The sequence below is a fragment of the Ambystoma mexicanum genome, chromosome 6p (assembly GCF_040938575.1).
Source record: "Ambystoma mexicanum isolate Mex_15411 chromosome 6p, UKY_AmexF1_1, whole genome shotgun sequence".
NCBI classification, from domain to species: domain Eukaryota; kingdom Metazoa; phylum Chordata; class Amphibia; order Caudata; family Ambystomatidae; genus Ambystoma; species Ambystoma mexicanum.
In genome coordinates, this window is record NC_090935.1 from 157,656,515 (window position 1) to 158,809,947 (window position 1,153,433).

The 1,153,433-nt window shown below is 47.1% G+C and overlaps 1 protein-coding gene across 1 annotated transcript; it reads left to right on the forward strand.

The window, feature by feature from the left end:
- Positions 1–19,339: 19,339 nt before the first annotated feature.
- Positions 19,340–934,879, forward strand: NOL6 (nucleolar protein 6). The gene is made up of 26 exons (XM_069626862.1): positions 19,340–19,487; positions 30,937–31,173; positions 76,367–76,483; positions 87,980–88,159; positions 124,566–124,734; positions 136,028–136,162; positions 136,725–136,888; positions 137,979–138,099; positions 143,508–143,566; positions 192,293–192,394; positions 268,119–268,234; positions 289,964–290,141; positions 291,404–291,526; positions 311,498–311,646; positions 332,554–332,629; positions 377,595–377,735; positions 397,673–397,790; positions 441,809–441,963; positions 494,109–494,272; positions 513,905–514,057; positions 614,292–614,389; positions 686,503–686,627; positions 727,173–727,262; positions 878,486–878,686; positions 889,194–889,295; positions 934,361–934,879. Exons 1-26 carry the CDS (start codon positions 19,449–19,451, stop codon positions 934,508–934,510), a joined length of 3,462 nt encoding a protein of 1,153 aa, XP_069482963.1. The 5' UTR covers positions 19,340–19,448; the 3' UTR covers positions 934,511–934,879.
- The last annotated feature ends 218,554 nt before the right edge of the window (positions 934,880–1,153,433 follow it).

The window sequence follows — 1,153,433 nt, forward strand, 5'->3', positions numbered from 1 at the left end:
CAACGCAAGTGTTACCAATGTGGAAATCATTTCTTACCCTGCCCGGCAATTCGTCACTCCTGTGATGGGTGTGGAGGTGAAAATCATTTCCAGTCAGTGAGGAAAAACATCAAATATATTCAACAGTAGGCAGACCACAGTAGCCCCAGTAGGAACGCTGATGGCCCTCAGTCCAGAAAGTGGAGATCACCTAACGCCAGGCAGAAAAACTCATCAAGCAGACATCAGGGGTCTGCGCGGCGAATCAGGAGACAGCCTTACAAAAGGGAAGAACATCATAGAGCGTCCACCCAGGACGAGCCAAGGAGGAGGTCAACGCACCAACAATTGAGATATGTAGCAGCTTTGCCCAGGTACCATGGCGACTCGGATTCATCCTCATCCAGTGGTGATCGAAAAAACAAGGATCGGTCTACGCAATTGGAAACAAGACGGCACTAAAGGTGGTGAATGAAGATGCATACCGAGGGCTCAAAAGCAATAGGACACTGTGCAACCAGCTGACATAGACATATAAAAGGATCAAGACCTATTTTTTTAACCTTGCCCTGTAACTGATTACCTGCTTCTCCCCTTCTGTACAATGATTCACGTAATCAGTATTGTTCTTGTTTTGTCTTGTGTGTGCCCTGAGACCTAAGGGTGAGTGGCAAGTTAGGAAAAATAAAATAAATAAATACAGATATGTGTCCAACACATCTTTAGAATACAAAGGCATGTTTAAAGCCACATGCTCGTACAAAGACAAATCAGCAAAACTAATCATATATGTTGTAAAAGGAGAGGTGCCAGGAGGGAGTATTCTCTGCTTTAAGTCTGCCATTGTCACGCACGGCGGTCGCTGGCAGCTGTGGAGACGCTGGCGGTGGAGCGGCCATTGACTGTAGCTGTCACGGCACCCGCGCTTTCCTCGGCAGCGGTCTAGTCCTCCAGCCTTCCGACCAGCGGCGTCCTTTTTACGAGCGCCAACCCGGAAGCCCGCGCGTTGCAACCTTTTCGCGTTAGGCTTCCGGGTTGGTACGCTTCAATCCTTTCCTCCGCGGCTGTCGCTGCTCCCTTTCCTTTTCTCCCGTTTGCTTTCTGGCTTTCATTTTTGCTCTCGGCACGCCTCGCTCTGTTGGAGCTTTTTCTCTGCTCCACTTTGGCTCTCTCTCTCTTTTCTTTATCCCCAGTTCTCCTGGTTCCTTCCCTCTCAGCTCATTCATTAGTTACCCCATCTTTGTACTGTTGTTTTCCCCTGGAACAGTCGCCATACACCACTTTCTGTGGATTTCCTTATCAGCTGGATCCTTCAAGTTACACAGTCCCGCCTTGTATCCTGCTGCCATCTTCAACAAGGAAGGGGTTTTTTGCGCCTATCGGCTTTTTCCCCTTAACCGGTCTGCCCCGGTACAGGGGCCCCTTGGCCCCGTGTTAGAGGGGCAGGGTGGCTTCCTCTCGAGGCAGACCTCATCCACACTCCAGAGAGGAGGCATTGAGGATAAAGAGATTCGGACTCACATCGGACGAGGAGAACACAGGTGAGCAGGAGGGTGTGAGGGGCACTCGGGGAAGTGGGGTGAAATTGACAGAATCCAGGAATGAGCCTGACAGCCATGCAAATGGGACTCGTTCACATAATGTAGCAAATAATGACGGAGTATACCACAGACATGATAGTCAAGATGGTCTCTTTGCTATTTACCGGTCTAGGAAACTCAAGGGAAAACAAATCAAACTGCTCATGAATTCTGACATTAAACCCATCGCACATTACTGAGGGATTCCCCTAAATATTCAAAGACAAGTGAAAGACGAACTACAAACATTATTGAGCCAAGACATAATTGAACATGCGACAGGGCCCTCAACATGCCTCTCCCCCATCGTCCCTGTGCCTAAGAAAATAAAATGGGTGCAAAATTCGAATCTGTGTAGACCTGAGGGTACCAAATCTGGCCATTGAAAGACAGAGGCATATATCCCCAAGATTAACAGACATGATGCATCTGCTGCATGGATCAGAAGTCTTCTCCAAATTAGACTTAAACAAAGGGTACCATCAATTAGAACTACTCCTTGAATCTTGATACATTACCACATTTACAACACATCTGGGGTTATTTCGATATAAAAGACTTAGCTTTGTAGTTTCATCTGCAACTGAGATTTTTACAAATGAGGCACATCAAGTAATCCGGATCCTACCGCAATGTCTCAGTTACAGTGACAACATCCTGATATTTGGAGCCACACAGGAGGCGCATGATGACACGCTGCGATGAGTGTACATAGCACTGGAGGACGCTAATCTGACACTTCAACGCAGCCAAATGCGAATTCAGCAAGTCGACACCGAAATTCTTCAGTAATATATTTTCGAGTGATGGCCTACAAATCAACCCAGACAAGGTGCAAGCTCTCAATACCTTACCAACGCCCACATCGACTTCTGCAGTTTGATCCTTCCTGGGCATGGCCAGTTACTGCACAGGATAAATTCAAGACTTCTTGTCCGTGAGCACACCAGTACGTCTTCTAACCGGGAAAGGCCAAGAATTAATGTGGTCAAAAGAGTGCAAGCAAGCTTTCAAGGAAATAAAATCACGCATTTCATCTGCTTCTTGCATGGCCTACTATGACCCTGACTTGGAGACAGAACTAACCGTAGATGCGAGCGCTGCTGGTTTAGGTACTATTCTGGCTCAAATCCACACCGCCAGATTGTAGCATACGTTAGTCGAAGTCTATCATCCACGGAGTGGGCATATTCTCAACCCGATAAGGAAAGCCTAAGAGTAGTCTGGGCATGTGAACATTTTCATCTGTTCTTGTTCTTATATGGAAGCAAGTTTACCATTATTACAGATCACCAAGCACTTACAAACATCTATGGCAAGTCAAACACCAGGATGCCTCTGCGAATTGCACGCTGGGGGCTTCGGCTGCAAGAATACTCTTTAAACATTATCCACTGACCCGGGAAAGACAACAACCCAGCAGATTACTTATCCAGATATCCTCTGCCTGTGAAGGAAGAAACAAAATCGTCCATGGCAGATCAATACATCAACTACATTGTAGACAATGCACTTCCATAGTCATTGACCGTGCCTGAAATAGTAAAGGAAATACAGCAAGATCAAGTACTAACGCGGATCAAGGATAGGGTGATATCAGTGAGATGGCTTGATTCGCACAGAGGCGACGACACTCTGTTAGAAGGTGAATGGAAACTGTTAAAAACATTTTATCTATTAAGGGATGTCCTGTCCGTCACTCTGTAGGGCTTACTGCTGAAAGAGAACAGAATTGTCATCCCTGAGTTACTGCAAGATCTAGTGATTAGTCTGGCGCACACAGGACATCAATGGATTGCCTCCACCAAACCGCAACTCAGAACACAAGTGTGGTTTCCCGAAATGGACATCTAAATACAGAAGACTCTTGAAACCTGTGTTGTGTGTAAGGCAGTAGCCCCACGCACCTTTCCAGAACATTTGAGGATGACACCTATGCCGCTAAAAGTGTGGGATGAAGTAGCGGTTGACATGTTTGGGCCACATGTACTAGTAGTTATGGATGAGATGTCTTGGTTCCCGAAAGTACACATGGTCCACTCAACGGCTGCACACGCTGTCATTCCAGTGCTTGACAAAATATTTGGGGACTATGGCATTCCGTCAACTGTGAAATTGGACAATAGCCCACCTTTCAGTGGGCATGAGTTTGCAATGTTTGCTGAATTCCGAGAGTTTCAGAATCAAAGGTTACCCCCCTCTGGCCTCAGGCCAATGGCACTGTTGAATGTTTTATAGCTAATCTAAAGTGCACGCTCCAGGTATGCTCCATCACACGGGGGTCATTCATGCAAGCCATCTGCACGCTACTACGAGACAATCGGAACACTCTGCACAGCTCAACGGGTGTCTGACCTTCAGAGCTGATGTTTGGCAGAATAATAAGAACCACACTACCAGAGATCACAGAGCCAGTATCTGACCCCAATTTAGAGCTAATGGCCGGAACAAAGGATGGAGTAAGCAAGACAAAGATGAAGAGGTATGCATACAAGCGGCGAAGGGTGAGAGAGTCAGAGCTACAAGTGGGGGATTCGGTATTGGTGCACCAACCTCAAGGGCATAAGGAAATATCTGCTTTTGACCCCAAGCCACTGACTGTGACTGCTATTAAAGGATCCATGGTGTCGGCCGAAGGTCCCAGTAGCAACATAACTAGAAACTCCTCTTTCTTCAATAATGTGGAGATGACAATTACAATGGTGAAATGTTTGCTAGTATAGTGAGTTGCGAGAAACCTGAAGGTGTCTCACCCGCTAGTCCCTGGGGATCTGTCATCCAGGTGGCCAGGACATGACCATTGCTATTGGAACCAGTTCCTGTTAGCGGATCACCTGGATGAAGGGTATTCGGGGAGCGGAAGTGGGACACCGAAGGGTAAGACGCTGTATCCCCTTCCCTAAAACACCCTTTTCCCCATCCTACCTGCTAGGATACCTAGAAGCTAAAGCCCCCGTCCTTTCCCAACATGAACACTTTTTCACAGTCAGTTAATTGTGAGCGACAATGGATTAACACCAGAGCCGTATACCTGACATGTCCCAACACCATGGTCAGGCAAGGTCATGCACACTCCTGACTCCCATCACACTTCCCCACACAGTTAAAAGGCAGAGCAAGAAAGAACACTCTGAGTGAGGAAAAGTACACAAGGAATCAGCAATTCCAAGATGATAGTTTAACACAAGAAGAAAGGCAGTGAGACCGCAGAGGGTTGCAAGGAGGGAAGTACCCTTGACCTCTAGAAACCGTTATTTCACGAGCCTTGGAAAGTGAGAAGCCTAAGACCGTAAACTGAAGCTGAACAATCCTACACTGTGCATCAAAGGTATCCAGGGCACTCCTGTGTCGATAACCCAGGCCGGGAGGAACAATTGCCGCCGTGTTACTGTCCTTGGCTCCTGCAAGAAAGCCGCACCAGTAAAAACAGCAGAGTCGGTGAGTCGGAGAAACTGGGCCTCATTATGAGGCGTTAAGGGGTTAACGGCACCGTAAACGGCGCCGACCCTTAACGCCTGATTACAAGGTCCCTTAGCGCCATGGTGATTTTAACGCCTGCTTTTTGCAGGCGTTAAAATCCATGGTGCTAAGGGACCATGGTGCTAATTACGCCACCGTAATTTACGGTGACGTAATTAGCGCCTTCCCCACTCCCATTATGCCCTATGGGGCAAAAATGGGAATGGGGAAGGGTAAAATGGGAAATGGGGATTTACCGCCCCACACACCTTGGAATGGGGCGGTAGATCCGCCATCCACCATGGTGTAAACATAGTTTACACCATGGTGGTAAGGGTACGACCCAGGCGGTAACTTACCGCCTGGGTCGTAATGAGGCCAACTGATGCGAAATCAGCTTGTGTTTGATCCAGGGTTGCAAGCGGCAACGTTGTATGAAGAAATCCACAAAGGACACTTCATGAAGTGCATGTAATGAGAGGCAGGAACAATTGGAAACTAAAGGAGTGAATGTACTTTGAAAAAGCCAAATCAGATACTGTGTACAGAGTGGTCCGGTGCCACGTGGATGCTCATTGGAAGGTCTCTGTTTGGTATCCAACTGAATGGTGACTGCATTGTTAAAAAGGAACTTTTTATCGAAGTGGTCCTGCAACGGGTCAAGATAAACCCTGTGCACATTTGAAAGTCTTCGATAAGTATAAAGTGAACTGCAATTGGTCCGAGCCCGGCTGAGGGAGACTAATTGAAAGTGGAAAAGGGATCTGAGCCCGGCTGAGGGTTATCCGCGGTGAACCATGAGTCACCGGAGAAGGAATATTTTTGGAACCTTAAAATAAAGGGATCCACCATAATAAGAAAATGGATCTGAGCCTGGTTAAGGGGGATCCAGTGTAAGGCACCCAAATTGCATAATTGTAAGAAGAAAATAACGTTCTTTTTGTTTTGTACATCAGGCCCTCTGAATCATGTGACTTTGATGAGAGTAGAGACTTGGGCACAGAAGGCCCTGTTGCTGGAATTGCAACTGTACTGTGAACCGCCTTGCCCCATGCTGAAAACGTGGGGAAGGGAGGCCAACGGCCCAAACATCCTGATTTATCACTCTGTGAACAGTTCTTTCTTTTGCATGAACATTCCCCCACACTATTTGTAAATTAGCGGTAAGGATTGGCAATAGCTTTTTTAGTATAGGCCCTATTATTTTTACAAGACTCCACTAGGCCTCCATTATTATAATTTGATGGTCGTAGCTTGCTCCCATCTGTAGATTTAGGTTTAGATAAGTGTTTTTTACTTCCTTGTGAAAGTTCAATAAACACCCCTGAACTGTGGTCACTTGTGTCTTTCTTACTGCGATACCATGCCTTCCTTACTGAATTCACAAGAAAGCTGTTCTGAATACATGGACAGTGATATAGACACTGAGACAGTTGCAGTGAAGGTGAAGGCAGTGTCATGGTGAGTCCATCAAAGAGAGTTGTCGGAAGACCCACAAGATGGATTAAGGAGATGGAGTACCGTTTTCACGTATTATCTTATGTGGGTGTTGGGGGGGGGGAGATGTAATGTCCTATGTTTATGTTTTAAGGGAGACGCACGTCTCATCCCGTTTTCATGTTGTTGGGATTTCAGAAGTACAGGACATGTCAATTATTGAGGGTGGGTTTAGTTACGATACATGGTTCGAGAGTGAGAATAAAGAAGACGCATACTCTCTGCCCTGTGTCTCTCCCTTTATTGAAGTGCTTTCTCCTGCGAGGCATAAATATATATATATATATATATATATATATATATATATATATATAACACCATATATTTTCCATAAGCACAGTATCAGCAGAGATTCAACATGAAGCGTTAAATGAGAGCAGAGGTGAAGAAACAAATAGGACAAAGCTTTGTGTATCAAACTGAGGTTAACAAACCCTTTTGCTTGAAATATTTGTAGTGGGCCTGGTCCAGGTCAGGACCAGAGCAGTAAATGAGGACACGGACACAGACGTGCTTCTGAACGGGTCCCCTGCTCCAACTGGTGCATGCGCCGCGGGGGGCCACCTTTATTGGGCAAACACCACGTGCCTGTGTGCGTCACACCGTCCCTTAAAGGGGCACACTACACCTCTCCCTTTTCATATTTCCAAACAAACAACAAATGGAACACATGCACTTATTACATAACACAACATGTAACAAGTAACCAAGTTCAACGATACCATCTGGATAGCTGCACCAACGGGTACCATCGGGTATCATGGGAGATCTACTTCAAAGTCATGCAGGTAGCTGGGATGCCCAGCGGCGCTCTCGTACAGGATAGCGCCTCTCCCCGCCAGGATCGTCCTCTGCAGAGTCCAAACCTCCTCCTTGATCAGTCGGGCTGTTTTCCCCGTTACTGGATACCGACCCTTCCTGGCTGGTTCCTTCTCTGTCGCTGTCCACACTCGGCCACGTCGGTAGAGGCTCAGGCTTTTGGTGTTGTTCAGGGGTCTTTCCCAGCGTCTGTCCCATCTTCTGGAAGAGACAGGAGTTCCTGGTCGCCATTGTGCTGTCATCCGATGCGGTCACTGTTGTTCTCCATAGTATCCATTGCTCTGAGTGTGGTCAGCTCATAGGGCAAGGACAACTCACATTTCTGATTCTCCCCAGCACCCGGTCACCTATTTCCAGGCGTTCACTCCTCTGTCCCCTGCGATTGTTCTCTCTCTTGTTGGCTCTTCTTCCCTTGGAGACTACGTCATCATCAATGACTCCAGGTATTCGTGGTGTGTGGTCTGGCAGAAGTCCTTGCGGGCAGTTGGAATAGCGCCTCAGCAGGGGCTACCCCTGTGTACGATATTCCGCCAAAAACTGATACAGGGTGCACTTCTGACACTCGTCCATGGGCTATCCTGAAGACTTTGTTCAGTGTCCACATCAGTCTTTCGGCCTCCCCGTTTGCCCTTGGCCACAGCTGCTTGATCTTGTGTGATGCCGCGGTCACGCAGGTTTTCTGCGTACCCTCGACCCTGAAATGGGGGCCCATTGTGGGAACATATTTCCATTTGAAATCCATGCATGGCAAATGCCTTCTCCAGTGCTGGTATTACATCCTCCAGGGACGTGGAGCCGGCAAACTCGACCTCAGGGTACCTCGACCACTGATCGATGAGAAATATGAAGTGATTGTCCTGGCAGGTCGACCCAAAGATCATGTGTATCGTGCCCCAGGGCACACAGCTCCTCTCCACCGACTCAATGCAGGGCTCTCATCAATGTGGTAGCTCCGCCTGACACCACACACAGCTGCGAACAAACTCTTCCATCTGCTCCTCTAGGCCCGGAAACCACACCTTCATGCGAAGATGCACCTTGGTCTTGGCCACTCCTTGGTGACCCTTGTGCGCCAGTTCCAATGACCTGTCCACAAGGCTGGGAGGAACCACCATCTTCGAGTCTCTAACACCAGGCCATCTTCCATGAATGTGAGCCCTCCCCGAGCTTTCCACATCTGCTGCAGTGCCTTCCTCACCTCTATGGTGCGTATGTCAACTTTTTCAAGGACTCTCCAACACTCACCCTTTGTACCAGAGGCCTAGAGCATCTTGAAACATTCGTCCTCGACCAAAGCCTTTCTAATCTCATCAATTGACATTGAGCCAGGGTTGCGGATTCCGCTAATCTATGCAGATATTCCTGTTTCCGCCTCTTCTGTACTTTCGTTCCCACAACTAGGGTGGTGTGACAGGTAGTCTGCTGCGTTGGTGTTCCCACATCGGAATGTCAGTTAGATGTTGTACTCTTGCAGAGCGGGTAGCCACTTTTCAATCGAGTAGCCAGCAGCTTGGAGGAAGAGCCGGTCGTGATCGGTATCAGGGACCTCTGGTCAGTGACGACCTTCACGGGTTTACCGTAGATGTACAGGTGGAAATGTCTGCATCCTCATAGCACTGTCAGGGCCTTCCTTTCAATTTGTGAATACCTCTGTTCGTTAGCCAAAAGCGCTCTGTTGGCGAATGCCACTGGTCGATCCGATTCACTCTCATCTGACTGCAAAAGCACAGCTCCCAAACCAAACGGGCTGGCATCAACTGTGATCTCATACCTCTTCTCTGGGTTGAAAAACACCATTGTGTGCTCTGCTGTTAGGGCCACTTTTATGTCTCCAAACACGCTCTGTTCAAGTGCTGTCCATCTCCACACACATTCCTTCTTCAGGAGGATCCTGAGCGGTTCCCCTAAGGGAGCCAGGTTTCGTATGAACCTGCCACAATACGTGGCCATCCCTAGAAATCTGCGCACCTCTGACACGTATATCCTTCACCTTTGCTGGGTATGGGGAGATGCCAACCTCCTGGAACATGAATCCAAAGAATTCCATCTTCCTCTACATGAGCGCACACTTGTCCCGGTGTAGGGTGAGACCTAGGTGTTGGATGCGCTTTAGGACATTCTGGAGTCTCTCCATGTGTTCTTGTCCTACTCTGCATAGACCATAATGTCATCGCTGATATTTATTGCCCTTTTCAGGCCAGCGAGCGCCCCTCTGATGGTATTCTGGAAAACCTCTGCGGCGGACAATATGCCAAAATGTAGGTGCTTATACTGGTACAGGCCTTTGCGTGTAGTGAATGTGGTGAGGTAGCGTGAACCGGGATCCAGCACCAGCTGATGGTATCCAGAACGGAGATCCAGCTTGGAAAAGTAGTGTGCACCTTGGAGGTCTGCCGGGATGTTGTCCAGGGTGGGCATGATGTGTCTCTCCCGTTGGATGGCTCTATTCGGGAGGCGCATGCCCATGCAGATGTATATGGCGTTGGGTTGTTTGGGTTTTCTTGCAATTAAAATGAGTGAAACCCATTGGGTTGGTCCATCTACCTTCTCGATGATGTCCGATCTGACCAGATTGTTCAGTTCCTATTCTACGCGTTACATCAGATGGAATGGCACCCTCCGATGTTTCAGCACGATGGGCTGGACCGTGCTGTCAATATGCAACCACACAGGGTCACCCACCAGCTTCCTGATACCGGTGAAGACACTCGCATACCTGGCAAGCAGGGTCTTGACGTCCTCCAGGTACACTCCAAACGCAAAAATCACTATGCGCAAGGTCAGCGGCGGCACACCCCATAAGGGTCACTTTGCTCACCTTGGCGACAAAGGACCAGGCTCTGATGGACGTGTCCTCATGACGGACACAGGCCACGAACACACCTTCCAGTGGGTGTGCTTCTCCGAACGCGAATATGCACATGTTTGTCTTGCTTAGGGGTGGGGCATTGATAAATTGCCAGTAGTGCTCCCCCGCCATCACGCTCATGTAGGCCCCAGTATCAATCTCTACAGGGACCAGCGAATCACAAATATGCAGACCAGGCACTTGGGTTGGCGTCGTCTTGACCGTTGCAGAACAGACCTGCTCGAGAAGGAAGAACACATCCTCCTTATCTTCTTCATGTTCCTCAGGTTCGTCCTCCTCTGCTTTCAGTTGCTCCACTTGGGCTACCTTGCGTTGCGATCTCTGTGTCACTGGCCTCGCCGTGTAGACACGTGAAAAATGTTTGGCTATGCCACAGCGTCCACACACATGGTGTTACGCTCACCTGACTCCGACAGGGGCCGTTGATCGGACCCGGACAGCTGCGGTCTCCTCCAACGTGAAGCGTAGTGCAGAGATGACAGATTGGACTGGCCCGCCTAATCTCGTCTGCTTGACCCGTAGAAGTATTCTCCTGCAAGTGGAGAAAGGGATTTAGCCACCTGTGGATTCTAGTAATGGCACCCCACTGTTCTCCCCACTAATCACCTCCGATATTCCCTTTCAGTAATCTCACCTTATGTTTTTGAAGGATGAGCTCTCCATCCTGCGTGGAATGCAGGGGCGCGTAGATACCAGTTACTTCACTGGTTCGAAGGTGTTGGAAGAGTTCCGGATGAATATTGACTCTGAGGTTCCTGGCGAGAACCCGTAAGTATAAAGTCCAAAGAGTTCAATATGTCCGATGTTCACTCTTGTCCCATTCCCTTCTTGTGTTGCAGCCGGGTCCAAGAGAAGGTTGTCTTGTGGCAGCTGATGGCGTTCAGGTAAGAATCTGTATTACCCAACACTGTCTGGTAAAAGATGCGTGTATTTAACTTGTTGTTTTCTCTCTCCTTACAAGTGCGGCGTAAGAAGTTGCGGGATGTTAAAGAATAATGCCTCCGGTGGTAAATCAGGTAAGTCTATGGTGGTAAAAAGAGATTGTATTTGTTGGCTCTCACAGCTCACCTTATATTTCTTTTGTCCCCTAGATGCTGGAGTTCGGCGAGGAAAATGATGGAGGCAGCGCCGAATCGAAAAATGCTGTGAGGACTGGTGAGTATGGCGCGGCGCTGCAGCTGGCGATGCGACACGTGCATAAATACTGTCCTTTCCAAGTTCGAAGACGTGATGGATCCGGAATCAGGTAAGGAATTAAAATAAAGTCTGTGTTCTATCCTTTCCTTCTTCTTTCCTCTTTTTCTAGGAGCTCTGGATTTGAGGCGGGCATGGCAGAAGACTGGATGCTGACTGCAGGCACGGTGAGCGTTACGCTGCTGGATGCAGAATAACACGAAGAATGTGCTGTTGTTCGGGCGTGGTTTAAATAGCCTTCAAAGTAGTCCCAGGTAAGAAGTTCCCGAGAACCACACCCGAGTAAAAAATAGTCCCTGATGTAAAGTACTCCCATTCAGGCCTCACGTTGGCTTGACTTCATTGCAGCATGGTGTGCATGAGGTAAGTAATGTACATGAGCCTGGCGCCTTTGGCGCCAGGACTGATTTCCTCTATGAGCCTAGTGCCAATGGCGCCAGGACTGTACCCAGACAGACCCTAGCCGGGGCTGCTGGGTTTTTTGTAAGCACCTGGATGCCTGCTCCCGGGGCTGATGGGCTTGGTCCGGATGCCCGGGGGTAGGCATCATGACACATGGCTCTTCGATGGACAGTCTTTGGGATGGGGCAGGTCGTAACCACAGTTGGGACATGGGGCCATCTCCACCACTTTTTCTTCTTTCCTGCTCCACTGCTGGCATTTGTCAGCTCTCTGAAACTGCCTCTGCCCTACTGCGCAGTAGTCCTCCACATTGACAAGCACATTTTCTTGGCCCGGACATCCGCCAGCTCATGGGACCTCCCCAGTTCCGGGATGCGCACTGGCGTGATTTCGGGCCTGCGCAGTATCTGCCGCCTCAATTTGACTGCGAAGCAGCCCTGTATAAGTTGCACCTCATGCTTCACGTCAGACCAACCACACGCCAACGACATGTGCCATAGTCTGCTGTGAAAAGCATTGAGAGATTCCACCTTCTTCTGTACAGCAGTCCTCATGAGTGACCTCTTGTAGTCCACATTCGCCATGGGCACGAAATATTCTTGTAGAGCTGCTTTGGTAGCGGTAAATGAATTGTCTGTTGGCCGGAGAGTCTAAAAAATTTTGTGGATAACCGGGACAGCCAAGTAAAGCATGATGGATGGCATTTTATGTTGTCGTCCTCACATGTGGCCTTGAAGAACATGTCCATTGTCTTGACCCACGCGATCCATCTCGGACCCAGCGACGACGGGGCCCCAGCAACATCAAACTCATGCAACGGGGCAAGGTGTGTCAATGATCGTGGTACTCTAGCAACTGCAGGTGCCTTGTCTTCCTCCCCCATCATGGACTGCAGCAGTGATGCCTGATAGGAGTAGTCCTAGGGGATGCCTGGGAGAAAGATACAATGGCAAAGTCAAAAGTGGGGCCAAGGCGCAAACACTTGAATCACTTGTGTATAGGCACGCAATAAATAAAATATATCATATCATACAAGCACTCACCTCTGGAGCTGCAACGCTATGAGACCCTGTCCACTGCCAACCCCCAGGGTAGTAGCAGCCTGTTTGGGTGCACAAGAACTGCCTTAAGGAGCTACATTCAAAGATGTAGTAGCAGCACGTGTGCTGGAGAAGGGTTTGTCCCTCAGAGGAAATGCTGGCAGAACATGGTGCTGTTGGAAGGGCTGTCCCTCAGATGAAGAGCTGGGTGTCATGTGATGCGCGTACCACAGAGAACGTAGGAGAAAGAACCTGAGGCTGTGAACACGTTCTGACGCGTGAACACTCCAATCAGGCGTTGCCGGAGTAACTTTTATGTTTTTTTCTTTTGTAATCCCCAATCCGGAGATGGGGATTACAAAAGTGAGATAGGCCCTGGAGATTACAACCGTAATCACCGGAAAATGGAAACCACAGATGCGTTATGCCCAGCCCCAGCCGGACCACATGCAATCAGAAGACTATCAGATTGGTGGAAAAAAGCAAACCTAGCCAAATACTCCAACACACCCCGCCGGACATAATGTTAAGCCAAGCCACCTCCTCAGGCGTTCTCGGATCATGAAAGAAGTCAGGGAGAACCAGATCCTGAGAGGTGTGAAAACCGAGATACAATTTAAAGGAGGAACTTCGGATCACACCTCAGCACCACCGAGTCTGGCAGCACCCTCAGGAAAGGAGGGTGACATAAGAGAGCCCCAATCTCCCCAAGCCTACGGGCAGAAGCGAGGGCAATAAGAAAAGCAGATTTCAGTGTAAGGTGTTTGATATCAATTCCAGAAAAGGGATCAAAAGGACGCCCTTGAAGGAACCGTAATACAAGAGGGAGATCCCTTTATCAGCACAAGGACGGGAAGAAGAAAAACCCTGGAGAAACTTCCCCACAAACACCTCCTTTTGGGGGACCATCAGAGTCCCCCAAAAGAAATTTCATGGAGGCCCACCGAGAGCGAAGACTGGAAAAAAACTGCCAGGCCCCTGTCAAAACCCCTCCAGGAGGAATAGAATGATAGCAGAGAGGCCAGAACGCAGGGGAGGGATCCCAGACTGCCCATACCAGTCTCGGAAATGGCCCCAATGCCTGCCGAACACCTTCAGAGTGGAGGGTCTAAGAGCCTCCATAATGGACTCAACTACAGGATCTGAGAACCTCTGAGATATCAACCTAGACTGAGCAATAGCCACACTGCCCATTGCATCCGGTGGACTTCCAACCGCAGATCCCCTTGAAGGGGACACGACCACCTCGGAACCAGCCAAGGTTCCTAGGACCGAAGCTCCAACAGAGAGGGGAGCCAACTCTGGCGTGACGAGAACGGAGCTAACAACAACACAGTCACCCTGGACACTCTGATGCACCAAACCACCCGGGGCAGAAGGGGAATAGGCGGAAAGGAATAAAGGAAAACCCCAAGGCCACTGTGCAGAGAGGGCGTCCATCCCCCAATCCCCTCGGCCTGAAACCGAGAGCAGAAGAGGGGAACTTCTGCTGAGGCTGGCGATGCAAACAGGTCTAGAACCGGGTATCCTAATCCGACACAAGCCACCGCAAAGACCTCGGCCAACAGGACCAGTTCCGCAGAGGAGTGAAACCGGCGTCTGAGAAGATCCGCTTGAACATTGTCCAACCCTGTGATACGTGAGGCCACCAGATACACCAGATGAGATTCCTCCCAGGTGCCTATCAACACTGCCAGAGCATTCAAGAAGCGGCCGGAACCCTTTTGCAGTTGACATATGCTAAGGCCGTCGTATTGTCCGATCGGACCAAAACCGCCGACCGTCCAGCAACTCCTCGAAGTACACCAGAGCTTGGATAATGGCACAACTCTTGCCAATTGGATGATCGCCGGCTCTCCCCAGATCTCACAACCCTTGAGCTGAGAGGACCCCCAATGTAGACCCCCCCAACCCATTCTGCTGGCATCGGTAGGAAGAGGCCACAGGAGGAAGGACCATGCACACCTCAGCCTGTAGACCTGGAACCCCTACCACCATAGCAGGGAGACTTGCAGCGCTGGGGACACTGAAAACAAAACTACGAAAGCCGAGACGTCGGGAGCCAGTGGGAGAGAGTATAAGACACCAGGGGACGTAACTGAAGACGGGCTCAAGGAACTGGAAAACACGCAAGACGCCACATGCCCCGTAACTTCAGCAACAGGTGAGCCGAGACATACTGCCTTCTGAGAACCCAGCCCAGAACAGCCAGCAAGCGCCCCGCCTGGACACCATCCAGAGTACGTTCCGCAAAGCCCCCACGTTGAAGCGTTCCGTCCGGACAAGCAGTGCAGGGCCTTGAGACCCATAAGTAGGTGACACATCCTAGAAGGCATAGGGACCAGGAACACCCGCAAGTAGAAAACTTGACCCTGAACAGGGAGAGGAACGGGCAAGACGGTAACCCACAACAACCATTCGGAGAGAACGGATCCCATGGCCAACTACTTGGACCGTGAGCTGGGTACTAAAGTCCTAACCATGCAAACCTGGACAGCAGGAGACAGGAACCGCAACTGATGCCCCCGATCCGGAAGGAGCCCATTACCCAGGAAGCCGAACCCCACTGGTCCCATACACTTCAGAGAAGATAGAGATGAGGAGCCAGGGAAAACCGCCAGTCACTGCACTTGCACCAGAGGAAAATCAAAGGACGTTGAAGCAGGCCTGCGCCACAATATAACAGCATGCTTGTCAGCCCACAAAAAGATCTGACCTATCAAAAGGAAGATACAGGACAGTGTTAAGATGGATTTCTGAACTCTGACCTGGAGGGGCAGAGGTTTAGAAGGCCAGCCTAGTTTCTTGGAACAGGGTAACCTCTGGACAAGCCAGACCAATCAGGGTAGCGATGGCGGCAGTCAAGACTAAGTCTCAAGATGGGTGAGGGTGACTGAAAGACCTCAATGAGCACACAAAGCATGGACACTTACAAATTACTCCAGACAGGTGTTATATTAATAATATAGACACATTTATTACAAGGCCTTTCTAACATCGACCATAGTAAAGAATCACAATAATACTAACGTAAACCAACACATCACCATCAATACAATATATATACAAGACCAAGGGGTCTAAGGAGTTAGAAGCACGAAATATGTAGACCACCTAGATTTGGAGGAAAACAGGCAGTGCAAGTAATCATTAGACCCAGTTCGACATCAGAAATACACCTAACTAGGAGGCAGTCCAAGCCCTACGAAGAGAGGAGCGTTGCGCTCAATAGTACGTGCACGTGCTTGTGCCAATGGAATAAATAGGGTCTCTTCAAGGGTCTCTGACAGTTAAGGAAGGTGGATGAAGCGATGAAGAACAAGTCTCCACTACTCAAGCAAGACCTCCACTTGCGGGCAGAAGCAGGGTGAGAGTGTGGTATGGATCCGCTATTTCGCAACAGCAGTAGAAAAGAAATGGGTTCCTGTGGTCGAGGGGGTCACAAAGGCAGCGAACGTGCACAGGCCGTTACCACAGCAGGGCAACACGGCAACCGCGTTTACTCTGGTCCGGGCGCACTTGTCTCACTTCAGACCTGGGAATGCCAAGTGTACGAAATTCGGTGTGAGAGTGCCGTGGACACAGAGCTAGCAGTAGGCCAAGTTCCGAGGGCTTCCCCGAAACGGCAGCAGTAACAGAGCAAATGTCCTGTGTAAGCTCGTCAGCCCACTGGTTGGCCCAGGGACACTTCCGAAGAGGCTTACTTGCAGGGTTCGATGAAGGTACCGAGAATAGTTGGTCCCACTATTCCAATGGGTCGAAGCGCCTTTGCAGCCCTTCTAGGATGATCAGATGCAGAGGGGTCTCGCAGGACGGCAGCGGGCTCAGGGTGCCAAACCTTCCAGCGGGTCACCAGCGGTTCCTCGACTCAGCTTCTTGTTGCAGGATACTTGGCTCCTTATCCCTTGTTCGGTGTGAACTCAGGAGATCGACATGGTAGTGGTGTTTTCGGCCTCCTCTTATCCAAAATTCCCTTTGCGCCAAAACGGAGAGGACCCAATGGGAGATCCGCTCACAAACACTCCATACGTGGACCAATCACGGACCACGGTGTTCCCAGGCATTCAGGACACTCCAGACTCTCTGGCACCCAGGATGTGTATTGGGAACAGACATCCCAGCCCACATCCTGGAGGCACACACACAAGGCATGCAGAAGCCCGCGAAAGCGTTGGGTTTCGTGGGAAAGTGCATGACCAAATAAGGACTGACCTGGGTCGGCTCGACCTGGGGAAAGGTGAAGGGGCAAGATGGCCAAAGGACAGGACAAAGAACCTTGTGGCATGGCCATTTTGGAGCCAGGCTACCTATTTGTGTCAAACGCGGTAAGCGCGGATAACATGGCAAAAAAGGGTTCAAAACATAGGATAAACGATAGCTGCCAACAGTCCTGTCTCTGACACACCTGCACAGTTCATGATAAGTCTAGTAAGAGTTTCTAGGGCCTTTGGAATGACTAGAGACCCAAGAGTGCGGTAAAGTAAGTTACATTGCACTCTTGTTACATGTTGCACAAAAGCTGCAACATGAGGAAAGGACTAAGGGAAACGAAGTCTCCCAGTACTGACTGTTTTAAGGGCATGTCAGTCTCCCCATAAGAATTAAGCGAAAGCCCAGAGTAGTGCGGCGGAGGGCTGCGCTTCTCTGGCAAAGTTTAGTTCAGGGTGTAAAGCAGCAGTAAAAAGTTTGGGGTTTGCCACATGGAGGGGAAATTACAGACAGCCCAGAAGTCCAGCAGACCATGGCCCGCTCAGCCGACAGAGGAGCCACCAGGCTGGCGTCAAAGGGCAGAGTACTGTCACAAAGCGGGGCAAAGCAATCCATCCCGGATAGCAGACATCAAAGGCAACCCCCTACCTGGGGTATGCCTATACTGGAAAAACCCACTGAAGTGACATCCCCCTCCACCGGCACCATGGGCTCTGAGAACACCTCTAAGCACAGACATGTGCCACCATGTGCCATTTCACTTCCCACAAGTCTGAGAGGAGGCGTGAAAGCAACACGTCAGCACCGGAGGACCTAGGCCCTAAAAGAAGAGACACTGGGAACCCCCTGCATGGCCGTTACTTCCATGATGCATTTTCTATAATTCCATGCCGGACAAGGGAAAAGAAAATCATCTCCTTTGACCTTCCCTCGTGCAGTTCAGAGGAAGAAGACAGGACAAGGTGTCTGCGTCCATAGCTAGCACAGACCCAAACACACCACTAACTCTCCACATGACTGAGAGGTGGCTTGAGACTTGTATCCAGTAGCTGGTAGCCCCATGCTCTAAATTGTTCCAATGCGTCAGTCTAGGAATGATGAAGGGCCGAGTCAGCACTGCTGAGACTCAAACCCGAAGTAGAGACTATGCCAGGCCGGTACCCTTCCGGCCGCTTGCAGACGTGTCCAAATCTGCGCCGTTTTCACAGGCTGCATGCAAAGAATGCAGCCAACATCCGGTGCATCCTGGGCTGTGTGTGTCTGAGGAGCGGGTGGTATGTGACATGCCTGCGACAGAACAGATCCTCCGCACTTTCAAAGACTCTCTGCCACTATCACCCCACGACAAGAAGCAGAGAGGCCTCACAACAAAAGGGAAGGCTAGCCTATACCGAATCAAGATGGCCAAAACAGGGGGAGAGGGGAAAAACATCAAGCCCAGTCCTCCCCTCTCCTTACCTTCCCCCGGGACACAATTCTCATGCTGCGGTCCGGAGCCCAGCAAAGAACCGAGCGAGGCAATCCGGCTCAACTGTGACCTCAAGCCCTGCAGGGGGCCCAGGAGCAGCGCCACACTTGAGGGAGCCGAGGGCCCCGCCACACAGCCCCCCCCCCCAGGGGGCCAGCAATCGGTGCTCCCCAGTGCCCCGCACCTGGAAGAAAAAGTCCAACCTGCCTGAGGCAGAAAAAATTCAACTGAGTGATGTGGATGTGGGGGAGGAGTTATGGGGATTTAAAGAAATAGAAGAAGGTCCTGTGTCGGAGGCAGGTGCCTCATGTGGTAAGTACTGGGACGAGGAAGAGTGGATGTGGAGGTAATGGCTTGTATAAACATATATATCTAAAATTGATATTTTTAGATGTATGTCCCTGTCACTATATCGTCAATATATAATTCGTTAAAAAATACATACGCATTTAAATGTAACGAGAAAATTACCTTCTGGTTGGTAAATAACAGCTCTTAAGTTTCTAGCACTTCGCTTGTGCTGTGTTTAAAGAAATATTCATTATTTCAAGATGGCAGCTGTCTTAACCTTTCCATGGCGAACCACCCTCTAGTTTGCCATGTTGTCGGTGTTTCCCTTTTTCTATTTCCATTACCGGTTAAAGCCAAAACGACCCAAGCAGATGAATGTCTTCCTCCGAAGTTGAAAACTACTGCGGGTCATACAAACTATGCAACCAAATGACACAAAATATCTAGAAGACCAATGAGAATCCAGAAATCTATCAGAGTTTACCAATCACTTTAATGCATCGCTAGCGAAGCACTGGTTGCAGTGGGCTGGGTTAGCAGGTTAGGTTGCTTCTCACGTGTGTTGCTTTGCAGCCTTGCAGGAGGGGAAAGTACTCAGCTGTTTTGAGTGGAGACCGCGCAATAGTGGTAACAACACCGCGATGAAGAGAAAGGCAGAGAAAACTCTCGATGTGGAGGAGGTACAGTTAGAGAGTGCTGCTTTTGTAACCGTAGTGTTACGGTGTTTTACAATACTGCTGTTGCGCTTTCGTAGCCGAGTACTTAATGATAAGAGGCTGTATAGCTAGAGTGCTGAGAACAGCTCTAATTTGAGTACTTTGCTATGATGGTGGCGCGGGGATAGTTTGACCTTTGTCGTACCTAATGGCTGAGGCTTAGTTGTTGAACTGGTTGATTCAATGCCCTATTAAATTCAAGGGAACTGTCGTTCATATTGCTTCTTTAATGCATTTCCCCCATCAACTTAGAGCTACTTCTATTCATCTCTTCTATAAAAATCTTTGTGAAGGGTGGCAATGACTGGTAAGCCTGAGCATTTCTTACATCAGAGCAGCCAAGTTTTTGGTCAACATATTGATGACATTTACATACTGGTAATGAACTTAGGGGCGGAGCCTGCCTCAACATTTAGCACAGGTATTTGGCCCATTAGCTGAATCCTTCATCTCAATTCATAGGGTACTTGGTCATCCCTGCAAGTTTCCAAGTACAATACGTGACACCTCTCGCCAGCCCTGTTTACGCTTACAATTGCATGCTGGAGCTTGTTGTTTTATTTGCATCAGAGTGCATTAGAATATGTGTTGAATTAGATGTGCACCAATTAGAATATCTATGGTAGATTGATGAGCAACTCCCCCTCTTGCCTTATGCTCCATGATCAAGATTACGATCAGCCGAGATCCCCCTCAATATTGGCAGAAAGAGGCCAGTCTCTGCACCTCAGCAAATGGGGGGCACAAGAAGGTCCACCTGGTAAGTGCTCAACCTCTGTTAGGAGACTGGCCCTAAGTGGTGTAGGGCCTACAGCTCGTTTAAATAGAAAAGCCTTCAATTGGGCATTCTCCCAGGCAGGTAATCATCAGCAAGGCTAATCAGTGCGGAATAACTGGAATCAGTTTACAGGTTTGGCAGAGCTGCTAGGTTTTCAGTTTGTGTATGTTTGACAGTTCCATGTGTGCAATGGGTTTTTAGTGTCATCTTCGTGTTTTTATTTTGAGATTGAGTGGCACATGAAGGGACTATGGCTGAAGAATGCTGATGCCCACAGCTGAACCCATTGTGACGGATAGCAGCGAGCAGCTGCTATTCTGTGTTTATGGTGTTGGGAAGATAGCAAGGAGACCACCAGATTGTATGGAGTGGCCTCCGTTTAGGAAAGATTACTGATGATCTGCATATATCTTCAGTGCATAGAAATGAGTGTCGCACTAGATGAGACACTTTGCAGGTCTGCTTACATGCTGGTCGCGTGCGTGAGAAAGCCAGGGCTAATGCGATTGGACTAAATGTTGAGGTGGACTGCCAGATGTGGCAGATTATAGACTGTAAGGAGTTTACAGTGGCCCAGTGGAGACCCAAGTTATCACTGCTCAGGTATGAATTGGACCGGATCTAGCCCTAGAGTAATGTTTTTAGGGGTTTCTGTTTGCATTGCTTTTGGAACAGAGGGTTCCCCCAACATACATTGTGGTAGAGCACTCCTGCCGACATTGGCTTGTAGTTTTGGTGGAGTGCTAGCTGAGAGAAATCCAGACGTCACACAATGTATTCCTCCGAATTCATATCCATCCCATTCCGCTCAGTGCTTTGGTAAAACTCAATGAGATTGTGTACCTGGATGACTTGACAAATGAGAAGAGTATTTGGGAAGTCAATTAATGAGGAGTTAGATTTCGTTAAACCATGGGTGGCTGAATTTGATGCGCAGTAAGTCTGTGAACCCTCGTCTGCCTTCAGAATGATCTGGGAAAAGCAGGGGTTAACGGTTAAAGTTACAAGCTACTAGCCAGCCATAAAAAGTCCCTCACCATCTCAAATCTACGTTTATTTATTTTTGCATTTATTACAGTGCACACAACGCTGGGGTATCTAGGCGCTAGTTACACAGCACTCTTCTGAAGGAGTACCAAAGAGTAAAGGCAGAGCTCCAGATTTTAAGTGGGAGTATTTATCTTCCTATTTTTGAAGTTGGGAGTGAAATGATTTCTTTTATGGGGTAGAAAAAGAATTCACATTAGTAATTTTTCATACAAATCTAACGTTGGGTGTGGATTGCCAGGAGGTTAGACTGACTTTTCCCTCACTGACAGATGAAATTGCGGTTGCATAGTAAAGAATCAAAAGCATAAATGGTTGCTACCTCTGCTATCTCGAACTGCTCAATGTGAATAAGGAAAATACAACTTTGCTCACTTGTTTCACCTCCATGGCTAAGGAGAAGACCAAGACTGGTATTTCAGAAATTCGAAAATTAAGTGTTTTGAGTTTTTTTTAGGATGTTTTATGCCTTTTAGTATTAGGGGTGTCTATTAGAGAGTTAAAAACGCAAAGCTTCTGATTGGATAAATGTATGTTTATTGGCCACTTAACATCTAAAGTCCAGTTTAAGGACTATGTCAAGGATTTAATTTCCCTCTTCTGAAAAAATATTTACTGGTGAGTAAGAGCAAGGCTGTTCGTGATCTACTTTGGCTAAGGCTCAAGTAGCTTCCTACATTTGAGGTTACTGGGTCTTGGACAGGGCAGCCTCATGATGAGAGGCTCTGCAGACACTGTGGTACAGCAATTGAATCAAGTTTGCCATATTACTACTACCTGTCCTAAACTATCTGATGTTTATATTAGGTGCTATGGATCATTGTAAGGGAGAATTCTCTGTTTAGGCAGAATTTCCTAACCTAGTGAGTCCCCCAGCAGCTTTGCTGGATTTCTGGAGTTTGTTTTTTTCTCCTGCCAAGAGTGAGACTCTTTTTTTTTTTTTTTTTTTTTTTTTTTTTTTTTTTTTTTTTTTCCCCCCACTCTTGGACATGATCTATGGTGTTCCTTTGACTGTTAATGTGTTTTATGGGCTATGGGGTCCTTTACTCCATAGGGTCTCATGTGTTTTTACTATGTGTGTTACACAGCACCCTCCGTGCAGTGACACAGGGGTGTCATAGTGACACCCCACCATAGACTCCATACCCTGGGACTGACTACTGTCTCCCAGGGCATGTAAAGTCACCATTGGCTTTACTAGTCCCAAATTATGAACAGAAACCAGTACAAACCATCATATTGTGGACGTACTGGTCGGGGCAATTCAATTGCCCCGGGGTCTGTTAGTCGAGGGGGCACGTCTCCGTCCCCCCTGATCGAGTTTTGGCTGTTGGCAGTGAATACTACTTTTTATATTCGACCGCGAATATATCCCTATGGGATTTTCTCATTGTTCGAGGCTACCGACTTTAATTATTTAATTCTCATAGCCTCGAACATACCGCCCGTTTATTTATTTAATATTAATTCGCCGGTTGGTATTTTTTGCCAGGACTTGATTCTAAAATGGCGTTTGCGTTCTCTTCTGTGACTCCAACCCAAGTCGAGCCCTTTGTTCCACTTTTGGCGGGCTTCTCCACAGAAGCCTCCAAAAGTGGTGCCACTCTGTCTGGGTACCACAGTGGGTGTGGGAGGGGGTTTAGGCACCCTGGTCTGAGTTACCTTGGTAACTCAAGTCGCACTCTTGTGTGATTGGTCCGGCTCACCACTTAGCATGTTTGATTGACAGCTAGGCTGAGTGAATGGGGGTGTGCTGCATAAAAGCAGGGCTTTGGGGACTGGAACTTCAGAAGTCGCCACAGGACTTGAGAATCCGACGAGGGAGAAGCTGACCCGACCTGCTATGACGACACTACTGGTGGAGCCCTGCGGAACCGACTCGCCACTTTCCGACGACAGAGAAGATCTCCCTGCTGGAGAGTCTTCTTCCCATGACTGGTGGGCACAACCAGTTTACCTTCTTTTCCTCGCATCCCAGGACGTCTTGTGGTCGAATTGCCCGTGCCAAGCACCCCAGCAACCGGATAGCCACTTACCACTGGACCGCAAACTAAAGGACCGCTCCTTTTTACTGAGAACTCTGCGGCTGGTTTCTTCCCTGGCAGTGCAACGGACTCCTGTCTTCCTCCCCGACGAGATCCTCTCTTCCCCCGGACAAAGCACTGACTTGCATCCGCTGCCAGGAACAACTGCCCCCACTGGAGTATTCTCACCACTTTAAGGTACCGTGTCCGCCAGGCCTCCCTTTCTAAAGATTGCTACAAGGTAATAATAATCCCTTAACCTTCTGGACTGGGCTGGCCGCCTTGACCATCTAACTGGTCCCTTTCTTTTGGTCCAACTCTTTCTGAACATTTTCGAGACTTTTGTGCACTTTTCAACCATGTGACCTTGGACACATTTCGTTCTGATCCTCTTAAAGTGGATCCGGCCTTCTGAACTGTAACTTCACGGTTTGACTCTGCCTTCCTCTCTTGCTGTGTTCTTGTGAAAGTGTTTGGATCTGTTTCAATTTATACTCTGCTTTTCTCTCCCTTTTAAAACGAATTATTAGAGTGCCATCTGCGTTAAGCGCCCACCGCTGTCTGAAAATAAGTGGGGCTTTACTTAAGACTTGTCTAATATTCTTCTAAGGGAGTGTATATCTTTTAGTGACCGTGTTTTTGAACTGCTTAATATTAGTGCCTGTGTGTTTTACTAGATGTGTTTTTAAATAAATAATTATATCTCTTTTACACCAAGCTCTGGTCAGTGTTTGCTTTTCTACTGTGTTCTTTTGACCTATTGTGAATACTCTGTATACTGCCTCTTCTTGAGGGAAGTCTGACTGCTCAGCCACAGCTACCAAGTGAATCTGTGTGGTACAGACTGCTACAAAGTGGGTTTACTGCCAAACACCTGTAGTCTTAAATCGTTTTCAGTGGTCCCAGAGGGAACTGCACAGGTTTCTGCCTAACAATCATTAGTGAGGTATAGTTCCAGCATTGCTACTGAACACCTTTGGAGCATGTTATTCTCGGGGGACATTATGGTAGTACTCGCAGCTGCTTTTTATATATGGAAATAGTTTTTAAAACTTGCTGGAGTAGAAATGAATGAAATAAAGGAATCTAGTTAAATGTATTTTGTATCTTTTATATTGCTATAATCTTAATGTTATTTGTATATTAATGACAAGTATGATTTGTATTTTTAACATGATTGAATTACTTGTGATATGTGTCCAACGTTTGTAATAAATTAAATCACAATTTTAAAAAAGTGGTGTACATGAGAGGGGTTTTCACAAGGTATATTCCTTTGCCATCAGGTAGAAAATGGTTAGGAGTATTATATGCCCTCGGGGGTAGTTCTTGGAAGCTCCTACATCAAAGTATGTCTCAGTGACGTCTTAAGTTGCGCTGCTCTAGACTTCTGTTTGAAATTGGGTCTCGAAACAGCGTTAATGTTTGTCTGCCATGTGCTTATTGTTACTTTGCTGCTGAAGTTTGGCACGCAGAGTGTTGACCAAGTGCCACCACTACCAGTGTCAGTTGTTGTTGTCAGCTAAGGTGACTGCAGTGTAGCATTCCTCCCTGCAGAGTGTAGATTCCCACTGGTGACACCAGCTAATAAGGGATGGTGTAGATTGAAAAAAGCTGTGCGAGAAAGTGATTGTAGTCTAGGATATTATATTCCCAAACTCCAGGACTCCCACCCTCTATTTCCCCTTAATTTAGCCATTGGAAGGGAAACGCCAATATATACAACTGATAGAACTAGGTTATCCATCCAAAGCATTTGTGTGTGTTATGTACATTTTCAAAAGTGTTGGCTCCTGCCTGTCCATATGATGCACTTTAGTCTAGACAACAACATTTAGTTAATGATGAGATTTAGATAATTAATGTTGTTTAATAACACACTTAATACCAGATTGATTTCTAATCAGACAGAGGTCCTTCTCATTGGAACGCCTGCTCCTTGTTTCCCCACACTCTCTGGCTTGACTCCCTGGGTTCTCTCCCCTCACCCACTTGTGAGGCAAAAAACCTTGGGATCATCTTTGACTCCTCTCTCTTTCCACTCTTTCTCTCCACACATTATGGATTGTTAGGCAAAGTTTGAATGCAGTACCCTCTGGTAACACTACAAGCAACTATGACTACAGGTATAGGCAACCCAACCTTTGGTATACGCTTGTACGACACAGTTTTGGTAACGTGTTGAGCAGCCAGGCTTATCTCAAGAGGGGAAATGTGAGCAGTAGTGGAGTTCCACAAAGATTCACAGTTTCAGGTATTCAAATAAACTCTTACACTCAAGGTTTCTTGCATAAACAATTACTCATTTATCAGTCAGTAATAAAGCCTTCTTCAGAAGGGAGCAATATAATAGTAACACACAAATACGTTTCTGAATCAGACAAGACCCTTTTGGGATGGCCCACAGACGCAACCTAAACCCAAAGGTGATTTTAGTAACAATGGTGCTGGGGACATTAGTATCTTACTGTTGGCATTCAGAACACTCTTAAAAAGTTTATAAAAGGCAAATGATATTAGAACACAAGAAATTACAAATATTCATAAGCAGGGCAAATACTTTCAGATACTACTTAGAAGAGTCATTAAATTCAAATGGGATAAGCCAAAGTCAATGGGCAAAAGTCTTTGTATAGGATGCAGCACTTCAGGTAAGCAAGTGGAAAAGTCTTTACACAAGTTCTTAGGAGTCTTTGATTAAAAGAAGAAACGCATTTAGTGCCACACGTTGAATAGACTTCAGTTGTAGAAATTACGAGGACGTCGGGACTCCTGCGCTACACCAGTAGTACTGTCAAAATTGGCAACCAGCAAACTTTACTTTCAGTGGCTGTTTTGCGTTTCAGCTCCTTGCGGTTCAGCAAATAGCAATAAGCGCGGTTCCTGGCTGTCAAGGTGGACTTTCATGAAATCTGAGGTCCTGCACTTGACTGAGGTGGGTCAAGCTTGGTCAGTCCTGCTTCGTGGGAGTCCGGAGGATCTTCCAAAAGCTTTAGGCCAGCTTACAAGCACAATCTGGTGTCCCTTTCCCTGGCCCCACGGTTTCCTGCATCAACTCTGAGGAAATTCAACCAGCTCCGAGATAGGTGTCCAGGTGGCTTACTTGGGAGTTGATTGGTCCTACCAACTTAAAGGTAGAAGTCGTCCTTGCAGGGCTTCTCTGTCTATGCAAACTTGGCAACTAGTCACTGCAGTAGGGCTTCAATGGGCAAACCTATGGTCCAGGAGGTGCAGCAGGCGACCTCTTCAAGCTCTTCTTCGGTTCCTCCGTCCAGTGGTTGACTCTGCTTTCCAAGCCAAAAGACTCGCCTTTTATTCAGTTCTCTGCCATTCATTCCAGCCTAGCTGTCGCTCATCCAGCAGGGTGGCTGTCCTTGCCGGACAGTCAGCCAGCCAATCGCCACAGAGTGCATTTGGGTCTCCCCCAGGAGACTAAGCACAGGGAGTTTTGGGCACCTCCCTCCCTCCCTTCCTCACTTCCTGCCTACCCCAGACACTCTGGAGCCAGAGGCTGGTTTCACTCCAGAAGGCCGGCAAAGGCAAAATGAACAAAGAGACCCAACCTGGTTTGGCGCGCAGAGAATAACTCGAAGGACTTTTCCACAAAGACATGGCAAAAAAAACAAGAGCGGGGACCATTGTAGCAAAGGAGGCTCAGCGGCAATTTTGAAAAACATGGCTCCCGCGATTTAACGTTACCGGAGCTGTAAACAGTTCACAGTTGGGGTAAATCATGGTAGTTCATTACAAAACCACTGCTGCCAGCCATTCTGAGAGGAAAGGGTAACCTACAAATGCTACACAAGTAACTAGACACAGGGGATACTAAGTAACCCCTCCAGCACTCTATTGTAAAATAGGGTGTGCTGGGTCTAGAATGTTAGAGGACTAAGTGAAGTCAATTTCACTCCACTGCTCTGGGAAACAGTAGTTGGTCCCAGAGAAGGTATTTAAACCTTGGGAAATCTGGAAGACTTCAATGTGGTACTGCACTGAAGGTGCTTTGTGACACACTTGTAAAGATGATGCTTATGGAGTTGGTTAGACTCCACAACCAAAAAGAAACGGTGTATAAAATCACATTAAAATACATGAGAGAGTGGGGGAAAAAAGGGGCACACTCTCTCCAGGTAAAAAAATCAAGTCCTCAAAATCCAGCAAAGTTGCTGGGGGTCTCTCAGGTGGAGGGAATTAACACATTTATGAGAATTCTCCGTAACATGGATTTTGCCAAGAAGTCGAATTTCAGTTGCATCTCCTTGGGGGCATTCTACCTTTCCTCACCTTCTCCCAGAAGTTCACCGTCTCCAGAGCCATGGTTCTCTCTAGGCTAGACTACTGCAACAGCCTCTTCCTCAACCTGCCTCTTTCCTCCCTTTGCCCCCTTCAGCTCATCCAGAATGGGACTGCAAGACTTATACTTGGCCTCAAGCCCAGGGACTGCATCTCTCGGGCCTTAAAATCTCTCCACTGGCTCACTGTGACCGCAAGGATCAAATTCAAGACCCTTTGCATTATCCACAAGGTTGTCTGGGGCCTGGGACCTCTCTATATCCAGATTTCCCTTCCGGCCAGAGTCCTTGGTTATTCTGTCTCCAACTCTCTGCAAGTCAAACGCTTCTCCAAGCAGAGAGTGGGAGGTATATCCCTTTTCTCAGAGGGCTCCTCCCTCTGAAACGGCCTCCCTATCACTCAGACTTGACCCGGATCTTCTTAAGCTCCGGAAACTTCTCAAGACGTTACTTTTCTCCTCTTCCTTTCCTCTCCGCCCACTTGCTAACTCTCCACCTGCTGCTGTGACTTGGGCCTGATGCTTTCTGAGTCCTACAGGGGGTGTGGGGGGGGGGGGTGAGGGAGTGGGATGGGGGGTGGGGGGAGATGGGGGTGGGGGGAGATGGGGGTGGGGGGGTAAGCTAAGGTGGGATTTCACTACCTAAAGATATTACAGACAGTATGAGTTAAAGAATTCAAAAGTCTGTCTATGTCCAAAACCTATGCTCACCCTCACGACTACAGCTAAACAATGTGCAGGGTTGTCAGCAATAAAACAAAGCGTTCCCAACAACGTTCCGAGCTTCTTATAGTTTGTGGCTTACTTTTCAGCTCCCCTCCAAGTTCAAAACAGTTCCACAAAACTCTCAGGATTCCCTTCCCCAAGTTCAAGACAGAAAGGACACGCTTGACAGCAGATTGGGGTCCTCCCCAACCCTCTTATCAAGGGCAATTTTCTCTGGTTCACCAATACGTCTTTTACAACACACATCTTTCCATTGACTTGCTCCTTCTGAATATTCACACTCTTGATTCCTCCTTTCACTTGCTTTTTATGCAGGATACTTGGTCGAGGCGCAGTTAACAGACCACATGGTCCACCCATCCCAGGTCACGCAACGGATACCCCTCTTCATCAGCTTTTGCTCCAATTGGCCACTTCTTTCCCTTGGCAGTGAAAAATACTTCTTGTATCGCAATTATCCTCTTCCAACACGTTAGCGTGGTTAGCTTGATCACCATTCACTTGGTTATGCTGTGGAACCTCTGAGGCCCTTGCCAATGCAGGTTTTCATTCAACCTCTAGCTCCTTGACCACTTGGCTTGTGTCGATACTTGTTCCTCTTCTCACACCCTTGTTGGTATTTTTATTTGCTTTGCCAACACTTTCATTTCAATGGTATTTGCACTTGCACCACATTGCTCTTGTTTCATTCAAAATCTTCTCATTATTTGCTTCATCTCTTTGGGACATTCAGAAATGATTAATCAATCATACTTTCATGTTGCTTTATTTCTGTATGGTATTCAATAATGCTTTCAGTATTCAAAAAGATATCTGTTTCACCCTTGCAACTATCTTCACTTCTTTTCAGGATTATAAGCACTTGCTTCAGTATTCAAGAGTACTTATGAAGGTGTTCACAATGTTCTGCATTCATGAACGGCTTATTGCCAGTTTTGGGAGCGCCCTTGTATGAATTTTTCCCATCTGCACTCACCGGCTAAATACTGCAGCTCCGTTCTAGTTTCCACAGTGCCTTTCCTGCTTCCACGGCCTCTTCCCTTCTCTCGCAGAGTTTAGGGAGAGTGCTGCTCACTCTCCCGCTGGTCCGCGATGACCGGAGTTCTTTGGAGCCCCACAGCTCCTGCTTGCGGCTGACGGAGAGGGTGCAAAGGACTTCCAGACCCCCTCTGAGCCTGTCTCGGCATCTCTGTTCCTCGCCTAACACGGCTTCCCACACTCGCGTCCCGCTCGTATCTCTTGGGCTCTCCAGCTTCCAGCTTCAGCCGGCTCCATGTTCCAGCCTGCTGTGCAACCTCTTCCAACTTGAAAAGCCCGTATTTTTATATTTGTTGGGCTTTCTAAGTGGCCACAGGTGGTGGTCCCTTAGTTCAATTGCCTGACCATAATTGGAGTGTCATGCCTGATCTTTGCAATACTCTGCAGGCCTCTTCCCGTCTCAGTACTAGAGTGGTGGAATGACTTACAAGTCGTCACTCTGAATTGCATCTTCCTTATCCCAGTACCATAGTGAGTTAAGTGATGGAAAATGTGGGGAAAGGTGTTACAATAGCCCATAAAGGCAGGGGGAGGGTTAGACTGGTCTTCAATAGAGAAAGGGGGATACCATGTCTCGCCTGTGGATATCGTCTTCCCAATACCCAAGGACCCCTCTACACAGGGGATCCTTCCTTGCTTCTCCACCCGCACGGTTAGATCCAAAAGCAATGGCCTTTCCCTGGCCACCTGCAAAGAGGATCCGAGGGGAGTAGGTGTGAGGATAGACTCAGAATTCTCACAACTATCATTAAAATTAAAATAAAAAACGCTGGCACATACTGGTCTCTGCAAAACGGGATAGAGGTTGCTTTATAAAAGTATCATCTGGATTACTTTTGGTTTACAATTATTTGAATAAGAAGTACTTTTTCCTGCTAACACTCCCACACAGGTCCTTGGGCTTTTAAGTTTGGAGGGGGTGTTTATTGCTGCACTCTCCATTAGCATCTTTGAACTTGCTGTGAGCAAAGGAAGGATGTTAAGGAGAACCCTGAGGTCAATAGAAGAATGCAGGGTCTCTGCGTTTTCTTTGAACAGGATAATTTGAAATAGCCAACTATGCTACAGAAGGTCTGAGTAATTAGCAAACCTAGAGAATTGCTTCACAAATTTGCGATGTGATGCTTCTTATTTTATGCTTGGGAAGAAGACCGCAAAAGAGGTAATTTCTTTTTCTGATTTTATAGTGGGCACGCTATGTGCTACTTTTGATGGTGCATTGACTCTTTTGCCTTCTAAACTGTTTTTTTTAAAAAAAGAAACAGGAACAACATTTGTTGGGCTGCAGATGGCTTTTCCTCTTGTTGCATGTGCTTCCCTTTTCGTGTTCCTTGTGCCTCTGTCAAATAGTATGTCAATCTCACATGCCATTCCTGGCTGATTTCCTGGCACTGGTGGCATATGGTCAGCTAGTTCCACCCAGCGTTCCTTAAAGTTTGCAAAGAGGTAGAAGTAGAAATGTAAATATTGTTTCATCTCGTATTGAACAAATTGTTAACATAATTGTAGATCTTGGAGGATGTTGATGATGAAGAGATGGATGACTTGGAAGAAGAGGACCAAGATGACCAAAAGGGCTCCAAGAAGAATGTGAAACATGCAGTAAAGGCCACTGCGGCAGCAGGAGCACTCCTGAAGCCGGTGAAGATGAGCAAGGCTGAGTTGTACAAGCCCCCAACCAACGAAGAACTCAATCAGCTGAAGGAAACCGAGAATCTCTTCCACTCCAACCTCCTCCGAATGCAGGTGAGTTTCAGTGAAGCAAGCTTGGGCCGTTAGTGAGCTCACCTTGCAGGTATGGATGTGAGCTCCTTCCAAATGAGTTTAATTTCAACTGCATTTTGTACGGCAGCTACTATTCTGTTGTCCATTCTCTACTGAAAGAAAATCTTGTGTGTTTATTCAAACCTAGTGGGTGATAATATGCCTATGCTTATTGCTGTTTACCCAAAAAATGTAACTCATGACTCAACACTTTTATGAAATCGCGTTATAGAGCAGCATGTTTAAGTGTATGTGTGCATGTGCTAAGTAAACCTCACTACATTTAAGTGCAAATGCTCCATCGGGAGAATAGTTTGATATTTGAGCACAGCGCCATAGGTGGCCTTAAGAACACACCAACTCTCAGACGCTTCAAGGGTTTTTATTAAGTATATTCCGAGTATGGGCCGTCACCCTCTCGTCTTTCCGTGGTCTCCCTCCACCATAGGCCAGACTTCCCTAAGTGCAAGGTGTTGACAAGAAATCGGCAACACCTACTGTCCAAAATAGCTGGGTGGCTAGTGGTGAAGGCCTACTCCACCTTCCAAGAACCCAGGCTTCACTCAATCTTTACCTCTAGTGCGGTCGTATTCCTCTTCTTTGTATTTTTATTATTTACTTCACCTTCCTCCCAGTCTCCTCCCTTATCTTTCTCCTCTTTCTCTCTATCCCATTCCTTTGTCCCACTGATTTACTGCCTTCTGCTGTTGCTCTCCTTCTTCTGCTACTCTCCCTTCCCTCTACTCTCCCTGCTACTCTTTCCTCCCGGTACACTGCGCTCCTCATATTACACTCCAACTACACCTTCTCCCAGTGACCCTCCTTTGACTCTCCCAGTTAACTTTTCCCAACTAATCTACCTCATGCACCTTGTCTCGCTCACTCACCTTACCCTCACACCCAATTACTTCTTTCCCTCACTAGCTAATTCGTCACCTTTCACACAATGGACAATGGAGGCTGAGCAAGGGAAACTAAGAAAGCAGGAGCTCTCATGTACTTCTTGCATACAAATGATTCCATGGAAATTTCATTTGTTCCTTGACATTTTGGGAGATTATCTTTTGTATATTACGTGATTCATTGTATGGCATTTCTCATGTATAGATGGTTCTTATACAGTGTGCCGTCGGCTATATGTAGGCTGTTATATGTGAACCTTTATGTGAACACCTACTAATACAGTATGTGCTACTGGAAGCAAAATCATGTTTTGTGTGTCCTGGGAGGGCTAGGGTTGAGCTGTATATAGCCATGCAGGTAGGCCAGCCTGTTGATCGTTATGTTTGTCACACCGATTTAGTAAGTTGGCATAACAGCTGGGTAACTATATTGTAACATTCCATCGCCCAGTGTCAGCTGATACAGGAGTCATCCACGAGAGCAGAAGAGTAGCTGCTGCTTGGATATGACATCGGGGCCCTTCTTTTCATTCAGGTCTGATGCAATTCCCTTGCAAAGAGGAAGGTGTTCTGTGTTTTGATTAAGAAGTACCATGGTGCATTGTTATTTCACATGTTTTAGAAAACCTGCCATAACTAGCCTGCGCTACCATTGCCTTAATGCCAGTAAGACTGAGATCCTCCTCGTTGGGACACCCGCTCCCTCCTTTCCTCTCTTTGGCCACCCACTCTGGGCCCTTTTTCTGCTCCTTCCTGTGAGGCTAAGAACCTTGGTGTCCTCTTTGACTCCACCCTCTCCTTCTCTCCTCGCATTTCTTACGTCTCTAAGAATTCAAACTATCAGCTGCACCTCCTCAGAACTTATCCAGAACAGGACTGTGTGACTTGTCCTTGGCCTCAAGCCCAGGGATTGTATCTCTCTAGCTTTGAAATCTCTTGACTGGCTCCCTGTGGATGCAAGGATCAACTTCATGACCCCCTGCATCTTCCACAAGGCTTTCTGGGGCCTGGGACTGCTCTACCTCCAACGTTCATTTCCAAAAAATCTTCCTTCTCGATCTCTACACTCCTCCAAATCCATGAGGGTCAGACGCTTCTCCAAGTAGAGAGTTGGGTGGCCGATCTATCTCCTCGGCTGGGGCCTCCCTCTGGAACAGCCTCCCTGCCTCTCTCAAACTTGAGCAGAATCACCTCCGATTCGGGAAGCTACTCAAGACCTTCCTTTTCACTTTGGCTTTCTCTATTCCTCTCCCCTGCTGATGCACCCGACCTCTCCGCGCACTGGTCACCTGGTCACCCTCTGAAATCGGGGCCATGCTCCTGCATGTCCAGTTGCTCTTGCACTGCAACCCTACAGCCCCTTCTCTCTGCACTTATGAGCCACCCGCTGGCTGCACTTGTGAGTTAACTGCACTTTCCCCTTCACCTCCCCCCGGCCACTTCGCCCCTTCCCTCTTGAACGCACTTGCAAGATCTGAATGACACTAGGCCTAGTAATATCGTTCTTTTGTCCTCCTTTGTCTTGTCGCTCCTAGAAACACTTGTGTACAGGTGCTACAGGTTATAAGTGCCATATTATATAAAACAAAAGGAGTGGCATCAAGGACTTTAGTGAGGCTAACGGTGCAGTTGTTCTGGTTGTCTTGCCTAGCCTTCTATTGTGGGTTTTCAGTGGTGTTCTTGTTTGGATTGTATTTCCTCTCCCTTCCAGATTCGTTAGGGAGTTTACATCAAGATTTGGTGTAGATTGGATTACCTTTACACCATTACAAATCTTGGCCTTTTGCACTCCTTTTTGCTCACTGGTCCTAGAAATGATGTGCTGGGCGGATCGCTCCTTCACAACACAGCCATCGTGACAACCAGGTTATGCCATGCAACATGGGTTTGATAACCTGATCAGGCCGACTTGGCCCTTTTATCCTCCGTGGTCGACAAATTGAGTACTACCAGTGGGTAGTAATGGTGACATTTATTATGACGGTGCTTAGACATTGGAAGAATCCGGTATGAAGGTTTTTAATATATATAAGAAAATATGTATCCCCCAATTGTTATAATTATACGGGGGGAATATGATGGACATGGCGCACTTGCCTATTGGCCCTTTTAACATAACAAAAAGTAATTCAAACCTATGCTATAATTGAGACGTTGACCAAGGCATTGAATTTAAATTTCTACTGAGTCTTTATCCGGTCTTCTCAGTTCTGGCTGTGAAGTTGGGGATTGTGTTGAGCCTGGAAAGTGTTGAAAGGCTTCCAGAAGTAGCAAATATCAATTTTATACACTGCATCTTAACCTTAAGTCTACATTCATGAGGGGCAAGGATATGCCAGATTGATAGGTGACCTGTGCTGGGGCATCTGTCTCGAACTTGTGTGTAATGTCCTAATTTTGCTGATGGGCAGGTTTAATTTTATCATGGGTATCTTGCACAAATGGGGATAGGAAATGGCGATGATTAGCCTTAAAGCTGCCCTTTAGCTTTGTGTTTCCAGAGGGATCCTGGCTGGCCTAGCTTGGTGTTGCTGTCATTTATAGGCTGTGTGATGACAAAGGGGAATTGTAGTATGTCGCAAAACCAGATGGGTTGTGGTTGATCAATGGGTAAAGAACTTATTTAAAGATGCGACAATTGGCCACCAGTGGCCTGCTGGTCTTGATCGTATTGTGTAGTTGGCATCATAGAAGGAGACGCAGACAACCGATTAAATGTATAAAAAGGCTTTTATTAAAGTAAATGTCATGATGGTGTAAGGTCTAACTTGCTCTATACTAAGGTTGGAATTCCCTACCTAAAGAAGCTAAGGGTAGTCTGTGTCATTAGCTTCAACTGAAAAGTCTGTCCGTGCCCAAAACCTATGCTTGCCTTCACAACTAAAGCTAAACAATGTGTAGGGATGTCTGCCATCAACTAAGCAATGTTCTAAAAGGGAAGTTCAGAGCCATTGCCAGCTCAGATTAATTCTTCAGCCTCTTTTCCCCAAATGCCAACCAGTTTATTAATGTTCCATTTACTCTCGAAGTAAAAAGTTCCACACTTTTGTTAATATCAGGATGCCCTTCCCCCAAGTTCAATATAGTTCCAGGGTAGCACGTCTCAGGGTTCCCTTCCCCAAGTTCATTGTCAAAAAAAGAAGTGTCTTGAAGCTTTGTTCTTTTCTTTCTTTTTTTTTAAAAAAAAAATGTCTATTTTATTGTAAGAAAAACAAGAAGGCCACACAGTCCAACTCCCCTCCCCTCCCCACCTTGAACTACTCCCACATAGGCACAATTGGACAACAACAAAGGTAACCCTTTTCGTTCAAGTCTGTTGATATCACACTTGGGTATTCAGAAACCATGATTACGACAAAACAAAGCATCCGCCAAAGTGATTCTAGATCGCAGAAAGTAAATCCTTAATTCAGGGTGGATTCCGGGGACTGAGGGTCCTGATAAGTTTCCAGCACATATTGCCTGAAGGGGGGGCCAATAGTCAAATGGGCGACTGGAGACCGGCAGTGTCTCTGCATATCTAGTTTCCCTCTATACGCATAGTTTCATGTTATCTAGCCATTTTAGCGACAGGTCTAGCCCACACCCTTGCCACCAGAGACCTGGCCACCGCCGATGCAATGACCAGTAGTTTTCTCTCAGTGCGGGTTCCTCCCTCAATTAGGGCTAGTAGCCATAGGTCAGGTGTGTAGGTCCTTGCAGATGACATTCCAACCGTTGCGCCTTCAATGGAACTCCAAAACATTCGGACGGCAGGGCATTGCCACACAACGTGATAAGTCTGCCGGCTCTGCACTGCATCTCTTACAGGCCGGCGATCTCTCCGGAAAGTATCCGCACAGGATGTACGGGGAGTTATAGACCTGGTCAAACTTATAATGAATCATTCTATATGGGCAATTAATGGATATATAGCGGGTTTGCATACAAATAAGTTTCCATTGGGCCTCGATTAACGTCTTCCCCAGCGTCGTTTCCCATCTGGTTTTGTACTTGTGATTCGCCGGCCCTAATCAGTTTATAGGTGGTGGATGCCAATTTCCCAGCTTTGACTGGGTTAGTCGCATAATTTTGTGCGGGATGTGTTGTGGGGGCTTGCGGAAAATGAGGCCATTTGTTTTTAAGGATACTGCACAGTCTATAGTAATGTAGCAATGTCACTGCATTGTTTGCACCTCTGGCCCGAAGCTCCTCCCATGATATGAATCGTCCATTTTGTACTAGATCCCCTAAGGTCTGAACTCCCAATGCTCGAAAAAGATCCCTAAATGACTTTGTGTGTAAGTGGGATCCCGATTATGTTGTACAGCTGAAAATTGGGCACATAACTGGAGGTGGCGCCCATCAATTGGCTCATCCTGTCCCAGGCTTTACATGTTATTATTACAGGTTGGATCTCATCCCGCGGGACAGCACCTCGATCACCCCAGCACATGCCTAATAGCGCATTAGGATTAGCAACAGCTTTAGCTAGTAGGGCATGTAGAGAATCACAAGCCAGAGAATTCCAATCAGCTATGTACTGCACCTGTGCTGCCAATATAAGTACATATCTGGGTATTCTAGTCCCCCAAGGTCATGGGGTCGGGTCAATACGTCATAGGCTATCCTAGGCTGCTTCCCGGCCCACACCAGCCTGGTCATCATACTCTGTATGCGGCTCCAGTAGCTAACAGGAGGCTACACTGATACATTGTTATAAATATATAGTTTGGGAAGTATCACCATTTTGGCAAGGGCTACACTGGCCGCCTGCGAGATAGGAAGCTGCATCCAAGTTTCCACGGTTTTGCTCTATTCCCTCTAACGGGTCGTATAGTTATCTCTGTATAGCCTCTCCCTTTCAATAGAGACCGTAATGCCCAAATACTGTATCCCTTGTGGACACCAGCAGAATTTGTCACCCATGTCAGTTAGCTGCACAACAGGAGTCATGTGGAGTATTTCAGATTAATCCCAATTAATCCTGAGTCCCGAATGTTCCCCCGAATCGAATCACTTCCTGTGTCAGTGTGATTGTTTTTGCGTGGATGCTTAATGTACAGAAGTATGTCATCAGCATACAAGGATATGGTGGAGAGATGTGTTCAAATATGAATCCTGCGCTGTGCGTGTAGCTCTCAGATATGGCAAGCTAGGGGCTCCATTGCGAGTGCAAATGGAACCGGAGAGAATGGGCAGCCCTGGCGGGTGCCACATGTAGGATACATATATGGTGAGATCAAGCTGCTTGTAGGGCTGTGTATAGTTTATTTATTTGTAAGGCACAGCCAAACCCGTAGGTAACTGGGCGCAAGCAGTACAAGACAATTTTAGGCTTAAAATACAATATAAGGCATATATAAACATGGTTGTGCATGATGAAATACAAAGTTTACATGGTGCAGGTACAATACCATGTGTATATACATAGAAATCAAATGTACAATAATTACAAAAGATGTGTCAGTTACACTTGGTCAGGAAAGTGAGCAGGCAATATGCTAAGTACAGAGATATGAATCAACTGGCCATTGTTATTCACAGATGGGTGTTGAGGCAGGCATAGGGTTGAGCGGTATTTTTGATAGTTTAGTCCCCGGGTGGTTGTCATTAGTTCTCAGGCATTTCTGTATGTTGTGCCTGAAGCTAGGGAGGTTTGAGTACAGAGTGTGAGAGGGAGTGAGTTCCATGTTTGAGCTGCTAAAACTGGGAAGCTTCTACCACCAGATTTAGTTATATTGAAGCGAGGTACATTTAGGCAGAAGGCATTAATGATCCTAGAAGGGCAATTGGAAGTTTTCGTAGCAATACGGTTGGTGAGATAGATTGGGGCGGCGTTATTCAGCCATTTAGATGTCAAAGATGTAATTTTGAGCAAGATTATGTCCTTAATATTTAACCAATGATTTTGTCTTTTGTAATCGGGTATATGATCTTAGTTTGGGATATTTAGGGCTGTTCTTAAAGCATTTTTCTGCAGTGTCTGGATCTTGTTTAAGATAGAGCGTGTTACAGTAGTCTAGTCTGGAGAGTAGGAGGTCATTGGCTAATGTGATGCAGCGAAGTGCAGATAGGAATGGCCTACATGCCCTAATTAGCTTGCATGTGTATGCAGTTGTGGATGCCAGTGAGCTGACTTGTTTAGTCAAGGTAAAAACCAAGAGTTTTGACCTCTTTCACCACCTTGATGGAGTTGCCGTCACTGTCAAACGAAGAATAATCACTGAGTTTTTTCAGGTTAGTAAGGGTTCCCATGATCAATAATTCAGCCTTATCATTCAAACATAGGCCATGGATGGCCATCCATGCCTGAATGAGGAGATTGATCTTGTTCACAAGAGCCGTGTCACTGAGGTAATTGCCCAAAAGGGGTAAGAGTATCTGGGTATCGTCTGCATAATTAGTGTAGGAGACGCCCAGATTATCCAATTTGTCAAAAAACGGCTTTGTGAAGATATTGTACATAGTGGGCGAGACACATGAACCTTGGGGTATGCCACATGTCGTGGGAATCGGTTCTGCCGAGTCAGATGGGGAGTAGACTCGCATTGTTCTGTTAAGGAACGATTGGACCCAGGCTATTGCGTCCTTGGAGAAGTGGGCCCCCATGGCAAAGTGGTTACATAAGACTTCATGATCCACCAAGTCAAAGGTGGCTGACAGGTCAAGGAGGAGTAGCATGGCTGTTTTCCCTTTGTCTTTTAGTTCCTCTATTTGGGTCTTTAGTAGTTTAACCCAGTTGATGCAGGTAAGTGCAAACCCTGAGCGGTGCAGCACTTCCAATAGGAAAGGCCACTTGACCAATTCGAAGGCTTTTTTGGCGTCTAGCGTGGCTACCACCATTGGAACTTCCTGATTTACATTATGCATAAGGGTAAAGAGCCGACGCAGGTTATTTTGTGTAGACCTACCTGGGATAAATCCTGCCTGATCAGGGAGAACCAATGCTGCCATATGAGGGAGGATGCGATTTGTAAGGATCTTTGCTGGTATTTTATTATCCGCATTACTCTGTGACAACGGTCTGTATGAGAACATCAGTCTGGGGTTTTTGCCAGGTTTTAAAAGGGCAATCGCTAATGCAGATCTGGTGGATTCAGGTAAGGCCCCAGCAGACAAGGCGCTTTCGTACATACCGAGCAGATGAGGAATCATCAGGTCAGCGTATGCTTGAAGCTTTGTTCTTTAGACTCTGTTTCAACCATCTTCTTTATGCAACCAGTAGATGGTCTCTGGTCTGGGCGCAGTTGTTGGATCTGTAAGGAAGGTCTGGTATTAAGTAGTAGAAACAGACACAGTAGATACAAGTTTTGAAAACCTTTATTTGAAATTTTGGTTGGCGTGTTAGAATTCCTAACTGGCACTAACTCTAGAATGGGAGAAGTCTCTACCAGTAAACAAATAATAAAATGAGCCCAAGTAAGTCTAGTCAAAATAAAAAGGCCTAAACTAAAAAAAAATATTAAAAATCTTGCCCTCCTGACAAATGTTGAGGGAATACAAAAGGAAAATAGTGTCCCAAAAGAAATGTCAGAATGGCCTAAGGAACAACTCGCTTCCCCATGTTTAGCACCATACAGTTTCGAGAGGATCTTAAAAAGGTGGGTGGCACAGTTCTATCAGTCTTGCACACTTTGACTTACTGGTACAATTCAACAGTTCAGGCTTGGACTTTATGCTTCTGGTAGTTCAATCACTTCCTTAGGCATCCTCCGCCTTGTCATAAATACAACAGTTCTACTTTTGTCTTTTTTACTTTCCACAGGCCACCCTCCGCCAGGCTCGAGCCTGCCTCACTTTTCACATTCCAATTCCGCACATGCTTCCCTCTGCCGGGCTTGAGCCTGTCTTTCCTTTTGTGGGGATTCCCTTCCCACGTTTTGTCGTGGGTGCCGTTTCACTGTCGTAGACTTTGGAAACTGCAAGGATTTTACTTTGACCTCTGCATGACCACTTGGACTTAATCCACAGTCTTTCTTATCTTGCACCACCAATGCCTATTGGAACTTCTTATTCTCTCTAGTTTTCCCTCTTGGACTTACTCAAAGTTCATATATTTTGCCCTCTTGGCATAACAGCTCATCACATACTTAGCTTTTCACATATTCAACTTTCTTTCAGGATCACTGTTACTTTGTATCCTTTCCTTTTTACAATTCAGCAATTGTCCTTTCCATTACACGTTTTACCGGCACTTGCGCTGCGCAGCCTTCAACTTTTAGGTTACAGTTACTTTTGCTTTTAACATAGACCAGGATTTTGCTGCCTTTTGATAACTCGCTGGTCGTGTTACTTGGTCACCTTTCATCAACTCATTCATGCCGCAGCCAAGGCTGTTTTCAACGCCTTCTCTGCTCCTCCCCAACTCTGACGTTCACCTGGGTGGATTGCGAGGTGCTTTCCAGCACCTTGAAGGTTTTTCTTCTGCTCACTCGGTTACAGTCTTGGTACGCTTACGGCTTCCCGAAAGAGTGGAATCCTCGCCTGGCTCTTTCTCGTTCTTGATATATGATATGATAGTTTATTTATTTAGCGCCTATACACAATGTGTTTCAAAGCAAGGGAGGGAACAAGGGAAAATGCAATGACATTCTTACAGGCCTTGAACAGTAAAGATGTGAAAATAACTATCGTACTCGGCCTGACGACATTTCAGATAGTGCAAGAGCTAAGACATAGATAATGAAGGGAGGAAGAGAGTGGGAAAGAAATGGAAACAGACAGGCGACTACCGTACTAGGCCTGATGACATTTCTGGTAGAGCCGGAGAAAAACAAAAGGTGAGGGAGAGGGGTGCAAAAAGGGAGGGGAGGAACAAAACAAGTGACTATGATACTAGGCCTGATGACATTTCAGATAGTGCTGGAGGGAGCCTGGGGAGGAAAGAACAGTAATGGGAGGGTGGAGGAAATGGGCGAGGTTGCTATCGTATTCGGTCCAAGGACAATTCTGATAGAGTAAGTGCATAGAAGAAAGTAAGGGGAGGAGATGGGGATAAGGGAGAAGGGGAAGGAGGAGAGAACAGAGAGTAAGCAGTCAAAAAGAGTGGAGAAGCAAGAGTGGGGAGCGAATACAATTGCAGAAGTCAGTAGTTACACATAATGTTTAAAGCCAGGATACAAGATGAAGATGGGAATAGCATGATTCAGGAAGGCTGATCAGTCTCTTGGCTTTCCAACTTCCATAGCCTGGTTTGCATCAACCCCGAAAGAGCTGTTACCCAGCCTAGCTCAGCGTGTGCCTGTGCGTGCCACCATTTATCCTGACGGGGAGTGTTAACAAGTGGCAGGTGTGTAGTTGGGAATATGTGCCTGACCCTGTCTGGCCTTATTACAGAGAGAGAGCCATTGCGAGTCAGTAGAGGTACTCTTTCTGGCCTCATTCCGCATCTTTCTCGGCTGAGTAGTGTTGTCAATGTAAAGTTGTTCGGGAGAATTCTCAAGAGTGTGCTAATTCCCTTCACCTTAGGGACCCACAGCAACTTTGCTGGATTTTGAGGGCTTGATTTGTTTTACCTGGAGAGAGAGTGACCCTTTTTCCCACTCTCATGTATTTGATTTGTGTTTTACTCTTGTGTTTTCTTTGGTTATGGTGTCTAAACGACTCCATAGGCATCATGTTTCATTTGTGTCACAGCACCCGCTGTGCTGTGGCACAGAGAAGCCTTTCAGGCTTTCCCAAGGTTTAACTACCTTCTCTGGGATAAACTACTGTTTCCCAGAGTAAGTAAAGTGAAATTGACTTTACTAGTCTTTTGAATTCTTAGACCCAGCACACCCTATCTTACAATAGAGTGCTGGAGGGGTTACTTAGTATCCACTGTGTCTAGATACTGAAGTAGCAGTCAAATGCTACCCTTTCCCCTCAGAATGGTTGGTGGGAGTGGTTTTACAACAAACTACCATGATTTTCAAGCTGGTGTCTGAGCCCCCTCTGTAAAAACAGGTCCCGGTCTTCTTTTTTCGCCATTTCATTGTGGAAAGGTCCTTTTAGAGTTTCTCTGCGCACCAATCCTAGTTTGGTCCCTTTGTTCCTTTGCCTTTGGCGGGCTTCAGGAGTGAAGACCGCCTATGGCGCCTGAGTGTCTAGGGTGGGCAGGAAATGAGGGAGGTGCCTGAAACTCCCTGTGCTTTGTCTCCTAGGAGCCCAAATGCACTCTGTGGCGATTGGCTGGCTGACTGTCCGGCAAGGACAGCCACCCTGCTGGTTGAGTGACCGCTAGGCTGAAATGAATGGGAGAGAACTGGATAAAAGGCGAGTCTCTTGGCTTGGAAGGCAGTGTTGTCCACTGGAACGAAAGAACCGAAGACGAGCTTGAAGAGGACGGCTTCTGCAACTCCTCGACCGTTGGTTTTCCCGGTGAAGCCCTGCTGCAGGTCCGAATCGCCAAGTTCATCTCGACAGAGAAGCCTTGCAAGGACAATTTCTCCCTTTTGAGTGGTGGGACCAATCGACTCAACAGTAAGCCACCTGGATACCGATCTCCCAGTTGGTTGCATCTTCCTCAGACTGCTGCAGGAAACCGTATAACCAGGGAGAGGGACACCAGTTTGTGTGCGTTACTTACAGCCACCCCACCGGAATTGAAGTTTGCCAGTTGCAAGCTTTTTGACCAGCCCCAGTGCAGGAGTCCCCCGACGTCCTCCCTCTTGTCCCCACGACTGAGGCTCAGGAACAGCGAGATCTGCAGGAACTGCCAGGAACAGAAGTCTTCAGCTGCATCTTTTTCTTCATTGAAAGGTACTGTGAAATGAGACTGAGAGTACTTGCCTCTCGCGGTGAAAGTGCTTCAAGCATTTGCAACTCACAGGCCTAATCAGCTTGTGACACAGACCTGCAGAGACCTTACTGTTTACTTACCAGAACCGCTTCATCCTATCCAAGACTTTAGCCCATTGTCTTTGGCCTATCCTATTGAATCGAATCGACTCTTCTAGTGAACTCTAAATATCTACACTGTCTAAGAATAATTGTAACCTTTCATGTTCTAATAATGTTTGCCTTTTACTCCTCTTGAAAAGTATTCTGAAATAGTATTGAAGTATATGTGGGTGTTATATAATTGCCTCCTTCTTATGAATGTTTTATAACTGACAGATAAATTAAGTATTTATCAAAGAAACCTTGAGTGTAAGAATTTATTTGAACACTTGTGATTGTAGACCTCTGTGTTGCATCATTACTGCTCACATTCCCCTCTTGAGATAAGCCTGGCTGCTCGGCTCTGCTACCAAAACTGTGTAGAACAGACTTATACCAAAAGTTGGTTTGCTTACACCTGTTGTCCTAGTTGTGTGTAGTGGTCCCAGAGGGTACTGCATACACACTCTGCCTAACAAAAATGGGGAGGAATTATGGGACTTGTAGTTTCCCATAAAATAATCAGGGATATGGGTTAGATGGGTTGTGGAAAAAGAGCGATACCATGTCTCACCGTCGGGTGCTTCTCCCCGAGGACCCCCCTACCCAGGAGATCTCCCTCACTTGTCCGCCCCCAAAGTTTGGATCCAAAAGTGATGGTCTTTCCCTGGCAAACTGAGTATGGGATCCCCAGGGACTTGGTTGTGAAGCACCCTCTGGTTTTTTACAGATTGTACGATTCCCCCATTACAGGCCAGCAACCAGGAACTTCAAAGTCTGAGTAGTTCAATATTCAGCTAAACCAGTGGTTTCTCAAATGCAGCTCCACAACAAGCACTTGCTCAGCCTTAACTTCAACTCTGTAGTTAGTCATTCATTCATTCAACTTGTTTCTTATCTTCTTTCAGTTCATAGCATTAAACTGAGCAGGTTTGATATTTGCATTCCGTTTGATGTTCAATCTAATAAATAGTCTTTGCCTTTCTCAATAAATGCAACTTAGCTTGTTTAATTCAATTTGGTATTCAATAAATGCATTTTTACTTTTTAATTCAATGTCGTGTCAATAGGTGCAATTTTGCCTGTTTCACTCAATTCGGTATTTAATAAAGGCAATTTTGCTTGCTTCAGTCAAGTAAATATTCAATAGATGCAGGTTTGCTTGTTTCATTCAAATCGGTATTTAATAATTGCAGTTTTGCTCACTTTCATGGACCGTAATTGTATTTATGGCGCTTTGGAGTGCCTGGGTGGTGCCAGTGACCCCGACACATAACGGAACCTAGCAGCTCCTCTGGGCGGCTTATCCCAAGCGGGAAAGTCTGTTCGCCGGCTGCTTCATTCAGCCCACTCCGGCTCTTGTGTATAACTCTGCATCTGCTGCCTGCCTTCCGTTTTGAGGGTTGTCTGTCCTGCAAGTTCCACCAGCAGGACTTCCGGGATCTTGGTCAGCGTTTTAGCATCTCAGGCTCTTGCGCTCACGCACGGCTCCTTCTGCTGTGTCTCTCATTTACAGCTGTTGCTCTCTTGTGCTTCTGGTTTAATGGGCTGCAGGTGTATTCCATTAATTAAGGCTGCCTGACTCTAATTATAAGGACATGCCTGACCTCCATGCATCTTCGTCACAGTATCAAAGTGCTGAGAGTAAGTGGTGTACATTCCTCTCATTTGTTTCTTCCTCGTCTCAGTATTGTTCGGTACCCCAAGGGTGGAACAAAGGGGAACTCTTATAATGATCCATAAATGTGGGGGGAGGGTTTAGTAGGATGTTACTAGAATAAGGTGGATTATGTGTTTTGTCCCAAGATACCGCATCCCCATTTCTTCTTCTCCTCTTTCTAACATGTCTGGGGGGTGATAAAATCTACTGCCCTTCTCAGAGACCAGGAGACATGATGAACCGTATCCCATAACCATTTCTGGTATAGGGGATCCCTTCTGAAAGGAAGCTGTGGAATACTGTGTCTTACCTAAGGCAGTGGCGTGACACAAAATGTGGGGGTCACCCTGCGAGCCCTGCGGAGGAGGCCACCCCACCCCCCAACTCGGCAACAAATCACATCTTGTGCTACACTCTGGGCCGGCTTAGATTATCACGCTTGCACAATACTAGTGAACGTGCTGAAGGGGTATGCCGCACACTGTGCTAGGATAAAGATATAAATATGTGTTTTAATGCAATATACAGCACAATTTCTGAGAAACAATGGCTAAAAAGCCAGAGTGTTTGCAATTGTTTTGTAGGGTAACACCAACCCAATACATGCAAGTCACATGCAGTACACAGGAACATTAATGCTTTGCTATTAAAAATGCCATGCCACATTGAAAACATGTCCCACTGGCGGCACAATGTAGACCATTGTAGACAAGTAATAATATTACAGTAAAGCATGCCAAGTCATATTTAGACATACCTAGACTGGACAAAAATTCCAGTCGAAGCAATAACGCTCATCAAGAAGAGAGCACACATTGAAGCCCGGGTCTCTGTGGCCTCGAACAACACGGCCAAACTCATTAAAATCTGCACAGAACTGGTCAATCCTGTTGCGGTCTCCACCTCTCCTGTTCCCTCCCAGGCCCTAAGTAGGGCTCTGGCCTCTCACTTCTCTGCTAAAACTCAGGACGTCCCGTCCACTACCTCCTCTTCCTCTACCTCTTCCACTCCCGGCCCCCCTTTGGCCATCTCTACCTCTCCTCCTCCTTCTCTCTGACAACACCTGACAAGGTTTCTAGACGTCTGATGCATGAAAGTGTCATCCAAACAGGTGCCCCCTTCTCCTCCAGAAACATCAAGGACCATATTGACACCCTTGCTGTAGCCTTGGCCGATTTCTGAAATCATCCTTCACCACTGGAACGTTCCCCTCTCCCCTTAAGCACTCTCTTGTGCACCCACTCTTCAAGAAGTGGTCTGTCGATCCTACCTGTCCGGCAAATTATTGTCCAATCTCCATCACCCCTTTCCTGGGCAAACCCTTGGAAAGTAGTTGGCCACCTCCCAGCTTTCTCTCCACATTGAATCTGTTGGTTGTCTCCATGACCATCAGTCTGGCTTCAGAGCTGCCAGAGGCAGGGAAACTGCTCTCTTGAACACCTGTGAAGATCTGCTGTCGAACCTTTATTCCAGCATTCCTTCTGTCCTAATCCTCCTTGATCTTTCCTCTACTTTTGACACAGTCAACCACGCCATCCTGATCAGTTGACTGCATGAGAACCCTGGAGTGGCTGACCTACTTCCTCTTGGACTACCCGTCCCAGGTCCAACTTGGTCCCTTTCTCTCTGCCTCCTCTCTCTCTACCTATGGCATTCCCCAGGGCTCTCTGCTCTCACCGTGGTTTTTCAACCTCTACTTGGCCCCTTTGGCCCTCCTGATCTCTACCTTCTCCTCCTAACTTAAATTGTTATGCAGATGGCAGTCGGCTTTCCTTCAGGCTCCTCATCTCTCGCTCATTCCTGACTGCCTATCTGTGATTCAGGATTGGTGCGCCTCCAATGATCTCTGCCTTAATTCCATTAAGATGGAGATCATTCTCATTGGGACCCCTGCCCCTGCTTTCTCTCTCTGACTCTGGCCACCCACCTTGGGCCCTCTTCCTTTGCCTTCCTGTGAGGCAAAAAACCTTTTGTGTCATCTTCGACTCCACTCATCTCAGACGTCACCAAGAAGTCCTATTACCTACCAGCTGCTCCTCCTCAAAGTGACTCTTCCCTTTCTCACTTTCCCGCAGAAGCGCACTGTCTTCAGAGCTCTGTTTCTCTCTAGGCTGGGCTACTGCAAACGCCTCTTTCTCAAGCTGCCTTCCTCTATTCTCTGCCCTCTGCAACTAATCCAGAACAGGACTGCAAGACTTGTCCTTGGCCACGAGCCCAGGGATCATATCTCTCCAGCCCTGAAATCTCTCCACTGGCTCCTGGTGGTTGCAAGAATCAAGTTCAAGACCCTTTGTATTTCCCACAAGGCTTTCTGGGGTCAGACCCACACTACAAAATACCTTCTTCCTCAAGCCCTTCCCTTCCCCCCCGCCACAGCTTCCTCCAACTCTCTCAGGGCTAGACGCTTCTGCAGGCAGAGAGTGGGGGGGTAAATCTCTCTCCTCTGCAGATGCCTCCCTCTGGAATGGCCTCCCTGCCTCTCTCAAACTTTAGTGGACCACTTGATGTTCCGGAACCAGCTCAAAACTTTCCTCTTCTCCTTTGCTTTCGCTCTCTCCCTCCCCTGCTGACCTACCTGTCTGCTGTACCGACTGGTTGCTGGGCTACCCTCAGAGTCTCACTGAGTCGGGATCTTTCTTGATCAGTCACTCTTGAGCTGCCTCTAGCCTACCACGAACTTAAGGGCTGTATCTGCAACCCTACAGTCCCTTGTTCTCCTTGCACTACCCAGAACCGCACTGCCCTGGCTGCGCTTACTCAGAGCATTACTGTTTTGTTTTCCCTTCCTTCTAAATTGCACCCCCCCCCTTCTCCTTGTCTTTCTCATTCTCGCACTTGCACGATCTGAATGACCCAAAGCCTAGTAAGATCATTTGTCTTGTCCTCCCTCTATCTTCTCTCCCTTGCTTGTCACGCCTAGAAGCACTTGTGTACAGGTGTATTATAATAGACTTCTATCATATAATTTTATCACAGATGCCCAAATAAATGTACAATGCCGCAGTAAGAAACGGCTAGACTGGCAGCACTCAACTGCCAGTCTAGCCAGGTGATTACACTTAGCACTACTGCTTGTCATACCAAACTGAGTAATAACTAGGCTAGCTGCACCAAAATGCCTCTCTAGCCACTAATGCCACATATCATGCTTGCTTAGCCTGGACATAGACAACCATTATGATTTATCGCACAATCCTACCCCCACACATCCCCTCTCCCTCTTATGCCCTACCCCAACCTGCAAAATCAGCTCTTTGGCCCAGAATTACCTTCTCGTCCCTCTTCCTTGTACCAGAGCTTACGTTTGAGGCTCCTTGCCTCACAGGTAAGTACTGGGATGAGGAAGAGTGGGATTAGGAGTAATGAAGATACAGGTAGCTAAGTCAGGCATTACATCCATGTACATCTACCTCCTCCCAGTATTTGTGTATGAAGCATAGTGCCTCATAGACAAGTACAGGGACAAGGAAGAATAGACCTAGGAGTAATGACGATTACCAATAAGTAATTAAGGTATTAAACAGATGTAGGGGCTTAACAATATTGAGTTGACTGGGCTGCAGCACCCACCGCCAGAAATGTTGTTCTATGTTGACTCAACCTGGCTGACCTTCAGAGCAGTTGCCGGACAGAACAGGACACAGATGTTGAACGGCACCTGGGCTTCGCTGTTAACAAGGGCCCAGCAATTACGTAAAGCATTTCACTGTTAGTACCTGCATTCAAATGGTAAGTTTTTTAGGCAATTTAAATTTTGATGTGGGTTTAGTACTTTCATGCCAGCGAAGTGATTGGAAGGGTAGAAAGGGAAAAGGAGACATTTATTCTCACAGCAGTTCATAAGTGGGTGCTTTCACACTTAAAGGAGAGAGTTAACTGCTTCTAACATTGAAGCTGCACTAGAATAGTCTCATTAAAATGCATAACGAAGTTGGATGCCCCCACACAAATAAGCTTTCCCCTCCCTCACCGCCTGTGTCGTTAGCACCTCTCCCAACATTTGAAGGATCAGCCCCCCGAAATGTAGGTTTTGTTGCACCCCTGAACACAAGCGAACAAACAACATTCACCATATACATGCACGCACACCCAGCCATTCATACATTTAAGTGTGCACCCTTTCACCATACACTCGTATAGGCAACCACCTATACATTTAAGTGTGCACCCTTTCATCATGCAGGCACACCCAGGCATCCACCCATACATTTAAGTGTGCACCCTTGCACTGTACAAGCGCACATGCACACCCAGACACCCATACATTTGTATGCACCCTTTCACCATACACTCACACAGGCAGCCACCTACACATTTAAGTGTACACCCTTTCACAATACACTCACACACGCACACGTCATGGGTTTGAGGGGAGCCCTATTACTTCAAAAAGAAATAGTTTCTTTTTGAAATCACTCTGATTTCATAAAGAAATGATTTCCGTTAAGGACCGACCCATAACGGAAATCATTTCTTTATGAAGGCAGAATGACATCAAAAATAAACAGTTTCTTTTTGAAGTCATGGGCTCCCCCACCCCATGACATGAAGGCCTCCTGTCTGGGGTCTTCCATGTGATGGGGGTGGGAGGAAGATTTTTACATTTTATTTTCATGTTTTTTCTAGTGGGGCCCCCTCCCAGGACATGTGCTAGTGGGGCTCCATGCACCGCGGGAGTCCCTGTTACGCCAGTGACCTAAGGCATCGGACCTCCTATCCCCAAGGACCCTACATCCAGGTGGTCCTCCCTCGCTTGTCCACCCCAAGGGGCAGATCCAAAAGCGATGGCTTTCCCTGGCCACCTGCATAGAGGATCCAAGGCGAGTAGATGAGAGATCGCCCTCTGGTTTCTCACAGTATCCAGAAGTCGGCAGTGGGTGACAGTGAGAGTAGGAGTTGATTCGCAAGGTGTGCCTTGCTGATAAAGAAGAGGGATTGGTATTCTTTGGCTCGTCCTGTGAAGGTGGCACAGGGGTTAGTAAAAAATTGCAAAACCTGTAAAAATAAAATTTGTTGGTATCCTGTCTTCGTGATGGTATCTTTATCATAGCACACAACATTCAGCATAATACCTTCAGTTTTTGAGATACCTCAGCCATCACCTTTCATTTTATGGAACGAAAAAAACACATGAAGAATCCTAACATTAAAGAGATTTTGTAAAACTGTCCCAGGCACTGCTCTTTAAAGGCTAGTTTGTGTCCTGGTTAGCCCTCCACCATTCTGCACATAGTCAAAAAGTCCCAAAACATTGACGAGATACTTTTTTTTTCTTGAATGAGTCGCACACAATTACATTTGTTTTTTTGTGTTCCGAGTTTTTAAAAATATATCTTAGCTGTATGTACCCTTTTAAAATCAATTAGTAAGGTTCCAGCATGTCTGTCTGGCCAATTTCTTTTTATTTTTTCTAAAATATTTTTTTTCAGTTGCCACCTGCTTTTCTTATTCTTTGTGACTGTTTCAACCTAGTGCAATTCATGTGGTATTAGTGGGTCATTATAAGATGGCAGATTTAATATCATGGTGACTGCAGTCAAAGAAAATATGCATTCACCAGTGGCGAATAAAAATTGTGTGCTTATGGGGAGCTGGCAGCCTGCATATTTGCTCCGTTTCTTTACACGGTCTGTGTGTGCCTGTCCCTCGTAACCAACTGCAGATGGCAAACTGCGGAGACTGGCATGGATACAGGCTGGATGCTTGTCTGTTAGTGGCTCTTGTCAGTTCCTGTACTTGTAGGATGGTGTGATGAATCCAGGGAATTGGTCTCCAGTCCACAAGGGGATGCCCCCCTTTGGAAGTAGGGAGGTGAGCCTGCTAAGCTTGACACCCCACAAGGAAACCGGGCAAGCAGGATCTCACTGGCGTGACCCCCTCCACTCCTCCACCCCCACATTTCCACCCTTTAGGGGACAGGTCATCCAAAGAAAGGAGTAATTGTTATCCCCCTTATCCCAAGAAGATAAGACCTTTGTGGGCTATATGAGAATTGAATTGTGTACTGACTAGCAACTTTATTTGAAAATAAAAAAACTGCAAACAAGAATGATAGACTGCTATTGTGACCCCTTTCAGACACTGTCCATGCCTGAAGGGAAAATGGAGAGAACAAAACAGAACCATTGCGGGCTGAAATAAAAAGGTGTGTGTGCAATGCTGAGGAGAGTCTTCTGAGGAGCGGCAGAGGCAGGGAGTTCTACTCCTGGGAGGCATTTCCAAAAGAGACAGACCAACGTGTGGTGTTAAAGGGAGCGGAGATGTCAGATGAACGCTGAGATGCGAACCGAGGAAGAAGCTATGGACACTCTGAAGGTCTCAACCAGAGAGACAGACGGTCAGCCGAAGACCCACCAAACGTCAAAGTTACCGAGGAAGAATGGTCCCGAAGCTGACTGCGTCCGACACAAGGGAAGCCGCCTAACCAACCATGCTGACCATGAAGCTCCCTGTCTGCCCAAGGATAACTGCCACTGAGAATAAGGTACAAGTTGGCTGCAGGAGATGTGGGAGAGGAAGGCCAAGCATTCCTCAATGCCAGGTACCTCATACCCCAAGGGGACGGGGGATTGGGTGAGAAGAGACATAATCCAAGATGAAGGGAAATATAAGCCAAAACTCAAGGTGGGCTACCAGAAAACAAGTCTGAAGGCAAATACCCTAAGGTGGGGCAAGAATGAGTATACCCCAAGAAGGGGCGAGATAAGCCATAGCCAAAGGTGGGCTGCTCGAAACATACCCTAAAGTGTGGTGCCAGACAACAGACCCCAAGGTGGGGTGAGAAAAGCCATAGCCCAAGACATAGTAACAGAAACCAGGTCATAAGAGTGGGTATTAGATACCCGACCCCAGGGTGGGACGATGACATCCACTCGCCCCCGGGTCGAGGAAACAGAAATCAATACCCATAGCAGAGCTCAAGCAACCAAACGGCAAGAAAGGCCGAGAGCAAGCCAATCAAAAGACAGGATTTTAGAATTATAAGTCCTTGATGGCCCGTGAAACCTGGCCACCCCAAAAATGGGCAATCCAATTTGGAGAGAGTTGAACAAGACTCCTGGCTGGAGATTCTAGGGAAAATATTTGCCACCAAGTAGTGTTTTGGACAACAACACAGGCGGATTTGTCAACCAGAGACTAACGGGAAAATGTTGATAAACTGTAACATGGAGGAGCCTAATCTGAGACTATGATGCGATGATAAAATCTGAAAAGGGCGAGAAGGAAACGAGAGACTAATATTAGTGATTGGAACTCTGAAAAAGATCAATTCTCCAATGCTACCTGTGACTACGCAAGATAACGAGGGGGTCAGAAGTCGGTCACCATTCCACTTTTTTGTTTTTAACCTAAACTTGTGTGGTAGGGACATGATCCACACTAAAATGGGTTTTCCGGGCGACTGACTTAGTTTGCTTTGTAGGACATCCTGGCGAGCACACTTTAGAGTTGTTCTTTCTAGGGTAGGGCTTCTCACATCACGGACAGAGGTGGATTTGGAACCATTAAACAATAAATAATCCACAAATATTACTGTCTGTCTCCTGATTCAGACTTCACACAGTGGCTAGAGGTGCTTAGCTAATGCATGGCACCGGAATGTGTGTGGGTTAGGGCTTTGTAGGTGGCAAATCAAAATAATTCTGAATGCACTAGTGATGGCAAGCCTCTTAGGAAAACTCAATTTGCTAAAAGGGTTGACCTGTAGGTATGTCTCTGGTGGATAATGGACACACGTGTGCTGCTAGTTTGAGGGAAAGGCTTAAGCTGTCGGGCTATTCTTGTGGAACAAAACCCTATCTCTGCCTTGGAATTGAGGCTCACATTTCTGGCCATTGAAATGCTAATTGACAAATGAGATTCCCCTTGGTCTGCTGTGCCCCTAGTCCCCCTAACAGTAAGACAGGAACTGTCCAGACCCCCTGTTTTGTGGCAACTGTTCAAAGCAGGATATCTGGAGGGCATGAGTAGTGCCCCAGGTCTACCGAATCAGGCAGTAGGCCACCAAAATTGACTGCTGTGTACCACCTAGATGTTTTATTCAATATCTGTTTTATGATGAGCCGAATGTCATTAATTGAAAAGTACACATGCACAAAGGCTAAAGGCACCTACAATTATAAAAAAACATTTTTTTCTCATGTGCCCTGGAGGATGTTGGTCTTGTCCTTATGTCAGCAAGAATGGTGCCCGAATAGGGACCCTCCCCCTTTTGCTCCATCGTATACGTTAAGTTGAAGAAGGCAAAAACGAATTGAGGACGAAGCTGTCGAGCCGGGATCGAAAGGTGTTCGGGGCGCCCCTGTAAAAGGGATGAGACTCCTTACTTGGGTTTGCTCTGGCATCTCATTTGCCCTGGAGAAAGTTGCTCTTGTCCTCTGGTTGGCAAGTCATGGTGCTGTTTGTTGTTGTGTTTCAGAAGCTCTCGATATTCGCTTTGCATCAGATGGAGCTTTTTCTGACCGATGTTGGTTTTTTGTGTGGCATGTTTCAGTCACTTAATGGCTTCAGCACATTTCAGAAAATGTCCAAGAAAGATTGATTGTGCTCTCTTCTCGTGAATAACTTAAGTAAACTATAACTTTGCCATTTCCCGTATTTGGAGTGGCGTGATAAAAAAAGTAATTCTTTTTTTTTTTCTTCTTTTTATTCCCTTTTACTGCTTTAATAAACAATTTCGAACTGTATACAGTAATGCATTTTAAAGGAATAACCAACATATTGAACATTTTGCTTCAGATACTTTTCCAAATTTTGCCTCCTTTTAGTACCTACTGTAGTGAATCCGGGTGAGCATCAGTAAATGAGGGTCTTTATGGAGTCCATTTTTTGCATCCAAACAGACTACGATCTTGCCCCAAACAAATGAGGAATCCATGCAAAATTTGGTAGCAGTGGGTTCAACGGTGTGGATTTGTATAGCTGGGCAAACATTCACACATACATACATCGAGCTTTGTATATATAAAAATATAAACGAACCAACACAAAGACCGGTTTCACCATTTCCTTACTATCTTGTAGGAATATAGCAGTGCAAACTGCACGTAAGCTGTTCACAATCCCTCCCCGTTTCCATCTCCTCCCCAAGCCGAACCGCTCATTGTATCCTTGTCCATCTCCAAAGTCTCGTCCATGCACTTCTAAACCAATCTCTTGAATGAATGCCCGCCCCTACGAACTTCTCCCCGAGCCTGAATCTCAACCAGTCTCCTCGCCGTCGGGAGAAAACATGGACTGTGTCAGTGCGTTCCAAGCTTCGACTCCTCTCTCCTTTCATGCATTCCTCGCCTCGGCGCTCTCTATCATAATGTGGTCTCTGCTAATGACCATCTTTTCAGGTCCTCCCACCAAACCTCAAGTTTGGGATCCTCCACCCTTTTCCATGCCATCGCTATTATGCGTTCTGCCAGTATACAGATCAAGTCCTTCATTTTGGAAAGGTGTGGTAAAGGCACCTACAATTTTCACCTTGGCCACTAGTTGTGCATTCAGTAGCATGACCCAGCAAATAAAACCCTCTCCAATCCCAAAGGCCCGCAGCACCGCACACATCTATACCCAATAGATTGATTCAACCGCTTTAATAGTGGCTAATGACACCACTGCATATGGCGCATCCTGGAGATTGGGTCGATCAATTATGTGCTGCAGACGGCAGAAATTCAAAGCAGTACTTTGCCCACGTTTGGTTCTCATGTATTAGGGCACCAGTTAACTTCCAAAGCCTCCCAGCCAGCAGTGCAGTTAGTATATTAATGTCTTGATGCAGCAGTGCCAGGGGTCTATACAACTCACAATGCTCCACAGGTTTCCCAGGCTTCGGAATGGGGACCACCAATTTTTCTTGCATAATAGGTGGCAGTAAGCTCTTTTCATAGGCTTTGTCAGACACTTTTAATCAAACTGGGGTAAGGGTATAGACAAACGACTTAAACAACTCTGCAGGAAGTCCATCGCCCCAGGAGTCTTCCCAGTTGCCAAGAACTCAATCACCCAACTTAACTTCTCCTCAGTCAAAGGCAGCTGAAGTGCAGCAGCTTGGTCAGTAGTGAGGCGTGGCAACCGAATCTGGGTTGAGCACAGAGCGCAATTCCTCTGGATCGACTGGTGTCCTATTTTTACAAACTGCTACAAAACGTGCTAAAATGTTGTTTATTGCCACCCGAGATCGCCAAGGGCAGCCACGCTCATGTAGCAGTGTGATCGAACATCTATGCTGTTCAGTCCTACACAGCCACGCCAATAGCCTCCCAGATTTGTCCCCTGCGTCATGTTTACTGAGTTAGTTTGCAGAGTCTCTCCCATACTTCTGTGCATTGCGTGTGTAGTAAAGAGTTCAGTCTCTACTGAAGAGTCCTAACTTTAGTTGGATTTTTATAGTGGGAATCACGTCTTCTACAGCCCCCAAGTCTTCCTGCAGTGATCACCTAACCCACCACCCCCCTCACACCAGCAATTACTTCCCCTCTGGTTATCACTTTCAGAATCTCCCACATGGTCTCCTAAATGTCAACATTACCCACATTAGTGGCCAGGAAGACCACAAGAAATTCCTCCAGTCTGCCTCTTTTAACATCATCCTGCAACAGTTCAGCCGACAAGTGCACATCGGAACCGGAGGCCTGGGTCCCCTATTGTCACAACACACTATCGGCGGGGAGTGATCTGAAATGGAGTGCCCCATGTGTTCTGCGCTTGAGAATTCAGCGAAGTGTTGAGTCCCCACAAATAAATAGTCGATTGGTGTACATCCCGTGAGGTGATGAGTAGTAGGATTATCCCCTTTTAGCCGCATTCATCTCCCTCCAGATATCCACCAGCTAGAGTTCCCGCAATACTGCATTAAAAGCCACCAATGCCAGCGAGGGTCTGCTCTGTGCAGGGACCAACCCAAAGGAGCAGAGCATTTCTCTTTTGGGTCAGCTGGGTACTCAATGGGTGAAGATGGGCCGGATTGCATGATTAGGGCAGTCAGAGTTTACTATGCATATTTCCTTGTGTTCCACATAGCCGTGCACCACCACACACCTGCCCCGCCTCCACATTCAAGAGTCGAAAGGGAACCACATAATCTATCCACACCAACACTCCTCTAGCATACCTCGAGTACGTAGATCGATATCTAGTGCCCCTCCGAGCCCCCCACCACCTGGCAGCAACTCGCTCCTGTTCCTCAGGAGGTAGGTGCCTCTCCTGTAAATAAGGTGATTGATTTCTTCTTCCTGCAGAAGTATGATCACACTAGATTACTGCGCAGATAGGAGCCGAGCCCCCTGATATTCCAGGGCAATATTCTAATCTATGCCATCTGAATAACCCAAGGAACCACGCCATCTGCAATCTCCAGTACTCCCGGCAAAGTGCCAGCCACTCCCGCGCCCCGCATTAGTTTCCACAGCAGTAAACATCCCAACTACCACCTTAGGGACCAACACCCACAGCCGCCAATTCTGATGCAACAGCCTCAACCAACCACAGTAACCAAACATATTGCACCAAGAACTCTCCCCCAACAGTGGGGCAGTAACCATGCTCAACAGCATCAAGGTGTTCGGGCGCGCATGTGCCCTCTGGACAGAACTTTGCCATCGGGGTATCGGGCCAAAGGTGCCAGCAGTATTTGGTCACCAGCTATGCAGATTGTACGGGCGTCAGAGATCCACGCCATTGCCAGCAGTATTTGCTCCATCTGCAGCATCTGCCGGGCAGCAGTGACCATGTGAATTTCAAATGCATTTTGTTGATGACTGCACTTAGCCCAATTCGATTGGTTCAGGGGCACTTCTCATGCCTGGTCCATTTTACTTATCCTTATCTGCCTCGATCTTACTCTACAAGGAGGATCGCAAGGCTGCGATAGCCGCCAAGGTTTTTATCCTCTTGGGACTCCTCTGTCATTAGCGCGTCCAGCTGCTCAGCTTCCTTCACCAAGGTAAGGTTGTGATGTTTCCTGTGGACCACAAAGGATTCAATGATTATGCCATGCGGACTCTGTTCTGTTTGGTGGCTGGCATAGTAAGAGCGCACATGGTGCACTCCTTGTGGCGCTCAGCGTGAGGTCTACCAGTGGGAGAAGGGCATCTTCGTATATGGAAAGGCACCCCCATTGATGGTCACAGACCAGTGATATCAGTTAGGGGACCTTGCATCCAGGCTTGACCCCCATTCTTCAGTCAGGCAGTGAGGGTGGCAAGGTGTGAGCCCACTATGTCCGAGGATGTGACACCAGGCTCCTCAGCAAATTATCACAGATAGAAAACCAGCCCGTGTGGGCAGCATTGCAAAAGCAAAGGGAGCCACACACCAACCATATTTTGCAGGGCGTCGTCCATGCAGGGGGGACCCAAACGCGCAGTTGCAGTGGGTTTCAGCTTCCTGGCAATCCGCTTGATTATAATCCTTTCTTTAGTATGTGCTGGCCTCCCCACCAGAGCACATGTAATGAAATATGCCACCAAACATGGGCCCCCAACCAATGCCAGAGATGTTTATTCCAGAATTAGCAGGCCAGATCCATGCCCTCAGATGCTTCTTAGCAGCAGACTCGGGACACCCATGTCTGGTGTAGCCCTTTGCCAGGCCGTCTGCAGGTCTCATCTGGTGCCGGGTGTTAGATATTATCTCTCCCAGCAAATGCTGGGTTGGCCTCCTTTGCAGCTGCAGAACCACAGGCAAGCCAGCAGGTACTGGGGTCGCTGGTCCCTCAGCGCGCCCCCCCCCTGCATCAGCCTCTGACCACCGCTGTAGCCTTTTGGCATCAAAGCGCGCAGCAGCCGCGCCAAGTCCTTTCTCCCTGGGCCGCCCGACACACGTCCCTGCAGCCTCTCCAGCCAAATACCCAGGTGGTCACAGCGTCGATTTGCCCCCCTCTTTTTTGCTCTGGCATGGGCCTGGTGTGTCAGACGGAGTCTGGGTCACCCTCTCCCCTGCTACTGCGCTCCCAGTGTTGGTACAGCCACCATTTTGAAATGAGCGGGCACTCCAGAGCTGCTAGTTATCTCGTTCCCTGGGGTGCCAGCACTCCTCAAAGGAAGCCCCAAGTCTCCACTGCGTTGTCGCAATCTCACTCGGTACAGTATCTTAGAACAGCACCCAATTATGCACTGTTGTAAGGATCTTAAGCAGGATCTATGCAGAAGCTCATACGAGGCACATCCTCACTGCCTGGACTGTGACCCCCAACCCCCGCAGCATGCCTCTAAATGATAACCTGTGGGGTTCGAGATGTTCTGGGGGGCAAAGGGAGAGGCAGAGGTATTTTGTTTGAGCACAGTAGCCAGGCAGGCATGTAAGAGGGTGCAGGACATAGCCCTGACATGCCCCTGAAGTGTGACGAAAAAGTGACAAGATTATAAGAGACATGGGTGACCCTAAGTGAGCTGCAGGGGGTGTCCTGGATGTTGAGAAACCTTTTTGAACGGTGGGGTGGAGAGGAGGGCCCTGTTTCCTTTCCACCCATGGGCAGAGTGGTATTCGGTAACCAGGGGGCAGTTCCTGAATTATGCCAGACTAACCAGCGCCCTGGCGGCCAAATGCGATGAAATATCGGAAGAGCCCAAAACCACCCTCGTTCTCACAGGTGATCCTAACTACTGGGAATGAAAGGCATGCCATGTCTAAACTGTATTCAGCATTGCAAGACAGCAGAAACCTCCCCCCATCTTAAGGTGAAGGTAAAGTGTGAAAGTGTGAGCGGGACATGGAAGTGATGTTTGAGGAGTCAGGATGTCAGGATGTATGTAGGAGACCCGGGTGGGTAAAGCCTGCAGGAATGCTAGGTTCAAGTTCATTCAATTCAACATCTGGCACCAGGTCTACATGACTCGCCAAAAATTGCACATGATGCACCTAGACCAATCGCTCGAGTGCCAGAGCTGTGGGCAACACATGCGGGCAGGCTTCTGGCACATGGTGTGGGCTTGTCCAGTGATTACAGAATATTGGCAAGAGGTAATGTTTTTTTTTTTTTTAAACCCCATTTGTTTTTTTGAATTCCAAAAACATAAAAGCATTGCAACACAGCAGCAAACAGTAAAAGCAAGGCACATTATGGTATATTATCGCGTCTACACACCGAAAAGAGAACAATGAGGAGTTCAATCTAGGGAAATTGCAAGAAAGTTTGAGCAGGCCTTCCATGACCCTTCATCCACCCTCCACCCACTTCCCCCAAATCCTCTCCCATTTCCCAGGGCAACCTCTTGCATTATGTATTCCTTTTTCCAAAACTATGCAGCAGACCATTTCTCCTGCCCATTTTTCCACTCCTTTTATTCCTCAAGCATAGAGGATGATCTGCCCATCCCCATTTATGTAAGGCAGTGTGTGAGTAATAGACCCTGTGCAGGACCTTGAGTTGGATCAGTCTTAGCCGGGTCGAGATGCCAATCTCCCTGGGGAAGAGGAGTGCCTCCACCCAAACCTCGGGTTGCTTCGGTCCCAGGTCCCTCTCCCACCACGACTTAAGCTTGACCAGTTCCTTTGTGGCAAAGGTGGAGAGGACCTGATAGAGGGTAGAAATAATTTAGCTTTGTATGGGTTCTGGGAAAAGGTTTTCCTCTATGGGTGAGCAGGGAGGGATCTCACTTAATTACGGGAACTAAGCTGCTGAGGCATGGGGCAGTTGCATACAGTGATACTCGCGCTCACGTTCACACAGTGTCCAGAGAGGAATCATCACCCCATCCTTTACCACATCCCCCACTCTCAGTACCCTGCACTTCTCCCAAGCCCCAAAACTGCCCACCTTCCCCACCTCCAGGAGCCGGGCGTTATTTTATAATGGGTGTACCATGGTGGGCTTGTTTTCCCCATCCCACATGGCGGTGAGTATTCCTCCATATCTGTCTAGTATGTTGCATCATGGGTGGGAGTGGGTTTGTCTTCTGATCACCATAGAGCATGTGGGAGGGGGGCAACCCCACCATCCACCCATGCTCATTCCTAACATGCGGGAGCACACCTCCCCATGGAGCCACTTGTTTACCACTGCCAATTGGGCAGCAGAGTAGTAAGTATGCAAGTTCGGGAGTACAACCACTCCTTCCCACACTGAGGGTTACAGCGTAACTAGGGCGATGCAAGACTGCCCTCCTCCCCCACAAAGTATCCGAAGCATCACCTACACCCTCTCAAATTCCCTCCTGGGGACCGGCAGTGGGGCATTCTGCAGGATATACATGTACTGAGATAGGGCCAGCATCTTAAACTGAGCCGCCTTCCACAGCAGCATCATTGGAAGAGATTTCCAGTGCGTTACAGCTCTCAGAAATCTGTTACAGGATATAGGTTCTGGCACACATACTCTGCCGGATCCGGGCTCATGCACACCCCCAGGTTTTTAAAGCCTACCACTGAGACCCTATACAGACATTCCTCAGGAAGGGCCTCCCCCGCTCCCTAAAGAGGGAAGAATATGGATCTGCCCCAATTTGATTTAAGCCCGCTAGCCCCTTGAAATTCCTCCAGTGTCTGAATAACCCTCGCACATGATTCCCACAGCCTACTGAGGTACACCAAGAAATCTGTGTATAGCGAGACTTTATCTCCCCCCCCCCCCCCACCCCATGTTGCCTACAGAAACCAGACCAAGTCCGGTCTGTCCTTAGGCAGATGGCCATTGGTTCCATTGCTACCGTAAGGAGAACGGGGGGCAGAGGACATCCCTGCATCATGCCCCTCTCCAAGGAGAAAGCTTGGGAAGACATCCCGTTCGCCCTCCCCTCCGCAACTGGCGATGCATACAAGAGTCGCACCCATCCCATAAATCCTTCCCCGAACCTAGTGCCCGAGAGGACTTCCCACAAGAATCTCCACTCCACCGACCAGGTCCACATATAGAAGTGCTAATGGGTCCCCCACAGTGCCTGCCTGGGATATGGCCATGAACAACAGCCTGCAGATTTTCATCCTTGTGTATTTCCCGGGCATAAAGCTGCATTGGTCTGGGTGGACCAGGGATTCGATAACCTTGGTTAGATGTTTAGCAAGGACCTTCGCCAGGATCTTTACCTCCGCATTAATGAGAGAGAGCGGCCTGTAGGATGCACATGAGTCTGTGGGCTTGTCTGCCTTGGGAGTGACCACAATGCGTGTCTTTCTGAGGTCCGGTGGGAGTTTACCAATAGAGTTTGCATAAGTGAATAGCTTGTGCAGTTGTGGTAGCATCGTCTCGCTTAGCTTTTTCCAGACCTCAACCGGGGATCCATTGGGCCCCGAGGCCTTCCCGGAATTCAAGTGTCATTGCCATTGCCCCTCCTCGTCTGCAACGTCTGCGTCTAGGGCTACTCTCTGAACGGGAGATAGTCTCGGGAGAGTAATGGCCTTTAAAAACAGAAAATCCCTTCTTCTGCTCTGCCTTACGCCTGGAGCTGTGGAGTTTCTCATAGAATTTGGCAAACTCCTCCGTGACCCCTTTGTCTTCTACCACCCGCTCCCCGGTTGAACCCGCTATCTCCCTTGCATACCTATGGCTTTCTTCCCTCCTTTCCAACCAGGCTAGCATCTTCCCGGCCTGAACCTCCTCACTCGTATATCTGACATTTCTTAAGCCACTGTGCCTGCTTGGCAGTATCCAACGTGTTGTTCTGCACTGTTTCCTGTTCTTTGTGGATTTCCACTGGTCTGTCTCGGGTACCCTGCTGCAAGTATGCCTCCTCAGCCAGCCGCTCCTGTTTTTCTGCATCCTGGAACTCTCGCCTATGGGCCTTCCTCCGGGCTGCCACCAGGGGTATCCTCTCGCCCTGCAGGACAGTTTTATAGCCCTCTGGATTACTTTCCGATTCCGCGTTTGTTCTCCAGTAAGTCAGGGAACCCCAAATAATAGTTATTCATTTGCCACGGGGGTCGTTCCACCTTGTTACTTAGGTTAAGTATTGTGAGCAAAGGAGTGGTCCGAGATGCCCCTTGCCAAAAAGGTCACCGCTCTCAACCTATGGACCCCCCTGGCCGGTACAAAAAGTAGTCTAACCTAGAGGGGGAACCATGTGCCCCAGATAGGAATGAGAAGCCATCGTTGAGCGGGTGCACCTCTCGCCAGGCATCCACCAGCCCCATTGCATGAACAAATGCGTTTAGTTTCAATGGTGTGTTGCCCGCTTTGGCATTGCTATCTTTCCGGTCTCGCATCTGAACCATGATGTCGTTGAAGTCCCTCTCTAGAACCCACACGTCTACCTGAGTGCGTAGCAAAGCAGTTTGTTCAACAAATCAGTTGTCAGGTGTGCGGGGGGCATACATTCAACCCACCTCCCAAATTTCTCCTCGCAGCTCTCCTGTGATCAGCACAAATCGCCCATGTGTGTCGTGCACAACTTCCTTAAGCTGAAAGGGGAACCTCATGTGGACCAATATAAGCACCCCCCCTCTCCCTGAGGCGAAATTGCATTGTGTCCCTGCTAGGTGAGTTTCGGTTAGGAAGGCCATGTCTGGGGATTATCGATTCGGGAATTGCAGCACTAGTCACCTCTCAATACTGGACCCCAGGCCATTCACATTGCATGTTAGTAAGGAAAGTTTCCTGGTTGTGATCTCCCCTGCCATATAATGAAAGTCTGCCCATCATATAAACCCTGAGAACCACACCCCCCTGCTGACCCATAATGAACTCCCCTCCCCAATCCTGCCCCCTTCCTGTGCTCCTAGCAGTTTGATTGCTCTCCCAAGGCATGTCTGTTGGGGGTGGTACCTGCAGGGGGCAGTGGGAATTGAAGGAAGAGAATTGGCAGCCTTTTTGTTACTGCTAGCAACGCACAGGTTGGCAATTTCGGTGCAGTGGACGCATAGAGATGGGTGGTAGCAGAAAAGTGGGATAGTGCAGGCATTTGGGAGGAAGGGGTGGGGGGGTGTGAGGACAAGGGGATGCCTTGTACCATTCTGCTACACGATCTGCAGACCTCCCTCGAAGATCTTCTTCCTTTCAGGTACCATAGTGCTTTATCATGAGTGTACTTTGGAACTGTGTGGGGAAATGGAACATTATGGAGGGCGGCAGACGTGATGTGCTGATGGGAATGTGGGGGGAGGACTCCATTACGGAGTATGCAGAGAGTAGGCTGGGACTTATGGAGGCAGGGATGGGGTCCTGTGTTGATCTTGTATGTTTTAAAACCTTAATAAACAGATTTAAAAATAAAAAAGGCTTTGAGGGATTAATTCAGTTTAGGAGTAGAATGCATAATCAAAATTACTCGTGGAGGGTTGCAACTGTCGTAGTCCTTTCTAGGTCGTATCCTGCCAATTATTGAGCTATTTCCCTGTTAGATGCTTCCTGTAAAATCTTTTCAACCTTCATCTTAAGGAAACTAACAACTGGGCAAAGCTATATTGCTTAGACCCTTATCAATCAGGGTTCAAGAACGGCACCAATATTTTGTTCAATTGTTTGGTGATTCACCTCTTAGTCAAGCAAGTTGAAGCTGCAAGTGGAGCACGAGTGGTTTGGCAGAGTCTATCTGCTGTTTTCGTTGAGCGGGGAAGATTGCACCACTGAACCTGCAGTTCAGTTACGCTCACCTGGACCCCACAGGGATGTCGATCGGATCCAGACAGCTGCGGTCTCCTTCAACGTGATGCGTAGTGCAGAGATGACTGTCTGGACTGCCCCGCCTAGTCTTGTCTGCTGGACCCGAAGAAGTATTTTCCTGCAGTGGAGACGGGGATTAACCCCCTGTGGGTTTTAGTGATGGCCTCCCAACTGTTCTCGCTCTCCCCCACTAATCACCTCCGATATCCCCTTAGTAACCTCACATTATGTTCGTAAAAGATGAGCTCTCCATCCTGCGTGTCTTGCAGGGGCGCGTAGATACCAGTTACTTCACTGGTTTGAAGCCGTTGGGAGAGTTCTGGTAATATTGACTTGAAGTCCCTGGCAGGATTGGTAAGTATCAAGTTCAAAGAGTTCAATGTGCCCGATGTCCCCTTCCTTCCTTAAGTTGCAACTGAGTTTGTGAGAAGGTCTTGTAGCTGCTGCTGGCGTTCAGGTAAGAGTCTGTGTTACCCAACACTGTCCGGTAACTATTGCATGCGTTAACGTGTTGTTTTTCTCCCTCTTTACAGATGCGGCATATGAAAATGTGGAGAGTTATGGAATAATACCGCTGGTTGTAAATCAGGTAAGTCTATGGTAGTAAGAGGTTGTATTTGTAGATTCCCTTGGCTCACCTTGTTTTTTCTTGTGTCCCCTAGGTGCCGGATTACGGCGAAGAAATGATGGAGACAGTGCCGGATCGAAAGATGCTGCGAAAACTGGTGAGTACGGCGCCGTGCAGGACTGATGTACTTTGCTGGAGCTGGCGAAGCCACGCGGGCAGGACTGATGTACTTTCCAGGTCCGGAGATGAAATGGTTCCAGAATTAGGTGAGGAATTTGAAATAAATTTGTTTTCTAACCTTGTCCTTTTCTTCTTTATTCTAGGAGCTCCGGATTCGAGGCGGGCGTGGCAGAAGACTGGATGCTGGCTGCAGGCACGCGGGCGTGGCAGAAGACTGGATGCTGGCTGCAGGCACAGTGAGCGTCACGCTGCTGGATGCAGAATAACGCGAAGCATGTGCTGCTGTTCGGGTGTGGTTTAAATAGCCTCCAAAGTAGTTCCAGGTAAGAAGTTCCCTAGAGCCACGCCCGAGTAAAAAATAGTCCCTGTAACAAAATAGTCCTATCCAGGCCTCATGTAGGCTTGGACTCTTTTGCAGCATGGTCTGCATCAGGTAGGTAAAGTCTATGAGACTGGCGCCTATGGCGCCAGGACTGATTTCTATGATGAGCCTGGCGCCTAAGGCGCCAGGACTGAACCCAGACAGCCCCTAGCCGGGGCTGCTGAGGTTTAAACAAATGTCTGGATGCCTGCTCACGGAGCTGAGGGCCTTGGTCCTGATGCCCGGGGGTAGGCATCATGACAAGTACCTACTACATCTACACCATTCAAGTGCGGAGTGGAGTACTACACATCGTTTGGCAGTGGTTTCGGTGGGTGTTCATGAGCAGCAGTGGCTGTCCCTTTGTAATAACATCACAGTATCAGAGCGGAAACTGTTAAAATCCGCAGTGTGATCCGCAAGGGTTAAAGTACCGATGTTGATGATGATGCTGCTGGTGCCTTTGTGTGATTGGGCACATGTTGATGTTAAAGCAAACCCAAACCACCAAAATGAACCGTTAAATCTAAGCTGAACTGTTAAACTGGTAATTTCCCAGTAAAACCCTAAACATTACATTGTGACATTACATTGCTTGAGAGGCTCTAACATCTCGACTTGGGCTCCTGACGCAGGTCTTGACAATCGTCCACCCAAACCGTTGACTGGTACATCACTTACGGGGGCTCAACAGCGAGAGGGGCCAAACAGCAGGGGGAAAGTTATGTTGCAGGAGCTCGAGGAGGCAAATACAGTGTTGGGGCGCACCCAAAGTAAAGCCAAGTCAAAGCAGAATCATTTGACATATTTGCTGGCATCATTCATGGTATTACAGGGCACACTGTGCTGTCCGAACACTAGGGTGACGGCACGGCAGGCCAACAAAAGCCTTGGAAATTCCTGGCATACCAAACAGACCCAACAACCCTCTTAGTAGGGGCGATCGGGGAGGACTTGTGTGTTGGGATAGTTGCTGACTGGGAAACCAGAGTCGAGCCCTCCATAGTAGGCATGTCCGAGAATGAATCGAGTCCCCAAGAGTCTTACAGCGAAAATTGAGCGATGGCCCAGATCACTCCTAAAGCATAGAGCTAGAGGGATGAGAGGAACCAGCGCGTACCAACAAGCGTCAACCGAAGTAGCGGATTAGATGTGGAAAGGACGAGTGGTGCAATAGCAGTCGGAAAAAGGAATTGACCAAGACAGGCTAATTTGCACTACCAGGGCAGAATGGCAGGGGATGGGCCCTACACGATAATGGCAGGAATTGCCATAATGGCTGCCGCACTAAGACCCAGGATGACCGAGCGGGGGGTGGCGAATCACAAATGAATTTCCCTCTGAGTGCAGCCCAAAACAATCAAACACGGACAGGGGAATCCCAGATGGCACAAGGAAGGAAGTGAGGATGGTCCTTGGTGGCTCCCCAGGAGGGTGTCAGGAGTGACCTACCCCCAGCAGCATTCTCAAGATGGGGCTCCCACAAAAAAGATTACCAAAATTGGGCAGAGAGCTTGCCCCAGAGGCATTTTTCTTCAACAGCCGGGGCCATGATAGAATACTGTTGTTGATGCATGGGGGTATTGGGGCAACCGGAGTGAGAATACATGGGGATTGATGCTGAATAAAGGTCCAATAAAGAGCAGGGAAAAGGACGTTTCAGACCTACAACTCTTAAATATATTGTCCAGCTTGGACCCATTAACGCCCCGAGGCCCAGCAAAGGTGAGGTAATATCCATCTTGTGGAATCGATTGGGGGTGTATTGCCAGATGGGCATAAAGGAGGGCATTGAAAGGCTGACTGAGGTAGGGATGGCAGATTTGTCAAGTGGACAAGTAAAAACTACTAACAAACATCCACGACCTGGAGTAGGGGTGACTAACCAACAAACCAAAGAAAAGGTGACTGAGAGGCCCGCAGAGTAGTGGGGAGGCCCAACCCTATAGTTCCGAGGCCCAAGGATAACCCAGGTTATGGCGGAATATTGGGTCCGGCTGTGCACCAACCAACAAGCTTGTCTACCCTCTTGGAAAAGTACAGTGTGCTCCGAGAGAAAAGCTCTCAAACAGATATGGAAGAGATGGAGTTGGATACGTCCGGACAGAAGGAGAATAATGACGGCATAAGCTCCAACACTGTGGCAGCATTGTCTGTAGTCTTGGGCCTCTTTTACCAGATTTATGGTCTCGCTTAAGGATCTGTACAAAGACCAGGTAACCCACTTGGCCATGATGCACATTGATCTATACATGGAGGGATTTGTAACAGCGGTCCAGGGAAACCCTGGTAAGAACCTTGACCAGCAGGTTAAAGCAAGCCAGTGCATCTGGGAAAATGTTCACAAGTTGCGAAAGGAAAGCATCTGCCTTGCTCATGGCGACTCCCGCACTGGAGAGAACTATAGTCAGTGTGGGCATTCGATGTTGAATCTACCGAGGCGGCTGGTGTAGTAGATTCCCACCATAAAGGAAAGGGAAACATATTTGAACTTGATTGGATTCTCCATAGACAAATGCTGGCGGTTAATAAGCTCTTTGACCACTTCAAATTTGATGTGAAACGCCACAATGCTTTGTAGACCTAGTTATTAAAATGCCCATCCAGGAAATGCATGGATGTGTTCAGAGTGAAGCTGAATCTGTTGCCCTCGAACGATGTATTGGGTGCAAGAGCAAAAATCCCCAAGCAGAACAGACTGCCGTTTCTGCAAAGATGCAACAAAATCATTAAAACATCTACTTGTGGATTATTCCAAGATGGCTGCCGCTCTTCGAGGTCGCATCCTCCCGTCCTCCTGCAAGACCTAATATCAGCAGGCCCTCAGGTCATTTATTAGCATCAATATCCACCCCAGCTGAAGTGCAAAGAGCCCCAGGGAAGTGTGACCGAAGACAGCACCTGGCCACATCAGGAGATTACGCTGCGTCGGAGGAGCTATGGAGGGATGCTGAAGAGGAACGGAGTCAGACCACGTCAACGGCAGTAGCCACCAGAGAAGCGCAGTATGCTTGTGGGGCTCCACCCGGGCATTGGAAGAGGTGACGCCTGGGTGCAGCTGAAGGAGGGAACCGGAGCCCTTCCCAGACGAAACCCGGACCAACAGACACTCCCCAGGCACCTAAGCACAGCACGCCGTCAGTGCTGGTGGTGCGCGACTCCACAGGGGGAAGAAAAGAAGCTGAGGCCAGAGCCAAGGGAGCACGAGGCAGGTGAATGTGGAGGTAACCCGGCCCCCGTGATGCCTGGCAACACTAGACGCTAAAGAGGAGGAGCTGCTCCTCGGCATTGTCGGGCTGCCCGGGGGCACGGGATAATGCAAGCACAAACCTGGGCCCCTAGTGGTGAAAAGTGAATTTGCTCCCAGCGAGGCAGCTTCCTCACAAGGCGACAGACAAGGGAGGGGGACAGATAATCAGCCTGAGGGGAGAGGGGCACAATACACCCCCTCCTACCCTCTTCAAGGCTATAAATGCGAAGGAGTGAGGACCCCCTCCTAGAACATAAATAAATCCAATACCAGGAGACCATTGGCAGTCTAATCAGCTCCTATACGAGCAGACATTGGGGAAAGGCCAAGGGAAACAGGCTGAAGAAGCCCAGACACAGGTGGCCCCTGACGGCAAGTACACTAGGGGAGTCAGCAAAGCAGATTACACCTTTCCATCATCAAGGGAGATCAACAAAGGATAGAAAAATGATCGTTGAGGTGGGGAGACATTAACAGGGGAGAGAATCCAGGTCACCTACAGAGAACACATGAAAGAGGAACAGCAGTGACCCCCGACACCTACTCTAATTATTTGAAGTACCCAAGTAACAGCGAGGAAGAGCCCAAACCAACAAAGCCCAAGGACCTTGCATCAAGGCAACAAAGCAGGACGTTGCGGGAGGGGGGCCGAATCCCTCCAAATGCCAGGGGCTTGTGGCAAGAATCCACCTACCAAAAACAAATTGACTGGTGGCCCTCAAGCATGCCAACACTAGGAAGAAGGGCCCTACAGAGACACAGAAGCCAACTCCACCTCCCCCCAGGGAGAAGAACAGGGGAGAAGACCCCACACTGTGGCCCTTAATAAAGAAGACCTAATGGAATGCTTGCAGGGCATGGAAGAAAAATTGGTAAACTCCCTTCAGGACCAGTTTACGAAGATGAAAGAGGACCTACGCAGTTCCCTGCAAGAAGTGCAACACAAGATCAACAACCTGGGCTACAGAGTGGAGGGATGGAATCAGTCCCTTCAAACATTTCAGAAGAGGTCAGGCAGAATAGTGAGCTTCTGGAACAGGTAACCAAAGCTACACACAACTTTGAAATACAGACGGACGACTTCGAAAACCGCTCATGAAAATCAAATAACCGTGTGAAGGACCTAATTGAAGCTATCCTAGAGGGTGATTTGAGGAGCATGATGCAGCAATGCTTTGGGAGCTTACTGACGGACACTCGGCCGGAGGATTACCTAATTGACCGCATACATACAGTGGACCCGAAGAGGACGGGACCAGGTCTGAGGCCACATGACGTCCTGGTTGCACTTGCATCTTATGCCATACAGGAAAATATATTGAGGGCGGCTAGAACCCACACAGATATTACGGTGAATGGATCCCCCATCCAACTCTTCCAGGATCTTGTGCTATCCACTTTATAAAAACTAAGAGATGCAACCAGTTACGACGGTGCTGAAAGCTAAACCGATCTCATATAAATTTAATTTTCTGTTCGGGCTCCTCTTTGTGGGAGGGCCGACAACAGAGGGTGGGCACGTGCAGAGAGGGTTTGATCGTTTTGAACATGGAAGAGTGGGAAGACCGAACGACACAAAACTCTACACCACCCCCATCAAACATAACACCACCTGGGAATGGTCTAGAAGGCAAAGGAAAACCAGTAGAGAAAGAAGACCACAGGGGCTCCAAGGCAAGAAAGGGACTTCAGGACTCCAAGACTGAGACCAAGTCACAGTCGCGGCCCCATATTTGAGACCGAGATAACACTTAGGCGAAACAAGATCGGGTGGGTGCGAATCACAGCTGAAGCGGACAGAGGTGTGGCTGGAAAGAGACACTGGGCTAAGACAGAAGATATATGGCTGATTGTTTGTGAATCACTAGAAGAGGGCAGTGCACCCTTTGAAGGGTAAACCAGGGGTTACACCAGGTCCGTTTCCCTAGATTAGAAGCTGGGGAGATTTTTTGTACCACAGGCCCTGACCAGGGTAGGGGGGCGAGAGGGGCGGGGCAAAGGGAGGGTGTTGGGGAAATGTTTGGAGGGATGAAGGGAGGAGAGTCAGAGGGGGAGGGTAGGGGGGAAGAGTGTAGGGGAACAAGGAGCTTCCACATGCCATAGAGACAAGAGCACATAAAACACTGATAAAGACGCAGAGACGACGACACGCACCAAAAACATAGAAGGAAAGATGGGTTTCACAGTATTTTCCTACAATGTTAGGTGACTAAACTCCCTGGTAAAATGTAAAATGAAAAAAGGTGGAAACGCATGAAGCCCAATATCCTAATGCTACAAGAAACCCATATGAAAAGAGCAGCCCACCTACATTCATGCCAGAGATATGTCAGTGCCAATAAGGCAGGTAGGCTCCTAGCAAGACCAGTGCGGAAGGTTGAGGCGTAGCATACTATAGCAGGTATTACGCAGGAGGACGAGACGATGGGTAAGGACGCAGAGACAGTAGTGGGATCTTTTGAAACCTTTTACAGGAAGCTATACTCCTCAGACTACCCTGACCAAACCGACGTGAAGGACTATTTTAGGAACCTCCACTTACGCAAAATGATTCCCTTACAAACGGTGCTCCTAGAGAAGGATATAATCTAGGAGGAAGTGGAGGCAGTAATAAAAGATCTCCCTCGAAACAAAGCCCGGGACCCGACTGGTTCCCGGCGAGTTTTTACCAGACATATAGCTAGAAATTAAGCCCAATACTAGCAAAACTCTTCAACTCTATAGGGTGGGTGGGGAGTAGTGACATGCTCAATGATGGTAGCGAAGTGATGGTATTCGGGAAACCCAAGAAGGATTGGATGGCATGTAGTTCATACTGTCCAAAAGCCCTCCTGAATCTGGAAGCCAAGATATACACGGGTTTACTAGCGGCTAGACTTGCGCCTTTCCTCCCGGATCTGATAGGTACAGACCAGTCGGGCTTTATAAAAAGACAACATACCTGGGACAACACTAGACAAGTGACACACCTGATAGAGAAGATGGGGGTGAGGTGAGAGTAGGCCCTTCTACTAGACCTTGATGCCGAAAAGGCCTTTGTTAGGGTGAATTCTCAGAAATGTGCTAATTAGTCTAACCTTAGTTGCTGGATTTTGAGGACTTGAATATTTAACCTAGAGAGAGCTCTCTCTCTCATGTATATTAATGTGATTTTTAACACTGTTTCTTTTGGTTGTGGAGTCTGACTAACTCCATCTGCATCATCTTTTACATTGTGTCACACAGCACCTTCGGTGCAGTGGCACAGGGAATTCTTTCAGATTTCCCAAAGGTTTAAATACATTCTCTGGGATAAACTGTTTCCCAGAGCAGTGAAGTGAAATTGACTTTACTTCCCTTTTGTAACTTTCTAGACCCAGCACACAATATCTTACAATAGGGTGCTGGAGGGGTTACTTCGTATCCCCTTTATCTAGCTTCTCATGTAACAATTTTATGTTACCCTTTCCTCGTTGAATGGCTGGTGGCAGTGGTTTACTTTTAACTACCGTGGTGTGCTTTTACCGCGGGCTGCGTTCGCAGCTGCCGTAAAGCACCCAAGAGTGCCATTTTTGTCAAAACGGCCTTGGTCTTCTTTTTCCGCCATTTCCTTGTGGCAAGGTCCTTCTTGAGATTTACTCTGCACGCCAAACCAGCTTTGGCCCCTTTGTTTGTTTTGTCTTTGGCAGGATTCACGAGTGAAGCCCGCCTCTGGCTCCAGGGTGTCTGGCGGGGGCAGGATGCGAGGGAGGTGCCCGAAACTCCCCGTGCTTAGTCTCCTAGGAGACAGGAATGCACTCTTAGGTGATTGACTGGCTGGCTGTCCGGCAAGGACAGCCACCCTGCCAGGTGACTGACAGCCTGGAATGGATGGGAGAAACCTGCATAAAAGGCGAGGCTTTTTGGCTTGAAAGGCAGAGTCGACCACTGGACGAATGAATCCGAAGACTAACTTGGAAGAGACGCCTGCTGCAACTCCTGGACCATTGGTTTTCCCGATGAAGTACTGCTTCTGTGCTGAAGCTCTGAATTTGTATCGACAGAGAAGTCCCAAGGAAGACTTGTCTCTCCGCCCTCTCTTGAGTTGGTGGGACCAATCAACTCCAAAGTAAGCCACTTGGACATCCTCTCGAAGCCGGTTGAATTTCCACTGCAGTCGCTGCTGGAACCGAATATCCAGGGAGAGGAACACCAGATATGTGCATTGCTTTTAAGCTGGCAAAGAGCTCGAGGAAGATCCGCTGGACTCCCAGGAAGCAGGACTGACCGAGCCTGAGCCACCTCAACAAAGTGCAGGACCACAGATGCAAGGAAAGCCCATCTCGACAGCCAGGAACCGCTGTGTTTGCGGTAGACGCGAGGAGCTGAAATACCAAAGTGCCACTTGTTTGAAGATTGCCGGTTGCGGTCGGTGACCATACCATTGCAGTGCAGGAGTTCCCAGAAGTCCTCCCTCCTGTCCTCACGACTGAGGCCTAGGAACACCAGGTTCTGCAGAGCTGCCCAGGAACAGAAGCCATCTGCAGCACATTTCTTCAACCTAAAGGTACTGTACAGTCTACGTGAACTTGCCTCTTGTTGTGTAACCTCACTTGTCCTCGTTTGAGACTGGTTACTCTGTAGAGTTGCTGTCAGTTTCTTTACTTCACAAGCCTACTCAGCTTGTGGCCCTACTTTGATTCCTTCTTATTCTACAAAGACTTCTAAAACATTGTGCAAGACTTTTACTTATCTGCAAGAAGTGCTTCAGTTCACCTTGACTTTTGCTAATTTAACATTGGCTGGCCTAGCTCCCTGAGTGACTCTGCTCTCCTCTGCTTATGAGTTGTCTTCCTTCCAGGAAAGGGTTAATTAACTTTGCATTGGGGGTTACCTAAAGTACTTACCTGCTTCAGAATATTTGTGTGATCTCATGTTTGTTCTAATAACCTTTTTCCTTTGACATACTCCTAAATCTGATTCTAAATGCAACAGTGATGTCACCAGTACCTTAACTATTGAAGTCAGCTGAGGGTGTAGGTAGTGTCTGTGGGCCATCCCAAATGGGTACTTGCTGATTTGGAAATATTAAGAGTATGTATTTATTGAAGTGTATTTGAGTGTTACTGTTATATTGCACCTTCTGAAGAAGGCTTATGCAACTGATTGTTAAATAAATTAATAATAGTTTAATCATGAAACCTTGTGTGTAAGAGTTTATTTGAATACTTGCCACTGTGAATCTCTGTGTAACATCCCTACAGCTCACATTGACCCCTCTTGAGATGAGCCTGGCTACTCGACCACACTACCAACCTGTGTAGTACAGACTTGCACCAAAGGTTGGGTTCCTATTGCTAGGAGGTCAGGGTTGTTGTAGGGCACCCAAAGGGTAGTGCATACAATCTTGCCTAACAGCCTTTGATCCGGTGGAGTGGCCATTTCTAATAGAAGCAATGCACAAGATGAGACTAGGCCCGTATTTTATACGGAAGGTGGAGGCGAATTATGCATACCCACCAATGAGGCTCTCGATCAACTCCCGACTATCTGATAACATGCCCATTACACGAGCTACGAGACAGGGCTTCCCACTTTTGCCCATGTTGTATGCTATATACATAGAGCTACTCTTGGCATCAATCAGAAGTAACCCATTGATCCACGGAATAAGGTTTGGGGGGAGGAACATAAAATAGTGACCTTCGCTGATGACATGTTGCTGACCCTGATGGACCAGGACATCTTAATCCTGGCCCTAGTTCGGGAGTTAGAACAGTTGGAAAAGGTCTTGGGGCTAAAGATCAACCAGACCAAATCGGTGCTCCTGTGGCTGGGGACCTCACTTACCCAAGCCCTGGAACAAGTACCGTCAGTGCCATTTAACGTGGCCAAGGGCTCCATTATCTACTTAGGTTTAAAATCGACTTGTCAATCTCTGAACTATATGAAGCAAACTACCCAGAGCTCTTAGTCAGAATCAAGGCGGTCCTCATGGTATGGGCCCCCTTATGAATCTCATGACTAGGGAGGATAGCAACAATCAAAATGATTGTGCTACCAAGATTATTGTACTACCAAGATTATTGTACCTCTTCCAAGCTCTTCCCATTGCTATACTATGACGCTCTTCAGATCACTCAATAGAATCATATCGTAATTGTATATGGCAAACCAAAAAACAAAATTAGCAATGGAAACAATGATGACTCCCAAACAATGAGGCGGACTGGGCCTCTTGAATTTGACAAATTCTACGAGGCAGCACAACTCTGGGTATTAAGGGAATGGCTTTCGAAAGATAGGACGAGGCAATGGGCAAGGATGGATTGTGCAGTGGCAACCACGCCACTTGCGCGGCTCTGGTGGCTGGAGAAACAGTACCGACCTCATAGTGTCAAGCAGAGTTAGATACTGTCAGTAACGTGCATTATTTTTTTTTTTTTTTTTTTTTTTATTATTTAAAGTGTAGTATTTTAGTTTACATTTAAACTTTTATCACACTTTCCGTTTCAATTCGATTCCTCTTTTATCCTTTCGTTTCATCATGACTATCTTTACGACTGTCACCTCCTAAGGTATGTGTTTCTTTGTTCACTTAATGTGTCCAGATGTTTGCACGTTTTCCTCTGCTAGTTCATCGTCTTTTTCTTTGAGGATTTTGTCCAAAAAGTTTATACCCGCACACGAGAATCGGGGATTATGTCCTTGAATAAAATAGTCCCATTGTTCCTCATCGTTACATTGTGTTGTATTTGACATATACCTTGATAACAAACGCTTTCTGTCCTTTGAAACGGCGGTGCAGTTCATCATAAGATGCATCGGAGTCTCTAGTTGACACTCTTTTTGACAAAACCTGCAGCGCCCCTCATTACTACCTCTTCCTCCCGTTCTATTTTTATATTCGTTAACGTGCATTATATGGGATCGACTATTAGAGGCACGCGTCCTTCTTCCTTCTCCCCGCTCTTTGATAACTCACAAATCTCTCTGGGGACGAGCCAGGGGACTTTCTGCGGTTGGAGGGTACAGGGCTGTGTTAAAGTAGGGGACATGGTGGGGAGAGGGCGGGAGGGTTATGACATTTGAGGAGAGTAATACTAACCTGGACCTGACAGAAAGGGATAGACTAGAAAACTACCAATTGCCACACTGGTTGAAACAGCTTTCTAGAAATTCATAACGAGACACTCTGGGGAGAAACCTCTAATCTCACTTATACTTTGTCCTGATGGGAGAAGGGCAGGACTCAGCATGGCCATATATGCATAGATGGGAGAAGACCTTGGGAGAAGAAATACCGGGGACACACTGGGACCACCTGTGGGGCAACATCACCAAACTAACAAGATCCATACAGACCAGGGAGGCCTGGTACATGGTCCTGTTCCAATGGCACTATATACCGGAAAGGCTTTAGTATATACCCACGCACAGCTCAAGAGTGTTGGAGAGAATGCTCGGAGAAGGGGGACTGGAGACACATTTTGTGGGAATGCCTGGTATTGGTTCCCTTCTGGGGGGAGGTGAGCAACCAGATATATCAGATGATCAAGGGCCCTCATCAGTTCACCTCTAAAGAATGACTGTGCGGGATAATGGATCCCGATCTTCAAATCCCCACCATCATGGTTCTGGTTATAGCGGCCTGGCTTGCAATCGCTAGGAAATGGAAACAGAATACCACCCCACCCCCATGCACATTGAATGGCTACACAAAGTTTGGAATATTGTGGCAGTGGAATGGGTAACTTGCAGTATTCACAGCGAAAGGGACAAATTCCAAAATCATTGGGGCAAGATATTGGACTTCATCAGAGGGGATTGTGTGCAACAATGGTGCCCCCAAAACTTGATTTTGAGCATTATGTAAGAAAGACACTATTCCAGATAAATATGCATTTTACAATGTACGGGGTGTGTGGTTGGTGGTGGGGGTTAGGGTCAGGGTCGGGGTAGGGTGCGGTGGGAGGGCTCAATTTGTACAAGTATTTGGAAAATCAAGAAAAGCAAGTTTTTCAAAAAATGGCTATGTACGATTAGACCTACTTGGTATCTATATGTTAATAATTGGTACCCCGTGTGGGATTGGATGTGGTACTCTTTTTTCGAAACCTGTGGATGCACTTTGTATAGCTGTAATGAGATTTGTAAACATGATTTGCAAGAAGGGTCTAATGTGAGATGAGGGTGATTATGCTGCACATGTTTTGGAGTCATTGACAGCTTTGCACATGTATTTTATGTACATGCTATCTTTATTAACGCTATGCTTCAATTTAATTTGCTGCTATGTGTTTCACTTTTAGAGTATGTTTTAGTGATCTCTGTTTTTAATTGTGGTAATGTGTAAAAAGATTTTGTCTTTTCTACTCTTTGAAATTATAACGCACACTAAATAACAAAATTACTCTAATTATCTCAGTACAAAGGGAAGTGATTGTGTGCTTCGCAGTTGTCTTAATTGCTATTTGAGCTTTGTACATGTGTGCAGGGTGTGAAAGATTTAATAAGCAAGAGCTAAAACCAGCTCCTCAGTGTCCAGCATCAACCTGTAGGTAGGAGCTTACACATGGGAACCAGGAGATTCTCCTTTAGCTTTTAGCCCATTACATATGATGCATGGTGTTTAAATGTGTTTAGATGTGTGCATATTCATATTTTTCTTTATTAACATTCTCAAATTCTCCAAGTTCATATCATATACACATATTTGAAAGGCACCAGTAGGTCTGAGAAGCAAAAGGTAGCTCCGGGTGGTTGTTGGTTTTAAGCTAACAAGGCTTTCCTAGGCTAGAAGCAGGATTTAAATAGCTCCCAGCAATTTCGAACCCTGTGTGTGGAAACATTGGACCCACACTGTAGTCGCTGTCTGACGCTTGATGTTCACTAACGCCACATTGTTGATTTTTATTTTTCCTTTAGATTGAGGAGCTCCTAAATGAAGTGAAACTGAAGGAGAAGAAAAGAAAAACTATTGATGCCTTCCTACATGAAATAAACACTTTGCTGAGCAATGTCCCCAAGACCCAGGAGACCGATGTAAGAGCTTTGTTTCGGAATGTGACAAAACAAACATAATTTTATTTTCAGATTTCATTCATACCATATACATGGTCTTTCTGACGCACCAGAGTGTGAGTTCTGAGAAGTCATGGCTAGAGCTGGCCGAATGTATGAAAGGGTTTCTGGGATTCACTGCTAAATCCACATATGCAGTCTTTGGCCTCAAAGGCTTCAATGTACTCCCCCATCCCTGATTGAGCAGCCGCCAATCGTTTGGCTGGTGCATTGTGCCCCAGAGGAATACTACATATGCATCCAGGTCCCAAGAAATGTGTAAGAATAAGGATTTCTTTACCATACACTTGGCAAGCAAATGTAGTTGTTCCATAGAAGTTTAATAAGACACCCGCACTGTCAAGAAATTGGTGGGTACATGTTGAAGGCATCATAGTAGGGCCTCCAGATCCGGACATTGCAGCATTTGTGAGCCGCAAACTCCATTTCCCAGGCTCCACATGGCTGTGCACGCTTCATCATCAGCCGTGCACAATTAATGAGTGGTTCATTAAGCCGCTGCCCACCCGCTCGTGCCAGGTGCGGATTATTGAGAACCGGCATGGGCGGATGCATAATTTCAGGCAGCAGCAAGTACCGAAAGACAGTGGCAGGAACCAGAGAGGAAAGTAAGGACCCGGCCCATGAAGCCGTGTTTGAGAGAGGCCCTGGTGTAGTACGGCAAACTAACATCTCGCCCGAGCAGCCTCACAGGGCTCCGGTGTAGTACGGCAAACTAACATCTCGCCCGAGCAGCCTCACAGGGCTCCCGGGCTAAAGCCAAGTACTCATGCCGTATTGAATGTTTGGAGTCTCGCACGTGAGGCAAACGGCTACACATGTCGTCTTTAAGTGCTAGCATCACTTTGCTGATGGATCATGAAAGGACATATTTCTTGGAAAGGCATGGTTAAGGACTGCAGAAAGTAACGTGTAGAGTTGAACATGTTGCTAAGTTAGGGCGTGTGAAGATTAACATGCAAACAAGAAGCGTAGGCAATGATAGTGTTTGCAGGCATTATGCTACATGTTTGTTTTGTCTTTTAATTCAATCCTTTGCCTATCAGGCCATGAGTCATGTGTTAAATGTGTGGGGAGAACCCCAGTTGTTTCATTACGCTTGCCGTGTCTTAAATGTTGATTCAGCTCACCCTCATGTTCCCATCTCGCTTGATGTTTAGTCTAGTTAAGGTCAACAGTTCATGTGGAATGGTAGTGCATCTTAAGTACTGAGTATAGGTGTGCCAGGTTAGGCAGCAGTAGGTTATGCTAGGTTGTAGGCAGGTATTGTATGGTATCATGGTGTTTTTCCCTTACCTCCCACTACCCATCCAATCTTGTTATCCTAACCCTTTGTCCTGTTTTTCTAACTCCCCTTTCCTATCCACAACCTCTCCCTAATCCCTCTTCCCCCATTGGCTGCCACATGGCCCGTGTGCTTTTAACATCAGGAACCCGTGCCAACCACGACTTCTGTAGTTCGGCAGAGGGTGTTGATACGCTCCCTTATGATCTTGATACACTTGACGAAAACAAAGGTCTTCTGAGGCATCCCTGCTCGACAGCAGACAGCAGACAGCAGAGCAGGGCTCTGCACAACTCGCACTTCTCCACATTCCGTACAGTCAAATTGTGGCTTTCATCTAAATCATATAAACACAATTATATAAACAAACTCAATATGTATGGTATACAAACCAAAGTCTAACTTTATTTAGAGGAGCATTAAGCAAGTCAAGATGAATCAAACCGAACGTTATATATTCAGAATGGCACTTGGGGGAATAAGACCAGGTTAGTTATACTTTTTAGAATACCAGAAGTAATTCAAGGGTAGCGGACCCTATTGGTCAGATCATATAGTGTTATTCGGTTATAAAATCACTTGATTAGACCAACACTGTTACAAGTATATCTTGCAACGTATGTAACCACCTTCTATTATGAATGGCTACAGTTACAACATCAATGTTACTTTTAAGAACATAGTTCATGGGGAGTAAAACTTGTATACTTTCTAGAGGGGCCTCGAGCTACTCATCAACAAGTAAGAACCCAGTGACACCATTTAGAAGTTCACTAAAGCAATTCAGGGAAAGCACAACCCAGCATTACAGTTTAAGAAGATCAGCAGCTATTCAAGGTCAGTATAATTTACTACACTTTTTCTATTCTCGGAATGAACTGTTTAACCTAGGATACGTTTCAGAAGTGTAGGATACAATTCTAGGGTAAGTAAGAACTTGCATACTTTTAAGGAAGGCAATAAGCAGTTTGGGGTAAGACTCTATATACTTTTTAGAGGGCTACAGGAAACTCAAATTAACTCCAAGACTTTTAGAAATGCACTGAAGCAGATAATGGAAAGCAAATCCCAATGGTACACTTTAAGAAGAACAGTTATTCAGGTAGTGTGAGAAACCTGAGGGTATTCTCACTTCTATTCCCCATGAGTCCTCTGCGCAGGTGGCCAGGGAAAGGCCATCACTTTTGGATCCTGACCCTGGGGGTGGACAAGCGAGGGAATATCACCTGGATGGAGGGTCTGAGGGGACTGGGAATTGGGTGCCCTTGTGAGGAGTCATGGTTTCCCCCTTTTCTACTAATGACCAACCCAACCTTTCCCCTGCCTTCATGGAGTATTAGGGGTTAACTCCCTCATATGTAACTACTAACAGTACAAGGACGAGGAAGATGCAACCAGGAGTAATGAAGACTAGGTGTTTTTATACCACTCTGGTACTGGGACGCGGAAGAGGCCTGCTCAGATTAGTAGAGGTCAGGCATGTCCCCTTAATTATGGTCAGGCAGGGCTAATTATAAATTCGCACCTGCAGCCTGTTAAAGGGCTGTATGTGTATAAAAGGCCCAACCTAAAAGGAGAGAGAAGCCGTGGCGTTGAGGGAAGAGCAGTAGTAGAGAGGCTGAAAGAGCCAGCAAGGAGCTGAAAGTGCGTGGTGGTTCGAAGGAGTGCAGCCCGGGATCTGGTACTCCGTGGAACTGAACGTACTCTGCAAGGGGAGCCATGTCTGGAGGCTTCCCCTTTTCGTGGAGTTCAGTGCTCGTTCTCCTGGGGTCAGAAGCCGACCCAGGAGTGCCTGAGGGGCAGAAGGTGGAGCCCGGCGGTGGAGAATAAAAGGCCAAGAGGTGGAGAATAAAAGGCCAAGAGATCCTGCGCTGCCAGAACACCGAAAGACACAACCGTTGAGTTTCTATGTGAACGGAAACCTGGTTTACGAGTGTTTGAACATTATGTGGAGGCTTACTTTGTATCAGAGTGGTTGCGTGCATGTTGCAACACGTTTTTGAAGGTCTCAGAGTGGAATCCTCATTAACTTTTGCAAAAGTGAGCACACTTTGTAGCGCAGTGGTCACGTGTAAGTGAAGACACGTTTTTGAAAGTCTGAGTGCTGGGCACGTTACAAAGGCAATGTACAAAGGCTAATAACAGAATAAAATCAATGAAACCCTTTACCATTGGTATGAACGTTTGAGTGCTGGGCACGTTATTTAAGATATTATACAACAATTTATAACAGAGATGAACTGAGCGAAAGATCTGGAAACACTTATTGAATTCTGAACCAAATTAAAAGCGTGGTAAACATAGCTTCATATATGCTGAAATGAGCGAAAACTGTTACCTAATGAAGATCATAATTGAAAGGAAGCTTATACATTCAGTGTATGTCGAGCTCAAAAGTGAATGCAACTTTAATTACAAGTCAAATTGATATATGTTGAATCCACAAGTAAAGCTTTGAAGCAAGGAAATCGATAATATTGAACCCTGAAGTGAACAGAACTTCAGCAATACAAGTGACCCAAATATATACAGGACTTTGGAGTGAATGGAGCTTTGGAGATTAAATTTAACAAGTGAATAAGTTTCAAAGATATTCTTGTACAAAGACATATCGTATGCAGAGTACGCAGGTGTGGCACAGAACATTACAAAAGCTGGAAAATATCCTTATCCATTGAAAGTGAATCTTGGGGGAAGGGAACCCTGTGGTTTAACCTGCTAATTGACTTGAGGATAAAATCTCAAGAATTTTGTGTTTGGAACAATGTTTTGATACTTGGGGAAGGGAATCCCTAGTTTTAGTTCACTGTATATCATTTTGAACTTCAGGCTCTCCCGAGAATTTTATTGGAACTGCTCTTTACTTGGGGAAGGGGGCTGACATCCCTAAACATTGTATAAGATTAGTTATGAAGGCAAGTGTAGGTTTTGGACATTCAGTTGGACTTTAACTTTCCTTAGTTTTAGTTTGGTAGGAAAATAGGATAGGACAAAATAGGTGGTTTTCCATCCTGATGTTAACGTTAATAAAGTTGGATTGTTAATTCAGAATCTGTTGTCTGTGTCTTACTCCAAGATGCCTTCACAGAATGTAAACCCTATTGGTAAACTTTTGGACTCGTGCAGTTAAGAATAATAAAACAGTACCAACATAAGTACTTTTAAGATGAGTGGAACACTGTTCAAAGTAAAGCAAGTTATATACTTTTTAAAGGAGCACCCAGCAACTTAAAGTTAAGTGTAGACTTAAGGATACTTTGTAATTTATTCTGTTTCAGAGTTAAAGTTCTCACACTAACTTCATTTACAAGTAAGTTCTTTCAACACTTGTTATATTTCAAGACAAAAACCTTATCTTTTAGAGTCCTTCCCTATTCTAGAGCATGAGTTTTCTCATAAACAGAAGTGGACCCTTAGTGGTCCAGGAACCAGCTGTAGGCAGGTCAGGATTGGGTTCAGATGCAGGAAAGTCAGAGTTCCAAGGGATATCTCTTCACACAAGTAAGTATTGGCTTGAGAGTTAGTTCAAAGTGTTCAGGGACTTCACAGAAGACTCCCTATAGGTGTCCAGCATTGGGACTGGGCGAACGGTATGGGCACTCCCAAACACACACATCGCCCACTCAGCCTCACAGGATCGGAGCAAGACAAAGGTAAGTATTACCGAAGCCAGCACAGCACCTTAGCAGAAAAGAGCTCCTGGGTGGATGGATTCACGCTGCAGCAGCACAGTACCTGGTCCCTGGAATCTTGGTCTGGTGACTGGATGGGAACTTGCAGCAGCAGTCGTCAGCAAAGGCTTCAAACAAAGGATTCATCAAGGCTTCTCGCGGCTATTTGGATTTGGCAAACTTTTACCGAAACCAGGTGAATAAGGAATATCGCTGGTCGGATTCTCTTCACTCTCTCGTTCCTGCACTCTGGTGAGGGGACGTAAGGGATTCAAATTGTGCCATGAAAGTTTCAGCAGGAATCTGACTTCAGAAGATGTTGCACTGCACTCAGGCTTGACGTTCCCTAGTATTGGCGGTTTGCAGTCATGGAAACTCGCAGCACATAAAGGGATGGCTCGTTTTGCAGGTCAAAATAACAATGGTGTCCTAAAAATGAGGACTACATCCTCTGCACAATTGTATGCTGAAAAAACAGCCAGTTACTTACAATCTAGTATCAATCTCATATTATGCAGTCACCATTTTGAAACAACAGTAATTCAAGATGCAGACTCAATGATGCTCATTGATGAATTCTTTATAAAGTGAGATACTCAAAGCGTTTCTGGGTGACTACCCCTTCATCAGGAGCACGGTAGTAACAGTAAACACAAATAAATTCCATTGTTGCATGGTATAGTGTAATATTAAATGACATTGTCCAATGTATTGTTACATAGCATAAAATATTTTAAGTTCAAGTGACTTATCAGATCAACTCTCCATACCGTGAAATGTAGAGGAAGAACCCAACCAAAATAAAGGGAGAAAAGATACTGTAAACCGTTCCATCAGCAAGACTGTGATTTAGGGAAATCCCTGTGACTGAATGCGAAAGAAAGTGTGCATACGGTCACACAGGGATCGCACTGTACCATGCTACAATGGAATTCTATTTGTATTTACAGTTACTACTGTGCTCATGATGAAGGGGTAGTCGCCCCAAAACGCGTTAAGTATCTCACTTTATAAAGAATTCATCGATGAGCATCATTGGGTCTGCATCTTGAATTATTGTTGTTTCAGAATGTTGACTCCGTAATGAGTGTTGACAGTATATTGTAAATAACGGACTGTCTTTTCAGCGTATAAGTGTGCATGGGACGGGAGTCCTCATTTTTAGGACACCATTGTTATTTTGTGTGTCTTCTTCCTCGTGCCAGGGTTGTCTATACTACCCCTGCACCTAGATTTCACTTTATCGGGGCTTGAATATGGCTTAACTTTTCAAGAGTAGGTGTGCATTTTTCACTCTTTTTTGTCGTTTTGCAGGTTCCCATTAGACTAGTGGGTCTCACCATCCTCTGGGCAGCACTTGTCGTTTTCAGGACCCCCAGGTCAGATTGAAGGTTACATCAGGCTCCAGTGACACTGCATACTCTCTGGTTGCTAGAAATCTTTACATCCATCAGTTCTTAATCTTCCTCTTCGGATTCGGTTCCAGTGGTAGACTTGTCAGAATATTCCAGGATCCGAGTCTTATTGGGAACTACAGCGTAACGTCTGCAAACTCTCCTTGCAGTTTACAGACGGGGACGGCTGGCTGTCAAATCAGGACAGCCAGCTGCCGAATAGGAACTGGTTCCTTTCAGGCAAGGTGAAGGACAAAGGGATGCAGAGTTTTGGACTCCTCCCTCGCTTCTTGCCTTTACAGACACTCTGGAGGCTAGCAGGGACTACAAAGGACACCCGATGAAGAGGAATCTTCAACCAAGATCCTTCCCACCTAGGACGGCATAAGAAAACCTAAGAAAGAACAAGGATACTTAAAAATGATGAAAAAGGAGCCCTATTCATGGCCGCGGCTGATTTGACCGCCTGCAAGTAATATGACGGTCATTAAGGTAAAACCATTGCCACCAGTCGTTCACGTGTGTGTAAAACACACGTGTATGAGCGCGATACAAATAAAATATCATATCATTCAAGTTAACTTGCAATTGTAACAAAAATGTTACCAGGTAAATGAGAAAGGGGCTTCAGTGTATCTTCCACAGCACCCCACATAAGGTGGGGTGTGCTGGCTCACTATATAAAATGTAAAGGGTATGGGAATCCCACTTTACTTCTTGGGAACAGAGATAATAAGAGAAACTAAAAAGGGAATACCAAAGGGACAACCCAGACTAAGCCCAAAAGTTATAGGGAACTATAAATCTATTCACACACTATGTAGAGACATAAAAAGAGTAAAATACTAGGTGAGGGGGGGGAAAAAAGATTCCCACTCACCTAGGCACTAGGAAAAATAATCACCAAGTCCAAGCGAAAGGTTCTGGGGTTGACACAGGACAGGAAGATTTATCACATTTATGAAAATCTTACCTAACAGCAGGCACAGCAGAAGACCTAGAACAGCAGAGTTTGGGGGTCCTACCCTATTTCCTGTCCTCACAGACCCACTGGCGTCTTGGGAGCTTCACAAAGGGATCCTGCCGAAGACAAAAGTCAAACCAGGACCCCCGACACCACACTCTGCACGGCAGGAGAAGGAACAAGAAAGGACAAGCCATCTTAAATTGGCGAAAAAAGAACAAAGTCACCATTTTGGGTCCATGGTGACCCTTCTGTGCATTACCACAGCTTTGAATACAGCTGTCAGGGGAGATTTCCCAAAATCCACTGTCAAGAAGACTTTACAAAGTATCCCAGTGGTTTGTAGATACCCCTCCACAATTCTTAGTATCAGTTTGTACTATTCAGGAACCTTGGTAGAGTGGCAGAGCAGTTGGCCTCATCATAAGAGGAAGATGTGAGCTGTAGGCGAGTACACTGAACCTATTTAGTAATATACATCAAAGAAACAATTACACATACATTTATATGAAAATATAGATTTATTATATTGACACAAGAATCACTTTTAAAAACTTAGCACAATAAACCAAAATGTATGGGAATACTTATAGATACTTTTCAAAGGCCACTGCTTAGTTGGTAGTTGCTGAACGGTTACAATTGTTAGTTTGACATGCCTACCGTATTATCGGTAATAATGCGCACCCACAAAGTAATACAGTAATGGAAGTAAGTTGGCAAAACCATACAAGATAGTGATTTATAGGAAGGAACACAGTTGGTTAGTGTAATACTAGCAGAGCTTAAGGTTCTAGAGGCAGTTTCTTCGCACAGCAAGGCTTTTAAAGTCCAATAATGCAACCATAGCTAAAAGGAAGTTCAGAGAGGTTTAATGTCTTGTAAAGCAGCAGAACAACAAACACTCCTGTGTCTTTTTTCTAGTATCAAAGATGCAAGAAGATAGAACCAACATTGGAGACCTTGTTAAAGGACTCATTAAAATGACACAAGCAGTGGCTTGGGTGAGAGGCTGTTGCCCTAGACACCACTGCGTGCACTCCAACGCTCTGGAGTGACTACCCTTTTCCCCACAGTACCTTTTTGTGCAAAGAAATGTTTGTGGGTGGATTCTACTCGATGTGGCAGTGCTGCACCCAACCTCCGCATTCCTTGGTCTGGTGACGAAAGGCCAGGACAATGGATGGAATCTATCAGCAGTAGTCCCGAGGGAGGACTTCTCTGCTCACTCTGCATTTTTGGTGCCTTTTCTGCAGCATCAACAAAGGACTTGATTCGCCTGATCAATCTTCTTCGGTTTCTGCAGTCCTGCCCTCTGTTGAGGGGACTTGGTCGAGGTGGATTGGGCCTCAGGAGGGCCCTTGAGAGATCTCCAAAGACATGGACGAATTTGACCTTTCCACGACGATGCACTTAAAATGGGTCGGAGGTCTCCTGGTATTGCGGTTCCCCAGCTATGGAAAGTCACAGGACCTCTGGCTATGGCTCAAATTAAAGTTTTGTCTCATGACTGGTTGGACCCACCAGTCAAAGGGAAGAAGTCATCCTCTTCAGAGTTTCTCTGTCATATAGAAAACGGGGTCAGGACAGCAGTGGTCTCTTCACAGCATTGCAAAGGGTCTGCAGGCATCTCTGGTCTTCTTCGTTTAAGGTTACTTCAGCTTCTAGTGGTCGCCTTGCCTTTCACCTCAGGAGCCACACCTTTTATTCAGTTTCAGCACACACTCCCCTACAATCTCTCTGAGCAGTTTACAGGAAGGGGCATCTGGCTGTCTAATCAGGCCAGCCAGACCCCCAGTGGGAGCTGGTTCTCTTCAGGCACTCGGCCAGACAAAGAGCAGAGGAGTGAAAAACTCCTCCCTCACTTCCTGCCTGTCCAGAAACACTGAAGCATTGGCGGGGACACCCAAGGGTTCCTGACAAAGTCAAAACACAGAGACCACCCCTTCCCAGAATGGTAGAAGGGCTAACAAAGAACAACCACGCTAGAAATGGTGAAAAAAGAAAGAAGCCGTCAAGTTAGTACTTGGGTGCCCCTATTGTGCACAACCAGGGTAACCTGCGGTAGAAAAATCGCACAATAGTTGGTAGAATACTTCCACTGCCACCAGCTATAACTAGAAGGTGGTCTATATGACAAAGTCACAGGAGCAGAGAGAAGATGGATACTAAATATCCCCTTGCCACTCAAATAAGGGGCTGTGCGTTAATCTCTGAGAATATCAAATTTTGGGAGATATACAAAGTATCTATCCTTAACAACTGTAGTTACTCTAGGATAAAGAAAATAATCACTAAGCAGAACCCATAGGGTTCCCAGCCACGCAGCCCATAAGGAGCTGTGTACAGTAATAGTAAAATACTGATGCCTTTAAGAGATATGGAGGAAAGTAGACTCCATGGGACAGGTAAAACACAGAACAGAGTTGCAAAAGACAAAGCCCATAAAATGAATGAGTGGAAAAAGACTTCACTCATTCAGTATTAAAGAAAAATGACCAGTGGTCCAGCAAAAAGTGAAGGGATGCAGCTGTAAATCTTGCTGTATTTGAACGGTGGCAGGTGACTCATGAAGAAGAGACTAAGAAACTGCTCCAGTGAGGCCTCTTTGGGATGGTGAGAAGCAGCAGGTGCCCTGTTCCTGGGCTAAAAGCTGGAGACCTGCACAGCAGATGCCCTGGACAGAACCAGTCAGCTTACAAGATGGTTCCGGACCACTTCTGCAGGCAGGATTGGTGTGCAGGGGTCTGAACTGGATGGGCCTACCAGGCCAAGGGTTGAAGCACCAGCAATGATCTTCATTGGGCGGTAGCAAATCACAATTGTGATTTGTGCCCAGTGCTCCAGATAAGATTTAGAAGTGGAACTTATTTACTCCCTATTTTTTAAAGTTGGGAGTAAAATGATTTTTTAGGGAGTAAAAACCTAAGTCCAGTTCCCAATGGGAGTATTTTATAAGGGAGTAAAAATGTTTTAACTGAAAAACAGCAATGTTTTTGTAATATGTATTCCTGTGCACCAAGTTACTCAGACACATTAAAATATAATCAAAATGTAGTCATAGGCGCCTCTCTGCGAAAACGAACACAGCCCATTGACCTGTTCTTTGGTAAGGTACTCACTCTAGAGTCCGCATTCACACTTATCATTTGCATATCGCTCTTTACCCCGCCCACATGGGCAGTCCAGCACCGAAATGCTATGGCAATTCCCTTCTGAACAAGAGTACTAACAGCAACCCCATACACATGTTTCAGCCTTGTTGGGCATCATCAGTGAGGTGATAGATGTGTATTTCTTCCGAACAGGCAGTAAGATTAGTAGTTTCTTCCTGTGGTTGTACGTGCACTTCTGGTCCAAACATATCCATGCATCTGTGTTGATGAAAGCAGGGGCTCATGGTTCACTGTGTCGATTTCCTATTTTTTGTTGGGGGTATTTTTACTCTTTATTTTTTTGGGAGTATTTGCCTATTTTAGGGAGTACAAGTGGCTTATACTCCCCTTATCCGTAGCCCTACTTGTACCGACTCCTCTTTACCATAACTGCAAGCTTTCTTTCTATATTTATCCTATTGGATAACATTGGCATTTGCCTGCGTTCTAAAGACCAGATCATATAAAACCTTCCTAACGTAACGTTGTCACTTTTGCAGTACCCACAGTACTTGTCCTACATAGCATTTTCTCTCCTGCACTGTCCTCTATAAATAATACATATTTACTGATTTACTATGTATACATTCCAATATTTTGTGTTTCATGTTAACCTGTACCTTTTTTCCACGTGCTCCCCTCTTGAGACCATCTTTATTGCTCTGCTACCTATACAGAAAATCCCTATAGTATAGGTGTTGATTGATCTTCCTGGACCCTAAACACAGGGTCCATGGAAGTCCTTCTAGCATGTTGTCCAAGCAGCGAACACATTGCAGTATTATACCGCTAATGACATGTTCCATTTCCTTTTCTTCTAGTTAATTTAAAGTTTATATAAAAAAAACAATTGACGTCAACCAAAGAGCATACTATTAAAGGTTTCAGTTTGACTTGCGTGATTGCTTTATCTGCAGCTGTGATTGGTATGCTTGATATGAGAATGATGTGTAGCTATGTTATGTTAATATTATTTTTCTTATATCAGATAGCTGACCAGTCCTGGCTCGCCAAGGATGTGAAGGTCCCATTCTTGCAGGTTCCCTATGGAGTTAAAGGAAAGTTTCACTTCCTACCTCCGGTTTCGGTGAAGGTGGTAGGCAGCTACCTACTTGGGACGTGTATCCTGCCCGGAATCAATGTGGATGTTGCTGTGACCATGCCGCAGGTGAGCCTAAGCTGAAGTGCCCTTTCCCACTATAGAAACGTGGTGTCATTCTTTCTCTCATTCGCTACCATCTTCTGCTCACACCTATGCCTGTTTGGTGTCATTTGCTAGTACTGTGTAGTTTGTAATCCTGCCAGATTATACACATATTATACATTAATTCACTGTTCTCTTAGCACAGCAATTTTCCTTAACCCATGCCAAACTGTGATCATCAATTATATACAGAAGAATTGTCCGCATGGCATAAATTAAACTATTTCAATATTATTTTAATTGTGACTATATCATATAAACACACACAGAATGCAGCAGTATCTTTTACAATTACACATACACTGAAGATGCTTTAAAATTACTATTGTCTGATATGAAGAGGAACTTTAAGATAACTTCATCTTTGAATTCTCCTGAATTTCCAGGTGCAAAGAAGTACGGATTGCAACAAGGGATTATTTGTAGAGCTGAAATGTTTTTACTCGGCTAAAAGCATCCCTATTGGGAAGGAAAATTACTTGTTTACTCCCTGAACAAATTAAGTTGCTCCCACTTCAAAATCCTATCTGGAGGCCTGGCCAGTATTAATGGCATATGTTCTTAGACAAAGCTTACTAAACTGGAATTAAATACTGAAGGGTGTGCATCAGTAGTGGTATGAGCAAGATCTTCAGCCCGGCAAGTACATAACCATCGTTTACATGGGCTAATTGAGAAACAATCTCAATTACATCATTTTAGTCATGAATATATCATATAAACAATATTGAAATGCAGCAATATCTTTTACAGTTAGATGCACCCAAACTAACAATGACCTACCATGGTATGTAATGCAAAAATGTCAGTAACAAAGTACAATAAATACATATAATACATGGTAGCTGAGACGAAACTAGGGAGATTGTCGCCTCTCCCAAAGGGGGATCCACCCCCTTTGGAAACAGGGAGGTGAGCCTGCTTTGTGGAGACTTCTAGTTGGGGGATAGAGACTCTGATAGGGGTGTAGGTCATCAGCCCCCTCTTGCTAACTCCTTTATAGGGTTTGTAGGGGCTAGGTGTTGTAATACCCATATTACCCCCTTTACTCATGGCTGACTTGGTTTCTGATTGTAGATATGCTCAATCTCCAACAAAGAATGAGGTAAGATGCGTGAACCAGCCCTTGGAAGAGTGTCTGTCAAGGAAGTGCCTCAGCAGCCCCTGTGAAGATTAACCTATGGGATACAGGCCAAAGGAGGTGAGGCCCGAACACCAGCATTGGCATGCCAAGCCGGGACACGCTGCAGGAGAGTGTAGTGGGGCACGGCAGGAAGTCTGACCTGGCACCCAGTGGGCGAGTCGCGTAAGCAGCTCAGTGTCAGTTGAAAAGGAGAGGAGACCCAAGGGCCCCCAAAGAGCACCACCACAGGACATCCGGTACACGATTGCTCAAATGCATGCAGCAGATGCTTGATGGGAGCAGCACAAAGTGAGAGAGAAGCCCAAGAGTGGTTGTCGCTCAGTGGAAGAGTCATGTAAGTAGCTCCTCCGCACAGGCTGATGTAGAGGATGAGGAGAAACTCGATGGATTCTGGTGGCAGTGTTCTAGAGGAGCACTGCCACTAGAAGCCAGGTAAGAAGTAAGATGTTGCTCAAAGATATCGAGCAAGAGACCTACCACAGAGCGGGGAAGGAGAAATATTAAAATCCCAGAGTGGGGAGCAATGATCAAAACCCTAGAGTAGGGGCAGAGAAGAGTCAGAACCCCCAAAGTGGCAAGTTTGACGAATACAGGGAGTTCGTCCCTTCTCCCACCGGGGGAGCCAGCCCATTTAGGCTATGCAAAACTATGCATAACTCCCTAGGACACAGGGCAAGCAAGATCTGGCTGGACTGGCACCTCCCCCCACTCCGTGTGAGGAGAAGGAATCTCTAAATAAAGGTTTCACTACATCTCCCTTTTCCCCATGATCCAAAGTATTCATTGGTAACATGGGGTAGTTTGCGCAAATCAATGATGTACATGCCCCTTTAAGACTGGATGGCTTGGTTTCTGACCCATTTGGTTCGCAGGGAAAATATACGGAAACGTGGACTGTGGTTAAAGAGAGACAGCCGGAGAGCGAGAAGCGCTGGAGCACATGCCCGCTGCTAGGCAAGATTGTATGCGTACCCTGTGGGAGACTGCACCAGCCGTGTCCTCTTGGCAATAATTAACCCAATTTTTGGTATAAGTCTGTACTACAGAAGTTGGTAGAGTGGCTGAGCAGCCAGGCTTATCTCAAGAGGGGTCAATGTGAGCTGTAGGGTTGGAACGTAGAGTTTCACAATGACAAGAATCCAAATAAAACTAATGCTCAATGTTTCTGGATTAAACAATATTTATTAATTTAACAGTCAGTTTGAATAAGATTTCTTTAGAAGGGTCAAATATGTAACACTTAAATATACTTCAAAATACGCACTCTGCTTCAATAAATCAGTAGATACCATTTGGGGATGGCACTTCCTACACCCTGAGGTGAATGACTACGACACTGTGGACATTGATATATCACTGGTACATTTAGAGCAATACTGAGTTTGGTGTCAAAAGGAAAAGATTAGGAAAGGAAACAATGTTTAGCAAGTTTCCGAAACAGGTAAGCACTTTTGAACCCCCCATGCAATGTAGATTAACCCTTTCCCAGCTATAACAGTAAAGAATGTGTGACTTTTTGGAGGGACAACTCAAAACACAAAGTCAGAGGTTAGAGTCTTCAGGGAGCCAGGCCAGCCAATGTCAATTGAGCAAAGTCTAGGGGAGCTGAGGCACTTTTTGAAGGTAAGTACAAAGTATTGGCAATGTTTTTGTAGAAAAAGAAATCACTGTTGGGCCACAAGCTGGGAGGCCTGTGATGGTCTTAGCTACAAGCAACTCTGCAAAAGGCATCAAATGCAAGTCTCAACTGAGAGCGAGCAAGCTACGCAACAAGAGGTAAGTACCCCTTACTTCACAGTCCCTTAGGTCTGAAGAATTTGGTTCCAGCTGGCTTCTGTTCCTGTTGTATTATGGCAGATCCTGTTGTTCCTGGGCCTCAGTCATGGGGACACGAGTGAGGACGTCTGGGGACTCCTGCACACTGATTCGAAGCTCGAAGGCAGCAATGGGTAAAGGTCACATCCGCGGCACTTCGTGGTTTCAGCTTCTCGCGAATAGCACCACTGCGGTTCTTGGAAACCTTGTGGACTTTCCTTGCTTCTGGGGTCCAGCACTCTGTTGAGTTGGCTCAGGTTTGGTCAGCCCCGCTTCGAGAGAGTCAGGATGATCTTTCTGGAGCTCTGGTCCGGCTTAAAAACAATGCACTAGATTCTGGTGCTTCTGTCCCCTGGCACTCGGTTCCTGCGCCAGCAATGGAAGTACAGCCAACAAAGAGAGGATTTCCAGTCGAATTCGTCTTGGGGTTGATTTGGTCCCACCAACCCAAGGGGATAAGTCGTCATTTGCAGGGCTTCTCTAGTCGAGGCGAATTCGGAGCTTCGGCATTGCAGCAGGGCTTCAACGGGCAAACCAACGGTCCAGGAGTTGCAGCAAGCTTCTCTTCCAAGTTATTCTTCGGATTCCTTCGTCCAGTGGTCGACTCTGCCTTCCCTGCAAAAGACCTCGCCTTTTATGCAAGTCTCTCCCATTCATTCGCAATTTAGCTCACTCGCAAAGCCGGTGAATCACATTTGGGTGCATTGCTGTAACCAAGGATACTAAGCACAGGGAGTTTCTGGCACCTCCCTCGCTTCCTGCCCTGCCAGACACACTGGAGCCAGAGGCGGGCTTCACCAGTGAATCCCGCCAAAGACAATACGAACAAAGGGACCAAACCTGGTTTGGCATGAAGAGTACTTCTCAGGAAGTACCTTTACAACAAGAAATGGGGGTGAAAAAAGAAGACCGTGGCAATATTGCCAAAATGGGCACCCATGGGTGCTATACAGCAAATGCAAAGGCAGCCCGCGGTTAAAACAAAATGGTAGAAAAAAGTAAACCACCGTCACCAGTCATTCATTTTAGAAAGGATAATATACAAATTTTACGTGAGAAAGTAGACAAAGAGGATACTCAGTAGCCCCTCCAGCAATCTATGGAAGATAGTGTGTGCTGGGTCTGCAAAGTTACAAAAGGTAAGTAAAGTCAATTTCACTTTTCTGCTCTTGGAAATAGTAGTTGCTACTGCACTGAAGGTGCCTATAGAGTTTGTCAGACTCCAAAACCAAAAGAAACCATGTTAAAATCAAAGAAAAATACATGAGTGGGGAAAAAGGTCTAGCTCTCTCCAGGATAAAAATTAAAAGACCTAAAGTTCAGCAAAAGAGCTGGCGGTCTCTAAGGTAGAATAGAATTACCCCATTTCTGAGAATTCTCCCTAACACCAGCATAGTAGAGGGCGTCCCTCCCTCACAGGAAGAGCCAGCAGGAGGAGACGCCCTAACAGCATAATGGGCATGCAGCCGAGCAAGCCCGCAGAACGCTCCTTCTAGCTGGGAGGCAAGGAATCTGGAAATGCCAGTCCCGCCGAAGCAGAGAAAGAGCCCAGCAATGAGCAGCAGGTTGGCAGCCTGCCAAAGCGACCACCAGCTACTGTGCCTCCAGACTGGAAGGAACCGCCGAGAAGAGCACAGCCGTGTACCCCGAAACCAGGTTGGCACTGTGAAACCGCATCAGCCCAAGGAAGCAAATCCCCAGAGGGGACCCGACGCTGGAGGAAAGTTATGCGAAAACATACTCATGAAGGTCTGAAGCTCCAAATAACCCACGTGGGGCCAAAGCATTTGATACCAGGACTGTAAGTCATAAACCTGAAAATCCAAACGCCTCAATCGTGGAGGTGCTGAGAATACAACTATTCCATCTAGGGTTGAAACACGACATACGAAGGGCAGTGAGAGCCATAAATACACAAGGGGCTGAGAATCCCGGAAGGGGCGAAAAAAAGACACGAGAAGGTTAGTGAGAGACACAAACCCACATGACGCTGTGACGCCATATACCCCACGTGGGAGTGCAGATCGGGAGTTCAGTTTAAAGCCACAGGCCCGGGCTGGAAATCCGAACACCCTACACAATATTTGTTTTTTATTTAATTCTATTGTTTAAAGGGCGGACACAGTTCAAGAGCTGCGTAGAGTGTGTCTAGCCGGCATTTGGGCTGGCATCTTTTAACAGTAGCCCAATACTATGAGGTGTGAGAAACCTGAAGGTGTCTCACCTGCTAGTCCCCCGGGGATTTGTCATCCAGTTGGCAGGACACGGCCATCCCTATTGGATCCAGTTCCTGGAAGTGGACCAGTGCGGGAGGATCACCTGGATGGGGGGCCCTCGGGGAGTGGGAGTGGAAGTGGGACATCGACAGGTGAGACGCAGTACAGCCTTCCTTATAACATTTTTTCCCCATCCTACCCCGTAGGATATTCAGAAGCTCTACCCACCCATTTTCCAACATGAACACTTGCTTACACCACGAAAGACAACGGACTAATACCAGAGCCATTAACCTGACATGTCCCAACACGAGGGTCTGGCAGAATCGGGCAATTAACAATGACTACGCACACCTGACGGCCCATTGCCTTCCCCACTAGGATAAAAGTCAGAGCACGGGAGCACACTTTGAGCGAGGACGAACGCACAAAGAAACGGCCATTCCGGACCAGCAGTTTAAACGGAGGAGAAAGGCGGTGAGACCTGGAAGGATGACTAGAAGGGAATTGCCCTTGTCAACTCAGACCCGCGAAGCCTCCGTAAGGGAAATCATAATCCTGGAAAATCCAGCTGGCTTGTGGTGCGAAAGGTGTCGAAGGCACACAGGGCCCTCCCGCGCTGGTAGCCAGAGCGGTGAGAAGCACTTGCCGCTGTGGTGTCGTCCTTGACTCACGAAAGAACAAACTCCAACAGTTCAGCACAGCCGGGGAGTCGGAGAAGACTGATGAGAAACCAAATTGTGCTGGGCCCAAGGTTGCAGGCGGCAACATTGTTGAACAAAGAACTTGTGTATGAACTTTAAAGAAACCCTAGTCCAAGGTCCAGGAGCAGAGTGGTCTGGTGCTGCAGGGGTGCCCATTCGAAGGACTTGGACTGGATCCCTTTTTTGGTTGTGGTTTTTCAAACTAAGAGGACCAAGAGGCCCCAGGTGAGCCGACGCAAGAGGACAAAGTGGACATACAAGGGTCGCTTAAAAACCCTGTACAATTGAAAGTCTTTGACCCGTAACCAAGAGGAAACCAAAGGGAAGTGAATACTGCATTGTATAAAGCGAAGTGAATGGTGTAACTGACAAGTGTGAACCCGGCTTAGGGATGCTTGCAGAAGGGGTGAAGTACTATGACCATGTGAACATGGTGTTGACAAGCGTGAACCTGGCTGCGGGATGGCCACAGTGAAAGATTTTTTTTAAAGACTTGGAGACTCATCCAACAAGTGGAATGTTCTAAGTAAAAGGCTGTATTGAACCCTACGGAGGGAGGCTAACGCTGACAGAGCAAACTGTATTGTTTGGCAAATGTGAACCCGACTGAGGGATACCTATGAATTGGAGTCAACACTAACGCACCTGTGAACATTGTGGTAACAAATAGGAACCCGGCCGAGGGATGTCCACAGTGAATGCTTGGCCATAGTGAACCTGACTGAGGGAGGCCCACGTTGCAAGAAAGATAGGAGCCCGGCGGAGGGGGAAATCGCCCAACGTGAAGACTGATTGAAGATATGTTTTGTTTGTTGTTTATGGTCCATCAGGCCTTCTAAGGCAAGAGATTTTGTAGAAAAGTGATTTGGCCCTAGAACATCCTGGTATCATTGCAAGGAACTATAACCTCGTGCTGGTGAGGCCCAGGAGTGTGCTGTGCTCATGAGTCCCGCCTTGTCCCGTGCTAAAAACGGGGGGAAGGGAGACCCCAATCATGCCATCCTGACTTATCATTTGGTGAACACTTCTTTCATTTCTTGTGAATATTATCCCACACTATTTTGTAACTTGGAGGTATGGACTGGCAATAGTTTCTTTTTAGTATTGGCCCTTTTGATTTGCTAAGACGCCACTAGGACCGCCTTATTATTATTTGATGCTCGTAGCTTGCTCCCATCTTAGATTTAGGTTTAGATTAGGTGTTGTTCTCACCCATTCATACAGTTTAATAAACACCATTGAACTGTGATCACTTGACTCGCTTTACTGTTGCCCCTAATAGTTCCTTACAGAGGTCTCTGCGTCAGTTTGTTTGTTCATTGGAATTAGTCCTTGGTCAGGTGTTATTGTTATGTTATTTGAGCGTGGACCTAGCTTCGAGAAGCAACAGAGAGATATATACAGAGGTATACAACCATATAGATTGGTGGCATTGTAGTGCGGTTGGTGAGGCGGTAGATCCTGGGGTTTCTTTGGGTTTTGGTTGGTTGCATCTTTCTGAACTGGAGGCTAGGTTGGGTTCTGGTTTTTGCATGCAAGGGGACTAGCTTGTTGTGGTCCATAGGCGAGTACCGGGCTGACGGGGAGTGTTAGGTGGAGTTCCTACTTGGAGGTAAGACCTTTAGTAAGCTATCCCAGTGGTTTGTAGATCCTCAACTCTAAGTTTCAGTTTGTACTACCCAGAGACCTTGGTAGAGTGGCAAAGCAGTCAGGCGTATCTTAAGAAGAAGTGAGCGGTAGGGTATGTACACTGAAACCAGCTAGTAATGCACATCAAAAACACTTGGACATACATTTATATAAAATATAGATTTCTTATATTTACACAAACCAGCGCACATGGGCATACTTTACAATGCTTTCAAAAGGCCAATACTTTGAAAGGGCTAGTTGGTAGTTGCTGAGCACGCACAATTGTTAGGGAGTTTGACAGGTCTACTGTACTATCGGTAGTGACGAGCACCAACAATAATACAGTAATTGTATTTATTCTGCATACACACACAAGAGTGACTTGTGGGAAGGAAACCAGTTGGTTAGTGTTATCCTAATAGATCTTCAGATTGTAGAGGTCATTTTCTCTGCACGGCATGTCTTTTAAAAGTCGAAAACGCAGCCCTAGCAAAAATGCAGTTCAGAGAGGCTTAAAATGTTGAAAAGCAACAGAAGTCAAAAGTTCCTGTGGATACTTTCTAGTCTCTAGGAAGGAAGATGCAAGAAGATTTAACCAAGGTCTGTGACCCTGTTAAAGAACTCGTTAAAGGGACACAAGCATCGGCTTGAGTCAGAGCTAAGAGGGTGTTGCCCTGGACTCCTCTATGTGCACTCTGTCTGGAGCGACTTTCTGGAATAAGGTAAGCACCACCTTTTTCCACACAGCACCTTAGGTTTGAAGAAAACTTTCATGGGGCATGCTATGCAATGTTGCAGCTCTAGACCCGACCTCTGCATTCCTTGGTCTGGTGACGAAAGGCAGGACAATGGCTTGGATCTCTCAGCAGCAGTCTCGAAGGAGGACCTCTGGCACAGCTTTCCTCACCTTCTTTCTTTGGTCACTCTGTGGTGTTGGTGCCTTTTGTGCAGCACCAACAAATGACGCGATTCGCTAGTCACTCTTCTTCAGTTCCTGCAGTCCCACGCTCTGATGAGGGAATCTGGATGAGTTGGATTGTGTCTCTGGAGTGTCCTTGAGGGCTCAGCAAAGACATGGACGGATTTTGCCTTTACCCGATGATGTACTCGAAATAGGCAGCAGGTCTCCTGGTATTGAGATTCCGCAGCTCTGGAAACTCATAGGACCTCGGGAGATGGCTCAAATCAAAGTTCGTCTTGGGACTGGTTGTTCCCACCAGTCCAAGGGAAGGAGTCGTCCTTTTCAGAGTTCCTCTGTCCCACAGGAAATGGGGTCAGGCCAGCAGTGGTTGCTTCAGTGTTGCAAAGGGTCTGCAGGCGTCTCTGGTCCTCTTCTGTGGTTAATTCATTTTTTTTTATAAGTGTTTTATTTTAAAAAAAAAATACTTTCAATATTGATACACATAAACACCAATAGAACCATATACATTAATCACAACAAAGATCATCAAACTAATCAAACTATATACATATAAACCAAACCCCCCACCCCCACGGAGTCACAACACATTCAATAAGCAGGCCTAATGCAATGAAAGAAATGTACCCCAGATCTTGTTAAATAAAGCATCTTTCTTCTCCCTCCGATACAACACTCTTTCCATTTCTGCCAGAATATGCATCTCTGCAATTCACATCTCAATTGTAACAGGAGCAGACGTTTTCCAATTTCTTAAAATCAGTTTCTTTCCTACCATTGCACCCCGAAAGGTTCTTTAAGGTGTACTCAAATCATCCAGCATATCATCACTACCTAGCACAATAGTCTTAAATCCATGTCAACCTTTTCTTCAAGTATCTTTTCACAGATCTGATCAAATTCAAACCACATACCCCTCATCCTTGAGCATTCCCACAACATATTATCAAAGGTGTCAACCTCGTGTAAACATGCCCAACATTCAGAGCTGTCACTCATTCCCATTTTCATCAGTCTCTCCGGTGTCAAATATGTCCTATTTAAAATCTTAATTTGATGCGATCTTTCAGAAAGACCTAAAGAACACAACTTCACATTCTCACAGATACGTGACCAATGATCTTCTGTAATATCTTCACCAATCCTCCGGTTCCACTCAAATCTCAAAGCATCTTCCGCCCTATAATTCAACACAATCAGCCTATAAACATAGCTAACTAGGCCACAACCACTCACCCCTGGCTTCCAACCAAGCATATCCACATTGATTCTTTTTTCCATATTCACCTCACCAACCGCCTTCCTGATCCTCTGATAATCTGCTGGACAAAAAGTAGGGATATCAAACTTTATCCGTATCTCTCTAGCCGTCATCCAAATCATACCATTGAAAAGGTCTCGAATCCACTGCACCCCAGCCAGGAACCAATCATGCCAGAACAAAACTTTCCCTTCATGTGTAACACTTGGATTCAGTCACACAGAAGCACTTGGTTCTCTCAATGCATTGAAACCCAAACATGAATTCCGTAAACTCCTAGTCGGTGGATCTTCCATCTTTGTTCTGTATGGCTTACTCGTTAGCAGAGCCCTAGGCGATAACGGGCCTACATGGCTAGACTCTGCACTTAACCAGTCCTCTTGCTCTGGTTTAAGAAAGGCAAATTACGTGCCATAAAAGCCACATGGCATGCTTTGAAATTTGGGACACCCAGCCCACATTTAGACAAAGGCAATTGTAATTTACTAATCTTTAGACGCGGTGGTTTATGGTCCCACAAGAAATCTTGCATGAGTCTATCCAGTTCACGCCAAAACATTTCTAAATATCTAATGGGGTCATACTCAATACATGGTTCACTCTAGGAGTCGACATATTTTCAGAGCATTCACCTTCCCCCAAAGGGAAAGGTGCAACAAGTACAATCTCTCCAAATCAGCTTTAAAAGTAGTGCACACCATATTCATATTTTCTCTCACAAATTCAATAACATTAGGCAAAATCCATACCCCCAAGTATAATAATTTTTCAGCGCACCACTGGAAGCCTAATCGTGTAATGAATCATTTGTCACACAACGGTACTAAGGGCAGAACTTCCTATTTTGCCCAATTGATCTTGTATCCAGAGTATCGATGAAAGACTTCCAAAATATTCGTACAGGCACAGACTCACCGAGGTTCTTGAGGACCAATAACAAGTCCTCAGCGTATAACCACATTCTTTGTTGCATTCCCCAACAATTAATGCCTTGCATGCCGTCGTCGGTTCTCAATGTTATAGCCAATGGTTCAGTACCAAGTACAAATAATGAAGAAGATAGTGGGCACCCTTGTCTCGTGCCACGTTCCAATTCAAAAGGTTTAGACCTGTGACCATTTAGTTTTAACATCAGCCGTGGGCTTGGTATACAGCAGTCTAATCCAAGAACAAAACTGAATCCCGAAACCTATCTTTTCCAGTACCTTGAACATAAATTGCCAGTTTACTCTATCGAATGCCTTTTCGGCAACCAATGAGAGGACTGCCAAGTCTTCTGACAGCTCTGATGCCTTTGTGATGGTGCAAAGTAGTTTCCTCATATTACTGGACGTCATTCTACCTTTAACAAAAACAGACAGGTTCTGATCTATCAGCTTAGGTAGATTTTCCAGCCTTAATACCAGAATCTTGGCCAGGATCTTATTGTCCACATTGATTAAACTAATCGGTCAGTAACTGGACACCAACGTTTCATCTTTGTTTTTCTTTAGAAAGACTGAAATCTTTGCATGTCTAGTCGTGTCTGGAAGTAATCCTTTAGCCTTAGAGGTCTTATACATATCTGTTAATAGTATCAATGCTGAGTCAGGCAACCACCTATACAACTCGACTGGCAGCCCATCCGACCCTGGAGACCTACCAACATTCAACTTTGATATTGCAATCTTGACTTCTTCAATCGTTCGTTTCCTCCTCTGAAATTTCTGGGACTTAAATTTTCTCCAGAAAGTCTCCATTTGCCGCATCAATATGGTTTTCATTTTTATATACATTTTCATAGAACTTCTTGAACACTTCATTTATCCCCACGGGTGTGAATGTAATCCGGCCTTCTGATGTAATCGAGCGCTCCGACTCTCTCGTCCTCAATCTATAAGATAGCCAGCGATCACACTTCTCCCCATGCTCAAAATAAGTGCACTTTTGCTGGAAATACCTTTTGTCTACTCGAATCGATATTAACATTTTCAACTCTCTTTTCAACCTGTTTATTTCAGGAAGCAATTCCACTTTTGCAGGATTCACCATCAGTTCACCTGACATACCTTTTAATTTTTGATTCTAGATCTTTTTGTGTATTGTCACATTTTTTTTTTCCAAACCATTCGCCAGACTTATTAACCTGCCTCGTACAGTGCATTTAAAGGCTTCCCAAACAATGTCAGATTCAACCTCTCATTACAATTCTCCTCCATAAAATAATCTATTTCTGATGAAAGTTTGTCCATCTCATCTACATTGTCCAATAAGATGGTGTTTAGTCTCCAAGTATTTTGTCTACTTACAGTGAAATTCCACTTCAAATCCATAGTCACATGAGCATGGTCAGTTAACACAATATTTCCTATACTACTTGTTTTATAATCTTGCAACATTTCTCCTGCCATCAACAGCATGTCGATTCTGGAATACGTAGCATGTGCTCCAGAATAAAAACTGTATTCTCTCACTAAAGGATTTTCAATTCTCCAACTGTCTTTCAGATTATGCTCCTCCATCAAATCCTTCAATGCCCGAGACTGCATAGCTATCCTTCTGCAATGCCTAGTATTATTCCTAGATTGTTACTTGACTTTAGATCTTGGAGCGTTTGAGCCACCTTTCTGAAAAAAGTACCATCATCCGATGTCTGTGCATAAATATTACAGAAAGTAACCTCTTTAGCCTGAATATTTGTTAAAATAGCGACCATTCTACCCTCCTTGTCGCATATTTCTCTGACAACCTTGATTGGGGCAATCTTCCCAATCAAAATAACCACACCTCTAGACCTTGATTCAAAGGATGATCCGTATGCTATTCCAACCCAACCTTTTATCAAACCACCCATGTCTGCTTTAAGTAGGTGAGCCTCCTGAAAAAATAAATGTCCCCTTTTAAGTCATTCAAATAAGACAATACTTTCCGTTTTTTCTGTGCATTTTTCAAACCATTCACATTCCACGAGATAATTCGAAGCTAGTTGATCACCCATTTTCCAATACAGATTGTCCACCCCCACCCAACCCAAATCCAAAAAAAGACCTATTCAACAGACCCTGATATGTGTTTGTGACCCCAACCGCAAACCCTGACCCACCCCTTCTGAAACCGATGCAAACCACCAAGAACAGCGTGCTAGAAAAAATTCTAAAACACATTCCAGGTAGTCCAACGCCCTGGACTCCTCTCATAAATAACTTGAACTCCCCAATAATTCTCCTATAACCAAAACGGGGGAATCCACAAAATAACGTTATGAAATACTTATCATCTAAATCCAAATCCCTATATCTACCACAGCTACACCTCAGTAAGTCCAGTATATTTTCTCTTGATCCACCGTCATATTCCAAGCCATACATACACGACAATCATCTCCCTCTGAAGACTAGATAATCTTACAGAAAGACTGAAATAATCCCAGAGTGGGAAGAGACGTCGAGGGACGATGGCCTGCAACCACGGGACAGCCTTTGAGCACACAAAGAACTTCCTTTTTAAAAAAAAAAAAAAACTCTGTGGGCAAAAGCATGTACTAAACGGGACAGGGTGGGATCAGACACCATCAGCCATCCCTGTCAGTCTTCCTTTCTTGCTTTTGTTATTTGGGTGTTTTCGTTTGGAGATGGGGAAAGTCAGCCGGTTATAATAGGATTCTGGACAGAGGACCTTATTTCGTTAGACGTCCTGACAGGCTTTACTCTTATAGAATATTGATTAAGCCTGTAGAGTTAGGGAAAGACTATTTAAATTTAACTAGGATAAAACCTGTCAGAATTGGGATGTATACAACCTGATATAGGCTTGACTCGTGTTGGTGCAAAGACCGGTCCAAAGCGCCACACCACAGTCTGTAGGGTTTGATCTCTTTAGCCTGCTAGAGGTAGAAATGCCAGCTCACGAAAGGAGATTCATCTCTACTGGTCTGGCAATCTCTACACAGGAAGGGACTTGTGCTCGCTTGGCAGCTAGTCGGGTTTAGTGTGGAAAAATTCCTTGGATGTCTCTACAGGGGTTATCGACCCAAATTATAGGGGGGGGGGCAGTGAAGGCAGGGTTCCGTAATGCTAGAGCCCAGAACTATAGAATAAAAACTGGAGTCCACACAGCTTGGGATCCTAGAGTAGGCCCCTCACCCTTGGAAAGTTAAGTCTGTCTACCAAGAGAGGGGTAACTTAGGCTGCGGATATGCCAATATAAACGTAACCATTCAAATGTAAGCTGAGAAAAAAACAGCTGGGGAAAATGTCCAAAGCCACCAGCCCATCTCGGACACATCATGCAAGTAACCACCAAGACATCAGAAAAAAGGTAAAGGATCACCTTATGGTAAGTATGGAGGGTCAGATGAAGGACACAGACACTCTGTGGACATGTTCCAAATGTTTTTATTAAAGAATAAAAATAAGTCCTAACTTTTCCTATCACTATGGGATATTCCCTACCTATATATCTAATTGGGGTGCTCGTCAGTTGTTTGTGAATTTCCAAATGAATAAGTCTGCTGTCCAAATCTAATCTAACTAGCTCTACCACTATTCTAAATAAAGTAAGGTTAGGAGAATGGCTCCCTTATCCTGAAGACATGTCTTGCGTCAGTCTTTGAATTTCTGCTTGATAGGTAATCTTTAGATGGTCTCTAGTTACTTGCTGTATCAGTTCATGCAATTCCTTTCATGAGATTGTTGTCTTGTCTCTCCTCCTGAATAATCTTTCCTTGACCTTTTATACTTTCTTTGATGCTTTTTAGAGCGCTTAGAACAACCTGTAAACTTACACTTTTGTCTGTAGTTCTGGTTTCTAGGCAATTGCGGTTCAGCTTACACTGACATTCTGTCTTGTATTTTGTTTACTTTGATGGTCTCGTTGAGCTTCAATTTAGAAGACTTTCTCTTAGGTTGCGCTCTTCCTGTCTTGAATAGCTTGTCTAATTTTCTTCTTCACAGGGTATTGATATCCAACTTCTCTTGTTCTCCCTCTCAGGGATTTCTGTGGGCTTTCTCCCATAAATATAATTCCTAAAGGTTTCTCTATACTTCCATTCATAATATTCTTTCTGTTATGCTCCCTTCATTCTGTGTTGAAGGTGGGGGTACTCTCCCCTTTTCCCAGGGTAGTGATATCCAAGATTGCTTTCTCTCCCTCTGAATGACTTCTTTCTTACATAAAAGCAGTTTAAGTTAATCAGTGTTGTATTTAATTTTTTGTTACTTGTACTGGGATGAGTTTCTTGAACTGTATAAAGATTCCCTTTTGGCCTCCCTGTCTTCCCGTCATCACGGTTATCTTCGGCAACATTGGGGTACATCTCTGGGCTCTGGGCCTGCATGGGAGTTTTTCTCTCGCTCCTTGTTGCTGTCGGCTCACTGTCACTGGCGTCCTCTTCCTGGGAGTCTGGCTCCTGCAGCATCTGTGACCCTTCAGGTAACCGGGCGGGTTGTTACTTCGTTCTCATGATGGTATCTGTTGGTTTGTGGGGTGCCTGCCCGACACATATCCTTCATGGTCACGCCACCACCTTGTTTTGGGCTCAAGAGCTTGTGCTGCTTGCATCTAGGACATGCTGTGTCTCTGGCATCTCCAGGGTTTTCCCCGTTTGGGTCAGCGCAAACTTCAATGTTGCAGGCTTTGCTGTTAGCTTCTGCTCCGCCTCCTTCAGGTGTTACGCAGGGTCGTAATGTCTATGGCTAGGAAAAGGACTCCCTTCTCCTAGCTTGTAGGTTAGACTTAGACTTGAAAGTCTCTTCTTATTACCCTCTCGCTCTCCCTCTCCCCCTCTTTCCCTCCCTCTCCATCTCCCTTTTAAGGGTGTCTTCCATTCTATTGAAAAGAGGAAAACTGAATCTTGGGGTGATCCTGTGTTGAGACCACAGTGCTTCGAGGGGAAACTTGATTCTGCCGAAGACAATTTACAAAAGGATGCAGGTCTCTGGTTATCAGCTTCAATCAGTTCCCTTTTCCTCACCTGTCACTTCAGTACAAACCGCTAAGTTAACGGAAAAGTTCTTATTCTAACACAGGAGAATGACCCCATTATCTTTGGTAAATGTCTCTCACAGTTAGTGTTTCACAAAGTTCTACAATTATCAAGGTACTAGGAGAATCACTCCCTTTTCCTAGTTTACAACCTGTTTTTAGCAGGCTTTTCTTGATTTGAACACTGTCTTTCAACTAGCTCCCACCTGGACGAGGGAGAGACTCCCTGAGCTCTCCTTGAATCTTCAATGGTTTCTTGAGTTACTTCAATGTTAAATTCATCAATTCTTTATATTCTCTCCACTGATTATTTTGTTCTCTTCTTGGATACTGTCCTTCAACTGGCCCCCACCGGGACGAGGGAGAGACTCCCCGAGTCCTTCTTGACTCTTCAATACCACAGTCTTATGGAACTGACCAGGGAGTTGCCTAGCAAAATAATCTACGTCTTTCTTGACTTCTGGTTTCGCCTTCTCAAATTTTCCCAGCCCCCTTGACTTTGTACCCTTTTCCTGCTGGTGGTATGGGTGCAAGTTTCAGACCAAACGATCCACCCATTGCAGGCCGTGCAACCACTGCAGTTCATCGTACTTCCCATGCAATCGCCTAAGCAGCTCTGCAGTAGGCTAGTGTTGGTGGTCTTGGCTTAGTTCTTGGACCACATTGTCCACCCACCAAAGGTCACGCCACCAAAACAGACTCAACTTCAGGGTTGTTGACTCTGTGAGAAACCCCAAGGGTATTCTCCCGAGTAGACCTCGAGAATCCCTTATTCAGGTGGCCAGGGAAGGGCTGGCACTCGCTGATCCCAGGGTGGACGAGCGAGGGAGGATCACCTGGATAGGGGAGCCTGGGGTTATGCTCGGGGGGGATGCCCCAGGTGAGATGCGGTTTTCCATCAGGGAAGAGGACAAAGAGGATTAAGTCCTTGAGGCTTTTATAGGCTGTTCCAACTCAACCTCCTTTCCACCCAAAGAATCTCCCTTACCAGATGCAAAGGGGTTGTTGGATTCTGGTAAGTCCATAGGAACTCATTCCCGCTGCACTAAGAAACTACATCTCACAGAATCCCTGTTTTCCCGTTGCGTACCCGAATACTCCTAGTCCTTCTTCTCCATGTCCCTCTGATTATTATTTCCCGAACTCCCAGTCTGTTTTGACAAAACACTACCTTCCCACAATCCCCTCTACTCATTTTACAACCCCTGCAAATCTCACCTTTCAGAGTTGACCAACCACTCTCCCTTTTCCTAAACAAACACTTTCACACTGTGACAGACAATGGATTAACAATAAAGCTGTTTACCTGACATTTCCCAACACAAGGGCCAGGAAATTGATAACTATGCACACCTGGGCTTGGCGGCCATGCGAGAGTGAGCAGACTCCGAGGAGCTCCCGCCAGATCCGACCAGAGATCCTGAGAAAGGCGTATATCAGTAAATAAAAAGACAAACAAACGCGAGGAAAAGGCGTCGGAAGACCCAAGGCACACACGGGAGAAGACCCGAGGAAAAACGGAGACCAGAAGAGTGAAAACGAGAAGGGAAAGAAGCGCGCGGCACCACCGACAAAATGGCGGACGCGCAGCGCTGAAAAAAGGACCCGCGTCCCAAAGCACGAAGAAGGCCGAAGAGCAGGAGCAGAACCGGGCGAGACAGCTGATCGACGTCCAGCGCAGGCAAGACCGAAACACCACCGGAGTGGCAGAAACCCGAGACGCCGACTGCAGGGATAGCCGCGTACCACCGACCCGGAGAAGGTGAAGACGGCACGGCTCGAGAACGGGGAGAGGCCCGCGGACCGGAACTGGAGAACAGCTTTTCCCAGCCGAAGCGGGACGAGCAGCGGCAGTAGGATCCCGGCGGTACAACGGAAGAACCTGAGCGGTGAGGCAGCGGAGGCGAGGGGCGACCCACAGACTGAGCCCCGGAAGAGCGAAGGTGAGAGTTAACGGCGGAGAACCAACAGAGCGACGTGGGACCCCGAGAGACGAGGCGGCGGAGACCGGGAGCCGACCCGAGGACCGGACCGAGAGAGCCCCCCCTTGACGCAGAAGCGGCGGAGGCCCAGCTGAACAATCGGAGAACCGGAAAACAAGGCAGAACGGATTGAAAGCGGCCCACAGACCGAACCGAGGCAGATTCCCTCACGTTGAAACGGAGGTGAGCAACAGCGGAGCAACGAGGGTCCCCACAACGAGAGGGAACGGAGAGCGAGGGCCGGACCATAGAAGAGCTTCCCCCGACCGACGCAGAAGAGAGCAACAACGACAAATTGGATTGCTGAAGAGGAGTCCTCACCTGCCAGTCCGGAGCGGAACCGAGGGAGACAGCAGATCAACACCCAGCTTAAGCAGGATCGGAACATCACCCGACCGGCAGCGGGAGGAGGCACCGACGGCAGCAACGGGGAAGAAAGCCCGAGACAGCACCACGGAAACGGCGCGACATCAAACGAGGAAGGGGGAAGGCTTCGAGACCCACGGTCAGGAAGCAGCCCACAAATCGGACCGAAGAAGAGCCCTTCCCTGCCGCAGAGGTGACTAGCAGATCCGGAGAGGAGAGGCAGCGACGAGACACAGGAACCGGGCCCAGGAACAAGAAACATACCGCAGGGCGGGTCAGGGAAGCCGAGACCCAGCTCTAAACACCTAAAGAGAGAGGGAAGAGAACACCGAAGAAAGACACGGCAAACGGACAGAAAGGGTAAAGCCTCAGAGAGATATCGCTTAATAACAAGGTAACACACACAGGAAGAGTGGAAGCGAGTGGGGGAACTGAAAAGGGACCCACTGCAGCGCAAACGGAGCCAAACTGAACAGGGCCCAACTACAGGCCAAGAGCAGTGGGCATTAATATGCCAGACAAGTCTAAAAGCGGCAGAGGGAGACAAACAGTCATGGAGACATTCACCCGGAAGAACGACGACCAGCAGCCAGGGGCCGAGGAGAAAGACATGCCGGAGTCATATGCCACGCAGGGAGAGATCAGGCAAGTGGAAAGCAGTATACTGGAAGCCATAGGGGCGTTAAAGACGTCGATAGAAGGAAAGCTAGATGCAGTGATGGTAGATGTGGGACTTCTTAGACAAGACACGAGAAATCTGGCGGAAAGGATGACAACAGTGGAACAACAAGCACAGAGTAACTCAGTGGAAGTGTCCGCCTCGCGAACACAAATGTCGGAAGCACTGGAAAGAATTAATATACTAGAACGCAGAGGGGAAGACGCAGAAGGTAGGGCCCGACGCAATAACGTACGAATAGTGGGGCTGCCAGAAGGAGAGGAAGGAAGGGACCCCACGGACTACATAGAGAACCTCCTGATCCAAGAAGTAGGGGCAGGGACCCTATCCCAGGGCTTCGTAGTAGAAAGGGCACACCGAGCGCTGACTAGAAGACCGCGCCCAGGAGCACCACCAAGACCAATGATAGCAAAAATTATGAACTTTAAGGATAGGGAGAAAATCCTGACTTTCTCGAGAGAAGGAGGGAACATCACAAGGAACGGGGCCAGGATAACAATATATCCAGACTATACGGTACTGGTGCAAAAGCAGAGGGCCCAGTTCTGGCAGACTAAAGAGCGCCTCCGAGCAGCAGGGGTGAAATTCATGCTGCTGTATCCAGCCAAACTAAAAATACTCCATGACGGAAAAACACAGATCTTCGAGACAACGACCGATGCCCAGGAGTGGATGGACCAGCGTGGGATTCCGCAGTCGGCAGAGAGGAACGAGCGAAACAGAAACCACCCCCAGCAAAACAGAGATTAGAACCGAGCACGACAAGCATACTCAACGCTACAGGAGCAAGAACAAGACGGTAGAAATGCCCTACCGGGAAGTAACAAAAAAGAGCAACCGACAACCATCAAGTTGAAAAGCCCATAGTAAAGAGACTTACAATGGGAGCACGAGACTTGGAGAAGGGGAACCGCCAAGACCCACAGAGAAGCCCCAGCAAAAACAATGTTTATAGTGTCAGTTTCAAGACACTACGCCGCGACAGGGAAGGCCGAGGAGGAGAAAGCGGCACCTGGAAAGCGACGGAGCCCGAGCAGAGGAGGGGAGGCTGGGCGTTTGTTGACGTTATTTAGGTTAACAGTTATAACAGTTGGGAAGTTAAGGCAAAGCCCACAAAGAGAGGAGGAGAGCAGAATAAGAAATAACAGTTGTCACACACAAAGAATCAGCAAGGAAAACAAATCCAGGGGACAGCACCCACAAACAAAAAGCTGGCGGGAGGCACGAGGCAAAAAACTCAACTGCCAGAAGAAGGGACACAGATCCCCAGCAGGAACGCATCGTGAGAATGAGACACCGAGCGAGCCCATGGGAATGAGCAGGCCGCAAGCGCTAGTCCCCACAAAGACCAAGATGTCCTAAGAATTGTCACGTGGAATGTCAGGGGGATGAACGCATACGTCAAGAGGCTAAGGATCTATACCTGGCTAAACAAAACAAGGACTCACATTGCACTGTTGCAGGAAACGCACCTGACGGCGGAAAAACAGGCCAAAATAAAGGAAAAATGGGGAGGCCAGATGTATAGTGCGACGTATTCCAACTACGCCAGAGGAGTCATAACCTGGGTCGCCCCGGGCGTCCCATTCCAGCTCATCAACCAGGAGAAAGACACGGAAGGGAGAATCCTGGTAGTCCATGGGATGCTAGAAAACCGGGAGATATGCCTCGTGAACACCTATGCCCCTAATCGCGACGCTACAGCCTTCTTCAGAATGCTCCCGCCCCGGCTGGCCCCGTACAGGAATGCAACGATGATTTGGGCAGGTGACCATAATTGCACTCTGGATCCCCGGCTGGACAGGTCGGACGATAAGCACAAGAGAGCGGCGCCGCCAGCGAGAGCACTACAACAGATACTAGACCAGCTCGGACTCGAAGACGTCTGGAGGAAGGTACATGGGGAAGAGAGAGGATACACGCATTACAGTGCCCCACATAGAACATTCACACGGATTGACTACCTGTTCACGGGCAGGGAAACACTGGGAGAATTCACTGAGGCATACATACACGCGCGAACCCTATCTGACCACGCCCCCCAGACGATCACATGGGCGCACACACACAGGAGAGCCCCTATACCAACATGGAGATTGAGGGCAGAGGCATTACTGGACACGGGCTTCCAGGAATACATCCAAAGCGTGATAGAAGACTATTTTGAACATAATGAGGGTAGTGTGGAGAGCACAGGAACGGTCTGGGAAGCCTTTAAAGTGGTAGTCAGAGGAGAGGCGATGGGGAAAATGGGAGGTCTCCGACGAGAAACCCTAGCACAACTAGATAAGATAGAAAGGAAAATCGAGAAGGCAGAGAGACAAGCGGGGGAAGAGGGGGCGGAACAAGGAAACCTCACCACCCTGCGACAACAGTGCGTGGAGACCTGGGAAAGATTGGGACGACTAGATTACGGGAAATACATACAGAAACTACATGCTGAAGGGGATAAGCCTAGCAGACTCCTAGCCTGGCTAACCAAGCAGGAGACTAAGCGGGAGCCAATTAACGAAATTCAGAACAGGGAAGGAGAGGTGATAAGGTCCCAAGAGGGAATAAACGAGGTGTTCTCGCAGTTCTACGAGGACTTATACTCCAGGGTCCAGGAGGCAGAGGAGGGGGACCTGAGGGAAGCCCTCGCGGAAATCAAACTCCCACAATTGACGGAGGAGCAGGCCCAAATATTAGATGCCCCCCTCACCGTAGAGGAACTAACGGAGGTTATTGCCCAGCTCCCGACAGGGAAATCTCCGGGGCCAGATGGGCTCCCGGGGGAATTTTACAAGCAATACAAAAATGATATAGCCCCGAGACTACTAGAAACATTAGAAGAAGCATACGAGAGGGGAAGACTCCCGAGCAGTATGTCGGAATCCATAATAGTCCCGATCCTTAAACCGGGCAAGCCCCCCCTCGAGTGCGGTTCCTATAGACCGATTTCCCTAATAAACCAGGACTCCAAGATCCTGACGGCGGCACTAGCCAACCGCCTGAAAAGAGTGCTACCCACCCTGATCCATACGGATCAGACAGGGTACGTGCCAGAAAGGAACACGTCCTGGAACCTGCGTAGACTCCACTACGTTATAGAAAAGACAAACCAAGAAGGTGGGGAGTGTGCTGTAGCCTCACTGGATGCAATTAAAGCATTCGATTCGGTGGGATGGGACTGGCTCCTGAGAACGCTCACCCACTATGGGATAGGCCAAGGGTTCACAAGATGGATAGAACTACTTTACAAAGACCCGAGAGCGAGAGTCAAGACGGGTAGACAAATCTCTAGGGAATGGGGCATAGAGCGAGGCACAAAGCAGGGATGCCCCCTGTCCCCAATGTTATATATCCTGGCCCTGGAGCCGTTCGCAGTATTCCTAAGAACGGATTATAAAGACACAGGCATAGAGATAGACGGGTAAACACACCAGATATCCATATACGCAGACGATATACTCCTTTACATACAGAACCCACGCACCCACCTGCAAGACCTACTGGAGGCGCTGCGCGCATTCGGTAGGTTATCTGGAATAGTGGTCAACAGGGAAAAATCCGTGCTGTTTCCCCTGGCAGACCTACGAGCAGTGCCGTCAGATCAATTACCACCTCTGGGCATCACGTGGGCCCCGAACACCTTCAAATACCTGGGAGTGGAGATCTATCACGACACCATGGAAACACACGCAGGTAACACACAAATAGCTTTAGACAAAATTGAAAAGGCTATGAAATTTTGGCAGACGCTGCCGTTGGGCATGATAGGCCGGGCGGCACTACTAAAAATGACAGTCCTACCCCGACTCTTATATTACTTCACGAACATCCCATACAACATACCAAAGCCCTTTTTCAAGCGCCTACACACCATAGCGAGAACCTTCCTATGGGGAGGGGGACGAAACAGGGTGGCACTAAGCACACTACAAAGAAGCTATGAGTGGGGAGGCATCAAACTCCCAGATTTTGAGCATTACTATTTGGCAGCACAACTCCAATTTGTGGTGCGATGGCTGGGCGAGGAGACCTCAATAGACGCAATAATTATGGGGCCAGCACTCCGGAAGTATCACCTGAGAGAATTACTATGGGTCAATGCCGCCCAAGCAAAAGAACTGCCCAAAATAGCCCAACTAGGCCGAATACTATGGAAAAGAGCCTGGAAGACACAGGGCATACGAGACCCCTGCTCAAGACACATCCCACTGGCGGGGCTGGTGGACACCCGAGTGGCCAGCCTGACCACGTACAGGGCACAATGGGAAGACAAGGGTGTGGCCCAAATTGGGGACCTGTGGCGTGACGGACAGTGGGTTGAATTCCAGACCCTGATGGATGAACAAGATGTACACAGGGGCCAATTCATCCTACACAATAGCCTAGTCCAGACAATAAAGAAGAGGTGGAGCACTATGCCAGAACCCGAGGACACCGAAGGAGAACTAGAGGCATGGTACGATATATCCGAAGGAGGCCATACGGTGTCCAGACTCTATGAGCGAATACTGGGACACACCAACAAAAAGACACTAACGGCACGGACGAAATGGGAAGAGGAACTGCAACAACCCTTCGAAGACGAGGAATGGAACAAAGTCCTCATGTACACAAAAAAGGTGTCCAGAAACGCCAGGTTCAGACAACTGCAGATATACATAGTACATAGAGCATATCTAACCCCCAAGAGAATGTCAAAGATAGGAGAAGGACAATCCCGGAGCTGTCCGCGGTGCGGAGACGAACAGGCCGACATGGTGCACATGTTCTGGTCGTGCCCGCAAATAGCAGTCTTCTGGAACACGGTGAGAGAAAAAGCGTCGACAGCAGACATACAGATGCCAGCAAGAACACCAGCAGCATACCTATTGGGCCTGTTCCCAAGAGGGCACCGGCAGATGACGCACGTGGCAAAAATGAAAGATTTAATGACGATACTAGCGAAACGCCGCATAGCGATGGCATGGAACAAGAGTGAAGGCCCTTCGAAGGAAGGATGGTGGGCCGACCTACAAAAATGGGCAATAGCGGAGACGGCAGTCTGGACGAGAGCCACACAAAGGGGAGAGAGCAACAGCGGAGCCAGATTACAAGCATGGAACTCCCTGGTGCAAGACCTGCTTGGCAGCACAAGCGATGACGATACGACTGACATTAGCGATCCAGGGGACACAGGAAACGACGAAATTGAACCGCCCACGTCAGGAGGCACTACATAACTCACAACGGAGAGAACTAAGGAGAAGGAAGAGAAGAGGTCGTGACCTGCGCAGACTCTGAACAGTGCAACTCCAACTGGGAAAGACCAAACCCTACACGTAAAGACAAGACCAGGGGAAATTTCCAAGGAAAGGAGAAAAGCCACTGGGAGACTGGCCCCTCCGCCACGAACTTGACAACGACCGGCACCGGCCCGAAGCGGCAAAGGACCATGAACATACTGCGGCTGCCTTTGGGGAGAGGGAGGGGGGGAGGGAGGGGGAAAAGACAATGGGAGGGGGACTTTTGTTTTTGGTTCTGTTTGTTCTCTCCCATCCCTTTTATGTTGTAAAACCAATAAAAAGAAGTTAAAAAAAAAAAAAACTATGCACACCTGACGGCCCTTTCCTTCACCACAGGTATAAAAGTAGGAGCACAAAAGCACACTTCGAGCGAGGTTGATCGCGCGAGCAATCGGCTATTCCGGACCGGCAGTTCAAACGGAGGAGAAAGGCTGCGAGACCTGACAGGACAACAAGGAGGGACTTGCCCTTACCCTTTTCAACTCCGACCTGCAAAGCCTCCGAAAGAGAAATCATAAGACCGGGGAGTCCAGCTGGCGAGTGGAGTATCAGATGTCAATGGTGCCCGCAGCCCTCCCACACTGATAACCAAGGCGGGAAGATGCGCTTGCTGCCGTGGTACCGTTCTTGACTCCAGAGACAAACGCCAATGGGTTCTGCACAGCCGGTGAGTTGAAGAGAGATCTGATAGAAAACCGGACTGTGTTGAGCTCAAGGTTGTGAACAGCAACATTGTCTAAACATTTGAACAAAGAATTTGTATGTGAAAGCTTGAAAGAAAGTCCAGTAAAGGACCAGCTTTAGAGTTGTCAGGCGCCACATTGGCGCTTAAATGACCATTGCTGGTCCTCTTTGTTGAATCTAGAAGTACCAAGAGGCCCTAGGAGAGGCCGGTGTGAGGAGTCGGAGGGGTCATTCAAGGGTTGAGTCACACTCCTTGTACAATCAAGTCTGACACATTGACAAGAAGGAAAGCTCAATAAAGTGTGTTAGAGAACTGTGTGTATTATCAAAACACTAAAGGAGGTATGAGGGTCAGTTACCTTACTCGTCAAGCAAAACCCTCTCGATAGGTTTCAAAACCTTAGAGCACTTTGTGTAGCCTGACTGGGGCTTTAAGGAAAGCCTGACTGGGGGCTGAGACCTGAACTTGGGTAAGAAGGGAACCCAACTGGTCTGAAGAGACTGTTCTGTGAACTGTGGTAAGTGTGAATCCGACAGTGGAATGCCAAGAGAAAGCTAGGGAAAGAAACCCTGCTTTATGATAAGATTGTGAACTAAGGTGGACCTGATGGAGGGATGCTGAAAGAAAGGTAGGGGAAGGGAACCCCTGCTTTCTGATGAGAATGAGCAAATTATGAACTGGGGTAGAATGGCTTTGTGAACCCGACGGAGGGATGCCAAGGGGAAAGCTAAGGAGAGTGTATCCCGCATATTGATAAAACAAAGTGAACTGTGTATTTGGCAAATGTGAACCCGGCTGAGCGTTGTCCACAGTGAATGGTTGTTCAAAAATACATTAAGACTCTTGTCTATTACAAGCTGTTGATAACTTGTATGAAAGGCCGTAGTGAACCCGACGGAGGAGGCACTTGTTGCACGAAGGATCGGAGCCTGGCAGAGGGGGATCCTAAGGCGAAGAGTAATTGCCTGGTGAAGATTTATTGAAGGAACATTTTTAGTTTTTGTTATTTGCGACACATCAGGTCCTCTGAGGCAAGAGACTTTGAAAGAGACTTGGCCCCAGGATGTCCTGATATTCTGGAAACTAACTATAACCCTGTGCTCAAGAGTCCCACCTTGTCCCTTGCTAAAAATATGGGAAGGGAGACCCCAGCCATACCCTCCTGACTTAACATTTGGTGAACACTATTTTCTTTTCCAGTGAACCTTATCCTACACTATTTTGGTAATGTAGCGGTAAGGATGGGCAATAGTTTTTTCTTTATTTTATAGCATATGCCCTTTCGATTTGACTACACTCCACTTGGACAGTGTTATTATTATTGGATGGTCGTAGCATGTTCTTATTCTTAGATTTAGGTTTAGATTAGGCGTTTATCTCACCTATTAAACAGTTTAATAAATACCCTTGAACTGTGATCCCTTGTGTCTGTCTTTACTGTTGCCACCATGAGTTCCTTACATCTCCCAGCTGTAAGGTAAGAGTTTCATAGAAGTGATAAATCTTCCTGACCTGTGTCAACCCCAGAACATTTTGCTTGGACTCTCACCTAGTCTTTTACTCTTTTTATGGATGGCCTTTTTAATGTATCTCCATAGTGTATGTATAGTTGAAGTTATAGTTTCCTATAATGTTTGGGCTTAGGCTGGTTTGCCCCTTTGGGCTTCCCTGTTACTTTCTCTTTCATGTACTTGGGTGAACTACTGTTCCCAAGTAGTAAAGAGGGATTTTCATCCCCTTTACATTTTGTATACGTGAGCCAGCACACCCCACCGTATGTGGAGTGCTGGGGGATACAATGTATTCCCTTTCTTACTTACCTGGTATCATTCTTGTTAAAATTGCGAGTTTACTTGAATGGCTGGTGGCAGTGGTTTCAACTTTTATGACTTTTAGTCTTTATTACTCGCTGGATTCAGCCACTGTAATGCACAGAAGGGCCACTGGTTTGCTAAAATTGTCGGCTCCTTTTTCTGCCATTTCCTGTGTACTTGCTCCTTCTGAGGTCTTCCCCCTGCCTTTCTAGGCGGGAACAACCTCAGTTTAAGTTTTGTCTTTGGCGGGAGTCCTTTGTATTCCCCACCCCGACTCCAGAGTGTCTGAGAAGGCAGGAAGCGAGGGAGGAGTCAAAACTCTGCATCCCTTTGTCTGTCACCTTGACCTGAAAGGAACCAACTGGACAGCCAGACCGCCCGTTTCTGTAAAATGCAGGGGGAGATTGCAGACGTTGTGCTGTAGTTCCTGATAAATGCTCCGAACCTGGAAGCTGCTGACCAGTCGACCACTGGAGCTGAAACCAAAGAGTAAGTTGAAGAAAAGACAGCTGTAGAGATTTCCAGCGACTAGAGGGCCTGCTGTGTAACCGCAGCCTGCTGTAACCCTTCCTTTCAATCGAGCTACGGGGTCCCGAACGCAGCGGCTCCTACCAGAAGCTGATGAGATCCACTAGTCTCAAGAAGTCCTGCATTTTGAGCCATCCCACTATGTGCTGTGACCTTGCTGGGCTGCAGTACACCATACCCTGGGACCTTGAGCCATTGTACAGTGCATGGTCTTCCGAATCCGTCCGAAAACTTTGGTGGCCTCCTCGTTGGCTCTCCAGAGACACGATTCAAATCCCTGAAGTCCCCTCACCAGAGTGCAGGACCGAGAGTGTGAAGAGAATCCGACCGGCGAGATTCGTTCATCTGGCTGCTGCAAAAGGCACCAAATCCATAGGGCCATGAGAATCTGTGAAGTATCCATTGCTGGAAGCCTCCGCTGATGACTGCTGCTGCAAGTTCCCATCCAGTGTCCAGTTCTTCGTCTTCAGACCAAGAATCGAGGCACCGGGTCCTGTATTGCCGCATCCTGAAGGCATCCAGTCCGAAGCTCTTATTTTCTCCAGAGGTACTCTGTGGGCTCAGGTGATACTTATGTTAAGTCTGGTCTGCATCCTGTGAGGCTAAGTTTGTGTGGTTGGGAGTTTACCCATACCACTTGCAAGGGCCTATTGCTGGAACACCTATAGGGAGCCTTCTTAGAAGTCCATGAACACTTACCTAACTCTGAAAGGAAGACTTGCTTGTTAAAGAAGATCTCTGGAACATTGACTTTCTGCAATTGAAACCTATGTCAACCTGCCTACAGCTGGCACTTAGACCACTAGGGTCCGTCTTCTGCCTCTGAGAAAACTCATGCAATAGACTAGGGAATGACTGGATAAGAAAAGGCGTCTCTCTTTAAAGCATAACCAGTTTAAAAGTACTTCCTTGCTGAAAGTGATTAGTGTTAACTATCTTTGTGAAAGAAGAAGATGCAAAGTATCCTTAAGTTTATGCTTGCCTTTGAGTTGCATTCTGCCCCTCTATAAGTGTATACGTTACTTTACTTACTATGAATGATGTTTCCCCCTCCTGAAAAGTAATGTGGTGGTACTGTTTTAGCATTGCTTAACTGAGTGTACAAGCTCACCAGTAGGGTTTACCTACCTTGCCTAACGTGTTCTTCTTACAATGTACCATAGTTTCTTGCTTTCCCTGATCCGATGAGGTAATACTTGCATCTGAGTTGCTTGAAGCCCCTCCTTAAAAGTAAATGGTTACTTATCTTGAAAAGCTGCTGCTCTTCTAAACTTATAACACTGTTTTGTGCCTCCCCTGAATCTGCTTGGAGCAGTTCCAAAATAGTCGAAGGGTCCATTACTTAGCTCAAAAGACCTTGGGTGTTTCATTGGGTTTTGCTTTCCTTGAATTGCTGAGTGCATTCACAAATAGTGATTGTGTGTTAATACTGGTTATTGAGTAGCTTAAGGCCTCTCCAGAAAGTATGAGTTGTTTACTAACTGTCTTGTAAAAAGTAATGTTGCAATAAGTAAACATGTAACGGGATTGATTTATTAAGTGATTTCTTAACTGGGTGTCACTGCATGACTTCCAGGATCTACTACCTTGAATTACTGACTGTATTCAAAAGTATGTTACCTGGTTTTACTCTCCACAAATAGATGATTGCATTCTGAATGTGTTATAGGTTTGACTCACCTTGAACTGCTGATTGCTATTCTTAAGAAGGTTGTACTTTGGGTTGTATCCCATAAGCATTGAGTTGTTTTTTATAATTGTGTTTATATGATATGTGATAGCAAGGCATACAATAAGCAGTGTTGCATAGCATGTTGCATGTAGTTTTGCTAATTAAATTGATACTTGTGTAGCAAAGTTAGCTATTTAGGTTACCCTGTTCAATGAAAGCACTGCTCACCCTGAATTCATTTCTGGCTCTCAAAGCTCTTGCCACCCTCTTCAATGTTCACTGCAAGTTCAAAGGGGCTAATGGAGAGAGAGTACAGTAGTAATCATCTCCTTCACTCTTAAGTGTCAAAGGTCTGTGTGGGAGTGCTAGGCAACATTTTTTTAAATTTTACATACAATTGAAAGCTAGAAGTCTGGTCGATACTTTTATTAAGCTAACTATATATTATTTGGCAAAGACCAGTCTGTGTAACTTAATTAAAAACCATCATGCAATTCCATTTCTAACAATTTAACTGGTTGCATAATGCAGAACTACACTATTCTGTAAAACACCACATTGTCTCCATTGTTTACAGTGAAGTTTAGGTTCATGTATCTAAATCTCAGTGTCAAAACTAGATGTTTTGATTATTGGGGAAGATGCTTCAGATTGATGAGTGAACACTTTTGAAAAGGTACATGATCACACAATGATCACACGATCAACTGCCTTTAATGGCAAATCTAGTCTGTGACCACCTGGTTGCATTTATCTGTGCAACTGGTGCTCAACACATGAGTGGTTTTATTCCCTTCCGAACATCAATGCGCAATGCCCCGACTGTACTCCAAATAAGCTTGCATTGTCTCCACCTATGTTTCTATGCATTGTCCTGCTTTGCCCACCTCGCCGCCGGCACTGTGTTCGACATTGCTTAATCCTAGCTGCCATTGCTCAATTTACCCGCTCAGCAGCTCCGTACTCATTACTGCTTGCATAGGCCAAATTGCACCTGTAAGCTCTTAGATATAAGTTCCCAGCAACACCCTGCCTGAATTAGATGGTGCAACACACCCTCTGTTAACTTGCTCAACACAACCACCTATATTTTTAGCCATATGCACATGAGCTGAGCTCCCATCCACTTAATGTATTTATTTGTATTTATTAGGTTTATATAGCGCTTTACACCAGAGCTCTTTACATGAAACAAGAATACATTAGAATAAAATGGAAGCATTATTGTACACCACGAGACAAACCTTCAAAAGCAATATATAGAACAGTTTTCAGAAGAATGTAAACTGAACTGGGGAAGAGTAAGAGGGAATCAAGGTTAAGAGGAAGGGGAATGCAGAAGATGAGCTTTCAAGGAAGAACGGCAGGAGGTCTAAGAGGAAATGGAGCGGATAATAATAATTACTATTATAGAGAGAGGTAGAGTGTTCCAGTGTAGAGGGGCAAGGAGCTGAAAGGAACGGAAACGAGAACGGGCACAAAGGGAAGGAGCAACAGTAAGTAGGAAGAGATCAGCAGATCTGAAGGTGCGAGTGGGAGCATAGAACTAGAGGAGAGAGGAAAGGTAGGGGGGGCAAGATCATGAAGGGATTTAAATTACTGCATGACATGTTGGTACAATTTGCCCTGTGTTAGCCAACCTGTCACATGCCTGTATTGCTTCACACTGCACTTGTATGCCTTATGTACTTGATTATACTGGTTTGGTTTTGATCTGATTTGGATTATACTTGTATACACACACGAACTAGCCTATTGTGATATCAGCACTCCCCATTGAACTGAACTAGCCTACTGTGATTTTTAGTTGTCCCTCTGAACTGAACTAGCCTACTGTGATTTTTAGTAGTCCCTCTGAACTGAACTAGCCTACTGTGATTTTACCAGCACCCTGTGATCTGAATTCTCGAATCTCTAGATGTTCGACTGCAGCCAACCTGCACTGTAACGTAAAAAGTGTTTGACACTCCCCTACCTGGTACACCGCACCACAATGCTCATGTAATTATTTTGCCTGTGGCCACCCTCCACTCACGCAATGCTGCTCAAAGCCGGCTATAAGATCCTTCACAAGATCTCTAGCCTCCTCCCCAACACTATCATTACCATATTCGCCCTTGCACTCAACTTATCCATTCTCTATCCCATCAAGACACACACCAACACCACCGGCATGACCCCACCACTGCACCACATCACATCACACCTGCTCTCCCCCTACTTGCTACCATGCCCACTCGCACTCCCACACTGACACCCATCCAGACACCCACTGCCACCCCATGCTCATTCAACCTCAGATGCTCCAGACTCGGAACCCGCACTCAACCACTTGACATCAGCTGCAACCCTACAACTACAGCACTCCGCAATCTATGCCTAGGATCACGCTCCACCTTCAATGGCACTCCATACACTGAACGCACACCGTCATCTAGCTGTACACCATCCCTACCGCCACTGCGTGGACCCACACCCCCCACTGCCACAGAAAAAGCTAGCCTCCTCACTAGCCCCAAGCCCAATACTACACCTACACCTCTCCTGAAATGCGCCCTCTTAAACGTCCGCTCACGCCCGGGGCATGCCCTAGAAATGTATGATCTCCTAGACAGCCTTAACCTTGACCTGTTAGCCATTATGGAACATGGCTTCATGAAGCATCGGGTCCCTCCATTGCTATGGCACTCCCACCAGGTTATTCTATCTTCAGGCAAGACAGACCAGCACGCCTAGTAGGCGGGGTAGCTCTTCTCTCCAAAGAAACACTCTCTCTCAGACCCATCACTCACCGCTGGGACAGCTACTCGGACATGTTATCAGCCAAGCTTGCTCTGTCCCCCAACAGCACCATCAACATTCACGTACCCTATCGTCCCCCTGGCCCTCCATCGGATTTCCAGGGCCACCTCATGCATCTACTAAGCAACATCATCAAAGGCTCCACTAACACCCTACTTCTCGGAGACCTAAACCTCAGTTCTAATGACCCTAAAGACAAAGCTGTCACTTCCCTCAATAAGGAACTTAACGAGCTAGGTTTTACACGAAAAGTCTCTGGCCACACACATACTAAAGGCCTCACCCTGAATTGGGTCGCTGACCATAACTTCCACACCTCCATCATCGCCAACTCAGCGCTACCCTGGACCGATCACCATTGCATTGAGTTCACCCTACTCACCTCCTCCAGCACCAAAATCCTTACCCCCGGCCCCCCAACATTAGTGAGAAGCTCTAAAAAACTCAGAGGACAGCCTTCGCTCACACCTTAACATCCCTGCACTAGCCCCCCCTTTCTCCAACGACCCAAACGCCTCCGCTGACATTTACAAAGATGCTCTATCCAGAGCCATTAATGCCATAGCTCCACTTGAACCCAAAAAAGGCATAAAAAACTCTACACAGTAACTCGTGGGTCACTGAAGAACTACAGTCCCTACGCTCCTCTAAAAGGGAGGCTAAAAAAACTGGCTTGTACACCCGAGCGAGGATACTAAAAACTGTTTTAACCAAATCTCCCGTCTATACAAAGATGCCATCACCAACGCTAAAGCGAATTCCTTTAATGTCCGTATCACCAATGCCAAATCGCAATCCAACGAAATCTTTGCCATTTTCAACAAACTCATATCTCCTCCTAATACACCAGAGGAGATTACTAAAGACGAAGTCTGGTGCTCTAGTATTTAAGCCGCCATGCTAAACAAAATAGAGCTCCTTCAAAACAAAATTAAGGGTCATCACAAAGCCCTAGCCCACACTCCTGGGCTCAAACAATCTGACCCCTCTCCCCCATCAACCAATTCCAAACCACTTTTCATCTTTAAAGATATCTCAGAACTGGAAGTCACCAACATCCTCAAAAACCTAAAACCCTCTGTGTATAGGAGACATCTGTCCTCCCAAACTTATCAAGGACTGTGCAGACCTCCTTGCTCCCCTTACAACAGCGTTCATTAATGCCTCCTTCAGAACCGGAATCATCCCTGCCAGCCTCAAAGAAGCATGGGGACGCCCCCTTCTAAAAGAAAAAACCCTCGACCCTACTCAGCCTAACAACTACCTACCCATAACCACTGTGCCATTCCTCCTCAAGATCCTGGATAAAGCTGCTCACTGCCAAATCCAGCACTTGCTTGAAACTCACTCAATTCTTGGTTCTAGACAATCGGGGTTCGGCGAACGTCATGGCATGGAAACCGCGTTGGTAGACCTAAAAAACCAGATCACCCAAATCATGGATAAAGGCAAGCCTGACCTCCTGCTACTCTTAGACCTCTCAGCTGCTTTCGATCTTGTAGATCACAAGACACTCACATCACACCTTACCTACTCAGCCAACTTCTCTAAAGAAGATGTGCATTGGATTACCTCCTTCCTAGAGGGCAGGGCAATGAAAGTTTTCTCAGACATAGCCCATGCTGCCCCCACCACCATCCACTGGGGAGTCCTGCAGGGCTCGTGCACTGCCCCCCACTCTATACAACTTGTTCATGAAGCCTCTCTTCGACAAGCTTGTATACCAACTACGCCGATGATACTCAAGTACTCTTACCACTCACTGGCTCCTACACTAGAGATGCCCAAGCACTTCTCTCAGTATACACCACCATCGAAGCTTGGATGGCAGCCAGTGGCCTGTGCATCAATGGAGAGAAGACCGGAATCCTCATTCTAGGCCTAAAAACGACATTGGCCAAGCTAGACAATTTCTACTCCAACTTCACCATTGATAACACCATCATCCCTGTTTTAACCTCGGTAAAGACCTTAGTTGTCTACTTAGATTCACGCTATCCTTTACCAGGCAGGTTAGCGCCATCGCCTCCGCCTTAGCACACACTACTGAACTCATAAATGCAGTAAAACCATACCTATCCAAGCCAAACTGCCTCTCAATTGCCAGAGCTACTATCGGTGCCAAACTGGACTACTGCAATGCCCTCCTTGCAGGTACCTCCAAACATAATCTAAATCGACTTCAAATCACGCAAATAATGCGCTCCGAGCAGCATTAAGCCTTCCTAAAAGGGAACACGGCACCCAGGCTAGACAGGCAGCCCACTGGCTCCCTGTTAAAGAACGTATCAGCTTCAAAATCCTCACCCACAAATGCCTCTCCTTCTCAGTTCTGTCATGTCTTGCTTAAACTTGATCCAAACCCACTCACTCCAGACCTACCAGAACACACTACACCAACCTTCTACACACTCCCCACACCAACAGATCCAAACCGGGAGGATTGGGTTTCCCATACATAGCCACCAAACTCTGGAACACCCTACCCACAGACATCAGAACAGAAATCTCTTTTCACCTTCTGCAAAAAACTCAAACCCGTCCTCTTCATCTGACCCCCTGTATGCCTTTCTACATGCTTGTATATATGATTGCAATTGTTCATCACTTCTGTAACTAAGTAATGTCTGCAACCAGCGCCACGATGCCTTTGGGCTGCTGCGCGCTTAGCAAATGCAAATAAATAAATACCAGTTATCCTGAAAGTGAGATGGCAGCAAACTACTATGTTCCACCTAGTTCGACAAGCTCCTTGCCTGCTATGCCATCTACTCTGCTTAGTCTCTTACTTTCTTTCCTGTTGCATAATGAATACACAAGGCTAACACAAAGGAATGATCAATAGTTCCATCCAGACTGTACATTGACACATCTACTGCAATACCAAACTCTGTAGTTGGCCTCCAGCGCTCACTTTGCTCTGATTATGATTGCATTATGTATTGGCACCTGCGAGATAGAGCTGGCCAAACTGTTTTCAGAGCCTTCATATTTGTTTTTGTGTCCATTCATGCAGCAAAACCTTTACATTTTTATAGACCAAGCCAGAGCTCGCAAAGACCACTTGCACACTCTTGTAGTCAAGTAGATTTTATGATGGGCGAGTACTATTTGCAGAGGATGTTTTGAAAATGTTATGTAACATTTACTTTTTTGCAGTAAATGTCAAATAAATTGCACTGTGCATAGCTGGCAGCAGTGTGCCAAACAGAGTGGGTTTGTGGTAACATGCACCATTTTATAGATGGCGCTTTTATATGTTTTGTCACCAGCTGCTATGGGTCGAGTGCATTTCTTTTAAGTCAAGTAGGTAAACTAAATTACTTAACCTGCAGGTCTAGTGGAATTTGAAAGAATTTGCAAGGCCTGATTCCTTTCACTATCTTAGTTCAGCGGTACCCAAAATGCTTTATTGATGCTCATTTTCTGTTTTGGATGCAAATACTTCTGGTGACATTAAAAATATTAGTACAACATTGCTAATCAAATGGGCATGTTTGCTAATCAAGAACATTTTAATTAGCAAACACTGCTAATCAATTTTTGAAAACGAATGTATTCCTTGTGATAGTACTTATTTTGTCCACGATTTATCTGGACCTGCTTGTATTAAAATAACCATTTTTTTTTTTTTTTACAATACTTTGTATTTCTTTGGACCATATGTATGCTACAAATTCTTCGTACCAAGCTACAGCCATCTCTCCCTCCTAAGATAAGCCTGGCTGCTCTGTCCATGCTACCACATTCTCGGTTGATAAAGCCTTATACTAAGAGTGGAACTTATGTACTGCCTCAGATGTACGCTTTTATGAAGCCCTTAGTTGGACACTCCTAACACCTGCTGGCAGACAAAACTCTTTCCTGGCATCCCTCGGTTCGTTCTTGTCACTCCACACTGCTTTTTCGATACAGCCTTCGATCGCCCTGCTTTCAACTCGCTGGCTTTTTGGCGACCGCCTAGATCGCAGACTTCTCCTTCCAGAGGTTGCTCACCATGTGCTTCTTTCTTCTTAGCTTAAGTAGCTGGGACTGCCCCAGCATAACGTCTGTTTGACAATAGCTGGTTGAAAGCACTCTTCATGCCTGACGGTAGTGTTCTTGGGTTCTTCTTCATCTCAGTATCCAGTAGCGCGACTGTCTGACAAATTACAATAACACATCGTCTCATACTTTACCATAGGTAAGAAAGGGTTGGGTGTTTGTTTTTACCCTGGTGGGGTTGGGAGATAAAGGGCCCTCCCTATGAGATCTCCTGCATGGTACTACCCTTCTGTATCAGATAGCCGTCTCACCTCCCTAACTTCATGGAATAGGGACTCTCCGCTGGGGAAAAGTGACGTCATCTGAAGAATCATCACTTGTGAAAGCCTGATTCTTAAACTGAAGTCATAAATCACTTGATTTGAGACTGGTTCTTTCAAGTACACAGGGGTTTTCCTTTTGCTCTGTTGTGTGTATTCTCTGAGCAGTGAACTGTGTGGTAGTTGCCACTATTAATTGGCATGCTATGTTTTTGAATTTCATCTCAATACATTTTCTTTCTCTTGTGAGTGAATCTTCAGTCATGTACTCGTATCACCTCCCATACCTTAAACATTTTCATGGTAAACTGAAGTGATCATTTTAAATATGAATGGGAGTCTTGTTTTGGTTAGTGAGCCTGTAACAACTTTGTTTTTCCATGAAACCTGCCCTACTCCGTTGGTGTTTCTCTATGTGCTTTATGCTTACAGGACAAACCCACCTCATCTGACTGTGGAAGCTAAAGGGTTGGGCATTAATCGAGGCATGCACCTTCTTTACCATGCTTTAACACTTTGTATTGCTTTGTTCAGGGATTTCTTGTGATTTGCTGTAGAATTTCGTTCAACATCACTATTTTGCCTAAATGATCTCCCTCTCTCCTCTGCGTAGGAAATTCTCCAAGCTAAAGATAACCTAAACCAGCGCTACCACAGAAAAAGGGCTCTGTACCTGGCTCACATTGCCCAGCACTTCTCGAAGCAGAAGCTCTTTGGAAGTGTTAAGTTCGCTTACATGAATGGAAACCACATGAAGCCGGTCCTCATCCTGCAACCACAAGGTGAGCGTAAGCGCAATGCCACAGGTTCTTTCTCATTTACGATTGGCTTTGCAACATGAAAATGAAAGACCAAGTAATAAAGTATTGGTTTTTGCAACACAATTGTTGTAATCGGGTCATGATGCTGTGGAGTTAGCAATGCCTCTGATTTCGTTTAGACTGGTTGTTGTATTGGCTCTTAGTGCTAGGCATTTAAGCGTTGGTTAGGGAGAGGAAGTGCTCTGCTCTCTGCAGCCCAACCTCACCAGCCCATGATTGATGTCCATTATCCATCCAGTCTGCTGTCCGTTGGGATAGGGGCAGACTTTGCTGCTGTAATGCTAAAATATCCTTTGCCAGATACCTCACTAAATGGATCATGCCTTTTGAGAAGGAATGTTGTCTTCAGTGGGGTTTCCCAGAACATCTGCTAATAGTCTGGGTCCTGACTGATTTTTATGGAGAGTGGAGTTATTTTGCCTCACTCACATGTTCCGCTCACTTTGCGATGCTATGAACAGTCTGTTTGGTTACCAGTGTGTGTAGCCCCTCTTACAATGTTTACTTTTCACCTGTGTTTTTACATTGCATCACAAGCCCCCTTAAGTGGAGTGCTGGAGGGACCAATTATGTCCCCTTGAAGTTTGTGATGTCTGTGGAAAATGCTTGTGGCATTGAACCAATCTTTATTCTTTTCCCGGTGCACTCCCATGCATTACGAATACCCTTTTGCACCTTTCCCTCCCTACTTTTTTTATGGAAGCCCATTCTATTTGTTCTGTTTTTGATCATGTCCTGACTTTTTGATGGGAATTAAAGCCTTCAGCTTCACTTCCCTTGCCTTTTGCTCACATGTTATGGAGAAACTGATCAGTCCATTAGACTATTAGTACTGGGAAGCATGATTTCCCTTTTGAATTCTTGTATTTTTAACATTGCACACAGCACCTTCCAGTGTAGTGTAAAGGCGATACATTTGAATCACTCTAGTTTTTTTTTACACAGATAATTTGTGGTTATTTTTATATGTACCTAAAGGCAAGCCAGTGGACGCGGTTACATTTTTACTGTTTTTGCATTATTTTTGGTGTGCACATTTGCATTTACCGCATATGGCTACTAAACGGGCTAGTGCCCTGAAATGGCTGTGCCACGAGATTTTCGCGTTCTCTTTGGCCATATTGGCCTTATTCCTGCCTTCCCAGAACAGGAAAGTCCTCATAAGGTTATGCTCTTGCCCAGGAAAGCTACTGCTTTCGCAGACGTGTGTGTGTGTCTGTCTGTCTGTCTGTCTGTCTGTCTGTCTGTCTGTCTGTCTGTCTGTCTGTCTGTCTCTTGCGCGTCTCGTGCGCCCAGGAAGGGAGCTGGGACTGTCTAGTCCCAGTCCACATCCATGCTGCCAGAAAGTCTGCATCATGGGTGGATGAGAAACCAGTAGTTGTCCATAATAGTAGAACTACTGGCTGTTTGCATGGTTGGTGAGCTTGGTTTTGCTTCTAGCTCAGATTTTGGGTAAGAGGAGAACTTCGGCAGCTATTCTTCAGATATGCGTTGGAACCAAGAATCCCTTGATGCAGAGCAGACCATTTATGACCCGAAAATGACTCCTTAAGTGGCCCAGCATCCCTTCAAGTGTCTTGCCCGGTAAAGTCCTGCTGCACTGCTTGATCTCTGAAGACCCCTAGTGGTGCTTCACCCTTTGGACTACTGGGACCAACTAGCCTCTGTGCTTTCTCGAAGATCCAGCCCTTCAGAGCCTTCGGAAGTGTCCCTGAACTGGCCAATGGCCTGACCAGCTCTCTCGTGGACCACCTCGCCAAAGCGACGCCATTCCGTGCTTGATTCTGGAACGCCCAGTATTCCAGCTTCCTATCTTCAATGGGACCGGTCCTGGAGCAGTTGTTTGGATCGCAACTGGAAGCACGCCTGTTGTTGCCTGCGAACAGAGATTGCAGCTGGAACTCGCCTTACTCCACCCTGTGGAGAGCCTGTAACTTTGGATTCTGCACTTCTTCACTGACAGGGATTGCATCTTGCAGTTGCGTCCGACTGGATAAATCTAGCCAGCAACTCCTGGGCACATCTCGCAGGAACAAAGGGCGGAAGATTGAGCCCCCAGCAACCCACAGACGATCCACAATGACATCTGGTAAATCAGTCAGTGGGTATGTAAACATGAGTGTGCATGTCTGCACCCCCCCCCGTAACTCTCCATAGGATAATATTGGGAACAAGTACCTTTGTTTCCTGTCTCTTCTCACCTTTGGTCGTCGAACCTGGGTCGGGTATCCTGCCCCTGGGTTAGCTTTAGGTTTGCAGGAAAGTAGAGAACGTAACTATCCCTGGGTAAAATGTTGTACAGCTTTTTAATAGTTTAAACTAATCACTGCCACAAGGCCATTGCATCCTTTTTACAGGGAGCTCAAACCTGTGAGAAATATGTTGGACCCTGTGACTGTTTTGGGCTCAAGGCCCCACTCGTATTAGGGTTTGGACTTCTAAAGATAGGATACTGCACAGGTTCCCATCGTATTGCTACATCTGCTTTACGTATTTGCATTGTTTGGTTGCGGTATTGATGAAGTACAATAAGTGAACATACTGGTGAGTTTAAATATTTATATTACAGATTATTGTGTATTTCTACTGCTAGTTTCATTTTTCAGTATGTTCTAAAGGCCTAAAATAAATAACTATTTTTATAATGTCTAAATTGAATTATTGTGTGCTATACTGGCTGGACTCATTGAGGTCTCCGAACTCCACTCCATCTCCTGAGACTAAACCTTGACTGCTCATCTATGTGCTTTGATTGAGACTTTCCTAACCCCTCACAGATCCTTGCTCATCATAACGGGGATGGCCTCCTAAAATCTTTCCACCAAACAATGTTGTAGAAATCTATCTTAACACTTGGTATTGGTTCAAATTGGTTCTTCACCTACTTTGCCACACTACAGGGGTGTTCTTCTGGTCTAAGTGTTTAAAATGTGCTATGTAGCCAGAGCACTGTTAGGTAAGAGTTTCCTAAATATGGTAAATCTTGCTGACGTGGGTCAACCCTAGAACTTTTTGCTTTACTGGTGGGATATTTTTCCTTAATACCTCCTGAGTGGGAACCTTTTTCCATACTCACAGAATCGTTTACTCTTTTTATGGGTGTTAACAACTTTTGGGCAATAAGTGCCTGTTGTTGTTGGGTTGCCCTAGCGGCTCCACTTTTTAAACGTTCTCTGGTTATCCTTGAGAGAACTACCGTTCACAAGGGAAGACGGGATCTTTGGATCCCTTATACATTTTATTTGTTAAAACCAGCACATCCCACTCTCTACACGTGTTTCACCCTCTTGGATTCAGGGGACTCGTCAGGAGAGTATCTTAGAGAACTTTAATTACTTGTGTGTGCTTCCAAGGTAGTTTTATTTTCTTCAAATAATTAAGTTTCCAAAGTTTTGAAGTCTTAAAGTTTAGAGTCCACAGCATGACAGTCACTGTAATTTAAGGTGTTCTGTGAAACACGTGTAGAGTTCACACTGAAGGCCTTGAAATAAAATAAAAATATGCATGTAAAAACAAAAAAATGCAATTGGACTACTTCGGCTCTCACCTTGAAATTGTATATTTTATCATCAGTATGGCTCAAACAGGATAATACCAACCATGAGAAACTACAATTCCCTATCAGTCAAGATAGAGGTATGAGTCCTGTGCAGACAACTGATCTTCAATTATAATCACAAACACTATATTTGGATTCGCCCAAAGTAAAAGTCCTCTTGATTGCCTCTATTATACAAACGTTTTATACTTGTGATTACACATACAGAACCTATTTACCCCTAGATTTATCTAGGCCTACCTGTATTTAAATAAATCATTTATTTTTACATACATAGTGTTTCTTTGGACCATTTGTATTACAATTTTATTCATAATGATTATACAGGACCCTCTCCCTCCATGATGAGCCTGGCTGCTAAGTCTACGCTACCATATACTCAGGTGGTACAGCCTTATACTAAGAGTGGAGTCTTGTACTGTCTGAGTTGAATGTCCTAAGAAGCACCCCAAATTGAATGTGCATATTTTTGTGATTTACTTAACTTTGATGTTTGATAGGATTTGTCCAAGGCCTAAATAAATACCTCTATTTTTGTACATTCAGCCTAATTTGTGTTAAGTGTGATTAACCAAACTCTTTCACACACCCTCCGTCTAAACCTTGCTTTTCAGTCTCAACACCCAGATTCCCTAGACAAAAGTGTTTCCCCGTCAACCAGAATATGGTGGCCTCTCAGAACCTGTCCACAGGGCTGATCTCACTCACTCACTCACTCACTCACTCACTCACTCACTCACTCACTCACTCACTCACTCACTCACTCACTCGTTCTTCGTAGTCTCTTGTGACTCCCCTTACCCACTCTATATTTTAAACTTCCTGTTACTTGTATGCAAGGTAGTCCATTATTAGAAATACCTTCTGTGACAAAGTAAAGCATTTCAGCATTTTGAGTGATGATAATGCCTCTTCAGGCTAACTCATTCCCCAACATTTGTTTCTATCTCTTTAGTGGTTGTTAAAGGAGGTTAACGTTTGGTCCGGACATGAGCAAGGCTCTTAGAAATCAAGCGAAAATTCTCACCAGTTCAGAGCATAAAGATGTACTTTAGGTTGACTCAGATTTCATATGTTTGGGCAAAATACTCATGATGGTGGATTGATACATTTCTTTGTATCACTCACCATGTTCTTCTGCATTGGCTCTTGCACAGATTGACTTTTGATGCATTTGTACTGGGTCAATATGCTCTGGGATAATTTGGATTCTGATGCTTGTTAATCTGCTTAGAATCACATGCTGTGCATATGGTCCGACATCCAGTTCTAACCGCTGAGTTTTGCATCTTGTCTTTCGGGGACCGAAAGGGGACGTCGGCATAGGCGTGTCTGTAACACTATCCCTATCGTGACGTGTGTAGTACCCAAAATCCCTCATGCGCCAAGGTCACTCAGATTGTTTTTTCCGGCCAGATAACTGGTCGCCCTATAGCGAAGCTCTTACTAGAGACATTGTTTATCTTTACCGAATTTTCGGTTTATGCCCTGTTAAGTCACTTCGCCTAATAAGAACATCTTCGATGAAGACTACGGAGGAATCGTCTACGGCTGTTGTCTCGGCGCCTAAGATCCGGCGGCCGGATTTCCACGTGGTCGGGCCTTCTGGCTGACCTATACAGTAGGCAGAGTGGGTTCGGGGTGGCCATATTGTTATTATGTCTTTCCTCCTTTTCACTTCTTTCCCTTTCGGTCTGGTCATCTTTCCCTTTTGCTATGGAAAGGACTCCTTTTTAGATTCTGCCCTAAGTGTAGGGTCAGATATCCTTGGAAGGACGTGTAACGCCTGTATCCCCCCTAGAGCACGACGAAAAGCGGTGTTCGGCGTGAAAGCTCCTTAAGCCTAAAACCCTTAAGGACCGCCGTGTATAGCGGTGGGCCGTGTACGGCATGTCACGCGTGGAGCCTCCCTCCCCTACCGCAACACCAGCCGAAAGTGACTGGGGTACTTCGAATGACCAAACGTCCAATGCGGATGTTATAGACCTTGAGGTGGACACTTCTAGGTCCGCCACGCCCGTCCCCGACCCTTCCAGGCTCGACTCTGGTCTTGCTACAGGGACTACACCCGGCGACAAGGGCGTACATAAACATTGCACTACACACAACCCCTACGCCATCTTCAACGCCTTTGTTGAAAAAAGCGAAAGCACCAACAGGTCCGTTGAAAATTTTGACGGTTCCCTCGGATAGTGTAGATCCAAAGCCTTCCCCGCATCCGCAACAGCGCATGACGACTGGGCAAACGAAAATTAATAAGGACGCTACTCCCCAATCTACACGCGCTGAAGTAGGCCCGAAAGTTACGACTAGACCTCTACCCGGCACTCCGACCGCTGGGCATTCTGGTGCCGCGGACGTCGTTTTGGCTACCGCTACATCATCGGAGGCTTTGTCTCATGACGATTCGGTTACTATCCGGAAGAGCATCGGTAGGATCGCAGCGGCGGTGGGCCTTATCCTGGTCCCGCATAAAGTTATGGGCCAGGCCGCGGAAACATTTTCGACAGACTATGCCCGCGATTCTGATGACTCTTACGTGGATAGTCAAGAGCCTCTCTGACACCCTGAGAAGTTCCTCTCGACGCCAAAGGGCGGAGAACGTTGTTTCTCCCCATCTAGGCCCTTTTGGATCCTTGAAATGGACTACTGAAAAGTTAGAGGGATGCATGGATCGGCTGGAGCAGATTATTAGTTCTGCTGACCAGCCTCTGCCGAAAAAAAAGGCTACTGTAGACCCTAACCTTCAAATACAAGATGTTCAGCCTCAGGTTTTCCAACAGGAAGACGTGGCCCACATGGACACATAGAGGGACATCTATACTGAAGAAGAGGAATCCTCTTTTCCCGAAAATTATGAGGAAGATCAACAGGAGACGATGGAGAACTGGGAGGAAACCCAGCTAAAAGGACAGGATCTTTGGTCACATCAAGATCAGGACTCTGATATTTTGTGCATCGATTCTCCTTCCACCCCGGCTCGCCAGGCCTCCCCTGTGGATGACCAAATGGCTTTCAACACCATGTTGAAAAAAGTAGCAGAATTCTTCAAAATTGCCACTCGAGAGGCTTTGCCTGAGCAGGATTTTGTGGAGGACATTATTAAGGATAAACCTCCGGCAAGTTAATCCATTCCACTCCTTAACTCTGTTAAGAGGCGGATAGCTCCATCTTTAGTCACACCTGCCCAGACAAGGGCCGTGAACCTGAGAGTCGAAAAATTATTTCGGCCTTCTCCTTCTGACCCTCTATATATCAAGGGGCATGCCATCCCGGACTCGCTGGTGGTGACCACTACTCGTAAGACGCAGGGGGGTACCCCTTGCCACTGGAGAAACACCTCCAGACAAGGAGTCTAAAAGATTGTATGCCCTAGGCAAACCTGTCATGTCAGCAGCTGCATATACCATTCGGGTTGCTAATAACACTACGCTATTAGCAAGCTATGCCGATGCCCAATGAAACCTGCTCCAAGAAGGCCTTCAAGAGGTCCCGGAACCGGCCAGGACCAAGCTTCTCGCCATTGTTGCGGAAGGAAAACTGGTTAACCAGAAAGTGGTTGAAAACATCCTGGATACTGCAGAAACATCTGGCAGATCCCTTGCACAAGGGACTCTTCTGAAGAGACACGCATGGCTGCATACATCGAGATTTAGACCTGAAACTCAGGCCTCCCACATTAATGGGGCCCATGGAAGAGTCAAACCTCTTTGGGAAAGCAGTTGATGAAGCGTTGGAGACAGCCAAAAGCAGCATGAGACCCTAAAATCTCTGCAACAAATTACACAAAAACCCTCTTCCCAGAGGGGTAATAACTCTCGGCGGTCCTTTCGAGGACAAGGTCGTGCCGGTCAAAACAAATACGGCACGGGCAGCTTCAACAATAACCAAACATCTGGAAGCCCCTCTTACTATCCCTCGAGGGGTCAGAAACGCGGCAAAGGTGGAGGCAGAGGCCCCAATCCCAGAGGAGCCACAGCCTTGGGTCGGAAATAACCACCAAGTCCAGGTCACCTCCCATGCCTCCCCGGTCGGGGGACGATTAACATCTTTCCTCAAGGCATGGGAGGGGTTAACTTCCGACCAGTGGGTCTTAAAGACGGTCGCCCACGGTTATTGTGTGGAATTCTCCCGACCTCCACAGTTCAGACCGCCGCGCTCACGGCGCCTTTCACCGGACCATCTAAACATTCTGATTCAAGAGGTGGAAGCACTGCTGGGAAAGGACGCCATAGAAGCCGTCCCTATTCTTCAGGTAAACAAGGGTATTTATTCAGTGTACTTCCTTGTACCCAAAAAGGATCTCAGCATGCGTCCTGTTCTAGATCTGCGCCCAGCGATCAAGTTAATAAAACCCCAGAAGTTTTGCATGGTAACACTACAAGAAGTGATCCCATTGCTGAAACGGGTGGACATCATGGCAACATTGGATATGAAAGATGCATACTTTCCTATTTCAATGTTGCCGGCGCACAGAAAATACCAAAGGTTCATGATCCAGGACAAACACTACCAGTTCAAAATACTCCCCTTTGGCATTGCCTCGGCGTCAAGGGTGTTTACCAAAGTCCTGGCAGTGGCAGCAGCACACCTGCGCAGACTATCAGTCCCAGTTTACTCTTACCTCGACGACTGGCTCATTACGGGGGACTCGTTCGACGCTTGTTTTTCGAACACCCAAAAAACAGTAGATCTCTTCTTCAGCCTGGGCTTTTCAATCAACGAAAAGAAGTCCAGCCTAGTCCACAGCCAAGTAAAACTATTTCTGGGGGCACTAATTCGGACGGAAGATGGTCTTGTCTTCCCCTCCAGCGAGAGGGTTCAGAACATGCTCTTTCAGATTCCTCAATATGTAGCCAGTCGAGAGGTGACGGTACGCAAAACCATGCGGTTGCTAGGGATGATGGCGTCATGTATATACTTGGTTCCCCACGCGCGGCTGCGCATGCGTCCCATGCAAGAGTGGCTAAACAGCCAGTGGTGTCAGGCCAGCGGACAATGGGAAGATCTGGTAGTTGTCTCACCAGCCCTCGTTCTCTCTCTGCAGTGGTGGTCGAGGGAAAACCTCCTGAAGGGGAAAACCTTCACCACCCCTGCAGTGGAAGCCACTCTCACGACAGACGCATCTCTCACGTTGTGGGGGAGGGGGGCTCACCTGCTTCAGCAGACAGACACCGAGTGTGGTCCCCTCAAGTAGCGTCCAATCATATAAACTTACTGGAGCTATTAGCAGTGTTCAAAGCATTGAAAGCCTTTCAGGTACAACTGCAAAGGAAGACGGTGTTGATCTTAACCGACAGCACTACAGCAATGTATTACCTGAACAAACACGGGGGCACTCACTCTCCAGGGCTATCCAAGCTGTCCCAAAACATTTGGATATGGGCTCTCAAACACAAGATGTTTTTGTTGTCCCAAAATGTTCCAGGGGAACTCAATCTTCTAGCAGATGTACTCAGCAGAGATTTTCCTCTGCCAGGAGGATACGAATGGCGAATGCACGAAGACATTGTATCCAGCGTCTTCACAAATGGGGGTTCCCAGAGATCGACCTGTTCGCTACTCAGGAGAACGCCCAATGCCAAGACTACGCCACCAGGTACCCCCAGAACCGGTCCAAGCGGAACGGTCTCTGGATAACTTGGTCGGGGAAATTTGTCTACGCTTTTCCCCTGACTCCCCTTCTCAACAAGATAGTGCACCGGATGCACCAGGAACCAGTTACCATGATACTAGTGGCACCAATGTGGGCCACCCAACCCTGGTTCGCTCACCTGATGGAAATGTCCCTCTCCCCACCAGTCGAGCTGTCCTGCCCGTACAACATGTTGGCTCAGGACAGGGGGGGAACCCTACACCCATGCCCCCAAACCCTGAACTTAGCAGCCTGGCTCCTGAGATCATAGAGTTTGGACACCTGCAACGCCCTTAGGTGTATGGGCATACTCGGGGTAGCGAGGAAACCTAATGCACGTTATTGCTATGCTAGCAAGTGGAAACCTTTTCGTCATCTGGTGCAATTCCAAGGGTGTCAATCCTATCAATTGCTCACCCTCACACATTGTGTTGTATCTAACCCACCTGTTGTACTCTGGGTTAGTCTTTAATTCCCTAAAGGTTTATCTGGCTGCTTTGTCAGCCTACACCACATCACAGCAAAAGGTATCGGGGTGGAAGATACCAGTGATTAAAGCCTTTATGGAAGGAGTTGAGAGAATGTATCCTCCCATCTCTCACCCAGCCCCTGGTTGGGATCTGAATGTGGTTTTAAACAGGCTCATGGGAGCTACCTGCGAGCCTATGCATAAAGCAAGACAGTAAGACCTGACTTCTAAAACAGCCTTCCTAGTGGCTATCACTTCTATCAGAAGGGTTAGCGAACTACAGGCTCTTTCTGTTTTAGACCCCTTTGTTACAGTCCACAAAGATAAGGTAGTTCTGCGCACACATCCCAGGTTTGCGCCTAAATTTATTTCGAAGTTCCATGTGAACCAGTCAATCGAACTACCCACTTTCTTCCAGAACCCTACTAACATGGCCGAAAGCAGCCTTCACACACTAGACGTGCGCATAGAAATCATGTTTTACCTGGAGAAACAATTATTCTTTTCATTGGCAGCTGGTAGAGAAGGGGATCCTGTCTCTAAATCAGCTGTCTCAAGGTGGATTGTCAAATACATCACACTATGTTACACTCTTGCGAAGGAGAACTGCCCTTCAAGCCTAGAGCACATTCTACTCGAGGCACTGGGGCATCCATAGCATTCATTGCAAATGTTCCTCTTGAGTCGATTTGCAAAGCGGCAACCTGGAGTTCTGTAAACACCTTTACAAAACACTATTGCCTAGACACTCATTCTAGGTCTGATTCTCAAGTGGGACAAGCAGTACTAAGATATCTTTTCTCTACTGTTCCTTCTCACAACCCACCTCCTACTCCGGGTACTGCTCGTTAGTGTATGCACAGCATGTGATTCTAAGCAGATTAACAAGCATCAGAAGACCTGCATTACTTAACGTAATAGCTTTTCTGATGATTGTATCTGCTTAGATTCACATGCGCCCTCCCTACCGCCCCGCTCGGGGTGGAAGGAACATAGATTTCTTACTACTTTCTCTCTTTATGTACTCACTCAATATAGCCTTGGGCTCCCTCATGGCAGAAAAAATACAATCGGATGGACCTCGGCGCGTGAGGGATTTTGGGTACTACACACGTCACGATAGGGATAGTGTTACAGACACGCCTATGCCGAAGTCCCCTTTCGGTCCCCGAAAGACCAGATGCAATACTCTACGGTTACCACTGGATGTCGGACCATATGCACAGCATGTGAATCTAAGCAGATACAATCATCAGAAATTCTATTCCGGTAAGTAATGCATGTCACATCATGCTAGATCCTGGGAGCTGCCAATGTTGGGGTATTACAGCTATAGATGGGAATATTTTTCTTTCCATGTGTGAAAGCACAATTTAACCTCTCTTAACACAAGGCTGCTTTCTCTCTTTTTTCCTTGGCTGTATATTTTGCAGCAATAACCATTGAAAAGTCATCAGATCATTGTTCAATAGTACCATTATACTACAGGTTTGTTTAGATTTTATTTAGACTTCTATAATTGGTTTGAGGTCTCCAGCATCTTCTAAATATTCTCTTTGTACAGTGAATCTTTCTTCTCTTGCGTGTTCAGGTAAAGATGAGAAGCTGGTGACTGTACGGCTACATGTTTGCCCACCTCCTGGATTCTTTAAAAGCAGTCGTCTCCATCCCACTAAAAACAACGTGAGGACAGCTTGGTTCCTTGAAAAAGGACCCCCCCAGCAAGGTATGTGCCTAGCGGAAGTGTGTACAGCCTTTTTGAATCTCAGTTACAAGGCAGGATTTGGCAAGTGTGGGCCATCCGCTCTTCTCAAAAAATCTGTTTGCTGCCATATTACAGCTCCTAAATGTGTTGATTGCCTACATGACAACTATTTTGAGGATTCAGAACTCTAATTAGTGCTTAGCAAGGTCAGTTTGAAAATAATCTTGCCTCATCTTTTACATTTATGGTCGTTTGAAATGGCCCTCTATCAAAGTCCAAAAAGCCACAGTGACAATGTGACTCCATGCAACAAGCTCTAGGAGGCTAAATGTAACAATTGTTGCTTCTTATCATTTTGTAATTATAAAGTGTTTTTTTATGATGATTGAGTTCTGATGGTGGTTGTTGCATCTGCTTTATATAGCATTGATATTTGTAAGCTATTGGATGCGGTTTGCAGATTTCACAAGCTGGTATATTTTGGGTTCCAGTCATTGGTCCTCCTATTTCCTATTGTCTTTGTGGTCACCATTGCGGTGGCATCCTCGTTACCTTGTTGTAAGCCGTGTTATTTTGTTCCCAGGAACCATTGAGCCTCCAACACCTCACTATAACAACGCAGTTCTCTCGGACACTGTCCTGGAGCAACATCTGCATTACCTGGCCAGTGCTAGCACCGACTTCCCTGGCATGAAGGATGGCATTTCCATTCTGAAAGTATGGCTGCACCAGAGGGAGCTTGACAAGGTAGGAAAGCTTGGAGCTCTTAGTGGCTTGGATGGTCTGCTTCCAGAAACATTGTTGGGTTGAAGCTAAAACCCTGTCGTAGAGCGCTCGACAAAGGGGCACATCCAGGGCTTTACTGGGATTGGTGTTGGGACAAAGAAAATTATGCTTAAAGAACTTGTAAATAGGATATCAAAATAAAGATTTTATTGTGACTTCTGACTTTGGAGAAGTTGGATGTTTTTCGAGTTTCCTGTGCAAAGGAAATTATTATTTCAGCAATCCTTTTTTTATTTTGTTGACTTTCATTCTTTCTATAAGCAAATCAATGTTTACTTCCATGCAAAGCCAGTTTTCAACTCGCAAAAATCCTAGTTATAATATTCTTTAGAAGTCTAGCTGAAAATCTCCTTTGTTGGCACAATGCGTTCACATAGAAGGACCCATAGGCTTATTATTTATTTTATTTATTTGCATTTGTATAGCGCACTTACAGCCCAAGGGCATCGGGCGCTTGTTACATGAAGTCTTACAAGAAAGTGTAATTAGGCAGGTTACATGTGCCGGAGTTGGTCTCTTAGGTACAAGTGCATAGAAATAAATGACGTAATACTTATTCATGAGATGGTAGCCACAGAATATTTGCATTCTTGTGTGATGGTTATTACGCTGTGCCAGTTATTGTTGGCAAGGCCACAAATAAAGATTACCTGCTAGATTTCTATGAAAGCAGTATTCTGATGAGTGTTTATAAAGGGGGTGGCATTGGCAATTTCCATTTAAGCAAAAGTTAGTAAAGCACCGCCTAGTTTTCAGTTGTCCTATTCTTAAGTTTTTTCCTCAGACCGCTCAAATGTGATCGTTTTAGTGCATGTTTTGCTTTCTTGTTAGACTGTAGCGGATCGAAACAAGTTAGTTAAAATGTTATACTGCGATCTCTTAATGAAAGGTTCTTGAACTCGCCCTCTAACTGCAGATCGTGCTATTGTTATTATTCATTTAGATTGCACATGAGCACTGAGTGAGCAACACACACTTGTCCTATTTGAAAGTTTATGCTCTGCTCTTGTTTAGCCAAGTTTCTCACTCAACTCTTCTTTTCCATTCACAGGGCTTTGGCAGTTTTAATGGCTTTGCAGCTTCGATGCTTGTGTTGTATCTTCTATCAAAGCACAAAATCAATAAGCTGATGAGTGGATATCAAGTTTTACGGAACGTTCTGCAGTTCTTGGGTATGCGAATGTCTTTGTGCATTATTGGTGGCTTACTGTCCTCTTGTTTTGTACATGCTTTTTTCTGTCTAGATTTAGGGTGAACTGTAAAATTGGGTGCTGGCGTCTCCCGTTCCTGTGCTCAGGCAGTGAGAGGCACTGAGTCAGTTAGATGGGGTTTCTTTGATTATTCCCCGGCTCACCTAGTAGTAGTTGAGCGGCCAAGGTCCCTGCTTAGGTGGTGTGCAGCGTGGTTTCAAGATGAGTGTAACACTATGATCATTAAATAAGGGAAAGTCCACACCTGGATGCTAACAACCTAATATGAAGCAGCACCTTTGCCAAACCGGACATCTGCACTCGACCCACTGATGGACAAGTGGATGCACAAGAGCCACCATTTCTGACCTCTTGGGTTGGCCAATGTCCCAAACACTGATTACCAGCTTTTGGAAATTACAGAAAATAACCAGCCACCAGTTTTCCTGTTTTGTGTATTTGGAAAGGCATCCAAATGAGAATAACACTAAGTCCTCTCTTGAATAGTGGGTCACAAATGTACTATTGGGCACTGCGTAGTGTCGGTACTAGTATCCAGCTGAGCAAATTGGTAGCCAGTTTGTCGCACATCAGAGCTTTCATTCGGGATTGAATTTTGGTTGCTCTTCTACAAGCACTAAGATCTTAACTGTTAAATGCTGACCTTTAGTGAGGGCCTAGTTGACCTTTGACTTTGCGATTAACATGATGATTGTTGGGGAGATTATTTATTTTTATTAAATAAGGTGCATATTAGTTTTAAAAAACTTTTTGCACACCTTATGCAATTACATTTCATCATATTAGTTCATTTAGATAGTTGGGGAAATGTATCAGTGTTATGCTTAATCCCATCTCCTAATGAGACCCGCAGCACTTTTTGCTGGACTTCAGGATCTTTATCTTGTTCTCCTGAATGAGGGGAGCCTTTTCCCCAAAATCATTCTTACTTGCTCCAACCCTAGGACTTTGTTCTTTATGTTTTACCTTGTGTTATGGTGTCTTGCTTTCCTCCATATCTCTTAAAGACATCTGTGTGACACTTTTGCAGCACACAGCAGCCCCTGGGCAGTGTTGCTGGTGACCCTTTGGGTTCTACTTTTTCTATTCTTGTTTTTTCCATAAGAACTACTGTTCTTGAGGAAACAAGGGATACTCTGTATCCTTCCTACAACTTTGACTTATGAGAGATTAGCACACATCACCTTAAGCGGAGTTCTAATGGGATCCCCTTTCCGTCTGCTCCTGTGACTTTCTAGTCTCAGTGACAACCCTACGTTTATGGCTGGTGGCAGAGGACGTGTTCTACCAACTAGTGTGCTATTTCTTTACCGCAAACTGTGTTCAGTCTCGGTTATGCACAATAGGATCACCTATGTTTTAACGTGCTGGCTCCTTTCTTTTTTTTGCCATTCCTCATGTGGTTGTCCTTTGCTAGCCCTTCTACCATTCTGGGAGGGGAGGTCTGTGTGTGTGTGTGTATGTGTTTTTTGCCTTTGGCAGGAACCCTAGCGTGTTCCTGCCTAGGCTCCAGTGTGTCTGCGAAGACACGCCTTGAAACACTTGTGTATAGGCGTGTTATAAATGCCATATCATATCAGGAAGTGTGGGAGGAGTTTAACACTGCCCTGCCCTTTCTCTGCCAGAGTGTCTGAATGGGGGGGGGGCTGGCTGTCCTGATTGGACAGCCACCCTGCCCTTTCTGTAAAATGCTGAGAGTTTGTAGAGTTTGTAGAGTGGTGAGTGGGAAAACTGAATATAAGGTGAGGTTCCTGAGGTAGAAGACAAGTCGACCACTGGAACAGAGGATCCAAAGCTGAAGGTGTCCAGAGACCCTTCTGGTAACCGTGAAAAGACCACTGCTGTCCTGTCCCTGTTTTCTTTTCGACAGAGGAGCTCCGAAGAGGACTCCTCCTTCTCTTTGGCTGGTGGGACCTACCAGCCCCAAGACAGACTACAGATCAAGCCTTCTCGCAAGTTGCTGTGACCTTCCAGGGCTGCAAACCGTGAATACTAGTGCAACATTTTGGCAAGGCCGAATCTGTCCATAATTTTGGTGAGCTCCAGTTAGACCTCCAGAGGCACGATCCCACTCATGTGCAGGACTGCAGAATTAAAGATGATCAATGCGGCGTTAACCATCCTTTGTTGGCGCCAAAACTGCAGACCGACGTCCATGCATGAGTCCTCTCTCGCGACTGCTGCTATGACATCTCATTCAGAGGCCTCCCTTTCATCACCAGACAGAGGAATCGGGAGACTAGGTCTGTCGCTACTGCACAGGAGAGAATCCAGCTACGGTGTGCGTGCATTCTAACTTTATGTACCGTGGGGCTAAAGGTAGAACTTACCATAAGCCAAAGAGTCGCTCCAGTGAGACTGGAGTGCGTTACGAGGTGTCTGGGTGTCCACCCTACCTCTGGCCCTTGCTTGACAGCTTGTATCCTAATTGGGAGTCCTTTGCAGGGTCCACCTACTTTGAGTTATATTACTAATCATTTTTATTTATGTGACTAAAGGAACTTTACCTGTTCTGCTTCTACATAAGACTTTGGTTCCACTCCTATACTGACTTTGTTGGTACAATTAGAGAATGGACTTTAAAAGCATTAGAAGCCTTGAAAAGGGTCACTACAACCTAAAGAATTGCTGAAGCATATATAACCAATTATTTTCCTTCTTACAGTCTTTATTTGATGTGGTTTTGCTAAATGAATACAGCTACCGTATATGTTGTAAATCAATATGAGCACGCGGTAGTACTTATCTTACGGTAGAATTGTCATTAGTGTCATCCTCTTTAACAAATGCAACTGCTGTTAAGTTGGATTTCTAAATTCTGACCTGGTGGGCAGAAGTTTAGGAGGCCAACCTAGTTTAGTGGAACAGGGGAATCTTCTGGACCAACCAGACCATTCGAGGGGATTGGGTCCTCCGACGTATTCCATATCTGATAGGTAATGTCCACAGCTGTGCTGCTTCGGAAAATGTTCTGCGTCCTGCGTCTGACGTCGATGCGCCGACCCTGAGGACCTCCTCCACGGCCGACGTCACCCGATGTGATAAGTAGGACGCACAACGCCCGTAGCCTCAGTTCCGTTTTTTCCGCGAATGTGTTCGCTTCGTGAATCTCGGTACACCTCGACTCTTTGGAGTTTGTTGTATTCTTCTCGGTTCCTTTGCACCTGTTCGGTTTTTGTGAAAACCTGTTTGTGAAACGATGTCTATAGGGATAGTGTTACAGACACGCCTTGTCGACATCCCCTATAGGGATAGTGTTACAGACACGCCTTGTCGACGTCCCCTTTTCGACTACGAAAAACAAAATGCAATACTCTGCAGTGACCACTGGATGTCGGACTATGCACAACATGTGAATCTAAGCAGATACAACCATCAGAAATGATTTTACGGTAAGTAATGCATTGTCGTATAAGTTTAACAACTGGGTCTCGCGTCCCCTGACCTACCGTATAACCTGTCAAGAATAAGTCTGCCTTGAGTTTTACGTGCAATTCTTAATAAGTGTATTGCAGGCTTTACTTATCTTGGTCTGCCTTGTGCCATCCTAAACTAAGTTGGACAGTTATTTATATTTTGTATTTGTTTTGCTTACCTGTTTTTGCATTTATATTTGCTTACCTTTTGTCTGTGTTCAACTGATCTGAAAAGAAACTGTAATTGTATATTGCACCAACAGGTCTTACTCACCTGGTATAACTGAGTGTTATCCTGAGTGTAGTTATAGGTGTGTACTGTTCCTTGAATCTGTGTTCCACTATTCAGGGTTGCTTTATTAAGTGATTCCTTAACTGAGTGTCACTCCATGACTGCCTGGGTCTAGTGCCCTTGACTTAATGTAAAGTAATCTAAAAGTAACTGATAGTTTTACTCCGCATGTATAGGGTTGTCCTATACTAAACGTTTGATACAGTCTGACTTCCCTCCCTCCCTAGAAATACTGTTAGTTTTCTGAGCAGAGTCTATGCTTTGGTCAGTGTAATTTAAAGCATTGTGTTGTGTTTTTATAACTGAGTTATTAATAATGTAATGGTACTTATTTTCCCAAGATTCGTCTTGGCCAAAAATAAACCCTTTATTTTTACAATACGTAGTGTTTCAGTGTTCCTTTGGTTCATATGTATGCTACAATTTCTTTGTATCAAACTACAGCCCTCTCTCCCTCTTAAGATAAGCCTGGCTGCTCTAAGCTACCATACAGTCGGGTGTTACAGCCTTATACTAAGAGTACAAGTTTTGTACTGATTCACTTGTGTGATTTTACTACACTCTTAGTTGGACTTTAACTGTGTTGAATTAACCCTCATTTTCCTTCCTACACCTTTTCCATCCTACAGAGTTTCTCTGTGTGACATCGTAAATGAATTAAACTGTCACAGACCGTGTAAATAGTAGTGGCACGCACCCACATTTATTAAACAGTGGAACTATTAGTGTAATTTCCGGTCACTATCATAAGTGCAAGCAACTACTATTGAAGCAGTCACCCTTAAAAAGTATTGTTGATATTTCCTATGTGTATTGGTTAGTCCACGATGGTATTTATTTACCTGCCTTGTGCATATATAATGTATATTTTATTATAACTTTCAGTGTACAAGAGCTTCTTTGGGCTACTATATTGATTGGGTTATTTGTACTTAAATACAGCTCACATCCTCTTCCTAAAATAATCCTGGCTGCTCTGCCATTCTACCAATCCTTTGGGTAGTGCAGATTTGTACTAGGAGTTGGGGACCTGTATACCAAGGGATAGTTGTATAGAGTCTTCCCTCCAGGTGGACTTTACAAAAACTCCCCTAACAATGATTATGGAAAAGACTTAAAAACAAAATCTTTACCAATAATTTGTTGCAATAACTTTACTTGGCTTTTAGGCAATATAAACTAATTTCTAGAATACCTGTGTGTGGAGATTGCTCTTTTCTTTTATTTATTTTAAGCATTTCATCCAGTTTTCTTGTGTACTCCATCCCTTCCTAAGAGTTGGCCTTAGTTACTCAACTACAGAAAACCCTTGATAAATCATGAAACGATTAAGGGTTGCCTGGTCTCGTAGGCCTAGGAAAGTAAACCTATCAAAGTTGTTTTTGGGTCCTCCTCTGGAATTTTATATCTATATAGTGTAAGTATGTTTAGGGCTTTCAGCAATGTGCTACCCAAAGGGTGAAACTACTGTAAAATACAGTGCATGGTCCTCCAGCTGGTCATGGCTACCATGATGACAACAGTGCTGCTTTTGTGACAATGTAATTTCGATTCAAATGAGATTTAAATTAACATTTAGCCTTGAAGAGCATGGACTTAAAATCAAAGAGAATTGTTTGCTTGTTTCCTACTCCTTAATCGTGCTGCTGTTCTTTTTCCAGCTACCGCAGATCTGACCGTCAACGGGATAAGCTTGTCCAAGTCTTCAGATGTTTCCCTGGTAAGTGTAGAGCTCAGGCACTTGCATGAGGGGACCACATCTTGTAGTTTGTGTAGTGGGTAGTTAGAAATTCAGGAGATGGACTTTGGAAATTGGCATGAGTTATCCCATTCTGAACATTTATAATATATTTTTTTGCTGTTGGCGAGGGATAGATACCAGAACACTTTTTGAAACCAGATCTAGTTTAAGCTTTCTTCCTATTTTGGCTCTTGCTGATGTCAGCCAGAGCTATTGAATTAGAAACAAAAGATAGAAAATTACACTGGCATAATAAAAAGCAGTCTTTTTTCCCCTTGTTAAATTATTTTTGCTCTGACCATAGAAACTCTGTTCAAGTATACAATGTTTATATCCAATCCGTTATAGTGAATGCACATATCTCGAATATTTTTGTAACGAAAACCTTTATAGTGAATGCATTTTGGGTTGAGGTAAAGGGTTAAATATTTTCGGGAAACGTTTGGGGTGGGTTTTTAGGTGTGGTAAATGGGAGTTGAAGATAAGCCGCCCCCTCCCAACCAAAAAAATGCATTCACTATAAAGGTTTTCGTTATAAAATATTCGAGATGTGTGCATTCACTAAAACGGATTTTGATATAAAGACATGTAACCCTCTGTTTATTGTGATTTTACTTAATTTATGAGTCCTGCTTTCATCCATACTTTTTAAAGGCATCATTCATTTACATTTGCAGCACATTTGCAGCACACAACACCCTTTGTGCAGTCTTGCATTCCTTTTTGTATAATTTTTTTTTTCTTAAATCGTGTTGTCAAGGTTGGAGGGATATCCTTCTTAGCTTTTTCCTTTTGAGTGATCAACACACACACCACCCTATGTTGAGTGCTGAGCGGTTACCTGGTTTTCTCCAGCATGGCGTCTGGCATGGATTCACATGCTCATTAATATTCCCCGTCGTCGGGCTGGCAATCCTTGGTAAAAGACAAAACAGTTTCACCTTCGTTTACAAACTTTCTTTCTCCTATAAACCAATTACTGAGTTCTGCGTCAAACTGCCCCAGCCAATGACTGTCCTCTCCCTAAAGCCCCCTCCTCTGGCAGCCATCTTCAGATTTCTACCGCACGTCCAAGTGTTGGAAGTCTTTGTGTTTCGCTCTTAGCGCTTTCTGTGGTTTTTCATGCTTTTTTGCTACGAAAATCCTATTTTAGATCGATCGAGCCTGTGTGCTCCATCGTTTCTTCCGACGAACGGGGAATCCGGTTTTCAGCATCTTTCATCGCCCCTCAAGGGCGGAATCATCAAGTGTTTCTTCTTCTTTGAAGTTTCCAGAAGGCCATCAGGCCTATACCGCACGTCGGACGATGTTGGAGGAGAAGGACAGGGGTTCCCTGTTCAAGCACTGTACCAGCTGCGGTTTGCAGAAAGTTTTCGTGGAGGACAAGCAGTCCCTGTGCGTTTATTGTAGTCACCCGACGCACAAGGAGGAAGATTGCAAGATCTGTCATGGCTTTACCAAGAGCACTATGAAGGATCGGCACAGCAGACTGGCGGCGTGGCTCAAGGCCAAGGCCCCTGCCCTGTGTGGTTCAGAGGCAGGCCTCCTACAGGTCCAGCCAGCCAGAGAAGGTTTCTAAGTCCTTTGTGAGCGCTCCATCCGAGGGGGCCCAAGACTAGGCCAAGCACAGAGAGTCCGGCTGGAGTCACTGTGCAAGCAGGTCCCGCGATGACCAGGGTGCATTTGTCTCCAATGGCCTCAGTCTCCAGCCATTGCTCCAGCTCTTTGTCGCAGAGAAAGTCTGCTACCCGGGGGAAGCTACGGGAGAAGCCGGAGAAGGCCAAGTCGCAGGAAAAGGTGGCGACCTGCCCATGAAGGCCTAGGTGATACAGGCTAAATCGTCCGCATCTATTGAGCTGGTGGCCACCGCCCTTTCGAAGCCGAAAGGGGCTGACCCGGTCCAGGCTGTGCCTGCGGCGACCAGGGTGTCTCTTCGTCCCAGGCGGGAGGGTTTGGCCAAACCAGCGCAAATGACTCCGGAGAAGAGGATGCCGTCCCTTAGGCAGAGGCCGACCCCTCAGGAAACAAAAACGGGGAGCGGAAACAACTCCAAGGCACGGATATGGAGGACAAGGGTTCCATCCACACCATCCCTGAAGACGGCGATGACGTAGGCGCTGGGCCCAGTGACCCTACTCTCCAGACACCTCCCAGAGATGTGTAGCATGAAATTCTATTGACCCTCCACATGCTGGTGTCAGAGATAGAGAAAAGAATGCTGACGGCACCACCGGCAACGACCCCGTTAACACCGTTGCCACCAACACTGAAGAAAAGGAAGAAGCACCCTACGCCTCCACTCCAGCTGCCGGTGCCCACCCCTCCCTAGGGATACAGGGACAGACACAGTGACGACAGACACTGATGACGACGGTGGCATCTCTCCACCTCCAAGTGCTTCTCCCCTGGACGAAGTGGGTTCCTTTCACTCCATGATCGCCCATGCATCGGAACTCTTTCTGCTCACTCCGGAGGAGACGAAGGAGGGTTGCTGTATCAATGCCTTGAGGCGACAAGGAACACCATTCTGGCAGTGCGCCACCTGGACGACGTCTGGGATGAGGGTCTGGCGCTGCTGAAGAACCCCCTCCTTAGCCCCGGTGAAAAGAGACCAGCTTAAAACGAAATACTGGGTTCCAGGGTCTGCACCCAAGTGTCTGCGGTCACAGCCATCTCCGGACTCGGTGGTCTCAGCGGCAGCACGGAAGAAGTCATCCAACCCGTCGTCCTAAGCCTCCGTTCCCCCGGACAGCAAGGGGAAGAAGTTGGATGCTGGGTGGAAAAGTCATCTGCTGTCATGATCTCTGCTTCCAAAAGATCAGGACTTGCCCGACTCCCTTGGAAGCAGACCCATAACCCCGGTTCCGAGTGCCAGCCAGTCCCAATTGGGACCTTTTGGACCCTGTCCTGGCGCCAGTGGCACCAGGCTCATAAAGATGCCCAGTCCCAGCGCTGGAAGCGCCGGGCTCATAATGCTTGGGTGGACTTACCTGCAGCAGACCATGCTGCTTACTTACCTGTCAGTTGAACCCCTGATCCTCTTCTGTTTGGGACTACTTTTCCTGTTGGGTGGGGCAGGAGCCACTCCCTAGGTTCAGAACACTGGAACTCTTCTGAAAAGCAGGAACTCTTTTCTTACCTAGGCGTGGCTGTGGAAGGAGACACCTAAGTACAACAGGAGGCTATTTAAACCACACCCGATGGATGAATCTTGCTTTGCGCTATTCTGCATTCTCTGCAGCAGAACGCTCATCGTGTCTTCTGCTTCTGATCCTGGGCCTAAGGGAACAAAGGCTTACCATCCTGGAATCCAGTCTTCAGCAGCACCTGTAAAGACAAAGAAAGAACAGGTTAGCACTACGGTCTTCAGTGGCAGCGCATCTCTTACCTGGTCCATCGGCTGTCACCAACGCCTCGCACTGCATTCCGGCATTTGAAAGACAAAAGCTTACCAGCTCTTCGCACGCTCCGGAGGCCTTCGGCGCTGCATCCCGCATCTGAAAGACAAAAGAAGGTGCATTTAAAGACATTGGGCAACTTTATTACTCACGTACCATTACTCCTTCCCACGCCGAATCCAGTGGGTATTCCAGCACCCTTCAGCTTCTCTAAAGCTCCGAACTTGTACCTGCAAGATAAAAGGGACAGTTAGTGCGCATCGTGAAGCAGGCTACAAGCGCTTACTTACGTGCTTCCAGGCGCTTCTATTCCTCACGCGGGTTCGATCCTCAACTCTCATCAGCCCGCCATCTGCCATCGCCGGAACCCTGCAAAACAAGAGATATCATTACAAAAGACTTTTAAGACATTTGAAGTGCCCAGAACTTACCGTTCGTGCAGTTAACGACGGACAGCAGTCCTCTGAGGTCAAGAGGCCTGCACCCTTATCCAGTGAAGAAACTGGTTACGGCACCCTGCCCCGAGGCAGATGGAGAGCTTGGCGTTCACTTACCTAAGGTGAGGGCGTTAACCTTTGGGGTTCTACAGGAGAAGAGAAAGGGAAGAGGAGAGAGGCACCCAATAACCCCAGTTCATTAATCCCATATTTTCTATCTGCAGACATCTTACTCTTCGAGTCAGACATACAGTGCACAGAGGTCCAGCCCAAAGAGCCAACCGTGTGTTACACATCACCTTTGAAGATACGGCATTCACCCAGTCAAGACCGGCGCCTCTGCGGGAATCAGGTGAGCGTTACATCTACTCAGCGGCGGCGAAGACGGTCAAGGCGGCAAATGCTTTAGCTATGCTGGCCAGGTACGACCGAGAGCTATGGTACATGATGGCTCCGATCCTGGATAGCCTCTCCGAGGACAAACGTGTTGAGGCAGTGGAGATCGTTCAGGAGCGCAAGGTGGTGTCGGACCACGCCATTGCCGTGGCCCTGGACATTGCAGACACAGGGTTCCGTCAGATGGGAAACCGGGTCTGCCTCCGTCGTCGTGGCTGGCTGAAGGCTACCAACTTTAGGCAAGAGGTTCAGACCAGGGTCCTGGACATGCCGTTCGATGGAGACAATCTCTTCGGAAAGTCCGTCTATGAATCTCTTCAGGCCATCAAGACCGACACAGAGACTGCCAGTGCCCTGGGCATTCTGCAACAGCACCGTCCGTCCTTTTGTTCCTCAGGAGGAAAGTCGGGCAGATCTTTGAAGGTTTTTGGTGGAGGATCATCCTCATACCACCAGCCCTCCCGTTCCACGACCCAGGAAACCTACAGGGGTGGCTCCAAGGCAGGACTGAACTGGCCAAGATGTCGAGCCCCCACCCTTGCACCCCGGTGTGAGGCCGGCTGGCGAACTTTGTCAGTGTGGGAAAACATCTCCACCGATCGATGGGTGCTGGGCGCTCTCGCCCACGGACACAGCTTGGAGTTTCAGCGAGTTTGTGCGGATACCACTGGTGACTCGGCAGGACCAACACAACCCTCAGCTGCTGCTAGAAGTTCGGCCATATTAAAAAAAGGGGTGATAGGGCTGTTTCCGAAGCGACTGCGGGGCTCCGGAGTATACTTAGGATACTTTTTAGTAAGAAAGAAGACTGTCCATTTCAGAATGGTCAAGTTGCAGCACGTGCTTGACCAGATGGAGGACGGAGACTTCTTGTTGTAGTTGGGTCTAGAGGATGCATTTCACCAGTCCCCATTCACGAAATACCTCACAAGTTCCTGCGTTTTGTTCTATAAGGGAAACACTACCACTTCAAGGCTCTCCCCTTTGGGTTGAAGTCGGCACCCAGAATCTTTACGAAGTGCCTAGCTCCGGTGCCGGCCCATCTGCGCCTACAGGGATACATGTGTACCCGTACCTTGACGACAGGCACATCCAAAGAAGACTGTCCGGCTGCTGACAGATCTGGGGTTCTCGGTTAACTATGCAAAGTCCTGCTTGACTCCATCGCAGGTCGCGCTGTTCCTGGGGGCCAGGCGCAACACAGTGTCTTGCCTGGCCGCCCTCTCGGAAGAGAGGATAGGAGCCATTTTGGGCAAGGTCCAACGGCTGTCAGCACTGAAGATCGCCACAGTGAGGACCATCTGATCGCTCCACTGCTCGGCATGATGTCGTTGTGCATCTACCTGATCAGGCTTTGCCGGTTGCGGATGCGACCGCTCCAGGAATTCCTGGACTCCTGTTGGATCCAGGTGTCTGGAAGCTTCAAAGACCGGATTGTTCTCGACTAGTTCTGTCGAGCGATAAGGTGGTGGGCTGTGCGCTCCAACATCACCGGGGGCACAGACTTCCAGAGCTCCCTGTACCAGTAGACGGTCACAATGGACGCTTCCCTGGAGGGCTGAGGAGCACGCCAGAGGACTGTGGCTGCTGGAGGAGAAGGAGCTCCACATCAACGTCCTGTCACTGTGGGCTGTGTTTTGCGCCCTCAAGTAATTTCTTCCGTCCCTCAAGGGCAAGGTGGTGAGGGTCTTCACAGACAATACCACCACAATGTTTTACATCATGAAGCAGGGTGGCACGAGGTCCTCGGCGCTCTCCAGAGAGGCGCAAGGGCTGTGGCACTGGGTCGTAGCCCAGGGGATGTTTGTCGTTCCTTTTCACTTTGCGGGTTTAGAAAACTAAACGACGACTATGGAGCTGCACTCTTGCTACAAGTGGGAGCTTCAGCAGGATCAAGTGGACAGCCTCTTCCTCTGGTGGGGCAGACTCCAGATCAGTCTATTTGCGACAGCGACGAAAACCAAGTGCCAGAGGTTCGCCAGCAGGTTCCCCCAGCCGGGGAGCATGGGGGACGCATTCTCCTTCCTGTGGGAAGGCCTGTTCCTGTACGCGTTCCCTCCATCGCCTCTACTACTACGACTCATCAGTCAACTCAGTGTCGGTGCAGGATGATCCTCATCGCACCAGCATGACTGAGGCAGATCTGGTACCCGGACCTTTTCAGCATGTCGGCGGCACCTCCAGTCAAGCTACCGGTGGTCGCGGTTCTGCTCGCCAGGGAAGGAAGCTCGATCCTGCACCACAACCAAGATCGCTGAACCTGAACGCCTGGCTCCTGCACCATTAGAGTTCGGTGGGTATGAGCTGCCGGCTCAGGAAGGTTCTTGCCAGGACCAGGGCGTTGTCGACTCTTAAGTGCTATGTGCACAAATGGAAGCGTTTCATGATTTGGTGCCAGTCGCAGAAGATTGACCCTCTGAGGGTCAACTAACCCTTGGTGTTGCATGTTTTTTCAGATGGCTGAAAGGCCTTTGCACTCGCTGGATGTGGCTCGAGCGCTGAAGTTTTATGTGGCCCGCGCAAAGTGTTTCCGGGAAGACTTCTCAGCTTTTTGTGAACTTTGGTCCTGTGAACCATGGGAAGGCTTTGTCCAAGGCTTCCATCTCCAGGTGACTCCGGCTGCATGACTCATTTTCACCAGTTGGCAAACTGACTGCTGCCTGGCTGGCTGTCCAGAGCAATTGCTGCTACGACAGCGTTCCTGTCTGGTGTGCCCCTACTGGACATCTGCAGGGCTGCTATGTGGAGGTCTACGCACACCTTCACTAAATTCTACTGTGTCGACGGGGATTCCAGAGAGGAGCCCAGAGTCGGCCAAGCAGCGCTACGCAACCTGTTCGCTTGAAGGTGAGCCTGGTGAAGAGGTAAGAGTAATTGCTTCTATTGAGCCCTGGCACCTCCTGTAGTTGTGTAATATTGTACTGCTATGTATTCTTGGAGCATGTGAAACCCATGCTGGAGAACAGTTACAGTTAAGTAACTAACTTGTTCCTTCTCTCTGCTCCTGTAACATTTCTGTTGCGGTGACAAGCATACAGGTATGGCAGGTGGCCGTGTTCTACAGACATTTGTGCAATTTTTGCACGCAGGCTGTTTCCACAGCTGTGGTTATGCACAGAAGGATCACCATTGAACCAAAATTGTGGCTTCTTTCTTTTTTCGCCATTTCTTGTACAGTTGTCCTTTCTTGGTCCTGGGTGAGTGAGGTCATCTTGAGTTTTTGTCTTCAACAGGAACCCTTTTTGTAGTCTGCAGAGGCTGCAGTGTGTCTGCTATCCTTTGTCTTCTAGTTTGCCTGAAAGGAACCAGTTCCCACTGGACGGCTGGCTGTCCTGATTGGACAGCCACCCACTACTTTCTGTAATCTGCAGGGAGATGTTGCAGATGAGTGTGAATTCCTGATATAAGGTGAGGATTCTGAGGCAGAAGACAAGTCGACCACTGGAACTGAAGATCTCAAGAAGATGATGACCAGAGATGGCTGCAGCCCATTCCAGCAACCGCGAAGAGAGCACTGCTGTCTTGACCCTGTTTTCTGATCGACAGAGGAGCTCTGAAGAGACTCCGCCTTTGCTTTGGCTGGTGCGACCAACTAGCCATAAGATGAGCCAAGACCGACGTGCTAGTCTTCCTGTGAATGAATCCTCACAAAACCTTGGTGAGGTCCAGTTGGCCCTGGAGAGGCAAGATCCCCCTCCTCAAAGCCCAGGACCAAAGAATCGAGGCAGATTGACCGGGTGGTAAACTTTCATCCTTGAAACTTGTGAAAAGGCGCCGGAACGGCAGACTGATGTGGAGCACAAAGAATCCTTTGCTAGGAGTTCTTTCTCTCAACTGCTGCTGCGACATCACTTCTGAGTGTCTCCTTCCATCACCATGACCAAGGAACAGGAGACTGGGTCCACGCTGCTGCACCGTGAAAGAATCCAGCTGCATCTTCTTAACTACTCCTCGGGTACTGTTGGACTCATGGTAGTGCATACTCCAAGTCGTTCTGTCGCTCCTATCCTGCTGGAGTGCTGATTCCGGTGATTGGGTGTTTGCCCAGATTGTTTGCCCAGGCCTAACGCTTGTACACCCCCTAAGGGGCCTTTCCCAAGGTCCCTGAAACCTTTTTGAGCCACAAACGCATCTTACTTGCAATTGAAAAATCCTCTAGAACATTGCCTTCTCTACTGCTGTGCCTTATCTGCTTAATCTCCAGTCTGACCTTGAAGAACTCATAGCTAGATGGGGATGCACTGCTAAAGCCTTAAGCCCTCTCAAAAGTATTACAACTCTTTTAAAGTAATTAACTGATGTTGTTGCTGTTGAATAACCCTTTTATTCCTACAACAGAGCATTTTCTCAGTTGCTGTAACGAGTGATTTTATTTACCATTGACCTGTGTTCCTGATCTGTATGATTCCCTACTACTGGTTTACCCACCTGAAGTATTGCTGATTTTTTTTTCTATTGTGTTGACTAGTTAAATTAGTACTTGCCTAAATAACTTTATCTTATTTATATAAAATAAAAATCTATTTTACTATAACTACAAGCGTGTAAGAGTTTCTTTGGTCCTATGTATTTATTGAGTTCTTTGTACGGTACGACGGCCTTTCGTAGCGGGATGTTTTTTCACTGGGTTTTTAACCACTAATGTTTTTTCGAAAAAAAACCATCACATTTTTTTAGAAAATGGGGGGGTGTTCAGGAGGGACCCCCCAAAAAAATTAGATGTTTTTTTCCGGAGCAAATAATCACGGTAAAAAAGCCAGCGAAAAAATATCCCGCGATGAAATGACATGGTACTTACCTACAGCTCACATCCTTGCCATTCTTCCAAACCTTTGAGTAGTACAGAGTTGAGTTGAGGCCTGTATACCAAGGGATAGTTTTATAAAGTCTCGCCACAGTTAGAGTTTAGGAAAACTCACCTAACAAAAGCAAAATGCGAACCCGTTTTTGTTGAGTGCTCAGTGTTAGATGGATTTCAAAAATCAACCCTGGGGGTGTGAGAGTGGTCCAGGGCTACACTGAGTCTACACAGAGCAACACAAGAATTCCAGTTAAACGGGCAAGTACAAAAAGATGCAGTGATTTATTAGGCCTTTAAAATAAACACTAAGCAATGAAATGGTGTTGGGGAGAATATTCAGTTTCTGTGCTAATTCCCTTTAACCTGAGAGACCCCATCACTTTTGCTGGACTCTGGGATTTTCTGATTAATGCTTTTGAGTGAGTGGAACTTTTTACAACTCATTCTTTTGTTCTGACTGGGAATCTTATTTTACTGCTTTCGTGGAGTTATGCTTTCCTCAATGCATTTAATACAGGCATCTGTCATTGTCTTTTGTGATGCACAGCACCCTCTGTGCAGTGTCACTAAGTGCCTTGGACTTCCCTCTTTATTTTATTCTCCTGTGTGAAGTACAGTTCTCATGATTAGTAAGGTAACTTGTATCTTACTTACCTTTTCTTTTGTGGGACCAGCACACATAACCTTATGTGGGGTTCTGGGGGGAAGAGGGTCACATTGTAATGCCTTTCCCAATACTCCTGTAACTTTTTGTTACAGTAACTAACAAAGCTAAATGGCTGGTGGCAGTGAATACATTTTCTACCTTTTGGTGCAGGTTACTAGCTGTCTTATTTCTCAGCTGCAGTACCAGCACCAATGGTTGACCATTTCCTTCTGCCCTCTCCTATCATTCCATGTGGGTGAGGGTCCTTTGTTGGTTTTGTCTTTGGCAGGCTTGTTGTGTGAAATCCGCTCAGGCTCCAGTGTGCTTGGAAAGGCAGGAAGTCCAGGAGGGTCCTGAAACTTCACTGTCCTTTCTCTTTGTGTGCCTGGCTGAAACCAGCCGAAACTGGGTGGCTGGCTGTCCGACAGGACAGCTAACCCCAAGTAATTGACAGCACCATAGGAGGGTATTAATGGGTTCCAGCATAAAATGGGAGGATTTTTGGACCACAGGCAGTCGACCACTGTAACTGGAAATTCGAGCAGAGACGCCAGCAGCATCTTTAATAACCACAGAAGTACCGGTGATGCACTGCAGCTGCCCTGACCTTGTTTTCAACTCGACAGGGAAGCTCTGCCACGGTCGACTTCCTTCTTTGGGCTGGTTGAAACAATTGTCTGAAGACCCTTCTATTTGACCATCCCCCGACATCTTGCGACTTGGGTACCTGGGCCCTTTTTGATTGCATCGTCCACATGCAATCACCACATCTTGCTGAAACTCTGCAAGCACCCTTGGGGATGTCCAGCAGCTCCAATTCTCCCCTCACCAAAGTTCAGGACTAGGAAACTGAAGAGAACCTGACCAGCGATATCAGTTGCCTCTTGACACTAAGAAAAAGGCGCCAAAACCACAAACCGTCGCGGAAGTGAGCTGAATCCGTCGCATGCGACCCTTTCTTTCGAGTGCTGCCGCAGAAGTACACTGAAGGTCCCCCGTTTTCTCACCATGACCAAGGAGCTGGAAACAAGTTCTTCATCGCTGCTTCAGAAAGGCAACCATTTTCAACTTCACTCTTCAAGTAATGTGGGCCTTAGGTTACGCTAGGGAGATTTATCATTTTGATGCTTCATCCCCTCTCCTAGTTAGACCCGCAGCATTTCTTGCTCGACATCTGGACCCTTTTCTTTCCTTCCTGAGTGTGTGGAGCCTTTTTCCACTTAGTCATTCTTGTTGGCTGACTTTTGGAACTCTATTGTATTCTACCTACACTATGGAGTCGGTCGCTTCATAGCTCTTAAAGGCATCTGTGTTTTACTACTGCAGCACACAGCTCCTTATGGGCAGTGTTGCTTGGGACCCTCCGGGGTCCCCCTTTAAGATTATTTTTCAATATCCTTCAATAACTACAGTTCTTAAGGATAGAGAGATACTTGGTATCTCTCCCAAAACTCTATAGTCTGAGAGATTGGCACACAGCACCTCCAGTGGAGTGCCAAAGGGATACCTAGTATCCCCCTTCTGCCCCTGTGACTTTTAGTTACATAGACAATCTCCTAGTTACGGCTGGTGGCAGTGGACGTGTTCTACCAACAATTGTGCATTTTCTTTATACCACAGGCTATGTCCATAGCCTCAGTAGTTCAAAATAGCAGCACCCAAGTACCAACTTGGCGCCTCCCTTCTTTTTTCGCCATTACTAGCGTGGTTGTTATTTATTGGCATTCTGGGAGGCAGAAGTTGGACAGCCAAACGCCCCTTTCTGTAAAATACTGAGAGAGATTGAAGAGGAGTGTGCGCTGGAATTTTATAAAAGGTGAGGCTTCTGGAGTGAAAAGGAAGTTGACCACTTAAAGCAGAAGTAACCGAGGAAGACGACGACCAGAGACACCTGCAAATCCTTTGCAACACTGTGAAGCGGCCACTGCTGTCCTGACCCTGTTTTCTGTGCGACAGAGGCGCTCTGAAGAGGACGACTCCTTCCCTTTGGCTGGTGGGAACAAACAGTCCCGAAACATACTTTGAATTGAGCCATCACCCGAGGTCCTAGGAGTAGGAGTTTCCAGAGCTGCGGAACCCCAATACCAAGAGACCTGCTGCCCATTTCGAGTGTATCATTGTGGAAAGTATGAATGCATCCATATTTTTGCTGAAACCGTAAGTACCTTCCAGAGATCCGATTCAACTCTCCCAGACCCCTCACCAGAGTGCGGGACTGCAGGCAGCGAGGAAGATTGACCGGATGGTCTGTCCTTTGTTGGTGCTTTAGAAAAGGCACCAAAACTGCAGAGTGAACCAAGAATTTGCTAAAAGGCGTGCCACAGGTCCTCCCTGTAGACTGCTGCAGAGAGGCCCTGTCCATTGTCTTGCCTTCAGTCACCAGACCAAGGAGTCTGGAGTTAGGGTCCAGAGCTGCAACTTTGTGGAGCATCCAGCACCACCATTTTCTTCAAACCTAAGGTACTGTGTGGAAAAAGCTATTGCTTACCTGATTCCAAAAAGTCCGTCCAGAGCGTTTAAGTGCACCTAGAGGTGTCCAGGGTGTTGGGGAGAATTCTTAGAAATGTGCTAATTCCCTCCACCTTAGGAACCCCCAGCAACTTTGCTGGATTTTGAGGACTTGATTTTTTAACCTGGTGGGTGTGTGACCCTTTTTGCCCACTCTCATGTATTTTAATGTAATTTTGAACACTGTGTTTCTTTGGTTGTGGAGTGTCGACAAACTTCGTAGGCATCATCTCTTGCTGTGTCACACAGCACCTTCAGTGAAGTGGCACAGGGAAGACTTTCAGATTTCCCAAAGGTTTAAATACATTCTCTGGGATAAACTACTTGTAAGGAGAGACCTGGCAGCAAGGATGGTTGAACACAAATACCTTTATTCAGGATACAAAAGGTTTCTGCTTCATCAAATAAAAAGTTCAAACAAGGATTCTTTCTTGCTTCTGTAGTAAGTGTGAGGCTTTCTGCACGTATAACTAGTCCTCGTAAGCCCACAGCGCCGCTGTTGCTTCTTCTCTCTCGGATACCTGCAAGGGAATGGAGAAGACACACCCAGTCCGTTATTTGTGTCCACCTTATATAGGGGCTGGAAAGTTGTGACCCAATCAGGGATGTTTTCTTTAGATTGTCTATAAAGGTTCCCATAAGCCCCGCCCCCTTCCTTTTGTGACGAAGGTTGCCTCCGTGCCTCGCTTGCCAAGCCCGGGTAGCGGAGAGGAACACCGGTCTCCACGTGGGTCGGCATTGCCGCAGCAACGAGCTATGGAAGGTGAGTATTGGCAGGATGCTCCGTAAACCGATATCCCCACGCTTATACCTGTCGTGTCTTTCCCCTGTCCTGGGAACGGAACTGCTCAAAGGTATTCTATCGGCTGCTGGGAATTATTAACGGCCCAATTGAAGTCACCTCGCTTACATGCCATTATATTCCTTGTGTAGAGGGGAGCGGGTATGGCCAGGATGCTTCCATTCAGGTCTTCTCTAATCCCGCCTTCCAATGACTCGCGGCCCTCGGTCGCCTGTGACCATGTTAGCGCCTGCCCGTTTCGTTCAACCTTCTTCTCTGGGCTTTTTGTTCCTCCCCTTCGGCTTGCTACTGCTGGTATTCCTATGTTCCGTTCACACTACTGTTTCCCAGAGCAGTAAAGTGAAATTGACTTACCATTGTAACATTCTAGACCCAGCACACACTATCTCACAATAGAGTGCTGGAGGGGTTACTAGTATCCCCTTTGTTTATCTTCTCATGTAACATTTTTTATGTTCCCCTTTTCGCACTGAATGGCTGATGGCAGTGGTTTTGTTTAAACTACCATGGTGTGCCTTTACCGTGAGCTGCGTTCATGCTATAGTAAAGCACCCACGGGCGCCGTCTTTGTCAAAATGACCCCCGGTCTTCTTTTTTCACCATTTCTTTGTGGAAAGGTCCTTCTTGAGATTTACTCTGCGCGCCAAACCAGGTTTGGTCTCTTTGTTCATTTTGCCTTTGGCGGGATTCACGAGTGAAGCCCACCTCTGGCTCCAGAGTGTCTGGGGTAGGCAAGAAGTGGGCGAGGTGTCCAAAACTCTTTGTGCTTAGTCTCCTAGGAGACCCAAATGCACTCTGTGGTGATTAGCCGACTAACTGTCCGGCAAGGACAGCCATCCTGCTGGGTGAGTGACGGCTAGGCTGGAATGAATGGGAGAGAACTGGATAAAAGGTGAGTCTTTTGGCTTGGAAGGCAGTCGACCACTGGACGAAGGAACTGAAGAAGAACTTGAAGAGCATGACTGCTGCAACTCCTGGACCGTTAGTTTGCCCGGTGAAGCCCTACTGCAGTTCCGAAATGCCAAGTTCGCATCAACAGAGAAACCCCTGTAAGGACGACTTCTCCCCTTGAGTTGGTGGGACCAATCAACTCCAAAGTAAGCAACCTGGACATCCATCTCGGAGCTGGTTGAAGTTCCACGGAGTTGCTGCTGGAAACCGTATAACCAGGGAGAGGACACCAGATTTTTTGCGTTACTTTTAAGCTGGCCTAGAGCTTCAGGAAGATGCTCCAGACTCCCAAGAAGCAGGACTGACGGAACCTGAGCCCTCTCAACAGAGTGCGGGACCCCAGAAGCAAGGAAAGTCCATCTCGACTGCCAGGAACCGCTGTATTGCAATTTGCGGTAGACGCGAGGAGCTGAAACACTGAATAGCCACTGCAAGTGAAGTTTGCCGGTCGCGAGTTTTGACGGTTCCAGTGCATTGCAGGAGTGCCTTGACGTCCTGCGTATTGTCCCCACGACTGAGGCCCAGGAACTGTGATATCTGCAGAGCTGCACAGGACCAGTAGTCATCAGCTGCATCTTTTCTTCATTTCTAAGATACTGTAAAAAGTCTGAGAGAACTTACCTCTTACTGTGGAGTGCTTGACACTTCTACAACTCACAAATCTAATCAGCTTGTGGCCCTACATTTGATTCTTCTTTTCATCAAAGACTCCTAAGAACTTATGCAAAGATTTTTCCATTTACGTATCAGAAGTGCTTCATCATATACAAGACTTTTGCCCATTGACTTTGGCTTAGCCTATTGAATTGTATGACTCTTCTTGGAGGATCCAAAAGTATTTGCCTGCTAAAGAATATTTGTGGTCTCTTGTTCTAAATAACCTTTGCCTTTTGCCAACTTCTAAGAGTATTCTAAATGCCAACAGTAAGATATTAATGTCCCCAGCACCCTAGTTATTGAAGTCTCCTGTGGGTGTAGGTTGTGTCTGTGGGCCATCCCAAAAGGGTCTTTACTGATTTAGAAACTAAGAGTGTACAGTATTGAAGTGTATTTGTGTGTTACTATTATATTGCTCCCTTCTGAAGAAGGCTTATTCTAACTGACTGATAAATTAATAATTGTTTATACAAGAAACCTTGAGTGTAAGAGTTTATTTGAATACATGTAACTGTGAAATCTCTGTTTGCAGAGTAAATGTATTACCGTATGAACTGTTAGGAGCCGCAGGTGTGTGTAGTAACCGATAATATGGTAACATTGTCTTTTGCCTTTCTAACGTTGGTACAAATGTAACCATGAACAAACACAAAAGTGAAAGTATCCTTTGAAGTGTGTTATGTATTCCAAAGTGTTCTAGTGTAAATGTCTAAAGTATTTGAAGTGATTCTGGTGTATATATAATTTTATATAAATTATAAGTGCAAGAGCTTCTTTGATGTGCTTGTCTAGCTAAGGTTCAGTGTACTTAACTAAAGCCCACATCTTCCTCTAAAAATAATCCTGACTGCGCTGCCACTCTACCAAGGTCCTGAGTTACTACAGACTGATAACTAAGAGTTGGAGATCTACAAACCACTGCGGATAGCTTCTTACTGCCAGTAGGACTTTAGGAAAACTCCCCTAACGGTTACACTTACCGTAGGCCATTTTCAGTGCTCCTTTGCTTTGGGAGTGCTGTTTTACAAGTTTGTGAGTTGACCTCAACTCCCTTGTGCAGGACTTGCAACCTGTATACCTACTGGTAGGCACTTCTCGAGCTCCTGTGCTTTCTACATAAACAATTGAGTGGTTACTTTTGAAGATTGTAATCAGAACTGGTGCTGTCCATTTGACTGTGGCTTTGCTAGTTTCTCAATTTTCTCTATCATATTGGCTTGGGCAATGCTTGGTTCTCCACAACTTGAACTGTGAACACTCTTTTAGTTAGGAAAGACTGCTTGAATTAATCTTGGAGAGTGTTATATTGTTACTTACCTGCCGCTAGCTGTTTTTTGTCTAACCTTTTACGTCCCCATACATCGAATTTTGCAATGGTGATACATATATAAGTGCTTTTGCTGACCTTAAATGAACTCACTTTGTGTGCTAGATATGAAAAGTTACTCAACTGCATTATTGTTCCTTTTCTGAATCTATTCGATGTTTAATTTAATGTTACTAGTAGGTGCTGCATTTTAGAATTGCTTGTGTGCCGTGTGTATATATAAATAATGATTTTTGATCTATTTTTAAGTGGGTGTTTCCTTGGATCTGTGTATGTACTGATTTCTTTGTACTGCTCTACAGCTCACATTACTCCCTCCTAAGATACGCCTAGCTGCTCAGCCACTCTACCGACTTGTGTAGTACAGGCTTATGTTAGAAGTTGGGGCCCTAAAACCAAGAGAAGTCTTATGAAATCCAACCCCAGTTCGACTTTAGAAAAACATACCTAACAAACCTCTAGGCACATTTTGCCACACTTACTATAAAATAAATATATACATTCAGCCTTAGGAGAAGATTGAAAATCGTATGATTCAAATCCATTGCAATACAGGTAACTATTTGGATGCATACAACAGAGTAGAAACACATTAGAGCAACGCTAGAACACTTCCCTAGCACTTAGTAAGTCCAGCCCTAAAATGCATTTGGCCTAGTGCTCGAAAGTCATCCTTCCAAAAGTTATACTTTTCAGGTAGGTTTACAATATGATTGGAGGATGACTGTGCTTGTGAATCAGAATTAAAAGAAAGTTAAGGAAATTTCAGGTAAGTAGCCTTCTCAATTCCACTACACTTGGGAAGGCCCCAAGGGGATCCTTGACCAGATCACCACCGATCTAGGTCAGGAAAGGGAGAGATAGGGACAGAACTTTACGCCCATGTAACTGCGTGGACAGGTGGTGCGGGGTAGGAACAGCTGTGTTCACTTACCCCCTCTTACTCTGATTTCTCCAGTGACCACTGCTGATGTTCCTTATTCTGTTGGGGACACGTCCTTCCGTGTTTGGTCTGGTCAAGGGAGGCCCAGGGGTCGCAAGCGCAGAGGTCAGTTTTGGATGCAGGATTTACCTTTAGTCACTCGCAGTGCTTGATTCTCAGTTCCATGTATCTTACAGCTAAACACTTGTGACAGAATGATGAAGAATTCCGAGGAGTTGGTGGCCTCAGGACACCTTCAGGGAGACAATATTGATTGCTTTGGGAGTCACCCCGCGCTGGCAGCGACAGGTGATCTTCAATGAACGAACAAAGGAGCAGACCCTGGAAGGGTTCTGTAGTGTTGATGCAAGAAGACTGCAAATGCAGGGCCAGTCCTCTTGTAGTACATGCTGAAGATCCTCCCAAGTTCCAAGTCTGCACTCAGAACAGTGATGGTTGCAGTGATGTAGCCCAACGGAGAGCTGGTCAGTCCACCGGTTCGTCCAGGAACACTTCAGAAAGCTCTGAAGGCACGGATCCTTGAGCAGAGGACAAGACTAGTTGTTTGCAGTCCACGGGTCAAAGCACAGAGTTTTCTTGAGATCCGGCAGAGGAAAAGGGGTTCACTAGGATGAGACGGGGGTTGATGCGGGTCATCCTCTGGTTGTCGGCAGCTGCACTTCTTTGGAGGTCTCTTGGCACCAACAATAATCTGTGGAATGACGGTAGGAGTCGTCCTTTTATCCAAGATTTGTACTAGAAGGTCGCCCAGGTCCACCAATGGTAAGGATCTGCACCATACAAACTGGTAGCGGCTGTCTAATCATGGGTAGCCGCATGCCACACAATCTGCCCAGCAAAATACATTCAGGCACCAGAATGTGGACTGGGACCAAGCAGTCTTAACCTAAGCATTCAGCCATTCATACAGGCCAACCCTTAGACTGTGAAAACAGCAACTGTCCCTAGGAAAGGATATTCCGTATATGGCATATTCCTGCTCTGAGGACAGGTAGAAGGCCAAAACACAGCCAAATCTCGTAGCACTGCCTTTGTAAAGTGCTAGCAACTCTTAGTAGCCATTTTTGGTAAATGTAAAAGAGTACGAGTCAAAAGTTTAAAATCTGCTGCCGCCAGCCAACCCTGGACATATTGCATTTGTAACCCAGAATTTACAAAAGAAAGTGTTATAAGTATTCTAAGCACTCTTCACTTTAGGGTGATACGTGCAGTTATGTGCAGTTATAAAAATACAAGAAATCCTTAAGGAGGGACATAGTATCTCAGCACTGATAGTCTTATGGACTGATCAGTTTACCTATAAAAATGAGCACAAAGCAAGGGAAGTAAAGCAGAAGGATTTACTTTCCTTCAAAACGTCAGGTCATCGGTCAAAACATTCAGGGTATCTTCCATGAAACAGTCCATGTGGGTATGATTTGAAGGCAGGAGTAGGAACCCTAACCTTTCCCTGCTCAATCACAGTCCACCTAGCCTTGCCTTCCTTGAGGGAGACAGTTTCTCAGCGATCATCCCCTCTAGCTCTATTCCCCAACCAAGGTGGAGGTGCAGTAGCTGGGATTAGGATTGGAAGGTCTGAAAATGCACCGTCTGATCTGTGGTATCACATTTTCCGCTGTGAGCCCAATTCATTATTTTAAGCTATATGCTTGTATACTGTACCAAATCCCCCTCGTAATAGGCCTAAACCTGTCCGTGGAGTGTCCATACGCTGCCAGGGGTCTCCAAGCCTTAGTCTGCTGGAGGCAATCCAATGAGTGAGCGGAAGAGAAGAGGTTGGGCAAGTGGGAAATAAATCCATCAAACACTGCATGGGAGGGATGCAGCAGGGGAAGAATCTTCTGTGATACATGGGTTTGTTTCAGTCCTGTGAGGTGGAACACAGAATTGGAATAATTAGGTTGTGATTCTGTTGAGATGGATTTCCAAAACTAGCCCTGAGGGAGGGTTCTGAGAGACCACCCTATTTTATTGAACAGGGAAAATCATTTTGGTCTAGCCAAACTCAATCAAGGTAGTGTAGCTGAGAAGTAAGGTTTAGACTTTAGGAGCTGTGGGGCGGTGTAGTGGTACAGTGAGCACTTGATTAAACCAAGTTAGAACTAGAAGTATAAAAATAAACAATTAGGCCTCAACACTCTAAGCAATGAAAATCACATTTTAGTACTACTAAATCAGTACAGTAAAAATATGCGTTCACGGATGGTGATCTCACTTGAGATCACCCACACTACTTTTAAAACAGTTGGAAGTCATTTAGATATGTAATATAAAACCCGCAAGTAGTAAAGCAAGGGAAAAATAGTGATAAATAGTTAAAGCAATTGTAAGTCGAGGAAACCAATGTAAAAGACATGGAAACAGTTGGCCCTGCCTCATAAAATATGGCATATGGTGCTTCCCTGCTAAGGTAAATAGGCCTAGTGCCAATAAGAGTCACACGTCCCTTGTAAGTACCTCTTGCCGAGAGTTAGAAGTCTGTATGTTATGTGTTAGGGAGAATTTGCTAATTCCTCTCTACCTTAGAGACTCCCAGCACTTTTGCTGGACTCTAGGACTTTTTAAATTTTAACCTAGAGAAAGTGAGACATTTTTCCCACTCTCTTGTGTATTATTCTGTAATTCAACACTGTTTCTTTTTGGTTTTGGGAGTCTGACAAACTCCATAGGCATCATCTTTGCATTGTGACACACAGCACCTTCAGTGCAGTGGCACAGGGAAGTCTCTTAGGTTTCCCAAAGATTTAAATACCTTCTCTTGGTGGCACTACTGTTTCCAAGACAAGTGAAGTGAAATTGACTTTACTTACAATTTGTAACTTTCTAGACCCAGCACACACTATCTTACCATAGGGTGATGGAGGGGTTACTTAGTATCCTCTTTGTTTAGGTTCTCATGTAACATTTGTATGTTACCCTTTCTACAATTAATGGCTGGAGGCAGTGGTTTACCTTTAACTACCATTGGGAGTTGTTACTGCGGGCTGCGTTCGCTACTGCAGTAAAGCACCCATGGGTGCCCATTTTGTCAAAATGGCCCCAATCTTCTTTTTTCACCATTTCTTGCTGTGAATGTCCTTCTTGAGATTTACTATGCGCGCCAAACCAGGTTTGGTCCTGTTCTGTTTGTCTTTGGTGGGATTCGTCAGTGAAGCCCTCCTCTGGCTCCAGTATGTCTGGCAGGGGCAGGAAGTGAGGGAGGTGCCTGAAACTCCCTGTGCTTAATCCTCCTGGTTACAGGAATGCACCCAAAGCTGATTGGCCGGATGGCTGTCCAACAAGGAAAGCCACCCTGCTTTGTGATTGCTAGGATGGAATGAATGGGAGAGGCTTAAAAGGCAAGGCTTTTTCGTTTGGAAGGCAGATTCAATCACTGGACGAAGGAATCCGAAGAAGAACTTGGAAGAGGCACCTGCTGCAACTCCTGGACCGTTGGTTTGCCCGGTGAAGCCCTGCTGCTGTACTGAAGCTCCGAATTTTCCTCATCTAGAGAAGCCCTGCAAGGACGACTACCCCCCAGCCCCCTTGAGTTGGTGGGACCAATCAACTCCAAAGTGAACTTGTTTGCACATCCTCTTGGAGCTGGCTGTACTGCTGCTGCTGCTGCTGCTGGAACCGAAGTGCCAGGGAGAGGAACCGAAGTGCCAGGGAGAGGAACACCAAATGGAGTGCATCACTTTTAAGACTGACCCGAGCTGCTGGAAGATCCCCCAGACTCCCAGTAAGCAGGACAGACCAAGTTTGAGCCACCTCAACAGAGTGCTGAACCCCAGATGTGAGCAAAGTCCAGAGTGGTATCCGTGAGACCGTGGTGGTGCTATTTGCTAAGACGCGAGGAGCTGAAATTGCAAAGTGCCGCTGAATAGAAGTTTGTCCTTTTCTGTCGCCGACCGTCCCGTTGTGTTGCAGGAGTCCCCAGGAGTCCTCCCTCTTGTCCCCATGACTGAGGCTCAGGAACAAAAGGATTGCAGAGCCACACAGGAACAGAAGCCAGTTGGAACTATTTCTTCTTACCAAAGTTACTGTACAGTCTAAGAGAAGAGAACTTACCACTTGTTGTAACATTACTTAATCTCAGTTGAGACTTGCCTTAGTTGCTTCTGTAGAGTTGCTTGCATCTTCTACCTCTCACAAGTCATTGTGCAAGACTTTTACTTACCTGCAAGAAGTGGTTTAGCTCACCTAGACTTTTGCCCAATTGACCTTGGCTGGCCTGGCTCCCTGAATGGGACTTTTCTCCTCTGCTTGTGTTTTACCTTCGCTCCAGGAAAGGGTTAATTTACTTTGCATTGGGGGGTTCAAAAGTACTTACCTACTTAAGAATATTTTTGTGATCTTTTGTGTTATTCTATAACCCCTTTTTCTTTGACATCCTTTTCAGTATTGCTCTGATTTAGAGAAAATAAGAGGCTGATTCATGGAATTAATGTGCGCTGAAATTTTCAGCGCAAGCGTGCGAAAGCGCGAATCGCAGTGCCAGTGCGAAAGTCGCAGCGAAACCCGCGCACAGCGATTCATGGAAGTCCGTGCGTGTGTAAATCCCAGGATGTGCGCCAAAATTCTGCGTGGCGCACACGTCTCCAAACAGCGTGCACTAAGCGCACGGCGAAATCGCACATAGCGCGGCGCACACAACAAAAGTAGGAGGAACAGGGGGGCGTGACACGCGGAATGGTGAACAACTCGTGAAAATGTGGGCGTCACGGGGAAGTACAGGAGGCAAGTGCGCAGAACGCCCACACGCATGTTCAAAACACATATTCATGGAATCGAACGGGGCTAAGGTGCCAAAAAAGACCCGCTAATCAGGAAAAACGTACGCCAGCAGGAAGCAGGCGTACGTGGACCCACGCAGCATAAAAGTGCGTGCAAACAACAAACAAGCACAGACGCCAGGATGAATATACCGTTCCTAGCAGCAGTGGTCGTGGGATACCGCAGGAGGAGGATAGTCTGGCCCAGAATTTGTACACCCAGAACCAGCCTTTTTGGGATGCCTGATGACCAGGCGTATGGGAGGGACAGGTTTCCACCTCACATAATACTCGACCTGGTCAGTGAGTGGGAGGATGACCTCACATCACCCACCCTGTGCTCCCAAGCACTCAGCCCCCTGCATAAGGTCCTCAATGTACTGCACTTCTTGGCCACTGGATCATTTCAGCGGACAACTGCTGTAGTGGGGGGGGTGTCACAGGCCACGCAGTCACGCTGCCTACACCAGGTCTTGGCCATCATGACTGCACGCCCATCAGTCCGCAGGCATATATACCTGCCCAGAACACCTGCAGAAAGGCAGGCTGTCGTCCATGATTTTTACAGGGTGGCACACTTCCCCAAAGTGCTAGGTGCCATTGACTGCACCCATGTGGCTCTACGTCCCCCCAGGGCATCCAAGCACATCTATTCCATCAACGTCCAGGTAGTATGTGATGCCAAGGGAATCATCACCTCAGTATATGCCAACTATCCATGGTCCACCCACAACAGTTTCATTTACAGAATGTCAACCCTAAACCGGGACCTAGAATCTGGGCGGCATGGCGATACATGCTGCTCGGTGAGTATAAATGCCACAGCACATGCATGCATGTCAGATACTGAGCAATGTCACAACCCCACTAATGATACCCATCACCACCTCCCCAGGGGACAGTGCCTACCCTCTGAGCACCCACATGATGACGCCAATTCGGAACCCCACCATGCCACCCGAGGTAAGATACAACACAGCCCACATTGCAACCTGGGGCCTAGTGGAGCGCACATTTGGAGTGCTCAAGTCACGCTTTCGCTCCCTTGACCGTTCTGGCGGGCATCTGTTATACGCTCCCCCAGTAGTGTGCAGGATCATAGTGGCAGCATGTGTCCTGCACAATGTTGCAACACGCCGGGGCCTGCCCGTGGACATGGTGGTGCCCCTGCATCCCCAACCACATGCACGCCCGCTGCGCATGGGGGGGGTAAAGGGCACGGGGTGTGGCAGCCCGTACGCAGCTGGTGGCTAATTACTTCACCTAAAATCACACCCCTGTGGAGTGCACACAGCCCTGGCACATACCATCTGACAATCAATGATTATGACATAAGGGACAGTCAACTGTCACAATCATACCAGCCTGAGATTGGTCATCTGGAAGTGTTACATTGTGTGCATCCCTACCTACACAAACACCACCAATGCTGTGTCATCAAAAGAGACACTTCTATGCTGCTAAAATCATTACCCCCTTGCAAAATACAACATGACAACAGTGCCATGTCACCCAACCCCTCCCCAGCACCGGCACCCAACACACCATGGCAAGTCATGCTATGTGAGAGCAAACAAAGCAATCCCCAAAACATGACATAAGTGTCAAAGTACAGTGTCCCTAATGGAAACTGCCCACACACAATATGCTCCCAGTAATGTAGAACTAACACACATGACCAAATACTTACCAACAATACAATGCAGCTACACAACCTCAAACATAGCTTAAACATGACAGTACTAAGTAAAGTAGTGGTAGTCTTACAACCTGATCATGCCAGCACATCGGCCACTTCCAACTGTACAGTGCTGCTGCCACGCAAATGTCTAAGTGCACTGCTTACAACATGAACTTCATCTCCAAAGTAGACGGCCTTGTGAAGACATGAGGAATGAACCTGCAAATTAGGCAAAAGACAGGGATGCACAAGCACGTAGCAATACACCATGCAGTGTACAATTCAACAACAATATCCACTAGGAATGTATACACAGTATTCACTACAAACTGCCCACACAGCTCATGGGAGTCCAACGTCACTGTGTAAGTCACTGTCACTTGGGCACACCCTTTGCAAGCCCATGGAAACGGGAAGCAGGAGGGGTGTGTGTCTCACGAACCCAAAAATCTAACCCAAACTCAGGACAAGCCTGCATGTGCCCAGCCAGAATACAGTGGATGCCCACGGGAGCCACACAAGGCAACACACTGTAAAAAAAAAAATCAAAAATGGCCATGTAGGGGCTGGGGGGGAGGCCACCCAGGAGGTCCGAGGACAGGGTGCGCACAAACACCCACCTGTGTGGATGTTGGGGGGGGGGGGGGAAACACCTCCATGGGCTCATGGCCTGCCGGCTATGCCAATGTGGGAGAACTGCTGCTGTCGCTCTCATCATCTCTGCTGCTGCCACAGGAGGTGGTGGTGCTATGGGAGGCAGCCCACGCAAAGCCCTGGTATGGTCCTCCAAGGCAGCAAGCATGCGGTGTGGAAGGTTTCGTTCTGGAGGATTATAATGCGGAGATCCCCATGCAGCACCTGACGTGTTGCCTGGATCTCCTCCCGAGTTGCCTGCATCTCAGCTGAGAGCGAACGTGTGAGCCGCTCCAGCTGCTGTTCTGTCCTCAAGTTAGTGGAAGCCTCAAGGTCAACAAGAGTCTCCCTGAGGTGATGGAGTTCTACCCTCAGGGCTTCCCTGTGGCCCTGGGACTCTATTGATATCGATTGGCGTAGAGTCTCCAGTGCCACCCGTCTATCCCTGTTGGACGCCAACATGTCCTCCCTGTGTGATCGGCAAAATGGAGTCTGTTGACTGCTGTAGTTGCTCCATCTGCCTTTCAGGGGGGACAATGGAAGTGGCCACCCTCTCCATTGCTTGGGCCATCATCTCAACTGATGCTGCCTGTTGGGTTGCCATTCCGTGCATGGATTGTTCCCATGCGGTATTGCCTGGTGGTGTACGGCCAACGCGTCGGCGGGCACCACACCTGTTTGGGGCAAGGCGATCTGCGCCTTGCTGTGCCGGCACTGCCTGAGGCTGCAGGACTGCATTCCCCCTCTGATCTGCTGGCCCAGGAACAGGATCAGATGTTGTGGAGTGTGACCCTGCATCCGTAACCGCCAAAGGCAGACTTACCAACATTGACATCCCCATAGAGGGTTTTACCCCTGGTACAGGTGGGTTGGACAGAACAGAATCCCTGCCAGAAACGCTTACCTGCGACGCCACATAGGTCTCATCATCCAAATCAGCACCTGAATGGAGGTCTGGGGAGGTGCACCCAGAGGCACCCCTCGACAGAATGGTCTGCAGCAAGATTGGGTTCTCACCCACCACCACACCACGTCCCCAACTGGTGCCCAGTCGTGCCTGAGTTTCCTCCTGGGTCTGCACCATCTCCTCAACCTCAACAGCATGTCATGATCTCTGCTTCCAAAAGATCAGGACTTGCCCGACGCCCTTGGAAGCAGACCCATAACCCCGGTTCCGAGTGCCAGCCAGTCCCAATTGGGACCTTTTGGACCCTGTCCTGGCGCCAGTGGCACCAGGCTCATAAAGATGCCCAGTCCCAGCGCTGGAAGCGCCGGGCTCATAATGCTTGGGTGGACTTACCTGCAGCAGACCATGCTGCTTACTTACCTGCCAGTTGAGCCCCTGATCCTCTTCTGTTTGGGACTACCTTTCCTGTTGGGTGGGGCAGGAGCCACTCCCTAGGTTCAGAACACTGGAACTCTTCTGGAAAGCAGGAACTCTTTTCTTACCTAGGCGAGGCTGTGGAAGGAGACACCTAAGCACTACAGGAGGCTATTTAAACCACACCCGATGGATGAATCTTGCTTTGCGTTATTCTGCATTCTCTGCAGCAGAACGCTCATCGTGTCTTCTGCTTCTGATCCTGGGCCTAAGGGAACAAAGGCTTACCATCCTGGAATCCAGTCTTCAGCAGCACCTGTAAAGACAAAGAAAGAACAGGTTAGCACTACGGTCTTTAGTGGCAGCGCATCTCTTACCTGGTCCATCGGCTGTCACCAACGCCTCGCGCTGCATTCCGGCATCTGAAAGACAAAGGCTTACCTACTCTTCGCATGCTCCGGAGGTCTTCGCACTGCATTCCGGCATCTGAAAGACAAAAGCTTACCAGCTCTTCGCACGCTCCGGAGGCCTTCGGCGCTGCATCCCGCATCTGAAAGACAAAAGAAGGTGCGTTTAAAGACATTGGGCAACTTTATTACTCACGTGCCATTACTCCTTCCCACGCCGAATCCAGTGGGTATTCCAGCACCCTTCAGCTTCTCTAAAGCTCCGAACTTGTACCTGCAAGATAAAAGGGACAGTTAGTGCGCATCGTGAAGCAGGCTACAAGCGCTTACTTACGTGCTTCCAGGCGCTTCTATTCCTCACGCGGGTTCGATCCTCAACTCTCATCAGCCCGCCATCCGCCATCGCCGGAACCCTGCAAAACAAGAGATATCATTACAAAAGACTTTTAAGACATTTGAAGTGCCCAGAATTTACCGTTCGTGCAGTTAACGACGGACAGCAGTCCTCTAAGGTCAAGAGGCCTGCACCCTTATCCAGTGAAGAAACTGGTTACGGCACCCTGCCCCGAGGCAGATGGAGAGCTCGGCGTTCACTTACCTAAGGTGAGGGCGTTAACCTTTGGGGTTCTACAGGAGAAGAGAAAGGGAAGAGGAGAGAGGCACCCAATAACCCCAGTTCATTAATCCCATATTTTCTATCTGCAGACATCTTACTCTTCGAGTCAGACATACAGTGCACAGAGGTCCAGCCCAAAGAGCCAACCGTGTGTTACACATCACCTTTGAAGATACGGCATTCACCCAGTCAAGACCGGCGCCTCTGCGGGAATCAGGTGAGCGTTACACAGCATCAAGTGCGTCATCCCCTGCAAAAACATGAAAGACAAAAAATGGAAACGAGAATTGGCACCATAGCACACAAATAGGCCTGACAAGCTACAGAACCAGTACATGATTTACACATGTCCCATATGACTATAACCCTCCAATGCAGGCACTGTCACTGAGTTGGAAGGGGAGGCAAAATGCGGACACTGATGGCACCAAGATGGAAGAGCAACACATTTGCTGCATGCTTGGTAGCACTGCCATCACGCATTGGCCTGTGAGTGGCATGTCCAATACACATACATGACACATGCCATCCATATGTCAGTGAATTAATACTGTCAGCCATCCATGTGAGATGGACATGATGAGATGAAAAATGCTACATAGTGTGACAAAATAGTCATGTGCCACACACTGCAACACATCCAGTGTACAAACATACTGTGATTGCAGGCCGATGTACACATCAATGGTTGTGCACTTCAACACGACAGGAAAGAACTATCATGTTCCACATTCAAACAGGCCCCAAAAATTCCTGTGATCAGGCCAATACTCAATTAGCCTGTATTGGTCAAATCATTCATCCAACAAGGTAACACATGTGGGCCAATGTGGGGTTCATCAATGACAGAAGCATGTCACAAATGTGACAATAGGGCTGAGGAATGCGTAGCAAAAGTGGGAGAATTGAAACAATCAGTCTGAACGAACACTGAAAAATACAAACAATGTTGTTGCAAGATGCCACTTCAAGGGCAACTGCCGTAATGTTGAGCCAAATTACTAATGTGGTTAAAAGGGATACTGTCACACCCAAATCCAAGGCCGCTGAATGTTTTGGATGAAGCACATGGGTGTCCCATACCACCCAGGCACACACACCCTCACCTGGCACTCAATCAGAACCCGTCACCCAAACAACATACACATGCATTACACACACATGCATGGTCACTCACCGGACAATGCATCATAATCGGGTAGTCCTCCCATACCTTGGATCTGTTCCTCTGTGACGAAGGCCCCAGCAACAGACTCCTGTTCAGTGAGTTTGTTGTCCTCTTGTGGAGACCCACCGCCAGTCACCAGAGTAGCGGCATGATTTGAGGCCAGCTTGTTTTTTGCTCTGCGTTTCAGGTCATTCCACCGCTTGTAGCAATCGGCTGTGCGCCTCACAAATCCAAGGGCACTTATGCGGTCGGCGATGGTCTGCCAGTGTGCCTTACGTTGACCAGGTGTGGTCTTGCACCCTGCAGTCACCAGCATTTCATGGCTATGTGCCGACCCAGAGCACCCTTCTTCCTCTTCTTTAAAGGTGGAGCAGAGTCAGAGTGGCTTACGCCGCTCTGGTCATTAGGGGCAGAATCACCGGTGGACTGGGTAGTAGGAGTGTGGGAATGCACAATGACCATTGGTCTTGATGTCCCTGATTGGTCTTCCACACATGGGGGTATAGGGGCACCCTGCAAATCCCGGCCACGTCCCCTACCGTGCCCACCACGGCCACCTTTTGAGGGTCGGCCACCTTTTGCCTCCCTTACCGCTTGGTCGCCTCCCAGCCATGGCACTGATGTTGTTGTGCGTATGGGAGTTGCAGTAAACTATTGTCCTGGGCAATTGGGGATCAAAGGGGTAGGATACTAGATGGAATTCGTACCCTAGTGCTCTAACAAGGCTGTGGGAAGATGATGGGTCGCGCAACGCACAGGCAGCACAAAATCAAAAATTAACCGGCACGCAACCCCTCGTAGACCACGTGCGTGAAAAAATGAACCCGCACTACGCTGTGGCACCCAGAAACACAAAAATAAGCGTACGCGTAATACACGCAGCCTACAATGACCTCTGAAGGGGAATGTGACACACGGGGCAAGCACAGTTGCTAAGTACGTGCGGAACTCACCGTCTGCCTGGAAAAAGAACGTGGAAAATATGCACGTGTGCACGTTGGCAACACCCCCGCCAAAAGAAGAATTGTACGCTGTCTGAGGAGACAGGACAAAAGGAGAAGTGAACTCTGTTTGAGGAAACAGGCCCAACAAAAAATCAGAAAAGAGCTGTCAGAGGTAACAGGGAGCACGAACTAGAAACACTGTGAAGTAATCGCGTTTGAACCGACAAAAAGTACAGATTTCACCCACTCGCTCTCCACATAAAGCACGTACAAGGAAATGGCTTCCTACACGTAGCTTTTAAACCGGCCCAAACGTAGACGTCAGATACGCGTGTATGCGGGCTCTTTCCTCCAATTACGCGCGATGACACTCGGATGTGCAGTTTTTCCACGTGCGCTCTGTCATCACGTGCTATGAGGGAAACGCCTGCGCACGTAATGTAACGTACGCGCTAAGGGCCTTTGGTCCAATGGAATCGCGTGCGTGTGCTGACGCACTTACGCGCTAAGGCCCTTTCCTCGAATTACACGCTGACGTGCAATATTTTTGCGTGTCAAATCACTCCGTATCAAGCTGGCCACGCAAAAACACACGGAAGACCACACTCCTGCCCAGAAGGCCGAATTACTGCCCCCCAGAGCCCCGAGCACGCTCCCACTTGCCATCTGATGCTGTCTGACTGCCTGCTGCCCACGTGCCCGGCCATTTGCTGCCTGCACGTCAGCCAGGGATGTAGTTGCTGTGACCACCCTTGCTGGAACCGAAGACTCCACAGCCCAGCCCCAGGACCCAGTTGCCCACCCACTCCTGCCTCTGGGGTTGCCATGTCCAGCACTACACCATCTGGCAGCACTGGCAACCTCCAGCCAGAGAGTGCAGAGGGCCACCAGCTTCAGTGCCACCGAAGTTGGTGTCCTGGTGGAGCAAGTCCTGGGGCAGTATGATGCCCTCTTTGGAAGTTCGCGCGCCGAAAAGGAAGGACGGACCAGGATCTGGATGGACATCGTGACTGCCATCAATGCGGAGGGGGTGGCAGTCCGCGACTTACATGTCAAGAAGCGCTGGGAGGACTTCAGGTCCAGGACCCTCAACACGGCCCGGCGCCTCGCTAAGGCAGCGGATGCCAAGGGACGCCGGGGCCAGCTGTCAGACCATCAAATGAGGGTCCTGGAACGCAAATGCCCAGCGCTCTACGTCCAGATCCTTGAGACGCAGACCCGTCTGGAGTCGAGCGGTAAGTGTACATGCATGTTGATGGGATGCTGTGCGTGTCGTGTTGTGCCAGTAGTGTGCAGGTTGCACATGTGTTTATGTAGGGCCATGTAGGGATGTGTATGAACATGGGCGTGTGGCTGCCACATGCGAGTTCTCTCAGGTGTGAGACACATTGATGGTGTATGTGTTGGTAAGCATGCTGGGCATATGCAGGTGTGGGAGCACACAGGTTCCAATCTCTCCGTATGTACATTGGCATGGTGGTTCATAATTCATGTATCTGCACTGTGTACATGTGCATGGATGTGTATTTCACAAGTGTGCAAATGTGATGCATCATGGATGCACGTGACACTGATGTGGACAAGGATGAATGGCAGATGTGACATGTATGGCGATCTCTTCACTGAAACAGTTGCAGGAGATGTAGACATGCATGTAAGTGTGGTGGCGTGTGTGCATGTCTGTGTTTCATGTGAAACTCATGTCCTCCTGCACCCCCACCCCCAGCAGTGCAGGGCACTGCCAGCAGGCCCCCACTCATGTCCCCCTGCACCCCCACCCCCGCAGCAGTGCAGGACACCTGCCAGCAGGCCCCCACTCATGTCCCCCTATACCCCCACCCGCCAGCAGTGAGGGGCACCTGCCAGCAGGCCCCCACTCATGTCCCCCTGCACCCTCCAGCAGTGAGGGGCACCTGCCAGCAGGCCCCCACTCATATTCCCCTGCACCCCCACCCCCCAGCAGTGAGGGGCACCTGCCAGCAGGCCCCTTCTCATGTCCCCCAGCACCCCCACCCCCACCCGTGAAATACTGATCTCATGACACAAACCAAAAGTCAAAACTATGTACATCAACACATGTCCGTCACACACGTACACTGGTTGGCATTGCTTGTGTAAACCCACATTTTCACATGCATCAAGCCAATGAGCGAATCCCACACATGGAACTAAAAAATGAAAATGTATTATGTACATGAAATCAAAAATGAAATGAAAGCATACCAAAATATGAAACATGAAATGAAAAGCATGTGAGAAACATGATTGAATGAAAATGATAACCAATCCATGTAAATTTGAAAGCAAAACAGTCCAAAGTCATCCTCCAACAACGCAAATCCAAAGGAAATGTAAAAAAAAAGAAAAATCCATTGCTTCATGTTCATAAAAAATAAAAGCAAAATCAATCCATTGTCCAAGGATGTAAAGGGTCCATGATCCCAACCAAACAAATGAAACCTACCTACCTAACTACCTAAAAATATAACTATATACAAATTTGGGTGGCATTGTCCATTGACCACAAATAAAAAGAAAACATAAAGGAAACCTAACTCTAAAAACTATTTACAAGGACAGCGGGCTAGTCCGACGGCTCACTTTTGGATGTCCCGGGCCAGGGCATCATCGAACTCCTGCTCAATGTCCTGGAGGCGGTCCTCTTCCATGGCCCCGAGGGTTCGCAGGGACGACAACATGTTCTCCTCCAACTCCCTGCCAATTTTCTTCGAGGCACTCGGCCTGCTTCAGGGCCCTCCGCATGGAGTTCTCCGCCCTGACCATCGTGAGCCGTGCCTCTTCTGCCCGCTGCTGCTCCGCATCTATAGCATGGCCTAACCGCTGCCACACGGAAGACACTTCCAGTCCTGGGTCCTCCTGCCCTTTGGCCGATGCCTGCCCCTCCGATGTCGAAGGCCCCGAGCCATCATTGCTCCCACCTAGAGCCTGCTCCTGCTGTCCATGTGCCGTGTCTGATGGTGCCTGCACATCCTCCATCAGCTGGTCTCCAGTTGTGGTGTCCACCCCTGCTGGGCCGCCGACTCCCGACTGTGGCAGGGATGTGAGCTCCACCAAGCTGGCTGTGTTGGTCGGGCCAGGTCCACAGGGGGCCCTGGTGGAATCTGGGCCAGAAGACGGTGTGGAGAACGACTGGCGCATAGTCTCCACAGAGGAGAAGAGGTCCACCAGAGTGCGCAACACATGTAGGGACCCAACAACCAGGACAGAGCCCATACATTCGTGGGACCCCTCGTCCGCAGGTAGTGTAGAGGCAGATGACATGGCACTCTCCCCTACCTGCGGACGGGCCTGGGATGGGGCCTCCCTGCTGGTGCATGGTGGTGCAGTCACAGGGTCAGGGACAGCGACATGCACAGGCCCCTCCGCGGTGACCTGTGCTGCCTCCTGACCCTGGCCCTGGACTGCACCACTTGCACCAGTGGTACTACCCCCACCAGGCCCCATGTGCGGTTCAGTAGCGGTCTCCTCCTCCTCTGTGGAGACCACCAACCTGGATGTCTCCACACGGACTTCTGCCATTGGAAGCCCCTGTGGGGGCTCACCCGGCCCTTCCGCCACAGCCGTTGTGGCAGACGCAGCACCAGCCCCCTCGGTCCCGGATGATGGTAATTCCTGGGAGGGTGGCTGGGCCTTGCGTCGCCGCCCAGTGGAGGCATCCCTGCCCCTTGGCTCCACAGGTCCGTCTCCACCCTCTTCTTCACTTGACGCTGCATAGAGGGAGACATAGAACACAAGCATCAGGGTACAGTACAAAATACCCTAGACAGGAAGCAATAACACATGAGTGGCACTGTCAAATGTCACTTCCATCCTGTCATTCCACAACCCATGGGTCAACAGAAACAGAAACAGTCCTGGCGCCTGCAATCAACATCCATGTAGAAGGGCCCCTGTAAACCAAGATGTTGCCTTCAAAGTCACATGCAGCCATGGCGTTTCAAAGTCACACACACACTTCTCTGGCACACACGCACACATGCACCAAACAAGTACATGACATCAGCACCCATTCTTCACCCCCCCCCCCCTTCATGTCCAGGAACAGAGACAGCCATGCTTTCATGTGTGCATTCCACATAGAGCTCCCCATGCTGCATTAAAACACATGCACCAACCATGTGGTTCACGCATAACTGGTCTCACATGCATGACCATGATGTCCCTGCACACACACATCCATACATAGCCTATGTCACACATACAGGCAAGCATCAGACTAGCAGCACACTGCAACATGCCCTGTCTCACACAGCAATGCTTGGCTACTTACCGCTCAACTCCGGACGGGTCTGCCTCCGAAGGATCTGGGCGTGGAGCGCTGGGCCGACGCGTTCCAGGACCCTCATCTGGATGTTACTCATGCGTGCCCGGCCCCCCTCCGCGAGGCGCCGGGCCTTGTGGAGGGTCCTGGACCTGAAGTCCTCCCAGCACTTCTTGACGTGCTTGATGTCGCGGGTTGCCACCCCCTCCGTGTTGATGGCAACCACTACGTCATCCCAGATCCTCTCCCATCCTTCCTTGTTGGCGTGTGATGTTCCGAAGAGGCATCATAATGCCCCAGGACATGCTCCACCAGGACACCAACTTCGGTGGCAGTGAAGCTGGTGGCCCTCTGCCTCTCTGGCTTGGGGTTGCAAGTGGTGCCAGATGGAGATGTGCCCGAAATGGCAACCCCAGAGGCAGGAGTGGGTGGGCAACTGGGTCCTGGGGCTGGGCTGTGGAGCGATGGTATCCCAGTCGGGAGTCTTCTGTTCCAGCAGGGGTGGACACAGCAACTGGACCCCTGGAGGTGGCTGATGTGCAGGCACCAAATAGCAGGGAACGTGGGCAGCAGACAGTCAGGCAGCAGCAGATGGCAGGTGGGAGCGTGCTCGGGGGTCTGGGGGGCAGGAAAATGGCCTTCAGGGCAGGAGCGTGGTCTTCCGTGTGTGTATGCGTGGCCAGCTTGATACAGAGTGATTTGGCACGTGAAAAATGTGCACGTCAGCGTGTAATTCGAGGAAAGGCCCTTAGCGCGTAAGCGGGTCAGCACACGTACGCGATTTCATTGGACCAAAGGCCCTTAGCGCGTAAGCGCGTCTGTGACGTGTCGTGCACGGGCGTTGCCCTTTCCCGTGTCAAACTTCACGCGAACTCTAGGAATACACGTACCCCACTCGCACAGGGCCCTTTCGCATGTAAAACTTCACGCGAACCCCAGGAATACACGTACCCCACTCGCACAGGGCCCTTTCACGTGTAAAACTTCACTCGAACCGCAGGAATACACGTACTCCACTCGCACAGGGCCCTTTCGCGTGTAAAACTTCACGCGCACCCCAGTAATACACGTTCCCCGCTTGGTTTTGCTGTTTGGCAGCCCTGTAAACTGGTCCAGGGTTAGCGCGGCCCTTTGCGCTGAATTGGGGATTTTGATGGCTTTTCCTTGCGCGAGGGCGTTCTTGGGGGCGTAACTGGTGCTGCTGCAGGGTCGCTACGCCACTCTGCGCCACGGCTGGTTTTGGAGGCTAAAATCCATGAATACGCTGGGCGCGGAAATCGATTTTAGCGCACGCAGCGGCACAGACATTCGCACGCGCACACTGTTCGCCCGCCGCGTGCGCCACTTTTGTGCGAAATTCTATGAATTACCCTGTGTGTATTGTGAAGTGTATTTGTGTGTGACTATTGCCCCTTCTGAAGAAGGCTTATTCAAACGGACTGTTAAATTAATAATTGTTTAATCAAGAAACCTTGAGTGTAAGTATTTATTTGTATACTTGTTACTGTGAATCTCGGTGCAACTCCCCTACTGGTCACATTGACCTCTCTTGAGATAAGCCTGGCTGCTGAGCCAAACTACCAACCTGAGTAGAACAGACTTATACCAAAGGTTGTGTTCCTATTGCCAGAAGGTCAAGGTTGTTGTAGTGCACCCAAAAGGTACTGCTACAAATCGTGCCTAGCAGGACAGTTTTTTTGAAGTCCAACTAAGGTCTTAGTAAAACCCTACAACTGAGACAGTACAAGACTCCCCTCTTAGTATAAGGCTGTACCACCCGATTATATGGTAGCGTAGACCGAGCAGCCAGGCTTATCTCAGGAGGGAGAGAGGGCTGTATATTAAGTACAGAGAAATTATAGTACACATATGGTCCAAAGAAACACTGAAACACTAGGTAATGTAAAAACAAAGGGTTCATTTAAATGCAAGTAGACCAAGGTAAATCTTGAGTAAATAAGTACTATCACAGATCATATAAACACATTATAAAAACACAACACTATGCTTTAAGGTAAATAGACCTTGTTCAGGACACTAACAGTATTTCTAGGTAAATCAGACCTTATCATACACATTTAGTAAAGGCCAAACCTATTCATGGGGAGTAAAAATCATAAGTTACTTTTATATCACTTGACGAATCAACTTACGGGCCAGTGGACCAGGGGTGAATATCGGTTTCTAAACCATCAATCAGACCCACACATCTACTGCACCAGAAGGGATCTGAACAGATTGGAAACACAAGTCAATTAATAACCTCTTGTCCGATTTGGTAACGTGGACGGAACGGCAGGCTTATCTCCGCAAGGTCGTGGATTGTTGGCTAGTTGCAACACAGCGAGCATACAATTATTACCCAGTGATAAAAGCGACTGTCCAGTCAAGGTTGTATGCAAATATTGACTTTATTATTATTACAACAGTTCTTGCACACCACAAAATACAACCCAGACTGTAAAGGAACACAGAAGACGGGACAGTTTCACGAAGGAAAGGGATGCACTTTGGATACTGACAGGAGGTTAGTCGGTAAAGCAATCAATCTTAACTGTTCAAGTTATTTGGTTTCAGCACCAAGGGAGCAAGGAGTTGTAAATGTCACACGGGGCCTTCAGAGAAGGACTAGGGGGACAGAACCACAATACAAATGTTCTTGTTGCTCGACAGGTCGAATCGGTTCCAGGATGCTTTGCAGCTCCTGCAACAGAGTTCAAGACTGGAGACAGCTGCAGGTATCAGGCAGTTCGGCGAGGCTGGACGGATGGCTGCAACCTGGCCTGCACAGTGGCTTGGGGTCAAGAATCAATGTCTCTGTGCTGGTTGGTCGATCTGGAACGCTGGTCGAGGCACTTCCGGATGGCTTTAGTGACTACAACATGACAACAGTCAGTGGTGCAGTCGGTTGCAGTTTGAGGGCTCGACTGCCTTGAAAATGTCCTTAAAAGATTGGACGCTGGTTGATGCCTGTTTGGCACTCCTAGCCGATTCGCAGGGCTCATCGCGTCCATTCAAGGCAGACGGCCCAAAACTTGCAGGCAATGGCCTTGTCCTTTGTTCACACTCTGGAACTCCGCACCTAGGAAGTTTGCTTGCAGAACCTAGCAGGGCACGCTCTGTGCTAGCTGGGTACTGGTTCTGGAGCTGCTGCACAGGTCCTCTGAGTCTGTTATCTCCCTCTGTTCCGTGGGAGATGTTTAGGGGAGGGGGATCTTGCTTCCCTCTTGGAAATCCTGGCCTTCCTTCATTGGAGGATGCTGTAAGGTAGACTGTACCTCCAGCTAGGGTCCAATTCTGAGTTCGTCTTTCCTGCTTCTGGTGAAGCCTTCAGATGGATCTGCTACGTGAGGCGCTCAGCCCCCTTTTAAAGCCAAATAGGCCCCAGTGATTGGTGCACGCTAAGCCTACCTTAAGGAACCTATTAGAAACCCCTTATTGGTATAATTAATTGAGATACCCTCCTTTTCGTCACAGTACTTGGCAAGAGTGGGAGCCAAGTTTGCCCCGCAAAGAGAGAAAAACAGGGTTGAGGACTCAATTCAAAAAAGTGAGGAATCGGAGGTTCAACATCCTCTTCCTCGTGGGAGTACTTGGCAGGAGAGTGAACCAAGTCTGCCAAACTAGAAGGACGGAGAAATACAAGTCTGGGACCTGCACCCAAACAAGGAGAAAGAAGATATATCCAAAGTCGTCTTCTTCATGGCAGTAGGCAGGAGAGTGAACCAGGTCTGCCAAAACTAAAACCTAAGAAAGGCCCGGGGACGGGAGTAATTGTCATGGCGGTTGAACTCCCGAACGATCAAACCAGTACTCAAAGGGAAAGGGAGTCATTCCTCCTGGGACAAAGAAATAGTGAACTTTCTGAAGCAGACAGTCGCAGGATCAACAATCCTTTTCTTTTGTGAAGCACTGAAATCAGGGGGAAGAGTCATTTCCCCCTAGTTAAGAAATTGCATCCAGAATTGTGCTACATCATCCATGGGATGGGGGGGTGCAGGGGCAGGGGGGTGATAAGGAGTCCTGGACCCAGAACTTTGGCACTATCTTTAGTTTAGTTTTATGTGTTCTGGACAGAAATAGGCTTTTGACACAGGATGGTGGACTATTTATTTACACTGACTATCTGGCTGAATCCTTAGTTATTATAGCCTAGTTATTTTTGTTGAGGCACGGGAACCCCTTTTAGCGATGGGGACAAATTAGGTTTACTCTTTATTTTCTGGAATAATATAAGTTTATAAAAAAATACAAACGGTGTGCCCCTCTCCTCCATCTGCACCCTTACAACTATCTCTATACCTTTCTCTTTACTTTCACAAAGGTTTTTCCAGTCTTTTATTATATATCTTTCTTTCTGATCACCACAGGTGTAAAGTCCCAATATTCTTTCTCACTTCCTTTTATTAACTGGTCTATATTGGGATGAGTATGAATGTTCCAGTAATTATTACTCGCGATAGTTTCAATGCTCCCCTATCACTGGGATGAGTATGAGCGTTCCAGTGGTGATTGTCTTTTTCTGTTCTTCTCCCTGGTCTCCTGTTTTCCTTGTCTTTTGTAGGAAAACATCACCAGGGTCCTTTGTGGACAGGCACATTCTTCTCTTTCTGTCAGCATGGGCTTTGGGCCTTTTCAGCAATGCATGAGATGGTTGCTTCATCGATCTTCCATTCGCTTGCTTCTCTGTCAACTTTTCAACTGTTTCAATGTTGTTTATGGACCCATTGGTCCACCACTTCTCACCTGCGGTCACTCCACAACTCTTCCTCCCTTCGGGGTCAGAATGTCTCACGGCATATACTCTCTCTACTTTTGCTTTCTCTATCTCTTCTTCTTGCCAGCGTGCTATGTTGGTGACTTGTCTTGGTACCTTCTCCCAGTCTGTACACAGACACTCCTGAATTCAGCTTTTAGAGCATTCTCCATATCCCAACGTCTCACTTTGAGGTTTTTGCCCCACCCTCTACCTTGCATCAGATGCTGTCAATTCAGGGCTTCCTCAGCTGGGCGGCACCAGCTGATTTGTAACTTGCAATCTCTTTCTACTTCCAGGCCAGTGAAGTGAAGCTGCAGGCCTCACTTCTCTGTAAAAAGTCATGACAAGGTGTAAATCAAAAGCAAAAAAATTAGGGGTCCTTAGAATATGGAGGAAAAGTTGCCTAAAAGAGAAATCTTTCCCAACAGCAGGTGACCCATGTGGTGAGGACAAAGACAATGCTCCAGCAAGACCCGTGCTCATGGTAGAGAACAGCAGCTGCAGGAGGATGTGGTCTTTGGTCACAGCACTCACCATGTGTTTTCATGTCTGTAACACCTCCCCTGGAAAAGGATAGAGAGTGGTTGGCCGGGGAACCAGCTGAATAAGAGAGCCAATGAAGGGAGAAGAGTTGGATAAAAAGGGCAACAGGAAACCTGAATGGAGGTTATTTTGGCGAAGTCAATGGAGGAAGAGGAGGAGGACTAAGAAACCAGACAGCTGAAAAGTGGTGTATAGGAATGTGGCGGAGAAGTGCTGAATCTATGGCAGTATATTCAAAGAGGATGCCATCTAGCCTAAGCTCTGTCAATACTAGGCAAAACGTCCATATGAAGGGTTAACCCGGGCTGTCAGACGGAAATGAGTAATTGACAAAGACATTACCCAATCCAAGACTCGTGTCTATTTCCAGCTGCTTGCTACTGACAACCAATCAATTGTTTTGTTTGTGTTATGGTTACTAGGAGACGGAGCCTGAGGAGGAGAAAACCGACGGTTACGAATGGGCGTATTGAACATTTTTTCAAGAAGAGAAAATAAACGTTGAAGTAAAGAAAGAAATCCTGTTGCGCCGTTGCGCTGTTTTCAAGTTGAATCCTTCCCGCTAAAGCGATCGTTTAAATCGCAAAATTTTTCCATGTGTTCAGAACCTTGGAGCTGACGGGTTCGTAACACCGATTGAAGGCAGAGTGAGGAAGGTTGACATCGCGTCCCGAAGATCCGTTAAAGATACACATAAAGAGAAGCCTGGGTGTGAGCTGAGCCGTTATATTAAGGCTTCCGAAAACGATTGATCAGCGTTTCATTCCAATTGCAGGTGAGAGGGAGAGCCGCGCAGAGGTCCTGGCTCATCGGCCGCGGCGCTGATAAAGGAGAGGCCGAGTTCGCAGCGGACCGTTGCGAAATAACGACTTCATAAAGGAGGGCGGAGACAAGCCCCTGTGTGCTTACATACGAACAGCTGATCAGGGAATTGCAAGGAGGAGACGGTTTACTATCGAATGCAGAATGTGAAATTAAGGTTGGGAAAGAAGCTGAAGGTACGTGGAAGTGTAAGAAAGTATTGAGGGAAGTGTTGAAATATCACAGAGGAGAAATAAAGAGTCGTGTTTGAAAAACAACTACTGTAAAGAGAGGGAGAGTACTTGAAGAGAATATTATAGAAAGACAGATTGAAAGTGTAAAAGAAAGAAGAAAGACTATTTAATGTAATGGCAAAGAGGATAAGTCTAAGAAAGACATAAGGAACCAGTCTGTATGTGTATATGTATATATATTTCTGAGGCTTGAGGAATCTGCTTAGATCACATGCTGTGCATAGGCCGACATCTAGTGGAAGCTGCGGAGTATTAGTTTGTTTTTCGAAAGTCGAAAATGGGCGTCGACACAGGGCGTGCCAGTAATACTATCCCTAGTGTGACGTCCACTGTACCCATGATCCCTCACGCGTCTAGGATCCCCAGATTGTTTTTTTCCGCCATTCTGGTCGGAAGCACTTCATCGGAGTTCCCTGGCTTTGCCATATTTTCACTCAAAACTAATTCTAATTTGCCCCGTTTTGCAACCTTTCGTCGATCAACATCTCGACGCCGAACCGGGGAAGAGATCGACGTCGAATACCCGACGGATTGGGCCTTGAGGCTTCCGCCTCGGCTCGGGCCTGGGCCGCTGGCCTCGGCCCTACAAGTAGGGAGAGTGGGGGGTGGTACACTTCCACACTCGGGTATATATATATATAGGTATATAATCATATAGACACCTTCTTACCTACACACACTTGCCCGCTGCCCACAGGCGCGTATGGAGGGTACGCCCTTTCAGTTTTGCCCCAAGTGTAATAAGAAATACCCTTGGGTAGATAAGCACGCTACGTGCAACCTTTGCCTGCCCAGAGACCACCCCGAGGCGGGTTGCAGGGCCTGTAGTAGGTTTAAGCCCAAAACTCTTAAGGACCGCTCCACCAAGCGTTGGGCCCACCACGCCAAGCTAGCAGCTATGGAGGCGGAGGGTACCTTCAGCGACGGCAGCGACGCCGGACTTTCGGACGGCGAGGGCACAAAGGCGTCGAAAGACAGCCGAACGCACGTCCCCGGCCTCGGAAGGTCGTCCGTCCCGGCGACTATGGGGAAGTCCCCCGGCGACAAAAGCGTTACACAAACACACGCTAAACACAAAAAATCCACCCGAGATTCGACGTCGTCGAAACCTCGGAAAGAGGCACAGAAGGAGCGGTCCGAAAGGACGTCCTCTGGGCGGTCCCGGTCGAGGTCGCCGCACGACGTCAGGCAAGCCTCCACACTTGCACATAGTGCCTCGACCATTAACATCACGGAAGATCAATCGTCCGGAGACGAACACGACCTCCGTCACCAGCCTGCACCCCAGGTAAAGGGTACATCACTTGGGAGTAAGGAGGGCCCAGTTTCGAAGGCTAGTTCGAAAGACAGGGATTCCACCTCCGATCCTCGACGCCAGGCATCGAAAGATAAGGGAAATGGTAAACACACTTCCACCCACGGGGAAGGGGGTAAGCAGCAAAGGAAACAACCCTTGCAATCCTCCACAACAAGAGAACTGACTTCCCCCTCCAAGTCTTCTCAGGGCCAGTCCATAGAAAGTTCCAGCAAGGTCACCCCAAGCTCCAAACTCTGGTCATGCGAGGACATTGACAGAGTAATGTCAAGGATGTCTTCCTTAGCAAATTTCTTCGAAAGACACCCTGACCAACTCCTAGCTTTAAACCCTCAGGAATCTTCTCCCTCAGGTTCAAGGGACCCTATCCCTTCAAATAAAAGGCCCCGGGTCGAGACGCCATTAAGGCCTTCAGACCCCTTTGAGGTCCAACCCTATTCTTGCCTTTTCCCTACAGACCAAGGGAACTCTTCCCTTATAGAGGGTCAGGAAATTGACACGCCAGAAGATCTCGCAGGGTCAGATTATTACGGGGAGGACGAAGACGAGGATGAGCCAGAAAATAGCCCAGATATTTTCCGAATGGACTCACCAGTCGAAAGGGAAGCCCCATGGTCTGATTCCCCAATAGATAATCAGCCCCTCCTGAATGAACTGCTCTTTCGGGCAGCTAACCACTTCCACATAGACACACAAGGTGTCCAGGAAGAGAGGGACTTTGCGGAGGAACTAATAGGGGAAAGGAAGCCAGTAGCCCAGACCATTCCCATCCTGAAATCTATTCAATGCAGAATAGCACCATCCCTTATCAACCCAAACCTGACAAGACCTGTAAACCCGAGGGTAGAGAAGCTGTTTAAAGCAGCCCAGTCGGACCCTCTATATATTAGAGGTCAACTTAAGCCAGACTCTCTAGTCGTAACCAACACCCGCAAGAGAGCTGGTACCCCATTATCTTCCTCTGAGGCTCCCCCCGACAAGGAAAGTAAGAAACTCTATGGTTTTGGCAGAAAAGTAGCTTCCACGGCAGCCTACCAAACAAGAATCGCGAATTCCACCACACTGTTGGCTAGCTACAACTGCCATCAGTGGGAAGAAGTGGCAGCACTAATAGATTCCGCTCCCGAACCCCTTAAGAGCCAGCTAGCTCGCATTGGTGCAGAGGGAAGAAACGTCTCAGGCTGCATTTTAAAAGCAACTCTGGACGCCGCAGACAATGCGGGTAGACTTATAGCAGAGGGGACTGTCATCAAAAGACATGCTTGGTTGAGGCAGTCGGGATTCAAAGCAGAAACACAAGCTGCACTCTTAGACAAACCAGTGGAAAGTGATCTCCTGCTTGGGAAGGCAGTCGAGGACGCTCTAAAAAACGCTAAGGAAGAATTCGACACCCTCAAATCCCTTGGCCAGTTAACTACCAAGCCACCTAACCAAAGAGGGAACGGCAATTTTCGTCGCCCCCGCGGCCAAAATTCCAATAGAGGAAATAGCTATTCCCACACCCAGGGTACCCAGTGGAACACCAACTCACAACAGTCTACCCAGGGGTATGGTAGGGCTGGTAGAAGAGGACGTGGTAGAGGCAGAGGCAGCCCCAGTAGAGGAGGCGGCACGCCTCCACCAAAGCAGTGACGCTCAGTTCAGGGTCCCTTCCCATGCAACCCCAGTAGGGGGACGAATATCCAGCTTCACCCAGGCATGGGAAGGGATAACATCCGACAGATGGGTGCTGTCAACGGTATCCAATGGGTACTGTATAGAACTACTGCAACGTCCCCTAAACCATCCTCCACGACAAAAAGTCCACTCCTTAGAACATCAGAAGATCCTCCTCGAGGAGATCTAAAATCTGCTCCTAAAGGACGCGATAGAAATCGTCCCAAGACACCAGGTAAACAAGGGTATTTATTCAACTTACTTCCTTGTTCCAAAGAAAGATTTAACAATGCGCCCAGTATTGGACTTACGGCCTGCCAACAAGTATGTCAAGCCCCAAAGGTTTCGTATGACTACACTACAAGAGGTAATCCCCCTCCTAAAAAAGGGGGATTACATGGCAACTTTGGATATGAAAGATGCCTATTTTCATATTTCCATGCTCCCAGCGCACAGAAAGTACCTACGCTTCAAGGTGGACAGTCAACACTATCAGTTCAAAGTGCTGCCCTTCGGGATAGCTTCGGCACCAAGGGTATTCACCAAGGTACTGGCGGTGGCGGCTGCACACCTACGCAGGAAAGCTATCCCAGTATACCCTTATCTGGACGACTGGCTCATAACGGGGGAAACCCCAGTAACTTGCAGGACAAACATTCAAAGGACTATCGACCTCCTTCACGAATTAGGCTTCTCAATCAACGAGAAGAAATCAAGCCTAGTGCCAAGCACCTCCAAACAGTTCCTAGGAGCTATCCTGGATACTCAAAGAGGGTTAACGTTTCCCTCAAAGGAAAGAATTCGGAATATACTACTGCAAATTCCGCAATATCAGGCCGGTCGCCAAATAACGGTACGCAAGGCAATGCGTTTGCTGGGCATGTTGGCTTCATGCATTTACCTGGTCCCCAACGCGCGCCTGCGCATGCGTCCCATGCAGGAATGGTTGGCGAAACAGTGGTCTCAGGCAAGCGGTCAGTGGGACGATCTAGTGGTCGTTTCGCCAACATTGGTACAAAGCCTTCACTGGTGGACAAGAGTAAATCTTGCTCAGGGGAAACCTTTTCACGATCCCGAGGTACAGGCAATAGTCACTACCGATGCATGCCTCACTGGGTGGGGAGCTCACCTTCTCCACCACACAGCCCAAGGTCTCTGGTCTCCCTCAGTAGCCAGGAACCACATCAACCTGCTAGAACTTCTGGCAGTATTCAAAGCACTTCTAGCATTCGAGCCCTACCTGCTCAACCTGTCAGTGCAAATCCGGACGGACAACACAACAGCCATGTTCTACCTGAACAAGCAAGGAGGGACTCGTTCACCAAATCTGTCCAAGCTTGCCCAGAAAATCTGGAGATGGGCACTCAGACGGAACATTTTCCTGTCATCACAACATGTTCCAGGGGAGCTCAATTCCCTAGCGGATGCTTTAAGCAGAGACTCCCTCCCAGAGGAACACGAATGGGTTCTACACAAAGAGGTCGTAGAAGACATCTTCTCTCAGTGGGGTTGCCCCACTATAGACTTATTCGCCACAAGCGAAAACAGACAATGCCCAGGATTTGCATCCAGGTTCCCCCAACCAGACTCCCAGGGGAACGCCCTGTGGATGAACTGGTCAGGGATGTTTGCGTACGCTTTTCCACCAACTCCTCATCAGGAAGGTGGTCAACAAAATGAACAGAGAGTCAATGACGCTCGTCTGATTGCTCCCATGTGGGCAAGACAACCTTGGTTCCCACACTTACGCAGGATGGCGGTGTGCGAACCCATCAGACTTCCAACCTGGTACAACCTTCTGTCCCAGCACCAGGGTCAAACAGTGCATCCTCAACCCAACTCAATGAACCTGGCAGCATGGCTCCTGAGGTCATAGAGTTTGGACATCTCAATCTACCACAAAGATGTATGGACATCCTAAAAGAAGCTAGGAAACCAAACACAAGGCACTGCTACTTTGACAAATGGAGAAGATTTGTTATTTGGTGCCAGAATAAACAAATCAACCCAATTGAATGCACTCCTTCCACTATTGTTACATACATGCTCCACCTGCTAGATGCAGGTCTAGTTTTTAACTCACTAAAGGTGCACCTGGCAGCTCTATCAGCCTACACCACCTCCCATAACAAGGTATCGTGGTGGAAAATACCAGTGGTTAAAGCTTTCATGGAAGGAGTAAAGAGACTTCATCCTCCAATTTCCAACCCACCACCAGGATGGGACCTGAACGTGGTGCTATCTAAACTCATGGGCCCGCCCTTCGAGCCCATGCATAAAAGTAGTCTCAAACATCTGACTTATAAAACTGCCTTCTTAGTAGCCATTACTTCTATAAGAAGGGTCAGTGAAATCCAAGCTCTGTCAGTGCAGGATCCCTTCTTTACCGTCCACAAGGACAAACTGGTTTTACGCACACACCCTAGGTTCTCACCTAAGTTTATCTCTAAATTCCACGTAAACCAGTCCATCGAGCTTCCGGCTTTCTTCCAAAACCCACAAAGCTCAGCTGAGGTGAAACTACACACACTAGATGTGCGTAGGGCGGTCCTCTACTATGTAAACAAGACCAGACCGTTACGAAAAACAGATCAGCTGTTTGTCTCCGTAGCTACAGGCAGAGAGGGGGGATCGCGTCTCTAAAGGTGCCATCTCTAAGTGGATTGTTAACTGTATCCAGCTGTGTTACTCACTCGCTGAAAAAACTCTGCCTTTCACGCCTAGGGCCCACTCTACAAGAGGTATTGGGGCCACTCTGGCTTTCATTGCAAATGTACCCCTTGACACCATTTGCAAAGCAGCTACTTGGAGCTCTATTCACACTTTTACTCAGCACTACTGCATTGACACTCATTCCAAGACAGATACACAAGTGGGTCAAGCGGTTCTAAGACATTTATTTGCTCATGACCCTTCTCACACCCCACCTCCTTCTTCAGGTACTGCTCGCTAATCTATGCACAGCATGTGATCTAAGCAGATTCCTCAAGCCTCAGAAGAGATACATTACTCACCGTAATCGTATTTCTGATGCTTGTATCTGCTTAGATTCACATGCGACCCACCCTTCCTCCCCTCTGAGAGAAGGTGCATGGTTGCTTGTAGTCTTACCTTTCTACCTATCTGCTTGGATTATCTGTACTCACGCTACTCCTCATGCTACCTCATGTCAGGAAAAACACAATCTGGGGATCCTAGATGCGTGAGGGATCATGGGTACAGTGGACGTCACACTAGGGATAGTATTACTGGCACGCCCTGTGTCGACGCCCATTTTCGACTTTCGAAAAACAAACTGTAATACTCTGCAGCTTCCACTAGATGTCGGCCTATGCACAGCATGTGAATCTAAGCAGATACAAGCATCAGAAATGCGATTACGGTGAGTAATGTATCTCATATATATATAATATATATATGAAAGAGACTAAGAGCTAATATTTGTAGTGTTCAAGGAAAAGACAAGAGAGAAATACAATAAAGAAAACAGCTGGGAGAAATGGTCACAGAGACTAGAGACTATTTAGAATTTTTAAAAGAAAAGAAACAAAAGAAAAGACTATCTTCAGAGACTTACCTGTCTATAACATAACTACGTGGCTGAAGTCTTCCGACATCTCAAGTGTTTCCAAGAGTCAAGACACGTATCCTTTACTTTTTCCTAAGAGAAGACAAAAGAATAGAAAGTTAATTTTGATAAGTTGTTTCGGAAACAAAATGACACCTGCTTACAGTTTCAGTGTACTTATTTGGGAAATTACAGAGGGAACTCCTTACACACCTCCCCTGGAAAAGGATAGAGAGTGGTTGGCCAGGGAACCAGCTGAAGAAGAGAGCCAATGAAGGGAGAAGGGTTGGATAAAAAGGGCAAAGGGAAACTGGAAGGTGGGAGGTTATTTTGGTGAGGTCAATGGAGGAAGAGGAGGAGGACTAAGAAACCAGACGGCTGAAAAGTGGTGTATAGGAATGTGGCGGAGAAGTGCTGAAGCAGTGTGCAAGGTGAGGTATTGGTTGGTGGGAGAAAGTGGTGCTTGGGTTGGTGTGTGTGCACAAGGTGAGTGAGACTAATGACAGAGTAGGGAATGAATGAGAAGGTGACTTGGAAAGTAAAAGGAGAAAGAATGTGCGAGACGGTGTGGGAATGGGAGTGTAATGGTAGGGTGGAGAGGGGAGGGTAGTAGTGGCATGAAGAGGAGTTTAGAAGTGGAAGTGTGGAGAGTGAAGTGTGTAGAGAAGTTGTGTGAATAGGGGGTAGTGTTGGGAAAGATTTATTTTTTTACTCTACGTTCCCTCCATAGTCTATGGACCCCAAACATTTACTTTTGTTTTTGACCTGTCCTGACTTTTTACAGAGAGGTTAATCTGAAAGGGTGTCCCTAATTACGCTCACACCAGAATAAATACACCCTTCTAGGGGAAAAAGGCCAAAAGCTGATCTTGTAAGGATATAAGTTTAATCTTTCAAAAATGGGGATGGGAGCAAAGGACTCTGCTGCCTGAACGGTCTTCTCCTGTCCCTCTTCTGTTCCTTCCCGCCAAAGTGGTGCCAGGCAGGGGTTTATATAGTCCTCTCTTGCTGTGACAACGCTTTCAATAGGTGTTGTGGCCCTGAAGAAAGTGGGTTAACCATCCACTGAAACCGGTAGGCCAGATGTGGCCCCTTCCTCTCTTCCAGAACTCTAGATAATAAGAGAAAGGTGGTAACATCTTTGTGAATCATCTCAGGCAAAGGTTTCTTTGCATGATAAAGCACCCATACTGGGTAGTAGTACAGCTACACTAGAAAATAGCTGTCAAACAACTAAGCAGAAAGGACTACACTCAGTACTTGTCCTGCCTTGCTTCTTTCTTTACCCACGGTGGGGTTCTTAACACAGAAAATAATTTTAAAATCTTATTACTTTTTATTTTAAGTGCACTCATACTAAGCTGAGAATGAGAATAAAGCTACACAATTCATCAGCAATGGTTTGGCAATGCACACATTTTATGTGAACCCTGTATGATTTCTTTGTGAATAGTGCAAGATAGGGCCAGCCTCTCTCCCTATCCCCTAACCCTAGATAAGCGGCTCACCAGCGCATTCTAGGGATAGCACAATCACAAGGGCTTAGGAAGAAATGTTGGGGGCAACTTTAGTTATAGGTTACATACTTGCAGAAGTGTATGAATAACTCTAAGAATTGATTACTGACCTGTGACTAGTGTGTGATAAATGTATTAGGAATTTCACAGGAATACTCACCGTTTTTTTTAGTCCATATAGTGTGTTTTGGTCACTAGATATGGACCATAGCTTCATTCCAAACTGTCTTTCCATACTAGGGATGATCTAAAGTCTTCTTTTCTTCATTGTCAACATTTTTGTGTCGGCCATCCTATTCTACATTTTCCTAGCTTTAGCAAGAATACACTGTAGCTCATGCTTTCCTTCATTTTGCTACCTATGAACATTTTTATTTGTACAGACATTTTCCAGTCATTCTACTCATGTTTTTATCTGGTCCTGTAATCTCCTCCACCCTCATTGGTATATTTCCCATTCTGCATTTTGTCGCACAGAACTACTGTTGAGTTGGTGTGCTGCCAGTGCTTGGCCATAGTGATGAAATTACTGCAAGAGCACCTGTTGTCATTTTTAGAATCTCACAGGCCGCATTGTTTCTGGGACGGATGGGGGAGTTTGACAGCACTAAGATTTTACAATGCCTAGGATCTGACATTAGAAATCTATCCAGCTAATAGTTGTCTTATATTTAAACAATAACTGCCTTTTTAAGTGCCTGCCCATGTCTGTGTATGTAATTATATTTGCTTGAGAGAGCCTTCCCAGTGCCCCTCCTCCCCCTAGTCCATTATACCGCCTAAACTTTAAAGCGCTTGTGGGTGCGGGAGGACCCTGTTTCCTTCCCAAAAAGCCTTCAGCTTCACTTCCATGTCCTTTTGCTCATTTTGTCATTGGGAAACGGATCAGTCTTTCAGACTGTCAGTCCAGGGAAACTTTCCCTTTTTGTCTTTCAACTTTTTACCTTGTTCTGGTAACTTTTGAACATTGCATACAATATGTGTCAATGCAGTGTAATGAGGATACCTTTGTATCACCCTAGCCTTTTTAACAGTGGGCTTTTTGGTTACAAATTTGCCTAAAGACAAGCTAGAGGCAGCAGATACATTACCATTTTACCCATAAAATTTCTGCAAAAAGTGCAAGACCTGTATACCAATTTGGACAGCTTCTGAGGGGGATTCGAGGCGTGGGCTGTTTCTGCACAGAGACTTCAGTCTTCTCTGCTGAGGCTTCTGAAGCAATGGATGTTTGCTGCGGATGCAAACTTGCATCTGGAAACAGATCTGAGCGTTTCCTGGGCTAGTCCTTTTCCTTGGGACAGGTAGTGCCCCAGCAAGACAAACGTTACAGGAGCTCTGCTCCGTCTATGGCCTTTTCCTACACTGCATGGATCGATGGCTTTCCTGCAATCTATAAAGGGGTACATGAATAGTGTTTTAGTTTTCCTGTTCGCCATATTATTGTATGCCTCCTGCTAATGAATGCTTTTTAGCCCCAATCGTTATATATCCTGAACCAGATAAAGGGAACAAATGCTGGGCTGGGTGTCTTCAAGCAGAGAGATTGAGCAGACATTGGTTTACAGATATGTTTTTATTCCTTGATTATTGTTTTTTTCTTCTTTTCCTTTCCCGCAGCCTGCACTTGCCGATTTCCATCAGGCGTTTGAAGTCGTTTTTGTTGACCCATCAGGGTTTGTGAACTTGTGTGCTGACATGACGGAGAGCAAGTACAAACAGGTACCTGGCGATCTTCCTAAATCCCTTTTCGTTTATCGACCATTCTCTTTACATAACCAGATTTCTCCCACAATAGGAAATTCATTAATAGTTATAAACTGCCAATATTGTTATAAACTGCCTCTTTACAGAGGCAGGTGAGTGGAGCAGCGATGCGCGGTGCCCATTTTGGGACAAAAACACTTTAAAAAGTGTCTGGATTCCCTACGAGCCTCAGCCACCATTTCCTGGTCTCTCCCCCTCCAACCCGCCTCCCATCCCGCCCACGGGCAGTGATCGGCTGCCACTCATCTCATAACCAGCCCTCCCAGGGCAGCCCTCTGCCCGGCAGCCCCTGCGGCTAAGGGCCCCAAGGCCAAGGGCGGCTCCCACTATGGCGGCTCCAGAGAGTGTCTGCAGGTGTCAGCAGGGGAAGCCAATGAAGCCACCAGACACCGACAAAACTGTAAGTGCTGGCATGGGTGGGGAGTAGAGCAATTACTCTACTCCAGAAAGCTCCTGCCACTCTAACTTACCTTTCAATGGCCTGCAGTATAATGTTAACCAGTACCATAACCCGAGAGAACCACAAAGATTAGCCTGCACCAAATCTAGACCAAATGTGACTGCTAGCATATGCCACACTTAGATGGACTTCTCAACCTTAGCCTGCGTCGCATCTAGATAGAAATTATGATTGTTAGCATATGCCACACTTAGATGGAATTTCAGAAATGTGATTGTTAGCATATGCCACACTTGGATGAATTCTCAAGCTTAGTCTGCGCCAAATCTAGACAGAAATGTGATTGTTAGCATATGCCACACTTAGATGGAATTTCAGAAATGTGATTGTTAGCATATGCCACACTTGGATGAATTCTCAAGCTTAGTCTGCGCCAAATCTAGACAGAAATGTGATTGTTAGCATATGCCACACTTAGATGGAATTCTCAAGCTTAGCCCGCGTTGCATCTAGATAGAAATATGATTGTTAGCAAATACCACACCTAGATGGAATTTCAGAAATGTGATTGTTAGCATATGTGATTCTTAGCATGCACCACAATTAGAATTATGAACCTAGCTTGCGCAGCATCTAGATAGAAATGTGACTGTTAGCATGTACCGGACCTAGATAGAATCCCACAATTGCAAGGACACCAATGCCAACTAACCAACCAACTAACAATTCCATCCCTCTGCATACACCTCTCAAACTATAACCAAACACAACCACAAGCCTTAAACGCAGCAATCCGCACAAACTTCACAACAATGCAACAACAAAACAAACCACACATAGACTTGCGCAACAGCACACGACGACTACGGACCATAAAACACCCCAAGCACAGCCGACGGACCCACCGTGCTGAGGCTGCCAACAGCACATCACTGATCTCTTGCACTTTTCCAGCTTATTCCCACTAACCCACCCCCTTCTCCTCCCCTTTTTCAGAGCCGCCAGGGGACCACTTCGGTGGTGATAGTGCACGGTACAAATGTCCTTTAACATTAACAATATCCACCCTCCATCCTGTGCGTAGGCTGCTGCAATCCTTTTTATTAGCACATGGAGAGAGTTATTGACCTCCTCTCAGCCAGTCATAGTGCAGTCAATAATTATTCGTATTGAATGTATTATGAACATTCTGGCTACAAAAGAAGATACGTAATCAACAATAAAATGTACAGTCAAGATTTCTTTTATCAAGACACTTCCTCTCTGGGAGGACTTCTTTTTTTTTTTCTTTTGCTGCAACATCCAATTTATCTCACAAAGAGAAAACATAACATAAGAAAAAGCTTTGACCTATAGAGAAACTGTTTAGTTTTATGTACACCTAATAAATGCTCATGTTAAACCGGCTTGCGTTGAACCAAGTTAACAATTAAAATGCGTGATGGTGTCGTTATTTAAATGCTAAAACATAAATCAAAATTTTCTGCTAACTCAGTTTGCCTATTACACACTTTTAAAGTTATTTTTACTTCACCACCAAAACTCAAAAACTTTTACTGCTGCCATCATAATGTGTTAATGGCCTTTTAGACCTCAGGAGGGTTTGTTAGCGCTTGGAATAATGACTGTTCCCACACTCAAGGCCCTTGGCTTCGCTTTGAGTCATAACTTGGTGGTAGATCATTATCGCACGATAATGACCCCCTGCTTCCGTCTATACGGCGATAACAATGGAGCGAAACCCTTTGGAATAACAAAATATAACAAATACATTTTGCTTGTCTAATTCTTTTTTAACCACTTTTTCTGTTCTGCCATGAAGAACCTGTGCATGCTGAGAGATGTTGCACTATAAATTAGCACAGACCTCTGCACGTTTTCCAAACCCCAACAGCTATTTCAAAATGTGCTCAGATGATGCAAGAGACAGGCAATTATAGCAGTAATTTTAAAGGACACAAACTATGGAGGTACTAGCCAGCCATTTAATTTTTTATTTTTTTTAAATTTTTTTTAAACTTTGGTTTTATTGGCATTTTCTTAATTTTACAAACCGGGCTGAATAACCCATAATGCACACAAAGCGGTTGTCTGTCCCGTTCAACCCCCCCCCCCGCAATCCTAATATAACTTCGGACGTGTGAGACAATGAGCGGCCTTTTCATATCTTGTACTCAGGAGACGATGTGGTAGGTGACCATTATTGCCGGTTGAGGTTGACGTTGCCGTTCCCCCGGTCGTGGGCACTCACAGCGAACCCGGCTGGACTCAGGTACCCCCCCCCCCCCAGTGCGGGCCAGTGTCTCAAGTCAGTGGACGTCCCATCCCCAAGATTGTTGCACCCCATACCAATTAGCCAGGAAAGACCTGAGTCATTGTTCACCATTGCTGTGAGTTTGTCCATCAAGAACATATTCTTTACTTTTGTCAGCCATTCCTCCTTGGAGGGGGGTTCCGGGCTCTTCCACTTCTGTGCCAGGGCCACCCTCCCCGCCCGCAGCATTGTTTCCATCATCCTTGGATATCTATATATTTCCGTGTCTTCCGGGGGTACGCCCAACAACATCGACAAAGGGTTCTGGGGGAGAGACTCATCTGACACCTCCGCAATCCAGGCCCGTACTCTTCCCCAGAAGTCCTGAACTTTCGGAAAAAGCCACCACATGTGCTTCCTGGATCCCCTCTGGCCACATCCTCTCGGGCACATCGGAGAAACACCTGGGAACATTTTAGACAGTTTCACTGGGTCCCTATGCCACCCCTGCAATATCTTGAAGTCATGCTCCATATCTGCGGTGAACAAGTTCCCATGGAAAGCGATTTTGAAAATCCTTGACCAGGTGTCTTCTGAAATGACCTCCCCCGTCAAATCATCCCAGAATGAGCAGAAACCCCTTCTCCCGGGGAGGTTGATAGTATTCAAAATTTTATACATGTTCGATACCGCGCCCTTTCTCGAGGTCGCTGAATCTAGTAACTTTTCAAAGGGAGTCAGCTGCCTCCTCAAATTTTGGCCCCATGATTGGTCGCACAGTATACCCTTGAGATGGAGGTATTCAAAAATGGTTAGGGACCCTTGGCCCAGTGCCTCCCTCAGGTCCTCGTATGAGAGGAATTCTCCCTCCCTGAACATCTGCCCTGCCCATTCCATCCCCAAGTCAGACCAGATCTGGGAATTTCGAAACCCCCTCCTGCCCAGGTCAAGGGGGAGTCCCCAAAGGGAGGACATCGGGGACGGCCATGAAGTAAGGTAAGCTGTCTGTGGGCCCTCCTTCCAAATTTCCCAAAGGACTCCCAGGGTTGGGTGACCTCTTAACTTTCCTGGGATGGATTTGCGTGGGGCAAATAGGAGGTCCCTGACCTTCAGGGGGTGGGCATCCATGTCCTCTAAGTAAGACCAGTATGTCCCCATCCCTTCTTTCATGTGTTCCAAGAGGACCCTCAACTGAGCAGCTCGAAAGTACAGGCGGAAATCAGGAAGCCCAAACCCCCACTCCTCCCTCGGCAATGTCAGGGTCGCTCTCCCTGTCTCTGGGTTTTCCCCTGCCATATGAATTCTTGGACTGCGTTTGTAGGACCCTAAAGGTCTGCTCTGGGATGATGGTGGGGAGCGCTGTGAACAGGTACAGAAGCCTCGGTAAGACATTCATCTTGACCGCTGTCATCCGGCCGTACCAGGACAGGATCATCTTGCCCCATCTCCTCAAATCTGACCTGATCCCTGCAATTATAGGGTCATAGGTGGTGGCGGCTAGTTTAGACAGATCCCTAGTTACCAGGACTCCCAGGTATCGGATGAAGGTCTTTCCCACCGCAATCCACTCGAACCTGTCCAGAGGGTCTAGCTCGGGGTCTCGTACTTTCATTGGGAGCAGGACTGATTTTGTTGTGTTGATTCTCAGTCCGGAGAAGCGGCCAAATGTGGACACCAGGGACAAAAGGGGGGAGGGGGAAGCGAGGCGGCCGGGTCCACCACATAGGCAAGGATGCCGTCCGCAAACAGGGATAGCTTAAATTCCACATCGCCTCTGCTAATCCCCCTAATGCCCGCATGCGCTCTGATCGCTATAGCTAACGGTTCTATCGTGAGGACGTATATCAAAGGGGAGAGGGGACAACCCTGCCTGGTCCCTCGTGAAAGTGCGAAGGACTTGGACAACCTCCCGTTCACCTGGACCCTCGCTGTGGGGGCTCTGTAGAGTGCCGATACCCAGCTCCTAATGTGTGACCCGAAGCCCATTTTCCGGAGAAGGAATTCCATGTATCTCCACTCCACCCTGTCGAAAGCTTTTTCGGAATCTAGGGAGAGGACACATGCGTCCAGGTCAGATTCCTGCGCGAAGTTGAACAGATCTATTGTTTTACTGATATTGTCCGACCCCTGTCTCCCACTTATGAAGCTCACCTGATCCCCATGTACCAACCTCGGCATTATCCCCTCCATCCGCCTCCCCACCACCTTGGCCAAGATCTTGACATCCGTGTTCAATAATGATATTGGACGGTAAGAGGAGCACTCTGCGGGATCTTTACCCTCCTTGGGCAGTACTGCTATAATGCGCCGATCATGGAGTCGGGGAGAATACCTCCTTCGAGGACAGAATTGAAGACCTTCGCCAGATGCGGGGCGAAGCTGGAGCGGAACCTCTTGTAAAAGTACACCGTAAAACCGTCCTCCCCCGGGGAGGTTCCCACCTTCATCCCGCTAATCACTTTGTCTATCTCATCCTCGGTGACCGGACCCTCTAACCCCTCCGACATCTCTTTTGTTAAGGCCGGGACTTGAATGGATTCCAGGATGCCCTCTATCTGGGCATCACCCTCGTCATATTCTGAGGTATATAGTTTCTCGTAGTAGTGACGGAAAGCCTCCCCTATGTGGGGAGAATCATAACCTATCGTCCCCTGGGCGTCCTTCACCGCTTTGACCATTCTGCTACGTTGGACTTCCCTCAGCTTCCAGGCTAGGATACTATCTGCCTTATCCCCTTTGTCGTAATATTTTTGTTTCACCATCTGGAGGCTTCTCTCTGTTTTGTGTAGGAGGAGATCTTTTAGTTGGAGTCTATAGTCCTCCAGGGCAGTGACCTGGTCATGCTCGAGCGGCCGTTCCGGAGGGCCACCAGGCTGGAACTGGGCTATCTTTTCCCTTAGGGTCCTTTCCCGGGCCTCCCTTTCCCTTTTCTTCTGGGCTCCTATTTTGATGAGCACGCCTCGTAGGGTCGCCTTGAAGGCGTCCCACAGTGTGTGTATGCCGACTTCCCCATTATCATTCAAATCAAAGAACTTCGTTATGGCATCTAGCACTTCCTGTGCGATGACCTCGTCTTTGAGAAGGGAGTCATTGCATTTCCAGCGGCCTCTGCGCTCCGCGTGCCAGCCCTCAGTTATAGTGATGCGGGCCATGTCATGGTCCATCCAAGGGATCGGGTCAACACTGTAGCCCGAGACGTGTGGGCGAAGCGTCTCGTCCACCAGAATATAATCGATTTTAGAGAATGAGGTGTGAATGGCCGAGTAGTACATGAATGAGGGGACGTCCGACCTGGGGGACGGAATTGTGTCTACCAGACCCAGCTCGGTGTTGACCCTCCGGAAACTGCGTGCCATGGCCTCGACCGCAGGTCTAACGTTTGGAAGACCAAGTCGCTTTCTATCTGAGGACGGATCCAGGACCATGTTAAAGTCTCCCCCTACCACTATCTTACCATGAACAAAGAGTTTAAGCCTGTCCCTTACTTCCTCCCAGAACTGGGCTTGGCCTTCATTTGGACCATATACAACTGCGAGAGTTAAGGGGGCACCCTGTAGTGAGCCCCTTACCAGTAGGTAGCGGCCATCGGGGTCCCTCAGGGTTGCTTCCTGCTCAAAGCCTACGCTCCTTGCTAGCAAAATAGCCACTCCCCTCTTCTTAGACCTGTGTGATGCGCATAAAATCTCGCCGATTCCTCCTCCCCTCATCTTGGGTTCCTTCCCCCGGGCCCAATGAGTCTCCTGCAAGAAGAGCAGGTCTAGTTTGGCTCTTCTAAACTCCTTGCAAACCAGGGATCTCTTTGTGGGGGTATTCAGACGTCGCACATTCAAGGTGCCCACCCCCAGGGCCGGCAAGCCATCAGCCATTATCTATGCGACTCTCCCGGCTGGCCACCCACATCATGTCAAAACTCCCGTCTCGCTTCATTTGTCTTGCTTCTGGATTGCTTGGATTCTCCCGTCCTCCCTCCCCAGGGGCCCTAAAACTGACTCCAAACATCTCCTCCTCCCCCCTCCCTGAAAGAACTACCCCTGCCAACTTGAAAGAACCCCCCACCCCCCTACCTGACGTCCAGCCAGTAAGTTCCGCCATTGCTGGCATGTGGCCGGACCACCAGCCTGACCTGGCCAGGCCTACAGTACAATGCTCATCTCCTTGAGACCCCTTTTTCCCCCCCGGCCTCGTCCCGTCAGTTGCCCACTGTATACTTGCTGTTCACGGGGACAGAGTCATCGCTAGGACCTCACAAACTTCCATACCTGTCCCGCAGCTTGTCGGGGCTCTCCCGCCGTCAGCCCTCCGAGTCCATTTGCTCTCCTTCCTGAGCGGGAGGCGGAGTATTCAATTTTTTTGTATTTTCGTGAGGCGGTCTTCCTTCTCCTAGATCCCGACTGACCTGGACCACCCCTGGCCAGTGCTTCCGGGCCGATCGGGCTTCTTCGGGGGGTTGCGTCCACCACGTAGTCGCGTATAGCTCCTCCAATATCCTCTTCTGTGACCAACATAGTGCGTTGGTCCATGTATTCGAAGGACAGGGAGAAAGGTTACCCCCACCTGTAACGCACCCCCTTCTCCTTGAGTAGCTGTGTTAGGGGACGGCACATTCTGCGCTTCGCCAAGGTGTAGGCGGAGAGGTCCTGAAAAATGGTGATCTGGGCATTGTTGTAAGTGATCACCCCTGCCTTCCTCGCTTCTTCCAAGACCTTGGTCTTTTCCGTATAGTAGTGGAATCTGGTTAGGACAGATCGGGGGTTCCCCGCCCTGCCCCCTGCTCTGTGCACCCTGTCGAAAGTGGGTTCCGTGGTCATCTCCGCGAAAAGAAGGGTAATAATGTCTTTCACAACTCGAGTTAGGTCTATCTCTGTCTCCCCCTCTGTTTCCGGAATCCCAAAAAATCTTAGGTTATTCCTCCTTTCCCTGTTTTCAAAGTCGTCTAACTGTCTGGCCTTCTCCTCGTCCCTTTTCTCCAACGTTGAGAGCCTCATGTCAAATTGGACTTCCTGTGCCGTTGACGAGGACTGGTTGGTTTCTACCCGTAGTAGCCTCTCCTCCACTTTATCCACCCTCTGGTCCATTTTTTCGAACTTCTGGGCGATGTCTGATCGCATTTCCCTAATTTCCTGAAGGATGGAGGCAAAGCCCCTCTCCATCGCCGTCGAGGATTCCGTCATGTTTCCCGGGTGGGACGGGTCACTGGCGCCCGTGTAGCTGTTGCTGCGATCCCCCATCTCCCTGTACCTAAACACTTGTAGAGACTAGCCAGTTCATGCGATCCTCCTCTGTGCCCCCCTCGGGGTCTGCCACAGGCCAAGAGCTTCCTCGTCTTGGTGCGGTCCCGTGGGGAGGGTGGGGGGGGCTGCCGGCGTTGTGTTCCAACCTCTGTTTGATGTCAGAGTTCTCTACCCGGGGGGGGGGGGGGGGTCAGGCGGGCACAGCACACGCCCCGGGGATGTTACCGGGGGCCACCACCTGATTTATTTATTTATTTATATTTATATAGCGCGCAAGCAGCCCAGGGGCATTGAGGCGCTGTTACTTGCAATAGCTTAGTTACATGGTAAACATGATAGTGATTGTTGACACATTATGAATACTACAGGAAATCATTCTGTTGTTACAAATATTGCATTTGGTCGTATATTACAACATATATGATAAGTATTCGTGCTGATGTGTCGGGCCTCCCCCCGACCGCACCGGCCCTGCTGATTGAGCAGGAGCGGGCTAAAGCTGTCCTATTTTCTGTGCCTCCGGGCTCACTGGGTTCCTCGTTGGATGAGTAGGTGCAATCCTTTCTCCCCAGTGTGTTTGCGCCGGGCTCGGCGGCAAGGCCGGGGCCCTAGTGGGCCTGTGTTGCTGGGGGTGGGGTGCGCCGTGGCCGCAACAGGGCGGCGAGTGCTGCGTGGTTAGCCACGGCGGCTGCTGTTCCCAGGTGTGCTCCCCTTTCCTGCGGCTGAATCCTGGGGGTGTTAGGGAGCGACGTCGCCGTTTCCAGGTCCCGGGTGCTGGGCCCGGGGCCGCTGGTAAGTTCCTCCCAGGCCGGTGCGGTCGGTGGGAGGCCCAGACCCCGGGGGCGGGGTATGTTGGGGGATGTTGCTCTGGGTGGGTCCGGCGGGGAGAACTGGTGGCGGCGGGAGGGGCTGTTCCCGCCCGTCTGGTGCTTCACCTTTGCGGGCCGCTTCCTTATTGCGACCGCTGGGGTCTGGCAGGGGAGGGCCCGACGAGCGAGCGGCCTCGCTGCCGCGGCCCCCCTATCTCCTCCGTAGAGCTTTGGCGGCCAACTCCATTCGCCGGCCCAGTCTGTGTCGGCGGGGCGCTGCAGTCCTGCAGGCAGCCGGGCTCACCAGCTGGACTCCGCCCGTCCGCAGGCCTCTCCCCGTCCTCGGCTCTGATGCGGCCCGATCTCCGGTTCCCCGGGGGCGGCGAGATCCGCTTTTTCGTGCTGGCGTCTCTCGGGGGGGGGGGGGTCACCGGTCGATGGCCACGCAGCTATTCCGCCTGGAGGGTCTGGGGGGGGTGCTCAATCCCTCTAAAAGGCCCAGTCCTGGCGGGAGCTTGGCACTAGGCAGCCATTGCCTCTGCTCCCCCTGGTGGTCCCCCCATTTAATTTCTTAATGAATCAGCATACAACCTGGGCAAGGATTTAGCTGCTTCTCCTCCTCTGTGTGGGTAGAAAAGCTGTGTGAAAATGGAAGAGGAAAGCAGTGATTCTCTTCTAGAAGAGTCAGAAACAATCAGTTACTTGTAATCCTAGTTCTCCATCATGTTCGTCTGTATTCAATTCATTAACACCGATTTGGATTAATTTAATTTGTTTTTTTTTTAACAATACATATGCTAAACTACCAACTGCTTATTTATGACCGCTTGCCAGCATCAGCAAACGCAGGGAAATAGAAGAAACATTCAAACAAATGGGCTTTGTGAGGGTTGGCATCATGGAAGGAGACACGGACAACAGATTCAAAGTTTAACAATAATGTTTTATTTAGAAAACGTCAGGATGGAGTAAGGCCTATCTTGCCCTACCTAAAGAAACTAAGGAAAGGGTTACCAGTCATTTGGTTGAAAAAAAAGGTTGACAGTACAAATGGTCGACACTATTTGGTTGAAAGACAAATGGTCGAATTTTTTTTTTATAGTATTTTCACTTTTTTTTGGGGGGGCCCTACCCCCTTTTTTCTAAAAAAAACCCTAAAAAATATATATATAAATAAAAAAAAAATTCGACCATCTGGCTTTCGACCAAATTCCGTCGACCATTTGTCTTTCGACTGTCTTTCGACCAAATGACTGGACAGCAAGGAAAGTGTGTGTCAACATATTCAACTAAAAGGTCTGTCTGTGTCCAAAACCTGTGCTTGCCTGCCCAACTAAAGCTAAACAATGTGTAGAGATGCCGACCATAAACTAAGCAGTGATTCAGATATAGTTCTGAGCTGTTTTCCAGCTCTGGGTTTCCCTCAGCCTCTTTTTCCCCAATGCAAATAGGTTCACCACAATGTTAAATGTACCTTTGTGTAGACTTGAAGAAATACAGTAGCACACTATTGCAAGGATCAGGATGTCCTTCCTAAGTTCAACACAGTTCCAGGGTACCAATATTTAGGGTTTCCTTACCCAAGTTCAGTTTTCAAATGCGACACAAGAAAAAGAAGTATCTTGAAGCATTATGTGTAGCACGAGACTTTACTACTCGTGACTCCCTTCACCAAGTCTGATGTTCACTATCGGTTGTTTTCCTTCTTTCACCACAGCAAATTTCCTTGTTAGCTTCTAGGGGTTCCCAGGTCTTGGCGCAGTTTTAGACTACACGATCCACCCACCACAGGTCACGCAATCGGGAACTTTTGGGGTTCAATAGTTTAATCAACAGGCAATTTCTTAAGCCACAGCTTCACCACTTTATCACTTATGTTGTTTCTTAATCTGGATTCTAAAGTTTCTTGCATTCCACAAGTGGTTCAGTTTGCCAAAGAGGTTGCTTTCATTGTTAAACGTGGCTTTCCCTTAACAAAGTATACCTTTGCTCGTTTCTTTCTCTTCGGTATTCATTAAGGGTCAGTGTTGCTTAATTAAGTGCCACCTTGCAGGTTTCATTCAGTTCGTATTCAGTCGGAGTACGTTTGGGTTTTTCTCACTTGTTTCATGCAGCAATAGGAGTCTGTTCATTTGATTCCACGCCCGCTACTGTATTCATGGGTTTTCGGAGCTCCCCGTTCAGTAAATTGTCCCTGATAATTGCCCGGCCATTGCCGCGCATTCACACGGCTTCTCCCCTTCTGGTATATGTCCCACTTGTTCCAGTTGGTTTGGGCTCCTGTGGGGGTTTCTTATAGGTGACTCCTAGGAGTTGCTGTATAGATCTATAGGTCTAGAGACCCCTCAGGAGTCCAAACTCACTGCAACACATGGGACATAATACACCAAACGAGCAGGGTGCTTACTAGATGTGTGTTGTATTTCAAGAATTATACATGAGGTAAATATAAATGCACTGAACATGTGTGCTATATGCTAAAATAGCTTCAAAACATGCAAAAAAGAAGAGGCTGTGAAATCGCCAGACCAACACTACATGTATGTCTCTATATGTATATAAAAGAAGTTAAAAAATACACAAGTTGTGAATGTATTTGATTGTCACTTTACCGACCGGGCAAGTTGGAGACATTGAATGTCAAATAGAAAATAGAACTAATAAATGCACACGATTGTGCTCTAAAACAAATCTCTTAGGATACACCTTTGTAATATACTGATGATGAAACCAGACGACAAATGTGCACTGAATATCTCCCCTAAGAGGGAGTATTTTTGCTGCGTTCTTGTGTGTCTTATAAGCTTTAACAGCATGGATTCTCAAAATTAAATTAAGCCACTAAGTAACGAATCCAGATTTAATGTCTAAGCTGAAATTACCAATATTGACCACTAGATGCCAGCAGAGAACCTCCTGAGGTTTCTCCTTTATGTTAAAGAACTCGCATTCACTTCTCAAGTAATGTACACATAGATAGTGTTATATTCTACGTTCTAACGGAATAATTACATTATTAACGCGGGTGTTCATACTGATTTCCATTTTTTTGGGATTACTTTTGCTTTCTGAGCCCCCTAAGCCTATCGCTGGCATTCTTGTTTTTTAAACTTACTTTTTTTTCTGTCTGAGGGACTTCGGGTTAAGACCTCCCTTTAGAAACCCTCCTTTTTTGATGTGTTCCTCTTGGTAGTCCATATGGCTCCCAGGGCAGGGGCGTGGTCCTTAGGTACCCCGTGTTTTCCTTGGGTGCGTTCCGTCACCCAGAAAGTTTGCTGAGAGCTAGGCAGCCGTTGGACAGATTTGGCTACAGACCTCTGTTGAGGGTGTGAAGAGCTGTGATGAAAGGGAGAAAAGAGGGTGTCCACCAAAATCTCCTAATTGGTAGCGCAGTAGAGGAGCCAGGAAGGGTATGGGCTGTCCGCTAGGCATAGTTGGTTCATTGCATTTTTTTTACGGAATGCTTGACATTGTCCCAGGAATACACGCTACACTTGGGTAGGTTCGTACACAACTTGAACCATTTCATTATCAAGTTTATTTGGATTTACATAAGAACAATCCATAAAATCATAAACATACATACAATTTAGAACACAATAAAACATACCATATCACGACACAGAGGGGATGGACAACAGAGGGAAGGGGGAGATAAAATTACAAATTAAATTCATCAATCAGTATGTAAAAAAACACATTCTCAGGGTAATGTGTTAACCAGTCGTTTCCTTTGACCGAGTGTTAGCAGCGAGCAGCCAACTTGTGTTGAGTTTGCCCATAGCAAATAAGTTAGGGCTAGCCTGTACTGCACAACACCCGATTCCCATAGAAGTGGCGGGATAAACCTTTTCACGCCTTCTTTCTCATATGCAGGGCAAAAAAGAATCGAGTGTGCCAAATCTTCATATGGAGCTTTGCAGGTTGGGCAAGATCTATCTGCGCCATACCCGATATTGGCCAACCCTGGGATCCTACCACTCGTGTCCTTGGCTATCAGGAAGGTAATCAGTTCCTGAGTATCGTTCTGCTATTGTCCCGCAATCTGAGGCAGTGTAAGACTGGCTGCAGTGAGACTGTATCACTAATTGGGGTACAGCCCAGCTCCATCCATAATCCAAAGTTGGCGGCAAAGGTTTGGAGCCCCAACAAGTTTTTCAGAAATTGATTCTCCAAGGTTTGCACTGCGCCAATGTTTGAGTACCCCCACAACTCCATTCCGAATTCAGCAACAGATGCTGCTTTTCCCTTGTGTAACTGGAGGAGGAGTGCTATTGGCTCAGCATTAAACATATGCATGGCCCTAGATACCAAACCCAGAGCCTGCTTGAACTGTAGTGCCTGTTTACGTGTGGCAACGCACCCATATTTTCAGAGTATCTGACGCCTAGATAATCAAAGTGATCAACCCTGGGGATGACAGCTTTCCTACTGTGCATAGCCCTAAGGTTCATCCTTCGATTACCCTTCCTGCAGGACATCACTGCTGACTTGGCAGCTTTTACCACTAGATCCTCCATAAAGGTGGCATGTTCCGTAATAAGTACCTGCAAGGCCCAGGGAGCACGGACCATCAATGTAGAATCATCTGCATATACCAGGAAACTGTAGTGGCCGATCGCCCATCTTTGGGACATCAGCGCAGGAATTTAGTAGGTGTTTGTAAAGGAATTGTACGATCGGACCGAAAAAAGGTCTGACCGTACAAAAAGTCTGAAAAATGCTACCGTCAAAGGTTCGAACACCAAAAGTTCGAACCTTTGGTGGTAGCATTGTAGGTAAGTATAAAAAAAAAGACTGCGGGGGTGTCCCCACAACGCCCCGCTCACTATACTTTAAAGTATAGTGAGCAGGGGATGCGGGGGAAACCCCTGCTGCTCCCAAAAAAAAAGGACCCTGCGGCGCTGGTTCCCAATCACGGAAGTGAAAGGGAACAGGCGTTGCAGGGACACAGCCTGAAGAAAAGGTAAGTAGGGTTTGTTTATTTTGGGAGTTTGGGTGTGGGTATGTAGAGGTTTTGAACGTGTGTTCCCATGGGAAATGTACAAACCTTTTGTGGTTCATACATTTCACATGCAAACTTTTCGGCCGCGGGGAAAATCAGCCGCGGTCGGATCACCTAGATCCGTTTTGTAAAGACCATTTATATGTAAAAAGAATAGAAGAGGGGCCAGGACACATCTCTGGCGCACCCCCAGTTCTACTTTGAACGAGCTTGTGCAGCACCCATTGGCCCCACTACTCACGCAGGCTTAGGTACTACCATGTAACCTCGCCATAAGGTTCACCAGTGCACCCGGTCAATTCATGCACCTGAGCATTTCCCACAGCTTAGCACGATTGACCTTGTCAAATGCTGTGGTCCGGTCCATGAGTAGCAAATACACTGGCTCCTCCTTCCGATAGAGTGAGCTAGCCAGTACCAAATGAAGATTTAGTGCCTGTAGCATTGAGTAGACTTTGGGACATAGTCATGAAGAAATTGTAAACTATGGAGAATCAATAATAAACTCAGTATAGCATAAATATTGGGCTATTCAATATGCTGGGACATACTATGACAACGGATTATCGTATTTACTGGCTTCTATCGGTGGAAGTGATTAATAGATATATTATAATGGATATAATTAAATGGATTTGAAAGATAATGTAATTTAAAGAGATGCTATGAAACATTTTTGGAAAATGTATCATATTTTAAACGATTCTATTGGTATTGCAGTAAAGCATTGCATATATAATATATGTTGCTAAAATGTCATTTTAACTGTAATGCACCAATCATGAATAAAAAATAAAATGTATTATTACACATAAGCAAAATGGAGTTTAAATATGTGCTAGGCAGTTTTAAAATAAGTAAACTTCCTTAGACAAAACCCTTCCCAACCCAAAAGCCAGTAACAGGATAATTACTGTGTGGAGAAGAAAGCCACCTGTCCTCCAGGCCAGGAAGACACCCGACCTTCAGGCACTTGAGCCAGGTGAGGTTTACAGATGGAGGGCACTGCAGAGGCCATGAGAGATTTCCCGCAAAGGACCAGCCATTCCATTCAGCTTAGACCGATGGTAGAAAGCTAGGAGAAGAAGGAGGAGTAGGGTGCAAGGACGAAGGATCCAGCGTCCTGCCAAAAAGGCATATTGGGAACATTTTTAATTTTGCCGATTTCCTCCCATAGATTTCTATTGGACACCCTTTCTTGTTGCTTTGTTTGGACTTCTGACCTGACTTTTTGGAGGTCAGTAAATCCCTCTGCTTTACTTCCCTTGTCTTTTTGCCCATTCTTATGGGGGTGGGGTGGGACTGATCAGTGCTGTCTCAGTGAATTTCATGGATTGTTACAATTGCACACATCACCTTAAAGTGAAGTGCTGTTAGTATGCTTTGCATCCTCATAACCTTTTCTGTAATGACATTTTGGTTATTTTTACAATGTGTCTGGGACAAACGGTGGCAGCAGATATTTTTATACAAGGTTTTACATTCTTTTTCTACGCACTTTTACCGCAATGGCTCCTAATGGCGGCTAGCACCCTAAAATGGCTGTGCCACAAGGTTTTTGCCCGTCCATTGGCCATATTGTACTTTGCCCTTCTTGCTGCCTTCTCAGGTCCGGAGTTGCCATATATGGTGAACTGGGGTGTCCAACCCAGCCCTTACAGATGAGGTAGCAATACTTGGAGATGTATGGAGATGCAGAATATACTCTAACATCAATAATCAGACTGACTCAGGAAGTTGGCAAAGTGCGTCTGTTTTAATATCAATTATGTGAAACGGGGAATGACCACGAACATCAACAAACTGGCTCGATCGTCACACTCGATGCACATCATAAAAAAAAAAACTGCTTTGATAGTAAAAACTTGTCATCATTGATGACAATCTACATGGCAAACTACAAAAACCTACTTGGGAAGGTGATCGGCTTACAGGGAACATCTAGGAATACGTTCCATGCTTGTCAGGGAAGGTGATTGGGTCCCTAACATCAGGTGGGGCAACTGAGCACTCCTCTAGTGAAGGTTTCTACGAACTTCATCAAATACATGACGTCCTATTGGTTATACAAACTATAGGGCTCTATTACATGGCCCTCTATAATTGGTTGGCACCCTCGTACCCCTCTGTAATATTCCACACACGTAAGCAGCACGCAGGCTGGCATCCAGGTGCTGGTGGGCTGATCATAACCATAGCTTCCCACCAATTAGCCTGTCATCTATCATCACTCTTGCCTGCTGGTCAATTAAGGCTTTGAACTTGGTCTTGGCAATGTTCTCTGTGCTGGAGAATATGATAGAGTATAGGCATACTCTGTCTTCTTGGTTTCAATACAGCTCAGCCTAGTGTCTATTTCCACCTGACCATGTGACTGCAGACCATGTTTTAGAGTCTTTCTGTATTTGAAATACTATTAAATGTTGAACCTCTGACGTCTTCAATGTTCTTGCTACTCACCTAAGACGGAGGTTTTGTTCTTTTCACACGTTCTGTAACCACTGCTCGAACATTCAGCCCTACGGTGGCCTTGACTTCTTGGTCATGGGCCAACCAAGCCTTTCTTTGATTCACCTTCATGGTTAAGTTTTAGATATCTAACCGTGACACAATGAAAAAGCCTTTCTGCACTGGGATCCAGCTCTGCTAAAGTACGTTGTGGGAACATCCATAGTCCTTACATTTCCTATGCATATACATTGGTGCATCACCGCAATCTAGTCACTACATAGACAATATTTAAGAATACTTTGTCTATTTGCGTTACTGCATATCTACAGTTGTAAAATGACTTGATATCTTATTCTTTATTTTTGTAGCATCTACATCTCTAGCACGAAATGTTGCTCATCTTCAACACCTCCTTTTTAGAGACTATAGAATGTTTGTTCTCTCGTCTCTGCATCTCTTCTGGGTGCGTCAGCTCTGCTTCTTCATGACGTCACCAATCTTCTCTTTTGCTCAGTTTTCACTCTGCCTCCGGGATTTCATTCAAATGGCCAGCATATTGTCGTGAATGCATGTATGGCTTCCTCCATGGGAACTTTTCTTCCAAGATTCTTTTTGGTATAGGTATTTTCACTGGCACTGCACGTATCTCTCACTCTGGCTCCCAACATATAGGCAGCATGGGGGAGAAGCTTTGGGTGGGGGTACTTGGCTCCACCTCTACACTCCCCCTCTCGGCGATTCATCGACCACTCTCATCAACCTTCAATACATCCTCGTCTGAAGAAATGCTTCTTAGGGACCCATATCTTTGACTCCTTTTAGGCATCCTGCTGATTTCACATGCTCAGCAGCACTCCAGGACAGAAACATGCATTGTCCACTTGGACCGCAGTAGATCCACTTCCTCACATACTACTTGTGGTTCTTTGGGTACAGGAACTTCGTTCCCTCAGGTGCATGAATGCTGGCCCTCACGTAGTCTCAGATTTCTTCATCTGTCAGCTCTTCAGTTTTCAATCCTGATTCAATATCAATCATGATCTTCATTCCTGCAGCTTTCTTTGCAGTCTTCTTGTATTGTGAGATTATTATCCTGATCACAAAAAATCCAAACAATATCACTATCGGGGCTCCAAGGAACTTGAATATATTTGCCATCCATTGTGGAACACATGAGAATATTGATCCAAACCAACTGTCATCAGCAATGTCTTTCACTTCGTCTATCATCTGGACGTGTAACTTCGTCAGAATCAATATATTCTCGTCATCTTGAGAAGGCATGAATGTGCAACATGATTCTCCCATTTTGGCACAAACACCTCCATCCATAGCTGTGATCATATCCAGGAAGTATCTGTTCTGAAGAGTCCACAGTCGTATGGCTCTCAGCTCTTCCTTGATAGCATTGAATCCCTTTAAAGTAGTTAATCGTCTGCAGCAATTCCCATCTGGTTATCAGTAACCATTTAGTATTTGCATCTGTCAGAATCCTGGCCATGAAGATTATTGTCAATATCGATGAAGTCTTACTAAACAATCTGTGATCATATGGGATGGAATCAAAGGCTTCTCTTGACTTAGCTGAGAACTAGTTCTCTCTCTCTTCAATCGAATCAGGAGTTCAGCAGATCTTTTCTTCCTAAGGTGAGCATCTGCTTCGGGAACTCACCAATATTCAGGTCACTTTTAGGAATCACTAATGCTGGAACATGAAGGTTCACTATAGAACATGGTCCTCCCCAATCTTTGGGCAGCTTCATATAAGCTCTGGATCCACAAGCCCAGAATTTCTCATTTTCCTGGCATGTCAAAGATTCAACCACAATTCTGATTCTCTCCAACTTTTCCTGTGCCATTATTTCTGAAACATAGCTTTGCACTGTCCAGAGGCACTATCTGCAAAGGCCCTCCTTTGTCTTTGACCCATGTCAGTTTATCAGGTCTCTGCCATAGAGGTTTGCATCCATTCTCTACAATGTTAATAGTCGGTTTGTAGCATCCAATTACTACCCACCCTCTGCAGATAACTACTCCTTCCCATGCATCTGGAGAATGTACTGATCCGCCATTTGGCCTCTGTTTTTCCATATTTTAATGTCTTCTGGAGATTTTCCTGCACTCTCAAGCATTCTGTTCACTTCCTATCTGATTCCAGCACCTTTCACTCCAGGCTGTTTGTATCTGATCACATGATTTCTGGTGTGGGCTATTGCACTGTTCTTTGTGTCTTGAACATAATCATCTTCGTCTGGCGCTGTCCATTCTGTTGCACATACTAAAGAGGCTGTTCTGCCCATTAACTGATCTCTTGCTCGGCAGAGTGCAATGTGAGATAGACAGTGTGCATTCTGAACATCTATTTCAATGGCTATGCATATCTTCGACTTCCCCATACTGTAAGGCAGGAGTGCACATACATAGCATTCCTCCTTAGAGGTTTGTTTGCCTACCTCCTTCATGGTCTGATACTACATATTGTTTCCCAAATTTGCTGTGCTGTCTAGATAATAATTCAATTCATTATCATCCTCCCTTGTACTTCTTTGCCTCATGATCTTCTATTATCATCTCATGAAGTATATCAGCATAATTCCTTCTCACTGGGGGAATCATGGGGACATGTCAGTGAAATCGGTGTCTTAACATGTGCTACTGGTGTAGGGCTCTTCCTATTGGCATAACCAGAAGGTATCCAAGAATAATGAAAAACGTGCAAAGCCGGCCCCCCCCACCCCCAAGGGGAAGCCCAGACCTATCTGTCACAGGACTAGGCACTTTCATGTGTACCACTGGAGTATGGGCGATCACATAAGGCCTTGGTTGCCTTATAATTGCCACATCTACTGCCTTGTTTGGATCATAATAGACAGTACGTGCTGTGAGAAAGAAGAATGACAATGAACATGATGCATGCATACATTCTGTATCTGTATGTCCATTTTATACAGCAATGGCTTCTTGCACGTCGTGGTGCTCTTTCGTTGTTTGCCACATTGTTGTTGCTATCAATGTTGCCCATAGTGCTTATGATTACTTTTAAGGAAGGAAAAAACTAATTTTATTCGGGCAATCTCATAAAATATTCTGGCAACTGTTTTATCTGCCCCGCAAGCTCCACAAGCAACTGGATGATTGCAGGACGATTGATAGGAATCCGAATGACCACAAAAGAGTTGTCTTTTCACCAAACCAAATGAGGATGTGCTTCCAGCAAATAGTAAAAGACCAAGGTCTGTAAATTGTGAATATCATCGCATGATAAACCCATCAATGCGTTCAACGAGATGTGTCGGACAATAAACAGATCTGCCTGCGATTTTCATGTATCAGCCAGTTTATCGCAGGTCGATTACTAGGATCCCTCTGGAATACACGAGTATTGATTTGTTGTCTAACAAGATAAGAAAGTTCTTCAAGAAAAAAAGACCATTCCAAGCAGTTTGTGTGCGTCCTCGTCGGACAGGACCATCTGTACTCGCTACACAGAACTCGGGTATCTGGAGGATTTGCTCAATTATGGCTGTGAGCACTCTCCTCACAACTGCACCATTTTTATAATCTTTCAAAAACACATTTTTGTCAACAGTTCTCCTAACCAATGAAGGATATGCACAAAGAATGAAGAGGAAAACAGCAGGAATGATCAGATTAACATTGCCATTAGACACCACCATGGGCGCCTCCAAAGAGAAACCCGTTGAGAAAGGCATCGGGTAACTGCTCCCTTTTCCAATCGTAAAAGATGAACTCTAGGTCTGGCATTTCTTTTCCCTTGAAGACTTCAATATGTCTCAGTCCAATGTTAAAGCTCCTGTGGCTCAAGAACAATATCTTTTTCACTCCTTGCTTAGCAGCTACAAAGAGTGTCTCGAACGAATCACAGTCCAATTAACTCTTTATCTGTCTACTGGACAGTCTCTGCGTCCTCCTTCTGCGTCATTGATCTAGTCTGCGCATGCTGAACTTCTTCTCCGTGGCCTGTTTCCGAATGCGCTTGGGGTGAAGCGGTCTCACCGGTGTAGATCTTCACATTGCTGAGAAATATCCAAGCGTGTCTCCCTAAGACCTTCACTGCCGGCGTGACGTCCTCTATGAGGAAAGGACCGTTAAATCTGGGTGGATGCCATTTACGGACAAAGTTCCTGATCAGAATTTGATCTCTGGGAAATAACTTTGGCAATAATAGTTCATTTGGTCCGGTTGCTGTATGGTTTTCTTGTGTTCTGAGACCGACACCCCGTCCACTTGAGTTGATCTGAATTGACAGATACTTGTAGTCATACATGTTAAATATGCACGTAACTCATCACCTAACAATTCTGCTGTTGCTTGGGAATCTGGGCATCACTTCTAGTCCTCGATGGAGAAGTGAGAGGCGCTCTCATTTGCATCCCCCGTTACTAGTTTGTGAGGTGATGGTCAGAACCTGGTTGATTCCTCAGTGCATATAATGCAGGAAGCAGGCAATATAGCCATCCTTTTTTTCAACGTTACCTTTAGCTTGGCTATCCTTTCCTTGAACAGACTGTTGAGTCTCTCACATTATCTGTTTGCTTGTAGGTGATAAGCTGACAACCTATCATTTATACTGAGCAATAAGCTAATTTGTTCAAACACTTCATTCCAAAATGTGGGCCATTATCTGATCTCAATACCCCACATATTTCCCATCTAGGAAACACTTCTTGGGCTAAGAACTTTGCAGCGCATGAGGCGTCTGGGTGTGTGCATGGGCCACCCTCGACCCACCTAGAAAAGGGGCACCAAACCACTATTGGATATCTATAACCATTACAACCTTGCAGCGTGGCAACATAATCAATATGTAAATGCTGAAAAGAACCTTTCGTCAAGGTATAACTCCTATAACTGTTCGCAGCGTGTGCCCAGCAGTAAACTTTTGACATACGATACAATTTACTACATAAAAAGCACCGTATTCTAACAAATTCGGTACAAACCAATCCTCTGCAATAGTTGCTGTGAGGATTTCCCTAGTGACATGCGCAGGGTAGTGTAGCTGTTCCAACACCACCCTTAATAAGGCTACATGCATCACCGGTTTACCAGTGCGTTCCTGTCGTCGGAAGGGGATAAAGAACATTCCCTCCGTGTCCACAAATCTTTCTCATCTTGTCGTGCTCCACCTTGAACTTCCATCAGTTGTGTCTTCGATAAGTTTATTAAAGCTTTCATTCACAAACATCATCACCACCATTCTTTGATTCACAACAGGCGTATCAAAGCTCATGTCGTCTGTTGAATATGCAACTCTTTTTGCTTCTTCGTCTGCGGCTTGGTTTCCACGTGAAATGAAGGCTGCTCTCATTCATTTATTTGAATGTATAAAGCGCGCAAAAGCCCTGAGGCATCTTGGCGCTTTTACAGAAGATTCAAGCAGGATTCACTTGGGTACAAACAGAGACAACCGTGTGGTACAGAATGACAGGGCTGAGACATTGTACATACATTTACAAGATAAGGAATGGTGCGTTCCAGGGGTTACAAGGGAACTTCCTAAAGGAGGTGCCTCGTTGAACAGCCTGGATTTCAGTGCTTTGCGGAAGGCAGTGAGGGAGGTGTCCTTCCTGATAGGGCGTGGCAGGGCGTTCCAGTTTTTAGGAGCTATCACAGGAAAGCTCGCTCCTCCAACTTTGGCTTTTAAGGGTAGGGACCAAGAGCTGGTGGGAGTATTGGGCCCGCTTCGGTCCAAGTGAGTTTTCCCGGTGAATCTTTTCTGACAGATACAAGGGTGCAGAATAGGAGAAGCATCTATGGGTGATAGTGAGGGTCTTGAAGAGAATACGCTCTTTAACTGAGAGCCAGTGGGCGTTGTCGTCTGGCCTGGGAGATGTGCTCGCTCCTAGGAATGCTTGGTGCTGCTCCGAGGGCATTGCTTTGTGTGATTTGCAGTTTATTCAGGTTTTTCGATGACGTGCCTACTAACAGTATGTTACAGTAGTCCAACTTTGCACAGATGGTGGCTCTTCCAATGGTGAGGACGTTTTTAAGAGAGGTATGGTTTGACTGCATTAATGATTTTGGTCGTAAGTGCAGCTGATGAGGAGATGGCGCTGACTTGACGTTTCATTGAGAGGGTGGAGTCAAGATATACACCCAGAGTCTTGACATCAGCAGAGGCCGCGATTATGGTATCCTCAATGCTGAAGGACCTGTATTGGCTGTCGAGTTTAAGAATTTCCTTAGAGCCTACCAGTAGGATTTCTGTTTTGTCTCCATTGAGACACAAACAGTTGGCCGCCATCCAGCCCTGGATGAGGGCATAGGTTTCACTGAGGATGGCTACATCTTGTTCATAGGAGCCGGTGAGGGGGAGAATGACTTGAGTATAGTCCGCATAGTTTGTAAATGCTGTGCCGTGCTCATCTAGATCATTGAAGTAGGCTAGGTACATGAGCCCTCTGGGACTCCGCAGTGGTTGGGGGATGGGACTGATCCGAGAAAACTCTCATTGCCCTACATTCCAGGAAGAAGGTGATCCAGCCTGTGGCTTCCTGGGAAAAATGGGCGACTTCTCTGAGCTGTCTGCAGAGGATCTTGTGGTCCACTAGATTGAACGCTGCAGACAGGTGAAGGAGAAGGAGCAGTGCAGGCTTGCCTTTTGTCCATTGTTTCGTGTAGTTGGTTCTTAAGGTCAAGCAATGCTGACTCGGTACCATGACATGGAGGAAATCCGGATTGCCTTATCCCCAAGATATTTTTGGTTTCTAGATAGTAAGTATGCAGCTTTATCTAGATGTTTTCACAAGAAAGGCACAGTTGTAATGGGCCTGTAATTATTGGGTGAGTCAGGGTTTTTTTTTTTTTTAAGCAGCGTTCTAACCCATGACTCCCTTAAGGGAGCGAGGAACGAAACCTGAGGCGAAGGAAGCATTGATAAATGCTGTGAAAAAAGGGGCTTGTGAGTCTGCTTACCTCTTTTGAGGTTGGCTGGACAGATATCGCCTTTACACAGAGATGGCTTAATATGTTTCATAATAGTCATTACTTCTGACCCGGTCACTTCTCTGAAGGCAAAGGGGTCTATATTCTTGTTATCCTGAGTGACGATTGGCGCCAAGGCCACCTTAGCTTTGGGCAAGCATGACAGTTTGAACATTATTGCACAATCTTTCACTGTTTTCTGTGTGTTAGTGTTACAACCACTAGGCTGGCTTCACCACAACCTGAACATTCACTGGCATGCTGCTCATATCCTACTAAAGAGCCATCACATAAGAAGGCTGTAAGCAGTACGGGGCCAAGAGAAACCGATGGGAAGCAAAGGAAGGGAGCATGGACACTGTCTTGGTGCCCTTGGCACCAAGCTCATGATAGGACTGGTGAGTGACCCACTTCCTGTTTCCCCCAACATGGTTGGCTAATAAGTTCCAGTTCCTGCACATGCACTCTTGTGTTTGGGTGTGGCTGCCTATATAAGCCACACTACACCCATATCCTTACTGTGTTTCATTCTGCAGTTGCAGCGTGATGCTCACCGTGACCTGTGGAAGAAGGAAAACACAGTTGGACCTGGAATCCTCAATATGTGATTTACCTGAACCGAGTCTTCAGCATCCTTAAACAGAACAGCTAAAAGAAGGTGAACCACAGTGAGTAACCAGAGTTGGACACCTGCATCGTGCGTCATGAGCAGCGCGAGCACTCATACCTGGGCAGTTTCAGTGCCGCATCAGTGCGAACAGGAACCTGCAGAAGGAAGAAGAGGACATTGGGCAATAGAAGTAAGCATTAACGGAGCCATACCACGCATTAAGAGCAGCGCAAGCATTCATATCTGGGCTATTTTAACGTATATCAGTGCGAATGGAAGCCTGCAGAGGGAAGAGGCAAGAGACAAGATACATTAAGGGAATCAAGCATTCAAAGCAGGAGACGTGAATAGAATCAAGCATTCATGCAGCGCGAACCCTTATCGTGGCACAAGTTAGATACTTACTGTTGCATCGCTGCAGCATCACGATCCCAATTAAGCATCTGAAAGGCACCGCATCATAAACGCAGCCGAACCTACAAGACAAGAAACAGAAAGTGAACCAAGACAAGAAAGAATACAGCGCAGATAAGGCGGCGCGGAAGTCGTGCCAACACCCACAACAAGAAATGCAATTAAACCATCAACATTCTGCCAGCACCGCAGCAGAGACTGGGTCTGGCCATCATCGAACCAGTGAAGTGACTGGGCTCGAATAAATGGACAAGCACCGACATCGCGCCCCTGCCTGAGGAGCAGGTCGGAGAGCTCACCTAATACCTCCAGGTGAGCAGCATTCACAAGGGGGGAGGGGAAGGAAAGGGGAGAGCTGCTGGAGAGAAGAGACTGAGAGAGGCCCTGCTGAGCTCTAATCCCTTTTTCCCCTTGCTGTAGGGTTTGTTCCATGGGAAGTGAACCTGGGAGGAGAAGGGACTGGTGCAGCGCACCTCCATGCACCACTGTACCCACTAGGTATCTCAATAAACTTGTACTGGTGTTAAAAATCAGTCGGCTCCTTGTCTATAGGTGTCTAAAAACAGAAATCGATAAAGAAGATATCTATATAGAAGATACTATGAGCTAGTCTCATGCTACCGATCTGCCTACCTAGTAACCCGTTACAGACATCATAAGTCGAGCATGACCTGACTGATGAGGTCCTTTATAGATTTTTCTGTTTTATAGGCACCTATAGACAAGTAGCCAACTGATTTTTAACACCAGTACAAAAAGTACAACCAGTACACCTGCCAACTGATTTTTAACACCAGTTTGATATACCTAGTAGCTGACAATGTACTGGCTAATAAAGGTGGATACATTACAGCAATCAGTGAGCTCTAGTATACTCTAGAATTAGACATTATCTAATGTAGAATGTCTAGTTTGTGACTAGCTACTTGGAACTGGTTTTTTAATTGTGTTTGTTTGAATAGGGAAAGTTTCTCCACTCTATCCCTCTTAGATAGGCGGTGTTACACCCGACCTCTAGGGGAAGTCTGTCAGAGATAGGGACAGGGTGTTCTTCTGGTAGGGACGGCCTGTTTGTGTGTATGACTCACTAGTAAATAATACGTATACTTTGTCCTTCAGAATGTTTTCTTCATAAACCGTGATAGTGTTACAAAATATAATGCACAGTACAGTAGATGGGTAGGCTTTCAGATACAGTGAAACAAACTTGTGGGGTACATAGTATCATGTGGGCAGGTTCATGGTGACAACAGGAAATGCAGATAGGCACAACTGGATGGGCTAGACAAGGTGCGATTATCGGCAGAAACACGATTGTACGTGGACTGCAGCACGAGGACAACAGTGAGGTGAGGTAATGCAGTTCAGCACAGCAATTTTATAGTAGGGTAAGAGTTAAGCAATTAGTGAGGTACAGGTAGAGTGGTTAGGGCAACAGTCATTATACATAGTATAGGTGGGTGCAGGGTGCAATTATTAACCAGGGCACAGTAAAGAAAGTGACCCTGTGCACAATAACAAGGTACAAGAAGGCAGTTGGGCGCACACAGATCACAGTGAGGTCGCAATAGTGCAATTTAGATACTGTGTTTGTGCGCTGCGCACTTAACGATTGCGATGGCTACTATGCGTTGTAGTGCTTTAGTCTGTCCAATAAGGCGGCGTGTTGCACTGGAGTGCCGTCCGCTCTGAGGTAGCCCATCCTTTTCAAATGTGCTAGCCCTCCGTGTACTGTCAACGTCACATAGGCAGAGTCACTGTACACGGTTACTTCCTGGTCTGCCTTGTTCACAAGCGCGACAATCGGCACCACTAATTCTGCAGCCTGTACTGAAAAGTGAGATGGTAGTCGTGCACTTGTCATTACTTCAAATTCTCCGTTACCTTTGTGCTTTATCACAGCGGCGCCTAAATATCTCTGCCCATCAGTTTGATAGATTTTTTTTATTTTTATTTTTGAAGACCCATCAATATAAAGAATCTCCCCAGCTGCCAAAGCATTTTCTTTCACTCTCAGGATCTTATCATAGAATTCCACATAGTTTGAGCAATCATGTGCATGCTCATCTTCTACCAGTCTGAAGACAAACAAACTGGACACTGAATGGGAACTTGCAGAAACATTCATCAGAGAAGGCTTCCAGCAACGGATACTTCATGGAGTCTCATGGCTTGTGGATTTGGTGCCTTTTTACAGCAGACGGATGCAGAACGAATATCGCTGGTCGGATTCTCTTAACTCTCTCGGTCCTGCACTCTGGTGAGGGGACTTCAGGGATTAGAAGCGTGTCTGTGGAAAGCCAGGAGGAGGCCACCAAAGTTTCTGGTGGATTCGGACTTTGGATGACCATGCACCTCACAATGGCTCAGGGTTCCGGGGTATTGGGTTATTGCAGCCGAGCAAGATCGCAGCACATTGTGGGATGGTGCAAAATGCATGTCTTCTGGAGACTAGTGGATCTCACCAGCCTCTGAGTAGGAGCAGTTGAGTTCGGGATCCCAAGTCGATTAGAAGGAAGTGTTACAGCAGGCTCTGGTTAGTCGTCTTTTCTTCATCTTCCTCTTTGGTTTCTGCTCTAGTGGTCAACTTGGCAGCATCTTCCAGGAGCGTAGTATTTATCAGGAACTAAAGCACAACTTCTGCAATCTCTCCCAGCAGTTTACCGAAAGGGGTGGTCTGGCTAATAGCCAGCCCCCCACTGGTAGCTGTTTGTTTTCAGGCAAGGTGAAAGACAAAGGGCTGCAGTGTTTTGGACTCCTCTCTCGCTTCCTGCCTTCTTAGACACTCTGGATCTTGGACAGGGAATACAAAGGATTTCCACCAAAGACAAAACTTCCAATGAGGTTGTTCCCACCTAGAATGGCAGGGGAAAACCTCAAACAACAAGCATACTTAAAAATGGTGTAAAAGAAGGAACCCACTATTCTAGCAGAATGGTGCCCCTTCTCTGCACTACCGAGGCTGAATTGACAGCCTGTGAGTAATAACACTAAACAGTTACTAAGGGAAAAACAGTGCCACTAGCCATTTAAGTAAACTTGCAATTGTAACAAAAATGTTACAGGTAAGTAAGCAAAGCGAAACATGGTATCCACCCAACATTCCACATAAGGTGCGACGTGCTGGCTCACTATTTAAAATGTAAAGGGGGTGAAAATCCCACTTTACCCCTTGGGAACAGTAGTTCACCCAAGTACATTAAAGAGAGAAATTAACAGGGAAGCCCAAAGGGGAAACCCAGACTAAGCCCAAAAGTTAACGGAAACTCTAACTCTAACCATACACTATGGAGAGACATAAAAATGACACCTATAAAAAGAGTAAAAGACTAGGGGGAAAAGATTCCCTTCACCTAGGGACAAGGGAAAAGAATCACCAAGTCCAAGCAACAAATTCTGGAGTTGACACAGGTCAGGAAGATTTATCACAAATATAAAAATCTTACCCAACAGGCCAAAAAACAAACAAAAACAATGTGGCATGGCCATCCTTGGGTGCTCGCCACATTTAGTAGCAGTAAATAGAAAAGTGCATGGGTAAAATGTCACAAAAAGGTAAATAAATCCCTGCTGCCGCCAACTTGTCTTGTAAAAGTAACCAAAAAGCCCTTATATGAAAAGATAGAGGGATAAAAGCGATCCTAACTGTATTTCACTGAAAGGTGTGAGGTGTGCAATTGTAGCAATACAAGAATTCACAAAGGAGATGTAGTCTCAATACTGAATACTGATCGTCTTAGGAACTAGTCAGTTTCCCCATAAGAATGACCAAACTAGCAAAGGAAGTAAAGCAAAATGCTTTACTGACCTCCAAAATGTCATGACCGGGTTCAAAACGAGCAAAAAGAAAGGGTGTCCCATAGAAATCTGTGGGAGGAAAACAGCAAAAAGAAAATCTTTCTGAACAGTTATCCTTCTGAAGGCAAAGATTTAACCTTCGATGACCTGATGGAACTATCTGTGATGATCTGTCATCCTGATGCAGAGCTGAATATCAAATAGCACTTGGGTAGTCAAAATCAACAAATTACTTTTAAATACTCTTGGACTACAATAGGAACATATGGGCTATGTTGGAATGGAGACCCTTCACAGTTGCGATGAGTAAACACCGATAGTGGTATGTTGTATCTATAAAGGAGTAGGAAGCAAAGTTTAGAGTTCAATGTAACAAGTGTATTTCCTTTCTGTAGCCGACACATGTTTTGACACTCTGGGATCATTTTCAAGGTGGGTTGGGTTACTAGGAACAGGATAATCCTTGGTTAGGTTCTGGGGAGGACCCATCTATTGGTTGGGTGGGTATTCCACCGATTGAGCCAAAGGAGGTATGTAGGGCTCTGATCGGAGGTTCCTGGCAGCTGTACTCTTCTCCTGTTTTCTTAATCTTGGATAGTGGGGTACTGTCCTCAGAGACACCAGCATAAGCAGCATGGTACGCTCAAGAAAACCAATTGTGCGCAGTAGTTCCACATTTCTAGTGCTCCCAACTCACACATGTAAGTAAACGCCTCAAGTACTGTTGGGGAGTTTTAGATGTTTAGAAATGTTTCTTCAAAAATCACCAGCACAAAGACAATTGAACTCTAAGTTATAGGGAAATGTTAGGTAGATGTTGCCAGCATTCCCTACGTGCTGCAGACCAGGCAACCTTCAGGCTGGTAAAGATGTAGGACCCCACCTTCTGAGTGTCTTACCCAGGTTCGATGACCAGATGCCTGGAAGAGAAAGGTTGCAGATATGACACAGAATACAGAAGCAGGCACTCTTAGTGTAGCTACCTTGGAAGATGTCCTGCACACAAAGCCCCAAAGGACTGAAGGGAGCAACAAGCAAACTGAGCTGTGACCGAATGACCCGAAGGATTTGGAGTAGTCCTGCACAGAAGGTATTGTACAAAATTACCGACTATAAAAGTTCGACCACACCAAAAGACCTAAAACACACACCACGAAAAGTTCTAACTACCAAAAGTTCTAACTTTTCGTGGTATGTGTTTAGGTGGGGTCAGACTTCTGGCTGGGGGGGGGGGGGTGGTCCCCTGAATCACAGCGGGGGTTGCTGGGGACACCCCTCCAGCCCCCCTCCAAATGAAGAAAAAAAAAACTTAGGCTGCGGGTGTGTGCCCCGCAACTGCCCGCTCACTATACTTTACAGTATAGTGAGCGGGTGCTGTGGGGGAAACCCCTGCAGCTGCCCGGGAAAATAAAAGAAGAAAAAAGAAAAGGACCCTGCAGCGCCGGTTCCTGATCATGGAAGTGAAAGGGAACTGGCGGTGCAGGGACTCGGCGCATCTTCAAAGGTAAGTAGAGTGGGGGTAAATTGGGTGTGTGTGTTGGGGGTGTCGGTGGGGGTGTGGTGTGGGTGGGGGTGTGTGTTTGTAGGGGTTTTTAATGTATGTTCGCATTGGGAAATGTACGAACCCTTTATGGTTTGTACATTTCTCATGCAAATTTTTTCCGTCGCAGACTTTTCCGCGACGTAAAATTCACGCAAATCCCTGCAGAGATGGCTCTTGGGTGAATTATGCAGTGGACAAAGGTGATGCTTGGATTTGCAGGTTGTAGTTCTGATACTTTATGCAGACACTCCACACTGAGCCCCTGGGCACATTAGGATGGTTCCAGTGGCAGAGATAGCATCAGGAGCCCCACAAGAGACTCTGAATGGTTGGTGAGAGGTCATCCAAAGCTGCAAGATACCCTAAAACTGCTCCTTCACATCCTGACCAGTGATGCTCCGATTGGGATGACGGACTGCTAGAAGCTGATTGTTCCCTTAAAGAGCGACTTCAGGAGTCCTTGAAGAGCAACTTCAGGGAGTCCCAGTCAAGTTGTTCCATGATGGATCACAAGTGTTTCAGTAGCAGTAACATACCACCTTGTTTCCGCATGTCATCAGGGCGTCCACGTCTGACCTAGTCACGGGCAAAGGAGGCAAAATCTCAATGGGATGCAATCGTGGCTGCACAAGAGGATCAGCTATTTCCGTGGGATCTTTACCTGGGTGTAGAGGGGCAGAACACAGGAAGATTTGGAGGATGTGCATGCACCCACAGTAAGGATCTCAGCATCTACCTTTTTGGCTTCTCTGAAGTGATTTCAGGTAGGGTCTGAGGAATGGCATGGGATACACAGACAGCGACTGGGTTACTCCAAAATAATTTGGTGGCCATCCAATCAGGAAAGGCCAGCCAAACTCCACTTAAACAGATGAAAAATGGGAGACCCTATGCCACTTAGAACTGAATGCCACTCACATAGGAACCTTTGTGGGCTCTGGAGAGTGATCCGAGGAAACAATGGCAGTTTCTCACAAACCACCCAAAGAACAACCACAACACAAAATGGCCTAGTGCCCATACCCTCGTAGGCATATAGGCTACTTAGGGAATCACATAGAATTAGAGTTGCAGCCTTCATTAGGACTTCTAAGGTTTCCCCATCAGCAAAATAAATGGATTCCAAAAAGCCAGTTAAAGGTTAAGAGCTCTTGGCAAAAGGAAGTCAAACATCACTTTATGACCGAATATCCTCCATGGTTGCAGCTGCTGTGGGCTCCACTGAAGCTCCTCTGCCTTGTGCATTTCCAAATCAGAAGTTGTAGATCTGTTTCTGCTGCTCTCAAATGCTGCTCTGTCTCAGGACTCAGCAGGCTGGACTTTTGTAATCGTCGTTCCTCTGTAGGAAACGTTTAGCACCGGCCTTGTGGCAAGTGTTGACCTGAACATGCCCCTACCTTTCCCATAGTGTCTCTATTGCTGATGCTGCCGTGTCTTCAGGGTTGTCTTGTATGGATCCTCCGACCTTGTCTACATCACTATTCCTGTCCTATCACCAGGGGCTCTACCTGCAGTCCTTGGTCCTTGTGCTTGGAACTGCAGAAGCAAACCGTAGACCTCTGACTTTAGATCTAACCACTGCACCTGCATACTCTGGACCCTTTCTGCTCACTCCGGTAATCTTGATGGCTTCTGCTTTCTAATCTCCTGTGAATCCTGTTATTCGGTGCCAGTAGTCTCCAGCTTGTCCACCTGGGCAAAACAGACTGCAGCATCCGCTGCTTCTAAATGTCTGTCTTAATCGCTGCAATATTCTCTTCTGCAATCCGCTGGATTTCTTCTTGTGGGATCCCTCATCAACATCAGCCTGCAGATTGCTTTCTCTGCAAATCCCCCTTAGGAACCTGATAAGTGTTAAACATTTTAACTGTAATCTGGAGCATGCTGTGTTTGTCCGATTAAACACTGTGTTAAAGGTTTTGAGAACTATTTCCAAGAGTATTTTTTACTTGCGAAGAATTGTTTAGAATTTGTTAGGTATGTTGCCTGCTGTCTTTTAAAGTTCATCTTACTGTTTGTGATACTCTAGTTGTATTTGCGAGTACCTAACCTCTGTTCTAGCTATTTACTTTATGCACACGGTCATAGTGTTATATAAAGTCATATACTGTGTTGGCATTATTTTAATTATTATAATTGGTAATTTATAATGCTCTTAATAGCGAAGATGTTTCTAAGCATGGACCCTGGATTCAAACCTGTGTTGCTCTGCGTTATCTTGCTTCCAAGACAAGCCCGTTCCCACTGAGCTATACTACCTGTATCTATACTACACATTCCTGTGTGCTTATGCAAATGTAAACTGTACTTCATTATCACCTGCCCCTTCCCCCATACCCTCCCCTGAGTGAAATCTGGACTGGTCTGCCAGCTTGCGACTGTGAGAGTGAAGATATCCTGCCTCCTGCCAACAGGGTGATCTTCCTGAGCCCTCACCAGAGGTCTTTTGCAAAATATCCTTAACACTCCTTGAATACTTGATCTGTTTTTGACCCATTTTCTTCATTGAAATAACACTGGAAAACATAATTTTTGACCTACAATAAAATACAGCCCTATACAATGTCATGTCGTTGTAGAATTTACATCGTCTCTGTTTCGAATAAAAGGCCCTGCTGATAACCCGCAGGAGGAGTAGATGGTTCCTTGCCCACATTTCCTGTGATTTATTGAGGAATGAACCATCTGACTGGTACTTAAAGGATACATGCCGTTTTCACCTTACAGCATCCAAACAGATGATGAAACGATGGAAATTTACAGTAGGTTAAAAGTAGCTATTAGGTCTTGGATGCAGAGTAGAAGGCTGCATGTTCAGAGATGTTGCCATAAACTTCTCTACTTTGATATACTGCGTTATAAGTAAGGAGGCTGCCGCACTGGGTGGGGCAGGTGAATCAAGAGCTTCTGTTTCCCATGCTGTGCTGAAACACATGGTTGAGTAATGATAATTTGGAGAGAACAAATTGTTTAATTACCCTAAGTATGTTGCATTATATTTTTCAATAAAGCTTCGGTTAACACAAGGATGTTGTGTAAGATATGGATTGCTTCAACAGCCATGTATTTTTCCATATTCTGTAGCTCACCATCACCTGCTTATCTTTTTTTTGACTAGGTCCATGCTTATAGATGTAAAACGTGTCTCATTAAACTTAACAGCATTGAGTGGCTAATTATATAATTGGAATTTGCTGCTATCCTGATTTTAGGCAACCATAGCGCTTCTATTTTTATACTGTTGTGAAGTGTTGCGTTCATGCTGATGAATTAAGGCATAGGTAAATGAATGACTTGTGTAGCGCACTCATACAGCATGAGTCCCCATTGGGTGTTTTCTTGTTCGAAAAGTGGAAAACTATTTCCTAGTCAAGTAATGGAGAATTGTAATAATAATAATAATAATACTGTTTCTGATGTTTGTTAATCTGCTTAGAATCACATGCTGTGCATAGGTCCGACATCCAGTGGTCACTGCGGAGTATTGCATTTTGTTTTTCGTAGTCGAAAAGGGGACGTCGACAAGGCGTGTCTGTAACACTATCCCTATAGTGACGTGCGTTGTACCCACAATCCCTCACGCGTCGAGGTCCCTCAGATTGTTTTTTTCCGCCCAGTTTCTGGTCGCCTTTCGCGGAGCTCCTAGAGAGACATTGCTATACTTACCACGGACCTCGGTCCTTTTGTCATAACTTAATATACTGGTAACGATCCCTCCCCCTCGACGTTAGCTGTGAAGCTGTTTCTCCGCCGAACTATTTTCGACGGAGAGGAAGAGCGGAGGAGATCCTTCGGCGCTGCCGAACACGTGGCCTGGCCTCGACGGCCAACTTACAGTAGGGAGAGTGGGGGTTAGAACTTTGTCTCTTCTCTTTGAGAATGTCTTTCTTTCTCCCTTTTCTTTCCCTTGGGGTTGTTATCGCCAGCTATTATTGCCTCAGCTATGGAGAGGACACCATTTAAGTTTTGCCCACGCTGCAGGGGCAAATATACTTGGAAAGATAAGCACAAGCTCTGTAATCGTTGCTTACCCCTCGATCACATAGAGAACAGCTGCGCAGCCTGCAAGCTCTTAAAACCCAGGACTCTTAAAGAACGTAGGGTTAAGAGGTGGGCGGACTACGCGATGTCGAAGTCAGTTTCCTCACCCGCTGCCGCTGTTACTGAAAGTGACGAGGAGTGCGATAACTCGACGTCCGTTACGGAAGTCATGAACCCCCAGAAGGAGCGCTCACGCTCCTCGTCGTCCGTCCCCGGCCCCGACGGGCTCGGCTCACGCCCTGCTTATGGGGATGAACACCCCGGCGACAAGGACGCACACAAACCCCATAAGGCTAAACACACTACCCATGGCTCTTCTTCGTCGAGAACGAAGGATCCATCAGCGCCGAAGGGGACGCAGGGCACTCCGGCGTCTACCGCAGACCGTAAAGGTCACAAGCCCCACCCGCAAACGCAGCCGCGACCAGCGATTGGGCTTCCATCTAACACGGGCGCTACCCCAAAAACATCCGACGCAACGCTCCATAGAGCGACCGTCGAGGTACAACGCGCAACGCACACAACGTCGACACCAAAGCCCTCGACGGACAAAATCGTGGCCGAGAGCCTAGCGAGAATTGTCGCCGAAGACGAACGTACGCGGACGACGAAACAAACGTCGAATACCGCGTCGAAAAAACACAAAAGTAGCCTGGAACTGCCCCTTTCTCCAAAGGACGCTTCCGAACTACCTGAAGGCTTTTCAGAAGGGGACGGGAACCTCTCGTCGACGTTGTGTGAGCGTTCGAAAAAATTCGAAGGCGAAAACACTAATTTCCCCCCTCTAGACTATTCAGGGGTACCCCATGAGACCCTTGAAAGACTCCATTCTTGCATGGAGAAAATGGAAAGGTTTCTAGGAAACCAAGACCCACCCACTCACAAAAGACAAAGAGAATGGCCACAGGATGACCCTAGAGTCAAGATTCCTAGGCTGGTTGACCTCACTGAGGAGGAGCAATACCTCCAAGAAGATGAGGAGTGTTTGGGTGGAGAAGAAGAGGTAGAACTTGAGGAAGAGGGGTTCGAAGAAGATCCTTACACCACTCCTACAGGTTTTGAAGAGGATACAGCTACCTCGCAGCCCTGGCATTCACAGTCAGTGCAGCCTTGGCAATCCCCATCAGTACATTCAGACCCTGATGTCTTTCTCCCTTCTCCTCTCAAGGATTCACATGGGAACTCCTCTCCCATAGATGACCAACCTTCCCTCAATGCACTATTGCGCAAGGCAGCAGCGCATTTTGAGATTGATACAGGGGAAACTCTTCCAGACATTGACTTTGTAGAAAAAGTCATCAAAGAAAAAGCCCCTGTTAGCCAATCTATTCCACTCCTGGCTTCTATTAAAAGAAGAATTTCTCCTTCCCTTACTAACCCAGCTTTAGTAAGAGGGGTCAACCCTAGAATAGAAAAGCTCTTCAGCCCTTCATCCTCTGACCCTTTATACATCAGAGGACACTCTATTCCGGACTCCCTTGTGGTTACCAACACAAGAAAAAGAGCAGGGGTGCCACTGTCCACTAGTGAAGCACCTCCAGACAAAGAAGGCAAAAAACTCTACGCACTGGGGAAGAGAATCACGACCTCCGCCGCCTTCTCTACTAGAATTGCTAATAATAACTCACTTTTAGCTAGCTACGCAGATGCACAGTGGAACAAGCTGCGCAGCGAAGCAGAGGAAGCACCTGAACCTCTGCGTTCACGCCTGCTAGCTATAATATCAGAGGGCACACTGGTAAACCAGGGCATCGTTAAAAACTCCCTAGATGCCGCTGAGACGGCTGGCCGCTCCCTAGTGCAGGGAATACTTCTCAAGCGCCACGTTTGGCTACGCAATTCAGGTTTTAAGCCCGAAACCCAAGCCTCCCTCATAAATAAACCCATTGAACAGACGCATCTGTTTGGGAAAGCAGTAGATGAGGCCCTAGAACATGCTAAAAAAGAGTTTGATACCATCAAGACTCTTGATCAAATTTCTAGGCCCCCTAACAGGCGAGGCTATGGTAATAAACGCTCCTTTCGTGGCCAAAGACAGCAGCAGAACCAACAACAACAATATTACTCTGCCTCCAACTGGCCTACCAACCAGGGTAACACCCAGTTCAGTCAAAGAGGCCAACGCCGTGGCAAAGGAAGAGGTCGTGGCTCCAGCCCCAGAGGTTCCACGCCCAATACCAGCAAATGACCCGAAAATTCGGGTCCCCTCCCATGCATCACCGGTCGGGGGCCGGCTAACATCGTTCCTTTCAGCATGGGAGGGAATCACGTCAGACCGTTGGGTATTATCCACCATAGCCCACGGATACTGCATCGAGTTCAACGGTTCCCCGAAGTACAAACCCCCACGGAACCGGCGCATGACACCGCAACACCTCTCCATTCTTCTTCAAGAGGTGGAAGAACTACTGAAGAAAGAAGCTATAGAGCCCGTCCCCCTATCACAGGTAACAGAAGGTATTTATTCAGTGTACTTCCTTGTACCCAAAAAGGACTTAACCATGCGCCCTGTATTAGATCTGCGCCCAGCGAACATATTTGTCAAACCCCAAAAGTTTCGTATGGTGACCTTACAGGAGGTAATCCCACTGTTATCACAAGGGGATTACATGACAACACTGGACATGAAAGATGCATACTTTCATATTTTAATGTTGACATCGCACAGAAAATACCTCAGGTTCAAAATAGAGGACAAACACTACCAGTTCAGAGTACTACCCTTCGGGATAGCATCTGCACCAAGGCTATTCACGAAAGTACTGGCAGTGGCAGCAGCCCACCTGCGCAGATTATCCATCCCGGTATACCCTTACCTCGACGACTGGCTCATAACAGGGGATTCTTACGAAACATGCTTCTCCAATACCCAAAAGACCGTAGACCTTTTGTCCCAACTGGGCTTCTCCATCAACGAAAAGAAGTCCAGCTTAGACCCCAGCCAAACCAAACAATTCCTAGGGGCTCTAATTCGAACAAAGGACGGCCTCGTATTCCCCTCCAACGAGAGGGTCCAAAACATGCTGTTTCAAATTCCCCATTAGGTAGCAGGCCGAGAGGTGATGGTACGCAAAGCAATGCGCTTGCTAGGGATGATGGCGTCATGTATATATTTGGTACCTCACGCGCGCCTGCGCATGCGCCCAATGCAAGAGTGGCTCTACAGCCAGTGGTGTCAGGCCAGCGGACAATGGGACGATCTAGTGGTGGTCTCGCAGGCCTTGGTTCTCTCGCTACGGTGGTGGACAAAAGAAAACCTGTTATTAGGGAAAACCTTTGCCACACCCGCAGTGGAAGCCACTCTAACCACAGACGCATCCCTTACAGGATGGGGGGCTCACCTATCCCATCAAACGGCACACGGAGTGTGGACTCCGAGTTTAGCATCCAAGCATATAAACCTGCTGGAACTACTAGCGGTGTTCAAAGCACTGAAAGCCTTTCAGGAACACTTACAAGGAAAGACAGTGATGGTCCTCACAGACAGCACCACAGCCATGTACTACCTCAACAAGCAAGGGGGCACTCACTCTCCAGGACTGTCCAAGCTGTCCCAGAATATATGGAAGTGGGCTCTCAAACACAACATGTTCCTACTAGCACAACATGTACCAGGGGAACTCAATCTGCTAGCAGACAAACTCAGCAGAGACTTCCCCCTGCCCGAAGAGTACGAATGGCATTTGCACGAAGACATCGTCTTAGACATCTTCACGCAATGGGGATTCCCGGAAATAGACCTGTTCGCAACCCTGGAGAACTCACAATGCCAAAGTTACGCCTCCAGGTACCCCCAGAACCAGTCCAAGGGGAACGGTCTGTCGATTCAATGGTCAGGGAAATTTGTTTACGCCTTTCCCCCGACTCCCCTTCTCAACAAAGTGGTGCACAAGATGCACCAGGAGCAGGTTACCATGATACTAGTGGCCCCAATGTGGGCACGGCAACCTTGGTTCGCTCACTTGATGGAGATGTCCCTATCTCCCCCAGTAAAACTTCCCTGCCCGTACAACATGCTGTCACAAGACAAGGGCAGGACACTGCATCCATGCCCTCAGACCATGAACTTAGCAGCCTGGCTCCTGAGATCATAGAATTTGGACATTTACAACTCCCACAGAGATGTATGGACATCCTCAGGGAAGCCAGAAAACCTAATACTCGACACTGCTATTCTAGCAAATGGAAAAGATTCGTTATCTGGTGTAGAGGTACTAGCATCAACCCAGTTGACTGCTCTCCTACTGACATTATTCTATACTTGACCCATTTACTGGATTCAGGTTTAGTGTTCAATTCCATTAAAGTCCACCTAGCGGCACTTTCTGCATACACCACTTCCCAACTTAGTGTCGTGGTGGAAGATACCAGTTATCAAAGCCTTCATGGAGGGGGTAAAGAGGATACACCCTCCGATAGCTAACCCAGCTCCCGGATGGGACTTAAATGTGGTACTTTCCAGACTCATGGGCCCTCCCTTCGAACCCATGCACAAGGCAACTCTTAAAGATATCACCCTTAAGACTGCTTTCCTAATAGCTATCACCTCCATTAGGAGAGTAAGTGAACTACAGGCTCTTTCGGTACTAGACCCCTTCGTAACAGTTCACAAAAATAAAGTGGTTCTACGCACACACCCAAGGTTTGCACCTAAATTCATCTCGAAATTTCATGTAAACCAAACTATAGAACTACCAACGTTCTTTCAAAACCCTTCCAGCTCGGGAGAAAAAAGTCTGCATACACTAGATGTACGCAGAGCTGTCATGTTCTACATGGAAAGAACCAGACCACTGAGAAAGACTAATCAGTTCTTTGTCTCGGTGGCAGCAGGAAGAGAAGGAGATGCGGTCTCAAAATCCACTATATCTAGATGGATTGTTCAATGCATCACTCTCTGTTACACTCTTGCTAAGAGAGAACTACCCTTCAAGCCAAGAGCACATTCCACTCGAGGCACTGGGGCTTCCATAGCATTCATTGCAAATGTTCCCCTTGAGTCCATCTGCAAAGCGGCTACCTGGAGTTCTGTGCACACCTTTACAAAACACTACTGTCTAGATGCACACTCTAGATCTGACTCCCAGGTGGGACAGGCAGTATTAAGACATCTTTTCTCTACTGTTCCTTCTCATAACCCACCGCCAACTCCGGGTACTGCTCGCTAGTCTATGCACAGCATGTGATTCTAAGCAGATTAACAAACATCAGAAGACAATGCATTACTTACCGTAAAAGCATTTCTGATGGTTGTATCTGCTTAGATTCACATGCGCCCACCCTTCCTCCCCGCTCGGATGGAAGGAACATAGACTTCCTTTATATCTCTCTTTTCTGTACTCACTCACGTCTATAAGGCTCCCTCAGGGCAGAAAAATACAAACAGAGGGACCTCGACGCTTGAGGGATTGTGGGTACAACGCACGTCACTATAGGGATAGTGTTACAGACACGCCTTGTCGACGTCCCCTTTTCGACTACGAAAAACAAAATGCAATACTCCGCAGTGACCACTGGATGTCGGACCTATGCACAGCATGTGAATCTAAGCAGATACAACCATCAGAAATGCTTTTACGGTAAGTAATGCATTGTCATACTGTACTATGTACTCTTTATCCTGTTGTCATCCTTGGGTTCCATTGGTATGCAGGGGAAGGGGGTAAGTGGCTGGTACTGGCATTCATTTAACTGTTATCTGCTGGTGTTAAAGAACAAAAGCCAATGACAATGCCACTAATGAGCCAAATATTTTCATTAATATTATTTGTATGCGTATTTGAATGAGGTCTGCATGTCATTACTATTTTTAATGTATGCCCATGTTAAGATGTATTTCTTGTATCTGGCTTGGTGGACAGATTTTAGGAGGCCCATCCTAGCTGACGGGGTCCACAGCTCCAAGGTGCTGGAGTGGCACAAACCAACCACACCCACTATGGTTTTGGAACCTGCAATTCTAAGCTTACAGAGGACTCCGCAACCCCAGTAGGGAAGCAGGGTTTGGGTCTCGATGGTTAGATGGGTATGGGGTTTCAAAGAAAACCAGGAAGAGGGAGGAAGAATGGACAGTTTGGGGGAGTTAGGGTAAACCTATCTAAAGCACACCTTCACATACATTCCTGCACACAAACATTTCTCGGTACCCGAGACACTCCCTCCCCCATTGAGCATAATGGTACATTCATTAGGCAAACACCATTACAGTATAAAGTAGCTTTAGATTCTGCAAGCCGTAGTGTCCATTGTTGCTCCTGTTAGCTCTGCAGATCGGCCGCCTTGTACTAGCAGAGTAATGCAGCAAGAAAGCACAACATTCCAGCGAGGGGCTGGAATGTCTTTCCGGCAGGGCGTGGCCCCTCGTGTATGGATCTAGGGCTTGAGCTGTTCTCTGCACATCTTGTCATGTCGTCGTCTAGAGCACAAACCCTGTGCCTTTTCGTTGCGTGCATATGCGTAGATGAGCAACACCCGACGTGGCCTTTGGTTTGTAGTTTCTGGCCCAGGTGCTGCTGGGAAATGCAGTCTTATAGGCCTTAGCCCTGCAGGGTAGGCAGAGAAGTCTATGAAGTGGTTTGATCGTTGCCGGGTAACACTTCTGTTTGACTCCACCACTGCTGGTGCCGGTCACAGTCTGCCCTGACCCCATTCCAGCCCTGACACTAGTTACACTGAACAAGGGGACTCTGAGAGGTTAGTCACACCGAATAAAGGTAAGCGTGGAGAGTGATCACAGCTGTCTCAGGAGAGGTGTGTGGGATCAGGGTTCCACAATGAGTCCACACAGTGAAGCACACAATAATTACATTTAATTTGGAAATTACAAAAATTATATATATACTCTAGGCCCGAAAACACATACTAGGAAATGAAACTAACAGGTAATAATCTCATACAACACTCAAACATATATACAGTCACCATTAGGTTATTAGAAATGCATTTAATTTCTTGGACAAGGAAAAGAAGTTAAGTATGGATGCAGTAGAATTAAACCAGTTCGCAAGCCGTATACCCTAACTTTATAAGTTCAGTCCCTATGATGTATGTGGCTTCATACCCGAAAGTCACAAGGCTCTTCTTAGGAGAGGGGACTGATATAGGAAGGCTTCTTGTAGTGGTGAAATATTCCAGAAGATATTTAAACAAAGTTACAGGTGGATAAAATGATATTCCTATCTTTCAGATGCAAGCTTTTAGATCTGATGAAGAAGCGATGGAATGGAATAATCAAGGTTTTTTCTAAGGTGAAAAGGGGAGGCCAATGCTGTGTAATACCTACCCCGTGACTCCAATGCAAGAGTAAATCCAATGGCACGAGAAAAGGAAGAGGTCTCTTTAATGCGTGACTCATATTTAACTGTGCCAAGGAAGGAGGAACCTGATGCGCAGGCGAAGCCCCCGACATAACGCCGGCAGGGGGCAGAGCTCAAGCTAGTCGTAAAGCCTGTGACTTGTAGATCAAAAGCGCGGCGCTGGAGAACCAGCGTGTGCAGATGCAGGAAGATTCTAGGGTCGACTGGGAGACAAGGAAGCAACCCGGTAGTGGCGTGACTGAGCTGGACGCCCCAGGAACAACACAGATATACCGCCTGTGAAGGAACCAAGGCTCACTTCGAAACAGCAGCACCAGTGCTGAGCAGGACTCCGACGCAGACAAGAGAAACTCAAGCTGACAGAGAGCTATAACAGCCGGAAGCGAGAGCCGAGCTCAACCATCAGCCCCTACCAAGTGAGAGCTATCTGGGTGAAGTGGAAGGCCCGCAGGAGATCGCTATCACTCTCAGAAAACTAGTTTATTTGCAGTAAACAGTTTCACTGTGTATTGCATGTATTATGAGCTTGAGGTAAGTAGAAGGACATTTGGTTGTTGCAAAGTGTCAATTTTATGTTTCACCAGTAGCTATGTAGCACACTATCTGAACCTTTTGTAAAGTAGGTCTGGTAAGCCAGAAACAGGAGACAGAAAAGTGGGCATTTTTCAGAGGATCTCAATTTTAAGTAAATGGAAATCTCTCACAAGCCCTATTTCTAAGGTGGAGGTTCCCTAATGTAGAAAATAAGAGTGCTTGTTAGGACGTGTTTCCTAAATCAATCAATCAGTCCAAACATGTGGTGTCCTGCTGGCTGTCCCTACCACTAACGAATGAAACAAAAACATAGTCTAAAGTTCTTACTCCACTTTCTTGACTTGTGCTGGTTGGTGCGTGATCCCCTCCAAAAACAAATGTCCCTCGAATTCGGTTCTCTTTGGTTTTCAGGCCTTCAGCCAGCTTGTACAGTTCAAAACAAAGTTCAAAATGTCTCTCGATTTCTCTCCTTATTATCCAGCCTATGCCTCTTTGTAGTCAACAAAGCTCCTTGATTATTTACACAAAAAGGGACCTCCTGACAACTACCAGCAAAGCCTTGTTCAAGACGAGATTATTCCTCAATACTACTCTTCAGGTTCATCCCCTCTGGGGTTTCCTTTTACTCTTTGGTTTCTGGTGAACCTTCTCGGGTTAGTGTATCCAGGTTCACCCCCTCGGACTGTTATTTTTGTGCTCTGGTATCTGGTAGACCCTAGTGGGTTATTGGGTTCAGGGTTACTCCCTCGGGGCATTTCACTTGCTTTCTATGGTAGCCCCTCGTTTGGTTATTGGTTCCGGACTCACTCCTTGGGGTGTTTCTCTTATATCTAGTAACCCCTTGTGGTTTGTTTCTAAACTCTGGCCTGGTGGACAGATGTTTGAGGGTTTATAGTGATTACTATATTTTACATGTAAAAGTGCAATTCCATCGAAACAAGTCCATCGACAATATACATGGACTGGTTTCAATGGAAATGCACTTTTACATGTAAAAAGCAGCATTTCCATGCTTTTTATGTAACTTTAAAACGTTACATAACGCTGTCCAGTGCTGAAATTTCAGCACTGGCCAGCTCCTTGTAATGGTTGTAAGTATTTCTGTATATTGGGGGGAATCCCCCCTGCAGCCCCCCGAACCCCTACACCCACCCCCCTCCCCCTATCCCTAGCCCTAACACTAACCCTAACCTTTACCCTAATGTAACCCTTAATCCAACCCTAACCCAAATGTAACCCTTGATCTAACCCTATCCCCAACCCTAACACAACCCTAATCTAACCCCTAATCATAACATTACATTTCGATGGATCCATCAAATTTTATTCAATGAAATGGCCATTCTATGGAATGGTATTTCAATGGAAAAAATGTGATGGTTTGGTGTTAGATGGATTGTCATTCAATGGAATGACTGGATACCGTCTAGGAGGCCACCCTTGTTGGATAAGCAGGATTTCTTCTGTGAGCTGAAGCCATACCAATCAAGGTAACGTGGAGAGTGGTCAATGCTTAGAGGTGAGTGGGGTCAGGGGTCCACACAGTGAAACACCAAGAATTATACTTAAAGTTAGTTATAAAAATACACTGTTTATTATAGGCCCATGATAACACATCAAAAATGAATAGATGCCAGCAAAATATTAGACAGCAGTATCTACTTTAAAACAGTTACACAGTCACATTAGTCGGTACACATAAATCAATGACTTCACCAATACCTGCAAAGGAAGAAGGTAGGTAATTTAGTTAACTCCAACACTCTTCAGAAATTACAATCCTCACGTTAAGTCCTGCCCAAAGATGAATGGGGCCTTGTGCCCAATGTTCAACGTGTGCGTAAAGGCCCACAGGAATGCACAAAGTTCCAATACATTTCAGAGAATGGAAAAAAGTAGTTTGTGCTCTGAAGAGGTGAGGGTTATTTATTACTTATTTATGAATTCAAAAGTCAGGTAAGTATCTATGATTGCCAACAAAAACTGTTCTCAGCTTTCGGATGGCTTTAGATAGTAAGTACTACCCAAGCCAAAGTATTACAAAACTTAGCCCCACAGTTGGAAACATGGGATAGACGGTTCGATAAGCTAATGATCCCCGCCTACACCCCCCAGTCGACCACGGAACAACAATGAGACCCTCCAACATGGTGGCTCCTTTCTTTTTCCACCATTTAATGTGTGGTTGTACTTTCTTGGTTCTAATTCTACCATCCTGGGAGGGTTGGGGGGGGTCCTGATTTGAGATTTGTCTTCTGGCAACCCTTTATGTAGCCCAACCAGGCTCCAGTGTGTCTGTGAGGACAGGAAGCATGGGAGGGTTCCGAAACTCAGCTATCCTTTGTCTCCTGATGTGCCTGAAAGGAACCAGTTCCCTCTGGAGGGCTGCTGTCCTGATTGGACAGCCACCCGCCCCTTTCTGTAAACTGCAGGGGGAGTTTGCAGAGAATGAATGTGAAATCTGGATAAAAGGTGAGTTTCCTGTTAGGTAAGATTTTCATATTTATGATCAATCTTCCTGACCTGTGTCAACCCCAGAACTTTTTGCTTGGACTTTATTTTACCTTGTCCCTAGGTGAGTGGGAATCTTTTTCCCCTCTCACCTAGTCTTTTACTCTTTTTACGGTTTACCTGTTTGTCTCTCCGTAGTGTATGGTTGATGTTATAGTTTCCTTCAACTTTTGGACTTAGGCTGGGTTGCCCTTTTGCTCTCCCCTGTTAATTTCTCTTTCCTATACTTGGGTGAACTCCAGTTTCCAAGTGGTAAAGAGGGATTTTCATCCCTTTTACATTTTGCATAAGTGAGCCAGCACACCCCCACCTTATGTGGAGTCCTGGGGATACAATATATCCCCTTTCTTACTTATCTGGTAAAGATTTGTTACAATTACAAGTTTTCATGAATGTCTGGTGGCGGTGGATTTACCTTTTATGAAGGCAAGTTTTTATTACTTGCAGGCTGTTAATTCAGCCTCGGTAATGCACAGAAGGGCCACCAATTTTCTAAAAGGGTTGACTCCTTCATTTTTCGCCATTTCTTCTGCGCTTGCTGTTTCTGAGGTCTAACCATGCCATTCTAGATGGGAACGACCTCAGTGGAAGTTTTGTCTTTGGTGGGAATCCTTTGGATTCCCCGCCCAGTCTCCAAAGTGTCTGAGAAGGCAGGAAGCGAGGGAGGAGTCCAAAACTAAGCAGCCCTTTGTCTTTCAGCTTGCCTGAAAAGGAACCATGGACCGCAAGACCGCTCCTTGCTGTAAAATGCAGGGAGAGAATGCAGAAGATGTGCTGTAGTTCCTGATAGAAACTTCTAACCTGGAAGCTGCTGACAAGTCGACCACTTGAGCCAAAACCGAAGAGGAAGATGAAGAAACGCTGGCCGTAAGGATTTGCAGTGAGCGGAGAGCTTGCTGTGTAACTGGAGCTTGCTGTTACCCTTCCTTCCAAGCGACCCCGGGACCCCGGAAAGAATGCCCCTAACACAGAGCCTACTGATACCCACTAAACTCAAGAGGACCTGCATTTTGAGCCATCACTTGGCGTGCTGTGACCTTGACGGGCTGCAGTAGCCCAAAACCCAGGACCTCGAGCCATTACGCGTTGCACAGTCTTCCGAATCTTGCTGAAACTTTGGTGCCATCCTTCTGGCCCTCCAGAGACTTTATTTGAATCCTTGAAGTCCCCTCAGCACAGTGCTGGACCAGATTAGTGATGAGAATTCGACCAGTGATATTCAGTCTTCTCCTGGCTCCTGAAAAGGGCTGCAAAACCACAGAACTGCATCCAGCCAATAAGAAACCCTTGCATGGAGTCTCCATGTTGATCCCTGCTGTAAATTCCCTTCCAGTGCCCTGTCTTCAGTCTTAATGACAAGGAATGAATCAAACAGGTTTTTGGCTGCGGATCCTGAAGACATCCTGCTGCAAATTATCTTCTGGGCTGAGGTACCGTGTGGGCTGGGGTATTACTTACCTTAAGCCTTTTGTGATTCCTGTGAAGCTTTGGGGGTGATTCATGTGATAGGGAGTCCTCTCATCCAGTTCACCCAGACCAAATGCTGGAATCCCTCTAGGGTGTCTTCTCTGAAATCCCTGCACCCTAACTAACTCTAAAGTGAACTACTTACTTGTTTTGAAGAGACTTAATCAGGAACACTGCCAATGAACCCTATCTCAACCTGCCTACAGCTGGCACCTAGACCACTAGGGTCCATCTTTTGCCTCTGAGAGACTACTCCTGAAATAGACTAGGGTAGGACTGCATAAGGAAAGGATTCCGTCTTCAAAACTATCACAAGTGTTAAAAAGTTACTTACTTGTCAAAGAGTTCTTACTTTGAATGTGTTTGACCTGCTTTTTTTTAAAAGCTTTATTTTATTTTCAATGTGAACTCCACCAGCCAATCTATTCATGCGTATGATGCAACTCGAATGGTGAGCCAGCTTTCAGGTTCACTTTCTCTCTCCCCCACAGCCGGCTACCCCCATCATCCCACCCCCATCCCTACCTCCTCCCTCCCCTCCCCTTCTCCAACTCCCAAACAAACTTTATCTTTGGTAACTTTTCATACATATAATAGTCTTTTTGCACTCTGGGGATCAGGCTTATTCCTTCGCCTGTCTCACTGTGGTTTCCCATTCTTGTGTCCAGTCCAGCCTAATTTCAACTCGCATCACCAAAATGTTCCTGAGTATGGTGGGTTTGTGAAACTGTTCGTCTTTCTCGCTGTAAATTCATGAAATGGGAGCCATGTATTTACAAAACTTTGGCATTTTCCCCTTGCCAGTGCACATACTTTTTCCATGGCCATGATGCCCCACATTCTGACACACCTCCTTTCTAGTATTGGTCCTTGTTCCGATTTCCAGTTATGTGCCACAGTAATACTTGCAGCAGTGAGCATATGGGTGATTAGTGTGGCCCTTGCGCCGTTTGCATCATACAGCCCCTCTGCTACCACTCCCAATAGGATCACTTTTGGCCACATAGGTAGTTGCACCCCCAATATCTCTCGAATGTGGCTCAGAATTTCCCTCCAAAATGTTTTCGCCTTTGGGTCTAACCACCACATGTGTCCCTTGTCCCTCAGCTGGTCACACCCCTTCCAACATTTGATTGAAATGTGTGGGTTCATTGTGTGCAGTCTACATGGGATCATGTACCATATATAACTTCTATGCTGACTCCTTTATCTTAGAGCATCGGGAGCCTTTCTGCACCTGCCCCATATCTGCCCCCATTCTTCCTCTGTGATTGTTACCCCCAGGTCCTGTTCCCATTTACACATGTATGATAATGTGTCCCCTGTCTCCGCCCCATCTAATAGGCGGTACAGCCTTGAAATGCCTTTCTCAGCAACTCCTTCTTTAATTGTTAGTTCCAAGCCCACCAGGGATCTATTGGCTGCTGCTCTACACTCTGGTTTTTGACTCAATGTGTGATATGCGTATAGTGGAACCTTTCTTGTTCGTGTAGACCGAATTTAGTTTTGCATTTTTGAATTGCCGGGGGGAACCGCTTTGAAAGAAATCTCTTAGGGTCAGGGTGGTCTGCCCTTCCAAGTTCACCCAAAAGCCTGGTGCTCTCCCTGGAGTGAAATCGGTGTGTCCCATTGATGTAAAGGGGCCCCACTCTGGCTTGAGTTCTTTTTTTCCTGAGTGCTTTGTCCCAGTAGAGGAGCGTGGTTTTTGTGGATTCTAGCAGAGGGCTCCCCTGTAACGCTCACCTGATTCCCACGGAGGCGCTGGTCTTGGCAGGAAGGTGTCTGCGACTCAAAGTGATGTGCAGGACTCGATTGGCTTCTGGGGTCGAACCTCTTCTCACTGTGTGTCGAACTCGAAGGGTGAGGTTTCTGCAGGTGAAAGAATATGGGGGTTAAGGGTCTGGGTTGTTGAATGTCCCTCTCTCTCTCCCTCTCTTCCTAGCTTCTCCGTAGAGCCCCCAGGTCACGTGCTCACCTTAGATAGGTGAATGCTGGACTCTCCATCTGCGTCTGGTGCAGGGTGCCGTTGCCAGTTCCTTCACTGGTGAAACATAGGCCTCTTGAACTCAGAGGATCGTTACCGTCGTTAACTGCACGAGCGGTGAGTTTCCGGACACCTTTTTAGTCTTTATAGTGTTTAGGTGCGTGGCACGTTAATATTGAACAGGACTCTGTATAATGCTTTTCCCTTTTTGTCTTGCAGGACTCTGGAGATGGAAGATGGAGTGAAGCGCCTGGAAATGAGTAAGTAAACGCAAGCGCTCTAACTGTCTTTTTCCCTTGCTGCTTAGTTCGTGCTGAAGAGACGCCGGAGTATTTGCAGGCGTTCTATTGTGACGAGCGCGATGGGCGTAAGCAAATACCTGTCTAATGTCTCTTCTTTTGTTTTCACAGGCGGCGATGCAGCGTGAAGAAATCTGGAATTCGCGGAATGTCGGTAAGTAATAACAATGCTTTTGTCTTCACAGGCGGAGGTGCAGCGTGAAGAAATCCGGAATTCGCGGAGTGCCGGTAAGTAATAATGCTTTTGTCTTCACAGGCGGAGGTGCAGCGTGAAGAAATGGCCGCAGCCGATGAATCAGGTGAGTAAGCACTGCGTGTAAAGATTGCCTTGCTAACCTGTTGTTTCTTGTCTTTGCAGGTACTGTTGTTGACTGGATACAGGAATGGTAAGTATAATTCTTGCAGGTTCAGGATCGAAAGAAGAAAGGCTGGAACAGACTCGGTGAGCGTTCTGCTGCAGATGCAGAATAACGCGAAGCACGTTTCATCTATCGGGTGTGGTTTATATAGCCTTGGAGTGATGAGGCGTTTTCCACCACGGCCCCGCCTAGGTAAGAAAAGAGTTCCAGTTCCAGAAGAGTTCCAGTGCTGTATCCAGGGAGTGGAGCTTGCCCCACCCAGGTAAGAAAGTAGTTCCTGTTCACAGAGGACTTCTAAGTGGCTGGTAAGTAAGCAGCATGGTCTGCTGCAGGTAAGTCCACCCAAGCATCTTCATACATAATATGAGCCCGGCGCTTCCAGTGCCGGGACCGATGACTTTGATGAGCCTGGTGCCACCGGCACCAGGACAAGGTCCAAAAGGTCCCAGTGGGGACCGGCTGGTGCCTAAGATAACGGTTAGGGGCCTGCTTCCAAGGATGTTGGGCTGTTCCTGACTCCTTGGAAGCAGTGATCATGACATCCCCCTGCTTCTCTTGATTTAGCTTTCAGGAACCCTATGCACCCCAATGGAATGTCAGTAGCCTGTTCTAGCTCCCTTCGTGCCCTGTGAGGTCTAGTGTAGCATTGGTGCCAATTGCGTTGCCGTGAGATATCAGGACATTTCTGGGACAGCCAACCCCTTCATTCCTATTCTCCTGGCCACTCTACGCTTCTTACCTCCCCAGATGAACTGGGATATCTTTTCTGTGAGCGTGCAACCATCTTGGGGGGGGGGGAATCCATATCGGGAGAGAGCTTGTGACATAGATATCTGGGCAGAAGTGTCATTTTGACAGCTGTGATTTGTGTGAACCAGGAGAACTCCTGCAGTTCCCACCTCTTTAGGTCTCCTTGGAAGATTTTCAGAAGGCTTGGGACGTTGGCGGCAAAGCTCCCTCTGTGCGTTGGAGTCAGTTTTACCCCCAGGTATTCTAGAGATTCCTGCTCTCAAACCAGTGTGTAGGACTCACGCCATATTGCTACATCCTCCTGGTCCTCTGTGATAGTAAGTGCCTTGGATTTTGCATAATAAATGCAGAAGCCTGAAGCCCCTGCAAAGTCCCCCAGGAGGGACAGCACTTTCGGGAGAGTACTCCCCTATTTACCAGGAACACCAGTACATCATCTTCACATAATGCTGTTTTGTGTTCTGTCCCTTTCACAACTACTCCCTTTATTGCTGGTTCTGCCCTGATTGATCGTGCAAGTGGCTCCATGGCCATAGCATAAATCAAGGGTGAGAGTTGACACCCTTGTCTGGTGCCCCTCCGAATGGGTATAGGTTCTGAACTTCTCCCATTCACTTGTAGTTTCATGAATGGGGTTTCAAAATTGCCCAGGATCATCCGTATAAAGGTCTCCCCACATCCTTATCCCTCTAGCGTTTTTTTAAGGTAGTTCCAGTCCATTCCATCGTTCGCTCTTGTAGCGTCTAATGCCAACATTGAGAATTTCTGTCCCGTCCTCCTGCCCCATTTATTGCCCTGTGGATAATTGTCCTTTGTATGTCTACCCATTATAAACCCTGCTTGGTCCGGGTGGATATTTTTGGGTAGAATAGTCATTAATGTAAGGGGGAGGATATTTGCATATAGTTTAGCATCCCCATTGAGTAGAGATGGAATGATAACTGGAACATGAGGTGGGATCTTTTCCCCGCTTTAGTAGGAGTACGGTCGGGGAAGGGCCTATATCCCCGGATACTTTCCCTGTATCCCTTTTATATGGTTTAATGGTCGATTCAGAGGGCCTGCCAAGAGGGTTATAAACGTTTTATAGTATTCATTCCTGAACCAGTCTGGTCCGGGGCCCTTTTTCCTAGTTAACAAATGTATTGCCCTGCTGCTTTCCTCCTCAGTGAAGGGAGTTTCCAGTACCGCTATGTCTGCCTCCTGTTATTTTTGGGATATGAAGACCTACCAGAAACGCTGTTGGTCCTCTTCCTTTTGTCCCTCCCCTGCTATGGCCCTAGAGTAGAAGTTGTAGATAATTTCCATCTTTTTGGCCTCCCTCCTCCCCCTCCAGATTCCCTTCCCCATTCCTCAGTTGTGTGATGTAGTTCTTTTCCTGATGTTTTCTTAGCTTTGCTGCCAGAAATGTATGCCTTGCCCCATTTTACATAGTATGTTTGTTTGTTTTGTTTGTAGCAATAATTGCACCAATCTGTCTGCCAGATGTACTTCCAATTTGGCCCTGGCCTTCATCATAGCCCTCCAAGCCCTCTTGTACTCTGTGTCCTTGTGCACGTCCTCTGCTTCTTTAACCCCCTTTTCGAGTGCTATCCTCACCATTGGACATTACTGTGCCCCCCTCTTCTTAAAAGTAAGGCTGTTGGCGTCACCTAACTATTTCTTTCAGAATATAAGTGTATGTGTTTACCAACTGGGTCTTGCTTCCGCTGACGACCTGCATATCCTGTCTAGAATAAGTCTGGCTGGGTTTTTACTTGACTTGAATAGCTGTGTGCAATTTTTAAAAAGTGTATTGTGGGTTTTACTAATCTTGGTCTGCCTTGTGCCATTCTAAAATAATTTAGGTTACCTCAATCTGTGTTCCACTGATCTGAAATGCAACTGCAACAGTTTATTACAACATTAGGTCTTACTTGCGTAATATAACTGAGGGTCATCCTAAAGGTAATTATAGGTTTATACTGTTCCATGAATTTGTTTTCCACTATTCATAAAAGTATCCTGGTAACAGGGTTTGTTTACGAAGTGATTTCTTATCCGAGTGTCACTGCATGACTGACAGGGTCTACTATCCTTAACGTACTGCAGAGTAATCTAAAAGCAATTTGTGTTTTTACTCCCCTGAATGTGTGTTCTGTTCTAAAAGTGTATGATTAGGACTGACTTGCCTAGAAATACTTTTGGTGATAGTGAACAAGGTCAATGCTTTGGACTGTGTACCTTTTTAGCGTTGTTTTTATATTGTGTTCATGATTCTATGACACAGTATTTACCCACCAAGATTTACCTTGGCATATTTGTATCTTTATTTCTTATCATACTTTCTTTTGAACAATTTGTATTCTACAGGTTCTTTGTATCAAGCTACAGCCCTCTCTCCCTCCTAAAATGAGCCTGGCTACTCAATCTATGCTACCACGTCTATGCTACCAAATATTCAGGTAGTACTGCCTCATACCAAGAGTGGAATTTTGTAATGTCTCAGTTGTATGGTTTTACTAAGCCCTTAGTTGGACTTCAGATCCTGAGGCAGAATGCAACTCAACTACTTGAACAGAAGATCTGAACGAGATGAACGGAGACGCCTGCAGCCCCTTTCTGTAGCGCAAAGAGAACACTGCTGTCCTGACCCTGTGTTTGAATCGACAGAGGATCTCCGAAGAGCACAACTCCTTCCCTTTGGCTGGTTGGCCCAACTAGCCATAAGACCTACACAATGAGCCATCCCTGATGTGCTGTGACCTTCCTGGCCTGCAAACTGCCAATACTAGGGGACCTCTGATGCAATTGCAGTGCATAGTCTTCCCGTGAATGAATCCTCCCAGAACTTTGGTGAGCTCCAATTGGACTTCCAGAGGCAAGGTGCCCCTCAAAGTCCCCTCAACAGGGCGCAGGACCGAAGAACCGAGGTGGATCGGGCGTTAAACGTTCATCCTTGGAGCTTGTAAAAAGGTGCCAAAACTGCAGACTGACGTGGGAGTACAAATAATTCCTTGCTGAGAGTCCTTTCTCTTGACTGCTGCTGCGACATCCCTTCCAGAGTCCCTCCTTTCGTCACCACGACCAAGGAACAGGAGACCGGGTCCACAGCTGTTGCACCGTGATAGAATCCAGTTGCATCTTCTTCATCACTCCTCTGGTATTGTGGTACTCTGGGTAGTACTTACCTCAAGCCATGTTGTCTCTCCTGTGTTACTGGAGTGCTGATTCCGGTGTTTGGGTGTTCACCCATACCGTACGCCCAGGCCTAACGCTTGTGCGCCTATAAGGAGCACTTTCCAAGGTTCCTGATAACTTTTTGACCACCAAGAGCATTCTACATACTTATAATCAAAGTGTACTTTGGAACTTTACCTTGCCTGCTGCTGTGTCTTACTTGCATTTCCTCCAAACTGCCTCTGAAGAGCTCACAACTAGTTAGAGATGGACTGCTTAACCCATGTTTCCCATTGCAACACATTACAAGCCTATGAATGCATTGAACTGCTATTACTGGTGCTGAACAACCCTTTTCAATTCCTAAAACCGAACATTTTCGGAGTGACTATAATAAGTGATTTTACTTGCCACTGAACTGTTTGTGAACTGTACATTTCATTACTATCGGTTTACTCACCTGAAGTATTGATGATGTTTTTCTATTGTGCTGATTAGTTTAAATAGTACTTTCCTTAATATAACTTTGCCTTGTGTATATAAAATAAATGTCTATTTTACTATAACTACAAGTTTGTGAGAGTTTCTTTGGGCTTATGTATTGACTGAGTTCATTGTACTTACCTACAGCTCACATCCTCCTCCTAAGGTAAGCCTGGCTGCTCTGCCTTTCTACCAATCCTTTGGGTAGTACAGACGTATACTAAGAGTTGGGGACTATATACCAAGGACTTTTTAAGAGCCTCACCTGTTTGTAGACTTTAGGAAAACTCCCCTAATAGCCCAAACTCGAGCTGCACAGCCCACTAAATGGCCCAGGGTCACTTCCGAAAAGGATCACCTGTAGTGTTACCAGGATACCTGAGGAATGGTTTGTCCCACCTGTGATTAATTCAGTGAGATCATCACTGAGACCAGGAAAAAAGGCAGCTGATACTTTATCCTGACCCTGGGGGGTGGTATTATGCGGGAGCATCACCTAGGAGGTGAGTCATGCCAGGGGGAATTGGAGACCTCTCTCGCATATGATTTCCCCAATGTTCCTACAGCCTTGATTGCTTACTGTAAACCAACAAATGTTACCGCTATTGAAACTGCTATGGACTTTGAGCCCATAATGCCTGGGGTAATTGGACGAGGAGGAGGAGCTTTGAGTTAATGATATGATGATATGATATGGCACTTATAACGTGCCTATACACAAGTGTTTAGAGGCGCGAGCAGGCAAGGGAGGGGGACAAAGGGAGGACGACCAACGATCCTACTAGGCCCGGTGTCATTCAGATTGCGCAAGTGCGTGGGAAGGGGGCAGGGACAGTGCAGTGCATGGGAAAGAGAACAATAAGTAAGTAAACAGCCAGCACGTGGCAAGTGCAAGGGTAAGTGCGAGCATCAGGTGTCAAGGGCTGGTAGGGGGACTGTGTAGGGATACAGAAACAGTTCCCAAGTGCGGGGGTTGCCCGGCAGGCAATGCAGGTGTGCAACGCTGGCAGGCGAAGTACCTGGGCCTGAGATCAAAGGGTGTCCAGGTAGCCAGTGCAGTTCCGGTTACAGCCAGGAGCTCAGCAGAGGAGAGGAGGAAAAAAAGCAGAAGCAAAGAGAAAGGTTTTGAGGTGCTTCCGGATCCGGAGATGGTTCTCCTCAAGTTTAAGGGAGGCAGGGAAGCTGTTCCAGAGGGAGGCACCAGCCGAAGAAAGAGATCTACCACCAACTCGTTGCTTGGAGAAGCGACTGGCCCTGAGGGAGTTGGAGGTGGATGAGCAAAGAGCTCGAAGGAAGATATTTAGGAAGAGAGAGTTGAAGGTATTGAGGCCCCAGGCCCCAGAAGGCCTTGTGAACGATGCATAGGGCTTTGAACTTAATCCTCGCAGCCACTGGGAGCCAGTGCAGAGATTTCAGTCCTGGAGAGATACGATCCCTGGGCTTGAGGCCAAGGACAAGTCTCACAGTCCTGTTCGGGATAAATTGCAGATGGTGGGGAGTAGAAGCAGGCAGATTTAGAAAAAGGCTGTTACAATAGTCCAGCCTAGAGAGGACCAGAGCTTTGGAGAAAGTGAGCTTCTGGGGGAAGGAGAAGAAAGGAAGGTTAAAAGTACTGTGAAACAAAATGAAAAGTCTAGTTGTTGTAACAAGAAGCACCTTAGCGGGACATTTAAAAACAGGTCTTAGTTTCAGGTGAAAAGAGTAAGCGGGAGAAGCAGAAGAAGCAGCATCTGAGGCCAACACAACAAAAGCAGTGTGGCCGTGCAGAGAAGGCGCAGCGAGAAGTGGTGCTGGGGTAAGCTGTGCCGTGTGGGGGAGGAGCTTCCAGCACACCATGAACTACTCCTGGCGAGAAGTACCGGAGACCGCACAGAGCTGTCAAGGTTTCCCCAAAGGACAGCCGTGGTCGCGGCAGTCATCCCGGAGCGCACAGCATTACAGGCAGACCCAAGGCGAACCTCTGCAGTACCCGGGAGTGAACCGGAGACGCAAAAGAAAACCGGCAAGTTGTTCTAAATTGCCAGGTGACCCTAGGGCGCTCAGAGTTAGACCTTTTTAAGGGACTCATGATTTTGAATACCGAACACTTGACATAAGACGAGGGCAGCCAGGGAGCAATACTCCTGATGATAAAGCATGCCAATTGGGAGATATTTGTAAAGCACTTTGCCAGCAATCCCAAGACTGCATAAAAGCAAGACCAAGGGCGTAGGAATATAACTACCCTTATTTGAAACCCCTATGGGGAGAAACCTATAACCAGCATTGCCAGTAGCCAGACGGCTATAGTAGAATAATCCAGAGACAACACAGTGCACCTTGCATTTTATGGGATACCAATCGTAGAAGATTTTCAACCCATTATGCCAAGTGTCCAGAGACTATAAAGTGAAGCAGTTATTGTTCAAACCTCTTCACGTAGGATTTTGTTGGGGAGTATTTTGGAACACACATTACCAATAAACACAATTGTAGTAGCAAGAATTTTTATCCTGACAGACAAGTATACCAGGAAAGGGACCAATAGTAGATAGTCCTGGCAGGAAAGAAGTCGTAGAGGAGGAGCCAAAAGCTTCTACCGGAAGTCCCACCCTTACATTTGCCTATATGTTGGGAACCTGAAATGGTGACCTAGGCGGCACCTGTAATGATGCCAATAACACGAGCAGCCTTTGAAGCAAAGTACCCATTGAGAAATCCGTTCTTTATGTATCCACAAAGAGCTGACAGCTTTTGGGGAAGATCCCTGAAGAGCGAGAGAAGATGGACTAAAGAACAGACTGGTGACGTCACATGACGTAAAATGACACACAGAGGAAATAATAGAAGAGAAAGTAAAGAGAACATATAGAATCTGGTGAAGAAGTAAAAATCGAGTAGACATACACATGTAAAATGAAGATTACACGTGTGAAGAGCACGGAAGAAAATGCAAACCATTTTATAATTGTACAGACGCTTTAACCCAAGTAGACAAAGTAATCATAAAGGCTGGCTATACGTAGTGAATAGATTGCGGTGATGTGCTAAGATCTATATATTTCTGAGGCTTGTGGAATCTGCTTAGATCACACTGTGCATAGGCCGACTCTAGTGGAAGCTGCAGAGTATTAGTTTGTTTTTCGAAATTCGAAAAGCGGCGTCGAACTAGGACGTGCCAGTAATACTAACCCTAGTGTGACATCCACTGTACCCATGATCCCTCACGCATGTAGAACCCACAGATTGTTTTTTTCCGCCATTCCAGACGGACGCATATTGCGGAGTTCCATTGGCATTAGCCAATTATACATATATTATTAAAAATTCCCTGTTCTTCCACCCTACGCCGAAGATAGACGCCGGTGAAGATAGAGGACAACAGCCGTTGAAACTCCACCACGGACTCTGGGCTTCGGAAGGCCTCTGGTCTTGGCCCGGGCCTTGGAAGTCCTCTGGCATTGGCCCTGTACAAGTAGGGAGAGTGGGGGGTGGTCATACAGGCTCCCACATTTATTTCCTACATATACTCGCCCACCGCCAAATTAATACATACGGAGAGTACTCCTTTCAAATTCTGTCCGGCCCGAAGTGTAACGGGAAGTTCCCTTGGGTAGATGAGCACAATACATGCAATGTGTCTCTCCCATGAGACCATCCCGAGGCTACCTATCGAGCTTGTAAGCTCTTCAAGCACAAAACACTTAAAGACCGCTCCACTAAATGCTGGGACCACTAAGCCAGGCAAGAGAGGCCATAGATGCCGAAGGGACCTTTAGCAATGGCAGCAACGCTGACTATCAGACGGCGAGGGCAGAAGACACCCACGCACAAGCACCCGACCTCAGAGGACTGGCCAGCGGCCCAGTTATGGCGACAACACCCGGCAGCAAAAGCCCAACCCACACCACTCCCACTAAGCACATCAGCCCCAGCCGTGACTCGACACGCGTGCCGGGTGATCGGCAAGGGAAGGCACCAAGAGAGCGGTCTAACGAATCTGTGTCCTCTGGGCGTTCCCGTTCGAGATCGCTACATGACGAGGACCAACCGTCCACAGTTGGAAGGAGTGCCGCACTACCAATACTTGTAGAGGCTCGGTCGTCAGAAGACGATCCCAACCTCTATGCTCCTTTTCTTGCAAATGTACTATTAGACAACATTTGCAGAGCAGCAACATGGAGCTCAGTTCATACCTTTACTCAGCACTACTGCATTGACACACATTCCAAAACAGATACACAGGTGGGACAAGCGGTTCTAAAACATCTATTTGCCGCTACTCCTTCACACAAGCCACCACCTTCTCATAACACTGCTCGCTAATCTATGCATAGCACGTGATCTAAGCAGATTACACAAGCATCAGAAGAAATACATTACTCACTGTAATCGTATTTCTGGTGCTTGTATCTGCTTAGATTCATATGCACCCACCCTTCCTCCCCCGAGAGATGGTGTATAGATGTTTACTTGAACTTGTATCTGTTTAGGAACTCTGTGCTCACACTAATCCTGATGCTATTTCATGTCAGAAAAAATACAATCTGAGGGACCCACAAGCGTGAGGGATCACGGGTACAGGGGACATCACAATAGGGATAGTATTACTGGCGCGCCCTATTTCGACGCCCATTTTCGAGTTTCGAGAAACAACTATAATACCCTGCAGCTTCCACTAGATGTCGGCCTATGCATAGCATGTGAATCTAAGCAGATACAAGCACCCGAAATACGGTTACGGTGAGTAATGTATTCCATATGCACTTATTGTACTATTTCTATTAAAGGGATAGATATTTTAACCAGGGATACTTTTCAGAAGTGTAATACAGTTCTAAGGTAAGTAGGAACTTTGCGACTATTTTAGAAGAGCTCCAAAGCAGTTCAGGGAAAGCATAACTCAATTATACGCTTTTAAGAAAGACACAATGTATTTCAAGATAGTTAGGAACCTCATATCAATCATCTTGAGGGGCTACAGGCCACTCAAAGACCAGTATTAATTCCAAGAAAGTTTTAGAAGAGCACACAGCTAATCAAGGTGGGTAAATCCTATGGGAAGTCTCTACTAACTCTATTACCTTTCAGAAGTGTGAACCACAATTCAAAGCTGGTATAATAACTTCTATACTTTTTAAAGGGGCAACAAGCAACTTAAAGTTAAGCATTAACTTTTAGACAATTTAACTCATATTGCAGAGATATAGTTACAGTGCCAGGTCATTTACAAGTAAGTACTTTTACACTTGTTATGATTTCCAAACATAAGTCTTATCATCAAAGTCCCTCGCTAGTCTTTAGCATGAGGCAGAAGAAGGACCCTAATGGTGTAGCAGCCAGCTGTAGGTTGGTCAGGATAGGGTTCAGATACAGGAAAGTCAGAGTTCCAGAGGATATCTTATTCATCAAGTAAGTCTTAGTTTCAGAGTTAGTCAAGAGTTCAGGGACTTCACAGAAGGCTCCCTATATGCGTTCCAGCATTCGGCCTGGGCGAATGGTATGGGCAGACTCCCACCCACTCGGCCTCACAGGATTCACACAAGACTTAAGGAAAGTATTACCCAGCCAACACAGTACCTCAGCAGAAAAGAAGAGCTTCTGAGTGGATGCCTTCAGGATGCAACAGCACATGATCCGGTCCTTGGGTTCTTGGTCTTGAGACTGAAGAAATTGACACTGAAGGCCAACTGGCAGTCGTCATTGACGCGGGAGGCTTCCAACAAAGGATTCTTTTGCAGCTTACTGCGATTCTGTGGATTTGGTTCCCTTTTACCGGAACCTGATAAACAAATATCGCTGGTTGGATTCTCTTCACTCGCTCGGTCCTGCTGGTGAGGGGACTTAAGAGATTCGAGTCGTGTCTCTGGAGGTCCAGCAGGAGTCCACCAAAGATTTGGACAAAATTGGACTTCAGAAGACCATGCACCGCACATGGTCACAAGGTATTGGCGTTTTGCAGCTCAGCAAGGTCGCAGCATGTCGAGGGATGGCTCGTTTTGCAGGTCTTCTCAAGGCTAGTGGATCTCAACAGCCTCTAGGTCGTATTCGTCGCATTCGGTACCCCCAGGTCGCTTGGAAAGAAGGGTTGCAACAGGCTCCGGTTACACAGCAGTATCTGGCCGCTGGAAATGGTTACGCCGTCATTTTTTTAAATCTTCCGCTTTGAATTTGGTTCCAGTGGTCAACTTGTCGGCAGCTTCCAGGATCAGACTATTTATCAGGAACTACAGCACAACGTCTGCAATCTCTACCTGCAGTTTACAGAAAGGAGAAGGAGCGTTCTGGCTATTTAAACAGGACAGCCAGCCCCTCAGTGGGAACTGGTTTCTTTCAGGCAAGGTTAAAGACAAAGCGCTGCAGAATTTTTGACTTCCTCGCTTCTTGCCTTCCCAGACTCTGTGGAGTCTCAGCTGGGAATACAAAGGATTCCCACTGAAGACAAAACTTCAACCAAGGTCGTTCCCGCCTAGAAAGGCAGTAGACCTCAAACAACAAACGAACGAGAAATGGTGAGAGAAGTAGGAGCCCACCATTCTAGCAGAATGGTGACCCTTCTGTGCATTAAGGCGACTGATTTCACAGCCTGCGACTAATAATGACTAAAAGTCATAAAAGTAGTTTCACTGCCACCATCCATTCCAGAAAACTTGCACTTGTAACAAAAATGTTACCCGGTAAATGGGAAAGAGGATACAAGGCATCTCCATAGCACTCATAAGGTGAGTTGTGCTGCATCACCATATAAAATGTAAAGGGGGTGGGAATCAGACTTTACTCCTTGAGGACAATGCACCCAAGTGCATTAAAGATAAATTACAAATGGAAGCCCAAAGGGGCAAACCAGCCTATTTACAAAGGTTATAGGGAACTAGAAAGAAATCCAAGCACACGCTATGGAGAGACATAAAATTGTCACTCATAAAAAGAATAAAAGACTAGGCGATAGGGGAAAAAGATTCTCACTCACCTAAGGACAATGTAAAATAATTATCAAGTCTAAGCAAAAAAGTTCTCGGGATAACGCAGGTCAGGAAGATTATTCACATTTATGAACATCTTGCCTATGAAGACCCTGTCAACGACATTGTCCACCAGACTGGCCGTGCTACCTTTCATCCCATTGAAGGCCTCATCAGCGCCTGTTAGTTTCCACAGTGACAACGACTGCTTCCAATGTGACCCTGCCTCCAAGGCATACGTCAGCCGCAGGTGGGGCTGTGCCGCCCACGCTGCATCACCTGGAGCATCAGTGATTGACTCCTTCCCTAGGGGTTCTGGTATAAGGAAACAGTTGCCTCCTACTCTCGATTTTCTCCCTAGGTGCACCCTGCCTGCGCCATCCCATGCCTTGTCTCCTGGGCAACCTTCCAGGGTGTCACACCCTGCCCCGTCACTTCAGACATCCACTCTGTCAGATGATGACTTCCTGGAGGGTGTTTTTTGGGAGGAATGTGGTCAGGGTGGCCCTGCTCCACAATCAACTCTGCTGGGTTACAGGGCCACCTCGTCCCAGGAGCCCTGTTCTGGGGGAGCCTGATTATACAGGCACAGATACCAGCTCTGAAACCAGCGTTCACACAGATGGTACTCTTGGGACAGATGAGTATGACTAGGTCCCTGCAAATTTCTGGAGTCTCTTCTCTGGCGAGATTTTATCCTTTTCAGCCATGATATCCCGGACTGTGAAGCTGTTTTACCTCATCCGTGAGGAGAAAAAGCATGTTTTTCTTTTTTGACGTTGAGTCCTCCACGAAGACGATGGCCTCTGTCCCCTCTGCCGTATGACATCTGGGAGGACGGCTTGGTGATGAGAAACCACTAGTCCGCTCCTCCCAGGAAGGAGCGTTTGGGAAAGAAATACAGGATCCCAGATACTGCACCCAAGTGCCTCAGGTCCCATCCCACACCGGACTCCAGGGTCTCCGCTGCAGCAAGGGAAAAGATCAGTGAACCTGCCATCTTTGTCTTGTACTGTCCCGCCATATCAAGAGGGAAAGAAATTAGATGCTGCAGGAAAACTCATCACTACCACTGCAGCGTTCTCTATCAAAGCCACCAACGCTGTAGCCATTCTCTCGCGTTACGACAAAGGTTTGGTGCAAGCCAGGCCCCATACTTTAATTCCTCCCGGATGACAAGAAGGCATAGGCTTTAGCCATCTTTCGCAAAGGCAATGTGGCCTCGAACCATGCTATCACTGTCGTCATTGACATTGCAGGCTCTGTGTTTCCGCCAATGGGGAACGGAGTGGCTTTACGTCAACAAGGCTGGCTCAAAGCCTCTAGTTTCCGCCCACTGGTGCAAGCTAAGGTGCTCGACATGCCATTTGACGGGGACCAACTCTTTGGGAAGGCAGTGGAAGAGAGTCTCCCTGCAACCAAAACAGAAACAGATATTGCCGTTCTTAGGGCACACTTCAGCTCAGAAAGCAGTCATTTCGCTTATCTAAAGGAAGTGTATACAGTACCTCTAAGGTTCCCAGTCCAGCCTACCGTTAACCCTCTCGATCCTCCACGCAGGAAGCATACAGAGGACGCTCTCAGGCCTACAGGGGAGGGTCCCAACTTCATTGCGACCAGGACACCTGCAGCTAAAGAAGCCTGGCCCGGCCTAGAGCTCGGGCCCCCACTTTTGCACTCTGGTGGGAGGCCTGCTGTCTCACTTTGTCTGCCAATGGGACAACATCTCCACGGGCAAATGGGCGCTTAATACCATCCAACATGGTCACACCTTGGTGTTTCAAAGCAAATGCCACGCATCTATCTCACCGCAAGTCAGGAGCAGCATAGGTGCCAGCTCCTCAAGTAAACCCAAGCCATGTTGTGGAAAGGGGCAATAGAACCAATCCCAAAGGTTCAGGGGGATCATGTTGCAGCATGTGCTCCAGCAGCTAGAAAGAGAGGATTTCCTGGTGTCCCTGGATTTGGAGGATGCATACTTTCACATCCCTATCCATCCAAAACACTGAATGTTCCTCCGGTTCGTTCAAGGAAGATACTACCAGTTCAAGGCACTGCCCTTCTGCCTGAAATCGTCCCCAGGGGTTTTCACCTAGTGCTTGGCTCCAGTGGCAGCTTTTTTTCACCGCAAAGGGTTCTACCTCTATCCGCACCTGGACGACTGGCTCATCCGATCCTGCTGTTTGGCGGTATGGCCTACAGAGGAAACTATCCAGACCCTAACCTCTATGGCATTCTCAATAAATTATCCCAAATCCTGCATGATGCTGCCTCGGAAAGAACTATTTTTTTTGGGTTCCTGCCTCAACAGTCACTTGTCTGGCAACCCCGCCAGAAGACGGGATAAAGACCTTCCCGGTGAAGGTTCAGCGGCTGTCGACAGCCAAGATTTCAACGGTCCGGTCCATCAAGTACCTCTCTTTGATGATGACCTCTTGCATTCATCTGGGTCCTCATTGGAGGCTGCAGATGGACCACTTCAGGAATTCCTGGACACCAGATGGAAACAGGTCACAGGCTCATGGACCGAACAGATCACTCTCAATCAGGCATTCCGTCAGGCCCTGCAGTGGGGGTCCATTTGCCCTCATTTCTTGCAGGGTGCTCCCTTTACGATCCCTGCGTATCAGAAGGCTGTCACGACCGACTCCTCTCCGGAAGGCTGGGCTTCCCACACAGGCCAATACTATGCCAGGGGCCTCTGGCTTCTGGAGAAGGAGTTGCACATCAACGTCCTGGAACTTCAGGCAGTCTTCTGGGCTTTCAAGTTTTTTCAGCCTCGGCTCCAGTGGAAGGTGGTATGGGTATTCACAGACAACACCATGTGAGAAACCTAAGGGTATTCTCCTGATCAGACCTCAAGAATCTCTTATTCAGGTGGCCAGGCAAGGGCTGGCGCTCTCATATTCAAACCCTGGTGATGGACAATTGAGGGAGGATCACCTGGATGGGGGAACCCAGGGTTATTCCCTGGGAAATGCCCCAGGTGAGGTGCGATATTACACCTGGGAGGAGGATGAAGTCCTTGAGGCCTTTATAGGCTATTATAAAGTAAACTCCTCCCCAGCAGTCATTCTCCCATATCCGATTCCAACGTCTCCTTGTCTGTGAAACCAAGTAGGAAACGGAACAACGTTATTGTGGGGGACTGCATCTCCCAAAGTCCCAACTTTCGGGTAACCTACCAGAGAACTCCCAATCATTCTTCTCCGCATCACTCTGAATTATCATTTTCCAAACTCCCAGTAGATTTTGACAAAACCCTATAGTTCTCTCAATCCCTCCTACTCCTTTCACAAACCCTACAAAACCTCCCCTTCCGAGTTCACCACAACCCCTAGGACGAGCGAGATAATTTCAAATGCCCCTTTTTCCCCCCTCTAACTCCCCCCTTTTCCAACAAAAACGCGTTCTCACACCATGACCGACAACGGGTTAACACCAAAACCGTTCACCTGACATGTCTCAACACACGGGTCAGGCAGAGTCAGGAAATTGACAATAACCACACACACGTGACGACCCTTTACCTTCCCGACAGGGCTAAAAGGCGGAGCACAAGAGAACACTACGAGCAAGGCCCAATGCACGAAGAAATGGCTACACCGGACCGGCAGTTCAAACGGAGGAGAAAGGCGGTGAGACCTGGAAGGACGACGAAGGGGGAACTGCCCTTGCCCTTTTTCAACTCGGACCTGCAAAGCCTCTGAAAGAGAAATCATAAGACCAGGAGTTACAGCTGGCGTGTGGAGGAACTGATGTCAACGGTGCACAGGGTTCTCCCGCATTGATGACACAGGCGGGGAGGCACGATGGCTACTGTGGTACCGTCCTTGACTCCAGACGCAAGAAAAGCCGAAGGTTGCAAGTGGCAACATTATATGAACGCAAGGAACTTGAGAAGAAGGAACTTGTGTGTGTCTTTGAACTTTTGGGAAAGCCAAGACAGGGGCCAGCTGCAGAGTGGTCAGATGCCGCAGAAGTGCTCATTTGAAGGACTCTTGCTGGCCCCTTTGGTTTTGAGTTGAACTGCAAGTACCAGAAGGCCCTAGGAATGGGCGGCGCGAGATGTCAGTGGTCCTACAGGGGTCACATCAAATCCCTTGTACAATCGAAAGTCTCAGAACCATCGCTGATAGAAAGCTAGGGGAAGGGAACCACACTTTCTGATTAGAATGAGGAAATCATGAACTGTTAGAAATTCATGAACTGTGTTAAAGCTGTGTTAAAGATGTCTATGTGGACCCAACGGAGGAATGGCAAGGTGAAAGCTACTGAGAGTGAATTCTGCATTGAGATAAAGCAGAGTGACCTGTATATTTGGCAAACGTGAACCCAGCTGAGTGATACCTGCGAGTTGGGGTGAAGAGTAATACAACCGGGAACAGTGTGTCGACAAGAGTGTACCCGGTTGAGGGTTGTCCACATGTTGGTTGTTTAAAAGGACGTTAATTGCTCCTAAATGTTGAAAGCTGTATTTGAAAGCCCATAGTGAACCCGATGGCGGGAGGCCCACTTTTGCAAGGAGGATATGAGCCCGGCAGAGGCAGATCACATGGACGAAGAGCAATCGCCCAAGGTGCAAGATCACAGAAGGGACTTTTGTTTGTTGGTTTGATTCAGCAGGCCTTCTAAGGCAAGAGACTTTGTAGAAAAGAGACTTGGCCTTTGAAGGTCTGGTTTCGTGGAATAGACTTGTGAACCTCTTGCTGGAAAGGCCCAAGAGTGTGCTGTGTTCAGGAGTCCTGCCTTGTCCCTTGCTAAAAGCCTGTGCAAGGGAGACCCCGCCAAACCATCCTGACTTATCATTTTGTGAACACTTCTTTCTTTTCTGGTGAACATTTTCCCATGCTCTTTTTTGTAACTTCGTGGTAAGGAATGGCAATAGGTTTTTTTAGTATAGGCCCTTTTTATTTGACAAGACGCTACTAGGGCTACCTTATTTGATGGTTGAAGCTTGCTCCCATCTTAGCTTTATGTTTAGGTTAGGTGTTTCTCTCACCCATGCATATAGTTTAATAAACACCTTTGAACTTTAATCACTGGTGTCTGTCTTTACTTTTGCCACCGTGAGTTCTTTACAACCACCACCATGTTTTACATCATGAATCACGGCGGAACACGTTCCCACGTTCTCTCTGGAGTGGCAGAATCAGTGGAATTGGGCCATTGCGCTAAGGAGGTTTCTCGTCCCATGTTACCTAGCAGGCATTCAAAACACCATTGCGGACTCTTTCATTAGGGAGTTGCTGTCCTGCAACAAGTGGGAGCTCCAGCAAGCGCAAGTGTGTCATCTCTTCAGTGAGTGGGGTCAACCTCAGATTGACCTCTTTACAACAGCAGCCACCATGTGCCAATGGTTTGCCATTAAGTATATTCTCAAGCCAAGAGTCTGGGAGATGTCTTCTCATTCCCTTGGGAGGGCCTCTTCCGGTATGCTTTTCCGACGATTGCTATGTTGCTATGAGTGATCAACACACTCAGATGATATCATTGTACTGGCGTGGCCTGGGCAGATATGGTACTCAGACCTTCTCCATCTGTCGGTGGTTCCAGCCATCAAACTGCCTCCACTTACAGATCTACTTTTCAGAGAGTGAGGGTCAATCTTGCACCATGACCCAGTGTCTTTCAGCCTGGCTGCCTGGCTCTTGCAGCCCTACAATTCGGATACTACTTGCTGCCTTCAGAATGCTAGGACATCCTAGCCAAGGCCAGGGCTCCAGCTACACTTGTCTGCTACAAACACAAGTGGAAGCGCTTTTTAGTGTGGTGCCAGTTACAGATTATTTCTCTGCTGTGCATAACGGTGTTGCAGCTTCTTCCTTACTTGCTCTCACTGACCAAGTCTGGCCTTGCCCATGCACTTATAAATGTACACCTGGCCCCCAAATCCCAGTACACCCTGTTAGGTGAGTTTTCCTAAAGTCCCACTTGTAGGTTAGACTTTAGTAAGCTATCCCAGAGTTTTGTAGGTCCCCCAACTCTTAGTGTCAGTCTGCACTACTCAGAGACCTTGGTAGAGTAGCATAGCAGTCAGGCTTATCTTAAGATGGGAGCTGTAGGTAAGTGCACTGGACGTAGCTAGTAATGCACATCAAAGAAACACTTACACATAAATGTATATTAAATTATAGATGTATTATATTTACACAAGAGTCACTGTTAAATACTTACCACAATAAACCAACAAACATAGGTATACTTTACAATACTTTCAAAAGGCCACTTCTTAGTTGGTAGTTGTTGAACGCGCACAATTTGTTTGACAGGTCTACCGTACTATCGATTATAACGCGCATCCACAAAGTAATACAGTATGTGCATTTAGTCAGTATATAGTGATTTCTGGGAAGGAAAACAGTTGGTGTTATCCTAATGAGAGCTTCAGGTTATTTAGGCAATTTTCTTTTAAAGTCCAAAACGCAATCCTAGCTAAAAGGCAGTTCGGAGAGGCTTAGTCTTGAAAAGTAGCTAAGTCAAACGTGCCTGTGGACACTTTCTAGTCATCAGGAAAGAAGATACAAAGAAGGCTTAACCAACTTTGGAGACTCTGTTAAAGGACTCGCTAAAGGGACACAAGCAGCGGCTTGAGTCGACTGTACGATGGGGTTGCCCTGGACACCTTTGTGGGCTCCAATGCTCTGGAGCCACTTTCTAGAATAAGGTACCTTTTCCCCCACAGTACCTTAGGTTAGAAGAAAAGATAATGGCTGGATTCTCCTCAGTGTTGCAGCACTGGACCCAACCTTCGGATTCCTTGGTCTGATGACGAAAGGCAAGACAATGGACAGGATCTCTTAGCAGCAGTCTTGAGGGAGGACCTTGGCATGGCTTTCATCAATTTCTCTGGTTTGCGTTCTTGGCCCCTTTCCTGCAGCAACACCAACGGACACGATTCGCCCGCTCAATCTTCTTGGGTTTCTGCAGTTACGCACTCCCCTGAAGGTGTCTGGATGAGTTGGTTTGTGTCTCTGGATTGTCTTTATGGGCGCAGCAAAGACTTTAAGGAATTCGGCTTTTCCGCAACGATGCCCTCGGCATGGGCAGCAGGTCTCCTGATATTGGGGTTCTGCAGCTCTGGAAATTCATAGGGCCTTGGAGGATGGCTCAAATCAAAGTTTGTATTGGGACTGGTTGATCCGACCAGTCAAAGAGGAGTCGTACTCTTCGGTGTTCCTATGTCACACAGAAAACTGGGTCTGGACAGAAGTGGTCGCTTCAGTGTTGCAAAGGGTCTGCAGGCATCTCTGGGTGGATTCTTAATCGGTTACCTCGGCTTCCAGTGGTTGACTTGCCCTTCACTCCAGGAGCCTCGCCTTTTATCCAGTTTCTGCACGCACTCCTCTGCAATCTTCCTCGGCAGTTTAAAGGAAGGAGAATTTAGCCGTCCAATGAGGACAGCCAGACCCCCAGTTGGAGCTGGTCCTCTTCAGTCACTCTGACAGACAAAGGACAGGGGGGTGGAAAACTCCTCCCCACTTCCTGCCTGCCCAGACACTCTGGAGCCCAGGCGGGGACACCCAAGTGTTGCTGCCAAAGGCAAAACACACACGTCTCCCCACACCCCCAGAATGTTACAAGGGCTCACCAACAACAACCATGCTAGTAATGGTGAAAAAGGAAGGGAGGCCCCAAGATAGTTTTTAGGTTAGGATAGTTTTTAAGAAGTTCAATTAAGGGCTTAGTAAAATCATTCAACTGAGGCAGTACACAACTCCACTCTTAGTATAAGGTTGTACTACCTGAGTTCATGGTAGCGTAGACTGAGCAGCCAGGCGTATTTTAGGAGGGGGAGAGAGCTGTAGAATCAGTACAAAGAAATTGTATTATACATATGGTCCACAGAAACACTGACACACTATGTATTATTAAAAAATGGGTGATTTTATATACAAGTAGACTAAGAGATTCTTGGGTACGTAAGTACTATCATAAAGCATATAAACACATTATGCACCTTGATGTCCTCTGACCTAGTGAGCTATATACATGCTCACATACATAAATAAAATAGAACCACAACACTATGCTTTAAATGCACAGATCAAAGCACAGACATTATTTAGAAGACCTTAGAGTATTTCTAAGGGGGGTTGGGAGGGTAAGACATAGATCCATTTCTGATTACTTTCAGTAATACAATGGTAGTAGACCCTGTCAGTTATGCAGTGACACTCAACAATGAAATCACATAGTTAACCAACTTGCAAATATACTTTTCTGAATAGTGGAACACAGATTCAAGGAACAGTATATAACTCTACTACTTTTGTGATAACATACAGTTATTCTAGGTAAGACCTTTTTGGTGTAATATACAATTACAGTTGCTTTTCAGCTCAGTAGAACACAGTGAACCCAACAGCATTAATGTTGGGGAAGAGGCACACCCAATTCACAGTTGAGTAACTTAACCTTACTTTTCAGAATAGCGCAACACACATTCAAGGTAGTTAAGAACTTTTGTAACTGTTCACTCTCCGAGTAAGTTACCAACCAACTTCTTTTACAATGAAGTAACTTTTGAACACTTGTTATTCTTTTCAAGGCAGAACCCTTTTCTTATCCAGACCTTCCTTTATTTTATTGCATGAGTTCAATCAGAGGCAGTAGAGGGGACCCTAGTGGTCTAGGTGCCAGCTGTAGGCTGTGAGAGATAAGTTTCAGTTACAGGCAAAGTCAGAGTTCCAGAGGAAGATTGTTCAAACAAGTATTTCACTTTAAAGTTAGTTGAGGGTCCACACCCTAGCAGGATCCCGCAGTGGGCCTGGGTGAACTGGATGAGTGGCCACCCAATCACAGAAAACACCTCAAGGCTATACAGAAATCACAAAGACTCAAGGTTGGTAAAATACCCCTGCCAACACAGTACCTCTGCACAGAAGAAGAGTTGCAGCAGGAAGACATTAGCATCTGCAGCCAAAAACCTGGTCGATGGATTCCTATGTCAAGAAGATGGAAGACAGGACTTTGGAAGCACCTTTGCAGTAGGGATAACAGAAGACGGCTCCAGGTAGAGTTTCCTCACGGCTGGATGCTTCTCTGTGGATTTGGCTCCTTTTCAGGAGCACGTAAGAAGACACAATATCGCTAGTCGGATTCTCGTCGTTTGCAAGGTACAGCACTCTGATAAGGGCGCTTTTTGGACTGGAATCATGTTTCTGGAGATATTTCAGCGAGATTCAGAATTCGGAAAACTGTGCACCGCTCAATGGCTCGAGATCCCAAGGTATTGGGGTATTGCAGCCCGCAATGTCACAGCATACTGTACGATGGCTCAACATGCAGGTCTTCCTGAGTCTTTTTGAGTCTAGTGGGCCCCACCATGCTCTGGGTTGGGGTCCTCGTCCCCAGGCTGATTGGAAGGAAGGACTACAGCAGGCTCTGGTTACAAAGCAGGCTCTCCGGTTGCTGGAAATCATCTTGGCTGCGGTTTCTTCATCTTCATCTTCCTCTTCGGTTGGTTGCAGTGGTCGGCTACCTCTTCAGCTTCCAAGTTCGGACTTTTATGTAGGAACCCAGCCAATCAAACAGCCATGCAACATTCAAACTTGGGGGGTGGGGAGGGGGTTGGCAGTCCTTTCAGGACAGCCAGCCTTCCAGTTTGAACTGGATTCTCGCAGTCCGGCTGGAAGACAAAAGGCTGTAACATTGGGCTCTATGCGACTGCATTGGTTGGCATTTGCTGATGACATTATCCTATTCGACATAGTGCCATTCGGACTTCAGAACAAATTAAACATATTCTATGAATATTGTCTGCAGAACAACATGACCGTCAACCCGGTGAAATCACATATTATGATTTTCACGGCAAAAAAAAAAATTGCCTAGATTTACCTTTACTATCAATCAGCAGCCTATTTCTAGGAGGGACTCGATTGTTTACCTGGGCTATCACCTGTCGAATAGGAACTCAATTGGTGGATGGCGGACTTTGCTGAACACGAAGCTCAGCCCGCTTATGGGTCAAATGCGAATAATTTTCGCTAAATACTGCAGTTTTTCTCTTTTGCCCCTTATCCAATTTTACATCATGAAAATAGAGCCCATTTTGCTCTATACACTTGATATGTTTGTTGCAGCTGGGGCCCTTGTTAAACCAGATCCAAGGACAACTTTGGAAGAAAATCTTAGGGATACCAGGCTATGTACCAAATTCCATCATACTACATGAGTTTGGGCTCTATCCTCTGGCTGATAAACATCTTTGGAGGAAGGTAAATGCTTTCTATAAAATTCTTTTGCCTCCCCCAAATTCACTTTATGAGGAGTTTCAGTTAATGTTGGATAAAAATTGCCCGGCTTCGGTTTTGGAAGCGAAGGTAGAAATAATGGAGACTCTAACTTCGCTTAATATGACTTTGATGGACTTGATTAATACCCCAATTAAAGTTAAAACTTGCTTCTTTCGCAACTCTTGGGCTCAAAATTCTGATAAGATCGGGGGTTACTCCTCCTTTTCGACCTATGCTATGTTTAGACATGCAATTACTCAAAGGTTGCCTTATATCCTATGTTTTCCTGACAAAAGGGCTAGACAGATTTATATGCGTTTCCGTCTGGATCTTATCCACACTGGAGCTCGTATTCGATTTTGGGCTGGGTATAGGGATTTGGCGAGGTGGGATGAATGTCGATTCTGCCAGAATAAGTGTGTAAATGAAACTCTTGAACATCTCTTTATGTACTGTGAATTTTTCGCTAAGCAAAGATTATGCTGTTTGGATTCTGTGTTTTTTTCTTATTCTAAGCTTGGAGCCAACTTAGTATGGTTAAGATGTATGCAGGGCTCTTCGAATGCCATTATTTTGGCAACTGTTAGACTTGTTTTACTGATTGAAGAACAGCTGCTACCAATGAATTGTACTTTTTTTAATAGGATGGGTTTGGCCTATCCCCATGGGCAATAAGGGGTATGGATGCACAAACTAGCTTTGTACCTCGCTTAATTGCTGTTTTCTCCTCTGTTTTTGTCTGTGTCTATGCTCGTCTTGTTGGATTGCCTGCTATGTCTTTTCTTTTTGCCTCTGGCGATCGTGCGTATGGGAGTGGCTAGGTGGTGGGTATTTTATTATGAAGTATTGTAGGTGAGTTTTTTTCTTTTTTTTGATGTACCTACTGTGTATTTGTATTTGTATATTTGAATGGATCTGTCTTAAGGTATTCTTTAGAGGAAATTAATCTAGGTGAGGTGACGCAATATTATTGTATTACTTTCATGTATATAATATGTTTTTAAATGTATTTTTATGATGATCAAATTTTGTAAAGGTGTAAAGTAAAATTTACTACCGAAACAATAATAAAAAAAAATTAAAAAAAAAAAAAAAAAAAAAGGCTGCAGAGTTTTAGACACCTCCCTTGCTTCCTGCCTTCATAGACACTCTGGACTCTGGGCGAGGAATCCTCAGGATTCCCGCCAAAGATGGAGTTAACACAAACTAATTCCCCACCCTGAATGTCAGGGGAAGCAACAAGAAAGGACAAGGAACGCTGAAATGCAAAAAAAGACAGGGGGCATTTTGGTAAAATGAGCACCCCTGGGTGCCTTTACCGGAGGCTGTGGAAACAGCCTGCCGTAAAGGTGCACCGAACTAATACATTTTTCACTGCCACCAGCCATTAAAGGTAAGTTTGTCCTTGTATCATAAATGTTACATTTGAAATGAGAAAGGGGATACTCTGTATCTCCCCAGAACTCCACATACAGTGGGGGGTTCTGGGCTCACCTAATAAAATGTAAAAGGGATCCAAAGATCCTTTCTACCCTTGGGAGCAGTAGTTCTCACAAGGTTAGCCAGGGAAAGTTACACGGGCAAGCCCGTAGGACAACTCAGCAACAATAGGCACTTATTGCCATAAAGTTGTCAAAGAGGATAACTTTTAAAAGACACTATGGAGAATCTTAAAAATGACAGCCATAAAAAGAGTAAAAGACTCTGTGAGTGTAGGAAAAGATTCTCACTCGCTGAGATATAGAGGAAAATAATCTACCTGTCCAGAAAAAGTTCTGGGGTGACACAGGTCAGGAAGATGTATTATTGATATGAAAATCGTACCAACAGTTAGTACTTGGGTGCCCCTATTGTGCACTGCTGAGGCTATGGACGTAGCCTGCAGTGGAAATATTAGACAATAGTTGCTACAACACGTCCACTGCCACCAGCCATAACTAGGAGTATGTCTATGTGACTAAAAAGTCACAGGGGCAGATAGAAGGGGGATACTATGTATCTCTTTGGCACTCCACATAAGGTGGTGTGTGCCTTTCTCTGACTATAACGTTTTAGGAGAGATACTTAGTATCTATCTAGCCTTACAAACTGTAGTTACTCTAGGAGAAATAATCTCAAAGGAGGACCCTACCGGTCCCCAGCAACACAGCGCATAAGGAGCTGTGTGCTGTAATAGTAGAATTCAGATGTCTTTCAGAGTTATGGTGGAAAATAGACTCCACAGGACAGATAAAATACAAAGAATAGAGTTACAACAGACAGAGCCCATAAGAATGAATGGGGGGGAAAAAGGCTCCACTCATTCAGGATTTCAGAAAAAGGTCCAGCAAATAGTGCTGGGGGTCTCACTAGGAGCGGAGATGAAGCATAACAATGATGACCCGTGCTCCGGGCAGACTATCACTGTAACCGCACAGGCTCATTAAGGAATTCCTCAAAGGCCTTGTCAGAGCGTTACCTCCGGTGAAGGCTCCTGCCCCTGCATGGCAACGGAATGTGTTGCTGTCAAAACTGATGGACCCCCTGTTTTGACCTATGCATCGGGCCTCCTTTAAGTTTCTGTTTTGGAAGACCGCCATCCTGGTGGCTATTACCTCTGCCAGGCCGGTTGGGGAAATAAGGCTCTCTCATGTATGGCTTCATATTTGTTCTTCCACTCAGTTAAGGTAGTTCTATGTACTCGTCCTTCCTTTATGCCAAAGGTCCCATCAAACCTTCACTTAAACAAACCTTTGGTTCTACCAGGCTTCTTTGCAAACCCTTCTTCACCTGGTGAAAGATCTTTGCATTCATGAAACGTTGCGTGTGCCTTTAAGTTCTATGTTGCATGCACAAAGGACATTTGAAAGGCTTCACTTTTTGGGCCAGTGGGGAATAGGCAGGCCCTGTCCAGGGCTTCCTTCTCCATTTGGCTCTCGGTTGTATCATGCATCATCAGCTGGGCACCAGAGCCATTGCATCAATGACCGCTTTCCTCATTGGTGTTCATCTGCTGGATATCAGGGATACCATGGAGGAGTCTGGTGTTGGTCAAGCGTTGCTTCGCAACTTGTTTGCATGAGGTGTCTGTTACAGGAGTATGTGTATTCTGTTGAGCCTTGCCACCTGCCATGGTTGTGTAAATGTACTGCTATGTAATCGTATTCACGAGCATGTAAATCCATGTAAGACCCCATGCTGGAGAAGGAACAAGATACTCTAGTTCCCCAGTATGGGTTTTGCATGAAACCTCCCTTCTAGGATCTTCTTGGTTCCCAATACCACTTTACTTTCGCAACCGCATCTGAAGATGGTCACCACGGGTGGTGCTAAGGAGGACGGATGTCTTTGGTTGGGGCAATATTGACCCAAAGGGACAGCAATAGGCTATGCAAGCGGCATGCAGCTTTTGTTTAAAGCTAAACCGCTTTTTTCTTTGTTATTGAGGATTCCCAGCCTGATGACGGGGAATATTCATGAGCATGTAAGACTCATGCTGGAGAACAGGAGTTAATGGTAAGTAACGTGTTCCTAATGTCGTGCAGCGCTCCACGTAAGGCTGCTCCCATGAGAAAAGTTCTTCCTGTGCCAGGAGCCTGAAATACTATTCAGTGCACCCAAAAAGTAATGTTGAGTGACATCTATAGCCTCAAAATCGGCTATAATGGATATTCTGCGGTTCACATTGAAGTCAATGGATGCAAATTGAAACCGAGAAATCCTTGTTGAAAACTGCCTTTTTTTCGCCTTGTGTTTTTGAAAGCTGCATTTTGTGAAGATTTTATTTGATGAACTGCAGTTTACATGGGATAATCATTATTATGGGTATTTTCACAAAGTCTACCAGCAGGTGAGACTCTATAAAACCAAAGCCAGGTGTATCTCATGAGCAGAATGTGAGCAGTAGTTGAGTACAATGAACTCAGTAAATACATAGGCCCAAAGAAACTCACACTTGTAGTTATAGTAAAATATACATCTATTTTATATGCACAAGGCAAAGTAATATTCAGGCATGTAAGTACTGTTCAATTAATCAACACAATAGGAAACTTTAGCAACACCTTTTCAGGTGAGTAAATCCATAGTAGTGGAATGTATCAGTCATGAACACAGTTCAATGGTAAATCAGTTAATTTATTAAAGTCACTCTGACAATGTTCTGTTGTAGGGAAAAGGGTTATTCAACATCAATAATAGCAATTCACTACTTTGTAATACTTGTCAATGATTCCAATACTTTACCAGTCCATTCCCTAACAAGTTCAGAGTTCTTCAGACTAGGAGGGGCGCAATGTGATGTGCAGCAGAAGAAAAGATAAGGTTCCATACGTCAACTGCTTTCACGTAGGGTGATTTGGTGGAGGTAAAAAAAAGTTATTAGGGACCTTGGAAAGGACTCCATATGAGTGCACAAGCATTTAGGCCTGGGCAAGTGGGTGAAAATCCAAACACCAGATACTGAACTCCAGTAACACAGGAGCAACAATTTGATTTGAGTTAAGTACTACCCTGAGCCCCACAGTTAGGAGTTGTGAAGAAGATGCAGCTGGATTCTGCCTATGCATCAGCGGTGGACCCAGTATCCTGTTCCTCATTCGTGGTGACAGAAGGAGGGACTTTGGAAGGGCTGTCGCAGCAGTCGAGGGAACAGACCCTCAGCAAGGAATTCTTCGTACTCAGTCTGCGGTTTTGGCGCCTTTTTACAAGCTCTAACAGTGAATGATCCGTGCCCAGTGAATCTGCTTCGATTCTCTGGTCCTGGACTCTGTTGAGGGGACTTTGAGGAGGGAATCCTGACTCTGGAGGGTCAAATGGAGCTCGCCAAAGTTCTGGGACGATTCGTCCACGGAAAGACAATGCACTGCATTTGGGTTGAAGGTCCCCTGGTGTTAGCGGTTTGCATCCCTGGTAGGTCACAGCATGTCAGGGATGGCTCGTTCTGCAGGTCGTCTAGTTGGTCCCACGAGCCAAGGGGAAGGAGACGTCCTCTTCGGAACTCCTGTCGTTCAGAAAATAGGGTCAGGACAGCTGTGGTCTCTTTGTGGTTATTGGAAGGGTCTGCCAGCGTCTCTGGCAATCTCCTGCTTCTGATCCTCTGTACCAGTGGTCGACTTGCCTTCTACCTCAGGAACCTTACCTTTTTATCAGGATTTCCCATTCATTCTCTGCAAACTCTCCCTGCAGTTTACTGTAAGGCGCAGGTGGCTGACCAATCAGGACAGCAAGCCCCCCAGTAGGAACTGTCTCTTTTTCAAGCACATCAGCAGACAAAGGATAGCTGAGTTTCGGGATCCTGCCATGCTTCCTGTCCTCGCAGACGCACTGGAGTCCCACCAAAGGCACATCTCACATCAAGACCTCCCCCTCCCAGGATGGCAGAAGAAGGGCCAAGAAAAATCTGTGCGAGTTCTGGTGAAAAAGAAAGGAGCCCCCATGTTGGAACATAGGTAACCCTCCTGTACATAGCCAGAGCTGTGAATACAGCTTGCGGTAGAAAATTGCACAGAAGTAGGTAGAACACGTCCACTGCCATAAGTATAGGGTTGTTACTGTAACTCAAAGGTTACAGGAGCAGCCTAGGCATCCTCTCAGTATTCCACATAAGGTGGGGTGTGCTGATCTCTCAAAAGAAAAAGTTAGGAAAGGATAACAAGTATGCCTTTATCCTTAAGACCAGTAGTTCATTAAGCTAAATACGACTATAAAATAGGGTGCTGTGTGCTGCAAAAGTGAAACACAGATGCCTTTAAAAGGTATGGAGGAAAGACTCCATAACATAAAGACAAACTGAGCAGGGTTCCCATGATTAGGACAGAAAAGAATGAATGGGGGGAGGGGGGAAAGCTCATTCAGGAGATCAAGTAAAAAGTCCAGCAAAAAGTGCTGAGGGTCTCACTAGGAGAGATGATTTAGCATAAAAGTGATCAATCTCCCCAAGAATCATGTCAATGGAATGTTACATTTTATTGTTTTCATCTAGGTGCCCGTTGTATTTCCTGTTGTTCAGGTTTTTAATCACCCTGGTACATCTGATGACAATGCTGAAACAAACCCTACAATTCTCTCCAGTATACTGGCCTTGACACTGTTTATGCAACTGACACCTATATAAGTCACAGGCCATAACTAGCATTGGTTTTGTTTTTCAGCTCCAATTTGAAGCTAAGCAGTCCATGGAGGTCCTTGATGATACCACTGCAGATGGATTTCACCTGCTTCTGATGGTTCCAAAGCCTCTGCTTGAAACGTTTGACCATGTCTTTCAGTAAGTTGTGCTTATGCTAAAGGAGTGACTCAATGTGTTGAGTGCAGATGGCATTTGGGATACAAAGCAAATGTCAGGTGTGTTTGAGATAAGTCATTTATAACGCGCCTGTCAAGTTTTTCTAGGCGCGACAAGTCAAGGAGGGGGGGGGGGGGGACAGAAGGAGGAGAAACCATGATCTTACTAGGCCTTGTGTCATTCAGATGGCGCAGGTGCGGGGAAGGGGGGAAGTGCCAAGGGGATTAGGGGAAGTGCAGGTGATTCAAAAAGTGCTGCCTGGGGGTGGCTTTAAGTCCAAAGACAAGAAGACGGTAGGGTTACAGATACAGACCTTTAAGTGCTGAGGGAGCACGGAGGCAGTGCAAGGGCAACTGGACATCAAGGAGCCTGGTCCCGAGTTCAGGGAGGGGGGCAGGTGACCAGTGTACGGAGCTATTAGGGACATTATCAGGGGAGAGGAGGAGAGAAAGCCAAAGTGAAAAGGAAGGTCTTGAGTCGCTTCCGGAACCGGAGGTGGTTCTGCTCCGGTTTGAGCGAGGCAGGGCGTTCCGGAGGGAGGCCCCAGCCAAGGAAAGAGATCTGCCACCAATCCTTTGCTTGGAAAAGCCTCCAACCCTCAGACAATGGGAAGTGAATGAGCGGAGAGCTCGAGAAAGAAGATGTTTGGGAAAAAAAGGTGGAGGTAGTGTGGTGCCAGACTCCAGAAAGCTTTCTGGACTATGCAAAGGGTCTTTAATTTGATCCTTGCAACCACAGGCAGCCAGTACAGAGATTTCCGAGCTGAAGGGATACGATCCCTGGGCTTAAGGCCAAGGACAAGTCTTGCAGTCCTTTTCTGGATGAGTTGTAAAGGTCAAAGAGTGGAGGCAGGCAGATTTAGAAAGAGGCTGTTGCAATAGTCCCACCTCAAGAGGGCCAGGGCTCTAGAGACGGTAAGCCTCTGGGGTAAAGTGAGAAAAGGCAGAATACCTCTGAGGAGATGCAGCTGAAATTGTGACTAAATAGAGACGTTGGCGATTTGAGGAGTGAAGGAGAGGGTTGGGTCGAAGATGACACCAAGTTTCTAAGCCACACAGGAGGGAGCAGGAAGAGGGCCCAGAGTGGGCGGCCAGAGAGGAAAGGAGGGAGCAGGTGTCCCAATGAGGAGGATCTCTGTCTTGCTGACATTAAGGCAGAGATGATTGGCAGCACACCATTCTGAATTGTGGCTAGACAGTCTGGTATGAGAGAAGATTATAATGAGATGCAGATTATAATCCTCCATTGCACCACAATTTTTATATTTCGTGCTGTTAGCCCAGTTTTTCATTTCTGAGGATTCTAGGGCCTCCTTTTGGGGGCCCTCAACTTTTTGCTTTTTCGCTCTGGTCTTTTTTTTGGTTCCTTAATCTTTTTGATGGCATTATTTCACTTTATACCTTATATATGGCATTGAGTCGGCCCTAAAATGCAGTGTCCCAGGGGTGCCTCACAGGCGCCCCATTCTGCCTTATAGCGATTGGGTCGCTGTAATTTGGTTTTAGGAATCGGTTGGTGGCTGTGCTTTCATTTTGGCTTCACCAAGTGGGCAAGCCATTTTACCACATTAGTAGCCCAATTCACCCTTTTGGTAGCTTCTGGGGTACCAAAAGCCTGGCAATTAAACTCTCCGAGATGAACAGACCCGCGCCTCTACAAACCACATAGCTAGTCCAAAGCAAACACGGGACTGTACAGGATGAACCGTAAATAAAACTACACAACACCCAGATATCACCAGAAGCCAACTAACCACTCCCCTTCTGTTTTGCACATACCCACAGCTCTCATGCTTTGCACATTTCCAGTGGCCTGGTGAAAATAACTCCACACACACAGACACACACAGACACACACCGACACACACCGACACACACCGACACACACCGACACACACCGACACACACAGACACACACAGACACACACAGACACACACAGACACACACAGACACACACAGACACACACAGACACACACACACCTAATTGTGCTACAAACCCAATATTTGAGTACCACAAACAACTCGGACACTGTGCACCACCCTTTTTGACACAACAGGCCCAGTATATATTACAAAGCACACCTGGAAAGCTCACATGCACAGATGCCAATTTCTCCTGGTTCTGCATGCATCAACAGATGAGCACAACCTCTATCCTCTCCCACTTTCCCTCACTAACCAACCCTACCCACTTTTCTTAAAGAGCCACTTGAGCACCTGGAGACCATGCAAATGGCAGTGGTGCGTGATATAAATCAACATAACTCTTTTTTTTTTTAAATCCTGCTCCTCACCATTTTATTTTCCCTGACGTCCTTTTGACTAGGTGACCATAGTCTATCTTCAAAATGCCTGCTCTGACCATGTGGGCTCTTTGTGAGCCCATCATGGCAGCCTCCCATATTGTTCCTAACTGGTTTAGGCTAGTTTATGATTCTGGATTAGCTCACTCACTTCCTGTGATGGTGGCCTTGGCTGAGTGACAATCCCAGTGACCAAACAGTATGGTTTGTCATTTGACCCTCTGTCCCACCCCCTTTTTGTGATGGTCTGCCTTTTGGCCAAGCCCCTTTCACAGTGATATTTAGGTTCTGCCCTCCCTCTAACTCACTCTTTGGCAGCTTTGTCCATGGAACTTGGAGGTGGCAGGTCTTGCGACCTGCTGAAGGTATCCTACCGATTCCTGATGTTTTGGCAATTTTTAAAGCACTTGATTAGCAAGTATTGTTAAGTGCAGCCGCTTGGCGGTATCCCTGTTTGGGTCTTTCCTGCTACAACTCCAGTCTGGAGTTCTTGAAAACTCTAGGTGACTCCACACATCATCTTGGCCCAGCCCTCCACGTTAGGACTGTTTCTGGACCGTTTTACCACAGTTTACCTCTGGGATCTTCAGTTTGGCTATGGGTTGCTGCAGCATTCGGGGAGTAGCTACAATGTAATTTCTGCACTGAATCCTCAGTCTTGGCCATCTGAATGTGGCCCAAGATGTTGCCCTTGTCCTGTGTCTTTTTGCTGCCGTGCTGTTGCCTTTTGTTGTGTTCGGGTTCCCTGTTCACCTGGAAAACTCCCTCGCCGGATCTTTCACTCCTGGCTTGAAGGATTGGACCCTAGGAAGAGCTTCTGTTTTCTACATTCCTGAGGCTTTAATTGGCTGAGGGTTAAAGTCCTAGAACAGTGAATCCTACAAACCGCACTTATGGAGAAGATCGGACTACTTACCAGGTTATTTCGGGTCCCCGTAGCTCTACCTGCCGAAACAGCCAACGTGAGTGCTTACTTTAGGGTCTTACGGAGGATGAATATTCAAGATATTCACTCCTGGTTGTTCCCCTGGTCCGTGGTAGTGATTCCTGGCAGGCGAGACCTAACTGCGATTCCTTATAGACTTTCATTGTAACTTCTTCATCTGGGGTTCCTCTTCTGATTTGTTGAACACTTCCTTTGGGTCTCTTGTGGTCCTCCCTGTGTTTGATCATTGAAGCATTAGAACCTGTGGGGTAGACCTGTACTTGCCTCCTTCAATGTGGATGGGCTTTTAACTTTTACTGTGCTCTCCTATGGAACTTTGAACTGGAACTCTTAGTGTCACTGGAGTACTTACCTGCCCCTGGGCATTTGTACTGGGTTCCCTAGTGGTTCAGTAAGATTTGGACTCAGTTTTGCTATTTCAATACTTGTGATATTTATATTCATTTTAAAGTCATCCCTTTGATTTCTCCAATGGTAAATGTACCTGAAACACTAAAACTGCAATTGTGTATATTTTCCCAGGAAATCCTTTCTGAGGTCCTATTGTTTTTTTCTGGGCAACTGGACATTAATACTGTAATAAGGCCCTAAGAGATCTAAATCATTAAGTTGTTGTCTAGACCTAGGGATGTTAAATCTATTTTTCATTTGGGCAAATTTGTGTTTCCCTTCATAAACACAACCCTGACATGTATTAGGTGCTCACCACTTGGCTTAGGGCATTTCACATGTACCAGGGTTGGCATGACTCTTTAGGACACTACACTTAGTTCTGCACTCTATACTAGGTTGTTATATATTTTTTAGGTTGTGTGGCATCCTGGTTCTCCAGCATGGGTTCTGGCATGGATTCACATGCTCATAAATATTCCCCGTCGTCAGGCTGGGATTCCTTAGTAAAAGAAAAAACTGTTTCACTTTCAAACTGTATTTATCCTCTAAACCAACCACTGTCCTCTGGGTCATACTGCCCCCATCCATTGACAGTACTCTCCCTACGTTTCACCCCTGGTCGCCATCTTCAGTTTTTTACCTCACGTTTCAGTGTTAGGAGTCCTCAGATCGTACACTGAGGTATTTTTGTGTTTTTTCCTAACCTTTTTGCTTTATAGTCTTCGTCGAAGGATAGAGACCAGCAGCGGGGCTCCGCTATCGGCGAAGATCTTCATTCACCGTCAAATCATCGAAGTTTTGAGAAGGCCTGTCTTGGGGCCTAATTCACGTCCTTTCAGCATGGCTGAGGAGAAGAAGGAAGGCTGGAGCCTCTTTAAAATCTGCATGAAGTGTGGGCTAAGAAACATCTTCATAGAAGATAGACACCATAAATACACGTACTGCCTGCATCTAGACCATGATGAGGAGAGAGGCGAGGTGTCATGTTTTTTTAAAAAAAAACAAGGGCAGATACAGCAGACTGTCGGCGTGGCTCAAGTCGAGCAAGGCCTCTGATGCAACCACAGGGCCGATGCCAGGAGCGTCTTTGAATAGAAAGCTGCTGATCCTGTCCGAACTCCAGGCATCCGCGGACAGTACGACAAGGCAAAAGTCCGGGGAGGACTTGTCAAAGCCAGCTAAGGCTTCAACCAAGACCATCGACGAAGGCAGCCACAAGCACTTTGTCATCTAAATCGACGACATCCAATGCAGCTCTGAAAGAGAGCTGGTCCAGGAAAGGTGGCGGCTGCCCAGCAGGTATCCTTGCCCCCGAGGCAAGCTACAGCTGCGGAAGCAGCAGCGAAGGAACCAGCGCCAGGTATAGCCCAGGCAGTTGCTCCAGCCCAACGACCTAAGAGGGAGAGGGAAGTGGTCCCACCTGTGGAGCCTCCCAGGTATGCGGACCGACAGGCTCCGGAGGATAGATCGGAGCAGATCTACACCAGTACTGACGAGGATGATGATCCTCATGAGGTATGTTACTTGGACAACAGAGGGGAAGAACCTGAGGAAGGGCCTCAGTCCCCAGTGAGAAAGAGGAGACGCATTACTCCGGATCCGACTTCAATGGCTCGGTTTACCCCTAGATCTAGAGATGTGTCTCGGGACATTTTATCCACCCTGCACACACTGGTCACTGAAATGCAACTGAGGATTCCGCTGCCGGGGGCGGCACAGCCAGAGCCTCCGAAGGTAAACTTTCCTCCGCGGAAGAGTAAGCCCAAGGGGGGGATGCAGGTCCTCTGCATAATCCAACCCTGCCTCCACCACTACCTTGTCAGGACAAGACTTCTACCGGAGTTCTGGACCCACACACGGACACAGCTACCACGGCTACTGGTACCGATGAGGACAACTATTTTGTTGCAGCGGAAGGGGAGACTCTGTACACGACGAGCCCCATAGAGCCTCCCCTCCCGACAAAGTTGGTTCCATTCATTCGGTCATCTCAACGGCCTCATTGCTGTTACAGTTCCTCCCTGAGGAGGTGAAGAAGGAAGCCTTCATGTGCCAACAACGCGAGCCAAGGAGGAAGACAATGTCCGTCCCCTTCCTGGATGACATCTGGTAAGAGGAGGGCTGGCCCTTATGAAGATCCCAAGTACAGCCCTGACGAAACAGGATAGATTGGAGAAGAAATACAGGGTGCCTGACTCGGCGCCCAGGTTCCCAAGATCTCAGCCCTCGTCGGATTTGGGGGTCTCGGCCGCAGCTAGGAACCACTTGGCGAACCAGTCATCGGCAGCGATGGTACCTCGGGACCAGGAAGGGAAGAAGCTGGATGCGATGGGCAAGAGGATAATTTACACGGCAGCCTGTGCCATCAAGGCAGCAAACAGACTAGCAATTTTGGCCCATTATGACTGGTAACTCTGGTACAAGCTGGGTGCTATCCTTGACTTTCTCCCTAGGATAAAAAGGTCGAGGCACTGGAACTTTTTCAGGAAGGAGAGGTGGCCTCGGATCATGCCATCACGGTGGCGGTAGACATCGCAGACACAGGGTTTCGCCAGATGGGAAACTGGGTGTGTTTGCGCCGTCAAGGTTGGTTGAAGGTGTGACAACCTGACAGACGCGCCAGACACGGAAAACCCAAAGGAGGATTGGTGGGGACAAGAGACAGAAAATAAAACAGTGCTGGGTCATGAAAACGAAACATACACAGGCCCTGATATTCACGGCTGCGGCCGTACAAGTACAGACTTCATAAAAGCACCGGCTCAGGCAGCCGCGGGAAAAGACATGACTCATGTAAATAGTTTACACATCAAAGGCAACACGTTCTCTCTGAAGTCGACGCCGGCTCAGGCAGCCGAGGGAAAAACTTGTTTCCAGTTTAAGGTTGGCAAGTTCCTTTCAAAGTCAAACCGCAGTTATAATGACCGGAACAGAAAACCATACGAGCGTGTGAATAAACAAAAGAGCGCGCCACAGAAAACTGTAGAAAACAGCATTACTGTATCACAGAACTTACCGTGTACTTTTACAATGAAAACCAGCGTTCTCCACGAGGCACCAGTGCGGGCTCCATTATAGCGACTAAGATCCTCCAGGGAAGGGGGTGGGGCTTGGAGGGGCTTTTCAAACTTTCGGGCAGGGAAGCATCCTGATTGGGTGGAATTGTCCAAGCCCCTATATAAGGGAGGAGAAAAGGAAAAACGGACGGATTAGTTTCCTTTCTGTTGCAGAGGCCAGCAGCGTGAGGAAGCATCCGAGAGATTCCAGTGGGCATACGAAGACTGAACTAAGGTTTTTCCCTTGCGCTCTTACCAAGCCTGCTGATAACAAACATTGGACTCTAAACAGGGATTCTTACCCAACTTAATTTCTTTTGTTACGATTTTTTGAAGTCAATAAAACAAATTTTCGTTAACTTAACTCCTGCTATAGTGATCCATTACAGAAGGCTATGAACTTCAGACCAGACGTTCAGATGAAGGTGCTGGATATGCTGTTCGATAGGGAAAACCTCTTCGGAAAGGCAGTCGACAAATCTGTGCAGGCGATAAAGACCGACAGAGACAGCACGTTCTCTAGGAACTTTGCAGCAGCAGCATTCCTCGTCCTTTTGCTCCTCCAGAGGAAAGCCAGGAAGATCGTCAAAGGGGAGGCCAGCGGAGGCGCTGTCTGCAAGGCAGAACACTGCCCCCCAAGCAGGCCTGAACCGGCTGTGGCTCTGGGCCCCCACTTTCCCACTCCAGTGGGAGGCTGGCTGGCGAAGTTTGTCAGCAAATGGGGAGAAGATCACCTTTTCCTGCACAAGTGTCCTTGTGTCCCTCCGAATCTGCGGCAAGAACTACACGGGTCACAGCTTTTGCAGGAGATGCTGCCCATGTTAAGGATAGGGGCAGTAGAGCACGTCCCTCAGCAACTCTGGGGCTCCGGAGTATATTCCAGATACTTTCTAGTCCGCAAGAAGACATGATTTTGGAGGCTGATTCTGGATCTATGTCGTCTCAACAAGTACTTAGTCTGAAAAGTTCAAGATGGTCACGTTGCAGAACGTGCTCGGCCCACTGGAGCAGGGAGATTTTCTGACGTCGTTGGACCTGGAGGATGCCAACTTTGACATCCCCATTCTCAAAAAGCACCGCAAGTTCCTGCCTTTCGTAGTTCGGGGTCCGCACTACCCGTTCAAAGCTCTGCCTTTTGGCCTGAAGTTGGCACTGAGGGGGTTTACGCAGTGCCTGGCCCCGGTGGTGGCACAGCTTTGTCTACAGGGCATTCACGTATACCCCTACCTGGTCGACTGACTGGTTGGTTATTTCTTGTGCGCACCAAGCAGACTAAACTGCATTCGGGTACAGATGTTAACTATAATTCAACCTTTAACTGTGAAATGCTGTTCTCGGCCATACCTCTTTGGTTCACTTAAATAGAAAGGTTTTAAGTTCCTTTCTAAAACCTTCTAATGATGAGCATGACCGTATGGCAGTTGGTAACTTGTTCCATAACTTTGGGCCAAACACGGAGAACCTCCTGCCCCCCTTCGAAATCAGTTTAGCTCGAGGAATATCCATCAGAAGTTTGTTTCCAGACAGGAGATCCCTGGTTGACTGCTAATGGTGGATTCTGGCACTCAGATATTTTGATGCAAGTTCATAGAGCATTTATATATAAGGCACGCCTCCTTGAACTTAACTCGATCTTCCACCATAAGCCAATGGAGAGCTATCCGTGATGCTGAGATATGGTCCTTTTTCCCAAGATGGGCAATTAACCTCACTGCCGCATTCTGGGCCCTCTGAAGTCTCATCTGTTTCACTGGGATCCCTGTCATCAAGATGGGAATTTGTCAATGCCCCTACGACCTCGGTTGCTACTAAGGGGAGTACGTTCCTGAGCATACGCAGGGAGTAGTACACTGCTTTTACTTTGGCCCCTACCTGGGCTTCACTGGCCAGTTTTTCCTGCCATATGAACCCAAGGTTTCTCACTTTCTTTGAGAACGGAATTTCTTCATCCAGAATCCGCAGTGTTCTATTTTGTTCTTCACCACTCCTTTTTTTTCTCTGGTCTGAATAATATTACTTCTGTTTTGGCTGCATTGAGCTGCAGCTGGTTGCATGGCATCCATTTTTTTTTAATGTCCCTGTCAAGCGAGCACACATCGAGGACCGTACGTCTGCTGACGGAGCTGGGGTTCTCCATAAATAAACCAAAGTCTTGCTTGAAGCCATCTCAAGACGCTCTATTCCTGGGTGCATGACTCAACACAGTGATCTGCTTGGCGTCTCCATCAGAGGAGAGGGTGAAGACCATGCAAGACCATGCAAGGCGAGGTGCAGCGCTTGCCGGGCCATGCAGCCACGGTGCAATCCATGAAGTCGCTTTTGGGCAGGTTGTCCTCCTGCATAAACCTTGTTCGCCTCTGCAGACTGCGCATAAGTCTTCTCCAGGAGTTCCTGGATGCAAGATAGATGCAAGTGTTGGAACTTTACGGACAAGATATCTCTCAACGAAGAGTTCCACCGGGCAATACGGTAGTGGGGCATTCGGCAGCATCTCATACAGGGAGCTCCGTTTCTGGTTCCTCTTTACCAGGAGATGGTCACCATGGATGCCTCTCTACAGGGATGGGGGCGCCCACACCGGACAGTTGTACGCCAGAGGCCTCTGGCAACCGGAGGAGAAGGACCTACACATAAACGTCCTGTAACTGCAGGCTGTATTCTGGGACCTCAAGCCTTTCCTACCGTCATTGAAGGACAAGATGGTGAAGATCTTCAGACCACACCACAACCATGTTCTACATCCAGGAACAGGGGGCGACTCGGTCTCTGGTGCTCTCTAAGGAGGCCCAGGACTTGTGGCAGTGGGCCATTTGTCAAGGCATCTTCCTCGCTCAGTTTCACCTTTCTGGAGTCAAGTACACCATTGCGGACTTGCTTAGCAGGGAACTGATCGAATGAGGATGTCCCCAGATTGATCTCTTTGCGATGGCAGTGAACACCAAGTGCCACAGGTAGCCAGCAGGTTCTCTCAACCGAGGAGCTTGGTGGATATGTTCCCGTGGGAGGGACAGTTCCTATATGCCTTCCCCCTGTTTCCACTCCTCCTACATGTTATGAACACACTCAGACAGTGGCACTGCAGGATGGACTCGTCACCCCGTCATGGCTGAGGCAGATCTGGTATCCGTACTTATGTCTGTCGGTGGTCCAGTTGATCAGGCTAACACTGTCTCTGTACCTTCTCGCCAGAGAAGCGGGAGCAATTCTGCATCACAACCCAGGATTCCTGAACCTGAGGGCATGCTCCTGCAGCCCTAGAGTTTGGAGGTTAAGCTTTGACCGCAGAATGTAAGGACATTTGGCCAGAGCCCGAGCCACGTCTAGTTGAAGTGCTACGGACATAAATGGAAACGCTTATCCGTGTGGTGCCGGACTTACCCCTCTGTGTGTCACTGCTCTGCAACTTCTGCCAGACTTGTCTTCCTTGGCCAAAGTGGGACCGGCTCACGCCTCTATCAAGGCGCATCTAGCCGGCATATCCAGGTACACCAGGTCCCCGTGCAGACCTTCGCTATGGTCTCACAGACTCGTCCAGGAGTTCCTTAAGGAGCTCTTCAGGACTTTGCCACCGGTGAGCTCAATGTTGTGTTGACTAAACACACGGGATCACCCTTCGAACCTATGCATCGTGCTCCGCTCCAGTTGCTCTCGTGGAAGACTGCTTTCCTTGTTGCTATCAGCTCGGCCAGGCGGGTTGGGGAGATTCAGGCCCTGTTTTGCAAGCACCCTTACTTGTTTTCCACACTTCACAGCTGCGATGGGGCACAGAATGGTCACCATTGACCCAAAATGGTGATAGTGTTCTATTTTTGCCAATTCAAGATGGCCTATCCCTTCTTGTTCCTTCTTTTGCCATGCAGGGTGGGGGAGGTCCTGGTTTGACTTTTAAAGCTCACCAAGGCGCCAGGGTGTCTGTTAGGGCAGGAAATGGGTGAGGACTCAAAATCTGCTGTTCTGTCATCTGCTGTGCCTGCTTGGAGCCAGTTCCAACTGGGAGGCTGGCTGTCCTGACAGGAATGTCACAAACCCACAGTGTTGAATGATACATGGGTGCTGACTTGGCTGGGTTCTGGCGTAAGAGGCATGGATCCTGAGGCTGAAGACAATCTGACCACTGGAACTGAAGAAATGATGAGGAAGAAGAGGAGACGTCCGCAGCCCCTTCCAGACGACTGGCTGTTTGATCCCTTCTTTCAATTGTCAGGAGAACTCTGAAGATGGTCTCTCTCCTTTAGACTGGTGGGACCAAACCGTCTCAAGACGACCTGCATTTCCAGCCATCCCACAACGAGCTGTGACCTTCATGGGCTGCAAAACGCCAATACCCTGGGAACTGTGGACATAGTGCATCGTCTTCCGAAGAGCAAATCCTCTTGAAACTTTGGTGGATTCCTTCTGGACCTTCAGAAGCAAGATCCCACTCCTTGAAGTCCCCTCACCAGAGTGCTTGACCGAGAAAGCAAGACAAATCGACCAGGTGGTAATCTTCACTGCTGATTCCCAAAGGGTGCCAACATCACAGAACCATGAAGAATCTTTTGCCTGGAGACTCTTCACCCGACTGATGCGGCGAGATCCATTCCAGTGTCCCTTCTTTCATCTGCCTGAGCAAGAATTTGGTAACCGGGTTTGTTGCTGTTGAATCGTGGGGGCATGGTGCTGCATCTTCTTGATCATGTCTAAAGTACTGTGAGATTCTTAGTAAAACTTAGCTAGACTTGCTTTGCCGCTCCTGTTGCTGTAGTGCTGATTTGTGTGGTTGGGAGTTTGCCCATACACCTTTGCCCAGGCCTTATGCCTGTGTGCATACAGGGGGCCTTCTCTGAAGTCCCTGGCCATTTTCCCCACCCAACAGTGATACTTACTGTTAGGTAAGAATAAGAGCAGTCCAACTGGTATAAGACTACACAAGACTTTTCTCTTGGTATTTGTTAACCCACTTTTTAATATATGCCTGTAGTAAAAAGGTTGGTAGTGTGACTGAGCAGCCAGGCTTATCTTAAGAGGGGTAATGTGAGCGGTAGAGCTGTACAATGAAATTAGTAAATACAAGTATCCACTTAAACTCTTAGTTACATAATGTGTTGATTTATACACAAATATATTTAAAGCATTCTTTGAAAAGCAGTAATTAGCTGTAACATTAATCCTCGGGTACAAATGATGTGTTCGTGCTGGCGATTTGCACTCAACCTAAAGGTTAGTTATGGTTCACTTCTATCAAGAAGATAATTAAAGTCCATATATTGCAGTTGCAATTTATTATATCTGAAATTAAGAGCCGACAACTGTTTCGACAGTCTGTCGTCTTCATGGCACCTATATCATGGTATAGGTACCTCCTACTAGTTGCAAAACCTTGTGGTCAAAAAGATTGCCATTTGATCCCAGCGTGTGATGGGCATTAACAGATTCTTATTTGTAATTTAGTTTTCTTGAGAGTGCTGCAGCCGTTTCCTTGGTCACGCACCAGTATGTATATTATGGTCTGAATTCAGCCTCTCAATCCTCTTTTAAACTCCTCAGTTCGTCGGGCTAAGTTCCAGGCGCTGTCGAAGTTTGCTCGTGCATTAGGTAGGATTCAATTCAAACAGTTAACAGTAAAGCATGCAAGTAATTCATTCATATGTTACACATGTTCCAGCACCCGGGGGTGACATCATTTGAGGTCAGTATAGCATTTATATAGTATCACTTTTGCAATATTGAGTTTTCAAGGAAGGAAAGGTTAGGATTGGGTCAGAACAGATAGATAGGTTGTAAGAACAGTTAGATTCTCCCAAAAGGATGCGGGCAGTCTATCCCAGCATTAAAGTGTTCAACGTTAAAACCTGTAAGTGAATGGGCGCTGCCAACGCCAATAGGTTCAGAAGGAGGCCTTTAGGGAGCCAGGACAGTCAGTCAATGGGCAAAGTCAAGCTTCTGATGCTCTTATTACAAAAATGTTCTTAAATAGTCTGTGTTCAACAGAGAAGTCACAGCAACTCAAGAGGAGTCACCTTTAGAAAGCACATGCTGTAAGGCTAATGCAGGTAAGTTGAGGTCAACTTATTGTAGGCTTAAATCGCACTCCCAAAGACCAGAAGTACCCCAAGCCCTACAGTATCTTTGAAATGAAGTTATTTGAATTGGATCCCTTCACAATGCAATGCAGTAGACCCTTGTTCCTGTTCCATGGTCGTGGTGACGAAAGGGCGGACGTCTGGCAGGCTCCTGCGGCACACTCGAGAGAGGTACTCTACAGCAATGGATTTCCATTGATTCAGTGGCTCTTTGTGGGTTTGGCGCCTTTTTCTCAGTGCTAAAGAACGAAAAGTTCTGGTTAGGATTTACTTGATTCCTCGGTCCTGGACTCCGGTGAGGGGACTCTGGACGCAGATTTCTTGCTTCTGCAGGGTCCTTTGGATGCCCATGAAGATCTGTTTGGATTCGGACTTCAGAAGAGAATGTACTCCCAGGGGTCGAGCTACCTCGGGTATAGGGCTTCAGCAGCCTTGGTAAGTCGCGGCAAGTCGGGGGTTGAAACACAATAGTTTGTCTTGAGGCTAGTTGGTCCTACCAGCCTGAGAGTGAGGAAGTCGTCCTTTACGGTTCTTTCTTCCCTGTCTATTCGAAAATGGGGTAGCACAGCTGCAGGGCTTCACCAGGTACTTTGCGGCCCGGAGGGTGCTGCTGGCATCTTCTCTTGTATTCTGCTTCGGATGTTGTCCTCCAGTGGTCGGCTCTCCTCTTAGTCCCAAAAACCTCGCTTTTTATGCAAGTTCCCATTCATTAACAGCCCTAGGCTGTCAATCACTGAGCAGGGGGGCAGTCCTCCAGAACAGTCAGCCGGCCAATTGGAACTGGTTTCACTCAGGCACACCTAGAGACAAAGGACAGCGAAGTTTCGGGACCCTCCCTCACTTCCTGCCTTTCCAGACACACTGGAACCTGGGCGGGCTTCAGGACTGAAGCTACCCATAGGCAAAACACGAAGGACTCAAACCTGATGCAAACAAAAAGCACAGAAGAAACTAACTTAACAGGAAATGGCGAAAAAAGATAACTGGGGACATTTTGAGAAAATAGTCACCCTTTGGTGCAGCACTGCAGCTGAGGTATCAGCCTGCAGATACTTATCACTAGGTAGTAAAAAAGAAACCACTACCACCAGCCAATCATGTGCGTTAGTGTAACGAAATGTTACATGAGGAATGGGTTAAAGGAATGACTATGTAAACCCCTCTCTGCACTCCACATAGGGCGGTGTGTGCTGGACCCATAAAGTAAAGTAAGACAGTGGTCATCTTACTATTCTTGTGAACAGTAGTTCACCCAAGAAAAGAGAAGTCCAAGCGAGTTCTCAGTGGCACTGCATAAAAGGTGCTGTGTCACCATGCAAAAGCGGATGCCCAGACTCCATAAAACTGTAAGGAACATACAAAATCATAGTCAGAATAACACATGAGTGAGTGAAAAAAAGGTCCCACTCACTCCGGAGTAAACATTAAAAAGCCCGGAGTCCAGCAAACTAGCTTGGTGTCTCTAAGGGTAAAGTAAATTGTCACTTATATGAAAATTCTCCCCAGCACTTACTTGCTAATGAAGACTTCCTCTGGAACATGTTGACTTTCTACAGCTTGTGCTTTTCTTGTTTGACCCTTCAATCTGACCCTTAGTCTCCCATAACTACATAGGGATGGACTACTAAAGCATAAGGCCTCCTTGATATTATTTCAAATATATACCTGATTTACGTTGGTTTGGGTTTCACTCATTAATTGAAACTGATATTCTGAAAGTTATTACAAAAGGTTCACTTAACTTTGAATTACATACTGCCATTCTACAAGTATTACCAAAGTGATTTACTTACTGGAAAGATTGCATTAGTTGTTCCAAGTTACTGATTGTGTCAAAATACTTACATTTCTGAAGGATCACCTTTACCTTAGTGTATGTTTAAAAGAAACCATTATTTTTATATAACTTTTAGTGTGTCAGTGTTTCTTTGGCCTATGTGACTCTAAGCTCTGTGTACCTCCCTACAGCCCTTCCTCCCTCCCAAGATAAGCCTGGCTGTCCAGCCATTGCTACCAACAAAACGTGTGTGGATCTGGCTTATGCTAAGAGTTGGAGCCTTGTGTCCCAGATATGAATCTTCTAAAATCCTACCTAAGATGGACTTTTGTAAACCTCACCAACAATGTGTGGATTTATTATACCACTGTTCCAACCTACTACCCATACCTGAAAGTTGAGTCTTGTCACGCTAACCACGTTACCCACGTTTAAGAGGTTTGGGTTTACTTTCTTGACCGTTGTTTTAGCCTTTCCACTAGGGCTAGTTGTTTTTGTTTCCTCAACAGAGTGTGGTACAAAAACTGCCTTTGCACGTATATCATTTTTTAATTATTCACTTAGCGTAGAGTATTATGGTTTACAGGAAACCTTGTAGTGCTCACTAGCTACCGATCATGCAATCAATGACAACACCAATATATTTACAACATTTTGTAACGGCAAGCATCAAAGAGTTCCGTTTACCATACATGATTTGATTCCAAACCCATTCCGTTGTTAACCCCTTAAGTGCCAGGCCATTATGTAAGTCTATGCAAAAAGGATGAGCATACTCGTCCTTGGCACTTCGCCCTCTATTACAAATGTTGCAATTTTTTTAAACAAATTTCATCTAGCCATATATTCAATCACAAAGTGCTTTAAAGTTTCCAGTTTATCTGGTTTGCAAAATTGGCAATTTCTTGACTATATGTTTTCTTTGTCTAGCCCCCACTTTATCACCAGCTGAAAATAGATTTAATCTTAATTTTAAAAAGGCTCTAGCCAGATTCCAATGTAGAAATTGGAAAATGTATCTTTTATCTTTGAGACACATGGTCATTCGGGAAGTTCTTGCGTATATTCATGCAAGCTTGCCAATGTTTTTTAATGTTCGAATTTATTTGCCCATTCCCCCGAGTGGATTATTTTAATCTAATTTTAAATGTTCTACACATGCAGCCATGGAAATGTAAAGCTACAGCAACCTACCATGGAATGTCTTTAACCACTTAAAATCTAACATGTTAGAGAACTGTAGGGTTGAGGTTCCTCCCTAAAACACGAAAGGTTTTTGGTGCAGAATAGCCTATTCGAGGGGATTCGGTCCTCCAACTTATTCCATATCTATGACAGGTAATCGCCACAGCTGTGCTGCTTCGGAAAATTTTCTGCGTCCGGCGTTGATGACATCAATACGCTGTCCTCGAGGGCCTTCGTCGAGCCGACATCACCGGATGTTATAAGTAGGACGCCCATAGCCTCAGTTCCGTTTTTTCCGCAAAGTGTTTGCTTCGGAGATCTTGGCGTGCCTCGGTTCTTCTGAGTTGTTCTATCGGTTCTTCGAACCAGTTTGTTTGTGAAGATTTCCATGATGTCTTTTTCGTCTTGTACCCCGCAGCCGGGTTTTAAGAAGTGTCGGGACTGCGGTTCCAAGATGTCGCTGACGGACCCGCACGACGCCTGCCTCTGGTGCCTCGGTGAGGACCACGCCACGGACGATTGTGACGATTGCCAGGCGTTAACTTCGAAGGACTTGCGGGAGCGTAAGAAGCAGCTTTGTCGGTAAGGTGTCCAAGCCCGGAAGCCGAAATCCACTGGGCTTTCAACTGACGATTCGAGGGGCGACTCTCTGCATTGTCGGCATAAGTCCAGGGGGGTCTCGCTCCCGGAGCAGTTCCCGCCATTCATCTGCCTCTTCGAGGCACTCACGGAAGTGCCGTCATCGGCCGCCTTCCCCTTCCCCGTCCCCGTCCGAGGACTCTGCCCGTCTGCGGGTTGCTTGTCCCACCAAGCATTCCACTCCTGCGGAATGGGATTCATTCCGTATGGAAATTATGGTGATTTTTCAGTCGCAGGGCTCTGTTCCGTCCGCGCCGTCGAAAGACGCCGGCAGGGAATGTGCTAGAGACACTGTTTGCACGCCTTCGGGCTCGAGCGGTCATCGCGATCAACGGGAACCTTAGAGGTCCCGGTCGGACAAGGTGGATCGCTTTAGCCATGCCCGCTCCAGTTCCCGGTCCTCGACGCCATCGAGACCGTGGGAGCCTGTGAGGTCTTCGATGAAGACGTCGACGCCAAGACCTTCGAATGACTCCCTCTAGGCTCCGTCTCCGAGGAAGCCATCAACGCCATCGCGCTGAGGCTGTCGAAGGACACGCTCGGGGGCTCTGCCCTCGCGGCCTGCGTCGAAGCAATCGGGGAGGATTTATCGGAGGTGCCCCGGAGACCGGTGGAAACTCTGAGAAAGGCCCTGCAGAAGTCAGTAAGGCCTGTATTCGAGCCTTTTTCTGTGCCCTCATCCAGGGATTTATTCCAGCCTCTGAATTACATCTGAGGTGGCTGAAGGGTCTGATGAAGGTATGGTTCCTGACGAACTCGTGTCTGGTCATGACCAGCTAGAAGACCTGCGTCAGTCCTTGCATGACGCCAGAGGTCTGGACACCTCTCCGGAGGTAGAGTTCGGTAGGCCTGAGCCTGGTATACACGCCGAGTCCTCGTACCGGCGCCTTATGTCGAGGGTGACGGAATACTTGGGGTGGTCTGCGCCACCAGTGGATTTTCTGCAGGTTGACCTGGTGGATATCCTTGACCAAGGTCCCTCAACTGACCCGGTACTGCCATTCCAATGGCCTTGCAAAGAAGGGTGGCAGCGGCTTGGACTGCTCTGGAGAGTCTACCGGCAGTGAGCAAGTCTTAGCCGAAAAAATACCATCCAGCCAGTAGCGACCCCAGCTACTTGACTACGCACCCCACTCTGGAGAGTTTGGTGGTGAAGGCGGCTACGGCCCCGGCAAAACGGGCATCGTACCCTACCATCCCTCCTGATGGGGACAACAAACGTTTTGATGGCTGGGCGAAGAAAGTGTTTTCTTCATGGGGTATGGCTTTACAGGCAGCCGACTCTGTGTGTGTCTTGGCACGTTTCACTCATGCTCTGTGGAATTGTCCCTTTGGCGGCTGAACACATTCCCAAAGGGGAGGAACGGGATGGCTTTCTTGCTCTTGTTCAGGATGGCAAGGATGCCATGTGTGAATCTGTTCAGTTGGGCCTGGACATGGCAGATTGCGTCAGCCGGTCCATGGCGGCGAGCACTGTGATGCGCAGATTTGCGTGGTTGCAGAAGTCGGGGTTTGCTCCTGACGTACAAGCCCGGCTTCTCAACATGCCCTTTGATGTTGAGCATCTTTTTGGCAGCAAGGCTGAAAAGAGCCTTGAGAGGTTGCAGACCTCCAAAGCTGCAGCGAAGTCGTTGAGCGCTGCAGTTCGCCAACCTCTGCCTTTTCGTCCTAGGGAACAGCAATGGAGGGGAGGTTCCTTTCGATATTACTCATCCTTTGGTAGATCGAGAGGAGCTGCAAGTCAAAGGGACCACCGTAGGAGTACCAGAGGTGGACAAACAGGTACTCGAGGTGCCAAGGCCGCTCGGGCAGTTGCCTCTTTACCCTCAGGCAATGCCGCAGCCGCTTCAGCTCCAGTCATGAGGCCATGTCCCATGGTTCGCCGGTTGGGGGAAGGCAGGCGCAGCATCTTGTAGAATGGCGTGCCATTACTTCAGATGTGTGGGTTCTGGAGATCATAGCCCACGGCTACTGTCTTCCTTTCCGGCAGTGGCCTCACGACAATCCACCAGGGAATCTCTCTTTGAGGAGTCCGGACCCGCTCCTTGCACAGGAAATAAAATCCCTGCTGGAGAAAGGTGCCATAGAACTGGTGCCTGTAGCAGAGAGGAACAAGGGATGGTATTCCCCTTATTTTTTGATTTCGAAAAAAGACGGAGGATTGAGACCCATCATGGACTTGTGTGGTTTGAACAAGCTCCTCAGGAAGGACAAGTTCTGAGATGGTTTCTCTCTCTCAAGTCCTCCAGGCCCTTCAACCTCAGGACTGGTTGGTGTCTCTAGACCTCAAGGACGCTTACTTTCATGTGCCGATCCATCCTAAGCACAAGAAGCACCTGAGGTTCGCGGTTGGCGACTCACACTTTGTTTCGGGTCCTGCCGTTCGGATTGACCTCCGCCCCGACGGTTTTCACCAAGCTTATGGTGGTGGTGGCAGCGTATCTCAGGGAAGTGGGGATTCAAGTCTACCCCTACCTGGACGATTGGTTGATCAGGGTGCGCTCTCCCGAGCAAGTCCTGGATCATCTGTCAGTCACCTGCCACTCCCTTCACAAGCTTTGCTTCTCCTTCCACTTAAAGAAGTCCCACTTGACGCCAACGCAGCAGCTTCAGTACATCGGAATAGTGCTCTGCACATCCCTGGGGGAATGTTTCCCTCCCTAGGTGAGGGCTCATCACATTCGGCAGATGGTGCACAAGTTTCAACATGCCCAGAGTCTCCCGGCGTTCGAGTTCTTGAGGTTGCTTGGCCTCAATACTTCTGGTGCCAGAGGCCAGGTTGCGGATGATATCTCTGCAATAGGCTCTCAAGATGCAGTGGTCACAATCTTCCAGCAGGATGTCGGACCTTTTTCAGGTGCCGCCCTCGGTCGCCCAGGATCTTCTGCGGTGGGCCATCGAAGGCAATCTGATGAGGGGGGGCTCCATTTTGGCTACCCTGGCCAGAGGTGACCATCGTGACGGACGCAACCCTCAGAGGGATGGGGAGCTCATGCCAACGAATTGACAGTCTGCGGTTGTTGGTCTCTGTCGGAGTCCAGACTCCATATCAATCTGTTGGAGCTGAGGGCCGCAGGCTTGCCCTGAAGGCTTTTCTGCTGACTGTGCGAGGAAAGAATGTTCTGATTCTGACGGACAACGCAGTGGCCATGCACTACCTCAACAAAAAGGGGCGGGCAGGGTCACTTCCTCTTTGCAGGGAGGCGATGCAGCTTTGGTTCTGGTCCATCCAGCAGGAAATTCTGATCTCGGCAGTCCATCTGGCCGGAGAAGAAAAGGAGACGGCGGACGCTCTGAGCAGGCAGAGCGCGATCTCTCACGAGGGGGAGCTGGCTCAGGAGATTCTTCTGGATATCTTCGCCCTTTGGGGGACCCCACAAGTGGGTCTCTTTGCTTCCAGTGTCAACCGGAAGTGCAAAAGGTTCTGCTCGCTGGTATTTCCTCCAAGAGGAGCCTTAGGGGACACGTTCGTGCTGGAGTGGTCCTTTCCACTGCTGTACGCGTTTTCTCCAGTCCCCGTCATCCCGCAATTGCTGCAGAGGTTACGGAGGTTCGGTTCCCGGATGATCCTCATTGCTCCGGCATGGGCCCGGAGAGCGTGGTACCCGGACCTTCTCGACTTGTCCATCTGCCCTCCACACCGTCTTACCTACCAACGATCTGCTCTCACAGGAAAGGGGTCAGGTTCCCCGTCCAGAGGTCCGATCCCTCATCCTTCACGCTTGGTTTCTGAAAGGTTGAGGTATAAGGATTGGGACCTCCCTGAAGACGTGATGGAGGTGTTGCTTTCGGCCAGACGGCCTGCAACAAAGTCCCTGTACCGTTGCTGTTGGAGAAAGTTCTGGGACTGGTGCAGAGTTAAGAATGTGGATCCTTTTTCATGTGACATTCCTGTGGTTCTGTCTTGTGGGCTTTCGTTAGCCCACAAGGGCCTACAAGTGGGTAACATTAAAGGTTACCTGGCGGCGCTGTCCATATTTAAGCGCTCGTCTGAGGAGTGTTCTTATTTCAAAATTCCTTTAATTTCTCAGTTTCTGAAAGGGCTCATTAATGTGTTTCCACCGTCACCTTTCCAGGTTCCCGATTGGGATTTGAACCTTGTTCTAAAATTCCTAATGGGTGCTTCATTTGAGCCTTTACATTCTTGTCCTTTGAGACTGTGAACCCTTAAAACTATATCTTTAGTTGCGGTTACTTCCGCTCGCAGAGTGAGTGAGTTGCAGGCACTTTCTGTTAAGCCACCCTTCACTGTGTTACATAAGGACAGGATTGTCCTTAGGGTTCATCCTTCCTTTCTTCCGAAAGTGGTGTCGGAATTTCATTTAAGCCAGAAGGTCATTCTTCTGGCATTTTATCCTCCTCCGCATCCTGGTAAGGAAGAGGAGAGGCTCCATAGGTTGGATCCTAGGAGAGCTTAAAGTTTCTACATTTCACGCATGTCCCGGGTCAGACTGGACGATCAGCTCTTTATAGGTTACACTGGAAGGCGGTTGGGACAAGCTGCTACTAAGCAGATTTGTCTAGATGGATTATCTTGGCAATTTCTGAATGTTACCGCTTGGCTGGTAAGGACCTTCCGGTAGGCTTACAGGCCCATTCTACTAGGGGTATGGCTGCCTCTACTACCCTGCAGAGGGGTGTTCCTATTCATAACATCTGTGAAGCAGCCAAATGGGCTTCGGTCCATACTTTTGTAAGGCACTACTCCCTAGATTCTATCCATGGGCAGGATCTGGCCTTTGGCAAGGCGGTCCTTTACTCTGAAATTTAATTGGGCATTCTAAATTTCTATATTTTAAATTCTTTCCCTCCTCCATATGTTGGTACTGCTTTGGGAGTCTGTCATAGATATGGAATACGTCGGAGGACCCAAGCCCTTCGAAGAACAAGTTACTCTCTTACCTGGTAACGTTCTTTCGATTGGATGGTCCGACGTATTCCATATCGCTCCCTCCCTACCTGCCCCGCTACAGAATTTCTTATGCGATTGCAGCTTACGTTTCTGCAAGGCTTTCTGTGGTCTTGCTGGCAGTCGATTGGTGCCACGCGTTCTGGAAAAAAACTACAACTGAGGCTACAGGCGTCGTGCGTCCTACTTATAACATTCGGTGACGTCGGCTCGACGGAGGCCCTCGAGGACAGCGTATCGACGCAGGACGTATAAGCCGAAATATTCTGAAGCAGCACATCTGTGGTGATTACCTGTCATAGATATGGAATACATCGTTGGACCTTCCCATCGAAAGAAAGTTACCAGGTAAGAGAGTAACTTGTTCTTCTGGTGATGATGTTGGACTACCATTGACTTTTGACGTGATGAGTTACACTGACTGTATTTTTTGTTTGCAGCTTAAGGAATGTGGCTAAACTCCAGGGGGCCTGCAAGAAAATGAAGCTCATCAACGAGCTGATGGATCACAGTGGCAACTATGTGGCTGCTGCTCTGCCTTTTCTGCTCTCCCTCATCCAACGTGGCCTGGGAGACAGGCTTGTCCTGCTGTCGCATGCTTTGCCTCAAACTCCAGAAGTAAAGGACAGACTTTTTTTGTTTCTTCTTCTTCTTGTTAAAATAGTGTAGCTGCTTGTCACATTTGTGCACGAATTTTCAGCCTGTCCTTCTCTGGGCCTTTGAAGTGTCTTTTCCATTTCACACTATCCTATTTCTCACTGTTACGCGGATTCTTCTGTTTTCCTTCCTTACCTTATTTCTACCTTCTCTAAATTGCTACAAAGTTATGTTTGTTTCTCTTCTTGTCTCTTGTTTTCATTAGATATGCAACTCAATAACAGATGTTCATTTTCCTGTGTTTCTCCCTTGCTGTTCTCCGTGTTGGTTATGGCGTCCTTTCCTTTATGTTCTATTTTATTTGACTACCTTTTTCCTTGTGACGCTTGTGTATTTCATGTTTGCTCTTTTAGGTGTCCTGTGTGACTCTTCTTCGGTTGCACTCTTCCTTCTCGCTCCCTTTAGCTGTCTAATACCTTTCCGTTCCAAAAGGCTCCTTCCTATAACAAACACCCATACCTTGCTTTGACTGCTTGTCTTCAAATCACACTGCTGTGGTTTCTGTAAACTAGGAGTCTTACTTTCCTTCCGCAACCCATTCGTGTAGAACCCTGAACTCTTTGTGTACACCTCTGCCTGGGTTATTCGTTCAACTGTAAAGTACCATTTGTTTGCATAATATTAAATAATTCATATAAATGGATCAAGTGCCTTTTAGCCAGGTGGACAGAAGATGTATTTGGTAACCTCTTTCCATTAGACTCCTGATGTAGTGATTATTACACTGCTGCCTCGGTCTATGGATTCAAACTGTGATCCTACAGACTTTCACAGATCTGCCTCAGTCATGTGCAATTTTCACTTGCATCCATCTTACTAAATATGGCTTTTTAATTGCTTTGGCATTTTAGGCCCCTTAAATGAGGCAGACTCAGGATCTGGCTTACAGCGCCTCTGTTGCTGGCACGTTTAGTTAAGAGATTTATAAATGTTTGTTTTTTCGACATTCTCTTACACACATTGAAAAACTAAGAAACTGGCTTAGCTAAGCAAGATCCCAAAACAAATTATTATTATTAATTCCTTAATTGAAGCCCAAACTGCTGCCACCCATTCATGTCTCTTCCCCACCTCCCTCCAAATATCCCATTTCCTTATTGGGTAGCATTGAGCAGCAACTACTGAACAGGCTCTTTTAGTGACAGACCTCCCTAATCTAGTGTAGACTAGTTTCATTTGAAGGGACACCTTCATTACTAAGGATCATGTTGTTTCCCTTACAGTGGTCTATTGCCGAGGATCCACCAAAACACAAAGACATCGATCTTCTCTCATTTGGCTTAATACTGAGACCAGAGTACTACAATAGTGTACTTGAGAAAGGTCCTGAGGCGGATAGTCCCAAGGTGAGTATAACAAGATCATAGATTTTGCTTCTGTCTTGTATTCTCAGACCGTTCTGCATACGTGTCTTTAAATTAAACTGTTTTCTTTTTAGCACTGTTAGGGGAGTTTTCCTGAAGTCTACTGCGAGGTAAGACTTTATAAAACTATCCCAATGGTTGTAGATCCCCAACTCTTAGTATCAGTCTGTACTACTCATGGAACCTTAGTAGAATGGCAGCGCAGTCAGGTTTATAAGAGGGAGATGTGAGCTATAGGTAAGTACACTGTACCTAATTAGCAATGCGATTCAAAGAAACACACATACATGTATATTAAAATATATATTTACACAAGATATACTTTTAAATACTTAGCACATTAAACCAAAACACATAATATTACGTGTAGTTAATTTTCAAGGCCACTGCTTAGTTTGTTGGTGCTTGCGGTTAAAATTGTTACAGCTTTTGACAAAATTGACCGTTCTAACGTATTATTGGTAATAATGCGCATTCGCCCACACACAGATATACAGTAATTGTATTTAGTTAGCAAAACCGCGCGAGATATAGACTTTTTGGAAGGAAAACAGTTGGTTGGTTAAATACTAGCAAGGTTCTGGAGCCAGTTTATTCGCACAGCAAGGCTTTTAAAGTCCAAAATGCAACCCTAGCTAAAAGGCAGTTGGGAGAGGCTCAAAGTCTTGTAAAGCAGCTGCACAGTGAAAACACCTGTGGATATTTTCTAGTTTAAAAGATGCAGGAAGATCAAACCAACATTGGAGACCCTGTTAAAGGACTCGCTAAAGGGACACAAGCAGCAGCTTGGGTCAGAGTTAAGAAGGGGGGTACCCTGGACACCTCTTTATGCACTCCAGTGCTCTGGACAGACTTTTTGGATTAAGGTTTGAGGAACTGTTTGTGGATGGATGCTCCTCGATGTGGTAGCTCTGGATCCGACCTCCGGATTCCTTGGTCTGGTGACGGAAGTCTGGACAATTGACGGGACATCTGAGAAGCAGTCTCGAGGGGTGTGGTGGTACTTCTGGTACGTACTTCATCAGCTTCTCTGGTCCGCCTGCACCACCAACAAAGGACACGATTTGCCCGGTCGATTCTGTTTGATGAGTTTGAGTGTCTATGTAGGTTCACCTGGCTTTCAGAAAAGACTTGGACGGATTTGGCCTTCGCAAGACGATGCCCTGCGATTGGGTTGGAGGTCTCCTGGTTTTCAATTTGCAGCTCTGGATCGCCACTGCACCTTGGGAGATGGCTCAGATTGTAGTTCGTCTCAGGGCTGGTTGTTCCCACCTCCCAAAGTAAGGAGTCGTCCTCTTTGGAATTCCTCTGTTCCATAGAAAACGTGCAAAGTTTCTCGTCTCTGGACGTCTTCTTCTTTGGTGTTAGGGTAGTTTTTCTGAGTTGTACCACCTGAGTATTTTGTAGCGTAGACGGAGCACTAATGCTTATCTTAGGAGGGCGAGAGGGCAGTAGGAAATTACAAAGAACTTAGAAACACGTACACCCAGAAGTACTATACAAAATAAAGGATTATTATAGATACAAATAGGCCGTTTTATTATAGATACAAATAGGCCAAGGTAAATCTTGGTGGGTAATACTTTGTCATAGAATCATAAACACTAATATAAAAAAACCCCCAACACAACACAATGCTTGAAGGTACACAGACCAAAGCAAAGACCTTGTTCAGAATAACTAACAGCATTTCTAGACAAGTCAGACCTAATCATACACATTTAGAATAGAACACACCTATTCAGCGGGAGTAAAACAACAAGTTACTTTTTGATTACTTGCAGTAATTCAAGGATAGTAGACCCTGTCAGTCATGCAATGACACTCTGTTATTAAACCAACCATGTTACCAGGATACGTTGCTGAGTAGTGGAACACAAATTCATGAAATAGTATAAACCTATAACGCCTTCAGAATAACCCTCCGTGTTGGGGAGACTTCTCAGGAAAGTGCTAATTCCTTCTACCTTAGAGACCCCCAGCTCTTTTGCTGGACTTTAGGACTGTTAACTTTTATCCTGGAGAGAGTGAGACCTTTTTCCCACTCTCATGTATTTTCATTTGATTTGAACACTGTTTCTTTTTGTTTTGGAGTCCGACAAAGTCCATAGGCATCACCTTTTGTATTGTGACACACAGCGCCCTCAGAGCAGTGTCACAAAGAAGTCCTTTGGATTTCCTTTCATGTTTAAATACCTTCTCTTGGATAAACTACTGTTTCCAAGAGTAGTAAAATGAAATTGACTTTACTTACCTTTTATAACTTTGTAGACCCAGCACACCCTATCTTAGAGTGCTGGAGGGGTTACTTAGTATCCCCTATGTCTACCTTCTCATGTAACTTTTTTAATGTTACCCTTTCTACAATTAATTGCTGGTGGCAGTAGTTACATTTTTCCTACCATTGTATGTTTTTACTGCGGGCTGCGTTTGCAGCTGCAGTATTGCACCCATGGGTGCGCTTTTTCTCAAAATGGCTTGGTCTTCTTTTTTCGCCATTTCTTGTTGGAAAGATCCTTCCTTAGATTTACTCTGCGTGCCAAACCAGGTTTGATCCCTTGGTTAATTTTGCCTTTGGCGGATTCACTGGTGAAGCCGACCATTGGACTAAGAAACCAAAGAAGAAACCAAAGAAGAAGCTTGCTATAACCTTCTGGACCGTTGGTTTTCCCAGTGAAGCCCTGCTGAAGCTTTGAATTTCCAATCGACTAGAGAAGCCCTGCAAGGATGACTTCTCCCCTTGGGTTGGTGGCACCAATCAACCCCAATATTAACTCGACTGGAACCCCTCTCTGCTGGCTGTACTTCTTTGCTGCTGCAGGAACCAAGTTCCAGGGGACAGGAACACCAGAATCGAGACCATTGTCTTTAAGCCAGACACAAGCTCTAGGAAGATCCTCCAGACTCCCTCAAAGCATGGCTGACCAGTCCTGAGCCACATCAACAGCGTGCTGGACCCCAGAAGCAAGGAAAGTCCACAAAGTGTCCAAGAACCGCAGTGCTACTATTTGCGTGTAGCTGAAACCCCCAAGTGCCGCTGATCTGAATTGTGCCTATTGCTGCCGCCGACCTTCAAACCATAGTGCCGGAATTCCCAGACATGCTCCCTCTAGTCCCCACTAATGAGGCCCAGGAATAACCAGATCTGCAGGACTACAACAGGAACAGAAGCCAACTGGAACCTTTTTCTTGAGACTCAAGGTACTGTGAACTAAGGGGTACTTTTGTTGTGTAGCTTGCTTGCTCTCACTGGAAACTTGCATTTGCTGCAATTTGCAGAGTTGATTTCAGCTTTGCCCTTCACAAGCCTCCCTGCTTGTGGCCCAACAGTGATTTATTTTACAGCCAAACTCTCTTTAACATTGTGCAAGGCGTTTGTGCTAATCTTCAAAAAGTGTCTCAGGTCCCCTAGACTTTGCTCAATTGACATTGGCTGTCCTGGCTACCTGAGGACTCTTCTTACCATCTGACTTTGTGTTTAACTGTGCCTCCAAAAAGTCATACATATCATACTTGTATAGCTGGGAAAGGGTTAACCTACATTGCATCGGGGGATTCTAAAGTGCTTTCCTGTTTGAGAAACTTGTTAACCATCGTGTCCTTCCCTAACCTTTTCCTTTTTGCCACATCTTCAGTATTGCCATTTAAGTGTGAAAAGTGATATATTACTGTTCAGTGTCCTAATTCTTGAAGTCACCTCAGTGTGCAGGAATATGCGTGCCATCCCAAAAGGGTATCTACTTACTTTTATTGAACTGAAGGAGAGTATTTTTAAGTGTATTGAAGTATTGCATAGTGCTCCCTTCTAAAGAAGGCTTATTTTAAAACTGGTTGTTCAATAATAAATCATTATTTGAACCAAAAACCTTGAGTATAAGTGCTTATTTGAATACATGTCACTGTGAACCTCTATTTTGCAACCCTACAGCTTTCATTGATCCCTCTTAAGATGAGATGGCTGCTCTGCTCACACTACCAACCTGTGCAGTACAGGCCTATACCAAAGGTTGGGTTACCTATTGCCAAGAGGACAAGGCTGGTGTAGTCGCCACAGGGTTACTACATACAATCTTGCCTAACACACAGTTATACCAGGTGAGTAAGACCTTATGTTGTAATAAACTATTACAGTTGCTTTTCGGATCAGTAGAATGTAGACTAAGGTAAGCAATAACTCTTTACACTCTTTTAGGATGGCACCAGGCAGACCAAGGTAAGTAAAACCCACAGTACACATATCAAGAACGGTACACAGCTATTCAAGGTAGGCAAGACCCAAGGCAGACTTATTCTAGACGGGCTATGTAGCAGGTCAGGGGAAGCAAGACCCAGTTGATGAAAGTATACACTTATATTCTTGAAAGAAATAGGTGAAGCCAACCGCATAACTTTTGGGAAGAGGAGCATCCTATTCACAGGCAAGTAAAACAAACCTACATATACTTTTAAGAATGGCAGAACACATTCAAAGGAAAGTAAGAACTATGTTTCAGCTCCATTGTTAGACTTGTCAGCAGCTTCCAGGTTTGGAGTATTTAACAGGAACTACAGCACAACAGCTGCATTCTCTCCCTGCATTTTACAGCAAGGGGCGGTCTGGCTGTCCAATTAGGAGTTGTTTCCTTTCAGGCAAGTATTAGGCAAAGTTTGCATGCAGTACCCTCTGGGACCACTAACGCACAACTATGACTACAGGTGTAAGCAAAACCAACCTTTGGTACAAGTCTGTACAACACAGTTTTGGTAGAATACTGAGCGGTCAGGTTTATCTCAAGAGGGAATGTGAGCTTGTAAGGGTGTTAAACAAAGGTCCACAATGACAAGTATTCAGATAGACACTTTACTCAAGGTTTCTTGGTAAAACACTTCTTAATTTATTACACAATCATTTATAAATCATTCACTAAATGAGGCAACCAATATCACACAAAAAGTATACTACAATACTGATTACTGAGCAGTTGAGCTCCCTTGACATAGGAGCAAAATAGCATTAAAGTAGGAGCACAAAGGCAGAAGCTAATAAAACGAATATTACAGTTACTCTAAAACAGTGCACATTCACCAGAGGAGTTGATTCAATGTGGCACACCTTCACCATCCTTTCCCCTCACTCTCTGGCCGGACTCCCTTGGCCCTCCTCCTACCCCCACCTGCGAGGCTAAGAACCTCAGGGTCATCTTTGATTCCACCCTTTCCTTCTCCGCCCACATCTCTGAGGTCTCTAAAAAGTCAAATTTCCTACTACACCTCCTCAGAGGTACTCTGCCTTTCCTCTCCTTCCCCCAGAAGCTCATGGTATCCCAAGCTCTGGTCATCTCTAGGACTATTGTAAAAGCCTCTTTCTAAATCTACCTGCCTCTACTCTCCGCCCTCTGCAACTAATACAGAACAGGACTGCAAGACTTTTTCTTGGCCTCAAGCCCTGGGATTGTGTATCTCCAGCTCTGAAATCTCTCCGTTGGCTCCCAGTGGATGCAAGGATTAAATTAAAAACCCTCTGCATTGTCCACAAGGCTTTCCAGGGCCTGGATCCAAAATACCTTCAGCTATCCCTCTGCAAATACCTTCCCTCTCGAGCTCTTCGCTCCTCTACCTCGGGGTCGGTCGTTTTTCAAAGAAACGAGCTGGGGGTAGATCTGTCTTTGTCTGGGGCCTCCATCTGGAACAGCCTCCCTGCCACTCTAAAACTTGAGAAGGACCATCTCCGGTTCCGGAAGCACCTCAAGACCGTCCTCTTTTCTTCTGCCTTCGCTCCCCCTCCCCTGCTGATCTGTTCTCTTTTGGCACTGTGCACCTGCCCACCCTCTGTCCTCCGGGCCCAGGTACCTGCTCACCCTGCCACCCTCATGCAGTGCCTCCGGGCCACCCCTAGCACTGGGGTCTGTATCTGTACCCATACAAACCCCCTTTATCTTCCTGCATTTATCAGACCTACCCTGTCTTCTGCCTTAAAGGAGAGTTCCGGGACTTTTTTTTTATTGTCCCTACGGGTCGGCCATGTGTTTGTAAGCATAAATCGGTAGATCGTGGGAAACTTTCCTATGGACCTTACCCGACTTTTCGCCCCTTATCGCACTCGAAATCAGCCTCCATTTTGTGATAATCCTATCATTCCGCCGCATCGACCTGGCTCACCTGCCTTTGCGGCACTAAATCAAATCCCCCGCCCCTGAGCCTGACATCAGCAGACGCGTACTGCCCATTTCAAGCACGTCTCGTGTCAACAATCGCTGCGCCTCAGCTATTGACGTGTTGCCATGGAAATGGCAGGACGCCTCTTTCCCCAATAAGTATAAACAGACCGTTTCACAACATACAGCAGCAGATTTTCGATTCCATTCCTCTCTCTGTGTTACTTTGAGTATTCTGTGACTCGTTTCAGTGCTCTGGTCAGCTACCTTCGCCGCTTGTAGCACGTGTGAACAGATACCAGTACCACCGCTATAAATTATTTTACTATCTTTACCGCACAATGGCCACAATAATGCCGTATATGTACGAGCCCGAGTACACCGAGGAAGAACTACTGGAAAGGCAAGCACACGAAAACGATGGGGATTCGGACGGCAGTTGGGAGGACCAGTCAACGGATGAAGAGCCTGGACCATGTCGCATGGACGGCGTCTCCACCTGGTGCACGTGCAATCGGTGCGAGCTAATGCCAACTGAGGAGGAGAACTGCTGCTGCCGTGAAAATTCCGGGTGCTTGGCCTACATTTCGGAAAGCGAGCAAAGTCAGCAGGAAGGCGAGCCAAGTCCGCAATGCATCACCGAGCTGCCAGAGTTCAGGGAAGCCTGCCTCTCACGGACAGTGTTGAGGATGATGATGGTGCTTATGCACGAACTTCGTGGCACTGTTCGTCCGCGTAATCCGAGTAACGAGTAAGTATACTCTGTTTGTGATGTCAGTGATGCCACCACTATTTCATGGTCGTCTCCCACATATAAAATTACATTTACATCTCATTGGAACGCATGTAAATTGGTTCCATATAGTGCATTTTCTAGATATAATTTTTTTCTAAGGAAAATGACGTGTTACCTGAATCGACATTGATAAGAAAGTTTGGTCAGTTTAATACAGTTTGCATCTTTTTTTTTCACAGGTGGTACAGGCTGGTGGCCTATCGTTGCTTCACTTGGTGGCTTCACGGGAGGCTCGGACACCGCGTTCGGAGAGTAATACCTGCCTGTGCGGTACTTGCCATTAGACAACATTTCCCCAGTGACAGTGGACAATACCGCGGATTTTCCCTCGATGTGCTGCAACCTCAACTTTACAATGTGTAATGTTTATTATTTATGTTTAATTAAAATCTAAAATAAAGCCCAACATATATTTTAACAATGGTTGTTTTGATTTTTTAAATGAATCTAGTGTATATTCTCCTGGGAGGGTGAGGTATTTATAAACTCACCCCCCTGCCTTCCATGTAGTAGATCCTGCAGCCATCCTCTTACATTCAGTTAGATGGCCTCTCCTTGGTGAGGCCCTGCGGCAAACGGGTCTTGTCTGCACGACCACCGCCCCGATCCACCCCCCGCCCTATCAAAGGCAGTTCGCATCGGGGTACTTGAGCTGCTGGCAAGTGGAGCTGTCAGGGAGCGATAAAGGCCAAGAGGTGCCAAAGACCATGTACACTTCAAAGTGGTCTATAGAGCATGGGTTTGTTGTTCCCATGTCTACCTCCAGACCCCGTGTCTCCTGCCAAGCATCCCCCTCACGCTGGACGGCCCCCTGCAATCCACATAAGTGTGTCTCCATTCACGAGTCTTCCTGTGTCTTGTCTGCACGACCACCGCCCCGATCCACCCCCCGCCCTATCAAAGGCAGTTCGCACCGGGGTACTTGAGCTGCTGGCAAGTGGAGCTGTCAGGGAGCGATAAAGGCCAAGAGGTGCCAAAGACCATGTACACTTCAAAGTGGTCTATAGAGCATGGGTTTGTTGTTCCCATGTCTACCTCCAGACCCCGTGTCTCCTGCCAAGCATCCCCCTCACGCTGGACGGCCCCCTGCAATCCACATAAGTGTGTCTCCATTCACGAGTCTTCCTGTGTCTTGTCTGCACGACCACCGCCCCGATCCACCCCCCGCCCTATCAAAGGCAGTTCGCACCGGGGTACTTGAGCTGCTGGCAAGTGGAGCTGTCAGGGAGCGATAAAGGCCAAGAGGTGCCAAAGACCATGTACACTTCAAAGTGGTCTATAGAGCATGGGTTTGTTGTTCCCATGTCTACCTCCAGACCCCGTGTCTCCTGCCAAGCATCCCCCTCACGCTGGACGGCCCCCTGCAATCCACATAATGCCACGACATATACACGTCATTCATTCACAAACACACCCCTGGTTCGAATTCTTTATAACCCACTTCATATTTCTAATGAGAACTTCTTTGCGCTTTGCTAGTCAACCCGTGAAGGTGCTGGTTATCTGCTCTTCGTCTCTGTGAACTTCCGTGACCACTTTGAGCAAACTCGTCAGTTTGCAACCTGTGAACTGCTCCCTGTTCTACGACAAGAAACTACTCTGATCCCTGCATCTAACTGTTTGTTCGTCAAGGTAAGTCCATGTACCATAATCATTTTGCGTCCAATTTTTTAATTTATATCTATTTGCTAGTAGTCATCAAATTGCATCCATGTTTTCTTTTCGTTCACGACAGTACATGCAAGGAACTAGTCACATGTTCTGAGTTTAGTCAAATTACTTTTTCTATTTTTTGAAAGTTATTGAAATACTTATCCGCATGTGAATAACGTGTATAGTTCCAAGAACCAAAACGGACCTTGCATTGAACCTTTTATGTGTCATTTACTGTTTTAACACATTGGTATTCATAGAGAATTGTTGATCTTTACTTTTCAGAACTTTCCATAATGCCTGCCTGTTCCATTGGCGGTTGCCCTTCGAAGACCCATAACAAATCTGAAGGTACTATAATGCATGTTTTCCCTAAGACAATAGATCAGATAAGAGAATGGGTCCGATATTGCGGATATCCAGCCTCTGAGCTAGAAAGTAGAGTCCTAGAAGTCTTTGCGGACAAGAGGGGTGATCGATACCGCATCTGCAGCAGGCACTTTAGCCCAGACATGTACTCCACATCATTGCTAATAAAGAAGAAAACACCGCGAGCGAGGCGAAAATTGCTCTCAACCGCTATTCCCACTCTATTCGTCCACATCCCTCCACTGGTGAGTCAAGTTTACGTATTTATCTCTCGGCCTTGCGGTAGTGTGTAGCATTAGCTAACAATAATTTCCCCATTTATGTATCCACTCAATATGAAGGCGGAAGATTCTCCATCCGTGTCGTTATTGCAGTCATCAGCCACTTCAAGCGCCTATCGGGTAATCTTACTTAGCTATTCTGACACTGACTTGTTTTAGGCATGTAAATCAATAGTTTTAATTGATCGTGTAATTATTTTACCTAATGGTACACCCTTGTACTCGTCCTCTAGTCTTTGTTTTCAGTTATAATTATTGTTATCCAAAATAATGCAAGTACTGTCTTTCAGGGAGATGCTGAGGAGTCCAACGCATTGACGACAACCGTAGATGTCACTCAGATGCTCGAGGTACGTTTCCGGACAGTTCCATCGATGGAGATCATCAGATCTTGCATTCTTGTAGCGTGATTGTTACACACAATGTTTCTTTCGTTTTTAGCCATTGATATGTCCTTCTGTCGTCGCCCTCCTATTTGTCTTCTTTTTTCAATATTGTGTTCATTACTAATGAAAGTCCTATGTTTCAGGGAGTCGATGGAGCATTAGTCCAAGTAGAAGGGGGAGCATGCAGTTACGGGTCGGCGCAACAGCTTGCAGAAGTGTGCACCGCAGTTACATCGTCCCTTGATGTTCTTATGCATTTCGAGGTATGGATACTGACAGTTCGATCAAGCGAAATCATATGACGTGATTACATCCGCTATACTTCCTTCTTTATTAACGCAAGTACTATGTTTCAGGGAGATGACGGAGCTTCTTCTACAAGAACATCACCCCTAGTAGTTGATGCAGATCTCTGGGTGGTGACACTTCCAACGATCGAGCAAATCGAATCATATTTACATATCCATTATTTATTTTAGACAACTGATCATTTGTGCAGGTCTATTTAGATGAGCCGTTGACGCCTGCTCAAAGTTTATGTTCTTTTTAACAAAATAGAAAAGCATACTAATGCAATTACTGTGTTTCAGGGAGTTGCTGAAGCGTCATCTTCAATAATATCATCAATGGAAGTCTATGCGGAGCCCGAGGTATGGATCTTGACAGTTCAATCTAACTAGATCAACAATGCGTGAAGTATTGTCGTTTGAATGTTCTACACAATGCGTTCATTCGTGTTTTGCTATTGAGATGTACGTATGGGTATTGGTCCCCAAGTACATTTTGTGTTTTCAATATTATTATACATACAAATGAAAGTTCTATGTTTCAGGGTGTCGATGGAGCCTCAGTGAGTGATGGATGTGCTTATCATGAAAATATAGTCGTTGCAGCGCGAGAGGAAGTGGAGACATGCACACACGAGTCGGAGCAACAGCGTCCAGATGTTGAAGTTCGAGGCAAGAAAGTTTCAAAGAAAAGAAAGCAAAAGAAGGTTAGTGTCCTGTTCACTATATTATGTTGTCTTTCACTGTCAATAGTTCAATACTGTAAGTTGTGTTTAAACTGAACATCCCTTTTCTAATCTGTCCTCTAGTTGCGAGTGGGTGTAAGAACTAGATCTACACAGACAGTGAAGCGAACGAGAGATGTTGCTTGTCAAACCTTTTGGCAGGGACTTGAGACTGGAGATGCATCGTGCCAATGGGAAGAATATGAAGTGATTGACAACGGAGCTATACCACCACCAGCCATTGATAGTGAATGTCCTCCTGGTAGTTTGGATGCAGTCGGAGATCAATTCACAGAATCCACTCCCGCAAAAAATAAGAGCGCGCGAAAGTTGAAGACATTGTTTTTTTCTCCCATCTCCGGACAAGGAACAGATGTTGCAATGGAAGAGAATGACGTGGACGACAATGAAACACCATCAATATCACTCAGCATAGCGGAAGACGATATCAGAGATTGTACCTTTCATGCGAGTGACATGTCCTCAACGTTACAGGCCGAACCAGCTGGGATGCAGAGTGACAGTATAAGGAAAGAGGCCAAATTCATTGTATTCGATAGCTGTTTGATGGATATTATTATGATGATGAAATGTGGGCATTCGGTTGGTGGGGAAGTATGTGGGGAGCCATTGATTAATGTGACTCGTGCAATTCGAGGCACTAACCTTAAAATACATGCCACCTGTACACAATATCATCCGTTCGCATGGTCTGCACAACCCATGCTGGGGCAACTGCCAGCAGGCAATCTACTTTGTGCAGCGGCCGCACTTTTTAGTGGTTCAAGTTTTAAAAAGTTACAGTATTTCTTTCAGTTTGTGGGAATCCATTTCATTGCGAAAAGTCAGTTCTACAAATACCAAACCGATTATCTATTTCCAGCCATCAGCGAAGCTTGGAGAATGGAAAAAATGTCAATGGAAAGTACATTCGCGGGCAAACGCTTCAGGCTAGCCGGTGATGGACAGTGCGACAGCCCAGGATTTTCAGCCAAGTACTGCACCTACCACTTTCAGGACATGGAAAGTAAGAAAATTGTGAGTTCGGTGGTCGTGCAGGTGTCACAAAGTACATCCTCAGTGGCCATGGAGAAAGTTGGCTTTGTAGCATCATTGCAAGAACTACAATCGCGGGGAATGGTGATCGACCTGATAGCCACGGACAGACACGTTTCAATTGCCAAGACAATGAGAGAAGAGTACAAAACTATAAATCACCAATTTGACGTATGGCATCTTGCAAAAACAATCAATAAAAAATTGTCGGCTGCAGGAAAAAAAAAAGATATGCAAGGTATTTCACAGTGGTCCAAGTCAATCAGCAACCATCTTTGGTGGAGCTCAAAAACATGTGAAGGGTCGTTGGAAATTCTACTGGAAAAATGGCGGTCAGTAATGTTGCACTGTAGCAACGTACATCGATGGTCGACAAATGAGCATTTCCACAAATGTGAACATGGCCATTTGTCCACAGAGGAGGCACGGAAGAAGAAGTGGTTGATTCCTTCATCACCCACTCACAAGGCCATTGAAAAGATTGTATTTGATAAAACTATAACAAGAGATTTGAGGGGACTCACGGAATTCTGCCACACAGGAGATTTGGAGGTGTTCCACAATATGTGCCTAAAGTACAGGCCCAAAAGATTGCATTTTGGCATGGAAGGCATGAAAAATCGGACTCTTCTAGCGGTCTTGGCACATAACCATAATGTTGGCCGTCAACAAAGTAGGACGACCGGAACTTTAGGGACGCTTCGCTACAATAAGGCCTTCACTAAAAGAAGTAAACAATGGGTGATCAAACCAGTGTTTGAGGATATGCAATATGAGTTTATTGAGAGACTTATCGTAGATGTCCTCGATAGGCACATACATGGAGTGGTGAACGAACCTATGCAGGGGACAACTGCATTGCCACCCAACATTGCCTCTGTTCCATGTCCACCTAAAGCAGAGCTCATTGAGAAATACACATCACGGTTTAAATGATTGTAATTTGATTGTCTGTTCTCTCGAGTCTCCTCATGTTGCAGGCCCATTGCAATTAAACCAAACAGTAATATAAATCATTTTTACAAAAATTATAGAATGTTTCCGTATTGCAAAAACATGGCCGACCCATAGGGACAATAAAAAAAAAGGCACGCAGACAAGATGTCCCTAAAACTAACTGCAGCTAACTAGAAATGTGTGCTCGCTCAAAGTGAAGGTCAGCTGCTTTGATGTTTTGCTCGGGTGGCGGAACGGCCCACGACCCAATATAAGGTTCTATTGTGATTTGACCTTGACAGGCCGGGACCATCCTGAAAGACTAAGAAAAGATAATGAATAAAATTTCAGAAACAAAACGATGAGCCACGTTCATTAGAAGAAGTAACGTCGGCAAAGAAGGAGTGGTGTTTCGGGTCTGCCCTACACAGAGACACAATGGAAAATGCAAATATAATGTAAGTAACTTTTGATGAGTTTATACCGCAATTTCATTACTATACAGTGGCTTTAAAGACGGGTTCAGTTGTACTTGTTCGTTCTATGTGGCATATTGTTTTCTACCGCGCACTATCTTGAGGAGAAACATCTGCTTTTACTGAAGCACCTCAAAACCTTCCTCTTTGCTTCTGCTTTCTCTCTCCCTCTCCCCTGCTACAACTGGTCCACTGTCTGCGACCTCAGTCCTGGGCCCTTCCACTCTCCACCTGCACTGCCTCCCTGTCAACCCCTGCACTGGGGGACTGTCTCAGTATCCTACAGCCCCCCCTTCCCAGCACTTGTTCTGCACTTACCTTGCACTTGCCACCAGCTGGCCCTATTTATTTATTATTTTATGCTACTTACCTTGTACTCCACTCCCCCCCCCCTCCATGCCTCGCCACGCCTTTAAACACTTGTGTACACCCAGTAGCGCTGTCCTCGCTATGAAATGAATAATTTTAATAAGGATCTGATGGTGAGACTAATTTCATTTTTTATGTTTTTAGGTACATCATTCACTACTGTCTGTGTCACGAGTACCAGACACCGGCGGACGGCTTCTACAGCCGCCAGTTGCTTCTCCGCGTGAACAACGTTACCACCCTGACCATTTTATGGGACGATCGCCAAGTACAAGTATGCCCTTATGCGGTACTAACGGTTAGATGCAACATACCTACCGTTGTGGTGGCCTAGTGCCTCGTTGTTGGAACAGCCATGCGATTATCAGTGCGACCGAAGAGCTTATTTTTATCGTAAACCAACACCCTGTGTACTGCACACGAACATCGCTTCCCTCAAGACGAACTAATTTGGATCGAGAGCAAAGAAAAATGCAAATCGCTGAATATTCTCTAAACATTTGATGTCCAATAAACGTACTTTGCCAAATGTACAATCTTGCCGTTTGCTTTTAAACCACGGTTTCACATTCCGAATTGTGGCGCTGTATTGTGAGATGCTCTAAGACCCTGTGTACAGCAAAGGACCATCGCGTTCCTCAATACGAACTTTTTGGAACGTGAGCAAATAAAAATGCAAATCGCTGAATATTCTCTAAACATTTGATGTCCAATAAACGTACTTTGCCAAATGTACAATCTTGCGGTTTGATTTCAAAGTACAGTTTCATATTCCGAATTGTGGCGCGCTGTATTGTGAGCTGATCTGTGTTGATTTCCGGGGTCTGTGTGGAGTCGCGTAGAAGACGCCTGGGCGCGTTTGCCTACGCAGCTCAGTCACGTCACGGATAGAGGCGGGGAATATGAATGTTTTGATAAAGTCTGTTTCAGGGGCGGGGGATTTGATTTATTGCCGCAAAGGCAGGTGAGCCAGGTCGATGCGGCGGAATGATAGGATTATCACAAAATGGAGGCTGATTTCGAGTGCGATAAGGGGCGAAAAGTCGGGTAAGGTCCATAAGAAAGTTTCCTACGATCTACCGATTTATGCTTACAAACACATGGCCGACCCGTAGGGACAATAAAAAAAAAGTCCCGGAACTCTCCTTTAAACCTAGCACTTGCAAATTGCTGGCTGCACTACCACTGTTTCTTGCCTTTATTATTTATTTATTGTTATTTATCTGTTTCTCCTCTGCTTCGCACTTTCCACTTCTCCCCCTTCCATGCACTTTTCCCCTCCCCCTCTCCCATGCACTTGCACGTTCTCAATGTCACTGGGCCTAGAAAGATAGCTGTTTTGTACTCCACTGTTCCCCTCCCTTGCCTTGTCGTGCTCTGAAACACTTGTGCGCGATAGAAATAAAATATCAATATCAATGCAATAGGTAGGCCAAAGCCAATAGGCCAGTGTCTTGTATAAGTAAAAACCGTTCTGGTATTTAAAACAGAAACGTCTTTGCCACGGTTCTTAGAAGTAGTTCATGGAAAAAAGGTTCATTTGTCGGGTCATAAGCTAACTAGGCCTGCAAGTAGTCAAAGTTGTACGCACTTCGCAGTGAGAGGCAAGTCCTCTCGGTCAGGTTTTCACAGTACCTTATATTGAAGAAAAAGATGCAGTTGAAGACTTCCTGGCAGTTACTGCAGATCTCACTGTTCCTGAGCCTCAGTTGTGGGGATAAGAGGGAGGACATCGGGGGACTCCTGCACTGCACGGGGACTGGTCACAAAGCTGGCAAATCTTCGATTCCTGTAGCTGTTCTTCAAGCACACAAGCTGGTGTCCTTCCCCCTGGTTAATCCTAACCAGCTCTGAGAATGGTATCCAGGTGGCTTACGAGTTGATTGGTCCCACCAACTGAAAGGGAGAAGTCCTTGAAGGGGCTTCTCTGTCGAGATGAACTCGGTGATTCGGACCTGCAGCAACGCTCCACCGGGCAAACCAATGGTCCAGAAGTTGCAGCAGCTGTCCTCTTACAGCTCTTCTTCGGTTCGTTCCTTCCCGTGGTCGACTCTGCCTTCCAAGCCAAGAGATTCGCCTTTTAAACAGTTTTATCCCATTCATCTCAGCCTGGCTGCCACTAACCAGCAGGGTGGCTGTCCTTGCCGTACAGTCAGCCAGCCAATCACGCCAGAGTGAATTTGGGTCTCCTAGCAGACTAAGGACAGGGAGGTTCGGGCACCTCCCTCACTTCCTGCCCACCCCAGACACTCAGGCGCCAGAGGCGGTCTTCTGTCCTGAAGCCCGCCAAAGGCGTAGGAACAAAGGGACCAAACCTGGTTTGGCGCGCAGAGACAAACTCTAGAAGGACCTTTCCAAAAAGAAACGGCGAAAAAAGACTGGGTCCTGTTTAAACAAAGGGGCTTTAGGCGCCATCTTGAAAAACATGGCTCCCGTGATTTTTAGCTACCGGTGTTCGTGGTAAAATCATGGTAATTCGTTGTAAAACCACTGTCACCAGCCATTTCGATAGGAAAGGGTAGCATTTAACTGCTACATGAGTTTTTAGACATTTAGACACAGGGGATACTAGGTAACCCCTCCAGCACTCTATAGGAAGATAGTTTGTGCTGGGTCTAGGAATTTTAAAAAGACTAGTAAAGTCAATGTAACCTTACAATTTTTGGGAAACCGTAGTTTATCCCAGAGAAGGTATTTAAACCTTGGGGCAGCCTAAAAGGCTCACCTGTGTCACTGCACTGAGGGTGCTGTGTGACACACAAAAAAAGATGCCTATGGAGTTATCTAAAACCCCATAATCAAAGAGCACACAAGTAAAACACACATCAAAATACATGAAGGAGCAGGACAAAAAGAGTCACTCTTTCCAGGTAAAAACAATCAAGTCCTCAAAATCCAGCAAAGTTGCTGGGGGTCTCTAAGGTGAAGGGAATTGGCACATTTATGAGAATTCTCCCTAACAGCAAGGTGAAAGATAAAGGGCTGCAGAGTTTTGGACTCCTCCCTCGCTTCCTGCCTTCTCAGACACTCTGGATCCAAAACTTCCACTGAGGTCATTACCGCCTAGAATGACAGGGGCAGACCTCAGAAACAGCAAGCACACACGAAATGGCAGAGAAAAAAGGTGCAGCCCACCATTTTAGAAAAATGGCGGCCCTTCTTTGCATTACCGAGGCTACATTAACAGTCTGCAAGTAATAAAGATGAAGACTAAAAGTCATAAAGGTAAAACCACTGCCACCAGCCATTCACTTTAATCTTGCAATTGAAACATAAATGTCACCAGGTAAGTAAGAAAGGGGATACATTGTATCCCCCAGCACTCCACATGAGGTGGGTGTGTTGGCTCACAAAGTTATTCAAAGATGAACATCTCTCTTTAATACTTGGGGACTGTATTTCACCCAATTATAGGAATGATAAATTAACAGGGGAGCCCAAAGGGACAACATAGCCTTAGCTCAAAAGTTATTGGAAACTATAACTCCAACCATACACTATGGAGAGACCTAAAAATGTCACCCATGAAAAGAGTAAAAGACTAGGTGAGAAGGGAAAGAAGATTCCCCTTCACCTAGGGACAAGGTAAAATATTTACCAAGTCCAAGCAAAATGTTCTGGGGTCAATACAGGACAGGAAGATTAATCATAAAAATGAAAATCTTGCCTAGCATTCGGTTACTTCAGTTTCCAGTGGTGGACTTGCCTGTCACCTCAGGAACTTCACCTTTTTTCAGTTTCAGCACACACTCCTCTGGAATCTCTCAGCACTTTACAGAAAGGGGTGGGTGGCTGTTCAATCGGGACAGCTAGGTCCCCCAATGGGAGCTGGTTCCATTCAGGCACTCCGGCAGGCAAAGAACAAAATGATAAATCTCCCTAACAAGCACAAACGGGTGAGATGCACTGTGCATTGCAACGACTGCCTCAAGCTGGAGCCCCATATATATATGTTTGTTTGTTTTATTATTTATAATGCACGAGCGTACCCAAAGGTATCAGGGCGCAGCATTTACAAGAATTTTCGAAGCTTAGTTGCAGACATAATAGAATATACATAAGGACAATGAGTTAAAGCAGTGTTATATACAAAGCAGCAGCGAGTCAGACAGCATCATATACATGTAAACAGGTAAGCACACGTGGTTAGTGTGTGCGGGTAGCGAGGCATTTAGTAGTCCTAGTGGGCGTCCGATTGCAGCTATGAAACTACCTTGGAGCGGAAGTTCTGGTAGGGCAAGTCCATTCTGAGATTTGGAGGCAAGGAGTTACACAGTTTGGCTGCTTTCAGCGGGAAGCTGTTTCCACCTATGGTGGCACGTTTGTAGTTGGGTACGGATAGGCAGTCTTTATATGCTGTTCTAACGGGTCTTAAAGAGGACTGTCTGCGGAATCTATTGATCTGGTATGTTGGGGCAGCATTAAGAAAACTGTGGGTGAGTTATGCCGTTTTTAAAAGAATGTTATCTTTAGTGGAGAGCCAGTTGTTCTTTGGCTGATTCCTGTAATATGTTCTCTTCTAGAGATGCCCAGGGCTGCTCTGAGAGCGTTGATCTGGAGGGTTTGTATCTTGCTGATGGTAGCCTTGGACAATCCCAGATAGAGGGCATTACAGTAGTCGAGGCGGGACAATATGAGTGCTCTAGCGAGTGTAAGGCAGCTAGTGTCTGACAGAAATGGTTTGGCTGCGCGGATTAATTTGCATGTGTATGCCGTGGAGGATGCTAGGCAGCTCACTTGTCTTTTGAAGGAAAAATCGCAGAATTTAGTAGTGCGGCAGTCGCCGCACTACAGTTGAGTATCAAGTTCCATGGGAAACCCAAAAATGTAATTGCTAGTAACGTTTGACTTGAAGGACGGATTTGGCTGATATTTTGCAAACAGTTTGTCATGCCCCCTCGACCGGACATTTTTGTTAATATAGTTAAAAAATGAAAAGGTTATTAAGAAAGCAAACAAACACTGTTTTCGCCCTACTCCCATTCATTTCCCCATGGAGAAAAGGTCCTAATTTCTATGCAGCGCACAGCAAAATCCACTGGACGCAATTGGATCAGGTATGAAATAACTTGGGCACGAAGCGTTGACTCGATTTCAGATAAGGGTCTTGGGGTTATTCCGTCCAGTAGTTAAAATATTTGATCGAGAAGTGGGTACCCCCTTCTCCAAAAAATTATAGCTATATCTCCCATGGTTCTTTGCAGCAGAAAGCCTTTTGAGAAATGAAAAAGCTGCATTTCTTTTGGAAGAGATAACCGGGGTAATTTCCAAATAACTGGTATTTGCCGAAAATGAAAACAGAGAAAAATACCATTTGGTGGAGGAAAAAGGATAAATTGGCATCATGGTAGAGGGGGGAAAGGGGACACTATGTGAGATCAGGGGATGGGGGGAGGGGGAGTGCTGGGGACCGACTTCGAAACATTTTGTCATAACTGTGAAGTTTTTTTTCGCATAACCGGTTATAGTAGAAAAACAGGATCGCGATTGAAAGTGTCACATGAATAAACAGGGTATTTGTAGTACATTTACTATACATGACTGCATGATATTGCTACATGTAAGCGAGCCAGGGAAAGCTTGATAGAAACCCTTTTGCCTAACTGTGGGTCAGTGTGTCATCCCCCTGTACACTGGATTAAGGGAAACTGTTCCAACACCTACCCCATTTTAGTGACATGGATGCAATCGTGAAATTCTTCGGTGTGGAGTTCATTTGAAAGTTTACTGGAGCCTTTGTGGATCATATTAATCACATTGTGTCTTCTCACTCAGTCAAAGATCTCAGTTGTTTATAAGTGCTTTTAACCTCTGGTTGGATCTTGAATGACATTCTCACAGTTTGATCGCAGCATGCCTCAAACTATGAACAGAAATGGAAACTCGTAGTTTTGTATCCGTTTTCTTATCGCCCATGGCAGAAGCAGTGAGTATATGCCTTTGTACAACAGTCTCATTGCTGAAAAAATAGAGGTTTCACTGCTTTCAATAAACATTGCTGTCTGGGTATTGGTTTAATGGCAGAACCACATGCTGGGCAGTCCATCCAGAAAATCCCTAAACCCGATCTTATTCAGAAATCTTGTCAAATCTGCGCATTTCTTTACCCTCCATTATGCCTTAGATATTGCTTTTGATCTGTTTCTTTCTGCTTGATTAGTAATGTGATGTTCCTTGGCTTTGTGTGCCTGATGAAGAAATTGTCCTATTATATTTTCCGCCACTTCTTTTGAAAATGTGATGCTTCTATTATTTTACTTTCATCCAGCTATTTTACGTATCTACAGCTTTCATTGTTTTAACGGACACCACTGCAGCCATAGATTTATATTAAACCATATGTAAGGCATGATGGCCTAGTTGACGGTGGCAGATCATCAGTTATGCCCCTTGATTTAGACACTATTTTGTTGTTCAGTGACTTTTCCCATAAAGTATGTCATCAGCTGCACTGTGTTCACATAAGCATCTTTTTGTTCCTGCAGGCAGTGGAGTTTCAGAGGTTTTGGGGAGAAAGGTCAGAATTGAGACGGTTTCAAGATGGATCTGTCTGCGAGGCTGTCGTTTGGGCTGCCACAACCATTCATGAGAAGCGGCTGATTCCTGAGCAAATTGTGAAGCATCTTCTTCACCTGTAAGTATAACCAGTGTAAGCAGCATGGTTTACTCTACTTACATTCCTGGTAATTTGAGGGAATTGTTTAAAAGGACTTCTGTACCAGCTTGCCTGTTTAAACATCTTATTATTATGGAGTACATTTACTTTGCCATCCTGTGTGATATCTGTGATTGTTCTTGTGCTCTGATCTACCAGGAATATCCTATTTGTTGATTTTAGAAAAACGGATACCGTGTGTTTGTGAAATCCAGTGGGCCACCCTAGTGGGAGACCTTTGTGATGGACAATTTCTACCTGGTTTACCAGACTCCCAGTAAGCCCTCAAAAGATGCCTCATAGGTGACATAAAAATAACGCATTGTAATAATGGTCTGGGAAAACCCCCAGTTTAAGTGGAAATGGTAGGCCGGGAAATACCAGACTCAAAAATGGAAATATTCAAGGTAAATGACACAACCCTCCTTTATTAACAGTGCGCCCAGGACCTGTGGGAAAGGGCGCTGGTGCTGGGTGCATATCCTGCTTCTCCTGTCAGAGCGAGTGGGTTCGCTGCAAGAACACAGTGGAGGCCACGTCCCCCATAGTTCAAATCCTCCTGACCGGCCCCATGGGGAAAGGGTGCGGGTGCTGGGCTCACACAGGGTGTTTGGCATCCGCCTGAGGAACCCGGTGCAGCTTGCAAAGGGGTGTACCAACGCAGAAACCCACAAAGAAAGCGGCAGAGGACCAGGGCGAGAAGTTGGAAGGCGTAAGGCAAAAGACTCTGTGATCATGTTTGTGCCTGTTTATGATTGCTTAAGATGGATGGCGCCCAAGTAAAATTCCTCCTGCGCCTAAACTTTCCCACCACCATCATGCAAGAGCTCCCAAAGCGCCAACTTCTAACTGTAAAATGGAAAATGGCAGTGGGACCCCTTCCATTAGGCGCTGGTACAGCCCAACAGCCCTGCAAGAATGAAAGCAGGCATACACCTTAATGAAAGAAATTAAGCAGTTCCTTAGGACTAATCAGGATGTCTGGGGGATTAAAGTTCTGGACCTGCTCCATAAGGTAGGGGATTATCCACATATTGGCAGCAGAAGCAGACCAGCATCCTGCAGCCCTGAGCATTGAGCAATTGACATTTTTGTGAACAATGGCATAGTGGATATTGATGAGGTGGAGTGCCCGTCTCAGGGTCTGGCCACTGCCCCAGCTGGATACAACCCATGTATGAAGGGGGATGAGAGCGGCAAGAGAGGAACTATAATGCCGTTAACCACTGATGCCGGTTCCATGTGTTAAAATAGTGGCAGAAATTGCAGTGGTTACAAAATATCGTGGCAAAAATGCTGTGGTTTTGCTGCCGCAATCCATGTAATGGATGCGGGGGACACCCCTTCAACCACCGGACCCATTATACCATTTAAGGAGAGCGGGGCACACCTCTGCATCCCCCGCTCCCCTTAAATGGTATAATGGGGTTCACCTTTACCGGGTCAAACCATAGCATTTTTGCTGCAAATTTTTGTATAGGTGAAATTTTCGCAGCGATTTTATCACTACATACCCTGAGGCCTCGGCTATTGACAAGCATCTGGCAATGAACATCATATTCCTTGATAACCAGTTAACTTCAACTGGTCTGGGCATTGACAATCTAACGCCTGCAATTGTGCCAGTGTTCGCAGGCCACACGTCTGCAACCATCGATTTTGTTAAACTGGCCACAAGGCGGGGGGATGTTACCAGGACCGCAAGATCTTACTCCCACAGAATCTCGAATTTGATAATAAAAAGATGGCATTTTTCCTAGATGCCAAAAGTCCAGCAATATCGATGGACATGCTATTTTATTGTTTATTTGTATAGCGCCTATACACAGTGTTTCAAAGCACTCGAGGGGGTGGGGGACAGTGGGGGAAAAAACAGAATTCAGAGCCCTTGACTTTCTGAAGGATACATGCCTGCACAGAGCAGGGTAAGTGCAGGAATAAGTGCAAATAATATATATAACCGTGAAGACGGCAATCCTTAGTTTTTCAAAGTGTCTTACACAAATAGGGTAAAGGTGGTTGGGTATCAGGATAAAGAAGCCGGGCTACTATACATTACTAAGTTGAAGTGGATCATACAATTATATATCAGCGTGACATAAATACAGTGAGGGGGAGTGTGTGTGGGAAAGTAAAGAGGAGTATAGGAAAGGTAGACTACTGGGCATTACTACACTCCGAGTAGGTAAAGTTTTAAGTTATAAGGGAATGGGTAGGTAGGGTAGGGTGGAGTGGAGATGAGGATGGGATTTGAGGGGGTTGAAAACAGAAGGGGGGGGACAATTCACCAACAATACAAGAAGGATAGAAGAAGAGGAGAGTGCTAGAGAGAGGGTGGGGTAAATAACAAATATTGAGGGGGATGACGTCGATGTGTTTGCACCCACTAATATCAGCCCCTCCAAACAAGGATGATGTAATGCATTTAAAAATGTATTCGCTTTGATTCTAATATGGAGTCAAGATGGGAGGCATTCTGGGAACATCAGTGAACATTATATTTCAGGCTTAAAGAGAAGCCCATTTCTGAGCACAATGTGCGTTTGATGGAGCCATGGAAAGACAGCTTGTTTGTGTTCAGATGAAGCTTGTTATGCACTCTTTCAGAAGCTGAGAACAAGGTCTGTAGACTTCACATGAGAAACCAGACCTTATTTACAAATTCAGTGGAATCCGGCAGCTGCAACGGCCGCGCTGCTGTGGGGTTCTACTGACGGTAAACCTCTCTGGAAAAATACTCGATTACATTTTGAGGGAACGACATCACACAGTGTAGTGAAATGTATCATTATTGTGCGTAATCCCCTCTCCTAGTGAGACCCCCAGCACTTTTTGCTGGATTTCTGGACCTTTTTCTTTATATTCTGAATGTGTGGAGCCTTTTTCTACTCATTCATTCTTTTGGAACTCTGTTCTTTGTTTTACCTGTACTATAGAGTCTACGTTCCTCAATATCTCTTAAGGCATCTGTGCTTAACATTTGCAGCGCACAGCTCGTTGTGGGCAGTGTTGCTGGGAACCCTTTGGGTTCTCCTTTTAGATTCTTTAGCATTACTTTCTACTGTTCTTAAGGATAGAGGGATATCCTCCTAAAACTTTATATTCTGAGAGATTGGCGCACACACCTCCTTATGTGGAGTGCCAAGGGGATACCTAGTATCCCTCTTCTCTCTGCTCTTGTGACATTAGTCACATAAACAACCTTCTAGTTATGGCTGGTGGCAGTACCAACTATTGTGCTATTATTTACAGCAGACGGTGTAAACAGCCCTGGTTGTGCACAATAGGGTCACCTAAATACTAACTTTCTGGCTTCATTCTTTTTTTGCCATTTCTAGCGTGGTTGTTCTTGTTTACCGCCTTCGTCTACCATTCTGTGAGGGGGAGGTCTCTGTGAGTGTCCTGCCTTTAGTGGGAACCCCTGCGTGTCCCTCCCAGGGCTCCAGTGTGTTTGGGCAGGCTGGAAGTGGGGGAGGAGTTATTCACTCCTCAGCTCTTTGTCTGCCTGAGTGCCTGAATGGAACCAGCTTCCACTGGGAATCATGTTTGGGCAGTCATCCACCCCTTTCTGTAAACTGCTGAGGGAGATTGCAGAGGAGTGTGTGCTGAAACTGAATAAAAGGTGGGGTTCCTGAGGTGAAAGGGAAGTCGACCACTGGAACCTAAAGTAACCGAAGAAGGAGACGACCAGAGACTCCATTAGAGCCTTTGCAACACTATGAAGCGACCACTGCTGTCCTGATCCAATTTTCTATGCGACGGTGAGCTCTGAAGAGGACTCCTTCCCGTTGGCCGGTGGGACCAACCAACCAACCAGCCCTGAGAGGAACTACAATCTGATCCATCTCCCAAGTTGCTGTGCCTTTCCAGCTTATCTGACCGCAAATACCAGGAGACCTCTAATAACCCAATTGCAGAGCATAGTCTTTGAAAGTCTGAATCAGTTCAAGTCTTTGCTGAGCGCTCGGTGAACCTCCAGAGAGACAATCTGACTCATCCAAGTCCCCTCATCGGAGTACAGGACTCCAGGAATCGAAGAAGATTGATGGGGCAATTTGGTCCTGCAGAAAAGGCACCAAAACCACAGACTGACCAGAGAAGCTGAAGAAATCTGAGCCAGCGGTCCTCTCTCGAGACTGCTGCTGATATATCCTGATCAGAGTCCTCACTTTCGTCACCAGACCAAGAAATCTGGAGACCGGGCCCAGTGATGCTATTCAAGGCAGAATCCAGCCATACATTTTTTTTCTGACCGAAGGTACTGTGGGGTGAGAAGATATTGCTTACCTTAAACCACGAAGAGGTGTCCAGGATACCCACTCTTACCTAAGCCGCGCCAGCTCATGTCCCTTTTGCGAGTCCTTTAACAGGGTCCCCAACGTTGTCAATTCTTCTAGCATTATTAACTAGAGACTGAAAGAATCCACAGGAACCTTTGCTGTTCTGCTGCTTTGTGAGACTTTCAGCTCTCTCCGAAATGACTTTTACATATAGTTAGGGAGCAGACTTTAAAAATGTTAACTTGCGCTAAAGCTGCCTCTAGAACCTTAAGCTCTGCTACTGTTTGACCAACCCACTTTTTCCTTCCTAAATTACTTTATCTAATGTGGTTTTGCTAACTAAATACAATTACCGTATATCTTAGTGTGTACGTGAGTGCACAGTATTACAGATAATACGGTACAATTGTAATTGGTATCAAACTCTGTATCAATTGTAACCACAAGCAGCCACAAACTAAGCAGTGGCCTTCGAAAAGTATCAAAGTATTCCTATGTAAATTGGTTAAATTATCTAGGCATTTTGAAATATTCCTTGTGTAAATATAATAAATATATATTTGATTTACATTTATTGGTATAAGTGTTTCTTTGATCTGCTATACTAACTGGGTTCAGTGTACTTACCTACACCTTACATCTTCCTCTTATGAGAAGGTTGACTGCTCTGCTACTCTATCAAGGCCCCATGAGTAGTACAGACTGATACTAAGAGTTGGAGTCCTGTATACCATTGGCATAGTTTTATGAAGTCTTACCTCGAGTGGACTTCAGGAAAACTCCTGTAATATGCATTCAGTTGGACGATTTAGTGGTTGTCTCGACCGCCCTCGTTCAGTCTTTGTAGTGGTGGTCAAAGGAAAACCTTCTAAACGGGAAATCCTCCCTCCCTCCGCTCCCCCCCCCAGCGGAAGCCACTCTCACCATGGACGCATCTCTTGTCAGGGTGGGGAGCCGACCTCATACAAGAGGCCGCGCACAGCATGTGGTCTCATCAGTAGTATCCAAACATATCAATCTGTTGGAACTACTGGCAGTTTTCAAAGCACTGAAAGCCTTCCAAACTCGCCTACACATGAAGACAGTTCTTGTTCTCCTAGACGGCACCACATCCATGTACTATCTGAACAAACTCTCCAGAGCTATCCATACTGTCACAGAACATTTGGAAGTGAGCACTCAAACATGTTCCTATCATCACAATCTCCTGGCAGACATACTTAGCAGAGACTTTCACCTACCCGTAGAATACAAGTGGCGCTTGCAAGAACATATTCTACCCGACATCTTTGCAGAATGGGGTCATCCAGACATCGATTTGTTCGCAACTCTGAATAACACCCAATGCCCAGATTACACCTCCAGGTGCCCTCAAACAGTCCAAAGGGAACGGTCTCAACAGGATGATGCACAAGATGCACCAGGAACAAGTCCCGCTGATCCTGGTGGCACCAATGTCGGCTCGACAGCCATGGTTCTCTGATTTCATGAGAATATCAGTCTCCCCTCACAAGAAACTGCCATGCCTGTACAACATGCTGTCCCAAGCCTTTGGGAGGACACTTCACCCGTTCCCCCAAACACTCAATTTAGCAGCTTGGCTCCTGGAGTCATCGGGTTTTGTGCACCCCAACTACCTCAAAGATGTGTGGACATATTTAAAGAGGCACTAACACCTAACGCCAGGCAGTGTTACTCCAGTAAGTGGAAGGGTTTTGTCATTTGTGAATCTTTTTTTTTATTGTTTTTGCTTTGTGGAGAGCTATGTGGAAGGATGTGGCAGGGACACAAGTCTTGAATCAACTTTAGGTGCTGGTTGATTGTGAGTGAGTAGTTTCACAACAATTGCAATCCATTTTTGGCCTGCTTTAGGCACTCTTTTGGAGTGGTGTTTTTTTTTTTTTTGGAGTGGACTTCTGGATCTTTTCTTTCAATCCTGAATGAGTGGAGCCTTTTTTCCACTCATTCATTCTTGTGGCTCTGTCTTTTGGAACTTTGTTTGTATTCTACTGGACTCTGTCTGCTCCATAACTCTTGGAGGCATCTGTGTTTTTACTGCTGCAGCTGTTAGGACAGTGGCTTAGTAAAGCCATTCAACTGAGACAGTACAAGACACCACTTTTAGTATAAGGCTGTGTTAGGCAAAGTTTGAATGCAGTACCATCTGGGAACACTACAAGCAACCATGACTGCAGGTATAGGAAACCCAACCATTGGTATAAGCTTGTACTACACAGTTTTGGTAGCATGTTGAGCAGCCAGGCTTATCTCAAAAGCGGATGTGTGAGCTGTAGTGGAGTTGCACAAAGATTCACTGTTACAGGTATTGAAATAAACGCTTACACTCAAGGTTTCTTACATAAACAATGTATTTATCAGTCAGTTATAAAGCCTTCTTCAGAAGGGAGCAATTGAATAGCAACACACAAATATACTTCAATAATGTACACTTTGAGTTTCTGCATCAGACAAGGCCCTTTTGGTATGGCCCAGAAACACAACCTAAACTCACAGGTGACTTCAGTAACAAGGAGGCTGGGGACATTAATATCTTACTGTTGGCATTCAGAATACTCTTTTAAAAGTAAGTAAAAGGCAAATGTTATTTAGAACACAAGAATTTACAAATATCCATAAGCAGGGCAAATACTTTCAGATAGCCTATTGAATTGAATGACTCTTCTAAGTGCTAAGTCAAAGTCAATAGGCCAAAGTCTTTGTAAAGGATGCAGCACTTCAGGTAAGTAAATGGAAAAGTCTTTGCACAAGTTCTTAGGAGTCTTTGATAAAAAGAAGAACCAAATGTAGGGCTACAAGCGGTTTAGAATTGTGAGTTGCAGAAGTTAAAAGCACTGCCACAGTAAGAGGTAAGTTCTCTTAGGCTAGTTTTACAGTACCTTAGTAAAGAAGAAAAAGATGCAGCTGAAGACTTCTGTTCCTGTACAGCTCTGCAGATCTCACTGTTCCTGGGCCTCAGTCGTGGGGACAAGAGGGAGGATGTCTGGAGACTCCTGCACTGCATTGGCCGGCAACCTTTACTTTCAGTGGCTGTTTCACGTTTCAGCTCCTTGCGGTACAGCAAATAGCAATAAGCGCGCTTCCTGGCTGTCAAGGTGGACTTTTCTCACATCTGAGGTCCCACACTCAACTGAGGGGGGGGTCAGGCTTGGTTAGTCCTGCTTTGTGGGAGTCCGGAGGAACTTCCAAAAGCTTTAGGCCAGTTTACAAGCAATGCACACAATCTGGTGTCCCTCTCCCTGGCTCTACGGTTTCCTACAGCAACTCTGAGGAAATTCAACCAGCTGTGAGATGGGTGTCCAGGTGGTTTACTTGGGAGTTGATTGGTCCCACCAACTCAACGGGAGAAGTTGTCCTTGCAGGGTTTCTCTGTCGATGCGGACATGGTGATTCGGACCTGAAGCAGGGCTTCACTGGGCAAACCAACGGTCCAGGATTTGCAGCAGCCGTCCTCTTTAAGCTCTTCTTCGGTTCCTTCATCCAGTGGTCGACTCTGCCTTCCAAGCCAAGATTTCGCCTTTTTTTCAGTTCTCTCCCATTCATTGGAGCCTAGCTGTCACTCGCCCAGCAGGGACAGACAGACAGTCAGCCAGCCAGTCATCAGAGTGCATTTGGCTCTCCAACAAGACTAAGCATAGGGAGTTTCGAGCACCTCCCTCACTTCCTACCTAACCCAGACACTCTAGAGCCAGAGGCGGGTTACACTCCTGAAGCCTGCCAACGGCGAATGAATAAAGAGACCAAACCTGGCTTGGCGCGCAGAGAACAACTCTAGAAGGACCTTTCCAAAAATACCTGGTGAAAAAAGGCGGCCGGCCACCATTTTTACGAGAAAAGGGTAACATAAAAGATGTAACGTGAGCATTTAGACACAGGGGATACGGAGTAACCCCTCCAGCAATCTATTGTAAAATAGGGTGTGCTGGGTCTAGTACAATGTTAAGTACAGTCAATTTCACTCTACCGCTGTGGGAAACAGTAGTTTATCCCAGAGAAGGTATTTAAACCTTGGGAAACCTAGAAGACGTCCCTGTGCCACTGCACTGAAGGTGCTGTGTGACACAATTGTAAAAGATGATGCCTATAGAGTTTGTTAGACTCCATAACCAAAAAGAGACACAGAGGTAAAATTCACACAAAAATACATGAGAGAGCGGGAAAAAGGCTCACACTCTCTCCAGGTTAAATAAATCAAGTCCTCAAAATCCAGCAAAGTTGCTGGGGGTCTCTAAGGTAGAGGACATTAGCACAATTCTGAGAATGCTCCCTAACACGCTGTACCACCTGAGTTTATGGTAGCGTAGGCAGAGCAGCCAGGCCTATTTTAGGACGGAGAGAGCTGTAGAATCAGTACACATAAATTGTAATACCAATGGTCCAAATAAACACTCAAACACTGTGTATCGTACAAAGAAAGGGTTTATTTGTTCTTGGATACATACATACTATCATAAATCATATTAACACATTATAAAACGCAATGCTATGCTTTAAATACACACGTCAAAGCATAGACCTAATTGAGAACACCTAACAGTATTTCTAAGGGGGTAAGACCATAGATTACTTTGATTACTATCGGTAATACAAGGGTAGTAGACCTTGTCGGTTATGCAGTGACACTCAACAAGGAAATCACATAGTCAACCAACATGCAAATCTACTTTTCTGAACAGTGGAACACAGATTCAAGGAACAGTATACACCTCTACTACTTTTGTGATAACACACAGTTATACTAGGTGAGTAAGACCTTTTTGGTGTAATATACAATTACAGTTGCTTTTCAGCTAAGCGGAACACAATCTAAGATGAGCAAGAGCTCTTTACACTGATTGTGGATGCTTCAGGCATCCCAAGGTCAGCTTCACCTAAAGGAACGCTTTTCAGGAATGGCACACAACTATTCTAGGCAGGTAAAACCTAATGTTGTAACATACGATTACAGCCGCATTTTAAGATCAGTGGAACACAGATTGAGATGAGCAATAACTCTTTAACTTGTTTTAGGATGGCACACAGATAACAGAAGGTAAGTAAAACATATATACTTTTTAACGGGGCTTCCATCCACTTAAAGGTTATTATAACCTTAGGCAGACTTATTCTGGACAGGCAACAGCAAGTCAGGGGAAGTACGACCCAGTTGCTGACACTCATACATTTATCCTAACAGGAATAGTAAAGTGAAACCAACCCTATTTTCGGGGAAGAGGCGCAACCAATTCACAGGTGAGTAACTTAACCTTATATCTACTTTTCAGAATGGCGCAACACACATTCGAGGTAAGTAAGAACTCTTGTACTGTTAACTCTTAGTTGCCAACCAACTTTCTTTACAAGTAAATAACTTTTGCGCACGTGTTATTCTTTTGAAGCGAGAACCCTTTTCTTATCCAGTCCTTCCCTTATTCTGTAGCATGAGTACACTCAGAGGCAGTGGAGGGACCATGGTGGTCTAGGTGCCAGCTGTAGGCAGGGTGAGATAGGGTTCAGTGGCGGGCAAAGTCAGAGTTCCAGAGGAAGACTGTTCAAACAAGTAGTTCACTTTAAAGTTAGTGGAGGTTCCAGGGACTTCAGGGAAGACACTCTAGAAGAATTCCACAGTGGGCCTGGGTGAACTGGATGAGTGGCCTCACAATCGCAGAAAATACCCCAAAGCTACACCGAAATCACAAAGGCTTAAGGTGGGTAAATTACCATAGTCAACACAGTACATCAGCACAGAATAAGAGTTGAAGCAGGAAGACTTCAGGATTTGCAGCCAAAAATCAGGTTGATGGATTGCTTTGTCAAGAAGACAGAAGACAGGACTATGGAAGGACCTTTGCAGCAGGGATCACAAGAGAAGGCTCCAGGCAAGAGTTGCCTCGTGGCTGGATGTAACTCTGTGGATTTGGCGCCTTTTCAGGAGCACAGAAGACAGAATATCGCTGGTTGGATTCTCGTCGTTTGCAAGGTCAAGTACTCTGGTGAAGGGATTTTTTGGGCCTTAATCATGCCTAGGAGATCCAGCAGGATGCTTACGAACTTTCAGCGAGATTCGGAAGACTGTGCACTGCACAGTGGCTCGAGGTTCCAGGGTATTGGGATTATTGCTGCCCCGCAAGATCGCTGAAAGACATGAGATGGCTCAAAATACAGGTCTTCTTGGGACTAGTGCGTCTCACCAGGCTTTGGGTAGGAGGACTTGAGTTTGGGACTCCCAGGTCAATTGGAAGGTAGGGCTACAGCAATCCCGGTTACACAGCAGGCTCTTCGGTCGCAAGAAAAAAATTCTGCTACGGTTTCATCATCTTCCTCTTCAGTTTTGGTTCTAGTGGTCGACTACCTCTTCCGCTTCTAGGATCAGAATTTATTCAGGAACCTAGCCAATCAAACAGCCTTGCAACATTCAAACTTGGGGGTGGGGGGCGAGTGGGTATTAGCAGTACTTTCAGGACAGTCAGCCTTCCAGTTTTAACTGTCTTAGGCAAGATTGTATGCAGTACCCTTTGGGTGCACTACAACAACCCTGACCACCTGGCAATAGGCACCCAGCCTTTGGTATAAGTCTGTGTTAGGGAGAATTCTCAGAAATGTGCTAACTCCCTCCACCTTAGAGACCCCCAGCAACTTTGCTGGATTTTTGAGGACTTGATTTTTTTTAACCTGGAGAGAGTGAGACCCTTATTTCCCACTCTCTCATGTATTTAAATGTGATTTTGTACACACTGTTTCTTTTGGTTGTGGAGTCTGACAAACTCCATAGGCATCATATTTTACATTGTCACACAGCACCTGCAGTGCAGATTTCCCAAAGGTTTGCAAACCTTCTCTTGGTTAAACTACTGTTTCCAAGAGCAGTAAAGTGAAATAGACCCAGCACATGCTATTTTACAACAGGGTGCTGGAGGGTTTACCTAGTATCCCCTTTGTCTAGCTTCTCATGTAACATTTTATGTTACATGGGAGTGCGTGAGGCTGAGGTTGTGGATGGGGGTTTGTGGCTGCTGTTCGTCTCCATTGGTGATCTGCTAGAGCTATCCTGAGTATGTTCTGTGTAACCCCAAGGCAAGGGACCTGTGTTCTGTTCCTGGTGAACCCCAACAGAAGGGGACTTGTTTCTCTGTCAGGTGGGATCTACGAAGTACATGAGCAGTGAGCTGGGGCCTCACAGACATAACCTCCAAAAAAAAGTGAAAAATAATCTACCAGTCCAGCAAAAGGTTCTGGGGTTGACACAGGTCAGGAAGATTATCATTGATATGATAATCTGACCCGACCCTTAGGTCCCCCTTTCAAGATTTTACTATATCCTCGAGCAACTGCAGTTCTTAAGGATAGAGATACTTAATATCTCTCCCAAAACTCTAAAATCTTAGAGATTGTCACACACCTCCTTCAGTGGAGTGCCAAGGGGATACCAAGTATCCCCCTTCTCTCTGCCCCTGTGACTTTTAGTTACATAGACAATCTCCTAGTTATGGCTGGTTGGAGTGGACGTATTCTAGCAACAATTATCTAATTTTTATACCGCAGGCTAAGCCTGTATCCTCAGTAGTGCACAATAGTGGCACCCAAGTACCAACCTCTTTTTTTTGCCATTACTAATGTGGCTGTTCTTTGTTAGCCCTTCTTCTGTCATTCTGGGAGGGGGCGGTCAGTGTGTGTTTTGCTTTTGGCTGGAACCCTTGGGTATATTTGCTTAGGCTCCAGAGTGTCTGGGCAGGCAGGAAGTGGGGGAGGAGTCTTCCACCCCCCCCCCTTTCCTATGTCTGCCAGAGTGCCTGTATAGTGCAAACGTCCCTTTCTGTAAAATGCTGAGAGAGATTGCAGAGAAGTGTGTGCTGGAACTGTATAAAAGGCGAGGCTTCTGGAGTGAAAAGCAAGTCGACCACTGGAAGGTTAGGTAACCGAAGAAGATGATGACCAGAGACGCCTGCAGACCTTTTGCAAAACTGTGAAAGCGACCACTGCTGTGCTGAACCTGTTTTCCATGCAACAGAGGAGCTCCGAAGAGTACTCCTCCTTCCCTTTGGCTGGTGGGAACAACCAGTCCCAAGACTAACTTTGAATTGAGCTATCTGCCAATATCCTAGGTTTTTCCAGAGCTGCAGAACCCCAATACCAGGAGACCTGCTGCCCATTTCTGGTGCATCGTCATTGAAAGGCCAAATCCATCAAAATCTTTGAACCCGTAAAGACGCTCCAGAGATCCGATCCAACTCACTCAGACCCCCTCACCCGAGTGCGGGACTGCAGGAAGTGAAGATTGACCAGACTATCCTTTGATGTTGCTGTAGAAAAGGCACCAAAACGGCACAGTGAACAAAGAAGTTGCTGAACGTCCTGGCAAGGCTCCTCCCTCAAACCGCTGCTGAGACCTTGTCCATTGTCTGCCTTCAGTCATCAGACCAAGGACTCTGGTGATCTGGTTCAGAGCTGCAACATCTTCCAATTTACGGTACTGTGGGGAAAAAGGTATTGCCTACCTGATTCCAAGAAGCGGCTTCAGAGCGTTGGAGTGCACCTAGAGGTGTCCAGGGTCACCACCTCTTACCTCAGACTCAAGCCACTGCTTGTGTCCTTTGAGTCTTTTTACAGGTCTCCCTTGTTAGTTAACTTACTGCTTCTTTAACACCAGAGATTGGAGAAAGTCCTCTGAAACTCTTCATATTCTGCTGCTTGTCAAGACTTTGAGCCCTCTCCGAACTGCCTGTAGTTAGGGTTATGTTTTTGGACTTAAAAGACTTGCTGTACCAAGAAACTCTCTCTAGAGCCTTGATCCAGGCTAATGTTACACCAACTAACTGTTCTCCTCCCTCAAAGTGACTTTACTATATGTGTTTGTAGAGTAAATGTATTACCATTTGAACTGTTAGAAACCGCAGGTGCGTGTAATAACCGATAATACAATAACATTGTCTTTTCCCTTTCTAACGTTGCTACAAAGGGAACCACAAACAAACACAAAAGTGAAAGTGTCCTTTGAAGTATATTCTCAAGTATTCCGAAGTGTTCTAGTGTAAATGGCTAAAGTATTTAAAGTGATTCTGGTGTGTATATATATATATAATTTTATATAAATTAGAAGTGTAAGAATTTCTTTGGTGTGCATGTCTGTCTAAGGTTCAGTTTATTTGCCTGTAGCTCACATCTTCCTCTTAAGATACGCCTGACTGCTCTGCCACTCTACCAAGGTCCTGAGTTAGTACAGATGATACTAAGAGTTGGAGATCTACAAACTCCTGGGATAGCTTACTAAACTCTTACTACCAGTAGGACTAACAGTCACCTTGATGTGTAGCATTTTTCACCCATGAGATTTATATCGCACTCTGCCGCCATTTGCATGGTCTCCAGATGCTCTGCTGTTTCTGTAATAGTGGCCGTGGTTTGGTAATTGTGAGGCGTGGGAAAGGCAATGTTGTAGTGTTTTGTGTTGAGGTTGCAGGTCAGTGATTTGCTCCATAAGTGCACAGATCTATTTTCACAGCCCCAGCACACTACATGAGGAAACCTCAGATGCTGCAAGGCAATTATTCACGCATAAACACACTCGGCTAAATTATGAAATGGCTCTTATGTGGCCTATTTATTCATCAAAAGCATACAGATAAGAATAAAAACAACAAGAAAAATAAGCAGCTGTGAAGTACATCCTCAACTCGCCAGAAAACTGCACTGGAAAGTTCCCACACAGACAGGCAGAGAGATCTTTAGCATCAACGTGCCCTGGAGCGATGCATCCATCCTCCAGCAAAGCTTTCTCTGTCTGACTGCTTGGGTGCCCCCAAAACCATTGCAAATGCATGATGGCATTTTCTAGAACTTTGTAGCCTTTTACAAGTCTCTACCTGTTGGCAGTTCCCACGGGCCCCCTGGTCGGAATGACGCGTGGCAACCACAAGAGCGCAAAGCTTTTCTTTTCTCATGAGAACTTGAAAATCGCGACATAACTACGTAACTTTTATTCAGCTTTGGAAACTGTCATCACAAGGTTATCTAATACCTCCTAGTGCCTTCTTCAAAACAGTCGTTGAAGCAATGCAGAAGCAAGAAAACATGTTTGTCACATCGAATGCAGATTTCACTGAGGCCTGGAGCAAATGTCCATTATGGCTTTTGGAGTACCCAACATGTACTGCACACAGGCACCATGTTTTACAAGCATTACAGTCGGACGTATCCTATGTTTTGCATGCTTGCAAGCTTTCTAGCCATCAAGTTTTGGAAGAATCTACTCGATGCCTGTAGTGTGGGCATGTGTTGGTCAGGGACTGAGTATGGCAGTTATAGTTGTACGTTTGTGATGTTGGAAGTCTGGGGAGAGGTTCTTTTTTGAAAGCCATCTGGAAGTGCCTGTTTTGTATTTGTGTGTGGTGAGTAAGGTAGGGAGACATTGAGTGCCAGTTAAAAGGTGGAGTGTTTTGGGGTTTACGTGGGGTTTTTAACATATTGGTCATGTATAAAAGAGAATGTGTTTAAAAGTTACTTACTTGCAAAAAGAAGTTGGTTGTTAACTGTAGCTCTGAGAGTGAAAAGTTACAAAGGTTATTACTTTAGAAATGTTCAGACATTCCGAAAAGTATATGTAAGGTTATTTTGTACCATGCACCTAACCCTGAGGTAACTGTGTGCCCGAAGTTGAGCAAATGTTACAGGGATAGGTAGGATTAACAATAAGTGCAGGTAGACCGGTGGTTACAGGCTGGTCAGACAAAGTTCTTACAATATGGGGAAAAAATTAAAATACACAGGTGCCAATGGACAAGTCCCCAAGGGGTAACATTTGGGGCGATGGTATCAGGTTGACCGTGTTGTCGATCGGTATGCAGAGTAGATCAGGCATAAACATTTTAAAGTTGGGTAGCCTAATCATTAGTGTTTCTTATTGAAGAGACAGCTCTCTTTACTTTGGCTCTAAAGGTCCAGGAAGAAGGTTCCAATCTAATAGCGGGAGAAGGGGTTTCCACTGTTTGGCCGCTAGTACAGGGAAGCTAGCTCCTCCAGCTCTTTTTAGATTGAACCTTGGGATGGTAAGGCAGTGCGCATACAAAGCTCTAGTAGGTCTGGGGAGTGGTGTCTGATGAATTTGTCTGACAGGTACTTAGGTGCAGAGTTTCAGAAATGTATGGGTAATAACTAGAGTGTGGAAAGAGATTTGAACACGTACCGGGAGCCAATGGGCATCCTGTCTGAGGCTAGTGATGTGGTTAGATCTTGGGATGTTCAAAGCAGATCTCAGGGTGTTCTTTTGTAGTACCTGGAGTCTGTTAAGGTTCAGTTCTGAAGAGCATAGGAAGAGGGTGTTGCAGTAGTCCATCTTGGACAGTACTAGGGCCCTGGCTAGTGTAATACAGTTGTTGGGGGATAGAAAAGATTTGCAAGTGTTAATCAGCTTGTTAGTGTAGGCAGTAGTGGATGCGGTGGCATTCACTTGCTTCTTGATTAAGAGGTGGAGTCTATGTAGACCCCCAGCGTTTCCTTAGCTACTTTAATCAGATTTCCATCTATGTTGATGGATGTGTAGCATGGGTCGAGTTTGTTTAAGCATATTTAGGAGCCGATGATCAGGAGCTCTGTCTTCTCGTCATTGAGACATAGGCTATAGTTGGCCATCCATGCCTGGATCTCAAGGTATGTCATTTATTTAGAATCATCTTCATAGTATCCTGACAATGTGATGAAACTTGGGTGTCATCGGCATTGTTTGTGTAGGTGACACCCAAGTTGTCAAGACGGTCAAAGAGGAGCTTAGTGAAAATGTTGTAGAGCGTCGGCGACACACAAGAACCTTGCAGCACGCCGCAGTAGATAGGAATTGGATTGGCTGAGGGTGCAAAGACCCTGGTGGTTCGGTTGGACAGGAATGATTGAATCCAGGTTGAGGCGTTGCTGGCGAAAGTTGCTGCTGTGGACAGGTGATCAGTGAGGATCTGGTGATAAACAAGATCAAAAGCTGCCGATAGTTAGAACTAACAGCCAGCTTACAATTGTCCTTGGCCTCATCCGTTTGGATTTATAGGTCCAAGAGGGCTGTTTCTGTGCCATGTCTTGGCCTAAAACCGATTTGTCTGAGGCCAAGTAGGTTATTGTCTTCCAGATGTTTCTGGATTTGTAGATAGGCCACTCTATCTAGTATCTTTCAGAGGTAGGGGACGGTGGTGATGGGCCTATAGTTAGTGGGTATGTTTGGGTTTAAGTTTTTTCTTTTTTAGTAGAGGCATACCCCGGCCTCCTTGAGGTTGTTGGGGACTGAGCTAGTCTCGAAGGAGGAGTTGATTAGGGAAGTACCTTCTTGAATGATTGTGGCAGGGCAAAGATCTCCTTGGCATCTTGAAGGTTTGAGGCCTTTGATGATATTTTCGACTTCTATAGGTAAAACTGGTGAGAAGGAGAAAGGTGGGCACAGGGAAATTTTGGAGTTCGATGAGTGGATGGGATTGGTGACCAGGCTGTTCCTTTTTAACCTAATTTAAGTTTGAAGCAGAGTGATGTTATCTGAGAGAGCTTTCTGAATTTTGGCGCACCAATTTGCGTCTTTTACGCAGGCTTCAGAAGGGTGGGCTGGAGTCTCAAGTTCCCAGGGGGGATATTGAAGAGCTCCTTAGTTCTAAATGTGGCGTTTAGGATTCTGTTATAGGCTTCATTCTTAGTGTTATGGATGGCAGATTTGTAGGCAGAGGCTGACGAGGTGAATAGCTCCTTTTTAGTGATGGTGGGAGACTTTCTCCATTTGGATTCAGCTGCTCTTTTGGCATTCCAGTGGATCTTTAGTTGAGGGGTGAACCATTTGTTTAGATGGGCTATTGGTTTGGCTTTATTTAGTTTAATAGGGGCAATGATACTGATGGCTGAGTCAAGTGTGTTATTATAGAGGTCAACCAGTTTGAGTCTAGGTCTTTGTAGTTGGACGGGTCTAAGAGGTTATGGATCGGGGTCGTAGACTTTGGAGAGTTATGTTTCGTTTATTCCTAGAGAGAGATTGAGGGGCAATGATTGGAGTAGAGTTGGAGCGTGCATTCCATTGAATGGCAAAGATGATGCAGTGATGGTCTGACCAGGCGGTGGATCCGTTCTGGAGAATGGTAGTAGAGCAGTTGCGATCAGCCAGCAAGTTCAGCTTCCGACCTTCGTTGTGTGTGGGTGCCGTGATTAAAGCCGAGCTGGGAGATTGAGTTTTTTGGAGACCTAGATTGAAATCTCCAAGCACGATAATTTGCAACCCTGATTTAGTGTTTAATAGGTCAAAGATGTCTTCCTCAAAGGAGGAGATGTGACCTGGTGGTTGGTAAATGAGATGCATGAGGATGGTTTGGGTAGCTGAGAGAGGAAACTTAACTGACAGAAGTTCAGCTCAGGGGAGGCTGGCATGGGAGGTGGCTCTCAGGCCCAGGAGTGTTTTAGCTATGGACGCTACTCCGCCTCCTTTGCCAGTGTCCGTCTGTTCTTAGTATTTAATAGCCCTCTGGGATGGCTAAGGAGAGAGCTGGGCCTGCTGCCTGGTGTAACCAAGTCTCAGTAATGGTGAGGAAATCCAGGACATTGGTAGTGATAAGGTCAGCAATGTCAAGCGCGTGGGCGACCATGGACCAAGCATTGATGAGTGCTCCTCTGTTGGTAGGGCAAGACGGATCAGGATCCACCCGGCGTTGAGTGAGGGGTGGTGATGGGCTGGGCATATTAGATGCTTCCATTGTCTTTGCTAGTCATGAGGGGGGGTGCAGGTGTGTGTGTTTAGGAGGAGGGAGTTCTAAGTCCATCCTAGTAGGTGTCTTACGGTGTGGGATACTAGAGCCTAGTCTCAGTTTTCTGACATTCACTGGGCAAGGAATCCATGGTGTAGGAGCGGTGGCAAAACATTGGATAAATTCTGTGGGGCTGATTAGGTTGTTTTCGGGGGACACTGAGTGAGAGGACAGCGATTGCAGAGTAGGTAGAAAGTCGGTTGGGGCAAGTTAGTTGAACAGAAAGAGAATGGTTGCCATGGTAAGAGTGGCACTGCGGAGGGAGGCCATGAGGACGGGTTCGCCTCAGCAATGACTTAGAAGGGTGATCGGCAAGGTGCACACAATTAGGATTAGTTCAAAGATTTAAGCAGTAGGCCAGCGATCACTATGCACACAAGTAGGTTGATTCAAAGATTAAGCAGTAGGCTCGTGAGCAGGGCGTGCACAGGTATGTTAGCTCAATATTTTGGCAACTCAGTCTATTTTAGGTGGTGGGCCAAAGAGCAGGTGTCCACAAGTGGGCTAGTTAAGGAATAAGCAGCAGGCTAATGAGCCCTAGGCGCCCAAGTAAGGCTAGTACAGAATTGTTAAGAATGCCAGTGAACACTAAGCATACAGGTGGGCTAGTCAAGAATTGAGCAGTAGGCCAGTGAACATTATACATACAAGTAGGCTAGTGCAGAGTTAAGCGATGGGCCAGTGAACACTATGCAAACAAGTAGGCTAGCCCAGAATTGAGCAATGGGCAAGTGAACACTATGCACACAAGTAGACTAATCCAGCAATAGGACAATGGATGCTAAGCACACACATAGGGTAGTTCTGCATTTAAGTAGAGTTTAGGCAACATAAATGTTAGTCCTGTATAGAGGAGTTAAATATAACATCCTAGTTGGCAAAACATTTGTGTGTCAGACGGTATGCAGTAAAGTATACTGAAATATTGTCCGGAGGACGTTTTTTTAGTTTTTCAAGGTATCAAAATGTATTTACTGAGGTACATTATTTTTCACAAAGAATTAATCATCAATTATTGCACACATTAAATATTGCAGGAGAGCATAATGAACCAGGCTATAAGAAGCCCATACACAACCATCATTCATCAACAGTCCTACGGTCATTTACAACTTGCATCAATAACCCTCATTCAACCACAAATCGATAAAAAATGAACCATAAAGTTGTTTCAATATATACGCCTCCACGCCGGCACGTAATTCCCACATGCATGTGCATTCAAGGAAACACCCGGAAGGACTTTTGCCTCCGTAGTTAGACGTGCACTCGCCGTTGCCGCGAACCGACAGTGGATGGTGTCTTCCACAATGCGCACAGTTTTCATTATGCTCTCCTGCAATATTTATGTAATTTAATGTGTGCAATAATTCACCTGCTCCTGCGTTTTCCGCCATCTCACTGAAAGGGAAGTTGTCTTAGGGCTGCTACTGAGTTTGCTGCTGTGTCTAAACTAAAGGCCTGACACATAATTGTATGTTTATATACTTACTGGCTAACTGGAATTACTGGTGTTGCTCAGCCCTAGACCACTCTCACACCCTTCCTTAGACTAACCCTTGATTGCTCTACTACCTCACCTTGATTGGGTTTTAGCTAACCTCTCAGTCTGTTCCCTGTTCACCATAATGCTCTAACCAGGGCTTATTTTGGAAATCAATCTGAACAGTTACTTTTTACTTGACATCCAGGTTAAAGCAAACATTGTGAGTGTTATTACGGGTCTAGACTGGCTTAACTTGTTGACTACATTCTAGTCATGTAATCTTTGTGTCTTGGCATTTTGTACTTTTCATCAGGAGTAAATGCTAATTATAAGTGTGATTGCTTGGTACACTGGCCTAGCTTGGTATAGCCAGTCTTGCTATACTTTCTTTCTGTCGTATGGCATTTTGTACTTGCTAGTCCTTAAATTGTAATGCTGGCATATATTGATGCAGCCTTCATGGACATGTATAGGCACAGCCTGCATGAAAATGTTTTTTATACTGGCATATGTTGTGGGCAAAGACATAATGAAAATGTGCTTGAAAATGGTCTTGTGCACTGTTGGTAGCTTGCATCTATCGGGTTTTATCACGGGCTACCATACAAGTTTGGCTTTTTACTTATTTCTTACAGTAAGTGCTGTAAAATGTATGATTTTAACAAATGTTTTAAATTGTTCTCAGGCTCAAGGGGAGAGGCACACCTCCCCTCTCCGCCCTAAACCCCATTGTTTGCTTCGAGCTCCGCTCGGTCGCTCACACCTATTAGGCACATACATTTACGCCCCTCCAGTTAATAAATTCACCTGCTGACAAGTGAAAAATGTTCAAGGATAGAACAGACTGCACCGCCTCGGCATCCCCACTGAGGGCTTGGATGAGGACATACTAGGGAAAGAGTTTGCTAAATTAGTACATGACTAGCAAAAAGACTGGGGGTTCACAATGGGGCCACTGCGTAGGACTATCAAACTTGCTTAGCCTGCGGCAGCTGTGATCAAGCAAAGTAAGTTAAACTTTAAGGAGTCCCGGTTTGCCTATGGTTTCCTAAAGGAAAAGAAACACACACCACATACATAGAGATGAGAGATTCCACCTAACAAACATCATTCATGATTCTTATGAAAAATTAGAACCATCTATTTTGTTTTTTGACATCAAAGCAATCATTTAAATACATAAACTAGAACAAAATTACTTCCACTTTTAGCTAAGATTGTCCAGATAAAACTATTAAGAAATGGTCACTGGAGTGCATAAAGGTTTTGTTTTAGTTATTCATGTTCTGCAACTGTTTTAAGAGCACGTTTCCAATATGTGAATGAGAAAATGTAAAATGTGCTATGTTTTTGTCCACAAATTATTCAGGCATGCTGAAATTCCAGTCTCGTCTTTGTGTTATGTTGCCGCTCCACTGGAATCTGTAATTAAAGTAGGAAAAGAGGTAAGGTCCCATACCCTTCTGAATAAGTAATGACAAGACCATGATGTTATTCAAAGAAACAATGCCACCATAATCCGACAAATATGTTGATGGATACATATTATTTGCTGATTTTATGTATGTTTATTTGAACCTTGCTAGCACAACATTGTCAGTGTACATGATGCCGTGGTTTTAGACTACTGTTATAGGGTTCTGGGTAGATACCTTTGGTGGACCTGCAAAGATTTGATACAAAGGTCCAAACGTGACTCTCTTGGTAATGTAGATGAGCACTTAGGTGAGACTTGTGAGATGGGGGGGGGGGGTTGTTGTAATGTGCAATCAACACACACACGGGTAAGTACAAAATTCTTATTTATATTAAGCACTACATTTGTAGTAAAACCACTATAAAGTATGTGTTTAGGCAGTTTTTGGACCACCCTCTGCTGAGGATACTACAACTAACCCCAGGGGAAGGATAATACACCTCACCAGGAAGGGAAGCCAAACCCCTCTTAATGTAGGTAACTCTTTGTTAGTGGGGTTTTCCCAAAGTCTACCTGTGGTAAGACTTTATAAAACTATCCCTTGGTATACAGGCCCCAATTTCTAGTATAAGTCAGTACTACTCAAGGTTCTGGTAGTATGGCGGAACAGCTAGGCCTATCTTAATGAGGTGAGATGTGTGCCATACCTTGAACTCTGTAAATGCACAGAGCCAAAGTAACTCTTGCAGGTATAGTAACATTGTTAATTATTTTATATAAATAAGGTCAAAGTTGAATCTCAGATAAGTATTATTTCAAACTATGCAACACGATATAAAATCAAAGCAATGCTTCAGGTGGCTAAACCATGAGTTAAGATTTATACATGTAATTGAACACAGTTCAAAGGTTAATAAAATTGCTTGCTTGCAACTCAGTGTTCTTTTGTAGGAATCAAAAGGTTGCGCAACGCCAACAATAGCAGGTCAGAACTTTTAAAACACATGTTATCCTTTTTGAAGGGCGTAAGGCTTTAGCAGTCCATCCCTATCTATATATGAGTTCTTCAAAGTCAGATTGGAGGTAAAGCAGATGAGGCACAAATGCAGAAAAGGCAGGATTTAACAAGTAAGTTAAGCACTTTTGTTGGTTAAAAAAGGTTTCCGGGATCTTAGGAAAGGCTTTATATGGGCGCACAAGCATTAAGCTGGGCGAAAGGTATTGGTGATCACCCAAACACCAGAATCAGCACTATAGCAGAAAAGGAATGACAGAATGACTCGAGGTATGTACTACCATGAGTCCCACAGTACCTGAGGCATTATGAAGTGTATGTAGCTGGATTCATTCACGTACAGGAATGGTGGTCCCGGTCTCCTGTTCCTTGGTTGTGGTGGCGAAAGGAGGGACCCTGGAAGGGATGTCGCTGCAGCAGTCGAGAGAAAGGACTCCAAGCAAAGGATTCTTCATGCTCCAACATCGGTCTGCAGTTTTAGCACCATTTTGACTCCCAAGGATGAACGTGTACAGTCTGGTCAATTTGTCTCGATTCTTCGGTCCTGCACTCTGGTGAGGAGACTTGAGGTTAGAGATCTTGCGTTTCAGGACAAGTCCACCAAAGTTCTGGGCGATTCGTTCCTGGGAAGACGATGCACTGCAATAGTTTGGGGTCCCAGGGTGCAGGCGATTTGCAGCCAGGAAGGTCGCAGCACATTGTGGGATGGCTCGTCGGAGCCCTCTCGATTAGAAAGCATAGTCAGGACAGCAGTTGTCTCTGCGGCACTGCTGGAGGTGCCTCTGGCATCTATTGTATTCAAGGCAGAAGCTATGTCCCTATAGTTCTCTTTGAAATTCCTGTAGTAGCCTGCGGGTCCTCAGAAGGCTCTCATCTGTGTCTCAGCAGTAGGGGTGGCCCAGTCTTGTACAGCCTGTACTTTGCTGTGTAAGGGCTTTATTTCACATCCTCCTACCTCATGCCCTAGCTAGACCACTTTTCTCTGACCAACATGACATTTGCTTGCCTTTATGGTCATATTGGCCTGTTGAAGGGCCTGCAACGCTTGCTCCAGCTGGAGAAGATGTTCTTTCCAAGTGGGGCTGAACACTGCTATGTCATCCAAGTATGCCATGCAGAGGTTTTAATAGCTCATTCAGAACATGATTTACCATTCTCTGAAAAGTGGAATGTGCATTTTTCAGTCCAAAAGGCATGGCCTTAAATGTATAAAAGCCTTCTGGGGTATGGTATGGTGTGTCATGGCTATTTGCCAAAACCAGATGTCAAGTTAAAAGTAACGCGGTGTGTAGGGATTTTGCTTTTCCCTGAGCCTTCTGATATACGTAGGAAGAATGCTCAGGGAACAGCATTCCGAGATGGCTGTTGGGCGAGGCAGTCGTAGGTGGCTGTGCCCGGCATCTTGTCCATGCAGGCCCGCTAAATAAAGGACTTGTAAACCACTTACCTTTTGAGCATGTCCTTTCAAATGGCGATGAGGATGTGGAAGCGGGCCTGTGGTGGACATTAGACTCATCCCTGCCCCGGATTGCTTCAACGTGGAGAGCGGCTGCACCAGGGGGAACGGAGCTCACAGGGAGAAAAGCAGCAACGGCAATCAGCACTGATCCTGCTAGCCACACCAGGTTAGGGGGACAGGAGACGGGCAGTGGGCTCAGATATTTTGGAAGGAGACCAAGCGTCATGTTCGCGGAGTAAATGAAAGCACCTGCGAGCGTGAAATCAACGCGTGGAAGGTTTCCATAACAACGCTTCCTAAACAAGTTAACAAGCGCAGCAAAAAAGGTCTTACGCGACGCTGCCCGCTCAGCGAAAGAAGAGAACAGGCTCAACAAAAGAAAATCGTTAAAGAGGATCAGAGGAATTTAAAGAGACCGTGCCTACCACACCAGCAGCGCAAAAATAAAAAACGGAGGAGAAGAAACTGAACACTTTAAACTGAGGAGGCTGCATTAGGAGTTTGCACAAGCAGCATTAACATATCCAAGTATATACAAGAATTAAGAAAATATCATCCACAATCAAGATATGGCAACTGCTAGTATGTCACTGTGAGAACAGCAGATGTCCACAATTTTGTGGAGCACTTCCATCCCCAGCACACCCTATTGTTATTGTAAAAAACAACCAAATTGTTACTAGTGTACTTTTTGTATATTTGGTGTAAGATTTTAAAAAGAACTACATTTACAGCACAAATTGATTAGAGTAATCTCTTTATATTAAAAAACTATATTTATGTATACATGTGTATGTATTTTCCAGTTCTAAACAATACATTCAGACTATTACAATCTCGTCATAGTCTGGTTCATCGATCAGTACAACATCATTCAGTTTGCTCTGATTATACAGATGGACATTAGCATAATGTGGATCATCACTAGTTCGTGCATATACAACACAGCAGTTTATTTCTAGTCCGGATATCCTTTAATGCTTTTCACTTGACGCATTTGGGGGCAATAGTATCCCCTTCTTCAGAAGTTGTATATCAGCAATTTCCCTTCTCAGTACATCTACAATGTATAATAGATATTTTTAGTTATCTTTGCATTAAATCATATTCCTCTGTCATGCGTTAATGACTGAATGCTTATAATCACCTGGATGTGTGATTTAGTTATAGTCTCTCTTTATACATTCATGGTATGTTCCCAATTGGCCGACCCTAAAAAAACGAAAAAAATATAATAAGTCAAAAGAAGTTCTAAATCCCAAGTTAAAATGCCAAGTGCACCTCATAAATTCTTCAATAAAAATAGTCGCAATAAATACCTGATATTGTAATTATCACAGAAATGTGGGGCCTTTGGTCCTCGTTTGCAAGGACTGACTTGCTCTGCGGTATTGTATTAAGAGTACAGAGGATCTTTCCTAATCGGATAACCTGTGGGTAGAGTGTCAATTGTAACCAGCACTCCACAATTCTTAGTTAACTGCATAACTGTTATCTCCATTTAATAAGTAATCCTTACCATGTGTTCATGGTCATCGGTTGATAATGGGGTCTCCCCTAGGTCTCAGTATTCTGTCTTCTGAGATGCAATCTTCAGTCATCACCTAAAGAAATATTTTTTGGTATATATCAATATTCTGGCAGTTTAGCTAGTGTTCCATAGGGCAGTATCACTCACAAATACAGAAATCTCTATCTCACCTGCATGGAGATGATTTGATGCGTGCTCCGTTTCGTAAAGCAGTGTAGTCGGCAACAACAAAATGGCCGCTGTTATTAGAATTATGCGATGACGTCATCACCTGAAAACTTGATGTCACATTGTTTACGTTTGCTCATGCTCACAAGTAAATAGCGATCGTACTAACATGAAGGAAGGTAATAATGTTTAAGTAATTCCTAAATATGTCCTTAGTAAGTATATTTGTGGCTAAATACTGTGTAGTATGGCCCGAATTGGAGAATATGGAAAGGAACCGTATTTAGGGACTGTATATCTAATACCTCTCTGGGTAAATCTTGGAAGAGACCAAACCTGATCAAACAGAGTGTCTTAAATATAAACAACAGGTTTACTCATATTCTATCCAATCCTATGGTCTCTAGATCTTGTCTGTGTCCATCAGAAGGATGTTAGTTGTATATAGTGGAACTCTAATGCATTTTCATCGTGTCTAGAATATGGTTAGTAGTAAACAACATAATCAGTACAATCCAGAGATTGAGTAATTGTCATGCTCACAATCTATTTTTCAGTCAATCATGAGGTGCTATCTTTATTGTACAAATATACACTATCCGTACAGATTATCCAATTCATATTGTCTGATACATAAGTAAGTAATCATGTCATTTGTCCCTTTAAAGGAAGGAACTCAAATTATACTCTTCATTCATTCCATTCATTGATAAGCTTTTAGTTTGTCAACCCAAAAAATGTCTATCTGGTTCATATGTCTTAACATGATTTCCTCCTTTCTGTGATTTTCTTTTTTGACAACTTCTAAAATGATCACCTTGAGTTGTGCTATGTTGTTTGTTTTGGGCAAAATGTCGTGCTTCTGGTGATCTTATGTTGTTGGTTTGTATGTTGCTCTTGTGTTCGTTCCAACGTTCCTTGGCATTTCTGTTGGTTTGTCCAATGGAGAAAATGCCACACGGGCAGCTTAGTCCGTATATCACAGACTTCGTGTCGCATGTTGTGTAGCCATTCAGCCTAATCTTGTTACTATTGCTGGGATGTCTCGCATATCCCCCTTTCATAACTTTGTTGCAATTACAACAATTAAGGCATGAAAATGTGCCCATTTTCTTCTTTTTCAATGTCTTCTCATTATCCATTTCGTTCAGCTTTGACCAAGTGATTAGTATGTCCCCACCTCCACCATTTTTGCCTGAACCAGATACACCAACTATCAGGTGGGACAGGTGGCAGAAGCTCTTTGGTACATACTTGATTGCAATTGGAGGCGACAAGTTTTCCCTGAGTAGGATAGAAGCCAGCCTACTGCACAACCTTGGTGCAGAAGGTATAAGTGTATATGATGGCTTACCGGAAGAGGAAGGTCCGGGGGATACTGATCAGTACAAAATTGCAGAGAGAAAACTACAGAACCACTTTAAGCCCAAAAAGAGCATCGCCTTTGAAAAGCACAAATTCTTCGAAAGGGCCCAAGAACCGCAAGAGCCAGTTGAAAGTTTTGTTGCTGCTTTGAGGAATTTAAGTCATACGTGTGGCTTTCAGACCTTGACTAACTGGTTGATAAGGGATCAACTTGTGCGCTCCACAAACAGCAGCAGGATCCAAGAGAAGTTATCAAAGGAGTGTTGGGGAGAATTCTTATAAATGTGATAATTCCCTTTACCTTAGAGACCCCCAGCACCTTTGCTGGATTTTGAGGACTTGGTTTTTTTACCTGGAGAGAGTGTGACCCTTTTTCCCACTCTCTCGTGTTTTGATATGCATTTTACTCTAGTTTCCTTTGGTTATGAAGTCTAACAACTCCATAGGCATCATCTTTTCATTTGCCTCACACAGCACCCTCAGTGCAGTGGCACAGGGAAGCATTTTCAGACTTTCCCAAGGTTTAAATACCTTCTGTCAGATAAACTACTGTTTCCCAGAGTAAGTAAAGTGAAATTGACTTTACTAGCATTTTAAAATCCTAGACCCAGCACACCCTATCTTACAATAGAGTGCTGGAGGGTTTACTTAATATCCCCTGTGGCTAGATACTCATGTAGCATTCAAATGCTACTATTTCCTCTCAGAATGGGTGGTGGCAGTGGTTTTACAATGAACTACCATGATATTTCCCGACCGCAAACTATTCGTAGTTCCGGTAACGTTAAATCGCAGGAGCCATGTTTTTCAAGATGCTGTCTGCGCCTCCTTTGTTTAAACTGGTCCCGGTCTTCTTTTTTTGCCATTTCTTTTTGGGAAGGTCCTTCTAGAGTTTTGCTCTGCGCGCCAAACCAGATTTGGTCTCTTTGTTCATTCGCCTTTGACGGGCTTCAGGAGTGAAGACTGCCTCTGGCGCCGAGTGTCTGGGGTGGGCAGGAAGTGATGGAGGTGCCCGAAACTCCCTGTGCTTAGTCTCCTAGGAGATCCAAATGCACTTTGTGGTGATTGGCTGGCTGACTGTCCGGCAAGGGCAGCCACCCTGCTGGGTGAGTGACAGCTAGGCTGGAATGAATGGGAGAGAACTGAATAAAAGGCAAGTCTCTTGGCTTGGAAGGCAGAGTCGACCACTGGAACAAAGGAACCGAAGACGAGCTTGAAGAGGACGGCTGCTGCAACTCCTGGACCGTTGGTTTGCCCAGTGAAGCCCTGCTGCAGGTCCAAATCACCAAGTTCACATCGACGGAGAAGCCCCTATAAGGACGACTTCTCCCTTTGAGTTGATGGGACCAAATAGACTCACAAGTAAGCCGCATGGACACCTATCTTGTAGCTGGTTGAATTTCCATCAGAGTTGCTGCAGGAAACTGTAGGACCAGGGAGAGGGACACCAGTTTGTGTGCTTTACTCACAGCCACCGAAATTGAAGTTTGCCAAGTGCTAGCTTTTTCACATCTCCCAGTGCAGGAGTCCCGCAACGTCCTCCCTCTTGTCCCCATGACTGAGATCAGAAGTTTCCAGCTGCATCTTTTTCTTCATCGTAAGGTACTGTGAAACAAGACTGAGAGTACTCTCGCAGTGAAAGTGCTTGAAACTTTTGCAACTCGCAGGCCTAATCAGCTTGTGACCCAACATATGATTATTCGTTTTACAAACTACTTCTGAGAACTTGTGCAGAGACTTTACCGTTTACTTACCAGAACCACTTTATCCTATCCAAGACTGTAACCCATTGACTTTGGCCTAGCATGTTGAATTGAATTGACTCTTCTGGTGAACTCAAAACATTTGCACTGTCTAAGAATTGTAACCTTTCATGTTATAATCATCTTTGCCTTTTACTCCTCTTGAAACGTATTGTGAAATAGTATTGTATTGCGCATCAAAGAAACCTTGAGTGTAAGTTTATTTGAACACTTGTGATTGTAGACCTCTGTTTAACATCATTACTCCTCACATTCCCCTCTTGAGATAAGCCTGGCTGCTCAGCTCCGCTACCAAAAACTGTGTAGTACTGACTTATACCTAAGGTTGGTTTGCTTACATCTGTAGTCCTAGTTGTGTGTAGTGGTCTCAAAGGGTACTGCATACAAACTTTGCCTAACAAGGACTTACCCTTGGAACAGGCGGTGGAGGTAGCGAGGGGTATGGAAACAGACCACCAAATACATGAAGGGCATGATGTCAGGAAAAAAAAGGAAACGAGGTTGCAACGTTGAAGGGGAACAGAAAATGGAATGAAGGAAAGGAAACGAAATGTTATACGTGTGGCAGTAATCGTCACATCTCATCTAACATCGTTTGACCCGCAAATAATGTAAATTGCCTAAAATGCAAAAGGGGCATTTTGCGAGAGTATGTCGAGAGCCATCTACGGTTGAACCGATTGATGCAGGTGGAAGGAGACCAGAACAAGAGGAAAGCGCACCAAGCGCATGTTTGAATCAACCAAGACACGTGCTGGAAGTGAGATGGAGACGGCGACAACCTCATATCCCCACGACTGAGGCCCAGGAACACGGGATCTGCAGGACTGCAACAGGAACAGAAGCCAGCTGGATCCCTTTTCTTCAGAACAAAGGTACTGTCTCAATAGGGGTACTTGACCCTTGTGTGTAGCTTGTTGCTCTCACTGGAGACTTGCATTTGCTGCCCTTTGACAGTTGCTTGCAGCTTTGCTTTTCGTAAGCTACCCAGCTTGTGGCCCAACAGTGATTCTTTTCTACAAACTCTCTTTAACATTGTGCAAGACTTTTGTGCTATCTTCGAGAAGGGCCTCAGCTCCCGTAAACTTTGTTCAATTGACATTGGGTGTCCTGGCTCCCTGCAGGCTTTTCTTAGCCTCTGACTTTGTGTTCATCTGTCCCTCACAGTCATACATAAGTTACTTGTATAGCTGGGAAAAGGCTAACCTATATTTCAGAGGGGGATTGTAAAGGACTTACCTGTTTGTAGAAACTTGTTAATCTTTGTTCCCCCCCTAACCTTTTCCTTTTTCCATAATCTCAGTATTGTATTTAAGTGTAAGTGGTTTATCAATGTCCACAGTATGCTAGCAATTGAAGTCACCCCAGGGTGTAGGAAGTGTGTGACGCATCACAAAAGGGTATCTACTTAACTGAAACTGAAGGAGTGTATTTTATTGTTGCATATTGCCCGTTCTAAAGAAGGCCTATTCAAAAACTGACTGTTAAAATGAATAAACAATTATTTTAATAAGAAACCTTGAGTATAAGAGTATAAGTGTTATTTAAATACTTGTCACTGTGAATCTCTGTTGCACCTCTACAGCTCACATTGACCCCTCTTGAGATAAGTCTGGCTGCTCAGTCACTCTAGTAACTTGTGTAGTACAGACCTGTACCAAAGGTTGGGTTTTCTATTGCCAAGAGGAAAAGGCTGGTGCAGTCTCCCACAGGGTTACTACATACAACTTTGCCTAACAGAGAGCATTGTCGCAAGGTGGTAAAGGAGAAAACCACCACAGTGTACTTTATGCATGAATACAGTGTGGCAAAGCCAAGGACTGGTCAGGGATATGACGTACATTGTGGTAATGCGAAGATACTGACAAGGAGAAGTCCAGTGAGGGTGAACCTGCACACAGGGGTAAGCACAGAAGAAACTTTGTGGGCCAAGCAGCCTAGGGTTCCTCTTTGCGTGACCTGTAATGGGTGGACCGTGTGGTCTGGCAACTGCGCCTAGACCAGGGAACCCTCAAGTGTGAAAGACAATGACTTTGTTGAAGCAAACTAAGAAGTAGTAAGCTGTTTAATTTTTAAGCTTTTCCAGAAGGAGTGTTAAGTTGATTTGGAGTTGTTTTGGAACAGTGAAAGACTAAAGCTACATAGAGGTCATGGAGAAGGGAGCCATGAGACCTGATGAACTTTAAATCTTTCTTGAGGATGGAGCCCTCATGACTCCTTTATTTGTGACTTTGCTGCTTTGAATTTGGGGAAGAGAACCCCAAGGATTTCTGGAAATGTTTTGAATTTAAGAAAGATAAGCCCAATACTTTTGTTGAGCTTTCTTGAATTTGAGGAAGGGAAGCTGAAGCAAGGATAGGTTTTGGACACAGACATACTTTTAAGTTGAACGGCAGAGAAGTGGTGGAAAGTGAATTGCTGTGGTATGCTGGGGAAGGTCGGGGGTTAGATGTTAGGTAAGATTTTAACTTGACTGCTAAACCTACCTCACTTTCACGAACCCCAGAACTTTTTGCTGGACTGGTAGATTTTTTTTTCCCTATAACTCAGTGAGTGTGAACTTTTTTTCCACACTCGCAGATTTGTTTACTCTTTTTATTAGTGTCATTTTTAAGACTCTCCATAGTATTTTTAATTTGATCCCCTTTGACAACTTTTGGTATATACCGTTTTGTTGTTACAGGGTTGCCCTTTGGGCTCCCCTTTTGATTTCTCTGGCTAACCTTGTGAGAACAACAGTTCCCAAAGGTAGAAAGCCTATTTCTTTCCCTTCTACATTTTGTTAGGTGAAACTAGCACACCTCATGTGGAGTGCTGTGTAACGGTTTTATGACACAGCACACTCCAGCCAGGGATCTTTCCACTGATAATGAATCCGGCGCACAATACATTTTTTTATCTTTATTGGTCCTTGGATTCTACTTTGAGAAGGCTCCCAACCCGTCTCACGCCCACCTTAACAAATCCCCTGCGTCCCAATGGACTATGAACCAGGCCGGTGTGCAACAATGAAATATTTATTAATTTTTAGTATTCAAAGAAAATCAAGCATATAAAAATTAGGAAAGCAGCCACCACTGTGTGGCAGTATGCATGCAAAAATCCCACAATACAGTTACTTCACACTCCTAACATAAGATACATAACCTTTAATAGAAACAGAAACAAAATTACTTTTTCTTCAAAATAACAGATGGCTCACAGGTGAAGCACTCCCCCTGCAACACTTCCTCAAAGCACCTGCTGACTAAATTCTTTGTCGACGAAAAGCAGTGGCAAGGAGTCAGAAAGAAGAGGGGGAAAATCAGATTGAAACTTCAGCCCACCACCCCAGGATGGGTGGCCAGAAATGAAAATGAACATTTTCAAAAGGAGCAAAATGGCATACTCGGATTTTACTAGTTATTTATTTATCAGTGTACAATTGCGGTATGATAGCTAGGACAGAAATTCGTGTGGCTGCACTTAAATGATAAGGAAGTTTAGACTACTGAACAGGGCACCAAAGCAATGTGACGCAGGTAAGAAAATCGATTTTGGCAGGAAAACAATGCAGAACAAAACACACGCGGCAGAATTGCAACTCTTATTTTACACTGGCTTCAAAATGACAAGAAGCTAAAAAAAAAAAGGGGGCTTAGCTGTCTAAATCGGAAATCAGTTTTTGGATAAGAAACAAAGGCACATAACAGACTGGATTCTGAGGGAAAGGGAATATTCTCAATGGGATTATGTTTGGGTTTTTTATAGGATAAGGCCAAATCGGAATTTAGAGAAAAGCACAATACATTGGTTTTGGTTGTACAATGACAGGTTCTACTGAGGCTATATTTGAATGACTATATTATTAAGGAAAGACACTGCGCGCAAGCGGGTTGATTTTGGATTTTAACCAGCTTGCACTACGTACCTCCTTATAGGGGAATTAATTAAGTTATTTCAAAATGGTAACAGGGACTTACACAGATAACTGAAATAATTATAAAAGGAATACGCTAACAGATATGGACTAACACAGATTCTTCTAAGGAAAGGTGAATAGATGATACTGGCAATTTGGGATTTTGGATGGGATTCTAATAGGATTTTAATTGGATGCAAGAGTAAAAGAGGGGGATATGCATTTTTTTGTTCTGGGAGATATGATACTTATAAGATAAGCTTGAGTTTGGGCATTCGGACAGCCAGCAGGGTGTCTGGACAGAGCGGCCGAGGATCTGGTCACTGGGACAGCAGGGTCAAGAGATCTGTCACTGGGACAGAAGGGCTCTCCTGGATGGGATCGGCTGGGCAAGGCCTGGTCACTGGGTTCTCCTATATGGGATCAGCTGCATTTCCTCCTTTCTCCCTGGATTATTGGGTATGTCTGGATCTGAATGGGTGGTTCTGATTAGATGGAATCAGCTGCCTCTGGATCTGGTTTCTTAAATATCCTGTGTTTCTCTGTCTACTGCTTATATAGCCATCTTAGAATTTTACAATCCGGGGGGGGGGGTGAGTACTCTGGACTTACCCCTCTACTGGGATAGGCCAGGCTACTGGTGTTCCCTCATACCTCCTACCTCCGGGCTGATTGGTTCAGGGGAAATGACATCATTTTATATGTGTGCATTTATGAATTCCTTTCCCCAAAGTTACTTTTTACAAAAATAATTTCTGGAGCAAAGCTTCAAATCTATACTAGTCACCATCATAAGAAACATATATGCAGATTCCATATTTCACAGGGAATTGGACAGTCCGATCGCCAACTCTGTGCGCGTTAACATAGGTAGGTAGGAAGCTGCTCCCGCAAGGAAGCAACTCTCTTGTGAATTTTGCATCTAATATTTTATACTTTTATCCTTGACTACTGTGCATTAATTAGGAGCAATATTGTGTGTTACACTTTGTTGTGGTTTTATTTTGCCTGCATGAAAGAAGGATCACTATGATCAGAATGACTGTCGCGGGTCGCTCGCGTTAGGCAGCGCCGTGTTCTTTTATCCCTCCTGTTACTTAGAAGACTCCTGGAGTCCTCTTTCTTTGTTCATTGCTCATTGGCCCTGCCCCGCTCCCATCCCGATCCCCGCACTTATGTGCTGGATCGGTCGCCCGCGCAGCGGGCGTGCCACCAGCGCGCCAAAGGCGCGCTTAAGGCAAGCCCGTCTGTGCCCGTCCGTGCTGGGAAGGGCCGCAAGGAGCCGTTAGATAAAGACTTTCTGATCTCTCTGGCTCCCCCTGATACTAAATGGCCCACTGGTTGGAAGACCCATATATCCAATACTAGTCTGCCCCCCACTATCACGGAACCTGTGAGAGCCGCCCATACTCTATGCCCCTTAAACACTAGATCCCTCCCGGCTCACACGGGTGAGATCTGGGACCTGCTCTCATACAGGCAATCAGACTTTTTATGCCTGACAGAAACCTGGCTCACTCCGAGCTCGGCACCTGCCATAGTCCAAGCTCTCCCCTCAAATTACCGTATCCTACACCAGGACGGTCCTCCCCCTAAGCGTGGTGGAGGCATTGCTGTTATTTTTAAAGACACATTCACGGTTACCCAGCTACCTTGTCCTTCCGCATCTAGTATGGAAGCCCTCCTGTGTCGATGCATACTTTCTCCTTCTAGTATTATTCACCTCCTGCTTATTTACCGCCCCCCCGGTCCCATTGGTCGCTTTGGGCTAGACTTTGCCGATCTCGCTGCCGACCTTAATTTGCAGTACTCCAATCTGGTGATACTAGGTGATTTTAATTTACATTTCAATCGACCCAGATCAGATGAACTCAACTCCTTCTTTGACAGCCTTTCTGATCTTCACTTCTGCCAACTGATCCAAGCCCCCACCCACCTTCATGGCAATATCCTTGACCTGATATTCGTAAAGGATACCTTGCTTGTCCCCGGACCGATTGAGCCTGTGACCTGGTCTGACCATCACCTGGTCACATGCTCACTTCAGTTAGACCCCCTCCCTGCAAGATTCTACCCTCCTAGAAGCCTCTCCGCTCCTGGCGCTCGGTCGATCCTAAAGCACTTAGTTCCCTCATAGCTTCTAATTGTATCTCCCTGCATCCCCTTTCACTTGCCGCACTTTCTCAGACACTGACGACTGCCGCCAATCATCATGCTCCATTGAAACTTACTCAAGGCCGCAGACTACCGTCTCAACCCTGGTTTACTGATCTACTAAAAAATGCTTGCCTCCAACTCGGACATGCCGAACGCAAATGGCGGACTAACTACAATCCAGCGCTTAGAAACCTGTACAAGATCAATCTCTCCACCTACTTAGCCAGCGTTAAACTCGCCAAATCAACATTTTTTGCCCAGAAAATCGAAAATGCTTTACTTAAACCAAAAACCCTTTTTTCTATTGTTCACTCCCTTGCTTCCTCAGAGTCGCTGACCTCTATGGTTAAGCCATCTCAAAAACTATGCAATGACCTTGCATCCTTTTTCACCACCAAAATTGATGTGATTAGATCTAACATTGCTAAATCTCTGACAACACTGCCCCCTGACACAATCGACTTTGTGTCCCCCTCCCCCCTACTGATTTGTTTCCTAGTTGGTCGACCTTCCCTCTGTTTAGTGAGGAAGAAGTCCTGGCAACCATATCAAAGATTAAATCCTCTTCCCCTGAGGACGCCATCCCTGCTATCATTATGAAAACGATCGCCCCAGACATTCTGAAAACGATCGCCCCAGACATTCTGGCTGAAATTACTGCGGCCATTAACAACTCCTGCCAAATGGGACTGGTCCCCCCTGAACTGAAATCTGCCAGGGTCATTCCCCTCCTCAAGAAGCCTTCTCTTGATCCCACCGTCCCTGCCAATTTCCGTCCGATCTCTCTTCCATTCCTGGCTAAACTCTTGGAATCTCTGGTTTCACCCCTTCTGGCTTCCTTCTTGGAATCTTCCAATATTTTTGACCATGCACAGGCAGGTTTCAGACCTGGTAGAGGGACGGAAAGTGTACTTGTCTCCGTACAAGATGATATGTCCAGACTGGTTGATACGGGCGGAGTAGGGGCCCTAATCCTGCTGGATTTATCTGCCGCATTCGACACGGTGGCCCATTCCATCCTTCTATCAGGTCTCGCACAGATTGGGATCTCTGGTTCTGTTCTCGCCTGGTTCACTTCGTTTCTTTCTGACCGCACCCAGACTCTCGCCATGCCTCCCTTTCTTTCTGCCCCTTGTGCCCTCACCTGTGGTGTTCCACAGGGATCCTCTCTCTCTCCGATCCTGTTCAACATTTATATCTGGGTGCTGGTCTGCCTTATCCGCTCCTACGGACTTAATTGTTATTCCTATGCGGATGACACACAGATCCTGATCCGGCTTGATCAGGATCAATCTGTGGTCGCAGCCCGTCTTCATGATTGCCTCAAGTCAGTCGGTATTTGGATGGACCAAAATTGGCTCAAACTTAATGGTGATAAAACGGAAGTAATGCTTGTTGGCTCCCCTCCTAACCCGTCATTATGGCCACTGCTTTCTGGCCCACATCGTTGGGTCCACTACCCTGTCCTGTGAACAAGGTAAAGAATCTGGGGGGTTATCCTCTCTGCCTCCCTTTCTATGTCAAATCAGGTCTCGGCTGTCTGTCAGTCCGCACACCACCAGATCAGGGTTCTAAAGAAGGTGCTACCTATGATCCCAGAAACCATGTGTCCCCCGGTGGTGGCGGCACTGGTTCTCTCACGGCTGGACTATTGTAATTCCTTGTACTTATCCCAACCGACGGGTCTGCTACAACACCTCCAACGTATGCAAAATCTGGCAGCCAGACTGGCCACTGGGTCCCCCTATGGCGCCTACATCTCACCGGTACTTCGCCGTCTCCACTGGCTCCCGGTGGCACAGCGTGTTAAGTTTGTCTTTATGCATTGTTCACCTGGCAATTCGTGGGTTAGGAGTGGAATTCCTTCAAGCTAAATGTTCCCGATATATCCCGGATCGTGACCTTCGCTCCTCTACAACCAACCTTCTTAAGGTCCCCAGGTTCAACCGGGAAAGACATGGCGGCAGAGCCTTTTCTATTACTGCAGCCAAGCTCTGGAACACTCTGCCACTATCACTTAAATCCTCGGCTAATCATCTGGCTTTCAGGAAAGCTCTGAAGACCACCCTGTTCTAACGTCTCTGTCCTTATTGTGTTCCCTGAGCTTGCAGCTTCCCTACCAGCGCCATGATGCCTCCGGGCGACCGTGCGCTATACAAATATATATAACATAACTGCTGTTCACTATTTCGCCATTTTTAGCAGAAACATATTTAAAATTCTGCAAAGGGCTACACATAAGCCCACTACTATTTCACATATTTTCACCAAGTTTTATGTCTGTATCATTGATACTATACCCCGAAATGCATTTTTCCTGCCATTCCAGTTCCCCAGGTGCTTAGAACATGTGCTTAGTCTCTTAGAATCTTTTTCCCCCTCTCAACTAATCTTTTACTTATTTTATGGGTGACATTTTTATGTCTCTACATAGTGTGTGATTGGTGTTATAGTTTCCTATAGCTTTGGAATGACTGTAATGTACCATGGTAGCACAAAGCACTTTAAATGCAGTGGCTTCCTTTTAATTCTCTTATTATTTCTTGGGTGAACTACTGTCACCAAGAGTTAAAGTGCGATTAGCATCACCTTTATATTGATTTTTGTGAGTCAGCACACCCCACGTTATGTGGATTGTTGAGGGGGGGGGTACAATGTATCCCCTTTCTTGGTAACATTTTTGTTACAATTGCAAGTTTACTTGAATGGCTGGTGGCAGTGAAACTACTTTAATGACTTTAGTCATTATTACTCGCAGGCTGTCAATCAGCCTCAGTAATGCCAAGGAGGGCCACTGTTCTGCTAGAATGGTGGGCTCCTTTTTTTGCCATTTCACATTTGCTTGTTGTTTCATAGGCCATCTTCTACCATTCAAGCCGGAAACGTCCTTGGTTGAAGATTTGTCTTCCGCGGGAGCCCCTTATATTCCCTGCTGAGGGTCCAGAGTGTCCGAGAAGGCAGGAAGCGAGGGATGAGTCCAAAACTCTGCAGCCTTTTGTCTTTTACCTTGTCTAAAAGGAACCAGTTCCCAATGGTGTGCTGGCTGTCCTGATTGGACAGCCAGACTGCCCCTTTCTGTAAACTGCAGGGAGAGTTTGCAGAAGTTGTGCTGTAGTTCCTGATAAATACTCTGATCCTGGAAGCTGCTGACAAGTAGACCAGTGGAACCAAATCCGAAGAGGAAGTAAAGAAAAGACAACTGTAATGATTTCCAGCGGCCAGAGAGCCTGCTGTGTAAACAGAGCCTGATGTAACCCTTCCTTACAAGTGATTTGGGGGACCCTGAATGCAACGATTCCTACCCAGAGGCTGGTGAGACCCACTAATCTCAAGAAGACCTGAATTTTTAGCCATCCTTTGAAAAGCTACGGCCTTGCAGGGTTGCAAACCGCCAATACCCAGGGACCTCAAACGAATGTGCACTGCATGGTCTTCCGAAGTCCGAAACTCGCTGAACTTTTGGTAAACTCCTGCTGGACCTCCAGAGACACGATTTGGATCCCTCAAGTCCCCTCACCAGAATGCAGGACCGAGAGAGTGAAGAGAATCAGACCAGCGAAATTGACTCTTCATTTTCTCCCTGTAAAAAGGCACCAAATACACAGCCTTGAGAATCCGAGAAGAATCCAATGCTGGGAGCTACTTCTCGCAACTGCTGCTGTAATTTCCCATCCATAGTCCATTTCTTCAGTCTCTAGACCAAGAATCCAGGGACTGAGTCCTGTGCTACGGCACCCTGAAGGCATCCACCCAGAGGCTCTTATTTTCTCTTAAGATACCGTGTTGTCTTCGGTAGGACTTACTTTAAGTCTTGTGTGAACCCTGTGAGGCTGAGTGGATGATTCGTGTGGTTGGGAGTTTTCCCATACCATCCACCCAGGCCTAATGCTGGAACACACATGGGGAGCCTTCTATGAAGTCCCTGAACACAACTAATTCTAAAGTGAATACTTACTTGTTTCAGACGATATCCTCTGGAACTCTGGCTTTCTTGCAACTGAAACCTATCCTGACCTACCTATCGCAGGCTCCTAGACCACTAGAGCCCCTCTTGTTTTTGCCTATGAGAAAACTCATGCTATATACTGGGGAAGGACTTTAAAAGATAAGGCTTCTGTCTGGAACATTATAACCAGTGTGAAGTTAGTGTGGCAATTGTATCTCTGTGAAAGAAGTTACAAATCATCATTAAGTTTATACTTATCTTTGAGTTGCATTCTGCCCCTCTAACAACTATGTAATTTTTCCTTGCTTTGAATGGTTCTTTCCCCAATTCTAAAAAGTTAGTGTTGGTACCGTTTTATTATTAACTGAATGAGTGTAAAAGATTACCAATAGGGTTTACTTACCTTGAATACCAGTTTGTCATTCTTAAAGTGAACTATTGGGTTTTGCTTTCCCTGATCTGCTTTATCCAGATCTAAAACCGTCCTAGAGTTAATGTTGGTCTTTGAGTTCCTTGTAGCACCTCAGAAAACTATAGTAGGTTACTTACTGACCTTGAATAGCTGCTGCTCTTCTAAAACTGTAATACTGGATTGTGCTTTCCCTGAACTGCTCTAGGGCATTTCTAAAATAGTGACCTTACAACTAAATGTTACTGTGCTAATTGTTGGTGCAAGCCACTACTGGTTAAACAGTGGAACTGTCATTACAGTAATTTCACTGTGCTCATTGCTGGCACGAGCCACTACTATCGAAGCAGTCCCCCGAAAAAGTGCTGCTTATGTTTTATAATTGTGTTTATATGAAATGTTCTCGTACTTAATTACCCAACATGGGGGGAAATTACTGTGCTGGAGTATATGTATAGTGCGTTGTCATTGTACAAGGATAAAATGCCGAAGTGCCACAAGCAGTGGTTGCTAGAAACCCAAGGGGAATGCCCTGCCCCTGGCCAGAGCATGGTTATACTAGTAGAGAAATATAGAGCACATGAGTATGTTTCTAAACTCCAACTATAAGCGTAAACAACTGCAGAAGCAAAGAGATATTAGACCTGTGAAAAAAGGTGGTGTACGTGGAGGATTCTGCCAAGTGCATGCCCCAATGCGAAGGTAGTGCCCCTCCACCCCCAACTGTAGTAACCACAATAGGTCTAGAGGAAGCACCACAGCCTTCGCCTAGAGGGGCTCTATCCACTCACTATCCACCCCACATCAATCCAGCACATGTGCCCCTGCCAGCCACCACCCCAACCTCATATCGACCAACACCAAATAACCTTACACTGCGGGAGACAGACACAGAAGGAGTTGGAGGATGCATTGTAGGCAGCGCAAGCAGTTAATCCGGTTGAGGGCAGTAAAAGAAGGGGAGAGTAAACAAGGGTGTAGGTTGGATGAGTGGAGGGCTAGGGGGGGCATCTTGTTCAGATTGGACAGCACCGTCATTAATGATGTGAATGTCGAGCATGGGGGTAAAGATCGAGGGGTGGAAAGTGCAGGTTATGGGACAGTGAGGTCAGACAGGGAAGTGCACCAAGAGGGACAGGAAGGAGACTGGAAGAATTGGAGAATGAGGTGCAAGGGGCTCCAGAAATTACGCCAAGGGTAGAACGTTTGTCGGGGGTACCATTTAAGGAGTAGGTTTGGGTGGGTAGCAGTGGCAAGGAAAAGGGGTAGTGGCGAGATGAGAGTGGGTCGAATACCTGGGAGGGCGATTTATGTGCCATGGGCACAGATGGAGAAAATGTATCTAATGAAGGCGCTGCCGGCCCTTACTGCCGGGGCTGGGAAGTAGATATACTCCCTCGAGAAACGGACATTGTGGGTTCCTTTGGCAGTAGGAGATGTGAACAGCCTACTTGTCGCAATTGTGGGGGACCAGGCTGGGGATGTGTGGGTCAAGGCAGGGTACTCTGGAGTAAAATTAGATGAGCACGATGGGGCACCTTTTAATAATATTTGGGCGCAAGTGTGGTATGCACTGGGACGGGCGTACCCCAACGCACCCGATTTATAGTTTATAATGCAGTATACTATGGGGGAGGATGACGATGCCACGCAATACATTTTAAAAGTTCAGGAGATGTGGCGAGCGGAGACGGGTAACCAGTTGGACCGATCAGTTCCTTTTTTTAGTTCTTGTAAGGGGGTTGCCCAAGGAAGTTCAGAAGGTACTTGACAAGATATTCGGCATAAAGGCAAAGGGGTGGGCCGAGATTCAAACTATAATAATACACCATTACAAAAGGATTAAAGAAAGAGAAAAGAAAATGGCACAGAGGTTTCAGTCGGAGGTAGCGAAACTAGTACAGAAAAGCTTTGCTAAAATAGTAGTGGAAGGGGCGTAAATGGCAAATGTTAGGCAATATTGTATGCACTACCCTTTGGGTGCACTACAATAACCTTGACCTCCTGGCAATAGGGACCCAACCTTTGGTATAAGTCTGAACTACACAGGTTGGTAGTGTGGTCGAGCAGCCAGGCTTATCTGAATAGGGGTCAATGTGAGCAGTAAGGTTGTTTCACAATGCAGTTATCCAAATAAACACTTATACTAAAGGTTTCTTGATAAAGCATGTATTAATTTATTTCACAGTCCGTTATATAAGCCTTCTTTAGAAAGGAAGCAAAACGTGTAACACTTAAATACACTTCAATAAAGCACACTCTGTTTCTCTAAGTCAGATGATACCCTTTGGGGTTGGCACACACACTTTCTACACCTTCAGGTGACTTAACCAAGTGCCATGAGTATTTCCCCCCAGTGCCAGGGCCTTTTATGGTGATTTCGGTATCTGGCCATTCAATGCCTTGTAACTTCTTTGTTACATGAGATATCTCGGCCAAATTTGGCTCCTTTTTTTCATCATGTAGGCGGTCGTAACGCCACCCAGGAATCCTAGGTTGCTGTAGGTGGGTGAGAGAAAATAAGCAAAAAGAGTGAAAATGTTGGGTTTTTTCAAAAAATGCCAATAAAATGATGTACAAAGAAGCCTGTTTTTTTTTGTAAGGGATAGGAACAAATGGTTTGCTGTGCTGAATTCCCTGGCTTTCAAGAACAGGTTAAGTGGCATGGCAAAAAAATTATTTTCATGTGGTTATCAACTGTTTTGTGAGAGGTAGGCGATTTTGGCCATTTTTGCCAATTGGGCATGCATGGACGGAATGGAAGAAAAGGGTAGGAAAGCCGAATTGGAGGACAGAAGGGCATATATTTCTGAAGAGTAGACAACATTCCAAGTTTAGGAAGTGGTGATTTGCGTAGGTCAGGCAACAACTAGGTAGGGGAAAATGCCATGGATTGGGGGAAAAGCGGGAAAATTACCGAAAAAAAAGGTGTGTTGGACATGGTTGGCTTGGTACGGCAATGGCTTCTTTGAATTTTGAGAAAAGCAATGCTCCGCTACATTCCCCTGACTCTTGCAGGTAGGAAAGCACACAATTTTTGTAGTGTTTTACAAAACAAGCAATACCACAAGCCAAACACTGAGCCATCGTACACAGGAGTTTTATGCTCACGGCCTGAACAGACGCACTTAGCATGTGTAACTCGGGAAAACCAATGTGGTGAGGAATGGCAAACATACATTTTTTGAAAGAGCACAGGCAGACCTTTTCAAGGGTAGGTGACTTGTGCAAGTTACAAAAGTGTATGGTGCCTAAAGCAGCGACTAAATGTAGGTCACATTTGGGAAATGAAACGGTTGTGTGACAAAGGGCACCAGCAAATGGGTCAACGTTATGAAAACCACACAGGCACAACAAATGTTATACCTTCCTGCGTTCCCACAGGTGTCCCGATGAAAAACGGTACCTCTCATGTGTGGGTGCACCTACCTGGGTGCCAAGGGGACAGCCTAAAACACAGGTAACCCCAAGTCTGTTTTCACACCTGAATTTCACACTCACATTATACAGATATGGGCCTCGGGTGTCCAAGCCACCAAGGAAAACAGGGAACCCCATGCATTTCCGAAAAGAGGACACCTGTGGAAATCCGCAGAGGTATGATTTGCGCAAATCGGCCCAGAATGTATTACCCAGACACCCCCGCAAAGTCCGAAATGTGGGGAAAAAACACATTTTCCGCACATTTCACTCGGCTCACCCATTGAAACACGCCGCCAACAACACATGGCCTACTGTCCCGCGTTCCCACAGGTATCCCGATGTAAAAAGTACCTCACATGTGTGGGTGCAACTACCTGCCTGAAGGGGAAAGCCTAAAACACAGGTAACCCCAAGTTTTGACACCTGAATTTCACACTTTCTCCAGACAAGCACAACATATAGATATGGGCCTCGGGTGTCCAAGCCACCAAGGAAAACGGGGAACCCCATTCCTTTCCGAAAAGAGGGCACCCATGGGAATCCGCAGAGGTATGATTTGCACAAATCGGCCCAGACTTTATTACCCAGAAGCCCTGGCAAAGTCTGAATTGTGCCGAAAAAAACCCACATTTTTCACTTTGTCGGGGGTTCTGGGTAAAACATTCTAGTCCGCTTCGCGCAAGTTGGACCTCTGTGAATTCCTACTGGTGCCCTCTTTTCAGAAATGTACGTGGTTCCCAGTTTTCCTTGGTGGCTTGGACACCTTATGCCCAAATCTGTAGGTTATCTCCCCAAACCATTTTGTTGTTATCAGTGGGTTAGCCTTTTCCCTTTGCGGCTAGATTGGTGAACCCACACATGTGAGGTACCGTTTTCGTTGGGACACCTGTGGGAACGCGGGAACGTAGGACATCTGTTGTTGGCAGTGTGTTTCGGTGGTTGAGCAGAGTGAAATGTCTGGAAATTGTGTTTTTTACCCCCAAATTTGGAATTTGCCGGGGGTTCTGGGTAGTAGATTCTGGGCCGATTTGCGCAAGTCACACCTCTGTGCATTCCCACGGATGTCCTCTTTTGGGAAATGCATGGGGTTCCCTGTTTTCCTTGCTGGCTCGACACCCTAGGCCCAAATCTGTAGGTTGCCCACATAAACAAATTGTGCTGTGGCGAAAGGCTTGGGGTTACCAGCGGGTTACCCTTTTCCTTTAGCGCCCCCGGTAGGTGCACCCACACATGTGAGGTACCGTTTTCGTCCGGACACCTGTGGGAACGCAAGAAGGTACGACATCTGTTGTTGGCGACGTATTTCGGTGAGTGGACACAGGGAAATGTCTCTGAAATTGGCTGGAAATGAAGACAATTCTCAGACATTTTGGTCTGGCCAGCCTCCTCCTAACGGCTGCGTGAGGTACACCCACTCTCCATTTGGGGTGGGGGGGGAGAGGGCCCCCAAAAATGGTGGGACAGGCCCCCAAGTGGGTGGGGCAGTAAGGTTTGGGCACCCCGGAGCCAGATTGGCACACCAGTAAATCTCAAGAAGGACCTTTGCAACAAGAAATGGCGAAAAAAGAAGACAGGTGCTATACTGCAGTTGCAAACGTAGTCCGCGGTAAAAACACACAAAGGCAGGAAAAAGTAAACCACTGCCCCAAGCCATTAATTGTAGAAAGGGTAACATAAAAATGTTACATGAGAAGGTAGACAAAGGGGATACAAAGTAACCCCTCTAGCACTCTATGTAAAATAGTGTGTGCAGGGTCTACTAGGTTACAAAAGGTAAGTAAAGTCAATTTCACTTAACTGTTCTTGGAAAAGTAGTTTAACCAAGAGAAGATATTCAAACCTTTGGGAGATCTGGAAGACTTCCTTGTGCCACTGCACTGAAGGTTTCCGCAAAGGGACGGCACTGAAAACTCCCTTCTGGACCTAAAAAACCAAATCGAATTTAGGGACAAAGGTAAACCAGCTCTCCTCCTACTCCTGGACCTCTCGGCCGCCTTTGACCTTGTGGATCACAAGACTCGCATCACATCTCACCCATGCAGCTAACTTCTCCGTAAAGGCCTCATCATGGATTACCTTCTTCCTAGAAGGTAGAGCCGTGAAGATCTTCTCAGAATACGAATGTGGCTTCTACCACCATCCTATGCAGAGTCCCACAGGGGTCCTGCACGGCTACCACTCTCTACAACCTGTTCACTAAACCGCTGTTTGACAAATTGGACTCCCTCAGCATAGCTTACACCAATTATGCCGATGATACACAGGTTATCCTGCCACTCTCAGGCTCCCAGCTTGTGGCCCAACAGTGATTTAATTTTCTGCAAAGTTCTCTATAATATTGTGCAAGACTTTTTACTTAACCTTGAAGTGCCTCAGCTCCCCTAAACTTTGCTCAAGTAACATTGGCTGTCCTGGCATCCTGAAGACTCTTCTAATCTGACTTTTTGTGTTTTTTGTCCCTCCAAAAAGTAATACATTCTTTACTTGTATAGTTGGGAAAGGGTTAATCTAAATTGTATTGGGGGGGTTTAAAAGTGCTTACCTGTTTGAGAAACGTGTTGACCATTGTTTCCTTCTCAAACCTTTTCCTTTTGACACCAAACTCAGTATTGCTCTAACTGTACCAGTGATATAGCAATGTCCACAGTGTCCTAGTTATTGAAGTCACCTCAGGGTGTAGGACGTCTGTGTGCCATCCCAAAAGGGTATCTACTGATTTATTGAAACTGAGAGTGTGTATTTTGAAGTATATTAAAGTGTTACATATTTGCTCCCTTCTAAAGAAGGCTTATTCAAACTGGCTGTCAAATTAATAAATATTGTTTAATCAAGAAACCTTGAGTGTAAGTGTTATTTGGATACTTGTCACTTTGAAACTCTATTGCAACCCTACAGCTCACATTGACCCCTTTTGAGACAAGCCTGGCTGCTCAGTCACTCTACCACCTTGTGTAGTACATGCTTATTCCAAAGGCTGGGTTAACTATTGCCAACAGGACAAGGCTGGTGCAGGCTCCCACAGGGTACTGCATACAATCTCGCTTAACGTTTCTTTGCTAGGACAGCCCACAGAAAGCTCTTGCTGTCCATGACAACCCACCCTGATTAGGAAATCTTGGTGGGTGCTGAGATGGGTAATAAGCAATTCATTTTTATTCTTGCCACAGGTGCCACTTAATCATCCATCCTTGAAGGAAACATCCTACTATTCAGTGAAACTCTCAACATGCAAGGATTCTCTTGGGCTCTTGCCACGGTTCCCTACACAGAAGAGATAGCTATCAAAATAGGAGGGAATGTGATGCATTTTCCCTTACTATACTCAGAGGCCTCCCCCATAAATCTGTTGGGACGGGATTTGTTGAGCAAGCTGAACATGACCAGTTCCTTTACAGACCGTTGGGTGGTATGCGCCAACCCCTGGTATGTGTCCCTTAAGGACAATGGTCATCCTTCAGGCCTGAGAGGAGGTGTGGGTGTCTGCAGTATCCACGTAAACCCAGACATGTTTGTCTACAGATACTCTTATGTCCTGTCCCCTTTCCTCCATACTGTATGGGCGTCCCTTCCTAGGGACGGGAGACAGAACCTTTTTCACCAGTAAAACCTTCTTCCCCTTTAAATTTAGAGGCGTACGGGGGCGTGGCCTTGGCAGCATGCGCTACCCTGACTCCGCCCACTGGCGCCACTCCCCAGTCCCCTTTTCTGCGTGAACGGTTTGGGTGATTTCACCAGCGCTCCTGGGTTTTGCCTTACCATGTAATTCCACGCGCTCTTCCCCGGATTCTTCTTATCTTTTTGTCTTTGTTTGTCTTCTAGGTACTTGGTCCTCCGGCGTCACGCTCCTCCCCGGGGCATGTCGACTTCAGCGGATTTCAGCAGGTGTCCAGCCTGCGAGGGACTCTTTCTTACGTCTGACCCCCACGCTCTTTGCCTCCGCTGCCTTGGCCCTGACCATGGCTGAGAAGGTTACACCGCGTGTGTCTGGCTCCGCGCACACTGAAGAACAGGGTAGCTAGGTGGCGAGAACTCTTCGAAGCATAGCCTCCAGCAGAATTGAAGAATTTTGTCCAGCAGAGATTGAGGCCCAAAAGAGGGCAGCTATTTTCCATCACACCCCGTAAAGGAGACTCCTTCCTGAGGTAACGGCCATGCGACGGGAACCTCTTGGGTTCTGTTACCAGCACACGCAACAAGGCTAATCCTGCTACCGGCCTTACAGCTGAAGGGTCTTCGAACCCTTCTGGTTTCAGTGCGGAGGGACCTCAAGGGTCTTCTACCAGGTCTACCCCCGAGGTGCTATGTCCTAGTACCGGCTCCAGGTCCAAGGCGGTGCCTGCACGCAGCACTACCGGCGACAATGCCGAGGGTGATACGCCTTCCAGGCCAAGACCTGAGGTGCGGTATAGGCCTCATGTTCCAACACCAAGAGTCTTGGGCGAGGCTGTGTCCGGGGGGCCATGCACCACGACTTTGGCACGTGGCATGCAGCCCGACAAAATGGCCACTGTGCCAGACAACATGGCCGCTCATCCGATGCCACTCCTAGGTGGGTGAACGAGTTTCAAGGTGGGGCTGGTGTCAATCAGGTATGTGGCCTACAGGGTATCCATCAGTCGCGCTGGGAAGGTTCCCCCTGCAACCCAGACTGAGTGTTCTCCGGCCCCAGCAGCCGCTCCGTCTGTGTCCCCTGCCTCCTCTTCTACCTCCGAAGACAGGTTCTTTGAAAGGTTTTTGGGGCTGATGCAAATCCCCCGATGGGTGCCATCCTAAGGGATGCAGTCAGGGACTTGCTTCCTCCGGTCACTCCACTGGTGCCTATAGTCATGGCTCCGGCACCACAGGCCCCAGTGCAGCCCTCACTGCTGGCTCCTTCGAAACCGCCCCCAGTGCAGCTGGTTCCGAGCCAACCTCTGCAGCAGCCTCTGGCTCCGGTCTCCACGTCGCAGCCCACAGTGCCCAATACCCCTCCTCCCACGGCGGGCCAGCCAGACACCCAGGCGGATACAGACGAGGAGGAGGACCCCGTCACGCCATCTTCAGCGAAGGCCTTATGCGACAGGCTTGCAGGTTTGGCAGAATATCTGGGCCTTCCTCATCCCGAGGTAGAGCAGCCCGAGGAGGAGGGGGGGGTCTTGGCAGAGGTCCTCTCCCTAAGACCCCCTAGCAAGACGGGTGTCCTGATGCAGAAGGATGTCGTCGCTCTGGCCAAAAAGGGTTGGCTCAAGCTACACTCGGCCCTGTCTGTCAATTGGCACCTCGATGCCAAGTATAGACAGATGGAGGGGGATACACTCTTGCTGTCAACGCATCCCCAGCCGGACTCGTCTGTGATCGCTGCAGCGTCACTCTACTCTAAGCCGCAGTCGTCCTCGGCCTCCCCGTCCTTGGCGCTGCTAGGCAAGGAGGAGAAGATCTTGGAAGCGTATGAGGAAAAATCTGTACTCCAACACCTCCCTGCGCCAAGCCAACGCGGATGCCATGCTTGCCGTGGCTAATCAGCGGTTGTGGTGGGAAATATCAGACTTAATTCCAGAACTCCCGCGCAGAGCCAGGCATGCTTTAAGCGTCATCTAGGTCATCGCCACGGACATGAGAAGGAGGGCCTGGTTTTGGGCTACAAAGTTCAACCCCGACGCCAGGATCGAGTAATGGACCTTCCTTTCGAGGGTAGTGACCTCTTCCACTCTACCACCGACGAGGAATTGGATAAGAACAGCTTGCAAACCACAAAGTCTTTATCTATTCTTACGAAAGCCAAACCCAAGGCGTACATCCAGTCGCACCAGCGCTCCGATAAGGGGCGGGCATTTGGCGCGTTGCAGGGATACCAGGAAAGGAGGTTGAGACAACCTGACCGCTCGTCGAGTCAGCACCTGCGCAAGCAACAAAAGGAGTGGGGGAGCAAGGGCTTCTTCCAGTCCCCCTCCTCAGCAGCAGCCTCAGAGAGCAAAAAGGCATGACGTGTCCCTCTGGGTCCATGTGTCTCCAGTGGGGGGATGGCAGGCTAGCCTCTCGCATGCATTTTTAGTGCCAGAACTTCGCGGACCTGTGGATCCTCTGAGCAGTTTCCACAGGTTACCGTCTACCTATACCTCCTTCTTCCTCTCCCCTCCCACAGATTGGGATGGCAACTCTGTTGGCAGAGAACCGGTCGCTCCTCGAGAGCCAAGCAGAAGTAGTACCAGCCTCAACCTCTCCCTCCCACTTCAAAAATTCAATATGGTTACGCCAGCACTCATTGCAGAGACACTAGACAAGGGAGATTGGATGTGCTCCCTGGATCTGAAGGATGCTTACCTAAACGTCCCGATTTGGCAGCCCCATCGCTCCTTCCTATGCTTCAGGATCATGGGCTGTGATTTCCAGTACAAGGTGCTCCCCTTTGCCCTCCACTCAGCCCCCAGAGTATTTAACAGACTCATGAATGCAGTGGCAACCCTCCTCAGGGCCCAGAGCCACCATGGCTACCCGTACCTGGTCGACTGGCTCGTCAGAGCGAGATCCCCGGAGGGGGTCGTCCACACTGCCTCTGCGCTAATGAGTACACTCCACGACCTGGGGTTTACCATCAACCTCAAGAAGTCTCAGCTGCAGCCCATGCAGAGCCTCTCCTTCCTGGGCCTCATCTGGGATACGAGCTCCGAGAAGGTGTTTCCCTCGGAGGACAAGATTACCACTATCAAGAGGGCTCTTCCTTACCAGGCCAGTTACTTCGGCTTGGTGGTACCAGCATCTACTGGTTATCATGGCAGCATTCCTCTTGGCCATGCCACACACGAGGCTCCGGATGAGGAGACTGCAGCTGCACTTTGCTGCCTCATGGAATCAGGAGAGGGGCTCCTCTCCACTCGGATCTCACGCAGTGATCTAAAGACTGTAGTATGCGGACTGGCAGCCCTTTCCGGCAGCCGACTCTGCAGCTCATCATTACCACAAACTCCTCCCTAGAGGGTTGGGAGCCACTCTTGAATGCCACAGCGTCCATGGAGTCTGGACCCGGCAGGAGTCACATATCAACTGGCTGGAGCTCAAAGCTATTTGGCTAGCCCGCTGGGCCTTCCTCCCGCTCATCAAGGACAGGACTTTCCTGATCCAGACCGACAACTCCTCCATGTCAACAAGCCAGGGGCTACCAGGTCCCCTCCGCTGTGCATCCTAGCGGTCAGCATGTGGGACTGGGCCCTGGAGAACAACATCTACATTGGGGCTGTCCACCTCCTGGGAGAGGCCAACTTGGAGGTGGACATACTCAGCAGGCTGGGAGCAGACAATTACGAGAGGGAATTGAACGACCAAGTGCTGCAGCTGGTCTTCAACACATGGGGCCATCCTCAGGAGGATCCATTTGCCTCCTGGAGCAACATGAAGTGCCATCAGTTTGAGTCTTGGCAGAGACTAGGCCCCGGCTCCCTGCGCGATGCCATGCAGATTCAATGGGAGGGCATGACCGCCTATGCTTTTCCACCCACATCCCTGATCCCCAGGGTACTCGGCAAGATAACGGAGGCTGATCACCTCAGCGTCATAGTGCTAGTGCCCTGGTGACCGACGAGACCGTGGTTTTCCGAATTGCTCAGCCTCTCGGACTGACCACCCATTCACCTTCTGCTAGGCCCAGCACCTCTCCTGTCCCAGCAGAGGGGCAGGGTTCTCCACCCCACTCCTCAGAAGTTAGCCCTCGCAGTGTGATTCCTGAGCAGATCACTCTCAAGCACCTGAGCCTATCTCGGGCTAACCTGGAGATCATCCAGGGCACTAGGAGCAAGGCTACTTGGACCCAATACAGGAGTAAATGGAGCAGGTTCTGTCACTGGGCAGATTCTAAGGAGATAGATCCCCTGACGTGCGCACTGGACGGTGTGCTCTTTTTCTCGGCACACTTTGCCCACTCAGGAGTAAAGGTGGACACATGTCGCTGTTAAGCAGAATTGCATGCAGTACCCTCTGGGACCACCACATACAATTAAGTCTACAGGTGTAAGCAAAACCAACCTTTGGTATATGTCTATACCACACAGTTTTTGGTAGTGAGCTGAGCGTTTCTCAAGAGGGAATGTGAGCAGTACAAGGAAGTTACACAGATGTCTTAAAGTCACAGTGGTTCACATAGACACTTACATGCTTCTTGGTAAAACACTTTATTACACAATCATTTAGAAAACATTCACTAGAAGGAGGCAACTTAATATTATACACACACACTTCAGTACTGAACCAATAGGTTTCTGAGTAAATTAGGCTCCCCTGAAATAGGAGCAAAAAGGCATTTCAGTTACTTTAAATGGATGTAAAAGGCACAAGTTAATAGAATAGATGACAAATACTTTATTAGGCAGAGCAGATAGTTTCAGTTCACTAGAGGACTCGATTGAGTTCAATAGGCCCAGGCCAAAGTCAATGGACTAGTGTCTTGGATAGGAAAGAGCAGTTCTTGTAGTAAACAAGTCTTTGCCAAAGTTCTCAGAAGTAGTTTTTATGAAAAAGAATCATATGTTGGGTCACAAGCTGATTAGGCCTGCAAGTTGAGAAAGTTCCACAAACTTTCACTGCGAGAGATAAGTTCTCTCGATCAGATTTGCACAGTACCTTTACATGAACAGATGCAGCTGAAGACGTTGGTTCCTGGCAGTTCCTGCAGATCTCACTGTTCCTGAGCCTCAGTCGTGGGGGCCAGAAGGAAGGACATCTGGGAACTCCTTCACTGCACGGGATCATCGGAAAACGCGGACAAAATGGAGTTACTTCAGTTTGAGTAGCTGTAGTCAGGCACACAAGCTTGTGTCCATGTTAGGCAGAAACCTGTGTAGTTCCCTTAGGGACCACTGCAAAAGATTTAAGACTACAGGTGTTGGCAGTAAATCCACTTGGTAGCAGTCTGCACCACCCATATTTACCTGGTAGCTGTGGCTGAGCAGTCAGACTTCCCTCAAGAAGAGTTAGGCAGTATGCAAAGTATACACAATAGGCACTCGGATACAATAATACAAGCAAACACTGACCAGCGCTTTGGTATCAAAGTACATAATTATTTATTTAAAAACAGACAGTTGAAACACTCCAGCACTCTTATTGTAAAATATTCTAAACACAGTTACTATTGTAATATATACACCCCTTTTTCCTTATCAGATAAGTCACAGTAAAACACCACTTATTTTCATACAAAGGTGAGCGCTTAACTAGATTGCACTTCAATAAGTTTGTGAGAAAGGGAGGGAAAAAGACAGAATATGGAAAGGTACACCACTCTAAGATTCAGGAACACTTAGCAAGGCAGAAGAGCAAAAGTCACTGGTGAGCCAAAGTCCAAAGGCTGGGCTCACTCTTAGAGAGAGCAGAGCACAAATGCGCCCAAGATCACACAGTTACACTAAGCTTAGAAAGTCTTGCAGAGGGTTCAAAAAGAGTTTAGAGAGGCTTAGGAAAGTTTAGCCAGGGTGTCCCAGACTAACCCAGGTTCGAAAGCCGGGGGCTAAATCTACCCCGTACAGTCGGTAGCAAGGGAAGCCAGGCGGGACACGGTACCTTAAGTGGGAAGGATCCTCCAGCGGTGGCAGTTGTTCTTGGTAGTGGGTGCAAGTTGCGTTGTCGTCCACGGGAAGAGGAGATCTCGACTTGGAGGAAAGATGAAGGTCGTTGCACTACCAGGGAAGAAACCAGCCGCAGAGTTTTCCGGTTAAAGGATGTACCTTTGTTTCGCACTCGTGGTAAAACGTGGTATCCCGGTTGCCGGGGTGCTTGGCACGGGCAAGGCGGACACGAGGTATGTCGGGAAAGCGAAAAGACAGTGAAACTAGTTATCCCCACCAGTCAAAGGAAGAAGACTCTCTGGCGGGAGATCTCCTCTGTCTTTGGGAAAAGTGGCGAGGCAGTCCAGCAGGGCTCCACCGGTGGTGGTGTCGTGGCAGGTCGGCTCAGCTTCTCCCTCGTCGGATTCTTAGGTCCTGTGGCGACTTCTTATGTTCCAGTCCGAAAAGCCCTGCTTTTATGCAGCAAACCCCCATTGACTCAGCCTAGCTGTCACTCAAACATGCTAAGTGGTGAGCCGGCCGGCCGGCTCACCACTTGGGCCAATCAGGATGGAGTGCGACTTGAGTTGCCTAGGCAACTCAGTCCAGGGTGCCTAAATTTCCCTCCACCCTTCCTAAGTACCCCAGACAGAGTGGCACCACTTTGGAGGGCTTCTGTGGAGAAGCCCGCCAAAAAGTGGAACAAAGGGCTCGACTTGGGTTGGAGTCACAGAAGAGAACACAAACGCCATTTTAGAATCAAGTTTTGGCAAAAAATACCAACCGGAGAATTAATATTAATTAAATAAACCGGCGGTATGTTCGAGGCTACCATAAATAATTAAATAAAGGTAGTAGCCTAAAACAATGGGAAATCCCATAGGAAAATATTTGCGGTAGAATATAAAAAGTAGTATCCACTGCCACCAGCCAAAACTCGATCAGGGGGGACGGAGACGTGCCCCCTCGACTAACAGACCCCGGGGCAATTGAATTGCCCCAGCCAGTACGTCAACAATATGATGGTTTGTACTAGTTCTGTTCAGAATTTAAGACTAGTAAAGTCAATGGTGACTTTACATGCCCTGGGAGACAGTAGTCAGTCCCAGGGTATGGAGTCTATATTGGGGGGTCACTATGACACCCCTGTGTCACTGCACTGAGGGTGCTGTGTAACACACATCACAAAAACACATGAAGCCCTATGGAGTAAAAGACCCCATAGCCCATTAAACACATCTAGATTCAAAGAAACACTCTCAAATCATGCCCAAGAGTGAGGGTAAAAGAGTCTCACTCTTGGCAGGAGAAAAAAATAAACCCCAAAAATCCAGCAAAGCTGCTGGGGGACTCACTAGGTTAGGAAATTTAGCCTAAACAGAGGATTCTCCCCAACAGTCCATCCCCCTGGTTAAAACTAACCAGCTCAGAGAATGGTATCCAGGTGGTTTACGAGTTGATTGGTCCCACCAACTCAAAGGAAGAAGACGTCCTTGAAGTGGCTTCTCTGTGGAGATGAACTTGGTATTCGGACCTGCAGCAGGGCTTCACCGGGCAAACCAACGGTCCAGGAGTTGCAGAAGACGTCCCCTTCCAGCTCTTCTTTGGTTCTTTCGTTCCAGCGGTCGACTCTGCTTTCCAGTCCAAGAGACTCGCCGTTTAAACAGTTTTCTCCCTTTCATTCCACCCTATCTGTCACTCACCCAGCACGATGGTAGTCCTTGCCGGACAGTCAACCAGCCAATCACGCCAGTGTGCGTTTGGGTCACGCAGGAGACTAAGCACAGGGAGTTTTGGGCACCTCCCTCACTTCCTGCCGATCCCAGACACTCGGGCGCCAGAGGCGGTCTTCAGTCCTGAAGCCCACCAAAGGTGTACAAACAAAGGGACCAAACCTTGTTTGGCGCGCAGGGACAAACTCCAGAAGGACCTTCCCAAAAAGAAACGGCAAACAAAAGACGACCGTGACCGGTTTGAACAAAGGGGCCTAATGCGCCATCTTGAAAAACATGGCTCCCGTAATTTTTAGCTACCGGTGTTCGCGGTCGGGAAAAATCATGGTAGTTACTTGTAAAACCACTGCCATCAGCCATTTCGATAGGAAAGGGTAGCATTTGACTGCTATGAGTATTTAGACACAGGGGGGATAGTGTGTAACACCTCCAGCACTCTATTGTAAGATAGTGTGTGCTGGGTCTAGGAATTTGGAAAGACTAGTAAAGTCAATTTCACTTTACATTCTCTGGGGGAACAGTAGTAGTTATTCCCAGAAAAGGTATTTAAACCTTTTGGAAGTCTAAAAGACATCATTGTGTCACTGCACTGAGGGTGCTGTGTAACACACATGAAAAGATGATTCCTATGGAGATATCTAAAACTCCATAATCAAAGAACACAATAGTAAAACACTCATCAAAATACTGAGTGGGAAGAAGGGCTCACACTCTTTCCAGGTAAGAAAATCAAGTCCTCAAAATACAGCAAAGTTGCTGGGGGTCTCTAAGGTGAAGGGAATTAGCACATTTATGAGAATTCTCCCTAACACTCGTACCTATATCGCAGCCATAGAGGGCTACAGAAATTCGCAGGAGGAGGTCTTCTCCTCTTCCAACCCGGTAGTCAAACATCTGGCGGGCTTGGCCAGGCTTTACCCGCCCATCAAGAAGCCACACCCTGTGTGGGACCCCCGCATGGTCCTGGGCGCCTTGGCACGCACACCCTTAGAGCCAGTGGCGTCCGCTGACATCAGGCTGGTCACCATCAAGACAGCTCTACTAGTAGGTCTCGCCTTCGCTCGCAGAGTCGGCAAGATCCAGTCTCTTGTGGCTTCAGAACCCTATACCACTTTCCACAGGGATAAGGTGGTCCTGCGGACTCACCCTGCGTTCCTACCTAAGATACCCTCTGCGTTCCATCTAAATGAGGACATAGTCCTACCTAAATTCTATCTGGTTAGGACCAAGGGCTTCCGCAAGTCGGAACGCACTCTTTGCCACCTTTGGGGGCCCCAGACCCAGTTATCAGGTATTTACGGCCTCCATCGCGAGGTGGATGGTTGCAGCCATCAGATGTAACGCTCACCTGATTCCCGTAGAGGCGCCGGTCTTGACTGGGCGTATACCGTATCTTAAAGGTGATTTGTAACACACGGCTGGCTCTTTGGGCTGGACCTCTGTGCACTGTATGTCTGACTCGAAGGGTAAGATGTCTGCAGATAGAAAATATGGGATTAAGGAACTGGGTTATTGAATGTCTCTCTCTTCTTCCCTTTCTCTTCTCCTGTAGAACCCCAAAGGTTAACGCTCTCACCTTAGGTAAGTGAATGCCGTGCTCTCCATCTGCCTCGGGGCAGGGTGCTTTAACCAGTTTCTTCACTGGATAAGGGGAGCAGGCCTCTTGACTTCAGAGGACTGCTGTCCGTCGTTTACTGCACGAACGGTAAGTTTCGAGTAATTCTAATGTCTTTAAAGTCTTTAGTAATGATGTTTCTTGTTTTGCAGGGTTCCGGCGATGGCGGATGACGGGCTGAAGTGAGTTGAAGATGGAGCCTGTGTGATGAATAGAAGCGCCTGGAAGCACGTAAGTAAGCGCTTGTTGCCTGCTTCACGATGCGCTATAACTGTCTTTTTATTTTGCAGGTACAAGTTCGGAGCGGCTGCAGGGTGCCGGAATACCCACTGGGTTAGATGTGGAAAGGAGTAATGGCACGTGAGTATTAAAGTTCCCCAATGTCTTTAAACGCACCTTGTTTTGTCTTTCAGATGCGGGATGCAGCGCCGAAGGCCTCCGGAGCGTGCAAAGAGTTGGTAAGCTTTTGTCTTTCAGATGCCGGAATGCAGTGTGAAGACCTCCGGAGCGCACGAAGAGTAGGTAAGCCTTTGTCTTTCAGATGCCGGAATGCTGCGCGAGGCGTTGGTGACAGCCGATGGACCAGGTAAGTGAAGAGCTGTCACTGAAGACCGTAATGCTAACCTGTTCTTTCTTGTCTTTATAGGTGTTGCTGAAGACTGGATTCAGGATGGTAAGCCTTTTTCCTTAGGCCCAGGATCAGATGCAGAAGACACGATGAGCGTTCTGCTGCAGAGGATGCAGAATAACGCAAAGCAAGATTCATCCATCGGGTGTGGTTTAAATAGCCTCCTGTAGTGCTTAGATGTCTCCTTCCACAGCCACGCCTAGGTAAGAAAAGAGTTCCTGCTTTCCAGAAGAGTTCCAGTGTTCTGAATCTAGGGAGTGGCTCCTGCCCCACCCAACAGGAAAAGTAGTTCCAAACAGAAGAGGATCAGAGGCTCAACTGGCAGGCAAGTAAGCAGCATGGTCTGCTGCAGGTAAGTCCACCCAAGCATTATGAGCCCGGCGCTTCCAGCGCTGGGACTGGGCACATTTATGAGCCTGGTGCCACTGGCGCCAGGACTGGGTCCAAGTCCCAATTGGGACTGGTTGGCACTCGGAACCTGGGTTATGGATCTGCTTCCAAGGGAGTTGGGAAAACCCTGACCTTTTGGAAGCAGAGATCATGACATCAGAGGCCTTTGAGGGGCAGCGCAAGCCGCTGCCAGCCAACATGCACGCCGATGCTGTCGGGGCCAAGGCCATGGCCATCGCATTCCAGCGGCAGGTTCTCTGGCAGGTCATTAGCAGGGCAACTAACTGGGCCACCCCTTCAGCTTTCTGTAAGGATTACTGTTTGGATGCCGGCTCTAAGTCAGACGCGATCTTTGAACAGCCGGTTATAAGGAGCTTGTTTGATTTAGGAGGGTCTCCTCTCCACCCTGGGGCTACATTCAGTTGTAATCGTCCATACAGTATGGAGTAAAGGGGACAGGACGGAAGAGTAATTGCAAGTAACTCACCTTAGTGACTTACGTACTCTGTCATTAGTCCCATTTCCTCCATTCGTCCCACCATCCTCCCCCCTAATAATACTGGTGTCATAAGGCAATAATAAATATTGTTGAAGCGTCAAATGGGACTGAGGAGTGGCGTGGTGGGCGGAGCCGGAGTAGCCCATGCTCCCAGGGCCGCAAACCCACACGCCTCTAAATTTAAAGCGGAAGAAGATTTTTGTGGTGAAAAAAGTTCTGTCTCCCGTCCCTAGGAAGGGACACTCATACAGTATGGAGCAAAGGGGACTAAGGAGTAACTTGATGCACCGCCCCAGATTGGCAAGGTGTGTTAGCAGGTACCATCACATTTAATTTTCCGGCCGTGGTTACTCCAGAGCTTGTGGCAGCCACGATATAGTCCCTAGATTTGCAGGGGCTGGTTGTGTCAGCTAAAAGGATTGTTGTGGGACAGATACTCATGGATGCGGACAGTGCTGTGTATTGACCCAACTGTGCCCCTCAATAAAGTGACAGATGCAGAATTGTTTGAGAACAGGGATGACGATGGAGGAATTGTGTTGGCAATTTGTATCACTTGCGATATTATGGTAATATACCCAAAAGTACAATGTTGTTGGATGGCCATTGTCACCTAGCCCCCATTTACTGAGAGCGACTTGGAGCAAGTACCAGAAAGGTTATGGACAACCAGTGCCCACGATGCAGGGCTTTTGCAGGGAGCGGCAGCGGTTAGGATAACACTAAAGTCAGACGCAGTGCGGCCCTGGGTTAAATGGTACCCACTCTCCAAAGAAGCAGAGGCATGCATACGGGACACCATTGTGGCACTCCTTAATCGGGAGATAATAGTGCCCTCTGCCTTCCCCATGTAACACAGCAATCTATCCGATAAAAAAAGTCAAAAGCGGATAGTTTGGGGATGATTCAGGACCTTTGTCCACTAACCAACATTACTCCGAGCAGAATTTCCTGTAGTTCCAAAATTTGTGATACTATGCAGCATCCCTAAGGAGGTGACCCCTTCACTGTGGTAGATCTTAAAAAGGTTTTCTTTTCCATACCCCTGCAACCCGATTTGCAGTACCTCACTGCGTTTACTTATGGGGGAGGGTGTTTCGAGCAGACAAGATTGCCACAGGGCTTCTGTGAGTCTCCCAGCATTTTCAACAGGAAACTACTTGCTGACTTGGGGAACACCCTAGTGCTCAGTACCATCATTCAGTACGTTGATGATTTGCTTGTGTGTAGTGACAGTGAACAGCAGTGCTGGAAGGATTCCTTCTCCAGCATGGGGTCTGGCATAGATTCACATGCTCATGAATATTCCCCGTCAGGTTGGGAATTCTTTGTAAAAGAAAAAACTTTCACTTTAAACCACTCACTGCCCTCTGGCTCATACTGCCACCATCCAGTGAAAGTCCTCTCCCTCAGCTCCACCTCTGGTGGCCATCTCCACATTTTTACCACACTTCAGTGTTGGGAGCCCTCCGAGTGTTCTCTGGGCTTTTTTCCTAATATTTGAGTTTTTGGTGAAATTTGAGAGTTTTGACTGATTTTTTAAGTTATGGTTCAACCGGAGGTTGCTTACTGGCAGCGGGGATCCGCTGTCGGTGAAGATCATACTTCGAGGATCTTTCATCGGATCAGAGAATGCCTATCACTGTCGCATGAAGAACTACGTTGCAGCCAATCGTAGAGCGCTGCTCGCTGAAGTTCGTTGCTTGGTAACCAGTTAAACAAAGAGCAGGCCAGCCATCTTAGTGACTGTAAACAGCGGAGAGTGGTCACATCAGCAAAAGTGTAGGGGTATAATTGCTAGTGCCTCTGCACTTCGTGCTTTTTCGTCATGACCCAAGAGAGGAGATGCCTCTTCAAATTTTGCTAAGGAACTAAGGACTAAGGAACTAAGGACTAAGGAACGTTTTCAAGCAGGATCGACAACACAAATGTCTTTACTGCCTGCATCCGGCCCATGTAGAAGAGGGATGCGAAGACTGCCATGGTTTCTCGAAGAAGAGCAAGAAGGACAACATCAGCAGGATTGCGGCCTGCCCAGAATCTATTAAGGCCTCTGACTTGGTCTCTGGGAATGAGCACGCTTCTTCTAGGACTGGCTGGTTCAACGATCGAACTCCCTCACGAAGAGGTCAAGGTCCTTTGAGGATGCAACACCCGAGGGGGTGCAAAAGAAGGCAAAGCTGCATGACACGGATCCCACTGGGTTTGCCGTTGCTGTAGGTCCCGACTCAGGAAGGACAAGGTCTCCATCACTACCACATTCACAGTGAGCCTGCCGGCGAGGGTCGCACATTAAAGAGAAGGTCCTTGACCCCTTTGAAACTCTGCTTGCCAGCAGACAAGGTGACAAAGGAGAGATCCAAGGTGGGCCCTTCTATGCCTCCATCGATGTCTCAACCAGCCAAGACACCACCATACTCAATTGGGTTATCAACAGCCACCTCGACTGCTATTGCTACCCCGTCAACGGCCTCGTCGACGACCACTACTTCTTCGAAAGGAGGGCAGACCGCAAAGGTGGTGCCCAGTGTCCTTACCACAGTTATCCTTACCGGTACAGCGTAGGAAACGGCTTCATGGAAGACCCCCAGAAAGGGAAAGCAGCCTCTTCCTCCCAGAAGTCTCAGGCAGTACAAGGAGCTGAACCAAGTGTGACAGGGCTCGTTTATACTAGCTCAAATGTGGGTGATGATCTGGACAAAGAGGGCCAGGGATCCTCTTTGGAAGGTGGGACACTGAGGTGAACAATATTGCCTATCTCTCCAGAAGAGATGTACAAAACCAGAGCCTTCCCCTTTTGTTCCTTTTACACCTCAATCCAGAGATGGTTTGTTGGACATTTTGACCTCGCTGCACATGCTGATATCAGAAATTCAGCGAAGGCTGCCGCCCACATCGGGCCCTGCTTCGCCTGGAAGTCCTCCAGAGCCGCTTTCTGGAAGTCCTTCTAGGCGCAAACCTATGTCAGTGCCCTGTGGGTCCAAGGAACCAACCGCCGCCGCCTCCTCCACCTCGGGTGTTGTCCCCACAGGGGACGCTGCCCGCACACGTATACAGGCACGGATACAGTGACTGACACCAGCGAAGCCGATGACTGAGAGCCAGTAGACGCGGGTGTCGCGCACAGGGTCTATCCAACGGATGAGGTTGGCGCCTTCCATTCGATAATGTCCAGGGCCTCCAAACATTTTCAGCTGTTGCCTGAGGAGACGAAGAAGGAAGGTTCCCTTTATGAACGTCGCCAGTCCAGGCGGAGGAGCGTCATGTCTGTTCCTATGTTGGACGATACCTGGGTTGAAGGCATAGCACTGTTGACGAATCGGAGCACCACCACACCCAAGCGGTACAGGCTCGAGAGGAAATAGAGTCCCAGACTCATCCCCCAAGTACCTGTGGTTCCTGCCTTCACCCGACTCTGTGGTCTCAGCTGCGGCCAGGAAACTCTCTGTGAATCCTTAGTTTTCCTCCATGGTACCCCCGGACCAGGAGGGGAAGAAGCTGAACGCTATGGGGAAGATGATTATCTATATGGCTGCCAGCACCATTAAGGCCACTAAAGGATTGGCGGTTTTGTCGCATTATGACCGGGAGCTCTGGTATAAGCTGGGCCCAGTTCTTGACTTCCTACCTGATGACAAGAAGGCAAAAGCTCTTGAACTGTTCATGGAGGGAGAGGTAGCTGTGTGCATCTTCATCGGCAGGGACGGCTGAAGGCCACCAACTTCAGGCTAGATGTTCAGTCGAAGGTGTTAGACATGCAATTCGACATAGAAAACCTGTTTGGCTGGACGGTGGACGGGTCTCCCCAGATCAAGACTGACCGGGGAACAGCCTGTTCGCTGGGCACCCTGCAGCAACGTTGGTCATCATCCTTTCGTTACTAAAAGAGAAAACCTGGCAGGTCCTCCATGGGCCACACCTGCTTACCAGCAGCTTTCCCTCTCCACGACGCAGGAGGCATACGGCAGCAGAGGACAGCAGAGGTGCTGGCCAAAGGGCAGGGCCCCTGCACCAAAACAGGCCTGAACTGCCCGTGACCTCAGACCCCCACTTGTGCACCCTATTGAGAGGCTGGCTGGCTGGCGAGGTTTGTCAGTGCGTGGAAGCCCATCACCACCGACAGATGAGTGCTGGATGCTCTCGGACAGGGGCACGCCTTGGAGTTCCAATGCAGGTATCCTTGTATTCCCCCTGTAGCTAGACAAGAACAGCATGTGGCACAGCTGCTGCAAGAGGTCCAAGCCATGTTAAAAAAGACGGCGATAGAACCCGTTCCCCAGCACCTCTGGGGTGTACTCCAGATACTTTCTGGTCCGAAAGAAGACAGGAGGGTGGAGGCCGATCCTGGACCTGCGACACCGCAACAAGTACCTGAAGTCCCAGAAGATCAGGATGGTCAAGTTGCAGCACATGCTCGGCTATCTGGAGGAAGGTGACTTCCTGGCGTCTCTGGACCTGGAGGATGCCTACTTCCCCATCCATTGAAAGCACTGCAAGGTCCTGCGGTTCGTAGTCCAGGGGCGGCACTATCAGCTCATGGCACTTCTCTTCGGCATGAAATCATTCCGAGAGTCTTCACAAAGTGCTTGGCTCCGGTGGCGATGCATCGTTGTCGCGAGGGCATCCACGTCTACCCTTACCTGGACGATTGGCTAGTTCGATTCCGCTCCCATACTCTGGCGAGCCAGCACACGACGGGGACTGTGTGTCTGACTGATCTGGGATTCTCCATAAATTATCCAAAGTCCTGCTTGGAGCCATCTCAGACCGCTCTGTTTCTGGGGGCACGACTCAACACAGTGGCTTGCCTGGCAGCTCCATCTGAAGAGATGGTGGTAGCCATCCTAGGGAAGGTGCAGCGCCTGTTGTCGGCATGGTCGGCTACTGTGCGAGCCGTCAAGTCACTGTTGGGCATGATTTCTTCCTGCATCAATCTCGTCTTCCTTTGCAGACTACAGATGAGGCCTCTCCAGGAGTTTCTGGATGCGTGATGGCTGCAGGCCTCGGGATCCTGGACGGACAAAATCCCCTTAACGAGAAGTTCCGACGAGCAATGCAGTGTAGGGACGTGCGCTCTCATCTCACGCAAGGGGCCCCATTCCAAGTCTTCCCTTACCAGGAGACCGTCACCACAGATGCTTCTCTGGAGGGTTTGGGAGCTCATACCGGACAATTCCATGCCAGAGGCCTCTGGCTGCCACAAGAAAAATCCTCAACATCATCGTCCCAGAGCGTCGGGCCACATTCTGGACCCTCAAGTCTTTCCTGCTGTCGATGGGCAGCTAGGTGGTTAGGATCTTCATGGACAACACCACCCCCATGTTCTACATCCGGAAGCAGGGCAGGACGCCCTCTCAGGCTCTCTCCAGGGAGGCCTAGGGTTTGTGGCACTGGGCCTTTAGTCAAGACATGTTTCTCGTCCTGTTTCACCTAGCGGGCACCAATAACACCATTGCATGCTTGCGCAGCACGGAACTATATTCTTGCCACGAGTGGATGCTACGCCAGGACCAAGTGGATTTTCTATTCCACGAATGGGGTCATCTCCAGATTGGCCTTTTTGCAACAGCGATGAATTCCAAGTGTCAAGTTTGCCAGCAGGTGCCCACAACTGAGGAGCATGGGGGATGCATTCTCATTCCTGTGGGAGGGACTTTTCCTATACTCTTCATCTGTTCCCACTCCTGCTACCAGTGATCAACACACTCGGACAGTGTCACTGCAGGATGAGACTCGTTGCTCCGACATGGCCATGAGAAATCTGGTATTCAGACATGCTATGTCTGTTGCGGTTCCGTCCATCAAACGGGCACTATTTCCGGACCGTCCAGAAAGGGAGGAGCGATTCTGCACCACGAACTAGTGTCTTTGAACCTCAGGGCCTGGCTCCTGCAGCCCTAGAGTTTGGACATTATGCTTTACCTGCAGAATGTAAGGACATCCTGGCCAAGGCTAGGGCCTCCTCAATGTTGAAATGCTACAGCCATAAGTGGAAGCGTTTCTCTGTGTGATGCCGGGCTCAGAAGATTACCCCTCTTTGCATCACAGCCCCACAGCTATTGCCATACCTGCTTTCCTTCGCCAAGGCTGGACTGACTCATGTCTCTATCAGAGTGCACCTGGCCCCCATATCCTGTTACACCAGGGCACCAAATAGGCCTTCTCTGTGGTCGCACAGACTTGTCAAGGAGCTCTTCAAAGGAATCTTCAGGACATTTCTTTTAGTGAAGGCTCCTGCCCCGGCTTGGGAGCTCAATGTGGTTTTGACTAAGTTAATTGGGTCCACTTTGAGCCGATGCATCAGTCCCCGCTCAGGTTTCTTTTGGAGTTCCACCTCAATGACCCTTTGGTGTTGCCTGTCTTCTTCCCAAATCCATTGTCGCCAGCGGAGAGGGCCTTGCATTTGCTTGATGTTGCTTGTTCCTTAATGTTTTACGTGGCATGCACAAAGAGCTTTCGGAAAACATCTCAGCTGTTCGTCAATTTTGGACCTGTGACTCACGGAAAGGCCTTTTTGAAGGCTTCCATCTAAAGGTAGCTCTCTGGCTGCATCATGCACGGTCATTGACTGGCTAGCAGGCCACTGCCGGGCTGGCCAAGAGCCCACACCACGTAGCCATTGCCATAACAACAGCATTTTTCTCAGGTGTGCACCTGCTTGACATCGGCAGAGCTGCTAGGTAAAGGTCTACACACACCTTCACGAAGTTCGACTGCATCGACAGGGATTCCAGGGAGGAGTCCCGAGTCGGCCATGCACTGCTAGGCAAACTGTTCACTTAAGGTGAATCTGTTACAGGGGTAAGTGTTTATGGCGGTTTATAGTGATAATACCGAATACAAAAATCTCGAAAACAAAAATCTCGAAAAAAAAGGCCAAAAAAAAAATATCTAATTTTTTTTAATGACGTTTTTTTTTCGAAATGGGAGGTTCCCCCCAACCCTCCTTTTTTTCTATTTTTTTTTATTTTAACCCTTTTTTTTACTTACCTGACCCCAAAAACACACATAAATAAATAAATAAATAATTCGATATTTTTTTTGGAGATTTTTGTTTTGAGATTTTTGTCATTCGGTATTATTTTTTCGGCCTTTTGACTGACCACCGTTTATGGCTTATGTTGAGCATTGCCACCTCCGTGGTTGTGTATATGTACTGCTATGTAATTGTTGTTCATGAGCATATGAATCCATGCCAGACCCCATGCTGGAATAAATTTAAGTTATTTACCTGTAACTTTTGTTCTCCAGCATGGGTCTGGCATGGATTCCCATGAAAACCCTCCCTCTTTCCCCTGTGTGGCTCTTCATGGTTCATACTGCCACTTTACATGCTTAACAAATCTGAAGATGGCCTCGAAGGGTGGATCTTGGGGAGAGGACTGTCATTGGTTGGGGGCAGTATGGCCTAAAGGACAATGATTGGTTTAGAAGACAAATACAGTTTTCAAGCAAAAGTTAATCTTTTTTCTTTTACCGAGGATTCCCAGCCTGACGACGGGGACTATTCATGAGCATGTGAATCCATGCTGGAGAACTATAGTTACAGGTAAGTAACTTAAACCATCACCCTCCTGCAGCTACTGGCATACAAGGGATACAATGTAGATGTTGTCTCCAAGAAGTGCTCTATATGGGCCAGGTCATTTCTGTACATGGGAAGATAATTATACCGGATGGTTGCTCTTCAGTGCGCAGTACTCCACAGCCCATAACTGTCAGAGATACAAAATTGTTCAGGGTTGTGTAATTACTGTAGGGATCCTAGAAAATGAAGGATACACCAGGCCCAAAAGAATGGACGGAAGACATGCTTAGCAATTTTAATGCCCTGAAAGAAGTGATCGCCACAACCCTAGTGACTACTCCTGATTATACGCAGGAGTTCTATCTTTTTTCCCATTCAAATGGCCAATTGATGACTGCAGTACTGACACAAAAAAGCACAATGGTCTACAAGCCATTGGACTACTACAGCGGACCGCTAGATTCTGTAATGCAGTGCCAGTTCCCAAGCGAACAGGCACTTGCTGCATTTGCAATTGTGAAAAACTCTGCAATTGTTATGGGGTGCTTTGTGACACTGTATGTGGAGCATGCAGTGTTTACCATTTTGGAGTGCTCCAAATCGACTGACGCAGCAGGCGTCTGCGTATGAAACCATCCTGTCCAGCCCCAACATTCATATCGTGAGGTGCAAAATTGTACATCCGGCCACCTTATTAACAGAGCAGAGCACCGAGGAAGATAGGGTAGCACATGATTGTGTGACATTTGAGGCGAGGACGACGATATGCTGAAGGCAAGGGATAGCCCCTTTGAAGGGAGTGGGGAAGAGTACATTTTGTTGATAGGTCAGCACTATCGCCAGAGTTCAGATTAGTGGTAGGGTCAATTAGGGTTAGAGTTTTGGACAGCAGTCTTTTCATTTGGACATGTGTGTATGACTCACAAGCCCCATAGTTTTTCACATAGGTAGGGAACACCCCATAGTGCTAGGGAAAGATGGGCCTCATTCTTATTAATAAACACGTATTGGAAATGTCATCACAGCGTCTGCGTCCTTCTTCTAAACCGAAACACTTCCTTTTCTTACCAGGTGTTAGCCACCACTCCCTTAGGGTGGTTAGTGGTTGCACATCCCCCACCAGAGGGCTGTACAAAAACACCCTTAACATTCAGTGTGCACCTAGTTGCCAGAAGGCCAAACAAAATAGATTGATACATTCTACACTCCTTGCCACAGCTATCTCCCAAATAACCACAAGGAAAAGTGCAATATAAAGTAGCATACAATGCAATAGAAAATCCACTTTTTTATGCAAATGATTAAAAAGTAGTTACCTGATGATAATGGTTGTCGAGTTTGAGAAAGCATATACTTGGTAGTCTGGGAACAAAACCATCCTCCAAACCCAGGACTGATACTGAACTGTTAATATCAAGATCTGGAGAAAAAGGGGTGTACATTTACTACTTTATATCGTTCTCCGGCCATGTTCCCAGAACTAGTTTGAAACGAGGATGATTCTAGTAGTAGAACTATTTCCATTAGGCAGGGAGGGGAATCTCTGCTAAAGGCAGCAAGCTTGGCTGCCCGTTCACTGAATTTGTTTTTGGGAACTCCTACCCCAATGATCCAGAACAGGGGCTCTTTTCTTTGCTTTCATGTGAACTGCCATTTTTATTACATCTCCTTTTGCGGGAGAAGAAAAAGTTAAGCAATATGGTATTCGAACATCTAATGCATTTCTTTGTGCTGGCGAATGTCTAATGCGACAATAGCTTTGTATGCATTGTTCTTAATTCGATTATAAGGATAGTAAAACATTGCCTACATTTTCCCTTTTTCTAACCTTGTAAACTATGTAACATTGATGTTCATCTGAGATGTGTGCTCCTTCAAATGGCAGCAATGTCTACAAATGGGAGGTTGAGGAGTTCTGCAGTATCTGATGATTTTCTTTTTTCTTTGGTAGCTTTCAGGGACTGGAGAGGAGCAAATAATCAACACTGTAAAGTCCTACGATGACCTTAGCCGAAACCTTTGGAGCCTAGATGGGCTGCCACTGACTGTAACCTCTGTCCAGGGGACACACTCAGTTCTGCGATACACAGATGTAAGTCAACCTGTTCGTCGTTGGAAATAAGCCTGGTTTATATCTGTCAAAACACTGATGGTTCTCTTGTGATTTTAACTATTTCTGATCTACACTTGCACAGCATAGTTGAGTTGCCCTCTACCCGAAATTAGTCATACCCAACACATAATGAAAACTTTGGCACATAAATGCTGGTCAAAATGTAGTAGTTGCATATGCACCCTGCAGTAAAATGTGCCACTCCAGGAAAACGCTGGCAGCACAGTGTGTGAAGACTGCAGCAAGGCAAGAATGTAGCTTGGTGTATACCAGTTCCTGGCTACAGGCAGGCCATATCACATACTGTAAGTGGTGGATTTCGGGGCCAACCTGATTATCTGGCTGCCTAACCCTTAGCGTGATTTGTGGGCTGGCTTAGGCCAGCGCATGTTATGTTTTCTTTTCGCTGCTTTCCTCTCATAGACCTATATGGGACAGCCTTTCTTTTTGACCCGAGTTTCTGGAGGTAAGTAAAGCCATGTGCTTTGCTTCCATTGCTATGTGCTCATGTTTATATGGAGACCGATCAGTCCATAAGACTATCAGTGATGAGAGACTGTCTCTCTTTAATTGGTTACTTGTATTATTACAACTGCACACATCCTAAAGTGAAGTACGGTTATTAAAGTTTGTATCCTTATATCTTTTTTTCTTTTGCACCTTTTGTGTTACAAATACAATGTGTCCAGGATGGGTTATTGGCAGCATATCTTTTCATACCATATTTTGAACCTTTGACTCGTGCACTTTTGCAATTGCTGCAAATGGCTACTAAGAGTGGCTAACACTCTATGATGGCCGTGCCATGATATTTCTGTCTGTCCTTTGGCAGTATTGTTTTTTGGCCGCCTTCCTGCCCTCAAGTATAATTACTTTATATGGAATTCCATTTCCTGGGGAAATGTGCTGCTTTCTCAGGGTAACGGTTGGTCTGTGTGTGTGGCTGAATGTGGGGGCTGGCACTGTCTGCTCCGAGTCCACATCTTGGTGCCTGAGTGTCTGTTGCTGGGCTGATGGTGTAGCCATAATTGGATTGCCACTGCCAGTTTAAATGGTGCAGATCCTTGCCATTGGTGGACCTGGATGGGTTTCCAGTCCAAATCCTGAATAAACTGACTCCTCCTGCAGCCATTTCACAGATTATCGTTGAGCCAAGACCCCTATGAAGAGGTGCAGCCCGCTGAGGACCATTCCCTCCCATCACCGCCCCCTTGACTATGTGAGACTCAACTAGAATAGGGTTGAACTTCCTAAGATTGGTTAAGCAGGCGTTAACTAAAGTATACAAGTTGGTCTAAAGTTGACATACCTGTGTCAGGTTTTTTCTAGTGTGCATTTCCTTGAACTAGATGTGTGCTCAGAGTACTGCGTGCCTCACTACAGCTCTCATTCCTCCTAGACTGAGCCTGGCTGCTCAGCCATTGTACCAAACCTTTGGGTGTCCCCCTGTGCTTCCAAGTTGGGCTTTCTAAAGTGTTATCACAGATGGGGCACTGGCACAACCCCCTAATAAGAGGTGTTGCAGCTGTGGGATTGTGTAGTTCTGGACACAATGAAACTTGGAGATACAAGTGTCCAGGGAAACCATCCTCTAAGGCTGGTCACCAGAAAGGTTTTGTGTAAAAGTACCTTGAACAAAATAGCATTATGTCGAATTTTAAGCAGGATGCTCTTGTTTCACTCAAAGCTGAGCGACTTGGAGACTTATGTAAAAAAGGAGGCCCGACCAAAAAGGAAACATCAGTGAATCAATCCACATGTTGATGGCCTTCCAGAAGTCCCACATAGGTTCCAAGACCAAGGTTCTCCAGGGGAGATATTCTCTGAAAGGATACAATGGGCTTGTGGTGGTGATTGTTAGGGAGATTATTATTTTTATGCTTCATCCCCTCTCCTAGTGAGACCCTAAGCACTTTCTGCTGGAATTCAGGACCTTTTTCTTTAGTCCCGAATGAGTGGAGTCTTTTTCCACTCATTCATTTTTAAGGGCTCTGCCTTTTTCTAATCCTTTCTTTGTATTTTACTGTCCTATGGCGACTACTTATTTCCATATCTCTTTTAAGGCATATGTATTCTTACTGTTTGTTGCTGCACACAGCTCCTTATGGGAAGTGTTGCTGGGGACTATTTGGGTCGTCCTTAGAGATTCGTTTGTATTTCCAAGATTAACGACAGTTCTTAAGAAAAGAGAAATATCTAACAGCTATGTTGATGTAACCAATGTGAAAATGCTCAATAAAATGTTTGTTGAAAAAAAAGAAAAAATAGAGATCCTAAAATTTGTATTGTCTGAGAGATTGCCACACACCACCTTCAGTGGAGTGCCTAGTATCCTCCTTCTCTCTACACTTGAGAATTTTAGTCACATAAAGAATCTCCTCGTATAGCTGGTGGCAGTGGACGTGTACTTCCAACTATTGTGTGACTTTTCTACTGCAGGCTATGTCCATAGCCTCGGTTATGCACAATAGGATTACCTAGGTATTACTTGGTGTGGCCTATTTGTTTTTTGCCATTACCAGCGTGGTTCTTGGTCAGCCCTTCTTCTACTGTCCTGCGAGGGGCGGCGTGTGTGTGCGTGTTTGTGTTTGTATGTTTTGCCTTTGGCAGGACCCTTTTGGCGTCCTCGCCTAGGCTCTAGTGTGTCTGGGCAGGCTAGTAGTAGGGGAGGAGTTTTTCACTCTCTTTCCCTTTGTCTGCCTGAATGGAACCAGCTCCCACTGGTTGTCTGCCTGTCCTGATTGGACAGCCACTCGCCCCTTTCTGTAAATTGCTGAGGGATATTGAAGAGAAGTGTGTGCTGGAACTGTATAAAAGGTGAGACTCCTGAGGTGAGAGGCAAGTCAACCACTGTAAACTGAAGTAACCGAAGATGATGACCAGAGACGCCTGAAGACTCTTTGCTACTCCTTGCAGCGACCATTGCTGTATTGGCCCCATTTTGTGCGTGACAGAGAAACTCAGAGGAGGACGATTCCTTACCTTTGACTGGCGGGAACAACCAGTTCCAAGACAGACTTTGATTTGAGCCATCTCCCGAGGTCCTGTGAGTTTCCAGAGGTGCACCACCCCAATACCAGGAGACCTGTTGCCCATTCTGAGTGCATCGTTGTGAAAAGGCTGATCTTGTTCAAGTCTTTGTTGAGCCCTCAAGGACATTCCAGAGATCCGATCCAACTTAACCAGACCTCCTCATGTCATGTGTGACTGTGAGAAGCGAAGAAGATTGACCGGGCGAATTGCATTTTGTGGTGATGCAGAAAAGGCGCCAAAACTGCAGAGTGACCAGAGAAATTGCTGAAAGCCATGCCAGAGGTTCACCCTCAAGACTGCTGCTGAGAGATCCCATCGATTGTCCTGCCTTTCATCATCAGATCAAGAAATCTAGATGGTGGCCGGGTCCAGCGCCACCACATCGAAGAGAATACAGCCACAATCTGTTCTTCTAACCTAAGGTATGGTGGGGGAGAAAGGTATTTTTTTACTTTGATCTGTGAAGTGGCTCCAGAGAGTTGAAGTGCACAAAGAGGTGTCCAAGGTACCCCCTCTTCTCTAGCATGGGTTCTGCCATGGATTCCCATGCTCATGAATATTTCAGACTGGGAATCCTCTGTAAAAAGAAAAAACTGTTTCACTTTCACTTAAAAGCTGCATTTCTCCTCTAAACCAAGTGCTGTTCTCTGGGGAATATTGCCCCCATCCAGTGACAGTCCTCTCCTTAAGCTCCAACCCTGGTGGCGATTTTCAGATTTGTACTGCACCAATCAGTGTTGGGAGACCTCAAGTTGCTCTCCAAGCTAATTTTGTGTTTTTTATAAATTGTTTGCAAAATAGTATGAATTTGACTGATTTTTGCTTCATCGTCTTAGACGAACGATGGAGACCGACAGTGGGATCTTCATCCACCGTCGGATCATCGAAGTTTCAAGAAGGCTCTGCTTTAGGGCCTACTTCGCACCCTTTCAGACTGGCTGAGGAGAAGGAAGGCTGCAGCCTCTTCAAACTCTACGCAGAGTGTCGTTTAAGAAACGTCTTCATAGAAGATAGACACCATAAATGCTTGTACTACCTGCATCCGGAACATGATGAGGAGGCATGCAAGGTGTGCCATGGTGTCTCGAAAAAACCAAGAAGACTGATATAGTAGACTGTCGGCTTTGCTCAATTCGAGCAAGGCCTCTGACGCAGCCTCTGGGCAGTTTCAAGCCTCACGCAGGGCGGGCCGGCCGGCTGGCCGGCCCAAGGAGCGCTCTTCCTCTGGGAGGAGGTCGCGATCATTTGAGGACACCCGGCATGCAGGTGTCCAAGAGAAGGCCAAGCTCTGCGATGCTTGCTCTGCTGGGTTTACCGCTGATGCGGGTCCCGAGTCAGACAAAAGGCGCTCGCCATCTTCATCATCCTCCACAGTGAGCCTGCCAATGAAAGGAACATCTTGGAAGAGAGAGTAGCTAACTCTTTGTGTCCCAGGATAGTCCGACGAGGGAAAAGTCCACGGAGGACTCGTGGAAGCCAGTTAAGCCTTCAACCAAGGCCAAGTCAACCGACTTTACGACGGCACCGTAGACGAAGGCAGCCACAAGCACTTTGTCATCTAAGTCAACGACGCCCATCGCGGCTCTGAAAGAGAGCAGGTCTATGAAAGAAGTGGCAGCCAACCAGCGGTTTTCCTTGCCTCCAAGGCGATATACGGCTGCAGAAGCAGCGGTGAAGGAACCAGCGCCAGGGAAAGACCAGGCGGCTGCTCCAGCCCAACAACCTCCTGATAGGAAGCAGTCCCACCTGTGGGGCCTCCCAGATATGCAGACCGGCAGAGTAATGAGTATAGACTGGAGCAGATCTACTCTAGAACTGGCAATGACAATGATCTTTATAAGGGGAGCTGCTCAGACAATGGAGTGGGGAGGGCCTGAGGGAGGACCTCAGTCCCTGGTGGGATAGAGGGGACGCATTAGCCTGGATCCTATTCCGTTGGCTCAGTTTACCCCTAGACCTGGGGACGTGTGTCGGTACATTCTATCCACCCTGCACACACTGGTCACTGAAATCCAGCAAAGGATGCTGCCATCGGGCCGGCACTTCCAGAACCTCTGATGGTAAACTCTCCGCTGCGGAAGAGAAAGTCCAAGGGGGGCGCATGCTCTCTTCATCATCCAACCACTCCGCCACCACCACCTAGTCGCAACAAGACTCCTAACGGAGATCGGGATCCACACACAGACATGGACACGGACACAGCTACTGGTACCGACTAGCACGACTATTTCATTGTGGCGGACGGGGTGGCTCTGCACGCAGACGAGTCTCCTAAGGCCTCCTCTCTGGACAAATTTGGATCTTTTCATTCGGTCATCTCGAGGGCCTTAGAACTTCAGTTCGTTCCTGAGGAGGGTTTCCCGTACCAACGACTCGAGTGTCAGAGGAAGTTCCCTTCCTGGACGACATCTGGGAAGAGGGCCTAGCCCTAATGATGAATCCAGGTACAGCTCTGATCAAACGGGATGGATTGGAAAAGAAGTAGAGGGTACCCGACTCGGCTCACGGGTGCTTAAGATCTCAGTCCTTGCTTGATTCAGTGGTCTCGGCCACAGCTCAGTGGTCTCGGCCGCAGCTAGGAAAAGCTCTGTGAACCCTTCATCGGCATCCATTGTACATCCCGACCAGGAGGGGAAGAAGCGGGATGCGATGGGCAAGAGGATAATTTACATGGCAGCTTCTGCCATCAAGGCAGCGAACACCCTATCCGTTTTGTCCCATTCTCAGATAATTTGAGATCAGATAATTCTAACCTGCTGGTGGTACCAAGAGCTAAATTGGCTCAAGTGAACTAGAGTGCTTTTCACACAGCAGCTCCCAGACTCTGGAACTCAAGCCTGCCTAAGCTTAGAAGAGAAGAATCCCTGGATGAGTTTAAGAAGAAACTGAAGACCTATCGGTTTAAGTAGCCCCCCAGTGGTCAGCAGGCATTCTAGGTCAGTCCTATATGTAGTTCACTGTTTGTCTGCTTCCTCCCTTTAGGTGTCATCCGCTGCACGCGTATTCCTCCAGGACTGTGGTTTGCACGGTAAAAATTAAGTAAAGTAAAGTTATGACCATGAGCTGTGGTACAAGCTGGGCCCTATGCTTGACTCCCTGCCTGAAGACAAGAAGGTTGAGGCACTGGAGCTCTTTCAGGAAGGTGAGGTGGTGGTAGACATCGCAGACAGGTTTTCGCCAGATGGGGAACAGGGGTGTCTCTGCTCCATCAAGGTTGGTTGAAGGCAACAAACTTCCACCAGGATGTTCAGACAAAGGTGCTGGACATGCCGTTCGACAGGGAAATGTCTTCAGAAAGCCAGTTGACGAGTCTTTGCAGGCGATAAAGACTGACACAGAGAAGCCACGGCACGTTCACTAGGAACTTCGCAGCAGCGATGATCCTCGAACTTTCGCTCGTACAGAGGAAAGCCAGGAAGATCTTCAAAGTGTTATAGTACTCGGTACAGGCAGCCCTTGCGCTTTTCCACCCAAGAAGTGTACAGGTGGTGTTCTCAAGGCAGCAGAGGTCAGCGGAGGTGCCGTCCGCAAGGCCGAACACCTCTCCACAAGCAGGCCTGAACCAGCTGTGGCTCCGGGCCCCAATTTACGCACCCCAGTGGGATGCCGGCTGGCAAAGTTCATCAGCATGCGGGAAAAGATCACCACGGACAGATGGGCGCTGGACGCTCTTGGACAGGTGCACACCTTGGAGTTCTAACGCAAGAGTCCTTGTATCCCTCCGATTAAGCAACAAGAACTACACGGCCAGCAGCTTCTGCAGGAGATGCTGTCCATGTTAGGGAAAGGGGCAATAGAGCCTGTCCACCAGCGACTCTGTGGCTCTGGAGTATATTCCAGATACATTCTTGTTTGAAAGAAGACAGGGAGTTGGAGGCCGATTCATCATCTGCGTCATCTCAACAAGTACTCAGTCTCAAAGGTTCTGCATGGTCTCATTGCGGCACATACTCGGCCACCTGGAACGGGGAGATTTTCTGTCGTTGGACCGGGAGGACGCCTACTTCCACATCACAAAAAGCACCGCAAGTTCCTGCGATTCGTAGTTTAGGGTCAGCACTACCAGTTTAAGGCTCTTCCTTTTGGCCTGAAGTCTGCCCCAAGGGTGTTTACGAAGTTCCTGGCCCTGGAGGCGGCACATCTTCGTCTGCAATGTATCCACATATACCCCTACCTTGACGACTGGCTGCTGCGTGCCCACTCTGTCCTTGACTGAATAACAAAAGGGACTGCTCAAGGAGTGTGGAAGGACTTCAGAGCTGCAAACTATTGGAACATGGGGGTGGCGCCCTGCCACACACATTCTTATGGATATTATTCTGCATTCACATTTACTGCAAAGATTGTACCATTAAACATGCCAAGTATTAACGAAACTGTATACTTATGTTTGATGGAAGTGTGAGCAAGAAAATATATATATATTTAGTGATGATTAGCTTGTTTATTTATCTGATGTCAAATGAACATGGGTTTGGTTTCCCATAGTGTTTTATAGTTTTTTTAACACCTGCCTAATATTTGACAGACATATTCAGAAACAAGAGAACAGAAAAAGCAAATTTAGAAATCAATCTAAATTGCTCATAAATGAACATGGGTATGCCAATACATATACAAAAATGCAGGGCAGTTATTCAGCAATGAATGCTAACGGGGTAACTTCTATACAAGTCACATCTAAATCGTTTTTCTATAGAGTAACCCCCCTATGATCACATAACACTTAAGAAGTGCATTTGTAAACGGTGAACTCGAGCTAGTCTTCACAAGTACATCCTAGTTGTTGTTTCCAAGGTGTGCTGGATATTGGGAGGTAACCAAGTCTTTGGTCTCAGTCCTTGGCAAGCAAGCACAGAGCGAAGACCGTACGCCTGCTGACGGAGCTAGGGTTCTCCATAAACTATCCAAAGTCTTGCTTGAAACACAGTGACGTGCTTGGCCTCTCCCTCAGAGGTGCAGCGACAGTGCAGTCCATCACGTCACTCCTGGGCATGTTTTCCTCCTGCATAAACCTTGTTTGCCTCTGCAAACTGTGCATGAGACCGCTCCAGTAGTTCCTGGATTCGAGGCGGATGCAAGTATCGGCAAACTTTACAGACAAGATCTCTCTCATTGAACAGTTCAGTCAGGCAATATGGTGTTCGGCTGCATCTCTTCCAGGGAGCTCCATTTCTGGTTCCTCCTTACCAGGAGACGGTCACCACAGATGTCTCTCTAGAGAGATGGGGAGCCCACACCAGACAGCTGCACAACGAGAGGAAAAGAACCTACACATCAACGTCCTGGAACTTCATGCCGTGTTCTGGGCCCTCAAGTCTTTTCTGCCGTCATTGAAGACAAGGTGGTGAGGATCTTAACAGACAACGCCACAACCATGTTCTACATCCAGGGCTGGGGCCTCAGTCGTGGGGACAAGAGGGAGGACTTCTGGGGACTCCTGCAATTCATCAAGGCATGTTCCTCATTTCCTTTTACCTGGCTCACGCCTCTATCAAGGTGCGTCTTGCCGCCATATTCAGGTACACCAGGTGTCTGGCAAACCTTCACTGTGGTCTCACAGGTTTGTCAAGGAGTTCCGTAATGGGCTCTTCAGGATTTTCCCACCGGTGATGGCTGCTGTCCGGGGTTGGGAGTTCAATGTTCTGCTAACTAAGCTCATGGGAGCACCCTTCAAACCTATGCAGCAGGCTCTGCTCAGGTTTCTCTCGTGGAAGACGGCTTTCCTCATCGCTATCGCCTCGGCCATGCGGGTCGGGGAGATTCAGGCTCTGTCTTGCAAGCAATCTTGCTTGTCTTTCCACACCCTAAGAGTGGTACTGCATACACACCCCTCCTTTATACCAAAGGTACTGTTCGGAATTCCACCTCAACAAACCTTTGGTGTTACCCGTCTTCTTTGCGAATCCGTCGTCGCCAGCGGAAAGGGCCTTGCATTTGCTGGACGTTGCTCGTGCCTTGAAGTTCTGTGTGGCACGAACAAAGAATTTTCTTTAGACTTCTCAGTTGTTCGTCAACTTTAGACCTATAAATCAAGGGAAGGCCTTGTCGAAGGCTTCCATCTCCAGGTGGCTCTCCGGCTGCATCATGCACTGTCATCTACTGGCTAGCAGGCTGCCTCCAGGCCGGCCGAGAGTCCATTCCACCAGAGCCATCGCAGCAATGACCGTGTTCCTCTCTGGTGTGCCCTTGCTCGACATCTGTAAGGCTGCTGCATGGAGGTCCACGTACACCTTCAAAAGGTTCTACTGAATCGACAGGGATTCCCGGGAGGAGTCCCTGGTCGGCCAAACACTGCTACACAACCTATTTGCTTGAGGTGAGTCTGTTAGAGGTGAGTTTATTGCTTCTGTAAAGCCTTGCCACCTCCCGTGGTTGTGTATATGTACTGCTGTGTAATCGTTACTCATGAGCTTACTCAGATTCCATGCTGGAGAAGGTCCTGCAACTATTGTTCTCCAGCATGGGCCTGGCATGGATTGACATGTGAACCCTCCCTCTATCCCCTTCTTGGTTCATACTGCAACTTTACGTGCTTATCAAATCGGAAGATGGCCACCAAGGGTGGAGCTTAGGGAGAGTTCTGTCATTGGATGGGGGCAGTATGACCCAGAGGACAAAGCGGGACTATTTCTTCCTTGGACGAGGAGGACCAAGTGTCCATACACACGATCCAGGAGGACGTTTAGGATGATGGCAAAAACGCCAAGGGGGACAACGACGGCGGAAATGTTGATGACTGCGCGGGGTCTAGTAGGCCTACCACTCCGACCCCTACGAGAGATGTATCGGTTGACATCCTTTCGACCATACACACTGTGGTGTTGGAAATTCAGAAAAGGATGCCAAAGACACCGAAACCAGCTCTGGCCCGGATCAACATCTGGTGAAAAAGACGAAGCAGCATCCTATGCTGCCGCATCAACCTCCACACAAGAACCGTGTGCCTTCCCCTCCCGATTGAGTTGGACACGGGGACAGACATGGCCACCGTGACTACAGACGATGACGACATTGCCACAGCGTGTGGTTCGCCGCAGCCAAGGGCTTCTCGGACTAGGTGGCGGTGTTCATGCCATGGTCGCCAGAGCATCCAAACTCTTCCAACTGACGCCAGAAGAGACCAAGAAGGAAGGTTTCATCTACCAACGGCGTGAGGCCAAGAGGAAGACCATCATGGCGGTGCCTCTCCTGGATGACGTTTCAGCAGAGGACTTAGCTTTGATGAGAAATCCAGCCAAGAGGGATAGGCTGGAGAAAAAGTACTAAAAAAAAAAGTACTAAGTGCTGGAGTGCCTACGATCGCAGCCTTCCCCAGACTCAGTGGTTTTGGCGGCAGTGAGGAAGAAGTTGTTTAACCCCTCGTATGATGAATACGATGGGTTACGATTGTTTAACCCCTCGTATGATGAATACGAGGGGTTAAACAATCCTCTGTCCCTCTGGATTGCGATTGGATGCCATGGGGAGAAAGGTGTTCTACTCGGCGGCATCAACATTCAAGACGGCCAACGTACTTCCAATCCTGGCCAGGTACGACAGATAACTGTTGTGTAATCGGACCATGCCATCACAGTGGCCCTTCACATCGTAGACATGGGGTTCCGGCAGATGGGGGGGGAACTGTCTGCCTCTGTTGTTGTGGCTGGCTGAAAGCCACCAACCTCTGCCAGGAGGTCCAGACGAGGGTGCTGGACATGCCCTTCGGGGGCAACCTCTTTGGAAAGGCCGGTGACGAGTCGTTGCAAGCCATTAAGACTGACTCTTCAGCAGCACCGCTCTTCCTTTTGCACCTCTGGCGGGAAGTCCTGCAGATTGTCAAAGGCTTACAGAGGCTGTTCCAAGGGTTTCGGTGGAGGTGGCCAACATCGTCACCCCCAAGGCAGCACGCAGGCCCTGAAGCAAGACTGAACTGGCTAGGACGTCTGGCCCCCATCCATGCACCCGGTGGGAGGCAGGCTGGCGGTCTTAGTGAGTAGAGGAAGACCTCCACTGACCGATGGGTGCTGAACGCTCTCGCTCATGGATACACTCTAGAGTTCCAGCAAAGTGTCAGCCGATACCTCTGGTGGCCGGCCGGCGGCAGCATCACATCACGCAGCACCTTCAGGAAGTATGGGCCAAGGTAAGACAATGGGTGAAAATTCAGGATGGTCGCGTTGCAGCACATGCTCGGCCAACTGAAGGAAGGAGACTTCTTGACGTCACTGGATCTGGAGGATGCATACTTCCACGTCCCAATTCACGAGAAGCATCGGATGTTCCTGCGCTTCGTGGTGCAGGTAAGACACTACCAATTCAAGGCCCTTCCCTTCGGACTGAAGTTGGCCGAAAGGGTGTTTACTTAGTGCCTGGCACCAGTGGTGGCCCAGCTACATCTCAAAGGAATACATGTGTACCCATACCTTGACGACTGGCTCATCCGGGCAAAGTCACGGGAGACTGCCATAGACCACACAGAAGCGACCGTCCGTCTGCTGACTGATCTTGGGTTCTCTGTCAACTATCCAAAGTCTTGTTTGATACCATTGCCGAACGCACTGTTCCTTGAGGGCCAGGCACAACACTGTCTCCTGCCTTGTGGCTGCCTCAGGAGGGAGGATAGCGGCCCTGCTGGGCAAGGTGCAACGGCTGTTGGCACTGGCTGCTGCCGCGGTGCGGAGCATCATGCTGCTGCTCGGCATGATGTTGTGCATCTACCTGACCGACTCTGCAGGTTGCGGATGCGACCCCTTCAGGAGTCCCTGGACGCTTGCTGGATCTAAATGTCGGAAGCTTCACAGACAAGATTGCTCCCAACGTGGAATTCCATCGAGCGATAAGGTGGTGGGGCGTATGCTTCAACATCGACAGCGGCGCAGGATTTCGGAGCCCCCCGTACCAGGAGACGGTCCTCACAGACACCTCCCTGGAGGGCTGGGGAGCCCACACCGGACGTCTCCATGCCAGAGGCCTGTGGCTGCCGGTGGAGAGGAGTCTCCACATCAATGTCCTGGAGCTGCGGGCAGTGTTTTGGGCCCTCAAGTGGTTCCTTCCGTCCCTCAAGGGCAAAGTGGGGCGGTTCTTCATGGACAATACCAACACGATTTTCTACATCAGGAAGCAGGGGGCACCAGATCCCTGGCACTCTACAGAGAGGCGCAGGCCTTGTGGCACTGGGCCGTCACCAAAGAGATGTTACTCATCTCTTTTCACCTTGCGGTATTCCAAACACCATCGCTGTCCCCTCAGCAGGGAGCTGCGCTCCTGCCACGCGTGGGACCTTTGACAGGATCAGGTGAACTGCATCTTCCTCAAGTGGGGCAGATCCCAGATCGATCTGTTTGCGACTGCGACAAACTCCAAATGCCAGAAATTTGCCAGCTGGTTGCACAAACCAAGGAGCATGGTGGTCGCGTTCTCCTTCCTGTGGGAAGGCCTGTTCCTATACGTGTTACCTCTGTTGCCTCTCCTGCTGCGAGTCATCAGTCAACCTAAATGGTGTTGATGCAGGATGATCCTAGTCGCTCAAGCATGGCCGAGGCAGATTTGGTTATCCGGACCTTCATAGCCTGTCAACGTCACCTCCTGTCAAGCTGCCAGTGGTCGCAGATCTGCTCATCAGAGAAGGAGGCGCAATCCTGCATCACGACCCAGGATCGCTGAACCTGGGGGCTTGGCTCCTGCAGCCCTAGAGTTCGGAGGGTACGAGTTGACGGCGTACTGCAGGAAGGTCCTGGCCAAGGCTAGAGTATCATCGACTTTTAAGTTAGACCGACACAAATGGAAGCTTTTCGCTACCTGGTGCTGGGTGCAGAAAATCGACCCTCTGAGGTCATGGCCCTTGTTAGGCAAGACTGTATGCAGTACCATTTGGGTGCACTACAACAACCCTGACCTCCTGGCAATAGGGACCCAAGCTTTTGTATAAGTCTGTACTACACAGGTTGGTAGTGTGGTCAATTAGCCAGGCTTATCTCAAGAGGAGTCAATGTGAGCTGTAGTGGAGTTGCACAGATATTCACAGTGACAAGTATCCAAATAAACTCTTGCACACAACGTTTCTTGATTAAAAAATTATTAATGTATTTAACAGTCAGAGTAAGCCTTCTTCAGAAGGGAGCAATATAAAGCAACGCACAAATACACTTCCAAATTACACACTTTTAGTTTTATAAATCAGCAAATACCCATTTGGGATGGCATACAGACACTGCCTACACCCTCGGGTGACTTCAATAGATTGGGTGCTGTTGATATTAATATATCACTGTTGCATTTAGAATATTCTTGAGAGGAGTGTCAAAGAAAAGAGGGTTCAGAATAAAACCAGTATTCACACTTTCCTGGAAGGAAGGCAAAACACATAAGTGCGGTAGATGACATCTGTTCCTGTGCAGCTCTGCAGATCCTGGTGTTCCTGGGCCTCAGTCGTGGGGACAAGAGGGAGGACTTCTGGGGACTCCTGCACTGCAATGGGACAGTCACCGACTGCAAACAAGTGGCACTTCGGTGTTTCAACTCCTTGCGTCTACCGCAAATAGCAACACTGCGGTTCCTGGCTGTCGAGATGGGCTTTCCTTACATCTAGGGTCCCGCACTCTTTTGAGGGGGCTCAGGCTCAGTCAGTCTTGCTACCTGGGAGTCCGGATGATCTTCCTGGATCTCTTGGCCAACTTAAAAGCAGCGCACACACTCTGGTGTTCCTCTCCCTGGCTATACGTTTTCCAGCAGCACTGGAAATTTCAACCAGTTCCGAGATGGATATCCAGGTGGCTTACTTTGGAGTTGTTTAGTCCCACCAACTCAAGGGGAGAAGTAGTCTTTGCAGAGCTTCTCTGTCGAGGCGAACTTGGAGCTTCAGCACAGCAGCATGGCTTCACCAGGCAAACCAACGGTCCAGGAGTTGCAGCAGGCATCCTCTTCAAGTACTTCTTTGTATTCCTTCGTCTAGCGGTCGATTCTGCCTTCCAAACAAAGAAAAATCGCCTTTTATGCAGGTTTCTCCCATTAATTCCAGCCTAGCTGTCAGTCACCCAGATGGATGGCTCTCCTTGCCGGACAGCCAGCAGGCCTATCACCTAAGAGTGCATTCCTGTCTCCTAGGAGAGTAAGCACAGGGAGTTTCGTGTACCTCCTTTGCTTCCTGCCCCCGCCAGACACCCTGGAGCCGAAGCCGGGCTTCACTTGTGACTCCCGCCGCCAGGTTTGGCGCGCAGAGTAAATCTCAAGAAGGACCTTTCCTCACAGAAATGGCGAAAAAAGACTGGGGCCGTTATGACAAAAATGGCACCCATCAGTGCCTTATCGTGGCTGCGAACGCAGCCCGCAGTAAAAAGACACAATGGTAGTAAAAAGGAAACCACTGCCACCAGCCATTCATCGAGGAAAGGGTAACATAAAAATGTTATATGAGAAACTAGACAAAGGGGATACCAAGTAACCCCTCCAGCACCCTACTGTAAGATAGTATGTGTTGTCTAGAAAGTTACAAATGTAAGTAAAGTCAATTTCACTATACTGCTCTTGGAAACAGTAGTTTATCCAAGAGAAGGCTTTTAAGCCTTTGGGAAATCCGAAAGACTTCCCTGTGCCACTGCACTGAAGGTGCTGTGTGACACAATGTAAAATATGATGCCTATGGAGTTTTTCAGACTACACAACCAAAAGAAACAGAGTTCAAAATCACATTACAATACATGAGAGAGTGGGAAAAGGGGTCTTGCTCTCCCCAGGTTAATAATTCAAGTCCTCAAAATTCAGCAAAGTTGCTGGGGGTCTCTAAGGTAGAGGAATTGGCACATTTCTGAGAATTCTCCCTAACAGCGCTGCAGATTCTTCTGTACTTGTCCTTGGCCATGGCGGGGCTGGTGCACGCCTCTATCAAGGTGCATCTGGCGGCTATCTCCCGCTACACAGGGTCTCCAGGACAATGTTCTCTTTGGTCCCACCGTCTCGTCAATGAGTGCCTCAAAATACTGTTTCAATCGTTCCCGCTGGTAAAGGCTGCTTCCCCAGCATTGGAACCCTCACAAGTTCCGCTCATGGAAAACGGCTTTCCTCGTGGCCATCACCTCTACCAGGAGGGTAGGTGAGATCCAGGCCTTTCCTGCAAACAGCCATATCTGACTTTTCACAACTCGAGGGTGGTGCTGCGGACGCACCACTCATTTATGCCAAAAGTTCCGTCAGAATTCCACCTCAACGAGCATTTGGTGTTGCCTGTGTTCTTTCTGAAACCTTTGTCGCTGGCTGAAAGGACTTTGCACTCACCGGATGTTGCTTGTGCTCTGAAGTTCTACGTGGCACGCACAAAGAGTTTTCGAAAGACCGCTCAACAGTTTGCGAACTTTGGTCCTGTGAACCATGGGAAGGCCTTGTCCAAGGTTTCCATCTCAAGGTGGCTCTCCGGCTGCATCACTCACTGTCATTGGTTGGCTAACCGACCTCTGCCCGGCCATCTGATATCACATTCCACCAGAGCGATCGCTGCGATGGCGGAATTCCTGTCTGGTGTACCCCTGCTGAACAACTGCAGGGCTGCTATGTGGAGGTCTACGCACACCTTCACGAGGTTCTACTGCATCGACGGGGATTCCAGAAAAAAGTCCAGGGTCGGCCAAGCAGTGGTACTCAACCTGTTCGCTTGAAGGTGAGCCTGTTCCGGAGGTAAGAGTAATTACTACTGTTGAGCCTTGCCACATGCAGTGGTTGTGTAATGTTGAACTGCTATGTGTTCTTAATTCATGAGCATGCGAATCCATGCCAGACCGCATGCTGGAAAAGGAACAAGTTACTTACTTGTAACTATTGTTCACCAGGATGGGTCTGTCGTGGATTCACATACGAACCCTCCCTCCAGCCCCTCTGTGGCTCTTCTTGGTCATACTGCCACTTCACGTGATACCAAATCTGAAAATGGCTGCCAGAAGAAGGGCTTAGGGGAAGGACAGTCATTGGCTGGGGGCAGTAGGACCCAGAGTGCAGTGATTGGTTTAGAGGAGAAATACAGTTCATAAGTGAAAGTGAAACTGTTTGTTCTGAGGATTCCCGGACTGACATGGAATATTCATGAGCATGTGAATCCGTGCCAGACCCATGCCAGACCTATGCTGGAGAACAATAGTTACAGGTAAGTAAATTGTTCATTATTCACGGTAGGTGAACCCTATTGGTAAGCTTTTACACTCATTCAGTTACAAATAATAAAACACTACCAATACTGATTACTTTTCAGAAGGTGGGAAAACACCATTCAAAGTTAGTTGTATACTTTTACATTTGACTGATTAAATGGCAGTGGCTCGCACCCACAATTGTTACAGGAATGACAGTTCCACTGTTTAGCTAGTAGTAGCTTGCACTAGCAATTATTACAGTTAACAACACTAACTGATAGGTACCTATATGCTTTTTACAATTTCCAGACAGAATCATTATTAAAGTCTTTCCCTAGTCAATAGCATGAGTTTTCTCAGCAGCAGAAGAGCTACCCTAGTGTTCTAGATGCCAGCTGTATGCAAGTTAGGATAGGGTTCAGTTGTAGGGAAGTCAGAGTTCCGAAGGAGATCTTCTTTATCAAGTAGGTTTTAGCTTCAGAGTTATGTAAGTGTTCAGGGACTTCAGAGAAGGTTCCCTATATGCGTTCTAGCATTAGGCCTGGGTGGCTAGTATGGGCAAACTCCCAACCACATGAATCACCTACTCCGCCTCACAGGAGCGCACCAGACTTATGGTAAGTAGTACCTTAGAAGAAAATAATAGCTTCTGGGTAGATGCCTTCAGGATGCAGCAGCACAGGACCTGGTCCCTGGATTCTTTGTCTGGAGATGAAAGAACTGGACACTGGATGGGAATTTGCAGCAGCAGTTATCAGAGGAGTTTATCAGCAAAGGTTTCTTCTTTTTATTTGGTGCCTTTTTTGACGGCACCCATATGGACTAATATCGCTCGTCGGATTCTCTTCACTCTCTCGGTCCTATACCCTGGCGATTGTGCTTCAGGGATTCAAATCGTGTCTCTGGAGATCCAGCAGGAGTATACCAAAGTTTCTGTGAGGTACACTGCACTTAGGCTCGTAGTGCCTGTGTGTTTGTGGTTGGCAGACCCGTAAGGTCGCAGCACATCGTGGGATGGCTCATAACTGCAGGTTATCATGAGAGTAGTACATCTCACCAGCCTCTGGGTAGGAGCTGTCGCATTCCGGACCTCCAGGTCAATTTGTAGAAGGGGTTGCATCAGGCTCCGGTTACTTAGCAGGCTCTCTGGTAGCTGGAAATCACTACAGATGTATTTTCTTCATCTTCCTGTTTGATTTCAGCTCCAGCGGTCGACTTGTCAGCAGCTTCCAGGTTCAGAGTTTTTATCAGGAACAGGACAGCTTCTGCAAACTCGCCCTGCAGTTTACAGAAAGTGTAAACTGCACTTTTTTCACTGTAATCTGGCTGTCCAATTGGTTTTTATTGGGCAAGGTGAAAGACAAACAGATGCAGCGTTTTAGCCTCCTCCCTCGTGTCCTGCCTTCTCAGATACTTTGAAGCCTCTGGCAGGAATACAAAGGATTCCTGCCAAAGACAAAACTTCCACTGAGGTAGTTCCTGCTTAAAATGGCAGGGGAAGACCTCCAGAAACAACAAGCAAATGAGAAATGCCGAAAAAAGGATCCAACCATTCTAGGTGAATGGGGGCCCTTCTGTGCACTACCAAGGCTGATTCAACAGCCTGCGAGTAATAACACTAAATCAGTAAGGTAAAACCACTGCCACCAACCATTGAAGTAAACTTGCAATTGTAGTGCACATTTTACCAGGTAAGTAAGAATGGGGATGCATTGCATCCCCCCAGCACTACACATAAGGTGGGGTGTGCTAGCTCACTTCAATCAATGTAAGGGGATGTGAATCCCACTTTACTTATTGGGAACAGTAGCTCACCCAATAATAAGAGAATTAAAAGAAAGCCACTGCATTTAAAATGCTCTGTGCTACCGTAGAACATTACAGTCAGTCATAAGTTACGGGAAACTATAACTCTAATCACACACTATGCAGAGACATACAATAGTCATCCATAAACATAGTAAAAGACTAGGTGAGAGGGGAAAGAGATTCCCACTCACCTAGGGACAAGATAAAATAATTACCAAGTCCAACCAAGAGGTTCTGGAGTTGACACGGGTTAGGAAGGTTTATCATCAATATGAACCTCTTACAAGCAAACCATTTGTGTTAGACGTCAAACTGCATGAGGAAAATAAAGTAAACATTGTAATAAATCTTACTGCTGTCACCAGCTTATCTTGGGTACATATACAAAGTGACCAAAATATCAAATGTAATGAGGATACTAAGCATCCCCATTGCTCCGCACTCTTAGGTGCTGTGTGCAATTGCCAGAATACAAAGGGAAACAAAGTGCATCAGTGCTGACAGTCTGAAGGATTAGTCAGTTTTCCCATAACCATGGGCATAAGACAAAGGAAGAGAAGCTGAAGGTTTCACTTCCCTACAAAATGTCAGTGCAGGTTCAAAAAAATTCAGCAAAAAGAAAGATGTCCCATTGAAATTAATGGAGGTAATGGTGCAAAAGAGAATCTTTACCAGCTGCACCCTTTTTTACCTTTTTCTTTATAGACTAGACCCAACAATCCTTTGAGCTAGGGATGGCATGGGTTTTTTCTGATTTGAAAACACACATTTTGAAAAAGTGTTCGTTCCTGTCCCCTACTTCTGATCTACCACAGGTACTGATGGGGTTTTAATTGGCGAAAAAGGTGTACTTGCCCACTCACAAAATGTAGACAGACCCCTAGGATCAGAAAAAAGACCCACATCACCGGTCTGAGGCTTTCGAAACAGGGATTTTGTCAGTAGTGGCCCAGAACTCGCTAGCAGCAAGCCATAGAACATATTCAGAGTGGACTTTAACTTACCATCCTCAACAGCCGCTTGATCTTCACAGGCCTATCGTATCTCTCCCTGCAAGTGTGTTCCTTGATCACCAACAAAGTTAAAGAAATGTCCATGTGGCAAAGTGGTATTCTTTATGTAGTAAAAAGTATTTAATAATAATTTTTAAAACATAATGAGCTTGCTCTAAAACAGTCTTCTGGATATGTGCACATGCATGTGGGTCTCATTTAGGATAAGAGTTATTTGTTAGACACAGAAAAAACATAACAAAGACAGACCTTCCAGGAATTTTAAGCATCATAAAATGTTCCAGACATTGCATAAAGTTGTACAATCCACATAACATAATACAGTATAGCATAGTATGCCATAGCGAAGTACAGCATTGCATTGATGGTGTGTGGATGTAACGGTTCATGTGAATATATTCTCTCCCTTCTTCTATGCCCTCTCTCCCCCTCTCATCGGCCCTCGCGCCCCCGTCTTGGCACCACCCCCTTGGCCCCTTGTGCCTGCCGTTCACGCCACCCGCTTGAACCCCCTCCTGGCCACTTGTGCCACCCACTCGCATAACCCCCTCTTGCCCCGGCCCCTCGTGCCAACCCCTCACACGCCCCATTGGCCTCCCTCTTTCCGCCCCTCCTTTCCCCCTACCCCCGCTATTAAATTGCATTTGTTCCACATATATACAAATTCAGGCACGTTTTACTTTTGGCAAGTGCCACTTTCCCACTTCCCCATACTTGCGCAATCTGAATTACCCAAGGGCCTAGTAAGACCGTTATTTTGTCCTTCCTTTTTTTCACCCTCTTTGTCTCACAGCGCCTAGAAACACTTGTGAACAGACTTGTTATAAATGCCAAATCATATCATATATCAATGGTGGAATTAGAACTTGGACCTCTGGGTTCAAACGTCACACCACATGGCTACTTTGTGACATGTCCTTTTCTGGAAGACTTGCTTCATATTAAGGCACATTTTGTTTTATAGGTGTTCCCACCAGTGCCTGTAAAACCGGACTATGAATTTCACCAGCAGGTCAAGCAAAGGAATTCATTAATCCCATTACTGGAGAAGCCCTGCCCTGCTTATGTTGCACCATTGAAAGGTACGTTTCATGCTTAAAATGTACATCTTGCGTTCATTAGCTTTTGTTTATGAACCTGACTGCAAATATTCCTGAGATAGTTGCTTGGGGATTTTAAGGACACTTGACTGATTTTCAGCACTAGATCGCAAAATCTCTAACAAGGTATTAACATTGACTCACGAGTTACCCTGATTTATATTTTGCTTTTCCCTGCTGGTTCACAGCCCCTCCACCCTCTTTTTAGACCCCATATAGGGCCTCACTGGCACTATAACTGTGCTACGTGCCCCTCAGAGGGCCTAAGACACTAAAGCCAGGGTGCCCCAAAGGTCTGTTTCCCTGAGCAGATTCCTTTGCTTGGATCTTAGTGTAACTAGCCAGCTGGTGGCTTCTTTTTTTTTTTTTGAGACTGCACAATGCTTTAGCCATTTACCTTTTGGCAACAAATGCTTGTGTTAAGATGGATTTCTAATATCAATATTGGGTGAAAGTTATTTTGGAGGTCACCCTAGTTATGGTGAACAGGGAGAATGAAAATTAGCCAAAATCCAATCATTGTACTTTTATTGAATAAGATTGTTGGGGAAATGCCTCGTTGTCCCCGCAGTAGAGGTATTGCCTTAGCTACACTCAAAACTAAGGATCTGTCATTGTCAGAATGTGCAGCAAAAAAAACCATCCCGTGTCCAAAGTGCAATTCTCTACCTAAGAAATTAACTCCGAGGTGAAAATGATAATGTCTTTGGCTTTCAGTGTTTTAGAAATGTTCAAACGGGTGAACTCCAACAAAACGTCTCTCAAAGATATGGCTGCTTGCTCCACAGATGCTTCCCTTCTCCTGGATTCGACTTCTGTAGCACTTTTCGGGTTACTTATGATATATAACACAGCTATTCCAATGCAGAAGTGTTTTAAGTAGCCTTGCTCTGGTGGGTGTTCCTCTTCTTCTCGTTTCTCTCTCCCTTTTGGATATTGGTGTCGACTTAAAACCTTGTGCTTTCTTAATTTTCAACTTCCATACAAAAAGTATTTAAACCTCTGTTCCAGTGGTAGGTTCCTTGTCCTTCTCAAGGTTCTTGTTCCTTTCTCCTCTGAATTCTGTTGTCTTTGGGTAGCCCCGAGATTTCCTTCTCAGGACTCTTCTTTCGTTTTCTTTAATTTACACTAAAGTAGTTCTCGAACAGTTGGGCTTTTTATCTTTATGTACTCGAGCTACCTGGTAAACTCCCTTGCCAGGTTTTCTTTGTTTTTTGGGTGCACCTTTTTATCAATAACATAATCATACACAGATTGTTTTGGCCCTTTGGTCTTGTTAGGATATCTGGTGGACATTTCTGCCAGGTTTTTGCTACTTGGTCTATGTGACCAGAACTACCCATTTAGTTGTTCTTATATGCTCCTCAGTGTGTCCTTGCCTGGTAGGTGTTAGGGAGATTTATCATTTTTATGCATCATCCCATCTCCTAGTGAGATCCCCAGCACCTTTTGCTGGACTTCTGGACTTTTTTCTTTATATCCTGAATGAGTAGAGCCTTTTCCCCGTAATTCCTTCTTGTGTGCTCGTGTCTTTTGGAGCTCTGTTTTGTGTTTTACCTTTACTATGGAGTCTACTTTTCTCCATATCTCTTTTAAAGTATGTATATTTTACTTTTGCACCTTATGGACAGTGTTGCTGGGAACCCTATGGGCTCACCTTTGAGATTATTTATCCTTAATACAGTTCTTAAGGATAGAGGGATACTTTGTATCCCTCCTAAAATGTTATATTCTGAGATGGTCACACACCACCTTATGTGGAGTGCCAAGGGGATACCTAGGACTCACCTTCTATCTGATCCTGTGACTTTTCAATCACATAGGCAACCCTCTAGTTATTCCTTATGGCTATGGACGTCTTCTACCAACTATTGTGCTATTTTCTTTACCGCAGACTGTATTCACAGTCTCGGTTGTGCATCATAGGGTCACCTATGTACTAAATTGGTGGCTCCTTTTCTTTTTCTGCCATTTCTAGCATGGTTGTTCTGTGTTTGCCCTTCTACCATTCTGGGAGGCGGAGGTATGCGTCTGTGTTTTGCCTTTGACGGGAACCCTTGGGTGTCCCTGCCTAGGCTCCAGTGTGCCTGGCAGGCAGGAAGTGGGGGATGCTTTTTCTATTCCCAAGCCCTTTATCTGCTTGAGTGCCTGAATGAAACCAGTGCCAACGGGGGGGGGTCTGACTGTCCTAATTGGACAACCCCACGCTCCTTTCTGTAAACTGCTGAGAGAGATTGCAGAGGAGTGTGTGCTGAAACTGAATAAAAGGTGATATACTTGAGGTGAAAGGCAAGTTGACCACTGGAAACTGAAGTAAACGAAGAAGACGGCCACCGGAGATGCCTGCAGACCCTTTGCAACACTGTGAAGCGACATCTGCTGTCCTGACCCAGTTTTCTATGCGACAGGGGACCTCCGAACAGAACTACTTCCTTTTGGCTGGTGTGATCAACCAGCCCTGAGACAAACTACAATCTGCCATCTTCCGCGGTGCTGTGCCTTTCCAGAGCTGCAGACCGTAAATAGCAGGAGACCTCCGACCCATTTAAGGCCGAATTGGTCCAAGTCTTTGCGGAGCTCCAGGTGAACCTCCAGAGACACAATCGACTCATCCATGTTCCCCCACCAGAGTGCAGGACTGCAGGAATTAAGATTGACCAGGCGAACCGTGTCCTTTGTTGGTGCTGCAGGAAATGCTCCAAAACCAGACTGACCAGAGAAGCTAAAGAAATCTGTGCCAGATATCCTCTCTCATGACTGCTGCCAAGACATCCTGTTCAGTGTCCTGCCTTTCGTCACCAGACCAAGGAACTCGGAGACCGGGTCCATCACTGCTGTCCAGAGCAGAGTCCAGCCCCGAACATTTCTTCTAACCTAAGGTACTGTGGGGGTGAAAAGGGTATTGCTTACCTTGAACCAAGGAATCGCTGCAGAGTGTTGGAGTGCACAAAGAGGGGTCCAGGATGTCCACTCTTACCTCTGATCCAAGCTGTCAGCTTGTGTGCCTTTTGTAAGTCCTTTAACAGGGTCTTAAACCTTGTGTTAATTCTACTACCATTCTTAACTAGAGATTGACAATGGAACGTTTAATGTTCTGCTGCTTCATAAGGCTTTGAGCCCCCCCAAACTGAGTTGGGGATCGGACTTCTGAAGCTTTAGTTTGCCGAGAAAATACCTCTAGAACCTTAAGCTCTGCTACTGTTTCACTAACCAACCCTTTCCTTCCTAAATGACTATCGTATATGGTTTTGCTAACAATACAATTACTGTATATGTTTGTGTGCCGATAATATGGTAGAACTGTCATTGGTGTCATACTCTGAAACAATTGTACCGCGAGCAACTACCAACTAAGCAGTGGCCTTTGCAAAGTACTTAAGCAATTCTGTGTGTTGATTAAATAATTTAAGTATTTTAAGACATTCCTTGTGCAAATAATAAATATATATTTGAATGTAAAAGTATTGGTACGTGTTTCTTAGGACTACTGTACTAACTGGATTCAGTGTACTTGCCTACAGCTCACATCGTACTCTTACGAAACGCCTGACTGCTCTGCCACTCTACCCAAGGTTCCATGAGTAGTACAGACTTATACTAAGAGTTGGGAACTTGTATACCCAAGGGATAGTTTTATGAAGTGTTTCCTCAAGTGGCCTTTAGGAAAAATCCTCTAACAGGTTTCCCTTCCAAGACTTTCTTTGTACACTTGTACCTGCCTGGTATATACTCCTTCTGGGCTTCCTGGAATAACATTTGTGTAACTGCCTGGTATACCTGGTATACTCTCCTGCCAGGGCTTTCCACTTGTGTGCTTTTGCTCACACTTCCACTCTTGATAGTTCACCAAGTTAGCCTAATTGGATAATACACTGTTAGCGTTTATTATATGCACATGCAGCACATACTCGTAAACTTCAAAGTCTCTCTTCTTTAGAAGATGCACTTTCACTTTCTCTCTCTTGGGTTTTCTGAATGGCTCTTTCAGTTCAGTTATGTTTATTCGAATTTGGTGTGGCTGCCACTACTCACCGGCTCTTGACAGCATTTTATTCCTCTCGCAAGACCATTTGCGTTGTGTCCCTGCTTCCTGCGACTTCAGTTGGGCTTGTCTGTTTTGCAAGGGTCTCCAGCAGGTCAACAACTGCTTTCCAACACTGGCGAACCCTGAGAAGTCCTGCACTGGCTTCTGGTATTCCTGCAGCATGTTAGCTTCTCGGTGTACCCTTCTGCTTCTGAGCTCCTGAGTCGGTTGGCTCCACCGACCTTCTTTCAGCCCAAAGATCGCACACAGTCCCACCAGTCGTCTCTCTGAGTTTCTGCCGGATCTGATTTTAAATGTCCTAGGTACAGGTGTGTGCTCCCAGCAACTAGAGCGCTGCCTGTGCTTGGGGCTTCTCTTACTCTTCATTCCCCCCCTCGTCTTCCTCGTCACAGTGTTGTGGTGTTTATGGATGAATGTTCATGATGAGTTTTGTTGGCAAATCAGTATGGGTGGATTGGTATGTGTAGTTATGACAGATGGTTTTAGCAGATTTACAACGCAAGATCATGCTTGAGGGTTGGCCTATAGGTCCCAACAAAAGGGATTTAATACTCTACTTGGATGGAGAAGGGAAGGTAGGGAGATAGGATATTAGTGTTGTAAATGGGAGGTTCATCTTGTAAGACGAAAGTGGGATACCATGTCTCACCCACTGGTACCATCACCCCCCCCCCCCCCTTCCCGGTATAGGTGTCTCGCCCCTCGTGATCCTCCATTATATAGCTGCCCCTAGAGTCTGGATCAGGTAGTGGCTGTGTCCCCTGGCCACGTGGGCGGAGGTCACCTATGGGAAGGGAGTGATGATGCCCTCAGATTCTTCACAGTTGGCACCTTTGCCTGCAATTGGTAAATGCAGTGAGATTTTGAGATGGAGAAAACATTTATTTTTCAAATCAATGACAGTGAAATGCGTGGCCTCAGTTGGTATATTACAAACTATCGTGGCAGGGTTTGGCACAACTTGAAATTCCACTTCAACAATATTATTCAAAGGGTGCAAATCCTGGATCATCCTCCACCTTTAACCGTTTTCTTTTCTGACAGGGTATATCACTGTGTTACACGGGGACTCTGAGGGCACTATGCCTTATTGCCACAACACCACAATTGTTTCATGTATTCCCTCATCTTCCTCCCTTGACTATGGATGCTATGGCACCATAGTGTTAGGGAGATTTGTCATTATTGTGCTTGATCCCCTCTCCTAGTGAGACCCCCGCACGTTTTGCTGAACTTCTGGACCTTTTTCTTTAATCCTGAATGAGTGTAGCATTTTTCCACTCATTCATTCCTATGCGCTCTGTCTTTTGGAACTCTTCCTTTTGTATTTTCATTGTCCTATGGAGTCTACTTTCCTCTTAAAGGCATCTGTATTGCACTGTTGCAGCACACACCTCCTTATGGGCAGTGTTGCTGGGGACACAGTTCTTAAGGATGGTGTTGATGGGGACCCCTACAGTCATTTTTGAGTTTATTTCAATGTAACTACAGTTCTTAAGGATAGAGGGATACTTTGGATTTCTCCTAAAACGTAAGTCTGAGAGATTGACACACACCACCTTCAGTGGAGTGCCAAGGGGATACCTAGACACGTCTCCCTGCTTCTGTGACTTTTATGTCACACAGACAAACTCCGCTGGTGGCAGTGGAAGTGTGCTACCAACTATTGTGTGATTTACTTACTGCAGGCTATACCCATAGCTCTGTTAAGCACAATAGGGCTCCTGATTACCAACTCAGGGGCTCCCTTCTTTATTCGCCATTTCTAGCGTGATTGTTCTTTGTCAGCCCTACTTCCACTATTCTGGGGGGAGGAGACCTGTGTGTCTGGGCAGGCAGGAAATGGGGGGGGGGAGGGAGTTTTTCACCCCCTGTAACTTTGTCTACCAGAGTGCCTGAGTGGGACTAGCTCCCACTGGGGGTCTGGCTGTCCTGATTGGACAGCCAAATGCCCTTTTCTGTAAGCCGCTGAGGAAGATTGCATAGGAGTGAGTGCTGGAACTGTATAAAAAGTGAAGATTCTAGATTGTACAGCAAGTCGACCACTGGAAGCTGAAGTAACCGAAGACGACGACCAGACGCCTGCAGACTCTTTGCAACACTGTGACGCGACCACTGCTGTCATGACCCTGTTTTCTGTGCGATAGAGGAACTCTGAGAAAAGGATTCCTCCCCTTTGACTGGTGAGAACAACCAGTCCCAAGTCGAACTTTCAATTAAGCAATCTCCCGAGGTCCTGAGAGTTTCCAGAGCTGAGACACCCCAATACCCACAGACCTGCTGTCCATTCCGAGTGCATCTTTGAGGAAAGGCCAAACTCTTCCAAATCTCTGCTGAGCCCTCAAGGACACTCCAGCGATCCCTTCCAACTTGCAGAGACCCTCTCAACAGTGTGTGGGACTGTAAGAAGTGAAGAAGATTAATTGGGTGAAGCGTGCCCTTTGTTAGTGCTGTAGAAAAGGCACCAAAACCACAGAGTGAACCAAGATGTTGATGGAAGCCATGCCAGAGGTCCTCCCTCGAGCCTGCTACTGGTAGTTCCTGCCCATTGTTATCCCTTTCATTATCAGACCAAGAAATCCAGAGGTTGGGTCCAGTGCTGCCACATCGAGGAGAATCCAGCCACAATCTTTTCTTCAAAACTAAGGTACTGTGGGGTTAAATTGTATTGCTTACCTGAACCTGTGAAGTTGCTCCATAGTGTTTGGAATGAACCCTGAGGTGTCCAGGGTACCCCCTCTTACCTCAGACCCAAGCCGCTGCTTGTCACCTTTGCGAGTCCTTAACAGGGTCTCTGTTGTTAATTGTTAACTTGCTACATTTTTTAAAGACTAGATTGGAAGAAATCCACAGGAACTCTGTGTTCTACTGCCTGCCAAGACGTTGTGCCCTCTTAGAACTGCCTTAAACTAGAGTTGTGTTTTTGAACTTAAAAGACTTGCTGAGCGAAGAACTAGTCTCTAGAACCCTGAACCTTGCTAGACTTACACTAACCAAACATGTTCCTCCCTTAAAGACAGTTGCTTATATATGTGTGTGCAGAGCAAATATCTTAGAGTATTTTTACTATGAATCGCGAGTGCACGTTATTACTGATACTACGATAACATTGGGCCTCATTATGACCCTGGTAAATCCGCTGCCACCGTTGTTACCGGACCAGCTGATTCCGAGTTGTATAGGCGGCAGGTGTCACTCCCGTCATGTCTGACCTGGTGTGAGTAACGCCACCCCCCTGCAGGCAGAAATGGAAACACTGGCTCCGTTATAAACGGAACCATTGTTTCTGTTATCCCCATGCCCATGGAGTCCTAAAGGACTCCATGGGAATGGGGATTTATGGAATTCCGCCTCTGGAACTACCGGGTCACCGGGCTTGTAATGCCTCCGTGATTCTGGCAATCACAGAGGCGGAATGTTATTTTGGGTCCGGCGGCCGCCTGCCTGTTTTTTCGGCACGGCTACCGCCGAACTCGTAATGAGGCCCATTGTCTCTTCTCTTTCTACCGTTGCAACAAATGTAACCGTGAACAAACACAAAAGTGAAATTATCCTTTGAAGTGTTTTCTAAAGTATTATAGTGTTAACGTATGAAGTATTGTGATAGTGATTCTGGTGCAAGTATAATAAATATATACTTTTATAAGAATTATACCTGTAAGAGTTTCTTTGATGTGAATGTCTAACTGGGTTTATTGTACATACAGCTCAAATCTAAGTTAAGCCTGACTGCTCTGCCACTCTACCAAGGTTCCAGCAGTAATACAGACTGATACTAGGAACTGGGGGATCTACAAACCCCTGGGATAGTTTACTGAAGTCTTACTACCAAGTGGAACTCCCCTAACACGTGGGTAACACTGCGCCTGGCTTCAGCTTAATGCATACTTCTCCTCTACTTTTCAAAAGCCCTACGGTATGGGGATTGTCTGTCCAGAAATTGCTTGTATCAAATCCTTCTCCAAGTGTGCAAGCATGCATTTAGCAATGAGTATAGGACAAGGGACATTCCTATTCTGGATCATTATTTGGCATGTGATGCAAACCTCCAATATTATTTCACCTTCATTTTCAGAATCCTCGAACAGCTGCCCATCCGACACTGTACTCCGTGGTTGAGCAGGGTCAATACATAAAACTGTGCCCCACTCATCTCTCTCCTGGTCAGTCTCTATGAACACTACCTTACAGTCTGCAATCGGTACCCCCTCCAAATATAGCGTGATAATGGTACCTGGAGCATGATCTTGGGGAACTGCTGGCTTAACCAAACATTCTGACGGCACTCTGCATGGTTTGTTCCTGATGCCTGGCACCTACTCGCAACACAGTTGCTCCATACATAAATCTCGGTACAAAGGTATTCCTCTAGTGGAGCCATCACTGTACAATGCTTGCGTTATCACCAGGATCCTAGCATAACAAATTCCTGGTGTGGCGCACACCACCCGTTCTTCAGAAAATGAGATCGTAATAATTCGTTTACTTAGCAGATCGCTGCCTAACAAATTGACATGTGTTGCAGTTGAAAATAACGGCGCTAACAGTTCTTGATTATCTATTGCCCCAGAGAATCCTTGCGTGTCCATTACCCTCCCTAATGAGGGGAAGTGCCCTCTCTTGATTTTGTTGCAACTGTGTCAACCATAAAAATAAACTTTCTGATGCTTGTGAATCTGCTTAGAATCACATGCTGTGCATATAGTCCGATATCTAGTGGTAATCGTGCAGTATTGCATGTTTCTTTTGAAAATCGGAAGAGGACGTTGACAGGGACGTGACTGTAACACTGTCCCTAGCGTGGATTGGTTAGTTGATAACGTAGTTGGCCGCCTTATGCTGAGCTCGCAAGAATTAATATTGCTTACTTTGTTGCACAACCTACGGTCATCTAGTCGCCCGACTAATCTTTTCGACGACTGCCTCGTGGGCTTCCTGCCGCCGAAGACATCCACAACTGTTCGGCGACTGTTGAACTGCTTGACGACTGTTGACCGCATGGCCTCGGCCCCCTGGCCAGGCCCTTAGAGTAGGGGGAGTGGGGCCTGGGTTTATTCATCTTCAAGAATGTATTTCCTTTTCCCTGCTCTATTTGGTCTGGCTGCTGTCACCTGCTGCTATGGAGAGGATGTGTCACAACCTCCAACCCGGTAACAACAGTCCCTACCAACCCAGTACCTCATACACACACAAATTCCCCAAGAATTCACTGTGGGTTTCATAAAGTATCAACACATCTCCGTAACATAGTCTGGGGGGGACCCACTTGGACACAGGCATGGCACTCCTGGCACCAGCAGCATTCTCATATTGGGGTAACCCATCGTTCAGCATGGAACTAGTCATCCAACATGGAGAGAAATCAGCCCAACGACTAATGGTTGATAGCAGTCTAGTCTCTGGGTTTGGCTGGCTATATAAGCCACACCCAGGCGTGCCTACACACTTCGCGTTAGTCTGCCTCACAGCAGCTGAACGCTCACTGTGTTCCGGATCTTTTAACTACATGGTTAAGCAGCCTCTGAGCCCCCCGGCCGCTCGCAAGCAATCACGGCTCATCCGACTCCATTCTGCATACCGCGGCTCCTATCATCTGTTTCCAGCTCCCGCAATGCCTGCAGGCCAGCTCCTTCATCTTGGGGCTCACCCGCTCCCAGTCTTTGGGCCGCGCCGCGCTCCAGTTTCACTTTCAACACGCCGTGGCTCCTCTCACCTGCCTCCGGCTTCCGCGACGCCTCCGAGCTGCTCCTTCACCTTGCGGCTCACCCATCTGCAATCTTCGGGCCGCGTCACGCTCCAGCTCCGCCTTCAGCACATCGCGGCTTCTCGGCTGCCGGTCTCGTTCGAGACTCCCCTTCGCTCTGAAACCTACAACCTGCAAAAGGAACGTGAAAACAAGTAGACATTAACACACGTGCACCAGGAACCAACCAGGTAGAGGGGGGGGGGGGGGGGCGGGGCTATCACTCTACAACTTACCTCGAGGAAGAACCCTAAGAGACTTGGTACACCTTACCCCGAGACTTGGTGCAACTTACTTAGGGGCACAAGTACAGCACGTATTGAACTGTTAACGCGTAAAAGTGCAGCAGACCATTGAGCAGTATACAGAAAAGGGCTTGATAAAGTATAAACAGGAAGTGAAGAACTGCAAACCTGAACTGCTAACGCACCAAACCAGCGCATCAGGAATTACCCCAATTTAAGGGCAGTCCAGGACATAGAATTGACATCAGTGAAGTAACTGATAACTTTGGACTAATGCACCCCTGCTGAGGAATGAAAGCAGGATGGAGAGCCCACATACTACATACATAAGAATCCCACCTTAGACACAGTGACTCCTGTCAACCTGAGGAGGCAGTCCAGGGGGCAACCTACGCGGAGATTCCAGGCGCTCCCGCAGAGCTAAGGTGAGCGTAACAGGATGCCCTTTCAATCACGAGCGCTCATGCAAGTCCTGCAAGCTCTGTTGACTGAAAACGTTGAAGGACAGGCGGACTAAACGGTGGGCAGCCTACGCGATGCGGCCCTAAAGCCATTCCCCCGTTGGCACCATCGCTTCAGACGACAAGGAATAAATCGGCAGCCATGCCTCCGAATTGGAAGCCATCAACCTTTCGGCGGAACCTTCAGGTTCCCAGATGCCCATCCCCGACAGACAGGCCACCGACTCTGTTATGGGGAGTTCACACCCCGGCAACAAGGGCACAAACGAACCACAATTACCTAAACACACAACCTCTAAGGCCTCCTTGACGGAGACATTGAAGAAGTGCACAGCGCCAACAGGGCCGCCAAAAACATGGGCGCCTCACGGTTCGGGTCCCTCCAGGCAACTGTCTTCGTGGGATGCAAATGGGCATTCACCCCAAAAAACGGTCGGCGACACACCGTCCAAGGGCGCACAAGTACCTAAGGCTTTGGTGGAGTAGTCGACAGCGTCATCAGGCACGTCGAGACCTTCCAATCAGCTGTCATAAATACGCAAAAGCGTTGCAGCTATTTCGGCAGCTACAGAACACAAGGGCACCCCTCTCATCTAGAGGAGTATTCTGAAGTCCCACAGCCTCTCTCAAAGGCCTTCTTGGGTAAAAATTCCCCCTTTTGGGCAATCTTTTCCATGTCCAGACCGTTCCCTATGGACTAGGGAGAGATTTGAAAACTATATGGACAAAATGGCCCAATTTATTGACTTTTCAGACAAGTGTATCACTCCCAAAAGCCCTAGGGAAGAGGACTCCTGCTCCATTCCACAAAAATTACAGTAAATTGCCATCTCTGCACACGACCACCAAGAAAATATCTTGGATGTCTCAGAGCAAGGGGATACCAATTAGGACATTAATCTATTTGCTCAGGACACAGCTGACACATACTGGGATCAGGATCAGTCAAGGGATCAGGGCCCAACGCTCACCCCTGACCCATTGATCCCCCTACACCTCAACAAAGGGATTTGTAACCTGTGGATGACCAAATGTTGTTCAGCACCATTTTAAAAAGAGCAGCCGATCATTTTGCTATCGCAACGCATGAGGCAGCCCCAGACTCTGACTTTATTGAGGATATCCTTATGTAGAAGCCTTCAAATAGTTAGGCCATCTCCTTACTCAATTCCATAAAGAAGTGCCTAGCTCCTTCTTTGTTGTCACCATCCCTCACACGGGTTGTCAACCCACTATACATATGGGGTCATGCCACACCAGATTCCCTGATGGTTACAACCACTAGAAAGAGGGTAGGGATTCCAATGTCCACAGCAGAAGCCCCTTCGGATAAAGATTGCAAGAAATGTTATGCCTCGGAAAACTAATCACTGCCTCTGCAGCCTATTCAACTAGGATCGCAAACAATACAACTCTCCTGTCAAGCTACAGCAATGTCTAGTGGGGCCTGGTCCAGGATGGCCTTCAAGAGGTCCCAGAGCCCACACAATCACATCTGCTGGTGGTCGCAGCTGAGGGCAAACAGGTTACCCACACCATTCAAATAAATACTTTGGACTCTGCTGAGACTGCCGTACGCACTCTAGCCTTTAAACCAGAAACTCAGGACTTTATTAATAAACCAGTCTAGGACTACAACCTTTTTGGGAAAGCTGTCGATGACGCCCTACAGACTGCCAAGAAGGAGCACGAAACGCTGAAATCACTCTGCCAGATCACGGCCAACCCTTCCACCAATGTGGAGGCACTAACACCCGCTGTTCCCTTTTTGGACAATCCTTTTACTGGTCTCCCCATGAACAATATGGTCCAGGGAGTATCCTCTGGCCAAGGCTCTTCCGCTAACAGCAAGTATCAACAGAGAGGTCCTCGTAGAGGCAGGTGCGCTACTCCTAGAGGCTCCCTGGACTCTACCTCAAAGTGACTTGCCGATTTGGGTACCCTCACACGCCTCCCTGGTCGGGGGTCGCTCGTCATCATTCATTCATGCCTCGGAGGATCACATCAGACCAGTGGGTTTAAAGAACGTCACACATGGCTACTGCATCGAGTTTCACTGACAACCTTGATACCACAGTGCTAGTGAGAATTTTCATTTTAGTGTTTAATTCCACCCACCTTGGAGACCCCCAGCTCTTTTGCTGAACTTTGGGTCTTTGTACTTGAATCCCATGTGTTTTCTGTGTTTGTTTTTGGAGTCCAACTCCATAAGCATCGTCTTTTTACATTGTGACACAGCACCTTTAGTGCAGTTCTACAGATAAATCCTTTGGATTTCTGCTAGGTTTAAAAACCATCTCTTGGTTAAACTGTTTCCAAGAGCAGTAAAGGGAAATTGACTTTACTTACCTTTTGTAACTTCGTAGACCCAGCACACACTATCTTACGTAGAGTGCTGGAGGGGCTACTGAGTATCCCCTTTGTCTACTTTCTCATATAACATGTTTATGTTACCCTTTCTACAATTAATGGCTGGTGGCAGTGGTTTACTTTTTCCTACCATTGTGTTTTTACTGCGGGCTGCAGCTGCAGTACAGCACTCATGGCTGCCCATTTTGTAAAAATTGCCCCTTTGTTTGAAAGGTCCTTCTAGAGATTTACTCCGAGCGCCAAACCAGGTTTGGTGCCTTTGTTAGTTTTGTCTTTGGCGGGGTTCACTGCTGAAGCCCGCCTCAGGCTCCAGCGTGTCTGGCAGGGCAGGAAGCGAGGGAGGTGCACAAAACACCCTGTGCTTCGTCTCCTTGGTTACAGAAATGCACACACAGCTAAACAGGACTACTGCTGTATATTTCTAGACGGGAGTACAACCCCATCGGTTCCACAGTCTGTTTCTGCTTTCTGTTAGCTGTGTGTCTTTCACCTCATCCATAGACACCAACTGAACAGTTTTTCTGAAAGGGGCATTATCCCATACTGTTGTGGATGTAGTACTGGGGCCCCCGTCTGCTGGAATATGCATGGGGATCATACGCAGCCGCTTGCCTGCTCCTACACTTTTGTGCAAAATGGCCCATCCTCCCACATGACCAACACAGTACACCAACTCTCAGCCCTATTCCTCCAAATCCTCCTCTACCTCCACAGAATCCCGCACTCCCTCGTTGATAACACCCTGAAACCCTCCCTGATAACCTCCCATGTATCCACCCTGATACCTCTGGTTATCTGGGTTGCCTTCATACCCTCCTGTCCATTCTAGTGCACCTCTCGCTTCCACTGGTGCCATTTGTGGTTCTACCTGCCCTACAGGAGGGCCCGTAATCACTGCTCCCTCGATGCTCAACTTGGCTAATTTCTTCTGTACCAACTTCGCTTCATCCTTCTGTGCATTATCCACCACTTCCTTCTTTCTCCTGGCTTAATCTGTAATGGTGTATGATTGCTTGAATCTCACCTATAAGGAATGCATGTTATCAAAGTAAGACAGACACAAGTGACCACAGTTCAAAGGTGTTTATTGAACTTTATCAAGGGTGTGAAAAACGCCTATCTAAACCTAAATCTAAGATGGGAGCTAGCTACACCATCTAATAATGATACAGTTCTAGTGGAATGGAGTCGGGCCTATACTAAAAAAAAACGATTGCCAATCCTTACTGCTAAGTTACAAATAGTGTGAGGTAATGTTCACGAAAAAGAACGTTTTTCCAAACATTAAGTCAGGATGTTTAGGCAGTGCCCTCCCTTCCACACGTTGTTAGCACGGAACAAGGCGGTTCACTCGAGCATAGCACATTCCTTGGGCTTTTTGAGCACGAGGACACCATTCCTTTTATCAACATCAGGTGTCTTTCATTCAATGTCTCTTGATTCTGAGGGCATGATGTACCAAAAACAACAAAAAAAGTTACTTTCCAAATATTCAAGTCGGACGATTCACTCTTCACCCTGGATCCCCCTTAGCCGGGGCACTGACAATTTTAGTTTGCAGTCATCCCTCAGTCGGGTTCACATTTTCCACAACAATATCTTCTCTGGTGACTCTCGGTTCACCCCAGAGCCCCCTCTTCCGGGATCAGATCCCCTTTTATACAATTAGTCTCCCTCTGTCGGGCTCAGACCAATATCGGTTCATAGGCTATCGAAGACTTTCGAATGTGCATGGGATTTAGCTTGACCTGCCTTACTTTGGACCACTTTGATTTCACTCTTCAATAATTCTTGCACGCTTAGTTGGATACCAAACAGATGCCTTCTGATGAGCACCCACGTGGCGCCAGACCACTCTGTATCTGGTACCTATTTTGGTTTCATAAAGTTCAATCACATACGAGTCAGCTTTCATCGATCAATTTCAGCCTAGCTGCTCACATACGAACATTACCCCATGATCACCTCATCATTCTAATAAAATGCAGCTACATACCATGACAAACCAGCCTAGCTGAACACATAAGCGTCCTACACAGGCCTTACATAGCCACGCCCTCCAGACTGCACACATTCAACTGATATCAATACTACCACCACACCTAATGCTAGGTTGCAGCTACCATCAGGCAATTGCATCAGCTGCACACATAACTGTGGCACCCAAGCACCGTATTACACCTTTATTCTCTCAACTGACCTGCAGTCCCCAAGGGCGTTCAACCTACCAGCGCTGTGAGGTCATACCTAGGATGATGATGATAATAATAATTTCGCATTTATATAGCGCTACGAACCCGCAGGTATCTGAGCACTGCTTATTATTACCCACGGTGTGTGGTGCTCATTTATCGACCTCGGAAGGATGAAAGGCTGAGTTTGGCTCTGCTAGGATTCAAACCTGCATTAGCAGGCTCTGCACGGATGTCAAAGCAAGCGCTCTACTCGCTGTGCCACGCTGATATATAAAGCGCTATATAAATGGCAAATAACATACCTTTTTCAACCTCGAGTATAAAACAGTCCGGTCTGTTATCGGTCTCCTACTCGCTGGCTGTGTTGAACCCACTGGTGTTGCTTTGTCACAGCCAAGAACAGTACTAAGGTGGCAATCGCCCATCCCCTCCTTGGCTATCAATGCGGGGGGGGGGGCCCTGTGTACTTTTGACACACACTGCACTGTTCTTCAGCTGAAATTTCCGGTCTTATCCTTCTTTTCCTCGAGGCATCTTGAAAGTCTCGGTTCTTCTCGAAAAGGTCAAGGGTAGTTCCCTCCTTGCAGCCCTCTCTCGTCTCGCCGCCTTTCTTCTAAGTTTAAACTGCCACCTCGGAATTGCTGCTTCCTTGTGTGTTTTGCATTGCTCGGAATGTGCTTTCGTGCTCCGTCTTTTATCCCTGTGGGGACGTGTGATGGAAGTCAGGTGTGTGTAATTATCAGTAAATGCCTGACTCTTGTATTGGGATATGTTGGTATATCACTATGGTGTTAGTCCTTTGTTGGTCACAGTGAACTCTCTGTGAGAAAGTGTTTGTGTCGGGGGTTAAATTCCTAGGTATCCTACCTGGTAGGATGGGGAAAAGGTGTTATTGGGAAGGGGATACCGCGTCTCACCCTCCGGTGTCCCACTTCACTCCCTAAGGACCCCTCATCCAGGTGATCCTCCCGCACTGGTCCACCCCCAGGAACAGGTTCCAATAGCGATGGCCATGTCCTAGCCACCTGGATGACAGATCCCCGGGGTCAAACAGGTGAGACACCTTCAAGTTTCTCTCGCCGCCCATCCCTAGCCTCGATCCCCACCACCGTATCCAAATATTTCTGCACCTCCTTTGAAAGCCACTTTTTCAGCATGTGATAAAACCTTGCTATAGTCTTATCCCATAATTCACTTGTGCCCGCCTTCCACATCTCTTGAATCTGTAATATGTATTGTGGTGGGTCTTGGTCCTCTTTCATAGTCTGCGCCATTATCTAGTGTATGTCCGATGCATCGGGAGACACTGTTAGTAAGGCATCCCATACTTTAGCTTGACACCTGTTAAAATGTGCCCCATCATGGTCGTCATCCCCCCATTCGTATCCCTGCATTCCCTGCTCTTTTTTCCAAATATGGTCCGATTTGTCTCCTAATAATGCAGAGAACAACCTTTTCATGTCTCCAACTGCTAGGTTCTCAAGCGCATATATACATTAGCTTGCTCCTGCTGCGAGCGATGTCATTACCTTCATCAAATTGTTTCTATCCATGTGCGACTAGGGAACATACTGTGCTCTGATGGGCCCTTTGTGTAACAATGGAAAGTGCGCTCTCACCTGCTTGGCTGGTGCCCCCCTCAAACCCCCTTCACTGCTCTGCAACTGGACAGGCTGTCAATCTTGCACTGCACAAACATTGTACTCTTGGTGTCACTCTAGGCGCATCTCTTCTTCCTGCTCATATGTGTCCCACTCCTCCTCCTCTTAAATCAATGTCTGATCTGATTGACTCATAGTCTAAACTGCCTGCACGTGGGAATCCCTCTCCATACTTGTCAGTATTGTATCGATCATCTTTCTTTTCAACGTGCACATCCCTAATTGCGGTACTATCATTCCTGAAAAAAATGTTACCTGCTCTCCATTCATTGCTACCTATTGGCTCTTTTCGCCCCTCCTCTCTTTCTAGCTGTAATCGCGCTAGCTCTGTCCCTTTGTGCCCTATTCTCAGTTTCCATTTATTAGGTAGACGCTGCATCTGCTGCTCGGGGCTGCGGGATGTTAAGTTGCAGGGGCCCTCTGTCGTGGCGTTACGTGGGGCTCATACCCGGGTGAGTGTGTGCTGTAACCTGCTGCTGCTTGATTAGGATAACATCCCTGTGAGGGTGGCGGGCTGTTTGGGTTGTCGGGGGCTACACGAGGTGCAGGGGTGACACAGGGTACTCGTTTAAAATTTCCCCCATTCCGGGGTCCTCTGGGACATCTTTCAAATCTTCACCTGTTCTCCAAAGCTCCAAAATACCTGTTCTATTCAGTTTCTACCCCTTATATTTCACCACTAAATATGTGTACATGTGTCCCAGAATCTCGTTATTATTCATTCCTTCTTCAGTCCACGGCTTGGACATACCTCCTCTCCTGTCAGTGACCCATTCCCTTTGATATTACATAATCTTCTCCATGTACAGCGGAAGCACTGAACACACACATATTCAATAAGGTGTCTCTTAAACACTGATCCAGCCACGTCGATCTACTCTCTCCATCTCAACACTGCCCAAACTCCCTGTTACCAACCTCCCGTTCTCTTCACCCCTGAAAGTTATCAAGTTTCACCTCTCTTCACACAGCTTAAACACCACTAATCCACACCACAATAATCACAAATCAATGCTGCAGCAATTATATACAAATGGTTTAGACGCTTCCTTGGTCTCCTCTTTGAGATGAGGGAATTTTACCTCCTTACGTCCCCTTATGCCAGGCGAAGGGATCCCAGGCCTGCCATGTAATGGGCCTACATAATGAAATCACATTTATTTACAAATGGTTTACGCCCTCTCCATCACCTTGTCTCAGGAAGAGGGAATGTACCCCTTGCACTCCCTTTTGCTGAGTGGAAGGATCCCAGGTCCTCCATATACTGGACCTCACCTCTGTTTGTTTTTTTTTTTTTTACTAAGCGCTGCCTTTACTCCTCAATTGGAGAAGATGGTGTTTACTCTCACAATATACTGTGATGCCACCTTTCCTCTTCACTAAGGGAACTCTCTGGCCAGTTCTATATATAAAAACCCTATATATTGCCACGTGGTCCTTTACAACCCACACAGTCACCATCAACTCACTCTGCACGTACACACCCCCCACTCATTGTTTTCTCCTGCAAAGGCGCACTTGCATCTATGCATTCTCCCGAGCGCCTCCGATATTGGCTCCCGTCAACAGCCTGCATAATCTTGAAGCAACATCCCACTCCAAAGAGCAGAGAGGACTTCTGGCAACACAGCACCTGCGGACCTCTTCCAAGTCGTGCTTGGAGGACTGGTCATTGCAGATGGGCGCTGCACCCAAGAAAGAGCGGCTGGGACACCCCTGACTCAACAGAGTCTGGGATCACCAAATTGTAAAGAAATAGCAACCCAAAAACCGAGCGGTTAGAAATAATACAAAATGCTAAATAATCACTGCACTGCAAGTGAGAACAAGGGTCAATACGTTCAAAAGGTCTGTCGGTCCCGTAGAACCGAACTGACACACAGCTCGTCACATCCCACAAGGTTACATCTTTTATATTGGGAACCCGCAGATTTTTTGTTATTTAGGTCACAATATTATCCCACCACCCTCATTGGCTACCACCAATCGAACATGCTAATGCCCCCCTATAGTCCCTTGACCGGTTGGCCACACACTATCTAAACCCACTGCCCTAACACGGAGTCCCCTACATCGTCACTGTCAGATTCAGGCATGGGATTGGTTGTTTTAACGTATTGATACATTAATAATCGAGACTTCTATGTATTGTGCACCCCTCCATTCCAGACGCGACCGGAGTAAACTGGTGAGGCAAACTCTGCTTTGATAAGACACTAGGTCGTCTCATTATACCCGACACCTTCATGCTCACAAGCTGCCTCCCGGATGTTGTACTTACTTTACTGGTGTCATCCTTGCTTCTCCTATCCCAAATCATAGGACGTTCCAGATACAGCGCCCCCTTATCTCCTTCAACCCCAGGTGCTCAGTAATAGTGACTGGAGCACAGATTGTAGAGGAGGAGGTACCTGTCTTCTCCCTAGTCCCCGTCCCCTTGCCACCATCATAGTGGGATTACAGACGAAGAGCCATGATGGGGAACCCTTCAGGCATGGGTCCTCATCATGGCTCTTTGTCTGTCTTTGCTCTATTCCTACACCTCGTCGAGTATGAGAGACGATATGCACTCGGACAACCCTTCAGAGTGTACCTGCAAGCTGACCTAGTGGAGGAAAGTTACAAAGACGGATGCACTTTGCTGAGCTGTCGAAATGCAGCCATGAACAGAATTGATGTGCATTAAAACAAAGTCCGGCGACAGCAAAGGAATGTCATAAAGAAGAGGTAAGATTTTCATAGTAATGATAAATCTTCCTGACCAGTGTCAATCCCAGATTTTATTTTTTTAAAACAAATATTTTATTGATTTTCAACATATAACCATACATCTTTATAACCGTTGTTCGCTTTAGACTTACACATACAGTTATACACTTTTTCCCGCATGTCTGCCTCCCATACCACCCCCAACCCTCCCCGGCCTACGTCACACTATGCCAATTCGTGTCCTCCATCCTGACATATTCACAATTACCCCCCTGTCTATCAGACTAGCTTTTAGCTGGACTGGCCTGGCTCGATAGTCAGTGTAGCCACCAATTGCATCCATTCCCACCTCCTCAGAATCCTCATTCCTTCCCCTGGCTTCTTGCCACACCACTGTTTCCGCGTTCGCCCATCTGGTTAGGTCTTGCCACCACACTTGTGCCGACGGTCTCCTTCGCGCTTTCCATCACATCGCTATTCTGCGTTTAGCCAGTAAGTACGCTAGTTCCTTTAGCTTGCTTAAATGCTTCGCTCTGAAGTCTTGGGAACTCCCCCAGAAGGCATGCCCAGGGGGGTACTCGGGTCTAAGTTAATCTCCGCTTTAGCCATTAATTGGGCCACCTCTTCCCAAAATATGGGCGTCTCTGCACAGGACCAGAACATATGCACCAACCCAGCTTCCACTTCCCCACACTTCGGGCATGCCTGTATTCCCGTATGATTGAACATTTTTATTTTCCATGGGGTTAAAAATGCCCTGTGGATTACATATAATTGAATCTGTTGCAATTGCACATTCCTCGACACCCTTTTGTGATATCCTTGTACTCAGCTCCACAACCCAGCCGACATTGGTTCTCCAACCTCCTCCTCCCCATTTCAATCTCGTCTGAACGGTTTCCTTACGTATCTTAGTCATCAGCAACTCATATATTCGGGAAACCTCATGTCCTTCTTCTGATACATCATAAAATGTTTATAAAACCTCATCCGGCTGCTGGGCCAGTTCAGTTTCAGGCTATGTGTTTTTTATGATCTTCAGAAGGCGAGAGCATGTTATGTGTTGTCCCCGATGCAGTCCCATGTCTTCCACCAACCCTTCAAATTCCCTGGGCTTCCCGTCTACCCATACATCCCCCGCCGTCGCTTTCCCAACCGGTTCCCACATCCTCCTAATGTTCAGTCTAAGCTCTTCAGCCACACCTTTCAGCGCCTCCAGTGGTTACTGCGGGGCGCATGGGGCTGGATTATTTATAAGTTGACATGCCCTACGCCAGATCTTACCTCCCAGTTTTAACAACCGGCCCTTTTCAGCTACTTGTTTTCTAGGCATCCATATTATCTCGTTTAGGAAGTAGGGGTTGCTCTCTGCAACCAGCAGTCTACATTCTGGTGTCTCCTCCTGTGCCAGCCATTTTGCCACAAATTGTAACTGGCTAGCTAAGTAGTTTACTACAAAATTAGGCAGTTTAATGCCTCCTTGTTCGTGTGCGTTCTGTAGTTTCCATAACGCTTCTCTGTTTCTCGAGTTGTGCTAGCTGAAGCTCCTAGTAATGCTCTGTACTTTTGTAAAAAACCTTTTGGGTATTGCGTGTGGGATATATACAAAATAGTGTAGCAGTCTGTGCAGTACCACCATCTTCAGCAATGTGGTGAGTCCCATCATAGACCGTGGAAGCTTGGTCAAGAATGTCATACTGTTCTCGATTTTGGAGAGCGCTTTTTCAGTATTTTGTCTGTGTTCCACGTCAGGATCGTGGTATATATCTATGCCTATATCTATGCCTAGGTATCTAAACGTATCAATTTTCCAGTCCAACGGTAGCACTGGCAATTTATGCATGGGCTTCCCTATGTACACTCCCAGGGGGTACTTACATGATTTCTTTGGGTTAACAGTAATACCGGACTATGTAGCATACTGTGCCATTACCTCGATACTGCAGGAGGATATCGTCCGCATACATTGATATTAGGTGCTGTTCTCCGTTGGTACTGATCCCCATATTCCTTCCTCAGGTACATAGCTAAAGGTTCCAGCGCCAATATGAAGCGCATCGGGGACCACGGGCATTCTTGTCTAGTACCTTTTACCCCAGTCGCCATTGTTCTGAATTAGTGGAGCCGTCTTTACCCCTGCCACTGGCTCACTGTACAGTAACCGCACCCATTTCAAGTATGTGGGCCCGAACCCATATTCTTCTAGGACTACTAGCACCCAGGGCCATTTGACGGAATCAAATGCTTTCACTGCGTCAAGTGAAATTATTGCTACTTCTTGTATACCCCCTTGTGTGTGATCAATGATATGGTGTAATCGCCTAAGATTGTTAGTATTTATTTTTTATTTTCATTTATTTTATACAAACTTTTGAAAAAAGATCATTAATACTTAATACTTTACTACCTACAAAATCATTCACTTCTAAATCTTCTCACAGTTCCTTGGTTGCCCCTATGTGTCTCCAGGGATTACTCTAGATCAAACAGCAAATCACTTTTTATAATTTCGCTAGGTTCATGTCATCCTCTTGATGCCTCCAGACGACTACACCTGCGTTTCTTGGTCTTTTTTGGCCATCATACTTTCCAACTGTTGTAGAAACAAGGCAAGTGGCAGTGATAATTTTTTGTGGGCACTACAATGCAAGCGTACCCACCAGTCTTCAGCGCTGTATGTTGGAACCAGGTTTCTTTCTTGGATCAAATATTTAGTTCGTAAGTCTTTGAGCCCAGTGCAGTACCGTACCAAGTGCTTCAGTGTTTCGTTATCATCTTGACAGAAACGACATTTCACTTCTTTGCTCACCAATTTCCTTCTGTGGCTGTTAACTTCTCTTCTTTCGTACAAGTTCAGTCTGAATCTCAGACAGTATCGTCTTAGAATTTTGCACGGAAACATTTCCATATATTGAAATTAATAGTTCACACCCTTAGCTTCTACTGGGCTGTTTGCCATGCATTTATGGGAACTTCATTTCTCTACTGTCCTGATCCAATCTTGTTCGAGGAGTTTCTTTTTTACAGCGTTCGGGTTGGTTATCAACAACTTAACATCTGTCCCTACATCCTGCAGGATTTTTCTGCAATTCGATCTCCATTGTTGAAGTATCGGCTGGGTCTGCGATTATTCTTGTTCTGCCAGTATCTCAAATTGAGGTACTGAAGTTTCCATTGTCTTCAAGTATAATGAAGCATGTTCCATGTGATTCTGGCATTCAAGGTCACCACACCTACTTATTACAAGACACAAGCCGTTGGGTAACTTGCTGGTATTCGCAGAATCTTTTTCCAGAACATGCCCTTGCAACGGGACCAAATTTCCCATGAGCAGCCGAACATGCTTTCCGCTCCGAAGATTAGTGCTGGAACTACTTTGCTTTTGTAAAAATGAATCACTGGGCTGTATGAGAATTTCCCATATTTGTTATGAACAACCAGCACTTGTGCTGTTAGTTGCTTGCATTTACTTAGTGTTTTAAGTGCCATTGGTTTGTCACATAAACTTGAGTTGATGTAAACTCCTACGTATCTGCTGCTCTTCACTTTTTTCAGTTGTTCCTTCCCAGCATCCAGTGAAATGTTCGTTTTTTCAAGGAAGCTCCTTTTAGATTTTCAAGGTTCAGGATCTCTGATTTAGCCATATTTACTTCTAAGCCCATCTTCTCAGTATAGGCTTTCAGGGCTGTTAGTTTCCATTGCAGTCCTATCGGTGTGAGATCTAATAACACGATATAATCTGCATATAGGAGCCAGCTAATTTGAGTTCCATTCAATGTGGGGGGTGTACTTCTTACGCCATCAAATGCTTTTCTCACTTCGGAAATGTAAAAATTAAACAGCGTTGCACCCAAAGGGCACCCTTGTTTTATTCCTCGGGCAGTTGGTATTGCCTTTGAGAGTGGTGTTAGGCAGAATCCTGTGCAGTTCACTTGGGGACCACTGCAAGAAGATTAAGACTACAGGAGTAAGCAGTAAATCCAATTGGTAGCAGTCTGTACCACCCTGATTTACCTGGTAGCTGTGGCTGAGCAGTCAGACTTCTCTCAAGAAGAGTTAGTGTTAGGGAGAATTCTCTGTATAGGCTAATTTCCCAGACCTAGTGAGTCCCCCAGCAGCTTTGCTGGATTTTTGGGGTTTATTCTTTTTCTCCTGCTAAGAGTGAGACTCTTTTTCTCCCACTCTTAGGCATGATTTGAGAACGTCCTTTGACTTTGTAATGTGTTTTATGGGCTATGGGGTCTTTTACTCCATAGGGCTTCATGTGTTTTGGTAAGTGTTACACAGCACCCTCAGTGCAGTAACACAGGGGGTCATAGTGACCCCCAAACATAGACTCCATACCCTGGGACTGACTACGGTCTCCCAGGGCATGTAAAGTCACCATTGACTTTACTAGTCTTAAATTGTGAACAGAACCAGTACAAACCATCATATTGTGGAAGTACTGGTAGGGGTAATTCGATTGCCCCTGGGTCTGTTTTTCGAGGGGGCACTGTGCAGCCCCCCCTCGCCGAGATTCTGGCTGGTGGCAGTGGTTACCATGGATTTTCCCATTCATTTTAAACGCACCACTTTTTTGGTGCAATGTTAAAGATACCGCCGGGTTATTTATTTAATATTTATTCCCCGGTTGGGTCTTTTTGCCAGGACTCTGTTTTAAAATGGCGTTTGTGATCGCCTCTGTAACTCCAACCCAAGTCGAGCCACCAGCCATTCCGATAGAAAAGGGTAGCATTTGACTGCTATATGAGTATCTAGACACGGGATACTAGGTAACCCCTCCAGCACTCTATTGCAAGATAGTGTGTCCTGGGGTCTAGGAATTTGAAAAGACTAGTAATGTCAATTTCACTTTACTTTCTCTGGGAAACAGTAGTTTATCCCAGAGAAGGTATTTAAACCTTGGGAAAGCCTGAAAGGCTTCCCTGTGCCACTGCACTTGAGTTGTCTAAAACTCCATAATCAAAGAACACAAGAGTAAAAAACACCTCAAAATATATGAGAGAGTGGGAAACAAGGTCATACTCCCTCTAGGTAAAAAAATCAAGTCCTCAAAACCCAGCAAAGTTGCTGGGGGTCTCTAAGGTGAAGGGAATTAGCACTTTTTAAAGAATTCTTCCTAAAGCGCACCCACCTGTGAGGCTAAAAACCTTGGGGTCATCTTCGACTCCACTCTCTCCTTCTCGTCTCGCATCTCGGACATCTATAAAAAGTCTATTTATCAGCAACACCTACTCAGAGGTACTCTACTTTTTCTCACTTTCTCCCAGCAGCTCACTGTCTCCAGAGTCCTGGTTCTCTCTATGCTGGACTACTGCAACTTCTTCTTCCTCAATCTCCTTGCTTCTGCTCTGCGCCCTCTACAACTCATCCAGAACAGAACTGCAAGACTTATCCTTGTCCTCAAGACCAGCGGCCGCATCTGTCCGGTGCTGGAATCCCTCCAATGGCTCCCGTGGATGCAAGGATCAAGTTCAAGACCCTCTTCATTGTCCACAAGGCTTTCTGGGGCCTTGGACCTACCTATCTACAACAATGCCTACCTAAATATTTTCCCTCCTGAGCCCTCCGCTCATCTACCTCCAACCTTCTGCGAGTGAGCCGGTTCTCCAAGCTGAGATTTGGAGGGAGATCGTTCTCTTCAGAAGGGGCCTCCCACTGGAATAGCCTCACCGCCACCCTCCTTCTTGAGCCTGATCTCCTTAAGTTCCGGAAACTCCTCAAGACTTTCCTCTTCTCTTCCTTCTCTTCCCTGCTAACCTGTCACTCTGCTCTTTCCCTCTCTCCCTCCTTTTTTCGTACAGCTTGTTGACTGGTTGCCTGGTGTACCACACAGTCTCACAGGTCACAGGCACCCCCGCCAGGCCTCCCGCACTCGCCTCCGGGCCCTGCACTCGCCTCACCATCACTGCACTTGAGAAATGACCCAAGAGTTGGCTCTCTTCTTCACTGGCTGGGTGCACTTGAACCCCCTCGCACTTGCACGATCTGAATGCACCTTCCTGAAGATCGTCTGTTCTGTGTCTTCGCTCCTTAATTGCACTTGGAAAAGCTGCAAAATTGTCATCAGACCTATTTGCTGTTGTCTCAACTGTTCATTGTAGTTATGCACTTACTCTGCCTGTGCAGACTTTATCGTTTCAGAATACCAAGGGCTCTGAACGACTGTTCTTTACCCATGTTCCCACCCTCCTTGAGCACTTTGAAACACTTGTCTTGTGTATAGGCACTTTACAAATAAACATTACCATTACCATCTAGCATTATATAAACTAGGTTTAATCGAAAAGACATTGTGATCCTGCATAAATCAATTTGATGGATGTTTATTTACCCTGCAAGGGTCAATACGTTCAAAAGGTCTGTCGGTCCCGTAGAACCGAACTGACACACAGCTCGTCACATCCCACAAGGTTACATCTTTTATATTGGGAACCCGCAGATTTTTTGTTATTTAGGTCACAATATTATCCCACCACCCTCATTGGCTACCACCAATCGAACATGCTAATGCCCCCCTATAGTCCCTTGACCGGTTGGCCACACACTATCTAAACCCACTGCCCTAACACGGAGTCCCCTACATCGTCACTGTCGGATTCAGGCATGGGATTGGTTGTTTTAACGTATTGATACATTAATAATCGAGACTTCTATGTATTGTGCACCCCTCCATTCCAGACGCGACCGGAGTAAACTGGTGAGGCAAACTCTGCTTTGATAAGACACTAGGTCGTCTCATTATACCCGACACCTTCATGCTCACAAGCTGCCTCCCGGATGTTGTACTTACTTTACTGGTGTCATCCTTGCTTCTCCTATCCCAAATCATAGGACGTTCCAGATACAGCGCCCCCTTATCTCCTTCAACCCCAGGTGCTCAGTAATAGTGACTGGAGCACAGATTGTAGAGGAGGAGGTACCTGTCTTCTCCCTAGTCCCCGTCCCCTTGCCACCATCATAGTGGGATTACAGACGAAGAGCCATGATGGGGAACCCTTCAGGCATGGGTCCTCATCATGGCTCTTTGTCTGTCTTTGCTCTATTCCTACACCTCGTCGAGTATGAGAGACGATATGCACTCGGACAACCCTTCAGAGTGTACCTGCAAGCTGACCTAGTGGAGGAAAGTTACAAAGACGGATGCACTTTGCTGAGCTGTCGAAATGCAGCCATGAACAGAATTGATGTGCATTAAAACAAAGTCCGGCGACAGCAAAGGAATGTCATAAAGAAGAGGTAAGATTTTCATAGTAATGATAAATCTTCCTGACCAGTGTCAATCCCAGATTTTATTTTTTTAAAACAAATATTTTATTGATTTTCAACATATAACCATACATCTTTATAACCGTTGTTCGCTTTAGACTTACACATACAGTTATACACTTTTTCCCGCATGTCTGCCTCCCATACCACCCCCAACCCTCCCCGGCCTACGTCACACTATGCCAATTCGTGTCCTCCATCCTGACATATTCACAATTACCCCCCTGTCTATCAGACTAGCTTTTAGCTGGACTGGCCTGGCTCGATAGTCAGTGTAGCCACCAATTGCATCCATTCCCACCTCCTCAGAATCCTCATTCCTTCCCCTGGCTTCTTGCCACACCACTGTTTCCGCGTTCGCCCATCTGGTTAGGTCTTGCCACCACACTTGTGCCGACGGTCTCCTTCGCGCTTTCCATCACATCGCTATTCTGCGTTTAGCCAGTAAGTACGCTAGTTCCTTTAGCTTGCTTAAATGCTTCGCTCTGAAGTCTTGGGAACTCCCCCAGAAGGCATGCCCAGGGGGGTACTCGGGTCTAAGTTAATCTCCGCTTTAGCCATTAATTGGGCCACCTCTTCCCAAAATATGGGCGTCTCTGCACAGGACCAGAACATATGCACCAACCCAGCTTCCACTTCCCCACACTTCGGGCATGCCTGTATTCCCGTATGATTGAACATTTTTATTTTCCATGGGGTTAAAAATGCCCTGTGGATTACATATAATTGAATCTGTTGCAATTGCACATTCCTCGACACCCTTTTGTGATATCCTTGTACTCAGCTCCACAACCCAGCCGACATTGGTTCTCCAACCTCCTCCTCCCCATTTCAATCTCGTCTGAACGGTTTCCTTACGTATCTTAGTCATCAGCAACTCATATATTCGGGAAACCTCATGTCCTTCTTCTGATACATCATAAAATGTTTATAAAACCTCATCCGGCTGCTGGGCCAGTTCAGTTTCAGGCTATGTGTTTTTTATGATCTTCAGAAGGCGAGAGCATGTTATGTGTTGTCCCCGATGCAGTCCCATGTCTTCCACCAACCCTTCAAATTCCCTGGGCTTCCCGTCTACCCATACATCCCCCGCCGTCGCTATCCCAACCGGTTCCCACATCCTCCTAATGTTCAGTCTAAGCTCTTCAGCCACACCTTTCAGCGCCTCCAGTGGTTACTGCGGGGCGCATGGGGCTGGATTATTTATAAGTTGACATGCCCTACGCCAGATCTTACCTCCCAGTTTTAACAACCGGCCCTTTTCAGCTACTTGTTTTCTAGGCATCCATATTATCTCGTTTAGGAAGTAGGGGTTGCTCTCTGCAACCAGCAGTCTACATTCTGGTGTCTCCTCCTGTGCCAGCCATTTTGCCACAAATTGTAACTGGCTAGCTAAGTAGTTTACTACAAAATTAGGCAGTTTAATGCCTCCTTGTTCGTGTGCGTTCTGTAGTTTCCATAACGCTTCTCTGTTTCTCGAGTTGTGCTAGCTGAAGCTCCTAGTAATGCTCTGTACTTTTGTAAAAAACCTTTTGGGTATTGCGTGTGGGATATATACAAAATAGTGTAGCAGTCTGTGCAGTACCACCATCTTCAGCAATGTGGTGAGTCCCATCATAGACCGTGGAAGCTTGGTCAAGAATGTCATACTGTTCTCGATTTTGGAGAGCGCTTTTTCAGTATTTTGTCTGTGTTCCACGTCAGGATCGTGGTATATATCTATGCCTATATCTATGCCTAGGTATCTAAACGTATCAATTTTCCAGTCCAACGGTAGCACTGGCAATTTATGCATGGGCTTCCCTATGTACACTCCCAGGGGGTACTTACATGATTTCTTTGGGTTAACAGTAATACCGGACTATGTAGCATACTGTGCCATTACCTCGATACTGCAGGAGGATATCGTCCGCATACATTGATATTAGGTGCTGTTCTCCGTTGGTACTGATCCCCATATTCCTTCCTCAGGTACATAGCTAAAGGTTCCAGCGCCAATATGAAGCGCATCGGGGACCACGGGCATTCTTGTCTAGTACCTTTTACCCCAGTCGCCATTGTTCTGAATTAGTGGAGCCGTCTTTACCCCTGCCACTGGCTCACTGTACAGTAACCGCACCCATTTCAAGTATGTGGGCCCGAACCCATATTCTTCTAGGACTACTAGCACCCAGGGCCATTTGACGGAATCAAATGCTTTCACTGCGTCAAGTGAAATTATTGCTACTTCTTGTATACCCCCTTGTGTGTGATCAATGATATGGTGTAATCGCCTAAGATTGTTAGTATTTATTTTTTATTTTCATTTATTTTATACAAACTTTTGAAAAAAGATCATTAATACTTAATACTTTACTACCTACAAAATCATTCACTTCTAAATCTTCTCACAGTTCCTTGGTTGCCCCTATGTGTCTCCAGGGATTACTCTAGATCAAACAGCAAATCACTTTTTATAATTTCGCTAGGTTCATGTCATCCTCTTGATGCCTCCAGACGACTACACCTGCGTTTCTTGGTCTTTTTTGGCCATCATACTTTCCAACTGTTGTAGAAACAAGGCAAGTGGCAGTGATAATTTTTTGTGGGCACTACAATGCAAGCGTACCCACCAGTCTTCAGCGCTGTATGTTGGAACCAGGTTTCTTTCTTGGATCAAATATTTAGTTCGTAAGTCTTTGAGCCCAGTGCAGTACAGTACCAAGTGCTTCAGTGTTTCGTTATCATCTTGACAGAAACGACATTTCACTTCTTTGCTCACCAATTTCCTTCTGTGGCTGTTAACTTCTCTTCTTTCGTACAAGTTCAGTCTGAATCTCAGACAGTATCGTCTTAGAATTTTGCACGGAAACATTTCCATATATTGAAATTAATAGTTCACACCCTTAGCTTCTACTGGGCTGTTTGCCATGCATTTATGGGAACTTCATTTCTCTACTGTCCTGATCCAATCTTGTTCGAGGAGTTTCTTTTTTACAGCGTTCGGGTTGGTTATCAACAACTTAACATCTGTCCCTACATCCTGCAGGATTTTTCTGCAATTCGATCTCCATTGTTGAAGTATCGGCTGGGTCTGCGATTATTCTTGTTCTGCCAGTATCTCAAATTGAGGTACTGAAGTTTCCATTGTCTTCAAGTATAATGAAGCATGTTCCATGTGATTCTGGCATTCAAGGTCACCACACCTACTTATTACAAGACACAAGCCGTTGGGTAACTTGCTGGTATTCGCAGAATCTTTTTCCAGAACATGCCCTTGCAACGGGACCAAATTTCCCATGAGCAGCCGAACATGCTTTCCGCTCCGAAGATTAGTGCTGGAACTACTTTGCTTTTGTAAAAATGAATCACTGGGCTGTATGAGAATTTCCCATATTTGTTATGAACAACCAGCACTTGTGCTGTTAGTTGCTTGCATTTACTTAGTGTTTTAAGTGCCATTGGTTTGTCACATAAACTTGAGTTGATGTAAACTCCTACGTATCTGCTGCTCTTCACTTTTTTCAGTTGTTCCTTCCCAGCATCCAGTGAAATGTTCGTTTTTTCAAGGAAGCTCCTTTTAGATTTTCAAGGTTCAGGATCTCTGATTTAGCCATATTTACTTCTAAGCCCATCTTCTCAGTATAGGCTTTCAGGGCTGTTAGTTTCCATTGCAGTCCTATCGGTGTGAGATCTAATAACACGATATAATCTGCATATAGGAGCCAGCTAATTTGAGTTCCATTCAATGTGGGGGGTGTACTTCTTACGCCATCAAATGCTTTTCTCACTTCGGAAATGTAAAAATTAAACAGCGTTGCACCCAAAGGGCACCCTTGTTTTATTCCTCGGGCAGTTGGTATTGCCTTTGAGAGTGGTGTTAGGCAGAATCCTGTGCAGTTCACTTGGGGACCACTGCAAGAAGATTAAGACTACAGGAGTAAGCAGTAAATCCAATTGGTAGCAGTCTGTACCACCCTGATTTACCTGGTAGCTGTGGCTGAGCAGTCAGACTTCTCTCAAGAAGAGTTAGTGTTAGGGAGAATTCTCTGTATAGGCTAATTTCCCAGACCTAGTGAGTCCCCCAGCAGCTTTGCTGGATTTTTGGGGTTTATTCTTTTTCTCCTGCTAAGAGTGAGACTCTTTTTCTCCCACTCTTAGGCATGATTTGAGAACGTCCTTTGACTTTGTAATGTGTTTTATGGGCTATGGGGTCTTTTACTCCATAGGGCTTCATGTGTTTTGGTAAGTGTTACACAGCACCCTCAGTGCAGTAACACAGGGGGTCATAGTGACCCCCAAACATAGACTCCATACCCTGGGACTGACTACGGTCTCCCAGGGCATGTAAAGTCACCATTGACTTTACTAGTCTTAAATTGTGAACAGAACCAGTACAAACCATCATATTGTGGAAGTACTGGTAGGGGTAATTCGATTGCCCCTGGGTCTGTTTTTCGAGGGGGCACTGTGCAGCCCCCCCTCGCCGAGATTCTGGCTGGTGGCAGTGGTTACCATGGATTTTCCCATTCATTTTAAACGCACCACTTTTTTGGTGCAATGTTAAAGATACCGCCGGGTTATTTATTTAATATTTATTCCCCGGTTGGGTCTTTTTGCCAGGACTCTGTTTTAAAATGGCCTTTGTGATCGCCTCTGTAACTCCAACCCAAGTCGAGCCACCAGCCATTCCGATAGAAAAGGGTAGCATTTGACTGCTATATGAGTATCTAGACACGGGATACTAGGTAACCCCTCCAGCACTCTATTGCAAGATAGTGTGTCCTGGGGTCTAGGAATTTGAAAAGACTAGTAATGTCAATTTCACTTTACTTTCTCTGGGAAACAGTAGTTTATCCCAGAGAAGGTATTTAAACCTTGGGAAAGCCTGAAAGGCTTCCCTGTGCCACTGCACTTGAGTTGTCTAAAACTCCATAATCAAAGAACACAAGAGTAAAAAACACCTCAAAATATATGAGAGAGTGGGAAACAAGGTCATACTCCCTCTAGGTAAAAAAATCAAGTCCTCAAAACCCAGCAAAGTTGCTGGGGGTCTCTAAGGTGAAGGGAATTAGCACTTTTTAAAGAATTCTTCCTAAAGCGCACCCACCTGTGAGGCTAAAAACCTTGGGGTCATCTTCGACTCCACTCTCTCCTTCTCGTCTCGCATCTCGGACATCTATAAAAAGTCTATTTATCAGCAACACCTACTCAGAGGTACTCTACTTTTTCTCACTTTCTCCCAGCAGCTCACTGTCTCCAGAGTCCTGGTTCTCTCTATGCTGGACTACTGCAACTTCTTCTTCCTCAATCTCCTTGCTTCTGCTCTGCGCCCTCTACAACTCATCCAGAACAGAACTGCAAGACTTATCCTTGTCCTCAAGACCAGCGGCCGCATCTGTCCGGTGCTGGAATCCCTCCAATGGCTCCCGTGGATGCAAGGATCAAGTTCAAGACCCTCTTCATTGTCCACAAGGCTTTCTGGGGCCTTGGACCTACCTATCTACAACAATGCCTACCTAAATATTTTCCCTCCTGAGCCCTCCGCTCATCTACCTCCAACCTTCTGCGAGTGAGCCGGTTCTCCAAGCTGAGATTTGGAGGGAGATCGTTCTCTTCAGAAGGGGCCTCCCACTGGAATAGCCTCACCGCCACCCTCCTTCTTGAGCCTGATCTCCTTAAGTTCCGGAAACTCCTCAAGACTTTCCTCTTCTCTTCCTTCTCTTCCCTGCTAACCTGTCACTCTGCTCTTTCCCTCTCTCCCTCCTTTTTTCGTACAGCTTGTTGACTGGTTGCCTGGTGTACCACACAGTCTCACAGGTCACAGGCACCCCCGCCAGGCCTCCCGCACTCGCCTCCGGGCCCTGCACTCGCCTCACCATCACTGCACTTGAGAAATGACCCAAGAGTTGGCTCTCTTCTTCACTGGCTGGGTGCACTTGAACCCCCTCGCACTTGCACGATCTGAATGCACCTTCCTGAAGATCGTCTGTTCTGTGTCTTCGCTCCTTAATTGCACTTGGAAAAGCTGCAAAATTGTCATCAGACCTATTTGCTGTTGTCTCAACTGTTCATTGTAGTTATGCACTTACTCTGCCTGTGCAGACTTTATCGTTTCAGAATACCAAGGGCTCTGAACGACTGTTCTTTACCCATGTTCCCACCCTCCTTGAGCACTTTGAAACACTTGTCTTGTGTATAGGCACTTTACAAATAAACATTACCATTACCATCTAGCATTATATAAACTAGGTTTAATCGAAAAGACATTGTGATCCTGCATAAATCAATTTGATGGATGTTTATTTACCCTGCTTTACTACTTTGAGATCATAGCAGTATTTTACTATCTCCTTTGAGTCTGTCCGGTTATTTGGTCTTAGATGTATTATTGGTAATTCCATCTAGCACACAGACACTTTAGGGTGCTGGAGCACAGATTTTCAGTCTGAATTTCAAGGATTTATTTGCTTTGGTTGTGTGTCTTCATGTAATTCTTATGGGATGCCCGCTGTGTCGTATCCCAGGATATCGTCCCTGCTTCGATAGTGGGGAGCCGCTTCACATAAGGCCAGGGAGGTGAGGCCAGCACCCGATAGTACTCCTGGGGGTGATACTCAGCATGTGGATTTCATGGGGAGGGATCCCCACTGTGGGAGTAGGGACGGCTATCCGGGAAGAATGTGCTATATCCAGAATATGGTACACCCTCCTTCATCCTACCCTATGCATGGTAATATAATTCCACAGTGTTCTATGCCCTTATTTAAGGTAGACACTCCATCCAAACCCTTAATAAGTACTGAGACGAGGAAGAGTAGGGCACTACCTGTGTGAGTCATAAATAAAGAGTGGGACGAAGAATACAACTAACTCAGTTGAGAAGAATAACATCAATACCAATACAAAGAAGAGACGCAGAGTATTGAACGCTCCGTGGAACCTGCAGACTAGTCAATATGGACAATAGGGACAATATGTGTATAAGGGGAACAAGGGAAGGAGGACTGAAGTTGAACTGCGAGAGCCAGACCGGTCCAGGCAGGAGGTAGAATGTAGATTGGGATACTGATGTGGGAGCAAGATGCTTCATAGAGGAGGAGCTGCTCGGCAAGACAAGAATCGGCTCTTGGTGCTCCTGAGGTCTCGGCAGCGCAGGAAGCAAGAGCCATGTTTGCCGAAAGAAGATTGCATCTGCAGAGCCACCGCAGATTGAAACAAGACCACGAGAGTCGGAGAAGCCCAACGGCAGACAGGAGGAATCCAAGGAGACCCGGAACCAGGGCGGACCATGAAAAGTACGCAGATTGCCAGGGAGGCACTGGGTCCCCAAGAAGGTGATGGAGAACCCTGAATGGAGAGAGAAACCGAGAAGATAGGGTCTGGGACTCTGGCAGAGAAAAGGGAACTTATGCATATTGTGAGTTGCCCGATAGGATTTGGTAGGAGAGTGAATCAAATGTATCAAGGGGAAGGAACAAATAAGAAAGGAGAGACTGGGACCTGCAACCATACGAGTAAGAGGATCATCGTTGATCTTCATAGTCTGAGTACCTGGCATGTTATGGAACGAGGTTGACTATGCCTGAAGAAAGGCCAGGGGAAGCAGTCTTTCCACCTGGCATTTGTGAGTTGCCCAAATCTGAAGAAGGGGCAATTCCCCCTGGCATTATGAACTGCCTAAACCTGAGAGAGACCAGGGGAAGGGACACATTCCCAAATAACTTCTTGAATTGTAACACTGGGTCTCAGAAGACCCATAGGGGAGGGAGTCAACCCCCCCGGTACTGTGAACAGGATAAGTGACTTTTAGAGACTTTCTACCACCCAGCAGAACTATTGGGACTTTAGATCCATTTTGGAGAATACATTTCATCACCAAGAAGATCCACATTTTTTCTTAATTAAGAGTGTAAGGGACAGATATAGGTTTTGATGCAGGACCGTGGACTATTTGCTTTAGATGGACATCCTGACAGAATCGTTAGTATTTAGTTGAGTCAGGTAAACCCCTTTTAGCGTTTGGGACAGTTCGGGGTTTTCCTCCTTTATTTTCACTGAATAAAGGTTTAGAACAACAATAATGCCACCTGTGTGTCTTTTCTCCTTTCACACCCTTACACTGCTCATTGGTGATTGCAGTAGTGCTCTAAATATTTTGCTTAGCCTCTTGGCATCACAAAACCTTTGTCCTATTCTCGTGAGTTTGTCCTTCAAAGAGCGCATCCCTACCAGCTTGCATTCCATTGCCACCACGTTCAGGCCCTGCAGCTGAATACAAACAGCGTTTATCTTTACGCCTGGGGTGCCTCTGATCTCGGCTTCTCTCCTGGTGAATGGAGTATTGAGGTCCAATAATACTGCCCGCTCTAAAACCTCTGTAACCGCAACAGTAATGCATTTGTTTCTCACATATAGCACAGAAAGCATCTAATATGTTTCAAACCCAACTAAGAACAATATATGTTACTTCTACTGTGCAAACCTCGGGCTGCACCCACGATAGTTTGTGTTAATGGCTTTTTCACAACCTGTACTTTTTGCCCAGGTGGGACGCTGTACATGCATCCCAACAATGCTTTTACTTGCAGGGGCTGGTTCCTGCCAGCCGACCAATCCCATTAGGGGATTTAAAAGCAAGGTATTTTGGCGTCCAGCCAATCAGGTTGACCTCAAAACCACTAAACACTCAGGTCCTCCCCCACAGGAAGTGTAGTGGCCTGCCAAGGCCAGAAACTGGTCTAAACCGGTCCAAACCACCATGGAGGCTGCCATTTGTAGCTAACCAAGGACCCATGTGGCAGAACAGCCCTATTAAGGACTGCCTCATGGTATCCTTGAACAAAGGAAGGCCCCCTAAACAAAATGGCCGAGTGTAGAACTCAAAAAGTCCCATTAGTACCCCAATGGCTACCATAAAGGCATATTGGGCTACTAATGCTGTAAATCGGCTTGCACCCCTGGTGAAGCCAAAGCTAAATATTAGCTGCCACTATCCTACCCCCTTTACAATGATAAAATCACTCTAGGGCAGAGACAGGGATCTGAGCGGCACCCCTGGGACTGGCACCATATAGGCAACTCAATACCATTATAATTCTTAGTTTATAACAGGCTTAATACTAGGAGTGGTTTCCAAGCGTGGGATCGGGGTTTGAACCTGTGTTGCGCACCGTTGTCTTGCTTCCCAGACAAACGCGTTGCTCCTGAGCTATCCTTCCTCCACCATATATTGGGACTTCAGCAGAAGTCTCTATCCACCAAATTAAATTAAAACCCCCAAAATACTAAGAGGGGAAAAAGCAGAATGAGTCGGGGCCTCATAAAGCAGAACCCCAAAAATTGAATTCTGCCTTAACATTTCGGTTTGCTGTAAGGTGATGTGTTCAGTGCAGATTCCCTCTGCGTTGATCTCAAGAGGGAATTATAAGTGCCACCCACAACAGATGAGCGAAGCATGGCAAGTAAAGCAAAAAGGCTTTACTTCTAAAATTCAGGTTAGGTTAAAAACAATTGCAAAAACTTTGGGTTGCCATAAATATTTTTGGACGGAAAGCAGCAAAAAAGGAAATCTTTCTTGCGTAATTCAACATTACAGCAACAAACCGCTCCAGGGCGAACTCTGGTCTAGTCTACTCATTCGGTTTGTTAGGCTGGGAGATTCTCCACCCGCCCAACAGGAGCTTCAGTCTCTCTAAGATAGCGGACCCTACCACTGTTCATTGGCTGGTTGTGCTGGCTACAACATCTCCACATTGTCAGTTTCATTGTCTTCTTGTTCAGCCTCTTACTAGCCGGCAGGCAAAGCCGGCCTGTGATGAAGGCACAGACTAAGATACTTTTACTCATCCTGTGTGCGCTTGCGCTCTTTCATCGGGATGGCGCATCTGTATCCTGTCTGTATCATCCTCCTCCTTGGGATCGGTCCTCGCCACCTACAGGATCCAACTGACCTGCCTCTTGTTGACCAACAATGCTGTATGCCTCCCAGTGCACTACTTAGGTAAGCCTTCGTCACTGCCCTGACCCATAAGATCATGCAATGATCATCCTTGCTCCTACTATTGCGTCTGAAACGCAATCCTGTCCTGCCAGTGGCTGCCGAAACCCACCTTTGATTTCTGCACAGCACTGCCACCATCATATTTGATCTGTCTATTTACCCTGGACCTTATCTCCGATGACCACATCTATTGATCTGGCCACCATCTCCTATGCACGGCTCCTCTGTCAATCGATGTACCTCTAACAACATGACTTTATATGCTCCTAACTTGTCATTTATGTAGCATGCTGCTGCTGATTGACGCTACCTTCAAACTATTGTACTTTATACCTTCTCTTTCCTTGCACTCTAGTATAGCGCTATACCTACAAAGTACCTGCTATAACCATGCCCTACCTCTTTGCACTACCACTCTTACTTGCCCGAATAACTCAGTTAGCCTCCGTCACCATGGGGTTTTGCCAAACAGACTGCATTTACCGTTACTTTGTCACTCATGTATCTGCTTGCTTGATGTAGCCCCTTTGTACTATGAGCGTGGCTTTGCCGGTTTATGATTTTTAAAATCCACATGTATGTTGTAGTCTGTATATGCACTTTGAAGAATGTGAATTCACACTTAATTTAAATAGTGCCCTGAAGCCTGAGGGTTTGGCGCGCACTGCTATAAATGTAAAAATAAATAAATTAGAATCATTTTAACTTCTAACTGTGAATGCAGTAGATTTTTATAAATATTTTACTTTTTAGAAGCCAATATATTTTTGGCACAGTTGCTTTTAAATTTGCTTCTGGTATGAAACAACTGAGGTTGGGTTTTGTAGAGATGATTAAACATTGAATTACCATTGTTTTAGGATTTCAAGGGGATTGGGTCCTCCGACGTATTCCATATCTATGACAGTAATCACCACAGCTGTGCTGCTTCAGAAAATCTTTCGGCTCCTGCGTCGATGACGTCGATACGCCGTCCTCGAGGACCTCCTCCGACGGCCGACGTCACCAGATGTTATAAGTAGGACGCACGACGCCCGTAGCCACATTTCCGTTTTTTCCGCGAACGTGTTTGCTTCGGAGATCACGGCGCAACCTCGACTCTTTGGAGTTTGTTCTTTTCGGTTCTTCGAACCTGTTAGTTTGTGAAGTATTGTAACGGGATGTCTTCCTCTTGTTCCACCCCGCGTCCGGGCTTCAAGAAGTGTGGGGACTGCGGGTCCAAGATGTCGGTGATTAACTTGCACGACGCCTGCCTCAGGTGCCTAGGGGAGGCCCACGACACGGATGACTGTGTTGACTGCCAGTCGCTTACGTCCAAGGCCTTGCGGGAACGTAAGAAGAAGCTGTCGGTCGGTAAGGTGTCCAAGCCCCAGAAGGTGAGGTCCACTGGGCTTTCGACAGACAATTCGAGGGGCGACTCTCCGCATCGTAATCGTAAGTCTAGAGGGTCTCGGTCCCGGAGTGGGTCCGGCCACTCCTCTGCCTCTTCGAGGCACTTCCGGAAGTGCCGTCATTGGTCGCGTTCCCCGTCCTCGTCCGAGGACTCTGCCCGTCGGCGGGTTTCTTGTACCACCAAGCGTTCCTGTCCGGAGGAATGGGCTTCCTTCGGGAAAAAAATGTTGCCGATTCTTGAATCGCAGGGCACCGGTCCGTCCGTGCCTCCGAGTGGGGTCGGCCGTGACCGTACTAAAGACACAGCTCGTACATCTTCGGGCTCGAGTGGTCGGCAGGATTCGCCGGAAAGGTCCCGCCCAGACAAGGGGAATCGTTCTAGCCATGCCCATTCCAGGTCCCGGTCCTCGACGCGCTAGAGCCCGTGTGCATCTGTGTCTTCGAAGAAGACATCTACGCCGGTGGCGCATAGGTCGTCGACGGACTCTCTCGAGGATCCGCCTCTGAGCAAGTCGTCGACGCCATCAGCGCCCAGGCTGTCGAAGGACACGCTCGGGGCTCCACCCTCGAGGCCCGTGTCGAAGCCGTTGATGCTGTCAGCGCCGCGCTCGATGTCGACGCCGTTTCGCTAGACGCCTTTCGAGGCTGTGGTGTCGGAGGTACCCTGTGGCACTGGGGAATCCCCTAGAAAGACTCTGGCCAAGGCAAAACATGTCTTTCTCCCGTATTCTTTGCCCCCTTTCCAGCCTATGGAGTATATTTCCGAGGTGGAAGAGGGTTCTGAAGATGGGTTGGTTCTGGACACAGTGCCAGATGAGATTCTTTCTGGTCATAGCCAGATTGAGGGATTACGTCAGTCACTGCATGACGCCAGTGACTGACGTAATCCCTCAATTACGCCAGTGGTCTGGACGCCTCTCCGGAGGTGGAGTTCTGTAGGCCTGAGCCTGGCACCCATGCTGAGTCATCGTACCGGCGCCTTATGTCAAGGGTCAAGGACTACTTCGGGTGGTCGGCACCCCAGTTGATTTTGTGCAGGATGACCTGACGGATATCCTCGACCAAGGTCCACCCACTGACCCGGTACTGTCATTCCATATGGCTCTGCAAAGAAGGGTGGCAGCAGCTTGGACTGGTCCGGAGAGTCTCCTGGCAGTGGGCAAGTCTTTGCTGCAAAAATACCACCCAGCCAGTAGTGACCCCTGCTACTTGACCACGCACCCCACTCCGGAGAGTTTGGTGGTGCAGGCGGCTACGGCCCCAGCAAAGCAGGCGTCGTATCCTACCATCCCTCCTGATGGGGACTACAAGCGTTTTGATGGCTGGGCAAAGAAAGTGTTTTCTTCAGGGAGTATGGCTCTTCAGGCGGCCAACTCCGTATGTGCCTTGTTACGTTTCACGCACACTCTATGGAACTGTATTTCGTTGGCGGCTGAACATATTCCCGAAGGGGACGAATGGGATGGTTTTCTTGCTATTATTCAGGATGGCAAGGATGCCACGTGTGAGTCTGTTCAGTCGGGTATGGACATGGCAGACTGTGTGAGCCGGTCCATGGCGGCGAGCATCGTAACACGCAGGTTTGCGTGGTTGAGGAAGTCGGGGTTGGCTCCTGATGTGCAAGCCAGGCTCCTCAACATGCCCTTTGATGGTGAACATCTTTTTGGCAGCAAGGCTGACAAGAGCCTTCAGAGGTTGCAGACCTCCAAAGCTGCAGCGAAGTCGTTGGGCGCTGCAGTCCGCCAACCTCCGCCTTTTCGTCCTAGGGGACATCAATGGAGAGGAGGTTCCTTTCATTATTACTCATCCTTTAGTAAAGCGAGAGGAGCAGCAAGTCAAAGGGGCAACCGTAGGAGTGCCAGAGGTGGAAAACAAGGTACTCGAGGTGCCAAGGCCGCGCAAGCAGTTGCCTTGTTGTACTCGGGCAACGCTGCAGCAGCTTCTGCTCAGTCATGAGGCCCATGCTTCGCCGGTTGGGGGAAGGCTGGCGCAGCATCTTGTAGAATGGCGTGCCATTACTTCAGATGTGTGGGTTCTGGAGATCATAGCCCGCGGCTACTGTCTTCCTTTCCGGCAGAGGCCTCGCGACAATCCACCAGGGAATCTCTCTTTGAAGAGTCCGAGCCGCTCCTTGCGCAGCAAATTCAATCCCTGCTGGAGAAAGGCGTCCCTGAAGAACTGGTGCCTGTAGCGGAGAGGAACAAGGGATGGTATTCCCCTTATTTTTTGATTTCCAAGAAAAACTGGGGGATTGAGGCCCATCATGGACTTGCGCGGTTTGAACAAACTCCTCAAGAAGGACACGTTCAAGATGGTTACTCTCTCTCAAGTCCTCCAGGCCCTTCAACTTCAGGACTGGTTGGTGTCTCTCGACCTCAAGGACGCTTATTTTCATGTGTCGATCCATCCCAAGCACAAGAAGTACCTCAGGTTCGTGGTTGGCGACTTGCATTTTCAGTTTCGGGTCCTGCCGTTCGGATTGACCTCCGCCCCGAGGGTTTTCACCAAGCTCATGGTGGTGGTGGCAGCGTATCTCAGGAAAGAGGGGATTCACGTCTACCCCTACCTGGACGATTGGTTGATCAGGACGCGCTATCCCGAGCAAGTCCTGGATCATCTGTCCGTCACCTGCCACTCCCTTCACAGGCTGGGCTTCTCCCTCAACTTAAAGAAGTCCCACTTGACGCCAACTCAACAGCTCCAGTACATCGGAGCAGTGCTCAACACGTTTCTGTGGCAGTGTTTTCCTCCCCAGGTGAGGGCTCATCACATTCAGCAGATGGTGCACAAGTTCCAACATTCCCAGAGTCTCCCTGCGTTCGAGTTCTTGAGATTGCTCGGCCTCATGGCATCCTGCATTCTTCTGTTGCCAGAGGCCAGGTTGCGGATGAGATCTTTGCAATGGACACTCAAGCTCCAGTGGTCTCAGTCCTCCGGCAGGATGTCGGACCCTGTTCAGGTGCCGTTGTCGGTTGCCCAGGAACGTCTGTGGTGGGGCGTCGAAGGCAATCTGATGAAGGGGGCTCCATTTTGGCTACCTTGGCCGGAGGGGACTATCTTGACGGACGCATCCCTCACGGGAGGGGGAGCTCATGCCGAGTTGACACTCAGCGGTCATTGGTCTCCGTCGGAGTCCAGACTCCATATCAATCTGTTGGAGCTGAGGGCCGTCAGGCTATCCCTGAAGGCTTTTCTGCCATCTGTGCGGGGGAAGAATGTCCTGATTCTGACGGACAATACAGTGGCCATGCACTACCTCAACAAAAAGGGGGGGGGGGGTGAAGGGTCTCTTCCCTCTTTGCAAAGAGGCGATGCTTCTCTGGTTCTGGGCCATCTAGCAGGAAATTTCAATCTCTGCATTTCATCTGGCCGGAGATGAAAACGAGGCAGCAGACGCTCTGAGCAGGCAGAGCACGGTCTCTCACGAGTGGGAGCTGGCTCAGGAGGTTCTCCTGGAGATCTTCACCCTTTGGGGGGCCCCACAAGTGGATATCTTCGCACTGCTGTATGCGTTTCCTCCAGTCCCTGTCATTCCGCAAGTGCCGCGGATGGTACGGAGGTTCAGTTCCCGAATGATCCTCATTGCTCCGGCATGGGCCAGGAGAGCGTGGTACCCGGACCTTCTCGACATGTCCATCTGCCCTCCACGCTGTCTTCCCTACTGAGACGATCTGCTCTCACGGGAGGGGGGTCGGGTTCTCCATCCAGAGGACAAGTCTCTCAACCTTCATGCTTGGTTTCTGAAAGGTTGAGGTACAAGGATTGGGACCTCCCTGAAGACGTGATGAAGGTGTTGCTTTTGGCCAGAAGGCCTGCAACAAAGTCCCTGTACCGTTGCCATTGGAGAAAGTTCTGCGAATGGTGCAGGTTAAAGAATGTGGATCCTTTTTCATGTGCCATTCCTGTGGTTCTGTCTTGTTTGCTTTTGTGAGCCCACTAGGGCCTGCAAGTGGGTACCGTTAAGGGTTACCTGGCGGCACTGTCCATGTTTATGCGCTCGTCTGACGAGTGTTCTTATTTTAAGATTCCTTTGATTTCTCAGTTTCTAAAAGGGCTAACTAATGTTTTCGCACCATCTCCTTTCCAGGTGCCCTGTTGGGATTTGAACTTAGTTCTGAAATTCCTAATGGGTGCTCCATTTGAGCCATTACATTCATGTCCTTTAGACTGTTGACCTTTAAAACTATTTTTGGTTGCGGTTACTTCCGCTCGCAGAGTGAGTGAGTTGCAGGCACTATCCGCCAAATCACCTTTCACGGTGTTCCATAAGGACAGGGTTGTCCTTCGGGTCCGTCCTTCTTTTCTTCCGAAGGTTGTGTCGGATTTTCATTTGAGCTAGAATGTCATTCTTCCGGTGTACTAGCCTCCTCCACATCCTGGTAAGGAAGAGGAGAGGCTCCATAGGTTGGATCCTAGGAGAGCTTTAAGTTGCACCATCTCACGCATGTCCCAGGTCAGAGCGGACGATCAGCTCTTTGTAGGATGCGCTGGAAGGCGTTTGGGTCAAGCTGTTACTAAGCAGACCTTGTCCAGATGGATTATCTTGACAATCTCGGAATGCTACTGTCTGGCTGGTAAGGACCCTCCAGTAGGCCTATGGGCCCATTCTACTAGGGGCGTGGCTGCCTCTACTGCTCTGCAGAGGGGTGTTCCCATTCGGAACATCTGTGAAGCAGCCACATGGGCCTCTGTCCATACTTTTGTAAAACACTAATCCCTGGATTCTATCCATGGGCAAGATTTGGCCTTTGGCAAGGTGGTCCTCTATTCTGCAATTTAATTGGGCATTCTAAAATTCTAAATTCGTTTCCCACCTCAATATGTTGGTACTGTTTTGGGAGTCTGTCATAGATGTGGAATACGTCAGAGGACACAATCCCCGCGAAGAACAAGTTACTTTCTTACCTGGTAACGTTCTTTCGATGGGATGTTCCTCCGACGTATTCCACATCGCACCCTCCCAGCCAGCCCCTCTACAGAATTTCTTATGCTGTATCTTACGTTTCCGCAAGGCTTTCTGTAGTCACACTGGCAGAAGATTGGTGCCACACGTTCTGGGAATAAATTACAACTGAGGCTACGGGCATCGTGCGTCCTACTTATAACATCCGGTGACATCGGCTCGACGGAGGCCCTTGAGGACAGCGCATCAACGTCATCGATGCAGGACACAGACGTCGAAACATTTTCCGAAGCAGCACAGCTGTGGTGATTACCTGTCATAGATGTGGAATACGTCGACGGAACATCCCATCGAAAGAACGTTACCAGGTAAAGTAACTTGTTCTTCTGTTAACAAACAATTACTTTTTGTCCTGGGCTGGTCGATAATTCCGGATAATTACCTGCAGGCTAACATCTGGTCCGCGGTCGAAATTATTCAGAATAGATCCTTAACCACATCTGTTGGATAACAGTCTGGATTTTACAGCTGTGTTGCATCTTTCTTCTGGGATTATTGAACTGATCTGTAGATCTATTTGGGCTTTTCTCTGATTCGCCCGTGTTCGATTGTCGCTAAATCCACACATGTGGGATTTTAGAGACATGCAGACTCCCTACTGACACTGTCCTGCTTATTTCAATGGACCATTCTACTCCCCAAAAAACTCTCCTAAAGTGACTTTGAGGGTAAGTACCTGCACATGGACTTTATTCATGTATTGAGTTTGGGTCCTTTAGGTTTTAGGCCAAGAACCAGAATTTTAGTATGTACCTGTGAATTGTAATGTGTTTTTAAGGTCACGCCATTTTATCCTGTTGAAGGGAAATGCATTGATAACTGTTTCTAAAATGCATCTGGATTTTCTTGGTAGCCTCTTGCAGTGTTTTGGCATTTGGCCCTAGAGAATATACAAAAGTGGAATTCTCTCTTAACCATATTTTACATTGCATTTATATTACCTGTGACTCTTGATTCTGCAGTAATTTGTCACATGGAGGGAAGCGGAAAATGGCCACAGGACAAAGAAGCCATTAAACGTGTCAAAGCTGCTTTCCATATCCGATTAGGAGAGTTATTGAAGGAGCAGCATCGGCTTATATGCAGAGCCACAGCCACCCACACAGATGTGTACAAGGTATGACTGTCATTCATAAATGTTTCCAGTGTTACTATGCTCCATGCGTGTGATCTAGGAAGTATTATGCATTGCACACTAAAGGTTATACTCATCCAGTTAACAGAACTATAGTATTCAGTGATTGAAAGCTTCATTATGGAATTGTAGGCGTGTTGTTCTAATTTTATACTTGGTCTACAGTCCTGTTATTGGTCATAGTTTTGAAGAAGCAGCATTGGCTATTTATCTTCACACCTCGCATCTAACTTGTTCTGCACTATAAAAATGTCATAAGAATTTGGTGGTAGAACCACAAACCGTATGACATTACATGGAGATTCAAACAGTTTTTGAACAAACACACTTGTGATGAACTCCAATATGGACTAGGGCATTATTGGTAACACAACTTAGAATTCTCTTCTGCAATTTACTTGACTGTCCGGAGCGGTAAAATAATAGTCAAGACTCTTGGCAACATTATTCATTAGTTAGTTGGGAGACGGTGCCTCTCCTTGAGGGGCACCTTGTACAGTACTGTTGTGCATTATGTTTGCTATCGCAAGCAAAAAGTGGAGTGGGTTTGGAGCAATGTCAGTGGGAGCCAGCAGTTTTGGTTCTCTAGATAGCGGGATTACTCTGTGGGACTGCCCTAACTAAAAAGCTGTCGGGTTTCAACAGACTAATATTTTAAAGGAGTGTGGGAGCCCCTCTACTGAGAACGAACATGGTTCAAATACCCTGTTCTATGTAATTTCTTCCATTCAGGAGGGCCTACAAACACGTTTTAGCTCACTGCACACTTCACATAGGAGAAATATCCATTTGCAGATCAGTCTTTGTCCAACCCACAAGGGCACAAAAATGCTAGGCAAATCTCCTCAGAACAATAGTACCATCAGCAACCCCAGAAATGTGTTTCGGCCTAGTCGGGCCTCGTCAGTGAGGTAACGCTGAGCCCCTCTAAGAATAAGTGAGGAAGGGGTCCACCATGGGTTATAACGTCTCATGGATCTATTTCTAGTGGGAATTCTGGTGTCCCCATGTTCTCTAATCAAAATAGCCGCAGGGATATAGCACCCATCAGCTTCTTCACTCAACTACAGTCACAAGGATAGGCACAGCAGGCAACTTTTTTCCCACTCCTCCTTTTCATTAGGATACAGGTCCCAACATGCACTTTGTAAACTAGCCAAGAGGCTAGTGATTCACCTACTTCTTCCTGGACTGGGGGGTTGGTGCCAGGGTGCATGGTGCCCGTCCCACTCTCAGTAAAGGATAGGGTGCCCTTTCTACCAGGAAACACCGTCCTCTCCTTCAGGTGGCTAAGTAGGTCCAACTCCTGGCACTCTGTTTCAGTCTTAGCCTCAGCTATTGGGCTTGCCTTTCCAGATCACTGGAACCTCAAAGACCCTTATCAAAGCAGGTCTAAGATCTATTCTTGCTTCCTCTGTTCCCTGGCTTGTGCCCTTCTTAGATGTTGGTGGCTTTCGTGGGACTGCTGTATCTGTGTACTATGGCCTATATTTTGTTCTCTTAGCCATCTGGTTCCCATCCATGCACACTGCAATCTTCGTAGCAGTCCCCCGGTTGAGACCCTAGCACTTAAAAGTTCTGTAAGATTGGTCCTATGGGGGGGGGAGGGCACCAGGGGGCGTGCTGATGGTATAAGCCTAAGCAACCTGCTCTGTTCCACCGGGTCAAAAAGTGACTTGGCCCCCTACTTTTGACACCCCCATGAAGGTTGCTTGTGGCGCATACCCTGTCTGGGTACATTTGTGCAATATCTTCAGAACATTGCCCCGCAGGGAGATGTGATATCTGCTGGTGAAGGTCGCCCGGAGAAACGAATGTCGACCCTGATGCAGCTATCCTAATTCGCAGTTGCAGTTCTGTACTTTGGGCCGAGGTGCGCTCTGGGGCCTACAACCCAGGGCCTGGAATCTGCACCCAGTGCATTGAGCACTTACTGGAACTGACTGGATGACAGTTGCAGTTCAGCGACCAGTGGATGGCGAAAAGACAGCCAGAAGCTCCAGGGCAGCGCACTGGGACCCTGACGCGGTAAGCTGCTCCCGCAGCGAATAAGCCCTGGGTAGGCAGTGTGCAGAAGCAGTGGCCTGTGTCACAGGTATGCTTGTTCCTCTGGGGTCTGATGTAGTGACTGCCAGCACCCTAGAAGACCACAAGATGGTGAAGGCCTGGAGCCCTTGGCTTAGACCCTGTTAGGGGGCCTAGGGAAGCAGGTTGCCTCCCTGTGCTGGGTTCACCGAGGGGACAGCAGAAGAAGCCTCTCGCTGGAGTCGGCCTTTCAAGAGCTTTGGTTGGTCTTCCTTAAGGTGTGCGACCCTGGACGGGTCCTCAGCAGGAAAGGGAGTATTCCGTGTGCTCCTGGGCTCCGGCGAGGGCAGACTGTCCTTCTGTGGGGGAATCTAAAGTTTTGAGGAGGCCTCCCAGAGCTTGGCTGGTGCCTGCTTTTTGCTCATGGAGCCCCCTTCAACTCTGGGTATTCCGGATTGGGCATTGGAGCGGTTGCTGCTTCAAGCCCAACAGGGTGCTGTAGAGGTGAGCTGTCCTGCCATTGAGGGATCTAGTCCCATAGCGGACAGCGCTCCGCAGTTACTGCCTCCCAGCATTGACCAATTTTGAGCTACTCAGGTGGTTGGATGTGTCACTTGAAGCTGCGTGCCTTTGCCAGCAGAGTTTGCCTAGGGGATTCCAGGAGGGAGTTGGTCTACTTGCAAGGTGCCCCCTGAGCCCCGTTCGCTGCAACCCAACTGGAGCTGGTGGGGAACTCGCCTTGAGATGTACCCAAGGTGCAATCCGTGACTTTCACCCAACTGAGCACCTGGGCGCCTGGAATCACCCAAAGACGGTGTGAGTGATCCACTTGTACTGAGGTCCAACATCTCTCCCCAGAACATAATAGTGGTGGGGTGCCGAGGAATACCTTGCCCTAATGGAGAGAGGTTTGCTCCTTTCTTCAGCCCATCCTCCTCTGCTTGTGTTTCTGTTGTTCAGGCCCATCGGAACTGTCTCTCTTCGCTTCGCTTATGGGGCTTTCTAGTATAATGTGGAGCTAGTGCCTTGAATCACGCTTGGTCTTGCCTGTCTGATGTTCCCTATGCCCCTGTCCCTCTTCACCATAAGGAGCTGTGCAGGCCCAAGGTCGGTCCGGTCCCGGCCCTTGATAGCTTCTACCCTAAGTGACTGGAAATCCTCTCTTCAGAGGTTTCCCTTTGCTAGCTCCAGCCAACCCTGACCAGCTCAAGATTCAGAACATTTGATCATATTGGAGTCGTCCACAGACGCAATGTCAACAAACAAGGTTAGTGACCTTAAAAAAACGAGTTGATAAAATCGCTGATGGTCTGTTGAATCTGGAAACTAATCGACCCTCTCTTGACACAGTGGGGGTTCAAATTGATATGCGGTTGTCAGAACTTGAAAGAAGGGAGGCCAAAATGACACTCAGGATGGATGACTTTGAAAACCACGATAGGAGAAACAATCTTCAGTTCTTCGGGTTCCAGGATAAAGAGGGTAAAATTGAAAGAGACATTGAGGTCCATCCATGATGTGGTCAAGCTCCCCCCCCTCCTCACTCAATGGCTGAAAGAGAAGGGAGTCTCTTATTGCTGGGGATTCCCCTTTTTTATTTCTTTTCAATATGAGGGCCATAAATATGAGCTGATCACTGAGGATGGCATCCACAGGGTCAAGAGAGAACTTATGGATCCGCCGATGACGAAGCTCCGGTGGATGAAGGGTCTCACATTGATGGATTCCAAAAGGTGAAGGGTAGCCAACGCTGCCGTGTCCCTGGGACAAGGAAGTTCAAAAAGCTCAACGCCCCCAAGGGGAGATTCCTGGTATGTTAGAATCTATTACTGTTAGCTAACTCAACACACTGGTGGCCTCTATTTTTTTCTTTCTGTTACCATGTTTTTTTCTGTAGTGGTTTGATGGGGTGTCCATGAGGGTTACAATTTGTGATTGTCAAGTTGGGGGCGGCTGGACTTCCCAGACTCTGCGAAGCTAAGACCAGAGTTCTTACGGTTTATCTGGGCGAGGGGCTAGAGGAGGGGGTGTGATTCTTACAGTAGGTCTGGTTGGTGGAGGGGTGGTCCGGGCTTTCCTGGTAGTTCACTTCTAGGCCTGTGATGTTAACTGGGCTAGCCAAGATGCCTTGGGTGGAGGGTGGGGGAGAAGGTAAAGTTTGGGATGTTTGGCAAATGTTCACTGGTTGGTAGGGGTTCTTCACCGTTACTGAAAATGGGTATGGGTAAGTGTAAAGGTTGGTATGCACGGGAGTCTGTGTTCTGTAAGTGGTCAGAAATGTGAGGCAGACAACTTTGTGAAGGTTATTCAAAAGATGAAATTTTATCAACTCATAAGGTTGGTTAAATGCCTCATTATCCCAACCCTGACAAGGATTTCCCTGCCTATCAACATCAACTAAAGGAAACCACTAACAAAAGGCATCCGACCCTCATACTTATACATATAACAATCTTAACAAGACAACATTTGACACTGCCAATATAAGAGAAATAAAAGTTATTTCTGGTGCTTGTGAATCCGCTTAGAATCACATACTGTGCATATAGTCTGACATCTAGTAGTAACTCATAGTATTGCACCTTTTTTTGCGCCTTTTTTTGCACCTTTTTTTTGAAGTTTGAAAATGGATGTCGACATGGGTGTGATTGTAATACTATACTTAACGTGACTTGTACCTAAAATTCTTCACATGTCAAGGTCTCCGCCAGATTGTTTTTCTTTGCTTTTCTCGTTGGCATGCTTAATGCGTAGCTCGTCTACCAAGTTTATATTGCTACTTGTTCATTTGGAGACCCATCGCCAGATTTTCAACGGCCGTTTGACTTTTAACAACCTTCTCGATGGCTGATCCTGACCTTACAGTAGGGAGAGTGGGTACACGTTCTACTAACTATTCTATTGAGAATGCCTTTTCTTTGCTCTTCCTCCTCTTCCTTCTTTCGTCTGGCTGCTTTTTCCTTCCACTATGGAGCAACCTCCTTTTACATTTTCCCCTTTGTGTAACAGCAAATTCCCTTGGAAGGACATTCAAGTGTGTAATCAGTGCCTCCCTCGTGACCACAATGAACGGCGTTGCAAGTCCTGTAAGCTCTTGTAGCCTAAGACCCTTAAGGACCGGCACACCAAGGGGTGGACAGCCTACGCCATGACGCCTCGGATGAGGGTCTGTAGCCATCTACTGCTCCGGATGGGAGCCCATAGATTCTTCTAAGACACACATTCCCATAAAACCAAGCACACAACCCCTCAGCTTTGTTTGACAGATCCGTCTAAGAAGACAATGATGATCGCAAGCCTGTCGAAAACTTCGGTGGGGCCTACTGGACCTAGTCAGGACGCGCTGAGCCCCCACCATTTCTGCCAACGCAAGGCCCTGATACTTCACCTGGAATGTACATCTCTGGAAAAATCTCTTTCAAAGCTTCGAGAGAAGCTTTCCAAGGCCCACTCGCATGACTACCGCCTTAAAAAGGCCTGCCCCTTTACCTGAGGGATATTCCCAAGCCCCCCCACCTGCTTTATCTCAGTCCCTACAGCAGGATCCTACTCTAGCTACCCCATCTTTGCCTCCCATTGATGAATCATCATTCTGGACCATGGAACATTTTTAGGCCTGCATGGACAAAATGTCTGAATTTATAGACGTTTCTGCTAAATTTGATGAAATTTTGAAATCACCACCCGATAAGGAATGCAAGAAACGTTATGCTTTTGGGAAACTTATTACCACCGTTGCTGCTTTCAGCCCTCGTATAGCCAATAACACTACTCTTCTGGCTAGTTATAGCGATGTACAGTGGGGCATGGGGCAAGAAGGCCTGCAAAACGTCCCAGAGCCTGCTCCAGCTGCGCGTCTGTGAGTGAAGGGCGTCTGGTGATTCAGAATATATTAAAAAATACACTTGATTTGGCGGAGGCAGCAGGTCGGGTAGTAGTGGAATGGATCCTCCTATAAACACCATGCATGGCTCAAAAACTCAGGCTTTAAGCAATACAGCCATCTGTGATCAATAAACCTGTGGAAGACACTGCACTGGTCGGGAAAGCGGTTGACGAGCCCCTTCAGACGACTAAAAAAGACCACAAGGTGGTGAAGTCACTGAATCAAATCGTAGCAAAACCTTTTGTCCAACGTGGAGTCTTCAACACCCGCTGATCCTTTCGTGGGCAAACCTTTTTCCGCTCCTTAAATCTACAAGATAGGAGGTCTCCGCCCATGTTTCACCAGTAAGGGGGCGATTAACATCTTTTAACCACGCATGAGGGGGCATCAACTCGGATCAGTGGGTCCTCAAAACAGTCAGTGGCAGTTATTGCATAGAATTCCTGCAACCACCTTGATACCACCTGCCGAAAAAGCAGGAGGCTGCCGCGGAACATCTACTCTTGTTGCTAGAAGGAAGTCCAGACTCTGCTGCAGAAGGGAGCAATTGAGATCATCCCAGATCTTCAGGTAAACAAGGGTATTTATTCAATGGTATTATTCAAAAGGATCTAACCATGCTCCCTGTTTAAGATCTGCGTTCTGCAAACAAATATGCCAAACCTCAAAAGTACCGGATGACAACTCTACAGGAAGTAATCCACTACTACAACAAGGAATTTACATGGCCACCTTGGATATGAAAGATGCATGCTTTCATATTTCAATGTTACCAGCGCACAGAAAGTACCTCGGGTTCAAGATGAAGGACATTCGCAATCATTTCAAGGTACTCCCCTTCGGCACTGCCTCTGCTCCAAGGGTGTTTGCAAAGGTACTAGAAGTGGCGGCGGCTTATCTGCGCAGGCAGTCCCTTCCAGTGTACCCTTATCTCAACGCGTGGCTCATAACCGGAGACTCGTACCAGACGTGTCGGGGAAAACACGCAAAAGACAGTAGATCTTCTTTTCAATCTGGGTGTCTCAATCAACAAGAAGTTCAGTCTGTTCCCCAGTCAAGTCAAAGAGTTTCTACTGGCACTAATTCAGACCTTCAATGAGAGGGTCTAAAACATGTTGTTCCAGATCCCTCAGTATGTAGCTACGTATTCACGGTACAAAAGCCATGTTGCATTGGGGATGATGGCATCCTGCATCTCCCTAGCGCCACACGCCCTTCTGCGCATGCGTCCTATGCAGGAATGACTCTCGAGCCAATGTTCCCAAGCAAGCCGTCAGTTGGACGATCTAGTGGTTGTCTGGACAGTGCTCGTTCACTCTCTGCAGTGGTGGTCCAAGGAGAACCTTCTGAAGGGAAAATCCCTCAACCCCTGTGCAGTGTAAGCCACTCTCACCACGGACGTATCCCTGTCAGGATAGGCAGCACACCTCCTACAACAGACAGCGAACGGTATGCAATCCCAATCAGTAGCTACCAATCCCATTAATCTGCTTGAACTACTTGCTGTGTTCAAAGCCCTGAAAGTCTTCCAGACATGACTTCAGGGGAAGACCATTCTGGTCCTTGGGGACAGCACCATGGCCATGTATTAAACGGGGGGGGGGGGGTACTCGCTGTCCAAACTTGTCAAAAAACATTTGTAAATGGGTACTCAAACAGGACATGTTCCTCATATTACAACCTGTTCCAGGGCAACACAATCTCCTGGCAGGCACACTCAGCGGAGACTTGCAACTACCCAAAGATCACGAGCAGCAATTGCAAGAACACATTCTACATCTTTGCAGAATGGGGTCATCCAGACATAGACCTGTTCACAACTCTTCAGAATGCACAATGCCCAGATTAAGCCTCCAGGTACCCACAGATAGTCTAAAGGGAACTGCCTCTGGATGACATGGTCAGAGAAATGTCCCTACATTTTTCCTCCAGTTCCCCTATTCAACAGAATACTTTACAAGGTTCATTCAGGAACCAGCCACTCTGATCCTTTTGGCACCAATGTGGGCTCGACAACCATGGTTTCATCTCATGAGAATGTCAGTCTCTGCCCCCTAAAAACTGCCTTTGCCAATACAACATGCTGTCACAAGACCAAGGGCAGACACTACACACGTTCCCTCAAACTCGCAGCTTGGCCCCTGAATGCATAGTTTGGGCCCCTCCAACTACCTCAAAGATGTATGGACATACTTAAAGAAGAGCATCCTGCCCTGGGAAGTCTTCTGAAGCCTTGCAGAACCATCATGTAGGCTGACCAGCTTTGGCACTCTGAAGATCCTCCGCTTATAAAACAAGAAGTATTGTTCTAAGTTGCAGCTTTCCACCATGAAGAGGTGCCTTGAAGGATCAGTTGACTAGGTCACCCCTAAGCCTGGCTTTCCTGACCATTTAGTGGCATAAAGAGAAAAAGATAGATCAATACAAGCTTTCAAAATATTTGCTTGCCATTGTAATGATTCTTGTCACATTGAATGTAAGAATGTATGTGTGACTTTGGGTATAAGCATATAATGTATATTGAAAGTGGCTCCACTTCTCTATATGTATTTTTGTATGTTTTTAGTTCTTTCGCTAGTTTTTCACTTTGTTATGCACCGTAGATGTTTTGTATATGAAAAATACAGTATAGATTGAGAGGGGAAAAAAGCCAAAAAAATGTATATGCTTTGAAATAATACTGCATTATTTCACAAGCTAAATAATTAAAAGCTACGCGAGATTAGTTTTGTTGCTCCTCTACATTTCAATTTATGAACAGTTGGTACAGAGTAGTGCCTGTAAAAACAAAAAGCCTGACAGTGAATGTCTGTAAATATCCAATTGTATGTGGCAGGACGCCACCCCCTGTTTCAAATTGCAGGACCAGTTTCTGTTTCTGCCGCTATGATCACTGTTTCTTTGGAGTGGCCATTGCTGATCACTCTAGAGGTTTTCGCTGGCGTCGTGGTCCTTTCTTCAGTCCAATAGATGTGTCCAGCAGTCTAGGGCCAAGAACCAATCCATCAGAACTCAAAATCCCGAACAAGCCGGACCCAAAAACCTGATGTTGAAAGTGATCTCTGCACCGGAGCACCTTTTCAACAGAACCAAGGTACGGGAAAAGGGTGCCCAGCGATTTCAGGAACTTCTATGGTCGTCCCTGAGTGAATGGGAGTACAGTGGAGAGTGATGTGACGAATTCTAGGATGTCGTCACTGCTTCTGAAGGGGGAGCCGCTTCTCATGAGACCAGGGTGGTGAGGCCGCTACCCGATAGTCCGTCTGGAGGTGGTACTCAGCGGTTGGATCACATGGGAGGGGAAACACCCTCTGAGACCAGTGATGACCATATCCAGAGAACACAGTATTTCCGTCCATCCCCTGACCCTGCACCCCTTCCCTAACAAAACCCCACCTCCTTCACCTCTTCCCTCTCCACCCCTACGCTCATATACCATGTATTTGTGTAGCCCAGCAAAAGCAGAGAGTTCTGAGACAAGGAAGATCTCTAGTGAGTTACATCATCATGTCTCATTCAGTAGTTGTACCAGGAGGTGGCTCGTCACAGTACAGAATACTTACCAGAACCACTTTGTGCATTCAAGTGGTTCTAAAGAGCTGATTCGAAGAAGCTGAATTAAAGGTAAAGAAGGACTTGACGATTTGTCACGCCCTTGTGCGGTAGCACCTCGAGCGTTCCAAGTGCCAGATGAAATTACCAATAAACGATCTCAGACCCAAATAACCGTACAGGCTAAAAGGATACGGCAAAATACTACTTTATTATCAGCTCAATAAAGTAGGGAAAACTGTCGAATAAACACATTGCAGCTCACTCACTCTCAAAATACATTTCTGTTACACAAAATCTTTATACCTCAATATACGTCAGCTATGACATCATCCTATGTGGTAAATAGTAAAACCTATTGAAAGGAGGGATTGGTTCGGGGAACATATATACCTATACTTCGTTTAGGTGTTAGTAACACAATTGGCTGCCCCTTATCTGGTAGGCACGCATTGAATAGCAGAATAACAGCAGTGGATGGGCTTCTACTACAATGTGTATGTTCCATCGTTTCATGATTGGTTGGCATTCTCTCCCAACGTTGGACATTCGGCTATTTAGCAGCACGTAAACAAAACAAAACCCATGTGTGGGAAATGTCAGACCACTGCCCACTTGGCCAATTAGCCTACCATCTCTCATCAGTTCTCCAGCATGGGGTCTGGCATGGATTCACATGCTCATGAATATTCCCCATCAGGCCCGGAATCCTTGGGAAAAGAAAAACAGTTTCACTTTCACTTGCAAACAGTTTTTCTCCTCTAAACCAGTCACTGTACTCGGTCATACTGGCCCCAACCAATGACTGCCCTCCCCTAAGCCCCTCCTCTGGCAGCCATCCTAGATTTTTACAGCACATTCAAGTGTTGGGAGTCCTCGAAGAAAGTCCTATTTTCGTCAAACAGAGCCCATGTGCTCTTTCTCTCCATCAGCCGACAAGCGGGGATCCGTTTGTCAGTAAATTGCAGCGCCTTCATCGAAGTTTCCAGAAGGCCTTGTGGATAATGCAGAGGGTCTTGAACTTGATCCTTGCGGCCAATGAAGATATTTAAGGGCTGTAGAGATACGATCCCTGGGCTTGAGACCAAGGACAAGTCTTGCAGTCCTGTTCGGGATGAGTTGTACGGGGCGGAGAGTAGAAGCAGGCAGATTTAGAAGAGGCTGTTGCAATAGTCCAGCCTAGAGAGAACCGGAGCATCTGGGGGAAGGCGAGGAAATGAATAATACCTCTCAGCAGGTACAGTTGTTAGTTTGACTTCTTGGAGACATCAGCGATATGAGGAGAAAAGGAGAGTGTGGAGTCAAAGATGATCCCAAGGTCTTTAGCCTCACGGGTGAGAGCAGGAAGAGGGCCAAGAGAGGCCGGCCAGAGAGTGACGGGAAAGGAAGGGAAAGGAAGGTGCAGGAGTGCCGATGAGAAGGATCTCAGTCTTACTGGCATTAAGGCAGAGATCACTGGCGGCACACCACTCCTGGATTGCAGACAGTCTGAGATGAGAGAGGGAGAAGATGTGGCTGATGGGTGCCTGAAAACGAGCGTACCACTTTAGGTGCTTACCAAATCTGAGGATGGCTACCAGAGAGGTGCTTAGGAAGCGGGTGGTGATTGGCTGGGCTCAGTATGACCCAGAGTACAATGATTGGTTTAGAGGAGAAATACAGTTTGTAAGTGAAACAATTTTTTCTTTGACCGAGGATTCCCGGCCTGACGGGGAATATTCATGAGCATGTGAATCCATGCCAGACCCATGCTGGAGGAGAATAGATACAGGTAATTAACTTACTTGTTCCTTAGGCCCAAAGCCAGGGCTTCTTCTTTGTAGTTGACCTTGCTGACTGTTCTTTTCCTCTGGACTTTTAAGGGAGTGAAGGGATCTTCATCTGGAGCTTAATTGAATAGGCCTTGTTCTCCAGTCTTGCACCACGTGTGAGGAGACCATGATTTTGTCCATTCTGACCTTTTATTTAGTGCTATTTGATTTCATTATGCTGGGTGCTATTACTCCTCTTGGCCCCTGGAGACTTGGTTGCTTTGCCTTGCTTATGCTTTCTGCATCTTTGTTTGTTCAATACTTGGTACTTGGAAATGTTCACTCTTTTACCTAATATAAGAGAAATATGTTGTGCGTATGTAGCTTATCCTCTTCGACTCCTCTTGTTGCTTCCTCTTTTTTCTTGATGTGACAACCTTGATCCCAAGCCAAACAGCTATTCTTTATTCTTCCCATAAAGCCATTTTCCAGCGCCTGTCAGCTTCTCAGCCTCGATCTCCCCTTCAGGCGTCTTGCTTATAGAGTCAGCATCCATCTTTACCAGTGTTCTCCAGCATGGGGTTGGCATGGATTCACATGCTCATGAATATTCCCCGTTGTCAGGCCGGGAATCCTCGGTATAGAAAAAATCAGTATCAGTTTCGTTTCTGATCCGTCTTTCTTAGTAGTAACCAGTCACTGGTCTCTTGGTCATACTGCCCCCAGCCAATGACTGCCCTCTCCCTAAGCCCCGCCTCTGGCAGCCATCCTCAGATTTTTACCGCACGTTGAAGTGTTGGGAGTCCTCGTGCTGGAGCTCTCGAGCTTTCGCTGCGTTTTCGCACTTTTTCAGGAGATTTTTCTCATTTTTCGGTTAAATTGATCCTCAAGCTCCACCGTTTCTACATCCGATCAACGGGGACCCGTTTTGGAGTTTTCTACACCCCTCAAGGGTGAAGATTTCGTCGAGTTACGCTTTTGGAGGATTCGAGACGTTCCGAGGCCTACCCCGGACATGGCCCAGGAGAAAGGAAGCTCGACACCCGGGAAGCTGTTCAGGACCTGCCCTGGATGCCAGCTTCAGAATGTGTTCAAGGAGGGCGAGCATTCGTTATGCCTCTACTCTCTCCATGAGGACAAGACGCATGTGGAGAAGGACTGTGCGTTTTGTGGGAACATGTCGGAGCGGACCATGAAGGATCGCCAACTTGTTGGAAGGGAAGAGCCCGTCAGGCGAGAAGAAGAAAAAGAAGTCTGAGTGGTCTTCTAAGTCCTGTAAAAGGTTGCCACCGCGACGGGGGCCCAAGAAAAGGCCAAGCACCGCGATTCAGTGGGGACCGGGAGCGCCGAACGGTCGGGCTCCTTGGCTGCCAGGCAGGGCGCATCCTCCCCGGCGCCATCAACCACGAGCCAACGCTCTGGCTCGGGTAAGAGGAAGTCCGAGAACCTGGCGAATTTTCTGGAGAGGCCCGGTCGATCTCGAAGATTCCGGCACAGGGGGAGCGAGGCTCGGACCCTCCCCCCAAGGTGAAGGCCCCAGGCGTACACAAGGTGACGATGGCCTTAATTCACCCTGCTAAGACCTCGATTGAGGATGTTGCAGCGGCTCTGGCTCAGCCTGTGGAGGCTACGCCTGTGGAGGCTACGCCAGTGGAGGCGACCTCAGGATCCAGAGTCTCCCTGCCACCGTGGAGGGAGTCGTCTTTCAGGCCCATTGAGAAGACCCCCACGAAGTCCCCGTTGGAAAAGGAGGGGGAGGGGCAGGTGGCCATCGTGGATACGGACACGACCACTGAAGAAGAGCTCATCGAAGTAGTGGAGGAGGCCCAGCCAATCGGGAGGGATCCCGACGAGGGCGACGACGAGAGCGACGGTGTCGCCGACGAGGTTCCTCAATAGCCCTCGCGCCCATCGTTTCCGGTGCCGCAGGACACTTCGGCGGCCATTTTGTCAGCGATTCAGTCCTTATGCTCGGAGATGAGGACAAGGTTGTCCCTCCCCCCGGCAGAGGTACCGGAGCCAGGACCTTCGGAAAGTCCACCGCATAAGAGGAGGACGCATCCTCCGCCACCTCTCCCACCTCTGCGGCCTGCTCCGCCTTCCCCCCCGGTCTACTACCCACGGGGATGATAAAGGCACGGACACGGCTACGACAGGTACAGATGACGACGGAGGCGACGACGGGACGTGTCCCCCGTCGCCCCCTGCTCGGGCGTCCCCGCCCGACGAGATTGGATCCTTCCATGCCATGATTTCCAGGGCATCCGAGCTCTTCCAGATCTGTCCAGAAGAGAAGAAGGCGCGATGCTAAAGGGAAGACAGTCCTCGCCGTACCACTTCTTGATGACATCTGGGATGAGGGGCTCGCCCTCCTCAAGAACCCTGCCATGGCGCCTGCAAAGAGGGACCGGTACGAGAAGAAGTACTGGGTCCTTGGCGCAGCCCCCTTGTGCCTTTGGGGGCAACCTACCCCGGATTCGGTCGTCTCGGCGGCAAAGAAGATAGCTGGGGGGGCATCAGCCTCGACATCAACTTCCCCACCGGAACGGCGAGGGCAGGAAGCTGGACACGATGGGACGACAGGTCATCTCATCCGCAGCGACGACTATCAAGGAGGCAAACGCCCTGGCTATCGTAGCCTGCTACGACGGGGAGTTGTGGTTCAAAATCGCCCCTCTATTGGACTTCCTTCCTGATGCCAAAAGGGCCGAGGCCCTTGAAATCTTGCAGGAAGGTGAGATTGCTTCGGACCACGCCATCACGGTGGCAACAGACATCGCCGACACCGGTTTCCGTCAGTTGGGCAACAGCGTTTGCCTGAGACGATGAGGATGGCTCAAGGCGACGGATTTCCGCCAGGACGTACAAACCAAAGTTTTGGATATGCCCTTCGACGGGAACCACCTGTTTGGGAAGGCGGTTGATGAGTCCCTTCAGGCTATCAAGACAGACACAGAGACTGCCCGAGCACTGGGAGTGCTCCAACGACGACGGCCGTCCTTTCGGAGCTCCGGAGGCAGACAAGGTGCCTCCAAGGGATCAAGGAGCCACTGCCGGATGTACCGCCAAGCGGCAAGATCTTCGGCTCAGGAGACCTACAGGGGACGCGGCAAGTCAGGTGGTGCCCGTCTTCGTCGACAGGGAGGTCAAGGAGGCAAAGCGGCCTCCAAACAAGATTGAACCGACCGTGGGGTCAGACCCCGCCGAAGCACCCCGGTGGGAGGACAGCTGGTGAGGTTCGGCAGCGTGTGGGAGTCCATCTCCACCGACCGCTGGGTGCTGGACGCCCTGGCCCAAGGGCACGCGCTGGAGTTCCAGAAGAAGTGCGCTCGCGTTCCACCTGTGGCCAGGAAGGGAAATCACGTCCCTCAACTACTGTTGGAAGTAAGGGCGATGCTCAAGAAAGGTGTCATTGAGCTCGTCCCAAAGAGGATTCGGGGTGTGCGCCTTTGCAGGCTTCGTATGCGCCCCTTACAAGAGTTCCTTGACGACCCGCTGGGTCCAGTCGACGGGCAGCTTCGAGGACAGGATCCCACTCAACGAGACGTTCCGTCAGGCGATCCAGTGGTGGGGTACCCGCTCATCTCTCGGCAGGCACGGACTTTCAGACCGCAGCTCAGCAGGTGACAGTGACGACGGATGCCTCCCTGGAATGTTGGGGAGCGCACTCCGGAGATATTCACGCGAGAGGCCTTTGGCCCCCGGAGGAGAAGTCACTCCACATCAACATCTTGGAGCGCAGCGCAGTGTTCTGGGCCCTCAGGTCTTTTCTTCTGTCCCTCAAGGGCAAGGTGGTGAGGATCTTCACCGACGACACCACCACGATGTTCTACATCCGGAAGCAGGGCGGAACCAGATCCCCTGCCCTATCCAAGGAAACCCAGGATCTGTGGCATTGGGCCGTCGCCCAAGGGATGTTTCTGGTGCCTTCATCTGGCAGGAATAAAAAACACCATCGCCGACTCACTCAGCAGAGAGCTGCGCTCGTGCCACGAGTGGGAACTACGCCAGGATCAAGTGGATCAACTCTTATGACGATGGGGCGCACCCCAGATCGATCTCTTCGCGACTGCGTCGAACTCCAAGTGCCGGAGGTTCGCCAGCAGGTTCCCCCAGCCGAGGAGCATGGGCGATGCTTTCTCGTTCCCCTGGGGCGGCCTATTTCTTTATGCGTTCCCTCCGCTGCCGTTGCTGCTCCGGCTCATCAACCAGCTCAAGAGGTCCCGGTGCAGGATGATCCTCATTGCACCGGCGTGGCCGAGACAGATCTGGTTCCCGGACCTTCTGGCCTTGTCAGCGTCCACACCAGTCAAGCTGCCGACGGACGCGGATCTTCTCTCCAGAGAAGGAGGAGCCATTCTTCATCACAACCCAGAGTCGCTGAACTTGCAGGCCTGGCTTCTGCAGCACTAGAGTTTGGAGGGTACAACATCCCAGCCGACTGCAGAGAGGTTCTTGCAAAGGCCACGGCGTCCTCAACTCTCAAGTGCTACGGACATAAATGGAAGAGGTTCTCTGTCTGGTGCCGTGCACAGAAGATTAACCCTCTGCGGATTACGGCCCCTCAAGTATTGCCGTACCTACTGTCATTGGCCAAGGCTGGACTAGCTCATGCTTCCATCAAGATGCATCTGGCCGCCATCTCACGATACACCAGAACTACGGGACCGGTGTCCTTGTGGTCTCATCGGCTGGTGAAAGAATTTATGAAAGGATTGTTCCGATCATTCCCGCCGGTGAAGGCCCCTGCCCCGGCGTGGGAGATCAACGTGGTGCTGACCAGGCTCATGGGGGCCCCATTGCCTATGCTTTCGGCACCGTTGAAGTTTCTGTCGTGGAAGACAGCATTTCTCATGGCCATCACCTCCACACGACGAGTGGGAGAGATCCAGGCCCTATCTTGCAAGCCTCCATACTTGACTTTTCATGACACAAGGGTGGTGCTGAGGACGCACCCCTCCATGCCCAAGGTGCCGTCGGACTTCCACCTCAACGAACCCTTGGTGTTGCCAGTTTTCTTCCCGTCGCCTTCGTCGCCGGCTGAGAGGACTCTGCTCTCGCTGGACGTAGCTACAGCGCTGAAGTTCTACGTGGACCGCGCAAAGAGTTTTCGGAAGACATCACAGCTGTTTGTAAACTTTGGACCTGTGAATCAAGGGAAGGCTCTCTCGAAGGCTTCCATTTCCAGATGTCTCTCCGGCTGCACCATGCACTGTCACCGGTTGGCAAACCGACCGCTGCCCGGCCGTCCGAGAGCCCACTCGACCAGAGCGATCGCTGCTACCACGGCGTTCCTATCTGGTGTGCCCCCTGCTCGACATCTGCAGGGCTGCGACGTGGAGGTCGACGCACACCTTCACGAGATTCTACTGCGTCGATCGGGACTCCAGGGAGGAGTCCAGGGTCGGCCAAGCAGTGCTGCGCAACCTGTTCGCTTAAGGTGAGCCTGGTGAGGAGTAAGAGATGCTTAATGTTGAGTTTTTTGTATTGCTTAATGTTGAGCCTGTTGCCACCTCCCATGGTTGTGCATGTGTATACTACTATGTATTCTTATATTCATGAGCATGTGAATCCATGCCAGACCCCATGCTGGAGAAGGAACAAGTTACTTACCTGTAACTGTTGTTCTCCAGCATGGGTCTGGCATGGATTCACATGCGAACCCTCCCGCCTACCCCTCTGCGGCTCTTCACTTGGTCATACTGACACTTTACGTGCTACCAAATCTGAGGATGGCTGCCAGAGGCGGGGCTTAGGGAGAGGGCAGTCATTGGCTGGGGGCAGTATGACCCAGAGACCAGTGATTGGTTACTACTAAGAAAGACAGATCAGAAACGAAACTGATACTGATTTTTTGTATACCGAGGATTCCCGGCCTGACGACGGGGAATATTCATGAGCATGTGAATCCATGCCAGACCCATGCTGGAGAACAACAGTTACAGGTAAGTAACTTGTTCCTTGTATTTTCTACTGCAGTAAGCGTCTGTATGTCTCATCTACTTTGCGTTTCTGCATATGTACATCTACTGCATCTCGTCTCACTTAGCTTCTCAGTGTTTGATTTCTTCCTATTTGCATGTTCAGTTACTTTGTTACTTCAGTCACTTCTTTATTCTTTAATTATTCTCATATTGTTAGTGTGTCCTCATGTCTCCTCTATATGACATCACTTTACTCTTGTGTCTCTGCGGACTTCCTTCTATCACGTTAGTGCAAGGGTACATTCGATACAGTTTTCTGAGTGCATAACGTCTTTCATATCTTTGTGGTATTGGGACTATACCAGGTGTCAGTGCCATTTTGTTCTTCTAATAGGACAGATGCAAAAGGGTGGTCACTAGAGATGACGTGTACATCTGTCTCTCTACTCCCTCTGTGGAGGATCTGCGAGAGCAAGCATAGACTAGGATTGAAGGCGGAAGCCGACTGGGGGTGGGGGGGAGAGGAGAGGAGAGGAGAGAGAAGAGGGAGAGGAGATATATATATATGTCCGCAAAGTAAGGTAGGCGGGTGACTGTAGAAGTGCTGAAAGCCTAAGAAGGTGGTGGCATAAGCATAGAGGCTAGGAAAGAAGGGTCCGGGACCCTGCAACTGTTGGGGGTGGGAAATGGTTGATTGTACATGGGCTTGTACTAAGGTTTGGCAGGAGAGTGAACCAAGCCTATGAAGTAGGGCACTTTAGTCAGAAGTGCGAGTCTGAGACCCGCACCCATATAAAGAGAACAGTGACACTTTGGCAGGCAAGGAAACCAAGTGTTTATTTGACCCACCACAAGTTGGGCATGCATCCAGGCTATTCTTTTATGTTCTAGCACCTGGTAGGAAGAAACCAGGTCTACCAACCTGGGTCAGAGGACTGTTACTGAGAATTTTCACTTTGTGCTAATTTCCTTTAAACTTAGACCCCAGCACTTTTTGCTGGACTCTGTTTTTTTTTTAAATTATTTATTCTCCTGAGTGAATGGAACTTTTTTACCACTCACTCATTCGTTTGCTCTTACTGGGAATCTTATTTTACTGCTTTTGTGGGGTATTCTTTCGTCCATGTATTTCAAGAACTTGTTTCCCACTACGCCTGTAACTTTTTCTTACTGCAACTAACAAATGGTATGCAGTGATTATATTGAATAGGAAATAATGAATGCAGCGTTACCAAAAAAAGACTGAATGCTAAATATATAGTGGGTGGCGGGTAAGGGCTTAAAAGGTATGGGGGTGGTTTGGGGTGGGGTTAGAGGCATGGATAAATGGGCGGTTTAAGGGGAGAAACCTCAAGGTTTTTTTCCCTGGTAAAATTGCATTAGTTATTTCTCAATTCGTTATAATCGCATGTAAACCTAACAAACCTACATGGCTGGTGGCAGTGGATACTTTTTCTACCTTTTTGTGCAGGTTACTAGCAGGCTGATTTCTTGGCTGCAGTACAGCTCCTATGGATGACTGCTTTCTCAATATGGCCCCTTGCTTCTTTTTATGCCCTTTTTCTTTTGTAAATTCCTTCTGGGCTCTCCTATCATTCCAGGTGGGGGTGGGTCCTTTGTGAGCTTCGTCTTTGGCGGGCTTCTTGTGTTATTTTATTTACTTTAATATCGCGCACCACTGACCCGGCGGCTTACGGGCACACCACACAAACAAACATATAAGCTGAGCAGTCAATACGACCACAAGGTCATTTCAAGAAGATAAATCGGACTGAGATCAAAGTAACAATGGGATCCTACATTATCTAAATCGGAGCGTCTTAAGTCTTTTTCTGAACGCAGCTCTAGATTTTTCTTTCCTCATATATGAGGGGGGAGATAGTATTCCATGCCATGGGAGCCGCCTAAAGAATGCTCCCTTCTTTACCTTGGTCATTCTATATTTTGGGACTCTTAGTTAATTGGTGTTGTTGGATCTAAGATTGTGTGTATTTAATTTAGTCTCAAACACTTCACTCGGGTATAACGGTGACGAGCCTGTCAAGCATTCTGTTTTATCACCAGAAGGCGAAAAACAAATCTATCCTCTATAGGAAGCCATTGTAAGCTCCTTCTACTCTCGGAGACCTGTTCCCTTCTGTTGAGATCCGTAACAATCCTAACTGCATTATTCTGAATCACTCGAACGCAACCTATGTTGGACATGCCAGCAAGCAAACTGCCACAATAATCGAGCCTCGAGCCTATAAAGGCTCTTACAAGTATCTCACAATTTGATCTGGAGATAAAAGGGCGCACCTGGGTCAGTAGTTTAATATAATATGATGCTGATGACACCATGCCCCCGACCTGTGCTTTCATATTAAGGTTACAGTTAAAGTAGACCCCTAGGGTCTTTACTTTTGGTATCTATATCACAGCCGTCAATACAGAACTGGGCATATTCAGTGCCCATGTTGCAGGTTTTAGCAATAGTGCCTACTACCATCAGTTCAATCTTTTCAGTATTCAATGCCAGCCCATTGTTACACATCCAACGTTGGATCACTCCATAGATCTGGTTCATGGTTTTCTGATCCTCTGTATGATTACCCGAGAGGGGGGTGACACATTGTGTGTTATCTGCATAATTCGTGAAGGTGATTGACAAGCAGGCCCCTTGTGGCACCCCATGTGTGAATAGGGCTGGGGTTGCAACAGCCGAGGTGCTGCTGACTCTGCAACATCGATTAGTCAGAAATGATTTGACCCAGCGGTTCGCTGAACCTGAAAGACCCGCCACCTTCCCCAGCCGATCAAACAGTAGTGTGTGATCTATCCGGTCGAAGGTGGCAGAGCTGTCCAGCAACATCAGGAGGGCTGTTTGTCCATTGTCCATAATACAGAGAAGTCTGGACTTGAGGTCCAGAAGGGCAGTCTGGGTGCCATGAATTTCCCCATAATCTTGTTTTTCCCCAGGTGCGTCATAACTTGCGTGAGGGCTACTCAATCAAGTATCTTCAACAAAAAAGGGTAGTTGGAAATTGGCCTGTAATTCAGAAGATTTGACGGGCCAAGACCTGGCTTTTTAAGTAGGGGCGAGATCCAAGTATTCTTAATTGACACCGGCATTCGCTGATGAAGTGTTCCCAAATTTGCTCAGAGGGCCTATAAGTAAAGGAGAGCATGTTTTTATGACCATCGCAGGGCATACATCCCCCTTGCATGTAGCTGGTTTTAGATTTTCTATTAATAGTGCCAGTTCCAACTCGGTTACGGGTTTGAAATTAAACTGTTCATCGGGACGCCATAATTTCTGGGTGGAGCTAACAGTCACTGCTTCATTCAATGTCATGGATTTATTGGCATGATCAATGTTAAGTTTGATAACATTTTGTTTTCCTAGCCTTGCTTCCTGAATGGATGTGCACCATCTTGTGTCTCTAATAATAGTCTGTTATGTTGTGAAAAGGATGTTCTAATTCCATGAGAATTCTAAACAGTTCTTTAGGATGGGATTGCGCTGAATTAATTCTGTTGTCAAGCAATGACTTCTTTGCTAATATGACAGCTTTCTTAAAACTTTTAGCCGCCAATTTATAGTTCTCTTCATCTCATTAAGAGAGGCTTTCCATCTGTAAAGGGCATTTGATCTTGGCACTCTTGAGCATTTGTAGATCTGAGAAAAACCAAGGGTTAGCCTGCCTCTGAGTGATTTCTTTTTTTTTTTTAAGGGTGCAAGTATATTAGTGGCATCCCAAAAAGTGCTTTGATACCTTTCAGCAATGTCTGTTACGCTCACCTGGCTCCCACAGAGGCGTCGATCGGAACTGGACAGCTGCGTTCTCCACCAATGTGACGCGTAGGGCCGAGATGACAGACTGGACTGGCCCACCTTGCTTTGTTTGCTTGGCCCGTAGGAATATTCTTCTGCAAATGGAGAAAGGGAATTAACCACCCGTGGAGTTGAGCGTAAATCCCCCCACCCCCGCTGTTCTCCCCTCAGATCACCTTTGATGTCCCCTCTTATAGTCTCACCTGATGGTTTGAAAAGATGACCTCTCCATCCTGCATTGAGCGCAGGGGCGCGTTGATAACCAGTTGCTTCACTGGCTCGAAGGAATTGGTGAGTTCCAGAACAATCTTGACTCCGAGATTCCCGGCAAGACGCCATAAGTATAAAGTTTGTAAGAGTTCAAATGCCTGACTTTCACTCTTGTCCGATTCCTTACAGGTTGCAGCTTGACCCTAATGAAGAGTTCCTTGTGGCAACCGGTAGTATTCTGGTAAGGATTTGTATTTTCCAACACAGTTCGAAAAAATGTCAATATGTAACCTGTTGCTTTCTCCCTTATTCAGGTGCTGAGAGAAAGTATGAAGTCTCTGGGAATAATACCTCTGGCGGTAAAATCAGGTAAGTCTATTGTGGTGAGGAGGGTTCCCCTTGTTAGTCCCTTTGTTTCACCTTGCTGTCCTTTTGTTTCCCCTTAGGGGCTGGGGTTCGGCGAAGATGCAGTGGAAGCTGCGCCGACCCGTGAAGAGGAATAGTACCCCCGGTGGTAAAATCAGCTAAGTCTATGGGGGGGTAACTAATATTCCTCTGTGTATTCCCTTGGCTCACCTTGCTGTTCTTGTCTTCTCCTTAGGTGCCGGAGTGCGGCCGGATCATGCAGGAGGATGTGGTGGAATGTGAAGATGCTGCGAAGGCCGATGAGTTCAGCATGGCGCGGCAGCAGGTGAGGCGATGGCATAAATAGCTTCTTTGTTCCAGCTCGAAGTCGCGATGGATCGGGAATTCAGGTAAGGATCAAAGGTATTGCTCTTGTTCTAACCTCGGTGAGCGTTACGCTGCTGGATGCAGAATAACGCGAAGCGTGTGCTGCTCTTCGGGCGTGGTTTAAATAGCCTCCAAAGTAGTCCCAGGTAAGAATTCCTCCCCAGCCCCGCCCGAGTAAAAAATAGTCCCTAAGTAAAGTAGTCCCTTCCAAGCCTCTTTTGGCTTGGAGCTCTTGTAACATGGTCTGCATCAGGTAAGTTTGCAGCATGGTCTGCATCAGGTAAGTTTTACTCTGAGCCTGGCGCCTATGGCGCCAGGACTGACTCTCCATATGAGCCTGGCGCCATAGGCACCAGGACTGGACCCAAATAGCCCCTTGCTTGGGATAACTTGATGCCTGCTTCCGGGGTTGCTGGACCTGGTCTGGGTCCCCGGGGGTAGGCATCATGACCATGTCATCCACTGACATTAAGTTCTTAGTCTCCTTCTCCAGGGTCAGAATCCAAGGACGTATTGTATTGGGTGTGAGATTCTTACGATTTCTTGAGTATTGTGATTTTTGATATTTCCCTAAGTATACACACTTTATCACAATTCACTTTAAAGTGAATTAAGCAATGATCTGACCATGGACAGGGGACAATTACTTGACTAGATAGGGTCATATTATGATGGGATATCCAATCGAGTGTATTCCCTTTATTGTGGGTGCAGTGTTTACAACTTGCTCAAATCCCAGGTCCCGAGGTGCGACCTCTAACAATTTCAAACCTGTAGCATTTTAATTACCCAACTAGTAGTTGAAATCCCCCAAGACTAGTGCTTTGGTATTAGTTTTAAGAAAAGAGTTTCAGAGTTGATTTCCAAATTCTGGCAGAGGTGAAGGAGGCCTATCTATGCACATGCACCATATTAAAAGTGGATTCTGCATCGGTCCTAATCTTAATATGTATCATTTCACACCCATCTATATCGGATATTTCAGCTCTCCAAATATTAAAGGTGTGTTTAAAAATAAAAGCTACTCCCCCACCTATTCCCTCAATTCTGTCGTGGTGAAGGATCTTATAGCCCTCAGGCGTGGCGAGGGCAATTGATGGGCCAGCTGCTGTGTGCTCCAAGTTTCAGTTAATGCACATATGTCAATATCATATAGTGCTGTATAGATGGCAACATCTAAAGCATGTTTTAGTAGTGATCTAGTATTTAATAACAAGATCTTCAGTGTGGACAAGGGCTTAACTTTCAGTGTAGGGGAGCACTTGGCCACAGAAATGAAGGGCTGGTTATTTGAATCCTCCTTTCTTCCACTCCTGGGCCATTATCTTGAGAACTGTTTCAGTGTACAACTACCATTGTTCTTTGGGTTTTCTAGAGGTAAAATGATTCCCTGAAGGGCCATCACTTGATCCACAGGGGAGCACTGTCACCTTGATGGTAGGATAAGCAGGCGCCGAAGGAGTTCCCTCCCCTGGGTCACCTTGTGGATAGCAGTATCCAGTAGTGTATTATAGTCCTTCTTACAATACGTTTAAGGACAGTGGCTGGACGGGTGTTAGGGCACAGTGCCATATCGGCCTCCAGAGTAACTCTTAAAATCCGATTAGGTGACTTACAAATTATGTTAAACTAGCTTTTAGATGCAGGCTACATATAAAATGCAACGTGTCCTATCATGAATAGGCTACATAAGACTTTTCTTGCTTTTTGAATGATCAGTCTACCACTGGACTGAAACTTCGCTCTCCTTTATTTGTAGGTGTGCCAGGCTGAAACCAGTTCAAACTGGGCGGCTGGTTGTCCTACAGGACATCCAACCACCAGGTGATTGACAGCCCCATAGGGGTGAATGAATGGGCTCCAGCATATAACGCAAGGATTTTTGGAGCACAGGCAGAGTCGACAACTGAACTGGAAATCCAAAGCATAAATGCCAGCAGCACCTTCAAATAAAACGCGGAAGTGCTGGTGAAGCCCTGCAGCTGTCCTGACCCTGTTTTCAACTCTACAGGGAAGCTCAGCCATGGACGACTTCCTCCTTTGGGCTGGTGGGAACAATCGGCCTCAAGACCTTTTTCAATGTGGGCCACCTTTTTGGGTGCATAGTCGCGCAATCAACGCATCTCCCTGAAACTTTGCAGGTACCCTTGTGGACCTCCAGAAGCTGCAATTCTCCTCCAAGATTCCCCTCACAAGAGTTCAGGACGAAGAAACCAAAGAGAATCTTACGGTCGATATGCGTTGCCTCTTGGCACTAAAAATAATCTGGCAAAACCAGAAAACCGCTGCTGGAGTGAGCTGAATTCTTTGCTGCTGACCCCTTCTCTCGAGTGCTGCTGCAGAAGCCCACCGAAGGCCCCCCCCCCCTTTCATCACCATGACCAAGGAGCAGGGATCTGGGTAATCATTGTTGCATCAGGAAAGCGACCAGCTATATTTTAACTTTACTCTTCAGTTACTGTAGGGCTTGGGTTACACTTACCTTAGGCCATTTTCAGTTCTCCTTTGCTATACAAGGACTGTTTTTCATGTTTGGGAGTTGACCTCCACTCCATTTTGCTGGCCTTACAACATGTATTCCTACAGGACGGCTCCTCTTGAGCTCCTGTGCTTTCTACGAGAACTGACTGGTTACTTACCTCTCTCTGAAGATTTTCATCAGAACTGGTGCTGTCCATTTGACTGTAGATTGGCTGGCTTCCCAAAGTCCATCTTCTTGATCCTACTGGCTTTGTCAATTCTGGTTCCTCCACAACTTGAATTGTGAACACTTTTTTAGTTGGGAAACAGACTTCCTAAATCCCTCTTGGCGTGTGTTACATTGTTACTTACCAGTTGCTAGCTGTGTTCTCTAACCTTTACCCCCCCCAACACCCCTAAACTGAATTTTGCAAAGGTGATAAGTGCTTTTACTAACCTTACTACCCCCTTGGGGTTGGGGGTAAGGCGGCTGCACCAGAGACAGCAGAGCAGTGCCTGTGGAACTTGAACGCTAGGTAAGAGCAACAGAAATTAAATATAGCGGGATTGGGTCCATGCTATAAGAATAGTGGATAATTATAGAACTGGCGCTATAATTATATGCAGAATCCGGGCATACACATCATAGAAACAATGTGTTTCTCCCTTTTCTCTAGTCAGTGGGAAGCACGACGAGAAGGCAGTAGCCTGGCTTATCCATAACCATGCACACGGGCGCGGAGATGGAAAGAACTGGAGAATAGGAAATTACAGACCCTGGAAGATAGAGGTACACACCATGTAAGCAGTGGTGAGACAAAAAGGATATTCCTATATAAAAAATGAATACAAAACAAATATAAAAATGTTTTGCAGGTACCTGAATTACATGTTTGGGAAAAGCACACATAAGATTATCTGTACAAAAGAGAAGACAGGTGAGAAATGAAATCCTCCCTGATACGCAACCATATGTGGTATTAATTCACGTACACTAGATTAAAACAAACAAACCCCGCCCCACCCCCCTTTTTCTCTTTCTCTTCCCCTTTAGGGCATGTGACAAGAATGCCACGGCCTACATAAAACTGGGGAAAAGGATCTTCAACCTATAAATGTGGCCACACAGGACAAGAATAGTCGCCATTCTTGTTGTTGTTTTTCTGCTCTGCTGTTCTGTTATTAATAATTGAGACCAGTAACGCTACAATCAGTATATGTCCTGAAGAAAGCGGGAAGTAATGAGATACCGCTGAAACCGGTAGACAACAGATCCAGGAGTGATGACCTAGATCCCGTGTTCGACGAAAGTGGTAGACACGGCACAGACATAGCAGCATCTTTTTAAGATAAGCAGCCCCAACAAGATTGGTAGCTGTTATTTGGTTTTAGAAATTCTTGATTAGTAAAATCAAGGCTTTGAGTACTGTAAGCCACACAGATCCAAGGAGATGACAATAAAGTAAAAATATCGACCTTGATGATGTCACATTTTAGCAGACAGGAAAGTAGTGAGCAAGGATAGGGATTTAATTTCACCTCCTTTTATGTACCCTTGACAGGTGTAATATTAGTAACCATCGAGGGCAAGCCCCTTACCTGTAGAGAGGGCCAATTAGCGAATATAGGGACATTTAGTTAGACATGGGGACTCAGACCATAGGATTAAATCATTCAAATACATTTTTTGTCTAAATGGTGTTAAAAAATGAACAGAAGACAAACAATTTATGGAAATGACACGCCGCCTTCACCACCCTCCCCCAAGACCATCTCCCCTCCCAGATGTGGGGAGAGTGAGCGATATACAGAGGACATCCTTTGATGTATTCAGGGCCCTGGAGCCAACTAGAGCCTGCAAAGACGCAGAGAGCCTGTTCCGTGAAGCCGCAGGATGCCTGAAGGCAGGCTGGTCCTTGCAAGTGGTGGCATTGCCACGGGACAGCCGTGGTGGGTCTGGGACCCAGCGTAGAACGCTGAAACCATAGTGAAAGCGAGTAACAAAGCCTATGTTCTGCAAATTTGTGCCGAGGGCCCAGAAAGCATGGGACATGGAGAGCGAGCCCACATCAAAAGTGAGGAAACTGATGTGACGAGAAGCTGTAGTGGACTCCTCCCAAAGTTGAGCCTGGTGAATATACCCACGTGGAAAGAAGGTACCAGGGATGATTCTGACAAGGGGGAGGCTAGGTTACCTAATGAGTGCTAGGGAGAATTCTCAAAAATGTGCAAATTCCCTTCACCTTAGCACCTTTGCTGGATTTTGAGGACTTTTTTTACCTGGACAGTGTGTGACCCTTTTTTCCCACTCTCTCCTGTATGAACACCCCAGGTTTTTGCTGTTGTCTTGAACATTTCTTGAATTTTGGGGGCAAGTGAAGCCTTTTTGCCTGATAAAACAGATGACCTTGTTAAGCTCATCTGTTTTGGTGGCACTGATAAGTCCTTGTGGCTATCAGTGCAGGAGAAGTCTGTTTTCCATAGTAACATTTGTTTTATTTTTCCATGCACATATCTTCTGCGACGTGCATTAGAGATACTTTGTGTCTAACTTTGATTTTGGTAGCGTTGTGGTTACTGGCGCAATGTGTCCAGAATGGGCTGGTTGCAGAGTATCCCTTTTTACTATTTTCTTTTTTCTAGTCTTGTGCATTTTTGAATGTTTCTGCATAATACCATTTAGAGCACAATATACTCTAAAATGGCTGTGCTATGAGATGTCCTTTGACCATCTTGTAGTTTCCCTTCCTGCCCTGGATTGGTTGGTTTTTCCATATATGGTGTTAAGAAATATTTTTTTTTTGTCACCTTTCGCCGTGCCCTTTTGCTAATGTTTGAACCCAGTCCTGGTTCTTGGTGCTCAGTAAAGCTTTTGCTTTACTTCCCTTGCATTTTTTGCAAATTTTTATGGGGAAACTGACTTGTCCCGAACACTTGTCAGTACTGAAAGACTTTGTCTCCCTTTTGGAATGTTTGTATTTTTACAATTGCGCACATCAGCTTACAGTGACATACAGTCGGGATCCTTTGTATCCTAACAAGTTTTACCTAATTATTTTGTTTTGCTTACTGCGATGATGTGCCTAAGACAAGCTGGTGGCAGCGGTGTTGTTGTTACCATTTTTGTGATTTGTGTGTGTGAGCCACAGAAGGGGTTGGGACTGTCTGGTCCCAGTCCACAGCCTCTGGCCCCCAAAAGTCTGTTGCTGGATGGATGTGATGACCAGTGGTTATGTGGGATTGGACAACCCTGGGTAGTTTGAATGTTGCAGATCCTTGCCATTGGTGGACTTAGGCTAGCTCCCAATCTGCGTCTTGAATAAAAGGAGTACTTCTTATGCTATTCGACAGATCATCGTTGCAACCAAGTGTTAGGAAACATTTCTCTTTTGCAACTTTCTCTCCCTAGTTTCCATGGAATCCCAGCTTTGTTTTTAAACGTATTCTGACTTTTTTAAGGGAAGTAAAACCTTCAGCCTGCAGGAGGAGTCCTCGTATTCAAATTCCGTGCTGGAAACAAGTCCAAGCCCACCAATGGTAAGGATCTGCACCATTCAAACAGCCAGTAGTTGTCCAATCAATACTGGTTTCACATCCAACCCAGTAGCAGGCTTTCTGGGACCAGTGATGTGGATTGGGACTAGATAGTCCCAGCCCCCTTCCTGAGAGAGAGAGAGAGAGAGAGACACACACACACACACACACACACACACACACTCACTATCACACTCACACTCACACTCACACTCACTCTCACACTCTCACACTCTCACACTCTCACACTCTCACACTCTCACACTCTCACACTCTCACACTCTCACACTCTCACACTCTCACACTCTCACACTCTCACACTCTCACACTCTCACACTCTCACACTCTGGCCAAAGAACTAGCAGAAATCTCAGAACTGTGAGAATGTAACTGCTGTCTCCAGCATGTCTTTAGGCATATATAAAAGTGATCAAAAATCCTAACTGTAAAATGATGGGATGATACAAATGTATCCCATTGCACTGTGCTGCATGCAATGTAAAAATACACAAATTCAACAGGGAAAAACAGTTTCCCAGTTCTGATAACCTGAAAGACTGATCAGTTTTCCCATAATCAATGAGCAAAAGAGAAGTGAAGCTGAAGGCTTTACACCCCACCCCCCTAAAAGTCAGGACAGGATCAAAAACTGAGCAAAAATAATAGGGTGTCATAGGAAACTGTGGAGGGAAAGTTGCAAATAGAAAATGTGTACCAACACACATACATGGAAGTGTGCTCTTTGTATATTGGATGTATAAAATGTGTAGGAGACTAATGTGCTGTATAATACTATGTGTGCAATAATCTATGTTACTGAATATGTACCTTTGTATGATAGTTACGGTGGAAAAGTGTTACTTATATATTAGTAAATAAAATTGATTTTTACAAGGCAGATAGGCTTGCTTACCTGCTGCTACCGCTGCACATCCTGGCACCAGACCAACACCCGGTCTGCTCTTTCCCTGGGAGCATGAGGGCCCCAAAGCAATCCAGCATAATGCCTTTCTTCAATCTTCGTCAGTGGCTGTTGAACCTGCTATAGTATCTGTGAAACTCCCAGCATCACTGGAGCCACGACAGGAATGCTCAACACACACTTGCCATCTGGTGACTTGAGTCCTCTGTGGGAAGGAAGCAGAAGCTGAAAATATGTTTCTTGGGACATTGCTTTGACTGCAAGGTTCCCATAAGATAAAACGTTTGCTTAACGTTGGGACAACCACAGAATTCCATTTAGATGTAACAGTCGCAGTCGGGGGGAAAACAAGTCCTGAAAGTTCTCTATCCAACTGGTTGGATCCTGGGACACTAGTCCTGGTTGGATAAGCTTCTAGGGCATTGGTCTGCAATGTGTGCCTTTTCAAAATGTTTTTGAAATAGAACTACGGTTATTCTTAGCCAGCATAATAAATGGTATAATATCTTGCAGAGTAAAGTCCAAAATATCTAAGGAACCGCCCGTTGGAGTTTCCTGTTCTGCTGTCACATGCTAGGCACCCTGCGGTTACCAGAGAGTGATCTATCACCTCAACTGAGGCATGTACATATTATAGGTGCCTGTTAGTGTGTCCAAAAGTGTTAGGCAAGATTGTATGCAGTACCCTTTAGGTGCACTACAATAACCCTGACCTCCTGGCTATAGGGACCCAACCTTTGGTATACGTCTGAACTACACAGGTTGGTAGTGTGGCTGAGTAGCCAGGCTTATCTCGAGGGGTCAATGTGAGCAGTAATGTTGTGACAGAGTTTCACCACACAATTATCCAAATAAACACTTTTCTGATGTTTGTTAATCTGCTTAGAATCACATGATGTGCATAGGTCCGACATCCATTGGTCACTGCGGAGTATTGCATTTTGTTTTTCGTAGTCGAAAAGGGGACGTCGACAAGGCGTGTCTGAAACACTATCCCTATAGTGACGTGCGTTGTACCCACAATCCCTCACGCGTCGAGGTCCCTTAGATTGTTTTTTTCCGCCCAGCTACTGGTTGCCTTTACGCGGAGCTCCTCGAGAGACATTGCAGATTTCATCTCCTCGACCTTTGGTCGCTTTCCTATTAATATATAACACATAGATCCCTCCCTCGACGCAGTTGTGAAGCTGTTTCTCTGCCGAGCAAGATCTTAGACGGAGGGGACGAGCGGAGGAGATCCTTCGGCGTCGCCTAACACGTGGCCTGGCCTCGCAGGCCAAATACAGTAGGCAGAGTGGGGTCGGGGGACATCTGTTTCCTTTCTGAGAATGCCTTTCCTTTTCCCCTTCCTTTCCCTTGGGGTCGTTATCACGATTTATTGCCTCAGCTATGGAGAGGACACCCTTTAGGTTTTGCCCGCGTTGCAAGGGCAAGTTCACTTGGAAGGACAGGCATTCACGGTGTAACCGCTGCTTGCCCCTCGATCACAAGGAGGAGGGTTGCACGGCTTGTTGGCTTCTTAAGCCAAAGACTCAAAAAGACCATAGGGTCAAGAGGTGGGCGGCCTGCGCTATGTCGAAGGTCGATTCCTCACCCGCCGCTGCTACCACCGACAGTGACGAGGAACGTGATAACAAGACCTCCGCTACGGAAGTCGTAGACCCCTCTAAAGAGCGCTTGCGCTCTTCGTCGTCTGTCTCCGGCCCCGACGGGCTCGGCTCACGCCCTGCTTATGGGGATGAACACCCCGGCGACACTGACGCACACGATACCACACATAAGCACACAACCCACGGCTCTTTTTCGTCAAAGACGAAGAAAGCATCAGCGCCCAAGGAGACGCAGGTTCCACCAGCGGCCTCCCTGGACCGTTCAGGTTCGAAGCCCCTCTCGCAACCGCAGCCGCGACTGGGCTTTCGGCAAATAAGGGCGCCGCCCCCAAACCATCGACCGGCGCGCACCAGCAGAGAGCGCACGCCGCCATAGAACGATCGACACCGAGAACGTCAAAACCACAGCCCTCCTCTGACAAACGAGTCGCAGAGAGCTTGGCGAGGATCGTTGTAGCCGACGCCCAGAAGCGTACGCCGAAAGACACGTCGAGCGCTACGCAAAGGTCGAAAGACACGCCGGAAAAGCCTGAAGAAAGACAGGGACTACACCCTTCAGTCGGGGGGACCCCCAGCACACCGGAAGGCTTTTCTGAAGGCGACGGGACGCTTTCCTCGACGTTATGGGAGAGGTCGAGCCGTTTTCAGGCGGAAGACACTAATTTCCCCCCGCTAGACCGCTCAGGGGTACCCCATGAGACCATGGAAAGGCTCCATCTCTGCATGGAGAGGTTTATGAAGACCCAGAACCCTCCCACTCCCAAGAGAACAAGAGAAGGGCCTCAGGAGGACCCCAGGGCTAAATATCCGAGACTATTCAATCCCTCCCAGCAGGACACAGCCTCAGATTTCCATAATGTGTATGACCTCACTGGTGAGGAACAATACTTGGAGGAGGAGGATGAATTTGTGGACGATGAATAGGGACAGAACCAGGAGGAAGGTCTGGAAGACAGCCCAGACATGGTAGGAGAAGGCTTCGGAGAAAATCCTGAAGAAGGGCCTTCACATCCCTGGCAATCCCCATCAGTATATTCGGACACTGATGTCCTGAACCTAAATCCTCCTGACAATTCACCTGTTAGGAACACGTCTCCCATAGACTATCAGCCCACATTCAATGCCCTGTTGCGCAGAGCAGCAGCACATTTCGAACTGGACACTGGGGAGATCTCTCCTGAAATAGACTTTGTGGAAAGAGTAATTAAGGAGAAAACCCCGGTCAGCCAGACCATTCTCCTCCTCGCTTCAGTGAAGAGAAGAATCATCCCTTCGCTATCCACGCCCACACTAATCAGAGGAGTTAATCCAAGAATTGAAAAACTTTTCACTCGTTCGGCCTCAGACCCGCTGTACATCAGGGGACATTCTATTCCTGACTCCCTTGTAGTAACCAATACAAGGAAGAGGGCAGGGGTGCCGCTGTCCACCAGTGAGGCACCACCTGACAAGGAGGGCAAGAGATTATATGCCCTTGTAAAGAGAGTCACATCCTCTGCTGCCTTTTCTGCAAGAATTGCAAACAACAATTCCTTGCTAGCTAGCTACGCGGACGCGCAGTGGGCCAAACTGCGCAAAGACGCCGAAGAAGCGCCGGAACCGCTACGGACACGCCTGCTATCAACTATTGGCGAAGGAACCCAGGTCAACCAGAGCATTGTGAAGAACTCTCTGGATGCTGCAGAGACAGCGGGACGTTCCCTGGTTCAGGGAATACTCCTAAAACGCCATGTATGGCTGCGTAACTCAGGGTTCAAACCGGAGACACAGGCGTCTTTAATAAATAAACCTATTGAAGACTCAAACCTCTTCGGGAAAGCAGTGGATGATGCTCTGGAGATGGCTAAAAAAGAGTTTGATACTATCAAAACTCTTGACCAGATCTCTAAGCCCACTACCAGACGCGGCTATGGCAACAAACGCTTTTTTCGTGGCCAACAACAGAATCAGCAGCAACAGTACCCTGCCACCAATTACCAGACCAATAGTGGGCAGTACAGCCAAAGAGGCCAGCGCTGTGGCAAAGGGAGAGGCCCCAGAGGCTCCCAAGCCCCCAACAACACCAAGTGACGCGAAGATTCGCGTCCCCTCCCATGCAACACCGGTCGGGGGCCGGCTAACATCCTTTCTTCCAGCATGGGAGGGAATAACATCAGACCACTGGGTTCTTTCCACCGTAGCCCACGGATACTGCATCGAATTCAACGGTTCCCCAACATACAGACCCCCGAGGGGACGAGGCATGACACCAGAACACCTTGCCATCCTGCTGGAAAAAGGAGCCATAGAGGTCGTGCCTCTATCTCAGGTAACGGAAGGTATTTATTCAGTGTACTTCCTTGTACCCAAAAAGGATCTAACCATGCGCCCTGTATTAGATCTGCGCCCAGCGAACAAGTTTGTCAAACCCCAGAAGTTTCGTATGGTGATCTTACAGGAAGTGATCAACCTGCTATCACAAGGAGATTACATGACAACACTAGACATGAAAGATGCATACTTTCATATTTTAATGTTGCCAGTGCACAGAAAATACCTCAGGTTCATGATAGAGGGCAAACACTACCAGTTCAGAGTGCTACCCTTCGGCATAGCAAAAATATGCACCAAGGGTATTCACGAAGGTACTGGCAGTGGCAGCGGCCCACCTGCGCAGGTTGTCCATCCCAGTTTACCCTTACCTCGACGACTGGCTCATAACAGGGGATTCTTACGAAACATGCTTCTCCAATACCCAAAAGACTGTAGACCTTTTGTTCCAGCTGGGCTTCTCCATCAACGAAAAGAAGTCCAGCCTAGACCCCAGCCAGATCAAACAATTCCTAGGGGCTCTAATTCAAACAAAGGACGGCCTCGTCTTCCCCTCCAACGAGAGGGTCCAAAACATGCTGCTTCAGATCCCTCAATATGTGGCCGGTCGAGAGGTGACGGTACGCAAAGCAATGCGCTTGCTAGGAATGATGGCGTCGTGTATTTATTTGGTACCTCACGCGCGCCTGCGCCCGCGCCCAATGCAAGAGTGGCTCAACAGCCAGTGGTGTCAGGCCAGCGCACTATGGGACGATCTAGTGGTGGTCTCGCAGGCCTTGGTTCCCTCGCTACGGTGGTGGACAAAGGAAAACCTGGTAAGAGGGAAACCCTTTGCCACACCCGCGGCGGAAGCCACTCTAACCACAGACGCATCCCTCACAGGATGGGGGGCTCACCTATCCCATCAGACTGCTCACGGAGTGTGGACTCCGAACGTTGCATCCAAACACATAAATCTTCTGGAGCTACTAGCTGTGTTCAAGGCGCTAAAAGCCTTCCAGGAACACCTACAAGGCAAGACAGTGATGGTCCTTACAGACAGCACCACAGCCATGTACTACATCAACAAGCAGGGGGGCACCCACTCTCCAGGACTGTCCAAACTGGCCCAAAATATATGGAGGTGGGCTTTCAAACAAAACATGTTCCTACTGTCACAACATGTACCAGGGGAACTCAATCTGCTGGCAGACAAACTCAGCAGAGATTTCCCCCTGCCCGAAGAGTACGAATGGCGACTGCACAAAGGCATCGTCTTCGACGTCTTCACGCAATGGGGATTCCCAGAAATAGACCTGTTCGCAACCCTGGAGAACTCACAATGCCAAAGTTACGCCTCCAGGTACCCCCAGAACCAATCCAAGGGGAACGGTCTGCCGATTCAATGGTCAGGGAAATTGGTTTACGTCTTTCCCCCCGAGTCCCCTTCTCAACAAGGTGGTGCACAAGATGCACCAGGAACAAGTGACCATGATACTGGTGGCCCCAGTGTTGTCCCGACAGCCATGGTTCGCTCACTTGATGGAGATGTCTCTATCTCCCCCAGTGAAACTCCCCTGCCCGTACAACATGCTGTCACAAGACAAGGGCAGGACTATGCATCCATGCCCCCAGAACATGAACTTAGCAGCCTGGCTCCTGAGATCATAGAATTTGGACATCTACAGCTCCCGCAGAGATGCATGGACATCCTCAGGGAAGCCAGAAAACTTAACACTCGCCACTGCTATTCTAGCAAGTGGAAGAGATTTGTCATCTGGTGCAGAGGAAAGAGCATCAACCCGATTGACTGCTCTCCCACACATATTGTTCTATACCTGACCAATTTATTGGACTCCGGTCTAGTGTTAAATTCCATTAAAGTCCACCTAGCGGCACTTTCTGCATACACCACTTCCCAACTCAAAGTGTCGTGGTGGAAGATCCCTGTTATAAAGGCCTTCATGAAGGGAGTAAAGAGAATACACCCCCCGATAGCTGACCCAGCTCCCGGATGGGACCTTAACGTGGTACTTACTGAACTCATGGGCTCACCATTTGAACCCATGCACAAAGCATCTCTTAAACACCTCACTCTTAAGACTGCTTTTCTAATAGCTATCACCTCCATCAGGAGAGTAAGTGAACTACAGGCTCTTTCTGTTCTAGACCCCTTCGTTACAGTTCAGAGATAAAGTGGTTCTATGCACGCACCCAAGGTTTGCTCCGAAATTCATATCGAAATTCCACGTAAACCAGTCTATAGAACTACCAACGTTCTTTCAAAATCCTTCCAACTCGGGAGAATAAAGTCTGCACACACTAGATGTGCGCAGAGCGGTCGTATTCTACATGGAAAGAACCAGACCACTGAGGAAGACTAATCAGTTCTTCGTCTCGGTGGCAGCAGGAAGAGAAGGGGATGCAGTTTCAAAGTCCACTATTTCTAGATGGATTGTTCAATGCATCACTCTCTGCTATACTCTTGCTAAGAGAGAACTGCCCTTTAAGCCAAGAGCACACTCTACTCGAGGCACGGAGGCGTCCATAGCATTCATTGCAAATGTTCCCCTTGAGTCCATCTGCAAAGCGGCTACCTGGAGTTCTGTGCACACCTTTACAAAACACTACTGTCTAGATGCACACTCGAGATCTGACTCCCAGGTGGGACAGGCAGTATTAAGACATCTTTTCTCTACTGTTCCTTCTCATAACCCACCGCCAACTCCGGGTACTGCTCGCTAGTCTATGCACAGCATGTGATTCTAAGCCGATTAACAAACATCAGAAGACAATGCATTACTTACCGTAAAAGCATTTCTGATGGTTGTATCTGCTTAGATTCACATGCGCCCACCCTTCCTCCCCGCTCGGATGGAAGGAACATATAGACTTCCTTTTATATCTCTCTTTTCTGTACTCACTCACGTCTAGAAGGCTCCCTCAGGGCAGAAAAATACAAACACAGGGACCGCGACGCGTGAGGGATTGTGGGTACAACGCACGTCACTATAGGGATAGTGTTTCAGACACGCCTTGTCGACGTCCCCTTTTCGACTACGAAAAACAAAATGCAATACTCCGCAGTGACCACTGGATGTCGGACCTATGCACAGCATGTGAATCTAAGCAGATACAACCATCAGAAATGCTTTTACGGTAAGTAATGCATTGTCATACTCAAGGTTTCGTGATAAAACAATTAATTTATTTCAGTCAGTTATATAAGTCTTCAGAAAGGGAGCAAAACATGTAACACTTAAATATACTTCAAAATACAGTCTCAATTTCTCTAAATCAGATGACACCCATTGGGCATGGCACACAGACACTTCTCCAGCATGGGGTCTGGCATGGATTCACATGCTTATGAATATTCCCCGTCGTCAGGCTGGGAAGAAAAATCAGTATCAGTTTCATTTCTGATCTGTCTTTCGTAGTAGTAACCAATCACTGATCTCTGCGTCATACTGACCACAGCCAATGACTGCCATCTCCCTAAGCCCCGCCTCTGGCAGCCATCTTCATATTTTTACCGCACGTTCAAGTATTGGGATCCTCGTACTATTGCTCTCGAGCTTTAGTGCTTTTTTTGCGTTTTTCATAGGAAAATGTTCTCTTTTTAGGTCAAAAGAGTCTCAAGCTCCACCATTTCTTTATCCGATCAACGGGGACCTGTGTCGGATTCTTCTACGCCCCTCAAGGGTGAAGATTTCGTCGAGCCACGCTTTTGGAGGACTCCAGAAGTTTCTCAGGCCCATCTCGGACATGGCCCAGGAGAAGGGAAGCTCGACGCCCGGAAAGCTGTTCAGGGTCTGCCCTTGATGCCAGCTTCAGAATGTCTTTAAGGAGGACGAACACTCCCTTTGCCTCTACTGCCTGCATGAGGACAAGACGCACGTGGAGAAGGACTGTGCGTTTTGCGGCAATATGTCGGAGTGGACCATGAAGGACCGCCACCTGCGTCTCGCCAACTGGCTGGAAGGGAAGAGCCCGTCAGGTGAGAAAAAGAAGTCCGAGCGGTCTTCTAAGACCTTTGAGGGCGCGCCGGCGACGGGGGCCCAACAGAAGGCCAAGCACCGTGAGTCCGCTGGCACCGGGAGCGCCGAACGGTCGGGCTCTACGGGTGCCAGGCAGGGCGCATCCTTCCCGGTGCCATCAACCACGAGCCAACGCTCTGGCTCGGGTAAGAGGAAGGCCGAGCACCCGGCGAAGCTCCTGGAGAGACCCCGGTCAAGCTCGAAGGCCCCATCGGAGGGGGAGCGAGGCGGTGACCCTCCCCCCAAGGAGAAGGCGGTAAGCGCACCTAAGGTGGTGAAAGCCTTGATCAACCCTGCCAAGGCCTCTATCGAGACAGTCGCGGTGGCCCTGGCTCAGCCTGTGGAGGCTACACCAGTGGAGGCGACCTCGGGGCCAAGAGTCTCCCTGCCACCGCGGAGGGAGTCCTCTTTCATGCCCATCGACAGGACCCCCGTGAATCCTCCGACGGAGAAGAAAAAGGGAGGCAGGGGGTCGTCGTGGATTCGGCCTCAACCTCTGAAGAGGAGCTGATCGAAGTCTTAAGCCACGGCGTTGGCGTGGAAGAAGACCAGCCCGTCGGGAGGGACCCAGACGTCGGAGACGACAATAACGTCGAGGGTGCCGACGAGGCTCCTGACCGCCCTTCGGAATCCCCCCAACCAGTGCCGCAAGACAACTCGGCGGCCATTTTGTTGGCTATACAGTCCTTATGCTCGGAGATAAGGACGAGATTGCCGTTACCACCAACGGAGGAACCACTCCTGACGGGGGACCCGGTGCCAGGCCCTTCTGGGAGCCCTCCTCCTAAGAGAAGGATTCATCCTCCACCGCCTTTTCAACCATCGCGCCCTGCTCAGCCCTCCTCCCCGTCCACGACCCGTGGGGATGATACGGGGACGGACACGGCCGGGACGGGTACAGACGACGAGGTTTACGACGAGGATCTCCCGTCGTCACTTCCTCCCCGGGCTTCCCCGCCCAACGAGATTGGATCGTTTCATGCCATGATCGCCAGGGCACCCAAGCTTTTCCAGCTCTGCCCGGAAGAGAAGAAGGAAGGTTTCCTTTATCAACGGCGCGAGACCAAGAGGAAGACGGTCCTCGCTGTACCTCTACTGGACGATATCTGGGATGAGGGTCTCGCCCTCCTCAAGAACCCATCCACAACGCCTGAGAGAAGGGATCGGTACGAGAAGAAGTACCGGGTCCCAAACGCGGCCCCCTTGTGCCTTCGGGCACAGCCGACCCCGGACTCGGTCATCTCCGCGGCGGCCAGGAAGAAAGCGGGTGTGGGGCTTCGGCCTCTACTTCAACCTCCCCGCCGGGCGGCGAGGGAAAGAAATTGGACACGATGGGACGCAGAGTTTTCTCATCGGCAGAGACGACGATTAAGGCTGCCAACGCCTTGGCTATCGTAGCCCGCTACGACAGGGAGTTGTGGTACAAAATCGCCCCCTGCTGGACTTCCTACCAGACGACAATAGGGCGGAGGCCCTAGAGATCTTGCAGGAAGGAGAAGTGGCGTCGGACCACGCCATTACGATAGCGACGGACATCGCTGACACTGGGTTTCGCCAGTTGGGCAACGGCGACGTGCAGACCAGAGTCTTGGACATGCCGTTCGACGGGAGCAACCTGTTTGGGGAAACAGTGGACGATTCCCTACAAGCCATCAAGACGGACTGTCACGGAGACAGCCCGGGCTCTTGGTGTTCTCCAGCAACGACGGCCGCCCTTTCGGAGCGCCGGAGGCAAGCAGGGTGCCGCCAATGGTTCCGGCGGCGGATTTTCCACCTATCGTCAAGCGGCCCGTTCGTCGTCACAGGAAGCCTACAGGGGACGAGGCAAGTCGGGCTGACCCCGCCGTCGTCGCCAGGGAGGACAAGGCGGCAAAGCCTCGTCGAAGCAGGACTGAACCGGCCGTGGGGTCGGGCCCCCACCGAAGCACCCCGGTGGGAGGCCGGCTGGCTAACTTTGTCAGCGTGTGGGAGTCCATCTCCGACCGTTGGGTGCTGGACGCCCTGGCCCAGGGTCACGCGCTCGAGTTTCTAAAGAAGTTGCCGCGCGTCCCCCCCCCCCGTGACCAGGAAGGAACATCACGTCCCTCAACTTCTCTTGGAGGTAAAGGCAATGCTCAAGAAAGGCGCCATCGAGCTCGTCCCAAGGAGGCTTTGGGGCTCCGGAGTTTACTCAAGATACTTCCTCGTGAAGAAGACAGGAGGATGGCGTCCCATCCTGGACCTACGACGACTGAACAAATTCATCAAGGCACAGAAGTTCCGGATGGTCACCCTCCAGCACGTCCTGGGTCAGCTGGAGGAGGGCGATTTCCTGTCGTCGTTGGATTTGGAGGATGCTTACTTCCATACCCCCATCCTAAAGGGACACCGAAAGTTTCTCAGATTCGTGGTCCAAGGGCGTCACTACCAGTTCAGAGCCCATCCCTTCGGATTGAGGTCGGCACCCAGGGTGTTCACCAAGTGCCTCGCACCGGTGGCGGCGGGCGGCGCCTGGAGGGGATCCACATCTACCCCTACCTGGACGACTGGCTCATCCGAGCAAAGACAAGGGAACTCGCCGTGGAGCACACGGCGAGGACTGTCCAACTACTCACGGACCTGGGATTCTCTATAAACTACGCCAAATCCCACCTGGTGCCCGCGCAAGACGCACTGTTTCTGGGAGCGAAACTCGACACAGTGGCGCTTCTGGCCTCTCCGTCGGAGGAAAGGACGAGGGCCATCTTGGGCAAGGTGCAGCAGATGCTGGTTGCGGACGCGGCCAGGGTGAGGTCCATCAAATCCCTCCTCAGAATGATGTCTTCTTGCATTTATCTCATCTGCCTGTGCTGGCTTCGGATGCGACCGTTACAGGAGTTCCTGGACGCTCGCTGGATTCAGACGACGGGCAGCTTCGAGGACAGGATCACACTCGACGAGAGCTTCCGACGAGCGATCTGGTGGTGGGGCACCCGCGCGCATCTGACAGCGGGCATGGACTTCCAGACCCCGGGCCAACAGGAGACAGTGACTACGGATGCCTCCCTGGAAGGGTGGGGAGCGCACACCGAAAATCTGCACGCGAGAGGCCTTTGGCTTCTGACGGAGAAGTCCCTCCATATCAACATCTTGGAGCTCCGGGCAGTGTTTTGGGCCCTCAGGTCCTTTCTTCCTTCCCTCAAGGGCAAGGTGGTGAGGATCTTCACCGACAACACCACCACCATGTTCTACATCAGGAAGCAGGGCGGTACCAGATCCCCAGCCCTGCCCAAGGAGGCGCAGGATCTGTGGCATTGGGCCGTCGCCCAAGGGATGTTTCTGGTGCTGTTTCATCAGCAGAGAGCTGCGCTCGTGCCACGAGTGGGAACTACGACAGGATCTAGTGGACCGCCTCTTCCGACGGTGGGGCACTCCCCAGATCGTTCTGTTCGCGACGGCGACAAACTCCAAGTGCCGGAGGTTCGCCAGCAGGTTTCCCCAGCCGAGGAGCATGGGCGATGCTTTCTCGTTCCCCTGGAAGGGCCTGTTTCTATACGCGTTCCCTCCTTTGCCGTTGCTGATCCGGCTCATCAACCAGCTCAAGAGGTCACGTTGCAGAATGATCCTCGTCGCACCTGCGTGGCCGAGGCAGATATGGTTCCCGGACCTTCTGGACTTGTCAGCGTCCCAGTCAATCAAGCTGCCAGTGGACGCGGATCTTCTCTCCAGGGAAGGAGGTGCCATCCTCCATCACGACCCGAAGTCGCTGAACTTGCAGGCCTGGCTCCTGCAGCGTTCGAATTTGGAGGTTACGACATACCGGCCGACTACAGAGAGGTTCTTGCAAAGGCCAGGGCGTCCTCAACTCTTAAATGCTACGGACACAAATGGAAGAGGTTCTCTGTCTGGTGCCATGCACAGAAGATTAACCCTCTACGGATTACGGCTCCTCAAGTACTGCCGTACCTACTGACGCTGGCCAAGGCTGGACTGGCGCACGCTTCCATCAAGATTCATGTTGCCGCGATCTCCCGATACACCAGAACCACGGGACGGACGTCTTTGTGGTCTCATCGTCTGGTGAAAGAATTCATGAAGGGACTGTTCAGATCGTTCCCGCCGGTGAAGGCTCTGGCCCCGGCGTGGGAGCTTAACGTGGTGCTAACCAAGCTCATGGGACCTCCATTCGAGCCTCTGCACTCAGCTCCGTTGAAGTTCTTGTCGTGGAAAACAGCGTTTCTTGTGGCCATCACCTCCGCATGACGAGTGGGAGAGATCCAGGCCCTTTCCTGCAAGCCCCCGTACTTGACTTTTCACAACACGAGGGTAGTGCTCAGGAGGCACCCCTCCTTCATGCCCAAGGTGCCGTCTGACTTCCACCTCAACGAACCCTTGGTGTTGCCTGTTTTCTTCCCGTTGCCTTCGTCGCCGGCTGAAAGGACTTTGCACTTGCTGGATGTGGCTAGAGCGCTGAAGTTCTACGTGGACCGCACAAAGAGTTTTCGGAAGACGTCCCAACTTTTTGTGAACTTTCGACCTGTCAATCAGGGGAAGGCTCTCTCAAAGGCTTCCATTTCCAGATGGCTCTCCGGCTGTATCATGTACTGTCATCGGTTGGCAAACCGACCGCTGCCCGGCCGTCCGAGAGCCCATTCCACCAGAGCGATCGCACCTACCACGGCGTGCCTATCTGGTGTGCCCCTGCTGGACATTTGCAGGGCTGCTACGTGGAGGTCGACGCACACCTTCACGAAATTCTACTGCGTCGACCGGGATTCCAGGGAGGAGTCCTGGGTCGGCCAAGCAGTGCTGCGCAACCTGTTCGCCTAAGGTGAGCCTTGTGAGAAGGTAAGAGATGCTTAATGTTGAGTTGTTGTATTGCTTAATGTTGAGCCTGTTGCCACCTCCCGTGGTTGTGCATGTGTACTGCTACGTATTCTTTTATTCATGAGCATGTGAATCCATGCCAGACCCGATGCTGGAGAAGGAACAAGTTACTTACCTGTAACTGTTGTTCTCCAGCATGGGTCTGGCATGGATTGACATGCGAACCCTCCCGGCTACCCCTCTGCGGCTCTTCACTTGGTCATACTGCCACTTCACGTGCTACCAAATCTGAAGATGGCTGCCAGAGGCAGGGCTTAGGGAGATGGCAGGCATTGGCTGTGGTCAGTATGACGCAGAGATCAGTGATTGGTTACTACTACGAAAGACAGATCAGAAACGAAACTGATACTGATTTTTCTTTACAGAGGATTCCCAGCCTGACCACGGGGAATATTCATGAGCATGTGAATTCATGCCAGACCCATGCGGGAGAACAACAGTTACAGGTAAGTAACTTGTTCCTTCCTACACCCTCAGGTGACTTAAATAGCTAGGTCACCGTGGACATTGATTTATCACTGGTACATTTAGAGCAATACTGAGAATAGAGGAATATAACAAAGGTAAACAAATGATTCATAAACCGGTAAGTACTTTTAAAAACCTTCCTAAGCAGAGTAAATTAACCCTTTCCCGTGGGAAAAGCCAAAGCACAAAGTCAGAGGTAAGAAGAGTCACTCAGGGAGCCAGGACAGCCAATGTTTATTGCACAATGTCAAGGGGCGCTGAAGATCTTCTTTGCAGGTAGGTCAAATGTCTTGCGCAATGTTTGTAGAAATGTTTGTAGAAAATAGAACAGTTGAAGGGCCACAAGCTGAGAGGCTTGTGAAGGGCAAAGCTTTAGCAACTCTGCAAGGTAACCAAAACAAGTCGCAACTGAGAGCAAGCAAGGCTGAACAACAAGAGGTATTGAATTGATATTTTATTTCTCCATCATTGGATCTTTCATGGATTCAAATGCTTAGAATATTCCCCGTCGTCAGACTGGGAATCCTCTGTACACTTATAAAGCTGTTTCCCATAGGAAAACTCCCGACACTTCTGTGTCCCATCTACGTCGTTTAAGGAGCCGCTTACGCATGCCCCAGTAGGACGTAGTGGTCCTTCAATGATAAATCAATGTCCACGGTGACCTAGCTATTTAAGTCACCTGAGGGTGTAGGAAGTGTCTGTGTGCCATGCCCAATGGGTGCCATCTGATTTAGAGAAATTGAGTGTTTTGAAGTATATATTTAAATGCCCCGCCCCGTTGCTCCCTTCAGATTTCAACCGTCTCCAAAGTAGTGGGATAACCTCGCGACGTCTACTATTTTGTCAAGGTTGTGTCGTTTAACTTCGTCCTGATGTCTGGAAAAGCTCTGATCCACCCGTGCGCTACGTGCGGGTTGAAGAAAGTGTATGAGGGGGACGGACATATAGATTGCATATATTGTCTACACCCTCACCATTCGGGAGACAAGTGCGACATATGTAAAAGCTTCTCCCAAAAGACTCTTAAAGACCGAAGTCGGCGGGTAGTGGCATGGGTGAGCGATGGAGCGGGGGCATTCCCGCCTTCAAAGGTAGGCTCCACGCGCAGCGTGGCCTCAGCAAAATCCTCAGGGGCCCCGCACCGCTCGACATCGGCGGAACCTCCGGTGAAGAAACCACAGCCGGCGGAGAAAGGGTCGTCGGGAAGCCATTCAGCAAAGGAGTCATCGTCGAAGAAAACCTTGTCATCATCTTCATCAAAGGAGAGAAAGGAAAGGTCGAAATCCTCCTCAGGTGATCACCATAGATCAGCCTCGAGTTGAGAATCGGAGAAGCGCAGGTCAAGTTCAGAAAAGGCGGGAAGTCGACCCCTTCTCTACCATTGACACAGTTGGTCTCGTCTGTTCTTGGGCCGCAGGTGGTGACGACGATGACGGGCCCGGCTTTAGCCTCATCGATGGAGATTCCGCAGGAGGCCTGGCGACCAGAAGTATTCGACCCGGTTTTACCGGAGGCTTTGCTGCAGCAAGAGGTGGCCTTGGTGTCCTCGGGAGATGTGAAAGGGTAGCCTGCCCTGCAGAACTCTGGTTACGAGGAATTGGCAAGCCTCTCTCCAGTGGAACCAGCATTCCGGTGTCTACCCCTCTTCTTAATCCGCAGTCGATCTTATCGCTGGAGGTTCTATCCACGTTGCAGACTCTATTGAAAACATTGGACGAGAGACTACCTCAAGTGGCAACTCCGGCCAAACCGACCATCGACGAACCGGGCCCGTCCCGTCGGCCAACTCCAACAGTGCCTACGACGGTACCAGCAAGGGAGGACCTCGCAGGTGCACGCCAGGAGGAGGGATAACTGCTAGATTCCGACTCGGACAGAAGGACCCTGTCGGATGTTTCATTATCCCCCTCCAGGGATCCAACCTGGGAGTCAGAGGCTCAATTAGAAGCCCCAAGGAGCCCAGCTCAGCCGTCTCCCCCGGACGACATTGGGTCATTTCACGCCATGATGAGCAAAGCATGTACAGAATTCGGATTGGGCCAGGAGGAAGAGAAAAAGGACTTTTCTATTCGACCACATGGGAAAGAGGAGGTCGGTGTTCTCAGTACCCATCCTGGATCATCCTGGATCATGTGTGGCAGGAGGGTTTACAGACGATGCGTCACCCTTTCTCGGAACCCGCAATAAAAGGTTGGCTGGAGAAGAAATTTAAGGCCCCAGAATCCACCCCCAAGTGTCTGTCCTCCCAACCAACCCCTGACTCGGTGGTGTTGCTGGCGGCGGCGAGAAAAGCGAGGGCCCAGCACAAATGCACGACCCCCCCCTTCCCCTGGAAAACGAGGCCAGAAGACCAGATGCCTTTGGCAAGAAGGTGTTGTCGGTAGGAGCAACTACAGTGAAGGCGGCCAAGTCTCTGGCTATAGTAGCCAGATATGGCAGAGAAATGTGGCACCGGCTGGCACCTATGCTGGAACATCTTCCAGAAGAGCATAGGAAGGCGGCGATGTTACTGGTCCAGGAAGGTGAGGAGGCCTCAAATGATGCTATAAACATCGCTGTGGACCTTCGCGGAATCGGGGTTTAAGTAAGTCAACAACGGGGTGTTTCTACGAAGGCAAGCGTGGCTTAAATGCACCAACTTTAGACAAGAGGTGCAATACAAGGTGCTGGATATGCCTTTTGAGGGAGACCTTCTGTTCGGCGAAAAGGTGGATGAGGCCCTGAAGGGTATGGAGGAGGACTCTGACACGGCGCGTTCCTTGGGTGCCCTCCAGAGTGGAAGGAATTTTCGGCCTTTTCGTCCCTTTAGGGGAGCATCGGGGAACTCCCGATTCTCGGCGTTGAGAGACAGATCTTTCAATAGGTCAGCGTACTCCTCGCAGGGGTACAGACAGGCTTCTCAGGTGGTAAAACGAAGCCGGGACTACCAGACCTCCAGGAAGAGAACAGGCTACTCGTCGTCGACGAGCGATAAGCAGACCAAAGACCAACAATGACGAGCGTCGGAACGTTCTGGGAGGCAGGGTATCGCACTGCGTCGACGAATGGGAGCAAATGACAACGGATCAGTGGGTGTTTTGGACACAGTAAGGTATGGACATGCCTTGCAATTCAAAAGCAACCCTCCGCGTGTTACACTGGCGTTTTTAGCTCAACCCCATCTGAGCGTGTTGCAGCAGGAAGTAGCACTTATGCTACAAAAAGGAGCTATAGAATTGGTTCCGGCATCGCAGAGGGGCCAGGGGGTTTATTCCTGATATTTCGTGGTGAAAAAGCCAAACGGAAAATGGCGTCCCATTCTAGACCTGCGCGATCTCAGCAAGCCGTTGAAAAGCCTAAAATTCAAGATGCTCACACTCCAGGAAGTGATCCGGTCCGTTCAAGAAGGGGATTATCTGGCATCTCTGGACCTGCAGGACGTGTACTTCCACATACCAATGCGTCGACGACACAAAGTTCCTAAGGTTTGTGGTAGGACGGACTCACTACCAGTTCAGTGCTTCCTTTTGGGCTAAAATCCTCTCCCAGAACGTTCATGAAATGTTTGGCTCCAGTGGCAGCCTGGTTGAGAAGGCAAGGCCATCACGTGTACCCGTATCTCGATGACTGGTTTGTGAGGGGGTCCTCCCCTGTGTCAACTCGCACAAGTTTGCAGGCCACCATGCACCTTTTTACGGTGGCTGGGGTTTACGGTAAACTTCGAGAAATCTTTGTTGACGCCGTCGAGAAGCTTAGTGTTCCTGGGCGCACAGTTCGAGACCCAGTCAGGGTTAGTGAGGCCATCCATCGACAGAATCACCAAACTCAATCGGTTAGCAAGTCCCTGGAGCATCAATACCAGAGTATCAGTGACAAGATATGTGTCGATTCTGGGCGCTATGGCATCTTGCATTCCTCTAGTGAGCAACTTCTGCCTGTTCATGAGACCAGTTCAAGAGTTCCTGGCGGACCGGTGGACGCAGGCCCAAGGGCTCTGGTCGGACAAGCTGACCGACGACGACGGGCTCCTGCAGGCTCTTCAATGGTGGCAGAGCTTTCAGAACCTATCCAGAGGGGTACCCCTACAGGAGCCGGAGTTTCGGCTGACCATAGTGACGGATGCGTCCATGACTGGTTGGGGAGCACTCATGGGCACTCTCCAAACGCAAGGTCGATGGTCCCGGAGGGAGTCACTCCTGCACATCAACGTTCTGGAGCAGGGCAGTGCGCTGGGCCTTGAAGTCTTTCCTACCACACATCAAAGGGTCAGTAGTGAGAATATTGACAGACAACACAACAGCAATGTTTTACTTAAGGAAGCAAGGGGGCACGCGGTCCAGAACCCTTTCCATCGAGGCTCAGAAGGTGTGGCATTGGGCTCTGAAGCACGATATAACCATTGTAGCTCACCATCTCCCTGGAGTAAGGAACGAGCGAGCGGACTCCCTCAGCAGGAAAATGGACCAAATACGTGAATGGGAGATAGACAGCATTCAATTATCGAAAGTCTTCGAGAACTGGGGGCAACCTCCGCTGGATCTCTTCGCAACGGAGGTGGACAAGAAGTGCGAGCTGTACAACAGCAGGTGGCCACAGGAGGGTTCTCTGGGGGAAGCGTTCTCCTTCCCGTGGACGGACAAGTTTCTCTACGCCTTCCCCCCGTTCCCTCTTATACGGAGAACCCTGCAGTGGATACGCAGGTACAGGTGTCGAGTCATCCTAGTGGCCCCGTATTGGCCGAGGCAGCCGTGGTTTTCTGACCTGCTTCAACTGTCAATACAGCAACCGATAACATTTCCAAAGGTCCCAAACCTCCTGTCCCGGGACAAAGGGACAGTGTGGCATCACAATCCGGACAGTTTCAATCTCACAGCTCGGCTCCTGACTTTTCGGAATTTGGTGCCCTGAGCATTTCATCCGATTGTCGGAGAATCCTGCAGGCAGCACGGGCCCCTTCCACCAACAAGTCGTATGCATGTAAGTGGAGAAGGTTCTGTGGATGGTGTCAGTCAGCCGGGAGTGCAACCCCTAAGGGTAACTCCGGAGCAACTTCTACCATATCTGCTACACTTGGCGAAGAGCGGATTGTCTTTTTCATCAAAGGTACACCTGGCGGCCATCTCTTGGTTCACGAGGAAGAGGCAGTCGTCTCCCTTGTTTAGTGACAGGTTGGTAAAACACTTCATGAGGGGTCTGTTCTGTACATTCCCGCTGATTAAGCGCTTTGCACCAACGTGGAGTCTTAACGTGGTGCTAGCAGGGTTAATGAAAGCCCCCTTTGAACCGATGGCTACCTCGTCGATGAAGTTCTTTTCGTGGAAGTTGGCTTTTCTAATAGCTATTACGTCAGCTAGGCGGCTCTCAGAATTACAAGCATTGGTCGTAGATCTGCCGTACCTAAGGTTCTTTAAGGACAAAGTGGGGCTGTCGACTAATCCTCGTTTCATCCCAAAGGTTCCTACTGCTTATCATAAACACTTGTCAATTGTCCTGCCTACCTTTTTCGCGACCCCCTCATCGGCTGTGGAGAAAGCCCTCCATACCTTGGACGTGAAGAGAACATTTTAGAACTATCACCGGACTCAGCAACTAAGATCTACGCAGCAACTCTTCATTGCATATGGTCCGTCAACGAGGGGAAAGGCAATTTCAAAACAAGGACTGGCTCGATGGGTCTCGTTGACGATTGCCTTTTGTCATTCCAAGGTGGGAAAACCGCTACAAGGGCGTCCGAGAGCTCATTCCACTTCGTCTTCGACGGCGTTGTGGCCAGGAATTCCGCTGACGGACATTTGCCAGGCGGCAGCATGGTCGGTGCCTCACACATTTACCCGCCATTACTGCCTCGAACGGCAGCATGCGGACGATGTACAGATGGGAAGGGCAGTCTTGCGCCATCTGTTTCAATAAGGTAAGCCCTATTCGAGAAGGGTCTTTACTTATTTTATGCAGATATATTGATATATGTATGTACATTTATATATTTATATGTTTGCAGTTATATGTACTTGTGTATAAGCATGTTTAGGTAGATATATAATATATACCTGGATACATAGGTTGGTTTTATATATATATATATATATATATATATATATATATGTGCTTAGGAAGGTGTTGGATTGCATTCACACCGCTTTTTTCAGGATTACTGCTATACAATCTATTCTAAGCATGTGAATCCATGAAAGATCCAATGCTGGAGAAGGGAATAGTTTCTTACCTTTCTTACCTGTAACTCCATTTCTCCAGCATTGGTATCTTTCATGGATTCACATGCCCCCGCCGGCCTCCCCGAATGCAATGTATGTACATAAGTATGTTTTACCCCATTCTACTTTGGAGGGGTTAAAATCTGAAGGGAGCCGTGGGGGCGGGGCATTTATACCGCTACGTCCTATTGGGGTATGCGTAAGCGGCCCCTAAAACGACGTAGATAGGACACAGAAGTGTCGGGAGCTTTCCTATGGGAAACGGCTTTATAAGTGTACCGAGGGTTCCCAGTCTGACGACGGGGAATATTCTAAGCATGTGAATCCATGAAAGATACCAATGCTGGAGAAATGGAGTTGCAGGTAAGAAACTATTCCCTTCTATCGCGCTTGTACACAATGTTTCAGAGCGCGACAAGGCAAAGGAGCGGAACGAGGGAGAACAAAACACTATTACTAGGCCCAGTGACCCCAGTGACATTGAGAACGCACAAGTGCATGGGAGATGGGAAAAATGCATGAAAGGGGGGAGAAGTGGAAAGTGTGGAGCAATGGAGTAACAGATGAATAATAACACATAAATAATAAAGGCAACAAACAGTGGTCGTGCAGCCAGCAAGTGGCAAGTGCTGGGTGTAAGGCAGCAGACAGGGTAGGTCTGATAAGTGCAGGAAGAAAAAGGGGGGGGTGTATGGGTACAGATACAGACCCCGGTGAAAGGGGTGGTCCGGAGGCAGTGTTGGAGGGTGACTGGGTGAGCAAGTACCTGGGCCCGGAGGACAGAGTGTGGCTAGGTGCACAGTGCCAAGAGAGAACAGATCAGCAGGGGAGAGAGGGCGCGAATGCAGAAGCAAAGAGGAAGGTCTTGAGGTGCTTCCGGAACCGGAGATGGTTCTCCTCAAGTTTTAGAGTGGCAGGGAGGCTGTTCCAGAGGGAAGCCCCAGCTTAAGACCAAGATCTACCCCGAGCTAGTTTCTTTGAAAGACTGACCCTGAGGACGTTGGAGGAGTGAAGCGATCCAGAGGGGAGGTTGTGGAGGGATAGCTGAAGGTATTTTGGACCCACGCCCCAGAAAACCTTGTGGACAATGCAGAGCGTTTTGAATTTAATCCGTGCATCCACTGGGAGCCAATGGAGAGATTTTAGAGCTGGAGAGATCCGATCCAAGTCTTGCAGTCCTGTTCTGGATTAGTTGCAGAGGGCGGAGAGTAGAGGCAGGTAGATTTAGAAAGAGGCTGTTACAATAGTCCAACCTAGAGGGAACCAGAGCTTGGGATACCATGAGCTTCTTATGGGAAGGAGAGGAAAGGCAGAGTACCTCTGAGGAGTTGCAGTAGGAAGTTTGACTTTTTAGAGACCTCAGAGATGTGGGCGGAGAAGGATAGGGTGGCGTCAAAGATGACCCTGAGGTTCTTAGCCTCGTAGGTGAGGGTAGGAGGGGGGGGCCAAGGGAAGCCGGCCAGAGAGTGAAGGGAAAGGATGGTGAAGGTGTGCCGATGAGGAGGATCTATGTCTTGCTGACATTCAAACAAAGATCATTGGTGTCACACCAATCTTGAATGCCAGTTAGGTAATCGAAGATGAGAGAGGGAGAGGAGGTGACAGAGGGCAGCCTGAAAATAAGTTGAGTCGTCAGCGTAGCACTGGAAATTTGAGCTGTTCTCTTAGACTTTACAGTACCTATGCTTAGAAGAAATGGTTCCAGCTGGCTTCTGTTACTGTACAGCTCTGCAGATCCTGTTCCTGAGCCTCAGTCGTGGGGACAAGAGGGAGGACGTCTGGGGACTCCTGCTCTGCAATGGGATGGACAGTGGCAGCAATGGGCAAACTTTAATTCAGCAGTCCTTCAGTGTTTCAGCTTCTCGCGTCTGACAGCACATAGCAACACAGTGGTTCTCGGATACCACTTCAGACTTTCCTTGCTTCTGGGGTCCAGCACTCTGTTGAGATGGCACAGGCTTGGTCAGTCCTTCACCAGGGAAGTCAGGAGGATCTTCCTAGGGCTCGGGTCCGCAACGCACACAATCTGGTGTTCCTCTCCCTGGCTCTTCGGTTCCAGTAGCAGCAGCAGCGAAAATGCAACCAGCTTCAAGAGAATGTCCAGACAGAGGCTTCTCTCTCGATACAAATTTGAAGTTTCAACACAGCAGCAGGGCTTCACTGGGCAAACCAACGGTCCAGGAGTTGCACCAGGCGTCCTCTTCAAGTTCTTCTTCGGTTCCTTCGGCCAGTGGTTGACTCTGCTTTCCAAGCCAAAAGCCTCGCCTTTTATTCAGGTTTCTCCCATTCATTCCGGCCTAGCTGTCAGTCACCCAGCAGGGTGGCTGTCCTTGCCAGTCAGTCAGCCGGCCAATCGCCACAGTGCATTTGGGTCTCCTAGGAGACTAAGTACAGGGAGTTTCGGGAACCTCCCTCACTTCCTGCCCCCACCAGACACCCTGGAGTCAGAGGCGGGCTTCACTTGTCAATCTAGGCAAAGGCAAAGCGAACAAAGGGACCAAACCTGGTTTGGCGCGCAGAGAACATCTCAAGAAGGTGAAATGGCGAAAAAAGAAGACTGGGTCCATTTTGACAAAAATGGCACCCTGGGTGCTTTACTGCAGCTGCGAACGCAACCCGCTGTAAATGCACACCAAGGTAGTTTAAAGTAAACCACTGCCACCAGCCATTCAGTGAGGAAAGGGTAACATAAAAATATTACATGAGAAGCTAGACAAAGGGGATGCTAAGTAACCCCTCCACCACCCTATTGCAAGATAGCGTGTGCTGGGTCTAGAAATGTACAAATGTAAGTAAAGCCAATTTCACTTTACTGCTCTTGGAAACAATAACTTATCCCAGAGATGGTATTTAAACCTTAGGGAAATCTGGAAGACTCCCTGTGCCACTGCACTGAAGGTGCTGTGTGACGCAATGTAAAAAATTATGCCTCTGGAATTTGTCACGCTACATATCCAAAAGAGAAACAAAGTTCAAAAATCACATTAAAATACATGTACATGAGAGAGTGGGAAAAAGAGTCTCACTCTCTCCAGGTTAAAAAACAAATCCAGTCCTCAAAATCCAGCAAAATTGCTGGGGGTTTCTAAGGTGGAGGGAATTGGCATATTTCTGAGAATTCTCCCGAACAGGGATTGATCAGGGGCAAAGGGCAAAGTAGTAGAGTTCCTTTTCATCCCTCCCGATTAAACTAGCCTGAATTTTAGCTTAAACTGTCAATATTTTTGCTGCAGAGGTAGCTAGGATGTTTTTACAATCGGCATTAGTAGGAGTAGATTTTTCTAGCATAGCATAGGTGGTTTTTCAAGGTCCCTCAAGATCTGAAACAGTTTGAGTTATTTTCTGCTTGTGTGATTTGATTGTCCAGGCAAGATATTTTTGCACGTAGGGCTTCTGACCTATATGTTTTCTTGATAGCTTTCCATGCTTCCCTATTTACCGGAGATTTTTTTTTTTTATCCAAGCTCTTTCCACTTTCCTTTTTTCTTTTTTAAGAGGTGTAAAGCCTCACTATGTCATTTTTGTTCATTTCCTTTCTCTCTTATGCTTTTAGAGGTAATGGGGGCGACACAGTCTAACATATCCAGGAAGCATCTGTCGAACTCTGACACCAAAATGCAGGGGGTGTCTAAATCAGTAGCTTGTTATATTGTGTTTTTACCATCCCATATCCTTATGGAGATGTCTGCCTTTGATGCTCGTCCTTGTCTATTTAAGGTGGCCTTATGACACCAAACCGAGTACATTGAGCTTGCTTAGATGACAGGAGTTAGCCTGGGAACTTGCATACAACAGTCAGGAGATTACTCATGACAGTAAATGTTATACATGTTCCAATTTACCAATGCATCTCTTATAATCTTTTTTTTAGGATGGCTTTGTGTTCCGGATTCAAGTGGCTTATCACCGGGAGCCCCATTTCATGAAGGAGTTGGTCACTCCAGATGGGATGTTAAAATATAGGGACACAGAAGAATCCCGTAAACTTGAAATGGAAACGCTGCATCTGCCCTATTTGACCAGCACGGTGCATGGGTAAGAGTTGTACTTAAGACTGTAATTCCAAGCATGCATGATCGTGTCATACAAGTGTAGTAGCCATAACTGTAGGGAATCGGAGGGACATAATTTAGACATTCTGGGTTTTATCTTGACATCTGAACTACTTTTAAGTCCTCAGTGTGACGCTTGGAGTGCCTCCATATTTTGATGGTGCCATATTATGGCTTGCTTCATCGATCCACCATGTAACAAAAATTCATCAACTAATGAATAATAGCGGCAATCATTTGCATATGTTTTGGTTACTCTGAAAGCCTGAGCAGATCGTACTATTTTCTGCCTCAACGAGCCCAGACCTGGGAACGATGCCTTCATCCAAGTCAGTTATAAGCCAAGATTAACTCTTCAACACATAAATAACTTTATAAAGTGAGCATCACCTTGAAATAGTGGCTTAAGCCTTCTCCTGAATATCACACCACAGCGTCTTCTGAATAGCATATCACTGCTTGTTGGACAGTCAAGGTGATATGCCAGTTGGGACTGTATGCTGCCCAAAATTCTCGAACATGTAAATGAACATCTGTTTGCCCTGAATGGCTGGTTCTTCATAGCTCTTAAAACTGGCTACTCTGGTACTACAAATGGAATTATTTGATAAAGAAATTTGTAAAATTGCTGGTAAAACGTGTATGTTTAACAGAGGAATTGCGAGAAAGCTTGGCTGACCCCTTTTTTGAGGTTGTTGGCTCTGAGTAACTATGACTTGTTGCTTATATGATAGTCTGTGATTTTCCTTGTTTAAACTGCTGTTGGTTTGGTCCTAGTGTCAAAATTCAGTGGGCACTTCAACTGTGGAAAAATAGATTTTCTTTGATTGCACCCTGGTGCGGTTAATCTTGGTGTTTTATGTGCTGAAGTTTAAGCATAATATACACTATCTGTCAGAAATAAATGTTGACTGCAGTTTCAATTCTGGAAATGGGCAGTGTTCTCTATCTACCCTATGCATTACCTATATTGCTTTTTAATAACATTTTATTATATATTTATTATATATTTAATAAACGGTTTCTGGACTGTTTTTATCATGTGAATAATTGTACCAAATTGTAAATTATCGGTGCAACAATAATGTTCCAAAATCCATATGTAATCTCACATAAACTTTGATTTCAATAATGGCCTCATTTACAGTATATAAAATAAATGTAAGGCCCAGCCCGGTGCCACAATTAATGTGGAAGAAACATACACTGTTTGTGTACAGCATGATTTATTAAGTGCTTTGGAAATGTAAACATGTGAAATCCAGGTTATCTAAATGGAAAAGTTAATCATTACGTTTTTTACAGTGTAAATGTAAATCCGTAGTGAAAAATGATAAACACTTGAACCTCCATGAATACTCTGGACTCCATTTGGGGGAACCCTAACACCAACATGATTGGCTGGCTATTTGGCACAAACTGATTGCTCTTGCTATGTCCCATCAGGGGGAGACCATACATCACCTGTGGTAATCTCAGAAAATGCACAAGTCACCCCTCTTTTGACTGCTGCAGTGGTGCAGCCTCTTGTCTGCAGATGAATTTGTGTTCCCGCCTATAACCAGGAGAGACCTCAGGACTTGGAAGAACGCAGTCACCAGCTGTTCCATTCAAATCCTTCTTTAAGCCTGGCCTTGGTGTACTCCCACTGGGGTACAATTTCTTCACAGACAAATATATAATCAAAGACTGCTACAACACCTTGACTGCTCTTCACATGATCCTGGTGAAGACCCAGAGCCTGGGGCGCAGTGTTGAATGACACTAGAGAAAACTGAAAGAATGAATCTCCTCAGGTGCTCACAGTTCCGGAGAATGAATCTCCTGACGTGCTCACAGTCCCTGAGAATGAATCTCCTGAGGTGCTCACAGTCCCTGAGACTGAATCTCCTGAGGTGCTCACAGTCCCTGAGAATGAATCTCCTGAGGTGCTCAGAGTTCCTAAGAATGAATCTCCTGAGGTGCTCACAGTTCCTGAAAATGAATCTCCTGAGGTGCTCACAGTTCCTGAGAATGAATCTCCTGACGTGCTCACAGTCCCCGAGAATGAATCTCCTGAGGTGCTCACAGTTCCGGAGAATGAATCTCCTGACGTGCTCACAGTCCCCGAGAATGAATCTCCTGAGGTGCTCACAGTTCTTGAGACTGAATCTCCTGAGGTGCTCACAGTTCCTGAGACTGAATCTCCTGTGGTGCTCACAGTTCCTGAGAATGGATCTCCTGAGGTGCTCACAGTTCCTGAGAATGAATCTCCTGAGGTGCTCACAGTCCCTGAGAATGAATCTCCTGAGGTGCTCACAGTCCCTGAGAATGAATCTCCTGAGGTGCTCACAGTCCCTGAGACTGAATCTCCTGAGGTGCTCACAGTTCCTGAGACTGAATCTCCTGAGGTGCTCACAGTTCCTGAGACTGAATCTCCTGAGGTGCTCACAGTTCCTGAGACTGAATCTCCTGAGGTGCTCACAGTTCCTGTAGAAAACGGAAGCCGTTTCCTCTGCCTGTTCACTCCTTTGTGCCGTACGTATGCTAGGATACATAACGTGCCTGTACACACGTGTTTTTAAGGGGTGCCTGAACTCCACAGGAATCCATTCCACACTGCAACTCCTGGTAGGCAAAGGGAAGCACTGCACTACGTGCCATTCTGCCTCAAGGACCTGCTCGCTGTTCCATGCTCCCCTCCACATGAAGACAAAATAAACTGCTTCTAGTTTACTCTTTTTACCCATTATCCAAGCAAGCACCATTATTACACGTATACTGCCTCCCCATAGACTCAGCACAGAGAGGGTAGACTCTGCCTAAGGAGTGACAAAGAAAACCTCCCGCCTTACCCAGGGCCCTTCTTAAACCCACAGTTCTCTTCAAACCCTACCGCTGTCTCCGCATTGCGCCAGTTGAAGGTGGAGAATGAGAGAGGCAACCTTCCACGGTTCTCCATTGTGGGAGCGCGTCTATTCTCAGTCCTCCTGACAAAATTACAGTGCTAACCCAGCCCTGCGTCTCCATTGTGTCATAACAGAAGAGAGAAAGAAATGGGGTCCCAGCCCAACCATCCTGTCTGTCTACTCAAGCACATTCCCTTTTACAAAAGATGGAAGATCCATTTCCAAGAAGCTGCCCAGCCATGCCGTCCTTCATGGCCATCAGCTTGAAGTCCCTTGCGGCACCGAGCCCAGCCCACAGGCCATTGTAGCACAGGGTCTAGGTTGCAGGTATTGCAGAGTACACATATGCCTGCTTAAGGTTTATTTTCCGTTTGGAGTTCCCATTATTTTTGTTTTTTGACAGTCCCCATCTGGCTTTTAGTTAGAATAGACTTCCGGGGCATGGTTTTCGTTAATTGGGGTTACGAGTAGATGGCATTTAAAATTTCAGGATAAGTGTCCCATTTCAATGTAAAATAGCTTAGTTCAAATATATTTATATCTGCCAGTAAGGCTGGTTTATTGAGAACCTTTTCACAAGCCTGTATACATTTCAGTGTCATGTAGGCCAAGAGACACTGTCCTACACTGTTATGCAGGAAAGTGCGGTGTGTGCCTTATGCACCATTAATCATTATTAATAATCTGAAATGTGCATGTAATGCCCTCTAAAGGGGCTTAGAAACACTGTTACTGTGTTATGTAGTTATATGTCCATTTAAACTGTCATTGTGTACAGGTTCAGGGTCTGTAGACATTGCAGGATGCATCCATAAAGGCTTCCCTTGCAAGGTCTGTCTTATGGCTTCTCTCCCCACGCTCCATGTTCCTTTTTACCTTGGTCCCGAGCCCCTCCCACACCTTCCTGCTGCGTGTCCCCTTTTCCCCCACCCGAACCAGTTACCTTCCAACGACCCCGCCCCGCTGCTCCCATGACGCCAACCAAGAAACGTAACGCACTGTGCAGCATGGAACATTACGTAGCTTTTAGTGCGTTGTGCTCCGGGGAAGTGGCCTAGAAAGCACGATCATTTGTCCATTCACTTATTGTACTGTGTTTGTGGCATATAGTATTTTATTCCTGAACAGAAGGATCCTGGAGTTCACTCTTAACAAAACCCACTCCACGTGGAGGGACTATTTTTGACAGCTACTTTTTGCAAAAGGCATCTCTACTGCCCCAACAGGTAGAGCACCCACCACTATGGCCCCTAATTCCATAAAAGAACTTGTGAACATTGGAGGTGTGCATTTTCTTTAACACCACTTCTAATAGTCCTTGGAGAAATATCTGTCCCCTGAGGGCCTTGGGTTTCATACCTAGCAAAGAATATCTAAAACCCATTTCAGTCCCACACAACCATTGTCTGATGCTTGGGTCTCGATTCTGATAGCAAGGAATATGGCTCCTACCTGTCAGTGCACCCTATGGCTGTTAAGGAGTGTTAGGCAAAGTTTGTATGCAGGACCCTCTTGGACCACTACACACAACTCTTACTACAGGTATAGGAACCCCAACCTTTGGTATAAGCCTGTACTACACAGTGTTGAGCAGCCAAGCCTATCTCAAGAGGGGTCAGTGTGAGCTATAGTGGAGTTACATAGAGATTCACATTTACAAGTATTCAAATAAACTCTTACACTCAAGGTTTCTTGCATAAACAATTATTATCAGTCAATTAGAATATGCCTTCTTCAGAAGGGAGCAATATAATAACACACAAATACACTTCAATACTGTACACTCTTAGTTTCTAAATCAGTAAAGACTCTTTTGGAATGGCCCACGGACACAACCTACACCCACAGGTGACTTCAATAACCAGGGTGCTGGGGACATTAATATCTTACTGTTGACAGTTAGAATAGTTTTTGACGTTGGTAAAAGGCAAAGGTTATTAGAACAACAAGAGATCACAAATATTCTTTATTTATTATTATTTTTTTCCAACACAATTTATTAAGTTTACAATTAAAAAAACAATAAGAACCATACATCAAGTACATAATGTCTCACAGAAAATAGCATAACGTAATGAGTTAAACTCATTAAACATCACATAATAAACCCATCAAAAGAAGTATTATCCTGTGAAACACAACATTCCAACCCACAGGTATACACAAAACAGCACAATAGACAACACAAATAGGAAGAGAAAGAAATGAGACAAAACATTTTTTGAAGCCCCCTAAACCTTATTCCCCCTCCCCCAAATGACATATCCAACAAAACAATCCACAATCATAAAGGGCCAAAAAAAGGTCCCCATATTCTCACGTATTCCTCGTTTTTATCTTTACACTCCATTGAAACCTTATCATATTGTGATAAAACATGCAATTCGGTTAGCCACTCATCAACATTAGGCTTTATTCTCTTGTTTCCAAATTCTGAGAATCATCTTAGTTGCTACCACCATAGCTCTATCAATCCAATTAGTATGCTTCCTAGCACGCACACAGCTATCAACATGAGTTAACAAAATGATGTTCGCTGCGGATCTCTGTAAGGATATTCCATAAATCAAAACAATCCTGTCAATAACCTCCTTCCAAAACAATTGCACTCTAGGGCACTCCCACATCAAATGTAAAAGTGTGCCTCTACCAATACCACAACACCAGCATAAACCATCCGATTGAAGCCCTAGTTTAAACATCTTAACAGGTGTCCAATAAAGCCGTCCAAAAACCTTCTATCGAATCAGACGTAATCCCATGTCTGTTCCCAGGTTCAAATTCACCCTCAGGATGCCATTCCAATCCACATCCGTAATGACTCTACCAATATCATTTGACCAATCTTCCCTCAATCTAGTCCATGCTGAATGAAAAGTCTTGTTAAAAGGCATAAATTGCATATAAGTTCTCACACAAAATTCCTGATCTTCCAATAATTTGCTAATTTCTGTTTTTTTCCCGTCAGAACCACCAGCCATAACTATCCTCAAATCAATCATAGAAGCCAGCGCCAGGTATCTATTCAATTCTCTTCGATGCAACCCATATCTTCCCTGTAGTGCCTCAAATCCCAACAACTGGTTCCCCTCCATCACATCTCCTATCATCAGAATTCCCTTATTAATCCAACTGATCCAATTCAGACATTTGTTATTTACTTGAAGAGCTTTGTATACCATAGAGAAGCTTCTGGGCTGAAACCATAACCCTGTCCATTCTCACCAAACCACAACCCAACCACCTGTCTAGTTACCACTACTGGGATCAGTTTCAACCTTTTGTTCGGCATCTTACCTATAGTATAAATATTCCCAAGATCATACGGTGCACACACACCCCTTTCCATACTCAGCCAAATCGGTTCCTTCTCAAATCTTTCCCTAAAATAATATGAACTCTTTTTAAGTAAAAAACCTTTATCATACTTCATCAAGTCTGGATATCCAAACCCCACTTTCTCCACACTTTGCATCAGTACATAGTTGGAATACGAGGTCTCTTCCCAGGGCCCCATAAAAAGAATTTAAAGATTTTATCACCCTTTATCAAATGTCTTTAAATAAAAATAAAGGAATGGATTGCATAACATATAAAAATTTGGGCAAGAGAACCATTTTGATCGCATTAATTTTTGCCCACAGTCAATGTCAACCTCTCCCACCTCTTTAATATTAATGACATATTCGCAGTTACCTGGTCTATATTGTGTTGCAACAATTTGCTCAAATCCCCAATAATATGAATTCCTAAATACATGACCCCACCTGGTGACCACTTACAATTCCATGAGTGCAGGATGTTACTATTGCACGTCCTGGACAATGGGAACATTTCAGTTTTGTCCCAGTTGACTTTATGACCAGACAGTCCACCCACTTCTTCAAACATACCTTTAATTATATCCCCACATGCCTCCAGATTCGATAACAAAAGTAGCTTATCATCCGCATATGATAACATTTTAACTTCCACCCCACCAACCATAATTCCTTTAATGAGTTCACATTGCCTAATGTATGCTGCAAGAGGCTCCAACGCCAAGTCAAATAAAAGGCGACAATGGACAACCCTGTTGTGTACCTTTTATCACTCGAAATAACTCTATCATCGTCATGAAAATTGGCCCGAATCCCATCTTTTTCAAAGTATATTCCATAAATTTCCAGGCTCCGCTCACCTTGGAGTAGGTCGGTAATTCCGCCATCCACCAAGGCAGACACAGTAAAATACTGGCGGCAACCATGGCGCTAATAGCACCATGGTTACCGCATACCGTGCAATGAGGCCCATTGTCTCCATAACTAATTTATCCATCAAACCTTTACACCACAGTCTCAATACCATTCACCCTACAATGACCGACAACTATATTTATATATATACATATATATATTATACCCAACGGTATCAATCCACCCCTGCATCAATCAGTCTCAAATCGTCACCAATCCTCCATCCCCAATCACAAACAGCACACCAACAAGTATATTCTTAAGTAGGCAAATACTTTTGTATTCCTCAAGAAGTTTCATACAATTCAATAGGCTAAGGCAAAGTCAATTGGCAAAAGTCTTGTATAGTATGAAGCACTTCTGGTAAGGAAATGGAAAAGTCTTTACATAAATTCTCAGGAGTCTTTGAGGAAAAGGAGAATCAAATATAGGGCCACAAGCTGATTAGACTTGTGGGTTGTAGAAGTTGCAAGCACTGTACAGTAAGAGGTAAGTTCTCTCAGACTTTTTACAGTATCTTAGAAATGTAGAAAAGATTCAGCTGATGACCTTTGTTCCTGTGCAGCTCTGCAGATCTCGCTGTTCCTGGGCCTTTATCGTGGAGACGAGAGGGAGGACGTCGGGGGGGGGGACTCCTGCAATGCACTGGGACAGAAAAAACTTGCAACCGGCAAACTTCACTTTCAGTGGCTGTTCAGTGTTTCAGCTCATCGCGTCTACCGCAAATAGCAACATTGCGGTTCCTGGCTGTCGAGATGGACTTTCCTTGCTTCTGGGGTCCCGCACACTGTGGAGGGGGCTCATGCTCAGTCAGTCCTGCTTCCTGGGAGTCCGGAGGATCTTCCTGAAGCTCTAGGCCAGCTTAAAAGCAACACACACAATCAGGTGTTCCTCCCCCTGACTATTCAGTTTCAAATTCAACCAGCTCCGAGATGGATGTCCAGGTGGCTTACTTTGGAGTTTATTGGTCCCACCAACTCAAGGGGAGAAGCCCTCCTTAAAGGGGCTTCTCTGTCGATGCAAACTTGGCTTTTCGGCACTGCAACAGGGCTTCACCGGGAAAACCAATGGTCCAGGAGTTGCAGCAGGCCTCCTCTTCAAGTTCTTCGGTTCCATCGTCCAGTGGTCGACTCTGCCTTCCAAGCCAAAAGACTCTCCTTTTATTCAGTTCTCTCCCATTCATTCCAGCCTAGCTGTCAGTCACCTAGCCGGGTGGCTGTCCTTTCCGGACAGTCAGCTGGCCAATCACCACAGAGTGCATTTGGGTCTCCTAGGAGACTAAGCACAGGGAGTTTCGGGCACCTCCCTCACCTTCCTGCCTACCCCAGACACCCTGGACCCTGTGGCGGACTTCACTCGTGAATCCTGCCAAAGGCAAAATGAACAAAGAGATTAAACCTGGTTTGGCGTGCAGAGTAAATCTCACGAAGGACCTTTTCACAAAGAAATTGATGAAAAAAGGCCATGGACATTTTGACAAAAATTGCACCCTTATGTGCTGTACTGTAGCTGCGAACACAGCCCGCCGTAAATGCACATCATGGTAGTTAAAACAAAATCACTGCTACCAGCCATTCAGTAAGAAAAGGGTAACATGAAAATGTTACATGAGAAACTATACAAAGGGGATTCTAGGTAACCCCTCCAGCACTCTTGTAAGTTACAGTGGTAAGTAAAGTCAATTTCACTTTACTGCTCTTGGAAACAGTAGTTGATCCAAGATAAGGTATTTTAAACCTTTGGGAAATCTCAGACTTCCCTGTGTCACTGCACTGAAGGTGCTGTGTGACACAATGTAAAAGATGATGCCTATGGATTTGTCAGACTCGAAAACCAAAAACAAAAAACACAATGTTCAAAATCACTATAAAATACATGAGAGAGTGGGGAAAGAGGATCTCACACTCTCCAGGTTAAAAAAAATCAAGTCCTCAAAATCCAGCAAAGTTGCTGGGGGTCTCTAAGGTGGAGGGAATTAGCACATTTCTGAGAATTCTCCCTAATAAGGAGTATGTCACAGAGGTCTTCTGTGTCCTCAACAAAAGCAGGAAAACACCTAGTCTGGTTTGAATCCTGTGAGGCTGAGCGGCTGATTCGTGCGGTTGGGAGTTTGCCCATACCACTTGCCCAGGCCTAATGCTGGAACACATATAGGGAGACTTCTGTGAAGTCCCTGAACACTTTTAACTAGCTCTGAAGCTAATATGTACTTGTTAAAGATCATCTCCTTTGGAACTCTGACTTTCCTGCAACCGAACCCTAGCCTGACTTGCCTAAAGTTGGCACCTAGACCACCAGGGTCTGTAAGGAATTCATGGTGGCAACAGTAAAGAGACACACAAGTGATCACAGTCCAAGGGTGTTTATTGAACTATGAATGCGGGGTGGAAAAAACGCCCAAGCTAAACCTGAATCTAATATGGAAGCAAGCGTCGACCATCAAATGAAAATAAGGCCTTCCTAGTGGTGTTGTCAAATGAAAAGGGCCTATACTAAGAATACCTATTGCCAAACCGTACAACTAATACAGAAAAGGGGGTGGGATAGTTTTCGAGAAAAGGAAGTGTTCACAAATCTTATGTCAGGATGTGCTACCTTGGGTCTCCCTTCCCCACTTTTTGAGCAACGGGGTACAGTGGGATCTTGGAGCACAGCACAGACTCGAGCTTTCCCAGCACGAGTCGACAGTTCTGTTCCAGTTTATCAGGAGCCTTGAGGGCCAAGTCTCTTACTTTCAAAGTCTCTTGTCCACGAGGGTAGAAAAAACCAACAACCATATACAAAGCCCCTTTCAACTTGTAGTCTTTGAGTGATGGATTCACCCCTGGGTGCCCCACTTCCGGTTGCAGACCCTTCACAATTGTATTCCACAAATCAATTAACAGTTACTTCTCTTAATGGACCTTGGGTGATGGCTTCACCCCTGGATCTCCCTTGTTCGTGCTCGGACCCCTTCTCAACTGTTTGCCTCCCTCCCCTGGGTTCATTATGACTCTAAAAAAAAATCTTCCTCTATCCTTTTCGTACAATGTCCTTACAACAGTTCACTGTGAACCTCCTTTTCTCAGGTTCACTTGATCAGGGTGATAATGTCTCAACCCTGTGTGCCCCTCTTCTAGGCCCCAGCCCCCCTCAATTTCCAGCCTCCGTCCACCCGGTGCACTATGGCTTTTCTTGTTTACGATTTTTAATGTCTTTATAAACAGTTCCAGTGGACATCCCTCTACCGGGTTCACCTTTTGTCAACACACTGTTTCTTGGGACCTTAGACTTTGCCCCTTTTAGTCAGCATCCCTCTTCTGGGTTCACTCTCTCTTTATAACATACAGTTCACTCTAATTGTTGGCCTCCCTTTTCCGGGTTCACTTTTGTCAAATTTTACCAACCGTTCACTCTGACTGTCGGCTTCCCTCTTCCCGGTTCACTTTCACCAACTTCTACAACATACTGTTCATGGGCCCATTTCACCAAGCGGGATTCACTTCCCTTAGCTTTCGTAATCATCTTCCGGAAAAGACTTTTACAGGGGATTTTACGAGACTCCTGTATGACCACTTAGACCGTTCTTCGCCTCTTCAGAGGCCTTCTGTTATTTGTAGTGTGTGAGATTTAAGTCAATTACCTGACTTTGCCTGACCGTTGTATTGGGACATGTCTGGTAAACCGTTTTATTACAAGTCTGTTTTCTTTCATGAGGTAAAACAGTGTTTGTGTTGGAAAAGGGAGATATTGGAGTGTCAGAGTATCCTACAGGACGGGATAAAGAAGAGGTGTTATAGGGAATTATAGTCCTCTTTCTATGGGTTTGAGTATGATCGGAAGGGTGAGATTTGTAGGGTGTGTGAAACAAAAGGGAATGACCAGGATTATTGCTGGGAACTAAACGGGGGGTTTTATGGGAATGATAGTGTTTTGTCTGAGCAGGTTGGGAATGCTGGAAATAATAATCAAAGGGAAGAATGACGGGGTATATTATCCTGAAATAAACAAGGGCGATTGTGGGAATGGTAGTTTAATCTGTGTAGACTGGGTGTCCAGGAAAGAATAACCAGAGGAATGGGAAAAAAGAATGTTCGTGTAGGGAACAGGGTAACAGGGATTCGGGGAGAGATGGTTTCTGGGTGAGATAGATTCAACAGGTGGAAGGGGGGGGGAAATGTATTACAGCCTACAAAGGTCTCAGGTCCACCGCTCCTTGTTCCCCGGTACAATACTGCGTCTCACCTAGGGTATTCCTCCGAGCACAACCCCAATTTACCCTACCCAGGTGATCCTCCCTCGTCCTCCCCCATGGTTGGCTACCTGAATAAGGGATTCCCGAGGTTTACTCGGGAGAATACTGTCTGGTTTCTCCCGGGTCCCTCTGCTGCCTCTGAGAAAACCCATTGTATAGATTAGGCAAAGACTTTAATAAGGATTCTGTCTGGAATTTGTAACCCATATAAAAATACTTACTTAAAAGTTAGTGACTGTGACAATTGCTAGTGCAAGCCACTACTAATTAAACAGTGGAACTGTCTTTTTCCTGTAACAATTGTGGGTGCGAGCCACTACTATAAAGTAGTCACATGTACAAGTATACAAATTGCTTTGCTTATTTTGAATAGTGTTCCACATTCTAAAACGTAATGGATATTGGTGCTGTTTTATTATTGTTAACAGAATGGGTGTAAAAGCTCACCAATAGGGTTTACCTGCTTTGAATAACATTGTGTCATTCTTAAAGTTGACCATTGGACTTTGCTTTCTCTGGTCTGCTTTATACAGATCTAGAACAGTCATTGAGTTAATACTTGTCTTTGAGTTGCTGGTAGCTCCTCTTAAAAGTATATAGTCCTTACTCACCTTGAAAAGCTGCTGGTCTTCTAAACCTGTAAACCTGGGTTGTGCTTCCCTGAATTGCTTTGGTTCTATTCTAAAATAGTTTCATAAGGTTCTTACCTTAGAAGCTGCATTATACACTTCTTAAAAGTATACTGGATATAACAAGCTATTGGATAGCAGATAGTTATATGCCAATTATCTTGAAATGCATTGTCTTTCTTGAAGGGTAATTGGGGTTTGCTTTCCTTGATTTGCTTAGTGCATTTTAAAATAGTTATTGAGTGTTAATACTTATCGTTCAGTAGCTCGAGGCCCCTCCAGAAAGCATGAGTTGTTTTACTAGCTCTGAACCGAGTTCCAATAAGTAATGTTGCAAGGAGTGTACTTGCAACAGGGTTGGTTTATTATATGAGTTCTATAACTGAGTGTCACTTCATGACTGACCGGGCCTACTACCCTTGAATTACTGATGGTGTTCTAAAAGTATATCTAACCTGATTTTACTCCTCAAGAATAGCTGACTGCCATTCTGAATGTGTTATAGGTTTGACTCGCCTTAACTACTGATTGTATTCTCAATAAGGTTATACATTGGTTTGTAGCCCTTAAATATTGAGTTTGTTTTTATAATTGTGTTAATATTATGTTGATAGTACTTACCTGTCCCAGGATTTATCTTGGTCTACTTGCATTTAAATAAACCCTTTATTTTTACAATATATTGTGTTTCAGTGTTTCTTTGGACCATATGTATGCTACAATTTCTTTGTACCAAGCATCAGCCCTCCCTCCTAAAATAAGCCTGGCTGCACTGTCCATGCTACGCACACTTTCAAGTGGTGTACATCCTTATGCCAAGAGTGGAGCTTATGTACTGCCTCATATATGGTTTTTATGAAGACTTGGTAGGAAATGCCCTAACAAGACACCTTAATAATTTCAAGGAATTTAGGACTACTGGTGAACAAGTGTCCATGGGCTATAGTGCTATTTGCTTTTAGGTATCTGACCACTGTACCTAAGTTTTGAAGACATCAAAGTAGTCTCCCAGGCTGAGTAAGCGGTGCACTGTGTTAGAGTAGATTTTCCTGTGATTGAAATTCTCTCCACCTGCGAGTCCTCCAGCACATCTTGCTGGACTTTTGAATTATTATCTGATTATCCTGAGTGGGAACCTTTTTCCAAACTCACTCAATCTTCTTCTCTGATCTTAGGAACTCTTTTTACCTCTTTTTGGTATATTGTTTTGGAGTTCTACTTTCCTCCATCTTTTCTGGCATCTACATTTCTTCTGTGCACTGTTACTGGAAGCTCCTAGAGTTTCCACAGGTTTCTTTATTTCCCCTTGGTTAACACCCTGTTACCAAGGCAGCGGGATGCCTTTTATCCCACCTGTACTTTCTTTTGTTAGATCGGCACACCCCACCTTATGTGGAGTGCTGAGGGGAAGAATTGACTCCCTTTTCCAGTAATTTCTATGGTTACTGTGACAAGTTACTCTTTTCAGGCTGGTGGCAGTGTACCTTTTACATTACTTCTTGTGAACGTTTATTGCAGGCTGTCATCGCGGCTGAGTAGGGGACACAAGGGTCACCATTGACACAAATTGGTGGCTGTTACAGTCCTGAACAAGATGGCTTGTCCTTTCTGAGGTCGCCTTCCTACCTGGGTGGGGAAGGTTCCTTTTTATTACTTTGTCTTCAGTGGACTTCCCTTGGAGCGCCCACTAAGGGTCTTTGAGTGACTGGCAGGATAGTAAGTGGAGAGGGACAACCAAATCACTCCATTCCTTTGTCCTTCAGAGTGCCTGAGAGAAACCATTTGTGACTGGGAGGCTGGCTGTCGTCATTGGACAGCCATCCCCAAGTTTTGAATGTTGCATGGGATATGATTGGCATGCTCAGCTGAGTCAACCACTGGAACAGAAGAATCAGAAGAAGCAGCCTGAGGAATAGATGCCCGCCACTTCCAGCAACTGCCAGTGCCCGCTGGGTAGCCGCTGCTGCCCCGACCTCCCCTTCTGAGCGACAGGGGCGATCCGAACAAGACCGCTTCTTCCTTTGGACTGGTGGACCTAGCAATCCCCAAGACGAACTGCATTTTGCACCATCCCTGGAAGAGCTCCGACCTCCACCGCCTGCAATTCACGAATACTGGGGGTCTTGTACCACTGTGCTGTGCATCGCCGTCCAAAGAACGAATCCGGCTGGAACTTTGTGGGCGTCTCTTGGCCTGCCAAGACTCTATACAGCTCCTAAACTCCCCTCACACGAGACGAGGCCGTGAAAAGGAGAAGTCTACTGTTGCAACATCCATCTTTCACCCGAGCCTGGCCAAGACGTCCAAGGCCATTATCCTCAAGGTACTTGGTGATCCAGTCGAAGATCCATCCACACACTATTTATATTGGCATATGTTCTAAAGAAAATGGCAGACTAGGACTTAAAAAATACATTTGTATCCCACTAGCTACCAAAATGGTGCATTCAGCTTCTAAGGAGGTAAAATCGGCAGCACTTCTGGCGACACTAAAACTAAATTACAGCTGCTACAGCCTTCTTACAAGGGGCAACCAATCTAGGGTGATAAAATAATAAGGCTTAAATAGCAAGAATGTCCTAGTAGCCTTATGGGCAACCATGGGAAATATACTAAGAAAGCGTTGCAGTGGCAGAGTGATTCAGTAGAAGTATTTCTGACCAGAGAAATCATTGGGAGGTGAGGCAAAACATGTAGGGTTCCCTTGAAATCGGACAACATAAACCCAAAAAATGCAATCCTGCCCTAACACTGGGGCCCTGTCGATTGCATTTATCCCAGTAAATCCTGTGGGGAACTTTGTACAACTTTAAAACGCCTCCTTAAAGGGTAGTAACCTTATTTGGATGTTGTTCGTGGAGGGGACTTTTATCAATTAAACCCGATTTACTTCACATTTAAATGTATTGCATCATTGCACTGCACTCCTGCTATAGCAATGTAGGAAATTGTTTCTGTGCGTGGTTACATTGCACCAATCCCTTTCTAGTAGTGTAATGAGACTATATTGGTTTGCTAGTGAGTGTATAACCTTATTCTGAATGTTGGTGGCCCTTTAGGTCATTGTTTATAATTGTTAAACCTTTCTTCCTCTAGACACTATGTTGAGAATATGGTTTACATATGCAGTAGACACTTATACTTGTACTGAAGGAAGGTTGTGAGCATTACTGTCGCTGTTCCTTTGCTGGCTTTTGTGGCTCCCAATCATGACTTTTTAATTCATTTGAATATTGTCTAAGTTTCTCACCACACCCCTTCACCTTGTATATATTATATATATTTCATTTACCCCCAGGTATGATTCCTACATTTAGTTTAGGAGTGGAAAGGGTCTGCGTAGACCCTTTACTGTTTTTACACTATTTCCAACTGTTCTGTCCTACCCTCAAGTACTATTTGGAACTGATAGTTGCTACATGTGTAATTCTTAATGATGTGTGTATACTGATGTAGTGTATTATTTGGGGTGCCCCTGTGGGACTAACTGTACCTATCCCACCAGATATCCGTCCTCCCTAGAGTTTTTATAGTCCAGTCTAGGACAAGACTTTAGAAAGCCCACCTTTGGTGAACAGGGTTACACCCTTTAGGTTTAGCCTGAACTATCCAAATCATTGGTAGCCATGGATTAGCAACCAGGCTTGGTCTATGAGGGAGGCGGGCTGTAGTGAGGCACACAGAGCATACATGTCATGCCTGCGCCATGGGCGCACACACTGGCAACCATCATGGACTATTTGTTATTCATTTATCTTCACAATACTCTTGGAACAACCCCTATTCACACTTTGGTACTTAATTCCCATTTGCGTGACTTTGGTGCCTTCTTATAAAACTCAACTAACTACATGTACCACAATGCACCATGCTACAGCTATCAATTCCTGGCCATTCCCATTCGTCAAGATTGGAACCACAATCCCCAGAAGCCCTAGGGATCATGCTGCTTCCACCATCTCAGTACCAGAGAGGGAGGAGGCAGATTGTATTCAGATGTGCTGCTCCAGGTGCTGCCAATTAGCCTGCATCAGTACAGGGCAGGGCGGTATTTAAGCAGCTGCCAGCAGGAGCTCAGTCTCTTGAATCAAGAGTCCTCTCAGCCCCTTTTTGCCTTTTGTCTCGAATTTGTATGCTGTTCCTGCTGCTGCATTTTCCTGCTTTTGTTCCAGTGCTCTTTCTGGGCTTCCTGCCTTGCAGCCTGCTACACCCTGCTGCCTACAGCCCTAGCCTTTTGGGCTCCCTGCCTCACAGCTCTGCTCCTCTGGGCTTCCTGCCTTGCAGCCTGCTACACCCTGCGGCCTACAGCCCTAGCATTTTGGGCTCCCTGCCTCACAGCCCTGCTCCTCTGGGCTTCCTGCCTTGCAGCCTGCTACACCCTGCTGCCTAAAGCCCTAGCCTTCTTGGCTCCCTGCCTTACAGCCCTGCTCCTCTGGGCTTCCTGCCTTGCAGCCTGCTACACCCTGCTGCCTACAGCCCTAGCCTTTTGGGCTCCCTGCCTCACAGCCCTGCTCCTCTGGGCTTCTTGCCTTGCAGCCTGTTAGACTCCGCTGCCTACAGCCATAGCCTTCCGGGCTCCCTGCCTCGCTGCTCTGCTCCTCTGAGCTCGCTCCTTGCTGCTCTGCTCCGCTGGGCTCCCTGCCTTGCAGCCTGCTACTCTCTTCTGCTTTCAGCCCTGACCCTCGGTCCCTCTGCCTCTACGCCCTGTTCCTTTGGTTTCGCTCCTTGCTGCCCTACTCCTCTGGGCTCTCTGTCTGCCGCCTACTACAGCTCTCAGTCCTGCTCCTCTGGACTCTCTGCCTAGCAGCCTACTACAGTCTTCTGCAATCCACTACAGTTTTTCTGTACCTTGTACCATTTGGTACTGCAGTCCTGCTTCCTTGTTTGCAGCCCCCCTCTTTCCTGGCTGCTGCTCCCTTGCTCTCTTCCTTGTTTGCAACCCCTTGTTCTTGATCCCTGTCCTTCTCTTCCTTGACTCCTCTGTCCTCCCCTTTAGTTTACCCATTTCTATTGTACTGCGTCTTCCTTCATTCCCTTCTGCTAGATTTCTCTTAGACTTCCTTGTCCCTGGTTATTTCTGTTCTTGTCTCTCTTGTGCCTTATGTTGATCCTTTGTACAGAGCTTGACTGTTGGTTTCCGGCAGGCAACCTCTACCCCTTCCCTTGTCGCGTTTTCTGTTTAACAGACACCCACAGCTGTTGTTCCCAGCCATGAGCAGACAGAGTGGGCCCCTGTAATAGTAATCCGTGCAGAAGGCTGGAGTTTCCAAAGGTCTGTGGAACACCCTTTTTACATATCTGCATACACCCCAAGAGGGAATCCAGTTTGTTTGTATCTTTGTATTTCCTGCCCCTTTCTGTTCACAACTACAGTTGCCTACTTTTCTTTCTTTATGAGTTTCCTGCTGTGTGTGAACTTATCTGTCACCTTACATCAACACAGCCACCCAAACCCTACCTGGGGGCCCTGTGCCACTCTTGACAGAGTGCCATCCTTGACAATACATTTAGTTCAAGGATCTGCTTATATACTAGAAGTTATATAAAACATAGGTATTTTTTTATGTACACTAAGGCTTGTAGCATTCAAGTAAGATAAGTACTATCACACAATAACAAAATAGAACAGTTGCAAATTCACAGTTGGACACAGCACTAATAATAGCAATAATAGTAACAAATCACATAATCAAACCTCCTGAAAAATATATGCACATTTTAGAAACTTTAGCTTAGCCTACATTAGAAAGTCCAGCCCTGTCTTAAGTGAGTCTCAAGGTCAGAGGGCAACGGGGACACAAGTAACCAAGGGCTGAGGAAGACAAGGCAAAGAAGTGCAGGGATAAAAGAAGCACATTCTAGAAGAAACGGTTTATTTTGGCAAGGAAATGTACAGATTCCCTAGCCAGATTGCCCCAAGGACAAATGTACTAAGGCAAGGTAGAGCACAATGGGTTGTCCACCTCAATGTATCTTATGATAGGCTCTGGAGTGGTGTAAGGATTAGCTGAATGCAGTCCCCAGGTACAAAAGAACAATGCAGCAAGCTCCAAGTAAGTACCTCTGAGCGGGACAGTACCCTTTCAATGAAGAACACAATGTCACAGGACGAGCCCCAGAGTGAGGAGACGGCAAACCCCAGTTTGGGTCACTTGGCCTTGGCGGCTGAAGAAGGAACTTTGGAGGGATCAGACACCCTGCAGAGGATCTTAACTGCACTGACTCGTTGGAGCCCTTCACAGGCTTTGGGAAAGTGACGATTGCAGCCTGGCAGACTTCTCTCTGGTTCTCGATACTCGGTAGAGGGGACGTCTAGGAGCAGGAAAGTCACTGCAGGTCCAGAAGGATGCCAAAAGCTTTCAGCCGAAGCCGAGCTTCACAAGTCAATGCACCATAAAATGGCACAGGTCCCAGGATATTGGGAGATTGCAAGACTGCGGGGTCGCAGATTTTTGAGGTACGGTGCAAAATGCAGGTTTTATTGAGACTGGCTAGGCCCAGAGGTCTAGGGGAGGAAGTAGTATTCGGGAGATCTTCCCTGTCCCTTGGTTGTGGTCGGGTCAGCAGTGGTCACTGAACGGCTCTGGTGTTTGCTGGAAGTTGCTGGGGACGTCCTATGAATTACTCTTCGGATCTTCAGTCCAGTCATCAACTCTAAGGTTCAGATCCAGGACCCTTGTCTTTTATGCAGGAAAACTGACTGACTCTGCCAATCACCAAACATGCATTCATTCAAAGTTGGGGGGCGGCTGTCCAATGGGGACAGCTAGCCTCCCAGCAGAACCTGGTTCCAGGCAGGCACAGGACAAAGACCATAGGCGTTTGGGTCACCTCTCACACTTCCTGTCCTTTTAGGCACTGGGTCTTGGAGGGGATTTCCAGGGGAAGCCTGCCAAAGACAAAAGACCCATCAAGATTGCCTCCTCCCAGTCAGGTAGAAGAAGGCTCAAGAAATAACAAAAAGTGTCCCACTTCCCTGGTAACATTTGTTAAGAGGTAAAATAAAAAAGGGAAGCTCATGAAGCTTTCCGCAACGCTGCACAGAAAGTTCTGTCTTCTGCAGTAACAATATGTAGATGCCAGAAAAGATGGAGGAAAGCACAACTCCATTAGAAAGTCGCAAAAGAGGTAAAATGGGATCCCATGATTGGAGTAAAAGAATGAGTGAGTGTGGAAAAATGTTCAAAAGTCCAGTAGTCCAGCAAAAATGCTCTGGGACACACAAAGTGGGGAAAACTTCACTCAAAAAGTAAAATCTACTTAATGGCTGCCAATCAAGTTTGGCCTTTATTTTAGCTGGAACCCTATGTACTCTTGGAATACATTTCACATTCCTCACCAGAGGGCTGTTGAAAAATCTGTCTGCTTGTATTCTGGAGGCCCTTAGAATTTTTCCTCACTGTTTGTCGAAAGAAATTAGTTTCCACATTTTAATTTTGAAGTCCTTTCTTTTTTGGAAAGGCTGCACATGACTGGGACAAAGATAGATTGCCCCTCCCTCTTACAGGTTAACACTGTGTGTCCGTCTTGGTGTATGGAATGTGTACTGAAATGAACCTTGCGCTGTCCCCGTTAATCTCACTTTATGCAATAATATTAAATGCGTACTTATATTCTTCTTATCCTTAGCCTCCAGCAGCAGCATCCAGCCTTTAGCAGCACTTCACGTCTAGTGAAACGCTGGATCAGTGCTCAGTTGCTGAGTGACAGCATTTCTGATGAATCAATGGACCTGCTTGTGGCCTTTCTATTTTTGCACCCAGCTCCATTCACCCCTCCCAGGTAAAATATAAGCAGATGTCATGGATTACTGCACCAGATGTTTTTTAACTGTTCCTTAATGTATGTTTTACAACTGAAAAATACAATAAAACGTTGATGGTCCATAGGCAGCAAGGCAAGTGCAGGTACATAATACATAGTTTATTTGGAAGGATGCATTCTGTGAGCATAATCTTGCACCATCGTCAATTAGCAAAGAATAGGATATTTTGCAATGCACATTTCTACTGGGATCGATGTGCTATCCAAAATATCCCATGATTTCCCAGCAACATTCACTGATCTGTTTCATTAACCTTGCATGCAGTTTTAGATCGATTTACATGTTCCTAGGCGAAGTGATGCCAGAAAATTCCTGATGTCTTCCCAAATATATATGGGTCTAGAGTGGAAGCTAACAAGGACACATACAGTAGGTTAAATTCAGCAGCAAGTACTAGGGACTTCAACCATGCTAATCTCATTCTACTACGGATGCAACATCTAGAAAACATTAATTCTTAAGCTCCCTCTGAGTAAATCTGCTTGGCAACCATATCTGGGGTTGCATTGGAATGTGGTCATTCAATATTACACAACGAGCGTAAATAATGTGGCCCCAGGAAACTCCAGTATGTGAGCACGATCACAATATCTGTAAAAAGTCAGGCCCAATATCATACATCTGGAGCATTTATCAGGAATCCCATGGTATGGGAATGCAGCTTTGTATGAGTTATTTAATACTTTGGAGGGAGGGAGGAAGAGGGCCCCTCGGACAAGGCAAGTGCTAAGGGGAAGCCAGGTGGGCAAGTGACAGGGGATGCAAGGACTGAAAACCACATTCTAAGTACGAGGAAGGGGGTGTACCAGGCTCGGTAGGGATGCACACCCCACCAGGCTAATCGAGGGAAGGGCAAGTGCAGGTTTGGGAGACAGGGGTGCTGTGGTAGACTGTATTTGCCCACTAAGCAGCACAGTGTGGGCATTTACAGATGTGAATATCACTTTGTTGTACCCAACTACATTAGCTTCAGGCTCCACTTGTAAGACAATCCTGGCTACGACTCTGTCAATGCGGGAGAGGGGGGGGCATTAGCATAGGAGGGGGAGAGGGAAGGAAGAAGAGAAAGAGTCTGGAGAAGCTTCAGGAACTTAAGGAGATCCGGCTCAAGCCTGCGCGGGGCAGGGAGGCCATTCCAGAGGGATGCTCCTGTCGAAAAGTGATCTACCCCCCACTCTCTTCTTGGAAAAGCACCTGATCTGCAGAGAGTTGGAGCTAGAAGGGCTCTAGCAGGTATTTAGGGTGAGAGAGTTGGATGTAGCGGGGTCCCAGGCACCAGAAAGCCTTGTGGATGATGCAGAGGGTCTTGAAGGTTATCCTGGCAGCCACTGGGAGTCAGTGGAGACATTTTAGGGCTGGAGAGAAGCGGTCCCTGGGCTTGAGGCCAAGGAGAAGTCTTGCAGTCCTATTCTTCATTAATTGAAGGGGGCGAAGAGAGGATAAAGGTAGATTGAGGAAGAGACGGATGCAGTAGTCCAGCTGTGGGAGGACCACAATGTGGAGACATTGAGTTTCTGGAGGAAAGTGAGGAAAGAGAGAATGCCTCTAAGGGGGTGCAGCTGAAAATGACCACCTTGGCAAGGTCTGCGATGTGAGGAGAGAAGGGTAGAGGAGAATTGAAGATGATGCCAATGGTTTTAGCCTCACAAGAGGGTGAGGGCAGGGGACCCATGGAGGGTGGCCAGAGAATAGGAGGGAAGGAGGGAGCAGAGGTCTCAATCAGAAGGATCTCAATCTTACTGGCATTAAAGCAGAGATCGTTAGCAGCACACCATACCTGAATAGCAGTCAGTCAGGAATGAGGGAGGAAGAAGAGGGGGAAGTGGAGGGAAGCATGAAGGAGAGCTGTGTATCGTCCGCATAATACTGAAAGTGAGGAGAAAAGGTAGAGATCAGGTGGGCAAGAAGGGCAAGGTAGATGTTGAAGAACCACAGCGAGAGGATAGAGCCCTGAGGGACGCCGCAGGTGGAGAATGAGGCGGAGGAGAGCAATGGGCCCAGTTGAACCTGGGAATGTCAGTCAGATAGGAAGGTGGTCAACCAGTCCAGTGTCAGATCAGTGATGCTAAGGGTTTCACGAATGCCGATTTTATAAGGGTGGCATGATTGACCATGTCAAAGGCAGAGGAAAGATCAAGAAGGGTGAGAATGGAGGGAGTTGTAATTGAGATTTGAGAGCAAGTCTTTAAATGTGTTTAGGAGAGCAGTGTCCATACCACTGGCTGCTCTGAATCTAGACTGCTGGTCGTGGAGACAACCAACCGATTCAGTGTGGTGGATTAGTTGGGAGATGACCAGCTTCTCAAAGAGCTTGCCCAGGAAGGGGGTAATGGAGATAGGGCAGTAAGTAGCCGGGCAGCAATTGAATTGATATTTAATATCTATTGCGCTCATACAAAAGTGTTTGAGCACAACAAGGCAAGGAAGGGGAACAGGGAAGAACAAAACAACGATCTTACTAGGCCCAGTGACATTGAGAATGCGCAAGTGCATGGGAAAGGGGAAAAGTGCATGGAAGGGGGGAGAAGTGAAAAGTGCGGAGCAAAGGAGAAACAAATAAAAAATAATAAATTAATAAATAGTACATGCAACAAACAGTGGTAGTGCAGCCGACAAGTGCTGGGTTTAAGGCAGCAGATAGGGTCGGTCTGATAAGTGCAGGAAGAAAAAGGGTCGGAGGGACTGTATGGGTACAGATGGACCCCAGTGCAAGGGGTGGCCCAGAGTCAGTGCAGGAGGGTGGCAGGGTGAGCTGGAACCTGGGCCCGGAGGACAGAGGGGGCCAGGGGCACAGTGCCGAGAGAGAACAGATCAGTAGGGGAGAGAGGGGGGGGTGCAAAAGCAGAAGAGGAGGAAGGTCTTGAGGTGCTTCCGGAACCAGAGATGGTTCTCCTCAAGTTTTAGAGTGGCAGGAAGGCTGTTCCAGAGGGAGGCTCCAGCCGAAAATCGAGATCTGCCCCCCAGCTTGTTTCTTTGAAAAACGACTGACCCCGAGGGAGTTGGAGGTAGGGGAGCGAAGAGCTCGAGAGGGGAGGTATTTGTGGAGGGAAAGCTGAAGGTATTTTGGACCCAGCCCCCAGAAAGCCTTTTGAATTTAATCCTTGCATCCACTGTGAGCCAATGGAGAGAGATCCAAGCTGGGGGGATACGATCTCGGGGCTTGAGGCCAAGAACAAGTCTCACAGTCCTGTTCTGGATTAGTTGCAGAGGGCGGAGAGTAGAGGCAGGTAGATTTAGAAAGAGGCTGTTACAATAGTCCAACCTAGAGATGACCAGAGCTTGGGAGACAATGAGCTTCTGGGGAAGGAGAGGAAAGACAGAGTACCTCTGAGGAGGTGCAATAGAAAGTTTGACTTTTTAGAGACGTCCGAGATGTGGGTGGAGAAGGAAAGTGTGGAGTCAAAGATGACCCCGAAGTTCTTGGCCTCGCCGGTGGGGGTTGGAGGAGGTCCAAGGGAGGCAGGGCAGAGAGTGAGGGGAAAGGATACTGAAGGGTCGCCAGAAGGCTTTTTAAGGAGAGGGTTCACAAGGATGTGCCCGACGTGTAGTGGGAAGGAGCCAGTGGCAAAGAAGTGATCGCAGAAATTAGCCAAGACTGGAGCAATGGAGGCAATGTTGTCCTTGATAGTTCTGGAGGAGCAGGGGACACCGGTCTGGAGGAGACTTTCATAGAGAGGACTTGTTTGAAGACCTAATCTGACGCTATGGGAATGAAGGAGGGAGAGTAGGAGGGAAGGGGGAGGAGTGCAAAGGGAGACCTGAGAGCGGGTGCAGGAGGGGAGGGGAGTAGAGGAGAGTGGGGGACGTGATGTCCTGGTTTTTGGTAGTGAAGTGGGAGGCCAGTGCAGTGCAGAGGGCCTGGGATGGCAGAGGAAAAGATGAGAGTTCACTTGGATTGTTGAGTTCCTTGCATATTTTGGACAGTTCAGCCATGTTGTTGGTGGCCGCTTGGATATGGGCCCTCTTCCCTCGAGCAAATGGAGTCTGTATTTCCTTTTGGAGCAGGCGGCAGGCACGTGGATGTGCTTGAAGCCAGCCACTACCGTTCAGCAACTCTGCACTTGCGCGTCAGAGAGGCTAGGATTCAGAATCAGACCAGGTGTTGCGCTTGGAGGCAGGTTTCATGCGGATCCTCATGCCAGGGGCAAGAATTTCAGAGATGGAGAGGTGCAGGTTAGCAAGGGCTGTGTCAGTTTGGGATTCAGTGGCTGGAGTGGGAGGGGGAATGAAAGTGGCAGTAAAGGCAGCGTTGACACTTGTTTCTTCGGTCGAATGATGGAGGAGGAGACTGGCAGTGCGGGCAGAGGCTTAGCCGGGGGATCCAAGAGATCCAGATAAGTGGACAGGTGAGCATGGTCCGACCAAGAGAGAGGTGGGGATGTCTGCTGAGATGAGTGTACCTAAGGTGTGTCCGGCTGAGTGGGTCGGACCAGAGGGTAGATTGGTGAGGGAAAGAGTCACGGAAGCTGCAGACGAGTACAGTGCATCAAGGTGAATATTTAAGTCTCTGAGGAGAAGGAGCTTGGAGGGAGAGTCCAGGAGTGAAGAGGTGAGGTCAGACCACTCTGAAAGGAAGATGGAGAGTGGACTAGGAGTCCTGTAGATGGTGGCGAGAGTCAGCGAGCAGATAGGAGAGACACCAAGTCGGCAGACGAGGCATTCGAAGGAAGAGTAGGACTGAGTGGTGTGAGAAACCCCAGGGTATTCTCACGGATAGGTCATAGAGATCCTTTGTTCAGGTGGCATGGGAAGGGCCATCGCGCTTGGATCCCAACCCTGGGGTCGGACACGCGAGGGAGGATCACCTGGGCAGGGGGGACTTGGGGACTGCGGAAGGAATGCCCTTGGTGACTGCAGAAGGAATGCCCTTTGGTGCGATGCGGTATCCCATTTCTTTCTACACACCCTATCCGACATCCCCTTTGTCTGTATGTGATATTGTCACCAAAGTTCCATTCTACCCCAACCTTTTCCCATGCCGAATAGAAGCCGAAACCATCAGGGAAAATGGGGAAGACATCAATTCCAACATAAGTTTTACCCCTCTTTCCTCGAAACCCACTTCTCAACAACCATACATTCAAAGCCCCTGTTCCTGACAAAAATCTACATCTGTATCCCTTTTTTGTATGCAAAACAAGGAAGATAGAGGCAAGTTTTTCTGGGGTGGGGGGGGGGAAACTGAAAGTTGGGTTGCTTACAGTGGTTAAAAAACATTTTAATCTTAAGCAAAATCACAAGAATAAACATTTTACAAAACATCTTAAAACACTATATGGTTAGACCAAGACATAATTAGAGAAATTGATGGTCGTGTACACTTGCAAATGCAAATCACCACTGTTGTGGCTAGTGTGTATCGCAAACATTAATTATGAAACATCGTTAGCATATTGTTTGTTGTCTCTTCTCATAAACCAGTGATTCTGCACAACAATTTGTCATTCGATGCATAGGTTAAATAACTGTCTTGCCATTAAACAGTAAAACATCTCAACATGTTTCAGTTCTTAGTGGTATGAATCCAGAACATTTATCAGGACTGAGACCTTGGTATTTGTACAAGCGTCTAGCCTGTGCTAGTGTATTGGCGTAGGGATTTCTATGGATGGAAGTCCTTCCCCTGTATCGGAGTTCTTGGAGGGCGACCTTGTACGATGTGACAAGTAGGGAGATGGTCATGGAGTTCTTCCTAGGGCTCTCACTGCGTTGTGACTAATAGGAGTCAATACAGAGTGGGCGCAGTAATTCCCAAGATGAAGACTCATCTAACTGTTGGTAAGTATCGCATTCCCAGACTTGGAGCAATGCATGCTGTGCACACTTTTGGCACTTGCAGGCTTATTCCTCCTGTGCGCTGTCTCCCTTTTTTGTCTAACACCACAATTCTCATAATCCCATTCCCCCATTGAAATACTCTATGACTGGTATGAGGAAGAGAGGGACTGGGAGCATGAGGATTACTGAGGGGAAACTCTTTAAGCGGCAGAAGACAGACTATTCCATCCTAACGTCAGTTGTCCCACTAATAGTCAGGCAAAGTCATACAGACCCAACTCCAAGAAAACACTTGCACTCAATTAACACCTCACAGGTGTACGAAAGGAGGCTGCACAGGGAGAGAAGGCAGTAGCTCTTGGGAAGCCAGGAGGGAGGCTGCAAGGCTGAGTCTGGCAGAGGATCCCTTCCTAAATCTCAAGCACTCAGAGAGCGAGGCTGGAGGCAAGACAGGACCCCAGGCTGAGTTGCTAAACTTGAGAAAGTGGAATCTGGAAAACATGCTGTGGTGAGGCTGCAAGAAGGCCAGACAAGAGACCCACATTTCCTAGTGTCAGCTGATTGAGATAAGAAGAGAACTGCCTTCTAGAAGTCCTTGATGAGAAGCCTGCTGAGAAGATGTAATTTTGGGGAGGTTCCATATACCACAAAGCCTACAAATTCCATGAATAAAGTGAAAACTGAAGAACGGCAACAACCGGTGAGTGATGCGAGATGGTAGAACAAAAGCCCAGTTGATTTGCTGTGAAAGAAACAGTATTGAGTACAATTGCATGTAACCCGACAAGTGCGTTTGAAAGAGTGAAGATGGCTTTAAAGCGACAGGATGATTTATTGTATCGGAGTAGTCATGCTGTAGTGAAGACTGTACAGTCGAAAGTCTCCGAATGTAAAAGTGGACCCAAACCGTTGATACAGTATCCATGTAAAAAGCTTGCGCCCGATCAAGGGGAGCTTTCAAGTATAAAGTATGAAAGAAGAACAAAAGAGCTTGCCCCAGATTGAGGGAGCCCTAATCGACTGAACTACAGCTACCAGAAAGCATTGATAAACTGGAGGAAACGAGTGACTGTCGCAGTGGTCTGGCATAGTGGTAAAGTCAAGGCTATGCTGTCTTGAAAGCCTGTGACACAAATGGAAACCTCAAGTAAGTTGAAAGAAACTGTGAATATTTTTAATTATTGTTGCTAAAGAGAAACCTTGCAACTTGGGAAGAGAATTCAGAGTAAATTGAGAAAGCAGGAACGTTGTATGTTTATTTGAATCAATGAAGCTTGTTTGAAAGGAGACCTTTGCAGCACTTTATTTTGAACCTTGAGAGAAGTTTTACAGAGAGACATTGGCAGTACTTTATTTTGAAAATTGTGAAATCCTGATTTTAAAGGTTGAGAGAAGCCTAACCTTGGTACAGCCAGAAGCCGAACAAGCTGTTGAACTGCCTGAGCCAACCAGAGGGGGCCTTACTGAAGGAATCTGTGCTTTCTATCCCTACGATGTACTATCAAAAGGTGAAATCATGGGGAAGGGAGTCCCCCCTTCTATGAATACTTTGCCATCCTGATTCTTTTGTTGAACACATTGTCCCTATTATTTAAGTACATTACCCTTGCACCTTTTTGTATGAGCTTAAGGCAGGTAATAGGTTAATTAGTGTAATTATTGTTTTGGACTAGACCGACTAGGACTGTTTTTCTTTAATTTAATGGTCGAGGTTACTCCCATTCTAGCGTTGGGGCAAGGTAGGAAGTCTCCAACCCTTTTGAAGCAATTTAATAAACATCCTTAAACTTGCATCTCTTGTGTTGTCATCTTACTGTTCATACCATTGCTTCCTCACATATGCTGTCAGGAATGGGATTCAGCCCAACTGAAACAAGTTGGGGGCCACATCATAGTGAGGACCAATATCCCTTTAGACCCTATATTTTACCAAAAGGGTCCAGACCAAAACCAAATGACTACACTTCTCTTAAGGACAGTTCCAATACACTCTACCTTGCAGAAAGACCATATACTTCAAACCCCTTTTCCATCAATAGGGTGAAGTCTATGGAAATCTCATTATCAACTCCATCTCTATAAAATGGAAATAACATTTCATCTCCTGACCCCCTCAGGCAATTCCATAGAAAGGAAATTGGTAGAAGGCAATATATATCAACTTTTGTGTCCCCACGATAATTGGAAACCCGAGAGAGATACATTCGTAATCTCTCTGGATTTACAGATACATTTCCCTGTCAGCTCAGCCCTTTTATATACTGCCCCACTAAAAGAAAGACTTTAAAAATATTACTTACTATTGTTGTGTGGAAAGGAGCGGAGTCTGGTTCTACTCCACTTCCACTGCCATAGGTATAAATAGATTTAACTAGTGGGAAACCGTGTACATGAAATTCTGTGGAAGCCTCTTTCCAAGATAACCTAATTATCCATAACCATCCACAGAATATTCATCCCGACAGGTCCGAGAAAATAAAAGGGGAAGGATAGGTCTCTGAACTCAACCTTCTTCTCAGAAATGATGGAACCACCAAAACATTCAACCATCTCCTCCAAGGTCCTAGGTCCCTCAGGGCAGGAGTTAAAAGTCCTTATAAAAAACTGTCATCCTGAACAAGGAAAAGACCAAAACCCTGATCCAATGTGTGGCCAGTAACCCCATTACAAACCTCGTAGAGGTTAGGAAGAGCAAGAGTTTGGAAAGCCTGGAGAATAAGACACTAGAGGAATCAACCACTGGGACGAATAGGGGAGGAATAGAGGTTAACAACAAAAATATATTTATTTTACAAGCTTAACAATGACCGTTGAAGATCCATATCTCTTACTAGCATTGAAGATGATCCTTTAGGGGAAGGATCTTGTGAATCAGATAAGGGTGAAATTAAACTCCCTAAAGTATACTACAGAAAATCGGAGCAGTATCATGTACATCGGTTCTGAGGATAGAATTTCCTTACCTGACTTAAAAGGAAAACTGGTACAAAATCCTTTAAAGCAGACATGTTATTCTTGTAGAGAGATGGGGCATTTGCTCATTGTCGTCTTTAATAAATTTAGGAAGGACCATTAGCTAATGTTCCTTGGAAGGCCAGGGTTTTAGGGGAAGGATATGTGCGAAACCCAAGGGTAGTCTCACGGATAGGCACTGGGGATCCTTTGTTCAGGTGGCCAGGGAAGGGCCATCGTGCTTGGATCCCAACCCTGAGGGCAGACAAACGAGGGAGGATCACGTGGGTAGAGGGTCCTTGGGGACTGCGGAAGGAATGCTCTTGGGTGCGACGCGGTATCCCCTCTGTCTGTATGGGATATTGTCACCAAAGTCCCATTCTATCCTAACATTTTTCCATACTGAAGAGCAGGCAATCCATCAGGGAAAACAAAGACCACCCCCTCAATTACAACATGAGCTATACCCTTCTTTCCTCGAAACCCACTTCTCAACAACCATACATTCAAACCCCTGTTCCTGACAAAAATCTACATCTTTATCCTTTTTTTGAGAACACCACAATTCCGATTCTCCCATTCCCCTTTTGAAATATGCTAGGACTGGGACGAGGAAGAGAGGGACTGAGAGCATGCGGATTAGTGAGGGAAAACCCTTTGAGAGACAGAAGACGGATTATCCCATCCTTACGTAAATTGCCCCACTAATAGTCGGCAGACCCAATCCTGACAAAACACCTGCACTCAATTAACACCTCACAGGTGTACAAAAGGAGGCTGAACAGGGAGAGAAGGCAGTAGCTCTTGGGAAGCGAGGAGGGAGTCTGCTAGGCTGAGTCCAGCAGAGGATCCCTACCGAAATCTGAAGCACTCAGAGCGAGGCTGGAGGCAAGACAGGACCCGGCAAACGGAGCCGCTAAACTTGAGAAAGTGGAACCTGGAAAGCAAGCTGTGGTAACACTGCAAGAAGGCCAGGCGAGAGACCGACGTTTCCAAGTAGCAGCTGATAGAGTTAAGTAGAGAGCGTCCTTCTAGGAGTCCTTGATAACAAGCCTGCTTCCCTCCTACCGACACATGTAATTTGGGGAGGTTTGATAAACCACAAAATTTAAACATTCCATGAATAAAGTGAAAACTGAACAACGGCAACAAGCAGTTAAGGATGCAAGATGGTAGAGAATAAGCCAGGTTGATTTACTGTGAAAGAAACCGTATGGAGTTCAATTGCATGTAAACCGGCTACTGTGTTTGAAAGAGTCAAGTTTGCTTTAACGCGTCAGGACGATATATTGTATCGGAGTGGTCATGCTGTAGTGAAGACGGCACAGTCTAAAGTCTCTGAATATGGAAGTGGAACTAAACCGGTGGTACATTATCCTTGTAAAAAGCTTGCGCCTGATTGAGGAAACGAGTGACTGTCGCAGTGGTCTGGCGTAGTGGTAAAGTGAAGGCTATGCTGTCTCAACAGCCTGCGACACAAAGAAAGCTTGGGGATGGGAAACCTCAAGTAAGTTGAAAGAAACTGTGAATATTATTAATTATTGTTGCTAAATAGAAACCTTGCAGCTTGGGAAAGGGAATCCAAAGTAAATTGAGAAAAAAGACAGTAATTTTTTTGAAGTAAAGAAGTTTTTTTTTTTTTTTTGATCCTTGAGAAGCTTGTTTACAAAGAGACATTGGCAGTGCTTTATTTTGAACATTGGGAAAGCCTGATTTTGAAGATTGAGAGAAGCCTAACCTTAAATCAGCCAGAAGCTAAACAAGCTGTTGAACTGCCCCAGCTAACCAGAGTGTGTCTTACTGAAGGAAACTGTGTTGCTTATCCCTAACTCATACTATCCCAAGGTGAAATCATGGGGAAGGAAGTCCCCCTTCTGTGAACGCTTTGCCATCCTTATTCTTTTGTTGAACACACTTTCCCTATTATTTAAGTACATTACCTTCACACCTTTTAGGGCAGGCAATAGGTTTATTAGTGTAATTATTATTGTTTTGGACTTGACTGACTAGGACTGTTTTTCTTTAATGATCGAGGTTGCTCCCATTCTAGTGTTGGGGCAAGGTAGGAAGCCCCCAACCTTTTAAACACTCTTGAACTTACATCTCTTGTGTTGTCATCTTACCGTTGATACCATGGCTTCCTCACAGTGGGTATGATGGTAGCAGGGACCCGTTCAGGTAAGATCAGGCCCACTTCGCTTCCAGACCGGTTAGGCCTGGTCTTAGAGGGGATCTTGTCACCTTCAGGGAGGAGTGTGTCCAAAACAGTGACCAAGCTGGCAATGACTCACATCTCAGTGAGAGCGAGGATGTCAAGGTCAAAGTCTTGAAAGAGGTGACGGATGTCAGAGAGGTGTTTAACAGTAGAGCGTGAGTTGAGGGTAGCTAAGTGAAGCTGGTTGCCACCTTTTTGAAGGTCTTCCGAGGAGGGGTACAGGGAATGTGGTACACCCATCGGGAGTGGCAGGAGGAGGAGAGGCAGTGGGAAGAGGGAAGTTGATAAGAGAAGGAAGACGCCTATCAAGAAGGATGTGGTTGGGCTGAGAGCACTGAAACAGTGCCATTCTGGTAGACATTCATGATGCACCTTGAGTATGGGAAGTGAGCCAAGATTACTTCCCATCTGGTACCGCATTAATGGGCTACGAAGAGGAAGGGGTGGGAACTGAGACCATATGGGGAAGCCATAGGTCTGGAGAGGGAGCGACACAAAGGATGTCAGTGATGGTCTGCCTGCAAGAATCGTTGACGTAGATGTCCGCGATGGTCATGCCTGGGTTGGAGACCAGGAGATCTTTCTTGATCTTTTCCCTTCCAGGCTTTGAAAGAGCGGTAGGAGGTGATGGAGTAGCAATTAGAGTAAATGGGGGAGATGGAGAGCACTACGGAGGGAGAGGGCCAAGGGTATGGAAGAGGGGAGGGGGGACCGAGACGGAGAACTGCACAACGCACAATTCATCAGTGGACCTAGTAGCAAGACTGGTACAGATGAATCGGGTGCCGATGTCGCCAAACAGGGTATTTTGCTGCTCCAGCAGCAGAGGAAGGCTTCTCGGGGGATGAACACTTCTTCGGAGTACAAGGAGGAAGCCTTAAAAACACAAGTCAGAAAGCATTTTTTGTGATTGCATCGTTATGGCAAATTACTCGAAGCTCAAGGGTCTGCCATGGCTGGGACTGAGCGCATGTGCCGAGTGGGCATTAATTTTACAGATTTACAGATCCATGTCCTGCTCATGACCCTCCATGTGCCAATTGTGTTGTTTCTTTATGCTAGTGTTGCAGTGATTCTGTGACGCATGCTTTGCAGTATTTATAACAGTACCTCTTGCCCACCAGTAGGCCAGATCTTATTTGCCTAGCCAGTAAATACTTGCCTCATGTGTCCTTTCCCACTCAACATATTGCCGTCAGGGGCTAAGAGGAATTGGCTTCGAAATTATCTGGGTGTCGCATGAACTACATCAAATGGTCAACGCTGAACAGCTGCAAAATGTGACACAAGGCATCGAAGTGGTGGAATTTTGAGAGTGCAGCCCTGGGCAGCGGGGCTCAGGCAGTCTTCCCTTTCCTCTATGGAGGCCTCCAACAATGATCCAACTTAGGAGGTCCGTGCCAGGCTCAGCTTTTCTCGGGTCACCACGACCACTTGTCTGGGGTCGGACTGTCCCACAGTTCTCTGAGCAGACAGTTACCAGTTAGTCTGAGCATCAATCTACCATGCAGTGGATCTCATGCAGTCCCATAGTTTTTCAAGAACTTTATGGGGCACAAGAGACTTCCTGAGTAGCCCACTGTGGTATAAAGTGGTCCTGGGCTATACTTTGATTTCTGGAACACCAAGCATATTCCTTCCCAGGAATGGGGTAGCAGTTTCAGCGAGATTGCAGAGGCACGGCCTGCCCAGGAGCTGCAGACCAACTTCAGCCTTGCATTGCCTGGAAGTGTCGTGGAGCCTCCAGCAGGGTCGGATCAGTGCAGCCTCTGTTCCAGCATCTCACGCATGCAACTCTATTATCTGCAGGTCGATGTACTACAGACTTCGCCCGAGCGCACCTCGGGGGTGCATGAGAGGAGTCTGCCTGTAGCTCTAATCTAGGGCAATGACTAGTAAGTACCCCATAAAAATGTTAGAGCTGCAGGGTGTGTAAACAATTTTTCTATAGTGATTTAAGGGAATTCATGCCTATTTACAACCATATCGGATAATGCACCTGGGTGACCCAGTAAGGTCCAGCACAGTTTAAACCCCATCTTCGTATGGATGAGTTGAGATATTGAGATATTGTAGCCTACCCTGTGTTGATCAGTTACCCAAATTAAAGTTGGCATTAATATCTTCACACGATCACAACAGGTTAAAGCTAATTGGAGCATTTAGAAATATGTATTGCAATGACCTTTTTCTTGGAAGAATTGGACTCCTTGCTGAGTGAGATGGAGAAGTGGAAGTGAGGTGAAAGTTAGAATGAGTTTGGAAAATGTGTGTTTTCTTTTTATAAAGTTTGTAACAAACTAATAAAATAAAAAATATTTTTAAAAAAATTTATAACTTGGGGAACCACAATCATTTTTACCAGCGGGATCCAAACAATTAGGATTCTTACCGCATACCATGCACTGCTAACATTTACATGGTCTCCAGGTGCATCTGGGAGAAAAGTGTTTTTGATTAATGGGGAGTGTTAGGTAAGATTTTCATAAATATGATAAATGTTCCTGACCTATGTCAACCCAAGAATTATTTGTTTTTATTTCTATGTGAGAGGGGACAATATTATTTTACTGTTTTTATGGGTAATCCTTTTATGTCTCTCCATAGTGTGTGATTGGAGCTACAGTTTCCTATAACTTTGGACTGACTGTAATGCACTATGGCAGCACATTGCATTTTAAATGCATTGGCTTCCTTTTTAATTCTCTTATTTCTTGGGTGAACTACTGGTCCCAAGAGGTAAAGTGGGATTCACATCCCTTTTACCTTGATTGTAGTGAGCCAGCACACACCACCTTATGTGGATTACTGCGGGATACAATGTCTCTTACCTGGTAGCGCTTATGTTACAATTACAAGTTTACTTGAATGGTTGGTGGCAGTGAAACTATTTTAGTTATTATTACTCATAGGCTGTCAAAACAACCTCTGTGATGCACAGGAGGGGTCACCATTCTCCTAGAATTGTGAGCTCCTTTTTGTCACCATTTCATGTTTGTTTGTTGTTTCCAAGGTCGTCTTCTACCATTCTAGGCAGGAACACCCTCGGTTGCAGTGTCTTCAGCGAGAATCCTTTGTATTCTCTGCAGAGGCTCTATAGAGTGTCTGAGAAGGCAGGAAGCGAGGGGGGAGTCCAGACCTTTGTCTTTCACCTTGCCTGAAAGGAACCAATTCCCACTGGGCGGCTGGCTGTCCTTTTTGTAAACTGTAGGGAGAGTTCGCAGAGGTGGTGCTGTAGTTCCTGATAAATACTCTGATCCTGGAAGATGTCGAGCACTGGAGCTGAATCTGAAGAGGAGGAGGAGGAGGAGGAGGAGGAGGAGGAGGAGGAGGAGGAGGAGGAGGAGGAAGAAGAGGAAAATACATCTGTACCATTTTCCAGCGACCAGACAGCCTGCTGTGGAAATGGAGCCTGATGCAACATGTTGTAATGTGAGCTTACGCGCAAGCTGGCAGTGTGGAGGTGTTATGGTTTGGAATGTTGTGGTGTCATTATGGTAGTGGAATGTGAGGCTTGTTGTGTTCCATGGGTGATGGTTGGGTTTAGCAGTTAGAGAGTAGTGTGAGTGGGGTTTGGGGCAAGCGCAGTGTTTCTCCTTCCTGTCTTTCATTGTTTCCTCTACGATCCTAGTGTATTGGTGAAGTGGTACAGGACCTGGACAATAAAACATCTATAAACTTACCTGGAGTTCCTCAATCCTCACTTCTCCACACAACCCTTTCCAATCGACCTGGGGGGTCCCGAATGTGAGTCCTACCCAGAGAATGGTGAGCCTCTAGTCTCAAGAAGTTCTGCCAACCAAGCTATGTTATGTGACCTTCCTGGGATGCAAAACACTAATACCAGGGGACCTCGAGCCTGAGTGCAGTGCATGGTCTTCCGAAGTCTGATCCTCGCTGAACTTTTAATGGACTCCTGCTGGATCTCCAGAGACACGATCCAAATCCCTGAAGTCCCCTCACCAGAGTGCAGGAACGAGAGAGTGATATTCGTTTTTTAAACTGGTCAAAACCACAGAGCTGCAAGTAAGCATGACGAGTTATTTTCTGGAAGCCTCCTCTGGCTACTGCAAGTTCCCAACCAGTGTCCATTTCTTCAGTCTTTAGACCAAGAATCTAGGGACCGGATTCTGTGCTGCTGCATCCTGAAGGCATCCACCCTGAAGCTCTTCTTTTCTCCTAAGGTACTGTGTGGGCTTGGGTAATGCTTACCTTAAGCCTTGTGTGAATCCTGTGAGGCGGCGGAGAGGGTGATGTGTGTGGTGGGAGTTTGCCCACACTACTTGCCCATGCCTAATGCTGGAACACAAATAGGAAGTCTTCTTTGGAGTCCCTGAACGCTTTCAACTAATTCTAAAGTGAATACTTAGTTGTTTCAAAAGATATATTCTAGAACTCTCACTTTCCTGCAACTGAACCCTATCCTGACCTGCCTACAGCTGGCTACTAGACAACAAAGATCTCCCTTCTGCCTCTGAGATATCTCATGCTATAGATTAGGGAAGGACTATACAAGATAAGGCTTCTGTCTTGAAAACTATACCAATTGTAAAAGTACTTGTAAATGAGTTAGTGTTGTAACTGTATCTCTGAAATGGAATAAGTTACAAAGTGTTACAAAAGTTATTACTTTTAAGTTGCTGGTTGCTCTTTCCGAAAGTATATACTTACTTTGAATAGTGTTCCACTCTTTCTAAAAGTAATTGTGTTGGTACTGTTTTATTATTAATTGAATGAGTGTAAAAGCTTAACAATAGGGTGTACCTACCTTGAATAACTGGGTGTTGTACTTAGTGTACTAGGGTTTTTTTTCTTTCCCTGGTCTGCTTAATATAGTTCTAAAATAGTGTGGAAGTTAATACTTACCTATGAATTGTTGAAGCCTCTTCTTAAAAGTAATTGGGCCTCATTACGAGTCACCCAGTATGGAAGTAACGGTGGCGTTAAAACCGCCGCCACCGTTCTTTCCATACCGGCTGATCTCTAGTCCTGCAGGCGGAGATGTCCTTCCTGCCAGGTCTGACCTGGCGGGTTTAACACTGCCCACCTGCAGGCAGACGTGGAAACACCGGCACCATCACGAGATGGTGCCGGTGTTTCCATGGTCCCCATTCCCATTGAGTCCTATGGGACTATCGGACTCAATGGGAATGGGGATTTACCGAATTCCGCCTCCGGAATTCCTGTGTCACCGGGGTTGTAATGCCCTGGTAATACGAGTCCGGCAGTAACCGTGCCAGGAAAAACTGGCAGGTTACCGCCGGTCTCGTAATGAGGCCCATTATGTTGTTACGGTTTTATTATTCTTAGCTGAAGAGTGTAAAAGCTTATGAATATGGTGTACCTACTCTAAGGAACTCATGGTGGCAACAGTAAAGACAGACACAAGGGATCACAGTTTAAGGGTGTTTATTAAACTGTATATGCAGGTTATAAAAATGCCTAATCTAAACCTAAATCTAAAATGGGAGCAAGCTTCAACCATCAGTTCTTTGTACTTTCTTCAATTAGCCGTTTGCTACATTTACACAGTTCAGTTTCTTATCTGTTCTCCCCTCGACTCACCGGCTGTGATGAACCGCTTGTTTTTGCTTGTTTCTGGAGTCAAGGTCAGTACCACAGTGGCAAGCATCCCTCCCCGGGCTTGGTTATCAGCAGAGGAGGGTCATGTGTACAGTTGACATCTGCTGCACCACACGCTGGCTATTATTCGCGATTCTGGTCAATTCCCTGACTTTGCCTGACCCTTGTGGTGGGAAATGTCAGGTAAACTGCTCTGGTGTTTGTCTATCATCTTTTGTGGTGCACAAAATGTTTGTGTTGGAAAAGGGGGTTGTGGGGAAAGGTTCCATAAGAAGGAGGCTACTGCGTCTCACTCTTCTGTGTCCTCCCTCGACTCCCAGAGGACCCCCCACATCCAGATCTTCCCTCACTGGTCACCCCCAGGAACTGGATCCAATAGCGACGGCCGTATCCTGGCTGCCTGTGTGACAGATCCCCGGGGACTAGTCAGGGAGACACCTTCAAGTTTCTCACAGTACCTTGAAAAACTGGGTATTCTTCTTGAACTGTACTAAGGTTTTGCTTTCCCTGATCTGCCTTGTGCATTTCTAAAACGATCTTGTAGTTAATACCCAACTATGAATTGCTGAATGCTCTTCTTAAAAGTAATTATGTTGGTAAGGTTTAATTATTCTTAGGTGAATGAGTGTAAATGCTTACCAATCGGGTTACCTACCTTGAATAACTGATTGTCAATGTTAAAGTGTAACATTGGGTTTTGCTTACCCTGATCTGCTTAGTGCATTTCTAAAACCGTCTTGGAGTTGCTTGTAGCCCCTCGTAAAAGTATATAGATCCTTAATTACCTTGAACTGCTGATTGCCTTTCAAGAGTTCTCATGTGACTGAGAATTATATAATACACTTCTGAAAAGTATAATTGGTCCAACTGTCTATTCATGGATTAGTAATGGTGTAAAAGTCATGTACCAATAGGTTATACGGACCTTGGATAGCGGCTGCTCTTATAAAACATTAATACTGGGTTGCGCTTTCCCTGAACTGCTCTAGGGCTCTTCTGAAAATACTGACTTTATAACCAAAAGTGAATTGTTGGTGCAAGCCACTACTGGTTGAACAGCGGAACTATCATTTTTCTGTAACAATTGTGGGTGCAAGCCACTACTATTTAAGCAATCACCTGAGCAGGTGTTTATGCTTTTAGAATTGTGTTTATAACGTATCTTATAGTACTTGGCCTGGCTGTTCTGTCTACGATACCAAATGTTCTCAGGTCGTACACCTTATGCTAAGAGAGTTTTTTACAACCTCAGATATACTTTTATGAAGCCCTTAGTTTAACCTTTGAATAACTGTCATAACAGGAAGAGAAAAACTATTTAAGGTTGCGTTGCTGTTCTGTTGATGTATGCAAATCTTAAGTGCCCATGAGAGCTTGGAGGCATCCACATTATTTTCTTTTTAAAATCGTGCTACTGTCAGTCCTTGAAAGTTCAGCACTCAGACTTTTTTCTTGCCTTTTGCTGAATTACATTCTGGTATTTGTAGTCTCACAGTCAAGATGGGGAAATAATGTCACAATTATACACTTTTTGCCTAACACAGTTCTATATAGACCTATATATTTCAGTGACATTATGGTATGTGTATTTTTCAAGTTATCTTTATAAAGCAGAGTTTTGTTCAAAGCCAGACATGGGGGGTGCGGAGGGGTAATGATGAGAGAGCAAGTCAGTCATGAGTATTTGCCCACGATGTGGCAAGAGAGTTTGCAATCCTTAACATGGGTGCATTAATTTGCCCCTGATTGTGGCTGCTTTTCAGGGCACAAGTAAAGGACACATGTAGGTGGATAGCATAACTTATTTTTTTCAGAGGGTGGTTGCAAACCCTTGTTTGTTTGTTTTTTTTTAGGTTGGGAAGCTTAATGAAGTATTTGGCTACCAGGATTTTACTCCGGTTGTCATTTTCCATTGCAGATGGTTCTATGTGATTTTATCGCAAACAATTACACAGAGGGATTTTTCAACGAGCCCGAAACAGCAAAAAAAACATTGTTATACTTTAAAAAAGAATATATATATATTTTTTTGCTGTTTTGGGTTCGTTAAAAAATCCCTCTTCTTTTTTTTGTCGTTATAATCACTGGATATCGTGCAGACGCTTACTGACAAGACCAAAAACACTGGTTTCGAACTGGGATTTTGTTTTCCAGGGAATATTTCACTACAGATTTCTGGGTTCAAAAGATGAGCACATTTTATCCTTGGCCAGCATATTTATAGGAACAGTTCCTCTCTCAATTTATTTTTCTTGTGTTCATTTTCTTAAAAAAAAGAAAGTCTAATACTATTTTGTCTTGCACACTAATTGTAAGGGGAAGATCAATTTAACTACATTTGTATATTTCCCTTTAAGATGCATGGTCACTTACTGTGCGTATATTCATGGGTGGCAGCTTTTGATTTTCGTTATGGGGGCAAAAGTACCTGGGCATATGTTTTTCTTACAGCCAGTAATTTTTTTTCCCTTTTCCGTGCTGCTTAAATGTGTTTACTTGGGGTTGTGTGATGTATCACAACAGTCCGGCTATGGCCATCGGCCATGACTAGTGGTCTGGTAGTGTTCTAAAATATACAGTGGGCATGGCCAAAGGGCATGGCCACTGGCCATGTGCGGAAATAATCTATGGACAAACAAAACCCTTACATTTCAAGGAAAAAACGTTAGTGGCATGGAAGTTAAGATAAGCAATACATTGTAAAAAACCTTTGAAATTCAAGGAAAAAACTTCAGTTGCAGGGACGGTAAGGTGAGAACGTAAAGCAGTAAAACACCTGAAATTCAACTACTACCACCTTAACTTCGTGCCACCTGCGCAGCTACGACCGCAATGATGACATCATGTATGACAGACACACAAGTCAATGTATTAAAAATTGGATTCTATTTAAAGATTACTTTTACTTTGTATGGTATGTTTTATTTCAATTTTAACATGTTAACTCCCACGACACAGAAAGAAATAAACCTCTATGTACATGTTTTCAAGCAAATGTTTTATTTTAAAACTTAATTTCTTTTCTATACATATATACATTTAGAGTAATAACTTTCTTTTCAATACCCATATATGAAAACTCTTAAAATATATCCTAATACTTAGTTGTTCCTTGTTTTAAAGCACTTATATAATTTAGAAAATTATGTGTACACGTTTTTCTTGCAATTAAGTAATTATTTACATGTTTATTTTAAAATGTTGTAAATAATTAGGGTTCTACATGTGTTGCTTTCAATTTGTTTGCACTCATTTGTTTTATAAATGTATATACAGATTATAATTTAGTGAACATTTCTTGGATATATTTTGCACAAAACGAAACATTCTAAGCAGTGTACTATTTGATTCAGATATCTTTTACCAATGTACTACAAAGGAAAGCTTCACAAGCAGCGATATGATACATGTGTAGCTGTTTACTTGTTTTAAACAATGTACTCATTGTTATGAACTATGGCTGATCTCTTCAAAATCTGTAAGGATCTTGCCAATTCTATTTCTCCCCTTTCTTCCCAAGGCACTCTGCACTGCTCAAATCTCAGGACATCCTGCCCTCACTCAAATGAACGGGGCACCACAGAACATACGTGGGGATTTGCGGGAAGGCTGGATGGTCCAGGACCTCATGGACAATTACTTTTTACTCTGGACAAATGCTGGCCATATATGCAATGAGTTCACATGTCTAAATTGCATTGAATGAAAACTATACAAATGATCATGATTTATCCGTGTTTATTCCTGGCAACAAGCTAAACCCAGCCACAACTACTCCCAGCCCCAACAACAACTCCCACCACTCTCCCACAGCCCCCAAGTACTACTCCCACTAGCGCTTGTGCTTCTTCCCCTTGTCCGCAGGCTCAGAAGCATTTGAGGCACACCGTTGTGAGTGCCTGGGCGGGTTGCTCGCCAATGACCCCCTCAGTAGGGGTAGCTGACTGTGAGCTGCCCTGCATGCTCCACCATAGGTGGTCCATGCTGAGGTGTATGGCTCTGGCCATGGACTCATGGGATGAGGACAATTGTTCAGCCAGCTCCCGCGCCCTCTGGCTTGTGAGGCACTGGTTTGCATTGCAAGTCACTGTGCTCCTGCAAAGACGGTCAGTGAACTTCAACAATTGTCTACAGACCCCCTAGATGTAATCACGCATGGCCTCTGCATGCCCCAAATGTCCCTGTGCCATGGCATCCATATCCGCCTGCCTCTGTCCCATCCGGGCCAGACGGTCCCAGTTGGCCTGGTGTGTGGGGACAGGCATTACCCATGGTGAATGTCCACTTTCATGTTCCTCATGCTGCCTTTGATGGCGAGCACTCCCGGCCTGGTTGTCAGATGACTCCTCTGCATTGCGTAAAGCATGGCCGATGCACAATGGGATGGTAGTGTGTGCATTCTGGAGAGGCTGCGCCGGGGGGAGGAATCGGGTGAAAAATGGCAGACGGAGGAATGTAGCTGGCTGGATGCATGGGAGGCATACTTATACTGCTCGTCTGCTGTGCCTGCAGTGGCTTGCTCAGATTGCAGGCTGTCGTCCACACTCTACCCCTACTACTAGCTGTGGTCGTGTCCTGGCTTGTTGCTGGTAGCACTGATTGCACAATTGGGATTTGCCTTGGCCTGGCTGCTTGCTGGCAGTGGTTGGTGAAGGGTTTGTGGAGGGTCATGCCTCCTTGGTTGTTGGTTGTCTTGTGTTCCTGTTGGGGAAAATTGACATGTGCGTTACAGACCGAGGCCTTGGATTCCTCTAGCAATGCAGGGAGGTATTCATATAGCGATTGCATATGGTTGGCCTGAGTTTGCACCCTTGGCTCACTCCTCGTTTCTGTTTAAAGGGTCCAGTTTGCATGTTAATCGTCACCTTGTAGTTGATTGGGCTGCACATGGACATTATTATGTGTTAAGTCCCGCACAACACCCTACTCCAGCCTGCAGTAATTTAAGATTTAGTATTGGGTGACGGATCGAATCGAATGGTTTTTGCACATCTATAAATAAGCAAATATTCTCCCCAGTTTTCTTTTTTTCTTTTTTTTTTACATATTAACTTATCACAGACAGTAAGGTGAAGAGGTGGTCTGGTACGGTGTGTGGATAGCAATCCTATCTGATTCTTATGTAAAATGTTACTGATGATTAGGAAGCTCTGTATTTTTTTGGTTGGGGCTGCGAAATAGTTTGCCAAGATGACTATTTATGCATATTCCACTGTAGTTGCTTGGGTTCCGGGAGTCGCAATCTTTACAGATTGTGCTGAGCCCTTCGGGAAGTGCCACGATTGTAGAATACTTTCTCTATTGCTTTTTGAATTCGCTATGGGCTATGCTTTAGCATCTCATTTAGTATTTTATCTATGCCTCAGTATTTCTTTGCTTTTAGTTTGATACCTTCTTTTAATTCCTCGATTGTTACAGGTTTGTCTATGGGGTTGTGCTGTACTTTAATAACTCCCTCCAGAACATTCAAATCTGTCATGACCTTTCTCTGACTCTCTTTGAGGTTTCCAGCTGGGATGTCTTTGTATAGATTTTTAAAGCAGTCTGCCCATATTTGACCATTATTACTAGCTATATCACGTTTGTTTTAAAGCTTCTCCCACTGTCCCAGAGATAGTTTGTCTATTGCAACATCTATCTGAGACAGTTTGCTTGTCATATATTTCATTTTGCAGAGATATTTTGAGTGAAGCTCAGGATACACCAAGACCTTGTTTTATAGGTTAGACATGTTTCAAAGTTTGTTTCAATTTTTTCAAGTCCTTTTCAACCCATTTGTTCAATCACTGCGTCTTCCATATATCTTTAAAAAAAATGTTTATTTCAGTGTATGTATGTGCTACTCTTGAGTGTTCCATTTACATCTCTGACAGCTTGGTTTGCATAGGCTCTTTTCTGTTTTCAGGTTTGATTGAGAAAGGGCCTTGTCATGTTTGTTAGCTCGTTGGAATAGAGAGCAGAGATTTGTTAGTTTTTGATTTCCTCTTTATAGGGAAATTTCGGCAGATGTTGTAAAGTTTCTTTGGAGGGGTTGTTCTTGTTCCATTGGTTCAGACTGTTTTAATGTATAAAAACAGTTGAACGTGGTCTGCGAGTAGTCCATGCTCTTTGACAATTCAGCCATTCATTTTAATGTGGCATTGAAATGCTGGAGCGTCACTCCTTCAAGAACATCCTTATACACTAGAGTAGACGTCAACATTTTCACACTTCATTAGTGATACTTGATGGCTGGTGAATAAGGAATGGTGTGCTGTGTGTGTATTTTTACCCCTGCACTAGAAGTAACATTTGCAGTGTTTCCCAACACAGTGAATGCCCTGGCCCTTCTCGATGAATTCAATCAGTTTGCTAATTAGCCAGTAGATTAACTAGTAGATGCCCATGTTCCTCTAAAGCCAAGTCATGCTAACGTCAGAACATCTGCATTCTGTCAAATTAGAGCTGGCCACCAACAAATACTCTCAGACCCCTTGAAAACTGGTGGCAGAAGGACCGCAGCCCAGAGGAACTCTTCTTTAAAATCCCTGTTAACCTAATGTAGGTACATGATCTCCGAGGCCAATTTGAATTAACCTACTTCCACCATTGATTAGCCTCTAACAGGAGCAAAGTCTTATTCAAAATAGTAATGCTCTGTGCCAAGCCTCCACCTGTCTCCGCAATGCCAGCGTCATAAGAGATGTGTTGAAAGCAATGCCTTTTTTAATAAAATTGATGAGATCGAAGATCTCAAGGATTCCTCAAAACCAGATAGAGCCATGCTATTATTGCCTCCTTATTACCACCCAAGCTCTCCACCCCCCTGCCCTCACGCACTGCCCTCCTGGGCTGATTTCACCTTTCTATATCCTAAGGATCTCTCGGACACTCGCCTGCCTTAACCTGGCACTTGCATTGATGGACTTGCTTCTGGCCTTCTCAAACCCCATACTTGCTTAGCTATCAACGTAGTCCCTGGTATTGTAAACAACTTCTTGAATGAAGGTGCATTCCCAGACATGTTAATGATAGGTGTCGTAGGACCCCTTCTCAAAAAACCCTTGCTTTATTCAGAGGAGTGAGCCCAACTACAAACCCACCTCAATCTTCCCATTTATCAGGAAACCTATGGAGAACATTTTTGAGACCCAACATCTTGCCAACATTAACCAGCTTGTCTTCCTTTGATCATCAGTCTGGCTTTTGCAACTAATGCAGCACCAACAACTGCACCCATCCATATGTTAATGTAAGAGGATATTTGTACCGCGCACTATCACCACCGGAGTGGTCACCTGGCGCTCTGGTGGCTCTGAATGAGGGAGGGGGGGGTGAGTTAGTGGGAATAGGCTGGAAAAGTGCAAGAGAGCAGTGGTGTGCTGATGGCAGCCTCAGCCCGGTGGGTCCGTCGGCTGGGCTTGGGGTGTTTCAAGGTCGGTAGTCATTGTGTGCTGTTGTGCAAGTCTGTGGGTTTGTTTTATTGTTGCAGTGTAGTGAGGTTTGTGCGGATTGCTGCATTTTAGGCTTGTGGTTGTTTGGTTACAGTTTGAAAGGTGTATGCAGAGGGATGAAATTGTTAGTGGATTGGTTAGTTGGCATTGCTGTCCTTGCAATTATGTCTAGGTGTGATGCTTGCTATCATTCACTATTCCATAGTTTCCAATTTTCAATATTCTATCTAGATGTAAAGCAGGCATATTGCAAACTATGTGCTGCAAATCACAAACACTGGGGACTCGTTCCGCCTAGTCCTCATGGACCTCTTGGCTACCTTCAACACGACCCCCCCCCTCCACTCCGAGAGGATGGCTTCCCCAGTACTGTCCTAAAATGATTAGCTTCTTACCTGTCCAGCAGACATCAGTATGTACAGATGGGCACATTCTAATGGATTATTTCCTCCTACGAATTCCTAATCTATGATATCCCTATCCCAGTGCAGCTGTCTCCAGGAAACATTGCCAGAAGAGAGCTTGCGCATGAGATTTCTTCAGTGGCTTCTCCATAGCCAATGGTCGCAGTTCACATTTCGGACCTTCTACATGTCTCGATCAAGGTAACTCAGGATCTGGCAAGGTGGATTGTACATGAAAACTTGCTGAGAGGCGTGTTTGCCAACATTGACCCCTTTCATGTTGGTCACGGACGCATCTCTGACTGACTGGGGTGTTCACCTCTCAGACCGAACAGTGAGCGATCTGTGGTTTCCCGGATCTCGGGAACACATCAACTTGCTGGAGTTTAGGGTGGCCCTGGTTGCGTTCCTCCACTCTGCAAAACACAAGATTGTGCTAATCATGACTGACAACACAATGGCCATGCACTACCCCAACAAACAAGGGGACCTTTCCTCTGTGGGTCTCTGACGGCAGCTCATCTGGCCCAACGAGATAATGTCACAGCGGATACCTTGAGCAGAAAGACTTTGGCATCCCACAAGTGGGTGCTCTGTGTTAAGAATGTTTCTTTTAGGCAACATTTCCTCCTCAAAGGGTCCTGGACTAGAAGCTTCTTTTTTACTGTGACTAGCCCCCGTGTGGTAGAGGGCTTGGAAGAATCCTGCATCTGTGCTTGTTGCATTTCTCCACTGGAAAGGGGTGCACTCAGCTTGTGGATGCAACCGGAACATCGCTTGCACCCGCAGCTCCTGGACACCTGTTACTGGAATCAACGGTGGGAAAACCTACCTCCAGCGACCCCCATCCGTCCTGTCAAGTCTGGGGAATAATTGGATTATGGGTGGTGATTAGTTGCCATACTTATCAGTCAGTGCCTCCATCTCCCCCATTATAATGTTTGTGAAGAAGTTTGATTTGTTTTATGATATTAGCTTTTGCAACCCCTGTTCGAAATGACCTCCAAAAGATAGGAAAAGAAGTTACTCACCAGTACACTCCTAGCAAGTCTTCTGGACTAATCTTCACATCCACAGGAACATTTCCCTAACTTTTTCCTAACATCTAAAAGTACTTGTGAACCTTTGGGCACAAGACCACATTCAATTTAGGGTTGGACTTTTCAAGTTAGGGCACCTATTCCTGTAGACTGTTGGTGCACTTGTTGACTACTTACCTTCCCTTTCGGGTATGGTGGATGGTGGGGAGAGGCAACTGTATACTTGCATTAACTGACCATATATGTTTAATGTTTAGTTGTATTCCGTGATAACTTTACCTGTTTGATTAATTTTCCTAGTGTGCGTTTGGGCCTATAATAAATATACTATTCTTATACTTAGTAAGTGTAATCCTTATATATTTTAGTGTGTTGACTCATTGTGGATCCCTGACCTCACTCACCTCTCCTGAGATTTAGCCTTGACCTTTCTCAATACAACCTTGATTGGTTTGGCTGAACTCCCAGCGTTTTCCTTGTTCACTCTATCTAGGGTGGCCTCCGAAACTCTGTCCACCAGGCCAGAGTTGAGAAATCCACCTTAAGACTCTTTCCGGAAGTTCTACAGGAGGTCCTCTCCCTTTGCGGGACTCCTCACTCCTCAGGTGAACAACTTTGCTTCCAATACCAAAATGAAGAGTAAGTTGTTCTGCTCCAGGGAATTTCCTCATCGAGGAACCCTGGGGGGAAAATGTACTGATGTTCGAGTGGACTTTTGACCTCCTTTCCAGCCGATCCCTCATTCTGCTGATTCTCATTAGGTTGCGCCTTTTGGGAACCACGTTGATCCTGGTTGCTCTGGACTGGCCCCTAGAAACTGTTATCTGGAGTTGCTGGACAGGTCCATCTGCCCTCACTGACACCTCCTAAGGAGAATAGACTTGCTCTCCTAACCGGTGGTGCTGGCCCACTACTAAAACCTTGGCAGCCTGAAACTTCAATCTTTGCTACTGAGAAGCTCAGTCGGTGTTGATGCAGTGATTTCTGCATGCTAATAGCTACTCTTCTAGGGTATATTCCCTGAGTATGTGTTGGTCTTCTTGGTTTGAGATCAATTCCAAGTCTGTGTTTATATGTTCATTCATATCCCCTGTACAAGATGATTGTCCCCTGAAACAACCCTTCCTAATTGGATCCTAATAATGTAGTCCGAGTCAAAATAGACAGAGTTCGCAGTGGGCATGTAAATTGCACTGAGGTAAAGATCTAATTGTGTTTTCAATAAATATTTAGATATTTTTGTCCAAATGTGTGTGTGGCCATTCGTTTCAGGGGTGAAAAATGCAGCTGCCATACCCAGCACCCTTCCCCCAGCCACTGTAGTGCCTGCTGCCACTGAGTTTTTATAGGTGGAACCAAATCTCTCTATTCTCCAGCATGGGGTCTGGCATGGATTCACATGCTCATGAATATTCCCCGTCGTCAGGCTGGGAATCCTCGGTAAAGAAAAAACCAGTATCAGTTTCGTTTCTGATCTGTCTTTCGTAGTAATAACCAATCACTGGTCTCTGCGTCATACTGACCACAGCCAATGACTGCCCTCTACCTAAGCACCGCCTCTGGCAGCCATCTTCAGATTTTTACCGCACGTTCATGTGTTGGGATCCTCGTGCTATTGCTCTCGAGCGTTAGTGCTATTTTTTCACGTTTTTTCTCAAAAACTTCGTTTTTTCGGTCAAAAGAGCCTCAAGCTTCACCGACTCTCCATCCGATCAATGGGGACCCGTTTCGGATTCGTCTGCGCCCCTCAAGGGTGAAGATTTCGTCGAGCTACGCTTTTGGAGGACTCCAGAAGTTTCTCAGGCCCGGCCATTGCCCAGGAGAAGGGAAGCTCGACGCCCGGAAAGCTGTTCAGGGTCTGCCCTGGATGCCAGCTGCAGAACGTCTTCAAGGAGGACGAACACTCTTTTTGTCTTTACTGCCTACATGAGGACAAGACGCACGTGGAGAAGAACTGTGCGTTTTGCGGCAACATGTCGGAGCGGACCATGAAGGACCGCCATCAACGTCTCGCCAACTGGCTAGAAGGGAAGAGCCTGTCCGGCGAGAAGAAGAGGAGGAAATCCGAGCGGTCTTCTAAGACCTTTGAGGACGCCCCGGCGACGGGGGTCCAACATAAGGCCAAGCACCCCGAGTCCGCTGGCACCGGGAGCGCCGAACGGTCGGGCTCTACGGGCGCCAGGCAGGGCGCACCCTCCCCGGCACCATCAACCACGAGCCAACGCTCTGGGTCGGGTAAGAGGAAGGCCGAGCACCCGGCGAAGCTCCTGGAGAGGCCCCGGTCGAGCTCGAAGGCGGAGGGGGAGCGAGGCAGTGTCCCCCCCCCTCAAGGATAAGGCGGTGAGCGCACCTAAGGTGGTGAAGGCCTTAATCCATCCGGCCAAGCCCTCTATCGAAACTGTCGCGGCGGCCCTGGCTCAGCCTGTGGAGGCTACACCAGTGGTGGCGACCTCGGGGCTCAGAGTCTCCCTGCCACCTCGGAGGGAGTCCTCTTTTGTGCCCATCGATGGGACCCCCGTGAAATCCCCCGTGGGGAAGAAAAAAGGGGGGCAGGGCGTCGTCGTAGATTCGGCCTCAACCTCGGAGGAGGAGCTGGTCGAGGTCTTAAGCCACGGCCTCGGCGTGGAAGAAGACCAGCCCGTCGGGATGGATCCCGACGCAGGTGACGACGACATCGTCGAGGGTACCGACGGGGCCCCTGATCGCCCGTCTGATTCCCCTCTGCCAGCGCCGCGAGACAACTCGGCGGCCATTTTGTTGGCTATACAGTCCTTATGCTCTGAGATCAGGATGAGACTACCGTTGCCGACGGAACCTCTCCCGTCGGGGGACCCAGAACCGGGACCTTCTGGTGTTCCCCCTACCAAGAAAAGAAGGATCCACCCTCCACCTCCTTTTCAGCCGTCGCGCCCCTTCCAGCCCTCCTCCCCGTCCACCCGAGGGGATGATACGGGGACTGACACGGCAGCGACGGGTACGGACGACGAGGTATACGACGAGGATGTACCGTCGTCGCCTCCCACCAGGGCTTCTCCGCCCGACGAGATTGGATCGTTCCACTCAATGATCGCCAGGGCATCCGAGCTTTTCCAACTCTGCCCTGAGGAGAAGAAGAGGGAAGGTTTCCTTTATCAGCGGCGCGAGGCCAAGAGGAAGACGGTCCTCGCGGTGCCTCTATTGGACGACATTTGGGATGAGGGCCTCACCTTCCTCAAGAACCCGTCCACGACGCCAGCTAGAAGAGACCGGTACGAGAAAAAGTACCGGGTCCCGGACACGGCCCCCCTGTGCCTCCGGGCGCAGCCTACTCCGGACTCCGTCGTCTCCGCGGCGGCCAGGAAAAAAGCGGGGGGGGGGGGGTCCACATCAACTTCCCCACCGGACGGCGAGGGAAAGAAATTGGACGCTATGGGACGCAGAGTCATCTCGTCTGCAGCGACGACGATTAAAGCTGCCAACGCCTTGGCTATCGTGGCCCGATACGACAGGGAGCTCTGGTACAAACTGGCTCCCCTGCTGGACTTCTTGCCAGACGACAAGAGGGCAGAGGCCCTGGAGATCCTGCAGGAAGGTGAGGTGGCTTCGGACCACGCCATTACCGTTGCGACGGACATCGCCGACACTGGGTTCCGCCAGTTGGGCAACGGCGTTTGCCTTAGGCGGCGTGGATGGCTCAAGGCTACGGACTTCCGTCAAGACGTTCAGACCAGAGTCCTGGACATGCCCTTCGATGGGAACAACCTGTTTGGGAAGACGGTGGACGATTCCCTTCAGGCCATTAAAGCGGACACCGAGACGGCCCGGGCCCTTGGAGTTCTGCAACAGCGACGGACGCCCTTTCGGAGCAGCGGAGGCAAGGGCGCCTCCAAAGGTTCCGGCGGCGGTTTCTCCTCCTACCGTCAAGCGGCCCGCTCGTCATCTCAGGAGGCCTACAAGAGGACGAGGCAAGCCTGGCGGACCCCGCCGTCGTCGCCAAGGACAAGGCGCTAAAGCCTCGTCGAAGCAGGATTGAACCGGCCGGGGGGTCGGGCCCCCACCGAAGCACCCCGGTGGGAGGCCGGCTGGCGAGCTTCGTCAGAGTGTGGGAGTCCATCGCCACCGACCGTTGGGTGCTGGACGCCTTGGCCCGGGGCCACGCGCTCGAGTTTCAAAGAAAGTGTCCGCGCGTCCCCCCCGTGGCCAGGAAAGAACTTCACGTCCCTCAACTTCTCCTGGAGGTGAAGGTGATGCTCAAGAAGGGCGCCATCGAACTCGTCCCAAAGAGGCTTCGGGGCTCCGGAGTCTACTCGAGATACTTCCTCGTGAAGAAGAAGACGGGGGGGATGGCGCCCCATCCTGGACCTGCGACGTCTGAACAAGTTCATCAAGGCGCAAAAGTTCCGGATGGTCACCCTCCAGCACGTCCTGGGTCAGCTGGAGGAAGGAGACTTCCTGTCGTCGTTGGATTTGGAGGATGCCTACTTCCATATTCCCATCTTGAAGGGGCACCGAAAATTCCTCAGGTTTGTGGTCCAAGGGCGGCATTACCAGTTCAAAGCCCTCCCCTTCGGTCTACGGTCGGCACCCAGGGTGTTCACCAAGTGCCTCGCACCGGTGGCGGCTCAGCTGCGCCGCGAAGGGATCCACGTCTACCCCTACCTGGACGACTGGCTCATCCGAGCCAAGACAAGGGAGCTCGCCGTGGTTCACACGGCAAGGACCGTCCAACTTCTCACGGACCTGTGATTCTCCGTGAACTACGCCAAATCCCACCTGGTACCCGCGCAAGACACTCTGTTTCTGGGAGCGAGGCTCAACACAGTGTCCCTTCTGGCCTCCCCGTCGGAGGAGAGGACCAGGACCATCCTGGGCAAGGTGCAGCGGATGTTGGTGGCCGACGCGGCCAAGGTGAGGTCCATCAAGTCCCTCCTCGGAATGATGTCTTCCTGCATCTACCTCATTCCCATGTGCAGGCTCCGGATGCGCCCGTTGCAGGAGTTCCTGGACGCGCGCTGGATCCAAACGACGGGCAGCTTCGAGGAAAGGATCACACTCGACGAGAGTTTCCGACGAGCGATCCGGTGGTGGGGCACCCGCGCGCATCTGACGGCGGGCATGGACTTCCAGACCCCAGCCCACCAGGAGACAGTGACCACGGATGCCTCCCTGGAAGGGTGGGGAGCGCACACCGAAAATCTGCACGCAAGGGGCCTTTGGCTCCTGACGGAGAAATCCTTACATATCAACGTCCTGGAGCTCCGTGCAGTGTTTTGGGCCCTCAGGTCCTTCCTTCCGTCCCTCAAGGGCAAGGTGGTGAGGATCTTCACCGACAACACCACCACCATGTTTTACATCAGAAAACAGGGCGGAACCAGGTCCCCAGCACTGTCCAAGGAGGCGCAGGACCTGTGGCATTGGGCAGTCGCCCAAGGGATGTTTCTGGTGCTGTTTCATCTGGCAGGGATAAAAAACACCATCGCCGACTCACTCAGCAGGGAGCTGCGCTTGTGCCACGAGTGGGAACTACGGCAGGATCTAGTGGATCGCCTCTTCCGACGGTGGGGCACACCCCAGATCGACCTGGGCGTCCTCGACTCTTAAATGCTACGGACACAAATGGAAGAGGTTCTCTGTCTGGTGCCACGCACAGAAGATTAACCCTCTACGGATTACGGCTCCCCAAGTTCTGCCGTACCTGCTGACGCTGGCCAAAGCTGGACTGGCACACGCGTCCATCAAGATTCATCTTGCTGCGATCTCCCGATACACCAGAATCACGGGACGGACGTCCTTGTGGTCTCATCGTCTGGTGAAAGAGTTCATGAAGGGACTGTTCAGATCGTTTCCGCCGGTGAAGGCTCCGGCCCCGGCGTGGGAGCTCAACGTGGTGCTGACCAAGCTCATGGGACCTCCGTTCGAGCCTCTGCACTCGGCCCCGTTGAAGTTTCTGTTGTGGAAAACAGCGTTTCTTGTGGCCATCACCTCCGCACGACGGGTGGGAGAGATCCAGGCCCTTTCCTGCAAGGCCCCGTACTTGACTTTTCACGACACGAGGGTAGTGCTCAGGACGCACCCCTCCTTCATGCCCAAGGTACCGTCGGACTTCCATCTCAACGAACCCTTGGTGTTGCCTGTATTCTTCCCGTCGCCTTCGTCGCCGGCTGAGGGACTTTGCACTCGCTGGATGTGGCTAGAGCGCTGAAGTTCTACGTGGACCGCACGAAGTGTTTTCGGAAGACGTCACAACTCTTTGTGAACTTTGGACCTGTCAATCAGGGGAAGGCTCTCTCGAAGGCTTCCATTTCCAGATGGCTCTCCGGCTGTATCATGTACTGTCATCGGTTGGCAAACCGACGGCTGCCCGGCCGTCCGAGAGCCCATTCCACCAGAGCGATCGCAGCTACCACGGCGTTCCTTTCTTGTGTGCCCCTGCTGGACATATGCAGGGCTGCTACGTGGAGGTCGACGCACACCTTCACGAAGTTCTACTGCGTCGGTCGGGATTCCAGGGAGGAGTCCAGGGTCGGCCAAGCAGTGCTGCGCAACCTGTTCGCCTGAGGTGAGCCTGGTGAGGAGGTAAGATGCTTAATGTTGTGTTTGATGCAATGCTTAATGTTGAGCCTTTGCCACCTCCCGTGGTTGTGCATGTGTGTACTGCTATGTATTCTTTATTCATGAGCATGTGAATCCATGCCAGACCCCATGCTGGAGAAGGAACAAGTTACTTACCTGTAACTGTTGTTCTCCAGCATGGGTCTGGCATGGATTCACATGCGAACCCTCCCACCTACCCCTCTGCGGCTCTTCACTTGGTCATACTGCCACTTCACGTGCTTCCAAATCTGAAGATGGCTGCCCGAGGCGGTGCTTAGGTAGAGGGCAGTCATTGGCTGTGGTCAGTATGACGCAGAGACCAGTGATTGGTTATTACTACGAAAGACAGATCAGAAACGAAACTGATACTGTTTTTTTCTTTACCGAGGATTCCCAGCCTGACGACGGGGAATATTCATGAGCATGTGAATCCATGCCAGACCCATGATGGAGAACAACAGTTACAGGTAAGTAACTTGTTCCTTCCTCTGTGAGCAGTCATCGAAATGTCCTTTATGTAATCCTGTCTCCTGCAGAATCGTGATAACATGGCCCGTCGCACTTTGTAGAAAGTCTGCATTTTGGTGATTCTGCCCTCATAGAGGTGAAGCTATGGATTCTCCAACTTTTGATTGGGGTCTAAGGTCTAAGCACTTGTTAAAAATAAAATACTAGTAGCCCACAGTAGTGGTACACGTATGCATGCCCCTCTCTGTTGAGATCAAGTTGCCTTTTCAAGTTTTCTTTCATGGGGTGCTAAGGTGCTGACTTTGTGGGTTTGTTCTAGTGTTACATGTGCCTATCTGCCTCTCTTTATGCTTGCATATATTCACATACATGTATGTATACATGTGTACACAGATACATGAATATATCTATCTACAAACATAACCTCGTCCAAGAATGTCTTGCAGACCGGTAAACTCTGGAGCCTCCCTGAATCAGCCGGTGCCCCGATTTCCCTTCCTTACCTAGATACCTTCCTGTAATCCTCTGCATCCTAACTGTATCTATAGGATGCTTCCTAATTGTATCCTATTATAATATCGTGTTGTTGTACTGCGTTATGTTGATTCACTGCTAGGTCTGTGGTATTAAAGCATAATCAATACATTTCTTCAATTCTTTTATGAGGTGATGGAGACTCTGGGGAGTCTAAAGTTAACTGATCCCATGCTAGATGTTGCAAGCAATGCATTAGTCATTTCTAAAAAGCTGCAAAAAGTCTCGGTCCAATAGAATGGCATAGCAAGAAATGCATTGTGAAGACGAATAATCTTTCTGGAATGCTTAAATACATCAATCACTTAAAATGAAATAACAGTATTTAGAATGTTGGCATCTTCTATCATATTAGCATACTCTCATTTCCTGCAATCACTTTATTGCGGTGCCAGTAATGCTGCACCACTTAGAAGAAAAATAACATGGCATCATATGCACAGTTTTGCTTTTTCCAATAATTATCGCTAAATGCTCCACTTCCCCAAGAGTGCAAGACGCGTCTAGGTTGTGCTTGTGGTTTTTGAACATGACCAAATGTTGAATTTATGTGAAGCCTGAGCTTCATGAAAAACAATCCCAGTGCGTTGTGGCCATCCGAGAACCTGTGCGTACAGCTCGATATGTATACTGTGTAGAGGCAATTCAGTGACCAAACATTCTAGGAGTGGAAGGCTGAGGCACCAGACATCCCCTAATGCTAGTTTGCAAATGGAAGGGCCTCACATTAAAGTGTGATCAGTATGCTAGACCCTTAATAATTCTTTCATTATCTGAAGCCCCAGATTATTTTCAATGATTTTTGTGATCTTTCTTCCATTGCCCCAACATTATCCTTTCTTGATAAAGCACTGGTAGTATTAGCAGTGTTCCCATCTATTTCCAAGGAACTCCCAGCATATATGTAGACAGTTTATGATCCCGAACTAGGTTTATGATACTGGACTAATTTTTGGGAAAGGGACTTTTTAATCTCACTTCCTAGTTTGGGAGGCAATGCAAGGTCCTAGAGGTTACCAGTGGAGTGGGGGACTGTCGCCTATGTAAATGGTAAAGCATTGCTAACTTCCAAAACGGTAGTAGTGCACTTGACACTTTTCTCCATGGACTTTTAAAAATGTTTCGACACTTGGTGAAGCTCAGACAGGCTGATGGCAGTGCTACCTTATTTTAACCATTTATGTGCAGTCCCGGACCCCCGTCAAATTTTCCTGGATTGCAATATGGTGCTCAAGATAACAGGTCATGCCGTTTTAGACCTGTCTTTTTATTTCACTGACCATGTGCCCTTCCTCCTCCCGAGCAGAGGGAAGGAAACATTCCTATATGTTGTCTTGGTGTGCTTGGCACTGGTTTGGTGTTGACAAGTGTTAGAGATAATTTTCATTTCTGAGACAATTCCCTTTAACCTTAGAGATCCCCAGCTCTTCTTTTGTTGGACTCATGGCTTTTTAATTTTAACTCCTGAGTGGGTGGGACTTTTTTCTCACTAGGATTGTTTGTGTTTCTTACTGTTTTATGGAGTATGGTAACTTCCATAGGCATCTGCTTTTTGGATTGTGAGACACAGCACCTTTTGTGCAGTGCCACTGAGAAGTCCCTTGGACCTCTCTTAATATTTAACTACATTTTCTTGGTTGAGCTACTGTTCCCAAGAATAGTAAGTTGACTCCTGTCTTACCTTTTCCTTTGAGTCCAGCACACACCACCCTATGTGGAGTGCTGGGGGGTTTCATAGTAACTCCTTTAACAAATTGCTCATGTAACATTTTGTTATACTAACTCACTTGAATGGCTGGTGACAGTGGTTTCTTTTTTTACTACCTGGTGACGTGTATCTGCAAACTGATAACTCAGCTGCATGCAGTACAGCACCCAAGAGTGACAATTTTCCCAAAATGGCCCGTCTTCTTTTTTCGCCATTTCTTGTGAGTTTCTTTTGGGATTTCACTCTGTTGTTTGAATCGGGGGTGAGTCCTTTGTGTGTGTTGCCTTGAGCGGGGAGGCTCCAGTGTGCCTGGAAAGGCAAGAAGAGATGAAGGGTCCCAAAACGTTCCTGTCCTTTGTCTCTAGGTGTGCCTGAGTAAAACCAGTTTCTATTGGCCGGCTGGCTTTCCTGGAGTGAAGTATATAGGGTGTGGGGGGCAGTGGTCCCTCTTTTTTTGTGTATGTGGGCCTGACTCTAGAGGGTAAACAGAGAATTTCAAGAGAAAGAATAATCCAAGGATCACAGAGGCAATGTCATGAAACAAAATTTAATAAAAGTTAAAAATTACAAAATAGGCAGGAGACCTAGTTAACACAAATGTTTAAAGAACACGAGGGAAAACAAGACAAATAATGGGTTAGTAACAGTTAAGTGCAAAATTCTTGTGCTGCTTTTTCAATAGCTGCATGCAATTATTGTCGATACTTTATATTTGATGTTTCCGGTTTGGTTAACAAAACAGGAACCACAAGTACAGCGATGCTAGGGCAAGATTCTGTGGGTACCGAACTGTCGACCCAGTGGCTATGAGGGTTGTGGAGCCAATTTGTCACAAGGGTTCAATAGGACAGGACTCTGTAGGAAACCTCTGGGCAGTAGAGCTGTTGCTTCTCTAGAGACGCATGCCCCTCCTTAGCCCTATCCTATTGAACCCTTGTGACAAATTGGCTCCACAACCATCATAGCCACCGGGTGCATAAGGTTTACAAATATCTTTCTAACCGCAACCAAATTGCACTTTCTATATCTTCATTATCAAAATAATGTGAACCGTTCTTTTATAAGGAATGCTCTATAATATTTGAAAAGATCCGGACATCCAAACCCTCCTTCCTTTACTTCAGGTAATAAAATATATTTAGTAATACGTGGTCATTTGCCGATTTTTATTTTTTTTTATTTTTATAAACTAATAGGGTAATGGTACCATTTTTATTGCATTAATCTTAGCCCACAAATTCAAATTAAAAGTCAGCCTTTGCCATTGCTTAATATTCATTCATATTTTTCCTATTATCTTATCAACATTTAATTGGCCAATTTTCTTCAAATTCCTAATAAGTATCCCTAAATATTTCACTCCATTCTGGAACCACTTACAATTCCAGGATTAAAACACACTTCTCACATACATTGGCAAGAGAGAATATTTCAGTCTTATCCCAGTTAGATTTCTGCCCTGACAGTTTTCCAACTTCTTCAAACATTTCTTTCAGAACCGAGCCACACGTTTCAGGATGTGAAAGGAGTATTGTCATATCATGCGCATAAGCTAATATCTTTAGCTCTGTACTTCCTACTTGAATCCCCTTTATTTCATTGCATTCTCTTATACATGCTGTCAATGGTTCTACTGCTAAGTTAAATAGGAAAGTTGATAATGAGCTTCCCTGCATAGTACCTTTTGATAGTGGAAAGGGTCTTGATGTTAGCCCATTCATTTGTACCTTTGCCGATATATCCTTGTGTATACAGTTAAGCACCTGCATAAACATAGTGCCAAACCCCAAATCTCCCCGGTGTAAAGCCCACTTGAGATTCATCACATTCATCAATTAAGCACCCCATATATCTGTTCAGTCTATTTGACCATATTTCAGTGAATATTTTTAAGTCTACATTCAATAGTGATATTGGTCAATAACTTTCTCACTTCTGATGATCTTTATCCGATTTTGAGATTACAATTATAAAGGCTTCCTTCATTGATTCACATAATGTTTCTGACAGTAGAAAATGATTAAACACTTCACAGTATTGGTGATGATTGAGTTGCAAAAAGTTTGTAGAATTCTGGAATTAATCCATCTGGCCCTGGCAATTTCCCGCTATTAAGTTGGTTTATTGCTTCAAGTATCTTGCAAACCTCAATCTTTGCTTCTATCTTAATGTTCCCTTCAGATGATAATTTTGGAAGTTTAACTTTACTAAACAAATCATTAAGATCTTTGTCATTTGAAAAAATATCCTGCTTATATAATCGCGAATAGAACTTGGGATAGTCGCACAAAGCTTTCCCTTCATCAGTTATTATGGATGTCATACATGTTTCATAGTTATCCCCTTTAATTTAGTATCCAAAATCCTACCATTCTTATCTCCAAATTCCTAGAATGCTTGTTTGGTATAAAAAAAAATCCTCTTTCTGCCGCTGTGTCTATCTGACACATCATTTCCTCCCCCAGCCTTCTCACCTTATGTCTGTTTGAGTCTGTATCAGAATTTGCGTAGGTTGCTGTAGTTCTGTAACTTCCATTTTTTTATATTCTCCAAGTTCTTTCTCCTAGCATGGGCAGATCTGCTTATGAATTCTTCTCTCATTACTGCTTTAAAACAGTCCCATACTATCTTAATGTCAGCCATATCCTTTTTCTCATTAAAATAGTTAGTAATGAAGGTTTCAAGCCCTGTAATAACCATTGAGTCTTTAAGCTCTACTGCTTGCAATCTCCACATTTTGGACCTGTCCCTTAAACCCGTAATTTTCATTTGCAATTCAATTAGTGCATAGTCTGAGATTCCTTTTTCCTTAATCTCTGAGCACACTACCTAACTATTCTATCACTAATGAGCATATGATCCATTCTTGAATGTGCATTATGCACTGGTGAGTAGAAGGTATATTCCTTCTCCAGTGCGTCTCCTGCCAATATCTACCAGATTGTATTTTGTGTAAAGCTATGAAATATTTCCACTTGTTCCTTCACTTCCATATCTGCATTATGATTTTCTAACGAGTTTACTATTAAGCACAACATTAAAGTCCCCTCCCAACATTATATTTTCTCCATTCATTTCATTCAGCAGTTTTCTCAATCCCTCAAAAAATTGTTCAGTTGACAAACATGGGGCATAAATAACTCCTACTGTCATTTTTTTCCCCATCATGTACTAAATCTACTAGCAATATGCGTCCTTCATCTTTCAGTGTTTTCTCTATTTTTATAGATATTCCCCTTACTAAATAGTATACCAACCCCTCTTGATTTAGAATCATAAAAATTGGATACCAGGCTGTGTGTACCTAGAGTTGGTTAGAAAGCTTTCAAACTCATCAGTCAAATTAGTTTCTTGAATGAACACTATATCTCCCCTACTTCTCCAAATTCTCGCCATAACTTTTCTTCTCTTAAACCCAGTTTATATCTTTCACATTCCACGAAACAAAATTCAATGATTTCATGTCCTAACGTCCTATAACTTTCTGCTTATAAACTGAGTTGAGTGTGCTTCCTTTCAAATCCATTAAATGGTTTCCATAATAAAAAGCCAATAAATCACAGAAAAAACAAGAAAAACAAGTCGTGTATCTGATCCATCTCAATGAATGAAAACTTAGATCCATATAACAGCGTTATCAATTCATTATTCGACCATCCTCAGTCGTGACATTGGCTATTTTAGTAGGCTCTGTTCAATGTTACATATAATGGTGGCTTCTTTCTTATTAGTTGTGTAATGTAGTAATTCCCTTCACGCGGCTCCCATACTGTTAAGCATTCCAAATCCCATAACAACATGTAATCCGGATCCATTTCTTTTATCTTATCACTTAAAAAATATGCATAAACTAGCCTATTATATAATGAACTACTCTTCATCTCATCTCACTTCCCCTATCACTCATAACTCCCTTCTTATCAATATATAAGAAACAATTTGTAAGTATATTGCAATCAAATCTTCCCTCCTTACATCACTATACTTCAAACCGTAATTGTGAATAAAAAAAAAGGATGGAAAAACAGGCTTGTTAGAACAATAATAATGAAAAATCACTTGTATAACATTTGGGGATGGCAAAAACATTGGTCAGTTCCGAAACAGACAGCTTCAAACAATTGGACATATCGGGCTACCCTCCTTCTCGAATTCGTCTGAGCTTCGTTCCTATTTCTTATTTGCCTAGACGCCTCTTTCAGTGTGACTGCAGTACATTGGATGTAGTCCTGCCATATCATGCACTTCCACTACGGCACATCTACAGGGTAATTCATGGAAATTCGCACAAAAGTGTCACACGCGGCTGGCGCACAGCGTGCCCGTGCGAATGTCTGCGCCAGCCGCGTGCGATAAAATCAATTTCCGCGCACAGCGTATTCATGGATTCTCGCCTCCAAAAGCAGACGTGGCGCAGAGTGGCACAGCGACCCTGCAGCAGCGCCAGTTACGCCCCCAAGAACGCCCTCGCGCAAGGAAAAGCCATCAAGATCGCAAAACCATCGCAAAGGGCTGCGCCAACCCTGTACCAGTTTACCGGAATGGCAAACAGCAAACGCAAAGTGGGGAACGTGTATTACGGGTTTCGAGAACACGCGTGCGCGAGAAGTTTCACACGCGATCGGGCCTGGGGGAGCGTGTGTGTGTACTTCAGGGGTGCGCGAGAAGTATTACACGCGAATGGCCTGGGTGCGTGTATTTCAGGGGTGCGCGAGAAGTTCCATACGCGATCGGGCCTGGGGGAGCGTGTGCGTGTACTTCAGGGGTGCGCGGGAAGCTTCACACTCGAATGGGCTGGGTACGTGTATTTCAGTGGTGCGCGAGAAGTCCCACACGAGATCGGGCCTGGGTTAGCGTGTATTTCAGGGGTGCGTGAGAAGTTTCACACGCGATTGGGCTGGGTACGTGTATTTCAGGGGTGTGCGGGAAGTTTTACACGCGATTTGGCTGGGTGCGGGTATTTCAGGGGTGCGCGGGAAGTTTCACATGCGATTGGGCTGGGTACGTGTATTCCAGGGATGCGCGGGAAGTTTTACACGCGATTGGGCTGGGAGCGGGTATTAAAGGGGTGCGCGAGAAGTTCCACACGCGATCGGGCCTGGGGGAGCGTGTGCGTGTATTTCAGGGGTGCGTGAGAAGTTTCACACGCGACTGGGCAGGGTACGTGTATTCCAGGGGTGCGCGGGAAGTTTTACACGCTCGCCTACAACACGTATTCATGGAATCGAATGTGGCCAATCCGGAAACGCGTACGCCAGCAGGAAGTAGGCGTACGTCCACCCGCACAGCATATAAGTGCACGCAAACATCAAACAAGCTCAGACGCCAGGATGAACATACCGTTCCTAGCAGCAGTGGCCGTGGGATACCACAGGAGGAGGAGGAGGAGGATAGTCAGAGCCAGAATTTTTACACCCAGAACCAGCCTTTTTGGGATGCCTGATGACCATGTGTATGGGAGGTACAGATTTCCACCTCACATAATACTCAACCTGGTCAGTGAGTGGGAGGATGACCTCACATCAACCACCCTGTGCTCCCAAGCACTCAGCCCCCTGGAGAAGGTCCTCAATGTACTGCACTTCTTGGCCACTGGATCATTTCAGCGGACAAGTGCCATAGTGGGGGGGGGGGGGTTGTCACAGGCCACGCAGTCACGCTGCCTACACCAGGTCTTGGCCATCATCACTGCACGCCCATCAGTCCACAGGCACATATACCTGCCCAGAACACCTGCAGAAAGGCAGGCTGTCGCCCAGGATTTCTACAGGGTGGCACAATTCCCCAAAGTGCTAGGTGACATTGATTGCACCCATGTGGCTCTACGTCCCCCAGGGCAACTGAGCACATCTATTGAAACCGCAAGCACTGGCATTCCAGCAATGTCCAGGTAGTATGTGATGCCAAGGGAATCATCACCTCAGTATACGCCAACTATCCAGGCTCCACCCATGACAGTTTCATCTACAGAATGTCTACCCTAAACCGGGACATAGAAGCTGGGCGGCATGGCGATACATGGCTGCTCGGTGAGTATAAATGCCACTGCGCATGCATGCATGTCAGATACTGAGTAATGTCACAACCCCACTAATGATACCCATCACCACCTCCCCAGGGGACAGTGTCTACCCTCTCAGCACCCACATGATGACGCCAATTCGGAACCCCACCACGCCACCCCAGGTAAGATACAACACAGCCCACATTGCAACCCGGGGCATCGTGGAGCGCACTTTCGGAGTGCTCAAGTCACGCTTCCGCTCCCTTGACCGTTCTGGTGGGCAGCTGTTATACGTTCCCCCAGTAGTGTGCAGGATCATAGTGGCAGTATGTGTCCTGCACAACGTTGCAACACGCCGGGGCCTGGCCGTGGACATGGTGGTGCTCCCACATCCCCAACCACATGTATGCCCGGGGAAAGGGCACGGGGTGAGGCAGCCCGTACACAGCTCGTGGCTAATTACTTCACATAAAATCACACCCCTGTGGAGTGCACACAGACCTTGGCACATACCAGCTGACAATGATGATTGTAACTGACAATTATGATGTGTCAATGGACAGTCAACTGTCACAACCATACCAGCCTGAGATTGTACATCTGGAAGTGTTCCATTGTGTGCTTCCCTACCTACACAAACGCCACCAATGCTGTGTTCAAAAGACACACTTCTATGCTGCTAAAATCATTACCCCCTTGCAAGATACAACATGACAACAGTGCCATGTCACCCAACCCCTCCCCAGCACAGCCACCCAACATGCCATGTGAGAGCAAACAAAGTCATCCCCCAAACATGACACGTGTCACAAAGTACAGTGTCCCTAATGGAAACTGGCCACACAAAATATGCCCACATAAATGTAGAAATAAAAACACACATGACCAAATACTTACCACAATACAATCGACATAGCATTAACATGACAGTATTAAGGTAAAGGATACGTAGTCTTACAACATGAGAATGCCAGCACATCCACCACCTCCAACTGTACAGTGTTGTTGCCACGCACATCTGGAAGTCCACTGCTCACAACATGAGCTCCTTTTCCAAAGTGGACGGCCTTGTGAAGACATGAGGAATGAACCTGCAAATTAGGAGGGAGACATGGATGCACAAGCACACATCAATACACCATGCAGTGCACAATACAACAACAATATGCACTAGGAATATATACACAGCATTGACTACAGACTGCCCACACATGTCGTGGGAGTCCAACGTCACTGTGTAAGTCACTGTCACTTGGGCACACCCTTTGCAAGCCCATGGAAACGGGAAGCAGGAGGGGTGTGTGTCTCACGAACCCAAGCATCTAACCCAAACTCAGGACAAGCCTGCATGTGCCCAGCCGGAATACAGTGGATGCCCACGGGAGCCACACAGGGCAACACACTGCAACAAAAAATCAAAAATCAAAAATGGCCATGTGTGGGCCAGGGGGTGTGGGAGGCCACCCAGGAGGTCCGAGGACAGGGTGCCCACCAACAGCCACCTGTGTGAATGTTGGGGAAAAAAAACACCTCCATGGGCTCATGGCCTGCACGGCTACTAAATTGTTGGAGATTCACTGCTGGATTCACTCTCCTCAATCTCTGCTGCTGCTGCCCCAGGAGGTGGTGGTGCTATGGGAGGCAGCCCACGCAAAGCCCTAGTTTGGTCCTCCATGGCAGCAAGCATGCGGGTGTGGAAGGCCTCGTTCTGGAGGGATATGGTGCGGAGATCCCCATGCAACACCCAACGTGTTGCCCGGACCTCCGCCCGAGTTGCCCGGGCCTCCGCCCGAGTTGCCTGTATCTCTGCTGAGAGCGTACGAGTGACGCGCTCCAGCAGCTGTTCCGTCCTGGTGACAGTGGAAGCCTCAAGGTCCACAAGAGTCTGCCTGAGGTGCCGGGCCTCTCCCCTCAGGGCTTCCCTCTGTCCCTGGGCATCTAGAGAAATTGATTCCCTCAGATTGTCCAGGGCCGCCTGTCTGTCCCTCTTGGACGCCAACATGTCCTCCCTGACTGATTGATTGGCAAATGGAGTCTGTTGCCTGCTGTAGTAGCTCCATCTGCCTTTCTGGGGGGGACAATGGAAGTGGCCACCCTCTCCATGGCTTGAGCAATCATTTGTGATGATGCTGCCTTTTGGTTGGCCATACCATATATGGATTGCTCCCATGCGGTATTGCCCGGTGGCGGATGGCCACCGCATTGGCGGGCACCACACCTGTCTGGGGCAAGGCGAACTGCGCCTTGCTGTGTCGGCACTGCCTGAGGCTGCAGGACTGCATTTCCCCTCTGAACTGCTGGCCCAGGAACAGGATCAGATGTTGCGGAGTGTGGCCCTGCATCCGTAACCACCACAGGCGCACCTACCAACACTGACATCCCCATAGTGGGCTTACCCCTGGTGCAGGTGGGTCGGACAGAACAGTATCCCTTCCATGAACACATACCTGAGAATCCACATAGGTCTCATCCGAATCAACACCTGAAAAGAGTTCAGGGGAGGTGCAGCCAGGGACACCCCTGGACAGTATGGCCTGCAGCAAGAGAGGGTTCTCCCCCACCACCAAACCACGTCCCCCACTGGTGCCTGGTCGTGCTTCAGATCCCTCCTGGGCCTGCACCATCTCCTCTCCCTCAACAGCATCAGGTGCGTCATCCTCTGCAAAAACATGAAAGACAGAAAATGGAAACAGGCATTAGCACCATGGCACGCTATTAGGCCAGACAAGCTACAGTACCAGTACTTGATTTACACATGTCCCACATGACTATAACCCTCCCATGCATGCACTGTCCATGAGTTGGAAGGGGAGGAAAATGTCAGACACTGATGACCCCAAGATGGGAGAGCAACACATTAGCTGCATGCTGGCTAGCAGTGCCATCACACATTGGCCTGGGAGTGGCATTTCCAATACACATACATGACACATGCCATCACACAGATCGCATGTACCATAGGCATGTCATATATGTGACAATAGGGCAGAGTGATGCGCAGTAGAACCGGGTGAATTTCTACAATCAGCCTGAATGAACACAGCTAAATACGGAACAATGTTGTTGCAAGATGCCACTTCAAGGGCAACTGGCGCGATGTAGTGCAAAATGCCTACTGTGGGCAGAAGGGATACTGTAATACCCAAATCCCGGGGCGCCGAATGCATTGTATGAAGCACATGGGTGGCCCAAAACACTCAGGCACACACACCCTGACCTGGTACTCAACCAGAACCCCTCCCACAAACAACATACACATGGATCACACACACATGCATGTGCACTCACCTGACAATGCCTCGTAATCTGGCAGCTCTCCCACACCTTGGATCTGCTCCTCTGTGATGTAGGTCCCAGCAACATGCTCATGTAGAGTGAGTTCAATGTCCTCTTGTGGAGACCCACCTCCAGTCACCAGAGTTGCGGCATGACTTGAGGCCAGCTTTTTCTTTGCCCTACGCTTAAGGTCGTTCCAGCGCTTGTAGCACTCAACAGCTGTGCGCCTTATAAACCCAAGGGCACTTATGCTGTCCGCGATGGACTGCCAGTGTGCCTGACGTCGAGCAGGTGTGATCCTACACCCTGAAGTGACCAACATTTCGGCGTCATGTTCGGACACATACTGCACAAGTGCAACCAGTTCGGCATCATTGGAGCTAGGCTTCCTTGGCGTGCCGGACCGTGTAGCCATGTCGGGGTCATCAGCCTGTACTGGACGAGCACTCTTCCTTTCTTTTTGTGGGTGGTGGGGATCCGGAGTGCCCTATGCCGCTCTGGACACTAGAGGCAGGAGCACCAGTGGACTGTGTAGTAGTAGGTGCGATGGCACACTGACCACATGACTTTCTGCAGGCATTAGCTGAAGTGTGATGATGGCAGGGGGAACCTCAGTCTGATGTACCGGGACCAACACTGTCCTGGCTGGGAGAGTCAGAGCTGGGGTGGACGAGCTGCAGCTGCCCCTGCTGCATCCCCACCCCGCCTACTCGGGGCAGCAGATGACATGGCTGCCCATGTACCACGTGGCCTGGTGACACTGGCTTGCGCCGCCACCCGTGGCCTAGACTTGGCGACCTGGAAGTCACCCTGTGCTAGGTCAGGTGCCACAACGGGCCGGTCCAACAAGGGCTGAGCAGGGATGGTGTTAGCCACGTTTCCCTCAACCATGGGGGGTGGGGGAGATGTGTGTCCCTGATTGGTCCTCCACATGTGGGGGGCTAGGGGTAGTCTGCAAATCCTGGCCACGTCCCCTACCGCGCCCACCACTCCCACCTCTTGAGGCTCGGCCACCTTTGCCACCCTTACCACTTGCTCGCCTCCCAGCCATGGCACTGATGGAGTTGTGCATATGGGAGTTGCAGTGGACAATTGTCCTGGGCAATTGGGGGTCAAAGGGATAGGGTACTAGATGGAATTCGTACCCAAGTGCTCTAGCAAGGCTGTATGGAACCCCTGGGGAAAGATGACGGGTCACGCAACGCACAGGCACCCCTAAAACAGAAAATGGACGTACACGCGACCCCTCGTAGACCACGTGCGTGGGAAAAGGAACCTGCACTACGCTGTGGCACCCAGAAACACAAAAATGAACGTATGCGTGTCACATGCAGCCTACAATGACCTCTGAAGGGGTACGTTACACACGGGGCTAGCACAGTTGGTAAATACGTGCGCGACTCACCGTCTGCCTGGGAAAAGAGCGTGAAAAATACGCATGTGTGCGCGTTGGCAACACCCCCGCCAAAAGATTTGTACACTGTCTGAGGAGACAGGACAAAAGGAGAAGTCAACGCTGTTTGAGGAAACAGGTCGAAGAGAAAATCCGAAAAATACTGACAGAGGTAACAGGGAGTACGAACTAGAAACGCTGTGAAGTAAATCACGTGTGAACTGACAAGAAGTACAGATTTCACCCACTCGCTCTCCACGAGAAGCACGTACAAGGAAATGACGTACTACACATACATTTTAAACCGCACCACACGTCCAACGTCACTTCCGCGTATACGCACTATCCTCCAATTACGTGGGCTGACACTCGGACGTGCAGTTTTTGGTCTTGTAACATTCCCCTGAGTACAGGGACACGCCTGTGCGTGTCACATCAGACGCGTCTGCGCTGTCAGGGCCTTTGGTCCAATGGAATCGCGTACACAGGCCAATCGCGTGTGGAACTTCTCGCGCACCTCTGAAATACACACGCCCAGGCCAATCACGTGTGAAACTTCTCACGCACCTCTTAAATACACGCACACGCTCCCCCAGGCCCGATCGCGTGTAAACTTCACGCGCACCTCTGAAATACACGCACACGCTCCCCCAGGCCCGATCGCGTGTAAACTTCTCGCGCACCTCTGAAATACACGCGCCCAGGCCAATCGCGTGTGGAACTTCTCACGCACCCCTGAAATACACGCGCCCAGGCCAATCACGTGTGGAACTTCTTGCGCACCCCTGAAATACACGCGCCCAGGCCAATCGCGTGTGGAACTTCTCGTGCACACCTGAAATACACGCGCCCAGGCCAATCGCGTGTGGAACTTCTTGCGCACCTCTGAAATACAGGCACACGCTCCCCCAGGCCCGATTGCATGTGAAACTTCTCACGCACCTCTGAAATACACGCGCCCAGGCCAATCGCGTGTGGAACTTCTCACGCACCCCTGAAATACACGCGCCCAGGCCAATCACGTGTGGAACTTCTTGCGCACCCCTGAAATACACGCGCCCAGGCCAATCGCCTGTGGAACTTCTCACGCACCCCTGAAATACATACGTCCAGCCCAATCGCGTGTGGAACTTCTTGCACACCTCTGAAATACACGCACACGCTCCCCCAGGCCCGATCGCGTGTGAAACTTCTCGCGCACCTCTGAAATACACGCACACACTCCCCCAGGCCGATCGCGTGTGGAACTTCTTGTGCGTGTAGGACTTTGGCGCAAATTTTTTTCCTGCGCAGGGACGCTACCGCCTGCTTTCGTGTGGCGGACATGTATGGGCCTGTGCGCGTCTTTGGCCGTGCGCTGTTTTTCCCTATTCGATTCCATGAATACGTGTTGTAGGCGAGCGTGTGGGCGTTCCGCGCACTTGCCTCCTGTACTTCCCCCGTGACGGCCACATTTTCACGAGTTGTTCCCCATTCTGCGTGTAACGCCCCGTGTTACGCCTACTTTTGTTATGCGCGCCGCGCTATGTGCGAATTCGCTGGGGCCTTATCGCACGGCGTTCGATGACCTGTGCGCCAGCGTGCGCCGTGCTCTTTTTCAGCGTACATCCCACATTTTGCGCGTGCACGGACTTCCATGAATAGATATGCAATGTTTTCTGTGCGATAATCGCACTTGCACTGCGATTTTCACTATTTCACTGCGAATCTCACGTTTTCGCACGCGTGCGCCGTTTTTTCGGCGCACATTAATTCCATGAATCGGCCTGCTAGTCTGTAGCATTGTCAGATCTTGAACTTAAAAACCTAGAAGCATGCATGTATTTTGAAGTCTTTAGTCAGTTTCCACACTAACTTTGCATGTTTTAATGCTATTTCACACCTTATGTAAAATGCTGGAGTTATCTTACATTTTCGCAGATGACTTGCAAAGGATCTCACTTACAAACAAAACATTAAGAGCCCAGTGATGCAGAATTAGGTTACTTTCCATTACCCGCTTGCTTCAGTTCAAGATATTTATCTGTCGGCTGTGAATGCAGGATTTGTTCTGTTGTACCCTCTCAACAGGCTCAGATCCATTTTTTTTTTATTGAATGCAAGCATGCATGAGTTTTGATGTCTTAAGTCGGTTCCCACACTAACTTTGCATGCCTCAATATTATTTACACCATGTGGAACCCTCCATCAGTGCTGCATAACTTATGCTGTTTTCCATTACCCGTCTGATTCATTTCAAGCGATTTTATATGTCCTCTTTAAATGCCTTATCCATTGCTTATGTCCATTCTATATTTTTGCGTTTTTCATATTCATTTTCTTGACGTTATAGAACAATGTGAAACAATCATCTTGAATGTATGGAATTAAATAGGGCAACTTGTATATAAGATGTATCTGTATGCCATAGCATTTGAGTTTTAATTAACTGCATGTTTTAGCTGCGCAATGACGATGAACGACTCTTACGCATGCTTTTATATTTCCCTCATGTTAGGGCACTTTTAGTTTTGTCATTAAACCCTTCCGCACTTACTCATTTCCATGCCACAACCATATCCTCACGCCAGTTACTTGAGGCTATGCTCACAACTTGGCGTTTCACTATCCCCCCCCCCTCTAGCTGTCTCGCATTTCCAATTTAATCAATGTTGTTTCTTTTCATGCTCACCATTCTTACTATATCCGATATGCCACTTAGCACCTCCCGGGCGTATTCCGTAGGAAGCCACTTCCCATTCATGTTAGCCAGTTCTTTCATCTATCCCACACGTGCAAAAGTCTTGAAAGTCAACTCAAGGCACACACAGCATTCCATTTAAGTCAAAATAATGAACATTTCATGGCGCCCATCTTTAAAGGGATTTATAATAAAAATAACAATAATATATTATAGAAAAAATGTTTTGCATGAACTTGAAAAACACTTTGTTTAGCATTGAGAATGTTCCACCATTTGTTTCTTTCTCATTACTTTTGTAAAGTCATGCCCTGATGATGTGCCATCCATAGGGTCTGAATCAAAGTCTGTCAGGAAGGCCTCAGCAGATTTATGTTCAGTAAAAGAGTGCAGCTGACCATCCAGCACTATTCTAAATATAGCAGGGTAAATCATCTAATATTTCATACTTTTTTCACGAGCCTTTATCAAATGCTATTCTTCGCGCCAGGATATCCCTACTCAGGTCAACAAATAGTATTTTGTTTCCACCCCATGCTAGATCTTTCAGTTCTCGTGCTCTTTTTAGCATGAGCTCCATAACTGGGAATCTTAAAAATGTAACAATAAAATGTCTGGTCTTCTCGTATGGCTGGCTTAGGTCCCAGAGACCGGTGAGCCCTCTCATTTTCCAAAGTTATCTTTGGGACTAAATTCAATATCTTAGGTAAATTATTTTGTGGAAAGTCAATTGGATTACCTCTCTCAGGATTTTCACAGAATCCAGATATCCAGAGATTGTTTCTTCGTGAAAAATGTTCTTGTTCAGACATCTTTAAAGTAATCTTCTCATTAAGTATCTTCAGATCTCCCACTTGATCAGCTAGCCTCCAGGTCTTCTCATCCACTGAATTCAAATGAGTTTCCGCTGAATCAACCCTTTTGGCAACTTCCACACATTTTTCTTCTCATTTAAAAAGTTTAGTCTTTATTTCTGCAATATCCAGGGTTACCTTAGTCAGCAATTCCAACAATCTGTCTTCTCTGTTTTCATCGTTGTCCGTTTTCTCTACTCCTCTTTGTCTTTTTGCTGGATGAATCACCTCAGGGGTGTTAGATACAGGCATGTTAGAGTGAGAAAAGGAGGGAGTCGGTCTTTGGCACAGAAGCACAGCTTTCCTGCTGCCATATCTGGAGCTGATTGTTCAAGAATCTAGTACAGTTAGTTTGATACATGCATGAAACGTTTTGTTAATAGGCTATTCTCTTCTCTCCTCAAGGGATTACACATATACATATATATTTCTGATGCTTGTGGAATCTGCTTAGATCACATGCTGTACATAGGCCGACATCTCGTGGAAGCTGCGGAGTATTACAGTTTGTTTTTCGAAACTCGAAAATGGGTGTCGACACAGGGCGTACCAGTAATACTATCCATAGTGCGACGTCCACTGTACCCATGATCCCTCACGTGTGTAGGACCTTCAGATTGTTTTTTTCCGCCGAATTGAAGGAAGCATTCCGCAGAGGTCCCTGGCTTTCAGCCATATTTTGCTTAAAATCAATAATATTTCCCTGTTTCTTCCACTCCCACGTCGAATCTTCGAGGTTCGAAGTTCGACGCCGGCCCGGGGAAGAAACAACCGTCGAGAACTGCACGATGGACTTTGGGCCTCGTAAGGCCGCTGGCCTCGGCCCCGGCCTTGGAACGCCTCTGGCCTTGGCCCTGCAAGTAGGGAGAGTGGGGGGTGGTAACATACTCTACACTCGTATATATTCTCCTAGACACACTAGACTGCTGCCACAGGGTGCGTATGGAGGGTACCCCTTTCAAATTCTGCCCCAAGTGCAACCACAAGTATCCTTGGGTTGACAAACACGCCACCTGTAACCTCTGCTTGCCGAGGGACCACCCCGACGCGAACTGCAGTGTGTGTAGCCGGTTCAAGGCTAAGACATTTAAGGATCGCTCGACCAAACATTGGGCCCACCACGCCAGGCAACGCGAGGCCATGGAAGCGGAGGGCACCTTGAGAGATGGCAGCGACGCCGTACTTTCGGACGGCGAGGGCAACGAGGTGTCGAAAGACGCCCAAGCGCAAGTCCCTGACCTCAGAAGGCTGTCCGGCAGGGCAGTTTTGGGGAACACACCCGGCGACACGAGCGCTACCCACACCACTTCCACACCTAAGCACTCAAAGTCCAACCGAGACTCGACGCGCGTGTCGGGTTCTCGGAAAGAGGCAAACAAGAGCGGTCCACCGAATCGCTGTCCTCTGGGCGTTCTCGGTCAAGATCGCCTCACGACACCAGGCAACCATCCACAGGTGCCAAAAGTGCCTCACTCACCAAAGTCATGGAGGTAGGCTCGTCAGAAGATGAAGCCAACCGCCAGCCCCAGGCCGCTCGCCAAGAGTTGGCGTCAGCAGACCGTTCGACGGGTGCTTCCGAATCCCAACGGCCTCACTCTAAGGAAAGGGACACTACCCCCGAATCTCGATGCCAGGCATCGAAAGGCTCTGAGAGGGTTAAAACACCAGGGAAACACTCTTCCACTCATGGGAAAGGGGGGAAACAGCAGAAGAAACCATCTCACCCTTCTTCTGCACCACAGTTACATAAAGACAGTTCTAAGTCTTCTAATAAACAGCTAGCCAAGACCCCTACACAAGCCCATAGGTCCAGTCAAGTCATAGAAGGGGAATCCTCTCAAGAAAGGGTCCTTCCCAGCTCCAAAAATTGGACCAGTGAGGATATAGACAGGGTTATGTCTAGAATGTCCTCCCTAGCAGGCTTCTACTCCAAGAACCCAGATCACTTCCTCTCCTATACTCCTTACGGGGCTACTCCCTCAGGGTCTAGGGACCCGCAGCCCCCTGGTAAGAACTTGGTTTGAGACCCCAACGCAAGGTCGGTCTTCAGACCCTTTTTACATCCAGCCTTACGCCCAGTATAGTGAGGATCCACTACAGGATGAGGATCCAGACTTGGTAACGTTGGACGACCAAAATGGGGTGGACTATTATGGGGATGACTAGGACTAAGAAGAGGAGGAAGATGACCCAGAAGTCTACAGAATAGACTCCCCGGTAGGCAAAGAACCTCAAGTTACCGACTCTCCAATTGACAACCAGCCCCTCCTAAATGAGGTCTTGACTAAAGTGGCAGAACATTTCTGCCGCATAGAACTGAGGAACTAGTAGGAGAAAAGAAACCCATTGGTCAGGCCATTCCAATTCTCAAGTCCATTCAACACAGAATTGATCCTTCCCTTCTCAATCCTAACTTCACCATGGCAGTAAACCCCAGAGTCGAGAAATTGTTCAGGGCAGCCCAATCAGGCACGCTTTACATAAGGGGGCAACTGAAGCCTGACTCCCTGGTAGTTACTAATACCTGGAAGAGGGCAGGAACAACTCTATCATCATCTGAGGCTCCCCCCGACAAGGAGAGCAAGAAAATCTACGGGCTGGGAAGGAAGGTAGCCTCCACTTCCATTTATCAGACAAGGATTGCCAACTCCACTACTCTGCTGGCTAGTTACAACTGCCACCAGTGAGAGCAAGTAGTTGCCCTCATCGACTCTGCACCGGAACCCTCAAAGGGCCAGTTGGCCCACGTTGCGTCGGAGGGGAGAGCCGTGTCCGGTTGCATCCTTAAGGCAACCTTTCATGCCGCAGATAACGCAGGCAGGCTAATAGCAGAGGGCACTGTCATTAAGAGGCATGCTTGGTTAAGACAGTCAGGGTTTAAACCTGAGACACAAGCATCTCTAATCGACATGCCGGTGGAGTCTAATCTAATGTTTGGCAAAGCGGTAGAGGACGCATTAAAGAATGCCAAAGATGAGTATGAGACTCTGAAATCCCTGGGACAGTTGACCAACAAGCCCCCTAATCAGAGGCAATAGTAATTTTTGTCGACAATTCGTTGAAAATTCACAGAGGCTCCAACTATTCACAGGGGCAGGGTACATCATGGGGTAACAACCTCTACACAGAGTTACAGCAGAGGAAACAAGAGGGGCCTTGGTAAGGGTAGAGGCAGCTCCAGCAGAGGCGGCACGCCTCCTGCAAAAGTGACGCCACGTTCAGGGTCCCTTCTCCCAGTAGGGGGACGCATTACCAACTTCACCGAAGCTTGGGAAGGGATGACATCAGACAGATGGGTGCTGTCCACAGTGTCTGCAGGATACTGCATAGAACTACTTGAGCGTCCCCGAAACCACCCTCTACGTCAAAAGATACATTCCTCAGACCACCAGAAGATCCTTCTCGAGGAGATCGTCAATCTTCTAGCAAAGGACACGATAGAACTCGTCCCGGGAAACCAGGTAAACAAGGGTATTTATTCAACTTACTTCCTTGTGCCAAACAAAAATCTGACAATGCGCCCAGTATTAGACTTACGTCCTGTAAACAAGTATGTCAAGCCCCAAAAGTTTCGCATGACTACTCTCCAAGAGGTAATCCCCCTCCTAAGAAAGGGGGATTACATGGCAACATTGGACATGAAAGATGCCTATTTTCATATTTCCATGTTCCCAGCGCAGAGAGGATTCTTGCGCTCCAAGATGGACCGTCAGCACTACCAGTTCAAGGTGCTGCCCTTCGGTATAGCCTCGGCTCCAAGGGTATTCACCAAGGTACTGGCGGTGGTGGCGGCGGCACACCTATGCAGGAAGGCAATCCCAGTGTACCCTTACCTGGACGACTGGCTCATCACGGGGGAGACCCCAGTAATTTGCAGATCAAACATTCAGAGAACGATAGACCTCCTCTTCGAATTGGGTTTCTCCATAAACGAGAAAAAAATCAAGTCTGGTGCCAAGCACCTCCAAACAGTTCCTAGGAGCTTTCCTAGACACTCAAGAGGGGTTGGCCTTTCCATCAGAGGAAAGAATTCGGAATCTACTACTGCAAATTCCTCTATATCAGCCCGGTCATCAGAAAAGTGTTCGCAAAGCGATGCATTTGCTAGGCATGATGGCGTCATGTATTTACCTGGTCCCCTACACGCGCCTGCCCATGCGACCCATGCAAGAATGGTTGGCGAAACATTGGTCTCAGGCAAGTGGTCAGTGGGACGATCTAGTGGTCGTTTCGCCAACACTTGTACAAAGTCTTCACTGGTGGACAAGAGAGAACCTGTCAAAGGGGAAACCCTTTTACGATCCAGAGGTACAGGCTGTAGTCACTACAGACGCATCCCTGTCAGGGTGGGGAGCACACCTCCTTCACCACACAGCTCAGGGTCTCTGGTCTCACACAGTGGCCAAGAATCCTATCAATCTGCTAGAGCTTCTGGCAGTATTTAGAGCGCTTCAAGCGTTCGAGCCCCACCTGTTGAACCTGTCAGTGCAGATCCTGACAGCACAACAGCAATGTTTTACCTAAACAGACAGGGAGGGACTCTTTCGCCAAATCTGTCCAAGCTTATCCAGAAAATTTGGAGATTGGTACTCAGACGGGCCATTTACCTGTCATCTCAACATGTTCCAGGGGATCTCAATTCGCTAGCAGACGCTTTAAGCAGAGATCCCCTCCCAAGAGAACACGAATGATGTCTACTCAGAGAAGTTGTACAAGACATCATCTCACAGTGGGGTTTCCCCACTACAGACATATTTGCCACAAGCAAAAACAGGCAATGCCAGATTTCGAATCCAGGTTCCCCCCGCCAGACTCCAAGGGGAACACACTGTGGATGAACTGGTCAGGAATGTTTGCCTACGCTTTTCCACCGACCCTTCTCATGAGGAAAGTGGTCGACAAGATGCACAGGGAATCAATGACGCTCATCCTAGTTGCTCCCATGTGGGCGAGGCAACCGTGGTTCCCACATCTACGCAGACTAGCGGTGTGCGAACCCATCAGGCTCCCATGCTGGTACAACCTACTGTCCCAGCACCAAGAACAAACAGTGCACCCTCAACCCAACTCAATGAACCTGGCAGCACGGCTCCTGAAGTCATAGAGTTTGGACATCTCAACTTACCACAGAGATGTATGGACATCCTAAAGGAATCTAGGAAACCTAACACGAGGCACTGTTACTTTGATAAATGGAAAAGATGTCTTATCTGGTGCCAGAATAAGCAAATCATCCCAGTTGATTGCACTCCTTCCAATATTGTCACTTACATGCTCCACCTGCTGGATGCAGGCCTGGTATTTAACTCACTAAAGGTACATCTGGCAGCGCTGTCAGCCTACACCACTTCCCACAACAAGGTTTTGTGGTGGAAAGTACCAGTGGTTAAAGCCTTCATGGAAGGGGTAAAGAGAATCCATCCTCCAATTTCTAACCCACCACCTGGTTGGGACCTTAATGTGGTGCTTGCTAAGCTCATGGGCCCACCATTTGAAACTATGCATAAAGCCAGTCTCAAACACCTGACATATAAAACTGCCTTCTTAGTAGCGATTACGTCCATAAGAAGGGTCAGTGAAATTCAGGCTCTGTCAGTGCAGGATCCTTTCTTTACTGTTCATAAGGATAAACTGGTTCTATGAACACATCCTAGGTTCTCACATAAGTTTATTTCTAAATTCCATGTTAACCAGTCCATCGAGCTTCCAGCCTTTTCCCAAGAACCCTAAAGCTCTGCTGAGGTGAAACTACACTCTAGATGTGCGAAGAGCGGTCCTCTACTATGTAGACAAGACCAGACCGCTAAGGAAAACGGACCAACTGTTTGTCTCCGTAGCTACAAGCAGAGAATGAGATCACGTCTCTAAAGGTGCCATCTCCAAATGGATAGTCAATTTTATCCAACTATGTTACTCTCTTTCTGAAAAGACTCTGCCTTTTACGCCAAGAGCCCACTCTACAAAAGGCATTGTGGCCACTCTGGCTTTCATTGCAAATGTATCCCTTGACACCATTTGCAAAGCAGCTAGTTGGAGCTCTATTCACACTTTTACTCCGCACTATTGCATTGACACTCATTCCAAGACAGATACTCAAGTGGGACAAGCGGTTCTAAGACATCTGTTTGCTCAGGACCCTTCTCACATCCCACCTCCTTCTTCTAACACTGCTCACTAATCTATGCACAGCATGTGATCGAAGCAGATTCCACAAGCCTCAGAAGGGATACATTACTCGCCGTAATCGTATTTCTGATGCTTGTATCTGCTTAGATTCACATGCGACCCGCCCTTCCTCCCCCTGAGAGAAGGCACATGGATGCTTGTAGTCTTATCTTCCTATCTATCTGCTTGGATAATCTGTACTCGCGCTACTCCTCATGCTACCTCATGTCCGAAAAAATACAATCTGAGGGTCCTACACGCGTGAGGGATCATGGATACAGTGGACGTCACACTAGGGATAGTATTACTGGCACGCCGTGTGTCGACGTCCATTTTCGAGTTTCTAAAAACAAACTGTAATACTCCGCATCTTCCACTAGATGTCAGCCTATGCACATTATGTGAATCTAAGCAGATACAAGCATCAGAAATAAGATTACAGTGAGTAATGTATCATATATATATATATATATATATATCTCCAAAGTGTGATTTATCTCTCAAAGGTCAACAATGGTGACCTGTTATGCTTACAGAAAGAGTGCTGTTTGGGGGTGTCATATCTTTTTCATTCTAAATATAAAACGGTACTCTGAATTCTTTTGGATAGATTTGGATTGGTTTTTCTAGAGGGGTAAAGATATAGTGGGAGGTGCAAATATATGGTTGAGGCTGAGGGGGTGAAGATATAAAGGGGGTTGGAGACAGATCCAGTGTGTGGTAGGCAGGCACAGATCTAGTGGAGTGGGGGGGATGGGAAGGTCCTAAAACCTAAATTCTTCCATTCATTCTCCATACATACATTTCTGCTCGTACATGCTGCCTGAACTATTGGTGGGATGTGTGCATAGTCTTCACATGTTCATTGTGTCTTTTTGGATTCCTGGTTGGTTTGTGGTTTGGTGGAAATCCTTCCAGTGATTTTATTTTTTTAAATATGCCCAAAATGTGCCAAACGGTAATGATGCAAGTTCTCATGGTACAATCCGCAAACCCACATCATATTTTGTCAGACCTTTTGGCTACTTTGGCCTGGAGCACAGGACCTTGATCATGAGTCCAGAGTGGAGCAACTAGCTAACACTACTTGTCCTATGGCTGGTGTTGAGGGGTCAGTAATGCGAGGCAGACAACTGCTTGTAGTTTTCTCAAAGTAAGATATTTAATTAAAGTAAACATTTGCAAATGAAGCCTTGCTTGCCCTATTCTACCGAGAAATTCCCTACCTAGTCCAAAGGCTAAGGGAACAATCTCTAGCATGGATAAACTGGCCCTCAAGCTAAACAAACAACATTCAAAGAAAATGATAAAGCAACACAAGATAAACAATAATTGAACAATATTTGGGATGCAAAGGAAAAGAAAAATCCTGAACCAGTTCTCATCAGTTCTAAGTCAAAATATAAACGTAAAGTATTGAAGGTAATTGTTTTCCCGTGTAGAATCAAGGAGGCAACTTCTGACTTTCCTCAGGAAATACAGTTGGTCACATGTGACCTTCCTTTGATGTATTTTTCACTTCTAACTCTAGTAAATCTTGTAAGACTTTAATGTCGGTTTTCTGAATGCATTCAGTAAGTGTTTCTTCTGTATAATTATATATTTTACTTTGCCAGAGATGGTATTGGCCAGGTGGTCTATTGTACCCAACAGCTGTACCTGATTGTGCAGTGGCATCTCTGACTATTGGACTTCTTGTATGCTTCTAGTACCTCACGGACATTTTAGAAAAGGTTTACCCAGTGGTCTTGAAGAGGCCAGTGGTTATAGTTTTCTGCCAGCCTTCCAAACCCCCTTCAAAGTGATCCACAAGCTATAACGATACCTGCCAAGATGAGATGGTACATCAAAGTTTGAGACTAGACTGGGTGTTTTTCAAGCGATAAGAAACATGGTGCACAAATTCTCTGTCCATTAGAAAGAACATTATCAAGGGTAAGTAACTTTCTCGTAGCCTGTTAAAATCTCATCTTCATAAGCGAAAATGCCATATTTGTTCCTCCTGATATCATATATTTTCCTGCTGCAAAGCAACAAAGTTTGTTTCTTTTCTGATCATCGCTCTCTGTTCAGTTGACATTGGTAGTGATTTAAGGCTCCTGTTCCTGTTTCTTAATTCTAAATGTCATATTTGGAGAAAAACAAATTCTAATGGATATCCCAGCCCCTCCCACCCCCCCCCCCAAACACACTGTTGTCCCATCTTTAAAATGTCTACCAGGTGCAGACTGGCTGGACAACATTTCCAGAAAGAAAGTTAGTTCCCTATAAGGGAACTTGCGTCCCCTGCACACCATCTTATTACCTAGGATAGGCAAGTGTTGAGAGGTAAGTGGCAAACAGGTTCCTATTGAGGAAACACAATTTTACTACTACTGTGTTAGAGTTCTGTGGATTTATATAAGACATTAAACCAGTTTTATAGAAGTATCATACAATAAATATTCATCAAATGTAGTAAAATAGTACAGATGTCCATGGGTTCATAACAATTGAATGCAAAAAAAGACCAACGCGATTTGAGTTAACACTCTTCATCAGGGGCTTTTTATCAAAAGATCACTACAATAGAAATTAAACAAGAGTCGAATCAGCTTTGTTTGTGAAGTACATTATAAACTACAATCTAATATTTACAAGTTCTCCAGCATGGGGTCTGGCATGGATTCACATGCTCATGAATATTCCCCGTCGTCAAGCTGGGAATCCTCGGTAAAGAAAAATCAGTATCAGTTTCGTTTCTGATCTGTCTTTCGTAGTAGTAACCAATCACTGATCTCTGCGTCATACTGACCACAGCCAATGACTGCCCTCTATCTAAGCCCCGCCTCTGGCAGCCATCTTCAGATTTTTACTGCACGTTCAAGTGTTGGGAGTCCTCGTGCTTAGCTCTCGAGCTTTTACTGCGTGTTTCGCGCTTTTTCAGGTGAAATTTCACATTTTTTCGATTAATCGAGCCTCAAGCTCCACCGTTTCTACTCCCGTTAATGGCTACCCGTTGCGGGATTTTCCTACGCCCCTCAAGGGTGAAGATTTCGTCAAATCAACTTCTTGGAGGATTCCAGAAGATTCGCAGCCTACTTCGAGATGGCCCAGGATGCGAGTTCGTCGCCCGGACCCAAGCTGTTTCGCAGCTGCCCTGGATGCGGGCTGCAGAATGTGTTTACGGAAGACGAACATTCGCGATGCCTCTACTGTCTTCATGGGGACAAGACTCATGTAGAGAAGGACTGCCAGTTCTGCAAGAACTTGTCAGAGCGGACCATGAGGGACCGTCGATCCCGCCTCGCCAGCTGGTTGGAGAAGGGCTCAACGGGTGAGAAGAAGAAGAAAGGGTCCGAGCGGGCTTCTAAGTCCTGTGCGGGCGCCCAGGCGACGGGGGCCCAACACCAGGCCAAGCGTTGCGAGTCCGCTGGCTCCGGGAGCGCCGAAAGGTCGGGCTCTTCGGTCGCCAGGCAGGGCGCACCTTCCCAGGCACCGTCAACCACGAGCCAGCGCTCCGGTTCGGGGAAGAGGAAGTCCGAGACCCCGGGTAAGCTTCGGGAGTAGCCCCGTCCGATCTCGGAAGAGGGGGAGCGAGGCGTCGCCCCTCCCCCGAAGGAGAAGGCCCGGGACGCACCTAAGGTGGTGAAGGCCCCTGCCCAGCAGGCAAGGGCCTCTATCGAGGCAATTGCGGCGACTCTTGCCAAGCCGGCAGAGACCCCGCCAGCGTAGACTGCCTCCGGGACTAGAGTTTCCCTGCCGCCAAGGAGGGAATCCTCTTTTCAGCCCATCGTCGTGGCCGCCATGATGGAAGAAGCGAGGGGGGGCACGTTAGCCTCCTCGAGCTCAGAGTCAGCCTCGGAGGAGGAACTGACCGAGGCTGTGAGGAACCTCGAAGTCCAATTCGAGAAGGTTCGATCCCGTAAGGAAGATCCTCGGGAGATAACCGAGGAAGAGCAGCCTTCCCTTCCGGGGCAGCCGGAACCTAGGCCTCAGGATGGCTCGGCGGCCATTTTGTCTGCGATCCAGTCCTTATGCTCTGAGATAAGGACGAGATTCCCACGGCCCAGGCCGGAGGATCCGCAACCTGGCCGTCGGGAAGCCCTCAGAACAAACGACAGAGGACCCAACCCTCTCCTCCGCTCGCACCCGTAAGGCCTACAGTTCCCTCCTCATCCTCCCACGAGTCGGGAGATGACGGCGCGTTGGGCTCGACGACGGGTTCTGAGGGCGACGACGGAACGGGTCTCCTGTCTCCCGTCGCACGGGCCCCGCCGCCCGATGAGATTGGCTCATTTCACGCCATGATCGCCAGGGCGTCCGAATTGTTCCAGCTCTGCCCGGAGGAGCAGAAAAAGGAAGATTTCCTCTATCAGCGCCGGGAGGCCAAGAGGAAGACTGTCATCGCTGTGCCTCTAATAGATGACATCTGGGAGGAGGGCCTGTCGGTTCTCAAAAACCCCTCCACGGCACCAGCCAAACGGGACCAGTACGAGAAGAAGTACCTGGTCCCTGAAACCGCTCCCCTGTGCCTCAGGGCCCAGCCAACGCCAGACTCGGTCGTCTCGGCGGCGGCGAAGAAGAAAGCGGCGGGGTCAGGGGCCTCAAAATCGAATTCCCCACCGGACGGCGTGGGAAGGAAGTTGGGCACCATGGGGCGACGGGTCATTTCGTCGGCGGCGATGACGATCAAAGCGGCCAACGCCCTGGCGATCGTGGCCCGTTACTACAGGGAGCTCTGGTTTAAGATGGCCCCCATATTGGACTTCCTGCCGGACGACAAGAGGTCCGAGGCCCTGGAAATACTGCAAGAGGGTGAGGTGGCGGTGGACCACGCCATAACGGTGGCAACCGATATCGCCGATACCGGGTTCCGCCAGCTGGGCAACGGTGTTTGCCTACGACGACAGGGTTGGCTCCGGGCGACCGACTTCCGTCAGGACGTCCAGACCAGGGTGTTGGACATGCCGTTCGACGGCAGCAACTTGTTCGAGAAGGCGGTGGACGAATCCCTCCAAGCCATAAAAACGGAGACGGCCCGCGCCCTAGGAGCCCTTCAGCAACGACGGCCCTTTCGGAGCTCCGGAGGCAGACAAGGTGCCTCCAAGGGATCCAGCGGTGGCTCGTCGTCCTACCGCCAGGCGGCACGCTCCTCGTCTCAGGAGGCCTACCGGGGTCACGGCAAGCAGGGAGCGCCTCGCCGCCGTCGGCAAGGTGGCCAGGGCAGCAAGGCCACCACCTCCAAGCAGGACTGAACCGGCCGTGGTCTCGGGCCCCCACCGAAGCACCCCGGTGGGAGGCTGGCTGACTAATTTCGTCGGCGTGTGGAAGTCCATCTCCACCGACCGTTGGGTGCTGGATACCCTGGCAAGAGGACACTATCGAATTCCTGAAGAAGTGCCCTCACGTTCCACCTGTGGCTAGGAAGGAAAATCACGTCCCGCAACTGCTGTTGGAAGTACCGGCGATGCTCAGGAAAGGCGCCATCGAGCTTGTCCCGAAGAGGCTCCGTGGCTCTGGGGTGTACTCAAGGTACTTCCTCGTCAAGAAGAAGACGGGCGGCTGGCGCCCCATCCTGGACCTTCATCGTTTGAACAAATACATCAAATCACAAAAGTTCAGGATGGTCACCCTCCAGCACGTGCTGGGACAGCTGGAGGAAGGCGACTTTCTATCGTCGTTGGACCTGGAGGATGCATACTTCCATGTTCCCATCCTCAAAAGTCACCGAAAGTTCCTCAGGTTCGTCGTCCAGGGACGCCACTACCAATTCAGAGCACTGCCGTTTGGATTGAAGTCGGCCCCCAGGGTATTTACCAAGTGCCTAGCACCAGTGGCGGCGCGGCTGCGCCTGCAGGGGATTCATGTCTACCCCTACCTGGACGACTGGCTCATCCGCTCAAGGACGAGGGAATTCGCCGTTGAACACACTGCGAGGACCGTCCAGCTACTCACAGACCTGGGATTCGCCATAAACTACCCAAAGTCCGACCTGGTGCTGTCACAGGTGGCCCTGTTTCTGGGAGCAAAGCTTGATACAGTGAGGCGCCTGGCGGCCCCGTCGGAAGAACGGACGAAGACCATTCTAGGCAAAGTGCAGCACCTGCTAGCCACGGACGTGGCCAGGGTGAGGTCCATCGAGTCCCCCCTGGGGATGATGTCCTCTTGCATCTACCTGGTGCGCCTCTGCAAACTACGGATGCGCCCTCTTCAAGAATTTCTCGACGCCCGTTGGATGCAGGTGTCGGGCACCTTCGAAGACAGGGTCCCCCTCAACGAGGTGTTCCGGCGGGCGATTCAGTGGTGGGGCGTTTTGAGCGCACCTCACGGCGGGCAAGGACTTTCAGACGCCGGCATACCAGGAGACGGTGACTACGGACGCCTCCCTGGAAGGTTGGGGCGCCCACACCGGAGAGCTCCACGCAAGAGGCCTTTGGCCGCCGGAGGAGAGGCTCCTGCACATCAACGTCCTGGAACTCCGAGCCGTGTTCTGGGCTCTCAAATCGTTCCTCCCGTCGCTCAAGGGCAAGGTGGTGCGGATCTTCACGGACAACACCACGACAATGTTTTACATACGGAAGCAGGTAGGCACCAGATCCCCAGCCAAGGAGTCACAGGATCTGTGGCACTGGGCAGTCGCCCAGGGGATGTTTCTGGTTCCCTTCCACCTGGCAGGAGAAAGCAACACCATCGCCGACTCGCTCAGCAGGGAGCTGCGCGTGTGTCACGAGTGGGAACTGCGCTAGGATCAGGTGGATCAACTGTTCCGACGATGGGGCAAACCCCAAATCGACCTGTTCGCAACAGCGACAAACTCGAAGTGCAAGAGGTTCGCCAGCAGGTTTCCCCAGCCGAGAAGCATGGCCGATGCGTTCCCGTTCCCCTGGGACGGCCTATACCTGTATGCGTTCCCGCCGTTGCTGCTTCGACTCATCAGCCAGCTCAAGAGGTCCCGGTGCAGGATGATCCTCGTCGCACCGGCGTGGCCGAGGCAGATCTGGTTCCCGGACCTTCTGGACTTGTCAACGTCCCCTCCTATCAAGCTGTCGGCGGACGCGGACCTTCTCTCCAGAGAAGGAGGCGCCATCTTCCACCACGACCCGGCGTCGCTGAACCTGCAGGCTTGGCTCCTGCAGCGCTAGAGTTTGGAGGCTACGATATACCGGCCGATTGCACAGAGGTTCTTGCAAAGGCCAGGGCGTCCTCGACTCTCATATGCTACGGTCATAAGTGGAAGAGGTTCTCTATCTGGTGCCGAGCACAGAAGATCAACCCCCTACGGATTACGGCTGCCAGAGGCGGGGCTTAGGTAGAGGGTAGTCATTGGCTGTGGTCAGTATGATGCAGAGATCAGTGATTGGTTACTACTACGAAAGACAGATCAGAAACGAAACTGATACTGATTTTTCTTTACCGAGGATTCCCAGCCTGACGACAGGGAATATTAATGAGCATGTGAATCCATGCCAGACCCATGCTGGAGAACAACAGTTACAGGTAAGTAACTTGTTCCTTATCATTTCAGAAATTAAAGATTGACTGATGCTTGTGCACATTAGGTTTGATGCAAAGTCATGGAAGACCCAAGGGTTAGCCTCTAGATTGTCTAGCTGGCCTGAAATGTCCTATGCTGTATGCATTTATTAGAGATTGCACCACTCTCTAGGTTATCAAAACAACAATATTACATTAAAACGTCGGTATGTTAATGTATATCATCATATTCGCAAACAATTGATCAGATGAACTCAGAAATGACAATGTTGTGTATCAGGATTATGACTAATGTACATTAACTCAAGTGAGTTCTCAGTGTGGATATAATGTGGTGTTGGGGGTCTTTAAAGAACCATAGAATGCATGTACAAAATTAAATAAATATCAATAATGAGGATTTCCTCATGAATCCAGACCGAGTCTTACCAGAATGTGATAATTGAGTGAAAAGATTCAGGGTCTAGGCTGGTCCGTGTAGTCATAAAACAGGTATGCTGTTAAATTAGCCTCTCAAACAAATTGAATGCTCACAGTAAAAGGAAACAATGCGCCCTGCTAACCTGCACTGTCGTAATTTGGGAGCTTGTAACAAAAGTGCCTATGGGTGCGATTACCGGGTGCTTAAGGGCCAGGAGCCCGCTGTTGCGTGTCATGTTGCTAAATGAGGTACACTCAGAAAGATGTAATGCATGATTCCCGGACTATGCACTATCCAGAAAAGGGGAGAAAATATCACCTGAGGTAATGAAGCTAGAATGTTGTCAAAACAGAAGTAATGACAGGTAACTTTCAATAGTTACCTATCATGGAATTGCTTAATGCAGTAGGATAGATTAGCTATCGATGTGTCCTCTCAAGGCTGTGTTAAGGATTTTAATCAGTTGACACACCTTGGTCTCGGCATAGTATGCGGCGCACGACTGAAATGCTTATCTTTTTATATTGATCCAATATTGAGATGGTACACGACTCGTAACACACCCCCTCTTCAAATACCCCAGGTCACAATGGACCATGAACCAAGCTGGTTGGTAAAATATAATATTTATTTATTTTAAAATTCAAGAGAAATCATGCACTTTGTAATATGGGGCAGCAGTCACCAATGGGGTGATACTTACAATGAGAATGTGAGCAATGCACAGGGTTTAACCTGCTAGTGGAACATAAACACAGCACAGCGGAATAGGATCACTTTTTGATTTAGGAAAGATAGCACTAAAGTTAGAAATTCCCCCTGCAATGAGCCCTCAACCCACAAATAATCAATTCTGAGTGGATAAAAAGAAGCAGCAGGTAATCAGGAATGATAAATAGGAAACAGAATCCAAATCTGATCTTCCCTCCCCAAATAAGAGAGAAAAACGGATTTTAAACTCCTAACAATGTTATGAAATGACACTTGGAAATGGACAAATAAATAATGAATGTTTGTTAAAAACCTTGAAGCAAATATAATTCCTCATTAAAGCAACAGTGCAAAGACACTAACAATCACAAAGAATGGATTACCAAAAGCATACAATTCAAAAATGAGTGGAAAGCTTGGAACAGATTGCAGCAAAATGTCATGTGTGAAAGTTGCTTTTTTTCCTGCCTAAAATTAACCAAACAGTTTTTTATAAAAAATATACTGATTCGGAGTGCAGTTGTGGTTGGGTGGTTAGCTATAGATCACAAGTACCATATGGAAGTGAAATTAAGTCTCTAGCTGGTAAATTGAAGAAGTTATGAAAGATCTAGAAAGGTGCACTTTGAGAAAAATGAAGGTGCGAAAATAGGAAAGGAAATCAGTTGGGACAAGAACAGTTTTACTTTACGCTAAAGTATTCAGGCTAGGCCACTGTAACGCTTACCTTAGACTCCTCGGGGACACCACTTGATATTCGGAAACTTCTCAGGGTGCGCTGTTATCTTATCCCAATTGGACTCTCTATCTATACATGAAAACAATTACCACACTCAATAACTAAGTGATTCCTAAAATAGGGAAAAAAGAATCACCTTCAAAATAAACTGTATTCTTCGGTTACCTTAGTTGGTGATTTGGTTAGCTCTCCATCCTGCTTCTGCGCAGGGGTGCGTGTTCTGAAGAAGGGACGTGAGGAGAATGGAATTATCCTTAAACTTCCAGAAATGTCTAAAGGGGTACACTTCCTAACAGTGTCAGACAGGAATGGTGTCACTAACCCTCTAAATGCAGAAACACCCTAATGTGTCTAAAAACTGAAGTGCACAACCCGCAACATTTTTGGTTCCAAAATGCGTAAACTTAGTGTACCTGATGACGACAGAAAAAACGAACACTAATGTTCCTAGAAACAATTCTCCACACAACCCTCTTAACTTCTGTGAGGTGAATATGGTTTGAACATTCACTTGCGCGAAAGAACTAATGTGTGAAAAGCAGTTGCTACTATAGGAACCATTAATCTATAGCGAGAACTAAAAGGGAAAGATACTTGCTGTGAAAACAACAGGGGCGACAGAACTGGGAGGTGCGCCTCGAAAACTCTCCTCACAATAAACGCCAACTGGAAAAGCGTAACCGCCAACACCGCACTGAAGAAAGCCAACTTTACACAGAATTCACAACTTGGGACAGCGGACTGGACGGGAAAAGCTATTCCAGGGCACTACAGAAAAGGGTTTCCATGGAATACTAGGGAAGCTGAGGAATTCCTGTCAGAGGGCTGAACCGCGGTAAGCGTTCGCTGAGACAGCTGAAGACGCGAAGCGCCGTTGAGCAAAGGGGCGGGGCTTAAATACTCCCGAGTGACAGAAAACTAGACTGCTGGCCCACCTAGAGGTTGTAACTACAGGCAGCCATGTTGAGTGATGAGGAAGAGTCAACCTGCCTATTCTTAGACCAGCAACTGTAAGCGGCCAACCAGGAACTCTTGGAAATTCTTTTGCGAGGGAACCCCGTAATCATGACAGTATTCCCCCCCAAGGCCCCTCCAAAACTGAAATTCCCTCTCCCTGGTTTGGATGGGTGGTTGCGGTGAAACATTCTGAGTAGCCTAGGGGCATGAACATTCTCGCAGGGTTCCCAAGTTCTGTCTTGAGGGCCATAACCTTTCCAATCCACTAAGTAGAATAGCCTATTACGCACAATTTTGGAATCTAAAATGGCCTTGACCTCGTATTCTAGTTGGTCATCATCAATGACCACAGGGGCTGGTGCTTCGGAGATTCGTGTGTTTGGATTAACAGGCTTTAAAAGAGAGACGTGAAATACTGGATGGATTTTCATGTTCTTTGGAAGGGTTAACTTGATGGCCACGGGATTGATGATTTTTTCAATTGCAAAAGGTCCCAGGAAGCGGGGAAGGAACTTTCTAGCTCCCTTCAAGGTCAGGTTTCGGGTGGCCAACCAAACCAAATTCCCCACCTCATACTCTGGTGCAACACTTCTTTTGTCATCTGCAAATTTTTTCTGGGATTTTTTGGCCATGGATAATTGTTCTCGAGCTTGAGCGATGGCTGAGGTGATTTTCTCATGCAGGGATTTTACTGCTGGCATTTCTAACGGTTCAGGTGGATCGTAAGCTGAGGTGCGTGGATGTCGGCCATGTAAGGTGTAAAAAGGACTCAAACCAGTGGAGGAATGAACAGAATTGTTATATGCATATTCGGTTATCCACAAAACATTTAGCCAGGTGTTCTCCAATTGATGCAACATACATCTGAGGTACTGCTCTAGAGTTTGATTGGTTCGCTCAGTTTGACCGTCAGTTTGGGGATGATGACTGGTGGACAAACGTACATCAACTTTGGCCAATTCACAACATCTTCTCCAAAACTTGGCGACGAATTGGCTACCTCGATCAGAGATTATCACCGCAGGAAAGCCATGCAGCTTCACAATATTCTCCAAAAAGGTTTTTGCCAGAACTGAGGCTGACGGCAATCCTTTCAATGCGATAAAATGTGCCATTTTGGAGAACAAGTCCACCACCACCATGATCGTGTCAAACCCTTCACAAGGAGGTAAATCGGTGATGAAGTCCATGGAGATGGTGTGCCAGGGGGTTGGTGGCACACTCAATGGAAGAAGCAAGCCTGCAGGTTTTCTCTTTTGATTCTTATTTTGAGCGCAGTTACCACAAGTTTTCAAATGCTGAATGACATCTTTTCTCCAGGTAGGCCACCAATAAGATCTTTTAACTTTCTCCATGGTCTTTTTGATTCCGGGGTGACCTTCCAAAAGAGCGTCATGATAGTTGGTAACCACTCTTTCTTGTAGTTGAGGCGTGGGCAAGTATAACCGTTCTTGATAAAAGGGAAGACCCTCCTGCACTGTAAAGCCTACTCCTCTGGACTCCCAGTTCAACAATTCATCCTGCGTAAGATGGTTTTGAATTTCCCTTTTTAACTCTTCAAAGGCAGAGTCCGTTGTGTTCATTACTCCCAGGATCTTTTCTCCAGAAATGATCTCCACTGGATTCACTGGCACATAGGCTTCTTCTCCATTACCCATTCGAGACAAGGCATCAGCCTTACCATTTCGCACTCCTGGTCTGAAAGTAATAACAAAGTCATATTCCGCTAGAAAGAGGGCCCATCGTAGCTGTCTTGAAGATTGTGCCTTTGCAGAGCGTAAGTATTGCAAGTTCCGATGATCGGTGAAGATGGTCACCGTGTGTCGTGCGCCCAGCAAGTGATGCCTCCATTCCTTCAAGGCACAAATTATAGCCAAAAACTCCTTATCGGTAATGGTGTAATTTAATTCTGCAGCAGCGAACTTCCTTGACCAGAAAGCTACGGGGTGCAATTCTTGGGTGTCAGGATCACGCTGAGACAATACGGCTCCCATAGCCACGTTAGAGGCATCAGTCTCGACTACAAACGGAAGATCAGGTCTTGGATGTTGTAGAACAGGTGCAGCAGTAAATTGCTCTTTTAATTTCTTAAATGCCTCATCAGCTTCATTAGTCCATTCAAATTTCCTGTTTTTTCGAAGTAGTGAGGTGATAGGATGAACTAGGCCAGAGAAATCAGAAACAAAACGCCGATAGAAATTCGCGAATCCCAGAAAACTCTGAACTCCTTTGACAGAAGTTGGAGCAGGCCAAGACAGGATGGCATCAACCTTTCTGTTATCCATTTTGACTCCACTAGAAGATAGAATGAACCCGAAGAATTCAATCTCAGGGACGTGAAAATGACACTTTTCCAATTTCACATACAGAGAATTGTCTTGGAGCCTTTGAAGCACCGATGTCACGTGCCTTACATGATCCGCCAGGTTTGCAGAGAAAATTAAAATGTCGTCCACATAGACCACCACACAGATGTCCAGTAGATCTCTGAAGATATCATTCATAAAGGCCTGGAAGGCAGCAGGAGCATTGCAAAGCCCGAAGGGCATGACTTGATATTCGAAGAGCCCGAATCGTGTCCGAAAGGCGGTTTTCCACTCCTCACCTTTCTTAATTCGAATGAGATGATAGGCACCTCTTAGATCAAGCTTGGTGAATATTTGTGCCTGCTTCACCTGATCCAGCAAGGTCGAAATAAGGGGAAGAGGATAGCGGTTCTTCACCGTGATTTGATTCAGTGCTCTGTAATCTATGCAGGTTCGCAAATCCCCTTCCTTTTTGGGCACAAAAAAGAGAGGAGATGCCACCGGTGACTTGGACGGTCTAATAAACCCATTGGCCAGGTATTGATCCAGATAAGCCTTTAGATGAGCATTTTCTTTTTCAGTGAGGGCATAAATTCTGCTACAAGGAAGCTGAGCCCCTGGAATGAGATCAATTTGACAGTCATAGGGTCTGTGAGGGGGCAAAATTTCTGCCTGTTTTTCTTTTTGGAAAATATCCTGGAATTTTTTGTATTCTACTGGTAATGAACCTATGAGACCCAAGGTGGTGTAGATAGTCATCTCAGACTGCCTGGCGTCCTTTGGACCTTCTGCAGAAAAACACATACTTTGGCACTTGGAGTCAAACTTCAATGTCCGGGAACACCAATCGATCACAGGGTTATGCTTCTCCAACCAAGGTATTCCCAAGATGATCTGGAATTGAGGAGCTTGAATCAGGTCAAAAGAGATCCTCTCCCTGTGTCCTTCCTGGCAAAGCATTAAGAGGGGGTCAGTGCACTGGGTCACGGGACCTGACACCAAAGGTGTACCATCCACTCCGGAGACGTTTTCAGCTTCCAACTTATTCCTCAAGGGGAATCCCAATTTACTAGCCAGATGTTGATCCATGTAGTTGCCAATGGCCCCACAGTCTATGTACGCAACCAATGCATGCCTCTGTGTGGGGTTATTGTGGCAAGAAAGGACAATAGGACACACGAAGTGTGAGGTCGCTGCAACCTTTTCCATGCTCGACAAGCGGACCTCTAAACTTGTCGGGCACTGGAGTTTTCCGCCGTCTGTTCTTTTTTATCCGGATTGATTCCTCCTAAAGGCCTCCGTGAAGGTTTTACTGGACAATCCTTTAAAAAATGACCGGCCTTGCCACAATACAAACACAACTGCAACTGTCGTCTCTTCTCTCTCTCTGCTTGGGAAATTGGGCCTCGAATTCCGCCCAACTGCATGGGTTCATTGGGAACATCTAATCCTGACTTCGACGTTGGTTCTCGGGAGCGGACTACAAAGGGTCGACTGTCCTGACGAGCTCGATCCGTTCTCCTATCCTGAAGACGATGATCCAACTGGATTGTCAGGTCTATGAATTCTGTGAGACATTCGGGCGGATTGACAACTTGAGCGAGAACATCCTTCAGCTCACTGCGCAGACCACGATAAAACAGTGTCACTCTCTTTTCTGTAGGCCAATTAGTTTCTGCCACTAATCGATTGAAAGTAGCCACGTAAGCAAGCAGCTCCTGATTGCCCTGCTTGAGTGACAGTAACTCATTGTCCAATGCCTGACCTTGTGAATGGCGAGCAAACAATTTCTCTAACTCTCTCTGGAATTCTGAAAAGTTCTGCAACACGGGATCATCCCGATTAACCAAAGGAATGGACCAATCTGCTGCATGACCACCCAAATAAGACAACACGAAAGCAACCTTTGATTGGTCAGTGGAGAAAACCCCAGGTCTGCACAAAAAATGTAGTCTACACTGATTTAAAAACACGGCAAACCTTTTCGGGTCCCCCGTGAATCTCTCAGGAGGGGCTAAGGGAATATTTCCTGGAATTACCACTTGGAACGGAACTGAGGGCGATGTAGAAGAGGAAGCTTGGGCATTACCTTGGGGAAGGGGAACCTGTCCCGCCTGATTCTGTAATAACTGGCGAGCCAACTCTTCAGTTCGTTCCCTATTGATTCCCAGTTCCCTTCTAAGAGCGCCGGTTTCGGACCGGGCTGCATGGACTTCAGCTCTAAGTTCTCCCAGTAGTTGAGCTAACTGATCTACCTCAGAAGTTCCCATGATGCCCAGGCGGAGTATTTTTTATGACGGGCTTCGCGTTCTGTAACGCTTACCTTAGACTCCTCGGGGACACCACTTGATATTCGGAAACTTCTCAGGGTGCGCTGTTATCTTATCCCAATTGGACTCTCTATCTATACATGAAAACAATTACCACACTCAATAACTAAGTGATTCCTAAAATAGGGAAAAAAGAATCACCTTCAAAATAAACTGTATTCTTCGGTTACCTTAGTTGGTGATTTGGTTAGCTCTCCATCCTGCTTCTGCGCAGGGGTGCGTGTTCTGAAGAAGGGACGTGAGGAGAATGGAATTATCCTTAAACTTCCAGAAATGTCTAAAGGGGTACACTTCCTAACAGTGTCAGACAGGAATGGTGTCACTAACCCTCTAAATGCAGAAACACCCTAATGTGTCTAAAAACTGAAGTGCACAACCCGCAACATTTTTGGTTCCAAAATGCGTAAACTTAGTGTACCTGATGACGACAGAAAAAACGAACACTAATGTTCCTAGAAACAATTCTCCACACAACCCTCTTAACTTCTGTGAGGTGAATATGGTTTGAACATTCACTTGCGCGAAAGAACTAATGTGTGAAAAGCAGTTGCTACTATAGGAACCATTAATCTATAGCGAGAACTAAAAGGGAAAGATACTTGCTGTGAAAACAACAGGGGCGACAGAACTGGGAGGTGCGCCTCGAAAACTCTCCTCACAATAAACGCCAACTGGAAAAGCGTAACCGCCAACACCGCACTGAAGAAAGCCAACTTTACACAGAATTCACAACTTGGGACAGCGGACTGGACGGGAAAAGCTATTCCAGGGCACTACAGAAAAGGGTTTCCATGGAATACTAGGGAAGCTGAGGAATTCCTGTCAGAGGGCTGAACCGCGGTAAGCGTTCGCTGAGACAGCTGAAGACGCGAAGCGCCGTTGAGCAAAGGGGCGGGGCTTAAATACTCCCGAGTGACAGAAAACTAGACTGCTGGCCCACCTAGAGGTTGTAACTACAGGCAGCCATGTTGAGTGATGAGGAAGAGTCAACCTGCCTATTCTTAGACCAGCAACTGTAAGCGGCCAACCAGGAACTCTTGGAAATTCTTTTGCGAGGGAACCCCGTAATCATGACAGCCACCATAGAGGGACACAGTAAGCTCCAGGGTTGATTTGCGAGTTCAACCCTCACCCCAGCGACCATCCTTGGCGGAACCAGTCCGATCACTCGAAATAGGGTTTATGGCATAGGATTGCACAAGACAAAATTAATAGAGATGGAGCTAGCACTAGAAATCAAGGGTAAGCTTGCAAGAATGATTCTGACAGTTTGAACATGTTATCAGGATCAGGATAAGGATAGGATGACTTAGAGTGGGATAAGGACAAAGACAAGATAGGCTATGGGTTTTGATGTGGTGGCAATAGTTGCAGTCCACTTTTAGTTTGGGATTTTGAACCGTCAAGGGTTCTGGTCACTACACAGCAGGACGCGTGGCAAACAGCTGGGCAGTTCTGGTTACCGGATGGCACTTCTGGTCTCTGGATACTACAGATCAGCTGGATGGCAGGTTTGCAGTAAGCATGCAGTTAGTGGTATCAGGATACTTACCAAAAACACCACAGCTTTCCCCTTTGGTTATTTGAGAATTTTAGTGGGTTTTCAGAATTGAGGCCTTACTGGAGCAGGATCAGCAATGCTTGGGTTTTTGCAGTGGACCCTGGACTGTGGTCAGCAATGCTTTGGCCTTGTAGTTGTGATCTGGAATCTAGATGGATGGAGCAGGAACAAGACGCCGGCGCAGGAAAATCAGGAAGTGTGTGTGTAGACTCTTGTCGGGGACTCTTATTTATGTTACCTAGTGACATCATCAAAGTATATGACTGGGGCAGACTTAACTAAACACGCCTCTAACACCGGGATTGGACAAGGGTGATAGTCTCTGCCTCGCTCTCAGCTGGTTGGATTTCAGGAACATTTTAGATTTATGGTGTGAGTTTTACAATGTCCAAAAACCCCCCACAGTTACTTTAACTAAAATCCGATTTTGCCACAAACTTACATTTATACAATTTAAATCTCTTAGCAAGTTATATACACAGGTTACATATTTTGTGCAGCACATTGCAGTCCAATCCTTCAGTCCGTGAGACCTTGTTTCGCCCTTCTACCAGTTTTTCGTGCTTTTCAATGGGATTTCTATTACTCAAAATTCTAGAACTTTATACATGGGTGTGGATTATCATAAGAGATGTATGTACTAAAATGTGCATTTCAACATGGATGCTTTTCATGTAACCTGCCATATTTTGCCATTTTTGTCTTGCAGCAGAGATAAAAAATCTTCAAAGTTTATTTATGAAATAGTCTTTGGCAACAAATGGCAGTCCTTGTCACGTGATATTTTTTTTTCTTCCTACAACTGCTGTCAACTGTCATTTCTTTCAAAGCAAGGTGGGTGTTTCTCAGCTTGATTGAAGGTTCTATTGCCCCTTCACACTTCAAACTTCCAGGCCCTGGGAACTCCATTGTCAGTGGGTTCAGCCCAGCCAAGATTCTTTCCCACCTTGTAATTATCAGTGGGGTGTTGGTCTCTGCTGAGAGTTTATGGTGTGACTCCCTCCTTCCTAGAAGGAAGTTTCAGGGCTGCTAACTGTGGAATAAATGGTTTTTGAGAATTGCAAATTCAGCCCATGTGTTTTTAAAATCTTTATTTTCTTATTTTGGGTCCTGAATTACAACAAACCTGTGGAATAAAAAAGCCCCTGTACGTATTTTCACCAGCCACACACCCCTTCACATTGCTAGGTAGGCAGGCTTTCCTTGAACAGTTTCCTTTTTGAATGGCCATTCTTCTCCTTCAGTTTTGCAAAAGCCCATTTTTACACGTGTTGAAAACTGCTAGCATTTCTTTCTTTAAATTTGATTTGGCAGCTCCATCAGATTCTCTCACTGTCTTTGCAGCTAAAGTCAATTTCTTGGCAGCAGGAGTTTTATCTGAAGCATAGATACATTGAAACTGACCTGGCTCAGAGAGTTGGTCTCTTTGAACTGCTGAGCCTGGATACTTTTGGAAAGAAATAAATGCATGTTCCAATGCGAAAGAAAGTGGGGCCTGTCATTCAGGAATTATGCCTGGTTTTGCTGAATCACAATGAACTATCCCGAGCATGGCAGCCCCTTTTTAATCACAGTAGTTTAAGACAGAACAGATGGAATTAGCGTCAAACCAGAATTTTTGAAGGGTGAAAAAGTTTCATTTTGAGGGAGAATTTTGGGTTTCCAGCAAAGCAGTGCTGCCTTTTCATTTTATTCCATTTATATGTTTCAGAACACACTGGCATGCTTATTCAGTATAGCCCCCTCGTTCCATCCTGCCTGAATTGTGCTTGGCAGGATGGTGCATACATCTTTTTGTTGCAAAAACGCAGTTTTTAGGTCCTGGTGCGCACAGGAACCAGCGCAGCCATTTGCTGTTTTCTGCAGAAAGGCAGCTTGGTGATGTGGTGAAATGCTGTTGAGTGAGTAAATATATCCCACAGCTGACGGGACTGTTCGTGAAATCCATGAATCACTCTGCTGAAAAAGCAGAGGGGAGAGTATGGGTCTTGCACTGTAGATTATGCATACATGTTGGGAGGAGTATAGGAGAAGTGTAAGACCAATAAAAATGAGTTGCAGTGAAACGTTGGATAGCGTCCGCCGTCTGTTATTAATTATTCAAAATGGCCACTCCTAAAATAGCAGAATGTTATGGTGATGTCAACACACGGTTTCACGAGAACAGAACCCCTGAAACGTTAAACACTGCTAAAAGGTAAACAGAGTGAGAAGGGTCCTAGTTCAGATATTCCAGCCAAAGCTACAAAATTAAGAAAATCATCCACAAGTACTGGGATGTCATTATGGAAGATCCAAATCTCAATAGACTATTCCCCGAGCCTCCAATGTTCGCTTATAAAAGAGGGGGAAAAAATGGTGACACATTGGTACGAGCTAAAAGAGCTAAAAAATCAGGACTAACTACCTTAACTAAACCGAAATGTGGTACCTTCGCATGTTTGAAATGTCAACATTGCACAAACATCGTCAAGAGCGACTACATTAGACATCCCAACACGGGCAAGAAAATTCCCCTAAAAGACTTTGCCACCTGCAACAGCAAAAACATAATCTACACCTTATGCTGCCCATGTGGGAAGTATTACATAGGGATGACCACTAGACAATCGAAAGAGCGATTGACTGAGCACAAGTTCAGCATAAGAATAGCCAATAATAGCAAATAATAAATCCGCAGTCTATAGACATTTTAAAGACAACCGACACACCATTGCCCAGTTGAGGTGTTTTATATTAGCGGTACTACACCCCTTGCCCAGAGGAGGTGATTTGGCTAAAAGACTATCTCAACGAGAACTCGATTGGATTCATAAACTGGATGCCATGACACCCTATGACATTAACGAAGACTATTATCTGGGTCCTTTCCTTTGACTTTCTTCAAGTTGGAAAATACATCTGTGATCTCTCCAAGTGACACCTGTGGTAAAAATAAGAATGTGAACTCCTTCTGAGACAGCCAGGTTCATCATATATGTCAATGGTGATGCTTGCCAGTTCAAAGACTGGGTCTATAAGAATGTGCACTAATTGTTTTGAGTCATTAAAGGGTTTTCATCATATAACAAACTAAGCAATGTCCCTCACGCAACCTGTATGGACTCTTGAGATTGTGTACTTAAAGGAAACACGGTTGTTTTTTTAAACCTGTTTACTCATGCACTTGTAATAGAGATATACTTAAGTGTTAGACTATATGCCCTCGTCCAATGGGTACCTAATGTTTGCAGGTTTCCAACAATACTTATATGGCCAAAACATTATCGGGCCCTATAGGGGCCCTTCCTCCTCCTCACAGCATAGTAATAGTAGACTTAGACATCTTTTAAACTCTTTATGACATTGTCACACCCGTTTACCCCTGGGTATTGCTTTTACTTTCAATCTGAGTTCTAACTTTTTGAGCATCAGCTGGGCAAAGGCCTACCAGCCCAGACATAAACATTTCTTAGCTGTTACCTCCTTCTTTTCACATCTTGAGTTTTGGTTAGCATATCTACCCCTTTTAGCAATTGTTGAATAACGCTGGTCTAATCATGTGAACGGACTGGACAATCCCTATTGATCCCTAGAACATCCGCCACATACCGTTCGGACCCACTTGATTTTTCATCTTACATCAGTTACAAGCGTTAGCCCTCTTGCGTTATGCCACAAGGCTTGTGTACAAATAACTCGCACTAAGCCTTGCCTTGGCTGGGGTGCTGGAAGAATTTTACACAGAGATCCTTTACACAGACATCGCTTTGCACTCTAGCTGGTGTAAAGTACACAAATGAGTTCGCCCTCCTTCAACACAGACTCTGAATCGAGCACTGTATATCCAAATTATTTGACTGACAGCCCTTGATGGGATATATACTCTCTCTAGTCCACATCTTCAACACGGGTGGTTAATAACCTCCATTCCGCCTTATGTTTTATACATTTGGGGTTCTCATCTAATTATATATCGTTTTTTGAAACTCCAGTTATGTTCACTTACACAATATTTGTACGACCTTTGTACGCCTGGAGTCAATGCAACTTTTTCCCCCCTGTTTTTTATAAAAAACGGTTAGTTGACATATGACGTCACACACCCAACCGTGTGGTAACGTAATTAGACAGCGGACGCGGCTCGTCTTCTCGTGATTACTCCCTATCCAATGTTTCACTGTAAGTCATTTTTATAGGCATTATACTTCTCCTTTACTCCTCCTAACACATATGCATAATCTGCAGTGCAAGACCCATACTCTGCCCTCTGCTTTTTCAGCAGAGTAATTCACAGATTTTACAAACAGTCCTGTCAGCCTTGTGAGGACATATCGATAGCTATTCTATCCTTCTGCATTAAGCAATTCCAGCGTGCGCAATTATAGTAAGTTACCTATCGTTACTTATGTTTTGACAACTTTCTAGATCCATTACCTCAGGTAATCGGGTGATCTTTTCTCCCCTTTTCTGGATAGTGCATAGTCCGGGAATCGTGCATTACATCTTTTAATTTTTAAACTTTCTTTGTTTTACCATTAACAAATGATTAACAAACTCATACTGCCTGAACTTGTCCCCACACCCTAATCCCTCCCCCTTCGACTCGCATAAGATTACGGCAAGAAGACAATCTGTACACAGTTTCACATAAGGACTATATAGGGTTGTCTGCTGGGGTGACGCATTGTGCACGTCGCCAGGAGTTCAGGCCACCGTGTTTGGTCCGTGACCAGGGGTGGACTCTGGGCACTGTGATTTCTGGGCAATGTTCGATTTGATGTTGTCTGAAGGGGGGCCAATAATCAAATGGGCGGCTAGAGGCAGGAAGTGTTGCTCCGTACCTGGTCTCCCACTTTTCCATACTTGTGTTCTCCAACCACTTCAGAAATACAGGAGGGTTAGGACTACTCCATGTTCTTACCACCAGATACCTGGCCACTACAGAGGCCATGCCTAACAGTCTTTTAATCGGTGCAGGATCCTCCTAGGATTAAGGCTAGTAGTCATAGTTCCGGGGAGTATTCCCTTGTTGAGGGAAGCATTTCGGTCATTGCCTCTTCTATGGTGAAACAGAATGATCTAATACAGGGACAGCTCCATGCAACATGATAAAAGTCTGCAGGTTCAGTTCAGCATCTCTTGCAGGCAGGGGATCTCTCCGGGAAGAATCTACTCCGGGAAAGCAGGGCGTAGTAGATCTGATGGACAAATTTGTAATGGATCAGTCTGTATCGACAATTCAGGGATATGTAGAGAGTTTGCATACAGATAAGTTTCCAATGGTCCTCATTCAATGGTTTACCCAGAGATGCCTCCCATTTGATTTTGTATGCGTTTCTTCGCTCCTCTCCCAGTCCTGACAAGCCTGTAGATGGTAGATACAAGTTTCCCAGTGGACACAGGGTTGATCACATAGCATTGTGCTGGGTGGCGGGTGTGGGCTTGCAGATAATCGGGCCATTTGTTCCTTAGAAAATCACGTAGTGTGTAGTAGTATAGCAAAGTCACGGTGTTGTGTGTGCCCCTGGCTTGGAGCTCCTCCCAGAGTATGAAACGCCCATCTAGTACTAGATCCCCTAGGGTCTGAACAACCAGAGCTTGAAAATGTTCTCTGAAGGATCTTTCGTGTGTGATTGGGATTCCGGATATATTGTATACTGGCAGGTCAGGCAAAGGGGGTGGTCCATAGCACCCAATTCATCCATTCCCAGGCTTTACATGTAACTGCTATGGGCTGAACCTCCCCCTTTGGTACTATGCCTCTACTGCCCCAGAGCAAGCCCATAAGTGCATCGGGATTGGTGATAGCTCTCACTAACTGGGCGTGTGGAGAGTCTAGGGACGGGATGGGGGGCAGGTTCCAGCCAGCTATATATTGTACCTGGGCTGCTAAGTAGTATATATACATATATGGATATTCCAGACCGCCAAGTTCATACGGCGGGGGTAGTGTGTCGTAGGCTATCCTAGACTGCTTCCCTGCCCATACCAGTCTGGTCATTAGTATTCGTATACGATTCCAGTAGCTATATACTGGTAAATTATTAAAGATATACAGGAGTTTGGGGAGTATTACCATTTTCTCCAGCGGGGAGTAATAACCAGGTCTCTACTTTTTTTCTAAAATCTCCAAGGGGGTGACATAATTATCTTTGTATAAGCTGTCCCGCTTTATGGCTAGGTATCGTAGTTCCCTGAGGACACCAGTAAAACGCTTCACCCACATCTGACTGCAGCGCCACAGTGGGTGGGGGAGGATTTCAGACCTATCCCAGTTGATCCTGAGCCCTGAAAAGTTCCCAAATCTGACCTCTCCCTGTGTCATCAGGGTTAAGTTCTGTCGAGGATGTTTGACGTATAGAAGGATGTCGTCAGCATATAAGGTAACAGTGGACAGGTGTGTGTGAATGCGAATCCCACGGTGTGCATGTAATTCTTGAATGTGACCTGCCAAAGGCTCCATCGCAAGGGCAAACAGGACCGGGGAGAAGGGGAAGCTCTGGCGTGTGCCGTGTGTAGGGTAGATGTATCTCGATGTCGTCCCATTCGTCTATATTGCTACTCTGGCCGTGTATAGCAGTTTAACCCACCGGATGCAGGTAAGCCAGAACGGCGCATCACCTCAAAAAGAAAAGACCACTAAAGCGAGTCGAAGGCCTTCTCAGTGTCGAGCGCAATCGCCAACGGAACCCCGCGGTTCACATTGTGCATGATAGTGAACAGCCGTCTAATGTTATTCAGGGTGGACCTACCGGGGACGAATCCGGCTTGATCGGGTAGAACCAGGGTTGGCATGTGTGGGAGTATGCGGTTTGTTATTATCTTGGCTAATATTTTGTGATCCGTGTTGATTAGAGATAAAGTAAGAGGATAGTAATCAGGGATTTTTACCAGGTTTAAGTAGTGCTGTCACTAGTGCAGATCTGGTGGACTCTGGCAGGGTGCCATTGACCATTGCGTTGTCGTACATGCCCATCAGGTGGGGAAATCACCAAGTCTGCATAGGCCTTTTCGAATTCAGAGGTTATGCCGTCTAGGCCGGGGGGCCTTCCCACTAGGAAGAAATTTTATAGCTTTTGCAAACTTCTTCAGTAATGGGCTTGTTTAAAGCGCTACCTTGGACCTGAACCAGCCATCCCAGGGCTATCTCATCTAGATAACGTGTCATCTCGTCATGACCAGGGGTAGGACGAGATGTATACAACTGCTCATAGAAATCCCTAAATATGCTATTGATCCCTTGCAGGTCTGTTATAAGTGTCCCATTCTGGCCTTCGACCTCTGCTATACTGGTGGTTAGGCATTCCTTGTGAATGGCACAGGCCAGTGTCTTACTTGACTGGACCCACCTCACCGTGCTTCGCCGCCAAAATTGGGTCCCCTATAAACTTTTCCTCACTTTTTGCCAATTGTAGCAGTTCTTCCCTAAGCAACCGCAGTTCACAGCGTAATGCGGGAGTGTCCAATATGCCCTGTCTATTCACCCTTTCACAGATGTTGCCCTCCAGCACCCACATGGATCGCCAGAGGGCTTTCGAGACCCCTCCCTCTTTCGAGATGCAGCATCTCCTTATATAAACTTGAAGGGCTTCCCAGATTATGCCTCCATCAGGGACAGATCCTTCATGGGCTAGGAAGTAAGTACGAATGTCCTGCTCTTTCTGAACAGAATGCCACATCTTCGAGGGCAGTGGCTCTGAACCACCCTCCAAGTTGACCAGGGCGGCACTCTTAAGATCACAAAGCGGGCTAACAGTGGGGAATGATCGGAACATTTCAGCGTATTGGGGGCGTGGCCATTTTATAGTTCATCCTGGAGGCACTGCCATTTACCCCAGAGAAAAAAGTGTATTCTCTGTCTCCAGGATGCTTGCTTCGCCATATATTATGTAAATCATGGTATTGAGAAATGGAGGGCCATGCTTTAACCGCTTGTGGAAGAGCCAATTGTGTTGGAGTGGATCTATCAAGGTCTAGTGTGAGGGTTAGTTTGAAATCGCCTACCCAGCCGTGCTCATATCCAGGGAACTTGTGAATGTGCCTGGTGCATTGATGGAAACAATCGTGAGAGTCAGTGTTTGGAGCATAGATATTTATTAGGAGGAGTTTAGGGCCAAGTAGTTCTCCCGCTAGTATTATGAATCGCCCCTCATCTTTGATCTGCTCATGCAGTCTATATTGTAGTGTGCTGTGTATGTAAATGGCTACACCTCTGGAGTGGGAGGTATGGGAGGAATCCTATCTATGAATACCTCATCCCGGAAGCCTGGGGAGGGGGGAACCCCCGAGTCAAGTGGGTCTCTTGTAGGCACAATACGTTCGCCCCATGATTCCTACTATAGTTCGTAGTTCGCAATCAATCGAAATTTTGAAATTTCTTCTGGTTGGTAAGCCCCCTTACATTCCAAGAGAGAATAGATATTGTTGTCCCAGGACGACCATTCATTACCAGATTAGCCGTGTCCCAAGCAAGGTTGTGGTGGGCGTTGTTGTAAAATGTGCAATGTGATAGTATATTGTGACATCAGTAGCGGCTGGATGCGGTGTACTGTGAGTCTGAGTGTCTTCTTGAACCCTTAATAACTAGAACTGTCAAACGTGTCCACCTGTACTGTTGCTTGCCCCCTCCCCAGTCCCACCCATGCCAGAAAAAAACTACCGGCTCCCGTCCTGCCCCCTTGCCTCAACTGGACCTATTATATTAACAGAAACAGAACTATTCCGTGCTGTATACAGAGAGTGCAGCACTGTGGTCTGACAGTGAGCTCCCTATGGCAACAGCAATGTCTGGTGTACCATACCTGCCCATCGGTGACCACATGTAGTCCCAATTCTTAAAACCCATTGCAGCATTTTAAACAAAGGATATAGTGGTGGAATCATGACTGATGCCGCAGCGTACCGCTCGGGTTCGGTAGGTTCTCGGCAAATATTTCCGCAGTCTCTGCTGTGGTGAAGAAAAAGGTTGAGCCATTATGTTGCACACACAATTTAGCCAGGAACATCATGGAGTATTTTAGGTCTTTTTTCCGTAGCATGTTTTTTGCTACCTGGAACATCTTTCGTTTGTCTTGGACCATGGGGCTGAAATCCGGGAAGAGTCTTACTAAGGAGCTGCCCCATTTCAATTCTTTCTTCTCTCGTGCCACACAAAGAATGGTGTCTCTGTCTCTATAACAGAGATCCTGGCTATTATGGGGCATCCAGGGGCGCCCGGCAGTGGTTTTGCTACCAGTGATCGGTGTGCACGCTCCACCATATACATACTCTATAGAGGCGGGTTACCTAGGACGTCGACGGAAAGTTGCTCAACAAATGTCTGTGCGACGACTCCGGGACCCCCATAATGCAAATATTATTCCTCATTGAGCGCCCCTCTAGGTCCTCGTTTTTAGCCGTCACCTTTTTCACAGATTGTTGCAGCACGGCTACCTATCGCTGTAAGGATGCAACCTGATTCTTGGCTCCCCCTCTGTCATGCACCCGCATAGTTTGTCAATTTGAATTGCAGAGCTGTCCACCTTGCATGTAAGCGCTTCAATCTTGGACCCCAGACTATCAGTGCTATTTTTCAGTGCTAGCAGCGGTTGATTCAAGGTGGATATATCCAGCTGCGCCTCCTCCTGTGTCTGTCGGGGGTGTGGGGTGGCTTACAGGTTGCGATGATTCAGAGCGAGGGCGAGCTGGTCCATCTTAGCTTGCTTTTTTGGATTGAACATTTTAACACAGAGGTGGGGGTCCCCTGTGATCGGCGTGACTTTCTTGCTATTGGAGTTGCGACACTGGGGTGTCCCTACTCCTCATAGTTTCCAGTGTTGTGGGGGCATCGCAAGTCGAGGAGGGTCCCCGTTGGGCATTGTTTGCACCAGCAGGGGTGCCATGGGTTCCTACCTGTAGAGCTCTGCCTCTTTGGTAGCCGGGTATGTCTGCCAGTGGCCTCCGTGCATTGACTGCGTATAGTCTGTGTCCTCCACAGCGGGCCCGGTGCCAGGAGCAAGGGGGTACCCCCGTCCAGATCTTCAGCGTGAATCAGGAGGGTTGATGGCTCAGGGCGATGCCGGTGAGTGGCCAGTAGGACTAGGCATCAGGTGATTCTACACCTCTGTGGTGGGGCAGCTGAGCAGCAGCTTTTCAACCAGGGTTGTGTCTCTCCCTTGACTGATGTGGGGGCCCCAGTGCCAGGTGCAGAGGACCGCCGAGGCGAGTGAGTCCATCACGGCCTGGCTTTTTTAATTTCAAATATGCACCTCCTATTTTCTGAGGAGATTCCTGATCATGTATCCTCAGTCTCTGCTGGGCCAGTGGTAGATCAGAGATCCTCCGTGAGGGGGGAGCACCAGGGAGGTGCAGGTGTGTTCTGTGCCCCTGACTCAGCGTTGTGTCTATGCCACAGCCCCAACAGACTTCCTGGTGTGGTCCACGATGCTCAGATGGTCTTGCAGGCCGATGGATCTGCGATTATTGTCCCCAGCTATTATTGTCCCAGTATAGAGCAGGAGCGCAGACAGGAGGGAGGCCTCCAGACCCCCAGATCGGGATAGTCCGTGCCACAGGTGCGTGAGCAGCAAGGTGCCGACTAAGGGTACGTGTATCCCGCCGGGGGCTCCAACTCCCCGGTGCACCTCCACCATGCACCTCATGAGTGGGGGCATTAGGGGGAGCCCGGGCGCTGTACAGGGTGCCACGGGTCTCCCCGCGTGCTTTTTTGTTGCAGCGCAGGGGGGTAAATGCAGAACGGCGCGACCGCCCCCCCCACCCCCTGCAGCCACCCGCTGCTCTCTGCTCACCTTCCGTTTGTAGTACGCCGCGAGGAGCCTGGCACTCAGACAGCCCACAGTGCGCGTGACCGGTGGGGAGGCGGCAGCCGCAGTCGAGAACTCACCTGCAGCCCCTATGGGGAGTCTTGTCTCTCCTCCCAGGCAAGGATCACTTCTTCTCTGAGAGTCTGGCCACCCCACACCCGTCCTACCCGGGCAGCTGTGCCAGGTCCGCCCAACACCACACACCAGGCAGGTCGCCCCTCCTACACCTGCGAGCGGTCCACCGATGGGTGCACGGTCTCTCCCTGAGTGTGCGCTACGGCTGTAGTCTAGTTTTCGAAATTCCACCAAAGTGTGTCGGGAGCTTCCAGCTATCCGTTCCTCTGGTCCCCGAGGGGAAATTAGACAGCAGGCATGAGGATATTTAGCAAATATTGATAAGCTGTTGCCGGAGCCTTTCAGGCGGCGACCATCTTACCAAGCTGCGCAACAGCGCCGCCCATTGTGCATTACATCTTTAAGTGTACCTCATTTAGCAACATGACACGAGACAGCAGGCTCCTGGCTCCAATCTCTCTAGGTAAGCACCCAGTAATCGCACCCATAGACGCTTTTGTTACAAGCTTACAAATTATGACCCTGCAGGTAATCGGGGCGCATTGTTTCCTTTTACAGTGAGCATTCCATTTTCCTGAGAGGCTAATTTAGCAGCATACCCGTTCTTTGATGACACAAATCTTTTCACTCACATTATCTCATTCTGGTAAGACTCGGTCTGGATTCATGAGGATATTTATTTAATTTTATACATGCATTCTATGGTTCTTTAGAGACCCCAACACCAAATTATATCCACACTGAGAACACACTTGAGTTACTGTACATTAGTCATAATCCTGATTCACAACATTGTAATTTGTGAGTTAATCTTATCAATTGTTTGCGAATAATATGATATGCAATAACATAACAAAGTTTTATTGTAATATTGTTGTTTTGATAACCTAGAGTGGTGCAATCTCTAATAAGAGCATACAGCATAGGACATTTCAGGTGTAGCTAGACAATTTAGAGGCTAACCCATGTTCTTCGTATGACTTCGCATCAACCTAATGGTGCAAAAGCATCAGTTATTATTCTTTAATTTCTGAAATAACTTGTAAATATTAGATTGTAGTTTGATGTACTTCACAAACAAAGCTGATTCGACTCTTGTTTAATTTCTTTTGTAGTGATCTTTTGATAAGAAGCCCCTGATGAAGTGTTAACTCGAAACGCGTTGGGAATTTTTTGCATTAAATTGTTATGAACCCATGGACTACTGTACTGCTTTACTGCATTTGATGAATGTTTATTCTATGATACTTCTATAAAACTGGTTTAATGTTATATAAATCCACTGTACTCTAACCCAGGAGTAGCAAAATAGTTTTTCCTCAATAGTAACCTTTTTGCCACTTACCTCTCACCACTTGCCTATCCTAGGTAATAAGTTAGTGTGCAGGGGACGCAAGTTCCCTTATAGGGAACTTTCTTTCTGTCCATTATTACAACAGCCTAGAAGCCAAGGTTGTGTTTCTCTCCCCCGCACCTGAAGTTAACTAATACATTATCGAAATTTTAGTAACTTCTTGAGATTCAATTTAAAACCTACTGTCCCAGCAAACACACAATAAGTAGGTGTGCATTGTGTCAATTTGTTGTGGACAATATTTTCAGACAGCCTCTCAGTGACACCACACAGCACTGTGCGGCCCCTTGCGCTGTATAAGGGTATAAGGTGCTTGTTTTTTGAGAAACTGGCACATTTTGGCATTTTGACCTGCATCTAATGCATAGACTGCCTTCTAATTGACCTTGTGTAGGGTCTTAAATTGTATTAAATCACTAAGGACCCTTCCTGGTATATTGCGGAGCGGGATGTGGATCGGAATGTGGTCTGCTGTGGTGCTGTGTGTTGGCGGATAATATTTTCTGTGGCTACTACTGAGAGGCATGGCTATTGCTGACTCTGTGCTTCAAAACTTCATGAACATCCAGACCTGCAGAGCGGGAAGTGGATTGGAAAGTGGTCTGCTCTGTTGCTGGACCTCACCGTAATCATGATGTATTTGGATCCGCACCACCTTTTGGACTGCTGGTGAGTGCTGGTGAGAATTGAAAACATCTAGAGCACGCAGAGAGGGATGGCCAAAATGGGGTTGCGCTCTCAACGCCAGTTGACCCCTCGAGATGGATGTCAGAACCGGAGAACGAGGTGAGATCAGTATCCGACTCCGCTGTGGAGAGTGTTAAGCATAATGTTTGTGAAGTGACATTAAATCAATTCACTCCACAGTTAGATGTAACAGATAACTAAATGCTGTTGGCAGAGGACGGAGTATTTAACTCTCCCAAGGGGGGCGACCATGACAACCCAGAGGGGAGAAGGATGGGCAAAGGTGTGCATTCCAGGGCTGCCCCCAAAGAGAGTGCATCCATAGAAAATGAAGAGACTCTGCAGAAGCACCCAAACCAAATCAAGGGCCAAGCCTCCAGTTGTCAAAAGATATAGCTGCTATTCAGGCTAACTTATACTGGAAATCCGAAAGAGGGAAATATGGTAGTTTTACATCTAGCAGGTTGAACCTGGTGAATCAGAGTTACTCCATTCAAATGGTCCTGAAACAACGCGCCCCAACTCCTCTGGCAGGCAAGAAAAGGGAGAGAGAAAGGAGGCTAGATGCAACTTTGGTAGGGAGTCCACTCACTTCAACGTAACAAACTTTAACCATCACGATTCACCCCCTATGGCACAAGGGGCGTCTTCGGTCCTCATCTCCCGCTACGGGTTCTTCGCTGAATCATTCAGCCTTCTCCCCAAATGTAACAGCCTCAGATTAATTAGGAACGAATAACGTAATACTACAGCTCCAGAATACCGTAATGTCTGCCCTTTCTATCTCCCTGGCCCCCTTCATAAAACTATACGAAGCAATAAATGAAAATTATGAAGATCAGTCTACACTACTGGCGATGATGCATCAAAACATGACCTACCTAGACTCGGTTACAGCTGCTGTGCAAGCAAGACTTGACCGAGAAGCCGAGAAATCCATGCTATGGCAAAACTGTCTGTGTGATCTGACGAGAGAAGAATTGACAGATAAAACTACAATGATGGAAGCGATACTAGAATCGCAAAAATGGTTATGCATTATGTATGATCTCACGCTTACAAAAAAAGAACTTCCCAATGGGCACTGATGTGGAGCCGAGTCAAAGGAGATCTTAGAAAATAGTGACTACTTGAGAGCTCTCCAAGAAATGAAACTGCGAAACTCCAGCAGAAATCAGTGTTGGTAACAGCAGAAATCAGTGTTGGCAATAGCTGCTGACAAGAAGACCGGAACAAATCTGAATGAGAATGAAGGCCATTTTACAACCCTGCATCCAGGAAGGGAGAATCCCTTAGGCGAGATACTAGAAATTGAAGATTTGGATGAGGCTCATTTACATCTATCAAAAGGGGCAGAGATAGAACATCAAAAAAAAGGGGCCCCACTGAAGGACAACTATCTGATCTTTGGCAACGGACTAACACTAAGCAATCGTGACCCATCGCCCCAAAAAAGAAATTCAAAAAACAAGCCTGCGCAAAAGCCACAAAAATCCGACCGCTGCCAAAAAGGTCAATTTCAGAACTCCACCGCCTGCCCCCTTTAAAGTGCTCCTGACTCAAGGAAATGGAAAAATGAAGAAAATCCCTCCTGTTGAAAAAGGAGATGAAACAAATGTGGAAGCTGAGGGGGACCTAGTATCTGGAACGCCTGTCCACGTGGATTTTGAGTGTCAAGGGGAATCCATCCTGGACTACTCGGTGTATTCCACTGGATCCATCCATGAGGAGCGGGAGAAGCAAGTAGGATCTAGCCCTACAATTGCATTGAACGTGATTACAGTCCCGGGAGTGTAGCTGGAGTGGTGTTGGAGCCGAGGCCTAGGCAGAAGCCTATGAATGGGTTCCTGACCATGGCTAAAAAAAGACAAATGCCGTATCCAAATTACAGAGAGGCCAAGAAGGCGCAGCACGAGTGGTGTTCTCCAAAATCACAGAACACATCCAATCCAGATGGCCAGCCAAGGGTGTATCCCGATTTCGAGATAACCCTTTCAATGGAACGTATGTTGAGTTCCAAGGATGGCTTAAACCTAAATAGAAGAAATGTCATGGCTTTGCTTCACCACATCCCAACACTACGGGCTATGAACTCTGATGGTATCCTATTTGTGGAATTTGTTAAGGAATCAAGAATGGATTGGGTGATATTGCACTTGAGATCCAACCTGATCAAAATGACGCTCTGGGTTGCAGCAGAAATGTTCCGGCCCCTATGCTTTGATCTGAAAGCGGTAGAGATGACGTTGCGTGAGCCTAAAGGGGTGGTTATACAGGAAAAAAAGATCATCTTTAGAAGAGAAGAGAAACCTAAGGAAGGTCCCCGGCATTCAGTTCCCTATAATCCCTGAAATGCAAAGGGGAACCACTGAGAATCCAGGCATATTGGGAAAACGGATAGGTCCCCTGACAGTTACTTTCTCAGTCCCAAGAACGGAGACTAGAATTGTAAATGAAGATTGGGGAGATCCCGCCAGCAGGAAAACTAATCAGATTGGACCTGGCTGTCCGGAGTGCTCACGCATGGAAATCATAAATGGTATGAGAGCTCAAACAGGCTAGATGAGATACCTATAGGATTTTGGAACACAAGGGGTTTCCTGCACTATGATGCTAATGATGAGAGAGACTGGAAATCCTATGACAGCTTGTGTTTCCAGGAATATTGGCTAAGAGAAGCTTCCTTGTGTGATGGGTTTGCATGCCTTTTAAACCTGGCAAAAAAAGGTGTGAAGGGCAGATCCCACTCTGGTCTTTTGACACTAATTAAATTGGGGCAAGGAATTAAAATATTGGAAAGTTACAGACCTAACTCATGGGTCCAAATGCTATTTCTGGAAATTATGTAGGGTGGTTTGGGGGGGGGAATGAAGAGAGTGGTGTAATTATTCAACGTTTACTGGAATCCATCTAAAATCCAGGAAAGCTGCCTTTGTAGACTCTATAACTAGCCTAATTGACTTAGCCCCTCGTGAAAGGAAGAACTTGCACACCATATTGTGTGGGGACATAAATAATAGGTGCCTAGGTAATGATGAGGCGCCCTTATGTCACACAGTTAACTTGGTTCCTTTCAGTGGCGGAAGAACCAGTAGATGGCTACTGGAAATGGAAGCCAAAGAACGGCACATGCTAAATGGACAGACAAAAGGCAATATGCCAGCTAAGTACACCTGGCATAGTGGACGATGCAAGGACTTTCTTGACTATTTCTTTGTATCCCCCAATGTCCTGCAAGAAGTGACATCCTTGGAGATCACTAGAGCGGCATCCAGTGACCACTCTCTCTTCACTTTACGATGGCGAGGAATGGCTAAAGCTTCAAACCCAGGAAGTGTAGTTGAGGTCTCAATATCTCAAAGCAGAAATAGGCTATCCATTGTCACATAGGACTTTGTGGACTTGACGACCATGGAAGGGATACCTAAAGAGCATGGAGATCCTGGACTATGTGCCATTATTGGTAACCTTTTTGGTAAAGAGTGTGGTACGAAGACATGGTTTTCTACATAAGTATACCTATAAATACCTATAATAAGTAGCTTGTGCAGGGCAGAAAATAATTAAGGCGTTAAATGAAAGGGTTGACAAGGCTTCCTGGGGGGTAATAAGAGATCAGAAATTAAAGAAACAAAGAAAACAATATAAAAATTGGAGGATGTCATTTAAAGAACTTATATCCCAGTTTGAAGCTGAATTTATGTTAAGAATATTATGTAAAAAAACTGACGTCTAACTTGGGTACTTATAAACTCTATGGGTGCTCCCCAGCAAGCTCGCCAGATAACTGCTGTGACTGAAGAACAGTGGGTATATCACTCCTGTACCCTATTTGCCTCAACGTCTCCAAGTGAAACCGAGAGAGGCCGCCAAGAACCGGAATAGCGGTCTTGGCATTTTGATAAAAATGGCATCTTGATCATGAAATTGAGCACCTCGAGAGCCTCTAGTCCAGATTGTTTAACTGATAGTATACTCAAACAGAACCCTTAGCAGAATTTGCCTACCAGCTGTTCCAACCAATCATGAGAAAAATGAAGGTTCCCTTATCCTGGAAAAAGGCTATTATAGTGCCAATTTTCAAGAAATGCGACTCATGTGCTGCAATCTATAAGGGAATTATATGCTGGAACATCTATGCAGGTCTGTTTAAATATGCAGGGGGTGCTGTCTAACGAAATCAAGACCACTGACGGCTCGAGCATGGCTGCCCTTTAGCGCGAGCCCTGTTCAATTTGTATTTGTCGGACATAGCAGAACATCAGGCTCAAGTCATTGACTTCCCTCCTAAAATCAACGGAACCCTGAAGCCTTGGGTACTAGATGCGGACGCCTGATCTTTATCGATAAAACACCTATAGGTTTTGCAAAGAAGACTTGCGTGCCTACAAAGTTGTATCAGGAGCAATGAACTACAAATTAATGTAAATCGAAAGTGATGATTATAAATGCTGGCAGAGGTTTCTAAAGGTTTACATTTAAATGGCGAATTGGAACAGAATGTCTAGAGAGGATAGAGACAATCACGTACCTGGGGGTATGTGTGAATCATAGCGTGATAGAGACCTATGGGGCATGGGTTTGAGAATAAAGGGCACAAATTTGGACGCCTAGGGTTTGGCATTACATAGTAAATATGGTAGATTCCCCCTGAATAAGGGGCGCATATCTGGAAACGCGCAGTGTGGTGTCGACAGGAAGCACCTCATCAGGAAGACTTAGTTTTGCTGGTGTGGCTCTGCTTGGATGTGACACACAACTGTGACTGATATACACCAATATATGTATGGAACTTAATCAATATGGATTTGTGAACAAAATGACAAATTTGATTGCTTGATGATGATGACAAACCAAAGCTGGTTTACAAAATAGTTTTTGAAAAATTGTTTTTGTTTTGAAAAAGAATGGACTAATCTGCTAGTGAATTAACTTTGTATCTGAGAATGACTTGTATATATCTTGCATGTTTATAATAAATATTTGAATATAGTAGAGGAATTGGTCATCGTTTTTGACCGTTTGAGAGTGACTGGGTTATTAATCAGTGAGTCTGGTGAATTGTGTTGGTAGATTATCAATGGTTCCCATATTGACCTTTTACAATATGAAAGTAATCCTGATCCTGTCATATGGAGCAGAGTCTGGACTAAATCTCCCCTGGCAAATCTGGGAAATCTTGGAGGGAATATTTTGGACGAAGAATCTGTGACTCCCAAGGGGATTTCCCCTGGCTCAGATTAGATTTGAACTGGGGCTACAGTCACTTTACTCAGTGAGCCTTTGGAAATCGCTAACCTTATTGTGAAAAACCCTCATCGGCAATCAATCTACATCTTTGAAAATTCTAGGATCACTACCAGATAAAGGCGTGAATTGGCCTTTGGACTATTGGAAGTAGGAATGTACTAAATGCTTAACCAACCTGAATGTGACACTTGAAGACCTAATTGTTAATCCCTTGGGAGTTAAAGCTAAAGTGTATTGAGATAACTGGATATCAACCCAAGAAAAAACAAACTCTAATAGACTAATAATGGATTACAATGGAGAATGTAGAGCCCTGAGATCGATCCCGAAATACATGTTAAAATTTCTGTGTAGGAGATATATAAATTCATGGGATTGTGCCTAAAACTCTACTCCACTAAGGAGATGCAGGGAGCGCTAAGGCATATGGAGAAATCTGAAATGTCATGTAGATTCTGTGGTCAACAAAACTCTGTAGAGTCCCTGAAGCACATAATAGTTTATTGTAGAGGTTTGAAGGCCCAGAGAACATTACACATGGGAAGACTCATAAAGAAAGTGGAGTCACTGTTGGCAGAGGACTGGTGGAACATGTTCATATTTGGAGAAAATCTATCACTCATCATTGCATTAGTAAAATTCACCAATTAAGTTTTTGATATCGAAATGAAATGATAAGGAGGAAATCAAGAACTAGGTGAAATCTGGTGTGGGGGTTTAGCTTCAACGTAGATTGGAAAATAAAAGGGATGGTGGAGGGATTAAGAAGGGAGGAGGTTGGGCGTTGAGGGGGAGTGGATAACATCCTTTGTCTATGTAATGTTGATCCACATATTGGAATTTAAAGTTTTTTTTAATTGCAATGTGACATCTTTTTTAAGGAAATGGTGATGTTTATGGAAATGAAGTAAGATAAAATTGTTAAAGGTTTAAAATAAAACCAATAACAAAATATAGCATAAAAGCTTGAGGTTTGAAGGAATTAAGACTAAGGATTACCCTTGGGGTTGAATGGGAATCCTTAGTTCTCAAATGAAGCACCAGATAATGTTTTCAGCGTACAACTAGCTGCAACAGGAGACATGGGCACGGTCAGTGAACAGGGAGCCTAGGAACCCCTCCCAATAGACAGACGCTTAACCTGTCCAGAAGCAAGTGTTGCAGAGAAGTGGTCTCTCCCTCGCACAGTCCAGATACCACCTCAGCGACTGTAAGATGGCACATCGGCCACCACGGCTACACACAGAGACGAGAATTAAGAGGTACTGAGGACTATACCAAAAAGCTCTCTACAGTCTGCACCAGCAGCCGTCTGCCTCGGGTCCTTTGCGAGTGCCCCAACCTTCCCGGATTTCCCAGGAGACTTGGGATCTTGATACCGACGACGCCACGAGCACAGCCGGGTCTACCAATTGGACGCCCTGAAGAAGGTGCCCTGTACTTTCCAAGTACTTTACAGCACCGAAACGTGCACACACTAATCAACGCATGGATGAAGACCATGGACAGAATATTTACCTTTTCTTCACCCATTAGTGTGTTAAACAAATGTTTTTTGAACACGTTGGCTAAACCTAGAGATATCCCTAAAGTCCAAAGACCTATACTTTAAAAAGTCAACCTTGAGCACTGAAGTTGAGAGAACTGTTAATAATACTCTGCTCGAATAACCAACCCTCGAGGAAACAGCGCCTCAGAACTCATGTGACACTCCAAACATGTTATATAATTGTTCTGTTTGATTGTATGTCACGAAAAATATGTTGTAGGAAATATTTAGGCTGAATTTATGCTTATTCCTTCTTTGTACATTGATTGTTTGGCACTAAGAATTTAAAGTACAACACGGTTATATTTTGTTTTGATTTGGTCACACACTGTATGTATGTGTCACTATAAATTGGTCGCTACATACTTGTACCATATAAATTGTTCTTGTACTATAGAAATTGTTTTTGCAATACACTTGGTTGCATACGGTCATTCTTCTTTAGTTTGGCAGCCACAGGGCCCGAATTAATAGAGGCATTTGTACAAACTATAGAAACCGACATAGACCGCGACCAATGTAGAAAAATGTGAAGAGCTCCTCAGTAGTCCCCTTGTCTAACATTCAGTGACGATTCAGACAAAGACAAGGCAGGAACAAGTTTATGCCCCCATCAATCAAACGAGGGCCACATAGAATTTGTAAAATGGGAAAGGGGTCAACTTTTTCTTTGTTGGCACAATGTTTTCTTAGCATAACTAATTAGCTTCTCCTCATAAGGATCCCCAAACTCGCATAATGAACAAGAGACATAGAAGAGTTGTCCAAGGTCACACATAATCTAGCGGGGAAGCCGGAACTGGAACCCATATTCCTTTGATTCACATTTAGTAGCATTAAATACTATACCGTATTCCCCCAGTTAAATAACTAAATGTATTAAGAAGCCTAATGATTGCACTGGTTCTCAGGACTCCTTTTCCTAGGGGTTATCAACTGTCCATCCATTCAGCAAATCTGGACTGTATTCCCCATGAAAATATGGAAATCTGAGCTACTATTCATGCTGCAAAGGTTGAGCTCTCTTTCCATCTAAACAGTTTGTTGGAATTTAAGTTGGTTGTCTTAAACCCTTCCATTGATAAAAAAATGATGAAATGTTTGCTAAGTTGTCCTACACGCCCCCCCCGACTATCTGTTCGTCTGCTCAGGATTTCAAGTAGGCAAGTAGGCAGCACATTTTCATGTTTGTGGAGGCCCATTACCTACTTTGCAGGGCACACATCAAATTCCTAATACTGTTATATTAAAACACTTTTTAGTGAGCCGATTGGAGAGTACCAGGTAATTTGGAGATGTAACCCCTTTGGTGGTATATGGTGGAACCTACAGAGCAGTTACCATAACCCCCCACATACTTTGTAGTAGGACCGAGTAAAGACGTTAGGACTAGACTTGGAGTTGGGAAAGGTGCTCAGACAACAAAGGCACGTCTTAACATTTAATAATAAGTAAAGACACACGACAGCAGGCACTGCCCACAGAGGCAGACCCCAACTGACTGTATTAAGAATCATGCATAAAGGAAAACACTCCAAATGGAGTGGTATGAAATCACAATGTCTCTCAATACTAAAACACGGAATAACATGTAAGTAGAACTCATAAGTGCATAACACACTATCTTATGATTATACTGATACATTAACATATGTGTAATAGATAAACAAACCCCACACATCTCCTGCCTTACCATATTAACGGCATTACTCAAGGTAGTAATCTTTCAACCAGAGAGGCTTGTTTCTTATCCTCTCTGAGTTTACATTTGTGCAGTCATCATTTTGTACTCTGTTGCTCACTCCTGGTTCACACAACTGCTCACCATCATTGCTATTTTCACTTGTTTTACGGTCCACAGCCTCATCATCATTGTTGCACTTTACTAATCTGGACATGGACCAACACTCTCCCCCTTCCTTGATAACTACATTGCCTCGCACCCAGTACTCCAGATAAGATTTTGAGGTGGGAGTATTTTACGCATGATTTTTCAAATTAGAGCGTAAATGCAATTTCAAGAGAGTAAAAATTAGTTTTCTCCTCTGCAAGAGAGTAAAACTTATCCAACACATTTTAAAAGGGTGCATGCTTTATGTTGCTGCTCGCTTAGCTGTCACAGATTTGGTCTTTCAGTTGAAAATTCACCATCATGCATAAGAAGGCTATGCTGCTGACAAAAGAAATGCACATTGCCATCTAGTGGTGGAAAGTATGTTTTTTTAATGAGTACAAAATTAAATGGTCCGTATTTGCCATATTTACATGCGTAAAAGGGCAAGATACGCACGTTAACTGGTAGGCTGCTCGCACCACTGCAATTCTCTATGGACCGATGAATTTACACTCAATGCATTTGGGAGACAACCTTCAATTCTTGACGTAGACTAGATCTCCCTCCTTCCAGGTTACCTCCTTGGATTTCCTTTCCATATCAAACCTCTCTTTATATTCATTTTGGGCTTCTCTGATAAGTGTCATGATCTTATCTCTCTCCACATTCACACTCCTTGCCAAATTTAGCCAACCTGGGCAGAGTTCCGTGCCCAGTTGCCTACCCTTGAGGGACATGAAAGGAGAAACCTTGGTAACAGTATGTGGAGTCGTGCAGTAATTCCAAATCATCTCTCTCAACACCTTCTGCCAGTTTAAACCCGCCGCCATCGCCAGCTGTAAACCCCCTTTCACAAACCTGTTTGCCCTCTCCACCAGACCATTAGCCCTGGGTTGGTAGAGAGCCGTCCTAAAAGGTTTTATACCAAATTTCCTGAAAAAAATCTACCATCTTTTCAGAACAGAACTGGACACCATTATCCAAAATCAATTCTGTAGGGAAACCCTCTCTGTAAAATATTTCTTTAAAAAACAAAATCATTTGGGAAGTGGTGGCTTCACGAATCACCTTCCACTCAATCCACTTTGAGTGGTAATCCACTAGAACAACTAAATACTTGAAGTCTTTGCCCAAATTCTGCAGTGGGCCCACCAAATCTACTGCAACCTTTTACCAGTGTTCATCGGGCACAGTTACAGGTCTTATTGGTGCTTTTCTGACAACTTTGCTCTTATCACTTCTCTCGCACTCCCTGCAGCTCCTTACACACTTCTCCACATCACTGTCAACTCCTGGCCACCAATAAGATTGACGAGGATGTCTCTTCGTGCCTTCCATGCCCAAATGTCCTTGATGTACTACACTCACTAATTTGGACCTAATGTTATCAGGGGGAACTACTTTACTACCTTTCCTGAGCTTGAAACCATCCTCTGACAGACTTAACTCATCTTTAATCCCATAGTAACAGTCAAATTTCTTCTCAATAAGATTTTTGTGAGGCCACCCTGTTCTGGTCCACATTTTGACTTGTGTCAACACAACATCTTCACCATCGGCAACATCCCACTCATCCTTATTTATGGCCTTGTACTCAATTTCTGAAATACTCAGACCTTTATCCATAAATGTCTCCCTGACATCTTTGCTTCCCACGGGTAGCGTAGACAGACAATCTGCTACAACATTTTCCTTTCCCGGAATATACACAACCTTAAAATCATAGGCCAATAGTTCTATCATCCACCTTGAAATCCTGGGAGATCCCTTGGCCCATTATACACTACCCAATAGTTGCACTAAAGGTTTGTGATCTGTTCTTACTGTAAAAGTTTGACCCCAGAGATAATATTTAAAATGTGCAACAGCCCAGGAAACTGCCAACGCTTCTCTTTCTATCACAGAGTAATTTTCCTCCGCCCCCCTCAACGGCCTAGACGCAAAAGCAATGATATGTTCAACTTTTCCATTATCATACTGGGATAGTGCAGCACCAAAACCAAGAGTACTTGCATCTACAGCCAAGACTGTTTTTCTGCCTGTAACTAACCCAACCCAAAGAAGGCGCTTGAATAATGCATTCTTTAATCTTTTGGAAAGCCTCCTGGCACTCACTCGACCACTCATACTTTATACCTTTTTTCAGTAGATCTCTCAACGGAGAGGAAATAGTGGCAAAACCACTGACAAACTTATGGTAGTACTCCGCCAGCCCCATAAATGAACGCAATTGTTCTTTGTCCTGTGGCTGGGGAACACTACTAATACTATCAACAAGACACTTCTTTGGAGAAATACCATTGCAGGATATTTTGTGGCCTAGGTATTCCACTTCTCTTACAGCAATTTTACACTTGCTTCTCTGAACAGTTAGACCAGCTCCCTTGAGTCTCATTAATACAGCCCTTAGCAATTCATTGTGTTCATTTTCATTATCAGCAAATACCAGAATGTCATCCTGGAAAACCGTGACTTTTCTCAAACCTTTAAGCACCTCCTCCATCACCCTCTGAAATACAGATGCAGCCGAAGCCAGGCCAAATGGCATGCGACTGTACTTAAAAATACCTACAGGGGTGATGAAGGCGGTAAGATGCTGAGACTCTCTGGACAACGGAACCTGATGATAAGCCGCTGACAAGTCAAGGCAATGACAGAAAATATATTTGGTTCACCTAGCGTGGAAAGAGTCTCTGAAATGTTTGGAAGTGGATGCGCCTCAACAATTATATTCTGATTTAGGCTGCGCAAGTCAACACATAGGGCCTCATTACACGGTAGGCGGTAAGGGTTTACCGGTACCGGTATTTTACCGGTACCGGTAAATCCTTACCGCCTTACTACGAGGTCCCTTTGCGGGTTGGGGAATTTAACGCCTGCTTTTTGCAGGTGTTAAAAACCAACCCGCAAAGGGACCAGTGGAGCTAATTACGGTACTGCAATTTGCGGTACCGTAATTAGCGCCTTCCCCATTCCCATAGAGCCCTATGGGGCGAAAATGGGAATGGGGAAGGGCAATGGTGGAAGGGGGAATTACTGCCCCGACAACCTTGGAATGGGGCGGTAATTCCCCTTTCCACCAAGGCGGTGCCAGTATTTTACCGGCATGAACCATGGCGCTAGTAGCACCATAGTTCACCACCTTCCGTGTAATGAGGCCCATAGTCTCAACTTCCCGTTGGCCTTGGCCACCAGTACAATAGGCGATAGCCATTCAGTGGCTGCCACCGGTTCAATCACCCCCTTGCTAATAAGATCGTCCAACTCATCACAAAGTTGACTCCTCATGTTCAGTGGCACTTGTCTGACTTTGTGCACCACAGGTCGTGCACCATTCCTAAGCTTTATATGATGATCAAAATCCTTAAGTCTTCCTAGTCTTTCAGAAAACACCTCGGGGAAACTCTTTGGTCCAGTCATCTTCGACCTCCGCTATCGTCACTGGGTTGGGCGCACTTGCCTGTATCCTCACGCCCAAACTCCTTTGTTCTTCCTATCCTAATAATGAAGTGCCCGTTATTGCTACCAGGATGGTGGCCTGGCACTCTTTCTTTGTAAAGCACCTTTGCCGGGAACTCCCCTAAAATCTCCATTGCAGATTCACCATATCCACAAGCCTTAATGTCAGTGGGGCGTATTATGTTCTCGCTCTTCTTTAAGGTGTTCACCAAAGTGTCCTGTGATATTATGTTCCAGGCAGAGCAGGTATCGACCTTCATTACTAGTTTGCATCCATCAATGTGTAAGATGTCTGCTGGTCCCTTTGTCTCCCCAGATATGGCCGAAATTTCAAACACATGCCTGGGACCAGGTTCCTGTGTGCCCAAAACCTCTTGTATATTGTGATTTCTCCAAACACTTTCCTCACTGTTGGGTCTGTTCTCCATACTGGGCTCCACGAGGTTTATGGATGTGGCCTTACAAACATTCGCAAAGTGCCCTCTGCCCTTGCATTTGAAGCACTCCGCGAACCTGGCGGGACAGGACGGGAAGTTGGCACCATGTCTGGGATTTCCACACCAAGAGCATGAATTTCTCGCACTCCAATTCCCTTTTCTTCCTGCCGGAATGCCCGTCCTTTTCCTTTGATCAAAAGACGTAGCCGGGGAGGCTTGCTTATCAATCCTGAGTTCTTTGACGTACTGGGAAGTCTGTGCAATACTCCTGGCCAGTTCAACAGCCTCATCCAACACCATGTCTTTAGTGAGAAGCTTCTCCTGAATTCTGACGTTGTTGGTGCACCTGACCAACTGATCTCTGATCAGTGAGTCAGTCAGATGCTCAAATTCACAGGAATAACTCAAGGATCTCAAACAGGCCACATAAGACTCCACAGACTCCGATTTCTCCTGGACTCGCTGGAAAAACTTGTGCCTTTCAAAACTGACATTTTTACGTGGTTCAAAATGGTCCTGTAATTGCTTGAGGGCTAAGGCATACTCGTCAGCATCACCAGCCTCGGGCGCCTGATTCCTAGCCAAGCCATTGTAGATCCTGCGCCCCTCCACACCCAGATTGTGAAGCAAAAGGGCCTTCTTGCGCGCAGACCTAAATCTGTCACCCCCCATGGCCACGAGGTAATTCTCAAAAGCATCCTTCCATTTGTCCCACCTGGAAGAGGGACGGCCAGGTTCATTCAGGAAGGAAAGGGGTGGAGGGATGGATGCAGCCATGCAGCCATGGTGAAAGTGAGGGAGCAGAAATTCGTGGAAACAGTGTTTTCAGTGTCAAACTAACAGAATGATGTCCTTTGGGAGAGATACAAATGCTGCTGAACACAGATGTCCCAGGATGTATGTGCTCATAGATTCCTCTTTCAACAATCTGAAGCAGGAAAAATAAACGAAGTGAAATGAGCCTCTCCATCCACTCTGCAATACGAGCAGTGAATGTAACAATGCTGCGTCACTCCTTCGTTCCAGACGCTGAGAAACAAAGTCGGTGTTCTCAGACGCCGCTCCCAGGCGTGGAAATCAGGTTGCCGGGCAACCGACGTCACAATGGGAAAGGCCGGGCTTGCAGAGAAGACTGACACACCCTCAAGACGAGCGTGTCAGACGGGGAGCGGGGTGGAGTCAAAGCTCTATGAGATGCCGCTTGCGCACGGCACGAAAACAGCTGTTCTCCCCTTGCGAGGGGTCTCGGGACAGCACCGTTATGCGCACCGCCCCCCTCCTGGTCCAATTATTTTCTCCCCGACTTGCCTGGTCGCTCAGAGAAATCTGCTGCGCTTCTCCTTCCTTCCAAATCCTTCGCCTGCTGTCGTTAAGGTAGGAAGGAACAGGGATAAATGTCTCTGGAGACACTGCTGAAACTGGGCAGCACACAGAAGCCGCGATGAGGCCTCAGGGTGGGTCTGCGGTAGGAATCCTCGTCGCCAATGTTGGGAAAGATGCTCAGACAACAGAGGCACGTCTTAACATTTAATAATAAGTAAAGACACACGACAGCAGGCACTGCCCACAGAGGCAGACCCCAACTGACTGTATTAAGAATCATGCATAAAGGAAAACACTCCAAATGGAATGGTATGAGATCACAATGTCTCTCAATACTAAAACAAGGAATAACATATAAGTAGAACTCATAAGTGCATAACACTCTATCTTATGATTATACTGGCACATTAACATATGTGTAATAGATAAACCCCACACCTGGCCAAAATGAGGGTATCGAACACAGTACCTGGAAGTTCAGAAACACCAACACCAGAAACTGATATGCTGACTACATCAATCAGGGCACTCAAACCTGTGTGTGCCAAGTTATCAACACCCATCCCAGTTCTGGATAGATAGGGAGCTAGGGGATCCTCGGATGTGACACACAGGGAATCTCTTAAATCTGCAATCGGCTGGAAATCAAGGGTCCAGCTCGTGGACACGTGTGGAAGCCATGACAGGCCCAAATCATAGGGTGTGTGAAAAGAGTTTACTAGACAGTGACTTTCTACCAGTGTTTTTTGCTCTTCTAGAGGAAGGACCTATTTGAAATCAATTTGTGAGGCATGCTTTCAACATCACTCCCCTGGCTACAAACAGGAGCCATGGTGAGATGCTCTGGGGCTCGACATACAGGCCTGCAGTACAAGCACAAGTTGAGGGACACATTCTCTACATAAAATTTCTCCATGTTTCATGGCGGTGAATTTTGCTGCTATCAAACAAGTGTTCTTAGAGACCCTTTACTGAGGAACAGCTAAGACAGTGACGCATCAACCTCATGCGTATATTACTCAAAGTAAGAACAAGGCAGCAGTGGCTTTCCTAGCTTGCTCTGACAACACCATCAAAATCAAGGCAACCTTGACTTGAAGACAGAGACCATGACGGAGCACTGTTCAAATCTCAGCCTCACTCCCATATCCATCTCCCTAATGACTGTGGCTAGGACTAGGGTTCAAACAGTAAACAAAGATGCCCCTGTGCTCAGAATAATCTATTATAAAAATGTTCCTATTTTAAATGTGCCCCATTTAAAGCTTTATTTAAGGTTACAGTGACGGAGTCCCCTGCCTTATTCCTTTGGCGCTGGTGAGGCCCCAAAGGGGCCTGGGACATCCCCAAGCTCATCAAGGGCAACGTGTGTAATGTGGTCAGAAACATATACTTCTACTTGTTCAAATAAAGTTCCAACTTCCTGTCCTCTAGCATCTAGATAATGAGACATGCATTGACTGGGCATTAGTCTCAATTCCTCTTCTTCCTAGAACCATCCCACAATGGTATTCTCTGCTGGGAAAATGGAAGGGCTACAGTTTGGCCAAAAATGTATTCTCCAATCCACCACAACTCAAAATTATATATCTCAACTGAATGGCCCTGCTCAGTTATTCAAGAGGTTATGTTCTGTATGACTGTGAACAACATTGCCACCAAGCCATTAAAGAGAACTGCTTAACGCTGATGGTTTGAAGGAAAAGAAAAAGAACAAACTGCATATATTCTATCTTTAATGTTACCATTCAGTCTGGAAGATGGTTTCTCAAAAGCTCAGAGTCAAGTGCACAACTTGTACCCACGTTGTAATCATTGCTGTACCTATCCCTGATTGTGCCTCATGGTTTTGCTTAAACATTCTTTCCTCTTTCTCAGTTCTCCGCAAGTGGGCTTTATCCGTTTTCTTCGGTTACTGACAACATTTGACTGGAAGAATGAACCCCTGATAGTTAATCTAAACCAAGATATCAAAGGTGAGAATTAACTTTGGCAGCACCCCTGCCTCCATCTAGTTAAGAATAATGATTAAGCTGCCTCTCCTGTGCAACATAAGAAGGTTTACAGATGTGTTTATATATTTTATCTTCAATAGAGCAGATATTAAATGGTGTTATTTTACATCATGGCAGGTACTTCTGAGGCATTAGTCAATGTACCTATAGTAATACAAGCCACATTATAATGATGTCTTTGACGAGATTACAGTTTATTGTATATTGTTGAGTACTAGTGTTTTGAGTTTTAATTTACCCTATAGTATTCAATATTTCCATTGGGACTTCAATGGGAAATTCAATGCTTCCTGCTATTCCTTTTTTGTTTGTGAAAAGTCAGTGTTAAATTATGCGTTGAAAAGAAATAGAATGATAATTGATTACATGCAAGAGTATCTAACTCGTCCCCCACAATTCCCTCCCCCAAATGGCCAGCACCTCAGAAAGTAGCCATTCGCTGTGTTTCGCCTGTCCAGGAGTGCAGTGTGCCCCTATTGTAGGCTGTGTCCATATATCCATATCCCCAGCCGGGAGTACCCTTCTGATGCTAGAGTTGCTTTGTACTCTCGTTCCTCTTGTAATTATGCCAATTATTGCTTGCTTTTGCACTTTTTACCATTAGTTGTAAAGCCCTATGTAAGGCTTATTACACTTGCTTACTGTGTTAGCTACAAGAGGAAACATGGTTGCTGAATGTCCTTTGGTGAGAATGAGGTGTGAAGGTGTGTGTCTTCTTATTGTGAAGCAGTTTGCTTATGTGCTTTAGTAGTGCAGGATTGGTTGCTGCAGTATAATTGCGTGTCCTGGTAGTTTGAGCTTGCTACATACTGTGTGAAGTTATAGGTTTGGCAGTGGGACTTTAATGTATTAATGCTCAGTGCCTGTATGTGTATGAGTCACTCAGTTTGAGTTTGTAGATTGATCTTGATAGTCGACAGGCGAAGCTATGGAACCCGAGTCCAGAGTATGTTTATGGCCATTTGAGAGCAACGACAAACAGTCCCTGCCTCGTAGTGTAGTGTCCAAAGGGGCCAAGTGAATTCCCAAACTAGTGGTTGTTGGGGTAAAGGTTGGTTGGGGTGTAACCTCTTGTCAACCTTACTTAGCCCCAGTCTCCGGGCAGAGGATAGTCCCATTTTACCAACTAGGGATGGGGGGGATCCCTTTAATGAGCACTACCCATTTCCCTAGGGAGCTGAGATGATATGGGATACGTGATAATGGAAGTAAGCCTCTCCCCAACCCTAAATCACAATGCTTTAGCTCCCACTAAAACTGAGACCTGCTCCTGTCAGTCAACACAGGTGTTTGGGTGTGAGCATAATTCAACCCCCAGAGAACAAAAACATTTACATAGCCTGGCCAATATTCAGCTTTGCACCAAAGAAACCGAGCTCTGTGGTAGAGATTACACCACTCCAAAGACCCCAGAGACGTTTTATCTGGTATGCACCTTGTTGTGAATGATACGATCTTACCAATACATTTTCTGCTGACAGATTCCTCAGGTGACACAAAATGGCAATTTCACAGAAGGCAAACATGCCTTTGACACGCATGAAAAATCACACATTTTCAATTGATTACCTAGCATCAATCTCATTCACTGGGATGGCAGTGTAGCTCTTCCCTGCTCATCGCATCCAAAATAGTGGGATGGCAAAATAAAGGCTGGTTGTACCCCTAATGCTATGCTCTGGCTCAGTGAAGCAAAAGATCAGGCACAGAGCAGCAAACCCATGGCAATCTTTCACAGCCCCTCGCAAATTCCAGGTCACAGGTGCAGACTCTTGTTGAAAGCTTTGCTCAGTGGGAAGGACTGCAGAGCTGTTTAAAACCAGACCCTCATTCAGTCAGTCAGTGTGGATGTTTTCATTAGGAACGTTCGGCCTGACAGTGGAGACAATTAATTTGGAGAGGGTTGACTGAGAGAGCGGGAGTGTTAGGCAAGATTATATGCACTACCCCGTGGAAGACTGCACCAGTCTTGTCGTCCTCTTGGCAGTAGTTAGCCCATCGTTTGATATAAGCATGTACTACACAAGTTGGTAGAGTGACTGAGCAGCCAGACCTATCTCAAGAGGGATAAATGTGAGCTGTGGGATTATTACACAAAGATTTGCTGTGACAAGTATCCAAATAAACACTGTCAAAGTTTCTTGATTAAACAATTATTTATTATTTTAACAGTGAGACATTAGAAGGGAGTAAAATATGTAACACAATAATATACATCAAAAATACACACTCTCAGTTTCAATATATCAGTAGTACCCATTTGGGATGGCACACAGACACTTCCTACACCCTGAGGTGACTTAAATAACTAGGAAACTGTGGACATTGATATCTCACTGGCACATTTAGAGAAATACTGAGGTTAGTGTCAAGAGGAAAAGATGCGGGAATAAAACAATGGTTAACAAATATTCATCAGCAGGTAAGTACTTTTTGAACTCCCCAATGCAAAGTAAATTAACCCTTTCCCAGCTACACAAGTTATCTAATGTGTGACTTTTGTTGAGCGATAAAGCACAAAGTCAAAGGTCAGAAGAGTCTTTCAGGGAGCCAGGACAGCCAAAGTCAGTTGAGCAAAAGTCTAGGTGAGCTGAAGCACTTCTAGCAGGTAGGTAAAAAGTCTTGCACAATGTTTTTTGAAATCTTTGTAGAAAATGAAATCACTAAAGGGCCTCAAGCTGGGAGGCTTGTGTGGGGCAAAGCTGCAAGCAACTCTGCAAAAGCAACCAAGACAAGTCTCAACTGAGAGCTAGCAATGCTATACAATAGGTAAGCAACCCCTTAGTTTTACATTACCTTTGGTTTGAAGAAATTGGTTCCAGCTGGCTTCTGTTCCAGTTGTAGGTCTGCAGATCCTGTGTTCCTGAGCCTCAGTCGTGGGGACAAGAGAGGACGACTGGCGACGCCTGCAGTACGAATTTGGCGGCATCAATGGGCAAACTTCAGATCAGACCTTTATTGAATTGCCTTGCATCTTTCGTCCAGCACTCTTAGGTGGCTCCGGTATGGGCAGTCCTGCTTCATGGGAGTCCGGGGAATGTTCCTGAAGCTTGGGTCTGACTTAAAAACGATGTACTCGATCCTGATGTTCCTCTCCCTGGCAGTTGGTTCCTGCAGCAGCAATGGAAGTTCAGGCAGCTCTGAGAGGATGTGCAGAGGAGTTCGTTTTGGGGTTGATTGGTCCCACCAACCCAAGGGGAGAAGTCGTCCGTTGCAGGGCTTCTCTAGTCGAGGCGAATTCGGAGCTTCAGCAATGCCACATGGATTCACCGGGCAAACAAACCGTCCAGGAGTTGCAGCAAGCGTCTCTTCCAAGTTCTTCTTCGGATTCCTTCGTCCAGTGATTGACTCTGCCTTCCAAGCAAAAGACTTCGCCTTTTATGCAGGTTCCTCCTACTCATTCGCAGCCTGGCTGTCCCTCACACAGCAGTGTGTCTGTCCTCCAAGGACAGCCAGCCGGCCAATCACCTTTGGGTGAATTCCTGTAACCAAGGGGATTAAGCACAGGGAGTTTTGGGCACCTCTCTCACTTCCTTCCCTTCTAGACACGCTGGAGCCAGAGGCGGGCTTCAGCAGTGAAACCTGACAATGTTCGTTTTGTCTAAGAGACCAAACCTGGTTTGGCAGGCAGAGTAAATCTCAAGAAGGATCTTTCCAACAAGAAATGCTGAAAAAAGAAGACCGGGGCCATTTTGACAAAATGGGCACCCATGGGTGCTTTACTGAAACTGCAATTGCAGGCCGCGGTAGAAACACACAATGGTAGGAAAAAGTAATCAGCTGCCACCAGCCATTAATTGTAGAAAGGGGAACATGAACTAGACAAAGGGGATACTAAGTAACGCCTCCAGAATCCTATTGTAAGATTGTGTGTGCTGGGTCTAGAAAGTTACAATGGAAGTAAAGTCAATTTTACTTCACTGCTCTTCCAAAGAGTAGTTTTGCCAAGAGAAGGTATTTAAACCTTTTGTGAAATCTGGAAGACTTCCTTGTGTCACTGCTCTGAAGGTGCTGTGACACACAATGTAAAAAGATAATGCCTATGGAGTTTGTCGGACTCCAAAACCAAAAGAAACACAGTGTTCAGATTAAAGAAAAATACATGAGTGTGTGTAAGAAGGTCTCACTCTCTCCAGGTTAGAAATTAAAAGTCCTACCGTCCATCAAAAAGTGCTTGGGGTCTCTATGGTAGAAGGGAAATAGTACATTTCTGAGAATTCTCCCTACCAGGGAGATTGAGCAAGACCCAAGAAACTGCAGAAATGCTCAAGGACACTGATAAATACTGAAAACTGGAAGGGGTGGGGGAAGAGATCCTGGACAGCACACCAAAGAGTCTAGAGAATTGGAGAGAGGCAAGGTGCAGGACAGTGGTGATCTAAAAGGGTGACATTAAGAAAGAGGCTCGTGGCCCAAAGGGTGGAGAAGCTGCCGCATTAGGTCCAAAAGAGAGAGCGTAGATGGAATATTGACAAAGAGGTGGAGAAATTAAGAGACTTAAAAAATATGAGTGTGTGTTTATAGAAGGGTGGTGCTCACAGGAGCGAAGGAAGTGCTTAGATGGGTGAAGACATGATAGTTATTAGGCTGGGAATAGAAAGGAAAAGAGTGACGAAAGTGCCAGAAAAGATGGGAGTGTATGCAGAGACTTTGAAATTGGAGTGTGGTTAAAGAATGCAGCCGAATGGGATGAACAAGTGAATACAGTGGAAAGAGGAGTACAAAAACCTAAGAGGTGGTTGCGGAGGTAGAAATAACTGGAAAAATGTTGGTGCAAGAGTTGATAAGAGATAGAAGACTGGAGAGCAGTGGTACAGTTAAGAGAACAAGAGGAACTGGGCTAGGAGTTGCCGAGAGTGGGATATAGAAGAACATGTAGAGTAAGGTGAAAACATAAGAGACACAAGTAAAGGGAGAGATCAAAGGACCAAAGCGAGGGAGTAACAACCTGGCCATAGGGATGAAAACCTCAGGATTAGCAATAAGGAGAATAGTTGGCCATCCTACCAGCCTCTCCTGGTCCACACTCATGACTGTGGGAGTTGCCACACACTCTACAAATGTTCATCATTCCCCCTTTAGTGGATCCTGGCTATTCCACTGAGAGAAACCGCCTCGAAGATCAGACAGTGGGGATCTAGAAGCAGGACCACAGGCTTGCAAAAAAGCAGGACCAAAGGCTAGCAAAAAAACAGGTCACAGTGGAGGAGGAGAAGAATATGAGAGGATGTCCCTGTGAAACCAGCACTGGATGAGGACTGACACCTCTGCTTTCCTTCCTCCCTTTGTTAGGAAAGATTTTCCCTCCTACAGAACCCCATTCTTTTTGCTTGGTTTTAAATCCTGTCCTGACTATTTGAAGGGAAGTAAAGACTTCAGACTATCAGTACTGAGAGCACACAGCAGCATTGCTTTTTACACATGGGATTTTTGGTTACTTTTTATAGATAAGCTGCTTGAAGCAGTTACATTTTTTCAACGTTTCTGCATTATTTTTGGTGTTCACATTTGAATTTACCACATATGGTTACTAAATGTAGCTAGTGCCCTAAAATGGTTGTGCCACAGGATTGTCACTTGTTCTTGGTCATAGTGTAGTTTGGTGGTCTTCCTGCCTTCTCAGGTCAGGAACGTACTTGTAAGGGCATGCATTTTCCCGGGAAGGCTTCTGCTTCCGCGGGCTAGTGCCACTTTGTGAGTGTGTGTGGCTCAGGAAGGGGGCTAGGACTGTCTAGTCCCAGTCCACATCCCGGATTGGACAACTACTGCCTGTTCGAATGGTGCCAATCCTTACCATTGGTGGGCTTGGACTTGCTTCCATCTCAGAATTTGGATAAAATAAGGAGTCTTTGTCCGGTCCTGTACCTGTGTCCGCAGAAGCTGCTGAGCCCCCACAACCCCCCCAGAGCTGTGCAGTCAACTACTGAATTAAACAGCAGAAGTCTAAACAATTCAAAGGGAAAGGGGGAAGTGGAGAAAACAACAAAAGACACAGGTAACTCTTCTTGATGTCGAGAACCCGCAAAATGTAAAGAAAATACATTAAATTCACATGGACTGAATACTGTTCTCTCTCTAACCCCCTCAAAGAAATAAATAAACCTGGATAGCCTCCCTGAAGAGCTGGAAGGCTTGTATGGTTATACCTCAGGATGTTATGATGATAACTGAAGAAAACTTCTGAGTGTATTTAATCTGAGGTTTTACTTTTCATGACTCTTTAAATTTAAGTTCATGAGATTTCTCATTATCTTTTACTTTTGACCTTTGCTTATCTACTGTAAAGTTCAAAATAATTAATTAAACCAAGCCAATCTTCTTTAGATAAACTGGAGTTCCTTTGTATTAACTTTTCATGAATAACCTTTGAGAGTTCATATATTTAGACACATAGGTATTAATGAAGTTGATGCACTCGGAGCACACGCACACAAGAATAGAATTCAAATGCTGTCTTTGCTTCTTGTGCTCATACGCATTAGAATAACGTTCTTCACTAATGCGCATGTATTGCTCATTAAAATGCTGACTGTGTTCATGTGTATAATTATTGAGTTCATTCATTAGCTTCCTGGATTCAGCCTTCGAAGCACAGTGAACTAATGATATGCATGGGCTCAGATCGAAAAGACGATTGCTTTCAGAAACACTTCCAGACTCGAAGAATGCTTAGTTTTTGTTCAAACAAAAGGTTTTCCTCAGGTTGTCTTCCATTGCGTACTTGCACTGCATCTGAATTCACTGAAAATAAGATCAGAAACGAGTCACAGAAGACAAACACACAGACACTTCTCCTTCGCGCATGCGTGGAATGAAATGGATGTCAACGAAGCAATGCTGATCAATTGAAGCTGCGCAATACATATAACAAATGCTACTTCCTTCTAGCACTGCATCGGATCATTAATCATTATTTGACTGTTATCTTACCAAGCGTCTGTTAGACTAGCAGAAATTCGAAGCATCAGAGTCTTTAGAGTGTAGTTATTAAAAACTTAAAATTGAATATTTTTTGAAGTTGTTTTTAAAATGAAATAAGAATTGAAGATCAAGAACAACATATTTCTTATATAAAAACAAATCTAAATACCTAAACTAAATAAATACAAATCTAAATACCTAAACTTAATAAATACCTAACAAAATAAAAAGATAAGAGTTGAATAACTTTTTTCCTGTTTATGAAAACGCAGCACTCCCACCAAGTTTACAGCTGAGCTTGGCCCACGCAGATCAGGATCTTAAGAAATAACATTTCTCACTGTAGTCTCCTCCAGAATTTCATTAAACGCGTTGAAACTGGAACTATAACAAGACAGGACCATCCTACTTGAAGGTGGACAATGAAAGGCAGTTTAGAACCTTGAAACTGCTCCCATGTCTCCTTGTCTTCCAATCACCATGTAACATCTTGACACCCAATCAGATCCCCGATTGATTCCCTCCTTCCTTCCCTCCATGCTGGATTGGGACACTCTCCCTCTGATAAAATGATAGTTAAGGAATATGAAGGTAAAATAAGGCATAAACATTAACACTGAAAACCGATTACAAATTAAAAGAAACTCATATAAGTGAAGCCTGACAGTGAAATGAAACCTGACGGTACCCCCTTCTCAAGCCCTGACCACAGGGCCTATCTTAGTCGGGAATTTACAATGACATTTTTTAATTGAATCAGGTGCATGAACATGTTCTGCCATCTCCCAGTATCTTTCCTCTGGACCATAACCTTCCCAGTCTATTAAATATTGCAACCTCCCTCTACTTTTTCTGGAATCCAAAATTGCCTTAACTTCAAACTCCACTGAATCATCTTCCAAAACACTCCCCTGAGGAACAGAACTCAACCTAGTTCCTTTCACTACTGGTTTAAGTAAACTAACGTGAAACGTTGGATGAACCTTCAGACCAGCAGGCAAACGTAATTTAATAGATACTGGGTTAATACTTTTTTCAATTTCAAAAGGACCTACAAATCGTGAACTGAATTTATTTCGTCCTTTCAACCTCAAATACCTTGTAGAAAGCCAAACTAAATCCCCAACGTCCTACTCGGGACTAAGATTACGTTTTCTATCAGCAAATTTCTTGTAATTTTCCTTGCTAGACAAAAAACTTCTAGTTGCCTTTTCTGATCCATCTCACATGGTTTGCAATCTCTCCTCCACAGCCGGACTGGACGACTCTACTTTTGTCAATTCACGTACGAATCGTGAATGAAACCCTCTGCTACAAAAGAAAGGAGACATTGAAGTTGAATCTTTTGAGGTATTTTTGTAAGCAAATTCTGCCATCCAAAGAAGATCCACCCAACTTTGATTTTCATGCCAGAAACACCTCAAGTACTTCTCCAACTCTTGATTCACGCGCTCCACCTGACCATTGGATTCGGGATGATATCCTGATGTTAAATGAATCTTCATCCCTAATTCTTTACAAAAGGCATTCCAGAACTTGGAAACAAATTGTGAGCCTCTATCAGAAATAATACTACTGGTAAACCGTGCAAGCGAACAATTTCCTGAAGACATTTCTGAGCAAGAACTGGTGCTGTAGCTTGACCCTTAACAGGAATAAAATGAGCTTCTTTCGTCAAACAATCTACAACAACCAAGATGACGAAACAACCATGATCTACTGGTAAATCAACAATGAAATCAACTGAAATAGTGTGCCAGGGATGTGGAGGAACTGGTAAAGGCTCTAACAAACCAGCCGGTTTGCTGCAAGATGCTTTTGCTTTAGCACAGACTTCACATGTTTTGACAAAATTTAAAGTATCAACTCTCATAGTTTTCCACCAGAATTGTCTCTGAACAAGATCTAAAGTTTTTCGAAATCCCGGATGTCCCACCAAACTTAAATCATGACATTCATGTAAAATCTTTTCTCTCATCCTTTCACTGGGTAGATATAACCTATCACCCACAAATGGCAAACCTTCAATCTTCTTTAGATAAACTGGTGTTCTTTCGTATTAACTTTTCATGAATAACCTTTGAGTGTTGATATATTTAGACACGTAGGTATTAATGAAGTTGATGCATTCTGAGCACACGCACATAAGAATAGAATTCAAATACTGTCTTTGCTTCTTGTGCTCATGCGCATTAGAATAACGTTCTGATGCTGATTTACTCTCTTCACTAATGCGCATTGATTGCTCATTCAAATGCTGACTGTGTTCATGCATATAATTATTGAGTTTATTCATTCACTTCCTGGATCCAGCCTTCGAAACGCAGTTTACAGCTGAGTTTGTCCCACGCAGATCAGGATCTTAAGAAATATAATTTCTCACTGTAGTCTCCTCCAGAATTTCATTAAAGGCCTTGAAACTGGGAGACCACCAGGGGGCGCAGAGGCAAATGGCTGCCTAGTGCCAAGCTCCCGCCAGGACTGGGCCTTTTTAGTGGGATTGAGCCCCCCCCCCCCGGACCGCCCAGGCGGAATAGCTGAGTGGTCATTGATCGGTGACCCCCCAGAGAGACGGTGGCACGAAGGAGCGGATCTCGCCGCCCCCCGGGAACCGGAGTTCGGGCTGCATCGGAGCCGCGACCGAGGACGGGGAGAGGCCTGCGGACGGGCGGAGGCCAGCTGGTGAGCCCGGCTGCCAGCCGGATTGCAGCGCCCCGCCTACCCAGATGGGGCCGGCGAATGGAGTCGGCCGCCAATGCCAGACGGAGGAGGTAGGGGGGCCGCAGCAGCGAGGCGGCTCGCTTATCGGGCCCTCCCCGGACAGACCCCGGCGGACGCCACAAAGAAGCGGCCCGCGCCCTCCCCTGCCAGACCCCGGTGGTCGCGATAGGGAAGCGGCCCGAAAAGGCGAAGCACCTGACGGGCGGGAACAGCCCCTCCCGCCGCCACCAGTCCTCCCCGCCGGACCCACCCCGAGCAATACCCCCCGAGAGGGCAGCCGGGTCCCCAGCTCTTGCTCCCCGCCCCCAGGGTCTGGGCCTCTCCCTGGCCGCACCGGGCCGGGAGGAACTTATCAGCGGCCCCGAGCCCAGCACCCGGGGACTGGAAACGGCAACGTCGCTCCCTTACGCCCCCAGGAAACAGCCGCAGGAAAGGGGAGCACACCTGGGAACAGCAGCCGCCGTGGCCACCCCCGCAGCATGCGCCGCCCGGGCGCGGTCGCGGCACACCCCACCCCCAGCAACACAGGCCCACTAGGGCCCCGGCCTTGCCGCCGAGCCCAGCGCAAACACACTGGGGAGAAGGGATTGCACCCACCCACCCACCCAACGAGGAACCCAGTGAGCCCGGAGGCACAGATAACAAGCCAGCTTTAGCCCGCTCCTGCTTAATCAGGTGGTGGCCCCCGGTAACATCCCCGGGGCGTGTGCCCGCCTGACTCCCCCCCGGGTGGAGAACTCTGACAGCAAACAGAGGTTGGAACACGACGTCGGCAGCCCCCCTCCTCCCCACAGGACCGCACCAAGACGAGGAAGCTCTTGGCTTGCGGCAGACCCCGAGGGGGGCACAGGGGGATCGCATGAACTGGCTAGAGTCTCTACAAGCGTTTAGGTACAGGGAGACGGGGGATCGCAACAACAGCTACACGGGCTCCAGTGACCCGACCCACCGGGGAAACATGACGGAATCCTCGACGGCGATGGAGAGGGGCTTTGCCTCCATCCTTCAGGAAATTAGGGAAATGCGATCAGACATCGCCCAGAAGTTCGAAAAGATGGACGAGAGGGTGGACAAAGTGGAGGAGAGGCTCCTACGGGTAGAAACCAACCAGTCCTCGTCAACGGCACAGGAAGTCCAATTTGACATGAGGCTCTCGGCCTTGGAGAAAAGGGATGAGGAGAAGGCCAGACAGTTCGACGACTTTGAAAACAGGGAAAGGAGGAATAACTTAAGATTTTTGTGAGATTCCGGAAACGGAGGGGGAGACAGAGAGACCTAACTCGAGTTGTGAAAGACATTATCACCCTTCTTTTCGCGGAGGAGATGACCACGGAACCCACGTTCGACAGGGTGCACAGAGCAGGGGGAAGGGTAGGGAACCCCCGATCTGTCCTAACCCGATTCCACTACTATACGGAAAAGACCAAGGTTCTGGAAGAAGCGAGGAAGGCAGAGGTGATCACTTACAGCAATGCCCAGATCACTATTTTTCAGGACCTCACCGCCTACACCTTGGCGAAGCGCAGAATGTGCCGTCCCCTGACGCAGCTACTCAAGGAGAAGGGGGTGCGCTACAGGTGGGGGTATCCTTTCTCCCTGTCCTTCGAATACATGGGCCAACGCACTACATTGGTCACAGAAGAGGATATTAGAGGAGCCATACGCGACTACGTGGTGGACCCAACCCCCTGAAGAAGCCCGATTGGCCCGGAGGCACTGGCCAGTCGTGGTCCAGGTCAGTCGGGACCTAGGAGAAGGAAGACAGCCTCACGAAAATACAAAAAATTGAACACTCCGCCTCCCGCCCAGGAAGGAGAGCAAATGGACTCGGAGGGCTGACGGCGGGAGAGCCCCAACAAGTTGCGGGACAGGTATGGAAGTTCGTGAGGTCCTAGTGATGACTGTGTCCCCTGGAACAGCAAGTATACAGTGGGCAACTGACGTGAAGAGGCCGGGGGGGAAAAGCGGGGCTCAAGGAGATGAGCATTGTACTGTGGGCCTGGCCAGGGGAGGTCAGGCTGGTGGTCCGGCCACATGCCAGCGATGGCGGAACTTACTGGCTGGACGTCGGGTAGGGGGGTGGGGGGTTCTTTCAAGTTGGCAGGGGTACTTCTTTCAGGGAGGGGGGAGGAGGGGATGTTTGGGGTCAGTTTTAGGGCCCCTGGGGAGGGAGGATGGGAGAATCCAAGCAATATAGAAGCGAGACAAATGAAGCGAGACAGGATTTTTGACATAATGTGGGCGACCAGCCGGGAGAGCTGCATAGATAATGGATGATGGCTTGCCGGCCCTGGGGGTGAGCACCTTGAATGTACGAGGTCTGAATACCCCCACAAAGAGATCCCTGGTTTGCAGGGAGTTTAGAAGAGCTAAGCTAGACCTGCTTTTCTTGCAGGAGACTCATTGGGCCCGGGGGAAGGAACCCAAGATGAGGGGAGGAGGAATCGGCGAGATTATTTGCGCATCACACGGGTCTAAGAAGAGGGGAGTGGCTATTTTGCTAGCAAGGAGCGTAGGCTTTGAGAAGGAAGCCAGCCTGAAGGCCCCCAAGGGCCGCTACCCAATGGTAAGGGGCTCACTACAGGGGGCCCCCTTAACCCTCGCAGTTGTATATGGTCCGAATGAAGGCCAAGCCCAGTTCTGGGAGGAAGTAAGGGACAGGCTTAAACTTTGTTCATGGTAAAATAGTGGTAGGGGGAGATTTTAACATGGTCCTAGATCCGTCCTTAGATAGGAAGCGACTTGGCCCTCCAAACGTTAGACCTGCGGACAAGGCCACGGCACGCAGCTTCCGGAGGGTCAACACCGAGCTGGGCCTGGTCGACACGATTCCGTCCCCCAGGTCTGACGTCCCCTCGTTCACGTACTACTCGGCCATTCACACCTCATTCTCCAGAATCGATTATATTCTGGTGGACGAGACTGTTCGCCCACACGTCTCGGGCTACAGTGTTGACTCGATCCCTTGGACGGACCATGACATGGCCCGCATCACTATAGCTGAGGGCTGGCACGCGGAACGCAGAGGCTGCTGGAAATGCAATGACTCCCTTCTCAAAGACGAGGTCATTGCACGGGAAGTGCTAGATGCCATAACGGAGTTCTTTGATTTGAATGATAACGGGGAAGTCGGCATACACACACTGTGGGACGCCTTCAAGGCGACCCTACGAGGCGTGCTCATCAAAATAGGAGCCCAGAAGAAAAGGGAAAGGGAGGCCTGGGAAAAGACCCTAAGGGATAAGATAGCCCAGCTCCAGCCTGGTGGCCTTCCGGAACGGCCGCTCGAGCTTGACCAGGTCACTGCCCTGGAGGACTATAGACTCCAACTAAAAGACCTCCTCCTGCACAAAACAGAGAGGAGCCTCCAGATGGTGAAACAAAAATATTACGACAAAGGGGATAAGGCAGATAGTATCCTAGCCTGGAAGCTGAGGGAAGTCCAACGTAGCAGAATGGTCAAGGCGGTGAAGGACGCCCAGGGGACGATAGGCTATGATTCTCCCCACATAGGGGAGGCTTTCCGCCACTACTATGAGAAACTATATACCTCAGAATATGACGAGGGCGATGCCCAGATAGAGGGCTTCCTGGAATCTATCCAAGTCCCAACCTTAACAAAAGAGATGTCGGAGGGGTTAGAGGGTCCGGTCACCGAGGAGGCGATAGACAAAGTGATTAGCTGGATGAAGGTGGGAACCTCCCCGGGGGAGGATGGTTTTACAGTGTACTTTTACAAGAGGTTCCGCTCCGGCTTGGCCCCGCATCTGGCGAAGGTCTTCAATTCTGTCCTCGAAGGAGGTATTCTCCCCGACTCCATGATGGGAGCCATTATAGCAGTACTGCCCAAGGAGGGTAAAGATCCCGCAGAGTGCTCCTCTTACCGCCCAATATCATTATTGAACACGGATGTCAAGATCTTGGCCAAGGTGGTGGGGAGACGGATGGAGGGGATAATGCCGAGGTTGGTTCATGGGGATCAGGTGGGCTTCATAAGAGGGAGACAGGGGTCGGACAATATCTGTAAAACAATGGATCTGTTCCACTTCGCGCAGGAATCTGACCTGGACGCATGTGTCCTCTCCCTAGATTCCGAAAAAGCTTTCGACAGGGTGGAGTGGAGATACATGGAACTCCTTCTCCAGAAAATGGGCTTCGGGTTGCACATTAGGAGCTGGGTATCGGCACTCTATAGAGCCCCCACAGCGAGGGTCCAGGTGAACGTGAGGTTGTCCGAGTCCTTTGCACTTTCACGAGGGACCAGGCAGGGTTGTCCACTCTCCCCTTTGATATACGTCCTCACGATAGAACCGTTAGCTATAGCGATCAGAGCGTATGCGGGCATCAGGGGGATTAGCAGAGGCGATGTGGAATTTAAGCTATCCCTGTTTGCGGAAGACATCCTTGCCTATGTGGTGGACCCGGCCGCCTCGCCCCCCCCCCTTTTTGTCCCTGGTGTCCACATTTGGCCGCTTCTCCGGACTGAGAATCAACACAACCAAATCAGTCCTGCTCCCAATGAAAGTACGAGACCCCGAGCTGGACCCTCTGGACAGGTTCGAGGGAATCGCGGTGGGAAAGACCTTCATCCGATACCTGGGAGTCCTGCTAACTAGGGATCCACCAACTCTAAACTAGCCTCCACCAACTATGACCCTATAATTGCAGGGATCAGGTCCGATTTGAGGAGATGGGACAAGATGATCCTGTCCTGGTACGGCCGGATGACAGCGGTCAAGATGAATGTCTTAACGAGGCTTCTGTACCTGTTCACAGCGCTCCCCACCATCATCCCAGAGCAGACCTTCAGGGTCCTACAAAACGCAGTCCAAGAATTCATATGGCAGGGGAAAACCCCGAGGACCGGGAGAGCGACCCTGACATTGCCGAGGGAGGAGGGGGGTTTTGGGCTCCCTGATTTCCGCCTGTACTTTTGGGCTGCACAGTTGAGGGTCCTCTTGGAACACATGAAAGAAGGGATGGGGACATATTGGTCTTACATAGAGGACATGAATGCCCACCCACTGAAGGTCAGGGACCTCCTGTGGGCCCCACGCAAATCCATCCCAGGGAAGTTAAGAGGTCACCCGACCCTGGGAGTTCTTTGGGAAATTTGGAAGGAGGGTCCACAGACAGCCTACCTTACTTCATGGCCGTCCCCGATGTCCTCCCTTTGGGGACTCCCCCTTGACCTGGGCAGGAGGGTGTTTCAAAATTCCCAGATCTGGTCTGACTTGGGGATGGAATGGGCTGAGCAGATGTTCAGGGAGGGAGATTTCCTCTCATACGAGGGCCTGAGGGAGGCACTCGGCCATGGGTCCCTAACCATTTTTGAATACCTCCGTCTCAAGGGCATACTGTGTGACCAATCATGGGGCCAAAATTTGAGGAGGCAGCTGACTCCCTTTGAAAAGTTCTTAGATACAGCGACCTCGAGAAAGGGCGCGGTGTAGAACATGTATAAAATCTTGAACACTTTCAACCTCCCCGGGAGAAGGGGCTTCCGCTCATTCTGGGACGATTTGGTGGGGGAGGTCATTTCAGAAGACACCTGGTCAAGAATTTTCAAAATCGCTTTCCATGGGAACTTGTTCACCGCAGATATGGAGCATAACTTCAAGATATTGCAGGGGTGGCATAGGGACCCAGTGAAACTGTCTAAAATGTTCCCAGGTGTTAATCCGATGTGCCCGACGGGATGTGGCCAGAGGGGATCCAGGAAGCACATGTGGTGGCTTTGTCCGAAAGTTCAGGTCTTCTGGGGAAGAGGGCGGGCCTGGATTGCGGAGGTGTCGGATGAGCCTCTCCCCTAGGACCACCCTTTGTCGATGTTGTTGGGCGTACCCCCGGAAGACATGGAAATATATAGATATCCAAGGATGATGGAAACAATGCTGCGGGGAGGGTGGCCCTGGCACAGAAGTGGAAGAGCCCGGAACCCACCTCCAAGGAGGAATGGCTGAAGAAAGTAAAGAATATGTTCTTGATGGACAAACTCACAGCTATGGTGAACAATGACTCGGGGCCTTTCATGGCTAATTGGTATGGGGTGCAACAATCTTGGGGATGGGACGTCCACTGACTTGAGGCACTGGCCCGCACCGAGGGGGGGGGAGGAGGGCCCGGAGTCCAGCTGGGTTCGCTTTGAATGCCCACGACCGAGGGAACGGCAACGTCGACCTCAGCCGGCAAAAATGGTCACCTACCACATCGTCTCCTGAGTACAGGAGAGGGCAAGGCCGCTCATTGTCTCTCACGTTTGAAGTTATATCAGGATTGTGGGGGGGGGGGGGGATTGTTGAGGAGGGGGGCGGAGGGACGGGGGGGGGTTAAGGGTTGAACAGGACAGTCAATCGCTTTGTGTGCCTTATGGGTTACACAGCCCGGTTTGTAAAATTAAGAAAATGCCAATAAAACCAAAGTTTAAAAAAAAAAACTGGAACTTTAAAAAGACAGAACCTTCCTACTTGAAGGTGGACAATGAAAGGCAGTCTAGAACCTTGAAACTGCTCCCATGTCTCCTTATCTTCAATCACCATGTAACATCTTGACTCCCAATCAGATCCCTGATTGATTCCCTCCTTCCTTCCCTCCGTGCTGGATTGGGACACTCTCCCTCTGATAAAATGATAGTTAAGGAATATCAGGGAAATATAAGGCATAAACATCAACTAACGCTGAAAACAGATTACAAATGAAAAGAAACTCAAATAAGTGAAGCCTGACAGTGAAATGAAACCTGACAGTCCTGTAGCTATGCTTCAGTTCTGTGTTGGAGCCAAGAATCCTTTGAAGAAGAGCAGCCTGTTAATGACTCGAGGACAACTTCTGCAGTGGACCAGCAACCTCTCCATTGATTGGCCCGGCAAAGCCCTGCTCATCTGCCTGATCGTCAAAGACCCTCTGCGGTGCGTCAGCCCTTGCACTAGTGGGACCAACTAGTCTCAATGCTTTCTCAAGGATCCAGCCACTCAGACCCTACGGTAGTGACCCTGGTCTCTTGGGTGGACTGACAAGTTCCTTTGTTGGCTACCTCACCAGATCCACTGCTTTTCTGCGTTCAAGCCCGTAATGTTGCCGATCATCAGCTTGTTACGCCAGTCACCTTCTCCCCGAATGTCAACTTCTATCTTCAAGGGAAACTGTCCCGGAGCTGCTTCTGTGACTGTGACTGGAAGGATGCCTGTCGCCTGCAAACGGTGATAGAGATGTAACTCTCCTTCCTCCATCCAGTGAAGTGTCCCGAAGAGGTCTTCATCTTTGGAATCCACACATCTATGACAGGGATTGCTTCTTGCAGTTCCACCCAACTGGAAGAATCCTCGAACCTGCAACCCCTGGGCACCTTTTACTGGAACAAGGAATGGTAGACCACGCTCCCAGCAACCCCCAGTTGACCCATTCGGGTCCTTGGGAAAATCAGGGTCGGAGATACCTCTGTCTGTCCCCCCTTGTCCTCCATGGTATCCTGCTGCTGGAGTCGCCTTGGGTCTCGAAGAGAGATGTTAACTTACCGGTCTTCTGATGATAAATTGTTTCTTAACTTAAATAGTAATCACCACCACAAGCCATTGCATCCTTTTAGAGAACTTATACCTGTGAGAAACCTGTATTGCAAACTGTAACATTTGGGCACTAGACCCCATACATCTTGGGGATGGACTTCTAAAGAAAGGGATATTGTTCTTGTGCATGAATTCCATCATTTTACTGCATCTGCATTACTTACATGGCTCAAAATCATGAACATGAATTATTGCGCTTAACCATTAATATTATAAGCTGGATTTTACCAATTTCACAGGATATGTTCAAACCTTTTACAGAACTTGTGTCCTTGAAAACAGTTCCTTGATAGATATAGTATGATTATAGATCTTGGATTTTTATTTCCAATTTCACAAAGTATATAGCATCATATGACGGAGCAGTGCTGCCCTTTGAATCCTGCCCTTGAAAAATGTAGTCAATACATGTATTGACCCCTCAATTCTTCTCAAGACTTACTCTCTATTCAAGGCAGTTAGTAGAACTCCTAATGATTGGCCTATCCTTACCAAGTATCATATAATTACATGATCATACATTAACCATATTCAATAGACCAAGTTCAAATTGTAAAGGTAGACCGCATACAACAAACAAAAAACAGAGAGAAACCGAGAGAACAATATATATTAGTTGGTTCAATCATTGTACTCTTCTATTCCTTAAACTAAAAACCTCTGTTGTTGTCAGGTCACAAATTAGTGTCTTAAGGCCTCTTGGGTACCTCATGCATTAGAGCAAGAACAGCCCCACCACACCTATGACATGCACTAGGTTAGTGTCTCCCTAATGAGTCTCTGCCTGATTAGTATCATTCCACTTTAGAATGTGTCTTAATTATAAGCCAGGTGAAATGGTTTACTTTATTAGTGCAATGTCATTTATTCTATTTGTAACTCACCTAGAATTCCAAATGATTAAACTATCCTTCATTAGGCGTAATCTGTTTCATAGAGCTGGACTCTACAAGACAGTAAGTATATTATATTCGAGGGGATTGGGTAATCCGACATATTCCATATCTATGACATGTAATCACCACAGCTGTGCTGCTTCGGAAACTTTTTTCGGCTCTTGCGTCCTGCGTCGATGACGTCGATGCGCCGTCGTCGAGGACCTCCTCCGACGTCATCCGATGTGTTAAGTAGGACGCACGACGCCCGTAGCCTCAGTTCCATTTTTTCCGCGAAAGTGTTGCTTCGTGATTCTCGGTTCACGCCTCGACTCTTTAGAGTTCTGTTCTTCTCGGTTCTTCGAACCCGTTTGTTTTGTGAAAATCCTTTGTGTGAAGATGTCTTCTACTTCGTCTTCGACCCTGCGTCCGGGTTTCAAGAAGTGCGGGGAGTGTGGGTCCAAGATGTCGGTGACGGACTCGCACGACGCCTGCCTCTGGTGCCTCGGGGAGGCCCACGACACGGATGACTGTATCGACTGCCAGTCGCTCACGTCCAAAGCCTTACGCGAACGTAAGAAGAAGTTGTCTGTAGGTCGGGTGTCCAAGCCCAGGAAGTCGAAGTCTGCGGGGCTTTCGACGGATGATTCGAGGGGGGACTCTCCGCGTCATCGTCGGAAGTCTCGTGTCATCGTCGGAAGTCTCGTGGGTCTCCTTCTAGGAGTCGGTCTCGCCACTCCTCAGCCTCTTCGAGGCATTCTCGGAAGCGCCGACACCGGTCGTCTTCCAGGTCCTCTTTGGAGGACTCTGCCCGGCACGTCGCTTACCCCACCAGCCGTGCGACGCCGGAGGAATGGGCTTCCTTCGGGAAGAAAATGCTGACGATTCTTGAGTCGCAGGGTACTATGCCGTCCGCGCCCCCGAGTGGGGTCGGTCGTGAGAGGTCGAGAGACACCGCTCGCAAGAGTGGTCGGCACGAGTCACGGGAGAAGTCCTGTTCGGACAAGGAGACTCGTTCTCGCTGTACCCGTTCCAGGTCCCGGTCCTCGACGTGTTCGAGACCGTGTGCACATGTGAGGTCTTCGAGGAAGACATCGACGTCTGAGACGTCAAGGGCGTCGACAGGCTTTCTCGAGGCTTCGGCTCCGAGGAAGTCGTCGAAGCCGTCGACGCTCAGGTCGTCGAGGGACGCGCTCGGGGCTTCGGCCTCGAGGGCTGTGTCAACGCCGCAGATGCTGGAGGTGCTGCATCTGACGTCAACGCCGATTTCCTCTCGGCACCGATGCCGGTTCTCTCGACGCCATCGACTCCTTTCGTGTCGGAGGTACCCCGTGGCACGGGAGAACCCCCTAGGAAGGCTCTGGTTAAGAGCAAGCACTGTCGGGTGCCTTCTTTTCGCCACCTGGACTATATTTCAGAGGCGGATGAGGATTCTGATGGCCTGGTTCCTAGTCAGGTTCCAGATGAAATTGTCTCAGGCCATAGTCAGTTTGACGATTTGAGACAGTCACTGCATGATGCCAGTGGACTGGACACCTCTCCGGAGGTGGAGTTTTGTAGGCCTGAGCCTGACTCTCATGCCGATTCCTCGTACCAGCGCCTTATGGCTAGGGTTTCTGAGTACTTGGGATGGTCTGCTCCCCCAGGGGAGTTTGTGCAGGATGATCTGACGGACATCCTTGATGTTGGTCCCCCAACTGATCCGGTACTGCCGTTCCATATGGCTTTACAGAGAAGGGTGGCGGTGGCTTGGACTGCTCCGGAGAGTCTCCCGGCGGTGGGCAGATCCTTGTCGCGAAAATACCGTCCAGCCAGTAGCGACCCCTGCTACTTGACCAGGCACCCTACTCCGGAGAGTTTGGTGTTGCAGGCGGCCACGGCCCCGGCAAAGCAGGCGTCGTACCCTACCATCCCTCCTGATAGGGACGACAAACGTTTTGATGGCTGGGCGAAGAAAGTGTTTTCTTCTGGTGGTATGGCGCTTCAGGCGGCCAACTCCATTTGTGCCTTGTCTCGTTTCACACACACTCAGTGGAACTGTGTTGCGTTAGCGGCTGAACATATTCCCGAAGGGGACAAACGGGATGGTTTCCTTGCTATGGTCCAGGATGGTAAGGATGCCATGTGTGAGTCCGTTCAGTCGGGTTTGGACTTAGCTGAATGCGTCAGTAGGTCCATGGCGGCGAGCACCGTGATACGCAGGGTTGCGTGGTTGCGGAAGTCGGGGTTTTCTCCTGATGTGCAGTCTCAGCTCCTCAACATGCCCTTTGACGGTGAACACCTTTTTGGCAGCAAGGCTGACGAGAGCCTTGAGAGGTTGCAGACCTCGAAAGCTGCAGCGAAGTCGTTGGGCGCTGCAGTTCGCCAACCTCCGCCTTTTCGTCCTAGGGGACAGCAGTGGAGGGGTGGTTCCTTTCGCTATTACTCGTCCTTCAGTAAAGCGAGAGAAGCTGGCAAAGAGGCCAACGCAGGGGTACCAGAGGTGGACGACAGGGTACCCGTGGTGCCAAGGCCGCTCGGGCAGTTGCCTCTTTTCCCTCAGGTCATGAGGCCATGTCCCATGGTTCGCCGGTTGGGGGAAGGCTGGCGCAGCATCTTGTAGAGTGGCAAGCCATTACTTCAGATGTGTGGGTTCTGGAGATCATAACCCACGGCTACTGTCTTCCCTTTCGGCACAGGCCTCGCGACAATCCACCGGGGAACCTCTTTGCAGAGTCCGGATCCGCTCCTTGCGCAGGAAATTCAAGCCCTGCTGGAGAAAGGCGCCATAGAACTGGTACCTGTAGCGGAGAGGAACATGGGATGGTATGGTATTCCCCTTATTTTTTGATTTTGAAGAAAGACTGGGGATTGAGACCCATCATGGACTTGCGCGGTTTGAACAAACTCCTCAGGAAGGACAAGTTCAAGATGGTTTCTCTCTCTCAAGTCCTCCAGGCCCTTCAGCTTCAGGACTGGTTGGTGTCACTCGACCTCAAGGATGCTTACTTCCATGTGCCGATCCATCCCAAGCACAAGAAGTACCTGAGGTTCGCGGTTGGCGACTCGCACTTTCAGTTTTGGGTCCTGCCGGTCGGATTGACTTCCGCCCCGAGGGTTTTCACCAAGCTCATGGTGGTGGTGGCAGCGCATCTCAGGCAAGGGGGATTCACGTCTACCCCTACCCCTACCTGGACGATTGGTTGATCAGGGGAAGCTCTCCCGAGCAAGTCCTGGATCATCTGTCCGTCACCTGCCTTCACAGGCTGGGCTTCTCCCTCAATTTAAAGAAGTCCCATTTGACGCCAACACAGCGGCTCCAGTACATTGGAGCAGTGCTCGACACTTCCCTGGGGCAGTGTTTTCCTCCCCAGGTGAGGGCTCTTCACATTCAGCAGATGGTGCACAAGTTTCAGCATGCCCAGACGCTCCCAGCGTTCGAGTTCTTGAGGCTGCTCGGCCTCATGGCATCCTGCATTCTTCTGGTGCCAGAGGCTCGCCTGCGGATGAGATCTTTGCAGTGGGCGCTCAAGACGCAAGGGTCGCAGTCCTCCGGCAGGATGTCGGACTGGGTTCAGGTGCCGCCCTCAGTCGCCCGGGACCTTCTGTGGTGGGCCGTCGAAGGCAACTTGATGAAGGGGGCTCCTTTTTGGCTTCCCTGGCCGGAGGTGACGATCGTGACGGTTGCATCCCTCATGGGTTGGGGATCTCATGCCAACGGGCTGACAGTCAGCGGTTGTTGGTCTCCGTCGAGTTCAGACTCCATATCAATCTGTTGGAGCTGAGGGCCGTCAGGCTAGCCCTGAAGGCTTTTCTGCCGACTGTGCGAGGAAAGAGTGTCCTGATCCTGACGGACAACACAGTGGCCATGCACTACCTCAACAAAAAGGGGGGGCAGGGTCACTTCCTCTGTGCAGGGAGGCGATGCAGCTCGAGTTCTGGGCCATCCAGCAGGAAGTTTCGATCTCGGCAGTTCATCTGGCCGGAGACGAAAACGTGACGGCGGACGCTCTGAGCAGGCAGAGCACGATCTCTCACGAGTGGGAGTTGGCTCAGGAGATTCTCCTGGAGATCTTCGCCCTTTGGGGGACCCCTCAAGTGGATCTCTTCGCCTCCAGTGTCAACCGGACGCGTTCGTGGTGAAGTGGTCTTTCCCGCTGCTGTACGCGTTTCCTCCAGTCCCCGTCATCCCGCAAGTGCTGCGGAGGTTACGGAAGTTCGGTTCCCGGATTATCCTCATTGCTCCGGCGTGGGCTCGGAGGACGTGGTACCCGGACCTTCTCGACTTGTCCATCTGCCCTCCGCGTCGTCTTCCCTACCGAGACGATCTGCTCTCACGGGAGGGGGGTCAGGTTCTCCATCCAGAGGTCAGATCCCTCAACCTTCACGCTTGGCTTCTGAAAGGTTGAGGTATATTGTTGTTGTTATTGTTATTTTGCACTTATATAGCGCCTTATATACCATTGGTATGGTCTGAAGGCGCTGGTAGGTTGAACGCCCTTGGGAACCGAAGTTCAGATCAGTAGAGAGAGTAGGGATAGTCAAAAGGTGCGTGTGAGCACCGGATATGTGTGCAGCTTGTGCGGTACACGTGTGATAGCTGCTTCTTATCGGTAGGTGTGGTGGTTGAGAGATCAGGAGAATGTGTTCGTTCTGGCGGGATTTATCCGGAACGGATGTGGCTGCGTTAGGCCTGAGGAAAACGCCTGGCTGGGGGTGTGGGACCAGCAGTGTTTACATAGAGTGATGTGGAGTAAGCGGTGGATGTTCGTATGAGAACAGTTATACCGAATGGTGTCATAGTATCTCTGTGTTCTAGTTGAGTGGTGATGTAAGGAGAGAGTAAGCGTGGGGTGTGGTGTGATGGGTTATATGCTCTTTCAGTGTGCAAACTTCTAAAAGCAACTTTCCCAGAGAGGGACTGGGCGAACTTCTAAGTACAATTTTCCATGCAGAGTCTATTGGGAACAGTTCTAAAATCATTTCGTTAGAGAGGGTATTGGGCTCGAATCCGCAGTCATCCGCCCTCCGCAGCCATCCGCCCTCCGCAGCCATCCGCCCTCCGCAGCCATCCGCCCTCCGCAGCCATCCGTCCTCCGCAGCCATCCGCCCTCCGCAGCCATCCGCCCTCCGCAGCCATCCGCCCTCCACAGCCGTCCGCCCTCCATAGTCGTCCGCCCTCCATAGTCGTCCGCCCTCCATAGTCGTCCGCCTTTCACGGTCAGCCGCCATCCACACTCATCTTCCAAAAGGTATCCGCCCTCCACAGTTATCCGCCCTCCACAGACAACCGCCCACCACAGACAACCGCCCATCACAGACATCCGCCTTGCACAGTCATCCTGTGCTTCGGCGTTCTTCCGCTCTTCCACACCCTGTCGCTCCCTCATTTAGTCGCCGATACTTTTCTCTATTCATTATGCGCATCTGCTCTATATGGATTGGGACCTCCCTGAAGACGTGATGGAGGTGTTGCTTTCGGCCCGAAGGCCAGCAACAAAGTCTCTGTACCGTTGCCATTGGCGTAAGTTCTGCGACTGGTGCCGAGTTCAGAATCTGGATCCTTTCGCATGTGACATCCCCATTGTTCGGTCCTTTTTACTTTCTTTGGCCCACAGGGGCTTGCAAGTGGGTACCGTTAAAGGTTACCTGGCGGCGCTGTCCATCTTTAAGCGCTAATCTGAAGAGTGTTCTTACTTTAAAATCCCATTAAATTCACAGTTTCTGAAAGGGCTCACTAATGTGTTCCCTCCGTCACCTTTCCTGGTGCCCGGTTGGGATTTAAACCTTGTTCTTAAGTTTCTTATGGGTGCTCCGTTTGAGCCTTTCCATTCTTGCCCTTTGAGGCTGTTAACTCTGAAAACTGTGTTTTTAGTTGCGGTTACTTCCGCTCGCAGAGTGAGTGAGTTACAGGCACTTTCAGTTAAGCCACCCTTCACTGTATTTCACAAGGACAGGGTTGTCCTTAGAGTTCGTCCTTCTTTTCTTCCGAAGGTAGTGACGGAATTTTATTTGGCCCAGAAGGTTGTTCTTCCGGCATTCTATCCTCCTCCACATCCAGATAAGGAAGAGGAGAGGCTCCATAGGCTTGATCCTAGGAGAGCTTTAAGCTTTTATGTTTCACGCATGTCCCGGGTCAGAGTGGACGATCAACTCTTTATTGGTTACGCTGGAAAGCGTTTAGGGCAAGCTGTGACGAAACAGACTTTGTCTCGCTGGATTATTTTGGCCATCTCGGAGTGCTACCGCTTGGCGGGTAAGGTCCCACCGGCTGGCTTGCGGGCCCATTCTACCAGGGGTATGGCTGCATCTACTGCCCTGCAGAGGGGTGTTCCTATTCGCAACATCTGTGATGCAGCCACCTGGGCTTCAGTACATACATTTGTACGTCACTATTCCCTTGATTCCATCCGAGCACAGGTTCTGGCCTTTGGAAAGGCGGTCCTTTGCTCTGCTATTTGAATGGCTATTCTAAATTTTGATTCTAAATTCTTTCCCTCCTCCTTGCTCTGGTACTGCTTTGGGAGTCTGTCATAGATATGGAATACGTCGGAGGACCCAATCCCCTCGAAGAACAAGTTACTTTCTTACCTGGTAACGTTCTTTCGATGGGTTGGTCCGACGACGTATTCCATATCGCTCCCGCCCTGCCTTCCCCGCTGCAGAATTTCTTTTGCGATTGCAGCTTACGTTCCGCAAGGCTTTGTGTCTGACTGGCAGTTGACTAATGTCACACGTTCTGGGGGAAAAAACTACAACTGAGGCTACGGGCGTCGTGCGTCCTACTTATCACATCAGATGACGTTGGACGTCGGAAGAGGTCCTCGACGACTGCGCATCGACGTCATCGACGGAGGACGCAGACGCCGAAAAAAGTTTCCGAAGCAGCACAGCTGTGGTGATTACATGTCATAGATATGGAATACGCCGTCGGACCATCCCATCGAAAGAACGTTACCAGGTAAGAAAGTAACTTGTTCATCTTGTTGATATAAACCACCATATGCATTACTAACAATATATTACAAATTGTGACTCGCCTATACCTTCAATTATTTCTCCTGACACTCAGTTGTAACTATAACCATTGATGTCTGTATGCTGAAATTAAAATTGTACTGTCAATCCTAGTCAAATAGGAATCCCATTCCAATGTCAACTATCAATATTTATATCTCCTGTCCAATTAATTGCTATGTATATTATCGTACAAATTATTTTCATCCTCTTGTCCATATGTACATGACCAATCTCATTATTTTCAATTGTTAGTTTGAAAAGCATCCTCTATTGTTTTGCACATAACATATCTCATCCCATTACAGTAATCTGTTCCATCATTGTTAAATTACCCTGCTAATAGTCCCAACTGAACCTTGTCAGTCCTCCAATAGGCCCAATGTTACAATTCTTTCAATATTCCTTAGCTACCTTTATTAGGGTGTAGCTTGTCCTGCTTGGTGTGCCGTGATTGGTGGCCGCAAGGTTAGCATTTAGTTTCGACTGTTGATATATGCGTGGTGACATCACGTGTACCTAACATGTGATGGCACTTCCTTTCCCATTGAAATGTAAATAAACATTAATCCCGCAATCTTAAATTAGTGTGAAATTATTGCAATATGCAACCCAATAAGAGTGCATACTGCAGTATTATTGATCTGAACAAATCCTGATATCTGCCTTTTATATGCGTTTAGTGTATTGCACCCAGTGTTTTGGGGGTTGCTCTTCCATGTCTACATTGTTCAGCATCATAATTTATCCAGATACAGAATCCAATAAATGTGTGTAGTCACAATTCTAGTCTTCTATTCTTCTCAATTGACCATGTGTCTTGAAATACATATGAAAATACATATTGTCAGGTTTTAAACACAAATTATGTATAGGTAAAGATTATGATGTACATACTTAACAATTCCATATATTTACTACATATGAAACTTATACAGATTAATTTGGATTGTTCTTAACTGATCCATCATAATTTAAATACCTCAAAATGTGTATAGTCAGCAACTCCAACTATCGTAGATATTGAGTTGCATCAACATGTAGTCTTCCAATTCCAGGTACAAAGTCAGTTGAATACAAGTAATAGTAATTGTAAATAAAATACTTTTTGTCTCAGCTATAGATATCAATATATCTGTCAAATTAGTCAAATTACAATATTTAGCCCTTGTATGTTTAAAGAAACGCATTCATTTCATGGTCTGAGTTCAAACCAATGGTTGTACTCGGTAATGTACAGATAATTCTAGATTCAAGTTGACGTAGTAATAAGGTTAGCAATATTGTGCCGGCATATAACAGACCTTTGGCGAAATAATCCTAGATTCTGGTTCGAGGTCTGCATTGTCGCAGGTTGGCCTCTACTGCTGTGCCTGCCCAGTGTTCACATGTTAGATTAATAAAAGTAAGAGATCAACAAGATGTATTTTTTCTCTTTTGGGTGAGTATATTTGTACTAGGATTCAAATGGTAGTAGGTTTGTAACAAAAATTGTTTTCATTAAATGTTATGACACGGTTTTCCTTAAGCAATGCTGTAATTAGCTTATATTAGATTAATCAATTTCCAGATGTGATTATCTTCTTCCTTCTGTGCTTGTCATCTGTCATGTGATGTCCTCTCAAATGGTTTTCCTTATTGTTCTGTTTCATTTCCACATGTGATTTTCTTGTGTTCTCTGTAATTATCCTCTCAAATGTTTTCCCTCATTTATATTTTCCATTGGTTTAAATGACTTGTCCTATAGTTTTCCTCTACGTGTGTTTCACCATAAAGTTGAGTAGGCTCCTCAGGAGGAAAATGGCTCTGAATATACATCCAATGTCATGTAATTTGATTGTGGTAGTTTGGGAGTCCACTGTTGTTCCTGGACATTTATACGTTTGAAATATGGGGGTGGGTAAGACCCTTGTCAGGTGACGCCCATTGCAATTTTAGTTAGTTTGCTGGATCATCTTTTTTTTCTCAGGCCTCAAGCTTATCGCTTTGCTGATCCTGTTGGAAGAGGACATCTCGGAAGGCAGAAGATAACCACATCAATAAATTGATTCATCTAATATATGCTAATTAGAGCATTGCTTAAGGAAACAGTGTCATAAAGTTTAATGAAACCAATTTTTGTTACAATCCTACCATTTGAATCCTTATTTTTCGAGTAGAAATGCACTCACCTTAAAGAGAAATAAAAAAAAACACTTGGTATTTGGCGCATCTTGTTGACCTCTTGGCGTAGTAATAGTTCACGATCCATCCCCTCCTTTCTTTCGTAGATTAGCTTTTAATAGTCCAATACAATGTATTTGCGCTTTGTCTACCAACTGATACATTTGCCAAAGATAGTTGTGGATTTTGGTTCCTCAGACTGTACATGTGTTCTCTAATCCTTGTTCTTAGTTGCTTGATGGTACTTACACTGTACCATTTATTACATACACATATTACAGCACATAAAACATTTTGTTTTGCTATTAATACAATCTTGAATGTCCACTTCTGGACCTCCATGACTAGAAAAGAATTCACAGTCAGGGTGTGACATACTTACACATTGTACAGTTGCCACATTTATGAAAACCCTTGGTCCCCAACCATTTGCTGCCAGTCACTTCTCTGGTTTCTGCTGGCTTAAGATATGGCAGACTCAATTTAGTTTTGATAGTGGGAGCCCTGGTATATATGGGTGAATTTTACCGAGCTAGACAGAATTGTAGTGATGACAGAGGTTGACCTGGGGAACACCTCACGTACAAGGAACTTGGAGGCATACAAGGCATCATGGGTGTGTGCATGGACCTGCCTTGATCCAGCTAGATAACGGACATACTAGGACCAGCATATATCTGTTATCGTTGCGTTTTGAATGGATTGGGTCCTCCAACGTATTCCACATTTTTGACATGTAGGGCCTAATTCACAGAAGTGTTTCATTATGGCAAAACACTATTGTAAAATTCTCTGTAAATAAGGGCCTCAATGTCCACAGCTGATCTACTTTGGAAATTTTTCGGCAGAGGGCGTCCTGTGTCAATCTCGGTTCGATGTCCATCGAGGGCGACCTCAATGAATGTTATAAAATGGGACGCACAGCGCCCATAGCTTCAGTTCGAGAACTCGGCTCGCCTCGTGTGTTCTTCGTGAATATGTCTTCTTCATCTACCCCTCCGACTCCGCGCTCTGGCTTTAAGACTTGCCGGGATTGTAAGTCTAAGGTGTCGATAACAGACCTGCACCATATTTGTTTGCGGTGTCTGGGTGAGAGTCATGACATCGACGACTGTTCGAAATGCCAGTCACTAACTGCTAAGGCCTTGCAGGAGCGTAAGGGGAAGTAACACGTAAGTCGGGGTACTAAACCCAGTAGCTCCCGAAAATCTGCAAAAGGGATGTCCACTGACGATTCGAGGGGTGACTCCTCGTCGGAAGGAGTCCCGGCAGATCTCGATCCCGGAGTGGGTCCCGCCACTCGTCCTTGTCTAGGCACTCCCGGAAGCGGCGTCACTGGTTGCCTTCCTCGTAGGATTATGGCGCTGTGAGGAAAGTGGCTTCTCCCAATGGGAGGCCTTCAGAGAGCAGATGCTGGTGATTTTTCAATCCCAGGGCACAGTTCAGTCTGCGCCTTTGGAAGAAGCTGGCAGGGAACGTTCTCGGTCCGATGCTTGCGCACCTTCAGGCCCAGGTCCTCGGCACGATACTCATTGGGAACCTTTGAGGTCCCATTTCGGACAAGGTTCAGTTTGATCGCCAGAGATGTGCAAGATCCAGGTCTCGGTCTTCGTCCCCAGCGATACTGCAGAAATCTGGTAAGAGCATGAGGTCGGCGTAGACTCCGTCGGTGCCATGTCCGTCAGATACAGAGGTCGATGCTTTCGGGACCTTTTGGCTGGAATTTGCCGATGGAGTTCCCTGGTACTGTGGACCCTCCAAGGAAGGCTAAATCCAAGTCTGTGAAGCCTGTTAAGGAATCCAGACCCACTTCTGTCCCTAGGAAGGAGTTCTTTCTTCCTCTGGATGATATCTATGAGGAGAGGTCAGATTTGGAATTTGACGCTGTTGAGCCTGGTGTGGCTCCTGTCTTTTCCGGGGACAGTCAGGTGGAAGACTTGCATCAATCACGACATGATGACAGTGGCTTAGACATGTCTCCTGAGGTGGGGTTTTGCAGGTCTGAACCTGTGGCTCATGCTGAGTCCTCTTATAGGAGACTGATGGCTAGGGTTACTGAGTATCTTGGATGGTCTAGTCCTCTGGATACATTTGTTCAGGATGACTTGACTGATATTTTGAATCTGGGTCTGTCCACTGACCCAGCGTTGCCTTTTCATTTGACTTTGCAAAAAAGGGTGGAGGCTGCTTGGCAGACCACGGAGGCTCTTCTGGCAGTTAACAAGTTGTTAACTAAAAAATACCGCCCTTCCAGTAGTGACCCCAGCTACCTATCCACTTACCCCACTCCTGAGATTTTAGTGGTTCATGCGTCTTCGGCCACCTCAAAGCCCTACCTGAAGTCAGCCAACTCCGCTTGTGCCTTGGCAAGATTTTCACACACACTGTGGAATTGCGTCTCTCTAGCGGCTGAGAATATTCCCGAGGGGGGAAGAAAGAGATGGGGTCCTTGCTCTTGTGCAGGATGGCAAGGATGCCATGTGTGAATCCCTTCAGTCTGGGTTGGACACTGCCAACAATGTTAGCCGGTCCATGGCTGCGAGCACCGTTATGTGCAGGTTTGCGTGGTTGCGGAAGTCTTGTTGTGCTCCGGATGTACAGGCCCGTCTTCTGAACATGCCCTTTGATGGCGCTCATTTGTTTGGCAGCAAGGCGGACGAGAGCCTTGAGAGGTTGCAGACCTCTAATGCTGCTGCCAAATCTTGAGTGCAGCAGTGCGTCAACCTCTGCCTTTTTGTCCCAGGGGACAACAGTGGAGGGAAGGTTCCTTTTGTTATTTCTCCTCTTTTGGTAGGACGTGAAGAGCTGCCAATCAAAGGGGTCATAGCAGGCTCGGACTGGCCTATAGGACAATGGGCCCATGGGCGAATCAAAAACACAAAAGGCTGGTGTGAGCCCATTTTTTGGGTCTAAGTGATCCCGCTTTTGGCCAATTTGGGCCACTTTGAGTTAATTCACTCTGCGGCTAGTAGTTTTGACCAGTGTTGCAGAATAAATATGCTTTTTTAAGATGCAATTTGCATCACATTTTATCAAAAACTCCCCATTGGGTACTAATCAAACAGTGTTACAAAAGGAATGAATTGCCAACTGCAACTGTGGGCCACCTTTTCATTGGCTCCCAGTCTGACCCTGGGTCAACGTAAAAGTACCCGTGGTGGTCAGGGAAATAGAGGTGCCAGAGCCGCTCAAGAAGCAGCCTCTTTGTCTTCAGGCGCTGCAACAACTGCTCCAAAACAGTTATGAGGCTGTTCCATGGTTTGCCGATTGGAGGCAGAATGTCTCAGCATATCGAAGAATGGCGAGCTATTGCTTCGGATGTGTGGGTTCTGGAGACAATAGCCCACGGCTACTGCCTTCACTTCATAAAGCGGCCTCACGACAATCCACTGGGGAGTCTCTCGTTGAAACTTCCGGATCCGCTCCTTGTGCAGGAAATCTTGACCCTGCTGGAGAAAGGTGCTATAGAACTAGTGCCTGTAGTGGAGAGGAACAAGGGATGGTATTCCCCATACTTTTTGATTCCAAAGAAAGACGGGGGACGGGGACTGAGACCCATCTTGGACTTGCGTCTGTTGAACAAGTTCCTCAGGAAGGACAAGTTCAAGATGGTCACTCTTTCTCAGGTCTTTCAGGCCCTTTGACTTCAAGATTGGTTGGTGTCTCTGGACCTACAGGATGCTTACTTTTAATGTGCCGATTCATCCAAAGCACATAAAGTACCTGAGATTTGCGCCTGGCAGCTTGCACTTTCAGTTTCGGGTCCTGCCATTCAGATTGACCTCCGCCCGAGGGACTTTCACCAAGCTAATGGTGGTTGTTGCAGCATACCTCAGGGGAGGGGGGATTCACGTCTACCCCTACCTGAACGACTGGCTGATCCGAGCACCTTCTCCCGAGCAAACTCTTGATCATCTCAGTCTCACCTGCTGCTCCCTCCACCAGCTGGGCTTCTCCCTCAATTTCAAGAAGTCTCATCATACACCTTCTCAACAGCTCCAGTACATCAGGGCTGTGTTGGACACGTCCTTGGGAAAGTGTTCGCCTCCCAATGTGAGGGTGCATCACATTGTACAGATGGCGGACAAAATTCAACATGCCCCAGAGTCTTCCAGCTTTCGTATTCTTAAGGTTGCTCGGCATCATGGCATCCTGCATTTTTTTGGTGCCGGAGGTCAGACTGCGGATGAGATCCCTGCAATGGGTCCTCAAGATGCAGTGGTCCCAATTCTCAGGCAAAATGTCAGATCCCGTTCAAGTTCCACTCTCGGTCTCACAGGATCTTCTGTGGTGGGCCAGGGAAGGGAATCTTATGAAGGGGGAGCCATTTTGGCCACTGTGGCCCGAGGTGACGGTGGTGACAGACGCTTCCCTCACAGGATAGGGAGCTCATGCAGACGATCTGACCGCGAGCGGTCTTTGGTCTCTGTCGGAGTCCAAACTCCACATCAACCAGTTGGAGCGGAGAGCCATCAGACGGGCCCTAAAGTATTTTCTGCCATCTGTGCGGGGGAAGAGTGCCCTGATCATGACGGACAACACGGTGGCCATGCAATACCTCAACAAAAAAGGGGGTGGGGGGTAGGGTCACTCCCGTTGTGCAGAGAGGCCATGCAGCTCTGATTCTGGGCAATCCAGCAAGGAATTTTGCTCTTGGCAGTTCTTCGAGCTGGAGAGGCGAATGCGGCGGTGGACTCTGAGCAGGCAGAGCACGATCTCTCACGAGTGGGAGTTGGCTTGGGATGTCCTTCTGGAGATCTTGGTCCGAACCCCACAAGTGGATCTGTTTGCGACCAGTGCCAACTGGAAGTGCGAGAGATTCTGCTCAAGGAAATGTCCTCTGAGAAGAGCCATAGGGAACGCATTTGTTGTGGATTTGTCATTCCCACTTCTGTACGCGTTTCCTTCGGTCCCCGTCATTCCTCAAGTGCTAAGGAGTTTACGAAGGTTCGGATCCCACATGAGCCTCATTGCTCCGGCTTGGGCCAGGAGTGTGTGGTACCAGGACCTTTTAGAGATGTTCATCTGTCCTCCACACCGTCTTCCCTACCGAGAGGATCGTCTTTCGCGCGAGGGGTGTGTTTTGCGGGGGTCGGTGTTCTCCATCCAGAGGTCAAGACTCTCAACCTTCACGCTTGGTTTCTGAAAGGTTGAGATATAAGGATTGGGACTTCCCGGATGACGTGATGGAGGTGTTGCTTTCGGCCAGTCAGCCAGCGACCAAATCCCTGTACAGTTGCCGTTAGTTTTGCGACTGGTGCAGAGGACACTATGTTGATCCCTTTCAGTGTTCCATTCCCATGGTTCTGTCTTTCTTGCTTTCTTTGTCCCACAGGGGTCTTCAAGTAGGTACCATTAAAGGTCACCTGAGGAGTGGATCTAGGTCACCTGGCCTAAGCCCCGCCCACCTGGTGCCTTCCTGGTTGCCGCTCCTTTTCCCTACGTAAGGAGCCCCCCAGCCTCTTTTCCTTTGCAGCTGGGGAGCAGGTGTAAGTGGCTCTAGGTCACCTGGCCTAAGCCCCGCCCACCTGGTGCCTTCCTGGTTGCCGCTCCTTTTCACCACTTAGCAAGCCCCACCCACCTGGTGTCTTCCTGCTTGCCACTCCTTTTCACCACTTAGCAAGCCCCGCCCACCTGGTGCCCCTGCTAAGACAGCAGGTAAGCATGCACCAACATGTGTTTACACACTCTGTCCCAACAGGCCATCCCCACCCTCTCTGGTCCCCCTTTGTTGTTCCCTTGTGCAACCCCCCCCCTTCCTGCTTCCTGATAAATTCTGGTTTCACCATCACAGACTTGTGGCCAATGCTGGATTTTATTTTCATGGACTTCATTGATTCACGGTGCGTCACCCTTCTCAACTCTCATGCTGGACTTCCTTTGCATCTTGTACTCATGGTGGCCCTGAATCATGCTGTTCCATCTTCATCTTGTATCCAGGCTTGCAACATTATGTGTTACTACTGACTTCTGCAATTGTATTCGCTCTCCTCTTGCTACTCCACTCTTTTTGACGGCTTACTCTCTGTTCTCTCCTCCCCTCCCCCTTTTCCTATCTCCTCCCCTCCTCCCCTTACTTTCTTCTGTGCACTTACTCGATCAGAATTGTCCCTTTTACCTACTATGATAGCAACCTCGTTTGTCGCTCCCGTATCCCCTTACTGTTGCCCCCCTCCCTCCAGCACTATCCAGCACTGAAACATTGTCAGGCCTAGTACGATAGTCACTTGTTTTGTTCCTCCCCTCCCTTTCTGCACCCATCTCCCTCACCTTTTGTTTTCCTCCGGCTCTACCAGAAATGTCGTCAGGCCTAGTACGGTAGTCGCCTGTCTGTTTCCATTTCCTTCCCACTCTCCCCCTACCTTATCTATGTCTTGGCACTTGCACTATCTGAAATGTCGTCAGGCAGAGTATGATAGTTAATTTCACATCCTTACTGTTCATGGCCTGTAAGAATGTCATATTTTCCCTTGTTCCCTTCCTTGCTTTGAAGCGCTTTGAAACACATTGTGTATAGGCGCTATATAAATAAACTATCATATATCATATCTGGCTGCGCTGTCTATCTTCAAGCGCTCGTCTGAAGAATGCTCTTATTTTAAGATTCCTTGGATTTCTCAATTTCTTAAAGGGCTCACTAATGTGTTCGCACCATCCCCGTTTCAGGTGCCGGTATGGGATCTGAATTTGATCTTGAAATTCCTGATGGGTGCTCCGTTTGAACCTTTGCATTCTTGTCCTTTGAAACTGTTGTCTTTCAAGACGGTTTTCTTGGTTGCGATTGCATCCACTCGCAGAGTGAATGAATTGCAGGTACTTTCATCTAAGCCACCCTTTACTGTATTCCACAAGGATAGGGTTGTACTGAGGGTACATCCATCCTTTCTACCTAAAGTAGTGTCTTAGTTTCATTTAAGCCAGAAAGTGGTACTTCCTGCTTTCTATCCTCCTCCTCCTCCTCCTCATCCTGGTAAGGAAGAGGAGCGTCTCATAGGTTGAACCCCAGGAGAACTCCTAACTTTTATAGGTCTAGGAAGTCCAGGGTCAGAGTGGACGATCAACTCTTTGTGGGGTACGCTAGACACCGATTGGGCCAGGCTGTTACCAAACAGACCATGTCCAGGTGGATTATCCTCACCATTACTGAATTTTACAGATTGGCGGGCAAGGACCCTCCACTAGGGGCGTGGCTACTTCCACAGCCCTGCAGCAGGGAGTTTCTATTAGGAACATTTGTGACGCAGCTACATGGGCTTTCCACACTTTTGTCAAACATTACCCCCTGGTTACACTCTATGGTCAAGATATGGCCTTTGGTAAAGCGGTTCTTTATCCTGCCATCTATTTGGGTATTCTAAATTCTTCTCCCTCCTCCATTTTCTGGTACTGCTTTGGGAGTCTGTCAAAGATGTGGAATACCTTGGAGGACACAATCCATTCAAAGAACATGTTACTTACAAACTGGTAACATTCTTTTGACTGGGTGTTCCTCCAATGTATTCCACCTCCTGGCCTGCGCCTCTGGAGAATTTCCTATGCTATTGCAGCTTGCGTTCCCACAAGGCTATGTGCATCCAAGCAGGTATTGTGTACGAGTAGGTCACATGTTATGGAGGAAAAAACATAAACTGAGGCTATGGGCGCCATGCGCCCTATTTATAACATCCAGTGACATCGCCATCGACTGAGGCCTTCGAGGTACATTGGCCCGACGTCATCGACGCAGGACGCCCTCTGCCGACAAATTTCCGAAATGGCACAGCTGTGGACATTACATGTCAAAGATGTGGAATACGTTGGAGGAACATCCAGTTGTAAGAACGTTACCAGTTGGTAAGTAACTTGTTTGTCTTCTGCATATCCATATAATCTATATGTAGATGCTGAAATGGGTCTTTGGGTCTTGGAATTACTACTCTTACTTTTTGCAAAGTGAGCCCTGTAATACATTTCTGGCTCACAATGCAATTTTCAATGAACGGTGCCATATGCTTTAATAGATTGGTGAGAACCATCCTTCTGAAGTTGTAGCAGCAAGACTTTCACGAGTCATGTGTGCTGGGTAGTGAAGCAGCTCCAGTGCCTCGATCAATAATGCTAGTCATAAGTGTCTTTCCATTGCTATCCTGTTTCCAAATTGCCTCAGTAGGGGATAAAGAACACCCCTCGCTTCCATAAATCCTGTTTTTTATGCAGTGCTCAACCTTTTTTTTTTTTTAATGCATTTTTATTTTCAATAAAACCAAACACAATAACACACATTACAACTGTTTAGGACGTACATAATTAGCATCAAACCATCACATTATACAGTATAATTCTCTGTCCTCCCCCCCTCCCTCCCCACAAACTAGAGCCGGCTCACTCATGTCATCTATGGGAGCATTATCAGGTATCGCAGTGCTTGTGCACTCATCAGAGTCCTCTGATTCGCCATTGTCTTGGTGAGGGTTTGCCATAGAGGTCACCAATTGCCGCCAGGCCAAGAAGGGCCCTACTTCCTCCTCTCCCCCCCCTTAGTAACCGCTTCAAACCAAACTACGGATTCCGCCTCCGCCCATCTGAGGAGGTCCGTCCACCATAGCTCCACCTTGGGTCTGTGGCCCGCCTTTCAACCCATTGCGATCCGGCGCTTGGCCTGGATGTAGGCTAAATCCTTCATTTTGCTTATGTGCTTTAAATCCCGTGGCCTGGGAAAAATCCCGAGCATGCATGGCCAAGCTGATCCCACGTCCAGCTCCACTCCCCCACCAGCCAATTTAGTTTTAATCTCGTCCCAAAATCTGTGCACCTCTGGGCAAGTCCAGAACATGTGTAGCAGCCCCGCTTCCACCTCCCCACACCTGGGGCATTTCTTCATAGCCGAGCCTCCAAACCTTGCAATTTTCCCGGGAGTCAAATAAGCCCTGTGGGTGACATACAATTGGAGTTGTTGGAGTCTCGCATTCTGGGATACCTTTTTATGGTACATTTGGGCTCTCTCCCATTGCCCATCTCTCATGGGTTCTCCTACTTCCTCCTCCTAGTCCTGCCTCAATTCAAGCAGCTCCTTCCCTACCTTTGCTCTTAGAAGCTCGTATATTCTAGATATCTCGTGCCCGCCCTCCGAAACATCATACATCATTTCCAGGGAGGCATCAGGGTCATCCGCTAGCACTGTCTCCGGCCATCTCTCCCTTACCCGTTTCATGAGCCTAGCGTAGGTTATATACTGGCCTCTATGCACCCCTGTCTCTTTTTGCAACCTCTGAAATTCCAATGCCTCCCCTTCCTGCCATATGTCCCCAAGGGTGGCCAGGCCCACCGGTTCCCAATATCTACGGACCGCTTCGAACAGTTGTGGGTCGTTCCCGCATAGTGCCACTAGCGGGGCCTGCTGAGAGAACGGCTCTGTCACCCATCATTCTCCACATTCTGCGCCAAACCTCCCAGTCCAGCCTCAACAGCCGCCCTCTTCCCTCCAGTTTGTTCTTTTGTAACCACACCACTTCATTCAAAAAGTATGGGGCCGAGTCTTCCCTTAGAAGCCTGGCTTCCGCCGAGTCTTCAGTCGACAGCCACCTGGCCACATACAGCAGCTGCCCCGCCAGATAATAAAGCTCAAAATTAGGCAGGCCTATGCCCCCCCCATCTCACATGGGTTTTGGAGTTTCCACAGGGCCACTGTGTTCCTGGAGTTACTCCATATGAAGCCCCTGCACACGCTATGAAGTCTCACAAATAGGCTCCTGGGAATCAAAAACGGGACATTCACAAAGAAGTGCAGGAGTCTGGGCAGGACCACCATCTTAAGCAAGGCCGCTCTCCCCATCATGGTCAGGGGCAATATGGACCAAAACACCATGCTGTTCTTGACCCCCTCTATTGCTTTCTCTGTATTATGTTGGTGCTCCGCCTCGATCCTGTGGTAAATATTTACTCCCAAATACCTATGGTATCGGCAGGCTAGGCAGCCTCTGTAACGGGACATTCCTGTATCTACCCAAGTGGAACAGACTAGACTTTCTAGGGTTCACCGATAAGCCCGAGAGGGTGGCATATCGATCCATCACCTCTAGCACATACTGCAAGTTCTCCTCCGGATAGCGCAGATAAAGGAGCATGTCATCTGCGTACAGCGATACCAGATGTCTACCACTTACTGTACTAATCCCCACCTCCCCGTATTGTTGCCTCAGACATATTGCCAGCGGCTCTAATGCCAGAATGTATAGCATGGGTGACCAGAGGCATCCCTGTCTGGTCCCCCTGCTGAGTTGCCACATATCTGAGATTATGGATCCTGTTTTAACTCTCGCCACCGGGGTGCTGTATAACAACTGGACCCACCTGATATACCCAGGTCCCATTCCGTATCCTCTCAGGGGTGCTTTCAACCACGCCCATCGCACCGAGTCAAAGGCTTTGACCGCATCTAGCGACACGATGGCCAGCTCACCCGTATCTTCCTCAGTGTGGTCAATGATGTGGTGTAGCCTCCTATGATTATCTGTGATGTTCCTGCCGGGCACATATCCCGTCTGGTCTGGGTGTATCAGCTTACCGATCACCCTCTTCAGCCTATTGGCCAGCACTCCCGTAAGTATTTTGCTGTCCTGATTCAGCATGGACAAGGGTCTGTAAGACCCACACTCCGCGGCCGGCTTGCCTGGTTTTAGGAGTGGGATGATCGCCTCGCGAAGGGACAATGGCAGTTCCCCCTGCTCATAGGCCTCGTTGAACATAGCAAGCAGTGGCTGAAGCAGCTCCTGTTTGTATGTCTTGTAAAACTCGCTAGGCAACCCATCTGTCCCGGGTGCCTTACACGTGGCCAAATGTTGGATCTCCACCTCCAGCTCTTCCGAGGTGATAGGGGCGTCCAATTCCGCGCGTTCTAGGTCATCCAGGGTGGGCAGCTCTGTCCTCTAACGTGTCCAGTATGTCTTGGCTCCTATCCTCCCCTGCGTCCTCAAATATGTGTGTGTAAAACTTGAGGAACTCCTCGTTCATCCCCTCCTGGGTATTGCAGATGCGACCTTCCTCATCCCTTATCTCACTGATCACTATGCGGGGGGGTCTCACTCTTATACAGCCAGGCCAGCAATCTGCCCGGCTTATTGCCCTCTGCGTGTAGCCTCGCCATGTATTTCTTGTAATTTAGTCTAGATAGCCCATCCCAGAGTCCACTGCAGGTTAACTGTAGGTCTTTTATCTTATTGCTATTCTTCCTGGCAGTATCCTCATGTCGCGTGAGGCCCTCCAGCTCTCTTTCCGTTTCCTGAAGTTCCCTTTCAATGCCCCCCTGGAGCCTTTTAGATTTCGAAATGGCTACTCCACGCACCACCACCTTGAACGCCTCCCATACTGTTCCAGTCGAGCCCACACTGCCCATGTTTATATCAAAATATTTCTCGATGGCCTCCCTCAAATCCTCCCGGAACCCCTCATCTTGTAATGCCTCAGTCCTAAGTCTCCATGTCGGGATCCGCGCTCTGGGGGGTTGGTGTCGCCACTCTACCACCAACGGCGAGTGGTTAGATAGTACCCGGGCCTTGTATTCCGCTCCCACCATTTCTCCCGCTATCTCAGCCGCTATGAACACATAATCTAGCCTCGTGTGCAGGTCATGTGGTGCTGCATAGTGCGAGTATCGCCTATCCATTGGATGCAACCTTCTCCACACGTCTTCTAGGCCTAGATCTTTTAACAAAGTCCCCAGTGTTTTGGCCGCCGGCTTCCCCGCTTTGTCGACTGACCTATCCATTTTGGGATTCGGGGTGCAATTAAAGTCCCCTCCTCACACCACCGCACCCCCAACCAGGGGGCTAATTCTGCTGTAAAGGGATCTAAAATAAGCTGCTGCATCATGGTTGGGGGCGTACAAATTTATGATATGCACTTCCCTGTTCTCCAGGAGTCCTGTCACCGCCACCATTCTGCCCTCTGGGTCTACCGTTGAGCTAAGCACCTGGAGCGGCACGTGCGGCGCCACCCAATTGATAACCCCTCTAGCGTAAGCAGAATACGTAGCCCCCACAACATGTCCCCTCCATTTTCTCCTGACAACCTCCAACTTCTCCCTTGTGAGATGAGTCTACTGCAGCAGGGTCACATCAATGTGCATCCTTTTTAGATACAGCATCACTTTGTTACGTTTCAGATAGCTATTAAGGCCCCGTACATTACAGGTCACAATTCTGAGGTTACCCGATGCCATCTAATCGTTTTTTTCTAAACCCACCTCTCCCTCCAATGCTTCCCTTGATGGTTTGTTTTCCGGCTCTCCCCCTTCCCCCCCTCAACAGTTTCCCCCCTCCATGTCCCCCAACTCCCATCCACTGCACACAACCCAGCCCCTCCCCCCACCCTGCCCTACCCCAACAAATGCCCAGCTCCATCCCTGGATCTCAGGCCCACCCGCGTCTGGTCCTGTCCCGTTGCCGAGGACTAGGACCCCGCGGGGAGTCACCGATCTAACAGTGACCTAACTAAGTATATTACTATTGGGTTCAAGGGATGCCTCCCAGGAGCTCCCAGTCGTCTAGTTTAGGATTGGTGCGTCCAGCGGGTCCAGCCAGTTGATATTACAACACACTCCCCACAAGCTTAATACAACTCTATAATCAAGCCCCAATGTCTTGGCCATGTCACCCTAGGTGCCACAGCCGTCCGCTACTTATCTCCTGCAGCTCCCATCTGGACATCCAGTTCTTGAGGTCGGCCCTGCATGTCCAGCAGGTCCATTGCCTCGGTTGGCGTCTCGAAAAAAGGGATCTGTTCTCATAAAACACTTTCAACGTGGCTGGGTAGAGCAACATGTAGCGATGGCCTGCGTCCTTCAGCCTCCTTTTCACCGATCCGAAGTTCATCCTACTACGCTGTACAAGCAGCGTACAGTCCGGGTAGGCCGTGATTTTTGCGGAACCCTTTTCAATCGTTCCTGCCGTCCGGAAAAATTTCTCCCGATCCCGATAGTTCAGGATCTTTGCTATCAGCGGCCGCGGGTGGGCTCCAGGGGCGGTCTCCTTGTCAAGGCCCTGTGCGCCCTTTCAACCGCAAACCCCTGGGTCAGCCCCCCGCCTGTTATCTCCTGTAAAAGCATGGATTCCACGTATTCTGTGGGGTTTGACCCTTCTATACCTTCCGGCAGGCCCACTATACAGATTTATAATCGACACAGGGCTGTACTGGTTGCCTTCTTTAATTCTTCAAATCCTTCAGTCATCTCATCTGTCCAGGTTATTGAACCTTTGCCCACCTGTGCTTCTTTAAGTCCTTTTAAAAGTGGTCAAATATATGTACTGTAATAAAAAACACAGGCCCTGCAAAAGTTACATAAACCTAGAAAATATTGAATTTAGGTGCTATGGTTTTCATGATTGCTTCTGCTCTTATAGGTGTCACTTTTCTCCCTTTGTGAGGGATCAACTGTCCTATGTACAAGACTTCATCCTAACAATATCATAACTTCTCTTTATCTACCTTGTATCCTTTCTCAGAGTATTGTCATAAGCTTAACTGAGTCTTCTCTGCACCTTTCTTCGGTCTCATTGCACACCAAAATGTCATCCATGTAGTGGGTAATTGCACTTCCGATTTGGACTTGTTATCCAAGTCCATCTGGAGGACTCTTAAAGATTGAAGGGGACTTAAAGTACCCCTGGGGTTAAAGTATGTTTCAGACGTGTATTTCTATAGGAACTAAAGTAAACTCAGCTTCGACTATACTGTTTAGGGGGCGAAGGTCCTGTATAAATCTCCACAACCTCCCACCCCCCTTCGATTTCCTCACGGGGTACACAGCTGTGTTACATCATATATGCCTTAATCTGCCTCTCTGGACATGGGATATTGCTTTGCTCGTGCTAAAAGGGCTCCTGGTTTTAGTTTAATTTTAACTGCCCCTATACCTTTTAATAGACCAACATCATATGGGCTTCTGGTCCATAAAATCTTAGACACTTTATCTAAGTCTTCTTAAAAGAATGATGGTCTTCTTTTTACCAACGGCGTTACCTGTGGTATTTGTATATTCTGTACTTTAATCCAATAAGTGAGACTTCTAAAAAAAAAACAATAGTCAATCGTCAGAGTAGTCATCTCTAAACAGTTAACCTGTCAAATCTGTCAGCCTATATCCTTCTATGAGGGCTATCGCTGTTCTGCACCCTCTTTCTTCCTCAGTCCCATGAAGCATCACCCTTTCTTCTCTGACCACTGCTGCTTCTAACTCTAAGGGGATAATCTTCCTTTCCTCATCATCCATGGGAATTTCAGATCTAAACAAGAATTTATCAGGTATTCTCAATATTCTACCTACCAATCTGGATAACCATGATAATAAGATAGTCATTCCATATAAAAATAACACATTCATATAGTGTATCCCTGGAGTAGAACACACTATTCTCCAGCATGGGGTCTCTCATGGATTTACATGCTGATCAATATTCTCCCGTCGTCAGGCTGGAAATCCTCAGTAAAAGAAAAAATCTGTTTCAGTTTTGTTTCTGAACTGTCTTTCTACTAATAACCAATCACTGGTCTCTGGTTCATACTGCCTCCAGCCAATGACTGTCCTCTACCTAAACCCCTCCTCTGGCAGCCATCTTCAGATTTTTACTGCACGTTCAAGTGTTGGGAGTCCTTGTGCTATAGCTCTCGAGCTTTTACTGCATGTTGCGTTTTTTCAAAGAGTTTTACTCTCATTTTCTGGTCAGTTCGATCCTCATGCTCCACCAATTCTTCTTCGGATTAACGGGGACCCGTTTCAGAAATTTCTATGCCCCTGAAGGACGATTTATCGGCAAACTTCACTTCTTGGAGGATTCCAGAAGATCTTTGAGGCCTACCCCGCTTGGACATGGCCCAGGACAAATGAGACTCGATGCCCGTTGGATCCAATCTGTTTAGGAACTGCCCAGGATGTGGACTACAGAACGTCTTCAAGGAAGATGAACACTCCCGGTGCCTCTACTGCCTGCCCTCCAAGTCGCACGTGGAGGAGGACTGAGCATTCTCCAAGAACATGTCCGCCCGGACCATGAAGGACCGTCGTACACGATTCGCTAACTGGCTGGAGGTGAAGAGCCCAGCAGCAGGTGAGAAGAAGTCTGAGCGGTCTTATAAGACCTTTTTCGGGTGCTCCGTTGACGGGGGCCCAACAGAAGGCAAAGCACTGCAAGTCCACGGGCACCGGGAACGCCGTTGGTTCGGGCTCCTTGGCTGCCAGGCTGGGTGCAATGTCACTGATGCCGTCAACCACGAGCCAACGCTTCAGTTCGGTAAAAAGGAAGTCGGAGAACCCGGCTAAGCTTCGGATCCTGGCGGAAAAAGCCATGGGGGAGCGAGGCAGTGACCCTCCCCGCACGGTAAAGGCCTCTGACGCGGCGAAGGTCGTGAAGGCCCAGATTCACCCGGCTAAAGCCTCGATTGAAGCAGTCTTGGTGTCCCCGGCAAAGCCCACGGATGCAACCTCAGTGGAGATGGCCTCCAGGCCTAGAGTTTCCCTGTCATACCAGAGGGAATTGTCTTTCCAGCCAATCGAAAAGACCCCCGTGAAGCCCTGTGCGGAGAAGGAGAGTGGGTGCGATAGCCCTAACTGACTTAGATACCTCCTCCGAGGACAAGAGGTTCGACGAGGGCAGGGCCTGTGGGGAGGATGCTGACGAGACGGATGTGGAGAGCGAGGGTGGAGCCTACGAAGAACGGCAGGTTGACGAGGAACCAGAGGAGCCTCTGCCGACAACCATGTCGCTACCGATACCAGCACCGCCGGACAGGTCGGATAACATCTTGCTGGCATTGCAGACTCTTTTCACAGAGATTAGGACAAGGTTGCCCTTACCGCCAGCAGACGATCCAGTGGCGCCTGGACCTTTGGGGAGCCCTGCAGCCAAGTGGAGGCAAATCCATCCCCTCACCCTTCCATCCTTCACCTACGTCCCCTCCGCCGAGGGACAAAACAGAGACTGAGACGGCTACAACGGGGACGGACGACGGCAGAGACAACTGAACAGATCTCCCATCGCCCCCTCCCCGGGCTTCCCCTCATGACGAAATTGGCTCGTTACACGCCAGGATCGCCACGGCCTTCAGAGCTTTTCCAGCTATGCCCTGAAGAGCAGAAGGAAGGATTCCTTTATCAGCGACGAGAGGCCAAGAGGAAGACAGTACTCTTGGTCCTGCTGTTAGACGACATCTGTGACGAGGGACTGTCCCTTCTGAAGAACCCGTCCACGGCCCCTGCGAAGAGAGACCAGTATGAGTAGTAGTACCGGGTCCCAGATTCTGCCCCTATGTGCCTCAGGGCGCAGCCGTCCCCGGACTCGGTGGTCTCTGCGGCAGCGAAGAAGAAATCGGCAGGGGTGACAGAATCTACTCCCACTTCCCCACCAGATGGTGAGGGGAAGAAGCTGGACGCCATGGGACGACGGGTCATTTCGTCGGCAAAAATGACCATTAAGGCGGCCAACGCTCTCGCTATCGTGGCTCGCTACGATAGGGAGCTGTGGTTTAAAATCGCCCCCCTCCTGGACTTCTTCCTGGACGACAAGAGAGCTGGAGGCCCTCGAAATCCTGCAGGAGGGCGAGGTGGCTTCTGACCACGCCATCATGGTAGCCACGGACATCGCTGACACTTGGTTTCACCAGATGGGCAACAACGTTTGCCTTCGCCAACGCGGGTGGCTCAGGGCCATCGATTTCCGTCAGGACCTACAGACCAGGTTACTGGACATGCCTTTCAACGGGAACAACCTGTTCGGCAAGGCAGTGGACGAGTCACTACCGGCCATCAAGGCGGACACCGAGACGGCCCGTGCCTTTGGCACGTTTCATCAGCGAAGACCGTCCTTTCGGACCTCCGGCGGCAAGTCCCAAGGTGCCTCCAAAGATTCTGTGGCAGCTCTTCCTCATACCGCCAGGTCGCCCATTATTCGTCGCAAGAAGCTTAGAGGCGGCAACAAGGCCGGTGGACATCATCGCCAAGGGTGCAAGGCCTCGGCGAAGCAGGACTGAACCAGCCGTGACGTCAGGCCCCCACCAGAGCACCCCAGTGGGAGGCCTGGTGCCGCAATTCGGCAGCGCGTGAGAATCCATCAACACTGACAGTTGAGTGCTGTATGCCCTGGCCCACGGGCACACTCTGGAGTTCCAAAGGAAGTGCCCAGACTTTCCACCGGTGGCCAGGAAAGAAAACCACATCCCACAACTACTTCTGGAGGTACGAGCGATGCTGGCAAAGGGCGCGGTAGAACTCGTCCCGAAGAGGCTCTGGGGCTCCGGAGTATACTCGCGGCACTTCCTTGTCCGAAAGAAGACCGGCGGCTGGCGGCCTATCCTGGACCTCAACACGGTGGCACGGAAGAGAGGATAAAGGCCATCCTGGGCAAAGTACAATGGCTGTTGACCATGGAAGTAGCCAGGGTGATGTCCATAAAGTCCCTGCTCGGCATGATGTCATCACACATCTACCTCGTACGTCTGTGCAGGTTTTGGATGTGGCCACTACAGGAATTCCTCGGCGCCCGTTGGATACAAGTGACGGGAAGCTTCTTAGACAAGATCTCCATCAACAAGACTTTCCGTCAAGCAATCCGGTGGTGGGGCACCCGTGCGCATCTCGCAGCGGGCATGGACTTCCAAACCCCATTGCATCAGAAGACGGTGACGACGGACGCCTCTCTGGAGGGATAGGGTGCACACACCAGAGAGCGCCACGCAAGAGGCCTTTGGCTCCTGGATGAGAGGTCCCTGCACATCAACGTCCTGGAACTACGGGCCGTGTTCTGGGCCCTAAAGTCTGTCCTTCCGTCCCTCAAGGGCTAAATGATACGGGTCTTCACCGAAAACACCACCACGATGTTCTACATCTGGAAGCAGGGGGGCACCAAATCCCCAGCTCTATCCAAGGAAGCGCAGGATCTGTGGCACTGGGCCATAGCCCAGGGGATGTTCCTGGTACCCTTTCAGCTGGCAGGGGTGAAGTACACTGTTGCGGATTCACTCAGCATGGAGCTACGCTCTTGCCACGAGTGGTAGCTTCGCCAGGGTCAAGTAGATCTTCTATTCCGACGGCAGGGCAGTACCCAGATCGATCTGTTCGTGATGGCAACAAACACCAAGTGCTGGAGGTTCGCCAGCAGGTTTCCCCAGCCGGGGAGCATGGGAGATGCATTCTTCTTCCCCTGGTTCGGCCTATTCCTCTATGCATTCCCACCATTGCTGCTCCTACTAAGACTCATCAGTCAACTCAAACGGTCCCAGTGCAGGATGATCCCTGTCACATCTGTGTGGCCGAGGCAGATATGGTTCCCGGACCTTCTGGACATGTCAGCGTCCCTACCAGTTAAGGTTCCGACGGACGCGGATCTTCTCGCCAGGGAGGGAGGCACGATCCTACATCACGACCCATGATCGCTGAACCTGCAGGCCTGGCTCCTGCAGCACTAGAGTTTGGAGGTGACGATATCCCGGCAGACTGCAAGGAGGTACTTGCCAAGGCGTCATCGACTTGCCAAGGCGTCATCTAGCGGCTATCTCCCGCTACACCAAGACTCCATGGCGGTCATCGCTGTGGTCTCGCCGCCTGGTGAAGGAGTTCATGAAAGGACTGTACCGCTCATTCATGCCAGTGATGGCTCCGGCCCCGGCGTGGGAGCTCAATGTGGTGCTGACCAGGCTCATGGGCCCACCATTCGAGCCTTTGCATTCGGCACTGCTGAAATTCCTATAGTGGAAGACAGCGTTTCTTGTGGCCATCACCGCCGCACGACGAGTGGGAGGGATCCAGGCCCTCCCCTGTAAACCTGCCATACCTGACATTCCACCAGACGAGGGCAGTGCTGAGGACGCACTCCTCCTTTTTGCCCAAGGTGCCGTCGGGCTGCCATCTCAACGAGCCCTTGATGTTGCCAGTTTTTTTCCCGTCGCTTTTGTCGCCAGCTGAGAGGACTTTGCACTTGCTGGATGTGGCTAGAGCTCTGAAGTTCTATGTGGACCGCACAAAGAGTTTTAGGAAGACATCACAGCTGTTTGAGAACTTTGGTCCTGTGAACCAAGGGAAGGCCCTCTCCAAGGCTAACATTTCCAGATGGCTCTCCGGCTGCATCATGCACTGTCACCGGTTGGCAAACCGACCGTTGCCTGGCCGTCCGAGAGCCCATTCGACCAGAGGGATTGCTGCAACTACGGCGTTCCTCCAAAGGTTCCAGCGGTGGCTCCTCCACCTACCGCCAGGTGGCCCGCTCCTCTTCCCAGGAGGCCTACAGAGGTCGCGGCAAGCAAGGGTGTTCCCGCCGTCGTCGGCAAGGAGGGCAAGCCGGCAAGGCTGCATCCAAGCAAGACTGACCCAAAGCACCCCAGTGGAAGTTCGTCAGGGTGTGGGAGTCCATCTCCACCGATCGTTGGGTGTTGGATACCCTGGCCAACGGGCACTCACTGGAATTCCTAAAGAAATGCCCTCGCATTCCTCCCTTGGCCAGGAAGGAGAATCACGTCACTCAACTGCTGTTGGAGGTAAAGGCGATGCTCAAGAAATGTGCCATCAAGCTCGTCCCCAGGAGGCTCCGGGGCTCCGGAGTGTACTCAAGGTACTTCATCGTCAGGAAGAAGACAGGCGTTTGGCACCCCATCCTAGACCTGCGTCGGTTAAACAAATACATCAAGGCACAGAAATTCAGGATGGTCACCCTCCAGCAAGTACTGGGACAGCTGGAGGAAGGCGATTTCCTATCGTCGCTGGACCTGGAGGATGCCTACTTCCACATCCCCATTCTAGAAAGGCACAGGAAGTTCCTCAGGTTTGTGGTTCAAGGACGCCACTACCAATTCAGAGCCCTACCGTTCAGATTAAAGTCGGCACCCAGTGTTTTCACCAAGTGCCTGGCACCAGTGGCGGCGCGGCTGCGCCTGCAGGGGATCCACGTCTACCCCTACCTGGACGACTGGCTAATCCGGGCAAGGTCAATGGAACTCGCCGTCGATCATACGGCGAGGACTGTCCGGTTGCTCACGGAGCTGGGGTTCTCCATTAACTACCCCGAATCCCACCTGGTTCCGTCACAAGTAGCACTGTTTTTGGGGGCGAAGCTCGATACAGTGGTGCAATTGGCCTCCTCTTCAGAGGAGAGGACCAAAACCATGCTGGGCAAGGTATGGCAACTGTTAGCCATGGACGTGGCCAGGGTGAGGTCCATCAAGTTCCTTCTCGGGATGATGTCGTCATGCATCTACCTTGTACCCCTTTGCAGACTTCGGATGCGTCAGCTACAGGAGTTCCTCGATGCCCGCTGGGTTCAGGCGGGGGGCTGCTTCGAGGACAGGATCCCCCTCGACAAGGAGTTCCGTCGGGCGATCCTATGGTGGGGCACCCGGGCTCACCTCACGACGGGCTCGGACTTTCAAACCCCAGCGTTTCAGGTGACGGTGACTACGGACGCCTCTCTGGAGGGTTGGGGGGCCCACACCGGAGATTTCCACGCAAGAGGCCTTTGGCTCCCGGAGGAGAGGTCTCTTCACATCAACATCTTGGAGCTCCGTGCAGTGTTCTGGGCGCTCAAGTCGTTCCTCCCGTCCCTCAAGGACAAGGTGGTGAGGATCTTCACCGACAACATCACCACGATGTTCTACATACGGAAGCAGGGAGGCACCAGATCCCCAGCCCTATCCACGGAGGCCCAGGACCTGTGGCACTGGACCGTCGCCCAGGGGATGTTTCTGGTTCCCTTCCACCTGGCAGGAATAAAAAACAACATTGCTGACTCGCACAGCAGGGAGCTGCGCTCGTGCCACGAGTGGGAACTGTGCCAGGATCAAGTGGATCGACTCTTCCAACGATGGAGCAAACCCCAGATCGACCTGTTTGGGACGGCGACTAACTCCAGTGCCAGAGATTCGCCAGCAGGTTCCCACAGCCGAGGAGCTTGGCCGATGCTTTCTCGTTCCCTTGTGACGGCCTGTTTCTATATGCGTTCCCTCCGTTGCCGTTGCTGCTCCGCCTCATCAGCCAGCTCAAGATCTCCAGGTGCAGGATGATCCTCGTCGCACCGGCGTGGCCGAGGCAGATCTGGTTCCCGGACCTTCTGGACTTGTCAACGTCCCCGCCAGTCAGGCTACCGGCAGACGCGGATCTTGTCTCCAGAAAAGGAGGCGCCATTCTACACCACGACCCACTGTCGCTGAACTTGCAGGCCTGGCTCCTGCAGCGCTAGAGTTTGGAGGGTACGATATCCCGGCTGATTGCAGAGAGGTTCTTGCAAAGGCCAGGGCGTCCTCAACTCCCAAGTGTTACGGTCATAAATGGAAGAGGTTCTCTGTATGGTGCCGTGCACAGAAGATTAACCCTCTGCGGATTACGGCCCCTCAAGTGCTGCCGTACTTACTGTCGCTGGCCAAAGCTGGACTGGCTCACGCCTCCATAAAAATACATCTGGCTGCCATCTCCCGATATACCAGGACTACGGGACGGGCGTCCTTGTGGTCTCATCGCCTGGTAAAGGAATTTATGAAGGGACTATTCCTTTCATTCCTGCCGGTGAAGGCTCCTGCCCCGGCGTGGGAACTTAATGTGGTGCTGACCAGGCTCATGGGAGCCCCATTTGAGCCTATGCACTCAGCGCCCTTGAAGTTCCTGTCATGGAAGACAGCGTTCCTCGTGGCCATCACCTCTGCACGACGAGTGGGAGAGATTCAGGCCCTATCTTGCAAGCCTCCATACTTGACTTTTCATGACACAAGGGTAGTGCTTAGAACACACCCCTCCTTCATGCCCAAGGTGCCGTCGGACTTCCACCTCAACGAGCCCTTGGTGTTACCAGTTTTCTTCCCGTCGCCTTCGATGCCAGCCGAGAGGACTTTGCACTTTCTGGATGTAGCTAGAGCGCTAAAGTTCTACGTGGACCGCACAAAGTTTTCGGAAGACGTCACAGCTATTCTTGAACTTTGGGGCTGTGAATCAAGGGAAGGCTCTCTCGAAGACTTCCATTTCCAGATGGCTCTCCAGCTGCATCATGCATTGTCACTGGTTGGCAAACCGACCGCTGCCCGGCCGTCCGAGAGCCCATTCGACCAGAGCGATCGCTGCTACCACGGCGTTCCTGTCTGTTGTACCCCTGCTGGACATCTGCAGGGCTGCTACGTGGAGGTAGACGCACACCTTCACAAGATTCTACTGCGTCGATCGGGACTCCAGGGAGTAGTCCAAGGTCGGCCAAGCAGTGCTGTGCAACCTGTTCGCTTAAGGTGAACCTGGTGAGGAGGTAAGAGATGCTTAATGTTGAGTTGTTGTATTGCTTAATGTTGAGCTTGTTTCCACCTGCCGTGGTTGTGCATGTGTATACTGCTATGTATTCTTTATTCATGAGCATGTGAATCCATGCCAGACCCCATGCTGGAGAAGGAACAAGTTACTTACCTGTAACTGTTGTTCTCCAGCATGGGTCTGGCCTGGATTCACATGCGAACCCTCCCACCTACCCCTCTGCGGCTCTTCACTTGGTCATACTGCCACTTGGCGTGCGACCAAATGTGAGGATGGCTGCCGGAGGCGGGGCTTAGGGAGAGGGTAGTCATTGGCTGGGGGCAGTATGACCCAGAGATCAGTGATTGGTTACTACTAAGAAAGACAGATCAGAAACGAAACTGATACTGATTTTTTCTTTACCGAGGATTCCCAGCCTGACGACGGGGAATATTCATGAGCATGTGAATCCATGCCAGACCCATGCTGGAGAACAACAGTTACAGGTAAGTAACTTGTTCCTGCTGCTACGTGGAGGTCGACGCACACCTTAACGAGATTCTACTGCGTCGACCGGGATTCCAGGGAGGAGTCCAGAGTCGGCCAAGCAGTGCTGCGCAACCTGTTCGCTTGAAGGTGAGCCTGTTGAGGAGGTTAAGACATGCTTAATGATGAGTTGCTGAAATGCTTAATGTTGGCCCATGCCACCTCCCGTGGTTGTGCATGTGTGTACTGCTATGTAGTCTTGTATTCATGAGCATGTGTATCCAAGCCAGACCCCATGCTGGAGGAGGAACAAGTTACTTACCTGTAACTGTTGTTCTCCAGCATGGGTCTGGCATGGATTCACATGCGAACCCTCCCGCCAACCCCTCTGTGGCTCTTCTCTTGGTCCTACTACCACTTTATGTGCTACCAAACCTGAAGATGGCTGCCAGAGGAGGGGCTTAAGTAGAGGACAGTCATTGGCTGGTGGCAGTATGACTCAGAGCCCAGTGATTATTTATTAGTAGAACGACAGTTCAGAAACAAAACAAACTGATTTTTTCTTTTACAGAGGATTCCCAGCCTGACGGGAAATATTCATAAGCATGTGAATCCATGCCAGACCCATGCTGGAGAACAGTTACAGGTAAGTAACTTGTTCCTTCCTTTTTTCAGTAAAAGATATTGTCATGTTAAGCTTTGTCATTGGGTCACATCCTAATACGTTAGCTGGCATCTACCTAGAATATTATAATGACATTGACATATCGTGTTCACCTATAAAGATTGGTAATTCATCTGTGAAAAGAAATAAACTCATCGCCCCAGAGAATCCTTAAGCATTCATGGCAGTACCTGACTGAGTATTATGTCTCATGTACACAGGAACAAGTAGCTGCAGTGTCTACGAGAAATGAAAATGTCTTGCCTCCTATTGTTGCCCTGACCCTTGGTGCCTCTTGCGGTTCTGGTGTCGCTGATAGTACTGAACACGTTGAGTCGCTCTGTGGGTTGTTCAATTGTGGGTATAAATGCATCCCTGTACCCGTGAAAGTATTTCCTCCTATCACAGTCACACTTCCCAATTTGATTGTGGGTGCTTGTTGAGTAACTGGGTTCATGGTCTATTGTCGTACCATAGCCTGCTGTGTCTGTACTTGCTGCAGTTGTACCTGTTGTGCTTGCATGGGTACTTGCATTTGCAGCGGTATTAGCTGCATTTGTTGAGGTTGCAGCGCAAATGTCTGAGCTTGAGTGGGATCTTGGGCATAATATTCCTGTGGTTCTGTATTATATTGTGTGGTATATTCCATGCACCCTCTTGGAGCTTGCCAATGCTGTTGCATGCTGCCTCTGCTTCTGCATGTCCTAGCTATGTGTCCCATTCATCCTCAATTCCAGCATTGTTGCGGCTGTCCGCTATTCAATCCTCCTCTTCCCTGAGAGTTTTGAAACCCACCTTATCCTACTCCTGTAAGCCCATTCCCTCTTCCTCTTGTTGTACCCACTCTGGTCTGTGGGATACCTTGCAATATTTTGCTGCCCTGACTGCATCTCCTGTGTCACCCTTCCTTCCTTACTTGTCAATACCGCTCGCTCTATGGCTATTTTTGACAACTTCTTCAGAACTAACTTCCCTTCCTCCTGCTTTCTATTCTCGGCTTTCTTTTTATTCTCCTTCATCAATCGGCAATGATGCACGATTGTCGATTATTTTATTTTTTTCTGGCCATGGCTTTGCTTCCATTTCCATCTGTTCCTTCATTTGCTGTTGCGCTGGCTCTGGCAGCCCCAGATACCAAATGTGATAAAAAAAAATGCTACTGTTTTATCCGACGGCTTACAAGTCTTCTGACGCCATCTATCTTGAATATAGGCAACAGGATCTTCATCCTCCCCCATTTTCCTGGTCATGATCGCACTCATGTCTGATGTATCGGGATGTTGCACTCTGAGCGCCCGCCATACATCTGCTCTGCAATTATTAAATGGGGTTCCATCGTCTGTCATGTTTTGCTCAGTCACACCTGTGTATCCTGCTCGTTTCCAAATGTCAGCTCTCTCCCCTAGAATAGCTGCTAATACGCCCTTTACATCACCTATAGCTAGCGCCATCCCTGATGTCATTCTCTCGAACTCATAAATCAATGTTCCCCCACCAGAAGTCAAATTCAGCAATTTACATCTTAAATTCTTTATCCATCTGCGGCCACAGTATATATTGCGTTCATCCTCCCCCTTCTCTAATAATGGGAATTGTGAAAATGCCAGCCCATAATCACTCATGCTTTGTGTTTTCCAGGCAGTGTCCTGTCTTGCTCGTTTTGTTTCCTTCTTGGTAATGCCATTAATCTGCTTATACATGGCGGAGATATATCCCCTTTACTGCGCAATCGTTCTTGTGGTCGCTCAGCATATGGTGTTGGTTCTGTTGTTCTCTTTGGGGTCTTTTAAATTTGACCATTTTACCCCTTTGTCTATGCTTGATTATTTTGAAAATCTGCATGCGCCCTCTCTTCACGCCTTCTCATTCTCCTCCCTTTCTTTGTCTGGCATTATTATGCCCCAAATCGTGTGACTATTGTCCTTCTCCGCATCATCGAGTTCTTATCTGTTTAAAGACAACGCACGATACTAGTCTGTTATGACGTCATCTAACCTGCATTCAGTTCCCCTTAATAGGGATCCCTCTGTGTTCTCTTGGGTTTTATACCCGTTTTTATCCCTTATTTGCAAGTCTTCGTAATATACATTCTGTGTCCTAGCCATCGGCCCATGCTGATCTCTGCATTCCTTGCAGCTCCCTAAGGGGCTGGTGTGGCCCTCTCTGTTCCTCCAATTGTTCTTGTGCATTTATCAGCACAATGTTCCTATGACATAAATATTGTTTGTCATCTTTTAATTCCCTACTCATGTTAATTTCTTCTTTTTCTTCTCATCTCCCTTAGTTCATATTCCTTCCTTTTGGTTTCTTTACTTCTTCCTTTATCTTTATTTGTCTGTCCTGCCTGTCCTTTCTCTCATCATGCTGTTTACTTTCATTGCGTGTCGATATATCTTTGCGTTCTCTGCTTTTGCTCTCTTCCGTTTTATCCTCACTGTTAAGCGGGGGATGCTTTAAGGAACTCATGGTGGCAACAGTAAAGACAGACGCAAGTGATTACAGTTCAAGGGTGTTTATTAAACTGTATAGGTAGGATGGAAAAACGCTTAATCAAAATCTAAGATGGGAGCAAGCTACGACCAGCAAAAAATAATAAGGCAGTCCTAGTGGCGTCTTGTCAAATAAAAGGGCCTATACTAAAAAAAAAAAAAAGATTGCCAATCCTTACAACTAAATACAAAAGAGTGTGGGATAGTGTTCATAAATGATATGTCAGGATGTGGTAGCCGAGGGGGAGGATTTCCCTTCCCTATGTTTTGAGCACGGGACAAGGCGGGACTCCTGAGCACAGCACACTCTTGAGCTTTCCCAGCATGAGAAGACAACTGTTCCGTTCTCATCTATCCAAGACTTCAGTGGTTAAGTCTCTTTCCTAGAAAAAGTTGCTTGCTGCTGAGGACCTGATGTGTTCAAAATAATAAAGTTCCTTCCTACTTTTGTGTTGGGTGATGTCTTTACACCCCTGGATCCCCCTCTTCCGGGCACAGACCCTTTTTGAATGTTTGCCTCCCTCTGTCAGGTTCACTACGGCTTTTGTCAACTCATTTTCACTTCTAGCATTCACAAATCTGAATATCCTTTTAAACAGTTCACTGTGGACATCCCTCTATCGGGTTCACTCTTGTCAACACACTGTTCTATGGGACTTCAGGATTTTCCCCACTCCATCGGCATCCCTCCGTCTGGTTTACTTTTGTCAATAATACAGTTCTTTCTCTTTTCTCACTATGCGGGATTCCTCTCCCTTAGCTTTCAACTGTACAAGGGGGTTTTGCTAGACCCCTGTAAGATCATTTTGACATTTTACTCTCGGCTCTCCTAGGGCCTTCTGGTACTGGTAGTTTCAACAAAATGCAGGGTCAACCAGAGTGTCTCGAGTGAGCACCCATGTGGTGCCGGACCCATCTGCAGCTGCTTTTCCCTTGATGTTAACAGTTCTTTGAACTTTCCTTATTCTGCCACTTTGAGATTTTTCGTTGAACACAGATCGGTTTCTTATTGGTTCTCCCCTTGACTCACCGGGTGTGATGAACGCTTGGCTTTTTCTTGTATCTGGAGTCAAGGACTGTACCATGGTAGCCAGTCGTCTCACTCTGTCCTGCTTATTTTTTTATTTTTGTATTTGTTTAGTTGAAATTAACCTTTCAAATATAAAACATTCAATATACAACAATTCAAGGGAACAGTAATTAAAAACAACAACAAAATTTAACATAAAACAACAAAGCGAAGGAAGAAAAAAAAGCAATAAAAAGCAAATGCGTCATTCTAAAAACCAAAGAATAAGTTTAGACTGAAAAGAGATTAACAAACAGCCGGTTCAAGCATCAGACAATTCAAAAAATGAACAGTAGCTATTTGTATGGCTAAGCAAGATGAATTTAGAATTGCTGCCCAACAGTCTTGACGGTCTAAAAGACCTAAAATATTTACAATACTTTGAGAAATGTGTTTCTCATTCTGTGATTGGGTGAATAAGTGTTTCGGGAGTGTCAGGTGACATACAAAAGTGACAAACATTATCCGATGACGGGAGAAGCTAGCGCCTGACTTGAATGTCCCTTGTGATCCAAAGATTGAACCACAAACTAAGAATACCCAAACGATATTGCGGGGTTGGTGAAAGCATCAAATACGGTGCTAAGGTACAATTTCTTTTATGAGGGAATCTCAAGCCATCCCCGTCTTTGTATTGTAGGCAGAGATCTCTAGTCGAGAGCCAATCAGTCTAATAAATTTTGAATTTGGCTCTGTCTGGGTTTGTTACTAGGGTATCATTTGAAACTTCTGCATTTGTCAAGATATTATATGCCCTTGTCAACCAAGTATGCATGAAAACATGTTTAACAGAAATCATATAATTAGAAAGCAGTTGTAAAATGGAAGTATGAGTAGTTGAAATCAAGCATTTTCTAAAGAGAGTGCAGGTTTGCCAATTATGCAGTGCTTGTAATGAGACTAGGCCTAGTTCAAACCTGATCCATGCACAGGGAGGGTGTACATTGTGGTAGGTGTAACACAAGCCTCCAAAATTTGGCTTCCCATGAGATAGGGAGCCATGACAAATCTTCATTAATAGTTTCAAGGCCATAGAGTAGAGTAGGAGTAACTTTGAGGTTCCAAAATTGTAATGCAGGAATCACTGAGAATTTGCCATATTTAGACATTATAATGGAAGCCTGAGAGGTAGCAGTTTTTAATTTGGAGCTCAGATGTAGGATATGGCCAGAAGCGTGCGACTTGCCCTCTAAGATCATCCCGAGATAGGTATATTGTGAGACCACAGTTAAGGGGATCTGATTTATGTGCCACAAGTGTGTTAGTGGTCTGTGTTTTCTCAGGCAGAATGATACAATTTGAGTTTTAGTGGTATTTACTCTCAGTTCATTGCAGAAAATATAATTACGAAATGCATTTAGTAGAGTCTGTAAACCAGAATGCGTTTTAGAGATGAAGACCAGATCATCGGCATAGATTAATGCTTTAACTGGATGATTATTAAATTTGTGGGAATCTGAATTGATGTTTTCGAAGGCAAGTTTCACGTCTTGGATAAAATAATTGAAAACGGCCAAGGCCAACAGACAGCCCTCTTTTAATCCGCGGGCTGTAGGAATACTTGGAGATAGACGCCTGTCTAAGGAGGGACGGATTTGGATGAAGTGTCAGAAGTGTCAGAAATTATGTCAAAGAGGGTGGGTGGACAATGATTACAAATTATTTCAGCAAAGAGTAGTGGTCGGCTAACAGTCAAACGCTGTGTGAAGGTCCACAAAAGCGAAAAAGATTTGCTGGCATGACATTGTGCTTTGAGTGCGTTAAGACAAATTAGATTAATAGTGGTGCCTAGGCCTGAAACAAAGCCTGATTGCTGGGGATCACAGAGATGAACATTTTTGGTCCATGTATTAAAATCACAGAGGATAAATTTACAGAACAGTTTACCCGGCGCATCAAGAAGCGCAATGGGATGATAATTGGATGGTAAGCTACAATCGCCCTTTTTAAAGATCGGAATGATTAGTGATGTCTTCCACGAGGGGGGAAATAGCTGATGGTTTGGAATATTGCAAAATAAGATGTGTAAAACATGAGCCCATTCAAGAGGATGGGCCTTAAAAATCATGTCAGAGGGGCCATCTGGGCCAGCAGCTCGGGACGAGCTTGCTTTCATGATTTGGTCTTGAATAGCAAGAATTGTAAAGTCAACTTTACAAGGAATGCGAGTGTTTGGATGAGATTTGTAATTGGAGAATTCTAGATCAGCGTATAAAGTTGAGAAATGGGTCAACCAAGCCAAATCTGAGACCCCATTGATCTGTAGAGCACCCTGTGAGTTGGATGTCTGAGCGTGAAGTAATTGCCACATGGATCTCGAGTTCTTGTTCCTCATTGACTTTAGCATCACTTCACTATTATGTTGAAAAAGAGAAGCCTTTTTGCTTCTAATCCAATTCTTGTATCTGCATTTAAGGTGGGAAAGGTCACGATTACATGTGAGAGAGTTTAGTCATAGGATAGCTTTTCACGCTCTCCGATAATCGGCTTTAGTTGACTGAATATCCGGAGTGTTGATGTCTAACATTCAACCGTCTCAGAGAAGTAAGGGTATTGACAAAAGGGCCCAATAGCTCAGAGTAGTGAGCAGGATGAGACGATAGGGCATTATATTCAATAGTATGCTTGAAGGATGACAAGGTAGAAAGATTCGAGTGCACTCGTGATCTACCTGAATTGATTGAAAGTTCAGACGAGAAGTAGTGATTTTTTTCATGAAAGTGAGACCACTGAATGTGCGTAGAAAGCAGTTTGTGATCACTATGAGTTTGATCAATGATGGTAAAGCTGTCTATGTTTTGGAACAGTGTAGCATCGACATAAATGTAGTCAATGGTGCTCGAACTGGATCCTCAATGCCAAGTGCATCGAGGGGGGACGTCACCTGGGACCGCACCGTTGACCATATGGAAATTGCGTTGCATCATAAAAGAAGACCACATAGATGTTGATTGATTAAATCGGGCTTAATTCCAACAGTCAAGATTTATGTCACCCAAGACAATTGTGTGTGAAATATGGGGAGTTGTTAGAACTGTGTCAAGTATAGAAGCCAGGCCATCGAAGATAGATTCATCAGTCTGTCCAAGAGGGTTGCAGTAGATGTTGACCAGTGCAATGGTAAAGGTGTGATGGATGATCTTCACCAGTTGAATGTGGGCCTGCACTGATGCCCAAGGTGAAACAGAGAGGCCCATCGGAGAATTAACCTCAACTAGCAGGCTCGAGGAGGGTCTGCACTTGCTAGGTAGAGCTGGAAGCAAAGTAAGATCGAAACCATCCCATACTGGGGGAGTTAGTAGCCAGGTTTCTTGAAGGGCTACGATATGGTAGGAACGAGATAGGTGAGACATGGAGATATGTAAATGTGAATGGCCTCGAGTATTCCAGCTTGCAAGTTTCAAGGGTAAGGAAGTTGAGATATTTGGTGGGCAGTAAAAGGATGATTTGTTAGTGGTGCCCTGATAGATGTTAACTTTAGTCTTGGAGGGTTGTATCAGATGCAAGGTAGATTCCGGATATAGAGCAAGAAAGAAGCCTAGTTCAAAAAGTTGCATTTTGCAGTGCCAAATTGTGTTCCAGACTACGCCAGAAGGGATGCGAAGTCTAACCACAGAGAATCAAGTGTCAGATACAAATTCGATCTGGTCTATGTCATGGGTGGTGATATCATGCAAATCCTCAATGTCTCCAAAGATCTTCAAAAGGCTTGCACGGTTTAAATCATATTTAGGAAAGTTCCCCTCTCGACACTTGAGAATAAAAGAGTGAGAGGGGATGCGAGTGGACACTGAAGATTTAGAAAAGGGTTTAGCAAGTGAGCTTGTAGTAACCCTTTTTGAAGAAGTCGCTCTGAGACATGAGCGCAAGGCATTCTCCTCATCTTGTGTTGTCTGAGCTGAAGGAATATGTGGTGAGAGCTCAGATTCAACATGATGGTCCTTGGGAGGACCCAATCGCGAAGCTAGATACGCATCAACACTGGCTTATAAGTCTGATGGGGCAGAACCAGTAGAGGTTTGCGTTTGAGATGGAGGCGGTACAGGAGGTTGTAGAAAAGTAACATGCTTTGTTGATAAAGAAACAATCTGTACAAGTTGTGTTTCAACTGGAGTGATAGGAACTAGGTCAAGCGGCCTAGAGGCCGATGTGATTGAGGGACCTGTCGACATTTGCAGATGACACAAACGCGAGGCTAGATAAGCATCAATGCTTGCTTTGTAGTCAAATTGAGCATCAATGATGGTGGGATTTGTGGGGAAGGTTGAGGGAATGGAAGGAATTTGGAGAGGTGTGAATTGCGCGTGAGAAAGAGCTGAGTGAGCAAGCGACTGATGAGGGAGCTTGTGATGTTCAAGGGAATGGACTAATTGACTTAATGGGGAGAGAGAAACTGGGTGAAGGGCATCAGAGGGAAGGGGTTGTGGCCTTGAGGATAAACGTGTTAGAAATAGAGGGAATTTGAGGTTGAGACGGCACCACCAGAGCCGTGGAAGACGTGGATGATTTGGAGGATTGCCCTAAAGCTTTGAAAAAGGCAGTGAGAGTGTGTTTGGAGTGTTTTAGGCCGGCCAAATATTTAGTTTTTAGTTGCAGGGCAAGATCTTTGGTTTGATAATTTAGCAATAGGAATGGATTTGGGAGCCATAGGGGCCTCAGGAGACAAATGTGGCGAGGGGTGGCTTGAGAATGAGTGCAAAATTGGGATGTGGGAGGAAGCATCTGATATTGGGGCAGGGTAAGGAATGGAGACTAGCTCACAAGGGAGAGAGGGAGCAGTCGCAGGCACAGGTGAAGACAGTTCAGGAGCAGGTGGATATGGTGAGCTAGGGGGAGGCTCGGGAATGTTGTCAGGGCAAGGTTGCGGTGGGGGAGCAGTGACAGCAGGGGCACCCTGCAAGACGGGAAACAATGGAGGAAAATGGGTCACGATGGGTCTGATGACACCTGGAATGGAAGGAAGGTGAGTGGTCAAAGGAACAATGAAGAAATCTAAGGAAGGATTGTTGAGTTCTCGATCATTGGCAGCAAAAGCGTCTGAACAGTTTGGAGGCGGTGTTTGTGAGTGAGCCACAGAAAGATTAGTGCACGGTATGGCGGTAGGAGGAGAGCCATGTGCATGTAGCCATTTGGCAAGTTCTTCTAAAAGAGTAGACTGATTTGCAAGTTTATGATCAATGGTGTCATACAGTTTGCTCATGGTGGAGATTGCAAGATTGATAGAGGTAAGATCAGCTTGAATGAATGCAAGTTGTTGGGATAAAGCAGCTGGGGGCATTGCTTGTGGCACTCTTGGAGTAGGCATAGCGAATGAATGAATGAACGACGAAGACCGAATGGCTGAGGAGTGGATAGAAACTCCTGCAAGGGCTTCGTCAGACTTCAAGGAAATGGGTAAGGCACTTGAAGACGCATGGATGGAAATATCAGAGGCATCAGGGTGCAAAGAAGGGAATTTTATTGGAGATGAGGCGGACGCTTTGCATGGGGCCAGGGAGTGAGGATTGACCAAGTTAAGCATGGTGACATCGGACAATGGGTGTGTATTCGTATAGGCCTGCAGTGTTTTAAAGCCAGAAGATGATTGATTAATGGTAGAAGAAAGGACATTGGGTCCAGAGATTTGTGGCCTTGAGGGGTAATTCGAGTGTAGAGTTTGGCAGGCTTCGCTCGGTACAGGTGGAAAAGGGAATTTGGAAGGCAATATTGGGCCACAGGGGCGTGGCGCTAAGACAGGAGTTAGCGCAATGGCAGAATAAAATCTAGGAGATTGGACTGCCACCTGGCTATAAGCAGCCACATTGAGGAGAGAGCATGCATTATCAGGCATGTTTGAAGTAAGTTTATAGGTGTAAAACACCATTGATCAATTATTAACCAGAGTGTCACAAAATGATTATGTTGGCTTACCAGGGAATTTGAATTGTAACAGCCAACTTACTCTCTAACAGAAAAAAAAAGAAAAATAAAAAATAAGCAATGAAGAAAAAAAAAAAGAGATCACACAGGATAAAAACATATACTAACATTCATGAAGCAATCGAGTAACCGACAGAGATTATTGCCACAGACTGCAGTAAACGCGGGAAAACGGTACTTGCGCACGTGCGTGCGAGCAATTTGTAATTAGAAGCAACCATAGGTTGGAAGTGAGGCGGGATCAGAAAGTCTCAATGTCAATCACTGTTGTAACGCTGAAAGAACGCTTTCTTCAATTAGTAGCAGAATTCACGGTCCAAAGGAACTCCAACAGCATAGCAGTAGCAGCGTAGCAAGCGGGAAAGCGGTACATGCCCGTGTCCTGCTTATCGGCATAGGTGTGCTCCATGTACCATTGACATTTTCTGCAACACGCGGTGGCTATTGATCGCGGTCTTAGGATTCCTTCCACAGAGCCTTTGCAGGTCTGGGACAGAAAGGGCAAGATTGCTTCTCTCCTGTTACCCTTTCGATTCTCGCCATCTTTGTTCTGCTCTTGAACTCTTGTGCTTCTCGTTGCTGTCTCGTTGTGCGGCCTGCCTTGCTCAACTTGTGCTTTTGTACTCCACCTTTTATTCCTGTGGGGAAGGGAAAGGGCCGTCAGGTGTGTGTGATTCCGGCCGATTGCTTGACTTTGTCTGAACCTTGTGTCGAGTTAACAGCTCTGGTGTTAATCTGTTGTCTTTCATGGTTTGTAAAAAGGTTCTGTCGGAAAAGGGGTGGGGGGAGTAGAGTGTGAATATCCTATTTGGCAGGATGGGGAGAAGGTGTTAGAAGAGGCATACCACATCTCACCCGTCTGTGTCCCACTTCCACTCCCCAAGGACTCCCCAGCTTGGTGATACTCTCTCACTGATCCTCCCCCAGGAACTGGATCCAATAGCGATGGTCGTGTCCTGGCCACCTGGATGACAGATCCCTGGGGACTACAGGTTTCTTACAGTGCATATGTCGGATAAGTATACCCTGCTGCTGCTTTTAATTCCTTTGAAGGGTTAAAATCCCTTCTCCTATGTATCTATGCTCTTATCACACTATTCTCAAAACGGCTTGATCCCCAGTGGGGGGTTCACAACTTCTTACTCCAAGGAGAAGTACTTATATTATACAAAAAGAAGTTTAACAATTCGAAAGTGCCTATCTGAAAGGATATCCTAACTAGCAAACAATAACAAACCATATTCATTAACATATACTTACATTTTATTACTCATATATAGTAAACATTCTCAATAAAAACAGTCATAAAAAATGATCGCATCACATAAAACAATTACAAAAGTAAAAAAGCAACACACGTAGATCTGTATAAGTGGGTCCTAATGGTACGATTTTTCCAAGGTCAATAACAGTGTCAACAATTCACACTCAGATCCTTAAGCCACAGAAGAATCTGGCTGTTTCATATTCTTTGTTGTATTCAAGAGGTTCCCAACTTGCACAAGTTTCTGTCGCTTAGACACACAGAATGTAGGACATTCTTCAGGGGTATAAAATGACTTCTGTGTCGATTGTATTCAAAAAAGCTTGTAACATTGAGGGGATACCCTGCAGGTCAAAAAAGAAGGCACTAATTAATACTGCATCTCTCTATATAGGTCATTTTAATTTAACCATTTAATAACCCTAACCCCCAAGGGTACAAGTATATTATTAATCACCTACCTCTGTCTCGTGGGATAATTGTCCCGGAGTCTCTTAAACCTTTAACTTGGTTTATAAATGGCAGGTTCCAATTGATTGCAGAAATATTGCCTTTGTTTTCCTCTAGCTCCCAACCTAGTGCATAATAGATAATCGTACTTAGAAGTTTCTAATGTCAAAAATGACACCCTACCTCACTTAATAGAAAACATGAGAAAGGGAGAAGTCTTACCCAATATTGTCTGGGTCTTCAATTGCCCGCTTATTGTAAAACACCTACTTGGTGTTGCTGGTCTAAAGACACCCAAAATAGTTCAGGAATAATGCTTGTTGTTGTCTGCAAATAAAACAAACCAGCCACAACATTTGTCAGCTATGCAGGTATATAGAGGTACACCATTCCTAACGTAATGTCCAGAATCCCACTTACTTGCATATGAAAATGGTTTTCTCCACTCTATTCTTCTAATCCTCCCAGTGGAGTAGTATGCAGTACAGGCAAAACCACTCTTCTTAAGGTCGATCCAGCCTGATACAAAACCCAAAAAGATAAAGAGCCCCCACCTCTAGGTTAAATAATTGAATAAGTATTCATTCTGTCTTATGGCCCCTATTTTAAAATAGGCCTCTGAATACTCACATGAGCTTTCCTTTAGTTGTAAGCCACACTTTCTTTAAATGGAACTCCTGTTTACCATCACGAAAATGCTGCAAATGTAAATTCGGCACTTTTTATGACCTCACTCCGTCATCGCGTATGCGTAAAAATTGAAGTCCCAAGTGTGTAATAACCCTGAGGGACATCGGAAAATGGCAAATATCCTCCCAAGTGTCTAGATGCTTTTTTTGAAATAAGCCTGCTTAATTTTATTTAGTTACATAAAATGTTAGATGCCGGAGAATCCTAGTTTACTATTCACATGCAATATTCATAATGGCCTCAATTCCATATCGATCTACCCAGGATGCCAAAAGGAGAAGGACTCCTTAGTATGGGTAGCAGCCTATATTATATGAAGTGTACACCTCACTGGCAGTACTCTGTTACAAATAATTGTATTTTGAATGTTCCAGGAGACTCGAGGTTGGTTAAACAGGTATTCAGTCTTAGGGGATAGTCGAAGTTTCATTATATAGTGCAAGTGTTACCTCATGGAGCATCTACATATAGAACAAATATAGCATCTCTGGTGTGCAAACCAATGGTCTCTACTAATGTATACATACACACTTATCACTACCACCACTTGATCAAATGTATCCCTTATGATGTGATCCCAGGGTATGTGGAGTCATCAATGCCCTGTAACGCTTTATACAACAATTATGCGTGTAATCAAAACAGATGGGAACCGTCCACTATTCCAACATACACTTCATAATGATTGCAGTTCAGTTTCTATTGCCCATTGATGATCCAGCACCTCAAAGTTGTTTTATGCGTTGTGCCATTCCACATTTTCGTTAAGGCCTTGGATATGGCTTTTTGTCCCAAAAATCAATTTTTGTTCCAAATGTAGCAATTTTTTATTGATCTCAAATTTGTGAATGACCTTTAATATGTTTAAATATCACCCATTCGAAATCATTACAACCATGGCTTTTTTTCCAAAAATGTTTTACAAGGGGAGCCTGTTCTACTTTGTTTTTTATGAAACTTTTGTGCTCAATCATTCTTGTCTTACTTTTTCTGTTAGTCTTGCCTATATAGATCTTCCTGCAAAGGCATTTGATTAGGTAAATTACATTACTGGTATTACAGTTTGTATGTTCACCGAGTTTCCACATTTGATCTGAACCCAAATCTACATACTGAGTTTTAGTCGTTTGGGTGCACATTACACAATTGCCACACGGATAGTGACCTAAAACCGGGGGAAGACCCCATAGGTTAGTCTGTTGTTGTTTGCTTTTTTTGTTGACTATATCATTTCTCATGACTAGATTTCATACAGTGGTACTCTTCTTGAATGCTACAAGTGGTCTACCTGCTTCTTTTGTCATGATTTTTTTCCAATTTCTATTGATGATGCTTTTGATTTTGTATGATAGATTACTAAATGGGTTCACAAACACGAGGTGTCTGTTTTGTCTTATCGTCTCCTTGCATTAGTTTGTCTAGTAAAGCTTTGCAATTATTATTAAACGCTCTTTTAGCTGCTTGCTTGACCATGGGTACAGGGTACCCTCGATGTACCAATTTATCAATAAGATTATTCGCTCCTCTTTCATAGGATTTGTTGGTACTGCTGTTCTTTTTCAAGCGCAAACATTGCCCAAATGGCAAGTTATTTTTGCACCTGCTGGGCATGATGGCTGCTAAAGAGCAGTAATGCATTCTTGTCGGTATCTTTAGTATATGGCCTTACCAACAAACTTCGTTGGTCATAATATATACAAATATCTATATAGTGTACTTGTTCATTACTGGTGTCGCTAGTAAATTTCAAATACCTATTTTGTTTGTTCATCCACTTGACAAAAGCTTGTGCTTCTTCCTCATTCCCTTTCCAGATGACGAAAACGTCCTCTATATAGCGTAGCTAACATAAGCCGGTTAGTGGCACAGCGAGTAGAGCGCTCGCTTTGACATTGGTGCAGAGCTTGCTAACGCAGGTTCGAATCCCGGCAGGGCCAAACTCAGCCTTTCATCCTTCCGAGGTCGATAAATGAGCACCACACACCGTGGGTAATAATAAGCAGCGCTCAGATACCTGAGGGTTCGTAGCGCTATATAAATGCCAAATTATTATTATTATACTATATTGTCTTGAAATGGGTTCAAATTGGTGTACACTACTGTTTCTGCGAACATATTGACATATAGATTGGCCACATTGGGAGCCATGGCTGCCCCCATTCCTGTACAATCAATCTGTCATGAACTGAAAAAAGTTATTGATAAGTGCCATTTCAGTGCACCATTTTATGAAGGAATTAGATACAGGATTCTGATCTTCTCTCATAACTAGAGTCTCCTCCACAACCTCTAACGTTGCTAGTTGGGGTATATTGGTATAGAGGGCTTGGATATCTAAGCACATCAATAGATTTTCATTTGGGTAGAATTCATTGCCTTCAATCCTATTGATGGCATCCGTGGTATCTTTTATGTAATTTTTCATATTGGGAATAAAGGGTCTCAAGTAATAGTCCACAAATTTGGAAAGTGGCTTCAACATAGAGTTAACACCAGAGACAATGGGTCTCCCAGGGGGTTTTGTCAGGTTCTTGTGTATCTTAGGGAGACTGTATAATACAGGTTTTCTACCGTTCTCTCTGATCAAGGACTCTCCTTCTTGTTTACTAATCATATGGAGGTCAACTGCTCTAGTCACTTTCTCCTTTCTACGCTCTTATCTTCAGGAGAGGAAAGGCGAGCTGAAGGTGCTTTATCCTCTCCTTTATGCTGTTTGAGCATCCACTCCCTCACAAATCTTCTTTTTCACTCTGGTACATCTTCCTTAATTCTAAAATTGCCAACCTTTTCTGTAATTGTTTTCCTTTATATGTGGCATGCAAATAAGTAGTCATATGCCGCAATATGTTTTTTGACATTGAACCCTCCTGAGGCACGGCACGGCATGAGTGCCTTATGAGTTGTGCCTTGGACCCGTTCCGGATGATTTTTCACTGTCTAGCTCCACAATGTCCTGCACAGATGTAAAAGAGCTGTGTCCCCCATGATGATTGGTTGGTTTCGACCGTTAATACTTACCTGTCCTTTTATTCAATTGTTTATTTTATCAAATATACCACACTGATCAATCAATCACTGTTCATAATCGCAAAAAGAAATTTTTACCTGCTTAGTTTTTTATTTAAAAATGTATGCAATGATATTCTGTTGGCTTCTTCGTTTACACTTTTTATCAAGTTTTATTATCTCGTTCTTTTATTATTAGTATTGTAAGAGTGTCTACTTTTTTATATATTAATTTCTTTTAATTTGTACCCTCCCGATTGACGTCAATCTCTTGATCCAAATGTTCACCAGTCTCCTTAATGTTTTTACTATCATTTTATATTTATCAGTCTAAAAACATAGAGCTTTAAATTGACATTTGTATAACCCCACACGTGCACTCTTTCAATTTTACTGCATACGCCTTCCTTTACTATTTTAGTAAATGTATCCTTTCTCTGTTTCACTCCATTTTGGAATTTGATACGCACTCTTTTGCGGGCCTTGACTCAGGAATCTGTAACGCCCTATTTAGAGTCTTTTTACTTTAGTGTGTACCCTACTGCCCCCGTGGAACCAGAAATCGAGGTATCTACTTCTTCTCTTTACAATACCCCCTCCCAAAAAATTCCTGTTACTTTTTATATGCATTATTTACAACACAAACCCTCCCCCTATTTTTGCCACCTTTGTTGTTTTACTTACATCCGTGCCTCGGCTCCAGTCCCTTAGCATTGACCCTCCCACAACTGAGCAGTTAGTCTTCGATCCATGATGCACCTGCTGGGACCGGATAGGAATTTCATCAAAGGGGGACCTGCCAACCAAATCTTCTTGCACGTGATTCTGCACGCCAATCTCCACAGGAAGCTTTTGAGGTCTTCTGGTTTATGGCGGGAGCAGCTAAGCGTCCGGGAGTCTGGATCTGGCCTAAGTCGATTAGACCATAAACATCCGCACAGCTAACAAAATTTGCTCTAGCACCTTGAAGCGTCTTTTGTGCTCGATGGGATTAAAAATAATGATCTCGGACCAAATAATCCCACAGACTCTAGCAATATTGCAAAGTGCTACTTCTCATTTAATAAAGCAGGGAGACATGACAAACATCGGACTGATGCATGCACACTCACACAGTAGCTTGATTACGTAGCGGTCTTATACCCCAATATGAGTCATCTATGACATTCAGCGTGTCAAAATATAAAACCTAGCCAGGGAAGGGACTGGTTAAGGGAATGTATCTACGTATAGAAAATATACAAATGAATACATCATTGGCTACCCCTTATCTGTAGGGCACGCCTTGAACTAACTCTAAATATGTATAGTACTGATTATAGCAGACAAAATAACGGTGATTATGCAACATTGTTTGTTAGGTTGCCCCTCAAACCCACTGATTGGTTGTCATACTGTCCCAACTTTAGACCTTCGTCTCTTTAGCATCACGTATGGAAATATGAAGCTTAGGTGTTTGAATCCCTTCAGACTACTCCCCTTTTTCCCAATTAGTCCATCATCTCTCATTGATCGGCCATACACCAAAGTCTTCCGTTTGTAGTTGACCTTGCAGCCTGCTCACTGTCCCGGGACATTCAAGGCAGTGTGAGCACACCACTATCTTCGTCTAGGGCTTAATGAATTGCCATTGTTCTCTTCTTCGAAATCACGTGTTAGCAGACCGCACATTTGTCCTTTACGACCTATGTAATTCTATTTGATTAATTTATGCACAGTGCACTTGCTCCTCTTGCCTTCTAGAGACTTGCTCACTCTATCTCATATTAACTTTGCACACTTTTAATTGACCAACAGTTGGCTCCTGCAGATGTTCTCTCCAATCTAGGAGGAATGTCCCACATTCAGAGCTTATCCATGTAACTCCCTTTGTGCTCTGTGCTTATTCCTTAAAATAGCATCCTTAATTCTGGGCCAACCATGACTCATCGCCTGTTCTGCACAATGAGCTATTCTTCTACGTCTCCAGATTCTACAGACTTGGTCTGTCTCTGGGATAGCTTGGTTGAATTCGACACGAGCCATCATCCATTTTCCTATTATGGCCGTCCTTGCCATGTTATATACTCCTCTATGGCAGGACTTTATATGTTTCCTTTCTACCTTGAATTACTACGTATTTCAGGATAGGTATCTATATCTTCTTCATGACATCACTCTACTATTGTCAGATTTCACTTAACGTTCCATGATGTCAGAGGTGCGTGCTGACCACCTTCTGTAGAGGTGGAGCCAAGTACCCCACCAAAAGCTCCGCTCCCATGCTGGCTATATATTTGGAGCCGGAAATTGCAACAAGTGCAGTGCCAGTAAGGATGCCTGTACCGCAGAAAATCATGGAAACGAGGTATCCATTAAGAAAACCTTGTATGCATTCACAAAAAAATAATGGCCTTTTGGATATAAAGTCCCAAAAGAAGTGTGAAAATGAGTGAAAGAGGAGATTGGTGACATCATACGGAGCAGAAGATGACGCACCTGGAAAAGGGACACGCGGTAGAAGAATATAGACATTCTATAAGCTCTGAAGAGAAGATGGTAAAGATGAGCAACATTTCGGGCTCGATATGAAAATGCTCATGCTACAGAAATGCTGAAGAATATGTAAATCAGTTTACACGTGTACAGACGCAGTAACGCAAGTAGGCAAAGTAATCTTAAAACTGTCTATGTAGTGAATAGTTTTGCGGCGATGCACCAATGTATAATAAGTAGGAATGTAAACCACCTGGATATTCCACAGTGCACTTTAAACAAGGCTGAAGCGTTTTCAGTGTGGCATAGATGGAAAATTACTGATGGTGAGAGAGAAATTCAAGAAAAACTTGGCTGGCCCAACACCAAGAAGACGAGGCCACCGTGAGCCTGGGTGTCCATCCAGTAGTAACAATGAGCGTGAGAAAGAAACTTCTGTTTGAAATGGAATGGAAAAAAACTGAAGGCATCAACAGTACATAATTTAATAGAATTAAATGCTGCAAAAGGCTTGAAACTGCGGTCTCCCAGTCACATGGTCAGATCAAAATAGACTTTTGGTCGAGCTACACCGAAACCAAAAGATGCCTGTATTTCTCAAGTGCAGAGAGCCTCTACAAGGCTGAGTTCATCGCCCAATTGACTTGCAGACTGCAAGAGTGATGATAAATGGAAGGCTAATTGGAAGGGGAGGCATAATCACGCCGACCGCCCATGCACCTTGAATGGTAGCCTGCGTGCTGCTAGCGTGTGGAATATTCCAGAGGCGACCGAAGGTGCCAAACCTATGCTAGGGGGCCATGTATTAGAGAGCCCTATAGCTTGTATAACCAATGAAGTGTTGAGTATTAGAGTGACACGAAAGATGATTTGCACTTGGAATGGGATTAGTTGCCCACCTGACAGTAGAGACCCAATCACTTCCCCTGTTAGTATGGAACGTATACTTAGATGTTCCCTGTGATCCTATCACACCCCCAAGTAGGTTTTTGTAGTTTGCCCCGTCACTTATGATGAGTTTTTACTATAAAATGTGTTTTTTATGAAATGCTCAGAGAAATTGAGCGAATGTCGGATGATGTCCCTTGTAACTCCCTGTTTTAGATAACTGCAAATACAGCACTGTTTTGCCAACTTCCTGAGTCAGTTTGATTATTGATGTTAGTTATTTCTGCATCCCCATCCATCTCAAAGTATTGCTACCTCGTTTTAAAGTGTCCTAGATCTATGAGTTAACTTCCATGTAGCATCCTTCTACACTTTCAGTGAGAGAGTTCATTTTGTATGGCTGTCTGAGTGCATACTGTTTCTCATACACTCAATGTGGTATGGGAACAATACAGGGTGTCCCATTTACTGCACTTCTACAACTATTCCAGTATGACAGCGGTGAGGGGGCGGGGACTAGTGTGAAAGCGTCTACCTGCTCCTCTACACTTGCTTCGTGTTTTGGACTACCTGCTTGGTTACCTGTTCTGGCTGGATTACCTGTTCTAGATCTCCTAAGTGACTTGGTGCAGTGTTCTGATTTCCTCGACTTATGGACCCTTTTTCAGGATTTTGTTTGGATCTACCTTTTATTTCTTGGATACCCTCTGGACAGCATTGAACTGCATTAGCTGCACCCTTGTGCCGTTCGGGAATCGGTCCTGAGCGTGTCTTGGACCGTTTGATAGTATTGCGCCCTCATGCCCTTGGGTTAACCTGGACTTCCTGGAATCTCTGCCCGTTGGCATCTATCGTTGTCTATGGACTTGTAAACAGGGGTAGGAGGATTCTACATGTATAAGTGTATATTTCTTCACGCACGGAATCCAGGTCGGACTCGAATACTTGGGGGTGGTGGATTGGAGGTGTTGTTTTGCAAGTATGTATACCTATTGTGTTTCTGGTTTTCTTTTGCAGCTTGATTGTGCAACCTTCTACCTTTTCACCTGAGCCCCTAGCCTGGAGGTATTCTGTAGAACATGAAGGCTGCGCTCTCAGGAGTAAAGACTCCCTAAAGTAGGAGACCCTGTAGTCTTGCTTGTGCCAGAGTAGGGTGTATGACAGTTCCCCTAAACCCCTAGATGGTATTTGTCGGTGAGATCTGCACCTGTGGCTTGTAATTGGGTGAAGGCTAGGATTGTCTGTTGGCCCTGAGGGTGATCTGGGCTCATGAGGGTGGACCAAGCCTGTAATTGGCCTATCTGCCTTCTTGGATGAGTTTTTTCCCCCTTTGGCCCTTCCTGGTGCTATTTATGTAGTGCTGAGGTCTTTGTTGCTTACAGCATGTTACTTTGCAGCAGGTAACGCACAGCGTAAACTTTCAGAATGGTTTGTTCTTGTATTCCCTTTGAGTGTACAGCAAACCAGCAACATTATAACCCTGGCTGACATTATTTTTCCAGGGAGTAATACTTATGAATCTTTTCTTTCTGCATCAGGCTCTCAGCTTTTGGGAGTTTGCAGTCTACATACAATGTAACTGCGGAAGCGCGGCCTACACAAATCTTATGAAGTGATTCCTTCTTGTCAGGTGATGTGGCAACTTTATCAAAATATTCACTCCATCGCTGAATGAAGAGAAACAATTTCCCTTCTAGGTGTCCTTTTCTACAGAAACTCTTTGGGTCTGATCAAACGGGGCTTCAGGCTCTCAATTGGGGAGTGAATGCACCAGTATTGCCCTGCAACGTCTCAGCAGGGTTTTGGGCTGGGTTAAAGTTTTTAGGCTGATATCTCCTAGTGGACTGATGAAGTGGGTAGAGCCTAGAACCCCAAGACCATCCTGTGATGGGGCACTGTGATTGATCTCTACCATGTCATAGGGTCCAAGGTGGAGTGACCAGACGACCTTCCCTATAACTCCCTCAGGCGCAACATGTACTGCTTTGGCATGTCCCCCCACCCCCTGAGTCGGCACCTCGCTGGTCTCAGAACCAGTATTCTTCCTTTCTTCTCCTTCCCCCAGAAGCTCACTGTCTGCAGAGCTCTGGTTCTCTCTAGGCTGGACTATTACTACAGCCTCTTTCTAAATCTGCCTGCTTCTACTCTCCGCCCTCTGCAACTCATCCAGAACCGGACTGCAAGACTTGTCAGTGGCCTCAAGCCCAGGGATCGTATCTCTCCAGGACTGAAATCTCTGCACTGACTCCCAGTGGCTGCGAGGATTAAGTTCAAAACCCTCTGCATTGTCCACAAGGCCTTCTGGAGCCTCTATACCTTCAACTGTCTCTTCCTAAATATCTTCCTTCTCGAGCTCTTCGCTCTTCCGCCTCCAACTCCCTCAGGGTCTGTCGCTTCTCCAAGCAACGAGTTGGTGGTTGATCACTTTCTTCGGGGCCTCCTGGAACAGCCTCCCTGCCCCCCTGAAACTTGAGGAGAACCGTCTCCGGTTCCGAAATCGCCTCAAAACCTTTCTCTTCGCTTCTGCTTTCTCTCCTCTGCTGATTTCCTGGCTGATTTTGAAATTGCACTGGTTTACCTGGCCATCCTCTGATCACGTGCCCAGGACCCCTTCTCCACCAGCCGCACACCTGCATTGCCCTCCTGGCAAACCCCGCAGGGACTGTTTCTGTATCCCTACAGTCCCACCGCTAGCATGTGACACCTGATGCCTGCACTTACCCTTTTACCCTTGCACTTGCCACCTGCTGACAGTACTTTTCTGTTATTTATTCTTTATCCCATGTACTGTACTGTCTCCTCCCTCTTCCCCTCTGCACTGTCTCCTCCCCCCTTCCCATGCACTTGCGCAATCTGAATGACACCTGGCCTAGTAGGATAGTTGTCTTGTCATCCCTCTGTTCCCCCTCCCTTGCCTCGTCGCGCCTTGAAACACTTGTGTATAGGCGCATAATAAATGCCATATCATATCAGTTAAGGGACCTCATGACAAGTGACCTTGTATGGGTTTGGTAGTGTACAAAATCGATCTTCTGTTTCCTCATGGCATTGCCTTCCAGGCCGCATCTCTTTATGGGTATCTGGAGACTTACTCAATGTTTGCCACCTGCTCAGACGACTACTAGCATACAGAGGTTTGAAATGTACTTAACAATGTGCATGCAGCTTCACTACTTACTGACTGGTACTTGTCAAATATTCTCTTTCTCTTAAGATGTGGAGTACGCAGAGATCAGGAATTACTTTATAGCTGCTCGAGCTCATCTCCCTGTAATGTTCATTTGCACTCCCAAAGACAGAAAGGAGTCTGTCTGGACCAAGGAGAAGCCAACTGCACAGGTGACCTAACTGAACATTGATGCCGCCTTCTTTACACTTGGTGATCGTGTTTTCTGCCAAGAGTTTGTCTTACGTTAATTGTGTTGTTAGCCTTTGCAAACCATCAAGATGTAAAATTTGTTTAAAAGTTCTAAACGTGTTGCATGTGCCAATTCCAAATAGACTTTGCTGTGAATTGTTATACAGTGTATATATCATTTATGCAAACAAACGAGTGGGAGTAAGCCACTGGACAGAAAACCGTAACTGCCGCTTTGGTGTGCTATATAGAACATCAACAACAAATTAGGCACTCACCGTACCCTTGGTGGTTAATTTGCACTGCAAATATATGAATTGACCGAACATGCCTCTGGCAGCATTACAGTATATTTATTTTAGGTCGTGCAGTGGTCACTGTGATCTGCAGAGGGAGACTATTAGTAAAGGTTGCAGTGTAGTCTTAAGTGCAACACACAGTCAACCCCTTTCTAGGAGGCTGTATGGGAAAAATAAAACAGTTTAATCGGTAGCTTCCTAAATTATCTTTGAAGCTGGTGTGGTATGTTACAGCGACACATGGCTTAATTTAAGCACCCTTCTAATTAATGGACAAAAACCCAGGTACAAATTCCATATTCTTGATCCTGGAATATGATTAACCAAACTACATTATGTAGAATTAGTATATTTAATATATTGTTCTACTTGTGTATAAACTGGTAGTAAAAACGGAACGTGCATAATTAAATCATTAATTTGACTAATTTATTGTAATGTATTTCGTACAATTCCATATACATTTTCAAACCATGCTAAATAGTCTAAAGAAATTCAGACTTTTATCTGTTCATACTAAATTACTAATAATTTAAACCTCTACATGAGTATACGATGTTATTTGGTCACACGCTCTTGTGTAGTAATATTGATGCATCATTCATGTTTCTCCCAGTAATACTGTCACCGATAACTCAATATGTTTACACAAAACATTCTAAATTTCAACTTCATATAACCCCTCCTATATGTTTATTTCCCTTCACACACTGTTGGAATTTCAAGTTTCAAATTGCGAGTTTCAAATCAGCTGGCGCTGCTCAGCTGAGGAAGCCCTGGTCAGGAGAGTCCGGCGAAAAACCCTAAAGTGAGACATTGGCAAAGGGAGAAGGCTCAGAAAGCTGAAACCAGGAGAGTATACAGACTGGGCAAAGGTACTGAGGCAAGTCTGCACCGCACAGAGTTGGCAAGAGTAAGAGACAGAATGCTAAAGTGGAGAATGAATGTACTGAGAAATGGCTCCTCCCCGAAGGGAGGAAAGGTGGTGAAGTGACCGCAGGCGGGAAGCGGTGGACCGATGGGTCCATAAACACTGACATCACGGTTGAAATGTTAATGGAGAAGGAAGCGAACGGAAGTGCGACAAAGCAACCGTCTTATATATTGCAGGAAAGGCAAGAAGCCATTCTTCCTCAAAGAGAAGCAGGTGCCTGTCCACATAGGACCCTGTGGCGTTGCCCTACAAATCATAGGTAACAGGGGAAAATGGGAGACCGGGATGCGGACAGAAGAGTGAGATGTTGAATACTGGAATGCTCATACTTGTCCAAGTTAAAAGAAAGTGTTGGAAATACACAGAGAGAGTAATAACCGCTACTGAATAGCTCATACTCATCCCAGTCACAAGACAGTATTGCATATATCTAGAGAGAGTAATCATCATTACTGGAATTCTCAAACCCATCCCAATCCAAAGGAAGGATTGGAACTATTGAGAGGGAATAATAATCACTAATGGAATACTCATACACATTCCAGTAAAAGGGGAGCATTGTAACTATCAAGAGAGAGTAATAATGATTGCTGGAACATTCATACTGGCTACAGTATAGACGAGTTAATAAATGGAAGTGAGAAAGAATATTGGTACTTTATAATCTATGGTGATCAGGATGAAAGAGACGTAATAAGACTGGAAGAAAAGGAAAAGTGTTGAGAAAAGAGATACCACAGGAAGAACGAACAAAAGAGAAAGAAGCAAAGCCACGTAAAGGAGCATATTGAGGACTGGAAGAATCCAGTATCTGAACTGTGCAGCCTAATGAGAATGATGACTAAAGAATCATTGTGAATGCTATGCTAATCTGAACTTGGGGAAAGCCCATATAACGAGAGAAGGGAGTCCTTCTACTGTACCTTAGTTCTTATAATAGTGGCAGGGTCAGAACAGACTTGTTTTGCACAGTGGACGGAATCTGATTTAAGACTTGCACCGACTACTGACGAGCACCTGCTAAGATCAGAACAGACATGTGCTTGCCCGCTTGCTGTTCCCAGACCTACCTTCCCTTTCCAGTCAGCCGCACCAGATCTTGGGGGACTTGTGTCTGCTGTACAGCAGTACTGCGTGCCTTGGCGGCTTAAAGGCATCAGGAGACGTTTGACTCGCCTGTTACTTTTGGTTTGTCTTGCATGTCCGGCGAAAAATGATGCAGGTCAACTGACTTGCGACCCTTCCAAGAGGTATTTTCTTCTAATCCCTGATTCGTTGGAGTAAAGCATAAAGCTGAATTAAACCCACAATGCAGTGCTCTCACAACGTAGGGCACTCAGCATATTTCTTTTACGTTTTTCCGAAGTGGTAGGGCCAGTTTAGTAGATGGGTTTGAACCAAGGACTATTTTGGTTTTGAACAATAGATGAGGACCTTAGTTTAGTTTTGTTAGGAAGGATATTCCATTTTAGTATTTGGGTCAATGAGGTGTTTTCTTGTAATTTAAATAAATAAAAACGATAATCAAACATATCCTCTGGTCTGACTTTGCACAATAGTCATATCTGAATTGTTCTCATGTCAAATCAAAACTCTTCTGTGTGCCATTTGACAGTGACTTTTCGTTTGGGTCGAAAGCTGAGGAGTTTTTGGAGAAGTTCTAACAGAAACCTGGTGACTACCTCTGCCTTGCATATGGGTGCCCGTGCCTTAGCCATCTGTTAGGCAGCTATGTGGGCTTCTCTGCACATGTTTGCCAAGCTCTACTGCCTGGAGTCGATATCGGGTCAGGATGCCTCTTTGCACCGTGTGGGCCTTCAGAGTTTTCTGGTATAAGTGGTCGTTGCTCATATTCATCCGTTTTTCACATTCTGTACTGCTTTGGGAGTCTGATGAGGAATCTGTGTGAGGAAGTAATGCATTAGATTAACAATTTACTTACCTCTCTGTAATATTGTTTTTGTTGGATTGGTCCTTCCATCCAGAGGTTCCTCATTACCCTCCTCACCGTCCCCTCTTGATGGCTAACTCTAACCTCTTGGTGTTCTGTGGTCCCTCAGTTGCTGTGTGTTAGGGAAGCATTGAACTGAAATCATGGAGTGCTTTTGGCTACAGATACACTGCCCTTGATCACCACCTGGTAGCTAAAAGTTGCTGGAGATTTATTTCTAAGATGAGGAATCTGTGGCAGGAAGGATGAATCCATCAGAAAGAACATTACCACAAGATGAATCATTTTAAAAAAAATGTTGAAGTGGCAGTAATGTCGCCCCTCAATGTCTGAGAGTCTGGAGGGAGGGGGGAGTTTGAGGTTTGGAGGCGGAGAGAGAACTGAGTTCATATGCTTCTGCTTTATATGTACCAATATCACCATCAGTGTAAAGAGCCACGGTGGAATCCGAGCAGAGATGCATGCTGTCACCTAGTGTTTGGTTCCTTCTAGTAGTGTTAAAACCTTTTCAACCATTCTGCTCCTGCATGGCATTTCAAAGGATGCTCTGTGGAGTGAAGAACGTTACTTAAGAACTGGTTCGCGCTCTGAAATACTTGTGTATGACGGCGATGCAAATAAAATATAATATCATATACTCTTTTCTGTGCAAGATGTTGTCTGGTGGAGTGTGTGACAGTGCAACCCTTAGATGTGGGATCTTTGGTTCTTTATTGTGCTGCTGGGCAAGAACTTCACTTTGCCGAAATTGCAAATGTGAAAAAACATAGTGCTGTCTAGCTGTCATGCCTGCCAACCCAGGTCAACTCGGAACATCTGCTTCCACACCTGTTGCTACACAGAGGACTTCCAACAGGCTGTTCTTACCTGCCCGCACTGCCTTTAGGACTGCCAGGCCCTTCTAAACACAGTGGAGACTCTTTGGGAAGCTACCAGCGAAAAGTTTCCATTAAACACGTTCTTAAGCGCATAACACTACATCTTTTACGTGCGCTTCTTTTACACTATTTACAGTGTTTACAGCAGCATGTAAAATCGCGTGATACTTTGCAGCATGTAAAATCATGTGATACACTTTGCTTATGTGACAAACCTTCGCAGTCTGTGAGTGCTCACGTGATTCCTTATAACGCGGCGTATCCAGGGTAACAATGCTTCTGATCGTTACAGGATACCTCGCGTTCCGGAGCTTTGAATTTTGAGTATATTCTCTGTCGGCTTCAACCTTACCGCAATCTTCACCGGTCCGTCAGAATTACTTACCCGCTCCAGTCCCGCCTCGGAGCCTCCTGGTACCGCGTTCATCATCAGTGGTCCTTTTGATTTACTTACCCGCTCCAGTCCTGCCTCGGAGCCGCTTGGGATCGCCTCCATCAGCGGTCCTTCTGATTTACTTACCCGCTCCAGTTCCACCTCGGAGCCGCTTGTTACTGCGTTCATCAGCGGTCCTTCAGTGTCACGCACTTTCATCTGCTCCAGTTCCATATTGGAGCAGGCTTTCTAAAATTGGCAAACCAGTTTTGGTGTAGTGGCAACCGCTATCCCAGTAAACCTGATGGCGCTATTCCATGATCCTGGACATCTGGTATTATTGAATCACCCTGCAGCTACAGATTACTTCAGTCAATCCTAAAAAGGGCACTATTCCGACAATCCTTACCTAGAATTGTACATTTCAATTCCATATCATCTTTTGGCTGGGCTTCCATTCAGGACTCCTGCACTGAACTTAATGGGCACTATCCTGTGTGCACCAACCCGACTCTAGTGTGGTCCTCCTTCCATCCGGGTTAGTTCCCTCTACTAACTAACTTCCTTGTCGTTTTTCCTTGGATTTCCTGCTGACCAATCTGGATTGAACCTGTGACTGTCTTGAAATACAGGTTAGTGTATCATAGAAAGATGCTTTGCTACTTTCTTGGTGGTAGATTAGTTCCTAATGTAATTGCTAAATTTTCTATCTGCAGCCTGGTGTATTTTGGTTCTTACACGCCCTTTCCACTAATTACTCTCTTTGGCTGTGTGCATTAACTAGTCAGAGTGACATTAGTTGGATGGTCTCACATTGACGGACGTCGTTCTACCTCAGATCATTCTGTACATCAGGGACGACTCTTCGTGTATCCTTTTAAATACCAACCTGTATCCTTTTATTGGTGTATAGGGGTGGCACAGTCTGAATCATAACACTAGCATTGCTTTATTGCTTATTCCCAAGACATCTGGGTTCTGTAGTCCAGACCTCATGCATACCTTCTCCCGGTATATTGGGGCGGTATTATGAATGCAAATGGATTGCATCCTCCCACAGTCGCCTAATCTTAAATACTTCACAGGCAGCGACAGCTGGAACCAGAAAATGTTTCACTAGCATGGGCGAGGTGTGCCTTAGCCCCAACACTCTTTTGAAGGTTCACTCCTTGGCAAGGAAGTGACAGCATACATAAAGGGCACACGAAGCCCCATGACCTCAGTTCCTTTTTTCAGTGCCCACAGCATTCTGTGCTGTAAAATCTAAACTCCTGTTAGATTTCTTTTAATCTGCGTACAAACATTTTACGACAAGCGCTGCAGGGACTGTAGAACCAAAATAACCATCACAAACTGCCTAGTTTTCATTTGGTATCTGGGGCCCGACAATGTTGTGCAATGTGGCTCCTTACAGGTCATGAACTCCTCTGTGACTGCCGCAAAGCTGGCTCTCTGCCATCCTCCGTCCAAGTCATGGGATGCACCCTCCAGAAGACGTTCCTCAGAAGAGGGTAGGGCAACGGAACAACCAATGCCTAAAGAAGATTCTTCTTGGGACAGTGGGGCCCAAAAGCAACACAAAAAGCACTGAAATAGGTACCATTCAAGGGGTGGCTCCTGCCATTCCTCTTTGTCGTCCCAGAAGGAGGAAAAGCACAGAAAAAATAGTTTGTAAAGAGTTTGGATGCTTCAACATTTCCTCTGTCCTCATCCTACTCGATCTCTCCTCTTCCATTCAACAAGGTCCACCATTCTATCCTGCTCAACTGTCTCCGTATTAACCAGAGGATCACTGATCATGTTATGGCCTAGCTGACCTCTTTCCTCTCTGATCCACCCTCCGAGGTCCAACTTGGGTCCTTCCTATCATCTATCTTCCTCTTTACCTGTGGTGTTCCCCAGGGGTCTAACCTCTCGCCCTGGCTTTTCAACCAATGCCTGGCATCTCTCGCCCACTGCATTGCCATTTCTGCTCAAATTTCCAATGCTACGCTGACGACACAACTCATTTTCAGGTTGTCCTCGGCCACCTTCTCTCCTTCTCTCATCTCTGATTGCCTAATTGCCATTCAAGATTGGTGTGCCGCCAACAATCTTTGTCTGAATGCCAGCAAGACTGAGATCCTCCTCATCGGTACACCATCACCATCCTTTCCCCTCACTCACTGGCCAGCCTCCCTTGGTCCTCCACCTATCCCCACCTAGAAGGCTTAGAACCTCAGGGTCATCTTTTACTCCACACTTACCTTCTCTGCCCACATCTCTGATATCTCTAAAAAGTCAAACTTTCTAATGCACCTCCTCAGATGTACTCTGCCTTTCCTTTCCTTCCCCCAGAAGCTCACTGTCTCCCAAGCTCTGTGTCATGATCTCTGCTTCCAAAAGGTCAGGGTTTTCCCAACTCCCTTGGAAGCAGATCCATAACCCAGGTTCCGAGTGCCAACCAGTCCCAATTGGGACCTTTTGGACCCCGTCCTGGCGCCAGTGGCACCAGGCTCATAAATATGCCCAGTCCCAGCGCTGGAAGCGCCGGGCTCATAATGCTTGGGTGGACTTACCTTCAGCAGACCATGCTGCTTACTTGCCTGCCAGTTGAGCCTCTGATCCTCTTCTGTTTGGAACTACTTTTCCTGTTGGGTGGGGCTGGAGCCACTCCCTAGATTCAGAACACTGGAACTCTTCTGGAAGGCAGGAACTCTTTTCTTACCAGGAACTCTTTTCTTACTTGGGCGTGGCTGTGGAAGGAGACACCTAAGCACTACAGGAGGCTATTTAAACCACACCCGGTGGATGAATCTTGCTTTGCGTTATTCTGCAACCTCTGCAGCAGAACGCTCATCGTGTCTTCTGCATCCGGTCCTGGGCATAAGGAAAAAGGCTTACCATCCTGAATCCAGTCTTCAGCAACACCTATAAAGACAAGAAAGAACAGGTTAGCATTCCGGCATCTGAAAGGCAAAGGCTTACCTACTCTTCGTGCGCTCCGGAGGTCTTCACACTGCATTCCGGCATCTGAAAGACAAAACAAGGTGCGTTTAAAGACATTGGGGAACTTTAATACTCACGTGCCATTACTCCTTTCCACATCTAATCCAGTGGGTATTCCGGCACCCTGCAGCCGCTCCGAACTCGTACCTGCAAAATAAAAAGACAGTTAGAGCGCATAGTGAAGCAGGCAACAAGCGCCTACTTACGTGCTTCCAGGCGCTTCTATTCATCACACGGGCTCCATCTTCAACTCACTTCAGCCCGTCATCCGCCATCACCGGAACCCTGCAAAACAAGAGACATCATTACTAAAGACTTTAAAGACATTTGAATGACTCGAAACTTACCGTTCGTGCAGTAAACGACGGACAGCAGTCCTCTGAAGTCAAGAGGCCTGCTCTACCTATCCAGTGAAGAAACTGGTTACAGCACCCTGCCCTGAGGCAGATGGAGAGCTCGGCATTCACTTACCTAAGGTGAGAGCGTTAACCTTTGGGGGTCTACAGGAGAGGAGAAGAGGAAAGAGATAGGGACACCCCAATAACCCCAGTTCATTAACCCCATATTTTCTATCTGCAGACATCTTACTCTACACGTCAGGCATACAGTGCACAGAGGTCCAGCCCAAAGAGCCAACCGGGTGCTACACATCACCTTTGAAGATACGGTAGTCGCCCAGTCAAGACCGGCGCCTCTGCGAGAATCAGGTGAGCGTTACAGAACGCAAAGCCTACCGCAAAACTCTCGCCCAGGCGCTATGGAAACCTCGGATACTGACCCCCTAGCCCGGTTACTTGGGGAACTAAGGGCAGAAGTGCATGCAGCTCGTCAGGAAACGAATGCTCTAAGAAGGGAACTAATTATTTCCAAGGAGAGAACAGACAATCTTGCTAGACAAGTGCTACAGTCACAAGCCGGACAGACCCCGTCACCCGCATCAGGGGCAAATCTTCCTTCAACATCCTCTATGAATCCAGTGCAGATCAACCTACCTGGGAATGTACCTCTGGCTCCGCCCGAACGATTTTCTGGTGACCCAAAGAGGTTTGCAGTATTTATCAATCAGTGCCGGTTGCACTTCTTATGCCGGCCAGCAGCCTTTCCAACTGATCAAGCAAAAGTAGCTTTTGTACTTTCGTACCTTAGTGGCAATGCGGCAGACTGGTCGATCCCTCTAGTTAATCAAGATGATCCGGTTCTCCATGATTTTCAAGCCTTTCAGCTTAGTATGAAAAAACAGTTCGCAAGACATTCACAGGGGCAGGCCTTGGACAATGAGCTTCTTTCGTTGCGACAGGGTAATCAAGACCTTTTGGCTTATATTGCATCTTTCAATAGACTAATAGTGGAAACTCAATGGCCTGAGGACAAAAGGATTACGCTGTTTTATAGAGGTCTACGTGGAGAGCTCAAAGACGTTTTAGCCCAAGTAGTGAATCCCCCACAAGACTGTTCGGATTATATAGACTTGGTCGTTCAAATAGATCACAGGCTGCAGAACAGGAAGGCCGATCGTTCCAAGTTTGATGCTCGAGTATTTTCCAAACCGCCAACTCCTTCCAAAGGAGTAGACTCCGGGGAACCCATGCAAATAGGGGGTCTGAAAGGTCCTCTAACACAAAGGGAGCGGGAAAGGAGGAAACAGTTGCAATTATGCCTATATTGCGGAAACTCAGGGCACTTTCTTCGAGACTGTCCGGTGAAACCTGCCAAGAAGGCAGTAGGAGCTGCAGTTACCAAAGTTACAAACTCTGAGCAGGGAAACGACCTCGCCCGACAAGAATAGAGGTCCTCTTGCCGAGCGTGAAAACCAGTTCCGTGACCTTGCATTTCGTGATACCTATGGTCCTCATTAGCCCTGATAATCCGGATCGATTACATGCAATTGAAGCTTACGTCGACAGCGGTGCCATCGGCAATTATGTGGATCATGAAATGATTTTGAGGATGAATCTAACTCTTTGTCCCAAGGCTGTAAAGGACGTCATTACTACGGTGGATGGTACGGAGATAGCCTCCGGGCCAGTAACGCATACCACTCAAGAGGTGACGCTAGTAAGTCAAGATGGACACCATGAGAAGATCGTGTTCGATGTGATCAAGGCCCCTCAGTTTCAGATTATTCTAGGAATACCTTGGTTAGAGAAAAAAGTAATCCTCTGATCGATTGGCGAGCAAGAACGGTCCAGTTTCCAGAATGTGTCTCTACTTGTCACCCTCCACCTGGTGTTGCACTGGCCGCAATTTCTTCAGAGACTCCCCAGTTACCTCCCGAATACCTAGAATACCAAGATGTTTTCCGGAAGGATCAGGCTAACTCTCTACCTCCTCATAGGTCTTATGACTGCCAGATAGACCTGATACCTGGATCTACTCCTCCTTGTAGTAGAATTTATGCCCTCACCGAGCCTGAGAACCTTCACCTTCGACAATACCTGGATCAATACCTGGCAAATGGGTTTATTCGTCCTTCCAAGTCCCCTGCTTCTTCAGCTTTGTTCTTCGTTCCAAAAAAGGAAGGAGACCTTAGAACTTGTATCGATTATCGTTCCCTGAACCAGATCACCGTTAAGAATAGATATCCGTTACCTTTGATCCCTGAACTCCTGAACCAAGTCAGAAAAGCATGCATATATACAAAGCTGGATCTTAGAGGAGCTTACCACTTGGTACGAGTAAAAGAGGGCGATGAATGGAAGACGGCCTTCCGCACCAAGTATGGGCTATTTGAATATCAGGTCATGCCCTTCGGACTTTGCAATGCCCCGGCCGCCTTTCAATATTTTATGAACGATGTCCTCAGAGAGCTCATAGATGTATGTGTTGTTGTTTACATTGACGACATCCTCGTTTATTCTTCATCGGAATCTGAACATCGGAAACACGTGAAAATGGTCCTCGAAAGATTGCGTCAACACAAACTTTTCGCTAAGTTGGAAAAATGTGTTTTCAACGTGACTGATGTTGAATTCTTGGGATTCATATTATCACCTGGCGGAGTGCGTATGGATTCAAAGAAGGTCGATGCAGTTCTCAAATGGCCATCACCATCCTCCGTAAAAGGTGTGCAAAGCATGTTAGGCTTCGCTAACTTTTACCGCAGGTTTATCCCCGAATTCTCTCGAATAGTCCAGCCCATCACTGCCTTGTTAAAGAAAAACAAACGTTTTGAATGGTCTACCGAGGCGGAACAAGCTTTCCAGGATTTGAAGACTAAATTTATCTCTGCACCAATCTTAAAACACCCTCGCCCCGAACTCCCCTACATCGTGGAAAATGATGCTTCAAGCCTTGCCATGGGGGCAGTTCTATCACAAAAGGACCCGGTAACCAATCAGTTGCATCCCGTGGCATTTTGGTCCCGCAAATTCTCGCCTCCTGAAATCAATTACACGATTACTGACAAGGAACTTCTGGCTATCAAGTCTGCCTTTAAGGCTTGGCGGCATTATCTGCTGGGGGCCCGACACACCGTTACTGTGATTACGGATCACCGAAACCTGCAATATTTGAAGACCGCAAAAGCCCAATCCTCTAGACAACTCCGTTGGGCATTATTCTTTGCCGAGTTTGACTTCATAATTACCTATCGACCTGGTACAAAGAACGGTAAAGCCGATGCCCTTTCTCGGATGGGAGTGGAAGAACACTTGGTCAACCCTAAACCTGTACCAATCATTCCCGAACAAAGAATTCTGGGTGTAATCGCCACAGAATCCATAGAGGAAGTTAAGGATAAAGCCAGGCAACTTGTAACTCCAGCAGACATACAGAATTGGCATCTGCAGGGAAAGGACTTTGCAGTAAAGGACAACTTATTGTATTTCCAAGAACGATTATACCTACCCAGCACAGATTTACAGAAAAAAGTAATCTCTTGTTATCACGACTCTTTAATGGAAGGTCATCCCGGTATAGCCAAGACCTCAGAAAAGATCAAGCGCTACTTCTGGTGGCCGTCTTGGAAAAAAGATATCAGAGACTTTATAATGTCCTATGGAGTATGCGCCCAAAACAAGAGTTAAAAGGAAAGACCAGCAGGCCTCTTACGCCCTATTGACATCCCACCTCGCCCTTGGCATACGCTTTCTATGGACTTCATCACCGATCTACCTCCATGCTCCGGATACAATACGATTCTAGTAATCGTGGACTTATTCTCCAAGATGGCGCATTTCATTCCGCTCAAAGGCTTGCCAACAGCAGCAACTCTGGCCCGAGAATTTCTCGAAAACATCGTCCGACTGCACGGTTTTCCTTCGGTTCTAATTTCGGATCGAGGTAGTCAATTTATTTCTCATTTTTGGCGAAGTTGCTGTCGGTCGGCTCAAATTGATGTGAGACTATCGACCAGTCACCACCCTCAGACCGACGGACAAACCGAGAGGACCAATCAAACTCTGGAACAGTATTTACGCTGCATGCTGCAACAAACTGAAAAAACTTGGAAAGATATCCTTTGGATAGCCGAGTATGCCTACAATAACTCTGTCCATTCGGGAACTGGGAAAACCCCGTTTTTTCTTTTGTACGGCAGTCACCCTCGAACCTCGGAGTTGGATCCCCTCCAAGATCTTGAAACACCAGCAGTAGACTACCTGCATTCTACAATCACCCAAGCCTTTAAGGAAGCTGTTTCTCACCTTCAAAGGGCTAAAGAACAATACAAGAAAGGAGCAGATCAACATCGGAAGGAAGCCCCTCACTATCAAGTAGGGGATCAAGTCTGGTTATCCACCAAATATCTATCTCTAAAAGGGCCACGCACATTCAACCCAAGATACCTTGGTCCCTATTCCATCACTACCATAGTAAACCCAGTAGCGGTCAAGTTGGACTTGCCCCCGCACATGAAGATACATCCGGTCTTCCACGTCTCTCTATTAAAACCCGTGGAACCTCAAACCCGACTAACCAAATCTCCAAAACCTATCCTAGTGGATGGAGAACTCGAGTTTGAAGTCAAAAGCATTCTGGACTCCAAGATCTCCAAATCTAAACTATTCTACCTAATTGACTGGAAAGGCTACGGCCCCCAAGAGAGATCCTGGGAACCTGCTGAATATGTCCACGCTCCTCGCCTAATCAAAAGATTTCACCGAACATTTCCTGACAAGCCAAAACCCCCGGAGAAGCCCGGTTTGGGAGGGGCCTTGAGGGGGGGTACTGTCATGATCTCTGCTTCCAAAAGGTCAGGGTTTTCCCAACTCCCTTGGAAGCAGATCCATAACCCAGGTTCCGAGTGCCAACCAGTCCCAATTGGGACCTTTTGGACCCAGTCCTGGCGCCAGTGGCACCAGGCTCATAAATATGCCCAGTCCCAGCGCTGGAAGCGCCGGGCTCATAATGCTTGGGTGGACTTACCTTCAGCAGACCATGCTGCTTACTTGCCTGCCAGTTGAGCCTCTGATCCTCTTCTGTTTGGAACTACTTTTCCTGTTGGGTGGGGCTGGAGCCACTCCCTAGATTCAGAACACTGGAACTCTTCTGGAAGGCAGGAACTCTTTTCTTACCAGGAACTCTTTTCTTACTTGGGCGTGGCTGTGGAAGGAGACATCTAAGCACTACAGGAGGCTATCTAAACCACACCCGGTGGATGAATCTTGCTTTGCGTTTTTCTGCAACCTCTGCAGCAGAACGCTCATCGTGTCTTCTGCATCCGGTCCTGGGCCTAAGGAAAAAGGCTTACCATCCTGAATCCAGTCTTCAGCAACACCTATAAAGACAAGAAAGAACAGGTTAGCATTCCGGCATCTGAAAGGCAAAGGCTTACCTACTCTTCGTGCGCTCCGGAGGTCTTCACACTGCATTCCGGCATCTGAAATACAAAAGTTTACCAACTCTTCGCACGCTCCGGAGGCCTTCGGCGCTGCATCCCGCATCTGAAAGACAAAACAAGGTGCGTTTAAAGACATTGGGGAACTTTAATACTCACGTGCCATTACTCCTTTCCACATCTAATCCAGTGGGTATTCCGGCACCCTGCAGCCGCTCCGAACTCGTACCTGCAAAATAAAAAGACAGTTAGAGCGCATAGTGAAGCAGGCAACAAGCGCTTACTTACGTGCTTCCAGGCGCTTCTATTCATCACACGGGCTCCATCTTCAACTCACTTCAGCCCGTCATCCGCCATCACCGGAACCCTGCAAAACAAGAGACATCATTACTAAAGACTTTAAAGACATTTGAATGACTCGAAACTTACCGTTCGTGCAGTAAACGACGGACAGCAGTCCTCTGAAGTCAAGAGGCCTGCGCTACCTATCCAGTGAAGAAACTGGTTACAGCACCCTGCCCTGAGGCAGATGGAGAGCTCGGCATTCACTTACCTAAGGTGAGAGCGTTAACCTTTGGGGGTCTACAGGAGAGGAGAAGAGGAAAGAGATAGGGACACCCCAATAACCCCAGTTCATTAACCCCATATTTTCTATCTGCAGACATCTTACTCTACACGTCAGGCATACAGTGTACAGAGCTCCAGCCCAAAGAGCCAACCGGGTGCTACACATCACCTTTGAAGATACGGTAGTCGCCCAGTCAAGACCGGCGCCTCTGCGAGAATCAGGTGAGCGTTACACTCTGGTTCTGTCTAGTTTGGACTATTGTACCAGCCTCTTTCCAAATCTACCTGCCTCTACTTTCTGCCCTTTGCAACGAATCCAGAACAGGACTGCAGGACTTGTCCTTGGTCTCAAGCCCTGGGATTGTATCTCCAGCTCTGAAATCTCTCCATTGGCTCCCAGTGGATGCAAGGATTAAATTCAAAACCCTCTGCATTGTCCACGAGGCTTTCTGGGGCCTGGATCCAAAATACCTTCACTTATCCCTTCGCAAATACCTCCCCTCTCGAGCTCTTCGATCCTCTACCTCACTCAGGGTCAGTCGTTTTTCAAAGAAACAAGCTGGGGGCAGATCTATGTCTTCGGCTGGAGCCTCCCTCCAGAACAGCCTCCCTGCCGCTCTAAAACCTGAGGAGAACCGTCTCTGGTTCCAGAAGCACCTCAAGACCTTACTCTTTGCTTCTGCCTTTGCGCCCCCCCTTGCTGATCTGTTCTCTCTCGGCACTGTGCACCTGGCCACCCTCTGTCCTCTGGGCCCAGGTACCTGCTCACCCTGCCACCCTCACACGCTGCTTCCAGGCAACCCCTTGCACTGGGGTCTGTATCTGTAGCCATACAGTCTCCCACCCCCCCCCCCTTTTTCTTCCTGCCCGTATCAGACCTACCCTGCCTGCTGCTTTAAACCCAGTACTTGCCACCTTCTGGCTGCACTACCATTGTTTGTTCCTTATATTATTTATTAATTTATTATTATTTATCTGTTTCTCCTTTGTTCTGCACTCTCCATTTCGAGGGGATTGGGTCCTCCGATGTATTCCATATCTGACAGGTAATCACCACAGCTGTGCTGCTTTGGAAACCTTTTCTGCGTCGATGACGTCGATACGCTGTCCTCGGGGGCCTCCGTTGAGCCGACGTCACCGGATGTTATAAGTAGGACGCACGACGCCCGTTGCCTCAGTTCCGTTTTTTCCGCGAACGTGTTCGCTTTGGAGATTACAGCGCGCCTCGACTCTTTGGAGTTTTTGTTCCTTCGGTTCTTCGAACCTGTTTGGTTGTAAGACGTTTTTGAGATGTCTTCCTCTTCTTCCACCCTGCGTCCGGGCTTCAAGAAATGCGGGGACTGTGGGTCCAAGATGTCAGTGACGGACTCGCACGACGCCTGCCTCTGGTGCCTCGGGGAGGCCCACGACACGGATGATTGTGTCGACTGCCATTCACTTACGTCCAAAGCCTTGCGGGAGCGCAAGAAGAACCTGTCGGTCGGTAAGGTGTCCAAACCCCGAAAGTCGAGGTCCACTGTGCTTTCCACGGACGATTCGAGGGGCGACTCTCCGCATCGTCGTAAGTCTAGGGGGGTCTCGGTCCCGGAGTGGGTCCCGCCACTCCTATGCCTCTGCGAGGCACTCCCGGAAGCGCTGTCATCGGTCGCCTTCTCCGTCCTCGTCTGAGGACTCCGCCCGTCGGCGGGTATTTTATCCCACCAAGCATGCGACTTCAGAGGAATGGGCTTCCTTCGGTATGAAAATGCTGGCGATTCTTGAATCGCAGGGCACCGGTCCGTCCGCGCCTCCGAGTGGGGTCGGGCGTGACTGTACTAGACACCGCTCGTACGCCTTCGGGCTCGGGTGGTTGGCACGATTCGCGGGAAAGGTCCTGCTCGGACAAGGGGAATCGTTCTAGTCATGCCCGTTCCAGGTCCCGGTCCTCGACGCGCTTGAGACCGTGTGCACCTGTGATGTCTTCGAAGATGATGTCACTGTCTGTGGCGCTGATGTCGTCGAGGGACTCTCGAAGCTCCGCCTCTGAGGAAGTCGTCGACGTCATCGGCGCCCAGGCTGTCGAAGGACACGCTCGGGGCTCCGCCCTCGAGGCCTGTGTCGACGCCGTCGATGCTGTCGGCACCGCGCTCGGTATCGACGCCGATTCATTCAACGCCATCGATGCCTTTTGAGGCTGTTTCGACGGGGGAACCCCGGGGTACGGTGGAACCCCCTAGAAAGGCTCTGGCCAAGGCCAAGCATGGCTTTGTTCCCCATTCTGTGCCCACTTTCCACCATCTTGATTACATTTCGGAGGTGGGTGAGGGCTCTGATGATGGCATGGTTCCTGATACGGTGCCAAATGAGAGTATCTCGGGACATAGTCAGATTGAGGACCTGCGTCAGTCACTGCATGACGCCAGTGGTCTGGACACCTCTCTGGAGGTGGAGTTGTGTAGGCCTGAGCCTGGCACCCATGCTGACTCCTCGTACCGGCACCTTATGTCAAGGGTCACTGAGTACTTGGGGTGGTCTGCTTCCCCAGGGGTTTTCTTCAGGATGACCTCACGGATATCCTCGACTAAGGTCCACCAACTGACCCGGTACTGCCGTTCCATATGGCTCTACAGAGGAGGGTGGCGGCGGCTTGGACTGCTCCGGAGAGTCTCCCAGCAGTGGGCAAGTCTTTGCCGCAAAAATACCGCCCAGCCAGTAGCGACCCCTGCACCCCACTCCGGAGAGTTTGATGGTGCAGGCGGCTACGGCCCCAGCACAGCAGGCGTCGTAACCTACCATCCCTCCTGATAGGGACGACAAGCGTTTTGATGGTTGGGCGAAAAAAAGTGTTTTCTTCAGGGGTTATGGCTCTTCAGGCTGCCAACTCCCTATGTGCCTTGTCACGTTTCACGCATACTCTGTGGAACTGTGTTTCCTTAGCGGCTGAACATATTCCTGAAGGGGACGAACGGGATGGTTTTCTTGCTATGGTCCAGGATGACAAGGATGCCATGTGTGAGGCCGTTCAGTCGGGTTTGGACATGGCAGATTGCATCAGCCAGTCCATGGCGGCGAGCACCGTAATACGCAGGTTTGCGTGGTTGCGGAAGTCGGGGTTTGCTCCTGATGTGCAAGCCTGGCTCCTCAACATGCCCTTTGATGGTGTGCATCTTTTTGGCAGCAAGGCTGACGAGAGCCTTGAGAGGTTGCAGACCTCAAAAGCTGCAGCGAAGTCGTTGGGCGCTGCAGTTCGCCAACCTCCGCCTTTTCGTCCTAGGGGACAGCAATGGAGGGGAGGTTCCTTTCGTTATTACTCATCCTTTGGTAAAGCGAAAGGAGCTGCTAGTCAAAGGGGCCACCGTAGGAGTGGCAGAGGTGGAAAACAAGGTACTTGAGGTGCCAAGGCCGCTCGGGCTGTTGCCTCTTTGCCCTCAGGCAACGCCGCAGCCGCTTCAGCTCAGTCATGAGGCCATGTGCCATGGTTCGCCGGTTGGGGGAAGGCTGGCGCCGCATCTTGTCGAATAGCGTGCCATTACTTCAGATGTGTGGGTTCTGGAGATCATAGCTCATGGCTACTGTCTTCCTTTCCGGCGGTGGCCTCACAACAATCCACCAGGGAACCTCTCTTTGAAGAGTCCGGATCCGCTCCTTGCGCAGGAAATTCAATCCCTGCTGGAGAAAGGCACCATAGAACTGGTGCCTGTAGCGGAGAGGAACAAGGGATGGTATTTCCCTTATTTTTTGATTTCAAAGAAAGACGGGGGATTGAGACCCATCATGGACTTGCGTGGTTTGAACAAACTCCTCAGGAAGGACAAGTTCAAGATGGTTACTCTTTCTCAAGTCCTCCAGGCCCTTCAACTTCAGGACTGGTTGGTGTCTCTCGACCTCAAGGACGCTTATTTTCATGTGCCGATCCATCCAAAGCACAAGAAGTACCTGAGGTTCGCGGTTGGCGACTCACACTTTGTTTCGTGTCCTGCCGTTCGGATTGACCTCCGCCCCGAGGGTCTTCACCAAGCTCATGGTAGTGGTGTAGCACATCTCAGGAAAGAGGGGATTCACGTCTACCCCTACCTGGACGATTGGTCGATCAGGGCGCGCTCTCCCAAGCAAGTCCTGGATCATCTGTCCGTCACCTGCCACTCCCTCCACAAGCTGGGCTTCTCCCTCAACTTAAAGAAGTCCCACTTGACGTCTCCAGTACATCAGAGCAGTGCTCGACACATCCCTGGGGCCGTGTTTTCCTCCCCAGTTGAGGGCTCATCACATTCAGCATATGGTGCAAAATTTCCAACATGCCCAGAGTCTCCCAGTGTTCGAGTTCTTGAGATTGCTCGGCTTCATGGCATCCTGCATTCTTCTGCTGCCAGAGGCCAGGTTGCGGATGAGATCTTTGCAACGGGCACTCGAGCTCCAGTGGTCCCAGTCCTCTGGCGGAATGTCGGACACGATCAGGTGCCACCTTCGGTTGCCCAGGACCTTCTGTGGTGGGCCTTTAGAAGGCAATCTGATGAAGTGGGTTCCATTTTGGCTACCCTGGCCAGAGGTGACGATCGTGACGGACGGTTTATAGTCATATAATCGAACAATAATGTTGAAAGTCAATAACTCGAAAAAATAATGTTGAAAAAAAAGTCATTTCTTTTTTTATTACGTTTTTTATTCGAAATGGGGGGGTTTCCATTACTTTTGTACTTCACTACTCCCTCGATTGTATCCATGGGCAGGATCTGGCCTTTGGCAAGGTGGTCCTTTACTCTGCAATTTAATTGGGCATTCTAAATTTCTATATTCTAAATTCTTTTCCCTCCTCCATATGTTGGTACTGCTTTGGGAGTCTGTCATAGATATGGAATATGTCGGAGGACCCAATCCCCTCGAAGAACAAGTTACTTTCTTACCTGGTAACGTTCTTTCGATGGGATGGTCCGATGTATTCCATATTGCTCCCTCCCTACCTGCTACGCTACGTAATTTCTTATGCGATTGCAGCTTGCATTTCCGCAAGGCTTTCTGTGGACATACTGGCAGAAGATTGGTGCCACACGTTCAGGGAAAAAACTATAACTGAGGCAACGGGCGTCGTGCGTCCTACTTATAACATCCGGTGACGTCGGCTCGCGGAGGCCTTCGAGGACAGCGTATCGACACAGGACGGAGACGCCGAAAATGTTTCCGAAGCAGCACAGCTGTGGTGATTACCGGTCATAGATATGGAATACGTCGTCGGACCATCCCATCGAAAGAAAGTAATTTGTTCTTCTCCCCTTTCCATGCACTCCCTCCACTCCCTCTCCCATGCACTTGTGCGTTCTCAATGTCGCTGGGCCTATTAAGATCATTGCTTTGTTCCCCCCTGTTCTCCTTCCCTTGCCGTGCTCTAAAACACTTGTGTGTAAGCGCAATAGAAATAAAATATCAATTCAATAACTCTAATAGATTCCTTCTTCTCTTGGATTTCTCATCTATGATATTCTATCCCCAATGCATCTGTTCTTTGGAAACTTTTCCAATACCACAGGGTGCGGCGCGGCTCTCTATCGGCACCGCTCGACATCTCTACATGCCTGTGCTAGATGAGACACCCTGGCCAGCTTCACTCTGTGACATCTGTTCCTTTTTTCTGTGTACTCATTCCAAGAGCACTGGTCTGTCAAAAATGTTTAGGTTTTGCGTCATGGCAAATCCCGGGAAGATCTTGGCTTCAAGTTTTGTGCAGACTGTAGACGTCAGATGTTCATTTCCAAACCCCACCAAATTTGTCTTCACTAATTGCGGTTGAAACACGACTCCCAGGACTCTGGGAACCAAAATGAGTTCATGCTTGAATATAAAAATATATTAGGCTACTGTTCGATAATCCAGCATGTAGAACTAGATTAACTAGATTCCAGTTTAGATGTTCTTCCTCTCGCCACTTTTACCTCCAGGTGGGCGTACGGCAATAGCAATCATTGAATAGCTTTAAAGACACCGGGCCCTCATCAGGAGTTGAGGAGAGCAGTAAAAATGCAGCGTTAACACTATTACCGCCACATTACCGCTCCGCCCAACGCCGAATTTCGGGGAAACCCTGAACATTCAACCCCAACTCTGCGCTGGGGTGAATGCACCGTCTTTCTTCCCCGCCACCACAACTTGTGATCCGGCACCGGACCAAGTTGCGGTAACACTAATTGTATTGGGAAGTATCCCGGCCGATTTACCGCCATGATACACAAATCGTGATGAGGCTGATAGTAGCTAGTCTGACCACAAGAATGCATCATTTAGAGGAAATCCCTCCAGTAAATGGTTGTGTAGCTTTCAAAATGGTATGTCCTTCAAACAGGTGCATTTATGAAAGGCATGAACATACCACCAACTTAACTTCGCAATGCACTGAAGTCCTGCCACTCTTTATATGACAGGGTATTAACTATTCTGACTGTTATATAACTAGATGAAGATGCTGTTGGGTAAGATTTTCATATCAATGATAAATCTTCCTGACTTGTCAACCCCAGAACGTTTTGATTTGCCTAGGTAACTATTTTACCTTGTCCCTAGGTGAAGGGGAATCTTTTTCCCCCTCTCACCTAGTATGTTCCTCTTTTTATTGGTGACCTTTATGTCCCTCCATAGTGTATGGTTGAAGTTAGTTTCCTGCACCTTTTGGTGTTAGCTGGGTTACCCCTATGGGCTCCCCTGTTAATTTCTCTTTCATGTACTTGGGTGAACTACAGTTCCCAAGTAGTAAAGGGGGATTGCCATCCCCCTTTAGATTTTATAATATGAGCCACCACACCTAGTCTTCTGTTAATTCAGCCTCAGTAATGCACAGAAGGGCCACCATTTTGCTAAAATGGTGGGCTCCTTTTTTTGCCATTTCTTGTGTGCGTGCTGATTCTCTGCCCAGGCTCCAGAGTGCCTGTAAAGGCAGGAAGCTAGGGAGGGGTACAAAACTCTGCAGCCTTTTGTTTTTCACCTTGTCTGAAAGGAACACACTCCCAGGAGGCTGCTGGCTGTCGCCCCTTGCTGTAAAATGCAGGGAGAGAATGCAGAGGTTATGTTGTAGTTCTGATAAAAACTCTGAACCTGGAAGCTGCTGCCAAGTCGACCACTGGAGCTGAGATCGAAGAGGAAGATTAAGAAACAACGGCTGTACCGATTTTCAGCAACTGGAGAGCCTGCTGTTTGATGCAAGCAAGCTTTTACCCTTTCTTCCAATTAATCTGGGGATCCTAATAAGGACAACCCTGATCCCGTGTCAGGTGGGAACCACTAGACTCAATACCCCAATACCCAGGGACTTCGAGCCAGTGTGCGGTGCATGGTCATCCGAATCGAGCTGAAGCTTTGGTGGCATCCTGCAGGACATCCGCAGACGTGAATGGAGTCAGAAAAGTCCCCCTCAACAAAGTGGTGTAACTTGCTAGTGATGAGAACTCGCCTGGCGCTATTCAGTCTTTTTCTGTCTCATGAAAAGGGTGCCAAAACCACAGAGCTGGATCCAGCCGTGAAGAAACTCTTGCCATGAGCCTTCTCTGTTGATCCCTCCTGCAAAATCCCTTCCAAAAACGTGCCTTTGTCTTCATGACAAATCCATCGACTAGGGTTTTGGCTGCAGATCCTAAAGTCTTCCCTGCTGCAACTCTTTTTCTGTGCTGAGTTACTGTGTTGGCTGGGGTATTTACTCACCTTAAGCCTTTGTGATTTCTGTGTAGCTTGGTGGTGTTTCATGTCATAGGAAGTCCTCTCGTCCAGTTCACCCAGGCACACTGTTTGAATCCTCCTAGAATGTCTTCATTGAAGTCCCCGGACCCTACCTAACTCTAAAGTGAACTACTTACTTGTTTGAACAGTCTTCCGCATGACTCACCCTGCCTACAGCTAGCACCTAGACAGCTAGGGTACCTCTTCTGCCTCTGAGAGAACTCATGCAATAGAATAGGGAAGGACTGGATAAGAAAATGGTTCTGTCTTGAAAAGTATAACACGTGTTTAAAAGTTACTTACTTATGAAAGAGTTGGTTGGTAATTGCCCCTCTCAGAGTGAGCAGTTACAAACGTTCTTACTTACCTTAAATGTGTGTTGTGCCATTCTGAAAAATATATGTAAGGTTATTTTACTCACCTGTGAACTGGTTGTGCCTCTTCCCAAAAGCAATGCTGTTGGCTTCACTTAACTATTTTTTCAAGAATACTAGTGTGTAAGTTCACCAACTGGGTCTTGCTTCCACTGTCCTGCTGTATAGCCTGTCTAAACTAAGTCTGCCTTGGGTTTTACTTACCTGGAATAACATTGAGTCATTCATAAAGTGTAACATAGGGTTTTGCTTTCCCTGGTCTGTTTTATACAGATGCTAAAACAGTCTTGGGTTTACACCTACCTTTAAGTTGCTGATAGCTCATTTGAACATTATATAGGTTTTACTAACCTTGGTCTGCCTTAGGCCATTCTAAAATAAGTTAAAAAGTTATTGCTTTCCTTAGTCTGCGTCCAACTGACCAAAAAAGCAACTGTAATAGTATGTTACATATTTAGGTTTTACCTGCCTAGAATAGCTGTGTGCCATTCTTAAAAAGTGTTCTGTAGGTGTAGCTGAACCTGGTCTGCCTGGTGCAATCCTAAATTAGTGACGAGAGTTCTTGCTTCCTTTAGTCTGTGTTACACTGAGCTGCAAAGTAACTGTAATTGTATATCACACCAACAGGTCTTACTCATCTAGTAGAACTGTATTTTATCCTGAATATGGTTATAAGTTTCTACTGTTCATTGAATGAGTGTTCCACTATTCAGAAAAGTATACTTGCAGGTCGGTGGGTTAGTAAGTGATTCCTTAACTAATTGTGTCACTGAACAATTGCTAGAGTCTACTACCCTTCTATCACTGAACTAAATCAAAAAGTAACTGATGGTTTTACGACCCATGAAAAAAACCTATTCATGGCTCGACAGCAAATATTGCCTGCTTTACAATGTTAACTACTACCATACCTAGAGAGAACTATTAAGACTAGCCAGCGTTGCATCTAGATAGAAAGGTGATGGTCAGCATATGCCACACTTAGATGGAATCTAGCCTGTGTTGCATGTAGATAGAATTGTAAATGTTAGCATGTGCCATGCTTAGATGGGATTCTCAAGTTTAGCCTGCATCGCGTGTGTTTCTGCCTGTTGTGGCTATCACTTTGGGTCTCCGGTGGGGAGCACCGGAGACCCAAAGTGAAAGCCACAGCAGGCAGAAACACAACGCGGTTATGTTTACATGCCGCGTAGTGTTTCTACCTACAGCAGATTTCCCATTTGGGGCTCTCGGGCTCCCCGTGGGGAGCCCGAGAGACCCAAATGGGAAATGCTAAATGCTGCGTTGTGTCTGCCTAAATCTGCTTTCCCATTTGGGGCTCTCGGGCTCCCCAATTTCCAAATGGGAAAGCAGATACAGGCAGAAACAACGCGGTTGTGTTGGAAAACGCTGTCGTTTTTATTTCCGAGTTTCTCAGGCTCCTCCGAGCCGGAGGAGCCTGAGAAACTTGGAAAGAAAAACTGCAGCTTTTTCCAACACAATAACGTTGTATTTATGTTTGCGGTCGCTTCAAAAGCGACCGCAAACATAAATACAACGTTTTTAAAGCTGCGGTTTTATTTCTAAGTTTTCTGGGCTCCTCCAGCCCGGAAAACGTAGAAAAAAAACGCAGCTAGTGCTTATTTTAAAAAAATAAATAAATAGCACTTACCGAGATTCAGCTGCAGCTTTCCTGCTCTGGTCTCCGGTCCCCGTCCTCCGCCTACAGCACTAATGAAGGGAAAGCCACCCAGCGGTAGCTTTTGTTTACTACAGCTGGCTGGCTTTTCCTTCATTAGTGCCGCAAAAGCCAGCACAGGAGGGCCTCCATTTCACAAAATGGATGCGCCCATGTGCTTGCTCTTGCTTTTTCGAATTTTGAGCTTGAATAGCTCAAAATTTTACATAGGAAGTTTTAAAACAGAGAATTTTTTTAAATAAAATTTTTTACTAGACCATCCCTTTAACATAACATAAACATGAATAGGTTTGACCTATACTAAATGTGTTTGATGAGGTCTGCCTGGCCTAGAAATAAAGTTTTCTGAACAATGCTTTGGTCTGTTTACCTTCAAGCATTGTGTTGTGTTTTCATAATGTGTTTATGATTTTATGACCAAGTCCTTACCCCCGCAAGGTTTGTAACTTGTATTCATAATAAACCTGTATTTTCTTTAATACTTCTGGTTGTCAGTGTTTCGGTTGTGCCCTTGGTATAATAGTTCTTTGGACCTTCCTACAACCCTCTCTCCCTCCTACGATAAGCCTGGCTGCTCTGCCTACGCTACCATATACCCAGGTGATACAGCCTTACACTAAGAGTGGAGTCTTGTACTGTCTCAGTTGAATGGTTTTACTAAGCCCTTAGTTGGACTTCAGAAAGCCTGTCCTAACAGATAACACTTCACTGCTTAGGGACTACGTTGGTAGAATGGTTTTCTGTTTGTGATACTCTGAAAACCACCATGATGTGAAAATTCTAGATGCCATGTGGTAATTCGATCCATCCTTTGGGCTGCACTGTACAAAATCGAGTGTTCATACAAAACAACGCGATGAAGCTGCCCACCCCTGTCCCACTCCTGACCTGGTTCTTTGAAGGGGGCCCTGCTTCACCCCTTGTCCCCTATCTTTTTCTTCCAGTGAGGAGCGTCCCACCCTTCTCACCCCTACACCACCCTTGTACTTAACTTCAGTTTCCAACGTTCTAGGAACACTTCTGAGTCCTCTTGTAGGTCGAATGAGTTGCACCTTAGTGAGGTATGATGGCAGCAAAGTGTGGTTTTAAAGTTAAGTTTTTGTTAATGCAGGAATATCTGCTAAAATATCAGCTAAAATGTGATGACCTTTAAAAGCAAGCCTGCCAAAGACTTGAACAGTCAGAGGAGAGGGCATGGCAATGTATAACAGGCATGCCCCATCCCGATGCTCAGCCAGCGGCATGCTTCTTACGATAGCACTGTAGACTGACGCACAAGGCTCCTGTGCCACCTGCAATTAGCCTGGTGTCTGCTGCCAGCAGCTGCCCTCTAGGGGAGGCGAGGTGAAGAAGGGAGTTGGTAATTAGGTAGACCATTTCCAATTAAATTGGCTGGCATTGCAGCATTAGTCATTGACGTTTGGTGAGTTGCAAGAAGGAACAGGGTTTCAGCGCACCCAAGGGATGCTGTTGTGCAGACTTGAACGAGAGTTGATATAAAAATAATACATCGAAAGGAAGATCTACAATTAAAAAATCAAAGTTTTAAAACATTAAGGTAGATTTTCGGAATCTGTTCTATTCTATGTAATTTTTATAAAGCACTAGCTCGCCCGCAGGCCCCCCTAATCTAGTAAACAGGAAACAACCCTAAAGTCTATTGCGTTGAATCCAGAGAATTCGCAGATACCCTCTTTGGGACTAGGGAACTGAGCCTGCTCCTTTTAAAACCTCTTAGGTGACGGGGCAAGTGGAATCCCACTGGTGGTGACACCCTCCTCAGGGAGCAAGGAATCCCCAACTAAAGTGTTTACCACACCCCCATTTAATTCAGAGTCCCGGGTATTTTGTTGGTTATATGGGGAATGAGCAGTAACATAGTGTGCAGGGCCCTTTAAAGGAGACTGGGTTGGTTTCTGACCTCGTTCTGTTAACACCAATCTCTGAAGAACAGCATAAATGGTGTCTCCTCTGTCATTCCAGGAAGGAATTTAAAAGACCCAAGGCCTGTGCAGAAGCTGGGTAAGCCAGCCTGAGGGCAAAACACAGGAGCCTGCGCCGGAGTGCAAAGGATGAAAAGTCTCCTTCCTGGTGGAGCCTGGAGGCAGGACCACACAGAGAATGTGGCGAGTGGAGGAAACTCTGAGCCTGCCGAATGCTGCAGAGTTCAGAAACACAAAGAGCCAGAGGAGCACTGAGCCACTGTAATGAGGGAGACGCCAGTCACTGCCAGAGCGACACATCCCCGTCCAGCCATAACAAAGCATTGTTAGTCACAAGCAGGAGGAACCAAAAGAGGAGACCCGACCCGAAGACGAGACGCTGATCTGCAACAAACAGATAAGCCAACTCCACCGTCTAGCAAAGCTGCAGGAGAACAGGTACGTGGCAGATCGGAAGACGCAGGGGTGGAGCAGTGAGGCACAGAGATAGCCCACCAGGGGCTGACCCTTGAAGACCTCAGGAGAGGGTGAGTGCAGCCATAGAATTATACAGTTTAAGAAACCAGACGTCCGATGAGGGGCTGACTTGGAAAATATCCCACGAGGGTGTGAAAGACATACCATAACCAGATGACCTGAGAGGTCGGATAGCCCACGAGGGGCTGAGCCACAGAATACCTCATGAGGAGGTGAACGCCATTCCGTACCCAGGCGACCTTCCTGATCTTTTGCTTAGGGTCTCGCCCAACAAGAAAAAATGAAACCCCTCTCTTGTTAGCAGTGCTCTTTGATATTTAAAATGAGACCAAACCAGATCATATTTTGCGCTATGACTGGCCAAAATCATAAGCTGCCTATTTGCAGGTTTAGATATTTGAGTAGTTTCTCTTGCCTCTAAAATCCACACCATTCTTTTATTCTTCAGTTGGCAGATCATATTCCCATTTATTAAGTTGGCTTATTAAATTAAGCAACTGCATTGATGTTCACCAACATCTTCTTTATGTTGGAAAACCATTTTATATTCTATGCACCCCTTTTAGACAGCATATGTGGTATTAGGAGCTTGGTGAGTAAGGAGTTTCGGTTACACCAAACTCTCAACCACAAAAGACAGGGTTCCATGACCAACTTGACTTGAATAAACTTCAAGCCAATTTCATTATGAACAGTAACAATTGGGGCAGTACTAGGAAGAGCCAAAGGTTTCTTCAAAACTGCATTTTCTTCTCTTTGAATACTCTTGAATTTCCAAAGCTACAAATTGCTGCTCCATATTTGACAACCCTCAATGTTCGGGCTCTCAAAACGGTATTAATTATATTGAGTGGTGGCTATTCATACTGCATAATGAAGCAGGACAATACTCTTATAGACTGATTCGTAAAAGGTAGTTGTTTGTCAATATGGGCTTCTGCCGTAAAACCTTCTGCGATGCGGATCCCAAGATAGTCAAAATGTATGACCCTCAGGATCACATTTACCTCGCACCACATGTTAAGAAAAATTATATATTTTTCCGGGTTTGGCGGCAAACCACAACAGCTGTTGGGCAAGATTGTATGTAGTAACCCTCTGGGAGACTACACCAGCCTTGTCCTCTTGGCACTAGGTAACCTAACCTTTTGTATAGGCCTGTACTACACAAGTTGGTAGAGTGAATGAGCAGCCAGGCTTATCTGAAGAGGGGTCAATGTGAGCTGTAGGGTTGTAACATAGTGATTCACAGGGACAGGTACTCAAATAACACTTATACTCAAGGTTTCTTGATTAATTTATTTAACAGTCAGTTTTAAAATAAGCCTTCTATTGAAGGGAGCAATTGGCAACAATAAAAAAAACACTTCAAAATACTCTCCTTCAGTTCAATAAAGTATGTAGATACCCTTTTGGGGTGGCGTACTGATTTTCCTACACCCTGAGGTGACTTCAATAGCTAAGACACTGTGTACATTATTATATCACTTTCCCACTGCATTGATAATACTGAAGTTATGGCAAAGAGGAAAATGTTAGGGTAGGAAACTATGGTTAGAATGTTTCTCAAACAGGTAAGCACTTTTGAACCCCCCAATGCAATGTAGATTAACCGTTTCCCAGCTATACAAGTAAGGTATGTATGACTTTTTGGAGGGATGGTTAAAAAACAGTCAGAGGTTAGAAGAGTCTTTCGGGAACCAGGACAGCCAATGTCACTTGAGCAAAGTCTAGGGGAAATGGTTCCAGCTGTCTTCTGTTCCTGTTGTAGTATGGCAGGCCCTGTTGTTCTTGGGCCTCAGTCGTGGGGACATGAGGTAGGACGTCTGGGAACTCCTGCACTATGATTCGAAGGTCGGCCGCAGCAATGGGCAAAGTTCAGATCAGCGGCACATCGTGCTTTCAGCTTCTCGCGAAGAGCACCACTGCGGTTCTTGGACACCTTGTGCACTTTCCTTGCTTCTGGGGTCCAGCACTATGAGGTGGCTGAGGCTTGGTAAGCCCTGCTTTAAGGGAATTGGGAGGATCTTCCTGGAGCTCAGGTCCGGCTTTAATGTGATGCACTTGTTTCTGGTGTTTCTGTCCCTGGCACTCAGTTCCTGCAGCAGCAATGGAAATACAGCCGGTAGAGAGAGGATTTCCAGTCGTTTGTCTTGGGGTCGATTGGTCCCACCAACCCAAGGGGAGAAGTCGTCCTTTGCAGGGCTTCTCTAGGCGAGGCAAATTCAGAGCTTTGGCACTGCAGCAGGGCTTCACCGGGCAAACCAACTGTCCATGAGTTGCAGCAAACTTTTCTTCCAAGTTCTTATTCAGATTCCTTCGTCCAGTGGTCGACTCTGCCTTCTTTGCAAAAGACCTTGCCTTTTATGCAAGTCTCTACCATTCATTTGCAGCCTAGCTGTCACTCACACAGCAGGGTGGCTGTCTCCAAGGACAGCCAGCCGGCCAATCATCTTTGGGTGCATTTCTGTAACCAAGAAGATTAAGCAGAGGCAGTTTCAGGGACCTCCCTCACTTCCTGCCCTACCAGACATGCTGGAGCCAGAAGCGGGCTTCACTAGTGAACCCTGCCAAAGACAAAACGAACAGGGGACAAACCTGTTTTGGTGCGCAGAGTACATCTTAAGAAGGACTTTTACAACAAGAAATGGCGATAAAAGAAGACCGGGCCTATTTTGACAAAATGGGCACCCATGGGTGCTATACTGCAGCTGCGAACTCGGCCCACGGTAAAAACACAATGGTAGGAAAAAGTAAACCACTGACACCAGCCATTAATTGTAGAAAGGGTAACATAAACATGTTATATGAGAAAGTAGACAAAGGGGATACGAAGTAACCCCTCCAGCACTCTATGTAAGATAGTGTGGGCTGGGTCTTCAAAGTTATAAAAGGTAAGTAAAGTCAATTTCACTTCACTGAGCTTGGAAACAGTAGTTTGTCCAAGAGAAGGTATCTAAACCTTTGGGAAATCTAAATGACTTTCCTGTGCCACTGAAGGTGCTGTGTGTCACAATGTAAAAAGATGATGCCTATGAAGTTTGTCAGACTCCAAAACCAAAAGAAACAGTGTTCAAATCAAAGAAAAATACATGAGACAGTGGGGAAAAAGGTCTCATTCTCTCCAGGATAAAAATTCGAAGTCCTAAAGTCAGCAAAAAGAGATGGGGGTCTCTAAGGTAGAGGGGAATTTGCACATTTCTGAGAATTCTTCCTAACAGCCAATTTTATTGAGTTTACCTTTAAATTCAGTTTGTCCATATAACTTGTAAATCTGTTGATTAGACACTGCAAGGCCCTTGGGGTATGGGCCATAAGGACTGTATAGTCGGTATAAACCAACGCTGGTATCGCCATCCCACCATATAGGAACATCTGTGTTTCAACCAACCAATGCTTTAAAAAGTCATTGATGTACAGGGAAAATAACACTGGAGCTAAAACGCATCCCTGTCTAAAACCTGCTTGTACTGTGATCCAAGGCGTACAGTGTCCTCTGTCGCCCGACCTAAACAGGCCTCATTTTAAAGAACGCCCCTGCCACTTTCCAGAGATTAGTCAACCATGCCCTCAGTGGGCTGGAAGCCTTTTGTGTGGCTTACTTAGACGGCATTGCCGTCTACAGTTCCACCTGGAAGAGCATTTGACTCCTCTGGATAAAGTGTTGCAGGCGTTAAAAAGGGCTAACCTCACTATCAAGGCTACCAAGTGCCAGATAGCTCAGGGGAAAGTCACCTATCTTGGTCATGAGGTAGGAGGGGGTCGAATCCAACCTCTCCCCAGTAAAGTACAGGATGTACAGGACTGGGAGACTCCCACTACTCAAACCCAGGTGAGAGCCTTTTTGGGCCTCACTGGGTATTATCGCAATTTCATGGCAGACTATGGAACCATAGCTGCACCCCTGACAGTGTTGACTTCGCCCAAACAACCGAGGAAGGTTAATTGGACGGAAGACTGTCAGAGGGCCTTCGATGACTTGAAAGGAAGTCTGTGTATGGCACCCGTGCTGTGTGCGCCTGATTACAGCAAGCCCTTTATCGTTCAAACTGACGCCTGTGACACCGGAATTGGAGTTGTCGTGTCCAAGTTAGATGACAAAGGAAGAGAACATCGGATCATATTCATCAGTAGACAACTTAAGGGTAGGGAACTTACGTGGGCTACTGTTGAAAAGGAATGTTTTAGACCCTACCTTACCGGGTCTACCTTCAAGGTCCAAACCGATCATAAGCCCCTGAAGTGGCTTATGCAGATGAAGGGTGAAAACCCAAAACTGCTCAGGTGGTCCATTAGTCTGCAAGGGCTAGACTTTACCATTGAGCACAGACCATGGAAGAGTCCTGATAATGCAGCTGGCCTTTCCGTCTGGATGAGAGTGTCTATCTCGTGGGAGATTAGGAACCTTAACCTCAGGACAGGGCCTCCATATCCTTGTCCTTTACCGATTTGTATGATGTGTTCTGTCGTGTTTTCCACGCAGGAGTTCATGTTGGACTCCTGGTGGTGCAGCTCTCTTTTGGTTTGGTGAACAGACCCGTGGGATACCCTTATGGGCACCCAGGGGTAGGGGTACAACCCTGTGCCCCTAGCGTATGTTTTTGGGCACCTGTGTGTGACCCACAGAGCAGGGTACGGGCTGGTGGCAGCTCCGTGCTGAAATGACTGGTGCCCTGAGCGTCCTCCATTTTGGGATGCCCAGGCCCTGTCCTGGGAATCGGTAGATTCCAGATGGAGAAAAAATGGCCCCCATGGCCTCTTGCCTTCCATCACCTGTTACCTTGATCTTCCCAAAGTCCTGGGAAGCCCTGCCTCTGTCCCTTCCCCCTGACTGGCTGTTGGGTGGAAGTTCCGTATATGGTAGTGAGGGGAAGTGCCGACCAGACTGGCTGGAGCCTTCTCAACCATCGTATGATGTGGGTACGCCTGTGGGTGGGACCTGGGTAAATGGAGTGTGTGACAAATATACATTCTATGTTGTGGCTGTCTAGTATCTGGTGGTTGACACAATGGTTGAGACAGCCCTGCCCGAAACCGGTATGAATGCAGCTTGGAGTGTTGAATGGCTCGGTACTTTTCCCAATACACATAACTTGTTGTGAGTGTCTGGAGAAAAGTGAATGGCCTGAATGTCCCGTGTGCCTGATTGGCTTCCTGCCTGCATGAATGACCGTAGTTGTGATTGGATGCTTGAGTATGACCCAGCGGAATGAATGGGAGATCAACAGTATATCTGGGGACCTCTCACTGCTAGGAATCGTGTTCAGAAGCTGAAGTCCACTACGATGAGTAACTGAAGCTTGATCCTGAAGCCCTGCTGGACGAGAAGAATTGCTGTTGCTCTCCTTCACAATCTGAAAGCTGCTGTGCTTCAAGAACTGACCCAGAGAGGACCTGGTAAGGCGCCTTCTTCCCGAGCTACGAGGGACCATCGTGCACAGCTGAACTTTGCCTAAGCTCCCTGGTAGACAGACCTTCGACAGGCTGCCGACCCGATATGGGGACTGCTGCGGAACTCCAAGGAGAAACGTCCGGACTGTTGTCCGCCACGGTCGCCGACCACCGTTGCCGACTGGAGCCGCCGTGCTCCCGTTGCCTAAGAACTTCATTCATCCAAGGACGCTCTCGTCCGCATCATCGCTGCTGTATCCTGCTGGAGAAGGCCTGACCGTTGACGCGCCGAGGTGCATCCACCGGTGTGTTTCCTGCCACCCAAAGACTGTAGAGACGCCGGACAACTCGACGCCCTTGCTGGGCCACAGTTCTTCAACTCTTTGCTGTTCAGAACTATCGACACTGAGTTGCCCCGTGCGCCTCTTCCTGGCAGGACGTTTACGCCTCCCCGTCAACGAGCACTGCTAGGAACGACGCGGCCCCTTCACCGTCGTAGCTCGACCTGTTCTTCGTCGGACGTTCGACCCGTGACTCCTGCCTGAAAGTGAGGGCACTCAAGAAGGGTTGTCGATTTCCCTGACGAGGAACGCTACAACGCCAGGTACTTTGGGGTTGCAGAACTGTTGGAAAGTCTAGTGTGAACAATGTATGGACTGGGCCTGTATCTTCTACAGGTTGCCCAGGTTGGGGGTGGGGGGAGATCTCCACTCAGAACTGTGTTTAACGGCAGTTACCAGTATTCTGCCTATTGCTTAACCATCTTGCTTTCCTTCCTCTCTCTACTGCTGGTTTCCTCTTTATTTTGATCTGTGTGTCATTCTGACTGTATGCACTTTAAGGAGATCTAATAACGTTAGTGGTACCACTTTAGAATTGTACATATTTGCCTTGGTTGATTTTAGGAGTACAAAGTGAGTTATCGTGTATATGACTGTGAATATTATATAAAGACTGTATTGTAACCGACAGTGTGTGGACATTCCTTTGTGGGTGCTTGGGGACTACACTGTACTTAAGAACCAGCTCTCATCACCTCCTGAGAAGCTAGGCCTTGATTGCTCGTCCATTGCTACCGTAATAGAGAATCTTGGCAGTGGTCTCTGTGCTTCCCCTCTACCATATAGAGAGCGGAAGTGCAGACCCCTCCTCCGGTCTTTACACATCTCCTTAGAGGTTATTCTTCCTTTCCTCTCCATGCCCGAGAAGCTTACTGTTTGCAGAGCTCTGGTTCTCTCTAGGCTGGACTATTGCAACAGCCTAAGTCCTGGGATCGTATCTCTCCAGCCCTGAAATGTCTTCATTCGCTCTGTGTGGCAGCAATGATTACATTCAAGACCCTTTGCATTGTCCACAAGGCGTTCTGGGCCCTGGGTCCACAATACCTTCAACTCTCCCTCCGTAAATACATTCCTACTCGAACTCTTCACTCCTTCAGCTCCAACTCCCTCAGGGTCAGTCGCTTCTCCAAGCACCAAGTTGGGGGTAGGTCCCTTTCCTCGGCTGGGGCCTCCCTTTCACTCTGAAACTTGAGAAGAACCATCTTCGGTTCCGGAAGCACCTCAAGACCTTCCTCTTTGTTTCTGCCTTTGCTCTTCCTCTCCCCTGCTAATCTGTCCGCTTTGGCACCGGGCACCTGGTTACCCTCTGATTTCAGGTCCCGACCCCTTCCCTCCCAGCCACACACCTGCACTGCCTCCTGGCAACCCCTGCACTTGGGTCTGTATCTGCAACCCTACACTCCCCTTCCAGCACTTATCAGACACCCATTGTCTACACCTTACTCTCGCACTTACCTGCTGGCCGCACTACCTGTTGTTGTTCTATCTCGTGTTCTGCACTTTCCACTACCCCCTTGCCCCTCGCACTTTCCCCCTTGCTGCACTTGCACTTTCTCAATGTCACTGGGCCTATTAAGAACGTTTTTTTGTCCTCCCTTGTTTCCCCTCCTTGCCCCGTTGTGCTCTGAAACACTATGGGCGCGATACAAATAAAATGCCATTTCATATATCCTATGAAGTCATGCACCCTTATGCTTACCCCCTTGCCCCCCCTTACTCGGATTTTCATAGAAGGGCTGGATCTTCGAGAAGGCGTCGAGGCTAGTTGGTCCCACTAGTCCAACAGCTGAAGCACCACTCAAGGTCTCCGAAGATCAGGCAGTGGAGCAGGGTTTCACCAGGCCAGACACTGGAGAGGATGCTGAGCTACTTTAGTTTGAATCTTCGGTCCAGCGCTAGTCTGCTCTTCTTATGACTCTTTTCTCCACTGTAAATCTGAAGAATAGCTGCAGAAGTCCTACTCTTCTCCAAAATCCGAGCTGTGAGCAAGTCCAAGGCCACCAATGGTACAAAATCTTCATCTTCATATTTCAAACAGCCAGTAGTTGTCCAGTCAGGGAAAACTACCGGTTTCACATCTGCCCCAATATAAGACTTTATGGCACTAGAGACTAGAGACATTCTCAGTCCTCTTCTGGGGTGGCAGCATGAGGGGGGGGAGGGGAGAACACACTCACACTTTGTTTCTCTTGCTTTGGAAAGTGCATGATTTATAAGGATTGCCTGACCTGAGAGCCGGCCAAACTGCCATATGGCCGAAGAGCAAGCAGAAAATCTTGTGGCACAGCCATTATAGGGCACTAGGCACATTTAGTAGCCATACGCTCTAAACATGAATGTGCAGAACAACAATAATGCAAAACACAGTCAAATTGTAACTGCTGCCACCAGGCACATATAAAAGTAATTAAAAAGCAGCGGGTGGGGGGGGTACATGGGTATCCCCATTGCACTGCAAGCTGCTCTGTGCAATGTTAGAAAATAAAAATTCAAAACAGAAACAAAGTTCCCCAGTACTGATAGTCTTAAGGACTGATCAGTTTCACCATCGGAAATGAGCAAAAGTGAAGCTGAAGCCTTTTCTTTCCTTTCAGTAAGACCGGTCAGGATCAAAAACGGAGCAGAAATAATGAGGTTCCATAGGAAACCTTTGGATGGAAGTTGCAAAAAGACAGTCTTTCCTAACAGCGCACCACAATCAGAGGCAGAATTTGACCTTTGTGGCGGAAGCAAAGAAGCCGTTCCTGCAAGACTTCTCTTTGTGCTGGAGAGTTGCAGGGGGCAATCTCTTGTTCCACATGTTGACGGCCCGCTAAGTCACAAGTCCGGACTTAAGACCACAGCTAATGATGTGAGCTATCCCAGGAGGAAGTGGGTCATACCACAGGATGGTTCTGGGACACATCTGGAAGCTTCCCATGGCAGGATCTTCGGGAAAGGGTAGTTCTTCCTAGTTTAAGGGCCTAAGCACAGATGAAGGCCTTCTCCAGATCAGCAAAGGGGCAAGGCTTTGCAGGGATGGTTGAAGACCACTCTGTATGACTGCAACAATGTGTTCTAATCTTCAGCTTGATGCTCCTTGATGAGATCAGAATCAGCTTTGTGGACTGTTTCGGAGATGCCATCCCATTCTGATGTACAGGGACAAACTCAAATGTCTAGCTAAACTATTGGGTAGTGTGAATGAACAGCAAGGCTTAGACTTGGGAGCGTGTGAGTGGTGAAGGGATCATAGCAGCACACAGAGAACACTCATAATACAAGTTCAGCAGAATGTACAAAAATAGTCATTTATTTAGGCCTTAGATAACCCTTATCAATTTAAAACCAGAGGTAGGTAGCACACTAAAACATTCACTAGTAATGCATGCACATTTTTGGGTGCATTGCTAAGATCACAAACACTTTACTTTTAAAGACAGAAATACTTTTCAATGTACTGTAATGTAGTAAAGCAAGTGAAAAAAGAAAATTGAACCTGGTGAGGGATCAAGAATTTGAGAACTAATAGGCTGAGCAGAAAGAAGCTTGCAAACACCATATAAAACTTTAGAACGCAGGTTCCAACCTTACAAAGTCCTTCCCTAGCTAGAAAAGAAGTGGCCTACTGCTCTTGGCACATGTCCCAATGTATTTTTCAGGAGGCTAGGAGTCTTTAAGGAAGTTAAACACGTGCTGGCCTGAGCCAACAAGTAGTTGTTAGTGTTTCCAAGTCTAGTACAAACAAGAAGAAAGTCTTTCAAAGTCTGTGTTGAGCACTATCTAGCAGCCTGGGATATTTCCCTTCAAGCTTATACTGCTCCCTAAAGTGTTTATGAAGGTGGGCGTGGTGACCCATCTTTGCAGGATGAAAGTCTTCTTTTTCTTTATCTCTACGACTGGTTCTTCAGGATGAGATCAGAGAACTGAAAAGTCGAAGACCACTGGTTGATGTGGTCGCTCCTCCATTCCATGGGGATTTCCCTGAACTTGGAAGAATTAATTGTGAGGTTGCACTCCAAATGATTAAAACAATTTAAGAGACTCACAATGATCCCTAAGTTTAGTTCAGATATCGGGCCACCCAAAAATACACGAAAAATGGACCGCCAAGAGGTTCTCTGGTAGCAGTGTTAGTCTTTTCAGTAAACTAAAATAGCACAGGACAATATTCAATGTAAAAAAAAATTGCCAGTATAGTCTGGCTGAAGTAAAAAAGATCAATGGAATTAACAAACTGTTTTTGGAACGGAAAACTATGAACAATTAATTACAGTTAATATAGTTTCAGCACAATATCATGGTTACAAGATGTGTGTATATTCTGGTAAAGTGAATACATCAGTACCAAGTCAGACAAAAGTTCATATGTTAGGTTACAGCAGTTTAATCTGAGAAATCATTGTTCTCCAGCATGGGGTCTTACATGGATTCACACGCTATTATCCGTCTTCCGGCTGGGAATCCTCTGTGATATAAAGCTGTATAGCTTTAAAATGAAAAACTTCTTGTCGCTTTGATAGCCTATTGCTGTCAACTTGGGTTATATTGCTGCAGGCAATGACATTGACCATCTTTATCTCCACCCCTGGTGGCCATCTTTGGATTTTTAATGCACGTTCTCGTGTTGGGAGTCCTCATGTTTCGCGCCTCGCTTTTCTCAAGTATTTTGCCTAATTTCGATAGTTTATTCTTCCAATTTTCTTCAAATCCGTCACCATTGTGATTTGTCGGCAGCATTGATCTGTTGCTGGTCTTGATCCCACCGTTTGTCTGATCGCTACGTCTTGTCAGGCCGAAAAACGAGTTTTGGGCCTAGTACACACACCATGATGGAGGCCGAGAAGAAGAGCCTCCAAAAGCCCTGTTCCAGATGCGGTCAGAAGAATGTCTTCGAGGACTGCCACTAAAAGTGCATTTACTGCCTGCACCCGGACCATGATGTGGAGGGATACCCCATTTACCATCCTAGGAAAGTTCAATGGCTGTCGTCGACCACTGTTGCTCCAGTATGATCTATCAAATCTCTGCTGGGGATGATGTCCTTGTGCATCTATCTGGTCCCTCATTGCAGCCTGCAAATGAGACCGCTTCAGGAGTTCTTGGATGCCAGGTGGAAGCAGATTTCCATTACATGGATTCAGAATATCCCTCAACCAAGCTTTCCGCCAATCCCTGCACTAGCGGTCCATTCACCCTTGCATATCATGGTGAACTCCCTTCAGGACCGCTGTGTATCAGGAGACTGTCACCACTGATGCCTCACTGGAAGGTTGAGGCACCCAGATGGGATAGCTACATGCCAGAGGCCTATGGCTCCCAGAGCACAAGGTGTTGCATATCAACCTCCTGGAGCTATGGGCGGTTTTCTGGGCTCTCAAGTCTTTCAAGCCGCACCTCTTGTGGAAGATGGTCACAATCTTTACGGACAACGTAACCACCATGTACTACATAATCAGGGCGGGACAAGGTCTCCCGTCTGCAGAACCTGTGGTGCTGGACCATTGTTTCTAGCCCCTTTACTCCTGTTAGGCGTTCAAAACACCATTGCAAGCTCAAGTCTCCAGCGAGTGGGGCCGGCCACAGTTAGACCTGTTTGCAACAGCAGCCAATACTACTGTCAGCGGTTTGCCAGCAGTTATCTTCAGGCAAGGAGTCTGGGGGACGCCTTCTCATTACCGTGGGAAGGCCTATTCCTTTGTGCAGTCCCGGCTATACCGCTGCTCCTACGTGTGATCAACACACTCAAATCTATTCTGCTGCAAAATGATACTCCTTGCACTGGCATGGCCCAGACAGATCTGGTACCCAGGCCCTCTTCACCTCTCATTGGATCCGGCTATCAAGCTTCCTCCTCTTCTGACCCACTCTCCAGAGAAGGAGGGGCAATCCTGCACCAGAACCCAGCGTCCCTGAACCTGTCGGCCTGGTTCATGCAGCCTTAGAATTTGGGCATTTCTCACTGCCGTTGGAAAGTAAGAAGATTCTAGCCAAGGCCTGGGCACTGACTACACTTGCATGCTACAAACACAAATGGAAGCGTTTGACAGTGTGGTCCCAGTCACAAAACTCTCTCCACAACACGTCACAGCGCCGCAACTTATGCCTTACCTGCTCTCGCTGGCTAAGGCTGGCCTTGCCTATGCGTTTATCAAGGTACACTTGGCTGCAATATCCCGGTATACCAGGGCTCCTGGCAGGCTCTTTCTTTGGTCTCAAAGGCTCATAGGCTCATGAAGTTCCTCAAATGACTCTTCAGAACATTCCATCCGGTCAAGGCTCCTGCTCCGGCGTGGCAGTTGAATGTGGTCATGTTCAAACTGATGGGTGCTCCGTTTAAGCCTAATACATCCGACATCTTTGAAGTTCCTCTCATGGAAGACTTGCTTCCTAGAGGTGATCACCTTGGCCTGGTGCATTAGAGAACACCAGGCTTTCTCCGGTAAACCTCCATACCTACAAGAGAAGGTGGTTCTACGAACTCATCCATCCTTTATGCCAAAGGTCCTGTCTGACTTTCATGTGAACAAACCTTTGGTCTTTACAGTTTTCTAGGCAAACCCTTCTACACCTGCTGAAAGGTTGTTGCATTCACTGGACGTGTTGCATGCCTTGAAGTTCTATGTGCCACGCACTGAAGATTTTTTGAAAGATTTTCAACATTTTACGAAAGCCCTGTTTAAGGTCTCCATCTACAGGTGGCCTTCAAGCTGTATCGTGCTTTGCCATCAATTGGCCAACAGACCATTGCCAGTCTTGCCGTGAGCCGGTTTTCAAAGGCCATAATGCTTTCATTTGACAGTGCCCTCTCTGGTGGGCAGCCACTGTCTAAGTGAATGCGCTTATTTGGCTCATGTAGTTGTCACACGAGTGGGAGCTGAATGGGGCGACTGTCGGCATCATCTTCAGTACAGCATTTCCCTCTATTGAACTTTTCTATTACAGTGTGAACAGGAAGTGCAAGATCATTTGCCCCTGGTAGCTGCCTCCAGGGTGCACTCGAGCAGATGCACTAGTCATTGCCTGAAAGTTGTTTGATGTATGCATTCATACCAATTTTTCTCTGGTATTAAGAAAACGCCATTAGCTATATTGCTCTACACTGGGGATGTAGAATCTAATATTAACTTCTGTTGGACATGCTGCTCTGCTCTCTTCTGTGGGTGAAGATCCTGTACAGGCCTGCAGCAGAGTCCTTCAAATCTAATTCCAGGCAACTGTACCTTCATGCCTGTCTCTTGTGAGGTGGGTATACCAGAACTGTCAACCGTGAGAAAGAATATCTGCTCACAGCCAATACATCAAATCTGTTTGTCGTTGGTGCAAATTCTCTACTAGATGCTATGTAAGGGACATTGATCCATTGATGTGTCCCATTGTTACAGTTTGAGTAGGCCTTAACGTTTTTACTGGGAAGTGTCCCTCTCCATTCTTGGCATTGCTGACCTGGGGATTCCTACTGTTGTATAATTTCTGAAGGGGTCATTTAATACCTTCACGGCCATGACTTTTGTATTAGTGCCATTGGACTTCAATTTTATTCATTTATAAAGTGTGCAGCAGCCCAAGGGCATTGTGGTGCTGTTAAAGAAATCTTGGGCTTATGTTACATGACGTATACGTACAGTTGTAGTTGACCTGAGGTAGTACACAATACAGAGTAGTCTTGAACAGCCATGTTTTGAGTGCTTTGCGGAAGGCCCCCTGGGATGGTTCAGCTCTGAGCAAAGGGGCAGCAAGTTCCAATGTTTGGCCGCTATAAATGGGAAGCTTGCTCCTCCTGCTTTGACACGTTTGACTTTGTAGTAGTCTGCAGGTGTACGGGGCTCAGTTAGCGAGGCACTTATGAATAATGACTAATGATTTTAACAGGATTCTCTATGATGGGCAGCCAATGGACTTCTCTTCTTGCTGTCGTGATGTGTTCCACTTTTGGGATGCTGAGAGCTGCCCGGAGTGCATTATTTTGGATAACTTAGAGTTTTTGAAGATTTTTGGAGGACGTGCCAGCCAATCGGGCTTTGCAGTAATCCAATTTAGAGCCTATGATGGCTCGAGCTATGGTGAGGTTGCTTGCTGTAGAACTAAACGGTTTTGCTATATACAGTAATTTGGTGTATGTTGCTGATGGCACTGACTTGACGGGACATAGAGAGGGTGGCATCTAGTTATACCCCTAGGGTCTTGACAGTGGGAGCGACCGGGATTTGTATGTTTTCTATCGCAAATGTGGAGTATTAACTGTTGAGGTTTTTTAGTGTCGCCGGAGGCCCGTCTAGAAAGCAGCTCCTTTTGAGCCGAAGAGGTTTGAGTTTCACTTTCAGCTAATATCATCTTTATGTGCTCTTGCCTCCACTTCATACATCTAAAATGAAGGAACTGTTGGATTAATAGAAAAAAGATGTACCATCGAAACAGGATGACGCTTTCTAAAGCGAAGCAGATCCTTTCAAGGTGGTTCGTCCTAATACTTGAGTGGATTGCCACAAAAAGCCAGACAGCTACATCTGCTTTGCAAAGGGTGATTCTGTGGATGACTTCCCTCCAACCTTTACTTATGTTTATGGCAGCTTTTCAAAATGAGAAATCTGTGAAAGGAAGTTATCCTTTAGCCACCCTCCTACTTACCTCTTGAAAAGATTGCTTATAATTGTGTTTTACTTTTTCCGTTGCTAATTCCTCATTGCATGCAACTGAGGAAAAATGGGTCTTGTGCCTTGGTGCTATTTCATAAGATGAGGAATCTGTGGGAGGAGCACCATGTCTATCAGAATAACATTGGTAAGTAACTTTATTTACTCACAAAAACGAACTTCAGTGTGAGCAGATAATTTTTTAATGCAAGACCTACAAGGAAAACATGCAAACATGACCTGTTTCATCTTTTCATTGCATGTGCACAGATTCTGCAACGTCTCATCGTGTTATCAATTGATTCTGTTTATGCCTTGACGAAGCAGTTGATGGACCCTCTTGGAGAGCATGATATGAAGGTATGTCATTTGAGCGTGTGCTCGAATACATGGGTATGTAACGAGCATGGATGCTGTTCGGTCACATTCTATGAAGCGCTTTTGCTTATGCTGCTCATCTGTAGCTGCCGTCTGTCCGCAAGAGCAGTGAATGTTCTAGCAGGTGTGTTCCTCTTTGAAAAATTGATGTTAGTTTTATTTCTTTAGTAGGATCCCACAATATGAAGGAGGTTTGCGTTGCAATACTAAATATATATACTTTGAGTGTGAAGTAGAATAAGCCGGTATTTGTAATTTTAGGTTTTTGTCTTGATTTTTTTCAGCCCATTTCCTTTTCTCTGTTGACGCATGTGAAGTGATGTTCTAGTGCTTTCTGAGGGTGGTTGTTAGGGGGATTTTGCAAAGTCCAGTCTGGAACAAGACTTTCGAAAGTCCACCTTTAGTGACAAGGGGGACAACCCTTTGGTTTAGCCTGAACTACCACAGTTTTGGTAGCAATGGCTGAGCAGCCTGGCTTAGTCTAGGAGGGAGAAGGACTGTAGTGAGGCACACAGAACTCAGAACATACACTTAGTTCAAGGAAACACTTACACACTCGATGTTATAAAGTATTTATTTTTAATCTGTCTCTGACAGGAACTGTTTACAAAATCTCGGAGAAGAAAAAGACATGCAAGACACTGGGTTGCGTCGGTCGATGCACCCCAAAATTGCTCCGATAGTATAGAGGATTGGGTGGTCAAGGATACGCATGGTCTCCTTTGGGTAATTAGCAGCATACCCATTGTCGCACCTCCCTTGCCAAAAACCGTTGCCTCATCCGTTTCTTCCAAGGACTCACTATTTCTCCCAAATCTCTCAAATTTGAGACTCTTGACCTCGCTCTCAGTTGGAGTGATTAGAGAGAGAGAGACCGAGAGGTAGAGAGAGACCGAGAGGTAGAGAGAGACCGAGAGGGAGGGGGAGAGAGACCGAGAGGGAGGGGGAGAGAGACCGAGAGGGAGGGAAAGAGGGAGGGAGAAGGTGGGAGAGGGAGGGAGAGAGATGGAGAGAGAGAGAGAGAGAGACAGCGACAGCGAGAGAGAGAGAGACGGAGAGAGAGACTGTGAAAGAGGGAGAGACAGAGACTGACCGAGAGAGAGAGAGACACTGAGAGAGAGACACTGAGAGAGACACAGATATATATATATATATATATATATATATATATATATATATATATATATATATATATATATATATATATATATATATATATATATATATATAAAAAAAAAAATCAGGGCGAAAGACAAAGTCAAGAGAATTCCCACCAGAGTTGGTATGCTGGCCATAGAGGAGTGGTCAGATATGAGGGAGTTGAGTTAAAGGCAGCTGACTGCAGAGGTCTTGGGAAGGTTAGAGTTCACCTTAACATCTTCGCATTTCTGCCTTATAATCTTCATCTCAACTCTTTATTGACTAAATTGAAGTTCAGGCGGGACTCTCTTCCCCATTACCTTGATAATATAAGGCTCTCTCTTCTGTGTTTCTTCTATTGTGCATGCTTTTTTGGCTTTCACTATGTACTTTTGATTCTCCTTAACCAACACTATCCTGCTCGCACATTAACGCATCCCTCCGTCCTCAGCCTTGTATCACCTCTAAAATTCGGAGTCTCAAGACAAGCCTGAGCTGTGAGCTGTGACCTATGATGCTGGTGTAAACTAAAGATCCCTATCCTACTGAGCCTACAGAAATTCAATTGTTACCCTCCCTTCTTCACTGGATTCTGCCAAATCCTTCTCCTTCACCCCTATAAACGTGATCTACCCTCCAAGCATTGCTCACACCTCCGAAGCTAGTAACCATTGCTTCCTCCCGTTCCTTTGACTGCTCACTACCTTTTCTCCAAAATCTCTCATTCGAGACACTCAACCCACCTCATCTCTCCCTCCCCACATCTCCTACTGCCAACCACCCCCCCACCACTTCTACTCTAGATTACTTCTCCCCTACAGCTCCTTTTGAATTAGCACCCATCCTTTACAGCATCAAACCTTTTGCTCGCCAAATGGTCAAAGACTTGGTCTCAATCACTTGCCCTTATCCCTTTAAGCTCTTTGTCCTTTGAACTGTACCCTGCCTCCTCAAATCTTCAACTATCTTACCTATTGAAGAATCCCCTACTAACCCAAACGTCTCTGCAGTCTATCTCTCAGTTTCTGTCCTTCCCCATTATTCTTGGTCCTTGAGCGTGTGGTCTTCCACCGTATATCCATACGTGCCTTGATTGTAATGGCCTTGGAGATACCCTTTAATCTAGCTGCTGTAGTAAACACTCAACTGTGAACGCACTCATGCATATCTCGGTATCCAGTCATTTTACTGAAAAAAAAACAGAGTGGTAAGTTTTACCAAAGTAAAAAATATAAAAAAAAATACAGAACATTTTAAATAAATATATATATAGTGGTGGGGATGGGTTTAAAGGGGTAGGAGAACAGGGGCTTGGGGGGGTCAAATAAATAAATCAGTATTTATTTGTTATTTTTGACCTCAGTAAAACATACCTCACTGGTAAATGGTAAAATCACATATAACCTATATCTCCAGCTTTCTCCCTGATGCTCACCACTACAACACTCTTCTATACTCATCTTTTTAGTACCCTGTGCCCCTTTTAATGCGGACTACTCGCCTCTCCTCTGCACTCTCCAGGAACTTGGGTTTTGCAAATCTTCTCTTGCCTAGATCTCCCCCTTCCTGGACGGTTGATTCTTTAAAATCTCTTGAAACGCAAAACCTCTGACACCACTCCTCTCAGTTGCTGTCCCCCAATGGTCAGTCGTTGTACCTCTGCTCTTCATCCTCTATACGGATCCATGTAATAATGTCCCCACAAAAATATCGGCATGCAAAAATATCGCTGAAAAATGACCGTTTTTTGTGGGGACATTATTGCATGGAACATGCGGGGGACACCGCCGCAACCCAACCCCCCCTTTTTTTTTTTTGACTGCCCCAATCTCCATATATATGGTCACCCATATAATATCGCCACAACCTTTTCCTAGCAATGATGTGTACGGCGACCATATATATGGGGATAATATTACCCGATACCCTCTATACCTCTGCTCAAGGAAGACTTTTCTTGTCCTTTGGCTTTCACCATCACCTTTTTGCTGATAAAACTCAATATCTTTCTCTGTCGCTGCCTTCACCCCAGCCATCTTGGAATGAATTACAAACGGTCTCACTGTGATTTACCACTGTGTGGCTCTCCGCTGTCTCATGCTGAACTCTTCAAAAATGGAAGTCCTCTTTCTCCGAAATTCTAATGCATGACCTCTTGCTCTCTCGGCCAAGGCTTGCAATCTTAGTGCCCTCTTTTATGGCAACCTATGACTGCAACAATTAATCAGTAGCACTGCCTCTGCTGATCACACTGACCTCGACATTTGGAAAATATGCCCTTTCTTACTAAACTGGACTACTGCTCATGCCTACTTCATGGCCTGCCTCTGTACTTCCCCACCCCACCCTAGACAAAGTCCTCAACTTTGCTACCCGCCCTCTCTTCAACCTACCCATATCCTCCGCCACTTCTACCTACTAACATGCTGGTTGGACTTCCAGGCACAACCACTCTTCAAGTACCTTCAAGTACCTTCTCCTATTCTACGAAGCTATGAATGTTCTTGTTACTCAGTACCCGTCTCTACACTCATCTTCACTGTCCCATGCTCTCCCTGTCTCTCCACTCGTTGCTGCTCTTTCTCCCTACTCTGCACACTCTACTGGAGCCCACTGCCCAGAACAATCAAAGCCAGCCCAACTGTGGATCTCTTCAAACATCTGCTTACATGTCACTTAATTGCTGAAGAGAGAGACACACCTGCCCTCTCCTCACCACTGCCTCCAAATGCACAATAATGTGATTTTGTATATTTTATATAATACTCTTTTGTTTGAAGCAGTTGTCCCCTTAGGTTAATGTTACCTTTGTAAGTCACTTGTTTCTTACATCTATTTTTCTGTACCCTCGTAAACTGGCTCACCACATGTTTTCATATTTGTGCTATTTTACCAGCATGCTTCTGCTATCTGCAAGTGTGTTATTGAAAATGATTTCTGATCGAAATTGACATATTTTTTCTTCAAGTAAACAACTACTTTCTCAGCATATCTGGTACCTCATGGCATGCTACATTATATCTCCAGGAAATAGTAACATGCTATCTTAGAACCAGTTAACTTGTGTTATATTTTCAAATGTTTTCTCTGTAATCCTTTAAGATTGCCAAGTGAAAGTACCAGTTGCAACGATGTGCTTAAAAGGAGATACTTTTGCTGTAATTTCTTTTATTGAGGCATAATTGATCTTGGTCTTTAATCAAGCCTCCACTCCACAACCCAAGCTCACAATTGGCTGCTCAAATCTGCTCAAATCTCCCCTCCCCACAGTGCTTTAATTTTAATCTTGTGCAACAAATACCTTTCAATGATGTTCTTCACCCCAACGTGGTTCTCCGGTATTCTCAAAAATGCCTCAACCACAGTCCTGGCATCAGCGGTGGCTACTAGAGGTCAGAATTTGAATACGCTCCTCCACTGCCAAACAGTTGAGCAGTGTAGCTTTCTTTTTTGATATTTGTCAAATATTCTTTGAATTGAGTTTCTTGAGGGGCCAAATATAAATAATTGTAGTGGAATAGAATATTCAGTGCCTGTCTTGCCTTGTTCTCACAAAAAACTGGAGCAATGTCTATAATAGACTGACATAATTATCTGGAGAGAAACAAACTCGACAAATAGATAATTCCATCATTAGGAAATTCTTCATCAGGTTATTATTGGAGCAATACAATTTAGCAGCATGCACATCCTACTATGATCAAAAATAATAATGCAATTAATGAGACTTTAGCGTCCTCTATCCATGGGTCCCAGGACAGTGTAGAGGTCCTTCCTTTATGTTGCTGTCCTGCTGGTGACTACCATCTCCTTTAGGTAAATCAGGAATTAGTTTATACCCACCGGTCCTGGCAAGGAACAGAAGAAGGCCCCAAAAGCCTCCTCCAATCCAGAAACAGCAGTAGACCGCTCTCTTCCAAAAGCCACTTGCCTGCAGGTGGAGTGCTAGACGTTTGCATGTGGCTGAAGCCTGCAGCGCCACACTAGGGTCTGGCCGTGGTGAAAACTGCTAATCATGCTCACGCTGGTGCTCTGATGAGTATAGTTGTAGAATCGGCCTCTCCTACATTGGGGATCGCAAGGCAAAAATCGTGTGGACTACCTGAGGCCGCTGAACCACTATTGCAGTGAAAATATTGCAGCCGGACCGATAGCACAGCGAGTAGAGCGCTCGCTTTGACATCTGTGCAGAGCCTGCTGATGCAGGTTCGAATCCCGGCAGTGTCAAACTCAGCCTTTCATCCTTCGAGGTCGATAAATGAGCACAACAAACCGTGGGAAATAAGCAGCGCTCAGATACCTGAGGGTTCGTAGCGCTAGACAAATGCTAAATTATTATTATTAAAATAACTTCTAGCGTCGGACTCACTGCAGCATTCGAGCACTCTCAATCTTGTGACCACAGTGCATTGAAATTTGCACTGTCCCTGTTGTAGCATCAAACATTTAGTGCGGCCACACCCCACTGACACAGCATCCAGGGTCGTTTGGCACATCTCCCGCAGTCCACCAGAGGTGATACCTGCGGCCAATACAACAGCAACCATTATGTAAACATATTACATAGGCAGGTAATTCTCATTAATAAAAGCAATGTCAACACAATGTATAAACTGCACACTATCAATAAAATTACAACTATCGCAGAACCTTTTGTACAAATAGATATGACTTCATGACAAATGAACAAAAAAATCATTCTCATACACACTTTAAAATAAAAATGGGGAAAAAATCAGTAAAATGAATAAATGTAGCCCAAAGATGCACATTAAATGACTGATAAAAAACAATCTAACATCAGTGCACTTTAAGCAAATTTCATGGTTTGTAAAGGACCGTTTTAAACCATGGTTGCTCATTAAAGCCTTCCAGATGGTTTGGACTAAATGCCCTATGATCCTTTGCCACTATCCTTGTTGGCTATGGATCATGGGAGTTGAAGTTCAAAACATCTGGAGGACCACTTTGACTGACATATTTTAGGCCATCTCAATATTTTAAGCCCCGATACAAAATGTGTTGTTGTGGGCTGCCACTCTGGTTAAATCCATCAGAGAGTACATTGCCAAAGTAAGCAATCTGTTCACCTTTTGGCAATAACCCATTTAGCAGCCCACTTCACCTTAAAGATAGTGAAGTATGAGCACCACTGTTTCCGGCTTTGCCCTGAAGAAAACTACAGGAGGAATTGGGATGGTGATAACTCTTGCAGTGTTGGCTACCATTACCACTTAGGAGCCTCAGGTTTGATTGGCAGTGCAAGAGCTGCCAGTATCTACGCAGTCACTTTTCTAGAGTTTGTGGTGAACTTCACAAGGGACAGTGGTTTTGTTTCTCAGAGGCAGATCATTGCTTGTCCGTTGAACAATTTCCAACCTGAAAAAAAAGCAGAATTCCTTTTTACAAACACAATACTGTTAATTCAGCGCTTTATTGGCACCCCAGTAGGAGGAAATGCACGTTCTCAAACTTGAAAGGGAACATAAACTGTAAAGGCCGGCCGACAACTTTACGGGATGATACGATTTGCAGAACTGCTCCCCAGCTGTCGCTTATCACCAACTGTCTCTAAATGAGCAGTTATAAAACTATTATCTTTTTTTATTTTTTTATTTTTTATGGCATGAGTTGTGAAGCTGGAAAGCCCTACTCAAAGGTGCAGCCCATTGCCCTACTACATCTGGCCGTGCCATCAATCCTGAATTTCTAGAAGCCTGGCATTACATACCCATTTGTCTCTACCCGATCTCTACTCTGCGGTGCACAGATATTGCTAGCCCTATTTCTTGACTAATAGCTTGGACATTTGGTTAATAATGTAGATCCTAACTTCAAGTAGTTGTAGGGATGCTGATGGCAATTGGGGGCTGTTACAGGAAGGCTACTTGCCCAATTTATTTACTTTCTAATGTCAATTGTGTTGATTAAATCTCTTTGAACAGATTTTGTATGGTAGTATGTCTTAGATTTCCCATCAACACATGCCTCTAATAAAATAGTATGTTAAGAAATTCATTTAATTTTGTGTAGCTTCACTGTTAAACCAAATGGTTTAAACCAAATGGTACATGTATGTAGATTTAAATAAAATGGTTGCGCCTCCTTGTGAAATTCCTAAAATCAGCAGTTTAGCCATTAGTCTTATCTTTGTTTTAGGAAGCGGGAAAAGGACCTGCGAGGAAAGAGGGGCACATAGAGAATGAGGGAACTTAGCAGTGGCAAGGGGATGAGGTGATACGGAGATGAGGAGTGAGGAGACAAGTGTTGGGGAGTAGTATGGAGGGAGTGAAGTAGATTTAGAAGGATGTAGATGTGCAGATTGGGAGAGATGGTAGTGCAGTGCACTGGAAGGGATACTGTCTCTATAGTGGTTCTTGGGCATCCATTTTGAAGTTGTCAAGTGGAATGCCTGCCTGTCTCGCATAGTTCAATTTCCTCTGTGTGTCCTCCTGCTAGTGTGATTCAGGCTAACAGCTAACACATGGTTTCTACTGCATCCAGTTACTTGGGTTTTAAAGACCTTGGACTTGTCTTTGTAGAGAGATATTGACTAAGAAAAGATTGTTACCGGCAGTTACGCTGAGCCTTCTGTAATAAAAAGAAAACATAGACAGCCAATTCATAAAATCTAGTTGCCATGGTTGTATTGTAAAAATAAATTAACCAGTTCTGGTTCCTAAGGCAAGTATTACTTGGCCACAGCCATGCACTGCCCTACTTATGTTGTCGCATGTTGAGTTAACTGACTTGGAAACTAGCCTCTTGAATGTGATCATTACTGTCCATCTGGGCTTTCTTATGTGATGACCCTTAAACCTAATGTAAGATTCAACATAAGGATTCTAGGGCACTGCTTTTTCTTAGTGGCTTTTCTGTTCTGATGTTCGGGATGGGGGGAGCGAGGGCCGTGGGAGGACCATGCATGTCATCTGCGATGCCATAAGCAGGGGACGGCAGTGGCCAAGGTATGGTTTCCTTGCGTCCATAACTGCTGGATCTGTTTGCTTTGCGCTGCCACTATGTTGCTGAAAGGGAGATGTATCATTTATATGCTTCATCCCCTCTCCTAGTGAGATCCGCAGCCCTTTTTGCTGGACATCTGGACCTTTTTTTATATCCTGAATGAGTGGAGCCTTTTACCACTCGTTCATTTTATGGGCTCTGTCTTTTGGAGCCCTTTTCTGTGTTTTACCTTTACTATGGAGTCTAATTTCCTCCATATCTCTTTTAAGGGATCTATATTTTACTTTTGCAGCACACAGCTCCATATGGGCAGTGTTGCTGTGAACCCTTTGGATTCTCCTTTGAGATTCTTTCTTTATCCTCAAGTAACTACAGTTCTTATGGATACTTTGTATCCCTCCTAAAACATTATAGTCGGAGGGATCCGTACACACAACCTTATGTGGAGTGCCAAGGAGATGCCTAGTGTCACCCTTCTCTCTGCTCCTGTGATGTTATAGTCACATAGACAACCTTCTAGTTATGTCTGGTAGCAGTGAACGTGTTCTACCAACTATTGTTATTTTTTACTGCAGACTGTATTCACAGTCTCGGTTATGCACAATAGGGCCACCCAAGTACTAAATTAACGGCTCCTTTCTTTTGTCGCTATTTCTAGCGTGGTTGTTCTTTGTTAGCCTTCTGCAACATCTAATCATCTCCTGTACCAATTTGCAAGAGTTACGAACTAAACATTTTGCTCATGTATTAAATCTGTATAATCAATATGATGAAAATCAGATTTGGAATTTACTTTTTGCTGGAACTAAGTTCTCCATCATCAAAGCAATAATAATAAGCAGCGCTCAGATACCTGAGGGTTTGTAGCGCTATATAAAAGCCTAATTATTATTATTATTAATAGTTAATTTCCTTGATGTAATTTTACCTTCTGAAATTAATATGTAATCATTTATTGTTACTAATTTTAAAGCGTATAGAACTAATTGTACATCTGAGAAAGAGATTGTATAGTTGACTTTCCTAATTCATTTGTATTGTTTGTTTTCTTTTACTATTCATTTTAATGTATCTCTCTTGTATTTTTACTTCATCTGTTTTTATTTTTTTTGAAAAGTTGATTAAATTCAGCTGTATCAAAATAAAAAAAATAAAAAATAAAAAAAAGTTAGCCTTCTACCATTCTTGGAGGGGGTGGTCTGTGTGTGTTTTGCCTTCGGCAGGAACCCTTGGGTGTCCACGCCTAGGCTCCACACTGTGTCTGGGCAGGCAGGAAGAGAGGGAGTTTTTCACTCACCTGCTCTTTGTCTACCTGAGTCCCTGAATGGAACCAGCGCCCACTGTGGGTCTAGCTGTCCTGATTGGCAGCCACCCACCCCTTTCTGTAAACTGCTGTGAGAGATTGCAGCAGCGTGTGTGCTGAAACTGAATAAAAGGTGAGGTTCCTGAGGTGAAAGGCAGGTCGACCACTGGAAACTGAAGTAATCGAAGATGATGTCCAGAGATGCCTGCAGACCGTTTTGCAACACCGTGAAGTGGCCACTGCTGTCCTTGTCCTGACCCCGTTTTCTATTCGACAGTGGAGTTCTGAAGAGGACAAACCAGCCCTGAGACGATCTACAATCTGAGCCATCTTCCAAGGTGCTGTGGAGTTCCAGAGCTGCAAACCTCAAATACCAAGAGACATCCGACCCAATCATAGTGCATCATCTTGCCAAGGCCGAATCCGTCAAAGTCTTTGCTGAGCTCCAGGTGAACTTCCAGAGAAATAATCTGACTCATCCAAGTCCCCACAACTGAGTGCAGGACTCCAAAAACCGAAGAAGATTGACCGGGCCAATCATGTCCTTTGTTGGTGCTACAGAAATTGCACCAAAACCACAGACTGACCAGAGAAGCTGAAGAAATCTGTGCCAGAGATCCTCTCTCGGGATAGCTGCTAAGAAGTCCAGCCTTTTGTCACCAAACTATGGAATCCAGAGACCGGGTCCACCGCTGCTATCCAGAGGTTAATACAGCCACAAACATTTCTTCTAACCTAAGGTACTGTGGGGAGAAAAGGTATTGCTTACATTAATTGAGTGTCAACTTGTGTCCCTTTGTGAGGCCTTTAACAGGGTCTCCACCGTTGAGTTAATCTTCTAGTATCCCTACCTATGGACTGAAAGTATCCACAGGAACCTTTGCTGTTCTGCTGCTACATGAGAGTTTGAGCCCTTTCCAAACTGACTTTTACATAGTTAGGGATCAGATTTAAAAAAGTGTTAGCTTGCGCAAAAACTGCCTCTAGAACCTTAAGCGCTGCTACTTCTACACTAAGCAACTGTTTTTCTTTCCAAAAAATATTATCTTATGTGATTTTGCTAACTAAATACAGTTACCGTAAATCTTTGTGTGCGAGTGGGTGTTATTACCGATAATACAGTGGCACTGTCATTAGTGTCAAACTCTGTAACAATTGTAACCGTAAGCAACTGCCAACTAAGCACTAGCCTTTGTAAAGTATCTAAAAGTATTTTTATGTATTTTGGTTTAATTATCTAAGTATTTTAAAACTGGTGTAAATATAATAAATATAGATTTGAATATAAGAGTTTCTTTGATCTGCTTTACTAACTGGGTGAAGTGTACTTGTCTACAGATCACATCTTCCTCTTATGATAAGTGTGACTGCTCTGCCACTCTCTCAAGGTTCCAGAGTTGGGGACCTGTATAACATTGGCATCGTTTTATGAAGTCTTCCCTCAAGTAGACTTTAGGAAAACTCCCCTAACAGTCACTGCTTCATCTAAAGTTTTCTTTGGTAAACATCTCTGGTTGTCATTATAGAAAGTTCAATATAGCTACTTACCAAAGTTATTTTCAAGGAACTTTTTGAGTTTTTTTAATGATCCACCTACTAGAGCTACATTGCCCTCAGCACATAGCCCGCCTTCATGCCTGTGGACATGGTTGACTGTGGTATTGCCTCTGACCATGCCTAAGGAAACTTAAAAATCCCCAGTGTACATTGCATGCAGTCTAATAGACCCTTTGCCTGGGCATGGCTTTCATTCAGCAGTGTCCCTCATTGGGCACCCTAAAGAGTGCAAATCTCCCCACTGGGCATCGCATGACTGTGTAGGCAGAAGCCATCCGCACCTTTTCCTTATCCTAGAATTTGTTTTGGGCTGCACCGGGCGATTCAAGCAATAGGGAGGAGCAGAGATCCCTAAAATAGCACCCCTCCCCCCTTCCCATGGATACAGTAGCTATGAAATGTGTTATCCCCTTTGTCGGTGATAAGAAATGTGAGGCAGACAACTTTGTACATTTTCAACTTTCACCATTTTACTAAACAAACGGGTTGGATAAATGCCTCACTATCCCTACCCTGTTTTCTCCACAGTTCAAAGGAAAACCAGGAACTCCGGGTTACCACTAAGCTTCAATACAGTTAAGTTCTTGTACTCAAATTCATAATGTTTTGTTGCTTCAATAAATCATTTTGAGGACGTCGTAAGCTCTCACTCCTGGAATAAGAACTGTCTCACAATTGTAGTAACAACACATATTTAGGTCAGGATGGTTTACAAGAATTTTAGCTGTAGAAAGAATTTTAACTTTTCTCCAACCAGCTTTCACATTTGTTCACTAAATGTCACAACTCAACCTATGTTGTTTCCTATTGGTACAATTTTTCTATACTTGCACCTCCTACTACCTGGCTTATTCTTGCACAGGGTTCTTCTGGGCAATAACGTCTTGCCCTACGGTATACTTGCCTGCCCGTGTACTTTGAAGAGTAATATCTCAATGCTCACACCAGATAAAATTCAACCCTCTAGGGAAAAAGGACCAGCACACCTCTTGCAAGGAGATCAAGGTTCAATCTCCTAAAAAATATAAGGACATATCAACCAAGCTCTCTGCTGCCACGGAGCGCTCTGACGAAAACTTGAGGAATAGCTTTTAAGGATACACAGCGTCACGAGTGACGTAAATCTCGCAGGTTACAAATCCAGGTAACTGGTTGGTGCGACCCTATACTCGTATAGCCTGCTCCATTTGGGATGGCAGGCGATTAGTTCCAGCATCTCCTGCCCATCTTCTTCCACGTGGGGATCTTCTTCTTTCATTAGCGAAATATAAAGCACTAATTGGCAATTGAATTAGAACCACAATTCATTATTTCACAGTTCTACAGTGCACCTGGTACCAAGGACATGAGTGAGGCGGCTACTTTAGCGGTCATGATAACGTTGCAGAACTATATGATCGCCCCCTTCTTTCACATGAAATAATGGTGGGGGCAGCCAGCTCCTGTTATCTGATCATCCTGATCGATTGGCCCTTTACAGTTTAATGACCAGGGGTCTTGCTGGTAAGTGTACTCGAATGTTTGTCGGAAACATGGGGGTCTTAGGTCGCTATAACTTAAAGATCTGGACTGGTGAGGGCCTAAATACCTCTCCCCTCATCTTGAGGGATTGCTCTTTTGAAGATTAATTTGGGACTCTTAGCCTTGCTGTGCGCATTCCTTCTGGTTTGCATGCGCTACTAATAAGATAAAATAAATGTGTGTGTGTGTGTTTTTTCAGGAAGTTAATCTTCTGCGGAGCTTCCAGGGCTGCGAGTGAAAAACGCATGCACACATTTACCCTCTGGATTAACTATAACCATGTTACAATTCACTGTGTTTCCGTTACAGTCTAACTTCTATGAGGGGGGCCCTTCTTCGATATCCTACTGTCCTGCACCGTTTCCTTCTACAATAGTCTTGTCCTGAATCCCCGTGGGGCCTGGGTCTTTCGCCCCTGCTTCCCAACAACAAGAACAGAAAAGTGATTCAATGGTAAATTCCAACTTCAATAGTCTTATCCAGCCTTAGACTTTAGAAAAGTTAGGGGAAAGCAAGGAACCACATTAGTACTACTTTGGATTCCTTGGGAATTCTGATCCTCTCCCTCTGGATAACCTTCTCCAGGAGAACAGCCTGTTTGAAACTTTTCCTCCCCCTTTGTAACGACAGGCACATTGTCGTAAGGACAAAGTTTTATTCTGCTTCTGTCTTGTCTTTGGTAATATGAGTTTAGATTGGCTACAGTTTTAGATTTCTCACAATACAAGTAGATGATTTTACAATCGGTGTGCTTTTTACCAATCCCCTTTGGCATTTAGCAATACTAGTTGGATTGGTAATGCTTAGGTTTCACTCTCTCATGGTTTGGGTATTGTTTGCACAATTCAGTTTTAAGCAGGATTCCCCCACTGGGTTGTTGTGCTTGCCATAAATACACAAACTAGCTCTTATAGTTGCTTTGTTTCCTTGCATGCCACTTTTGATGCTTTCTGATTGTTTGGTATTCGACAATACCTCTTTCGCTCATAAGCAAATAAACTTGCCGGCTGGGAACACGCGGACAACACTCTGGGGTCACTGGCAGACAGTGAACCCACGTGTAAGCAGCTTTCCACTGTTCTGCTCAAGGCTCTTAGGACGACAGGTAACAGTGGCACGTCTCGGCACAGTGAACAAAACCTCTTGGTCCGCCTTTGATGCTGCCACGTAAACTCAGAACCTTCAATGCTCCCAAGAGTCTCTGATGCAACCATGCCACCAGAGACCTTCCTGCTTCCTTCACCTCTTCTGCTTCCTGCTGTGAAATATCTGCACAATGCTTTGGGAATGGGCAAGCGTTTCTATTTCACGCTTCCTGCTTTGCGACCTCAGCACTGGGGATGATTAGAAGCACAGACCCTCTCAGGACCCACAGTGGTCCTGGAGTCTTCTCGCCCCTCCAGTCCCGCCTTCAACTGCAAATACGGCACACACTGCTTCTTCTCCTGCTTCTTCTCCTCCTGCCACTTATCTACGTCCTGCACCTAAGGGGACCATTTAAGCCTCTGTCTCCCTCAGGCTCGGGTACTCTTGGTTAATTATCTGACCACTCATACAGTTCTGTCTCTCTACATCCCTCTTCCTCGTCTCAGTACTGAGGGAATTATGGGACTTGAAATCCCCCGTGGAAATGTTTGTTTTCTAACTTGTTCTTAAGGAATATCACAAGGGTTAATCTTTATACCTTTTGGAAAAGAGGAATATAGGTCTTTAGATGGAATGCTGTTGACATTTATAAACGTCCTTCCATTTCACCTTTGGGAGTTAGGGGAATTTTCAACTGTCCGAGTTCCATGTGTTTGTGAATGATGTGCATTTTATTCCTACAGGGCTTCTGACTAATTCCACCCACACAAGATGCTTAACCTGTGAAACCGAAGGGTTATTGTAGGAGTGGAAAAATATCTCCTTCAAAAAAGGCAAATACCATACCCCGGATTCCTCTCGCCTCCCTGCGCCTTTTCTCCTTCCCGTTGACTCTCCCGCAGAGCCCAACTGCCAAGGTCGGGATCAGGAAGCATCTGCCTTCCCCTGGCCACCTGGAAGGAGACTTTAGGCAGGGGTTCAGTGAGGGATCCATAGGATTCATCACACCCTCCTCCTCCAAAGGCATGGGGTGTATATATAGCGAGGTCTCATTACAAAATTGTAGTGTTGTTGATCCCAATGAGGGGGTTGCTTTAGGTAGGTTTATTAAACCACAATGATCTGGCTTGTGAAGGGACATCACAGTTGTGTCTATTATAAAGAGGGAAAAACGATGCATGCCTTACTGCTGCTTGGAACTGTTACAATATTTACATTGGGAAAACAAAAATAATTTTCAGATCAAGAAGTGTGTGAGAAGCAGCAGCCCAGAAGAGCATAAAGGCCCTCAATAAAAAACCTTGAGCAATGATCCCTGAGCTGGGGGTGGGGAAGGCATTACTGCTTCAGGTAATTCCCCTGGCCCATAGTTGCAGGCCTGAGCAAAGCCTCCATGTAGTCCCTTCTCCCTTTCTATGGCGGCCAGTCCAGAATGGTATGCAGCAGTGACTGGTGCGACAAAGTCTTTGTCGGGCTGGTAATGACCCAGCGAGGGCCAATCCTAACGCTTATAGCAAACTGTTTGTGCCTTGCTGGATGCTAATTACAGTTAATGCATTGCCAGGTTTCAGGGTTCTGTTGCTAGTGCTAGGCTTTACCCGCTACTAGCAGCAAATATGCAATATTTCCAAAATACTGCATCTGCTGTATACCTGAAATATTGCCTGTCCTGTTTGTTAAAAAAAATGTTACAAACGCGTTTCCATCCCTGTTTACACTTCTATGGTATCATGAATGAAAATGCACAGAAGGGTCAGTAATGACCCTTCTCTACATTTATGTACAAGCAATACCCTCATCTTTGGGGAAGTCCCTTGCATGATTTTGTCCCTAAAGTTGAAGAAATGCAGATCAGACTAAATATTTTGACAGAATGGGGGATAAAATACTTTTTCCACCGCAATTTGGGTTTAAGTAAAAATGTGCAGAATTTGCATGCGTTATCCCGCAGGGTTTTTTACATTTTTGGAATACCGCTTCAGGTAGACCCCCTTATCACCCATCCTTGGGTAGACCTTTCTGACTGAATATATGTTGAATAACTCCTTTTTTTTTAATTAACTGTCTAACTTAAACCAATTAAAATTATACATTAAATTAAAGAACACTCAGTGCTCTATCCTCAGAGATTGTGTTCCCTTTCCCTTGCAAGGAAAAGGAGAATGGAAGATGTTTGTGTGACAAAGGGAAAGGCAGGTGCAAATCCTATGCTGTTGATGCTTGAAGGCCCAACGTACTTGAGTCCTCGCTGCTGGTGAGACTGCAGGTGGCAATTGAACATGGGGGGTGGGAACGTGAGTGAGTGGATGGGTGGCTATGTCTGCGCCCGCACACCTAGATTGTTGTCCGTTCATCTGCCTCGGAAGATGCCTGACGAATCATGCTTAGTGAAGATGATAATATAAGCGTTAAGGTTAATATAATCCCATTTCATAAACTGTGCTGTCTTGACAACAGTCGAAAATTATTTGAAGTTGTGTAACCTTAATGCTGTTCGTACACATCCCGCCCTAGTAGGCTGTGTGCCCTCGCCCACAGCATACTCTCCTTTCAGGTCTGCTGCCAAGGGCGCTGCCTGACGCACAAAGCAGATTATAAGGACACCTGCAAATGTAGGTCCAGTTCTGCATTTTAAACAAAGGGTGGGTGATTGCAAAACCTGCACGTGGGGTATAGTATGCTGTTTACACAGTGCAAATTACACTGCCCTGAATGGTGCACATAAAGCAGTTGATCAGCACAACTAATCACACCAAACATCTTAACCTCAGATTAGAAGTGAAAGTTTACTCCCTGCATTATGTAATGCACTGCAAGAAATGGCTGCAAGTAATGGAATCCCTTGCGTTCAGCTTGCAAGTTGGAGCATTCTGCACTAATTTCAGAGCCCACTACCAAGCATTTGTCATTATTTCCTGCAAGTGTAGCTGCCCCTAAAAATTTGAGATATGCTTTTTCCCCGCAAACCATTGACAAATTGTGTTTACCACAATGAGAAATCTTATTGTGAGTTTGACAGTATTTCTCACTGGAATACCTCATGCAGTCAATTATCCTTACTGCATGACCCATTCAGAGGGGTCTGTATGGATATAACTTCCACTAGGAGCCATAAAGTAGTTGTGTTTGTCAGTGTGCACGCATGCACTTGTGTGGATATGTGTATACCACCCCTGTTTGATGGATGGAAATGTGTATGGGCCTGCAGCAGGTCACACCACTGCTGCCACATGAAGAAGAATGCACAGGATGTTTCTCCAGCATGGGGTCTGGCATGGATTCACATGCTCATGAATATTCCCCGTCGTCAGGCTGGGAATCCTCGGTAAAGAAAAAAACCAGTATCAGTTTCGTTTCTGATCTGTCTTTCGTAGTAATAACCAATCACTGGTCTCTGCGTCATACTGACCACAGCCAATGACTGCCCTCTACCTAAGCACCGCCTCTGGCAGCCATCTTCAGATTTTTACCGCACGTTCATGTGTTGGGATCCTCGTGCTATTGCTCTCGAGCGTTAGTGCTATTTTTTCGCGCTTTTTCACAAAAAACTTCGATTTTCGGTCAAAAGAGCCTCAAGCTCCACCGATCCTACATCCGATCAACGGGGACCCGTGTCGGATTCATCTGTGCCCCTCAAGGGTGAAGATTTCGTCGAGCTACACTTCGGAGGACTCCAGAAGCTTCTCAGGCCCGGTCTCGGAGATGGCCCAGGAGAAGGGAAGCTCGACGCCCGGAAAGCTGTTCAGGGCCTGCCCTGGATGCCAGCTGCAGAACGTCTTCAAGGAGGACGAACACTCTTTCTGCCTTTACTGCCTTCATGGGGACAAGACGCACGTGGAGAAGGACTGTGCGTTTTGCGGCAACATGTCGGAACGGACCATGAAGGACCGCCATCAACGTCTCGCCAGCTGGCTGGAGGGTAAGAGCCCGTCTGGCGAGAAGAAGAAGAAATCTGAGCGGTCTTCTAAGACCTTTGAGGGCGCCCCGGCGACGGGGGCCCAACATAAGGCCAAGCACCGCGAGTCCGCTGGCACCGGGAGCGCCGAACGGTCGGGCTCTACGGGCGCCAGGCAGGGCGCACCCTCCCCGGCACCATCAACCACGAGCCAACGCTCTGGGTCGGGTAAGAGGAAGGCCGAGCACCCGGCGAAGCTCCTGGAGAGACCCCGGTCGAGCTCTAAGGCAGAGGAGGAGCGTGGCAGTGCCCCCTCCCTCAAGGATAAGGCGGTGAGCGCACCTAAGGTGGTGAAGGCCTTGATCCATTCGACCAAGCCCTCTATCGAAACGGTCGCGGCGGCCCTGGCCCAGCCTGTGGAGGCTGCACCAGTGGTGGCGGCCTCGGGGCCCAGAATCTCCCTGCCTCCCCGGAGGGAGTCTTCTTTCGTGCCCATCGATAGGACCCCCGTGAAACCCTCCGTGGGGAAGAAGGGGGGGCAGGGCGTCGTCGTAGATTCGGCCTCAACCTCAGAAGAGGAACTGATCGAGGTCTTAAGCCACGGCCTAGGCGTGGAACAAGACCAGCCCGTCGGAATGGGCCCCGACGCAGGTGACGACGACGACATCGTCGAGGATACCGACGGGGCCCCTGCTCGCCCGTCGGATTCCCCTCTGCCAGCGCCGCAAGACAACTCAGCGGCCATTTTGTTGGCTATACAGTCCTTATGCTCCGAGATAAGGACGAGACTACCGTTACCGACGGAGGAACCTCTCCCGTCGGGGGATCCAGAACCGGGACCTTCTGGTGTTCCCCCTACCAAGAAAAGAAGGATCCATCCACCGCCTCCTTTTCAACCGTCGCGCCCCGTCCAGCCCTCCTCCCCGTCCACCCGAGGGGATGATACGGGGACTGACACGGCAGCGACGGGTACGGACGACGAGGCATACGACGAGGATTTTCCGTCGTCGCCTCCCCCCAGGGCTTCTCCGCCCGACGAGATTGGATCGTTCCACTCAATGATCGCCAGGGCATCCGAGCTTTTCCAACTCTGCCCTGAGGAGAAGAAAAAGGAAGGCTTCCTTTACCAACGGCGCGAGACCAAGAGGAAGACGGTCCTCGCAGTGCCTCTGTTGGACGACATTTGGGATGAGGGCCTTTCCCTCCTCAAGAACCCTTCCACGACGCCAGCGAAAAGAGACCGGTACGAGAAAAAGTACCGGGTCCCGGACTCGGCCCCCCTATGCCTCCGGGCGCAGCCTACCCCGGACTCCGTCGTCTCCGCGGCAGCCAGGAAGAAAGCGGGGGGGGGTGCGGCCTCCACGTCGACTTCCCCGCCGGACGGCGAGGGAAAGAAATTGGATGCCATGGGACGCAGAGTCATCTCGTCGGCGGCGACGACGATTAAAGCGGCCAACGCCTTGGCTATCGTGGCCCGCTACGACAGGGAACTCTGGTACAAGATAGCTCCCCTGCTGGATTTTCTGCCGGACGACAAGAGGGCGGAGGCCCTTGAGATCCTGCAGGAAGGTGAGGTGGCCTCGGACCACGCCATCACCGTGGCGACGGACATCGCCGACACTGGGTTCCGCCAGATGGGCAACGGCGTTTGCCTTCGACGTCGCGGATGGCTCAAGGCTACGGACTTTCGGCAGGACGTCCAGAACAGGGTCCTGGACATGCCCTTCGACGGGAACAACCTGTTTGGGAAGACAGTGGACGATTCCCTTCAGGCCATCAAGGCGGATACTGAGACGGCCCGGGCCCTTGGAGTGCTGCAGCAACGGCGGACGCCCTTTCGGAGCGGCGGAGGCAAGGGCGCCTCCAAAGGTTCCGGCGGCGGTTTCGCTTCCTACCGTCAAGCGGCCCGCTCGTCGTCGCAAGAGGCCTACAGAGGACGAGGCAAGTCTGGCGGCCCCCGCCGTCGTCGCCAAGGAGGCCAAGGCGGCAAGGCCGCGTCCAAGCAGGATTGAACCGGCCGTGGGGTCGGGCCCCCACCGAAGCACCCCGGTGGGAGGCCGGCTGGCGGGCTTCGTCAGCGTGTGGGAGTCCATCTCCACCGACCGTTGGGTGCTGGACGCCCTGGCCCGGGGCCACGCGCTCGAGTTTCAAAGAAGGTGCCCGCGCGTCCCCCCCGTGGCCAGGAAAGAACTTCACGTCCCTCAACTTCTCCTGGAGGTAAAGGCGATGCTCAGAAAGGGCGCCATCGAACTCGTCCCAAAGAGGCTTCGGGGCTCCGGAGTCTACTCGCGTTACTTCCTCGTGAAGAAGAAGACGGGAGGATGGCGCCCCATCCTGGACCTGCGACGCCTGAACAAGTTCATCAAGGCGCAGAAGTTCCGGATGGTCACCCTCCAGCACGTCCTGGGTCAGCTGGAGGAAGGAGACTTCCTATCGTCGTTGGATTTGGAGGATGCCTACTTCCACATTCCCATCCTAAAGGGGCACCGAAAATTCCTCAGATTCGTGGTCCAAGGGCGTCATTACCAGTTCAAAGCCCTTCCCTTCGGACTGCGGTCGGCACCCAGGGTTTTCACCAAGTGCCTCGCACCGGTGGCGGCGCAGCTGCGCCGCGAGGGGATTCACGTCTACCCCTACCTGGACGACTGGCTCATCCGCGCCAAGACGAGGGAGCTCGCCGTGGTCCACACGGCAAGGACCGTCCAACTCCTCACGGACCTGGGATTCTCCGTGAACTACGCCAAATCCCACCTGGTGCCCGCGCAAGTCGCACTGTTTCTGGGAGCGAGGCTCGACACAGTGTCCCTTCTGGCCTCCCCGTCGGAGGAGAGGACCAGGACCATCTTGGGCAAGGTGCAACGGATGTTGGTGGCCGACGCGGCCAAGGTGAGGTCCATCAAGTCCCTCCTCGGGATGATGTCTTCCTGCATCTACCTCATTCCCATGTGCAGGCTCCGGATGCGCCCGTTGCAAGAGTTCCTGGATGCGCGCTGGATCCAGACGACGGGCAGCTTCGAGGAAAGGATCAAGCTCGACGAGAGTTTCCGACGAGCGATACGGTGGTGGGGCACCCGCGCGCATCTGACGGCGGGCATGGACTTCCAGACCCCAGCCCACCAGGTGACTGTGACCACGGATGCCTCCCTAGAAGGGTGGGGAGCGCACACCGAAAATCTGCACGCAAGGGGACTCTGGCTCCCGACGGAGAAGTCCCTGCATATCAACGTCCTGGAGCTCCGTGCAGTGTTTTGGGCCCTCAGGTCCTTCCTTCCGTCCCTCAAGGGCAAGGTGGTGAGGATCTTCACCGACAACACCACCACCATGTTTTACATCAGGAAACAGGGCGGAACCAGGTCCCCAGCGCTGTCCAAGGAGGCGCAGGACCTGTGGCATTGGGCCGTCGCCCAAGGGATTCTTCTGGTGCCGTTTCATCTGGCAGGGATAAAAAACACCATCGCCGACTCACTCAGCAGGGAGCTGCGCTCGTGCCACGAGTGGGAACTACGGCAGGATCTGGTGGATCGCCTCTTCCGACGGTGGGGCACACCCCAGATCGACCTGTTCGCGACGGCGACGAACACCAAGTGCCGGAGGTTCGCCAGCAGGTTTCCCCAGACGAGGAGCATGGGCGATGCTTTCTCGTTCCCCTGGGAGGGCCTGTTCCTCTACGCGTTCCCTCCCTTGCCTCTGCTAATCCGGCTCGTCAACCAGCTCAAGAGGTCACGGTGCAGGATGATCCTCGTCGCACCTGCGTGGCCGAGGCAGATATGGTTCCCGGACCTTCTGGACTTGTCGGCGTCCCCGCCAATCAAGCTGCCGGCGGACGCGGATCTACTCTCCAGGGAAGGAGGCGCCATCCTCCACCACGACCCGAAGTCGCTGAACTTGCAGGCCTGGCTCCTGCAGCGCTAGAGTTTGGAGGATACGACATACCGGCCGATTGCAGAGAGGTTCTTGCAAAGGCCAGGGCGTCCTCGACTCTTAAATGCTACGGACACAAATGGAAGAGGTTCTCTGTCTGGTGCCACGCACAGAAGGTTAACCCTCTACGGATTACGGCTCCCCAAGTGCTGCCGTACCTGCTGACGCTGGCCAAAGCTGGTCTGGCACACGCGTCCATCAAGATTCATCTTGCTGCGATCTCCCGATACACCAGAACCACGGGCCGGACGTCCTTGTGGTCTCATCGTCTGGTGAAAGAGTTCATGAAGGGACTGTTCAGATCGTTCCCGCCGGTGAAGGCTCCGGCCCCGGCGTGGGAGCTCAACGTGGTGCTGACCAAACTCATGGGACCTCCGTTCGAGCCTCTGCACTCGGCCCCGTTGAAGTTTCTATCGTGGAAAACAGCTTTTCTCGTGGCCATCACCTCCGCACGACGAGTGGGAGAGATCCAGGCCCTTTCCTGCAAGGCCCCGTACTTGACTTTCCACGACACGAGGGTAGTGCTCAGTACGCACCCCTCCTTCATGCCCAAGGTACCGTCGGACTTTCATCTCAACGAACCCTTGGTGTTACCTGTGTTCTTCCCGTCGCCTTCGTCGCCGGCTGAGAGGACTTTGCACTCGCTGGATGTAGCTAGAGCGCTGAAGTTCTACGTGGACCGCACGAAAGGTTTTCGGAAGACGTCACAACTCTTTGTGAACTTTGGACCTGTCAATCAGGGGAAGGCTCTCTCGAAGGCTTCCATCTCCAGATGGCTCTCCGGCTGTATCATGTACTGTCACCGGTTGGCAAACCGACCGCTGCCTGGCCGTCCGAGAGCCCATTCCACCAGAGCGATCGCAGCTACCATGGCGTTCCTATCTGGTGTGCCCCTGCTGGACATATGCAGGGCTGCTACGTGGAGGTCGACGCACACCTTCACGAAATTCTACTGCGTCGACCGGGATTCCAGGGAGGAGTCCAGGGTCGGCCAAGCAGTGCTGCGCAACCTGTTCGCCTGAGGTGAGCCTGGTGAGGAGGTAAGATGCTTAATGTTGAGTTGATGTGATGCTTAATGTTGAGCCTTTGCCACCTCCCGTGGTTGTGCATGTGTGTACTGCTATGTATTCTTTATTCATGAGCATGTGAATCCATGCCAGACCCCATGCTGGAGAAGGAACAAGTTACTTACCTGTAACTGTTGTTCTCCAGCATGGGTCTGGCATGGATTCACATGCGAACCCTCCCGCCTACCCCTCTGCGGCTCTTCACTTGGTCATACTGCCACTTCACGTGCTTCCAAATCTGAAGATGGCTGCCAGAGGCGGTGCTTAGGTAGAGGGCAGTCATTGGCTGTGGTCAGTATGACGCAGAGACCAGTGATTGGTTATTACTACGAAAGACAGATCAGAAACGAAACTGATACTGGTTTTTTTCTTTACCGAGGATTCCCAGCCTGACGACGGGGAATATTCATGAGCATGTGAATCCATGCCAGACCCATGCTGGAGAACAACAGTTACAGGTAAGTAACTTGTTCCTTATCACCTCCTCCTCTTCAACCCCGGAAAGACTGAAATCATGAACTGCAGGAAGACTGCCCCACTCCCTGGCCGTCCTTCCTAAGCTCTCCTCCCGCTACATCCAACACAGTAAAGAACCTTGGATGTACCATAGATGCAGATCTGACATTTTCACACCATGTCAACTCTGTGTCTAAATCATGCTATTTACACCTACGCATTCTTAGATACATCTTCCCCTACCTCTCCTACCCTCAAATCACTGCAATCACAACTATCGTACTCTGTCACCCGCCTTGTGTGTGCTCCACTGGCTCCTTGTCAAAGCGATATGCATCACTCAAGTGCTTTTGCACAAGACAGGTCCAGAATGTCTACAAGACAAGCGCACCCCATAAAGACACGTCAAAAACCCTAGATCAGGCACTGTTGTCCTCCTTGATCCAAATCGACTAGAAAAGGGGATCCGCCTTTTCCATCCAAGCACCTACAAGATAAAATGCAATTCCTTTTAGCATCCGCTGCATAGAGGATCACCGCGCCTACCAAAAGGCACTCAAGGCCTGGCTCTCCCCCCTCCCCTGAATCCTGATGGGCCCAATACACCCCTCAGGTTATTTTCTACCCCTGGCAGTTTGGTTGGGGCCCTCAAAGAAAGTACTGAGAAACACAGTGAAAGGAATCCAGCAGGCTCTGTGACCTGTGCCATATCAAAGAAACAAGAAATCAGCCATGACTCATAGGTACATATCACACTGCATCTAAATGGAAGATAACTATCACTCCAAAGGCGAGGCCACCCATCTGCACATATCTGCAATCATCCGCTACTTGAAGACACATCGCACACCTCTGCCACTAGAATGCAGCTAAAACTCGAGACAAAAATTCGGTTTAGATAATCATATAATCAGTCTCCTTGACTTGCATGCTCTCTCGACAACCTTCACAACACGCATCCAAAAGCCAGCTCTACATGTGTCGCTAGCAGAGACTTGACCACCCCTACCTACAATCATACTGGCTAAAATGCACACACACATTTTAAACTCATCTGACCATTTACTCATACCACAGACTTCGGTCCTCCAAGGGCATTCACCTACAGTACTTTGAGGCCATACCAATGGGAATAGGCGCATTACAAATGCCTTATTGCATTCTGTCCTTTAAGAACCAAAGAATTGTTATCACTCTTTGGCTCACCATATTTATGGCCCGTAATTTAAAGGGACATGCCATCAAGTTTGTTCACTGGAAGGCCAGAACACTTTACATGGGCAGAGGACGTTTTAATGACCACTTTTTGGATACAGAAAAAATATGCAGTATTTCGAGGAGGATTTCAACCTCAAAAATGTGGTATTTAATGCATACATTTCTGGAGGAAAGCATGAGGTGGTGCATACATTGCATATCCTCAATCGGGCAATACAGACAGGATTTTAACTACTGTTTTTAATGTTACCACCTAACTTAAAATGACCCCCTATCTGGTATTTTCAAGGCTTAGTTTGCACACTCCATGACACAATGGTGAAGGAAGTAGGACTTTCCAAGGTACAGTGACTGGAACCCTGTACTCTGTTATATTAAAGATACAGACTGAAATGTCATACATAAGTCTCCTCTTTTACATTTCCAGCTATTTCATCTGCTTTTTAAAACATATTTCTGCATTTTCATATACAAAATAATCAGTGTACAGTGAAAAATATCCCAAGCACTTGCCAGATTCCACTATCAATTGTGGAGGCATGGAAGAAGGAGTCTGACCAAATGGTGGCATAGTGATTGCTATAAACCTTTAACAACCAACAAAACCGATCTATCCCTAACTACTGAAGGTGGTTTCCCTACCTCGAACAAACTTAAGCTTGGCCAGTCAGGAAGTCTGTGTAGCTCAAATCAAAAGTTCACTGTCCTAGTCCAAACCCTTATTCTTACCCTACCACTTAAACACAAATACTAATCTAAGAAATGTTATTTCTACATCCCAGAAAAATAACTCCCTTCACCTGTGTATGAGTCTCTAAAGGTGCAGTGCTCTCAACTTTGGGACATGTTCCAAGGTTCACATTCAAAGAAAGGGGTTGCAGGTTTCATAACCAAAGGAAACAAGGTTTCATAATATTCAAATTGGGTTAGGCGACTAATTTGCTTGTTTACCATTCTTTGTAAGCCTCTTCCGGCCTTCAATTTTATCTTCAACAGCTGTTGTAATTCCCTCTAAGAGTTTTTTCTGCTTTCTTCAACTTGCCCCCAATGGGACGATGAAGAGGCTCCCTGAATCATCCTTGACTTCCCAGTACCACACTCTTAAGTAAGTGGTCTGTGAATTTCCCCAAAACATTTTCCTTAGTTCCTCTTCTACTTCTTTCACGTCTTCTGCTTCCCGATTCAGTCTCTCACACTTTCCCGGCTGCCTCCCGGACGTATTCTTGTTTCTGTTACCTTCTCTCGGGGAATGCTTCACTGGTTTTGCCAGGGGCCACGGGATTGTTGTCCCAACTTCTTTTCGTAAACCTACTTGTCTTCGCTGCCAGGCACTCTTGGCGGTTTCAGTGCTCCTTCCGGACCGGACAGTGCACCCGTTACAGGACACGCCACCACCAGTTTCTTGTGCTTCCCATAAATTTGCCTACGCGGCTCTGCAGTAGTCCATATTAAGCAGTCTTAGCACAGTTCTCGGACCGCAGGGTCCATCCACCAGGGGGTCACGCCACCACCTCTCAGTTTCTCCACTTTAAAGGGCTGGATCCCATCCGACTCGCAAGAAGCTTCTCGGGCGTCCCGCTGCTTGTCTCCGATACTCTGGAGAGCTGCCTTGCCTTCCAGATTCAGCACAAAGTCCTTCTTTAATGTTAGTTTAAATAGCTGGGACTGCTCGTATGCCTAATGTCTGTTCGATTGACAACAGCTGGCTGAGCAATGTTTCCACTTGATAGCACCTTGCTTGGGATCTTCTTTGTCCTTGTACTCATCACAGTGAGACTATTTGGCTGTTTACAATAACACACAGTTTCATATTGCCTAATAAGTAGAGAAGGTGTGGGTGTTATTACTCTTTGGGTCTGGGAGTTAAACGGATTGTGTCCTGGACGCCTGTCCTTTTCTCCAGGAGGACAGTTCCTCCCCATGAGGTCCTCCTACATGTTACCACCCCTATGGGGAATATTAATCAGCGGCCGCACCTCCCTAGCCTCATGGAAAGGGGCTCCCCTCTTGGGAGAAGTGATGACTTCTGAAGGATCGTCGCACCATACATATAAGTTTGAAGTGAAGTTTACACACAAGACAGACTGTGTATTCTCTGAATTTGACATTAGTGTCCTAACCCAAGCAAGATACTGCTGCCGTACCCACAGACCCTTCTCGACAGAATGTCGAGAAATATCTTTAACTATGTAGTTCACAAGCCTAGTTTTCCATCTTCTATATGCAGCGGAGTACCAAGTCATCCAAGTCACGGCAAAACGGAGTTTTGCAAGAAGAAATACCAGTGGAACAGACTGCCACCTTGCTCTATTTTCTTTTGACGCGGGTATTAACCCAAAGTACATATTGTCACAGAGCATTGAATGATGACAATGGAATCAAATTGAGTAATATGATGACACACTTTTCCCTGAACGGATCAACAGGAGCAAAGTCCCATGAAGGATACAAAACCATTATCACTGGTAGAAAACATTTGTATTCATTAATTTTCTCTATCATATTTATGTAATTTTGTGGATGTTAAATAGCACTGATGCAAATATTTAAATTCCATCCATTTCAATACAGCGTTTGTTGACACACTTTCACCAGTTCAGAAGGTTGCAAGTCTATCAATGATTCCCTGTTATATTTGTTCCTACTAGCTGAAGTTTCCAATCAGCCGTATTCCTACAATATTCATTATAGTAAAGATCTCTTTTTGTGCATGTTTTCAATTCAAATATCCCATTCAATAATTCTCTGCTGAAGCATTAGGAAAAGATGGGAGACCTCTGTGCAGGGTATCTCTAATGTGTGCATGGTCAAAGGTAAACCCACAAATAAGTAGCTTCAAAACCAGATGATACAATATAAGTTTACCTGCCGCAAAGCGATCTGCTAGAGTAGAAAGAGCCACCATTGTAAAAATGAATTTTCCCATCCAGGCACCAGAGGGCCAATATGCAAAGTCACTCAGCGGAGTGTCCACAATGACCAGTTTTTCACACCCGTTTTCTCTACTAAACAACTGCCACCCCTCTAGCGGTAGGACTAAGGACATCTTGCACTTCGCACATCTTCGAGAAAAGATGCCCAGATCAACACTTACCATGTACACAGTCTCCAATTTATCAGCTGAAAATTGAGAAACCTTCTCAAGCCTGGCGAACATATATTGTAATTGGGGAAGTCCAATGAAATCTCATATTGGGGCTCCACCAATCCTCCAAGATCTGTCTCTGCATAATTTACCCTGTGTGTCTTATAGGCCCATACAAACTGCCGTAGGTTACCATCTAATTTGCATAACAATTTTTCATAGTTTATAAGTTGCAGTTTCCATAGGAAGAGCACTTTTTGGGCGGCTTATAACTTCGCTCTCCCTGGATGAATCCTCACCAAACTTTGCAAAAAAAAGTATTTGGGTCACTCTAAATTTTTTTGCAAAGTTTGGTGAGGATTCGTCCAGGGGGTGGCAAAGTAATAGGGGGGTCCCAAAACTTTTTTTTTCCCATATACATAATGTGGAAAAAACTTTGCTCACACCTACAGCCCAAACCGCTGGACGGATTTACACCAAATTTGCGGCAGGAGCGGCGGCTTGGTCCCGAAAGCATGCTTTGCTTTAATTGGTGTAAATCCGTCCAGTAGTATTTTAAAAAAATGACAGATATGTAAGTTAAAAAAATTAGTGATATCTGTGGTCGCTTCGCGGACACACTTCCCTGTTCGCTCCGCCGACAGGACGGTGATTGGGCAAGCAGCTTGCATGATGTCCGCGGACATCTGACATGCTCCCTCATTGGATGCGGTGAAAGCGTGCAGTGCATCTGGCTTCAGAGACGCCCGTCATCTTTGTTCCTCGCATGAGAGGCTTTGTATCCCGCCTGCACAGTAAGTCCCCCACCCCCGCTCATGCCCGTGTCTGTCTCCTGTTCCTCCCACCCCCCCACTCATGTTCCGTGTCTTCCCTTTTCCTCCAGCCCCCCGCTCACGCCATCGGCACACGGTGGTCAGCGGAGGGCCGAGGAGCGGGATCTGCCGCCTGCACACGAACGCTGTGTGTCTTTCTCCCTCCCGCCCACCCCCCGCTCATGGCCGTGTGTCTTTCTCCCTCCCGCCCACCCCCGCTCATGCCCCGCTCGTCTCTCCCACCCGCCCACCCCCGCTCGTGCCCCGCGTGTCTCTCCCCTCCCGCCCACCCCCTGCTCATGTCCGCGTGTCTCTCCCCTCCCGCCCACCCCCTGCTCATGTCCGTGTCTCTCCCCTCCCGCCCACCCCCTGCTCATGTCCGTGTCTCTCTCACCTCCCGCCCACCCCCTGCTCATGTCCGTGTCTCTCTCCCCTTCCGCCCACCCCCCGCTCATGTCCGTGTCTCTCCCCACCCGCTGCCCACCCCCCGCTCATGTCTGTGTGTCTCTCCCCACCCGCCGCCCACCCCCCGCGTGTCTCTCCCACCCCCCCGCTCATGCCCCGTGTGTCTCTCACACCCCCGCTCATGCCCCGTCTCCCCGGCTCATGCCCCGTCTCTCCCCCTCCCGCCCACCCCCGCTCATGCCCAGTCTCTCCCCCTCCCGCCCACCCCCGCTCATGCCCAGTCTCTCCCCCTCCCGCCCACCCCCGCTCATGCCCCGTGTGTCTCTCCCCCCCTGCCCACCCCCCGCTCATGCCCAGTGTGTCTCTCCCCATCCCGCCCACCCCCCGCTCATGCCCCGTGTGTCTCTCCCCTCCCCCCCACCCCCCGCTCATGCCCGTGTGTCTCACGCCTTCACCCCACCCCCCGCTCATGCCCCGGGTGTCTCTCCCCTTCCCCCCACCCCCCGCTCATGCCCGTGTGTCTCACGCCTTCCCCCCACCCCCCGCTCATGCCCCGGGTGTCTCTCTCCCCTTCCCCCCACCCCCCTCTCATGCCCTGTGTCTCTCTCCCCCTCCCGCCCACCCCCCGCTCATGCCCCGTGTGTCTCCCCCCCCACCCCTGCTCATGCCCCGTGTCTCTCTCCCTCCCCTCCACCCCCGCTCATGCCCCGTGTGTCTCTCCCTCCCCTCCACCCCCGCTCATGCCCCGTGTCTCTCTCCCTCCCCTCCACCCCCGCTCAAGCCCGTGTCTCTCTCCCTCCCCTCCACCCCCGCTCAAGCCCTGTGTGTCTCTCTCCCTCCCCTCCACCCCCGCTCATGCCCCGTGTGTCTCTCTCCCTCCCCTCCACCCCCGCTCATGCCCCGTGTGTTTCTCCCCTTCCCTCCACCCCCGCTCTTGCCCCATGTCTTTCCCTCTCACCCCCGCTCTTGCCCTGTCTCTTTACCCCTCCTGCCCACCCCCGCTCTTGCCCCGTGTCTTTACCCCTCCCCCCCACCCCCGCTCATGCCCCGTGTGTCTCTCCCTCCCACCCCCCCTCATGCCCCATGTGTCTCTACCTCCCCCCCACCCCCGCTCGTGCCCCGTGTGTCTCTCCCTCCCCCCACCCCCGCTCATGCCCCGTGTGTGTCTCCCTCCCCTCCATCCCGCTCATGCCCCGTGTTTCTCTCCCTCCCCCTCCACCCCCGCTCATGCCCCATGTGTCTCTCCCTCCCCTCCACCCCCGCTCATGCCCCGTGTCTCTCTCCCCTTCCCCCCACCCCCACTCTTGCCCCGTGTCTCTCCCCCTCCCGCCCACCCCCCGCTCATGTCCTGTTGTGTTCTTTATACACCCCACCTTCCCTTTCCATGGTGGCCATCTTGGTAAAAGATTTTCCTTCCTACACCGGGACACCACAGCCGTCCCGGTGTAGGAAGGAAAATCTTTTTGTTTTTTTACCACCCGGCGTTCCCACTTTGAGGACATAAGATGTTAGTGGTCTTCATCTATTGGAAAGGATGTTATGGTGACGTTGCACTAATAAAAACCTTTTAAATGTAGTTAAAAAAAATGTTACAGGGACGTTATGGTTAAGTTGCGCTACTAAAAACCTATGAAATTCAGTGAAAAAAACTTTGTCAAAGGGACGTTATGGTTCCAAGTAAAACCGAAAAACCCTTGAAATTCGCCAGTTAAGGTAAGCTAAGCAACCATAACTCGCGCCACCACCGTGCACTGCTAAGACTAACACCCAGGACATCAAAGATGACATCACAAATGTCATTGATGACATCACTGATGACATCACATGTCTGGCTCACTCTTTTTTCTTTTGCTGACATATCTAGGCCACATGGTTTTCTTCAGTAACAGTCAAACTAAACATTTTATTTTGTTTGTAGTTGTATCCTTCAAGTAGGTTCTTACAGTAATTCCCTTAGAGACCAGTCACATCATATGAAACATATACATACGGGAAGACACAAGCTTGAAAGACCGCAATCCTTTTTGTGCATAAAGATAATCCATAGACTTATGAGCACTTTCTGATAGTTCTGTTGTTGTTTTTTTTATGGCTGTACTTCCCCTGTGGGTCCAATCACATCAAGTGATACATATACATAGGGTAAATAGCAGCTTTGAAACAGAGCAATCATTTATTTGCATGAAAATAATCAGTTAAGTTATGAATTGTTTCTGCTACTACTTGTGCTTTTTTGCTATCTTCACTTTCCCTGTGTTCTTGTATACAATTATGTAATACATGTGTTTTATTAGCTACGTATTACATATTTCACAGTACACAAAGATCTATTAAGAAAACAATTATTTCATTATTCAACATATTAACATTACGAATATTATACCTTCATCTTGTACGCTGCACACAGTTATGTTTCTGTATGAGTAGCTTAGTATACGATAGAACCCCATAATAGAATGCTATTTATATCAATGCATCGTTCAATGCACTAATTAGGGTATGATATTTATTGCAATGATCCTTGACACTTGTTTCGCAACATTATAATAAGAATCCTTTGTACACATATTTCATGAAAAGTACATACACATGTGATGTCATCAATGACATTTGTGATGTCATCTTTGATGTCCTGGGTGTTAGTCTTAGCAGTGCACGGCGGTGGCGCGAGTTATGGTTGCTTAGCTTACCATAACTGGCGAATTTCAAGGGTTTTTCGGTTTTATTTGGAACCATAACGTCCTTTTGACAGTTTTTTCACTGAATTTATATATATATATATATATCGCTATATCCCCTCACAATTTGTCCAATTAGACAATGTTTGAAAAGTCAGTCCGGACCATCATTAAGGTTGGTAATGTAGCCCCTTTTTTCAATTGATGTAGCATTTCCCCCACAAATGATCCCAAATTATGTTCATGGGACCTATCTGCATCCCGAAAAATAAACCACTCCTGGTTCCTAAATCAGGCGGTGGCTAACAAAATGCAGGTTCAGTACCAGCCAACCCAAAGATACAGCCCAAGGGAAAAATGTGGGTTTGGTCCAATGAAACCTCAACCCCGTTGTTGGCCAAAACCTTGCTATATTATAAATGATTCCTTGTGGTGAGATTCTAGGATTAGTAACAGCCATCACAATAGCCTATAAATCAATCACACTTTGCTAATGTCCAACATGTCTGGTAAACTGGGAAAATGTATGGCTGTGGCCCTTCTAGTAGTTCAGTACCAATGGAAACAAGAGTAGATGAAAGCTGGCACCTCTTGCTAGTGCATCTGTATAATAAAAGCAGCAGTGTCTCCTCACCATTGCAACAGAAGCATATAACATCCAAAACCCTTTCAGGCTGTAACGTTGTACAATTATTCCCAATTTGGGAAACTGAATGCGATTTCAGCAACTAAAATGGCAGCAGCTGTTTCAGCGTTCACTATTCTACCTGCCTCCATCACTAGGGAAACCCTAAAAAGATTGTGACATAGTTCTTGCCAGCCCAAACTCTACTTTTCCGGGTGAATAAGGGACTGCATTAAAATCTCCAGTCTATTTGAAATAATCTTGGCTAGAAGCTTCGTGTCACAGTTCCATAAAGGTAATGTCTGTATGACTGACATTTCTTACAGTCTGTTATCAAAGCTTCCCTACGTGAAGATGGCAATACACCATACCATCCTGAATCTCGAAACATGGTTGCCATATGAAGAATTAATGTTTTTGTTATTGTTTTGATGAAGTGAAATGTAACCTTTTACAAAAAGCATAAAGAACACATAATACATGTTATGAAAATAAATATAAGAAAACAGAATGTATTAAAGGAAGAACCAGAAAGGATACATAAAGATGAGATAACAAAGTATACAGGATGAATATTATTGAAATGAAACCATAAAATCGAGAATTAACAGATAAAAAGAAGTCCATTCAATTTTAAAATTTAAAGTGCGCAAGAAATCTGAGTACCGAAAAAGGCAGTTGAGACCTTGTTCCCGAACAGTAATAGTTGCCATACATTTTGCACATCAATAAAATCTGTATTAGGTCTACTTTGTTTAAAAACCAAAATTCTTAGTGCAATTAATGCTGTGCAATTAATGGTGACAAAACACCCATCTGTTTCAGTTCTTTCTCCAATTGCTCTTAGAGGCTGTAATTGCGAGTAGAATGGCAAGTTTCGATCCAATCATTGCGATATACAGCCACTTTTACTCCACAGGGATTTTGTAATAACAGATCGCACTTGACTTAATATGTGTGCACATTCTTGCTAAAATGTAGCTTTGCAGTCATCTAATCCGGGTGCCTTACTACTTGAAATTCCATTAAAAGCAACAATGATTTCCTGCTTAGTGATATCCTCAAGTAAGAACTGATTATCCTTCAGCATCTAGTAACCTTCAAATTAATCATGTATACGTTTACCTCTTGTCTCCCCTTAACCCTACTGCCTGTGTGATTGTCCAACAATCGAATGTCCCGTTCAAACCTGGCTGGAGTTTTACGGACCGACCTTGTAATCCCCACTTCCATGGACATTCATATTCCACAAGTCTATAAATGAATTGGCTTCCATCCTAATGTGTAACTGGGGATTGCAAGGGAGATTTTTCCAAAGCCTCTGGTGAGGGCAGTGAGAACATCCAGGGTACGGGTGCCCAGTGTTCCAACCACAAGTCAGAACAAAATCACTCTTAGGTTCTGGTAAATACCCTTTTTAGTCACGAAAAAGGAAGTTACGTTTATAGAAGTCTTCCTCTAGTAGGTCGCAGTCCATGGCCAAGCCGCAGTTATGGGATAAAGTCTGGTAAGTACTAGGGCAACCCACAAAGCCATTATCCCTAGGAAAGAACACAGAGGATCAACTGATGAATATTGAAAGCTGCTGCTTTGAGACTCGGCTAGCCGGAGAAGGATGGAAGCGAAGCAAGATTTTAACCATTACAGTATGAGGTCGATTTGGGGTACAGGGAGCATATCCTGCACCCTTAGAACCCCTGATGACTGAAAAAAATATCAGGACACAGGAGCAAGTGTGCATGATGCCAATCACAGCTAATTCGGCCCAGAAACAGCAGGAGAACCTGCTAAGTATGGGAGTTGCTTTAAAGGCCTGTAGAAGTGTCATTGTTTTAAGAGACTGAAACCCACATCCAGTGAGGACACAACTAGCTGGAGCAAGGGGAAAGCATGGTTACCCATAATGAACCAGGCAGAAGCTCTGTAACTCTTTCAGCCTTTTTTGTAAATAAAATATCTACCATCCAGGATAATATTAAAGCTGAGGCACCCACATCTCCCGCCATTAAAGTCTATGATGATCCGCTTGTGGCTAAGAACGAGTAGTCAGTCTACTTTCCCCCTCTTTTCCAACTCTAAAATATTGAAAGCAATTCATCATCTTAAATCTGCATCCCCCGGCTGATGCCATACCCTTGGCCATTCTTCAAAATACATCTACTGAGTTGATGGGTCATATTACTACTGCTGTTAATGCATCCTTTGTCACTGGTGATTCCTGCCTCTCTGAAGCAAACGCTGGTCATCCCTCTGCTGAAAAAGCCATCTTTATATCCTGATTAAGGTTTTGGAAGCTTTTGTTTCTCCCCTCCTATCTAAATTTCTGGAAACTTCCAGTTATTTTGATCCTTTTCAGTCTGAGTTTCGACCTGGGAGAGGGACCGAATCTGTGCTTAATTCAGTACTTTATTTATTCGTATTTGTAAAGCATGCAACAGCCCATAGGCATTGTGGTGCTAGTTACAGAGAGTGGGCAAAACTTAGTTACATGAAAGAGCATTATACAATTATTTACATTTGATCTTTTTCAATACATTTAAAGAATTTTATTCTGTGGGGTTCCACAGGGCTCTGCACTCTCCCTTATACTGTTCAACGTCTATATCAGACCACTCCTGCCTCTTATTCAATCGTACGAGTTCCGTTACTATTCCCACGCGGATGATACCCAAAGTCTTGTCCGCCTTGACCTCACTCAGATTGAGACAGCTAGTCGTCTCAAGAGACCTAGAGGACTTGGAGCCTGGATGGGGAGAAACTGGTTAAAGCTGAACAGTAGTAAGACAGAGGTCTTGGTTGTGGGTACTACATCTCCCCACTTGTTTTGGACCGCTCAGTTCTGGCCCTCTTCATTGGGCCCTCTCCCCACCCCTGTTACATCGGTCAGAAACCTGGGGGTAAAATTTTCCGCATCCCTTTCTATGGATGGGCAGGTGGCAGCGGTATGTAAATCTGGCCACTTCAAGCTCTGCATTCTCCGTAAGGTTCTTCCTTTTGTTCTGGCAGCTTGCCAGGCGCCAGTGTTTGCCGCTTTAGTTTTAAGCATGGTGGACTACTGCAATTCCCTCTACCTGGCTCAGCCCTGCTATCTGATTAAGCGGCTTCAGTTACTGCAGAATGCGGCAGCCAGAGCCATCCTTCATCCTCCTTTTGGAACACATATGTCTCCTTTACTTAGGAAACTGAATTGGCTTCCGGTGGCAGACCGGATCTCTTTCAAGTCTGTGTATGGTACATCAAGCTTTCTACGGCATTGGTGCAGAACATCTGCAAACTAAGTTCTCGTGTTACGTACCTACTCGAGCCTTACGTTCTCAGTCCGCTCTCTTGGTAGCTGTACCCCATTACCGGCTTGCTCGAACTGGAGGACAGGCCTTTTCTGTAGCAGCTGTGAAGGCTTGGAATGACCTTCATTTTGCATTACGTAGCACTACTGATCACTTCTTGGTCCGACGGCTACTAGAAAAGATTTGATTTAAATTCTAGCCTTCTGTCAGAACGTCCTATCTTGCTATCTAGTGCCAAGATGCCTTAGGGTGTATGTGCACTCTCTAGTTTGGTTAACACAACATAACAAGCAACAGTGAATGTTGGGGAGAAGTCTCAGAAATGTGCTAGTTCCCTTCTACCTTAGAGACCCCCAGCTCTTTAGGACTTTTACTTTTTATCCTGGAGAGAGTGAGACAAATTTTTCCCACTCTCGTGTATTTTTCTTTGATTTAAACACTTTCTTTTGAGTTTGGAGTCTGACAATCTCCGTAGGCATTATCTTTTTACATTGTGACACACAGCACCTTTAGTGCAATGGCCAAAGAAAGTCCTTTATATTTCCCAATGGTTTGAGTACATTCTCTTGGATAAACTGTTTCCAAGAGCAGTAAAGTGAAATTGACTTTTCTTCACTTTTGTAACTTTGTAGACCCAGCACCCACTATCTTACATAGAGTGCCTGAGGTGTTACTTAGCATCTCCTTTGTCTTTCTCATGTAACATTTTTGTGTTGCCCTTTCTACAATTAATATCTGGTGGCAGTGGTTTACTTTTTCCTACCATGGTGTGTTTTTACCACGGGCTGCGTTCGTAGCTGCAGCATAGCACCCATGGGTGCCCATTTTGTCAAAATGGCCCGGTCTCCTTTTTTCGCTATCTCTTGTTGGAACGGTCCTTCTTGAGATTTACTCTGCGCGCCAAACCAGGTTTGGCCCCTTTGTTCATTTTATCTTTAGAGGGATTTACTGGTGAAGCCCGCCTCTGGCTCCAGCGTGTCTAGCAGGGCAGGAAGCAAGGGAGGTGCCAGGAACTCCCTTTGCTTAGTTTCCTTGGTTACAGGAATGCACCCAAAGGTGATTGCCATTGGAGGAAAACCACCTTCTGTGTGAGTGACAGCTAGGCTGTGAATTAATGGGAGAGACTTGCATAAAAGTTGTTGTCTTTTGCAAGGAGTCGACCACTGAATCCGAAGAAGAACTTGAGAAGAGAAGCTTGCTGCAACTCCTGGACCGTTGGTTTGCCCGATGAAGCCCTTCTGCAGTGCTGAAGCTCTAAATTCTCCTCGAATAGAGAAGGACAACTTCTCCCCTTGGGTTGGTGGGTCCAATCAACCCCAAGACGAACTCAACTGGAAATCCTCTCTGCTGGCTGTACTTCCATTGCTGCTGCAGGAAATGAGTGCCAGGGGACAGGAACGCCAAAATCGAATACATTGTTTTTAAGCCGGACCTGAGCTCCAGGAAGATCCTCCGGACTCCCTTGAAGCAGGGCTGACCAAGCCAGAGCCACCTCAACAGAGTGCTGGACCACAGAAGCAAGGAAATCCCAAAAGGTATCCAAGAACCACGGTGGTGATATTTGCGAGAAGCTGAAACCACAAAGTGGCGCTGATCTGAACTTTGCCCATAGCTGCCGCCGACCTTCAAATCGTAGTGCAGGTGTCTTCAGACGTCCTCACTCCTGGCCCCACAATTGAGGCCCAGGAACAACAGGATCTGCAGGAGCTACAACAGGAACAGAAGCCTGCTGGAACCATTTCTTCAGAACTAAGGTACTGTGAACTAAGGGGTGCTTACCTCTTGTATGTGTAGCTTGCCTGTTCTCAGTTGAGACTTGCAGTTGCTGTCTTCTGCAGAGTTGTTTGCAGCTTTACCTGTGTCCCATCAGTGATTTCTTTTTCAACTAACTCTTTTAACATTGTGCAAGACTTTTACCAACCTTCAGGAAGTGCCTCAGCTCCCCTAGACATTTCTCAAGTGACATTGGCAGTCCTGGCTCCCTGAAGACTCTTCTAAATCTTCTAACCTCTGACTTTGTGTTTTAACTATCACTCCAAAGAGTCATACATCCCTTACTTGTAAAGCTGGGAAAGGGTTAATCTACATTGCATTGGGGGTTTCAAAAGTGCTTACCTGTTTGAGAAATTGTTAACCATTGTTTCCTCCCCTAACTTTTCCTTTTTGCCATAACTTCGGTGTTACCATTCAGTAGTACCATTTAAGTGTGAAAAGTGATATATAAATGTCCAGTGTCGTAGCAGTTGAAGTCACCTCAGGGTGTAGGAAATCTGTGTGCAATACCATAAGGGTATCTACTTGCTTTATTGAACTGAAGGAGTGTATTTGTATTGTTACCAATTGCTCCCTTCTAAAGAAAGCTTATTTTAAAACTGACTGTTAAATTAATAAATAATTATTTAATCAAGAATCCTTGAATGGAAATGTTATTTGGATATCTGTCACTGTGAAACTATGTTGCAACACTACAGCTAATATTGACCCCTCTTGAGATAAGCCTGGCTGATCAGCCACTCTACCAACTTGTATAGTACAGACGCATACCAAAAGGTTACCTATTGCCAAGAGGGCAAGGCTTTTGTAGTCTCCCACAGGGTTACTACATACAATCTTGCATAACAGGGACGATGGAGAAGGCAACAGGAGAACAGAGGAACCAGACCAAGGTTACAGGACAGCTTAGGAGGGGGCATGAGGGGACAGCCAGCAAAGAATGATTCCACAACATAGGAGCGGTTTCAGCAAACCCAGGATAGCTGATGATGGAGCTGAGGTACATAGCCGTGATCTATCCCTCCTCCGGGTCAGGCTGGCTCGCTCCCTCAAGGCACTTGGTCGAGGATGATTACTCGGGGAGACAGCACTGCAATGGTCAGGAAACAGTCCCAAAATGGATCAGCCATTCTAACTAGCAGTGAGGTTTGTGTGGATGAGGAAGAGCCCAGTTTGGCTTTCCAGCAGCTTGAGGAGAAAGGAGATGGTGTCCTGCCACTATGACTAAGCTAGGTCTTGAGAAGCATCCGCCTATCTTCGTAGTAAACCTCCAGCAATCCTAGTAAGAATCTCCCACTGATGACACATTTACTCAGAGGCGGGACTAAGCCAACCCTTCAATCATACCTCAGAACACTGTTTTTGGCAGCCAAACACACAGGCCCACCCACACAGGATAATCCAGTTTAAACCTGGGCCTGGTAAGATCGCGTTGTTGTCCCCCTGTTCCCCTCCCTTGCCTTGTCGCGCTCTGAAACACTTGTGTATGAGCGTGATAGAAATAAAATATCAAAATCAATATCAAAACCTCTTTAGGGGGTGCCAGGCTGGCCCAGAGTCGGACAACTTTGGCACAATTGACATTTTAGGCCTCTCTCGTGGACCACACGCACAAAGGCATGGCCCAAGGCTAAAGGACCAGTAGTAGGGCTTACAAATGTATCACTACCCTGATGGCTACCACATTATTGCATTGGACTGAAAACGACGTATTCCCTGGTGAAGCCAAAACTAAATTCCAGCTTCCACCAGCCTACTCCACAACTCACTTGTATGTTCATAAAATCACCGTGGGACAAAATGGAAAGTTTTAAAAGCATGCCTGCCATACTAAGGCAAGATATCACAAAAACGTGGAGGGAGGGCCTCATTTTAAGTCCCTCTACATACAAAAGTAAAGTAAAAACAAATTACGGATGTCATCAAATGTTTGAAAGCCCTACAAAAGTAGGTCCAGAAAATCACTGAAATGAATTTCCCTAGGGAGAGCTGTGTCTAAACACACTGGCCTGATGGATAGTGTTACACATCTTGGAATGTTGAGAAATATGCCGGAGGGGCTTTGGGCCTTTTCTCTGAGAGTTTTAATGCCCATTTTTGCCTTTCAATGAGTTGGACCAAAGCTTGAGGTTTGTCAAGCAGCTGCCTGGGCTTCACTACATACTTTTGTTTAGATTCTCAATCTGGCCTGAATCCCTGCTTTGTAATGGCAGTGTTGTAAAGTTCCCTTATGTAAATAAGTTCATGGTCCACACTTTCCTACCCCTCTCCATGTGTTATGCACTGTCATGGGAGTCTAAGATGAGAAAACCGTGGGAAGATGCAATCAATTAGAAGAAGAAATTGCTTACCCCAGTAATGATTAGTTTGACGGGATCGTGTCCTCTGACGTATTCCACATCTTTGACAGTAATTACCACAGCTGTGCTGCTTCGGAAAACATTTTCGGCGTAGGCGTCCTGCGTCGATGACGTTGATATGCTCCCTCAAGGACCTCAGTCGATGTCACCGGATGTTATATTTAGGACGCACGACTCCCGTAGCCTCAGTTCCGTTTTTTCCGTGAACATGTTCGCTTCGGAATCTCGGTGCACCTCGTTTCTTCTACTTCGTTTGAGAAAATGTCTTTGTCGTCTTCTACCCAGAAGTCGGGCTTCAAAAAGTGTCGGGACTGCGGTTCCAAAATGTCCATTACGGACCCGCACGACGTCTGCCTCTGGTGCCTCGGCGGAAGCCACACCACCGATGATTGCAATGAATGCCAGTCTCTAACTTCGAAGGCCTTGCGGGAGCAGAAGAAGTTGCTGTTGGTAGGTAGGGTTGCTAAACCCCGTAAGTAAAATCTACTGGTCTTCCGACCGACTATTCGAGGGGCGACTCTCTGCGTCAGCGTAAGTCCAGGGGGGTCTCGTTCTAGGAGTGGGTCCCGCCATTCATGTGCCTCCTCGGTGACGGCACTTCTGTGAATGCCTCGGTCGCCGTCCTCGTCAGAGGACTCTGCCAGACGCCGGGTGACTTGTCCCACGAAACACTTGTCGCCGACTGAATGGGATGAATTCTGCCGGCAGATGATGGCGATTTCCGAATTGCAGGGCACCGTTCTGTCCGCACCTTCGAGAGAAGCCGGCAAGGAATGTGCTAGAGCCACCGCTTGCACGCCTTAGGGGTCGGGTGGTCGGCGCGATCATCTTGAACCGTCACGGCCCCGATCGGACAAGGATGATCGCCACCGTGCCGGGTCCAGCTCCGCTGTCAAGACGGTTGGAGTCTGTGAGACCTAAGAAGGCATCAACACCATCGGCACCATGTCCGTTGAGGGACTCTCTCGAGGGTCCGGTTCTGAGGAAGTCGTCGCCATAGGCACTGAGACCGTCGAAGGACACGCTCGGGGCTCTGGCCTCGGAGCCATTGTCGAAGTCGTTGGCTCCTCGGTCGACGTCAACGCCGCTTCCATCGGCGGCTTGGACTGCTCTGGAGAGTCTCCCGGCAGTGAATAAGTCGCTTCTGAAAAAATACCGTCTACGCACCCCACTCCGGAGAGTTTGGTGGTGCAGATGCCTACGGCCCCAGCGAAGCAGGCTGCGTACCCTACCATCCCTCCTGATAGGGACGACAAGCGCTTTGATGGGTGGGCGAAGAAAGCATTTTCATCTGGGGGTATGGCTTTAAAGGCAGCCAACTCCGTTTGTTCCTTGGCAAGATTCACTCGCACTCCTTGGAATTGTGTATCTTTGGCGGCTGAACATATTCCCGAAGGGGAGGAACGAGTTGGTTTTCTTGCACTCGTTCAGGATGGCAAGGATGCCATGTGTGAATCCGTTCAGTCGGGTCTGGACGTTACAGACTCTGTCAGCCGGTCCATGACGGCGTGCACCGTGATACGCAGGTTTGCATGGTTGCGGAAGTCAAGGCTTCTCAACATGCCCTTTGATGATGTCCATCTTTTTGGCAGCAACGCTGACGAGAGCCTTGAGAGGTTGCAGACCTCCAAAGCTGCGGCAAAGTCCTTGAGCGCTGCAGTATGTCAACCTCTGCCTTTTTGTCCTAGGGGACAAAAATGGAGGGGAGGTTTCTTTCGATACTACTCTTGCTTTGGTAGATCGAGAGGGGCTGCCAGTCAAAGGGGCCAACGTATTAGTACCAAAGGGGGAAAACAAGGTACTCGAGGTGCCAAAGCCACCTGGGCAGTTGCCTCTTTGCCCTCAGGCACTGCCGTAGCCGCTTCCGCTCAGTCATGAGGCCATGGCCCATGGTTCGCCGGTTTGGGGAAGGCTGGCGCAGACCCAGACATCTGTAGAATGGCATGCCATTACTTCAGATGTGTGGGTTCTGGAGATCATAACCCATGGCTACTGTCTTCCTTTCCGGCAGAGGCCTCACGACAATCCACCGGGGAAGCTCTCTTTGAAGCGTCCGGATCCGCTCCTTGCGCAGGAAGTCCTATCCCTGCTGGAGAAAGGCACCATAGAACTGGTGCCTGTAGCGGAGAGGAACAAGGGCTGGTATTCCCCATATTTTTTGATCCCGAAAAAAGACAGAGGATTGAGACCCATCATGTACTTGCGTGGTTTGAACAAGCTCCTCAGGAAGGACGAGTTCAAGATGGTTACTCTTCCTCAAGTCCTCCAGGCCCTTCAACTTCAGGTTTGGTTGGTGTCTCTCGACCTCAATGATGCTTACTTTCATGTGCCGATTAATCCCAAGCACAGGAAGTACCTGAGGTTCGCAGTTGGCGACTCGCATTTTCAGTTTCGGGTCCTGCCATTAGGATTGACCTCCGCCCGAGGGTCTTCACCAAGCTGATGGTGGTGGTGGCAGCGCATCTCAGGAAAGGGGGGATTCACGTATACCCCTACCTGGACGATTGGTTGATCAGGGCACGCTCTCCCAAGCAAGTCCTGGATCATCTGTACGTCACCTGCCACTCCCTTCACAAGCTGGGCTTCTCCCTCAACTTAAGTCTCATGTGACACCTACCCAGCGGCTCCAGAACATCGGAGCAGTGCTCAACACATCCCTGGGGCAGTGTTTGCCTCCCCAGGTGAGGGCTCATCACATTCTGCAGATGGTGGACAAGTTTCAACGTGCCCAAAGTCTCCCGGCGTTCGAGTTCTTGAGATTGCTCGGCCTCATGACATCCTGCATTTTACTTGTGCCAGAGGCCAGGCTGCGGATGAGATCTCTGCAGTGGGCACTCAAGATGCAGTGGTCACAGTTCTCCGGCAGGATGTCAGATCCCGTTCAGATTCCGCCCTCGGTCGCCCAGGACCTTCTGTGGTGGGTCATCGAAGGAAATCTGTTGAAAGGGGCTCCATTTTGGCAACCGTCGCCGGAGGTGACGATCATGACGGACGCATCCCTCACGGGTTGGGGAGCTCATGCCAACGAGCTGACAGCCAGTGGTCGTTGGTCTCCGTTGGCGTCCAGACTCCACATCAATTTGTTAGAGCTGCGAGCCTGCAGGCTAGCCCTGAAGGCTTTTCTGCCGTCTGTGCGGGGCAAAAATGTCCTGATTATGACGGATAATACAGTGGCCATGCACTACCTCAACAAAAAGGGCGGGGCAGCGTCACTTCCACTGTGCAGGGAGGCGATGCAGCTTTGGTTCTGGGCCATCCATTAGGAAATTTCGATCTCGGCAGTACATCTGGCCGGAGACACAAACTCGGCGGCGGATGCTCTGAGCAGGCAAAGCACGGTCTCTCACGATTGGGAGCTGGCTCAGGAAGTTCTGTTGGAGATCTTCGCCTTTTGGGGAACCCACAAGTGGATCTCTTCGCCACCAGTGTCAACCGGAAGTGCGAGAGATTCTGCTCGCGGGAATTTCCTCCAAGAGGAGACTTGGGGGACACGTTCGTAGTGGAATGGTCCTTCCCACTGCTGTACGTGTTCCCTCCAGTCCCCGTCATTCCGCAAGTGTTGCGGAGGTTACGGAGGTTCGGTTCACGGATGATCCTCATTGCTCCGGCATGGGCCAGGAGAGCGTGGTACCCGGACCTTCTAGACATGTCCATCTGCCCTCCACATAGTCTTCCCTACCGAGACAATCTACTCTCATGGGAAGGGGGGGTCGAGTTCTCCATCCAGAGGTCAAGTCTCTCAGCCTTCTTGCTTGGTATCTGAAAGGCTGAGGTATAAGGATTGGGACCTCCGTGAAGACGTGATGGAGGTGTTGCTTTCGGCCAGAAGGCCCGCAACGAAATCCCTGTACAGTTGCCATTGGAGAAAGTTCTGCGACTGGTGCAGGGTACAGAATGTGGATCCTTTTCAATGTTCCATTCCTTTGGTTTTGTCTTTTTTGCTTTTTTTAGCCCACAAGTGCCTGCAAGTAGGTACCATTAAGGGGTACCTGGTGGCACTGTCCATATTTAAGCGCTCGTCTGAGGAATGTTATTATTTTAAGATCCCTTTGAGTTCTTAGTTTGTAAAAGGGCTAACTAATGTGTTTCCACCGTCACCTTTCCAGGTGCTGGGATGGGATTTGAATTTGGTTTTAAAGTTCCTAATGGGAGCTCCGTTTGAGCCCTTACGTTCTTGCCCGCTGAGACTGTCCTTTAAGATTGTATTTTTAGTTGCGGTTACTTCCGCACGCAGAGTTAGTGAGTTGCAGGCACTCTCCGCCATGACACCTTTCAAAGTGTTCCGTAAGGACAGGGTTGTCCTTGGGGTTCGTCCTTCTTTTCTTCCGAAGGATGTGTCGGAATTTCATTTGAGCCAGAAGGTAATTCTTCCGGCGTTTTATCCTCCTCCGCATCCTGGTAAAGAAGAGGAGAGGCTCCATAGGTTGGGTCCTAGGAGAGCTTTGAGTTTCTATATCTCACGGATGTCCCGGGTCAGAGTGAATGATCAGCTCTTTGTTGGTTACGCTGGAAGGCGTTTAGGTCAGGCTGTTTCCAAACAGACCTTGTCCAGATGGATCATTTTGACGATCGCTGAATGTTACCGGTTGGCGGGTAAGTACTCTCCAGTAGGCTTACGGGCTCACTCTACTAGGGATGTGGCTGCCTCCATGGCTCTACAGAGGGGCGTTCCGATTCGGAGTATTTGCGAAGCAGCCTCTTGGGCTTCTGTCTATACCTTGTGTAAGACACTATTCCCTGGCCACTATCCATGGGCAAGATTTGGCCTTTTGTAAGGCAGTCCTATATTCAGCAATTTGATTGGGCATTCTAAAATTCTAAATTCTTTTCCCACCTCGATACGTTGGTACTGCTTTGGGAGTCTGTCAAAGATGTGGAATATGTCGGAGGACACGATCCCCTCAAAGAACAAGTTACTTTCTTACCTGTTAACGTTCTTCGATGGGATATTCCTCCGACGTATTCCACATCGTACCCTCCCAGCCTGCCCCTCTACAGAATTTCTTATGCGATTGCAGCTTACGTTTCCGCAAGGCTTTCTGCAGTCATACTGGCAGGTGGTTGGTGCCACACATTCTGGGGAAAAAACTACAACTGAGGCTACGGGCGTCGGGCGTCGTGCGTCCTAGATATAACATCCGGTGACGTCGACTGTCGACGGAGGTCCTCGAGGGAGCATATCAACGTCATCGACGCAGCACGCCTACGCCGAAAAAGTTTTCCAAAGCAGCACAGCTCTAGTAATTACTGTCAAAGATGTGGAAAACGTCAGAGGAACATCCCATCGAAAGAACGTTACCAGGTAAAAAAGTAACTTGTTCTTCTGATATATGCTTGTCCAACATTTTCCTCGTGGTTATTGATCCTACCCAGAGAGAAAATATGGGGAACTAAGGTCTTTGGGTGTGGTTGGCTCTATATGTACTGCTGTCGGGCATCTCCTCCAGAGCCATGGAGTTAAGCGTCAAGGCAAGCTGTTGCAAAGCTACACTACGCTCCCTACAGAGCAAAGCTTTCTGATGACAGTTGCATCTACAAGTGAATATCTAAGATGAGAAATCTGTGTAGGGAAAATACATCCGAAAGAGCATTACTGTGGTGAAGTAATTTGTTCTTCTCTCCAGTCCAACCGAAGACAAGTCGATTACTGCACTGTTCCAAGGAAACCAAACTGCGACTGCTTCTGTACCCTTGTTTAAAAGAAAAAGCACCTACCATTCACACAATACATTCCTTCCAACAACACCTAGCACAATGCATGTGTGCTGCAAAACCTTTTGCTCCTTCAGCAGAAATGGATGAAAATTACATAAGTACTATAACAGCATATTTTGTCTGAATGAATGAGTTGTACGGATATTAACTCAATCCATTCTGCACAACAAGTATCTACCTAAACTAAGTGTAAACCTATCATTCTATGAATGGGTCTTGCAAGACTCCCTTCTGAGCATCGCTGTTGCTGCTGGACAAGTCTCCTTCAAAATGGAGTATGATGACCCCCTGACAGGCTTGTTTTGATTTGTCAACATTATTGTTCTCTGCGGACTATGTAGGTTACAACCTACATGGGAAGCACTGTTGTAATATTACTACCATACATACGGTGCCGGAGCGTAAGCTCATAAAATGACAGCAAGATCGGTGAGGCTGAGTTACCTTGTCATCCAAAATGAGGGCAGCAAGCAGGTAGTGTGAACTAGATTTTGTAACATGGATGGTAGGAAGTTTATCTGATCTTTGGTTACTTAAATGGCAACATATGTTTGCATCTTGAAAATGACACGTTTGAGAAGAGGTTGGAGTAAGAAACAGGGATCAACACTACTAGTTGGAAGTTTCCAAGCCCAATCCTCAACAGTAAAATCCATTTAGTTAGCCACACACAATGTATTACAGTTCAATTAATCCAAATGTTATCTATTTGTATTGTGCCATCCTGAAATCTGGTGCGGTTTGCAAACTCTGGGACTGGTCTGGTAGGTGAATGGTGAAATGTGTATTTACAGAAATGTGGAAAGCGACAAGCAAGTCCTGGGCGCTTGATGAGGCCGGAAGTTTGGTTAGTAATGTGGTTCCTCTTACGTATGTTCATGACTTGCACTCAAGTAATTAACAGATGTGGCTGTAGTGACACTGATTGGATTGTGCTGTGAAGCTTTGACTTTGCTTTTCTGCTATGCTGGTTGATTGTGAAATTGAGGAAGTGAACTTTTTGTAAATTGCAATCTCTTTATTGCTCATGAAGGAGTCATGGATTTGGTGCTATTGTCAGCCTTTTCACTGCGATATGTAGGTCATTTGACAATCTGTGGTGAGACCTCTGCATCACTTGGACTTTTTATTTTACGCACACACTTTCACAAACACGCACTTAGTCGAACACTCATATTGTCTTAGATCCAGAATAAATCCTATTCTTTTCTTTTTAGATTTTTTCTGGGGTTTCCTCTGGTTTGTTGGGCAAAAAGGTTTTTGCCTTGGAAAACTGGCACACTGGCCATTCTTTTCATGCTCCTTAGCATTTGCACTAAGAGCACCAATACTGCTATTCCTCACTCCATTGCAGTGCAAACCATGCATGGCCATCTTGGGTATGCTAGCCACTACAGAGTATTTATTTTTACTGAGTCACAGTGGCGATAGGTTGCTTTATTTGAACACTGAGCATGCATCCAGATGTTGACTGCAGGACTGCTTCATTCTGCAATCTCTAAGAAGGGAGCTGGCCTGACATTCTCAAACCTTTGGAAGACACATGAATTTACCATGGGAGGGCTCGCCCATCAAAGTTAATTCCCAATACTCATTGGGCATAACAGAAAAGTGTGTTACTGTTGGTACCAATGCCATCACCTCTCTCTCTGATGCTCTGCATCAAGTGCCTTTTCCTGCATATACGGATTGTCTGGTCCCGGTGTATAGTCTACAGTAAATGTAGATAACCCAAGATCTCAGAGCTTTGTATAGTCAGCGGTCCGTTCCTCCTGCACATATGCCTTCTTCAGACTCTACACTATGATATTGATTTTTTTATTTCTATCGCGCGCGTACATATGTGTTTCAGAGCACGACAAGGTAAGGGAGGGGAGCAGGGGAGAACAAAACAGCGATCTTGCTAGGCCCAGTGACATTGAGAACGCTCAAGTGCACAGGAGAGGGGGAGGGAAAAAGTGCATGGAAGGGGGGGAGAAGTGGAGAGTGCGGAGCAAAGGAGAAATGGATAAATAATAGTAAATAAATAATAAAGGCAACAAACTGTGGTAGTACAGCCAGCAATTGGCAAGTTCTGGGTTTAAGGCAGCAGACAGGGTAGGTCTGATAAGTACAGGAAGAAAAAAGGGTGTGGGGGACTGTATGGGTACAGATACAGACCCCAGTGGAAGGTGTGGCCCGGAAGCAGTGCAGGAGGGTGGCAGGGTGAGCAGGTACCTGGGCCCAAAGGACAGATGGTGGTCAGATGCACGGTGCCAAGAGAGAACAGATCAGTTGGGGAGAGAGCGAGCAAAGGCAAAGAGGAAGGTCTTGAGGTGCTTCCGGAACCGGAGATGGTCCTCTTCAAGTTTGAGTGGCAGGGAGGCTGTTCCAGAGGGAGGCCCCAGCCGAAGACCGAGATCTACCCCCAGCTTGTGTCTTTAAAATATGACTGACCCTGAGGGAGTTTGAGGTAGAGGAGCAAAGAGATCGAGAGTGGAGGTATTTGCGGAGGGATAGCTGAAGGTATTTTGGAACCAGGCCCCAGAACAGCCTTGTGGACAATGCAGAGGGTTTTGAATTTAATCCATGCATCCATTGGAGAGATTTCAGAGCTGGAGAGATACAATCCCAGGGCTTGAGGCCAAGGACAAGTCTTGCAGTCCTGTTCTAGATTAGTTGCAGAGGGTGTAGAGTAGAAGCAGGTATATTTAGAAAGAGGCTGTTACAATAGTCCAATCTAGAGAGAACCAGAGCTTGGGAGACCATGAGCTTCTGGGGGAAGGAGAGGAAACGCAGTGTACCTCTAAGGAGGTGCAGTAGGAAGTTTGACTTTTAGAGACATCAGAGATGTGGGTGGAGAAGGAAAGTGTGGAGTCAAAGATGACCTTGTGGTTCTTAGCCTCGCAGGTGGGGGTAGGAGGGAGGGCCAAGGGAGGCTGGCCAAAGAGTGAGAGGAAAGGATGGTGAAGGTGTGCTGATGAGGAGGATCTCAGTCTTGCTGGCATTCAGACAAAAATCATTGGCGGCAAGCCAATCTTGAATGGCAGTTAGGCAATCGGTGATGGGAGAGGAGGTGGCCGAGGGCAGCCTGAAAATGAGTTGTCAGCGTAGCACTGGCAATTTGAGCAGAAAATGGCAATGCAGCAGGCGAGAGTTGCCCAGGTATTGGTTGAAAAGCCAGGGCGAGAGGTTAGACCCCTGGGGAACACCGCAGGTAGAGGGGAAGATAGATGATGGGAGGAACCCAAGTTTGACCTGGGAGGGTTGACAGAGAGGAAAACGGTCAGCCAGGCCAGAGCCTGATCAGTGATACCCAGGTTATCATGGAGACTGTGCAGGATGGTATGGTTGACCGTGTCGAAGGCAGAAGAGAGATTGATGAGGACAGAGGGAATGTTAGAGTCAAAGTTAGCAGATCTTCACGGATGTTCAGGAAAGAAGTTTCCATGCTTATGGCAGCTCCGAAGCCAGACTTGTGGTCTTGGAGACAGCCAACAGAATTGGAGTGAAGGTTAAGCTGAAAGATGGCCAACTTTTCCATGAGTTTGCCCAGAAAGGGAGTAATGGAAATTGGGCGATAGCTGGACAAGAAGGATCAGCTGTGGGTTTCTTGAGAAGAGGATGCACAAGGAAGTGCTTCAGAGGGAAGGGGAGGATCCAGAGGCAAAGGAGTGGTTGCAAACATCAGCATGGGCAGGAGCGAGGGTGTCAATGTGGTCCTTGATGGTTTTAGAGGAACAGGGATGAACCTGTTGTGACGAGGCTTTCATAAATCGGACTTGTCTAGCGACCTCATCAGGGGAGAAAAGAGGAAAGGATGAGACGGAGGGTGGGGGGGGTGGCTGAAGGGGGGCCAGCAATCCCAGACAGAGAGGGGAGAGGTCAGCAAGCACTATATGATGAAATAAGCCTCTTCCAACTTTTGGTTTGCGAGTTTCTTTCACAGAAATTGTTGCAGACAAGCAAGAGGCTACTAAAACATTTTTACTGTACAGTGTGATAAGTTCAGTCATCTCATTTTGTCAAGAGGGCATAGGGACCCCTCTTGGCATGCGATGGGACGCCTACCAGAGTGGAAGCCATATCCAGCCCTACCACAGAGGGGGGGTGGTGGCAATGGAGATGACCCAAGTTTCTGTCTCCCCCACACGCGCCCGTATGTACATGAACGTACCACTTTGAATCGCCCCATACCTCTTCAAACAAATTCTTTCCAGTTATTCTCTTATTTCAGGCACCCACAGACATCAAAGCCTTGGCGGAGTCCCACCAGATTGCAAGCCATCAGAGCTTGCAGGCCAAGAAAAACTTGTGTACAGGCGCGTTATAAATTAATTATATCATATAACTATTCCAGTCATCGGATGCCTCAGAGCAGCAAACAGAGGCTACCAAGCACAGCAGCAGAGGATCCACACTGTTGCTGAGAAAATCGGCACACTGTTAGATGTCATCAAAGCACGTAACACTCCAGCAGCCATCACGAGGCCCCTCAAGCTAGCCTATTACACCCTAACCACAGAGACCCTCTCGGAACTCTAAAGTCATCTGACAAATTACCTCAGACTTTGCTGTGGCGTGGCACCCTATCGCAAGCTGCAACATTTCCCCATGTGGGCCGGCCTTTTTCAGCATGTCGGACCTGCACAGCAAAAGGGGTCTGGGGTTAGTCCCCTTGTTTTACATTCTGATGCTTGTAACTCCTCCCAGGCGAGAAAACTAGGGCAAGATTGGTAAGAGGTAAATGGACAATGGGGGAACGAATGGTAAAATGAGGGTTATTCGGATTGTTCGGGTGAGGTCTGAGGAGGTGGTGGCGGTAGGGTGGTGTACTGGAGTATGGAGTCATTTTGGATAAAAGTTTGACGTATTGGTTGTTGAGAGCAGGTGGTACTGTGTTGCGAGTAGGCGGGCAAGGTGGGCGAGTGTATTGGAGGAAGTTTGGAGGGTGAGTGGAAAGTGAATGAGAGACTGAAAGGAGGGTGACTGAGTAGAAGTGGGGTGGCGAAGTAGCAGTGTGGAGAGTAGTAGCAGTGTGGAGAGGGGAGAGTAGGAGGGTCTAATATCACAGAGTAGAGGTTAAAAGTATAGCTATATCGAGACATGGGAGGTTCAGAAGGAGTAGGAAATACCGGGCGAGAAGGTGGGGTGGAGTTTGAAGGAGAAGAGCAGTGGAAGGAGGACGGAACAGCAGTGAGGAATTTCACGGCATGGGAGGAAGACGACACAATGGTGTGCGAGTCTCTGAAAGACAAAGCCCTACCAACTCTTAGAACTAACTTGAACAGTAGAGTAGGTCTAGTCTAGGAAGTCCCAGAGGGAGATTTGAAAGATAGAGCTATTGTCATGCTCTCACTGATAGCGAGGCAGAACTTAGGCAGTAAGGGGTCAATACGCTCCAGGTACTAACCGGAAAAGTAGAGATGGCTGGGTTAGGGAAGTAACTGCTTCTTTTAAGAATATAGAGCGAGGGACAGCCCTTAGAGCCCTGCCAAAAATGTTAATAAGAACCCTTGAACCATCTGTGGCAGTTGGCGTGTTCTTTAGGCCATCTCTCCAGAGACACTGCTGAGTCCATGGGGCTTGCAATGTAGCAGGTTTTCTCCCTTTTGTCCTGGTCAGTGAATTTAATTGGAGCAATGTTGGATATGTATCCTAGCAAGTCCTTTCATACATGCATCCAATGGTTGACCGTTTCCAAAGCAGGCCATGGATCCTAGCCTCTGCTTTCATCTGACTCCTAAGCCTATATTTTTAGCTCCTGACACCAGACATGGAATGATGTCCTTTCATAGGCTACTGCAGTGTCATTTTTGCCAATTAGGTGGAGGAGGATAAAGCCTGACTTGGTTTGTGTGAAGGTATTGCAGGAACTCTGCTTGTGATGTCCCACTGAAGGTTTGGGGCTCAACAACACTACCTCATTATACCAAATCAATGGCTGATGAGCAGAGCCAATGGGTTTATCAACCTGCTGGAACGGAGAGTGATGTTACTGGTTTTAGTGGTTTTATATCTGTGCAGGGCACTTTTATCTCATTTCTGACAGACAACCTGGTGGCCATGCACTACCCTTAGAAGAGGGCTAGTTTGTTCATAGAGGCTATATGTCTGTTGTTCTCTGCCACGGATAACAAAGTTTGATTATCAGCTGCTCATTTAGAGTTAAAGTAGAATGTTGTGGTGGGTGAGCTCAGCAGACAGTACAGTCTTGCACCAGTGGTAGCTTTGCTAGGAGGTTCTAGATAAGACTTTGCCTTCAGGTGGACTTTCTGGGTGGAAATGTATGTCTTCCAGTCATAACAGTAGGTGCATCGATTGACTGCTGGACTGAAAACCGCCTGCACACAATCCTTCTCATGTGGTTGCTTCTCGAGAGATTGAGGAATTTCAGACCCAACATGGTTTTGATCATCCCGGACTGGGCCAGGAGGATATAGTACTCTGATCTAACAGACGTGTCCATCTGTCAGACAAGAGATGACGACCCACTGTGCCTGCATATGGCAAAGGTTCTTCAGCTAATAACGCAAGAGGGGTCTTGACCCACTGGCTTGTATGCCACTGTGTTGGATTTTGTGATCTCTTGGTTGCCACTGCCATCCTTGGTGATGACTTCTTGCACGCCATCTGTTTTCAAAAGAATGCCTGAACAAAGTTATTTCTCCCTTCTGATAGTGATGCAATTTATGAAAGAGTTGCCTTTTTTTTCTTCTGGTGTGGTACTTGGACTTGGTTCTGATTTTCCTGATCGAAGATCCATTTCAGCGCAGACAGTCCTGTTCTCTTGGTTCTCTTGTTTTTTGGGGGCTATCCCTTGGGTGAGGCAATTGAGTGAACTTCAGATGTTTCCTGTGAAGCCCATTGTCTACCTTTCCAAGGTTTTGATTGAATTGCATCTCTCTCTGAAGATTCATTTGTAACTTCAATTCAAGATTAATTTGTGCTTGCATCCCCTACATAGCCTAAGATACTGTACCTCTTAAACATGTGATGTTTGGAAGGATGACCATCTTTTTGCTGCTGAGCCTCACGCATGAAGAGCTGTGACCAGACTGTGCTCCAGTGGACTTTACTTTGCATTTCAGAATGTTAGCCAAAAAGGAGGTGCTGACTATTATTTGGGCGCTTCTCAGTAGAATTTTTGCTACACTTTATACCTTGCCACCATCTGCCAGGAAGCAGCAACATGGTCTTTGTTTGACATGTTTGACAAGTATGGATACCTTGGCTGGTGAGCATGTGTGCTTTTGCAGTTTTGTTCTCCAAGAGTTTGTACTGGAGGACCTTGTTCTTCGCTATCCTCCCTCCTTCCTATTTCGAGGGGATTGGGGTCCTCCGACGTATTCCATATCTATGACGGGTAATCACCACAGCTGTGCTGCTTTGGAAACTTTTCTGCATCCTGCATCGATGATGTCGATAGGCTGTCCTCGAGGGCCTTTGTCGAGCTGACATCACTGGATATTATAAGTAGGACGCACGACACCCGTAGCCTCGGTTCCGTTTTTTTCCGCGAACATGTTGGCTTCGGAGATCTCGGCGTGCCTCGGTTCTTCTGAGTTGTTCTATCGGTTCTTCGAAACAGTTTGTTTGTGAAGATTTCCATGATGTCTTTGTCTTCTTCTACCCCGCGGCCGGGTTTCAAGAAGTATCGGGACTGCGGTTCCAAGATGTCGCTGACGGACCCGCACAACGCCTGCCTCCGGTGCCTCGATGAGGACCATACCACAGATGATTGTGACGATTGGCAGGCGTTAACTTCGAAGGCCTTGCGGGAGCGTAAGAAGAAGCTTTCTGTCGGTAAGGTGCCCAAGCCCCGGAAGTCGAAATCCACTGGGCTTTCGACTGACCATTTGAGGGGCGACTCTCCGCATCGTTGGCATAAGTCCAGGGGGTCTCGGTCCCGTAGCGGGTGCCGCCATTCCTCTGCCTCTTTGAGGCACTGACGGAAGCGCTGTCATCAGTCGCCATCCCGGTCCTCGTCCGAGGACTCCGCCCGTTGGCGGGTTGCTTGTCCCACCAAGCATTCCACTCCTGCGGAATGGGATTCATTCCGTAAGGAGATGATGGCGATTTTTCAGTCGCAGGGCTCCGTTCCATCCACGACTTCGAAAGACGCCGGCTGGGAACGTGCTAGAGACACTGTTCGCACGCCTCCGGATTCGAGCGGTTGTCGCGATCACCGGGAACCTTTGAGGTCCCGGTCGGACAAGGTGGATCGCTCTAGCCATGCCCGCTCCAGGTCCTGGTCCTCGATGCCATCGAGACCGTCGGAGCCTGTGAGGTCCTCGAAGAAGACGTCGATGCCTTCGGCGCCTAACCGTTGAAGGACTCTCTCGAGGCTCCGCCCCGAGGAAGCCATTGGCGCCGAGGCTGTCGAAGGACATGCTCAGGGCTCCGCCCTCAAGGCCTGTGTCGAAGCCATCGGCGCCACCTTCGATTTCGTCGATGCCATTCGAGGAGGATTTTTCAGAGGTGCCCCGGAGACCGGTGGAAACCCAGAGGAAGGCTCTGGCCAAGTCCAAACATGTGCCCTCATCCAGGGATTTATTCTAGCCTCCTGGCTAGATTACTGAGGTGGATGAAGGGTCTGAGGATGGTATGGTTCCTGAGGAGGTTCCTGATGACCTATTATCTGTTCATAGCCAGTTAGAAGACCTGCGTCAGTCGTTGCACGATGCCAGTTGTCTGGACACCTCCGCGGAGGTTGAGTTTGGCAGGCCTGAGCCGGGTATGCATGCTGAATCCTCGTACCAGCGCCTCATGTTGAGGGTCACGTAATACTTGGGGTGGTCTGCACCACCAGGTGATTTTCTACAGGTTGACCTGACAGATATCTTGGACCAAGGTCCACCAACTGACCCGGTACTGCCATTCCATATGGCCTTGCAAAGAAGGGTGGCTGCGGCTTGGACTGCTCCGGAGAGACTTCCTGCAGTGGGCAAGTGTTTGCCAAAAAAATACCGTCCTGCCAGTAGCGACCCCAGCTACTTGACTAGGCACCCCACTCCGGAGAATTTGGTGGTGCAGGCGGCTACGGCCCTGGCAAAACAGGCGTCGTACCCTACCATCCCTCCTGATATGGACAACAAATGTTTTCTTCAGGGGGGTATGGCTTTACAGGCAGCCAACTCCGTGTGTGCGCCTTAGCACGTTTCACTCATACTCTGTGGAATTGTCTCTCTTTGGCGGCTGAACGTATTCCCGAAGGGGAGGAACGGGATGGCTTTCTTGCTCTTGTTCAGGATGGCAAGGATGCCATGTGTGAATCCGTTCAGTCGGGTCTGGACGTGGCAGATTGTGTCAGCCGGTCCATGGCGGCGAACACCATAATGCGCAGATTTGCTTGGTTGCGGAAGTCGTGGTTTGCTCCTGATGTGCAAGTCCGGCTTCTCACATGCCCTTTGAAGGTGAACATCTTTTTGGCAGCAAGGCTGACGAGAGCCTTGAGAGATTGCAGACCTCCAAAGCTGCAGCAAAGTCGTTGAGCGCTGCAGTTCGCCATCCTCTGCCTTTTCGTCCTAGGGAACAGCAATGGAGGGGAGTTTCCTTTTGGTACTACTCTTCCTTTGGTAGATCGAGAGGGGCTGCAAGTCAGAGGGGCCGCAAGTCAAAGGGGCCACCTTAGGAGTGCCACAAGTAGAAAACAAGGTACTCGAGGTGCCAGAGCCGCTCGGGCAGTTGCCTCTTTACCCTCGGGCACTGCCACAGCCGATTCAGCTCAGTCATGAGTCCATGTCCCATGGTTCGCCGGTTGGGGGAAGGCTGGCGCAGTAACTTGTAGAATGGCGTGCCATTACTTCAGGTGTGTGGGTTCTGGAGATCATAGCCCACAGCTACTGTCTTCCTTTCCGGCAGAGGCCTCACGACAATCCACCAGGGACTGTCTTTGAGGAGTCTGGATCCACTCCTTGCGCAGGAAATCAAATCCCTGCTGGAGAAAGGTGCCATAGAACTGGTGCCTGTAGCGGAGAGGAACATGGGATGGTATTCCCCTTATTTTTTTATTTCGAAGAAAGACAGGAGATTGAGACCCATCATGGACTTGCGTGGTTTGAAAAAGCTCCTCAGGAAGGACAGGTTCAAGATGGCTACTCTCTCTCTAGTCCTCCAGGCCCTTCAATTTCAGAACTGGTTGGTGTGTCTCGACCTCAAGGACGCTTACTTTCATGTGCCGATCCATCCCAAGCACAAGAAGTATCTGAGGTTTGCGGTTGGCGACTCGAACTTTCAGTTTCGGTCCCTGCCGTTCGGATTGACCTCCGCCCCGAGGGTTTTCACCAAACTCATGGTGGTGGTGATAGCGTATCTCAGGAAAGGGGGGGGGGATTCACGTATACCCCTACCTGGATGATTGGTTGATCTGGGCGTGCGCTCCCAAGCAAGTCCTGGATCATCTGTCCGTCACCTGCCACTCCCTTCACAAGCTGGGCTTTTCCCTCAACTTGAAGTCCCACATGATGCCAACTCAGCAGCTCCGGTACATCGGAGCAGTGCTCGACATGTCCCTGGAGCAGTGTTTCCCTCCCCAGGTGAGGGCTCATCACATTCTGCAGATGGTGCACAAGTTTCAACATGCCCAGAGTCTCCTGGCGTTCAAGTTCTTGAGGTTGCTCGGCCTCATGGCATCCTGCATTCTTCTGGTGCTAGAGGCCAGGTTGCGGATGAGATCTCTGCAATGGGCCCTCAAGATACAGTGGTCACAGTCCTCCAGCAGGATGTCGGGCCCCGTTCAGGTGCCGCCCTCGGTCACCCAGGACCTTCTGCGGGTGGCCGTCGAAGGCAATCTGATGAAGGGGGCTCCTTATTGGCTACCCTGGCCGGAGGTAACGATCGTGATGGACGCATCCCTCACGGGATGGGAAGCTCATGCCAACGAGTTGACAGTCAGCGGTCGTTGGTCTCCGTCAGAGTCCAGACTCCATATCAATCTGTTGGAGCTGAGGGCCGTCGGGCTTGCCCTGAAGGCTTTTCTGCCGACTGTGCGACGAAAGAATGTCCTGATTCTGACAGACAACACAGTGGCCAGGCACTACCTCAAAAAAAGGGGGGCGGGGGGGCCGGCGCAGGGTCTCTTCTTCTGTGCAGGGAGCCGATGCAGCTCTGCTTCTGAGCCATCCAGCAGGAAATTTCAATCTCGGCAGTTCATCTGGCCGGAGACGAAAAAGAGACGGCGGACGCACTGAGCAGGCAGAGTGCGATCTCTCACAAGTGGGAGCTGGCTCAGGAGATTCTCCTGGAGATCTTCGCCCTTTGGGGGACCCAAGTGTCAACTGGAAGTGCAAAAGGTTTTGCTTGCGGGAATTTCCTCCAAGAGGAGCCTTAGGGGACGCGTTCGTGGAGGACTGGTCCTTCCCACTGCTGTTTGTGTTTCCTCCAGTCCCTGTTATCCCGCAAGTGCTGCGGAGGTTAAGGAGGTTCGGTTCCCGGATGATCCTCATTGCTTCGGCATGGGCCCGGAGAACGTGGTACCCGGACCTTCTCGACTTGTCCATCTGCCCTCCACGCCGTCTTCCCTACTGAGACGGTCTGCTCTCACGGGAGTCAGGTCTGGTTCTCCATCCATATGTCAGATCCCTCAACCTTAACGCTTGGCTTCTGAAAGGTTGAGGTATAAGGATTGGGTCCTCCCTGACGACGTGATGGAGGTGTTGCTTTCGGCCAGACGGCCTGCAACTAAGTCCCTGTACCGTTGCCGTTGGAGAAGGTTCTGCGACTGGTGCAGGGTTAAGAATGTGGATCCTTTTTCATGTGACATTCCTGTGGTTCTGTCTTTTTGCCTTCTTTAGCCCACAAGGGCCTGCAAGTGGGTACCATTAAAGGTTACCTGGCGGCGCCGTCTATCTTTAAGCGCTCGTCTGAGGAGTGTTCTTAATTCAAAATTCGTTTGATTTCTCAGTTTCTGAAAGGGCGCACTAATGTGTTTCCGCTGTCACCTTTCCAGGTGCCCGGTTGGGATTTGAAACTTGTTATAAAATTCCTAATGGTGCTCCATTTGAACCTTTGCATTCTTGTCTTTTGAGACTGTTGCCCTTAAAACTGTATTTTTAGTTGTAGTTACTTCCGCTCGCAGAGTGAGTGAGTTGCAGGCACTTTCTGTTAAGCCACCCTTCACAGTGTTTCATAAGGACAGTTTTGTCCTTGGGGTTCGTCCTTCCTTTCTTCCGAAAGTGCTGTCGGAATTTCATTTAGGCCAGAAGGTCATTCTTCTGGCATTTTATCCTCCTCCGCATCCTGGTAAGGAGGAGGAGAGGCTCCATAGGTTGGATCCTAGGAGAGCGTTAAGTTTCTACATTTCACGCATGTCCCGGGTCAGAGTGGATGATCAGTTCTTTATAGGTTACGCTGGAAGGCGTTTGGGACAAGCTGTTACTAAGCAGACTTTGTCTAGATGGATTATCTTGGCAATTTCTGAATGTTAGCGCTTGGCAGGTAAGGACCCTCTGGTAGGCTTACGGGCCCATTCTAGTAGGGGTATGGCTGCCTCTACTGCCCTGCAGAGGGGTGATCCTATTCGTAACATCTGTGAAGCAACCACATGGGCTTCGGTCCATACTTTTGTAAGACACTACTCCCTAGATTCTATCCATGGGCAGGATCTGGCCTTTGGCAAGGCAGTCCTTTACTCTGCAATTTAATTGGGCATTCTAAATTTCTATATTCTAAATACTTTTCCCTCCTCCATATGTTGGGAAGTGCTTTGGGCGTCTGTCATAGATATGGAATACATCGGAGGACCCAATCCCCTCGAAGAACAAGTCACTTTCTTACCTGGTAACGTTCTTTTGATGGTATGGTCCAACGACATATTCCATATCGCTCCCTCCCTACCTGCCCCTCTACAGAATTTCTTATGCGATTGCAGCTTATGTTTCCGCAAGGCTTTTTGTGGTCATACTGGCAGAAGATTTGTGCCACACGTTCTGGGAAAAAACTATAACTGAGGCTACGGGCGTTGTGCGTCCTACTTATAACATCCGGGGATGTCGGCTCGACAGAGGTCCTTGAGGACAGCGTATAGACGTCATCGACGCAGAACGCAGACGCCGATAATTTTCCGAAGCAGCACAGCTGTGGTGATTACCTGTCATAGATATGGAATACGTCGTCGGACCATCCCATCGAAAGAATGTTACCAGGTAAGAAAGTAACTTGTTCTTCTGTATTGCTTTGGGCATCTTCCAAAGATGAAGGCTCTGTGGGAGGAAGGGGTATCCATTAGAATAACAGATGACGTGCTTTTGGTATTGTTCTTTCTGATGGATAAGCCCTTCTTCCCACACATTCTTTGGGCTCTAAAGGTGGGAAAATTTGATGTAGGTGAGGTAATGGGGCGCGGCCACCGATATTTTATATATCTGGTGTAGAGGAGCAGGTGGACGCATTATCCCCAACTCCCGCCCTCTCACCGCTGTCCTACTGGAACAGTAGGAGAAGAGCCCTCTGCGGGACTTCATGTGTTAGGCCTATACCGCATTGTGTTTACGAAAGACGATATGTACTCAGACAACCGTATCCTCACACTGAGAGAGTCGAAGCATGTCGGCACGCACCATTGGACATGTAGTGCGTACGTGAAATTTGACGAGGGCTGAGAAAATATAGGACATATTGAAATGATATGAAAATAATTAAGAATGACGATGTAACTTAAGCGACGAGAAACATGTACAAAATGATAGTGATCATATACAAAGATAACGTAACTTGTTGATCAAGAAGTGTAAATATGCAGCAACGCAAGATAGTTGAGACATATAGAAGCTTGCTATAGAAGAAAATATGTGGCAAGGACGGCCATGATAGGAAAATAGATGCCGGCTCGGCCAGAGTTTAAATCCAGCTACCTCAGAAAAAGACCAGGGCTGCAGAGTCAGGAGATTTTGTAGAATTAGCTTGTTGTACATCACAAAGAGGAGTCCATGTTGGCCTGGGATCAAGGATGCTATTTCAAGGAATAGTTGCAAAGCACAGAGGATTGCAGACGGATAAGTCATGGACGTGAGACATATTTCTCTTAGATTAAAGAAGATGAAAACATTTGCAAGAGCCAAGTATTGGACAATTAACAGTGGATAAGGCTCCTTCAAGTAGGAGTGAGCAAGTCTCTGAAGGGCAAAAAGGAGCAGTGACACCCAGTATAATTGAATAAAATAGCAGCAAATAAGAGGTCGAAGTGGACGTATTTGAGGTAACCTCACACATGATTCAGAAGTCGAAAACAGGCTATTCACAAAGCTGTGGACAAAGATAATAGTGTGCTTACACTCCCTTAAATGTCCCAAAACAGAGAGCGAGCTACAAACTGGAAACATTGGCTTATGGTCATACTGATGAGGGATGGACAAGTTGCGAAAGTGCAGAGTAATCCGACATGTTTTCAAGCACCTGGGTTTCGTTTTGCTTACGCACTGCTAGCCGAGGCAAAGGTCCAAGGTTGGGTGGGAATGCCAACCAATCGGTGGGTCTATGAGGCAACCTGCTATGCAATGTTGCATAGACCAATCTGCTGTCTTTTTGTGCACCATCATTCGTTTTGTACATATTTAGAGGTAGTTTGAGGAGTGCCTCACAGATAAGAGACAGCCAATGAAGTGCTAAACTATATGTATTCTTTAAGTAGAAGGGTTTAGCTGACCATTCCCCCCGTCGATTTGTTTTACAGTTTGTCACGTAGGATGATGTCATAGAAGACGCATAGTGGTGTATATGTAATCAAGTTTGTGTGTGAGTGTGCATACATCAGTCCGATGTCTTCTAATTGACCATGCTTAAAGTAGTATTTTGCCATATTCTTCTCTGCCTGGTTATTTGGTCTGAGATCTTTATTGGTAATCTCATCTAGCACAAGAGACGCTTTAAGGTGCTGAGCACACTGGCATCATGGGCATAGACAACGCCAAGCAGAGCTCATACAGAGCCACTGTGCAACCCATTGTTTTGCGATCCAGACTGTGCTTGCAGAAGATATTTCAGAGTTGAAGACTCTGTAGGCGGAAGGATTTATCGATCTGAAAAGTCATTATTGAAGATAAGCAATTTGTTCTTTTCATTACTGTTATTTCAGAAGCTATATTTTGAGGATTCAATAGCCATTGTTGGTGCCTTCACCTTTTTGCTGTTTCCCATTTTCATTTTTGGTTCATTGTTTTCTTTTTGCTGGCCAGAGGGACTTCTCCTGACGACCCCTGCCATGACACATGTTTTATTCCCTTAATTGTATATGGTATTGGGTCAGCCTTAAGGTACCCATTACCATGGGTGCCTCTTGCGCTCTCTGTTTTTGCCCTCGGGTGATTTTGTCAACCTACACAAGTTTTAGGCACTAGGCTGGTGGCAGTTACACTTTAGTATTGGCTTCACTAGGGGCACCAGCCATTTTACCACTTTGGTAGCTCAGTGTACCTTTTTGGTAGCCATTTGGGTACCAAGGTTTTTTTTTTTGAATCTATCTCTCAGCCCTACTCACTTATTTAGCGAGGGCCCGCCGCAGAACAGCAGTGGCGATCCGGACAGTCCAGTCTCCTTGTTCTTTGTTAGGGGGCCCCGCTCTGGTTGCCCATACGGTAATTTTCATGGCTGTGTTCAGTCCTCATTTCTCCGTCTCATTCGTCGAATCCCAGACATGCATTGCCTCCTGTGAATCCCTTCTAGTAAAACTCTCGCTACCACTGACTTTCACCCACAGCTTCCTACTCAACTACAGACCCCCTGGATACGACAGAAATTTCCCCAACAACCACTGATTCAATAGCTACCATTCAAGTAAATCACCCTTCTCTTAGAGACTTCAATATCTGGTTCAATAACCCCAACAATCCCATGACTTATCCTCTGGCTGACGGTCTTGATGCACTCAACCTCTCCCATCATACCACTGGTCTAACCCCCTCAGGTAGGCAGACCCTTGATGCAGTTTTAAGCTCCCGTGACTAAGTTTATATATACTATCCATAACCACTCATCTAGACCGACTACTATGACATCCCTTTCTCTATCCACACACCTGCCCCTCCTCCTAAAACTCCCCCAGCCCCCACCCGTGATCTCAAATGTTGGAACAAAGTCAAGATCCTTTCCGACCTAGCCAAAGCCCTGCTTCTTTGACCCCCTGCAATGCTTCCCCCCTGACAGACCCTTAACCATCGAGTCCTTCGACTCCTGGCTTAAAGACACTAATTACTCTCACCTCCTTGCACCCGCATCCTCACGGAACGGAACATCCCCCAAATGGTTCACCCCCCACCTGATGAATCCCAAAAAACAAACTGACTCTCTTAAACGCAAATGGTGAGCATCTAAAACCGATCTCAGCAAATCAATATTCGCCCTGCACCACCTCAGCTACAAATCTGAAATAAAGGCCAAAAAAGGCCACAACAATTAACACATTCTCAACTGTGGCAACCGCAGCAAAGGACTCCACCTGATCATATCAGAATTTGTGAAACCCATGTGCACCTCTACCCAATCCACCCTCACACAATAACTCTGCGACTCCCTCCCCCTACAACACCGCACTTCACAAGACAACAACCCTTAACACCTAACTGTCTTTTCTCTCCCACTTCCCATCACCGACCCCTCCTGATCCCATTGCACCGACACCCAATTTTCCTACTTTCAGCACCTTCAAACCTATCTCCAGATACAATTTCCTTGACCTACTATCAGCCAACAGACCCACCGGGTCACCCCTCGACCCCTGCCCTGCATCTGTCTTGAAAGAAATGTTCACGTCTACCTGCTCAGTGGAACATGTGGGAACCATGCTAAATGACTCTCTCATCTCTGGCATCTTCCCTGATGCCTTCCAAATAGCACATGTCATGCCACTTCTAAAAAAGGCATACATTGATCCCCTTGACCACTAGAATTGCAGGCCAATCTCCAACACCAGATTTCCTCCAAAACTCATTGATTGGACAGCATACTCCCAACTCAACTCCTTTGTAGAATTCAACCATCTCCTCAACCCTGCACAATCAGGCTTCAAACCGAGGCATGGAACAGAAACCACTCTGGTCTCGATTTGGGATGATCCCAACGTCACTGCAGACTCTGAAGGCTGAGCAGCACTGATTCTCCTCGATTTCTCTGCAGCCTTTGACACGGTTAACCACTCAATCTTCCTTAACCGCCTTCACCCCCTAGAAATCCATGGCACTGCTCTCAAATGGATTGCCTCCTTCCTCAGCAATAGGACACAAACCTCCTCTCCCCTTTTGTCTCAACTGTTCACTCATTGAACACTGGAGTACCCCAAGGTGCATGCCCTTCTGCTCTCCTGTTCAGCCTCTATATGACCACCCTACCAGGAATCATCCGCATGCACAACATCTCCTGTTAGAACTACGCTGATGATACCCAAATTATCCTAAGAATTGCCAAGTCAAAAATCCAAGCTGCACTACGGACACAGACTTAACCCTCTCCCATCAGATCAACATTTCAAAATGCTGTCACTACCACCTCAAAATTCTCAGATGCATTTTTCCCTACCTCTCCTACCCGAACAGACTTGCCGCAGTTATGTCTATTGTGGTGTCGAGACTGGACTATGCCAACTCCCTATACCTAGGAGCTCTGGCATACCAACTCAGCAAACTCCAAAGAGCCCAAAAACGCTGCTACAAAACGGTTCCTCGCACTCGTTCAAAGAGACCACATCTCACCAGCTCTCCGAACCCATCACTGGCTCCCAGTCAGACGAAGGGCCACCTTCAAGACCCTATGCATCACTCGCTGAGCAGTGCACAAGACCGGCCCAATGTACCTACAAGAAAAGATAACACCCTACCTCCCATCTTGCACTGCCCTCCTAGTGATTCCAACCTCTAACTTCTCAACCTTGGCCCTAACTCTGTTGAACTCACTCCCCCCACATATTCGACACACCCAAAACTATATGACATTCTGCAAAGCTCTAAAAAGTGGCTCTTTCCATAATGGCGACCGAGTCCTTGCAACCCGATGACAAATGCTAAATGAGCCCCGAGCAATGACGCCACTGAAGACCCGAATTAAGTCACTATTAAGCAGACGCACGCTTGAAATCCAGAACCGCCAATTCCTAAGATCATATGTCCAAAGAGAGATACTCACCTCCCAGATCACTATGCTTAGTCTCTACACCAGCACAAAATTAGAGTGCAGCTACACCCCTTGATCAATTTTGGCTTAGCTGCTCACATGCAAACATTACCCCATCAACACCTCATTCTAATAATACGCAGCTACACCCAATGACAAACCGGCCTAGGTGCACCCATATGTATCTTATACAGGCCTAACGCAGCCAGAACCCAGTCTTGGTGGCCATCCTCCAGACTGCACACAATCAACTAATATCAATACCACCACACATGATGCTAGGCGGCAGCTACTATCAGGCAATTGCTTCAGCGGCACACAACTGGTGCACCCAAGCACCCTATGACACCTTACTCTCTCAACTGACCTGGACCACGGTACCCGAGGCCGTCCAACCTACCAGTGCTTTGAGGTCATGCCAAGGATATATAAAGCGTTATATAAATGCCAAATAACTTAACATAGATCATTGTGGTGTACATTCTAGAGATATGTATGGACTAAGTGTACCTTCGTATTAGCCTACTCTGCCTGCCAGCATTGTCGCTCCTACCATGCTGCATAAACTGAGAGGTTTGCCTTCCATTCCTGGTCAGGTGTGTTGGCCTTCCCCATAGGGTTACAGATTGTAGTCCAGTCTCAAGTCGAGGGTATACGCAGATGGACAGAGTCCACCCACTTTTTTCAGAGGGTGGACTCAGTCGCCCCCAGCTAAAATGAGAAACCCTGAAGTCCTCTTTCAATTTATGAATTAAAGTTGACCTCGGGATCGAACCGCAGTCACCAGATTTGCAGGATGGACACTTCATCACTGCACTATAACCCTATGAAAAAGAAACAACTAAAGGTGAAATGTCCCATTTCGGTACTGCAAGTTCCAGGTAAAACATTTGTATTGGTTTTTGGAGTTTAAACATGCACACCTTTTTAACGTTTTCAAAAACACTATTAAAAGAAAATATCCTCTCTTGGTTTTGTGTGTTGATTTTATGAATGTTAGGCAGAAACCTGTGCAGTTCCCTCTGGGACCACTGCAAAAGATTTAAGACTGCAGGTGGTTGGCAGTAAACCCAATTGGTAGCAGTCTGTACCACCCAGATTTACCAGGTAGCTGTGGCTGAGCAGTCAGACTTCTCTCAAGAAGACTTAGGCAGTATACAGAGTATTCACAATAGATCAAAAGAACACAGTAGAACAAGCAAACACTGACCAGAGGTTGGTGTAAAAGAGATAGAATTATTTATTTTAAAACACATCTAGTAAAACACACTGGCACTAATATCAAGCAGTTCAAAAACACTGTCACTCCCTTCAACGATTAGTTAGACAAGTCTTAAGTAAAGCAACACTTATTTTCAGACAGCGGTGAGCGCTTAACGAAGATGGCACTCTAATCAATCGGTTTAAAAGGGAGAGAAAGGCAGAGCACAGATGGAAACAGATCCCAACACTTTCAGAAGAACACAGTAAGAGAAGAAGGCAGGTTAAAACCGTAAAGTCAATGTTAACAAGGCCGGACCCACTTTAAGAGGCCCCGGTCGAAATGTGTCCAAGGTCACACGAAAGTGCCCAAAAGTCTTGCAATAAGTTCAGAAAGAGTTGGACCAAAAAGAAAGGGACCAATTTAGATGGTCAAGGCGGCCAGCCCAGTCCAGAAGGTTAAAGGATTATTGTTACCTTGTAGCAATCTTTAGAAAGGGAGGCCTGGCGGACACGGTACCTTAAAATGGTGAGAACGCTCCAGCGGGGGCAGTTGGTCCTGGCAGCGGGTGCAAGTCGGTGCTTCGTCCGGAGGAAGAGAGGATCTCGTCGGGGAGGAAAGCAGGAGTCCGTTGCATTGCAAGGGTAGAAACCAGCTGCGGAGTTCACAATTAAAAGGAGCGGTCCTTTTATTCGCGGTCCAGTGGTAAGTGGCTATCCGGTTGCCGGGGTGCTTGGCACGGGCAATTCGACCACAAGACATCCTGGGATGCGAGAAAGGAAGGTAAATTGGTTGTGCCCACTAGTCAGGGGAAGAAGACTCTCCAGCCAGGAGATCTCCTCTGTCGTTGGGAAGAGGTGAGTCGGTTCAGCAGGGCTCTACCGGTGGTGTCGTCGTAGCAGGCCGGCTCAGCATCTCCCTCGTCGGATTTTCAGGTCCTGTGGCGACTTCTGAAAAGCCCTGCTTTTATGCAGCACACCCCCATTCACTCAGCCTAGCTGTCAATCAAACATGCTAAGTGGTGAGCCGGCCGGCTCACCACTTGGGCCAATCACACACGAGTGCGACTTGAGTTACCAAGGTAACTTAGTCCAGGGTGCCTAAACCCCCTCCAACACCGCCTGTGATACTCAGACAGAGTGGCACCACTTTTGGAGGCTTCTGTGGAGAAGCCCGCCAAAAAGTGGAACAAAGGGCTCGACCTTTGGTTTGGAGTTACAGAGGCGAACACAAGCGCCATTTTAAAACCGAGTTCTGGCAGAAAATACCTACCGGTGAATTATTATTAAATAAATAAACCGGCGGTATGTTAGAGGCTATGTTAAAAAGCATTAGCCTCGAACAATGGGAAAATCCCATAGAGATATATTTGCGGTTGAATATAAAAAGTAGTATCCACTGCCACCAGCCAAAACTCGACGAGGGGGGAAGGGACAGTGCCCCCTCGAATAACAGACCCAGAGGCAATCGAATTGCCCCTACCAGTACGTCCACAATATGATGGTTTGTACTGGTTCTGTTAGTAATTTGGGACTAGTAAAGCCAATGGTGACTTTACATGCCCTGGGAGACAGTAGTCAGCCCCAGGGTATGGAGTCTATGGTGGGGGGGTCACTATGACACCCCGGTGTTACTGCACGGAGGATGCTGTGTAACACACATACAAAAACATATGAGACCCTATGGAGTAAAAGACCCCATAGCCCATTAATCAGATTAACATTCAAAGGAACACCATAATCCATGTCCAAGAGTGGGGAAAAAAGAGTCTCACTCTTGGCAGGAGAAAAAAACAAACTCCAGAAATCCAGCAAAGCTGCTGGGGGGCTCACTAGGTTAGGAAATTCAGCCTAAACAGAGAATTCTCCCTAACAATGAAGGACAAATGCCGTTCGTCCTGTGCAATTTGGGTGATTATGCAAAGCCAATTTAATGAAGTGGGCATATTTTACAAGTCTTTTTATATGCATGTTTTTGCTCCCAATACATCATATCAATACATTGTTCTTTTTCATCAGTCTTTGGAGTAATGTGAAGCTTTTGAAGTAGGTAGTTCTGCAATTGTGTGCCCACTGCACTCAACCTGCAGTTCACTGTCTCAAATCTTGCCATGACAACCGAATTGTCAATTCTATTTTCTCGTGTTAGGACGTGTTACTTTAAATCTACACAGAAGAGCGACTTTTCTATACTTTAGAGAGACCCAGTAATCCCTGCCTCACTTCCAATCTGTTCTGTACTTGTTACTCTGCCACGATAGTTTAGATTGAAAGAGTGCAAACATTTTGTACAACCATTTATAATAGTAACATTTGTCTTCCAATATGCTAAGTTCATAGGGTGGATGGAAAGTGCTGACTTTGCATGGATCTGGAAGAATGGTTGTAAAATGTACTGGAACTATAATCAGTGCAACATAAAAGTAGCAGAACACAGTTGTCATTGGTTCCCACTCAATCCATACTCTGTTTTAAGCTTCTTTGGGGCTTTTCTTTTCCTCTGCAAATGTCTACCATGAGTTGTAACTTTTTATGACGTTTCAGGAGTATGAAGGTTTTTCCTACATTGACCCACATCTCTGGCACACCTTGGGGCTGTCTCGACTGTCTAAACTTTGCAGATTGGCTGTAAACCTGCGAGCAAGACGTTCCCCCTGGTTTAGTAGTGAGACGTTCCCCCTGGTTTAGTAGTGAACAAGACCAAATGGGTCAGATTATGAAAGCCGGGATTCCTTTCCATTGTTGCTGTTGATATAAATACTTTGGGAACTTATCTGATGAACTTTTAACATGATGGTGCCCCAGTGGGTTCTATCTGCTATCGCGCCTTAGCCTCTTAACTGCCCACCCGCATAATACTGCGAATTGACGGTTGATTGTCGTCAAATGGTGACATGCTGGTTCGCAACTAAATGTTGCACCCACTTGCTGCTGTTTCTTTTTTTTATGAAAGTGCTTGGAATTATCAGTCTTTTACGGCGTGATTTACTTGCGATTTGTTTGTGGTTATTTAACTGCCTCCGAGCAGACTCCTTCATACCGCTTTCTGGTTTGTACAACAATAGGGCGTAAAATACAACAGATGCTCTCATCACATTCCTTAGACTGCAAGTATTCCCCAAGAGCCAGCACACATCTGATCCATTTGTCCCTGTGTCCTGACCTCTCAACTCTTAACATATTGCCCTTCGGTTCAGAAACTCCTATTTGCTGCTGCTTCCACTTGGATGTGTGCAATAGCCTTACACAGCAGAAAGGGAAGGCTCTGCAATGAAAGAGGAACCACCCAAAACCACACTCTTCAAAAAGCTAAAGCAGCTCTTTAAAGCTGTTGAGGATTGTTTAACCTTGTCTGTACCTCCAATATTAAAGCCGGCTGAATCTCCAAGTTTGTTTATTGCATTGGAATATTCCGTTTTAATGTCCCTTTATTGGTGTTGAATGAACCTTTGACACTGAGTACCAAAACGTGACAATTGATCTTTGAAACCGTCCACGGTAAATCGGTTGCCCAAGGCGGTTCCCTGGTGGTCCTCATTTCCAAAAGCAATCCTAGTATCAGCCCACTGCCCACGGTATTGTTGCTACTGAATTAAGATCCAGAAGCATTGACTTTTGCTGAATGCCTGGTTCTCGCCCCTCCCCGCCTTAGAATCTCCAATCTCCACAATGCTGGCCCAAGCATTGCAGGGAGTGCATTCATATTGAGCTGCCACCTACACCCATATACATTATATTACTAGTGTGTTGTAAAGAAAATATCTTTATTACGCTGTGTCGATATGCTTTTATAATCTGCCAAATCGCCACCATGTTGTTTCTTAGACCTTATGGTCTTATTACAAGTTTGCTGGTATCCCGTTGGTAATTCTAGCCGGATACTGCAAACTGCCCCTACCATTTCCGCCACCTGATATAATATGCTGCCGGTAATTCCTTCCATCATTTATTTGCCGGTAGGACCTGATTAACCCCCAGCTCCTGGCTGGAGGTAAATCAGTGCCCCCACCGGCAAACTTGTGTTTTGCTGGTCTGGTAAAATTGCTGGTGCCGAAATCACCGGCAATTTTACCAGACTGGAAAAACTGTAATGACGCCTTTGGGCTTGTCCGTGCAGTGGGGCAGTGCGCCTCCGCCAGGGCTGTGCGCATCTTATTCTGCTGGAGGAAAGAAAAAAGGCAAGGGGACGAGTAAGAGGATCGGAAAGTGGGAAATGGACCCTTCAAACACAGCGATGCAGTTTTTTGTGGTGAAGAGGTTACCCTACTGCTGTAACTAAGCTTTTGTCATGTGCTTTATATCAATCACCACTCCATGTCCTCCGATTGAAGCAAGTGTTTGCTATGGCGCTGGTGGGCAATATGTAAGCCCAGGCAGAAGCATGCGGACCCCCTTTGGCTATTTGTGGAGAATCTTCGACATTGCATGACTCTGCTGGCGAGCAGCACATGGGGACGGCGAGTCTGTTTCCATGGTGGGGCATTTCCCTGTTTTCTTTCTCAGCAGTTGAAAGGAGTAGATCAGCAGGGAAGGAAGTATGTCTACATGGTCTGCGCGTATTTTTAAACGTGCCCTCTTTGGACAGGTCGAAGCTGCTCTTAAAATCTTTCTAAATGATTGCGCTGTGTGACGTCCAGCAGCACCTTTTAATCAGCTTTGTTTTGTCTACCTAATCAACCGGCCCTGGTGCTCGGGGAAGTTCCATTTCCTTCCCATCGGTCCTCTGAGAGCCGTCGCGTGCCTGCCTGATTGGGGCATCCTCTGTGCTGACATGTTGCGGCTGTGATGCGGGTCACATCCCAGTCCATGGTGCGGTCAGGGCTCCGAGTCCTGGATCCCTCGTGACCCCTGCATGGATGTCCTCTGGCGCGTCGTAACTTGCGTATGAGTTTCTGCATCATTCTAGCTGCTTACCGTGGGTGGCGGTTTCCTCCTGCACGGAGACCTCTGTGATGAGTGTCAAGAATCGCACCTGTACGAAAGTTACTGCTATAACCTAGATGTCAAATGTGAAAAGTGGGCTTTTCATTCATGTACATTTTTTGGCGTGTTTTTATTACCAGTATTCATATTCCGGAAAGAAGGCTTAGGCCAGCAGACATGGTATAATGGCGCTGCAGTGCGCAGCCAGGTGAAGGGGTTCAGGTGAATGGTATTCTTACAGTGCTAAGGCCAATGTGCACTGCAGTGGTGTGGGCCTACTTTGAGATTTGTTCAGGGGTTTAGGGCACATTAAAGCTGCAGGGAGAATCAACAAGAATTGTCAGAACTAGGCAGGAAATCTGCTTAAGGGATATGTTGCCAGAAGCACACATGGGCAAATGGAAGACACACTACTGGATAAGCAGAATATTACTACGCCTGGGAAGTGCAGGCGGGAAAACGATGAGCCAGAATGAAATGGATGAATACACATTGTTCAGCCCTACTCAGCCATTTAAGATGCATAAGTTTAAAAATAAAAAAACCTACCGAAGCAGTAGAAATAAAAGTACAACATAACATCAACCAGTGTTTTGATGGAATGTTTCTTGTTGAAATGTTTCCAGTCGCCTCTTGGGGCAAAAAGTTCAATATACAAAGGCAGTGCTTTTGAAATGGCTCTCAAACCCAGCCCTTAACCTATTTGTATGCATTTCCCAATTTCATAAAATGGTGGGGTGGGGCAGGGGTCTTGACTGAAATATAGGACTATGGCACGATTTACAAAAGATCACACTGCAATGCAAAGCCAGGGTTTTAAAGCCTTTGGTTCCATATGTGAATACCTTTAGAAACCATGAAGGGAGTGAGAGTTGCACACATACCCGCACTTGCTTTCCTGCAGCTGTTTGGCATCTCGCGCAAGGCTAGGTGTACAGTAGATTGAGGTTTAGGCTAGAGCCAGCTTTGTCCTCTGATCATCACATGCTCCCACCTGGTGCAGCCAAAGACTGATGGCATTAGTGTGGAGAGGAGAGCAATGGGTTTGTAGATGGAGCCAATGGCCATTTCAGATTTCTCAAGTGCATGCTTTTGAAGAAAGCTGGGCGGCAGGCATGCACCTTGTCTAAACTGACCGCTTGCCTCATTTCGTGTGTTTGTGGGAGTTATACAACGCAAATTACTGGGAAGTAATGGAGCGCTGTACATGTGGGGCACAGCCAGGAGGCTACACATAAAAGGTACAGGGTAGCTGAGGAGTTGGGATGGATAGGGTGAGCAGGGGATGGTCTAATTCTGGGGCTCACCCTCCAGACCCGAGAAATAGGCTTGGTTGAGGTGGTCGTTAATTAGAGAGATGCTCTTTGAAGGGAAGCCAATGGTGAGGCTTTTCATGGGCCTCCGAAGGTGGTAAGGTTCCACGTCAGATAGTGGTGTTTTTGTTGTGGCTTCTTTATGGGTGTTGCATGCACTCTTGAATATTGTTCTGGAAGTGGTGGCCAGCACAGCTCCTTGAGATCGAGGGTTGGTTTGTGTCAAGGTATTGAGTTGCAAGAGTAAGACGACGCTTGCTACCTTTATATCTGCCTTTTCATTGCCTATCCTTAGATTGCTGTGTGGCAACCAGCTGTGTGTGTACTATATTTTACTGTTTATTAGGCAAGTGTACATGATATGTGGACTATTTTTATCACTAAAGGCTTTTTATTAAAGGAAATTTAATTAGTTTACCACTGTGCTTGATATAAACAGCACATACACGTATGTGAAACGGTATGCCTTTTTGTAAAATACATGTTGAGTCTTATAGAAAGAGCTGTTATTCATATTAAACCTAGAAATCTCAAAGCCTGTTTGAGTGGATGCATATGTAATCATGTGACCATGTGTGTCCCGTAACTGTAGGAAATAAAAGCTGACATGGATCTGCTTCAACTATCCCACAATTGCTGTCCTTATCCTCTTTTATCTCATGTAAACCTACGAACCATCCCATTGTCTCCATACTTCTCGGCAATCCTTCGTACCTCCCTTCAAATGTAAGTGCAGCCACTGGGGACTAACTGCTTAGCATCCTCCATTCGGCTAGCATCTGTGTGCCCCGGACAAGCCTTCCCTCCCCAAATTGTGGCAGATCTTGTACCCCTCACTTCTACCTATCTTGCCTCTCACTTCAATCCCTCCTTATCTGCCGGGATTTACAAAATCTGCTACAAAGTAGTGACTGTGCTATCTCTTTTTAATCGAACCGAAGGCGGATCGTAACAGTCCAGCCCAGTCTCTCTTCTCCCTCGCTACTGTAAAATAGTCAAGCAGGTGTTTTTGAACCAATTTACATTATACCTGGAAATGCACAGGGTCGATGACACACTGCAGTCAAGCTTACGTAGCATTCACTGTACAGAAACCACCCTCACCCATGTACCAACCTTCCTCACTGCTTACCACTCCCAGCTGTTCCCTATTCTAATCTTTCTCAATGTCTCTGTGGGTTTGACATGGGGGACCACCTGTCCCTCCTCATGCCTGTCGCTCACCTGGGTTTTCAGGTCTGTGTAATCCTAGCTAAGAGATCAGTCACAGAGGTAGCCTACTTCCAGACTGCCCCCCGCTAACAGTCTTCCAAGCCGCATATGGCTCACACCTATTCGGCACAGACCTGAATTTAAAGCAATTTATCACCTGGCCGCCTGGTTTAACCACCAGAACATTTGCAGAATATGTCCTCATCTAACATTTTTTTTCACTAAAACTCCTCTCCACCCCGTCCTCAGCAGTCTGGATTACTGCGCTCCCCTTTCACTCTTTTACCTCTATGGACAAGTTCATCAACTATGAGGTCCGCACCCTCTTTCTCCTTCCCAAAACCTCACTTACCTTCACCCACACCTCCAGCTTGGATGGCGATATTTGCTCAACCAGCCCATTTTCAAACTTCTTTAGTCTAATGTATCCCTGGCCACCACCCCATATCTGCCTGACTCAATTTCTCTATACCCCCACCAACCTTCAAATGTGCTAACCTCCTCTGTTCCTTGCCCTCAGTAGGCCACCTCACGCTTCTTTACTCATTTCTTAGGCTCCGTCACTGGAACTCTCCATCAACAGACCTTAAATCCAAGGATGGCTTTAAAATTGCCTTACAAAATCTGGACCCCTCATGATGGTGCACCCTCTCCTCACTTGCCCCTCACGGTATCTTCCTTAATCTCCTCTCTCACTAGCAACTCCATTTCTCACTCTGCGATGATGTAAATACTTTTGACATACGCCTTTCCGACAATTACTAGCATGTTTTGCCTGTATTGGCCCTTCATGTTTTTGTTCCAAATACTTCATTTATGCACCCTTGTTAGGCACCCTTACCCAGGATTGCACTGGGTTCCATATCTCCTCTGTTCAGGTTTTCTTTTTTCAAAACTCCTTTATTATAATAAATAAATATAAAATACATATTTGAAGATGCTGCAAAACCAATAGCATCTCTGAATGAATCCTATTTCACTTCCTCCTTTCTACTCATCCATAGCCCACTTTCATGACATCATAAGTATTGAAGGCATCCTGGCAAACATCTTGCCCACTCAATCAACCCCAGTACTCTTCAAGAAGGCCAATTCCCTCTGGCTGAATCAGAGTTTATGAACAGGGAATCTCATGCAAGCACATCTTTTGCATTTTTTGACAAGTGCCATAATGCTTGTATGTTGTCATTTGGCGTCATTAGTATGCACAGCCTCTGTTTCTCCAGCATTGGATCGGTCATAGACTTGCATGATGTTGAATGTTCCACGGCGTCAAAGGAATACAAGAAACTGCACTCACTTTAGTGTTTGTTAGACTAGTTTTTGGGCCATTTATCCTTTAGGTAGTAGTCAATGCCTCCCGTGCCTCCATCCGTGTAGGCCATGGTCAGATTGTTTCAGGCTCGGACTGACCTGTAGGGCAATAGGCCCATGGCCGAACCAAAAATGCAAAATGGTGGTGTGGGGCAGTTTTTTTTGGTCCAAGTGGACCACTTTTTTGGCTAGTGTGGCCCAGTTTGATGATGCGGCTAGTAGTTTTGACCAGTGTTGCTGAATAAAGATTCTTTAAAATACACAATTTGTATCAAGTTTCATCAAAAAAACGCCTCCTTGGATACTATTCAAACGGTGTCGCAAAAGGAATCAATATCCATTTGCAGCGGTGGGCACCTTTTTCGTTGGTGCCTGAGACAATTGCATGGCCCAGTCCAACCCTGGTTTCTTTACTGTACGTTCAGACACGAGTCCTCCCTAAATGTTTCACTTAATTTGACGTTTTCTCACAAGAATATTTAATCTATAGCTCAATTCTTATCTTTCTAAAGCTACAGATAAGTACTTTCCTATTGTGGGGTTTTGGAGTTCCTACACTCACTGGTGTAGCTACATAGAATGAGGAGACTGACCACTGAACTGTATTTTAGGCTGTAGACTTTTATTAAATATAGAAAACCAAACCTGTCTATCCCAGTCTAAGGTAGTTTCCCTACCTAGAAAAACTAAACTTGTGTCTGTCAGGATGTCGGTGCTGTCCATATCAAAAATCCTGTCCTAGTCAAACTCCTCATCAATCCCTACCACTAAAACACTAGGGCAAGAGTCTCCCCACGACCCAAGAGAATGACTCCAATCTCCTAAGAACAGGTCTCTGAAAATAGAATATTCAGAAGTACAAAAAGTAAATTTCTCTTCCAGAGCTTGGAGAATGGCGAACTTCTCTGATCCCTCCAGTAACTTCCCCCTGTTTACCACTTAGGCTCCTCGGCCTGCCTCACTGGGATGAAGAAGAGGCTGCTCGAGTAGTTCTTGGTTTTCCAGAGCCCCTCTTCTGAATAACTGCTTTGTTTTTTAAATAAAAAGACATTTTCACACATTGCTATTCTGGCACATTCTTGGATAAAACCCTGTGGTCTATGTGGAACTTCCCTTGTGTCCATTGCCCTCCTTCCCAGACCAGGATCCCTGCCCAGGACCAGCCCCTGCAGGAGCAGTGGGCACCGGACATCAAGCCCAGCTTACCCGTGACGTTCGATCCGCATTTGCCATGCTCTCTGCATACCTCCGTGCAGAATTGCACCCTGAGCAACAAAGCCTCCACATTTGAAGCAAAGCCGAGTGATATTCAAAGAATAGGCTGCCCACTCGAATTTCAGCTGCCTGTGCTATTGTATGCACTTGCCGACTCAAATCGCCATTCAGGTACACGAGGTACCAGTGCAGTCCAAGATGGCCGCCCGCCTGCTGCTATCTACCCCCAGAGCCTGACCTGGCCCCTCACAGCCTCCGCCACCTTTGGATTGGCTGCCTCCGCTCTATACCCGCTGATTGGCACCGGCAGGCGAAGCCGGCCCACCTCTCTCAAGGCCCTCCTAATCAAGGCCAGCACCTGTTTGCTGCCTGTTTGCGCTCGGAAGCGTGGCGCGGCCAACCCCGCTGCCCGACCTCGTCCTAGCAACTCATTCCATTTAAGTGCACCTCCTGCTAACGTGCTACCCACAGACATCCCGCTGAATGACCCGCGCCACCACTCCGCTGGAGGACAATTGAGCATTGTACCGAGCAAGTGCACATACTATGCAAGTTACTGTAAGTACATGTGCCTATTTGTATTACCTCATGTCCCAACCCTGATCCTCCTACCTACTGCTATAGCACCTACCACCTTTACCTCAGCCTCTGTGACTCCATGACATCGGTATTAACGATTTAGCCCGCTGTTAACTGCTTCCCTCTGGGACCTTATGTATGTACCTGAGACACCACGTGCACTGTCCAACTTAGGTCATCGCCTCTAAATCTGTTAAAACGCCACACACGTTTCATGCACTCTTCGCTATAACGTGTTTGTCTCTATGTCACTAATTTAAACCCCCCAAACACAGATACCTGGTGCTTTGCACTAACTGCACATTAGTCGCTAACAGGATTGCCGTACCTAAGTGCTTAATTGTCGCATATTTACTCCTTGAGCCACGAATGGGATGACCAAACTCAGGTGCCACTGCGGTAGCCTTCCAGTCACCAATAGGACGCCCAAATTTAGGCGCCCTATTGTAGTATGTATGTATTTTAGCCATGAATAGGACTCTCAATTCTAGGTGCCATGTTGTAGTATGTATGCATTTTCAACCATGATTAGGACTCTCAATTCTAGGCGCCATGTTGTAGCATGTATGCACCTCTTAGCCATGAATAGGACTCTTAAATGTAGGCGCCTTGTCGCAGTATGTATGCATTTTAACCATGAATAGGCCTCGCAAGCTCTAGGTGCCTTGCTGTAGCATGTATGCATTTTTAGCCACGAATAGGACTCTCAATTCTAGGTGCCATGTTGTAGTATGTATGCATTTTCAGCCATGATTAGGACTCTAAATTCTAGGTGCCATGTTGTAGCATGAATGCGCTTTCTAGCCATGAATAGGACTCTTAAATTTAGGCGCCCTGTCGCTGCATGTATGCATATTAGCCACGATTAGGACTCTCAAAGCCAGTTGCCCTGTTGTAGAATGTCTGCCCTATAGACACTAACAAGACTGTCCAATCTAGGTGCCTCTGCGATAGTACATCTGCACTCCAGTCCCTACTGGGCGTGCCAAATCCAGGCGCCTTCTTGCCACTTTCACAACATGCGCGCTACTAAGACCTGCTTCTCACACACACTCGGGTCCCTAGCCTGGACTCTTCTAACCATCACCATAACAATGGCCCTCACCAACTCTATACCTTGCAACTTGAAAGAGAGAAACTTGCGATTTAGAGCTAGGCTGCCACGACTTTATGACATGAAAAATAAAAGAACCAGTCCACCAGTACCTACACGTACCTCTACTCCCATTAATCCTAACTTCCCAGACTCAGCGACGATAAATCGTGCTGAACCATATGGTGACCTATACTACAAACAGAGGAGACCTAACCACCCTAATCCCAGATCTGCCAAAGATACCACTACAACTCCTACATTATCAGGAGCCCTTATTAATGCTAGGTCCCTTATAGCACACAATACTGAAATAGCTGATATACTGGCTATGGACAACTTAGATATCCTTGCTGTTTCTGTAACCTGGCTCCATGATGCAGCCCGCCCTGCCCTCATGACTGCCATACCGGACAATTACAACATCCTAAGAGTCGACCGACCTAACACTAGAGGAGGCGGCCTGACCATCCTAACCAAAACGCAGCTAGCTGCTAGACTCACCCCACACCCAGCAATCACATCGTGCGAACTTCTCTCAGCTAAAATACCTATCTCAAACAATAGCACACTAACGATACTTCTAGTGTACAGACCACCAGGCCCACTAGGCAACTTTGAGGAAGACCTATCCAGCCTCCTCACTAACAGCATTAAAGACTCCACTCAGCTCCTTTTACTAGGCGACTTTAACCCGGGCTTTAATGACGCTGAAGACAAAGAAGCCCAATCTATCAATCCATTCTAGTCAATCATGACATTACCCAAAATGTCCTAGCTCCTACACACACAAAAGGAGGCACACTAGACTGGATATCCAACCATAACTGCGACATCACCATCTCTAGTATCCTACCTCAAATATGGACGGACCACTATCTTATATGCTTTACAGCCAGCATCGAGCCTCCCAAACCTAACAAGATTAAAATAGCACCCCCCATGCCAACGAGAAGCAAAAAAGAAATTACAGCTGAAAAACTACTCCCACTTCTCCTACCAGCTCTCACAGCTAGCTCCAATGAATCCAACCCCAGCGAGCTAGTTGAGTCATTTAACAACTCCATGGCCAAAGCTCTAGACTTGATCACCCCTATCAAACTCCATAAAAGTAAATGTGAAACTCACCTTAATTCTTGGTTCACCCCCCATCTCAAAGAAATGCGCATCCAAAAACGCAAACTCCAAGCTATTTGGAGGCATACCCCTTCTGCTGACAATAAAACCACACTCGCCAACTTTGCCAAAAAATACAAGAAGGAAATAATTCAAACTAAAAAAGATTCATTCAATGATAGACTCAATAAAGCCAACTTGAACTCCAAAGAGCTCTTCACCATTCTCTGTGAATTGGAAAATCCAATTGCCCCTACAGACAATGCCCCCAAGGACAAATCCTGGTGCAGCAGCATCCGAAATGCCCTAGCAAATAAAATCACAACCCTTCCATCCAAAATTGCTAAGAAAAAGCTTCCTTGAGCCCTAGTGGAACCCATACCACCCCACTGAAAGAGATACCTAGCACTTCCACCCAAATCAACTGTAAACCCTTCAGGTTTACCAACATCTCTATATTGGAAACTGAAAAGGTCATTCTATCCCTTAAACCATCAAACTGCCAAGGCGACAGCTGCCCTGCGCAAATCATCAAGGATGCAGCCAGAGATTTAGCACCCTTTATCTCGAAACTTATCAACGCCTCCTTCAACATGAGTACTGTACCCACAAACCTTAAAGAATCTTGGGTACTGCCCCTACTCAAAAAACAGACACTTGACCCAGCAATCCCCACTAACTACAGGCCTATTAGTACGGTCCCATTTCTCCTTAAAATCATCGATGGAGTAGCCTACCTCCAAATCCAAAACTATTTGGAGACACACCAACTATTAGGTTCACGGCAATCTGGCTTCAGACCACTGCACGGTACTGAAACGGCCCTTATCGACCTCAAGACACAAATCGACGAGTTGAAGGATAAAGGTAGTACAGCTATGCTCCTCCTCCTTGACCTATCAGCGGCCTTTGACCTGGTGGATCATGCAGTATTATGCAACCACTTAGCGTCTGCCGCCCATTTCTCAAGTGAAGCTATAGCATGGGTACAATCCTTCCTAGCTAACCGTACGATGAGTGTTCTTCCCTGTAGCAGCAGCGGACCCAATCCAGATCACTTATGGTGTCCCACAAGGCTCATGTGTCTCCCCGACAATGTATAATATCTTTACTAAGCCTCTCTTCGACAAACTTGACAGATTAGGGGTAACCTATACTAATTATGCGGACGATAAGCAAATTCTCATACCACTATCGGGCAACTTTTTCGAAGACAGAGCTCTAGTATACAAAATGTACCTCCTCATTCAGGCATGGATGGCCTCCCACGGCCTCTGTCTAAATGACGACAAAACTGAGATACTGATCTTGGGTTCCGACTCCAACCTAAAAAAACTGAGTCCCAACTATCGCAATTGCAACATAGATGGTAACACAATCAAGGTGGCTACTGAGGTAAAATCTCTAGGCTTTTACCTCGATTCCACTTTATCTCTTAAAAACAAGTTAACACCCTGGCCTCCTCCACAGCGTACACCTGTAAATTAATCAGGACCTGTAGACCTTACCTCTCTAAAACTAACTGCATCATGCTAGCGAATGCATTAGTAATGTCCAAACTGGACTATTGCAATGCCCTCTATGCAGGAGCCAACAAACCCATTATGAATAAATGGCAAATCCTTCAAAATAACGCTCTTAGAGCAGCCCTTGACATACCCCGCAGGGCACATATTTCCAACATCAGGAAAGACCACCACTGGCTTAAAATCAGCGACAGAGTCCTGCTCAAGACACTATCGCTTACCCACAAAGGGCTCAACAACACAGCACCCCCTTACATGTCGGCCAGACTGACCAGAAAATCATCCAGCCACCACACTAGGGCTACCAACCACTTCCTGCTCGAAACTCCTAGATTTAGACGATCCAAAGCAGGCGGAGCAAACTTCCCTGTCGGAGCTGCCCAGGCTTGGAACGCATTGCCCACTGCGCTGAGAGCTAACCTACCCTACTCTAACAACTAATTTTCGCGGTACCTAACGGCCATGATACCCCTGTAACCCAGTCCAAGACGATTCTGCTCTCACCCTTTTATCTTTGTACACACTTTCAATACTGTAACATGTTAGATTTTCATTCCAACTGCTTGTACTAACATGTATGTACTGTATTGATATGATTTTTATCCTCTGTATGCAACCTAAGCTTAAGTAACCTTGTACCTGCTGCGCCCGGCTACCCCTGGGTTTTGTGCGCATTATCAAATAATAAACATAATGTCAAACCCAATACTTCCAAACATTCCCTCTGGGGGATTGATGTGTATAAGGATTCGACATCCATAGTTACTAGAATGTCCTGGTTCTCTATCACTATATCCATAATGATGTTAATTATGTTAGTTGTGTCCTGGATGAATGCCAGCATTAATACTACATGCTGTTTCAGAAAAGATTATGTGTAGATCGACAGGGGTTCCAATAGGGAGTCGATCGCTGACACTATTTGTCTCCCTGGTGGACATAGTAGGTTCTTGTGTACTTTCGGTAAAATATAGAAAGCGGCTCTTTTGGATGGATTTTACATAGGAAAGGCCGTTCTTTACAGATCCACTGATGTTCTACAGCATGTTTCATGAGGTTACATATCTCATTTTGAAGTCTCTCGAATACCTCATCACACATTGCCTCAATCCCCCAGCCGGCATAGAAATCCTCACTTCCGGGGTGGCGTCACGCTTTTTACTCCCCTCCTGGTTTACACTATTCCTTTCCCGACGACGACTCAATTCTGATCTCGCGTATGGAGCCCATGCGCAGATTCAAATAGTACAGGGCACCCTCGTAGTGAACAGATGTACATTCATATACAAAAGAACAATAGTGATATGGATGGGATTGTTCCAGGTTCCTGTATGATTATTTAGGCTTCATGTTTTCTCTGAAATAGATGAGATATTTATGCTATGTGTGAAAGTTTGTAAGAGGAGAGACTATTGTGAACAAATAACATTTTAATTGTGTGTTAATATAAAAAGAAATATGTATCTATTATGATATAAAAATTGTAATTTTGAAAAATACGTTCTCTATTATATAATATATATTTTCATTCATATAGAGGCCCACATCTCTAAAATTCTGCGAGCCACTTTTATTTATTGGACCTTACATGTCCCCATTTAATGTTCTCTGCTGCCTGCGGGGAGTTGCATACCGTCTCTCTTCCTTGGAGCTGGTTTATACCCACTCTCTCTGCAAACGCTGGCAATCAATGCTAAGCTATTTGCTTAGGAAGGTTGCCATAGGGGCTGCTATTTGCCCCCACCCCCTGCCCCTAGTATTTGTTGGACGTGCTTTTGGCGCGTAATAAAGAAATAGACATAGATATATAGATAGTGCTATTCTCAGATATGTTTCCTGTCTTGTAACGTCCCCGCATCCGAGTAGGGCTCCGGGTGTTTTTTGTGTAAGACACTAGAGCGCGCACTCCATGGGAAACATCTTGCCCTTTCCGTAATGGGTGCTTGTGGTCACGCGCGCACGGCCGAACGCAACTGCCCTCGTGCTGCGGGTTCCTAACACCCTTAGGCGCATTCAAGCCCCTTGGGTTTTCCGACTCCTGCTGGTCCCCTGCCACTACGTTGCTCTTAATCGCGTGCACCCAATGTCCGGGGAGCAACCGAACGGCCTGATAAGGGCGCTGGGGGGGGTCTCTTGCCTCAGGAGATGTCCCCTCCCCTCCTGTATCTGTAGTGATAACTGCTATTTTCCGTCGCACTGTTGCGAGGCGTGAGGGAATCCCAAACAGGACGGGCCCAGCCCGAGTTATGGAAAATATTTTTTGAGAACAACCAGGGCGTTCCCTAGCGCTGCAGCGAGGCGGTGGCGTTTCCCCTGCATATTCACCCGACCTGAACATGTGGATGCCTTGAAGGAATATTGTGCTCATCTGCGCCACTTGCTGTGTGCTACTTACTGCAGCTCCCTACCCTCTTTCTCCATCAGTATTTACCTGTGTGTTTACAAATACGTTGCGTTTTATGCAGGAGTTAATACTACTAGTTCCAGTCACTACACTGGCATTCATTTTTAGTTTTGGCACTAAAGTGCCACCTCTAAGTCGAAACTATTGTATTCGAGTACATCTGGGGAGAAATGACATATGAGGGTCACAAAGCTTGTTTGGTTATTTACCCATTCATTATTGACTGCCCATGGACAAGCTAATCCTTTGGCCTTTCCCACCCACTCCCTGCACGCCCAAAACACATCTTCCTGGGATCTCTCTGAGCTAGATGCATCTAACCTTAGCATTAACGTTGTTCTCCAAGTGCCTGCCAGTGTTTTACCAAAAGCAATCTTCTGAAAGACTTGATTGGAGCTGTAAATGCTCTATTTTTTTAATTTTTATATACATATAGCCTCTTCAGGCTTTGTACATAACAAACACACACATATCGAATACATACATCATTCTATCCAACTGGCCAAAATAGTAAAACAGAATCAAAGATTAAGAACAATTTGTTGCTATTACTTTAAAAATGTCCGTAATCTCTTTGTATAACTGCATGGCATGATAAATGAAATTAATATCATTTCTGTTTATTAAAACATACCACATTTCTGTCGACGTTAAAATATTAGCATTATTCGAATAAGCTTGTAAGGCCTTTGTTCTCAGAGCTTCTAGACACTCAAAGATGCACAATACATGTTCAACAGTTTCTAAAACACTGTTCCCACAGAGGCGACAATTGCGTTGTTCACGTTTTAGGTCTATACGTGCTCCTACGGTTTCTAATACTTCCGCTCATTAAACGTGCATTGCAAGTAATTCCTCATACTCGAGCTGTGAATGTATGCATTTATATAGTTACCACTGTTTATTATTTTCAGACAACTTGTTGCTAGAGAATCAAGATGGCCTACATCTTTCTCACCAAAACATTCGTTTATCAGTTTTTTGGAGTAGTATTTTCTTTGGCCTATGGACATGGTACTATATACAGATGGATTGTCGACGATCCATTTCTTATGCAGCATACTAAGTATACCCAATGTGTACCCCGCTGCATGGAGGTCGACATATTCTTAAAAGAATCCATCATCACATTCATGATTGTCTTGTTATTTAGGCATGAAAGTTTCTCATTCCAGAGATTTTCGGGAGACATTTCTAGTAGGAGGAATTCAATAGGTAAAGAGGGCGACATATGAAATAATAGCCTAAGAATTTTCGCTTCCAGTTTGCCTAATTTATACAGGAACTTGTGTCCCCATACTTCAGTGCCATATAACATACAGGGTACTATTTTCGAGGTATCCAATACCAGTATAGTCTTAATTGAGATTCCACTTTGACGCCCTATGAATACACTCACATTATGTGCTATCGACATGCATTTGTTTTCTGTTGCTTGCAATTGTTCTTTCCATCTGGTGCAATACAAATGTCTCAATCATGTCTGCCACTCGATGTATAAGCACTAAGGTGTGTCCTTCATTAAAGTCCTTTTTTTAAAAAAAAGTTCCCCTTGAGTACAGTCTCAGTAGTATTACCAACATTCGAGTAACATTTTCATTAGTCACAAAGTTGACTCTTTGCACAATGCATATTACCATGAAAAGGCCAGGTAGTGGATAACACGTGCGACTTGTACTGGAAACTGCCGCCAGGCGCAGTAATGCAAGGCCACACGTTAAAGCGTCAGAGGAACGATAGTGCTACTTTTCTTTAACTACAAAATGAATAGTTCACAATGGATTCATAACCACTGTGGACATTAATCAGCGCTAACAATTGGGCCCGTTTACCAGCTATTCTGTCGATTTTTGCAGAGGAAACTGAGAAGGCTCACACAATACTGTTACACATAACCAATTGGAGCTACCCTTAAAGAATTGTTTTTAAAGCCAGGAAACTTTCCTGTATTGAAATAGGGGTGACGCATCATCAAGGAAGGAACAAGGCTGTGGACAGTCTTCTAAACTACTACTTCCAAGTACCAAACAGGAAGGTCTCAGGAAGGTATCTTTCAGATAAGACAATGACTTCCTGGTCAAGGCAATCTCTTGCCCCTGTGTGCATAGCCCAGTCAAATGACATGCCACCCCATGCATTCTCCTTAGTGTCCAGCCATACCTAATGTTTCTTCCGCCACAGGTTTCTCTTCGAAGATGTATCTTCTCCAGCATGGGGTCTGGCATGGATTCACATGCTCATGAATATTCCCCGTCGTCAGGCTGGGAATCCTCGGTAAAGAAAAAAAAAACAGTATCAGTTTCGTTTCTGATCTGTCTTTCGTAGTAATAACCAATCACTGGTCTCTGCGTCATACTGACCACAGCCAATGACTGCCCTCTACCTAAGCACCGCCTCTGGCAGCCATCTTCAGATTTTTACCGCACGTTCATGTGTTGGGATCCTCGTGCTATTGCTCTCGAGCGTTAGTGCTATTTTTTCACGTTTTTTGTCAAAAACTTCGTTTTTTTCGGTCAAAAGAGCCTCAAGCTCCACCGACTCTCCATCCGATCAACGGGGACCCGTGTCGGATTCGTCTGCGCCCCTCAAGGGTGAAGAATTCGTCGAGCTACGCTTTGGAGGACTCCAGAAGCTTCTCAGGCCCGGACATGGCCCAGGAGAAGGGAAGCTCGACGCCCGGAAAGCTGTTCAGGGTCTGCCCTGGATGCCAGCTGCAGAACGTCTTTAAGGAGGACGAACACTCCTTTTGTCTCTACTGCTTACATGAGGACAAGACGCACGTGGAGAAGGACTGTGCGTTTTGCGGCAATATGTCGGAGCGGACCATGAAGGACCGCCATCAACGTCTCGCCAACTGGCTGGAAGGGAAGAGCCCGTCAGGCGAGAAGAAGAGGAAGAAATCCGAGTGGTCTTCTAAGACCTTTGAGGACGCCCCGGCGACAGGGGTCCAACACAAGGCCAAGCACCGCGAGTCCGCTGGCACCGGGAGCGCCGAACGGTCGGGCTCTACGGGCGCCAGGCAGGGCCCACCCTCCCCGGCACCTTCAGCCACGAGCCAACGCTCTGGGTCGGGTAAGAGGAAGGGCGAGCACCCGGCAAAGCTCCTGGAGAGGCCCCGGTCGAGCTCGAAGGCCCCATCGGAGGGGGAGCGAGGCAGTGTCCCCCCCTCAAGGATAAGGCGGTGAGCGCACCTAAGGTGGTGAAGGCCTTAATCCATCCGGCCAAGCCCTCTATCGAAGCTGTCACGGCGGCCCTGGCTCAGCCTGTGGAGGCTACACCAGTGGTGGCGACCTCGGGGCTCAGTCTCCCTGCCACCTCGGAGGGAGTCCTCTTTTGTACCCATCGATAGGACCCCCGTGAAATCCCCGGCGGGGAAGAAAAAGGGGGGGGGCAGGGCGTCGTCGTAGATTCGGCTTCAACCTCGGAGGAAGAGCTGATCGAGGTCTTAAGCCAGGGCCTTGGCGTGGAAGAAGACCGGCCCGTCGGATTCCCCTCTGCCAGCGCCGCAAGACAACTCGGCGGCCATTTTGTTGGCTATACAGTCCTTATGCTCAGAGATAAGGACGAGACTACCGTTGCCGACGGAGGAACCTCTCCCGTCGGGGGATCCTGTACGGGACCTTCTGGTGTTCCCCTGCCCAAGAAAAGGAGGATTCACCCTCCACCTCCTTTTCAGCCGTCACGCCCCGTCCAGCCCTCCTCCCCGTCCACCCGAGGGGATGATACGGGGACTGACACGGCAGCGACGGGCACGGACGACGAGGTATACGACGAGGATCTACCGTCGTCACCTCCCACCAGGGCTTTTCCGCCCGACGAGATTGGATCATTCCACTCCATGATCGCCAGGGCATCCGAGCTTTTCCAACTCTGCCCTGAGGAGAAGAAAAAGGAAGGATTGCTTTATCAACGGCGCGAGGCCAAGAGGAAGACGGTCCTCGCGGTGCCTCTACTGGACGACATTTGGGATGAGGGCCTCGCCCTCCTCAAGAACCCTTCCACGACGCAGCTAGAAGAGACCGGTACGAGAAGAAGTACCGGGTCCCGGACGCGGCCCCCCTGAGCCTCCGGGCGCAGCCTACCCCGGACTCCGTCGTCTCCGCGGCGGCCAGGAAGAAAGCGGGGGGGGTGCGGCCTCCACATCGACTTCCCCACCGGACGGCGAGGGAAAGAAATTGGACGCTATGGGACGCAGGGTCATCTCGTCTGCAGCGACGATTAAAGCGGCCAACGCCTTGGCTATCGTGGCCCGCTACGACAGGGAGCTATGGTACAAACTGGCTCCCCTGCTGGACTTCCTACCGGACGACAAGAGGGCGGATGCCCTGGAGATCCTACAGGAAGGTGAGGTGGCGTCGGACCACGCCATCACTATTGCGACGGACATCGCCGACACTGGGTTTCGCCAGTTGGGCAACGGCGTGTGCCTTAGGCGGCGTGGATGGCTCAAGGCTACGGACTTCCGTCAAGACGTACAGACCAGAGTCCTGGACATGCCGTTCGATGGGAACAACCTGTTTGGGAAAACAGTGGACGATTCCCTTCAGGCCATTAAAGCGGACACTGAGACGGCCCGGGCCCTTGGGGTTCTGCAGCAACGACGGACGCCCATTCGGAGCAGCGGAGGCAAGGGCGCCTCCAAAGGTTCCGGCGGCGGTTTCTCCACCTACCTTCAAGCGGCCCGCTCGTCATCTCAGGAGGCCTACAGAGGACGAGGCAAGTCTGGCGGACCCCGCCGTCGTCGCCAAGGAGGTCAAGGCGGCAAAGCCTCGTCGAAACAGGATTGAACCGGCCGTGGGGTCGGGCCCCCACCGAAGCACCCCGGTGGGAGGCCGGCTGGCGAGCTTCGTCAGCGTGTGGGAGTACATCTCCACCGACCGTTGGGTGCTGGACGCCTTAGCCCTGGGCCACGCGCTCGAGTTTCAAAGAAGGTGCCCGCGCGTCCCCCCCGTGGCCAGGAAAGAGCTTCACGTCCCTCAGCTTCTTCTGGAGGTAAGGGCGATGCTCAGGAAGGGCCATCGAACTCGTCCCAAAGAGGTATCGGGGATACTTCCTCGTGAAGAAGAAGACGGGAGGATGGCGCCCCATCCTAGACCTGCGTCGTCTGAACAAGTTCATCAAGGCGCAGAAGTTCCGGATGGTCACCCTCCAGCATGTCCTGGGTCAGCTGGAGGAGGGAGACTTCCTGTCGTCGTTGGATTTGGAGGATGCCTACTTCCATATTCCCATCCTAAAGGGGCACCAAAAATTCCTCAGGTTTGTGGTCCAAGGGCGTCACTACCAGTTCAAAGCCCTCCCCTTCGGACTACGGTCGGCACCCAGGGTATTCACCAAGTGCCTTGCACCGGTGGCGGCGCAGCTGCGCCGCGAGGGGATCCACTTCTACCCCTACCTGGACGACTGGCTCATCCGAGCCAAGACGAGGGAGCTCGCCGTGGAGCACACGGCAAGGACCGTCCACCTTCTCACGGACCTGGGATTCTCCGTGAACTACGCCAAGTCCCACCTGGTACCCGCGCAAAACGCACTGTTTCTGGGAGCGAAGCTCGACACAGTGTCCCTTCTGGCCTCCCCGTCGGAGGAAAGGACCAGGTCCATCCTGGGCAAGGTACAGCGGATGTTGGTTTCCGACGCGGCCAAAGTGAGGTCCATCAAGTCCCTCCTCGGAATGATGTCTTCTTGCATCTACCTCATTCCTATGTGCAGGCTCCGGATGCGCCCGTTGCAGGAGTTCCTGGACGCGTGCAGGAGTTCCTGGACGCGTGCTGGATCCAAACGACGGGCGGCTTCGAGGAGAGGATCACACTCGACGAGAGTTTCCGCCGAGCGGTCCGGTGGTGGGGCACCCGCGCGCATCTGACGGCGGGCATGGACTACCAGACCCCAGACCACCAGGAGACAGTGACCACGGATGCCTCCCTGGAAGGGTGGGGAGCGCACACTGAAAATCTGCACGCGAGAGGCCTTTGGCTCCCGACGGAGAAGTCCCTCCATATCAACGTCCTGGAGCTCCGTGCAGTGTTCTGGGCCCTCAGGTCCTTCCTTCCGTCCCTCAAGGGCAAGGTGGTGAGGATCTTCACCGACAACACCACCACCATGTTTTACATCAGGAAACAGGGCGGAACCAGGTCCCCAGCACTGTCCAAGGAGGCGCAGGACCTGTGGCATTGGGCCGTCGCCCAAAGGATGTTTCTGGTGCCGTTTCATCTGGCAGGGATAAAAAACACCATCGCCGACTCACTCAGCAGGGAGCTGCGCTCGTGCCACGAGTGGGAACTACGGCAGGATCTAGTGGATCGCCTCTTCCGACGGTGGGGCACACCCCAGATAGACCTGTTCGCGACGGCGACGAACTCCAAGTGCCGGAGGTTCGCCAGCAGGTTTCCCCAGGCGAGGAGCATGGACGATTTCTCGTTCCCCTGGGAGGGCCTGTTCCTCTACGCGTTCCCTCCTTTGACACTGCTAGTCCGGCTCGTCAACCAGCTCAAGAGGTCACGGTGCAGGATGATCCTCGTCGCACCTGCGTGGCCGAGGCAGATATGGTTCCCGGACCTTCTGGACTTGTCAGCGTCCCCGCCAATCAAGCTGCCGGTGGACGCGGATCTACTCTCCAGGGAAAGAGGCGCCATCCTCCACCACGACCCAAAATCGCTGAACTTGCAGGCCTGGCTCCTGCAGCGCTGGAGTTTGGGGGATACGACATACCGGCCGACTGCAGAGAGGTTCTTGCAAAGGCCAGGGCGTCCTCGACTCTTAAATGCTACGGACACAAATGGAAGAGGTTCTCTGTCTGGTGCCACGCACAGAAGATTAACCCTCTACGGATTACGGCTCCCCAGGTACTGCCGTACCTGCTGACGCTGGCCAAAGCTGGTCTGGCACACGCGTCCATCAAGATTCATCTTGCTGCGATCTCCCAATACACCAGAACCACGGGGCGGACGTCCTTGTGGTCTCATCGTCTGGTGAAAGAGTTCATGAAGGGACTGTTCAGATCGTTCCCGCCGGTGAAGGCTCCGGCCCCGGCGTGGGAGCTGAACGTGGTGCTGACCAAGCTCATGGGACCTCCGTTCGAGCCTCTGCACTCGGCCCCGTTGAAGTTTCTGTCGTGGAAAACAGCGTTTCTTGTGGCCATCACCTCCGCACGACGGGTGGGTGAGATCCAGGCCCTTTCCTGCAAGGCCCCGTACTTGACTTTTCACGACACGAGGGTAGTGCTCAGGACGCACCCCTCCTTCATGCCCAAGGTACCGTCGGACTTCCATCTCAACGAACCCTTGGTGTTGCCTGTGTTCTTCCCGTCGCCTTCGTCGCCGGCTGAGAGGACTTTGCACTCGCTGGATGTGGCTAGAGCGCTGAAGTTCTACGTGGACCGCACGAAGTGTTTTCGGAAGACGTCACAACTCTTTGTGAACTTTGGACCTGTCAATCAGGGGAAGGCTCTCTCGAAGGCTTCCATTTCCAGATGGCTCTCCGGCTGTATCATGTACTGTCATCGGTTGGCAAACCGACCGCTGCCTGGCCGTCCGAGAGCCCATTCCACCAGAGCGATCGCAGCTACCACGGCGTTCCTTTCTGGTGTGCCCCTGCTGGACATATGTAGGGCTGCTACGTGGAGGTCGACGCACACCTTCACGAAATTCTACTGCGTCGATCGGGATTCCAGGGAGGAGTCCAGGGTCGGCCAAGCAGTGCTGCGCACCCTGTTCGCCTGAGGTGAGCCTGGTGAGGAGGTAAGATGCTTAATGTTGAGTTTGATGTAATGCTTAATGTTGAGCCTTTGCCACCTCCCGTGGTTGTGCATGTGTGTACTGCAATGTATTCTTTATTCCTGCGCATGTGAATCCATGCCAGACCCCATGCTGGAGAAGGAACAAGTTACTTACCTGTAACTGTTGTTCTCCAGCATGGGTCTGGCATGGATTCACATGCAAACCCTCCCGCCTACCCCTCTGCGGCTCTTCACTTGGTCATACTGCCACTTCACGTGCTTCCAAATCTGAAGATGGCTGCCAGAGGCGGTGCTTAGGTAGAGGGCAGTCATTGGCTGTGGTCAGTATGACGCAGAGACCAGTGATTGGTTATTACTACGAAAGACAGATCAGAAACGAAACTGATACTGTTTTTTTTCTTTACCGAGGATTCCCAGCCTGACGACGGGGAATATTCATGAGCATGTGAATCCATGCCAGACCCATGCTGGAGAACAACAGTTACAGGTAAGTAACTTGTTCCTTCTCCAGCCCCACCTGTCGTAGGGGAGGACTGCGGCTCAATGTTGGGTACACTAGATGCCGTTGGGCACAAACATTGCCAGATGTTGTATCCGGGCAGTCCATATGGAGCTGGCATCACCACATGACTCCGTTTTTTTCCTGCTTCCTGAGTACCAGTTAAGGTGGGCTTCACGTACTGCAGGAATTGTTTGTGGCAGTTGACCCGACAAGGGGTGCTTTTACTGCCTTATGCAGGAGCACAGCATTTAGGGTTGTGGTTCATGCCATCCCATGTACTTTAAGACCCCCTGCAGGTGTGCTGCAAAACTCGATACATTCCCATACAAAGGGGAGAAAAATAAGAAACCCTGTGCAAGCACTCTTCTTCCACTCCCACTAGAAAAAGCAGTCATTCCCTTTCCAGGGGCGGTGACCCTTCTGAGGAGTCGCAACCTAAGGTACAATTCCCACTAGCTCCTCAACCCAGCAACAGTCCGAGGTGTCTAATATGCCAGATGAGAGACTGCTTTGCCAGTGCGACTTTGGTGGAGCCAGGGCCCACTAAACTCGATCAAACCTTCAGAGGCACCTCTTTGAACTGCAATTGCAGGCCTGTGGTCTCGTTCTGGCTCCATCATTGTTGATTGTTCACCTCCAGCTGCTAGCAGCTCCACCTTTTCTCTAGAAGCCCTAACGCGTACACCTTGCTAGATCTTGCTCTGATTCCATGACCGTGTTCTTTTCTGAGGTGAGCTAGAGGTATGTGGAAGAAGAAGACCCTGTCCCTTATGAGCTGAAGCTTCTGGAGAGGCGGAGGACTTCCCTCAGCAATTCTATGGCCAAGATGAGGTTCTTACCGAAGTAGCATCTGACCTGTACAATGCCACCGGGTCTTGATACGTCACCACAACTACGCTTCTGCTTATGGCAAGCCTCAATTGTTTTTTCAGATGACCATTGCTAAGACTGTAGAAGATGATGGTTTGTCTGCACCGACAGTCAGTGTTCCAGTTTGACCTTACTGGTATTGTCAAGCCGGGTCCTCCAAGGGTTCACTTGCTTTTAACCCGGCTGTTGCTACCCCTGTTACGTTAGCATGGTGCTAACCTGCGTCGGCACTGGCGGTGGACCTGGATCTTGCAAAGAAGCACCATCTGGCTCCCATGGACCCAGGCATTTTATCTGCAAGATGAGAGTTAATTACACTCAGGGGTGTTAAACATTCCATCACATTCCAATACAATGTGTGTTCTCGCTTTAGGGAAACACATGGGTCATATTGCAACATGTGCCTGCTCACATACCACTATATCGTGTGCTGTACTCTTCTCCCGCTTACTAAAGCAGAGCTCTGTTTTGGTGAGTTTTCACTTTCTGACCATGCAGCCTTACTGGCTTGACCGATTCGGTGTGCCAACCAATTATAGGACTTTGTGGCCCTGCTGCCTTTTGATGTTACATTCAATATGGATGCTTATTAAAATCGACTTCTTCACAATGGACTTTCCTTTCAGCCCTACACCACCATTCACCACCGTGAATGAGGGCAGACGGCCTGTGGCAAACGGGCCCAGCAGCGTTTTACTCTTAGCTTAAAGGCTGAGGTCACCGAGTTGACCAATGATGTTGACTTTCTACCTTTCCTTCTGCAACATCTGTTCCAAAACTCCCTTATTTTGACTTTATTCACACCACGGTGATGATTTGAAACTTGGAAAAAAGACAGTGCCCAGCACCATCAGATCAGCCATATATTTCCACCTACACCTCTGAAGAAGGCTTAGTCTTGCAAGCTGCAACCTCCAACCTAAAAATGGCCATGTTTCCTTTTCTGCCTCCAGACAGAGTGCTAGATGTTGGATGTGCGAGGGAAGAAGGTTTTTGCCTTAAGCAGCCTTGTCCTTAGTGATCAATGCCTCCTATCCCCTAGCAAAATATTATTTTGGCCCTTGGTCGTCAGTGTCTGTGGTGGCTGAACACCTAGCTTGGGGGAGAGGTTAGAGTGAGCTTTGAGAGCCTAGTTCAGAATGCCAGAGAGGCACCCAAACATATGTTGCAGTCTGAGCTGGACACAGCTGACTCTGCGTGACAGGCAATAGCTTTGAGCATGGTGTAGAGGAGACATCCTTGGATGTGGCCCTCAGGGTTTGCACGGGACTTGCAGGCAATGTTCTTTTAGGTGCCTTTCGATGGTGATGACCTCTTTTCAGTCCTCTGAAGCCACTGCAAAGTCCTTGGGTCTGTCTGTGCAACAGCCCTCTGCTCCCGCAACCAGAGGTAGGGGTTTTTGTCCTTCCTCCTATGCCCAATTTAAAAAGAAGTCAAGCACATTTAGGGAAAATACAACCACATGGTTTCCCCAGAGGTAGGGGCAAAGGGGTACCCAGGTGTCGGACCTCTGCAAGGACAGGTGCAAAGCCCCTGTGAAAAGCACTTCCTTCATCACTCTTTAGTTGGAGGAAGAATTTCTCAGTTCATCCTGGAATGAACTTGCACCAGGTCTGTTGCTTGGGTCTTGCAGGTCCTCCACTGGAGATCTGGTCTCCCTTTCACCAAGTTCATCTTGGCCATCCTCCTTCCAACCTTCTTTTCCCTCTGCACAGTCTCCTTTTGGAGGAGGTTAATCAATGTCTTGTGAAGGGTGTGATTTAACTTGTACTGTTCTTGGAACATGGCATAGGCTACAATTCAATGTGCTTTCTGGTTCTGAAGGAGCACTGGGGGCTTACTCCCATCCTGGATCTGAGGCTACTGAATTTGTACCTGCGCAAAGACAAAGTCAAGCTATTAACTCTGCCCCAGGTCAACATGACTGGTTGGTGTCACTGGATCTTCAGGATGCATACTTCCATATGACTTTTCATAGCAAGCACAGTAAGTACCTGAGATTCGCCGTGGGTCATGGCCACTACCAGTTCAAAGTCCTGCTGTTTGCTTTATCTTTGGCACCCATGCTTTTCAACAAGCTTCTGGCAGTGGTTGCTGCTTGCCTCAGAGGAAAGGCATTCATCTGAGCTTGCGCCCCAGACCAGAGGTCTGCACATTGGTTCCGTATGTGCAGCCTGCACATTTGTCCGTATATGCCGCCTGTGGCACAGCCTGGCTTCTCCCTAAACCTCAAGTCTTAGATGTTACCGTCCCTGTCCCTCTGGTTTATCGAGCAGGTCTTGGACGCTCACCTCAGGAGAACCTTTCCGCCTGAGTAACGAGTGACGTCCGGATGGTGCAAGTTTTCCCATCCTAGGAACAAGTTCCTGCTTCATCCTTCCTGCGCTGGTTGGGTCTCATGGCCTACTGAATTCTGGTGATTCCAAAGGCTCCCCTGCACATGAGTAGCTCTTCCTTTGCCAGTGGTCTCATGTTTCAGGAGAGCATGACAGAACCTTTGTAGGTCTCAAGCACAGTTTCTCGAGACGTTGCATGGTGGTCCCTGTGAGATGACCTGCTGAAGTGGGCATTGCTTCGGTAACCCTATCCTCCACTAACGGTGGTCATGGATGAGTCCTTGAAATGGTCTGCCTCTCTTGTGTCCGATCCAATGGTGAGGGGACTGTAGTCTCTGAGTTTTGGGACCATATAAACTTGCTGGATTTGAGGACAATCGGAGGGTCCTTAGTTGCGTTCCTCTCTTCTGTGAATGGCAAGTGTGTATTGGGCCTGACGGTCACCAAAGTAGCCAAGCACTACCTCAAAAAGTAAGGTGGTGTGGCTTCCTTGACTTTTGCAGAGAAACCATGCGACTGTGGTTCTTGACTTTGAATTTAGTGTTGTGATTCCATATGGGTGATCTGTTAGAACCCTGTATTCTGGAGACCCCCGGCTGGCCCATAGAGCCGATGTTTCCTCCAAAGTGCTTTAAGACGAGATAGCTGCACCCTTGAGATGGATGGGGGTGCAGATTTATTACTCCAACACCAATCAATAAGGACAACTCAATGGTTTGGCAAAGGGAGTCAGTTTAATGACAAGTACAAAAAAACAGGGAGTCATGGAAATCAGCAGTGATGCAATCACCCTTCTCTCTTCAACTCCAATGAACTTCATAAAAATCATAGCATTTATACTGAAAACTTGTCATGATTGACCTATAACACTCAAAAGTTAAAAGTTAATATGCAATTCTATTGGTTAGGAAAAGGTAACTTTAATATAGGTACTATATCTGTATATGGTAACGGAGTGAGGGGATTGGGTAAACACTGTTAGGTTGGCCGTCTAAGCCCTTCCTTCAAAGAGGACTACTGTAGATGTCACTAAAAGTACGACGTCTCATTGGTTCTACTCGCTATAGGACCCTAGATTATTTGCTCCATTGTGATTGGGTTGGCACCAACCCCATGCATACATTTCCACTTTGCTTAGCAGCACGCAGAATGGTCAGCAAAGTGCAGGGTTCCCCCTTGTTACCCGGCCTTTCTCCAATTAATGTTACAATCCATCATCGCTTCAGCAACTATGTCAATTATGTAACTGTGGTTGGCCTCGAAACTGCATCTTCTGTCTGGGAAAGTTCTGATATCTCTGCCTGGGCGGATGCCAAGCGTAGGAGTGAGCCGTGCTTCTCCTCACTCGGCTGGTCACGTGCTACCCACACCATGAATTTGTCTAGGTTCTCTGAATTTGTGCATTTGATTCTTATTCAGCTTGCCACCTGCCTACACCTCCTTATCTTGACCTTTCAGAGACAGGATATTCTGTTCTTAAGTTTAAATTATATGTAGCTACTGTTTGTTCCTTCTATTGGTATGACCTTGGCTCTCCTGGCACGAGTTGCATCTGCTGAGTTTCGATTCAGCTGTCTCTTCTCGTTTTGCTAGAATATGAATCCCTGCTCATTCGGCCTTTAGTAACCTGGGTTGATTCTGCTTTGTTTGCAAAGTGGAATAACACTTATAATACTGTGCTTCGTTTTGAGGTACATTATGCCGCACTATTCTTCTACTTAGGTTTGCAAGCCGTATCATTTTCTTAGCTTTCTTGCGGTTCCAAGCATATGTACAGTTGTTAGCTGGTTGAATATCTTCATCCTGTTTACAGCTTCATTCTCTTGCGTTTGGACATCATCTTTTATCTCAGGTTTACAATATCCTTACTCATGGCGTTTCGTCTCTGTGTGTCATTCTCGGGTCGTCATTTCTTCCATCTGTGAGTCTGTCCGGGTCCTCGTGACGTCACCATTCGTCTTCTATTAAGACCTTTATGGTTTCTTACGGGACTGTACTTAAGCAATCTTCATTTCGTCTCATTTCCTGGTAAGGTTTCCTTAATGGATACCTTACTGTCCATGGTTTTCTTGGTATCGATACTTCAATAGGAGTTGCTCTCTTAATGGGTACTGGGCAGAGCCCTACTGCAGCTCTCTGCTGATTTATCTGCTCATCATACGTCACATATTTTGGTGTGAACGTTCCTGGTACTTCAAAATGGGCGACTGGATTGCAGGCTTTATTTGGGACCTGCTCTACAACCCTTTAATTTGTTTTTTCTTAGATGGCTCACCCTTCAAGTGATTTTCCTGGTTGCCATAACTTCTGTGAGACGAGTGAGTGAGCTTTAAGTGGTGTCTGTTAAACCCTTCCTGTTGGGTTTTCTTCAAAGAGAAGGCGACATTGAGAGTGAGAACTTTGTTCCTCCCAAAGCTGGTCTCAGATTTCAATCTCTCTCAAAAGATCCATCTTCCAGTGTTTTTTTCCTCTGCCTCATCCTTCCAAGGCAGGATCCAGTGCAGGCTTTAAACTAGTAAGTCTGCCGGATGAGGGACGTCAGGAAAGACGGCCAGCTTTTTGTGGGTTATGTTGGTGCCCATGCTGGCATGGCTGTGACTGAACACACCCTGCTAAAGAGGATAATTCTCTGCATCTTGGAGTGCTATGATCTGCTTGAGAAGAATGTGCCTCAGTGTCTCGGGGCACATTCTACCAGAGGTCTGGCTGTCAACTCTGCCGTACAGAGGAGGGTACATGTCTTAGATATTTGATAAGGGGCTAAGTGGGACTCACTGCACATGTTTGCCAAACATTCCTGCTTGTATTCCATTTCAGAGCAGGGTGCACACATCCGCAGAGCGGTGCTACATAGTTTTCTGCTTTAGGTGATCTCCTCCCTTCTCCACAGCCACGTAATGCTATGGAAGTCTATCATAGATGAGGAATCCATGGGAGGAAAGAATACATTAGAAGAACAAATTGCTTACTTCGAAGGGATTGTGTCCTCCGACGTATTCCTCATCTTAGATATCTCCTTCCAGTTCTGCTGGCCTCGGAAAATTTTTTCTCTAGAGGGCGCTGCGCGTCGACGTCCTCCGAGTCGATGTCCCTCGACAGCCGCCGTATCGACGTCTACGCCATCCTGCCATTAAAGGCCGCGCGCAGCGTCCGTTGCTCAGTTACGTTTTTCCGCGCTTACTCAGTGCCTCGGAATACCGTTGCTCAGTTTTGTCAGGTTAAACCTATTTACCTCGAGTTATTCGATCCGTACTCGATGGCTTCTTCGTCGGAACCGACAACTCCTCGATCCGGCTTCAAAAAATGCCGAGATTGTGGGAAAAAGATGTCGTTGACCGATCCTCACAGAATTTGTCTGTGGTGTTTGGGAGCTGAACACCATTGTTCGGAGTGCGAGGACTGTATGTCCATGACAGCTAAGGCCCTGAAGGAGCGTAGGGGGAAGCTGGAGAAAGGTAAGACTTTTAAAGCTTCTTCTTCGTCTACGAAGTCGAGACATTCGTCTCCTCGTCACCATTCGCGCTCCAGGTCTCGGAGTGGGTCCCATCACTCCTCGAGATCGAAGCACTCGAAGAGGAGATGTCGAAGATCCCCTTCTCCGTCTTCCTCTTCCTCTGTTTCGCCAAAGAGAATCCTTTGCCCCACGAAACATAGTTCTCGGGCTGAATGGGAGGAATTCCGCAAAAATATGATGAGCGTCTTCGAGAAAGCGGCCTCGACCCCCTCGAAGACTGCCGAGAGCGATGCTCTGGTCGAAAGACCCGAAGGTCAAAAATGCCGCGAGTCGCAGTACCCGGCAAAGGAAACCTCTCGAGCGCGTCTCGAACCCTCGAGTGGGACTATGACCTCCAAACCTTCCTCGAAGGTTCCGTTGACGCGAGGTCGGTGTCTTCGACGCCGTTGTCGAAGGGACCTTCGACACACGGGTCTGTCGACTCGACGCCAGCTTCGACACCGGCGCCAGCTTCGACACCGGCGTCGACGCCAAGAAAAGTCATGGTTACGACACACCCAGTGACTATCCCCAGGTCCTCGATGACGATGGCTTCGAGATTGTCGAGCAGAATCCCAATTCTGTCGAGGTCATCGAGGCCTCCGCTTTCGACGCCACGCTCGAAGCCTTCGACATCGGCGTCAACGACATCGACGTTTTCGAGGCCGATTATGACAAGTTCGGCACCCTCTGCCTTGGAAATGGGGTTTACACCCTTTATGAGTTCAGAACAATTGAGAACTATGTCTTCAATTATGGAAGAGGGTGAATTGTCTGAACAGGAAGACACATTTGAGTTGCAGGGACCTGTAACCCCAATTAGAGAGGAATTTTCCTCTGAAGAACGCAGGTTAAAGGATCTTCATGATTCCTTACATGAGGCAAGTGGGTTAGACACTTCCCCTGAGGTGGAGTTTGCTAGGCCAGACCCGGGGGAGCATGCTGAAACCCCCTATAGAGCCTTAATGGCCAGGATCACAGAGTTTATGGGGTGGTCTGCACCTTCACAATCTTTCCAACAAGATGACCTCACGGATATTCTTGACAAAGGCCCACAGGAGGATCCTGTGGTGCCTTTTCATAAAGCTCTTCAGAGGAAGATTATGACGAACTGGGAAACCCCAGATGTCGTCCCGGCAGTAAATAAAAAACTATCTACAAAATACAGGGTATCCTCTACAGACCCGGAGTTTTTGTCAAAACACCCATCCCCAGAAAGTCTGGTGGTACAGGCAGCATCTTCTACCGATGTCAAGACGGCTTATCCTACCGTCCCACAGGACAGGGACGATTATGATGCTATGGCAAAGAACGTTTTTTCAGCATGTAGCATGGCGCTAAAATCTGTTAATGCTACTTGCACCCTTGCTAGATTCAGCCATACACTTTGGGAGTGTGCTTCTACAGCGGCTGACTGCATCCCGGAGGGAGAAGAAAGGGATGCGTTCCTGAATATCATACAGGACGGTAAAGACGCTATGTGCGAATCCCTCCAGACGGGCATTGATTCGGCTGACGGTATCAGCAGAGCAATGGCGGCAAGTACAACAACCAGGAGATTCGCTTGGTTGAGAAAGTCTGGTTTTGCCCCAGATGTGCAAGCCAGGCTCTTGAACATGCCATTCGATGGCTCTTCTTTGTTCGGGGAAAAAGGCGGATGACAGTTTAGAGAAACTGCAAACTTCAAAAGCAGCAGCAAAATCCCTAGGCGCTGCAATCCGTCAGACACCTTTTCGTCCCACAGGAACCTCTGCGAGGGGCAAGTCCTTTCGCTTCTACTCCGCATTCGGAAGAGGTAGAGGACGACCAGCTCAAAGGGGACAAAGAAGAACTACCCGATGTGGACGGGGTAGATATTCAAAAGCCGCAGCAACAGCAGGTGTCTCTTTACCATCGGCATCTGCATCAGCCGCCCCAAAACCACTCTGAGGACTTCCCTCACAAGACACCTGTAGGAGGCAGGTTGACTCAACATCTGGCGGTATGGCAGGCTATCACGTCAGATGCTTGGGCATTGGAAACAGTTGCCCAAGGTTACTGCCTGCCTTTCCTACGCATACCTCAGAGTCATCCACCGGGGATCAGCTCTCAGAAAGCTCCAGATCCGCTCCTCTTGCAGGAAATTTTGGACCTGCTAGAGAAAGGTGCCATAGAACCGGTACCGGTACCTGTAGCGGAGAGGAACAAGGGCTGGTACTCCCCTTACTTTCTCATTCCAAAGAAAGACGGAGGACTGAGACCCATCTTGGACTTGCGAGAATTGAACAAATTCCTCAGGAAAGACAAATTCAAGATGGTCACTCTTTCTCAGATCCTCCAGGCCCTTCAGTTCCAGGACTGGTTGGTATCTCTGGACCTTCAGGACGCTTATTTCCATGTGCCTATCCATCTCAAACACAGGAAATACCTGAGGTTAGCTATTGGCAACTCTCACTATCAATTTCGAGTGCTGCCATTTGGGCTGACCTCCGCCCCGAGGGTCTTCACCAAGTTAATGTCGGTAGTGGCGGCAAGTCTAAGGAGGGAAGGGATTCACGTCTACCCCTACCTGGACGATTGGTTGATCAGGGCTGTTTCTTCGGAACAAGCTCAGATCCAGCTAAATCACGTGTGCCACTCCCTTCACAAACTGGGCTTCTCCCTCAATTTAAAGAAGTCACAAATGATACCATCGCAGAGACTCCAGTTCATAGGAGCGATCCTGGACACTTCCCTGGGAAAAGCCTCGCCACCAGAGGTGAGGGCTCAAGATATTCTACAGATGGTTACCAAGTTCCAAGATGCCCAACGTCTCCCAGCCTTCGACTTTTTGAGGTTGCTAGGCCTCATGGCATCCTGCATTTTCCTAGTGCCAGAGGCTCGCCTGAGAATGAGATCCCTCCAGTGGTCAGTGAGGACTCAGTGGTCACAATTCTCAGGGAGATTGACAGATCTTCTTCAGGTTCCCGACAGGGTGGCTCGAGACCTTCAGTGGTGGGCCTTTCAGGAGAACATTCTGAAAGGAGAACATTTTTGGCGACCCTGGCCGGAGATAACAGTAGTCACGGAAGCCTCACTCACGGGGTGGGGAGCCCACGCCAACGACTTGACCATCAGCGGTCGTTGGTCTCCATCGGAGTCCAGACTACATATCAACCTGTTAGAGCTGAGAGCCATCAGACTTGCGCTGAAGGCGTTCCTGCCAGCTGTACAAGGGAAAAACGTCCTGATAATGACGGACAACACGGTGGCCATGCATTACCTCAACAAAAGAGGAGGCGTAGGATCACTACCCCTGTGCAGAGAGGCGATGCAGCTCTGGTTTTGGGCAATCCAAGAAGGAATCTCTCTATCTGCAGTTCACCTAGCCGGAGAGAAGAACTTGACAGCGGACGCTCTGAGCAGGCAGAGCACAGTCTCCCATGAGTGGGAGCTAGCTCAGGAAGTCCTTCAAGAGATCTTCGCCCTTTGGGAAACCCCTCAGGTGGATCTGTTCGCCACCAGCCTCAACAGGAAATGCGATCTGTTCTGCTCAAGGGAATTTCCCCCGAGAGGAGCTCTGGGAGACGCGTTCATAGTGGACTGGGAGTTTCCGCTTCTGTAGGCGTTCCCACCGGTCCCTGTCATTCCTCAAATGATCAGGAGGTTGAGAAGATTCCGGAGAACCATGATCCTAATTGCCCCGGATTGGGCCAGGAGAACGTGGTACCCAGACCTTCTAGACTTGTCCATCTTCCCTCCAATTCAACTTCCACTCAGAGAGAACCTACTCTCACAGAAGGGAGGTCAGGTTCTCCATCCACGCTTGGCTTGTGAAAGGCTGAGGTACAAGGATTGGGACCTCCCTGATGATGATATGGAGGTGTTGCTTTCGGCAAGGAGGCCAGCAACAAAGTCTTTATACCGCTGCCGTTGGAACAGATTTTGCAGCTGATGTAGAGAACAGAATATCAACCCTTTTTCATGTGGTACACCAATGGTTTTGTCCTTCCTACTATATTTGGCGAATTCAGGCCTTCAAGTTGGCACCATTAAGGGCTATCTCACAGCGCTATCCATCTTTAAGCGCACTGCGGAAGAACCATCCTATTTCAAGTTACCCTTGGTAATACAGTTTCTAAAGGGGTTAACCAATGTTTATCCCCCAAGACCATTCCAAGTTCCCCTGTGGGATTTAAACTTAGTCCTAACTTTCCTGATGGGCACACCTTTCGAACCACTCCATTCTTTTTTGTTAAGATTCCTTACCCTTAAAACTGTTTTATTAATAGCACTTACATCTGCTAGAAGGGTGAGCGAATTACAAGCTCTTTCTTGTAAACCCCCTCACACAATCTTTCACAAAGACAAAGTTGTCCTGCAAGTGAAGCCTAATTTCCTCCCAAAGGTGGTTTCTGAATTCCATATCACTCAGAAGATTACCCTACCATCTTTCTATCCTCCTCCTCATCCGGGGAAAGAGGAAGAGAGGTTACACAGGCTAGACCCTAGAAGGGCTTTAAGTTTTTACATCAGTAGACTAGCCAGGATAAGACAGGCAGACCAGCTGTTTGTAGGTTACACAGGTCACAAGCTGGGGTTACCAATAACTAAGCAGACCATTTCCAGATGGATCATTCTAGCCATTCTGGAATGTTATAAACTGGCAGGAAAAGAGCCCTTCTCAAAACCTTAGGGCTCATTCGACCAGAGGTATTGCAGCTTCATCGGCCCTCAAAAGAGGTGTGCCGGTTAAAGACATCTGTGCGGCCGCTACATGGTCGTCTGTCCATACCTTTACACGATTTTACAACTTGGATTCCTCCTCCAGTCAAGAGACTAGGTTTGGAAGGGCTGTACTGCATTATATTCATCAATAGAAGACAGCGTGAAGTCAGTACTCCCTCCTCCAATAATAGAATACTGCTATGGGAGCCTATCTAAGATGAGGAATACATCGGAGGACACAATCCCTTCGAAGAACAAGTTACTTCTTACCTTGTAACGTTCTTTCGACGGGATGTTCCTCCGACGCATTCCTCATCGACCCTCCCATCCATCCCCGCAGTTCTACTTCCCTTGTTGTTGCAGCTTACGCTCCTTCAGGGTGATTAGTCTAGTCCAGAAAGAATTATTGTGGGCTACAAAACGGAACTGAGCAACGGACGCTGCGCGCGGCCTTTATAGGAAGGATGACGTCGACGTCGATACGGCGGCTGTCGTGGGACATCGACTCGGAGGACGTGGACGCGCAGCGCCCTCTAGAGAGAAAATATTCGGAGGCAAGCAGAGCTGGAAGGAGATATCTAAGATGAGGAATACGTCGGAGGAACATCCCGTCGAAAGAACGTTACAAGGTAAGAAGTAACTTGTTGTTCTTGGTTTTCTTTCTTATAGATGTTCCTTCCATGTATTCATCACCGTTCCTACTTGCCCCTCTTTGCGGATAGCTAGTTCATCTTCATGGGTTCTGTGGCTCCTATGGGAAAGCGCGGAACTGAAGTCATGGGGCGCACTGCCTTGTAATATACTGGCTTATGTGTCAGGTGTGGGGCGTGTGAAGGCGTCTGGCGATGCTGACATGGAGCCATGCTGCACCCTCTGGTGGTGGATACGTTTCAGAAGCTCAGCTGTGCTGGAGATAGAATATCATAGATGAGGAATCCATAGCAGGATCATCCATCATAGGGAGAAATGACCTACCAGTAATGTTCTTTCTGTGGATTCTTCTGCCACAGATTCCTCATCTTGATAGATGGCTGTCCAGCGTCAGCCTCTCGGAAAACCTTTACACGGGGGCTGTAGTGCTGCTCGATGCCTTCTGAACCTTGATGATCCTGATCGGTCCAGACTGGGCCTGGAGAATGTGGTATCTGGAGATGATGGACATGTCCAGCTACCCTCCGTGGTGCCTTTCCAAGCAGAGTGGACTTGCTCTCCCAATAGGAAGGGCAGGTCCTTCATCCAAACCTCAGCAGCCTGAACCTTCATGTTTGGCTACTGAGAGGCTGAGATACAAGGAGTGAGATTTGTCAGACAACGTCCTTGATGTGCTCCTTTCAGGTCGGAGGCCCGCTACAAAATCCATTTATGCCTGCCGGTGGCGTACATTTTCAATTTGGTGCTGGGGGAAGGACTTGGATCCTTTATCCTGTCCTCTGTCCCTGTGCTGGTTTTTCTACTTTCCTTGGCCCAAACGGGCCTGCATATTGCGACTCGCCTTTATTTCTGTGTTCAAGAGGTGCCCATAATAGGGCTTGTTTTTCACAATTCACACTATTATGCAGTTTAGGGGTTTGTGTAACCAGTTTCCTCCCCGCCAGTTTGTGTTTCTGGCATGGTATTTAAATTTAGTTTTTACATTTCTTATGGGCACTCTGTTTGAGCCTCTTTATTCCTGTTCTATTAGATTGCTCGCCCTGGAGGTGATTTCCCTGGTTGCCATCACTTACGTGAGACAGGTGAGTGAGCTCATTGGTTTTCTCCAAAGAGAAGGTGACATTGAGAGTAAGACCCGCCATCCTGTTGAAAGTGTTCTCGGATTTACATCTCTTTTGGGACCCTTCTTCCAGTATTTTTTTCCTCTGCCTCACCCTTCCAAGGCAAAAGACTGATTCCATCGGCTGGACCCAGTATGGGCCCTGAAGTTCTACGTGTCTCGCGCTTGAGAGGCTAGGAAGGATGACCAACTTTTTGTCGGTTACGATGATGCTCGTGCTGCAAGGGCTGTGACCAAACGGACCCTATGTAGGTGAAAGATTCTCTGCATCTCAGAATGCTATGATCTGGCTGGGAAGGATGTACCCAAGGGTCTCGGAGCTCATTGTATCAGAGGAGTGGATACCTCCACTGCCCTGTAGAAGGTAGTCCTTGTCCTGGACATTTGCCAGGTGGCTACATGGGCATCACTGTACACTTTCTCTAAATATTACTGCTTTGATTCCCTTGCATGCCAGGTTGCCCGTTTTTGGCAGGGCAGACGTTTAAAGTTGTCTGGTTTAAGTGCTGTCCTTACATCCTCCTTCATACTTGCTTTGGCAGTCTTTCATAGGTGAGGAATCCGTGAGGAGGGAAAAATCCATTAGAACAACAAATGACTTACCTCTCGGAAATGTTCTTTCTTATGGATGCTCCTGCTACGGATTCCTTATTGCTCTACCTACCTGCGCCCTTCTTGTGGGAAGCTACTACACCATCGGTTCTACAGTCCGTCTGCTTCAGAATGCTAGAGGAAATGGGTGGAACTGAGGTCATGGGGCGCTGCACCACTACATATGCCGGCCCGACATCCTATCCAGAGCAGGGCGCATAGAGACGTTTGAAGGAACCGACGCAGATCCATGCTGCTCCTGCTAGCAGCGGAAAAGATTCCGGAGAACAGCTGCCCTGGGACAGGGGTGTTCTAGATTGTAATTGTTTATTTGTAGTGTGTTTAGTGGAATCCATGGTAGGACCATGCATCAGAAAGAACATTACCCAGAGGAAAGTAATTTGTTCTTTTGTGCCTTTGCATTAAATTCTGTATTATTCTACAATTTCTTCAAATACTAAATCCCAATATGTAATGTCTAATGTGGCTATTGACCAAAAACTTAAAACTGCAGTTTGCTGTAAATGTACAACAGCAAGCAATCAAATGCAAGTATTAATACTCCTCACTTGGAGCTGTGATTAGTGTCACTTTGATCCAGAAAAAATGGCAGGGGTGTGACTCCTAAATTCCCGTAGAAAATAGGGTGATTTCTAAACCTATTACACGGTCCATGTTGTGTATGGCTTGGCTTTTGCAGAAGATATGTTGTGATGTCATGTGGAGTGTTTATGCCTGAGTGATGTAATGCATGGGTGAATGTTCTAATCTGGTCATTTGGTCTGCCCTCTGCCTGGGTGATGGACTGCCAGTGTTTTATTGTCCTATATGTAACTTAAATGTAACATGATGGACTGCTATAAAGATGCCTATGAAGCTGGAAATAAACCTAGCAAGTCAACCTAATGAGGCTGGGAGCCACTTCACTACAATGGGGACGCGCTGGTCTTTTAAAGAAGAATCTAAGCATGAAAACAGAAGGGAAGTTTGGTGAACCTACTGCGGGGGGTGCAGGAGGAAGGAGAAGGACAACACTGCCCCCACGACAAGTAAGGCCCATCAGCCAGGGCGGAAAAAGGGGAAGGAGGGTATGGCCTCAAGAAAAGTTTGAGAGCCCCACCATTGGAAGCAGATAATCTGCCCATAATGATGAGGAAGGGAAGTTTTGCACTGGTGCTGGAAAGGGGCTGTACCACGGACTGGAAACAGGGGTTGCGCCCATGATGATGAGGAGGAAGGTGTACTCCCCAAGCCGAGGATAGGAGCTGTACTGCTTAGTGGAAGCTGTACCCTATTTGCTAGGAAAGGCTTGCAAAAGACTTTTGGACTTTGGTAGCGTTATAATACTGCATGAAAGGATTGTGTGCCCCGATATAATTATTTGCAGTCCTCCGTGTATGTGGTACAGCCTAGCAGCTTTGTAGAGTGTCAGTACCTGCTGTGGCATGTTTGGGGTTAAGTGATGACGTCACTGTCTGGTGCAGGGAGTTGGCAAAGCCGTGGAACGCTCCAGGTTCGTGAAACGAACCAAACGCTTTGCTGCCGGTGATCCGTCAATACGAATGATGTACTCGTCCATATCCAAGGACGGAGCAGCTGGGGTTTGAAGTAAAGGACCCTTTCTGCGTGTACAACACGACCAGGAAGTGCAATCGCAGTGCACCGCTCTGCGTGGTGTATGGGACAACCAGGTCGGGGCTTTGGTATGCTGCAGTCATCCGAGAAAGGAGGAGAGCAGTATAATAGAACTTGTTCCTGGTCGCTGCCGGGTCATTTTATGGGAGGATGCACGGTGAAAACGGCGCGGTCTGGCAACGTCTGGCAACGTTTGTTTATGTAATCTGCACGACGCAGCTGTTTGGACATGGTCTGGTAATGGTATGCTGAGAGGCTAATGGCGGGTTTTAAGCTAATGGATCAAGAGTCATACGGCGTGGGACAAACTTGTGAGTTTTAGAACTAGACAAGATGGTGTCGGATAGCGTGCCTTGACTGTTTGAGGAAAAAGGACATGTGTATCCTTTAAGATGTGTCCGTGTTTATTTTCTCTCCCTTATGGGCATGGTAACTTAAATGTAACATGATTGACTGCTATAAAGATGCCTATGAAGCTGGAAATAAACCTAGCAAATCAACCTAATAAGGCTGGGAGCCGCTTCACTACAGTCCATCCACCTTTACATTACTTAAGCAATAAACGCTGGTGTGTGGGGGCATTACTGGATAAGATAATGCCCTGGGGCCTAAGTTACAGTTAGCAGGAGTCCCTGGCATTACCAGGCCTGGTAATGCACCTGCACAGAGGAGTTTATTGCTACTAGCACCCAGGAATGCTTTCCGGGGTTCTAATAGGTTTCTTAAATTGAGAAAATACATGGTTGCAGTTTCTCAACTTAAAAACTACAAAACAAGGTGACTGCCATGGACAAAGGAGAATGGAACTACAGTTGACCCTTCTCCCTTCCCATAGCGGCCATAGCTGTGGCGGGGAAGCTCCGAAAAAACGTCCAGGTGCCGACGAGGGATGAAGCAGCTGCAGGTAAGTGTGGCTGGTGTGAGAGGGGGAGGTAAGGGAGATGACATTTTTGAATGGCATGCAGGCTTATTTACCTGTTGCCTGGCGTCCCACTGCTCAGGGGGGCTCGAAATGTGGGCAATAACGTGGTAAAACCTGCATTCTGAGCTTCATGATTTGTTTGGGAGACCTTGGGACACCCCCTACCTCAGGGTGCTAATATCTACCAGCAGCCCCGTAATAAGGGCCTATGATTATCAACACCACTCTCTCAGCTACTGACCTAGCTGAATACTTTGCTGCAAAAACTTCCAAAATTGAAGACTCTCTCCTGACCTTCATCGCACTCCCTCCTCCTAAATTTTACACACTGCCTACTATACCATCTCCCCTTTAGTCACACTAATACTAAGTGTTATCTCTACTGATGAAGGCTAACCCCTCTTGTGTCCCATCATACCCTCTTGCTCCTAAACTAGTCAAGCCTATTGACTGTTTAGTGGCCTCTCTCTTCGCTGAACTCTTCAACCTGTCGTTCCACTCTGCTTGCTTTCCCTCGGTTTTCAAAACAGCCACAGTCATCCCTCTCCTAAAAAAGCAAGAGGCTGACCCGAACCTCCCAGCTAACATTTGACCTGTGTCCCTCCTTCCACACTACTCTGAAGTGCTCGAAAGGGTTGTGTTTAACAGTCTTACTAATTTCTTAGACATCCACAACCTTTGAGACCCCCTAAAAGCAGGTTTCCGCTCCTGTCCCTCCATGGAAACTGCACTCATGAATGTGTCCATCATCATCGCTTCTGCTAAGCACTCCAACCTATCTAGCATCCTAATTCTCCTTAACCCTTTAACACTGTCGATCACTCTCATCTCCTTAATACTCTATTGTCTTGGGATCCGCGATTGAGCCCTTGCCTGGATTGAATCCTACCTTGCACCTCACCAATTGTCTGTCTCCTGGAGCAACAACACCTCTCAACTCACTCCTCTAGCTGTTGGTGTTCCACAAGGCTCTGTCTTGGGTCTGCTCCTCTTTACAGTCTACACCTCTGCTCTCAGGGCACTTATCTCCTCCTTTGGTTTCTCGTACCAACTCTTCGCGGATGACACACAAATCTTCTTTTCTTTTCCTGATCTCTCTATCAAAATGTCCAACTGTCTCTCTGCCATTAAATTATGGATAGGTTTGCACTCTGATGTTAAACTCAAAATAGGGGTGCTCTTCTTGTCGGCCAAACCCGCTCTCTCATTTCTTTCTCTGCCTATCCAGTTCCCACCTGACTCTCACCCACGCTTCTTCAGCTAGAAACCTCAGCGTCCTCTATAACACTTCTCACACCTTTTCTACTTTCATCTCTAAAACGTGAACAGCAGCTCCCCTCAACCTCCTAAATATTAGGTAAATCAGGCACCTCCTTCCTTTCAACACTGCCAAGCATCCCTTAACCACTCTTGTCTTCGCTAAACTGGACTACTGAGACAGTATCCTCTTTGGTCTCCCCAACTATGTTTTGTCCTCTTGACAAGACCATTATCTTCACTACCAGGACTCTTTGAACTTCTTCACTTCACACTTGCTTCCTCGTACTGTCACCAGGCTGGATGGCTGACAATGCAAAACAGGGCCAGATTTGAATTTCTTTTCCTGATGCACACATCTATCCATGGTAAGGCACCACTGTATCTATCCTCTATCCAACGCTACAAGCCTTATCGTAATGTCCACTCTACCTCCTCAACTACCCTTGTGGCTCCTTGAGTTCCCTGTGCAACCTCTGGCTTCCGCTCCTGCTCTCTTCTTGCACTACTTGCATGGAATTCTCTTCCCTCAGACGTCCAAGAAACAGTCCACAGAGATTTGTTCAAAACCAAACTAAAAGCCTACCTCCTCGCCTCATAGTTATCCTCCTAACCTACCTCTCATGTGCCTGCTACCTAACATTTCTCCCTCACCTCTAGCCTGCCTCCCTCACTGCCTCTGCTTCCACTCTAGCACTTCACCCATCATGGTCACATCCCAAGGACAGCTGGCCGTACTGCCTACCTGCACTTAATGTCCATTGTCCTTAATCTATGTATGTCTACTTATGTATTGTCCCCGGTGACTGTTCCATTTACTCCTCTCCAAAACCGAGTCAGAATGCCACTCAAACTCACCCTATTGTAAGAAGCTCTTTTTTCCGGTCTCATCTGATTTCTTATCTATTGTATGTTATTTTGTGATCAAAAGAGCATTATTCCTCCTGTGTATAAATAAATATATAAAAACAGACCTTTAAGGGTTCAGGCACCCCTCGGGAAACCAAGACCACTGGGAGGTGAGACACTATCACACCCATTTTGAGTGATTTGGTTTTAAGGTATTCATTCATCTGTTGCTTTTACCTCATTTGGTTAATTTACATAACAATAACAGCCTCTGTATTATCCTCAATGTGTCCAGTGTTCTGTTCATCCCTCATGTTCCACCTGACTGGTCTTATGAATTGAGATGCATCCCCATTGATGGCAGCAGTCTTGGGAGGTTATGGCAGACAGCCCTGTGTGTCTGTTTGAAGTATGCACAGTAGCGATAAGCATGTATTCACTACACAGAGAGCTGTGCTTGCTACTCGTTTTCAGAGCCAGGCATCAGCTCAGGTGTTATCACGGACGCCACCTTTTAACCACAGGGCATATGCAGAAAGTGTCTGTTTGGCCGAGTGCACTTTTGTACATAAAACCAACTTCACTTTGTATTACATATTACAAAAATGACAATCTCAGCGGAGTATACCATTGCAGATGCATTCTGCTGTAAAATGTTATCAGAATGTATGGCTCCATTTCTGCAGTGTGGAAATAATTAAAATGCTAAATTAGGGGTATTTTAATGTAAAAAAAACGGCCGCTATAGGATGGAGAAAGAAAAAGAACTGTGGAAATTGTCTGTAAAAGCCAAAGCCCTTGAATGACGCTCTATGGATACACAGAATCAGGAGGTAGGATCAGAATTCAGAAAAAGTATGATATGAATAAAATCATCTCTGTTGGGGCAGAATATGCATGATTCCAAAGTAAAATCAGTTATTTTGGGCAAGTCGAAAAAGTGGGGCGACTGCTTACACGTGGACTGAAGGTGGCAGAGAGTGAACGGACCTTCACAGCAGTGAGGGACACCTCTGACAGAATAATGTTGACCTCACAAGACCTCAATGGTGTGTTCCAGGGATTATATGAACAGTTATATGGTTCTGAGACCATATGCGGACACAGCTGTATTACTTCTTTGTTAGATTGTATTAAAATCCCACGGTTGTCAGCCGAACTTGCCACCCGCTGGAAGCAGTGATCTCGCTGGAAGACATTTGCACTGCAATTTCCACTATAAATGGAAACAAAACGCCTGGGACTTTTGGGCTCCCAGAAGAATTCTATCGAATCTTGCCTGACTGTGCAATTAAGTTGCTCCGAGATGTCTGAGAGGTGTATGTCGCATTATTTGCAAGTGGAGATTGCATGTCACAATGAGGCATGCTCTAAATACGGTCTTGCTGAAGAAGGATAAATAACTGATTCATTGTGCAAGCTACAGACCGATAAGCCGTATTAACATGAACTGCAAACTATTGGCGAAAATACTGGCAATGAGATTGAAGGTTATACTGTTACTAGTACATTAAAATCAAGTTGGCTTTGTCACAGGAAGATCTGTGGCGGATAACATGAGATTGCTTTTGACTATTGAACAAGGAAGTAAGCTGGAGGGGATCCTGTGGCGGCGGTGTCCTTTGATGATGCAGAGAAGGCCTTCGATAGAATATAATGTCCCTACCTTTTTGAAACGCTGAAGGCAATGGGTATTGGATCGATGGTTGGGCGTTGGGTTGCCTACGCGTAACCTACCGCGGGTGTCCTTAGTTTCTGAGACCTTTCAACTAAATCAGGGTAGCAGGCAGGTTTGTTATTTATACTTGCCAGGGAACCGTGCAAATGAAAATATTCATGAATTTAAAAGTGGGGGGTGCTCTGCCAAGATCTTGTCGAGAGGCAAATGACTGCATCATTCGTGGCATCAGCTCCTCCCTGTCCCCTCCTCTATCGTAAGAGCAAGAAGAATACGTCAATGATGTGTCGGTCCCTCCTCTACACCTATACTGAAAATATGAGAAATGCTATTGTGAAGCATCATAGGTCATGTATTATAGACACAAGTTATAGATTACATTTCATGTGGAGGTTCGATAGACAACATGCTACATAAACTGTGCACTCCCCACAGGAAGCTCCTGCTTTTCGGGATACCCCATAGCCAGGAACATCTTTTATCTCCTGCTGTCCCCCTCTTCTGCAATCCCTGCTTACATGCAGTGGCAATTGCCATACTAGTAGTGCATGTTACTTGCACAAATGTATTTTTCACAATGCAAATACAGCCACCTTTACTACTGTACTTGAATTGAATACCGGTTTGTATTTCTTTTTGATTTTGCATAAAACTGCTTGCCTCTAAGGTACCTGAACTCTTTACATACCATAACTATGGCCAGGCTAAGGTTCATAAAGAGCAGAATAGAAGAGCAGGGAAAGGCAGAAATAGAACTAGTGTTTGGTGGAGAAAAGGAGCTGAGGCCTTCATGAATTCATATATTTGGTGCGGTGTGAAGCATAGAAGTAGATTTCCGGTAGCACCGAAGAATGATAGAAACCCTATGAATTATTCATAACTATCGGCAGTTGCTTTAGGTATCCTTCAATTCCATGGTTTTATTTCGCCTACTGCACCCTTACCATTAGTCTACCTAAGCGCCAACTGCGGCAAGCTTGAAGCTCTATTTTGGAGCACCCATCCAAGCCTATTTTACCCCTGTGAGTCACCAGATCTATGCAAGCCACATTCAGATCACCATCCATCCAAACACCACAGTCGGGCACTTTTGGACAACTATACACTATTTTAGTCCTGAATGGTCATTAACGTCATCAAGAGGGTCCAGGGTCCGGCATGTCCACAGTGAAGATAATCGTTCACCTGAGAGAGGCTGGTGTGTTTCTCACCTGCTTCAATAAATTGTAAACACTAGGCCGCTTAATAGAATCCCAAACCGAGTGGGATCAGCCTCCCATCTTTCTGAAGTTTATAAAAATGAGTACTCATTCAGTTTGGCAGCAACACAGTACTAAAAACAGAGCATTTCCTGGAAAGTATCAACAAGCACAGTGGACGTTTGTGCGCAGGCATGGCTCCCCATGTGCAGACAGCACCACTCTACACTCTTACAAGCTCCCATATCCTGGTAGTTGGCGCACTTTGGGCAGAGGAGTCCTTGAAAGCACAGTCTCTTCTGTGCATTAAGCTGAAGAAACTAAAGCTCACTATGGTGCCGGATTGATCAGTCCTAGGGCCATGGTGCCAAATATTCCAAATCCAGTAGAGGGTTAATAGTGGGGACCTATTGGATGCCCACTGATGTTTTGAGAGGAGAACACCTCATCTTTTCTTTTTATTTTTTTGTATCCAATCCTTGGACTCAACATTTGGGTCAGTGTCTTGTTAATAGCCCCCTGACCATATGTTTGTTATACAGAGACCTTTTCCTAGAGTAAATTGCTCTTCTCCATATTGACAAGGTTAGGGTATGGCTACTGCTGAAACCAGATTACTCAGTGGTCTGAGAAGTCCTGCTACTAGGCACTCTAAACCAGCTGGATACAGTCTACATCCTTCTCCAAAAGGCTCAGAGCAAGATATTCCATCTTCAGGAGGGTGGAAAGGAGGTCTTTGGAGTGGATGAGACAAAACGGTAACTACAAGTGCTAAAGTCCTTGGTGTAATTTATTATGCACTTTTCCATACCAAGTCAGTCCAATACTGGGTCCAGGTATATTGTGGCATTTCAAGCGTTCCAGACCTTTGCCAGCCAAAAGTACCTGCCCTCTGGTGACAAACGTAAATCATTGAACTGGATACCTGGCTCGCAAACTTAAGCCGGAGGAAAAAGAGCTGCCAATCTCCCTGTGATCCGGTAACAGCACATCCTAGTCCGGGGATGTGGGAGGGAAAGAGAGATGGCTTGTACCTCAGCGAGTTGATGAGGACCCCTGGGGTCTTTCGGACGTTGCTTCCATCTGCATTCTACCCCTCCCTCCAGACATTCCTCTCTCCAGTGGAAAAGGGGCCACCAGAGCTGATGGTGGGGATCCAGGCTCTATAGGATTTAGATGGCATTGATATATTTTAACTGTACAGGCATCTGCTATTTTAAAATTGAGAAAATATAGGAAGATTTAATTACGTACAAAATCTCTGCTAATTTAAGCAGTCATTCCAAATGAGAATTTTAATATAGTCCTTGTGTATCAAATAACCACTTCACTACAACATGATGGTTGGCGGTGCAACATAGAGCTTGAAAGACTCTTTGCACATCTCTATCTGGCACCTGCCCAGATCCTATTTCAAGTTTCTACTTGTGGGCATACATTACCCTTTCATTGACTGGTTGATCAGAGCCTTGGCACAGGTCTATGCCTCGCACTAATCACTATCGTCTGTAGTACGTCCTGTGAGAGCCAGTCAAAGTTTGTTGGCCTTCATGCCTAGAATCCATTTAATTTGCATTAGACTGGTCCTGAGAAAGATATGATCCCACATTGTGGCAAAAACTTCTCATCTGCCCCCTGGTTGTGGGTCTTGGACTCCAACATCCTTTGCCCAGGTGGCCCCACATGGTGCAGACTAAATGTCAAAATTGGTAGTTCGAGGGGATTGGGTCCTCCGACGTATTCCATATCTATGACATGTAATCACCACAGCTGTGCTGCTTCGGAAACTATTTTCGGCGTCTGCGTCCTGCATCGATGACGTCGATGCGCCGTCGTCGAGGACCTCCTCCGACGTCATCCGATATGATAAGTAGGACGCACAACACCCGTAGCCTCAGTTCCATTTTTTCTGTGAACGTGTTGCTTCGTGAATCTTGGTTACGCCTCGACTCTTTGGAGTTCTGTTCTTCTCGGTTCTTCGAACCTGTTCGTTTTTGTGAGAAAATCCTTCGTAAGAAGAGGTCTTCTACTTCGTCTTCGACCCCGCGTCCGGGCTTCAAGCACTGCGGGGAGTGTGGGTCCAAGATGTCGGTGACGGACTCGCACAACGCCTGCCTCTGGTGCCTCGGGGAGGCCCACGACACGGATGACTATCGACTACCAGTCACTCACGTCCAAAGCCTTACGGGAACGTAAGAAGAAGTTGTCGGTAGGTCGGGTGTCCAAGCCCCGGAAGTCAAAGTCTGCGGGGCTTTCGACGGATGATTCGAGAGGTGACTCTCCGCGTCGTCGTCGGAAGTCTCGTGGGTCTCCTTCTAGGAGTCGGTCTCGCCACTCCTCGGCCTCTTCGAGGCATTCTCGGAAGTGCCGACAGCGGTCGTCTTCCAGGTCCTCTTCTGAGGACTCTGCCCGGCACGTCGCTTACCCCACCAGCCGTGCGACGCCGGAGGAATGGGCTTCCTTCGGAAGAAAATGCTGGCGATTCTCGAGTCGCAGGGTACTAAGCCGTCCGCGCCCCGAGAGGTCGAGAGACACTGCTCGCAAGAGTGGTCGGCACGAGTCACGGGAGAGGTCCCGTTCAGACAAGGGGACTTGTTCTCGACGTACCCGTTCCAGGTCCCGGTCCTCAACGCGTTCGAGACCGTGTGCACCTGCGATGTCTTCGAGGAAGACATCGATGCCTGAGGCGTCGAGGGCGTCGACAGGCTTTGTCGAGGTTCCGAGGAAGTCGTCGAAGCCGTCGACGCTCAAGTCGTCGAAGGACACGCTCGGAGCTCCGGCTTCGAGGACTGTGTCGACGCCGTCGATGCTGGCTGCGCTGCATCTGACGTCAACGCCGAACCTCTCGGCGCCGACGCAGATTCACTCGGCGCCGGGGTGTCGGAGGTACCCTGTGGCACGGGGGAACCCCCTAGGAAGGCTCTGGTTATAAGAACAAGCACTCTCGGGTGCCTTCTTTTCGCCACCTGGAATATATTTCGGAGGTGGATGAGGATTCTGATGGCCTGGTTCCTAGTCAGGTTCCAGATGAAATGGTCTCGGGCCATAGTCAGTTTGACGATTTGAGGCAGTCGCTGCATGATGCCAGTGGACTGGACACCTCTCCGGAGGTAGAGTTTTGTAGGCCTGAGCCTGGCTCTCATGCCGATTCCTCGTACCGGTGCCTTATGGCTAGGGTTTCCGAGTATTTGGGATGGTCTGCTCCCCCAGGGGAGTTTGTGCAGGATGGTCTCACGGACATCCTTGATGTTGGTCCCCCAACTGACCCGGTACTGCCGTTTCATATGGCTCTACAGAGAAGGGTGGCGGCGGCTTGGACTGCTCCGGAGAGTCTCCCGGCGGTGGGCAGGTCCTTGTCGCGAAAATACCGTCCAGCCAGTAGCGACCCCTGCTACTTGACCACGGCCCCGGCAAAGCAGGCGTCATACCCTACCATCCCTCCTGATAGGGACGACAAACGTTTTGATGGCTGGGCGAAGAAAGTGTTTTCTTCGGGTGGTATGGCGCTTCAGGCGGCCAACTCCATATGTGACTTGTCTCGTTTCACACACACTCTGTGGAACTGTGTTGCGTTAGCGGCTGAACATATTCCCGAAGGGGACGAACGGGATGGTTTCCTTGCTATGGTCCAGGATGGTAAGGATGCCATGTGCGAGTCTGTTCAGTCGGGTTTGGACATGGCTGAATGCGTCAGCAGGTCCATGGCGGCGAGCACCGTGATACGCAGGTTTGCGTGGTTGCGGAAGTCGGGGTTTGCTCCTGATGTGCAGTCCTGGCTCCTCAACATGCCATTTGACGGTGAACACCTTTTTGGCAGCAAGGCTGACGGAGAGCCTTGAGAGGTTGCAGACCTCCAAAGCTGCAGCGAAGTCGTTGGGCGCTGCAGTTCGCCAACCTCCGCCTTTTCGTCCTAGGGGACAGCAATGGAGGGGTGGTTCCTTTCGCTATTACTCGTCCTTCAGTAAAGCGAGAGGAGCTGGCAGTCAAAGAGGCCAACGCAGGGGTACCAGAGGTGGACGACAGGGTACCCGTGGTGCCAAGGCCGCTCGGGCAGTTGCCTCTTTGCCCTCCGGCAACACCGCAGCCGCTACCACTCAGTCATGAGGCCATGTCCCATGGTTCGCCGGTTGGGGGAAGGCTGGCGCAGCATCTTGTAGAGTGGCGTGCCATTACTTCAGATGTGTGGTTCTGGAGATCGTAACCCACGGCTACTGTCTTCCCTTTCGGCAGAGGCATCACGACAATCCACCAGGGAACCTCTCTTTGAAGAGTCCGGATCCGCTCCTTGCGCAGGAAATTCAAGCCCTGCTGGAGAAAGGCGCCATAGAACTGGTGCCTGTAGCGGAGAGGAACAAGGGATGGTATTCCCCTTATTTTTTGATTTCGAAGGAAGACGGGGGGATTGAGACCCATCATGGACTTGCGCGGTTTGAACAAACTCCTTGGGAAGGACAAGTTCAAGATGGTTACTCTCTCTCAAGTCCTCCAGGCCCTTCAGCTTCAGGACTAGTTGGTGTCTCTCGACCTCAAGGATGCTTACTTCCATGTGCCGATCTATCCCAAGCACAAGAAGTACCTGAGGTTCGCGGTTGGCGACTCGCACTTTCGGGTCCTGCCGTTCGGATTGACCTCCGACCCGAGGGTTTTCACCAAGCTCATGGTGGTGGTGGCAGCGCATCTCAGGCGAGGGGGATTCACGTCTACCCCTACCTGGACGATTGGTTGATCAGGGGGAGCTCTCCCTAGCAAGTCCTGGATCATCTGTCCGTCACCTGCCACTCCCATCACAGCCTTGGCTTCTCCATCAATTTAAAGAAGTCCCATTTGACGCCAACACAGCGGCTCCAGTACATCGGATCAGTGCTCGACACTTCCCTGGGGCAGTGTTTTCCTCCCCAGGTGAGGGCTCTTCACATTCAGCAGATGGTACACAAGTTTCAGCATGCCCAGACGCTCCCAGCGTTCGAGTTCTTGAGGTTGCTCGGCCTCATGGCATCCTGCATTCTTCTGATGCCAGAGGCTCGCCTGTGGATGAGATCTTTGCAGTGGGCACTCAAGATGCAATGGTCGCAGTCCTCCGGCAGGATGTCAGACCCGGTACAGGTGCCACCCTCGGTCGCCCAGGACCTTCTGTGGTGGGCAGTCGAGGGCAACTTGATGAAGGGGGCTCTGTTTTGGCTTTTCTGGCCAGAGGTGACGATCGTGACGGATGCATCCCTCACGGGATGGAGAGCTCATGCCAACGAGCTGACAGTCAGCAGTCGTTTGTCTCCGTCGGAGTCCAGAATCCATATCAATCTGTTGGAGCTGAGGGCCGTCAGGCTAGCCCTGAAGGCTTTTCTGCTGACTGTGCGAGGAAAGAATGTCCTGATCCTGATGGACAACACAGTGGCCATGCACTACCTCAACAAAAAGGGGGGGGGGGCAGGGTCGCTTCCTATGTGCAGGGAGGCGATGCAGCTCGAGTTCTGGGCCATCCAGCAGGAAGTTTCGATCTCGGCAGTTCATCTGGCCGGAGACGAAAACGTGACGGCGGACGCTCTGAGCAGGCAGAGCACGATCTCTCACGAGTGGGAGTTGGCTCAGGAGATTCTCCTGGAGATCTTTGCCCTTTGAGGGACCCCTCAAGTGGATCTCTTCGCCTCCAGTGTCAACCGGAAGTGCGAGAGGTTCTGCTCGTGGGAATTTCCTCCAAAAGGAGCCTTAGGAGACGCGTTTGTGGTGAAGTGGTCATTCCCACTACTGTACGCGTTTCCTCCAGTCCCCGTCATCCCGCAAGTGCTGCGGAGGTTACGCAAGTTCGGTTCCCGGATGATCCTCATTGCTCCGGCGAGGGCTCGGAGGACGTGGTACCCGGACCTTCTCGACTTGTCCATCTGTCCTCCACGTCGTCTTCCCTACCGAGACGATCTGCTCTCACAGGAGGGGGGGGTCAGGTTCTCCATCCAGAGGTCAGATCCCTCAACCTTCACGCTTGGCTTCTGAAAGGTTGAGGTATAAGGATTGGGACCTCCCTGAAGACGTGATGGAGGTGTTGCTCTCGACCCAACGGCCAGCAACAAAGTCTCTGCACCAGTCGCAGAACTTACGGCAACGGTACAGAGTTCAGAATGTGGATCCTTTTGCATGTGACATCCCCATGGTTCGGTCCTTTTTACTTTCTTTGGCCCACAGGGGCTTGCAAGTGGGTACCATTAAAAGTTCCCTGGCGGCGCTGTCCATCTTTAAGCGCTCGTCTGAAGAGTGTTCCTACTTTAAAATCCCTTTAATTTCAGTGTTTCTGAAAGGGCTCACTAATGTGTTCCCTCCGTCACCTTTCCTGGTGCCCGGTTGGGATTTAAACCTTGTTCTTAAGTTTCTTATGGGTGCTCTGTTTGAGCCTTTACATTCTTGCCCTTTGAGGCTGTTGACTCTGAAAACTGTGTTTTTAGTTGCGATTACTTCCGCTCGCAGAGTGAGTGAGTTACAGGCACTTTCAGTTAAGCCACCCTTCACTGTATTTCACAAGGACAGGGTTGTCCTTAGAGTTCGTTCTTCATTTCTTTCGAAGGTGGTTTCGGAATTTCGTTTGAGCCAGAAGGTTGTTCTTCCGGCGTTCTATCCTCCTCCACATCCTGGTAAGGAAGAGGAGAGGCTCCATAGGCTTGATCCTAGGAGAGCTTTAAGCTTTTATGTTTCACGCATGTCCCGGGTCAGAGTGGATGATCAACTCTTTATTGGTTACGCTGGAAAGCGTTTGGGACAAGCTGTGACGAAACAGACTTTGTCTCGCTGGATTATTTTAGCCATCTCGGAGTGTCACCGCTTGGCGGGTAAAGACCCACCGGCTGGCTTGCGGGCCCCTCCTACCAGGGGTATGGCTGCATCTACTGCCCTACAGAGGGGTGTTCCTATTCGCAACACCTGTGATGCAGCCACCTGGGCTTCAGTACATACATTTGTACGTCACTATTCCCTCGATTCCATCCGAGGACAGGATCTGGCCTTTGGCAAGGCGGTCCTTTGCTCTGCTATTTGATTGGCAATTCTACATTTTGATTCTAAATTCTTTCCCTCCTCCTTGCTGTGGTACTGCTTTGGGAGTCTGTCATAGATATGGAATACGTCGGAGGACCCAATCCCCTCGAAGAACAAGTTACTTTCTTACCTGGTAACGTTCTTTCGATGGGATGGTCCGACGACGTATTCCATATTACTCCCTCCCTGCCTTCCCCGCTGCAGAATTTCTTTTGCGATTGCAGCTTATGTTCCGCAAGGCTTTGTGTCTGACTGGCAGTTGACTAATGTCACACGTTCTGGGGGAAAAAACTACAACTGAGGCTACGGGCGTCGTGCGTCCTACTTATCACGTCGGAGGAGGTCCTCGACGGCGGCGCATCGACGTCATCGACGCAGGACGCAGACGCCGAAAACAGTTTCCAAAGCAGCACAGCTGTGGTGATTACATGTCATAGATATGGAATACGTCGTCGGACCATCCCATCGAGAGAACGTTACCAGGTAAGAAAGTAACTTGTTCTTCTCCAGCATGGGGTCTGGCATGGATTCACATGCTCATGAATATTCCCCGTCGTCAAGCCGGGAATCCTCGTCCTCGACGAGGTTTTGGACATGCCCTTCGATGGGAACAACCTGTTTGGCAAGGCGGTTGATGGGAGAGGTGGCCACCTCTCCCACCTCTGCGGCCTTCTCTGCCTTCCCCCCGGTCTACTACCCACGGGTATGATAAAGGCATGGACACGGCTACGACAGGTACAGAGGACGACGGAGGCGACGACGGGACGTGTCCCCCGTCACCCCCTGCTCGGGCGTCCCCGCCCGACGAGTTTGGATCCTTCCATGCCATGATTTCCAGGGCATCCGAGCTCTTCCAGCTCTGCCCCGAAGAAAAGAAGGAAGGGAGGGTTCCTTTACCAACGGCGCGAGGCTAAAAGGAAGACGGTCCTCGCTGTACTGCTTCTTGATGACATCTGGGATGAGGGGCTCGCCCTCCTCAAGAACCCTGCCACGGGACCGGTACGAGAAGAAGTACCAGGTCGCCGACGCTGCCCCCTTTTGCCTTAGGGTGCAACCTACCCCAGATTCGGTCGTTTCGGCGGCGGCCAAGAAGAAAGCGGGGGGCATCGGCCTCGACTTCAACCTCCCCGCCGGACGGCGAGGGTAGGATGCTGGATGCGATGGGACGACGGGTCATCTCATCAGCAGCGACGACCATCAAGGCGGCCAACGCCCTGGCCATCCTAGCCCGCTACGACAGGGAGTTGTGGTTCAAGATAGCCCCTCTGTTGGACTTCCTTCCGGATGCCAAGAGGGCCGAGGCCCTGGAAATCTTACAGGAAGGTGAGATTGCTTCGGACCACGCCATTACAGTGGCTACGGACATCGCCGACACCGGTTTCCGTCAGTTGGGCAACGGCGTTTGCCTGAGACGACGAGGATGGCTCAAGGCGACGGATTTCCGCCAGGACGTACAGACCAAGGTTTTGGACATGCCCTTCGATGGGAACAACCTGTTTGGCAAGGCGGTTGATGAGTCCCTTCAGGCGATCAAGACGGACACGGAGACGGCCCGTGCACTGGGTGTGCTACAACAGCGACGGCCGTCCTTTCGGAGCTCCGGAGGAAGACAGGGTGCATCCAAGGGAGCCGGCAGTAGCTCCTCTACGTACCGTCAAGCGGCAAGATCTTCGTCGCAGGAGGCCTACAGGGGACGCGGCAAGTCAGGTGGATCCCGCCGTCGTCGCCAAGGTGGTCAAGGAGGCAAGGCGGCCTCCAAGCAAGATTGAACCGACCGTCGGGTCGGACCCCCGCCGAAGCACCCCGGTGGGAGGCCGGCTGACGAGGTTCGTCGGCGTGTGGGAGTCCATCTCCACCGACCATTGGGTGCTGGACGGTCTGGCCCTGGGGCACACCCTCGAGTTCCAGAAGAAGTGCCCCTGCATTACTCCCGTGGCCAGGAAGGAAAATCACGTCCCTCAACTGCTGTTGGAAGTACGGGCGATGCTCAGAAAAGGTGCCATCAAGCTCGTTCCAAAGAGGCTTCGGGGCTCCGGAGTTTACTCAAGGTACTTCCTCATAAAAGAAGAAGACCGGAGGATGGCGTCCCAGCCTGGACCTGCGACGACTGAACAAGTACATCAAGGCACAGAAGTTCCGGATGGTCACCCTCCAGCACGTGCTGGGACAGCTGGAGGAGGGCGATTTCCTGTCGTCGTTGGACTTGGAGGATGTGTACTTCGACATCCCTATTCTAAAGAGACACCGAAAGTTCCTCAGGTTCTTGGTCCAAGGGCGGCACTACCAGTTCAAGGCCCTCCCGTTCGGATTAGAATCGGCGCCCAGGGTGTTCACCAAGTGCCGAGCACCGGTGGCGGCGCGGCTGCACCTACAGGGGATCCACGTCTACCCCTACCTGGACGACTGGCTCATACGGGCAAGGACAAGGGAGCTCGCTGAAGAACATACTGCGAAGACCGTCCAGCTGCTCACGGAGCTGGGATTCTCCATCAACTTTCCAAAATCCCACCTGGTCCCGTCGCAAGTCGCCCTGTTTCTGGGAGCACAGCTCGACACAGTGGCGCGACTGGCCTCACCATCAGAGGAAAGGATCAGGACCATCCTGGGAAAGGTGCAACGTCTGCTGGCCACGGACGTGGCCAGAGTGAGGTCTATCAAGTCCCTCCTCGGAATGATGTCCTCCTGCATTTATCTGGTGCACCACTGCAGACTTCGGATGCGGCCCTTGCAAGAATTCCTCGACGCCCACTGGATCCAGTCGACGGGCAGCTTCGAGGACAGGATCCCGCTCGACGAAGCGTTCCGTCAGGCGATATGATGGTGCGGTACCCGCTCTCATGTGACGGCGGGAACAGGTTTCCTAGCCCCGGCCCACCAGGTGACGTGACGACGGATGACTCCCTGGAAGGTTGGGGAGCGCACACCGGGGATCTCCACGCGAGAGGCCTTTGGCTCCCGGAGGAGAAGACACTCCACATCAACATCTTGGAGTTCCGTGCAGTGTTCCGGGCCCTCAGGTCTTTCCAACCGTCCCTCAAGGGCAAGGTGGTGAGGATCTTCACCGACAACACCACCACGATGTTTTACATTCGGAAGCAGGGCGTAACCAGATCCCCTGCCCTATCCAAGGAAGCCCAGGATCTGTGGCATTGGGCCGTCGCCCAAGGGATGTTTCTGGTACCTTTTCATCTGGCAGGGATAAAAAACACCATTGCCGACTCACTCAGCAGAGAGCTGCGCTCGTGCCACGAGTGGCAACTGCGCCAGGATCAAGTGGATTGCCTCTTCCGACGATGGGGCGAACCCTAGATCGATCTCTTCGCGACGGCGGCGAACTCCAAGTGCCAGAGGTTTCCCAGCAGGTTTCCCCAGCCGAGGAGCATGGGCGATGCTTTCTCGTTCCCCTGGGACGGCCTATTCCTTTATGCGTTCCCGCCGTTGCTACTCCGGCTCATCACCCAGTTCAAGAGGTCCCGGTGCAGGATGATCCTCGTCGCACCGGCGTGGCCGAGACAGATCTGGTTCCCGGACCTTCTGGACTTGTCAGCGTCCACACCAGTCAAGCTGCCGACGGACGCGGATCTTCTCTCCAGAGAAGGAGGCGCCATTCTTCATCACGAACCAGGGTCGCTGAACTTGCAGGCCTGGCTCCTGCAGCACTAGAGTTTGGAGGATACGACATCCCGGCCGACTGCAGAGAGGTTCTTGCAAAGGCCAGGACATCCTCAACTCTCAACTGCTACGGACATAAATGGAAGAGATTCTCTGTCTGGTGCCGTGCACAGAAGATTAACCCGCTGCGGCTATCTCATGCTTCCATCAAGGTGCATCTGGCTGCCGTCTCACGTTACACCAGAACTACAGGACGGGCGTCCTTGTGGTCTCATCGGCTGGTGAAGGAATTTATGAAAGGACTGTTCCGATCGTTCCCGCCGGTGAAGGACCCTGCCCCGGCGTGGGAGCTCAACGTGGTGCTGACTAGGCTCATGGGGGCCCCATTCGAGCCTATGCATTCAGTGCTGTTGAAGTTTCTGTCGTGGAAGACAGCATTCCTCGTGGCCATCACCTCTGCACGACGAGTGGGAGAGATGCAGGCCCTATCTTGCAAGCCTCCATACTTGACTTTTCACGACAGGAGGGTGGTGCTGAGGACGCACCCCTCCTTCGTGGCCAAGGTGCCATCGGTCTTCCACCTCAACGAGCCCTTGGTGTTGCCAGTTTTCTTCCCGTCGCCTTCGTCGCCGGCTGAGAGGACTCTGCACTCGCTAGATGTAGCTAGAGTGCTGAAGTTCTACCTGGACCGCACAAAGAGTTTTCGGAAGACATCACAGCTGTTTGTGAACTTTGGACCTGTGAATCAAGGGAAGTCTCTCTCGAAGACTTCCATTTCCAGATGGCTCTCAGGCTGCATCATGCACTGTCACCGGTTGGCAAACCGACCGTTGCCAGGCAGTCCGAGAGCCCATTCGACCAGATCGCTGCTACTAAGGTGTTCCTGTCTGGTGTGCCCCTGCTGGACATCTGCAGGGCTGCTACGTGGAGGTCGACGCACACCTTCATGAGATTCCACTGCGTCGACTGGGATTCCAGGGAGGAGTCCAGAGTCGCCCAGGCAGTGCTGCGCAACCTGTTCGCCTAAGGTGAGCCTGGGGAGGAGGTAAGAGTTGCTTAATGTTGAGTTGTATTGCTTGATATTGAGCCTTTTGCCAACCCCCGTGGTTGTGCATGTGTATACTGCTATGTATTCTTATATTCATGAGCATGTGAATCGATGCCAGACCCCATGCTGGAGAAGGAACACGTTACTTACCGGTAACTGTTGTTCTTCAGCATGGGTCTGGCATGGATTCACATGCGAACCCTCCCGCCTACCCCTCTGCGGCTCTTCACTTGGTCATACTGCCACTTTACGTGCTACCAAATCTGAGGATGGCTGCCAGGGGCGGGGCTTAGGGAGAGGGCAGTCATTGGCTGGGGGCAGTATGACCCAGAGACCAGTGATTGGTTACTACTAAGAAAGACAGATCAGAAACGAAACTGATACTGATTTTTTTTTTCTATACCGAGGATTCCCGGCCTGACGACGGGGAATATTCATGAGCATGTGAATCCATGTCAGACCCATGCTGGAGAACAACAGTTACAGGTAAGTAACTTGTTCCTTTAATCTTCTGGGACGCACTAATCACAGACTGTCTACTGCCCAAAGCCATCAATGGTTGATTGACAAGTTACTTGCATTAGGTTGTAATAAGCTTCTCTGAGCTAACTTTGTGCCAACATTCCTTGTCCTCCTTCTGATTTAAGGAGGTGAGTCCCCATTTTACTTACCAGCTTGGATCATCTCGAGCTGGGGCATAATCGCTGCTGTCAATTTGTTTGGCTGGAGGAATATGGGTGCAATATTGGTCCAAATGACCCTGCATTCCCACACACATAGCAATTAATTGGTTGGATAGATATCTTCCTTTCTCAGACCATATCCAGGTGCAGAAAAGTACTTGGATGAGGTCTGGCCCATCTCGTGCCTTTGCTGATTTCAGATGATCTCTTGAAAGGTGTTTCTCAGTCTTTTCTGATTCCGCGCATGATCTTTTTTGGAACGTTTCTATTCCTACCAGTCACCATTGTTGGGCTGTTGATGTACTGTTGTGGTGTGGATGGCCGATTCTAAGCTCAGCTGGCAAAGTTGTTGCAGAGTGGTTAGAGAATTTAAAAATGGTTCCAGGAGAATCGGGTCCATCGCCTCTTGCAATTTCATTTTCTCTAGCCAATTCTGTGTCTTAAACCAAATCCTATGTGGCTATTTTGGAGTCCGTAGTCTCAGTTCCAGGGCACCATGTGAGACCTGTTTTAGGTCTCAGACTATGCGCCTCAGGATCGTATGGAATTGACCCTGTAAAACAACTTGCTGTGAAGGTCATTGATTCGACAACGTTAGCCCCAGTTGACTGTAGGCACTGATCCGTCCCTGAAAGGGCACACTCATCTGTTGTATCTTTGGGTGAACTGACACTAGTCTCCGACAGAAGCTCGGCAACACATCAGTCTGCTGGAGCTGCATGTGATCATACTGGTCCCGATTGTCTGTCTTCCGTCTGTGCCAGGCAAAAGTGTTCCTATCACGCTCCACAGATAACACAGTGGCCATGTACTGCTACAACAAACAGGGATGTGGGATTGTTGCCTCTGTGCGAAGGTGCAATGACACTGTGGTTCTGCACATTGAAGAGCTCAGGGTGGGCCAACTTGCTGGGACGGAGAACGTTGTAGCTGATTCTCTAAGCAGACAGACCTCACCCTTCCACGAGTGGGAGCTATCCCAGGAAGTTCTGGAGGAGAGCTTCATCATTTGGGGGCTCCTCAAGTAGGCTTCTTTGCTTGCAGTGTGAGTTGTTCTGCTACAGCAAATTTCCTCTGCAAAATAATCAGTGGGACGCATGAACTGTCGACTAGAACTTCAATCTCCTCTATGCTGTTCCGTCAATGTTGATCATCCCACTAGTTCTCAGGAGACTGGCAGTTTAAGTCTGTTGATTCTCATTGCTCAGGACTGGGACCGGGGATGTGGTATCCAGAGTTCTGGACATATCCTCCTGCCATCCCTGGGGCAGATTGGAGGTATTTCATGGAATTACCAGGTAGTCTCACTTCCCACACACACACACACCCCTATGGGTCACCCATTCTCAATTACATCTGGCCCATTGGCTTGGTACGATCTTACTGGTGGGGGCCCACATCCCTTTGTGGTGAAGGTGAACTCTTGAGTTCACAGGACCTGTTGCTTTACTGGCAGACGTCTTTCCAGGGCCACGGGTCTTTGGGTATACTGGATTAGTTGGCCAGGATTCTCAGGCAGCTGTGATGCTGCACATCTTTACAGATGCTCGTCAGCTCTTGTATTGTATTTATTTATATAGCGCGTATAGCCTGAGTTCAAGTAGTCCTATACATCTTCTCAGGCAATTTCCCACTGTACTTTCCGCCCTACTGTTACTACTCCAGGGATGAGGTGGGTTAAGGCATCTCTAGTGAGCCTGCTGAGTGTCCGGTATCCTGTAGCTCCCCTATATTAGCATTGTTATTGGAGAGCTGTGCCCCAGAAGTATGCCCCACAGCTCATTCTAGGTGACATTAAAGGCCTTCTACGTTTTTGACCTAATAGAAACTCAAGGCTGCAAGAGCTGTATTTGCCCTATCACAAATTCGATCTGCTACTTCCCAGTCTTCCTCTGCATAACTCCTCCCTCTGTTGCTTTAGGCGGATGGCCGGTCCCTCACTACAGTTGGGGAACTTAGTAGTGACCTGAAACGCATACAAAGGGACACAAATATCACTGTGGCTAGCGTGACATTTAAAACATACCAAAACATACATTTATCTTGTTAATAGTATCATACCAGAGAGACTGACTAGCGTTCGGGGTAGTTCCTTAGGAACTGTAGCACTTCAAAAGACTGCAAAACTAAATACTGGAAAAGGTTATAAGTCCAGTTACGTGGTCAGAAAATAGCAGTACATCTCTACATAATTATTATCCTTCTCTAGCAATACCCTTTGATCCTCTATGTTGCACTCTTCAGGCGCTGCTACTCTGAAAGCTACGGGGCAGAGGCACATCATCTATGGCTCTGCAGTCATTACCAGTCTGAGCATGCTTCCTCACCACCACTGTGTTGTTTTGAAAGCGATACCAAAACATCACCTTCAGAGCTTTTTTCCACACTTAGTATGCAAGACAGAATATTAATAATGGGGTCAAATCAGAAGCATGAGACGGTTCTGGATATTTTTTCAGGTGCTGAGGTAGGTTTTTGTACCATGTTCTAACTTGTTTAACTGATCGTTACAGTTCGAAGGTTGGGGGCTGTTCTGTGTTGAACACCAAAGGTAGTGCTCGTCGGGCAACCTATTATGGGGTGCTTTACATGGGTATGGAATGGCACATAGCAGGCCTTGGAAGAAACCCCAACCACATAACCACCCAGCAGTCTCATGCCCCATCCATATCACATTTCCGTCCATGCCAGCGAACACCTTTTGTGCCATTTCCAATTCTTTATTTCTGACATTGTTGTCTTTGTGGGATTGTATGACTACACTGACTCAGAGGGGTATTCACAATTGACATTTAAGATCAGGGGAGCACATAAATCAAAGAGAATGCACAGAACAAACAGTTTGATCATTCTCATTGTAACAGTGGCGTGGCCCGCTTACACTGGGTCACATGGAACCAGGTTGTGTGCCCCTGGATTTTCACTTAAAAAATTAGATACCAACAGGATCTGAAGAGGGCCCTTCTACCTTGCAGCAAAAGCCGCCTTTCTCTGGTTGGTCATCATAAGGACCCAGTGCCTGGGTGCAGAGAATGACCGGATAGAAACAGCTTCTTTGGCATGGCTGCCTTATCCCGATTATGGGCAGAATTGACAGAAGAGATTAGGGACTTCACATTCCCTTATAATCTCATCAGTCAAGTAGGGATGTAACGGTATAACGGTATACCGTTAAAGATACCTTGAGCGACTCAATTGAACAGTAATAACCGTCACATTGTTTATACCGGTATACCGTTTATACCGTTAAGTGTGCTTCTCAATCTGATTTGGAAAGGCTGCAGTAAGCAAGTGCTGCGCAGTCTTGGTCTTGCACTGTTGGATGTGCCATCTGCCAAGTAGTTTCAGTTGGAGCAGTTTTTAATGCCATTCCATAAACCATACGTGCCTGACACAAAATCAGTATGTTAGCAAAAGGAAGAATAAATACAGTGCCAAGAAGGAAAAGGGTTTACTTTGGGTTGGCGGCTTTGGGGTCTATATATTTATAATGGATAATGTTCCCTAAACATATGACAATGGGGGATTTCCCTGGTTCTATCATTGAATTTACATATAATAAGTCACACTACGAAATTCACTCATCTCTGTAGGTATTCCCTGCTGCCATACCAAAGGGTAACATGTCCGTGATTACTGAACACCTTTTGGCCCATAAGTAAACTAAAGGCTGTAACGTAAAGAGAACGTGCGTGTGTGTATGCGCACAAGCGTATACTACCATCAGCCTCCATTGATCTGTGACATGCAGGTTATAAAGATGGCAACATGTTCATCTTCACCAGTAGCCAGTGAGGGAGCTAAACACCTAAATGACCACTTAAGAAAAGCTATTCAGTTTGCTTTGCCACACTCAGCAGGGCTCCCCCCATCTCCTCTCCACACGTGGGTTTGTGTTTGGTGGAAGCAAGGGGTGGCATTTCAGTGGAAAGTATGTTGAAAAGCCCAATTCTGGCCCTGGGTGCCTGGTTTTGTTTGTGATGATAAATCTGACAATTTATGACTTTTTAGAAAATATTTGTTAAGATTGGTTAACTCCACCTGCTATACTGCGATAACCATGATATACCGTCATTTGGCAAGAAGGTTATCGTACCGTCATAAAACTAATACCGTGACACCCCTACAGTCAAGTGCAAGTTATCGTCGGCAGCAGCTTTTACATGCAATTGGTTTTCTATGCAACACCTCATAAAAGAGAAGGCCAGTATTTCTGTTTGGTGTACTTCTGATATAATAAAAGGGCTATGGCTTGGGGAAACTTCAATGCAGTTTATCGACAAATGATTTAATCACACTATTCACAAAATTGGTAACCTCGTTGTTGACCCTGGCCGACACTCCAAACCTGGATACAAAATGTCTCAAGTTTTTGTACAACTATTACAGCATCTGCCTTCCACAAGCAGTAGGTCTCCACCCATCCAGAGAACACATCTAGAAGAGCCAAAGGGTATTGCTGGTTATTAAACCAAAGGAGTGGGAGAAAATCAATTTGCAGGCCTGCAAATGCCTGTCCTCTGCACCATGTTACCTGTAGAAATAGAATGGGTTTCTTTTATGAGCTTTCTTTAAGTTTCCTACAGTGGCCATTTTTGTTTGGGCCAACTTTCTTTAAGGAAAATACAATTGTCTGTTTGTTTCCATCAAAGAAAAAGCCGCTTAGGGTCACGTATATTCCCGGTTGCAGTCGGTCATGCCTGTTAGTAACAGCTTGCAGCTAAAAGTGACATTCCTGAGAGAACTCGTTACTAAGTTAAGCCAGGTAGAAACATGTAGGTTTGTGAGATTGTTAAGTGGAGAATAAGTTGTTGGAAGTCATCCGACACCAGAAGATTTTGCTATATATTATTTGGCTCCAACATTTCTAAACTGTGTCAAACCAGAGAGCAAGCCAAAGCATAAGATGGGTGCATTTCATTGTGCAGTTCATTAGTGAGACTTCTCTAGATTCCATAGCAGCACAGACGGAAAACCTATGTGGCACAGAATAGGTCAGTCTAACCTGCACCCCACAGCCCCATATGCTTTGCACTGTGCTACATTGTTTGTCAGCTAGGGTTGCACTTTATAATGCCCAACACATACAATCACATGAATAGTAGTGCCAGGGTAAAAAGAACCCTGAAGACTAGATATCAGCTACAGTGCTATATGATGGTTGAAACCATCTCCCTCTTTAGGGCTTTGTTTACCCTTCCATTTGTGGCATAGACAAACTACATTTTTCTGTCCTTGATGACCCTACTACTGTGCAAAACCTAATAAAAAAAAAAAAGGAACTGGAAATGTATCCAAAAAAGACTTGCTTGAAAACCTCAATATTGCAAACGCGTAGCAATTTAGCACGACAGAATATGGCCCTACATATGGAATTTGTGTGATCTGAAAAAGCCATTTTTCCCCCCAACTGGGTCGAACAATGCGATCGAGGATCAATGAGTCTCACTTAACACCAGGCATGAACTAAATGGGAGCACAGCATCTACATGACACACTGTAAATCATTCTTGTTCGGTGACTAGTGACCCGTACATTTGGAGGTTTTGATTCATGATTTGCTCATTATATGGCAGTTCCCAGCTCTCCCACTTGACTCCTGTAAATATTATTACTGCTAACCAGAGGGTGTGACAGCTGCAAAAGGTGTAGCCGGATCTGCGAGGCGGGCGTTTGCCTGGTTGAAGCAGGAGCACACCAACAAGTCTATAATTCGTTTGAACTTAAATGCATCAAATTATAGTAAGCACATCTTCATGGGGATGGCTGCACCTCTTGGCCGCAACGGATTTCTAATTATCCCTGTGATTTCTGAACAGCTAAGGTTTGATGCAACCTAGGTGCGCATTCGTTTTAATAAGTAATTTAAAGGAAGACAGCTGCTGTCATTATCACAAATTCCCATTGCCTTTTGAATTGTACTGGAGAGTGCCTGGGTTTGAGCCAATTTCTTTGGGCACATCTTAACTTGTTTTTTTAATCTTGTTCAGCTTGGCAGCCATTGGCTGTTGTCCGGTGTACACACCTAATGGTTTCATGCTCTGGTGATTTAGTGAAAGTGCTTCCACCAGGCACCTCCTAATGATTATAAGGTACCCAGTGATTTAATCGCTGAAAACAACATTGAGGGGCACTCAATATTTCGTTTTAACCCACTATCCAAAACCTTCTACAAATAATTCTAGGACTGAAGTTTGTTTATATAATTGCGCCAGTCCTAAAATATGTTGGGAAGGATACTTAGTGGGTTTAAAAGAATATTGAGTACACCTCAATGTTTTTTCCCCAACAATGAACTCTCATATAATCAATTATAAAGCTATGTGGGATAAAGGGCCTCTGCTCCCGATAAGCAGCAAGTCCCTAGCAGCACACCAAGATCAGCTCGGGAACACACTTAAAGTAGTCCCACTCTTGAAAAAGACAGACTGAGGCATTTCATAATAGAATCTGGATCAGTCTCTCTGGATATCAATTTCTACCTCTGTTATTAGCACTGAAGAAGGTCTTCTGCAAGTTAGATGTGGATCTCCTTTTATAAGTTAAAACTTTTATCTTTCTCAACGGTAAACGTTTTTGCATCTGCTGCAACTTTTCCTCCTGTTTCTTGTACATTACATATGACTTGACACTTGAAGTAACTCCCAGAGGCTTTCTTCAAGGTGTCAGGATGGTGGGAGGGTTGTAAGGGTTCTCCACAAGGTTCTACAGAACAGTTTGTCCTTGATTTATAGTCTCTGCAGGAAACCAAAAGTCTTTAGGGTTCAAAGATGGAATTATCTGGGGCTCAAATAAAAGGTCCCACCAAAATTCTCTTGTCCTCAAAAGGTCTCTGGAATTTATACTCTGAGTTTAAGGATCCTTTCCCTGGGTCTTCCCCCTTTTCCGTCGTTTACTATTCATGCTTTCTTTTTGCTACAACCTTGAACTCTGCATCCCCAAAGTTCCTTTTCCACCGCTGTGCTGGGAGCTGGCTCTTATATAGGGCTCTTCTGGATTGGTTGGGACCTGATTTGCTAGGCTAGCCTCGCCTCACCTGTAGGAATGCTTTAAAAAGTCTGACACCATCTTTGTTTTCAGAGCAGAGTTCTCCCTCTACGCGATGTTTGATTGCTGCAGTTCTCTCTCGAGGTCTGCTTCTAGAAACTTCCGTTGCCTACTACTGTGATGTAGGTGATTCCCGTGACTCGCCTGGGGAGCGCTGAGCCTTTCCCTTGAGCAGTTGGAGGGCTCTAGAACTCCTTCTGCCTGTGGCTCTGTGGGAAGGTCCCCCCATTGCTTCAACTGTCGCATGTGGGTGCCCTTCTTGCTGCCTCTGGGTATTAACTGCGGAAAGGGTATTGGTTCCCCATGAAGGCCCTCTGTGGTGATTGAATGGTACTCCTGTTTGGTACTTGAGTCCACCTGGGCCAAATCCAGTAAATGTAATGTGTTAGTCCGGTCCAGGTTTACCTGCGAAAGGGAAGATGGATTTTGGGAAAGACGTGTCCCTTTTCTTTTCAGTCTACTCACAAAGTCCCGAAAGCCTAGTTTATGGATGAGTTCCCCTATCTCTCTCTTAACCGTAGGGACTGGTGTAGACAATTTTCTGCAGTCCTCTGGATGCAGTTCAGGTGTTCCTCTTGACGACGAGATGCATCGAGGAATTTGTGGTTCCTGCATTTTCCAGGGTGGGCTGGGTGAATTGGTTTTGGGATACCTGCTGGTCTTGTGGACCTGGGGGATGGTATCTCCAGGTCCATGTGATAACTGTGAGGTAAATTTGTCTCACTCTTAAATAGTTAACCCACTTTTTACAGTGAGATCAACGTACCATGGCTGAATCTCTTAAGGCTGGGAAGCTCAGTCCATAAAAACAAAAATATTTTTTAAAAGTGTTGTGAATGCTCAGAGTAAACTTTATCTAGCCAGATCCACAAACAGGCTATTTTGCGCATCTTCTTAACACACAGTGCTGGATTATGAAATATGTTAGGACTGCTCCGGAAAGCTTTGTTCTTTTCTCAACTGGGACTACATTTCATCAGACTAAACCACTATATGTTAACTGAGAAGATAATAGGAGAAGATTTGCCCCACCTTTTGAAGGGAGGGTCATTCTGGTGAATGGTCCATATGAGGAAAAAATTATTTACGGCATGGAACTCGATCCAAGCTCAGGAATCTCTAAAGTCCACTCTGCAAACGCCCATGCTTTACCCCTGAAATGGCAGCCAGCATCTTCGGTTACCAAGCAGAACAGTATACTGAGGACATGTTTATGGCAAAGCCAATGATGAAGAACATGTTGGCATCCTTGTCTGTATTGAAGCCTCTGCGGGGAAACATCTGCCTATAAAGGCAAGTATAGTTTAACTCAATGACAACCACAGTGGCTCTCGTTCTTGAACCTTCACTCTATACGTATACACGAGAGCCCCATCATAGTTTACTTAATAACATTGTACATGGCATGCCACTAATCGTAATCAACTACGTGCCTTTGAGCAGCCTTGTTGGTGCAGAACCCTACATCCATAGCAATATTCATATTACCAAATGTAATGTCAACTGCAAAAAAATTGAAATCACTGTGAGGCAAGTAGACGTACATGAGGGAACTCCAAAGCACACACCACTGGAGGACCACCACAAAGCATGAATGCAGGACTGTGCATCTCCATTACATGTGAATGGGTTGTAACATTAATAACGCCTCATACGTTCATAAGGAGTTATTGTATTGGCATTTATGCGAGAGCAGGGCTCCCAGTGGGACAAGCGTGGCAAGAAATCTTTCATTGAGGTCATGCAAAGTGCAAGCTTTCTTCTTGCTACCCTTCACTATGCACTGCTTTTGTAATCTCTTCAAAATGTATGGATCCATGAATGATTTAATGCTGGAGAAGAATGAACTCCATTCCATTTATAGGTAAGTAATTGTCTGCCCCCAAAAAAGGATTGAAAACATAGAGTTTAGGTGGGCAACCCTTCTGTTGTATGTTCCGTTTGGAGACCAGTGATGGATACAGTGGTCACTAGAGACATAGTTTGGCCAGATTATGCCTGTAATAGGTTGGTACAATTTGATTCTATCACTTCTAGGTTTTATTTGTGGTAGATTTTGAAGTATGAACCAACCTGATATAATCAAATGATGGCGATGCAGCTCTTTCTGTTTTTGAAAATGGCTGTTCTTGGTAGCCAGGTGGATTACAAAGTTTAAAAAAGATGCCAATAACTAACAGGTTTCATACTTTTTTTTACTAATTGCTCCTTCCTCCAGATTCACACAGTCTTGGCTGCACATTAGCTCACCAGAATATTCCATTAGCAGCAAATGCACCTTATTTTCTTTTAAAGGGGAACCAGCATGCAAGTTCACATGCTCAATATCCACTATGTGGCCAATGGCTCCTAAACCTTAGCCATTTTTCGCTACTGCTTGTAACTTGACAGTCTTTTCTTTGGTCTGAGTTTGAATTGTTTCTTTTTCTCATCCTGTGTTTGTCTCAGAAAAAGTCAGCAAGATTAATAGAGTTGGCTCTTTGTCTGGTGGAGTCTGAGAACAAGCAAGGTTTACCACATCAGCATGCTTGCTTAAACTTCTTAAAATGGAAATCTTCAGTGGTGGTGGTCTCTTTATTCTCGACTTCCGTGCATAAGAGTAAAGATGTGTTTTACTGTAGTCTAACTGTTGTGAGTGAAGGCACGTATTTATCTAGGGCGGTTCTTAGCATCTGTGACCTTTCACCGTACTGTTTGGAAGGGGATCGTCACTGTACTTCTAGAGTTGGTATGAGAGTTTGTTTTTAAGTCTTTGTTTGGAAGACACTTCAGATCAAATATACCTCCCTCCAAGCGGCCCCAAGATCAGCAGGTTCTATGCCCACTGTGAAGGGCCTGGATAGGGGGCGATATCCTTGATATTTGACGAGATGCCTTTAGATATTAAATAGGCATATAGTGGATAAACGTACCATACAGCAGTGGTTTCGAAATGTGTTTATGCTGAGCAGAACCTTCTTAAGTTCCGAAAGCAACTCTAGAATTTCCTCTTTACCTCCTCCTTCCCTTCTTCCATCCTCTGCTAATTTCACAGTTGCTGTGATGGGTGTCTTGGACCCTTATGCATCCTCTGGGACCCGGATCACTCACACCCAATCTCCCCAGTTTCCGTCTACCTTCAGCACTTGCCTTGGCACACCCTCCACACTGGAGACTCTCGCTTTTCCTCCCAACGCAGCTCCTGGCCGCATAGCACTTCCTCTGTGACTCAACGCTCAAGCACAGACAACCCAGAACCTAGCCCACTGCCCTCTTCATTGCTGCACTAGCACACTCTGAATACTCACAAAGCATAGGTTCAGCCTTCCCCTTCCCCCAATGTATTTCGCTGTATATTTTAATTGTACTGCAATCCCATGTCCCCTCCCTGTTGGTCGCTTTGAAACAGAATGTATTTGCTGTATAAGCGCTTAACAAGCAAACAATAAACTAAACTAACCTCTGTGACGAAAATGCAGATAGCATCACTTCTCTTTAGAGGGGGAGCCCCTTTCCATGAGGCTAGGCCGCTAACCAGTAGTCCCCCTAGGGGTGGTAACATGCGGGAGGATCTCATGGAGAGGGACTCCTCTCCTGATGATAAAGATGCGATTGGGAGTCACAGCCACCCCAACTCTGCAGCCTGATGTCAATGCCTGAACCATCTACAAATAAGCTCATGTCCAAAAGCTGTGTTACTGTAAAATATCAAACCATCCTGATGTCATAAGTACAGGGACGTAGACCAGCTTGAGAATGCTACAAAACAAGCGGGACAAAGTCTTGATCAGCTGCTGTCATTTGGAATGATATTACGCTGAGGCCATCCCTGCTATTTAAACTGAACAGCAAAGAAGGACTGTGTTCTTTGTCATCTCCTGACCTGTTCGGCAGTGGCCTGTGTAGTTCTGGTGTGCTGAGAGCTGTTGTACGTCCAGAAGGAGAACCCGGCAACCGAGGGGGGCGCATCGAAACCAGTAAGGATGAACTTGGGCTTTGTGAGGCGCAGCAATGCACGTCTCCAAAGTTGAAAAAAGAAGCAACAGGACTCCCGAGAAGAGTCTTAGGAGTCGGTTGGGAACTGGCGCAGTGTAGCTGGAGAGACCGAAAGGTGAGGGCAAGACCTGTAGTGGATGAATCGACTGGTCCGACAACGGTGCAGAGACCGCCTACCGTAGCCTATAGCAGAGCTGTGTGGCGAGTGAAAGAGACTGTGGTGGTGGGGTGACCTGTCGTGGATGGACTGGGGGGGGGTCTGACAACTAGGCCGAGACCGCCAGCAGTAACTGACCATGGAGTGAAGCAGGGTGCATAATTAGCGTGAAAGAAGTTGAAGTAGAGGGAGTGGACCCATGACCCCTGGCGAAACCGGTGAAGAGTTCCCCCCCCAATAAGGTATCTGAACAGGTATAAGTCTGGGAGGGGGCCAGGAAGAGGCGAGACTGTAAGCAGTGAAGAAACAGATCAAGTACTGAATCACTTTGTAGCACAGTTCCCTGGCAATTTGTGGTGCTGGAGAGTCGAGAACAACTAAGGGAGCATCTTTGTCATCCCAGTGTGGGCAGAATAAAAAATATAAAGAAAGTCAAAAACGTGAAAACTGAGGGCGTGGCCAGCTACCGAACTATGCCGACGTGAGCCTTCGAGCTCCCGGCCCCGCTACATACATCCTGCTTAAATCGCCTGCCATCCGTGTCGAACGACAATTATTAATCACACCATCGGCGAGGGGAACCGCTGCTGCAAATTTTCGTGAGAAAATCGTAGCGAAAAGTGCGACGGCGAGGCGTCCGGAGGACAGAGATCTCCCCGAAGTGTTCCGAGGGTGCCGATGTAAACCTGCCTACGCAGCAACTATACGAGATTGTCAATGGACGCCGGCTAAAGGAGACGAGAGGTGCGGAGAGCGGACCTGGGGCGTCCCCCGACGTGGAGGGGGTGCGGGTGAACAGTAACAGACGGTCAGGCACGGAGCAGGGCTACGTGGGGGTTGCCCGCGAGAGGAAGGCCACCTCGCCTCCACCCCGATGCCCGTCCCGCTGAGGGGGTTGGCAAGCTTCCCGCTCGTCCGCCAGATGGTCCGGGAGAGATAAAGCGTTACGCCTGAAGAGGACGCACACGAGGACAGGCCCGGTGTAAGTGAGAAGCCTGTAAAAGAAGAGCCTGAGGCGCCTCAAACAAAGACATGTCCCCGCGCCAAGCCCTAACTGGACCCGAGCACACAGCCGCCCAAATCGAAAGGTGTTCATCGGACATCGGACTCACTGGCATCACATGCTACACAGAAACTCCCGTGTAAAGACCTCTGACATGGGGAAAGAAAAATCCAGGAAAACCGGTACTCAAAGCAAAATTGATCAATTCACCACTGCCGCAGCGAATGCACCGATAGAGCAGGACTGCAGTGAACCAATGGAGGAGGAAACGGAAGCAATTTCTCTAAAGGACATTATGGTGGCGATCGCCGATTCCCGTGCCTCCATGGAACAGAAAATCGATGGGATAAGTGTGGATGTCTCGCTGTTACGCAATGATCTCCAAAAATTGACGTCCCGCACCGGTGAGGCCGAGCAGCGTATATCTGGGACGGAGGATGGACTAAGGAGCCTGCAGCAACAACTCCACAGAACCACGGCCCGCCTGAAGGTACTGGAAGCGGGAGTAGCCGAAGGAGAGAGCAGGTCGAGACGGAACAATGTACGCATCCTAGGCTTGCATGAGAAGGCCGAAGATGACTGCATGGAACTGTTCCTGGAACAATGGCTCATCGACCGGTTCGACAAAAAGAGCTTCTCGATAGAACAAGCTCACCGAGTGCCCACGGGGCATGCGCCGCCTAGATCCCCGCCACGCACGGTAGTGGCACGGTTCCTGATTTACAGAGATCGGGACGCATTATTGCAAATGGCACGCACGAGGGGCTCGATCACCCATAATGGCTCCATAATTGCCATATTTCCGGACTATACAAGAGAAGTGCAAAAGGCGAGGCAATCATTTGAGCAAATCAAAAGACATCTGCGCTCTCTAAATGTCAAATATGGCCTAATCTTTCTGGCCCAACTGAAAACTTTCCATAAAGGGACGACTGTCCACTTCGCTGACCCTAAAGAGGCATGGAGGTGGGCAGAACTACACATAGATGGCGACTGGAGATCGAATCGAAGAAGCAGACCCGCGCATCCTGGAAATCCTCCGGCCAGAGAACGCCCCCCTCCCTCCCGGACCAGCCACCGAACCATGATGACATTATGCCACTACTTGTGGGGGAGGGCTGAGACGGGAGACAAGGCAGCAGCGATCACCCAAAATGGCGGGAATCGACATCCGATGGAAACGATGCAACAAGGTATTTGACACGGATGAGGAAATGTATAGCAGCCGTTTCGGACACACGCACCCCCCTAGTTACGTGGGAACAGTTGTAGAAGTTGTAGGGGTTGTTAACTGTTGTCCGAGCAAACCATTGGCGAGCTCGGACTGATGTTCGGGCGACAGATACTTCATGTTGGGGCGGAGTATGGGGAGGGGGTAGGGGCGTTTGAAATTGCATCAGAAGTTATTTGTTTAGTTCCTTGTTTTAAAATGGCCCGTGGCTCCACTCGGGCACAGAAGTTACAGCACACTATAGGTCGGGATCTGGCTCCCTCCGGAGAGATAAAGCTCACTACCACACGACACACACAGCACAACCCGCCACGCCCAATGCCTATCTGATATGATGGAATCCAACAACAGGAATAACACCAAGTCCATTAAGATTATGACCTGGAATGTGAATGGGCTGGGCAGTAGCATTAAGAGGCGCCTTGTTTTACAACAACTGAATCGACATGCGCCAGACACAGCCTTCCTAACGGAAACCCACCTACCTGGCACGAACTGCAACCTTTTCAAGCGATCAAATTACCGCATAGCATTGCACTCAGGCTTTTCCATGGGGGCCCAGGGAGTCCTGATCCTAATACACAGGCGATTGTGTACATATGTACATATAACCGGGACTCTCTGGGGACGCTTCATATCCATGTTAGCCATTTATACCCCACCAACCTTATTTACCTCCCTAATCGACGACTTAACACCCGTAATCACTGCAGATCACTCGAGCTTGGTGATAGTGGGGGGGAGACTTCAATGAGGTAATGAACCTGGAGCTTGATCGCACACATGTCCGCGCGAGAAACCCCTCCACGCGCACTAAATTAGCCACATTTACGGATGCCATGGGACTGAAAGATGTGTGGAGGCACCTACACCCTGACACGAGGGAATACTCGTTCCTATCTGGGGCACATGCCTCATTATCAAGGCTTGACTACTTCTTTCTGCCAACATCGAAATACACCTAGTAAGTGCAGCGCAATTCCTACCCAGGGGCATATCAGACCACTCCCCACTCATGATAGAAATCAACACTGATAGATCGACCCCCCCCCTCTCCCACCTACCTGGCGGCTGAACAGTTACTACCTGGGTTTCCCAGAACTGTTGGAGGATGTACAAAAAACTACAGAATTGTACTTTGAAGTGAACAAACACTCTGTAGGCAGCCCAACATAAGAAAAAACAAGCTAAATCAATCCAGGAAGCGGAATTGCGATTGCAGAGGGCGGAGGCAACCCATATATCCCAAGGCCAACCGGAATCTCTCCGGGCATTGCAACTAGCACAAAAACAACTACAGAACATCGCCCTCGACGACGCCAAACAGGCGCACACAGCAATGCGGGCTAGAGTGTACGAAACTGGGGATAAAGCGGGCAAAATGCTGGCATGGCTGGAGAAGCGAGATGAAGGGATCAGGCATGTCAGGGCGATTAGGACACAGGGTGACACACTCTTAACAGCGGACCGGGACATCGCGGAGGGATTCGCCTCCTATTATAGGGAGCTCTACAAAGCACCGATCTACCTCATTGATACCACAATCCTAGCGGAAGTTACCCTTCCCTCTCTAACACCCGAACAAACTGCCCTCCTAGACACGAATATCACGGAGGACGAATTGTCCGCAGCCATAGCGGACCTCCAACCCGGGAAAACCCCGGGGCCCAACGGCTTCCCGGTAGAGGTGTGGAAAAAATGGGTACAAACATAATTACACCACATCTATTAAAAATGTATGAAACTTCCCACAGCGAGGGATTCCTCCCACGAGATCTGAGACAAGTCACTATAGTGGTAATGCCCAAAGCAGACAAACCCCCGAATAGATGCAGTTCTTACAGACCGATTTCTCTCATCAACACTGAAACCAAAATCCTAGCGAAAACACTAGCTAATCGACTCCAGCCAATTATATCCTCCTTGATTCACCTGGATCAATGGGGGTTCATGCAACAAAGATCCACGCGCATGAACATACATCGATTACATACGGCGATAGAAAATGCGCCCACCATTCAGGGCCCACTAGTCCTGCTGGCGGTAGATTTTGAAAAGGCGTTTGATTCGGTACACTGGGAAGCGATCTGGGAGATGATGCAAAGAATGGGATATGGGCCCCAATTCATGAGCTGGGTCAAACAACTGTATAAAGCACCAACAGCAGTCACAAAGGTGAACGGTTATACATCAAACCCCTTTGAAATAGAAAAGGGAACCAGGCAAGGATGCCCTCTGTCAGCCATGATATTCACGATAGCAATCGAGCCACTCGCGATACTATTGAGAGGCAATGAGACATGGAAGGGCTTCCGCTGGTCGGAAAGCTGGGAAGACAGGGTGTCCCTGTATGCTGATGACTTGCTTGTATATCTGTACGATCCAGTAAGATCCTGACCCATAGTGACCGGAGTGCTACAAAAATACAGCGCCTTCAGCGGCCTACAGGTCAACTGGGCTAAGTCCATCATGTTCCCGCTGGGGCAGGTAGAACAGGCGATACCCCCACAATGCCCCTATCAGGTTGAAAGGGAACAATTCAAGTACCTGGCTATACTCGTCACAAATAATCTCAATGACCATGTCCCCAGAAACGTACACCCAGTGATGACGAGACTCGCAGAAGATTCCCAACACCTCCCCTCCCCCTGACTCTACTAGGCAGTGCAGTGCTCTTTAAAATGATGTCCCTGCCCCGACTCCTATACATATTACAAAATGCCCCACTTCACGTCCCCCCGAACGTATTCAGGAAAATAGATCAATCAATCCGAAAGTTGCTGTGGAATGATGGCGCCGCCCTCCCTGCATAGCACTTGCCACGCTCCAAAGATCCATTTGGGAGGGCGGAATAGGGCTTCCCCGGATACAGACATACTATTGGGCCAGCCAACTGACAATCGTAAATGACCAATTGCACGGGGACAAATCCGCGCCGCATAACCGCGCATTAGAAATTGACACTCTTGAAAACCCTGTCAATATCTTTATAGGAAAAGGGCCCGTCCAAACATCTCCAATATGCGGACACACCTAACACAAATCTGGACGGACGCACACAAATTTGTGGGATGGGGCAACAAGCTGTCGCTAGCCCAACCACTGTGGAACAACAGAAATCTCCCGGGTGTATACAATCTCCCCAAATGGCCGCTCTGGTCCCAACATGGAACCCTAACAGTGGGTGATGTCGTGAGAGCGGGCAATGTAATTACTTTCTCTGAGCTCGCGCTCAACCTCACACTTCCCCAAACTGAACAATATCATTATACTCAGTTGCACCACGCACTACAAGGCAATCTCCCTGATATGACCGCATTGCCGGAATTCACCCCAATAGAAAGGAACCTCTTCCCGGCGCGAATCACTCAGAAAATGACGTCAGTCCTGTATAGTGCCATAACCTCCTTTGGCACGACAGAATTGCGAGCTCTACAGACCAAATGGGAGACTGATGTGGGTACAATACTGCCGGAAGAATGGGTCATAACTCTGATGTTTCCCAGGGAGGTAGCCATATCGTCAAGGCTCAGGCTGATACAGTTAAATATACTACATAGAGTATACTATCCTAGAGTGGCTCTCTACAAATGGGGAAGGATAAATGACCCAACCTGCCTGCGATGCAAGACAGAGGAAGGTACCTTCTTTCATATACTCTGGACATGCACACACATTCAGCAGTTCTGGGACGCATGTTGCAACGAACTATCTAGAGTCCTAGGTAAGGAGATCCCCAGAGATCCTAAGTTGCTACTGTTGGGAATAGACGATGAAGTCGACCTATCAAAATATGAAAAACTGTTTGTGTTCACCACTACCGCACTTATCAAAAGAAACAATGCTCAGAAATGGGGATCGGAGGTGACTCCGAGTTATGGACAATGGACGACAGACGTAGACATCTGTGTTGCAATGGAGCACAGGGTATACACGGTCAGAGGATGTCCGGCCAAGGCTCAAAAGGTATGGCAAAAATGGGAAGACGCCCACTGAAAGGTGACTCTGTATGAGCAAATAAGAAAAGAGAATGTGGCGCCCCTCCACATCCAGGGTACCAATAAAGCGGGGAAATCAAATGTAGCTCCTGTGAAGGGGCAGTAAACTCAATTTTGAAATGTTGTCTGTAATAACGGTGGGAAACAATCACAGACCTGTATTGACGGTGTGCTTATGTTGTTTGTTTGTCTCAAACCAATAAAATGTTTTATCAAAAAAAAAAACGTGAAAACCTTTGTAAAGGAATTGCAAATTTTGCTGAAAACTATAAGGAACATTGGGGAACCAGCTATGAAAAGAGAGCCATTCTTCTAAACCCACGAGGATCCTGTAGAACTGTTTTGTTTGTGTGTCACAGAAAGCCTGCAACTTTATGGAATTTTTATTTTATGACCACTTGATGTATTTATCCAGGAGAAAGGGAGTCATTCTCCTGGGTCACGAGCAAGAACCAGAACTTTGTTTATTGTAGTGACAGGGATAGTGTTTAAGCCTTTTTTTGACTGGGACCGTGCCTTTTCATTTGGATTTACACAGAGTTCCTGACGAGCATCAGAGTTTCTTTAGTTTTGGTTGGAAAAACCATTAGAGTTTAGGACAGATGTGTTTATCTTTCTTTTGCATACAAGTTTATAGCAATCATCATGGCACCACTGGTCATTCTCTTCATTCCTTTTTGCCAAACCTCCTTGATTAAAAAGAAATACTGTTGGCAGGTCCTCGAGCCAATCACCAAGATTGGTGGCCTGCTTCAGATTGGATCAGTTTCCCCTACATACTTCACAAGGCACGAGAACCAGATTAGTTGGGCATTTGCCTGCATGGATTGAATCTCAGAGGGACAGTTGCTAATTTTTTTGTTTTGTTATGAATGGGATCCATGATTGAGCTCTTTATGGTTTCTTGCTCTTATTTAAAAGCCAAGCCATGACAAGGTTGCAGATACCTCGATAGGCTGCCAGTCATATATGCAGATGTGGCACTTTTGTTTGGAGGGGAGGGGAGGCGGGGCACGCTGCTACATTGCGTTTGAGAGGTGTTCACATTTAGATTAAGATCTTAATGTACGGGTACTGTGCTGACTGCCTCTGAGCAGGGATGTCCATACCACCATGTTTAAAAACAAATATGTTTTGGAGTTTTGGGGCTCAGGTTTGGAGTTTTGGGGCTCAGGTCCATTGCGCAATTGGGGGGGTTGGAATCCTTATAAGAAGGGAAATTGACCTGGTCAGACGCGGAAGGGCGAGCCCAATTGGTGGTGGGAACCATCGGGAGGGTTGAGGTAACGATAGCCACAATCTATTCCCCCAACGTAGGACAACTCAGATTCCTCTCCAGAACCATCCCCAAAATAATGTTAGAGGCTACGGGACATGTTGTATTGGGTGGGGACTTCAATCTATGGGCTGACCCCAGCTTGGATCGTAAGGCAGGTAACCCAGCTGTCAACAACGAAATGAGAGGAGACCATGATGCAGGTATACATGCTGGTTGATGCATGGAGGGAAATGCACCCTGATGCAAGGGGATACACATTTTACTCTCCCCCACACAACACCTTCACTCGAATAGATTATATCTACCTCTCACGGGAACTCTACGACATTACACCACACTCTGAGATCACCCCAATAACATGGTCCGATCATGATATGGTCACAGTTGCTCTACGATGGGAACACTTGCCGACCAGGGGTGGGAAATGGAGGTGCAATGAGACCCTGTGGAGGGACCCTTGTTTTAGAGAAGAGTTTGAGACGGAGTTTAGTGAATATTTCAAAACCAATGACACCAGGGAGATCTCCAAACAGGGAGTGTGGGAAGCGGCCAAAGCAACCTGGAGGGGGATCCTTATACGGGAGGGGGCACGGAAGAAAAGAGAGGACCCTCATTGAAAATAAGCTTCGGAACATAATCTTTCGATTAGATAGGGAGGCCAGGGAAGGGAATACCACAGACCTCGATAAGATCCAAGAAGCTAAAATGAAACGGGAGGAACTTCGCCACCTGGAACGAGATCAGATAACATGCAAATTGCACTTACTGAAACAAAAGTTCTACGAGAAGGGGGATAAAGCTGATGCACTGCTGGCTGCTAGACTCAGGATGCAGAGAGCTGAACAAAGGGTAAAGGAAATAACAAATAACGCTCCTGTTCCGGGGCAAGACAAACTGACCATCCCTGAACTCTTCGCAAACTTTTACGAAGCCTTATACTCTTCTGAAACAGACCCAAACTCGCAAGAGATAGATAGCTATCTCGCAGACACCGATCTTCCCAAACTAGCTGAGGAAGACTCGGCCCACCTTGAGTCACCCATTATGGAAGAGGAAGTACACATCGCGATCAAAAGGCTAACATTGGGCAAATCCCTAGGGGAGGACGGATATTCAGCTGGCTTCAATAAGACCTTCAGCACCCTCCTAGCCCCATTCCTGACTGAATTATTCAATGAAGTCTTGGACTCGGGAACCGCTCCCGACTCCTTCGTTCGAGCACTCATATAGGTTATCCCCAAGGAAGGTAGGGACCCCAAATGTTGCGGTTCATACCGCCCTATATCCCTGTTGAATCTCGACGCAAAAATTTACACAAGGGTGCTGGCAGCCAGGCTGGAGACTCACGTGCCCCACCTTATTCACCCTGACCAGGTTGGATTTATAATTGGACGACAAGGGGCAGACACCATGCGGAAAACTCTTCATTTGGTCGCAGCCTCCCAGACCATGGACAAAAAACCCGCCTTGCTTTCCATCAACGCTGAGAAAGTGTTTGACAGGGTTGAATGGGAATTCCTTGCCGCAGTCCTCAGTGCCGTGGGTATAGGACCAAGATTTAGAAGGGATAAAAGCGGTGTACACTGCACCTAAAGCCGCAGTGTCAGTCAACGCGGAGTACTCGAGATGGTTTGAGCTAAAATGGGGTACCCGACAGGGATGTCCCCTCTCGGCCATACTCTTTGCCCTTTCTGTAGAGCCTTTGGCACAGAAAATTAGGAAAGACACCCTGATTCAGGGAATGAGACTGGGTCAGGTGGAATATAAGGTGGCGCTGTACGCCGATGACCTACTTCTGCATGTGATAAACCCCAACACATCTATTTCCAGGGCACTAAGCCTAATAGATGCATACGGCCGAATTTTGGGTTTTAAAATCAATAAATCCAAGTCGATACTCTTCCCCCTACTGGCTTCAATGGAACTGAACAATGAAAGATACTCTTCCCTGTGCCTTACTATAGAACATGAGAAACTAAAATACTTAGGGATACATGTCACGAGATCTCTCCGTGATCTATACAAGGCCAACATCCCGGCACTTCTCCAAAAATTCCATGCCGACCTCGCCAGGTGGGATTAATTAACCATATCCTGGCTGGGACGCTTAAGTGCAATTAAAATGACTTGTCTCCCGAGATTTTTATATCCCTTTCAAATGCTCCCCATCCAAATGCCGCGCCAATTCTTTACTGAAGTCAAGAAAGCGATCATAAAGTTCCTGTGGCAGGGGAAAAAAAACAAGAATTGCGTACACTAACTTGACGCTGCCTAAAGACAAAGGTGGGGTTGGCCTCCCTGATATTCAGCAATATTATGAAGCGACCCATTTACGAATCCTCATTCCCCATCTCCGTGATCAGAAAACACCCCAATGGATTGCCATGGACAACCACTATCTGTCCCCGGCGACAATCTCGGAGTGGCTATGGTCCCCCAGAAGGAGAGTGCTAAAGAAATCTAAAGCACACCCGATGTTTGAAACCACATGGGAAATATGGAGAGAAGGCAGGGACACGAAAAATATCACTATGTGACCATCGCCACTAAGTCACCTGTGGTCCCCTTGCCTCAATGACCAGATTCCTAACGTAGAGAGATTTCAATCCTGGTATGAGGCGGTCCTGGACAAGGTAGGGCAACTCCTAAAAAAGGACTCATTTATCACACTCCCCGAATTGGAGAAGGCGCTCAGAATTGGCAAATTATCTGTATTCCACTTTCTGCAAATTAAGGGTGTCCTGACGAAGCCCGAATGGAAGGAGAAGTTTGAAAGGGACCTCACCCCATTAGACTCTAGAACTGGAACAAAGGGATTGATTTCGACCCTATATAGAATGCTCATAGAGGCAGGGGAAGGATCGACAGAACCTCTTAGACTGAAATGGGAGAAGGACATTGGGGAAAGTATTGATCCAGAGATGTGGGACAAAATGTCGGGCGGCACTTAAAGCTTCGATCTCTTGTCAATTTAAACTGCACGCGATTAAATTACTTAATAGATGGCAATATGACCCGCTTAGACTCTCCAAAATGTACCAATCATCTAGCCCACTGTGTTGGAGGGGCTGCGGATCCACTGCGGATTATTGGCACATGTGGTGGTCCTGCCCCTGAATCCAAATATATTGGAACGAAGTCTTGAGATGGATTAAGGACCTAGATGGGATCCAGAGGATAGCGGACCCCCTCCTAGTACTATTTGGCTTTGAAAATATTGAGGATGAGTGGAGGAGGGTTACAGATATAGCCGCACCGCTGTTGCTAGCCGCGAGGGCTCTCTTGGCCACGAAATGGAAATGTCCCTCGGTCCCAACCGAAAGAGAATGGGTCAATGTTGCCTCTAACATGTGCAACATGGAAAAGATCACGTCATCCATACATGGGAAATCTGCACAATGTGAGATCCTGTGGATGGAATTCCTCAACAAATACATCCCGGAAAGGACACATTAACACCCACGGGCCCACTAGCCCTATAACCCCACACTGTGGGAAAGCACCTGTCGATTGAATGTATGATCTAGGACAATGAAAACCCATGCCAACTCTCCACACAAGGTGGTCCCCAAAACTTGTTACATCTAATATGCAACTCACCACGCAACAGAAGGCACACTCCTTGGTGGCGGTAGATGGAATCCTGTGAGGGGAGGGGAGGGAGGGAAGGGAAAACAGGGATTACTGTTGACAACCATTACTATTGTAAATGAAAGTTACATGCGAATGGGCAGTTCATGAAAGCAACACTGAAATCTAGAATCGGATTGTCTTATCTTTGCTTGGGGATAATACCATCTTTTTCTTCTCTGTTTTTGATGTTTGTTTATTTCTGATGGAAATGCTGTATCCTGTTTGACTTAAAATCAAATAAAAATGAATTAAACAAAAATATATATATGTTGGTAACATGGAGCCTTTTCTGCTCCACAAAACACAGAGCACCATAACAAGCCAATGGGGCATAGGAAGTCTGGCCCGGCTGCATTCTCATTATTGAGCTAACCGCGTATTCACCAATCCTACTAGAAGAGTAGAAGAGTGCTCTCCTGTTAGTCAGCATGGTCAGAGGAGAAGAGGGGTGAGCCATGCAGTAATGCGTGGTTGGAAACTGCATGTGAGCAGATGAATGAAGAAGTTATTAATGTTTAGGTAATTAATATATATATTTGTATGTATGCTTGCATGGCGGGGGGTTATCTAAGTGCACATGTATGAAATTGTTTGTGCATGCAAGTGGTTTTATGAATGCAGTATGAATGTGCGGGTGTGTGAGTGTATGTGAATGAACGGGTGTATGCTGTATGAATGTGTGAAGGTCCAGGGAGCAGTCCTCTCATTTTAGGAGACTACTGATAGATGGGGCAAAGCAAACCTAAGTGTTACGTGACCATACGTGACCATACTGGAATACATTTAGGTCGGTCTGGCCATATTTTATTAGTGTTGCAAGGCATTTATAACTTGGAATCAAGGGTAAAGCCAGCATGATGATCTTATGTGGCTAGACTGGTCTACATTGGTGCAAACAGTCTACATATATGAATCACCGTTACACAGCATGGAGACAGAGTATGCAGATGATTTCAGGATTGTTTTAGAATTGGTATAATTGCCATTCTCCAGCATGGAGTCTGGCATGGATTCATGTGCTCATGAATATTCCCTGTCAGGCTGGGAATCCTCAGTAAAAGAGAAAAAAGTTTCACTTTCACTCTAAAACTGTATTTCTCCTCTAAACCAATCGCTGTCCTCAGGGTCATACTGACCCCATGCAATGATAGTCCTTTCCCTACGTTTCAGTGCTGGGTGTCCTCGAGTTGATCTCTGAGCTGTTTTGTACTTTTTCCCCCACGTTTTTGCGGAAACTTTCTATTTTTGTTCCATCAGAGCGTGTGTGCTCCTATCTTCATCAGCTTGCAACGGGGATCCGTTGTCTGTGAAATTGCATGCCCCTCAAGGCCGATTGTTCATCAAAGTTTCTGGAAGGCCGTCTTGGGCACATTTCCCACCCTCCTACCGTAGGAGATAAAGGTGGGGGGGACTTTTCAGGCCCTGCACCCAATGCTGGCTAAGGAACGTCTTTGTGGAGGACAAACATCTAAGTGTCTATACTGCCTGCACCCGGACCACAACAAGGATGTGGGCGAGATATGCCTGGGCTTCTCGAAGAAGACGAAGAAAGACAGGTATAGCAGGATGGCGGTATTGTTCAAGTTGAGCAAGGCCTCTGACGCATGCTCAGAGCAGGGTTATGCCTCACCGAGGATTGGTCTCCCTCCAGGAGGATGTTGAAGTCCTTTGGGGATGCCCCATCTGTGGGGGTTCAAGACGAGGCCAAGAACTGATTCCGCCGGGTTGGCCCCTGATGCAGGTCCCAGGTCAGATAGACCGCGATTGCCCTCGCTGTCCGCCTCCTTAGCCAGCCTTCAATCGGTTTCCTCCTTAGAAAGGAATCCACCACCCAAGCCAAGTTACGGGAGATATCAGAGAAACAAAGACAGGAGGAAGAAAAGAAGGCCTTACAAGCTCATCGGGCGCAGCCAAACAAGCTGTAGACCGCTTCGTAGACATCCTCTTGTCTTGATACGACCAGGAGCTTTGGTACAAGCTGGGATATATCCTGGAATTCTTCCCGACGACAAGAAAACAGAGGCTCTTGCCCTATTCCAGGAAGGGGAGGTGGCGTCGGACCATAACATTACGGTGGCTCTAGACATCGCTGACTGAGGGTTTCCGGCAGATGGGAACAGTATTTGCCTTCATTGGCAGGGATGGTTGTAGGCCACTAACTTTTGCCAAGATGTTCATGCAAAGGTGCTAGACATGCAACAGTGAAAATCTGTTTGGGAAGGCGGTTGAGAAATCCCTTCAAGCCATAAAGACAGAGATGGCGCATTCCTTTGGCTCTTTGCAGCAGCATCGCTCATCGTCTTTTCACTCCTGCAGGGGGAAATCGAGCAGATCATCCAAGGGAATACTCCACTTCATACAGATAATCTCCACGCAGGAAGCCTATAGGGGTCACTCCCAGGCCTACGGTAGCAGAGGTCGGCGTCGGCATTGCCCACAGGGCAGGATGCTGGCACCCAAGCTAGCCTGAAACGGCCAATACGTCGGGCCCACACTCTTGCACCCTGCGAGTGGAAGATCACCACTGAAGGATGACTGCTGGACACTCGCCTAAGGACCCACCTTGGAGTTCCTACGCAGGTGCCCTTGTATTCCACCAGTTCCTCGTCGAGAGCAGCACATCCCTCAGCTCCTGGAAGAAGTGCAAGCCATGTTAGGAAAAGGGGTGATAGATTCCCCAGCGACTCTGGGTCTCCGGGTCTATTTCTGATACTTTCTGGTCAGAAAGAAGAGGTGGGGCGGGGGGATTGGGCACCCATCCTAGATCTACTCCATCTGAACAAGTACCTGAAGTCCCAAAAATTCAGGATTTTCATGTTGTAGCACGCACTCAGCCAACTGGTGGAAGGGGATTTCTTGACGTAGTTGGATCTAGAGGATGCGTACTTCCACGTCCCCATTCACAGGAAACATCGAAGTTCCTACGGTTCATGGTACAAGGCCAACACTACCAGTTTAAGGCCCTACCATTTGGCTTAAGGTCTGCCCCAAGAGTGTTAAAAAAAAAAAGCCTGGCCGCGGTGGTGGCCCACCTGCATCTGTGGGGCATAGACGTATACCCATAGCTGAACGATTGGCTGATACGCGCCCTCTCTCGGGAGCTGGCCGACGAGCACACGAACAAGCCTGTCTGGCTTCTGACAGAGCTGTGGTTCTCCGTAAACTATCCGGAGTCCCGCTTAATGTCATCGCAGAATGTGCTGTTCCTCGGCGCCACAGTCAACACAGTGGCCTGCCTGGCATCACCCTCGGAGAGGCTAGCAGCAATTCAAGGGATGGTGCAGCGACTGTCTTCAGCGAAAACGGCCACGGTTTGGGTCCATTAAGTCTTTGCTGGGCATGATGTCGTCCTGCATCTACCTTGTCCTTCTCTGCAGGTTGCAGATGAGACCCCTACAGTAATTCTTGGATGCACGTTGGATACAAGTGTCCGGGAGTTTTGCGGACAAGACCCCCCCACCCTCATTGAGGAATTCTGGTGGGCAATGAGAGTGATGGGGGTGCACTCCCACATCGCCCAGGGGTTGGGATTTCAAACCCTGCCATACCAGGAGAAGTTCACCACGGATGCCTCCCTGGAAGGTTGGGGGTGGAGGGGGCTCACACCAGACTTCTACTCATGAGAGGCCTGTGGCTTCCGGCAGAGAAGGATCTGCACATCAACAACCTGGAGCTACGGCAGTGTTCTGGGCCCGCAAGTCTTTCCTACCATCTCTGAAAGGCAAGGCGGTGAGGATCTTCACAAACACCACCACCACCATGTTCTACATCAGGAAGCAAGGGGGCACTTGATCCCCAGTGCTCTCCAAGGAAGCTCGGGTATTGTGGCACTGGGCCATCGGACAGGGGATGTTCCTCGGCCTCTCGACCTAGCAGGCGTCAAGAATACCATTGCAGACTCCCTCAGCAGGGAATTGCGCTTTTGCCACGAGTGGGAACTTTGTCAGGATCAAGTGGACCGTCTGTTCGTCAAATGGGGCAGTCCCACGATCCATCTCTTTGCTATGGTGACAAACTCCAAATGCCATAAGTTTGACTACAGAATTCCACCAACCGAGGAGCTTGGGGGACATGTTTCCTCTCCTGCTATGTGTGATCAACACACTCGGTGTCGGTGCAGGATGATACTCCTCGCCACAGCGTGGTGGAGGCAGATTTGGTATCTGGACCTACTCAGCCTGTCATCATCGCCTCCAGTTAACTTGCTGATACTTCCGAATCTGCTCACCAGAGAGGGAGGTGCATTCCTTCATCACGACCCAGGATCCCTGAACCTGATGTCAGGGCTCCCGCAGCCTTAGAGTTTTGGCGTTATGAGCTGCCAGCAGACTGCAGGGAGCTCCTCGCCAAAGCCAGGGCCTTGTCGACAATGAAGTGCTATGGCCATAAGTGGAAGCGTTTTTCTGCGTAGTGCTGGTCGCAAAAGATTAGCCCTCTGAGGGTCACGGCCACACAGATTCTTCCGTAATTGCTTTCCTTGGCAAAAGCTGGTCTGGCTCACGTGCCCATCAAGGTACACCTGGTGGCCATCTCATGCTACACCAGATCCCCAGGAAGATCCTTGTTGTGGTCCCACAAACTCGTAAAGGGGTTTCTCAGGGGAGCTTTTTGCGATCTTTCGCGCTGATGAAGGCACCTGCCCCGGCATGGGAACTCAACGTGGTTCTGACAAGACTGGTGGGGGCACACTCCGAACCTATGCATCAAGCCCCACTCAAGTTTCTCTCGTCGAAGACAGCATTTCTCGTGGCCATCACTTCAACCAGGCGTGTAGGTGAGATCCACGTCCTGTCCTGCAAGCAGCCGTGTTGCTGCATACGCACCCCTCTTTCATGCCGAAGTTTCCGTCTAAATTCCACCTCAGCAAGCCTTTGGTGTTGCCTGTTTTCTTCTCGAAACCTTCAATGTTGGCGGAGAGAACCTTGCATACGCTGGATGTTTCTCGTGCCTTGAAGTTCTACGTGGCACGAACAAAGGGATTTCGGAAGACTTCTCAGTTGTTTGTAAACTTTGGACCTGTGACTAATGGGAAGGCCTTGTCCAAGGCTTCCATCTGGAGAGACTCTCAGACTGTATCATGCACTGTCATCGACTGGCTAACTGGCTTCTGCCAGGCCACCCGAGAGCTCACTCCATCAGAGCGATCGCTGTGATGACCGCGTTCCTTTCTGGTGTACCCTTGCTCGACATCTGCAAAGCTGTGACATGGAGGTCCACGCATACCTTCACGAAGTTCTATTGTGTCGACAGTAATTCCAGGGAGGTGTGAATAGTCGGCCAGGCAGTGTTACGCAACCTGTTCGCTCGAGGTGAGTCTGTAAGTGTTGATTACTTCTGTTGAGCCTTGCCACCTCCCATGGTTGGGTAATGTGTACGGCTGTGTATTCGTTATTCATGAGCATGTGAATCCATGCCAGACCCCATGCTGGAGAAGGTTTAAGTTACTTACCTGTAACTATTGTTCTCCAGCATGGGTCTGGCATGGATTCATGTGTGACCCTACTTCCGGCCCCTCTGCATCTCTTCTTGGTCATACTGCCACTTTACGTGCTTACCAAATCTGAAGATGGCTGCCAGAGCCGGGGTTTAGGGAGAGGACTGTCATTGGATGGGGGCAGTATGACCCAGAGGACAGTGATTGGTTTAGAGGAGAAATACAGTTTTAGAGTGAATGTGAAACTGTTTCTTCTTTTACCGAGGATTCCCAGCCAGACGACTGGGAATATTCACGAGCATGTGAATCTATGGCAAACCCCATGATGGAGGACAATAGTGACAGGTGAGTAACTTAAACCTTTTACTTTTAGAAATTCCTGGTATTTAAATTACTGGAGTTTTCATTAATTGTTATTCAAAAATGTTATGGCTTGTAATAATATACATATTTTTGCAAATCCCTTGCTGTCTCCTTCCCCCTATGACTTGTAAAGTGCTCCATTGCTTTTCAAAGGTAGCCCCCTTTTAATACCCTTCTAATATCATCAAATCCGACATTGGCCAATTAATTATTTATCCAATTGAGCTGGGCTCGGCACTTTTGCCTATGGTTCCATGACCCAAATGCATTGTTTGTGTTGTCCTTTGTGTGAAATACTCTGTCCTTCAAGTTATGTTCCGGCTACAATATACAGAACTTTGATTTTCTCTTCTCCCCTCAGCTGATTTTTCGGCCACCTTTGGATTGCTACGATGTTCTGATCCACCTGAATCCTAAGCAGATCCCAAGGCATCGAGAGGCGGTTGATAAACCTGTGAAATCCTTTTTCCGTGGAATGCTGAACAGTGATGCACCAGTGAAAACCTTTTTCCTTCCAGTAGTTGATTATGACCCGGTCCAGTTATATCTCAGTGAGCTGCGAGTAAGGGCATTTTATTTTAATTGATAGATTATAATATCCGGAACAGTACAGTTTCTAAACAAATTTTGTATGTTCTAACTGAATTTTGAAATCGATAACTATCACGTTGAATGCATTACAGACATGGCTATCTCTTTGGGTTATGTGTAATAGTAGTGCAAGACTGCAGATTAACCCATTGACTAGTAAATCAGTTTCGAATGGAATGTCTCCTCCAATGTATTTCACATCTTTGACATGTAATTTCCACAGCTGTGTACTTCGGAAACTTTTTCGGCAGAGGGCGTCCTGCGTCGATGGCATCAGGTCGATGTCCCTCGAAGGCCTCCATCGAGGGAGACGTCACCCGATGTTATAAATCGGACGCACAGCGCCTCTAGCCTCAGTTCCGTTTTTTCCACAAATGTGTTTGCTTCGGAAACTTTGCGCGCCTCATGTATTCCTCGTGAATATGTCTTCCTCTTGGAACCCTCCGAATCCACGGTCTGGCTTCAAGACTTGCCGGGACTGCAAGTCTAAGATGTCGATTACCGACCTGCATCGCATTTGTTTGTGGCGCTTGAGCAAGAGTCACGACACTGACGACTGTTCCAAATGCCAGTCGCTGACTGCTAAGGCCTTGCGGGAGCTTAAGGGGAAGCTTCAGGTAGGTAGGGGTTCTAAACCCAGTAAGTCCCATAAATCTAAGTCTAAGGGGGTGACCACTAACGATTCGAGGGGAAACTATCCGTGTTGGAAGGAGTCCCGGGGATCTCGGTCCCAGAGTGGTTCCCACCATTCATCTTCATCTCGGCATTCTAGGAACAATGTCACCGGTCACCTTTCACGTCCTCCTCGGAGGATGGAGCCACGAGGAAAGTGGCTTGTCCAACAAAGTCCTTGACTCCGGAGGAATTGGCTTCCTTCAGGGAGCAGATGCTGGCGATTTTCCAATCCCAGGGCACAGTTCCGTCCGCGCCTTCTGATGAAGCCGGCAAGGAACGGTCTCGATCCGTTGCTCGTGCGCCTTCGGGCTCGGGTCCTCGGCGCGATCATCATCGGGAACCTTCGAGGTCCCGTTGGGACAAGGCTCAGGATGGTCGCAAGAGACGTGCTTCCAGGTCTCGGTCCTCGTCCCCAGCGAGACCGCAGAAACCTGCTAAAGGCTTGAGGTTGGCGATGTGTCCGGTGGATACGGATGTCGAAGCTTTGCCTTTGTACAAGCCCTCGGCGCCGTTGTCAACGCCGAAACCGGCGGTGCCCTCCACGCCTTTGGGGCCTTTTGGCTGGGATTTGTTGTCGGAAATCCCTTGTACTGGAAATCCTCCAAGGAAGGCTACTTCCAAGTCTGTAAGGCCTGTTAAGGACTCCAGACGCTCTGCTGTCCCGAGACAGGACTTTTACCTCCTCTGGATGACATCTATGAGGAGGAGGAGGAGGAGGAGGAGCGGTCAGATTTAGATTTTGACCCTGTTGACCCAGATGTGGCTCCTGTATTTTCTGGGGCTAGTCAATTGGAAGAGTTAAGGCAATCTCCAGTGGCTTAGACACTTCTTTTGAGGTGGACTTTGGCAGGCCTGAGCCTGTGGCTCATGCTGCGTCATCCTACAGGAGACTGATGGCTAGAGTCACAGAATATCTTGGTTGGTCAACTCCTCCTGAAGCTTTTGTTCAGGATGACTTGACGAATATTTTGGATCAAGGTCCGTTCTCTGACCCATTGTTCCCTATTCATTTGATCTTGCAGAAAAGGGTGGCGGTTACTTGGCAGAACCCACAATCTCTTCCGGCAATTAACAAATCGTTAACAAAAAAATACCACCCTTCCGGAAGCGACCCCAGCTATCTTTCATCTCACCCCACTCCCGAGAGTTTGATGTGTCAGACGGCTACGACCACCTCGAGGCAGGTGGCGTACCCTACCATCCCTCCTGATAGGGACGAAAAACGCTTTGATGGTTGGGCACCAAAGGTGTTTTCTGCGGAGAGTATGGCGCTGAAATCGGCCAACTCCACTGTGCCTTGGCAAGATTTTCACACACACTCTGGAATTTTCTCTTGCGGCTTAGCATATTCCCTAAAGGGAAGAGAGGGATGGGTTCCTTGTGCAAGATGGCAAGGATGCTATGTGTGAATCCCTTTAGTCGGGTTTGGACACGGCAGACAGTGTTAGCCGGTCCATGGCTGTGAGCACCGTTATAGGCAGATTTGCGTGGTTGCGGAAGTCTGGTTTTGCTCCGGATGTGCAAGCCAGTCTTTTGAACATGCTCTTTGATGGCGCTTTTGTTTAACAGCAAGGCTGACGAGAGCCTTGAGAGGTTGCCGACCTCAAAAACTGCGGCAAAATCTTTAAGCACAGCTGTATGTCACCCTCCGCCTTTTCGTCCAAGGGGACAGCAGTGGAGGGGAGGTTCTTTTTGTTACTACTCCTCCTTCGGTAGAACGAGAGGAGCTGCCAGTCAAAGGGGTCAGCGTACAAGTACCCATGGTGGTCGGGGAAATGGAGGTGACAAAGCCGCTAAGGCAGCTGCCTATTTGCCTTCAGGCACTGCCGCAGCTGCTCCAAAACAGTCATGAGGCCATGTCCCATCGTTCGCCGGTTTGGGGCAGACTGTCTCAGCATCTCGAAGAATGGCGAGCTATTACTTTGGATGCGTGGGTTCTGGATACAATACCCCACGGCTACTGCCTTCCCTTCCTACAGCGGCCTCACGAAAATCCACCAGGGAATCTCTCTTTGAAGCTTTCAGATCCGCTCTTTGGGCAATAAATCTTGACCCTGCTAGAGAAAGGCGCTATAGAACTGGTGCCTGTAGCGGAGAGGGACACGGGATGGTATTCCCCATATTTTTTGATTCCAAAGAAAGGCGGCGGATTGAGACCCATCCTGGATTTGCGTTGGTTGAACAAACTTCTCAGGAAGGCGAAGTTAAAGATGGTCACTTTTTCTCAAGTCCGCCAGGCCCTTCAACTTCAGGACTGGTTGGTGTCTCTCGACCTCAAGGACGTTTACTTTCATGTGCCGATCCATCCCAAGCACAAGAAGTACCTGAGGTTTGCGGTTGGAGACTCGCCCTTTCAGTTACGGGTCCTGCCGTTCGGATTGACCTCCGCCCCGAGGGTCTTCACCACGCTAATGGTGGTGGTGGCAGCGTATCTCAGGCGAGGGGGGGGATTCACGTCTACCCCTACCTGGACGACTGGCTGATCCATGCTTGTTCTCCCGAGAAAGCTTTGGATCACCTCGGTCTCAGCTGCCACCCCCTCCACAAGCTGGGCTTCTCCCTCAATTTCAAGAAGTCCTTGGGGACTACCCAAGGTAAGGGCTCATCACATTGTGCAGATGCTGGACAGGTTTCAACATGCCCAGAGTCTCCCGGCTTCCGAATTCTTAAGGTTGCTCGGCCTCATGGCATCCTGCATTTTTCTGGTGCCAGAGGCCAGGCTGAGGATGAGATCCATGCAATGGGTCCTCAAGATGCAGTGGTCGCAGTGCTCAGGCAAGATGTCGGATCCTGTTCAGATTCCAATCTCTGTCTCCTAGGATCTTCTGTGGTTGGCCAACGAGGGGAATCTGATGAAGGGGAAGCCGTTTTGGCAACCGTGGCCGGCGGTGACTGTAGTGACGGACGCTTCCCTCACAGGATGAGGAGCTCATGCCGAAGACTTGACCGTCGTTGGTCTCCGTTGGAGTCCAAACTCCACATCAACTTGTTAGAGCTGAGGGCCATCAGGCTGGCCCTGAAGGCTTTTCTGCCGTCTTTGCGGGGGAAGAGTGTCCTGATCATGACGGACAACACAGTGGCCATGCATTACCTCAACAAAAAGGGGGGGTGTAGGATCATTCCCGTTGTACAGAGAGGCAATGCAGCTCTGGTTCTGGGCAATCCAGCAAGGAATTTCGCTCTTGGCAGTTCATCTGGCCGGAGAGGACAATGCTCAGGAAGGCCTCTGGAACATTTCGCCCTTTGGGAAACCCCACACGTGGATCTCTTCGCAACCAGTGCCCACCGAAAGTGCGAGAGATTCTGCTCAAGGGAATTTCCTCCCAGAGAAGCCTTAGGAGACGCATTCGTAGTGGATTGGTAATTCCCACTGCTGTACGCGTTTCCTCCAGTCCCCATCATTCCTCAAGTGTTAAGGAGGTTACAGAGGTTTGGATCCCGCATGATCCTCATTGCTCCGGATTGGGCCAGGAGAGCGTGGTACCCGGACCTTCTAGAAATGTCCATCTGTCCTCCACATCTTCTTCCCTACCGAGAGGTGAAAGGGGGGGTGGGATGGGGGTCAGGTTGTCGGGCTCTCCATCCAGAGGTCAGTACTCCCAACCTTCACACTTGGTATCTTAAAGGCTGAGGTATAAGGATTGGGACCTCCTGGATGATGTGATGGAGTCTTGCTTTCGGCCAGGAGGCCAGCAACACAATCCCTGTACCGTTGGCGTAAATTTTGCGACTGGTGCAGAGGACAAAATGTTGATCCTTTTCAGTGTTCCATTCCTGTGGTTTTGTCTTTATTGCTTTCTTTGGCCTTCAAGTGGGTCATTAAGGGTTACCTGGCGGCGCTGTCTATCTTCAAGCACTCCTCTGAAGAATGTTCTCACTTTAAGATTCCGTTGATTTACCAATTTCTTAAAGGGCTCACTAAAGTGTTCCCGCCGTCCCCTTTCCAGTTGCTGGTTTGGGATCTGAATTTGGTTTTGAAATTTCTCATGAGTGCTCAGTTTGAATCTTTGCACTCTTGTCCTTTGAGATTGTCTTTCAAGACGGTGCTCTTGGTTGCGGTTACTTTGCAGAGTGAGTGAATTGAAGGCACTTTCATCTATGCCGCCCTTGACTGTGTTCCACAAAGATAGGGTTGTACTGAGGGTACGGCTTTCCTTTCTACCTAAGGTAGTGTCTGAATTTCATTTGAGCCAGAAATGGTTATTCTCTCTATCCTCCTCATCCTGGTAAGGAAGAGGAGCGACTCCATAGGTTGGACCCTAGGAGAGCTATGAGCTTTTATATTTCTTGGATGTCCAGGGTCAGAGGGGACGATTAACTCTTTGTGGGATATGCTGGACACCGATTGGGCCAGGCTGTTACCAAACAGACCTTGTCCATTTGGATTATCCTCATCATTACTGAATGTTAACGTTTGGCGGCCAAGGACCCTCCTGAAGGATTGCAAGCTCATTCCACTAGGGGTGTGGCTACTTCCACAGCCCTGCAGCGGGGAGTTCCCATTAGGAATATTTGTGATGCAGCCACATGGGCTTCTATCCACACCATTGTTAAACATTACTCCCTGGATACACTCCATGGTCAAGATATGGCCTTTGATAAGGTGGTTCTTTATTCTGCCATCTGAATGGATACTGTAAATTCTTTTCCCTCCTCCATTTTCTAGTATTGCTTTGGGAGTCTGTCAAAGATGTGGAAAACCTTGGAGGACACAATCCATACAAAGAACAAGTTACTTACCAACTGGTTAGATTGGATGTCCCTCCAACGTATTCCACATCACCCTTCCAGCCTGCCCCTCTGGAGAATTGCCTATGCGATAGCCTTGCGGAAACGTAAGCTTCAATGTGCAGTCAAGCAGGCATTGGAAGTGTGCAGGTCACACGTTATGGGGGAAAAAACATAAACTGAGGCTACGGGCACCGTGCGTCCTATTTATAACATCCGGTGACGTCGCCCTCGACGGACATGGACCCGACGCAGGAGGCCCTCTACCGAAAAAGTTTCCAAGTACACAGCTGTGGACATTACATGTCAAAGATGTGGAATACGTTGGAGGAACATCCAATCAAAAGAACGTTACCAGTTGGTAGGTAACTTGTTGGTTTTTGCAGGTATGGTATGATAGGAGTCATTTATAACACGCCTGTACACAAGGTAGGGATGTGTATAGTGTGGATGGGTGTGTTTATTTCTATGTGAGGTCCATATTCTTAGATGGATGTCTATGTAAAAACCTGTATTTTATTGAATGCGTTCGCTATGCTGAGTGCAGTTCTATTTCAAATTTCAAATGGATCCCTTCTCCCGAAAGATTCCTCTTCTTGGGAAAATATCCTTTTGGCATCAGGCTGACTTTGGATATTTGTTTAAGCCTCGAGAGATTGCACCACAACTTCGTGTTGTCTCTGCTAGTCATTGATGGCACCCTTGGCTCCAGATGTGACTTAATGGGTGGTGTATATGGTGTTCTCTGTGCGCCATGATTTCTGTTATTCTTTTCCATTCCTTCAGCACGCTGCTTTTGAAAAACGACACTAGCTTTTTTAGTGATTTACGTGCTGCATGGTGTCTCTCCAGAAGACTTCTGACTGCAAGCTATTCAAGTAGTGTGGGAAGTCCGTATCCGACCCACAAAATCACTGCCATATCTGCTTGCAGCTTCACTACAACGAATGTGGATATTGACAGTTTGTGTTCAAAGGCCGTGAGGGAGCGTACCGCAAAGCTCTTCACCACCCTCCAAAAGGAGGGTAGGACACCTGCAACGTTCCCAGCTTCCTCTGAGCATTCCAGTTCTAGAGACAGACAATGCTCAGGCTTTAAGGCCAAAGAACCCCCGGTTGGGACAAAGGACAAGAATAGAAAGAAGTGCTGCAGTATTTCCTGCTCGCTTACTAGCGACTCCAAGCACAACGATTCCTTGTCCTCCAGTGAGCGCCATTGCAACACTTGCTCCAGGTGCTCTGACTCAGACCCTGAATCACCACCAAAGTTGGTTCAGACACCATTCCCCACAAGCTCATCTAATCTGGAGCTTTTGGAGGGATTCAAGCTGGAAATGCTCGATATTCTTACCAAGTCTCCTTTGATGGTGACTTCTGTCCTATTGCCAGTGGTGGAGGCAGGACCAATCACGCTTCTTTGGTTGGCAGAGGCACTGCACCTCTTTGGCCAGTGAAAGCACACTTGTTAGCTCTGTTGTGGGGACCACTGCCGCCTATTGTGCTATCCGTCAGCCTGCGCCGAGTGGTGTTCGAAAGCTTCCTGGTGACGGTTCTATACTGCTTTGGGAGTATTCCTAGAACATGGAAGCAGTGGGAGCAAGGAATACGTTATGGGAACAAGTGTCCCCTTCAAAACAGCTCTTACCAATGGATTAGCTGTTCCAACAGATTTCTCATCACCCTTCCAGGCTAACCCTCTTTGTGGGTAACTTGGAACCTCTTGCAGTTCTGCGGTCCCTTAGCTAATGAGTGTGGGGTAAACTGGGCAGAACTGGTCATGAAGTGGAGCCGGACCCATATATACCACCCTGGATGTCACATTTAGTCTTGGGCGCCAACAACACAAAGTGGAGCTGCCATGGGCCGAAGGGAGCACGCGTGCTGGCTGAAGAAACCTCTGTAGCCATTATTATTCCGAGAGGATATTTCCAAGATGAGGAATCTGTAAGCAGAAGGACTAATTCATCAGAAAGTACATTACATTAATGAATGGAAGTCATTTTGTTCTTCGAGAGGCATTGCCTCCACTACTTCCAAAACGGGCACAGAAATTGCAAACAAGTAACAACTGCAGAATGTTGTTGATGTCTTCTATGTGGTGCAATTGTCTGATTCTCAGATCTAAGTATCATGATCCAGTCGTAGTGCCTCCTTCTTCAGCAGGAGGTCCTGCTGAGTCCACAGGGAGTGCAGAATCGCCATCCAGCCCTCCCCTAGCTGTCCTTGGGTGATTAGAACTGCAGGACATCACCCTTGGTCACAGTAGCCTCTCCAGCGAGCTCGGCAGATAAAGCAGCCCGAAACCCCCCATGCAAAAGCCAGAGGTTCTACCACTGGTCATTGAGCATCAGACTCTGCACCCTTCGCTGTTTCGATTATATCTTTACATTTTTACTCTACTTGTAACAGGCATGCAGATGATTCATGCAAATGGTAACTACTTGTGATTATGGCTTGCAGGAATATGCAAAGCTTTATTGCCCTTTTCAAACGTGTAAGTAAGAATTTTTATTGGTGGTCTTTTCTGTTATCCCAAGTGCAGCCTCCTCATGCTTCATAGACTATTCATATAGTGTTGCCAACCTTAGCCCCCAAACCCTATGAGGTCAATAAATTGGGGTCCCTGAAAAAACTGGTAACACCACCACATGTTGGAGCGCTTAGAAAACCCTTCATGAAGTGCTATATAAAGTATGTTATTTGTACTAAAGGGGTGCAGTTTAAAAAATGACCTTTAAGCTGCATTACGTCATTGCAATGGTGGACGCCTCTATTCCCAACAGAAATCCTCGGTGATCGATGGATTCTTTTCTGTGGCATGAAAGGAGGCAGCAACAGCACTCTTTTGAAGCTCCAGGGATTCCTTTGGCACCACTGGATTTCCTTTCTGACATCAAAGGCAACTCGAGGCAGGTCCCAAAGTAATGTATTGTCTGAACAAAAAGGTTTGGTGGAGCATTTCATCTCCTTTTAAATAGAGGCCAGCGTACATTTGTTTCTTGTGTCTATAAACTGGTGATAATGGCATATTTTGATGGCTTTGCTACCCGCTGCCAAGGAAAAGAGATCAACACAATCTGAGCCATCTGTTCATCACTCATGTGGCAATATGGTCTAATCATGGAACCTATGCAGAGGTGGCAAACCTGCCTCCCCCCCATCGGTTTAATTGATGAGACCCTATAGGGACACCTGTTTTACATTTCACTTTCCTAAGAGTTCGGACCTGATGGGGAGCTCCTCTGGCTTTCCATGTACTTGATATTATTGGGGCTCATGTTGGTCAGTGGCATAAGGTGATTGAAAGGCGTAAAAGTCTTTCAATCACGACACACATTCAATCATTTATATGGCAGAGAGGAGAGGCGGAACGCAACTTGCCTTTCTGCCGCCTCTCTCCCCCTTCGCCATACAAATGCTCCAGCATTTGCGCTGGCATGGATTTTCATGCTGGAGCAAAAGCTGGCGGCGATCCCTTAGGGGGCCACCAGCTTTATGCAGTAGCATAAAGCAGTTGCTCCGCATAGGGATCCATTGTACATGCTGCCTGCAATGCTCGCATGGTAGGCAGCGTTTACAATTAAACCCTACCCGACATGTTCGTATGCCAGGCAGGGTTTCATTGCAATTGGGAACATTGCTTACCATGCGTGCATGCGTGCATGGTAAGCAATGCTCACAATTGACATCTGCCCGACATGGTATGCCAGGAAGCGTTTACTTACTTTGCACACGGAGTACAAACGTGTAGGGCAACAGGCGGCATTCACATGTGTATGCCGGTGTCACGCAGCGCGCGCCACTCACCTGTTCTGGGGGTCGGGGTCCTCAGCTGCGGCGGTCTCCCTCCTGGAGATTGTTTCCGCGTTGGGGCCTTTCTATATGGCGTACCGCGGTCCGGGCTCACGGCTCCCTGGGCGCGGCCATCTTGAATGTCCTGCGCATGCGCGGAACGTCAGTATCCAACGTTTCACACATGCGCAGTGACAGCGGCTTGCGTTCCAAGCCTCGCTTTGGTCCCAGGCTATAAATAGCCTTCGCAGACCCGGAAACAACGCGTCTGAACGCGGTTTGTTCCGTGAATACGCTCCAGGAGCCCTACTTTGCCTGAGTCTCTGTTCTGCTACAGTCCTGTTCCTGTTTCTTCCCCGTGCTTAGCCCAGTGCTCCCTATCCTTTGCCTTGTTCCTTGTGCCCTGCCCTGCCTTGTTCCTTGCCCTTTTGGGTTCCAGTCTGGTACTTGGTCTTTGGGGTTTGGTAGGTCCCTGCCTGGGTTCCTCTCTAGTCCTGCACCATTCCTTGGTTGGGAAGGGGTCCGGTCCTGGGGTCTTTGTTCTCTTCCCTTACTCTTTCTTTCCTCCTTGAAGGGTGAAGGGTGAAGGGTGAAGAAAAGGTAACCAGCAATCTCGTGACGCCTCTTATAACAGCCGCCTCCTGCCCTGCGCTTTTTCCCTCTCCTGTGCAAATGACGAACATTTGGCACTGGGGAGCAGTTTACGTTGCATTGCAAACGTAACAGCTCCCTGTCTTCAAATTACGAATTTAAAGAATGAGCCTCATTGCGATCACCAAGCAGACCATGTCCAGGGGATGAATTTCACACCATCACATTAGCGAAGACTCCTTTTCTAGTGGAAACATCTTATTTAAAGGGACGAAAAGTCAGGCTTGCACTTCTGGAGGAGACTGCCGCATTTGCTGGTCTGGGGAGTGATTTTTATTGTTGGTGTAGTCTGTCAGCAGAAGCTGATGTGGCCAGTTATGTCTTTGCCTAAATTTAACCAGTTTGGTCATGTTTTTAGGTACATGGAGACTAGGCAGGACTGCCACTTGTCACTTGGACAGTGCCTTCATGCATGCAGCACCTCCCTTCCAGTGAAACCTCATTGAGTGGTTCCTGCACCCTAGTGCTCCTTTAAGGGTTACTCTGTTCTTGTCCACTATTTACTTGCTTGATGGAGAATGTCTAGAAAAAAAGAGCATCCATCAGACATGTTAGCTCTGCTAAATTTAAAGTTGTCAGTTCAGATTATGAACTTGATTTCCTACTGATTTCTTACCACTTTATCTATTGCAGGCTGCCTTCAAGGAGCTTGCCTTGTTTTTCTATGATAAGTACGGCGGAGAAGTGATTGGAGTTCTGTGGAACCCGTCAGGCTTTGCACCGCAGTCTTTTAAAGTAAGTTTATTTTTCACGGCATTTGCACAAGTACCAACAGTTTGCTTTAAAAATTGGTTTCTTTGATACTCTGACTATGTAGATAGACTCTAAGCGCCTGATTCACATAGTGGTTTGTAATGGGAATGCACCGTTATAAAATGCTTCTGTGAATCGGGCCCTACATCGGTTAATGAATGTATGCACAGTTTTGTGTGACCTCCTTTGTATTTGTAACCTTCTTCTACCAGCATTAGCTTTTCTTTAATGTCTGGTTTGTATTGTTAAGAGTCCGGAAATCTGAAAATGGCCCAAAGGCACATGACATTGCTGATCTAGACATGAGCCATGTGGACATCACACAATCTGTGAACCCCATCTGCTGCATTGCGGCCAGTTTGCTAGTTAATATATATGGGCTGATGAGTAGAAGTGTTGCATGTTGTTGAATGGAAGATGTGGTGGAAAACTGACCTCATCCGTGTGCCTTTGACAGCACTGAAATTAAGATGGTGGCTGTACATTTACACCTGGTAAGGCTACCTTGACATGTTAGTTTGTGAACTTCTGCTTCTGCTTGCACGTGATTATTCCACCTTCCTATGAAGCTGAGCCGCTGTTAAGTAATGATAAGCAACTCAAGTGCCTGAGCTCAAATGCAGTTGATTAACTATAGCCTAATGTAAGTTTTGCTCTGAGCTCCACAGTAGCACATACACGTGCCCCCCAAGTCTCCCAGTATGGCTAGATTGTCTTGTAAGTTCCTGATATTAATATTGAACATGAACAATGCATTTTGTATCTTCCTATTCTGTAGAATTGCTAGCAATTCTTCTCTAGAATAGCTTAGGTAGAATTGTTTGTGAATATAATGTTCTGTGTATTTATTAGACCACCTGGTATACTTTTTCAGGTAGTTTAATAAATAGTACTTATGTCTGGATCCCTTGGATTATTTTAGTGTGGGATAAATAAAATCACCATACTGGTTTTGCTCCTGTTAAGTAGAACAGGTCAGCTTTTGTTTTTATCAGAGATGGGACCCTGTGAATGAAGGCATATTGATGGCAGGAGCTGCCTGTTTCCGGGTTCTTCGTAAAGTCCTGGTAAATGTAGGAATGTCTTTGGTTTTGTTGTGGGGGGAGGAGAGATAGAGCTAGGGATAGTAAATGGGAGGCAGCAATAGCCAAATAGACCATGCATAGGAGTAAAATCCATACGAGGTGGTGGGTGGGTTATTGTGGGGCAAGGCTGATGGTATAAATCTGTGGCTCCCTCCTGGGGAGATAAGATAGTTCTTGTGGGCGATTTTAAAGCATGGCAGAGTATACCTTATTTGTCAGACATTTTGCAGGCTAGAATGACCTTTTGATTCTGTTTATTAATATCGATTAAACATCACTACTTGACAAGGTATTTCAGAAGGAGTATGTGGCATTGCCATCGAATAGGGCTTCTTCTACCTCTCCCCAGAGGGCTGCAGACAATCCTCTTTAACACCTTACATTGAACAGAAGGACTCGTGTTCGTCTCTATGACGGGGGAGATGCAGGTAGCCACCTCTATTAGTGTTTTATGACTATACATCACCAGTTTGTAACCGATTCCATATTGGCAGCCACAACACCAGGCCTACTGTGAGAAAAGAATGTGTGTGCTGCTTTCCTTTCGTAGATTTCTATGGGACACCCTTTCTTTGGGCTTTGTTTTGACTGCTGGCCTGACCTTTTTCTTTTAGCTAAGTAATACCTTATTCTTTAATTCTCTTGCTTTGTGCTCATTTGTATGTATCAGCCCATAAGACTATCATTGCTGAGCAGTATTGGGAGACTGCCTCCCTTAATGTATTTCTTATATTTTTAAAGCTGCACACCTCACTTTTCAGTGGTCTTCAAACTGTCCCCTGGGGGAGCGAGGCACTTCAAAAAAGGAGTACAGTGACACATTTTTAGTAGCAAATCTGGGGGGCAGCAGCAATATTTTTACTCAATGGGGGCTCGGCATAAAAACTTTTGGATACCACTGCTTTAAAATTATATGCAGTTAGGATATTTTGTATCATTATAATTTTTCCTTTTGCAACTTTGTGGTTACAAATACAATGTGCCCAGTATGGGCTGGTGACACCGGATATTTTTCAGTTTTTTTGACTTTTTTCACGTCCACTTTTGCATTTTAAGGCATGTCGTCATTAAGAGTACCATATTCTCTAAAATGGTCTTGCCAACAAAATGTTCCCCTGTCCTTTGGCCATGCTGTCCTTTGACCTTCTTCCTGCCCTCTCGGTTCAGAATTGCCATATATGAAACGCTCTTTCCTGGGCAAAGTGGCCTGTGTCTGTGGGGCCTGGAACTATATGGTCCCAGTGCACATCCCAGTGTCGGTTGCTGAGCAGAATGTTTGGCCACTAGCTGTCCATGATTGGACATACTCTGCTAGTTTAAATGGTGCAGATCCTTACCTTTGGCTTACCTTGTGGCGACTCCTCTCCAAATCCTTGATAAAAGGGGACTCGTGAAGACATTTAACAGATCATCGTTGGAGCCAAGACCCCTATGAAGAAGTTCAGCCCGCTGAAGGCTCAAGGACAACTGTTAAAGCTGGCCAGCATTGCCTCCCGCCAAGTCCTGCTCTCAAGAAGATACTGGTTTGTGCTTTGATAGGTGGGAACGACCAGTCTCAACCCCTGCTCGAGGATCTGTGCCTGCTGAGCCTTCGAAGTGTCCATGGACCACCTCGGGTGGACTGACAAGCTCTCTCCTGGGCTACCTTGCTGCAGTTTTCGCTGTTCCAAGTGCATTCTTGGAACTTGGAGAATCCTCAACTTGTGCTACAAGACGCCTGCTCCTGCATGTTCAGCCTTCCAGTCCCAATCAAAGCCATGCAGGGCTTGCTCCTTTGTTCGCCAATCGAAGATTGCCTGTAGCCGCCTGACCACGGTGGCTCATATTGCATCCTGTCTGCTTTACTCCTTGGAAGTCTACCGAGGTCGCCTGTTACGCATAAGTCTTCTTCCTTTCATTGCAAGGGTGATCAGCTGGAGCCGTAATACAGGTATCGCGACTGATCAAAACTAAATCCTATGTCTGAAAACAACCTCTGCACTCGCAACCCCTGGGCCTCCCTTGACCGCACCAAGCTCAGATTGCACGGCCCTAATCGATTCTGTAACCTCTGAAGTGGTCACTGGGAAAACCAGAGTAAAGGGGGGGTTAAGGTAAAATACCTGATTCATAGTCCCCCTATCCTCAATTGAGTTACATGGACATAAGGTCAGGGCCCTATGTTTCCCTTGCCAGACACAGATAAGTGGTGGTCTAGTCAAGGATCCCCTCTTTTGGAGCACAATTTAAACCATTATCATTGCTCATTCCAATAGTTAACCTACCTGAACTGTAGATATTGTGGAACTGGCGACTCTCTGGCACTAAGCCCCATTACATCGCAGGGCTGGATTTACTAAGTTAGGGATCTAATTCGAGGATTGCTCCTAAGCGTGTTTTGCAGTGTTTGTCTAATTTGATTACTTGTGCATACTAGTTTTGAGTCTACAGTTTTACTTCCTCGTCACTCACTTTACTCCATACAGGTATTACTAGTCTTGCTCATGCTCACTGTTGAAGAACTGTCTTGAACATGAAGTGTAGGGGTTCTACTTAGAACCCCCATTTGTGGATGTATGAATGTGTTTAATAGTAGTTTTGTTATCATACTTAACTGAAGGTTTTATTGCTTAGTGTCTATTTTAAAGACTTAATAAGTAATTGCCTCTCTTTCTGACTGGAATTATTGGAGTGCTCTGTGCGTCTTATTTTAGTCGTAGAATTTTGATTGGGTTTGTCGAGGCTTCAGTGTTTCCTGTTTACCAAGACACCCAAAATCCACCATCAGGGTTGATTTATTTTTCTTCTTCTTCTTAACATCTGCTCTCTGTATCCTGTAGGTTAGCAGCTTAATGCATTTCTCGCTATGTTCCCACTGGCTCTTTGGTCCAAAATGGAGCTAGTTTGGCTTTTACTGCTTTTCTGTCCTTTAGGGATGAAGAGTGCAACGGGTTAGATTATGTCTTGGCTCCTAAGAGTGTTACTGCTCTTGGAGGTTTATCAGAGTGTTGTCTGCAAAATGTATGTTGACAATTTCAGCCCCTTTAATGTGGTATGTGAGGGATTGTTGACTAATAAGTTAATCTGTTGTTCAGAAAGTACCCTGGCCATTAAAGTGTGTAGTTCTTTGCTTTGGGGTTCTATAGGGTACAGAGATCAATTTAACGCAAGTCATTCCTGTTTTCTTACCAGAGTCTAGTGATCCCGTTTGTCGTTGCCCATTGATCCACCACTTCTGTCTAGATGAATGTCACATTGGAGATTAAATTCACCACTGAATATAAAATGTTGGCCCTTGCATCTGGCTGCAATCTCTGCCATTTTATTGATGTATATGACCGCAGTAGTTTGGCATGGATATGCTGATGAGGAGAAAGGACAGATGTTTCATAATTGACGAGAGTGCCATAAAATACCCAATTCCACCGCTGGCCATTGTAAATTTTCAATACCTAGGATATTTTCTTTGCACTTAAATACTCAGTCCTCTTGAACTAGTTGTGTAGCCGTAGTATTATGTAGTGTCGACATATTGTCTCTAGAGCTTAACTTGTAATCACGTCGGTCCACTTAAAAAGGCCCTGTCTACATGACATTCAGGCAGTTGAGTATTTTTGTCCCCTTCACACGGAGTGTTTAGTCTGCTTATGTTTTTAGATAATCATGGTATTCACAGGCTTTGTTGTTTGAAGATCAGATCACTTGTGTCTTGCTTCCAATAAAACTAAACTATTTAATAATTAAAGATGTCATTGCAGTGCTAGTAAGGTATATGAAGAAAATAATTCTAATTTGCTATACAATATACAATGTCAAGATTTACCAATGTGTGCCCTGATAACAATTTAATAGCCAACCTGAGGTGCATACCGCCTAAGTATAAGACCAGAATTATTCACCAACCATCCTAGCGTTTTGATCACCCATGGATCAGGATAGGATTGTCACTATTGTTCGGAGTTTTGAAAGCCACCAAGCAATTTTCATGAGTGTTGATGGTTGGTTGGTTTGGCATTCTCACTAGATACAAATTCCCCCCGTCACATTCTATTTCAACTAAATATCCAGCTGAGGCATCACCACGTTTCTATCAAGCAGCCTAGTACACCGCAAGTACATGGCTAATATATGCACTACTTGAACTCTAATTTCTGTCCATACCCAGGGATCAACCTCCAAATCTGCCACCCTGCAAAAGTGAGTCTTGTGCTCTGGGAATGTGTGCTTGTTCCTAAGATGTCCCACTAATGTAAGTTCCACAATGCTCTGCGAAATGGCTAGAACACGATGTACCAATGCAGACATGTTCAATGTCTTTGCCTGCACATCTGTGAGAGCAAGTGAGTTGCTGCGGCTCATCCTACTGTGCTTTCTGAGTGACCACTCTAGTTCATGGGGAGCATTTATTGTGAGGGCTGCGGTCAGCAAAACCAGATCTCTGCACCCTTATGTGCTGTGTGAACATAGCTAATCTAGCAAGGACTTTGAGTTGTCCCATCGAAGCCTCGATCTGAGATAATGTCACAGTAGGACAGAGGCACATAGGCAGCAGCAAAATTCATCAAAATCAAATGTACAATTGTGCAGAGATTAAAATGCCTGTGGGCAGGTAGGCGAACTACTTCATTAGGGAACAATGTATTTATAAAAGTGATATTTAACCCACCTGCCACCACCATGTCCGACCCAGAGCATGCCGCGACATAGGTTTGTTCGTTCTATTCCGAGATAACCTGGTAATATCTACTAACATAAACTGTTAATGAACAGATGACATTATTCTAGTTGAAGAGTGGTCAAAACACATAAATGTACTATAAACGTCGTAGCTATCTGGGAAGTCTTCTCTTTTTCTGTTGATTCTGACTGATTTCCATAGCCTCCTGAGTGCTCTTTGCCACTTGTATTCTACTATGTAATATTGTGAGAGCAAGATGGCAGGCGAACATCTCCAGCATTGGATCTTTCATCGATTCACATGCTGTGAATATTCCCTGTCGTCATACTGGGAATTCTCAGTAATGTAGAGCAGTTTCTTTTTAAACTGAAAACTTCTGTCTCTTTAGTTCTCTATTAGTCATTTTTGGTCCTACTGCCCCTGTCCAATTAGGAAAGCCCCCTTAGCTCCACCCCTGGCAGCCATCGTCCGATTGGTTACCACATGTTTTGTGTTGGGAGTCCTCATACAAATTTCTCTTGAATATTCAATGTTTTTCATAGGCTTTAACAAAAGGTTTTTCATTTCAACCACAGTTTGATGATCCTGTGCTCCAGCGATTCCTGGGGTCTTTCTCTAGTTGATCACCGTTTTTTCTGTAAGCCGATTCTTGTTCCGAGTCTCCTCCAGTGTTGAGACTTAAACCATGGCTGAATCCAAACAGAAGAGTCTCTTTAAGGCCTGCGCCCGCTGCGAGCAGAAGAATGCTTGCACCTGACGAATGTCAAACAGGAGTATGACATCTGCCAGTCGTTCTAGAATAAAACACTGTGAGACCACCACTGACTGTTGATAGCATTGCTTGATACCAGGGGGGGGCCTCTGACTCGGCCTCAGTTCGTAGTCCTGTCTCATTCGGGCAAGGCAGAGCAACGCAGCGTACCACCTCTATGAAGAGGTCCAGGTCAGAGAAGGAGGTGTCGGGAAGCAGGAAAAAGGCTCATACGACTCCTCCATATGGATCTTTACAGAGGAAGATATCTTCTCCATCGGTGACCTTCCAAAAATCATAGAAATAGTCATCCACAACAACTCAGAAGAGACCATCACCCTAGTCAGCAAAAACTAAAGACACGTCGGCGTCCCAGGCCGTGCACAGAAATCCAGCGACCACAACACAGTCGACAACTGCGACAAGAGCTGGGACCACGACCCCATCTACCTCAAATTCCTAGTCAGCGATCACGACAAGAGTCGAAACCCCTGTCAACCTCGAAGCAGACGTTGACCATTCATGGGCAATCCACTGCTACACCTTCAGCAACCTAATTTAAATCTAGCACTACTGCACCGTTGGCTCAGCCGTCCACTTTGGCTGCACTACCATGACCTGCCCGCTACCTTCCACTGGCTCTTGGGATCACCGCAGACAAGGTGCAGTCATCAACTGGAATATCCTTCAGCCCAGTGCAGACCTAGAAGACTCAATGGCAGTCTTTTCTAACGACAATGAACAGTGGTGGAGGTGATCCCCCTCCAGTCCCATATGGAGCATTTCTCCACCTAAGGTAGCTCCTGCTCACGTGTCTCCACCCAGGTTTATTGTCATGACCACTGTGAGAAGGCACAAGTTGTGCCACAATCAGGCTCCCACCAGAACCCTGAGGGCCTTAAAACCACTGCAAAAAGGCTCCTGGAGCCAGTCCTGGTCGTGAATTAGAATGTGGTTGTTATAACCAAAACATCTGTCTAGTCAATCTGTCAATCTGTATTGGTTATAACAACCACATTTTAAGTCTCGACTTGTACTAACCTCCACTGTGCAATAAGAATCCATTGCAAATTGTTATTATATGAATACTTAATATGATATCATTTGTACAAACACCCATAATATATGGGGTTGAAAATGGTCATGCATGTACAATGGCCTCATTAGGCTTTTTTATGACATACTAGATAATAAAATGTGTAAATGTAAATTTGGTGCTCTCTAATTTATGTACAGATCAAATGCAATGATCGGTCAATTTGTGTTGTAAAACACTACCGGCAAGTGCCAGACAGGTGGGATAGCCTATGTCCTTGTGTTATATATACTGTCTTATACCCCCATATAAAAAAGAGGGCCCCTTACCCCCTATATATTGTAAAAGTGACTGAGTGATGTCATGTGTGGAATATTTGATGAGTTGGAATGTTATCTTGTGTGAGTATTCCACCTTAGGCAGTTGAAACCAGGTAGCCGGGGTGATGGGAGCTAGTGGGCTTCCTCCTTGCTCCTGTACTAATCCTGTCTTATGTGCCTAATTGATTTAATTAAATTAACATGTAATGCCTTATCTGTGCTGCCTGAAGGATTCTTCAATGTAACAGTAGCCCCTTCTGCTCACTTGTGCTAACTAGAGCTGTCTCTTCATACATTCTGGACACTCTGAAATCGCTGTAGTCAGAGCTGCAACACAGGTTCCCGACTGTTCTACATCTCATCTTCTACATCCTGGTGCAAGTGGCTTACAGGTCTTTCCCTTATCCCCTGAGGGAAAACTGTCTCCCTGTGCTGGCGCAACTCACCGACAGTCAGATGATAATGAAGTCTCTGATGATCAAGCCTCCACACACGGGCACAGATGAATTTACACACACAGGTGCAGATTGATTTAATGTTACACAGACGGTGAACCAGACGAGGTTCCCCTACGAGACTTTCCGCTGGATGACATGAGCTCTTTCCACACCTTTGTGGGTAGAATGACAACAATGTTTAGGCTAACCCCAGATGAACAGAAAAAAAGCAGCTTGCTGTACCAGCGGTGGGAACAACAATAAATTGGTGGTAGTCATACCCCTACTTAACAGCACTGAGAAGACTTCTTATTGACAATGACCAACCCTTCCTCCCAAGAAGGAGAGATATATGAAAAATAAGGTGCCGGCCTTGGCCCCTATACCTTAGGTCACCACAAACACTAAACTTTGTGGTGTCACCAGCGGCGTGCAAACCCTCTTCTTTATGTTCAGTCCTTCCGGACAAAGAAGGAAATGGCTCAGCGCTTTTGGGAAGAGGCTGATTATGACACCCGCCACAAACACCAAAGTGGCCATGCCATGCCATGGCTATTCTTTCTAGATATGACTGAGAGCTTTGGTTCAAGATGGGCCCCATCCTAGAGTTCCTCTCGGATGACAAGAAACGGGAGGCCTTCGCCCTTCTTCGGTCATGCAATATCAGTTTCAGTGGACATTGCACACACTGGATTCCGACAGTAGGGGATATGGCGCAGTACTGTGCAGACAAGTTTGGCTCAGGTTTGGCTCAAGGCTACCAACTTCATGCCTGAAGTTTTCTTTGGCAAGAAGGTTGACTAGATAATGCAAGCCATTAAGACCGATACTGCATACTCTCTGGGCACATTACAGTAAAAGTGCCAGTTCTTTCACTCTGGAAAGTACCATTTCTCAAAAAACTACACAGAATTATCGACCTTCTTACCAGTCCCCATCATTCTACAAATTCCCTTCCTATGCAACATCAGATGCCTATAGGAACAAGTCTCCATGGGTAATCAACACAGCGAGGCTCTTCACATGCCAAGGTCCAGTTGGCACAACAAACCTGGCACGCCTCGGGTCCAGCCACCCTACTTTTGCACACCAGTGGGGCGGGGCTGCCTCAGTTTGTCCACCGACCGGTGAGTGCTATCCCTTCTCCAGCAGGGCCACACGCCGGAGTTCGTCAAACATCCCACCATCCCTCCGCTACAAAACACAGAGAAACAAATCCATCTGCTACAGCAGCAGGTCCACGCCGTTTTATCCAAGGGTGCCATTGATAAATTGCAAAGCAAACAACAGGGACAAGGAGTCTACTCAGGGTATTTCCTTGTAAGGAAAGTCATCGGGTTGGAGGCCCATACTAGACTTCTGAGTGCTAAATAAGTTTTTACAAGCCCTTCACTTTCAGAATGGTAACGCTACAGTAGGTACTGCCTCAGTTGCAAGAGGGGGATTTTCTGGCATCACTAGGCCTAGAGGATGCTTATTTCCACATCCCATCCACCGGAAACACCGCCGCTACCTATGCTTTATGGTTGCGGGATGTCACTACCAATTCAAAGCCCTACCGTTCGAGCTCCGATCAGCCCAGAGGGTCTTCACCAAGTGCCTGGATCCTATGGTGGCCCATCTGCACCGAGCGGGCGCACACGTCTATACCTATCTGGACAAAAAGCTAATATAAGCAACATCATTTGACAGGGCAACCGAGCACACGCTCTCACTATTCAATGCCTACAGGCTCTCGGGGAAACTATCCAAAATCCTGTCTGACTCCATCTCAGCAGGCCTCTCTACTTGAGTGGATGCATAGACACACAATTCTGCAGGGCAACCCCATCAGAGGGGAGAGTCCAAACCCTTCTTGACAAGGTACAACAGCTCTCCTGCTTGCCAACCGCATCTGTCCCCGTCCTGAAATCCCTACTGAGGATGATGTCATTGTGCATCCCCATACTCCAACACTGCAAGCTACGTATGTAACCGCTACAAGAGTTCCTAGATGCAACTGGCAGTACGTGTCAGGCTCCTGTGGAGGACAAGATTTCACTGACACAGCGCTTCGAGAACCCACTGTAATGGTGGTAGGTCCACTCTCACTTTGTTCAAGGTGCTCTGTTGGGCCTACCCCCTCACCAAGTCACGATCACAACAGATGCCTTTCTAGTCGGATGGGGCATTCATACAGGAAGCATTCATGCTATGGGACTTGTGGATGGAGGAGGAGAAACACTCCATATCGACCTTCTGGAACTCCAAGCGTGGCTTTGGTTCACATTCTGTGCCTTCTTACCGCCATCTGGAGTTTATTTCAGAGGTGTATGAGGGCTCTGATGATGGCATGGTTCCTAATACGGTGCCAGACGAGATTCTCTCGGGCCATAGCCAATTTGAGGACCTGAGGCAGTCCCTGCACGATGCTAGTGGGCTGATACCTCTCCGGAGGTGGAGTTTTGTAGGCCTGAGCCTGGCACTCATGCCGACTCCTCATACTGGCGCCTTATATCGAGGGTCACCGAGTACTTGGGATGGTCTGCTCCCCCGGGGGAGTTTCTTCAGGATGACCTTACGGATATCCTCGACCTTGGTCCATCAACGGACCCGGTACTGCCATTTCATATGGCTCTACAGAGGAGGGTGGCGGCGGCTTGGACTGCTCCGGAGAGTCTCCCGGCAGTGGGCAAGTCTTTGCTGTGAAAATACCGCCCAGCCAGTAGCGAACCCTGCTACTTGTCCAAGCACCCCACTCCGGAGAGTTTGGTGGTGCAGGCGGCTACGGCCCCGACAAAGCAGGCGTCGTATCCTACCATCCCTCCTGATAGGGACGACAAGCATTTTGATGGCTGGGCAAAGAAAGTGTTTTCTTCAGGGGGTATGGCGCTTCGGGCAGCCAACTCTGTATGTGCCTTGTCACGTTTCATGCACACTCTGTGGAACTGTTTCCTTAGCGGCTGAACATATTCCCGAAGGGGACGAACGGGATGATTTTCTTGCCATGGTTCAGGATGGCAAGGATGCCATGTGTGAGGCCGTTCAGTCGGGTTTGGAAATGGCAGATTGCGTCAGCCGGTCTATGGCGGCGAGCACCGTGATACACAGGATTGCGTGGGTGCGGAAATCGGGGTTTGCTCCTGATGTGCAGGCCCGGCTCCTCAACATGCCCTTTGACGGGGAACATCTTTTTGGCGGCATGGCTGATGAGAGCCTTGAAAGGTTGCAGACCTCAAAAGCTGCAGCGAAGTCGTTGGGCGCTGCAGTTCGACAACCTCTGCCTTTTTGTCCTATGGGACAGCAATGGAGGGGATGTTCCTTTCGTTATTACTCATCCTTTGGTAAAGCGAGAGGAGCTGCCAGTCAAAGGGGCCACTGTAAGAGTGCCAGATGTGGAAAACAAGGTACTCGGGGTGCCAAGGCCGCTCGGGCTGTTGCCTCTTTGCCCTCAGGCAACGCCGCAGCCGCTTCAGCTCAGTCATGAGGCCATGTCCCATGGTTCGCCGGTTGGGGGAAGGCTGGCGCAGCATCTTGAAGAGTGGCGCGCCATTACTTCAGATGTGTGAGTTCTGGAGATCATAACCCACGGCTACTGTCTTCCTTTCCGGCAGAGGCCTCAAGACAATCCACCGGGGAATCTCTCTTTGAAGAGTCCGGATCCGCTCCTTGCGCAGGAAATTCAATCCCTGCTGGAGAAAGGCACCATAGAACTGGTGCCTGTAGCGGAGAGGAATAAGGGATGGTATTCCCCTTATTTTTTGATTTCCAAGAAAAACAGGGGATTGAGACCCATCATGGACTTGCGCGGTTTGAACAAACTAATCGGAAGGACAAGTTCAAGATGGTTACTCTCAAGTCCTCCAGGCCCTTCAACTTCAGGACTGGTTGGTGTCTCTCGACCTCAAGGACGTTTACTTACATGTGCCGATCCATCCCAAGCACAAGAAGTACCTGAGGTTCGCGGTTGGAGACTTGCACTTTCAGTTACGGGTCCTGCCGTTCGGATTGACCTCCGCCCGAGGGTCTTCACCAAGCTCATGGTAGTAGTGGCAGCGCATCTCAGGAAAGGGGGGATTCATGTCTACCCCTACATGGACGATTGGTTGACCAAGGCGTGCTCTCCCGAGCAAGTCCTGGATCATCTGTCCGTCACCTGCCACTCCCTCCACAAGCTGGGCTTCCCCCTCAACTTAAAGAAGTCCCATTTGACACCAACTCAGAGGCTCCAGTACATCGGAGCAGTGCTCAACACGTCCCTGGGGCAGTGTTTGCCTCCCCAGGTGAGGGTCTATCACATTCAGCAGATGGTGCACAAGTTTCAACTTGCCCAGAGTCTCCCAGCGTTCGAGTTTTTGAGACTGCTCGGCCTCTTGGCAGCCTGCATTCTTCTGGTGACGGAGGCCAGGTTGCGGATGAGATCTTTGCAATGGGCACTCAAGCTCCAGTGGTCTCAGTCCTCCGGCAGGATGTCGGACCCTCTTCAGGTGCCGTCCTCGGTTGCCCAGGACCTTCTGTGGTGGGCCGACGATGGCAATCTGATGAGGGGGGCTCCATTTTGGCTGCCGTGGCCGGCGGTGACGATCGTGACGGACGCATCCCTCACGGGATGGGGAGCTCATGCCAACAAGTTGACAGTCAGCGGTCGTTGGTCTCCATTGGAGTCCGGACTCCATATCAATCTGTTGGAGCTGAGGGCCGTCCTGTGCGAGGAAAGAATGTCCTGATCCTGACGGACAACACGGTGTCCATGCACTACCTCAACAAAAAGGGGGGGGCAGGGTCACTTCCTCTGTGCAGGGAGGCGATGCAATCCAGCAGCAAGTTTCGATCTCGGCAGTTCATCTGGCCGGAGACAAAAACGAGACGGCGGACGCTCTGAGCAGGCAGAGGGCGATCTCGCACGAGTGGGAGTTGGCTCAGGAGATTCTCCTGGAGATCTTTGCCCTTTGGGGGACCCCTCAAGTGGATCTCTTCGCCTCCAGTGCCAACCGGAAGTGCGAGAGGTTCTGCTCGCAGGAATTTCCTCCCAAAGGAGCCTTAAGAGACGCGTTCATGGTGGAGTGGTCATTCCCACTGCTGTATGCGTTTCCTCCAGTCCCCGTCATCCCGCAAGTACTGCAGAGATTACGGAGGTTCGGTTCCCGGATGATCCTCATTGCTCCGGCGTGGGCCCGGAGGATGTGGTACCCGGACCTTCTCGACTTGTCCATCTGCCCTCCACGTCGTCTTCCCTACCGAGACGATCTGCTCTCACGGGATGGGGGATCAGATTCTCCATCCAGAGGTCAGATCCTTCAACCTTCACGCTTGGCTTCTGAAAGGTTAAGGTATCAGGATTGGGACCTCCCTGAAGACGTGATGGAGGTGTTGATTTCGGCCAGACGGCCAGCAACAAAATCCCTGTACCGTTGCCGTAAGTTCTGCGACTGGTGCAGGGTTAAGAATGTGGATCCTTTTGCATGGGACATTCCCATGGTTCTGTCTTTTTTTCTTTCTTTGGCCCACAGGGGCCTGCAAGTGGGTACCGTTAAAGGTTACCTGACGGCGCTGTCCATATTTAAGCGCTCGTTTGAAGAGTGTTCCTATTTTAAAATTCTTTTAATTTCTCAGTTTCTGAAAGGGCTAACTAATTTGTTCCCTCCGTCACCTTTCCAGGTGCCCGGTTGGGATTTGAACCTTGTTCTCAAGTTTCTGATGGGTGCTCCGTTTGAGCCTTTGCACCCTTTGCCCTTTGAGACTGTTAACTCTTAAAAGTGTTTTGTTGGTTGCGGTCACTTCCGCTCGCAGAGTGAGTGAGTTACAGGCACTTTCAGTTAAGCCACCCTTCACTGTGTTTCATAAGGACAGGGTTGTCCTTAGAGTTCGTCCTTCCTTTCTTCCGAAGGTGGTGTCGGAATTTCATTTAGGCCAGAAGGTTGTTGTTCTGGCGTTTTATCCTCCTCCACATCCTGGTAAGGAAGAGTAGAGGCTCCATAGGCTTGATCCTAGGAGAGTGTTAAGCTTTTATATTTCACGCATGTCCCGGGTCGGAGTGGACGATCAACTCTTCATTGGTTACGCTGGAAAGCGTTTGGGACAAGCTGGTATGAAACAGACTTTATCTTGCTGGATTATTTTGGCTATCTGAGTGTTACCGCTTGGCGGGTAAGGACCCACTGGTCGGCTTACGGGCCCATTCTACCAGGGATATGGCTGCCTCTACTGCCCTACAGAGGGGTGTTTTTATTCGTAACATCTGTGATGCAGCCACCTGGGCTTCGGTACATACTTTTGTACGTCACTACTCCCTCGATTCCATCCGGGGGCAGGATCTGGCCTTTGGCAAGGCGGTTCTTTACTCCGCAATTTGATTGGGCATTCTAAATTTGTTTTCTAAATTCTTTTCCCATCTCCTTGCATTGGTACTGCTTTGGGAGTCTGTCATAGATATGGAATACGTCGGAGGACCTAATCCCCTCGAAAGAACAAGTTACTCTCTTACCTGGTAACGTTCTTTCGATGGGATGGTCCGACGACGTATTCTGCATATCTCCCTCCCTGCCTTCCCCGCTACATAATTTCTTGTGATTGCAGCTTACGTTTCCGCAAGGCTTTGTGTGGTCAGAAAACTGGTGCCACACGTTCTGGGAAAAAACTACAACTGAGGCTATGGGCTTTGTGCGTCCTACTTATAACATCCAGTGACGTCGACCGTCTGAGGGAGGTCCTCGAGGGCGGCGTATCGACGTCATCGACGCAGGACACAGATGCCGAAAGAATTTCAGAAGCAGCACAGCACAGCTGTGGTGATTACTGTCATAGATATGGAATACGTCGTCGGACCATCCCATCGAAAGAACGTTACCAGGTAAGAGAGTAACTTGTTATTTCACATAATGACGGACACCCTCTGCAATATCGGAGGTTTCACATAATTGGGAACTGATTAAAGACATTGTGGATGAGATCTTGAGTTCACCGGGCAGCCCTACTTGCCTCATGCTTGAACAGAAAGCGCAAACTGTTTGCTAATTTGAAACTTATTTGCGATGCATTTGTAACTTTTTCTGGAATAGAATGTATTTGTTTACACAAGAAATTGTAAAAGAAATGTGCTATGTATTGGAGAAACTTGGGGCTGCCCATTATCCAGAAGACTTGCATCACAAAGTCTTTGAACTTGATGACATTTCAAAATGCATCTAAATCATGCCCTACGTGTCGTAATATAGGCTTGCACAACTTAAAAAGCGGACATTTACGTTGTCAGGGTGAAGGAAGGGTCACAGTCACACCTAGAAGTGACTCCCATACGTTAGTCACTGTGAAATGCCCTGCTCAGTTTCTTGTGCGTAGCTACATTAGGGGTCAACCAAAACCTCTTGTATATTTGCTGCCTTGGGTGCTAAGGACACAGGAGAAAGCTTATGGGAAAGCATAAGTGTCACATTTGCAACCTCTTATTTGCATTCCTACAGGCACAATGTGTGCATTGTTTTGTTCCATTCAGCACAGCTTTAGGAGTTCCCCGACACACTCTTTGCTCTATTTGAAGGGGTAACAGAGCTCAGAGATGCCCATATCAATAACTTTGGGTCTTTCCATCTGATAATGTGGTAAAATATCTATGCTAATCCATAGAAGGCAAGGCTCACACTCCACTAGGTTGGTGTGCATCATTCTGGTAATTATCAGACTGATATGGTGGCCTTGCATCAGTTTCCGGACTCAGGCACCATACATGTACGTTGAGTTATGAGCATTTTTAAAACTATTTTAAAGGAATTCTACCGGGAGCTTGCAGACACATTCCTTTATCATATCCTCCACTGTCGAATTTGCAAGTGCGGCTCAATATGAAGGATAGAAACAAAAATGAATGAACTTGTATGTGTTGTACAGACTTCTTTTGCATCCTGTTTGTCAGGATTCCGGTATGTGTATTGCACTGGTTTTAAGACTAATGTGGAAAACCTGCCAATGAAAACGATGTGTTCCTTGTCTCCAAGGAACAGCATAAAGTCCAATTGTATGGCAAATATCCCTGGATTTGGATCAGAGTCAACACTGCATTTCAGTGTCTTGAATGCACAGTTGTCCTACTGAAAAAAACAATGTACTCCAGCGGAAGAAATATGTTTGGGGAAACAACTTCATTCTTAAACTCAAACGTCTTGCTCTTCATAAGGTGTTAGTGTATCCCTTGCAAGTGTTATACCAGTTTTGTGAACCCCCTTGCAAGTGTTCTAGCAGTTTTGTGAACCCCCTTGCAAGTGTTATACCAGTTTTGTGAACCCCCTTGCAAGTGCTCTAGCAGTTTTGTGAATTCCTTGCAAGTGTTCTAGCAGTTTTGTGAATCCCCTTGCAAGTGCTCTAGCAGTTTTGTGAACCCCCTTGCAAGTGCTCTAGCAGTTTTGTGAATTCCTTGCAAGTGTTCTAGCAGTTTTGTGAATCCCCTTGCAAGTGTGCTAGCAGTTTTGTGAATCCCCTTGCAAGTGCTCTCAAGGTTTTGTGAATCCCCTTGCAAGTGTTCCGGCAGTTTTGTGAACCCCCTTGCAATGCAAGTATTATACCAGTTTTGTGAACCCCCTTGCAAGTGTTATACCAGTTTTGTGAACCCCCTTGCAAGTGCTCTAGCAGTTTTGTGAACCCCTTGCAAGTGCTTTAGCAGTTTTGTGAACCCCCTTGCAAGTGTTCTAGCAGTTTTGTGAATTCCTTGCAAGTGCTCTAGCAGTTTTGTGAATACCCTTGCAAGTGTTCTAGCAGTTTTGTGAATCCCCTTGCAAGTGCTCTCAAGGTTTTGTGAATCCCCTTGCAAGTGCTCTCAAGGTTTTGTGAATCCCCTTGCAAGTGTTCCGGCACTTTTGTGAACCCCCTTGCAAGTGTTATACCAGTTTCGTGAACCCCCTTGCAAGTGTTCTACCAGTTTGGTGAATACTCAGAGATTGTTTTCCAAGAAAGAACGAGTTTGTGTGTCCACCGTTGTACTGCAGGAAGTTGTTTTACACAGGATTTTTTTTACAGTACTTGCCTGTTTTAACATGCACGTGTAAATGAGTATACCTAGCTATTATGAGATTCAAGTAAGGGAAACCAGTCAGTGAAAAGCAGAGATGTTACAGTACAGTCAAGGGGCAGAGCATTGCTCTGATGAGCATGGCTCAGACCAGCTGGGAGCTCTCGTTCAGAAGCAGCTTTTAGCTAGAACTGGACTTGACCAGGTGTTTTCAAAGTACCCTTTCTGAAATCATAGGCAAGGATGCAGGCAATTAAACAGGATCACAATGGCAGATTTGTGAATGTCTGCGATTGTTTGTAAATTCAATCCACTAATGGGAGTTCACATTATTTTATAAAAGTGTTACCTGTATTCTGGATTCATTACTCTACCTCACCTGCAAAGCATTTAAGGATGCCTGAAAGCCCACCACTCGGTTACAACAATAGATTTTGAAATTGTGACAGATAGGACTATGCTCTGTGTTTGAGACCCCAAGATATGTTGGAGAGCATGAAATGAAATGCTGACCCCTGCCCCATCGATGGCTTGTGCAGGATTTGGCAGTGATATCACTATGATGAATGATCACAGTATTGCTGTGCATTTGGAAAAGTGACTGGTAGTGAAGCGCTATCTTTTTTACCTTGTTGCTGCACACGGCATTGCGAGCCGTAGCTCTTGCCGTACCGCTTCCTGGAGGAGGCGTGTCTTCCCTGCAGCACGTGACCAAGCACGTGATCAGATCACGCGCTTTTAAACAGAGTGGAAGCGCCCGAGCGGCGTATTGCTGTGCATTTGGAAAAGTGACTGGTAGTGAAGCGCTATCTTTTTTACCTTGTTGCTGCACATGGCATTACGAGCCGTAGCTCTTGCCGTACCGCTTCCTGGAGGAGGCGTGTCTTCCCTGCAGCACGTGACGAAGCACGTGATCTGATCACGCGCTTTTAAACAGAGTGGAAGCACCCGAGCAGCGTATTGCTGTGCATTTGGAAAAGTGACTGGTAGTGAAGCGCTATCTTTTTTACCTTGTTGCTGCACACGGCATTGCGAGCCGTAGCTCTTGCCGTACCGCTTCCTGGAGGAGGCGTGTCTTCCCTGCAGCACGTGACCAAGCATGTGATCAGATCACGCGCTTTTAAACAGAGTGGAAGCGCCCGAGCGGCGTATTGCTGTGCATTTGGAAAAGTGACTGGTAGTGAAGCGCTATCTTTTTTACCTTGTTGCTGCACACGGCATTGCGAGCCGTAGCTCTTGCCGTACCGCTTCCTGGAGGAGGCGTGTCTTCCCTGCAGCACGTGACCAAGCACGTGATCAGATCACGCGCTTTTAAACAGAGTGGAAGCACCCTTGCGGCGCTAAGCCCGGTGGAGACAAGCCCGCTGGCTGTTGTGCGGCTGTTTGGCGAGGGGGCGCCCAAATTGATGTGCAGAGTATACACTGTTCACCTTGTTGGTCCGGAGAGGTGGAGAGCTAACGCTTGACCACATCAAAAGGACCCCTCGTATACACCGGTTCTAATGAAATGGCAACATACTCATAGGAACCCACGTGGAGATAAGGGCGCACCAACGATTGCTGTGTGGTTGGAGGCTCTATTTTATTTTCAGACTAACCAATACTTCCTGTGAAAGACTCACCTGCTCCAATTCGCGTAAGACTCTCAGCTGATCATCCATCAGCAGACAGCAGTTGAAGTGAGCGGACCAGTGTTCATTGGTTGCCATCTCCCCACGTGAGCAGGTTCACGTGACTACCCGGAGACACGTCTCCCGAACATCGGCACAAAACCGCAGCAGTGAAATCCCTGCGGAAGCCGGATGAAAAGCTAGGTAAGATACCAAGTTTATCTAATTCTGGTGTAAGTATAGTGTCTGACTAACCTTAATTTCAACTTGACCAAGATGGATAATGTTAAACCTCGTACTAGACTCCAAGAGAAATTGGAAGAAACATTAGCGATGAATGAAAAAGACAGAGCTCAAAAAAGTACTAAACCTCAAATAAATAACACGCATATAGAGGAAAAATTAAGACCAACTAAAACTAATGCAAATATCGCACTGAAACACGACCAAAAACACACCATTAGCGAGGTAACACAAAAAAACTCGCTTAAGAGAGATGAGATTGTGAACTCCGAAGCACATTGTCCAATCAGGACCTCTACAGATCTGGTTTACCCTTTATCAGTTGAAACTATAAATCAGCAAAACCCATCAGATGCATTTATAGCTCATGTCAAAGAGACACCAAAACCAGGAGAAGCAGAGTCCAAATCCTTACAGAAAACAAGAGCAAATGATTCATGCGTCACTCCATCCTTAAAAGAGAGAACATCGATTGCAAAACAACAGTGGCAGACAACATATCGTCCCACTCATTCTCTATGTGATAATAATCCACAGACTCTCCCTCTCAGGATTGCTTGATTGTCACTGGATATAACAGAAATAGATGCTCTAATGCACTGTCAAGAAAAAAAACAAGAGGTATTTAACGGGAAAGGTTTAACGAACCAAATAAATACCTCTACGCCAAATAACTACAAAGACAGTAAAACACTGGCACCAACACCAGTAAAACCATGTGAGAACGAAGCAAATAGTTACGTGAAAAACCTTAAATCTGAGATTGAGGAATCTATATCGATAAGCATGCACTCAGACCGCTCAATACTCTAATTGCAGTCTTATCAAATGCAATGATCCCATTCTTGAAAATACAGGAGGCAATGGTCGATGCTACAAAAGACCAAGCAACGCTACTAGCGATGATCATGACTAAACAATCCCTCTTTGAATCCCTAACAATTAGCTTACAAGAAAGAATGAAATATGAGGCAGATACGTCTAGGACCTGGCAATCCCGTTTAGCGGACATGGCAAGAGCCGAAGGCATCGAAAAGCAGAACCTAATGGAAACAGTCTCAAATATAACAAGGCGAAAAAAACAGTCACAAATAACACATCTGCCCAAAGTACTAACACAAGAAACACAAACTGAAGGAAAAGACTGCCCAAATAAAATTAACATCGATCAGACAACACAGTATGAGATCCAACCATTAATGATGGAATCAAATTCCCAGTTAAATCCAATCATAATTGATAATAACGAACCTCCAACGTGTACACCTTTTGACATATTCGACCTTACAAAACGCAAACCAATAGGACAAGACAACTTGATTAGACAAAATCACAAAAAATTGACGACAAAATCACAAACGGGATCCCGTGCATTTTTGAGAAACATGCAAAGGGTACAAAAATCAACAAATGACAAATTATCACAATCCAAGCAAACTAGGGCAATGAAACATATAGAGCTTGCAGCTCCAAATTTGGCACTGGCTAAAATAATCAGCTCAAAACCAGTTACCCAACTAGCCAAACAAAAATTAAAGGAACCATTGGATGATCTGCTAAGTGAAATAAACCTTCACAACAATAAGCAGACATCAAGCCAGGGCACCGAGATAAACAGAGACGACAAAAATTTGAAATCAAATACAGTATCGGCAAAAGAGCCATCAATAATCGGAGATTCAACAGAAGATATTTCATCTGTCACCAATGATCAAAATGAAGAGTTGATTGTTATCGATGAATATAATGATTCAATATTGTCTTCGATGACATACTCCCAGGAATTGACAGATCAAGGGGGAAATGAATCCCTTAACTATTCAGCGATTTCAAGTGATGAAACAAGGTCATCTATAGAAACGCAACAGAAGCAAAAAAATGATAAGCAGAGCACCACCCGAGATTCTATTATTATGAGACCTAAGTTTCAGAACCCTTTGAGTACCACGTACGCTTACAGAGTGGCTTTGTTTCAACTATCGCCACATCCAGAAGACTTGGCGATACTAAACAGATCTAACATTATTCGACTGTTAAAAGCAATTCCGCAACTCGGAGATATTAAAACGAATGACGTTGAAGTAATTATCTTTCCGAATAAGAAATATATGGAGGAAGCCCATATTGACTTCTATTCAGAAGAAACCATGCACCGTGTCTTAGCATCAAACAATCTACTCAAAAATCTTGGATTCAAGGTAGAAGAAATATACGTATCCAGATTGATGGCTAGCAAAAAATCTACGAACATTACACTTCTTGATCAAAGGCTGAAAAATGACAAAAAGAATAAGCCAATCCAAGGGAACACCAAAACGAACAACTTGAGCACTCCAACACGTGCAAATGGAGTGGATGAAGTCAATAACTCCAGACAACCAAGAAAAACATATTTATAACAATCAAAGGACAAATTAAGTGACACACAGAAAATATCCTTAATGTCATGGAATACAAGGGGCTATAAACATCTCTTGGAAAATCAATCCGCAATGTTAGCAAAATCGGAAATAATCTGCCTACAGAAGACCTGGCTAACTGAGGAGATCCTGTGCGAGGGATATATAACCTGGTGAAATCCCGCAATACCGTCGAAAACAGTCAGAGCGGCCTCAGGAATGTTAATTCTTATGCAAATTAATGCGACATGGTCTATAACTGCAAGAAGGAACATTAATCCCTGGTGTCAATATATTACCATTAGCATGCCAGCATATAATCTAGAACAAAATAGAAAGCTAACGACATGCAGAATGGAACACAGAAGTATTTCAATTTTTAACATCTATTGGAAATCCTATTGCAATCAACGACAACATTTTCATGTATGCCGTATTTGAAGAAATCGATTCCATCATACAAGCTAATAATCAAAATGAATTTATTATAGCTGGCGACTTCAACATGCATCTCTTTGACAAAGAGGGTAATAAATACTTGTCACACGAAATGTCATCCTGGACAAGGAAATGGATGAAAGAGTTAAGAATTAGCAATATTTCCTTAACTAAACAATCAACGAATGCAAATGGGACACTATGTCCGACTTGGACAGGAAAAACCTCCACTTCAGTAATTGATTATATATTTGCTTCTAACACCTTACAGCATTCTGTTACTGGAACTAATAAATTCCCTAATGCAGAAAGCGACCATCATCAAATTTCAATTTCATGGCTTGTATACAAAACTAGAAATGAGCACATAAATTTACCTGATTTAGAATTATCCAATGGGCTGAATAAACTAAGAATAAGAAACCATCAAGCCAGTGAAATACTTTCAACTTTTCAACTGGCTCCCCAGAAAGAACACGAAAAACTGGACTATCGATGGATTTTAGAAAAATATACATGTCCACAAACAAAAACAAAGAGTGCTCCCAAAACCTCACATTGCCACCAATATAATCAAAGAATCAAACAAGAAGAGCAAGAACATCAAAAGGGAATAAGGCATCTGAAATTAAAGAACGACCTAGACCTTAAACAGATACACAAGGAAAAACAAAGATATTCAAATTTTTTAAAAAGTAACAAGGCGATGATGAAACACGATGCAGAAACAATTTTGAAGGCCCTACAAAATAAAAACGCAAGAAACCTGTGGTCAGTGATGACTGATAAATCCAAACAACAAACTTTAATACAAGAAGTTGAGTCCCATGTTTGGGTAAACCATTATCAAGAAGTTTACAACAGCAAAACATCCATTTTGACAACGACCGGAGTAAACGAAGAGTGTACTTGGAAATTTGATTGGGACATCGAGGATATAACAAACAAGCCTTGAACTCATCACGAGCCCCAGGCCCGGACGGGCTTTCAAATGCAGTCCTCAAAGCGACACCAATTTTTCTTTCATTTACTCAAACGTATAGCAAAAAGAAAAGAAATTCCCCACACTTGGACAGTCGCAATTCTGATCCCAATTTACAAATCAGGAGACCGAAAGACGCCAGGCAACTATAGACCCATAGCCCTGCTAGACCCATTGGGAAAATTATTCGAAAGCTACCTTCAAAAACAACTGAAAATCTGGGCAGCAAAGAACGGAAAACAGGCGAAAAGGCAAACTGGCTTTGTGACAAAAATTGGAACAAATGTAAACTTACTGTTAATGAATATGATAAAAGTAGAAGCAAGCATCAAAAACCAACAAGTATATGCATTGTTCATAGACTTGAAAATGGCATTCGATTCAGTAAACGGACAGAAACTTTGGGGTAAATTAACAGCATGGGGTTGTCCCACTTACATCTTAAACCCAATCATTCAACTATATTCAAATACCTCCATTCGAGTTCGATTCACAAATGCTGGAATGGTCACAAAATCGATTCCCACCTGGAATGGGTTGAAGCAAGGCTGTCCGTTAGCTGCGTGTTTATACAACCTATACACCAACGACTTTGAGAAGTAGATTGAAAACAAGAAAGCAATTCCCCCAAGAATTAACAACGAAACGATTCATGCACTAATCTATGCTGATGATATTATTATATTGGATAAAACGATATCCGGACTACAAGAATCTTTGAACAAAACCAAAGATTACATGTATACAAATGATCTCCAAATCAATACGTGTAAAACAAAGATCATGAAACTCATCTGTCAGAAGCAGAAAAATCAATATCTTATAAAAATCTTGCATGATAATAAAGAAATTATGATCACAAAGACAATCAAATATCTAGGTGCTTTCATAAATCCTTCTAATAATGAAAAAGAATGGTACGAAAACATCGAAGAAAAGACTAGATCCTTGGCCAGCCAAGGTAGATGCTTTCATCTGAAGTATGGTACATACTCAGTGAATGCCACAATGCTATTATGCAGGCAAAAGGTAGTTCCAATCATAACCTATGGCAGTGAATCCTTAATCAATGGGAAGGTTATTAACTGGTCTGTCCTAGAAGGTCTATATTGGCGACAGACGTTAGCACTCCCCAAATCGTTTCCTATTGCTAGGATCCGTTTTGAATTGGGCTTACAATCAATAGAATCTACAGTCATGGAAACAGATGGACCTTTATAGAAAAGTCATTTCGGATGATCATATACCATCACTGGAAATATTAAAAAGAAAAGAACAAGCATTTCAAACGACAGCTCTTTTGAAATGGATTACAACAATAAAGAGAAAAATGCAATCTGAAGAAATTACCGAAGAATTGTTGGTAAAGAGACCCCAGCATGTGAAAAGAAAATTAAAAACGAATGACTGGATAAAAACAATAGACAAACAAAAAAACTACAAACGGTTCCTTAAATGTGACACAGAAGTAAGAGCCTTAAATGAACTACCAGAATATTTAACGCAATTCCCTGATAGGATGATTTGTGACTTATTTTTAAGATTTCGCCTGAATATACTCCCAACTAGGGACTACTTAGCTACATTTGATAAAACTGGTTCTACTTCCGCGGACTGCAGATTTTGTAAAGAACTCCAAACACCAGAAACACTATTCCATTTAATCATGGTGTGCCCGATGTTCAAAGAAAAAAGAGAACTATTCAGAACCTTTTTTGGTATCTCCAATAAAGAGATGACGACAGAAGAAAGATGGGCGAATCTGCTAAGAGGAAATGATCAGTGGCTAATAATTACAATAATTAAATTCTGGACTGAGATCATGAAATGAGTCGAAATGAATAGAGCAAATTAAATTTTCTTTTTTAACTATAGAATTGAAAAAGAATGTAATGTAAAGTTTGTAAAATCAAACCAAACATTTAATAAAAAAATAAAAATAAAAGAATGATCACAGCGGCACAGAGGAGTCGCAAGTGAAGTTCAATGCTTTTATTAAGGATAACCGTATTGGTGGACCAATCCTTATGGTAAGGATATTAGTTGTAAAGGTATTAAGATGGGATAGCTCTGTATGAGTCAAGGGCTTGAATATGGGGAAAACTGATCTTCCCAAAATTCCCTAACCAATGTACCGCCTCTGGTTGGTTGCAAGCACGCTTTTGGCTTCTCCTTCCGTCAAGTACCTATCCCTCTTTGTCTTTGGGTACACATCATGCTCCGATATTCTCACCCTCTAGTCTTAGGTCACCCTCCTGGGCTTAGTAATATAGTAACACACTCCTGCCAGTATTTCATACCACTTGCTTATGGTTTTGGCGGGCTAAAATATCATCAATAAGCTACATGGCATCCTTTTCTCTCCCAGTTAGGGGTTATGGTTAATTGACAAACTCTTCAGCTATCTCTCTGTTCTTAGTATTTTTAGATAAAGCCCCAGCAGTGTCCGAAAGTTCCCTCCCAATTCTCTGTCTCAACTGTCCCAGTGTCTGCCATATAGCCCTTAGAAGGTTTTCATCTCCTACTCTTGATCTGGTTGCTCCTAGTGTCTGTGATATAATCCTCATCAGACTTTCATCTTCATCCTCTCTGGTTCTAGTATCTCTCAGGCTCTAGCATACAGCTACCAGCAATCTCTCGGGTCTTTGTCTCAAGCTAGTCTATCCCATCTTCTGAAGCATAGCACCCAGCACATTTCTGGGTTTCATTCGCAAGCTTTACTCTCACTTTCCGCGGTATAGCTCCCAGAAAGCTTGTGCGTCTATTCCTGAAGCGGGTTTCTCACCGCAAGTTCTCAGATCTTTCTCAGGTTTAGTGTGTCTCAGTGTCTGTTTGGCTCCAAGCAAGCTCTTGAGTATCTTTCTGAAACTAGTTTCTCCAAGCAACCTCATCGCTCGTTTGCAGGAATGTGGTGTGTATATCCCAGCAAGCTCTCTGGTCTTTTTCTGAAGAAGGTCTCTTCCCAGCAATCTCACAGGTCTCTTCCCCTTTCCCAATCATAGAGCTCACATTGTCCGAGGTTTGGGGTAGCACACTTTGCAATCTCTCATGTCTTTCTCTGTCTGTTCTCTCTGTTACTATGGTATTGTTCCATGCTTTTCGCTTGGGAGCGAAGACTTTTATCTGCACAAGATAGAGCACTTTTCTAGTGCCTCTAATGGTCTTGTTCATTCAATAATTGCCCTGAATGATAGTTTAATAGCTTCTCTTAACGTGATTGGATATTGACTAGTTTCCCTAATTGTTCTCCACCATGTGTTAATCGCCTTTTCCTGAATCTCTCAAGGTGTGTGTTAGGGAGGATTTTCAGTTTAGTGCTAAATTCCTCCTACCTTAGAGACCCCCATCTTTTTTGCTGGACTTTGGGACTTAGTACTTTCTAGGTGTTTTCTGTGTTTCTTTTGGTTTTGGAGTCTGATAAACTCCATAGGCATCATCTTTACATTGTGACACACAGCACCTTCAGTGCAGTGGCACAGGGAAGTCTCTTAGATTTCCCAAAGGTTTAAATACCTTCTCTTGGATAAACTACTGTTTTCCAAGAGCAGTAAAGTGAAATTGACTTTACTTACAATTTGTAACTTTCTAGACCCAGCACACACTATCTTACCATATACGGTGGTGGAGGGGTTACTTAGTATCCCCTTTGTCTAGTTTCTCATGTAAATGTTTACCCTTTCTACAGTTAATGGCTGGTGGCAGTGTGTTCTTACCGCGAGCTGCGTACGCAGTTGCAGTAAAGCTGCCATGGGTGCCCATTTCGTCAAAATGGCCCCAGTCTTCTTTTTTCGCCATTTCTTGTTGGAAAGGTTACTCTATGTGCCAAACCAGGTTTGATCCCTTTGTTCATTGTCTTTGGCAGGATTCACGAGTGAAGCCCACCTCTGCCCTCAGTATCTCTGTCAGGGGCAGGAAATGAGGGAGGTGCGCAAAACACCCTTTGCGTAATCCCCTTGGCTACAGGAATGCACCCAAAGGTGATTGGCCGGCTGGCTGTCCGGGCAAAGGACAGCCACCCGGCTGTGTGATTGACAGCTAGGCTAGAAAGAATGGGAGAAACCTGCATAACAGGCAAGGCTTTTTTGCTTGGAAGGCCGGTTCGACCACTGGACGAAGGAATCCAAAGAAGAACTTGGAAGAGATGCCTGCTGCAACTCCTGGACCGTTGGTTTGCCCGGTGAAGCCCTGCTGCAGCTCCGAATTCGCCTCGACTAGAGAAGTCCTGCAAGGACGATGTCTCCCCTTGAGTTGGTGGAACCAATCAACTCCAAAGGAATCCCATCTGGACATCCTCTCGGAGCTGGCTGTACTTCTGCTGCTACTGCTGGAACCGAGGTGCCAGGGAGCAGAACGCCAGATTGTGTGTGTTGCTTTTAAGTCTGTCCCGAGCGCCAGGAAGATCCTCCGGACTTCCCTGAAGCAAGACTGACCGAGCCTGAGCCACCTCAACAGAGTGCTGGACCCCAGATGCGAGGAAAGTCTAAAGTGGTATCTGAGAAACGCTGTGTTGCTATTTGCTGTCAGACGCGAGGAGCTGAAACACTGAAGAACTGATGAATCAAAGTTAGTCCATTGCTGCCGCTAACCTTCCTATTGCGGAGCAGGAGTCCCTAGACGTCCTCCCTCTTGTCCCAATGACTGAGGCTCAGGAACAACAGGATCCGCAGAGCTGTACAGGAACAGAAGCCACCTGGAACCATTTCTTCTAACCAGAGGTACTGTAAAGTCTAAGAGAACTTACCTCTTGTTGTGTAGCCTTGCTTGCTCTCAGGTGAGACCTGTCTTGGTTACCTTGCAGAGTTGCTAAAGCTTTGCCCCTCACAAGCCTCCCAGCGTGTGCCCTTCAAGTGTTATATTTTCAACAAACATTTCTGAAACATTGTGCAAGACTTTTTACCTACCTGCAAAGAAGATCTTCGCCCCCCCCCCCCTAGATATTGTGCAATTAACATTGGCTGTCCTGGCTCCCTGAGTGTCTCTTCCTTACCTTTGTCTCTGTGCTTTATCATTTCCCCAGGAAAGGGTTAATTTTGGATGGTTTCAAAAAGTACTCATCAGTTTATGAATTACTTGTTAACCTTTGTTTTATTCCCCTATCTAACATTTGCACCAAACTCAGTATTGCTCTAAATGTACTTATGATGAATCGATGTCCACAGTTTTCTAACTATTTAAGTCACCTGAGGGTGTAGGAAGTGTCTGTGTGCCATCCCCATGGGTATCATCTGATTAAGAGAGATTGTGTTCTGAAGTGTATTTTAGTGGTTACATGTTTTGCTCCCTTCTGAAGAAGGCTTATATAACTGACTGTGAAATAAATTAATAATTGTTTTATCAAGAAACCTTGACTATAAGTGTTTATTTGAATAACTGCTACTGTGAAACTCTGTGTCACAACATTACTGCCCACATTGACCCCTATTCAGGTAAGCCTGGCTGTTTAGCCACACTACCAACCTGTGTAGTTCAGATTTACACCTATTGCCAGGAGACCCATTGACTTAGACCTATTGCCAGGAGGTCAGAGTTATTGTTGTACATCCCAAAGGGTACTGCATACAATCTTGCCTAACAGTGTGCCTGATCATTGTTACCTTGTGGGTGATTAGTTAAGAGTAGTGTTTCAATGGATTGCATTCTCCTGCAGATTCCTCATCTGATGGATACCGTTCCAGCGCCAGCTGCTCAGAAACCTTTTTGTCAGGGGGCGCTGTTAGGCAGAAACCTGTGCAGTTCCCTCTGGGACCACTGCAAAAGATTTAAGACTACAGGTGTTGGCAGTAAACCCACTTGGTAGCAGTCTGCACCGCACAGATTCACTGTGGTAGCTGTGGCTGAGCAGTCAGACTTCCCTCAAGAAGAGTTAGGCAGTATACAGAGGATACATAAATAGGTACAGAGTTACAATAGCACAAGCAAACACTGACCAGAGCTAGGTGTCAAAGTATAAACTTATTTATTAAAGATACACTCATAAACTACACTAGCACATTAGAAAAGATAAGAAAGTCAAACACAGTTACTATTACTCATATGTACATCCCTAATCGTTTGTTGGACAATTCTAAGTTAACACCACTTATTTCCAACCAGAGGTGAGCGCTTAACATTAGATGGTACTCCAACAAGTATTACCAAAAGGGAGGTAAAAGGCAGAAATAAAGAGAGCAGTCAGGTAAAACACTTTTCACATAAGGTTGGCAAAGACAGTCAATAGTGGAACAAGGGGAATCAGTTCGGGGCCCGCGTGAGAGGGAGCCAGGCGAAAATGTGCCCAAGATCACACAATGCCACAAGTCTTTGCAGGTGAGTAGAAAATGGTTTTACTAGGGTTCTGAAAAGTTTAGTTAGGGTGTCCCAGACCTACCCAGGTTCGAGAGCCGAGGACTAAATCTACCCCGTACAATCGGGTGGCAAGGGAGGCCGGGCGGATCACAGTACCTTTAAAAGTGGAAAGATTCCTCCAGCGGTGGTAGTCGTTCCTGGTAGTGGGTGTAAGTCGCGGCGTCGTCCCGAGGAAGAGGTGGTCTCGACGGGGGGGAGGCTGCAGGTCGTTGCACTACCAGGGATGAGGCCAGCCGTGGAGTTCTCCGGTCACAAAGGATTTTTACCCCTCTTTCGCGGTTGAGGTAAAAAGTGGTATCCCGGTTGCCGGGGTGCTTGGCACAGGCAAGGCGGCCACGAGATGCTTCGGGACGGCGAAAAGAAGGCAGCAACTGGTTGTCCCCACCAGTTAAGGGAAGAAGACTCTCCGGCGGGAGATCTCCTCTGTCGTCGGGAAAAGTGGTGAGACGATTCTGCAGGGCTTCACCGGTGGTGTCGTCTTGGCAGGTCGGCTCGGCTTCTCCCTCTTCGGCTTCTTAGGTCCTGTGGTGACTTCTGAAGAACCAGTCCCAAAAACCCTGCTTTTATGCAGCAAACCCCCATTCATACAGCCTAGCTGTCACTCAAACATGCTAAGTGGTGAGCGGGGTGGCTCACCACTTGGGCCAATCACACTAGAGTGCGACCTGAGTTGGCAAGGCAACTCGGTCCAGGGTGCCTAAACCCCCTCCCACACCCCCTGTGGTACCCAGACAGAATGGCACCACTTTGGAGGGCTTCTGTGCAGAAGCCCGCCAAAAGTGGAACAAAGGCTCGACTCGGGTTCAGGGTTACTGAAGTGAACCTAGACGCCATTTTGGCGGCGAGTTCCGGCAAAAAATCCCAACCGGTGAATTTATATTAAATAAATAAACCGGCGGTATCTTTAACATTGCACCAAAAAGTGGTGCATCAAAAACCAATGGGAAATCCCATTGGGAAATATTCCGGTGGAATATTTCCGTGGTATCCACTGCCACCAGCCAGAACTCGGCGAGGGGGGACGGGACAGTACCCCCTCGACAACAGACCCAGGGGCAATCTAATTGCCCCTACCAGTACTTCCACAGTAAGATGGGTTGTACTGGTTAAGTTCCTAAGTTAAGACTAGTAAAGTCAATGGTAACTTTACAGACCCAGGGGGACAGTAGTCAGTCCCAGCGTGTGGAGTCTATGTTTGGGGGTCTCTAAGACACCCCTCTGCTACTGCACTGAGGGTGCTGTGTAACACATATTTCAAAAACCAATGATGGTCTATGGGGAAAATTACCCCCCCAGCCCATAAGCACATAGCAAGTCACAGAGAACACTCTCAAGTCATGTCCAAGAATGAGGATAAAAGAGTCTCACTCTTGGCAGGAGAGAAAAATAAACCCCACGAAATCCAGCAAAGCTGCTGGGGGACTCACTAGGTTATGAAATTCTTCCTAACAGGCGCAGTAGGACTTCATATCGAGCGTCGATGCCTCTTGACCCGACCATGCCACTCCTCGACTGCGGACATGTTGGGCGTATGTATTTTGTCACTGTGCCCCCATACCTCAGTTCCTTCTTTCCGCGCGCTCAGAAAGCTGTCTTTCGGAACATTCTTTGTTGAGAAAGAAACATTTTTGCATGCTGATTCATCGAGATGTCAGGCCCTAGAGCTTCAGGGTTCAAACATTGTCAGGACTGCGGCTCGACAATTTCCATCACTGACCTGCATGCTATCTGCGTGTGATTGCCTTGGGAAGGATCACGATGTTGAGCAGTGCGGTTCCTGTCAGCATAGGAACCGGAAGTCTATTGGGGAACGGTCTGCGACATTAGCGCTCAGGCGACCTCTGTCAAAGTCATCCATCGAATCATTAGTCCAAGACATGAGGGAAGAGTGGGAGGCATTGAAGGAGCAAATGCTCCAGCTATTTCAGAAAAGCCACAGTGGGCATGACACTGGTCTGGACGCCACAGGCGAGTACGGCACCAGTTGCCCACCAAGATTCTGACGCCAAGGTGACCATGTCGCATCTTACGCCATTGTGCTCAACTGATTTAGGCACCAGCTACGAGAGGCAGAGCAATCCCGTGGACACTGACATGGATGACAGTCAAACGCTCCTTTGTCCCTGAATCTCGGTCGGCGTTATTCGACACCCTGAAGTCGATTTATGATGATGAAGGGGACCAGATTCCCTTTGACTTTGAGCCAAGGGTGGAGGAGCTGGGACAGCCGATTGTTGTTTTTTTTCCTTCCTTTTAACGGACCAAGCGGATTTACAATCTCTGGCTGATGGTTTGCATGAGCCAGGCATGATTGGTACACCCCCTGACCTTGATTTTCAACAAGCTGCCTCCTATGGCCACCCTCAGTAAGGGAGAATTGTTGATAAGGTGGTCGAAGCCATGTGTCTGGGCACCCCGGCCAAACCCCTGATGGCCTATAAGCTAACAGAAATCCTGGATAAAGCACCACAGACACAGAGGGCATTACCAATTAATGCAGCTATCGCAGATACCATTATCACACAATAGCCAAGACCATGGTCCATGCCAGCTGTGATGCCGATCCCACCAACAAATACAAGCCAACTAAGGGAGATTTGCCCTTCCTATTGGCTCATCCTACGCCAGAAGGTCTAGTAGTCCAAGCCACCACAGTGAGCTTTAAGCCAGCCACATCCACCTCCAATTTTCCCACAGGTAGGGAATCCAAAAATACATACGCCCTGGCTAAGATTATCTTCGCATCCAGGTGCATGGCCCTGAAGGCAGTCAACGCTTCCTACGCATTTGCAAAATACTCCCACGGACTGTTGTGGGTCATGACGGAAGCCGCAAATCACCTCCCAACTGGACAGGTGAGAGATGGATTTTTGCACATCATTGACAATGGCAAAGAGGTGGCATGTCAAGCACTGCAGGTGGGTCTTGACACCACAGATTGCATAGGCCGCACCATGGGTACATTCACCCTACTGTGGAGGTCGGCTTGCCACCACAGTTCAGGGTTCTCACATAATGTCTAAGCCAAACCTCTGGGCATAGCATTTGATGATGAGCGCCTATTCAGCCTGAAGTCTGATGAGTCTTTAGAAAAATTAATGAACTCCAAGTAAGCTCTCAATTCACTAGGTTTAACTGTGGAGCAGTCCGCCAAGCACCCATTTAGCTTCTCCTCTAGGTATGTCCCGTTTTGGTAGAAAGGAACCACTTCCGCAAGCCAGGCATGGGCAGAGGAGTTCTTCACGTCCCGGATGGGACATGGACCAGCAGACTGTGGCAGCATTGGCAGGGACGGCGGCGCCCGCTAATCCACTTTGAGTTCTCCCCACATGTCTCTCCAGTTGGAGGGAGAATCTCAGAGCACTCGGACAGGTGGAAGATGATAATATCCTATGTTTGGGCCTTGCAGCTCATCCGATGGCGGTACTGTCTACCATTTCTAAGAAAACTACCAGACAGACCACCACCCTGCTCCACAACAACCGAAACCGGAACCAGAGCTCCAGGAGGAACTGAATGCTGTGTGTAGGTTGGAAAAACGCCTAATCTAAACCTATATCTAAGATGAGAGCAAGCGTCGACCATCAAAGTAAAAATAATGCAGTCCTAGTAGTGTCGTTTCAGATAAAAAGGGCATATACTAAGACACCTATTGCCAAACCTTATAACTAATACAAAAAAAGGTGTGGGATGGTTCTCAGGAAAAGAAAAGTGTTCGCAAATAATATGTCAGGATGCGGTAGCCTGGGTCGCTCTTCCCCACGTTTTGAACACTGGGTTAGATGGGAGCTTGGCACACAGTACAGTCTCGGACCTCTCCAGCACGAGACGACAGTCCCATTCGTAGCTAAGTCTCTTCTCACTTGAAATTCTCTTCCCTTCGAGGGCCTGCCGTGTTCAGCTAACAAACAAAACTTCCTTTAACAAATGAAAGTTTGTTTCCAATATTCGCTGGGTGATAGGTTCACACCTGGGTCCCCCGCTTCTGGGCGCTGACCCGTCTCAATTGTAATCCACAGTTCAGCTAGGGTGATGGTTTCACCCCTGGGTCCCCCTCTTCTGGGTGCTGACCCTTTACGTATGGTATTATGTCAATTCCTTTCTCACTTGCAATTTGGATGATAGCTTCACCCCTGGATCTCCCTCTGCCGGGGCGGACACCTCTTCTTTGGCATCTCTCATTCGGATTCACTCTTGCCGTCTCAACTTTTGCTTTCACTTTCAATCTCAGCGTGACAACTTTTCACCCATGGATCCCCCTCTGCCGGGCACTGACCTCTCTCGATTCTTAGCCTCCCTTAACTGGGTTTATTGTTCCTTTCGATCGGGCTAATAGTGGCTCCCTGCTGGGTCCCCCTCTTCTGGGCGCTGTACCCGGTTTACTTTCAATATTCTCTTTTACACAGTTGAAATGTTTGCAGGATTCACTTCCCTTTCTTTTACCGCACTTGTAGATCAGTCTTTCTATTGTGCAGGGATTTTGCTCGGCCCTATGTATGACCACTTTGACCTATTTCGCTGGCCCTTCTACGGCCTTCTGGTAACTGTAGTTTTAGTCAGATGGGAACCGACCAGAGACTCCTGCGCTAGCACCCACGTGGTGCCGGTTAGCCTCTGCAATTGATCTCCTCAACACTTTTACAGTTCATTTACAGTTCCTTTGAACTTGGTTCAGCTTTGCCACCTTGCGATTCTCTCGCTCAACACAGCCCGGTTCTTATTGATTCTCCCCTCGACTCACTGGCTGTGATGCACTGCCTGGCCTGGGGCTGTCTGCCGTCAAGGCCGGTACCACGGGCGCTGGAGCTTCCTCGCTCCTGCTTATCTACATAAGCTTGCCCTGTGTACCATTGACATTTGCTGCAAGACACTTCTGCTGTTGTTCGCTGCTTTGGGCTCTTTTCCAAAAAGGTTCCGTAGGTCTGGGATGAAAAGGGCAAGATCACTTCTTTCCTCGCCACCATCTCGATTTCTGCTGCCTTTCTCATTTGCGTGAAATGCCGCGCCTGCGTAGCTGTGCTATTGTGCTATCTGCCGTGATCGCCTTGCTCGCACTGTACTCTCTGGCTCCACCTTTTACCCCTGTAGGGAAAATGAAGGGCCGTCGGTCAATTGCCTGACTGTGCCTGACTGTGCCTGACCCTTGTGTCGCGACAGGTCAGGTAAACAGGTTTTACATCAGTCCATTGTCTTGGGTGTGAAAAAGTATTCTTGTTGTAAAAGGGGGTGGGGGATGGAGTGTCATGTATACTACGGGACAGGATAAAGAAGGTTTCTGTAATGGCTGAGAATGACCGGGATGAAGAACAGAACGTAGGGGAAGGTGGGAACAGTAGTGTTCTGTCATAGTAGGGTGGGAGTTTGGAAAATGACAATCAGATGGACGGGATTAGTAAGGTTTGCAGGATAAGCGGGAATAGCTGGGGTCGTGACATGAACAAAGGATTGTGGGAATCGTGTTTTGTCTGATCATGTTGGGAATGCGAAAAAGGATAATCAGAGGACCTGAAAGGAGGATGGGGAGTATTTGAATGCAGATCGGTGAAACAAGGATTCTGGGAGTTATGCTTTTTGGGTGTAATTGGGTTTGGGACCTTAAAGGATTGATTATGTATGGAGGGGTTGTTGGATCTGGGCTGGAGAGATCTAACAGGAGGAAAGAAGGCAGATGCAACACAGCCCATAAAAGCCTCAGATATCTCCCCCGAGCATAACCCGGGTTCCCATACCCAGGTGATCCTCCCCCACTGGTCCACCCCCAGGAACTGGATCCAACAGCGTTGGCCGCGTCCTTGCCAACTGAATAAGGGTTTCTAGTAGTCTTACTGGGAGAATACCCCCAGGTGTTTCACACGCCCGAGCAGAGAGGATCAGGTTGGTACTCTCGCTACTTTCTGGCATACAAAAAAAAGAGGACTCCATCCCATCCTGGCCCTCGGGGCCTTGAACCAGTTCATGAAGGACGAGTTCAGGATAGTGACATTGAAAGAAATTGTCCAGGCTCTACAACTCTGGTTGTTGTTGCTGGACCTTCATCAACATCTTTTCCATGTGCCGCTCCATCGGAAGCACGGGCGGTTCCTGGGATTATTCTTCAGGGACACTCCTTATCAGTTCAAGGTGCTCTCCTTTGGATCAATCTCTGCACCCATGTCTTTTACCAAGTTGATGACAGTGGTGGGGGCACACTTCAGCAGATCCGGTGTTCACATATTCCCATACCTGGATGACCGGTTGATCTGAGGAAAGTCTCCAGAGCAGGTATTAACTCAGCTTCATAAAACCTGCTCTCTGCTTCATGGTTTGGGCTTCTCCTTTAATTTTCAGAAGTCCCACGTAACACCAACGCAGAAGCTCCAATTCATCAGAGCAGTTCTCTGGCTTTTCCCCCCAAAGAATGAGTCCCAGTGTAAGGCAAATGGGTGAGCTTTTCTAGAGCCATGACAGTCTTCCCATGTCTTCCCTCATCCCCCTCTTGGGTCTCATGACTTCCGGCATTATCCTGATGCCAGAGGCCAGACCTTGGATGCGATCTCTGCAGTGGCTGCTGAGGGGTCAGTGATCTCAGTACTTAACCATTAAGGACATTCTCATGATGACTAGGTCAGTGGCCAACTACCTTTCTCAGTGGGCCAGTAAATAAAGCTTGATGGCGGGGGAACCCTTCTATCCACTGTGGCCTCAGGCAGTCATGGATGCATCCCTGGAGGGTTAGGGCACTCACTGTGGGGATCTGCAAGTGAGTGTTATTTAGTCGCCAATGGAATGCCGGTGGCATATCAACAGACTGAAGTTGTGAGCGATCAGGTTGGCCTTGATGGGATTTGTGCCTTCCCTTCAGGGGAAACACACCTCCTCATGCTGACGGACAACACAGTGGCCATTCACTACCTAAACAAGCAGATGGGTGCGCAGTCCCTGCCCCTGTGCAGGGAGGTGCTACAGCTATGTTTCCGGTTGCTGGAGAACCAGATCCCTGCTTCGGCAGTCCATCTGGCGAGAGTGGAGAACAGACTTTCAGATGCTCTGAGCAGGCAGAGCACGGTCTCACATGAGTGGGAAGTGTGCCAGGAAGTTCTCGAAGAGATCTTCACCTTGTGGGGGTAGCCAGACAGTGGATCTGTTTGCCACAATGGCCTGTGCCACACAAAGTACAGACAGTTGTGCTTGAGGGAATTCCCAGAGAAGGGTCCACTAAAGGATGGCTTTCTGGTGGAGTGGGTCTTCGGACTCCACTATGCATTTCCTCTGGTACCTGTCATCCTATGGTTTCTCAGGAGATTGAGGAGGTTTTCTGCCGCCATCATCTTGAGCCCTCCCGACTGGGCAAGGAGAACATGGTACTCAGAGCTCCTGGACTTGGCCATCTGCCCTTCTCTTTAGCTGCCTCAGCGGCCAGACCTCCTTTCCCAGTCAAGTCGGGTTCTCCACCTGAATCCAGAGTCCCTCAAAATACATGCATGACTCTTGAGAAGAGGTATGATGAGAACCTCTCAGAAGCGGTACTTGAGGTGTTAATGGCTGCACTCATACCATCTGTGAGATCCTTGTATGCGTGCAGGTGGAGAAAGTTTGAAACGTGGTTTAGGGAATGTAGGATAGACCCTATTGCTTATCCCACCACTGCAGTGTCTGTCACTGGCCTCAGCAGGTCTTCAGATAGGCAGTCAAGGGCTACTTGGCGGCTTTCTGTGTTCAAGAGGTCACAGGATCAGGAATCCTTCATCGCTGTTCCAGTAATGACCAGATTTCTGAAAGGCCCTGTAAATAGGTTCCCCCCCTACTCTGGTTCCAGACTCTGACCTCAATTATTTTGTACTAAACATTTTGATGGCGACTCCTTTTCAGCCCATGCATTTGTGTTCCATCAGGTTACTTACCCTGAAAACAGCTTTTCTGGTGTCAATCACGTCAGTGATTTTTCAAACAGAAGGTTTTTCTAAAGGTAACTTCTCCCAAAAGTGATTTCAGATTTCCACATGTTCCAGATCATCGATTGCCAGTGTTCTATCCGCTTCCATATTCCTCTAAGGGTGAGGAAAGGCAACACAGACTGTATCCTAAGAGGGATTATCAGCTTCTATGTAGCGAGGGCGGTAGAATTTAAGTGTGATAACCAACTCTTTTATGTCCAGGAAGAGTCTGGCTGTGTCCAAACAGTCAATTTCTTGCTGGATAATTCTCTGCATTGCAGAGTGTTATCAGAGCGCCGTAAAAGATGTGCCTCCAGACATCAGGGCACGTCCTACCAGGGGCGTGGTGGCATCATCTGACTTGCAAAGAAGTCTGCCAGTGAAAGAGATAGGTCTTGGCTCTACATGTTTACTACACATTACTGCTTAGATGTGGCAGTGCGGTGTTGCAGAGCTTCCTTGTCTGAGGGCTTTCATCCTGGGGGAACTGAGGTACGGGGGCGCAGTGACATAGTAAATATATATATATACATATATATATATTCTCCGTCATGTCCGCAGACAAGGAGAGGCCCGGTCGAGTCAGGCGGAGTGGACGGTCAATGTCGAATTGTACTACGCCCCCTATTGAAAAGGATTCAGAGTAGCTGGCACCGGAAGGATATCTCTCGGCTGAGGAATCTGTGGGAGAAGAATCCCTAGAAAGAAGAACATTACTGGTAAGCAATTTATCTTTCAGTGTCATCCGATGGGTTACAAGACTGTTTTGCCAGACTTCAGAATGGTGGAAGTTTGTTGGGCGCCCAGTACCACTATGGAGCGATAGTGTCCTGGTGTCTCCCTAGTGTATTTTGTAGTTGGCTGGAAGAATCAGTAAATGGGCTCTTCCTATACAGGCTAATGGAGGAAGAAGCATTATACTCGTTAGCAGCCGTGATAACTTCATTGGCTGGGAGGATTGTTCCTAGCACATGGAATCATTGCATTTTCCCTTTTTCTGAGGTTCAACCTATTGGGTGCAATCATTTCCACAGGCTTCCATTCAGATGAAGAATGGAAGTGCTCTCTGTGCTCTGCCCTATCTCCTCCTTTCCCATTAATGGTGGCACTCGCTGGGAATTTCTCATGGCTTCCTTCGACTCCTCTAAAGTCATCATTAATGTCTACCTAAATGGCACTGTCATGGTCCAAGGCCCTCGGGCCAATCTCCTCCTCTTTGATAGGCGCTTCCCTCGCCTCATCAATTTCCTCTCATCTCCCGCTGTCCTGTCCTCTCCCCCCTTTGCTACCTTGCCCTCTCTCTCTCCTCCTCCTCCTCTGCCCCTCCTAGGGCTGTTTCTCCTCCGCAGGGCGTACCTCTGATCTGTACCCCTCTCCGGAAGGTCTTTAAGGCTGGCAACCTTCTTCATATTGCCACTCTCAACTCTCGCTCTGCCGTCAAACACTCCTCTGACATCTGCCACCTCCTTGAAGAACTAGACCTTGATGTCCTTGGTCTTACTGAGACATGGTCCACGGCCAGCTCTGTCACGATCTTTGACACACTCCTCCCTGATGGATACAAGATCCTCTCAGCACCCAGATCCTCCTGGTCCGGTGTAGCCCTGATCTTTCCTGAGTGGATTCCTGCCTCTATCATTCCCACTCAGACCTACTCCTCTGTTGAATGCCTTGTCTGTAGGCTATCTCTCTCGCCTACCCATTCTCTTACTGTGGTTACCATCTACAGGCCTCCTGGTCAAATCACCTCATTTCTCTGAGTGGGCAGATCTCTCCTCCTTTCTCCTGGACTCCTCCTTGGTGACCTAAATATACATTTAGACTCTCCTTGCTCCTCCTCTGTACTCTTCCGTGACCTCTGCGACTCCATCTCCCTGTCCATCCTCCCCTCTGGCCCGACTCACTATGCAGGGCACACACTCGATGTCTTGATCTCCTCTGACCTCCCCCTCTCCATCCCTCTGACCACTCCTCTCTCCTGGAGCGATCACTCCCTCATCTCATCTCATCTCTCTCTCTCTTCCCCCCAAGCCAAGCCTACCCCAACACTGCCACCTACCTTCTCGGACATCCAGCCCATGAAGCGTGCGTCAGTTGAGGCTTTTGCCGCCACTTTCTCTCCCCCTTCCACCTCTGGCTGTCTCACATCCTGACACAGCCCTGTCTCTGCTCTACTCTTCAATTTCTGATCCGCTTGATGCTCTTGCTCTGTCATGAGGATCCGTTTGAAGTCCAAAGCCAAGTGCAATTCCTGGTATGACTCTTACCTAGCTACACTAAACGTAAGTGTAGGGCAGCTGAGAGGAAATGGAGGACTTCCTGTTCATCCTCTGACAAACTGGCCTCTGTCGCCTGCTACAAAGGCAATACAGACTCTCAGTCCTCACCAAGAAGAGAGTCCAAATTCAAGCTCGTGTCTCTGCGGCATCTAATAACTCGGCCGAACTCTTTAAAATCTGCAAGGAGCTGGCCAACCCTGCTGCAGTCTCTACCCCTCCTGTTGCCTCCCAGGCTCATTGCAATGCCCTTGCCTCTCCATTTCAAAAACCCAGGACATCCTGTAAACCCTCTCCACCCACACCCCTCCTCTTCCCTCTCCATCTGTGCTTGCTGACCCTCCTTTAGCCACCCTCCCACCATCCTTCTCGTCCTTTCCTCTTTTCACCCCTGACAAGGTTGCTAGACAAGTCCGATCTATGAAAGCCTCTTCAAAACAGGTTCATCCCTGTTCCTCTAAAACCATCAAGGACCACATTGACACCCTCGCTCCGGCCCTTGCTCATTTTTGCATCCACTCCTTTGCCTCTGGATCCTCCCCCTCCTCTCTGAAGCACTCCTTTGTGCATCCTCTTCTCAAGAAACCCACAGCTGATCCTTCTTGTCCAGCTAACTATTGCCCAATTTCCATTACTCCCTTTCTTGGCAAACTCCTGGAAAAGTTGGCCATCTCTCAGCTTAACCTTCAATCCAATTCTGTTGGCTGTCTCCATGACCACCAGTCTGGCTTCAGAGCTGCCAGAAGCACGGAAACTGCTTCCCTGAACATTAGTGAAGATCTGCTCTCCAACCTTGACTCTAACATTCCCTCTGTCTTCATCCTCCTCGATCTCTCTTCTGCCTTCAACACGGTCAACCATACCATCCTGCTCAACCATCTCCGTGAAAACCTGGGTATCTCTGATCAGGCTCTGGCCTGGCTGACCTCTTTCCTCTCAGATCGACCCTCCCAGGTCCAACTTGGGTCCTTCCTTTCATCTATCTTCCTCTCTACCTGTGGTGTTCCCCAGCGGTCTAACCTCTCGCCCTGGCTTTTCAACCAATACCTGGCAACTCACGCACACTGCATTGCCATTTTCTGCTCAAATTTCCAGTGCTACGCTGACGACAATCAACTCATTTTCAGGCTGCCCTCTGCCACCACCTCTCCCTCTCTCATCTCTGGTTGCCTAACTGCCATTCAAGATTGGTCTGCCGCCAATGATCTTTGTCTGAATGCCAGCAAGACAGAGATCCTCCTCATCAGCACACCTTCACCATCCTTTCCCCTCACTCTCTGGCCGGCCTCCCTTGGCGAGGCTAAGAACCTTGGGGTCATCTTTGACTCCTCCCTTTCCTTCTCCGCCCACATTTTAGAGGTCTAAAAAGTCAGATTTCTGACTGCACCGCCTCACAGGTACTCTGCCTTTCCTCTCCTTCCCCCAGAAGCTCATGGTATCCCAAGCTCTGGTTCTCTCTAGCTTGGACTATTGTAACAGCCTCTTTCTAAATCTACCTGCCTCTACTCTCCGCCCTCTGCAACTAATCCAGATCAGGACTGCGAGACTTGTCCTTGGCCTCAAGCCCTGGGATCGTATCTCTCCAGCTCCGAAATCTCTCCACTGGCTCCCAGTGCATGCAAGGATTAAATTCAAAACCCTCTGCATTGTCCACAAGGCTTTCTGGGGCCTGGGTCCAAAATACCTTCAGCTATCCCTCTGCAAATACCTCCCCTCTCGAGCTCTTCGCTCCTCTACCTCCAACTCCCTCAGGGTCAGTCGTTTTTCTAAGAAACCAGCTGGGGGTAGATCTCGGTCTTCGGCTGGGGTCTCCCTCTGGAACAGCCTCCCTGCCACCCTAAAACTTGAGGAGAACCATCTCCGGTTCCAGAGCACCTCAAGATCTTCCTCTCTTCTTCTGCCTTCGCTCCCCCTCTCCCCTGCTGATCTGTTCTCTCATGGCACCATGCACCTGGCCGCACTCTGTCCTTTGAGCCCAGGTACCTGCTCATCCTGCCACCCTCCCGCACTGCCTCCGGGCCACCCCTTGCACTGGGGTCTGTATCTGTACCCATACAGCCCCCCCAATTTTCTTCCTGCACTTATCAGACCTACTCTGTCTGCTGCCTTAAACCTAGCACTTGCAAATTGCTGGCTGCATTACCACTGTTTGTTGCCTTTATTATTTATTTATTGTTATTTATCTGTTTCTCCTCTGCTTCGCACTTTCCACCTCTCCCCCTTCCATGCACTTTTCCCCTCCCCCCTCTCCCATACAATTGCACGTTCCCAATGTCACTGGGCTTAGGAAGATCGCTGTTTTGTTATCCTGTTCCCCTCCCTTGCCTTGTCGCGCTCTGAAACACTTGTATACGAGCGCGATAGAAATAAAATAATCAATCAATCAAAAGAAGCAGGTGGAGAAGCCAACCAGCGGCTGAGGCTCAGCAAGATGTAACTGGGAAGCCTAAATGAGGTTGCAACTGCCTTACCTCAGGGTGCTGCATTGTGGGAGAACTGCTTCACATATCATTCAGAGGTTAAGACACAGAATAGTGTGATGAGTCCTGCGGAGCCATCACTAAACCTCAGCCCAAAGTCTCCTCCCTTGTTGTCAGGGGAAGGCAGCCACTGCCTGATCCTAACCCTAGGGGTGGAGAGAGGATCACATGGGAGGAGAAGGCTGTCAGGGGGAAGTGGTGACTTCAGTAGGATCAATGCAGTATTCATCCTCTTCTAAGGATGAGATTCTCCTAATACCTAAATATCTAATGGCATGCTGTCAATGTACGATTTCCTCTCCCAGAACCAAGTACAGAACATGAACGTTCTTTTGACCGGAATGAAAGTGGTACATTGGGAATTTAGTAAATTAATCTCACAACTTCTCATTGTTCTGATTCTGCCTTATATCAAGGTTCTAAACCATCAACTTCTTTACCAACTTCCCATAATTTTGAACACTCTGTCAACCAATCAGATTAAGTTAACTGATTATAAAACACACAAGAACGTTATGGACTACAAGTCCCAGAATTCTCATAGTACTGGGACAAGGAAGGGGGACTCGGAGAAAAGGAGTCATGAGCGGTCCAGTTGTTGGGAGAGGAGGCACCTGAGTGGGACTTTTAAAAATATAAATGAATTGCAGAGGCAGGAGGAAGTTTATGGTGGAGTTGTGGAAGCAGCAGAACGCTATGTGGGAGATGCAGGAGATTCTGGGGAAACGTGGCTGTGCAGAGAATGTGCAGTGGGAAGCAGTGCTGAAACAAGCCGTGCCATGTGAGGATCCCCCTACATGCTGTGAAACGCACCTGTACCAAGATCGAACCAGAGATACCAGAGCTCAAGTGAAGAACTGTGCATGTGGCGGCTGTGAAACAGGAGCTGGCAGAAGCAGAGGAGGCCCCGAAGAGACCCGCAGCAACACTACCTAGCTAGTCAGGAGACACCAAGACATAACAGTGAGTTGGCCTGAAGCAGGGTCCCCTGGGTGCTCCAAAGGAGACCGCTAGGTGAAAGTAATTATTTTGAATACTGAATGAATGAACTGATGCAAAATGGGCACAACACTCCTAATAAGGGATGCCAATTTGGAGACCACTTTAACCCGCATTGCCAAAGCCAAAGAAGAGAGAGATGAAGGCAATCTGGGCACAGCTCTCCTAACCAGGGATACTAATTAGGAGACAATTTGTAACCCACATTGCCAAATCAGCAGAAGAGTGATACATGTGCAAGCAGGGTGCAACCCTCACAAAAAGGGATGCCAATTGGGAGATAATTGTAACCCGCATTGCCAGCAGCCAAGAGGTTGCATAACCAGAAACCAAAGACTGCAGGAGCAAAGCCCTCCTTGTATGAGAAACCCACGGGAAGAGAAACATGATTCTTTTATGAATTACTAATTTGGGAAGAATTGTAACCTACTCTGTTAAGAGACAAGAGACTATAAAAAGAAGCAGTTGTTGGTTCAAATCACGTAATTTATGATTCTGATGTGGAGAATTTTGGAACAAGCATTACCACAGAGTAGTACAATTGTAGCAGTAGGAGTTTTATCCTGGCAGGCGAGTACACCAGGAAAGGGCCCAATTGTAATTATTCCTGGCAGGCGAGTATTCCAGGAAGGAAGATGATGATATAAAGTACTGTGGATGTGGTAAAAGGTTATGGTGGAAGAGGAAGTGTTAATTCCATCACCTTATCTTAATAAACTGATACATTTCAGAAAGTGATTATTGAGCCATCTTTATTGAAAGAAAGAGATTTGAGCGATCCTGACTAAAGTGTTTCTCTGAAAGAAATATGATTCGCTAAAAAGTGCTTGGCTTTTGAGAAAAGAACATTTGCATTGATTGATTGAATTTGTGTTTCGGAGTGAAATACTTTTGTTTTGCCGAGCAGGAGATAGTGGAAACATTGACATTTGCTTTGATTTCTGAACAAGCCTCTGGAAGAGAGATATTCACTCTGCCAAGTGAAAGGATATATTGAATGGAAAAGACTTTGTATGCTACACTGAATTGAAGTTAGTTATTGCACTCAACTTTCTTTATCTTGGACTTCGTTTTAGATATTCCTGAATTGATCCAGGGGAAGGGAATTTAATGCTGGTCACATGAGTTACTGTTTAAAGATTTTGAATTTGAATCAATGTTATTTTGTGGAATTTAAGACAGACAAACCAACCTTATATAATTTCTTTGTGTGTATTAGTGTGCGGGTCAGATACTTTTTTGGACAATAGGTATTTTTTTCTTTATCCTTAGGCTGGGACATTCTTGTTAGGTTAGGGAAAGATAGGCATTTGTCTCACCCCTTTTCATTTAATAAAATGCTCATTGTGAGAATACTATAACTTTGTGTCCGTCTTGCATTTCTGACTCCCTCACAATAGTGAGAGTGCTGAGGAGATGGCTATAGGGAAGCTTCCATATACTGCCTCCTGGTAATTTTTCACATAGTTGGTGGGCATTCCTGTATGCCCAGAGACCATCTGAGCCCCAATGGACGATCATTCCATGTGTCTTAGTCAGACAGCTAATACATTGTAGGTACGTTGCCGGTTTCAACTCCTAGTAAATTCACCAGATATCTATAAATGTTTCCCATTTAGCAACTACTCCTACTTCAAAGGCCAATGCTCACACGCCTAAATACCACTGCAATCATCTAAATAATTCTGCAGCATATGCAGATAATTTAGCGACTATAGTGTGTACAACAAGGTGTATAATCTCACAGTTAAAGGTGCAATGATTTTCTAACTCTTTATCTGTTTCTCAAGCAAACCATTTATGACCGATTGAAAGTCTTTTGGGGCTTCTTAAAATAAAGGTTACATCAGTTGAGTTGAAAAAATATGTTCTTGACTTATCTTCCTTGCCAAGGTTGCAGGTCGGGATCCTTTCAGTTACCTGTGTTTTGCAACAGAAGTCTGGGAAACATGCTTTCAGCTCCTTTTATTTTCTACGTGCTGAGCACAAATACTATTACTTCACCTTGGGGAACAGTGTGATCTGTTCCCATCAAGCTTCAAAATGCCTATATGACCTACATCTTCTGTGTGCCTCATCCTTCTCTCCCTCTTTTACAGACAACAAATGCCAAAGCAAGAATGATGGAAGTCCGAGGCACAGAGTCAGTGATGGTGCCCAACGTGGAGGCCATTTTAGAAGACTTTGAGATACTTGGCCAGGGCCTGGTCAGCAAAGTCGAAGCAAGGACTGAAAAATGGAACATCTAGCAAATGTCCCGAACCTGTCCCTAAATCCACTTTCAGAAACCTGGATGGTTCTCGTTCGTATATTTCTGTGAACCACCGTTAAATTTCTTTTGTAGAAAAAATGATTTTTTAATGAACGCTCTGCAGTTTTTCTGACTAATCAACCTGCAACGAAACATGCACATTTTTATAAATTAAGTTTATTTCTGGGACCAGCATATATGTATAAATTTACCAGATATATTTTACACTTTCACTGCCTTGACTTCGAATGTTGGTTTGTAACGCTGGAGCAGCTAATGGATAACACCTTTGAATAGCATAAGCATGTCAACAATGTGAATTTTTCTGTATCGGTGCAAATAAATCCTGCATCAAAACAACCATGAAGCCGTTGTGTTCGTGTATGATTTTGGGGCCGTTTTAGGAGAATCTTTATACAGGGACAATTTAGGTCTAAAGTAGGGTTTCATTTTATTTTATATTTTATTTAAAGCGTGGACCTAGCTGAAGTGCAGTGGAGCGCTGTACAGAGTGTGGGTAGTTAGTATTTGGGCTGTCATCTTTTGGCAGTAGCGCAGTACTTTGAGTTGAGGTCTGTTCGTCAGTGTGTGCGCCTATTGAAATTAGACCTTGGTCAGGTGTTTAAAATGCCATGCTTTGAGAGATTTGCGAAATGGGAGAATTATGGGCGCATTCTGAGCCTACACTAGGATCGAATTCCAGAGGGTGGGGTGTTTATGACAAGATGAAGATTATTTGGGTTCTTCTCTTTGCAGTTTAGTTGTGATTCAAGCCGTTTGTTCGATTTGCTGCTCGAGGAGTGTATGCCATCAGATATGTGGAACATAGCTGCCTGGTACGCTGTTGTTACTTGTGACTGCTTTGTAGATGGTACATGCAGTCTTGAGCAGTATCCTGGCCAGGAGAAAGAAGCCAATGTAATTTCAATAACACAGGAGTGATTCTGTCAAATGGCTGTGCACCAATAATAAGGCATGCTGCAGTGTAGTGGACTGTTTTTAGGGGAGCCAAGTGAGTAGCTGGGAGCCCTATCAGGAGTTCATTTCCCCTCTCGAGGCCACAAGGGCATCCACTATGGTTCATATGTCCTGCGGTGCGTTGAAGAGTTTGAATTTTCAAAGGGTGGTAATTCGGAGCCAGGCAGTTTGGGCCTTCCTGGCTGTGTGTTTCTGGAAGGACAGGCTACTGTCAATGGTGAAGCCTAAGGATTTTATTGAGTCCATGAGTTGTGGATCAAAACCTTTCTAGGCACATATCTGCCACGGTTGGACAACTTGTTTTTTTAGCAAGCGGACTGATGAGGACAAATTCAGTCTTGGATGGGTTTAGTTTGAGGTAGGCAATTGACATCCAGGACTGGACGATAGCTAGGAAATCGCAGAAGCGAATTATGTTGTTTACATTTCAACAAATTAAATGACAGAGAATGCTGTAGTTATGAAAATGTTATAACAAAAAAGATTAAATGTATTTTCTTTTAGTTTTAACTCCTTACCCCACCCCATATACATTTTAAACAAAACATTTTATATTTTTCATGATAACATTTTCGTTATTGCAGCATTCTCTGTCATTTAATTTGTTAAATCCACTGAATACCTGCGTGCTATTTTAATTCATGTACAACTAAGTAACGTCCGCATAGTGGCGGATGGCTATATTGGGATCTTTGAAGAGTGCCTAGAGCAGTGGTCTTCAAACTTTTTGTGCCTGGGCCCCCCCGACAATGTTTGGGCAGGCTGCCCCCCCCCAAAAGTGCCAGATGGACAGTATGTAGGAATTGCTATGAACTTTTGCGTGCTGTCACCGCACCCTACTCCCAGTACAGACCCTGGGCTCTCCCCATCCTACTACCACCACTATCCCAGTGCTGCCGCCTATCCTGCTCCCACCACAGTCCCATAACACAAGCATACACACATCCATACACATTTAAATAAAAAATAAATCGCCATAAACGTACCCTGCGTGGTTGCTAAAATGCCCCGCTCCAGGTTGCTCTGCCCATATGTGCGAGGAGGCGCAGGAGCACCCCCTCGCACATACATACATGCAGTGCCCCAGCCAGCATTTCCAATGAGCTATGTAAGGCTGGCGAATCAAAACACCCCCAGCGTTGCATGGCTCAGTGATCATGTGCGGCTGGGGAAATAAACTGTCAAAGGCAAACAGTTTCCCTTTGACAGTTCAACCAGCCCATTAGCTCTCCCTCAGATGGAAAAAGCAACTAAGGGAGTGCTCAGTGTTTCACTCGGCTGGCTCCTCGGCTCCTCCGTAATAAGTGAGGTGTCCAGTGGGTGGACGCCCCCTCACCCATTATGGATGAGCCGGCAGGCTTGGACTGGCCTATAGGGCAATAGGGAGATGACTGTACCAAAAATGCAAAATGCTACTGTATGCCAGTAAAAATGGGACACTTTTTTGGCCAATGTGGGCCGTTTGAGGAGTTACTTCACTATGCAGCTAGTAGTTTTGACCATTGTTGCTGAATAAATATTCTTTAAATATCACCATTTGTTTACATTTGAACAAAAAACAACCCAATGGTTACTATTCAGTTTGTGACTAAACACTGAATATCCATCTGCAACTGCTGGCCATTTTTTCATTGGTGCCTAAGACCGTTTTATGGCCCAGTCTGACCATGTGAGCTGCCCCTTCCCATTTCCTCCAATCCCAAAAAAAAAAAACTAGTGTTTTATTTTTTATTTTTTTTACATTTCATGCTGGGCTTTGGCGCCACCCCCTGGGATGCGCCCCACAGTTTGAAGACCTCTGGCTAGAGGCTGGTGAAAAGGTGAAAAAGGATTGGCGAGAGAATGGATCCTTGAGGGGGGGGGCGGGGGGCAATCTGCTTAGAATCACATGCTGTGCATTTAGCCCGAAATCTAGTGGTAAACGCAGAGTATTGCATCTTTTTTTTCGGAAATGGACGTGACCTGCGCATATCTGTAACACTATCTGTACTGTGACGTGTAGTGTACCTATGATCACTCGCATGTCGAGGTCCTCCAGATTGGTTTTTTACCGCATTAGTGGTCGGTCGCATTAATGCAGAGCTCGTGACTGAAATTTATGGCTAAATATTGATATTTTGTTTTTTTGTTTTTGTATTGGTTGGCTGTAGAAACAACCTTTCAATATAAACAAAATGTACATCATTCAATCTTTAAAACAGCAATACATGAAGATCTGGGTTAAAAACAGAATACAAAAGGTGTAAACAGTCTAACACATTTTAGTAGAAAAGGACTTTAAGACCAGGATTTAATCCTAGTTCTGTTTTAGATCGAGCTCATTTAAAAAATCCTGTGGTTGCCAGTTTAAACGACATACGTCTTGCGCCAAAAATTAATAACCATAATTCTTCACTATCGGCCATAGTATAAAAAGTAAAGCAATGTGCAAAGTATTTAGAGCGTAGTGCACATAGTGGAGGACAGTAAGCAACAACGTGCTTTAAAGTTTCAGTAGATTCACTGCTTTTACAAAATGTACAGACATTCTCACTGGCCGCCAATGTTATTGCGTCTTTGCACCTTGTTGTTCCTCGACAGCAGTTTCCAGGCTCCTGTCTGAAGACTTCCACAATTAAACTCTCGACTATTGGCTGCATCCTTCACCATCAGGCTTTAGCCTTTCACAGTAGCTAGAGTGGGAGGCCATTCCTCTCTGCATTCTCGTTCATTAGAGAATGTCTTCACCTATTCTTCCCTTTTCCTTCCCTTGTGTGGCTGCTATTTTTCTTATTTTTCTACTATTTAATAATGTAGAGCACTCCATATATATGTTGCCCTTCCTGTAACAGGAAGTTTCCTTGAAGGGACACTCTCAAAGAGTGTAACAACTGTTTGCCTCGTGACCACGACGAGCAGTCTTGCAAGGCCTGTCGACTCATTAACAACGGTGCACTAAGCAGTGGGCGGCCTGCGCCATTCTGGCCGAATCCCATTTCCCCCACTGGCGGTATCGCAACAAACGAGGAACCCTCCAGCAGCCCTGGTTCCAGCTCGGAGGCCAAAGACATTGTTGCGGATCCCACCTTCCCAATCCCCACTAGGCATGCTGAACGCACTGCTACGGAGGACTCACTGACACGTGACGGGCATAAACACTTGCACCAAGGCAAAAGCACACAAAACCCTGGCATATCTCAATGGTACCCTTGAATATGCCGACCGCACCCGCAAGCCCGTTAATCTTTGGCAAAACTTGGGAATCCTTCCGCGGTGCTTCCGCAGCTGTTTCAGACATGTCGAAACGCATGTCAACAGTTACATCTCACCCTAAATTAAGGCAGAAGTTGTCCAAAACTCTTAACCTGATTTCCATAGTTCTGGCACCCAGGCCCCTTCAGTTTTACCTCAAGGGTACGTTCAGGACTCTTCCACTGTATCTCTGTCCTTACAGGGCCACCACAGTCCTGTTCAAAATGAGGTCATGTATTTCTTTCTCAGACAGGTTCTCCAGGAGAACCTTTGCCCTTGATGAGGACCCTAGGGCCTTTAAGTCACCTAGACTTAAGGCCCCAGTTTTCCACACTACCTGTACCTAAACAAACTGATCCTAGAGGATCAATATGATCAAGATGAAGAATTATACTATGTCAAAGACCAGTGAGAAGACTCCCAAGATCCTACCTCCCAGGACCATGACTTGATGTCGATGATGACTAGGAGCCTTGACCCACTACTCCCACTTGAGCCGCAGAGCCTGGCAACATTTCTGCAGACGCCACACATGTCGTGCAGTCCCAAGACTCTTCTATTGACAACCAGCTGCTATTTAATCATAAAAAGACAGCAGATCATTTTAAAATACTCGCTGAAGAGGCAGTACATGACTCTGGGCCTCATTACAAATCGCCCGGTATGGAAACAACGGTGACGGTAAACCCGCTGCCACCGTTGTTTCCATGCCGGGCGATCACAACTCCTGCAGGCGGGAGGTGACGTTCCCGCCAGGTCTGACCTGGCGGGTTTAACATCGCCCGCCTGCAGGCAGACGAGGAAACACCGGCAGCATTACGAGATGCTGCCGGTGTTTCCATGATCCCCATTCCCATTGAGTCCTATAGGACTCATTGGGAATGGGGATTAACACCTTTCCGCCTCCGTGATTCCCGGAAAACCGGGGTTGTAATGCCCCGGTGATTCCGGGAATCACGGAGGCGGAATGGTAATACGAGTCCGGTGGTAACCAGGCGGTTTTACCGCCGCGGTTACCGCCGGACTCGTAATGAGACCCTCTGACTTTGTGGAGGATATCCTCCAAAAGAAAAAGCCTGTGAGTCAATCAATCCCCCTTCTTATTTCTATAAAAAGGATATCCCCACTTGTTTACTCACGACATCCCTGACACGGATAGGTAACCCGCCCATTGAGATGATGTTCAGGCCTGCTCCCTCAGTTCCCCTTTATATTCGGGGACACTCTTCCCGATTCACTAGTGGTCTCCACAACCAGCAAGCATACAGGCGTTCCTTTGTCTTCAGCCCACAAAGACTGTAAAATTGTACGCCTTAGGCAAAAGGATTACAACTTCAGTGGCCTATAGTATCTGCATTGCGAATAAAACCACTGTGCTTGCCAGCTTTAGTGATGTCCCGAAGGGTCTTGTATAGGAAGGACTGGACAGTGTCCTGAACCAGCCAATTCACAGCTGCTTGCTATTTTTCAAAAAGGACGGCAAGTCGCCCAAAATATTTTAAAAACTCTTTGGACTCTGCCGAGACAGCTGGCAGGGTGTTAGCTGAAGGAACTCTTCTAAACCGTCACGCTTGGTTAAAAAAACTCAGGTTTCAAACCCGTGACACAGGCTTCCCTAATCAACAAGCCGATAGAGGGGTCTGCTTTGTTTGCAAAAGCAGTGGATGATGCTCTTGAAATGGCAAAGAAAGAACACAAGACTCTAAGGTTTTTGAACCAAAATTCCAGCAAACTGTACGTACAGCGCAGGGTTTTTAACACCTGCCGCTCCTTTCGAGGGCAATCTTTTTCCAGACCCACACAGTCCTCGTAAAGCACAAGAGGTTTGGCCTGGTACTCCAATCAAGGGTCGTCCACCGCCTATCAAACTCCTCAACAATGGGGGTTTAGGTGTGGCAAAGGAAGGGGTAGGAATGCAGCCGCCTGAGGCTCGCCTACCCCTGCCAAGAAATGACTCTCCGGTCCAGGTTCCCTCCAATGCATCTCCAGTAGGAGACCGGATAGCATACTTCACCCACGCATGGGAGGGTATTACCTCAGACAAGTGGGTGCTCAAGACAGTGGGCAAGGGATACTGTATCAAGTTTCTCCAGGCACCTCTGTACCACCTGCCAAAGACAAGAATGTCCTTATTCTTCAAGCAGAAGTGGAGGCTCTGCTACAAAAGGGAGCGATAGAACTCATCCCAGATCATGTAAACAAGGGTATATATTCAATATACTTCCTTGTACCGAAAAAAGGATCAACCATGCACCCTCTATTAGATCTGCGTCCTGCAAACAAGTATGTTGAGCCTCAAAGGTTCAGGATGACCACCCTACAGCCTTGGATATGAAAGATGCATACTTTCATATTTCAAGGTTGTCAGCGCACAGAAAAAAGGGGACGCTCACTATCTGTTCAAAGTACTCCCCTTCGAAATTGCCTAAGCCCCAAGGTTTTTAACAAGGTTCTGCCAGTGGCAGCAGCTCACTTACGCAGACACTCCATTCCGGTGCACCCTTATCTAGACGACTGTCTCATAATGGGAGACATGCTTCAGGCGTGTCTAGAGAACACCCAAAAGACTCTAGACCTAATCTTTCAACTGGGGTTCTTTATCAATAAAAGTAAGTCAAGCCTAGTAAAGCCCTAATTCGAACAGAAGACGCCCTTTTCTTCCCCTCCCACGATAGGTCCAAAACATGTTGTTTCATATCAATATCAGTCATCAGCTAACCGTACGGAGAGCCATGCAGCTATTAGGAATGATGGCTTCCTGCATTTTTCGGGTACCACATGCCCGTCTGCGCATGCGTACTATGCAACAGTGGCTCTTGAGCCAGTGGTGTCAAGCAAGCAGTCAGTGGACCGATCTAGTGGTTGTCTCGAAAGCCCTTGTTTTATCACTGCAGTAGTGGACTAGGGAAAACCTTCTAAAAGGGAAATTGTGAACCACCCCCGCAGTAGAGGCCACCCTCACCACAGCTGCATCCCTGTCAGGGTGTGGAGCTCACCTTTTCCACCAGACAGCGCACGACATGTGGTCACAAACAGCGGGCAAACGCATCAACCTGATAGAGCTACTAGCAGTGTTCAAAGCCGTGAGTTTTTGAACAACTGCAAGGGAAGACCGTTATAGTCCTACCAGACAGCACCACAGCCCATATATTACACAAACAAGCAGGGAGGAACTCTCCAGGACTGTCCAAGCTGGCACAAAGTTTTTGGAAGTGGGCACTCGAACATAACATGTTTCTCCGGTCACAACACGTTCCAGGGGAACACAATCCCCTTGCAGATGTGCTCAGCAGAGACCTTCAACTAGCCATAGACCACGAGTGGCGTTTACACAAACACATTTTGCACAACGTCTTTGCAGAATGGGGGCATCCAGACATTCACCTCTTTGCAACACTGGAGAACACACAACGGTATCTGGATCAAATGGTCATGGAAATGTGCTTGCACCCCCCCCCCCCCAACTCCTCTCCTCATAATTCACAAGATGCATCAGTAACAAGTTGCACTAATCCTGATGGCCCCATTGTGGGATCATCAGCCATGGTTCTTGCATCTTATGAGAAAGTCACTTTGTCCTCCAGTGACTGCGTTGCCCCTACAACATGCTGTCTCGGGATCAACCCTGCACCCATGCCCTCAAACTCTCAACTTAGCAGCTTGGCTCCTGAGGTCATACAGTTCGGGAATCTTGAACTGCCTCAAAGCTGTATGGACATTCTTATAGAGGCATGTAAACCAAATACCAGACACTATTCCAGCAAATGGAGACATTTTGTAATTTTGTGTTGTACATGTAACATCAACCCCTTTTTACTTGTTCACCCACATGCATAGTCCTTTACCTCACACATCTCAGACTCTGGACTCGTTTTTAACTCACTAAAAGTCCACCTTGCTGCCCTTTCTGCTTACACCAAGCAAGGTTTCCTGGTGGAAATCCCTGTAATTAAGGCTTGCATGGAAGGGATGAAAAGACTTCACCTATTTCTAATTGAACTCCTGGATGGGACTAATATGTTGTCCTTACTAAACTTATGGGCCCTCATTTTGAACCAATGCACAAAGATAGTCTTAAGGTTCTCGCCTAGAAGACTCCTTTTCTGATACCTTTTGCTTCCATTAGGAGGGTAAGTGAACTGCAAGCGCTCTTTTCAAGACCCATGTGTTACCATTTATAAGGAGAAAGTGGTTTTGGACACACATCCACGCTTTGCACCTAAATTCATCTTAGAACTTCCATCTTTCAAAATCCTACTAATTCAGCTGAAAGAAGCCTCCAAACACTAGATGAGAGCAATGATGTACTACCTCAATAAAACAAAACCACTTCAGAAGACAGATCAATTCTTTGTCTCCATCGCCACTGGTAGAGAAGGGGATTATCTCTCTAAATTGGTAATCTCTAAATTACTCCTAGAGCACATTCTACTCGATGCACAGGAGCTGCTATATTCCTTTATATGCTATATGCAAGGCAGCTACCTGGAGTTTTATTCACACCTTTACACATCTCTTTGCCACTGTGCCTTCAAACATCCCACCTCCATCTCTTGGTGCTGCTCGCTTGTCTATGCACACTATGTGATTCTAAGCAGATTCACAAGCATCAGAAGACATACATTACTAACCGTAATTGTATTTCTGGTGCTTGTATCTGCTTAGATTCACATGCACCCACTCTTCCGCCCCTCTTGGAGTTGATGAAACATAGAGGACTTAAACCTTTCTACCCTTCTGTACTCCTGCATTTTCGGAAACAATATGCAATACTCCGCGATTAACACTAGATGTGTCTGCTCCCTGTGCCTTGAGCTGTTCACGAATGCGGTAAGTCGAGGTCCTGAATGGCATTGGCAATGTTAGTTTTCCGATAGATATATTTTCCTCTATTGATTTTATTTTTCAAAAAACCCTATTTCTTCATGTTGTCACTGCGTGAGCAACCGAGCAGGGATGAGCCATGACATCCTCATAGGAAAGGAGATCAAGGAAAAGAACATTCTATGGGATGTCCCTACCTTCAATGGGTTTATGAATCGGAAGGCAGAAACTGGTCTGACCTTTGCTCTCCAGAGAAAACAAGAAGCTGTTTTATGGAGCTATTCCGAGTGGAGCCAGTCAGCAGCACTGCTGACACCATTGCTGATGGCTAATCATATGGAGACATTCCAAGGCTGTCCGTATGCAAATACCTGAGAGAACGGTTATCGCCTTTTCTCACCATATATGTCCCACGATGACCATTGTGCAGTTCATTGATGTTCTGACACAGGGCCACTGCCAGGAAAGAGTGGACTGTCTTGGATGCTGAAAGGCCTCAGCATGGAGAACCCTTCACAAAAATAAAAAAGATGTTTTATCTGTGGTACATTGATGGAGTGCTTTGACTTCCACTCGTGGTTTTGTGCATCCTTTACACACGACTCTTGAGAACATAAAGAAAGGTGCTTGAATATCCCCTGAAGAAGAGTTCCTAGAGAATGGTCATCTTTTAGTTTGTCACGTTATAGATCTAGTCACCTCGATGGGATTGGATGATTATACATCAGTGAGGAAATCTGAAGTATATTTTCCTGATGCCTGCATTTGGACATTGCATAAGTAACATTAACAGTGGTGTAGAGAAGCTGTGGCCTGAGTGTAGAGGCCCACCCTCTCTTCCAGGGGGCCCACTCTGTCACGTTGCATGTTGGGGGTGTAGGCGAGGGCAGGTCGATAGGACCCCCCTCTAGCCTACATCTCCTACCCAGGTGAAGACTCATGACTCGTCGGCAGCCCCCGCGCCCCAGGGTCCGGTAGGCGAGGTGGCTGTGGATCGACACGTGAGGCTGCACGACCACATATATGGCACAACACAGGCACCATTTTGTACTAGATAACTCAATTTTTGTCAAAGGCGCTAAAACCTAACACAGGCAGAACAACTTACACACATAGAAAGCTAAAGCCTGACCCCTGCTTTCCCGCGTTCACAGAGGCCTGCACTCCCCCCCGGCCTCCACCTCATGGTAGATCCGCTGAGAGCTCGTTCTCACGAGCAACCAGCCACGAACAAACACCAAAATAAACACTATCGTTTTTCCTTCCGCACTACATCATTGTCCGAGTCATGACCAAGCTCATTAGGAAGCAACCAAAACCAGCCCAATCCTGCATGCCCTGACCTTGTACCAAGCCCCCTAAGTTGGACTGTGTGGCGCCCCTCACCCCTGCCTACCCCCAAGGCACTTTGTATTGTGTAGTAACCATGTTTGTGGTATTTGTCGCGTTGACTAACGTTTGCTGCTATTGTGTAAAAGAGTGGCCATATGATATGTGATAGCTTTTTGACAACCCCTGTACATAGTGTAATAATGAACCGCTGAAATGTATGTAGGCCCACCAAGGGACTGGAGCCAGACTGTATCAGGGTATAATATGTGTTGCCCTCTTTTACTCACCAACCGATCTAACACTACCTCATGTTTGTAAGTTATGAAATTGTGCCAAATGACAGTCACTCAGCTTATATTCTCACTAATGTAAATATATGTGCACAACCCAGAAACTCCAAAGTGTTGCCACCCGCCCCTTGCCAATGGTACGATACACTGCCCCGTGCAGGGAGACCGGCTCAGAGCTGCAAGGTTGTCTCCCCCCTCCTCCCTCCCAGGCTCGCTGGGGATAGCTGGTGTTTGAACAGCACAGCCTCACCTCCCCTCCCAATCTTGCTGGACCCGCTTCAAGCATCCACCTCCCCCATGTCAAGAGGCTGCCACAGCCTGACTCTATGAATTACGAGCAACCTGGTCCTAAATCCCACCATCTCCCGGGCACCGGTTACATGCCCCCCACGGCCCATTGGTACCCCTGTTCACCCCAAGTTAATGGCCCTCGAAGGGGGGCGTCCACCCCTGTACAAACAGATCATAATACCATCCCTCACCGACAGGACGATCCAGTAACCCCTCCTGTGCCCCTGACCCCACACATGGACTCATGGGATTAACATGTTTGAACCTAAGGTGTCCTTACAACAGATGTATTGGGGCACTTCTTATTATATATCAATGTCCCTGTCTCATTCTTGATCTGAGGTCAATGTATTGCAAGAGTTACAAGACAACTGAAATTATATAGCATGATGAATGAATGTGACTGTTTGGCCACAAGGGCAAAGTATCAGAGTCGCCACTTATCACTACAAGTCATGTCCGGCCCAGCACTCTACCGCCGATGAGCCCAGCTGACCCATCCACCCCGCGTGGCACCGCACGGACGTCCACTAATCCTGGAGCAGCAACTGTATACAATGGGCCTCATTACACGTTGTGCGGTAATAGAATACCGGTACCGGTAAGGTTTTACCGGTACCGTTAATTCCCTAAGCCAATCACGACCCGGACCCACCGCTATCTGCGCACCCGTTAATTACGGTGCCACTAATAGCGGCAAGGGCGCGGGCGCGCGACCCCCAGGCCGGAATTAGCACCATGGCGCTAATACCAGGCCATCACAAGCCATGCGGACATGGTATTAGCGGCATGTAAAACACCCAAAAACCCCTTACCGGCATGGCGCTAATAACGGCATCGAAAAGCACCCGTTAAGAGACCTGAGCAGTGTACCCATCAACTACAGGTGGACACAAACAGCACAGGTGCATGCAATGGAGACAGGCAGCACAAAAGAGCACACCACACCCCTACCCACACCCCTTCCCACACCAAGATGGCCCCAATAGCAGCAGCATGACATGACAGCCGTGACTACATGATAGCAGTGCAGCACCAACAACAGGCCACACCAGAGGTGACCCGTAACATGTACCCATTCCTCACACCATACAGGCAATGCCAGCGATCCACTGAGGAGGTGGCTCCCAACCCCTGCACGGAACCCACAGAACCAGCAGGAAGAGGACAACAATATTGCACATCCCCGTACCTGCGTCGTGATAGAGCTGGCAGTCAGACTTCCAATGACAGTGCTCCGCTGCCTAAGCAGCCTGTGTGAGGCACTCCTGTACAGCCGTGTCAAAGTGGCAAAGATAACCAAGCCATGTGTAGAGCACCAAAAAAGTGCAAATGACGGAATGTGCCAATGCCACCTGAAATTGACATGCAACCACCAGAAGAGCATGATGGGGATGTGGATGAGTACGGGTGGAGTGCCCCGGCAGGACATGCAAGAGGCAATGCCAAGAGGGCACAACGATGTGCGTCAGCATCTGATTCTGAAATCCCATCAGGCACAAAGGTGAAAAAGCATGGACGGAGATGGATATTGTTGCCCTGGCGCATGTTTGGAGTACCATAAAGGAACCTGTCCGAGATAAATGACACATACGCAATGATGGAGACCACGCTTGGGTTTCAACTTCAGAACAACTGTGTATTGAACAGAAATTGATAATAAATGCAACACCCCATAACACCCAAATGCACCCTTACTCCCCTCCCCCCCAAAACACCCAGGTGAGTCTCATGGTGTCTATGATGTTTCCTGCACCACATGTGCCACCTGCTCCTTGGTGGAGCTAAGCATCAGGGCCCCCACCGACATCGGGTTGCTGTGATGCGGGGCGCCTCAGGTTGCGCAGTGAGCGGCGCAGGGGGCTGGTCTGCTGGGAACTTGCCGAGGAGGAGGTTCCCGGTCGATCCTGTGTTGGGGGTTGGTGATGCTGCTCCATGATGTCCCCAATACGTAGAATGGCCTGGCGGAGTTGGCCCATCTCCTGGCATATCCTGTCAGTGCAGGCCTCCATGGCCTCCTTTGTTTGTCCGGCATATTTTTGGAGGTCATCCCTCAGACGGACTGTCTCCGCCACATGCTGGGCGACCAGCGCAGCCATGTCTTCCTGCCTCCGGCTGATGGTTGCAAGGTCTTCCAGGGTGGTAGATACCGCTGGGCTGGAAGGCGCGCCCTGGTCCATGCACCCGGCATCCGGTGAGGACAGCTGAGGGCTCCATGCACCTTCTCCGGTGAGGGTGTCATGTGCTCCCTGGGTAGCAGATCCGGATGTTGCCCTCGGACTCCCCTCAATGGACCATTTTGGGCTGGGGTCATGGATGAGTTGTTGGACGTCGATTGCGTCCTCCTCGTCACTGGCCGGTGCGGTGGCTGCTGCCTCCCCAGTGGAGCTGGTGGCTGCGGAGTGCGTGCCCTCCGTGCTCATCTCAGCAGTGATGGGGCACACTTGCGTGGGTTCGGCTACAACAGGTGCCGTGCCCTCAGTCTGTGATGCAATGGTGCTCCTGCTGCCCTTGGCCCTCTGCAGATGGACTGTCCTCCCACTTCCACTGGAGGTGGTGGCGGTGTCACCCCTCTCATGCATTCTGGCTTTTTTGGCTGCTGGGGGGGTACGTACTGCGGTGCTTGTCTCTCCGTGTCCGTCGGTGATCCTGTTGAGGACATGAATAGGGTACATCATCATTAATGGGTCTAGGTGCCTCATGCTAAATGTTCACTTCATGCTGCTCTATGCTTTGGGGCCTATTCATCAGTGATTCTTGTCATGGGGATGTCGGGTTGGTCATGCATAGATGGGTCAGTATTGCACGTGTATATGGTGATGCATGCATGCATGTATGTGTGTGGTAGGACCAATGGCCTAGTCATCGACACGTGTTTGGGGTACCCCCTCACCCTTCACTGTGCATTGTTTGACGTATTCACTCACCTCCATCAGATGAGATGGCCACACCATGCTCCATGTCTCCGACACCCTCTATGGCTTCGACTCCGATGGTGGAGGCACATGTCTCCTCCCACTCCTTCATCTTCAGAGGTGATTCTGCGCCTCCTCCTGTGGCCATTGCAATGTTGCGGTTGACCGAAAGGATATTCCGCACACGTAGCCGGAGGCAGTCCTTCACGCAGCGGGTGGTAGTGCCCACTGCACTTACTTTGCGGGCTACTTCGTCCCAGATGTCCTTTTTTTTTGATGATCGCCGCACGGCGCATATCATTGGCGAATACGACCTCCGCATTGGCTGCAAGTGTGCTAGTGAGCATAATGAGCTCCTCTGGTGTGAATTTCTCTTTCCGCTGTCGGTCAGAGGATTTTTTCGGGGCCTTTGACATCTTCAGGCAGTCCTGGATGGTTTCTGGTCAGAGTTCTCCGGTAAGATATCCTGGATGCAGAGGATGGCACTGGATTGTGTTTTTAAAGATGGCCGCCGTTCTCTTTCCCGTTCCTGTGCGATGACGCTATTTCCGGTTCCGCTTTTTAACGGTGTCCGCTAATAGCGGTGACCGCTATTAGCACGTTGCGTGAGGGAGGAGGTGCTATCAGCACTGTGGTCGAGGCCGGTAATGGGCATTTTGTGGACTTTTGCGGCATGGCGGTAATGACATTTACGGCATGGTGCTATGCTCGTGTCCGCGAACTCGTAATGGGCCGCTATTAGCGGTCTTTGCCGAGGGCGGACATGCTAATAGCGCCATGCCGTTAAATTCCGATTTTTACCGCACAACGTGTAATGAGGCCCAATGTTTACCACCTAGCCATCACCACCCAATCCCTAAAACTAGGTGCCCCCTATAGCTTGTCATGCGTGACGCAGTTCTGTAATAAGTAGGACTGTCTTTGCTATTGTCAGACAGAGCGCTCTCGGAGTCTGCAGAGTCCTTTGCATGCCCTATATTGGTTTAGATAAAAACCCTTTTGATCTCACCCGCATTTGGTCTTGGTCTCATTTCCTCCTCGGGTGTGTCTGTCATTGCCTGTCACTAAGGGGGGGTGCATTTTGGGGGACGCTTACATTCAGGGGTGGGGAGGAAGCTGCTGCTGTTAATGAGCTGACCAGTATACTGGGCGCAGTGTACTGATAAGTGAAAACACTTAAAAGTTACAGATACAAGCTCATTGAACAGAATACTGCACTGTAGAGAAATATAGACCACTGTCCCAGCAGCACCGTGGCTCACTCTGTAACGTAGCTTGCTCCTTCAGATACATAAATGTGTTCACCCTGCATTGCTCCTCATGGATGCAAATGGAGCCTGGTTACACGATTTAAACACACATCTTCTTGGGGAGTACCGCCCTTCTCTGACTGCTGGATGTTGGATGTTTGTTCTACAAGAGCACACCGAAGCTGTCCATTCTTGTTAAGAGGTCATTCCCACATGGAGCCTGCTGCTATGCGAAAGCCTCTCCAGAAAGACCACGCTGCTCGAAAAACAAACACAAATAAAGCCCAGTAATAAGTGCCAGGATTCCCATGCAGGAGGCTTCTATTTGACCTCGGTTGAACAGGCTATTAGCACCTTTATTTGAGCATTCACGAATGTCGTGCATGTTATGCATTGTACCAAGATACTAGCATTCGTTAAACAATGGTTACAAGCAGGTTACCATCACTCAGGCGCTTATGGAATGTGCATAAACCCAAGGCCACTACGCAGAGAGCTGGTGAGATATTACATTCTGGCTTGTAGTCCAGCATTTATAATGTTTGCAAGAATACAAAATGACATGCAATGTAAACACAAGCAATTATATAGAACATGATTTCAGAGCACTGTTTTGGTAATTATTATGAAACGAATGTGCATGAATTGATGTAAAGTAAGAAAAGTGTATTGTAGTGTTTCTCCCTCATTACAATTATTTAAGACTTAAGAAGGTTGACATTCAACAGTTCATGTGTATGTGTTTTGCTGTTGTGGACCAGAAGCGAAAACTTGCATATGCTCAATTTCTGGCAGGACTGACACTTCCTTTTATCTTTTTGCACTGGATAAAATGCATACCATTTAGTTGGGCAATATTTACATGTATTTTTTAAAATTTTATCCAGCTACTGTTACTGCCCGAAACGCAGTGCATTTTACTCTTTTGCCTGGGATAGTGATTCCCACTCCAGTGGGTGCATCTGCGCTACCGAATACCCACAAACCGCAATTAGCAAACTTTTCATCCAAGGCAACACATTGAAATAACAAAGTAAACCATTTTTATTTTTAAATTGTTTAGTTTATTTCTATAGTATCTGCTTTTTTGTAGCACTCCAAATCTTTCGTTACATCACATATAATTTGCACGTGACTGCATTTATAGTAAAGCAAAGCCCTCAACTGTAGACAGTAGTGCTTATGGTTAATAGACTAATTAAGCAATAGAACCCCAGAGAGGATTACCGGTAGGCTAAAGGCCCCTGGGCGATTCGCTCGGGCTTTAATGTATCCCCAGGGGCATTACCCGACCAGTAAAGCTCTCCCCTCCAAGGGTTCGATTGCTATTTGTACCCTGGCACGTCGTACCGTGGTACTAATAGCATTTTTTCTCGAGTTGAGAAACGGCGTTCAAACTGTTTCTGAACTCGAGAAAAAAAGGGGAAAAAATTGTGATCCAGGAGAAGGGAGACAGTCCCTTTACCCTTTCCTTGGTGCCCATTGAAAACATTTGTAAAAAGTGAACAAAAGATGGACACCTTGGAAGGGGAGAAGAGTCTAGTTAGTCCATTCTCTCCTTCCATGGCACCCATTGAAAAAAATAAACACAAAAGATGGCCGCTGTGGAAGGGGGAGAAGGGACTACACGTAGTCACTTTTACCTTTCCATGGCGGCCAGAATGTGGACACAACCGGCCCGATGAAGGCTTTGTCGGGCTGGTAACGACCCGACGAGAGCCAATGAGATTTCTTGTTACAAGCTCATTGACCCTTGCCAGGTACTAATTTATGATAGCCTGTTCTCTCTTTTGTGCTCTGACCACAGAATACATCAAAGTACCACCAAAGGTTGTGTCCAGTTGTTACATAGTCCTTGTCTCAGCAATACCTTCTGCATCTGAACACTCTACATTGTATGACTAGTATAATGCGTTTAAACTAGGCATCTCGGAAAGTAATTGAACAGTCGCCTCAAGTCTAAATATTTTTCTAATCTAATGCTCTTTTAATTTCATGTTTGTTCAAACTACGGTCTGCCGAAGGCTATTCACTCCACAGTGCTTCTATGCATGACAATGCCCTACACATATATCAAGTCATATGACATACAAGGGCAACACTAGTTTTCTCTTCTTGAACCGAGATAAATCTGGTGTGGCTCATGGTGGGGGAAGATCCTGTAAGTCAAACTCTTCTTGTGTGTTCTCTGTTCTCCCAACTAGCATCCTGCACACAGACCAATCCTGGCTCTGACGCGTCTGTCAGCGGGTTCGGCTTTACCAGAATCCCCTGTGGCGCTCTGAAGTTGGGAAACGAACATGAACCTAGTTAGTCCCTGCAACTCCCAGGAACTCTTGAGCACAACTCAAGACCATCATGTGTCCGCCACATGACCTAACGTAATATTGCCACCACACCGCTGCTGACCTCCACAAGTTCTGTGGGCCAATAAGCGAAGTTCTCATCGTCTCCTTTTCATTACATTGTTTTCTGGTCCAAACACTGAAAACTATACACCAATCCCAACGGTCCCTACCACTCATCCTTCATTTCTTATATCACTCTTTGAGCTAAATCTGTATGGTTTTGTGTCTAGACTTTTCCCCACTTCCCACGCTCCTTGGCCCCTTTTCACCACAGCGACCCTGGTCTGACTTCCACTATGGACGGGGCCTCAACTTATCCTCTACAAGGACAAGCCTAGGCATTTTAGGACCATTGGTCACCTGCACAGTATAAAAGACCAATAATAGAACATCACACAACAAGCTGCATCTCCTTGTCGGGCAAGTACGACAATCGGGTGCCTTTCTGTTTGTTTATTGAATTTATAAAGCACTTAACACCAAAGCATTGCACACAAATACTGCTGTGCAAAACAACAAATAAACCGATTTAACTTGATGAACAAAAATGTTGTTTCATTGGTATTTACATTCAAAAGAGGAAAGCGATCTAAGAGATAAATGTAAGTGATTCCAGTGTTTGGGGGCTAGCAGAGAGAAGGAGCAAACACATGACTGGGCACAGAAGTATAGGAACAGCAAGAAGAAAAAGATTCAAGGCAAGAAGGTCTAGATAGAGAGAAGTGCTGAGAGTTAAGGGGGGTGGGCCAACAATAGATCATTTAAATACAATGCAGTGGAAATAAAAGAATGGGTGAGACTCAAAAGAAAGCGATGCAAAACATTTTCTTTTCTGGTGCATCTTGAAAGTACAGTTATAAGACATCGGAGGAGAATTATTTGGGGGTGATCATTTCGCTTTGTTATAGTAAAATGAAAGTGAGCATTCTACAATCCTTCAGTTTCAGAGTGCTAGGGAAAAAGGGTGAAACTGAGGTCATGGGGTGCTTGGCGGCAGAGATGTTTCCGAAAGAACAGCAGTGCTGTACTAGGGATACCATAGATGATTAATCCATCGCAGGAACATCCATTTTAAACAACATTACTAAGAGGTAATTTTGATGACATCCTAAAGCAATAAACCGACAACAGATTCAAACAAAAAGGACTTTATTAACTCAAATGTCAGGTTGATGTAAGGCCTATACTAAGCTGGGATTTCCCTACCTAAATAAACTAAGGATAGTCTGAGTCAGGAAGTTCAACTTAAGTCTGTCTGTGTCCAAAACCTAGACTTGTCCTCAAAACTAAAGCTAAACACTGCGTTTGGTAGAATGGTATTTGCGTGCATTGGAGGAAGCTGCAAAATCTGCCTAGATTTGAGGTGATGTTCCTTTTAAAAAGTCGGAGGGGGCACAGAGCTCCGGCGTGGAGTTCGGCAGACGAGTTCAGTCAGCCTTCGGGATGGTAGAGGGTCAGAATTTGAGGAGCTCCCGACGTTGCCAAGGTGGCGGTGAGCAGTATATGGAAGCAAGTCCGCTTTGGGAAGTAAGCGCCTCCTTTCGAATATTTCTGGAGGGATAGCCTGCCTGCTCTTTCAAAAGACTATTCTACATCCATGGTTGTGGGCATGCCAAACCCTCCAATGCTTGTAAACGCCCATACTCTTACGTCCTGTCCCCTTTCCTCCATACTGTATGGGCGTCCCTTACAAGGGACGGGAGACGGAACCTTTTTCATCAGAAAAAACACTTCTTCCCTTTTAAATTTAGAGGCACGCATGGGTGCGGCCCAGGGTGCAAGTGCCTCCCTGACTCCGCCCTCCGGTGCCACACCCCAGTCCCCTTTTCCACGTCGATGGAAACGGGCCAAATTCACCAGCGCTCCTGGGTTTGACTTCGGCCATGTAATTCCACGTGCGGATACTCTTTGTCTTACCTGTCATTCAGGTACTCGGTCTTCAGGCGTCGCGCTCCTCCCCGGCGCATGTTGTTGGGTTCAGCAGGTGTCCATCCTGCAAAAGGCTCTTCCCAACTTCAGTCCCCCACACCCTCTGCCTACGTTGCCTTGGCCCAGACCACGTTTGGCACTCATGTTCAGCGTGTGACTTGCTGTCCTCGAAGGCGCTGAAGAACAGACTAGCCAGGTGGAGGGAGCTCTTCCAGAGGTCGCCTCCAGAGGATCTCAAGAACATCGTGAAGCATCAAACCAGGCCCAAGGTAGGGCAGATATTTTCCAGTGCACCCCGCAAGGGCGACTCCTTCCCAGGGACAGGCCAGATCCTTCTACCGGCATGTGCACCGAGGCTGCTGTGGCTACCGGCCTTCAGGTTGAGGGATCCTCGGATCCTCCCGGGTGCAGTGTTGAGGGAACGGTAGGTTCTTTTACCGGCTCTACACCCGGGGGGCTGCGCCCTTTTACCTGCACCATGGCCTAGGGGCTACACCCTACGACTGACAATACATCTGAGGGGCTATGCCCTAATACAGGCAATATGTCGGAGGGGGCGCCTAAACGCAGCTCTACCGACTCCTGGGTCGAGGGTGTTGCACCTGTCGAGGCCCGAGGAGCAGGGTAGGCCTCGTGATCCACACGCAAGTGTCTTGAAAATGGCAGTTACGTGGCAGGCAGCTTGACAAAATGGCCACCGTGCCAGAAAGAGGCACCCGTCCAACGCCATTCCAGGAATTAGGACAAAGAACGAGTGTCAAGATGGGACTGGCCTCAACCAGGTACATGGCCTACAGTCTACCCCTCATCTGCGCAGGGCAGCTTTCATTTGCGTCCATATGGACAGGGTATGCAGCGGCTACAGCAGCCCCCTGCGACCCTGTCAGCACCCCCTGCCACCTCTTTGGCCAGCGAGGAGGTGCTCTTCGAGAAGTTCCTTGGCCTCATGAGGTCTCCACAGATGGGGGTCATCATCAAAGACGCCATCATTGAAGTCATCCCTGCCATGCTAGCGGCACCACAGATGCCTCCATCTGGCCCCCAGGCCCCGGTGCAGCCTCCGCCTCCACAGCCAACTCCGCAACCTCAGGCTCCGGCTGCGGTCCCTGTACCCCAGCCTCCGGCGCCATCTACTCTTCCTCCTCCACAGGTTCCTCCAGATCCGCAGGATACGGACGAGGAGGAGGATCCGGACATGCCATCCTGAGCCAGGGCCTTCCACGAACGTATTGCTGGCCTGGCGGAGTACCTGGGCCTCCCCCAACCCAAGGTCGAATAGCCGGCAGAGTGGGTTCTGGCTGAAGACCTCACGCGACGCCCCTCTGCCAACACAGGGATTCCACTGCAAACCGATGTAGTCTCCCTGGCCAAGAAGGGTTGGCTCAAGCCCCACTCGGTCCAGCCAGTCAATCGACGCCTGGATGCAAGTACAGGCAGATGGAGGGGGATACACTCTTGCTCTCGACACATCCTCAGCCACACTCCTCGGTGATCGCTGCAGCATCACTATACTCCAAGCCTCAGTCATCCTCAGCCGCCTCCTCTGCGGCACTGCTAGGCAAGGAGGAGAAGATCTTGGAGGCGTACGGCAAGAAAATCTACTCCAATGCATCCTTGCACCTTCGTCAGGCCAACACAGATGCCATGCTGGCTGCCGCCAACCAAAGGTTATGGCGGGAAATTGCATACTTCCTCGAGCAACTCCCCACCCAGTGCCAATCACGCTTTAAGGCGGGTCTAGCTGAAGCCAAGCTCGTGGCGCATGACCTCATGGAATCCAGTGGCTCTTATCGATACCTCAGGCCGTGCCATCTGCATTGTCACGGACATGTGAAGTACAGCCTGGCTCCGGGCAGCGAAATTCAACCCGGATGTCCAGGAGTGCATTTTAGATCTACCGTTCGAGGGGGTGGGGGCCCTCTTCCACTCCTCTACGGACGAAGAGCTGGACAACAAGAAAAACAGCTCACAAATGGCAAAGTCTCTATCCATTCTTACAAAGACCACGCCCAAATCGTACACCCAATCTCAGCAGTGCTCGGAAAAGGGTCATACATGTGGAGGGTTCCGTGGCTTCCAGGAGCGCCGGTTCTGAGACGGCGAGCAGTGCTGCAGAACCCTCTATATGTACGACCCTTTTCCGAGCGCTGAAAAAGGGCAGGGGTAAGGTCTTTTTCCAGTCCCTCTCCTCAGCAACAGCCTCCGATGAAAGAAGGCATGACACGACCCTTCGGGTCCACGTGTCTCCGGTGGGGGGGGCAGGCTTGCTCTCCATGCACTATTCTGGTGCCAGAATTTTGTCGACCCCTGCATCCTCTCCATAGTGTCCACGGGTTACCGCCTTCCTATCCCAGCCTCTCCTCCCTCCTCCCCTTCCACAGGTTGGGACGGCAGCTCTTTTGGCGGAGATCCGGTCGCTCGTAGAGAGCCAGGCAGTGGAGGAAGTTCCCAGTGAGGCTTTGGCTTTTGCTCCAGGAATTTCCCCATTCAGAAGAACCAGGTGGTCCTGAGAGTTGTGCTGGACCTTTCCACTCTCAACCTATCCCTGCAAAAATTCAAGATGGTTACGCCAGCTTTTATAGCGGAGACATTGGACAAGGGAGACTGGATGTGCTTCCTGGACCTGAAGGACTCGTACCTACACTCCCCAATTCGGCAGCCCCATCATTCTTTCCTATGGTTCAGGATCATGGGCTACCATTTTCAATACAAAGTCCTTCCATTTGGCCTCAGATCGGCCCCCAGGGTCTTTACCAGACTCATGAATGCGGTGGCGGCTCTCCTCAGAGCGCATGGCCTCCACATCTACCCATACCTCGACGACTGGCTCATCAGGGCTACATCTCCGGAAGCGGTTCGCCACTCTTCCCATGCCCTTATAAACACACTGCACGATCTTGGCTTCTCACTCAACCTCAAGAAGTCAAAGCTGCAGCCTACGCAGACTCTGACATTCCTGGGACTTATTTGGGACACATGCTCTGAGAGGGTCTTCCCATTGGAGGTCAAAATCTCAGCCATCAAGAGGGCCACCGCCCACTTCCTCAGCAGAAAGTTGACCATGGCATGGTGGTACCAACATCTCCTGGGTCTACAAGCAGCGGTCTACCCCTCATTTGCGCAGGGCAGCTTTCATTTGCGTCCATATGGACAGGGTATCCGAGATCATCAACATTTCTCCACCCAGACCTAACATGGTGGTCCATGGACTGCAACCTACGGACGGGCAAGCCCTTTCGGCCGCCCTCGTCGTAGGCCACCATCAACACAGACTCCTTGCTCGAGGGCTGGGGAGCCACCCTAGATGATCTCTTGGTCCACAGCACCTGGACTCGACAGGAGCAGGAATACCACATCTATTGGTTGGATCTGAGCGCCATCTGGCTAGCGCTCAGAGCATTCCTACCACTTCTCAAGGGCAAGGTTGACCTCATCCAGACAGACAACTCGACCAGCATGTACTACGTCAACCAGCAGGGAGGCACCAGATCCCCTCCTCTGTACAGACTGGCGGTCAGCATGTGGGAATGGGCCCTGGAAAACGACATTTACCTCTCGGCAGTCCACCTCCCGGGGGAATCCAACCTGGAAGCGGACAAGCTCAGCAGGCTGGGAGCAGACAGTTACGAGTGGCAGCTAGACTACCTCGTTATTCAAGAGATCTTCAACAGGTGGGGTCACCCCCACAAGGATCTCTTTGCCTCCTGGCACAACAAAGTGTCCCCAGTTTCTGGGAAGGTCAGGGCGCCGGCTCTCTGGGCAACGCATTTCACCTCCAGAGGACCGACATGAAAGCCTACGGCTTTCCGCCCACCCCTCTGGTCCACAGGGTAATTTGCAAGATCAAGGAGTCTCGCCAACTCCTCATCATTCTGATAGCACCATGGTGGCCGGCCAGGCTATGGTTTTCGGAGCTACTCAGCCTCTCATAGGTGCCCCGATACACCTTCCAACGGATCCAGCACATCTTCTGGTGCAGCAGGGGGCAGAGTCATCCACCCTTTGTCAGGGAAACTAGCCCTCAACGTGGTACCTGAGCAGGTACCGTCTGCTTTCCAACTACAACTCTACTAGCCTTTTTCAATGGCTGAACGGGATTAATCCCTTTCTTAAATTCACCATGAACTATCACAAGGGAACAGATAGATTTTTTTGGACCTTACTATCTTTTCTAATCCATCCACTAACTTACTGGGATTAAAATCATTTCATAAGACAACTGACCACAACTCCCTTCTCAGATATGATAGTTTCCATCCCAAGGCTTTGAGGGACAACTTACCGTTTGGCCAATTTTTGCGGCTCAAATGGAATAGTAGTGAGAATAATGTTTTTGTGTCTGAGGCATCTATATTAAGTCACAACTTGATCCAACGAGGCTACCCAAACAAGATTGTTAAAAGATCTTTGAAGAGAGCTTCTAATAACCACCGTGAAGCCTTGTTGGAATATAGGCCTAAACCCACTCCTGCTAGATCTGATCCATTAGTTTTCGTCAGCATGTTTAACCACCTATCCAACCAGGTGGTGAAGATTGTTAAAAAACATTGGCATATTTTAGCGCAGGCGAAAATATCTGTTGAGATTCCGCGCTGTGCCTTTAAACATGGATGTAATGTCAAAGAACTGATCAGGAATGACATTCGCAATAAGGCAGATACTCAGACCACCATTGCAAGGCCCCTTGAAGGCAGAGGTGTGAGCATCCTCCCTTCCCAAAACAAAGGGTTGCATTTGCGATTTCCGGGCCGTTCGGCCGGCGGCTGCACAGGCCCAGAGTAGACTATCTGGAGCCGAAAGAAGCGGCCACCTGGAGCAGGGAGAGCCACGCAGAGAGCCCCTCACCAGTCACCAGGGCCTGTCCTGCTGCCCCTGAGGAGACGCGAGGGCCGCACTGCCTGCAGTTGCTGCCCCTGGCAGACGTGAGGCCTGCACTGTCCACTGCAGCAACACCTGTCCTGCTGCCCCTGGCAGAACCCCGAGGGGACGTGAGACGTGAGGCCAGCACTGCCCATAGCAGTGTCTTCTGGTTCTGGTGACACCAAGCGTGAACTCCTCACGGACACAAGCAAATATTGCTTGTTGCAAAGGCCCGCGTTTGCTTGTTGCAAAGGCCCGCGTTTGATAAGGCCCTGTTCTGCGCTGACTTTGCCTCAGTACCTGCTGATCTGGAGAGGGCAGGAGCCCTTTCCCATCCTGCACCTGGATCCTGCCACGCGACGCTGACCTTGCCACGAGGAGCTGCTGTAACGCACGCACCCACAGCAAACATTGGATCCACATCTGCCTCAGGTGAGCACTGATGTGCCCTGACCCCACTTCACCCAAATACCCCATTTGGCTGAGCATTTGCTCTCTTGTTTCTTGCCATTTCGGAGTTGCCTGCACCCAAGATGGCGCCCGAACGCATTGCTAAGCAACGCTCGTGCATATTAATGATGCACATCCGCCGGTAGGCGGAAGACGGCCGCTTGTTGCAAAGGCCCACGTTTGATAAGGCCCTGTTCTGCGCCTGTTATGCGCCGGATTGCGCGATTGCAATCATCATAAGGTACACTTCTTCTACACCTGTGCCTGCACCTGCCTGGGACCCCTATTCACACAGAACTCGAGGTGATCTCACCACCCCTCATTTGACTTGCTACCCACTGGAGGGCAAATGCAATCCACACCCAGCCACCCACCCAAACCCACCTATCCGCTTTGGGACAACCCATTCTCATGACTTTACTAGCCCGCATACTGCCGCCCAAATAGAGCCTGTCGCCCGCACTGCATTTTATTCCCATATTGCCGGGATCTTGCTGTCCACACTGCTTTGAACCCACTGTGCCGCGATTTTGCTGCCCTATCGTATGAGCTCACTGCCTTACCTGCGAATCCTGCATTTAGGTGAACCACTTTGGTCCACTGTTAGCCTTACCTGTGAATCCTGCATTTAGGTGAACCCTTTTGGTCTACTGTACCTGTTTGCACATGCCACGCCAGCATTACCTGTGAATCCTGCATTTAGGTGAACCACCTTGGTCTACTGTTAGCCTTACCTGTGAATCCTGCATTTAGGTGAACCACCTTGGTCTACTGTTAGCCTTACCTGTGAATCCTGCATTTAGGTGAACCACTTTGGTCTACTGTTAGCCTTACCTGTGAATTTTGCATTTAGGTGAACCCTTTGGTATACTGTACCTGTTTGCATATGCACATGCCACGCTAGCCTTACCTGCGAATCCTGCATTTAGGTGAACCACTTTGGTCTGTTAGCCTTACCTGTGAATTTTGCATTTAGGTGAACCCTTTGGTATACTGTAGCTGTTTGCACATGCCACGCTAGCCTTACCTGTGAATCCTGCACTTAGGTGAACGCTTTTGGTCTACTGTACCTGTTTGCACATGCCACGCCAGCCTTACCTGTGAATCCTGCATTTAGGTGAACCACTTTGGTCTACTGTTAGCCTTACCTGTGAATTTTGCATTTAGGTGAACCCTTTTGGTCTACTGTACCTGTTTGCACATGCCACGCTAGCCTCACCTGTGAATCCTGCATTTAGGTGAACCACCTTGGTCTACTGTTAGCCTTACCTGTGAATCCTGCACTTAGGTGAACCCTTTTGGTCTACTGTACCTGTTTGCACATGCCGTGCCAGCCTTACATGTGAACTTGCATTTAGGTGAACCCTCTTGGTATACTGGACCTGTTTGCACATGCCACGCTAGCCTTACCTGTGAATCCTGCATTTAGGTGACCCACTTTGGTCTACTGTTAGCCTTACCTGTGAATTTTGCATTTAGGTGAACCCTTTTGGTCTACTGTACCTGTTTGCACATGCCACGCTAGCCTTACCTGTGAATTTTGCATTTAGGTGAACCTTTTTGGTCTACTGTACCTGTCTGCACATGTCACGTTAGCCTTATCTGTACACACTTCTCGCCTCTAGCCCCAGTGTCTTTACTGCCTCACTGCATTTTAGTCGGTGCCACCCGTATCTACAGACCATGATCTTCTGGCTCGCCCTAATCATGTTCCCATTCTGCTTAATACAGGACAACGCACCTTGTAGCAACAACAGCTACATAGCCCTCCAGGACGGCCTAGCTAAACTAGGGTGCCCCAGACACCACCCCATCCCATGCCCCACTCCGTTCCTACCCTCCGCATCCCCCTTCCCCTCCACTGACCACCCTCCCACCTCCACTGCCATCCATGGCCCACCTGCCAACAGCCACCCCAGCCCCATTGCTAAATCTAACCAAACTAAACTGACCACCAAACCCCCCGCCCGCTTTAAGCCGCCCGTCCCAACCACCCCATCACTTACCCCCAACCCCACAGCACGCAATGATAGATTAGGCTCCAGGCTCCCCACCACAACTTCCATTCCCAGCTCCAAACCTTACACCAAAACTAACACAAAGCACATCGCCTCGAACAAGCCCACACCTCCCCCTCTAAAAGGCGCCCTACTCAACGTCAGATCCTTGGCTGCCCACCCCACAGAAATTGCAGACATTATCCTTACCAACGACCTCGACTTTCTAGCCCTAACAGAAACCTGGCTTCATGAGGCGTCCGGACCCCATTTATCACTAGCCATCCCAGACAAATACTCTATCCTCAGAGCGGACAGACCAAACGCCAGAGGTGGAGGTGTAGCGATCATTTCCAAATCTGCCCTAGGCCTTAGACTAACCGACACAGTCGCTCTCACATCCTGTGAGCTACTCACAGACAAGCTACAAACTTCCCCCACAACCACGATCACCATCCACCTTATATATAGACCCCCAGACCCCCCCTGGGACCTTTGAAGAAGACATCACCTCCCTCATCACCGAAAACTCCAAACCATCAGCACAAATCATGATCCTCGGAGACTTCAATCTCGGCTACCAAGACCCAAACGATGCACATGCTGCATCCCTAGCCAATGTCCTAACCGATCATGGTCTTACTCAACTTGTTACACTCCCCACCCACCTAAAAGGTAGAACCCTCGATTGGGTAGCAACTCACAACTGCAATACAACTTGCAAAGACCCCCAACCTCTGGCATGGACCGATCACCACATGATCCCCCTTAAGGTCAACACCAATCAGGCACTGCCCAATAAGCACCCCATGGCACCAGCATGTCCCACCAGGAATAAACATAAACGCAACATTACTGCTGAAGCCCTACTACCACTGTTCTTACCCAACCTTAATGATCTCCCAGCCAATGCTGACCTAAACCTGATGATCGACACCTTCAATAATTCCATGGCTAAAGCAATGGACACTGTTGCCCCTTTAAAAATACGCAAAGTTAAACCTAAAGCTCATTTGAATTCGTGGTTCACCCCTGAGCTCAAAACACTCAGGAAAGAGAAAGCTAAGGTTCATCACACCTGGAAGACCAACCCCACCGCGGTAAACAAATCCAACCTCACTAACCTATCCTCACGCTACAAAATTGAGATAATCCAAACCAAAAAAGATGCTTACAACACCAGGATCACTCAGGCAGGATCCTCCACTAAAGAATTATTCAAAATTCTGAAGGAACTAGAAAACCCTATTTCACCTCCAGAAACCGGCCTAAAAGACAAATCCTGGTGCACCGACATCCAGAACGCCCTCAACAACAAAATTTTAGGACTCCAAACTAAAATTGAAGACAAACGGCAACAACTCTTCAACAATAAGGTCACCAATCTTAGCCTACCCACACCCAACAACACTAGCGCAGGCTTCTCGTTTAAGAAAGTCACCATCCCGGAAGTTCAAAAAATCATCACCACCCTAAAACCCTCTAACTGCAAAGGAGACATCTGTCCGGCTCAGATCATAAAAGATGCAGCCAGAGAGCTCTCCCCCTTCATTACCAAACTCATCAACCTATCCTTCACCAATAACTCTATCCCCAGCAACTTAAAACAATCATGGGTTCTCCCACTCCTGAAAAAACAATCCCTCGACCCGGCCATACCCACCAACTACAGGCCCATTACCACAGTCCCCTTCCTACTGAAAATCCTGGACAGAGTTGCCTACATCCAAATCCAGGAATACCTGGAATCCAACCAACTGCTAGGAATACGTCAATCCGGCTTCAGACCTCAACACGGAACTGAAACAGCCCTTGTTGATCTCAAAAGCCAGATTGATGAAATTAAAGACAAAGGCAATGCCGCAATCCTACTCCTACTAGACCTCTCAGCGGCTTTTGACCTGGTCAGCCACGAAGTCCTCTGTAATCACCTTGCCACCGCAGCCCACTTCTCCCCCTCCGCCATCACATGGATACAATCCTTCCTGGCAAACAGAACCATGCGAGTCTTTTCAACCACAGCTGCAGCAGACCCCATCCCCATCACATGTGGGGTCCCACAAGGATCCTGTGTATCCCCCACTTTGTACAACATATTTACAAAGTCTCTATTTGACCAACTGGACTGTCTGGGTGTCACCTACACAAACTACGCAGATGACACCCAGATACTCCTCAGCATCTCTGGTAATTACCAAGAAGACGCCGCCCGGATCAACAAAATATTCTCCATCATTCAGGCATGGATGGCCTCCCATGGCCTCTGCCTGAATGATGAGAAGACAGAACTCCTAATCGTCGGCTCCCCCAACACTCTAACTAAACTCGACCCTAGCTATAACAACATCACTATAGACGGCCACGCCATTCCCATAGCCAAAAGCGTAAAAACCCTTGGTTTCTATCTAGATGCCAACACCAACCTTAGCAAACACACCAATATGACTGCCTCAGCTGCTGCCTATATTGGCAAGCTCATTAGGGCCAGCAGACCTTTCCTATCACCCAACAGCTGCCTCACCCTTGCCAGGGCCCTAATACAATCAAAACTCGATTACTGTAACAGCCTGTACCTAGGTGCTAATCAATCCGTACTCAACAAGTTGCAGGTAATACAAAACAACGCCTTGCGGGCAGCCCTCAACATTCCCAGACATGAGCACATCACCGCTACTAGGAAAGCCTGCAAATGGCTATCCATACGCCAAAAAATTGATCTAAAAACCATTTGCCTCACGTACAAATCCCTCAATCACCTAGCACCACCTTACCTAGCTAATAAATTCACCCTGAAACCAGCCCCCAGATCCTCCAACACTCTGCTTATCAGTGCCCAGGTTCCACCTAAAAAGAGCTGGAGGGGTAAGCTTCGCAGTGCTTGCCCCCCAACTCTGGAATTCCCTACCGCTTATCAAAATGATCGAATCCTTCCAGATCTTTAGGAAGCAGGTCATCAGCTGGCTTCTAAACAAAGAATAACGCCATTAACACCAGACCCGTGCGGTATCTGTATTTATATTGAAAACTGCATATTGTACGCATTTGCTCTTGTTTACTGCTCACTGTATAGATATATGCTTATATTATAAACTTGTACGAAGTATGCAAAACTAAGATACTTCACATCGCTGTAACCAAATTCTTAAGCGCTCTTCTACCTCTGGGTTTGGAGCGCCATGCAAATAAAATAAACAAACAAACAAACCCAACAGTGGGGGTTGCCTAAACTCAGAGGACATGCCCCTTGTGGAGCTTGTGTATGTTGTCCATTGACTAGTCGTACTACTGAGGTGGACATTGGTTTATCAAGACCATGGGAACAAAGAGTGTTCTCCAATTGCAACTCCAGTTTTGTTGTATATGCTATTTGGTGCCCTTGCCATAAAATATACATTGGGAAGACAGAACGTAAAATCAAAACCCGCATTAATGAACATACAAGTTGCATTAGAATGAGGAATTTAACAGCGCCCATGGTGGGTCACTTTATTATGCGTGACCATGGCTGTGATGACCTGAGGTGGACGGTGCTTAAAAGGATCTCAGTCACTAACGCCTCTGTAGATAAACAGACACTCTCTAGGGAGGAGACTAAACTCATTTTTCTGAGCAGGAGCCACCTTGATATGTCGCGCGGTGTCGGTAATTGTGGTGTTTTTTGGAATGTACCAATTCATATGGTCTACCAATCATGATTCCGTTTGTGATTTACATGATCCCTTTAGTGGTGAAGGAAGTAAAGGGGTATTAATAACCCTCTTCCTGCACTCCGTTCATTAATGGTGCGCTGGTAGCAATGATCAATTGAGAGATTTGTACATTTAGTTCAATTGATTGTGTTTCTGTGTTTATATTTAGAGGTGAGTCTCTGATGTTGTTGACATGTTTATACTCCCACTCGCTTTCCCCTGACAAAGCTGGATCTACGTGCCCCTGAAGAATTTCTGTTGAATAATAGTTGCACAGAAAGAAACATGTCGGGTTGGGGAATTTTCTGCCGTTTGTGACAGCACTGATAAAGATTGTATTGAGCGTTTTTTGTATTAGACCATATAATTAACGGCGACTCAGTTGTGAAAATCTTACTGTTCATATTTGTAATGAACAGAGGTTGTTTTGTTGCATTTTAGTATGTTGTTTTAGATTGGTGATTTAGATGTCATAATTGAATGAAATAATGAATTGTTTGAGTATGAATGAGATATGTCTGGTGTATGGTTTGTTGTGGGAAAAGATAAGAATGTTGTGTCATACCAGTTGAGCTATTGATTTTTCGAACAAGTTTATAAGTGCACTGATATTGACACACGTGATGATTTTTAGAATAATGAGATCAGTATTTTATAATGTTTTTTCTATATATGAATACAAATGTTGAATTATTTGATAGTGTCAATTGATTTGAATTGAATGCTTTTCATCTCATTGATCGGTTACATAAAGACACATTTCTTTTTATTATTGTTGTGTTATGATGAGATAATGACTGTCTAGATGTGCGAACTATGTCAGAGCTCCCCACACAGAAACACTTGTACTATGATCTTTGATGTTAAAACAAATATATTGGTTCTATCCAGGCAAGATCATAGTACGGAGATAATCCTGGTATCCCCTGAAACTCCTGTTTGTTGGTACCGTCTGCTTTCTGCCTGAACGAGAAAATGGTCCTTCCTAAGTTTTCTCCCGATTCAAAGGACTAAGCACAAAGGGTGCTGCACTGCCTAGATGTCAGGCGTGCTTTGAAATGCTACTTGGACAGGACCAAGGGCTTCCGCAAATCGGACGCCCTATTTGTCACTTTTAGAGGCTCAAGACCAGGCTATCAGGCCTCTAAGGCTTCCATATCCCGCAGAATGGTCTCGGCCATCAAAGAAGCGTATGAGGGCCTGCACAACCCGCTTCTGACCAACATGCATGCCCACGCGGTCAGGGCCAAGGCAAAGGCCATTGCATCCCAGCGCCATGTCCCTTGGCAAGTCATAAGCAGGACGGCCACTTGGGCCTCTCCCTCGGCTTTCTGCAAGCATTACTGTCTGGATGCCGGCTCTAGATCTGATGCGGTCTTCGTACAGGCGGTTCTCAGAAACCTATTTCCTCTTCACCCTGGGGCTACAATCAGTTGTAATCGCCCATACAGTATGGGGGAAAGGGGACGGGACGTATGAATAATTGTAAGTTACTCACCGTAGTGACTAACATACTCTTAGTCCATAGTCCCCTTTCCTCCATACATCCCACCAACCTCCCCTTAAAATAATACTGGTGTCATTAGGCAATGTTAAATCTATTGTCGACGCGTGAATGGGGACTGAGGTGTGGTGCTGGAGGGCGGAGTCAGGGCAGCGCATGCGCATGAGCCCCCGTGCGCCTCTAAATTTAAGAAAAAGGTTATGTCCCTCGTCCCTTGGAAGGGACGCCCATACAGTATGGAGGAAAGGTGACTATGGACTAAGAGTAGGTTAGTCACTACGTTGAGTAACTTATAATGGATTTACCACCAGTTACTTCCCTCTTACAGCCTCCTGCTCTGTCTTCAATTCTCAGTACGCTCGGAGAGTGGCTTCACTTGACACTAAACCCTATGGTGGCATTAACTTTATTAAACTTTGTGACACCGCCGGGTAGTACGAATGCTGGCTGCCCGAGAAGCGTCACAGACCAGGACTCGGGGGAAGCCACTGTGTACATTGCTACTTCCTTATTAGTAGCACCCACGACCACTATAATGGAGGGTCCACGGGGTGGAGGGCAGGGCCCATGTTCCACACAAAAAGTTCGGGCCAACAAGCTCTGAGAGCCTTCTGAGCCCTTTAAGCAGTACAAGTGCCCACAAGGGGCGCGCCTTGACGACACCGCCATGAAGGTGATCGAACTAGGTGGAGGAAGTGCCTCCTGAGTCAGAGTTGAATTGGAACACCTGAGCAGGGAAAGCAGTTCTTCCCTATTCATTGTTAGGGCTGGATCGGCAGCCTGTGCCAGCGCTCCCAGCTGAGCATGCTTCTGAGGGGCCAGCAAAGAGTCCCTGCACAGGTTCACCAGAGCCAAAGAGCCGTTGAGTGTTAAATACACTTATGATATACAATGGCATCCTGAATTTCAAACATAACCTGCAAACGAACAAGACCTTGTCGAGCGAACTCTGTCCAAACTGAGTACCCCCAGCTAATGCAGGTCCCAGAATAGCTGGGGGAGGAAGGGAGGATTGAATAACACCTTTATTAAAGTTGAATCCAAAGGACAACTGGATAAATGGTGCAAACTCAATGACAGATGGACGCATAATGGAAGGGATTGAAGGCACTGTGGCAGAAGAAGGGCTGCCCAGAATTATTACAGCATAGTCAGACCCAGGCTTCAGGACAGTCCATACATTGATAAACTCAAGAGTGCCCCCCAAAAGGACTAAATAGGCAGTTGAATGAGCTCTTGAAAGAGGTTGAAGGTGATGCAAGACAAGTGCCTATACCAAATTTAAATGCAAAGGTAGATATGCAAGGGAAAGCGGCTTTGACAGATCGGGGGATGATTTCCCACATTCTGGCTGACGCCAACATCCACACCAATACCTCAGACCCCATCCTACGAACATCAGAGGCAGCAAAAACCTGTGGAAAATAGATGTAAATGTCACTAAAAGCCGGCATTGCAAGAATTGAACAAATTATTCAATTAGTTGATTCAGATCGCTCAACAGTGGCAAACGAGGACAAACAAATGACCCATAGACAATGGAGCATTCAGGAAAACCTTGGGGTAGCTAGGAAGAGAACTGGGTTCCCGAGCCTCCTTGGAGGCCCAGGAGCATTTAGATTCTTCGTCCACTGGCAGCTCAGTCTCCGAAAGCCCTTCACCTCCCCATAGCTATAGAGCTAGAAGAACTGTAGAACAGCACCGAGCCGGCTCAGGAGATTTATCTAATGAAATAGATCCACTAACTGTTATGGCAATGTTATGTATAGTCATGGCACAGTTTACGAAACTTTATGAAGCCATTAACAACACATTAAAAGATCAATGTACTTTAATGGCAATGATGCACTCAAAATGATTATTCTTGGAAGGTTATGCAACAGCCGCGACTGATGGGGAAATAAACTAAAGACCCCGGATATCCAGCTTACAAAGGACATTTATAAAGAGCCTGTGAAAGAACAGTCAAATTCCATTGAGTGAGGACCCGGAACAGGCCGAAATAGCCCGTAATTCAGTGCGAGGTTACATAACTGAGGCACAACCTAATAAATCCGGGAAGGATGCAGCAATTCAGTGCAAATCGGTGAAAGAGTGTATTATTTAGAGAGATCTTCAGAATCCAGATGACAGTAGAACACCAGGGGAAAACATGGGTTGCACCCTTAAAGAACAAAGTGGTATGACCAGCGCAGAGAGTGAAATTGTGCAAATTAGCGAGGGGGTAAAAGCGTGGTCATAGGTCAGTGCCCGAGTGTGCCTGTACACCCTCTTTCAATCTTTACCACAAAACAAAAGAAAAACACTTTTAAGAACACCAAGGACCCAGACAACGGAAACCCAACAAGCCCTACATAAAAGTAAACTAAATGGGTCGCGGAAATTCTTAAGAAACCTCAGCATGCCTACGGTTGAAATAAAGCCACAAAAACAAACCTAAGAAAACGTCTGCAGTATTAGTGGAAGTAACTGAAGAAAATTTAATTGAAGAAAAAGATGAGGCCTCAGTGCAGGTCGATTTGATGGAGGTATCTGTATATTCAGTAGAAGACTTTGTAAATCAGAGCACATTGGCAAGTGGTGCTCAAGGGTCAACATTTAACAACAAGGAAAATAGGGAAGAAGAGTTAAGAGGGAATTCAACGAGCCGGGAGTCATCAATAATATCTGCGCCTTTCTTAACACTTGTAGAGAAAAGGCAAGCCGCTGTTGAAAAACACATGCAAAATTATGGTGCAGGTTCTAAAAAGCGGCAGGGGCTTGGCGGACATGAAATAGGAGCTCAAGATGGCAACGCTGAGAGAAGGCATATTAAGTTGGACCATGTTCACGAAGTTGGTTGAAGATCCACAACAAAAGTCACAGAAGAGGTCAAACTCCAATCACAAAGAATTGAAAGAGCTGGCACAGGGACACATCAGAGAAAAGTTGGAGATAACTCAAGATGTGTGTGCTTGGAGAGGCTGCTAGATAGGGAGGCACATTTAATTTTGAACTGAAGAAATGTCATGGAGCTATTGCACTGTATTCCCAATTTAAGACAGATCCGATTCAGTGACTTAAAAGTGAAATAATTTGTGGAGGAGGCCAGAATTGATCTGGTGTATATCCACACTAACTCCCCCATTGTCAAACAGATGCTGCTGGATGCTGAGGGCAGCTTTCAACAACTAGGTTTTGATCTGACGACAATCAAAGAATATAAACTGGACAGCAGATCGCCCATGAGGAAAAATGAAGAGGATACACAACAACATGAGCAAGCCTCATCTGAGATTAAAAAACAACTGCTAGGTCAATCACTTCAAGATACACAATTGAGCCAGCAACAAACATTATCCAAAGTGATCTGGGGAAAGAACAATCTAATGAAGAAGAATTTATCCATGACGGTGGTTTGCCAAGTAGAGCGTCCCATTGAAAGAAAAGTTTCCCTGCTACAAGCCGAGCCAACGCACACCTTGGAGAGTAATCCTTGGGACTGGCTACCTAGGACCCTAAGAAGGGCAAAACAACAATAGCTGATGGAACACTGATTGAGCCACACACTAATGGCCTCATGGAACACCAGGCGACAGAAACATCCAACAGCTGAGTGTGATGTTAGGTTGGGGAACTTTGACATATTATGCCTTCAAGAAACATGGCTAGTGGAGAAACCGAGCATTGATGGCTCTGTTGTATTGAACCAGGCAAGAAAAGGTTTAATGGGGTGTCTGGTCTCTGGCCTAATTACAACTAGGCATAAATAAAACCAGACCACTGGTGTGTGTATATATACACAAAGTGAGGTTGTTGGGTGGATCCCCTCCACGAAAACTTTAACCATAGCCACTAGTAAACCACTATTAACCATCATAAAGGTAATCCGTAGTGGGAACCGCTTGAAAATGACCCAAAACAATATGTAACTACTGACTGAGAGGTACTGGGAACAAGCTAACATGACAGTGGTAGGCATAAGTGAAAACAAGGTTGATTACGCCCCATTACTCTATTGCTTCATTACTAAGAAATATGTGGCAGTTGCGGCTTCCACTAACCCGCAGCAAAGGTACGATGGGTTGATATTGGAGGAAAGAAAAGAAATGAGAGAGTTTTTAGGTGGGTAAAATTGCTGGGTATAGAAGAGCTACCAGCATTGGCAAAAACAGAATGCAGAAAACATGCTGAAGAGCAGCGAAACCCCAAAGATTAACAGGAGATAGTGAGACGGAGTGTACTGAGGTGACAGAGTCACTGATTGAGTGGCAGCTCCCTCACAGCTTGGACAACGTAAGGCAAAAAATATCTATGGCCAGTAGCTTTTATGCCCGGGGCCCAGATGGTATCACAAATGTGATACTGAAGCAAGAACCGGAATCATGGCCAAAGTTCTTGAAGCACCTATTTGAGAAGATAGTGGAAATGAGAACTTTGTCGGAATCATGGAAGAGGTCAATGATTGTGCCAATATACAAGGGGGCAATAGAGACGACCGAAAAAATGATCACCCAATTGCCCTCTTGGACATGATTAGTAAGCTCTTTGGCTCTCTCCTCTTCTCTAGATTAAATGACTGGTCAGCTAAAGACCAGCATAATGATGTCTTCTAGACTGGTTTTGTACGGGGCGTGGGTACGGGTGCGAATATCATGCTCTTAAATATACCTAAAAGCAGGGTGTTGGAAGGTAAAGTAAAAACCTATGTGGCCTTTATTGATTTAGTCCAGGCTTTTGACTGGGTGAATAGGGGCAAGCTGTGGAGGAAGCTGTCCCTCTGGAATTGCCCCAAATCGTTATCTGCCCCACTGAAAGCCCTCAACACAGGCACAACCCTTAGGGTTAAATTGAATAAGGTTGGGGCTCTTATCAAAAGAAATCGATACGCTCAGGGTTTAAAACAGGGATGTCTGTTGGTCCGGCCCGTTCAATTTATTCTTGTCGGACTTGGGCAACACTATAGGTCAAGCGAGAAATGTTGTGCCTAGATTGGATATGCCAGGTAATTGGCTCCTGTACGCGGACGATAAAGTGCTGCTCAACCAGATTCTCATCGGGTTGCATTGATCACTGGACAAATTTGAGGAGTATGCCGGGGCCAACGACCTGTTGATAAACACAAACAAAGCAAACATTTTAATTTTGACCAATGTCAAGATTAGGCGTCCAGCAGGCTTTACTTGGGAGACTGGGGACGGTGGAAGTAGTAAACTCCTACAAATACCTTGGAGCGTTTATTAATCGCAGCAGGATAGAAACTCTGACAGTGGAACTCCTGTGTAGGAGGGCCCATCTATCAGGCTATTATCATACACAAAAAATGTGGGCGATTTTCACTTTTACTAGTCCTGGAATTTAATAAACTGAAGGTGGTGTCGACTTGATTTATGAGGCGGATGCCATGTTGTTTATCCCTCATGTATGGTCTGTCCTAGAGGGAGTTTTTTGGAAACGGTTTGTGTGGGTCCGGCGTTCCACCCCAATACAGGCAAGAACTAGGGTAAATTTCCTTGAAAGGGCAAGTGTCTTGGACAAGGCTTGCACTTTACCGGGAATGTATTTTCGAAGGCTCAGCGGCAATCTTTGACATCCTGAAAATTAAGATGGGTAAAGATGGTTGCAAGACTCTTTAGGGTTTTTTCATGCAGAGAGATACTTGGAAACTTGAGTATCACAGACACGGACCTGAAAGGTAACGTGATGGCAGTTTAAAAAAAAAAAAACTATTGGAATGGGACTGGATAAACACCTTGGAGGCTACTGGTAAATTTCATTTGATTTAACACTTCTGTCATGAGTCGAGGGTGGTGGGAACTGTTCCAAAACACCTGGCAAACTTCCCAAATAGCTACTACAGGGGGAAATTCATGAGAATTTGCCTAAACCTGCTGCCAACAAAAGAGATAATGGGTGTAAGAAATCGAGGCGGAGTGAGAGATTTGCGATGCTGTTTTTGCAATAAACAGGACGCCATAGAATCTCTACACCATGTATTGCTGTTTTGCACACGGTTAACTGAGGAGAGAACAAGGCATTTCAAAAGCTTTTTAGATGCACTAAGCACTTTATCACCAGATGGAATGGTGGGCAGTTTTACAAAGTGGTGATAGGGTTTCACTGGTTTTAACCACTGTAAAGTACATCAAGGCAGCTTTTGAAGAAGCATTTTAGACACTGGGGGATTTTGTGAAGTTTTAGGGAACAATGTGGATAGCTTAGCCAAAATAATTTTAAAGCGTTGATTTTTCATTTTGCTTTTTCATTGTGTCCTGTTCCTCTTTTTCTCCAATGGAAGGTTGGATTGTTTAATGATGTATTGTTGCTAAATGTTTTTAATAAACTACTAATGCAAAAAAAACAATGTGTAGGTATGTCAGCAACCAAAGTAACAGTGTTGAAACTAGATTTCCGAGCTTCTTCTAGCTCCAGGCTTGCTCATTGCTCCCTTCCTCAAGTTCAACATATTTCCACAAAATGGTCTTGGGGTTCCTTCACCAAGTTCAATACAGTTAAACTGTCCCAGCACAAGTACCTTGGGGTTCCCTTCCCCAAGTTCAACACAATTCTTGAGGCTTCAAATTCACAGTCAAATCAACTTGTGTAGTTTGCCTTTTCTTTCTATCACTTGTACAGCTTTTAGGCCAACCAGCTTCAGCCTCTTGTATCGTCTTGGGTTACTCCAAGGAAGGGTTCCTAAGTCTAGGGACAGTTGTCGAACCACATGGTCCACCCATCACAGCTCACGTAACTGATAACTATTGGTGCTTTACAGCAGTTCATACTTTCTCATAGGACTTCCTTGAAAACACAGGTTTCTTTTCTGCCTCTGTGTTATAAGTCCATTTAGTCTCCTGATGCACCTTAATGTCCTCTTGTCTTTATCAACCTGTGACTTTCACATACTTTCCTTTGTGGTATTTCTTCTGATGACCACCTTGCTTTCTCACTATCCAATGTGGTTTTGCTTTCTGCACTTTTCACTTTGTTTGCCAGTGCTGTATCATTAACTTAATCTTGTTTGCAAAGACCCATAACGTTCCATTTCATTCATGCGATATTCTCATATCTTTTCCTTCAATTCAGCATTCAAACTTATTACATGCTTATCAGCTCATTCAGTATTCAATAGTTGATCTTTGGGCTTCCGACCCATTCCTTATTATTCAAAATGTATATTGTGCTTGGCAAATTGTTCGGTATTCAGTAGTTTACTTTTCCGGTCTCCAGCACTCTTTATCATGTATTCCTTCTTATTCAGCATTAACCGTCACCCACAACATGCCCCTGGAGCGCCCCGGCCCGAGTGAACATTCCCTGACAATCACTGGTGTGTGGCCGCCCCTCCAGGTGCACTGGTTTCCTTCGCGAGCTCTCAGTTGCTTCTCTCGCACCCTCGAGGCGCTCCAGTGAGCAGCGCTTGCCCTCTCTGATCTCTCCTGCAGCAGTCAGCGGCTTCTCCGTCTTCCCCAGTACCAACAGGGAACACATGGCAATGGGCTTCGCTCAGTTACAGACACTCTCACAGCCCGCAATGGCCTTGGTGTCTACATGGCTTCCCTTTTCTCAGCGTTCTTTTCACCGGCCCATAGGTTGACTGCTCCACCATGGATGGCTGTGCTTTTTGGCCCAAATGCTGCCTCCTTTGGCTGCTTCTCACTCTTTTTATACACCAGCAACCATTTAACAGGTTGCAGGTGTGAACTCTCGGTTTCACTTGCCTGACCATAGTTATTGGGACAAGCCTGACTCTCACAACACTCCTCAGGCCTCTTCCTTGTCCCAGTACCAGAGTGGTGAAATAGGCTGTTAGTCTTCACTACTCTTAGTCACATCTTCCTCGTCTCAGTACTATCATGGTTCAAATGCGGAAAAATTAGGAAAGATGGTTTACAACAGCCTATAAAGGCAGGGGGTGGGTAAAATGAGTTCTCACTAGAAAGGGGGAGATACCATGTCTCACTTGTGGATATGCTCTCCCCAATCTAGAAGGACTCCCCACCCAGGTATTCCTCTCTCGCATCTCCACCCCCAGGGACAGGATCCGAAAGCAATGGCCTTCCCCTGGCCACCTGAGCAAAGGATCCAAGCGGGGTAGGTGTGAGGATACCCTCAGGTTTCTCACATACCCTACCCCTATGGATGTTGGACCGGAGTGCTTCACATGGAAACTGGGAGAGAAAGTCCATGTTACCTTGCTCTCGACCCTTCTGGTGTTCTACTGTGAAGCAGTATGGTTGCAGGTACAAAAACCACAGCATAACCCAAGTATTGTATTCTTTACTCTGATCCATATCAAAGAGGAGTGATCTGTTATCAATCGAAACCTATGTCCCAAGAGGTATTTAAGATGTATCACCGCCCATTTGATTGCCAGTGTCTCTAACTCGATGACCGAGTAGTTTTTCTCCCTGGGAAACAACTTCCGACTGATGTATAATATCGGGTGTTCCAATCTGTCTTGATTTTGGATAAGATGGCTCCCAGTCCCATTAAGAAAGCACCAGTCTGGAGTATGAACTCCTTTGTAAAGTCTGTATTTCAAAATAAGGCTCTGGCATAGGGTTTGTTTCAAGGTTGTGTAAGAGATCTCATCCTCTTCCCAGCTTATCTTTTGGGGCTCAGCATTTTTCAATGTATCAGTTATTCTAGAGGTCTTACTGGAGAAATTTGGAATAAACCACTGGTAGTAACCAATTGACCCAAAAAGGTCCTCAGAACGTTCTTGTTTTTTGGTGTGGGGGTATTGAAAACAGCTCCAACTTTCTCCTGCTGTGTTTGGACCGTACCATTATCCACAAAATAACCCAAATACTGAACCGCAGATTGCGCTAGTTTACTTTTTCTGGGATTGTGGTCAGCCGAGCAGTATGGTTGCAAGATTTAATCCATTAATCTCTGGCATGTTGCAGGAGCACCATGTAGACCAAATGACTTAAAATGAAACAGTCCTATGATATGATATGGCATTTATAACACGCCTATACACAAGTGTTTCAAGACGCGACGAGGCAAGGGAGGGGGAACAGAGGGAAGACAGAGACGACAATCTTACTAGGCCAAGTGACATTGAGATCGTGCAAGTGCAGGGGAGAGGGCAGAAGGAGAAAAGTGGGGGGGCAAGGGGCAGGGGGCAGTGCATAGGATAACAGTAAATAAATAAAGACAATAAAATAAGTGTGGCCAGCTGGTGGCAAATGCAAGGGTAAGCGCAGACATCAGGTGTCAAGTGCAGCTAGAGGGCTCTAGGGATACAGAAAGTCCCTGAGTGCAAGAGTTGCCAGGGGGGCAGTGCCGGAGTGCAACTGGTGGTGAGGGGACCTGGGACCGAGATCAGAGGGTAGCCAAGTAGCAGCGAGTAGCAAAGGCAGTTTTCTCTTCATCAGGCCCATGTACCAGAACATGCCAATATCCTTTCATGAGATCTATTGTTGAAAGGTAGACAGCATTACCCATCCGGTCAATAAGATCGTCAATACGTAGCATTGGGTAAGCGTCAAAGGCAGACACAGCATTCAACTTTCGAAAGTCTATACAGAACCTCCAACTTTCATCAGGTTTTTGCTACCAATACGGTAGGGGTGGTCCGGGAACTATTCAAAAGTTCAATGATGTTACCTGAAGCATTTTCTTAACTTCTTGGATGATGGTATCTTTTCGGGACTCAGGTAATCTGTATGGTTTTAAATGTACTACTTTGCCTTCGGGAATGCGGATATGGTGACAAATATCCTTCACTCTTCCTGGCTCCTCTCTAAACACGTCAGTGAACTGTCTTATAAGGTCATACAGGTCTTGTTTTTAGTTATTGCTAAGATCAGGCGAGATGAAGACCGTATTATCTGTATCTTCTGGTAACAGACAGGATAATATAATGGCATGTCACTCTGAAGGATTTTCTCTGCATTCCTTTAACAGATTTACATAGTAGACTTGGGTTTTAAGACGACGGCCCATTTGTCAGATTTTATAATTACACTGATCCATTTGTTCTAGAATCTCATAGGGTCCATGCCACTCGGATATACGTTTATTTTCAAAAGTGGGCAACAATACTAGCACTTTTTGATCTATGGAAATGGATCTTGGAGACCTTTTTATCATAGGAGGTCTTCTATTGTTCCTGTGCTTTAACCATGTGAGTCTGTATCAAAGATCGAACAGCTGTCATATGTTCTTTAAGCCTAGTTGCAGTTTGGGAGAGTGGAATTGGGGCTTCTTCTCTCTCCTCCCAAGATTCCCTCAACATACCCAGAACGTCTTGGGGTTCCCATCTGTAAAGTTGTTCAAAGAGGGAAAATCCTGTGGAAGCCTCAGGGGTTTTACTAACTGCAAACATAGCCCACGGAATCATGTGGGGCAGTTCCTACAATCCTGTTCCGCCAACTTCCATAGTATGGTCTTTAGGGTTTTATTAAATCTCTAGAAGGCCTTCTGTCTGTGGATGATACACTGATGTTTGTAGTGTAGTGATTTGTAACAGGTGTTAAACTTCCCCCCATGAATTTTCTCATCAAAGTAGAGCCCTGGTCAGTTAAAACTACCCTTGAAAACCCTATTCTGGAAAAGAAAGGGAGAAGGCGCTTCAAAATGTGTTGTATGGTGTTAGCTCTTAGGGGAAAAGCCTCTGGATAACGTGTTGCACAGTCCACAATGACTAGATAATATTCATTTATGAGTTTGGAAGTTCTAGCATTCCTACAATGTCCATACCAATTCTGGAGAATGGGATTGCAATTAGCGGTCATGGATTCAAGGGAACGGGTGGTGGTATGAGTGCTAGCCTTTTGGCAGATTTCACAAGCCTGAATGAAGTTTGGGATATCAGTGTAAATTCCTGGCCAGTAAAACCTATTTGTTGTTTAGGCCTGAGTTTTGGACTATCCTAGGTGGCCTCCTGTCAGATGTGAATTGGCTTTCTCTAGGTCCACCTGCTTATGACTTTTAGGGACAACCAACTGTGTTTTTACCAAGCCCTCTGAAGTGGTGTCTCCCCTATATAAAAGTCAATGTTTTAAAAAGAAAAAGGGTCCCCGCCACAGAAAGGACTTGTAAAAATGCTTCAGCCAATAAGGGATTGTTCCTTTGGGCAAAGGCCAGGTCACAAAGTGTTTCATGTTCTTCCTCTAAACCTTTTCTGGGTTCAGTATTGGGAGGGCCATCGGGTGTCTCTCAGAAGCCTCAAGTACCTCTATCAGTTTTCTTCTCCGCAGATTCCTCCTTAACCTAGCACTTTTTGAGCAATTTTATCTCCTTGATGGATTCTGAATGGATCTTTCCTGTGAATTTGTAACAACACCTTAATAGCACCTCTAATGTCTGGGTCTTTAACTCCAGCTAATACTTCAATTCCAAACCTCCATGGCAGCCCGGATTTGGGTGCTAGTCTGATGTAAGTATCAGGGGGTGGAATTAGAATCAAATCAGTAGGTATCGGTCTTCTTTCATTGAGGGGGGAATAATCTTGTCCCTACTGCTACAAATGTCAAACCCAATAGAGCCCTTAGTGAGTGGTCTGATGCTCTGGTACTTAGCTTCTCAAATTTTAGGGCCCGGTTGAGCCGCGTCCCACTCCTGAAAGCATTTGTGAAAGCATCATGAAGCAGGACACAGACAACAGATTCAAATTTCAAACAAAAAGGACTTTATTAACTCAAATATTAGGACGTTGTAAGGCCTAACTTGCCCTATGCTAAGGTGGGATTTCCCTACCTAAATAAACTAAGGGTAGTCTAAATTGGATTGTTAAGCTAAACAATGTGTAGGGATGTCAGCAACCTAAGCCTAAGTAACAGTGTTCAAACTAAAGTTCGGAGCTTGTTTCAGCTACAGGCTTGCTCTTGGCTCCCTTACCGAAGTTCAAAACAGTTCAACTAATGGGTCTTGGGGTTCGCTTCCCCCAGTCCAACACAGTTCCACAAATTGGTCTTGGGGTTTCCTTCCCCAGGTTCAACACAGTTTGGGGAGGAAGGATACCTCGGGGGCAACGCATTTGTCTTGGAAGCAAGACAACACAGCGCAACACAGGTTTGAATCCCGATCCCACGCTTAGAAACCACTAGCTGGTATTAAGCACGTTATAAGAACAATTACAATAAAACAATTCCAGCACAAGTACCTCAGGGTTCCCTTCCCCAAGTTCAACCCAATTCTTAAGGCTTCAAATTCACAGTCAATTCCACTTGTGTAGTTTGCCTTTTCTTTCCATCACTTGTACAACTTTTTTTAGGCCAACCAGCTTCAGCCTCTTGACTCCTCTTGGGTTTCTCCAAGGAATGCTTCCTTGGTCTAGGCGAAGTTGAGGACCACATGGTCCACCCATCACAGGTCACACAACCGATAACCCTTAGTGCTTTACACCAGTTCATACTTTCTAATGTTTTTAAAATATATTTTATTGACATTTGTAAGATATGCGTTCCAAACCTTTCCTTAGCATTGCAATGTAATTTGTTGCATTTCCATTAAACTAACAACAGTTAAACAACACAAACATTAACTGTCTTCGTTCATTATAGTAGGCTTTCAGTCTTTCTTATTGGTGCGGGGGTGTGGGTCCGGGCCAGAATTATCCATCTCAGGGATGGTAATCTAAGGAGGTTCTTGCACTATTCGCTTATCTGGTATGCTAACTATGTCACACATTGTTCTTACATTTTCAGGGGGGCATGTCATCAGATGGGGGAAAACATATCTCTTATTAATGCTTTCCATGCCTCGAATGTGACACTGACCTCTCCCTCAATTTCAGTAATTCCTGCTCCCCAAGCCGCTGTTTCCGCTGCAGCCCATCGCTCCCTTTCCCTGCTCCACCTTACATATTGTGGGCCCGCATTTGATTTCCATGCCATTGCAATTGCCCTTTTTGCTAGTATGCATACCATGTTGATGAGCTTCACAATGTGTTTAAAGGCACTCCTTCAGTTCATACTTTCTCATAGGACTTCCTTGACAAATCAGGTTTCCTTTCTGCCTCTGTGCTATAAGTCCACTTAGTCTTCTGATGCACCTTAATCTCCTCTTTCCTTTATCAACATGTGACTTTCATATACTTTCCTTCATGGTATTTCTACTGATTACCACCTTGCTTTCACACTATCTAATATGGTTTTGCTTTCTGCACTTTTCACTTTGCCAGTGCTGTATCTTTAGCTTCATTTCGTTCGCAAAGGTCTATAACGTTCCATTTAATTCATGCGATATCAACAAGATAGGTGGTCTAGGGTTGCGCCCTCTGTGCAGGGATACAATGAATCTCTGGTTTTGAGTGTTGCAAAACAAAATCTCCTTGTCGTCGGTTCCTCAGCCAGGATGGAGAACATAACGGGTGAATCCCTGAGCAGGCAAGGCTCGGTCTCCCATGAGTGGGTGTTGAGTCAGGAAGTTCTTCATGTGATCTTTACCCTTTGGGGAACCCCTCGTGTGGATCTGTTTGCATCCAGTTTCAACAGCAAGAGTGAACTATCTGCTCCAAGGAAAGTCCCCCTAGAGGAGAATTGGGGGAATCCTTCCTTGTGGATTGGGAATTCTCATGACTGTATGCATTCCCACTGACCCCCGTCACTCCTCGGGTGATCAGGAGGTTGAAGAGGTATTTTACATTTTTTAATACATTTTGGACAAAGCCCAAACCCAGGTGTATGACGGCGGTAGTACAGCATAATAGTGGAAAGGCAGGTACAATAATACATGAGCACAGAGATAGTTCTATTCATCCTTGTCAAGCAGCCATTTTTTGGTTAATTTTTTAAGGTAGTGAATGATTGCTCGTCGCGGATATGGTCAGGAAATGTATCCCATAGAGTGAGAGCTGGGACAGTGAAACGGACTTCTCCAGCTCTTTTTTTTTTCTTAAAGTGCAGAGTAACCCATAAGATACTAGCATTGGATGTAAGCGAAAGCGAGGGAGTCTTAATGGAGATGCAATTAGCGAGATACTGGGGAGCATCTATGTGCAACCAGTGGGCTTCACGTCTTGCTGTAGCGATATGGTCAGATCGTTTGCAGCCAAGGGCAGCCCGCAAGTGTTTGATATGGCGTAGTTTTAGTAGGTTCGTTTTTGAGGTGTTCATGAACAAGACATTGCAATAATTGAATCTGGAGAGGATCAATGCTCGTGCTAGGGCGATGCAGTTGCTCGGCGAGAGGAACTGCCCACACAATGATATGAGTCTAGCTGTGTAGGCAATGGATAAAGCAAGGGTATTAAACGATCTGTTCATGTTAAGGTCGGCTTTGAGGTTGACCTCAATCTGCGTCATCTGTTTTGACACTGGAATGGGTGTGCTATCAATGTGGAAGGATGAGAAGGCAGGGTCCAAGTGTCTGAGTTTGTGGGGAGACTCAATGATGAGCTCTGTTTTGTCATCGTTCAGACACAGGTTGTTAGTGGCCATCCAGAGTGTCATCTTCAAAATTAGTGTAAATAATACCATTGGCATCCAACTGATCAAAAAGGGGTTTTGTATATGTGTTGTAGAGGGTAAGCGGCAGGCAGAAGCCTTGTGGAACACCTACTGGGGCTGGGATTGCATCGGTTGCTGAATCTCCTATGAACACACAAGTGGTGCGACCTATAAGGAAGGATTTGATCCAAGTGATAGCTTCCAGTGACAAGTGGAAGTTTTGTTGGCGATGTTGGTAAAGGATTTTATGGATGACCAAGTCAAAGGACACAGGTAACCTAGTGATGATCCTCCTCCATGATCTCTCTGAGTCTCGGATAGAGTCCATTTGTATTTTGAGATCGAGGAGGGCGGTTTCTGTGCTGTGCCTTTGGCGGAAGTCTAATTGTCTTTTGACGAGGAAACCATGATCCTGATTGCCCCAGATTAGGTCTGGACTCTTCTGGACATGACCATCTGTTCTTGGTTGCGTCTTCCCTAGAGAGCCAATCTGCTCTATCAAGAGAGGGAGGCCTGGTACTTCACTTGAGCATCGGCAAACACAATCTACACACCTGCTTTCTGAAAGGTTGAGATCTAGGGGCCAAGACCTCCCTGAGGGCATAATGGGGGTGTTGCTTTTGGCCAGAAGACGGTCCACAAAGACACTGTACTGCTTCTGGAGGAAGAAATTAAGGGCTAATGGAACAGAAAGGGCTAATAAATACTGACCACTTTAGTGGTTCTAGCGTGGGATCTAAATGTGGTGACGTTTTTAATGGGACCACCTTTGACTATTACATTCTTGTCCGCTCAGGCTCCTCACTTTTTCCTCGTAGCTGTTACATCAGCACTGGGGGTGAGTGAGCTTCAGGCTCTGTTGTGTAAACCACCTTTTACGACTGTCTGGTGGGACGAGGTCACGCTCAGATTGCACCCTTCTTTCTTACCGAAAGTGGTGCCTAAGTTTCACCTTTTACAAACAATCTGCTTGCCAGTCCATTTATCTGCCATCTCACCCTTCTAAGGAAGAGGAAAGGCTGCATAGGCTGGATTGGCGTACAGTGTTAAGTTTCTACATCACCAGAACAAATACGTTCAGACTGGATGATCAGCTCTTTGTAGGGTATACCCGGCCCTAAAACAGGCAAAGGAATGGCAAAGCAGTCCATATCCAGATGGATCGTATTGTGCGCATCTGAATGCTACTCTATGGATGGAAAAGACATCTCAAGGGCTTCAGAGTACATGCAATTAGAGGTGTACATTCCATATCAGCACTCCTAATAGAAGTACCAGCTCAAGACATCTGCCCAGCTGCAACATGGGCTTCTATCCACACCATCGCAAAACATTACTGCGTGGATACTTTCAAGTCAGCATGCTGCTTTGGTAGAGCTGTCCTGCAACATGTTTTGGCATAATATGAAGTGGAGGTTTCTCCTCCCTCCGGCAATTCGGTACTGCTATGGGAGCCTGCCTAAAATGAGGAATCAGTGGCAGGACACAATACATTAGAAGAACAAATTACTTAACTTCAGTAATTTTCTTTCTGATGGATGTTCCTTCCACAGATTCCTCATCGCCCAGAAGAATCATTCATTTCAGAGCATGTTCTTTTTTTCCTGAGTAGTTTCCTATACTCTTAGCATGGAACTACACTTATTTCAGTACAACCTCCACCCCCAGCAGCTTTAAGTATAGTCAACAATTTCTTCTTGACCTACACTCTGAGTCCAACCAAGGATTGGTCTTCTAGGGGAGAGTTAACTTTCGGTTTCGTCACAACCCTATGGTTAGGTCTCTTATGATCCTGAACAAATCACAGATCTCAGAGCAAGTGCAAGTGCTCATAGGAGGGATTAGCATATGTTCTGGCATGAACAATACTTGTTTATAAACCTCTTGGAGGACTTTATCATGATCCAAACTCTTTTAATGAATGTCTCCTATCGTTAGAAGTGGGTAAACCAGAGTGTGCGATAGGGGATGTTACTGAATCAAGTTCATGTCTAATACAAGTGTGCAATGGATGTTTCTGGTTTTGAATGCAATGGCAATTTCCTTGATTCACTGATATATATTTAAGCGATTTGGGCTTCTGATTATATTTTTTTAAGTTGTTTTTCTAGGTAACTGTTCCAAGCACTATATCCCAATCTAAGGCATAATTGGCAACCTCCACAAATGAATGAGGTTAGATTATGTGGGTGGGGTGCTCGGATCATGAATAGTCCACAATTAATCTTCATCCTCATATATTCGAGATTGTATTGAGGGGTTTGAACTGCATGCGTATAAGAATATGTAAACCTTTCTCTCTCCATTCTTGGAAGATGTTGCCAACTATTCCCAGAGTTAGCATTTGCATACTGATTCTTCCCCACGGTCCTTTACATCAAATAAGAGCTACATATTAAATCCAGTGCTCAGAAATCAAGTTATTTTACTGAAATTAAATTGATTTTTTTTCACGAAGTGTCAGGCCCCCTTCGGTCAGCCCGTAGAGCCTTTAATAGCAGGCATACTGTAGCAATTTCCTCAATGAGTAGAGGAAAAGCCCTTATTCCAGCCAGAACTCCCATCAATTTATATGCAGAGTTTGAAGACATATTGGCCCCTAAACCGCATGGGCTGGTTATGGAGGAAATACAGTAGGAACCCTCACACAGTTAATGAGAGAAGTCAATATTTCAGTATACTAAAGCAAGGGAAATCACTTTTTCCAATGTGTGTCATACAGACTGATATGTATACTTAATAGTAACACAAAGATTGTTGGCAAGATTCTAGCCATGCAGTTGCTTCCCTGTCTGGCTACATTGGTCCAACCAGGGGCAATCTGCTTACATCCCTTGCAAATTACCTTCAGTCAAAGGTGTGTGTTTTGTCATGTGATTTCTGAATCAAGTGGTGTTAAGGAAAGAACGATTGCCTCACTCAACTAACAAAAAACTTGATTAGCTGGGAATTTGTTCTTGTTGCTCGATTCAATGAATTTTTGACCCAATCTTCTTACCACAATACACTTGCTGCACAAGAACACCAGACCTAAAATGAGAGCAGGAGGAATAACTTTGCTTGACGAGGAATCGAGGGACCGGCAAGGTAAGGTTACCCTCACTCACCCCTGCTTTTTTCCGCTTGTAGTTCATATGTTTGGGCATATACTGATGCAGGATTTAGTCAATAGTGGGATAACGGTCTCCGGTATGGAACATGTTGTAGCTGTGTATGCTGATGACCTGCTCCTATTTATAAAGGACCCTAGGAGCATGGCTTCTGAAAGGATCACGTATACTGTGAATTATGGAATAGGATACGCACTATGGTTTAGTTGTGCATGTTCCTCTTTGTATCACTCGTGGGAGAGATGTCAGCCCGTTTTTTTTATCCTCCATGCCCCCAGGACCTAGATTCATTCAGATATTTAGGGAAACATGCGTAGAACCCCACAAACGTTTTAAGGAAGGATTCATAACAAAGAAAATGAAGAGGTCGTTGTAAAATTTATAGATTTTCTTTGGAAATCTCTACCTGAATTGATGTTTAGTAGAGTAGCCTTACGCAAGATGCTAGTCCTGTTATGGCTACTCTACTCATTTGCCGGCACTCGGGTGTATATTGCAAATGCAATATTCAAATACATTAATACGCTGATTTCGAATTTGCATTGTGGTTCGGGAAGAACACTGAGGGTAGCATAATGGGGATAGGCGATTAGGAGCTTCTGATTTTGTGTTATAATTTAGCGTCCCAAATGCTGTTTATAGAGGACTGGTTTAGTGAAGATAGTATGACTGCTGATCTCTAGGAGATGAAATTAACTCACTCGACTTAACTTTTCAAATTCGCCAGACTAGGACTAAACCATACAGTACATTTTCCGAACTAGAATGCAGAATCTGGTCCCATACAAATATAAAATGCAACTGTCAGTTCTTTAACAAATTCCATATATGGACTCTACCGTGCTCCTGCAAATTGGCAGCCAAGACAGACATCAGTGCGTGCGTGAGTGAGGGTAGGGTGCTTAAGGTGTACTGACCTAACAATGTATTTATTTTGATTTCTGTTTGAAAAGATATGGAAGCACTATCAGAAAAGGCACTTTTTGGCCATTTGCTCGAGCCGGCTGCCCTGGGTTCACCAGTAGACCAGTAGAGTCCCAATTAATACAAGTTACACTGGAGCTTGGAGGAATGAGTAGAGCAATCACCACTACGTGCACTGCCGTATACGAGCGGTGAAGAACGTGAACACCTAAAAATTAAAGACCCTCAGGGGTGGGAACGGGGAGACCTAGGCGGAGGTTTCTCTGATCCCCAATGAAAAGCAGATGTAAGCAACTGTAGTCCAATTTACTATGACACACATATATCACCCCACTACTTAAACATTGCCTAGATATTTACATACACCTCTTCCTTCACCCCCACGCCCCTCCCCCGAAAGGTCACAGGTGCGAACACATAAGGATAATTTTTCCATTTGGTATGGTCTCGTCCACAAATAAATGACCATTGGAATCAAGTGACGGGCTTTGAAAGGGTTGCACGTATATCTGTTTTAGGTACCCTTGACAAGTGTGTATTCGTCCTGACCCCTTTGGTCAGACAAGATAAAGTAAAGTAGAAGTATTTGGCATGACGACAGCCAAGAGCCTCAGCTATTGATTGGATGGCGAAACCTTTCCCACATCACGAAGCGTTGATGGCTGCTATAATTGCAGGAGCCTCCTCAGCCATTAAATGCTATATGGCATTCACGTATGTGGAAGAAAGACGACTCTTGGCGATGAAGAACTCGCTCTTTTCTGCTTGAAACCCCATTTCCTACTAATGTCTTGTGCTCCTTGGCAAACCACTCCCAATACCCTTGCCGCAGCTCGCCTTTCACGCGAAATCATTGAGGACTTTACTTGCCACTCTCATATTTTGTTTCATCTGATTGCAAGAACTTGTCCCATTTAAGAGTGCCAGGATTTCAACATATGCTGGGATGGTTCATTTGAGCTGTACCTTTCCTCCTCCTGTTATCTGCAAACATTCACATTTCTTCAAAGTCTATTATCTCTGGCCTGGCAGTCTGGAATTCGGGCTACATTATAATCTAAAGTTATGGAAGGGAAACTAAGCCACAAATCCTTTAGGACTGCCTGTGCTCCTCTCAAGCCCCTCATTCAATTAGATATTACACAGTGTGATCATTTTCCTACTCTCCAAATCTGCCTCATAACATATTTAAATGGATTAATACACATTAGAAGAAACCCATCTTTTCTACATCAAGTCGTCTATGGCCCATCTAACAGAACTGCCATGCATTCCTGCTATCACAAAACATCCTTCCCCTGCCTCCTCCTCCTCCTCCTCCTCCTCCTCCTTCCCTCTCCTAGTCTTTGGCACCCGTCCCCTCCTCTAATATGTAAACCTGTTCCTTGTCCTTATGCTGACTCAACCATGGATGGCCCTGCGAAGGGCACACTAGGTCTGCTCTTGGACAAGCCGAGGCACTCGGAGACAGACACGGTAGCAATTTGTGGCAGCATGAAAACCGTTTGGCTTAACATGTATTTCTCAATTCTCTAGCAGGGTGCACCCACATGTGGCTACTCGGTTATGTTGGTGGCCCTCTCCTGTCTACAGGTTAGCGCTGATCAGTCCTCATTTATAAGGGAACTGCCTATATCGTGAACGTCAACCGGGAGGGGGGGGGGTGTAATGCTTGCTCAAAACATTATTGCACGTCATAAATGCCACCTTTTTAATGTTACGCTTGTGATTCCTGTAAATGCGACTCCAGTACATGCAAAACACATTTTAAATCCTTTCTTTTTCAAGTGGTACTTGTTTAAATATGTTGCAAAAAGAAATTGGGCAGTGCGCCATTCTGGAAAAGACAGTTTGTGCCATGTGCCCACTGGCATTGTGAATGATTGCGCTTTACTTTGCTTATGGGACACACCCTGTGTCATTTGAAAATGAGTTTCCACATGTTGCTACTGTGTTGGCATGGGTGGCAGACGCACTGGCACACTTCCCTTGTGCAGGCTTGCTGAGATAATTCACGCTGTTTGCAGCACTCTGCCTCTGATGTTTATTAACTGGGAAAAATGTTCAGCAACATAAACCCTCGCCACTGATGTGTCTGACCTGCGGTCATGGGTTAGAATCAGACTCTGCCCTTTATCCTTCTGAAGTATGTAAAGTGCCATTAACTTGGGTAATACTACTATCCGTTATTACAGTGCTTAGAAAGTTGAAGATTGTTGGTGCCTTCCTGTTTAGCCGTCCTTTTGCCCTACTTAAGTAGCCCTCGAGCTTCTTTTCCTTTGGAGCTGGTGAGCAGGTGCAAGTGGATCTAGGTCATGTGGCCTAAGCCCCACCGACTTTCTTAGCCCTGCCTCTTCTTTTTGGCTCTTTACACTTAGATCAACAGTGTCTCTCGCCCGGGCATCCCAAGAGAAGGGCAGACTCAGAAAGGGGCAATTCCTGTTTCCCAATGACCCATCTTCCCTTCCCTAGGTAACATCATTGAGAAAGTGGTAGCTGCGCAACTGGAGCAACAGATCAACACCAACAATCTCCTCCAAACGTACCAATCCGGGTTCAGACCCATATGCAGCACGGAGACGGCAACCATACAGGTGGTCGACGCCCTCAAAATCCTTGACAACGGCCACCCCTGCCTCCTGGTTATACTCGACCTCTCGGCCGCTTTTGACTCCGTAAACCACCTGGCGCTTACGGACACGCTACATCGGTGCATGTGGATCAGCGACCTTGTCCTACGCTGGTTCAAGCCCTACCTAGCCAACCACCAGCAGTTTGTTCGAATGGACTCCTCTAGATCGCCATTGCTACCTGTTACCTGTGGAGTCCTGCAGGGTTTTAACCTCTCCCCAGTGTTGTTCATTCTATACATGGAGTCCTCATAGCCACACACAACATCCACCAATACGCTGACAACACAAGATCAATTCCATCAAGGACATCCACAGGAACAAAACTTGGCTCTCGCTGATCCAGTCTTTGATGTCCAGTGCATACTTGAAGTTCAACTACTCCAAGACTGAATTCCTACTCTTCACCAATAACACCGAACACCCAGACATACAGACCTGGCCATCAACCATGAACCCTGAGGGCTTAACACCCGAGCTCCCCTCCTATGCCAAGTGCCTTGGGTCTCCACATTGACAAACACCTGTCCCTCAATAACACACATAGCTAAGAATACTCAGACAGCTTGGTATCCGCTCGCCCTCCTGTGGAAAGTCAAGCCCTTCCTCCCTCCAGACAGCCTTGGATCCACCATTCAAGCACTGGTCCCATCTCACCTGGATAGGGCCAATGCCTCCCATCGTCCTCCCTTGTGCCCCTGAGAAGTGTCCTACACGCAGCCACACTCCTCATCAAGGGTCTACGCAGATAGAACCACATCACACAAGCCCTCATTGACCTTCACTGGCTCCCGCTGCATGCACAAACCACCTTCAAGTCTTACTGCATCATCTATAAGGCAGTTGCCCTCAAGTCACCCTGCTACCTTGCGGAAAAACTCGGCATCTCCTGTGGACAGCGCATCACCAGAAGCCAGGACACGTGCCGACTTGAAATCCGCTGCTGCAAAAAGGAAAGGACCAGAAAACAAGCCTTCTCTATCTACGCCCCAAGACTATGGAACAACCTCCTCAGCATCAGACTCACCCCCACAATTCAGAAAAGAACTCAAGACCCACCACTTCAAGGTTTCTCTCTTCCTCAACACCTTGGCCATCATGTTTCCCCGCGCCACCTGACACGCTAGACGCCGTCCACAACTCTCCTCCCCGCCACCATGTACAGCTTTACCCCTCCTTTTTTATCCTACCCCCGCTGTATATCTGTTCTGTTGTTAAATCTGTAAAGCGCTCTGTTGCTTCTTGGAGCTAGGTCTGCGCTCACTAAATAGCATAATAATAAGATTGGTCAAATCCCTGGGTTTTACTGTTATCAATCCATGCAAGTGTATTTCAAAGCGTTTTAGAATTCCATAATTCATGAAGTGTATAATATGAGTTCATTTTAAGTACTGCAACTTGATGCTGTAAATTGATTCAGTTGATTTGATATGTACTGTTTATTTTATAATCACTATACCAATTTCCTCATGATTGGAATATTTGGACTGCATTGCATAATGTGTCTTGAAGGCTTGTTATAAACCATAAAAAGCAAATATAAATAAATACTGTAGTAGTGGAATCTTCGATCACGAGCCAGGCCTGGGTGACCTCCATTACTTGGTCACAACTAAAACATCGATTTTAAAACAATGCAGAGGTAACATTGCTCTTCTGGTGATCGAAACTCTCATTGGGTGCTCACGACTTCAAGGCTGCTTAATCTGACAGGGTCCCAAATATAACATTAAAAATCAATTGTAAGTAATAGGATCTTTTGGTGCTGGAAAAATAGCATTGTGAGATCCATATTCAAAAAGGGGTGTAGTTATGAACGCATCTCCTACCAGTTCATCTCAGTTATCGTTCATTCAAGGAAAACCTTCTACGATCTACTCCTGGGTGTATTGGAAAAGTAGGCCACTGAGTGTAGCTTAATACCATATGAAAAAGCAGGCTTTGGATGCCGGCGCGTACCATTTCATCAACTTATGTCTTCTATGATTTAAGGCCCTGTAAACTAAGGAATTGATAATGGGTTGCTCACCCTACTTATTGCACTATACTCAGTGATGTGGATAACAATCTGGATAGATGGAGGGGAGGCAGATGACACAAGCAATAAAGGTTGCAAACTGGGCATGCCAAGCATTAGTCCTTTCCCCATCTTCATCAACGAATACATTTCAGATCTCCCTGAAGGGCTGGTTCGTAGCAGTGGATTCCCTCCTATGCCCTGACCTCCTGTATGGTGATACCCTGGTGTTTCACTTATAAACTCCTGTTGGTATCATGGCAACCTAAAGCAACTGGAAACATATTCCCTTGAGCATGACTGACTAAATGTTCCCAAAGATCACTGAATCAGCTCCAGACACTTTGTCGATGTTCTTTTTGATGGATGCAGTATTCCTCCCATAGACTCCTCGTTTTCTGAAATACCCTCCAGGTGCAGGTTGCTGCCCGAATGCCTCGTGTGGTGCTCTCTGCATCCAATCGGTTGCGATGTTGACGGTGCCACTTGCATCTAAAGTGACCTTTCTAGTACATACAGGGAGCTGCACTGTCCTCCATGACCTCAATTCCCCCTCATTTTTCTCAGTCAAAAATATTGAGGAGCAGTGGGAATGTACATGAAATATAGCTTGGTGGGAAGGGGATGGGGGGGTAGGGGTAGATGTAGAATCGGAAAGAAAATTACAGATGGGGAGTAAATTCTTTTTATGGACACTGCCCTGCCATACATTCTAATGTTCTGAAAGTCTCCCACATTTATACAGATGAGGACAGTGGGAAGGTTCTGAGGGAAGCTGGGAACCTTGTAAAATGAGCTCTTAAACCAACTGGAACCTCCTTCACTGGATCATAACACATGTTAATGCACAGAAAGGCACTTCTGGAAATCCTTTACTTGAAATTCTACTTCCTCGGCCGGCTAAACCCACAGCAACTGGTATTCTTTTCTGAAACACTTAGTCCTAGCCACATAAATGCTAAAAACCATTCTAGGATCTGGTCTATGAAACGGCTGATCTCCCTTGGAGGAATGAAGGAAGGTATCCATTAGAAACACCATATTACAATATAGGGGCAAGATAAATTGTGTCCTACCACCTGGCAGTTTCAAGAAAGTGGCATGAGCCCATATAATCATTCTAGTTGAGGGAACGGCTTTGTGCCATGGATTTCCAATCTTGGAAGGCCACCTAATGATTATATGATTCGTGGTGGTGGAACAGGCAGCGTAAAGTCGTCTACTTCGACTGGAAGGTTGCTCCGATGCTATTCTCCAAAGTCCCTGGAGAAGTCGGCCATAATGTCATGCTGTAGTGAATTTTGTATTATGTCTTTTATTGGTGATCGCAGAAAGTATTTTGAACAAAAACACTATAGAGGTCAATTCATGATGAGCTCAATGCCATTTTCGGGAGCTTTGGATGTGTATAAAATAGTGCTTAGAGAAATAATGTACATAAACCAATAGGATAGGAATAATTGTTCTCAGTCTAGATGAAACAGGGATGAGGATGGAGTGGGGACCAGAACCGGGGTGAGCTCAGCAGCAGTGGATGAAGTGAAGAGGGAGCAGAAAACGAGCCATTGGACTGCAGTGGGATGAGATGAGGAGGAGAGAATCAGCTCCGGGTAAGGGTGGCATGTGATGGGAATCAAGAGGAGTCCAGGTCCAACCCAAGGATAAGAGAACTCGCAACCAGCCCAGTGATAAGAAGTGAAATGAGAGGGGTAGGTACATTTGCGTGTGGAGGGGATTGTTCGTCTGCATGCCTTACTGCAGTGTCCACGTTGTGTGCTGGCAGTCACCATCTTGAAGGTGGTTCAGACAAGTGGGGAGGAGAGTGAGCTATATCAGCATGCACTCAGGTGGCTCCCTTTGCTAGCTGCTCTTCATCTGTCCCCTATATAGGCAGGATGCTGATGCTCATAGTGCCTAGTGGAGCCGTATCATGTAGTGGGCAATCCATAAACTGACTAGCTCACAGCGCTACCACAAGGATTTATGGGATAATTCGGGCCTTCAGCCGTCTGTGGGACCACTGCTGGAAATGGTCACCACCGTACATTTTCTCCATGAATCATCAGTAGACCTACTCTGACCATCATAGTCATTCATTATAAGTGTGTTTTCTATGGAGCATCATTTTAATTTCATTTTACTTATCACTACAGCCCATGCATGTTTACCATGGCCATAGCAAAGTCACACATGGGCACGCTAACATAATCTGCCATGGCGGCTCAACCTGGAGCAAAGGCCCTGCTGGCGGGGTCTCTGGCTGCCAGGGAAGAACACACGAAGCATAGTTATGCAATCGCATGTTGACATGCAAATGCCAAAAACGCTGTGCCTACTAATGCACACCAACACTGATTTTACTCCTTTCATCTTCAAGTTCTCTTTTCAATACGATTTCCAAAGTAAAGCAGTCAACACAATCTAGTTTAAGGATTTGTTCGAACATGTCATTGTAGAAATACACGACTCATTAAAACGCCATCTGAAAAGTGATCAATATTCACAATAAAAGAAAGAGCTCATTCTTTATATTCTGCGATCACCCACATCAGTTTGACTTCTAAAGGCACAGATTGAAGAAGTCGAATCTATTTTGCAAAGCCATGCTTCTCCATTGCAACATAGGAAGTACATTCTGTAACCTGGACCACCAAATAGCTTGTCGTTATTATAGTTCAGAAGTCTTGGAAATAAGGCCATACTTTGCAATAAATCCAGGACTGTCACACTGACCGCACCTGCCAACCAACATCATTTTCCTGCGAACACATTGTCCAGTGCTGCCTGCGCTTGTCGCAATGGCTCATCTATTCCAGGGAAAACGGTATTCTTTCGGGTATTTGATGTAGGACTTCTTTGACATGAATTGTAGTACAAAAAGTTGAGATTTTGGAGAATATTGGAGCAACTAACAAAAGTGCACATGAACTAAGCAGATTTCCCACTACAACATTTACAAGAGTAGTTCAGTGGACCAAGAAGTGATGTAATGTTCATCCTGCTCAGAGCTACTGAATTGTTAAGTTGGATAGAATTCTATTTTTCTGTTTTTAAATTTTTTGTTAAAAGTAGTACAATTAGTTAATGTGGTGAATTCCAGCCGTTTTAAAATATCCAGCAGGCTGCCCTAATACACGATATATATTTAAGTTACCATTGAATGCCTTCGTTTTTGCAAAGGATGTTCCTCTGCGTCAAATGTGGTAATGCTTTACACTATAGTATTTTGCATCACGTTCTTTATTCTATTTAGGGGCCGATTCATGGAACAAATGTGCGCCAAAAATCCCAGCGCAAGCGTGATAAAGCAAGCGCACGTACGATTCAAGGAAGGCGCTGCGCGTGTTTTCCACTGCTTGTGCGCCACATCCGTGCATGGCGCACGCGGGCGCACACGTCATCAAACGGCGTGCACTACGCGCACAGGGAAAGCGCACATAGCTCGGCGCACACAACAAAAGTGGGCGGAACAGTGGGCGTAACACGCGGAATGAGAAATAACGTGTGAAAAAGAAGGCGTAACTGGGGAAATACTGCAGGGAACTACATGTAACGCCCACACGCACGCGAGCAACCCGTATTCATGGATTCGAATACGGGAAACCCGCACAGGTCAAAAGACGCGCACAGGCGTCAATGCGTCCGTCACACAAAGGCAGGCAGAAGCGTCCCACACACAGTATAAAAGTGCGCGCAAACAACAAACACGTATATACAGCTACGATGAATACCCCATTTGTCGCAACACTGATCGTGGGACACCGTAGGAGGAGGAGAATAGCCAGGGCCCGCATTTTTTCACCCCGGATAAGCATTTTTGGGATGCCTGACGACCAGGTCTACGGCAGGTATAGGTTTCCACCTCGTATCATCCTAGACCTGGTCAGGGAGTGGCAAGATGACCTTACATCCCCCACCCTCTGCTCCCAAGCATCGAGCCCCTTGGAGAAGGTGCTCAATGTCCTGCAATTTTTGGCCACTGGGTCATTTCAGCGGACTACTGCCATAGTGGGGGGGGGTCTCACAGGCCACGCAGTCATGCTGCCTAGCCTACACCAGGTGTTGGCAATCATCACTGCACGCCCCTCTGTCCGCAGGCACATATACATGCCCAGAACACCCGCAGAAAGGCAGGCCGTTGTCCAGGACTTTTACAGGGTGGCACACTTCCCCAAAGTGCTCGGTGCCATAGATTGCACCCATGTGGCCCTAAGTCCACCTCGGACCACTGAGCACATCTACCGAAACCGCAAGCACTGGCATTCCATCAACGTGCAGGTGGTATGCGATGCAAGGGGAATCATCACCTCTGTCTATGCAAACTACCCTGGCTCCACCCATGAGAGTTTCATATACAGAATGTCCGCCCTGAGCCGGGCCCTGGAAGCTGGGAAGCATGGCGACACATGGCTCCTAGGTGAGTACAAATGCCCATGCACATGCATGCATGTCACACACACACAAATACACAAACCCCAATAATCACAACCATCATCACCTCTCCAGGGGACAGTGCCTACGCTCTGAGCAACCACATGATGACGCCAATCCGGAACCCCACCACACCACCCCAGGTAAGATACAATGCGGCCCATATTGCAACCAGGGCCATAGTGGAGCGCACATTTGGAGTGCTCAAGTCACGCTTCCGCTCCCTTGACCGATCTGGCAGGCAGCTACTCTATGCACCCCCAGTAGTGTGCAGGATCATTGTGGCATCATGTGTCCTGCACAATGTTGCAACACGGCAGGGCGTACCGGTGGATATGGTGGTGCCCCCACATCCCCAACCTCAGGCACAGGCGCTGCCCATGGGAGGGGATAGGGCACGTGGCGAGGAAGCCCGGAGCCAGCTTGTAGCCACATTTTCCACTTAAACTCCCACCCCTGCGGAGTGCACACAGGCCTGGCACATACCAGGTGACAATCGATGATGACAAAGAGACAGTCAACTGTCACAACCTTACCACCCTGAGAATGTTGCCATGGAAGTGCCACATTGTGGGCATCCCTAGCTACTTAAAAATAAGCAATCCTGTGTGACCACAAGGCACACATGCAAGTTGTGAATCACACAGACCTGCAAAACAGGCCATGACTATCACTGTTATGTCACCCAAACCCTCCCAAACCACAACAGGACATGGCAGGCAATAGCTATGCACCAACACAGTACCAATAAGGTACACATTGACATGTGAAAAATGTAAAGTGGCATCAGACAATGATGCCTGACAAGGAATCGGATGAAATGACGGACCAAGAACCTCCCACAAAAAGAACTCATACCCAAATGCATTCCAACAGTTGTAGTTGTAACATAACAATGAATGCCTGCCTACATGCACATTGTGCATAGCAAAATCAACACTGCACCTTCTGTGTGCCGTGTCCACCTCTTGCAACACACTGCTCAGCGCACAGCATAGTGAACAGCCATTGTGTGTGACGCACACGCTAAGCATCACATCTAAGCAACAAACTACATCAAAAAGCAAAATACGCATGTACAGGATGCACAATTGGTCATAGATCATGTGCTGCAGGGACACAGTGGGCACCAGACGGCAAACAGAGTGTACATGTGGACATGGAAGGGTGGTTGTACATGTAGTGGATCATAGTGCAAGTGTGTGGGTCAGTAGGGACATGCACTCAATATATGCATGTGCAATCAAGTGACCGTCAGTGTCCTCTAAACATCACATGTGAACATTCACCATGTGTACACCCCAGCATGTCAAACCACAACTATCCCCTCACACCTGAAAGCTAAACACAACACATGAACAGGCATTGATCAGCAGAATACATCATGTACATAGGATACCGCAATTACAATGTCAGGGTGCGCATCACACTGTAGGGCAAGGCAACTGTCAACAACAAAACACCCCCCCTCCCTCACAAATCACCATGGCCCACTGAACAACAGCACCTGGGTTATGTAGCCTTCATCCTTGAAGTTCACCTGGCCACAGGATCACCCTTCCCCTTTGTCAACATCTCCCACCTTGTGTGCAAAAAGTGTCCAGCACCCTCCGAGGCCACCTTGACTTGCAAAAACACCAAATCAAAGAGAACTGAAAGCAGGCCAACACAGAAGCCAAGCAAAAAGCCTGCAGGCAGCAAAACAAACCAGAAGAGCCTCCAGTAGATGACTTGAAGTAGTAGTACGTCACAAAGCCCAAGTACTTTTTTTTTTTTTTTTTTTTTTGATGCTGTAGTTTATTTGAAAACTTTTTCATCATTTGCTTGAGTTGGATTGGCTTTTTTAATTTTGTTTGTTTAGTTCGAGTATAGAAGATAGGAAGAGAGCAATTGTGTAAGTGTACTTGTTGTTGTGGCCGCTGAAGAGAGCGGTCCATCTTTCTTGCGTACACATTTGTGTCGATTAAAGTTGAAAAAAAGCACCGAATTCTTTGCGTTGTGAGGCGAGTTCATTACATTCAATCACGAGGTGGAATATGTTTCCTCAATTTTTTGGTCTTTGCAGAACCTGCAGTAGTTGTCTTCGTGCTTGATCTGTCTTTTTGTAGATAGGTATGCTTTTGTAGGAAGAATGTTTAGGCACATTTTTAGAAATGTTGTTCGAATGGTTTGGTCTGGGAAGGTTTGCAGGAAGGCTGGTGGTTCATGGATTCTCCTATTGTCTTTTGTGCAATGTAGATTCTGTTTGTAGGTATTTTTTTGTTGTATGGTCTTTATCCAGTCGTTGTGCAGCAGTTTTGTTTTTGTGTGTTGTGGACGAATTATAAGCAGTTCTTTTGTGATATTTTCACTATCCATTTCTTTTCTCATTGTATCTTTCCATTTTTGCAATATTGTCGTATTCAAGGTGTTTTCTTTATGTCGCAGTATTTGAATTGCTGGAGTTTTCCCATCTTTCAGTATTTTGCGAAAAATATCTAGTCTTTTCCATTGTACGACTGATTCAATTGATTGAGTTGCCAATTCATAGCGTATTCTTGGCATTGGAAATGTTTGCGGGAGTCGAAGGACTTTGCGCCAGAAAGCCGCTTCATATTTTGTCCAGTAGACTCTCTGAGCGTTCAACATTGCTTCAGTACCGTAGGTCAGAATCGGAATGTACTTGTGTCTGTAGTAGGAGATAATTGGCTTGAAGGAGAACTTGCCGTATTTTCTGTGAAGGAGGCAGCCTTGTCTTGATAGCGTTTGAGATGTTTGCTCGATTTTGTTTATCCACTGCTCTTCTGATTTTGACTGGTATATTGTGATGCCTAGGTATTTGAACAAAGTAACATTTTCTATTTCGACATTGTTGATCGTAAAGATACGCTGGTTTGTTCTTTTTTTTAGTGGTTTGGTGAGAGTCATTGTCTTTGTTTTTTCCGTATTGATCGTTAGTTCGTTTTTTTTCAAGTAATGGCTTAGGTCTGCCAGTGTCGTTTGTAACCCAGTCGGTGTTTTGTCTAATAACACAATGTCGTCGGCGTATGCCATGACTGGGATCGAGTTGATTTTGGGGGGATTGGTTTTATGTGATTTTAGATGTTCTTCGATATCAGCAGTGAACAAGTTGTAGAGTGTCGCTGCGAGAGGACAGCCTTGTTTGACTCCATTTTCTGTTGGTATGGCAGATGTTGCAGCTCCTTGTCTCGACAATCTAACTTTTATCGTGGTTTTTGAATACAGCAGAATAATCGGTTCTAGGATATCAGGTGGACAGTTTCATGGTCTAAGTTTCGACCATAGTTTTTCGCGTGAGATTGCGTCAAAAGCCATTTTTAGGTCAATAAATGCTGCGTAGATTGTCGAGTTGGAGTTGATAGCTTCATGTTTAATTACTTGTAGTAATATCAGGTTGAGGTTTGTTCCAACATTGGCCGTGAATCCTGTTTGCCTGGTCGAGAATTTATTGTTTTTTATGGCCCACGCGGTGAGTTGGTTTAGAAGTACTGCTGCAAATAGTTTTCCTAGCGGATCGAGCAGAGCGATCGGTCGGAAGTTTTGGGGGTCTTCTCTAGGGCCTTGTTTGTGGATTGGTACAATTACTGCTGTTCTCCAGGAGTTTGGTATTCTGTGCAGTTTATTGATCAGTTTTGTGATGTGGCATAGGAGGCTTGCCCAAGCGTTAGGATCTTCTTTGATTATGGCAGTGGATAGTCCATCTGGGCCTGGTGCTCTAGAAGTATTGAGTTTGTTAATCAGGAGGATGAAATCTTCAAATTCTGCGTGTACTTTCCATGTTGGGTCTGTTGTGGGCTGTGTATTCTGTTGATCTGTTTCTCGTGGTGCGTAAATGGTAGTAAAGTGCGTTATCCATTTTTCTTGGGTTACATTAGCTGTAAGCTTGTGCTGTTTTTGTTGATTGTCATTGAGTAAGTTCCAAAGTTCTTTTGTATTGTGGGATTTGTGGATTTTCAATATGTTTTCTGCATCTGCTTGCTGAATGAGACTTTTTTGTAATTTAGTCCAGTTTCGATGGTTGTTTTTCAGAATTTTAATCTGGTTTGAGGTATCGAGAGCTGAAGTTTTCTTTAACTGTCTTATTGTTCGGTTTAAGGCTTTTTTCCTTTCGGCAATTTCTTGGTTGTAGGAATGTCGATGGTCTTTCTGCGGGCGATTTTTACTGGTTTGTCGGAACGGAATTAGGATCCATTCGTAGTCGATTTTTAGAGCATTTGTCAGACTTGCCTGTAGGAATTTTTCCGGTAATGAGGCTAAGGATGCTTGTGGGATTCTCAGTCTTGTTGTTGTTCCGTTTAGTTCTAATAGAGGAGATGGTAATGCTGACTCTATTTTTTCCAGTGTCGCTTCAGAGTGGGCGGTAAGTTGATTGTGGTCGCTTCTGTCTGTTAATATCGTCTGCACGTTTGTGACTGATTGGTGAAGTTTTTCAGATAGAAATATATAATCGATGATTGCATGGGATGAACCTCTGCTCCATGTTGGTGTATAGGATTTCCAAGTGTTCCCTTGACTTAGAAGGAGTAGGTTGCGTATCGTGGTTTCTTTTATCCATCTCTTTGCATTTGCCGATAAATCTGAGTGCTTTAAGAGGCCACCGTTCTTATCATATAACTTGATGTTCAGATCGCCACATATTATTATTTCCGATGACGGGTATTTAGTTGTGGCCTCATCGATTGAGATGAAAACTCCGTCTAGGAACATATCTGTTGATATTGCTAGTGGGTTCCAATAGAGGTTTAGGATTAGGATTGTTGAATTGTTTTTGTCTTCTCGCTTTTGCTGGTTTTTTGTACATATTATTGTGGTCAGTTGAGTCCAAGGGTTTATGTTCTCGGAGAGTATTGCTGTGCTGTGAGGGTTTATCTTGATTAGGGTGAGTAGCCTGAAGCAGGCCTTCCTTGTTTTTGTACGATAGCTGGGTTTAGCAATGTGATAAAACCATTGCATGCCGGTGGATCGCTGAGCCAGGTTTCTTGGAGGCATATGAATTGGTATTGCTCTAGTTCAGCGGCTGTATCCGTGAATAGATGTAGATTTCCTCTGGTGTTCCATGAGCACAATGACCACCTAAATCCATAGTTCGTTAATTGTTATGAGTTTGAGTTCATTGAGTATTCTGTAGATTCTGTTTCTAAAAAAGTGTTTTCGAAGTCATAGATTCTTCTAATTGCGTGGGCATCTTTGTCTGGTCGTTTGCTTCTTATTGAGTCTTCTATAGATGCAATGTCTGATGAAGGAGTTTCAAAGCTTGTTCTGTTGGGTTTGTTATTTCTGTTTGAGTCTGCTTCTTCTGAGGCACGATTTGAGTATCTATCCTCAGTTGACTGTTTTTGTTTCCTTTGGTCAATGTTTTTTCCTTCGTAACTTGCTGTTGCTTTATATTTTGGTTTGCTTGGTATTCTTGTGAATGTTGAGGCCCAGCATGAGAAGCCCAATTTGTGTAATTGTCTTCGTGTTGATATGAGTTCTTGGTTATTGGGGTCCGGGAGCTCTATGACGATCTTGTCCAAGTTCCGATCGTCTTTAAAAGTTATCAGAGCCCAAGTACTACCACAATGACGTAAGGTAGCACAGTAAAACAATGTCACAACAGGATGTGTACCATGTGTGGTACATAACACAGAATAATGCACCACAAACTGATGTGTACTGTCACAGCTCCCATGTACAGGTGCAGGAGTGGCATAAACCAACCACCCCACCGTGGTCGGGGTGCCTGCAAGGTCAAACTCACACAGGCCTCTGAGACCCTGGTGGGGAAGGAGGGTCAGGGATATGCAGTCGGGACAGGCATTGCTATACTGGATAACCAGAACGAGGGGCAGGAGAGGGGCGTATTATTCACACGTGAAAGTAGTAAATGCACAAAACTGTACTCCTCACATTTACACATACACAAGTACACCAAACCTGATCATCATGCACATAGTAACAAATTACTCAAATGGAAGACAAAGAGAAACTTATCTCTGGGGTGAGTGCTGGCCTCCTGCCTGCGCACCCTCAGGTCCGGTACCAGGAGCAGTTTAAAGCTGCAAAGAGAGCCACAGTTACTAATCTGTGCGTGCCCATAACACACAAACACACCACCATATATGCCCCAAAGTAACAAAATACTCTACAAACAAACAGTCTGGTCTGGATGCTTCATACCTATACGTAAAATCACCCCTGTGATGGTTCATACACAGTCAATGCAGTAAGTCATGCGCCGCTGGGTGCGTTGCAAATGGAAGACCAATGTGTCACGAATAACACAACATGCAATGTTCCCTGGGTAAGCAGCCAGACGCAAATAGCAAGGTATGACTTCAGAACAAGTCGTGTTCCACCATGACCCAAATAAAGTAGGTAGTGCATGTGTCAAATTCTACATGGTAATGAAATGCACTGCACACGAGTCTGTCCCTTGATGTCTGTCCCTGTGAGCTGCTTCTTTCCATGTCTTGCAATGCTACATAGCTAATACAAGTGCCTCAATGGACCATGGTGGACCGGAGGGTATGTACCACTGGCCCTGCAGGTGCCCCAGACAACTTACCCATCAACTAGCCATTAGTCCACCAACGCATCTCAGCTGTATTGTGCGCTTCAACACCAATAATTGTCGAAGCCCACCGTCAGTGCTGCTACTAAGCATGCATGCGCAACTGGCCAGGTGGAAGGTCTACTGCGTTGTGGCCCCCCTGTGCTGTTCACCTTGCCTGTAGTCCCTTGAAACACGTCAGCTGTTTTCGGATGCATGAGCGCAATCCCTGTGCCTCTGCTTCCGCACACATGCGCATGTCGGCACCACCAAACGTGTCCAGCTTCCAGACGTCCAATGGCCCATGTCTGCTGGCAAAGGTGGTCTGGAGGTTCATCCCCCTGCATACAGTGCATGAAACACGTGATTAATGCTTTAAAATCATCTTTGTGTGTCTCTTCAGGCATTACATGACTGGACCATGTCAGAGACGTACATCACAAATCACACCATCAGTCCGTCTTTCACAGGCAAACTGTTGAACACACCATCTACGCCATGAATTGCAACAAGCACATGTACAGTATAGATAAACATACTACACAATGAATAGCAATGAATGTACACATCAATCATGAAACCCCCCATCTAGCGAATGAAGAACAGTGGTCAATAACACTCTTATCATCCCCACTAGGGATGTTAACACAAGTTTCACAGCAGCAGACATGCCACAGATATGACAGTCCAGAGCCCTTGTGTAATAGGCTGTTGCACTGAACCATCCTTGCGAGCCCATGGATAAGGGAAGCAGGAGTGGCCTATGTGAGTCAAGGACCCCAAGCTGCAAGCACATACACAAGACAAGCTTGAAGTGCCCAGCTGGAACAGACAGTGGATGCTCTCAAAAGCCACAAAGCACCACACCGTCACATGAAAGCACAATAGACAATTTTAAACTATATTAACTAATTACACTAACTATGAAAAACCTACATTACCTATTTAAACTAACTATCAAATTGAAAATAAACTAACTAAACTAAAAAAAAATCAAAAATGGCCTCATACGACCCGGGGGGGAGGCACCCAGGAAGGGGGAGGTACAGGGTGCTGCTCAACACCCACATGCGATGATGTTGAGGAAAAAAAAACTTCCATGGGCTCAACGCCTGCACAGCCCGCCTTATGTGGGAGATAGACTGTCGTCCGAGTCTGGATCTTCCTGGAAAGGAGGACGTGGCACATGAGCCTGACCACGCCTAGCCGCAGCTTGCCCCTCGTCGGTAGCAAGTCTGCCAGATGGGTGAGCCTGGTACTGTGCGGCCATCACACGTAGGTCTGCATGCAGAACCTCCCGTGGTACACGTGCTTTCTCTTGCAAGGTAGCACGTGTAACACTGAGTTCCTCCTGCAAGCCCTGGCTGGACAACTGCTGCACCTCCCGGCAAGCATGTAGCTCAGCCGAGATGGTACGCTCAAGCTGCGCAAAACTCTCCTCTGCCCGCTCTCTCTGGGACATCATAAGGACACCTAGAGTGGATCTGAGGGAAGCATACTCTTGCCTCAGGTCCTCCGTGTGTGCCTCTGGGTGAGCAGCAATTGCTTTATGCAGAGATGACATTTCAGCCTGGCGTGCCCTTTCTGAAGCCGCCATGCCCAGCCTGAGCGAGCGGGCCGTGGATCATGCCGCCTGCTGCTGGAGAAGCACCTGCCTAGCAGGGGGGAGCATGGATTGGGCCACATGCTCCATGCTCTCAGCGATGTTCTCCATTGCTGCCCCCTGCCGTTCAGAATTGGCAGTCATGTCTTGCTCCCACTCAGTATACTGCGGTTGCGTGTGGCGACCACGTTGCTGGGCTTGACCCCTGCGGGACCCAAGGACTGGGTGTCCTTGTTGTGTTGGCACCACCCGCGGCTGCACGACTACATGCCCCCGTTGACGTGATGGCCCAGGCACATCAGTGACTGGTGTGGAGTGTGACCCTGCATCTCGATCCACCACAGGCGGAGGTCCCAAGACTGTCTGACCCCTCAGTGCAGGTGTCGCGGACAGAGGAGTGCCCACATCAGAATCACTCACCCCTGACATATGGACCTGATGCTCGTCCAACTCGACATGGACGTCAGAGTGGTCTTCAGGGCTGGACTCATTGCCAGCCAGAGACAAGATGGACTGTAGCACATGTGGGTTTTTGTGGCCTACCACCCCAGAACCCCCCCTTGTGCCGGGTTGCTGTAGTGATGACAACCCTGTGTCTGGCATGACAACACCATCTTCTGGCTCCAGTGCGTCATCATATGAAAAGTAGAGAGAAATAAGGTCACTACACATGTTAGAAGCACACAACACACAGACACCAAATACATCAAGCAGACATGTCGCACACAAAATAGAACCTGCCATGCATGCTGGGTCAACTTGAAATTACTTCTGTGATTAGGCATGTCAAAAGGTGTCAGTTGGCACTGAAGTGGGTCAATGCAGTGCAGCAAATATGTACGTTACTCACTATCTACATGTATAAGAACTTCATGATGTGTGTCATAAAATGTGAAGGCAGTGCAAGGTCAACTTCAGGCATCACGTGCAATGTGCATTCAATGGGTAGCATGTCTACAAGCAAACCACCCCATCCCCCAAGTGCAAATGCAGGGATGCCTAGCATGGTATCAAAGGCCGAACATAGAACTGTGTATTGACAGACAGTGTTGACTAGCATCAACAGCATCATGTGAATCAAGTGACAACACTAGCAAATGATGATGGGACAGTAAGCAGGACACATGACGAAACCTCTGGCGTACACCCACGTGTGAAGAAGACACTACACCAGTTGGACCGAGTCATTGGCCATTAAACAAGCTGAGGCCTGTGACCCACACAGACTGTCAAGCCCTAAACATGTGTGCAACGCAGTACTGGGCCACAGTGGACATGGGGAGGCTGATGAAATGCCATGCAATCTATGTCACCCAGGACTTGTATTACAGTGATCATCCAGTCAAGGACACATAGGGGCATGCGTGGAATGCACATGGAGCGTGAATGGGCACTCATGTCCCTGCGGGGCATCTGACCTCTGGACAGTACAAGTGAGATACCCTGCATCAAGTACTAAGGATGTACCACACAGCATATGTCTGTCAGATTGGCCGCTGGAAGTTAGCATGTACCCAGGACGCATGAACAGGGAAGTACCCAATGTCAATATCGAAGCAGACCAGTGCAAAGGTGGAATTGGGGTGCAGAGCGGGGGTGGAGGGGCAAGGGAGCATGCCTACATGGAGTACCTGCATGCAAGCAGACAACACATGCACGTCAGTCATGATATGACATTGTCCATGGGCTGAGAGGAAGGTCACCCCACGCTACATGCAGAAGGGCCAGTGAGCTGGAACATGGACCGGAGGGGCATACTGGTAACCAGCATGTAAGTAGGGTGCAATGGTGGTGATGCGGACAGTCCCCGTCTCCTCCACATGTCCACCAGTCAGCAGAGCAGACATGCATCAGGGAAGCATTGCATTACTTGCACATCAGAACCATGTACACGTGACATGTAGTGGCAGTCATGCACAACACATCACACAAGTAAAACACACACGTCCTCAACAAACACGCATCAACACTCACTGGACTGGGCATCAAAGTCTGGCATCTCTCCCACTCCTTCCACCGATTCAGATGGTATGAACTCTGCAACGAGTGACTCATGCGGAGTGAGGTCTTCCTCCTCTGGTGCAGGCCCACTGCCAGTCACCAGAGTCAAGTTGTAATTTGAGGCACGCTTAGCCAGTGTGCTGCGTTTGAGGTCATTCCAATGCTTTTTGCACTCTTGCGCCGTGTGCACCTCATGGCCGAATGCACTCACATGTTCCGCAACTTGCTTCCAGTGGGTATCACGGTGGGCAGCCATAGTCTGCCAATTAGCACCCACTAGCATGTCACGGCTGTGGTCCCACAGGTAGTCCACGAGGAAGTCCAGTTCCTGGTTGCAGAAAGGCTTCTTCCTCGACATGCAGGAGGTCGTGGCTGTGTGTGGGGTCCCAGCCTGTGGTGCAGGTGCAACCTTCCTCCTCTTGGATTGTGGCGCAGACCCTGGCTGGCTAATGCCGCCCTGATCAGTATAGCCAGTGGGTCCGGTGGATTGAGCCAAGGGAGTGGCAGATGGAGGGACGACCAAAGGCCTGACTTGTGTCAGTGGCAGCTGGGTGCCCTCTAATGGACCCTGCGCAGCAACATCTGCTGTGGCAGGGTCATTGACCGCAACTGTCCTGGTTGGCAGACTCACAACCGGGGTGTTGCGTGCATCTGCCCCTGCACTTGCCAACACCTGGCTGTTCGGGGCAGCAGATGACATAACTGCCCCAGGGACACGTATCTTGGTCAGGGCAGCCTGGCGTGCCCCTACGATTTCCCTCCTGGCCTGTTGGAAATCTTCCAAGGGCTCTTCAAGTGCCAACGCAGCATGCGCTGGCAGATCCTGAACCTGGGTGGTGGTGTCCACAGCTGCACCTGTAGCTACCACTACCCTTGGGCCCGTGGCAGTCGATGAAACGGACTGCCGGGTCACACGGGTGCCAGTGCCAGATGCAGAAGCTGCATCTCCCGGAACCACAGGGGGTGGTGGCATGACTGCACCGACACATGGCACACATCGTGCTCAAGTGGCGCACCCCTGCCTCTTCCCCCCCACTCCGGCTACACTGGACACCCTGGAGTCCCCCCTACTCCCTGGTCACCCCAGCCACATCCCTGACCACACCCACCATGAGGACGCCACCCAGCTGAGGCACCCCTCACCTTTGGTGGCCTCCCAACCATGGCACAGATGTAGTAGTGCCGGCACAGATGGAGTAGTGCCAATGGGAGGTGTACACCACAATTGACCTGGGCAATTGGGGTGAAGGGGGTGGGATGCAAGATGTTTACAGCCCCCCCTGCACCTGCAAGCCTGTATGTGACCCCGGTGATGTAGTGACGGGTCACGCAATGCTCAGGCACCCCAAAACTGCAGTAAAACCGTGCACGCAACCCTGCAGCCTACATGCGTGGAATCAACCTCCCGCAGTACTCGGTGGCACCCAGTAACATGAAAAACAGGTACGCGTGGGACACGCAGGCTACTATGATCTTGAAAACGGGTGCAATACACAGGGGCACCCGCAGTGAGAAAAATAGCGTGCGCGACTCACCGTCTGACTAGCGCGATGCAGAAAAACACGCATAGCCAATACCCCCGCCAAAAGAAGAGATACGTCCTTGATAGCTGTGAAGTTGTGATGGCGTGCGAAACAACACGAAGCAGCAACACACGTCGGTCTCCACGAAAGGCAAGTATAGCAAACTGCTGGCTCCGCTCACCTTTAACCCGTGCTGAGGGAAACGCCCACGCGCGTCACATCACTTACGCGCGTAGGCCCTTTCCTCGGATTACACACATTCACACGCGGACGTGCAGTTTTTTCACGCACGCTGAACCACTATGCCCACGTCACGAGGGAAACGCCTGCGCGCGTAACGTCACAGAAGCGCTTACGCGCTATGGGCCTTTGGTCCAATGAAATCGTGTACGTGTGCTGACGCGCTTACGCGCTAAGGGCCTTTCCTCCAATTACACGCTGACGTGCAATTTTTTCACGTGCCAAATCACTCCGTATCAAGCTGACCACGCAACAACACACAGAAGACCACGCTCCTGCCCAGAAGGCCGAATTACTGCCCCCCAGAGCCCTGAGCATGCTCCCACCTGCCATCTGCTGCTGCCTGACTGCCTGCTGCCCATGTGCCCTGCTATTTGCTGCCTGCACATCAGCCAGGGGTGCAGTTGCTGTGACCACCCCTGCTGGAACCGAAGACTCCCGACTGGGATACCATCGCTCCTCAGCCGAGCCCCAGGACCCAGTTGCCCACCCACTCCTGCCTCTGGGGTTTCCATGTCGGGCACAACACCATCTGGCACCACTGGCAACCAGAGAGGCAGAGGGCCACCAGCTTCACTGCCAGGGAAGTTGGTGTCCTGGTGGAGCAAGTCCTGGGGCAGTATGATGCCCTCTTTGGAAGTTTGCGCACCAACTATGAAGGACGGACCAGGATCTGGATGGACATCCTGACTGCCATCAACGCGGAGGGGGTGGCAGTCCGCGACTTACAATATGGCAAGAAGCGCTGGGAGGACTTCAGGTCCAGGACACTCAACAAGGCCTTGCGCCTCTTGAAGGCAGCGGATGCCAAGGGGCACCGGGGCCACCTGTCTGACCACCAAATGAGGGTCCTAGAACGCATACACCCAGCGCTCCATGTCCAGGTCCTTGAGAGGCAGACCCGTCTGGAGTCGAGCGGTAAGTGTACATGCATACTGATTGGACGCTGTGCGTGTCGTGGTGTGCTAGTAGTCTGCAGGTTGCACATGTGATTTTGTAGGGCCATGTAGGGATGTGTATGAACAGGGGCATGTGGCTGCCACATGGGAGTCCTCTCAGGTGTGAGACACATCGATGGTGTATGTGTTGGTAAGCATGCAGGCCAAATGCAGATGTGGGAGCACACATGTTTGAATTTCTGTGTATGTACGTTGGCATGGTTGTGGTGTCACACATGGATGGTGGTTCCAGCTGCATGTATCTGCACTGTGTACATGTGCTTGTGTGTGTATTTGACAAGTGTGAAACTGTGATGCAACATGGATGCATGAGACACTGATATGTAGAAGGCTGAATGCCAGATGTGACATGGATGGCGATCTCATCACTGTGACAGTTGGTGGAGATGTACACATGTATGTAAGTGTGGTGGCGTGTGTGCATGTCTTTTGCACTCCCCATGTTTCATGTGATGTAAGGCTCACCTTCGGCTGCTCATGCTGTTGTATGTGTGTGGATGGTGCTGCCTGGTGCAATATTGCTGTGGAATTGCTCATGTGTGTGAGTTGAAATGACGTGTGTTGGGGATTGTGATGTCATATCTGAAGTGTGACACTGCCACTCATGTGCAAATGTCATGTGTGTATCAGTCCATTGTACAGTGCCCTGATGCCTGTGTCCTATCTCTCCCTGTCTACAGCGTCAACTGATGAAGAGGGCGGAGAGGGTGCTGTGGAGCAAGGCGTCAGGGATCGCACCGCCAGCCGGAGACGCAAGGCCTGGCTCCCCTCCCAGGTTGTTATCTCGTCAGGGAGTGAGGAGTCTGGTACCGCGTCCCAGGCCGCAGCTGCCGAGGGTAGGTCCAAGAGGCGGAGATCGGAGTTGGACTCCTCAGCAGCAGAGGGGGCAGCTGAGACCCCACAGGGTCCGACGGAGGAAGATGGCACCGAGTCATCCAGGTTGGTGGAGGGTTTAGTGCAGGAGGAGGCCATGGAAGGGACAGACACGGGGTCTGGAGGTGGGGATTCCACTGGTGCTAGTGGTGCAGTGCAGGGGCAGGGACAGCAGGCACAACAGGCCACCGCGGAAGTGCCTGGTGTAATCCTGTCCCCGATCCTGTGACTGCATCATCCTGCACCAGCAGGGATGCCTACGTCCAGACCAGTTTTCAGGGAGGGGATCCGCTTACAACAACTGGCCTTCCTCTCCCTGCGGACGTGGCTATCCGGGACCGGGTTGAGCCTGCCCTGAGTGGGAGGGCGGTGCATCAACTGGGCATGCGAGGTGACCTGCAGTGTTTTCGTGAGGACACTGCACGTCATCTCGAATGCCTCGTTGACCGCGTTGACCTACTGGGACGAGTCACCAGGGCTGGATTCCTCCGTTTGCTGGACCTTGTTCCGACCCCCTCCTCACCTGAACCCTCTATGCGCCAGTCGTCCTCCATGCCATCTTCCCACCCATGTATCACCTGGGAACCCTGTGGAGCTGCCTCTGACCCTGCGGCCAGGCTGGTGGAGGACACATCCCTGCCACAGTCGGGAGTCGGACATCCAGCAGGGGTAGCCACTTCAACAACTGCACCCCAGCCGGAGCAGGATGTGCAGGCAGCAAGAGCCAGGGCACAGGCACAGGCACAGCAGCAGCAACAAGGTGGGAGCCATGATGGCTCGGGGCCTTCAACATCGGAGGGGCAGGCATCGGCCAGAGGGCAGGAGGACCCAGGATTGGAAGTGTCTTCTGTGTGGCAGCGGTTGGGCCACGCCATAGATGCAGAGTGGCAGCGGGCGGAAGAGGCACAGCTCACGATGGTCAGGGCGGAGAACTCCATGCGGAGGGCACTGAGGCGGGCCGAGTGCCTCGAGGCAATTCGCAGGGAGTTGGAGGTGAACATGTCATCGTCCCTGCGAACCCTCAGGCCATGGAAGAGGACCGCCTCCAGGACATTGAGCAGGAGTTCGATGATGCCCTGGCCCGGGACATCGAAAAGTGAGCCGTCGGACTAGCCCGCTACCATTGTAAGTAGTTTTTAGCGTTAGGTTTCCTTTTCCTTTGATTTGCGGTGAATTGACTATGCCACACACATTTGTATATATTTTTTTTATTAGGTAGTTTCTTAGGTAAGTTTAATTTCTTTCGTTGGGCTCATGGACCCTTGCCAATGGATTGTACATAGTTGGACAATGGATTTATTTGAACTTTTTATTTGATTTTGAACATGGATTAATGGATTTTTCTTTTGGAAATGGATTGTACATAGTTGGACAATGGATTATTTTGAACTTTTTCTTTTGATTTCACCATGGATCAATGGATTTTTCTTTTCACGTTTCCTTTGGATTTGCATTGGTGGAGGGAGAGTTTTGACTATTTTTCTTTAGGATTACTTTGGATTGGTTGTACTTTTCATTTATTCATCTTTTGCACATGCTTTTCATTTCATGTTTGCTATTTTGTTATGCTTTCATTTAATTGCTTTATTTTTGTACATAATACATTTTCATATTTTAGTTCCATGTGTGGGATTCGCTCATTGGGTTAATGCATGTGAAAATGTGGGTTTACACAATCAATGACAACTAGTGTGTGTGTGTGACGGACATGTGTTGATGTACATAGTTGACTTTTGGTTTGTGTCTTGATTTAGGCATGTCAGTGTGGGGTGGATTGGGAAATCATTGCGTCTCAAGTATGGGGTGGCGTGCTGTGGTATTTTGGTGTAGAAGTGGGCCATGATTGTGCATCTTTACTTCATGTAGGTGGGGGGGGGCATGAGTGGGGGCCTGCTGGCAGGTGCCCATCAATGCTGGGTGGGTGGGGGTGCTGGGGGACATGAGTTGGTGATCACTAGTGCAAGGTGACATGTGGCTTGGCTGGGGGGGGCATGCCCATGGTGGATGGGCTGCCTGCGGGACATGACCAGGGGTTCAGGGTAGTCCCCGTTGGTGTGGGCTGCCTGCAGGGGCTGTGGAGGGGGTAGATGGCACACCTGGGAGGACCCACACTGCCAATTCACGTGTAGGACTCCCCGCACACCCCCGAAATACATGTACCCTGCTCCAATCACGTGTGAAAATTCCTGCAAACCCCAGTAAGACACGTACCCCACTCCCACAGGGCCTACTGCGTGTGAAAATTCCTGCGAACCCCATTAATACACGTATCCCACTCGCACAGGGCCTACTGCGTGTGAAAATTCCTGCGAACCCCATTAATACACGTATCCCACTCACACAGGACCTATCGCGTGTGAAACTTCCCACGAACCCCAGTTTTACACATACCCCACTCGCACAGGGCCTATCGCGTGTGAAACTTCCCGCGAACCCCAGTAATTCACGTACCCCACTCGCACCGGCCCTACCGCATGTGAAAATTCCCGCGAACCCCAGTAATACACATACCCCACTCGCACAGGGCCTACCGCATGTGAAACTCCCTGCGAACCCTAGTAATACACGTACCCGCTCGCACAGGGCCTACCGCATGTGAAACTCCCCGCGAACCACAATAATACACGTGCCCCGCTCGCACAGGGCCTACCGCATGTGAAACTCCCCACGAACCCCAGAAATACACGTGCCCCACTTGCACAGGGCCTACAGCGTGTGAAACTCCCTGCGAACCCAAGAAATACACGTGCCGCGCTCGCAGAGGGCCTACAGCGTGTGAAACTCCCCGCGAACCCCAGAAATACACGTGCCCCGCTCGCACAGGGCCTACTGCATGTGAAACTTCCCGCGAATGAGCGGGCTACGTGTATTTCGAGGGGTGCGCAGGGAGTTGTACACGCGATTGGCCGAGCGCGAGCGGGGTACGTGTATTCCGAAGGGTGCGCAGGGAGTTTTACACGCGTTTTCGTGGTTGGGGGGCTGTATGCTGGTCCACTGGCCTGTGCGTCATGTACTGGATTTGTGCGCTGTTCTTGGCGCACGGGGTGGGGTTGGGGGCGTAACTGCCGCTGCTGCAGGGTTGCTGCGCCACTCTGCGCCACCGCTGCTTAGAGATGTTAAAATCCATGAATACGCTGTGCGCCGAAATAGGTTTTGGCGCACGCGGCTGGCGCAGAATGCCGCATGCGCACATTGTGCGCCAGCTGCGTGCGCCACTTGTGCGTTGAATTCTATGAATTACCCCCTTAATGTCATGGTGCTTTCTGCAGCCTCTAAAATGGATAATCCTGGTGCATGTGATGTAATCAGTCTCCTACACTAACGACACCCAAATCCTTTTGCCCATCACTGGTAACTACACTGCCGACTCTGATTCTTTCAATAAAACATACCTAATCATCTAAGCCGGTATGACCCAACACGGTTTATGCTTAAATGATGAGAAAACAGCTACTCCTTGTAGGCACTCAACCTCGATTCAATAAACTACACAAGCACTACAAATCCTTCATAGACGTCAACACTATTGCAGTTTCCAAAGAGGTAGAAACCCTGGGGGTCTACCTAGACTTGGCATTGTCTCTAACATGACATGTGAATGCAATCGCCTCTGCGACACCATATACGACAAAACTCATCAACGCTTGCAGACACTTCCTCACCAGCAAGAGCTGCCTCACGCTAGCCAGAGCAATGATTCTATCTAAAATTGACTATTGCAACTCACTCTTGGCAAATTGGACCAATCACAACATCAAAAAACTCACAGGAATACAGAACAATGCCCTAAGAACATACCCAGAAAATAACACATCTCCTAGACCAGAAGGGCAGCCCATTGGCTGCCGGTTCGTGATCGCATTGTCTTTAAAACCCTGTCACTCATAAACAAATGTCTTGCAAAAACAGCCCCACCTTACCTCTCGAACACATTTTCCAAATCACAAACCAACAGACCCACCAGGTCGGGCCACGGTCAACTCCTCTCTGTTCCCAGATTCAAACTTAAAAAATAGGGCGGCCGCAGCTGCCCAGTGGTAGCAACCAAACTATGGAATGCACTCCCATTAGCGCGAAGATCAGAGACCTCCATGTGGTCCTTCCGAAAACGCATGGCTGTGCGCACAAGACCTATAACTCACTGTGATACTTACTGTACCGTGTAGGTATGCTCTCATGTAACCGCTACCACTTTGGGGTCTGGACAGGCTCCTATGTAACCAGCCACCAGACGCTTGCTGTTTATGGAATTGTGCATACTGACCGCTCTGTATCTATACCCTGACAATGCGCTACTCAGCGCACAGATGCCCCTGAGCTGGGGAGTGCTATACAAATGCGAACTAAATAAATATAGTCATTGATATTGGGAAAATGCTCACTGCATCATGCAAATCTGGCTTTGATGGTGTAGGATGTGCAAAATATGCATAGGCTTAACTCTTCTGTTAGTGGCAGTTGAGTATGCATTGAGGAGTACCAGTGGTCTTTCATCCCCTTCCACAGCTCTGTGATGGTATTAAATTCGAATTCTTTATACTGCACATTGGCAGTCATTCCGACCCTGGTGGTAGGGGGGTTAACGGCACCGGTAAGGATGCTGGTGCCGTTAACCCCCTACTGCCCTATTACGAGGTCCCTTAGCGGGTCCCACCAGGGCCGGCTGGTTTTACCAGCTGGCCTTAGCGGGACCCGTTAAGGGACCATGGAGCTAACAAGGGGCCCGCAATGTGTGGGCCCTTTATTAGCTCCTTCCCCATTCCCATTCCCATTGAGCTCTATAGGGGTTCAACGGGAATGGGGAATGGTTTTCGAAATGGGGACTTACCGGGTCGGCATAGGTCGGAATGTCCCGGTAAGTCCCCATTCCGAAACCACGGACCCGGACCCGAGTTTGGAGGCAGCCATGGTGCTAATAGCACCATGGCTGCCTCCAAACTCGGAATGACCCCCATAGTCATCCATCATAAATACCTTGCGTGATGGGTCGGATTGCTGCCACATCAAATCTGCCCGTCACTGCTCGACAGCTTGCGTCTCATGTGTGTGCTTGTGATTTGCTTCTTTTTTCTTGGCCTCTATTTAAAAATAATCAAATAAAACATTACAACAGTCATCTGATGCCTTTGTAAATTAAATTAACGTGTTTTTTAAACAAAACAATTCACTAAGAAGAAAAGGCTAAAAAGTACGTTTACAGTGTGAGCAGGTCGAATAGTTCACCATTTCTATACAAAAGGGATTTGAAAATCGCGCAGTGCAGATTCTTTTCTTCATGCAACTTGCCGGTCAGATAGCACAGCCAGTAGAGTGCTCCCTTTGACATCTGCTGAGCCTGCTGGCGCAGGTTCGAATCCTGGCAGGGTCAAGCTCAGCCTTTCATCCTTCCGAGGTCGATAAATGAGCACCACACACCATGGGTAATAATAAGCAGTGCTCAGATACCTGAGGGTTGTAGAGCTATATAAATGCAAAAAAACCCCCAAAACTGAACATCCTTCTGTGGAAGTCTCCGCCTACGACAATAGAAATGAAAGTTAGACACATCTGTAGTAAATGACTTGCCATTTTTTGTCTGTAGCTGCACAGAAAAGACCCGAATGATCAAAAGTATTATGGTGAAGATCGCTGATCAGTTTATGGGCGTTTGATCTATTATAACATATGTAAACCAGTGTTCGAAGTGTACGAAAAGAAGTGGTGGAACTATGTTCCCTGCCGGCCTGCACCCACTCCCCACAAACCCCATCACCGTGTCCCTTCCACACACAATACACACTCGCAAACAATTGCACCTGCTGCTTAAGGGAACGTCCAGTGCAGTGCACTGAAAGTGCAAGTTTCAACTTCTTCCTACACTTCTATTTTAAAACGAAACCATTCCGGAACGGTTTCTTTTTAAAATAAAAGTATAGGAGTTGTAAAAGGTAAATTAAAAAAGTAGAGGAGCACCGCTCCCGTCCGCTCCCGCTCCCTTCAAACAGTACAGTTAATATCAAAGAGAACATTCTCGTGAATGCACAAAGCAACCTTCAGGGGGATACTTGCGTTCCCTGCAATGCTTCCGATGAAACCCTGACGGTCACAGTAAATAAACCATGTGGTAAACGCACACTTGCGACATGAGTAAATGCGGCCTAGAAACTACACCGAAGGTTATTAGTGACGTCCAAGCTCCCAATTGTAACCACACAGGCGGACCGGCCAAATGCACAAAACAACCCTGACTGTCATACCTGTCCTGCATGAGCTGTGTTGGTGGGTGCTGGGAAAGAGCTGGCAATCCTGGTCTCCTCCTGTTGCAAAGCGATTTGACAGGCCAAGAGCATAAGACAGTGTCATGATAGTAGCCAAATTGATGGGGTCATACTCCCCACTAGGTGCGAGCTGCCTGCTCTGAATTGTAACCCACTAAAACAGATTAGCACTAATGAACAAAGCTGCATGCGTTGAGTGTAATGTTTCACAGGGTCACCAAAAAGCATTGGCTGAACACTTCTTTCGTGTAGACAAGAAATGCCATGAGGCAAGGGTGCGGTTATGACACAAACAAATGAGGTGGGGCAATGCTTTCCACCCGGCCTAGATACTGCATCGACTGATATTGGCGTTCATGCTCTTCATTGTAACCCCAGACACGGAGGTTGAAGTCCCAGTCTCCCCCTGTGGCAAACCAAAAGGAGACAATGTAGTTAAGACACAAGCATATGTGATGGGGCCATCACATGTTCTACTAGGTCTAGACTAGCGAGGGAATGGTTAATGATACACCTGCTCTCAATTAGAAACCAGTGAAAAAAATGAACAGCAATGCTTGAAACAACCATGAAAGCCGTTCGTCCGTCGAGAGCAATGTGTCCGATAACAAAACAGCGCTGGCCGAACCCTCCTGTTCCTGCGGACAAGAAATTAAATGAACCATGTGGCATAGTTATAGTTATCACGAGAGCACAACATTGCACGCAGCCTGGCATATACCCCAACAGGTAACAGTGACATTGCTGTTATCAATAGTAAGGCCAGAGACGATGCTATCTAATGTGCAAAGCAACCATGGGTGGCATTCCTGCTCACCCTTCGAGGTGTTGGACAGTGCGTGAAAGCACTGGATGCCCCGCTCTCCTCCTAAATAGACTCATCAATATTCTATCTTCGGGTTAATACCATTTACCAACCTATTGTTCAGTGTCTATACACACCCCTTTTTTGTCTACCTGAATGTCCCATTCCAGAATATTCAGTTTGAACATCATAGGCCATCCTATATAATTCTTTGGCGTAGTATAAAATGAGATTTGTGATAACTTAACTATAAAGGAGAACTCGAACTCTAGTTAGGACTTGGGAATTTTGAGACTCTAGATGTTCTTTAATCAATATCCATAGTGATAACCCGTCTCAACACTGGAATCACGTTTAATAAATGGTGGTCCTCTCTTCGTACTAAGTGGAACCATTTCTGCTGTACAAAGTTCTTCAAACAAAAGAACAGTTGTGTTGGCCTTACAGTCTTCTGTTTCGTTTCACTATCACTTCTGAGGTTAGCGTTTCCCCCTCCGGTCCATATGGTATAATTGTGTTAACTGTGCCCTGCAATCGAGAGACATTATGTTATGTATGAACCTCATAGGTATTATCTATGCATAGCTAGAACATTGCCAACATTCTAAGTTGGACCATCTGGGCCAGGGTGAATGTGTGTGAGCGTGTTGGAAAGAGTTCAGTTGGAAGCCGAAGAACGGTAGCAGAGGAGTGTCCCAGCGGGGGGCCTTAATATGCACTTGGTTTTTGTGCTAATCCCAAAAAAGTATCTTTCTACTCCTGGACGTCTCTGGCTCCGTAATACATTATGAGGAACATGTACACTTCTCTTGAGACCAGCCGTCATCAGAATTGCTGCAATACTGACCATGATTTACCTTTTCGTCGTGTTTTTGTAGTGTGTTGGGAGAATGTTAACCAGTTCCAGCATCAGGACTAATTTAAACTCAACTGCTTACATCGCAACCAAATCTCTTCCCTCAGGTTTTGGCAATGCCCTTTTTTCCCGCTTCCCTTGTTTCTTTTTTTGGCCTCCTTTCTCAAACGAATGTTGTCATTTCTTTCCTGATTACGTCCACTCCTTGTCATTGGCTCATTGTGTACTCACTGGTATCCTTTCCTATAAGAACATTCTCTTTCCCTTCTTGCACAAAACAATTTGGTTTACTTCTTTGGATTATTATGTTTTTGATGTCGATGTGATCACAGTGAACAGGATTGGGGATCAAGATGGTGAGCATAAGTGTGAGAGCCTCCAGGCTGAGACTTGTGCGAATGGAGGGGTATTGTCAATGATGGCAGATTTAGGAGCAAAGTTATCTTTCATATCATGGGATATATTTGAGAGGGACTTGAATGGGACTATGGATGAGTTGGTGATGCCTGATATATGTCCTGGAGGGCATAACATGGACAGGATAGAATTGTTTGGTTATTTTTTAGTGGTGTTGAAATTCAGAGGGAGATGCACAATGGTGGAAATGTATGTCACAAAAAAAGGTGCATACTTGTTTGGTTGGCGTGAGCAGAAGAAATTGTACATACATCTAGGCCCTAATACTGATGAACACGTTTTGCACGTGAGGGTGAAGGATATGGAGAATACAGTAGGGTATTTGATAAAGGCACATGGAAATTGAAGGGCATGATAGAACAAATTGCATTAAAGGAAGGAAGAACACGGGTGGTGGTTAAGTTATGATGGGTACCATTAGTTTTGAAAGAAGGAGTGCGAGAAGAATTGGAGAGATTGTGTGAGATGGGTGTTATTGCAAGGGCAGGAGCGGTTGAATGGAGGTGTCTCCTTTGGTGGTCGTTAAGAAACAAAGTGGTGAGATGCACTTATAGGTAGACTTTAGACAACTTAACAAACATGTAGTGGTGGAAAGACATCCATTGACCAATATGTTGGAGATGTTATCATTGGTAGAGAGAGAGAAAATATTTACCAATTTGGACTTTGCATCGGCCTATAACCAAATTGAGTTGGAACCTCATCACAAAACCTAATGTTGTTTATGTCGCATGAAGGGGTATTTCAATTCCGCAGGATGCCATTTGGTCTCGTTTCTGCGTCTGCAGTATTTCAAAAGGCCATGTACAAGTGGTTTAGTGGGATGTGAGGGGTTCATTGCTTCCAAGATGATATATTGATTTGAGGTGAGTCAGGAGCGGAGCATCATATGATATTACAAAGTGTACTAGATGATTTGGAGAGGAAAGGTATGACATTGAAGAGGGATACATGTATATTCAGGTGAAATTTGTAGATTACCTCGGGCATGAGATTTCAGATAGGGGGTGTCAGATCTAAGCAAGAGATGGTGGACGCTATCAACAGAATTGAATTGCCAAAAACACCAAAAACAAAGGGGGAATTACGCTCCAATGATCTCTGCCTTAATGCCAGTAAGATGGAGATTCTCCTCATCGGCACACCTGCACCCTCCTTTCCTGTCACTCTCTGGCTGGCCTCACTTGGCCCGCTTTCTGATTCCACCTGTGAGGCTAACAACCTCTGGGTCATCTTCGACTCGACAATCTCCTTTTATCCTCACCTCTCTGATGTCTCCAAGAAGTCAAACTACCAACTCCACCTCCTCAGATGTATCCTTCCTTTCCTCTCCTTCCCCCAGACGCTTAATGTCTCTAGAGCTCTGGTACTCTCCAGGCTAGACTACTGCAACAGCCTCTTTCTAAATCTGCCTGCCTCTACTCTCCGCCCTCTGCAACTCATCCAGACTTGTCCTTGTCCTCAAGCCCTGGGATTGTATCTCTCCAGCCCTGAAATCTTTTCATTGGCTCCCAGTGGCTGCAAGGATTAAATTCAAGACACTTTGCATTGTCAACAAGTCTTTCTGGTGCCAGGGTCCGAAATAGCTTCAACTCTCCCTCCATAAATACCTTCCCACTCGAGCCCTTCGCTCCTCCAACTCCCTCAGGGTCAGTCGCTTCTGCAAGCAACGAGTTGGTGACAGATCTCTTTCCTCGGCTGGGGCCTCCCTCTAGAACAGCCTCCATTCCACTCTGAAACTTGAGGAGAACCATCTCCGGTTCCGGAAGCACCTCAAGACCTTCCTCTTTGCTTCTGCCTTCGCTCGTCCTCTCCCCTGCTGATCTGTCTGCTTCTGCACTGTGCACCTGATTTACCCTCTGATTTCGGGCCCAGGTCCATGCCCATCCAGCCACTCGCCCGCACTCTTGGCCACCCTTGCACTTGGGTCTGTATCTGTAACCCTACAGTCCCCTTACCTGCACTTAGCAGACACCCCTTGTCTGAACTCTAAACCTGCACTTGCCACCTTGTTAGCTGCACTACATTTTACTATTATCCCCTGCTCGGCACTTTCCATCTCTTCCCCTCTCCCTTGCATTTTCCCCCATCCCTCTCCCCTGCACTTGCGAGTTTCTCAATGTCACTGGGCCTAGTAAGATCCCTCCCTTGTTCCTCTCTCTTGCTTTGGCGCGCTCAGAAACACTGGTGTATGAGCGCAATACAAATAAAATATCATATCATATGTGCTATGCAGGGAGTGGAATCTGGTTGGCTACAGAAAGGGAAGTTGAAAGGTAAAGGCCTGGTCTTTTTGGGAATTGAGGAATGAGTTAAGCGTGGAGAAAGGACCACTATATACGTGGAGCAGAGTTGTTCCAGAAAGCTTCAGACACATGCTGGTGGATATTGCTCACCCGGGTAACATACGCAGTACTAGGACTAAAACATCACTCATGGAACTCTATGGTTGGCCAGGATGCGCTAGAGAAAAGACTAAGAAGTTGCGTGGAGTGTGAAAAGGCTGGTAAGGGTGCACGGGTGTTTGTCTGACCTTTGCTAAAGCAAGATGTGCCAAAAGGGGTGTGGGATGAACTCACCATAGACCTTTTGTGTCATGTTGATATTTGTGGTACTCATGGTTGAGTTGTATATTGTTGTTCGATATGTTTTCCAAATGGATAGAGGTCAAGGTTGTGAGGACTGAGGATGCTGTGGTTGTGACTGCAATTCTGGAAGAGATTTTTTAAAAGGGAAGGTTACCCTGGGGGTATTTTGACAGATAACTGAAGCCAACAATGAGAGGATTGGGACGATGCACAAAAGGACTGCTGTAGATCAGGTGGAATGTGATGCTATTGCGGAAGAGGTGTGTTATGGATGCTGCGAGGATGGCAGTAAAAAGGAGAATGTGTGTGCTGAGGATGACTCCGCTTGCAGCGACTGGAGTGAGTACATTTGAAATGATGAGGCAGAAAAACAAATAGCATGCTATGTCCGTCCCCCATGGTTGGAGAGGAAAAGATTGTCTAGGGTGTGAATGGCGGACGTGAGAAAGAAAGTGAATATCTGAAAGGAAAAGGGACTGAGACACGCAAATGGGAGAAGGTCAAGGAAGGAGTTGGTAGTGGCTTTTGGGGATTGGAGATTTATTTATTTCATTTGTTGATAGCGCCCGTTACCCAGAGGTATCACGGCACTAGAAGTCACATTACTTTTTTAAAAATTATATTTATTTATTTATGTGATTTAGTATAAATTATAAACTTTACACATTATACATAAAATCAAAATAAATAGTCAAACATAATTCACATTAGAAGTTACATTACAGTCAGTGCATTTGAGAGACATAGGTACCAACATGGTAACGGATGACAGATATCATTACAGACAATGCATTACAGGCAAGAAGGTTTTGGCCATATGTGTTAAACAGTATGGTATGAATCCGGAAGGGGGTTGTGAGGACAAACGAGGATCTCCTTTATTGCGAACCCGTGCAAGTGGAAAAAGTGATGAGGAGCGATACAGATTGAATGGGGACGAGTGTGTAATTTGGGCAGAGTGGGGAAACTGAAGAAGTCAAGCTATCTGTAAAATATCAGGTGGATAATGGAGGGAGGTGTGCTATAGCTGTGGGTGTGTTAATGGTTGAGAAGGGATGGCTGGCAGGATGTCAAGATGTCACAAATGACATGGGGAGATTCCAAATGGAGCAGTTGGAAGACCTTGATGCCAGGGGGCTTTGTGCCGAGGTACTGCACGTGCATACAATAAAGACTTATTTGCATTTCCTGGATCGTCTTTATTTCACTTGCATCGTGGAGGTATTGTACGATCGGACCGAAAAAAAAGGTCCGACCGTACAATACGACCGAGAAATGCTACCACCAAAGGTTCGAACACCAAAAGTTTGAACCTTTGGTGGTAGCATTGCAGGTAAGTAAAAACAAATTTAAAAAAAAGACTGTGGGGGGCTTCAGGGGAGTGCCCCACAACACCCTGCTCACTATACTGTGTGGTTTGGTGAGCGGGGTGTTGCGGGGGACACCTCCGCAGCACACCCGCGAAAAAAAAGAAAAACTGGGTCTGCAGGGGTGTACCCCGCAACACCCCGCTCATATAGTGAGCGGGGTGTTGCGGGGGACACCCCTGCAGCCCCTGTAGTATGTAAGTGTGTTCGCAGGAGAAAGGTGCAAACGTTTTGTAGTTTGCACCTTTCTCCTGCGAACTTCTCTGGCCTCTGCAAAATCAGCTACAGTCGGATCACTTAGAATCATCCAGGAAACTAGGCTGCAAGCTCAGAGAAAACCCAACTACTGGACTTCAAAGTCCTACCTAAATTGCATTGCTGGACACATTCTGCCAATTGAACTGCAACTCCAAAGAAGTGGATAGTTACAACATACTGTGTTGACGCTGAGCAATGGCACAACGGATACAAATCTAATGACATTCAAAAATATACATTTGTTTTGTTGGCTTCCTTAGGGAATGAGTTGGCCAAAATACCTAGAGCAACCAGGTATTCAACTAGGAACTTTGTAAAGCAAACCATGTTAAGGAGGGGCCAAGCCAACGTGAATTGTCTGCAGAGGTCCAACAGCTCTGTAGGATGATTTCCAAAGCACAAAGTTCTTGTACCTCCCAGGGAGAGCCTATTCTAAAATATAATTATGCAACAAGATGGGCAACAGGAAGCTCAAATATCTAAACTCAAAAAGTCCTTTGCCTCCTGGTTACCTTAAGCTAAAACATCAAAGATCTAAGGATGGCCTACACAAGAGTTCACAAATCATAATCTCAAATATCCAACCCTAAACTTGTAATAAAACAGCAAAAGGTTCTCCCCTCTAAGGTGTACTCACAGCCTGGACTTGTATTTTGGTGTGACTACTTTCACCACACCTCCTGCACCTCTCCTAGGTTTCAGACCTCCTGAATATTGGCTGATCAGGCCTTCGTTCAGCTTTTTTTTTCTTTACCTCTAAGTTAACTACCAACAATGTTTCTTCTAGGCTGGTGGGGATCCCACCTGCCCCCCTTGAAATGTGTAAATCTCACAAAGGTCCCTCCTAGACCTTAATTTTTATATTCTTTGCTTTAGGTTCCTCCCCGAATAGTGGTCTCCCATTATTCACTTCGGGTCTTCTCCAGAACTTGGGTTTCTCAACATTCACTTAAGGTCTCTCCGGGTTAGTCTTTTCATTGATAGATTTCCCATCAAAAAATGTTCATTGAAAGATTTTTTCAATGAAAAACGTTTTGAATTAATATTTTTTACATCAAAAATGTATGTATGTATATTTGGGTGGGCTAAAGGGTTAAATGGTTACATTCGGACATTGGGGTTTCGGGGTGGACCCCCCAATTTAAAAAAGATTATTTGCGAATGGGTTTTTTAAAGGTCGAAAACAGGGGTTTGGGGGCCCCCCAATTAAATAAAAAAATGTGTTATTCAGGTTTTTGATGGAAAGTGGTATTAAACCACATTAGATGAAAAAAAATGTGTTGGAATAAATTTGAGGAAACATCTCTTCAATGAAAGAAAATTTGATGAAAAGACATGTAACTGTCAGCTCTCTCCCCTTACATTAAGGGAGCAGGATTAGGCATGACTCCTTCCTCTCAGATTATCCCTATTTCTGGACCTCCTCTGCCTGCTTTATAGTCCCTAGTATGGAGCTTGGCTTCGAATGGTATATTGCTAGGTTTTTCTCTACCTATTTTTGAACTCTCAGTACTGATTGGCTATTCCAAGGAATCCTTAATCAATTTCATTATTCTATTATAAGTGTAGAGTTAATTTTGCTTTATAAACCGATAGTGTCTGTTGCTTTTACGGTGGGCTGGTGAGGTTTCAAAGACCTCCATGGTGCCTGCTGTGCCTAGAGACCAAAGCTACTCCTCACTGATGAGGCCGAAACATGTCTGGGGTGCTTGTAGTCTCATGCAGAAGGTACGTGACCAAGCAGTTTGGGTTGGACTGCACCTTTTTGGGGTGGGATCAAGCCTGATTTGCATATGGTCTTTCCCCATCTGTAATGGCATGGCAGGTGAAGAACGATGGTCCAGAGGGTTGCCGAAAGCATTGCCAGCGGTTGAGATTAATTTTAAATCTTCCGGCCATCACCTCTTTTGTTTTGTGAAAGACTACACCTGCCTGGAGCATGTGACAAGTTCTGGCTAGTTGCACCCTCTAAGAGAAGGAACTAATCTCCTGGGCGGAATTTCATGCAAGTCATTAAGTAGCACCTCTGAAAAATAGTGCAATGATACCAACTGCCCTTATTTCCAGACCATGCCATAACAATAGCCATGATTCTCCATCACTGGCAGGTGCCAATCATCACATTTACTCTGCCCCTCTGCCTATTAGCAAAACGAATCCGATGGAACTAATAACTCATGGTGAGTATATAAGTATTATACTTTTTGTGGGCTTCATATTGAGATGGCAGTTTGCAAGTTTCTTGGACATTTTCTGAATGAAAGTTGGTCGACTAGAGCATTTGCACGGGGTGATGATATGATGAGGTTATTTATAACGTGCTTAACACCCAGAGGTTTCTAAGCGCGGACCCGAGGATCTAACCTGTGTTGCTCCGTGTCGTCTTGCTTCCAAGGCGAGCATGTTGCCCCTGGACTATCCTCCCGAGACAAAGTGGGGAAAGCTGATTTATTTATAAAAGTGTCCTGCAAAGCTCTGGGTTCCCAGTGATGACTCTGACATCTCTTGATGTTCCAGTCGTTCCTTTAATGAGTTTCCAGTACATCTTTTATGTTTCTTATGTCAAGTTCATCTGAGCTCCAGGCAAACATGCGCCGGCATCCTCCCAGGCAGGCTACATCACTCCAACTCTCTCACTCAGAACTCTCAACCATACAACAACATTCTCACCAGCAAGATTCCGTGTCACTCACTCAGCAGTCTACTCATTCTGCAAAGACAACATGCCAAACTAAATCACTACATGTCCCATGGCCTCACCAAAACACAGCCATTAGTCTCTATATAGATAACCAGCAGGCCTATAATGAGTGCAGCCAAGATTTAGAAGATAGCAGTAAAGTGCCATCCACAGAAGAAGTATTATTGTGTTCCCCCAACTTTGGTACATCATTCTACTGTTGTAACCTCTCTTGATGATTAGTGGGAGAGTGCTACATGAGGAAGACCATGTGCTGTAAAGGCCCTATCCAAGGTTGTGCTCTGGTTATTTTCTTTGGCCCATATCCACTGTGCAAGATGAACTCCTGTCCACTTATGCAATTTGATTTCACTAAAGAGGGCCATTTTTATACCCACGAAAAAGTAACACTTCTCATAATGGAATAAACACATGCTTTCTCTGCTATTGCAATTAATCAGGCCCATGAGTAGAATAATACCTCCATGAAAGCTGATGGTGGGGTTGTAGGACTGGCAGAAAATCCTGAAGCTCTGTGCTGCTGGATGGTTTCTGGTCCTGAGATGGCCGACTTAATTGACAAACTTGAAAAATCAACTGAGAAGACAAAGACATGGATGAGCGTCACCTTGAAGCCAAAAAGCATTCACAGGTGACGTAAGCAAAAGAGCTCGGTCCTCTCACCCGAGCAGTAAAAGATATGGGAAACCCATTAAGTGTGAAACCATCTGTGATTTTATTGTGCTCAACAATCGAAATCTAGTACATCCAGCAGTTGCAGACCTGTCCAAGATTGAGAAACTTGGAGTTCACCAGTAGGGGACATATACCAGTGGGAGGTTTGTTAACCAAACGCATCACAGATTCTATCAAATAGAACAACTGCCATATCTATACCCACTCTGAGTGGAGGACGCCATACACGTCCTCCACTCAGAGAAAAGTCAAACCAACGGTTAAAATTGTCATTAATAACAAATGCCCACCAATTCTATTGTACCGTTTAGATTGTCTGGATGACTTTATTCGGCATGCAAATCTTGCCCATCTTCTAGCACTTGCAAAGGTGAGGCGTGTGAGAACCGGAACAAACTCCGATTTATTGCGCTGCCTGGAACTTCTCACACCTGGAAAGAAAGTATCTCCAGCCCTATTCTCCAGGTTACCATTATTGATGGTGTAGCCATGGTCCTCGTACTGAGACCGGGCTTTGCAAAATGATTCCAAGATTATGCGACGAATGTCTCTGTGCCATACTTCAAATCCCAGCTTCAGTCTGTATCCAGGTTAGCCATAATCTGGTGTGCCTACAAGTCCGAAAGCTTGAAGAGTGGCGCACGCGGCAAAAGGGGAAAAAGTGTTTGGAAATGTGTTGAGGCAACAAGTCTGGTTCCAAAGAAATGGCAAGAGAGTCTCCAAACAGGACTTTGTTCTTCTTAGCAAAAACTGCAGCAGCATTGCCACAAATGGACAGGTGGTTACCGCAAAAGATACCAATATGCTTTGCTTAAATTGTCAAGACATCGCAATACTAGTTTCATGCTCACATGCAGTGGCACTACTCTGCTTAACTGATGCTGTCTAGCAAGGATATGATAAAGCTCTAATACGCACGGTAGAGACCGATATTCTAGTTCTAGCCATACCGTCGCCACCGCGTCTGACCATTGAAGAACGATGGGTTGCATTTTGCATTTGGAAGAACATCCAGTTATCTGATGCTCATGACGTAGCAAGAGTTCTGGGTCCTGATTGCTCCATCGCCTTCCCAATGTTCTGTGTAATTACTGGGTGCGACACTGTCCTTCCTTGTTTAGAGGCAGGGGTAAAAGGACACCTGGAATACATATGGAGATGCCACCTCTGCATTCTGTACATTGGCTGACAGGCCAACCCAACAACCAGTAGAAAAAGCGATAAAGCCGTTGGAGATATTTCTAGTTTAGATGATTTATTATAAATATACCAGCAATGAAGATTATGTCAATGGGCCAAGAAAACAGCTGTTTACGATGAAATGTAGTGCACGTGACAATCTACCTTCTTTGGAGCATATCAAAAGAGCAGCGTACCAAGACGGTCAGTATTGGTCCCAAAAGATGACCGCATATTCAATCGCAGAATGCTTGGGGGTGAAAGAAGAATAAAGGTGGATGGGAAATAGGATCGACCACACTTTCGAAGGTCTTCACAAGCTTGTAGGGTATTCATATGATGTGGCTGCCAGGAAAGCAATACAGGGCATTATAAATGTTGAAAGGCAACTCTACAGAGTACTGCCCAAAACTGGGATTTTGTGACGCGTTTTTTACTGACCAGTGGTAGAAGTGTACCAAAAAAAGTAGTGGAACTGTGGTCTCAGCAGGGGAGAGGGTAGGGAGAAGCCTAGTGCAACATGTGACAAGTGTTACGGCCGGGGCATTGCAGTAGTATAAGTGACTAGTAACTAAGGCTCCTATTACAACTTTACACTTGCACAGGGACATGAATGGACAACTCCTCTATATAGAAGGGTGAATATGGTCGTAAAAAGTAGAGGAATAGTAAACATTAGTGGAACACTGCACCTGACCGTTCCCACTCACTTCGATCACTGATACTGACTAAAAAAGGAAGGGGAGACAATATTTGACTTTCAAAAAAAGATTTACTGTACTAGAACTAGTAATGACGACTTTTGTTTTTACATAAAACGAACAGGAATCATTTACATTTTCCCCCACAATGCCTAACCATCGACAACAATAAAAATCTGTTATGTGATAAAAACTGACACATTTCATTTGCCATAATCTAGGATAAGGGATTTTCAAACTTCTAATTGAGGCATCACAACCACTAAATAGTACACAATTCTCCAAAAATGGAGGAACCGTAACAGCAACTGTTAAACCTATTTAAAAGTGGCTACCAGAATTTATACATGAAAAATCTGAGATGGCCCTATTGCCAAAAATGTCCAATCTGGTGGTCAAATTCCAGGCTTCTAACATCAAAGGCAAAACTGCTTCACCTATCCGCAGGACTACAGGGGAAGCAAGCTCTTAAAACAAAAAACAAACAGGCATGTATGACTCTTTTTAAAGGTTACCCAAGCGTTGGTAATATGCCTTTTCTTACGAATCAAAATTAATCTGACAAGTGCCCAACTGCTTTGGAGAATTATTTACAAATTAGTCATGCCACTTTTTTGTTTTGACCAAACATCTTGAGCAAGCAAGCAAGCGTCAATAAACTGGTACTGACTAGTTTGCGAGGCTCGCAAAGTGTTTTCACACGGAAAAGGGACGTTGAAAGAATAGGAAAATCATTTTGGGCAAACAAGTCTGAACAAGGGGATTCTACTTTGAATTTTTTGGCAGGCCAAGGATTCATGCCTCGTGAGGTTTGCGGCCTCGAACACCAGTGTGGTGTTGTGCTGTTTGACTTCTCCCACAGCCGTGGCAGGAGGCCGCGCCCCACGTTTCGTGAAGTCATAGCGTCCTTCGTGAAAAGGCGGCAGGACGTGCGATTGGCAACTCTGTGCTGCAGACCTGGTGGACAGAGGAGACTTTAACCTATTTTTGGAGTAATGCACGTCCAATTACTTCATTTGGAATGAATTCGGCCAGGGATGCCATTTTACCAAAATGCCAGAGGTAGCGACAGTAAGGTCATATGACCCTTGGCTTCTGTTTACATCACAGAAAGTGATGTCATTTGACCCCACCCCAAAGTGCCATCACGGGAAGTGAAGGAACACGACCTTTCACCTCTTGACAAAACAGGAAGTGGCATCACATAGCATTGTTTCTAAGTACACTATGAAAAATATGGTTATGATATTACTGTAAAGTGAACAAGAATCGATCACCATATGTATCATTAATATTACCAACTTACTATGAATGCAAGCTGACCTCCAAGGCCAAACGATAATATTTGTACCGCGCAAAGTGTTATTATATAGCACTTACGCTTAAGCGCTTCATATAGAACAAATATACATACAATGTCACCCAACCTGTGTTGGTACTCATTTATCAACCTCAGCAAGATGAAAGGCTGAGTTCACTTTGCTGGCAGTTGAACCTGCAACCTGCAGATCACACACACATTGCAGCAGCGAGTGCTCAACCCACTGAGCTATCTTAACGGCTATAGCTAGCAGAAAACAAGCCACTCCAAATACAAAAATCCACATGCAGCTGACCACAGCCCAGGGGCCTCAATTCAATAAAAAAATAACAAAATTGAAAAAAAAACTTTTTTTACATTTCTTTTTTTGGGGTAGCAAGGGCGACCTCAAGGGTCACAGGTGCGACGCTTAAATGACGTCCCAGTAAAGTGGTACTCCTGAGAGTGTATGTCGGTAATCCTAAGGGATTAGTTGGAGATACGCACTCCATGCTATCCAAATGCGGTCTCATGAAGCACAAATGCATCCACTTTATAGCTGATCAATACTGAGATACACTGGCACGCTCTCCCTCCCTCTCACTCACTCAATCTACAAATAAATATGTAAATAGTCTACTCCCAGAGTGCTCGAGATATCCATACTGCCTTTGGTTTGAGCCCAAATTTTCATCCGTCAGCTCCTCCTCTGCCAAGGATGTGTTTAGCCTATCACAACATGGATTCCGACCAAGGAGAGGCACACACAACCCACACTGTGCTTAATAAGGGACGAACTAATACGTGAGGGTGACAACTCGTCTAGCGCACTAAGCCTACTGCACATCTCTGCGGCTGTCAAAGGTTGACCATACCTTACTCCTCCTCTGTGCCTGCCGAGAAGTGTGGAGCTCCTCTGTGCCTGCTGAGAAGTGTGGAGCTAAGGCCGTCCCCTATCAACAGCCACTGTGTCACCCTTCACTTGCTGGAATTCATATAGGGAAACTGAGTGACCATGAGTGCCCCTTAATGGTTGAAGTACTCCACAGTGGAATATTCTCAGCACTGTGGAACGGCCACGAAAATCATCGTCCAGCTGAGACTGACGGAGGTAGGCGGGAGACAGAAGATGGAGAGAGCAGAAGGAAGGCAGCAAACACAGGAGGACACAAGGAACCAGGACAGGGACAAAGAAAAGCAGTGTCAAGGGAACTATGGGAGGGAATTGCCAGGAAAGCGTTGAGTGCTGCAAACAAACTTACCCGAGCGTTCCAATGCGAGGATCCTCCATTCCAGAGCCAGCTAAGAACAATGGAAGAGAGAGGATCATGCAACAACGAGACCACTGCACCACATCCAGAGGCTGACGTCAGGGCCAACCGCTGTGTACCAGCCAGAGCCCGTAGGAAGCTGTGGAAAGGCATAACTCTCCACCGTGCCCACAGGGAGGCAATCCTGACCACTGCCTTTGATATTGTCAGACACACAAGATCCTTCTAAAAATATAGAAAGACACCTTAATGAAAACGAGACGCTTTACACGGGACCAATCACTTCATTCCTCCCTGACAGTACCCAACAACACCTGGCTCCCTTCAGGACATGTCACCGCAAACTCACATGTGGAATACCCCAAAATCTTGCCTGTCGCTGTTCATTTTTAACATCTACATGACCACATTCCTCGAGCGTACTACCAACTTAGGCCTCACATGCTACAACTGTGCTGATTATAACCAAATCATCTGCTAGCTTAAAAACAACTGTTCATCATTTTCGCTGGATCTTACTTCCTGCTTTGTGCATATTGACTCCTGGGTGATGACAAATAGACTGAAACTTAAGCCAACCAAAAACGAGCTAATGGTTTGTGGCACCACAACTCCAAACCACACACCAATCTCATGGCCTAAAGGAATGGGAGGGTGCCTGATGCCTATGACAATTATTTAATGGGCAGCAACCTCATGCTTGAACCACAGGGTAAAGGCATTGTAAGGAGCTACTTCTTTCAACTCTGAATGATCTAACGCATCACTACTTGCCTGATCTTCACACCCAGGACCATGGCAATGATCGCACTGCTACTCCCAAGGTTAGACTACTCCAGCAAGCCTCTATTTTGGTCTCCCAGATTCGCCACTGAACAGGCTACAAAGCATATAAAATGCTGCTGGTAGACTTCTTCGCAGACTCCAAAGACATGACCACATTAATATTCTAGAGATAGCCCAGAGTAATTCCACGGCAGGGTCCCAGAATCCACCACAAGGAACTTCATCCATTATCAACCATCAAGAATGCTTCGATCCTACAGTGCCACGTTGTCACCAAATACACCATGCCGGATCAGACCTTCCTTCCTTACAACCAAAATTCTAAGCATTTCAAAAATGCAATACTGTAGTGTTATATTTTTTGTAGGACTTCATTTTGCAAAATAAAATCCAGAATTTGGCATAACGGTTCCAATAGTGATCCTAATCCAAATACTATTGGCCGACCTTTTTATGCACCAGGGATTACCTAATTTCTCAGTATTCACAAAATATTTTTGACAGTATTGACCAGCCATCCTCTCCCTCTTACAAATTTAATAAGATAACAATGCAGTGTTCAGACACAAAACTTCAAAATACTAAATACAAAATCAAAGGTCCACAGGGAAATCGAATTGCTCTTGTAGACTGGAAGAAAGTCAGTGCAGATGGGCCAGGCATTCCAAACGTTTAAAGCCTGTATGTGAGAAGACGCACTCAAATCAGCATTAGACCAATCGCACCTGGAAGTCTGGCCCACTCCCACGGAGGACCTCATTTTGTGGGTAGTTACGCTCTGACACATTAAGACCTGCTGCGAAACATTGGCCACATTTTTTTCTGATCGCGTTTTCTAGCTGTCAGTGTAAACCGGCAAGCTGAGCATTCCTGTGGCCAGTTTAGCTCAAACCTATCTCTACCTGGCATCACCCTGCTTAGTGTACCTATCTCCACTGGCCTGCCACTCCTTATCCACAGAGGCCCCTAACGTATCTTTCCTCGCTTGCCTACTATGCATGTCCTCTAATCCCCATAGACATAGAAAAGTGACTTCTTGCAGTGCTCTGTTTTTACATTCTATGGTGATAAGCTTGTTGTCGGATATTTTTCTTTGATGCGTTGCTGCTTTTCCTCCAGTGGTGCATCCCAACTCACTTCCTTCGGGCCGTTACCAGCCATTGTCATCATACAATATACCCGTCTGACAATTTGCGATATTACGGGCATTGCATTTGCAGTCACATTATGCTCAACTCCCCAGCATAGTGCATATCCAATGATGTTCACTGGCACCCCTACATGACATGACAGGGCGGGGCGTAGGAGACCCATAAAATCTGGGCGGGGACAGGGGACACCTTGTGAGTGGGACTTTGCTTTTTTTATTTATTGTGTTTTAGTGAAAGAACTCGACTTTTCACAAAATTAAAATAGCAGTACGTATTAAATCACATATATCATCACTGTATAAAACAAGAGAAAAGAAGAAAAGGAAACAGAAGAAAATTAGGAAAAAGAAAAGCAGTTCCTGGCTTGTCCGCAAATCTCACGAAGTTTACAATCGTCTTAATGGGGGCTTAGCTGCAGACACAAACCACAGAGTAAAATGATCTGTCAATTATTTTGTAGTGAGTGATGATCATGAGCATTTGTCCAAAAAACCAAATATTTTTTCCGGCGTTCGGTACGCATGATACATTGTTTTGCTATTGTTTGTATGTCCACCAGATCCATTATATCTTTGTGTATATTGCACACACAAACATGATTGAGTCTTTTCTGAGTCATAGTTGTGCGTAGCCACGTTTTCAGTTGTTGCAAAGCACTAAAGCTCCTCTCAGCCTTACAGGAATATACTGGAACAGTTGGGAGGATCTGCAGTCGCTTCTCAACCTGTGCAAAGAAAGCTCTTTCTGTGGGAGGCATCCGTCAAAAGACCTCTACCAATTCTGAGATGGAAGTATATTTATGGACGCTCGATAATGTTGTTAATTGCGCAGAGAGGAGGAGATATTCAATTTCTGGATACTTAACAATATATTCAGCGCATCTGCCCGTTAGAAGCAGCTGTCAATGTGTTCATACATTTGGATGCCTTCCTGGTCAAAACGCTGCTTAAGTTGAACAGAAACGGTATCTAAAAGTTCAAAATATTGTGGTTTGTAGTAGTCCTTTATGGTTCTTGGATGAACATTTTAAGCCAATCCTTCATCAATACGTTTTGGAATGTTGCGTCGTCTGGGCAGTTCTATCTCCTTCAGTTCATATTTTGTCACCATATTGTTATTGTACATCAGTAGACTGTCAAAAGATTGTTTGCTGCAAAGCTTTAGGGTGGCACTGTGTGTGTGATTCACAGCTGAAAGCAATCCGGATACTGTTTGTCGGTTTCCTTGCATGGCGATATTCAAGCACTCAAGGAGCTGCATGACTTGGACAACAATCTGCAGGCGTAAGAATGTTAGTCCCTCTTGAAATTGTTTTAATAGGCCACAGGCACGAGCGGGCACATCACCATTATTCTTGGAAGCGGCCATTTCTTCTAATGTTTCCAGAATAGCCTCATAATTATCCATTCATTTTTGTACAGCTTTTACCCAAACCGTCCAGCGTGTGGGACACAATGGGTGATTTTGGGCACCTTGGCTGGACCTTGAGGTGGATGCTGGACAATATCTGCACATTTTGTGCCGAATGTCATAGATTGCCCAAACAGATTACCAAGCTCTGGAGCATAGAGTAATGCATCTTCCATTATGGGACACTGTTGTGCTGCAGCCTGAATGACTACATTTGTACAGTGAGCTCCACAATGGACATACAATGCAAGTGGTTGTTGTTGCCGTATTATTGCTTGTGCACCATGGTACATCCCTGCCATATTTGCTGCACCATCATAAGTGTGTGCTCTAAGCATTGATAAAGACAGACCCCGACGACATAAAACATCCTTTGCAGTGTTAGCAATTGATGCTCCGCTGGTATCATCTGATTGGTACAGTCCAATAAAATCTTCATGTGGCCAAAGATCTTGGTCAACATATCGGATACAAAAACATTCTTGTTCTTGACCAGATATATCTTGTGTGCCATTAACTATGACAGCAAAGGGATTGTCTCCAATACTATTACGGATTATATACAAAATTGCATGAGACAATAACTGCAGAACTTAATTTTGGATGTCTGGACTCAAGAATTCAGCTCTGCTTGATGCGATCCATTGTTTCAGACAAGGCACATCATCTGCTTGTACATCGAGAACTTGCCTAAAATTCCCATATTTGTCATCATGCCCTCGCAGGGCAAGACCTTGTTTTGCCAGAAGAGCAATCGTGTGAATTATCTTGTTAAGGCACAACCAAGAATCCTGTTGTTTTTTTACTTGTTGCCAAAGTTGTGAATCAATTGGTTTACTTCCTTTATGATGTGCCAATTGCTTTACAGAGTAGGCATGAACAGAACTATTTTGATGCTTGTTGAACTTTTCTATAGCCTTTTTCCAATTGTTGAAACCAATAGTAACAAACGTTTGCTCAGCGTTCTTCGAGAGATCAACCAGTTTCAATGCAGCAGACTTTGCACAGGGGAAGCAAATAACTCCTTCCAATTTGGTACTGTAGTGCAACCATGGAAAATCTTTGAACCAGCTTTTCTGAAAATGCAATATGCGCTCCTTCTGATTTTGTGACTGCACTACAAGGGTTTGAACTGGTATACATTTCACAGATGGGTGATTTGGAACCATTGCACTTAGAAGAGCTCCCTCGTCATCGCTATCTGAAAGGCTGGTTGATTTTTGTTCAACAAAGATTTCACAGTTGCCGTGGTCATCTTCCGCATTGCCAGTTGTTGCCCTAAGGATATGTTCTGCTCCATAGATCCTTTCGTTATATTCATTTGTGGGCGTGGCTGGGATACCGTCATGTGAAGTCATTGCAATGCATTCAATTGGAACCCCATCAGTACATTCAACTTCTGATCCTACCTGTTGGTCAGTAGACTGCAAAACAGGCATGTTCTCTGCTTCACTGGACTGTTTTGTAACAAAGAATTTACGAATGTCCATTCTGAAAAAGAAAAAAAGAAGACTACATTGGGAAAAAGAAAAAAAGGAGACTATGCAGCTATTGCAATTAGGCCGGGCATGGAATTGGCAATGCAATGTTAACATTTATAAAAAGTGTATCTATCAAAGATGCCCACTCATGTGACTTTCTCACAGATATGTTGATGCCCGAGGTGGATGGGGCAGGGGGTGGGGGGTTCAAAAGACACACTGAATGCCACAGTGAAAGTTGATATAGAAATGCAATAAAAACATCCACTCGCCAATAAACACTGAGGGGTTGATCAATTTCTTTTACGGCCATAAACCTATAGGATATGGATGTGTGTGTGTGTGTTATATGTGTGAGTGGCTTGCCAGAAATATTTTCTGTCTCACTCTCCACACAGGGCCATTCCAAGGACTTGTGGAGCTAAGCTCAGCAATTCAAGTGTGGGAGTAGGACCAATGTAATGTGTGCAGGGTGAGCGCAGGAAATTACATCATGGGGAATTACATCACTAGAATCATAAATTACTTACCTCTATAAACATAGTTTCTCAAACAAAGCAAGATGCCCAGGCAACATGCATCCCCAACCCATTTCATCCTATTCACATGCTGGGAGGGAAGGGTGGCGGGGCAGACAGATTAAAGGCATTCTTATCTGGGCATTGGCAATGGCAACAGTTTTGACTTTTGTGTAGGTATGGCAAAGGCATCTGCCAGGCACTGTCATAGTGGTCTTAACTGGATTCTAGCAGCTGCAAAGTGGTGAGAGTACCTGGGCATCATGGAAATATAATAGCACTGCTTGGCGAATGCCTGATATTCATAAAAAAAGCTGAAATTATTGGCTTTGCCAATGCTTGTTTTTAACAGGACTTCAGTGAAGGACATGCATAGAGCTTATAAATCGAGTGGCTGAAGGTAGACCTGGGTACATCATTTTTATTACACAAGTAGCGGTTTTGCAGCTGCTTTCAAAAAACACTGACAGGCACTTGAGTCCAAAGTTTGATGGCAAGGTTTGAATAAAGCAAGCACAAACAGTTCCCATGAGAAGGTGGTGTGGTCAGCGGGGGTTATAAAAACAGTAATACTTCCAACCAAAAACATCAGTACACACAGGATCGGGACAAAAGAGGATTGCAACATATATGCCATTCTGTTAATCAACTTTACTCACTTAGTATGCTGTGTACTTTGTCCGCTTTCCTGTGTGAGGTTCGGCGGCTGCAAGTAATCGAAAATCAGCTCTGGTTTTGCTTTCCTCGGGCACATACGCATCACTGCTTCAGATCTTCAAAGTTCCTTTATGAACCAAGGACATATGAAGCACAATGTTAGATGCGCACAGCACAACATATTTATTTATTTATGAAGTTTTGGACCATGCACATTGCTAGCTTTCCAACACCTGACACTTGCTCTCAGAAATATATATTGTCATTTTAGAGTGCTGGGCTCTTGTAAACATCTCTGGCTCTAGAAATAGCCTCTCTTTGGAACACATTTTGCTCGCATGGACTTGTGAGCATTGATCAAGCGTTAGAAGAAGACGAAGTTGTGAATGCACCCTTTATCTGGGAACACATGAGGTGAGGCACCTGCACTTTAATTATAAACAGGGAACCGCAACCTGCCCAGGAAAGAGGGTTAGGGTTCACTGGATTGCTATTGCTGGTAACGGTTTCATTTAGAGTTCGGGAGTGGTTTGTGTGCTCCAACGCTGCGCCTGGGTGGGGGATGACTGAGGACACCTCAACGAGGTGCATCAGGCAGGGCACTGTTGGTATGTTTGTACTAAATGAAATCCTACACACAGTCAGTCAAATTTGGTTTAGCCCCCGGCCCCTTTCAGGCAATAGATTCATTTATAAACTGTCATAAAACATAGGGTCTTTGAAGAGAAGATGGCTGCTGTACCTGGGGATTGAAGTCTCATTAAACCTCGGAAAAGCACTAGACGCTAATGCACGATGATAAGATGAAACCCGGCATTTGAAGGGGGTAGAAGTTGAAGCTAACGCTGTGGGGGGAAGATTGGTATTATCAAAAATGGTTCTTCTCCCTACATTTTAGTACGCGTTTAGCATGCCCCCCCTTCCCCTAACCCCTCCAAAAAGAAAGATTGTGGCACTTAGACACAGGACTTAACACCATTGCTATACGACAATGAAAAGACCCTCGGAATTTCACTGTGAATTTTAAAAGAAAAAGATGATTGAAGCGACTAGTTTGGCTTCCCGAGTGTAGAGAACAAATTAATCAACCATAGAATATACATTTGTCCAGCACTTGACTTCTGCTGTGCTAATCCCTCACAGCCCCTACTCAATGGCTACTGGCTATCCTCTGCTTTGCTACCAATGGAATTGTGGGGAACGGGACGGATGCATGCTTGACCTTGTGTAAGTGTAACCTAATATTCTATTCACCATGAGTGAACCATATTATTGTTCCTCTTCTGTTTCATTAGATGACGCTGACCCAGCTGCTTAAATGCTGATTTTTTTTTTCTTCATGCCGGCATGAACCTCACCATTCACAGTCACACAGTCACAGAGGGAGCCTATTTTAGCCAGATAGTGGAGGTGGCAATGAGTAACACAGAGAGGTGCCTCAGGGATCCGTTTCTGCACCCTCTATCAATACATGCTTTCTTCAGGCTAGGGTGGTCATAAGGATCTATGTCTCCCGGACAACATATGTACAACAGTTGTATTCAAAGTACCAGGACACAATGGTCTGCGAAGGGAAAAGCCAGGACTGGAAAAACAGATATTCCTGTGGTGTGAAGCCCCAGTGTTACCAGTCCACACAGCAGCCAACGAGGGTGTTCCAAGACAGAGCCTGGCATTGGGCTATGCAGGCAACTGCCCGTGCTCCTGCAGCCTGCCTGTACAGTATGGTGGCATCAGTGAATCTGCTCGGTTTCCCAGCTGTCACAGTGGCAGCACTCAGGCCATAGCATCATGGTCTAGAGTCACAGAGAGGCTGGATGCCGGAGCATCTTGTCCCCAGTGATGCCCCTAGAAGCGATGCAGCTCCCGTGGGCCTTCCCACTTTTCTTATAGACATCTCCTTAAAAACACATATCCCTGCCTCCCGACATGAGCCTCCTACCCCATTACAGCAGCAGCACTGCTCAAGCAGCGGCCCTCTCTGCGGCGGCAGCAAGAGCAGCAGCGTCTTTAGTATCAAGTAGCTCTGGATTCCAACTGCGCAGGCCAATTAACCACCTGTAATGTGCCCACATCTTCCCTTTGGAGTAGGTAAGCCTAGCGCATGGAGTGAAATGTCTTCGAAGTATGCGGTCCTCAGAGTGCATTTTTACACCAGATGTGAAATTGGCTGTGGGAAGACTGACTCCTTCCCGACGGATCTGTGCCTCGGAACTGCTCTATGGGGCATGGCTAGTTTTGTAGCCAGCTCCCCCGTACGTGCTCTCTGATCCTGCCCCTGCTGTCTGAAATCCTCCCTATTTTCTTCTAGAGCCGATGGTGGCCCCTTTTTTATTTTTACACCTGACTGCACGGCTACACTATGCAGTCGTATGTTCCTTGGATTTAGCTTTGCCACCACAATGGTGTGGAAGATTGACCAGGGAAATGCCAGTGGTTACGATTAATTCATAAACTTCATCACATTTTCTTTTATTGCATTGTCACCAAAGCCAGATTGCAAGTAAACCTTCGTTCGGCTAGTAATCGCAATGTTACCGCCGCAGTGTAACCATAACGCTCAGTGCTTTTCTAATGAATTCACGTGGGACAATAAAGAGTTCCCTTACTTTTGAAAGGAACTTCAGGATGCCTTTTCATCTGACAGCAAGGAGCAGTTTGCTTCTACTTGTTTATATGCATCTATTCAACTTTGTCATATAATTGTTAACCCTTTGCACGTGTCCGCGATATATATTCAAATTCTGAATTGAGTATTACGGTTTTATAAAAATCACAAAAGTACAGGCCTCTTTAACGACTACTTTCTTAAAATGGAATGGGTCAATTCGATTGAATTGCGCTATGCATACTTGCGCTAGGCCTGATGACGGTGGCCGCAGAAGCCAATCCGCCTGGTGCTTGCAGTGCTATCCAGTATCCATCTCAGTAACTAATGACTGAAGTAAACAACATGCCTCGGCCATATGTGTTCGATGCGCAGAGCTTTTGAAATCTTGATGCCAGTAAACCAAGAGGCATTGCAGGTGCTTCGAAAGGTGACACAGATGTGTTCATCACGGCACCAGAACTGACACAACACTGTTTGCAAGCTCCGAGCTCGAGTGGCCAAACACTCATATCAACAGACATCGCACCTCAGTGGATGTTTGTGAACATGCCTGCTATCCATGAGTCTGAGACTTTGGACAGAAGCCCAGAACATGTGGAACAGCCATGTTTTGATAATCTGGGCTACCTCAGATACTCAAGGGATGGCGCATTTGAATAGTGTAGCAATTAACAGTATTTGTTGTCTCTAGGAGAAGGTCTTGGAACCTGCGACTGGTTCCCGAATCCCAACACACCCATCTGTAATGTGTGCGCCCGTGCCTCGGGCCACACCTCACTCACGCTTGCATACACGAAGGCACACAAGAAGACACGGGACACGCTGTGTGCCCGTCCGCGTCCCGGTGGCAACTGCCCGCACGGGCGTGATTTATTCTACCACGCATGCGCGCAGCCCAAACGAGGATCGCGCATGTATCATTCGTGACTGGCACGTCACATCCCTTTTTTTCTTTAACGAAAAACACAACATAACATTATGCTACACCAACAGTGCAAACCGCGAACACAAAACGATTAACCCAACCAGTTAGAAGTCTGCTGTGACCTCGGCTCAGTCTCCCGAGTCCAGGACATAGTCCTTGAGGTGAGCAGGTGGTCTGCAGTCTCTTCGCACTGGATACCTCGAGGTACAGGGACTGTCTCCAGATGGGACGGCAACCCTCGGGGCGTCCTCGGCTGGACCCTCTGGGATCGCTTCGGAGTAGGGGCTCTCCCCCGGATTAAGAGTCTCCGATGAAGTATCCACTTTTTTGAAGCGGGTGACAGTGCCACGTTCACAGGCCGCCATTACCATGGTCCCTTTCACGTGCGTGACCTTCCACGGGTGAGACCTCTTCTCTCTCTCTCTGATTGCTTAAGGCGCGCTCCTCTCTTACTTTCTCGTTGTCGATGACCCCTGGTCCTCGGCCCTCCATTTCCGGTATCATGCCACGGGGACAGCGTCCAAACAGCGCTTCAGCGGGAACAACCCCTGTTGACTGGTGGGGGGTGGTCCGGTACTCTCTTAGGAATTCCACGAGCTTCTTCGGGAGGCGCTCACCCCCAATAGCAGATATCCTTAGCACTTTGTTCAACGTACGCATTAGCCTTTCGGCTTCCCCATTAGCGCAAGGCCACAGAGGTGATACTCTGCGGTGATGGATGCCCCTTTCCTTGAGGTATTGGGCGAACTGACTGCTGGTAAATGGAGGTCCATTGTCGGAGCATAGTATTTCCGGGAACCCGTGTGTTGCAAACATTTTGTCTAGGGCTCTAGTGGTATACTCCGTTGCTGTGGATTCCACCACCTCAGGATACCTTGACCATTGGTCTACCGCCACTAAGAAATACATGCCCCGACTTGTCGATCCAAAATCCATATGGACAGTTCCCCAGGGCTTTTCGCTCCGTTCCATGGAGCTGATCGGTGGAGTCTTGTCCCCTGGAGTTGCTGCTTGACACGGCAGACACCTTCTCACAAAACGCTCGACCATCCCTTCCAGATCAGGGAACCATACCTTGGGTCGGAGCCTCGCTTTGATCTTAACAACCCCTTGATGTCCAATGTGTGCTAACTCCAGGACACGATTCCTTAGTGCCTGTGGGATCACGATTTGCCTCCCTCTCAGCAGTAATCCGTCATCAGAAATGGACAGCTCATCCCTTACCCTCCAGAGTGCCTGACGGTCCTTTTGGGCATCTGCCTGCCGCCTGGAGTTATTCCGCAGTACCTCTCTCCAGTCGCCACTTCTCACTGCCGCCTTGATGATGTAGAACACCTCATCCTTGGACAATTCAGTCGCTATGGCGAGTCTCGACAGTGCCACCGGTAACGCACCCTCCACCACGTGACAGAGTAGCCCTTGACAGTCAGACACCTCCTCATTCTTTTCCACACTCCCAGTGCTGGGGTGTCGTGATAGATAGTCCACTGGGTTATTGGGCCCCGGTCTGTACACGAGTGGAACCCTGTATTCCATCGGGGCCAACATCCATCGCTCAATTCTGGGCGGCGTCTTCGATGACCCGCCCACCAGGATGGGCAGCAAAGGCTTATGGTCGGTCACAACCACAACAGGCTTACCCAGGATGTAGAGACGAAAATGGTGACAGCCCCATAGAATAGCCAGAGCCTCTCTTTCAATTTGCGAGTATCGCTTCTCCGTGTCCGAAATTGCCTTGCTCGCATAAGCGATGGGTCGCATGTCCCCTCTCTTGTCTGGCTGCAGCAGCACCGCCCCAACACCCACGGGACTGGCATCAACAACGATCTCAGATTCCACCGAAGGGTTAAAGTACGCCATGGTGTCCCCATCGGATAGGGCATTCTTGAGGACCTGAAATGCCTCCTGTTCTTTCCTCTCCCACATCCATACGGCGTCATTCCTGGTCAACGCCCTGAGGGGTTTCCGACAAGGAGGCCAAACCCTTAATGAAGCACCCACAGTAATTTACCATCCCCAAGAAGCTCCTCACCTCCGTGGGGGATTGGGGTGCTGCGGCCTCCCGAATGACCTTGATCTTAGCCGGAGAGGGCGACACACCGCTGGCGTGAAAAATGAAATAAAAAAATCCTATCTTTGAAAAACTCACATTTTTCACAGTGTAGTGTAAGCCCCAAATCGTCCAACCTCTTCAGTATGCACTCCAGTCTCTTCATGTGCTCTGTCTCAGATTCGGCAAACACTAAAATGTCATCACTCATATTCAAAACGCCTTTGAGACCTGCCACGCCCCCTTGATGGTGTTCTGAAAGACTTCGGCGGCAGATGAAATGCCGAAGCTCAGGCGCTTAAACTGATAGAGGCCCTCATGCGTCGTAAAGGTTGTGATGAATCTCGAGTCTGGGTGGAGCTCAAGCTGATGATAGCCCACCCGTAGATCTAACTTCGATAAAACTCTTGCGTCCTGCAGTTCTCCTATGATATCATCAAGAGTGGACGTAATGTGTCTCTCCCTCTTAATGGCGGCATTGGGGAGGCACATATCTACGCAGATGCGCACCGCTCCGGGCTGTTTTGGCTTGGGGGCGACAACGATGGGTGAAACCCAAGGCGTCGGGCCTTCCACCCTTTCAATAATGCCCATCTGAAAAAGTGAGCGGAGCTCCTCCTCCACCTTCTCTCGGAGGTGAAATGGGATCCGTCGATGCTTGAGAGCTGTAGGCCTGATGGTGTCGTCAATGTGCAGATGCACTGGGGGAGCCTTCAACTTTCCCACTCCTTTAAAAATGCCTGAGAATCTGACCAGCAGCTGCTCGATGTCCACTTGGTAGACCTCCCACGCAAAATCCACTAGGTCCAGGGCCTCTGATGCCGCACAGCTGAGCAGAGAATGAGGGCTCACATCCATGACAAAAAATCGGGCTTTTATGGTCTTGCTGCCCTTGGACACAGGCGCCACAAAAACACCCTTGATGGGGAGTGGTGTATCTCCGCCAAACGTGAAAATTTTCGCCGTCGAAGCATCCAGCGCCGGTGGTCCCGGGATTGACTGGTAATGATTGGAAGAAAGCACGCACACTGAGGCCCCCGTGTCTATCAGCACTTGTGTCGGCACCCCCTGAATATCCACGACACATTTGGGCTGTCTTTTTCCTCGCCCCTGTGGCTATGCTCGAAATGAAGAACACTTCATCTTCTTCATCTTCCTCCTCCTCGGCCATATTAAGCCTCTGCATCTCCTGTTCTAATGCTGCAATGCTCCTCTGCCCCCTTGAACCACCACCACGTGCCCTGGCCAGACCCCTCTGTACAGTCACTGGAGCAGGAGCGCGACACTTCCGGGCATAGTGTCTGGGTCCGTTGCATCTGCCACAGGATCTTGATTTGGCGGGACACTCTTCAGAGTGCGGCAAGTCATATCCACAGTATTGGCAAATAGATGCCGCCCCTTGCAGCGGACCAGCTTCCTGGCGTTTCTGGCCGCACTTGGCTTTCGACGTCAACTGTTTTACAACTGCAAGCGCTTCTTCTGACTTTCCCGGACGCCCCTCGATTCTGCCAGTTCATAGGTCCTTCCAATGTCCAATATCTGTTGCAGAGTCCAACCAGGCTCCCTCAACACTTGCCTACGTAGCTTGCCTGAGCCACAGCCTTGGATGACCTGATTTCTGATCATCGACTCTTCGTTGTCCCATTGACAAGTTGTGGCCATTTGTCGCAGGCGAGCGCAGAACTGGTCAAGTGACTCCTCTTCCCGCTGTTTTTCACCACAAAACAGAAATCTCTCGTAGTCTACGATGGATAATGGAATTAAATGATTCTCTAAGGCAGTCTTGACAGCGTCGTAGGTGACTACCTGCAGGTTAAGGCACTCATAAATGCGCAGAATGTCCATGCCCGCAGAGTACAGGAGAGTGGCCCTCTTTGCGTCGTCGTCGGTTTCCCCAGTTGCAGTAAAGTACATGTCCAATTTTTTTATCCACAACAACCATCTTGGGCCCAATTTCGAGGGGGGACCCGCGTGTCAAATTCTTGCATGGGTAACAAAGCCCCCTGTTGTCTCCTTACTACCACTCTCGCTGTTTCTGCTTCACCGTCATTTTCCGCAATGTTCACAGGTTGCACAGGCACCTCCTGGTGGTTCAGAGGCCGCAAACCTGACTTGGATGGACAGTAGACATACCTTGGGTCACTGCGCAACCGTGGAACCTTCCAGTCACCCCTTATGCTGTGGCCACTGGTTCAGGTGCAGTCCTCTTGGATGATGAAGACTGCCGATGTTCCAAAAATTGTTTTCCGGTATGAGCAGCGCACAAGCACCTTTTCAGGCCGCTACTGCCTCATACCATGTGTGAAAACACATCCGCTCTGCTCGCGCCGGGTTCGTGATATGCAACGGTATAACGTTACGAAGATTGACACGCAGCGTTGTGTCAATAAACGCTCCGCTTGCATCCCGCCTCGTCGCCAGATGTTGTGTGTGCCCGTGCCTCGGGCCGCCCCTCACTCACGCTTGCATACACGCAGGCACACAAGAAGACACGGGACGTGCTGTGTGCCCTTCCGCGTCCCGGCGGCAACTGCCCACACGGGCATGATTTATTCTACCACGCATGCGCGCAGCCCAAACGAGGCTCGCGCATGCGTCATTCGTGACTGGCACATCACACCATCCAGGTCACCCCGTGCTTAATCCACGCACTAATGGCTCTGGTTCCTCTTTCCCCACACACAAACACACGCACCCTGTTATTTATAGCACTCCTCCCCTCCCCAATCCATGCAGGCCCCAGGCCACCGGCACAGCCTGTACGCACTCAGGGGCCACCCCACTTTCACTTACCTTAGGCTAAGTGGGTCTCGACGTCAAGCCTCGGGCTGCCCCAGGACTGGCGTCGTCAGTGAACGAGTCGGCGTCGCAGCAGAGCAGGAGTCGCACTCTGTCTCTCACCTCTCACCTCAGGAGCATGCGTCGCTTCTTGGCTGCTTCTGGAAGCTGAGGTCGGAGCGAGGCTGCGTAGCAAGGCACTGCACACACTCGAGTTGCAGGGGCACCGTACGTGCAGACTGCAGTATGTTGTTCCCCGGCCTGGCTGGGCACACACGTGACGCAAATGCGTAGGCATGAAGGAGCAAGCACGAGCAAACTGCCTGCTAGCAGCAGAGTTGTTGTTGTAACACAAGATAAGCATCTTAATAGTACCTGCTGCTGCATAGAAACTTCAGAGTCTGACATTTGCACACATCACAGGCTGCAGACTCAGACACACAAGACTCCAGAGAGACACACAAACTGGGGAAAACCTGGGGGGATAAATGCCATTATATCCCCCCACTTAAAATTATGGGGGGGATTTGTCCTCCTGCCCCCCCATGTCCTACGCCCATGGCGGCGTCTTGTAATTGGGGTGGCATGGCCTTAGAGTGACCTGTATCATGTCTGTGGTTCAGAATGTCTATCTCGGTCTCTGCTTTCCTATTGAGTTTCTGCTCACAGGCACGTCTTCCTGTATGCCACTCCTATGTTTAGGGTTGGGTTACAGTGGTGACATGTGTCTTAAATTTCTCACGAAAATATACAATTATAGAGTGGCTGAGGCCATGAAGGATGCCTTTGGGCTTACTGCACCAAAATACCCAGACACGCTATTAAGTGAAAAAGGTCATTTTAATGTGACAGGCCACAGCTCACAAAAAACGCCTACCTGGCTTTACAGACTAACATATTCATTTTAACAAATTTCCAAAACAATTAAATAAATAAATAATTTTACTTCCCCCACAATGAAATAAATAAACCATCTAAAACCCATTCCTACCTACCCCTTGCTCCCTCCCGTCCCCTTAAATTCCTCTCATCCTTCATTCCCGCTTTCTCCCATCTTCTCCCCAAGGCCACACTCCTCCTTCAATACCTCTTCCCCCTCTATGTACCCCCGGGGTAGCCCGTTCATGCAAGCAGTGCCACCCCTTCCTTTAACGCGCTAGTACCCCATTGTGCTTCTCCCACCTTTCTTCCAAAGGGCCATGTCCCCGGCGCTAATACCAAACCTCCTCACCCCAGAACTCCCCTCAACACCAATCTCTCCCTTCCTACGACCTGCAGCCAGGCTGACCTGCCACATCAGTGACAAAGAAAAACCCTTACATTGCATCCCTCATCTACTGCCCCGGCCTGTCACAAGAAAACCACCAGCCCTTCTAAACCTGCCCCCAACCATTCTCAAACCCTACCTACCAAAAATAGTGGGAACATGCAGAAGAAAATCCCGCCCCCCCATAATTACCAAAGAGGTGGGAGGGCTGGGACAAATGCCACGTCCTAATGGTCACCTGCTCCAGAACCTTCCCTGCCTCCTTAAACACCCTCTACACTGCGCTCTATGCACAGGCCAGCTCGCTGGCCTGTGCAGCGCCAAAGATCACCCCGGGGGGAAACACTGACGTATTCCCCATGGGGCTTACTGCAGAAAAATACCCAGACTCGCTATTAAGTGGAAAAGGTCACTTTAATGTGACAAACCACAGCTCACAAAAAATGGTAACCTGACTCCCTGGCCTTACAGACTAACATATTCATTTTAACAAATTGGCAAAACAATTAAATAAATACACAATTTTACTTCCCACACAATTGAATAAATAAACCATCTAAAACTCCTCCCTACCTTTCCCTTGCTCCCACTCGTCTCCTTAAATTCCTCTCAACCTTCATCCCTGCTTTCTCCTATCTTCTCCCCGAGGGAATGCCCCTCCTTCAATACCTCTTCCCCCTGTTTGTACCCCTGGGGTAGCCCGTTCATGCAAACAGCACCCACCTCCTCCTTTATCGTGCTAGTACCCCATTGGGCTTTCCTCACCCCTCCTCCAAAGAGCCACCAGAAAAACCCTCCCCTGAGGTGTTCTTTCTGCACCCACCCCTTCCAACCTTAGGGTATTCCCTACTTCCATCTCTTTATGATGTCATCAACCACCAGCCTAATATCTTCCAGATAGTACAGGTTCCCAAGCACCGAGAGATGCACTCCATCCTCCTGAAAAACTGAAAAGTCCTCGTAAATTTTTCCTGGTGATCCAGCACTTGCACCCCCAAAGAACAACAAAACTTCACCATCTCCCTGTTAGTATTCTTTCTTGTGCTTTCCACTGCCCCTTCATTCAACGCACCACTCCATACTCTTATTGGCAGTAACTTAGTCCCAATCATCCCCCCTTTGGGCCATATCTCCCTTAGCCATCTCAGGTCCCTTGACAACGATACCCCCATATCTCTAACTAGGTCCTTCTCCCCCGCATGCAAAATTATTGCGGCCGGGAACCTGTGACGCTCCCTCAAGCCCTAAAACTCTCCTCTCCTTTCTCACTGGGCTCCTGCTGCGGGGACAAAAAATATCAGCCGAGTCCTCAACCCCATTCCCACTTCCTCTTTCCTTTCTGCTCCCCCCACTCTCTCCTTCCCACCCAAACCTTAGACCCCTCCTCCCCCTATCTCGGCCCTTCTTGATCCTCATCCCTCCAATGCCCACCGTATTCCTCCTCCCATTCGTCCTCCGCAGTGAAATACCATTGCTGTTGCGAGCGCATGCTCGGGCCGGGCATCTCCTCCTCTGGTGAGCCCGGGTGGTCCACCCCACCACTCCGTCCACGTCTTCTTGGCGGGGTTGCGCCAACACCTTCCCGATCCTCTCTTCCACCCTGTGCTCAGTGATGCTAGGGTTTGTACTGTGCCCTCTAGGCTGTTCTCCATATCGTGCCAGAGGGGCCGCACCCAAGCCCTCTCCCACTACTTTGTCACGAACCACGGGGGCCGTACTAGTCCCTCCGCACACCTCCCTAAAAGACCGGAAGGTCTTTCTGCACCTACCCCCTTCATCACCACCCGACAGGGATAGAGCCCTCCTCCGTCCACCTGCGCTCTTTTGCAGGTATTTCCTCCCTCTGAACAGCCACCCCCCTATGGTCCGAGATAACCCTAACCTTGCTCCACCTCGACCTGTGCCCACTTCTATCTGCACCACCACCGTCCTCCACCACCCCCCTATCTCCTGATCTCCTACCTGCCCCTTCACCCTCTGCTCCCCCAAACCCCATTGTTCTCCTAGTTACCTCCCTCCTACTCTTCCTGGCCCCTCTGTCCCTCACCACCCCCCTTCCTGCCGATGGGCTGCACACCACCATCACTGCATGGGCCCCATCTGCTGCCGGCCTGCGATGTGGCCTCCCTTCCCCTACACCCTTCTCCCCCATAACCTCCAATACAGCCCCCTCCGGGTGGGCCTTAGATGTCCTGCTAATAATACCCAGGGCCTCCCTGAGTGCCTGGATATCCACCAGGCCCTCAGACCCCGCTCCCAGTCCTGCCATCCCACTCGATCCTGAATAGCTCTCTTGCTACCACTGATCCCCACTGATCATGCCACGGGGACAGCGTCCAAACAGCGCTTCAGCGGGAACAACCCCTGTTGACTGGTGGGGGGTGGTCCGGTACTCTCTTAGGAATTCCACAAGCTTCTTCGGGAGGTCCTCACCCCCATTAGCAGATATCCTTAGCACTTTGTTCAACGTACGCATTAGCCTTTCGGCTTCCCCATTAGCGCAAGGCCACAGAGGTGATACTCTGCGGTGATGGATGCCCCTTTCCTTGAGGTATTGGGCGAACTGACTGCTGGTAAATGGAGGTCCATTGTCGGAGCATAGTATTTCCGGGAACCCGTGTGTTGCAAACATTTTGTCTAGGGCTCTAGTGGTATACTCCGTTGCTGTGGATTCCACCACCTCAGGATACCTTGACCATTGGTCTACCGCCACTAAGAAATACATGCCCCGACTTGTCGATCCAAAATCCATATGGACAGTTCCCCAGGGCTTTTCGCTCCGTTCCATGGAGCTGATCGGTGGAGTCTTGTCCCCTGGAGTTGCTGCTTGACACGGCAGACACCTTCTCACAAAACGCTCGACCATCCCTTCCAGATCAGGGAACCATACCTTGGGTCGGAGCCTCGCTTTGATCTTAACAACCCCTTGATGTCAATGTGTGCTAACTCCAGGACACGATTCCTTAGTGCCTGTGGGATCACGATTTGCCTCCCTCTCAGCAGTAATCCGTCATCAGAAATGGACAGCTCCTCCCTTACCCTCCAGAGTGCCTGACGGTCCTTTTGGGCATCTGCCTGCCGCCTGGAGTTATTCCGCAGTACCTCTCTCCAGTCGCCACTTCTCACTGCCGCCTTGATGATGTAGAACACCTCATCCTTGGACAATTCAGTCGCTATGGCGAGTCTCGACAGTGCCACCGGTAACGCACCCTCCACCACGTGACAGAGTAGCCCTTGACAGTCAGACACCTCCTCATTCTTTTCCACACTCCCAGTGCTGGGGTGTCGTGATAGATAGTCCACCGGGTTATTGGGCCCCGGTCTGTACACGAGTGGAAGCCTGTATTCCATCGGGGCCAACATCCATCGCTCAATTCTGGGCGGCGTCTTCGATGACCCGCCCACCAGGATGGGCAGCAAAGGCTTATGGTCGGTCACAACCACAACAGGCTTACCCAGGATGTAGAGACGAAAATGGTGACAGCCCCATAGAATAGCCAGAGCCTCTCTTTCAATTTGCGAGTATCGCTTCTCCGTGTCCGAAATTGCCTTGCTCGCATAAGCGATGGGTCGCATGTCCCCTCTCTTGTCTGGCTGCAGCAGCACCGCCCCAACACCCACGGGACTGGCATCAACAACGATCTCAGATTCCACCGAAGGGTTAAAGTACGCCATGGTGTCCCCATCGGATAGGGCATTCTTGAGGACCTGAAATGCCTCCTGTTCTTTCCTCTCCCACATCCATACGGCGTCATTCCTGGTCAACGCCCTGAGGGGTTTCCGACAAGGAGGCCAAACCCTTAATGAAGCACCCACAGTAATTTACCATCCCCAAGAAGCTCCTCACCTCCGTGGGGGATTGGGGTGCTGCGGCCTCCCGAATGACCTTGATCTTAGCCGGATCGGGCGACACACCGCTGGCGTGAAAAATGAAATAAAAAAATCCTATCTTTGAAAAACTCACATTTTTCACGGTGTAGTGTAAGCCCCAAATCGTCCAACCTCTTCAGTATGCACTCCAGTCTCTTCATGTGCTCTGTCTCAGATTCGGCAAACACTAAAATGTCATCACTCATATTCAAAACGCCTTTGAGACCTGCCAGCGCCCCCTTGATGGTGTTCTGAAAGACTTCGGCAGCAGATGAAATGCCGAAGCTCAGGCGCTTAAACTGATAGAGGCCCTCATGCGTCGTAAAGGTTGTGATAAATCTCGAGTCTGGGTGGAGCTCAAGCTGATGATAGCCCGCCCGTAGATCTAACTTCGATAAAACTCTTGCGTCCTGCAGTTCTCCTATGATATCATCAAGAGTGGACGTAATGTGTCTCTCCCTCTTAATGGCGGCATTGGGGAGGCACATATCTACGCAGATGCGCACCGCTCCGGGCTGTTTTGGCTTGGGGGCGACAACGATGGGTGAAACCCAAGGCGTCGGGCCTTCCACCCTTTCAATAATGCCCATCTGAAAAAGTGAGCGGAGCTCCTCCTCCACCTTCTCTCGGAGGTGAAATGGGATCCGTCGATGCTTGAGAGCTGTAGGCCTGATGGTGTCGTCAATGTGCAGATGCACTGGGGGAGCCTTCAACTTTCCCACTCCTTTAAAAATGCCTGAGAATCTGACCAGCAGCTGCTCGATGTCCACTTGGTAGACCTCCCACGCAAAATCCACTAGGTCCAGGGCCTCTGATGCCGCACAGCTGAGCAGAGAATGAGGGCTCACATCCATGACAAAAAATCAGGCTTTTATGGTCTTGCTGCCCTTGGACACAGGCGCCACAAAAACACCCTTGATGGGGAGTGGTGTATCTCCGCCAAACGTGAAAATTTTCGCCGTCGAAGCATCCAGCGCTGGTGGTCCCGGGATTGACTGGTAATGATTGGAAGAAAGCACGCACACTGAGGCCCCCGTGTCTATCAGCACTTGTGTCGGCACCCCCTGAATATCCACGACACATTTGGGCTGTCTTTTTCCTCGCCCCTGTGGCTATGCTCGAAATGAAGAACACTTCATCTTCTTCATCTTCCTCCTCCTCGGCCATATTAAGCCTCTGCATCTCCTGTTCTAATGCTGCAATGCTCCTCTGCCCCCTTGAACCACCACCACGTGCCCTGGCCAGACCCCTCTGTACAGTCACTGGAGCAGGAGCGCGACACTTCCGGGCATAGTGTCTGGGTCCGTTGCATCTGCCACAGGATCTTGATTTGGCGGGACACTCTTCAGAGTGCGGCAAGTCATATCCACAGTATTGGCAAATAGATGCCGCCCCTTGCAGCGGACCAGCTTCCTGGCGTTTCTGGCCGCACTTGGCTTTCGACGTCAACTGTTTTACAACTGCAAGCGCTTCTTCTGACTTTCCCGGACGCCCCTCGATTCTGCCAGTTCATAGGTCCTTCCAATGTCCAATATCTGTTGCAGAGTCCAACCAGGCTCCCTCAACACTTGCCTACGTAGCTTGGCTGAGCCACAGCCTTGGATGACCTCATTTCTGATCATCGACTCTTCGTTGTCCCATTGACAAGTTGTGGCCATTTGTCGCAGGCGAGCGCAGAACTGGTCAAGTGACTCCTCTTCCCGCTGTTTTTCACCACAAAACAGAAATCTCTCGTAGTCTACGTTGGATAATGGAATTAAATGATTCTCTAAGGCAGTCTTGACAGCGTCGTAGGTGACTACCTGCAGGTTAAGGCACTCATAAATGCGCAGAACGTCCATGCCCACAGAGTACAGGAGAGTGGCCCTCTTTGCGTCGTCGTCGGTTTCCCCAGTTGCAGTAAAGTACATGTCCAATTTTTTTATCCACAACAACCATCTTGGGCCCAATTTCGAGGGGGGACCCGCGTGTCAAATTCTTGCATGGGTAACAAAGCCCCCTGTTGTCTCCTTACTACCACTCTCGCTGTTTCTGCTTCACCGTCATTTTCCGCAATGTTCACAGGTTGCACAGGCACCTCCTGGTGGTTCAGAGGCCGCAAACCTGACTTGGATGGACAGTAGACATACCTTGGGTCACTGCGCAACCGTGGAACCTTCCAGTCACCCTTTATGCTGTGGCCACTGGTTCAGGTGCAGTCCTCTTGGATGATGAAGACTGCCGATGTTCCAAAAATTGTTTTCCGGTATGAGCAGCGCACAAGCACCTTTTCAGGCCGCTATTGCCTCATACCATGTGTGAAAACACATCCGCTCTGCTCGCGCCGGGTTCGTGATATGCAACGGTATAACGTTACGAAGATTGACACGCAGCGTTGTGTCAATAAACGCTCCGCTTGCATCCCGCCTCGTCGCCAGATGTTATGTGTGTGCCCGTGCCTCGGGCCGCCCCTCACTCACGCTTGCATACACGCAGGCACACAAGAAGACACGGGACGCGCTGTGTGCCCTTCCGCGTCCCGGCGGCAACTGCCCACACGGGCATGATTTATTCTACCACGCATGCGCGCAGCCCAAACGAGGCTCGCGCATGCGTCATTCGTGACTGGCACATCACACCATCCAGGTCACCCCGTGCTTAATCCACGCACTAATGGCTCTGGTTCCTCTTTCCCCACACACAAACACGCGCACCCTGTTATTTATAGCACTCCTCCCCTCCCCAATCCATGCAGGCCCCAGGCCACTGGCACAGCCTGTACACATTCAGGGGCCACCCCACTTTCACTTACCTTAGGCTAAGTGGGTCTCGACGTCAAGCCTCGGGCTGCCCCAGGACTGGCGTCGTCAGTGAACGAGTCGGCGTCGCAGCAGAGCAGGAGTCGCACTCTGTCTCTCACCTCTCACCTCAGGAGCATGCGTCGCTTCTTGGCTGCTCCTGGAAGCTGAGGTCGGAGCGAGGCTGCGCAGCAAGGCACTGCACACACTCGAGTTGCAGGGGCACCGTACGTGCAGACTGCAGTATGTTGTTCCCCGGCCTGGCTGGGCACACACGTGACGCAAATGCGTAGGCATGAGGGAGCAAGCACGAGCAAACTGCCTGCTAGCAGCAGAGTTGTTGTTGTAACACAAGATAAGCATCTTAATAGTACCTGCTGCTGCATAGAAACTTCAGAGTCTGACATTTGCACACATCACAGGCTGCAGACTCAGACACACAAGACTCCAGAGAGACACACAAACTGGGGAAAACCTGGGGGGATAAATGCCATTATATCCCCCCACTTAAAATTATGGGGGGGATTTGTCCTCCTGCCCCCCCATGTCCTACGCCCATGGCGGCGTCTTGTAATTGGGGTGGCATGGCCTTAGAGTGACCTGTATCATGTCTGTGGTTCAGAATGTCTATCTCGGTCTCTGCTTTCCTATTGAGTTTTTGCTCACAGGCACGTCTTCCTGTATGCCACTCCTATGTTTAGGGTTGGGTTACAGTGGTGACATGTGTCTTAAATTTCTCACGAAAATATACAATTATAGAGTGGCTGAGGCCATGAAGGATGCCTTTGGGCTTACTGCACCAAAATACCCAGACTCGCTATTAAGTGAAAAAGGTCATTTTAATGTGACAGGCCACAGCTCACAAAAAACGCCTACCTGGCTTTACAGACTAACATATTCATTTTAACAAATTTCCAAAACAATTAAATAAATAAATAATTTTACTTCCCCCACAATGAAATAAATAAACCATCTAAAACCCATTCCTACCTACCCCTTGCTCCCTCCCGTCCCCTTAAATTCCTCTCATCCTTCATTCCCGCTTTCTCCCATCTTCTCCCCAAGGCCACACTCCTCCTTCAATACCTCTTCCCCCTCTATGTACCCCCGGGGTAGCCCGTTCATGCAAGCAGTGCCACCCCTTCCTTTATCGCGCTAGTACCCCATTGTGCTTCTCCCACCTTTCTTCCAAAGGGCCATGTCCCCGGCGCTAATACCAAACCTTCTCACCCCAGAACTCCCCTCAACACCAATCTCTCCCTTCCTACGACCTGCAGCCAGGCTGACCTGCCACATCAGTAACAAAGAAAAACCCTTACATTGCATCCCTCATCTACTGCCCCGGCCTGTCACAAGAAAACCACCAGCCCTTCTAAACCTGCCCCCAACCATTCTCAAACCCTACCTACCAAAAATAGTGGGAACATGCAGAAGAAAATCCCGCCCCCCCATAATTACCAAAGAGGTGGGAAGGCTGGGACAAATGCCACGTCCTAATGGTCACCTGCTCCAGAACCTTCCCTGCCTCCTTAAACACCCTCTACACTGCGCTCTATGCACAGGCCAGCTCGCTGGCCTGTGCAGCGCCAAAGATCACCCCGGGGGGAAACACTGACGTATTCCCCATGGGGCTTACTGCAGAAAAATACCCAGACTCGCTATTAAGTGGAAAAGGTCACTTTAATGTGACAAACCACAGCTCACAAAAAATGGTAACCTGACTCCCTGGCCTTACAGACTAACATATTCATTTTAACAAATTGGCAAAACAATTAAATAAATACACAATTTTACTTCCCACACAATTGAATAAATAAACCATCTAAAACTCCTCCCTACCTTTCCCTTGCTCCCACTCGTCTCCTTAAATTCCTCTCAACCTTCATCCCTGCTTTCTCCTATCTTCTCCCCGAGGGAATGCCCCTCCTTCAATACCTCTTCCCCCTGTTTGTACCCCTGGGGTAGCCTGTTCATGCAAACAGCACCACCTCCTCCTTTATCGTGCTAGTACCCCATTGGGCTTTCCTCACCCCTCCTCCAAAGAGCCACCAGAAAAACCCTCCCCTGAGGTGTTCTTTCTGCACCCACCCCTTCCAACCTTAGGGTATTCCCTACTTCCATCTCTTTATGATGTCATCAACCACCAGCCTAATATCTTCCAGATAGTACAGGTTCCCAAGCACCGAGAGATGCACTCCATCCTCCTGAAAAACTGAAAAGTCCTTGTAAATTATTTCCTGGTGATCCAGCACTTGCACCCCCAAAGAACAACAAAACTTCACCATCTCCCTGTTAGTATTCTTTCTTGTGCTTTCCACTGCCCCTTCATTCAACGCACCACTCCATACTCTTATTGGCAGTAACTTAGTCCCAATCATCCCCCCTTTGGGCCATATCTCCCTTAGCCATCTCAGGTCCCTTGACAACGATACCCCCATATCTCTAACTAGGTCCTTCTCCCCCGCATGCAAAATTATTGCGGCCGGGAACCTGTGACGCTCCCTCAAGCCCTAAAACTCTCCTCTCCTTTCTCACTGGGCTCCTGCTGCGGGGACAAAAAATATCAGCCGAGTCCTCAACCCCATTCCCACTTCCTCTTTCCTTTCTGCTCCCCCCACTCTCTCCTTCCCACCCAAACCTTAGACCCCTCCTCCCCCTATCTCGGCCCTTCTTGATCCTCATCCCTCCAATGCCCACCGTATTCCTCCTCCCATTCGTCCTCCGCAGTGAAATACCATTGCTGTTGCGAGCGCATGCTCGGGCCGGGCATCTCCTCCTCTGGTGAGCCCGGGTGGTCCACCCCACCACTCCGTCCACGTCTTCTTGGCTGGGTTGCGCCAACACCTTCCCGATCCTCTCTTCCACTCTGTGCTCAGTGATGCTAGGGTTCGTACTGTGCCCTCTAGGCTGTTCTCCATATCGTGCCAGAGGGGCCGCACCCAAGCCCTCTCCCACTACTTTGTCACGAACCACGGGGGCCGTACTAGTCCCTCCGCACACCTCCCTAAAAGACCGGAAGGTCGTTCTGCACCTACCCCCTTCATCACCACCCGACAGGGATAGAGCCCTCCTCCGTCCACCTGCGCTCTTTTGCAGGTATTTCCTCCCTCTGAACAGCCACCCCCCTATGGTCCGAGATAACCCTAACCTTGCTCCACCTCGACCTGTGCCCACTTCTATCTGCACCACCACCGTCCTCCACCACCCCCCTATCTCCTGATCTCCTACCTGCCCCTTCACCCTCTGCTCCCCCAAACCCCATTGTTCTCCTAGTTACCTCCCTCCTACTCTTCCTGGCCCCTCTGTCCCTCACCACCCCCCTTCCTGCCGATGGGCTGCACACCACCATCACTGCATGGGCCCCATCTGCTGCCGGCCTGCGATTTGGCCTCCCTTCCCCTACACCCTTCTCCCCCATAACCTCCAATACAGCCCCCTCCGGGTGGGCCTTAGATGTCCTGCTAATAATACCCAGGGCCTCCCTGAGTGCCTGGATATCCACCAGGCCCTCAGACCCCGCTCCCAGTCCTGCCATCCCACTCGATCCTGAATAGCTCTCTTGCTACCACTGATCCCCAAAAGCCACCCAGCGGCTGGCTCCCAAGCCTGTACTAGATGCGTCTCCCTGTGATAGTCTCAAGATACCACCAGGAAGTAATACCTTACTTCCCCAACTTAGCCTACTAAATACTCCCTACAGCTTGAGCCCGAACAATATCACCCTGCAGGGGCTTGACCTGATAAATATCTGTTGGAAGCAATACCAGGCATCCTACCTGTACCTGAACAAATACCCCTATTATAAACCCCCACTGGCAGGCTGGCACTATAGCCCTCAGCAGGGAAATGCTCCTGCAACAATGAAAAAAGGCTGACAGGTATTTTTTTACCTCCCATCGCTATAACTCTCTAAGCGAAGCAAAATGAGCACTGAGTGACACCTATGTAGCGCCACACTATTTGCAGCCTGCGGTGTGCTGCCCCTTTAACGGCTCTGCACTTCCCCCCTGGTGGCGGAACGCCACCACAGCACTGCCCTTCAAACGCAGTAGAAGTCCTGCCTGGCTAACCCTCCCTGTGGGCCACTCCCTGCTCGCCAGGGCCACTAATTACCCGCTCTCCGCCCAGGAGAAAAAAGAGCCCAGGGAACCAGGCAACACGACACAAGCCCCACAGGCCTCTGAAAGGCAGATGGCCCCCAGGTATGCTCGGGAAATGCTTTATTTACAACACTGGCTGTAAATTTCTTTTTTTATCTAAATGTTTTTTTTTAACTATGCCCGCTCGTCCCAAGAACAGCCCTCCACCTACCAACTCCTGATAACCCTACCTCCAACTGAAACCCACCAACAAGGCCCCAATGCAGGGGAGGCTCGGGAGCAGCGACCTGGACAACAGACAAATGCCACGCACTAACGGTCGCCTGCTCCCGAACCTTCCCTGGCCCCTTAAGTATCCCCTACACAGTGCTCTATGCGCAGGACAGCTCTCTGGCCTGTGCAGCGCCCAAACTCACCCCGGGGGAAACGCTTTGCTCATTCCCCCCGGGCACCCCCTTCTTCCTCGATTGTGTGGCCTAATGTGAGATGGGTATCTGCCCCCTCCATTATCTTCATGGCGGATCCTGCATGTGCGGGCCTGTCGCTGCACTGCTTACTTTGGAGCCTGGGTTTCCGCTAATATTTTGGGTGTGTGTGTGCTGTGTGTTTTTTGGATGGATGGTGTAGGTGTTCATAAGCATACTTCTGCTATGCTTTGGTTGTCCTCTATGCCGTCAGCGTTCTAGTTTGTAGTCTGTATCATTAGCTTCATTGGTCTAGGGAGTTGTATGATCATGCCTCATGAGAGTTGCTACATACCTATTTTACCCATGGTTGTTTTTGCAGGTCATCCTGATACTTTCAGCTACATCTGTCTAGAATTGTGTGTTTTTTGGCAGGCGGGTACCAGGTATCATGTAGCTGTGTGTTACTGGAGTTCATTTTTACATCTGGCTTGCCAAAGGTTGCATACCCCTGATCAAGGCCACTGCAGTAGTCCAGGAATGACCTTACATGTGACCACTATTCTGTTGGATAAGATTTGCCAAAAGATAGTTTTATTATCATGCCTGGGTGAATAGCTGAAAAGGTAAGTGACCTACTGATGACACCCAATGAGACCGAAACATGTCTGGGGATGCTTGTGGTCTTGTGCAGAAAGGATGTGACCTATCAGTTCCAGCTGTACTGCCCCTTTGGGTGGCAGGGGGGCCAAGCCGATTTGCATATGGTCTTTTTCCATTCTTTAATGCCTTGGCAGGCAACAAACAATGGTTTGGAGGTTTATCCAGTGCAATTGCCAGAAGTTTAAGATTCATTCTAAACCTTTCAGCCATCACCTCTTTGTTTTTACCAACACCAACCTGATGCCAGACTGGAATTACTGTAATCCTGTGATAGGGCAGATTAAGCCTTTAATACGTCCAAAGTTAATACGTCTAGTACAGGATGTGCACCCTTTGTCTCTCCAGATGTTTTGAAGTACATCTCCAACCAGCCCTACCCAGCCTAGTCAATGGCAAAGACTTCCTAGGTAAGATCCTTGAGAAAGCAGTAGCCACACAACTCCTCCAACACATCGAAGCCAACAACCTCCTTCAGTCCTACCAATCTGGCTTCAGATCCAGATGCAGCACAGAAACAACTACCATCAAGGTTATTGATGACCTTAAAATCCTTGATGATGACCTTCCTTGCCTCCTGGTTATCCTTGTTCTCTCAGCTGCATTTGACACAGTAGACCACCAAACACTCACTGACAATCTTCATCGCCACATAGGGATCAGCAGGATTGTCTTCAGCTGGTTCAAATTGTACCTTGCTCATCGCCACCAGTTTGTACTAATGGATTCCTCCAGATCACCAACTCTACCCAGCTCCTGTGGAGTACTGCTATGATCCACCCTTTCCCTGGTGAGCTTCAGTCTTTACATGGAACCATTTGGAACCCTCCTCACTCCATACAACATCCACCAATACACAGATGACACGCTACTCTCCCTAAAGATATCGTCCATCAAAGACATTATGAATGATTCCAATCAGGCGTCACACACCAGACCAGGGCCTTCGACCTTAGCCTTAGATGTAGCGCGCAATTAGAATGCTTTTTCTTTATTTTTTACTAATTCGAATTGAGCCGATACCCAACCCGTCTCACACCGCCTTTTACAAATACCCCAGGTTACAATGGACCAGGAACCAGGCCTGTGGGTGGTAATACAATATTTACTTATTTTCATTTAAAAGAAAATCACTCCATTTTTATATTGGGCAGCAATCACCAATGGGGTGAGAATTACAATGAAAACCACTGAGATACACATGGTTAACCTTCTACAAGAACATGTCCAAAGCACAAATGAATAGGAGCACTTTTTCAATTAGGATAGATAGTACCCAAGTTAAGGTTTCCCCCTGCAATGTTCCTTCAAACCACAATTACTCTAATTCTGAGTTGATCGAAAGAAGCAGCACAGAGTCCGGCATATGAGGCAGCAAACGGAATCAAAATCCGACCTTCCCTTACAAAATAAGAGGCAAACATTTTTTTAAACCCTTTGCAATTGTCTCAAATGACACTCGGATTTGGATAAATAATTAATTATATGTGTGGTTAAATCATGAGATACATATGTTTTTGTCACAGTATCAGGGATGTAATATCACTAGCAACTATAAAGCAATGTATCACAAAAGGCATATAGTCCAAAAGCAATTTGAAAGTGAGAACCCCAGTGCAGTCAAATTCACACATGGAAAAGTTGCATTTTCACCTTTTTCAGTTTTAAATGTCAAAGGTTTTTGGGGGAAAACGGGTGAAATACACAGAATTGATATGCAGTTTTTAGGCTGGGGAATAGATGCACATCACAAGGATAATATAGAAGTGAAAGAGTGACTATAGCTGGATAATTGGTTGAGATTTTCAAGGTGAAAGAAATTTGTTTTTTGGTAAAGTAAAGCAGTTACAAAGAGAAAATCGGTTTGGAACGAAAGGCAAGTTTTACTTAAACTACATTATCAAGACTATATTGTTAAAGAAAGACTCGGTACACTCCAAGGTTGATTCGCAACGTCAACCTTTTCACCCTGCGTTCAACTTTACGTGGGAATTCATTTGATTATTCAAAATATGACTAAGGACTTATGATCTATGCACGACAGAAATGAATAGAAAAGTGGCGCTAATGCTGGAAAATCAAGGACTGAATGCACAGAAAATTCTAACAGTCCTAAACAAGTTACCAGGGTATGGATAGGATTACGTAGAAAATAGGACAAAGTCAAAGGGTCAAAATGGGGTAGGCTATGTGTTACTATGGGATGGGGGAATACTCACAATTCACACTTTGGGATTTGGGACAGCCACGCGGGTTCTGGACTGAAAAGGTTCTGGTCAAAGCAAGGCGTGCGCCCCTTACAGCACACAGCTGGGCAAGTCTGGTCACTGGATGGCAAGGGTACAGCGGGCATGCAGGTAGTGGGCAAAAAGCCGGTCTGGTCACAGGATATTTCCCAAAGGGTACCACTGCTTTTCCCCTTTGTTATTGGGATTTTAGTGGGGTTTCTGGATCAATGGCCTTGCTGGGATAGGGTCAGCAATGCTTTGGCCTGACAGTAGGGTCTGGATTCTTGCAAAGGTGGATCTGCAATGTCTGGATATGCTGGGGGAGGGAGGAATTGCAGTTAGAAATGTTATACCTAACATTCTATAACTTTATACATGTGTACATATTACCATAAGGCATGTTAATATTGAATTTCAAAGTGGCACCATATACACTTTCCTCAGAATATCCAATTCTCTGTCATTTCCGTCCCCTATATGCCAAGGAAGGCTACCATGTCTTAAATTAAAGCCACCAACATTGCATCAAAACCGTGAAACTTTCGTATTCCTGCGTTGTCCAATTGTGGAGATAAAAGTCTCAAAGTTTTATGAATAAATTAGTCTTTGAGCCAAAATGGGCTGGCCTTTGTCCTCAAACTGGGACAATTTTTTTCTTCAGGCTACCACCAAATGTCAGTTTAGCCCAGGGCTGCCCTGGAGTTTCCCCAGTTTGAGTGACTGGTGGTTGTCACTTCCAAAAGTCACACATAGGTGTCCCATATCTATTGTCTCAAGCTGAAGCCCAGACAGAAGTCTGACAAGCGTGTGATAGTTCCTTCTCTTGGTCATTCAAAGTTTCAAAAGGCAACAGTTAACATGTAGTGTCCCGGAAATCCCTGTGGCTCCTATTGGGAGGAGCCCCCAGCCCGCAACTGTCCCTTGAGTCATAGTAAAACCCTGTTTGGCTAATTTTCCAGTGTATCAAATGCCGTTATTTCTTTTCTTTTATTTTGTTTTGAACCAGAAGCAAGCTTATTGAAATAAAACATCCCATATATGTTTCCCAGCAAAACCCCCTTTACATTGCTAGGCCAAGACAGGGCCTTCTTTCAACATTACACTTTTGAAATAGGAATTTTTCCTTATTTGCAAAAACACATTTTAACACGTGGTGAAGTCTGCTGGGCTGACCATTTCAAAAGGTTTTCTCTAACCTTTGACTTCCCAACATTGTTTTGCAGCCCTAGTCAGTTTCACTTATACAGCAATCTGTTTAAGGCACAGGTCCACTGAAATTGACATATGCCCTTATAGCTAGGGTTTCTTTTGAAGCAGTGATTTTTGATATTTTGTAGCCCAAAAGTCAATGATTTTTCTGTGCGGCTGAAAGTAAAGCTTCTGTTGATTTCCTGGATCTGGTCTGACAGAGCCTGTTATTCAAGGATAAGGCTCTCTTCTGCTGGAGCACAATCTGAATATGGATGGGCATCGCAGAGCCTCACTGATAAAAGCAGAGTAATGCAGAACAGATGAAAAGAGCATCAGAGCGGCATCATTTTAAATGTAAAATATTTCCCTTTTTCAATGGAAACTTTGGGCTAGCAGCAACGCACTGCTGCGTTTTCACTCCGCTTCTATAGTACACACCAGAACACACCCTGGCAGCCTTTCTCAGTGTGCTCCCTGTTCCAACATGCCCAATGGTGCTTGGCAAAACAGTGCAGCCATCCTTTTGTAGCTGCAAAACGCAATTTTGATGCGAGGCAGTGGTGCTCAAAAGAGCCAGTGCAGCCATTTTGCTGTTAACTGCTGAAGTGCAGCTTGGTTATGGATGGGAATTCTGTTGAGTGGGTCAATGTTTCCCACAACATCCACAAACTCAAGACCTACCTATCATTGGATGTGCAAAAATGGATGTCCAGTGCTTACCTGAAGCACAACCCCTCCAACACTGAATTCCTACTGCTGACCAACACCACCAAACACCCTGACATCCAGACCCGATTCACTGCGATGCACTTTGAGTACTTCATGCCCCAGTTGGCCACTTGCACCAAGTCCCTTGGGTTGGACATTGACAGACAACTCTCCTTCCAACAGCACATCATAGCAAAGATCTGCTGTTCAAGCCCTGGTCCTCTCCCACCTGGATGGTGGCAAGGCCCTTTTGTAATGCCTTCCAGCACCCCTGAGATGCATCCTTCATGCTGCATCATGACTCATCAAAGGACTCTGCAAATTCGACCACATCGCCCTGACTCTCGTCGAACTGCACTGGCTCTCTCTGCAAGCTTGTATCATCTCCAAAACCTGCTGCAACATCTACAAGGCTGTCACCCTGAAGTCCCCAAGCTACATCACTGAGAAACTCAGCATCTCCGGAGGCCTGCGATCCACCAGAAATAATGGCATGTGCGGACTTGAACTCCGCTGTTGCAGGATGGACAGAACCAGAAGATGGGCCTTCTCTGTCTATGCCCCAAGACTCTGGATCCTCCAACATCAGACTCACCCCCTCATTTCTACAGTTCAGGAAGGAACTCAACACCCTTCTCTTCAAGGAATGGCTCCTCCCTACCTCCTAGGTCCAGATACCCTCAATTCCCCCACTCTACCTGCGACTGGCTGATCTGATCCCTACAGATTATTTCCCTGGTTGCTTGCAGATCCACTTATGAGAAATTGCCCACCTCTCTTGTTGTTAGCTCCCCACTCCCTAGTTTCTCTGCTCCCCTCACTGGATTCTTACCGTATGATTGCAAAGCGCTCTGTTGTTTCTCAAAGCTAGGCCCGTGCTCAATAAATACTGTAATAATAATAATAATCATCATGGCACTCATAGTCCAGAACGTCAGGGAAGCCACAGGTTGCAGACCCCAGATCATTGGACTTTAATGACACCTGTCATTGCAGTCTTTTTAAGTGGGAGGAATCTGGCATGAAGTACTATAAAAGAACACAGCATACTGTTCTCACGGACTTGTCATTGGAAGTTCATTTTAGTTTGCATATGTTAATCGATGGTATGTCTGGGTAAAATTTGACTGGTAAATTCATAGCTTAGCTTACTGCCGTGGTGGGGGAAAAGGTGCAAAACGTTTTTCTCTAGCCACAGTTGGCTGTGGTGCATTCACATTGCAAACTAGCAGGCAGTCAGTGTTTAGCCATTAAAGCATAGGCCAGTTGCTTGGAGTGATGTGAAAACAGTCGGTTCGTGGCTCTATGTTGCATGGAGAATTTTAATTTGTGTTGTACCTTTTATTGTTGAGGGTAATGGTACACGTTAAGTAGTAGTGGTAAGGAACACATTACTTCAGGTCCGTAATGTTCTTTCTTCCGGATGGATTACTCCCTCCACCCCCAGATTCATCATTTCCCTCCCACTGCCGGGCATGCAATTTGCTTGTAACCTCTTGCACTTCTGCTATTCCTCATCTGCTGAGTTTGGGAGGAACTGAGAGGAAATGACGTCACCCCTGGAGTGATGGGACCCATGATAAGGGGCACAGCTGCACTGCTCCCCCTGTTGCTTGAAAAGGCTTCCAAAGGCAATCGGGCACCTGGAAGCTATTTCTAAGATGAGGAATCTGTGGGGGGAAGGAATAGATTATGAAATAATGAGCAGTGTGGCACTCAATATGCCACACTGATATCGTTTTCATAAGAAACCTCATTTTTTAAAATAGCTCCTTGAAGCCATGAATGAAGAGTGGGAATATTCTAGAGGGGAATTTTCAAGATCTGCTACAGTGGACAATCTTTTTAATATACCTTTGTGGTCTCTGGAATTGCAGCTGAAGTCTATGATATGTTTCTGATTGCTGTCTGTACCCCTGGCGCGATGGAAACCATATTGTAACTTGTCGAAGGATTCCACTGGCTTCATGCTGCCGGTGAAGTTTTTGGTGACACATTTCTCTGGGACTTTTGCCACATATGGAATTTGGGAGATTCCTTTAGATCGCTAGCCTGTCTGGGTCAAAGTAGGGCGTATAGAAATGGTGTGTGTAACTATCTTCAACAGTGAGGAAGTGTGCAAAGGAAGTGATAGTGAGTGTCATTTAGCCTTAGTCTTCCTGAAGTACCCTAAAGAAAAGGAGGAGGAAGCTGCACAGAATGTAATTAGAGATGCTACTTTCTAGGAAAGAGTCTGCAACATTATCGCTCATGTTTGGGACCATAACTACCTCACTCAGTAGAGTCAATGTTGAGGGATTATATGGGTTATAGTCAGTGCTTAAATTGTTCCGGTGTCCAGCCCCGGAACATCATTTCTTACCAGGGCTGAGAAAAGGCACTTGTGAAGTTTGCATTGCATGAGCTCTGTATTTGCCTCTTCACGTGCAGGCCTGTCTCCTGCTGAACCCACCACCCATGTCCCTCCTTCCCTTCCTGAGGGTCTGCAGCTCGGCTCTGGACTCCCAACATGGACATTGATGGCAGTGAAGCACTCTTGGCCCGTTGACAACTTACTCCATCGTCAGTTCTCTTCAGAGTGGCAGACAATACACAAACTTTCTTCTAAAGCGATTGCGTCTGGCACTCACTGCGTTCAGCATGAGCAGTGATTTAAAAGGCACGATATGTGTAATGGTGCCAATAATTATATATATCCCATATATATTTTCTGAACAATTTGCAAATGTATATTTACAAATAAATTCCACAGGAAGCTTCTTACCATTTTATTTCAGAGTTCCATGCACCCAGATGCATGTATGGAGCCCTGCAGAGGCCCATGCTGTGGCTATTTCAAGTGAGGGAGCAGGCATTAGCAAGGGCCATATTGCGACTAATATATGTGGTAGTCTGGGAGCACAACATGATGTGGGGGGGTTTACATAGTACCTGGATGCCTGAAGGCAGCACTGCAGAGGCCCATGCTCTGGCTATTCTAGGTGAGGGAGCAGGCACTGCCAAGGCCCTATGCTGACTATTATCTGTCGTAGTCTGTGAGCACAGCATGATTTGCAGAAGGTTGCAGAGAACCCGGATGCATGATGGGAACACTGTAGAGGCCCATGCTGTGCCTATTCTAGGTGAGGGAGCAGGCATTAGCAAGGGCCATATTGCGACTAATATATGTGGTAGTCTGGGAGCACAACATGATGTGGGGGGGTTTACATAGTACCTGAATGCCTGAAGGCAGCACTGCAGAGGCCCATGCTGTGGCTATTCTAGGTGAGGGGGCAGGCACTGCCAAGGCCCATATTGTGACTCTTATATGCAGTAGTCTGTGAGCACAACATGATTTGCAGAAGGTTGCAGAGAACTCAGGTGCATGAAGGCAGCACTGCAGAGGCCCATGCTCTGGCTATTCTAGGTGAGGGAGCAGGCACTGCCAAGGACCTATGCTGACTATTATCTGTCGTAGTCTGTGAGCACAGCATGATGTAAGGAAGGTTGCAGAGGGCTGTCCGGTCATTTGGTCGACAGACAAATGGTCCACACAATTTGGTCGAAAGACAAATGGTCGAAATTTTTTTTTATTTTTTTATTTTTATATTTTTTTTTCAGGTTTTCGTTTAGGAAAAAAAAGTGTTTTTAAGCAAAAAAAAGGGGGTTGGGGGGACCCCCCCCCCAAAAAAAAAAATTCGACCATTTGTCTTTCGACCAAATTGCGTCGACCATTTGTCCTGTCGACCTTTTTTTCGACCAAATTACCTGTAACCTTGCAGAGGACATGGATGCATGAAGCGAACACTGTAGAGGCCCATGCTGTGGCAATTCTAGGTGAGGAAGCAGACACTACCAAGGCCCATATTGTTACTATTATATGCAGTAGTCTGTGAGCACAACATGATTTGCAGAAGGTTGCAGAGAACCTGGATGCATGAAGGGAACACTGCAGAGGCCCATGCTGTGGCTATTCTATGTGAGGGAGGAGGCACTACTAAGGCCCATATTGTGACTATTTTATGCAGTAGTTTGTGAGCGTAGCATGATCTGGAGAAGACTGCAGAGGACCTGGATGGATGAAGGGAACACTGCAGAGGCCCATGCTGTGGCTAGTCTAGGTGCAGGAGGAGGCACTGCCAAGGCCCATATTGTTACTATTATATGCAGTAGTCTGTGAGCACAACATGATTTGCAGAAGGTTGCAGAAAACCTGGATGCATGAAGGGAACACTGCATAGGCCCATGCTGTGGCTATTCTAGGTGAGGGAGTAGGCACTACTAAGGCCCATATTGTGACTATTTTATGCAGTAGTTTGTGAGCGTAGCATGATCTGGAGAAGACTGCAGAGGACCTGGATGGATGAAGGGAACACTGCAGAGGCCCATGCTGTGGCTAGTCTAGGTGCAGGAGGAGGCACTGCCAAGGCCCATATTGTTACTATTATATGCAGTAGTCTGTGAGCACAACATGATTTGCAGAAGGTTGCAGAGAACCTGGATGCATGAAGGGAATACTGCAGAGGCCCATGCTGTGGCTATTCTAGGTGAGGGAGGAGGCACTACTAAGGCCCATATTGTGACTATTTTATGCAGTAGTTTGTGAGCGTAGCATGATCTGGAGAAGACTGCAGAGGGCCTGGATGGATGAAGGGAACACTGCAGAGGCCCATGCTGTGGCTATTCTAGGTGAGGGAGGAGGCACTACCAAGGCCCATATGCTGACTATTATATGTCATAGTCTGTGAGCACAACATGATGTATGGAAGGTTGCAGAGGACCCGGATGCATGATGGGAACACTGTAGAGGCCCATGCTGTGCCTATTCTAGGTGAGGGAGCAGGCATTAGCAAGGCCCATATTGCAACTAATATATGTGGTAGTCTGGGAGCATAACTTGATGTGGGGAGGTTTACATAGTACCTGAATGCCTGAAGGGATCACTGTAGAGGCCCATGCTCTGGCTATTCTAGATGAGGGGGCAGGCACTGCCAAGGCCCATATTGTGACTCTTATATGCAGTAGTTTGTGAGCACATGATTTGCAGAAGGTTGCAGAGGGCCCAGATGCAAGAAGGGAACCCTAGAGGCCCATGTTGTGACTATTCTAGGTCAGGGAGCAGGCACTACCAAGGCCCATATTGTGACTATTATATGCAGTAGTCTGTGAGCACAACATGATCTGTGGAAGGTTGCAGAGGACCTGGATGCATGAAGGGAACCCTGCAGAGGCCCATGCTGAGGCTAGTCTAGGTGCAGGAGGAGGCACTGCCAAGGCCCATATTGTGACTATTATATGCAGTAGGTGGCTATTCTAGGTGAAGGAGCAGGCACTACCAAGGCCCATATTCTGACAATTATATGCAGTAGTTTGTGAGCACAACATGACCTGCCGAAGTTTGCAGAGGACCTGGATGGATGAAGGGGTCACTGCAGAGGCCCATGCTGTGGCTATTCTAGGTGAGGGAGCAGGCACTGCCAAGGCCCATATGCTGACTATTATATGTTGTATTCCGTGAGCACAACATGATCTGCAGAAGGTTGCAGAGGACCCAGATGCATGAAGGGAGCTCTGCAGAGTCCCATGCTGTGGCTATTCTAGGTGAGGGAGGAGGCACTACCAAGGCCCATATGCTGACTATTATATTTCGTAGTCTGTGAGCACAACATGATGTATGGAAGGTTGCAGAGGACATGGATGCATGATGGAAGCCCTGCAGAGGCCCATGCTGTGGCTATTGTATGTGAGGGAGAAGGCACTACAAAGGCCCATATTGTGACTATTACATGTCATAGTTTGTGGGCACAACATGATCTGCATAAGGTTGCAGAGGACGTGGATGCATGAAGGGAACACTGCAGAAGCCCATGCGGTGGCTATTCTAGGTGAGGAAGCAGGCACTGCCAAGCCCCATATGCTGACTATTATATGCAGTAATTTGTGAGCAAAACATGATCTGCAGAAGGTTGCAGAGGACCCAGATGCATGAAGGGAACACTGCAGAGGCCCATGCTGCAGCTATTCTAGGTGAGGAAGCAGGCACTACCAAGGCCCATATTGTGACTATTATATGCAGTAGTCTGTGAGCATAACATGATCTGCAGAAGGTTGCAGAGGACTCAGATGCATAAAGGGAGCCCTGCAGAGGCCCATGTTGTGGCTATTCTAGGTGAGGGAGCAGGCACTACCAAGGCCCATATGGTGACTGCTATGTATGCAAGTCTGGTAGCAGAACATAATGAAAAGGGGAAGTTTGCAGGGCACCTGATGCATGAAGGGAGACCTGCAGAGGCCCATGGTGTGACTATGGTACTATGGGAACGCTTGAATTGCTAAAACCCATGCAGTGACTATGCTACAAGAAGAATGAATGTACTGCTAGGCCTCATTCTAGGCCTCTTACATTAAAGGGACACCTGCACTGTGGAGGACCATGCTATGCATGACCTATGTGAGTAGAGCTTGAACTGCCACTGCTTATACCACTGTGTCTGTTTTGCGAGTGGAACATGGACTACAAAGGCCTACGTTGTGACTGGTGTACATGAGAAGAGCAGGAACTACAAAGGCCCATACTGTGACGAATATATATGGGGGGAGATTGCACTGTTGAGGCCCATAATACGAACCTGAAAGACGCAGGGAAACCCAACACTCTGGAGTATTATTGTAGCACGAAATACTAAAAAATGGTCCAGAGGACATATTTATTTTACAAATGTCGTATGAAAATGTATTTACCATGATACACAATTTCAAAAAAGTGTCAATTAATCACATATCACTATACACATCATAATTATATAACATAGCAGGAAAGCATGAATTTAGCTAAAAAGTCATACCAAAATATTTTCCATTCACAGTGCAACATTCAGCCATTAATCTACACACAGTGCCAATCATACATACAATAATTGCTAAAAAAAACAAACCAACACAATAGGACATTAAGAAGTGGGATTTACAAATTGTCACCACAAACAATCTTGTTATTTTTTATGTATTAGAAACAGCAATAGAATTATTGTATATGATCTATCGCAAAGGTGGATCTAAACAACAACAATTCAAAAAGATCACATCCCGTTTAGAATTTCTCAACCGGTTTCGACGTAAAAGACTGATTTTATCAACGTCTTCATCAGGAGGAAAATATGAACATACTTGTTTGTGTGGGCCACTACATCCAAGGTATAGTGAATAGACCAAAAACTGACCAGCGTTGTATCAACAAGGCAGAACTGTTAGGTACACGGGGCCTGAAATCAGGCCAAGCCAATGTACAGTCTGTGAGTGAACTGCCAATAAAGGGGTTGATGGCAGCAACTTGACACTTAATCAGTAAAAGTATCCAACGTATGCTCCATAATTATAGAGAATTAATGTTCGTGCAGCAACATGTGCGAGACTCGTACTGCAATGCCAGCTGGAATCAAACTGTAGTGGCTGCGGAGAGAAACGGCTGCTCTCCGTCTTCCTTGTCATCGATCGAGTCTGCACATGCTGAACTTCTTCAACTTGTCTTGCTTCCGAATGAACGATTGGGGGTGCGCCGGTCTCACCAGCATAATGCTTTACATCACTTAAGTGGATCCATGTGCGTCTCCCTTGGACTTTTACTTCTGAGGAAGTAATGATGTCAACAATATAAGGACCACTAAAATAGGGCGCGTGCCACTTCCTTGTGATGTTACACACTAGGACTGAATCTCCCAAAGATAATCTAGGTACAGGAAGTAGTTCTTGAAGCCTGGTTGCTGAATGGTCTTCATCTGTGTCCTGAGACCGACCCCCCCCCTTGCGCTTGAGTTCATCTGAAATGACAGAGATACTAGTGTTCATACATGTCAAATAAGCATGTAACTCATTTCCTAACATTTCTGCAGTCTTCTGGGCATCACTTCTGCTCCTCGATGGAGGAGTGAAAGATGTTCTCATTTGCCTCCCTTTCACTAGTTTGTGGGTTGTGAGGTGGTGGTCCGCCCCAGGCTGATTCCTTAATGCATATAATGCAAGGGGCAGGCAATACAGTCATTCCTTCTTCAATGTCATTTTTAATTTTGCAATTCTCTCTTTAAGGAAACAGTTGAGTCTCTCACATATCCCGTTCATTTGCAGGTGATAAGCAGAAGAAAACGTGTGCTTTATTTTAAGCAATAGGCTAATCTGTTCAAATACTTCATTAACAAAATGGGGCCCATTGTCGGATCTCAGCACCTCACATACTCCTCATCTGGGAAAACTTCTCGGACTAAAAACTTCACTGTGCAAATGGCATCAGGGTGTGTACAAGGACCTGCTTTGATCCACCTAGAAAAGGGACACACCACCACTATCATATACCTGTATCCACTACATACTTGCAGCTTATCAACATTGTCAATATGTAAACGCTGAAAAGGACAGTTCGGTCGAGGAATCACTCCTCTGATTGTGCCAGTGTATGCCCAGCAGTAAACTTTTGACATAAAATGCAATTTACTACATAAAATGAGTCGTGTTCCAACAGGTTCGGTACGAACCAGTCCTCCGCAATCGCTGCTGCAAGGCTTTCCCTAGTTACATGCAGAGGGTAGTGTAGCTGTTCAAGTGCTACCCTTAACAAGGCTACAGGCATCACTGGCTTTCCAGTGCTGTTCTGTTGCTACAATGCTTCAGAGGAAGATCAAGAACAGCCCCTTTGTTTCCACAATTCTTTCTCTTCCTGTTGTGCACTGCCATGAACCTCCATCAACTGTGTTCTTGATAAATGGTGAAACCCTTCATTTTCAATCATAATTGTGACTACTTTTTTCTTTACATCTGGAGTACCAAAACCTGAAGTATCTGGTGAATATGCAACCCTTTTGGCCTCTTCATCTGCGTCTTTGTTCCCACGAGAGATAAAGTCAGTTTTCTTAGTATGTGATGCACATTTAACTATTGCAATGGCTACTGGGAGTTGTATTGCCTTAATAAGCCTGTCCAATAATGCTGCGTGTTGCACTGGAGTGCCGTCCGCTCTGAGGTAGCCCCTCCTTTACCAACGTGTTAGCCCTGCAAGCACGGTTGATCTCACATAGGGGGAGTCACTGCACACTGTGACTTCCTGCCCTGCATGTTTCTCGAGTGTGACAATATGCGCCACCAATTCTTCTGCTTGCTCTGAAAAGTGAGACGGTAGTCTTGCACTTGCTGCAACCTCAAATTCATCATTGGCTCTGTGTCTTACCACAGCTGAACCGGAATGCCTTTCCCCATCAGGTTGATCCATTTTTGAAGACCCATCAATAAAGGGAATCCCCCCCGCTAGCGCATTTTCCTTTACTTGTGGGATGTCATCATAGAATTCCTCGTAGTTAGCACAATCATGCACATGTTCACCCTCTGCCACAGGCTCAGCTACAAGCGTGGCAGGGTTCACTATTTTACACCTGACTATTTTGATTGCTGGATTCGATATGACTACGTCATATGCGGAAGCCCTCTTAAATGTCAATGTACCCTTAGGTTTTTACAAAATGGCAAACAGAGCATGTTCAACAAACAATTTCATAGAACACCACATCACAATACTAGTAGACTTCTCTATTGCGAACGCGGCTGCTGCAAGTGACTGTTCACAAGGAAAGTGCCCTCTCATAACTGAATCTAAAATCTCACTATAATATGCCAGGGGTTTGTACACCAATGTAGTCCTCTGTGTAAGCACCACTGGCATAACTGTCCCATTTGTATGTGAAAACAAAAATAATTCCTCATCATAGTTGGGAATTCCTAAACCTGGAGCTGTACAATTGCTTTCTTCAATTCTTCAAACACTTCCTCCATTTCCTCATTCCATTCTATCCTTTCATTGTTCACTTGTGCTCAGTTCAGAAGCTGCAAAAGGAATCTTGCTTCTGAACAATAATCAAATACCCAAGCTCTAACATAGTTGCATAATCCCAAAAACTGCTGCGGTTTTACCGTGTGCGGTTTTGCTGTTTTCATAATTGCCTCAGCTCTCTTCCCCTCATGTGAGATTAACCGACCTATATAAAACACCTCTTTTTGACAATATTGCAACTTCTCCTTATTCACTTGAACTGGTGATGAGGGACTTTTTGGTTGACACCTTTTGCTGGTAGTACCTCGCGACCCGTTATATGTTTGATAGTTAGAATTGGGTTCAGAAAATTTGGATTTTGTACTATGTGTAAACATGCATTACCTGAGACAACCATATTTACAGACAAAAATGGGACCAAAACAACAATTGGAGAACAAATTAACTGCCGCTCCAAATACGTGGTTTATGCAATTCAATGTATCTGCCAGCTCATCTACATTGGAAGTACAATGCGTGAATTAAGAATACGTATAAGAGAACATCTTTCAGCAATGAGTAGCCAGGATAGCAATCTACCTCTGTCACAACACTGGCAAACCTTCCACCAGATGGACAACAAACGAGACATCAAGTTCATTGGTTTACAAAAAATACTGCTGAACAAAAGAGGGGGAAACCATGAACTATATCTAAGAAGAGCAGAGGCCAGACTAATTTGCCGATACTAGGTGAGGGGGCAGGCACTGCCAAGGCCCATATTGTGACTCATATACCGATCTGTTGAATTTGAATTGAACTCTGATAATGAAATGGTCCATTTTCTATAATGTAATGCACACAATACTATCACTCTTGTATATATTTCACACATGAAGTACTCTATGTAATTTATAAAAAAATGTCTCTCTCTCCCGTGAGATCCTATCTAAAAATGAACCAGGGTCTTCATATGAAACTATTCAACAATTATGAATGTATTGTTTTCAATAGGCAGAACTACATTAATCATAATGCCCTACATCTACCTCTATTCATAAAACTGAGTTTGGGATCCCCTACTCCCAATAAGTTTAAACGGTTGATATCATGGTTTTTCCATAAATTCTAGCATGTACCTGAACAGGTATAAAACCAGGACTCTCTCTTCATAACAGGTAAAACCACAATAACGATAATGCCTTTCACCTATTTCCAGCCCTTAACCCTGTAAATAGGTTGTTTTGCTAGAACACATGTTTGATCTGAACTGCTTATTGAAACCCCAGTATTTCCATAAAGATCTCATCTTTTTAAATTATCCGTTTATATGAATAACACATAACTTGGCACTGGCGTAGGACCAGGCTCTTTTCACCTATGTTTCATGTTTACGCTCTTAGTGTAAATCTTACTGCAAGTTTTTTCCAACAAAACCATCAGCCATACGATTGTGAAGCCCAAAATATGGCTGTCACGATAGACACTGTGGAAGGACTAACATTTGAAAATTTCCCTTCATTTATACGGACCGGCATTCCGAACGCGGAACACTCAGCAAAGCGGAGGACACATCCGCATGAGGTAAGCCAGATAAAACATACCCACCCGGACATGGGGGGCTCAGATTTTTCTATCCTATGACATTTCCTACACGTGCTGAATAACATGAGCAAGTGGTATATGATGAATTTTTGTTTCAATAACTGCTTTTGGATGGTGTTAACGCATAATGATTATCCGAGATGCAATGTTTAGTAACTCATGTTAAACTAAGTAATAGCGTGGTATATTTTTGCAAACACCTATCCATGAACCCTAAACAGGCTCAACCAGCAGTGACTTGTAGTGAATGTACATATCCTGCACAGGGACGAGTATTTTAAAGTAAATAATTTGAACACATGGGTTTGTTTTTATTTCTCACACAGGTGGGATTGAGCCTACGACTCTTACTACTCTGCATTATGCCTATATTCACGGAAGTGAGCAAGGGTAAGAGACTACCTAATGACCCAATCACCATATAAGTTCTTATATTCCCTATACACCTACATATGTTCAACCATATTTTCTCTCATGTATCCTGATCACTTTATTTAAATCTGAAGGCCTCTGAAATCAATGTCTCCGGTTTCACGTGATCCCCCGCCTTTCCTACATCTTCTCTAAAAATAAACACTAGGCACGGGTTAAAAATGCTGGATTTCACCTTAGACCCACTTAACTTCTGAAATACCAGAACACCAGCTTTACCACTCCTGTGATCATATGATTTTGATCCATGTATTAGTTGTTTAGTGTGATTTACCATGTCCTATGTTTCTTTATTTCTCTTTTTGTTTATGTTATGTTTATATTTAGCCTGGATTTGAGAAAGGCAAGTTATGTTTGCCGAAACACGTGTCATCCACTAAAGGCTATGTTCAATTAAAGCAATTTGAAATACTTTTCAAGACTTCTCTCTCTTTTTATGAGAATCGTGCAGCACATTAACAAGTGTAAGCTCACCTCATCATTGACACTTCTCCTTATTCACTTTATATCCCTTGTCTGCTAAAATAGTCATTAACTGAATCGAATCTTGTCTGCACTCATCTTCCGTCGTGCTTCAAACCAAAATATCATCTACGCACGGCAGCACAACACTTTGCAAATCAATGTTGCTTAGGTCCAAATGCATAACTCTATTAAAGATTGATGGAGACTCACAGTACCATTGGGGAAAACAAGTGCTCTTCAGTTTAATTTGACGAAACGTAAATGACGTAAGGTCCTGAGAGTCCTTATGCAACGGGATTGAGAAGAACGTATTTTTCAAGTCAATCACCGTAAAATATTGTGCTTCTGCTGGGATACTACACAATATTGTTGCCGGATTCGGAACTAAAGGAAACTCTGCCTCTACAATTTGGTTAATCGGTCTCATATCTTGAATACATCTCCATGACCCTCCCTTTGATTTTTTTTATCAGCTACACCACGGTATTACACAGTGACTCTGACGTCACTAAAATACCTTGTTCCATTAGGGCTGATATAGTCTTAAAAATACCCTCATCCGCCTCTCGAGACATTGGGTACTGCCTTGCTCGAGATAAAATTGCTCCTGGCTTCAGCTTAATCTTAACCGCCCCATATCCCCTTAAATAGGCCTATGCCATGGACCTGTTGATCTATATAGGGGCCTGCAGTCCATAAGAGTTTGGCACTTTTTCCAAATCTTAATAAATAAATGCTGGGCGCTGCCCACTATCACCATTCACTGTGGGATTTCTCTTTTCTCTATTCTGATCCAATATATAATACTCATCTCAAATATTACTTAATTATCTGATGGATCCTCTCTAAACATATCCTCATCAGTGACGTCAGTCAATCTATACACTTCCCTGATGGCAATCACGGTTCTCCATGGCCTGCCTTGTCATCTTTTCCTTTGAGCATGGCCAATTGCCCTCGCACTAGTGTTGTATTCAACGCTAGTGAAATAGTCTGTCCCCCCCCCCCCCTTCGTCCAAAGGTATCTGTGGCCCAACAAAAACTCATCAGGTATTCTCATAATCTTTCCCACTAAGCCGAGTAGCCATATCAACAAAATACATACCCCATAAATAAAGACTTCTGGCTCTAATGGCAGTCCTCACAGAGCTATTTGTCCTGTAAGCGCCAATATAAATTCACCCACACTCATATAATGTATCCCTGGAGTAGAACACACTATGCCTTCATTGGTAAAAGAAATCGTCATATTAAAGGCATGGTCTAGTAAAAAATGTTATTGTCCCTATGGGTCGGCCATGTTTTTTTAAGCCTAAGTGGCTCGATTTTAGAAAACTTTCCTATGGACCTTACCCAAGTTTTCGTCCATTAAACGCACGCGAAAACAAGCACCAGGGAGCCGCCATTTTCTGATAATCCTATCTTTTCCTCCATCGCCCTGGCTGACCTGATTTTGCGGCACTAAATCAATTCCCCCGCCCCTGAGCCTGTCATCAGCAGACTCGTACCGCCCATTTCCCAACGCCAAAGCACGTCTCGTGTCAACATTCGCTGCGCTTCAGCTAATGACGTGTCGCCATGGAAATGGCAGGACGCCTCTTTCCTCAATAAGTATAAACAGACCGTTTCACAACACACAGCAGCAGATTTTCGATTCCATTCCTCTCTCTGTGTTACTTTGAGTATTCTGTGACTCGTTTCAGTGCTCTGGTCAGCTACCTTCGCCGCTTGTAGCCCGTGTGAACACCTGTACCATCTCGGAAAATTATTTTACTCTGTTTACCACACAATGGCTACAATAATGCCCTACATGTACGAGCCCGAGTATACCGAGGAGGAACTACTGGAAAGGGAAGCACGCGAAAACGATGGGGATTCGGACGGCAGTTGGCAGGACGAATCAACAGATGAAGAGCCTGGGCCTAGTCGAATGGACGGCGTCTCCACCTGGTGCACATGCAATCGGTGCGAGCTAATGCCAACTGAGGACGAGAACTGCTGCTGCCGAGAAAACTCGGGATGCCTGGCCTACATTTCAGAAGGCGAGCCACGACCGCAATGCATCACCGAGCTGCCAGACTTCAGGGCAGCCTGCCTCACACGGGCCGTGTTGAGAATAATGATGGTGCTTATGCACAAACTTCGCGCAACTGTTCGTCCTCGTAATCCGAGTAACGAGTAAGTATACTCTGCTTGTCATGCCACTCCTATTTCATGTTCTTCTACTATATCCAAAATTACATCTACATATCATTGTAACGCATGTAAGTCGTTCAATAGTGTGCATTGTCTAGATAGCATTTGTCCGTGCAGAATGCCATTAGTTACAAGAATTGTCATTGACAACAAACGTTTATTAAACTTATCTTGGTCATTTAAAAACAGTTTGTTTCATTCCTTTTCACAGGTGGTACAGGCTGGTGGCCTATCGTTCCTTTACATGGTGGCTCCACGGGAGGCTTGGACACCGCGTTCGAAGAGTGATACCCGCCTGTGCCGTTCGTGCCATTAGAGAAACGTTCCCAAGTGACAGCGGTCAGTACAGGGGATTTTCTCTCGCTGTGCTGCAACCTGACCTGTATAATCTTTAAAGTCTTGTATTTTTGTGTCATGAAAATAAGATACAAAATAAAACACCACATATATTTTAACAACGTTTGTTTCGATTTTTTAAATGAATCAAGTGTGTCTCCATTCAAGGATGGACGTCAGACATCTGTGCTCCGAATGGGTGAAGGTCTGTTCGCTGTGAAGCAGGGTGGTCACTATCTATCTAAGCTAACATAACATATTCTCGATAATGCATGCACTAAATAACACTTGTTCAAAGTCTTTCAGTAGGTTATGTCTCTATAAAAGTCACACATATATCTATACTAACAATTACCATTCGATTATACAGGTCTTAGGGTCTTGACCACTATAATACACCGGTTGAAGTGTGGGTCTGTGCTCACAAGAATCTCCGGTATGTGGCATTTGTTATTGATAAGCAACGATATACTATCATTGATATAAAGGCGATATACTATATATTGATATAAAGGGAGTTCGCGCCAGTGGATGAGCGCTGGCATGGGGGGCTGTCAGGGGCGCGAAAGGCCAAGGTGCCAAACTACATGTACACTTCAAAAGGTGTCCCACGCCAAGGGGCCATCGGTCACATGGCCTCCTCAGACCCCGTGTCTCCAGCCAGGCCTCCCCTTGAAGCAGGCCGCCCCCCTGCAATCCACATAAGTGTGTCTCCATTCAGCAGTCTTCCTGTGCCTTATCTGCACGCCCCAGGCCCATCCATCCCACCCCCCTGTATCAAAGGCGGTTCGTGCCGGTGGATGCGCGCTGGCATGGGGGGCTGTCAGGGGCGCGAAAGGCCAAGGTGCCAAACTACATGTACACTTCAAAAGGTGTCCCACGCCAAGGGGCCATCGGTCACATGGCCTCCTCAGACCCGTGTCTCCATGCAGGCCTCCCCTTCAAGCAGGCCGCCCCCCTAATACCACGACATACATACGTCATTCATTCACAAACACACCCCAGTTTCTAACACTTTAAAAACCACTCGATATGTCTCATGAGAACATCTTTGTGCTTTGCAAGTCAACTCCTGAACGTGCTACCTGGGAACCACTGAGATCTATGCTAATCTGCTCGTCGTCCTGCTATCCGTGAACTTCTGTGACCGCTTCGAGCATACCCATCAGTGCGCTACGTGTGGCCATCCACCTATTCTCCCGCAACATACTGCTCTGTTTGCTGAATCCAACTGTTTGTTGGTCAAGGTAAGGCCATGTATCCTGGTCATATTTCGCAGATTTTTAAATTTCTATCTATTTGCGAGTAGAGTACCCAATAGTGCTATGTTCATTGGTCTCATTGCTATTGACTTGAATTTCCATTGCTATGCTATCAATAGATCTATTTATTTTCATCTGTGTCGGGTCCAGTCTATGATGTAAGCATGTTTCCTTCTCGTGCAATACAGAACATCCAAGGGATGAGTCACATGTTCAGTTTTTAGTCACATCATTTATACATTTCTGCAACTTATGCAAATACTAAGCCGCACATAATGAACTGGTATAGTTCCTGCGACCAAAACAAACCTTGCATTGATCATTGTATGATTCATTTACTTTTGTATCAAATCTTTATTCTTGAAGATTGTATAATAATGTCGATATTTACTTTTCAGATTTATCAACAATGCCTGCCTGTTCAATTAGCGGTTGCCCTTCGAAGACCCATGCGAAATCTGAAGGCACTACAATGCATTAATTCCCGAAAACTGTTGATCGAATAAGAGAATGGGTCAGACATTGCGGATATCCACTGGATGAGCTGGAAAGTAGAGTCCAACAAGTCTTACAGGACAAGAGGGTTGATCGATACCGCATCTGCAGCCGGCACTTTTCCTTGGACATGTACACAACATCTTGGGTAACAAAGAAGAATAAACGGCGAACGACACGGAAATTGCTCGAAAACGCTATTCCTACTCTATTCGTCCACATTCCGCCACCGGTGAGTCAAGTGTCCGGATTTAGCTTTAGGCCTTGCGGTAGTGTGTAGGTATCCGAACGGATTAATTGATATTGTAGGTGTTCTATCCCTTGTAATAATTTCGATATTGATATGATTGTATAGTTTTTTGAATAATGGCATTTACCAATATATTCTTTTTCGATTTCAGAACCCACAAACGCAATGTATATATATGGGAACAGGGAACTGTGCTGTATTGAGCATTTTACAAGTATTCTGTCGCCTTACATGGCTATTTTTAATATTGGCATTTCATTATCAATCATTAATTTACCTTTACAACTTCTTGACTATCCCTTGAATCTGAAGCAAGAACATTCTACATCCTTGACGTGGTCGCAGTTATCAACCACTTCTAGCGCGTATCAGGTAATCTTACTAGGCTAATCCGCTACAGACCTGTTTTATGCATGTCAAGTAATATTTTTATTTTATCGTGTAATCATTTTACCGAATGTTTGGTTAGTGCTTTGCAATTGATATACACCTTAGTTATCGTCCACTGGTGTTTGTTTTCGGTTATAATTCGTGTTATCCAAACTAATGCAAGTACTGTCTTTCAGGGAGATGCTGAAGCGTCCGCCACATCTATAACATTTCTAGATGTTCTTCAACAGCAGGAGGTATGGATACTGACAGCTCCATCGAGCGTCATCATCAGAGCTGGAATTCTTGTCGTTTGATTGTTCTACACAATGTTTCATTCGTGATTAGCTGTTGATATGTACCGGTACTGTCGACCCCAGGTGTGTGTTATGTTTTCACTATTGTAATCCTCACTAATGCAAGTACTATGTTTCAGGCAGTTGATGGAGCGTCAACCCCTGCACTTGATGCAGAGCCTGACATTCAAGTAATTCCAGGGGAAGTGGAAGCAGGACCATGCGTATACGAATCGGCGCAACAGCTTTCGGAAGTGCGCACTACATTTGCAACATCCATAGATATTCTTCAGCAGCACGAGGTATGGATAATGACAGCTCCATCATGCGTGATCATATAACGTGATTCCATTTGCTATACTTTCTTCCCTATTAACGCAAGTGCTGTGTTTCAGGGAGACGCCGAAGCTTCCACTACAATCACAACATCCAATTTAGATGATGCAGATGTAAATAAATCGGAGAAATAAGTCAATGAAATGTGATCATATTTAGATTTTCCTCGATTCTTTTGGACAATGCATCATTTGCGGTTATCTCTTTATATGTACCTGTGCGTTCGACCCCAAGTGTGTGTTATGTTTCCAATATTGAAAACCATACTAATCCAAGTACTGTGTTTCAGGGAGACGACGGAGCTTCCACCACAATCACAACATCTCATTTAGATGATGCAGATGTAAAGGAATCATTGAAATAAGTCGATGAAATGTGATCATATTTGGATTTTCCTTGATTCTTTTGGACAATGCATCATTTGTGGTTATCTCTTTATATGTACCTGTGCCGTCAACCCCAAGTGTGTGTTGTGTTTCCAATATTGAAAAGCATACTAATGCAAGTACTGTGTTTCAGGGAGATGCGGATGCCTCCTCTCCAATACAACCATTCATGGCAGTCCATGCAGAGCCAGAGGTATGGATACTGACAGTTCCATCGAAATAGATCATCACTGGTCGAATACTTGTCCTTTGATTGTTGCACACAATGTTTAAATCGTGTTTGGCTATTGAGATGTACCTGGGTGTTCGTCCTCACGTGTGTTTTATGCTAACAATATTTTGATACATAGTAATGAAAGTACTATGTTTCAGGGAGACGATGGAGCCTCATTCCGTGCTGTCTATGCGGATACAGAAAATATAGTCGTTGCAGCGCAAGAGGAAGGGAGGACATGCGGAAATGAATCGGAGCTACAGCATGCAGATGTTGAAGGTCGAGTCAAAAAAGTTGCAAAGAAAAAAAAAAAAAGGTTAGTTACAAACAGTTCATAACTTTAAAAAAATGTTTGTGCTGGGGACTAATTTGTTTTTTTCCAGTCAATTCTACTACACTCCATCTTGTGTTTAAACTGAACATCCCTTTTCCAATCTCTCCTCCAGTTACCCGTGGGTGTCAGAACTATACACACACAGACAGTGAAGCGAATGAGAGATGTGGCTTGCCAGACCGTGTACACTATGGAGGAACTGTTAATTGAGGCGAGGCATGTTCAGGCTCGAGATGCTCATGTCCAATGGCCAGAACATGAATTAACTGTGTTTGGAGACTACAGCAAAGTTGCATTGGACCATAGCTACAGTGCGACCGCACCACCACAAGAAGATGTTATTGAATGTATTGAAGATAGCTCTGAAGTAGTTGCAGATCAATTTACACAATCTACACCCGCCAAAAATTTGCCACCAAAAAACCTGTCGACATTGTTGTGTTCTCCCATCAATGTTGAAGTAATAGATGTCGAAATGACAGAGAATGAACCAGCCGCAGCATCCATAGACGCATCAGAACTTGATATCAGCGATATTACTTTCCAATGTGTTGAAATCTCCACAACGTCACAGGCCGAAACAACGTTGACGCAGGATGACAGTCTAATGAAAGAGAGCAAATACATTGTATTCGACAGTTGTTTGATGGAAATTATAAGTATGCTGAAATGTGTGCATTCCATTAGAGGGAAAGTATGTGGGAAGCCATTGATTAATGTGACACGTCAAATAAAAGGCAGTAACGTCAAAATGAATGCCGCCTGTAGATTAAATCATAGGTTCTCATGGTCTGCACAACCGATGCTGGGGAAACTGCCAGCAGGCAATCTACTGTGTGCAGCTGCATCACTTTTTAGTGGCTCCAGTTTTAGAAAGTTAGAGGCTTTCTTTCAGTTTGTGGGACTCCATTTCATTTCTAAAGCGCTGTACTACATATACCAACGTGATTATCTGTTTCCGGCCATTAGTGATGCTTGGAAAATTGAACAATTGTCTCTAGCAAGTACATTCGAAGGCAAACGATTCAGGCTAGCCGGCGATGGACAGTGCGACAGCCCTGGATTTTCTGCCAAGTACTGCACCTACCACTTTCAGGACATGGATAGTAAGAAAATTGTGAGTTCGGTGGTCGTGCAGGTAACACAATGTACATCGTCAGTGGCCATGGAGAAACTAGGATTTATAAAATCAGTGGAATATCTACAATCAAGGGGAATGCACATCGACCTCATAGCCACGGATAGACACGTTTCAATAGCCAAGACAATGAGAGAGCAGTTCCCACATATTAAACATCAATTTGACGTATGGCATCTTGCTAAATCAATCAATAAGAAAATCTCGGCTGCAGGGAAAAAAAAAGGTTTTGAAAGTATTTTGCAGTGGTCACATTCTATCACCAACCATCTTTGGTGGAGCTCAAAAACTTGTGAGGGTTCAGTGGAAATACTACTTGAAAAATGGCGGTCACTGATGCACCACTGTACCAACGTTCACCGCTGGACAGCAAATGAACATTTCCACCAATGTGAACATGGCCCTTTGTCCCCAGAGGAGGCACGGAAGAAGAAGTGGTTGATTCCATCTTCACCGACACACAAATCCATTGAGAAGATTGTTTTCGACAAAACTCTATCAAGAGATTTGAGAGGACTGACAGAATTCTGTCACACAGGAGATTTGGAGGTGTTCCACAATATGTGCCTAAAGTACAGGCCAAAGCGCTTGCATTTTAGCTTTCGGGGCATGAAACATCGCACTCTACTAGCGGTCTTGGCCCATAACAGCAATGTCGGACGTGAGCAATCTAGGACTAGGGGTAAAGTAAGGATGCCTCGCTACACTAAGGTGTTTTCAAAACAAAGTAAGCAATGGGTGATCAAACCAGTCTATGATGAAATGCAGTTCGACTTTGTGAAAGGCCTTATTGTTGCTGTGTTAGAGAAGCACAGATATGGAATTTTGGACGTTTCTGTGCAGAGCAGTGATCCATTGCCACCGAACATTGCGACTGTGCCATGCCCACCCGAAGCACAGCTGATTGTGAAGTACAAATCCCGGTTTAAATAATTGCAATACAATTGTCTTTTTGTAAATAAATGTTATTGTACAGTGTACCTGTAAACCTAACCCCCTACCTTCACCATCATGGGTGGCGAACAAGCTGGGTGTCATCTTTGAATTTTCTCTATTCACCTCACATATGTGTATGTATATATTTTTCTCATGTCTCATCTCATGTAAATGTAAATGCTGCGCACTGTTAACGGAGGGGAGGCTTGCGTATTGCAAATAATAAAACAAACAAACAAACAATAAATCTCACTTTTAACTCAACTCCTGTGGTACTGTATACTTTCCCTGACCTTCCGCAAAAAATTAAATGTCTCAATTTGGGCTGCAAAGCTCGCAGACAACGGGAACAAAATTGGGGCACTTAGAACGTGCCAGCCAAGCGGGCCATGGCATTTGGGAGAGAAGCCAGTTCGCATTTGCACATTGAGGCGCACTACATAGACGGATTCCAAACTTCAAGTTCTCACAGATGCCTAAGCTACGTGATGTTGCAAATAAAGAATGCGAAGGACAGCGCCCAGATGAGGCCCACAAGTCGCACTGGAAGTATAAGGGTCTATTGTTTTTTTACCTTGAGACAGGGACCATGCCGAAAGAACTACATTTGAAGGGAGTGCGCAATAACGTAAGAGACGATAAGGCAGAAAATTCAGAAACTAGACCGAGTTTCATTTTAGTTCAGTATACGAAAAATCGTTGTCAAGAGCACGGTCCGTTTTACAGACTGCATTACGAAGAGACACAATGGAAATTTCAAATATAATGTAAGTAAATCTTTACACGCTTTTATACCGGAATGAAGATTTAATGAATGGATGCATGAATAAATGAATGAATGAAGAGCTAGGAAAAGCAAGTAAAACGTGTTCGTAGTGGGCACATGGGCATGCAGGTCCACTGGTCTCACCGATCTCGGTCCTTGGCCCAGCCACTTTTCCCTGAACTGCCTACCTGCACTACGGGACTGTCTCTGTATCCTTCAGCCCCTTCTCCCAGCATTTACCTTGCACTTGCCACCAGCTGGCCCTATTATTTAATTTGTATTCAACTAACCATGTACAGCCCTTCCCCATGCGCGATCAGAAAGACACCTGGCCTAGTAGGATCGTTGTCTGTCTGCCCTTGTTCCCCACCTGCCTCGTCACGCCTAGAAACACTTGAGTATAGGCGCGTTACAAATGCCATATCATATATTATATCATTCCTCACGCATGTAGACTAACTGTCGGTTATCATTGTGTGTTTGCCTCGATTTATCTCGTTACTTTTCGCATTGATTTTAGAGACGAACATTGAACTATCCTTGCAAGCAAATAGTTTTTGATCAGCCGTAATAAATAAAATGAGTAATATTAATGAAGTTCGGCTAGCGAGACTAATTATAATTTTTTTGTTTTCATAACAGGTATTTGATCCCATTCTGCCACTGCCATCTGTTTGAGACACCGGCGGATGGATTCTTCAGCAGACACCTGCAGCTTCGTGTCAACAACTGGAGTACGATCACCATATTATGGGACGATCGCCAAGGGCCCACATGCCCTTACGCTGTACTAGTGGCTAGAAGCAACATATCAACCTTTAGGCTGGACTAGTGCCTAGTTGATGGAACAGCCTTGCGGTTCACCGTGCTTCCAAAGTGATTCTTTTTACGAAAATGAACACCCTGTGTACCATAAAGGAACAGCACGTGACTCAAGATGAAATGGAACAGTTATTGCGGATACAGATAAAAGAAAATAAATGGCTTTCGGAGTTCATATGGCAATTGCTGAATATTCTCTAAACATTGAATGTCAAATAAATGTACTTTACCAAATGTACCGTGTTGCTGTTTCATTTTAAAGTACAGTTTCATATTCCGAATTGTGGCGCGCTGTGTTGTGAGTTGATCTGTGTTGGTTTCCGGGTTCTGTGTGGAGTCGCGCAGAAGACGACTGGGCGCGTTTGCCTACGCAGCACAGTAACGTCACAGAGAGAGGCGGCGAATGTGAATGTTTTGATAATGTCAGGCTCAGGGGCGGGGGAATTGATTTAGTGCCGCAAAAGCAGGTCAGCAGGGCGATGGGGGAAAAGATAGGATTATCAGAAAATGACGGCTCCCTGGTGCTTGTTTTCGCATGCGTTTAATGGACGAAAACTCGGGTAAGGTCCATAGGAAAGTTTTCTAAAATCAAGCCACTTAGGCTTAAAAAAACATGGCCGACCCGTAGGGACAATAAAAAATTTTACTAGACCATGCCTTTAAGCTTTGTCATTATATCTTGTCCTAGAATGTTAACCAGTGTCTGCTTTGAATACAATAATGTAACAGACATGTCACACTCTCCTATGTAGACTGGTAATTCATCAGTAAAAGGAACTTGACTCGGAGCGCCAGCGAAACCTTGCGCATTCATGGCATTTCCCAACTTTTGACATTTTCCCTCTCGTATACATGAATGAGCAGCCCCAGTGTCTACTAAAAAAGAAAAAGATTTCCCTCCTATCGTTACATCAACCCTTGGTTCCTCTTGAGGGTGTGGTGTCACTGATAGTACTGAACACATCAAGACGCCCTGTGAGCTGTCTTATTGTGAGTACATGCTTCTCCCTGTACCTGGTAAGGGACTTCCTCCTACCACAGTGATACCCCCTACTCTAAGTGTCAATAACTGTCCCGTGTTGGAATTCTGCGGTATCTGCATGGGTGCGTGCTGTGACTGCCCTTGCAGTGGATTCAATGGTACTTGCTGTGGCTGCAATGTCTGTTGCATTTGCGGCGCTTGTGCTTGATACACTGTCTTATCTTGGGCAAACCCATCCCTAGTTTATGAGCTATATGCTGGAGTATAAGCTGTGCCTCCTCTTGAGAATTGCCCATTCTGGACATACCCTTGGCTTCCACATGTGTGCGCAGTGTGTCCTGTCATTCCTCATGTCCAACATATAGGAGGAGCTCTTCTGACCAGCCCCCTTTGTTGAATCCTCCTTGCACATTCTGATTATCATTCTTGATTAGTCTGAAAATCATCCCTTCCTTTGTAGCCCATTCCTCTGCCTCGTGGCATAAACCCATTCCCTCCTTGATCCATCTGGCGTTGGTTATTCGCCTGCGATGTACCCACTGCTTGCTGCATTCCCAATCCTTCTCCTCTTGTCAGTACCGCCCCTTCTATGGCGTACTTCGATAACTTCTTCTGAACTACGTTGGCTTCCTCAAGTTTTCTAGCATGTTCATTCTCTTGTAACAGCATGCAGTGATGTGCTATAGTCAACTGTATCTCTGCCCATGGCTTCACTTCCATTCCCACCAATTTTTTGAGCTGTCTCTGTACTTGCTCCGGTAATCGTTGACATAGAATTTGGTAAAATACTGCCACTGATTTCCCCCACGGCTCCCACGTTTCAAGAGTCCGCTGTTCCTGAATACTTTGAATATAAGCAAGCGGATCGTCGTCATCTTTCATATTACGTGCCATAATTGCACCCATATCTGATGTATCAGAATATTGTACTCTGAGTGTTCTCCAGACATCTGCTCTACAATTGTTAAATGGCGCTACATTGTGCGCTGTGTTCTGTGTCATGACACTTGAGTAACCTGCTCTTGGCCAAATGTCATCAGCCTTTTCCCCAGGAATGGCTGCTAGGAGACCCTCAATGTCCCCCATTGACATAGTATTTCCTCCAGTCATCTTTTCAAGCTCATAAATTAATTTCCCCACACTTGCTGTTAAACTGGGAAGGCCACCAGGGGGCGCACAGGCAATGGCAGCCTGAAACCCGAGCTCCGCCAACGGCCAGGTCGAACTGGGGATTGAGCCCCCCCGAGATTCCCCCACTGAGAACGAAGGAGCTGACACGGGCAGTTAACCCCCAGGGCCCCCACTGAGAAAAACAGCGGCATCGGTAGCCCCCTGGAAGGCTGAGATCCAGAGCTGCGGCCTCGGCGGCAAAACCGCCTCCGGAGAGTTGGGCGGGGGAGGAGCCGTAGGCCGCCTAATCGAGAGGCCTGCTTCCGCGCCGTGCCTCTAGCCCCACGCGGGAGGCCTGAAGAGCAGCGAAGCCGTCTCCCTCCGCGGACCGAGTCCAACACCTGAGGGCGCGGCGACGACCCTCTCCTGCGGCCCCCGATCGGGCGGGGTGAACCGCCGGGGATCCGCAGAGGAGGGGCACCTCCCGCCTTTCCCTGGGCCCGACGACCACCATTACCACAGGCGGGTCAGAGCATCGGCGCACCACCCCGGAGGGAACGAGGCGCCCCTCCCGCCTCTCCCTGGAGTGCGCAGCGGACCCCCGAAGACATGTGCTCTGGGTGTGAGGCCCCCGCCGGAGGCTGGCGGAGCGTGTGCCCGCCCGACAGCATTCACTCGAGCACCCGGGAGGCCCGGGGAGGGGAGAACGAGTTATCAGTGGACCCGCCAGGTGACTCTGTTGCCCCCCGCAGGAGCGAGGCACACTTAACAGTAAGCCGGGCAATCAGATGGGCTGGCAGAGGAAGCTACAAAAATACTGTTACCAAGAATTCAGGCTCTGCGCTCCCAGCCCGCCCCACTACAGTGCAATGGCCCAGTCTGAAGCCTCGGCGCCCTCGGCAGAGGCAATGGAAAGGGGCTTTGCCTCCATTCTACAGGAGATAAGATACATGCGCTCCGACTTTGCCCAAAAGTTCGATAAAATGAGCCAAAGAATAGACAGTGGAGGATAGGCTCCTTCAGGTGGAATCTAGCCAGTCATCCTCAGCGACCCTGGAGGTGGAGATGGACATGAGGCTATCTGCCCTTGAAAGATGGGAGGAGGAGAGGTTGAGACAAATGGACGATTTTGAAAACAGGGAACGGAGAAACAACCTCAGATTCTTTGCGGTCCCTGAGGCAGAGGGGGAGACGGAGAGAGAGGTCACCCGAGTGGTGCAAGACTTTATTGCCCTCCTCTACAGAGATGAGATGACCACTGAACTCATATTTGACTGGGTGCACAGGGCGGGAGGACGGGCGGGTGGACCTCGATCGATTCTGGTCCGGTTCCACTATTATGCCGACAAGACAATGGTGCTGGAGGCCGCCAGAAAATCTCAGGAAGTCACGTATAATAACTCCCAGGTCTCCATCTTCCAGGACCTCTCCGCATATACGTTGGCCAAGCGCAGGATGTACCGCCCCCTCACACATCTGTTAAAAGAGAAGGGGGTATGATACAGATGGGGCTACCCCTTCTCTCTAACCTTCGAATACCTGGGTCAGCAGACGATGTTGACCACCTAAGAGGATATCAAGGGGGCCATCCAGGACTATGTGACGGACCCGGGGGGGGGGGCAACTGGACCCGTCCTGGGTGGAGCAAAAGGCCAGGGCCCATCGAGTGAAAGAAGGAAGAAATCTGGCCCAAGGAAATTCAGGAAGATGAACACTCCCTCCCCGACAAAGGAGGGAGAACGGAATGACTCAGAGGGATGAACGCCTGGTATCCCGGCCGAGTTCGGCACGGGAGCTCGGACCATGGGGACGTGCAATGGGGCATGACCTCCTGTTGGTCTGGAAATGAGAAACTGCAGTCTAAGTAGTTCCCTGAATCCCCTAGCAATGCAAGTATGGCAGGGCCAACCGGGAGGACAAGGGGGCGGGGGGGCTCAAGAAAATAGGTGTTTATGAAACGATTGCCTGGCCATAGAAGGCGGGCTGGTGGTCTGGCCAAAATGCCAGAAATGGCGGAACTATCTGGCTGGACGCCGGGGTGGGGGGAGGGGGAGTACGAATCAGTTGGGGTTTGTTTGCTGGGGAAAGGGTCTGGGGGCAGTTGGGGGAAGGTTCCGAAAGTGTCCAAAAGATGAAACAAGGGGAGCAAGAAGGGAGTAATTATGCGATGACAGTGGCTAACAGAGAGGAAAACACAGACCATGGCTGATGCCCGGCCGGCCCTGGGTGTGGGCACCCTCAACGTGCGGGGGCTGAACACCCCCACGAAGAGGTCCCTGGTCCATAGGGAGTTTAGGAGGGCAAATCTTGACCTGCTCTTTCTGCAGGAGACACACTGGGCAAAGGGAAAAGAGCCCAGAATGCGAGGGGGAACAATCGGAGAGGTCTTTCATGCCTCCCACAAGACCAAAAAAAGAGGGGTGGCCATATTGGTGGCGAGGGGTATGGTCTTCGAAAAGGAGGCCATCCAGAGGGACCCCGAGGGTCGGTACCTGATGGTGCGGAGTTCCTTGCAGGGGTCCACCTTGACGCTAGTAGTGTATTGTCCTAACGAAGGCCAGGTCCAATTCTGGGAGGAGGTAGGAGACAAATTGAGGCTGTTCGTACAGGGCCCACTGGTGGTGGGGGGAGATTTCAACATGGTCCTAGACCCAACTATTGACAGAAGACGGGCTGGCCCCCAGTACCTCAGACACACGGATGAGGCCATGGCGCAGCACTTCCAGAGGGTTAACAGAGACCTGGGACTGTCGGATACGATCCCATCTCCCAGGGTAGGGACCTCCTCCTTCTCCTATTACTCAACTATTCATAACTCGTTCTCGAGAATAGACCACATCTTGGTAGACGAGGTCCTCTCCCCATAAGTAGCGGGCTACGGGATAGACCCAGTCCCCTGGTCGGATCACGACATAGTTCGAATCACCTTAGCGCTGGGTTGGGGTGAAGAACGTAGAGGGCGTTGGAAATGCAATGATGCCCTATTAAGAGATGAGGTAATGGCCCAGGAAATCCTCGACTCCATAACAGAGTTTTTTGAGTTTAACGATAACGGAGAGGTGGCCATGCACACACTTTGGGACGCCTTTAAGGCAACCCTACGGGGAGTCCTCATAAAAATAGGCTCCATGAAGAAGAAGGAGAGGTAAGCCCAGGAGAAAGCCCTGTGGGGTAAAATAGCCTGTCTCCAGCCGGGGGGCTCCCCGGACCAAGCTGTAGAGCATGACCGTGTGGCTGCACTGGAGGACTACAGGCTTCAACTGAAAGATCTGCTCATACACAAAACCGAGAGGAGCCTCTTAATGGTGAAATAAAAATACTATGAGAAAGGGGACAAAGCCGATAAAATCCTAGCCTGGAAGCTAAGGGAAAACCAGAGAAGTAGAAGGGTGAAGGAGGTAAGGGATACCCAGGGACATCTCGGCCGCGACTCCTCACACATAGGAGAGGCCTTTCGCCAATACTACAGAACCCTCTACTCCTCGGAATACGAGGGGGACGATTCCCAGATAGAGGATTTCCTAAACTCCATACAAATCCCATCCCTCTCGCGGGAGATGGCAGAGAGGTTAGAGGGCCCGGTGACAGAGGATGAGATTGATAAGGTGATAGGCGGGATGAAGGTGGGAACCTCCCCTGGGGATGACGGCTTCACTGTCTATTTCTATAAAAGATTCCGCTCCACCCTGGCCCCGTTCTTGGCGAGAGTCTTCAATGCTGTCCTGGTGGACGGCATCCTCCCCGAGTCCATGATGGGGGCCATAATAGCAGTTCTGCCCAAGGAGGGGAGGGACCCAGCGGAATGCTCCTCATACCGCACCATATATCTGTTAAATATTGACATCAAGATTCTGGCCAAGGTGGTGGGGAGGCAGATAGAGGGAATTATGCCAAAGCTAATCCATGGTGACCAAGTGGGCTTTATTACGGGAAGGCAAGGGTCGGATAATATACGCAAGACAATAGACCTCCTCCACTTTGCCCAGAGGTCGGGGCTAAATGCATGTGTCCTCTCCCTGGACTCGGAGAAGGCCTTTGACAGGGTCGAGTGGCGATACATGGGGCTCCCCTTCCAGAGGATGGGCTTCTGGCCCCACATCATGAGCTGGGTGACCGCCCTCTACAGGGCACCCACGCCAAGGGTAGAGGTGAATGGGAGCCTATCCGAACCACTTCCCCTCTCCTGAGGGACAAGGCAGGGCTGCCCTCTCTCCCCCCTGATATACGTCCTCACGATGGAGGCATTGGCAATAGCAATTAGAGCTCACCCAGAAATCAGGGGGATCGGAAGGGGGGGACGTTGAATTCAAACTTTCCCTGTTTGCAGATGACATCCTGGCATATCGGGTGGACCCTAACGCATCACTTCCCCCCTTCCTGGCATTGGTGGCCGCGTTTGGTCGCTTCTCAGGCCTGAAGATAAATGCTGCTAAATCTGTCCTCCTCCCTATGAGGACAATAGACCCGGGGTTCGACCCTCTAGACTGGTTTCACGGGATCAAAGTGGAGAAGGCCGCTGTACGATACCTGGGGGTACTTCTCACCAGAGACATATCGAGATTGAGCGCCGCTAACTATGACCCCATGATGGCAGAGATCAAATCAGATTTGAGGAGATGGGACAAGATGACCCTATCGTGTTATGGCCGAATGACTACAGTAAAAATGAATATATTACCACGGCTTCTCTACCTTTTCACGGCTCTCCCAACCAACATCTCCGCTCAGACTGTTAGAGAGCTACAAAAGGGGGTCCGAGACTTTGTGTGGCAGGGGAAAACCCCGAGAATAAGAAGGACCACCTTGTCTCTGCCTAGGGAGGAGGGGGGATTTGGGCTCCCGGATTTTTACCTCTACTTTTGTGCCGCACAACTGCGCGTCCTTCTGGAGCATATGAAAGAGGGAATGGGGACGTATTGGACATACCTTGAAGACATGGACGCCCATCCCCTCAAGGTATGAGACCTCTTGTGGGCCCCTCGCGGGTCGATCCCTCAACACTTAAGGTCCCACCCGACCCTGGGAGTCCTCTGGGACATCTGGAGAGAGGGCCCCCAGACTGCTCACCTCACCACCTGGCCATCCCCGATGACCTCTCTCTGGGGCCACCCACTTAGAATGGGAAGCAGGGGGTTCCGGCACTCTCAGGAATGGTCGGACAAGGGAATGGAATGGGCGGGGTAGTTGTTCAGAGAAGGGGAATTCCTAACATACGAGGACCTCAGGGACGCTCTCGGAAGAGATTCACTGTCCATCTTTGAATACCTCCGCCTGAAGGGCATCCTCTGCAACCCGTAATGGGGCCCGAACTTGAGGAGACAGCTGACCCCCTTCGAAAAACTCCTCGATCTGGCGACCTCAAGGAAAGGGGCGGTGTCCAACATGTATAAAATCTTAAACACCTATGACCTTCAAGGCAGAAGAAACTTTCGTATGTTTTGGAACAACCTAGCAGGGGAAGAGATCTCCGAGGACTCCTGGGCCAGAATCTTCAAGATAGCATTTCACGGAAATGTGTTCACCTCGGGCATGGAGCATAACTTTAAGGTGCTACAGGGGTGGAACAGGGACCCCGCGAAGGTGTCGAGGATGTTCACGGGGGTCCCGCCTAGGTGTCCGAGAGGATGCGGACAGCCTGGCACCAGAGGACACATGTGGTGGCTCTGCCCGAAAGTTCAGGACTACTGGGGTTCAGTGCCGGATTGGATGGCAGAGGTAATAGAAGAACGTTTTCCACTGAATCCCTTAACAATGTTGTTGGGTCTCCCCCCGGAGGAAACCGAGCTACATCGATACCCTAGGATGTGGGAAACCATGCTGAGGGCGGGCAGAGTGGCCCTTGCCCAGTAGGGTTTTTTTTTTTCTTGAGTTCTTGAATGTGTTTGTTATATCTAAAAATGCTAATAAAAACTAAATTTAAAAAAAAAAACTTGGAAGTTTGCATTTTAAATTATCCTTATCCATTTGTGGCCAGGGAATATACTGCGGTCTGGCCCCTCCTTTCTCCAATAAAGGGAACTGCGTAAACCCATACCTGCAATCGACTACCATTGTCTGCCTATCCATAGTGGGGACAATAGTTCCTGATCGCCTTCTGCTTGGCAATTACCTCAGCATGCTCACATATGGCGGTGACTATCCCTTCTTGCTATGCGATCATCCTTTAGGCCGCTCTGGATATGCTATAGGGTTTGGAATCCTATCCTTAGGCTGTTCTAGATATGACCATTCACTTCCTTGTCTGTCTGCGGACAGCCCTCAGGACCGCATGCACGTCCTCCCTCCACCACGGACGGTTTCTCTCTCTTCGTCTGACATATCTAGTCCCCAACTAGTATGGCTTTCGTCCCCATCACCCTTGTTTAAAGTCAGCCTAAGGACAAGGCATCTATGCTCAAGACTGAACGGGTCTCTTTCCTCGCTTCGTGATTGGAGGACCCCAGGGATTGTTCTCCCTTCCCTCTGCTTCCCGATTTGCTACTTTCCCTTGTCTTTTTTTATTATTATTAATTTTATTGAAATTTATAGAAAACATACAAACAACAAACTTATCAGCATCCCTTAAGTCTTGATAGGCTTTATCGATCCTCTCCCGATTCTCTGTATGTCAAAATTCTCCTCTAGGGGTATCCTAGATGGTCCCGGTGTTGCTCCCTCTGACGGGAGGAACTCCTCTATATTGCTTCTTGATATTACTGGACTCTGTTCCATTAACTCTTTCTGGATGTGATCAATATCGAGTTCCCTTTGTCTTCTTTTTCACTCTGTTTCTTTGTCTAATTCCCTTTGCTTTTTCGCTTCCCGTCTAACATTTTCCTCTTCTTGTCTTTTCTCTTCCCTTCTTCCATTAGCTCTATGCTCTTCTTCTTCCCTTCGTCTTTTTATTCTTTTATTCCATAATTTGTGTGCTTCTTTCTCTTCTCTTCTTTTCTTGCCTATCTCGTTCTTTGATCACTCTCTGCCTGTTGTCATACTTCCTTTGCTCCACTGCCCATTCTTCCTTTCTTTGCTGTTCTTCCTGATATACCTGTTCTCGTTTCTGCCTATTTTTTCTCTTGTGATCATCTACTTTCAATCTTTTCTCTCGTTCCCTATCTTTTCTATCCTGTTCGTCTCGAACTTCCCTTTGCCTCACTTCCTCAATACTTTTCCCATTGAGCTTGAGCAATATCTATCTTAATCTCTTGTTCTATGTCTATTGATATATTCGGTTGTTCACTTTTCTCCCCCTTGTCCTGATCTTAAAGACCTCCTCCTTTCTTTTAGTCTCTTCTGGACTATCGTCACTGCTGTAGGCAGGCGGTTCATATATCGGATTACTATATCCTGTTGCCGCTTTTAGTTCCTTTAACAGATACAATCCTACATCTTCTGTACTCTCGCTGTTTACTTCGGGCGAGGTAAGGGGGGCAGAAAGCTCAACACCTTCCTCCCTACACTGATTAAGCATCCAATCCTCAGGAGGTGGAACCTCCCGCTCCTCATGGTACATTTTCCCGAGCTCGAAAATAGCTAACCTCTTCTCCAATTTCTTCCTTGTGTGTGCAGCATGCAAGTATGTGGTCATTTGTTGCAAAACCACTTTTGACAGCGATCCCCCTTGTGGCCATGACATGCACATCTTGTCTGCTGTGCCCTTTCCCCACTCCGCAATATACTGTTTAAGTTTAGGCGCGTGTTTTATCAGCGTCTTAACATCCCCCCATTGTGACAAGTCTCAATTGACTGTCAATACTCACCGTTAGTTATACAGATAAGTTTCAGAAAAACAACAAATATGAGCGCGCTCCAACCTTCACCGCTCAAAGCTTCTACTTCTCAATTATCTCAATCTATCTTTTCAGTCAGCGCTGAAAATTAACAAAAACCTCACAGTTTACTCTCGTCGCTCTTCGACACCTCTTTTCACTTACAAAATACACAGACAGACAAGTCAATTTTTCACACATACACCATGGTACTCCTTTTCTCCTAGTCCCTAAAATACCCTGATTGGAGTTTGAGTCATTCCCTAAAATAAACCTGTTTATGTGCTGCCTATTTACCCCCTTGGGGTTTTGAAATTACCCCTTCTAGACCTGCCTTGAGGTAGGAAACCGGGCTCTATAAAACGCACCTAATTTAAATGCTCCTTCTTATATACTACACAAACCCCCCATTACTTTTCTTCATTATCACAATCCCATTCCCTTATTTTGCCAGTCACCTCAATCTACTCACCATTCACTTTTCTGCTCAAGACCTTCAGTATCATCCCCCTCCTCCAATCGACCACCATTGCCTTCAGTCCACTCGGCGGCTGTGGAAACCAGGAGGGATTTCGTCAAAGAGCGCTCCGTCCCACCTGTATTGATCTCCTTGCAAGTTTTCTATATCAGCCGCTCTCCACAGAAAACTTTGCGATCTTCCTGCTAGATGTCAGAGGGTGTCCGATCATCCGAAACACTAGAAACCTGCTGGTTGATGGGTCTGAACCATCCTCCCTCTGCTATTACCTGAACACGTAGGCCCTTTAAGCGAGTTAGCGCTATATGGGATGGATGGGGATGCAGAAGTAACTCATACACCAATAATAAGACCGACTCAGGAAGTTGGCAAAAACATAATTGTCTAAAACAGGGAGTACAATGGACATCAATGGACGTTTGCTCAAGTCTCTCTCGAGAACTCTCAAAGCATTTCATAAAAAATGACATTTATATAATAAAAATTTGTCATCGTTGATGTCATACTACGTGGCAAAATAAGGAAACCTACTTGAGGTTGTGATAGGCTTAAGGGGAACATTTAGGTATACTTTCTATGGGGGCAGGATTGTGATTGGGTCTCTAAGATCAAGTGGACAGCTATGCCCACCCCTGTGCAAGTCATCTTCACTGTCATGATATACACAACGTTTCATTGGCTTTCAAACTATAGGGCTCTTTACTATGTGGCCCTCTACGATTGGTTGGCACACTTGTACCCTTCTAGAATATTACACTCGCCAGCAGCACACAAGCTGGTACCCCAGGTGCTTGTGAGTTGGACTTGATCATACCTCCCCACCCAATTAGTCTATCATCACTCCTGCTGTCTGCCATTCAAATTATCTCTGAACTCGGTCTTGCAAAGTATCATTGCGCCTGAGAATAGAAGGGAGTGCAAGCATGGTCTTATCTTCAAGTCTCGGTGTAGCTTGCCCAATGTCTATTTTCATCTAGACCATGTGACAGGAGACCGTGTTTGAGCTCTTTCTTTCGTATTTAACACTATTAAATGCATGGAACCTGGCACTTCTAGTGTTTTTCCATTATACCTCAACAGGAGCTCGACTCGCTTCTCACGTTCATTGTATCTTCTCGAATAGATAACCAGTTGCTTGGCTGCCCCAACCCTTGACACTGGGCCAGACAACCTTTCTCGAATCTTCCCTCATCGTCAGCTGTCTTCTTCTACTGCGCCACACTTTCAGCCCTTCTTTTCATGGGGACCTAGTTTGCTAAAACACGACGTAGAACACCCAGATTCTATACACATATATATATATGTATATGTATATATATATATATATATATATATATATATATTGGAGGCACCGCCTGTGGCCTATTCACTACGTATAGCCAGCCTCATGATTACTTAGTCTACTTGCATTTCAGCATCTGTACAATTATAAAACGACTTGCATTTTCTTCAGTGCTCTCCGCACGTGCAATCTTCAATTCACATATGAAATGTTGTTCAATTCTTCACTTCGCCATCAGATTCTATAAGGTTTATATACTCTCTAAATTGGCATCTCTTCTGGGTGCGTCATTTCTGCTTCATGTGACGTCACCAGTCTTCTCTGTCATTCATCTTCACACTTCTTCTGGGAACCTCCTTTAAAAGACTGTCATTTCTCTGTGGGTACATTATATAGGGTTTTCTCAATGATACCTTGTTTCGAGGATACTTTGCGGTATAGGGACAATTATTGGTGTTGTGCATGTCGCAAATTTCTGTTTCCAACATATAGGAAGAATGGGGGGGTGACTTCCGGTAGATGCATTTGGCTTCTCCTCTACACGTACAATAAAGAATTGGTGGCTAGCAGTAAAATCTACCAAGCAGACCTACGAAAACTCAAAGCCTGCGCCCTAAGCGAGCAGATCCCACTAACTAAAAAAATGAAGCAAAAATATAAAAACTGGTTGTGCAACTCCAAGGCTCAACGCTTCCAATGGGATACTGAAACAATGCTTAAGAACTTGGTTAAACAAAATACATGTGATCTGTGGGTGCTTGTAAACGTTCAAACCAAACCATCTTATTTGCTAGCGACAGCGGTCCCAGAAGAGGCATGGGTTTCTCATTTCTTTACTCTATACACCAAGGGAAACACAAAGGCGGAGAGGCCAAACGTTACTCAACCTAGAAATTGGCAAATAGACTGAGATAGAGATTAAATCCTATCACTAATTAAAAAACGGACAACCTCTTGAGCGCCGGGCCCCGATGGTTTAACCAAGAACATATTGAGATAAAATCCAGAGGCCTCGGCAGACTTTTATGTACCACTGTTCTCAAACATCAAGAAAAATAATCAAATTTCCCGGTCATGGAAAAACGCAGTACTGATGCCAATTTTTAAGACGGGGGCAGATCCCTATTGGCAAACTACTGGCCGATCGAACTTCTGGACCCATTGGGGAAATTATTGGCCTCCATCATTCCCCATCGCCTGACTATCTGGGCCAGAGAAAACAACATGATGGACACCAGATAGACGGGTTTTGTCAAGGGAGTAGGTACCAATGTAAACTTGCTACTCTTTAACCTGTTAAAACTGGAAGCAATAAGATCCAAAACTAAAACCTATATGGCTTTCATAAACCTTCAACAAGCTTTCAACAGTGTGGATCGAGAAAAACTATGGCAAAAACTCTTGACATGGACCTGCCCTCCTGACTTAGTGGATGCAATCCATTCACTTTATTCATGTACTTCTGTCCATGTGAGACTTTCTGGAGCTGGTGCTATCTCTGAGAAAATTGAAATCTTGATCAACCTTTATCTGTCAGACTTGGGTGCTAGTCAAAAGGAAGTGAGAGCACACCCACCGATCTTGAACGCAGTGCCTGTACCTTGGCTGATTTACATGGACAATCTTGTCCTTCTTGACAAGACCCTGATTGGGCTGCAAAGAAGATTGAAATATCTTGATTCTTATATTTTAGAAAAGATCAATGTCTCAAAAACCCAAATCATGTCCTTCTGAGATCAACATGGAAACAAAAAAGGGAAGTTCACCATATTCTTGTGGCCAAATCAACTGGAGCAAGTTTACGCCACAAAACACTCAGGAGTTTGGGTCAACTCCAGTATTAGTGAATACGACTGGGAAGCTGCTATAAAAATCAAGGTGCAGAGTTTGGCGCATCAAGCTGTAGTTCTACACAAGAAGTATGGAAAATTCTCCATGCTACCGGTAACCACCTTTTATCTCTAGAAAGTGATGCCAATCCTTATTTAAGGAGAGGAAACAGCTCTTAACTTGGTTGATTTGGGACTTGTTGGAACCCACCGTTTGGAGGAAAGTGCTCTGCCTTCCGCAATCATTTCCAGTAGCTTTTATAAGGTACGAACTGGCTCTCCTATGATGTTGGGGAAATCTTTGGCTCTCCTACGATGTTGTGGAAATCTCTGAACCTTTAGCGCAAATCAATTATAGATGAGGACCTCACACTGGTGGACATCCTGAGGTCAAATCAGGCAGGTCCCCAAAATGGGCTGCTTAATTTATGGAAAAATAAATGCAGAGGCTGGATCCAATTTCTCTGATGTTCAATAGAAACTTTGAAGACAAATCCTGCTCAGATCAACAACACAAAATTCAGTGGAACAACTGGATAGAAACACAAAAAAAGAATGTTTGGTACAAACTATCTATCAACTGTCTGGTAGAAAGACGTTCAATAAATCAACTACCTCCATATCTGATGAAATTTCCCTTGTCCGAGATTTAGATATCTTTTCTTGAGATTGAGACTTACCCTTCTTCCTACGAGGGAAGTTTTGGCCCAGCATAAACAGCTCAAGGAACAGCCAGGGTACTGTCGCTTCTGTGAAGATCCTTTGAGACACCTCTTGACTGAATGCATGAGCTTAACTAACCTAAGAATTAAATATCGGGCAACCCTGATAGAGAACCCATCATCGTTGAATGCAGAAGAACAGTGGAATCTGCTCCTATTGAGAAATCACAAGAGGCTCATTTTCACAATACTGTTGTTCTGGAAGGAAATAATGTCCATCCCTAATACCAGAACATAACTGAGGTTAATTCCTTTGATCTGCCCTTAATTAACTTTCATGTAATGGGAAAGTGGGAACAGCACCAATTTGAGTATTCTCTGGACCCCTCCAATTCATCCAAGTGATCTTGTGGTCAGAAGAGGATCGCTTTACATGTTTTTAAGCTTATTTTATTTCGTTTTAATTTGGATGTGTTACAAAAAGTGAAAGGTTTGTAATAAACTAATCCACTAATAAAAAGAAAAAAAGAAAGACATGGTAATCAACAGATTTAACGAAATGACCTATTTTTATAGGATCCTATGAAGGTGCTTAGAAAGGCTCCCATTGCACTGAACTATTACACTATTGCCAAAGTAGGGATACCCAAAGTAGTCTAACGTGAAAAATTGATAAACTACATTATTTTGTGTAGTGAAAAAAATGGTGTAATATATCATCCATGGATATTCCCCAAAACTCAAAACTGTTCATCATGTTACCTTTTCAAACACCATTTCAATCAATTGAGCGATCGCCTAGAAGACATGTATACAGAGCAAATGTTTTACATACCAACATACATAAAAAATTAATTGTCCACTACTCACCGGAGCCAGCGTGTTCTGAAAAACAGATGGAACTGCATCGAGAATTAATTTGCGAAGGTGTCTGGGGCGACGCTTTTTAGTGTACTTTGATGGTTAGTACATATCGTCAGAGAAGTGCATGCTGCAGACGCAAAATCAATTGCCCCTCACGTCTTCCAAGACATCCTTGGCTCTGCTTTCAATCTCGAATACTGGAAATCCACAATTCAAAAGCCATCTTCTTATTAAATCGAAAACCTTTGGGAATACATGCAGGACTGTGCCAGTAGTTTTGACATGGCTCACATTAGGGCAACCAAAAATGATACATGATTGTATTGTTGGATTGTCTGTAAAATCTATTGATAAAATATAAATAAATATGACAATTAATAAAGTATCACAGTGGGTAAAGCAACCAACACATAACTTTGTTTGTAAACTTTTTTTAAATGTAATAAAAAGAGCCCTGTAACCTGGTCTAATCAAGACAGTGATCAAATTAGTCAGAACACATTGTTCTACCGCAAGATAAAACATAGTACTAGTCCATTGAACAAAATTTGAGCCAGCTAAATAATACATGTGTTTAAAACATGGACTACGAAACAATGGATTTGGATACAATACTCTTTAAGGTTATGTGCTAATTCCAGAGATAAAAATACATAAAAAGCTTGATAATGGGGAAGTCTTTGAGATAAATTAAAATGAGAATATGGTGTACATTGGGCATAAAGCAATAGAAAGTTGACGAGCAGTGATCGATGAAACTACAGAAACAAATAGTTGATCAACCCTTACCTGGACGAATAGATGAGCCGTTTCAGCAATCCAGGTAACAAGTGGATAGATGACGATATCCATTGTAGATTGCAAAGATGTTTTCTTGGTAACTATCAAGGTGTTTATAAAGGCTTACAAATGTGGGTGTGTATAAGAATGTCTGACGTGTTTCTTCACAACCACCCAGCATCGATGCCAATGTTTGACATTCTCATCCCCATACTCCCAGCTCCCTCACGAGCACACTGTTTGCAAACTGCTATTGATACCGGAGGAGGATGAGTGTGGATAAAGCAAGCGCAGTAGGTCCCGAACATAGTCAAAGGACACATACATATGTTGATTGCAGGGACAGGGTCTTCAAAGAGGAGTCTGGAGACACCAGGTCTGGGGTGGCCATGTGGACAATGGTCCCCGTGTGAAAGATCCCTTTGAGGTATACATGGTGTTTGTCACCTTGAGCATTCCCATCCACCCAGCCCCCTCACGAGCACAAGACTACAGGTGCAAACTGCCATTGATATCCAAGGGGGGATAGATGCGGATGAGGCGAGTGCAATAGTGGCAGAACAATGTTCAGGGGACACATCCATATGTTGATAGAAGAGATGGGGTTTTCAAAGGGGAGTTTGGAGACACTGGGTCTGAGGTGGCCAGGTGGACAATGGTCCCCGTGCGAAAGAGCCCTTTGAGGTGTGCATGGTGTTCGACACCTTGAGTGTTCCCATCCACCTAGCCCCCTCGTGAGTGCTCGGTTATAGGTGCGATCTGCCATTGATACTGGAGGGGGGATGGATGTGCATAGGACCAGCACAGTAGGCCCAGAATATAGTCAAAGGACACATACATATGTTGATTGCAGGAACGGGGTCTTCAGAGGGGAGTCTGGAGACACCAGGTCTGGGGTGGCCATGTGGACAATGGTTCCCATGAGAAAGAAACGAGTAGTGTCCTGGTCCCCTGCGCGCCATTAGTACTGAGAAAAGTCAGTCAAAACATATCTAAAATCAAGAAACAAATCATAGGCATATAAATACCCAGGATATTCCATAATTACTGACACGTGTCATTTCTTTTAGTTTTAATACAAAAACGGTAATTATAAACAATAGATATAAACAAAGAGTTGAGCTCTACGCGTGTCGGAATCTGAGTCCCTTCATCAGGAGCAAAAATTATTACATTTGATACAGTGAGTCTTATAATGTCATGCTTCTAAAAAATCTACTATGGGTAAGTAGACAACTTCATTTAGTTTAAGGATCCTTCGTAAAAGAGTTGGTGATAAATATATACATTGGCAACTCAGGAGAGTTTTTATAGATTAGTGCAAGAATGTTTTGCCGTGGTAACTGGATGGGCACAGTAGGAGTGCTCAATTCTTCATGTAGTGAAGCTGCTAGACAATTTGTGCATGTGTAGCAGGACGCGGCTCCAACTGGTATCCTCCCATTGTGGAGATGACCCTCTGTAATTATGCGAACTATGTTCAAGCATTAGCTGGTGTCAGGCCTACCTGTCAGTACAGGAGGCTTGACAAGTTGGTGACATTTTTCTTTTTTTGAGGAGGTCAGTGTTTTGAGGTTTGTTTTGCTGTTGTACCACTGGCGGGTGGCAAGGGTTTCTAGGTTGCAGGTGGGAAAACAATGCTGTTGCAGATAGTTGGCAGCCTTTTGAGTTCACATTCAGGCAAGCTGATGGGGCGTTGGATGGTCAGGGTTGCTGTGATACTTGGATTAGGCTGAACAATTCAACAGCCTGGTTGGTTACGATCAAGTTTGATTAGTGCAACATTTGCATTCAGCTTTAGGAAAGTTTAGGAGGAAAGTTTGTTTTGTTCAGCCTGGCTTCAAACAAGCGTCATTTGTTTTTAAGCGCCCAAACTCTGTGTGTATTTTATATTTATTTTTAATCTTGCAAATACTTAAGGAACAGCTTAACTTCGTGCTGCTTGCTTTATCGCCAGCGACTACATATTTAAAGAAAAATGTAGGTTCGCAGAATAAATGTGTTTGCATCAACAGGAAAGTCTGTGAAGTGCTCAACTTGTTCTAGGCGTGATTGATTGATGGTTGAGGAAATGCACTTTAGTTGTTCAGATTATGTGGTGTTTTGATGTGTCTGGGTGGTGCCATACGTCAGAGGCAGAGAGCCAGGCCACAGCATCTATAGCAGACAAACCTTTGTATGCTATTGACTTCATTCAAGATGTTTTGCAATCTGTGGCGGCGGTGAGACCAAGATAAGAATGTAGTGAGCAACTATTTTGCAGATGCAGCAGCTGGCGGATCCATGGAATGCAAGATTATGGGGGTCATTATGAGTTGGGCGGTAAGGGATACCGGGCACCGGTAAGGAGACCTGTGCCGGTAATCCCTTACCGCCCAATTCCGAGGTCCCTTAGCGGGAACTGTAAAGGACATGTGGTCTGACCGCACATCCTTTACAGGTCCCGAAAAAGGCCCAGGGCGCTAATAACGGGCCTGCTATTCGTGGGCCCGTTATTAGCGCCTTCCCCATTCCCATTGAGCCCTATGGGGGCTCAAATGGGAATGGGGAATGGTTGGCTGAATGGGGATTTACCGGGTCCTCCAGGGTCGGAATAACCCGGTAAGTCCCCATTCAACCAGACCGGTACCAGCACCATGGCTACCGCCCAACACGAAATGAGGCCCTATGTATGATTTCTCAGTTTCAAGGACTGAACGCTCAGGAGCCCATCTTCCTGCACCAGGCTCCTCCATTGGGAAATCTGAACCCTTATGCTGGTCCCTGCAGCCTGTATACAACTGACCTTGGAAGCAGAGATGTGTAGGTCAATGAGGGTTCGAGCCTGGCTTGGGCCAAGTGCCTGACTCTGGGTTCAATCTAGGTCCTTTTCATATGATATGGCATTTATAAGGAGGGGAAAACAGAGGAAGGAAAAAAACAACGATTTTACTAGGCCTTGTGTCAATCAGATTGCGCAAGTGCAGGGAAGTGGAAGGCGAGAAGTTCCCACGGGGGAGGGAGAAGTGCAGGTAACTCAATAAGTGTAACCAGCTGGTGTCTCGTAAGTGCAGAGAGAAGGGGCTATTGGGTGCCGATACAGACCAAAGTGCTGGGGGAGCCCGAGGCAAAGCGAGGGCAACTGGACATACAGGAGCCTGGGTGCGAGTTCAGAAGGTATCCAGGTGACCAGTGCGCGGAGCAGTCAGGTATATCAGCAGGGGAGAGAAAGAGAGAAAGCGGAAGCGAAAAGGAAGGTCTTGAGTTGCTTCGGGAACCAGTGGTGGTTCTGCTCAAGTTTGAGAGAGGCAGGGAGGCTGTTCCAGAGGGAGGCCCCAGCCAAATCAAGAGCCAAACAAGAGCTAAGCCAGACTCTAACGGCTCTGTCCCGCCGCCTCTTCGCTTGGGTCCTTTCATGCCAAGCAGAGGGGCTGTCTGGTTGGGAGCGGCAGGAGTGGTGGAGAGCGCTGATCCTCTACTTTAAAAAAATATAGTTTGTCTGTTCCTATACATTTATTTTAAAAAGAAAACGTTCGGGAATGGTTTCGTTTTAAAATTAAAGTGTTGGAAGAAGTTTAAACTTCACTGCACTGGACATTCCCTTAAACAGCAGGAGCAGTTGTTTGGGGTTTCTATTGCGCGTGGAAGGGGCGTGGCGATGGAGTTTGTGGTGAGGGGGGGCAGGCCAGGAGGGAACATAGTTCCACTACTTCTTTTTGTACACTTGCACCACTGATTAGAACAAACCTGATTGGTTGTTTTAAAGTTCGGGATAAGCCTGGAGCTGATGACGTTAGTTAGGGCTCCTCTGCCTGCTAGCACCTCATGTTTTTCCCTGTATACATTTGCAATGTGTGACAAAGTGCAGGGCTACAGGGCTGAGGCAAGCATTTGTCAAGTTGCGGCTCTGGGCTGCCTGCAGATAACTCCAACCCTCCACCCCCTTTATGATGATGATATGATATGATATGATATGATAAGGCATTTGTAACGCGCCTATAGACAAGTGTTTCAAGGCGCGACGAGGCGGGGGGGGGGGGGAACAAGGGGAGACAGACAACGATCTTACTAGGCTAGGTGTCATTCAGATCGCGCAAGTGCAAGGGTACCTAGGGACATCCACGGATATAACCTGCATTTTTCTTTTTCAAGAAAATAATCACTCCAAACTGGACAGGATGCTGGGGTGGATACAATGAGTCTAAATAAATTGCCTAATAATAATGATTACTACGTTGCCTAAAGGTTGGATGAATCCGCATTAAGTGCTATATAAAAAAACAATATTATATATAAAAAAGCAATATTATCCTAACAACCAGATCCTTTCCAGGATGTGTGAGTGTGTTGCGTGTGTAAATAAATAACAGTATTTAGTTTTACTCTCTGGATAATGAAATGTAGCCTTTTATAATTATATACTATAATGAGGGTAAATACAGTCTCTTATTATGCCACTTCAGGTGTTTACTGACTATTGGGCTGAAACACAGCATGATAACCTGTTATGTGGGAATGTACCCACTCAGCCACATGTTTTAACTCACTGTACACTTCACAAAGGAGGAATATCTATTTGCATGTCAGTCCTGGTCCTACCCACTTGAGCGGTCCAGCACCGAAATGCTGTGATAATCCTTCTTTTGAACAAGAGTACCAACAGCAACCCCAGACACATGTTTCAACCTAGTCGGGCCTCATCAGTTTGGTGGAGCTCCGCCTCTCTCAGCACAGTGAGCAAGGGGTCCACATCTGGAAAACGCTAGGTAACTAGCATTCTGGTGCTGGATTGCTCAAGTAGGCGGGACAACTACTGATATGCAAATTGATATTCCTCCTTTGTGAAAGGTAAAGTGAGCTAAAACATGTGGCTGCGCACTCTGAGTGGGTACATTCCCACAGAACAGGTTATCATGCCGTGCTCTTTCTTGCAGAGGTGCTGCCTGACATCTTTTTGAATGTAAAAGGAACTTGGTGTTGGTCACCCTAAATTACATAGGATTATCCAGACGTGGACCCCATGCTCACTGTGCTCAGAGAGACACAGCTCCACCTACTGATAAGAACCGACTAGGCCGAAAACACATGTCTGGGGTTGCTGTTGGTACTCTTGTTCAAAGGAGGATTGTCTAGCATTTTGGTGCTGGATTGCTTAAGTGGGCGGGACAAAGACGGATATGCAAATGGATATTCCTCCTTTGTGAAAGGTACAATGAGATAAAACATGTGGCTGCGGACTCTAAGTGGGTACATTCCCACATAACAGGACATCATGCCCTGTTCTTCCTTGCAGAGGGGCGCCTTGTCCTCTTTTTCAATGTTTTTCAAATTGAATGGTGACTCAACCAATCTTGGGTGACCAATTGGTTTAACTTTGATTGTAGATCAGGAACCCATAAACTATTTTATAGCCTTCTGGCATGGATTCCATCTAAACAATGCCGACAGCTACAAAAGGATCAAAACGTTGCAGTGAGACTGGTGATTGCAGGGACAGGGTCTTCAAAGAGGAGTCTGGAGACATCCCCTATTTTGGGAATTTGTCGCTCCCTTCACTGGCTATCTGTGAGCGACAGAATTGATTTTAAAGTTATCTGTCTTATATTTAAATACTTAAATAATCTGGGCCCAGTTTATCTGGCAGATATAATCTGCACATATCTTCTGACCCTTACGCTCAGGTTTGAGGCTAAACTGTTACTGAGAATCCCATCACCTTCCTGTGTCTTCAGGGGCGATCAGAGATTTGCGGTCAATAGGCAGAAATTATGGAACGGACCCCCCCGGGAAATTTCGGGCATCTAAATCATTGTTTCAATTCCACACAGTGTTAAAATGAATCCATTTTCGATCATGTGTGTCAATTGTCTGGACTTTGTTGCTCGCTCTGAATTTCAGTATTCCTCTTCCTCGTGGTGCACCTGTTTTCATCTGCGCCTAAACACGATTAGTTTCGTCCGGTGCGCGTTACAAATGACTCAACTGTAGTATATGATACTGACGATAATTATAGCATGTTTATTATGTTGCTTCCATTATTTCCAAAACACTAGGATTTCTAATTAGCTTGCCTTTGGCTCTTAGATCCAGCAAGACTTTTGGCTCTGTCATCCTTCTACATTTCTTGCCTGGCCCAGCTCTTGTTGGAACCTTTAGCCGGGTGGTCCGATCACTGGTCCAAGGATCAGCAGCGTTCCTTATTTATGTATTTCTATATGTTTTGAAGATTCGCATGGTACAGTTCTTACATTGAAGACTCAAGTTGCCTGCCAAGATGTGGTTAAATCAAATTGGCAATTTAATGGAGTACTTGGATGACGAGCCATGTCTTCTGATAGTAATGAAATTAGTCGAGGAAAGTCAAATTGCGACTATATGTTTAGGGAAAGAGTTCCAAACTTGATGCTTCTTGGAATGCAAATCCAAGGAGACCTCAGTAGGGCGGGAGCGTGGGCCACTTGCAAGCAGCGCAGAGCCTATGTTTTGAGCATCCTGATTGGCTGCCATACCCAACTAGGGTGCTAATATAGGAGCTTGTCTTACTGCACACTGGAATCAATATTATCTGGTAATACCGACAAACTCTATCACAGTTACCACACATGGTAAAGATGGGGGTAACCGGAAGGGTTACCATTGGACTCCTTTGTGGGACATGTGGTATTATCGGCTGCGTTATACCACACCCGTTATTTTCATTTGTGTGCACAGTTTTGGTAACAAAGCCCATAATTTGGCAGATCAGTAAAACAAGTTGTATTTCTAAATCCTGTAGGTTTTACCACTACCGCCAAATGCATAATGAGGCCCAGGGTGCTTTATAAAACTCCTAAATATATTGGGAGTGTTTATACTGTACGGGTGGGAAGTGTGTTGAAACGGCATGTTATGCAGAATTCCAATGAAACTCCCTGGATATGAGAGCCCTTGGTGGCCCACGTGGCTTCTGTGAATCTGGAAACAGTAGCTGCTTTTAGCTTTAAAAGCCTCCAATCTGCTTGCCTGCAGTCAGCCGCCATGTTACTGAAAATGCTCATCCACGAGAATGATAGGAAGGTTTGGCCGTAGCAGATTTTGCCGAATTCGATTTCATCGAATTTATTTTAACGTATTTTGCTGCATATGTATTTGGGGGTTGGTTTTAGGTGAATAAATAGTGTAGTGGGCTTATGGGGGAGGGGGGTGGTGCTGCAGCAAAATCTACCACAAAAAAAATTCAAATCAAATTAGATAAAAATCTTTTCGACAAAATCACCTAGAACCCTAAGAGAATGACTTAAGAACCCAGGGATCAAGTCCCGAGGGAGACCCCGGGGTTCACTGTGCAGTATTAGAGTGGGGGGAAGGGCCAAAGTGTTGCAGAAAGCAAGGGAATGAGTGGGCCTGCTGGGTATGCTAACAGTGGAGGATTATGGTAGCTCAACCAGCAAAATATAATTCATACTTAAACTGGATTCCAGGAAAGACGCGGCCTATGGACCACATAGCGCATGCAAATGACGTTAGTAAGTCAATACGGGGCAAAAGGAAGGGGGGAGGGGCTCCGCAATGCGATGCATTTTTAATAAGCGGCGAAGCTGCCATGGCAATAGATAGGTGTGTGTAAAGAAATGCTGTTATGATAAATGGGAACCCCATACACCATGCCTACGGTATAATGTTTAAAGGGAGAGTAATGATGAAGAGTGAAAGATTTAAAATAAATTCTGTTCATGTGCATTTTGTTACTATAACAAGTTATCTTTATCACCTGTTGCTGCCGAGTGGGTGGACTTGGTGAATATCTTAATTGGGAACCACAATTTCGCCTCACTCAGTGACTGATACTCACACAATTCCATGACCGTACAGAATTCCCACTAATAAGAAAGTATTTCCGAGCAAGCATTACTGAGGGTGACAGAGGTAATACAGTGCCTGGGGCAAAGGCTCCTCCCTTGACTCCTATAGAGAACAATTAAACTCCTGTCGACAAGTATTATAAAGACAGAAGCGATAGTCTAAATATACCACTACCACTGGGAGGACATGGAAGGTGAGATTTGCAGTGTTCAACCTCAAGGACTAATAATAATTGAATACTGTGCCCTTGTATGAGTAGGTGGACAGGATCTGGGTTGGGCTAAACCTGAGGATTGGGAGATGGCGTTAACATTGATACTCTCTGTAATCCCTACACCTTTCCAATCTCTCTGGCAACACTTTTCTTGAACACCTTAGCTACCTTCACAGGCTTTCCATATCTGGATTCATCTTAGGCACAGCAAAGGGCAACTTTATTTCCACTAGATCTCCTAAACTGATAATATTCTTCCTACTCCTTCCCTTCCTGTCGAAAGCTGGTTTACTAATATCATCCCTACAATCTGCTGTTATATATCAGCCTTACACTTTGCTATTATTATAGATGCTTGCGTGGACACCATTCTCCCTGCAGTCCTATTTTATCTGTGCAGGCATACCCTAATTACCATTATCTGAATGTCCTTCTTTGGTCCTGGGATGCTCTCTCACCCTGGATGAGAACATGTTTCCCAGCTCTTCTGTAAAATCTAACGAAGAGCTACCTCACCGCTTGCAGTGTCCCTAATCACTCTGTTAAAGGGTTCAACGTGGCCATCGGTTTGAGGATGGTACAAGGCTATAGTGAAGTTATCAAAATTGTGTGTCTTGAGGAACTCTTACATTTGATTAGATACAAGTTGTATGCCAATATCTGTGACTAGGGTTGTTGGTAGCACCAGAAGTGCTCTTTTTCCAGACGTTTAGCAGCTGCAATCCTAGGAGGCACCAAATGCATATCAGCGATTTTGAGATCTCTTGCATCCTTTGGGAGTTCCAATGCCTCCCCCCGCCTAAATTAGCCCTTTTCCAGGAAAAGTTCTTCACGTACAGATTTAGCCATCCGTTTTGCACTTGGTCCTTGGCCTTCGAAAGTGCTTTGTCGTTTGCTGTAGCTTCCAGCCATGTTTTCCGTCACATGGCATGTCCGGTAATGACACAACGCTGGTGGTTCTTTCAGTGAGTGAAACATCATGTTGGTCCTACTCAAACACGGGCATCAAACATGGGCATCATTGACAAACAATCTGCAATATTATTGTGCATTCCTTGTCTGTGTTCGATGGTTTACATGTATTCTTCAGAATGGGGTCTGACATGGATTCACATGCTCATGAACATTCCCCGTTGCCTGGCTGGGAATCAAAAGTAAAAAAGAAAAGCAGTTTCGCTTTAGCCTGAAAACTGCATTTCTCCTCTATAGCCAATCGCTGTCCTTTGGGTCATACTGTCCCAATCCAATGACGGCCGTCTCCCTAAGCTCCACCCCGGGAGGGAGGGGGGGCATCTTCAGATTTTTACAGCACCTTTCAGTTTTGGGAGTCCTCTCAACTTGCTCTTCAAGTATCCTTGAGCCCCGTTTCAAGTTTGTTTGGGATACATTTGGTATTTTTCTCCAACCATTTTCATCTTTGTCCTTCAATCGACAACCAGCAGCAGGGAGACGTTGTCGGCAAAGACTTAATTTAATCGCCAGTCCTTCTCTAGTGGTTTTTGGAAAACTTAGGCTTTGACGCAAGAGAAGTCTCTTCAAGCTGTGCAAGAAATGTGGACTATGAAACGTCTACAGAACATCTACGTCTGTGTCGAGGATCAGCACCTCAAGTGCCTATATTGCCTGCATCCAGACCACGATGAGGATGGATGCGATATTTGCCATGGATTTCTGGCTAAGATGAAGCGGTACCGTTATCGAAGGTTGGTGGCATGGCTCAAAGAGGGGAAGGTCTCTGACTTGGCCTCCAGTTGGAGTCATGCCTCGTCCAGGACCAACCAGTCCCATGAGCGTGGTCCCTCTAAGAAGAAAAGGTTGAGAACCTTTGAGGATGCCCATTCCCAGGGAATCCACTTCGGGAAGGACCCAATCTCTGTCTCCATCTCTGTCCATAGTGAATGTTCCGGTTGGGGGGTGCCTTCTGCAAGGAAGTCCCAGCCCCCTTCGAAGCATAGATCTTCGTCCAAGGACAAGGCCATGAAGGGGAGGTCTTCGGGAGGCCCAGCGGCATGTTTGTCAATGACCTCACTGTCTACCAAGACCACGCCTTCATCCACAATGGCTTAGTCTTCCAAGGTAGCTACCTCGTCAATGGCTTCCCCGTCGACAACCACAAGTCTGTCAATGGCTTTGAATGTATCCACTTCATCAACGAGCCAGTTTATGGCCATCATTAATTTGTCAAAGTGGGACCCTTTTAATACTGTGGTTTCTACCATCAAGACGACGACAGCCCCATGAGTAGCTCTCCCTCCATGGCTGCTCCATCCACGACTACGGAGGATGCACCAGTCAGAGTGCAGGTGCCCATCGTCACCTCTTTCCCGAGGGATTCGGGCAGTACCAAGGAACTGCTACCGCCTAAGGATTTTCTCTCTAGGCCAGTGAGGCTGTCCCTGACAGGGTTGATGGGGTTTCCAAGGAAATCCCCACACATCTATACAAGCTCTGATGACAACCACTTGCCTGAAGGCTACTTTTCAGACCATGAAGGAGGTCTTGGCCCCGTGTCCCAGGACAGATCTCAGCGAGGGAAGCCTGATCTACCGTTTGGCCCATCAAGGCATTTTAGATCAGGGCCATTGCCAGTTGCTCCATTCGCACCTTAACCAGTGCCCAGGGACACATGTCGCTGGGCATTCTCACAACCCTCCACACCTTGGTGACAGGAATACAGCAGAGTCTACCAGTTGCCCGGTGCTGGTCCTTCATAGACCACCGGCTAGGAGTCCTCCCAGGCCAACTCCTCTGAGACCAAGACGCCTACCTAGCCCTACTGGGCTGAAGCATCAGCCTAGCCCTGCAGGGCTGAAACGCCAGCCGGCACCTCCACAGCTGGCACCGCCCCAGAGGCCTTTAACTCTGATGGTGGAGGTGCCACCACACACCAACAGAGGCACTGAAACGGACACTACAGCAACGCATATGGATTTGTATGATGACTATATACCAGCTGACAGGGAATTGCTGGGTGCCATTGAGCCTGCCAGGGCATCACCACTAGATGAGGTTGGCTCTTTCAATGCCATGATTTTGAGGGCCTCTGCTCTCTTCAAGTTGGTACTGGAGGAGAAGAAGAAGTAGGAAAGGATTCTTTTTTAATGGTGGATGTCCCTTTGCTGTATGATGTGTGGAAGGAAGCTTTAGCCCTGATGAAGATGCCAAGTATGGCTCCCTCCAGAAGAAACAGTCAGGAGAAGAAGTACAAGGTCCCGGACTCGGCCCCCAGGTGCTTCATATCGCAGCCTTCTCCAGACTCTGTGGTGTCTGCCACCGTCAGGAAGCGCTCATTGAACCCATCATCCTTGTACATGGTGCCTCCTGTCCAGAAGGGGAAGATGCTTGATGCAGTAGGGAAGTGCATCATTTAAACCGCAACCTCCCCCATCAAGGCCGCCATGGATCTGAGCGGCCGGCTAGCGAACTTTGTAGACAAGTGGAAGACCATCACCACAGACACATGGGTGATGTATGTGCTCCACCAGGGGCACACCTTGGAATTCCAGACAGGTGTCCTCGCATTCCTCCTGTAGCGCATCAAGAACTGCACATGGCCCAATTGCTGTGGGAGGTTCAGGCCATGTTAAGAAAGTGAGCGATGGAGCCTGTCCCCAGCACCTCCGGGGCTCTGGAGTGTACTCCAGATACTTTCTGGTACAGAAAAACTCAGGAGGTTGACGGCCAATCCTAGATTTAAGTTGACTCAACAAGTATTTGAAGTCCCAGCAGCGCAGGATGGTCACACTGAAGAACATGCTCGACCAGCTGGAGGAAGGAGATATACTGGCGACCTTGGACCTGGAGGATGGCTACTTTCACATCCTCATTCATCCAAAACATTGAACGCTCCTGTGGGTTGTGGTCCAGGGTTGGCACAATCAGTTCAAGGCACTGGCCTTTGGCCTGAAATCAGCGCACTGAGGGTGTCCACGAAGGGTATGGCTCTGGTAGCAGCGTATGTACGCCTCAAGGGCATTAACCTTCCCTTATCTGGATGATTGCCTCATCCGCTCCCGCTCTCATGCGCAGGCAATTGGCACACTGCGGAGACCAATTCGCCTTCTGATGGAGCTTGGATTCTCCATCAACTATCCGAAGTCCTGTGGGAAGCCATCGTAGAATGCTCTGTTCCAAGGCACCTGTCTTAACATGGTCGAATGTGCGGCTACCGCCTTGGAGGAGAGGGTGACGGCCATCTTGGGAAAGGTACAGCACCTGTTGTTCACGCAATCTGCAATAGTGTGAGCCATCAAGTCGCTGTCGGTCATGATGTCCTCCTGCATCCACCTCATTCAATTTTTCAGGCTCCAGATGAGGCCTCTACAAGAGTTCCTGGATGAGCCATAGCTGCAGGTCACCGGATCTTGGATGGATAATATCGTCCTCAACCAGGAGTTCTGGCAAGCTCTAGGATGGTGTAGAGTGCACCCGCATCTGACGCAAGGAGCTCCTTTTCAGATCCCACCGTACCAGGTCATGGATGCCTCCCTGGAAGGGTGGGGGGCCCACATGGGACAGTGGCATGCCAGAGACCTCTGGCTTCCAGAGGAAAAAGATCTTTTCATCAACGTCCTGGAACTCCTGGAAGTCTTCTGAGCCATCAGATAATTCCCGCCTGAACTGCAGGGGAAAGTGGTGAGAATCTTCATGTACAACACCACCTCCATGTTCTACAACCAGAAACCGGACGGAACACGCTCTCCAGTGACTCTCCCTGGAAGCCCAGACCCTGTGACACTGGGCCCTTCCTGAGGACATGTTTCTCATCCCTTTTCACCTGGTGGGCATCAGGAACACCATTTCAGACTCGCTCAGCAGAGGGCTGCATTCCTGCCACGAATTGGAATTTCACCAGGCAAAAGTGTCCTTTCTCTTCAGCAAGTTGGGTCACCCTCAAATTGACATCTTCGTGACAGCAGCCAACTCCAATGGTCAGAGGTTCGCCAGAAGGTTCCCGCAGCTGAGGGGACTGGGGATGCCTTCTCGTTCCTGTGGGAAGGGCTCTTCCTGGATGCCTTCCCTCCGATCCCCGCTCCTGCTACATGTAATAAACACACTCAGACAATGTCATTACAGGATGATACTCATCGCTCCGATGTGGCCTCCGCCGATCTGGTATCCGGACTTGTACGCATCCATCCAACTGCCTTCACAGCCTGGCTCCTGCAGCCCTAGAGTTTGGCCATTATTCCCTGCCGCTGGAGTGCAAGAAGATCCTGGCCAGGGCGTCCTCTACGATTGTGCTGCACCCACAAATGGAAACACTTTACAGTGTGGTGCAGGACTCAGAGGATCACGCCTCTGCACATCACAGCTGTGCAACTCCTTCCATACCTGATTTTGCTGACCAAGGCTGGGCTGGCTCATGGCTCTATCAATGTGCACCTGGCGGCCATATCCAGGTACACCAGCGCACCAGTCAAGCCCTCCCTGTGGTCTCACAGGATTGTCAAGTAGTTCCTTAAGGGCCTCTTCAGGACTTTTCCACCAGTGAAGGCCTCTGCTCTGGCTTGGGAACTCAACATGGTGTTGACTAAGCTCATTGGGCCTCCATTCGAACCATTGCATCAGGCCCCTCTGAAGTCCTCTCATGAAAGACAAGTTTCCTAGTTGCCATCGCCTCTGCCAGGCTGGTCTGGGAGATTCTGGCCCTCTCCTGCAAGCAGAAATATCAGAGAGGTGGGCACCACAATGTTTTTTTTTTAACCATTTTTATTTGTAAATGGAGACATAATCAATTAAAACATTTGATCGTTACAACTTGTTGTTATAAAGCATAGGCTAACTTTCAATTCAGGGTTAATATCGCCCGTTGCTGCGTAGATTGTCTCCAATTTCTTCATCTGTCATTCATCACCCCTCCCTCCTCCCCATTGTCCCTTTACAACTTTTGTAACAGTTTTGAAAAGGTAAAAATATTTTAACTTTCAATAAATGTGCAAGAGTATAACTTTTGATATTATGAGTCCACATTATAATTTCATCGCTTCTATTCAATGTCTACTTCTCTCAGTTAATTTTTTGACCTGGAGCTGCCAGTTTGAACTGGTCCTATAGCACAAGGACCTCCATAAACCACATACAAAAGAAAACAAGGCAACTTTGCCTTATTATAACTGGCGCTTCTCAGTTGGCGCTTAGAGAGGGCTGCAAATTCCCAAAATATTTAATTCCAACGTTCTCATAAATTCAAATCAAAGCTTCAAATCAAAGCATCAGTTAGATCCGTGCAGTTTTTGCCAGGAATGTTTTATTCACATCCCTGTTTTTTTTTATTTTAAAACTTTTATTTTTGGCGGCAAAGGTTATGTGGTACATACATCAAGGCAACAGGCACAAGTAAGAAACATTAGGTGGAGCAGTGCATGAGCAGTTGTACAAAATCACAATAATGTCAGACAATAATCATACAAGATACATATGAGTACGAGTTTATGTTGCAGGAGTGGACTCTGAAGGGGTGGGGGATGATCCAGAGCCGGGTGTGTCTTCACTACGACTGTTAAGGTACAAATTGAATTTCACCCAGATATTCTTGGGTCGAGAAGTGACGGGGAGCATGGATATAAATTCCTCCTCACAGTTCCATGCCCAAGTAAGCATATGGAGCCATTTCTGGTGGACCGGGGGGATGGGACTTTTCCAGTTCTGAAGTATGCATTTTTTGGCTATCATGCACCCAATATTAAGAAACTTGGCCAAACGTCTGGTGTCATCCGTTTTCCAGGCTCCAAAGAGGACGGCTAAAGGATCAGGGTCAATCACTGTGTCAGTGATAGCCGTGAGCGTTTCTAGGATGCTTTCCCAGAACCTCAGCAATTTATCACAAGACCAGAACATGTGTAAGTGGTCAGCTGCCGTCGCTTCGCAGCGGGGGCAGGGGTGCGCCGTATCACGGGCGAACCTCGAAGTCCTGTGTGGAGTGTAGTAAAGTCTATTTAGAAGTTTGTACTGCATGGCGCGAAAACGGAAATTGAGGGAGACTTTCCGAGTGTGAAGGCACATATCCCCCCAAACCCTATCTGATATTTCTAGATCTAGTTCGCCAGCCCATTCATCACGTGCCTTGAGAGTGGGAGTAGGGGTAGCCTCCTGTAGGATCTTGTAAAGTGATGAGACTACTCCATGGGCACCTCCAGAATTGGCAATATATGCAATGGCTGAGTTGTCTGGGGGCTCATCGGGGAATGTGGGCCATTTGGTGCGAAACGCAGCTCGCAGTCTGTAGTATTGGAGGGTCTCCAAGGCGGACCCGGTGTGCCCCGGTTTCAAAATTTGGGGATCGATGAACCTGCCCTCGGGGTAGAAGTCCGTCTGTGCTTGGTATCCCAGCATCCCCCAGTGTCTGGCCAGTGCCACATCATGAGTGGGTTCCAAGCCGGGAAAGGCCCATACAGGAAGCCACTTGTAGTATGGAGAGGCTTCAGGTGTCTGAAATAGCAAGCGAGCCCAGGCTTGAAGGGTCGTGCTGATTGGGTCAATGGGAGAGTCTGGTGTGTAGTGCCGATGTAGTATGAGGGACATTAGATTGATACCAGCAGCTGCCATTCGTTCCAGTTTGATATGGGGACGCACCGGGGTGCCAGGGTACCAGTGGGTGGCATGTTGGGCCTGGGCCGCGGACCAATAAAGTGACAGATCTGGAGCCGTGAATCCCCCTTGTTTATATGGGAGTGTCATGTCCGTCCACTTTTTGCGTACTGCACCAGAGTGCCAGAGAAACTGTGCACATAGTGTGTGTAGTCTAGTAAAATATTGCCTCCCGGGCCATACGGGTACGTTGCTAAACGTATATAACAGTTTGGGGAGTAGGATCATTTTTATGAGGGAGAGCCGTCCAGCAATGGATAGTGGGAGAGCACGCCACCGTAGGAGTTTAGTCCCAGCTATTTGTGATATCGCGGAATAGTTGTCGGCGATGAGGGTGGATTTGTCTAGCGATATTTGCACACCCAGATATCTTATACCATTCGGTGACCAGCGGAGGGGGTATTCAGTGGTGGGTTGTCGAGTGGACTTAGTGAGTGGGAAGATCTCTGATTTGGAGTAGTTAATAGTGAAACCGGAGTGGGTGCCAATGCGGGTGATGTCCCTTAGTATGGGGTCAAGGTGTGTTGCGGGGTCTCTGATGTATAGTAAAACATCATCCGCATATAAAGATATAATTTCAGGACTGTCTTTCAGTCTTATTCCCTTGCGGGCGTGATGAGCACGGACAAAGTCTGCCATCGGTTCTATTGCTAGGGCAAACAGAATAGGAGAGAAGGGGCATCCCTGTCGGGTGCCCCTGAAGAGTGTGAAAAGGTCAGATGTCAGTGTATTGGTCCTAACCCGCACCACAGGAGAGGTGTACAGTAATTTGATGAACCTAATCATGTTTGGGCCTATGCCCATGGTCTCCAGCACTAGCCATGTGTATTTCCAGGAGACCATGTCAAAGGCCTTCTGGGCATCAAGCGTAACCGCCACAGCCTGTACATCTTGATCAATGCGGGACATCACGTTAAACAGTCTCCTGATATTGTGGGAGGTAGACCTACCGGGTACAAACCCGGCCTGGTCTTCATGGACTAAATACGTCATAATGGGCAGGAATCGGTTGGCTATAATTTTTGCAAAAATCTTTGTGTCGAGATTCATAAGGGAGAGGGGTCTATAGGACCCACATTCATTGTCAGGTTTGCCAGGCTTGAGCAGCACTGTAATGGCCGCTTCGCGCATGGAGAGGGGGAGGATAGAGGCACGGAGCGATTCGTCCCAGACCTCAAGCAGCCTGGGGGCGATTATGGCGACGTGCTCTTGGTAGAAATCGGCGGTTAGGCCGTCAGGTCCCGGGGCCTTGCCTTTGGGCAGGTCAGAAATGGCTGTTACAATTTCATCTAGTGTGATTGGGGAGTCCAATTCGTCACGAGTAGCGGAGGAGATCTCTGTGGTGGGGATCTGGTCGAGGAGTTCATGCATATGTTGTTCTGTGTGTTCAGCGGGTTGAGAGTAGAGGGACCTGTAGAACTCAGCGAACGTATCTAGGATTTGTTGGTCGGCCCATTGTGCGTTGCCATGTTTATCTTTAATAGAGGTGATCTGCGTCCGGCCAGATTCCCATTTTAATAGCGTCGCTAATGTTCTCCCAGGCCTGTCTCCCTCTCCATATTTCCTGGCTGCCTGCGGGCGGGTAAAGTATTGTGTTTCACTGACGGCGAGCTTGTTGTATGCCTGGAGTTCATCGGCGACCTGAACAAGTATGGCAGGGTCAGCCCTAGTGGCACATTGTAGTTCCAATTGCTTCAGTTTGGTTTCAGATCGATCCAGTGCGGCTCTGATCGATTTCAACACCCCAGCCTCCCGGGAGATGGACATACCCCTAATATACACTTTGAAGGCGTCCCACCTGACTGCAACCGAGGTGTCCGAAAGAGAGTTGTGTTCAACGAAAGACAGAATGTCAGCAAGTATTTCAGCCCTAAATACAACATTCCTAAGGGCCTCGGATTTGAAACGCCAGGTGGTGAACGTCGGGACAGGTATCCCCAGCCTCGCCGAGAGTGTAATTGGGGCATGATCAGACAAGTGTGCGAGGTAAAATCTGGGCTTCCACCACCCCACCCATGACTCCTTTTGATACAAGAAATAGGTCTATTCTAGAGGAGCTATCGTGCACTGATGAGTAGTAGGTGTAGTCTCTCCGTTGGGGGTGTAGCTTTCTCCAAGCGTCACAGATGTCAAGTGTCATAATGTGGGCTTGCAGTCTGCGTGCAGCACCGGACAAGGAACGAGGAGCAATTCCAGTTCTGTCCAGGACCGTGTCGAGGATAAGATTGAAGTCCCCACCCCACAGGATCGGTATGCCCACAAATCCCAGCAGTATGGCGGTGATATTGTCGAAAAATTCGGGGGAATCCACATTAGAGCAGTAGGTATTAACAAGTAAATATTCTTTGTTAGCCAGAGTGCAGTGCAGTATTACATAACGACCTTCGGGGTCGGTGTAGTTTTTGTGCAGTGTAAACTTAATGGATTTGTGGATCATCGTTAGAACACCCCTGGATTGAGTGGAATAGGAGGTGAAGAATCTCGCCGGTCCCCATGCAGGGGCCATGGTTTTTGGTATGAGGCCATTGGAGTGCGTCTCCTGTAGGAGCAGTAACTTGCAGTTGTGTCTGTTAGCATACGCTAGGATTTTACGGGCCTTGGTGTGGTTGCTTAGCCCACGGACATTCCAGGACATTATGACGGTAGACATTGCAGTATTAAATATCCTAACATACTGCACACATTTTTAGTGGACATCCCAGACCCGGCAGTGGTGTGTGCCCCAACGTTTGAAGTCGAACATGCATTCATGGGCCTTTAATGCTCGCACCATGCAACCTCGTGTGTCTTTTTTAGATAACACCCCATTCCCACCCACCTCCCTCACCACTAACCCAAATTTAGTAGTGTAAGCGCCAACCCACCCTCTCTGTGCACCGCCGGATTGACCCCAACCTGAGCCAGCTGGTGCAGGAGCCCAACAGGGGCTAACCCATAACAACAGTATAACAAATAGTGCAATCGCAATGGGGTGCGCTATTGCCGTGCGCTAGCACGCTTGGAGCCCGGTGGGATCCTTGAGAAAACAAGCATTGTTTGCGGTATAAAAATGCATGTCGCTGCATCTATGCCGGGCCTGCGTGCGGAACAGAGGAACGTTACACTACACAACATTAGGAAGTCAACATGGACAAGATGAGAGGTTCAGTATCAGTGCGTTTTCAAGAGATTAGGTGCAGTGAGTACAGGCAGGGCTACTTAGGAAATGTAAATAGAACAACCAGATACTTGTATAGCCATAAGGACGCCCGGCCATAGGGCGATAAGAGGGAGCAAGCCTCAGATGGAGTTCAGTCATTCTGCATCATATCCTCAGCGGGTGGATGAGGGGGAATATGTGCCTCTATGAATTTCACTGCCTCTGAAGGCACCGTAAAGAAGTAAAGTTTGTTGTTGAATGTGAATTTCAAACGTGCAGGGAATAGTATGGCATAAGGAATGTTCCTTTCCCTGAACAGTTTCTTAACTCCAAAGAATTGGCGACGTTCCTGCTGGACTCCAGTCGAGAAGTCAGGGAAAATTCGGATCACCTGCGAGTCCATTCTGAGCTCACCCTTCTCACGTGCGAGGCGGAGGATCTGGTCGCGATCTTTAAAACTCAGGATCTTCGCAATGATGGGTCTTGGAAAGTCCCCAGGCCTGGGACGTGGAGCCAGTGCCCTGTGGGCCCTCTCGATCGTGAAGAAAGGGGACAAAACCGGGTTGCCCAATAGATCTTTCAAGAGGTTCTCGACAGCCAGTTCGAGTCGGCCCTTCAGCGCGTTTTCCGGGACCCCAATAATGCATATATTATTCCTCCTCGATCTGGATTCGAGGTCATCACACTTAGCCTTCACTGACTTCATGTCCGTGACAAGGGTGGCCACTGTACTCTGCAGTGTGGCTACAGTGTCTTCGCTGGCACCAATTCTATTTTCAGCCTCAGTGAGTCACGTCCCCTGTTGATCCAACTTGGCCCTAAGAGATGCCACATTCGCATTGATGTCGTCGAGCTTTTCATGAAATGCAGCAAAGTTTCTGGCCATAGTTTCCATCATGACCGTCAGGTCAGCCTGAGGCCCCTCCGCAGGGAGCGGTGTGTCGGTCTGATCGCATGAAGAATGGGCTGATTCAGTTCTCGAGGTGGCTTTTTCAAATTTATCCATAGCCCCAGTCTTGATGGTATTCCTGGATCTGTTGGACATTATGTGATTTATGACCTGGGGCTATGTAGAGTGAAGGCCAAATGGAGGAACCCACTCTCTTCTAGATGGTGTCGCAGTAACTCACAGAGTCATCCGGAGCTATCAGGGGAGGCCGTGTCAGGGGAGATGCCTCAATAGGTCACAGGAGAGCAGGCTGGCGTCGCGAGGCCCCAGGGGTGTATAACACGAGTGAGGGCGCGAGGGCCACAAGCGGAGCGGAGGGATCACAGGGACGCCCGCGCACGGCAGCCACCCCGGCTCCTCACCTCAAGCCAGCTATCAATCCAGATGACAGGGTACCCAGCGATTCCACCCGTCACCCGCGGGTGTCACACGCGTCTGGCGGCACAGCAGTGCACGGCGGTGCACCGCAGAGTTCCCCAGCAGCGGGGGAGATGTCCTCGGAGGTCCCGCGGAGAAACAGAGCCGTGGGAGGGAGGGAGCCAGGCAGCGGCGCCACGAGAGCGCAGAGCAGCAGCCGGCCACGGGAGATCCCAGGCGGTGAAGTTCGACGCGGGATCCACCCACGCGTAGCAGGGCGGTGAAGGCGGCCCTCGCGCTCCAGATCAGCCCCAGCCCCCAGGCAACGGTAGGCCAGTGTCCAAGCGAGGGAGGCGGGTAGTAGGATCACGTGAGCCGCAGGGCCGCAGGCAGCGACGAGCCCGGCCCAGTCGGCCTACTACGGGGGGCAGCGCCGACGGACCAACCCAGGCTCAGAAGGACCGGTTCGGGCCGAAATTTCACAGGTAGGTGGCTCCAAGTGTCTGGAAGGCAGGAGCCGGGTTTGAAGATGGGGCAAGATGTTAAACCGCAGATGGAAGCAGATATAAAGCGGCAGCACACGGAGCTGGAAAGCTAGGCAGCCATTTTGTCGGCTGCTCAACAGCGCCCCCCACATCCGTTTTTATAATTAAATTTATTCTGAATGTGATCTGTTGGGCGATCATATTTTGCCATCAATATACATGAAGCCAATGCATTTCTGTGTAAACCTTCATCGGGGCTGTATATAGGCTCTTGATTACATCATCAAGCTACACATAGTCATACATATGTTAATAAAAGTTCATTGAATGATTTATATACAATAGATAATCGAATTCACACATACAATTTTGTTTGTCCCACGAATATTCAATTGGTACGCCAGGAAAAATAAATGAAAAACAGAATTTTCATTTAGTATCAGCGTTACAAGATTCTATGTACATAGTATAAGGACAGAAGAGTGTTCTACCTGATCACTTTCATGTAAATCTGGTAAACCCCAAACGGCTTTTCTTTTCGCAACCCTCACGGCTCCAGCCATGTGTGTTGCAAATGCGTGGAGAAATACATACGTTAAACTTGTCTCTGTGAAAGAAACAGGCTATTTAGACAACCGTTCTAGCATGTCTTTAATGATCAAAGCGGCAGATGTTCTCCGACATTTACCTTCAATTCCTGCTTGTTCTGCCTACTGCAGAGAGACATGCACGCGCACGTCTCTTAGTTCTATTTAAACGTTGACTTGGAGACGAGGTCGAGGCGCCGAGGTCCGACAGGAATGCCGGAGCACGTACGCCTCGCGCCCCAACCCCGGGTGATTACCCTGGGGCGGGGATGTCTCCATGGCAACTCCTGAAACGCTATGTGTTACCAAGCTGTCAGTGCCTTTCTCGTGTGATTGACATTACTTTCGGATTATTACTGTGAAAGCATGTACATAGTAGTGTGAATGCATGTTATAAGTGTAATCGGTCTTGTATAATGTTCTAAATTCATCATTATTGCGGGTAACCATGTATCGCTACCTCTACTCGCTAATGCTTGCATGTTCTGTACAAAGCTAGTTAACATACTGTGTGAAGTATTTAGGTTCCTCATTTGCGGGTTTCAAACGGTAGGTCTTAATTAAAGCAGGCACCAGTGTGAATGTAAAACAATAGGACTGTGGCGTTTAAATTAAAACGTCACATATGGTTTTTCATCTGGAAGGACAAGCAGAAAACCTTCACCCAAACAATGTTTTAGACAATCTAGTACAAGATATTATGAAGTTAGAAACAAATGTCACTCCAAGTGTCAAATTACGTCCGTTTTATATGTTAATGTCTGGACTCCAGACCTGGTTGGCCATTACGATGGCTGTTGTGGGAGTTCATACACAGTCATGAATGTTTAATTACAAAAAACACATGTAGTTAATCTCTTTGTTCATTCCTTTAGGAATCAGCAAACTCAAACGATCTATCCAGAAAGTTTCTCGTTGATCCATTGTTTTCTGAAAGTTTTGTTGTGGATCTCTCTTTTCAACTATTTCTAGGATAGCAAATCGAATCTGTGCCAAGTTATGGTTTTTGTCATGCCAATGTCTTGCCACAGCCGAAGTTTTGTTGTTGTTATGTATACAAGATCTGTGTTTGTTCCATCTTGTCTTGGCCGTTCTTACAGTTTGTCCAACATAATACAAGCCACAGGGACATTTTATGGTATATATCACGTTTTGGGAGTCACATGTTCCAAAGCTTTTTAGTTTTATATTCTCTCCTGTATACGGATGTTTCAAAGTATCACCTTTCATGATGTAGCCACAATTGCTACAATTTAGGCAAGGAAAAGTACCTATCCTCTTGGTGGCTTTCTTCTTTTGTGCTGGTCTGGTCTTTACAAGTTTATCTTTCAAATTCTGACTTCGTTGATAAGCGAATGTTGGGACCTCTTTGAATAAATGTTCTACACGTTGGTCGCAGGTGACTGTATTCCAGTGTTTTTTAATGATACTTTTGATGCGATTACTCTGTCTTGAGTACTTGGATACGAATACTAAGGGGGGGGTTCATCTTCCTTCTTGGTTTTAGTTCTCAATAGATCTTCCCTTTTCTGAGTGGCTATGCGTGTTTCTGCTGCTGTCACTTCTTCTTTCTTGTATACACGTTCCAGAAATTTCTTACCCATTTCTTTGACTTCTTTTTCGTACTCTGCAGGGTCACTCACTAGTCTTTTTACGCAAAGCATCTAGCTGTATGGTACATTTTTGATGAGGCTTGGTTGGTGAAAGCTGAGTCGTTGGAGTAGATTGTTCCTATCTGTAGGCTTACGAAAAATGGTGGTCTGGTATCCTGTGTCGGTTATTCTGATTTGTACATCCAAAAAGTGTATGCTTTCACGAAGGTATTCATGTGTGAACTGTATTCTTGTGTCCTTACTGTTTAGGTAATCAAAGAATTCAAGTAGTTCTTGTTCACTGCCTTTCCATACCCCAAAGATATCATCGATGTATCTTATCCAGATACCCAGATGTTGTTGCCACCGTTGGTTATGTAAAACATTTTCAGTTTCAAATTTGTGCATGAATGAGTTTGCATCCGAAGGTGCCATGGTGGCCCCCATAGCTGTGCCAGCCACCTGTAGGTAGTAATTGTCTTTGTATCTAAAGTATGAATTGTTGCTGATAAATTCCAGCAGTGCCATTATGAATTCTCTTTGAGCTCTTATCTCCTCTGCCTTCAGAAGTATCCATTCTACTGCTTCGTTACCCAGATCATGTGGGATTGACATATACAGATTCTTAACGTCAATTGTAAAGCAAATGTTTTCTTAATCAAATGGTATTGAATTCTGGTATTGCAAGAAGTGTGTAGAATCTCGGATGTATGTACTTGTTTTTTGAATCAAAGGTTGTAAGAAATAGTCCACATATTTACCAAGAGGTTCTAGAATGCTGTTTATCCCTGCAACAATTGGTCTGCCTGGTGGTTTGACTGAGTCTTTGTGTACCTTTGGGAGAGTATAGAAGTGTGGTACCCGTGGGTAAGAATTCATCAAGAATTTTTTCATGTGATGGTTTATCCACTCTAGTTCTTCCGCTTTGTCTAGAAGGATCCCCAGATTTTCTTTAATTTCTGCTGTTGGATCATTTTCTAATCATGCATAAGTATTGATGTCTCTCAGTTGTCTTTCGCATTCTTCATCATAGTCAACTGTGTTCAACAAAACTAGACCACCACCTTTATCTGCAGCTCTTATTGTGATATTTGGATCACCATATAAGTCTTGAATTAATTTTAACTTGTGTGGTTTCATATTGCGTCCAGTTTTAGATTTAAAATGCATTTTTTCGAAGTCTCTGGTTACCTGTTTTTGAAAAATGTCTACTGATGGGATACTGATGGGAGGGATAAAAGTGCTCTTGCTCCTGAATTCCTTCAATTCTTCTTCTTTTCTGTTCCCTGTTTCCTCATTTTCTAGTTCGCTAAAAAACACTTTTAGCTTCATTTTTCTGATTAGTTTGTATAGTTCAATTTTGGACTCAAATAAGGTGCTGTCATATGTGGGCACAAAGCTTAAGCCTTTTTGTAGTGTCTGTAGTTCTTGGGTCGTCAATATCCTTGCTGATAGATTTATCACAATGTTTTCTTTTGTTGTAACCTTGTGTTCGGTTTCCCTCGTTGTCTTTCTCTTCCCCCTTCTTGTTCGCCTCTGCCTTTCTCTAAAAAAGCTGTTCTTCCTCTTGTCGAAGCTTCTGAGGGCCTTGTATATCCTGAAGCTGTTGGTTGATTCTCTTCTTCTACTTTAGTTGACTCTCTTTCAGTGTCTGTTCCTGAGCTGGACGTCTCACTGGTATTTGTCGGTTTTGGTTTTCTTATTGGAGGGCCATATTTTTCCATCCAAGTATAAACTTCATCATTCAGATAGTCATACGTATCCCTTTTAAATTTTCATATCTTTTTGGTTTCAAGCTCTGCCTTGTAGTCTGCTAGCTTACTGTTAATCTCTTCCAGAATTATGTCAACTTCTTCTCCATTTAGTGTTGCCACAAGTTCTTTTTCTATTTCTTGAATTTCGTTATTGAGGTCAGACAAATTGTTGGCTAACTCTTGTATGGTAAGTAGTATGGGGTCCAGGGAACACTTATTTAATATAGCCTCCCATTTCTTCACAAAGCACTTGCTCTCTTTACACAATGTTGGTCGTAATTGAATTCCCAACCCTCTAGGGATCCTTTGGCTTTTGTGGTACCTCCCTAACGTGATGGCATGTAACTTGCGATTTATTTCTTTGCGTATGAGATATTCCAATTGTTTAATCTGTTGTTTGGGATCTTGTGTTTACGTGTTGCTTGCTCCAAATCCGCTATCTTAAATTAGCCTGAGGATTGATTCTGCTTCTTCTGTTGTGACGCCCAACATATTAGCTCTTTTGCTTGTTAAAGCCTCAATTTCTATAAATGACATTCTTTCTTCTGTCTTGTTGTACATGAAGTTTAAGATCGGTGTGCCTCCACCTCAATTGTGCTGAGGAAAAAACTAGAAGAAATACCGGAGAGGTGGGCACCACAATGTTTACTCGCTTCTATTCAATGTCTACTTCTCTCAGTTAATTTTTTGACCTGGAGCTGCCAGTTTGAACTGGTCCTATAGCACAAGGACCTCCATAAACCACATACAAAAGAAAACAAGGCAACTTTGCCTTATTATAACTGGCGCTTCTTAGTTGGCCCTTAGAGAGGGCTGCAAATTCCCAAAATATTTAAATCCAACGTTCTCATAAATTCAAATCAAAGCTTCAAATCAAAGCATCAATTAGATTCGTGCAGTTTTTGCCAGGAATGTTTTATTCACATCCCTGTTTTTATAATTAAATTTATTCTGAATGTGATCTGTTGGGCGATCATATTTTGCCATCAATATACATGAAGCCAATGTATTTCGGTGTAAACCTTCATCAGGGCTGTATATAGGCTCTTGATTACATCATCAAGCTACACATAGTCATACATATGTTAATACAAGTTCATTGAATGTTTTCTATACAATACATAATCGAATTCACACATACCATTTTGTTTGTCCCACGAATATTCAATTGGTACGCCAGGAAAAATAAATGAAAAACAGAATTTTCATTTAGTATCAGCGTTACAAGATTCTATGTACATAGTATTAGGACAGAAGAGTGTCCTACCTGATCACTTTCATGTAAACCTGGTAAGCCCCAAAAGGCTTTTCTTTTTGCAACCCTCACGGCTCCAGCCACATGTTTTGCAAATGCGTGGAGAAGCGCATACGTTAAACTTGTCTCTGTGAAAGAAACAGGCTATTTAGACAACCGTTCTAGCATGTCTTTAATGATCAAAGTGGCGGATGTTCTCTGACATTTACCTTCAATTCCTGCGTTGTTCTGTCTACTGCAGAGAGACATGCACGCGCACATTTATTAGTTCCATTTAAACGTTACCTTGGAGACGAAGTCGAGGTGCCGAGGTGCCGAGGTCTGACAGGAATGCCGGAGCACGTACGCCTCGCGCCCCACCCCCGGGTGATTACCCTGGGGCGGGGATGTCTCCATGGCAACTCCTGAAACGCTCTGTGTTACCAAGCTGTCAGTGCCTTTCTCGTGTGATTGACATTACTTTCGGATTATTACTGTGAAAGCATGTACATAGTAGTGTGAATGCATGTTATAAGTGTAATCGGTCTTGTATAATGTTCTAAGTTTATACTTGGATGGAAAAATATGGCCCTCCAATAAGAAAACCAAAACCTACAAATACCAGTGAGCCGCCAATGACCTCTGCCTTAATGCTGGTAAGTGTTACGCTCACCTGATAATCCCGGGGACGTCTGGAAGGCTCCGAGATCTGGAACCCTGGATGCGTAGCTGCCCAGTGCTGAATAATGAATCTTAGTTATTTGTAGAGTGAGCTATTCATCCTGTGTTTCTTGTGCAGGGGCGCTTGACGTTTGTTGGCGAGCTGCCCGGGTTGCTTCACTGGTGCCTTCCTTGGGCCCAGGCCTTGTGTGACCCCGAATCTGCTGGTAGGCAGGTAGGTTTGCTAGTTGTAAGTCTTTGTTCTGTTTATGGTGGGAATTCGTTAATGTCTTTATCTCCTTCTTTTCAGGTGTGAAGGTCTTGATGCTGGCATGCCAGATGGAGAGGCACGTTTTCTAGGTAAGAGAAAGCGCGCAGCGCCTTTATTGTCTTTTAAAGCTAACCTGTGTTTTCTTCTTCTTCTCCTCACAGGCCACTGTGGTGCTGCGAGTGGATGAGAGCGCGATGAACAACAGGCCCCCAGAATCCGTTAAGGTAAGTACAGCGCTGTGCGGTTGTTTAATATTGAAAGCGAACCTGAATATGTCTCTTTTCCTTTGCAGATGTTGCTGTGGTGCTCTGGATGGAAGCGTGGCGTAGCGCAATGGAATCCAGGTAAGACTTTGGAATTCGAAAGGTTGGGAAGCGTGGGTTCTAAAATTGTGTTTTTCACGTACTTGTTTTTGGAGGTTACATTGTTCGGAAGAGCAGCTGTGGTAGCGGTTCGCCAGAAGTCCTTAAGCTAGTACTCACAGGTGAGTGATGTTTCTTCTTCTCTCAGTTTCCACAGATTGCATCCAAGCTGAGTGCTGGATGGTGTTTTCTCAGGTGAGACAAAATAATCTTGTTCTTGTTCTTGCAGGATTACAGGAAGATGCTGAAGACCAGGAGCTGGACACGGTGAGCGTCACGCTGCAGGTTGCAGAATAACACGAAGCGTGTTCTGCAGTCAGGGTGTGGTTTATATAGCCCAGGTAAAGTAATACCAGGGAAGGTAGTTTCAGGCCTGCCACACCCAAAACACTAGACCGCATTGCTTGGTTCCTAGAACTAGACTGCGTGAGTGCTTCTATCATGGATTTAAAGGCCCATGTACATAAATGGGACCTAGTCTACATATGAGCCTGGTGCCAAAGGCGCCAGGACTGGCTCCAGGAGCCATTTTGCAGTGGTTGTAAGGCCCTCAGGGCTCTGGTGGAAGCCTGCTTGTGGCACAACTTGTGCCCCCACACAGTGCTCATGACAGTAAGACTGAGATTTTACCCATCGGCACACCCACTCCTCCTTCCCTGCAGCCCTCTGGCCGGCCTCTCTTGGCCCTCTTTCTGCTCCCACCCGCAAGGCTAAAAACATTGGGTTAATCTTCGACTCCACACTCTCCTTCTCTCCTCACATTTCCGACATCTCTAAGAAGTCACACTACCAGCTACACCTTCCTTTCCTCTCCTTCCTTCAGAAGTTTACCGTCTCTAGAGCCCTGGTTCTCTCTAAGCTGAACTATGTAATAGCCTCTATCTAAATCTACTCTCCGCCCTCTTCAACTTATCCAGAACAGGACTGTGAGACTTGTCCTTGGCCTCAAGCCCAGGGATCGTATCTCTCCAGGACCGAAATCTCTGCACTGGCTCCCATTGGCTGCGATGATTAAGTTAAAAACCCTCTGCATTGTCCACAAGGCCTTATGGGGGCTGGGGCCACAATGCCTTCAACTCTCTCTTCCCAGATATCTTCCTCCTCAAGCTCTTCGCTCCTCAGCCTCCAACTCCCTCAGGGTTAGTCACTTCTCCAAGCAATGGGTTGGTGGTAGATCTCTCTCTTCGGCAGGAGTCTCCCTCTGCAACAGCCTTCCTGCCTCCCTGAAACTTGAGGAGAACCATCTCTGGTTCCAGAAGCACCTCAAAACCTTCTTCTTTGCTTCTGCTTTCTCTCCCCTCTCACCTGTTGAATTCCCTCTTCAACTTATCCAGAACAGGACTGTGAGACTTGTCCTTGGCCTCAAGCCCAGGGATCGTATCTCTCCAGGACCGAAATCTCTGCACTGGCTCCCATTGGCTGCGATGATTAAGTTAAAAACCCTCTGCATTGTCCACAAGGCCTTATGGGGGCTGGGGCCACAATGCCTTCAACTCTCTCTTCCCAGATATCTTCCTCCTCAAGCTCTTCGCTCCTCAGCCTCCAACTCCCTCAGGGTTAGTCACTTCTCCAAGCAATGGGTTGGTGGTAGATCTCTCTCTTCGGCAGGAGTCTCCCTCTGCAACAGCCTTCCTGCCTCCCTGAAACTTGAGGAGAACCATCTCTGGTTCCAGAAGCACCTCAAAACCTTCTTCTTTGCTTCTGCTTTCTCTCCCCTCTCACCTGTTGAATTCCTGGCTGAAACTGCACTGGTTACCTGGCCACCCTTTTTGATCTCTGGCCCAGGCCCTGCCAATTGCACACCTACATTGCCTGCCTGGCAACCCCCGCACCTGGGGACTGCTATTCTGTATCCCTACAGTCCCCTACCAGCACTTATGTCTGCTCTTACCTTACACTTGCCATCATCCGGCCGTTTTATTTATCTTATTATTCTACTATCCCACGTACTGCACTCTTCCCCCTCGCACTTTTCCCTTTCCCCCTTCCCTTGCACAATCTGAATGACACTCGGCCTAGTAAGATCGTTGTCTGTCTTCCCCTTGTTTCCCCCTCCCTTGCCTCGTCGCGCCTGGAAACACTTGTGTATAGGCACGTTATAAATGCCATATCATATCATATCATATTAGGATTGCAGTGACCTCGACATTGAGGGAGTGGTACTGCTTCCAGTTGCGGTACACCTCTTCAGATGCCTGGGAGGGCCATCAAAGCCACATGGGTGCAGTCCAGAGCTGCTATCACATTGGGCATGCGTGCTGCTTAATAGAAACGTGCCTTCATGGTGCTCTCCTGTGCTGGGGTGGTGGGCAGGGAGATGTGCTGGGAGACATGGCAGAGGAGCTCTTCCAGCACCTGCACAAGCATATTTGAATATGTGGGCTGGGACATGCCATGCAGTATGCCCACAGTGTTCGGGAACGTGCCCGTTGCTAAGAAATGCAGGGCAGACACAAGCTTCAGCAGTGGGGGAAGGCTGTGCTGATGTTGATCCAGCTCTCTATGTCATCTTGGATCAGGATCAGGGTAAGCAGCTCAGCGATGGTCTCCCTGTTCAGCTGGTACAGGGTGATTAGCTGGTTGTCAGTCAAGGTCATGATATTTTATTTGTATCACGCTCATACACAAGTGTTTCAGAGCGCAACTAGGCAAAGGGAGGGGAACAAGGGAGAAACAATAACAGCGATCCTACTAGGCCCAGTGACATTAAGAACGCGCAAGTGCATGGAAAAGGGAGAAGGGAAAAAAAGGGGGAAGTGTACGGAACGGGGAGAAGTGGAAAGTGCGGAACAGAGGAGAGAACAGAATAAATAATAAATAAATAGAGGCAATGAACAGTGGCAGTGCAGCCAGCAAGTGGCAAGTGCTAGATTTGTCAGATAGGGTATATCTGATAAGGACAGAAGAAAGTGGGAGGGGGACTTTAAAGGGACAGTGCAGGAAGGTGGCAGGGTGAGCAGGTACCTGGGCACGATGGACAGAGGGTGGCCAGGTGCACAGTGCCGAGTGAGAAAGCAGATCAGCAGAGGAGAAGAGGGGCAAAGGCAGAAGCGAAGAGGAAGGTCTTGAGGTGCTCCCGGAACCGGAGATGGTTATCCTCAAGTTACAAGCTGGCCGGGAGGCTGTTCCAAAAGGAGGCCCCCACCGAAGACAGAGTTCTACCCCAGCTCGTTTCTTAGAAAAACGACTGACCCTGAGGGAGTTAGAAGTAGGAAGTAGAGGAGCGAAGGTCTCGAAAGAGGGGTATTTACGGAGGGATAGTTGAAGGTATTTTGGACCGAGGCCCCAGAAAGCCTTGTGGACAATGCAGAGGGTTTTAAATGTAATCCTTGCATCTGCTGGGAGCCAATGAAGGGATTTCAGAGCTGGAGAAATACGATCCCAGGGCTTGAGGGCAAGGACAAGTCTCACAGTCCTGTTCTGGATTAGTTGTAATGGGTGGAGAGTGGAGGCAGGTAGATTTCGAAAGAGGCTGTTACAGTAGTCTAACCTAGAGAGAACCAGAGCTTGGGAGACAGTGAGCTTCTAAGGGAAGGAGAGGAAAGGCACAGTACCTCTAAGGAGGTGCAGTAAGAAGTTTGACTTTTTAGAGATGGCAGAGATGTGTGCGGAGAAGGAAAGTGTGGAGTCAAAGATGACCCCGAGGTTCTTAGCCTCACAGGTGGGGGTAGGAGGAGGGCCAAGGGAGGCCGGTCAGAGAGTGAGGGGAAAGGGTGGAGAAGGTGTACCAATGAGGAGGATCTCAGTATTATTGGCATTTAGACAGAGATTGTTGGCAGCACACCAATTTTGAATTTAGGCAATCAGAGATGAGGGAAGGAGAGGAGGTGGCTGAAGGAAGCCTGAAAATGAGTTGGGTGTCATCGGCATAGCACTGGAGGTTTGAGCAGAGAATGGAGATGCAGTAGGCAACAGTTGCCAGGAATTGGTTGAAAAGCCAGGGCAAGAGGTTAGACCCCTGGGGAACACCGCAGGTAGAGAGGGAGATGGAAGGACCCAAGTTGTACCTGGGAGGGTCGCCAGAAAGGAAAGAGGTCAGCCAGGTCAGAGCCTGATCGGTGATAGCCAGATTGGCACGGAGACGATTGAGCAGGGTGGTGTGGTTGACCGCGTCAAAAGTAGAGGAGGGATTAAGTAGGATGAGGACAGAGGGATTGTTAGAGTGAACATTGGAGAGCAGGTCTTTATGGATGTTCCGAAGAGCAGTTTCCGTGCTTCTGGCAGCTCTGAAACTGGATTGGTGGTCACGGAGAGAGCCAACAGAGTCAGAATGAAGGTTAAGCTGAGAGATGGCCAGCTTTTCCAGGAGTTTACCCAAAAAGGGTGTAATGGAAATTGGGTGATAGTTAGCCGGACAACAGGGATCAGCTGTGGGTTTCTTAAGGAGAGGATGAACAAGGGAGTGCTTCAGAGGGGAAGGGAACGATCCAGAATCAAAGGACAGTCAGAGTCTGTTGTGACCATTACTCCCTTGATCATTGAACCCCTACGGGAGGCTTATGATCCATCTGTTCCTACTCCCAGCTTTAACATTTCTGTATGGTTCTACTTTCTATGGCCTTTATTTTTAGCGCTGGTGTTGCTGTCACAAAGCTTTATTATTTTCTCTTTCTTATTTTTCTTCATGTTATTTATGTTGTTACGTTTTTGTTGTTTGTCTGTACGCGCCATTATGCCTAAGGGTCCATTGTGCGCAGAATAAATAAATAAAAAAAGGGAGAGGTTGTAGAAATCGGCGAGAGCTGGAGCGAGGATATCAATGTGGTCCTTAATGGTTTTAGAGGAACAGGGATGGACCAGTTTTGATGAGGCTTTCATGGATCGGACTTGTCTAGCGACCTCATCAGGGGAGAAAAGCGGAAAGGAGGAGAAAGAGGGAGGGGGAGCACCTGGTGGAAGGTCAGCAAGCCAGGAAGTGGAAGAGAGAAGAGTGGACAAGATGTCCTGGGTTTTATAGATAAAGTGAGAGGCAAGGGCACAGCCTAGGAGGCGAGAGGCTGGGTCCATGGCGGGGTCCATGGCATTTCCTCCTCCCCCCTCTTCCGCATCCTGTACCCTGTGTTGCTCTACTAGCCTCTGCAGCTCAATGCAGCCCTGGAGCAGCTGCATGTCCACGTGCCCAAGAGCTTGTGGCAGCATGATGCTGTTGAAAAGTGTATTTGGGGACGGTGTGGACCTTATGTACCCTTCCTGAGTGGATTGGGTGCACCTGTGGCATCATTTCCATCACCTGTATGCATTCACCTTCACGTAGGTGGAGGTAAATGCACTGTGCCTCTGGTGATATTACCACCCAATTTCAACAGTATTACCGCCTTAACTAATATGGCGGGAATACTGTTTTGTGATTTCAGTGGTAATTCTGTCAGTGTTTTAATTACGCCGACGATAATACCTTTGGCATTACCACTGATGGTATTACTGTCACCTCCTAATTTGGCAGTACTGTAAAAGTGGCGGTAATACCGTTACCAACACTTAACATATACCGCCAGACTTACAATGAGCCCCTAAAGTGTAATGTACATCAGTGCATTCACTGAATCGAAGAGCAATTTTTACTTTGCTTAGCACTGATTTATATATATTTATAGTATATGTTTTAAATTCATTGACTCGCCTTGAACATGGGGCAAAAAAACTAATGAATGTGGCGGTTCAAAATATTTCTGTCACAGGGGCTCACCCACATACCGGAATTTCGATCCATACCCTCCACATCTTAATAGGAAAACATACCAGTCTTGATTGGCAAATCTTCCTCCCAATCACTTGAACTTCTGTTTGAATAAAATCATTGTAGTGAAGTGGAATGGGGCAGGAATCCATAAGGCGATATATCCTATTGAGACATGTACAACCTGCACCTGTTTTCTGCACACAGCATATGGGTCAGATGCAGGATAATGAAGGAACAGCAATGGGGTTAGGGTTTGGCCATAGGATTGGTCGGTCAGGTCTGTCTGCCCACCACCCTTCCTACTAGGTAGGCCAGCATATAGCCATGGGAAAGGGCTGTCGTGCCACCCCTTAACTGAGCCTCATGATGCATGAGTTCCCAGATCTTGTTGAATGCAATTATTTAAAATAAACAAAATGTTATTTCTCACCTTATCATCCACTTGAGGGATGCTTCAACCCACTGGTCCAGGCCCTGCAACATGTGCATTGCTGGCAGCAGAAGCATCAGAAATGGCCGCTGGAAAGCATGCCGCTCGCCAAAATCACTCAAAATTGCGCAGTGAAAATCTGAAAATTAGGCCGCCATCCACTTTTGCCTATGTCGGTGGTAACACAGGAGACCACTGCCAAAACCCACCATTGGGCTACCCACAAGGTAGCCTGAAATCACTTGAAAAAGCAATGCTGATTGCCAAGAAGAAACACAGAGCTGTTTGGAAATCCGTTTTCTTGATTGTCAAAAATGTGCAAAAATTATGGCTCACAAACCACCTAAAAGATCCAACCTTCTTGTTGGGTGTTGAACATCATTCTACTCCAAGAATCCACATAAATACAATGTCCACAGAAGTACACTTATCAGAGGAAAATCCACATTGAAGATTGCTTGCTGAAAGAAATCTGTCAAAAATTGCTATAGTACCGTCACTCACCTCTGTCAGAAGCCGGCGATTTAAAACTTATCAAGTGTAAAGTTGTACATTGAACTCAAACTATGCCAAAGAAGAGAATTCCATCAAAATGCCATATAAGAGTGCCACACATTGATTTTCATGTTGAAAAAGACTGGAAGTAAAGATATGTTTGCCTATTTTAAATTTATAAATGTATTTTTTCACAAAGAACTATGTTACAATTGACCAGAAGGTAACCTGATTCAGTTAAAACTTCCAAGAGGCCTTCTTCTCCTGAGAAACTCACACCTTGTTCATTCCCACCAAAAGGAGGATATAGCATTGGCATGTTAATCAGGAGGGGAGGAGATTTCCTCTGCTGCCCGGAGAAAGAAACAATGGGTTCCTGGGGCTGAATAGAAAATGCTAATTCGGGTGTAACTCACAACAACTGCTCTGGCAGGAAGGCAAGCCATGTGACCCTCTGACTCAGCCCAGCTCTGGGGGCGGGCCAGACTAAAATTGTTGATTGAAGTTGGTGTAAATGTATGTTTTAGAAAAATGCTTATAGCAAAGTGTACTGAACTGACAAAAATATTAAACTTAGAGATTGTTAAAATGAAAAATGTGCTCACAGTTTAAGACTAAGCTGGAATCTGTGCGATGTTCTGAGACTGAACACCGGAAATTATTCATAGTGTAGCCATTGTGTTTATGTTAGGAACATACAAAATTACAGAAATGTGCCCAGATGGGATGTGCATTCATGTATAAAAATTGGTGTAGAACTAACATTGAGAAAACCACCAAAAGCGTGAAAAAGTTTTCATATCTGAACCAAAGCTCGTAGGAACATGGGACTTGAACAGAGACGTGCCTTAATCTGTGATGTGTATATGTAATATTAACAAGTTGTGCATCTTGAAAATATGTTTTTGGGGAAAATAGATTTCCTAAGTAAAAGCAAAGGGGTGGGATTTCCTTTGGGCCATAAACACTGTGTCACTCTGACACATATGTCACACTGCTCCTGTCTCAAATCAGGAGAGGGGAAATTCTCTGACCTAGCAGATCCTTAGAGGGTTGGGCATAGATAATCAGCCTCCCCACCCCCTTTGGAAAAGGATAAATAGGGACTGCTGAGGACAGACAAGACACACACTTTCCACTCATCAACTGATTCCTTGGCGGAGCACCCTGCAGGAAGATCCAGGCTCCAGACTCTAGAACCAGACCCAAAATCCAGACTCTAGAACTTTGAAGCAGAGAGGCCTAATCCAAAAAGCTGAACTCTTTTCAGCTGGCTTTCAGAATTTTAAGCAACCTGATTCCAACCCCTAAACTTCCAAGGGGCACCACAAAATCCAACACCCTGGCTGAGTTGTTTTGCTGTTCTAGCTAAGAACCCCGTGCTAGAACCCAAGATCCAGATCCATCCAGCAGAGCTGTAACCAACCCGTCAGATCCAGTCCAAGAGGCCGCGTAGACCAGAGTGCTGTGCTGAGAGCAGAACCCAGTGCCTGAGACCTGTCCGGTGGCGAGTGAAGTCCAAACCTTTGACCAGATCTTTGACGTGCCCATTCCATTCCAAAGCCATAGGAGTGAGTATTTAGTATAGAACTGTCCATAGTCATCTCTTAGTTTAAAGTAATCCTATTCAATCTATCTCAACCCTTCCAGAACTGCATTATAGAATCGCTTTGTCATTAGTTTGGACCTAATAAACTTCAAAGCTTGGTCCCGATTAGCGGATAATCTTATGGGCTTTGATGATCCAGAAAAAGCATTTAGGTCAGCTCAACTGCTGCCTTATGCAGTTGAAATTCAGATTGGAGAGGAAGTCACCATCCCAGAAAGGACCCTACAATTCTCCCTGGAAGTGAAAGATAAAAGAGGACAGAAATGGAAAAACCCTGATGCCTATATTCATCTAAATGCTTCTCTCCAACAGCAAGGGTTGGGGGTAAACCCAACACCATTAGTCAAGATAGAACATGACACCATTCCAATAGAGGTGGTTAACAGCGACTTAAAGAGTATCACTCTAGCCGCAGGCACCATTATCGGAATGGCGGTTGATGACCCATATTTTTCCATTGATTTAGGAAATGAACTGTTAGGACCAATCCCCAAGGACTGTTTTGACAGTGTTGACAACACAACACCAGACAGGATCTTTACCCGGCATGGGGGGAACTTCCTGGTGTACACTTCCTGCCCTTATGGTAAGGAAGATGTGACTTGTGACTTCAGGAGGGATGAGGTGATTTTCCAGGTCCATGAGGGCTGCCTTTCCCACCTGAAGCCACCAGTCCAAATCAGCACTCTGACCAGGGACTTCTCCACCCAGCTGGAGGAGACCGCTGAGATAGCGAAACCAGAAGTCTTTCCAGGCTTCAGGCAGATGGTTGAAGAGAGAGTCAACCTAGCTGATGCCTGTGAGACTCTGGAGCAGAAGCAAAAGTTGAAACAAGTTTTCTTGGATATTCAAGATCTCTTTGCGGTGGACTCATATGACTGTGGTCGCACCGACCTCCATACAACAATTCCCACAGACCCTGGCATGACTCCAGTGTTTGTGAAGCAATATCGCTTGCCTCTCGCATCAATGGAGTCCCTTGCTGAAATAATTAAGAACCTTGAGTCCCGTTGGATAATCCGTCCAGTCCACAGCACCTTCAATATTCCGGTGCTGGGGATATTGAAGCCAAACGGGCAGTGGAGACTCTGCACCGACCTTAGGGAGCTCAACAAATGGGTCCATATTTCCCGATGGCCTCTTCCCTACTTTGACCAAGGGCTGGCCCAGATCCAGGGGTCACAGGTATTCACTACAATAGACCTGACCAATGGATACTGGACTGTACCTGTCAGTAGGGAGGACCAATACAAGCTGGCTTTTACCTTTGGGGCTACTTAATTATTAGGCTGTCAATGCACAGTCCTTACACTCTCCTTAGTTGGAAAAAGAAATCTATCCTGTCCCTTCGTGGTGCTACTAGCCCTAGGCAGCGCTGTAGCACCGACTACCTGCAAAGGATAGAAGAAGAGAAATCACCCTACTCTTTACACATGGTGAAATAATTTACAAACAAACATTGCCACAATCTATTTTTATCAATATTCTGGTTTTGACACAACGTGATTTTAAAATTGCAGGGTAGGAATACACATCAATCCGCACACTATGGTACAATAGACAGTTCATGTGGCACTAAAGGTCACAACTTATTTTCCCTCCGTGAAGTATGTCAAATTGTGCCGAGTGCCATATAAAACATTTAAGAATATAAATAATTCTCTCAACTGGTTGTCATACCCCCAAACTTTGTCTCTCCATAGGAGTATACACGAAATTTGGTGTTCATGAGAGAATGTAATTTTCACATAAAAACAATTTAGAATGTCCACATTATGAATTCGATTATCCAAATGGCTCAAGTCCACTGTGTGTCGCTCTTAGTGATGCGGCATCTAAAAGTCTGGTCGACCGGTTTCAATGATCTTCTTTCGTGTATCATCTTCTTCAGGACCCATTACTTGTTTTATTAGACCCAATCTATGCGAATCTCAGATACGTAATTACGACAAATTCTGGGGGGCAAACAGAGACAAAGTCAGAATGACTTTTCCCATATCAAAAATAGAGTGTCTGACAGTTCTTTGAGTTTTCATATTTTACAATTATTTTTGAAAAAACATATTCAATTAATGAGAGTCTCTTAAGAGACATTATTTGGCAGGCTACGACCCCCTCCTTACTCCCACCCTCAATAGGTAAACAACATTATTTTAAACAATTCTAGGTATAGAAGGTCATACCTGAATCTCTCGTTATATATGCACTTCTGTAGCACACCCAAATCGAGGATTTTAGGGCAGTTCTTGTTCGCCAGGTCAATGCACCTCTATCGATGCCCGATCTGAAAAGCAAGATAATCACCCCTTTTATTCCCCTTTTAGTGTGTATTACATTCATTTTTGGACGTGTTTGTTATATACCATAATACTGACAATATTTTTAATTACCTGACTGAAGTTTTTGTATATCCCACTCCAAAAATGGTTTGGTCAATGGTGAAACAAACTGATGTTGTTATGTCTGGGACAGTCCTACAAACAAAATACCTCAGTTTGTAAATGCCCCAGATGATTGTTACGAGTGTTATAAGTGTTATACACATTCTATGCATTCTTTTTTCATCCCTGTGATCTTTTCATTATTTTTATTGTTTTTATGTCCCCCGTTCCCAGCATGGACTATAAAATCACCTTGTGGTTCTAATAAACGTAACCACTGTGTGCTCGTATCGTGCCCCGGACAGCAAGCAAAACGCATGCATTCTAAAACACGCTGTCATTCTAAAACACACCATCAAAACTCTAAGAGTATTTTCTCGCTAGCCACTTACTTAATCTGTTTTTAGCGGATACGTGCAACGGCTTCCGCAAGCGCCACAGTCTCCTCCCGGCATCGGACTTCTCTGTTACACGGGGAAAGGACATATTTACATATCCGGTTAGTAACTGTCATTAGGCGGCCATGTTTGAACAGGGACCGCATAGAATGGTACTGCGGCCATCTTAGGGCGGGTTCTTCATCTAACGAAGAACAATCGCCATCTTTGCATGGATCTTAACAGTCTCTACAGCGTAGCGCTGCACCTGATATAAAATCACTCAATTTGTAATTAACTTTCATCACACTTGTACGAGATTGGAATTTGTAAGCCCTACCTCTCTTTCTTATGGGCGGTACATTAGAGTATAATATAATTCGATCGACCCATATATTTAAATAAATATGCATTTTATAATTCTGTAATTCTGAATTCGGGATCGTATTCCCGCTAGACATAATATCTCTTAATCACCTGACTATAGTTTTTATATATCGCACTGTGTTGTAATATAATCAGCCAATGTGATTAAATGCATATACATTTTTGTTTTATTTTATTTTATAATTCTGCGTGCAGAATTCGGGATAATATATGCAGTAATTACCTCTGAATGCTAGTAGGCCCACCTCTTTCTCTTAAGCAGTATTATTCTGTAAATGTGGGCGATGACTTCAAGCTCATACTGGTTTAAAACTGGTTTAAAAAGTAGACAGGGTCCCTTCAGATGAAATCAAACCTGTTCTGGGATGTTCTTAGAGTTATTTCAAAAGAGCAAGGGAATTCCATTGTATCTCTTCGTTTAAACCATGTTTTACTGTGTTCAAACGAAAGATCCATTGCTGTTCTTTCTTAAGGAGGATGTCATGAAAATTCCCACCTCTTCAGGGTAGATGTACCTTTTCAAGTATTGTCCACTTGAAATCTTCCCCCGTGTGATGTTGTGATAAGAAATGACCGACTATTGGTGCTGTTAGTTTTTTTGTCCTCCAACAGGATTTATGTTCGATCAATCTTGTTTTTACTGGACGTGCTGTCATCCCAATTTACTTCAAATTACACGGACAGGTAACTAAATATATAACCCCCTTCGTGTCACAATTTGTCAGATGTTTTTGTATCCACAGCGTCTTCCACCCTATATCAATGGATTTACTCCTCGTGGTCTGCTTGCACATCACACATGCTCCACATGGCGTATGTCCTGTCGGACTGCTAATATTCCAGAGGGTATTATGATTTTCATTTTCCTTTGGCTCAACAAGTGTATGTACAAGTTTATCCCGGATATTTGCTCTCCGTTTGATGGCAAAGACTGGAGATGCTATTTCCATAGTACCGGTATTCAGGATTGGCCAAAGCTTTTTTATCTCTCTCTTCAAAGTATTGAAGATGGGAGAGTAGCTCAAAACAGCTGTGATAGTGTCTCCCTGGATCTTTTTGTCATGCTGTTGCAAAGTTGTCGCACGTGGTAGGTTTCTCGCACGTTTCTGAGTGTCTTTAACTATTTTCCGCGGGTACCCTCTTGTCAGCAATTGCCGTTGTAATTCTCCCGATTGATGTTGATAATCTGAAACTCTTGTGCATGTGCGCCTATATCGCAAGAATTGCCCAAATGGCAAATTGTCGCGTAAGGCGCGTGGGTGGTAGCTACCATAATTTAGTAGTGCATTCCGGTCAGTCGTTTTTTTGTAGACTTTCGGGATTAAACCTCCATCTACTGCTACAATATGTAAGTCCAGGAAGTGCGTTTCTATTTTAAAATGGTCAATAGTGGATTTCAGGAAAGGGCTTTGTGTAACGCTCACCTGACTCCCACGGGGGCGCTGGCCTGGTTCGCGCTGCTGTGACCTCGTCTAAGGTGATGCGCAGGGTTCGGAAGACGGACTGGAGAATGGTATCGTATCCCGAACAAGGAGGCAAGTCCGTAATAAAATCCATTGATAGGGTGTGCCAGGGTGCTGGCGGAATGTCTAGAGGTTGAAGGAGACCGGCTGGTCTTTTCTTTTGACCTTTATTTTGGGCGCAAACACCACAGGACATCACAAAAGATTTAACATCTTTTCGCCAAGAGGGCCACCAGAATTGTCGTTTCACCTTTTCCCTTGTCTTGGCAATACCGGGGTGTCCCTCTATTAATGTATCATGATAACCTGAAATAACTAGTTCGTGTAAATCCTTGTGCGGCAGGAATAAGCGTCCTTGGTAATAAGGTAAACCATTATCTATGGTAAAGTCTGATCCCTTTTGTATCCAATCCTGTAGGACTGTAGGGTCCAGGAGTTGTTTCACTCTGACTTGAATGTCTTCAAGCGTCTGTAACGAAGTCATGCCTAGAATTCTCTGTTCGGGAATTATCGGTACTGGTTCTGAGTTTGTATCAGATTCTCCCATTCCAATTCGGGATAAGGCGTCTGCTTTGCCGTTCTTGCAGCCAGGTCAATAGGTAATCACAAAATCAAATGCAGCGAAAAACAAAGCCCATCGGAGCTGCCGTGATGACTGAGCCTTGGCGGTTTTCAAATACTGTAAATTCCGGTGATCAGTGATCACCGTGATGGTATGTCGAGTGCCAAGCAGGTAATGCCGCCAGGCTTTAAAAGCGGACTTTATGGCTAACAGTTCTTTGTCAGTGATTGCGGAATTAATCTCTGGTGCCGAGAATTTTCTGGACCAAAATGCTACGGGATGCAGTTGGTTGGTTTCAGGATCTCTTTGAGACAGAACTGCTCCCATGGCTAGGCTGGATGCGTCAGTTTCGACGACATACGGGAGATCTGGACGTGGGTGTTTCAATATAGGTGCGGAGGTAAACTTAGCTTTTAAATCCTGGAAAGCCTGCTCGGCTTCTTCAGACCATTCAAAATGTTTATTTTTCCTCAAGAGTGCAGTAATGGGTTGTACTATGCGTGAAAATTCCGGGATAAACCTGCGATAGAAATTGGAAAAGCCGAGCATGCTTTGAACCCCTTTTACAGAGCTAGGTGACGGCCATTTGAGGATGGCATCCACTTTTCTTGAGTCCATTCGGACTCCTTTGGGTGTCAGGATGAAACCGAGAAACTCAACTTCTGTGGTATGGAAAACACATTTCTCCAGTTTAGCAAATAGTTTGTGTTGGCGCAGTTTTTCCAGAACTGCCCTAACGTGTTTTCTGTGATCAGATTCCGAAGAGGAGTACACTAGAATGTCATCGATATAGACGACAACACAAACATCGATGAGTTCCCGAAGGACATAATTCATGAAGAATTGGAAGGCAGCAGGCGCATTGCACAACCCGACAGGCATTACCTGGTATTCGCATAATCCATATTTTGTACGGAAGGCTGTTTTCCATTCGTCGCCTTCTTTTACTCGCACCAGATGATATGCCCCCCCAGAGATCTAACTTGGTGTATATGCAAGCGTCCTTCACCTGGTCAAGGAGTTCAGGAATCAGAGGCAGAGGATAACGGTTTTTAACAGTTATCTGGTTCAATGCGCGGTAATCGATACAAGTTCTAAGGTCGCCTTCTTTTTTAGGCACGAAGAACAAAGCCGAGGATGCCGGGGACTTTGACGGGCGAATAAAACCATTGGCGAGGTATTGATCCAAATATTGTCTCAAATGCAGGTTCTCAGGTTTGGTAAGGGCATAAATCCTGCTACAAGGGGGTTGTGCACCGGGCACCAGATCGATTTGGCAATCGTACGATCGGTGAGGAGGTAACATGTTGGCCTGTTCCTTTTGGAAGATGTCCTGAAAGTCCTGGTATTCCGGAGGTCATTGCATGGAGGAAGAGGTTACAGATGCTAGAATAATCTTCAGGTTTTCTGGGTAGCATGTTTGTGCACAATCCGGGAAGGTTATTCTCTTAGCTCGCCAATCAATTCGAGGATTATGTGTCTCTAACCAAGGAATTCCAAGAATAACCTGAAAATGTGGAGCCTTGATTACATCAAACACAACTGCCTCCCGATGGCCGTCAGGACCAATAAGAGTCACCCCAGTATTGGAATGTGTTACCGGTCCAGAGGCAATTTCAGTTCCATCGACTGTGGTGATGACATCTTTGCTGGTTTTAGGATGGAGAGGGAGGTTAATCCTAGAGGCCAATTCACGATCCACATAGTTTCCAATAGCCCCACTATCGATGTATGCCTTTATTGCATGCAACCGCTTAGGCTTTTCTGGATCTACGAGAACCATTGGCACAATGAGATGCGAGGTCTGAGAGTTAGTTTTCAAGCTCGGCAAGCGGACCCCTACGCTTGTCGGGCTGAGTCGTTTCCCGAAACAGAGTCTTCATGGTTTTTATCAGCGGCTCCTACCGCTTTTCGGGCGGTTTTGCCGGGCAATCTCGTAGAAAGTGTCCAGAGTTCCCACGATAAAGACATAATTTTAACTGCCGCCTCCTTTCACGTTCCTTTTGAGTTAAGGATTCTTTAACCCCTCCAATTTGCATAGCCTCAGAGACATCAACTCCCTTGGGGTTAGCGTGGGTCTTGACCAACACCCGGGTCTCAAACCGGGACCGATCTGTTTTTCTGTTTTGAAGTCTGTGATCCAATTGGACCACTAAGTCTATATATTCTGTGCATTCTTGGGGTGGATTTACAACTTGGGCCAAGACATCTTTAAGTTCTCCGCGTAGACCTCGATAAAATAACGTGACTCTTTTATCCTCTGGCCATCCCGTTTCCATAATTAGTCTATTAAAGGTTGCAATATAGGATAGGAGGTCCTGATTGCCCTGTCGCAGGGATAGAAGTTCGTCATCCAGAGCCTGCCCCTGAGAGTGTCGAGCAAATAACCTTTCCATGCTTGCTTGAAATCCTTGAAAATCACGGAGAATCGGGTCATCTTGAGTAACCAGTGGAACTGACCAATCGGCAGCGCAGCCGCTGAGATATGACAATACAAAGGCTACTTTGGTCTGATCATTAGGGAAGGCCCCAGGTCTGCATAGGAAGTGCAAACGACACTGATTCATGAATACGGCGAATCGTTTGGGGTCCCCAGCAAAGCATTCAGGTGGGGCCAGCGGCATGTTTCCAGGTAGATTAATCTGCACAGGGTTACTGGGAACCACAGGAGCGGGGTTCCCTCCGGAACAGGGTAAAGGAGTTTGTCCAGCTTGACCTTGCAAAAGCTGTCTGGCCAGGTCATCAGTTCTTTCCTTTGATATTATTAATTCCCTCCAGGGGGCATTAGTCTCTTGACGAGCGGCATGTACTTCGGCCCGTAATTGCCCCAGTAATTGGGCCAACTGATCAGTCTCAGAAGTTTCCATAGCGCCTGGGTGGGAATTTGTAGGAAGGCTTCGCGTTCTGTAACGCTCACCTGACTCCCACGGGGGCGCTGGCCTGGTTCGCGCTGCTGTGACCTCGTCTAAGGTGATGCGCAGGGTTCGGAAGACGGACTGGACCGGGCACCAGATCTGGCTTGTCTGACTCGCAGAAGTATCCTTCTGTAGGTGAGAATAGGGGGTTAACTGTCTGCGGGGTAATGCAATCGGCCTCCCACTTACCTCGCACCCTCCTCAAAACCCTTCTGTGCTTCCCCGTAGCGTCTCACCTTAGGGTCTGGAAGGACGAGCTCTCCATCCTGCTTCTGATGCAGGGGCGCGTTGGTATCCAGTTACGTCACTGGATTTTCGGATGGGTGAGAACCAAACTTGCTTGGCTTCCAGGTAAGTTTTTCTATAAGTGGTTCCCCTTGTGTCCATGCATTAATGTTCTAATGCTAGTGTCTTTTTCCCCATAGGGGCCGGAGTACGGAATGCCGGGGAACAGGCACCGACCAGAGGTGAGCAGTGAAATCCTTGTGGAAATCAGGTAAGTCTTTAATGAGTGTTTTGGTAATGTCTTTTCATTCACTCATTAACACTGATGTCTTTTTCCCCTTAGGGGCCGGGGTCCGAAAATGCCTGGATGCGGCGCGGACCCGAAATGAAAAGGGAATGACCCAATAGGTAAGTCTTGACATGGAGTTTTAGCTTCCCTTTCCCCTTCTTTCTCTCACCTTTGTTCTTGTCTTTTTCTCCCTAGGCGTGGGGGCGCGACTGCGAATCCGGATGGTCGCTGCTGAACATGGAGGCGCCCTTTAAAGGTGAGTAGAATGCGGCGCTGCAGCGATCGATGCGATGTGCTTTTAAAAAGAAATGTCTTCCTTTTCAGGATTGTCGGCGAAATGTCTCTGGGATGCAGATTTAGCAGGTGAGGCCTTTTCCTTCTTCTGTTCTCTTGTTCCCTTCCTTTGCAGGTGATTCAGGATGCTGGCAGGTGTGGCAGAAGTCAAGATGCAGGAGCAGACACGGTGAGCGTCCAGCTGCTAGATGCAGAACAACGCGAAGCACGTGTGGCTGATCGGATGTGGTTTAAATAGCCTTGGAAGAAGTTCCTAGAATGTGTCCTTCCTCCAATCAGGTATGTATCCTTCCCCGACCACGCCCGGGTGGTAAATGAGTCCCACAGGTAAAGTAGTTCCTTTCAGGCCTCAAGGAGGCTGGGTTCTGCAGCATGGTCTGCATCAGGTAAGTGCACCCAAACACTTTCATAATGAGCCTGGCGCCTATGGCGCCAGGACCTACGTTTTCTATGAGCCTGGCGCCATAGGACGCTGTCCAAAGGGCCCCTATAAGGGGTTGCTGGGACCTTCCCCGGGGACTTGATGTCCGCTTTCGGGGACGCAGGGCCTGAGCGGGCATCGTGACAGCTGTTTGTTTAACCATTGATGGAATTCATGTAAGTTCTCCTCACTACCCTCAAAGATGATAAAAATATCATCAATGTATCTCCGCCACACCTTGATGTTCCTTCCAAATGGGTTGGTGGCAGAGTATACATGTTCTTTCTCAAAATGATCCACATAAAGGTTTGCCAGACTCGGGGCGAACATCGCGCCCATGGCTGTCCCGGAATTTTGCTGATATAAGCGGTCATTGAATAAGAAAAAATTCTTAGTGAGTGCTATTTCTGTTAGTGCAGTAATAAAGCCAACATGCGCCCTAGTTAGATTGATGTTTTGTGACAAGTGTCGTCTCACCATCTTGATTGTTTCCAGTTGGGGGATGCTCGTGTAGAGCGATTCCACATCCATTGTCACCAGCCATTGCTCTGTAGTGTTGAAAGATAATGTATCTATTAAAACAAGCATGGCAGTTGAAGCTTTGACATATGACATATGATTGCATCCTGGGTATGTCATCCCGGAGAAATCTGTCAACGTATTGGGATAGAGGCTCCAAGACGGATTTTATCCCTGACCAGGAATTCGGGAGACCCCCTTATGCACTTTTGGTAGTGCGTAAAATGCCGGATTTCTGTTTTGTGTGTTGAATATAGATTATGATAACAGAAATGACAAAGTGCCCTAGAGCAGAGGCAAAATCAGTCTTTTTTTAAAGATTTCCCTGTGTTGTTTATATATTTTACCTTTGGGGGCCAGCAGTACACATTATTTTCTGACACAGTTGAGGGCCGCTGGAGCAAATCTTTCCTTTAAAAATGCACAGTGGTGTAGAACCCCTGTTAATTTCTTGGGGCATGAGATTACTCCCCAGGGTCTCTGTCCCCAGGAAAAGAAAGTGGAAGCACTCCAGAAATTGAAAGACCCCACAACTCTGCGGGAACTAAGGAGCCTCCTTGGACTAATTATAGTAGAAAGTACATTGAGGGCTATGCAGAGATCACCAGACCCCTGATTCATCTTTTGAAGGGGGGGGGTCAAGTGGGAATGGGGTCCAGAACAAGCCGAGGCTGTAAAACAACTCAAAAGAAGCCTCTCACAAGCGCCTTGCCTAGCTTACCCTGTCAGAAACAAGGAGTTCCTCTTGGAGGCAGGGTTCTCAAATACATGTTTGACTGCAGTATTATACCAAAAGAATGACAAGGTCAATAAAGTAATATCCTATGCGAGTAAAACTTTATCCTCCGTGGAGGAAAAATTCAACGACTATGAGAAGGCACTCCTGGCAACGGTGTGGGCATTGAAGAATTACCACCCGTTTATCCAGGGGGAACACAGACTCCACACCAGCCTCTTCAATATCCCCAAAGTGACAGAATCCAGGCCAGAAATGTGAGTAATTCCCGAATTACTTCCTGGATTCTGTCAATGCAAGGCTTTCCTGTAGAGGTCAGATATGGCCAAAACAAGAAGAGTCCCTTCGCACAACGTCTGGCTGACTTGCATGATTGTGCCAGAGAAAACTGTCTCGAGGACGAAAGTCTAAAAATCAAGGACAACATGGAGGCATACCTCAATTCCCCACACAAAGTCTTTGAAGAAGACCAGTGTGAGGGAATGCCCACTGTCAATGTGGATGGATGCTCTTACCATGTTGACTACAATGGGGGAAAAGAACTTGTGGCCGGCGTAGGGAATGCATGGGTGAATGAGATCCCAGAACCCTCCGCTGGGTATAAGATTCCCCGAAGTAGTCAAGTGGCAGAGTTGATGGCTGTGCATCAAGCCATCATCACTGCTGTCCAACATCAACTCCACGAACTGGTCATAATCACAGATTCAGATTATGTGCGGAACGGGTTCGTGGAGCACCTGGTTAATTGGAAAACCAGAGGCATGCTATGCGCTAATAACAAACCCTTGAAACATGGGAAGTTAATTCAAAATATTGATGATCTGGTCACCTCAAATGGCATGACCCTCTACTGGAAAAAGATCAAGGGTCATTCCAAAGTAGAGGGACCAGGCAAAACTGGAAATGAATTAGCTGATCAGTTGGCCAAAACCGGGGCCATCCAAGGGGATCTAATTGAGATCGACTCCCTGTTGGGGGAAATCCAGGTCACTGCTAACACTAGGTCCCAGACAAATAATTGGTAAGTTTTATCAACACATTGAGGACCCTAAGAACTTTCCCCTGACGGATACCGATTACATTGGGAAAGAGGACCTCAGAGTGTTGATGAAATGTCCAAAAATGTTCCGAATCCAAGACGGTTTGTTGGTGAGGAAATCCCTAGCTGGCCATGATACATGGGTGGTTCCTACGTCATTCCGAAGCCTGATGTTAAGTCACGCACATGATGCGGCCACAACCGGTCATAGGGGGTTTGATACAACACTTGAAATCTTAAGAGAGGTTGCATACTGGCCACACATGGGGCAGGACCTCGACCAATAATTGAAGGGGTATCTGGTGTGTGCACAATTTCAGCCAACATCCCTCACACACCGTGCGCCTCTCCAAAAGAGGGGGATGACACTGCCATGGTCAGATTTGCAAGTAGATTTCATTGGGCCCGTGATTCGCTCCTCTAGGGGGAACAAGTACATGTTGACCGTGACATGCTTGTTTACTAAATGGGTGGAATGTCTCCCGGCCCCAAACTGCAAGGCAGAGCCAGCAGCTACCCTGATGATCAACCACATATTTTCGCGTTTTGGACTACCCGAAAGGATCGAGTCAGACAGAGGTAGCCATTTCACCAGCAAAGTAATGACAAAGATGTGGAAGATACTTGGGGTCAAAAGGAAGCTACACATTGCTTATCGGAAAGCCTCTAGTGGTGCAGTAGAAAGATACAACAAAACAATTGTGAGTATATTAAAAAGGTTTGTGGCAGATTCTGGGCCAAGTTGGGATATTCGATTACCTCTTGTCCTAATGGCCATCAGATCTACCCCTTCATCTTCAACTAAAACGTCACCGTTTGAGCTGATGAATGGACGCAGGATGGTGCTTCCCCAGCATCTGCTCTACAGAACCCAAGAGCAGACATTGATCAATGCCTCCACAACTCATGAGTATGTTGAAAACCTAAGAAAACACCTTCAACATGCTTTTGCCTATGCTCAGTGAAATCTAGAAAGATCAGCCCACAGCATGAAGACCCACTATGACTTAAAGACTACCAGAAAGAATACAATGTAGGAGACCGGGTCTACTTATTCAATTTTCAAAGGAACCAGGCCAAACAGTGAACATTTCTGCCTACATGGAAGGGTCCTTTTGAAATTGTAGACAAAATCTCACCAGTCGCCTACAAGATCTGCATCCCCAAAGGCATTTTGGCAGAGGGGGAAGATAAGTGGGTCCATATTAATCAACTAAAGTGTTGCCATCCTAGGCACACTCTGCAGCAACTGGAGGAGTCTTCTGGAAGCCAAGAGGGGGCTACTTCAGATCCATAAAATTCCAACTCTAAAATATTCCACATATAGTCTATAAAATACAATAATAAAAATGTGTCCTGATTTCTCAAAATGTATATGTCCGCCCCACTACATTAATAGTGGTGGGGAAATGTCTACAAATATGTTTTTTGCTTTGTCATCCTAGGAGAGAGTAGATAACCTATTGTTGTTTGGAAACCATGGAGACTAACCAAGGACGACTACCCGGGGACCGGGAGCAAAGATCCGAGGGGCCCAGAGTATCGCTCAATACTCCCATCAGGACTGGCGAGGAGAACCGAGTGAGCCACCGCTGATGGAGGAAAAGATGCTGAACTTTGCCATTGGTGGAATCTGAAGAGATGAGGCTGACATCCTAGTCTTGCGAGTTTCCACTGATGGATGATCAACGCCAATCGCAAGAGGGGGGATTGTGGGATGCTTCAACCCACTGGTCCAGGCCCTGCAACATTACTGTGCATTGCTGGCAGCAGAAGCATCAGAAATGGCCGCTGGAAAGCATGCGCTCGCCAAAATCACTCAAAATTGCGCAGTGAAATCTGAAAAATAGCCATCCACTTTTGCCTATGTCAGTGGTAACACAGGAGACCACTGCCAAAACCCACCATTGGGCTACCCCCAAAGTAGCCTGAAATCACTTGAAAAAGCAATGCTGATTGCCAAAAAGAAACACAGAGCTGTTTGGAAATCCGTTTTCTTGATTGTCAAAAATGTGCCAAGATCATGGCTCACAAACCACCTAAAAGATCCAACCTCCTTGTTGGGTGTTGGACATCATTCTACTCCAAGAATCCACATAAATACAATGTCCACAGAAGTAAACTTATCAGAGGAAATTCCACATTGAAGATTGCATGCTGAAAGAAATCTGTCAAAAATGGGTGTAGTACCGTTACTCACATCCGTCAGAAGCCGGCGATTTAAAACTTACCATGTGTAAAGTTGTATATTGAACTCAAACTATGCCAAAGAAGAGAATTCCATCATAATGCCATATAAGAGTGCCACACATTGATTTTCATGATGAAAAAGACTGGAAGTAAAGATTTGTTTGCTTATTTTAAATGTATAAATGTATTTTTTCATACGGAACTATGTTACAATTGACCAGAAGGTAACCTGATTCAGTTAAAACTTCCAAGAGGCCTTCTTCCCCTGAGAAACTCACAACTTGTTCATTCCCACCAAAAGGAGGATATTGCATTGGCATGTTAATCAGGAGGGGAGGAGATTTCCTCTGCTGCCCGGAGAAAGAAGCAATGGGTTCCTTGGGCTGCATAGAAAATGCTAATTCGGGTGTAACTCACAACAACTGCTCTGGCAGGAAGGGAAGCCATGTGACCCTCTGACTCAGCCCAGCTCTGTGGGCGGGCCAGACTGAAATTGTTGATTGAAGTTGGTGTAAATGTATGTTTTAGAAAAATGCTTATAGCAAAGTGTACTGAACTGACAAAAATATGAAACTTAGAGATTGTTAAAATGAAAAATTCGCTCACAGTTTAAGACTAAGCTGGAATCTGTGCGATGTTCTGAGACTAAACCCCGGAAATTATTCATATTGTAGCCATTGTGTTTATGTTAGGAACATGAAACATTACAGAAATGTGCCCAGATGGGATGTGCATGCATGTATAAAAATTGGTGCAGAACTAACATTGAGAAAACCACCAAAAGCGTGAAAAAGTTTTCATATCTGAACCAAAGCTCGTAGGAACATGGGACTTGAACAGAGACGTGCCTTAATCTGTGATGTGTATATGTAATATTAACAAGTTGTGCATCTTGAAAATATGTTTTTGGGGAAAATAGATTTCCTAAGTAAAAGCAAAGGGGTGGGATTTCCTTTGGGCCATAAACACTGTGTCACTCTGACACATATGTCACACTGCTCCTGTCTCAAATCAGGAGAGGGGAAATTCTCTGACCTAGCAGATCCTTAGAGGGTTGGGCATAGATAATCAGCCTCCCCACCCCCTTTGGAAAAGGATAAATAGGGACTGCTGAGGACAGACAAGACACACACTTTCCACTCATCAACTGATTCCTTGGCGGAGCACCCTGCAGGAAGATCCAGGCTCCAGACTCTAGAACCAGACCCAGAATCCAGACTCTAGAACTTTGAAGCAGAGAGGCCTAATCCATAAAGCTGAACTCTTTTCAGCTGGCCTTCAGAATCTTCAGCAACCTGATTCCAACCCCTAAACTTCCAAGGGGCACCACAAAATACAACAGCCTGGCTGAGCTGTTTTGCTGTTCTAGCTAAGAACCCTGTGCTAGAACCCAAGACCCAGATCCATCCAGCAGAGCTGTAACCAACCCGTCAGATCCAGTCCAAGAGGCCACGCAGACCAGAGTGCCATGCTGACAGCAGAACCCAGTGCCTGAAACCTGTCCGGTGGCGAGTGAAGTCCAAACCTTTGACCAGATCTTTGACGGGCCCATTCCATTGCAAAGCCATAGGAGTGAGTATTTAGTATAGAACTGTCCATTGCCATCTCTTAGTTTAAAGTAATCCTATTCAATCCATCTCAACCTTTCCAGAACTGCATTATAGAATCTTGTGTCAATCCTGAATTCTTCTTATTATATAGTCTGTGATAATTGTAGCGATAATCATCTGTGCGCTGATATTTTCGGAAGAAAGTCAAGTATCCTGGCGCACAACAATCAGAGTGAAAGGCTCCTTGTTCTGGTGGTTGTCCCGTTGGGTATCTTGTACTTTCATAGCCCCTTAGTATAAGTCCATATTGGTTCTGAGTCTTTAAAGCGCAATCTTTCATTTTGAAATCTTGACTCTGTTTCTGAAAAAATCTACCTTCAAAAAAACCTCTGTAACTTTTGAACCATTCGTCCTAGAAACTAAATTTGAATGTCATTTTGAAGCTACCATCCTCTGCTTTCAAACGAACCCAATTCCTTGTAGCTTTTCCACAATCTTGTTTCCCGCCTGCGGAATAGTTGCCGCGGTTTGCAATTTGGCTCAATTTCACTTCATGTAAAATAGCTGTTTCTTGTTTTCAACTTCTGAATTTCGTTTTCCATCTGCTAATCATTCAAAATCATTGCTAGTGTTGACCTGAACCAATCCAAAGCCACTCTCACTAGTTCTGAATCCATTTAGTGAATTAAAATCATGTTTAGTATTTTTCCATACATTGCTAAACCACATTTAAAAGCAATTGGCCTGTTTTAAAATCATACCTGTTCTCTCTAAGCTTGCTGGGGGGGGGGAGTGGGATTGAAATTACCATTGTTGCTTGTTATTCCTGAAGCCTGTGTGCTCTCTTCCACCTCTTCATATTGCATACTGGGGGAGTGAGTAATAACAGGGGGAAAGAGTGATTATATTGTCTTTTGATTGAAGTCATATCAAGTTTCATTTCTGTGTGCATTCTTTCCTATCATTGCATTTCCTTGAACCATACAAGGTATTCTCTGATATATTATTTTTCCTATTCCTACTCCTAACTGATTAAAGAGATTGTTGAGATTGTAATATTACCCATTGCTGATCATTGTTCATATTCCTAAGTGTGATATTCAGACATTATCCATATTTATACAAGTGTGATATATATATTGTCCAATTCTTCAAATAAATCTTTTAATTTGCAAAACAAACCTTTTTCTTTGTTCAGTGAGACTGGGGGAATCCAAAGAGAGGGGCGTTATATAAGGGTACATCATCCAGAATTAAAAGAACTTTGACATAAAAATATATAAATAAGGGTTTCCATTGGGCATACCATATTAGGCATTGACTTAGTTGGAGTGCTAGATTGAAATCACTTACACACTTCGCTTGGTTTAGAGACTCTGGCATGACTCGTCTATACTGTGGCCTTTCTCTTGACGTTGGTTGTTGGTCTTATCGTCTCTGCTTTTCTCCTTTTTCAATATATTTACCTTGACTCTCTTATTACTGACGTCACTCTTCCTACTTGTGTGCTTTGTTTCTTTTGGCCCAAACCTGCAATTCAATAGAGCGCTGGACAACTAGAGGACACAGTAATAGGACACAGTAATGTGGATATAATTAGTAGGATATAGAGACACACCAAGATACTGCGGCGTGAAATATTTTGCGGCATAAAACATGCACGTTTTGTAGCACAAAACTGCATTTATTACCTGATTAAGAGGCCTTTGAAAAATTCCGCCATGAATGCAATTCTGTTCTGCAAAACATGCATTTTCTTATGCCGCAGTATCGTGGAAGCAGTGGCATAACACAAAATGTGGAGCCCCCCCCCTGCAAGCTGTGCAAAGCCCCCCCACCACCCTCAGGCTAGGCATAGGAGGCATGTAGCCCCCTGCACCGTGGGGGCTGCCGCGGCCCCCCGTTAGGCCAGTGCGTGAAAGGGTTCAGAGGCACGAGTACAGGTTTGGAGCCGAGGAAGGCAGACCGTATGGGATGGGGAGGTTCCACAGATGTACTCCTGCTGAAGCTGTTTTTGTCTCATCCCTGCTGTTACACACTCCCTCATTGTATTCATTTCCTGTGCATTGTGTTTGAATGTGTATAGACCAATCCCTTCTGTTTTCTCCATTCAGCTCCCTTAAGACTATTATAGTACTTCGGAATTCCACCTTTTCTTCCATCCAGCACTTAAATTATATAGCTTTTCATTCTTCGTATGTATTTCACCCTTTTATTATTTATTTATTTATTCTTTTTCTTTACTATCTTTCAGACTCATCAAACCCAGCCTCATTCTAAAGATGTCCCCCTCTTTCTCCATCTTGAATTGGTGGATTCCATTGAGGGCTTGCCAGCGCCTGCAGCTGATTTTGATCACGGTACCACTTGGTTCTGAATGAAGAGTCTTGAGCAACCAGGGAAGAAACTGGCATCTGGTGGGATTGGGGTGCGAAACATCATCTTCATACTTGAAGATAAAAAGAGAGGAAGAGAGTTAAGGGAGGAAGTCGGGTAGGTATGGAGGGATGCAGAGAAAGAAGGAAAATAGGGAAGGAATATAAAGAAAGAGTGTGCAAAAAAGAAATAAAAAAAGAATATGGTCATAAAGAGAATGGAAGATTAAACTTAATGAGACAGTGCAGTAACACTAAAAAGGCAAAGTAAAATAAGACGGAATAGAACTAAAGAAAGAGGGAAATAAAAAGTCAAACTACCTAAAGCAGGAACCGATCGAGAAATATATGAAGAACAAAGAAAATGAAGGCTTGATGTGGCAGGCAGAACAACCAGCAAGGGAATCAATGAGGTTGAGAGAAGTGGTTGAGTGAATTCAAGAGCAGGAGAAGGAGTACAGGTGAAGACAGAGAAAAATAGAGGGAAGAGGGAGTAGATTTCCAAAGCAATTGGATAAGAGGGTATTCTGTGGCAATCATCCAGGTGTCGGGGTGCGGACATGGCCGGTTATGGCCTGCCAGCCCAAGTCTAGGTAGATCCATTCTCCCAAAAATTAAATAAAATGGCTGCCACCGTAGGAAAAGGGACATAGTCCATTTTTCATTTCTATGGTGGCCTCGGCCTGGAGGAGCGCCAGGACCATAGCACAAGTTCCGGTCCAGCAGTTAAGTGAAGAGGGAGGGGGGTAGGTTTACTTTTGAGGTGGGGGAGGTTAGTGACATGGGGAGACAACAGGGAGGGGCTCCTTTTTGCCTCCCCACAATAAAGATGGCGCCAACCGGTGAAGGGCCTTGGATGGCTGGAATCAGCAGGCAATACACAGCGCGACAGGACTTGCTGTGACAGGAGTGTTGACAAATGATAAGGAAATAGGATAAGGAAAAGAAAGTATGATAAGTGATGGGAGAGACAGAAAGAGCAACGAGAATGAGCATGACGAGAAGTAGGGAGGAAACAAGCAATCTGAAGGAGCTGGAAGCAGATCTGGGAGTGGCTGATGGCACCCTAAGCGAGGGTTGGTGGTGGTGAGGAATGAATGTGAGTTTATGACAAATGTGGAGTTAGAGGTGGAAATCGAAGACCGCTTGAGAGAAATAGAAGTAAAGGGATATTGGTGGTGAGGTTTAAAGGGAGATGTGTTCAACCTGGGCAGGGCTGTGAAAGAAGACAAGAGGAGAGAAGGAATACAATGAGAAGAGGAAAGGAGAGGACTAGGGAGGTAGAGTGAAAACGGAGAGCCCTGAGTCTGTCCAAGGGGAGTCCCAGGCAGATCGTGGGGTGGGTGGGTGAAGGAACAAGCATGTGTCAAAGCATTGAGGGGGTGTGCAGGAGAGAAAGGAATGGAAGAAGGTCCTAACAGTACAAGCAGGTGGCAGGAGACAGTGTGACTAAGTGGGCCGGTGGGCTGTCGAGCCATGATACTAGAACAGGGAGGTGCCGAGGGCTTAGAGAAAGGCCAGTGGAGGTTATACAGTGTTCCCCCTGTTGGCTTATGACTCTGGATGAAAGGCCAGCAGCTCAGAGTCAACATCTTGCACAGCCATTCGCTGGATTCTCCCTTCCATCACCTGAGACCATGGCAAAGGGTCTCCCCATTGTACACCAGTAACAAAAGGGAGACCCAAGAAATCAGGAAGTTTGAGAAAAGTGCTGGGCGGTACTGCAACACCTAGGACTGTGGGTGTCTCTCTCAGTGCTCTGTTGTGTCAAGCAGCTGGGAGGAACCTGGGCTTGGCAGGAAATGGCAGACTTTGTTTCCCTTTGTCCGTGCGTCCATCTACCAGAGGCATTGGTGTGATAAGCTCACACTCCCAGGCTCGTCTCCTAGGGGACCAATATAAGTAAAGAGCTGTCCTGGCTAAGATAAAGTTGACAGCCAAGGGATTCATTTGATCCCCCCCCCCCACCTCCTGTGGTAGCACTTGGGTAAAGTTGTGTTGGGATCGATCTTCTGGGTTTGGCCTATGATTGAACCCTGTTCTCCCGGTAACAGGTGACAATATTAAAAGCTGTTCAGTGCATGGCACATCCAAGCACGACATCAGTATCTGGCAATGATTGGGAGCATAGCCGGGCATTTACGGTTAAACACTACATATGAGGCCCTGTCTCGGAATCGAAGATTCAATCTTACGTTACGTATAAGACTGCAGTTGGCATAAGGTGGCAGTTCTTGGGCAGATGATGCTGCTTTACATATCACATGATTGTGATCCCAGTGCATGTGATTTCACGCCTGGCATATGCTGGGAGCTCCTGGGCATGTGAGGCTGTGTTTGACCGGTGATAGCAATTCCACAGCAAATATGGCCGACTGTGCTTGGTATATGAAAGCCGTAACGGCCTGTATCTAGCGAGGTATTTTATTTGGTGAGTCGCCATTCAGTAGTGAGTTGCTAGACCTAGCATAACTTTCTGTAGGTTCTAGTTTGACAAACAGCATACCCTACGACACCAAGAGATGCCATGGCTTATGGCTGTCTAGTACTGTTGGCAATAGGCTCCAAGCAGAAGCCATGCGTGGAGTTAAGGTGTGATCTTTTGCTGGAGTTGGTTGCGTGAGAGTTCGGGATGGAGCGTGAGGTTGTGCTGGTGGTAAGGTGCTTGGTACCAGGACACTTCCTTTCAAGATTCGGGGATCTGCTTAGAAAAGTTAATAGTGATGAAAACAATGACATCGAGCAGTAGCCCATCGTGCTGGGTC

Bases quoted from the DNA above. Each gene is read 5' to 3' on its own strand.
- NOL6 (XM_069626862.1), top strand. From the start codon at position 19,449: ATGAAGAGAAAGGCAGAGAAAACTCTCGATGTGGAGGAG. The intron at 88,160-124,565 runs GTGAGCCTAAGC...TCCTCTGCGTAG, and splicing joins TTGCTGTGACCATGCCGCAG to GAAATTCTCCAAGCTAAAGA. The intron at 138,100-143,507 runs GTATGCGAATGT...TTCTTTTTCCAG, and splicing joins GAACGTTCTGCAGTTCTTGG to CTACCGCAGATCTGACCGTC.